General features: G+C 52.0%; 12 protein-coding genes, 4 long non-coding RNA genes and 1 pseudogene across 28 annotated transcripts; 7 read left to right on the top strand and 10 right to left on the bottom strand.

Moving 5' to 3' along the window:
- The window catches only part of LOC138756885 (plexin-A1-like), an 11,890-nt pseudogene extending 7,728 nt beyond the window's left edge, over window positions 1–4,162 (bottom strand).
- An 11,507-nt stretch (window positions 4,163–15,669) lies between these two features.
- On the bottom strand, window positions 15,670–45,720 carry fam50a (family with sequence similarity 50 member A). Of its 2 annotated transcripts, XM_069923010.1 has the most exons (13): window positions 45,470–45,716; window positions 42,551–42,635; window positions 41,816–41,915; window positions 29,333–29,487; window positions 29,060–29,136; window positions 28,102–28,168; window positions 23,217–23,278; window positions 22,313–22,389; window positions 20,005–20,059; window positions 17,775–17,823; window positions 17,416–17,490; window positions 17,003–17,112; window positions 15,670–16,391 (listed from the first exon to the last, which is right to left on the bottom strand). In XM_069923010.1, the coding sequence occupies exons 1-13, from the start codon at window positions 45,578–45,580 to the stop codon at window positions 16,383–16,385; spliced, it is 1,032 nt and encodes a 343-aa protein (XP_069779111.1). In that variant the 5' UTR covers window positions 45,581–45,716; the 3' UTR covers window positions 15,670–16,382. The 2 variants fall into 2 exon arrangements, with proteins under 2 accessions (XP_069779111.1, XP_069779109.1); XM_069923008.1 differs by lacking the exons at window positions 15,670–16,391; window positions 17,003–17,112 and having other exon boundaries at window positions 17,225–17,490; window positions 45,470–45,720.
- A 5,391-nt stretch (window positions 45,721–51,111) lies between these two features.
- Window positions 51,112–108,409, bottom strand: LOC138759204 (rab GDP dissociation inhibitor alpha-like). The gene is made up of 12 exons (XM_069929267.1): window positions 108,234–108,409; window positions 107,384–107,591; window positions 102,976–103,083; window positions 85,391–85,487; window positions 84,449–84,583; window positions 81,079–81,277; window positions 62,158–62,289; window positions 60,858–60,957; window positions 59,058–59,229; window positions 56,295–56,439; window positions 55,844–55,898; window positions 51,112–51,550 (listed from the first exon to the last, which is right to left on the bottom strand). Exons 2-12 carry the CDS (start codon window positions 107,426–107,428, stop codon window positions 51,377–51,379), a joined length of 1,362 nt encoding a protein of 453 aa, XP_069785368.1. The 5' UTR covers window positions 107,429–107,591; window positions 108,234–108,409; the 3' UTR covers window positions 51,112–51,376.
- Window positions 108,410–113,876: 5,467 nt separating this feature from the next.
- LOC138759205 (mitochondrial carnitine/acylcarnitine carrier protein-like) lies at window positions 113,877–128,307 on the top strand. Of its 2 annotated transcripts, XM_069929269.1 has the most exons (9): window positions 113,877–114,062; window positions 118,251–118,343; window positions 118,885–119,012; window positions 119,422–119,512; window positions 120,186–120,300; window positions 120,914–120,986; window positions 122,700–122,809; window positions 123,333–123,457; window positions 127,771–128,307. In XM_069929269.1, the coding sequence occupies exons 1-9, from the start codon at window positions 113,961–113,963 to the stop codon at window positions 127,831–127,833; spliced, it is 900 nt and encodes a 299-aa protein (XP_069785370.1). In that variant the 5' UTR covers window positions 113,877–113,960; the 3' UTR covers window positions 127,834–128,307. The 2 variants fall into 2 exon arrangements, with proteins under 2 accessions (XP_069785370.1, XP_069785371.1); XM_069929270.1 differs by lacking the exon at window positions 118,251–118,343.
- Window positions 128,308–130,195: 1,888 nt separating this feature from the next.
- LOC138759206 (ER membrane protein complex subunit 3-like) lies at window positions 130,196–136,310 on the bottom strand. Its single transcript, XM_069929271.1, has 8 exons — window positions 136,063–136,310; window positions 135,457–135,514; window positions 132,514–132,607; window positions 132,113–132,217; window positions 131,635–131,716; window positions 131,154–131,233; window positions 130,831–130,913; window positions 130,196–130,408 (listed from the first exon to the last, which is right to left on the bottom strand). Exons 1-8 carry the CDS (start codon window positions 136,215–136,217, stop codon window positions 130,280–130,282), a joined length of 786 nt encoding a protein of 261 aa, XP_069785372.1. The 5' UTR covers window positions 136,218–136,310; the 3' UTR covers window positions 130,196–130,279.
- A 24,228-nt stretch (window positions 136,311–160,538) lies between these two features.
- LOC138759207 (uncharacterized) lies at window positions 160,539–173,351 on the bottom strand. 2 transcript variants are annotated; one of them, XR_011354658.1, is made up of 3 exons: window positions 173,097–173,351; window positions 170,096–170,192; window positions 160,539–161,348 (listed from the first exon to the last, which is right to left on the bottom strand). It is a non-coding gene; the product is annotated as an uncharacterized lncRNA (long non-coding RNA). The 2 variants fall into 2 exon arrangements; XR_011354657.1 differs by having other exon boundaries at window positions 160,539–161,319.
- On the top strand, window positions 172,695–260,525 carry mecp2 (methyl CpG binding protein 2). 3 transcript variants are annotated; one of them, XM_069929264.1, is made up of 4 exons: window positions 172,695–172,946; window positions 200,613–200,732; window positions 255,820–256,158; window positions 259,324–260,525. In XM_069929264.1, the coding sequence occupies exons 1-4, from the start codon at window positions 172,915–172,917 to the stop codon at window positions 260,378–260,380; spliced, it is 1,548 nt and encodes a 515-aa protein (XP_069785365.1). In that variant the 5' UTR covers window positions 172,695–172,914; the 3' UTR covers window positions 260,381–260,525. The 3 variants fall into 3 exon arrangements, with proteins under 3 accessions (XP_069785365.1, XP_069785367.1, XP_069785366.1); XM_069929266.1 differs by lacking the exon at window positions 200,613–200,732 and having other exon boundaries at window positions 172,696–172,946; XM_069929265.1 differs by lacking the exons at window positions 172,695–172,946; window positions 200,613–200,732 and adding an exon at window positions 200,758–200,851.
- LOC138756576 (uncharacterized) lies at window positions 175,480–177,755 on the bottom strand. Its single transcript, XR_011353166.1, has 3 exons — window positions 177,670–177,755; window positions 176,802–176,918; window positions 175,480–175,825 (listed from the first exon to the last, which is right to left on the bottom strand). It is a non-coding gene; the product is annotated as an uncharacterized lncRNA (long non-coding RNA).
- On the bottom strand, window positions 218,349–228,047 carry LOC138756575 (uncharacterized). Its single transcript, XR_011353165.1, has 3 exons — window positions 227,763–228,047; window positions 222,737–222,921; window positions 218,349–219,137 (listed from the first exon to the last, which is right to left on the bottom strand). It is a non-coding gene; the product is annotated as an uncharacterized lncRNA (long non-coding RNA).
- A 22,180-nt stretch (window positions 260,526–282,705) lies between the features above and the next one.
- On the top strand, window positions 282,706–330,238 carry irak1 (interleukin-1 receptor-associated kinase 1). The gene is made up of 14 exons (XM_069929263.1): window positions 282,706–283,003; window positions 300,044–300,217; window positions 303,698–303,871; window positions 307,747–307,811; window positions 309,838–310,026; window positions 312,003–312,067; window positions 312,162–312,276; window positions 316,769–316,884; window positions 317,472–317,676; window positions 318,998–319,066; window positions 322,982–323,203; window positions 324,480–324,942; window positions 326,484–326,609; window positions 327,634–330,238. Exons 1-14 carry the CDS (start codon window positions 282,892–282,894, stop codon window positions 327,687–327,689), a joined length of 2,151 nt encoding a protein of 716 aa, XP_069785364.1. The 5' UTR covers window positions 282,706–282,891; the 3' UTR covers window positions 327,690–330,238.
- A 13,793-nt stretch (window positions 330,239–344,031) lies between these two features.
- Window positions 344,032–897,509, top strand: LOC138759197 (host cell factor 1-like). 2 transcript variants are annotated; one of them, XM_069929256.1, is made up of 26 exons: window positions 344,032–345,515; window positions 851,307–851,455; window positions 854,015–854,175; window positions 855,366–855,574; window positions 862,610–862,694; window positions 863,756–863,862; window positions 865,462–865,641; window positions 868,708–869,019; window positions 876,431–876,603; window positions 877,383–877,571; window positions 878,043–878,261; window positions 879,603–879,707; window positions 879,970–880,198; window positions 880,777–880,916; window positions 883,298–883,436; window positions 884,191–884,381; window positions 885,712–885,865; window positions 888,262–888,422; window positions 889,142–889,499; window positions 890,943–891,218; window positions 891,699–891,814; window positions 892,016–892,156; window positions 892,986–893,171; window positions 894,226–894,523; window positions 895,551–895,614; window positions 896,357–897,509. In XM_069929256.1, exons 1-26 carry the CDS (start codon window positions 345,356–345,358, stop codon window positions 896,400–896,402), a joined length of 4,548 nt encoding a protein of 1,515 aa, XP_069785357.1. In that variant the 5' UTR covers window positions 344,032–345,355; the 3' UTR covers window positions 896,403–897,509. The 2 variants fall into 2 exon arrangements, with proteins under 2 accessions (XP_069785357.1, XP_069785356.1); XM_069929255.1 differs by having other exon boundaries at window positions 344,033–345,515; window positions 885,601–885,865.
- Window positions 897,510–901,995: 4,486 nt separating this feature from the next.
- Window positions 901,996–932,525, bottom strand: LOC138759199 (ras-related protein rab7-like). 3 transcript variants are annotated; one of them, XM_069929261.1, is made up of 7 exons: window positions 932,510–932,525; window positions 911,741–911,842; window positions 910,341–910,425; window positions 909,174–909,300; window positions 906,822–907,040; window positions 905,118–905,243; window positions 901,996–903,092 (listed from the first exon to the last, which is right to left on the bottom strand). In XM_069929261.1, the coding sequence occupies exons 3-7, from the start codon at window positions 910,391–910,393 to the stop codon at window positions 903,003–903,005; spliced, it is 615 nt and encodes a 204-aa protein (XP_069785362.1). In that variant the 5' UTR covers window positions 910,394–910,425; window positions 911,741–911,842; window positions 932,510–932,525; the 3' UTR covers window positions 901,996–903,002. The 3 variants fall into 3 exon arrangements, with proteins under 3 accessions (XP_069785362.1, XP_069785363.1, XP_069785361.1); XM_069929262.1 differs by lacking the exon at window positions 932,510–932,525 and adding an exon at window positions 932,045–932,109 and having other exon boundaries at window positions 911,676–911,842; XM_069929260.1 differs by lacking the exon at window positions 932,510–932,525 and adding an exon at window positions 932,045–932,108.
- Window positions 932,185–950,656, top strand: cdk20 (cyclin dependent kinase 20). 3 transcript variants are annotated; one of them, XM_069929257.1, is made up of 8 exons: window positions 932,186–932,319; window positions 932,746–932,859; window positions 935,449–935,637; window positions 937,438–937,559; window positions 937,731–937,793; window positions 938,512–938,635; window positions 939,919–940,074; window positions 950,187–950,656. In XM_069929257.1, the coding sequence occupies exons 1-8, from the start codon at window positions 932,245–932,247 to the stop codon at window positions 950,370–950,372; spliced, it is 1,029 nt and encodes a 342-aa protein (XP_069785358.1). In that variant the 5' UTR covers window positions 932,186–932,244; the 3' UTR covers window positions 950,373–950,656. The 3 variants fall into 3 exon arrangements, with proteins under 3 accessions (XP_069785359.1, XP_069785358.1, XP_069785360.1); XM_069929258.1 differs by lacking the exon at window positions 939,919–940,074 and having other exon boundaries at window positions 932,185–932,319; XM_069929259.1 differs by lacking the exon at window positions 935,449–935,637.
- A 14,775-nt stretch (window positions 950,657–965,431) lies between these two features.
- On the bottom strand, window positions 965,432–970,159 carry LOC138759200 (uncharacterized). Its single transcript, XR_011354656.1, has 2 exons — window positions 969,981–970,159; window positions 965,432–969,138 (listed from the first exon to the last, which is right to left on the bottom strand). It is a non-coding gene; the product is annotated as an uncharacterized lncRNA (long non-coding RNA).
- Window positions 970,160–973,507: 3,348 nt separating this feature from the next.
- On the top strand, window positions 973,508–1,002,059 carry LOC138759196 (GATA-binding factor 2-like). Of its 3 annotated transcripts, none has more exons than XM_069929254.1 (6): window positions 973,508–973,735; window positions 992,228–992,476; window positions 995,134–995,598; window positions 996,200–996,345; window positions 999,660–999,785; window positions 1,000,121–1,002,059. In XM_069929254.1, exons 2-6 carry the CDS (start codon window positions 992,260–992,262, stop codon window positions 1,000,388–1,000,390), a joined length of 1,224 nt encoding a protein of 407 aa, XP_069785355.1. In that variant the 5' UTR covers window positions 973,508–973,735; window positions 992,228–992,259; the 3' UTR covers window positions 1,000,391–1,002,059. The 3 variants fall into 3 exon arrangements, with proteins under 3 accessions (XP_069785355.1, XP_069785354.1, XP_069785353.1); XM_069929253.1 differs by lacking the exon at window positions 973,508–973,735 and adding an exon at window positions 980,542–980,711; XM_069929252.1 differs by lacking the exon at window positions 973,508–973,735 and adding an exon at window positions 980,979–981,177.
- Window positions 1,002,060–1,009,531: 7,472 nt separating this feature from the next.
- hsd17b10 (hydroxysteroid (17-beta) dehydrogenase 10) lies at window positions 1,009,532–1,018,613 on the top strand. Its single transcript, XM_069929250.1, is given in 8 exon segments — window positions 1,009,532–1,009,750; window positions 1,015,106–1,015,270; window positions 1,016,161–1,016,325; window positions 1,016,777–1,016,905; window positions 1,017,665–1,017,697; window positions 1,017,699–1,017,774; window positions 1,018,248–1,018,315; window positions 1,018,317–1,018,613. Coding segments are annotated over 8 exon segments (951 nt in total). The 5' UTR covers window positions 1,009,532–1,009,558; the 3' UTR covers window positions 1,018,440–1,018,613.
- Window positions 1,018,614–1,020,283: 1,670 nt separating this feature from the next.
- Window positions 1,020,284–1,023,286, bottom strand: LOC138759194 (RIB43A-like with coiled-coils protein 2). The gene is made up of 3 exons (XM_069929251.1): window positions 1,023,137–1,023,286; window positions 1,022,453–1,022,620; window positions 1,020,284–1,020,459 (listed from the first exon to the last, which is right to left on the bottom strand). Exons 1-3 carry the CDS (start codon window positions 1,023,266–1,023,268, stop codon window positions 1,020,442–1,020,444), a joined length of 318 nt encoding a protein of 105 aa, XP_069785352.1. The 5' UTR covers window positions 1,023,269–1,023,286; the 3' UTR covers window positions 1,020,284–1,020,441.
- Between the last annotated feature and the right edge of the window lie 6 nt (window positions 1,023,287–1,023,292).

Genomic DNA, 1,023,292 nt, shown 5'->3' with positions numbered 1-1,023,292 from the left:
TGCTCTGCCTGATTTGACCTAACCGTGCCTTAAAATTTCCAAAAATTTACTCATCTCACAGTTAAAGAACACAAGGAATCCCATTTACCCTTCACCTGACCCTGGGAGTGTGTGATGGAACGGTGCAGAGGAAGCTTCACTCTGTGTCTGGCCCAGAAGTCTGCGATGAGACGGTGTGGAAGGAGTTTCACTCTGTATCTGACCCGGGAGTGTGTGATGAGACAGTGTGGAGGGAGCTTCACTCTGTGTCTGTCCATGGGAGTGTGTGAATGGACTGGGCGGAGGGAGTTTCACTCTGGGTCTGACCCGGGAGTGTGTGAATGGACAGTGTGGAGGGAGCTTCACTCTGTGTCTGACCATGGGAGTGTGTGAATGGACTGTGTGTGTGTGTTTAGTTTTGAGTCTGAGTTTTATGAACGATGTTGCTGAATTGGGATGTGCTTTCCATCTCTCAAGTCTCGGAGGAGCACTTAAGACAATCAACTACGCAGACTCTCAGGTTCGAAACATCCATCACTCATCCTAAACAGTCCCAGGAGAGTGAGGCTTGAGAGCTGGAGGCAGCTGCCTCTGCACGAGTGGCTGTAGATTCATCCCTGATCTCTCCTAAGCCCCAACTCGGTCCCCAGATATCCCCCCTAACCCGTTGCCGGATTCCACTTGTCTCAGTCCCCGGATCTCCTCACTCCTGTCCCCGGTTTCCGCCCACCCACCCGTCCCCTTCTCATTCCCCCCAACTATTTTCACTCTCAGTCCCAGGATCTGCCCTCCCCGATACCAGATTTGCATGGGGATGGGTGAGGGTACCAGAGGGAGTCATAGGAATAGGGAGTTGCTCAGGGAGATGGGAGGGAGAGTTACAGGAATGGGAGAGAGGGGGGTTCGCGGGGAGAGGGGGGTTCGCGGGGAGAGGGGGGTTCGCGGGAGAGGGGGTTCGCGGGGAGAGGGGGGTTCGCGGGGAGAGGGGGGTTCGCGGGAGAGGGGGGTTCGCGGGGAGAGGGGGTTCGCGGGGAGAGGGGGGTTCGCGGGGAGAGGGGGGTTCGCGGGGAGAGGGGGGTTCGCGGGGAGAGGGGGGTTCGCGGGGAGAGGGGGGTTCGCGGGGAGAGGGGGGTTCGCGGGGAGAGGGGGGTTCGCGGGGAGAGGGGGGTTCGCGGGGAGAGGGGGGTTCGCGGGGAGAGGGGGGTTCGCGGGGAGAGGGGGGTTCGCGGGGAGAGGGGGGTTCGCGGGGAGAGGGGGTTCGCGGGAGAGGGGGTTCGCGGGAGAGGGTCGCGGGGAGGGGGTTCGCGGGAGAGGGGGGTTCGCGGGAGAGGGGGTTCGCGGGGAGAGGGGGGTTCGCGGGGAGAGGGGGGTTCGCGGGGAGAGGGGGGTTCGCGGGGAGAGGGGGTTCGCGGAGAGGGGGTTCGCGGGGAGAGGGGGGTTCGCGGGGAGAGGGGGTTCGCGGGGAGAGGGGGGTTCGCGGGGAGAGGGGGGTTCGCGGGGAGAGGGGGTTCGCGGGGAGAGGGGGGTTCGCGGGGAGAGGGGGTTCGCGGGGAGAGGGGGGTTCGCGGGGAGAGGGGGGTTCGCGGGAGAGGGGGGTTCGCGGGGAGAGGGGGGTTCGCGGGAGAGGGGGGTTCGCGGGGAGAGGGGGGTTCGCGGGGAGAGGGGGGTTCGCGGGGAGAGGGGGGTTCGCGGGGAGAGGGGGGTTCGCGGGAGAGGGGGTTCGCGGGCACGGGGAGAGGGGGGTTCGCGGGCACGGGGAGAGGGGGGTTCGCGGGCACGGGGAGAGGGGGGTTCGCGGGCACGGGAGAGGGGGGTTCGCGGGCACGGGGAGAGGGGGGTTCGCGGGCACGGGGAGAGGGGGGGTTCGCGGGCACGGGGAGAGGGGGGTTCGCGGGCACGGGGAGAGGGGGTTCGCGGGCACGGGGAGAGGGGGGTTCGCGGGCACGGGGAGAGGGGGGTTCGCGGGCACGGGGAGAGGGGGTTCGCGGGCACGGGGAGAGGGGGTTCGCGGGCACGGGGAGAGGGGGGTTCGCGGGCACGGGAGAGGGGGTTCGCGGGCACGGGAGAGGGGGTTCGCGGCACGGGGAGAGGGGGGTTCGCGGGCACGGGGAGAGGGGGTTCGCGGGCACGGGGAGAGGGGGGTTCGCGGGCACGGGGAGAGGGGGTTCGCGGGCACGGGGAGAGGGGGGTTCGCGGGCACGGGGAGAGGGGGGTTCGCGGGCACGGGGAGAGGGGGGTTCGCGGGCACGGGGAGAGGGGGGTTCGCGGGCACGGGGAGAGGGGGGTTCGCGGGCACGGGGAGAGGGGGTTCGCGGGCACGGGGAGAGGGGGGTTCGCGGGCACGGGGAGAGGGGGGTTCGCGGGCACGGGGAGAGGGGGGTTCGCGGGCACGGGGAGAGGGGGTTCGCGGGCACGGGAGAGGGGGGTTCGCGGGCACGGGGAGAGGGGGGTTCGCGGGCACGGGGAGAGGGGGTTCGCGGGCACGGGGAGAGGGGGTTCGCGGGCACGGGGAGAGGGGGGTTCGCGGGCACGGGGAGAGGGGGGTTCGCGGGAACGGGGAGAGGGGGGTTCGCGGGCACGGGGAGAGGGGGGTTCGCGGGCACGGGGAGAGGGGGGTTCGCGGGGCACGGGGAGAGGGGGTTCGCGGGCACGGGGAGGGGGGGTTCGCGGGCACGGGGAGAGGGGGGTTCGCGGGCACGGGAGAGGGGGGTTCGCGGGCACGGGAGATCGCGGGGACGGGGAGAGGGGGGGTTCGCGGGGACAGGTAGAGGGGGTGTTCGCTGGGGACGGGGAGAGTTCGTGGGGACGGGGAGGGGGGGTTCGCGGGGACGGGGAGAGGGGGGATCGCAGGGACGGGGAGATGGGGGTCGCGTGGACGGGGAGAGCGAGGGTCATAGGGAAAGGGAGAGAGGGGGAACACTGGGACGAGTGGCGAACAGGGGTCAAGGTGGACTCGCCGTCCTGCAGAAACCTCACAGCTCCTGGTGGACTCCCACCCCCATCCCCACCCCACCCAACTCAACTCACCGAGTTGATGCACAACAGGTCCTTGTTGAGCAGCCAGGGCAGCGAGAGATGCCCCTCACCCCGGTAACACGAGCGAATCCTCTCCCTCATGCGCCGGCTCACCGAGGCCAAGGTGAAGAGCAGAGTAGCGAGGTCGGCGGCCGGCTCGGCCCGTCGCTTCTGGCCCCGGCTGATGCAGCCACCAGCAACGGTTCGCCGGCCGCCAGTCCCAGGGAGCGGGCCAGCCGGGGGCCGCGCTGGCCAAGCCGGCCGCCTGCACCAGCCGGTATTCGACGCCTGCCCGGCTGCAGCCGATGGGGAACTCCAGGTAGGAATAGAAGCGGGGGTCAGCGGCGCACAGGCGCACCAGCTTGGACGTGTAGAAGGCGCCGGCGGTGCCGGGAGCGGAGAGCTCGGTGTCGAGCTGCAGGGGTGACGAAGAAGACGAAGGGCGAGCTGGAGAAGGCGTGGACGTAGTAGATGTCGAAGGAGGGAAATCTGGCCAGCGTGTCGGACGGACGCGCAGCTGGGACGACACAAACTCGTCCTGGTACACCAGAGACAGCATGCGGGCATCCTCGGCCAGCCGGGGGAGCCGGCGGCTGGCCAGCGTGGGGAAATACTCGGAGCGGCCGGCGATAGGGGCGCCGGCGAACAGCAAGCTGGCCCCCGGCTCGGCGGGATCGGGCACCAAGACCCCCGCGGCGTCGCCGGCCTGCCTCACGCTGGACACGTAGTGCTCCTTGCGGTGGTGCGGCTCGGCCAGCTTGAAGAGGTCGCGGAGCCGCAGGAGCTGGCAGACGCCCTGCCAGGCGGTTGCCGCACGCCAGGAGGCGGCCGGCGCGGGCGTCGAGCAGCAGCAGCTTGTTGAGGTTGGCCAGTGGCGCCAGACCCTGCGAGCAGGCCCGCACCGTGGGCGGCGGGTAGCAGCCGGGTTGTCGTCCACCGGGCCGGTCAGGTGGCGCCGCAGCTCGCTCAGGTTAGCCGCCAGCTTGAAGACGTGGTTGGCGGCGCCCACGTACAGGTTGCCGGTGGCGGGGTCGGACGCCAGGTGGGAGAGGCCGGTGCCGGCCGGCGGCGTGAAGGTGCGGCGGGCGAGGTGGCCGCTGCCCAGAGCACGAAGCCCAGGACGCTGGTCTCCATCGGGACCCGGCGGAGTGGGGAGTGGGGGGTGGGCAGGGACCGCCTCTCCGCGGGGGGGGGATGGGCAGGGACCGCCTCTCCGCGGGGGGGAGGGGTGGGCAGGGACCGCCTCTCCGCGGGGGGAGGGGTGGGCAGGGACCGCCTCTCCGCGGGGGGGAGGGGTGGGCAGGGACCGCCTCTCCGCGGTGGGGGGGGGGTGGGCAGAGACCGCCTCTCCGCGGTGGGGGGGGTGGGCAGAGACCGCCTCTCCGCGGTGGGGTGGGTGGGCAGGGACCGCCTCTCCGCGGTGGGGGGGGTGGGCAGGGACCGCCTCTCCGCGGTGGGGGGGGGGTGGGCAGGGACCGCCTCTCCGCGGTGGGGGGAGGGGTGGGCAGGGACCGCCTCTCCGCGGGGGGGAGGGGGTGGGGGGGGTGGGCAGAGACCGCCTCTCCGCGGTGGGGGGGGGGGTGGGCAGGGACCGCCTCTCCGCGGTGGGGGGGGGTGGGCAGGGACCGCCTCTCCGCGGTGGGGGGGGGGTGGGCAGGGACCGCCTCTCCGCGGGGGGGACCGCCTCCGCGGGGGGGGCGGGGCAGGAACAGGAACCGCCTCTCCTGGGTGCGGGCGGGGCAAGACAGGGATCACCTTTGCTGCGAGTCCTGTCTCTAATGGGGCCAGGATCACCGTGCTGGCAGTCCGCCACTCATTCCTGGCAAGAGAGGATCAGAGTTAGAATCAGGATTTATTGTCACGAACAAGTCATGAAATTGTCTTTTTGCGGCAGCGTCACAGGGAAAATATTCACATTATAACCATCTTACAACATAACTGTAAAAATAACAATGCTCCAAAAGTGAGGCCGTGTCTGTGGTTCATTGATCATTCAGGAATCTGACTGCGGAGGGGAAGAAGCTGTTCTTGTGCCGCTGAGCGCACGTCTTCAGGCTCCTGGACCTTTTCCCCCGATGGTAACAGAGTGAAGAGGGCATGGCCTGGGGCGGGCGGGGGTCCTTGAGGATAAAGGCTGCTCTTTTAAGACACCACATCATGTCCTCGATGGAGTGTAGTCTAGTGTCTGTGATATTGCAGGCCCAGTTAACAACCCTCTTGAGTTAATGTTTGTCTTGAGAGTTGGTGCCTCTGTACCAGACAGTGATGCAACCAGCCAGAATGCTCTCCAAGGTACATCCGTAGAAGTTTACAAGAGTCTTAGGTGACATACCGAATCTCCTCAAACTCCTCACAAAGTATAGCCACTGTCCAGCCTTCTTTGTGATTGCATCAATGTGGGGGGGGGGGGGCTCCAGGACAGATCCTCGGAGATGTTGACCCTAGGAATTTGTTCTTGACCTCCTCCACTACTACTCCCCTCTGCCCCTCCTGCTCCCTCTCTCCATCCTCCTCTCACACCCTCCCTTCTCCATAAGGACCACCTGATGAAACCCGCTCTCTGGTCCTCAGTGCAAAACACACAAGCATAGCACATATAATACATATCCTCTTGACCTCCCCACATCTATCACTCCTCCCCCTCACTCTCACTTCCCTCTCACTTTCCCCTTGCTCTCCTCACTCTCACCTCCCTCATCTTGCCCCTCCTCTATCTATCTCTGACCCCCCCACCATCTCTCGACCTCCCTCTCTCTCCATCTCTCACCCTCCCCCCCTCATCTCTCACCCCCTCCGTCTCTCGCCCCCTCTCCTCTCCATCTCTCGACCCTGTCTCTCACTCCATCTCTTGCCCTTCTCTCTCTCTCATCCTCCGTCTCTCACGCCTCTCTGTCTCTCGCCCTGCCCTCCCCGTCTCTCACCTCTCCTCTGTCTCGCCCCCTCTCTGCCTCTCACCCTCCTCCATCTCTTACCCCCTCTCCTCTCTTCATCTCTCACCCACTCTTTCCATCTCTCATCTTCTATTCCTCATCCTCAGTCCCCTTCATCCCCACCCTCTCTCTGTTGGAGTCTCTATCTGATTCATGTTCCCTGTGTCTGAACCTGACCCCCTCCCTCTCTGACTGTCAATCTCCCACCCCTCTCTGTCAATTTCCCCACCCCTCTCCCTCTCTCTGACTGTCGATCTCCTCACCCTCTCTTGGACTGTTGATCTCCCCACCCGTTCTTCTCCCTTGCCTCCCCTTTGTCTTGGAGTCTTCCACACCCTGCCATGAGCCTGTGCTCTCCTCCCACACATTCAGTCAGAGACATCAGGCTGACTTCAGGTCCCTGCAGACGAGATGGTTCAATAAGTAAATAACTCGCTCAATCTTTCAGCGGTAGTAGCCCCCTGGGACTCCTGGAAGCCTGACTCTCTCCACAAGCACTCTGCTGGGATTAAAGCATATTCCCACCCTTGTCTCAGCCCATTGCCAAGGACCCAGGTGCCCACACTCAGACATGCAGGGAGAGGCACGGAGCATGTGGGGGGGGGGGGGGGGTGGGTGGAAACCACAGTAAAGGAAGGGCTGAGAGAGAAGGGAGGTTTCCCAGTCCCTGACCCTCCACTGCTCACACACATATGCAGGTGGGGTCAACAGGGACATCAGTCAGGAACCTCCCCAGTGGTCTGGTCTTGTGTGTGTGCACACTGTAGGGCTGAGTGTGATCTGGTGAGAGTGTGAGCAAGATCTGGGCATGTTTGTGTGTCTGTGTCTATATATGTGTCTGTGTGCTAGTCTGTGACTGTGAGTCTGTGCGTGTGCATGTGTTATGTGTGTTTGTGTGCATGTCTGTACATCTGTGTGTGTGTGTGCCTGCTTGTGCACAAGCCTGTTTATGTGCATATGTGTGCCAGTGCTCGGGGGCATGTGTGTTGTCAGCGTTCTGCATGTGGATGCATGTTTTTTATCTGCGTTTGGCATGTGTGTACATACATTCATTGTGTGTGGGGTGTGTGTTTCTGCACTTGGCCAGTGTGTGTGTCTGTGTTCAGCATGCACATGCAAGTCTGCGCCTTTCTGCATATATGCCTGTGTGTGTATACGCACACTCTGAGCCTGAGTGTTGGATGCCCTTACACACATTCCAACCAGAGTACAGAGTAAAGGTCGAGAGTGTTGGTTCCAAAACAGTTCCCCTTTCCCCACAGGCCCTGATCCACCTGCTCTCCACCATCTTCCTCCTCCCTCCCCCATCTAACACACACATCCTGCCCTCTCATCTCATCTCTTTCCCCTCCCTCAATCACCCTTTCTCAAATCCACTCTTTTCCCCCTCTCTCCTTTCCCCTCTCCTGCCCATGTCATAGTCCAGGTCCCTCCCTCAGCTCTCATCCTTTTCTCTGCCCCTCTCTCCCCAACCCTCTGGCCAATCCCTTCTCCTGATCTTTCTGGACGAAAGGAGAAGGTGGGAGGGCCTCACCTTTCTGTGGGGTGACCCTGGCATTGGGAGCAGGGGAGAGAAAAGGATGGGAAGGGACCCTGGCATTGGGAGCAGGGAGAGAAAGTGGTGGGGGTGGGGGTGGGGGTGGGTCACCTCTCGATGGGAAGGGTCCCTAGCATCAGGAGAGAAGGTGAGGAGGGTGGGAAGTGTCCCTGCATCAGGAGAGAAGAGGTGGAAGTGACCCTGGCATTTGTAGAAGGGGAAGGGTGGGAAGGGTCCCTGGCGGCGGAGCAGGGAAGAAAGAGGGGGGAGGGACCCTGGCATCGGGTACGAGCCTCCAGACCTGCTCTCTGCCCTTTGACGACCTCCCAACCCCCTACCCTACCTCTCTCCTTGACCCATCAGCAAGCCTATTGTCCCCCGGGGGATGGGTGGAGATTAGCAGGGCAAATGAAGGGGGTCAAGAGGGGAGGGGAGAGGCAAAGAGTCCCTGGGAGAGCGGGGTGGCCACCCAACGCCCGGGATCGCTCAAAGGAGCGAGGGAGAGGGTTTGATGCAGACGAAATGAGTATAACAAAGCGGAATACGGTGGAGAATGGCCATTAAACTGCAGAGGGAAAACCCCGTCTGAGAAACGAAGCGCCGGTACAAATCTGCAAACGAGCCGACAGATGTGCAATAGTTTTTTCGGAGAGGAACATCAGCAGAGACAGATATGTTGGTGAGGAAGGTTTGGGGAGCTTGAGGGCGGGGGTTGAAAAGAGAGCAGCTCCCCTCTCTCCCTTCGGCTGGCACGGATCCCGGGGGCCACGTACCTGTTGTGTTGCTCGTCTTCCTTCCCAGCTCCGGGGAAAGGGAGGGGGGGTGGTGGTGCCCCTTTAAGGAAGGGCTAATCCATCGTCGAGGCCGGGGGTGCTCTGCCCTCGCCCACCTCCTATTTCCAACCCTCCCCCTTCCTGGTCCAGCTCTTAGGCCCTCCCCGCTCTACTTCCCTCCATTCCCTTTTCCCCTACCCTATAAGATAGGGGGACGGTTTCAGCTTTAACTGGGCGGGGGAATGGGGTGTGAGCTCCCTGTCCCCCTGCCCCCATCTTAGAATGGTCCGGCCCGGCGTTTAATGAAAGGGCGGCCGCCGGGACTGGCGCTCCTCTTAAAGCGGGGCGCCCCGAGCCGCAATAACAGGTGTGCAACCTTAATTTGGCAGGGGATGGGGTGCTGGAGCCTTCACCCCTGAGGAAGGGGCCCCTCAGGCTAAGGGGTCCCGCGAGTCGAGGGGAGGGTGCTTGGAGGCAGTGGCCGGTCTGGGACCTAACTCCGCACCCAGGGGAGACTCGGTCCAGGCTGGTTGGGGACGGAGGTATCCCCACCTCACTCCCGAGGGCTGGCCCTCCTTCCCAACCCCCGTGTTGGGGTTCCCTCGCCCGGGGTGCGCCCTCACTCAGGGGCTTACTTACCCCGGGATCACTCAACCGGGGAGGCTCCCTTCCCTAGGGGATACCCTCACCCAGGGCTCCCTCAATCAGAGTGGCTCCCTCTACCCAGGGCCCCTCAGTCGGGGGTCTCCCTCATCCACGGGGCTTCCTCAGCCTGGTCTTCCTCAGTCGGGGGGCTCCCTCAACTGGGAGGTTCTCCCTAATTGAGGATCCCTCACCTAGGGGGCTTCCTCAGTCAGGTAGGCTCCCTCACCAAGGAGGGTCTTCCTGATCGAGAGGGGTCTCCCCAAACGAGGGGGTGCCACCAACCGAGAGGGGAGTTCCTAACCAAGGCTGGGGGGGCGGGTGTTTCCTGATCAAGGAGGGGTCCCTGTCCAAGGGGGAGTCTCCCAAACCAAGGAGGGGTCCCCGACCAAGGAGGGTCTCTCCACATCAGCTGGTTAGAAGACTCCAGTGCACCAAGAGGCAGAGAGGATGGCAAACCAAGCCCATCAAGGACTCTGACCTGGGACCACTGAAATGTGATGGGCTCCAACTTTATCCATCTGCCATTTTCAATCCTTCACCACTATTTCAGTTTTGGCACATTCATACACACTTTTTTCCCCACCTCATGATCAGCAGTCACCGTGTTTTCCAACTTTAACCCCCCCGCCTCGTATTTCTCAGATCTAACCAATAGTCCGTTCAAAGGTCCTGTTGTCCCTGCCTCCACCACAGTGGCTAGCAGCACATTGCAGGAACCCACTGCTCTCTGTGTGAAGAACCCATGTCTCACATCCATCCCAGCACCTTGAAACAATGCCCCATCGCGTTTCTATTTCAGCCCTGTCCATCCATACAATCAATGCCTCACCACCCACTGAGGTAATTTGCAGAGGATTTTCAAACCTTTTCTTTCCATTCACGTACCACCTTAAGTAATCCCTATGCCATAGGTGCTCTGTGATTAGTAAGGGAATGTGACCCAGTCCTCATCTGGGGAGGGTCAAGAACTTAAAATTCCTAGGGGTCAACATCTCCAAGGATCTGTCCACGTTGATGTCATCATGAAGAAGGCTTGCCAGCGGCTACACTTTGTGAGGTGTCTGAGGAGATCTGGTACATCACTGAAGACTCTCATAAACTTCTACAGGTGTACTGTGGAGAGCTTTCTGGCAGTTTGCATCACTGCCTTGTATGGAGGCACCAACTCTCAGGATAAGAATAAACCCAAGAGTGTTGTTAACCTAGTCTGCAACATCACAGGCACCAGATTTCACTCCATTGAGGACATTGACATGGACGTCTTAAAAAAGTAGAGCCTTTATCCTCAAAGGACCCCCCCCCCCCCACCCCATCACTCTGCTACAATTGGGGAAAAGGTTCAGGAGCCTGAAGACGAGCACAAGGACAGCTTTTTCACTGCTGCCATCAGATTCCTGAATGAGCAATGAACCAGAGACCGCCTCACTTTTCGTTCACTATAATTTTAAATTTTTATAGTAATGTTGAAAGATGGTTAGAAAATGAATGTTTGCACAAAACACCCAATTTCATGACTTGTTCATGACCATAAATCCTGATTCTGATTACTTAAGGTGGTTTGTGAGTGGAAAGAAAATGATTGAAAATGTCTGATTCACTTATACTCCTGTGTCAGAATTTAGGTGTGTCTGCATTGGACTTGCATAGGTGACAAGGAAGTCCTATCTCATCCTGCTCAATGCTGTGTGTGTGTGTGTGTGTGTGTGTGTGTGTGTGTGTGTGTGTGTGTGTGTGTGTGTGTGTGTGTGTGTGTGTGTGTGTGTGTGTGTGTGTGTTTGTATAAAATCCTGCCTCACAAACTTGATTGAGTGGTTTGGCCGAAAGGTTTGATGAGGACAGGGTGTCTTCAAGGACTTTGGCAAGTTCCAGCATGGGAAACTCCCGGAGTTAATGTCTGAAGATGCTGGGGTTCAGTGCAACACTCAAACGTGCCAGGGAATCTTAGCAGGGCCATACAACTGCAAGGCAGAAGTGAGACCACGTTTGGAATATCGGGCACAGTGGTGAGTGGAGGTCAGGGACTAGTGGAGTGGTTCTGGGACCCCTGCTTTTTGCAAATTTTATAAATGACCTGGACGAAGAGGTGGAAGGACAGGTCAGTAAGTTTGCGGATGACACGAAGGTTGAAGCAGTTGCGGATGGAGCTGAAGGTTGTTGTAGGTTACAACAGGATATATACAGGATGCAGAGTTGGGCAGAGAAGTGGAAGATGGGGTTCAATCTGGATCAGTGTGAGGTGATGCATTTTGGAAGGACTAACCAGAAGGCTAAGTTAATGGTTGGTTACTTAACCATGTGGATGAACAGAAGGACCTTGGGGTCCAAATCCACACATCCTTCAAGGTTGCCGCGCAGACTGAGAAATAGTTAAGAAAGCCTATGGGCCACTGGACTTCATTAGTCAGAAGATTGAGTTCAGGAGTTGAAAGGTCTTGTTGCAACTCGACAAATCTCTGGTGAGACCCCACTTGGAGGATTGTGTTCAGTTCTGGTCACCTCATGATGGGAATGTGAATACTGGAAAGGGAGCAGAGGAGATTCACCAGGATGTTGCCTTGATTGGGAAACAAGTCTCATGAGGCAAGGTTAGCATAGCTGGGACTTTTCTCTGGAGCAAAGAAGGATGAGAGGAGACGATAGAGGTCGACAAGATTCTGAGAGGCATAGAGAGGGTGGACAGTTAGCACCTATTTCCCAGGGCAGGCATGGGGACAGTGAATGGGAAAGGTGCCGAGGGACCTACAGTGAACACAAGCCACAGGATCAGTTTGGGATGGCTAGGCTGAAAGGTCTTCTCCTTACTCCACCCTGTGACACTGGAGACCTGAACCCGCAGACCCTGCCTCATGTGAGGAATGCACAGGAATCAGGTGGCAGAGATGCAGGTGGAACCTCAGTAGGAGGGTTGCCTCTGCGGCTGATGAGGCAGGAGGACACACAGGCACTGGGAAGATGTCCCCGCCCAACCTGGAGGGAGGTAGAGAGGATCTCACCTTTACACCCCTGAATGACCCAGAACCAGACCCTCATTCCCTGACCCTGAACCTGACCCTCCCTCCTTACAGGAAATGGGAGGGGTGCAAGGGGGGGGGGGGTTACAGAGACAGGGAGGGGTGTAGGGGACCAGAGGGTGTTACAGAGACAGGAAAGGTGTCGGGGACAGGAGGGGGTTGCAGAGACAGGGAGGAGTGTAGGGACAGGAGGGGGTTGCAGAGACAGGAGGGGTATAAGGGTGATGAGAGGGTTACAGAGACAGGTAGGGATGTAAGGGATTGGAGGGGTTTACAGAGACAGGGAGAGATGTTGAGCACTGGAGGTGGTTACAGAAACAAAAGGGTGTAGGGGATGTGAGTGGGTTACAGAGATGGGGAGGGGTGTAGGGGACAGGGGGCATAACAGAGTAATGGAGGGTTGTAGGGGATGGGGGCTATAGAGTCAGGGAGGGATGTAGGGGACTGAAGGGACAGGGAGGGGGATGGGGATCAGGGTACATTGTGAGGGAGAATGACATCTGGTGAATGGGTGAACACCATCAGATTGTCTCTAACTGTAACCTGTCAATGAGCTTGGGAGTGTTCCTGGAGCTGGTATATATCATTTCCTTGTCAGTGGGGACTGGTGTCTTCTAATTGACATATCCAGGCGCAGACGAGCCAGGCAGAATTATCGATGCCTTGGAACAGAGAGAGAATTTTCATAAACAAGCATGCATTTCTGATTTATGTCCCATTTAAGAGCCTCGGGCCAGAAAATCTCTCCTCATCTTGGAACAGCTCACGGCTGGACAGACATCACTTCTTCACCTCCCCCTCTCCCTCCCTCACACAGAGGGCGGTTTTCCCTTACCCCCCTGATAAAGGGGTCACTGACCTCAGGGGTCCTGTTCCAACCTGCACAGATGGGCTGGGGTCAGGTCCACTGGGTCGGGAGTCTGCACCGGGGCCATCTGTTACAGAGGAGTGGTTTGTGGACCAGTCTCACTGTCCTTTCCCTCACATGATCCCCTCCCGCCCCACTCCCTGTCCCCCATAACCCATCCCTGTCACCCACACCCTTCCCTGTCCCCCAGACCCCCTCCCTATCCATCACACCCTCCTCTCCATTCCCCATACCCTCCTTCATGCTCCCCCAGACCCCTCTCTGTCTCCCCATCTCTCACACCACCTCCTGACTCCGTCCCCAGACCCCTCTCCTGATCCTCTAGACCTCCCTCCCTTTCAAACCCCTCTCCATCCTCCAGATCACTCTCCCTGTGCCTCACATCACCCTCCCCATCCCAGAGCCTTTCCTGTCCCTCAGACCCCTCTCCCCATCCTCCAGACCCCTCCCCATCCTTCACACATCCACGTCTCCTTGATCCTAGATTCACCTCCACACCCCCTCCCTGTCCCCTAGATTCCCCTCCCTGTCCTGCAGACCCCTTTCCCCATCCCCCAGAAAGAAAAAAAGTTTGAAAACCACTGTTTTAATCGTCCCTCATTGACTCATTATGTACACATTTTCAGATCTCCCAAGAAAATGGGCCAATGGCAATTTTTCTCAAAAATATCTCAGTAACAATTTGGTCGAGAGCAGGGATTCTCAACCTTCCCTTCCAACTCATATCCCACCTTAAGCAACCCATCACTGATTACATGGCCCTGATGGTATAGGGATTACGTGAGGTGGGATGTGAGTGGACAGAATAAGGTTGAGAACCACTCCCATAATCCTCTGTGTTTGTCCATATTCTGTTCCCCCTGAAATGGACAGCAGTGTCTGCCTTCTTCACCACAACCATCCTCTACTTTTCTGGTCACGGACTGACACGGACACATGCAATGCCCCAATCATCTCCAGCCAACCCCAATGCCCCTCAAAGGAGTCCTTTAATTGCCACAGAAAATGTACAGAACACAATTCACTTTTCACCATGGGCACTGCCTGGCTCCCTTCGTGGGAGAAACTGGGAGAGTCCCTTCAGAGATACCAAGTGCGTGTGGATTCACCTGCAGCACTCCTGCCGCTACACAGACTCCTGCTCAATCCGTTGGCCACCCCGAGCTCCAGATCTGAAGCTCCAACATGGTCAAGGAGCCCTCAGTGCCCTCGAAACTTGGTTGCATTACCGGGTCCCCGTGAGCTGCCTGCAAGTCCACCAGCCATTGAAACCCTCGCTCAACCCTCATTGCAGTCCTCTTCCCTGCAGAATTGCCTTCCATGCTTCTCCTTCTCAACGGGGTGGGGGGGGGGGCTGTTCTCCCCATTTCTGGAGCCCTGCACTCTTTGGCCCGCTGCTCCTCTGGACTCCATTACCCTTGTGATCTGTGGCCCAATACAACCGTAAATCCCCTTTGCGGAGGGAGCCATTCTCTCACCTGGCGTTCCTTGGGCCCTACAACCATCTCCCCAATACACTGACATTCCACTGTGGTCCCCCATAACCTGTGGTGACAGGGAATCCCAAAGACTCACCTCAGAGTGAGGAGCTGATTTAGATTAAAATCCCCAGTTTCCTCAGTGGGGAGGGGGAGAGGCTGCCAAGTGAACCATTGCACATTTCCGTGTATCTTCAAAAGGTCTCCCTCCATCCTTCTCCACTCCAGAAAAACAAGATCAATTCAATGTCTTCCTGACCCCGGAGTGTGTGATGGGTCGGTGCAGAGGGAGATCCTCTGTGTCTGACCCCGGGAGTGTGTGTTAGGACAGTGCGGAGGAAGTTTCACTCTGGGTCAGACCCTGGAAGTGTGTGTTAGGACGGTGCAGAGGGAGTTTCACTCTGGGTTTGACTCTGGGAGTGTGTGTTAGGACGGTGCGGAGGTAGTTTCACTCTGGGTCAGACCCTGGGAGTGTGTGATAGGATGGTGCAGAGGGAGCTTTGGTCTGAAATGTAATTACAGGAAACGTTCCACATTCCAAAAATTAACACCTTAACATATTAAAAACACCCTTGGGGCTACAAATTGATTTTCACTCCAGGAAGTACGTAGGAATCAACCTCAGAGGAACAGGGAAAAGCTTGGACAGATCTGTGTTGTCACTACTTCATTTAAGGCCCAGGCTTCATCTGTGCCGGGACCTGTCTCTCAAAGTGGGCATCTGTTCACTTTTATGTCCCTGTTCATGGAAGGTGTTTACATGCACTGAGAGCATGTCTGTCTAAATGTGCAATTCTGTGTGAAAAAATGTCCCTGGCTGTAAGTGGTGTGTGTGTGTGTGAGAGAGAGAGTGTGGAGATGTGTATGTGAGAAAGATTGATGTGTGTGTGAGAAAGATGAATTCTTGTATGTGAAAGAGATGGATGGATGTGTGTGAGAAAGATGAATATGTGTGCGTGAGAGTACATGGATGTGAGTGTGAGAGAAAGATGGACGTTCGTGTGAATGAGAAAGATGGATACAAGAAAGATGGATGAGTGTATGTGAGAAAGATGTATGTGTGTGAAAAAGTTGGATGTGTGTAAAAGATTGCATGTGAGAGATTGCGTATAAGAAAGGACGCGCGTGTGAGAAAGGATGCGCGTGATAAAGAGGGATGACCGTGAGATGTTTGTGGGAGATGAATGTGTGAGAAAGATGGATTCATGTGTGTGGGAGAGATGGATGTGTGAGAGATGTGTACGTCTGTGTTAGAAAGATGGATGTGTTTATGTGATAGAAGGATTTGTGGACTTTGTTGCGATGGGATGGGGTGAAGTGGGATGGATGGGATTGGTAGGTGGGTTGGGTAGGGTGGTGTTGGATTAGATAGGATGGGGTGGGAAGGGTTGATGGGTAGGGTGGGGTCTCAGACCCACACACAGTCGACACAGTTGAACAAGAAAATCTGTTTATTTTTCTCCCAGATGCAGTGGACATATCAAGGTGGTCCCCATCTCAACGTTCGCGCAGCACACCAGCCCGAGGTCCCACCACACCAATGTCCCACCAGTTCAAGGTCTCACCAGCCCAAAGCCCCACCTGCCCAACATCCCACCAGCACAAGGGTCCCACCACCCGAGGTCCCATCAGCATGAGGGTCCCGCCAGCTCAACGTCTCACCACCCCAAGGTCCCACCAGCCTGAGGTCTCACCCACCGTCCCCGAGGTCCCATCGTCCTCGAAATTCCACCGTCCTTGAATTTTCTCCCATTCCCCAGAGGATCCCCCATCCCAGCAAGGACACCCCAAGGCTCTGACAGCCGGGGAAGTGGTCTCCACGGTGTGGAGTTCCCTCACCACCCCTCCCATGCCGCAGAGCTCCCTCACCGCTCCTCCCATGCCGCAGAGCTCCTTCACCACCCCTCCTACGGCGCAGAGTTCCTCTCACCACCTCTCCCACGATGCGGAGCTCCTTCCTCACTGCCCCTCCCACAATATAATGTTTCTCTGAAAGCGTGGCACTCCCCCTAAAGTGTTTGGGAATGAAAGAGAGATGGTGGTGGGTTCAGGAGAGAGAATGGGTGGGGGATGGGTCGGTGTAGAGGGAAGAGAGGAGTTGGGGAAGGGCTGAGGTTGGGGAGGGTTCTCCGGGTCGACTGATCCTCTACCGAATCTGAAAGGGGAGAGGGAGAAAGTCAGGACATTAGCCCCTCCCACACACCTCCCTCTCCTCCTGAGGACCTCCCTCACCCCCTTCCTGTCTCCCTGAGGGGCTCCCTCATCTCCTCTCCCCTCTCTCCAGAGGAGCTCCCTCACCCTCCTCTCCACCAGAGGAGCTCCTTGAACCTCCTTCCTCTCCCCCAGAGGAGCTCCTTCAGTCCTCTCCCCTCTCAGCCAGAGTAGTTCCCTTAACCTACTCCCTCTCCCCCAGAGGAGCTCCCTTGATATCCTCCCTCTCCCCCAGAGGAGCTCCCTCACCCCCCTCAGAGGAGCTTCTTCACCCCCTTCCCCAAAATCCCTCTGCCTCCCTCACCCCTCCTTCTCCTCTCCAGGAGTTCCCTCAGAACCCCCTCCCCAAGTGAACATCCCTCACCCCTCCCTTTCCCCTAGAAAAGCTCCCTCACCGCCAATTCACTCCCAGAGAAACTTCCTCACTGCCCCCTCACCCACCCTTCACCAGAGGAGCTCCCTCACTGCCCCTCCCCTCTTCCTCCCCCTCCCCTCTTCCTCCCTCCCCTTCCCCTTCCTCCTCCTGCACCACACCCTCTCCCGTCCTCCACTCACCGTGTACTTGTCCCACTTTTTCTCTGGGTCATAGGGCTCCCAGCGACTGGCAGGGAAGATGTGTTTGTTCTTCTCATACCAGCTCCGCAGGACGACCTTGCCAGCGTGGACTAGAGCGGGTCGAAGGGGGCGACAGTCAGTTCTTCGACACTCCCCCTCCCCTTCCCCCCCAAACCCAGTCCATGGGAGATGGCTGAGGCCCAGGGCGTGGACGGGAACGCCTTGGAGAGCCCTGATCTATCCCCACTCTCTCCTTCTCAAGAGGGGTGGGGGGCTGGAGCAGGGAGACTGATGGGCGGTATTTGGGTGGAGTTTGGGTTGAGAGGGCGGAAAAGAGGGAGATGGGGAGGGGGAGGGGGAGACAGGATGAGGGAGACGGATCATGGTGAGGACGGGGTGGAGCAGAAGGGGACCCACCTCGTCCTTCTCCACCGTGGCGTCACTCAGCAGCCGCACGTCCTCATGGACGTCAAAACTGAACAGCGGACCTGGGGAGGAGGGAGAGGGGGGGTTAACTCAGGGGTGTTGTTTCACCCCCACCCATTCTCCACCCCGAAGGGCTCCCCCTCATTCATCCCCTGCACTGACAGGCTCCCTCCCTCACAATCCCCATAATGATATGGGCTCCCACAACCACCGAACCCAGACATACATCCCCTCCCCCATCACGGATAACCCGGTGGGGGGGCGGTAGCTTCAACAGTCCCCCATAACACTGCCCCCCACCTCCCACACACAGATGCCTTTTCCTGGGGAGAGGGGCTTCACTCACCACTCTTGCCTCTTGCCTTCGTCACAATGAAGTCATAGAACGTGTGGTGCTAAAGGGGAGAGGAGGAAGGGTCAGTAAGGTGGGGGGGACCCAGGCAGAGAGACCACCTACTCCCTCGGCCCTTCACGGAGGGGAGGAGTCTTCCCTACTCCCCTCAACACACCGCTCACAGAAGGTGATGGGTCCCTCCAACACTGCGCGGGTCACAGTGGGGACACAGGCGAGAGGGGCTGCCACACCACACCAACCCAACACAGCACAATGGGGAGAGGTCCCTCCATTCCTGCATCACCGCAGTGAGACCCTCTGTCCCTCAGTGTGGCAGGAGGTGGCTCCACTTTGCCTTCTCACACCCTGTCACCAGCAGCAGATGCAGAAGAGATAACACTGAATTTTAAAACCTTGACCCTTGTTTAAACATAGATTCTGCTGGAGCAGACCGCCCCACTCCCCTCACGTCGGAGTGATGGGAGGTCGCAGCTTGGCCCATGGAGAGCTGTCTGTAATTTAAGACAGAAGCAAGCAGGGCTGGTGATGGCTGCTGATGGAGCATCAGTTGGGTGATCCCTTCCCCATCAACAGGGCTAGAATATGAGAGAGATAGAGACCCTATCGCAGCCCTTCGCTGCACACGTGGAAGCTGTAAGGCAGGGGAGGGGAGAGAGAGAGCATGAGGGAGCTGGGGGGGGGGGAGGAGGGAGACAGGTGGAGTGGGACAGCGAATGCAGAGGGAATTGGTGTAGGAGGAGAAGGGGAGGAGGAAAGGGAGAGAGAGGAGGGGGAGAGAGAGGAGGGGGGAGAGAGAGGAGGGGGGAGAGAGAGGAGGGGGGAGAGAGAGGAGGGGGGAGAGAGAGGAGGGGGGAGAGAGAGGAGGGGGGAGAGAGAGGAGGGGGGAGAGAGAGGAGGGGGGAGAGAGAGGAGGGGGAGAGAGAGGAGGGGGAGAGAGAGGAGGGGGGAGAGAGAGGAGGGGGAGAGAGAGGAGGGGGGAGCGAGAGGAGGGGGGAGCGAGAGGAGGGGGAGCGAGAGGAGGGGGAGCGAGAGGAGGGGGAGCGAGAGGAGGGGGAGCGAGAGGAGGGGGAGCGAGAGGAGGGGGAGCGAGAGGAGGGGGAGCGAGAGGAGGGGGAGCGAGAGGAGGGGGAGCGAGAGGAGGGGGAGCGAGAGGAGGGGGAGCGAGAGGAGGGGGAGCGAGAGGAGGGGGAGCGAGAGGAGGGGGAGCGAGAGGAGGGGGAGCGAGAGGAGGGGGAGCGAGAGGAGGGGGAGCGAGAGGAGGGGGAGCGAGAGGAGGGGGAGCGAGAGGAGGGGGAGCGAGAGGAGGGGGAGCGAGAGGAGGGGGAGCGAGAGGAGGGGGAGCGAGAGGAGGGGGAGCGAGAGGAGGGGGAGCGAGAGGAGGGGGAGCGAGAGGAGGGGGAGCGAGAGGAGGGGGAGCGAGAGGAGGGGGAGCGAGAGGAGGGGGAGCGAGAGGAGGGGGAGCGAGAGGAGGGGGAGCGAGAGGAGGGGGAGCGAGAGGAGGGGGAGCGAGAGGAGGGGGAGCGAGAGGAGGGGGAGCGAGAGGAGGGGGAGCGAGAGGAGGGGGAGCGAGAGGAGGGGGAGCGAGAGGAGGGGGAGCGAGAGGAGGGGGAGCGAGAGGAGGGGGAGCGAGAGGAGGGGGAGCGAGAGGAGGGGGAGCGAGAGGAGGGGGAGCGAGAGGAGGGGGAGCGAGAGGAGGGGGAGCGAGAGGAGGGGGAGCGAGAGGAGGGGGAGCGAGAGGAGGGGGAGCGAGAGGAGGGGGAGCGAGAGGAGGGGGAGCGAGAGGAGGGGGAGCGAGAGGAGGGGGAGCGAGAGGAGGGGGAGCGAGAGGAGGGGGAGCGAGAGGAGGGGGAGCGAGAGGAGGGGGAGCGAGAGGAGGGGGAGCGAGAGGAGGGGGAGCGAGAGGAGGGGGAGCGAGAGGAGGGGGAGCGAGAGGAGGGGGAGCGAGAGGAGGGGGAGCGAGAGGAGGGGGAGCGAGAGGAGGGGGAGCGAGAGGAGGGGGAGAGAGAGGAGGGGGAGAGAGAGGAGGGGGAGAGAGAGGATGGGGAGAGAGAGGAGGGGGAGAGAGAGGAGGGGGAGAGAGAGGAGGGGGAGAGAGAGGAGAGGGATGGGAGGTGGAGTTGGGTCTGAGGAACAGAGGAGGGGATTGGGGCGTGGGGAGGATGAGTTTGCGGTTTGGACTGTGGACCCACCGTGACGATGCCGAGGATCCTGGGATACTCACGTGTGGAATAATCAGGTCTTCCTTGATGTACATCAGCTGTTCGACACCAGCCGAACTGCAGAAAGAGAGGTTTTGTCCTTTCATTCCCACGGTCAATGCTGAGAGGCTCCCATCACTCCCATTTCTCCTCCTTCCCCACCCCACACTCTGTGCCTGGGTCCCTGCCACACACCAGCCTCTTCCACTCCCTACAGGTCCCAAACCCTGGCCTGGAGGCTCACAGGGAGCTTGGAGTACTGTTCCCCAACTCATTCCCCCCCCTCCCCCACAACTCCATGTGGTGGTCTGATGAGGCCTGGAGGGTGATGAGGGTATTCGACCACTCTGCCTAGGATTGGGTCCTCTTGATGCAGCTGAACGTGGTGAGACCACATGGGAGTGTCTGGATGCACTGGGAAGGTGAGAAATGGAGCGGGGAACAGAGTCTGACAAGTGTGAGGTGTTCAAACCAGGGTGGGACTTATACGGTGAATGGTGAGGCCCTGGAGAGAGCTTGGGGTGCAGGTACATCGTGCCTGCATTGGAAAATAAGTCTTCTGATGAAAGGTTTGCAGAGCTGGGGCTTTTCTCTTTGGAGGGTAGAAGGATGAGAGGAGACAATCTACAAGATTCTGAAAGGCATAGCTCGGGTGGACAGCCAGTGCCTGTTTCCCAGGGCGAGATCAGCATACACCAGAGGATGTCTGTACAAAGTGAAGGGAGAGAAGTTTACAGGCAAGTTTTTTTTTTAAACACAGAGTTGTGGGGGCCTGGAATGCCTCGCCAAGGGTGGTGGAGGCTGGAACATTGGGGGCATTTAAGAGACACTTAAACACATGGATGGAAGAAAAATAGAGGGTTACGGGTAGTGAGAGTTTACGAATATATAGGTCAGCACAACATTGGGGGCCGAAGAGCCTGTACTGTGCTGTCATGTTCTAAGTGTGAGGTTTCCAAACTAAGATGGGACTTGCTCAGTGATTGGTGGGGTCCTGGGGAGTTTGGTATGACTTGCCCAGTGAATAGTGGGGCCCTGGGGAGTGTGGTGGAACAGAGATTGTGTGGGGAAAGGTGCAGAGTTCCCTGGAAGTGGTCTCTCAGGTGGACCAGGGATGTGGAGGGAAGAAGGTGCTTAATACACTAGCCTTCACCTGCTGGGTCTGGAGTATGAACGGTGACACAGCGGACCATGGCATTGGTGAGTCCACATGGGGAGACGGTGCACTGTTCCGATCGCCCAGCCAGAGATAGGACGTCACATGCATGAGGTGTGCAGATTCCCCGGGATGTTGCGGGACGGAGGATTGAACCTTTGGGAGAGGTTGGATGGGTGTTCTCTGGAGTGAGGGTGGCCAAGGGGTTGGGGGGGGGGAAGGATGTCAGAGAGGTTTGTAAAATCACGAGGGACTTGGGTATAGTAAAATCTCAGATTATTTCGGAGCAGAGGAAGAGGGGGAGAGGGGAAGTGGGGGGAAAAGTGGGGGAGTGGGGAAGAGAAGTGAGGAAATGGGGATGACAAGTGGTGAAGAGTGGAATTGGGGGAGAAGGGGAATGGGGAAAGGGAGGAGTGGGAAGAGCATGAGTGAAGAGAGAGGGAGTGGGGCGAGAGGAGGAGCAGAGCATGTGAAGTGGGGGAAGGGGGAAGCGGGGGAGAGTGAGGCAAAAGGGGGAGTGGGGTGAGGGGCAAGGTGAGATGTGTGGTCTGACCTCAGGATACAGAGACAGTGGTCCCAGTGTGGTCCAACCCTGGGGCGCAGAGATGGTGAATGTTGACTAAATTATTTAATATTTTTTTCCCCATACATTGGTGGTGTGGTCCCAATCCATGGCAAATAATTGAATGGAATTGTTATAGATCTCCTCTTCTTCTTTCTCTTTTTTTCTGGGGTAGTTTCAAGGGGAGTTGGGTGGATAGGGGTAGGGGGAGAATAGGGTTCGGGGGTGTTTTATGTATGAATACTTGATGAATATTATGTATTCGATTGTATGATTTATTATTGTTTATAAATAAAATTTTCAAAAAAGATAGTGGACCCAGTGTGATCCGACCCTGGGACACAGAGACAATGGACCCAGAGTGATCCGACCCTGGGACACAGAGTCAGTGGTCCCAGTGTGATCCGACCCTGGGACACAGAGACAATGGACCCAGAGTGATCCGACCCTGGGACACAGAGTCAGTGGTCCCAGTGTGATCCGACCCTGGGACACAGAGTCAGTGGTCCCAGTGTGATCCGACCCTGGGACACGGAGACAGTGGTCCCAGTGTGGACCAACCCCGGTGAAAATGTGTGGTGAGCTGGGGAACGAATTCTGACACTGATCATACCGCAGTTCGCTGAAATCTTTCCGCAGTATCTCCAGCCCCTTCTGAAGGAATTGTTGGATTGTGTTGCCTTTCTTCATCTGTGGGCAGAGGGGAACAGATCACCACCTGACTGGGAAGTCATGCAAGGGGCTGAACCGTCTTGCATCCCAGCTTCTCCCAGTGATCCACGTCAGGACTGCGCTGCCCCCCACCCCCCCCAAACTGCCTGGGTGAGTCAGGACACCTGGAATCTCCAGGAGAAATTGGCTGCTCAAATGGTCCCCAATCCATATAACCCCTCCGTCTGAACACCCCACCCCCGAACATCCCCGTCTCCCTCTGAAACCTTCCCCCTCCTCAAAACCACCCTCCCTTCCCCAACACACTCCCTGCCACCCTCCAAACACCTCACTCAAACCACCTCCCTCAACCCCAATACTCCCTGCCACCCTCCAAACACCCCTCATCCAAACACCCCTCACCCAAAACCCCTACCTCAACCCAAACACTCCCTGCCACCCTCCAAACATCCCTCACCCAAACCCCCTTTCCTCCCCTCCAAACACCCCAACTCCTTCTGAAAATCCCTCCCTCTGAACATCCCACCCAAGGTCCTCCTTCTACCCGAACACCCTTTGCACCCTCCGAACGCCACTCACTCCCTCTGAACACCCCTCTCTTTCCGAACACCCACTCCCTGTCTGACCAAGCCCTCATTTGACCCTCTGAACAAATGCTTCCTCTCTCAACGGTGCACAGAGAGGGATGGATGGTGAAGATCGAGGAGAGGATACAGGGAGAGAAGATCCAGAGAGAGGCTGATAGAGAGAGGTGAGGGGAGCGTTTCTAGGGAGTCGGGTGAGGCTCGGATAAGTGAATAGGGAGGGTGGATGAAACAGGGCAGCAGCAAGTGGTCATATCTCACCTTCACTGTGCGCCGATGTCCTGAGCCATCCCAGTAGCTGAAGGTTATTTCAATCTCTTCACCTGAAATAAAACTGTGAATTACTTCGTTCAATCAGCAAATATATAAATACAGACTCACCGTCCTTCCTTCACTGCCCCTGCCTGGGAGTATGCAATGGGACAGTGCAGAGGGAGCTTCACTCTACGTCTGACCCCAGGAGTGTGTGATGGGACGGTGTAGAGGGAGATTCACCCTGCGTCTGACCCTGGAAGTGTGTGACGGGACGGTGCGGAGGTAGCTTCACTCCGTGTCTGATCCAAGGAGTGCGTGACGGGATGGTGCGAGGGGACCTTCACTCTGTATCTGGCCCTGGGGAGTGTGTGATAGGATGCTGCAGAGGGAACTTCACTCTACGTCTGATCCCGGAGTGTGTGACAGGACATTGGGAGAATTTCACTCAGTGTCTGACCCTGTAATATGGGAATGTGCAATGGGATAAGAATGCACGATGAAAGAGAGCTTCACCCGGTGTTACTCTTGCCTTGGGAGAGTTTGACCGGATAGAAGATTGGCAGTGCCGAGGTGTTGAGTACTTGCATTAAGAACCCAAAATAGAAGTTTCCTGTTGCTCTCCTTTATCTGACTGAAGGAAATGCTCCTTCAAAATGAAGGCAGCACCACATCAAAGAAGTGGCGGTGAGTGGAACAAAGCAGAATGCCAGGGCCATTAGCTGTCTGAGATTAATATTGCAGACGTGAGTGGTCTTTGAAGTGCAAAAGCTGAGGGACCGGAGGCTGACACAGCACAGTGCGGACATTCTGCTCTCAGACAGACCTAGCCCACCTTCCCACAGGCTCCACCCTGTGGGATCTCCGGCCCCTTCCCAAAGCCAATACCAGTCTGGTCTCCTTCCTCAGAGGCCATTGAATCCCACAGAATGCCTGCAGCCTACTGAATGTCAGAATGCTCTGGAGGTCAGACACGGAGAGAAGGCCCCTCCTCACCGTCCCATCATACCCTCCCAGGGTCAGACACGGAGTGAAGCTCCCTCCGCAACGTCCCATCACACCTTCCTGGGGTCAGACACGGAGTGAAGCTCCCTCCATGGTCGCATCACACCCTCCCAGTGTCAGACACAGAGTGAAACTCCCTCCACACCGTCCCCTCACACGCTCCCAGGGTCAGACACAGAGTGAAGCTCCCTCCGCACTGTCCCACCACATTCTTGGGGGTCAGAATGCCTACAGCCGTATGTGGTGGTGTCAGGATGTTTATACTGTGGGAATAAATGAACTCCAGGAGGACATGCCCTCAGATTTTGAGGGGGGGGGAGGGTGGTGCTGTGCTTAAAGGAAGTTTTTTTCACACAGGGAGTTGTGGGTTGTGGGAATGGGCTGGCAGGTTAAGTGGTGGGAGTAGACATGATGGATGTATGGGAGAGGCTGCTGAACAGGCACATGGAAGTGTAAGAAGAACACTGCGCTGGCCATTTGACCCACAATGTTGTTCTGACCCATATCAACCTACTCCACAACAATCTCATCCTTCCCTACCTCACACCTGTAACCCTCTACTTTTCTAACATCCATATGCCTGTCTCAGTCTTTTAAATGGCCCTAATGTACCAGCCCCCACCACCCCGGCAATATATTCCAAGCACCCACCACTCCCTTTGTAAAGTAATCTCACCCCAAAACTTTCTCCCTCACCTTGAACAGATGTTTGCTGTTGTTGCCCCAGAGAAAGGTGCTACCTGTCCACCCTTTCTAAGCTCTTCATAATTTTGTATGCCTCCTCTCATCCTTCTACACTCTAAAGTGTAAAGTCCCAGCTCTGCTTATGAGACTTATTCTCCAATCCAGGCAGCATCCTAGTCAATCTCCTCTGCACCCTCTCCACAGCTTCCACATTCTTCCTGTAATGAGGTGACCAGAACTGACTACATTACTCTTAATTATGGTCTAACCGGTTGCATCATGGTCTGGTATGGGGACACCAATACCCCTGAGTGGAAAGCATTGCAAAAGGTAGTGGATGCAACTGAGGGCATCACAGGCAAAACCCTCCCCAAAATCAGGAAAATTTACAGGCAACACTGCTGTCAGGGAGCAGCAGCGATCATCAAGGATCCACACTGCCCAGCACGCTCTGTTCTCACTGCTGCCATAAAGGAAAGAGGTCTAGGGGCCACAAGACACACACACCAGGTTCAGGAACAGCTGCTACCCCTTCACCATCAGACTCCTCAATGACAAACTCAATTAGAGGTTCATTTAAAGTGCACCCTTGTGCACTTTATTGATTTTCTTTTTGCACTCTTTGAATTGGAGTCAGTTTGTTTACGTGTAATCTGTTCACATTTCTTTGTTTACATGTTTATGCTGTGTACAATTTATTTTTGCACTCCTAATTAGTGGCAATTCTGCCATGCCCGCAGGTAAAAGGAATCTCAAGGTTGTATGTGATGTCATGTACATACTCGGACAATAAATCTGATAAAACATAATCAGTTTTAATCGGGGAGAAAATTACCCCACAATTCTTGAACTCAATCCTTCATAACTATCCTAGCAACCTGCGTAGCGACCTTGAGGGATGTATGGATTTGGACCCCAAGGTCCCTCTGTTCCTGCTTCACCTCACACTAATCCAGACTGAACTCCACTTGCCACTTCCCTGCCCAACTCTGCTTCCTACAACAACCTTCTACAAAATAGGACACACCACACAGCCTCATGGGCCAGAACAGCCTGTTACTGTGATGGATGTCTAAATTTAAATTTATTCACGACACCTCTGTGTCCATCTTGAAACCTACTGACCCATCCTCAAACCAATTCATCCACGTTATTTCTAAAATAAAGGTCACGGTTCCAGTAATAAGTCACATAATACAGGTGCCTAACCTTTTATCCAGGATTCTGAACTCCAGCAACTTCCAAAATCCAGCACTTTTATCGGTAATGAAAATGCCCGACTGCCTTGCTCCTGGCCTCCTGCCATCCATCAACCCTCCCAACCTTCCCCCATCCAACTCCCAAAATGGCAGCAGGGGTGCAGTGCTGCCAAGCCCGGAGTTCACTCGCAGCAACGGCTGGTGATGGCTCAACGCGGGAGCAATGGCCACCTTCCTTACCCACAATCCCCCCTGCAGCTGGAACTGCTCTGGTGAAGATGGCCACTGCTCTGGCATTGAGCCGGCTACTGCCTGCATCTCCCCCACCAGGTGTTGGGGTCTGAGAGTCACCTTTCCTCCAAAGGTAAGAAAAGGAGCCCACGGGGACAGGGATTTGAGCCAGTTTTATTTTAAAATAAAAAAAATGCTGGTGATATTAAGGATGTTATTTCTCTAAATTTATTTAACACCCCGCACCTGCTGTTTTGTGCTATTTTGAAACATCATATTTGCTTAAAGTGACTGCCATTTTAAAATGATTCCGAAATCCAGAAGACCCCGAACAACAGAAGGTGTTCGGTCCCAACGATCCCGGATAAAAGGTTAGGCACCTGCACTACACTGAGAATGTCACGTACATGAAATTCGTTCACTTTCATCTACAGTAACAGACCATTCCGGCCCATGAGGCCGTGCGCCCTATTTTGTAGAAGTTGTCGCAGGACGCAAAATCAGGTGGAGAAGTGGCAGATGGAGTTCAGTCTAGAGAGAGGTGATACATTTTGGAAGGACTAACCAGAAGGCTGAATACAAGGTTAATGGTCAGATACTTAACCGTGTGTATGAACAGAGGGACCTTGGGATCCAACTCTGTACACCCCTCAAGGTTGCCACAGGCTGATAGGATAATTACGAAGACCTCTGGGATGCTGGGATTGAGTTCAAGAGTTGTGAGGTAATGTTGGCCTCCCCCCCCACCCCCGATAAAACTGATTGTTTTGTTTATCAGATTTATTGTCAGGAGTACGTACATGTTACATACAACCCTGAGATTCTTTTTCCTGCAGGTGCATCAAAATTACCACTAATTGGTAAAGCCGACAGAGAGTCGCTGTTTTGACCACCCCTCACAGAAACCTAAAGCACCCAGTGTTCCTAGGCAGTCTCCCCTCCAAGTACTGAACAGGCATGAGCCTGCTGAGCTTCAGTGATCAGACAATTTCAGGTGTATTCAGGCTATTTTGTCAGAGTGGGGTCCAAGAACAGATCCCAGCAGAACGCTACCAGTCACTGACCTCCAGGCGGAACATGTTCCGTCTGCAACTACCCTCTGCTTTCTGCGGGCAAATTCCAAATCCAGACAGCCTTGGATCCAACGCATCATGGCTTTCTGAGTGAGCCTACAACTGGGGACCATGTTAAATGCCTTGATCAAATCCTTGCAGAGATATATTTTAATCAATTTCCATTCTCTTTTGTACAATAGGATCTCACAGCCAAGCATATAAATAAATAAATAGAGGTTTACGGGTGTGAGGTGGGGAAGGGTGAGATTGTTGTGGAGTAGGTTCAGAAGGGCAAGCACAACATTGTGGGCTGAAGGGCCTGTGCTTTCCTGGAATGTTCTTGATTCTATCCTGGAGTATCTCCTCTGCACCCCTTGAAATGTGCTGTTCTTCCTTTGGCTGGGTGCCCAGAACTGGCCATAGAACTGACAAATATGAAATGGGATGAGGGGGGCTGTGCAAGTGATGTGAGACAGAGACAAAACTGGGGTGTTGTGACCCAGCTGACCTCCCGTTTCTTCCCCCCCCCCTCACCCCAGCTATGCAGAGCTCTTCCAGCCTCTATGTAGTGACCGCAGGCTGCCGGGAGCCCTAGGCAACAGGAAGTGGTGTCAGTGCTCTACTGGATGGTGTGGAATCCTGGCGAGGGCGGGTTCTCTCGTGCCGGGCGCGCCGGTGCTCGCTCCCCTCACAGCAGTGCCTATCCCCCCACAGCATCACCTTTGATCTTCTCCTGTTTGTTGGCCCACTCCTGCCGCAGCTCTTCCCGCAGCCGGTTCTCCTCCTCCTGCATAGGCAACACAGGGCCGAGGTTACTGACAGCGGTAGGCACAACGCCTTCTCAGCGCCAGTGACCGGGACCGGACTTCAAATCTTGAGCTGTCTGTAAGGAGTTTGTATGTTCTCCCCATGTCTGCATGGGCTTTCCCCGGGGACTCTGGTTTCCTCCCACCATTCAAAATGTTCTGGGGGGTGCAGGTTAATGGGGTGTAAATTGGGCAGCACAGATTCGTGGGCCAAAATGGTCTGTAACCATGCTGCACATCTAAATTTTAAAATGTAAAATCTGAATTGATAAATTTAGATGTCTCACCACTCTTCCCCGTCATTGGGGAGAACTCACCCCAAAGCCCATGGAACTGCCCCTCATGAAAAGGGGATGCTTCACCACCCAACCCATGGACTGACACCCCCTCGTGGAGCTCCATCACTCTCCCCCACTGCCCCCTACCTCATCACCGCCCTATCACCAGGGGAGAACCCCTAACTTCATGGTATTCTCTGCTCGGAGAGGGACTCCCCCAATGCTCCACCCACAGAGGAGGGATTGCTCACGACAGAGAGAGCTCCCTCTGAGGGAGGGGATGGAGGGAGGGAATGGAGGAGAGAGCATCTCCTGGGGGAAGGGATGGAGGAGGGATCTCCTCCTGAGGGTGGGGTTGGAGGACAGAGCTCCAACACAGGCAGGGAATGGAGGAGGGAGCATCTCCTGGAGTACGGGGACAGACAAGGGAGCTCCGCCTGAGGGTGAGGAGAGAACTCCCATGAGGACAGAGGAGGGAGGTGGGGGGAGCCAATGCTAAGGGAGTGGCGGCACTGGGAGAAGGGGAAAGGAAGCAGGGGAGAGGAGATGAGGGGCAGGGAAAAACGACGGGGATTCTGGAGTGGACTGCGTCACCTCACGATCCCGGTCTGGCAGGAAGCTAGTATCCACATCCGGGTTTTTCCCGAGTTTCCTCTTCTTCGCCGGAACCTCTGGAAGTGAAGGACAAGGTCACAGAGAGGCTGAAGGATGTGTCCCGCCCTGTCCCCTCACCTCCCTGTCCATTCCCGTTTCATTCCAGAGGAGTTCCCTCACTGGTCTTCCCACAGGGCAGAGATCCCTCACTGCCCATCACATGGAGAAGAGCTCCCTCACCACCCCCTCTCAATATAGTACCTGTTTACTCACCAATGATCAGGTCCTCATCCTCACTTTTGATCTCCTCTCCCAGCTCCTCACCCTCGTCCTCCTCTGCCTCCTCCTCTTCTAGGGTGAAGGACAAACTGGCAATCTTCCTCTTCTCCTCCTTCTTCCGTTCCCTTTCCTTCTGCTTCTCCAGCTTCCTGTTGGTGGAGACAGGGTGAACATTCATAGTGGGAACATGACTGCTTCAACCCCCCCAGAGAGCACGGCCAGAACCTGACACACAGTGGGGTGATCGCATGGAGGTGGAGCAAAGGTGGCAGGGGCAGCGAGGGAGCTTCGTCCCAATGGAGGGGCAGTGAGGAGGGAGCTCCGTGCTGTGGGAGGGGCAGTGAGGAGGGAGCTCTGCGACACAGAAGGGGCGGTGAGAGGGCTCCAACCTACGGGAGGAGTGGTGAGGGGCCTCCGACCTGTGGGATGGGGCTGTGCGGAGGGAGTTCGGTGAAGAGTTAGCTCTGTGCCAGGGAGGGTTCAATCAATCTGAGATCCTGAACTGCCCACTGGCAATATAAAAGGGGGTGATGGTCATGGAGAAACATCCTCGCTGCCATCCGCAGGACAGTCTCTCCCCCATCTGATCACTGATATGAGGCCTGTCCTCAGTTCCCACTCTGTACACTCCCTATTGGGAGATCCCCATGGGTTGATTGCACTCTGCCAGTGCTGAGGTGGCTCGGGAGCGTAGAGACAAGCATCACTCCTTCCAGACGGCCAGCTCTTCCACAAGCAAGTTTCCATTGTCAACAGTCTCCAACACAGCTGCCCACCCATCACCGGCACTGCGCCCAGGGACTGTATGAGGATTCTCCTCACTGCAACCTTGGGGAAGGGAGTACAGAAGTCTGACACCAGCACCTCAGGGTTCAAGAACAAGACCACACTAAGAATATTGTGTTCAGTTCTGGCCACCTCATTACAGGAAGGATGTGGAAGCTATGGAGAGGGGGCAAAGGAGATTAACCAGGATGTTACCTGGAATGGAAACTAAGTCTTATCAGGAAAGATTAGCAGAGCTGGGACTTTTCTTTCTGGTACGTAGAAGGATGAGAGGTGACTTATGCAAGGGTGGACAGCCAGCATCTTTTTCACCAAGATGCAACAGTAGAAAGTACCTGAGGACACACAGATGGAATTTAACGCAGACGTGTTACATTTTGGAAGGTCAAACCAAGAAAGGACGTACACTGTAAATGGTTGGGTACTGAGGAGTGTGGAAGAACAGAGGGATCTGGGAATACAGAGACATAATTCCCTGAAAGTGGCATCACAGGTGGAAAAGGTTGAAAAGAGCTTTTGACATATTGGCCTTCATAAATCAAAGTATTGAGTACAGAGTTGGGATGTTATGGTAAAGTTGTGCAAGATTCATAAATCAAAGTATTGAGTACAGAGTTGAGATGTTATGGTAAAGTTGTACAAGACGCTGGTGAGGCTGAATTTGGTCACCAAACTACAAGAAAGATATCAGTAAGCTGAAAGAGTGCAGAGAAGGTTTACTTGAACTTCTGGAACTGAGTTACAGGGAAAGGTGAAACAGGTAAGGAGCATAGAAGAATGAGAGGAGATTTGAGAGGGGTATTTAAAATTATGAGGGTTTTGTTGCTATTAGTCGCCCTTCAGTTCGAAGAAGACACGCTGTTGTGCAATTCATCTGTGGACACCAAGGTGACTTTGCAGTCGCAGTCTGGAGGCACAGTCTAGCACAATGAAGTCCGTTGTAATAACTGTGGCTGCTGCTTTGTGACGCCGTTCATGGTTCTCCACCAGTGTTTGGCAGCGCCTGTCTTAGAAACTGGAGCAGGCTTCATACCACAGGACATGTCAGGACCCACAGCTTCTAGTTCTCTTGGCTGGAGGCCACAGTAGTGTAGGGTTTCTTGGTCAGTGTCTTTCTAGCGCTTGCATGGACGACCTTGAGGTCTCCTTCCGGTCAGTCTTCAGTTCACCATAGAACAGCTGACGAAGCCTTCGATGGTCGTCTATTCCGATGACGTGTCCCACCCACCACAGCTGGGCTCTGATGATCAGGGACTAGTGCTGGTGGACCTCCAGATTGGAGACACAGTCTTGCCAAGGATGGAATGGAGTGTGTGCATGTGGAATTTCTCCAGTTGTTTGATGTGACATCAGTACAGAGTCCAGGTCTCACATCCATATTAGACGTCCAGCTTTGTGGAGATGCAGACTTTGTGTTGATTGGGCACTCTGGTGTGCAGCCTTGCTGATCCTGGAGCCAATTTCTTTGTCCTAAGACCCATCACTCAAGATGATGCTCCCCAAGTATTTGAAGCTGTTGTGGAACCGGCCCCGTTTGTTCCACCACGCTGGGGGGGGGGGGGGGCATCTGCAGAAGATGGCGCCGTCAGGGCTTGCTCACTGCCTCATGGCTTAGGCCACTGCTCACGCCCCAGGCCACATGATGACGTCACCGCTGTGCGGGGTGGAACTCACATTGGCCTTAAAGAGCCGCGCGTAAAGTTCAAATAAACAGTTCTACTGGAAACACCACCAAGTCTAGTGGTGTTTTCTGTGCGTAGCAGCCGTTACATTGGTGATCCCGACGAGCCCAGACCATATCTGGTCTCCAAACATGGACTCATCAGCAATCAGCACCATCTCAGTGAAGCTCCCTCCCTTCTGGACCCACCAGCCCTGCATATGGTTCGGGCAGGCGGAGGCTCAATTTCGACTCCGGCAGATCACCTCAGACTCCACCATGTTCTACCATGCGGTGAGTGTCCTCAATGAAGAAATGACAGCCAGAGTGGATAATCTGATCCACGATCCTCCCAAGGAGGGCAAGTACATCACCCTCAAAACCCTCCTCAGCACATTCGGGCACTCCTGTTGGCAGCACGCAACCAGGCTGATGCACCTCAATGGCCTGGGGGACAGAGCCCCGTCTGCTCGCACCGGCAGAAGATCACAAACCCTGCCTGATGTTTGAGCAAGCTTTTCTTGAACAAATGCCGGAGGACATACAGCTTCTACTAGCGGACAAGGACTTTTCAGACCCCAGGAAGGTTGTAGCCCGCACCAACGTGCTGTGGCGGACGAAGAGAGATCGAGGCCACTATGAACCAGGTCGCCCACCCTGTACCCAGCCGACCACAGCATGCCCCCAGACAAAAAACCGTAGAGCACCAGTCAACCTGGTGCTTCTATCACCAATGCTGGGGAGCACAAGCTCCCAAATCCCGCCATCCCTGCTTGTACTAGAGAAACGATCGGGCCAGCTGCCACTGATGGCTGCGATGCCTGGCCATACGAACAGACTCCTACACGTGGTGGACAAGACCAACGGTCGGTGTTTCCTGGTAGACACCGGAACAGAGTTGAGCATGCTGCCCCCGACTGCCCTTGAGACCCACACGAGAGCATGAGGGCCGACCCTGCAGGCAGCGAACGGCACTAATATTAAGACCTTCAGATACACCTCGGGCAGGAGAAATACCGTTGGAAGTTCCTACCTGCCAACGTGAGAACTGCTTTGTTAGGAGCCAACTTCCTTCGGGTGCACATCCTGCTGGTTGACTTGAAGGGCAAGAAGCTCGTGCATACCCGTACCTTCCAGACCCTACGTCTCGAGCCGTCCACGCGCACAGGCCAGGGATAGCAACCGTCTGCACACCCAAAGACAAGTACTCCCGTATTCTCAACAGGTTCCCTACCATCTCACAGCCAGAGTTCACCACCTCCATGCCAAAGCATGGTGACCGCCACCACATTGCTCCACACCAAGGCCAGATGACTGCTGCCAGAGAAGCTGCAGATGACGAAAGAGGAGTTCTCCTGCCTCCAGGAGCTTGGCATTGTCCGCAGGTCAGACAGCCCCTGGGCATCTCCCTGCACATGGTCCCCAAGTCCTCTGGGGGTTGGCGCCCGTGTGGGGACTACCGCCGGCTCAACGACGTGACTACACCTGATCACTACCCCATCCGCCACATCCAGGACTTCATGGCCAACTTGCACGGCGGCAAGATGTTCTCCAAAGTCGACTTAGTCAGGGGCTACTACCAGATCCTCATACACCCTGATGACATTGGCAAGACCACCATCATCACCCCGTTCGGCCTGTTTGAATTCCTTCAGATGCCTTTTGGCCTGAAGAACGAGGCCAAAACCTTCCAGCAGTTCATGGACGCAGTGGGCAGAGACTTGGACTTCGTGTTCATCTATCTTGACGACATCCTCATTGCCAGTTGAGATCACAACGACCACAAGACCCACCTCCGCACACTGTTCAGCCTGGCTGAATTTGGCCTGACTGTCAACATGGCCAAATGTCAATTTGGGAAAGAGTCGCTACAGTTTTTTGGCCATACCATCACCACAGATGGGGCAGCACCGTCGCAGGACAAAATCAGGGACATAAAACAGTTCCCCAGGCCGGACACTCTCAAGGACCTGCAGGAGTTCACTGGGATGGTCAACTTCTACCACCGCTTCATCCTGGGGGCCGCACGTATAATGCGCCCACTGTTCGCCATGATCGCCTCTAAACAAAAGACACTCGAGTGGTTGAAAGAGGCCGAGTCAGTCTTTACCCACACCAAGGTCACCCTCGTGAGCACTACGCTACTGGCCCACCCCTGACCTGACCCCCACTCAGCATTCTCTGTGGACGCGTCCACCACGGCCATCGGGGGAATCCTAGAGCAAGAGGTCAACGGGTAGTGGCACCCCTGGCATTCTTCAGCTGCCACCTCCGACCATCTGAGTTGAAGTACAGGCCTTGTACCTCGCGATCAGGCACTTTTGCTACTTCCTGGAGGGCAGACCGTTCAGTGCTTTCACGGACCACAAACCCCTGCTCAGCACGCCAGCAACGACACCTTTCCTATATCTTGGAGTTCACTACCGACATCCGACACCGGGCTGGTAAGGACAATGTCGTTGCCGATGCGCTTTCCAGACCGACCATCCACAACTTATCCCCTGGCCTGAACTATGCCCAATTAGCTCAGGCCCAGAGGGAGGACAAAGATCAAAGGCCTTCCGAACTGCTATCATTGGCCTGCACTTCCAGGACCTGAAGCTGCCGGTCAGCCACGACACGGTCCTGAGCGATATCTTGACAGGCTTTCCACAACTGATAGTGCCCCCACAGTGGAGGCAGGAGGCATTCCAGGCAATCCACAACCTGGCCCATCCCTTGGTCAAGATGACAGTGCACATGGTAGCGGAAAGCTTCATCTGGCACAGGTCAAAGAAACAAGTGGGCCCAGATGCATTGCCAAGCAAATTCAGTGCCATGTCAGAGCTCCGATACAGCACTTCGACCCGCCAGCCAGGAAGTTTGATCATATCCATGTCAACATAGTGGCCCCCCCTACCGGCGTCCAGGGATGCCCGCTACCTCCTGACCGTGATCGACAAGACGATGAGGTGGCCGGAAGCCATCCCCCTCAAGGACATTTCAGCTGAGTCCTGCGCCAGAGCCCTGCTTACGAACTGGGTTGCATGTTTCAGCATCCTAGCCCACATTACCAGAAACAGGGGCACTCGGTTCACCTCCGTCCTTTGGGCGTATCTGGCGAACTGCTTGGAGATCCAGGTCCACCACACAATGGCCTATCATCCCCATGCGAAAGGACTTGTAGAACTTTTACACTGACACCTCAAGGCGGCTTTCATGGTGTGGTTGAGAGGACCCAACTGGGCAGACAAACTGCCGTGGGTCCTGCTTGGCATTCAAACAGCTCTGAAAGAAGACCTCCCAAGTCTCATCTGCAGAGCTCGTCTACAGTGCACCACTGTCGCTGCCAGGGGAGTTTCTCGGAGCAGACGCCGAGCTGGGAGGTGAAACCTTGACACTACTCGCGGACCTCTGCAGCAAGCTCACCTCGTTAACACCCCCACCACCAACCCACCACAGCAAGGACTCGGCGAATGTCCCTAAACAGCTGGACTCAACGGAGTTCGTGTTCATCCGGCGAGGCCTGTACCCAGCCCCCCCCTGCAGCGCCCATACAAAGTCCTCCACCGATCGGGAAAAGCCTTTACTCTGGACATTGGGGGCAGGGAGGAACTTTTCACTGTCGACCGGCTAAAGTCAGCACACATGGACTTGAGCCAGCCCGTCCAAACGGCACAACCCAAACGGAGGGTCCGACCGCCCAAGCGGTGGGACGTGTAAGCCGGTTCTGGGGGGAGGGTGTTGTGTGGCAGTCTACATCTCTGTGAGCGAACCGGCCCTCTTTGTACCGGTGCGCTGGCAGGGCAGCTGCAGAAGATGGCGCAGTCAGGACTTGCTCACTGCCTCGTGGCTTAGGCCACTGCTCGCGCCCCAGGCCACGTGATGATGTCACTGCTGCGCGGGGCGGAACTAACGTTGGCTTTAAAAGGGCGGGCACAAAATTCAAATAAACAGTTCTACTGGAAACCCTACCAAGTCTAGTGGTGTTTTTTGTGTGCAGCAGCTGCTACACAGTTTACATTTGTCAGCTGGGTGCCGTCAACAGTGATTTTTGGTTCTATGGTGTTGGTGTTTGGCACAGACCGATGGAGTACTTCAGTCTTGTTCAGGAAGATGGTCAGGCCAAAAAGCTTAGCAGCATCTGAAAAATTGTTCAGCAAATTTGTATGCCAAGAGCGCAGTCAGCAAAAGACGTTTCTTGAATGACTGTGTGGAGGCACTTAATCCGTGTGTTCAAGAGGAGACAGTCTAAGAGAGAGCTGTCCAGTTGATACCTGATGTACAATCCCTCCTCCAGACCTTGGACAGCACATGGCAACATGCAAGTGAAGAACAAATTGATCAAGACTGGGACTAGTATACAGCCTGATTTATCCCATTAGAAATGGCAAATACAGCTGGTGTATCACTGGGGGATTGACATTATAAATGTAGGTCGGCTTTAACCACTGAGGGTCGGTGAGATACGAACTAGAGGATGTGGGTTGAGATTGAAAGGGGAAAGTTTAGGTGGAACATTATGGGAGAACATCTTCATAAAGAGAGTGGTGGGAGTGCGGAATGAGCTGATGTGGTGAATGCGCACTCGATTTTAACATTTGGACATGTACACGGATGAGAGAGGTCTGGAAAGCAATGGACTGGATGCAAATTAGTGGGACAAGGCAAAAAAAATGGTTCGGGCACAGACTTGAGGGGCTGAAGGAACCTGCTTCTGTTCTTTGGTTCTCTGTGTACAAGGTGAGGGGATAGAAGTTTAGGGGAGACATCAGAGGTACAGAGGGAGTAGTGGGTGTCTGGAATGCAATGCTGGGAGTGGTAGAGGAGGCTGGTACAATGGGGATATTCAAAGGACTCCTGGAACAGGTGGGCAGATGTTGGAAAGATTGAAGGGTTAGAGCAGTGGTTTTTAACCTTTTTCTTTCCACTCTAATCCCACTTGAAGTAATCCCTTTACTGTAGGTGCTCTGTGATCAGTAAGGGATTAGTTCAGGTGGGATGTGAATGGGAAGGGAAGGTTGAAACCACTGGGTGAGACTGCGGAGTAAGTTTATATTGGTTGGCACAACATCTTGGGTCGTGGGCCTGTATCGTGATGGAGTGTTCTATGTAAAACTATTTCCCAAGACGATTGGGCTCCTCGACCTTCCCTCACTGCCCTGATCAGACGTTCCTCTCACACCAGAAAAGGGCCTGCCTGCACTGTTAAGGTGCCACATTTGGTTCTCGTGCTGACGGTAACTGTGAATACTGAGGATCTCTCTCTCCGAACTGGACGTTTGGAGTTGTCTCCTTTCACCAAGCACCTGTTCAGCTGCAGCAAGCAGGGCTTTTGGGCCAGATGGACCTCATACAATGTAAATGCCCACATGGTGCAAAATGTAAATGACAAGAAACCTCATGACAACTTTGGGAGGGGAACCTGGCAAAGTTTCAGTGGGAGGGATCCAGAACCCCCACCGTGTCCGAGAACGGTCCTTCAGCCCACCTCGGCTGTGCCTGCCCACACCTTTCCTCCACGGACCTGTCCAAACATCCTTCTGACAGCACAGTACACTGGAAGCCTGACAGGGGTCCTTCTACTACACAATGGACGAAGGATATCAGTTTATTTATTGAATAGGAGAAAAATCAAACACACTTTAAGAGGGTCTACTGGAAAACTTTTCTGCAAATGGCAACCCTTGTTGTGTTTTTATCTCAGAATTACAAGCGCTTAGCCGGCGTTGGTGCTGCGCAATTGCTCAGTAAAAGGAGGTGTAAAGGGTTCCTTCCGTCCAATAACCTACAGGTTACCCTAGGGCAAGGTGCACTACCTGTTTAGCCTCCCCATCAGGATCACATGAAGCTGTGAATTGCAGACGATGGAGGGTTCTTTTTTTACAAGCAGATTCTACAAAATGGAATTGATGGTTGGAAAATGAAAAATGCTGAGCAGGTGAATCTGCAGATTAATGGCCAGGGTTACCCTTCCAGCGTGGACATTGCAACTGAAGAAGGCAATGGAGAACCCCTTAAGTATTTTTTCTCCTGTGAAATCATGAACTCAACGTCAACTAGAGTCTCAGCTCAAAGATGGAGCCTTCACCGTAGGAGAACAGGGAACAACTACAATTCAGAGGGTCTCGATCATGACGACAGGAGAGACATGATCACCCACAACAGCAAGGCAACTGAATAAACAATAACATGCTAAACACTCCACTGTGTCATTGGATCCTGGATTTCCTCAACTCTAAACCACAATCCGTGAGGATCAATAAGAACATCTCCTCCACAATCTCCATCAGCACTGGAGAACCACAGGGCTGAGGTCTTATCCCCCTGCTCTACTCCACAATCTCCATCAGTACCTGTGAACCACAGGGCTGGGGTCTTATCCCCCTGCTCTACTCCACAATCTCCATCAGTACCGGAGAACCACAGGGCTGAGTTCTTATCCCCCTGCTCTACTCGCTGTACACCTACGACTGTGTGGCCAAGTACAACAGCAATACCACCATCAAACTCGCTGAGGATATCATGGTAGTGGGTTGTATAAAGAAAGGTGATGAATCAGCAGACAGGAAAGAGATTGAATGGTGCACCAACAACAACCATGCCCTCAATGTTACCAACACCAAGGAGCTGGCTGTTGACTTCCAGAAGGGAAAACCAGAGGACTACAATCCAATGATCATTGGGGGATCAGAGGTGGAGAGGGTGAGCAAATTTAAGTTCTTGGGAGTCACTAGCCCCTTTTCCATTGGCACCCTGTCTCAGGAATTAATGGGGAATTTACTGGGACAAGGTCAAGTGGAAAAGGAATGCTGTCCAAACACCGGCATCAAATGACGTCATTTCACGCTAAGGATTAACTGCCTTGACCCCTACTCATATCCCTGGTGTTTGCTGATAAAGCTAGTGGAAAAGGGATGGCAGAAAGTCACCCATTTCCTGTTGAAGGTAGAACACTCCGATTCCCGGGGCATGAGTTGTGTTCAGTGGAAAAGCAACTAGTGTCTCGGTTAAGGGTGGCCCAGTGGAAACGGCACAAAGGGCTGTCTATCCTGGGGCACTGCCTGGCCAATTAACTGGGATGCCAGTGGAAAAGGAGGATCCTTCCTGGACCCAACACACCAAAGGCACATCAGCACTTCTATTTCCTCAGGAGTTTGCAGAGGTTTGGTGTGACATTGGGAATCCTGGCAAATTTCTACAGAGGTGTGGTGGAAAGTGCTGATTGGCTTCATCATGGTCTGGTATGTGGACACCAATGCCCCCGAGCATAAAGCCCTGCAAAAGGTGCACGACCTGCTGAGTTTCTCTGGCACGTTTGTGTCTTTCGCCTTGCCTGCTTGTTCTCCTGTCCCCTGCTACCCCCTACTGCTGATCAACACAACTACAGGGATGCTGCAGTCATGGAGGTTCCTTCCCTCCCCCCACCCCAAGTTTTCCTTCATCACATGAAATTTCCTTTCATCTATCATAAGGCAGAAAAGATTTGCTATCAGCAGAAATTGCCCGGCACCCCTTACAGCCAGAGAAAGAGAAGCAAAAGAGAGACATCCCCAGGGTCAGAGTGTCCATGGATTCACCTCGAGGACTCCCGCAGGTTCCAGACACACAGAGTGCAGTCCAAACCATCAGCTACCTGAGCTCCAGATGTACATCTCTGACCCGATCAGGAAGCCCCCCGCATCTCAGTTCCAGTACGTGGCACCCCCTCCCCCCAACCAACCTCCGTCAAGTCTACAGACTGGTACGAGTCCCTTGACCACAGTGGCCCACAGCCCATGTGGGTACCTTGCCTCAAATCACCAATGGCCCACTGCCTGTGTGTTCTTCAGCTGCAGAACTCCACGCTGGTCCGCCGCCGTGATCACTATCCCATAGGTTGTCTCCTCTGCTTCTCCTTCTCAGACAGGGTGGGGGGGAATGGTCTCCCCATTTGCTGGTCCTCTGCTTCCCCAGAATCTGCAACCCCTCGAGGCCGCTGCCGGGCAGCATCCTTGAAAATCTCCTCTGCACCCTCTCATCAGAAACAGGAGCAGGCCATCTGGCCCATCGATCCTGCTCTGCCATTCAATAAGATCATAGCTGATCTAATGATCATCTCCATTGACCTGCTTTTTCCCCATATCCCTTAATTCCCTAACGATGTAAAAATCTATCCAACCTTGTCTTAAATATATTTACTGAGGTCGCCTTCACTGCTTCAATGGGCAGTGAATTCCAGATTCCCCACCCTCTGGGAAAAGCAGATCCTCCTCATCCCCATCCTAAACCTACTCCCTGGATCTTGAGGCAATGTCCCCTACTTCAGGTTTCCCCCACCAATGGGAACAACTTACCCACCTCTATCTGATACATGCCTTTCATAATTGTATATGTTTCTATTAGATCCCCTCTCATTCATCTAAATTCCAGCGAGTCCAGTCCCAGACGCCTGTGTGCCGCCTCCAAAGCCAGAAGATCCTTCCTCAAGTCAGGAGACCAGAACTGTACACAGTTCTCCAGATGTAGCCTCACCAAGACCTTGTAGTTACAGCAGAACCTCCCTGCTCCTAAACTCAATTCCTAAAGCAATGAAGGCCAACGTTCCATTGGCCTTCTCGACAGCCTGCTGCAAACCAACCTTTTGTGATTCATGCACCAGCATTTCCAAGTCCTTCTTCACGGCAGCATGCTGCAATAGCTTGCTGTTTAAATCTTCCATTCTTCCTTCTAAAGTGGATAACCTCACGTTTACCAACATTGTAATCCATCTGCCAGACCCCTGCCCACTCACTGAACCTATCTATCTCTCTGAGGACACTCCGTATCCTCTGCACCATTTGCTTTTGCACTCAAATGTAGATACACACTGCACTCTGTCCCCTCTTCCAAATCATTAATGTATACAACATGAACAGTTGGGGGTCCAACACCGACTCCTGCAGCACCCCACTCACCACTGACTGTCAACCAGAAAAAAATCCTTGTACCCCAACGCTCCACAGCATCCACATCTTTCCTGAGGTGAGGTGACCAGATACCCTTTGACATCTGGTATGCTGCAAGTGTCTTCCACACCGAAGAATAATACAAAATATTAATTTAGTTCCTCTATCATTTCCTCATGCAGGACGGCCTGAAGGTAAACTTGCAGGTGGAGTCAGTGGTAAAGAAGGCAAACGCAATGCTGGCGTTCATTTCAAGAGGAATAGAATATAAGAGCAGGGATGTGCTGTTGAGGCTTGGTGTGCATTGTGAGCAGTTTTGGGCTCTTCATTTAAGAAAGGATGTGCTGACGTTGGAGAGGGTTCAGAGGAGATTCACAAGGATAATTTTGGGAATAAAAGGGTTATCATAAGAGAAGCGTTTGACGGCTCTTGGCCTGGACTCGTGGGAATTGACAGAAAATGAGGTGGATTCTCATTGAAACATGTTGAAAGGGGTGTATTCCCAGGGTAAGGGGAAGCACCCAACTTTGCATTGTTGTTGTAATAAATGTTCTTTGTTCTCAAAAAAAAAAAAAAAAAAAACATGTTGAAAGGCGTGGAAAGAGTAGATGTAGAAAGGTTGTTTCCCCATGGTGGGAAAGTCTTGGACAAGAGGGCACAATTTCAGGATTGAAGAGTGCCCCACTTAGAACAGAGATGCAGACGAACTTCTTCAGCCAGAAGGCAGTGAATCTGTGGAATTTATTGCCACAGGCGGTTGTGAAGGATGGATCATTGGGTGTATTTAAGGTAGAGGTTATGGATTAGCCAGGGCATCAAAGGTTACGGAGAGAAGGCTGAGCAGTGGGACTGAGTGGAAAAATGGATCAGCTCATGATTGAATGGTGGGTCAGATTCGATGGGCTGAATAGCCTACTTCTGCTCCTATGTCTTGTGGTCTATCTGAAAACAATATTCCCAGTGAGTCGAAGGGACAAAACCATAGGGAAGATGATGAGTGTGGGCTGAAAGACCTGTTACCCTGCTGTGTGTGATGAGGACTGAGCTCGCCACCCACCTTTCCTGCCAGAAATCAGTGCCACCTCATCCAGCCACAGAGACCATCACTCCACATCCAACACTCACAGCAGCAACTCCTTCGATTGTTCCTTTTTCGCCAGCTGCTTCTCCCGCTCCTTCACAAGAGCCTCTTGCTTTGCCTTCATGTCATTCAGGGTCACCAACCCTGTCAACAAAATCAAGCGAAAACATCACTATTCTGCAAAGCAAGCTCTGTTGGGAGGCTCTGACAAGCACCATAGTTCAGGGAGCAAAGCCCTGATCTGTCCCTCACCCATCCCCGGGACTGTATGATGGGATGGTGTGGAAGGAGCTTTACTCCATGTCTGACCCCAGGAGTCTGTGATGGAAGGGTGCAAAGGAAGCTTCGTTCTGGATCTGACCGCGGGAGTGTGTGTTGGGACGGTGCAGAGGGAGCTTCACTCTGTGTCTGACCCCATGAGTGTTTGATGGGACAGTGTGGAGGGAACTTCATTCTGTCTGACCCCAGGAGTATGTAATGGGACAGTGTGAAGGGAGCTTCTCTGTGTCTGACCCTGGGAATGTGTGATGGGACGGTGGGGAGAGAGCTTCATTCTATGTCTGGATGGTGCGGAGGGAGCTCACTCTGTCTGACCCCGGGAATGTGTGATGAGATCATTGTAGAGGGAGTTTCTGTCTGTGTTCCCCTAGGGAGTGTGTGATGAGACAGGTGAGAGTGGGTTTCATTTTGCATTTGACCCCAGGGGTGTGAGACAGGATGGTCCCGTGATAACAATTCTGACACTGGAAGCCCTCCCTCCCTCATTCCCCAAGCCTCACCCACTGTGCTGGATTTGAGTTCTGCCTCCACTGCATCATAGTGAGTCGAGAACTTCTTGTCAATGTTGGATTTCACCAGGTTCTCCTAAAACACCCGACAAAAGCACCATTAGTCAATGAATTTACCTTGGTTGACCGATCCCCTCCCAACTCAACCTGCAACTTTACCTTCAAGCCGTCCTGCACAAGGACTCCCTGGTCCCTTTACATTTGGGGATTTTCAATTTTCTCCCCATTTAGAAAACAGTCCACCCATTTATTTTATCTACCAAAATGCACAACCGTCCACTTTCCAACATTGTATTTCATTTGCCACTTCTCTGCCCGTTGTCCTGATCGGTCCTTCTATAGCCTCCGTGTTTCCTCAACACAACCTGCCCCTTCACCTACCTTCGTATTGTCTGCAGACTTGGCCACGAAGCCGTTCCTTCCATAATCTAAATCATTAATAAATCACATAAAAAGAAGGGCCACAACACCAACCCCTGTGGAACATCACTAGCGACCACCAGACAATTCGAATATGATTCTTGTATTCCGACTCTCTGCTTCCTGCCAATCAGCCAATACTCTCCCCTTGCTAATATGTTTCCTGTTACACCATGCGCTCCTATCTTGTTCAGTAGCCTCATGTACGGCCCCTTGTCAAAGGCCTTCTGAAAACCCAAACACACAACATCCACAGCATCTTCCATATCCAGCTGGCTTGTCACTTCCTCAAAGTGTTCCAACAGGTTTATGAAGCCAGTCTTTCCCTGAAGGAAACTGTGCTGACTTTGGCCGTCCTGTCATGAGTCTCCAAGTACTCTGTAACCTCACCCTCGACCATCGACTCCAACACCTTCCCAACCACTGATATCAGGCTAACTGGTCTAGAATTTCCTTCCTGCTGCCTTCCTCCCTTCTGCCTTCCTCCCTTCTTGAACAATGGGGTGACATTTACAACTTTCTGGTCCTCTGGGACCAGGCCAAAATCCATCAATTCCTGGAGGATCATTACCAACAGCTCCACAATCTCCACCGCTGCCTCTTTCAGGACCCGAGGGTGCATCCATCTGGTCTGGGAGACCATTCTCCTTCTCCCTCGAAGTAGTAACTGCACTCACTTCCCTTCCCTGATACCCTTTGACATCCGTCACACTGTTGGTGTCTTCCACTGTGAACACTGATGTAAAATACTCATTTAGTACCTCTGCCATCTCCTTGTCTCCCGTTATTATTTCTCCACATTTTTTTTCCTCTATCTAATCTTGCCTCTCTGACTCTTCATACCGTTGAAGCTTTTTGTATTCTCTGATTTGATTTTCTAGCCTACTTTACACTTCATCTTCTCCTTCCTTACTTTTTTACCTTCTGCAAATTTTAAAAGACTTCCTGATCCTCCATCTTCCCAGTAGTTTTTGCTTCCTTCTTTTGCCTACACATTGGCTTTGACTAACCCTGTCAGCTACAGTTGTGAGTTTCCCATTTTAATAACATCCTCTATTTTTGATCTGTAATGATCCTGCACCTTTCCCATTTCTAGGAGAAACTCCATCCACTGCTACTCTGCCCGTCCTCCCCTACCTCACTGCATTTCCTCTTCCCTCACTGCCCATTCCTTCCCTCCCCACTTATTGCCCATTGTACTCCTCAACCTAATTTCCTTCCATGCCCCCACCACCTCTTTGTCCCACTGCCACTCACAGCAATAGGAAAGCTGAGTATTATTTAAATGGAGACAAGCTAGGGAGTGGGGAGGAGCAAATAGATCTGGGAGTACTTGTTCACCAGTCACTGAAGACTAGCATGCAGGTTCAGAAAGCTGTGAAGAAGGCAAATGGCATGTGGCTTTCATAAAGAGGGGATTGGAGTATAGGAACAGAGACACCCTTCTGCAGTTGTACAGGGCCCTGGTGAGACCCCAACTGGAGTATTGCGTCCAGTTCTGGTCTCCAATTTTGAGGAAGGACATACTAGCTATAGAGGGTGTGCAGCGCAGATTTACAAGGTTAGTTCCAGGGATGACGGGGTTGACATATGCTGAAAGGCTAGAAAAACTGGACTTGTATCCGATGGAGTTTAGAAGGATGAGGGGGGACATGATTGAGGTATACAAAATTATCAGGGGGATAGACAGGGTGAAGTCGGATTACTTGTTCCCAATGATGGGGGAGACGAGGACTAGAGGGCATAGTTTAAGAATACAGGGTAGGCCCTTTAGGACGGAGATGAGAAAACATTTTTTTACCCAGAGAAGGGCGAATCTGTGGAATGCTCTGCCACAGAGGGTGGTAGAGGCAGATTCACTGATTATGTTCAAAAGAGAGTTAGATAAGACTCTAGTGGGCAAAGGAGTTATGGGGATAAGGCTGGAAAGGGGTACTGATGGTAGTGATCAGCCATGATCTGTAAAATGGCGGTACTGGCTCGATAGGCTGAAGGGCCTACTCCAGCTCCTATTGTCTATTGTCTATCCCTACACTCATGCCCCCTGCACTAACACTCCCTTATCCCACTTCCATTGATCCCCCTTTCCTCACCTCCCCATTTCCCATTACCTGACCACTTGCTCCACCTGCTCCTGTACCCTTTCCCCTTCCTATCTCCCTCCCTCTCCTCTCCTGCAGTGATCCACTCTGCTCGTGTCCCCATCTCGTGTTCACTGACCCCCTCTTCCTGTTCTCTTTCCTATACTGCAACACTCCCCCTCCCAATTTGCTCCTACTCCTCTATCCAAAACTTCCCCCTCTCCCCCACCCCTTCCATCCACCCCTCTCCCTTCTCCTTCCAATCCCCTATTCCTCCACCCCTTCATTCTCCCACCCCATCTCCCCTTCCAACCCCTCCACCCCTCTCTCTGCTCCACCACCTCCCTATCCCCACTCTCACTCCCCCTCAAGGTGGGGACGCGGCCCCTTTAAGAGCCGCCATCTTGACCTCAGCAATCTTCTGCTTGAGTTGTTGCAACTGTTCGCGTTGCTTCTCCCGCTTCTTCATCAGCTGCATGGCTCGTCCGGCCTCGCTGGCCGCCCCCTTATACTGCGCCATGCCGCTCGCCCTGGGCGGCGCTGCCGCCGCCGCCGCCGAAACCCTCGCTCGCTCCGCTGACGGAAAACACCCGCCACAGCCCTCGGCGCAAGCGCGCTGAATGCCGGTGCCGGCAACCAAAACAGCGCGCAGGACCCTCAGGGCCGGCGGCTATAAAAGGGCGGGGTTGGTACCGCGTCCCCCAGTCGTCACGGCGCAGGCGCACTGATTCACCGGGACGGATGCCGGCGCGGCTCGGCGGACGGCAACCGCCTTCGCGCACGAGCATTTCAAACGCCGTCCCGCGTCGTGTCCGCGAGGCGAGCCACGCAAAGACTGCTGGGTGTGAGGCGCTCCCTCAGCAGCCCACCCATGATGGGAAGATCACTCCACCACCCCTCCCACAGTGTGAAGCTCCCTCACCACCCTTTCCACAGCACGGAGCTCCCTCTCTGCCCTTCCCACAGTGTGGAGCTCCCTCACCACCCTTCCCACAGCACGGAACTTCCTCACCGCCCTTCCCACAGTGTGGAGCTCCCTCACCGCCCTTCCCACAGTGTGGAGCTCCCTCACCACCCTTCCCACAGCACGGAGCTCCCTCACCGCCATTCCCACAGTGTGGCATTCCCTCACCACCCTTCCCACAGCACGGAGCTCCCTCAACACCCTTCCCATAGCACGGAACTCCCTCACCGCCCTTCCCACAGTGTGGAGCTCCCTCACCGCCCTTCCCACAGCACGGAACTCCCTCACCGCCCTTCCCACAGTGTGGAGCTCCCTCACCACCCTTCCCACAGCACGGAGCTCCCTCACCGCACTTCCCACAGTGTGGAGCTCCCTCACCACCCTTCCCACAGTGGAGCTCCCTCACCACCCTTCCCACAGCACGGAGCTCCCTCACCGCCTTTCCCACAGTGTGGCACTCCCTCACCACCCTTCCCACAGCACGGAGCTCCCTCACCGCCTTTCCCACAGTGTGGAGCTCCCTCAGCACACTTCCCACAGTGTGGAGCTCCCTTACCTCCCTTCCCTCAGCCGGTCTCGCAGCGTCCATAGGAGGTAAAGATATATCACTGACATTTCGGGGCTGAACTTCTCTTCAAGGTAAAAGCAAAAAGTAGGCAGGTGTCTGAATAAAGAGTGGGGAGAGAAAGACAGAGGAATGGGAAAGGAGAGGAGTCCAGACCAACAGACAAAAGGTGTTCACTGGATAAGAGGAAAGGTGAAAATTGATTTTGGCTCTGAAAGAGAGAGAGTGTGCAAGTGAACTAGAGAAAGGTGTAAGATCACAATACTGGAGAAACTCAGCAGGTCAAACTGTGTCCTTTATAAAGCAAAGATAAAGATGTTTCAGCTTGAGCCCTTCATCATGAGGAAAATATCAGCCGGTATCCAAACAAAATGGTGGGGGAAGGGAAGCACAAGCAAGAGGGGACAGGTGGAGAAAGGGAGGGCACAGCAGCAAGCTGGGGAGGGAGGACGGGGTGGAGAGCTGGAGGAAAGGAGACAGAGGGACGGGGAAGGGAGAGAGAATGGGGAGGGCTGGCAGAAATTGGAGAAGTCTATGTTGATGTCATCCGGTTGGAGACGAAATATTAGGTGTTGCCCCACCAATTCATGGGTGGTCTTGGTTTGGCCGTGCTGAAGGCTGTGAAGAGTGGGGCGTGGAATTGAAATGGTTGGCCGCTGATGCGGACAGAGCACAAAATCGATAGCAAGAGGCTGTCAGACTTGGGATAGGGGAAGGTCACCGAAGATGTTTAGGGACTCATGGATTTAGAAGCAGGAGGGCTTCCCGTTTTATTCAGGCGCCTGCCTTGGCGAAGGGCTTGAGCCTGAAACGTTGGCAATCTTTGTTAGCGTAGAGGTCAGGGCAGCGCTATTACAGCGCTAGCGATCGGGACCGGGGTCCTGACCCCCAGGGGTCCCACCATTCAAAATGTGTGGGGGTTGCAGATTAATTGGGAGTAATTGGATGGTATGGACTCATGGGCTAGAAGAGCCTGTTACCATTCTGACCAGCTGAGTTTCTTCAGCGTTGTGTTTTTACTTCAAACATGGTGTCTCCAGACTTTCGTGTTTTACTCAAGTAATTCAGCCTCCATGTTTCCTCCACACTAAATTGGCTGCAAGATCACCACCTCTCCTTCAACATTAATGATGGAGATGATCGTTGACTTAAGGAGAAGGGTCAACACTTACGTCCACATCAATGGCCATAAGGACAAGTTGTTTGTAATAAATATTTCCAATCTGACCTAGGATGAGCATGGTTCAGAAAGTTCTGATGCCTCAGCTTACTTTGAAGACTGAGGACGTTCAGGATGTGCCCCCCTCCCACCCAAAACTTCCGTCACCTCAGCAATCCACGTTCCCCGTGGAGAGCAAGGCCTACTGATGCATCATAGCGTGGGACTGGAACTGCTCTGCTTGAAGTTGGAGGCTGCAGGTGGCAAATGCAGCTCAGAACATCCTGCGAACCACATTCCACCCCCCCCCCCTTCTTCCTACCCCCATCATGGGCTCTACGGCCATCTCCCACTGCCTGGGAAAAGGCAGGCAACACCCACCTCCCGGACAATGGGATTCAAGAGGATGCTGAGAGAGAGAAGACACCCCCCCCAGGGGCCTCGGGAGCTGAAGGCTTCTTCATTGGGTCAGAGGTTCAGATCTGGAGCTCAGGATTGATCAAACAGGAGTTTGGGTGGTTGCGGGTGCACTGGATGCGAATCCACAGGCACTTGGTGTCTCTGAAGGGACTCTCTTCTGCTTCTCTTTATTGCAATGAGCACCGGGCAACATTAATGGCAACTTTGTCTGCATTACGGCAGGCAGAAGGCAATTTTATCTAAATCTTACATGTTCCATGACAATAATCTTGACATACTTACTTCTCCCATTGGGAGAATCGGATTAAGACAGTTGCTTTCACACAGCTGTCAGGCTCCTGAATGGACCCCCTGACAGTACTCCCACATTGCCCTCACTGATCTTCTTATTATAATTCTGCAGTCTGTACCTTGTAGCACACACACGGGTGTATAGAATAATGGTTAGTGCCACGTCTTTACAGCTCCAGCAATCAGGACCGAGGTTCGAATCCCGCGTTGTCTTTTATTTTGAATATTTTATTTAAGATCAACATAGATAACAAATTAAAACTGTATCACATTATTACAAAGTTATTGATTAAATACATATTAATTGATTTATATAAAGAAAACACCTACAAACCCTAACTAAGCCCTCCCTCCCAACCTCTTCTACCCATCCACTAAAAATAGTAACTTTAAAAACATCTAAATTACTAAAATACATATATTGAATTGGATTGCTCTAGGAAATGCTCAGAAACACTTTGCAAGAAAGCATTATATATTTTTAAGGGAGGACTTCTCTGGTCTGGAGGATTCAAAGGAATTATTTATAATTCCTTGCCTCCTTTATTTGGAAATATTAACCCGTCACAGGAAGACATTGAGTTAAACAAGATTGGAAAAGAATACCTGAGGAATTTTATTTCTAAATGGGACGCTCCATTATTGAAACATTATTGATTAATGTTTGGAACAAGGTTAAGTTAGAAAATGATGGAAGTCTTTTGTTATTAATTAATCCTCATATTTTTTCAAAATATAACTTTAAAAAAAAAATCTGGTATACCAAAGGAATTTCTAAAATAGGGTATTGTTATGAGAGTGGTAGATTGATGTCACTTCATCAGTTAAAAAGTAAGTAGGATATCCCACATAATACTCTTTTCTTGTTATTTTCAATTGAGAGCTTATTTAAGAGAGAAATTATGACCAGATATGGCATTAAAAGACCCTATAGATTGAGAACAGTTGATTGTTGATGGAATGATCAAAAAGTTTATTTCAATAGCATATATGAAATTACAAGAAAAAGCACCTAAATTGTCGAGAGAAAGATGGGAACAAAATTTAAATATATTGATAGATCAACAAATTTGGCAACATTTACGTAAAGAGGTTATGCCTAATACAATTAACGCAAGATATAGATTATTTCAGTTTAATTTTTTTACATCAGTTATATATTACGCCTCAGAAATTCAATAGATTGCAATCGAACATATCAGATCAATGTTTTAGATGTGGTGAAGATATCGGAACTTCTATTCAGTCTACATGGTCTTGTTCAAAAGTTAAATTTTTCTGGATTTCTGTTAGCAAGTTTTGGCAACAGGTTTCAGGTGTTGTTTTTCCGTTGATTCCTGAATTATTTTTGATGGGGAATTTTGAAAACATAACTTCTAAACTACGTTTATCAGATTTTCAGTTGAAATTTGTTAAATTAGCTCTGGTGATAGATAGTAAGGAAATGTATCAGTGTCACTTGGAAATCAGACATTTCATTAACATTGGGAAGATGGCAAACAGATTCAAAAATATAATCCTGCGCTATCTGTAAGGAGTTTGTACGTTCTCCCCATCTCTGCGTGGGTTTTCCCCGGGGACTCCAGTTCCCTCCCACCATTCAAAACGTACCAGAGATGTAGGTTAATGGGGTATAAATTGGGCAGTACAGACTCGTGGGTTGAAGTGGGCTGTTACTGTGTATGTCTAAATTTTTTTAAAAAATTAGAATACAGGGAGGGGGTGAGGGACGGAAGGGGGCACAGAGGAGGGGGGGGGAAAGACTCCTTGGAGAGAGTTCACTGGGACGATTCCAGGAATGGAAGGGTTATCATATGAGGAGCATTTGACGTCTCTTGGCCTGTACTCGTTGGAATTTGGAGGAATTGGGGGGGGGGTCTCTGAAACATTTCAAACATTGAAAGGCGTGGACAGAGTAGATGTAGAAAAGTTGTTTCCCTATGGTGGGAAAGTTGAGGACAAGGGCACAACTTCAGGATTGAACAGAGATGTGAAAGCATTTCTTCAACCAGAGGGCGGTGAATCTGTGGAATTTGTTACTATAGGCAGGTGTAGAGGCCGGGTCATTGGGTGGATTTAAGGCAGAGATTGGAAGACAGGTTCTTGATTAGCCAAGGCACATTAGCCAGGGCATCAAAGGTTATGGGGAGAAGGCCGGACAGTGGCTGAATGGTCTAGTTCTGCTCCTATGTCTTCTGGACAAGGGGGATTGGGAGTGTCTCAGGGTGGTGTGGAACCCAGGCAGAGGGGTGTGGGTGAGGGGGGGAAGGGATGGGATTCAGGCAAGAGGGGAACTTGGGTGGGGGGGGGGGGGTGGGTGTGGGACAGAAGGGAGGAGAGAGGGGATAGGGGGAGGATGTGGGTCTCAGGGAGGGGAGAGGGATGGGACTGAGGAGGGGGGAGAAGGGTCTTAGTGGGGGGTGGGGAAAAGAGGGGTGAGACACAAGGGAAGGGTGTTGGCCCTGGTATTTCCCTGGGCCTGCTGCCTGCACCAGGGCAAGTGGCAGAGGCAGGGAGGTCAGGGTCAGGGGCCGAGACTGCTGCTTTCAGCTGGATCTCTGTGGAAGCAATGCCTCTGTACTCCCCCAATTGAGCAGATTCCCAACCCTCCACCCCACCCCCCCAACACACAAACCAGGCGAGACATGTGGGTGTGGAAGATGGGCATTGCTTCTTTATTGAAGTATTGGGTGTCCCTCAGATGTGTGAGGGGGAGCAAGGAGTGGGGGGAGCTTGCAGCTGAACCTGCTGAATTACACAAGGGAGGGGGTGCCAGGGATTGGGGGGTGGTTGGGGCTGGCGCTTCAAGCCACGAGCTCCATCAAGGGGATGGAGGGGCCTCGCACTCTCTCTCCCCACCCCCCTCCCCCACCCCGGTTACCCAGAGACGGGGGAGAGTGTGGGACTGGGGCCTTGCTCAGGTACAGGTCTGTTGCTGCTGCAGCTCGTCCTCTCCAAAGACGTCGTTCTGCTTGCGCTTCATGATCTCACCGTCGAGGTCGGTGCCCGTCATGCGCCTGTAGATGTCCTTGATGTCATTGCAGGTTGTTTCGAAGTGAGTGGTGGCGTCGTATGACTGCGAGATGAAGATCTGCCAGAAAATGGAGAGGTGATATAGAATCCGTCCAGCAGCCAAAAGAGGACCCATGAGTGAGGAGAATCCCAAGGCATTTAAAACTGAGGAGAGAAAGGAGGGAAAGAGGGACTGGAGGCAGAGGAAGTGCACTAAAACACACACAGTAAACACTGGAGGAACTCGGCCGATCTTGCAGTGTACACAGGAGGTAAAGATAGATCACCGACATTTCGGGACTGAGCCCTTCCTCAGGTGTGAGTAAAGAACAGGAAGGCGTCAGTATAGAGACTGAAGAATGGCAGGGGGTGGGGTCCAGACCATCAAAAGGTGTTCATTGGATTTGTAGTGTACATCGACATCGAGTAAGAAAGGTGTGGAGGGCCATGAGAGGCAGCACAATGTGGAGAATCCTCATGTGCAGGGTGGGGTGAGGGGGCATTTTGATGAGGAAGGGGAGGTGCTGGGTTTCAAGAGGAAGGTTGAAGGCGATAAGGGTGGACCGATGGAACAGGTCGCAGGATACTGAAAGAGGCGAGTGAAGAGACTGCTGGGGCCTTGGCAAAGATCCTTGGACCCCCTTGAGCAGCAGTTGAGGTCCCAGAAGGACAGGAGAGTGGGCAATGTGGCACTTTAGTGCAAGAAGGGAAATGGGGGGGATAATGCAGGAAATTATCAGACCAGTGAACCTCACATCAGTGGGAGGGGAACTTGGGAACAACACATATGTTCAGGCATTATGCACATTTGGAAAAGCCAATGTTCTTTACTTGGATCCATGTCATTGAGACCTGGCTATTGCCAGACCACAGAAAATGCCGAAAACTGAAATTGAACCCTAAGGGAATCCTCAATGTAAACATATGAAAGGTAGAATGTAGCTTAAAACAGGAAATAATCTGCAGTCGCAGTGATCAGGACCAGGGTTAAAGTCCCACGCTGTCTGTAAGGGGTTTGTACTAACAGCGGCAGATTCAACCTGAATAGCGCCAGTGATCGGGACTGGGGTTCAAGTCTCACGCTGTCTGTAAGGGGTTTGTTCTAACAGTGGCAGATTCAACCTTTACAGCACCAGTGATTGGGACTGGGGTTCAAGCCCTGTGCTGTCTGTAAGGAGTTGGTACTAACGGCGGCAGATTCAACCTGAACAGCGCCAGCAATTGGGGCCAGGGTTCAAGTCCTACTTTGCAAGGGGTTTGTTCTAACAGTGGCAGATTCAACCTTTACAGCACCAGTAATTGGGACTGGGGTTCAAGCCCTGTGCTGTCTGTAAGGAATTGGTACTAATGGCGGCAGATTCAACCTGAACAGCACCAGCGATCGGAACTGGGGTTCGATCCCCACGCTGTCTATAAGGCATTTGTACTAACGGTGACAGATTCAACCTGAACAGCACCAGTGATCGGGTCTGGGGTTCAAGCCCTGCACTGTCTGTAAGGAAATGAAACTAATGGTGGCAGATTCAAAACGTGCCAGACCACGGGAGTTTCCGGATAATAGACGTTCAATCTGTATCACATAAAAGACATAACAAGATAGAGTTGGGGTGATGTATTAGCATGGTTAGAGGATTGGTGAATCAACAGAAAGCAGAGAGTTGGGGTACAGGAATATTTTCCTGGTTGGTTGTCAGTGATGAGCAGGGTGCCGCAGGGGTCAGTGCTGGGCCTACAACTGTTCACACGGGGCACGTTTGAGAGTTGATTGAAGTTGAACAGGAAAATCCTGCTGGAGTTATGGTGCGATACACAAAAGTGCTGGAGAAGCTCAACAGGTCAAATAGGAATTAAAGGGGAAACCAACGTTTCAGGCCTGACCCCTTCGTCAAGGTACAAGCAAAAGCAGACAGGTGCCAGAATAAAAAGGTGAGGGGGCGGAGAGGATGGAGGAAAGGATGGGGGAGGAGCTCACAGGTCAGTGACGAATGGAGTGCCGCAGGGATCTGTTCTGGGACCCCTGCTCTTTGCGATTTTTGTAAATGAACTGGATGAAGGAGGAGAGGAATGGGTCAGTAAGTTTATGGATGACACAAAGTTTGGAGGAGTTGTGGATGGAGCTGAAGGTTGTCGTAGGTTACAACAGGATATGGATAGGATGCAGAGTTGGGCGGAGAAATGGCAGATGGAGTTCAGTCCAGATCAGAGTGAGGTGATGCATTTTGGAAGTACAAACCAGAAAGCCGAGTACAAGGTTAATGGTCGGTTACTTAACAGGGTGGAGGAACAGAGGGACCTTGGGGTCCAAATCTATACATTCCTCAAGGTTGCTGCGCAGGTTGATACGATAGTGTAATGGAAGATTTAAACTGAGTTTTTTACTTTTGCAGCCTTTGCTTCTGCAAGGCTGAGAACCTGCTTGTTTTTTAGAATCAGCAGACAGAAGCTTAATTCCACCGAGGGGCCAGAGAATCAGTTATCTGACGAAAGGACATCTATGTACCAAGAACATTTAATCTTCCAGCTTGTTTTGGTCACAGACTGTCAGAGGCCTAGCCTTGATGCAAAATACACCATTGTATTCAAAGTGATAAGCTGAAAATTACGTTATTTGATAGAAGCCTAGCATGCTAGCTTGCTCGCTTATCTTTCTTGCTGTGCTGGGAATAGGTGCTTGGGTAAGCAGTTTTTGGGTAATATAAGCCATGGTCCCACTGCTGAAGTTTGAGACTCTCCAAGAGGTGTCAACATCTCTCAGCAAGAAGAACTTCTAGAGTTCAGCTAACGTCCCGGTCGAGGGAGGTGGAGAAGCTGCTACCAGCGCCCCGACAAGTGTGCAGTCATTGCCTCGCTTCGGCAGTTGGGACCAGTCCAGGTGTTGATAAGTATAATTGGGAAGAGCTAGGATATTGTACTTTGAAATCAACTTTTGAATTTGTAATAAACATTCGTATACACTGAACTGCTCTTGGTGTGGGTGTCTATTTTCTTTCGGTAGCTCGAACACTGTGACCAATCTAAAACGAACAAAGTGAGAGGTACAAGTTTACGCAGGACAGATAGTTAAGAAGGCCTATGGGACGCTGGGCTTCTTCATTAGTCGGGGGGTATTGAGTTCAGGAGTCATGAAGTAATGACGTGTGACTCATGGGTGAATACAGTGGAAGGGTAGAAGAGTAAATGCTCAGGTGATGTGGCAAAAATGTAGCTCTATGAATGAAAGGAACGGGCGGGAGACAGAGAGATTCGGTGGGGGGTTTAACGAAATCGATCAAAATTTCTGTTAATGCCGTTGGATTGGAGAGTGCCCAGACTGAATAGAAGGCATTGTTCCTCCAATTTGCAGGTGGCCTTAATTTGGCAATGCAGGAGGCTACAGATGTGTTGGTGTGTGTGGACACTGAGACATCCTTGCTGATTTGATTGAGAGATGTAAAGATCTGGACGTTGTCAGTAAGGTGTTTTGACAAGGTCCCTCATGGATGGAGCAGAAGGTCCAGATGCATGGGATCCCAGGGGAGTTGATCATCTGGTATATAAAAGGTTATGGTGGGAGAGTGTTCTGAGAGCTGCAGGCCTGTGACTAGCCATGCTCCACATGGATTGGTGTTGTTTGTGATATGTATAAATGACTTGGATGACTTGGGAGGGGGAAAAAAAGTAGTTAGTGGGTTAGCAAGTTTGCAGTGGAGTTGTGAACAGTAGTGAGGGCTATCGAAGGGTACAAGATAGTTACAGATATGGGCAGAGAAATGACAGCTGGTGTTTAATCTGAACACAAGTGATGTGTTGCATGTGGGAGGTCAAATTTCCAGGGAACTTGCCAGGTGTTAATGGCCTGGCTCTTTGATGCGCAGTGGAATCTGGCTGTCCAGGACCATCTCTCCTTGGAAGTGGCCGCACAAGTAACTGGGGGAGGGGGGGGGGGGGGGGGTAAAGAAGGTGTTTGGTGTGCTTGCCTGCAAGGGTGGGGCATTGAGTTGAAGAATGTGGAGGTTATGCTGCAATGATTTAAAACTTTGGAGAGACTAAACTTGGAATCCTCTGTGCAATTCTGGTTGCCCCATGATAGGAAGGACGTAGAGGTTTTGGACAGGGGACAGAAGAGGTTGACCGGGACATTGCCTGCATTAGAGGGAACCAGCTCTGGCAAAAAGTTGGACAAACCTGGGTTGAGTTCACTAGAGCATTTCATAACTTGGAGAGATTTATAAAATGATCAAAGACAGACGGAATCTTTACCCCAGAGTCAAACCGTGATACAATCAAGGACATGGGTTACAGTTAGAAGGTGAGACGGGGGGGCGGGGTGCGGAGGGCGAGAAGGATGCAGACTAGAGATAGACCACCCCTACCTCCAGGCATGGGGTCTCACCTGACTCTCGGATCCATCATCCAGGGGTTCATACAGGTCACTGATGATGACAAACCTGGGCAGGGGGTGGGGAAAGTGAAAAGTCAGAAGTCAGCCAGAGGTGGTGGGCAGAAGGGCCTATTCCTGGGCAGTATCATTCTATGTCGATGGGCCGCCACGTTGTTCAAGGCCTGACCAGCCTGTGTCTGCAGTGCCCCAGATCTGAGAAACCCCTTCTCCCATTTCACAGAGGGTAGTGCCCCCACCTCCCTGCTCCAGGATTCGACCCCAGCCTCCAAGACCTCCTGGGTCCCTCTGCCCCACCTGCAGGTGAGTCTGGTTACTTCCCACGCCCCTGAGCAAGGAGCCTTGATCCTCAGCAGTGGGCAAGGACATTCTGCTCTACCCCATGCTTCCCCCCACCCCCCCCCCCCCCCAACCACTGCTCCCCTCTCCCATCCCTAGACCTCACTTCTGGTCGATGGGTGTGAGGAGCTCAAGGGCAGGTTCAATCTCCTGCTCAGGTTGAGCTGTTTCCACTGTGGTGCTGACAATGGCGATGTACTTCCCTTGGGCTGCGACGTTGTGTGCGCAGGACATCAAGCAGACATAAATATCTGGAGGGAGGGAGAGAGAGAGAGAGAGAGAGAGAGCTGAACCTTCCACACCCTCCACACTGAGGATTTAACCTCAAACTCCATGGAACGCTAAAGCACAGAAACAGGCCCATTTAGTCATGCCAAACAATTCTTCATTCTAGTCCCAATGATCTGCTCCCAGACCATACCCCTCTCACTCATGTACCTGTCCAAATTTCTCTTGAATGTCGGAATTGAGCTAGATTCACCTTCTGCTGGCTGATCATTCCAAACCATCTCCACACTCCATGTGAAGAAGTTTCCCCTAAACATCTCACCTTTCACCCATGCCCTCTCGTTCTTGTCTCACCCATCCTCAGTGGGAAAAGCCTGCTTGCATTTACACCATACATAACCATCAATAATTGTCTGTTCTTCTATCAAACCCCCCCTCATTCTCCAATTAGTAATGGAACCTTTAACTTTATTTGTAAATCTCTGCACTCACTCTTACAAATACCTGTCCTGTAGTACAGTGACCAAAACTGCACACAATGCTCCAAATTTGGCCTCACCAACGTCTTATACAACTTTACCATAACATCCCAGCTCCTGTACTCAATACTTTGATTTATGAAGTAAAAACACGATGCTGGAGAAACCAGCAGGTCAGCGTACTTTATGTAGCAAAGATAAAGATACAGAACCAACGTTTCAGGCCTAGTACCTTTGCTATACAGATACTTGCCGACATATGTCCCAGTTCCATTGTGACTGACCAGTCGAATCTCGAAATGGACACAAGTCAGGAATTCACTGTATCCATTTCATCGTTCGTTCATTGGGATTGGGGAGGTGGGATCGGTGTGGGAACCGATGGCTGGCTGCCTGGAGAATCTTCTGACAGTCCCCACACTGATCCCACCATCCCACTATGCCCCCCCGACGGCCCACCCCACACTAATCCCACCACCCCATTACCCCCACTGACAGCCCGTCACCAGCCCCCACACTGATCCCACCGCCCTGCTCCCTCCCACCCCATCAGGTTCACTCACCCGCCTACCCTACCCCACCCCCAGCACTTTAAGCCGCTTCAGCATGTCGCGATAGGGTACAATGCTGGATGAATGGCCGACTTTGTTTCCCATAGTCCCTCACGCGGCTGGAACTACTCTGCGAAATCCAGCTGTGTGAGGGATTATGGTTAACAAGGATGACCATTCATCCCACATTGTGCTGCCGTCAAGACAGGCCAAAGCAGCCGCTGTTTCAGGAGGTAGATATCTTTTCACTTTTTAATCACCTACATGATACAGTACACAAATACTGACATCACGAGGTTTCCTCTGCTTGACCTTTTGGGAGAGTGTGATCAAGGAACATTTCCTATGAGGTAGGGCTGTAGACCTGTTTAAAATTCCTGGGCCGACTTCTTCACACCGCAGGTTCACAGAGGGTTCCCATGACTTGGGGTGTTGGGGGAGTGGGCAGGGAGATTCTCTTTTGCTTGGCTTTCTCTGGTTGTAAGGGGCACTGCGTAATTTCTGCTGATGGCGAATCTGTCTGCCTTTTGGGACACTAAAGGAAATTCCATGTAATATCAGTTTTATGACATGACCATAAAAATAGTTGTGAATCTTGTATATTCCCAGATCCCTCTGTTCTACCACACTCCTCAGTGCTCTACCCTAACACATGCATGTCCCATCTTGGACAAACCGAGTCTTGGGACCAGGTCCTCACAGTCGTTCTCCCTCTCTGCATTCACCAGAGGGTACCCCTTCGCTCCCTGGACACCAACATGAGAGGAAACATCCCCTCACCCCCAAGACCCTCGATCCTGCGTCTTCTGAACTCCACCCCACATCAACCCACCCCTCAATCATCACGGGAATCCCCTCATCCCAGAACCCATCCGCCGCCTGCTCCCAACTCGTCCCCCCTCTCCTCCTCCTTCCCCTTCTCCTCCTCCCACCCCCCTCCGGTTCCAACCCTTCCGCCCCCCCTTTGCCCCCCCCCCCCCGTTTCCAGCCCTTCTGCTCCACCAGTTTCCATCCCTTTCGCTCCCGCCCCTCCACATCCAGCCCCTCCGTTTCCAGCCCTTCTGCACCCAGCCCTCTGCTCCGTTTCCAGCATCTCCACTCCCACCCCTCCATATCCAGCCCCTCCGCTCCTGCCCCTCCTTTTCCAGCCCTTCTGCACCCGCCACTCTGCTCCCTGTTTCCAGCCTCTCCACTCCCACCCCTCCATATCCAGCCCCTCCGCTCACGCTCCCGTCCCTCTGCTCCCATCTTCTCCATTTCCAGTCCCTCCACTCCCGCCCCTCCATTTCCAGTCCCACCGTTTCCAGCTCCTCTGCTCCCGCCCCTCCGTTTCCAGTCCCTCCTCTTCCCCCCCCACCTCCGTTTAAACATCTCTGGCTGGGGTGTCACCCAATGCCATGGACAATCCCAGCAAGGACCCAACCCTCACTCTCCCAGCAAGGACCCAACCCTCACTCTCCCAGCAAGGACCCAACCCTCACTCTCCCAGCAAGGACCCAACCCTCACTCTCCCAGCAAGGACCCAACCCTCACTCTCCACCCTCCCCCACCAGCCCCCACCTCCAGCATGGAAGGAAGGGGTCCTGGGAGTCGCACCCAGTCACAGCCTACCGGATTTCCTGTTGACCTGGTTCTGCGGAATGATGATCTGGCAGGAATTGGCATTGTTGGTGTTGGGAATGGGGTGACTGAGGATGCAGATGAGCCGGATGACCTGCCCTACCTTCTTCACGAGGTTGGGCACATAGCTGGGGTCACAGATCAGCTGCTTGCAGTTGGCGACCTGTGGGACAGGGAGGGTGAAGTGAGGCACCAGACCTTCATGGGGACCCATTGAAGGGGTACAGGCCCATCCGCCTATCTTATCCATGTCAGCCCAACTAGTTCCATTTCCCTGAGCATAGCCCATTTCCACGAAGTAGCACAACAGGGAAGCAGGCCATTCGGTCCATCTTATCCAGTCAGCCCAGCCAGTTCCATTTCCCTGCTTTTAGCATTCTTTCATAGAATACTGCAGCAGGGAACCAGTCCCTTCGGCCCATCTATTTGATCTCTCAAGCCCTTTCCAATCATATCTCAGTTTAAATGTCGCCCAAGGTTACCACTTCCATCTGGCCAGTGGAACCCACAACCCCAGCACTGTCTGTGTGACAAAGGTGCCCCTCGGGGGTCCTCTTTCAGTAAACCCCTTGCACCCACCTATCCCGCTCCCCCTACCACCCACCTGCCCCGGGTTAAGTGGTGGTGCTGTAGGTAGTTTGGAGGGTTGGCAGAGGTTACAGAGGGACACTGATAGAATGCAGAAGTGGGCTGAGAAGTGGCAGATGGAGTTTAACCCAGAAACGTGTGAAGTAGTTGATTTTGGTCAGTCAACTTTGTAGACAGAATCCAGTGTTTATGGGAGGGCCCTGAGCATCATTGATGAACTGAGAGATGTTGGGGTCCATGTCCACAAGCCACGCAAAGCTGCTGCACAGGTTGATAGCGTTGTTCAGAAGGCGTATGGTGTGTTGGTCTTCATTAACCATGGGATTGAGTTCAAGAGCTGTGAGATAACATTGCAGCTGGACAAGACCATAGTCAGACCCCCAATTGGAACATTGTGTTCAGATCTGGCCACCTTGTTACGGGAAGGATGTGGGTGCTATAGTGTAGGCGGAGAAGAGATTTGCAAGGATCAAAGAGAATGCCTGACAAGGATAGGATGAGTGAACTTGGTCTTTTCTCCTTGAAGCGATGGAGGTTGGGGGGGGGGGTGACCTGATAGAGGTGGAGAAGATGATGAGAGACATTGATCGTGTGAACGGCCAGAGGCCTTCTCCCCAAGGCTGAAATGTCTAACACAAGGGGGCATAGGTGTTTGGAAGTACGTACGGGGGGATGTGGAAGGAAAATTCTTCACTCAGAGAGATGTGGGTGTATGGAATGCACTGCCGGCAGGGACAATAGAGTCTGAAGAGACCATTAAATAGAGACATGCAGCAGAAGGGAAATTCTAAGCAGTTGTCAGAGGAGGTTATTGGGTCAGCACAACACTGTGGGCCGAAGGCTGTAGGTTTCTATGTTCTGTTTCGGCTCAAGATCCCACAAGACCCTGGCTGGCACCAAGACACAGTCAGGCTGGGTCAGGGGACAGGAGTCAGGTTGGATCAAAGGGCAGGCCACAATAATCATCCCACCCTGTGTCGGGGGAGGTCTGCAGGGAGTTTGGGGGGGGGATGGGGGCAGCGCGTTTGAACCTGAACGTGACCCTCCCGTCCATCACTTCCTGCCATGCAGGTTTCAGAAGCCCGCTGGCCTCCCCAGCAGCCCAGGGAGACCTCAGGCATGGACCTCTTGGGGAACCCTCCCCCTCCAGATCAGCCCCACACCGCGTTGTGGTTCGGGACTGTCCGTAAGAGGAGCCGTTACCTCACCCTCCGACCGGATGCCCACCACCTGGTTGTTCTTCATCAACAGCTCGTCCACTGGCCTGTTCAACATGTAGATTCCTCCGTAAATCGCACTCAGCCTGGGATGGGGGTGGGGAGGTGTGAGCAGAGGGAGGGTAGGGGAGGAACAGAGAGAGAATGGGGAGGTCAGGGAGTAGTGGGGTAGGAGGGGAGGGACAACAGGAAGGGGTGTAGAGTGGGGGGTTAGGAGGAGAATTGGAGGGAGAACAGGGAGGGAGGGGTGGAGTGGGGGTCAGAGCAGAGGGAGAATGGGGAGGAGGAAGGAGCAGAGAGAGGGGAGGAATGGAGAAAGGGGTGAGGAGAGAGGGAGAGAGAAAGATAGGGGGAAGAAGGATGGGAGAATCAAATCCCAATCATTTCTTATATTGCCATGTTACATCCTCGACAACCAACCTTCAGGACAATTCACCTCAGCACCCCCCTAGCATATCTCTCCCCGATGCCTGCTCCCTTCTGAACATCCCTGTTCTATTCCAGCCAATGTCCAGATCACAGTCAAACATGTCCTGCGTCCCCCCCTTCCCATTGTCGAGTTCCCAATCCATGTGTCGTGACTCACTGCTCCTCCCACTGCTGTTGTACTCAGTCCATGTTCCTCTCCCTTGTTCCCGCAACCCCAGTGATGGTGTGAAGAGTCTCTATTATATAAAGGTATAAAATTATGAAAGTTGTTTCCAGTGGTGGGGGGAGACCAAAACTAGGGGACAGAGCCTCAAGATCCAAGGTAATGGATTTAGGACAGAGATGAGGAGGAACTGCTTTTCCCAGGGGGTGGGAAATCTGTGGAATTCACTGCCCATTGAAGCAGTGGAGGCGACCTTAGTAACTATATTTAAGACAAGGCTTAATAGATTTTTACATCGTAAGGGGAATTAAGGGATGTGGGGAAAAGGCAGGTCGGTGAAGATGATCATCAGATCAGCCACAACCACATTGAACAGCAGAGCAGGCTTGATGGGCTGGATGGCCGACTCCTGCTCCTATTTCTTATGTTTCAGTGTCCTCTATACCTGCCCTGACGCCCAGCGCAGCTCCCTTCCCTACCAGCTCTCCGTCCAGACAGTCACAGAATATTTTGCCACAATCAGAGGCTGGCATCAGCAGACCATGCAGCCCCAAGCCATCTGCTCTGTATGGGAGACTAGGGACTGTTTTGAGCTAGTTGGCAAAGACCCTCAACCAGTATTCTGCAGTGCCTCTTGTGAAGCTCACCCCATGCAGGAGATAGAGGAGGTTCTCAGCCTCCACCACACCCTTACCTGCAGAATCCTTGTGGGAGCTCCCCCAAGCCATAGAGAGGGTACAAGTAGGGGCTATTGCCATATCGGGCCAGGGACTCACTGTACAACTTGATGCGGTTGATGGTTTCCATGCAAGGTAGGTCCAGATAACTGCAGAGACACAGGGACAGTCCTGTCAGCTGATAGATCTTCTTCCAATGCACCAGTTCCTGTCAGGGCTCCCTCCCATAGGCAAGTAAGGTTTTTCCACAGAGTTGAGGTGAGATAGAAACTAGTGGTCGGGGTTAAGGGTGAAAGAGGAGCTTGGAATGAGCCAACAGCTGAAATGGTGAATGCAGGCTCAATGTGGACAGGTACAGGTGCTCCTCAACTTATAATAAGGTTGGAAGGGAGTCACATGATGGAGTAGTGGTTGGTCGGGTGGAAACAGCCCTCTCCAGAGAAAAGAAAAAAGAGTGTGAAAAAACAGAGTTCAATAAACATAAAATACAGGAAGAGAAAGATAAAGTTACAGAGAAGAGACAGAAGATGGCACCCAAAAGGGAAAAAAAAACAAAGAAAAGGGAAGAAGGAAAATCACTGGAGAAGAAAGAAGAAGGCCTTACCTGCACATCGGAGTAGAGAGCCACCGTGGAGAGGTGCGGCCGATCTCCGGTGTTGGTTAGTCCCCAGAGGAGTGGTGTCCTCCCTACCGGCAGACTTCAAAAATGGCTCTCAGAGCCAAGAAGAGGTGCGTAACTCCACATGCGCGAAGAGTTGTGCATGCGCAGTGTGCAAGTAAAAGAAAAGGTCATCGCCAACGAGAGGGGGACTCAGCTGAGGAGTGGCCAGCTGAGAGACGCACAGTATTGGGGCTTTCGGCTGGGGGAAGTAAAGAAGAAAAGAATGGTGAGAAAGAGAACGAAGGGCAAGAAGAGGATGAGCGCCAACGGGGCGACTGCTAGGGGGACGACGCAGCAGGAGACCCAGCAGCGGGTCGGCCTGCAGCAGGAAGCCCAACAACGGGAGACACACCAGCTGGAGGCCCAGCAAGGATATAAAAGCAGCTCACCAGAGAAGGATGAAGATACATAGATACAGAGAAGAGAAGAAGACGACACAAACATAGATGAAAACCACCAAGAATTTCAAAGGAAAGTAGAAGGCAAAATAGAAGAACAAAATTTAGATAAAGCCTTTTTCGAAGAACAAATGAGTCATTAAAAGAATGGCTATCAGGAGTCACGTGATGGAGTAGTGGCCGGTCAGGGAATTCCAGCCCTCTCCCGAAAAGTTAAAAAAACACACAAAGCACAAAGGTACAAGATTAAAATTTATAATAAAGTAAAAATAAAGGTGAGAAGAAAATGGCAGCGAAGAGAGAAAAGTCGAAAACAACGGGAAGAAAAGAGGAAAAAAGAATGTCGGAAGAAGAAGGTGAAGGCCTTACCCGTCCGAAGAGGCCCGCCGCGGAGAGAGAAGCCCGCTCCCTCAGGTCAGTGGAAGTCCCGAGCTCGGGACTACAAAAATGGCTCGCAGAGCCGAGTAAAAGTGCGCAACCGCGCATGCGCGATGCGCATGAAAAAAAACACACTTACGGGAGGGGGGAACAGCTGCGGAGTCGATCTCCACAGCTGAGAGAGACACCTGCAGCACAGCAGCAGGTGCAGAACACAGACAATAACGACAACAAGAAAGAAAATGGTAAAAAGAAAACAAGGAAACAACAGATGGTCAATCCAGAGGAAGAAGAAGAAGAAGAACAGAAAGAAGTGGAAGAAGAAGAGAAAGGCAAGACAATGGATGTATCTTTTTTTAAAGAATATATGGAATCAGTGAAAGAATGGCAATTACAAGAATTTGATGAGATAAAAAGAAGAATTAAGAATGCAGAAGAAAGAATGAATAAAATGGAAATGGCCATGTCAGAGATAGGAAAAAGAGTGGAAAATATGGAAGAACGAGAAACAATTGTAGAAATGGAAGTAGAAGACTTAAAAGAGAAATTAGAAGAATCTAATAAAAAGTTAAAGAGACACAGGAGCTGTTAGCTGAGAAGATAGATAGAATGGAAAATTATAATAGAAGAAATAATATAAAGATAGTGGGCCTTAAGGAAGATGAAGAAGGCAAGAATATGAGAGAATTTATAAAAGATTAGATCCCCACGGTCCGAGGAAGACCAGAATTACAGGAAGAAATGGAAATAGAAAGGGCACATAGAACATTAGCCCCTAAACCACAGCCACAACAAAAACCAAGATCCATTTTAGTAAAATTCCTAAGATATACAACAAGAGAAAATATATTGGAGAAAGCAATGAAGAAAATAAGAGAAGACAAAAAGCCACTGGAATACAAAGGTCAAAAAATTTTTTTCTATCCAGACATAAGTTTTGAACTCCTGAAGAAGAGGAAGGAGTTCAATACAGCAAAAACGATCTTATGGAAAAAAGGATATAAATTTATGTTAAAGTACCCAGCGGTACTTAAAATAGTTATTCCAGGGAAACAAAACAGACTATTCTCGGATCCAGACGAAGCAAGGAAATTTGCAGAACAACTACAAAACAAGCAGAGATGAAGACATGTAATGAGAGTAAAAATGACCACAATCTATATGTATGTGTGTATAGGGGTATATGTGTGTATATATATATATATAGTGTGCATACATGAATATATCCGTATTTAGAGGAAAATATATAGAGTATAGACAAGAATTAATAAGGGAGGGAAAGGGAATAGAGGGAATAAGGAGGGAATTGAAAGAGTGACCTTTGTTACATATGAAAATTGAAATCTTTTCTGGGGGGGGCTGGGTTGGGAGGAGTTACGGTCACTACAAAATCAGTTGACGTTTGCGAGTGAATTCGCAAATCCAAATGGAGAGGGGAGATGTGGTTGTCCGACAAGGGAAAAAGGGCAACTCAGGAGGGGGAGGGGAGAATGGGGTTAGAGAAGTTTTAAATAGGAGAATAAGGAAAATGTTTGATGTTTTAGAAATGTTGTCTTATAAAGTGTTCAAAACAAGAAAGCAGAAATGGATAAGAAGGAAAGCTGATGATGGAGAAACAAAGTATGAAATGGCTACGCTGAACTATATGACTTTAAATATTAACGGAATACATAACCAAATTAAAAGGAAGAAACTGCTAAATTTACTGAAAAAAGAAAAAATTGATATAGCATTTGTGCAAGAAACACATTTAACTGAATCGGACCACAAGAAATTAAAGAGAGATTGGGTAGGACACGTAACAGCAGCGTCGTATAATTCAAAAGCAAGAGGAGTAGCTATATTAATTAGTAAAAATGTGCCAAGTAAAATAGAAGAGGAAATAATAGATCCAGCAGGGAGATATGTAATGATAAAATTTCAGATATATTCGGAGTTTTGGAATCTACTCAATGTATATTCACATAACGAAGAAGATCAAAAGTTTATGCAAGATATTTTTTTGAAGATAGCAGATACGCAAGGGAACATATTAACAGGAGGGGATTTCAACCTGAATTTGGATTCAAATATGGACAAAACTGGGAAAAAAATTAACAGAAAGAATAAAGTAACCAAATTTATAATTAAATCGATGGAAGAATGCAACTTTTGGATATATGGAGGAAACAACACCCAAATGAAAAGGAATATTCATATTACTCGGGTAGCCATAAAACATACTCAAGAATAGACCTATTTTTGTTATCAGCTCGTATGCAAGATAGAGTAAAAAAAACAGAATATAAAGCTAGAATACTATCGGACCATTCACCCTTAATATTGACAGTAAAGCTAGAGGTCATCCCTCCAAGAATGTATAGATGGAGATTAAACCCCATGCTACTTAAAAGACAGGATTTTAGAGAATTTATTGAAAAACAATTAAAAATGTATTTTGAAGTAAATACAGAATCAGTGGAAGATAAGTTTATACTATGGGATGCAATGAAAGCATTCATTAGAGGGCAAATAATAAGTTATGTAACCAAATTGAAGAAGGACTATAATCAGGAAACAGAGCAGTTGGAAAGGGAAATAGTAAATATAGAAAAAAAATTAGCAATGAAGGAAGATACAACTAAAAGAAGAGAATTGGCGGATAAAAAAATAAAATATGAAACACTACAAACATATAAGGTGGAGAAAAATATAATGAAGACAAAACAGAAATATTATGAACTAGGTGAAAAAACACACAAAATCCTAGCATGGCAGCTTAAGACAGAACAAGCTAAGAAAATGGTATTGGCATCAAGGAAAAAAGACAAACAAATTACATATAATCCAAAAGAAATTAAGGAAAACTTTAGAGAATTCTATGAACAATTATACCGAACTGAAAACGAAGGGAAAGAAGGGAAAATAGATGAATTTTTGACTAAAATTGAACTACCAAAACTACAAATAGAGGAACAAAATAAATTAACAGAGCCATTTGGAATAGTAGAAATACAAGAGATAATAAAAAAATTACCAAATAATAAGACACCAGGAGAGGATGGATTCCCAATAGAATTTTATAAAACATTTAAAGACTTATTAATTTCGCCCCTCCTGGAAGTAATCAACCAGATTGATGAAACACAAAGCTTACCAGATTCATGTAAAACAGCAATAATTACAGAAATACTAAAGGAAGGGAAAGATCCACTCACACCAGCGTCATATAGACCAATATCTTTACTTAACACAGATTATAAGATAATAGCTAAATTATTAGCAAACAGATTAGCAGAGTATGTACCGAAAATGGTAAATCTAGACCAAACTGGATTTATCAAAAAAAGACGCACAACAGACAATATTTGTAAATTTATTAACTTAATTCATGCAGTAGAAGGGAATAAAGCGCCAACAGTAGCAGTTGCTTTAGACGCAGAGAAGGCCTTTGACAGAGTAGAATGGAATTATTTGTTCAAAGTATTGCAAAAATTCAGTTTACCGGAGAAGTATATTAATTGGATTAAAGCATTATATAAGGGACCATTAGCGAAAGTGACAGTAAATGGACATGTATCAAAGCAATTTAACTTAAGCAGGTCAACACGGCAGGGATGCCCACTATCACCTTTATTGTTTGCGCTAGCTATAGAACCACTAGCAGAATTGATAAGAATAGATAATAATATAAAAGGAATAAAAATAAAAGACAGGGAATATAAAATCAGTCTATTTGCGGATGATGTTATAGTGTACTTAACAGAACCAGAACTATCAATAAAAGAATTATATGAGAAATTGAAGGAATATGGAGAAGTGTCGGGTTACAAGATAAACGTAAATAAAAGTGAAGCAATGCCTATGAATAATGCGGATTTCTCAAAATTTAAGAAGGAATCACCATTTAAATGGCAAATGCAAGCAATAAGATACCTAGGTCTACAAATAAACAAAAATCTCGGCCAACTATATAAACTCAATTATTATCCACTAATGAAAAAATTACAGGACGATTTAGAGCATTGGAAAGATTTACCACTAACACTAATAGGAAGGATAAACTGTATTAAAATGAACATTTTTCCAAGGATATTATACTTATTTCAGGCATTGCCAATACAACTGACAGAAAACTTCTTCAAGGAGTTGAAGAAAATAATAAGGAAATTTTTATGGAGAGGGGGGAAACCGAGGATAGCACTAGATAAATTAACAGAATGGTATAAACAAGGAGGCTTACAACTGCCAAACTTTAAAAATTATTATAGAGCCGCACAATTAAGATACCTATCAGATTTTTATCAAACAAGGGAAAAGCCAGATTGGACTAGATTAGAATTAGATAAAATAGGGGAAAAGATACCTGAACACATATTATATAAATGGGATGAAAAAGATTTGTTAAGATAGCTCTAGCTGTAGCAAAAAAATGTATTATGTCAACCTGGAAATTGGAAGATAATTTGAAAATACAACAATGGTATATAGAAATGAATAAATGTATTCCATTAGAAAAAATAACATATAGTTTAAGAAATAATATTGAAATATTTGAACAAATATGGGAGCCTTACATTAAATACAATAGCGAAAACCTACCGGGGACAATCATTACCAAAGTTAACGGAAGGAAAAGGAAATGAAAAGAATGGACTCAGTAGAATTTCTGGTGTATTTTTATTGAATGACAACATTGTCTGACTGGTTAAATGTATCCTAGATTGTATACCTTAAATGGACGGGAGGGGGGAGGTAGGGAGGGTGGGATGGGAGGAGGGAGGGGGGAGGGAGAAAATGGCACTGTATATGTGTGAAAAGGAAAAAGTGTGTACCATGGTTAATGTGATTTATGGTGTGAAAAATAAAAAATTAAAAAAAAAGAATAGACCTATTTTTGTTATCAGCTCGTATGCAAGATAGAATAAGAAAAACAGAATATAAAGGTAGAATATTATCAGACCATTCACCCTTAATATTGACAATAAAGTTAGAGGACATCCCTCCAAGAATGTATAGATGGAGATTAAACTCCATGCTACTCAAAAGGCAGGATTTTAGAGAATTCATTTAAAGACAAATTAAAATGTATTTTGAAATAAATACGGAATCAGTGAAAGATAAGTTTATACTATGGGATGCAATGAAAGCATTAATTAGAGGGCAAATAATAAGTTATGTCACCAAGATCAAGAAGGACAATAATCAGGAAACAGAGCAGTTGGAAAGGGAAATAGTAAATATAGAAAAAGAATTAGCAATGAAAGAAGATACAACTAAAAGAAGAGAATTGGCAGATAAAAAAATAAAATATGAAATACTACAAACATAAAAGGTGGAGAAGAACATAATGAAGACAAAACAGAAATATTTTGAACTAGGGGAAAAAACACACAAAATTCTAGCATGGCAGCTTAAGACAGAACAAGCTAAGAAAATGGTATTGGCATCAAGGAAAAAAGACAAACAAATCACATATAATCCAAAGGAGATCAAGGAAAACTTTAGAGAATTCTATGAACAATTTTTCCAAACTGAAAACGAAGGGAAAGAAAGGAAAATAGATGAGTATTTAACTAAAATTGAACTACCAAAATTACAAATAGAGGAACAAAATAAATTAACAGAACCATTTGAAATAGTAGAAATACAAGAGATAATTAAAAAATTACCAAATAATAAAACACCAGGAGAGGATGGATTCCCAATAGAATTCTATAAAACATTTAAAGATTTATTAATTCCTCCCCTCCTGGAAGTAATAAACCAGATTGATGAAACACAAAGCTTACCAGATTCATGTAAAACAGCAATAATTACAGTAATACTCCTTCTTTGGCTTGGCTTCATGGACAAAGATTTATTGAGGGGGTAAATGTCCACATCAGCTGCAGGCTCGTTTGTGGCTGACAAGTCCGATGCGGGACAGACAGACACGGTTGCAGCGGAAAATTGGTTGGTTGGGATTGGGTGTTGGGTTTTTAATCCTTTGCCTTTTGTCAGTGAGGTGGGCTCTGCTGTCTTCTTCAAAGGAGGTTGCTGCCCGCCAAACTGTGAGGCGCCAAGATGCACGGTTTGAGGCGATATCAGCCCACTGGCGGTGGTCAATGTGGCAGGCACCAAGAGATTTCTTTAGGCAGTCCTTGTACCTTTTCTTTGGTGCACCTCTGTCACAGTGGCCAGTGGAGAGCTCGCCATATAACACGATCTTGGGAAGGTGATGGTCCTCCATTCTGGAGACGTGACCCACCCAGCGCAGCTGGATCTTCAGCAGCGTGGACTCGATGCTGTCGACCTCTGCCATCTCGAGTACACTCGACGTTAGGGATGAAAGCGCTCCAATGAATGTTGAGGATGGAGTGGAGGCAACGCTGGTGGAAGCGTTCTAGGAGCCGTAGGTGATGCCGGTAGAGGACCCATGATTCGGAGCCGAACAGGAGTGTAGGTATGACAACAGCTCCGTAAACGCTTATCTTTGTGAGGTTTTTCAGTTGGTTGTTTTTCCAGACTCTTTTGTGTAGTCTTCCAAAGGCGCTATTTGCCTTGGCGAGTCTGTTGTCTATCTCGTTGTCGATCCTTGCATCTGATGAAATGGTGCAGCCGAGATAGGTAAACTGGTTGACCGTTTTGAATTTTGTGTGCCCGATGGAGATGTGCGGGGGCTGGTAGTCATGGTGGGGAGCTGGCTGATGGAGGTCCTCCATCAGACAGTAATACTAAAGCAAGGGAAAGATCCACTTGCACCAGTGTCATATAGACCAATATCTTTACTTAACACAGATTAAAATAATAGCTAAACTATTAGCAAACAGATTAGCAGAGTATGTACTGAAAATGGTAAATCTAGACCAAACTGGATTTATTAAAAAAAGACGCATAACAGACAATATTTGTAAATTTATTAACTTAATTCATGCGGTAGAAGGGAGTAAAGCGCCAACAGTAGCAGTTGCTTTAGATGCAGAGAAGGCCTTTGACAGAGTTGAATGGAATTATTTATTCAAAGTATTGCAAAAATTCAGTTTACCAGAGAAGTATATTAATTGGATTAAAGCATTATATAAGGGACCATTGGCGAAAGTGACAGTAAATGGATATATATCGAAGCAATTTAACTTAAGCAGGTCAACACGGCAGGGATGCCCACTATCACCCTTATTGTTCGCGTTAGCTATAGAACCACTAGCAGAATTGATAAGAACAGAAAATAATATAAAAGGGATAAAAATAAAAGACAAGGAATATAAAATCAGTTTATTTGCGGATGATGTTATAGTATACTTAACAGAACCAGAACTATCAATAAAAGAATTATAAAAGAAATTGAAGGAATATGGACAAGTGTCGGGTTACAAGATTAACGTAAATAAAAGTGAAGCAATGCCAATGAATAATGCGGATTTCTCAAAATTTAAGAAGGAATCACCATTCAGATGGCAAATGCAAGCAATAAGATACCTTGGTATACAAATAAATAAAAATCTCGGCCATCTATATAAACTCAATTATTATCCACTAATGAAAAAATTACAGGACGATTTAGAGCATTGGAAAGATTTACCGTTAACACTAATAGGAAGGATAAACTGTATTAAAATGAACATTTTCCCAAGGATATTATACCTATTTCAGGCATTGCCAATACACTTGACAGAGAAATTCTTCAAGGAGTTAAAGAAAATAATAAGGAAATTTTTATGGAAAGGGGGGAAACCAAGGATAGCACTAGAGAAATTAACAGAATGGTATAAACAAGGAAGCTTACAACTGCCAAACTTTAAAAATTATTATAGAGCCGCACAATTAAGATACCTATCAGATTTTTATCAAACAAGGGAAAAGCCAGATTGGACTAGATTAGAATTAGATAAAATAGGGGAAAAGATACCTGAACACATATTATATAAATGGGATGAAAAATTGGTACAACATAGAAGTTCTCCAGTATTACATCATCTACTCAATATTTGGAAAAAGATTCATGTAGAAAGGAATAAAACAAATGATCAATTACCAAAACTAATATTGACGCAAAATAAGTTACTCCCTTTTACAATAGATAACCTTTCCTTTAGAGAATGGGAGAAAAAAGGGATAAAAAGGAAATAGATTATTATCCTTTGAACAAATGAAAGATAAATACAATATAACTCAAGATACAGTGCTGGCATATTACCAATTGAGATCCTACTTGAAGGACAAATTAGGAAGCAGTCTGAGTTTACCAGAGGGAAGTAACTTTGAATATGTGATTACAGATACAATGATTATCAAAAGATTTATAACAAATATGTATATTAAACTGCAAGAAAAGGAGAATGAGGAAACAAATGGTAAAACTAAACAAAAATGGGAACAAGATTTAAATATAAAGATAAAAAAGGAAACATGGGAGAAGTTATGTTCTGGAACGATGAGAAATACAATAAATACGAGGTTACGTATGATATAATATAACTGGATACACAGGCTATACATTACACCTCAAAAGTTAAATAAATGGGACCCAACAGTATCTGACAGATGTTTTCGATGTTAAAAAGAAATGGGAACAACAATTCATGCAATCTGGACATGTGAGAAAGTAGAAAAATTTTGGGAAAATCTAAACCAAATATTAAATAAAATTACAGAAAACAATATACCAAAAAATCCAGAGATCTTCCTCCTAAGTAACATAAAAAACAAAGAATTTGGAATTGATTTGGATGGTGCACAAAAAAGATTTGTTACGATAGCTCTAGCTGTAGCAAAAAAATGTATTATGTCAACCTGGAAATTGGAAGATAATTTGAAAATACAACAATGGTATATAGAAATGAATAAATGTATTCCATTAGAAAAAATAACATATAGTTTAAGAAATAATATAGAAATATTTGAACAAATATGGGAGCCTTACATGAAACACAATAGAGAAAACCTACCGGGGACATTCACTACCTAAATTAACGAAAGGAGAAGGAAATGAAAAGAATTGACTCAGTGGAATTTCTTGTTTATTTTTATTGAATGACAACATTGTTTGACTGGTTTAATGTATCTTAGATTCTGTACTTTAAATGGACGGGGGGGGTGGTAGGGAGGGTGGGATGGGAGGGGGGGGGAGAATATGGCACTGTATATATTTGAAAAGGAAAAAGTATGTATCATGGTCAATGTGGTTTATGGTGTGAAAAATAAAAAATAAAAAAATTTTAAAAAAAAGAATGGCGATCATTAGAATTTAGTTCAATCAATAGAAAAATGAAAAGAGCTGAAGACAGAATGCAAAGCTTAGAGTTGGTCATGACTGAAATAGGGAAAGAGTAGAAATGGAGGTAAATGAGGGAAGAGGGAAGTTGGAAGAGAGCGAAAAAAAAATTAGGGTCAGAAGATTTATTGTCACAAAAAACTGACGTATTGGAAAACTACAGTAGGCGAAACAACATAAAAATAGTGGGGCTGAAAGAAGGCAAAAGGTCAGATATGAAGGAATTTATAAAAGGATGGATCCCAAAGGTGCTGGGAATAACAGACTCACATGAAGAAATAGAAATCGAAAGGGCGCATAGAGCGCTAGTACCAAAACTGCCACCACATTAAAAACCGAGATCCATATTGGTAAAATTTCTAAGACATACAACAAGAGAAAACATACTGGAGTAGGCAAGAAAGAAGGTTAGAGAAGACAATAAGGCATTGGAATAGAGGAGACAAAAAATATTTTTTTTTTAGCCGGACATAAGCTTCGAACTTTTAAAGAAGAGGAAGAATTTAACATGGCGAAAACAATCTTATGGAAGAAAGGGTATAACTTTATATTAAGACATCCAGCGGTACTAAAAATATTCATTCCTGGGGAACGAAATAGACTGTACTCGGACCCAAAGAAAGCCCAAGAATTTGCTGAACATTTGCAGGACAGAAGAGAGGAGGAGGAGTGACAAGAAGGATGAACAGCAAGAAAATATACAAAAATATTTAATAAATATAAAGTAAAGATAATGTATATATAAAGATGGATAAGGGGAAAAAGGAAAAAGAGCTTTATTATAAGTATAGGAAAATAGTGTTCTCTGGGGGGGTCTGTGGGGGGGGGTGAATAGGGTCACTGCAAAATCGGTTGACACTTGCGAGTAAGTTTGCAAACCGAATGGAAAGGGGAGTTTGGTTGCTGTCAAGGGACAGGAGGCAACCCAAGGAGGAGAGGTTCATTTTGGGTTAAAGGGTTATTGCTTGTGGGGATTGTTGGGGTATTTCATGTCTTAAGTGCATTGTCATATATTGAGATTAAAAAGGAAAACTTAAAAAACAGTAATGGAAAAAAGGGATGGAGGTGGTGAAGAGACAGAAAAGAAGTGAAAATAAAGATATAAGATGGCCACGTTGGACTAAATAACAATAAACATTAATGGAACATATAACCAAGTTTAAATGTATCCCATTGGGAGAAAAAAAAAATCACATAATTTAAAAGACAAAGTTATAATGATTGGGGAAACCTAGGAACCATATATGGAACATAACAGAAAGAGCAGGCCTTGGACCACCACCACCTAAAATGATAAGAAGATGAACACGATCAGATTTAATGTGAATAAGTAGATGATACGTCTTTTTTGTTTGTATTCCTTTTGTATAAAGATATTGTTTTATTGTATTTTATATGTTCAATATTTACTGTTTTTGGAGGGGGTGGGAAGGGGGAAGGGAGAGATGGGGAAAAAAGAGAAAATGTCACTGAATATTTAAAGTGCAATAAAAAAAATTACCAAAAAAAACAATGAGGTTACATTCTGACAAACCCATTGTAAGTCGAAAAAGAAAACCGCACCTACCATTTGTTATAATTAACTTTTGAATACCTTTATTCCACACTTAAAAAACCTTTAATGTACACTGGACATGAAGAGTGTTTGAAGGTCGGTGAGATACAAACCAGAAGTCCCAGCATCGCGAGAGAGTAGAACACCGCATATCGCAAGTGTGGGAACAGATCGGAATTCGAAATTGAAAGTGGATTCGGACCATCATAACTTAGAAAAATCATAACTAGGAGAGCACCTGCACATGGATGGGGGTGGGGTGGGTATGCAGGGTGCAGTCAGTAGGATAAGCCAGAACAACAGTTCAGCTCAGATTGGAAGGGCCGAAGGGCTGTAATGTTCTATGGTCTGCCAGGGCCAGATGGACCTTCAAACCAGTTCTGCCTTTCAATCCCATCACACCCCTGGTTCTTTCCTGGGACAGAGCCTCGACCTCCTGTCTACCTCCAGTCTCAATCTCAAAGAACATCAAACATCACAGCACAGTACAGGCCATGAGCCTACAAGTCACACCCGTTACTCACATGCCTGTCTAAGAGTCTTTTAAATGTCCCTATTGTACCAGGTTCCACTACCACCCCTGGCAATGCATTCCTGGCACCACCACCACCTCGGTGTAAGAGGATATTGGGTCCACTGGATTTCAATGTCTCCCCTAAGCATTCCTCCCCTCACCTTACACAGTTGCCAGCTGTCCACCCTATCTAAGCCTCTCGTAATCTCGTAGACCCTTTGATGCTTTGTCAGTCCAAAGAGAAAAGCCCTCACTGTCAAAATTGCTCCATATGACGCGTTCTCCAATCCAGGCAACATCCTTGTCCAGTACAATGCTGGAAGGAAGAAGACAGAGAGTAGTGGTGGAAGGGAGGTACTCAGCGTGGAGTGCAGTGACTAGTGGAGTGCCACAGGGATCAGTTCCCGTGATTTTTATAAATGATCTGGATGATGATACAGAAGGTTGGGTGAGTAAGTTTGCGGATGACACAAAGATTGGAGGAACTGTAGATGGAGTTGACGGTTGTCAGAGTTTGCAAGAGTATGTAGAGAGGACGCAGTGATGGGCAGCAAAATGGCAGATGGAGTTCAATCTGGACAAATGTGAGATGATGCATTTTGGCCAGAAAAATTGTAAAGCTGAGTACAGGGTTAACAGTTGGTTAATTAAGAGCATGGATGAACAGAGGGATCTTGGGGTTTGTGTCCGTACATCCCTCAAGGATGATAGATAATTTGGGATTCTGGGCTTCATTGTTAGGGGGGATTGTATATAAGAGTAGAGAAGTCATGTTGCAGCTTTATGCATCTCTGGAGAGACCACATTTGGAGTATTGTGTCCAGTTCTGGTCACCTCATTATAGGAAGGATGTGGAAGCTATGGAGAGGGTACAGAGGAAATTGACCAGGATGTGGCCTGGATCGGAGGGCATGTCTTATGAGGCAAGGTTTGCAAAGTTGGGCCTTTTCTCTTTGGAGCATAGGATGAGAGGGGACTAGATCAAGGTCTACAAGATTCTGAGAGGTATAGATAGGGTGGATGACTAGTGCCCATTTCCCAGGGTGGGACTAACAACCACGAGAGGACATAATATAAAATTAAGGGAGGGAGGTATAGAGGAGACATCAGGGGTAATTGTTTTTTTATACACAGAGTTGTTGAGGCCTGGAATGCCTTACCAGAAGTGGTGGTAGAGGCTGAAACATTAAGGGTCTTTAAAACCTTGAGGGCCAGAGGGCCTGTACAGTGCTTTAATGTTTAAAAAACTCAGCAGCGTTCTTAATATAGCAAAGGTAAAAATACATAACCGAACATTTCAGGCTTGAGTCCTTCACGGAAACATGTTGGCAGGTATTCGAATAAAAAAAGTTGGGGGTAGGGGTGATCGCAGAGGCAGGAGGAGGGAGGGAAGGGACAGCATCGATCAAGGAGGGATGGCTGGTGAAATAGACGGGGAAAGGGAGGGAGGAGAACTGGAAAGGGGAAATCAGATTAGCAGAAACTGGACAGGTTGATGTTAATGCCATTCGGCTGGAGTGTGCCCAGACAGAAAATCAAATGTTCCTCCAATTTGTGGGAGATCTTGGTGGGACAGTACATCAGGCCATGGACAGACATGTGAGTGTGGGAGTGGGAAACAGAATTGAAATGGTTGGCCTCTGTCACTAATGCAGAAGGAGCAAAAGTGCTCAGCAAAGCGATATCCCAATCTGCGCCCAGTCTCTCCGATGGAGAGAAGGCCATATCCTGGTCAATCTCCTCAGCACGAACTGAATGCAATGTTCCATGGGGTCCAACGAGTTTTATACAGCTGCAACGTTATCTCACAACTCTTGAACTCAGTCCCCTGGTGTATTGGGTAGGGCTGTGGCCATCATGTGACAGCACTGCCCGCTACCTAGTCAGAGGACACACCAGCTGCCAATCAAGGTTTGGTTCTGCCCCACCCATTAGTGCATACCTTGCTGTTGGCCACATGTAAATTACCTGGACTCCACTCTCCAGCCTGCTTGTACTTGGCCTTGGGCCATTGGCTGTTGGAATTAGATTAACCCTCCTGCCACTGAGTTATTGGCCCCCAGTAAATGATGTGGGCTTGTCCCTCCAACACTATAAAGATGCTATGTGCTCTTTGTTCTCACTCTTTGCCAGCTTGGGACCATCTTGCTTCACTGTAATGATAAAATGTCAGATATATTCGGAGTTTTGGAATCTACTCAATTCACCTAACGAAGAAGATCAAAAGTTTATGCAAGATATTTTTTTGAAGATAGCAGATACGCAAGGGAACATATTAACAGGAGGGGATTTCAACCTGAATTTGGATTCAAATATGGACAAAACTGGGAAAAAAATTAACAGAAAGAATAAAGTAACCAAATTTATAATTAAATCGATGGAAGAATGCAACTTTTGGATATATGGAGGAAACAACACCCAAATGAAAAGGAATATTCATATTACTCGGCTAGACATAAAACATACTCAAGAATAGACCTATTTTTGTTATCAGCTCGTATGCAAGATAGAGTAAGAAAAACAGAATATAAAGCTAGAATATTATCAGACCATTCACCCTTGATATTGACAATAGAGTTAGAGGACATCCCTCCAAGAATGTATAGATGGAGATTAAATTCCATGCTACTTAAAAGGCAGGATTTTAGAGAATTCATTTAAAGACAAATTAAAATGTATTTTGAAATAAATATAGAATCAGTGAAAGATAAGTTTACACTATGGGACGCAATGAAAGCGTTCATCAGAGGGCAAATAATAAGTTATGTAACCAAGATGAAGAAGGACTACAATCAGGAAACAGAGCAGTTGGAAAGGGAAATAGTAAATATAGAAAAAGAATTAGCAATGAAGGAAGATACAACTAAAAGAAGAGAATTGGCAGATAAAAAAATAAAATATGAAACACTACAAACATATAAGGTGGAGAAGAACATAATGAAGACAAAACAGAAATATTATGAACTAGGGGAAAAAACAAACAAAATTCTAGCATGGCAGCTTAAGACAAAACAAGCTAAGAAAATGGTATTGGCATCAAGGAAAAAAGACAAACAAATTACATATAATCCAGAAGAAATTAAGGAAAACTTTAGAGAATTCTATGAACAATTATACCGAACTGAAAATGAAGGGAAAGAAGGGAAAATAGATGAATTTCTGACTAAAATTGAACTACCAAAACTACAAATAGAGGAACACAATAAATTAACAGAACCATTTGGAATAGTAGAAATACAAGAGATAATAAAAAAATTACCAAATAATAAGACACCAGGAGAGGATGGATTCCCAATAGAATTCTACAAAACATTTAAAGACTTATTAATTCCGCCCCTCCTAGATGTAATCAACCAGATTGATGAAACACAAAGCTTACCAGATTCATGTAAAAGCAAGGGAAAGATCCACTTTCACCAGTGTCATATAGACCAATATCTTTACTTAACACAGATTATAAGATAATAGCTAAATTATTAGCAAACAGATTAGCAGAGTATGTACCGAAAATGGTAAATCTAGACCAAACTGGATTTATCAAAAAAAGACGCACAACAGACAATATTTGTAAATTTATTAACTTAATTCATGCAGTAGAAGGGAATAAAGCGCCAACAGTAGCAGTTGCTTTAGACGCAGAGAAGGCCTTTGACAGAGTAGAATGGAATTATTTGTTCAAAGTATTGCAAAAATTCAGTTTACCGGAGAAGTATATTAATTGGATTAAAGCATTATATAAGGGACCATTAGCGAAAGTGACAGTAAATGGACATGTATCAAAGCAATTTAACTTAAGCAGGTCAACACGGCAGGGATGCCCACTATCACCTTTATTGTTTGCGCTAGCTATAGAACCACTAGCAGAATTGATAAGAATAGATAATAATATAAAAGGAATAAAAATAAAAGACAGGGAATATAAAATCAGTCTATTTGCGGATGATGTTATAGTGTACTTAACAGAACCAGAACTATCAATAAAAGAATTATATAAGAAATTGAAGGAATATGGAGAAGTGTCGGGTTACAAGATAAACGTAAATAAAAGTGAAGCAATGCCTATGAATAATGCGGATTTCTCAAAATTTAAGAAGGAATCACCATTTAAATGGCAAATGCAAGCAATAAGATACCTAGGTGTACAAATAAACAAAAATCTCAGCCAACTATATAAACTCAATTATTATCCACTAATGAAAAAATTACAGGACGATTTAGAGCATTGGAAAGATTTACCACTAACACTAATAGGAAGGATAAACTGTATTAAAATGAACATTTTTCCAAGGATATTATACTTATTTCAGGCATTGCCAATACAACTGACAGAAAAATTCTTCAAGGAGTTAAAGAAAATAATAAGGAAATTTTTATGGAGAGGGGGGAAACCGAGGATAGCACTAGATAAATTAACAGAATGATATAAACAAGGAGGCTTACAACTGCCAAACTTTAAAAATTATTATAGAGCAGCACAATTAAGATACCTATCAGATTTTTATCAAACAAGGGAAAAACTAGACTGGACGAGATTGGGATTAGATAAAATAGGGGAAAAGATACCTGAACACATATTATATAAATGGGATGAAAAATTGGTACAACATAGAAGTTCTCCAGTATTACATCATCTCCTCAATATTTGGAAGAAGATTCATGTAGAAAGAAATAAAACAAATTATCAATTACCAAAACTAATATTGACGCAAAACAAGTTACTCCCTTTTACAATAGATAACCTTTCCTTTAGAGAATGGGAAAAAAAAGGGATTAAAAGAATAGAAAATTGTTTTTCAGGAAATAGATTATTATCCTTTGAACAAATGAAAGATAAGTACAATATAACTGGAGATACAGCGCTGGCATATTACCAATTGAGATCCTACTTGAAGGATAAATTAGGAAGCAGTTTGAGTTTGCCAGAGGCAAGTAACCTTGAATATGTGATTACAGATACAATGATAATCAAAAGATTTAGAACAAATATGTATATTAAACTGCAAGAAAAGGAGAATGAGGAAACAAATGGTAAAACTAAACAAAAATGGGAACAAGATTTAAATATAAAGATAAAAAAGGAAACATGGGAGAAATTATGTTCTGGAACGATGAGAAATACAATAAATACGAGGCTACGTATGATACAATATAACTGGATACACATACTATACATTACACCTCAAAAGTTAAATAAATGGGACCCACAGTATCTGATAGATGTTTTCGATGTAAAAAAGAAATGGGAACAACAATTCATGCAATCTGGACATGTGAGAAAGTAGAAAAATTTTGGGAAGATCTCAATCAGATATTAAATAAAATAACAGAAAACAATATACCAAAGAATCCAGAGATCTTTCTCCTAAGTAACATAAAAAACAAAGAATTTGGAATTGATTTGGAGGATGCACAAAAAAGATTTGTTAAGATAGCTCTAGCCGTCGCAAAAAAATGTATTATGTCAACCTGGAAATTGGAAGATAATTTGAAAATACAACAATGGTATATAGAAATGAATAAATGTATTCCATTAGAAAAAATAACATATAGTTTAAGAAATAATATTGAAATATTCGAACAAATATGGGAGCCTTACATTAAATACAATAGCGAAAACCTACCGGGGACAATCATTACCTAAGTTGATGGAAGGAGAAGGAAAGAAAAGAATGGACTCAGTAGAATTTCTGGTGTATTTTTGTTGAGTGACAACATTGTCTGACTGGTTTAATGTATCCTAGATTGAATACCTTAAATGGATGGGAGGGGGGGGGGGTGGGGAGGGTGGGTTGGGAGGAGGGAGGTAGGGGGGAGAAAATGTCTCTGTATATGTGTGAAAAGGAAAAAAGTGTGTATCATGGCTAATGTGATTTATGGTGTGAAAAATAAAAAATTTAAAAAAAAACAGAAGGGACACCTCCTCCCAAGACTGGGGCAGCACAGTGCCACGGACAACAGGTGTAGGGAGTGGAAGGGGTAACAGAGACAGGTAGGAGTGTAGGGGACAGGAGGGGGGTTACAGAGACAGAGAGGGGTGTAGGGGACCAAAGGAGGTTACAGAAACAGGGAAAGGTGTAGGGGACTGAAGAGGATTACAGAGACAGGGAGTGTTGTGGGGGACCAGAGTGGGTTACAGAGACAGGGAGGGGTATCAGGGACCGGAGGGGGTTACCATTTCTGGGGGTTACAAGGCCACCTACTCATCTGTTCTGTGGAGTGCCAAAGCATGTCCTGTGAAGTCGATGACATCCTGACCCAGGTCGAACTTCTTGTACACTTCCCGCATGGTTGTGCTGACAGGATGTATGCCCTCGTGGGTCTTTGGGTTATCTTCCTCGTAGGAGGCAATGAACATCAGGAACTTGCAGAAACGCCGCTTTTCAAACATGCCCATGAGTTCTGGGGGATGGAGATGTAACATGAGAGGCAAGGTCATAGATATGCAAGGCCACTCAGCCCATCTCTCTCTGGACAAGACCCCTCTTCCTGCTGACTGGATCCTCCACAAACTGGCTCCATCCACTCCACTACCAGTGAATGCTCATCCATTCCCAAGGTCTGGCTCCACTGCCCCCCCCCCCCACTGCTGGCCTGCTCCCCCCACTTCTGATGACCGACTTCCCCCCACAGCCACCGACTGTCCCCTTCCTGATTATCATCCCATCTCCCGCTGACCAGCTCCTCCCCTCCCATTGACCAGCTCCCAATCTCCCGCTGACTGGCTCTCCTTGGGGGTTTATACAGTGGGAGAGATGAATCACTAGGGGTTTATGGAGGGGGGGAGGGGACTGATCTCTGGGGGTTTATACAGTGGGAGGGGATGGCTTACTGGGGGTTTATACAGTGGGAGGGGATGAATCATGGGGTTTATAGAGGGGGAGGGGACTGATCACTAGGGGTTTATAGAGGGGACAATCACTGGGAGTTTATACAGTGGTGAGCAGATGGATCACTGGGGGTTTATACAGTGGTGAGGGGACAAATCACTCAGGGTTTATGGAGGAGGAGGGGACAGATCACTGGGGGTTTATAGAGAGGTGAGAGGACTGATCACTGAGTGTTTATTGGTGAGGGGGATGGATTACTGGGGGTTTATAGAGTGGGAGGGGACGGATCACTGGGGATTGAAAGATGGGGAGCGGATGGATCACGGGGCTTATAGAGAGGTGAGAGGACTGATCACTGGGGGCTTATGGAGCAGTGAGAGAACTGATCACTGAGGGTTTATTGAGTGGGAGGGGATGGATTACTGGGGGCTTATAGAGAGGTGAGAGGACTGATCACTGGGGGCTTATAGAGTGGTGAGGGGGAAGGATTACTGGGGGTATATAGAGTGGTGAGGGGGATGGATTACTGGGGATTTATAGAGTGGTGAGGATCATTTTTTTAGGGGGATGATGAATCACCGAGTGTGTTTGGAAGCTGGGGAAGGGATCTTGGGGGGTTTATAGATGGGTGACAGAGGGGTTGAAAGTGGTGAGGATCTGGAACCATTGGGAATGTGGGTCTGTTTAGCTCCTGTGCTCCTCTGTGCAAACCCAAAGACTGGGGGAGGGTTGGACAAGGAAGGTCTGCATCCCCCACTGCAGGGTCTGTGTACAGGACCAGGAGCTCAAGGAAAGGGGTGTCCCCTTCTCAAGGAGATGGGTTGGTGCAGGTTCTTGGGAACATAGACAGAACTTTGCTTTCTCATCTGTCACATGGGGTCTAGGGGAGGATGGGAGTCCAAACCCAATTCCTCTTTCCAGTCATAAACTATCGAAGCACCCAGAACTTCCCCTATCCTCAATTCCCCCTTTGACCCCAAACAATCTTGAATTGTCTGTCTGGAAGAACGGTGGGGGGGGGGGGGGAAGAGAGAGAGAGAGAGAGAGAGAGAGAGAGAGAGAGAGAGAGAGAGAGAGAGGGGGGGGAGAAGGGAGCAGGGGGGGGAGGGGGAGGAGAGCGGGGGGAGGGGGAGGAGAGCGGGGGGAGGGGGAGGAGAGCGGGGGGAGGGGGAGGAGAGCGGGGGGAGGGGGAGGAGAGCGGGGGGAGGGGGAGGAGAGCGGGGGGAGGGGGAGGAGAGCGGGGGGAGGGGGAGGAGAGCGGGGGGAGGGGGAGGAGAGCGGGGGGAGGGGGAGGAGAGCGGGGGGAGGGGGAGGAGAGCGGGGGGAGGGGGAGGAGAGCGGGGGGAGGGGGAGGAGAGCGGGGGGAGGGGGAGGAGAGCGGGGGGAGGGGGAGGAGAGCGGGGGGAGGGGAGGAGAGCGGGGGAGGGGAGGAGAGCGGGGGAGGGGAGGAGAGCGGGGGAGGGGAGGAGAGCGGGGGGAGGGGGAGGAGAGCGGGGGTAGGGGGAGGAGAGCGGGGGGAGGGGGAGGAGAGCGGGGGGGAGGGGGAGGAGAGCGGGGGGGAGGGGGAGTAGAGCGGGGGGGAGGGGGAGGAGAGCGGGGGGGGAGGGGGAGGAGAGCGGGGGGGGAGGGGAGGAGAGCGGGGGGAGGGGAGGAGAGCGGGGGAGGGGAGGAGAGCGGGGGGAGGGGAGGAGAGCGGGGGGAGGGGAGGAGAGCGGGGGGAGGGGAGGAGAGCGGGGGGAGGGGAGGAGAGCGGGGGGAGGGGAGGAGAGCGGGGGGAGGGGAGGAGAGCGGGGGGAGGGGAGGAGAGCGGGGGGAGGGGAGGAGAGCGGGGGGAGGGGAGGAGAGCGGGGGGAGGGGAGGAGTGCGGGGGAGGGAGGAGTGCGGGGGAGGGAGGAGTGCGGGGGAGGGAGGAGTGCGGGGGAGGGAGGAGTGCGGGGGAGGGAGGAGTGCGGGGGAGGGAGGAGTGCGGGGGAGGGAGGAGTGCGGGGGAGGGAGGAGTGCGGGGAGGGAGGAGTGCGGGGAGGGAGGAGTGCGGGGGAGGGAGGAGTGCGGGGGAGGGAGGAGTGCGGGGGAGGGAGGAGTGCGGGGGAGGGAGGAGTGCGGGGGAGGGAGGAGTGCGGGGGAGGGAGGAGTGCGGGGGAGGGAGGAGTGCGGGGGAGGGAGGAGTGCGGGGGAGGGAGGAGTGCGGGGGAGGGAGGAGTGCGGGGGAGGGAGGAGTGCGGGGGAGGGAGGAGTGCGGGGGAGGGAGGAGTGCGGGGGAGGGAGGAGTGCGGGGGAGGGAGGAGTGCGGGGGAGGGAGGAGTGCGGGGGAGGGAGGAGTGCGGGGGAGGGAGGAGTGCGGGGGAGGGAGGAGTGCGGGGGAGGGAGGAGTGCGGGGGAGGGAGGAGTGCGGGGGAGGGAGGAGTGCGGGGGAGGGAGGAGTGCGGGGGAGGGAGGAGTGCGGGGGAGGGAGGAGTGCGGGGGAGGGAGGAGTGCGGGGGAGGGAGGAGTGCGGGGGAGGGAGGAGTGCGGGGGAGGGAGGAGTGCGGGGGAGGGAGGAGTGCGGGGGAGGGAGGAGTGCGGGGGAGGGAGGAGTGCGGGGGAGGGAGGAGTGCGGGGGAGGGAGGAGTGCGGGGGAGGGAGGAGTGCGGGGGAGGGAGGAGAGCGGGGGAGGGAGGAGAGCAGAGAGGGTTTACACCAATTCCAAACTTCCCAGCTCGGCCACACGCCTGGAAATTAGAGAGGAATGGAGGGAGGAACTCACTGCTCCCTAGGGCTTCTGATTCCGTGGAGGGCACCTTGTAGATCATGCCACCCTTGTAGACGAAGCTTCCTTCCACTACCTTGAAATCTAGGTAGCGGGTCACCTCCGTGTAGATCAACATCTTCACCAGCTGGCCTGCGGGTACAGGGGGGGGAGGGGGGGGGGTGGGAATAGAGGGGAGCAAAGACTGTGAATATCTTTCAACAGCACATCTGTCCTTCACCAACATGACTCCTCAACCGTGAGACCCTCCACCAGCAAACCTCCCTAACCCTGCCCCTCCCTCAAAGCAGCTGTCCTGCACGTACATGCGGCCCCTCCTCCAACGCAGCCCTCCTGCACATATATGCAGCCCCTCCTACACAGCCTTTCTGCACGTACACGTAGCCCCTCCAACACAGTCCTTCTGCATGTACACCCTTCAACAAAGCCCTTCTGCACGTACATGTAGCCCCTTCAACACAGCCCTTCTGCACGTACACGTAGCCCCTTCAACACTGCCCTTCTGCACATACATGTAGCCCCTTCAACACAGCCCTTCTGCAGATACACGTAGCCCCTTCAACACAGCCCTTCTGCACGTACACCTAGCCCCTTCAACACAGCCCTCCCCCAATGCAGACCTCCCGCATGTACACACGTACTCTTCAAAGCAACACCCCCCCAACGTGGACCTCCTGCACATACACATGGCCCATCCCCAATATGGCCCTCCCACACACACACACACACACACACACACACACACACATGTGGCTCCTCCTCTTAACGTGGCCCTCCTGCATGTACATTGAGCCCCTCCAACGCAGCCCTCACTCACATACACGTGGCCCCTCCCACAACATGGACCTCCCACACATACACACACCCTCTCTCTCATGTACACCCGGCCCCACCACTCATGGGTCCTAGCCCATGACCCCTTCCCGAAATTCCCCTCACCGTTTGCCATCAGGAATTTGGGGATCAAGTCCACGTTCCAGTCCTTGCCTCGTCCCATGGATTTATTAGCATGCTCAAGGCCAAACCTCTTGTAGAGCTGCAGAGGAGAGGAAGATTCACACTAGCAACATGGGACAGACCTCTCTACCCACCACCACCACCAACCCAGCCCCATGCAAGCACAATTCCACACCTGACGTCCTCAAGTCATTCCCCACCTCATCATCCCAAGCTGTTCCAGTGACTCCCCCCTCTCCCAGAGCTGTTCCAGTCACTCCCCACCCCATCCCACTCCTGCCAGAGCCCATGGTTCTCAGCCACCACCCCATCTCTTGTAGAATGTCCAGAACTGGCTCTGGCCCAAACAATCTTTCCCGACAGTATGAGGATGTGCACCTGACCCGGCGAGGTCACCCTGCGCTCAGCTCCCCTCTTTCCCAGACCATTTCCCTACCACCTAAAAATCTGTTTGTGTCTCAGATCACAAGATGGAGGCAGAAGATGGTCCATCGAGAATCCCCCACCATTCTAATCATGAGCTGATTCTTCATCCCACTCAGCCCCACTCCCCAGCTTTCTCCCCGTAAAACTCAATGCCCTGACTGATCAAATACCTCTGCCTTAAATCCACCCAACAACCTCACTTGCACCGCCGCCCGTGGCAATAAGTTCCACAGACTCACCGCCCTCTGGCTGAAGAAATGTTTCCACATCTCTGTTTTAAATTGACACCCTTTCACTCTGAAGTTGTGGCCTCTTGTCCCAGACACCCCTACCATGGAAAACATCCTTACCACATCTACTCTGTCGAGGCCTTTCAACATTCAAAATGCCTCGATGAGGCCCCTCCCCCATCCTTCTGTTCTCCAACATGTACAGTCCAAGAGCCAACAAATTTTCCTCATTTGCTAATCCTTTCATTCCTTCTATCATTCTCGTAAATCTTTGCTGAACCCTCTCCAATGCCAGCACATCTTTTCTCAAATATGGTGCCCTGAACTGTACCCAGTTCTCCAAGTGAAGTCTCACCAGTGCTTTATAAAGTCTCAACATCACATCCTTCTCTTATCTGCTACTATGTTTCAATGACTACTGCTCAGTAGCACTAACCTTCTGTGGTGAAATGCTCCTAGAGGCTGTTCATGGCTAGAATTAACACGTACCTAAGTAAAGGCCTAGACCCACTGCAATCACCCCACAGCAGATGCAATATCACTGGCTCTCCACTCAGCTCTTGATCACCTCAAAAACAGCAACTCATACATATGGCTGCTCTTCATCAACTACAGCTCGGCCTTCAATACCATTACTGCCTCAGTGCTGGTAAGGAAGCTACAAACTCTATGCCTCTGTAACCCCCTCTGTAACTGGATCCTTGACTTTCTCATTAGAAGATCACTGCCACTACAAATTGGAAACAACGTCTTCTCACAGATTATCATCACAGGCGCACCGCAAGGATGTGTGCTTACCCCACTGCTCTACTTGCTCTCTTCACTCTGCTACCATCGGTGTGGGGGGGAGCGGGGGGGGGGGAAGGAACAGGAGCCTGAAGATGAGCCCTCAGGAGCACAAGGATAGGTTGTTCCCCTCCGCCATCAGATTCCTGAATGATCAATGAACCAGACACGGCCTCAAGCTTTGTGCACCTGTTACTGTTATTTTTATAGTGATGTCATAAGATGGTTAGATGTATGTTTGCACTTTGATGCTGCCACAAAATACTGAATTTCTTGACTTATTCATAACCATAAATCCTGATTCTGATTCTATTCCTTTCTATGCCAACAATGCATTTGCTCTCTTCACCACCTGGACATTCACCTTTTGGGTATCATGCACAAGGACTCCCAAGTCCCTCATCACCTGGGAATTTTGAATTTTCTTCCCCATCTAAATAATAATCAGCCCATCTATTTCTTCCACCCAAGTTCATGACCATACACTTCCCAACATTGTATTGCATCTGCCACCTCTTTGCCCGATCTCCCGATCGATCAAAGTCTTTCAGTATCCTTTGTACCGCCTGCCCTACTACCTGTTTTGATGTCATCTGCAAATTTAGCCACAGAGCCATCTATTCCATAATCCAAATCCAAAATAGAGGAGATACATTGAACGAGGCAGCCTCTTATGCTTGGGAGAAAGTTAAGAGTATTCAGAAGGCGTTCAGTGTGCTGACTTTCATTAGTCAGGGAGGTTCACAGGGAATTAGAGGAGCATTTGACAGTTCTTGGACTGTACTTGTTGGAATTTAGAGGAATGGGGGGGTCTCATTGAAACATTTTTGAAAGGCATGGACAGATTAGGTGTGGGAAGGTTGTTTCCCCACGGTGGGAGAGTCAAGGACAAGAGATCAGGATTGAAGGGCGTCCGCTTAGAACAGCAGAGGAATTTCTTCAGCCAGAGGGTGGTGAATATGTGGATTTTTTTGCCACAGGCAGTTGTGGAGGCTGGGTCATTGGGTGTACTTAAGGCAGAGATTTAGGTTCTTGACTAGCCAGGTCATGGGGAAAAGGCCAGCCAGTGGGGCTGAGAGGGGAAATAGATCAGCTCATGATTAAATGGTACAACAGACTTAATGGGCTGAATGGCCTATTTCTGCTCCTATGTCTTATGACTGAGTTCATGAGTTGCAAAGTAACGTTGCAGCTCTATAAAACTCTGGTGAGGCCACATTTGGAGAATTGTATTCAGTTCTAGTCACCTCAAGGCAGCTGTGCAGGTTGATTCCCTGGTCAAGAAGGCCTTCATTAATCATGGAATTGAACTTGGGTGCCTAGAGGTAATGTTGCAGCTATATAAGTCACTAGACAGAGCCCACTTAGAGTACTGTACTCAGTTCTGGTCACCTCACTACTGGAAGGAGGTGGAAGCCATGGAAAGGGTATTGCTTAGATTAGGGAACATGCCTTATGAAAACAGGTGGAGTGAATGCGGCCTTTTCTTCTTGGAGCAACAGAGGATGAGAGGTGACCTGATAGAGGTGTTTAAGATGCTGAGAGGCATTGGTCATGTACATAATCAGAGGCTTTTTCCCAGGGCTGAAAGGGTGGCCACGAGAGGACACGGGTTTAAGGTGCTGGGGAGTAGGGACAGAGGAGATGTCACTGGTACGTTTTTTTTTAAAACAGAGTGGTGCGTGCATGGAATGAGCTGCTGGCAACGGTGGTAGGGGTGGATACGATAGGGTCCTTTAAGAGACTTTTGGATAGGTACATGGAGCTTAGAAAATATGGAAAAATCGATTAATTTCTTAGGTAGGGACATGTTCGGTACAACTTTGAGCCGAAGGGCCTGTATTGCATTGTAAGTTTTCTATGTTTCTATGAAAGAATTAGATGCTTCAGGGAGTATTTTCAGTAGAGGATGTTTCCTGGACCAGAGAACATAACATTCAAAGCAAGGTTGATAGTGCTGGGGGCTTTTCTCTTTGGACCAAAAAAGAATGAGAGATGACCATGGAAGAAAATAAAATTACAAGGGTTTTAGATAGTATGGATAACCAGAACTTTCTTACTGGGCAACAATGGATCATTGGACCCATTTCTGGGGTAGGAGTGTCCTGTATTAGTGGGATGGGTTGCACCTGAACTGCAGGGGAACCAACATCCTGGCAGGAAGGTTTGCAAATGGTGTCGGGGAGGGATTTAAATTAGACTTGCAGGGTGGTGGGAGCCAGAGTGAAGAGGTGGTTGGCGCAAAAATAGGAACAGTGGGAAAGGAAGCTTGGAAGGACAGGCAGATCGGGCAAAATTGCAGCCATAGAGATGAGTTTCAATGGAACAGGGACACTGAGTCCAAACAAATACAGGACTAAATGCTTTGTATGTAAAGGCATGCCGCAGGGAATACCGTGGATGACCTTGTTGTACAGCTACAGTCTGGCAGGTGCAATGTGGTAGCCATCACGGAGTCGCAGCCAAAGGATGGATGTCATTGGGAGCTGAATGTCCAAGAATACACAGGGTATTGAAAGGATAAGCAGGTCAGTAGAGGAAGAAGGAAGGAAAAACTATTGGGAAGATGGAGGATCGGGACTTATTTTTAAACTTGCAGAAGGAAACAAAATAACAAGGAATAAGATGAAATGTGAAATAGGCTAGAAAATCAAATCAGAGAATACAAAAAGCTTCTTCAACAATATGAAGAGTCAATAGGAGAGAAAAGGGATCAAAAGAATATAAAATTGTTTTTTGGGAAATAATTTGTGGGATTGATTTTGTGTTGTTGTGTATTTAGGATAAGGTGGAGGCTGGGTAAGGTTGCCTCTGTGATTCCTGATTGTATCCTAGCATAGGGGGTCTGTCCTGATCATGCCTGGCAAAGTTAGCTGAATAGACTGAAGGCCCTTGTAGGATCAATTTTTGGTTATTTGGGTGGGTGGGTCACATCTCCAGAATGGAAGACCATCGCCTTCCCAAGATCGTGTTATATGGCGAGCTCTCCACTGGCCACCGTGACAGAGGTGCACCAAAGAAGAGGTACAAGGACTGCCTAAAGAAATCTCTTGGTTCCTGCCACATTGACCACCGCCAGTGGGCTGCTATCGCCTCAAACCGTGCATCTTGGCACCTCACAGTTCGGCGGGCAGCAACCTCCTTTGAAGAAGACTGCAGAGCCCACCTCATTGACAAAAGGCAAAGGAGGAAAAACCCAACACCCAACCCCAACCAACCAATTTTCCCTTGCAACCGCTGCAACCGTGTCTGCCTGTCCCGCATCGGACTTGTCAGCCACAAACGAGCCTGCAGCTAATGTGGACATTTTAGCCCCTCCATAAATCTTCGTCCGCGAAGCCAAGCCAAAGAAAAGAAGAAATCTAGGTAAGATTATCCCTGTGATCTATGATTGTGTCCGAGACTGGAGAGTCTGGATCTTTTGAACAAATTAAGTACAAATATGGATTAACTCACGGTACAATGTTTGCATACCACCAACTGAAAACCTACTTGAAGGACAAATTGGGAAGCAGGCTGAGGTTACCAGAAGGAAGCAGCTTTGAATATGTCATTACAGACACAATGATAATTAAAAGATTTATAACAAACATGTACATCAAACTGCAAGAGAAAAAGAACGATGAAATAAGCTATAAACCCAAACAAAAGTGGGAACAAGATCTAAACAAAGATAAAAAATGAAAAATGGGAAAAGCTATGCTCCGGAACTATGAGAAATACAATAAACACGAGGTTATGCATGATACAATATAACTGGTTACACAGGCTATACACCACGCCCCAAAAGTTAAATAAATGGGACCCAACAGTATCAGACAGATGTTTTCGCTGTAAGAAGGAAACGGGAACAACAGTACATGCAATTTGGGCATGTGAGAAAGTGAAAAAGTTTTGGCAGATCTAAATCAGGTACTAAATAAAATCACAAAAAGCAACATACCAAAAAATCCAGAGATCTTTCTTCCAAGTAATATAAGAAGTAAAGAACTAGGCCTCAAATTGGATGAAGCACAAAAAAGATTTATTATGATAACCTTAGTGATAGCAAAAAAATGTATAATGTCAACTTGGAAATCAGAAGAGAGCCTGAGAGTACAGCAATGGTACATAGAAATGAATAAATGTATTCCACTGGAAAAAATAACATATAATTTAAAAAATAAAGTCACAGTATTCGAACAAATTTGGGAACCGTACATGAAACACAACGGAGAGGTCCTACCGTGGACCTCCACCCCTTAAATGACAGAATGAGAAGACGACGGAATGAACTGACCCAGTGTGTAAAAGTAGATAACACAATTTTCTTGTTTATTTTTATTGGGTGATGACATTGTTTAATGGATTTATTGTATTGTATATGTTGATTGTTTAGTGGGTAGGGAGGGGCGTGGGAAGGAGGGAGGGAAAGGAGAGGGGAAAAGGGGGAGAAAATGACACTGTGTATATTCAAGAGGGAAATGTTTGTGTGTATTTTGGTTAATATGGTTCATAGTGTGAAAATTTTTTTTTTTAAAATATGAAGAGTCAAAGGCAAGACTAGATATAGGCAAAAAATGTCATGGAGAAAAAATAATAATGGGAGGGGGGTGTCACGTGATGGAGTGGTGGCCGGACGGTGAACTCCAGCCCTCTCCAGAAAAGTCGGAAAAAACAAAGCAAAACACAAAGGCACAAAATAAAAATCAAAGTAAAGTGAATATAAAGGTGGAAAGAAGATGGCGACGAAAAAAGAAAAGTCGAAACCAACGGTAAGAAGAGAGGAAGAGAAGACAACGGAAGATGAAGGAAAAGGCCTTACCTGTTCGAAGAGGCCCGCGGTGGAGAGAGAAACCCGCTCCCTCAGGTCGGTAGAAAGTGGACTACAAAAATGGCTCGCTGAGTCGAGTAAAAGTGCGCAACCGCGCATGAAAAAAAACACACCGACGGGAGGGGTGACCAGCTGGGGAGTCGATCTCCACAGCCGGCAATGACAGCTGCAGAACACCTGCAGCAAGAGGAGAACATAGAAGACAACGAAAACAAGAAAGAAGAGAAGAAAAGGGCAACAAAGAAACAACAGATGGCCAACCCAGAGGAAGAAGAGGAAGAGTACAGTGAAATAGAAGAAGAAGGGAAAGGCAAGATAAAGGATATACTTTCTCTTATTAAAGAATACATGGAGTCATTTAAAGAATGGCAAGCGCAAGAATTTAATGATTTAAGAAGAAGAATAAACAATACAGAAGAGAAAATGAACAAAATAGATAAGACCTTATCAGAAATGGGAAAAAGAATGGACAAGGTGCAAGAACGAGAAGCAGCAGTAGAAATGGAGGTAGAGGACTTAAAAAAGAAATTAGAGGAATCTAATAAAAAAGTTAAAGAGACAAAAGAACTGTTAGCTCAGAAAATAGATATAATGGAAAATTATAACAGAAGAAATAACATAAAGATAGTGGGCCTTAAGGAAGATGAAGAAGGCAAGAATATGAGAGAGTTTATAAAAGATTGGATCCCTAGGATCCTAGGATGTCCAGAACTACAGCAAGAAATGGAAATAGAAAGGGCACATAGAGCATTGGCCTTTAAACCACAATCACAACAAAAGCCAAGATCTGTTTTAGTAAAATTCCTAAGATATACTACAAGAGAAAAGGTACTGGAGAAGACAATGGAAAAAGTAAGAGAGGGCAACAAGCCACTGGAGTACAAAGGGCAAAAAATCTTCATTTATCCAGATATAAGTTTTGAACTCCTGAAGAAGAGAAAGGAGTTCAATACAGCAAAGGCGATTTTATGGAAGAAAGGGTATAAATTTATACTAAAGCATCCAGCGGTATTGAAAATATTTATTCCAGGACAACAAAACAGACTGTTCTCGGATCCAGAGGAAGCACGAAAATTTGCAGAACAATTACAAAATTGACTGAGAGATGAAGACGTGTAACGAGAGTACAAAAGACTGCGAACTAAAAAGACATAAGTTTTGAACTCCTGTAGAAGAGGAAGGAGTTCAAAACATCGAAAACGATCTTATGGTAAAAAACTATTCTCGGATCCAGAGGAAGCAAGGAAATTTGCAGAACAACTACAAAACAAACAGAGAGATGAAGACATGTAATAAGAGTAAAAATTACCACGATTTATATGTATGTGGGTAAAGAGGTATATGTGTGTATATGTATAATGTGCATACATGAATATATCCGTATTTAGAGGAAAATATCGATAGTATAGACAAGAATTAATAAGGGAAGGAAAAGGAATAGAGGGAATAAGGAGGGAATTAAAAGAGTGACCTTTGTCACATATGAAAAGTGAAATCTTTTCTGGGGGGGCTGGGTAGGGGGGTGTTACGGTCACTGCAAAATCAGCTGACGCTTGCGAGTGAATTCGCAAATCCAAATGGAGAGGGGAGATGTGGTTGTCCGACAAGGGATAAAGGACAACTCAGGAAGGGAAGGGGGGATTGGGGCTAAAGGAGTTTTAAATAGGAGAATAAGGAAAATGTTTGATGTTTTAGGAATGTTGTCTTATAAAGGATTCAAAACAAGAAAACAGAAATGGATAAGAAGGAAAAGTAATGATGGAGAAACGGAAATGGAAGATAAACAAAGTATAAAATGGCTACGTTGAACTATATGACTTTAAATATTAATGGAATACATAACCAAATTAAAAGGAAGAAACTGCTAAATTTACTGAAAAAAGAAAAAATTGATATAGCATTTGTGCAAGAAACACATTTAACTGAATTGGAGCATAAGAAATTAAAGAGAGATTGGGTAGGACACGTAACAGCAGCATCGTATAATTCAAAAGCAAGAGGAGTAGCTATATTAATTAGTAAAAATGTGCCATTTAAAATAGAAGAGGAAATAATAGATCCAGCAGGGAGATATGTAATGATAAAATGTCAGATATATTCGGAGTTTTGGAATCTACTCAATGTATATTCACCTAACGAAGAAGATCAAAAGTTTATGCAAGATATCTTTTTGAAGGTAGCAAATACGCAAGGGAACATATTAATAGGAGGAGATTTCAACCTGAATTTGGATTCAAATATGGATAAAACTGGGAAAAAAATTAACAGAAAGAACAAAGTAACCAAATTTATAATTAAATCAATGGAAGAAATGCAACTTTTGGATATATGGAGGAAACAACACCCAAAAGAAAAGGAATATTCATATTACTCGGCTAGACATAAAACATACTCAAGAATAGACCTATTTTTTTTATCAGCTAGTATGCAAGATAGAGTAAGAAAAACAGAATATAAAGCGAGAATGCTATCGGACCTTTCACCCTTAATATTGACAGTAAAACTAGAGGACATCCCTCCAAGAATGTATAGATGGAGATTAAACCCATGTTACTTAAAAGGCAGGATTTTAGAGAATTTATTGAAAAACAAATAAAAATGTATTTTGAAATAAATACGGAATCAGTGGAAGATAAGTTTATACTATGGGATGCAATGAAAGCATTCATTAGAGGGCAAATAATAAGTTATGTAACCAAGATGAAGAAGGACTATAATCAGGAAACAGAGCAGTTGGAAAGGGAAATAGTAAATATAGAAAAAAAATTAGCAATGAAGGAAGATACAACTAAAAGAAGAGAATTAGCGAAAGTGACAGTAAATGGACATGTATCAAAGCAATTTAACTTAAGCAGGTCAACACGACAGGGATGCCCACTATCACCTTTATTGTTTGCGTTAGCTATAGAACCACTAGCAGAATTGATAAGAACAGAAAATAATATAAAAGGGATAAAAATAAAAGACAAGGAATATAAAATCAATTTATTTGTGGATGATGTTATAGTATACTTAACAGAACCAGAACTATCAATAAAAGAATTATATAAGAAATTGAAGGAATATGGAGAAGTGTCGGGTTACAAGATCAACGTAAATAAAAGTGAAGCAATGCCTATGAATGATGCGGATTTCTCAAAATTTGAGAAAGAATCACCATTTAGATGGCAAATGCAAGCAATAAGATACCTAGGTGTACAAATAAACAAAAATCTCGGCCAACTATATAAACTCAATTATTATCCACTAATGAAAAAATTACAGGATGATTTAGAGCATTGGAAAGATTTACCATTAACACTAATAGGAAGGATAAACTGTATTAAAATTAACATTTTCCCAAGGATATTATACTTATTTCAGGCATTGCCAATACAACTGACAGAGAAATTCTTCAAGGAGTTAAAGAAAATAATAAGGAAATTTTTATGGAAAGGGGGGAAACCGAGGATAGCACTAGATAAATTAACAGAATGGTATAAACAAGGAGGCTTACAACTGCCAAACTTTAAAAATTATTATAGAGCCGCACAATTAAGATACCTATCAGATTTTTATCAAACAAGGGAAAAGCCAGATTGGACTAGATTAGAATTAGATAAAATAGGGGAAAAGACTCCTGAACACATATTATATAAATGGGATGAAAAATTGGTACAACATAGAAGTTCTCCAGTATTACATCATCTTCTCAATATTTGGAAGAAGATTCATGTAGAAAGAAATAAAACAAATTATCAATTACCAAAACTAATATTGACGCAAAACAAGTTACTCCCTTTTACAATAGATAACCTTTCCTTTAGAGAATGGGAGAAAAAAGGGATTAAAAGAATAGAAAATTGTTTTTCAGGAAATAGATTATTATCCTTTGAACAAATGAAAGATAAATACAATATAACTCAAGATACAGCACTGGCATATTACCAATTGAGATCCTACTTGAAGGATAAATTAGGAAGCAGTTTGAGTTTGCCAGAGGCAAGTAACCTTGAATATGTGATTACAGATACAATGATAATCAAAAGATTTATAACAAATATGTATATTAAACTGCAAGAAAAGGAGAATGAGGAAACAAATGGTAAAACTAAACAAAAATGGGAACAGGATTTAAATATAAAGATAAAAAAGGAAACATGGGAGAAGTTATGCTCTGGAACGATGAGAAATACAATAAATACGAGGTTACATATGATACAATATAACTGGATACACAGGCTATACATTACACCTCAAAAGTTAAATAAATGGGACCCAACAGTATCTGATAGATGTTTTCGATGTAAAAAAGAAATGGGAACAATTCATGCAATCTGGACATGTGAAAAAGTAGAAAAATTTTGGGAAGATCTCAATCAGATATTAAATAAAATAACAGAAAACAATATACCAAAGAATCCAGAGATCTTTCTCCTAAGTAGCATAAAAAACAAAGAATTTGGAATTGATTTGGAGGATGCACAAAAAAGATTTGTTAAGATAGCTCTAGCCGTAGCAAAAAAATGTATTATGTCAACCTGGAAATTGGAAGATAATTTGAAAATACAACAATGGTATATAGAAATGAATAAATGTATTCCATTAGAAAAAATAACATATAGTTTAAGAAATAATATTGAAATATTCGAACAAATATGGGAGCCTTATATTAAACACAATAGCGAAAACCTACCGGGGACAATCACTACCTAAGTTAACGGAAGGAAAAGGAAATGAAAAGAATGGACTCAGTGGAATTTCTGGTGTATTTTTATTGAATGACAACATTGTCTGACTGGTTTAATGTATCCTAGATTTTATACCTTAAATGGACGGGAGGGGGGAGGTGGGGAGGGTGAGAGGGGAGGAGGGAGGCGGGGGGGGGGGAGAAAATTACATTGTATATGTGTGAAAAGGAAAAAATGTGTATCATGGTTAATGTGATTTATGGTGTGAAAAATAAAAAATTATTAAAAAAAAGAGAAATAATAATGGGAGACAAGGAGATGGCAGAGGTACTAAATGAGTATTTTGCAACAGTCTTCACTATGGAAGACACCAGCAGTGTGGTGGATGTTGAAGGGTATCAGGGAAGGGAAGTGAGTGCAGTTACTACTTCAAGGGAGAAGGTGAATGGTCTCCCAGACCAGATGGATGCACTCTTGGGTCCTGAAAGAGATAGCGATGGAGACTGTGGACTAATGTTCCTCCAGGAATCGATGGATTCTGGCCTGGTCCCAGAGGACTGGAAAATCGTAAATGTCACCCCACTGTTCAAGAAGGGAGGGAGTAGCTGGAAGGAAATTCTAGACCAGTTTGCCTGTTGTCAGCGGTTGGGAAGGTGTTGGAGTCGATGGTGGAGGGTGAGGTTACAAATTACTTGGAGACACATGACATGACAGGCCAAAGGCAGCACGTTTTCCTTCAGGGAAAGATTGGCTTCACAAACCTGAAGAAGTGACCATCCAGCTGGATATGGAGATGACAGTGGATGTTGTGTGTTTGGGTTTTGAGAAGGCCTTTGTCAAGGGGTCGCACATGAGGCTATTGAACAAGATAAAAGCGCATGGTGTAACAGGAAACATACTAGCGAGAGGAGAGCATTGGCTGATTGGCAGGAAGCAGAGTCAGAATACAGGAATCCTGTATACAGGGTTTCAAAGCTTGGCTAGCGGTCGCTAGTGATGTTCCTCAGGGGTTGGTTTTTGCCCTTCTTTTTATGTTGTATATTAATGATTTAGATTATGGAATGAACAGCTTTTCTTTTTATGTTGTATATTAATGATTTAAATTATGGAATGAACAGCTTCGTGGCCAAGTCTGCAGACAAATCGAAGGGGCAGGTTGTGTCGAGAAAACACAGAGGCTGCAGAAGGACTTCGATCAGGAGAACGGGCAGAGAAGTGCCAAATGAAATACAATGTCAGAAAGTGGACAGTCGTCCCCTTTGGTCAAAAAAACAGGCAGACAGTTTTCTAAATGGGGAGAAAATTGAAAATCCCCAGATACATAGGGACCTGGGAGTCCTCGTGCAGAACAGCCTGAAGGTAAAGTTGCAGGTGGAGTTGGGGGTGAAGAAGGCAAACACGATGCTGCCGTTCATTTCAAGAGGAATCGAATACAAGAGCAGGGATGTGATGTTGAGGCTTTATAAGGCCCTGGTGAGACCTCACATGGAATATTGTGAGCAGGCTTGGGATCCCCATTGAAGAAAGGATGTGCTGACATTGGAGAGGGTTCAGAGGAGGTTCACAAAGATGATTTCGGGAATGAAAGGGTTATCATACGAGGAGCGTTTGATGGCTCTTGGCCTGGACTCATTGGAATTTAGGAGAATGAGGGGAGAATCTCATTGAAATATTTTAAATGTTGAAAGGCGTGGACAGAGTAGATGTAGAAAGGTTGTTCCCCATGGTGGGAGAGTCCAGGACAAGAGGGCACAACTTCAGGATTGAAGGGCGTCCACTTAGAACAGAGACATGGAAGAATTTCTTCAGCCAGCAAGTGGTGAATATGGAATTTGTTACCACAGGCAGTTGTGGAAGCTGGGTCATTGGGTGTATTTAAGGCAGAGAATAATCAGTTCTTGATTAGCCAGGGCATCAACTGTTATGGGGAGAAGGCTGGGCAGTGGGAGAATGGATCAGCTCATGATTAAATGGCAGGGCAGACTCGATGTGATTCATAGCCTATTTCTGCTCCTATGTCTTTTGGAGGCCATCTGTTTGAGAAGAGGGGAAATAATTTTAGGGGAGATGTACAGGGTTGATTTTTTTTTTTTTTTTAAAAACGCCAAGAGTTGTGGGTGCCTGGAATACATTGCCAGGGATGGTGGTGGAGGATGGAACATTTGAGGCATTTAAAAAGCTCTGAGGTACATGGATGTCAGAAAAAATAGAGGGCTATAGGTGTGAGGTAGGGAAGTTTAGATGGTGTGGAGAAGAGTTAAATGGGTTGACACAAACTCGTGGGCCGAAGTTTGGCAAAAGATACGTCAGGACCCAGGGTTGAGATTTTTGACTGGAGAAAAGCTAATTTTGAGATGAGTGGATTTGGAAGGTGTGGACTGGGATAAATTGTTTTATGGAAAGGATGTCGAAAGAAAATGGAGGACATTCAAAGGTGAAATTTTAAGGGGATAGAAAGGCTTCGTGTCAAGATGAAAGGAAAGGTTAAAATTTTAGGGACCCTTGGTTATTAGAAATATGGTTCAGAAAGAGAGAAGTGTACAAAAAGTATAGACAGCATGAAGTAAATGAGGTGTTCGAGGAATAGAAAGAATATAAAAAGAATCTTAAGGAAATGAGAAAGACCAAGAGGAGATACGAGGTTGTGTTGCCAAGTAAGGAGAAAATAAATCAAAAGGTTTCTACAGATATATGAGGACCAAAAGGATAGTGAGGGATAAAATGGATTTCCTAGAAGATGAGAGTGGACGGCTATGCATGGAGCCAAAGGAGATGGGAGAGATTTTGAACAGGTTTTTTTCTTCAGTATTTACTAATGAGAAGAATACTGATCTGTGTAAATAAGAGAAATAAGTAGGGAAGATATGGAAACAACGATGATTAAAGAAGAGGAAGTTCTGGCACTTTTAAGGAAAATAAAGGTGAATAAATCTCCTGGCCCTGACAAGATATTCCCTAGGACCTAGCAGGAGGTTAGTATAGAAATAGTACGGGCTTTGATGGAGATATTTAAAACATCATTAGTAATGGGAATAGTGCCAGAAGATTGGAGGGTAGCTCATGTAGTTCCATTGTTTAAAAAAGGTGCAAAGAGTAAATCTAGTAATTATAGGCCTGTAAGTTTGACATCAGTGGTGGGTAAGTTCATGGAAAGTATTCTTAGAGATGGTATATTTAAATATTTGGAACAATCAACATGAATTTGTGAGGGGAAGATCATGTTTGACAAACCTTATAGAATTATTTTTTTTGAGGAGGTTACTAGGAAAGTTGATAAGGGTAAGGCAGTGGATGTTGTACATATGGACGTTAGTAAGGACTTTAATAAGGTTCCTCAGGGAAGGTTCAATCATTAGGTATTAGCATTGAAGTAGTAAAACGGATTGAACAACTGAAAAGTGGCAAAGCAGCAGGTATGGATGGAATCCCCCCCCCCAGAGGTCTGGAAGGCTGGCGGCAAAACTCTGCATGCCAAACTCCATGAGTTTTTCAAGCTCTGCTGGGACCAAGGAAAGCTGCCTCAGGACCTTCGTGATGCCATCATCATCACCCTGTACAGAAACAAAGGCGAGAAATCAGACTGCTCAAACTACAGGGGAATCACGCTGCTCTCCATTGCAGGCAAAATCTTCACTAGGATTCTCCTAAATAGAATAATACCTAGTGTCGCCGAGAATGTTCTCCCAGAATCACAGTGCGGCTTTCGCCGCACTGTCTTTGCCCTCGGACAGCTCCAAGAAAAGTGCAGAGAACAAAACAAAGAACTCTACATCACCTTTGTTGACCTCACCAAAGCCTTCGACATCGTGAGCAGGAAAGGGCTTTGGCAAATACTAGAGCGCCTCGGATGCCCCCCAGAGTTCCTCAACATGGTTATCCAACTGCACGAAAACCAACAAGGTTGGGTCAGATACAGCAATGAGCTCTCTGAACCCTTCTCCGTTAACAATGGCGTGAAGCAAGGCTGCGTTCTCGCACCAACCCTCTTTTCAATCTTCTTCAGCATGATGCTGAACCAAGCCATGAATGACCTCAACAATGAAGACGCTGTTTACATCCGGTACCGCATGGATGGCAGTCTCTTCAATCTGAGGCGCCTGCAAGCTCACTCCAAGACACAAGAGCAACTTGTCCGTGAACTACTCTTTGCAGACGATGCTGCTTTAGTTGCCCATTTAGAGCCAGCTCTTCAGCGCTTGTCGTCCTGTTTTGCGGAAACTGCCAAAATGTTTGGCCTGGAAGTCAGCCTGAAGAAAACTGAGGTCCTCCATCAGCCAGCTCCCCACCATGACTACCAGCCCCCCCACATCTCCATCGGGCACACAAAACTCAAAACAGTCAACCAGTTTACCTATCTCGGCTGCACCATTTCATCGGATGCAAGGATCGACAACGAGATAGACAACAGACTCGCCAAGGCAAATAGCGCCTTTGGAAGATTACACAAAAGAATCTGGAAAAACAACCAACTGAAAAACCTCACAAAGATTAGCGTATACAGAGCCGTTGTCATACCCACACTCCTGTTCGGCTCCGAATCATGGGTCCTCTACCGGCATCACCTTCGGCTCCTAGAACGCTTTCACCAGCGTGGTCTCCGCTCCATCCTCAACATTCATTGGAGCGACTTCATCCCTAACATCGAAGTACTCGAGATGGCAGAGGCCGACAGCATCGAATCCACACTGCTGAAGATCCAACTGCGCTGGGTAGGTCACGTCTCCAGAATGGAGGACCATCGCCTTCCCAAGATCGTGTTATATGGCGAGCTCTCCACTGGCCACCGTGACAGAGGTGCACCAAAGAAGAGGTACAAGGACTGCCTAAAGAAATCTCTTAGTGCCTGCCACATTGACCACTGCCAGTGGGCTGATATCGCCTCAAACTGTGCATCTTGGCGCCTCACAGTTCGGCAGGCAGCAACCTCCTTTGAAGAAGACCGCAGAGCCCACCTCACTGACAAAAGGCAAAGGATGAAAAACCCAACACCCAACCCCAACCAACCAATTTTCCCTTGCAACTGCTGCAACCGTGTCTGCCTGTCCCGCATCGGACTTGTCAGCCACAAACGTGGACATTTACCCCTCCATAAATCTTCGTCCGCGAAGCCAACCCAAAGAGAAAGAGAGAAGAGTAAAATGGATTCAACGATGGTCAAATGAGAGATGGCAGAGATAACTGTCAGATTGGAAGCCAGTGATGAGTAGTGTGCCTCAGGGTTCAGTATTGGGTCGATTACTGTTTGTGAAATAGATTAATGATTTGGATGATGGACTGGGAAATTGGATTAGTAAGTATGCGGACGATACTTAAATAGGCAGAGCTGTAGATAGTGAAGAAGGGTTTCAAAGCTTGCAGAGGGATTTAGGGCAGTTAGAAGAGTGGGCTGGAAGATGACAGGTAGAGTTTAATGCAGATAAGTGTGAGGTGTTACATTTTGATAGGATTAATCAAAATAGGACATACATGATAAATGGTCAGGCAGTGAAGAGTGCAGTAGAACAGAGCGATCCAGAAATAATGGTACATAGTTCCCTGAAGCTGAAGTCACGTGGATAGGGTGGGGAGGAAGCTTATGTTACTTTGGCCTTTATAAATCAGAACATTGAGTGTAGGAGCTGGGATGTTGTGTTAAAATTGTACAAGACTTTGATGAGGCCAAACGGAGCATTGTGTACAGCTTTGGTCACCAAAGTATAGGAAAGATATCAACAATTTAGAGAGAGTGCAGAGAAGATTTAGTAGAATGTGGCCAGGGTTACAGGGTTTAAGTTATAGGGAAAGGTTAAAAAAGTTACGTCTTTATTCTTTGGAGCGTCGAAGGTTGAGAAGGGATTAAAATTATTAGGGGTATCGTTAGAGTTGACGTGGAAAGGCTTTTTCCTTTAAGGGGGAGATATGAATGAGAGGACGTGAGCTGAGAGTTAGGGGGCAAAAGCTTTGAGGTAACTTCTTTACTCAGAGAAGGGGGGGGGGGTTTATGAAACGAGCTTCCAGACGAAGTGGGGGAGGCAGGCACAATAGTAGCATTGAAGGAGAAGTTGGATATGTATATGGATGGGAAAAGCTGGAGGGTCATGGGTTGAGAGTAGATTGGTGAGGTGAGGTGGGAGAAAGTGTTCGGCATGGACGGGAAGGGCCAAGTTGGCCTGTTTCTGTGCTGTAATTGTTATATGGTTACATTGAAGGGCCTATCCTGTGCCACAAGCAGTTCCTCATCTACTTTTCGATAAATTGTAGGTCAGCTTTTCCCACTGAGGGTCGATGAGATACAAACCAGAGGACATGGGTTAAAGGAGAAAGTGGAGAAGTTTAAGGGGAACATCAAGTCAGTTGGGGGTTGGGTGGAATGAACTGAAGTAGTGAATGCGGGCTGAATTTTAACATTTAAGAAGAATTTGGACAGGTACATGGATCGGGTATTGCAGGGCTATGGATTAGGTGCAGGTCAGTGGGACGAGGCTGAATAATGGTGCAGCACAGACTAGAAGGGCCAAAGGGACTGTTTTCTGTGCTGCAATGTTCTCTGGTTCTGCTCCCTGAATCTTGAGGCTGTAGAGACAACATTCCTGCCTCTGTCTCCCCCATTCTTTCACCATGGTTTGTTTCCACAATATCCACCCCCATCAGAACCCCCCTTACCTCCTCCAGCGGGGTGAGCGAAGCGCTCTCGCCACCGTAGTAGGAGTTCCGGTCCAAGTGAAGCACCTTCTTCCCGTTGACGGACATGATTCCGGACAGGATGCATTCCTGGGAGGGTCAGAGGAAAGGTGGTCATCAGGAGGTGGAGGTGAGGCCCGAGGTCCTGCCATAGGGAGGATCACTGAACGTTCAAGCGCTGCACACTCCACACCTTCCGCAGCACTCCAGTGTTCTGATCATTCCCGGTTCCGAGGATCCGGCAGTTAGGGCCCAGACAAAGTCCATCACCCATCGCCTTCTGAACCCTGAGGAGGTGGGGCAGGGAGGCCGAGGAGGTAGGGAGGGAGTGGGGCTAAGAGTGGGAGTAAAGGAGGGAGTGGAGGGCAAGGAGAGGGTAGGAGATGAGGAGGGAGGGCGAGGAGGGGATAGAGGGTGTCAACCCTCTGGTCTGGACCACGCTCTCCTCAGGCATAGGTGGGTGGGGTCACCAGGACTCGAGGAGGGAGCAGTCCCGTTCTCCGTCCCTGCCGGGTTCTCGACCCCCCCCCCCCACCCCACCCCCCCAGCTTGCACTACCCTCCCTCACAACCATTTCCATTGGCAAGGGGACTACCAGGGCTCTGGGTGACCAGGGTTGCTGTGAGTTCTGCCAGACCACACCTCTTCTGCACAAGAACACACCCTTGTGTAACAGGTCATGCCACACGAACACACGCCCACCCCCAACCTTTGAACGTACACCAGAGGGAGGAGGCCCCTCTGCCTGCTTCCCATTCAATGGCATCCAGGTTGCCCCCCTCTCTGACCTGCACCAAACCCCATGCCCTACATGCTGAATTCCCAAGTTGGCTCCTGTAGTGGTTAGCACAACTCTGTAACAGTACCCTCAACCAGGAGTTCAAATCCCGCGCTGTTTGTAAGAAGTTTGTACATTCTCCCCATGTCTGAGTGGTATCCTCTGGGATCTCCAGTTTCCTCCCACCGTCAAAACGTAGTCAACTAGGTGTAATTAGCAGCATGGGCTTGTGGGCTGTAAGGGCCTGGTACTGAGCTCTGTCCAAATTTAATTTAAGACTCGTGCCTTGCTGTGCTCTCTCTCCTGAGTGGAACTGATCCCTGACTATGCAGACCATGTAGGGAGGCTCCAGTGATGCAGGCACTGTTTGCCATTCCTGCCCTGGGAAACAAGTGCTGGCCATCCACCTATTTATGCCTCTCAGAATCTTGAAACCTCTATCAAGTCTCCTCTCCTATGCTCCAAAGAGAAAGGTCCCAGCTCTGCTAACCTTTTCTCAAAAGACATTTCCCAATCCAGGCAACATCCTGGTCAATCTCTGCTGCCCCCTCTCCATCACTTCCACATCCTTCCTACAATGAGGTGACTAGAACTGAACACAAATACTCCGAGTCTCCTGAGAGATTGCTGCATCCCACTGATCCACAGACCCCCAGGTGACTAAGGCTGCGCTCACCTGGTCCTCAGACATGCCAAGATTCCCGATGCTAATCTAGGAGATTCCACCAAAAGGAATATTCTGCCCAAACAAAAACCTGTGGATCATTGTCCCCAAGGGTTTAGTAATACCCTAACATAGGACACAGTGGTGGAATGAACCTCAATCAATCCTAGGGAGTTCCAGGGGATGGGGCCCATCAAACTTTGCCATCTTTCATTCCAAATCGGGACACAGACTAGTGCATAACCCACCCCCAACCACAGGTTCACAGCCCATCACAGACTAGGAACATCAGACACAAGAGCAGAAACAGATCATTCAGCCCATCGAGTCTACCTCACCATTCAACCATGAGCTGATCCATTCTCCCACTCAGCCCCACTGCCCAGCCTTCTCTCCAGAACCTTTGATGCCCTGGCTAATCAAAATCCTCTACCCAAAATACACCTAATGATCTGGCCTTCACAACCACCCATGACAACAAATTCCACAGATTCACCACCCTCTGCCTGAAGAAATTCTCCCTGTATCTCTGTTCTAAGTGGACGCCCTTCAATCCTGAACTCATGCCCTCTTGTCCTTGATTCTCCCATTGTGGGGAAACAACCTTTCCACATCGACTCTGACCACACCTTTCAATGTTCGAAATGAGATGTCCCCCTCATTCTCATCAATTGAGTAAAGGGCAAGAGCTGTCAAACACTTCTCAATTCATAACCCTTTCATCCCCGGAATCATCCTTGTGAGCCTCCTCTGAACCTTCTCCAACATCAGCACATCCTTTCTTAATTGAGGAACCCATAACTGCTCACATTACTCCATGCGAGGTCTCACCAGGGCCTTATAAAGCCTCAGGGCAACAGTATGTGGGCAAGATGGTTCCAGAGCCAGCCCGGTTCCAGGAACGAAGCACAGTCATCATCAGGTCCGGCAGAATGCAACAGGGCCTTTGGCCCAGCCATTTGGCATTTTGTGTTCCATGTCCATCTCCTTCCAAACCCTCTTCCTGACCAAATACCTTGGAACATTCCAGCACAGAACAGACCCTTTGGCCCATGATCACAGCTACTTAACTCCCCTAACAATCTGAACGTCAAGATCCTACCCACTCTGACAGACCACAACCACCCTTGGACTCCCAAAGCTGCCCTTCAATACTCCTTTGACTCAACCCATGCCCTCCAGATCTGGTATCATTTCTCCAGGAAATGGACTGTGGGTAATAATTTTGTCAACGCATCTCCGTGATTATGCAATCCATCAGGAAAGAGGGTCTAGGTGCCACAAGACTCACACCACCATGTTCAGGGACAGCTGCTACCCCCCTCCAACATCAGACTCCTCAATGACACACTCAATCAGGGACTGTGACTCGTGCATTTTATTGATTTTTTTTTCTCTCTGCATTGCAGTTTGTTTACATTTCTTTACCTATTTACACGTGTACGTTGTGTACAATTCTTTTTTTGCAATGCCAGTAAGTAGTAATTCTGCCTGGCCCACAGGAAAAAGAAATCTCGGGGTTGTATGTAAAGTTCCCATTATTTTCACGAAATACTACATTGAGAATGTAACATGCAGCAAATGCTTCAACTTTTGTCCACTGTAAGGTGGGTAGAGAGCCTCCACTTTGTCCAGGGCCCCTCACAGAAACCTAGAGCACTTCTCCAAGTCGTGACCAGGCCTGAGCCTGCTTAGCTTCCAAGATCAGACATATTCAGGCTATTAGGTGTTGTGTGTGATGCCATGTATGTACTCTGACAATAAATCTGAAATCTAAATCTATCAGGTCACCCCCTCATCCTCCATCGCTCCAAGGAGAAAAGACCCAAGTTGTTCAACAATCCTCACAAGATGTGCTCTCTAATCCAGGCAGATTCCTTGTAATCCTCCTCTGTACCCTCTCCACAGCATCCACATCTTTCCTGTGGTGAGGTGTCCAGAGCCGAACACACCACCCCAAGTGGGGTACAACTCAGGGGCTTGTCTTGCTGCACCTTCACCCCATGTCCAGGGATGATACAAGCTTCCATCAGGTCACCCCCTCAGCTCCAGGGAATACGGACATGGGCTTCCCAGCGTCATGCCTGGAGAACCCCAGCCATGAGGCAGGGGTAGTAGGGTTGCAGCTGGGATTTAGACCCCACGCGACTGGGCACTGACTGAGATAGCTTCGTTGAGCACCTCAGCTCTGCCTGTGTGGATCTCCCAGTGGCTACTCATTTCAATTCCCCATCCCATCGCTTACATGTCTGTCCATGGTCTCATGCACTGCCAGACTGCGACCACCCGCAAATTGGAGGAGCATGACCTCCAACCGGATGGCATCGACTTCTCCTGTTGCCATTAAACCCACCACCCCCACCCTTCCACCTCTGTCTCTTTTTCTCCAGCACACTCTCTCTCCTTTCACGAAGCCAAATTCAATTTTCTCCTCTCTTATCAAAACCACTGAACACCTTTTGTTGGTCTAGTCTGCCCCAGTCAGTCTCCAGCCTTTATTCAGACACCTGCCTGCTTTTTCCTGTACCATGAGGAAGGGCTCAGGCCCAAAACATTGGTGATGTATCTTCCCCCTCGAGACTGGCTGAGTTCCTCCAGCGTTTCCTGAGTGTTTTTACCACCACCACAGTATCTGCAGACGTTCGTGTTTCACTTTTGACCTGCATCTCCAAGCTGGGGCTGGTGTGTGCTTTCAGGGGCCTCATACTGCTGGAGCTCACCACCGCTCCAGGCGCCTCTTTGTCACTGTTTTTGGTGAGCTCCAGCACCTAAAAAAAATTAGTACTGCACCCCTGTGCACCTTGCCCCACAGAAACCACCCCCCTTCCCCCCAAGGAAGAGGGACATATGCGTGGGACACAGTCAGCTATCCTCAGGGCCAGGTCATCCCCCCCTCCCCTCCACGGCGGCCCCGCTCACTTGGGAAAGCATCTTGGGGTGACACTCACCGTGAGCCCAGTTCCCAGAACGATCACATCATACGTCTCGTCCATTTTCCCCACTGCCAACGATGACTGAAAATGGGGGGCCGAGAGTTTCTCAGCTGCAGCGCTGTGATCTCAGGGTGGAGGTGCTAGAGTTTCTCAGCTGCAGCGCTGTGGTGGAGGTTGAAGGGGGGGGGGGGGGTGAGAGTTTCTCTGCTGTAACGCTGTGATCCTAGGGTGGAGAGAGAGAGAGAGGGTTACTCAGTTGCAACACTGATTCTGGAGAGACAGAGACGGCGTGGGAAAAGGTTATTGTGATCTTGGGGAGACGAGGGGGGAGGGGAAAGAGGGTAACTGTGATCCAAGGGAGACACAGAGAGAGGGTCACTGTGATCCCGGACAGACAGTGGAGGGGTAGAAAAAGGTTACTGTGTCCCCAGGGAGAGAGAGGGAGAGGGGGTGAGAGGGTTACCATGATCCCGGGGAGACAGGGTGGTGGGGGGGGGGGGGGGGGTGTGGAGACAGAGACAGATGGGGAGGGAAGGATTACTGTGATCCTGGAGAGACAGACAAGGGGGGGGGAAAGAGGGTTACTGTGATCCCTGCGAGACAGAGACAGACGGGGGAGAGGGTGGGGAGAGTCACTGTTGTGACCCCAGGTTGCAGTGCAGCCAGCCAAGGACGGGGGCAGGAGAGGCGAGCAAAGCCAGTCAAGAGTCCGGAGCAGGTGAAGCGCTGCAGGATACGGGGCGGCGGCAGCGACATGGCCACCGTAACCGTGCAGGAACCTCCCCTCGGATCGGCCCTTCCCTCCTCGCCAGCCTGCGATGACAAAGCCGGGCTCCAGGGCCGGAGGATAGAGAGGCAGCCGTACCCCGCCAGCGAGCCGGCTGATATTCCCCTCCCTTCCAGCAGCACGTTGGTGGGATCCGCTCGTCTTGCTGCACCAGTTCCGCGGGACGTGGCTCCGAAGGGCGTCGCTTCAGAGCAGGGCGCTGTCCTCTCCCTGCCCCCTCCCGGCCGGCTTGCGTTGCACGCAATCGGGTGCAGCTCGCAGGGACGCATTGTGTAACGCCGGGGCCGTTCCCTGGCGGAATGGGCGGGGAGATGTTCTGCTCTGCTCACGAAATTGCACTCCCCTCCCGATCAGGGCAAGAAGGTGAAGAGCCGAGCGTGTGAGCTGCAAAGTTTAACTTCTCTTCTGTCAGTTTGTTGGACGTGTCCAGGCCCTTCGGCCCACGATACTGTGCCGGCTAAATACCCCCCCCCCCCCTAATCCAAACCCTCCCTACCCCTTAATCTTTCTCCCACCCATATGTCTTTCTAAAAATCTCTTCATGCCCCTAATGTTCCAGCCTCCACCACCACCCCTGGCGAGGCATTCCAGGGCCCCACTACTCTCTGAGTAAAAAAAACACCCCTAAACTTCCCTCCCTTCACTTTGTACAGACGTCCTCCAGCTGATCCTGCTCTGGGAAACAGGCCTGGCCGTCCAGCCTATGTATGCCTCTCAGAATCTTGGAGGCCTTCATTGTCTCCTCTCATCCTTCTCAGCTCCAAAGAGGAAAGTCCCAGCTCTGCAAACCTTGCATCATGAGACTTGATTCCCAGGCAACATCCTGATCAATCTCCTCTGCCCCCCCTCTTCCACATCTTTCCTGTAATGAGGTGACCAGAACTGAACACAATCCTCCAGAGATTTGTAGAGCTGCAACATGGCCTCTTGACTCCTGAACGCAATCCCCCGACTAATGAAGTAAAAACACGATGCTGGAGAAACTCAGCAGGTACTTTATATTAGCAAAGATAAAGATACATAACCAATGTTTTGGGCTTGAGCCCTTCATCAAGGTACCCCTGACAAATGAAGCCCAGCATCCCATTGGCCTTCTTAACTATTCTGTCAACCTGCGCAGCGACTGAGGGATGTATGGATTTGATCCCCACTTTCTGAACGTTGCCTTACTAAAATTCATATACATAATACCTGCCACACTACCTTCATCAATTTTTTTTGTGACCTCCTCAAAAATCCCATTAGGCTCGTGGGGCATGACCTTCCCTTCACAAAGCCACACTGACTATCCTTAACTAGACTGCTCCAAATGCTCATAGATCCTGTCCTTAAGAATCCTCTCCAACAGTTGCATACCACTGATTTAAGCTATCCTCTCATTTCCCACAGCAACCTAGGGTATAATGCATCCGGACCCAGAGACTTATCAATCCTGATAAAAATCCAGCACTTCTTTATTAATCTTCACATCGTCCACCACACAAGCCTCACCCTGACCAAGATCCTTTTCTCTGGTGTAGACTAAAGCAAAGAATTCATTTAGGACCTTCCCCAACCTCCCTCGCCTCCAGTCCCAAGTTGCTTCCTTTAGTGGCCCCACCTCATTCCCATTATCTGTTTTTCACATATGCATAGAACACCTTGGGCTTCTCCTTAATCCTACTTGCCACAGCCTTCTTATGCCCCTCTTCGAGCTTCTCCCGGACTACCACATACTTCTTCTCATCAGTGGCGTCACTAGTGTTAGTGTCACCCACCCCCTCCCTCCCCCCACCCCCACAACTCCCTAGGACCAAGTGTAGAAGAAATAGGTGTGTGTTTCTTGTATGTCCATGAGCAGGGGGAGGGGTGGTGGCAGGTGTGGTGGTAGTGGTGGGGAGGGAGGCTCTGACCAGAGCGCATTAGAAGGTTCAAAAAGTGGAGGTGGTCACGTGATGGAGTATGGTTTCCACAGAGAGAGTTGCAAAAAAGGCAGAAAAACAAAGCTGAGAAGTAAAACATAGAAAAACTTGCAAGATAAACACAATAAGAAGAACCTGAAGATGGTTCCAAAGAAAGAAAAGACAACAATGACAAGTAAAGAAGAAGTGAAGAAATCACCTGAAAAAAGAGTCCACAACAGAAGCTCTTCCGAAGAGGATGGCCTGAGCTGCGAAGCTGGTGTGACAGAGTAGATAGAGGCGATTGGGAGATAAATTGGGAAAGTTTGTTAGAGCAGGTCACACACAAACACTTTATAACACAATTATTGCAGGGGCTTTTGCAAGTGCTCAGACTCATGATGGACTGTCATTTACAAAGGGCAACAAATATAACAACAGGCAGTAGCAGTTTGGTCTGGAAAACAGAACTTACTGTCTGGAGGGTCATGTGATCTTTGTAAGCAGAGAGCAGAAAAAGAGGCTTTGTTCTTAGAGTTGGAGGGAGTGAAAGAGGAGAGAGACACAGACATCGGTACCAGAGGAACAAGCTGGCAAGCTTTGGAAGACGGCCTGGTCAAAGGAGAGGACTGGCTGTCCGGTGTTTCCCTTGGAATAGGAGGAACAGAAAGGAGCTCTGTGGTTGTGATGATACGCTGTGATACATCACTCGGCCAACAGGTGGACTAGAGACACGGCACCCGGCCTAATGATATCTGCCCAAAGGACCCATGGTATAAACCTGAGGTCCCGACCATGTGCTCTCTCTCTCTCTCTCCCTCTCGGGATCACACTGTAAGCACATCTAGCAGCCAACTAGATAATTATGTGAGTGGAATAAAGCTGTGTTTCCCCAAACAGTATTGTGCCTGTGTTTTCTTTGCTGCAGCCTGCCACAGTGGTGACCGGAAAGAAAAAAAACTCTCTCTGAAAACCAACAAGAACCCTTCTGAGTGGTAACCATTTACCTGTTAAGTACCAAAGCCTGGTGAACTTTATTAATTTTAACTCCTGTACACAGCATAAGCATTGCCTGCAACCAATGAGATTGGACTGTGAACCAAACAACTTTGGTGAACTTACATTCGCATTACACACAAATGCGCTTAGAATTACAAGGGGGTTAAGTAAGTCAATAGAGATAAGTTTAAGTTTGATTCTATTTTCATGTTCAAAGATAATTAAAAGCAACTTTTGTTTAAGTAACCCTTTGTCGTGTTGCATAAGTTTTGGAGTCCTCTGGACTCATAACATTGGTAAGCAGGCAGCTCGGGGGTGATGTCCCACAGGGTGGACTGGAACGCTGGCTTGCGGAGCAAGAAAAAGAAATGCTAGTGCACGTGCATGGTACGCATACTAAAGAAGACACCGAAGGGAACAGACACCAACAGCAAGACACTATAATGGGAGAAGTCGCGGAGAAGACAACAATAGAACCAAGATCAACACAGCCAAAAAATGGAGCAAGAGAATGAAGATCAAGGACAAGATTAAGACAGACAAGAAAAAGTACAAGGTAAAAAACAAACACAGATGGTTGATAAGGAATATTTTGATAGTCAAATAAAGATTTTAATAAAGAAGCATTGGGAGTTTAACAAAAACAACTCTGGAAAAAAGGCTACAACTTTGTGTTACGGCATCCAGCAGTGTTGAACTGAGTTAGAACATCACAAACTGAAGAGAGACTGGGTAGGTCATGTAGTGGCATCATCGTACAATTCAAAAGCCAGGGGAGTAGGTATATTAGTTAATGAGAATTTTCCAGTTAATATAAAGAAAGTAATAACAGACCCAGCAGGTAGATACGTAATGATGATGCGCCAGATTTATTCAGAATCTTGGAACCTGTTGAACATTTATGCACCTAATGAAGATAACCAGGAATTTATGGGGGACATTTTTTTTTAAAGATAGCAGACACACAGGGACACATTTTACTAGGGGGAGACTTTAATTTTAACCTTGACCCATCAATAGATAAATCTGGGAAGACTACTACAAAAAATAAAGCAGCTTATTTTACTTTAAATTCAATGCATGACATGAAGATAATTGATTTATGGAGAAAACAACATCCAAAAGAAAGAGATTGTTCATATTAAGTAAATAGACATAAAACCTATTCTAGGATTGACATATTCTTGCTGTCGGCTCAGATTCAAGGGAGGGTTTGAAAGACCGAATATAAGGCAAGACTTTTATCAGACCACTCACCCTTGTTATTGACAATTGCTTTAGAGGATATTCTGAAGAAAACATATAGATGGAGGCTAAACCCATCTATTAAAAGGTTAAAAAGGCAAGATTTTCAAGAATACATTGAACAACAAATTAAAATATATCTCAAGACAAATGCAAATTCTGTAACAGACAAATTTATATTATGGGACGCAATGAAGGCCTTTATTCGAGGACAAATAATTAGTTACACGACTAAGATTTAAAAAGAATATGATCGGGAAATAGAACAGTTGGAAAAAAGAGATAGTAACTATAGAAAAAGATTTAATGAGAAGGGAAGATTTAGAGAAAAAGAGAATTGACAGAGGAAAAAAAATTAAAATATACATTGCAAACATACGAAATGGAGAAAAATATGAAAACAAAGCAAAAATATTAAGAATTAGGAGAGAAAACCTATAAAATATTGGCTTGGCAGCTAAAGACAGAATAAGCAACAAGAACTATCACAGCAACAAGGATAAACAGATCTCATATAAACCCATTCGAGATTAATGGAAATTTTAAAAATTTTCCGCAGCGTTCACCCTGACCAGTAATGTTACTGACCAGTCGCTGACCAGTAATGCTACTCCCAACACCCCCCCCAACTCTTCTACCTCCCATCCTATTCCAGACATCTCTCAAGGTCGCCGCGCAGGTTGATAGGATAGTTAAGAAGTTCCTACGGGACGCTGGGCTTCATTAAACGTAGGATTAAGTTCACCAGTCATGATGACATGTTACAGCTCTAAAAATCTCTGGTCAATTCAAGTCAGGTCGTTCATACTCAGTTCGCACAGTAAAGACAAGATCAAGTTTCTCCAGGACCATGGAGCTGATTTACAGAGATTATAGGTTAGAAGTTAAAATACGAAGACATAGACAGTCAGGAGGGAGTAGGTCTGGGACAGGAGGAGGTGGGACTGGGATGGGTAGGGGTGGGTCTGGGACAGGAGAGGGCAGTTCTGGGATGGGTGAGTGTGAGTGTGGGGCTGGAGGGGGTGGATCTGGGGCTGGAGGGAGTGGGTTTGTGGCAGGAGGGAGGGGTGGGCTTAGAAGTGAATGGAGTGGGTTTGGGGCTGGAGGGTAAGTGCCTGGGGCTGGAGGGAGCGGGTTTGTGTCAGGAGGGAGGGGGTGGGCTTAGGAGTGAATGGAGTGGGTTTGGGGCTGGAGGGTAAGTGTCTGGGGCTGGAGGGAGGGAGCTGGTCTGGGACTGGAGGGAGGGGCGGGTCTTGGGAAGGGGGCGGGTCTTGGGAAGGGGGCGGGTCTTGGGAAGGGGGCGGGTCTTGGGAAGGGGGCGGGTCTTGGGAAGGGGGCGGGTCTTGGGAAGGGGGCGGGTCTTGGGAAGGGGGCGGGTCTTGGGAAGGGGGCGGGTCTTGGGAAGGGGGCGGGTCTTGGGAAGGGGGCGGGTCTTGGGAAGGGGGCGGGTCTTGGGAAGGGGGCGGGTCTTGGGAAGGGGGCGGGTCTTGGGAAGGGGGCGGGTCTTGGGAAGGGGGCGGGTCTTGGGAAGGGGGCGGGTCTTGGGAAGGGGGCGGGTCTTGGGAAGGGGGCGGGTCTTGGGAAGGGGGCGGGTCTTGGGAAGGGGGCGGGAAGGGGTGGATTTGCCCATGCCTCTGTGGTGAAGCCTCGCTCCCTTCCTCCACGGTGCCCTGACGGAGAGATGAGTGAGGCAGAACACGTGAGTCCCTTCAGAAACTTCGTGGCTGGAGGGTTTGGCGGAGTGTGTCTCACCCTGGCCGGGCACCCGCTGGATACGGTCAAAGTAAGAAACTTCTGCGGCTTCACCTTTTTATCAGCCAGAAAGTCGGGAGGAGGCTTGGTCGCAACTGGAGTGGAGTGGAGTGGAGTGGAGTGGGGTGGGGTGGGGAAGGGTGTGGGACCAGAGCAGTCTGCTTGTCGCTGATGGTGAGACACTTTGCTGCGGGTCATTATCCCATTGTAAAAACCCTTTGACATTGTTAATTTGCTTCCAAAGTCGAATCCCCACCACATTATTACTCAATCCAGGTTGTTTGTTAGTCATACGTTATCCCTGCAGCCGGTTCCGTTCCCCCAACGATAAACTCCCCTTCTCCTCTCCCCTCCTTCCCCCTTCCCCATTCTCCTCTCCCCTCCCCCCTTCTCCTCTCCCCTCCTTCCCCTTCTCCTCTCCTTCCCCTTCTCCTCTCCCCTCCTTCCCCCTTCTCCTCTCCTTCCCCTTCTCCTCTCCCCTCCTTCCCCCTTCTCCTCTCCCTTCTCTCCCCTCCTTCCCCTTCTCCTCTCCTTCCCCTTCTCCTCTCCTTCCCCTTCTCCTCTCCTTCCCCTTCTCCTCTCCTTCCCCTTCTCCTCTCCTTCCCCTTCTCCTCTCCTTCCCCTTCTCCTCTCCTTCCCCCTTCTCCTCTCCCCTCCTTCCCCCTTCTCCTCTCCCTTCTCTCCCCTCCTTCCCCCTTCTCCTCTCCCCTCCTTCCCCCTTCTCCTCTCCCCTCCTTCCCCCTTCTCCTCTCCCCTCCTTCCCCCTTCTCCTCTCCCCTCCTTCCCCCTTCTCCTCTCCCCTCCTTCCCCCTTCTCCTCTCCCCTCCTTCCCCCTTCTCCTCTCCCCTCCTTCCCCCTTCTCCTCTCCCCTCCTTCCCCCTTCTCCTCTCCCCTCCTTCCCCCTTCTCCTCTCCCCTCCTTCCCCCTTCTCCTCTCCCCTCCTTCCCCCTTCTCCTCTCCCCTCCTTCCCCCTTCTCCTCTCCCCTCCTTCCCCCTTCTCCTCTCCCCTCCTTCCCCCTTCTCCTCTCCCCTCCTTCCCCCTTCTCCTCTCCCCTCCTTCCCCCTTCTCCTCTCCCCTCCTTCCCCCTTCTCCTCTTCCCTCCTTCCCCCTTCTCCTCTCCCCTCCTTCCCCCTTCTCCTCTCCCCTCCTTCCCCCTTCTCCTCTCCCCTCCTTCCCCCTTCTCCTCTCCCCTCCTTCCCCCTTCTCCTCTCCCCTCCTTCCCCCTTCTCCTCTCCCCTCCTTCCCCCTTCTCCTCTCCCCTCCTTCCCCCTTCTCCTCTCCCCTCCTTCCCCCTTCTCCTCTCCCCTCCTTCCCCCTTCTCCTCTCCCCTCCTTCCCCCTTCTCCTCTCCCCTCCTTCCCCCTTCTCCTCTCCCCTCCCCCCCACCCTTTGTTTGCGAACACAAGTTTGTCATTCAGATTGGGTTTAAAATCCAGGTCAGCTCTCGGGTGGTTGGTTGTGGGCCAACGTTGGTGAGCCGGCCAGACCCAGAGCTGAGATGGGTTTGACTACCCTTTCCCAGTCTCCTAGCGACAGCTCCTCTCTCAGCCGACGTGACCAAACTTCAAACACCATTTCCGGGGGACGGGGACACCGTTCCGTGCTGAGTGCGTGGGGAAGGTTCCATGATCCCCACGGCCTGCTCCATTTCCGTGGGAATCTCACCGCGGTTCCACCCCTCGATCCTGGTCTCGGATCACTCCGAATCACAATTTATTTTCACGAACAAGTCACAAAATTTGTTGTCTTGTGGCAGCGTCACAGGATCAAACATTTCTAAAAACCACATTTCAAAAATAATTAGACAATGCAAGAAAATAGGAGAAATTAAGGGCAGTGTCTGTGATTCATTGATCGTTCAGGAATCTGGTGGTGATGGACAGAGAGTCAACGTGGATAGGCTTTTTAAATTAAGAGTGGGGGATATTCAAACCAGAGGCCATGGTTTGAGATTGCAGGGGGAAAATTTCTTCACGCAAAGGGTGGTTGGGATGTGGAATAAACTTCCAGCAGAGGTGGTTGAAGCAAGGACTTTATTTACATTTAAGGAAAGACTGGATAATTACATGGAGGGGAGAGGATTGGAGGGGTATGGACCAGGTGCTGGTCAGTGGGACTAGGAGGGTGAGGATTTGTTCCGACATGGACTAGTAGGGCCAAACTGGCCTGTTCTGTGCTGTATATGGTGATAAGCCGTCCTTGTGCTGCTGAGTGCTGGTCTTCAGCCTCCTGTGCCTTTCCCTGATGGTAGCAGAATGAAGAGGGCATGGCCTGGGTGGTGGTGGGGGTCTTTGAGGATAGAGGCTGCTTTTCTAAGATGCCGCCTCACGTCGATGTCCTCGATGGAGTGAAGTCTGGTGCCCGAGTTCACAAGCCTCTGGGGTTTATTCTTGTCCTGTGAGTTGGTGCCTCCATATCAGGCAGTGATGCAACCGGCCAGAATGCTCTCCACTGTACACCTGCAGAAGTTTATAAGAATCTTCAGCAGCAGTGTACCGAATCTCCTCCATCTCCTCACAATGTCTAGCCACTGTCAAACCTTCTTTGTCATTGGATCAATGTGGAGACTCCAGGACAGACCCTCGGAGATGTTGACACCCAGGAATTTGAAATTCTTGACCCTCTCCTCTACTGAGGCCTCGATGAGGACTGGGTCGTTTTCCCCTGACTTCAGGCCTGAGGTCCATAATCATCTCCTTGGTTTTGCAAACATTGAGTGCAAGGTTGTTGTCGTTACACCGCTCAACGAGCTGATCTGTCTCCCTCCTGTATGTTTCTTCATTGCCATTTGTGATTCTGCCGATGACTGTGGTGTCATCGAAAAACTAGAGGCCACACAGTCGTGGATCTATAACGAGTAGAGTAGTGGGCTAAGCATGCATCCTTGGAGTGTGCGTGTTGATGATCAGTGAGGAGAAAACGTTGTTTCCAATTTACAATGACTGTGGTCTCCAATGAGAAAGTCAAGGATCCAGTTGCAGACAGGGGAAGGGGGTGCAGAGGCCCAGGAGCTTGTGGACCATTGCTGAGGAAATAATGATATAAAAGACTGAGCTGTAATCGAAGAAGAGTAGCCGTACATATGAATTACCGTGGTCTGGGTGATCCAGAGCTGAGTGGAGGCCAGTGAGATAGCATCTGCCATGGAGCACTAGGGTGAAGAATGTCCGGCCCCCTGTCCAGAGACGTCTCCCCGGATTTTGGACAGGTGGATGTTGTGGTGGGCCGTGGGAAATATTCATCTACCCTCTATGACTGGACAAAGCAGTGTTTCTCCACACTACGGTGTGCACACTTACATCAAATATTTCTCATAATTCAACACTTCCCTCACATTCGTACATTATAATACTAGATAATTATGTCCAGATCCAGTCACACGCCACATAATGTTCATTTGGGCAATGTCTGACCACAAATAGGTCCAAGGTTATATCAAGTACAGAAATCTCGATGGGAGAATGGGACATGGCAGATGCAAAGCTTCCTGCATGCAATACGTGGATCTCATCACTGGTGTCGGACCGCACCAGGTGACATCATCAGAGGGGGGTGACTCGAAATTACTGTCTATAAAATTTTGGATCAACAGAAATTTATTTTTTTATAAAAAATATCCCTGCAGTTCATTATAACAACAAAAACATTTTTCATAACCCCAGCTTACATGTAGCAATATACTGTACCAATGAGGCTCTGGTCCCCTACAGTCCCCACCTTCACTCCTTCTGACCTCTGCACTCCTCCCTCTCTCCCATCCCCTCTGATTCCCTAAAGCCCCCTCTCTCCCATTCCCCTGATTCCCTCCCTTTCTCACCCCTCTTTCCCACTCCCCTGGTCCCCTCCCTCTCTTGACCCATTCTCCCACACCCCTGGTCCCCTCCTCACCCATACCCCTGGTCTCCTCCCTCTCTCCCACCCCCTCTCATCGCCTATGTCCAACCCTCTCTCCTACCCCCTGGTCCCCTACACCTATCCTTTCTCCCACTCCCTCTCATCCCCTATGCCCACCTCACTCATCCCTCATAGCCCCCTCACTTACCCTGCTCTTGCATCCCCTCTAGTGCCCAACACCACCCCCCTATCACCATTCCCTCTGACCCCTCCCCATATCTACGCCCCTCCAGCCCCAACACCCTGTAGCAGTGGGAACTGTCAGTGGGTTTCAGTTCAGGGATAGGTGCCTGTGATCCTGTCCCCTCCTTCTCTCTCTCCGTAGGTGTGCCTGCAGACACAGCCCCGACCTCCCCAGGGCCACAGTCCCCTCTACAATGGAGCCATCGACTGTTTTAGAAAAACTGTGGCCAAAGAGGTAAGGGTCCATATCCCTCCCCCATCCCCACTCACTCCAACCTTCCCTGTGTAAAACCATGGCTAGAGGGGTCAGGGTCCAGATCCTCCACTCACTCATTCCAACCTTCCCTGGGTAAAACCATGGCCAGAGGGGTAAAAGTCCATATGCCCTCCACCCCCACTCACTCCAACCTTCCCCAGGTAAAACCGTGGCTAGAGGGGTCAGGGTCCAGACACCCCACTCACTCCTTCCAACTTTCCCCAGGTAATCCCCCTACCTGTCCAGCCCCTTGTCTACCCCTCCACTCTCAAGGAGGGGGCCTATGGAAGAGGACAATCCCCAACCAGATTGTGGGGGTGAGGATCTGTACCCCACCCTCATCACCAGCATACCTCATCTTAATTCTGAAGGGCTGAATGGCCTCCTGTCTCCATCTGGAAGGTTCGTATGTTGCTGCTTTCATCATCTTCCCCCTCTCCCCCACCATCTCTCACCCTCTCTGCCTCCCCTCCCCATTCCTCCCCCTTCCCTGTACTCACCTCCCCTCCTCCTGCCTCAGGGCGTGCAGGGACTGTACAAGGGAATGGCTGCCCCCATCCTGGCCATCACCCCCATCACAGCTATTGTCTTCTTCGGATTCGGCCTGGGGAAGAAGCTACAGCAGAAATACCCCGACCAGCCACTGACGTGAGATTAAGGGCTGGGCTGGAGGGGGTGATGGGGTGTCCAGGGAGGGCTGATGGGGGCGGGGTAATGGGGGAGAGGGGGTGAGGATAATGGGGGAGGGTATGATGGGGAAGAGGTATCAGGGAAGGGCATGACAGGGAGGGCATGATAGGGGCAGAGGGTGCGATGGGCAGAGGGTGCGATGGGCAGAGGGTGCGATGGGGAGAGGGTGTGACAGAGGGGATGACGGCAAGGGGGTGTTGAGGGAGAGGGGGAGACAAGGAAGAGGAGTGACAGGAAGGGGGGTGACAGGGGAGGGGGTGTTGAGGGAGAGACTGTGACAGGGAGAGGGTGTGACAGGGAGGGGGTGATGGGAAGGGGGTAATGGGGAGGGGTGGGGTACACCATTCACTCCCAGTCTGTGCCATAGGCGAGGACAGGTGTTCTGTGCCGGAATGCTTGCCGGTGTCTTCGGCTCCGCCGTCCTCACACCCGTGGAGAGGATCAAGTGCCTGCTCCAGGTGGGGATGTCTCCACTGGGTCTCCACCGTCCCCACCAGAGGTTTGGGGGCAGGGGGTGTGCAGGGGCAGGTGAGGGGGGATGATTGGGGGGGTGGGTGGGGGTTGATTGGGGGGCGGATGGGGGTTGATTGGGGGAGGCGGATGGGGGTTGATTGGGTGGCGGGTGGGGGTTGGGCAGATGGTGGGGACAGGAAAGGGGGTGGGGAGAGAGGGGTGAGCAGGGGGGAGGTTGAAGTGGACAGACTTTGGTGAACTCTAGGAAAGAAATATGATAGAAAGAGTGCAGAGAAGATTTACTAGGATGATGCCCAAACTTCAGGAACTTAGTTACAGGGAAAGGTTAAACAGGTTCGAACTTTATTCCCTGGAGCGTAGAAGAACGAGGGGAGATTTGATTGTGGCATTTAAAATTATGAGGGGAACAGATAGAGTAAACGTAGGTCAGCTTTTTCCACTGAGGGTTGGTGAAGACAAGGGTTAAGGGTGAAAAGGGGAAAGTTTGTCAGAAAGCGTGGGAGTGTGGAACGAGCTGAGGTGGTGAATGCAGGCTCCGCTGATGTGATGGAACCTGGTGGACACATCATCAGGACCCCCGGGGCGGCTCGGCCCGCCGTCTCCCCGGACTCCCTCTGCGCCAGTGCTCAGTGACGGGAAACCCTGCTCTGATTTCAGGTCCAGACAGGCTCACGGCAGAACTACATGGGCCCCTGGGACTGCGTCAGGAAGCTATACCATGAGGCCGGAGTTCCAGGCATCTACAAGGGGACCTTCCTCACCCTGTTGAGGGGTGAGTAAGAGGGGCAGGTCCGATCCCACATTGTCCCCGAGAGGGCCCACAGTAACAGCAATGAGATGAACCACAGCCTGAGGATGTTCAGCCCATTGTGGCATGTTGTCCCTCGACAGGAACAACTCTCCTGCCTGCACCCCTCCCTCCATGTTCTTGTTGCTCCTCACTCATGTTTGCTCCCTCTCCTCTGCAGGAGGGGTTGGTCTCTGCCCCCACCCTTCTCTCTATGCCAAGCCTTGCCCCTGATCTGTGGACCGCAAACCCCCTCTGTCTCCTCCACCTCAACTGGTCCCAGAGCCCCCCTCTGTCTCTGAGCCTCCCTCCATCCCCAATTGACCCTCTTTCCATCCTGGACACTCCTCCTGTCCCCAGTCCCCTCCATTCTTGATGTCTCCAAACTCCCATCTCTGTGCCCCTCTGGTTCTAGAACCCCCACTTCACCTCCCCTTCTTCCCCGATATTCCCTGGGGCGGGTGAGGGAGCACCAGGGCGGGTGAGTGCCACGGCAGGTGGGGGAGCTCCATGCTGGGGGAGGTTGAGAAGCCCTAGGAGATGGAGGGAGGGGAGGGGAGTGTTTACCTGCCTCACGTACTGCTATTTCCCTCCCCAGATGTCCCAGCGACCGGCGTCTACTTCCTGACTTATGAGTGGCTGAAGGACGTGCTGACTCTTCAGGGTCAAAGGTCAGTGACACTATTACCCCCCCCACCCCCACCCCAAGAGTCCTGAGCACAGGAGTGGGCATTGGGCAGAGGTTTTGGCAGCTCAGAGCAGATCGTCCAGGGAAAGGCATCACCTACCATGGGATTTGAGTCCCACGGGGAGAGGCAAAGAGGGGAGCAGGTGAAGGCTAGGTTGAATCCAGGCACCGGATATTACAAGGGTCAGGAAGCAGGCTCTTCAGCCCATCTCGTCCATGATAGCCGCACTGGCAGTCAAGGCTGGTTCCATTTCCCTGGCTCTGGTTTCCCTCCCTTCCCATCGTCGTGTCTCCACACTGCGATTTGATCTGTAACTACAGTGTCTCTGGCAGCTCGTTCCACTGTGGACCACCCTGGTCCCTCCCCCATCTGTCCCATAACATAGGATCATCCAGCCCATTGAGTCTGCCCTATCATTCAATTATGAACTGATCCATTTCCCCATTCAGCCCCACTGACCAACCCTCTCCCCATATCCTTTGATGCCCTGGCTAATCAAGAACCTATCAATCTCTGCCTTAAATATACCCAATGACCTGGACTCTACACCCACCTGTGGCAACAAATTCCACAGATTCCCTAGCCTCTAGTTGAAGAAATTCTTCCGTTTCTCTGTTCTAAGTGGACACCTTTCAATCCTGAAGTTGTGCCCTCTTGTCCTCCACTCTCCCACTGTGGGGAACAACCTTTCAACACCTCCTCTCTCCAAACCTTTCAATGTTCAAAATGGTTCAATGAGATTCTCCCCTCATTCTCCAAAGTCCTCTGTCCCCTGTGAATTAGACCATGAGCATTCACTCTATCCATGACCCTCATGTTATAAATCTCCAAGGTTCCCCCTCAGCCTCTCCCCCTCAGAGAACAGCCATCCAACCTCTCCTGATGGTTCAACCCTCCCGTCCTGGCAACATTCCAGCGAATCTCCTCTGCACCCCTCCTGCATGTGATGTCCTATCTCTGGCTGGGTGACCGGAATGGTGCACCATCTCCACATGTGGATTCACCAGTGCCGTGGTCCGCTGTGTCATTGTTTGTAATCAAGACCCAGCCGGTGAAGGCCAGCATGTTAAACACCTTCTTAAACACTCCCCGTACATCTGAGGGACCACTTCCAGGGAACACTGTATCTCTCCCCATGCAGTATCTCTGCTCCACCACACTCCCCAGGGCCCCACCATTCATTGGGCAAGTCGCATCCTGGTTTGGAAACATCACACTTGTGCAGTTCCATTCACCGCTCCTTGGCCCATCTTCCCAATTTGTCCTTCCTCTCTGTCCTCGTCAACGGCAGTGAGAGGTTTGGACACAGTAGCTGGGTGGTGGGACAGGGAGACTGGTTCCATGGGTGGCAAGGGCAGGGAATCTGCAAGAGAAATAAGGAGAATGTTTTGTCAGGATCCAACACTTCCTCCAGAGGGGAATTTGGAAGAGCGAGAAGGGTGAAAGGAGGGAACGGAGAGACACAAGAGGGAGGATTGGGATGGGGGGGAATGGAGGGGGGAAAGGAGAGATGGGTAGAGGCAGGAAGGGAGGGGGAAGAGGCAGGGAGGGAGATGGGGAAAGAGGAGGGAGGGGGAGAGCCAGAAGGGAGAGGAAGTAGGGGAGAGAATAGAGGGCCCGAGAGGACGGAGGAACTGAAGATGATTCACTGGGCAGCAAATAGTAGGCAGGCGACTGTTTGACATGTGCCCGCAGGCAGCAGGACCTCAGCACGCCCAGGATCCTATTCGCTGGGGGAATGGCTGGCATTTTCAACTGGATAGTGGCCATTCCTGCAGATGTACTGAAATCTCGCTTCCAGACAGGTCAGTGTGTGGTGGGAGGCAATGGGAAGGGGCTGCTTGCTGTCTCTGTAACCTCCTCCTTTCCCCTACACCCCTCCCTGTTTCTGTAACCCCCTCCGGTCCCTACACCCCTCCCTGTCTCTGTGACCCCTCAGGTCCCCTACACCCCTCCCTGTCTCTGTGTCTCCCTCGGGTCCCCTTACACCCCTCCCTGTCTCTGTGTCTCCCTCGGGTCCCCTTACACCCCTCCCTGTCTCTGTATCCCCCTTGGGTCCCCTACACCCCTCCCTGTCTCTGTAACTCCCTCTGGTCCTCTACACCCCTCCCTGTTTCTGTAACTCCCTCTGGTCCCTAAAACCATCCCTATCTCAGTTTGGGTGTCTGGGTGGGTGTGTGTGGGATCTGTCCCCCAGTGAGGGTCAGTGTGTGTGGGACCCCTTCCCTGGTGTAGGTCAGTGTGGGACCCATCCTCCAGTGACGATTCACCTGTGTTCCCAGTCCTGTGCACGTCCTGTTGTTGACATATCTGATCCCTTCACCGCAGCTCCTGACAAGAAGTATCCACAAGGATTTCGGGATGTTCTGCGTGACCTGGTCCGAGAGGAGGGAGTCACCTCCCTGTACAAGGGATTCAGTGCTGTCATGTTACGGGCATTTCCAGCCAACGCAGTGAGTTTCCAACACCGCCTGCAGTCCCACTCCTTTGAACAGAATTCAGTTGTTTCTTGTCGGAGATGTGTGCTATCCAGGCAGGTCAGCCCATCCAGCAGATCGTGCAGTCATCTATGAGGAAAGGTGTCAGGTGCCTTTTTCACCACCAACCCAACCTGGAGATTAACCTTTCGGGTCTCCTGCATGAGGGCTCCCAAGTCCCCCTGCACCTCCGAATTTTTCCCATCCAGAGAATCGTCTGCCCTTTTCCTTCAGCATTGGGAAAAGAAATGGCAAGTGAAAGATATTCTACTGGTCTATCCAAGCCCCTTTCAGTTTCCTCCTTGCTTCCTACCTCAGCGTCCTCTGCAAACTTAACTACAAAACCAGTTATTCCGCCATCCAAATTGCCAAAAGAAGTGGCCCCCACCCTGACCCGAGCAGAACACCACTGGTCATTGGTAGCCGAACAGAAAAGGATCCCGTTAACCCACTCTCTGCTTCCAGCTGATCAGACAATGCTGTACCCAAGCGAGGATCCTTCTTGTGTCTCCGCGGGTCTCAGCTGGTGAAGAGCTTCATGTGCGGCACCTTGTTGAAGGCCTTTTGAAAGTCCAGATGCATCTCCTTTGTCCAGCCTGCTGTGGCTTCCTCAAAAAATGTACCGTGGGTTTGTCAGGCTGGATTTTCTCCTTGAGGAAACCACACTGACTGTCCTGTCATGCATCTCCAGGTACTCCTTGACAATAGATTCCATCAACTTCCCAACCACCAATGTCAGGCCCACAGGTTCTACCACTTCCTTTCTGCTGCCTCCCTCTTTTTAAATAACGGAGTGACCTTTGCAAGTTTCCTGTCCTCTGGAATCAGGATCTACTGATTCTAGGAAGATCATTACTAAAGCCTCTACAACCTTGAAAGCAATTTCTTTCAGAACCTGAGGGGGCATTCCATCTGACCCAGGAAACTTATCTACCCTGAGACCATTCACTTTCCTTCTCTCTGGTGATGGTGACTGCATTCCCCTCTCTTCCCCGACACCCATGAAAGTCGTATCCACCCATGTCTGATGCAAAATACTCATTCTCTCTACCATCTCAGTCTTCAGTGTCATTTTCTATCAGTCCAACTTTTTTTAAAAATAGCTTTTTGATATTATTTGCCAGCTTCTGTTCAAAGTTAATCTTTTCCTTCTTTGTTACCTTCTGCAAGTTTTAGAAAGCTTCCCAGTGCTCTACCTTCCACTAATTTTTGCTTGTCTTGCCCTCTCTTTTGCTTTGACTTCCCACCAGCCACAGTTCATGTCATTTTTCCATTTGAATATTCCTTTGGAATACACTCGTCCTGCACCCTCCTTACTTCTCGCAGATGCTCCAGTTGGTGTGCCTTTCCCATCGCCTTTGGGCAGTTCCTCTCGTCTCTTTTACTCCACTGGTACACTGACATGTGTGATTTTAGTTTCTCCCCCTTGAATTCTTGACGGTCACTGCTTCTGAAGGGTTCCCTTACCCTCAGCTCCCTTATCAACTGGTTCATTTACACAGTGCCCAATCCAGAATGGCCATCTGATAAATTCCTTCTCGTAGGATCCAGCACCAACCTGGTTTTTCCCACTCAATTTCATGATGAAATCCCCCATGATGACGTACCATTGGCCTTTTTGCATGCCCTCTGAAGTTTGCCGCCACATCCTAGCTACTCTTTGGAGGCCAGTTGACGATTCCCATCACAGTCTTTTTACTCTGTTACTTAATATACAGGGATTCTTTATCTTCTGATCCAATGACTCCTAACCGCAAAGATTTAATTCCACTTTTAACCAGCAGAACCACTCGCGCCCCTCTGCCTCCCTTCCTGTCCTTCTGATACACTGTGTATCCACGGATATTTAGTTCCTGGCAGTGATCTTCTTTCAGCCAAGAGTTTGCATTTTCTCCCCCTGTCTGTGTGGGTTTTCCCCTGGTGCTCCAGTTTCCACCCACCCTTTGAAACCTACTGGGGGTTAATTGGGTGTAATTTGGTGGCACGGACTCTTGGGTCGAAAGGGCCCATTATTGTGCTGTGTGTCTATATTTAAACATTTATACTGTAGGCATTTAAATACAAGACCCTCAGTTTCAATGTACTTTCCAAATATCCCCAACTTAACTCCTTCATCTTACACTTCCAATTTTCGACTGCCGATCCTTCCTCATAATCTCGCGACACTCTGTATCCTCTGCCCTCTCGTTCTGTGTACACCCCTTGCCAAACTAGTGTAAACCCTCCCCAACAGCTCGAGCAAACTCGCTCACCAGAAATGTTAGTCCCCTTCCCGTTCAGGTGCAGGTACAGGTCAGACCTTCCCCAGAAGAGGTCTCAATGCTCCACGAATCTGAACCCCTGCCCCATGCCACCAACTCTTCAGCCACACATTCATCTGCCACCACTTCCTGTTCCTACCCTCACTGGCGTATGGCACAGGCAGCAATCCCAAGATCACCACCCTTGAAATAAAACACGACCGTGGTGTGGGGGGGGTTTGAATGACAAACGGCACGGCACCAGAGAAACTCAGCAGGTAAAACCCCACACTTCATGCAGCAAAGGTAAAGATGCAGAACCAACGTTTCAAGCTTGAGCCCAAGGGACGAGGCGCCCAAACAGAATGGTGGGAGGGGGAGGGGCAGGGGGAAGGAGTGTGGTCCCAAAGGCACGAGGTAATAGGTGGACAAGGGAGAGCAAACCAGCAAACGGGGGAGAACGATGGCTCTATGGAGAGGGAATGGGGTGGAGAGCTGGAGGAAAGGAGTTGGAAGGACAGGGGAGGGAGGGTGGGAGTGGGCTGGCAGGAATCGGAGAAGTCGATGTTGATGCCGTCCGGTGAGAGAGGGCCCAGACGGGAGGTCAGGTATTGCTCCTCCAGTTTACAGGTGGTCTTGGTGGGACAGTGCACGAGGCTGTTGACAGATATTCCCGCTTCAGGATCTCATCCCATTTCCAATCCATATCATTGGTACCAACTTTGACCATGACAAGTGGATGCTCACCCTCCCAATCCAAGACATCCCTGACTCTGGCACCCGGGGGTCTCTCTCAATCACAGAAACTCCTGCTTGTTCCCCTTTCAAATCTCCAATCATTTTTGATCACTTCCCCGCCCTTCCTTCTGAGGCAAAGGGCCAGACTCTGTGCCAGATTTGACCACGATGCTTATCCCTGGTAGAATATCCCACCAACAGTACACATTGTTAAGGGGAACAGCCACAGGGGTGCACTGCGCTGACTGCCTATTCCCCTTCCCTCTCCTAACAGTCACCAAGATACCTGCCTCTTAGGTGTGACTGTCTCCTTACAGCTTCTGTCCATCACCTCCCAAATGATGCGGACTTCAGATGGCTCCAGCTCCAAGACTCTGGAAGGAGCTGTAGCTGGATGCACCTCCTGCAGGTGTAGTCGTCAGGGACAATTGTGCTGTCCCAGATTTCCCACATCCTGCAGTCGGAGCACATCACTGCCCTGGCTGCCGTCTCCACCATCAACTGGGATACGATAAAAAGATACGACCTAACCTGTTTCACCTTTTCCGCCTCTGCTTGCCGAAGCCTCTCAAGACAAAACTGGACTCCTGCACTGCTCACAAGCATAGCCAGTCTGACAGCAGCCGCCCGCTACACTTGTGCCTCTTCCATTGACGTCGGCTCCCTGCAGCCAGAGTCTGAATGAACCGTGCACCAGCTCTCCGTGGTCTCAGACCCTGCCAGACTGAGATCGCCCACAAATTGGAGCAGCAACACTTCATCTTCTGTCTGACCCCTTCCACCAGACGGCATTGACAGTGACTTCTCCAGTTTCCATTAAACTGCCCAACCCCAACCATCTTCATCCCCCAGCTCTGTCTCTCTCTCCCACATTCTTCTTTCACAGAGCCAAAATCAATTCTCTCTCCCTTACATCCAGTGAACACCTTTTGTTTGTCTGGACCCCTCCCCCTCCCATTCTCCTCCTTTTCTTTCCCCAGTCTTTAATTCAGATGCCTGGCTGCTATTTTGTGTACCGTGAGGAATGGCTCAGGTTCAAAACGTCAGTGATGTATCTTTACCCCCTGTGGAAGCTGCAAGACCGGCTGAGTTCCTCCAGCGTTTTCCTTGGGTTTTTAACCACAATTTCAGCATATGCAGACTTTCCTGTTTCACTGTTTAACACTGGACAGCGAAATGTTTGTGAAGGACTTCCAGGTGGTTCAGCACCTGGTGTCAGGGGAGATGGGTGGGTGGGTGACTGGTCTGTGGGTAGTGGAAAGTGTGAGACCCTCGGGATATGGTATTTGACCTCCACCCCTCCATCCACAGGCCTGTTTCCTGGGTTATGAGGTGACCATGCGGTTGTTGGACTGGTGGTGTCCCAGAGGCTAAGCAGAGAGACACCGGGCTAGTTCCCAGCCGGCGGCACAGGAAGGGAACCTGGGACCACCTCACCTCGCAGATTGGGCCAAGCTCAGAGACAACATGGAAAAGTTCTCTCCCTCCCCACCCCACAATGCGGAGCTCCCTCCTCACCGCCCCTCCCACAGCACGGAGCTCCCTCCTCACCGCCCCTCCCACAGCACGGAGCTCCCTCCTCACCGCCCCTCCCACAGCACGGAGCTCCCTCCTCACCGCCCCCCACAGCACGGAGCTTCCTCCTCACCACCCCTCCCACAGGGAGCTCCCTCCCCACTGCCCCTCCCTCAGCATGGAGCTCCCTCCTCACCACCCCACACCCCTTACTAGCTGGGGCCGGCGTGCAAGACATTGTGCCAAGGAGGTGGGAAGGCAGGAGACGAGGATTTATCACACGCTGGTGTGGACACTGAGTCACTGGACCTGCCAATAAACCTGTTACCCGCATGCCTTCGACTCATTGAATTCCACTGAACACCAGCAACACCTCTCATCCCAACACGGTGCCATCACGGGTGTGGGAGGCACTCCTCCCATTAGTCGGAGCTGTCTCTCCAAACATCTGACATTTCAATGGGATTGGCTCGAGGGCTAGTCATCTCCTGAATCCTTGAGCAGAATAACAGATCCCCGGCTGCAGGTGACAGAATTCAGGGGGAATACACAGGAACACCACTGGATCCGGAGGAAGGCATTGAGACTCCACATGGAAGGGTTCAGGTCCAAGTAGACTTCTGGCTTCTCCTCCATCTAACATTATCACTCAGTACACCCCTCCCTGTCTCTGTAAACCCTCTGGTCCCCTACACTCCTCCCTGTCTCTGTAAGCCCCTCCAGTTCCCTACACCCCTCCTTGTCTCTGTAACCCCCTCCGTTCCCTACACCATTCCGTCTCTGTAACCACCTCTGGTACTCTACACCCCTCGTTCTCTGTAACCTCCTTCTGGTCCCCAACATCCTCCCTGGCTCTATCAACCCCTCTGGTCCCCTACACTCCTCCCTATCTCTGTAAGCCCCTCCAGTTCCCTACACTCCTTCTTGTCTCTGTAACCCTCTCCGTTCCCTATACCATTCCATCTCTGTATCCCTCTCTGGTCCCCTATACCCCTTCCTGTTACTGTAACCCTTCTGATCCCCTACATCCTCCCTATCTCTGTCAACCCCTCTGGTCCCCTACACTCTTCTTGTCTCTGTCACCCACTCTGGTCCCTACAGCCCTCCCTGTTTCTTTAACCCCCTTTGGACCCCTTCACCCCTCTGTCTCTGTAACCCCCTTTGGTCCACTATAACCCTCCCTGTCTCTTTAACCCCCTCTGTTTACACCCTTCCCTGTAACTCCCTTTGTCCCCGACACCATCTCCTACACCGCCCCCCCCCCGTCTCTGTAACCCCCTCTGCCAGTAAATGAGAGGTGGTTTGGGAGGGGTATGTTTCTCACTCCCCACCCCACCCCCCACCCCCACCCTCACCCAGGTACAGGGACAGCAGTTATTGTGGATAAACTGGTCAGATTTCCTCAGTTCAGTTCGTTTCGAGACTGTGAGAGGGAGTCAGTACCACCCGCGCCTTGAGTGAACCAGGAATATTGGCATCTGGAGATCTCCATGCATGTCCCACACTCAATACCCAGGAATAGCCAGCAGAGAACTCTTCTCTCACACATCCAGGCTTCCTGCCACCCACCACTCCGTGACTGAAGCTCCTGCAGTCCATGTAGGGAGGACATGAGGAGTCAGGGTTCACGGACCTGCTATCCAACATCGAACATCTCGTCACCGTCATTGGCTGTTGGGATTCAGCGCTGCGGATCCAATACAGCATTGTGAGGCTAAGCTCTGGGCTCAGAGGAACATCACTGCTCCTTCATTCACACCAGGTCTGAAACCCAGAACTCCTACTGTACCAGTACTTGATCCACCGTTCATAACTCTGTGATTAACCCTGGGAGTGAATGATTGGACAGTGCGGAGGGAACTTCATTCTGTGTCTGACCCCTGGAGTATGTGATGGGACAGTGTGGAGGGATTTTCATTCTGTGTCTGACCTTGGGAGTGTGTGGAGGGAGCTTCATTCTGTGTCTGACCTTGGGAGTGTGTGGAGGGAGCTTCATTCTGTGTCTGACCTTGGGAGTGTGTGATGGGATAGTGTTGATGGAGCTTCACCCTGTGTCTGACCCCAGGAGTGTGTGATGGGACGATGCGGAGGGAGCTTCACTCTTTGCATGAGCTGGTGTTGAGACGGAGGGGAAGCCCAGATGCGGAGTGTTGAAGGTCTGAGGATGCTGTGCTTGACACTGAATGTGGTTGAGTGGACAGATTTGTCCTGAACTGTTGGGTGCGACAAATTGCACTTTATTTCAGGAGTTTCCCTGCAACCAGAGAGATGGAGGGAAGAGGTCCTCAGCAGCTTCCCTCACCGGTCAGATTACACACTGCGTCTGTCCCTCGCTGTCATACGCCTCCAGTTTCAGATCCTCGGCCATCAGCTCCTCCTCCACGCACTCCAGGGCCCAATGGTGATCGACAACCTCCAGTGCCTCCCACTCCACCTGAACTCGGGACAGACCAACGTGTCGGTGGGTCCCTCCACAAGGCACTGCACTCATCAAGGGGCAGGGAGAACAGGGCCATGGGGCGTGGAGGCACAGTCCACCAACTGGGGCCAAGAGGGTAACAGAGAGGTTTGTGCACATGCTGGGCTGTGTTCACGGGTACGGACCAGCCAGGCTGGAGGACCAACCGGCTGGGCTGGGGGACGGGTCTCAGGGTCAGACTGGCCAGGCCGGGGGGATGCAGCAAGGAGCATGGAGCATAAAGGACAGGACGAGGTTGGATTGATGTCTCACAGTGGCCTGTGCATGGTCTCCCGCAGCCCCCTCCCCAGCTCCGTCCCTCCCCTTCCCCACCCCTCCCTGCCACGTCCCTCCCATTCTCTTACCCGCCCTGTGCCTCCCCTCCCCATCTCTCTCACCTTGAAGGCCTTGTTGGTGTCTGGGGGCAGTGACATGGCTGCTCCAGTCATCTGATCATGGAGGAGCCGTGTCTGGTCTGCGGCTGCAGATAGAGGAGAGGAGGGGGAGTTACAGAGGGACGAAGAAGTGTTGAACAGCAGAGGGAGGGGAGTTATAGAGGGATGAAGTTGAACAGTAGGGGGAGGGGAGTTACAGAGGGACGAAGGAGTGCCTCACTCTGTATGGGAGGACAGCACTTGGGGAGGGCGGAATGGGAGCAAAGGGTGGACATTGGTGTGAGGTGAACGAAGGTGAGGGGGAGCACTGTGGAAACCCCACTCACCATGGTCCCGGCCCAGGATGAGGGAGTACATGCTCCGCAGCCCGAACACATTGAGGAAATACCAGGAGGCAGAGCTCACCCTGAGGGAGGAGGAGCAGAGACACCTGGTTACGTGGAGGAGGGATTGTGGAACCTCCACTCCCTCCCTCTTCCACATCACTAGCCCCTTCCCTCCCTCTTCCTTTCCTCCTTCCATCCTCATCACTCCCTCCCTCCTTCCTCCACTCATCACTCCTTCCTTTTCACTCTTCCTCCTTCCCTCCCTCTCGCTTTCTCCCTAGCACACCACACCCTGTTCACAGCCCCTTATTCCAGACCAGTCACCCACCCACCTGTCTCCCCTGACACCAGGTGCTGAACCTGGTGTCATCAACACCTCCCACAGTGGCTTCTCCTGCCATGATCACAGGGTGCTGTCAATGAAGGCGCCGATGGGTGGGACAGGGAGAACACGGGGATGGGGGTACAGGACGTTACTTACCAGGACGGGTCGAGGGATACCAATTCGATACCACGTTGTAACATGGGCTTGAAGCGCAGGGTCAGGGGGAATGGCACCTTGGCTGTGGAGACAGGAACACAGAGGGCAACTCAGCTCTGGGGCAGGCTGTGGGGGTGAGGAGGGGGATTGGGGTGAAAGGACAGTGAGGCAGGGGGCTAAGGTAAAGGGGGTAATGGAGCAAAGGGGGCAGTGGGACGAGGGGGAAAATGGGGTGAGGGCAGAGGTATCAGCCAGTGGGGCAAGGGGTTGGGGCAAGGGGCAAGGGGTAGGGGACTATGTGGCTGAAGTAAGGAGGCAGTGGGCAGGGGGCAAGGAATTGAGGTGAAAGGGCAATGGGGCGAGGAAGTAGTGCAGCTGAGGTAAAGAGGCAGTGGGCAAGGAGGAAGTGGGGTGAGGAGGTGGCTCTGTGTTGAGGGGAGATGGGCACCAGCTCGCCCACTTTGGCCCCAGGACTCACTGGTGACAAAGCCGGAGAACACCCAGTTGATCCAACCTCCGATCAGGATGGTAGGAATCACGTTGGTCAGGTTCCCCTTCATCATCTCCATCAGCATGCTGGGGTCTGAGGGGAAGTCAGAGAGGTGGGGGTGTGAGACCGTGAAAGACCCGTCCCCACCAGTATTGTACCCGAGTGTTACACAGCGACAGAACCGTCCCCACTAGTACTGTACCCTGGTGCTACACAGCAAGAGACCCATCCCCACCAGTATTGCACCCCAGTGTTACAGTGACAGACCCATCCCCACCAGTACTGTGTCCCATTATTAGTGACACACCTAACCCCACCAGTACTGTACCCGTGTTACACAGTAACAGACCCATCCCCACCCGAACTACAGCCCTCACTGGGACCCATACCTGTCATGGGGTTCTTGGGAACCACCTTCCTTTTTGTCTTCTTGAAGAATCCAGACTCAGCGTCATTAAAGAAGTGCTTCCTCATCATGAATGACTGTAGGAAGGTGGATGGCGGACAGGTTAGTGGGCAGCAGCATCCTCTTCTCGATCAGCATCTACATCGTTTGAGGGGGGTTCGCTGAGGGAGGGGTGGGTGTCGCTGATGGATGGGGTAGGGTCGCCGAGCCCTACAGTTGGTTCTAGGGAGACAGTGTTGAAAGAAATTGTCAGGGGGAGAGGTTCAGTGCTGATGAAGGGATGGTTCAGAACAGAATCTGACATTTTGGCGCCCGCAGTTTTGCGACGGATATTTTGGCAGAAAAGGCTTGTTGCCCTTCGTACATTTTGGTGCCCAGTTTGGTTTTGGTCCTGCAACCCCTGGCGTTACACCCTGGCATTTCAGAAACTCCCTCCCCACATGATACCTCTCCCCCTGGTATCAACGGCAGCAGCAGATCTAATGGTAGTTGTCATTCATTGTATACCGAGGGATATTAATTCTGTGTAGGTGTATGCGTTTCCTGTTTATAATGCCCATCACTCATACCGAGGGTTGTGACTGTAAACGGCTCCATTTGGTGAAGGGTGGGTTTTACTTTTGATCGGTCATCGCAATGTCTGGGCAAAAGCTGCATGAACAACACTGCAGAGAGACAGCGACAGTGGTTCTAGTCCCAGTGAGTCATGCCAGGTGTAAGGAACAAAGGAAATATTTTACAACTGGATTGTATTTAACAGTTCTTAAAACGTTTAAATAATTCTAAATTCAACTAATTATCTATTCCATTATATGTAATTCTTCTTCTTTGGCTTGGCTTCGCGGACGAAGATTTATGGAGGGGGTAAAAAGTCCACGTCAGCTGCAGGCTCGTTTGTGGCTGACAAGTCCGATGCGGGACAGGCAGACACGATTGCAGCGGTTAAACTTACAGTAAATATATCGTTGTAATTTACCCAAAGCCCTTGTTTCTGATCGATCCCCAACTCTTTTTAATAATGTAAACATATCGCTGTCAGCTACGAAAAGCCTTTATTTGCTGGGGGAGCAGTTTTCTGGGGGAAGGGAATTTCCGCAATACCAGTGAGTTTGTGCCATGCTGCAATACCACAGTTCCAGGCAATGCAGTGGGACAGAGTTGGTGGGACGGATGGGCCAAAATGTCCAGCGCCAAAATGCAAGGGCCAATATGTCCTAGACCCGGTTCAGAAGGCCTGTCATCTGCAGATTGAATTCCAAATCCGTGAGGTGATGTTGATGGTTAGATTGCATTTGCGTTCAGTTCTGGCCACCTCATTACAGGAAGGGTGTGGAAGCTATGGAGAGGGTGCAGAGGAGATTCACCAGGATGTAGCCTGGATTGGAGAATGACTTGTGAAGCAAGTTTGACAGAGCCAGGTGCTTTGGTCCTGGGAGCGATGAAGAATGAGGTGACTTTTAGAGGGATGGATGATGACAGAGGGCTTAGATGGGGTGGACAGCCAGCATGTTTTTCAGAATCAGGTTTATTGTCATGAACGTGTCATTAAATTTGTGTTTTGTTGCAGCAGTATTGTTCTTTACAGGGGCAAAAGTTCCATCAATGCAATACTTAAAAATAAATATTCAGCGCACCAAAGTCAAAGTAAGGAAGTGTTTGTGGTTCGTTAATCCTTCAGGAATCTGATGGCGGAAGGGAAGAAGCTGTCCCTGTGCCACTGAGTGCTTGTCTTTGGGCTCCTGGACCTTTTCCCCAAAGGTAGCTGAGTGAAGAGGAGCTGGCCTGGTTGGTGGGGGGGGGGGGGAAGAGGGTCTTTGAATATAGAGGCTGTCTTCTTAAGACACTGTCTCATGTAGATTTCAGATTTATTATAAGAGTACATACAGTACATCACATATAACCTTGAGATTCCTTTCCCTGCGGATGAGGCAGAATTACCACTTATTGACAGTGCAAAAAAAATCTGTACACAGTGTAAACATGTAAACAAAGAACAGTGAACAGATAATGATTGTAAACAAACTGACTGTGCAATATACAGAGAGTAAAAAGAAAATCAATAAAGTGCCCAACAAGAGTCCTTAAATGAGTCTCTCTGGTTGAGTTTGTTGTTGAGGAGTCTGATGGTGGAGGGGGAGCAGCTGTTCCTGAACCTGGCGGGTGCAAGTCTTCTAGCACCTAGACCTCTTTCTGGATGGCAGCAGCAAGAACAGAGTGTGTGCTGGGCGATGTGGATCCTTGATGATTGCTGCTGCACTCCAATTGCACCATTCCCCTGGACGTTTTTGATAGTGGGGGAGGGTGTTGCCTGTGATGCCCTGGGCTGTATCTACTACCTTTTGCATGGCTTTACACTTGGGTGTCCCCGAACCAAACTGTGATGCAGCCAGACACCACACATGTGGGTTTCTGGTGTCATACTAAAACTCTGCAAACTCCTGAGATGTCCTTAATGGAGTGAAGTCTGGTGCCTGTGATGTCGCAGGCCATGTTAACAACCCTCTGGAATTTTTTCCTGTCCTGTGCATTGGCACCTCTGTACCAGTGATGCAACTGGTCAGAACACTCTCAAATAATAGCAAATACCAAAGGACATTTCCTTGAGGTTTGTGGAGGAATGTTTTGGGAAGACATTAGTTTTGGAGAGACATCACTGGTAGGTGCCTTGAATGTGATGCCAGAGGTGATGGTGGAGCTGGTACAATAGGACATGCCACAAGACTTTGAGAGGTGGATGGAGGGTTGTGGGTGTGAGGTCGGAAAAGGTTAGATTGTTGAGTAGGTTTATGCGGGCCCTTCAACCCAACAATCCAACCCTTACTGACCTCACACCCAGATCCCTCAATGACGTTTGACGACTTGAAGGTATTCACAAGCTTCCTTTGGAACGTGAACATCCCCATCCCTTCTCTGCCCTCATCCTCACCTTCCGTGGGATGTACTTCCCATGTTCTCGGAGAATCCGGCTTCGCACAATCACCTGGCTGAGGGTCAAGAGGAAAGGTTAATGAGATGAGCAAAAACCTTCCCCTTTCGGGGCCACCATTCTCCTGCTGCTGGGCATCTGACCCCATCATTCCCCATGAGATCGGTGCTCTGGAGTTATCTGCCACATCCCCCACCCACTTGGTTACGTGTTGCCCTCCATCACAGCACCCTTTGGCCCATTATCTCCTCCTCATGTTTGTTATCGCCTGTCTCCTCCCTACCCTGTCCAATCTCCCCATCCCCATCCATTTACCTCATCCCCTGTCCCTTCAACCTTAGCCCACCCCTACATCACCTTCCCACCCCTCTTCCCCATCCACTCACCTCCTCTCACCCATCCAACCCCACCACCCATCTCTCTATCCCCACTCATCTCCATTCTCCCTACTCCCATGTATCTATCTCACCCCCACCCCATCCATTCCCACCCCATCCATTCCCACCCCATCCATTCCCACCTCATCCATTCCCACCCCATCCATTCCCACCCTATCCATTCCCACCCCATCCATTCCCACCCCCCAATCCTCTACTCCTCCCCCACCTGTCCCCCAGCGCCGCTAGCTCGGGCCTGGATCCGCTCTGCAGCAACAGGCCGACGTAGTGGCGGCTCAGGCCGACCAGGAAGGTGATGAGGACGATGGGCAGCACCACCCACAGCCGGATGCCGGCGTCCAGAAGCAGCTCAGGCCCCGTCATGCCCGCCCGCTGACCAGGCCGCGCAGCCTCGGCCTCGCCTTGGCGCCAGAATCCGTCAGGGGTCGACCCCGACGCTTGGGTCGCTCACAGCCAATTGAGCGCTGTTGCCATGTCAGCATCAACCAATCAACACACTCATTTCATTTCTCTCCCACCCGGTGTACTCGTTTGTCCAATTGGCTCCGACCTTACTTTGGATAGCCCACCTCCACCTGGAGCTCTCAATCACTGAGTACAAGATGTTGCGGACACATGCAAACCCCGGTTGGTTGGACCAGACCAAAACCCGCTGCTCACTCCGCAGTGATGCCTAATCACAGCTGAGAATGGTTCCCCAGCCCCCAGTCACGCTGAGAACGATTCCCCAGCGTCCAATCACTGCTGATAACGGTTCCCCAGACCCCAGCCACTGCTGAGAAGGTTCCCCAGACCCAAATCACTGCTGATTCAGAATCAGAATCTATTGTCACGAACAAGTCCTGAAATTTGGTGTTTTGTGGCAGCATCATAGGGCAAACATTCATACTATAACTATCTTCTAGCATTACTATAAAAAAAATTAAAATAATAGTGCACGAAATGTAAGGCGCTGGTTCATTGATCATTCGGGAAACTGATGGCGGAGGGGAACAAGCTTTCTTGAGATACTGCCGCATATTAATGTCCTCGATGGAGTGAAGTCTGGTGCCTGTGATGTCTCAGGCTAAGTTAACAACCCTCTGGAGTTTATTTTTGTCCTGAGAGTTGGCGCCTCCATACCAGGCAGTGATGCTCTCCACGGTATACCTGTAAATGTTTACAAGAGTCTTCGGAGACCTACTGAATCTCTTCAGACACCTCACAAAGTATAGCCGCTGGCAAACTTTCTTTGTGATTGTATCAACGTGGAGACCCCAGGTCAGATCCTCGGAGATGTTGACCCCCTGGAATTTAAAGTTCTTGACCCTCTCCTCCACTGAGTCCTTGATGAGGACTGGGTCATGTTCCCCTCACTTCCTCCTGAAGTCCACAATCATCTCCTTGATTTTGCAAATGTTGAGCGCAAGGTTGTTGTTGTGACACCACTCAAAGAGGTGATCTATCTCCCTCTTTGCCATTTATGATTCTGCCGACAACTGTGGTGTCATCAGCAAACGTAGATGGCATTGGAATTGTGCCTGGCCACACAGTCGTGGGTGTATAATGAGTAAAGCAGTGGGTTAAGCACACATCCTTGGGGTGCACTTGTGTTGATGATCAATGAGAAGATGTTGTTTCCAATTCGTAATGACAGTGGTCTCCAATGAGAAAGTGAAGGATCCAGTTGTAGACGGGGGTTACAGAGGCCTAGAATCTGTAGCTTCTTGACCAACACTGAGCAAATAATGGTATTGAAGGCCGAACTGTAGTCGATTAAGTTGTACAAGTTGGTGACCCAGAGCTGAGTGGAGAGCCAAAGATATTGCATCTGCTGTGGAACAATTATGATGATAGGTGAATTGCAGTGGGTCCAAACCTTTACTTAGGTACGTATTAATTTGGTCATGACCAACCTCTCGAAGCATTTCATCACAGAAGAAGTTAGTGCTTCTGGGCAGTTGTCGTTAAGGCAGCTCACGCTACTTTTCTTTTGAAGCAGCTGGGAACCTCTGACTGCTCCAAGGAGAGGTTGAAAATGTCCTGCTGAGAACATTTGCAAATAGCCAATCAATGCTGAGAACAGTTCCCAATGCCCAGGCACAACTGAGAACACTTTCACAGTGTCCAATCACAGCTGAGAAGAGTTCCCCAGCTCCCAATCACTGCTGAGAACACTTGCCCAATGGCCAATCACTGCTGAGAATGGTTCACCAGAGCCCAATTACTGCTGAGAATGGTTCCCCAGACTCCAATCACTGCTGCGAATGATTCCCCAGTGCCCAATCACTGCTGAGAACCCTTACCCAGCACCCAATCATTGCTGAGAACACTTACCCAGCACTCAATCATTGATGAGAACACTTACTCAGCACCCAATCATTGCTGAGAACACTTACCCAGCATTCAATCATTGATGAGAACACTTCCCAAACACCCAATCATTGATGAGAACACTTACTCAGCACCCAATCATTGCTGAGAACACTTACCCAGCATTCAATCATTGATGAGAACACTTCCCAAACACCCAATCATTGATGAGAACATTTACTCAGCACCCAATCATTGCTGAGAATAGTTCCAGAATAGTTCCCCGGTGCCCAGGAGGACGACATGTCACTCCACCCAATCATAGCTGACCGACCCTACTCGGTCACGCCAGTCAGCTTTAAGATGGGTGCAGGTCAGTAGGATGGGGCAGAATGATGGTCCAGTGTAGACTAGAAATGTCAAAGGGCCTGTGTGTCATAGTGTTCTGTGGTGTCTACGTTAGTCACTGACAGGATGTGATGGGTGAGTGGTTCTCAGTGCCCGCTAGCGGAGCTCTGCTCCAGTGAATCTCTGAGACGAATCACATTTTCAGCAGCAGATGGCAGCAGAGCTGGCCTTTTAATCACAAAACATTTACTTCAACTTACAACATGACCAAACACAAACGACACGCATAACTACATCTAATAAACCACTGTAAATATTCCTGTAAAAGCCAATACCATGTAAAACTCAACCATTGTATTTTTGGACCTGCCCACACATCAGAACTCCCGACGCCCCAACCACGGACTCTCACACTGACCACCCACCCATCTGGACTCCTGATGCCCCGACCGTGGACTCTAAACCTTATCGCCCATCCATCTGGACTCCTGACTGCTGACTCTCACCCCGACCGCCCACCCATCAGAACTCCCAATGTCCCGACCGCTCACCCATCCGAACTCCCAACATCCTGACCGCAGATTCTCGCCCCAACTGCCCATCCATCTGGACTCTTGACATCCCGACCACAAACTCTTGCCCCAACTGCCCATCCACCTGGACTCACAATTTCCCGACCGCGAACTCTTATCCTGACTGCCCACCCATCTGAACTCTCAACACCCCAACCACAGGCTCTCAGCTCGACCATCCACTCATCTGGACTCCCAACGCCATGACCGCAGACCCTCACCCCAACTACCCATCCATTTGAACTCCCAATGTCCCAACCACCCACTCATCTGGACTCCAGACACTACGACTGCAGACTCTCACTCCGATTGCCCACCCACCTGGACTCCTGATGCCTCAACCACAGACTCTGACCCTGACCGCCCACCCATCTGAACTCCCGATGTCCTGGCCACCACCCAACTGAACTCCCGACACTCCAATCGTGGACTCTCACCCTGATTGCCCACCCACCTAAACACCTGGACCCGACCACAGACTCTCACCTTGGCCCTGGCCACCCTCCCATTCATTCTCCCGATGCCCCGATCACTAATTACCGCCCAGTGCCGACCGCACTCCCATCTGAGCTCCCAACACCCATCTGAGCTACCAACGCCTCGACCGCAGACTTTCACCTTGGCCCTGATTGCCCACCCATCTGGACTCCCGACTTCCCATCTGTAGACTCTCACCTCGACTTCAGCTGCCCACCCATCTGAGCTCCCAACACCTCGAATATGGACTTACAACCCATTGCCAGCTGCTACCCATCAGAGCTCCCAACGGCCTGGCTACCCTCCCATCCAATCTCCCAATGCCCCAAATGCAGACATACCTCACAGTTTCAACCATCTGCTCACACATCTGAGCTCCCGATGCCCCAACCACCTGCCCATCCAAACTCCTGATGCCCTGACCACCCACCCATCCGAGCTCCCAACACCCCCATCCAAGCACCTGATGCCCCCATTCTAGCTCCCAACGCCCTCCCATCTGAGCTCCTGACGACCCAACAGTGGATTCTGGCCGTAGCCACCCAGTCATCTGACCTCCAGAGGCCCCGATCGCAGACTCTCGCCTAGGCCCCTGCTGCCTGGCCATCTGAGCTCCCAACACTTCAATCACGGACTCTCTCCCAGGTACCGCTGTCTGTTCATCTGAGCTCCCAATAAAAATCTCATATTTTACAGATATATACAGTACTTTCATGAACAGAGAAAAAAATATGAGAGGTGATAAATCAATACCGTCCCTCTGATACACTCATTTTACATTTCAAATTAAAATCCCATGAATCTGTTTACAATGCACTCAATCCCCTGGGGGCCCACCATTCCTGGAACTCACCCCTCAGATACTCCATTCTTCCACTCTAATAACAAGGCACAATTGATGTAGCGGTTAGTGCAACGCTGTTCACAGTGCCAGGGATTGGGATGGGTTCGAATCCTGCATTGTCTATAAGGAGTTTGTACGTTCTCCCTGGGTCTGTGTGGGTTTTCCCTGGGGGGCTTTTCCAACATTCAAACTGTAGAAGGGTGTAGGTTAATAGGTGTAATTGGGGACACGGACTCGTGGCCCGAAAGGGCCTGTCAGCGTGTTGTTTGTCTAAATTTAAATTATTACGTCTGTGCCTGTGTATTTAAATTTAAACACATGGGATTGGACGTAATCCCAAACGACGGGCAGGCAGTCAGCTTGCCTTGCACCCTCGACTGCCCGCCACTTCAACCCATGAATAGCCAGTTTCGCCAGGCCCACAAGGAGATCCTCTGAGACCCTGCACTAGGCAGCCATAGATGAGGGGCATGGTCTGGTGCAACTAGAACTTGAGGAGCAGCCTCTGCAGGTGGGTGAAGAGGGGCTGAAACCTCTCACACTCCAATGCACACATGGTACACTGTCTCCTCCCACAAAGCTGGCCTTTCTTCACTGTATACAGTTTCACAAAGCACCACTGTATTGAGGAAACATCGTCAAGGTTCAAAAGAACTGCAAATCTGGACAAGATTGAATGGGCACAGGGCATTTGGGCTTCATTCTACTTTTGACTACATCTTTTATATGGTCAGACAAAGAATCCACTTAATGAGTGACCTATCCTGGACATACAACATCTCCTCACATGTCAGGAAGACTGCATCTTCTGAGAAGACTGAAGCAGGCAAGGCTTCACATCAAACCTTCTACAGAAGCTCTATTGAGAGTGTTCTGATGAGCTGCATCACAGTGCAATACGGTTGCTGCAGAGAAATGGATTGGAGATCAATCCACAGGACTATAAGAGCAGCAGAGAGGATCACTGGAGTCTCCCCCCCCTCCCCCCCACCCCCCCCCCCCCCCCATCGACATGATCTACGGTGATCCTTGTTTAAAGATGCATAAAATCATCTGGGACCCCTTCTACCCCACACACAGCATCATTCAGCATGGGGAAAGAGATACAGTACAAGATCACAAGATATAGGAGCAGAATTTGGCCCATCAAGTCTGCCCCACCACTCTAATCATCAGCTGATCCATCCTCCCACTCAGCCTCCACTCCCCGGACTTCTCCCCATTGATGCCCTGACTGATCAAATACCTCTGCCTTAAATACACCCAACCACCTCACTTCCACAGCCACTCATGGCAACAAGATCCACAGACTCACTGTCCTCTGGGAAATTTTTCCGCATCTCTGTTTTAAATTGATGCCTTTTACCCTGAAGTTGTGGCCTCTTGTCCTAGACCCCCCCCCCCACCCACTGTGGGAAACATCCTCGCCACATCTACTTTGTCCAGGCCTTTCACCATTCAAAATGCTTCTATGAGGTTCCCTTCACCCTTTTGTCCTCCAATGAGTACAGTCCAAGAGCTGACAATCGTTCCTAATTTGCTAACCCTTTCATTCTTGGTATCATTCCGGTAAATCTCTGAACTCTCTCCAACGCCAGCATAACTTTTCTCAAATACAGCGCCCAGTACTGTACACAGTACTCCACGTGAGATTTTACCAGCACCTTATAGAGCCTCAACATCATGTCCCTGCCCTTGTACGCTGTCCCTCTAAAAATGAAAGACAACATTTCATTCTCCTTCTTCACCACTGACTCAACCTGGAGGCTATTGTTTCATCTTGTATTCGTATGTGTGAGTTCTTAGACAACACATGGATGAAGGAAAAGGTTCTTTACTTTAAAGTTGTTGTAAGCAGCAACCATGAGGCATGCCGACCTCCATTACAGATCTCTCATACAGCAGTAACTCCTTCTGGCAGCCAAGTCTAATCAAACAGGAACTATGATCCTTAAGGCATTGCTAGTAGCAATGCAAACATGATCACTATCATTATATCTCCCTTTCTTAAACCAAAGTTGGTTACTTTTAACTAACATGTTTGCTTTGTATAACTCTGCAGCTTTTAACTTTAACAGCAGTATCTTTCATTTTCATTATTATCAATGGTTAATATTTTTAAAACTTATTTTGTGTGTTCACATTTACATACACTAAAACTTGAAGAGCAAATAAGATAGCACTACTTCATTCTATAACAGGAGTCTTTAAATTTGCTCTATGAGTCTCTTAGGAGGATTCACGTGTCTTGATGATCTCCTGATTGATTGTGCTTGAATCTGAGTTGTTGCCTCAGACGATGTCTTCTCAGCCGTGCATTCAGGTTGTTCAGCAGTATCCATCTTTCCATCTATTGTGGCTGGTCCCATTTGAAGGTCTCAGTGATTTCTTCACAGAACAGCACCTTCATCTGTCCGAATGGTGTATGATCTTGGTTGTACTTCACTAAGGACAGTTCCCTTCTGAATCCATAAGTTTATTTGGTCTTTTAGTCTTACTAGGTCACCAGTGTAGAGTTCCAGTATGTTTTTTGTTCTTCTGTCAAAGTAATACTTTTGCTTTTCTTTGAATTTTCTCACTTTCTCCCCCTCTTTTGTTTTTAGGAAGTTCTCCTGAATGGGTAGATTTGATCTTAGCCTACATCTCATAAGGAGTTCTGCTGGTGACATACACACTTGAGTGGCATTGTGTGGTATACAAGCATGCTCTGGTAGAAGTCCGTTCTACTTTCTTTTGCCTTGTCCATCAGTCTTTTCACTGTCTATACCAATTTTTCCACTAGACCATTGGACTGTGGAAATTGAGGACTTGACGTGGTGTGTACAAAGTCCCACTCTTTGGCAAAATGTTGGAACTTTGAAATGCAAAACTGGGGTCCATTGTCTGTGAAGACCTCGCTTGCCACGACATGTCTAGAGAATATGGCTTTCATACCTGTTATTACAGCATGTGCAGTGGTGGTGTTCAGTCTACACACCTCTGGATACAGGGAGTAATAGTCTGTGACTACAGGACTACAAGATAGTCCTTCCCTTGACATTCAAATAGGTCAGCACCTACCTTCTGGTAAATTTGTGAGGTGCTGGGTGTGGCTTTAATGGTTCTGCAGGATTGCTTGCTTTATATTTCCGGCATATTGTACAGCTTGACACTTCATTTGTTATATCATTGTTTTTCTTCATCATTTTTTATTTAATGCTTCACCATGAACTATGTCAATAACAATATATACAAATATTCATCATTAAAATATACAGAGTGACATTTTCATTTTTCCACCCTTCCTCCCACCCCCTTTAACTTAAGGCAAGAAATAAAAGGAAGTCACGTGATGGAGTAATGGCTGGTCAGGGAAAACCAGCCCTCCTCAGAGAAAGTTGAAAAAATAGGTGGAAAAAAACAAAGCAGAAAAGAAAAATACTAAAAAAATCACAAGATAAAAAGTACAAGAAGAACTTGAAGATGGCTCCAAAAAAGAAAAAGTCAACACTATCAAGTAAAGAAGAGTTAAAGAAATGGCCAGGAAAAAAAAGAAGTAGGGGGCTCTCTCTAAGAGAATGGCCCGATCAGTGAAGTCAGTAGGCGGGCAGCTGGGTGGTGACGTCTCCCAGGGCAGTCTTGATTGGTGACTGGCAGAGCCTGAAAAAGAAATACCAGCACACATGCACAACTCCTCGCGCATGCGTAGTACACATAATACTGGGGAAGCCAGTGGAGACAGACGCTGACAGTGGGATGCTGGATCGGCAGTTGGAAAGGTTGTGGAGGAGATGTCTTCATTCATGTGTGGTACGCATAATACTGGGGAAGCTGGTGGAGATGGGCACCAACAGCGGGAAGCTAGATCGGCAGTTGGAGAGATGGTGGATGAAACGTCGGTAGAGGAGGGAGCTACATGGAGCCAATAAATAGAGCTGGAGAAAAAAGATCAAGATGAAGATAAAGGCTTACAGGAAGAACAAGGTAAAAAAAACCAGATAAGTGACAATGAATATTTTGATAATAATCAAATAAAGATGCTAAAGGACACAATAATGGCTGAGTTCAGAACCATTAAAAAAACTATACAAGAGACAGATTTAAAAATACAAAGAATGGAGAAAGCTATGGCAGATATGAGAAAATGAACTGATGAAGTAGAAGACAGAGTGATAGACCATGAATGGAAGTAAATGAACTAAGAGAAAAGCTGGAAGATAGAAATAAGGAGGTTAAGAAGACACACGATTTATTAGCCCAAGAAACTGACATAATAGAGAACTTCAGCAGACATAATAATATAAAAATAGTGGGTGTGAAAGAAGGTGAAGAAAGAGAAGATATAAAAGGATTTATAAAAAAATAGATCCCACAGATCTTGAGAGTAGAAGAACTCCAAGAAGAAATAGAAATTGAAAGAGCCCAGAGAGTATTGGCACCAAAGGCGCAGCCAAATCAGAAATAGCGCTCCCTACTAATAAAACTATTACGATATATAACGACGGAGAAAATATTGGAACTGGCAATGAAAAGAATGAAAGAAAATAAGGAACCACTGGAGTATAATGGGAAAAAAATTATTTTATCCAGTCATTAATTTTGGACTTTTAAAGAAATTAAAGGACTTTAATTTAGCAAAAAATGTACTAAAGAAAAAAGGTTATAACTTTGTATTGCGGCATCCAGCGGTGTTGAAGGTATTTATTCCTGGTTGACAAAATACTGTTTTCAGACCCAGAAGAAGTTCATCACTTTGCAAACCGATTCCAAATAAGCAACAAGAAGAGGAGTAAAAGAAATATTAAAAAGACTGTTAAGATAATGTATATAAATAAATTGGAATGTTTGAGTACAGATATTTAAGGTTTAAAAAAAAGGGCTTTGTTATATTTTTAAGAATAATATATAATGTTTTCTCTGGGGGAGGGCTGGAAAAGGGGGAGGATCTGGCCACTGCGAAATCTGTTGACATTTGCGGTTAATAGGTAGAAAAAGGAGTGTGGTTGTCTTGCGAGGCGGCAAGGGCAACTCATTAAGTGGTGAATTAATGTTTTTTTAATAGTATTGTTTGGTTTATTTATGTTTTTTTGTTATTTTCTTATTAGTGTGTCATCACATATAGTAAAGAATATGAACAATTTAAAGACTAATTTTGGAAGAAGGGAAATGGAGGGGTTGAAGAGGTGGGAGAGAGCTGAGAACAGATGAGTAAGATGAGTATGCTGAACTATATGACTAATAACATTAATGGAATCCACAATCAAATTAAGAGAAAAAAGTTACTGACACTACTTTTTAAATTTTTTTTTCATTTTTCACACTATAAACCATATTGATCAAGATACATACATTTTCCTTTTCAAATATATAGTGTCGTTTTCTCTCCCCCTTCCCTCCTCCCCTCCCTCCCTCCCTCACCTCCCCTCCCACTTATTTAAAGTTCAGAATCTAAGATACATTAAACCCGTTAAACAATGTTGTCACTCAATAAAAATAAACAAGAAATTTCACTGAGTCAGTCCTTTTCATTATCTTCTCCTGTCATTTTAGGTGGTAGATGTCCACAGTAGGTTTTCTCTATTGTGTTTCATGTATGGCTCCCATATTTGTTCAAATATTATAATGTTATTTCTTAAATTGTATGTTATTTTTTCTAATGGAATACATTTATTCATTTCTATATACCATTGTTGTATTCTCAAATTATCTTCTAATTTCCAGGTTGACATAATACATTTTTTTGCTACAGCTAGGGCTATCCTAACAAATCTTTTTTGAGCTCCATCCAAATCAAGTCCAAATTCTTTGTTTTATATATTACTTAAGAGGAATATCTCTGGGTTTTTTTGGTATATTGATTTTGTGATTTTATTCAGTATTTGGTTTAGATCTTCCCAAAATTTTTTCACTTTCTCACATGTCCAGATTGCATGAACTGTTGTTCCCGTTTCCTTTTTACAGCAAAAACATCTGTCTGATACTGTTGGGTCCCATTTATTTAACTTTTGAGATGTAATGTATAACCTGCGTATCCAGTTATATTGTATCATACGTAACCTTGTGTTTATTGTATTTCTAATGGTTCTGGAACATAGTTTCTCCCATGTTTCATTCTTTATCTTTATGCTTAGACCTTGTTCCCACTTTTGTTTGGTTTTATCATTTGTTTCATCATTCTCCTTTTCTTGTAGTTTAATATACATGTTTGTTATAAATTTTTTGATTATCATTGTATCTGTGATCACATATTCAAAATTACTTCCTTCTGGTAACCTCAGACTGTTTCCCAATTTGTCCTTCAAGTAGGATTTCAGTTGGTAGTATGCCAACCTTGTATCGTCAGTTATATTATATTTATCCTTCAATTGTTCAAAGGATAGTAATTTATTACCTGAAAAACAATTTTCTATTCTTTTGATCCCTTTTTTCTCCCATTCTCTAAAGGAAAGGTTATCTATTGTAAAAGGGATTAGCTGATTTTGCGTCAGTATTAGTTTTGGTAGTTGGTAATTTGTTTTATGCCTTTCTACATGAATCTTCTTCGAAATGTTGAGCAGATGATTCAATACCGGAAAATTTCTACGTAATACCAATTTTTCATCCCATTTATATAATATATGTTCAGGTATCTTCTCCCCTATTTTATCTAGTTCCAATCAAGTCCAATCTGGCTTTTCCCTTGTTTGATAAAAATCTGATAGGTATCTTAATTGTGCAGCTCTATAATAATTTTTAAAGTTTGGTAGTTGTAAGCCTCCTTGTTTATACCATTCTGTTAATTTATATAGTGCTATCCTCGGTTTACCCCCTTACCATAAAAATTTCCTTATTATTTTCTTTAACTCCTTGAAGAATTTCTCTGTCAAGTTTATTGGCAATGCTTGAAATATGTATTGTATCCTTGGGAAAATGTTCATTTTAATACAGTTTATCCTTCCTATTAGTGTTAGTGGTAAATCTTTCCAATGCTCTAAATCGTCCTGTAATTTTTTTCATTAGTGGATAATAATTGAGTTTATATAGATGGCCGAGGTTTTTATTTATTTGTATACCTAGGTATCTTATTGCTTGCATTTGCCATCTGAATGGTGATTCTTTCTCAAATTTTGAGAAATCCGCATTATTCATTGGCATTGCTTTGCTTTTATTTGCATTAATCTTGTAACCCAACACTTCTCCATATTCCTTCAATTTCTTATGTAATTCTTTTATTGATATTTCTGGTTCTACTAAGTATATTATAACGTCATCTGCAAATAGACTGATTTTATATTCCTTGTCTTTTATTTTTATCCCTTTTATTTTATTTTCTCTTTTTATCAGTTCTGCCAGTGGTTCAATGGCTAATGCGAACAATAAAGGAGATAGTGGGCATCCCTGCCTTGTTGATCTGCTTAAGTTAAATTGTTTTGATAAATATCCGTTTACTGTCACTTTCGCCAATGGCCCTTTATATAATGCTTTAATCCAATTAATATATTTCTCTGGTTAGCTGAATTTTTGTAGTACTTTGAATAAATAATTCCATTCTACTCTGTCAAAGGCCTTCTCTGCATCTAAAGCAACCGCTACTGTTGGAGTTTTATTTCCTTCTACTGTTTGAATTAAGTTAATAAATTTACAGATATTGTCTGTGGTTCGTCTTTTTTTAATAAATCCAGTTTGGTCTAGAATTACTATTTTTGGTACATAGTCGGCTAATCTGTTTGCTAATAGTTTAGCTATTATCTTGTAATCTGTGTTAAGTAAAGATATTGGTCTATATGACATTGGTATAAGTGGATCTTTCCCTGTCTTTGGTATTACTGTAATTATTGCTGTTTTACATGACTCTGGTAAGCTTTGTGTTTTATCAATCTGGTTGATTACTTCCAGAAGAGGAGGAATTAATAAATCTTTAAATGTTTTATAGAATTCTATTGGGAATCCATCCTCTCCGGGTGTTTTATTGTTTGGTAGTTTTTTTATTATCTCCTGTATTTCTACTATTTCAAATGGTTCTGTTAATTTATTTTGTTCCTCTATTTGTCATTTTGGTAGTTCAATTTTAGTTAAATATTCATCTATTTTATCTTCTTTCCCTTCATTTTCAGTTTGATATAGTTGTTCGTAGAATTCTCTAAACTTTTCATTAATCCCCATTGGATTATATGAGATTTGCTTGTCTTTTTTCCTTTTTTTAAAAATTTTTTTATTTTTCACTCCATAAACCACATTGACCAAGATACATACATTTTCCTTTTCAAATATATACAGTGTCATTTTCTCCCCCCCCCTCCCATCCCACCCTCCCTATCCCCCCCTTTCATTTAAAGTACAGAATCTAAGATACATTAAACCAGTCAAACGAGGGAGGAGTCACGTGATGGAGTAGTGGCCGGACAGTGAACTCCAGCCCTCTCCAGAAAAGTCGGGAAAAACAAAGGAAAACACAAAGGCACAGAAATAAAAGTTACAGAAAAGTGAGTATAAAGGTGGAAAGAAGATGGCGACAAAAAAAGAAAAATCAAAATCAACGGTAAGAAGAGAGGAAGAGAAGACAACGGAGGAAAAAGGTGAAGGCCTTACCTGTCCGAAGAGGCCCGCTGCGGAGAGAGAAACCCGCTCCCTCAGGTCGGTAAATAATGGACTACAAAAATGGCTCGCTGAGCCGAGTAAAAGTGCGCAACTGCGCATGAAAAAAAACACACCGACGGGAGGGGGGACCAGCTGGGGAGTCGATCTCCACAGCCGGCAACGACAGCTGCAGAACACCTGCAGCAAGAAGAGACCACAGAAGACAATAGAAACAAGAAAGAAGAGAAGGAAAGGGCAACAAAGAAACAACAGATGGCCAACCCAGAGGAAGAAGAAGAGGAAGAGGAAGAGTACAGTGAAATAGAAGAAGAAAAGAAAGGCAAGATAAAGGAGGTACTTTCTCTTATTAAGGGATACATGGAGTCATTTAAAGAATGGCAAACACAGGAATTTAATGATTTAAGAAAAAGAATAAACAACACAGAAGAGAAAATGAATAAAATAGATATGACCTTAACAGAAATGGGAAAGAAAATGGACAAGATGGAAGAGCGGGCAGTAGTAGCAGAAATGGAGGTAGAAGACTTAAAAAAGAAATTGGAGGAATCTAATAAAAAAACTAAAGAGACACAAGAACTACTAGCTCAAAAAATAGATATAATGGAAAATTATAACAGAAGAAATAACATAAAGATAGTGGGCCTTAAGGAAGATGAAGAAGGCAAGAATATGAGGGAGTTTATAAAAGAGTGGATCCCTAAGACCCTAGGATGTCCAGAACTACAGCAAGAAATGGAAATAGAAAGGGCGCATAGAGTATTGGCCTCTAAACCACAACCACAACAAAAACCAAGATCTATTGTAGTAAAATTCCTAAGATATACTACAAGAGAAAAGGTACTGGAGAAGACAATGGAAAAAGTAAGAGAGGGCAACAAACCACTGGAGTATAAAGGGCAAAAAATCTTCATTTATCCAGATATAAGTTTTGAACTCCTAAAGAAGAGAAAAGAGTTCAATATAGCAAAGGCGATTTTATGGAAGAAAGGGTATAAATTTATACTAAAGCATCCAGCGGTATTGAAAATATTTATTCCAGGACAACAAAACAGACTATTCTCAATCCAGAAGAAGCATGAAAATTTGCAGAACAATTACAAAAATAGACTGAGGGATGAAGACGGGTAATGAGAGTAAAAATGATCACGATTGATATGTATGTGGGTAAAGACAAAAATAGACTGAGGGATGAAGACGGGTAATGAGAGTAAAAATTATCACGATTGATATGTATGCGGGTAAAGAGGTATAAGAGTGAATAGAGACAATGGGCATACGTGAATGTATCTGTACTTAGAGGAAAATATAGATAGTATAGACAAGAATTAATAAGGGAAGGTAATGGAATAGAGACAATAAGGAGGGAATTAAAAGAGTGACCTTTGTGACATGAAAAGTGAAATCTTTTCTGGGGGGGGGCTGGGTGGGGGGAAATAGCGGTCACTGCAAAATCAGTTGACGCTTGCGAGTGGATTCGCAAATCCAAATGGAGAGGGGAGATGTGGTTGTCCGACAAGGGATAAAGGACAACTCAGGAGGGGAAGGGGAGATTGGGGATAAAGAAGATAGAAATAGGAGAATAAGGAAAATGTTGGATGTTGTAGGAATGTTGTCTTATAAAGAGTTGAAAATAAGAAAACAGAAATGGAAAAGGAGGAAAGGTAATGATGGAAAAACGGAAAGAGAAGATAAACAAAATATAAAAGGGCTACGCTGAACTATATGACTTTAAATATTAATGGAATACATAACCAAATTAAAAGGAAGAAACTACTAAATTTAAATGAATAAAGGTATTCCATTAGAAAAAATAACATATAGGTTAAGAAATAATATTGAAATATTCGAACAAGTATGGGAGCCTTACATTAAATACAATAGCGAAAACCTACCGGGGACAAACATTATCTAAGTTGATGGAAGGAGAAGGAAAGAAAAGAATGGACTCAGTAGAATTTCTGGTGTATTTTTGTTGAATGACAACATTGTCTGACTGGCTTAATGCAACCTAGATTGTATACCTAAAATGGATGAGGGGGGGGGGTGGGGGGGTGGCTTGGGAGGAGGGAGGGGGGGAGAAAAAGTCACTGTATATGTGTGAAAAAGAAATAGTGTATATCATGGCTAATGTGATTTATGGTGTGAAAAATAAAAAATTAAAAAAAAAAACAAAAAAAAACCAGTCAAACAATGTTGTCATTCAATAAAAATAAACAAGAAATTCCACTGAGTCAATTCTTTTCATTTCCTTCTCCTTTCGTTATTTTAAGTGGTAGATGTCCCCGGTAGGTTTTCTCTATTGTGTTTCATGTATAGCTCCCATATTTGTTCAAATATTTCAATATTATTTCTTAAATTATATGTTATTTTTTCTAATGGAATACATTTATTCATTTCTATATACCATTGTTGTATTCTCAAGTTATCTTCTAATTTCCAAGTTGACATAATACATTTTTTTGCTATGGCTAGAGCTATCATAACAAATCTTTTTTGTGCACCATCCAAATCAAGTCCAAATTCTTTGCTTTTTATGTTACTTAGGAGGAAGATCTCTGGGTTTTTTGGTAAATTGCTTTTTGTAATTTTATTTAATATCTGGTTCAGATCTTCCCAAAACTTTTCCACTTTCTCACATGTCCAGATTGCATGAATTGTTGTTCCCACTTTTTTTTACAAAGAAAACATCTGTCAGATACTGTTGAGTCCCATTTATTTAACTTTTGAGGTGTAATGTATAGCCTGTGTATCCAGTTATATTGTATCATACGTAACCTCATGTTTATTGTATTTCTCATAGTTCCAAAGCATAACTTCTCCCATGTTTCCTTCTTTATCTTTATGTTTAAATTTTGTTCCCATTTTTGTTTAGTATTACCATTTGTTTCCTCATGCTCCTTTTCTTGTAGTTTAATATAATTGTGTCTGATTACAGACACAATGATAATTAAAAAATTTATAACAAACATGTTTATCAAATTACAAGAAAAGGAGAATGAGGAAATAAATGATAAAACTAAACAAAAGTGGGAACAAGATCTAAACATAAAGATAAAAAAGGAAACATGGGAGAGGTTTTGTTTAGGAACTATGAGAAATACAATAAATACGAGATTACATATCACACAATATAATTGGATACATAGGTTATATATCACTCCTCAAAAGTTAAATAAATGGGATCCAACAGTATCTGACAGATGTTTTCGTTGTAAAAAAGAAATAGGAACAACAATTCATGCAATCTGGACTTGTGAAAAGGTGAAAAAATTTTGGGAAGATCTAAACCATATATTAAATAAAATTACAGAAAGTAATATACCAAAAAATCCAGAGATCTTCCTCCTAAGTAACATAAAAAATAAAGAATTTGGACTTGATTTGGAGGGTGTACAAAAAAGATTTGTTAAGATAGCCCTAGCCGTAGCAAAAAAATGTATTATGTCAAACTGGAAATTAGAAGATAATTTGAAAATACAGCAATGGTATATAGAAATGAATAAATGTATTCCATTAGAAAAAATAACATATAGTTTAAGAAATAATAAAACATTATTTGAACAAATATGGGAGCCGTACATGGAATATAATAGAGAAAACCTACCGGGACATCTACCTAAAATGACAAAAGTAAAAGAGAATGGAAAGAATTGACTCAGTGGAAGTTATTGTTCGTTATTGTTGAGTGACAACATTGTTTGATGGGTTTGATGTATCTTGGACTAAGAGTTTTGAATGGATGGAGGGGGAGGTGGAGAGGGGAGGGGTGGAGGGAGGGGGGGAGAAAACGATACTGTATATATTTGAAAGGAGAAATGTGTATATCTTGAATAATGTGATCCATAGTTTGAAAAATAAAAAAATTTAAAAAAACAAAAAAAAAACATCTGTCAGATACTGTTGGGTCCCATTTATTTAACTTTTTAAAAATTTTTTTATTTTTCACACCATAAATCACGTTAGCCATGATATACACTTTTTCTTTTTCACACATATACAGTGACTTTTTCTCCCCCCCCACTCCCTCCTCCCAAGCCACCCCCCACCCCCCCCTCTCATCCATTTTAGGTATACAATCTAGGTTGCATTAAGCCAGTCAGACAATGTTGTCATTCAACAAAAATACACCAGAAATTCTACTGAGTCCATTCTTTTCTTCTCTTCTCCTTCCATCAACTTAGGTAATGTTTGTTCCCGGTAGGTTTTCGCTATTGTATTTAATGTAAGGCTCCCATACTTGTTCGAATATTTCAATATTATTTCTTAAACTATACGTTATTTTTTCTAATGGAATACATTTATTCATTTCTATATACCATTGTTGTATTTTCAAATTATCTTCCAATTTCCAGGTTGACATAATACATTTTTTTGCTACGGCTAGGGCTATCTTAACAAATCTTTTTTGTGCATCTTCTAAGTCAATTCCAAATTCTTTATTTTTTATGTTACTTAGGAGAAAGATCTCTGGATTCTTTGGTATATTGTTTTCTGTTATTTTATTTAATATCTGATTGAGATCATCCCAAAATTTTTCTACTCTCTCACATGTCCAGATTGCATGAATTGTTGTTCCCCTTTCTTTTTTACATTGAAAACATCTATCAGATACTGTTGGGTCCCATTTATTTAACTTTTGCGGTGTAATGTATAGTCTGTGTAACCAATTATATTGTATCATACGCAGCCTCGTATTTATTGTATTTCTCATCGTTCCAGAACATAATTTCTCCCATGTTTCCTTTTTTATCTTTATATTTAAATCTTGTTCCCATTTTTGTTTAGTTTTACCATTTGTTTCCTCATTCTCCTTTTCTTGCAGTTTAATATACATATTTGTTATAAATCTTTTGATTAACATTGTATCTGTAATCACATATTCAAGGTTACTTCCCTCTGGTAAACTCAAATTGCTTCCTAATTTATCTTTCAAGTAGGATCTCAGTTGGTAATATGCCAGCGCTGTATCTCCAGTTATGTTGTATTTATCTCTCATTTGTTCAAAGGATAAGAATCTACTTCCTGAAAAACAATTTTCTATTCTTTTAATCCCTTTTTTTTCCCATTTTCTAAAGGAAAGGTTGTCTATTGTAAAAGGGAGTAGCTTATTTTGCGTCAATATTAGTTTTGGTAATTGATAATTTGTTTTATTTCTTTCTACATGAATCTTCTTCCATATATTGAGGAGATGGTGTAATACTGGAGAAGTTCTATGTTGTACCAATTTTTCGTCCCATTTATATAATATGTGTTCAGGTATCTTTTCCCCTATTTTATCTAATTCTAATCTCGTCCAGTCTGGTTTTTCCCTTGTTTGATAAAAATCTGATAGGTACCTTAATTGTGCGGCTCTATAATAATTTTTGAAGTTTGGCAATTGTAAGCCTCCTTGTTTATACCATTCTGTTAATTTATCTAGTGCTATCCTCGGTTTCCCCCCTCTCCATAAAAATTTCCTTATTATTTTCTTTAACTCTTTGAAGAATTTTTCTGTCAGTTGTATTGGCAATGCCTGAAATAAGTATAGTATCCTTGGAAAAATGTTCATTTTAATACAGTTTATCCTTCCTATCAGTGTTAGTGGTAGCTCTTTCCAATGCTCTAAATCGTCCTGTAATTTTTTCATTAGTGGATTGTAATTGAGTTTATATAATTGGCCTAGATTTTTGTTTATTTGTACACCTAGGTATCTTATTGCCTGCATTTGCCATCTGAATGGGGATTCCTTCTTAAATTTTGAGAAATCCGCGTTATTCATAGGCATTGCTTCACTTTTATTTACGTTTATCTTGTATCCCGACACTTCTCCATATTCCTTCAATTTCTTATATAGTTCTTTTATTGATAGTTCTGGTTCTGTTAAGTACACTATCACATCATCCGCAAATAGACTGATTTTATATTCCCTGTCTTTTATTTTTATTCCTTTTATATTATTATCTATTCTTATCAATTCTGCTAGTGGTTCTATAGCTAGCGCAAACAATAATGGTGATAGTGGGCATCCCTGCCGCGTTGAACTGCTTAAGTTAAATTGCTTTGATACATGTCCATTTACTGTCACTTTCGCTAACGGTCCCTTATATAATGCTTTAATCCAATTAATATACTTCTCCGGTAAACTGAATTTTTGCAATACTTTGAACAAATAATTCCATTCTACTCTGTCGAAGGCCTTCTCTGCATCTAAAGCAACTGCTACTGCAGGTACTTTATTTCCTTGTACTGCATGAATTAAGTTAATAAATTTACAAATATTGTCTGTTGTGCGTCTTTTTTTGATAAATCCAGTTTGGTCTAAATTTACCATTTTCGGTACCTGTTCTGCTAATCTGTTTGCTAATAGTTTAGCTATTATCTTATAATCTGTGTTTATCAAAGATATTGGTCTATATGACGCTGGTGAGAGTGGATCTTTCCCTTGTTTTAGTATCACTGTAATTATTGCTGTTTTACATGAATCTGGTAAATTTTGTGTCTCATCAATCTGGTTGATTACATCCAGGAGGGGCGGTATTAATAGGTCTTTAAATGTTTTGTAGAATTCTATTGGGAGTCCATCCTCTCCTGGTATCTTATTATTTGGTAATTTTTTTATTATCTCTTGTATTTCTACTGTTCCAAATGGTTCTGTTAATTTATTTTGTTCCTCTATTTGTAGTTTTGGTAGTTCAATTTTAGTCAAAAATTCATCTATTTTCCCTTCTTTCCCTTCGTTTTCAGTTCGGTATACTTGTTCATAGAATTCTCTGAAGTTTTCCTTAATTTCTTTTGGATTATATGTAATTTGTTTGTCTTTTTTCCTTGTTGCCAATACCATTTTCTTAGTTTGCTCTGTCTTAAGCTGCCATGCTAAGATTTTGTGTGTTTTTTCACCTAGTTCATAATATTTCTGTTTTGTCTTCATTATATTCTTCTCCACCTTATATGTTTGTAATGTTTCATATTTTATTGTTTTATCCGCCAATTCTCTTCTTTTGGTTGTATCTTCCTTTATTGCTAATTTTTTTTCTATGTTTACTATTTCCCTTTCCAACTGCTCTGTTTCCTGATTATAGTCCTTCTTCATCTTGGTTACATAACTTATTATTTGCCCTCTAATGAATGCTTTCATTGCATCCCATAGTATAAACTTATCTTCCACTGATTCCGTATTTACTTCAAAATACATTTTTAATTGTTTTTCAATAAATTCTCTAAAATCCTGTCTTTTAAGTAGCATGGGGTTTAATCTCCATCAACACATTCTTGGAGGGATGTCCTCTAGCTTTACTGTCAGTATTAAGGGTGAATGGTCCGATAGCATTCTCGCTTTATATTCTGTTTTTCTTACTCTATCCTGCATACTAGCTGATAACAAAAATAGGTCTATTCTTGAGTATGTTTTATGTCTAGTCGAGTAGTATGAGTATTCCTTTTCTTTTGGGTTTTGTTTCCTCCATATGTCCACAAGTTTCATTTCTTGCATTGATTTAATTATAAATTTGGTTACTTTGTTCTTTCTGTTAATTCTTTTCCCCGTTTTATCCATATTTGGATCCAAATTCAGATTGAAATCCCCTCCTATTAGTATGTTCCCTTGCGTATTAGCTACCTTCAAAAAGATATCTTGCATAAACTTTTGATCTTCTTCGTTAGGTGAATATATATTAAGTAGATTCCAAAGCTCCGAATATATCTGACATTTTATCATAACATATCTCCCTGCTGGATCTATTATTTCCTCTTCTATTTTGAATGGCACATTTTTGCTAATTAATATAGCCACTCCTCTTGCTTTTGAATTATACGATGCTGCTGTTACATGTCCTACCCCAATCTCTCTTTAATTTCTTGTGCTCCAATTCAGTTAAGTGTGTTTCTTGGACAAATGCTATATCTATTTTTTCCTTTTTCAGTAAATTTAGTAGTTTCTTCCTTTTAATTTGGTTATGTATTCCATTAATATTTAAAGTCATATAGTTCAGCGTAGCCATTTTATATTTTGTTTATCTTCTCTTTCCGTTTTTCCATCATTACCTTTCCTCATTTTCCATTTCTGTTTTCTTATTTTCAACTCTTTACCAGACAACATTTCTAAAACATCAAACATTTTCCGTATTCTCCTATTTAAAACTTCTTTAACCCCATTCTCCCCTCCCCCTCCTGAGTTGCCCTTTATCCCTTGTCGGGCAACCACATCTCCCCTCTCCATTTGGATTTGCGAATTCACTCGCAAACGTCAACTGATTTTGTAGTGACCGTAACTCCTCCCCACCCAGCCCCCCCAGAAAAGATTTCAATTTTCATATGTAACAAAGGTCACTCTTTTAATTCCCTCCTTATTCCCTCTATTCCCTTTCCCTCCCTTATTAATTCTTGTCTATACTCTATATATTTTCCTCTAAATACGGATACATTCATGTGTACACACTATATATATATATATATACACATATACCCCTTTACACACATACATATAGTTCGTGGTCATTTTTACTCTCATTACATGTCTTCATCTCTCTGCTTGTTTTGTAGTTGTTCTGCAAATTTCCTTGCTTCCTCTGGATCCGAGAATAGTCTGTTTTGTTGCCCTGGAATAATTATTTTAAGTACCGCTGGGTACTTTAACATAAATTTATATCCTTTTTTCCATAAGATCGTATTTGCTGTATTAAACTCCTTCCTCTTCTTCAGGAGTTCAAAACTTATGTCTGGAGATAAAAAAAAATTTTGACCTTTATATTCCAGTGGCTTTTTGTCTACTCTTACTTTTTCATTGCTTTCTCCAATATATTTTCTTTTGTTGTATATCTTAAGAATTTTACTAAAATGGATCTTGGTTTTTGCTGCGGTTGTGGTTTCGGGGCTAAAGTTCTATGTGCCCTCTCTATTTCCATTTCTTCCTGTAATTCTGGTCTTCTTCGGACCCTGGGGATCCAATCTTTTATACATTCTCTCATATTCTTGCCTTCTTCATCTTCCTTAAGGCCCACTATCTTTATATTATTTCTTCTATTATAGTTTTCTATTATATCTATCTTCTGAGCTAACAGCTCATGTGCCTCTTTAACTTTTTTATTAGATTCTTCTAATTTCTCTTTTAATTCCTCGACTTCCATTTCTACAATTGTTTCTCGTTCTTCCATATTTTCCACTCTTTTTCCTATCTCTGACATGGCCATTTCTATTTTATTCATTTTCTCTTCTGCATTCTTAATTCTTCTTTTTATCTCATTAAATTCTTGTAATTCCAATTCTTTCACTGATTCCATATATTCTTTAAAAAAAGATACATCCATTGTCTTGCCTTTCTCTTCTTCCATTTCTTTCTGTTCTTCTTCTTCTTCTTCCTCTGGGTTGACCATCTGTTGTTTCCTTGTTTTCTTTTTACCCTCTTCTTTCTTGTTGTCGTTATTGTCTGTGTTCTGCACCTGCTGCTGTGCTGCAGGTGTCTCTTTCAGCTGTGGAGATCGACTCCGCAGCTGTTCTCCCCTCCCGTCAGTGTGTTTTTTTTCATGTGCATCGCACATGCGTGAGGAGTCGCGCATGCGCGGTTGCGCACTTTTACTCGGCTCTGCGAGCCATTTTTGTAGTCCCGAGCCCGGGACTTCCACTGACCTGCGGGAGTGGGCTTCTCTCTCCGCAGCGGGCCTCTTTGGACAGGTAAGGCCTTCACCTTCTTCTTCCGACATTCTTTCTTCCTCTTTTCTTCCCGTTGTTTTCGACTTTTCCCTCTTCGCTGCCATTTTCTTCTCACCTTTATTTTACTTTATTTATAAATTTTAATCTTGTACCTTTGTGCTTTCTGTGTTTTTTTTAAACTTTTCGGGAGAGGGCTGGAATTCCCTGACCGGCCACTACTCCATCACGTGACTCCTCCCCCTGTTATTGTATACTTAACAGAACCAGAACTATCAAGAATTATATAAGAAATTGAAGGAATATGGAGAAGTGTCACGTTACAAGATTAACGTAAATAAAAGTGAAGCAACGCCAATGAATAATGCAGATTTCGAAAAATTTAAGAAAGAATCACCATTTAGATGGCTAATGCAAGCATCTAGGTATACCTAGGTATAGAAATAAATAAAAACCTCGGCCATCTATATAAACTCAATTATTATCCACTAATGAAAAAATTACAGGACGACTTAGAGCATTGGAAAGACTTATCACTAACACTAATAGGAAGGATAAACTGTATTAAAATGAACATTTTCCCAATGATACTATACCTATTTCAGGCATTGCCAATACACTTGACAGAGAAATTCTTCAAGGAGTTAAAGAAAATAATAAGGAAATTTTTATGGAAAGGGGGGAAACCGAGGATAGCACTAGATAAATTAACAGAATGGTATAAACATGGAGGCTTACAATTGCCAAACTTTAAAAATTATTCTAGAGCCGCACAATTAAGGTACCTATCAGATTTTTATCAAACAAGGGAAAAGCCAGATTGGACTTGATTAGAACTAGATAAAATAGGGGAAAAGATACCTGAACACATATTATATAAATGGGATAAAAAATTGGTACAACGTAGGAGTTCTCCAGTATTACATCATCTGCTCAATATTTGGAAGAAGATTCATGTAGAAAGGAATAAAACAAATTACCAATTACCAAAACTAATAATGACGCAAAATCAGTTACTCCCTTTTACAATAGATAACCTTTCCTTTAGAGAATGGGAGAAAAAAGGGATCAAAAGAATAGAAAATTTTTTTCAGGAAATAGATTATTATCCTTTGAACAAATGAAGGATAAATATAATATAACTCAAGATACAGTGTTGGCATATTACCAATTGAGATCCTACTTGATGGACAAATTAGGAAGTAGTCTGAGGTTACCAGAGGGAAGTAACTTTGAATATGTGATTACAGATACAATGATAATCAAAAGATTTATAACAAATATGTATATTAAACTGCAAGAAAAGGAGAATGAGGAAACAAATGGTAAAACTAAATAAAAATGGGAACAAGATTTAAATATAAAGATAAAGAAGGAAACATGGGAGAATTTATGCTCTGGAACGATGAGAAATACAATAAATACGAGGTTACGTATGATACAATATAACTGAATACACAGGCTATATATTACACCTCAAAAGTTAAATAAATGGGACCAACAGTATCTGACAGATGTTTTCGTTGTAAAAAGGAAATGGGAACAACAATTCATGCAATCTGGACATGTGAGAAAGTAGAAACATTTTGGGAAGATCTAAACCAAATATTAAATAAAATTACAGAAAACAATATACCAAAAAACCCAGAGATCTTCCTCCTAAGTAACATAAAAAATAAAGAATTTGGACTTGATTTGGATGGTGCACAAAAAAGATTTGTTAAGATAGCTCTAGCCGTAGCAAAAAAATGTACTATGTCAACCTGGAAATTGGAAGATAATTTGAGAGTACAACAATGGTATGTAGAAATGAATAAATGTATTCCATTAGAAAAAATAACATATAATTTAAGAAATAATATTGAAATATTTGAACAAATCTGGGAGCCATACATGAAACACAATAGAGAAAACCACCATCTACCACCTAAATTAACGAAAGGGGAAGGAAATGAAAAGAATTGACTCAGTGGAATTTCTTGTTTATTTTTATTGAATGACAACATTGTTTGACTGGTTTAATGTGTCTTAGATTTTGTACTTTAAATGAATGGGGGGGAGGTAGGGAGGGTGGTATGGGAGGAGGGAGGGGGGGAAAATGACACTGTATATATTTGAAAAGGAAAATGTATGTATCTTGGTCAGTGTGGTTTATGGTGTGAAAAATAAAAAATTAAAAAAAAAACAAAGCAGGGTTGGGTTGCCCAGTTGTGGCGCCACCCATTGTGTGTCCAGGTTAGTAATGGCCGTACTGTATGCCTGAATATCGGGGTCTATGACCTGTACAATTGGTCTGGTCAGCATATCTGCGATGAGATTGTCTTTTCCTGAAACATGGCGTACATCTGCTGTGAATTCTGAAATGTATGATAAATGACACTGCTGTGGATCCGCTATTTTGCTGAAGGCAACAATGAGTGGCTTGTGATTTGTAAACACAGTGAAATGCCGATCATTCCAAAATATATCGAAAGTGCCGTATGGCTAGATACAACGCCAACAGCTCCCAATCAAACGTACTATATTTCACTTCTCCTGGCGTTAAATGTCAGCGAAAGCGAGGGGTTGGTAATGGCCATTGACGTACTGGTCAAGAACTGCACCCACAGCTGTACTCGAGGCATCAGTGCTAATCCCCAAGGTATCCTCAGGGCTTGGATGGGCAAACATTGCTGCTTTGGTCAAAGCTTCTTTGGCAGTCGTAAATGCAACCTCTGCCTCTGATGTCCAGGTAACGTGTCTTGGGGGAGAGGATCTGAAACAGTGGTTGAAGAATGTCACCAGCTGCGGGAATAAACCGGTGATAAAAGTTTATCAGCCCAAAATTTTCTGCAATCCTTTAACCGTGGTAGGTTTGGAAAAAGCACAGACTGCGTCAACCTTGCTGGATAAGGGAAATATACCGTTGGCCGATGTCATGTGTCCTAGGAAGTCGACGGTGGATCTGCCAAATTGACATTTGCCAGAGTTTTTTTAAATAATTTTTTATTTTTCACACTGTGAACCATATCAACCAAAATACATACAAACATTTGCCTCTTAAATATACACAGTGGCATTTTCTTCCATTTTTTTCACCCCTACCTTCTCTCCCCCCTTCCCATCCCCCTCCAAAACCAATAAACATTCAACATATACAATACAATAAAACCATTAAACAATGTCATCACACAATGAAAAATAAACAAGAAAAATATATCATCTACTTTTACACACTGGATCAAATAATTTTGTCTTATCATTTTAGGGGGTGGAGGTCCGAGGCAAGCCCTCTCTGTTATGTTCCATGTACGGTTCCCAAATTTGTTCAAATAATGTGACTTTATTTTTTAAATTGGGTCGTAGGTTTTATATCGGAGTGTCCTTCTCCTATGCAGGTTGCTTAACCGGGCTGAAGAGGTCTGCCTCCCCTTTTAGGTTGAACCATATCTGGAGATCTACGACCGCTGTCCACAGATATGGAGTGGTGCGCCCTGGAATCGGCCTGCGTGCGTTTACTCCTGCCGCGGCCGAGTGCTGGCGGTGCAGGCGAGGTTTCTTCTGCCCCTCCTGCTGGGCCCTGGAGCCCCCGGACAGGCGGCTTGATTACTTCCATGCCTGGCTGTACCACGCAGGGTCGAGTGGGCAGGAACACACAGGACCACAACCTTTCCCACGCCTTGCAAAACACCCCGGAGGTTCCCCAGGCAAGGCCGCTCTGGTGAGGCACAGACTTGGGGCTCACCCCTGGCCCAGCCTGTCCGTGTATGGTGGGGGCCCGCTGACCAGTTGGGGCTCCGGGTGCAGGGTGCAAGAGCCGCAGGCCAGCCCGCGGATTCTGAACCGCCCCCACGAGTTCCTGGTTGATTGGCCTGGCCCTTACCTGAGAGCCGGAGGTTGCCGTTTCTGCTTGGCAGCTGTCACTCGCGTGCCGGCTGCGCTACGTTGCAAAAGGATTCACTGTGCAGGCCTCAGCCGGCTCTCAGGTCTCTCTTCCTGGCGTCCCAGCAGCCTGAAATTGGCTGTGTTCTATGGACAAGAGCTATACATATATAACCTCGATATCGGGCAGGTCCGCGCTCAACATTCGGGACATGGTCGTCCCGGGAGGTTTTGTCCCCGAGCGGAAACTTCGGAAGGAAAACTTTCTTTCTCCCATGAGGTTTGGCAGCAAAGCGGGGCCAGGTGGTGCCGCTATAAAGGACTCTAGGCCATTAACCCCCCCCCCCCCCCCACCCAAGTTCCTCAACATGGTTATCCAACTGCACGAAAACCAACAAGGTCGGGTCAGATACAGCAATGAGCTCTTCGAACCCTTCTCCATTGACAACAGCGTGAAGCAAGGCTGCGTCCTCGCACCAACCCTCTTTACTATCTTCTTCAGCATGATGCTGAAACAAGCCATGAAAGACCTCAACAATGAAGACGCTGTTTACATCCGGTACCGCACAGATGGCAGTCTCTTCAATCTGAGGTGCCTGAAAGCTCACACCAAGACACAAGAGTAACTTGTCCGTGAACTACTCTTTGCAGACAATGCCGCTTTAGTTGCCCATTCAGAGCCAGCTCTCCAGCGCATGACGTCCTGTTTTGCGGAAACTGCCAAAATGTTTGGCCTGGAAGTCAGCCTGAAGAAAACTGAGGTCCTCCATCAGCCAGCTCCCCACCATGACTACCAGCCCACCCCCCACATCTCCATCGGGCACACAGAACTCAAAATGGTCAACCAGTTTACCTACCTCGGCTGCACCATTTCATCTGATGCAAGGATCGACAACGAGATAGATAACACTCACCAAGGCAAATAGCACCTTTGGAAGACTACACAAGAGTCTGGAAAAACAACCACCTGAAGAAACACACAAAGATCAGCGTGTACAGAGCCATTGTCATACCCACGCTCCTGTTTGGCTTCGAATCATGGGTCCTCTACCGGCATCACCTACGGCTCCTAGAATGCTTCCATCAGCGCTGTCTCCGCTCCATCCTCAACATTCATTGGAGTGACTTCATCACCAACATCGAAGTACTCGAGCTGGCAGAGAACGCAAGCATTGAATCCATGCTGCTGAAGACCCAACTGCGCTGGGTGGGTCACGTCTCCAGAATGGAGGACCATCGCCTTCCCAAGATCGTGTTATATGGCGAGCCCTCCACTGGCCACCGAGACAGAGGTGCACCAAAGAAGAGGTACAAGGACTGCTTAAAGAAATCTCTTGGTGCCTGCCACATTGACCACTGCCAGTTGGCTGATATCGCCTCCAACTGTGCATCTTGGCGCCTCACAGTTCGGCGGGCAGCAACCTCCTTTGAAGAAGACCGCAGAGCCCACCTCACTGACAAAAGATAAATGAGGAAAAACCCAACACCCAACCCCAACCAACCAATTTTCCCTTGCAACCGCTGCAACCGTGACTGCCTGTCCCGCATCGGACTTGTCAGTCACCAACGAGCCTGCAGCAGACGTGGATATACCCCTCCATAAATCTTCGTCCGCGAAGCCAAGCCAAAGAAGAAGAAAAGAAAGACGAATTTTAAAATTATAAGTTATTTTTTCCAATGGAATACATTTATTCATTTCCATGTACCATTGCTGTATTCTCAGGCTCTCTTCTGATTTCCAAGTTGACATTATACATATTTTGCTATCGCTAAGGCTATCATAATTAAAATGTTTTGCGCTTCATACTGTTTGAGGCCTAATTCTTTACTTCTTATATTACTTAGAAGAAAGATCTCTGGATTTTTTGGTATGTTGTTTTTTGTGATTTTAATTAATATCTGATTTAGATCTTCCCAAATCTTTTTCACTTTCTCACATGCCCAAATTGTATGTACTGTTGTTCCCATTTCCTTCTTACAGCGAAAACATCTATCTGATAATGTTGGATCCCATTTATTTAACTTTTGAGGAGTGATATATAACCTGTGTAACCAATTATACTGTATCATGCGTAACCTTATGTTTATTATATTCTTCATAGTTCCAGAACGTAACTTTTCCCATGTTTCATTTTTTATCTTTATGTTTAATTCCTTTTCCCACTTTTGTTTGGGTTTATAGCTATTTCATCATTTTCCTTATCTTGCAGCTTGATGTACATGTTTGTTATAAATCTTTTAATTATCATTGTGTCTATAATCACAAATTCAAAGCTGCTTCCTTCTGGTAACCTCAGTCTGTTTCCCAATTTATCCTTTAAATAGGCTTTCAGTTGATGGTATGCAAACAATGTACCATGACTTATTCCATATTTGTACATCAATTGTTCCCAAAAAACAATTTTCTATTCTTTTAATTCCTTTTCTCTCCCATTCTCTGAAGGAAAGGTTATCTATTGTAAAAGGGATTAGCTGATTTTGCATCAATAATAATTTTGGTATTTGGTAATTTGTTTTTTTTCTTTTCTAAATGAGTCTTCTTCCATATATTGAGTAAATGATACAATACTGGTGAGCTTTTATATTGTACCAGCTTTTCATCCCACTTATAAAGTATATGTTCCAGTACCTTCTCCCCTATTTTATCTAGCTCTATCTTAGTCCAATCTGGTTTTTCCCTTCTGATAAAAATCTAATAAATACCTCAATTGTGCTGCTCTATAATAATTTTTAAAGTTTGGTAACTGCAAACCACCTTGGTTGTACTTCTCTGTTAATTTATCTAACACTATCTTTGGTTTTCCCACACCTTTCCATAAAAATTCCCTTATTATTCTCTTTAGTTCATTAAAGAATTTCTCTGTTAAGGGAATTGGTAACGATTGAAGTGTATTGTATCCTTGGGAAGACATTCATTTTAATGCAATTTACCCTCCCTATCAACGTTAGCGATAATTCTTTCCAATGTTCGAAGTCTTCCTGCAATTTCTTTATTAGTGGCTGACAATTTAATTTGTACAAGTGGCTTAAATTATTATCTAACCTAATACCTAGGTATCAGATTGCTTGTGTTTGCCATTTAAATGGTGATTCTTTTTTAAATTCTGTATAATCCGCATTACTCATTTGCATCACTTCTTTTATTTGTGTTGATCTTGTACCCTGATATTTCTCCACACTCCTTCAATTTCTTATGTAGTTCTTTTATTGATATTTCTGGTTCTGTTGAGGACATTTGCCAGAGTTGATGGTAAGACCGAATTCCACTAGCTCAGGGGTTCCCAACCTTTTTGTTCCTCTGTATCCCTTGGACATTTTTATAGGTTCCCATGTACCCCTAAAAATCAAGAATAAAAAAACCACATTGTGCAATCTGACTGCAGATTACAACACCATGTATTGTACAGTAGTGGTTATTCTCTCAGACCCAATGTACCCCCTGAACAATGCAAATGTACAACTGGAGGTACATGTACCCCAGGATGGGAACCCCTGCTCTAGCTGTTGGAAAAGGAGGTGCAAATGCAAGTGGTGATCCTTCTCAGTTTGACTGGCTATGAGGATGTCATCCAAGTAAATGTATCCAAACTCCAAATCCCTGCCTAAAGCATCCATAAGTCACTAGAAGGTTTGAGCAGCGTTTTTCAATCTGTGGTGATACACCACTAGCCTACTGCAGGGGGTGATCTTTGTACCTGCAGGAAGATCACTGGAGGACAGACCACACCTGACTGGCTGTCAATCAAGCCGACATGAATAGACCTAACTCCACCAGGTCGGTTGTCAATCAACTGCCCTGGATATAATCCTGAGCTGGCCCCTTCCGAGCCAGTAACTCAGAAGTCACCAGTACAGCTACCACTGTAGCAGAGACTTTTAACTGAATAAAGCCTGTTGTACAGTCTTTCTCGAGTTTTGTGTCTGCTTACTGCCACAGCAGTGCATCACAATTTATTCAGTTAAAATTTAGACCTGCTATGGAAAAGTTCCTAACCATTGGGAGCCTAGAGATTGACCCTCGCCACCTGGAAGCCCAAGCATGCTTCGAAATCTGGAGGCACACGGTCGAGGCAGTCATCCAGGCACACTCCGATATGGTGAACACAGATCAGAAGAAACTCATGGTGCTCCACACAAAGTTGGGTTACCGTGCCTTCCAGGCCCTCAAAGACTGTACAGAGTACCTGGAAGCGATGGCTACCCTGGAGGCCATGTACAAGCCTCCAACGAACATGGTCTATGTCAGATACCTCCTGAGATTTCAGGTCCAGCAGCCAAGTGAGACAGCTGAAGCCTACATGGGAGCCCTGCGTGAGCTAGCTCATCTGTGTCCGGCAGAGCCCAGGGTGAATGAAAAGGAAGTCGAGAGATTGTGTTCGAGGTCTGCACTCGAGCCACCCGCCAGAAGTTACCAGAAGACAATATCTACTCCCTGGCCCAAACTATAGAGGTAATCTGCTCCTGAGAGGTGTAGCCCTCCATGCTGAAGGCTTCAACTCCTGACTTTCCCAAGCCTCTGCGTGGACAGCCCAGAGAGCAGCCGTGACTCAGGGACCACTGGTCAACAAATGCTTCGTTGCCGCAGGTGCTCCGCACCCCTGTAAGTACTTTGGATCCCGGTGTGGGTCAGATTGACGATTACGCCAAAACTGCCAGGCAAGAAACCAGTTCTGTTTGCGATGTGGCAAGAAAGGCCACTACGCAAAAATATGCTTTTCAAAGCCCGCCAGCAGCTCAGTGGCCCTCTACGATCACCTCGCTACCCCCTCGGACGCTACCACGTGCGGTGGTCGGGCGCCGCCATTACTTGCCCATCAACTTCCATCCTCCTCATCAGCCCCACTTCCAGCCCCGATGGGTACTACCACCATCTGCTCGCCACGAGCATCACCCTACCCAAAGCCTTGCCAGCCAAGGGCAGCGAAGATGTCACTTCTGCCACCACAGATGATGTCACTTCCTTGGACGCAGAGTGCGATGATGTCACCCCCTTGAGCAGGCAGCATGACTGACGTGCCAACATCTTGCGTTGGCCGAGCACCACTGCCATCTTGAGCCTATTGGGCGAATCTAGCACACAACCTTACCTCCCACCCAGAACAGGGCAATGACAACGACGACGACGTGGTCAAATGGGCATCGTCCAGACCGCCCTCCCGACGCACCCCAAGCCTGCGGATGCCACTGACCACCACTCACCTCCATTGATGCACCCCACGCTTTGGAAAGGACGCCACTGGCTGCCACTCAACCATCAGAGAGCAGTGACTCGAACCTTGAGATGGTCCTAGCGGCCACTACACTAAAGAGAGACATCCCACATGGCCTAGGGCGTTCCATGATAGACATCGCTATTAATGGTCAGGTAACAATATGCCTATTCGACAGTGGCAGCACCAAGAGCTTCATACACCTGAATGTGGCCTGAACTTTGAGACTTAAAATCTACCCTAAGAGCTTTGCTATCGCTTTCGCCGCCCAGGACTGCTCCATAAAAACCCCCGGGCACTGCTCCATTGATCTGTCTGTGTGGGAGGGGGGGGTGGGGGGGAGAGACATACAATGGGTTCAGGCTCCAGGTCGTGCCCAAACTCTGTGCCCCGGTCCTCCTTGGCTTAGATTTCCAGTGCCACCTACAGAGCATCACCCTCACTTTTAGTGGGCCCATACATACTCCACAGTGCGCTGTCTGACCACCCCCAGCCCACCTATGGCCTCTCCACACTGCGCATCACCCCTCCCGCCCTCTTCTACCACACGCCTGACTGCAATCTGATAGTGGCCAGAAGAAGGCGCTATTGCGCAGCTGATAGAAAATTCATTAAAGTGGAGTGCATCATAGAACCCAGCACCAGCCCATGGAGACCCCAAGTCCTGGTGGTCAAAGGGGACCTCCATTACAGATCTCTCATACAGCAGTCTCTCTGTCTGTGTAAGCACCCTGCTGGCAGCCAAGTATAATCAAACACAAATTATGATCCTTAAGACATTGCTAGTATCAACGCAAACATGGCCACTATCATTACAGTTATCGTTTAGGGTATGCTGCAGAGTATCAGAGCCAGTACCACCAGGCTGGGGAACAGCTTCTTCCCACAGGCAGTGACACTAATGAACTGCTTGTTCAATCTCTCTGAGAATCTACTATTTATTTATTAATTAATATTTACTTATTTTTATACATGTACTGCATATCTTTGGCTTGGCTTCGCGGACGAAAATTTATGGAGGGGTATGTCCATGTCTGCTGCAGGCTCGTTGGTGACTGAAAAGTCCGATGCGGGACAGGCAGGCACGGTTGCAGCGGTTGCAAGGGAAAATTGGTTGGTTGAGGTTGGGTTCTTCCTCCTTTGTCTTTTGTCAGTGAGGTGGGCATATAAATCTCTTGTAAATAGGTGTCCTGAGTGTGTGTATATTTATGTGTGTTTTTACATGGAGGGCCAAAGAAACGCTGGTTCTGTCCAGATATACTTTACAATTGAATGATAAACTTGAACTTGAATTAAAAGTCATGGTGCTGAAATCAGGAGCAAAAAACGAGTTGATGAAGAGTCTCACCCGGAACTCTTTCCCTGCACAGATGCTGCCTGCCCCACTGAGTCCTTCCGACTTTTTATTTGGCTTGCAAACAGGCCATGTGGCTCAAATGACCTGATTTTGAAGCCTTTCTGCGCACAACATTTTTTTAAAAAATGAAAAGGTACAGAATGGTAATAGGCCCTTCAGGCCCATGAGCACTCACTGCTAAAATACACCGATGTGACTAATCCTGTATGTCTTTGGAATGTGGGAGGAAACCAGAGCACCCGGTGGAAACCCATGTGGACGCTGGGAGAAACTCCTTAGACACGAGTACAAACTCCTAATAGACTGAGCCGGATTTGAACCCAGGGCACAGGAAGCCATAACAAAGGGGGGGCTGAAGGGCCACAGCACATTTGAGGGGGACCATGGATTGTTTGCATGTTGTCAGTAGGAGAGCCGTACGGAAGAAATCACTAAACTTGACTGCTTCACAGGGAAGAGGCACTTTGGAGCAGAGACCTTAACAGAATCTGAATTTTGTCATGAATATGTCACAAAATTTATTGTTTTAAGGCAGTATTACATTGCAAACATTTAGATAAACCATCTTACAAAATAGTGTGGTCACCTCAGCATTAAAAAGGTTGAGATGGCTGCCCTGATGATGATGTTTTTCACAACGCACACACTGACAGTCATCATGTTAAAATGCCACACTGGCAGCACTCTCATTCCCTTAAAACCAGAGGGATGATTTGTTGTGCTGTTCAAATATTGCTGTTAATTGACAAAGCTGACACTCTTTTCACGGTGTGTGTGCACGCTTGTCTATATGCGTATATCTGCCCATGTGTTTGCGTATATATGCATGTGTGTATAGTTTGCCCATCTTCCCTGTGACTGTGTGGGTTTCCCCTAGAGGCTCTGGTTTTCCCTCAAGTACTGATGATTTAATTCAGAGATACTGCACTGTAAAAGGCCCACTCTGCCCATAACCAACTAACCCACCAACACCGTATGTCTCTGGAACATGGGAGGAGAGCAGAGCTCATGGAGGAAACCCATGCAGATATAGGGAGAACTTACAAACTCCTTACAAATAACGCTGGATTTGAACCCAGTGATATGTTAAACACAATGCTTACCGTGTCGCAGAGTTGGTGGCGAAATAGGTTGGTGTGATATGTCTCGAGAGTGTGTTGGGAAGAGTATAATGTTCGGTAGGTTCACAGAGAGATGAGTCTGGAAACAAGTGTCACAGTCACACGCAACTTTTATAAACGGGGAGAACATGGTACACAATTACTAATTCACGCAACAATATAGATATTCACCTCGGACATCAGTTGGACTCCAATAATGGTAAACCTATATTCGACCCCGTTGACACACAATAAACAGGGATTCACACACACTCCCGGTTTCCTGATCAACAGGGGTGCAGCTCTACTGCAAGTATTGATCTATTGTAATACTACTGCTCAGCTTCAGAGTAGTGCATACCTTTCCTGCAACCCTCCCAGTGACGTCCACAGTAGTGACCTGGCATGGAGCAACATCCAGGGTTTGGACCATGAGGCAGAGAGAAAGAATGTGCTGCGTGTTGGTGCTATATAAAGTGCTAATCTGCACTGCCATGCAATGATGACCCTAGGTGATTTAAATTAGCCAACGGCAAGGAGTGCTGGAGTTCAACTTTCACTGACAGGTGATGCGACCGCCGACGTTTTAGATGGGGAGGACATGTGAGCATCCACAATACACATATTCCCAACAGGCAGGGAGACGTGCAGCTACAGTGTACAGGTTGTGTAATTAGTGTGTAAATATTGCAATAATCACAGATATTAGTTAACGTGAAATTTGTCAAGGGACTCCAAGTTCCTGGGTGTCAACATCTCCCGAATATCTGTCCTGGGGACTCCACATTGATGCAATCATGAAAAAGCATTGCCAATGGCTGTGCTTTGCGAGAAGTTTGAGGAGATTCAGTACGTCACCAAAGACTCTTGCAAATTTCTACAGGTGTACTGTGGAGCACTTTCTGGTTGGTTGCATCACTGGAGTATGGTGTTGTGAACTTGGCCAGCACCATCATGGGCACCAGTCTTAAATCAGATGGCATCATTCCCAGTAGATGTTCCTAATGTGATGTCAGCTGTGTCCACTACCTTTTGCAGTGCTTTATGCTCAGGGGTATTGGTATCCCCATACCAGACCGTGATGCAGCTGGTGAACACACCTTCCACCATAACCTCTGTAGAAATTTGTCAAGGTTTCCAATGTCACATCAAATCTCCGCAAACTCCTGGGGAAGTAGAAGCGCTGATGAGCTTTCTTCACAATGCCACTGATGTGTTGGGTCTAGGAAGGATCATCTGATATAACGATGGAGATTTGAGATTTCTGTTCTATTTTTAGATAGATGAAAAACGACATCACATACAAACTTGAAATTCATTTTCCTGTGGGCCAGGCAGAATTACCACTTATTGGCAGTGCAAAAAAAATGCACTCAACTTGTACATGTAAACAAAGAAATGTAAAAAACCAAATGTGCAATACAGAGAGAAAAAAAATCAATAAAGTTCAAAAGTAAGAATCCTTAAATGAGTCCCTGATTGAGTTTGTTGTTGAGGAGTCTGATGGTGAAGGGATAGCAGCTATTCCTGAACCTGGTGGTGTGAACCTTGTGGCAGCTATGCCTCTTTCCTGATGGCAGCAGCAAAAATAAGAGCATAGGCTGGGCGGTGTGGATCCTTGATGATTGCTGCTGCTCTCCGACTGCAGCATTCCCTATAGATGTGGTCAATATTGGGGAAGGTTTTGCTTGGGCTGGGTATAGTACCTTTTGGAGGACTTTACGTTCAGGGGTATTGGTGTCCCCATACTAGACCATGATTCACATTGATGCAATCACAAAGAAGGCTCGTCGGCATCTATACTTTGTGAGGTGTCTGAGGAGATTCAGTACATCACCAAAGACTCAAATAAACTTCTACAGTGGTACCATGATGAGCATTTCTGGACAATTGCATCACTGCCTGGAACAGAGACGCCAACTCTCAGGACAAGAATAAACTCCAATGGTTAACTCAGCCTGCGACATCAAGGGCTCCAGACTTCACATAGAAGACATCAACTTGACGCAGAGTCTTAAAAAAGCGGCCTCTATCCTCAAGGACCACCCCCCACCACCTCTCAGTCCATGCCCTCTTCACTCTGCTACCATTGGAGGAAAAGGTCCAGGAGCCTGAAGATAAGCACTCAGCAGCTCAAGAACAGCTTCTTCCCCTCCACCATCAGATTCCTGAATGACACTGCTTCACTTTTCGTGCACTATTATGTTGGAGGATGGTTATAATATGAACGTTTGCACTGTGATGCTGCCGCAAATCACTGAATTTCATGACTTGCTTGTGACGATGAATTCAGAAGTGCATCTGTAAAAATTTACTGGAGTTTCTGGTGTCGTACCAAACCTCCACTAACTCCCGAGGAAGTAGAGGGGCTGATGTGCTCTCTTCTTGACGCCATTGGTGTGTTGGGTCCAGGAAAGCTCCTCCGAGAACCTTGATATGCTCACCCTCTCCAGCTCTGATCCCCCATGGACAACTGAAGTAGATCTTGCTGCCCACCACCAACCCTGGGTTGTGGTGACACTGGGTACCATGACCTACATACAGGACTACAAAGGGGGTAAGTCTCGCGATACCTCCGGGCGTGAGGGCGGGAAAGCGTAGACCCCAGTTGTCGCGAGACTTCGAGCAGGCGGGTAGAAGCGCAAGTCCACTGCCCGCCGGCGCGGCGGGGAGAAGACGCTGTCCCCGCGCATGCGCACCCCTCCTCCTCTTCGCGCGTAGAGAAAACACCCCCCTCCGCACCCCCCGCCTTTCCTACACCGCTAAACCTCGCGAGAGTTCGGCGCTTCTTGCCGGTGTGACGCGCTGGAAATAATTTGAAAATGGCCGCCGCGCCGAGCGGAGGAGAGAGGCTGTGAGTGGCCGGGGCTCGGGCCCGAGGGGGCGGGTGGGGGGCACGGCGTCTGGAGGGAGGGCGGAATTATTGTCGGAGGGTAACAAATGGGGGCGGGTGGCGGCGGGGGGAGACGGGGCGAGGGGAGGGAAACGGAGCGTGCGCACTCACCGGCCGCCGGCGGTTGGAGTGAGCGCGAGCGGGCGGGGTGCACCTGACGGTCGCCCGGCGCCCTGGCAACGGGGCCCCGGCCAATCAGGGAGCGTCAATCTCTTCCCCCCCCCCCCACTCGATCTTGCACTGCCGGCCCCGAGCGCGGGGAGCCTTGGCAACGGGGACCGAGCGCGGGACGCCCTGGCAACGGGGCCCCGGCCAATCAGGGCGCTTCCTCCCTCAGCCTGCGCGGGACGCCCTGGCAACGGGTTCCTGTCCATCAGGGAGCTTCACCCCCCCCCCCACCAATCAACTGGCCCTTGGCCAATCAGGAGGTTTAACCCCCTCTATCTCCTAGCCAATCAGGACGCTTCCCCCCCATAACAAGCCAGCCAATCAGGAGGCTTCCCCCTCTCACAACCAGCCAATCGGGAGACTTCCCCTTCTCTCGGACAGCTAGCCAATCAGAAAGCTTCCCCCTCTCTACTGGCCATCCAGTCAGGACGTGTTTCCCCATACCAATTGGCCAATCAGGAGGCTTCCTGCCTCTCAACTAGCCAGCCAATCAGAAGCCTTTCCCCTTCTGTACCAGCCAACCAATCAGGAGGTTTTCCCCTTTCTCTGCCAGCCTGCCAATTAGGTGACTTCCCTCTCTCTTCAAGCTAGCCAATCAGGAAGCTTCCCCCCGTCCATCTACCAGCCATCCAATCAGGACGTGTGTCCCCATATCTGTTGGCCAATAAGGAGGCTTCTTTCCCCCACCTCCAACCCCAGCTAATTGTGAGGTTCTCCTTTTCTCGCAGCCCTTTCTCTACCAGCCGGCCAGTCAGAATGATTGCCCCGGACCCCCTCTGGCCCCTGCCAATCAGGACATTCCACTCCCTCCCTCCCATCCTGCTAATCCGGACGATTCCCCCCCCCCCACCCCCACCCCCACCCCCACTCTGTACCACTTGGCCCCTGCCTGCCAATTAGGGTGTTGTGCCCAGCCAAAGGGGCAACTTTTTCCACAGAGGATGTGGGTATATATTGCATGAGATGCCAGATGAGGCAGTGGAGGCATGTAAAATGATAATGCTTAAAAGCCATTTGATCAGGTGCACAGATTGGGAAGGTTCAGAGGGATTTGGGCTGATCTTTTGCCGTGGACGTTTGGCTGAAGGAACTGTCTCCACACTGTCAGACATGATGATAATACCCAGGCACATTATGATTTTACACATGTGCCATTGTCAATAGAATGGCTCTCTATTTTGCGTGCTTTTCAATATTGTGGTGAAACTGTTTTTACTTGACATGTTTCTGAAAAATTTCTCATGACTGTTGATGATGCAGACTTAATGTAAATTGGAAAGGGAAATGGGGTGGTGGGTGTAATGAAATTTTTACTGCAGCAAGTTGTGATTTAGACCACAAAGTTTTTTAATTAATGACTTTCAGAGGAATTGGATAAATACTTCACAGGGCAGGAATAGCAAACACTTGAGGATAAATGTACAAAGTGAAGAGAGAAAAGCTTAGGGGTAAGTTTTTTTTACACAGTGGGGGCCTGGAATGCCTTGCCAGGGGAGGCTGGAACATTAGGGGCACTTATGAGACATGGATGGAAGAAAAATAGAGAGTTACGGGATAGGGTGGGTTTGGTATTTTTTGGTTGAGATATTGAGGACCGAAGGGCCTGTACTGTGCTATTGTGTTCTAAGTTCTATGAAAAGTGCAAGGAGCCTTCTGGAAAGCACTTAGTCATATCTGTGACTCTTTGATGAAGGAAGGCTCAGGTTTTGTATTTTTATCTTTGCTATATAAAGGATACTGTTTGTCCTGCTGAGTTTCTCTGGCATTGTATTTTTACTCTTTGATGTCTTCCTGTCTGTACAATTTTGTGACAATATCTCGGGTCGGGCTGTGACAAATCTATTTTTGAAAATGCGGTGATATCTTTATTTGCATTGAGTTAATCTATCGACTTGCTGCTGCTTTTTAACATTTCTGCCACGGAAGTTTGATTATTGTTTGCTTGCATTGCGCTGAAAGCTGCAATTTTTCAAATTTCCCACCAGTCCTCCCACACGCCTTCTTTGTACTGGATTTATAAGTATATTTTATATAATAAAAAAATCTGAGTACAGTACAAGCCCCAGTATCTGGCACCTCTGGGGATTGGTCAATGCTGGATAAATGTATTGTCCGGTTGCTTGAGACTGACAATACCTAATGAATACACCTGCATTAAGAATAAACAGTTCACCCTGAACAAACTTCACTTGCATGAATATATAAGCCTTAAAGCATTTAACTTTATTTTTTGTCACAGTCTTTGAAAACATTTAACCATCGCTGCATCTGCAGGTTCCTCCCCTTCCACGGAGCCACCCGAAAGATGAACAATACCCCCCCCCTCCCCAAGTTTAAAGATAAAGCCTCTGACGATCGTGACTCTTACTAAGCAGGGATAAGCAAACATTTTCAGAGTCAACCAAACGGTGACTCTTCATCCTGGGCGACGCCATTGCTGTTTCACATGTTATTCAAACACCTGCTACGAGCAACGCCCGACCAAGGCACTCGCTGGCTGAATATTTGCTCCCATCTTCGCCAAAGGTTACTTAAGAAGACATTTACTCCTACAATTTTAAATTTCTGTATTTTTTACTGATTATTTTATTCTGATTTTAATTTTCCTCGTTTTTTTTGCTGGCTGCTTGAATTCCAGGGATTTTACAGTAGTGCTCTACACAGAGCTCTGTCTGAAACAAAAATGGAAAATGCAGGACACAGTCACAAGTTGCCCAGCCGTTCTGCAAAGAGAAATAAAGTTTCAGGTCAAAGACTCTGTTAGAATTCTCTGTGGCTGGCCCGATTGTTAATAAAAATCAAAGTTGTAATGTGAAATTTCTGGACATGGGAACCTTTGCCACATGGAATAGCTTCATTGGCGCAAATACCATTTGTTGGTTGTATCTGACATTGTGTAAGCAAAACCCGCTTACTTGCAAATTCTCTCAATCCTGTAAATGAGGTGAAACACGGAAGTCTGTAAATGTGGTGATTGTAGTAAAAACTGCACAGAAATGCTGGAGGAACTCAGCCGGTCCATAGGAGGTAATGATATACGGATAAATTCCGCTTTACGAAAATTCACTTATACAAAGAAACCCATGTTTGCTTTTATGAAGAAATTGTAATGGGTCTATAATGGTTTTTTTGCTTTTGTGAAAATTGCCTCCAATGAGTCTTCACTTTAGGAATTTTCAGTTTATGAACGGTTTCTCAGGAATGCTCTACTATCATAAAGCGGTGTATACCTGTATTACTGACGTTCCAAGCCTGAGCAAAAAATAGGCAGGTGTCAGAATAAAGACCAGGGAGAGAAAGGATGAAGAATGTTGGGGGAGAGGAGTCCAGACCAACAAATGAAAGGTGTTAATTGGATGTGATAAGAGGATAGGTGAGAATTGATTTTGAGGGAAAAGGAAAGAGAGAGAGAGAGAACTAGAGGAAAATAAATGGGGGAGGAGAGGAGGAAAGGGTTTAACGGAAACCGGAGAAGTTGACGTTAATGCCGTCCAGTTGGAGGGTGCCCAGACGGAAGATGAGGTGTTGCTCCAATTTGTGGGTGGTCTTAATCTGGAACCACATTTCTTCCCTGTCTCCTTTCTCCCAGCTCTGACATTCCCTCCTTTCCCTCTGTCTCCTTTCACAGAACCAAAATTCAATTCTCACCTTTCATCTTATCATATCCACTTAACACCTTTTGGTTTGGATTTCTCCCCTTCCCATTCTTCCCCCACTCTCTCTCCAGTCTTTATTCAAAATCCTTCCTGTTTTTTTCACTCCATCCTGGAAATGACAGGGATATAAAATTTTATTGAGAGGATGTGAAGCTGATATTTATTGTCCCCCAAGAGGCTCCATCATGATTTGCTGAATCCTTGTGATGAACGTACCCCCACGGTGCTTTTGGGTGGTCAATTCCAGGACTCAGACCCGGTATTGACGACTGCGTTACCAAAAGTGGGCTGATGTGTGATTCACAAGGCGAAAGGGGAGGTGGTGGTGTTTCGCTGCGCTGGTTCCCTGCCCTTCCCTTCATGTTTTGGAGCCAACATCGGCAACATTGGTGTATCCTATGGGTAGCACCGGGACAGGAAAAAACTCCAGAGGGTTGTTAACTTGCCCTGTAACATCACAGCCATCAGTCTTCACTCCATCAAGGACACCTATAAGAGGCGGTGTCTTTAAAAAGCAGCCTCTATCCTCAAAGACCCCCATCACCCAGACCATGCCCTCTTTCACTCTGCTACCATTGTGGGGAAAAGGTGCAGGAGCCTGAAGACGAGCACTCAGCGGCACATGGACAGCTTCTTCCCCTCTGCCATCAGATTCCTGAAGGATCAGTGAACCACAGACACTGCCTTACTTTGACCTATTCTCTTATTTGGTTATGTGAGTTATATAAATGTTTGCACCGTGATTTGCCACAAAACAACAAATTTCATGACTTCTTTATGACCATAGATTCTGATTCCTCAGCTCCAGAGTGCTGTGTGACGGGAAGAAGCGAATATCAGAGTCAGAATTTATCTTGTACCTTTTCCCAGATGATAGCAGAGTGAAGAGGGCATGGCCTAGGAAGTTAGAGGCTGCTTTTTTTAAGACCCACCACCTTATGTAGATGTTCTTGATGGAGTGAGGTCTGCTGCCTGTGATGTCACAGGCCAAGTCAACAATCCAATGGAGTTTTTTTTCCTGTCCTGAGCATTGGCCCCTCCGTACCAGGCAGCACTGATGCAACCAGCCAGAATGCTCTCCATTGTACACCTGTAGACATTTCCAAAACTCTTCGGTGACCTACTGAATCTCCTCAAACTTCTGACAGTCTCACTGTTGGCTAGCCTTCTTTGTGATTGAATCAACATACTCAGTGGAAAGAAAAAAAATGCTCGTATTCCTTCATGCCCTAAAACTTTTCACAGAGACAAAATCAATTCTCACCTCTCTTCTTATCAATTAATTAATACTTTTTGTTGCTGGTCTGGACTACTCCCTGCTAGTCTCTATCTAGTCTCTTTAGTCTTATACCTTCCTGTTCTTTTCTCATGAGTTGAGGAAGGACTCAGGCCTGAAACATCGGTAATATATCTTTACTTCCTATGGACGCTACGAGACTGGCTGCGTTCTTTTTGTGTATTTACGAAAATGCCAGCGTCTGCGCACTTCTGTGTTTCATTGCTATATGGTAATAAGTTGTTGTGGTAATTTAAAAAAAAATGTCGACACACAGCATGGTAACAGGACCTTTCAGCCCACAAGTCTGTGCTGCCCAATTTATACCCAATTAACTGACACCCCTGGTATGTTTTGAAGGGTGGGAGGAAACCGGAGACCCCAGGGAAAACCCAGGCAGACACGGGGGAACATACAAACTCCTGACAGGCAGCGTGGGATTCGAACCCAAGTCCTGATTGCTGATGCCGTAAAGGCGCTGCGGTAACCACTACGTCAACCATGCTGCCCTAATATTATTAGTAATAACCCAATTAACCTACACCTACAGTGCATTTTGAACAGGTGGGATGAAACCAGAGCCACCGTGGAAAACCCATGCAGACATGGGGAGAGCATACAAACTCCTTACAGACCAGTTGCAGACAGACTTGGACAGCGTAGGAGCTTGGGGAAAGAAATGGCAGATGAGATACAATGTGGAGAAATGTACAGTTGATATCTTGGAAGAGGAAATAAACAGGCAGATTATTTGGATAGGGAGAAAATTCAAAATTTGAAAGGGACTTGGGTGAAGGGAGGTCCTCATGCAGGATAACCTAAAAGTTAAGCATCAGCTTGGATAAGCAGTAAAGAAAGCAAATGTTATGTTGGCATTTATTTCAAAGAGAATAGTGTATAAAGAGTAAAGCGATGTTGATGAGGGTCTGTGGGGCACTGGTGAGACCTCATTTGGAGTAACTCTGCAGTTTTGGGCCCCCTATCTTAGAAAGGATGTAAAGGATGTAGAGACTACAGAGAAGATTTACCAGGATGATTCCTGGAATGCAATATGAAGAACGTTTGTCAGCTCTTGAACTGTATTCATTGGAGTATAGAGGAATGAGAAGGGATCTCATAGAAACATTTTGAATGCTGAAAGGATTGGACAGAGTAGATGTGAATTAGATGTTTCCCTTGGTGGATGAATCCAGGACAAGAGGGCACAGTCTTAGAATTATAGTGTACCCATTTAAAGCAGAGAGGAGGAGAAATTTCTTTTGCTAGAGGGTTGTGGATTTGTGAATTCATTGCTATGACAGCTGTTAGGCCCGATCATTGGGGGAGTTTAAGGAGGAGATTGATAGATATCTAATGAATCAGGGTATCAAGGGATATGAGGAAAAGGCCGGAAATTGGAAGTAGATGTGAGAACGATTTAGCTCAGCGTGGAGTTGCAGAGCAGACTTGATGGGCTGAATGGCCTACTTCTGTTCCTTGATCTTGTGACAGTGTGGGATTCGAACCCCGGTCCCGATCGCTGGTGCTGTAAAGGCATTGCGCTAACTGCTACACCAACCATGTAGTCTGAATTTTGTAGACCCGGGCTTGGCTCTCTTATTTCATCTTGTCATGAACCAGTTAATGTCTGCAATTGACGTGAATATGTTTTACCTGAGGATAGAATTGAGACCACCCTGTCCCCCTTGATAGTCATTTGGGTGATCGGTACTGAGACAGATTATGTTGTATTTTATATTATATATAGTATGTTTAGGGAGATAAATTGTCGCAGGTTTTTAGTGTAGGTCACATACAAACACTTCAAAACAGATTTCATTTAAAATACTGGAGCTTGACTCAAGCCAGACAGGCCCGGCTTCGAGTGCCTTTGCAAAAACTTTGAAGAGTGCCCAAGGGACTTCACTAATGGATTGTTGTTTTGAAAAGCATCAGATAAAAGAACACGGAGGATTAGGTTCGGAGCCATAGGCTATCTGAGTGCAGTTTGCGAATAAAACAGGCTTTTCTCTGAGAGAGGGAGAATTCAGTTCAGCAGCAGCAGCTGGGACTGGAACAGGACAAGCTGGCAAGCTTGTGGAAAAACCCCATTTTGAAGACGGTTTGTGAGTGCTTAGTTCAGCCTGGTCAAAGCTCTTGTGGTCCATACAAGAGGAGAGGACTGGCTGCCTAATGTTTCAATTGAAATAAGAGAAACAAAAAGGAACTCTGGTGACCTGAAAGAAAGAGGTTATCATCTGAAAAACCCTGATGGGGCAAGTTTATTCAGCAAGACACTGATGTGGCTGATTAGACGGAATTAGTTTGTATCCAGCGAACAACAAATCTCTCTCTGAAAATCGACAAGATCCTTTCTGAGTGGTAACCATTTTCCTTTCAAGCACCAAAGCCTGATGAAATTCATAAATGTTAAATTCTGTGCACAGTATAAGAATTCCCTGCAACCAGTGAACTTGGAGGAATGAGAAGTGAGATTGGACTGTGAATTAAAGAACTTTTCTAAACTTACACACACCTTACATACACGTGCGCTTAGAATTAGAAGGGGGTTAAGTAAGTTCATAGTAATAAGTTAGAGTTTGATACTATTTTCATGTTTAAAAATAATTAAAAGCAATTTTTGTTTAAGTAACCATTTGTCTTGGTGAATATCTATTGCTGCTGGGTTTAGGGGTCCTTTGGGCTCATAACACTACACAGATCTGATTGCACAAATACAACCTGATGAAACAGTGTTCTTTGGTCCTCGGTGCAAAACACGCAGACACACACCCAGACATAACACACGTACAAACAATATATATTCAGGACATTATTCATGCACACAAATAAATAAATAAATGTTGTTTCGGCAATTTTAAAGTCTCGGAGGGTCAGTGTGAGCAGTTCCTTTGGTCGTTCAGTGTTCTTACTGACCGTGGGAAGAAGCTGTTCCTCAGCCAAATGGAGCTGGCTCTGATACTCCTGTATCTTTTCCCCAACAGGAGCAGCTGAAAGATGCTATGTGCAGGGTGGAAGGGGTGGGTCCTCCATGCTTCTGAGCATCCTCTTCAGACAATGATCTCAGTGGATCATGTTGATGTGGGGGGGTGGGAGGGAGACTCCATTAATCCTCTCTTAATCCTGTGGCTTGACCTCCAATCCATCTCTCTACAGCACACATGTCAAACTCAGGCCCGCGGGCCAAATTTGGCCTGTGATATAATTATATTTGGCCCGCAAGATCATACCAAATATGTATTAGAGCTGGCCCGCTGGCCGCCGCGCCAGTATAGCACAAGCACAGCTAATACTACAAATCCCAGAATGCTTTGCAAATGCGTTGGCGTCAGCCCGCTAATCGCCCCCACCTCCTCTCTTTACTTTCATTGGCATCTGCGACCTGTCGCCCAACTCACATGTAATAAACCCCTTACGAAAAATGGCCAAACGAAAGACAGAAAACAGGACCTTTCAAGACAGGTGGGAGGCAGACTATATGTTCATCATTTTAAAAGACAAACCTGTTTGTCATTGAAGCAAGGTGTTTTTTTTTGACTTATTGGCTTGTGAAAAAAAATACATTTAAAAGGAGCTTAAAGGCTAAATAGTGCCTTTGGAAGACTACACAAAACAGTCTGGAAAAACAACCAACTGAAAAACCTCACAAAGATTAGCGTATACAGAGCCGTTGTCATACCCACACTCCTGTTCGGCTCTGAATCATGGGTCCTCTACCAGCATCACCTACGGCTCCTAGAACGCTTCCACCAGCGTTGTCTTCGCTCCATCCTCAACATTCATTGGAGCGACTTCATCCCTAACATTGAAGTACTCGAGATGGCAGAGGCCGACAGCATCGAATCCACACTGCTGAAGATCCAACTGCGCTGGGTAGGTTCGTCTCCAGAATGGAGGACCATCGCCTTCCCAAGATCGTGTTATATGGCGAGCTCTCCACTGGCCACCGTGACAGAGGTGCACTAAATAAGAGGTACAAGGACTGCCTAAAGAAATCTCTTGATGCCTGCCACATTGACCACCGCCAGTGGGCTGATATCGCCTCAAACCATGCATCTTGGTGCCTCACAGTTCGGCGGGCAGCAACCTCTTTTGAAGAAGACCGCAGAGCCCACCTCACTGACAAAAGGCAAAGGAGGAAAAACCCAACACCCAACCTCAACCAACCAATTTTCCCTTGCAGCCGTGTCTGCCTGTCCCGCATCGGACTTGTCAGCCACAAACGAGCCTGCAGCTGACGTGCACATTACCCCTCCATAAATCTTCGTCCGCGAAGCCAAGCCAAAGAAAGAAAGGCTATAGAGAAATATTATTTATTGAATATTTTATTTCTCATTTGTTAATGCTTCTTCTGGAAAGAGTTTAACCAAAACTATTATTAAAGACATATTTTAATAAGAAAAAGTTTAACATTACATATGTTGAAAGAAGAGAAAACATGCAGATGTTGTTGAAAATTTTCAATAAATATTTAGTTTGGCCCACGACTTTGTTCAAGTTTTTAATTTTGGCCCTCTGTGAATTTGAGTTTGACACCCCTGCTCTACAGCAACCATACTGCACTGTGATGCAGCTGGCCAGGACACTCTTGATAGAGCTCTTGCAGAAGGTTGATATGATGGTGGCCAGCAGCCTTGCCCACTTCAGTCTTCTCAGGAAGCACAGTTGCTGTTCCGCCTTCCTGACAAGTGAGGAGATGTGTGTCCAGATGTTGAGATTTTGGCTGCATTTCTGTTTGGGGTGAGGTAGGGGTGTCTTTTGGGGTTTACTGCCTTGAGAGGTTGGAAGCAATGTTTTGAGAGTAATGGGTGACATTTGAGTGGTAAATTTGGAATTATTTTTCCACAGGATGATAATTTTGAAATAAGTTTACTTTGGGCATGCTGAACCACTTGAAAGAGTGATTAAAATTCTTAAATAACATAAGCATTGGTTTTAATTAGTGAACCTAACTTAACTTCAGCTTGCTAAAGCTTGTCATAAACTTTGTCTATTTTAAAAAAAATGGTAAATATGGTAAATACTTTATTTGATTATAACTCTACTCAGTAGTTCTGGAGGAACATGGCGGAGCTGCCACTGGTAGAGACCCGCGGAGAGCAGGAGGTGGAGACACAGCGCTGCCGCTGCCAGCTCCAACCGCCTGGTCTGACTGCCGTCAGCTCCGTGCAGACTTTAAACGGCCTGAAAATGGAGCCGATTGTGGTTATATTTAAGAATCCTGCGACCATGGGGTCTGGCCCAAGATGGCAGCGTCCATATTTGGAAGTAGCACGAGGGATTGCAGACTCCAGGGAAGCAGAAAATGGGGAGACCACCCTCCTTCTTCAGAAGAACAAGCAGAGGAAATGACCCAGGGATGGTGACCATGGCGACGGACCAGTGAGGGGCTCTGAGGCTGAAGAACACACAGGAGGCAAGGGCTGTTGGTGACTCAAGGTGAGGAAACCAATAAGATGAGGGTGACTGTGGTCAAGGGAGTCACACTGGGCAGCAAACTGCCGGAGACTGCTTGAGACTGGTCTGAAGGAGTACCAGGTATTAGTAGCAGGATGTGAGAGGGTGTCAGAGGTGTATACCTGGAGCTTGGGATGCTGATGGCTTGGCTGTGTGGCAGGAGGCTGCGGGAGCGCTGAAGGTGAATCCACGGACACTCAGTGACTCTGAGGGAACTCTCTTTTACTTCTCTTTCTCTGGCTGTAAAAGGCTTTGGATAATTTCTGCCAATGGCAAATCTTTGTCTGCCTTACGATAGACTGAAGGAAATTCCATGTAATATCACATTTTTTGTTCTATCACATGACAGTAAAATAATCTTGATTACTCTATGTGGTTTAACCAGAGTTTCTTTGAGCTGTGACATGATCTCACCCCTCTTGAACTCAATTCTGTGACTAATGAAGGCCAACACACGTGACCAACTGGTGCAGCAACCTTGAGGGGTCCATGGACTGAGCCCTGAGGTCCCGCCGTTCCTCCACAGAATTTGGTCATGAAGTGCCCCTTCCTGCAGAGTTTAGGAGTTGCACAGCTAGTGTTGGTGTCGAGGGCTGAGTGACGGGCTTGCTGGTGGTTTGGACTGGACTCTGTGAAGCTGTGGGAGTGCTGGAGGCTAATCCATGGACACTCGGTGACTTGGGGTGGAGGGGGGTGGACACTTCTCTTTCTCTAACTGTTAGGGGCGTTTCAAGTAGTTTCTGCCAATGGTAAATCTGTCTGCCTTACGACAGACAGATTCCGTGTAATGCATTGTCTTTATTACATGACAATAAAGGACCTTGAACCTACTTTTCACTGACCCAAGCCACCTTATGATTGTTCTGGAGCACCTCGATAAATTAGATAGGCTACACGATTGTTCTGAATCACATTTGTGGCCATTGACTTTCTTGGTCCTTATTATTTCTCTCTTCTTTGGCTTGGCTTCGCGGACGAAGATTTATGGAGGGGGTAAAAGTCCACGTCAGCTGCAGGCTCGTTTGTGGCTGACAAGTCTGATGCGGGACAGGCAGGCACGGTTGCAGCGGCTGCAGGGGAAAATTGGTTGGTTGGGGTTGGGTGTTGGGTTTTTCCTCCTTTGCCTTTTGTCAGTGAGATGGGCTCTGCGGTCTTCTTCAAAGGAGGTTGCTGCCCGCCAAACTGTGAGGCGCCAAGATGCACGGTTTGAGGCGATATCAGCCCACTGGCGGTGGTCAATGTGGCAGGCACCAAGAGATTTCTTTAGGCAGTCCTTGTACCTTTTCTTTGGTGCACCTCTGTCACGGTGGCCAGTGGAGAGCTCGCCATATAACACGATCTTGGGAAGGCGATGGTCCTCCATTCTGGAGACGTGACCCATCCAGCGCAGCTGGATCTTCAGCAGCATGGACTCGATGCTGTCGACCTCTGCCATCTCGAGTACTTCAACGTTAGGGATGAAAGCGCTCCAATGGATGTTGAGGATGGAGCGGAGACAACGCTGGTGGAAGCGTTCTAGGAGCCGTAGGTGATGCCGGTAGAGGACCCATGATTCGGAGCCGAACAGGAGTGTGGGTATGACAACGGCTCTGTATGCGCTTATCTTTGTGAGGTTTTTCAGTTGGTTGTTTTTCCAGACTCTTTTGTGTAGTCTTCCAAAGGCACTATTTGCCTTGGCGAGTCTGTTGTCTATCTCATTGTCGATCCTTGCATCTGATGAAATGGTGCAGCCGAGATAGGTAAACTGGTTGACCGTTTTGAGTTTTGTGTGCCCGATTAAACTCAAAACGGTCAACCACACAAAACTCATTATTTCTCTCTAACCCTGTCCTGAAGGCGCACTGGTTAGTGGCTATATTTTGAGGTTTGATCTTTCACATGAAGGAGAGCAACTGTTGGATAGGCAGGTCACTCCTGGGAAGCATTTCTAATCTGGACTCCCTCCTGCTACAGGTTCTTGTAAGAGTCATTGATTGAGGCAGTCCCAGATACTTTGCCTTGTTTTCAACACCCACTTCAACAAAATGGGCGGCTTGGTTGGCGTAGTAGTTAGCGCAACGCTGTTACAGTGCCAGTAACCTGGGTTTGAATCCTGCGCTGTCTGTCAGAAGTTTATACATTCTCCCCGAGTCTGCGTGTTTCCTCCAGGTGCTCCAGTTTCCCTTCCACCTTTCAAAAATGTACCGGGGGGAGGGTTGTAGGTTAATTATGTCTAAATTTTTTAAAAAAAGGACACGAAAGCCAATGTTCATCGAATTTTATTTGCCTGTGATCATCAACACCACAGATTAGAAGCCTCAAAGTATATCTTTCCTGTTCTTTGATTGTCTGTTGACAAGATCAACAGGTTATGCATGAAGCCCCCAAACACTTTAAAAGCTGTTGTGGAATGCTGGCTGAACCGAGCTGGGCATCCCAGTTCCTGGGAAACCGATAGCAGCTGTGGCATCTTCCTCTATCAATGGATTAGATGTTGGAAATCATCCACCAAGTGGAATTACAGATGAGGCCCTGTAATTGAGTGTGGTGACCTTGTACCAGTGAGGGTCGAAAGATCATTCTGGATTGCCTGCTTCTGGATGTTGGATGAGGTCCAGAGTGTGTCTGAATTTGGATTCCCTCTAATCTGCCTGCAGTTAGCTTTCACGCCTGGCATATTTTTGGGTGAGACCCTCAAAGTTGTCTGTGATTGGAGGAATGTGGCCCCAACATGACTCAGGGTTGGAGATGGAGACAGGAAGGATTTGTTATGCACAATTGGGCGGCACATTTGGCGTAACACTGCTACAGCCCCAGCGACCGGGACTGGGGTTCAAATCCCCACACTGTCTCTAAGGAGTTTGTACGCTCTCCCGGTGTCTGGGGGCTCCAGTTTCCTCCTACTGATCAAAACACACTGGGGGTTTAGATTAATTGGGTGTAATTGGGCGGCATGGGGTCATGGGCCGGAAGAGCCTGTTATCATGCTGTATGTCTAAATTTAAAATTTTTAAATTTAATTTAATGATTGAGAGTCAAGGGCTTATCAGGTACAGAATTCTGCATTTTGAGGCACTGGATAGATCTATTACTTTTTGGTTTGAACAGGGTGGTTTTTTCCAAATTAAGCCTGAATGTGCTATTGTGTGTGTATGATTTACTCTGGATCAGAGTTCTGAAACACCTATTACAGTCAGGCAGAGTTGGTTCATGGGCTTGATGTTGCTGAGTTCCTTCATAAATAATTTTTCTTTCCCCCTGACCCATTTTCAAAACCGATTGTGGAAGCCCCATTGATTATTGCTTTTAAAATGTGGTTTTCCTGTTCATTGGGACCTATTTTCTCTTTATTATTCTGTTGGCCAGGATCGCTCAAATTGTATTTTGTTTCCAAAAAACCTGGGTGCCCCAGAGTTGTGTCTCCCCAAGGTGACAGGATTGAGATTAAAGCATGGCGCACAGGAGATTGGAGATGTGCATTTGAATCCTGATGTGGCTCAGAAGCCTCTGGCATGCAGTGGCATTGCAATGTATCTTATCTGTTTGTTATTTACAGCTCCCGGTGCATTGTGTTTTTTTTAAAACTTGAAGTCATCCCTGGCATCTTTGGGTTTGGATTGTTGAATGCTGTGCATTTAAAAAGGAGAGTTTATTGTTGATTGATGTTTATTGGTATGTGAGGGTAGTTAAGGGAGTCTCTGAAAATCTGGTTGCTTGATTTAGATCGAGAGAATCTTCTTCAATATGTGAAAAGTTGTTTATTGTCATCTGGTTGTACAATCCAACCTGATAAGACTGTGTTCTCCGGTCCTAGGTGCAAAACATGCAGACACACAGCCAGATGTAACATAAATACAGACACACAATACATATGCAGGACAAGTATTCATATGAATAAATATTTTGTGAATATGAGAGTCTTAGATAGTTAGTACAAGCAGTTCCTTTGTTCGTTCAGCGTTCTCACTGCCCGTGGGAAGAAGCTGTTCCTCAGCCTGGTGGTGCTGGGTCTGATACCCCTGTATTTCTTCCCTGACAGAAGCAGCTGGAAGATGCTGTGTGCTGGGTGGAAGAGGTCCTCAATGATTTTGTGCTTCCTCTTCAGACAACGATTCTGGTCGATCATGTCAATGGGGGTGGTGGGGGGTGGTGGGAAGGAGACCCCAGTGATCCTCTGCTGTTCTTATAGTCCTGTGGATTCACCCATATCCATTTCTCTTCAACAACTGTACCACTCTGTGATGTAGCCAGCCAGGATGCTCTCTACAGAAGTAGGGGTTGGTTGAAACTCTAACTGATGGTTGTTTTCTGCCTTCCTCTTGTATGCAGACTTGCATTTTCTACTGTCGTAGGTCTCTTCGATTTTCATCCTGCTGTTCCTTGCTCAGTAACTCAAAACAGTCAACCAGTTTACCTACCTCGGCTGCACCATTTCATCTGATGCAAGAATCGACAAAGAGATAGACAACAGACTTGCCAAGGCAAATAGCGCCTTTGGAAGACTACACAAAAGAGTCTGGAAAAACAACCACCTGAAGAAACACACAAAAATCAGCGTGTACAGAGCCGTTGTCATACCCATGCTCCTGTTCGGCTCCGAATCATGGGTCATCTACCGGCATCACCTACGGCTCCTAGAACGCTTCCATCAGCGCTGTCTCCGCTCCATCCTCAACATTCATTGGAATGACTTCATCACCAACATCGAAGTACTCGAGCTGGCAGAGTCCGCAAGCATTGAATCCACGCTGCTGAAGATCCAACTGCGCTGGGTGGGTCACATCTCCAGAATGGAGGACCATCGCCTTCCCAAGATTGTGTTCTATGGCGAGCTCTCCACTGGCCACCGAGACAGAGGTGCACCAAAGAAGAGGTACAAGGACTGCTTAAAGAAATCTCTTGGTGCCTGCTACATTGACCAGCGCCAGTGGGCTGATATCGCCTCCAACCGTACATCTTGGCGCCTCACAGTTCGGTGGGCAGCAACCTCCTTTGAAGAAAACCGCAGAGCCCACCTCACTGACAAAAGACAAAGGAGGAAAAACCCAACACCCAACCCCAACCAATTTTCCCTTGCAACCGCTGCAACCGTGGCTGCCTGTCCCGCATTGGACTTGTCACTCACCAACGAGCTTGCAGCAGACGTGGACATACCCCTCCATAAACCTTCGTCCGCGAAGCCAAGCCAAAGAAACATCAGATTAACTTTACCATTGCACTTTTAAGTTTTGAAAGAGAAGCCACTGGATGTGGATCGGGCTAATAATTCTCACCCTAAGAGGGGAGCAATAGAATAATACAGCTGTCCAGACTGACTCAGAAGATGCTTGAGAATCAACTCCATTGGGATGGTGTAAAACACAATGCTGAGGAATCTCAGCTGATCAAACAGTGTAGTTTATGAAGATACATTATCAACATTTCAGGCTTGAGATACTGAGAAGAAGGGCTCAAGCCTGAAACGTTGGTTATGCATCTTTATCTTTGCTGTATAAAGGACCCTGTTTGACCTGCTGAGTTTCTCCAGCATTGTGCTTTCAGTTCAACCCTGATGTTTGCAAACTTTCATGTTTTACTTCCATTGGAATGGACCTGGGTCAGTCTGGGTGTGTTTCACAGCTTTTGGAGTTTAATAAATAAGTTTGGTTTTCCAAAATTCCAACTCTTTCATGCTTGACTGATTCCAATTTCTTTTTCAAATGTGGCATATTAAAGCAAACTCAATTTTTGAATTGTAATTTGAGCTGGGATTTGCTGAATTAGTAGCTAGGGCTATCACATTACTATTTTAGGCACACACATAAACATTACTATAAACATAATTTTGTTCTGTTGCATATCCTTCATATCTGATTGGTTTAATCTCCCAACAGATGGTGCCTTTTGACTGAGAGTGGTGGATTACATTTCTGCTATCTTAACCAAATTTCCCTTTCCCATTCTTTCCTCTCCTGAGGGGAAATTCGCCACAGGAACCCTCTAGGTCAGTGGTTCTCAACCTTGTTTTCTTCCACTCACATACCACCTTGTATATCTGGCTATCCATCCCAGTTTGTGGGGTTTGATATGAGGATACCCCACTCCACAGAAAGGAACAGCATGTGCGTGAATGGATTTAGGTGAGTAGGGGGTTGCACAGGCCCAGACCCACCCCCTCGACATCCCCTCCAGGATCCAGCGACATGGTGGGAAGTTATGGTGCAGTGAATGGCCAGATCAAGCTTTGATGCAAGGGATGCTCTTTCCACACTTCACGGCACGTGTTTGCTAGATGGCCATTGACCCTAGGAGAGGGTTCGCCCGCCCTTTGACGGGTCTAGCCACCCTCCACACTAGGCAAGTTTGATGAGAGAGCTGGTTTAGTCGCCGACCATGCGACAGGTAGTACTGGGTTACAATGGTACCAGTAGCACTCCGGCGAGGGGCCTGACAGACACCACAGAGCAACTATGGCATAGTGTACCTCTGTGGTTGGTAAGGGGTTACTTATGTGAGTGGGTGGGGGGGGTGGGAAATGTCAAGAACTATTGCACTAGGTCATTGTTCGTGGATGGAGTTTAATACTGCCTTCACCTAATGTTCGTTTTTGGACATTTCCACACGTATTTGAGCTGGGTTTTTTCTCTCTAACCCTTTCTGAGGTGAATTGTTGGATCCACCACCACTGAGATGAACTAAATTGATGCCACATGGGTGGATCTAGTGGCATAGCAAACACGATATTAATAAACTAGTAATCTACCTGGCTTATTGCCTAGTACCAATGGGAAGAACACAGGATATCTCCAAATCCCCGTGCCTGCCAGTTTGTGGCAGGGGTACTTGCAAACTAAAGTATCTTCAACGTTTCTCTGTCTAAAAGCTGTGAGAATTAATACTGGGACATTCCCCCCCCCCCGCCCCCCGAAATGTCTGGGCGTTGACTTTATAGCTGCAAACAAAATCATGAGGGAACCAGATAAAGTTCTATTCCCAAGTAGGAGAGCCTAAGGTTGCTGCAGAGAAATGGATCGGAGGTCAATTCACAGGACCATATGAGTGGCAGAGAGGATCACTGGAGTCTCCCTCCTCACCCCCCCCCACCCCCCATTGTCGTGATCTGGCAGGCAAAATCATTGAGGACCCCTTCCACCCCTGTGCACACAGCATCTTTCAGGTGCTCCAGTCAGGGAAGAGATCCAGGAGTATCAGAGCCAGCACCACCAGGCTGGGGAACAGCTTCTTCCCACAGGCAGTGAGAATGAATGAACGGCCAAAGGAACTGTTCACACTGACCCTCCGAGACTTAAGTATTCACAAAACAATATTTATTTATTTGAAATACTTGTCCTGTGTATGTATTGCTTGTCTGTGTGTTTTGCACCGAGGACTGAGAACGCTGTTTTACTGGGTTGTATTTATGCAGATGACAATAAACCTGACTTGACTAAGGACATTGGTTTAAGGTGAAGGGAAAAAGATTTGAAAGGGACCTGAGGGGCAAACTTTTTTATATTCAGAGGCAAATGAATCACCCCAAAATATTTGTACAGTAAAACCCCTGGTATCTGGCACCTGTTGAGATTGGTCGATGGCAGATAAATTGCTTGAGATTGAGTGTTGGATGGATTGATGAAATAACGGTGAGGCAAGCCAATTTTAAACCTGTATCTTTTACCTATTTATTTTCCATATTTTTTTTTGCCGGTTGATTGAGGCTGCCTGTTGCTTGAATTCTGGACAACAGGGTTTTACGGCCTATTGAATGTGCTGCCAGAGGAAGAGGTAGAAACCCCATTAACCTATACCCTGGTATTTTTTTTCAAGGGTGGGAGGAATCCAGAGCCCCTGGGGAAAACCCACACAGACATAAGGAGAACATACAAACTCTTTATGGACAACATGGGATTTGAACCCCAGTCCTGATCACTGATGCTGGAACAGCGTGGCGCCAACTGCTATGCTAACCATGCTGCCCTGTTATGGAGATATTTGGACAGCAATGTGGAGAGGATAGGGACTGAGAAATGAGTCATGCACAGGTAACTGGGACCAGCTCGAGATGGGCAGAAGGGCATTTTTTTGGGCTGCATAGCCGACCCTTTAGTCATTGGGATGGATGTCAGCTTATCTGATGTGTTCGGGGTCACTGAGGTGAGAGATTCGTTGATAACACAGAAACAAGACGGTTTTTGACGTTGAAGTCGGTGTTCAGGGTAATGATCTGTGACCGAATACTGAGAAACTGTACATTTTGTTACTCCCAGCGAATCAGCGATGACACCTCTCCCAATGTACCAAGGTTTCATAGTCCGCTGCTAAGTCTTGTGTGGAGGACGGTTCTCGGAACAGTTTCCTCCCTTTTGTAGAGCTGGTGATATCAGTCAGAGCAGTAAGGAAGCTGCAGTCAGCTTTGACTTTATAAGGCAAGGTTGAGGACAATTTATTTTCCTCTTCACGGCGTAGTGACCTTTGAGCAAAGGTATGAGTTCAGAGACATGATTGTGGTTGGCGTAGCCTCTTTTAGAGTTTGTGATGAATGTCAAGTACGATCTTTGTTGCATGACGCCTGCTTGAGAGGACCTGTCCTCTTTTGCTCCTTATTTCCATGCTGTTGAGAAGTTTCTTTCTCCCCACCCCCCTGTGATGACAGAGGAACAAAGGTAAATCTGTCAGATTGGGATTCTTCTCGGTATTCCAGGCAGGATTAGAAATGCATAGATGTGAAAAACTTGGTGACATCGGAGGAGTCTAATTCGCTCATTGCATCTGTGCAAGCTGAAAGATGTATCAATTGTTAGGGGATTGGGGTTATCGTTCTTCAAACGGATGTTTAGATAAAGTAAAACCTGGCAACTGTAAAGTCAAGCAAATGGCAAAAAAAAATGAAGAAAATAAATTTTAAAATGAAAATAAGTAAGAATACAATATTAGGTAAAAATATGTTTAAAATTGTAAAAGTTAATGTTTTCTGAAGTAACGGAAACCTTTGGTGAAGATGGGAGCTAATATCCAGCCTTTGGAGAGCCTTGGTTGGGCTTTGGCCCTAGCAGATTTTTGATAATGTTGTGTGAAACAACAATGGCATAGGCATCATCTGTAAACTTTGGTGGGGGGTTAATTATCTATAATGTTGTTCTTTGTCTTTCGGGCGGCTCTGTGGAAGGGAAGGAACCTGCAGATGCAACAACAGTTAATTGTTTTCAAAGAATGTGACAAAAATAAAGTAAAGTGCTTTAAAGTTATATATTGATGCAAGTGAAGTTTGTTCAGTGTAAGGACAGTAGAGTATTTTTGTCTTTTAAACTGTTTATTCTTAATTCAGGTGTATTAGTTAGGCCTTGTAAGAGTAAGTTTCAAGCAACCAGAAAGGCATATAACCAATCCCAGGAGGTGCCAGATACCATTCTTCAAACATGATGAACTTCCTGCTTTCTCAACCTTCCCAAGTGTGTGTTCTATATCCCCATAAGGAAGAAAAACAGGAGGTGTCATTTGTCTTCTGCCATCCAGGGGTGGCACAATTGGCTTAGCAGTTAGCGCAATGTTGTTACAGCGCCAGCGACTGGACCAGGGTTCCAATCCAACACTGTCTCTAAGGAGTTTGTACGTTCTCCCCGTGTCCATGTGGGTTTCCTCCTGTGGCTCCAGTTTCTATCTACTGTTCAAAACGTATGGGGGTTGGAGGTTAATTGGGTGTAATTGGGCGGTACGGACTCGTGTGCCAGAAGGGCCTGTACCGTGCTGAACATCTAAATTTTAAATTTTAAATTTGTTTTGAATATATTCAGTGAGAAAGCCTCCACTGTTTCTTTGGGCAGTTATATTCAACAATTATCCAGTCTTCTGAGGTACAGTATTTCAACGGTTTGCGAGTCATTTTCATGTCAAAGAAGTACCTCCTTGTCACAGCCTTTTGTCGAGTCCTTATCCTCAGGCACAGCCTTCAGGTTGTTTCAGCTGGAGGAAGCTCTCAATTTTCCCACGAAAGCTGCGAAAACTAAGAGTGTGCAGAGATGAATTTAATGGTTGAACTCCGGTGTTAATCAGGGGAGGGAGGGTGAGTCAGCGTGCTATTAGACTACAGGCACTGTCAGTAGTGTTGTTAGATCGTCTCCTCACCAATTCACACCAACAGCAGCGGATGCTCGTCAGACACCAGCCCTCAGAACCATGGCTTCCCCCTCCCCCCCAACTGCCTCCCTGACCCCAAAAGGATGTGAGGCATACTGCGTTGCTCTGAGACCAGATATTTGAATGCAGGTTGGTCTTTGAATGAGGAATTTCCTACTCTTGTGTGATGAGCGTGCTGTGCTTTCATAGGAGCCCCAAGCAAATTATTTCTCGTGAAAATATTTCAGCTTTTCACTGACTAAATCTGTAGCTGCCTTGTTTACTATCTCTCTTTGTTGTTATGGAAATTTGCCGAAGGTGTTCCTCTCCAGAGGTATCTGCCTCAGAGATGTAATTGAAGATTTAAAGAAATGCAGTCCAAAAACTATTTCCAGAATGTTACTAGGAACTGTGAATTACGGTGGGAGGCAGAGGAAAGGCAAAGCTTTCTACAGGCCCCATGCTGCCAATTTCTCCCCATTTTTTTAGACTGCAATGTCAGGAAAATTGTGGGGGGAAATTAACATAATTACTGCCTTTGTGGTCTTTCACACTGGACTCCTTTTTAGACTGCAAGTCCTTGACTGCGACAGTCCCAGTGGTTGGACGTGCAGTAGAGTGGATGACCGTCAACGAATTTTTCTCGGTACGACACTGTAGGCTTCCTCCAAAATGTTGGAGGGGTCCTACAGGATAAATTGCGGTGCAGGAATTGACTCATAATTCCTGCATGTCCCTTTTTAGACTACCCGTGCAGCAGCAAATTCTTTGATTGTGCTGTTACGTGCCTGCAGTCTAAAAACAATAGTTGTCTGCTTCTTTCAAGAGGCATCTGAGGTTTTTCCTCATTTTCTGCTGATTAGATGTGTAGCACCATAAAGTGTGTATCTGCAATGCAATGATGAAGAAGGCTTGCCAGCAGCTCTACTTCATGAGGAGTTTCAGACTCTCAAACCTCCACAGGTGTATCGCGGAGAGCATTCTGATCGGTCGCATTACTGGCTGGTTTGGAGGTGCACAGGATCAGGAAAAGGCTCCAGAGAGTTGTTAACTTGATCTGCAATATCACAGATACAACTCTGTCAAGGACATCGATAAGTATTAATAAAGCAGCCTCTGTCCTCAAAGACACCCCACCCACCCAGGCCATGCCCTCTTTACTCTGCTACCATCGGGGAAAAGGTACAGGAGCCTGAAGATGAGCACAGAGTCAGAATTTATTGTTATGAAATTCAGGGTTTTGTGGCAGTATCACAGTGCAAACATTCATGTTATAACCATCTCATAACGGTACTATAAAAAATAAAATAATAATAAAAATAATGGTGTACAAAAAGTGAGGTGATGTCTGTGGATCATTAGTTATTCAGGAATCTAATGTCAGAGGGGAAGAAGCTGTTCTTGTGTCGCTGAGTGCTCGTCTTTGGGCTCCTGGATCTTTTCCCTGATGGTAGCAGAGTAAAGAGGGCCTCGATGAAGTGATCTGGTGCCTGTGATGTTGCAGGCCAAGTTAACAACCCTTTGGAGATTATTCTTGTCCTAAGAGTTGGCACCTCCATACCAGGCAGTGATGCAACCAGCCAGAATGCTCTCCACAGTACACCTGTAGAAGTTTACGAGAGTCTTTGGTGATATACCGAATCTCCTCAAACAAAGTATAGCTGCTGGCTAGCCTTCTTGGTGATTGCATCAATGTGGAGACTCCAGGACAGACCCTCGGAGATGTTGACACCCAGGAATTTGAGGTTCTTGATCCTCTCCACTACTGAACCCTAGATGAGGACTGGGTCGTGCTCCCCTGACTACTTCCTGAAGTCCACAATCATCTCCTTGGTTTTGCTGACATTGAATGCAAGGTTGTTGTCGTTACATCATTCAACGAGCTGATCTATCTCCTCCCTGTACGTTTCCTCATTACCGTTTGTGATTCTGCCGACAGCTTTGGTGTCAACGACAAACTTGTAGATGACATTGGAATTGTGCTCGGCCACACAGTCATGAGCATATAACGAGTAGAACTAAGCACACATCCTTGGGGTGCACCTGTGTTGAGGGTTAATGAGGAGGAAGCACAGGGACAGCTTCTTCCCCTCTTCCCCTGAATGGACAATGAACCCCAGACACTGCCTCATTTTATCCTGTTTTCTTGCACACTTTATTTTTGAAATGTGATTTTTTTTTGCAATATTTACACTATAATGCTGCCACAAAAGAACAAATTTTGTGACATGTCCATGACAATAAATTCTGATTCTGAGATTCTCACCTGTGTGTGCCTGTGCAGGTGGGGAAAGTCGCCTCTCTCTGCGCATTTGAAAAAGAGATTCATTCCTGCAATTTGGCCATGATACTGGTCTACTGTCATAAAAACTTGTGTTCACTTACTTACTAACTGCGGTAAATAGACTCACCAATGTGCTGTGTACTTTGCAGATAGACATAATGCAGCCACAGAGCTGTGATTGAGGAGTGGATAGGGTGCCAAGCAAACAGGCTGCTTCAACCTGGGTGTTGAGTCCCTTGAATGTTGTGTGGGCTGCACTCTCTCATCAGGTCTGACTAGAAGGGCCAAAAGGTCTGTTTCTGTGCTATATTGTTCTATGGAAAGTAATATGGCTTGCATGTGGCACAAAGCCATGGGAGTTTTTAAGTTTATACGCTGCTATTTATGCACCCAGTCCCCTTCTATCACCACCGGCAATTTTGCACAGTTCTATCTTGAAAGCATTAAACGGTGGATGCTGAGTTCGGTTCCACCCGTTTCCTCCAGTAAAATACCTTTCGATGAAACTAATAGTTTAGAAGAATGAGAGGTGATAGCTTTGAAATACAGCTTCTTTTGAAAGATTGGCAGGGTGAATGTCAGGAATCTGTTTACCTCTGACTGCATAACCAAGAGCTGGGGTCTCTGGTTCAGAATTGGATTATCCAGTTAAAACTGTGATGGGAGGTTTTGTCACACGATATCAAGAGTCTTTGGAATTGTCTCTCCCCAGTGGACTTTGGGTTTTGGATTGTTGAGTATATTTAAAGCTGATAGTGATAGAACATAAGAAATAGGAGCAGGAGTCGGCCATTCAGCCCGTCAAGTCTGCTGTGCCATTCAATGTGATTATGGCTGATCTGATGATAGGCTCATCTCCACCAATCTCTCTTTTCCCCATATCTGTTAGATCCAACCTTGTCTTTAATATATTTACTGAGGTGGCCTCCACTGCTTCAATGGACAGTGAATTTTCCCTCTGGGAAAAGCAGTTCCTCTTCATCTCTGTCCTAAATCAACAACCCTGGATCTTGAAGCTGTGTCCCCTAGTTTTGGTCTCCCCACCAATGGAAGCAACTTACCTACCTCTATCTGATCCATGCCTTTCATAATTTTGTATGTTTCTATAAGATCCCCTCTCATTCTTCTAAATGTTTAAGTGCTTGGGTCGAGTTGGGGAGCATTGCGATCTGGGTTCTAATTTAGGAGTTTGTGTGTTCTTGCTGTGTCTGCATGGGACTCCTCCGGATGCTCCAGCTTCATTACACATGGGTGTATTGGGGCAGCACAGGCTCGAGGACCAGAAGGGCTTGTTGCTGTGCTGTATCACTAAATTGTTTTTAAGCTTTAGTCAACAATGGCCTTCTTTCTCAATGTTTCTGCACACATTGACCGCTCCCCCTGCCCCCAGGGCTGAGCCAAGAGTCTGGATTGTTCTGGAAGTTTTATTTCGAGCTTGTGGAAATCAGAGCTACTTGTTAAATTTCAGCAGAAAGGAAAGCTACAACAAGTCCAACAGCATGAGGTACTGTGGCCAACTGAGAGGCCAGATGCTGTTGCCTTGAAGGTGAGAGCTTGTACTGGCCACCAGCCCCTATCTTAATTGACTGGCAGATGATGACTCAATTTCAACGGAAAATTAACACGATCCCTCTCTCTCATCTTAAAAATGCGCCGCTTTCAGTAAGAATTAGTTGCAGTTTTTTAACAATAATAAAAGAGACCATTGCGTTGTTCCATTTTGTCACATGCAAAGCATTTCAGTTTACCTTTTTGAATTCTGATGTGCAATAGAAGCACGCTAGATTTGCCTAATGTATGTAAATAAGATCGTCAGAGCTCCAAATTAAAAAAACCCCATCCTGCTCATCCGAAGCTGTGCATGTTTAGTGGCTCTGTCAATCACAGGGAGACTGTGACTGGTTTTGTGTGGAATAGAAATTAGGGGAAATTGGAAAACAAAATGGAGAGGGGTGGCAAATCACAGCAGATAGACATCTGAAAATGGAAGATAGTTGACTGTGCTCCCAAACTGTTTCTGCTGAATTCCAAGTCAAAAGCTTTTTCCTTCTTTAAACTGCTGATTGAAGTGGAATACTGGTCATGAGGCATTGAAGTCCTTTTTAAAAAAAATTTGGACATCTTTAGCGAGGAGTGCTCAGATCAACTCCCATCTTCAGAATCAGAATTTATTGTCCTGAACACGTCACAAAATTTGTTGTTTTGCGGCATTTTTGCAGTGCAAACATTCACATAAACCACCTTTCAAAATAAGTAAAAATTGTCAACGAGAAGTCTAAGGTAGTGTCTGTGCTTCATTGATCATTCAGGAATCTGATCGGCGGAGGGAATGAAGCTGTCCTTGTGCCGCTAAGTGCACGTCTTCAGGCTCCTGTAACTTTTTCCCAATGGGAGTGAAGAGAGCATGGCCTGGATAGTGGAGGACTTCATAGAGGCTGCTTTTTTAAGACGCCGCCTCATGTCGACGTCCTCGATGGAGTGAAGACTGGTGCCTGTGATGTCGCAGGCCGAGTTACCTTCTGGAGTTTATTCTCGTCCTGAATGATGGTGCCTCCATACCAGACAGTGATGCAGCCAGCCAGTATGCTCTCCACCTGTAGAAGTTTTCAAGAGTCTTCGGAGACGTACTGAATCTCCTCAACTCTTCACAAAGAATCTTGCATTTCTAGGTCATAAGAAGATACGTGCTGGAGCAAGATGTGCTCAACAAAGTGTATCTCGGCATCACTACACTTTAGAATATATTGCAGCTTGATTAGGGCAGCACAGTTAGCGTAGAGGTTAGTTCCACACTGTTTCAGTGCCAATGACCAGGGTTTGAATCTCGCGCTGTCTGTAAGGAGTACGTATCTGCGTGGGCTTCCTCCATCTGTTCAAAATGTGAGGGTTGTAGGTATTTGGGAGTCACAACCGGAAGGGCCTGTAAGTCTAAATTTTTTTTAAAATTGCAGGTAATTTGGGATTGAGTTTTATTAACTGTAGACTTATGTTCATGCTCTTATTGACCCGAAAACATTTTCCATTTATATATATAACTGCCTGGTCAAGTATGCACATTCATTGAGTTATTTTGAATTGGATATCCCAAAACTGTGTTCAGCCAGAGTTGATCTTTAGAGGTCTAGTTGCTCTTTAATGTTGAAAATGTTTTGGCATATTTGAGCACACAGCCTTAATAGGGGCATCACAATGTGGTGAACCTGCTGTCTTAGGTTACAATGGGATTGCAATCTAAGATTACAATGATCAACTGAGTTGGCAAGCCAAGGAATGGATGCTGAAGTGTAATTTTAATAAGTGCAAGGTGTTGAAACTTGTTCAGTCAACCCAGGGCAAAATGTGCACAGAAAATGGCCGGGCCCTGCAGAGTGTTGTTGAACTGCGAATATCGAGGGGTTAAAGTACATAATTTGCTGAAGTGGTGACACAGATAGGCAGGATGATGAAGAAGATATTTGGCGCATTTGATTTCAGTCAGGGTATTAGTGTATAGGAGTTGTGATGACATTTTACAGCTGTATTTGGAGCACAGTGCCGGTTGCCTTGCTTCTCAAAAGATGTCACTGAACTGGAAAGGGTGCAGATATATTCACGGCCTTGTATGGGGCACACCAATAACCCCTGAGCGTAAAGCCCTGCAAAAGGTAGTGGATGCAGTCCGTGTTATCACAGGCAAAACCCTGCCTATCATCTGCCGGCAATGCTGCTGTCGGAGAGCGAACATCAAGGACCCACTCCACCCAGCACACGCTCTGCTCTTGCTGCTGCCATCAGGAAAGAGGTGTTGGTGCCACAAGACTTGCACCCCCAGGTCCAGGAACAGCTGCTTCCCCTCCACCATCAGACTCCTCAATGATAAGCTCCATCAGGATTCATTTAAAGACTCTTTGCACATTATTTATTACTGAATATTTATTTTCTGTATTGAACAGTTTGATTCCACCTCCTCCTTGTTAACATTTCTCTCTTTTGCATCCATATTTTCTTGGAGAGCGGATTTGTTTTTTTTACACTACCAATAAGTAGAACTTCTGCCTGGCCCGCAGGAAAAAGAATCTCAGGGTTGTATGTGATGTCGTGTGTACTCTGACAATACATCTGAACTTTTGACTATATTTATAAGGGTGTTAAAGGTGGTAAAGATGAAAGTATTCAGATGCTGGCATTTAGTGCAGTACACAAAAGTGCTGGAGAAACTCAGAAGGTCACACAACATCCAGAGAGAGTAAAAGAGTGTCACTGTTTTGGGTCCGAGCCCTTCTTCAAGAGTCGGAAAATCAGGCAGGTGCCTGAATGAAAATGTAGAGGGTGGGAGGAGAAGGAGGAGGACACAGGTTAACAGGTAAGAGGTAATAGATGAATACAGATGGGAGAGTGCAAGAAAAGGAAGGTGAGAAGTGATGGGGAGAGAGCAGAGAGCTAAGAAAGATGGTTTTGATAGGAAAGGGGGTAGGGGGTGAGGAGGAGGAAGAATAGAGACAGAGATGAGAGAGGGGCCGGGGGTTGGACTGAAATTATTGCTGCCTGATTGTAGACTGCTAAGACTGAACACAAGGCATTGTTCCTCCAATTTGGTAGGACATGAGGCCATGGGCAGACACGTCAGAGCGGCCGTGGGGTGGGGAGTTCAGGTGGTTGGCTACTGGGAGGTTCTTGCTGTTGCAGCAGACAAGAGTGAAGGTGCTCAACGAAGTGACCTCCCAATTTGTGTCCAGTCTCCCCGCTACAGAGAAGGACATGTCGGAGGCACCGAATGCAGTCAACGACCCCGACAGATCCACAGGCGAGGTGTTGCTTCACTTGGCCCCGAATAGTGGAGAGGGAAAAAGATGCAAGTGAGACACTTCTTGCGGCATGGGGGCGATCGGTGAGATGGAATGGGGATTCGTGGAGGGAGTGATCCCTACGGAATGCAGAGAGGAAAGAGAAGATGTGTCTTGTGCCAGAATCCATTGTAAGGGCAAGAATTACGGAGAATGATGCTTTTGCCCTCCCAGTTTCTTTACGTCTCTCCAATCCACTCTGCATTCCTCAGTTTCAGCTGTCTCTCTGTGCCATGCTTTCTTTCTTCTTGATCAAAGCAGTAAGGTCTTAATCTTGCCACCTTCACCTTTCACCTTTACCAAAACCCTTATTAATGTTTGAAGTTATCATGAAGGAGGAAATACCGAGACATCTGAATAGAAATTGTTCTGTCAGGGAGATGCAGGAAGGGGAGGTCATGTTCAACTGCCCTGCATGCCGACGTGTAAGATGATGCTTTAGATGTTTAAAATTTAAATTTAGACATACAGCATGGTAACAGGCCATTTCAAGCCTTGAGTCCTTGCTGTCCAATTTACACCCAATTATCCTACACCTCCAGCACATTAATGAACGGTGGGAGGAAACTAAATCCCCCGGGAAAACCCACGCAGACTTGGGGAGAACTCCTTAAAGACAGTGCGGGAGTCAAACCATGGTCCCGATCCCTGACGCTGTAAAGGTGTTGCGCTGACCACTACATCAACTGTGCCACATATATAAGATGACCCCAGAATTTCCACCTACAATATAGGTTTTGAGCGAGACTCGCTGTATAAGACTCCCTCAAGTCTGGCACTTACTGCTGCCTAGTGGAATGTCCATTTAATATACTAATTTACAATATTTTAAAACCAAATTACCCAGTTTACATTTTATTAGCACATTTTAAAATAAGCCACCGTCAGCTTCTTTAACAGGCTGTTTAAAGCCTGTTCGGAGCCGACAGCAGTTGGACTAGGCAAATGGACCCCGCAGTGAAGCACTGAGACTTCACTGTCAATGTTCAGATTTTAAACTTGGCACTGGGGCAAGTGCTGAGACTTCGCTGTTAAGGTTCGCATTGTATACCTGCCATAAAAGACGACCCCTGGTTTTGGGGTGACGTTTTGTGTTCTTTGAGAGTCTAATGAGTGCAGTGTGAGTAGTGGAATAGATGGATTTGACTACTTCCACTTCCAAAAGGTGTTTGATAAGGTGCCGCACAAAATATTCCAACTTGGCATAGTTGGCGTAGCGGTTAGTGCAACACCTTTACAGCGCCAGTGATCGGGACCGCGGTTCAAATCCGTCTGTAAGGAGTTTATACGTTCTCCCCATGTCTGTGTGGGTTTTCCCCAAGGGCTCCAGTTTCTTTCCACCATTTGAAACGTACCAGGGATTGTAGGTCATTTGGGTGTAATTGGGTGGCACGAACTCCTGGGCCGAAATGGCCTGTTACTGTGCATTATGTCTACATTTAAAATAAATGAGGATTAGCATGGAAATAGGATTGATAATCCTACAGAAGGCAAAGTGTTGGGATAAATGAATGTTTCCCTAGTTGGCAATCTCTGGTTAATGATGTGCAGCAGAGATCAGTGGTGGGCGCCAACTGCATGCATTGTGCGTACTTTATATGGAGAAGAGCACAAGTGCGGCATGTCTAAATTTGCTGCTGACACGAAATGGTGCAGAAAAGTAAATCACACTGTTGTTAAATGGTGAAAAATTGATGCATGCTTTCCAGATCAGATACTATTTGCTGTCAGGTTATAAAATATTACACAGAATTGCCTTCAGTCTGCCATCAGGCAGACAAAGATTCACCATTAACATTGCCCAGTACCCCTTACAGTCGAGCAAGAGAAGCAAAAGAGAATTCCCCCCAGAGTTACTGAGTGTCTGTAGATTCACCTCCAGTGCTCCCACAGCCTCCGCAGTCACACAGAGTCCCGTCTGAACTATCGTCAACCTGAGCTCCAGATGCACACCTCTTGAAACGATCAGGAAGCCTTCATGCCCAGAGCCCTTCAGAAGCCTTCCTTGCCCTTGGCATCCTCTTGAATCCTGTTTCCGATATCTGGTTCTTGTGAGCCAGCCTCCAGCAACCCACAGCCTGGTGTGAGTCCTTTGACCTCAAGTGGCCCGCAGCCTCTGTGTGTGTGTGTGTCCGTGTCCTTCAGCCGCAGAGCCCCTTGCTGGACGCCACCGTGGTCACTGTCCTTGCGTTGATCCTCTGCTTCTCCTCAACAAAGGGGGTGGTCTCCCCATTATTGCTGCCGTGCGCCAGCCTGCTGCTCCGTCACAGGAGCCTGCAAACCCTCGAGGCCGGTGCCAAACACAGATGCCGCCATCTTGGGCCCAGACCCCGTGATCGCAGGATTTTAAATAAAGCACCGTCGGCTCTTTTAACGGGCCATTTAAAGCCTGCAGGAGTCGGACAGGGCAGTTGGACCCCACGGAGGAGTGCTGTGTCTTTGCTCCCCGTTCTTCCCCGGGTCTCCAATGTTACAGCAGCTCCAGTGTTGTTGTTTATTTTGGGTTTTTTTTTTGCAAAGACCTGTGAGTGCTTGTGCTTGAATCGCAGCGTTAGTTGCTAGTGCAGGAGGTAATCACAAAGGCAAATAGGCCATCATTGGAGGGATTGATTTTAAGCATATGCTGGTTGTTTTGCAACTGTATAATGTGCTGTGTACAATTCTGGTCTCCTTACTTCAAAATGTATGTACTGGCATTGGAATCTATGTAAAGAGGAGGTTCATCTGGTTGATCCCGGTAATGAACGGGTTAGCTTCTGAGGAGATTGATTCACCTGGGGCTAGACATTGGAGTTTCGAAGGTCAAGGGGGGGATCTTATTGAAACTGGCAGGTGAGACTAAATTCAGGGGACATACCCTCAAGATGCAGGGGAGTAGATTCAAGGGAGAGATGAGGAGGATCTGCTTCTACCAGAGGGTAATGAGTCAGTGGAGGCTGCTTCATTAAATGTATTTAAGAGACAGATTTTTGAATAATAAGGGAATTAAAGGATTGGAGACAAGTGGCAGAGCGGAGTATGTGGCCTGAGCAGCCGTGAGCTGAGTGCCGAGCAGAGCTAATGGCCCAGATACCCTATTCCTCCTAATTATGACTCTTACAAACTGCAATGTGATGAAGGCACGATCATCTGTCCCGACTGTTGCTGAGCAATGAATATTGGCCAGGATACAAGGGACAACTCCCTGTGTTTTATTGAAATGCAGCCACGCATCGACTTGCGTCTGGGTTCTGTTCTGGAAGTGGGGACGCAAATCGATCATTGTAGATGCCATGTATTGTACAACATAAGATACTATGACACACATACATATTTACCTAAACCTCTGTATTGTACGTCTAAATACCATTGTTAGATGAAAATCTGATAGAGTACAGTGTGCTTTTTTGTCGTAAATTGAGAGAGTACGCATTGTCATAGTAACACAATATATGATAGATTTCAATTACATGCATGTCTGTACTATACATTAGGTGTATACTATGTGCCATTATGCAGCTGGCAGTGTAAACTCTTTGTTTGAACTTCTGAGCCCGTGTGTCGAATGTGTGCTTTAACGCCCGTCGACGTCCTCCTGCCGTCAATTTAAATTGTTTTATTAAGCCTTTATGGTGACCTCAGACGTATCTCGAATCAGACGTTCCTCGATTGGACGTAAGTCATGATATGGCTGAAATGGCATGAAGGTTTCATCATTTCCAATGGCAGCATGCCTGACAGTGTGGCCTTCCCTTAGTATCGATTCTGTGGCACTGTAGTTCTCATTCTTCATTGAATTTATTCCGTACCTTGCTAAAGTGTCAATCTAAACTTTGCTATTAACTTGAAGAGGGTCTTGAACCCACAAATATCTCATCTAGGAGAAACCTGGCTACATTTGACTGGCCTGAAGAATTCCTGAACACAAAAAGCAGCACAGGAACTGAAAATACATCCTTTTGTCTCCTCTTCACTGACAATTGACATAGGCCCACCTCAAGGATGTGTGCTTAGCCCACAGCTCTACCTGCTCGAAACCTATGACTATATGTGGTTAGGCACTATACAAATGCTATCTGTAAATTTGCCGGTGTCACTACAGTTGTCGACAGAATCACAGACGGCAACGAGGAAGCGTACATAAGTGAGATCGATCAGCTAGCTGAGTGGTGTCATGTCAATAACTTGACAAAACCAAGGAGCTGATTGTGGACTGCAGGAAGGGGAAACCAAGAGACCAACAGCCCTTAATAAGAGGTCAGCGGTGGAAAGGGACAAGAACTTCAAATTCCTGGGGGGTGTCAGCATCTCTGAAGCTTCCATGTTGATGCAATCACGAAGAAGGCCCACCAGCTGCTGTACTTCTTGAGGAGTTTGAGGAGATTTGGTAGGTTACCAAAGACTTGCAAATTTCTACAGGTGTACCATGGGGCATATTCTGACTGTTGCATCACTGTCTGGTTCGGAGATGCCAATGCACAGGATGGGGAAAAAAACTACAAAGTTATTAACTCGGCCTGCACTATCATGGGCATCAGTCTCCACTCCATTGAGGACATCTACAAGAGGCGGTGTCTCAAGAGTGCAGACTCCATCATCAGGGACCCCCACCACCCAGTCCATGCCCTCTTCACTCTGCTATTATTGGGGAAAAGGAACAGGAGTCTGAAGACGAGCACTCAGCGGCACAAGGACAATTTCTTCCCCTCTGCTGTCAGACTCCTAAATGGACACTGAACCACAGGAACCTCACTTTTTCTTTTTTTGCAATTTCTTCATTTAAAAAAATTATAGCAATTTTTTGCATCTGAAATGCTGCCTGCAAAACAATAAATTTTGTGACTCATGTTCATGACAATAAATTCTGATTCCCTGGGTTAGTGTGTTCCCGATGTAAAGCCTGAGTCCATAGTGCAGCACGGTTGGCATAGCGGTTAGCACAACACCTTTACGACGCCAGTGATCGGGACTTGGGTTTGAATCCCACACTGTCTGTAAGGAGCTTGTACTATCTCCCCGTGTCTGCAAGGGTTACCCCAGGGGCTCTGGTTTCCTCCCATCGTTTGAAATGTACTGGGGATGGTCGGTCAATTGGGTAAAATTGGGCGGCACAGACTCGTGCTGTGTGTCTGAAATGTAAAGGCTTCTAATTTAGCCCATCCTACCAAGTTGCAAATACTGATTCTTACTGCAGCTCAGCCCAGTGGAACTGATGCAAGCAAAGTTCATGTTGGCATTTGTTCAAATTGCACTTGTCTGGGCTTCCTCGCAGAGGCTGCTGTCGACCCTTGGAATCCCCTGACAATTACTGTCCACGCATCAAGGCTGCATTTCATTTCCCCTTGGGTTGGTGGTCAGTCACTCCAGTCAATCTTCTTGGATTAATTAGGAGAAATAACTCTCCTGTCTTCAATTGGATGAGTTACAGAATCAGAATTTATTATTATGAACATGTCACTAAATTAATTGTTTTGTGGCAGCATCAAATGTTGCTATAAATTTACATTTGAAAATAAACACAGTATTCCCCCCCCCTCCCCCGCAGGTATCTGGCACCTATAGGGATTAGTTGATGCTGGATGAGTATATTTTCCGATTGGTGAACTACGGGAGAGGTGCACCAATTTTAAATTAGCTTTTTTTTTAACCTATTTTCCTTTTTTTTGGACGGTTGCTTGAATCCTGGAAAACAGAGATTTTGTTGTAAATTAGTGCAAAAATAAGAGAAAGTTAGATCGTGTCTGTGGTTCATTGTCTAGTTCATAAATCTGATGGCTGAAGGGAAAAAGCTGCTTCTATACCTTTGGGTGCTGTGTCTTCAGGCTCCTGTTTCTCCTTCCTGATGGCAGCAGAGTGAAGAGGGCTTGGTCTGGGTGGTGGGGGTCTTTGAAGGTGGAGGCTGGGTTTATTTTTAAGATATTATCTCACATCGCTGTCCTCGATGGAGTAAAGACTGGTATCCGTGATGTTGCAGGCTGAGTTAACAACCCTTTGAAGTTTATTCTTCTCCTGAGAGTTGGCGCCTCCACACCAGCCAGAATGCTCTCCTCAGTACACCTGTAGAAATTTGCAAGTCTTTGGGTAACAACTACCCATGTTCATTCAGCTTCTCATCTATTCATTTCTGAGGATTATCACCACTTAGACTTATTCATACAGCACTGCAACAAACCCTTCTGGCCATGAGCTCATGCCGCCCAATTACATCTAATTAACCTACAACCCCCTCCTCCCCCACAGTATGTTTTGAAGGGTTAGAGTAAACCGGAGGAAACCCACACAGACATGGGGAGAACGAACAAACTCCTTCCAGGCCTGGTCGAAGCCTGATCGTCGGAATGTAACAGCGTTACACTAACTGCCACACCAACTGTGCCGCCCCATTTATCATGTAACTTTCTGGTTGAGTTATTTTGAATTGCAGCATTCAATCTGTAAAATAGGAGATCCCAAAACTGTGTTCAGCCAGAGTAGATCTTTTGAGGTCTAGTTGCTCTTTAATATTGGAAATATTTTGGCAAATTTGTGCACACAGCCTTAACACGGGTAGCACAGTGGGGCCATGAGTGAACCTGCTGTCTTAGGTTACAGCAGGATTATAAATCTAAGATTACAATGGGATCATGATCAAGTGAGTTGGAAAGCCAAGGAATGGTAGATGAAGTTTAATTTTAATGAGTGGAAGGTGTTGAAACAGTGTGTTAACCGCTACGTTAACCGTGCCACCTGCAACAGAACAGGAAGGTTAGATTTCACCAAATAGTCCATAAAAGTTGGTCGAGAAGTCGTTGAAATAAAATATGAGTTAAATGTGTATTGTGTCTTTTCAAAGAGAGAGATAACAAAATACTGTATTCCAAATCACTGTCACATTGCATAGTTACACTAGTGGTACATACCAACAAGTAGATTTGATTTTGGTTGCTTTGTTGGTTGGGATTGTTACCAAGACTGAAGTTGCCACTGCATTAATTACAGTAACATTAGAAATGATGTTTATTAATTCAGGAGAACCCTGCATTTGTGCTATTTTCAGCTGTCTGTGTGCTTAACTTAACACCTGCACAGTTTTCTCAACATTTCTGGCACCTTGCCTTAATAGAGTCAATGCTGAAATGTTTCAAACCAAATCCAGAGAAACAATTCTTTGGAACGAGTGGTGTTAGGCAAGATTTCCTGGCTGCCAATGGCTTGAATTTAGAAACCTTTTCGAACAGTGGCGAATTCGAAGGAGGGCTTAGTCCCCGTCACCAACAAATAAGTCATTTTCAAACTTAGAAACACTGCTGAGCGATTCAGGACTAACTCAAGTCTCATATTTCAAGTTTATTGTCAGAGTACAGCTGGTCCTCAACTTACGACCTACAAAAGTACATACAACCAAAATTTTAATGCTCAGATTCTTCATTGAAGGTTCATTTCTTGAAATTTCTTTTGAAAAATTGCTTCAGTGCCTCATTAAGACATGCGACTCCAACTTACAATCAATCTTTCGGTCCCAATTAGGGTTGTAAGTTGAGGACTACCTGTACATACTGAACATCACATACCACCCTGAGATTCTTTTTCCTGCAGTCCAGGTGGAATTATCTCTAATTGGCAGCACCAAAAAAAAACTGTACATAACGTACACATATAAACAGATAAAGAAATGTGAACAAACTGCAATAAAGAGAGGGTAAAAATCAATAAGTGCACGAGCCCTTAAAGAGTCCAATTGAGTTTGTTGTTGAGGAGTCTGATGGTAGAGGGGTAACAGCTGTTCCTGGTGGTACGAATTTTTGTGGCCCCCAGAACTCTTTCCTGTTGGCAGCAGTGAGATCAGAGCATGTGCTGGGGGTTGTGGATCCTTCATGATTGCTGCTGCTCTCCGAAAGCAGGGTTCTCTGTCAATGTTCTCTATGGTAGGGGAGGGTTTTCCCTGTGACCAGTGTTCCCACTAATTTTTATTTGTCAGTGTGCGCAAAAATCTTATCCTGTGCAAATTTGTTTTCTGTGACAAAAGTATGTGTGCACTAAATGCTTGTGCAATTCAATGAGTATAATGATTAATGACTACATTATTTTAGGTAACTAACCTTTTATGCTCACAGTAATTTCCTTTGTGTCCTGGTTACAAAATGTGTGTGTGTACAGTTTGGAGGGAACAGCGCCTGTAATGTCCTGGGATCTGTCCACTACCTTTTGCAGGGTTTTACGCTCAGGGATAATGGTGTCCCCGTACCAGACTGTGATGCAGCTGGTCATCACACTTTGCATTGCACCTCTATAAAAATTTGCCAGGATTTTCAATGTCGTTCCAAACCTCTGCAAACTCCTGAGGAAGTAGAGGCGCTGATTTGCCAAGTGGAAGTGTCCTGTTCTGCACCTCTCAAGTAAATAAAGATTACGGAGGCCGTCCGTTTGTTACAGCGTGCAAAGCCACACTCATAGAGAAAGCCGATGTTTTAAGGAAATTTGTGTCAGAGATTCCATGTTGATGTTGAGTGGAGACCCTGAGTTGTATTTGGTATTGTTGGGAGTTGAAGGAATTAAGTGAAATTGCAGAGCTTGCTGTTTGCATCAGCCAGGCCCCAGAGGAAATGGGCCAACCTGTGTGTACTGCATTCATTATGCAGTTGCAAATTAATCTGAAAGGAGGAGATGTTTCTGTTCAAGTGGTAAGGTCTGATCTCGTCAGGGGAGGACGAGAGACGAGCAGGAGTTAACCGAGCCTGACAATGTGAACGAGTTCAATTAATGCTATGCAGCTGAGCTGAAGGATTCCCTTTTCCCCGCGGGTTAACGACTGCTCCTGGTGCTGCTGCCTTCTTCTCGTGCCATTGGACTCCTCTGACTCGCCTCGGCCATTTTCCTTTGTTAATGCTTTGCCTCTTGCTGTTCAGCTGAATATTGACTGGCAGCGGAGAGGGATGAGAAAATGTGAAAGCTAATGTTCCTATTTTATAAGATGCATAAAGGGGAGCATGTTCAGTTGACATGTAAAGTGACATGGTTATTTAATTGTCCTCTTGAGGCTTCACCCATGCATTGACATACATCCATGATGTAATCTGACATCAGGCTCAATTTTTATGGTTTAGAAAATCCAAATGCTAGCTTTTCTGAGAAACCTCTGCGTTTCTGCACAAATACACTTCCCTGGATTTGCTGGCATCTTTCTATCAGATTTAACAAGATGACTTTATATGTACATAGAAAACAACAGTACAGTACAGGTCCTTCGGCCCTCAATATTGTGTTGACCCATGTATTACTTTAAAAAGTACTAACCCTCCCTACCCCGTAACCCTCTATTTTCCTTCCATCCACGTGTCTTTCTAAGAGTCTCTTAAATGCCCCTAATGTTCCAGCCTTCACCACCACCACTGGCAAGGCTTTCCAGGCCCCCACAACTCTGTGTTTAAAAAAAACCTACCCCTGATGTCTCCCCTAAACTTCCCTCCCTTCACAGACTTCCTCTGGTGTTTGCTGATCCTGCCCTGGGAAACAGGCGCTGGCTGTCCACCCTATGCCTCTCATAATTTTGTAGACCTCTATTAAGTCTCCTATCATCCTTCTACACTCCAAAGAGAAAAGTCCCAGCTCTGCTTACCTTGCCTTGTAAGACTTGTTTCCCAATCCAGGCAACATCTTGGTATATTTCCTCTGTCCCCTCTCCGTAGCTTCCTCATCCTTCCTGTAATGAGGTGACCAGAACTGAACACGATGCTCCAAGTGGGGTCTCACAAGATATTTTTAGAGTTGCAACATGACCTCTTGGCTCCTGAATTCAGTCCCTCTATTAATGAAGCCCAATGTCCCAGAGGCCTTCTTAACTATGCTATCAACCTGGTTGGCGACCTTGAGGGATGTATGGATTTGGACCCCAAGGTCCCTCTGTATATCCACACGGTTAAGTAATCAACCATTAACCCTGTACTCAGCCTTCTGGTTAGTTCTTCCAAAATGCATCACCTCACACTGATCTGGATTGATAGGCCAATAGTTTCTCGGTGGGATCAGGAGGAATAGAAAATGTTTTTTTAATTAAATTTTATACCAAAGACTGCAGATGTTGGATACTGTGTATGTTATATAGGACAACCCCGGAATTTCAACCTAAAATATTGGTTTTAAGCGATACCCTTTGTATAAAATGGCCCACCCCCAAATCTGGCACTTACCGCTGACCAGTGGATACTGTTAAAAGCAAATCACAATATTTTAACAACAAATGATCATGAAAAGATTTCGATTTTATTTGGATATTTTGGAAAAAAAACACTGTCGGCTCCTGTAACAGGCCATTTAAAGGCTGTACAGAGCTGACAGCAGTTGGACCGGGCGGATGGAACCCGCGGAGGAGTGCTGAGACTTAGCAAATAACTGAAGTTATTTGCATGCGAGACGGCAGTGGGTGTTGAGACGTCGCCAGCAAGGTGTGGATTTTAGACCTGGCATATAGGATGACCCGGTTTTAAGGTGAAACTTTTCATTTTCGAAGATCGTCCTATGTGACGGCACATTTGGTTCGCAAATTGAAAACAAAAGTTTGGAAGTGTTCAGCGGGGCAAGTAATATCTGCAGGCAAAGAACCAGTCAATGTTTTTGGATCAAGGAATCCTCGTCAAAACTGCAAAGTTTTTGCAGGACCCTCTGTTCACCCCACAAGAGTGAACCTGATCTTCCAGATGACTTACTTTAATTCTCGGTCCCAATCCTGCGATGACACCTCTGACTTTTGCCTTCGACGTTGCACTGTGGAACATCAGACATTTGAGGAAGAGTGTTTCTCACCTGTCTGGCAAAATTGTAGCCTTTAACATTGAATTTAACAATTTCAGGTAACCACTGTTTATCTCTCCAGAACTTTAGCTTTTTTTAAATCTTTGTCTCGCGTTTTTAAGTAATTGCTGTCTCGATAACATTGGTCTGCAACCTCTCAGAGGCATTTCCTCCACAGTCTCCACCCTCTTTCCCATCCCCCTACATTATAAAATAAGTGTCGTCTTGCTTGTGACCGAAATCTGATGATTTCTCTCCCATGGGTGTTATATGACCTGATGATTTTTATTTCTCTTGATTGTTTTTTATTCTTGGTTATTGGTTGAATTAAATTTAAATTTAGACATTCTGGCCCATAATATTTTGCTCCCCAAATACACCCAATTGACCTACAACACTCACTCTACTCCCCCCCCCACCTCCCAGAACACTTTGAAGGGTGGGAGGAAACTGGAGCACCCGAAGTCCATGCAGAAACGGGGAGAACGTACAAATCTTGTGCTTCGAATTATGTAGAGCTCAGCGCCTCTACTTACTCAGGAGTTTGCGGCGGCTTGGTATGACATTGGAAACCGTGGTAAATTTCTACAGATGTGTGGTGAAAAGTGTGCTGACCGGCTGCATCGTTGTCTGCTATGCGGACACCAATACTCCTGAGTGTAAAGCCCTGCAAAATGTAATGGACATCGCAGGCAAAACCCTCCCCACCATCGAGAATGTCCAGGGGAACGCTGCCATTGGAGAGCAGCAGCAATCATCAAGGATCCATATCGCCCAGCACATAGTCTGTTCTTGCTGCTGCCGTTAGGAAAGTGGTCCAGGTGCCACAGGTTCAGGAACAGCTGCTCCCCCTCCACCATCAGTCTCCTCAACATCAAACTCAATTAGGGACCCATTTAAGGACTCTTGAGCATTTTATTGATTTTTCTCTCTCTGTTTTGCTCAGTCAGTTTGTTCACATTTCTTTATTTGTTTACAAGTGTACACTACGTACAATACATTTTTTTTGCATAATAATATTTCTGCCACGTCTTCAGGAAAAAGAATCTCAGGGTTGTATATGACATCATGTAAGTATTCTGACAATAAATCTGAAATCAAAAATCTGTTAACTTTTCCTTTCGGCCTCATAGAGATGCAGTTGCTCTCTCTCACCCTTCCCCTTGATGTGGGCTTGTGTTGGTGTCTGTAAAGCATGGATGTTAACTCAGCGTCTTGTTCAAGATGTGGGATGGGAGAGTAGGTGAGGGCTGAGCCACTGGTGGTTGTGTTCCCACTTCGTGCTGGCACTTGCCCATTTTGAGTCTCGTATTTAGCGGCCAGGGTGGTGGCGAGGGTTGCAGTTGTTAATGCAGTTTGAATTACTTCCTGGATGTTAAACAGCTCTGTTAAATTTTTATTTCTTTAATTATTTGCATATTGGTTTATTGGCATTTTTTTTTATCCCTTCAGTTTGTTAGATGGTAAAACCCCTGGGGATTGTTAGATGCTGGATAAGAGTACTTTCTGGTTGCTTGAGACTTATAATACCTAACTAATACACCTGTATCAAGAATAAACACTGTAAAATACAAAAATACTGTACTGTCCTTACACTGAACAAACTTCACTTGTATCAATATATAAACCTTAAAGCATTTTACTTTATTTTTAGTCACATTCTATGAAAACATTTAACTGTCACTGCATTTGCAGGTTCCTCCCCCTCCATGGAGCCTCCTGAAAGACAAACAGTAACATTATGGATAATTAACCCCCCTCTCCTCCCCCCCCCCCCCAAGTTTACAGATAAACTTGACCGGGAGAAGGAGACATTTTAAGAGAGTCATCCCAATGGCGAGTGGCATCAACCTGCTCTTCATCCAGGGCAACATCTTTACTGTTTCACACAATGTTATCAAATAGCTGCTATGAGCAATTTTAAACATGTGTATTTTTTAACCTAATATTTTATTCTGATTTGTTTTAAATTTATTTTTTTTTTTTTTTTGCCGGTTGCTTGAGGCTGCTGGTTGCTTGAATTCCAGATGCCATGGATTTTACTGTACTAGTATAAACTTCTTCTGATTTTAAAACTAAGATTTCGCTGCATCTGATCCTTGAGCTCCTGTTTGCTCAGCCTTGCTCTTTAAATTTATACATACATACAGCACGGTAACAAGCTTTTTCAGCCCACGTGTCTGCCGCCCAATTTACACCCAATTAACCTACAACCCTGATACAGTTTGAACGATGGGAGGAAATTGGAGTTCCTGGGGAAATCCCACACAGACATGGGGAGAACGTACAAACTCCTTACAGACCGCACAGGATTTGAACTCTGGTCCCGATCGCTGGTGCTGTAAAGGCGTTCCAACCATGCCACCTCTTGGCATCTCATTGAAGTAGAGCTGGCTTTTGGATTGAGGTTAATCCTGCAGAGCAAATTATTAGCATTTGTAGAGTCCACATGTGTTCCCACCAGCTTCAAAAGGGCATCTATCATCCCGGTACCCAAGAAGAGTAGCGTGGGCTGCCTCAACGACTACTGCCCAGTAGCACTAACTTCTACTGCGATGAAATGTTTCGAGAGGCTGGCCACGTACCTAAGTAAAGATCTGACCCCCTGCAATTCACCCATCAGCACAATTGCTCCACAGTAGAGGAGAGGGTCAAGAACTTCAAATTCCTGGGGGTCAACATCTCCAAGGATCTGTCCTGGAGCCTCCACGTTGATGCAATCACAAAGAAGGCTCGCCAGCGGCTAGACTTTGTGAGGTATCCGAGGAGATTCGGTATGTCACTGAAGATTCATAAACTTCTACAGGTGTACTGTTAAGAGCATTCTGGCTGGTTGCAACACTGCCTGGTACAGAGGTGCCAACCCTCAGGACAAGAATAAACTCCAGAGGGTTGTTAACTCAGCCTGCAACATCACAGGCACCAGACTTCACTCCATCGAGGACAGCGACATGAGGCGGCGTCTTAAAAAAGCTGCCTCTATCCTCAAAGACCATCCCCACCCAGGCCATGCCCTCTTTATTCTGCTACTAGCAGAGAAAAGATTCAGGAGCCTGAAGACGAACACTCAGCAGCACAAGGACAGCTTCTTCCCTTCCTCCCTCAGATTCCTGAATAATTAACCGCCTCACTTTTCATGCACTACTTTTTTTATAGTCATGTTGTAAGATTGTTCATAATGTGAATGTTTCCACTTATATGAAGCTGCAACACTGAATCTCTGATTTGTTCATGACAATAAATCCTGCTCCTGATTCTGAGGTTCTCCCACACTACACTGGTTCACGAGTAGAGTCCAAGCAGTAAGCCTGTCACCGGTGATGGAATTCTTTTCTTTGTTACACGGAGTTGTTTTGTCACAGTTGGTCACGAACAGGAAATCTTTGCTGCTTGCTTCTGGTGATTTTGGGTGAAAGTTCAATGAGGATTTATTTTGAATTAGTGGAATGGAGAGACTGGTTTTACAGATTCTGTCAGGTGCCTAAATTCTTTAGATTTAGACGTGATAGTATGATCTGAATTGCACAAAGTTGGTTTGCAGCTGCAGCAGTTTGTCGAGAAGGCGTATGGAATGTTGGCCTTCATTAATGGAAGGATTGAATTTAGCAGCAGGGATGATATGTTGCTACTGTACAAGGTACTGATGAGGCCGCATCTGGAGTACTGTGTGCAGTTCTGGTCACCTGGACTGGCTTTGGAGGTGGTGCAGAGGAGGTTCACCAGGTTGATTCCAGAGATGAGGGGGTTGGCCTACAAGGTGAGATTGAGGCGACTCGCTGGAATTTAGAAGAATGAGAGAGGATCTTATAGAAGCATATAAAATTATGAAAGGCATAGATAAAATAGAGGTAGGTAAGTTGTTTCCATTGGTGGGGGAGACTAGAACTAGGGGATAGAGCCTCCAGATTCATTGTAGTATATTAGGATGCACATGAATCTGTGGAATTTGCTGCCCATTGAAGCAGTGGAGGCGACCTCAGTAAATATATTTAAGACAAGGTTGGATAGATATTTACATCATCAGGGAATTAAGGGATTTGGGGAAAAGGCAGGTCAGTGGAGATGAGCCTTTCATCATATCAGCCACGATCACATTGAATGGGGGATACAGGCTCGACGGGCTGAATGGCCGACTCCTGCTCTTCTTTCTGATGTTATTCTCACTGTATCAGCAGGAGCTTTTTATATAAGGATTTCCAGTCAGTGGATGTGATGAACCGAGGTCACAACAACCATTTTCTTCCATCAAATTACTTTCTGTGGAGAAATCTAACCATTCCGTGCACGCTAGAATGCACAAACATGCTGGAGAAACTCAGCAAGTCACACAGCATCCAAAGGAAGTAAAGGGCAACCAGCGTTTGGGCCTGGGCCCTTCGTAAGGTATCTTAGAGACAATTGACGAAAGGTTGTAAAGTTGCCCTTTACTTCCTGTAGATGGTGTGTGACCTGCTGAGTTTCTCCAGCACGTTTATGTATTGCACCAGCGACCCCAGCGCCTGCAGACGGTCCCATTTAACTTCATTCAACACCCTCTGTGCACCACATCACATGACCCCCCCCTCTGGTGCAGAAACAGTTGGTTCTATTGTCACTTTACCATTGAATAAATATTATAAATCAGGGCATCCTTGGCACTGTGTACTCCATCACTATATTAGGTACTCCTGGCTAGGGTTCATTGAACTAAAATTGAGGCTGACAATTGCTTCGCAGTGCCTGCGGCACACTGGGAGATATCATCTTTCAGGTAAGTCACTAAATCAAGGCCTGCATTCTCGGCTGGATGTTCAATCCCATGGAAATAGCTAAAAGAATGCAAGAGTTTTCCTGGGTGTCCTGGCCAGTACATATTGCCGAACTAATATTACAGAAGCAGTTCACAGTGGGACTTCCTGCAGCAGTTCTTGAATTGCAGCCCAAACGATCTTGTCTGTAAGGCACTGTGTTTTCATGGAACGGAAATACAGATTGTTGAGAAATTATTCATCGTTATGGCTAGACAAGGGTTTGGCGCTGACCGTAAATATGCTTGTAATAGTCAATACCCAGTAAAAGATGACCCCTCCCCCCCATTTTTGGCCTGGCCACCTGCCCAATGGAGCTCCTAAAACCCCCAACTGCTATCTCTTGCCCAGGCCTTGACCGCCTGCCCATATGAGTTCCTGATGCCCCGACTGCAGACTCTCATCCCCACTCATCCGAGCTCTGATGCCCTGACCATGGAACCTCATCTCGGCCGCCCACCCGTCTCTCCCGATGGCTCGACTGCGGATCCTTGCCCTGGCCGCCCACTCGTCTGACCTCCCAATGGCCCAAATGCAGACCCTCGCCCCGGCTGCCCACATGTCCGACGGCCCGACCGCGGGCTCTTGCCTCAGCCAGCCTCTCATTCGAGCTCCTGATGTCTGACCGCGGACTGACCACCCCGGTCCCAGCCGCCTGCATGCCCATCTGAACTCCCGACTCCTCGAATGATGAAGGTACTTACTGCAATCAAAAGTAGTGTGCGTGTAACAGTCGGCCCCCTAAATTTTACTTGAAAAATTGGTCCACAAAATTTGACTATTACACGCATATATATGTGACTGATTAGCTTTTAGTTCCTTGTCTGTTGAAGGATCACTGGAATGTATGTAAGGTTCATACCTTTTGGGGTTAGTAACTGTTGGTCTTTACATTTCTTCATGTAGTATTGTTTGTTCCACGTGGACAATGTGAAAGGAGGCAGCTACTAGGTGTTTATTTTGGAGGTCAGCAGCTGGGCACTTCTTGGAACAGTACGATGTGCACTTGATCTTGCACCGAATTTTGTACTGAGCATTCACAGGTAATGGCAGAAAGATGTGTTGTCTTTCACTGCCTATTTGCATCGTCTGGTTTGGTGGGGGACGGTTGGGCGTTCACAAAGATGATTCTGCATAGATTATGCATGATCTATCCTTTCATAAGAATCGAGCCCCAAAGAGGTGAGGCTGTGTGTTTATCTGTTCCAAAGTTCTATCAGTATCATGCTTGATCAGGCCTCATCCGCTCAGGCTCAACAGTTGGAAATAAATAGCAGCAGACCATGTGATAAACTGAACTATTCATTCTTGAAGATGTCTTGGGGGTGGAGGGAAAATAGAGCTTCCTTTTCTATGTCCTCAAACACTTTTCTGAAATGTCTATCACTGTGGCAATTAGGGAGCCGATGATTCAGTTGAAGCCAGGTCAAAGTTGCGCAGGATCAGTCAACTGAAATTGTCCTTGCAGAGAAAAGCATTTGGTTCTTTTGTTGCTGTCTTCCTCATGTAGCCAGACTAGAGCTGGAAATCACAGGACCATTGTGTCCAGCTCTGTGACACACTGCCACAGTTTGCAGATTTCCCGATATTTCCACTTTTTCCTGTTGATTGCAGTGCAGAAGGGTTTTTATTTTTAGGAATGCCAATGGAAAATGACTGAGCTGGCCCCCAAGCGACACTAAGATGGTAATCAGTAGGAAAAAGCAAATCTACGAGGCTGCTTTCTGTTCAACGTGGGATCTAGACGCACACTGCCTTAGGGCAAATCTTTCAGCTTTGTGTTGAGAAAATCTTCAGGCACAGAGCACAATTTCAGATAGATGGCAAATTGTGAAGTCTTGAGATTTTTTTCGCCCCCCAAAGAGGACAAACTATTTTGGGATGGGCGATACTACCTCTCTTCATGGGAAGAAGGCAGTGGGGAAGGCTAGCAGACTGCTTGTCCCTTTTAATGAGTTCCCATTGGTGTCTTGCACTTGATGCTGGGGGTTACCTGCATCTGGCTTGGAATGACAGGCATATTTCTATCCTCAAGATTCAATTTCATGTCAAAGACCTTAGTGCATCTCATGTTAAATCAAGTTTATTATCCAATTGCACAAGAACAATGCGATGAAAAAGTGTTCTCCAGTCCTTGGTACAAAACAGGCAGACACACACCCAGACATAACACACATACAAGACACACAATACGTATGCAGTACAAGTATTTATACATACAAATAAATAAATAATTTTTGCTTTGTGAATATGTGAGTCTCGGAGGGTCAGTGCTAGCAGTTCCTTTAGTCGTTCAGCATTCTCACTGCCCGTGGGATGAAGCTGTTTCTCAGCCTGGTGGTGCTGGCTCTGATCCTCCTATATCTCTTCCCCAATGGGGTGGAAGGGATCCTCAATTATTTTGCGTGCCCTCTTCAGACTATGATCCCAGTAGATCACATCAATGTGGAGAGCAGGAGGGGAGACTCCAGTGACGCTCTCTACTGCTCTTATGGTCCTGTGGATCGATCTCCAATCTATTTCTCTGCAGCAACCATACCGCACTGTGATGCAGGCGGCCAGAACACTCTCAATAGTCCTCCTGTAGAAGGTTGACGTGATGATGACCGCTAACCTTGCCCACTTCAGTCTTCTCAGGAAGTGTAGTCGCTGTTGCACCTTCCTGGCCAGTGAGGAGATGTTGAGTGTCCATAATAGGTCACTCTTTAAGTGCACTCCAAAGACTTGGTGCTCTCCACTCTCTCCACTACAAAGTTGTTGATGTATAGTGGAGGGTGATCGTTCCTAGTCCTCCTGATGTCCATAATTATCTCCTTCGTCTTTTCCACTTTGTTACTGTCACACCATATCACGAGATTTTCCACCTCTTCTCTTTTTGTTTGTCCTGCAAAACAAACCAAGAACTGACAAGTAATGCATTGCCATTATTAAAACAAAAAAATACAAGAGAGAGACCCTTCAGTGATATCAGGTGTCCTCGTTTCAAGGTCATGCTTTTTACACCCCTGATTCTGGATCTCTGAGCTGTTGGCAAGCCCCATGGGAAGCCGGCTCACCACTGCACCTGTATAAGTCTTGACCATGACTCCTGGTTACCAGAAGCCAGCTGCCGTTCATCTGGCGAGAGGCCTTTGGCTGGAGCATGTCGCAGCTGCCACATTGAGCTGCTTGTTATCCATACAACCATCTGCTGGGACTGACAGAAGCTTCTCCCACTGGAGCATTCCTTCCCAGCTTGGCCCTCATTTACCTGGCCCGGTGGAGAAGTGTTGCAGTCTTTACCCACGTTCACCAAATCCAAAGTTCTGATCTGGGCACAACTATGATTTTAAGTGTCTTTTCTTGTGTCTGTAGCCCAACGGAACTTTCTGAAATGTGTCTTTGGACACATGGACAACTCCATCTCATTTCTCAAAGAATGTAAAAATACACAGAACTGCTGGAGGAACTCAGCCAGTCTCACAGTGTCCATGAGCAGTAAAGATACATCACCGATGTTTCAGGCCTGAGCCCTTCAAGGTATAAGCAAAAATCAGACAGGCCATTCAATAGACAGAGAGAGAAGTCGGGGGGTGGGGGGAGACTGGGAGGGGGAGGAGTCGAGACCACCAGACAAAGGTGTTAATTGGATATGATAAGAGGAGAGGTGAGAATTGATTTTTGCCTCTGTGAAAGGACACAGGGAAAAGGGCAGAGAAAGAACTAGAGGAAAGGAGACAGGGGGACGAAGGGGGGAGCGGTTTAACAGAAACCAGAGAAGTTGATATGAATGCCATCCAGTTGGAAGGTGCCCAAACGAAAGATGAGATGTTGTTCCTCCAATTTGCAGGTGTTCTCAGTCTGGTAGTGCATGAGAACATGGACAGCCGTCAGCAAGGGGATGGGATGGGGAATTGAAATGGGTGGACACTGAGAGATTCCCGCTATTGAAGTGGACAGAACTGGAGTGCTCAATGAAGCCAAGGCTGACTGCTTTTTGCTTGTACTTGAAGGAAGGGCTCAGGCCTGAAACGTCAGTACCTCCCATGGACGAAGCGGGACCAGCTGAGTTCCTCCAGCATTTCTATGTGTTTTTCTTACAATCACAGCGGCTGCAGGTCCATTTTTCACTTTCTTAAAGTGGTACATATTTAAAGGGTTTCTTTGATGTACCATGATTTTTCAAGAGGGTTCCTGTGATCTTTCCATGAGTGGCACATTCTAAATGTCCTCAAGATGGCCTGTGCCAATTTGATTTGTCCATGATTATTACTAACAGCTAGTAACCTTCTTAAGAGTTCCTGTTACTTAATGATCTGTGGGCTATAATAAACCTAAATGTCTTCTGTGATGTGACCACTTTTGTGCCTTTAACACAGGAACCTCATGGTCATCAGCTTGACCTCTTCCAAGGCTGATTTGCAGCTGAGCCAAATTTCAGGAACTTTTAGATTGGAGGTCCTTGCAACTTTAAAGGAATCCAGTAAAACCCCTGGGATCCAGCACCTATGGGGATTACTAGTTGCCGGATTAGTGAATTTCCCGGTTGCTTGAGACTGTGTATCGCAATAATGGAGAACTAACAACGAGGAGCACCAATTTCAAACCTCCCTATTTTATACCCATTTATTTCCACAATTATTTTTTGATGGTTGCTTGAGGCTGCCGGTTGCTTGAATTCCGGATAACAGGGGTTTTACTGTATTCATGTCCTAACACGAGTCTACAGGAATCTTCAGTTTCTAATACACCCTTTTAATAACATGAAAAAATCAGAATCAAGTTTATTGTCACACAAACATGTGTCAAGAAATTAGTTATTTAACGGCAGCATGTTTGTGAATCACAAGGGCAAACGTGGCCATAAATTACATTTCCATAAATACACTATTTAAAGTTGAATAAATTAGTTCAAAAGAAGAGAGAGAAAAATGTGAAGTAGTGTCTGTGGTTCATTGTCCGATCAGAAATCTGATGGCGGAGGGGAAGAAGCTGTTTTTGAAACTTTTGTTGCTCCTGTCCCTCCTTCCTGATGGTAGCAGTGTAAAGAGGGCATGGCCTGGGTGGTGGGGGTCTTTGTCGAAAGGCTTTCTTGAAACACTGTCCTTCATGGAGTGAAGACCAGTGTCTGTGATGGTGCTGGCCAAGTTTACAACTCTCTGTAGCCTTTTCCTGTCCTGTGCATTGCCACCTCTGTACCAGACATTGATGTAACTGGTCAAAATGCTCTCCACGGTACACCTGTAGAAGCTTGGAACAGTCTTTGGTGACCTACCAAATCTCCTCCCAATGAAATATAGCCACTGGGTGAGCCATCTTCATTATTGCAGAGATGTTGTCACCTAAGAATTTGAAGTTCCTTACTCTCTCCACTGCTGATCCTTCAATGTGTTCTCCTGGTTTTCCCCTTCCTGAAGTCCACAATCCTTGGTTTTGCTAACGTTGAGCACAAGGTTGTTGTCTTTGCACCACTTAACAAGCTGATCTATCTCCCTCCTGTATGCTTCCCTATTGCCGCCCGTGATTCTGCCGACAATTGTGGTGTCATCGGCAAACTTGTCGATGGCATTTGTATTGTGCCTGGCCACACACTCATGGGCATTGAGAGATCTTTTACTAAATGTTCTTAAAAATTTGTTCTCCAAAGTGTGTAAATAATGGTTTGCCAGCATCAAGCCAACTTTCATTAATAACAATGGACTTGAAGGCAAGAATATGTTAAGTACATGTTGATTTCCACTTTTCACGCTCTGCTTATGCGAGTAAATTCCTTGGGAATTTTTGAAGTAACTTTCTCAGGAAGAGTTGTACAAGTTGTTCTACCTCTTTAATGCTTTCAATGAATCCAGGTTATCGCTGCTAAAACTTTGCCTCAAGCTTTCTTGCTAATTATCCAGGTTGTTCCTGTCAATTTCAAGGTAATTATTAATGACTTTGAGATCTCTTGAGTCAGTTCTTTTGAACATGGGGATTAATTTGCATCCTAACCTCAAACAAACATGGATTAAAACAGCTTTTATATTCGTATATTGCTTGAAATATTTTTTTTTTAAATGACAAAGACTGCCTGTCTCCTTGAGTCAGGTTCCTTTTCTCTGCTTGACTTTTCATATCATTACGTTTCAAACATAACAGCTGGTCTTGAAATAGTTGACAGGAGGACAAGAACGTACATGGTAAATGGCAGGGCACTGAGGAGTGTGTAGAACAGAGGGATCTGGGAATACAGAAACAAGTAGACCTTGACTTACGATAGGGTTCGGTTCCGGGACTAGCATCGTAAGTTGAAATGATCGTAAGTCGGGGTCTACCTTTAAGCAGTGGAAATAGCAAAAGCTATATAAATCGACCCAATCTTGATTCAAGTGTAGAAACAATTATTAAATTAATGGAACAGGCTCAACAGGCCAGATGGCCTGCTCCTACTTCTATTTCTTATGTTGCTATTTCTTCTGTGGCGAGCAAGATGACCCTGCACTCGGCACCCCCCTCTCCCTTACTCACCATCTTCTCCTCACAGCGCTGGGTAACTATGGGCAGTGGCGTCACCTCGCAACCAACGGCAATCTGTGCTTGCTCTCACTCTCCCTCCCCAGCGACGGCAATTTGCGCAAGCGTTCCAAATCACCTTTTTTTAAAAAAAAACGGTGTTGTGCAATCGTCCCTCAATGCACGTTTCCTTGTTGTCACTACAAGAGAAGGAAAAACAACCATGTTGATACAGGTAAACCCCCAACTTATATAAAACAAATTCTGATTATCGAAACGTTGAAATATCATAAGTCATAACATTGTAAGTCAGGGTCTATTTATACGTAATTCCCTGAAAGTGGTGTCACAGGTGGACAGGGTTGTAAAGAGAGCTTTTGGCACATTGGCCTTCATAAATCAAGGTCTTGAGTACAGGAGTTAGGATGTTATGGTAAAGTTGTGTAAGACGTTGGTGAAGCCAAATTTGGAGTATTGTGTGCTGGTTGGTCACCAAACTATAGGAAAGTAAACCTGGTAATTATAAGCTTGTAACTCTGACGTTGGTGGAGAGTAAATGAATGTAAAGTGTTCTTGGTGATGGAAAATACAATTATTTGGAAAGACAGGGACTGATCAGGAGTAGTCAACATAGTTTTGTACATGGTAGATCATGTTTAACAATCTTATAGAGTTTTTTGAGGAAGTTACTAAGAAGGTTGATGAGGCGAAGGCTGTGGGTGTTGTCTTTAATAAGGCCTTTGACAAGGTTCTGCGTAGAGGTTAGTTAGGAAGGTTCTATCATTAGATATTAATGTTGAAGTAGTGAAATGGATTTAACACTGGCTGGATGGGAGATGCCGGAGAGTAGTGGTGGAAAATAGTTTGTCAAAATGGAGGCTGGTGACTAGTGGAGTGTCTCAGGGATCGGTTCGGGGTCCATTGTTGTTTGTTATAATGATCTGGATGATAGGGTGGTAAATTAGATTAGTAAGTATGCAGATGATACTAGGATTGGTGGTGTTGTGGACAGTGAGGAAGGTTTTCAAGGCTTGCAGTGGGATATAGGCCGGTTAGAAGAGAGGCAGAAAGATGGCAGCTGGAACTTAATATTGATAAATGTTTGGTGCTACATTTTGGAAGGAATACTCAGCAAAGGTCAAACACGTTAAATGGTGGACAACTGAGGAGTGCAGTAGAACAAAGGGATTTAGGAATTCTGGTATATAACTCCCTGAAGGTGGAGTCACGTGTAGATAGGGTGGGTGGTGAAGAAAGCTTTTGGTATGTTGGCCTTCATCAATCAGAGTGTTGGGATGTCATGTTGAAGTTGTATAGGGCATTGGTGAGGCCAAATTTGAAATATTGTGTGCAGTTTTGGTTGCCGAATTATAGGAAGGATATAAACAGAATAGAGAGAGAGAGAGAATGCAGAGGAGATTTACAAGAATGTAGCCTGGGTTTCAGGGTTTGAGTTTCAGGGAAAGGTTGAGCAGGCTGGGACTTTATTTCCTGGAGTGTAGAAGATTGAAGGGTGATTTGATATTAAAAATTATGAGGGTGACAGATAGAGTAAATGTGGACAGGCTTTTTCCATTGGGAGCGAGGGAGAGTCAAACAAGAGGACATGAATTGAGATTGAAGGGGGGGAAAATATAGGGGAAACATGAGGGGGAATTTCTTCACTCAGAGGGTGATGGGAGTATGGATTGAGCTTCTGGTCAAAGTGGTAGAAACAGGCTTGATTTTAATATTTAAGGAAAAGTTGGATAGTATATGGACAAGAGAGCTGTGGAAGGTTATGGGCTGGGTGGGACAAAGTGGAGAAAGTGTTTGACATGGGCTGGAAGGGCTGACCTGGCCTGTTTCTGTGCTATAATTGTTATATGGTTATATGGAAAAAGTGCGGAAAAGATTTGTGAGGACGTTGCCCAGACGTCAGGAACTGTTACTGGGAAAGGTTAAACAAGTTAGGACTTTATTCTCTGGAGCGTAGTAGAATGAGGATATTTAATAGAGGGATTTAAAATTATGAGGGAGAGAGACAGAGTAAATGTAAGTAGGCTTTTTCCACTGAAGGGAGGTGAGATACAAACCTGAGAATCTGGGTTAAGGGTGAAAGGGGAAATGTTTATGGGAACTTAAAGGGTAACTTCTTCACACAGAGTGGTGGGAGTGTGGAACGAGCTGCAAGCTGTAATGGTGAACACGAGCTCAATTTTAATATGAGGAATTTGGACAGGTCCATGGATGGGAGGGTTTTGGATGGCTATGGACTGGGTGCAGATTAGTGGGACTAGGCAGAATAGTAGTTTGGCATAGACTAGAAGGGCCGAAGAGCCTGTTTCTGTGCTGTATTGTTCTGTGACTGACTGTCCAAAATACCTGATGGACAAAATAGTGGCTCCAGACTATGGTGATCCTGATCCAAGTGAGGCTGGTCAGCATCTCGGCATAGCTAAATCCACCAGGCTTAAACAAATGCTTTTGGTTGTCTCCAAATGGAAGATTTAAAATATGCCCTGAAAAGTCAGTACAGTCTGTGACCACGGTTAAATCTTTGTTATATAGGATGTGTCCCAGTATCACCCTATCTACTTCAGTAAAACCCCTGGTATCTGAAATTCAAGCAACCGCAGCCTTAAGCAACCAGCAAAAAAATCAAAGAAATAAAATTTTAAAACCTAAAATAAATAAGAATAAAATAATGGGTAAAAAAATACTAAGTTTAAAATTGTAAATGTAAACGTCCTTTGAAGTAACAGATCAACCTTTGGTGAAGATGGGAGCTAATATCCAACCAGCGGAGAGCCTTGGTCGTAACAGCTGTTTGATAACATTCTGTGAAATAGCAATGGCGTTGCCCAGAATGAGGAACGAGTTGATGCCACTCACCGTTGGGGTGACGGTGACACTTTTAAAGTGACTCCTCCCTGCTTAGTAAGAGTTGCCATGGTCAGAGGCTTTATCTGTAAACTTAGGAGGGGGGGTATTAATTATCTATAATATTATTGTTCATTTTTTTGGGCGGCTCCATGGAGGGTGAGGAACCTGCAGATGCAGCGGCAGTTAATGTTTTTCAAAGAATGGGACTGAAAATAAAGTACAGTGCTTTAAGGTTTTTATATTCATGCAAGTGAAGTTTGTTCAGCGTAAGGACAGAAGAGTATTTTTGTCTTTTAAACTGTTTATTCTTTGTGCAGATGTCTTAGTTAAGCCTTGTAAGAGTAAGTCTCAAGCAACCAGAAAATACACATCCGGCATCTACCAATCCCCAGAGATGCCTGATACCGGGGCTTTACTGCATCTGTCTCAGGAGTGGTTCTCTGGAGATGTGGATAAGGTGGACTGTTTTTAAAGCTTTATATTTGCATGTACTTAAATACTCATCTTTGATGCTTTCGAGTTGATTTCGGAACAAGAAAGATTTCCATTTGTAGCAGATTTAATTGCTTGTGAGTTAAAAGGTCAGCCTAACTGTGCAGTGTAAATTGTATGCTGCCAGTTACCTTGTTACTTTGAGTACAGTTGAATCACCTCTACCTTAATGATTGTTGTCACTGATGTTAATTCATATCCATTTTCGGCAGATGTGGCAGCTCCTCTTTGCTAATACATCAGCTTTATTTAATTTGCGTTGTGCCGTACATGCCTTGTGCTGTACAGCTTTCCAAAATGGGGAAAGAAGCTCGACCCTGGGGGCTGTCTTTCCTTCTGTGTACATTGTGTCTGGGATTCCTCACTTGCCTTCCTTTTCACCTGAGTGGACCTTCCAGGGTGGCAGTGAGAGGAGGCCTGCCAGTCAGATCCTTCCCATACAACCGGAGCATCATCCATTACGCACGTTGTCCTTGAGACAACCACGGTGGAGTGGAGACAATTTCCCACTGCTTTGCTGAATGCAAATTCGCAGAGTGTGTCATGAAGGATGCAAGGGTCCTTGACTTGGTTCATCCCTGGCGACAGTGTGTCAGCGTTTACACACACACACACAGTCAGACATCCAGATCTGCTGGAGGACCATCAACTTACTGAAAGACTTGAGTTTGCCCAAAACCTGTTGGACTTTCAGCACATGTTGGTAAGGGAATGCTGCCGTCTGGCACATTCCAGGCTGCAGGAGTACATGCTAAGGGACGCACAGGCTTGACACAGCCAATGCGAGGCACTATGGGGAAGGACCATAGCCCAGATTCTTCCCTTTCCTTACATAAATAAGGAATTAAAGGATATGGGGAAAAGGCATGTCGGTGGAGTTGAGTCAGATCAACCATGATCACATTGAATGGCGGAGCAGGCTTGATGGGCTGGGTGGCTGACCCCTGCTCCTGTTTCTGATGTTATGTATTGAGGGGCTGAGACTGAGGGGAAACCCCTCAAACAGCAGAGAAGAGTCAAGATGCCACAGGGGTGTATTTAGAGAATGCATGTAACAATGTACATTGATGGGAATGTATAGATATATTGACACTGTGGGTGCGAAAAGACTTTGAATGGTTTTCTTTTTTGTAATTAATTTTTTGTGAATGAAGTATTTTTTGGAGGGGGAAAAAGCCACTCCCCTGAAAATGTTTCAGCACAGCAAGTTAAGAACATCCATACTGAACCTGCCCTTTGATCTTGCATTGACTGTTCAATCCTATTTCCAGTGTAATGAGATAAATTTAAATATAGACATATACCACAGTAACAGGCCCTTTTGGCCCATGAGCCTGTGCCGCCCAAATACACCTAATTAACCTTCAGCCCTAGTACGTTTTGAACAGGAGCCCCTGCGGAAAACCCACACAGACATGGGGAGAACATGCAAACTCCTTACAGACAGCGCGGGATTTGAACCCCAGTTGCTGGTGCTATTAATGTGTTGCACTAACCGTGTCAGCTTAATGTGGACTATCTTGCCTGACAGGAAATAAAGAATGAAATTGACAAAACTGAAGAAAGGTTTGACTTTTACCTTGTGCACAGCCCCGTCTTTATCATCTGGTTGAGGGAATGAAAGTGAGGCCTCCCTCCCCCAACTCTCCCCCCCCCCCCCCCCCTCCCCATTGTCGTGACCTACCAGGATCGTTGCCTAAAGAGGGCGTGCAAAATCGTCAAGGGCCACTTCACCACCCTGCATGCAACATCTTTCAGCTGCTCCCATTAGGGAAGAGATCCAGGAGGATCAGAGCCAGCGCCACCAGGCTGAGGAACAGCTTCTTCCCACAAGCAGTGAGAACACTGAACGACCAAAGGAACTGCTCACACTAACCATCCGAGACTCTTCATATTCACAAAACAATATTGTATAAAAAAAATATTTGTCCTGCATATATATTGTGTGTCTGTATGTGTGTTACATCTGGGTGTGTGTCTGTGTGTTTTGACTGAGGACCGGAAACGCTATTTCATTGGGTTGTACTTGTGCAATCAGATGACAGTAAACTTGACTCGTATCATAGGCTTGGCTTACGAGGAGTTTAGTTCCCAGCCCCTCTCTGCCACACAAGCTTTGGTCCCTGTTCTGCCTTCTCCCTTCACTGGGAAACTGCTCAAGCTAGCAATTGGCAGCTCTGAAGCAGAATCCTGGCATTTGGGACTTTACAGGGACTCCATGTGTGGTTACACTGTTCTTTGTGGTTCCAAGACATCCACAACAGGCAAAAGGTGAATTGAAAATCCCGGGCATCTGAAATTAACTCCGGGGATGATGGTTGAAGGTTTGCATCCAGTTGGAAACTCTGAGGTTGTTGGATAAGAAAAATTTGGGACCTTGTCCAATTGCCATCCATCTCTTTCCCTTGCCATTCATACCACGTTTTAAAATCATGTCCTTGTTTGCCACATGCACTGATACAGAATGGCTCTGTGTGTGAGTGGAAGGAGGCAGAACGATACTTCTTTTTTTGGTGGCTGTGGGTGTAGAAAGGGATGGGGCAGTGAAGAGTGTTAGGGATTTCAGCATTTCTGAGGCAGTAAGCATTTTGGTTGATTTCACCATATGCCCCTGAATTGAATCACTGTCTCTGATTTACGGAACCATACCATGTTAATGCACCAAATTCTAACAATTAATTATTTTCCTTATCATCTGGATCTTTCTCATCAAGGGCTTACTAAAGTTGTAAATAAACTTTTAATGATCCTGCAGTGTACACAAATCTTTCCAATCTGTACCCAGTCTCGTTTAAAGTTCTGCCATCTCTGTGCAATCTTGCACCAAGCTCCTTTCACTTCTGTGCCTCCTGTCCCACACAGATTACCAGTTTAGTTTTTAAAATGTCCTGCTTTACTTCTCCATCTGGTCTGAGCCTTCCCCGTCCCTATAACTTCCAGCCCTGCACACTTTCTGTCTGCACATTTGCCAATGGCACCATGGTCGTCAGCAGAATTACAGACGGCAATGAGGATACGAACAGGAAGGAGATGGATTTTTAAATTTAGTCATACAGCATGGCAACAGGCCAATTTGGCCCTATGAGTTCATGCGGCCTAATTTACACCCCATTAACCTACACCCTGGTACTTTATTTGAAGGGTGAGAGGAAACCGGAGCTCCCGGAGAAAACCCATGCAGACACGGGGAGAATGTACAAACTCCTTACAGACCGCATGGGATTCGAAACCAAGTCTGGTCCCGATCACTGCACTGTAAAGGCATTGCGCTAACTGCTACGCCAACCATGCCGCCTTATCAGCTGGTTGGGTGGTATCACACCAATGCTATCAAAACCAAGGGCTGATTGTGAACTTCAGGAGGAAATTAGGAGAAAAGGAATCAGTCTTCATCATGGGCTTAGTAGTGGATGTCAACATCTCTGAGGATCTGTCCTAGAGCCTCCATGTTGATGTAATCACAAAGAAGGCCCGCCAGTGGCTGTACTATGTGAGGTGTCTAAGGAGATTAGGTATGAAACTGAAGACTCTCGAAAACTTCTGCATGTATTGTTCATCACAGAGGTGCCAATACTCAGGTCAGGAAAATCCTCCTGAGGGTTGTTAACTCAGCCTGCAACATCACAGGCACCAGACCACTCCGTCAAGGACATCGACATGAGGTGGTGTCTTAAAAAGCAGCCTCTCTCCTCCCCATCTGCTTCCATTGGGGATAAGGTACAGGAGCCTGAAGACGAGCACTCAGTGGCACAAGGACAGCTTCTTCCCCTCTGTCATCAGATTCCTGAATAATCAATGAACCATGGACACTGCCTTACTTTTATTTTTTCTGTTTCTTGCACTATTTTTAGTTATTTTAAAATGTGGTTTATTGAAATATGATGCTGCCACAAAACAACAAATTTTGTGATATGTTCATGACAGTAAGTTCTGATTCGATTTCCCACGGGTCTGTGTGGGTTTTCCCCGGGTGCTTCAGTTTCCTCTCACCCTTCAAAACGTACCTGGGTCATAGGTTAATCGGGTGTAATTAGGCGACACAGATTTGTGGGCCAGAAGGACCTGTTACAGTGCCCTATGTCGAAATTTATATTAAAAAAAATACTTCTGCCTCATTCAGTCAAACCATCTTCTCCTGACCTGAGATTAACTAACGAGATTTGGTGTCAAATTTCGCCCAAATGGGTTGACCGGCAAATGATTCTGTAATCGTATCCAGCAAAGTCCCTTAGAAAAGTGGTTTTGCTTCCTTAAAGGCTCATTGTTGTTTGACACTCATGATATCTGGGTGAGATATTAACATATAATTCAGCGCATCTTTTCCATCTCATACCCCCGCTATTCTACTCAGAAACCATCTGAGACCTTCAATTAGGTTGCTGCCACGGGAATGCATTGAGGTGTCCACAGTGTTTAAATTGCTGCCTTGTTATGGTTTGAGCTGTCTGCAACTCCCCGCTGAATAACACCATCGTCGATGTATCTGTAGAGCACTGCAGCAATGTGTGTGTGGCGTTTGACAAAAACATTGGATCGGGATTCACTATTTTTCTGACCTCCGCACTATATATAGCTCCCGATGCCGGCTGTCATCTCTTTGATTTGTTTTGTATTCTACTGGTGGTACTCCAGGCAGGAGCGTATGATCGATCTAGTGTTGGTTTTCCTTCGAGTCAAGGAGCGGTGCTTGAAATGAAACGTCTCGAGCAAGTACCAGATCATTTAAAGGGGGAAAAGAAAGGCTGACGGAGAATGTGAGCACTTGCTCCCAAGGGAAGTGGATTTTTTTCCCCCCTTTGTTAATTGAGGCCTCCTGCAAAACTTGCCATTGTTTAAAGGCATGGGTGGAAAACTGGGTCTTGGTAAGGTAAATAGAAGGATTTTAATTCCAATTTGCAAACGTTTCAAAAATGGGTGACTGGTTCAAAATGATGGGCAACGTGATGTAAAAAATAATCTTTAAGACAGGTAGTGATGGTTTTCATCTCCTTTCCTGGGCTTTAAAACTCAATTTGATTGACATTAACAAAATAATTTGTGGGGCTCTGGGGCAAAAGATTGATAGGTCTGCAGAGAGCTGGCATGGTGCAGTGAACCAAATGATTCAAGGTTCTTTTATTGCCATTTAAAAAAACAGATGTAATATCACACAAAATTGACTTTTGGTCTCCTGTAAGTGCGTTCCTTACAGTCAGAGAAAGAGAAGCAGAAGAGACGGTTAACCCCCACCCCAGTCACTGACTGTTCGTGGATTCGCCTCCAGTGCTCCTGCAGCCTCTCTGCAGCTGCAGAGACTTCAGCCGAAACCATCAGCAACCCGAGCTCCAGATCCAAACCTCCGACATGATCAGGAAGCTTTTAGTGCCCGAGCCCCGTCGGGAGCTCTTCCTAGCCCCAGCATCCTCTGGCTTCTCGGTTCCAGTACCTGGTACCTCTCAAGCCTGTCTCCAGCAGTCTACAGCTTGGCATGAGTCCTTTGACCATAGTCCCCTGAAGCTTGTGTGGGTTCCTCACCTTGAGTCACCAACAGCCTGTTGCCTGTGTGTTCTTCAGCCACAGAGCTCTGCGCTGGTCTGCTGTCCTGGTCACCATCCCCTGGGTCTTCTCCTCTGCTTCTCCTTTTCGAACAAAGTTGGGGGTGGTGGTTTCCTTGATTTCTGGTGCCCTGAACCAGTCTTCTGCTTCCCCAGAGTCTGCAACTCCTCATGGCTGCTGCTGAACACAGGCATAGCCATCTTGGGCCCAGACCCCACAGTCACAGGATTTAAAAATAAACCAACGTTGGGAACTTTAACAGGCCGTTTGAAGCCTGTATGGAGACATTGGTAGTTGGTCTTGAAGGAACACTGTGTCTCACTTCCCACTCTGCCCAGGTCCCCACCAGTGGCAGTGCTACCATTGCAGACACTCCATCAGTGCCACCATTTCCCTCCCCTCCCCCCCCAGCCATTGTTACCATAAATTGTGACCACCATTCACTCCTGTGGGTCCCACCAGTGAGAAAACGACATTTGCAACATTGGTAAACAAGCACAAAGCATCATTCTTGAGAGGATGAATGATTCTGAGGGTATAAGGAAGGTGCAACAGCGACTGCACTTGCTGAGAAGACTGAAGCGGACAAGGCTACCGGCCACCATCATGTCTACAGGAAGTCTATCGAGAGCGTCCTGGCCAGCTGCATAACAATGCGGTACAGTTGCTGCAGAGAAACGGGTCAGAAGTCAATCCACAGGACCATAAGTGCGGCAGAGAGGATCACTGGAGTCTCCCTCCCCCTCCCATTGATGTGGTCTACCAGGATCGTGGTCTGAAGAGGGTGTGCAAAATCGTTGAGAACCCCTTCCACCCCCGCACACAGCATCTTTCAGCTGCCCCCATTGGGGAAGAGAGACAGGAGGATCAGAGGCAGGCTGAGGAACTTCTTCCCATGGGCAGTGAGAATGCTGAACGACCAAAGGAACTGCTCGCACCAACCCTCCGAGGCTCTCATATTCACAAAACAATATTTATTTGTATCGATAAATACTTGTCCTGCATATGTATTGTTTGTCTGTGTGTAGTTACGTCTGGGTGTGTGTCAGCGTGTTTTGCACCGAGGACTGGAGAACGCAGTTTTTTCAGGTTGAACTTGTACAATTGGGTGATCATAAACTTAATTTGACTCAGTGGGCGGGAGGGAAGAAATTATAAGCCAGCTGACATAACTCTTAAAGTTTGAGGAGCAAAGAAAGCATGCAAGGCTTGGTCATTTACCAGGCCTCCTCTTGCTTCTTTTAATTTCAAATCAATGAGTGAATATTGAGGCATCATCTTTTCAAGGACTCTTTCTATCACAGGCGTTGAACCATCTCATGGGCTTGTGGTCTGATGGGAAATGCTATGTCCATTTAAGAAAGCATTGAAACACCGAGTACCCTAACTCCATGTTGCTGCATCAGGCAGCCTGTATGGTCAGGTTGATGCCCCTTTACTTCAGCTAATGTTTGATTTACCATCTATGACAGCGTATAAGACAGCCCTTGAATGTTAAAAATGTCACCCCAAAACCACGAGTCGTCTTGTATGCCAAATGTGGCACAGTTAGCGTTGTGGTTAGCGCAATGCAGTTTCAGCGTCAGCGATCGGGACAGGGGTTCGAATCCTGCACTTTCTGTAAGGAATTTGTATGTTCTCCCCTTGTCTGGGTGGGTTTTCCTCCCAGGGCTCTGATTTCCTCCCACCCTTCAAAATATACCAGGGATGAAGGTTAATTGGGTGTAATTGGGTGGCACGGACTTGTGGGCTGAAATGGCGTGTATGGTTCTATATGTCTAGATTTAAATTAGAAAAAATAAGAATAAAGTCCAAACCCTAACAGCAAAGTCTCAGCACTCTCCCCGTAACAAGTTTCAAATCCGAACTTTAACAGCAATGTCTCAGCAATTCCCTGCGGGGTCCATCCACCCAGTCCAGTTGCCATCGGCTCTGTATGGGCTTTAAAAAGCCTGTTAAAGGCCATATTTTAAAAATATGCAAATAAAATTTAAATCTTTACTGGGTAATTTGCTTTTAATATATTGTGAATTAGTATATTAAATGTGCCCAGCAGCATCACTCCACTGGTCAGTGATAAGTGCCGGGCCTGGGGGAGTCTTGTAAAGCTAGCTCCAAGCCCAGGTGGAAATTTCTAGGATCGTCTTGTACATGAGTTGATTCTATATCTGCATTTATGCTATTTGAGAACATTGCATTCTTGGCTTTTGGAATCACTGGGGCGTGGGGTGGGAATTTTCAAGGAAAATATTGGTACAAAATGTGCAAGCACCACATTTTGTCAGTGCTGTTGCAGGGTTGAAAATCCAGCGGCCCATTTGCACATAGCTGATCTGTTTTCAGAAATGTTGGGGCCGAAGTCTTGACCTTCAGCCGGGATGCTGGAGAGAGAGAAAGCCCCTCGACTTTCTGAAACAGCACCACAGCAATTTTTTAACAGGCACATCAGCAGATAGGAACTCAGGATCACACTGCAGACATGATAAACGTGTCGCGGTCTCGGTGTGATTGGTGTCCTCATAATACCTCCCCCATCCCGACCCATCACGAGAATTTTGAAATTTCAGTGCTCCACTCTGGGGTGTGTGTCGCGTCTAAACTGTGAGGCCAGTCTTCCTGCTCTTGTGTAAATAAAGGGGGAAACGGTCAAGTAGTTTCTCAAAAAGCCCTTTCTCAGAATGTTAATGCACTGGCTGTTATCAGGTATCGCCCTTGCATGAGCAGTCGGTGTTTGTAACTTGCTGCATAATGTTTCCCTTGAAGGGAAGTGAAAGAGTTTTTGTTTGAGTTTCAGGATCATACTCTAGTTTCATGTACAGAGTGTGGTAGTAAAAAAAAAGCAAGAATTAAAAAAAAAATTCCTCATCCAAACACCACCAAAATGCAGGTGGGCTGTCCTTCTCTACCAGAGACAAACATTCTTTGTTTTAACGGCAGTTTAGCAGCTTCCAGTGTCATTTAACTCATCAATTTTGTTCTGGTACAAAGCAGTGTTGGCCGCACTCCTGTACAAGTGTGTTTGTACCTTTCTTCCCCCTTGTGTACAAAGGGAAAGCAGTCTATTTCAGATAAAAGGGCTAGGTGTTAGCCAGGCGAAGTGGCATGAATTTGGCCGAGCCGTGTTATGCTTGCGATAATTCTCTTGCTGTAAAACTAACCTTTCTGCACATTGTCAATCAGCATTTTTAATGCAGGGTAAAATTGTAAGGCAACTATGTATTTTTTTACCCATTCTTATCAAGCGATTAAAAAGCAGTAAAATAGAGAGTAAGAATCTCAGTCTCGGTTCAGGCAAATAACAAATCCTCGGTGCAGCAGTCTTTGTTTTCGAGGAAGCTACTTACATGAGCTGTTTTTCCTGATGGCTTTGTCAGTCTGCATAATGCTACCCCAAAACCAATTGCTCTTATCTCTTTCCCCAACAGTGACTTTTGCCCAGTTCATCCCCTGCTTAAAGGTTCCTGGCAAGGGCCTTGGAGGTTGTTATCATACCTTTCTGCTGGAGAAAAATATATTTTGCTCCAACCACCCCCCCCCTCCCCCCCCCCCACAACTCATATGAAAATCTAATCATTTCAAGCACCGTTAGTATCTTGATCTCTGAGGTCAGGTGCAGAAGCCGTTCTGGTTATTAGGAGTATTGTTTTCCGTTGCCTTTGATGCTTTCAGCCTGGTCCAGAATTAGGGTCATTATTGCAATATGTGTATTTATAATTGCTGCATTAATGGGAACTTTAAGGACAAGGGTTGCGTCAATCCAGTCTGGATTTCTGAGTGGATGTGGCAAGGTTGCTCCCCATAGTGGGGGAGTCTCGGACAAGAGGGCAAAATTTCAGGGTAAAAGGGCGTCGATTTAAAACAGAGATCTGTTTGGAATTGTGCCTGGTCACACAGCCATGGATGCAGAGTGAGTAGAGCAGTAGGGTAAGCACGCATCCTTGAGGTGCACCTGATGGTCAGTGAGGAGACGTTGTTTCCAATTCGTACTGACTGTGGTCTTCCGATGAGGAAGTCACAGATCGAGTTGCAGATGAGGGAGGGGGGTGCAGAGGCCCAGAGTTTGGAGCTCGTTGACTAGCACTGAAGGAATAATGGTGTTGAAGGCTGAGCTTTGGGTGATGAAGAGCAGTGAGTCTGTGGAACTTGTTGCCATGTGCGGTGGTGGAAGAGAGGTCGTTGGGCGGATTTAAGGCAGGGCATTGGGGGTTACGAGAAGAAAGCCGGGGAGTGGAGACTGAGTGGAAGGATGGATCAGCTCATAGTTAGAATGGACTCGATGAGCCGATTTCTGCTCCTATATCTTGTAAAAGAACAGTGTGGTGACAAGTCTACTGTTGCTCCCTGCTAGGGATGTTTTTTAATATTGTACTTGAAAACAACAAGGTGTCTGATCATGTTTCTCAAATTCCTGAAAGTATGTCATGGAAAATTATTCAGTTTGACAAAGCAGACGGTTTGTAAACTTGATGTCATATTCCCACTCCCCCATGAACTTTGGACCACGTACATTGTTCATCAACCCACTCTGCCCCTGACTCATTGATGTGAGTCATCGTTCACTCCAAGTGCTTGCTGACCTCTGCTAGCTCCTAGTTCACAACACACCTCCATTTCACAATCTCATCCCTCTTCCATCCCCCCCAGCCCACTGAGCTATGTCCACCTTTTTGACTCTGGCCTTGTGTCACTCCAGTTCTGTCGGCGGTTATTTCAGCTGCATCAGCCCTTTCTTCAGAAACTCCTCTCCAAACCTTTCTGTTTCTTTTAAATCCTCCCCACTCTTCACCCAAATGCAAATGAGATGTTTCTTTACTGAAAATAAACATTTTAAAAATTTCAACAGCACTTCTAATAGCTTCTGATATCATTTCACTGTTAAATTTTGTGCAATGTGAACGTGGAAATCCCAGTGCTCTACTCTGGAGTTTGTGTCAAATGTAAACTGCAAGCCCAGTATTCCTGCCTCTTAAAATTGAAACAATGCGCTAAATTGGCAAGGTTTTGGAAGCTATGGACCTTGTGTGTGGAAATGAAATTAGTACTCTGGTCACAGTCCTCCAGTCTGAAAAACTGCCATCTATAATCACTCTCCCATACAATCACTCTAGTAGGATCACCTCGAAAGCAGCAACTCATACATATGGCTGCTCTTCATCAACCAAAGCTCAGCCTTCAACACCATTATTCCTTCAGTGCTAGTCAACGAGCTCCAAACTCTGGGCCTCTGCACCCCCCTCCCTCATCTGCAACTCGATCTGTGACTTCCTCATCGGAAGACCACAGTCAGTACGAATTGGAAACAACGTCTCCTCACTGACCATCAGGTGCACCTCAAGGATGCGTGCTTACCCTACTGCTCTACTCACTCTGCATCCATGGCTGTGTGACCAGGCACAATTCCAATGCTGTCAACAAATGTGCCAATGACACCACAGTTGTTGGCAGAATCACAGATGGCAGTGAGATAGATTAGGTGGTATCACAACAACAACCTTGTGCTCAACGTTAGCAAAACCAAGGAGATGTTCGTGGACTTCAGGAGGAAGTCAGGGGACATGACCCAGTCCTCCCTGAAAGTCAGCAATCAAAAAGGTCAAGAACCAAATTCCTGGGTATCAACATCTCCGAGGTTCTGTCCTGGGGCCTCCATGTCAAAGGATCATGGAGAAGGCTCAATAGTGAATATAGTTTGTCAGGAGTTTGATCACTAAAGATTCTGGAAAACTTCTACTGCCTGGTGTGGAGGCGCCAACTCTCAGGATTAAAAAAACTCCAGAGGGTTGTTAACTCAACCTGCAACATCACAGGCACCAGACTTCACCGAGGCGGTGTCTTAAAAAAATCAGCCTTTATCCTCAAAGAACCCCCCCCCCCCCCAACCCAGGTCATGGCCTCTTCACTCTGCTACCATCGGGGAAAAGGTCTAGGAGCCTGAAGATGAGCACTCAGTGGTGCAAGGACAGCTTCTTCCCCTCTGCCATCAGATTCCTGAATAATCAATAAACCACAGACACTGCCTCACTTTGACTTTTTCTTGCACTACTTTATTTATTTTTCAAAGGTGGTTCACATAAATGTTTGCACTGTGATGCTGCCACGAAACAACAAATTTTGTGACGTGTTCATGACAATAAGTTCTGACTCCTATCCCTAAGCCAGTTTTTTTTATCCAGTTGGCCTCCTATCCTAACTTTTTGTACCAACCTACCATGTGGACCTTATCAAACCTTGCTAAAATCCATATAAATAACCTGTCCTCGTCTACTCTCTTTGTCACCTCTTCAAATAATTCTATCCAGTTCACGAGACACGATTTCCCACACAAAAATACATGCTGGCTATCTTTAATTTTCCCCGGCTGTCCGAATGTTGATGGATTCGGCATTCGGAATCCTGTCCAGCAGTTTTCTGACCCCTGACGTCAGGCCTACAGTTCTACAGTTACTCGACATAGATACAAAATCACGAAGGGAGCTAAGGCTAGCAAAACCGTTTCCATCGGCAGGGGATTTGAGCTAGGAGACACGGAGTGATTGTGATTGATGGGAGAAGGAAAAATGACCCAGTGATTGGTAGGAACCAGGAGTGTTTTGTCAGGAGCAGAATGCAGTGGATGCTAACTCAATACAGGAAAACACCGGTATCCGTAATTCAAGCAATCAGCAAAAATATGAGGAAAATACATTTTTAAAAAATTAAATAAATAAGAATAAAATAATAGGTTAAAATACACAAGTTTGAAATTGGAAAAGCAAACGTTCTCTGAAGTAACATATAAACCTTTAGTAAAGATGGGAGCAAATATTCAGCCAGCAGAGCGCCGTGGTCGGGCTTTGCTTGTTGCAGCTGTTTGAATAACATGTGTGAAACAGCAATGGCATCGCCCAGGATGAAGAACTAGTTGATGCTGTTCGCTGTTGGGATGACTATCTTAAAGTGTCTCCTTCTCCCTGCTTAGTAAGAGTCACCCCCGGTCATGTTTATCTGTAAACTTGGTAGGGGTGGGAGTTAATTATCTATAATGTTGTTGTTCATCTTTCAGGCAGCTCTGTGGAGGGGGAGGAACCTGCGGATGCAGCGACAGTGAATGTTTTCAAAGAATATGACTGAAAATAAAGTAAAATGCTTCAAGGTTTATATATTGATGCGTGAAGTTTGTTCAGTGTAAGGACAGTAGAGTAGTTTTGTCTTTTAAACTGTTTATTCTTAATGCAGGTGTGTTAATTAGGCCTTGTAAGTCTCAAGCAACCGGACAATGCACTTATCTGGCACCTAGCAATCCCCAGAGGTGGTGGATATCAGGGGTTTTACTATAATAGTATTCAAAATGGAGCTCAGTAATTACGGGAAAGGGGGAATTGTCAGGCCTGTGAGAAGAGGCACGGTGCAGTGGGACTGTTGATACTGCTCTGGCATCAAGCCAGGCTGAATGGCCTCCTTCAATCTATAACTATTGGCTGAATAATTGTTGCCTTCAACTTCAGAATCCTTTCAGTAAGAAACAGGGTGGGGGAATTGACCAAGTTCCTTGATTATCATCCTGTTAGACAGAACGTGAGTGAGGGCTTTCCAAACTGCCTCAGGTCGCCCCTTCAAGTCCCTGAAACATGGACAACAGAGGCTGCTTCTCATGGGTGAGAGGGAGAAAACCGGAGGAGCGAGAAGTTTGTTTTTGAAAATCCGAACCAGCCAGTGACAGTGACGTGAAACTATTTGCAGATGTCTGTAGTATTTGCAGTAGTGAATCGAGCCGATCTGTGTTCTCATACTTCCATCAGTAACCTGCAGTTTTCACTGGCTCTGCCACTCCTGAGCGTCATAAAAAAAAAAGCAGAGTTGTATCATCTATGTGCATATTTTTTGTTGGGGGGGTGGTGTGTAGAGAAAGAACTTGCAAGTTCTTATGTGGCAGAGCCCCTTTCGACAGCATACTAAAAGAATCAGACTCTGAGACCACCAGTGCTTGCAGATTATCTTTGCTGTAATGTTAGTTTCCTGGGTTATGATTTGTTGATTATTTCCACTGCCTCAGTTTTATCGTTGAGGCACCTCGCTGGGAGCCAGTTTTTGCTGAAGGGAGCCAATTAGCCTCCAGCCCAGCCTGGAGCAGTTCCACCACGAGCCTAATCTTCAGCAGCTTAAATAAAATCACGTTGGAGGTTCAGATCTGGAGCTCGGGTTGTCGATGGTTTGGATTGAAATCTGTGCAGCTACGGGAGCACTGAAGGCAAATCCACGGACACGCAGTGACTCTGAAGGGTCTTCCTTTTTTTTTCCTGGCATCGCAGGTAGATTGGGATGTAAAGAGGGCTTTTGACACATCGGCCTTCGGTATTGAGTATGGATCAGAATTTAGATTTACTGTCAGAGTACGTACATGACATCTCACATACAACCCTGAGATTCCTTTCTCTTGTAGTGCAAAAAATAAACTGTACACAGCATAAACAAAGAACTGTGAACTGGTCATGAATGTAAACAACTGACTGTGCAATACAGGAGAGAGCAAAAAGAAAATCAAGTGCACAAGTACGAGTCCTTAAATGAGTCCCTGATTGAGTTTATCGTTGAGGAGTCTGAGGGAGGGGTAGTAGCTGTTCTTGAACCTGGTAGTTTGAGCCTTGTGGCCCCTAGACCTCTTTCCCAATGGCAGTAGCGAGAACAAAACATGTGCTGGGTGTAGAGTATAGTCTGAATCTGAACCAGGGTGGTAGCTCAGCAAGCAGACCTCCAGCGACCTATAGCGTTCAGTTACGTCCAGTGCTCACTGTGTGGAGTTTGTGTGCTCTGTTGGTTTCATCTAGGTGGTCTGGTTTCCTCCCACACCTCAAAGGCCCTGTAACTTGCTCCTTTAGGGTCTAGATAAACGATGGGACCTGCTAGAATTGATGGATTCCTTTCTAGATTCAACATTATTTTGTTGTCTTGTAAAAGAACAAATATGTGATATTACACGTAATTCTTCCATAAGGCAAAGGTTCGCCATCAGCAGAAATTGCCCACTGCCCTACAGTCAGAGAAAGAGAAGCAAAGGAGAGTTCCCCCAGAGACACTGAGTGTCCGTGGATTTGCCTCCAGCGCTCCCGCAGCCACACAGCCTTCAGTCCAAACCATCGGCAATTCGAGCTCCACGTGCACACCTCTGACCCAATCAGGTAGCCTCCACTGCACCCTTTCACATCTTGATACTGATACTTTATTCCTCCTTCAGCCAGTCTCAAGCCAGTCTCCAGCAGCCCACTACCTGGTGCGAGTCTCTTGACTGCAGTCACTTGCAGCCTGCGTGGGTTCCTCGCCTCGAGTCACCAACAGCTCCGCTGCCTGTGTGTTCTTCAGCCTCAGAACCCCTCGCTGGTCTGCTGCCGTGGTCACCGACCTGTGGGTCATTTTCTCTGCTTCTCTTTTGCAAACGGTCTCCCTGTTTTCTGGTGCTCTGCATCCACTGCCAAATACAGCTGCCGCCAACTTGAGCCCAGACCCTGCTGTCACAGGATTTTTAAAAAATACAGTCTGGTCCTTCAACAGGCCTGTACAGAGCCAACGGCAGGCAGATTGGGTGGTTGGACACCGCAGGTGAGAGCCATGTCTCCATTCCCCATGTCATTGAAGCAGCTCCGACAGCACCACTTTTCTATTTTGCCTTGTGGAGTTTGCACGTACTGCTTGGGCTCTCCCCAGTCCCGCAGCCCAGGTTCTCCACTTTCTATGCTGCTCTCTCTCCCGTGCAGGTGAGGGGTAGAGTCCGAGTGGAGGTTGATGAGAGTGTGGGGAGAGTAAAACAATTCCAGTTGGATTAATGTAAGTGTTCCCGGTGGTCAGTGGGCTGAGTGGCCCCGATCTGTATCGCACATCTCTGTGATTTCTACTCCCCTGTGGCTCTGACCTCTGCTTAATGAACAAGGCCGGCACAGTTAGCACAATGCTGTTATAGCGCCAGCAACCGGGGTTTGAATCCAGCCCTGTTTGTGAGGAGTCTCCATTCTCCCCATGTATGCGTGGGTTTTCTCCAAGGGCTCCGGTTTCCTCTCGCCCTTCAGAAATGAATCAGGGGTTGTCGGTCAATTGAGTGTAATTGGGTGACGGGCTCGTGGGCTAGAAGGTTCTGTTACCGTGCTGCATGTCTAAAAATGTTTTAATTAAAAATGTTAAAAAAAAATTAAAAAGATCTGTATATAAAAGAGAGAAGTGCAAACAGGCACATGGATGTAAGAAAAATAGAGGGCTAAAGGTAGGGAGGGTTTTTTTTGGTAGGCACAACATCAAGGGCCAAAGGGCCTGCACTGTGCTGTGGAGTTCTGTGTTCAAACAAGAAGACAGTGCAAACAAACTGCAAAACAAAATATAAATATTCACTAATAAATAACATGCAAGTTGTTAAATGAGTCTCTCGTTGAATTTGTTTGGAGGGGTAGCAGCTGTTCCTGAACCTGGTGGTACAGGACTTGTGGCACCTGTACCCCTTTCCTGCTGGCAGTAGTGAGAACAGACATTTCTCCCTCAGTAGTTTTATATATGGTTTTTACATAGCCACTGCCTGACGGGAAATTTTCGCAAAATCCCCGCAATGCAAAACTCTGGTTGGAAGTTCACTCCTGCTCCAAAGTTTTTCCTGTGGCAGCGGGCAGTCTGCAACAATAGACTAATGGAAACAACGCACATGATGACGCGTTCAGCTGGTGACATTGCAATGCGGGAGATTTAAATGTGAAGCAAGGAGAGATTCACTTACCAGCAGCAGTTAGCCACTATGTCGAATCTTTGGAGTGATGCTGGCAGTAACAGGTTCTTTGGATCTTGGGCCATTTTGCTCTTCTGTCTGGGGGCTATTTGGGAAGCAGATGAATGATGTCACCCGTGACATCGATGCAGTGACAAAAGTGGGTCACTTGATGTCACGGGTGACAATGACCCGCGTCCAGCCTATGTGAGTACCGCATCTATGGCACTTTGTCTGAACATGCGGTATATCTGTACACAGGTCGTTCTGTGTGAACGGTCACTCCAGAAGGTAAGTATGAATATTGACTATGCAAAAATTACATTCTTTATGTGTAAAAACCATAATTGAATTGTATTTTTGGATCTGGAGACCTTTTATAGTGAAAATTAGCGATTTGTTAGGACAGGTTTCCTCTGCCTTTAAGACACTCTACTTATCTACATAAAAGGTCCAAAGATGGATTGGTGGGTCCAACACGATCCAGGTTCCCTCTGCCAAGTGGGGTAGTGTCAGAGGTGGAGTGAAGTCGCTCCACTTCCTATGTAAAAGGACTGCCACTGAAAGTGGCTCAAAACAGGAAGGTAAGATGATTGACGTTGCGCTGATTGCCCCACTGCGCTGTCACAGAGCGGTCAGGCTGCACTCACTCACACCATCCTGCTCCCTCACTCCACCTGCTCTACTCCTCTCCACTCCCTCACTCCTCTCCGCTCCCTACTCCTCTCCGCTCCCTCAAATTCTATCCGCTCCCTCACTCTGCCTGCTCCCTCACTCTGCCCGCTCCCTCACTCTGCCCGCTCCCTCACTCTGCCCGCTCCCTCACTGCCCACTCCCTCACTCTGCCCGCTCCCTCACTCCATACCGCTCCCCCACCTCGCACCACTTTCTCACTCCACTCCGCTTCTTCACGTCACCCACTCCCTCACGTCGCCCCACTCCCTCATGTCGCCCAGTCCTGATGGGGCTGTCAGGCAGCAGAGCGACGGGGCTATCAGTCAGCAGGACAATGGGATCGGTGTGGGGCTGATGGGGGGGAGATGGGTGGAGAGGAAGGGAAAATGGAAAAGAGAGTGCGGGAAATGGAGGAAGAATGGAGTGCGATTGGGGTAGCCGTCAGGCAGTGAAGCAGGGGCACTATCAGGCAGCGGGGTGGGGGGCATCAGGCAGCGGGGCAGGGGGACCATCAGGCAGCAGGGCGGCAGAGCTGTTGCAGGGCAGCCACTGCTGTACTACACGTCCCGCCCCTTTTTGCCCTGGGAAGCTTGCGCACTGTTCTGGGCTAGGTAAAAGGACTGCACCATCTGCCCTTTCTATCCTCTGCATAAAGGTAAGTCTTCCCTTTTTTTGGTAACGTGAGCAGGCGATAACACGGCTTTTGTGCATAAAAACCCCTTGGGTGTTTTTGCTCAGACCAGCAGTTATTATATACGCCTAATTTCCCTTTTAATTGGCTGGCTCAGTCATTTCACAGTGCAGCCAAGTGTCAGCTCATCACCCTCAGGCCAGTCCTGGGAGGAACAGAAGTTTTCACACCAGACCAGTCTTTAGCAGTCTAGCAGTTTTGTGGTCACAGTCAAATTCTTTCAGATTTAGCAAGTTAGGGAGGCGCAGTGGTGTGGCTAATAGACGTGCTGCCTCGTTGCTCCACAGACCCAGGTTCAGACCACCTGTGCTGTATGTGGAGTTTGCATGTACTGCTTAGGTTCTCCCCAGCCTTGCACCCCAGGTGCTCCACTTTCCATGCTGCTCTCTCTCCTATGCAGGTGAGGGGTAGAGTCCAAGGGGAGGTTGATGAGAATGTGGGGAGACCAGGTTCTGGTTGGATTAACATTTTTTTTTAAATTTCTGGTGGTCAGCATGGACTTGGGCTGAATGGCCCATATCTGTACCGCATGTCTCTGTGATTCTGACTCCCCTGTGGCTCTGACCTCTGCTTAATGAATAAGGCTGGCACGGTTAGCGCAACACTGTTACAGCACCAATAACTTGGGTTCGAATCCGGAGTTTGTATGTTCTCCCCGTATCTGCATGGGTTTCCCCAGGGAGGACTCCGATTTCCTCCCACCATTCAAAAACATACGGGGGATGGGGGGTGTTGGAAGTTAATTGGATGTATTTAGGCGGCAAGCTCATGGGCTGGAAGGACCTGTTACTGTGCTGTGTGTCTAAAATTATATACATTTAAAGTTAGTAATCCTGGCCTCCTCCTGCTCGTTTCATGCTGCTGACATGGAATGTTTCCTTTGTCAGGACAGAGGGGTGCACCTTGGTTAATCCCTGGAAAGCTGTGTGTTTTGACTGGATAGACTTTACAGGGCGTAACCACAGATGACAATTCATGTTGTTGAAAACTGCATTTCTGATGTAAAATTTAAATTAATTTCTAAATTTAAATGCAGGGGCAGTGGCCTAGATTGTTACAGCAGCTGCTCGATACTGACATTGTTCAGCCATTTCATTCAGGCACTGCTTTATTATTTCCTGGTAGTATTTGTCTGCTGGTGAGTTTTTAAAAACATCAATTAGATTGTTTTTCTGTGACTTTTTTTTAAACAGACCAGAACAAAAGCTAGCTTTCAGGATAAAGAAAACGCTAAGAAATCACAAAACAATTTTCAGAGACTGAATTTCTTCCAGTATAATTGAGATTGAAACTAACAGTGCGTTCGTTCATGGCCGATCTCACTTCGTCAGCAAGCCGAAAGCCAGCCTTCAAGCTGTTAAGGACCCTGGGATTTCTCTCAGACCTTGCTTAGCCACGCTATTTATATCTCTACTTGATTTTCTTGCTCAACAGGGTTTCAGAGGTCATCCTGCCAGATCGGCCCCTGTGACCTTGAACAGCGATCCCATTGGGTGCCGAAACTTGGGACTATTAAAAGTTTTGCTTTACAATTCAGCTGGAAAGGGTGAATGAAAGATTTCCAAGGATTTTACTGGGGCTGAGGTGCTTGAGTTAGGAGAAGTAACTGCATTTACTTGCGTAGAAGTCAACCCCTGATATCTTGCCAAAATATCTGGTATTTTCCGTATATTGCATGTAAAGTTAAACCCCCCTCCTCCCCCAATTTTGGTCCCAGCCCATCGGATCTCCCAACACCCAGATCATAGACTCACCTGAGCCCCAGCTGCCTATTCATCCGAGCGCCCAACACCCAGACCATGGACTCTCACATCACCCCCGGCCACCCCCCGAGCTCTCATCCGAGCTCCTGACACCAAGACCACAGACTCTCGCCTCGGCCCCAGCGGCCCACCCAGCTCCCAACGCCTCAACCGCCAGTTTACACCCAGTCCCAGCTGCCAGCCCGCCCACCAGTGCTCCCGACACCCCAACTGCTTGTTCACTGGAGTTCCTACCATCCCAACAGCAGACTCTCGGCTTGGCCCCGGCCGCCTGCCCAAATGAGCTCCTGATGCCCCAACCGCAGACTCTCACCTTGGTCCCGGTCACTGCCCATTGGAGCTCCAGACTCCTCGAACGCATGCTTTCTACCTGGTCGCAGCCACCCACCAACTGTTGGAACTCCTGATGCCCCGTCTTACACAGGTACCTACCAAAAGTACTATCCATGTAATAGTTGACCCCATCAATTTAACGATTAAAAATTATCTTAAAATTTCAACTTTTACACAAGCATATGGGGTTTTTTCTTCTGACCTCCAGGAGGCTGTCCTTGTCGAGGTTTATATGATTACAATGGCATGGATAAGATCAATCCCAGGGTCATGTACTTGAAAACTAGAGGAAAGAGGGGAATGCTACAAGGATGATGTGAGGTGAAACTTTTTCACAATGAGGGAGGTGGGACCAAATGGTAGGAGCCTGTAGAATTATTGAAAGACATTTAGGCAGGTTCATGAATAGGAAAAATAGAAGAGGCGTCACAGGTGGACAGGATTGTAAAGAGAGTTTTGGAACATTAGCGTTCATAAATCAAAATATTGAGTACAGGAGTTGGGATGTTATGGTAAAGTTGTAGAAGACATTGGTGAGGCCAAATTTGGATAGAAAAGATATCAATAAGATAGAAAGAGTGCAGAGAAGACTTATTAGGATATTGCCTGGACTTCAGGAACTGAGTTACAGAGAAAGGTTGAACAGATTAGGACTTTTTATTCTCTGGAGCGTCGAAGAATGAGGGGAGATTTGGTTGAGGTGTTTAAAATTATGAGGGGAATAGACAGAGTAAATGTAGGTCAGATTTTTCCATTGAGGGTTGGTGAGATCCAAACCAGAGGACGGGTTAAGGGTGAAAGGGGAAAGGTTCAGAAGGAACATGAGGGGGAACTTCATGCAGAGTGGTGGGAGCGTAGAATGACCTGAAGTGGTGAATGCAGACTCAAGTTTAACATTTAAGAAGAATTTCGACAGGTACGTGGATGGGATGGTTATGGAAGGATATGGACTAGGTGCAGATCAGTGGGACTAGGCAGAATAGAAGGCACAGACTAGAAGGGCCAAGGGCCTTTTTTCTGTGCTATCGTGTTCTATGGCTCCATCTATGATTCTACAGAGAGAATGGCAGAGCTGTTGTAATGGCAGTGGTGCTGCTGGTGTGGACCCAGGAGAGTGGAGACACAGCAGTGCTCTGAAGGGTTTAACCTGCGACTCCGTACTACCGTTAAACAACCTGTTCAAAGAGCCCATGGTGTTTTTAAACTAAAATCCTGCAACCAAGGGTCTGGGACCAAGCTGGCGACCCCTGTGCTCGGCAGTGCTCTCAAGGGGGTGCAGACTTTTGGGGAACAGTTGACCAGTGCAGGGCACCAGAAATGGGGAGAACACCCCTTGTAAACAAATTTGTATCTTGTGTGATCCCTTGAAGAGGATTTCTCTGGTTGGCTTGTCTCTGTGTTCTGCACACAGTCTGGCATATCAGTTGTTTTTACAACTTTTCAGAACGTTCTTTTGGGCTTTCTGCCATATTCTGGCTGGTAGCTCTCTATCTTATCTCTCCAAGGTTACAGGTGTCTGCAGTTAGACAGACATGCTCTAACTGAGGCTCCTGGAATATTCTCACAGAAAATTAGACTTCTTTAAAGCTTAAAGACTCTTAACAAATTGAGTTCTTTCAGATAAATTTTACAAGCCTTTCTTCCATAACCGGGGGAAGTCACGTGATGGAGTAGTGGCCGGACGGTGAACTCCAGCCCTCTCTAGAAAAGTTGAAAAAAATAAAGGAAAGCACAAAGGCACAAAAATAAAAATTAAAGTAAAGTGAATATAAAGGTGGAAAGAAGATGGCCACGAAAAAAGAAAAGTCGAAACCAACGGTAAGAAGAGGAAGAGAAGACAATGGAAGAAGAAGGAGAAGGCCTTACCTGTTCGAAGAGGCCCGCGGTGGAGAGAGAAGCCCGCTCCCTCAGGTCGGTAGAAAGTGGACTACAAAAATGTCTCGCTGGGCCGAGTAAAAGTGCACAACCGCGCATGCAAAAAAACACACCAATAGGAGGGGCGACCAGCTGGGGAGTTGATCTCCATAGCCGGCAATGACAGCTACAGAACAGCAGCAGCAAGAGGAGAACATAGAAGACAACGAAAACAAGAAAGAAGAGAAGAAAAAGAAAACAAAGAAACAACAGATGGCCAACCCAGAGGAAGAAGAAGAGGAAGATTAGTGAAATGGAAGAAGAAGGGAAAGGCAAGACAATGGATATACTTTCTCTTATTAAAGAATACATGGATTCATTTAAAGAATGGCAAGCACAAGAATTTAGTGATTTAAGAAGAAGAATAAACAGTACAGAAGAGAAAGTGAATAAAATAGATATGACCATATCAGAAATAGGAAAAAGAATGGACAAGGTGGAAGAACGAGAAGCAGCAGTAGAAATGGAGGTAGAGGACTTAAAAAAGAAATTAGAAGAATCTAATAAAAAAGTTAAAGAGACACAAGAGCTGTTAGATCAGAAAATAGATATAATGGAAAATTATAACAGATGAAATAATATAAAGATAGTGGGCCTTAAGGAAGATGAAGAAGGCAAGAATATGAGAGAGTTTATAAAAGATTGGATCCCCAGGATCTTAGGATGTCCAGAACTACTGCAAGAAATGGAAATAGAAAGGGCACATAGAGCATTAGCCTTTAAACCACAACCACAACAAAAGCCAAGATCCATTTTAGTAAAATTCCTAAGATATACTACAAGAGAAAAGGTACTGGAGAAAACAATGGAGAAAGTAAGAGAGAACAACAAGCCACTGGGGTACAAAGGGCAAAAAATTTTTATTTATCCAGATATAAGTTTTGAACTCCTGAAGAAGAGAAAGGAGTTCAATACAGCAAAGGCGATTTTATGGAAGAAAGGGTATAAATTTATACTAAAGCATCCAGCGGTATTGAAAATATTTATTCCAGGACAGCAAAACAGACTATTCTCGGATCCAGAGGAAGCACGAAAATTTGCAGAACAATTACAAAATAGACTGAGAGATGAAGACGTGTAACGAGAGTACAAAAGACTGTGAACTAAAAAGACATGTGTATAGGACTATATACATATATAATACATATATTACATAAGTGTATGTGCATTTAAAAGAAAATATATAGTGTATAGAGAAGAATTAATGAGGGAAAAAAAGGGGAAGAGAGGAGTAAAGAGGGAATTTAGAGAGTGACCTTTGTTGTATATAAAAATTGAAATCTTTTCTGGGGGGGCTGGGTAGGGAGAAGTAACGGTCACTGCAAAATCAGTTGACGCTTGCGAGTGAATTCGCAAATCCAAATGGAGAGGGGAGAAGTGGTTGCCCGACAAGGGATAATGGGCAACTCAGGAAGGGGAGGGGACAATGGGGCTAAAGAAATATTAGGTAGGAGAATAAGGGGAATGTTTGATGTGTTAAAAATGTTGTCTTATAAACTGTTCAAAGAAAGAAAGCAGAAAAGGATGAGAAGGAAAGGTGATGATGAGAAAACAGAAGGGAAAGATAAACAAAGTATAAAATGGCTACATTAAACTATATGACTTTAAATATTAATGGAATACATAACCAAATCAAAAGGAAGAAACTGCTAAATTTACTGAAAAAAGAAAAAATTGATATTGCATTTGTGCAAGAAACACACTTAACTGAAGTGGAGCACAAGAAATTAAAGAGAGATTGGATAGGACATGTAACGGCAGCGTCATATAACTCAAAAGCTAGAGGAGTGGCGATATTAATCAGTAAAAATGTACCAATTAAAATAGAAGAGGAAATAATAGATCCAGCAGGAAGATATGTAATGATAAAATGTCAGATATATTCGGAGTTTTGGAATTTACTTAATATATATTCGCCTAATGAAGAAGATCAAAAATTTATGCAGGATATTTTTCTGAAGATAGCAGATACGCAAGGGAATATATTAATAGGAGGGGATTTCAATCTCAATTTGGATTCAAACATAGATAAAACCGGGAAAAAAATTAACAGAAAGAATAAAGTAACCAAATTTATAATTAAATCGATGCAAGAAATGCAACTTTTGGATATATGGAGGAAACAACACCCAAAGGAAAAGGAATATTCATATTATTCGGATAGACATAAAACATATTCAAGAATAGATTTATTCCTGTTATCAGCTTGTATACAAAATAGAGTTAGGAAAACAGAATATAAAGCTAGAATATTATCGGACCATTCACCCTTGATATTGACAAGAGAGTTAGGGGATATCCCTCCAAAAATGTATAGATGGAGATTAAACCCCATGCTACTTAAAAGACAGGATTTTAGAGAATTCATAGAAAGACAAATTAAAATGTATTTTGAAATAAATACGGAATCAGTGAAGGATAAGTTTATATTATGGGACGCAATGAAAGCATTCATCAGAGGGCAAATAATAAATTACGTAACTAAGATGAAGAAGGATTACAATCAGGAAGTAGAACAGTTGGAAAAGGAAATAGCAGATATAGAGAAAGAATTAGCAAGGAAGGAAGACACTACTAAAAGAAGGGAATTGGTAGATAAAAAAATAAAATATGAAACCTTTCAAACATATAAGGTGGAGAAAAATATAATGAAGACAAAGCAGAAATATTACGAACTAGGAGAAAAAACGCACAAACTTCTAGCGTGGCAGCTTAGAACAAACTAAAAGAATGGTATTGGCATCAAGGAAAAAAGACAAACAGATCACATATAATCCAATGGAAATTAATGAAAATTTCAGAGAATTCTACGAACAATTATACCAAACTGAAAACGAAGGGAAAGAAGGCAAAATAGATGAATTCTTAACTAAAATTGAACTACCGAAATTACAAAGAGAGGAACAAAATAAATTAATAGAACCATTTGAAATAGTAGAAATACAAGAGACAATAAAAAATCTGCCGAATAATAAAACACCAGGAGAGGATGGTCTCCCAATAGAATTCTATAAAACATTTAAAGATTTATTAATTCCTCCCCTCCTGGAAGTAATCAACCAGATTGATAAAACACAAAGCTTACCAGATTCGTGCAAAACAGCAATAATTACAGTAATACCAAAGGCAGGGAAAGATCCACTTGCACCAGCATCATATCGACCAATATCTCTACTTAACACAGATTACAAGATAATAGCTAAATTATTAGCAAACAGATTAGCTGATTATGTACCAAAAATAGTAAGTCTAGACCAACCTGGATTCATAAAAAAAAGACGAACAGATAATATTTGTAAGTTTATTAACTTAATTCATGCAGTAGAAGGAAATAAAACTCTAACAGTAGCGGTTGCTTTAGACGTAGAGAAGGCCTTCGACAGAGTAGAATGGAATTATTTATTCAAGGTACTACAAAAATTTAGTTTACCAGAGAAATATATTAATTGGATTAAAGCATTATATAAGGGGCCATTGGCAAGAGTGACAGTAAATGGATATGTATCAAAACATTTTAACTTAAGCAGATCAACAAGACAGGGATGCCCACTATCGCCCTTATTGTTCGCGTTAGCTAAAGAACCACTTGCAGAACTGATAAGAACAGAAAATAAAATAAAAGGGATAAAAATAAAAGGCAAGGAATACAAAATCAGTTTATTCGCAGATGATGTTATAGTATACCTAACGGAACCAGAAACATCAATAAAAGAATTACATAATAAATTGAAGGAGTATGGAGAAGTGTCGGGATACAAGATTAATGCAAATAAAAGTGAAGCAATGCCAATGAATAATGCGGATTTCTCAAAATTCAAGAAAGAATCACCGTTTAGATGGCAAATGCAAACAATACGATACCTAGGTATACAAATAAATAAAAACCTCAGCCATCTATATAAACTTAATTATTATCCACTAATGAAAAAAATACAGGAAGATTTAGAGCATTGGAAAGACTTACCATTAACACTAATAGGAAGGATAAACTGTATTAAAATGAACATTTTTCCAAGGATACAATACCACTTCAGGCACTGCCAATACACTTGACAGAAAAATTCTTTAAGGAGTTAAAGAAAATAATAAGGAAATTTTTATGGAAAGGGGGGAAACCGAGGATAGCACTAGATAAATTAACAGAATGGTATAGACAAGGAGGCTTACAACTGCCAAATTTTAAAAATTATTATAGAGCCGCACAATTAAGATATCTATCAGATTTTTACCAAACAAAAGAAAAGCCAGATTGGACTAGATTAGAGCTAGACAAAATAGGGGAGAAGATACCTGAACATATATTATATAAATGGGATGAAAAATTGGTAAAACATAGGAATTCTCCAGTATTGCACCATTTGCTTAATACTTGGAAGAAGATTCATGTAGAAAGAAATAAAACAAACTAACAATGATCAAAACTAATACTGACGCAAAATCAGCTAATCCCTTTTACGGTAGATAACCTGTCTTTTAGAGAATGGGAGAAAAAAGGGATTAAAAGAATAGAAAATTGTTTTTCGGGGAATAAATTATTATCCTTTGAACAAATGAAGGATAAATATAATATAACTCACGATACAGTGCTGGCATATTACCAATTGAAATCCTATTTAAAGGATAAATTGGGAAGTAGTCTGAAGTTACCAGAAGGAAGCAATTTTGAATATCTGATTACAGACACAATGATAATTAAAAAATTTATAACAAACATGTTTATCAAATTACAAGAAAAGGAGAATGAGGAAATAAATGATAAAACTAAACAAAAGTGGGAACAAGATCTAAACATAAAGATAAAAAAGGAAACATGGGAGAGGTTATGTTTAGGAACTATGAGAAATACATAAATACGAGATTACGTATGACACAATATAATTGGATACATAGGTTATATATCACTCCTCAAAAGTTAAATAAATGGGATCCAACATTATCTGACAGATGTTTTCATTGTAAAAAAGAAATAGGAACAACAATTCATGCAATCTGGACTTGTGAAAAGGTGAAAAAATTTTGGGAAAATCTAAACCAGATATTAAATAAAATTACAGAAAGCAATATACCAAAAAACCCAGAGATCTTCCTCCTAAGTAACATAAAAAATAAAGAATTTGGACTTGATTTGGAGGGTGTACAAAAAAGATTTGTTAAGATAGCCCTAGCTGTAGCAAAAAAATGTATTATGTCAAACTGGAAATTAGAAGATAATTTGAAAATACAGCAATGGTATATAGAAATGAATAAATGTATTCCATTAGAAAAAATAACATATAGTTTAAGAAATAATATAACATTATTTGAACAAATATGGGAGCCGTACATGGAATATAATAGAGAAAACCTACCGGGACATCTATCACCTAAAATGACAAAAGGAAAAGAGAATGGAAAGAATTGACTCAGTGGAAGTTTTTGTTTGTTAATGTTGAGTGACAACATTGTTTGATGGGTTTGATGTATCTTAGACTCAGAGTTTTGAATGGATGGAGGGGTGGTGGGGGGGGAGGGGAGGAGGGAGGGGGGAGAAAACGACACTGTATATATTTGAAAGGAGAAATGTGTATATCTTGAATAATGTGATATATAGTGTGAAAAATAAAAAATTAAATAAAAATAAAAGAAAGTTCACAACCATACTTTTATTTGAATAAAAATATAGATGACACCTTATAAGTTCAAATATTTCCCAATTTCAAAGCGTGTCATCTTCTCGGAAACATGAGGGCGATATTCTGAATTACTCTTAATAATCCAATAAATCAAACTTCATTGTAGTAGCTTTAATTCATTGATACAACTAATAAACATTTTGCATAACTGCATTGAAATTTTCATCATGATGAGTAAACAAAGCTTATACTGTATAATGATATTCAACTTTAAAGAGATATAAAAGAAATAAACAAAATTAGATGAATTCAGAGAAAAGTATCTCGAGCTTGCGTCTCCTTTATAATTCTTCGAAAAATGAAATGCAAACTCTCCGTACGCCCAGATATTACAACATATGATGTCATAGTAACTATGTAAACACTACAAACTATAGTGACTGCTGTGCCAGCCCTACCAAATAAAGAGACGCCACACAGCATGAGGGTGAACCAAAGAATGACTTTATTGATTTGAATTCACCGCTCTGGCCTGCCCACTTCCAGTGACGTACCCACTGGCTTCCAGAAGTGACGTCATCACGTCGCAGTATCATTCTCCAGCCGGTGGGCCACTAAGCGGAAATGGAGGGCTCCTTAGCCTGCACGTGGCACTAGGCGCAGGCTCCTTCTCAGCAGTGAAGGGGAGGCCGCGCCATCCTGGACTGGCCACATGTTATGGCAATTTAGCCCATTTACTCCCGCTACAAAATGATAATTTTTCTTAAAGGGATAGTCACAAAATTTAAAAAGAATCAAAAACACAAGGTTTTAACCTTTACACCCCTGATCCCCCATTGAGAAGGAGAGCAGAGGAGACGTCCCTTCGGGACGGTGACCACGCCAACAGACCAGTAAGGGGTTGAGGGACCCACACAGGCTGCTGGAGACTGGCTCATGGAAACCAGGTATCGGAGCTGGCATTCAAGAAGGGCTCTTAAAGGGGACGAGTGCTGAAGGCTTCCTGATCATGTCGGAGGTTCAGATCTGGAGCTCAGGGTTGCTGCTGGTTCAAACAGGAGTCTGTGCAGCTGTGGGAACACTGGAGGAGAATCCAAAGACACTCAGTGTCTCTGAAGGGACTCTCCTGCTTCTCTTTCTCTTATACTGTAAGGGGTAATGGGCAACACTAATGGTGACTCTTTGTCTGCCTTGCGGCAAGCTGAAGGCAATTTTGTTTAATTTTACATGTTCCGTACTATTACTTGACAATAAAGGAATCTTGAATATGGGCCAAACGTGGACAGATGGAACTGGCTCAGGTCAGCATTGGATGAGTCCGTCTGAAGAGCCTGTTAACATGCTGTTTAATATTGAACATAACAGCACATAGAACACTACAGCACAGTACAGGCCCTTTAGCTCTGAACGTTGTGTCCACCTATATATTCTTACCAAACCCTCTCTACCCCATAACTTTCTATTTTTATTCTATCCGTGGGCCTGTCTGTGTCTCGTAAATGTTCCAGCCTCCACCGCCACCCCCCGGCAATGCATTCCAGGCCCCCACAACTCTGTAAAAAAAAACCTAAATTTCCCTCCCTTCACTTTGTACAGATGTCCTCTGATGCTTGTTGATCCCGCCCTGGGAAACGGGCATTGTCCACTCAGAATCTTATGGACCTCTATTAAGTCTCCTCTCATCCTTCTTCCCACCAAGGAGAAAAATCCAGTTCTGCTAACCTTGATAAGACTTATTTTCAATCCAGGCAACATCCTGGTAAATCTCCCTCTTCATTAACTTCCACACTCAGTAAAAAAAAACTTTCTCCTGATGTTCAACTCCATAACTCTTAATTTTCCCTGTTTATAATGACTAGATGTTTGAAAGGTCCTTTAAAATGGATGTCGCTGAATGTGGCTAAATTTTCTTGTTTTTGGATGGGGGTGGCAGTTGTGAGACTTGGCAGATTGCTAACTTGGAAACAGTTTTGTCAATAACTGCATTTATTAATGTGACACTGCCAGTGAAATGCCCCACTCCTTTACATCCTCCAATAATACCCTTCAGAATGCAGCTCATCGGCAACGCGTCCTGATGCTGCTTTGGCTGCGTGTCAGTTTAGAACTGGTTGCATTCCTGTGAAGTGCCCTGGGACTTCTTCCCGCATTAGAGATGCTTTATAAATACCAGTTTAGAACTGCAGAGTTGCTGCCTTGCATTTCCAACGTTCTCTACATGCGCTTCCAGCTCAGAAAGAATTGCTCCCATTTTGTGGCATGGTTTGACAGCCGAGGTCATAACCAAGTTTGGGTGAGGGGGCAGAAAATGGGGAAGAGGAGGCCACTGTGGGACATGGGAAGTAGGTGAGGGGCCCAGCATTGTGGCAGAGGTTTGCTGTGAGAAATTCTGCGTCGGATTTCATGAAAACCTCAGGCCTCTTCCTGACCTACTGGGGATCAGTTTTGCAAGTCAGAAGTTAAAACGACGGTGTGTATGTGTTTTGCTGTTTTTTTTCCAGTGAAGAGAAATCTGAAGATCACGAGCAGGCTGGGCAAAGGGAGAAGCTGGTGAAAGTGAAGAAACACAAGAAGAAAGATGAGCGGGAAGAGGAGAGGCATAGAGAGGTTCCATCCACAGAGGCCCCGGTACCCGAGCCCGCTGACGGGACCAAGGCCGAGACAGCAGAGCAAGAAGGAGCCGTTGCAGCCACCCCTTCCACGCCGAAGCCCCGGCGCTCCCTGATCCGGGACCGAGGCCCCTTGTACGACGACCCCACGCTTCCTGAGGGCTGGACACGAAAGTTGAAGCAGAGGAAGTCGGGGCGGTCAGCGGGGAAGTACGATGTCTACATTATCAAGTGAGTCGAACTTCGGAAACTGGGCTGGGAGAAGCCTGAGGGGTCGACCAGTGTCCGGGGAAAGAGGAGGCCAGTCAAAGTTTTGGGTTGGGGCCCTCGGTCTTGGAAAATCGTGCCTGACTGAACGTTGACCGCTTCCCTCCCTGCATGCTGCCCGGCCCACTGAGGCCCTCTAGTTTTTGGTCGTTCACTCCAAACCCAGTGTCCCCTCCTGGGGACAGTGAAGGCCGTTTGTATGCGGCAAGCTCTCGCAAACGGGTCTCTGGGGCGAACACCTCATCGATCAGGGCAGCCCGGTTAGTGTAATACTATTGCCGCGCCAGCAGCCCAGCCACCCCGTGACCTGTATGGGTTTTCCCCGGGTGCTCCGGTTTCCTCCCACTCTTTAAAAATGGTGGAACTGAGGGGCACTGGTTTCAGTGGCCGGAATTGCTGTGCTGTAAATAAAACTTAAAGTAAAAATGTAATATTAATTAGTTTATTATCATCTGCTCATGTACAATCAGACAAAATATCGTTTCTCCAAACCATGGTATGTACACAATACATAGCGCACAATAATCACAGAGTTAGGAATGATTTACTCGGTTGCAGGACACTGTTCATCAGTCACACAGCCTGTGGGAAGAAGCTATTTCCCAGCCTGGCCGTCCTGATTTTGATGCTCCCGTACCCCTTTCCTGATGGGAGTGGGTCAAAGATGCTATGTGCCAGATGGAAAGGATCCTTGGTGATTCTTTGAGCCCTTTTGAAGGATGAAAACTGTCAGTAGGGGAAAGGGAGATGCCAGTGATATTGGGTGTTCTGTGCTGTGATGATTTGCACCAACCGTCTCACTGTCACCCTGATGAGCTCAGAAACCTTTGGACACTGGATGTTCTTGGAAAGGTTTTCTTCCTACTGTTGCTTCCCTACCTCATGATACAGTTCTCCTGCTGCCTGTACCCTCACTGAGTCGCAAGGGTTTTACAGCATGAAAACAGGCCCTCTGGCCCAACTCATCCATGGCAATAAATATGTACCTTAGCTCGTCCCATTTACCTGAATTCAGATCACTTCGTTGAGCACCTCGACTCTGTCCGCCGCAATATTGTGTATCTCCCAGTGGCTTCCCATTTCATTTCCCCGTCCTGTTCCCTCACCAACATGTCTATCTGAGGACTTGTGCATTGTTCGGCTGAGATCACACGTAAATTGGAGGAACAGCATCTCATCTTCCGTCTGGGCACCCTCCAACCGGATGGCATTAACATCAACTTCTCTGGTTTCTGTTAACCCACCTCCCCTCCTATCTTTGTCCCTCTATCTCCTTTCCTCAAGTTCTCTCTCTCTCTCTCTCTCTCTCTCTCTCCCCCTCCCCCCTTTTCCCTTCGTTTCCTCTAACAGAGCCAAAAAGATCTCATCTTTTCTTTTGTCACATCCAATTAACACCTTTTGTCCCATTATCTGGTCTCTTCTCCTTTTCGCTCCCCATCTTCATTCGGATGGCTGCCTGCCTATTGCTTTTACCTCAAGGAAGGGCTCAGGCCTGAAACGTTGGTGATATATCTTTACCTCCTGTGGATGCTAAGAGACCGACTGAGTTCCTCCAGCATTTACTGTGTGTTTTTACCATAATTACAGTGCCTGCAGACATCCGTGTTTCACTACATCCACGTACCTGTCTAAATCTCCTTCAGAGATTATAATTGTTCCAGGCCCCACCACTTCTTCTAGCAGCTCATCTCAGACCTTCCACCCTCTGTGTGGGAGAAGTTGACCCCGAGGTCCTCTTTAAACCTTTCCCCCTCTCCAGTTTTCGACTCCCTTGTCCTGATTTTTATAAAATTCTCAACCTTTTTTATTACACTCACATATCACCTGAAGTAATCCCTCAACTAACCACAGAGCACCTCAGGTATAGAATGCCATCAGTGCTCTGTGGTTAGTAAGGAATTACTTCAGGTGGTATGTGAATTTTTATTCATTTCAATCTCGTTATTTATTTATTTCCTCGGTAGCCTTTTTTTTTGCCATTTGCTTGAATTCCGGATAATGAGAACTTTACTGCACTTATTTAATTTTCCCCCTGAACTTTGAATTCTGTTTAGTGAATGAGGTTCTTCCTTGTCACTCTGTCTAAATCCCTCGTGATGTTCTGCATCTCAGTGAGTTTGTATGGTGGCTGTGCCATCAGATGTCTGACTCCTTGGTTTCAGAATTCCCCCACCAGTCCCAATAAGTTCCCCTGCCCCTTTTCTCACCGCATCATTCATTTTGCAAACTTTGTTCCCGAAATTAAACCAACAGGTGTGCCAGGGAGCAGGGAAGGGAGCAGTGTGAGAGACAAGGAAGTCCATGGATGCTGGGGTCGAGTGCAGTGCAGAAAGATGGTGGAGAAACAGCAGGTCACGCACCATTCAGAGGAGTGAAGGGATTACTGTGATGTGAGGAACAAGTTCAGTGGGTCTTAGAATCAACTAGTCTGAACACAAGTTGATTGCAGCAAAGATCCTTATTTGCCCATGGAGGAGAAAGTAGCTGTTGGGATCGCACACGCAAACACATAGTCATACAGACAAACACTGACACACACAGACACACTGACACAAACACAGTGACACACCCACACACACCCTTCCAAAGGGTGCAGGGTCGGTACCCGCCACCCCTTGATCCAATCCAGGTACAGTACCCACTCCCCCTCAATCCAATCCAGGTACAGTATCCACCCCCCACAATCGGTCTAGGTACAGTACCCTGGTTAGTTGAGAAATGTTACAACGATTGATTTGTATGTGTGCACCACAATAACCCCCCCCACCAACACCTCGGAATGGACTCTCCTTCCTCCTCCACAGCTCCTGACATGGAGTGGAGCTTTTGGGTTTGATTTCGGGGGGAAAGGAGACCCCTTGCTCATGTGGTGGGCTTTATACCCCCCGACCGGCTAATGGGGGCCAGCTCTGGTATGACCAAACTAGGGCAAGAGATTATGGGAGCCAATGGCGAGGTGTGATATAGTGGACTCCCTAAAGGTTGGAGCACAATGCCTGACTAGTACACATGGATGTACAGTGCCCTTCCTGTCGATGCGTTGTGAGCTGCTCGGTTTCTCCTGCAGGGCCCACGTATTTTAGAAAGGACGCTGCCTCCGTTTTTGATTTGCCTCCCTTTGCTTTCCAGCCCGCAAGGGAAGGCGTTCCGTTCCAAAGTGGAGCTCCTGGCGCACTTCGAGAAGGTCGGAGACACCACGTTGGATCCCAGTGACTTTGATTTCACGGTCACAGGCCGAGGGAGCCCGTCGAGGAGAGAGAAGAAGCCACCCAAAAAGCCCAAGACCCCCAAGTCGCCGGGTAGCGGCCGCGGGCGGGGCAGACCCAAAGGGAGCGGCAAGGATAAGATGGTGCGGAAAGGCGGGCCGCCGAAGCGCTTGTCGGACAAGAGCGCGGCCAAGCTCCTGGTCAAACTGCCCTTCTCCGCTCCCCTGCTGCAGAAGGCCGAAGGGGCCACGTCTTCCACGGGGCCGCTTCCCAAAGTGCGTAAGGGGGTGCCCGGCCGGAAGCGCAAGGCGGATGGCGACCCCCAGGCTGTGCCCAAGAAGCGGGGTCGAAAACCGGGCGCGGGGGCCGGAGGGGCCGCCGGTAACGCAGCGGCGGGGTCGGGGGCCGGGGCCAAGAAGAAAGTGGCCAAGGAATCGTGCGTCAAGCCCGAGGAGGTAACCGTGCTGCCCATCAAAAAGCGCAACCTCGGCGAGGAGAGCTCGCCCCTGAAGAAGCGGAAAAGCACGCGGATCTTCGAGGAGGAGCCCAGCGCGCCGGCCGTGGGCAGCTCGGCGCTGAAGGAGAGCGGCGAGGTGGACGCCGGCAGAGGACAGAAAAGCCTCAAGAGCGCCCTGCCCAAGGCGCGGGAGGCCAGCCCCAAAGGCAGGGGCCTCAAGAAGGAGGCGCCGCACCCCGCTGAGGCCAAAGAGTCCGGGCCGGAGGCGGCCATCCAGGAGGCGGAGAGCTCCAAGGACGGGAGCAGCCCCTCCGAACCCAAAGACTTGAGCGCCCGAGCGTGCGGCGAGGAGAAGCCCCTACGAAGCCGCGCTGAAGTCGGCCTGCCTCCGCGGGAGCCCTCCAAGACTGAGCTCGCAGAGAAGGGCAAAGTGAGGGGCGAGGGCGTCATCTCAACCGTGCCCAGGCCCGTCAGAGAGGAGTCAGCAGATACCAGGGCGACTGTTTCCGAGAGAGTTAGCTGACTTTGGCAGGAAGCAGGGCAAACCAATATGAACGAGGCAGCTGTTGTGTCTTTTTCTCGTTGTGAGTAGGGCTCTAAACGAAGGCTTTCCAGACCTGTGATGTTGAACCTCGCAGCTTATATGGGGCAAGATTTCATTTCTAATTTCCTCCTTGAAGTGTTTGCATCTGTTAGGTGGTCAAGTGTTCAGTCTGTCTTTGTGTTTCGTTCGGCCCTTGAGAAAGATAGCAAGCGAGAGGTTAACCTACCCCACTTCCCCTTCCTCCCTCGCTCCCCCTTCCCCTTCCTCCTCCCGTTCAAAGGGGAGGGGGGTGGGGAAGGGATATGACAGGTAAAGGCAAAAGCGTACGGTGCCTTCTGTATCGTGTCTGTAGGGCCCTCCTCCTCGGGGGGGGGGGGGGGAGTCTCAAGGCTTGGCCCTGTATCCGTATGTGCTGGGGGGGGGGGGGGAGGATTGAAATGATGATATGTCTCCCAGAGGCGATTCAGAGTGGAGGCAGGAGACCAGCGACGCCCCAGCTTGAATTTTGTATTCGCGTCTCACTGGCGAGAAGAGCCTTTGACCCGCGCTGCCTTGTCAACTGCGGGCGAGGGAGGGAAATCGGCGAATTTTCGACGCTTTGTCCCACCTGCGCCGGGTCGTTTTCGGGGTCCGAGTTCCGTCCTCTCAGGACCCAGTTCGGAGGCTGCGGGTGCACGGTGAGGGAGACGCAGGGAGGGTCCGGTCTTCCAAAAGGAAATTTATTTCTCTCTTGGGTGTGGCAGACAACGGGTGTAGCAAACTTTCAAAAGCGATGGAAGCCCTCCCCCTTCCGAATCGCTTCCTACTGCCGAGTCCCTGACCTGCTGCAAGTTTTGCAGCTCCCCGCGAGTTTTGTTTTGTGCGTACTTTTCAAATAAAGCAAACTTGTCCGCACTAGCGAAAGCGTGTGGATAGGAAACACTCCCCCCCCCCCCCCCCCCCCCCCCACAAATCGGAACCAGCAGTTAAACCAGTCCTCGACCAAACTCCCTTTCAGTCCACATATGCGAGTATTCTGCGAGCAAACGCCCAACTCGGCTGCCAGACCTTTATTCACCACCTCCCCTTCGTGGCTTGAGAGTTTGAACCTTGCTGCCCCTTTGTCAGATCAAGAGCTCTCTTGTTTTGCTTTGGGTGCTGTGAGACGGGGAAGGAAGTGAAACGAGGGAGGGCGTTCTTTTTTTTTGTTAAGAAAGAAAAAGCTGACCAACTTTATCTTAGATAGGAGTCATCGTTCAGTGGAGTCCTAGATGTGTTGGTATTGTGTGTCTGAGAGAGAATAGAACACGTCCTCCTGCTGCATTATGTTAAGGGCTGCAAACACTTTAACATAGTCGCTCTCTCCCGGTGACAGTCCAGTCATTTTAGTTTCCATGTCCCATCCCTCTGCTTAGTCACCTTGTCTGTTCGCCTTGGAATCTTATTCTTCCTGCTTGCACTGTTGACTAGAGGTTTTTACAGTACTGTAGGATGTTCTTTATATTGTGATATTATTTATATTTTGAGTGTTTTGATTGGATTTTTTTCCTTTAAGCACCAATCAAGCTACCTAAAATGTCCTGACAGCCCCCGCGTTTAGTGGGCGCCTTCGATTGGAGCTCGTGGCGGCCACTCGAGTGCACACCACCTGCTCTTGCTGATTCGGAATGCAGATCAAGCTCCGGTCCGCGTTCCGCTCGGAAAGAAGGGTCCCGGACCTCATCTCCTGTCGCTCTCCCCTCCCCGGTAGTCGAAGCGAACCCAGCCTCTGACTGGTGGGTCGAGTATGATTGCAAACCCCGTGCCAAAACCCCGTGCACTGGGCCGGCAAGGTGAAACCAAGGGTAGGATGAAGAGGAAACCTGGCGTTTTGAAAGTGCAGGACACTTGTGGATAACAGCAAGCTCTCACTAATGTGTTTTCACCAACACTCTCCTTGATTGGGTGGAGCAATTGTGGTCAGAAATCCAGCACCGTGTTTCAGAGTAAACACGAGCCAAGCTGTTGATGTGCTGGGGTATAAAGGCCATTGGAACAGTCGCATGTTATTACAAGTACTCTTCCCTTTACCCCGACTTGGCCCTTGCCGCAGTGCATTACAGTGGAATTGTTGAACGTGCAATCCCCCGGTGTGAAGTCTGTAGGTAATGCAAGACCCCTGAGTGAGTTCCTTCTATTACTTGGAGTAAGCAATACCAAACACGGCTTGGTTTAGATGAACCTGGCCGGCATCAGGCTATGGGTTCTCCTCCCGCCCCCCCAACTCCCGCGTACACTAGATCCCTGAGGGCCCTGAGCGCGCGGACGTCCTTCTCCTGGGGGAATCTCGGCAGGTTGTGTGTTGATGTTTCGGCTGGAAGCCCGGGTGGCTGACCGGAGGCGTCCCGCCTGATACTGCCGACCCTACTGAGTTCCTCCAGCAGATTTTTTTTTGTTAAAATGAAGGTTCCAGCAATTGCAGTCTCTTGTGTCCTTTGCACCAAGGATGTGGGAGTGTTCCTGGAACCTGTTTTAAGACCGACACGTCAAGTTGCATCAGGACTGGGGTGGTTGGCTTGTAAACTTCCCATCAGCAAGGCAAGCCAATATCCCAAAATTAAGGGGATACACAGGTACTAACGCTGGTGGATAGCAGCTTGCAGACGCCTACAGCGGGCCTGGGAGTTCTACCTACTCTCCCTCCCATGGTGAGCAATTCGGGCAGGGAGCCAGATTTCGCTTAGGCACACACTGATGCCTTTCTGGGGTTGCCGTGTTCCACACTCTGAGTCACCACCAGAAGCTGAGGTGCCCGAAGTTGACCCCAGGACCCTTGGGCAATCCCCCACTCATCCTGGTCTAACCTAGAGCCTGAACACACCCACCTCCAGGTACAATTATTAATTTTAAGTGCACTAAATGCCGCCCTTTTATATTCACTAGACATGCAAAGATGCTTTTCGCTCATATTTATTCAGCCTCCCCACTCTCAAACCTCTCCATGCACAAAATGGCCAGTTCATTGGTTAGGGCCACAGTGCTGATGTCTGTCTCATCACCTGCTGCTTGTAAACATCTCTTTCAAAAGGGAAAGCCAGCCCTGCAAAGCGTTTCCCGTACAGGCACACACACCCACACGGGCGCAGACACTTTCACTTTCTCTGCTTGCACTTAAGTAACAATACATCCTGGCCCTCGAGACTTGGGATGCTCTATTTTCCCCTTCTCCAATGCCTGTTCTGTGTAGACCCGTGAGAATGGGTTACTTTGGCTCATCACTTACCATCCCTGAAGAATCTAGGCAGCGTCTTCTTTCATCTTCCACCCCATTCACTGCAGTACCCAATTTGATGTGTATGAAGGGGTGGGAAATGTTCTGCCAGCTGGAAGCGGATTGTGGGGGGGGGGGGGGGGGCGGGGTGTTGTGAGAAGTTTGCTGAAGGCTGGCATTTGTTTCAAACGACTTTCTGAAATTTGGATGTCACAGGCTGACTTAATTTGAAGGAGCATCTCCAACTTCAATAGCCTGGTGGCTTGATGGGAGTGAACTTGGGTAACACTTTTTTGTGACAGTTGTGGTATTGAATGTTTCTGCCTGTAGTGTTCATTCAATATTTTAACCATTTCCTGCAGAGTATGCACAGTGATGGTACAGGTGCTCCTCAACTTACGATGTGGTTGCGTTCAGACAAATCCATCGTCGGTCGAAAAATAATACAGCTGCACCTTGTATAACACTGACAGTACTGTATCAATACCCTCACCGATCCCACTGCCCCACTCTCTCCCCACAGCCCTGTGTCGGTCCCCACACTGATCCCACAGCCCCGTGTCGGTCCCCACACTGATCCCATTGCCCCGCGCTCTCTCCGCAGCCCCGTGTCAGTCCATTCAAGCTTTTCGACTGAACTAAAAGGAGCGATTGATTAAAAAGGCTACGAAGAATTCACCTTAGAGGAATTATTAACGTTTATTGGATAAATCAACAATGCTTGCGATGACTTCACTTTCAGTATCACGTAAATGACGACAGACATGCTCGTGTACCATCGTATCTTTTTTTTAATTGTAAAGTCTGGCCATCGTAAGTAGGGGATCTATATCATGTCCCTCATCTCTTTGGCTTCCACGCTTGGACCTCTATTTTAGACGAACGAATCCTTCCAAATAGATAAAGAATTGGTAGCAGACGAATGTTCTTTGATGTCAGGAGCGTGGGGAAGGGATGATGCGTGATTGCCAAAAAAAAAACCCTGCATCTGCAGCCGCGCTCCCCGAGCACCCTTCCACCTCGCAACCAGGGGTTTCTGGCTGTGTCGATGTCGCAGGCTTTAGTGGTCGTCTTCTCCTGCTGGCCTGGCCTTGGGCTGAGGTTGCGTTAAGTTGGCGCGCCTCTGACTTTGATGCCATGCCAAGGTCCCGGTGGGGGGCGCCGGGTCACAGAACAGTAAGAAAGGGGGACGGAGCTGTCTTGGATGTGTTTTGTTAAAATCTTGTCCCAGATTCCGGTTAAAACCAATTATTTTAAAAAGCTGCCCTGTTTTTATAAATATGAGGAGAAGCTTTGACCAACAGTGGTCTGGCATCAGCCTCAGCCCCGCTGTGAAATTGATTGAGGGGTTGAGTTGATATGGGAAGAGAGCTTGAATGCCTCAATCAAATAGGTCCTGTCTCGTTGGTGAGGAAATGTCGCCGGAATTGGGCTCGTAAGCAGGGACGGTGCTGCAGGCTTTTACTCTTAAGTTGAAAGGACAGTCCAAGGAAATGCACAGCTGCGATATGGTTACCTTGCCGCAAAAGGTGGTTCGAGCAGTCTCTGATATGCTGTGGGCCAGGGGCGAGGAGGCTCAGAGCCACCTTGCCTTATATGCCTGCTCTGCTTTCTGCCTGAGACCCCATGTGACACGACTCTCAGTTGCCCTGTGCTCGTGGGTGCTGCAGTTTGCCTTGTACTGGCGCTCTGATCTTCCCCACCGTAGCAGAGCTGAGGTTTCCAGTTAACCCGCTGAATGCCACAGACCGGTGGAGACTGAAGCCCATTTTAGGTTTTTTTTTGTGGTGGGGGAGGGGAGGGGGAAAGAACTTCCAGACAAGAATACTGAGACATTTAAAATTTCAATTGCAATAAACTTCTAACGGGAGCGGGAGGGGAGAATCTTTGAGGTGGGTGTACCTGTCGCTCACTGACCCTGGCACCTGATGTACATTCCTGGACCCATTGCACAAAAGAGGTGTTGATTAACTTGCTCACGGCAGTGCCGAAATTTGGGGTTTTCACGGTGTTCCAGCATCGATGAGTGTGTATTAACTGGTATTTATCCAGACGGATGAGTCTTCAGAAACTGGCCTACATCATGTGGCCCCAGGGCATTTTACCCCTCATCCCACCACTCCCGTGGTGTGTCTGGATTCAGAATCTCTAGACCCCGGACACATTTCTCTCTCTCTCCCACCCCGTTAATGTGTCCGGAGCTGTTGACCTGAGAGGAAGATGCATGGGGTTGCTTTTCGACACAGGGAATGGATGTTGGGGCTGGGTCTGTTGGTTGGGTGGCGAGCTTTTCGATTATTCAGAGCCCTGACCCGAAGTTTTCGGTGCTGTATGCGGCAGCTTGGGCTTGGATCCACGAAACGTTTTGGGGCGAGAAAGGAAAGATGGTGCGGGGTGGTTTGTCCGTGGCAATACTCCAGGTGGGGTGGGGGGGGGGGGAGGGAGGTTGTACCCCTCCCCCTCCCCCTCTCTGCTCTGCGTCGCACCATCCCAAGTGGGATTAACGCTGTTTGCCTCCGAGTTCCCCAACCACCAAGGGACCTTCTTTCCCTCCACGCTCCCGAGGGAGGTCCCGCATCGCCGGGGGCGTCGGGCGGGGAACCACGAGAGACACCACCCCACCTCGAATAAATGTGTACACGTTGTGTGTTGTCAGTGACCAGAACCTCCCCTCGTAAACCCGATACCACCAAGGTTTCACCCGGGACTCTTTCATTCTTTAGGATAACGCTTTTTTTGTTTTTTTGCACGCAAATAGAGAAACAAGTTTATTTTTTTGTAAAAAAAAGAAAAATTCATAATTGTAAAACTGTTCTGCTTGTGAATTCACTAAAACCTGTTTCGGTGAAAAATAATATATACATACACACACATATATATATAGAAGTATATATATCTATAAACAAAATCGTAGCTTTTACAGTGTTCACATTTACCATCACGTAGGTAACTTGGTTGGTGTGCTCACGCTTCTCATTTTGTTTTTAGCGACTCCAGAGTTTCAAAAAGAAATGAATTAAATAGGGTCCCGCTGCTTCTAGACGCGCGCGAGGTCCAGCTTCCTCTGCTCTCGCCCACAGACCGTTTTTTTGTAATTCAGAGGAAAAAAAATCGTGTCTTTTTAAAAAGAAATAAAGGAAACGCAAAAGTATGACCTTCCCAGGGTAGGGTAGGGTAGGGGGGGGGGGGGGGGGAAGAGAGCAAGAGCGGGTGGATAGGAGGGAACGTCTTGTACGCCGGCCGGCCGCCCCCTCCCTCAACCCGCCTACGGGTTGCGAGCGAGAGGTTCCCGGGCCAGATCTCTTCCGTCTTTCAACAACCGCGGCCGGTCTCCAGCCGCCCAGGTGTGAGCGAGGGTTTTTTTTAAAACACATGATGTCAATTTGTCCGGTAAAGGTAGACCGGATGGGGGACCACTTGGTTCATATTTTTTACATTTTAGTAATATATAGAGCTTCCTATAGAATATAAACATATAGTTTCCTATAGAATATATATGTATAGTTACATAATAGATTATAGTTCAGTGCTTCCTTCTTTTCTGTACATTGTAATGACTGTGACTATAAATCCCGGCCTGCGGTCTTGTGCCTGGTTGGAGCAGCCCTGAAGTTGTTTGAACTGCAGAGCCGGAATATTTGTTGTTAAACTGGTGGGAAATGGAGGGAGAGGGGGCGGGCGGGGGGGGGACGGACGACTGCCGGGCTGTCCAACAGGCTGGAGGACTGCTCGGAGTAATGATGGAGTTTCCTTGTGTGTCGGGTGAGGCTGACCCCCTCTTTGTTACCGCGTTGAATTCTTCCTCCAAAGGAAGTAATGAGAATTGCACTCGTGTAATTTCTGTTCACTGCGGGGAAAGATGAGGGGGGGGGGGGGGGGGTGGGTTGTGAAGCGACTTCCCGGGTGTCATGGTGTGGACCTCGTTTATTCAGCAGGACGCGAGGGTTGCTCGCTGCAACGGTGTTTCTTCAGTGAGGTGAGGATTCCTCACCGTCTAATAGTAATGGAGCTCTGATTCGGGGGGGGGGGGGTGCTGGTCACTGTGTAATCGTGTGGGGTTCGGTTCATCGACCCAAGGGATGAGACGACTGGCCTGATTGGTGTCTGATTTAACCTTCCAAGTGACTTAAATGTGGCTTCCATAACTCATAGTACGTATGATGAACTAATGTGGTCTCCCATCACTGTCGAAACGCAAATAAAAACTTCCAAGTCCTTAATTTTAATAATTTGTAAGAGTTTTACTTGGCTGCAGCACCATCTTTTTACATCTTAATGGCCAGTGGATTCTTCCTGCCCAGCATCCAGCCCGTAAGGTCAGGAGCCTCCTCTTGGTCACCCTCCATCTGGGCTGTGCAACTGGTTGGTGAAGGTTGGGGTAGGGGTGGAGGAAACCAGGAATCCATTGCCAGCTGGGGGTAACTGGTGGGTGAGGATCCGCCAGAGCACCTAGTGGGGTGGGGGTATGAGATGGGGTGGAGGTTGGTGAACTTGGAACAAAGGGGCAGCCAGAAGAATGTCTCATTCGTGAAGGGCACTGACTGACACTTATAACATGGAACACTATAGCACAGTACAGGCCCTTTGGCCCTCGATGTTGTGCTGACCCATATATTCCTACCAAAAATATACTAACCCCTCTCTACCCTGTAACCCTCTATTTCATCCATGTGTCTGTCTCAGAGTCTCTTAAATACGCTTCATGTTCCAGCCTCCACCACCACTCTAGACAAGGCATTCCAGGCCCCCACAACTCTGTAAAAAAAAAAAAAAAAAAAAATTACCCCCAAACTTTCCTCCTTTCACTTTGAACAGATGTCCTCTGGTGTTTGCTGATCCCTCTCTGGGTTGTCCACCCTATCTATACCTCTTATAGAGTTTTGTCGACCTCTATCAAGTCTCCTCTCATCCTTCTATGCTCCAAAGAGAAAAGTCCCAGCTCTGCTAACCTTGCCTCATAAGATTTATTTTCCAATCCAGGCAACATCCTGGTAAATCATCTCTGCACCCTCTCCGGAGCATCCACATCCTTCCTGTAATTAGGTGACCAGAATTGAACATAATACTCCAAGTGGGGTCTCAGCTGAGATTTGCAACATGACATCTCGACTCGTGAACTCAATCCCCCCCCCCCGACTAATGAACCCCAGCGTCCCATAGTCCTTTTTAACTATCCCATCAACCAGTGTTGTGACTTTGAGGAATGTATGGATTTGGACCCCAAGGTCCCTCTGTTCATCCACAAGGTTAGGCATCCAACCATTCTGCAGCAGCCTGGTTCCCCAGTTGTCAGGTGTGCAGGACACATCCAAATCACTGATGATTGGGAACGCTCAGCATTGTGCTTTTGCAGTCAGATTTATGGATCTCTATTTATAGATTTGAAGCAGTAGTGCCATGTACAGTTTGGTGGAGAGGGTGGGGTGAATTTAATGTTCCTTGTGCGTCAGGTGAAAGGAATCCATCCACAAATCCTGTGGCTATTTTAAATGAGAGAAAAACTTGATCTATTGACCATCGTCGCGCTCTACTCCCTGCTTGTCTGTATCATGCACCTTCCCCTGTTTACATTATTGCTCAGCATATTGAGGCAGCCACTCTCTGGGTGAGGTGAGAACACAGTGGATGGAGAGGTCTTTGCCCCTCTTGCCTGTGGGTCCCTGAAGTAGAACCTGGCTCGACTTGACCAACTCCTTGGTCACTGGGCTGGGAACCGGGCAGAGAGATGGCTTTTGCTCCCTCGGACTCCCCCCCCTCCCCACCCCCCCCCCCCCCCCGAGGCAGTGGGTTCACTGAGCTGCAGCTTTGGGGGCCGTCCAGAGGTTGGGGGGGAGTGGTAAAGGTGGCGGGGGGGGGGGAGAGGCTTGTGTTTGTAGAAGCCTCTCCCTCCCCCCCCCCCCACATATGAAGCCAGCAAGTTTCCTCAGCACATCTACACTCTTGCTGCTTGTTCCTGAAGCTTTGCAGTGAGGCAGCCCAGATTTTGAGCAGTGCTGGCGGCATCTCCGTGAGGAAGGTGCCAGTCGAGTGGGTGCAGCGCTCTGTCACCAAGTGATGCCGCTAATATCCTCGGAGCTCCAGCCGAAAAAGTCTTTGTGCTCCTCTCCGGGGCTGTGAATCCCTGTCCACATTTTGGGGTGGGGGGTTGGACAGAAGAGATGGGGCCAGGAACTTGCAGTCGACCCAGCGCTGCAGAGGCGAGAACGCACATGCCCCACAGGGGGTTCGAGTGCTCGATGGGACCCTGCAGATGAGGCTCATTGGGAAGCTGTCATGAGAGTTCACAGTCTCAGCACAGGATGTGCTGCCATCCCATTTCAATTCCTTGGCCCACTCCCACGCTGACATATCCATCTATGGGCACATCCAACTGTCCCACCAAGACCACCGTAAGCTGGAGGAGCAACAACTAACCTTCCGTCTGGGTCCTCTCCAACCGGACGGCATTAACGCCAACTTCTGCCAGACCGCTCCCTGTTCTCCTTCTCCCTTCTCCGTCCCCCTGTCTCCTTTCCTCCAGCTCTCCACCCCACTTCCCTCTCCATTCACAGAGCCCTCCCTGCCTTATACACCCTCTACCTCATGCCTATGGAACCATGCTCCTTCCCCTGCCCCTCTCCCCCACCAGTTTGTTCCCCACCTGCCTATTGTTTGTCCAAACCTAGATGAAGGTTATGTATCTTTATCTTGGCTCGATAAAGTCCAGCATGGTGCACTTGCTCTCCCTCCTGTTTGGGTTGGCTAGTCCCCATCTGCGCCAGCACTGAGGTTCAGATTCCTCCTTGCTGTGATACGGGCCTGGAGCCGTGAACCTCCCATCCCTTGGGTGGGGGTCACTGGAGAACCAAAGCCAAGCCTTGTTTGTCTCTGACCCACTTTGATTCCCTCCCGGGATCTCAGAAGAAACCCGTTAGCCCCAAGATCAGTCTCTCACTCACCGTTTCGCAGTTTGGTGACAAGAAACAGGAGCAGGAGTTAGCCATCCAGCCTGTCAAGCCTGCTTCGCTATTCAAGGCTGATCTGATGATAGGCTCATCTCCACCAACCTGTCTTTTCTGCATATCCCTTAATTCCCCAACTATGTAAAAATCCACCCAACCTCGCCTCCACTGCTTCAATGGGCAGTGAATTCCACAGATTCAACACCCTCTGGGAAAAGCAGTTCATCCTCATCTCCATCCTAACTCTACTCCCCTAGATCTTGAGACGATGTCCCATAGATCTGGTCTCCCCCACCAATGGAAACAACTTACCCACCTCTAATCTATGCCTTTCATTATTTTAGATGTTTCTGTAAGATCCCCTCTCATTTGTCTAAATTCCAGTGAGTTCAGTCCCAGAAGAGACAATCTCTCATAGGCTAATCCCTTCATCTCTGGAATCAACTTGGTGAACCTCCAAAGCCAGTACGTCCTTCCTCAAGTCAGGAGACCAGAACTGCACCCAGTTCTCCAGATGTGACCTCACCAGGTCATTGTACAGTTACAGCAGAACCTCCCAGCTCCTAAATTCAATCCTTCCAGCAATGAAGGACAATGTTCCATTTGCCTTCTTGACAACTGCAAACCAACCCTTTTGTGATTCATGCACAAGCACTCCCAAGTCCTTCTGCATGGCACCATACTGCAATCGCTTGCTGTTTAAATGATTGAGCTTCCATTTTTCCTTCCAAAGTGGATAACCTCACATTTACCAACATTGTACTCCATCTGCCAGACTCTTGCCCACTCACCTAACCTGTCTGCATCCCTCTGTATCCTCTGTACTGTTTACTTTTCCACTCAATTTAGTGTTGTCAGCAAACTTAGATACACTGCATTCTGTCCCCTCTTCCAGATCATCATGTATATCATGAACAATTGCAGGCCCGGCACTGACTCTTGAAGAGGCACACTGCACGCCATTGATCAGCAACCCCTGTAACCTAATTCTATAAGCTATTGGTTATCTAACCCTCAATCCATGCCAAGACATCATCCCCAACTCTAGGCATCCTGTACAAGTCTTTTCTGTGGCACTTTATTGAACACCTGGAAATCCAAGTAAATAGCCTTCACCTGCTCCCCTCTATCTACCGCATTTGTTATATCCAGTAAGTTTGTATCCTGGGAGTTTGTTCGGTCGAGCCATTGCCAACTGAAGTAGCCACGTTTTGCTTCAGGATGATGGAGCCTGCCCTTGCCTTGGGGGAGGGGAGATGCGGGACAATGGAGCCTCCACCGAGTTCGATCCGGACCTCCAGAGCTGCCGAAGCGGTGTTTACCTGCTCTCCATGACGTAGAACTGATCAGTCGTCTTTTCCCCATCAGTGGGATCAAGAAGGGGGGGGGGCATGGGAATACATTGGCTGTGGTGTGAATGGATGCTTGGCCAAGATGGTGGGGAAAAGTGGACCTGTGATTCCTTGCTAGACAAACACAAAAATGGCTGCCATCGGGGTTTTTAATCACTTTGCAATGTGTGAGAACTCAGTTAGAGCAGGAAGCAGCAAATCTCACCCCAAGAGTCTGCCTCATGACTCAGACTAATTTCTAGTTTCCCAGACCATTCAAGCAGACTATTCCACATGTTTCTCAAGATGTTTCTTGGAATTCGTTATACCAGGTCCCGTCTCTTGCCACATGGTTATAGTCTTTTACTGTCTTCCCCAAATATGGTGTTGTTTCTGGTTTTCACAACCAACTTTAACCTTGCCAAATTAGCATTTTTGGGTGGGCTGAAGGGTTGGTCACCTCTGGAAGAATGTGGCTCCAGCCATCACAGTTGGCCCCAGAGCAAGGGAAGCTGCTTCCTTGTTCTTCAGTCTCTGGGTGTTGGAGGGAGCCATGTTCGCATCCTGTACCCTGGGGAACAGGTTCCCCTTGTCTCTGAGTTCTGCCCTGAAGGTGCCTGCAGACCCCAGGAGGTGGATGTGAAACACTAGAGTCTGCGGACACGTGACTGGGGTATTACCTCTCACTCCACCAGCCTTTAACTCTTCGATTACTTCCCTGAACTTACATTTAAATGTAGGCCTACACCACGCTAACAGGCCTTTTTGGCCCACAAGCCCATGCCACCCAATTAACCTACACCCCCCAGCCCCCATAAGTTTAGAAGGGTGGAAAGAAACTGGAGCCCCCAGGGAAAACCTACACAGACATGGGATATCATACAAACTCCTTACGGAAGTGTGGGATTTGAACCCCGGTTCCAATCGCTGGTGCTGTAACAGCATTGCACTATCCACTACGCCAACCATGCCGGACTGTCTTGACTTCCAATCCCTTTCCACCTCCATCCCCCATATAGGTTTCAGAGCTTTTCCTTGACAAGACTCTTCCTCCTCCACCACCCTGCTCCTCCTGGCAGAACTTGTTCTCATTTTTGACTCACCCCACTTTCTTCAAATCAAAGGGATAGCCATGGGTACCCACATGGGCCCCAGCTATGCCTGCCTGCTTGCGAGCTTTGTGAAGCAATCCATGCCAGCCTACACAGGCAGAGCCCCTTGACTCTTCCTCTGATACATTGATGACTACATCAGGCCTGCCTCATGCAGCTCGTCATCTTCCTCCACTTTGCGGCCAACTTCCACCCTGATCTCAAACTCACCTGGTCCATCTCAGGCATCTCCTTCCTGGAGATGAGCTGGCCACCGACATATGCTAATTCCCACAACTACCTCACACCCAGTCAGTCCCCTGCAAGGATTCCATGCCATTCTTGCAATTTCTCCGTCACTGCCGCCTCTGTTCCCAAGGTGAGGTTTTCCAGACCAGGTCTTCAAACAAGTCTGCCTTCTACAAATGTGGCTTCACCTCCCCCACCACCAACTCAGCCCTCACCACCTCCATTTCCTACTCATCTGCCCTGGTTCCCTCTGCCCCCAGACTCAACCAACATAGAAAACCCTCTGTCCTCACCTGCCACCCCACCAGCCCTCTGCATCCAATACATCATCCTCCACAATTTCCGCCTCCTACAACGGGATCCCACACTAGACACATCATCCCCTCTCTGCCTTCCATAGAGACCGCTCTCTCCGTGACACAGGCTCTCATCCCTCCCCACCCATTGCCCTCCCAACACCTTCCCCTGTGGCAGCAGGAGGTGCCACACTTGTGCCCACACCTCCTCCATCGCCACGGTCTGGGACCCTCTTTCAAGTGAGGCAACATTTCACGTGTATCTGTGGGAGTGATCTATTGTAACTGGCGCTCCCGTTGTGGCCTCCTCTACATCAGAGAGACTGGATGCAGACCAGGAGATAGCCTTGCTGAGCACCTTCGTTCTGTCCGTGTCTATGACAGGGATCTCCCAGTGGCCGACCACTTCAATTCCGCGCCCCACTCCCCCACTGAAATGACTGTCCATGCCTCGTGTACTGTCCCACCAAGACCACCCATAAATTGAAGGAACAACACTTAATTTTCCGTCTGGGCCCTCTCCAACCAGGTGGCATTAATGTCGACCTCTCCCAGTTTCTGCCAGACTGCTCCCCGTTCTCCCTCCCTTCCCTGTCCCTCTGTCTCCTTCCCTCCCTTCCCTCTTCATTTACGGAGCCATCCCCCCTTCCCATTTGCTGCTGTGCCCTTCCTCTCTCCTAATTATCTCCTCCTGCCTGTTGGACTGGGCTTTTCCTCCAGCCCCTCTTTCCCCACCCCATTTTGTTCAGTTGCATGCCTACATTTTGCTTATAAGAGTTGGTTTTGTGTCTTTATCTTGCCACTGCCTCAGGGGTGGGGGTGAAGTATGCTGTTTGACCTGTATTCCTCCAGCGTTGTGTTTTTACCAGGAGGCGGCAGCTGAGCGGTGACATGAAGCAATGGACCCAGGCTCGGGCCACTTTCCCATTGACCAAACCCCCACAGCTTGACACAACGATTGTCCCTTCTTGTTGGCCATTTTCAGGTGACCACGATTAGGACACACCAAGTTTTGAGATGGTCTTGGCCAGGACAATCTGGTTGCATGGAAGGGAAAGGTCCCAGCAAATCAGGGAGGAGGATTAGTATGGTGGCCGATCTGGGAATTGCTGGTGCTCCCGTGCCTTTGTGCTTAGATTCCATTTCTCTCACGCAATCTGCACCTGGATGATAATGTGCTAAATTGGATCAGCAAGTTTGGAGATGGCACTAAGATTGGAGATGTTGTGGACAGCGAGGAAGGTTCTCAAAGCTTGCACTGGGATCTGGACCAGCTGGAAAAATGGCAGGTGGAACTTAGTGAGACAAGTTTGAGGTGTTGCATCTTGGAAGGACAAACCAAGAATGGACTTACACGGTAAATGGACAGGGACTGAGGAGTGTAGTAGAAAGAGGGATCTGGGAATACAGATATATAATTTTCTGAAGGTGGCATCACAGGTGGACAGGGTTGTCAAGAGAGCTTTAGGCACATTGAGCTTCATAAATCAAAGTATTGAGTCCAGGAGTTGGGATGTTATGGTAAAGTTGTACAAGACATTGGTGAGGCCAAATTTGGAGAATTGTGCAGTTTTGGTCACTGAACTACAGGAAAGATATCAGTAAGATAGAAAGAATGCAGAGATTGACTAGGATGTTCCCCTGACTTCAGGAACTGAGTTACAAGGAAAGGTTGAACAGGTTCAGACTTTATTCCCTAGAGCATAGACAAATGAGGGGAGGTTTGATAGAGGTATTTAAAATTATGAAGAGGATAGACAGAGTAAATGTAGGTTGGCTTTTTCCACTGAGGGTCAGTGAGATACAACCAGAGGACATGGGTTAAGAGCGAAAGGGGAAAAGTTTAGGGGGAACATTTTCACAAAGAGAGTGGTGGGGGTGTGGAACGAGCTGAGGTGTTGAATGTGGGCTCAATTTTAACATTTAAGAAGAATTTGGACAGCTCCATGGATGGGAAGGGTTTGGAGGGCGATGGACTGGGTGCAGGTCAGTGGGACTAGCCAGAAAAATGGTTTGGCACAGACCAGAAAGGATGAAAGGCCTGTTTTCTGTGCTGTAATGTTCTATGGTTCTTTTGGCAAATTGGATGAGATTAGCAGTCTGGAAATTGCTGGTTCTCCCCAGTATTCCCCCTCTTCTACCTCTGACTCAACTCCGTTCATTTGCCTTGCAGTTCCACCCCCCACCCCCGCCATACCTCAGCCTGCCTCCATTTTCCCTCGTCGTCCATGTTCTGTGCTCCCCTTCCCTGCTGAAGCTTAAGGTGCTCTGAACCTCTTGGCCCTTCTCTTCTCTACCCCCGAGCTGCAACCCACAGCCACCTGAGATTGGGAGTGCCAGCATCCTTGGTGCCAGAGTGAGGAGGTGGAGGGCAACTAAGAGACCAAAATATCCTTCCAGTCCTGCCTGGATTTGAAAACAAGACATACAAGGCAAGGTGAGCAGAACTGGGGCTTTTCTCTTTGAAGCGAAGAAGGATGAGAGGAGACTTGATAGATGTTGACAAGATTCTGAGCGGTGGATGGCCCAGAGAGGGATCAGCAAACACCAGAGGACATCTGTACAAAGTGAAGGGAGGGAAGTTTAGGGGTGTTTTTTTTTACACAAGTGATTTTCATGATCAGCAGCCCAAAATTTATAAAATACACCCAAAAGTATCCAGGAAGCAAAATCTTGCCATCTTTATTTTTAAATAGAGAGTTGTGGGTGCCTTTCCAGGGGTGCTGGTGGAAGTTGGAACATTAGGGTCATTTAAGAGTCTCGGGTGACAGAAGAAGGTTCTGAGGTAGGAAGAGTTTAATATTTTTTCAGTAGGAATATATAGGTCGACACAACATCAAAAGCTGAAGGGCCTGTACTGTACTATTCTGTGATGTTCTGTGTTCCTTGACTGTGTACCTACTTGCAGCTTGCCTGCCCGTCCTTGTGTGGCACTGTCCTTTGCCTTGATCCTTGCTGTGAGGTGTATGTGTCAGATGTCTGTGGCTTGCAGTGCACGTTGGCGTTTCAATTTCCCTTTCTCTCCTCATATACTTGGACCCACAGCCGACGGCACCAATCCAATTGAATCCTGCATCCTTTCGTGCCTCCCAGGTGCGCTGGTATGTCGACCGTGTGTTCACTTCCCAGGTGCACCATGCCGAAAGGAAAGGCTCACCGGCCCTGCTCCAAGAAGCGTTACTGGTGCATTCCCCCCCTGCCCTGCTCCACAAACTCAAGTACCAAGGATGGAGTAAAACCGGATCAATTTCTTCGACTGCTTCCAACAGCTTGCTTTTGGGAAGATTGAGCAAAATCTGAAACAAAATCTTCGCAAGCTCCTGACCAAATACACAAGGACTGTTATTCAAAATGTACGCCGTGCTTGTCAGTGTTCAAGACACATATAGTTCTCTCTCTCCATCCCCTTCTCCCTCCCTCTCTCTCTGCCTTCTCTCTTTCTGTCTCCCCTCTCTCTGCCTCGCTCCCTCTCTTCCTCTCTGCCTTTCTCTCTGTCTCTCTTTCTCTGCTCTCCTACCCCACACCCCCATACGATCAATATTAAACATACAAAGTTCCTTCCTGAGGTGTCTTCCCAACCCTTTTTACAATTGTTCATCCCTTTTCCCCCTGCTTTTCCTTGTGTGAGAATTTTGTTTCCAGAAGGATTAATGTATCCTCTTCAACTTCATTTGTAACCCAATTGATTTCTTCAGTCATCTTTTGTTTTGGTTTGGTTGTCAGAAGGGGTTACAATGCGGGAGAGACTTTCAGTTATTTAACATGAGATCAACAACTTAATGGGTTAACATGAGATCAACAAAGGTTCTATTTTCTAATTGAAAAGTATTGGGTTCTTTGTGTTAACTGAAGAACAGTGTTAGGTAGTGAACTCTCAGAAAACTGGATGATATGTTTAAGGAAGAGAGGAAATTTGTATCATTTCAGTTACTGACTTGTCTGAATGTGTATCCGTATAAGTGACATGGATTCCCAATAACATATTTATTAAAAAAAATCCAAACACAAGGAGAAGAAACATTAGCTTCCTTGTTGCTTGTGAGGTGCCTTTGTGTCTGTGTCCTCTGTCGTCCTTCTCTGGGAGTCCAGCCTCTGCCACAACAGGCCGCAGGAGCGCAGCGGGGCAGGGTCAATATTGTAAGGGGCTTGGACCCACCCCAGCAAGGCACGGTTGTCAGATCTGGTGAGCAAGCAGTGACCATGACAAAACCCGCCCTGCGGGGAAGGAGACCTCATTCGAGTTTATCGCCACGTACACCAGGCTGTGGTGGCAGAGGTGGTTCTGCAAGTGCCTTGTCGGTTGTACGACCGTTAGGATGTGGTGCAAAAGTGCAGAGTTAAAACACATAGTAAACGCTGGAGGAGCTCAGCCAGTCCACGTGAAGTAAATACATATTACCGACGCTTTGGGCCTGAGCCCTTCCTCGAGGGATAAGCAAAACAAAGGCTGCCTTCTGAATAACGAGTGGGGGGAGAGGAATGTGGGGGTGGTAGGGGGGACACCAGACCAACGAAAGGTGTTAATTGGATATGATGAGAAAAGGCAAGAGAAAGAGACAGAACTAGAGCAAACATTTTTTTTGGGAGGGGGGAGGTTTAACAGAAGCCGGAGAAGTCGACGTTAATTCCGTTCGGTTGGAGGGTGCCGAGTCGAAAGTGTTGTTAATTTGATTTGCAGGTGGTCTCAGTCTGGCAGTGCATGAGACCATGGACAAACACATTGGCAAAGAAGCGAGACCGGAATTGAAATGGCCAGCCACTGGGAGATCCACACTATCTCTTCAGAGAGCCGAGATGCCAGCAAAGCAATCTTCCAGTCTGAGACCACCCACAAACTGAAGGAATGACACCTCAGCTAACATCTGGGCACCCTCCAACTGGATGGCATTCACGTTGACTTCTCTGGTTTCCGTTTAAAAACCCCACCATATCACTCCCATTTCCTTTCTCCCAGCTCCAGACGTGTGCCTGCTTTTTGCTTGTACCTTGAAGAAGGCCTCAAGCCCAAAACATCAATGACACATCTTCACCCCTTATGAGACCAACTGTTTTCCTCCAGCATTTACTGTTTTTTTTTGCTTTTAACTCTCCAAAGTACAGTGCTCTGAGTCCACTGCCATGGCTGACACCTGCAAAGGAGGGGAAATCCCACCTAATGTCTCCTCCCTCATATGTGAAGGTTGGGGAGCCGGGAGGGGGTGGGGGGGGTGGGTGAGGGGAGGGTTGTGTCACTCCAGACCAGGGGAAACTTGGCCCTTGTTCATCCTGGGAGCTGGGGGAGGGGGGATGTCCTCCAGTATCGCATTGCGTCAACTCAAGTTTATTGTCATCTGATTGTACGTCCAACCCGATGAAACAGCGTTCTCTGGTCCTCGGTGCAAAACACGCAGACACACACACCCAGACATGATACAGTTACAGACAAATAATACATACACAGAACAAGTATTCATCAATACAAATAAATATTGTTTCATGAATATGAGAGTCTTGGAGGGTCAGTGTCAACAGTTCCTTTGGTCATTCAGCCCCTGGGAAAAAGCTATTCCTCAGCCTGGTGGTGCTGGCTCTGATCCTCCTGTAGCTCTTCCCCAATGGGAGCAGCTGAAAGACACTACGTGCGGGGTGGAATGGGAACTCAATGATTTTGCGCGCCCTCTTCAGACATCAATCCCAGTAGATCATGTTGATGGACAGGAGGGAGACTCCCGTGATTCTCTCTGCTGCTCTTATGGTCCTGTGTATTGTTCTCCGATCCATTTCTCTGTAGCTCCTGCAGAAGGTTGACATGATGGCGGCCAGTAGCCTTGGCTGCTTCAGTCTTCTCAGGAAGTGCAGTCACTATTGCGCCTTCTTGACAAGTGATAGTTCCCACTGAATACACACACTGCTGCTCCAGGAAACTGAATGTGCTGCTGAGGGCGACAGTGAGACATCTGCACCTCCCATCGCCCTATGGCCAAATTTCCATAGCTGGGTAAATTCGCTGCCTAGCAGTGCCCCAGAGCTGGGGGCTCAATCCCAACTTGGGTCCCGACAACACGCGGGGTCAGCGGGTAAATCAACTACTGTAAACTACAGAGAAATAGGTGGGAGGTTGTCTTGAGAAGAAGGAAGTTCCCCAGCTCCCAGGCTGAATAAGGGCCAGGTTTGATCTGGTCTGGAGTGACACAAGCCTTCCCCCACCTCCTCCCTGCTTCCCAACCTTCACACATGAGTGAAGGAGAGAAAGACCAGGCAGGATTTCCCCTACTTTACAAGTGCCAGTTGTGGTTCTGGGTGGTATTATCAACTCTAGCTCGAACACTGTCCTCCAGGGGATTCAAGGCAAAAGAACAACGTGGCAGATGGTGAAATCCCACAGTGAAATGGAAGAACGCAGCCAGTCATCCACATCTGTGGCAAGAGAAAGCAGTCAGAGGTCCTTCCAAGTCCAAACTCAACACTGGAGAAACTCAGGAAGTCAAACAGTGTACCTTAGACAGCAAAGATAAAGATACAGAACCAATGTTTCGGGCTTGAGCCCTTCGTTAAGGGACGAGCAAAATGTCGGCAGGCACCCGAACAGAATAGTGGGGGGGGGAGATAGGTGGATGAGGGAGGGCACAGCAGCAAACGGGCGGGGGGACGGCTCTGAGAATGGAGAGGGAAGGAGGTGGAGAGCTGGAGGAAAGGAGACAATGATGAGGAAGGGAGGGAGAATGGGGAGTGGGCTAGCAGAAACCGAAGAAGTTGATGTCATCTGGTTGGAGAGGGCCCAGATGGAAAATCAAGCTTTGCTCCTCCAATTTACGGGTGGTCTTGGTGGGACAGTACACACAAGGCCGTGGACAGACATGACAGCATGGGAGTGAGGCATGGAATTGAAGTAGTCGGCCACTAGGACATCCCTGTCTCTGATGCGGACAGAGCAAGGTGCTCAGCAAAGTGATCTCCCATCGGGATCACCGGATACAGTAGATTACTCCCACGGATACACATGGAGAGTTGCTTCACGTGCAAGGACTCAAATTGTGGTGAGGGCACAAGTGGAGCACCTGCAGTTGAAGGGGAAGGTGACAAGGGGGTGATTGGTAAAGGGGGAAGGAACTGAGGGAGTCACAGACACAGCGATCTTTATGGAAGTAACTTCTCATCTCTGTTCTAAAGGGACGTCCTTTTATTCTGAGGTGCCCCTTGGCCCCAGACTCTCAAACAGCACTAGGTACAGGACTCTGTGGTTTGGCCAACTTCTTGTATGGTGGTAACATGGCCCTTCCTGCGGTCATCCTGACCTATGTGCTGAATGCTTTCCTGTCTTCCTAAGATGCAACTTTCAGGGACATGTACAATTCAATAATGGCCTCAATCCCCTTTAAAGCTAGACGGCTCTCAAACCTGGCACACAACACTTGGCCACATTTTTAATTCCCACTCTCATGTTCTCATCAAATTCTCATGGGATTCAACAAGGTCCGTTCAGAAAGTCATGAAGTACAAGATTCACAGAACCTTGGCCATGTGGATTCAGAATTGGCTTGCCTGCAGAAAGTAGAGAGTAGTAGTAGATGGGAAGTATTCTGCCTGGAGATCAGTGACTAGTAGGAGTTCCACAGGGATCTGTTCTGGGACACCCCCGCCCCCCAACCCCCACCCTGCTCTTTGTGATTTTTCTAAATGACCTGGATGAAAAGGTAGAAGGATGGGTCATTTTGTTTGCAAATGACTCGAGGGTTGGAGAAGTTGTGGATGGAGCTGAAGGTTGTCGAAGGTTACATGAGGATATAAACAGGATGCAGAGTTGGGCGGAGAAATGGCAGATAGAGTTCAATGTGGATCAGTGTGAGGTGATGCATTTTGGAAGGACAAACCAGAAGGCTGAGAACAGGGTTAATGGTCAGTTACTTAACAGTGTGGATGAACAGAGGGACCTTGGGGTCCAAATCAATACATCCCTCAAAGTCACCGCGCAGGTCGATGGGATCGTTAAGAAGGTCTATGGGATGCTGGGCTTCATTAGTCGGGGGGGGGGAGTGGATTGAGTTCAGGAGTCAAGAGGTCATGTTGCAGCTCTACAAATCTCTGGTGAGACCCCACTTGGAAGATTGTGTTCAGTTCTGGTCACCTCGTTACAGGAAGGATGTGGAAGCTATGGAGAGGAGGCTGAAGAGATTGACCAGGATTGGAGAACAAGGTTAGCAGAGCTGGGACTTTGGAGTGTAGAAGGATGAGAGGAGACTTGCAAGAGGTGGACAAGATTCTGAGAGGTAATCAATAGGTGGACGGCCAACACCTGTTTTCCAGGGCACCAAAAGACGACTGTACAAAGTGATGGGAGAGACGTTTAGGGGAAACATCAGAGAAGTTGTAGGGGCCTGAAATGCCTCGCCAGAGTTGGTGGTGGCGGCTGGAACATTAGGAGCAATTAAGAGATTCTCAGACACATGGATGGGAGGAAAAATCGAGGTTTATGGTTTTTTTTTATAAGGGTCAGCATAACACTGAGGGCCGAAGGGCTTGCACTGTGCTGTAGTGTTCTGTTAACCTGAAATCTGGACTCTCTCTTTCTCTCCTTGAAGATACTAGTTATAACATTTGGGGCTTTTGGAGAGAAATACCCTGCGAGTGAAATGTGCTCTGATGATTTTGGGCACTTTCATTTTGCCCAAAGAGGAACAGAAGCTCTGAAATTCAGCTCCACCGAATCTGGTGTTAGCTATGGGATTGACATGCTGTCTGACCTATCAGCACGCCGATCCTAAGCACCGACCAATCAAGGCAGGCGAAGAGGTGCACTGAGACCAGGAGCGGGGCCGATGGAGTCTCGCCACCACGCGGTCTTAATTGACTGGTCGTGCGGCCCAATGGGAGAACGCCGTTGGCCAAGAGTCTGACCAATTGGGTTGAGAGGACAGAGGTGTCGGTGCGTGTGCGCGCCGACGGCCAATAATAAACGCGAGCGAGGAAAGTGACGTACGCACCCGCCGCTAGCTAATAGCGCCGTGGTTCCATGTGATTGGCAGCTCGGCAGGCCAATCAATACAGCACTGAAGATCCGCACGATGATGGGTGGCCAGACTATCCAATCAGAAATGAAGCCTGGTGAGTTGGCGGGTCATCGAGAGAGAGGGTGCTGAAGGAGCCCACCAATCAGGAGGGAGGTGGCGGAGGGGTGCTAGTGGACCACCAATCGGCAGTGTGGGAGTCGGGGAGTTGGCTGGGCAGACTGCGAGCAGCCGGGAGGCGCGCGGAGTCGGGTTACCATAGGAACGGGGCGGCGGCTCCTACCGTCGCACCGGGAGACGTTTCGTCGGATCCGGGAAGGCCTACGTTCCGTCGGGACCGGGAAGGCCTTCCGTCGGGACTCCCGCAAGATGAGCGGGCGGGACCCGGGCCTGGAGTTCATCCACCGGCTGCCCGCCTACATCATGCACGACTTCTACCTGGTGATGGACTCGCTGGACAGCACCGACTGGGGTCGTTTCGGTGAGGGAGGGGAGACAAGGGAGCGCCTCTCGGGGGAGGGAGGTGACGAGGCAGCGCCTGATGTGGAGGGAGGTGACGAGGGAGCTCAGTGGGGAAGTGACGAGGGAGCGCCTCTCGGGGAGGGAGGTGACGAGGGAGCACCGCGGGGGATGGGAGGTGATGAGCTCGTGGCGGGGGTTGAGGAGGGGAGCTCCTCAGGGAGGGAAAGTGATGAAGAAGGACCCTGCTGGAAGGTGGTGAGGGAACGCCCTGCAAGGGGGAGGTGACAAGGGAGCGCCTCGCTGCGGCGAGTCGAGGAGGGAGCTCCTCGCTGCGGCGAGTCGAGGAGGGAGCTCCGTACGGCTGGTGGCTTTCATCGCCCCATGGTGGGCCACCTCACGTGGAGTATTGTGAGCACTTTTGGGCTCTTCATTGAAGAAACGATGGGCTGACATTGGAAAGGAGGCTCACTCTGGGAACGAAAAGGTTATCATGTGAAGAGTGTTTGATGGCTCTTGGCCTGTACGTTGGAATTTAGGGGAATTGGGGGGGGGGGGGGGTTCTCATTGAAACATTTTGAATTTTGAAAGGTATTGTCAGAGTGACTAGATGTTGAAAGGTTGTATCCCCATGGTGGGAGAGTCCAGGACAAGAGGGCACAACTTCAGGATTGAAGGGCGTCCACTTAGAACAGAGATGTGGAGGAATTTCGTCAGCCAGAGGGAGGTGAATCCATGGAATTTTTTGGCAGAGGCGATTGTGGAGGCTGTATCATTGGGTGTATTTAAGGCAGAGATTGATGGATCCTGATTAGCTAGGGCATCTGGGGAGAAGGCTGGGCTGTGGAGCTGGGTGGGAGAATGGATTTAGCTTGTGATTGAATGGTGGGCAGACTCGATGGGCTGAATGGTCTATTTCTTGAGAGTAAATCGAGGATGTTCTCCTGCACACAAAACTGAGTTTTTCACAAGAAACACAAAATCTGAAATCAAGAATCCTCTTGAAGGATTCTGACCCAGCAGATTGTTTTTTTAAACTTTTCTTTATCTCTGGTAACAATAAACAACTTGAAGAAGGGCTCAGGCCCGAAATGTCAATAATCTAACTTTACCTCCCGTGGACGCTGCTCAACCTACTGTTTTTACAATAAACAACTCAGTTCACATGGCTGATAATCAAAATTTAGTTCACTGTTCCAGAATCCTTCGAACTGTCCTTAACAGTTGCATACAACTCCTTCAATGTATTTGGTCTGAATTTTTCTGTGGTGGGGTGTTGCACAGGTTCACCACGCTTTGTGTACGGACATTTCAGATCAGCTCATTCCCAAATGGCTAGCTGTGACAATCACAAGGCTCACCTTGTTAGGAGTTTTGAGGAGATTCGCTATGTCACCAAAGACTTGCCAAAACTTTTACAGGTGTATGTTGGAGAGCGTTCTGTCAGGTTGCACCACTGGCTGGTTATGGAGATGCCAATGCTCAGGTCAAGAAGAAAGACCTGAGTGTTGTTTACTCGGCCTGCCTCGCCATTGGCACCAGACTTCACTCCATCAAGGACATCAACAAGAGGTGGTGTCTTAAGAAAGCAACCTATATCTTTGGGGATCCTCACCACCCAGGCCATGATCTCTTTCTGCACATTAGGGTTAGGTTAGGGGAAAAGGTACAGGAGCCTGAAGATGAGTGCTCAGTGGCACAAGGACAGCTTCCCTTCTGCTGTCAGATTCCTGAATGATCAATGAACCACAGACACTGCCTTAACTTTGACTTTATCCTGCACTATTTTTATTTTGAAAGGTGGATTACATAAATGTTTGCACTGTGATGCCACAATCTATTGTCTGTTCAATCCAGGAGATCTGCCACCTCCCAGTCCACATGATCCAGATTCCTCAGGTGGTGAGGTGTGCACATTCTCACACCGGTCATGAGCATTTCCACCCACATTCCAAACTGTCTGCTGTACATTCCGTGAGCTGATCAATGGCAACGGGGTGGGGGGGTCTTTGAGGACAGAAGCTGCTTTTTTAAGACACCGCCTCATGTCAATGTCCTTGCTGGAGTGAAGTCTGGTGCTCGTGATGTCGCAGGCTGAGTTTTTTCTTCTGTACCAGGCAGTGATGCAACTAGCCTAATTTCTCTCCACTGTACTCCTGTAAATGTTTGCAAGAGTCTTTGGTGTCATAATGCCTTCTCCATCAGAGAGATCCACTTCCCCTCCTTCATCACAGAACATCACAGCACGGTACAGGCCTTTCAGCCCATGATGTTGTGTTGACCCATATATTCCTACTCAAAAAATACTAAACCCACCCTATCCCTTAACGCTCTATTTTCCTTCTATCTGTGTGCTTAAGAGTCTTTTAAATGTCCCTAATGTTCCAGCCTCCATCACCACCCCTGGCAAAGCATTCCAGGCCTCCACAACTCTGTAGGAAAAAAAAAGCCTTACCCCTGATGTCTCCCTTCACTTTATACAGACATCCTCTGGTGTTTGCTATTCCAGGCAAACAGGCGCTGGCCATCCACCCTGTCTACGCCTCTCAGAATCTTATACCATAGAGCATTACAGCACAGAGAACATGCCTTCTGATCTGTGCTGAACTATTTTTCTGCCTAGTCCCACTGACCTGTACCCAATCCCTATTTCTCCATACCCCTCCCATCCATGTACCTGTCCAAATTCTTCTTGAATGATAAAATGGAGCCCGCATTCACCACCTCAGCTGGCAGCTCATTGTCTATTACATCACCTCTCATCCACCTTTCCATCAAAGATGGGTGGACAGCCGGGATGAGAAATTGGGGTATTGAGAGCTCGGACAGTCAGGGGCGATGGTTAGGGGCATCAGGAGGTCAGATGGACAGGCAGCCAAGGGGTTGGTTGGGGGTCATTAGGAGCTCGGACAGGTGGGAGGGGCAATGGTTTGGGGCATCTGAAGCTTCGATGGGCGGCTGGGACAATGGTTGGGGTCATTGGGAGCTCTTTCGGGCAGGCAGCTGGGGCAATGGTTAGGGGAATCGGGCAGGCAGCCAGGGTGATGGTTGGGGGCATCAAGAGCTTGGACGGGCAGGCAGCCAGGGTGATGGGGGCATCAGGAGCTCAGATGGGTGGGTGGGGAACTGGTTGGGAACATCAGGAGTTTGGATGGGTGGCCAGGGTGCTGGTTGGGGGGAATCAGGAGCTTGGACGGATGGGCGGTCGAGGCGATGGTTGGGGGCATCAGGAGCTTGGATGGGCAGGCGGCCGGGGTGATGGTTGGGGGCATCAGGAACTCAGGCGGGTGGACGGGACCAACAAAGTGGGGATCGACTTTTACATGGGATGAACTGTTACACAAGCATTTATGATAGATGACAGGAGAAGTCAGTGGGGAGAGAGGGGAAAGCACCATTGGATGATGGCATGAATGGATGTGCCAATTGGCCTCCTTCTATGAGATGATGTTCACTAACAAATGGGCTTGCATGGTTAGGTTGATGGGCTGAATATGCCTCCAGAATATTTTTGCTTTGAAGTTGGTGTCACCTCATCAAGAGGTTGCAATAGATAATTTAAGATTGTGCAGTTAACTGAGACCTGAGGGAAGGGTGGAGGGGAAGTCGATGACTCTTCCTTCCTGTCTCTCCCTTGTTACCTGGGTGTCCCTATCCTCTCCCTCCCTTGCTGGAGGGAAGTGACCACTTGCTCTTCTTGGAGGTGAAGGAGAGAGAGTGTGGACACTGTCCTGCTCTCCCCTTGGCCACAAGTAGAGGCACTTCCCTTGGCTGTGAAGGAAGAGGAGAAGTTGTCATTGATTTAACTGCATGATTACAGGCCTTTTGGCCCATCTCATCCTTGCTGACCAGGATGTGATCTAAGATGCTGTATATACCTGTGTAATCGTTGATACCATGTACAAGTTGACTCTCTCTCGACGTCCCGACCGTGGAATCCGGCCTCGGCCCCAGCTGCCCTCTCATCCAAGTTCCTGATGCCACGAAATCCTTACCGCCCACACATCCGGGCTCCCAATACCTCAGCTGCCCATCCAAGCTCCCAACACCCTGAGCTCCTTACCGTCCACACCTCCAGGCTCCCGATATCCTGAGTTCCCAACGCCTGCCCATCAAGCACCTGACCGCCCGCCAATCCAAGCTCCAGATACCCTGATCTCCTGCCTATCCAAGCTCACGGAGTCCTGACCTCCCTCCCATCCAAGCTCGACACCATGAATGATGCAAATACTTACTGCAGTCAAAAAAATGTGTGTTATAGTCGAACCACTAAATTGTACCCTTGTATCAGACGAGTTGAGTTCAGTGAGCAAAAACTGATTTATTGCAGCTGCCTGACTGGTCTTATATTCCCAGCCCAGACTTGGCTGAGAACTGCACTGGGGGGCCCCGATGTCACCAGGGCGTCACGTGGGTCCCTAAGCGTGGGCTTCTGAGCCTGGTGCAGAGGTTGGGAGGAAACCCCTGACGGCACCATTTTGGCCAGCTGCCCTGCCACATTTTGGCCAGCTGCCCTGCATGACAAGCAGGGCCGGTTCGCCTTCCTAATGGCATACCGCCACACAGGCCCCCCAGAACCAGTGCCAATGTCTTTTTTTGCCGGGCAGCCTCGCTTCTTGGGTTAGGCCACAACTACTGGTTCGGTGGGGTCGAGGTGGGCTGGCTTTAACCTGTCCACTGTAAACAGTTCCCTGATACCACCGATGTCCAGTGTGAAAGTGTATCCTGAACGCTGGACGACTTTGTACGTCCTTTCGTGTGGTCTTTGTAGAGGTGCTGTGGACGCACCCTGCCTGATAAAAACGTACTCTGCGGAGTACAGCTCGCTGGGGATGTAAGAGACCCGTGTTCCGTGACTGGGCAGCGGTGTAGGTGTGAAGGAGTCCAACTGGGCCCAGAGGCAGGGAAGTAGACCGTGCGGAGACTGCTGGGGTTGTGAGGTGCATTGACGAACTCACCATGCAGAGCACCATAGACCAGCTTGGCTGATGACGCCTGTAGGTCTTTCTTTTGGGTGTCGGTTGTCCGGGTGTGGGAACTCCCTAATTGCAGTCCCCTTTGTAGCGGCAGGTGTGGCTCCTTCGGCTGTGATGGTATGACTTAGGAACTGCATGGACTCTTTCCCGAACTGGCGCTTGAGCGGATGCCCAGGAGCCCCTAAGGCAGTTCGTCTACCCAGTGCCAACTTAAGGTGCAATCGGTCGACTAGCCCATTGACCTGTGGGTGATAGGCCGTGGTGTGATGTAGCTCAATCCCCAGCCTGTTGACAAGCTGTGCCCAGAGCGCAGAGGTGAACTGTGCGCCCCAATCACTGGTGAGGTGGTTCAGGATGCCAAATCAGGCAACCCAACCGTTCAAAAACGTTCGGGAGCAGGAGTCCGTGGAGGCATCGGGATCACCTCGGGCCAACAAGTGGTGTGGTCTACCATTGTGAAAAGGTAATGGTTACCTCAGGAAACTGGTAAGGGTCTGACAATGTCCACATGTATGTGGCTGAACTGTTCCCAGACATGTTTGAAATCTTGTACGGGTGTTCTGGTGTGCCTGTGTACCTTGGAAAGCTGGCAATGGGTGCAGGTTCTGGCTCAGTCCGCAATCTACTTCTGAAGCACGTGCCAGACGAAACTTTCTGCCACCAATCGGACCATGGACCTGATGGAAGGGTGGGAGAGGTAATGGATATGGTGGAAGACTTGCCTGCGCCACTGCTGGGAACCACTTGTTGCGGGGTTCCCATGGAGACATCGCACAGGACCGTGCCCTCACCGTGAGGAGTCAGGAGGTCCTGGAACCGCAGGCTCATGATGGCAGTCCTGAAGGCCCGCATCACCTCGTCGGATTTCTGGTCCCAGACGAGCTGGTCGAAATCGAGGCCAGGTGTCAGCGCGCAAATGGCCGGTAATGAGAGTGCATCGCCTTGTGCTGAATGTCACTGGTGAACTCCGTCATGAGGGAGAGGTGACACTGTTAGTGGGCCGACCAGGGATCTCTTGCCATAGCGAGCGCCTGAGTGAGGGGTTTGTGGTCGGTAAAAATGGTGAAAGGACTCCCCTCCAAGAAATAGTGGAAATGACCCACCGCCAGGTACATGCCCAGCAACTCACAATCGAAAGCGCTATACTTGCACTCTGGTGGGCAAAGAAGTAGGCTAAAGAATGCCAGTGGATTCCACTGTCCTTTCACCTGCTGCTCCAGGATGGTGCTGACGGCTGTGGCAGAGGCATCAACAGAGAGCACCATATGCAGGTCGGTGCGTGGGTGGACAAGTGGGGTAACCTTCGCGAGGGCATCTTTCGTGGCTTCGAATGCCCTGCTGGCCTCTGGAGTCCAGGCAAATGTCTTGTCTTTGGCCACGATGAGGGCGAAGAGCAGCTGCATGATGCGCCCAGCGCCTAGAATGAAACGATTATAGAAATCGACCATACCCGCGAACTCCTGTGAGGTTGTCCGGGTGTGGGAACTCCCTAATTGCAGTCCCCTTTGTAGTGGCAGGTGTGGCTCCTTCGGCTGTGATGGTATGACTTAGGAACTGCATGGATTCTTTCCCGAACTGCCGCTTGTCCGGATTGATCGTTAGGCCGAAGTCGGCCAGTCGGGAGAAGAGGGTGTGCAGATGAGACTTGTGTTGTTCCTGGTCTCAAAGGTGTCATCCAGGTAAATGAATACGAAATTCAAATCCCTGCCTACTGTGTCCATAAGGCACTGGAAAGTCTGGGTGTTGTTCTTGAGCCCAATCGGCATGCGTAGGAACTCGAACAAGCCAAAGGGGGTGATGATGGCCGTTTTGGGTATGTCCTCGGTGTGCACTGCGATTTGGTAATACCCGCGCACCAGGTTGACCTTGGAGAATACCCTCGCGCCGTGCAGGTTGGCCGTAAAGTCCTGAATGTGAGGGATCGGGTAATGGTCAGTGACTGTCGCGTCGTTAAGCTGTTGATAATCTCTGCAGGGGTGTCAGCCACCGGAGGCTTTCGGGACCAGATGGAGTGGTGAGGCCTAAGGGCTGTCGGAGTGTCGAATGATCCCCAGCTCCTGCAGATGAGAGAACTCTTCCTTTGCTATCTGGAGCTTATCCGGCGTGGGCCTTGGGTGGGGATGTAATGAAACACCCTGTGGTGTGATGAGGTGGCGGAGAACTGCGGCTTGAGGAGGGAAGAGAACTCGTCCAGGATATGCTGAAACATTCTTGGGTGTGCTGACCCCATGGCTATCTGGAGCTGCTCTGTGCGGGAGGCATTGAGGTGAACGGATTGGAAGGTACGGGCATCTACCAGTCGCCTACCTTGAATGTCGACCAGAAGTCCATGGGCAAGGAGGAAGTCAACACCCAGGATGGCAGATGGAAGGGATGAAATGGTGAACCTCCACGAGAACTTCCGCTGGTCACTCTGGAAGTGGAAGGTCTTGTCTCCATACGTTCGGATCTCTGTCGAATTGGCTGCATGGAAGGGAGGTCCTCAAGGCCGGTTCCAGGACTCGATGGCTATGGCCAGGATGATGCTGATCTGGGCCCCGGTGTTGACAAGGAAGCGTCGGCTGCTGACTGAATCCCGCAGGTATAGAAGGCTGTGTTCTTGGACAGCCACCGCCGCCATTAACAGCGGCCGGCCTGCCCGTTTCCCTGGAACGAGCAGGACTGACGACACTTCCGAGCCTTGGCTCCCCAACGCTGGTGGAAGAAGCAGAGGCCTGAAATGGATGACTTGCTTCTGGCTATGCTCTTTGAGGCCCCTGCAGGGGCTAGAGGAAGGCTTGGCATGGTCATGCCCATGACTAATAACCTGCTGGACTGCTGAGCCCTCCGGGAATCATTCAAGCCATTGCTCCTGACCCTTTTGAGCGACTTTCCTAGGGTCAGTGTAACTCTCCTGGGATAGTAACGGCCGGATGTCTTAAGGCAGATGGTTGAGGAAGATGCACTCGAAGAGTGGGCAGTTGGTGTGATCGCCCATGAGCCCGAGCATCTCATCCATCAACTCGATTGGAGTTCTGTCCCCCAAAGCTTCGAGGCACAACATCAGAGCGGCACGCTGGCGCCTGGAGAGGCCGAGGGAGCCGGTGAGCACCCGCTTGATGGTCCTGTACTTATTTTCCGCGGGTGGGTGCTGAACGAGGTGGACCACTTGGTCCAGGCCAGCGACCACATAGCAAAACTTGGTCGAATCCGATAAAATCTGGCGGAGGTGAAACTGAGCATCTTGAGTGGCTGAACCAGGTCTCCAGCTCCTGAACCCAGAAGTCAGGAAGCTTTATGGTTTTTGCGTTGATCGAAGGGTCGTTCATGTTGGGTTCAAAGACGTTTGAACCTGTTGGGGTCACCAATTGTAGCGGCAGCTGCACTGCTAACTGAAGGATCACACAACCAGATGGGTTGAGTTCACTGACCAAAACTGATTTTTTGCAGGCTGCCTGGCTGGTCTTATACTTCCAGCCCGGATCTGGCTGAGCACCGCGCTGGGGGGCCCCGATGTCACGGGCGTCATGTGGGTCCCCAAGCGCGGGCTTCTGAGCTTGGTGCCGAGGTCGGGAGGAAACCCCCGACGGCACCATTTTGGGCGGCTCCCCCGCTGTGTGCGTGATGAGCGGAGCCAGTTCGCCTGCCTAATGGACACTAAAGATTGGTCCACAAAACTCGACTGTTACAGGCATATATGGTTGTCCCAATTCCCTTTTTTGTTTTTTTTTTGAAAATTTTATTTGAGAATTTTGCAAAATATGATAAAAAAGAAAATACAAGATACAAATGGAGATAAATAAAAATAATAATGGTAATGATGGTAAATAATCATCTTAACTTCCTCCCTCACTCCTTGGTGCCTTAAAAAAAATTGTACCTTTAAAATTAATTAATTAATCAACTTGCCAACTCTTTACATAACTTTTACTTAAGATCAATAGCCATACAATCCAAATATTTTTAAACAAAAAAATTATCATTTTGCAAATTGTAAGTTATTTTTTCCAAAAATAAAAACACGATTGCAGTTCATTATGCCATCTTTGTATATTCAATTCCACATCATTTTTCCAAGTTATCGCTATGCATTTTCTTGCAACCGCTAACCCTAACCGCAAAAATGGCAATTTTGGCTTATCAACCAATCCCAAAGTAACTGCACTCATGTAACCCAATAAACACATAATTGGATCTATTTGCAAATCAATTGTAAATAAATCTCTCAAAAATTTAATAATTTTTTCCCCAAAAAATTTAATTCTTACATATCATACACAATGCATAAAGGTACCTCTCTTTTCTCCACATTTCTTTTTAAAAAATTTTTTATTTTTCACACTATGAACCATACTGACCAAAATACACACAGGCATTTCCCTCTTGAATATACACAGTGTCATTTTCTCCCCTTTTTCTCCCTCACTTCCCTCCCTCCTTCACCCCCCCCCCCACTCACTCAACGTTCAACCTATATGATACATTAAACCCATTAAACAATGTCGTCACACTATGAAAATAAACAAGAAATTAGTGTCCTCTACTTTTACACACTGGGTCAGTTCATGTCATCTTCTCCTTCTGTCATTTTAGGTGGTGGAGGTTCTCAGTAGGACTTCTCTATTGTGTTCCATGTACAGTTCCCAAATTTGTTCGAATACTGTAATGTTATTTCTTAAATTATATGTTATTTTTTCCAATGGAATACATTTATTCATTTCTATGAACCATTGCTGTATTCTCAGGCTATCTTCTAATTTCCAGGTTGACATAATGCATTTTTTTGCTATAGCTAAGGCTATCATAATAAATCTTTTCTGTGCTCCATCCAAATCGAGTCCAAGTTCTACTTCTTATATTACTTAGAAGAAAAATCTCTGGATTTTTTGGTATGTTGCTTTTTGTGATTTTATTTAATACCTGGTTTAGATCTTCCCAAAACTTTTCCACTTTCTCACATGCCCAAATTGCATGTACTGTTCCCGTTTCCTTCTTACAGCGAAAACATCTGTCTGATACTGTTGGGTCCCATTTATTTAACTTTTGGGGTGTGGTGTATAGCCTGTGTAACCAATTATATTGTATCATGTGTAACCTTGTGTTTATTGTATTTCTCATAGTTCCGGAGCATAGCTTTTCCCATGTTTCATTCTTTATCTTTATGTTTAGATCTTGTTCCCATTTTTGTTTGAATTTACAGCTTGTTTCCTCGTTCTCTTTCTCTTGCAGTTTGATGTACATGTTTGTTATAAATCTTTTAATTATCATTGTGTCTGTAATCGCATATTCAAAATTGCTTCCTTCTGGTAACCTCAGCCTGCTTCCCAATTTGTCCTTCAAGTAGGTTTTCAGTTGGTGATATGCAAACATTGTAGCGTGAGTTATACCATATTTGTCCTTCATTTGTTCAAAAGATAATAATTTATTTCCCGAAAAACAATTTTCTATTCTTTTGATCCCTTAGTTGATTAGTTGATTTTGCGTCATTATTAATTTTGGTAGTTGATAATTTGTTTTATTCCTTTCTACGTGAATCTTCTTCCAAATGTTGAGCAGATGATGCAATACCGGTGAATTCCTACGTTGTACCAATTTTTCATCCCACTTATATAGTATATGTTCAGGTACCTTCTCCCCTATTTTATCTAGCTCTAATCTGGTCCAATCTGGTTTTTCCCTTGTTTGATAAAAATCTGATAGGTATCTTAATTGTGCTGTTCTATAATAATTCTTAAAGTTTGGTAGCTGTAAGCCCCTTTGTTTATACCATTCTGTTAATTTATCTAGCGCTATCCTCGGTTTCCCCCCTTTCCATAAGAATTTCCTTATTATTAATTGGTAATGATTGAAATAGGTATTGTATCCTTGGGAAGATATTCATTTTAATACAATTTACCCTTCCTATCAGTGTTAGTGGTAAGTCTTTCCAATGCTCCAAGTCGTCTTGTAATTTCTTCATTAATGGGTGATTATTTAGTTTGTATAGATGGCCTAGATTATTATCTAGTTGTGTACCTAGGTATCGAATTGCTTGTGTTTGCCATCTAAATGGTGATTCTTTCTTAAACTTTGTGAAATCCGCATTATTCATTGGCATTGCTTCACTTTTATTTGCGTTGATCTTGTACCCCAATACTTCTCCGTATTCTTTCAATTTCTTATGTAATTCTTTTATTGATAATTCTGGTTCTGTTAAGTATACTATGACGTCATCTGCAAATAGACTGATTTTATATTCCTTCTCTTTTATTTTTATCCCCCTTATTTTATTTTCTGTTCTTATCAGTTACGTGAACAGTGAGGGAGATAGTGGACATCCCTGCCAAGTTGATCTACTTAATTTCAATTGGTTTGATATATATCCATGTACCGTCACCTTCGCCAATGATCCCTTATATAGTGCTTTAATCCAATTAATATATTTCTCTGGTAGGTTGAACCTCTGTAGTACTTTGAATAAATAATTCCATTTTACTCTGTCAAAGGCTTTCTCTGTGTCTAAAGCAACCGCCACTGTTGGCGTCTTGTTTCCTTGTACTGCATGGATTAAGTTAATGAATTTACACATATTGTCCGTTGTTCGTCTTTTCTTAATAAATCCAGTTTGATCTAGTTTTACTATTTTTGGTACACAGTCGGTCAATCTGTTTGCTAATAGTTTAGCTATTATCTTATAATCTGTGTTAAGTAGAGATATTGGTCTATATGATGCTGGTGTTAGTGGGTCTTTCCCGGTCTTTGGTATTACTGTAATTATTGCTGTTTTACATGAATCTGACATGTTTTGAGTTTCTTCAATCTGGTTCATTACTTCCAGGAGAGGAGGAACTAATAAGTCTTTAAATGTTTTATAGAATTCTATTGGGAGTCCATCCTCTCCCAGCGTTTTATTGTTCGGTAGTTTTTTTTAATACATCTTGTATTTCCTCTATTTCAAATGGTTTTATTAATTTATTTTGTTCCTCTTCTTGTAATTTCGGTAGTTCAATTTTAGCTAGAAATTCATCTATTTTGTCTTCTTTCTCTTCGTTCTCAGTTCAATATAATTGCTCATAGAATTCTCTGAAGTTTTCATTAATCTCCGTTGGATTATATGTAATTTGTTTGTCCTTTTTCCTTGATGCCAATACCGTTCTTTTAGTTTGTTCTGTCTTAAGCTGCCAAGCTAGTATTTTGTGCGTTTTTTCTCCTAGCTCATAATACTTCTGTTTTGTCTTCATTATGTTCTTCTCCACCTTATATGTTTGTAGTGTTTCATGTTTTATTTTTTTATCTGCCAATTCTCTTCTTTTTGTTGTATCTTCCTTTATTGCTAATTCTTTTTCTGTACTTGCTATTTCCCTTTCCAACTGTTCTATTTCCCGATTGTAGTCCTTCTTCATCTTAGTTACATAACTTATTATCTGCCCTCTGATGAATGCTTTCATTGCATTCCATAGTATAAACTTATCTTTCACTGATTCTGTATTTATTTCAAAGTACATTTTAATTTTTCGCTCAATGAATTCTCTAAAATCTTGTCTTTTAAGTAGCATGGAGTTTAATCTCCATCTATACGTTCTCGGTGGGATGTCCTCCAGCTCTATTGCCAATAACAGGGGTGAGTGATCCGATGACAATCTAGCTTTATATTCCGTTTTCCTAACTCTCCCTTGGATGTGGGCTGACAACAGGAACAGATCTATTCTTGAGTATGTTTTGTGTCTACCCGAATAATATGAGTATTCCTTCTCCTTTGGGTGTTGTTTCCTTCATATATCCAAAAGTTGCATTTCCTGCATCGATTTAACCATAAATTTGGTAACTTTATTCTTTCTGCTAGTCTTCTTTGCATTTTTATCCATCTTTGAGTCCAAATTAAGGTTAAAGTCCCCTCCTATCAGTATATTCCCCTGCGTATCTGCAATCTTCCAATAGATATCTTGCATACATTTTTGATCTTCTTCATTAGGTGCATATACATTGAGCAAATTCTGAATATATCTGACACTTTATCATTACATACCTCCCTGCTGGATGTATTATTTCCTCCTCTATTTTGATTGGTACATTTTTATTGATTAATATAGCTACTCCTCTGGCTTTTGAATTATATGATGCTGCCGTTACGTGCCCTACCCAGTCTCTCCTTAATTTCTTGTGTTCCACTTCAGTTAGATGTGTTTCTTGCACGAATGCTATATCAATTTTTTCTTTCTTCAGTAAATTTAACAGCCTCTTCCTTTTGATTTGGTTATGTATTCCGTTAATATTTAAAGTCATATAGTTCAACATGGCCATTTCATACTTTGTTTACCTTTCCTTTCCGCTTCCTCATCACCACCTTTCCTCCTTATCCATTTCTGCTTTCTTTTTTTGAACGCACTGCAAGACAACACTTCTAAAACATAAAATATTTCCACTATTCCCACATCTAAAATTTCCTTAACCCCGAATGTTCTCCCCTCTCTGAGTGTCCCCTTGTCGGGCAACCACATCTCCCCTCTCCATTTGGATTGCGAAACCGCTTGCAAGCGTCAACTGATTTCGCAGTGACTGTTATTCTCTCCCACCCAGCCCCCTCCAGAAAAGACTCTTCACATATCACAAAACTCATCCTCTTAATTCCCCCCTTCCTTCCCCTTCTTAGTTCTTACTTATACTTTATTCTTCTTCTTTATATGAAGTTTGTCGTCATTCTTGTTCTTGTTACATCTCTTCATCTCTCTGTCTGTTTTGCAAACGTTCTGCAAATTCTCATGCTTTCTCCGGATCCGAGAACAGTCTGCTTTGCTGCCCTGGAATAACTATTTTAAGCACCACTGGATATCTTAACATAAATTTATACCCTTTCTTCCATAGGATCGATTTTGCTGCATTAAACTCCTTCCTCTTCTTCAGGAGCTTAAAACTTATGTCTGGGTAGAAAAAAAAATTTGACCTCTGTATTCCAGTGGCTTTTTGTCTTCTCTTTTTTTTAATTGCCTTCTCCAATATATTTTCTCTTGTCGTATATCTCGGGAAGTTTACTAGAATGGATCTTGGTTTTTGTTGTGGCTGTGGTTTAGGGGCTAATGTTCTGTGTGCCCTTTCTATTTCCATTCCTTCCTGTAATTCTGACACTCCTAGGACCTTGGGGATCCATTCTTTTATAAATTCTTTCATATCTTTGCCTTCTTCATCTTCCTTAATGCCCACTATCTTTATATTGTTTCTCCTATTATAGTTTTCCATTATATCCATCTTCAGAGCTAACAACTCCTGTGTTTCTTTAACTTTTTAATCAGATTCTTCAAATGCCCTTTTTAAATCGTCCACTTCCATTTCTATGGCTGTTTCTCGTTCTTCCACCTTGTCTACTCTTTTCCCTATTTCTGTCATTACCATCTCTAATCTCACTTTTTCTTCTATACCTTTTATTCTTCTTTTTATTTTATTAAATTCTCGTGTCTGCCATTCTTTTACTGCTTCCATATATTCTTCAAAAAATTTCCTATCTATGTACAGTCCATTCCCTTTATCTTCTATTTCTCTGTGCAGAGCTTGATGTTCTCCTCCTCTTCCCCTGTGTCCACTCCAGGACCTGTGTCCTCTACCTCTCTTCCTTGTATCTGTGTCTCTTCTGACTTTCTTGTTGGGCTGTTTGTCTCAGTTTGCTGGGTATTTTTTTTATTAATGGTGTCTTGATGTTGGTCCTCTTCCTCTGGGGTGGTCATCTGTTGAGTCTCCGATTTCCTTTTTTCATTCTCCTCCCTCTCGTTCCCATTATTTTCTGTATCTTCCCGCTGGGAGCCCTGCTGTCGGGTCTTACTCAGCTGTTCAAGCTGTGGAGTTCCTCTCCCGTCGGTGTTGTGTTTGTCATGCGCGGTTGCGCACCTCTATTTGGCTCCGTGAACCATCCTTATAGTCCTGCGCTCGGTGGGTCGCGACCCTTCGGGGTTTCCACTGACCTCAGGGAGTGGACTCCTCTCGCCACGGTGGGTCCCTGCTTCTTCGTACAGGTAAGGCCTTCACCTTTCTCATCCGACATCTTTCCTTCTTCTTTTCTTCCCGTTGTTTTTGGCTTTTCTTTCTTTGGTGCCATTTTCCCCACACCTTTATTTTTATTTGTTGTGGTTTGTGTGTCTGTGCTTTGCTTTTTCTTTACTTTTTTCCTTCTTTTCTGGAGAGGGCTGGTATTCTCCTACCAGCCACTACTCCATCACGTGACTCCTCCCTTTTCTCCACATTTAAAACACAAATCTGTTAGACTAAATCCAAATTTTTTCATCTTCGCAGGAGTCAGATAAAATTGATGAATAAAATTATAATTAACCATACTATATCTCACATTAATTAATTTTGTAACACTATCAGTAGACATATTTGACCATTCCTCCCAAGACTATTCAATATCTAAATCTTTCTCCCATTTCTCTTTTGTCCTATAGAGCCCAACTTTATCCATCTTTTCTTGCAACATCCTTTACATATCTGATATAAATCCTTTTGTTTCCTTGTCAACCATTAAAATCTGAAATTTAGATTGACTTGGTAAAATTAAATCCTGACCAAATTGTGTTCGCAAAAAATCTCGAACTTGATAATAAGCAAAAATAGAATTTGCAGAAATATCAAATTTCTCTTGTAATCTATTAAATGTAGAAAATTTACTCACCTCAAAACAAATTGCCTGTTTTTGACCCATATGTGAACCTTTTCTATCCTCTCAGAATGTCTTTTGAGTAATGTCATTGCACATATCTCCACCAGCTTTGGCTCCTGCAATTTTCACAGAACGTGAAGTTAACTGCATTAATGTTCATTGATTAACTGCGTATTTCCCACGGGGGGGTGGGGGTGGGGGGAGTCTCGGACAAGAGGGCACAACTTCAGGGTAAAAGGGTGTCAATTTAAAACAGATGCAGAAAAATGTCTTCAGCCAGAGAGCGGTGAGTCTGTGGAACTTGTTTCCCAGGCAGCTGTAGAAGTGAGGTTATTGGGTGGATTTAAGGCAGAGGTATTTGATTAGTCAGGGCATTGGGTTACGGGGAGAAAGCCGGAGAGTGGGGCTGGGTGGGAGGATGGATCAGCTCATGAATGGAATGGCGGGGCAAACTCGAAGGGCCAACTGATGCCCATGCAACCCTCTGGGCTATTATATTTATAGCTCAATATTAAAGATAAAATATTTCCATAATATTCAAAATGCATTTCCTATTGAAAAGGCTTTCACTGATTCTGCTCCCAGAACTGTGTGCTCCGTTTCAAGGGACCATTGGTGAGAGGGAGGGGAGGTGCTGCAGACCAGGGTTGTGGATGGGACAGATGTCTGCCGTGCACCCACATCCACAAGGGGCTTTAGCTCAAATCTAAAGTCTGCAGTCACCAGGGTTAAATTAAAAATGCAATACCAGAGAAAATCAGCAGGTCAAACATCGTACTTTATACAGCAAAGATAAAGAGCCCCTTTATCAAGGGATAAGCAAAATGTGGGCAAAGACCCGAACAAAATGGAGGGGCAGGGGAAGAACACGATCCCACAGACAGGAGGTAATAGGTGGATCAGAGCAGGAGAGCACACCAGCAAGTGGGGATGGGGGAACGGCTCTGTGAATGGAGAGGGAAGGGGATGGAGAGCTGGAGGAAAGGAAATGGGGAAGAGTGGGGAACGGGGAATTGACCAGCAGGAACTTGAGAATTCGACATTAATGCTATCCGGTTTGAGAGAGCCCAGACAGAAAAATTCAAGTGTTGTTCCTCCAATTTACCAGTGGTCTTGGTGAGATAGTACATGAAGCCGTGGACAGACATGTCAGCGCAGGAGTGCAGGGCAGAATTGAAGCGGTCGGCCACTGGGAGATCCCTGTCTCTGACAGGCGCTCAGTGGTCTCCCAGTCATTCCAGGTGAGCCTCCTTTGCACAGATTCCAACACCAGTACATCCATTTGGAGACCAGAATTGTACACAATAAGCCATACGACCTACCTGTGCTTAAATTCAATCTGTCCGAATATGGCGGTTTTCCCTCTTGATTACCTCCTGCACCATGTAATTCATGCACAAGTACTCATGGGTCTCTGGTTCTTCTGTAACGGCAGCTGAGTTTCTCCAGCATTGTTTTTTTTATCTCTGCTCGAATCTTTCAGCTTCCTCCATCGTCAGCGACATGACCGAGTTGCGGCTGTTGGAGAGACAGGGGGAGCCGGGTCGGACGCAGAGAGTCATGTGGTACTGGATTAACCGGAATGGGACTGTGAGCCAGCTACTGCATGTCCTGACCAGCCTGAACCTGTGGAGGGCCCGAGACATCATCCTGTCGTGTGAGTCATGTTCCCGTGCCCCCCCCCCCCGCCCGCTGAACTGCCCTGTGGCGTGCCGGTTTGATGCCTCCCAGGGCAAATGTTCTCCTTGCAGCCCTCTGCTCTGTCAGGGGACAGTGCTGCACTCCTACTTTGTGTTAGGGAGTGCTCAGCCGACAACCAGAGGGGGCACCCCAGTGCCCCAGCCTCGCTGCACCAGCTTCAAGTCTGACCTTAGCTGCTGGCAGCATGGAGTTTGCTGGTTCTCTTTGTGACTGCGCGGTTTATCCCCCACATATTGCAGGTTGGCTGTTTCATCAGCCTCTATAAGCCTGTTGGTCAGGGGTAGAATCTGATGAGAATGTGGGGAGAATTAAGTGTATTCTATAAATGTAAGGCTCCACACAAATGTGCCAGATAGAGTCAGCAGGTCACGCAGCATCAAGAGTAAAAACAATGCTGGATAAACTCAGCAGGTCAGACTGAGAAAAGATAAAGATACAGAACCGACATTTAGGGCTTGAGCCTTTCATCAAGATATCTAGGTAGACCCATTGTTTCTCCCTGCTCTTGCCCCGTCGAGCTATCATCTTACCTCGTTCCTGGTCCAATCCGTCCCCACCTATATCCACGATACCTCACATGCTCTTCATCTCTCCAGTGACTTCCAATTCCCTGAACCTGACCACCTCATTTTCACAATGGACATCCAATCCCTTTACACCTCCACCCCCTGCACAGAAGGTCTCAAACCCCTTTGCTTTTTTTCTGGACAAGAGACATGACCAGTCCCCTCCACCACCACCCTCCTCCGTCTGGCAGAACTTGCTCTCACTCTTAATAAATAACCTCTCCTTTGACTCATCCCTGGATGATGAGCTCAATCCCAAAACTTTGTTTCTATACATTGATCTTTGCTGTATAAAGGACACTGTTTGTCCTGCTGAGTGTTGTGCTTTTACTTCAGCTGCGGTGTCTGCATACTTTTGTATTTTACCAACATTTTGGGCCTGAGCTCTTCATCAAGGTGAGAGCAAAAAGCAGACAAGCAGGTGTCTGAATAAATTGTTAGGAGGAAGCGGCGGGGGAGAAGCTCAGCCAAACAGGTAGGATATACGGTATGTGGGAGGGTAGAAGATTCAGGATTCCTTTATTGTCATGCAATCATACAGAACATGTAATTACATGCTTTCTGCCCGCCATAAGCCAGAGGAAGAGTTGCCATTAGTATCGTCAAATGCCCCTTACAGAGCGAGAGAAAGAGAGAAGCAAAAATGAATCCCTTCAGAGACGGTGTCCGTGGATTGGCCTTCAGTGCTCCCGCAGACGCACAGACTTGCGTTCAATCCGTCGGCAACCCTGAGCTCCAGGCCCAAACCCCCGACACGATGTCCCAGAAGTCTGTGGGCACGTGTTGGTCAGAGTTCCTATTGCAGACATCAGTGGTTTACTCCGCCTCGCACGTCATCTCTGCCTTCTCTTACTGATTCGGAGAGTGAAGAACCAGTGCTGAATCATCTGCCTGACCTCCTTCCTCCCGCAGCCCCTCCCCCAGCCGTTTGGGGTTGCAGCTTCTGATGTGACGCAGGAACCCCCCCCCCACTGCACACTTGGATGATTTCAGAGAGAAAGCTGACGGAGTTTTATCATTGTTTTCAACATTCCTTCCACTTCTTTGTTAGGTTTGATTGATAAAGTTGTTATGGCCAGGTGCTTCAAAAACTTTCAAGGTTGTTGGGCCCTTTCGGCCCATGAGCCCGTGCTGCCCAATTAACCGACAACCTCTGGTACGTTTTGAACGGTGGGAGGAAACCAGAGCCCTGGGGAAAACCCACCCAGGCGCGGGGAGAACGTACCAACTCCTGACAGACAGCGTGGGATTTGAACCCTGGTCCTAGTTGCTAATCTCTATGGTGACTGTGCTGCCCAAGGGGAATTTACTTATGGGAACTCACAAAAGGGCACACACTCTCAGACTAAACCGGAATAATGCACAAGTAACTACACATCAGGTGCAAATAAATCACTGCTGAACATTCTCAGCTCCCCATTGGGAACACAAAGGTTAAACTCACAATACCCACCACCCTTCTCTAACTCTAGCAATCGCAACACACCAATAAACAGGAAATTAATTGCAACTAACAAGTACATCAAATAAACTTGGTCTCCAGCATTGCCCACGGCTCGGGATCTGGGATGGGCCCATTGCAGTCGGCCCTCCAGAGCTGCCCATGCCCGGCAGCCTGGAGTTCAGTGATTGTCTCCGTGCAGCAGTGTTAGGTCTGCTTTGTTCATGAATGAGTGAGACAAACACCAGGCTGAGTCGAAATCAGGGTTCTTTGTTCTTTATTACCGGATTGTAACACTTGCGACTAACAAAGTTAGTCGGAGAATGCATTCTGCCGTTATCAGCAAAATGGTGATTTTTTATACCCTTGGATACATGCTTAGAACATCATCATATCATTACTTGTCCAATGACTAAAACTGTTGCTATCCTTTCCCTGCTAGCTTCCTGCCTCTCAATCCATCAATGTCTCTCTTATCTTGTAAGTACAAGGATGCATTCTGTTACTCCTTAGTACTGGGTGACTCCTTCTCCGGTCCCATCTCATGATGTTTTACCTAACAGGAGTACAAGGACACCTCCCCTTCTTGTTACTGCCCTGTACAGGGTAACTCCCTACACATTCCCATCTCATGATGTTTTACCTTACAGCAGCAAGAACAGAGAGAAACTCCACATGCTCAGCTTTTTCAATGCAGGGCCCGTCCACATGACCAGCAAGGACCAATCGCGCATCAGCCTCACCTGTGGGCAGATCTAACTTTTGAATGGCATCTGGAGAACCAATCAGTTCTATCTGATGAATAGCAGGTGGGGTGACTTACCACTAGACTCCAGCCAGAGAGGCCAAGTTACCCTCCGCAATCCACATTCTCTCCAGGTTCAAGACAGAGGTGGCATGGGCTCGTGGGCCGACAGGGCTTGTTACCATGCTGTACATCTAAATTTAAATGACCCTCCACATTACACCAATCTTTCCCCAACAACCTTGAAAGTTTTTGAAGCATCTGGCCATAACAACTTTGTCAATCAAACCTAACAAAGAAGTGGAAGGAATGTTGAAAACAAAAATAAAACTCCAGCAGCTTTCTCTCTGAAATCATCTGAGTGTGTGGTGGGGTGGTCCTGCGTCGCATCGGAAGCTGCAACCCCAAACAGCTGGGGGAGGGGCTGCGGGAGGAAGGAAGTCAGGCGGATGATTCAGCACTGGTTCTCTACTCTCCGAATCAGTGAGAGAAGGCAGAGATGACGTGCGAGGCGGAGTAAACCACTGATGTCTGCAGTAGGAACTCTGACCAACATGTGCCCACAGACTTCTGGGACATCGTGTCGGGGGTTCGGGCCTGGTGCTCAGGGTTGCCGACGGATTGAACGCAAGTCTGTGCAGCTGCGGGAGCGCTACATTGACTGACCCACTCTCCATCTTCCAGGGCAACCACCAGTCCAGCTGCCACGGCCCGAAGCGGTACCTGCCGTGGTGACACCATACCGACCCGCTGTGGGGCCCCTGCCCTCGTCCACCTTGCTCTCCTCCATGCCTGACGCCAAGATGAGTCTCTCCGGCAAGCTCAGTGAGAGGGAAACAGTGGCCTTCAATTCACCTGGTGAGTGGAGCTGGGATAGATTGGAGGGGGGTGGGGGGGGGGGGTCCCGTCTGTCCCTGCTGTCTCTTGCAAATCCTCGCTGGTCAGGAGCACAGCAGGGTAGTGCCGGTGTCTCACAGTCCAGACACCCTGACTTCAATCCCAACCTTTTTACATGTCAGTCACTCTTTGGGGTGTCCTTCTGGCTTTCTCTCACACTCTGAAGAGCTGCAGGCACTGTGTGTAAATGGTTAGGACCTTAGAACATAGAACATTACAGGACAATACAAGCCCTTCGGCCCTCGATGTTGTGCAAAACCATATATTCCTTTAAAAATTTACTTAATCCATTCTACCCCACAACCCTCTATTCTTCTTTCATCCATGTGCCTGTCTAAGAGTCTCATAAATCCCCCTAATGTTCCAGCCTCCACCACCACTCCTGGCAAGGTATTCCAGACATCTCTGATGTCTCCCCTAAATTTCCCTCCCTTCACTTTGTACTGACATCCTCTGGTGTTTGCTGATTCTGCACTGGGAAACAAGTGCTGGCTATCCACCTTATCTCTGTCTCTCAGAATCTTGTCAACCTTTATCAAGTCTCCTCTCATCCTTCTACAGTCCAAAGAGAAAAGTCCCACCTCTGCTAATCTTGCCTCATAAAGACATGTTCCAATCCAGGCAGCATCCTCGTCGTTCTCCTCTGCCCCCTCTCCAGAGCTTCCACATCCTTCTTGTAATGAAGTGACCAGAATTGAACACAATCCACCAAGTGGGGTCTCACCAGAGATTTGTAGAGCTGCAACATGACCTCTCGACTCCTGAACTCAATACTCCCGACGAATGAAACCCAGCAACCATGTAGTGGTACACCATTGGCCTACTGCAGGGGGCAATCTCTGTACCTGCAGAAGAGCATGGGGACAAGACAACACCTGGCCAGCTGTTAATCAGCCGACCTGAATAGACCAAGCCCCATCCGGTCAGGTATCAATCACCCTCCGGGATATAAGCCAGAGCCGGCCCTTCAAAGACCCTCTCAGAGCTCACAGCAGCACAATCTCACAGCTGGCTCTGTGGAAGATTACGTTGAATAAAGCCTGTTGTTCAGTCTTTTGGATCCTATCAACAATCCTCTTTTGGTGGCATTAGGGGTGGGAATGTGGGGGGAAATAAAATGTGTCATGGTTGAGTGGAGGGACACTGGGATGCTGGTATACACAGCAAACACCTAACTGCTCGAGGAAGTCAGGTGGGACAGTATCCATGGAGGGAATGGGATTGAAACCTCCTCTGGGATGAAGTGGAACAGGAAACACTGCCGTGAGGTAATGTTGGAGCCATATAAGACCTAAATTAGAGTTGTTACTTAACCGACAGCAGGAATGGAAATTTTCCAAGGCAGTGTTAATATTTAAAATAATAGTTTTAATTATTAATTATCAATCACACAATATTATCGAAACTTATCTCCTTAACCTCTGACAACTATGCACAAATATACTTAAGTGTGTGGAATATCCCAAGCCGCTACAGCTCTGGCACAAATCTGGAAAGACAATTCAGTCTCAGAAAATCCAGGGCTGACAGGCAGACTTTAAATGGGTGCAAAGAAGTTCATGGAGTAGGTGGGAGAGACTGGGGTGACAGACTGTTATAAACTCACAAAATCCTTGTCGAAATGCTTCAGGACCAATGTCCTTTCAGGCAAGCGGCAGTCAAAACTTTCCTTCTCTGTGTGTAGGGGGACACGAAGCGAGTGATTCTCACAAAGCTTCCAGACCCCTTTGCGTTAATCAGCCAAAATACTGTATTTCTTCTTCTTCTAGAACCCTCTTGTGAGTCAGCCATTCCAAGTGACCTTCACAATGGTCACAGTCCAGCTGCAGAATTCCTCTGCTTCCGGAACCCGTTTATGGGTCAGCCATTCAAAATGGCCTTCCATATTCATTCCACTATAATGGAGAAATCATGTAAATTGTCTATTATCACACGAGGCCACTTCAGCACTGTATTAGTTAAAAGAGCTTTGCTCCAAAGTGCTGTCTCCTTAAAATGGTCCCTGAGCAAACAGTGTACTGTATCTTTAACATGTTGATTATATGGTCTCCACACCTGCCTCCTTGCACTTCCTCTCTCCTCAGAAGTATTGAATTTGGGTACACGCTGTCCTCAGCCTGTCTGTCAGCTCATAGTCAATCTCCAAAGCCTGCAGGGTTTTGTTAAATTTGTTCTCTTAAAGTGACAGTACCACACAAATGAAAATGAACTGAAAATGGGAGTACGTAATGAGTGAAAAACACAATGCTGGGGAATTGGATCAGCGCACTTGCTGATTACACAAAGATCAGAGGTGTTGTGGACAGTGAGGAAGATTTTCAAAGCTTGCAGAGGGATCGGGACCAGCTAGGAGAATGGGCCAAAAAATGGCAGATGGAGTTTAGTGTGAGGTGTTGCATTATGGAAGGGCAAACCAAGGAAGGGCACATAAGGTAAATGGTTGGGCACTAAGGAAGAGCAGAGATCTGGGAATACAGATACATTATTCTCTGAAGGTGGTGTCGCATGTGGACAGGGTTGTGAAGAAAACTTTTGGCATCTTAGCCTTTATAAATCAAATTATTGAGTATAGGAGTTGGGATGTTGTTTAAGACAAATTTTGGATATTGTGTGCAATTCTGGGGGCCTGACTACAGGAAGGATATTAATAAGATAGAAAGAGTGCAGAGAAGATTTACCTGGTTGTTGACCAGATGTTGCCTGGTCTTCAGGAGTTGAGTTACTGGGAAAGGTTGATTAGGTCTTTATTCTCTTGGAGCATAGAAGAATGAGGGGAGATTTGATAAAGGTTTACAAGATTATTAGAGGTATAGCCAGAGTGGATGCGAGAAAGCATTTCCCACTTAGATTGGGGGAGATCAATACGAGAGGTCATAGTTTTAAGATGAAAGGGGAACATTAGGAGGAAGTTCTTCACTCAGAGTAGTGGGAGTGAGGAACGAACCGCCACCTGATGTGGTGAGTGCAGTCTCAATCGTGTGTTTTAAGAATAAATTGGATAGATACATAAATGGGAAAGCCCTGGAGGGTTATGGAGTGGAAACTAGGGAGATGATGGTTGGCACAGACTAGAGGGGCTGAATGGCCTGTTTTCCGTGCTGTAGCGTTCTATGGTTCTGAACTCAGCAGGTCAAACAGTACACATTATGTAGCAAAGATTAAAAACATAACCAACGTTTCGGGCTTGAGCCTTTCATCAAGGTACTTATTCAAGCCTCAGAGCCTCTCGCTGATCCGCCACCGCAGTCACCATCCCATGGGTTGTCTCCTCTGCTTCTCCTTCTCAAACGGGGAGAGGTGGCGATCTCCCTGTTTTCTGGTGCCCTGCGCCAGTCCTTGGAGTCTGCAACCCCTCATGGCCGCTGCCGATCGGAGGCGCCACTGTCATGTGTCAGACCCCACAGTCATGGAATTTTAAATAAACCATGGTCAGCTCCTTTAACAAGCCGTTGAAACCTTGAACGGAGCAGTTGGCAATCGGACTGAGTGGCTGGTGCCTGCGGAGGAGTGCTGAGACTTCACTCTCCCCTAGTCTGCACTGTTTCACCAGCTCCGGCAGTGCTGCCACTTCAAAAATTCAGGTCAGTACAACACTGTGGGCCGAAGGGCCTGTACTATGTAAAATGAGTGCTTGTAACCATGCAGGTCAGAGGGTAATTGTCTGCTATCATTCACCTGCTGTGGGAGTTGATGGGAACGTGAGGAGAATAGAAACAGGCTAGGTGTGCTGAAAGGCCTTCTCTCCCTGCTATGGGCAGATGGCAGCGAGCTGCCCAGACATGGAAACAATGCACACTTCATCTTTTCATATTGTCTTTCATTTCCTTCCACTTCAGTGGTGAAGAGTGAGCTGCCGCATCCCCCCTCTCCGCCAGACAGCTTGTTTACATATCCAGGCAAGGTAATTACAAGTCCTAACCGAAGAAAATCAAATATCTACTGGAGGGACAATGCCTCCTTCAAAGGTTCATGGTAAAACAAGCTTGCCTTCTCCTCTCAGCTTCCTGCATTGAACAGAGAACACTACAGCACAATGCAGGTTCTTCGGTCCTCGATGTTGTACCGACCTATATAATCCTATCAAAAAAACTAAACCCTCCCTACCCCCTAACCCTCTATTTTTCTTCCATCTGTGGGTCTGTCTAGGAGTCTCTTAAATGCGCCTATTTTTCCAGCCTCCACCACCACCCCTGGCAAGGCATTTCAGGCCCCCCAACTTAACCATGGCTTCTCCCCTAAACTTCCCTCCTTTCACTTTGTACACATCCTCTGGTGTTTGCTGATCCTGCCCTGGGAAACAGGCGCTGAGTGTCCACCCTGTCTATGCCTGTCAATCCCCTTTTACACAGCTGTTTACAAGATTTCTGTTCCTTCAACAGAAATAGGCCATTTGGCCCATCGAGTCTGCTCCGCAAATCTACCCAGTGCTAAACTGTTCTCACATTTTGTTCCAAATTCTGGCCTTTTCCCCATATCCCTTGATACCCTGACTCATTAGATACCTAGCAATCTCCTTAAACTCCCCCAATGATCGCACCTCCACAGTTGTACATGGCAATGAATACCACAAATCCACAACCCTCTGGCTGAAGAAATTTCTCCTCATCTCTGCTTTGAATGGGTACCTTCTAATTCTGTGCCCTCTTGTTCTGGATTCATCCACCAAAGGAAACATCTTATTCACGTCGACTCTCCAATCCTTTCAGCATTCAAAATGTTTCTATGAGATCCCTCTTACTCTCCTATGCTCCAATTAATACAGTCCAAGTGTCGATAAACATTTCTCATATGTTCGCCCTTGTATTCTAAGAATCATTCTGGTAAATCTCTGTACTCTCTCCAATATCATTACATCCTTTCTAAGATAAAGGGCCCAAAACTAACTGCCTTTTAACCTCTTCACCTACCTGTGTAAACGCAATGAAGGTGGAAAGGGGGGTTCATTTTCATCCCGTGTCTGATACTACCAAGATAGGTAGTGTCAGAGTTGATGCGTTTCTCAACGGCTTTTGTCTGAAAGGGTTCATAAGGATAACACAGGACGCCAGCACTGTAATCCTTCATCAGTCAGGATGCCGGCGCCTTAATGTTACATCACACAGGACGCCAGAGCTGTAATGTTGCACCACACAGGACACCGGAACTGTAATGTTATGTCACACAATGCTAGTGCTGTAATACTGCAACACCCAGAACACTGGTGGTGTTATGTAACATCACACAGGATGCCGGTGCTGTTATGCTACATCACACAGGACACCAGCATTGTAATGTTACATCAAACAGGATGCCGGCACTGTAATGCTTTAGGTCCCGCCTCCTTTTGCTCCGGGATGACAGCTTGCTTATGTAAAAGGTCGCACTGACCTGGCATTTCTTGGTTCAGTGTGAATGACCTGTGCTGCCTTGAAAGACAGGTCATTCACACGCCAATTAAGTGGGTTATCTATGTAAAAAAGGCAATCAGAAACCTCTATCAAGTTTCCTCTCGTGCCTTATGCTCCACAGAGAGAAGTCCCAGCCCTTAACCTTGCCTTATGAGATATGTTTCCCAATCCAGGCAACATTCTGGTCAATCTCCTCTGCACGCTCTCCACATCCTTCCTGTCATGAGGTGACCAGAACTGAACACAATCCTCCAAGTGGGGTCTCACCAGGGATTTGTAGAGTTGCAATGCGACCTCTCGACTCTTGAACACAATCCCCTGACTAACAAAGCCCAGCGTTCCACGTCGTACTATTTTTTAGTAGGAATATATAGGTCGGCACAACATCGAGGACCAAAGGGGTTGTAATTTTCTATGTTCTAGAAGCAGTGACAACCCCTTCAGAGTTACTGAATGTCCATGGATTCACCTCCAGAGCTTCCGCAGCCTCTGCAATCTTTCCTGTTAGCTTTTCACTTTGTTTTCTTTCCACTGCCTCAGGACCCTGCAAACACCTGCCCACCCTCCCCACCATCCATGAGGAAGAATGTGTACTACTGGCCCCTATGCGAACTCAAAAGCGGCACGCACGACTTTGCAGAGAAGCAGAAGATCGGTGAGGGGGGCTTCGGCTGCGTTTACCGGGCTTTGATGCGCCACACCGAGTATGCAGTCAAGAGGCTGAAGGAGGTGAGCGGGGGCCTGGGGTTGGGGGGGTGATCCAAACAGGTGGATTTTGTCCCCGCTCAATGTGGGGAAAGTTTCCGAGGAGAAATGCAGAAGTGGCAGGCACTAAAGTGGATGCAGAAAAACCGGAGGGGCCCAGTATGTCGGGCAGCATCTGCGGAGAGATATGGTCAATTAAGCTTTCAGCTCAGGACCCCTTGCCCTTTGGTTGAAAGGGTTATATAAGGAACATTTGATGGCTCAGCCTGTATTTGGAATTTAGAAGAATGAGGGGGAAATCTCATTGAAACATTTTGAATGACATGGACTGAGTAGACTTTGAAAGGTGGTTTCCTCCACGGTGGGAGAGTCCAGGACAAGAGGGGACGTTCAGGATTGAAGGGCGTCCGTTCAGAACAGAGACGCGGAGGAACTCCTTCAGCCAGAGATGGTGAATCTGTGGAATTTGTTGTCACAGGCAGTTGTGGAGGCCAGCCCATTGGGTGACCTTCATTAGCCAGGGCATCAAAGGTTATGGGGAGAAGACCAGGCAGTGGGGCTGAGTGGGAAAATGGATCAGCTCATGATTGAATGATGGGGCAGGCTCAGTGGGCTGAATGGCCTATTTCTGCTCCTATGTCTTTCAGCAGTTCCTAATGAATTATTGGATGAAGGAGCTGGAATGTGTTTCGAATGTCCTGAAGCAGGAGGCTAGCAAACAGTACTTAATTAAAATTTAGGCATACAGCATGGTAACAGGCCCTTCCAGCCCTCAACCCCGTGCTGCCCAATTACACCCAATTGACCGACAACTCCTGGTATGTTTTTGAAAGGTGTGAGGAAACTGGAGCCCCCAGTTAAAACCCACACAGACGCAGAGAGAACGTATAAACTCGTTACAGATAGATTTGAACCCCAGTCACTGGCACTGTCATGGGATTGTGCTAACCACTGCACAGATTAAGTGAGCCGATTTCATGCCCTGGAAATACTGTTGCTGAGAACACATAAACGAACAGGAGTCGGCTTTTTCCCCATATCCCTTAATTCCCCTACAATGTAAAAATCGATCCAACCTTGACTTAAATATATTTACTGAGGTCACCTCCACTGCTTCAATGGGCAGTGAATTCCACAGATTCACCACAATCTGGGAAAAGCATCTCTGTCTTAAATCTACTACCCTGGATCTTGAGGCGATGTCCCCTCATTTTGGTCTTCCCTACTAATGGGAACAACTTACCTACCTCTATCTGATCCATGACTTTAATTTTATACATTTCTATCAGATCCTGTCTCATTTTTCTACATCCCAGCGAGTCCAGTCCCAGGCGCCTCAAATCTCTCCTCATAGGCCAATCTCCTCATAGGCCAATCTCCTCATAGGCCAACCCCCTCATCCCTGGAATCAACCTGGTGAACCTCCTCTGCACCACCTCCAAAGCCAGTACATCCTTCCTCAAGTCAGGAGACCAGAACTGCACGTGGTTCTCCAGATGTGGCCTCAACAGGACCTTGTATAGTTGCAGCTGAACCTCCCTGGTCCTAAATTCAATCCCTCCAGTAATGAAGGACAACATTCCATTTACCTTCTCAACAGCCTGCTGCACCTCAAACCAATTTTTTGTGTATCATGCACAAGCACTCCCAAGTCCTTCTGGACAGCAGCATGCTACAATCACACCGTTCTTCCTTCCAAGTGGATAACCTCACATTTACCAACATTGTACTCCATCTGCCAGACCCTTTCCCACTCACTGAACCTATCTATATCTCTCTGCAGTATCTCTGTATCATCTACACAATTTGTTTTTCCACTCAATTTAGTGTCGTCAGCAAACGTAGATACACAACATTCTGTCCCTTCTTCCAGATCATTCACGTACATCGTGAACAGTGCAGGCCCAGCACCAACCTCTCTGGCACTCCACACACCACCAAATGCTGACCAGAAAATCACCCCTGTAGTCCAAATCTCTGGTTTTCTCTTTTCACTGCAGGAGTCTGATTTGGACTGGAAGATAGTGAGAGAAAGTTTTTACACGGAACTGGAGAAGCTGTACCAGTGAGTAGAGTCTGCGTTGCGTAAGGTGGTCAGCTGTTGAGGTTTTTCCCCCGCGACGCTCACGACCCAGACCTTCTTGTTTCCCTCTGCCGAGGTATCGACACCCAAACATCATGGATCTGGCTGGATGCTGTGTGGAGGACGGGGTCTACTGCTTGGTCTCCACCTACATGCCGAACGGGTCCTTGCAGGATCGCCTGCAGTGTCAGGTGAGGTCAAGTCAAGTTTATTGTCATCTGATTGCACAGGTACAACCCGACAGAACAGCGTTCTCTGGTCCTCAGTGCGAAATATGCACACACACCCAGATGGAACACACATACAGACACACAATACAAATGCAGGACAAATATTTCATCTGTATAAATCAAGAAATAAATCTAGTTTCGTGAATATGAGAGTCTTGGAGGGTCAGTGTGAGCAGTTCCTTTGGTCGTTCAGCCTGTGGGAAGAAGCTGTTCCTCAGTCTGGTGGTCCTGGCTCTGATACTCCTGTATCCCTTCCCTGACGGGAACAGCTGATAGGCATGGGGTGGAAGGGGTGCTCAATGATTTTGCCCAGTATCTTCAGACAACGATCCCTGTTGATCGCATCGGTGGGGGGGAAGGGATCTTCTCTGCCGCTCTTATGTTTGCTGTGGATTGACCTCCGATCCATTTCTCTTCAGCGACTACACCACACTGTGATGCAGCTGGCCAGGACACTCTCCATGGAGCTCCTGTAGAAGGCAGGCAGATGGTAACCTTGCTTGCCTCAGTCTTCTCAGGAAGTGCAGTTGCTGTTGCGCCTTCGTGACAAGTGAGGAGATTTGAGTGTCCACAATAGGTCACTCGTGACTCCAAGGAACTTGGTGTTCTTCACTCTCTCTCCACTACAGATTTTCTGGTCTTCCTGAAGTCCACAGTTATCTCCTTCATCTTGTCCACGTTGACACCTCAGGTCCTCAGCTGTTTCCACGGCAGCTGGTGTTTTTGTTGGTTGGGGGTAGGGGGGGAAGAAGGCCAGGATTTTCCCACACCAAGGGGTATGCAGGCACTCAAAGGGGAAGCAGGCAAATCCCTGAATGGCAGGAGAGCTGGGGGCGAAGAAAAGGCCTGGGGCAGATCGGCCATCATCACGTGGAGGGCCTGTGGCAGGGAGGACTCGAGGGGCCGAATCGTCACTGGACGCTGGGAGCAACCTTCTAAGTGCTGGAGTCGTGGACCCCGCCCAACCTACCAAGTTCTTCCAGCATTATGTGTATTGGTGCAGTTGGCCAGCATCTGCTGTCCTCCCCCCCCCCCCCCCCCCACCCCACCCACTTCGGCAGCGTCTCGAGCCTAAACCAGACACCCCTTTGCCTCCATGAATGCTCCCTGACCTCCCAAGGTTCCCCCATAGTTGGCTTTATTGTCAGAGAACGTCCATGACATCACATACAGCCCTGGGATTCTTTTTCCTGCAGTCAAGGCAGCGTTACCACTTAGTGGCAGTGTAAACAAAACAGATTCAATATACACAAGTAAACAAATAAACATGAACAAACTGCAATACAGGGAGGGTAAAAATCAATAAAGTGCACAAGTAAGAGTCCTTAAATGAGCCCCTGATTGAGATTGTTGTTGAGGAGTCTAATGGTGGAGGGGTAGCCGCTGTTCCTGAATCTTGTGGCCCCTAGACCTCCTTCCTGATGGTAGCAGCAAGAATAGAGCTTGTGCTGGGTGGTGTGGATCCTTGATGATTGCTGCTGCTCTCCGAGAGCAGCATTCCCTGTAGATGTTCTTGACGGTGGGGGTAGATTTTGCCTGTGATGCCCTGGGCTGGGTCAACTACCTTTGCAGGGCTTTATGCTCGGGGGTATTGGTGTCCCCATCCCAGACCGTGATGCAGCTGGTTAGACCACACCTAAGAGTATTGTGTTCAGTTCTGGTCACCTCATTACAGGAAGGATGTGGAAGCTGTGGAGATGAGGCAGAGGAGATTTACCAGGATGTTGCCCAGACTGGGAAACAAGTCTTTATGAAGCAAGGTTAGCAGAGCTGGGACTTTTCTTTTTGGAGTGAAGAAGGATGAGAGGAGATTTGATAGAGGTCGACAAGATTCTGAGAGGCGTAAATGGGGTGGACGGCCAGCAACTGTTTCCCAAGGCAGGGTCAGCAAACACCAGAGGATGTTTGTACAAATTGAAGGGAGGGAAGTTAAGGGGTATGTTATTTTACACAGAGAGTTGTGGGGGCCTGGAATGCATTGCCAGGGATGGTAGTGGAAGCTGAAGCATTAGGGGCGTTTAAGAGACTCTTAGACACACGGATGGAAGAAAAATAGAGGGTTATGGGTGTAAGGAAGGGAAGGGAAGGGTTAGATGGTTGAGTAGGTTTATATAGGTCAACACAACATTGTGGGGCAAAGGGCCTGTACTATGCCATAATGTTTTATGAAACAGTGAGAAAGAGAGGCTCATCATGTGTCTGCACTTGTCACAGAGCTCACAGTCCCTTTGGCCCACCCAGTCCCTGCTGACTATCAAGCATCAAATTTTTCTCCCCATGTTCCTTTCTACTCCCACTCCTCCACCCCGTTCCTCACTCACAGCTGGGTCATTTCAACAACCCACCGACCCCCCCCCCCGCACTTCGTCGGGGTTTGGGAGGGAATGGAATCCTTGCTGGTTGCCGTGGAGCATACAAACTTCACAGCGGCTGATTGCACTGGAGACGGGGATTGAACTGTGGTTTCCGGAGCTGCGAGCTGGAATTTATGGTAAAATGGGCGGAGGTCATGGGGATTTGCTGAATAGTTCAGAAGTGGTGCACTAAAATACAGTGAAAAGCTCTGTTTTGCAGGCTATCCAAGCAAGTCAAACTATACATAATATAGCAGGCAGTGCAAAATGTAAAACTATAGTGTTAAGGAATGTGGAGTTAAAACAGAAACATCTGTGGACACTGTGATTGAGATAAAAACAATGCTGGAGAAACTCAGCAGTGATTCCAATGGAGAGGTGGGCTTCTCTATATCGGAGAGACTGGAGGCAGACTGAGAGATCACTTCGCTGAGCACCTTCGCTCTGTCCGCATCAGTGATAGGGCCGACCACTTCAATTCCGCGCCCTACTCCCACGCTGACATATTTGTCCACGGCCTCGTGCACTGTCCCACCAAGATCATCTGTGAACTTGAGGAGCAACACCTAACATTCCGTCTGGGCCCTCTCCAACCGGATGCATTAACATAGACTTCTCCGGTTTATGCCAGACCGCTCAACGTTCTCCCTCTCCATTCACACAGCCATCCTCCCTCCATCCCTTTGCTGCTGTGCCCTCCTTCCCTTATCCACTTATTACCTCCTGCCTGTGGGACTGTGCTCCTCACCCGCCCCTCCCCCCACCATTTTGTACAGGCTCCTGCCAACATTTTGCACACATAACTCAAGTTCGAAACGTTGGTTCTGTATCTTTATTTTTCCTGTATGAAGTTCACTGTCCAACCTGCTGAATTTCTCCAGTGTTTTTTTTACTTTGAATAAGGGCCAGGTTTTCCCTGGTCTGGAGTGACACAAGCCTTCCCCCACCCCCTCCCTGCTCCCCAACCTTCTCACACGAGGGGAGGAGAGAAAGACTAGGCAGGATTTCCCCTACTTTACAGGTGTCAGCCGTGATACTGGGTGGTATTATCGACTCTGGCTCGAACACTGTCCTCCAGGGGATTCAAGGCAAAAAAGAATAACGTGGCAGATGATGAAATCCAACAGCGAAACAGAAGAAAGCAGCCAGTCATCCATATCTGTGGCAAGGGAAAGCAGTCAGAGGTCTTTCCAAGTACAAACACAACACTGGAAAAACTCAACGGGTCAAACCATGTACTTTATACAGCAAAGATAAAGATACAGAACCAACATTTCGAGCTTGAGCCCTTCATCAAAGGACCAGCAAAATATCGGCAGGCTCCCGAATAAAATGGTCACACTGGCAGGAGGGGATAGGTGGATAAGGGAAGGAGGGAGGGCACAGCAACAAATGGAGAGGGAGATGCCTCTGAGAACGGAGAGGGAAGGGGATGGAGAGCTGAAGGGAAGGGAGGGAGAACAGTAGGCTAGCAGAATCCTGTCAATGCCATCCTGATGGAGAGGGCCTATACAGAATGTTAGGTGTTGCTCCTCCAATTTATGGGTGGTCTTGGCATGGCGGTGCTTGAGCCCATGGACAGACCTTGGCACGGGATTGGTGCGCAGAATTGAAATGTTTTTTGGTTGGGATTGTGCAGAGAGAGTGGAGGGCAGAGCATTCAGAGATTGGAATAAGAGAGGGGGGTGAAGTTGAGATAGTTGATGCTTCATTTTGCCATACCTTGATCAAGGGCTCAAGCCCAAAACATTGGTTTTGTATCTTTATCTTTGCCATAGAAAGTACCCGGTTTGACCTGCTGAGTTTCCCCAGCATCATGTTTTCAAATCGAGGTGGTTGTTTTTCATGAGGGATCATCCTGTGCGTTGGTGAGGGAGCTGGAGATGTTGTCAGGTGCTTTTAAACAGCAGAGCAGGCCCAGTGGCCTGTAGATGCCCTCGTTTAATGCGGCTGATTCAGCTGTGCAGGCTTCGCCGGCCTCCCCTCGCATTGGGGGATCCTCACGAGGAACCTCAGCTCTCTTCCAAGAGCGCTCATCTCTCTCTCTCTCTCTCTCTCTCTCTCTCTCACTCTCTCTCCCCTCCCCACTCCCTTTGCAGGATGGCACCCTTCCACTCTGCTGGATGAGGCGGTTGGATGTGATGCTGGGAGCTGCGCGGGCTATCCAGTTCCTGCACTGCAGTGAGCCCAGTGTGATACATGGAGACGTGAAGAGGTGATGGACAACAGACGCTGCTGGCTGATCCCCATTGAACCAAGCATGAACTGGGTGCTCTGTGGGAGAGGCGGGGCAGAAGGAGGGAGGGGAGGTGGTGACACCAACATGAAACTGCCTTGATGAGTACGGTATGGGATCTTGCTTTAACTCTTATAGTAAAACCCCAGTTATTCAAGCAACTGGCAAATGATTAGGAACAGGGTTCAAATCCCATGCTGTCTGTCAGGAGTTTGTACGTTCTCCCCATGACTGAGTGAGTTTTCCCAGATGCTCTGGTTTCCTCCCACTGTTCAAAACATACCAGGGAATTGGGTGTCACAGGCTTGTTGGCAGAAATAGCCTGTTACTGTGCTGTATGTCTAATTTTAAAATTCTAAATTTTCAAAAATTTATAATTGGCACTCCTCCTAGCGGTTAGTTCACCAATCACGCACCATCCAATCTCAAGCAACTGGCAAATTCACTTATCTGACATCTACCAATCCCCATAGGTCCCGAATTCAAGGGGTTTAACTGTACTTGAATCAGTGTCGCAATGCAGCACACATCTCATTGGATGATCTGACCCTCCCTTTCTGTTACAGCTCCAACATCCTCCTGGATGAGAACTTTGTTCCCAAGCTGGGTGACTTTGGCCTGGCTCGTTTTAGCCGTTACTCCAACAACTCTGGCAAGAGCTGCACGGTTGCCCGGACACAGACCCTGCGGGGGACATTGGCATACCTTCCCGACGAGTTCATCAAGAGCGGGCAGCTGGCTGTGGAGCTGGACACCTATAGTTTTGGTGTGGTGAGTGAGAGACCATCAACTGTACTGCAGCAGTGCAGAGGGAGCTTCACTCTGTCTGAACCTGGGGAATGTGTGATGGGATGGTGTGGAGGGAGCTTCACTCTGTGTCTGACGCCCGTGATTGTGTGATGGGAGAGTTCGGAGGAGCTTCACTCTTTGTCTGAATCAGGTGATTGTATGATGGGACAGTTAGGAGGAACTTCACTCTGTGTCTGACCCCAGGAATGCGTGCCCAGGGGGGCAATGATTCCTTCATGATATTAGCTGCCTTTCCTGGGGAGCAAGGAATATAAAGTAAACCCTTGAAAAAAAAATGTAAACATAAAATCTTTTCACGACAATAAAAAGAGCGCGTCATGGCTTGAAATTGTGTTTAAATTGAACATTGTAAAAGAAAAACACAGGATAGAAATGATTTTCTTTGTGGTAAGGGCTGCACGTTTGGTGTAGTGGTTCATGCAACACCTTTACGGCATCAGTGATTGGGACCAGGGTTCGAATCCTGCACTGTCTGGAAGGAATTTGTACGTTATCCCCCTGTCTATGTGAGCTTTCCCCGTTTAAAACGTACCGGGGTTTGAAGGTTAATTGGGGGTAAATTGGGCAGCATGGACTTGTGGGCGCTGCATGTATGTAAGATGACCTGTATTAAATATGGTCGCTTGTTGCCGCTGTGCATCTGACGCGACTACACGGGCACACACACAAAAGCCCGCTAAATTTAAATAGTTTGGGAGTCCGGATTCTCGCGTGGTCTGGAGTTTCAGAGTTCAGATTCACACGTGGTCTGGAGTTTCAGAGTCCGGATTCTCGGGTGGTCCGGAGTTTCGGAGCCGGATTCTCGGGTGGTCTGGAGTTTCGGAGTCCGGATTCTCGGGTGGTCTGGAGTTTCGGAGTCCAGATTCTTGGGTGGTCTGGAGTTTCGGAGTCCGGATTCTCGGGTGGTCTGGAGTTTCGGAGTCCGGATTTTCAGGTGGTCCGGAGTTTCGGAGTCCGGATTTTCAGGTGGTCCGGAGTTTTGGAGTCCAGATTTTTGGTGGTCTGGAAATTTGGAGTCCGGAATCTCAGGTGGTCCGTAGTTTTGGAGTCCTGAATCTCAGGTAGTCCGGATTCTTAGGTGGGTCTGGATTCTCAGGTGGTCTGAATTTTTGAGCTTTTACTGTATTTTATTGTCCAATTGTATATTCTGCACTCAGAGCCTTGGAGTCGTGTTCTGCTTGGGTCATGCAAGGAGGTTTGAGGGCCTGTAAGCTGCTGGGGACAATCCTATTCTTGAACCAAGAGGTGCCTGACTTCATCCTCCTGTACCTTCTGCTTCCAGGTTCTGTTGGAGATCCTGACAGGAAGGAAAGCTCTTGAAAACAAAGGGTCTGCAAAGTCCAAGTACCTGGTGAGACTCCTTTTCGCAGATTCATCGGGGGAGGGGAGGGTCAATCATCTGGCCTCATCATGGTGAACTGTGGCACAGGAACAGCCTTCCTGCCAACTACCCTCTCTTATCGCCCAGTTCTGCCTCATTTAGAAACTTTGGCTCTGTCTGACACAATGGTACGGATCTCCCAGCGGCTACCCATTTCAATTCCCCGTCCCATTCCTTTGCCAACATGTTTGTCCATGGTCTCATGCACTGGCAAACTGAGACCACCCGCAAATTGGAGGAACATCATCTCATCATCCGTCTGGGCACCCTCCAAACGATGGCATTAACATTGACATCCTGTTGCCATTAAACCTTTCCCCCCCAACTCTTTACCCCCCTGTATCCTTTCCCCCAGCTCTGTTCCCCCCCCCACCCTTGACTTCGCTGTCTCCTTTCACAGAGCAAAAATCAATTCTTACCTCTCCTCATTATATTCAATTATCACCTTTTGTCTGTTGGTTTGGACTCCTCACCCTCCCATTTCCCCCCTTTCTCTCCCCAGACTTTATTCAGATGCCTGTTGGTTTTCCCTTGTACCTTGAAGGGCTCAGACCTGAAACATCGGTGATATATCTTTCCCTCCTGCGGACGCTCCAAGACCGGCTGAGTTCCTCCAGTGTTTACTGTGTGTTTTTACTACAATCACAGTGTCTGCAGACTTTCGTGTTTCACTCTGTAGCTTTAGAATGTAGAACACAACAGTGCAGTACAGGCCCTTCAGCCCTCCATGATATACTGACCAATAATATACTCCTACCAAAAAAAATGAAACCCACCCTACCCTGTAACCATTCCATGTGTCTGAGTCTCTTAAATGTCCCTAATATTCCAGCCTCCTCTGCCACTCCTAGCAAGGCATTACAGGCCCCCACAACTTACCCCTGACATCCCCCCCCTAAAATTCCCTCCTTCCACTTTGTACAAATGTCCTCTGATCCCACTCTGGGAAACAGGCGCTGCCTCTCAAAATCTTGTAAACCTCCATTAAGTCTCTTCTCATCCTTCTACGCTCCAAAGAGAAAAGTCCCAGCTCTGCTAACCTTGCTCATAAGACTTATTTCCCAATCCAGGCAACATCCTGGTCAATTGCCTCTGCCCCCTCTCCACAGCTTCCACATCCTTCCTGTAATGAGGTGACCAGAACTGACCACAATACTTCAAATTTAAATTTAGACACAGCATGATAACAGGTACTTTCGGCCCACGAGTTCGTGCTGCCCAATTACACCCAATTAACCTCCATCTCCCAGTATGTTTTGAACGGTGGGAGGAAACCAGAGCAAACTCACACAGATACGGGAGAGAAGGTACAAACTCCTTACAGACAGTGCGGGATTCAAACCCCAGTCCCAATCGCTGGTGCTGTAACAGCGTTGGGCTAACCGCTACACTAACTGTCACTCAGTTTTTTGAGCTGTAACGTGACCTCACAACTCCTGAATTCAATCGCCCTACTAATGAAGTCCAACGTCCCATAGGCCTTCTTAACTATTCCATCCACCTATGCGGTAACCTTAAGGGATGCATAGATTTTGACCCTTGGTCTCTCTGTTCCTCCTCACTGTTAAATAACCGACCATTTTAACCCTATACTCAGCCTTCTGGTTTGTCCTTTCAAAATGCATCACTTACACTGATCCAGATTGAACCCCATCTGACATTTCTCTGCCCAACTCTTCCTCCTGTCAATATCCAGTTGTAACCTTCGACAACCTTCAGTTCCATCCACAACTCCTCCAATCTTCATATCATCTGCAAACTGACTGTCCAGGTCATTTGTAAAAATCACAAAGAGCAGGGGTCCCAGAACAGATCCTTGCTGCTCTCCCACTAGTCCCCGACCTCCAAGCAGAATACTTCCCTTCCACCACTACTCTCTGCTTTCTTCTAACAAGCCAATTTTTTATCCACACAGCCAAGATTCCACTGATCCTGTGCCTCATGACTTTCTGGATGAGTTTTTCATGGGGATACCTTGTCAAATGCCTTGCTAAAATCCATGTAGACCACATCTATCGCCCAACCCTCATCTATTTCTTTTGTTACCTTCTCAAAAAACTTAATTAAACTCATGAGGCATGACCTTCCCTTCACAAAGCCACGCTGACCATCATTGAGTAGACTGGACTTCTCCAAATGTTCATGGATCCTGTCCTTAAGAATCCTCTCCAACAGTTTGCACACCACAGACGTGAGACTCACCGGTCTGTAATTCCCAGGATTCTCCCTATTACCTTTTTTAAACAAGGGGACCACATTTGCTATTCTGCAATCCTCTGGCATGGAGAGACCCCTCAGCCCAACACCGACCATTGCCGACCTGTGCGAGTCCCGTTTGCCTGCGTTTGGACCCACGTTCCTCTGAACTTTCTCTGTCCAACTCACTAAAATGTTTTAAATTTAGTCGTACAGCACGGAATTCGCCCACAAGTCCATGCCGCCCAAGTGCACCAATTAACCTGCAGTTCTGGTACATTTTTGGAGAGTGGGAGGAGACTGGTGTAATCGGGGAAAACCTCTCGGACAGTGCGGGATTTGAACATGGGTTGTTAGTGCCATAACTGCATTGTACTAACCGTGCCACCCCATCGCTGTCCTAACCTTCTGTCCAACCAAGCAGCAGGAAGGAGTTTCGAGGGATTTATTCCCCATAGAGAGGGGTTTGAACCTGGAACACACTGCCCATTGACAGATGGGCAGCCATCTGCGGTCCAGCATGAGTGACATGGGCCGTAGGACCTCTGTCTTTGCTGCGTAGTTCTCCCAATGTGATGTGTGGGAAGGGAAAGGGTCAATGGGTTCAAAGAACGAGTCTGGACACAGGCAGAACATAGGAAAGATCTTTATTAAAATACTCATAAGGGGATCGCAACAGGGATAACACGCACTAGTTCTCACTCACACAACACAGTATAACCCAGTCACATTGGGCTTAACACGACCGTTAACAGTAACTGTTTACACTCTCACTCACAGTACAACCCAATCACATCGGGCTCAACACGACCGATATCGGTAACTGTTTACACTCTCACTCACAGTACAACCCAGTCACATTGGGCTCAACACTACCAATACCGGTAACTGTTTACACTCTCACTCACAGTACAACCCAGTCACATTGGGCTTAACACGACCGATACAAGTAACTGTTTACACACTCACTCACACACTACAACCCATTCACATCGAGCTTAACATGACTGATTCTAGCAACTGTGCACAGACTTAGAACAACCAAAGATTTCAGTGTGCTTCCCGCCATTCCTTTTCTACCCTGAACATGGCACCAGTGTTATCAAACAACCCCTGAGTAGTGGACACCTTACCAATGACTCCTCCAGTGTTGATCACAGCTCGCGACCTGGAGTGGAGCAGGGTTTGTCTCAGGGATGAACAGTAAAAAAAGAGTGAGCTACTGTACATGAGGGCTTTATAGTACAGTGAACTGGATGGTCCGGCCAAGGTAATCCCTCAGTGATTAAAGGGGTCAAGAGTCAGGTGGGCACAAATGGGTGGACAGAGTCCAACCTTGATTGGCAGGCAATGCAACTTCCAATGATTCCAGACGTAGAGATCACGTGACCCTCCATGATCCCCACTCCCACCAGGTTCCAGACAGAGAGGTCCATGTGACCCTCTAAATTCCACCCTCCCACCAGGTTCCAGGCAGAGATGTCCACGTGACCCTCCATGATCTACACTGCATGTGGTCTGGGCCTGGCCTTTCCAATGCTGAGGACTCCACAGGACCCCTGCCATCAGGAGGGAGGAGGGAAGATGCAACCAGGGGGCTGGGATCCCAATGGAGCTAGCGAAAATGAGATGGACAGAAGATTGAGACAGGACCTGTGGACCCTAACTCAGCCTCTCCTTTCCGAGCAGAAGGACATCATCGAAGAGGAAGAGGAGAACGAGGAGGAGGAGGAGAGAAGTGGGCAGACAGAGTCTGCCATGGCCAGGAGCCAGCGGGTGGCTGCCAGGGTTTGCCAGAAGCACATGGACCGGAGGGCAGGACCCTGCGCTGGGGACATCCCACTGCAGCTCTGCTTGCTGGCAACCGAGTGCCTCAACCACAGGCGGAAGAGGAGGCCCAAAATGATGAAGGTTACTCTTCCTGTCCATCTGGGGGTTGGGGGGGAGGGGGGGGTAAGTGTTCAAGGCTATCTCGCTCTCACAAATGCGCTGGTGAACGCAACATCTGTTAGACCTGAAGGGTAACAGCATTTCGGGCCTTGGAGCTTTGTCGGGATCGAATGGGAAGCAGGTAGGCTCCTGAATAAAATGGTGGGGAAAGGAATGAAGGGTGGGGTAAGAGGCCATTCAAGATTCAAAATTATCTTGTTGTCATGCAATAAAACAGAAAATGTGATATTACACAAAATTTAGTCCACTATAAGGCCCGAGGATGAAAGACAAATACAAGGTTACGGGGGAGGAAGGGGTGGGAATATATAGGTCAGCAGAACATCAAGGACCGAGGGGCCTGTATTGTGCTGCAGTGTTTTCAGGCAGATATAGATTCACTATCAGCAGGAATTTCCATCCAGAAAGAACAAAGCTAAAGAGTTTCCCACCCCGCAGGGTCACTGAATGTCAATGGATTCGCCTCCAGTGCTCCCGCGGCCCTCTGCCACACAGCCTTTGGTCCAAACCATCAGCAATCCCGAGCTCCAGATACACACCTCTGACACGATCAGGAAGTCCATTCACATACCCGTTCCGATACACTGGTACCCCTTCAGCCAGGTCACAGGTGGGAGGGTAGGACTGAGAGGTAGGGTCAGGGTAGCTCTCCGAACAGGGAGGCTGCAAGACTTGGGAGCAGAAATAGACCTTTCAGCCCATCAAGTCTGCCCTGCCAATCAATCATGAACTATTCTGTTTTCTGCTGTCTCCTCCTTGTTTGCCTGGAGGCCTGTGCACTGAGACGGGTATATCGCTGCTTTTCTGTTTCCTACTGCTTGGCTGGAAGCATCAACAGGGAGGCGAGACTGATATTCCTCTACTGCTGCGCGGTTTCTATTTTATCTAACTCTATGGGGTTGTGAAGAGCTTCTACCAATGTTGCTTTGATTTTTTTGGGCCCAGATTGAACCAGGTTTGGCCACTTGTTTTTATTCTGAATGTACATTGATGCACAGCCCTGTAACTAATTGAGGTGTCCCTGGTGTAAGTTCATATTTTTTGCCTGGGGTGTAAGTGTGTGTATATGCCTGTGTGTGGGTGCCTGCCTGTGCACATACGTATGTAATGTCATTGTTGGTTCCGTGCCACTTAACTATGAACTGCACCATGGACATTATGACAGGAGCCCATCCCTAGCCGAGAGCCATAACCTTTTCCTCCCCCACCCACCACCCCCCTCCCCCCCCCCCCACAGGTCTACGAGAGACTGGAGGAGCTGAGAGCCTCCATGTTGGACAGTCACAAGCCGCCATCCCTGCGCCAAGCTCCGGAGGAGAGGTCGGCTGCGGAGGTGGCAGATCGCTTGCAGCGCAGTTCGCTGAGCCCCACCGAGAACACATACCGCTTTGGTGGTGCCGAAACTGCCGGACCGCGGCCCATCTTGGACTCCTGCCCTCTCCTCCGCTCGCAGCGGCATTCCCAGAGGCCAGAACAGGCTCCTGGCAGTGCCGGGGGCCACAGCTTCTCCTTCAGTAGCCTGTGCCGGCCAGTGAAGAGCGGGGAGAGCTCTACTGACCACGGCGGCGGCTCCTCGCTGCCGGGCCTCAGGAACACCCGTCGCCCACTGCCTGCAGATTTGCCATACTGGTCGTCGAGTGGTCCGCTGCAACCCCCAGAGCCTGGAGTTCCAACACCATCCCTCTCAGCAGATTCCCCAGGTAAGAAGAACCTCCCCTCAGGCAGAGGGATTGCTCAGCTCCCCTCTGGTCACGTTGTTGGGGGTGGCGTGACTCCCTACTCCCCCCTTCCCCCCCCCCCCCCCCACATAGACACTGCGTCCTTCTCACCCACAGTAGCACCCCTCCAGGAACACCTACCTGGTGGGGAACCTCTGAGTGGCAGCTTCTCACACAAACATCTGGCTCACCAGCAGCAAAATTGGCTGGCTGCCGGGGAGGAAAGGGAGCTGCTTCAGCTGAGCTAGCACAGAAGCGATGGGCCAAATGGCTATACACTGCTTGTTGTTGCATCGCCTGACCCCCAGTGGCGGCACCCTGACACTGCAGGCCAGGAAGCAGGCACCATCCATCACCCCTGAACATAGACATGACATCATAGTACAGGCGCTTCGGCTCCCAGTTTTGTGTCAACCCACTTATTCCAACCAAAAGAAATGAAACCTTCCCTATCCCATAAACCCTCTATTTTTCTCCCATCCATGGTCCTGAGTCTCTTAAATGACCCTAATGCTCCAGCCTCCACCACCACCCCTAGCGAGGCATTTCAGGCCCCCACAATTCTGCGTAAAAAAATTTTTAAAACACCCCTAAACTTCCCTCCCTTCACTTTGTACGGTTGTTTTCTGGTGTTTGCTGATCCTGCCCTGTCTACCCTATCGATGACTCTCAGAATCTTGTAGAGGTCTATCAAGTCTTCTTTCATCCTTCTTCACTCCAAAGAGAAAGGTCCCAGCTCTGCTAACCTTGCCCCATAAGACTTGTTTCTGAATCCAGGCAACATCCTGGTGAATCTCCTCTGCCCCCTCTCCAGAGCTTACACATCCTTCCTGTAATGAGGTGACCAGAACTGAACACAATCCTCTAAGTGGGGTCTTACCAGAGATTTGTAGAGTTGCAACATGACCTCTCAACACCTGAACTCAATCCTCGACTAATGAAGCCTAATGTCCCATAGACCTTCTTAACTATCCAAGCAACTTGCGTTGCGACTTTGAGGGATGCTTGGATTTGGACCCAAGGTCTCTCTGTTAAGTAACCGACAACCTTGTACTCAAACTTCTGGTTTGAATTGCTCCCCCTCTCACTGCCCCTCATCACAGAGGAGCTAGACGATCCTGTGGGGAGAGAGGCAGGAGTGCTGGGCGCTCCCTGTCAACCGCCAGGTGCTGACAACACCTGGCTTTCCCCAGCTGAGTTGGATCATTCATTGCCAAGCGCCTAGAGATGCAGGGGACCAAGCACAGCCATTCTTTGTATCCACCACAAAAAGTTGGCCACAGCAAGAGAAGATTCGTGGAGCCCAGGGTGGAACTGGAGTTCTGAGCCAGCGCCCGTCACATCTGTGGACGTGTGATGGGAGGATTAACTAGTCCTCGCCTGGGACGCTCTCATCCTCTCTCCCCAATGGCCATGTTTGTCAGTCACTCTCCCACCCCATCTTGTCTCTACACTCTCCCCAGACCTTTCCCCCATCCCAGACATAGAGTAACTGCTGATTTCACCCCTTGCCCTCGCTCCAGGTTCGTCCTTGCCTTCCCGCCAGATTGTTGTCAACCCGGCCAAGCAGAGGATACTGCAGCAGTTTGCACTTTACAACGCGGGGCAGATTGATAGCAGCGAATTGCTCTCCTCCGCTCCGGGACGAGGTAGACAACAGGATGGGTGGGGGAGGCAATGGGGGCTGAGGGAGGGAGGGGACAAGATGTGGTGTTCCTCCATGAGTCACAGAAGGGACAGATACCCTAGTGTGGAGAAGGGGTGCATCATGGAGGGAGGGGCCGATGTGAGCAGAGGTGGGTGCGCATCATGGAGGGAGGGGGTGCGGCGTGGAGGGTTAGGATTTGACCCCATGGTTCATTTTGGTCGGCAGAATACACTGGCTGAATATTCACTCCCATCTACACCAAGCAGTTGTGTGTTGCTTCAGAAAACATTTACAATTTTAAACTTTTAGTTAAAATTTATTGATTGTTTTACATATATTTAAAATTGTATTTATTTGCTTGATATTTTTGGGAGGATTCTGGTTGAGTTAGGGGATTTCCCTGTAGTTGTTAGAGTGGGTAACTGGGTTGGCACAATAAGATGGGCTGAAGGGCCTATAGCCCTTCTCACTGTAATGTAACAAATAAACTTGATCTAAAACGGGCAGGGGCTGTAAATGTGGATGAGCTCTCAATGCTCCCAAGGATGGCTATCAAAGGGGGTGTTTCTAGTGAGCCAAGAAAAGCGCGGTGATGCGAGGTGAAGCACGGTGACACCTCAAATTTGGCCGCACTGGAAACACATCCGGTTGTGGCTGATGTGCGGTGATTCGAGGTGCTCCGGCGTCCTACTTTTGAGGTGGTCGATGCAGGGTGACGCAAGGGACGACCTCGCAGTGGAAACACCGCGGGTGACTCACCGGAAGTCGCGATTTTTCACCCGCGGTTTTCAATTGCTCATCGGACTTCCTGGTCACCTCGCATCGCCCTGCATCACCTCACATTCCTCGCATCGCCCCGCATCACCGCGTATTCATCGCTCGGTAGAAACAGTTCAGGTAGTCCAAAAATGCGCGGTGATGCGAGCGACAAAAAATCGTGGTGATTCGAGGTGATACAGTGTGATGCGAGGTGTCCTTAGTATAAACACAGCTTTAAAGCCCACTGTTTCCGTTTCTTCCAACAGAGAGTTGGTCCGGGGTTATTCACCGAGCTCCGGAGGAGAGTGACGAGTTCGACTGAGGGAACGCAATCCGGTTCTCGGTGCTGCCTGCCCTGGAACCACCCTCCACCCCCTTCTGCTCCCTGCTTCATGGCCACCGGCTGACAGGAGGCTGACTGCGACTGCCCCTCTCCCGATCTCTTGCCACCCTGCCTCTGACAGAGCAGGGGGTTCGCGATGGATGGGTAACATGAGGGGGGGACAGCCACACAGGCAGGGGTCAAGAGTGAGGGGCATCCTGGAGCCTCTTCCAACTCCTTCCTGCTTCCATCTCTCCCGTGGTGAGCAGCTCCAGATTCTGGATGTAGGATCCAAGGAGACGAATGCTAGGGCAGGCCACGGGTCCAATCCAGAACCCAGCCACTTCATTGTCGAATTGTACCAGGAGGACGCTCGTTGCTGACAGGAGCTCTGCCGTGAAGTTATTTTGCACCGCCACTCCCCTCATCCCTCACGGCCGGATCTCTGGCACAGGGTCCCCAGAGACTGAGAGATCCAGGAGTGCCAGTGAATTAGTAAAGGTTGGGCCAAGCTGTGGTGAGGCCGCATGGTATAGCGTGCACCCTTGCCAGGACTGGGGTGGGAGGGGGGGCGGGAACTTGGGTTACAGTGTGAGGTCAGATCATCCTGGTCTTCACTCCCTGGAGCAGCAGAGGCTGAGGGCTGACCTGATGGAGATTGGGAAAATCACAGGGGAGTGGAAAAAATGAACACTCACTGTCTATTTCCCCAGGATGGGGGAGTGTGTGTTTGTCGTCGTGCAGGGAAAATGTGTGTCTGTATGTGGCACAGAGTGTGTATGTGTGTGTGGGGGGGGGGTTGTGCACAGAGAGTATGTGTGGGGGAAGTGTGTGTGTCAGGTCATACGCGGAGAGTGTGTGGAGTCGAGTGCAGAGTGTGTGTAGGGGTTAGTGCGGGGAGGATGTGTGTGGACGTGCGCGGAGGGTGTGTGGGGGAGACTGTGTGATGTGCAGGGAGTGTGCGTGTGGAGGGTCGTGCGCAGAGTGTCCATGTGTGGAATCATGCTAAGGGAGAGTGCATGGTGGGTAGACCGTGTGTCCACAAGCTAACCACCCCTGCCATGACTCCAGTACATCAACTCAGTTTTGGTCAGGGAGTGGGTGAGATTCTGGCCTCTGGGAACCCGGACCCTCGTCCGTGAGCCAGAGGCAGGGGCTGGAATCCCAGCCTGGCAGCTGGGGAGGGTCAACAGTGTTCATGAGGCAGTTGCTGGAATGGTAACCCACTGTGGGAATTGTCCCGCTAGCACAACCATCCCTCACACTTGGCACAGCTCCATCTCCCTCACAGTGGAGTCTACCCAATGGATGGCCCCTCCCTCTCTTCCACCCACACAGAGGCAGCTCGTCCCCACGCCTTGAGGGGCAGCGTGCAAAGAACAGTCATTGCTGACTGTCCCAAGGAGCAGATTAATAAGGATGTTATTTACATCGTGATCATTTTCTGAATGGCGTGGGTACGAGGTGTTCGGAGCTGTTTCAGCATTGGGAAGGAGGGGAGCTTTAACCACTTAGTCTGTTTGTAAATCATAATATGCATTTAGATTTAGATTGTACAACGGACAGCTTCGTGGCCAGTCTGCAGACGATACGAAGGTAGGTGAAGGGGCAGGTAGTGTTGAGGAAACTGGGAGACTGCAGAAGGACTTTGATCAGGAGAACAGGTAGAGAAGTGGCAAATTAAATTTAATGTCAGAAAGTGTATGGTCATGCACTTTGGTAGATAAAATAAACGGGCAAACTATTTTATAAATGGTGAGAAAATTGAAAATCCCCAGATGCAAAGGGACCTGGGAGTCCTCGTGCAGGACGGCCTGAAGGTAAAGTTACAGGTGGAGTTGGGGGTGAAGAAGGCAAACGCAATGTTGGTGTTCATTTCAAGAGAAATAAAATACTAGAGCAGTGATGTGATGTTGAGGCTTTATAAGGCCCTGGTGAGATCTCACATGGAATATTGTGAGCAGGTTTGGGCTCCTTGTTAAAGAAAGGATGTGCCGATGTTTGGAGAGGGTTCAGAGGAGATGCACTCCAGTAATGAAAGGGTTATCATATGTGGAATGTTTTACGGCTCTTGGCCTGTACTCATTGGAATTTAGGAGAATGGGGCAAGGGGGTCTCATTGAAACATTTTGAATATTGAAAGGCATGGACAGAGTAGATGTAGAAAGGTTGTTTCCCGTGGTGGGAGAGTCTAGGAAAAGAGGGCACGACTTCAGGATTGATGGGGGTCCACTTAGAACAGAGATGCAGAGGAATTTTTTTCAGCCAGAGGGTGGTGAAACTGTGGAATTTGTTACCACAGGTGGGTGTGAGGCCAGGTCATTGGATGTATTTAAGGAAGAGATTAATAGGATCTTGTTTATCCAGCACATCGTTGGTTATGGGGATAAGGCCAGGTAGTGGGGAAATTAATCAACTCATGATTAAATGGTGGGGTAGACTTGATAGGCTGAATGGCCTATTTCTGCTCCTGGACAGTCAACACTGACCTTGCCAGTGATTCCAAAATCCCAAGGAACAATTCAATAAAGATGTTATTTACATTGTGATCACTTACTGTGTGGTGTGGGCTGTTCAGGGCTGTTTCCCCATTGGGAGGGAGGGGAGCTCAAAGTGTTTTAAATCATGAAATGTGTTTATGTTGCTCACAGCCAACCTCTGTGATTTTTTTTTTACCATGACTTACTGGCCGCCCAGCCACAGAACTGACGCACAGGGCAAGTGGAACAATTTGCGAGGATACTGCCAACTGGCCTGGAGGTCAGTGACTAGTGGAATTCTGCAGGGATCTGTTCTGGGACCCCTGCTCTTTGTGATCTTTATAAATGACCTGAATGAAGAGGTGGAAGGATGGGTCAGTCAGTTTGCGGATGACACGAAGGTTGGAGGAGTTGTGGATGGAGCTGAAAGTTGTTGAAAGTTACAAGAGGATATAGATAGGATGCAAAGATAGGCAGAAAAGTGTCAGATTGAGTTCATTCCAGATCAGTCTGAGGTGAAGCATTATGGAAAGCTGAGTACAGGGTTAATGGTTAACAGTGTGGAGGAGCAGAGGGACCTTGGGGTCCAAATCCACACATCCCTCAAGGTCGCCGTGCAGGGTGATAGGATCATTAAGGAGGCCTATGGGACGCTGGGTTTCATTAGTTGGGGGACTGAGTTCAGGAGTCAAGAGGTCGTGTTGCAACTCTACAAATATCTGGTGAGTCCCCATTTGGAGGATTGTGTTCTGTTCTGGTCACATCATTACAGGAAGGATGTGGAAGCTACGGAGAGCGGGCAGAGGAGATTGACCAGGAAGTCACCTGGATTAGAAAATGTCTCATGAGGCAAGATTAGCAGAGCTGGGACTTTTCTCCCTGGAGTGAAGAAGGAGACTTAATAAAGGTCGACAAGTCTCCGAGGCATAGATAGGATAGATGGCCATCGCCTGTTTCCCAGGGCAGGATCATCAAACGGGGTTACGGGGTAGGAAGGAGTTAGTTTTTTTTGGTAGGAATATATGGGTCAGAACAACATTGAGGGCCAAAAGTCCTGTACTGTACCGCAGTGTTCCATGTTATTGTTGGGAGAGGCTCCTGGAGTGTAGGAAGGGCGTAGATAATGTTTCAGTCGCGGGCTCCCATACAGAATGTTGAACAAGGAAGTCTGCAGACACTATTTTGGTGCTCTTGCTCCCAGAGAAAATGGTTTTCATTGTGGGGAAGGATGTGAGCAGAGGCCAGCGTTGTTGGACATCACCCGAGCTAAGCCATTGGCAGTTGGGGGCAAAACCTGCGTCGCTGGAGCAACTAAGCCTCCGCAGAGGGGGAGCGGGACAGACCAAGGCAGGAGGCAGCAGGTTCCCGGCGAAGTTTGTGGAGGCGGGTGGTTGATGGGTAGGGGGAGCTACAAAGACCGGGAGGTGAGTATCCAGGTGGGCGAGGATCAGATTGGAGAGTGGCAGAGCTAATCACCCCCTGCATCTCCCGATCATGCCAAAGACAGACTGGAAATCTACTGACAAGTAGGTGTTTTATTTATCACTGGCACAATGAGCGAGTGGAGCCCACGGGGTTAAAATTCCTTGCTGGCAGCTGTCTTATCCATGGCAGACGAGGCTTCGATGGGGTTTAATCCCCCTGACCTGGAGAATGAGGGGAGGGGGAAATAGGATGAACTCAATCAGATGGTAGCAAAGATCGGATAGCCGCGGGGCTGGAGCTCTGACCAGCTCGCTGATCTGTCCCCTGTGGTTCTGCTGCTGAAGACCCTGACTTCCCACCAGCATAGAGTCCGACGGACAGGGGATCCTCCAGCGTTTTGAAGATTAGGGATCAAAGTGGTCCAGCTTTGGGGCAATGGGGGGCGGGGAGGAGCTGTTTCTCTACTGTGAAACCCCACGTTCCAGGCCAGATGCTGGAAAGCTGGAGGAGGTTCACTATCTGCTGTTTCCCATAATACTGCCCCACCTGCTGAGTTCCTTTGGTGACCTCTGACGTCCTGTAAGGTCACCTTTCCACAGAACACAACTGCACAGAAAACAGGTCTCTGACCTGAACTATTCTCCCTAGTTCCACTGACCTGCACCCAGTCCATACATTTCCCATCCATTTACCTGTCTAGATTCTTAAAGTTAAAATTGAGCCTGCATTCACCACCTGAATTTGTTCTACACTCCCACTGCTCTCTGTATGAAAATGCCCCCTGAACCCATGTCCTCTGGTTTGTATCTCACGACCCTCTGTGGAAAAAGCCGACCTACATTTATTCTGTCTCCCCTCATAATTTTAAACACCTCGATCAAATCTCCCCTCATTCTTCTATGGTTCAGGGAATAAAGTCCTCACCTGTTCAACCTTTCCCTATAACTCAGTTCCTGAAGTCTGGGCAACCCAGTAAATTTTCTCTGCCCTCCTTCAATCTTATTGATATCTTTCCTGTAGTTCAGTGACCAAAACTGTGCACAATTCTCCAAATTTGGCCTCACCAATGTCTTGTTCAAACTTACCATCACATCCCAATTTCTGTACTCAATACTTTGATTTATGAAGGCCAATATGCCAAAAACTCTCTTTATAACCCTGTCCACCTGAGATGCCACTTTTGGAATTATGTCTCTGAATTCCCAGATCCCTGTTCTCCTGCACTCCTCTGTGCCTGAACGTCCTTAGTTTGTCCTTCCAAAATGCAACACCTCATATTGGTCTGCATTAAATTCCACCTGCCATTTTTTCAAGTTGGTCCAGATCCCTCTCCAAGCTTTGAAAACCTTCCTCACTGTCCACTACAACCTGCGCACTGATTCTTTCACTCTGAACTGGGTGTGGAACAGAGAACAAAACAGCACAGGATGCTCCCCTTTTCCCCAGGAGACATCCCAACGAACCTCCACACACCCTCCTGCAGAATAGGGAGTGGGATTCTCGGTTCCGTCTCGTTTGCACCTCTGCAGCGTGGCTTGGGAGCTCCGGATTATCGGCCCTCCCAATCTGCCAACCTTGCTCCGAACTCTGTGTGGTAACCCATCCCAAACGATGGGCCGTGACCATTGAGAATGCTATTGATCTACCCCAGAGACGGGGGGGGGGGGGAAAGAAGAAGAGAGACTCACCGTCCAATCCCAGGAGGTCTTCAAACAACCACAGCAGCTGCTCTCCGTTCTGCTGTGGGTCCGGCTCTTCAACGAGGACCTTGGGAGTTACGTCCACCTGAAATTAACCCCATGGTCAGCAAGGGAGTGAAAGGTGCTCTCCGCCCCCTGTACTCCACAGACCTGCCCTGTGCATGGACTTCCCGTCGTTCAGGGACTCCCCGGTTGCCCAACTGGAACTGGAAGGTTTGTCACACACACAGCAGGGAGCTGTGTTACAGTGAATTATAGAGCGCGGGATGCGGTGCTACAATCACAGATCGTGGGGCGCGGTGATGCGGGGCACATAGCTTCCAGTCACAGAGCGTCTGATCCGGGGGGGGGGGGGCGCGGTGATGCGGGTGCGGTGCTACAGTCACAGAACGCGGGGCGGGGTGGTTACAGTCACAGAGCGTGGGGGCGTGGTGCTACAGTCACAAAGCGAGGGGTACAGTGCTACAATCACAGAACGCGGGGCGGGGGTGGGGTACAGTCACAAGGCGCGATGCTATAGTCACAGTGCAGGGTGCGGTGATGCGGGGCACAGTGCTACAGTCACACAGCGCGGGTCGGGGGGGGGGGTTACAGTCACAAGGATCAGCATTCGGGGACTTAGTGTGGTATTGGTTTTAGGCGAAGTCGTTCGGGGAGGTGTTCAGAGTTTGGGGGATCAGACTCAGTTCAGAGGAACTCACCTGGGCTAATATAGCGTGACGATGTCCCACCTCCACCTGAGGCACCGCATGGTCCTCGATATCCCGTTTTGTGCCCTGCATCTGGCAAATGGAGACAAGACCGTCAGTGGCATCAAATCTGCCTGCACCGCGTCCAGGTGTGAGCCACAATGAACCCCCTCGTCGCTTGGAAGCCTCAGGCAGCTGAGGCGTCGAATCAGTTCCCGCCCGTCCCAAAGGATTCTGACATGCTGGGTCTGTGACACTGGGTTGGCCCACGGTTGGAGAGCCCTCCGAGATTCATCTGGTTAGATCAGGTGCCGAGAGGTTGGTGCCAAGCATGAACCAGGGTGTAAATCTCAGCATGTCCATCCATGGAGGGCAATGGAGAGCAATGGAGAGTAGATGATTCAAGATTTCATATGGGACACTAGGCTTCATTAGTCGGGGGATTGAGCTGAGAGATCATGTTGTAGCTCTACAAATATCTGGTGAGACCACATTGAGAGGATTGTGTTCAGTTCTGGTCACCTTATTATATGAAGGATATGGAAGCTAAGGAGAGGGGGCAGAGGAGATTTACCAGGATGTTGCCTCGATTGGGAAATAAGTCTCGTGAGGCAAGGTTAGCAGAGCTGGGACTTTTTGGATGGAGAGGTCTACAAGATTCTGAGAGGTGTAGATAGAGTGGATGGCCAACAGTTACTTCCCAGAGGTGGAACAGCAAACACCAGAGGACATCTGTACAAAGTGAAAGGAGGGAAGTTTAGGGGTAAGTTTTTTTACACAGAGTTGTTGGGGGCCTGGAATGCCTCACCAGGGGTGGTGATGGAGGATGGAACATTAGGGGTGTTTAAGAAACTCTTAGACATGTGGGTGGAAGAAAATTAGAAGGTTATGATGTGGAAAGTATATTTTTTGGTTTGAATATATAGGTCAGCACAACATGGAGGGCTGAAAGGTCTGTACTGGCTGTAATGCCCGTTCTGCCCACGAGCCTGTGTCCCCCAATATCCTAAATGACCTATGACCCCTAGTACATTTTGAACGGTGGGAGGAAGCCAGAGCCCCCAGAGGAAACCCATGCATACACAAAATCCTCACAGACAATGCCTGATTTGGCACTAACCTTGCCAGGTTCGGGACTGAAAGACCAGAGGGGGGAGATTGTGTCACAAGGGGTGTAGCAGGAGCTGGTGAATGGCTGGTGAATCCATTCAAAGGAAAGTCAATGGGTTGATGGGGGTGGAGATTGGGAGTGGTCAGCAAGAGACCAGGGGAGGTGTCCAAGGATTGCAGGTTATAGAATCTGATCTGGAAGATTGGTGGGCAGTGTAAAAATCTAACCAAGCTTGTCTTAAATATATTTACTGAGGTCACTCCACTACTTCAAGCGCAGTGAAATTCCACAGATTCCCCACCCTCTGGGAAAAGCATCTCTGTCCTAAAACTACTCCCCTGGATCTTGAGGCAATGTCCCCTTGTTCTGGTCACCCCCACCAATGAGAACAACTTACCCACCTCTATCTGATCCACACCTTTCATCATTATATATGTTTCTATAAGATCCCTCTCATTCTCATAAATTCCAGTGAGTCCAGTCCCAGATGCCTCAATCTCTCCTCATAGACCAAACCTCTCATCCCTAGAATCAACCTCATGAACTTCCTCTGCAACACTTCCAAAGCCAGAACATCCTTCCTCAAGTCAGGACACCAGGACTGCACATGGTTCTCTAGATGCGGGCTCACCAGGACCTTGTACAGTTGGAGCTGAACCTCCCTGCTCCTAAATTCAATGTCTCCAGTAATGAAGGCCAACATTCCATTTGTCACTGCAAATCAACCTTTTGCAGTTCATGCAACAGCTCTCCCAAGTCCTTCTGCCTGGCAAAACACTTCACATTTACCAACAATAAAGATATTGTTTCGGGTTTGAACCCTTCATCCAGTTCATCAAATGTTGACGAAGAGCTCAATCCCAAAATGTTGGTTATATACCTTTATCTTTGCTCTATAAAGGAAGAATTTCTTCAGCATCGTGTTTGTACATCAACCAGCGTGACTGCAGATATTGTGTTTTACTCCTTAACACGCTCCATCTGTCGTATCTTCACAAGACAGGTTTCAGTGGGGGGGGGGGGGGATGTGGGTGATGGAGAAGGGGGGGGGGAAATCTGTGTAGCAGGGTTCCTGGGGGAGAGTGTTGGAGAGGAGGCATGAGAGAGGAAGTTGGGATCATGAGGGAGTGATTGAAACCCCATTCCCCTACCCCTGGAGGCCTCCAGCACTTCTCTCTTACCCTGCTGCCAACAGTCTGCTCCTTGGTCTTGTTCCTGGGCCGGGGGTGGAAACTGGCTCCAGCTTCGCCCTCCAGGGCCATTGAGGCGAGGAGCAGAGCAGATAACAGAGTCACAAGTAGGTGATTCCTCTCCATTCTGTGTTTTGGGATGGAGCTGTCATAAGACATGCTGCATTGATGTGGCTTACTGACCCATCCTGCAGAGCTGAGCTTCCACCCCACCACAGCATGGAGCTCCCTCCTCACCATCTGTCCCACAGGGTAGAGCTTGCTCACTGCCCCTCCCAAAGATTGGAGCTCCCTTCTCACCGCTCCTCCCATGGTGCGGAACTCTCTCACCTCACTGGCAATCCCACAATGGGGTGATCCTTTCCTCACTAGCTCTCCATGATTTTCCCTCCCACTCCATTTGTTCACCCAACCACTGATGCCCTGGATCAGACCCCAGCAAGTAACCCACTCCTGGGGACCCGTTATACTGTATACAACACCCGACCCCCTGGATCACATCCTGACCAGTAACCCACTCCTGGGGATTGGATATACCCCCCCCCCTGATCAGACCCCAGATGGTAACCCACTCCTGGGGACCTGTTATACTGTACACAACTGCCGACCCCGGATCTGACAGCCTGTAACTCACTCCCGGGGATTGGATATAAACCCCCTGATCAGACCCCGGCTGGTAACCCACTCCTGGGGATTGGATATAAACCCTCTGATCAGACCCCAGCCTATAACCTAGTTACCTGCCGCCTCCTGACCAGTTCCTTTGGCAGATCTCGGGCTGTGTGCTGCGTTGTATCCATGGGGGGTATTTGTACTGGGTGGGCAGTCCCCATGGTTCCTCTGATCTGTCGACTGTCCAGGGGAAGGAGGAATTCTCCGCTCGATCTGTTCCCAATGTTTGGCATTGTAATGGCGCCCAGCAACCAGGCTGGGATGGCCAGTGCAGGATGTTTACAGATTCCTGGCCAAGCGGATGATCACCCTGGGGGTCCCTGGATGGAGGAGAATGCAGAGGGAGGAGGTGGTGGGAATGGGGCATGGATCACCTGCCTTTGGGTGAACTGGCATTCCTTCCCATCGTCCCTCAACCGTAGTCAGATGCACACACTCACACGCATACTGTCCTGCCCACAATCATCCGCACCCACTGATGTGCACATGCTGACACACGCACACACACATACTGACATGCATGCTGACACACACAGACTCACTAACATGCACACACTTACCCACACACACTCACTGACACACACAAGGTGAACTGACACACACATGCTGCCACACGCACACACTGACTTGCACACTGTCCCGCCCACAATCATCCGCACCCTCTGATGCGCACATGCTGACACACGCATACACACATACTGACATGCATGCTGACACACACAGACTCACTAACACGCACACACTTACCCACACACACTCACTGACACACACAAGGTGAACTGACACGCACACACTGCCACACGCACATACTGACGTGCACACTGAAACGCACATACTTACTGGCACACATACGCTGACACACACACTGACATGAAAACATTTGACATGCACACACTGACATGCACAGTCACATACAGACACACAGTCATGCACACACACTAACACATACACACACAGACACACAGTGGCATACACAGTCACAACCACACACTGACATGCATATGCTGATGTATATACACTGATATGTGCACACAGACACGCGCACAGTCACTCACACGCAGGCAACACATGCACACATACACCTGCACAGACATGCACTCACAGATACACATAGTTACACACACACACACACACACACACACACACACACACACATTCTGCAATAAACTCTTTTGTCATGTGGAGGAGAATGAGAAGGGAAGAATGTGAGAAGAATGTGAGGTGTGGGTAGAAGGAGGAAGAGGATGAGAGATGGAGGTGGAGAGAATGGGTTTAGTTTGAGAAGGAGAGAGAGGGAAGCAAAGGTGATGGTGAATGAGTTGGAGTGGAGAGGAGATTGAGGAGAGGTGCTGTATGAGGGTAAGTGGATTAATGAAGAGTGCACCCTTCAAACCCCAGATCCCCTTCAGATCTGCCCTGTCAGGCAATGGCTATCTCCAGCTCTCTTGATTTTACATCCACATCATGTTGGCCCCTTCAACTCTGGGAAAACAGTCCCCATCCACCCAGTCTCTCCCCAGAACTAAAACTTGCCAGTTCTGGTAACATCCTTGTGAACATCACAGTATACATCAACTATCTGGATATGTATCCTAGATTTTGTACTTTAAATGGACAGGAGGGGGGAGGTAGGGAGGGTGGGATGGGAGGGGGGGGGAGAAAATGGCACTGTATATATTTGAAAAGGAAAAAGTAAGTATCATGGTTAATGTGGTTTATGGTGTGAAAAATAAAAAATTAAAAAAAACAAAAAACTATCTGGATGAAGGGTTGTGTACCTACATTTGCTGGTGACACCAAATTTAAGTGGAAAATCAAATTAGTCAGAGGATATGGAGAGTCTGCAGAGATAGGTTCAGTGAGTGGGCAAGGGTCTGGCAGATGGAGTACAAAGTTTGTAAATGTAAAATGGAAGATCAGAATATTTAAATGGAAAGCAATTGCAGCATGTAGGACTTGGGAGTACTTGTACATGAATCACAAAAGGTTGGTTTGCAGGTGCAGCAGGCTGTTGAGAAGGCAAATGGATTGAGGACTTCAGGAGAAAGTCAGGGGAACATGACTCAATCCTCATTGAGAGCTCAGTAGTGGAGAAGGTCAAGAACAAATTCCTGGGGGTCAACATCTCCAGGCATCTGTTCTGGAGCCTCCACGTTGATGCAATCACAAAGAAGGCTCGCCAGCGGCTGTACTTCGTGAGGTGTCTGAGTAGATTCGGTAGGAGACTCTTGTAAACTTCTACAGGTGTACCATGGAGAGCATCCTGGCCGGTTGCATCAATGTTCTGGTTCAGAGGTGCCAAATCTTAGGTCAGGAAAAGGCTCCAGAGGGTTGTTAATTCAACCTGCAAAATCACAGGCATCAGACGTCATTCCATTGAGGACATGGACATGAGGCGGTGTCTTAAAAAAGCAGCCTCAGTCGTCAAGGACCCCTCCCAACCAGGACGTGCCCTCTCCACTTCGCTCTCTCTGCAACCCACCCCTCCTACCTTTGCATCCTCTCCCCACCCCTCCCACCTCTGTATCCCCTCCCCTCCTACCTTTCCATTCCCCCTTACCTCTGCATCCCCTTCCCTCCCCTCCTACCTCTGCAGCCCCTCCAACTACATTTCCTTTCTCTCTCCTCTTTTTTTTTTTAATTTTTTTATTTTTCACACCATAAATCACAATAGCCATGATATACACTTTTTCTTTTTCACACATTTACAGTGACTTTTTCTCCCCCCCCCCCTCCCTCCTCCCAAGCCACCCCCCCCACCCCCCCCTCTCATCCATTTTAGGTATACAATCTAGGTTGCATTAATTCAGTCAGACAATGTTGTCATTCAACAAAAATACATCAGAAATTCTACAGAGTCCATTCTTTTCTTTCCTTCTCCTTCCATCAACTTTGTCCCCGGTAGGTTTTCGCTATTGTATTTAATGTAAGGCTCCCATACTTGTTCGAATATTTCAATATTATTTCTTAAACTATATGTTATTTTTTCTAATGGAATACATTTATTCATTTCTATATACCATTGCTGTATTTTCAAATTATCTTCCAATTTCCAGGTTGACATAATACATTTTTTTGCTACGGCTAGGGCTATCTTAACAAATCTTTTTTGTGCATCTTCCAAGTCAATTCCAAATTCTTTATTTTTCATGTTACTTAGGAGAAAGATCTCTGGATTCTTTGGTATATTGTTTTCTGTTATTTTATTTAATATCTGATTGAGATCATCCCAAAATTTTTCTACTCTCTCACATGTCCAGATTGCATGAATTGTTGTTCCCCTTTCTTTTTTACATCGAAAACATCTATCAGATACTGTTGGGTCCCATTTATTTAACTTTTGCGGTGTAATGTATAGTCTGTGTAACCAATTATATTGTATCATACGCAGCCTCGTATTTATTATATTTCTCATCGTTCCAGAACATAATTTCTCCCATGTTTCCTTTTTTATCTTTATATTTAAATCTTGTTCCCATTTTTGTTTAGTTTTACCATTTGTTTCCTCATACTCCTTTTCTTGCAGTTTAATATACATATTTGTTATAAATCTTTTGATTAACATTGTATCTGTAATCACATATTCAAGGTTACTTCCCTCTGGTAAACTCAAATTGCTTCCTAATTTATCTTTCAAGTAGGATCTCAGTTGGTAATATGCCAGCGCTGTATCTCCAGTTATATTGTACTTATCTCTCATTTGTTCAAAGGATAAGAATCTACTTCCTGAAAAACAATTTTCTATTCTTTTAATCCCTTTTTTTCCCCATTTTCTAAAGGAAAGGTTGTCTATTGTAAAAGGGAGTAGCTTATTTTGCGTCAATATTAGTTTTGGTATTTGATAATTTGTTTTATTTCTTTCTACATGAATCTTCTTCCATATATTGAGGAGATGGTGTAATACTGGAGAAGTTCTGTGTTGTACCAATTTTTCGTCCCATTTATATAATATGTGTTCAGGTATCTTTTCCCCTATTTTATCTAATTCTAGTCTCGTCCAGTCTGGTTTTTCCCTTGTTTGATAAAAATCTGATAGGTAACTTAATTGTGCAGCTCTATAATAATTTTTGAAGTTTGGCAATCATAAGCCTCCTTGTTTATACAATTCTGTTAATTTATCTAGTGCTATCCTCAGTTTCCCCCCTCTCCATAAAAATTTCCTTATTATTTTCTTTAACTCTTTGAAGAATTTTTCTGTCAGTTGTATTGGCAATGCCTGAAATAAGTATAGTATCCTTGGAAAAATGTTCATTTTAATACAGTTTATCCTTCCTATCAGTGTTAGTGGTAGCTCTTTCCAATGCTCTAAATCGTCCTGTAATTTTTTCATTAGTGGATTGTAATTGAGTTTATATAATTGGCCTAGATTTTTGTTTATTTGTACACCTAGGTATCTTATTGCCTGCATTTGCCATCTGAATGGGGATACCTCCTTAAATTTTGAGAAATCCGCGTTATTCATAGGCATTGCTTCACTTTTATTTACGTTTATCTTGTATCCCGACACTTCTCCATATTCCTTCAATTTCTTATATAGTTCTTTTATTGATAGTTCTGGTTCTGTTAAGTACACTATCACATCATCCGCAAATAGACTGATTTTATATTCCCTGTCTTTTATTTTTATTCCTTTTATATTATTATCTATTCTTATCGATTCTGCTAGTGGTTCTATAGCTAGCGCAAACAATAATGGTGATAGTGGGCATCCCTGCCGCGTTGACCTGCTTAAGTTAAATTGCTTTGATACATGTCCATTTACTGTCACTTTCGCTAACGGTCCCTTATATAATGCTTTAATCCAATTAATATACTTCTCCGGTAAACTGAATTTTTGCAATACTTTGAACAAGTAATTCCATTCTACTCTGTCGAAGGCCTTCTCTGCGTCTAAAGCAACTGCTACTGCAGGTGCTTTATTTCCTTCTACTGCATGAATTAAGTTAATAAATTTACAAATATTGTCTGTTGTGCGTCTTTTTTTGATAAATCCAGTTTGGTCTAAATTTACCATTTTTGGTACCTGTTCTGCTAATCTGTTTGCTAATAGTTTAGCTATTATCTTATAATCTGTGTTTAGCAGAGATATTGGTCTATATGATGCTGGTGAGAGTGGATCTTTCCCTTGTTTTAGTATCACTGTAATTATTGCTGTTTTACATGAATCTGGTAAGTTTTGTGTCTCATCAATCTGGTTGATTACATCCAGGAGGGGCGGTATTATTAGATCTTTAAATGTTTTGTAGAATTCTATTGGGAGTCCATCCTCTCCTGGTGTCTTATTATTTGGTAATTTTTTTTATTATCTCTTGTATTTCTACTGTTCCAAATGGTTCTGTTAATTTATTTTGTTCCTCTATTTGTAGTTTTGGTAGTTCAATTTTAGTCAAAAATTCATCTATTTTCCCTTCTTTCCCTTCGTTTTCAGTTCGGTATAATTGTTCATAGAATTCTCTGAAGTTTTCCTTAATTTCTTTTGGATTATATGTAATTTGTTTGTCTTTTTTCCTTGTTGCCAATACCATTTTCTTAGCTTGTTCTGTCTTAAGCTGCCATGCTAAGATTTTGTGTGTTTTTTCGCCTAGTTCATAATATTTCTGTTTTGTCTTCATTATATTCTTCTCCACCTTATATGCTTGTAATGTTTCATATTTTATTTTTTTATCCGCCAATTCTCTTCTTTTAGTAATATCTTCCTTCATTACTAATTCTTTTTCTATATTTACTATTTCCATTTCCAACTGCTCTGTTTCCTGATTATAGTCCTTCTTCATCTTGGTTACATAACTTATTATTTGCCCTCTAATGAATGCTTTCATTGCATCTCATAGTATAAACTTATCTTCCACTGATTCCATATTTATTTCAAAATACATTTTAATTTGTTTTTCAATAAATTCTCTAAAATCCTGCCTTTTAAGTAACATGGGGTTTAATCTGCATCTATAGCCCCCCAACATCTCCATCGGGCACACAAAACTCAAAACGGTCAACCAGTTTACCTATCTCGGCTGCACCATTTCATCAGATGCAAGGATCGACAATGAGATAGACAACAGACTCGCCAAGGCAAATAGCGCCTTTGGAAGACTACACAAAAGAGTCTGGAAAAACAACCAACTGAAAAACCTCACAAAGATAAGCGTATACAGAGCCGTTGTCATACCCACACTCCTGTTCGGCTCCGAATCATGGGTCCTCTACCGGCACCACCTACGGCTCCTAGAACGCTTCCACCAGCGTTGTCTCCGCTCCATCCTCAACATCCATTGGAGCGCTTACATCCCTAACGTCGAAGTACTCGAGATGGCAGAGGTCGACAGCATCGAGTCCACGCTGCTGAAGATCCAGCTGCGCTGGATGGGTCACGTCTCCAGAATGGAGGACCATCGCCTTCCCAAGATCGTATTATATGGCGAGCTCTCCACTGGCCACCGAGACAGAGGTGCACCAAAGAAAAGGTACAAGGACTGCCTAAAGAAATCTCTTGGTGCCTGCCACATTGACCACCGCCAGTGGGCTGATAACGCCTCAAACCGTGCATCTTGGCGCCTCACAGTTTGGCGGGCCGCAGCCTCCTTTGAAGAAGACCGCAGAGCCCACCTCACTGACAAAAGGCAAAGGAGGAAAAACCCAACACCCAACCCCAACCAACCAATTTTCCCTTGCAACCGCTGCAATCGTGTCTGCCTGTCCCGCATCGGACTGGTCAGCCACAAACGAGCCTGCAGCTGACGTGGACTTTTTACCCCCTCCATAAATCTTCGTCCGCGAAGCCAAGCCAAAGAAGATACATTCTTGGAGGGATGACCTCTAGCTTTACTGTCAGTATTAAGGGTGAATGGTCCGATAGCATTCTCGCTTGATATTCTGTTTTTCTTACTCTATCCTCCTTTCTCTCTCTCCTCCACTGTCCTTATACTCGTCCTCCCATCCCTTCCCGTATTCATCTTCCCGTCTTCATCCTCCCCTCCCCCTCCGCGGTCCAGCTGTGTGAGACCGGAAGTGCTGGTGTGAAAGCCGATTGGCTGCCGGCTGCAGCTGCCTGCGGCCGCCATGGCGGCAGCCGTTGCTGAGGAGATGGGCTGGAGGGGCGGGCCAAGGGCCTGGTAATGGGGTTATCCGACTCTACGTTATGAAGTTAAATCATTTTCGCTTCATTGATGATGGGCATCAAGAGCCGGACATTTACTCTGGGCTGCGGGACTTTGCCTCATAATGGCCACTTTGTCGTCAAGGAAGTCCCCATTGGCAGGACGTAGCATTGATTTAAAACCTGATAGCCAATCAGTGTCAAACATGAGCGGAACACGAATTGACGGACATTCCTATCCCCAATAAGTGTCGTACGTGGTGGAGTCAGACATCCAATCCATGTCCTACATGGGCGGATACACAATTGACGGGCAAGCGGAACTAATAACTGACGGACAGTACAACTAATCCTTGTCCATCTCCCAATAAGTGTCATTTGGAGGCGGAACCTCGCATTTGACGGACACTTCGCCAGCCAATCAAACCGGCAACCGAATGGCTCCTGCTTCTAATCCTGACGTCGCGTCTGTCCATATTCGCCTATCAATATGATTTCCATCTCCTGCTAAAGTGCTTACGGGGAATTTAGTTTTGCAACGGCACATTTCAACCGGTTCATCTTCCCCCAAGTCTACGGTCGGGTTGCCATGGTTGCAGACCCTCACGGATCCATGGGGCGTGGTTAGCGAGAGGGGCAGGGCAAAGTGATGACTGACAAGGAAAGTGACCGGGATGTCACGTGAGTGTGAGAGGCGTGGTAACAGAATGACGGACGTGGACTGTTGACCCGCAGGAAAAGAGGACGTCATCGAGGGTGAAAGGGGCGTGGCGGCACGATGATTGACGTCTGAAAGGGGAATGCTTCTCGATGCATGAGGGTGTTGCTATGCCACGGGTGACTTTAAAAGGGGCGTGGCGACGCAATGACTGACGTGTTAAAAACGAGGGCATGGCTCCACCGATAAATGAATGAAAGGAGAAGGGCGTGGCTAAATCGTGACTGACATGGTAAACGAGTAGGCGCGGCGACATGGGAGAGCCGGGCTTCAGGCATGATGAGTGAAAGACGAGGGCAGGACGTCTAAAAGGGGACGGCGTCGGCGTGGCTGCAGCATGACTGACGTGCGAGAGGGGAGGGCGTGGTTACACTGTTACTGACATGTGTAAGGAAAGGGCGTGACATGCGAAGGGGAGGGCGTAAACACATCATGACTGACATGTTAAGGGAGGAGGCGTGGCGACCGATGCCTGACGTGCGGCAGGGCAGGAGGGGGCGCGACGACGTGACGACGTGACCAAGCTTGCACCGCGCGCTCCCCGCCCTCCCTCCCTCCCGCCGCTCGCCGCGCGCGCCGGGGGGCAAGATGGCGGCTCCCATGCTGAAGTGGAAGCGAGTCTCGGGCTCGAGCGGCCCGGTGCCGCGGCCCCGCCACGGACACCGGGCCGTGGCCATTAAGGAACTGATGGTGGTGTTCGGTGGCGGCAACGAGGGCATCGTCGACGAGCTGCACGTCTACAACACAGGTAGAGAGATAATCACGCCGCGGGCAACAAACCCCCACCCACTCACCTCACAGCACCAGCTGCTGTGAGGAAGAGAGCCCCGAATCATCGCCGCCTCCCCTTCCCCATGCAATTTGAACCCGAGCTCCGGTTTGTTTGGGGGGAGGAGGCCGTGGCAGATGGGCGGTGACGTCATGGCAGACAAGATGGCGGCCGCCATAGCGGCGGCTCTGGCGCCAAATGCCCGGGGTATTTGTAACCCCTGGAGCTCCCTGGGGCCCCTCCCCGACAACCCTTCCCCGACAACCCCTCCCCGACAACCCCTCCCCGACATTCCTCCTCCACACGCCATCTCAGGGCACCCTCACCGGTGCGCTCCCCCACACTCCTCCTAGGGTCGCTTATCTCACTTCACCTCCATTCCTCCCCTCTCCTCCCGTCCCCTCTCCCCACCCCTCTTCCCTCCCTCTCCCCACCCCTCTTCCCTCCCTCTCCCCACCCCTCTTCCCTCCCTCTCCCCACCCCTCTTCCCTCCCTCTCCCCACCCCTCTTCCCTCCCTCTCCCCACCCCTCCCCTCCCTCTCCCCACCCCTCTTCCCTCCCTCTCCCCACCCCTCTTCCCTCCCTCTCCCCACCCCTCTTCCCTCCCTCTCCCCACCCTTTCCTCCGTCCCTCTCCCCACCCCCTCCTCCCTCACCCCACCCCCTCCTCCCTCACCCCACCCCCTCCTCCCTCACCCCACCCCCTCCTCCCTCACCCCACCCCCTCCTCCCTCACCCCACCCCCTCCTCCCTCACCCCACCCCCTCCTCCCTCACCCCACCCCCTCCTCCCTCACCCCACCCCCTCCTCCCTCTCCCCACCCCCTCCTCCCTCTCCCCACCCCCTCCTCCCTCTCCCCACCCCCTCCTCCCTCTCCCCACCCCCTCCTCCCTCTCCCCACCCCCTCCTCCCTCTCCCCACCCCCTCCTCCCTCCCTCTCCCCACCCCCTCCTCCCTCCCTCTCCCCACCCCCTCCTCCCTCCCTCTCCCCACCCCCTCCTCCCTCCCTCTCCCCACCCCCTCCTCCCTCCCTCTCCCCACCCCCTCCTCCCTCCCTCTCCCCACCCCCTCCTCCCTCCCTCTCCCCACCCCCTCCTCCCTCCCTCTCCCCACCCCCTCCTCCTCCCTCTCCCCACCCCCTCCTCCCTCCCTCTCCCCACCCCCTCCTCCCTCCCTCTCCCCACCCCCTCCTCCCTCCCTCTCCCCACCCCCTCCTCCCTCCCTCTCCCCACCCCCTCCTCCCTCCCTCTCCCCACCCCCTCCTCCCTCCCTCTCCCCACCCCCTCCTCCCTCCCTCTCCCCACCCCCTCCTCCCTCCCTCTCCCCACCCCCTCCTCCCTCCCTCTCCCCACCCCCTCCTCCCTCCCTCTCCCCACCCCCTCCTCCCTCCCTCTCCCCACCCCCTCCTCCCTCCCTCTCCCCACCCCCTCCTCCCTCCCTCTCCCCACCCCCTCCTCCCTCCCTCTCCCCACCCCCTCCTCCCTCCCTCTCCCCACCCCCTCCTCCCTCCCTCTCCCCACCCCCTCCTCCCTCCCTCTCCCCACCCCCTCCTCCCTCCCTCTCCCCACCCCCTCCTCCCTCCCTCTCCCCACCCCCTCCCCCCTCCCTCTCCCCACCCCCTCCCCCCTCCCTCTCCCCACCCCCTCCCCCCTCCCTCTCCCCACCCCCCCCCCCCTCCCTCTCCCCACCCCCTCCCCCCTCCCTCTCCCCACCCCCTCCCCCCTCCCTCTCCCCACCCCCTCCCCCCTCCCTCTCCCCACCCCCTCCCCCCTCCCTCTCCCCACCCCCTCCCCCCTCCCTCTCCCCACCCCCTCCCCCCTCCCACCCCCTCCCCCCTCCCTCACCGTTCCCCCTCCCTCACCGTTCCCCCTCCCTCACCGTTCCCCCTCCCTCACCGTTCCCCCTCCCTCACCGTTCCCCCTCCCTCACCGTTCCCCCTCCCTCACCGTTCCCCCTCCCTCACCGTTCCCCCTCCCTCACCGTTCCCCCTCCCTCACCGTTCCCCCTCCCTCACCGTTCCCCCTCCCTCACCGTTCCCCCTCCCTCACCGTTCCCCCTCCCTCACCGTTCCCCCTCCCTCACCGTTCCCCCTCCCTCACCGTTCCCCCTCCCTCACCGTTCCCCCTCCCTCACCGTTCCCCCTCCCTCACCGTTCCCCCTCCCTCACCGTTCCCCCTCCCTCACCGTTCCCCCTCCCTCACCGTTCCCCCTCCCTCACCGTTCCCCCTCCCTCACCGTTCCCCCTCCCTCACCGTTCCCCCTCCCTCACCGTTCCCCCTCCCTCACCGTTCCCCCTCCCTCACCGTTCCCCCTCCCTCACCGTTCCCCCTCCCTCACCGTTCCCCCTCCCTCACCGTTCCCCTCCCTCACCGTTCCCCCTCCCTCACCGTTCCCCCTCCCTCACCGTTCCCCCTCCCTCACCGTTCCCCCTCCCTCACCGTTCCCCCTCCCTCACCGTTCCCCCTCCCTCACCGTTCCCCCTCCCTCACCGTTCCCCCTCCCTCACCGTTCCCCCTCCCTCACCGTTCCCCCTCCCTCACCGTTCCCCCTCCCTCACCGTTCCCCCTCCCTCACCGTTCCCCCTCCCTCACCGTTCCCCCTCCCTCACCGTTCCCCCTCCCTCACCGTTCCCCCTCCCTCACCGTTCCCCCTCCCTCACCGTTCCCCCTCCCTCACCGTTCCCCCTCCCTCACCGTTCCCCCTCCCTCACCGTTCCCCCTCCCTCACCGTTCCCCCTCCCTCACCGTTCCCCCTCCCTCACCGTTCCCCCTCCCTCACCGTTCCCCCTCCCTCACCGTTCCCCCTCCCTCACCGTTCCCCCTCCCTCACCGTTCCCCCTCCCTCACCGTTCCCCCTCCCTCACCGTTCCCCCTCTGTTGGTGGAGGGGAAGAAGCTGTCCTTGTGCCGCTGAGTGCTCATCTTCAGGCTCCTGCTTCTCCTTCCTGATGGTAGGATAGTGAAGAGGGCATGGCCTGGCTGGTGGGGATCCTTGAAGATAGAGGGTTCTTTCATTAGACACTGCCTCATGTAGATGTCCTTAATGGATTGAAGACTGGTGGTACAGGCTGAGTTAGAGCATGAGCAGGAGTTGGCTATCCGGCCCATCGAGCCTGCTCTGCCGTTCAATGAGATCATGGCTGATCTGATGATCATCTCCACTGACATGCCTTTTCCCCATATCCCTTAATTTCCCTACAATGTAAAAATTGATCCAACCTTGTTTTAAATATATTTACTGAGGTCGCCTCTACTGCTTCAATGGGCAGCGAATTCCAGAAATTCCCTACCCTCTGGGAAAAGCATCTCTATTGTAAATCTCCTACCCTGGATCTTGAGGCCCTGCCCCCTAGTTGCGGTCTGCTCCCACCAATGGGAACAACTTGTCGATCTCTATCTGATCCACTCCATTCAATTTTATATGTTTCCTAAGATCCCCTCTCATTCTTCAGCAAATACAGTCCCAGATGACTTGATTGCTCCTCAAACTGAGCAAAGATTGAGTTGTCTGAGTTAAGAATGCTGGAGTTTTTTTCCTGACCAGAACATTGGTACCTCCGCACCAGGCAGGAATGTCACCGGCCAGAATACTCTCCGTGGAACAACTGTCGGTTTTTGAAAGTCTTTGGTGACCTACTGAACCTCCTCAAACTCCTGTTAAAAATTTTTTCTTTTTGCAAAGAAATCCACCTGATTGCACATGTCATTTTTCACGAGCATTTTCCTTTCGAATTACCCTGAGTTTGAAATGAGCCCAAATAACAATTCAATTGTATGTAAATATAATTTAAGCCCCAATGTGTTAGTTTGAATGTACACACAAAGTATTCTTTTATTGCAAATATAAAACTGCAACTGGGACACTTGCAGTTCACCACCTCCAACAAATTTTAAATATTGTTTAACTCTTCAATTTGCATTTAAGATGTACATGCTCCTTTTTTTAACTATAGGAGCTGTCATTGTATCTATTTGAATGGAATTGCACTTGAATTTATATTTTCTGCGGAGAAGGATCTTCAAAATTTTACTTTGAATAATTTGATTTTTGTAAAGGTACTTGCGTTTAAATTTCCTCAATGGCAAACCTGTGATTTCAAATTTTTAATTGCAAATTTTGTTGAACTAATAGCATTCGTAAATGCACTTGAAAGACTTTGTTAAAATTAATGCATTTTTAGTTTGTAGTTTCTCAATCTGGATTTAATGAGAGATGATTCGTGGTTGCTATGGTTTTGTATCTTTTTGTTTTACGGTGCAGAATGGGCACCATTTGAGTTATTGTGCCTCTCAATGGATTAATTCTCTTCCCTCGCCCTTTTCAAATTCAGTTCAGCTTATCTACACAGGAACCATCCCTTTCTCACAGACCTTTATTTACTGAGGCAGTGGATGTTGAGGTTTTCAAAGGGCCATTAACGATTCTGTCCACTGTTTACCATAAATTGTAGAAATCCCACTCCCCTCTCTCCACTCCCTCAATAGTCCCCCTTATCCATGGGGGATATGCTCCAAGACCACCCCCCCCCCAAGCGTAAACTGCAGATAGTACTGAATCCTAAATATGTACTATGTCGATCTTATAACCGTGATGGCTACTCAGTGAATAACGGGTGGGTAACGTATACAGCATGGATAGGCTGGACAAATTGATGATTCATGTCCTGGGTGGGACAACGCAAGATTTCATCATGCTCCTCAGAATGGCATGCAATTTAAAACTTATGAATTGTTTATTTCTGGAATTTTCCGTGGTCCAAAAATATTAAATGACTCCAGGTAACTGAAACCGTGGATAAGTGGGGAGGGGGGGGGGGGGCGGAGGAGAGAACCACTGTACTCTGAAAGCCTGTAAAGATATTGTTAGTGATGTCTTTGTCACTCCTGAGCCATAATGTTGACAACTTAAGACAAAAAGGCAAGACCGTAATAGCAGTATACTGTGGAGGGAGCGGAGCGGCGTGCTGTTAGGAGTAGCAGGAATAGTGGAGGGACTGGCGGCTTTAGAGCTAAGGAGTTGGGCACTGTTATGCTTCACAAAGTATAGCTGCTGGCGAGCCTTCTTCATGATTGCATCAACATGAAGGCCCAAGGACAGATCCTCAGAGATGTTGGCACCCAGGAATTTGAAGTTCTTGTCCCTCTCCACTGTTGAGTGCTCGATGAAGACTGGGTTGTATTCCCCTGACTCCCTCCTTGCTTTTGCTGACGTTGAGCACAAAGTTGTTGTTGTGACACCACTCAACGAGCTGATCCATCTCCTTCCTGTATGCTTCCTTGCTGCCGTTTGTGGTTCTGGTGACAACCATGGTGTCATCGGCAAATTTACAGATAGCATTTGAATTGAGTCTGGCCATGCAGTCACAGGTGTAGAGTGAGTCAAGCAGTGGGCTAAGCACGCATCCTTGAGTTTTTGTTACATGACCATAAAGATGGCAGAGATTTATAGTCTTCATCAGGTGCACAGACCATAAATTTTGCGGTACCAAGATTGACCTGTGCATCATCTGGGTCAATTTTGGTTCGTGCAGGAAATTTGGTGAAGTTCAGAATTTATCCTCAAAGACCCCCACCCACCCAGGCCATGCCCTCTTCACTCTACTGCCATTGAGGAAAAAGTACTCTGAGCACTCAGTGGCACAAGGACTGCTTCTTCCCTGCTACCATCAGATTCCTGAATAATCAATGAACCACAGGCACAACCTCATTTTCTTTTATTTGGGATATTTTTTCTTTTCTTTTCTGCGTGGTGGAGGTCTTTGAGGATAGAGGCTGTTTTATTAAGACACTGCCTCATGTTGATGTCCTCGATGGTTTGGTGTCTGATGTTTCAGGACAAGTTAGAGCATAAGCAGGAGTCGGTCATCCGGCCTATTGAGCCCTCCCCGCCATTCAATGTGATCGTGGCTGATCTGATGATGGGCCCATCTCTACCGACTTGCCTTTTCCTCATGTGCCTTAATTCCCCTACGATGTAAAAACCTATTCAACCTTGTCTTAAATATATTTACTGAGGTCGCCTCCACTGCTTCAATGGGCAGCAAATTCCACAGATTCCCCACCCTCTGGTAAAATCAGTTCCTCCTCATCTCAGTCCTACATCTACTACCCTGAATCTTGAGGCTATGTCTCCTAGTTCTGGTCTCCCCAAAAAATGGAAACAACTTACCTACCTCTATCTGATCCATACCTTTCATCATTTTATATGTTTCTATGTTCCCCTCTCATTGTTCAAAATTCCAACGAGTAAAGTCCCAGACAACTCAAATCTCACCTCAGAGGATGCTTACTTGAGACACTATCTCTTATAGATGTCCTCGAAGGAGTGGAGACTGATGCTCATGTTGGTGCTGGCCAAATTCACAACACTCTGAAGACTTTTTCTGTCCTGTGCATTGGCACCTCCAATCAGAATGCTCTCCATGGTTCACCTGTAGTGTCTTTGGTGACATACCAAATCTCCACAAATTGACAAGATCAAGGAACAGAAGTAGGCCATTTGGCCCATTGAGTCTGATCTGCAACTCCACCCTGAGCTAAACCATTCTCAGATCTAGTTCCAATTTGTGGCCTTTTCCCCATATCCTCTGATACCCTGACTAATGAGATAACTATCAATCTCCTCCTTAAACTTCCCCAATTATCAAATTATGTCCACTGGCGAGCGAGCCTTCTTCGTATTGGCTTCAACATACCCGGCCCAGGATAGTTGATGACAGCGGTGCAGAGAATATGGCAAAAAAACACTATGCTGGAGAAACTCAGCAAGTCATACAGCACACTTTGTATAGCAAAGGTAAAAAATATAAAACCAATGTTTCAGGCGTGAGCCCTTCATCGAGGGATGAGCAAGATGTAGGTAGGGGGAACAAAATGATGGGGGGAGGGGCAAAATGTAGGCAGGCGTATGACAAAAATGTTGGGGGAGGGTGGTGCATACTGGAGGCAATAACCCGAACAAAGAATTTGGCTAATTGTGTTATTGCAAGTCTTGGGAGTGTGTGACGGGACAGTGCAGAGGGAGCTTCACTGTGTGTTTGACCCTGGGAGTGTGTGACGGGACAGTGCGGAGGCACCTGCATTCTGTGTCTGACCCTGGGAATGTGTGACGGGACGGTGCAGAGGGACGTGCTTTCTGTGCCTGACCCTGGGAGTGTGTGACGGGATGGTGCAGAGGGACCCTTACTGTGTGTCTAACCCTGGGAGTGTGTGAGGGGACAGTACAGAGGGACCTGCATTCTGTGTCTGACCCTGGGAGTGTGTGACAGGACGGTGCAGAGGGTCCTGCATTATGTGTCGGACCCTGGGAGTGTGTGATGGGACGGTGCAGAGGAACCTGCATTCTGTGTCTGACCCTGGGAGTGTGTGAAGGGACAGTGAAGAGGGACCTGCATTCTGTGTCTGACCCAGGGAGTGTGTGACGGAACAGTGCAGAGGGACGTGCATTCTGTGTCTGACCCTGGGAGTGGGTGACGGGACGATGCAGAGGGAGCCTTACTGTGTGTCTAACCCTGGGAGTGTGTGACGGGACAGTACAGAGGGACCTACATTCTGTGTCTGACCCTGGGAGTGTGTGATGGGACGGTGCAAATGGACCTGCATTCTGTGTTGGACCCCGGGAGTGTGTGACGGGACGATGCAGAGGGACCTGCATTCTGTGTCATACCCTGGGAGTGTGTGACGGGATGCTGCAGAGGGACCTGCATTCTGTGTCATACCCTGGGAGTGTGTGTCGGGACGGTGCAGAGGGACTTGCATTCTTTGTCAGACCCTGGGAGTGTGTGACGCGACGATGCAGAGGGACCTGCATTCTGTGTCATACCCTGGGAGTGTGTGTCGGGACGGTGCAGAGGGACTTGCATTCTGTGTCTGACCCAGGGAGTGTGTGACGGGATGTTGCAGAGGCATCTGCATTCTGTGTCTGACCCTGGGAGTGTGTGACGGGATGGTGCAGAAGGACCTGCATTCTGTGTCTGACCCTGGGAGTGTGTGACGGGACGGTGCAGAGGGAGCCTTACTGTGTGTCTAACCCTGGGAGTGTGTGACGGGATGGTGCAGAGGGACCCTTACTGTGTGTCTAACCCTGGGAGTGTGTGAGGGGACAGTACAGAGGGACCTGCATTCCGTGTCTGACCCTGGGAGTGTGTGACGGGACGGTGCAGAGGGAGCCTTACTGTGTGTCTAACCCTGGGAGTGTGTGACGGGACGGTGCAGAGGGACCTGCATTATGTGTCTGACCCTGGGAGTGTGTGAGGGGACGGTGCAGATGGACCTGCATTCTGTGTCATACCCTGGGAGTGTGTGACGGGACGGTGCGGACAGACCTGCATTCCATGCCTGACCCTGGGAGTGTGTGACGGAACGGTGCAGAGGGACGTGCATTCTGTGTCTGACCCTGGGAGTGTATGACGGGACAGTGCAGAGGCACCTGCATTTTGTGTCTGACCCTGTAAGTGTGTGACGGGACGGTGCAGAGGGACCTGCATTCTGTGTCTGACACTGGGAGTGTGTGATGGGACGGTGCAGAGGGACCTGGATTCTGTGTCTGACCCTGGGAGTGTGTGACGGGAAGTGCAGAGGAACCTGCATTCTGTATCTAACCCTGGGAGTGTGTGACGGGACACTACAGAGGGACCTGCATTCTGTGTCTGACCCTGGGAGTGTGTGACGGGACGGTGGAGATGGACCTGCATTCTGTGTCTGACGCTGGGAGTGTGTGACGGGACGGTGCAGAGGGACTTGCATTCTGTGTTTGACCCTGGGAGTGTGTGACGGGACAGTGCAGAGGGACCTGCATTCCGTGTCTGACCCTGGGAGTGTGTGACGGGATGCTGCAGAGGGACCTGCATTCTGTGTCATACCCTGGGAGTGTGTGTCGGGACGGTGCAGAGGGACTTGCATTCTTTGTCAGACCCTGGGAGTGTGTGACGCGACGATGCAGAGGGACCTGCATTCTGTGTCATACCCTGGGAGTGTGTGTCGGGACGGTGCAGAGGGACTTGCATTCTGTGTCTGACCCAGGGAGTGTGTGACGGGATGTTGCAGAGGCATCTGCATTCTGTGTCTGACCCTGGGAGTGTGTGACGGGATGGTGCAGAAGGACCTGCATTCTGTGTCTGACCCTGGGAGTGTGTGACGGGACGGGACGGTGCAGTGGGACCTGCGTTCCCTGTCTGACCCTGGGAATGTGTTAAGGGACAGTGCAGAGGGACCTGCATTCTGTGTCTGACGCTGGGAGTGTGTGACGTGACGGTGCAGATGGACCTGCATTCTGTGTCTGACCCTGGGAGTCTGTGACGGGACGATGCAGAGGGATCTGCATTCTGTGTCTGACGCTGGGAGTGTGTGACGGGACAGTGCAGAGGTTCCTGAATTCTGTGTCTGACCCTGGGATTGTGTGACGGAACAGAGCAGTGGGACCTGCATTCTGTGTCTGACCCTGGGAGTGTGTGAAGTGACAGTGCAGAGGGACCTGCATTTTGTGTCTGACCCAGGGAGTGTGTGATGGGATGGTGCAGAGGCACCTGCATTCTGTGTCTGGCCCTGGGAGTGTGTGACTGGATTCTGCAGAGGGACCTGCATTCTGTGTCATACCCTGGGAGTGTGTGACGGGACGGTGCAGAGGCACCTGCATTCTGTGTCTGGCCATGGGTGTGTGTGACTGGATTCTGCAGAGGGACCTGCATTCTGTGTCATACCCTGGGAGTTTGTGTCGGGACGGTGCAGAGGGACTTGCATTCTGTGTCTGACCCAGGGAGTGTGTGACGGGATGTTGCAGATGCATCTGCATTCTGTGTCTGACCCTGGGAGTGTGTGACGGGACAGTGCAGAGGGACCTGCATTTTGTGTCTTACCCTGGGAGTGTGTGACGGGATGGTACAGAGGGATCTGCATACTGCGTCTGACCCTGGGAATGTGAGAAGGGACAGTGCACTGGGACCTACATTCTTTGTCTAACCCTGGGAGTGTGTGACGGGATGGTGCAGAGGGACCTGCATTCTGTGTCTGACCCTGGGAGTGTGTGACGAGACGGTGCAGAGGGACCTGCATTCTGTGTCTGACCCTGGGAGCTTGTGACGGGACGGTGCAGAGGGGCCTGCATTCTGTGTCTGGCCCTGGGAGTGTGTGACGGAACGGAGCAGTGGGACGTGCATTCTGTGTGTGACCCTGGGTGTGTGTGACGGGACGGTGCAGAGGGACCTGCATTCTTTGTCTAACCCTGGGAGTTTGAGACGCGACCGTGCAGAGGGACCTGCATTCTGTGTCTGACCCTGGTAGTGTGTGATGCGACATTGCAGAGGGACCTGCGTTCCGTGTCTGACCATGGGAGTGTGTGACGGGACCGAGCAGAGGGTCCTGCATTCTGTGTCTGACCATGGTTTGTGTGACTGGACAGTGCAGAGGGACCTGAATTCTGTGTCTGACCCTGGGAGTGTGTGATGGAACGGTGTTGAGGGACCTGCATTCTGTGTCTGACCCTGGGAGTGTGTGAAGTGACAGTGCAGAGGGACCTGCATTTTGTGTCTGACCCAGGGAGTGTGTGATGGGATGGTGTAGTGGCACCTGCATTCTGTGTTTGGCCCTGGGAGTGTGTGACTGGATTCTGCAGAGGGACCTGCATTCTGTGTCATACCCTGGGAGTGTGTGTCGGGACGGTGCAGAGGGACTTGCATTCTGTGTCAGACCCTGGGAGTGTGTGACGGGACGATGCAGAGGGACCTGCATTCTCTGTCATACCCTGGGAGTGTGTGTCGGGTCGGTGCAGAGGGACTTGCATTCAGTGTCTGACCCTGGGAGTGTGTGACGGTACAGTGCAGAGGGACCTGCATTCTGTGCCTTACCCTGGGAGTGTGTGACGGGACGGTGCAGAGGGACCTGCATTCTGTGTCATACCCTGGGAGTGTGTGTCGGGACGGTGCAGAGGGACTTGCATTCTGTGTCAGACCCTGGGCGTGTGTGACGGGACGATGCAGAGGGACCTGCATTCTGTGTCATACCCTGGGAGTGTGTGTCGGGACTGTGCAGAGGGACTTGCTTTCTGTGTCTGACCCTGGGAATGTGTTAAGGGATGGTGCAGAAGGACCTGCATTCTGTGTCTGACCCTGGGACTGTGGGACGGGACGGTGCAGTGGGACCTGCATTCTGTGTCTGACCCTGGGAGTGTGTGACGGGACGATGCTGAGGGACCTGCATTCTGTGTCTTACACTGGGAGTGTGTGACGGGACAGTGCAGAGGGTCCTGAATTCTGTGTCTGACCCTGGGATTGTGTGACGGAACAGAGCAGTGGGACCTGCATTCTGTGTCTGACCCTGGGTGTGTGTGACGGGACGGTGCAGAGGGACCTGCATTCTTTGTCTAGCCCTGGGAGTTTGAGATGCGACTGTGCAGAGGGACCTGAATTCTGTGTCTGACCCTGGGAGTGTGTGACGAAATGGTGCAGTGGGACCTGCATTCTGTATCTGACCCTGGGAGTGTGTAACGCGACTTTGCAGAGGGACCTGCATTCTGTGTCTGTCCCTGGGAGTGTGTGACGGGACTGTGCAGAGTGACCAGCATTCCGTGTCTACCCTGGGAGTGTGTTAAGGGACAGTGCAGAGGGACCTGCATTCTGTTTCTGACGTTGGGAGTGTGTGACGTGACGGTGCAGAGGGACCTGCATTCTGTGTCTGACCCTGGGAGTGTGTGAAAGGACGATGCAGAGGGACCTGCATTCTGTGTCTGACGCTGTGAGTGTGTGACGGGAAGGTGGAGAGGGACCTGTATTCTGTGTCTGACCCTGGGAGTGTGTGACGGGACGGTGCAGTGTGACCTGCATTCTGTGTCTGACCCTGGGAGTGTGTGATGGAACAGTGCAGAGGGACCTGCATTCTGTGTCTGACCCTGGGAGCTTGTGACGGGACGGTGCAGCGGGGCCTGCATTCTGTGTCTGGCCCTGGGAGTGTGTGACGGAACGGTGCAGTGGGACCTGCATTCTTTGTCTAACCCTGGGAGTGTATGACGCGACTTTGTAGAGGGACCTGCATTCTGTGTCTGTCCCTGGGAGTGTGTGACGGGATGGTGCAGAGGGACCAGCATTCCGTGTCTGACCCTGGGAGTGTGTTAAGGGACAGTGCAGAGGGACCTGAATTCTGTGTCTGACTCTGGGAGTGTGTGACGAAACGATGCAGAGGGACCTGCATTCTGTGTCATACCCTGGGAGTGTGTGACGGGATGTTGCAGAGGCATCTGCATTCTGTGTCTGACCCTGGGAGTGTGTGATGGGACAGTGCAGAGGGACCTGCATTCTGTGTCTTTTCCTGGGAGTGTATGACGGGACGGTGCAGACGGACCTGCATTCTTTGTCTGATTCTGGGAGTGTGTGACGGGATGGTGCAGAGGGACCTGCATTCTGTGTCTGACCCTGGGAGTGTGTGACGAGACGGTGCAGTGGGACCTGCATTCTGTGTCTGACCCTGGGAGTTTGTGACGGTGCAGTGCAGAGGGTCCTGCATTCTCTGTCTGACCCTGGGAGTGTGTGACGGGATGGTGCTGAGGGACCTGCATTCTGTGTCTGACCCTGGGAGTGTGTGACGGGACGGTGAAGAGGGACCTGCATTCCGTGTCTGACCCTGGGAGTGTGTCACGCGACTTTGCAGTGAGACCTGCATTCTGTATCTGTCCATGGGAGTGTGTGACGGGACGGTGCAGATGGACCAGCATTCCGTGTCTGACCCTGGGAGTGTGTTAAGGGACAGTGCAGAGGGACCTGCATTCTGTGTGTGACCCTGGGAGTGTGTGACGTGACGGTGCAGACGGACCTGCATTCTTTGCCTGACCCTGGGAGTGTGTCACGCGACTTTGCAGTGAGACCTGCATTCTGTATCTGTCGATGGGAGTGTGTGACAGGACGGTGCAGATGGACCAGCATTCCGTGTCTGACCCTGGGAGTTTGTGATGGGACAGTGCAGAGGGACCTTGATTCTGTCCCTGACCCTGGGAGTGTGTGACGGGACGTTGCAGAGGGACCTGCATTCTGTGTCTGACCCTGGGAGTGTGTGACGGGATGGTACAGAGGGACCTGCATTCTGTGTCTGACCCTGGGAGTGTGTGACGGGACGGTGCAGAGTGACCTCCATTCTGTGTCTGACCCATGGAGTGTGTAACGGGATGTTGCAGAGGCACCTGCATTCTGTGTCTGACCCTGGGAGTGTGTGACGGGATGGTACAGAGGGACCTGCATTCTGTGTCTGACCCTGGGAATATGTGAAGGGACAGTGCACAGGGACCTACATTCTTTGTCTAACCCTGGGAGTGTATGACGGGGCGCTCCAGAGGGACCTGCATTCTGTGTCTGACCCTGGGAGTGTGTGACGGGACGGTGCAGAGGGACCTGCATTCTGTGTCTAACCCTGAGATGTGTGTGACGGGACGGTGCAGAGTTAGCTTAACTCTGTGTCTGACCCTGGGAGTGTATGACGGGACGGGTCAGAGGGTGCTCCACCGTGTGTCTCACCCTGGGAATGTGGGACGGGACGGTGCTGAGGGACCTGCATTTTGTGTCTGACCCTGGAAGTGTGTGATGGGAAGGTGCAGAAGGACCTGCATTCTGTGTCTGACCCTGGGAGTCAGTGACGGGACAGTGCAGAGGGACCTGCATTCTGTGTCTGACGCTGGGAGTGTGTGACGTGACGGTGCAGAGGGACCTGCATTCTGTGTCTGACCCTTGGAGTGTGTGACGGGACGATGCATAGGGACCTGCATTCTGTGTCTGACCCTAGGAGTGTGTGACGGGACGATGCAGAGGGACCTGCATTCTGTGTCTGACGCTGGGAGTTTGTGACGGGACGGTGCAGAGGGACCTGCGTTCTGTGTCTGACCCTGGGTGTGTGTGACGGGACGGTGCAGTGGGACCTGCATTCTGTGTCTAACCCTGGGAGTGTGTGACGGAACAGAGCAGTGGGACCTGCATTCTGTGTCTAATCCTGAGAGTGTGTGACTGGATTCTGCAGAGGCACCTGCATTCTGTGTCATACCCTGGGAGTGTGTGACGCGACGATGCTGAGGCACCTGGATTCTGTGTCATACCCTGGGAGTTTGTGACGGGACGGTACAGAGGGGGCTTTACCGTGTCTGACCCTGTGAGTGAGTAACGGGACAGTGCAGTGGGACTTGCATTCTGTGTCTGACCCTGGGAGTGTGCGACGGGACAGTGCAGAGGGTCCTGCATTCTGTGTCTAACCCTGAGAGTTTGTGACGGAACGATTCAGAGGGAGCTTCACTGTGTCTCTGACCCTGGGAGTGTGTGACGGGACAGTACAGATGGGACTTCAGTGTGTCTGACCCTGGGAGTGAGTGACTGGACAGTGCAGTGGGACCTGCATTCTGTGCCTTACCCTGGGAGTGTGTGACGGGATGGTACAGAGGGATCTCCATACTGCGTCTGACCCTGTGAATGTGTGAAGGGACAGTGCACAGGGACCTACATTCTTTGTCTAACCCTGGGAGTGTGTGACGGGACGGTGCAGAGGGACCTGCATTCTGTGTCTGACCCTGGAAGTGTGTGACGGGACGGTGCAGAGGGACCTGCATTCTGTGTCTGACCCTAGGATTGTGTGACAGGACGGTGCAGAGGGACTTGCATTCTTTGTCTAACGCTGGGAGTTTGAGACGCGACGGTGCAGAGGGACCTGCATTCTGTGTCTGACCCTGGGAGTGTGTGACGGGACGATGCAGAGGGACCTGCATTCTGTGTCATACCCTGGGAGTGTGTGTCGGGACGGTGCAGAGGGACTTGCATTCTGTGTCTGACCCAGGGAGTGTGTGACGGGATGTTGCAGAGGCATCTGCATTCTGTGTCTGACCATGGGAGTGTGTGACGGGATGGTGCAGAAGGACCTGCATTCTGTGTCTGACCCTGGGAGTGTGTGACGGGACGGGATGGTGCAGTGGGACCTGCGTTCCCTGTCTGACCCTGGGAATGTGTTAAGGGACAGTGCAGAGGGACCTGCATTCTGTGTCTGACGCTGGGAGTGTGTGACGTGACGGTGCAGATGGACATGCATTCTGTGTCTGACCCTGGGAGTCTGTGACGGGACGATGCAGAGGGATCTGCATTCTGTGTCTGACGCTGGGAGTGTGTGACGGGACAGTGCAGAGGTTCCTGAATTCTGTGTCTGACCCTGGGATTGTGTGACGGAACAGAGCAGTGGGACCTGCATTCTGTGTCTGACCCTGGGTGTGTGTGACGGGACGGTGCAGAGGGACCTGCATTCTGTGTCTGACCCTGGGAGTGTGTGAAGTGACAGTGCAGAGGGACCTGCATTTTGTGTCTGACCCAGGGAGTGTGTGATGGGATGGTGCAGAGGCACCTGCATTCTGTGTCTGGCCCTGGGAGTGTGTGACTGGATTCTGCAGAGGGACCTGCATTCTGTGTCATACCCTGGGAGTGTGTGACGGGACGGTGCAGAGGCACCTGCATTCTGTGTCTGGCCATGGGTGTGTGTGACTGGATTCTGCAGAGGGACCTGCATTCTGTGTCATACCCTGGGAGTTTGTGTCGGGACGGTGCAGAGGGACTTGCATTCTGTGTCTGACCCAGGGAGTGTGTGACGGGATGTTGCAGACGCATCTGCATTCTGTGTCTGACCCTGGGAGTGTGTGACGGGACAGTGCAGAGGGACCTGCATTTTGTGTCTTACCCTGGGAGTGTGTGACGGGATGGTACAGAGGGATCTGCATACTGCGTCTGACTCTGAGAGTGTGTGACTGGATGGTGCAGAGGGACCTGCATTCTGTGTCTGACCCTGGGAATGTGAGAAGGGACAGTGCACTGGGACCTACATTCTTTGTCTAACCCTGGGAGTGTGTGACGGGATGGTGCAGAGGGACCTGCATTCTGTGTCTGACCCTGGGAGTGTGTGACGAGACGGTGCAGAGGGACCTGCATTCTGTGTCTGACCCTGGGAGCTTGTGACGGGACGGTGCAGAGGGGCCTGCATTCTGTGTCTGGCCCTGGGAGTGTGTGACGGAACGGAGCAGTGGGACGTGCATTCTGTGTGTCACCCTGGGTGTGTGTGACGGGACGGTGCAGAGGGACCTGCATTCTTTGTCTAACCCTGGGAGTTTGAGACGCGACCGTGCAGATGGACCTGCATTCTGTGTCTGACCCTGGTAGTGTGTGATGCGACATTGCAGACGGACCTGCGTTCCGTGTCTGACCATGGGAGTGTGTGACGGGACCGAGCAGAGGGTCCTGCATTCTGTGTCTGACCATGGTTTGTGTGACTGGACAGTGCAGAGGGACCTGAATTCTGTGTCTGACCCTGGGAGTGTGTGATGGAACGGTGTTGAGGGACCTGCATTCTGTGTCTGACCCTGGGAGTGTGTGAAGTGACAGTGCAGAGGGACCTGCATTTTGTGTCTGACCCAGGGAGTGTGTGATGGGATGGTGTAGTGGCACCTGCATTCTGTGTTTGGCCCTGGGAGTGTGTGACTGGATTCTGCAGAGGGACCTGCATTCTGTGTCATACCCTGGGAGTGTGTGTCGGGACGGTGCAGAGGGACTTGCATTCTGTGTCAGACCCTGGGAGTGTGTGACGGGACGATGCAGAGGGACCTGCATTCTCTGTCATACCCTGGGAGTGTGTGTCGGGACGGTGTAGAGGGACTTGCATTCAGTGTCTGACCCTGGGAGTGTGTGACGGTACAGTGCAGAGGGACCTGCATTCTGTGCCTTACCCTGGGAGTGTGTGACGGGACGGTGCAGAGGGACCTGCATTCTGTGTCATACCCTGGGAGTGTGTGTCGGGACGGTGCAGAGGGACTTGCATTCTGTGTCAGACCCTGGGCGTGTGTGACGGGACGATGCAGAGGGACCTGCATTCTGTGTCATACCCTGGGAGTGTGTGACGGGACCGAGCAGAGGGTCCTGCATTTTGTGTCTGACCATGGTTTGTGTGACTGGACAGTGCAGAGGGACCTGAATTCTGTGTCTGACCCTGGGAGTGTGTGATGGAACGGTGCAGAGGGACCTGCATTCTGTGTCTGACCCTGGGAGTGTGTGAAGTGACAGTGCAAAGGGACCTGCATTTTGTGTCTGACCCAGGGAGTGTGTGATGGGATGGTGCAGAGGCACCTGCATTCTCTGTCATACCCTGGGAGTGTGAGTCGGGACGGTGCAGAGGGATTTGCATTCTGTGTCTGACCCTGGGAGTGTGTGACGGGACGGTGCAGAGGGACCTGCATTCTGTGTCTGACCCTGGGAGAGTGTGACGGGACGGTGCGGAGGGACCTGCATTCTGTGTCTGACGCTGGGAGTGCGTGACGTTACGGTGCAGGGGGACCTGCATTCTGTTTTTGACCCTGGGAGTGTGTGACGGGACAATGCAGAGGCACCTGCATTCTGTGTCTGACGCTGGGAGTGTGTGATGGGACGGTGCAGAGGGACCTGCATTCTGTGTCTGACTCTGCGAGTGTGTGACGGGACGGTGCAGAGGGACCTGCATTCTGTATCTAATCCTGAGAATGTGTGACGGGATTGTGCAGAGGAACCGGCTTTCTGTGTCTGACCCTGGGAGTGTGTGACGGGACGGTACAGAGGGGGCTTCACCGTGTCTGACTCTGTGAGTGAGTAACGCGACAGTGCAGTGGGACTTGCATTCTGTGTCTGACCCTGGGAGTGTGTGACGGGACAGTGCAGAGGGTCCTGCATTCTGTGTCTAACCCTGAGAGTTTGTGACGGAACGGTTCAGAGGGAGCTTCACTGTGTGTCTGACCCTGGGAGTGTGTGACGGGACAGTACAGAGGGGACTTCAGCGTGTCTGACCCTGTGAGTGAGTGACGGGACAGTGCAGTGGGACTTGTATTCTGTGTCTGACCCTGGAAGTATGTGACGGGACGGTGCAGAGGGACCTGCATTCTATGTCTGACCCTGGGAGTGTGTGACGGGACGATGCAGAGGAACCTGCATTCTGTGTCATACCCTGGGAGTGTGTGTCGGGAAGGTGCAGAGGGACTTGCATTCTGTGTCTGACCCTGGGAGTGTGTGACGAAATGGTGCAGTGGGACCTGCATTCTGTATCTGACCCTGGGAGTGTGTAACGCGACTTTGCAGAGGGACCTGCATTCTGTGTCTGTCCCTGGGAGTGTGTGACGGGACTGTGCAGAGTGACCAGCATTCCGTGTCTGACCCTGGGAGTGTGTTAAGGGACAGTGCAGAGGGACCTGCATTCTGTTTCTGACGTTGGGAGTGTGTGACGTGACGGTGCAGAGGGACCTGCATTCTGTGTCTGACCCTGGGAGTGTGTGAAAGGACGATGCAGAGGGACCTGCATTCTGTGTCTGACGCTGTGAGTGTGTGACGGGAAGGTGGAGAGGGACCTGTATTCTGTGTCTGACCCTGGGAGTGTGTGACGGGACGGTGCAGTGTGACCTGCATTCTGTGTCTGACCCTGGGAGTGTGTGATGGAACAGTGCAGAGGGACCTGCATTCTGTGTCTGACCCTGGGAGCTTGTGACGGGACGGTGCAGCGGGGCCTGCATTCTGTGTCTGGCCCTGGGAGTGTGTGACGGAACGGTGCAGTGGGACCTGCATTCTTTGTCTAACCCTGGGAGTGTATGACGCGACTTTGTAGAGGGACCTGCATTCTGTGTCTGTCCCTGGGAGTGTGTGACGGGATGGTGCAGAGGGACCAGCATTCCGTGTCTGACCCTGGGAGTGTGTTAAGGGACAGTGCAGAGGGACCTGAATTCTGTGTCTGACTCTGGGAGTGTGTGACGAAACGATGCAGAGGGACCTGCATTCTGTGTCATACCCTGGGAGTGTGTGACGGGATGTTGCAGAGGCATCTGCATTCTGTGTCTGACCCTGGGAGTGTATGACGGGACAGTGCAGAGGGACCTGCATTCTGTGTCTTTTCCTGGGAGTGTATGACGGGACGGTGCAGATGGACCTGCATTCTGTGTCTGACCCTGGGAGTGTGTGACGAGACGGTGCAGTGGGACCTGCATTCTGTGTCTGACCCTGGGAGTTTGTGACGGTACAGTGCAGAGGGTCCTGCATTCTCTGTCTGACCCTGGGAGTGTGTGACGGGACGGTGCTGAGGGACCTGCATTCTGTGTCTGACCCTGGGAGTGTGTGACGGTACAGTGCAGAGGGTCCTGCATTCTCTGTCTGACCCTGGGAGTGTGTGACGGGATGGTGCAGTGAGACCTGCATTCTGTATCTGTCCATGGGAGTGTGTGACGGGACGGTGCAGATGGACCAGCATTCCGTGTCTGACCCTGGGAGTGTGTTAAGGGACAGTGCAGAGGGACCTGCATTCTGTGTGTGACCCTGGGAGTGTGTGACGTGACGGTGCAGACGGACCTGCATTCTTTGCCTGACCCTGGGAGTGTGTGACGGGACGGTGAAGAGGGACCTGCATTCCGTGTCTGACCCTGGGAGTGTGTCACGCGACTTTGCAGTGAGACCTGCATTCTGTATCTGTCGATGGGAGTGTGTGACAGGACGGTGCAGATGGACCAGCATTCCGTGTCTGACCCTGGGAGTTTGTGATGGGACAGTGCAGAGGGACCTTGATTCTGTCCCTGACCCTGGGAGTGTGTGACGGGACGTTGCAGAGGGACCTGCATTCTGTGTCTGACCCTGGGAGTGTGTGACGGGATGGTACAGAGGGACCTGCATTCTGTGTCTGACCCTGGGAGTGTGTGACGGGACGGTGCAGAGTGACCTCCATTCTGTGTCTGACCCATGGAGTGTGTAACGGGATGTTGCAGAGGCACCTGCATTCTGTGTCTGACCCTGGGAGTGTGTGACGGGATGGTACAGAGGGACCTGCATTCTGTGTCTGACCCTGGGAATATGTGAAGGGACAGTGCACAGTGACCTACATTCTTTGTCTAACCCTGGGAGTGTATGACGGGGCGCTCCAGAGGGACCTGCATTCTGTGTCTGACCCTGGGAGTGTGTGACGGGACGGTGCAGAGGGACCTGCATTCTGTGTCTAACCCTGAGATGTGTGTGACGGGACGGTGCAGAGTTAGCTTAACTCTGTGTCTGACCCTGGGAGTGTATGACGGGACGGGTCAGAGGGTGCTTCACCGTGTGTCTCACCCTGGGAATGTGGGACGGGACGGTGCTGAGGGACCTGCATTTTGTGTCTGACCCTGGAAGTGTGTGATGGGAAGGTGCAGAAGGACCTGCATTCTGTGTCTGACCCTGGGAGTCAGTGACGGGACAGTGCAGAGGGACCTGCATTCTGTGTCTGACGCTGGGAGTGTGTGACGTGACGGTGCAGAGGGACCTGCATTCTGTGTCTGACCCTTGGAGTGTGTGACGGGACGATGCATAGGGACCTGCATTCTGTGTCTGACCCTAGGAGTGTGTGACGGGACGATGCAGAGGGACCTGCATTCTGTGTCTGACGCTGGGAGTTTGTGACGGGACGGTGCAGAGGGACCTGCGTTCTGTGTCTGACCCTGGGTGTGTGTGACGGAACAGTGCAGAGGGACCTGCATTCTGTGTCTAATCCTGAGAGTGTGTGACTGGATTCTGCAGAGGCACCTGCATTCTGTGTCATTCCCTGGGAGTGTGTGACGCGACGATGCAGAGGCACCTGGATTCTGTGTCATACCCTGGGAGTTTGTGACGGGACGGTACAGAGGGGGCTTCACCGTGTCTGACCCTGTGAGTGAGTAACGGGACAGTGCAGTGGGACTTGCATTCTGTGTCTGACCCTGGGAGTGTGCGACGGGACAGTGCAGAGGGTCCTGCATTCTGTGTCTAACCCTGAGAGTTTGTGACGGAACGATTCAGAGGGAGCTTCACTGTGTCTCTGACCCTGGGAGTGTGTGACGGGACAGTACAGATGGGACTTCAGTGTGTCTGACCCTGTGAGTGAGTGACTGGACAGTGCAGTGGGACCTGCATTCTGTGCCTTACCCTGGGAGTGTGTGACGGGATGGTACAGAGGGATCTGCATACTGCGTCTGACCCTGGGAATGTGTGAAGGGACAGTGCACAGGGACCTACATTCTTTGTCTAACCCTGGGAGTGTGTGACGGGACGGTGCAGAGGGACCTGCGTTCCGTGTCTGACCATGGGAGTGTGTGACGGGACCGAGCAGAGGGTCCTGCATTTTGTGTCTGACCATGGTTTGTGTGACTGGACAGTGCAGAGGGACCTGAATTCTGTGTCTGACCCTGGGAGTGTGTGATGGAACGGTGCAGAGGGACCTGCATTCTGTGTCTGACCCTGGGAGTGTGTGAAGTGACAGTGCAAAGGGACCTGCATTTTGTGTCTGACCCAGGGAGTGTGTGATGGGATGGTGCAGAGGCACCTGCATTCTCTGTCATACCCTGGGAGTGTGAGTCGGGACGGTGCAGAGGGACTTGCATTCTGTGTCTGACCCTAGAAGTGTGTGACGGGACGGTGCAGAGGGAACTGCATTCTGTGTCTGACCCTGGGAGAGTGTGACGGGACGGTGCAGAGGGACCTGCATTCCGTGTCTGACCCTGGGAATGTGTTAAGGGACAGTGCGGAGGGACCTGCATTCTGTGTCTGACGCTGGGAGTGCGTGACGTGACGGTGCAGGGGGACCTGCATTCTGTTTCTGACCCTGGGAGTGTGTGACGGGACAATGCAGAGGCACCTGCATTCTGTGTCTGACGCTGGGAGTGTGTGATGGGACGGTGCAGAGGGACCTGCATTCTGTGTCTGACCCTGGGAGTGTGTGACGGGACGATGCAGAGGAACCTGCATTCTGTGTCATACCCTGGGAGTGTGTGTCGGGACGGTGCTGTGGGACCTGCATTCTGTATCTGAGCCTGGGAGTGTGTAACGCGACTTTGCAGAGGGACCTGCATTCTGTGTCTGTCCCTGGGAGTGTGTGACGGGACTGTGCAGAGAGACCAGCATTCCGTGTCTGACCCTGGGAGTGTGTTAAGGGACAGTGCAGAGGGACCTGCATTCTGTTTCTGACGTTGGGAGTGTGTGACGTGACGGTGCAGAGGGACCTGCATTCTGTGTCTGACCCTGGGAGTGTGTGAAAGGACGATGCAGAGGGACCTGCATTCTGTGTCTGACGCTGTGAGTGTGTGACGGGAAGGTGGAGAGGGACCTGTATTCTGTGTCTGACCCTGGGAGTGTGTGACGGGACGGTGCAGTGTGACCTGCATTCTGTGTCTGACCCTGGGAGTGTGTGATGGAACAGTGCAGAGGGACCTGCATTCTGTGTCTGACCCTGGGAGCTTGTGACGGGACGGTACAGCGGGGCCTGCATTCTGTGTCTGGCCCTGGGAGTGTGTGACGGAACGGTGCAGTGGGACCTGCATTCTTTGTCTAACCCTGGGAGTTTGAGACGCGACCGTGCAGAGGGACCTGCATTCTGTGTCTGACCCTGGGAGTGTATGACGCGACTTTGTAGAGGGACCTGCATTCTGTGTCTGTCCGTGGGAGTGTGTGACGGGATGGTGCAGTGGGACCAGCATTCCGTGTCTGACCCTGGGAGTGTGTTAAGGGACAGTGCAGAGGGACCTGAATTCTGTGTCTGACTCTGGGAGTGTGTGACGAAACGATGCAGAGGGACCTGCATTCTGTGTCATACCCTGGGAGTGTGTGACGGGATGTTGCAGAGGCATCTGCATTCTGTGTCTGACCCTGGGAGTGTGTGACGGGACAGTGCAGAGGGACCTGCATTCTGTGTCTTTTCCTGGGAGTGTATGACGAGACGGTGCAGACGGACCTGCATTCTTTGTCTGATTCTGGGAGTGTGTGACGGGATGGTGCAGAGGGACCTGCATTCTGTGTCTGACCCTGGGAGTGTGTGACGAGACGGTGCAGTGGGACCTGCATTCTGTGTCTGACCCTGGGAGTTTGTGACGGTACAGTGCAGAGTTTCCTGCATTCTCTGTCTGACCCTGGGAGTGTGTGACGGGACGGTACTGAGGGACTTGCATTCTGTGTCTGACCCTGGGAGTGTGTGACGGGACGGTGAAGAGGGACCTGCATTCCGTGTCTGACCCTGGGAGTGTGTCACGCGACTTTGCAGTGAGACCTGCATTCTGTATCTGTCCATGGGAGTGTGTGACGGGACGGTGCAGATGGACCAGCATTCCGTGTCTGACCCTGGGAGTGTGTTAATGGACAGTGCAGAGGGACCTGCATTCTGTGTGTGACCCTGGGAGTGTGTGACGTGACGGTGCAGACGGATCTGCATTCTTTGCCTGACCCTGGGAGTGTGTGACGGGACGGTGAAGAGGGACCTGCATTCCGTGTCTGACCCTGGGAGTGTGTCACGCGACTTTGCAGTGAGACCTGCATTCTGTATCTGTCGATGGGAGTGTGTGACAGGACGGTGCAGATGGACCAGCATTCCGTGTCTGACCCTGGGAGTTTGTGATGGGACAGTGCAGAGGGACCTTGATTCTGTCTCTGACCCTGAGAGTGTGTGACGGGTCGTTGCAGAGGGACCTGCATTCTGTGTCTGACCCTGGGAGTGTGTGACGGGATGGTACAGAGGGACCTGCATTCTGTGTCTGACCCTGGGAGTGTGTGACGGGACGGTGCAGAGTGACCTCCATTCTGTGTCTGACCCATGGAGTGTGTAACGGGATGTTGCAGAGGCACCTGCATTCTGTGTCTGACCCTGGGAGTGTGTGACGGGATGGTACAGAGGGACCTGCATTCTGTGTCTGACCCTGGGAATATGTGAAGGGACAGTGCACAGGGACCTACATTCTTTGTCTATCCCTGGGAGTGTATCACGGGGCGCTCCAGAGGGACCTGCATTCTGTGTCTGACCCTGGGAGTGTGTGACAGGACGGTGCAGAGGGACCTGCATTCTGTGTGTAACCCTGAGAGTGTGTGACGGGACGGTGCAGAGTTAGCTTAACTCTGTGTCTGACCCTGGGAGTGTATGACGGGACGGGTCAGAGGGTGCTTCACCGTGTGTCTCACCCTGGGAATGTGGGACGGGACGGTGCTGAGGGACCTGCATTTTGTGTCTGACCCTGGAAGAGTGTGATGGGAAGGTGCAGAAGGACCTGCATTCTGTGTCTGACCCTGGGAGTCAGTGACGGGACAGTGCAGAGGGACCTGCATTCTGTGTCTGACGCTGGGAGTGTGTGACGTGACGGTGCAGAGGGACCTGCATTCTGTGTCTGACGCTTGGAGTGTGTGACGGGACGATGCATAGGGACCTGCATTCTGTGTCTGACCCTAGGAGTGTGTGACGGGACGATGCAGAGGGACCTGCATTCTGTGTCTGACGCTGGGAGTTTGTGACGGGACGGTGCAGAGGGACCTGCGTTCTGTGTCTGACCCTGGGTGTGTGTGACGGGACGGTGCAGTGGGACCTGCATTCTGTGTCTGACCCTGGGAGTGTGTGACGGAACAGTGCAGAGGGACCTGCATTCTGTGTCTAATCCTGAGAGTGTGTGACTGGATTCTGCAGAGGCACCTGCATTCTGTGTTATACCCTGGGAGTGTGTGACGCGACGATGCAGAGGCACCTGGATTCTGTGTCATACCCTGGGAGTTTGTGACGGGACGGTACAGAGGGGGCTTCACCGTGTCTGACCCTGTGAGTGAGTAACGGGACAGTGCAGTGGGACTTGCATTCTGTGTCTGACCCTGGGAGTGTGCGACGGGACAGTGCAGAGGGTCCTGCATTCTGTGTCTAACCCTGAGAGTTTGTGACGGAACGGTTCAGAGGGAGCTTCACTGTGTCTCTGACCCTGGGAGTGTGTGACGGGACAGGACAGATGGGACTTCAGTGTGTCTGACCCTGTGAGTGAGTGACTGGACAGTGCAGTGGGACCTGCATTCTGTGCCTTACCCTGGGAGTGTGTTAAGGGACAGTGCAGAGGGACCTGCATTCTGTGTGTGACCCTGGGAGTGTGTGACGTGACGGTGCAGACGGACCTGCATTCTTTGCCTGACCCTGGGAGTGTGTCACGCGACTTTGCAGTGAGACCTGCATTCTGTATCTGTCGATGGGAGTGTGTGACAGGACGGTGCAGATGGACCAGCATTCCGTGTCTGACCCTGGGAGTTTGTGATGGGACAGTGCAGAGGGACCTTGATTCTGTCCCTGACCCTGGGAGTGTGTGACGGGACGTTGCAGAGGGACCTGCATTCTGTGTCTGACCCTGGGAGTGTGTGACGGGATGGTACAGAGGGACCTGCATTCTGTGTCTGACCCTGGGAGTGTGTGACGGGACGGTGCAGAGTGACCTCCATTCTGTGTCTGACCCATGGAGTGTGTAACGGGATGTTGCAGAGGCACCTGCATTCTGTGTCTGACCCTGGGAGTGTGTGACGGGATGGTACAGAGGGACCTGCATTCTGTGTCTGACCCTGGGAATATGTGAAGGGACAGTGCACAGTGACCTACATTCTTTGTCTAACCCTGGGAGTGTATGACGGGGCGCTCCAGAGGGACCTGCATTCTGTGTCTGACCCTGGGAGTGTGTGACGGGACGGTGCAGAGGGACCTGCATTCTGTGTCTAACCCTGAGATGTGTGTGACGGGACGGTGCAGAGTTAGCTTAACTCTGTGTCTGACCCTGGGAGTGTATGACGGGACGGGTCAGAGGGTGCTTCACCGTGTGTCTCACCCTGGGAATGTGGGACGGGACGGTGCTGAGGGACCTGCATTTTGTGTCTGACCCTGGAAGTGTGTGATGGGAAGGTGCAGAAGGACCTGCATTCTGTGTCTGACCCTGGGAGTCAGTGACGGGACAGTGCAGAGGGACCTGCATTCTGTGTCTGACGCTGGGAGTGTGTGACGTGACGGTGCAGAGGGACCTGCATTCTGTGTCTGACCCTTGGAGTGTGTGACGGGACGATGCATAGGGACCTGCATTCTGTGTCTGACCCTAGGAGTGTGTGACGGGACGATGCAGAGGGACCTGCATTCTGTGTCTGACGCTGGGAGTTTGTGACGGGACGGTGCAGAGGGACCTGCGTTCTGTGTCTGACCCTGGGTGTGTGTGACGGAACAGTGCAGAGGGACCTGCATTCTGTGTCTAATCCTGAGAGTGTGTGACTAGATTCTGCAGAGGCACCTGCATTCTGTGTCATTCCCTGGGAGTGTGTGACGCGACGATGCAGAGGCACCTGGATTCTGTGTCATACCCTGGGAGTTTGTGACGGGACGGTACAGAGGGGGCTTCACCGTGTCTGACCCTGTGAGTGAGTAACGGGACAGTGCAGTGGGACTTGCATTCTGTGTCTGACCCTGGGAGTGTGCGACGGGACAGTGCAGAGGGTCCTGCATTCTGTGTCTAACCCTGAGAGTTTGTGACGGAACGATTCAGAGGGAGCTTCACTGTGTCTCTGACCCTGGGAGTGTGTGACGGGACAGTACAGATGGGACTTCAGTGTGTCTGACCCTGTGAGTGAGTGACTGGACAGTGCAGTGGGACCTGCATTCTGTGCCTTACCCTGGGAGTGTGTGACGGGATGGTACAGAGGGATCTGCATACTGCGTCTGACCCTGGGAATGTGTGAAGGGACAGTGCACAGGGACCTACATTCTTTGTCTAACCCTGGGAGTGTGTGACGGGACGGTGCAGAGGGACCTGCGTTCCGTGTCTGACCATGGGAGTGTGTGACGGGACCGAGCAGAGGGTCCTGCATTTTGTGTCTGACCATGGTTTGTGTGACTGGACAGTGCAGAGGGACCTGAATTCTGTGTCTGACCCTGGGAGTGTGTGATGGAACGGTGCAGAGGGACCTGCATTCTGTGTCTGACCCTGGGAGTGTGTGAAGTGACAGTGCAAAGGGACCTGCATTTTGTGTCTGACCCAGGGAGTGTGTGATGGGATGGTGCAGAGGCACCTGCATTCTCTGTCATACCCTGGGAGTGTGAGTCGGGACGGTGCAGAGGGACTTGCATTCTGTGTCTGACCCTAGAAGTGTGTGACGGGACGGTGCAGAGGGAACTGCATTCTGTGTCTGACCCTGGGAGTGTGTGACGGGACGGGACGGTGCAGTGGGACCTGCGTTCCCTGTCTGACCCTGGGAATGTGTTAAGGGACAGTGCAGAGGGACCTGCATTCTGTGTCTGACGCTGGGAGTGTGTGACGTGACGGTGCAGATGGACCTGCATTCTGTGTCTGACCCTGGGAGTCTGTGACGGGACGATGCAGAGGGATCTGCATTCTGTGTCTGACGCTGGGAGTGTGTGACGGGACAGTGCAGAGGTTCCTGAATTCTGTGTCTGACCCTGGGATTGTGTGACGGAACAGAGCAGTGGGACCTGCATTCTGTGTCTGACCCTGGGAGTGTGTGAAGTGACAGTGCAGAGGGACCTGCATTTTGTGTCTGACCCAGGGAGTGTGTGACGGGACGGGACGGTGCAGTGGGACCTGCGTTCCCTGTCTGACCCTGGGAATGTGTTAAGGGACAGTGCAGAGGGACCTGCATTCTGTGTCTGACGCTGGGAGTGTGTGACGTGACGGTGCAGATGGACCTGCATTCTGTGTCTGACCCTGGGAGTCTGTGACGGGACGATGCAGAGGGATCTGCATTCTGTGTCTGACGCTGGGAGTGTGTGACGGGACGGTGCAGAGGGAACTGCATTCTGTGTCTGACCCTGGGAGTGTGTGACGGGACGGGACGGTGCAGTGGGACCTGCGTTCCCTGTCTGACCCTGGGAATGTGTTAAGGGACAGTGCAGAGGGACCTGCATTCTGTGTCTGACGCTGGGAGTGTGTGACGTGACGGTGCAGATGGACCTGCATTCTGTGTCTGACCCTGGGAGTCTGTGACGGGACGATGCAGAGGGATCTGCATTCTGTGTCTGACGCTGGGAGTGTGTGACGGGACAGTGCAGAGGTTCCTGAATTCTGTGTCTGACCCTGGGATTGTGTGACGGAACAGAGCAGTGGGACCTGCATTCTGTGTCTGACCCTGGGAGTGTGTGAAGTGACAGTGCAGAGGGACCTGCATTTTGTGTCTGACCCAGGGAGTGTGTGATGGGATGGTGCAGAGGCACCTGCATTCTGTGTCTGGCCCTGGGAGTGTGTGACTGGATTCTGCAGAGGGACCTGCATTCTGTGTCATACCCTGGGAGTGTGTGACGGGACGGTGCAGAGGCACCTGCATTCTGTGTCTGGCCATGGGTGTGTGTGACTGGATTCTGCAGAGGGACCTGCATTCTGTGTCATACCCTGGGAGTTTGTGTCGGGACGGTGCAGAGGGACTTGCATTCTGTGTCTGACCCAGGGAGTGTGTGACGGGATGTTGCAGATGCATCTGCATTCTGTGTCTGACCCTGGGAGTGTGTGACGGGACAGTGCAGAGGGACCTGCATTTTGTGTCTTACCCTGGGAGTGTGTGACGGGATGGTACAGAGGGATCTGCATACTGCGTCTGACCCTGGGAATGTGAGAAGGGACAGTGCACTGGGACCTACATTCTTTGTCTAACCCTGGGAGTGTGTGACGGGATGGTGCAGAGGGACCTGCATTCTGTGTCTGACCCTGGGAGTGTGTGACGAGACGGTGCAGAGGGACCTGCATTCTGTGTCTGACCCCGGGAGCTTGTGACGGGACGGTGCAGAGGGGCCTGCATTCTGTGTCTGGCCCTGGGAGTGTGTGACGGAACGGAGCAGTGGGACGTGCATTCTGTGTGTGACCCTGGGTGTGTGTGACGGGACGGTGCAGAGGGACCTGCATTCTTTGTCTAACCCTGGGAGTTTGAGACGCGACCGTGCAGAGGGACCTGCATTCTGTGTCTGACCCTGGTAGTGTGTGATGCGACATTGCAGAGGGACCTGCGTTCCGTGTCTGACCATGGGAGTGTGTGACGGGACCGAGCAGAGGGTCCTGCATTCTGTGTCTGACCATGGTTTGTGTGACTGGACAGTGCAGAGGGACCTGAATTCTGTGTCTGACCCTGGGAGTGTGTGATGGAACGGTGTTGAGGGACCTGCATTCTGTGTCTGACCCTGGGAGTGTGTGAAGTGACAGTGCAGAGGGACCTGCATTTTGTGTCTGACCCAGGGAGTGTGTGATGGGATGGTGTAGTGGCACCTGCATTCTGTGTTTGGCCCTGGGAGTGTGTGACTGGATTCTGCAGAGGGACCTGCATTCTGTGTCATACCCTGGGAGTGTGTGTCGGGACGGTGCAGAGGGACTTGCATTCTGTGTCAGACCCTGGGAGTGTGTGACGGGACGATGCAGAGGGACCTGCATTCTCTGTCATACCCTGGGAGTGTGTGTCGGGTCGGTGCAGAGGGACTTGCATTCAGTGTCTGACCCTGGGAGTGTGTGACGGTACAGTGCAGAGGGACCTGCATTCTGTGCCTTACCCTGGGAGTGTGTGACGGGACGGTGCAGAGGGACCTGCATTCTGTGTCATACCCTGGGAGTGTGTGTCGGGACGGTGCAGAGGGACTTGCATTCTGTGTCAGACCCTGGGCGTGTGTGACGGGACGATGCAGAGGGACCTGCATTCTGTGTCATACCCTGGGAGTGTGTGTCGGGACTGTGCAGAGGGACTTGCTTTCTGTGTCTGACCCTGGGAATGTGTTAAGGGATGGTGCAGAAGGACCTGCATTCTGTGTCTGACCCTGGGAGTCAGTGACGGGACAGTGCAGAGGGACCTGCATTCTGTGTCTGACGCTGGGAGTGTGTGACGTGACGGTGCAGAGGGACCTGCATTCTGTGTCTGACCCTTGGAGTGTGTGACGGGACGATGCATAGGGACCTGCATTCTGTGTCTGACCCTAGGAGTGTGTGACGGGACGATGCAGAGGGACCTGCATTCTGTGTCTGACGCTGGGAGTTTGTGACGGGACGGTGCAGAGGGACCTGCGTTCTGTGTCTGACCCTGGGTGTGTGTGACGGGACGGTGCAGTGGGACCTGCATTCTGTGTCTGACCCTGGGAGTGTGTGACGGAACAGTGCAGAGGGACCTGCATTCTGTGTCTAATCCTGAGAGTGTGTGACTGGATTCTGCAGAGGCACCTGCATTCTGTGTCATACCCTGGGAGTGTGTGACGCGACGATGCAGAGGCACCTGGATTCTGTGTCATACCCTGGGAGTTTGTGACGGGACGGTACAGAGGGGGCTTCACCGTGTCTGACCCTGTGAGTGAGTAACGGGACAGTGCAGTGGGACTTGCATTCTGTGTCTGACCCTGGGAGTGTGCGACGGGACAGTGCAGAGGGTCCTGCATTCTGTGTCTAACCCTGAGAGTTTGTGACGGAACGGTTCAGAGGGAGCTTCACTGTGTCTCTGACCCTGGGAGTGTGTGACGGGACAGGACAGATGGGACTTCAGTGTGTCTGACCCTGTGAGTGAGTGACTGGACAGTGCAGTGGGACCTGCATTCTGTGCCTTACCCTGGGAGTGTGTGACGGGATGGTACAGAGGGATCTGCATACTGCGTCTGACCCTGGGAATGTGTGAAGGGACAGTGCACAGGGACCTACATTCTTTGTCTAACCCTGGGAGTGTGTGACGGGACGGTGCAGAGGGACCTGCATTCTGTGTCTGACCCTGGAAGTGTGTGACGGGACGGTGCAGAGGGACCTGCATTCTGTGTCTGAACCTAGGATTGTGTGACAGGACGGTGCAGAGGGACCTGCATTCTTTGTCTAACGCTGGGAGTTTGAGACGCGACGGTGCAGAGGGACCTGCATTCTGTGTCTGACCCTGGGAGTGTGTGACGCGACTTTGCATAGGGACCTGCATTCTGTGTCTGTCCCTGGGAGTGTGTGACGGGACGGTGCAGAGGGACCAGCACTCCGTGTCTGACCCTGGGAGTGTGTTTAGGGACAGTGCAGAGGGACCAGCATTTTGTGTCTGACGCTGGGAGTGTGTGACTGTACGGTGCAGAGTGACCTGCATTCTGTGTCTGTCCCTGGGAGTGTGTGATGGGACTGTGCAGACGGACCTGCATTCTTTGTCTGACCCTGGGAGTGTGTGACGGGATGTTGCAGATGGACCTGCATTCTGTGTCTGACCCTGGGAGTGTGTGACGGGACGGTGCAGAGGGACCTGCATTCTGTGTCTGACCCTGGGAATGTGTGTCGGGACGGTGCAGAGGGACTTGCATTCAGTATCTGACCCTGGGAATGTGTTAAGGGACAGTGCGGAGGGACTTGCATTCTGTGTCTGACGCTGGGAGTGCGTGACGTGACGGTGCAGGGGGACCTGCATTCTGTTTCTGACCCTGGGAGTGTGTGACGGGACAATGCAGAGGCACCTGCATTCTGTGTCTGACGCTGGGAGTGTGTGATGGGACGGTGCAGAGGGACCTGCATTCTGTGTCTGACCCTGGGATTGTGTGACGGGACGATGCAGAGGAACCTGCATTCTGTGTCATACCCTGGTAGTGTGTGTCGGGACGGTGCAGAGGGACTTGCATTCTGTGTCTGACCCTGGGAGTGTGTGACGAAATGGTGCAGTGGGACCTGCATTCTGTATCTGAGCCTGGGAGTGTGTAACGCGACTTTGCAGAGGGACCTGCATTCTGTGTCTGTCCCTGGGAGTGTGTGACGGGACTGTGCAGAGTGACCAGCATTCCGTGTCTGAACCTGGGAGTGTGTTAAGGGACAGTGCAGAGGGACCTGCATTCTGTTTCTGACGTTGGGAGTGTGTGACGTGACGGTGCAGAGGGACCTGCATTCTGTGTCTGACCCTGGGAGTGTGTGAAAGGACGATGCAGAGGGACCTGCATTCTGTGTCTGACGCTGTGAGTGTGTGACGGGAAGGTGGAGAGGGACCTGTATTCTGTGTCTGACCGTGGGAGTGTGTGACGGGACGGTGCAGTGTGACCTGCATTCTGTGTCTGACCCTGGGAGTGTGTGACGGAACGGTGCAGTGGGACCTGCATTCTTTGTCTAACCCTGGGAGTTTGAGACGCGACCGTGCAGAGGGACCTGCATTCTGTGTCTGACCCTGGGAGTGTATGACGCGACTTTGTAGAGGGACCTGCATTCTGTGTCTGTCCGTGGGAGTGTGTGACGGGATGTTGCAGAGGCATCTGCATTCTGTGTCTGACCCTGGGAGTGTGTGACGGGACAGTGCAGAGGGACCTGCATTCTGTGTCTTTTCCTGGGAGTGTATGACGGGACGGTGCAGACGGACCTGCATTCTTTGTCTGATTCTGGGAGTGTGTGACGGGATGGTGCAGAGGGACCTGCATTCTGTGTCTGACCCTGGGAGTGTGTGACGAGACGGTGCAGTGGGACCTGCATTCTGTGTCTGACCCTGGGAGTTTGTGACGGTACAGTGCAGAGGGTCCTGCATTCTCTGTCTGACCCTGGGAGTGTGTGACGGGACGGTGCTGAGGGACCTGCATTCTGTGTCTGACCCTGGGAGTGTGTGACGGGACGGTGAAGAGGGACCTGCATTCCGTGTCTGACCCTGGGAGTGTGTCACGCGACTTTGCAGTGAGACCTGCATTCTGTATCTGTCCATGGGAGTGTGTGACGGGACGGTGCAGATGGACCAGCATTCCGTGTCTGACCCTGGGAGTGTGTTAAGGGACAGTGCAGAGGGACCTGCATTCTGTGTGTGACCCTGGGAGTGTGTGACGTGACGGTGCAGACGGACCTGCATTCTTTGCCTGACCCTGGGAGTGTGTGACGGGACGGTGAAGAGGGACCTGCATTCCGTGTCTGACCCTGGGAGTGTGTCACGCGACTTTGCAGTGAGACCTGCATTCTGTATCTGTCGAAGGGAGTGTGTGACAGGACGGTGCAGATGGACCAGCATTCCGTGTCTGACCCTGGGAGTTTGTGATGGGACAGTGCAGAGGGACCTTGATTCTGTCCCTGACCCTGGGAGTGTGTGACGGGACGTTGCAGAGGGACCTGCATTCTGTGTCTGACCCTGGGAGTGTGTGACGGGATGGTACAGAGGGACCTGCATTCTGTGTCTGACCCTGGGAGTGTGTGACGGGACGGTGCAGAGTGACCTCCATTCTGTGTCTGACCCATGGAGTGTGTAACGGGATGTTGCAGAGGCACCTGCATTCTGTGTTTGACCCTGGGAGTGTGTGACGGGATGGTACAGAGGGACCTGCATTCTGTGTCTGACCCTGGGAATATGTGAAGGGACAGTGCACAGGGACCTACATTCTTTGTCTAACCCTGGGAGTGTATCACGGGGCGCTCCAGAGGGACCTGCATTCTGTGTCTGACCCTGGGAGTGTGTGACAGGACGGTGCAGAGGGACCTGCATTCTGTGTCTAACCCTGAGAGTGTGTGACGGGACGGTGCAGAGTTAGCTTAACTCTGTGTCTGACCCTGGGAGTGTATGACGGGACGGGTCAGAGGGTGCTTCACCGTGTGTCTCACCCTGGGAATGTGGGACGGGACGGTGCTGAGGGACCTGCATTTTGTGTCTGACCCTGGAAGAGTGTGATGGGAAGGTGCAGAAGGACCTGCATTCTGTGTCTGACCCTGGGAGTCAGTGACGGGACAGTGCAGAGGGACCTGCATTCTGTGTCTGACGCTGGGAGTGTGTGACGTGACGGTGCAGAGGGACCTGTATTCTGTGTCTGACCCTTGGAGTGTGTGACGGGACGATGCATAGGGACCTGCATTCTGTGTCTGACCCTAGGAGTGTGTGACGGGACGATGCAGAGGGACCTGCATTCTGTGTCTGACGCTGGGAGTTTGTGACGGGATGGTGCAGAGGGACCTGCGTTCTGTGTCTGACCCTGGGTGTGTGTGACGGGACGGTGCAGTGGGACCTGCATTCTGTGTCTGACCCTGGGAGTGTGTGACGGAACAGTGCAGAGGGACCTGCATTCTGTGTCTAATCCTGAGAGTGTGTGACTGGATTCTGCAGAGGCACCTGCATTCTGTGTCATACCCTGGGAGTGTGTGACGCGACGATGCAGAGGCACCTGGATTCTGTTTCATACCCTGGGAGTTTGTGACGGGACGGTACAGAGGGGGCTTCACCGTGTCTGACCCTGTGAGTGAGTAACGGGACAGTGCAGTGGGACTTGCATTCTGTGTCAGACCCTGGGAGTGTGCGACGGGACAGTGCAGAGGGTCCTGCATTCTGTGTCTAACCCTGAGAGTTTGTGACGGAACGGTTCAGAGGGAGCTTCACTGTGTCTCTGACCCTGGGAGTGTGTGACGGGACAGTACAGATGGGACTTCAGTGTGTCTGACCCTGTGAGTGAGTGACTGGACAGTGCAGTGGGACCTGCATTCTGTGCCTTACCCTGGGAGTGTGTGACGGGATGGTACAGAGGGATCTGCATACTGCGTCTGACCCTGGGAATGTGTGAAGGGACAGTGCACAGGGACCTACATTCTTTGTCTAACCCTGGGAGTGTGTGACGGGACGGTGCAGAGGGACCTGCATTCTGTGTCTGACCCTGGAAGTGTGTGACGGGACGGTGCAGAGGGACCTGCATTCTGTGTCTGACCCTAGGATTGTGTGACAGGACGGTGTAGAGGGACCTGCATTCTTTGTCTAACGCTGGGAGTTTGAGACGCGACGGTGCAGAGGGACCTGCATTCTGTGTCTGACCCTGGGAGTGTGTGACGCGACTTTGCATAGGGACCTGCATTCTGTGTCTGTCCCTGGGAGTGTGTGACGGGACGGTGCAGAGGGACCAGCACTCCGTGTCTGACCCTGGGAGTGTGTTAAGGGACAGTGCAGAGGGACCAGCATTTTGTGTCTGACGCTGGGAGTGTGTGACTGGACGGTGCAGAGTGACCTGCATTCTGTGTCTGTCCCTGGGAGTGTGTGATGGGACTATGCAGACGGACCTGCATTCTTTGTCTGACCCTGGGAGTGTGTGACGGGATGTTGCAGATGGACCTGCATTCTGTGTCTGACCCTGGGAGTGTGTGACGGGACGGTGCAGAGGGACCTGCATTCTGTGTCTGACCCTGGGAATGCGTGTCGGGACGGTGCAGAGGGACTTGCATTCAGTATCTGACCCTGGGAGTGTGTGACGGTACAGTGCAGAGGGACCTGCATTCTGTGCCTTACCCTGGGAGTGTGTGACGGGACGGTGCAGAGGGACCTGCATTCTGTGTCATACCCTGGGAGTGTGTGTCGGGACGGTGCAGAGGAACTTGCATTCTGTGTTTGACCCTGGGCGTGTGTGACGGGACGATGCAGAGGGACCTGCATTCTGTGTCATACCCTGGGAGTGTGTGTCGGGACTGTGCAGAGGGACTTGCTTTCTGTGTCTGACCCTGGGAGTGTGTGACGGGATGGTGCAGAAGGACCTGCATTCTGTGTCTGACTCTGGGACTGTGTGACGGGACGGGACGGTGCAGTGGGACCTGCGTTCCCTTTCTGACCCTGGGAATGTGTTAAGGGACAGTGCAGAGGGAACTGCATTCTGTGTCTGACGCTGGGAGTGTGTGACGTGACGGAGCAGAGGGACCTGCATTCTGTGTCTGACCCTGGGAGTGTGTGACGGGACGATGCTGAGGGACCTGCATTCTGTGTCTTACACTGGGAGTGTGTGATGGGACAGTGCAGAGGGTCCTGAATTCTGTGTCTGACCCTGGGATTGTGTGACGGAACAGAGCAGTGGGACCTGCATTCTGTGTCTGACCCTGGGTGTGTGTGACGGGACGGTGCAGAGGGACCTGCATTCTTTGTCTAGCCCTGGGAGTTTGAGATGCGACCGTGCAGAGGGACCTGAATTCTGTGTCTGACCCTGGTAGTGTGTGATGCGACATTGCAGAGGGACCTGCGTTCCGTGTCTGACCATGGGAGTGTGTGACGGGATGATGCAGAGGCACCTGCATTCTGTGTCTGACCCTGGGAGTGTGTGACGGGACGTTGCAGAGGGTCCTGCATTTTGTGTCTGACCATGGTTTGTGTGACTGGACAGTGCAGAGGGACCTGAATTCTGTGTCTGACCCTGGGAGTGTGTGATGGAACGGTGCAGAGGGACCTGCATTCTGTGTCTGACCCTGGGAGTGTGTGAAGTGACAGTTCAAAGGGACCTGCATTTTGTGTCTGACCCAGGGAGTGTGTGATGGGATGATGCAGAGGCACCTGCATTCTCTGTCATACCCTGGGAGTGTGAGTCGGGACGGTGCAGAGGGACTTGCATTCTGTGTCTGACCCTGGGAGTGTGTGACGGGACGGTGCAGAGGGACCTGCATTCTGTGTCTGACCCTGGGAGAGTGTGACGGGACGGTGCAGAGGGACCTGCATTCCGTGTCTGACCCTGGGAATGTGTTAAGGGACAGTGCGGAGGGACCTGCATTCTGTGTCTGACGCTGGGAGTGCGTGAAGTGACGGTGCAGGGGGACCTGCATTCTGTTTCTGACCCTGGGAGTGTGTGACGGGACAATGCAGAGGCACCTGCATTCTGTGTCTGACGCTGGGAGTGTGTGATGGGACGGTGCAGAGGGACCTGCATTCTGTGTCTGACCCTGGGAGTGTGTGACGGGACGGTGCAGAGGGACCTGCATTCTGTATCTAATCCTGAGAATGTGCGACGGGATTGTGCAGAGGCACCGGCTTTCTGTGTCTGACCCTGGGAGTGTGTGACGGGACGGTACAGAGGGGGCTTCACCGTGTCTGACCCTGTGAGTGTGTAACGCGATAGTGCAGTGGGACTTGCATTCTGTGTCTGACCCTGGAAGTGTGTGACGGGACGGTGCAGCGGGACCTGCATTCTGTGTCTGACCCTGGGAATGTGTGATGGGACGGTGCAGAGGGACCTGCATTCTGTGTCTGACCCATGGATTGTGTGACGAGATGTTGCAGAGGCATCTGCATTCTGTGTCTGACCCTGGGAGTGTGTGACGGGACAGTACAGAGGGGACTTCAGCGTGTCTGACCCTGTGAGTGAGTGACGGGACAGTGCAGTGGGACTTGTATTCTGTGTCTGACCCTGGAAGTGTGTGACGGGACGGTGCAGAGGGACCTGCATTCTATGTCTGACCCTGGGAGTGTGTGACTGGATTCTGCAGAGGGAACTGCATTCTGTGTCATACCCTGGGAGTGTGTGTCGGGACGGTGCAGAGGGACCTGAATTCTGTGTCTTACCCTGGGAGTGTGTGGCAGGACGGTGCAGTGGTACCTGCATTCTGTGTCTGACCCTGGGAGTGTGTGACGGAACAGTGCAGATGGACCTGCATTCTGTGTCTAACCCTGAGAGTGTGTGACGGGATTGTGCAGAGGCATCAGCTTTCTGTGTCTGACCCTGGGAGTGTGTGACGGGACTCTACATACGGGGCTTCACCTTGTCTGACCCTGTGAGTGAGTAACGGGACAGTGCAGTGGGACTTGGATTCTTTGTCTGACCCTGGGAGTGTGTGACGGGACAGTGCAGAGGGACCTGCATTCTGTGTATGACCCTGGGAGTGTGTTACGGGACAGTGTAGAGGGACCTGCATTCTGTGTCTAACCTTGAGAGTGTGTGACTGGACAGTGAAAAGGGACCTGGATTCTGTGTCTGACCCTGGGAGTGTGTGACGGGACGGTACAGAGGAAGCTTCGCTGTGTGTCTGACCCTGGGTGTGTGTGACGGGATAGTACAGAGGGAGCTTCACTGTGTTTCTGACCCTGGGAGTGTGTGAATTGACTGTACAGAGGGAGATTCACTGTGCGTTTGACCCTGGGAGTGTGTGACGGGACAGTGCAGAGGGACCTGAATTCTGTGTCTGACCCTGGGATTGTGTGACGGGATGGTGCAGTGGTACCTGCATTCTGTGTCTGACCACGGGAGTGTATGACGGGACGGTGTAGAGTGACCTCCATTCGGTTTCTGACTCATCGAGTGTGTGACGGGATGTTGCAGAGGCACCTGCATTCTGTGTCTGACCCTGGGAGTGTGTGACGGGACGATGCAGAGGAACCTGCATTCTGTGTCAAACCCTGGGAGTGTGTGTCGGGACGGTGCAGAGGGACTTGCATTCTGTGTCTGACCCTGGGAGTGTGTGACGAAATGGTGCAGTGGGACCTGCATTCTGTATCTGACCCTGGGAGTGTGTAACGCGACTTTGCAGAGGGACCTGCATTCTGTGTCTGTCCCTAGGAGTGTGTGACGGGACTGTGCAGAGGGACCAGCATTCCGTGTCTGACCCTGGGAGTGTGTTAAGGGACAGTGCAGAGGGACCTGCATTCTGTTTCTGACGTTGGGAGTGTGTGACGTGACGGTGCAGAGGGACCTGCATTCTGTGTCTGACCCTGGGAGTGTGTGAAAGGACGATGCAGAGGGACCTGCATTCTGTGTCTAACGCTGTGAGTGTGTGACGGGAAGGTGGAGAGGGACCTGTATTCTGTGTCTGACCCTGGGAGCTTGTGACGGGACGGTGCAGCGGGGCCTGCATTCTGTGTCTGGCCCTGGGAGTGTGTGACGGAACGGTGCAGCGGGACCTGCATTCTTTGTCTAACCCTGGGAGTTTGAGACGCGACCGTGCAGAGGGACCTGCATTCTGTGTCTGTCCCTGGGAGTGTGTGACGGGATGGTGCAGAGGGACCAGCATTCCGTGTCTGACCCTGGGAGTGTGTTAAGGGACAGTGCAGAGGGACCTGAATTCTGTGTCTGACTCTGGGAGTGTGTGACGAAACGATGCAGAGGGACCTGCATTCTGTGTCATACCCTGGGAGTGTGCGACGGGATGTTGCAGAGGCATCTGCATTCTGTGTCTGACCCTGGGAGTGTGTGATGGGACAGTGCAGAGGGACCTGCATTCTGTGTCTTTTCCTGGGAGTGTATGACGGGACGGTGCAGACGGACCTGCATTCTTTGTCTGATTCTGGGAGTGTGTGACGGGATGGTGCAGATGGACCTGCATTCTGTGTCTGACCCTGGGAGTGTGTGACGAGACGGTGCAGTGGGACCTGCATTCTTTGTCTAGCCCTGGGAGTTTGAGCTGCGACCGTGCAGAGGGACCTGAATTCTGTGACTGACCATGGTAGTGTGTGATGCGACATTGCAGAGGGACCTGCGTTCCGTGTCTGACCATGGGAGTGTGTGACGGGACCGAGCAGAGGGTCCTGCATTTTGTGTCTGACCATGGTTTGTGTGACTGGACAGTGCAGAGGGACCTGCATTCTGTGTCTGACCCTGGGAGTGTGTGACGTGACGGTGCAGACGGACCTGCATTCTTTGCCTGACCCTGGGAGTGTGTGACGGGACGGTGAAGAGGGACCTGCATTCCGTGTCTGACCCTGGGAGTGTGTCACGCGACTTTGCAGTGAGACCTGCATTCTGTATCTGTCGATGGGAGTGTGTGACGGGACGGTGCAGATGGACCAGCATTCCGTGTCTGACCCTGGGAGTTTGTGATGGGACAGTGCAGAGGGACCTTGATTCTGTCCCTGACCCTGGGTGTGTGACGGGACGTTGCAGAGGGACCTGCATTCTGTGTCTGACCCTGGGAGTGTGTGACGGGATGGTACAGAGGGACCTGCATTCTGTGTCTGACCCTGGGAGTGTGTGACGGGACGGTGCAGAGTGACCTCCATTCTGTGTCTGACCCATGGAGTGTGTAACGGGATGTTGCAGAGGCACCTGCATTCTGTGTCTGACCCTGGGAGTGTGTGACGGGATGGTACAGAGGGACCTGCATTCAGTGTCTGACCCTGGGAATATGTGAAGGGACAGTGCACAGGGACCTACATTCTTTGTCTAACCCTGGGAGTGTATGACGGGGCGCTCCAGAGGACCTGCATTCTGTGTCTGACCCTGGGAGTGTGTGACGGGACGGTGCAGAGGGACCTGCATTCTGTGTCTAACCCTGAGAGTGTGTGACGGGACGGTGCAGAGTTAGCTTAACTCTGTGTCTGACCCTGGGAGTGTGTGACGGGACGGGTCAGAGGGTGCTTCACCGTGTGTCTCACCCTGGGAATGTGGGACGGGACGGTGCTGAGGGACCTGCATTTTGTGTCTGACCCTGGAAGTGTGTGATGGGAAGGTGCAGAAGGACCTGCATTCTGTGTCTGACCCTGGGAGTCAGTGACGGCACAGTGCAGAGGGACCTGCATTCTGTGTCTGACGCTGGGAGTGTGTGACGTGACGGTGCAGAGGGACCTGCATTCTGTATCTGACCCTTGGAGTGTGTGACGGGACGATGCATAGGGACCTGTATTGTGTGTCTGACCCTAGGAGTGTGTGACGGGACGATGCAGAGGGACCTGCATTCTGTGTCTGACGCTGGGAGTTTGTGACGGGATGGTGCAGAGGGACCTGCGTTATGTGTCTGACCCTGGGAGTGTGTGACGGAACAGTGCAGAGGGACCTGCATTCTGTGTCATACCCTGGGAGTGTGTGACACGACGATGCAGAGGCACCTGGATTCTGTGTCATACCCTGGGAGTTTGTGACGGGACGGTACAGAGGGGGCTTCACCGTGTCTGACCCTGTGAGTGAGTAACGGGACAGTGCAGTGGGACTTGCATTCTGTGTCTGACCCTGGGAGTGTGCGACGTGACAGTGCAGAGGGTCCTGTATTCTGTGTCTAACCCTGAGAGTTTGTGACGGAACGGTTCAGAGGGAGCTTCACTGTGTCTCTGACCCTGGGAGTGTGTGACGGGACAGTACAGATGGGACTTCAGTGTGTCTGACCCTGTGAGTGAGTGACTGGACAGTGCAGTGGGACCTGCATTCTGTGCCTTACCCTGGGAGTGTGTGACAGGATGGTACAGAGGGATCTGCATACTGCGTCTGACCCTGGGAATGTGTGAAGCGACAGTGCACAGGGACCTACATTCTTTGTCTAACCCTGGGAGTGTGTGACGGGACGGTGCAGAGGGACCTGCATTCTGTGTCTGACCCTGGAAGTGTGTGACGGGACGGTGCAGAGGGACCTGCATTCTGTGTCTGACCCTAGGATTGTGTGACAGGACGGTGCAGAGGGACCTGCATTCTTTGTCTCACGCTGGGAGTTTGAGACGCGACGGTGCAGAGGGACCTGCATTCTGTGTCTGACCCTGGGAGTGTGTGACGCGACTTTGTATAGGGACCTGCATTCTGTGTCTGTCCCTGGGAGCGTGTGACGGGACGGTGCAGAGGGACCAGCACTCCGTGTCTGACCCTGGGAGTGTGTTAAGGGACAGTGCAGAGGGACCAGCATTTTGTGTCTGACGCTGGGAGTGTGTGACTGGACGGTGCAGAGTGACCTGCATTCTGTGTCTCTCCCTGGGAGTGTGTGATGGGACTGTGCAGACGGACCTGCATTCTTTGTCTGACCCTGGGAGTGTGTGACGGGATGTTGCAGATGGACCTGCATTCTGTGTCTGACCCTGGGAGTGTGTGACGGGACCGTCCAGAGGGACCTGCATTCTGTGTCTGACCCTGGGAATGTGTGACCGGACGGTGCAGAGGGACCTTCATTTTGTGTCTGACCCTGGGAGTATGTGACGGGACGTTGCAGAGTGACCTGCATTCTGTGTCTGACCCTGGGAGTGTGTTACGGGACAGTGCAGAGGGATCTGCATTCTGTGTCTCACCCTGAGAGTGTGTGACGGGACGGTGCAGAGGGACCTGCATTCTGTGTCTGACCCTGGGAGTGTGTGACGGGACGGTACAGAGGAAGCTTCGCTGTGTGTCTGACCCTGGGAGTGTGTGACGGGATAGTACTGAGGGAGCTTCACTGTGTGTCTGACCCTGGGAGTGTGTGACTTGACTGTACAGAGGGAGCTTCACTGTGCGTTTGACCCTGGTAGTGTGTGACGGGACAGTATAGAGGGAGCTTCACTGTGTGTCTGACCCTGGGAGTTTGTGACGGGACAGTGCAGAGGGACCTGCATTCTGTGTCTAACCCTGAGAGTGTTTGACGGAATGGTTCAGAGGGACCTGCATTCTGTGTCTGACCCTGGGAGTGTGTGACGGGACAGTGCAGAGGGACCTGCATTCTGTGTCTGACCCTTGGAGTGTGTTAAGGGACAGTGCAGAGGGACCTGCATTCTGTTTCTGACGTTGGGAGTGTGTGACGTGACTGTGCAGAGGGACCTGCATTCTGTGTCTGACCCTGGGAGCTTGTGACGGGACGGTGCAGCGGGGCCTGCATTCTGTGTCTGGCCCTGGGAGTGTGTGACGGAACGGTGCAGTGGGACCTGCATTCTTTGTCTAACCCTGGGAGTTTGAGACGCGACCGTGCAGAGGGACCTGCATTCTGTGTCTGACCCTGGGAGTGTATGACGCGACTTTGTAGAGGGACCTGCATTCTGTGTCTGTCCCTGGGAGTGTGTGACGGGATGGTGCAGAGGGACCAGCATTCCGTGTCTGACCCTGGGCGTGTGTGACGGGACAGTGCAGAGGGACGTGCATTCTGTGTCTTTTCCTGGGAGTGTATGACGGGACGGTGCAGACGGACCTGCATTCTTTGTCTGATTCTGGGAGTGTGTGACGGGATGGTGCAGAGGGACCTGCATTCTGTGTCTGACCCTGGGAGTGTGTGACGAGACGGTGCAGTGGGACCTGCATTCTGTGTCTGACCCTGGGAGTTTGTGACGGTACAGTGCAGAGGGTCCTGCATTCTCTGTCTGACCCTGGGAGTGTGTGACGGGACGGTGCTGAGGGACCTGCATTCTGTGTCTGACCCTGGGAGTGTGTGACGGGACGGTGAAGAGTGACCTGCATTCCGTGTCTGACCCTGGGAGTGTGTCACGCGACTTTGCAGTGAGACCTGCATTCTGTATCTGTCCATGGGAGTGTGTGACGGGACGGTGCAGATGGACCAGCATTCCGTGTCTGACCCTGGGAGTGTGTTAAGGGACAGTGCAGAGGGACCTGCATTCTGTGTCTGACCCTGGGAGTGTGTGACGTGACGGTGCAGACGGACCTGCATTCTTTGCCTGACCCTGGGAGTGTATGACGGGACGGTGAAGAGGGACCTGCATTCCGTGTCTGACCCTGGGAGTGTGTCACGCGACTTTGCAGTGAGACCTGCATTCTGTATCTGTCGATCGGAGTGTGTGATGGGACGGTGCAGATGGACCAGCATTCCGTGTCTGACCCTGGGAGTTTGTGATGGGACAGTGCAGAGGGACTTTGATTCTGTCCCTGACCCTGGGAGTGTGTGACGGGACGTTGCAGAGGGACCTGCATTCTGTGTCTGACCGTGGGAGTGTGTGACGGGATGGTACAGAGGGACCTGCATTCTGTGTCTGACCCTGGGAGTGTGTGACGGGACGGTGCAGAGTGACCTCCATTCTGTGTCTGACCCATGGAGTGTGTAACGGGATGTTGCAGAGGCACCTGCATTCTGTGTCTGACCCTGGGAGTGTGTGACGGGATGGTACAGAGGGACCTGCATTCTGTGTCTGACCCTGGGAATATGTGAAGGGACAGTGCACAGGGACCTACATTCTTTGTCTAACCCTGGGAGTGTATCACGGGGCGCTCCAGAGGGACCTGCATTCTGTGTCTGACCCTGGGAGTGTGTGACAGGACGGTGCAGAGGGACCTGCATTCTGTGTCTAACCCTGAGAGTGTGTGACGGGACGGTGCAGAGTTAGCTTAACTCTGTGTCTGACCCTGGGAGTGTATGACGGGACGGGTCAGAGGGTGCTTCACCGTGTGTCTCACCCTGGGAATGTGGGACGGGACGGTGCTGAGGGACCTGCATTTTGTGTCTGACCCTGGAAGAGTGTGATGGGAAGGTGCAGAAGGACCTGCATTCTGTGTCTGACCCTGGGAGTCAGTGACGGGACAGTGCAGAGGGACCTGCATTCTGTGTCTGACGCTGGGAGTGTGTGACGTGACGGTGCAGAGGGACCTGCATTCTGTGTCTGACCCTTGGAGTGTGTGACGGGACGATGCATAGGGACCTGCATTCTGTGTCTGACCCTAGGAGTGTGTGACGGGACGATGCAGAGGGACCTGCATTCTGTGTCTGACGCTGGGAGTTTGTGACGGGATGGTGCAGAGGGACCTGCGTTCTGTGTCTGACCCTGGGTGTGTGTGACGGGACGGTGCAGTGGGACCTGCATTCTGTGTCTGACCCTGGGAGTGTGTGACGGAACAGTGCAGAGGGACCTGCATTCTGTGTCTAATCCTGAGAGTGTGTGACTGGATTCTGCAGAGGCACCTGCATTCTGTGTCATACCCTGGGAGTGTGTGACGCGACGATGCAGAGGCACCTGGATTCTGTTTCATACCCTGGGAGTTTGTGACGGGACGGTACAGAGGGGGCTTCACCGTGTCTGACCCTGTGAGTGAGTAACGGGACAGTGCAGTGGGACTTGCATTCTGTGTCAGACCCTGGGAGTGTGCGACGGGACAGTGCAGAGGGTCCTGCATTCTGTGTCTAACCCTGAGAGTTTGTGACGGAACGGTTCAGAGGGAGCTTCACTGTGTCTCTGACCCTGGGAGTGTGTGACGGGACAGTACAGATGGGACTTCAGTGTGTCTGACCCTGTGAGTGAGTGACTGGACAGTGCAGTGGGACCTGCATTCTGTGCCTTACCCTGGGAGTGTGTGACGGGATGGTACAGAGGGATCTGCATACTGCGTCTGACCCTGGGAATGTGTGAAGGGACAGTGCACAGGGACCTACATTCTTTGTCTAACCCTGGGAGTGTGTGACGGGACGGTGCAGAGGGACCTGCATTCTGTGTCTGACCCTGGAAGTGTGTGACGGGACGGTGCAGAGGGACCTGCATTCTGTGTCTGACCCTAGGATTGTGTGACAGGACGGTGTAGAGGGACCTGCATTCTTTGTCTAACGCTGGGAGTTTGAGACGCGACGGTGCAGAGGGACCTGCATTCTGTGTCTGACCCTGGGAGTGTGTGACGCGACTTTGCATAGGGACCTGCATTCTGTGTCTGTCCCTGGGAGTGTGTGACGGGACGGTGCAGAGGGACCAGCACTCCGTGTCTGACCCTGGGAGTGTGTTAAGGGACAGTGCAGAGGGACCAGCATTTTGTGTCTGACGCTGGGAGTGTGTGACTGGACGGTGCAGAGTGACCTGCATTCTGTGTCTGTCCCTGGGAGTGTGTGATGGGACTATGCAGACGGACCTGCATTCTTTGTCTGACCCTGGGAGTGTGTGACGGGATGTTGCAGATGGACCTGCATTCTGTGTCTGACCCTGGGAGTGTGTGACGGGACGGTGCAGAGGGACCTGCATTCTGTGTCTGACCCTGGGAATGCGTGTCGGGACGGTGCAGAGGGACTTGCATTCAGTATCTGACCCTGGGAGTGTGTGACGGTACAGTGCAGAGGGACCTGCATTCTGTGCCTTACCCTGGGAGTGTGTGACGGGACGGTGCAGAGGGACCTGCATTCTGTGTCATACCCTGGGAGTGTGTGTCGGGACGGTGCAGAGGAACTTGCATTCTGTGTTTGACCCTGGGCGTGTGTGACGGGACGATGCAGAGGGACCTGCATTCTGTGTCATACCCTGGGAGTGTGTGTCGGGACTGTGCAGAGGGACTTGCTTTCTGTGTCTGACCCTGGGAGTGTGTGACGGGATGGTGCAGAAGGACCTGCATTCTGTGTCTGACCCTGGGACTGTGTGACGGGACGGGACGGTGCAGTGGGACCTGCGTTCCCTTTCTGACCCTGGGAATGTGTTAAGGGACAGTGCAGAGGGAACTGCATTCTGTGTCTGACGCTGGGAGTGTGTGACGTGACGGAGCAGAGGGACCTGCATTCTGTGTCTGACCCTGGGAGTGTGTGACGGGACGATGCTGAGGGACCTGCATTCTGTGTCTTACACTGGGAGTGTGTGATGGGACAGTGCAGAGGGTCCTGAATTCTGTGTCTGACCCTGGGATTGTGTGACGGAACAGAGCAGTGGGACCTGCATTCTGTGTCTGACCCTGGGTGTGTGTGACGGGACGGTGCAGAGGGACCTGCATTCTTTGTCTAGCCCTGGGAGTTTGAGATGCGACCGTGCAGAGGGACCTGAATTCTGTGTCTGACCCTGGTAGTGTGTGATGCGACATTGCAGAGGGACCTGCGTTCCGTGTCTGACCATGGGAGTGTGTGACGGGATGATGCAGAGGCACCTGCATTCTGTGTCTGACCCTGGGAGTGTGTGACGGGACGTTGCAGAGGGTCCTGCATTTTGTGTCTGACCATGGTTTGTGTGACTGGACAGTGCAGAGGGACCTGAATTCTGTGTCTGACCCTGGGAGTGTGTGATGGAACGGTGCAGAGGGACCTGCATTCTGTGTCTGACCCTGGGAGTGTGTGAAGTGACAGTTCAAAGGGACCTGCATTTTGTGTCTGACCCAGGGAGTGTGTGATGGGATGATGCAGAGGCACCTGCATTCTCTGTCATACCCTGGGAGTGTGAGTCGGGACGGTGCAGAGGGACTTGCATTCTGTGTCTGACCCTGGGAGTGTGTGACGGGACGGTGCAGAGGGACCTGCATTCTGTGTCTGACCCTGGGAGAGTGTGACGGGACGGTGCAGAGGGACCTGCATTCCGTGTCTGACCCTGGGAATGTGTTAAGGGACAGTGCGGAGGGACCTGCATTCTGTGTCTGACGCTGGGAGTGCGTGAAGTGACGGTGCAGGGGGACCTGCATTCTGTTTCTGACCCTGGGAGTGTGTGACGGGACAATGCAGAGGCACCTGCATTCTGTGTCTGACGCTGGGAGTGTGTGATGGGACGGTGCAGAGGGACCTGCATTCTGTGTCTGACCCTGGGAGTGTGTGACGGGACGGTGCAGAGGGACCTGCATTCTGTATCTAATCCTGAGAATGTGCGACGGGATTGTGCAGAGGCACCGGCTTTCTGTGTCTGACCCTGGGAGTGTGTGACGGGACGGTACAGAGGGGGCTTCACCGTGTCTGACCCTGTGAGTGTGTAACGCGATAGTGCAGTGGGACTTGCATTCTGTGTCTGACCCTGGAAGTGTGTGACGGGACGGTGCAGCGGGACCTGCATTCTGTGTCTGACCCTGGGAATGTGTGATGGGACGGTGCAGAGGGACCTGCATTCTGTGTCTGACCCATGGATTGTGTGACGAGATGTTGCAGAGGCATCTGCATTCTGTGTCTGACCCTGGGAGTGTGTGACGGGACAGTACAGAGGGGACTTCAGCGTGTCTGACCCTGTGAGTGAGTGACGGGACAGTGCAGTGGGACTTGTATTCTGTGTCTGACCCTGGAAGTGTGTGACGGGACGGTGCAGAGGGACCTGCATTCTATGTCTGACCCTGGGAGTGTGTGACTGGATTCTGCAGAGGGAACTGCATTCTGTGTCATACCCTGGGAGTGTGTGTCGGGACGGTGCAGAGGGACCTGAATTCTGTGTCTTACCCTGGGAGTGTGTGGCAGGACGGTGCAGTGGTACCTGCATTCTGTGTCTGACCCTGGGAGTGTGTGACGGAACAGTGCAGATGGACCTGCATTCTGTGTCTAACCCTGAGAGTGTGTGACGGGATTGTGCAGAGGCATCAGCTTTCTGTGTCTGACCCTGGGAGTGTGTGACGGGACTCTACATACGGGGCTTCACCTTGTCTGACCCTGTGAGTGAGTAACGGGACAGTGCAGTGGGACTTGGATTCTTTGTCTGACCCTGGGAGTGTGTGACGGGACAGTGCAGAGGGACCTGCATTCTGTGTATGACCCTGGGAGTGTGTTACGGGACAGTGTAGAGGGACCTGCATTCTGTGTCTAACCTTGAGAGTGTGTGACTGGACAGTGAAAAGGGACCTGGATTCTGTGTCTGACCCTGGGAGTGTGTGACGGGACGGTACAGAGGAAGCTTCGCTGTGTGTCTGACCCTGGGTGTGTGTGACGGGATAGTACAGAGGGAGCTTCACTGTGTTTCTGACCCTGGGAGTGTGTGAATTGACTGTACAGAGGGAGATTCACTGTGCGTTTGACCCTGGGAGTGTGTGACGGGACAGTGCAGAGGGACCTGAATTCTGTGTCTGACCCTGGGATTGTGTGACGGGATGGTGCAGTGGTACCTGCATTCTGTGTCTGACCACGGCAGTGTATGACGGGACGGTGTAGAGTGACCTCCATTCGGTTTCTGACTCATCGAGTGTGTGACGGGATGTTGCAGAGGCACCTGCATTCTGTGTCTGACCCTGGGAGTGTGTGACGGGACGATGCAGAGGAACCTGCATTCTGTGTCAAACCCTGGGAGTGTGTGTCGGGACGGTGCAGAGGGACTTGCATTCTGTGTCTGACCCTGGGAGTGTGTGACGAAATGGTGCAGTGGGACCTGCATTCTGTATCTGACCCTGGGAGTGTGTAACGCGACTTTGCAGAGGGACCTGCATTCTGTGTCTGTCCCTAGGAGTGTGTGACGGGACTGTGCAGAGGGACCAGCATTCCGTGTCTGACCCTGGGAGTGTGTTAAGGGACAGTGCAGAGGGACCTGCATTCTGTTTCTGACGTTGGGAGTGTGTGACGTGACGGTGCAGAGGGACCTGCATTCTGTGTCTGACCCTGGGAGTGTGTGAAAGGACGATGCAGAGGGACCTGCATTCTGTGTCTAACGCTGTGAGTGTGTGACGGGAAGGTGGAGAGGGACCTGTATTCTGTGTCTGACCCTGGGAGCTTGTGACGGGACGGTGCAGCGGGGCCTGCATTCTGTGTCTGGCCCTGGGAGTGTGTGACGGAACGGTGCAGCGGGACCTGCATTCTTTGTCTAACCCTGGGAGTTTGAGACGCGACCGTGCAGAGGGACCTGCATTCTGTGTCTGTCCCTGGGAGTGTGTGACGGGATGGTGCAGAGGGACCAGCATTCCGTGTCTGACCCTGGGAGTGTGTTAAGGGACAGTGCAGAGGGACCTGAATTCTGTGTCTGACTCTGGGAGTGTGTGACGAAACGATGCAGAGGGACCTGCATTCTGTGTCATACCCTGGGAGTGTGCGACGGGATGTTGCAGAGGCATCTGCATTCTGTGTCTGACCCTGGGAGTGTGTGATGGGACAGTGCAGAGGGACCTGCATTCTGTGTCTTTTCCTGGGAGTGTATGACGGGACGGTGCAGACGGACCTGCATTCTTTGTCTGATTCTGGGAGTGTGTGACGGGATGGTGCAGATGGACCTGCATTCTGTGTCTGACCCTGGGAGTGTGTGACGAGACGGTGCAGTGGGACCTGCATTCTTTGTCTAGCCCTGGGAGTTTGAGCTGCGACCGTGCAGAGGGACCTGAATTCTGTGACTGACCATGGTAGTGTGTGATGCGACATTGCAGAGGGACCTGCGTTCCGTGTCTGACCATGGGAGTGTGTGACGGGACCGAGCAGAGGGTCCTGCATTTTGTGTCTGACCATGGTTTGTGTGACTGGACAGTGCAGAGGGACCTGCATTCTGTGTCTGACCCTGGGAGTGTGTGACGTGACGGTGCAGACGGACCTGCATTCTTTGCCTGACCCTGGGAGTGTGTGACGGGACGGTGAAGAGGGACCTGCATTCCGTGTCTGACCCTGGGAGTGTGTCACGCGACTTTGCAGTGAGACCTGCATTCTGTATCTGTCGATGGGAGTGTGTGACGGGACGGTGCAGATGGACCAGCATTCCGTGTCTGACCCTGGGAGTTTGTGATGGGACAGTGCAGAGGGACCTTGATTCTGTCCCTGACCCTGGGTGTGTGACGGGACGTTGCAGAGGGACCTGCATTCTGTGTCTGACCCTGGGAGTGTGTGACGGGATGGTACAGAGGGACCTGCATTCTGTGTCTGACCCTGGGAGTGTGTGACGGGACGGTGCAGAGTGACCTCCATTCTGTGTCTGACCCATGGAGTGTGTAACGGGATGTTGCAGAGGCACCTGCATTCTGTGTCTGACCCTGGGAGTGTGTGACGGGATGGTACAGAGGGACCTGCATTCAGTGTCTGACCCTGGGAATATGTGAAGGGACAGTGCACAGGGACCTACATTCTTTGTCTAACCCTGGGAGTGTATGACGGGGCGCTCCAGAGGACCTGCATTCTGTGTCTGACCCTGGGAGTGTGTGACGGGACGGTGCAGAGGGACCTGCATTCTGTGTCTAACCCTGAGAGTGTGTGACGGGACGGTGCAGAGTTAGCTTAACTCTGTGTCTGACCCTGGGAGTGTGTGACGGGACGGGTCAGAGGGTGCTTCACCGTGTGTCTCACCCTGGGAATGTGGGACGGGACGGTGCTGAGGGACCTGCATTTTGTGTCTGACCCTGGAAGTGTGTGATGGGAAGGTGCAGAAGGACCTGCATTCTGTGTCTGACCCTGGGAGTCAGTGACGGCACAGTGCAGAGGGACCTGCATTCTGTGTCTGACGCTGGGAGTGTGTGACGTGACGGTGCAGAGGGACCTGCATTCTGTATCTGACCCTTGGAGTGTGTGACGGGACGATGCATAGGGACCTGTATTGTGTGTCTGACCCTAGGAGTGTGTGACGGGACGATGCAGAGGGACCTGCATTCTGTGTCTGACGCTGGGAGTTTGTGACGGGATGGTGCAGAGGGACCTGCGTTATGTGTCTGACCCTGGGAGTGTGTGACGGAACAGTGCAGAGGGACCTGCATTCTGTGTCATACCCTGGGAGTGTGTGACACGACGATGCAGAGGCACCTGGATTCTGTGTCATACCCTGGGAGATTGTGACGGAACGGTACAGAGGGGGCTTCACCGTGTCTGACCCTGTGAGTGAGTAACGGGACAGTGCAGTGGGACTTGCATTCTGTGTCTGACCCTGGGAGTGTGCGACGTGACAGTGCAGAGGGTCCTGTATTCTGTGTCTAACCCTGAGAGTTTGTGACGGAACGGTTCAGAGGGAGCTTCACTGTGTCTCTGACCCTGGGAGTGTGTGACGGGACAGTACAGATGGGACTTCAGTGTGTCTGACCCTGTGAGTGAGTGACTGGACAGTGCAGTGGGACCTGCATTCTGTGCCTTACCCTGGGAGTGTGTGACAGGATGGTACAGAGGGATCTGCATACTGCGTCTGACCCTGGGAATGTGTGAAGCGACAGTGCACAGGGACCTACATTCTTTGTCTAACCCTGGGAGTGTGTGACGGGACGGTGCAGAGGGACCTGCATTCTGTGTCTGACCCTGGAAGTGTGTGACGGGACGGTGCAGAGGGACCTGCATTCTGTGTCTGACCCTAGGATTGTGTGACAGGACGGTGCAGAGGGACCTGCATTCTTTGTCTCACGCTGGGAGTTTGAGACGCGACGGTGCAGAGGGACCTGCATTCTGTGTCTGACCCTGGGAGTGTGTGACGCGACTTTGTATAGGGACCTGCATTCTGTGTCTGTCCCTGGGAGTGTGTGACGGGACGGTGCAGAGGGACCAGCACTCCGTGTCTGACCCTGGGAGTGTGTTAAGGGACAGTGCAGAGGGACCAGCATTTTGTGTCTGACGCTGGGAGTGTGTGACTGGACGGTGCAGAGTGACCTGCATTCTGTGTCTCTCCCTGGGAGTGTGTGATGGGACTGTGCAGACGGACCTGCATTCTTTGTCTGACCCTGGGAGTGTGTGACGGGATGTTGCAGATGGACCTGCATTCTGTGTCTGACCCTGGGAGTGTGTGACGGGACCGTCCAGAGGGACCTGCATTCTGTGTCTGACCCTGGGAATGTGTGACCGGACGGTGCAGAGGGACCTTCATTTTGTGTCTGACCCTGGGAGTATGTGACGGGACGTTGCAGAGTGACCTGCATTCTGTGTCTGACCCTGGGAGTGTGTTACGGGACAGTGCAGAGGGATCTGCATTCTGTGTCTCACCCTGAGAGTGTGTGACGGGACGGTGCAGAGGGACCTGCATTCTGTGTCTGACCCTGGGAGTGTGTGACGGGACGGTACAGAGGAAGCTTCGCTGTGTGTCTGACCCTGGGAGTGTGTGACGGGATAGTACTGAGGGAGCTTCACTGTGTGTCTGACCCTGGGAGTGTGTGACTTGACTGTACAGAGGGAGCTTCACTGTGCGTTTGACCCTGGTAGTGTGTGACGGGACAGTATAGAGGGAGCTTCACTGTGTGTCTGACCCTGGGAGTTTGTGACGGGACAGTGCAGAGGGACCTGCATTCTGTGTCTAACCCTGAGAGTGTTTGACGGAATGGTTCAGAGGGACCTGCATTCTGTGTCTGACCCTGGGAGTGTGTGACGGGACAGTGCAGAGGGACCTGCATTCTGTGTCTGACCCTTGGAGTGTGTTAAGGGACAGTGCAGAGGGACCTGCATTCTGTTTCTGACGTTGGGAGTGTGTGACGTGACTGTGCAGAGGGACCTGCATTCTGTGTCTGACCCTGGGAGCTTGTGACGGGACGGTGCAGCGGGGCCTGCATTCTGTGTCTGGCCCTGGGAGTGTGTGACGGAACGGTGCAGTGGGACCTGCATTCTTTGTCTAACCCTGGGAGTTTGAGACGCGACCGTGCAGAGGGACCTGCATTCTGTGTCTGACCCTGGGAGTGTATGACGCGACTTTGTAGAGGGACCTGCATTCTGTGTCTGTCCCTGGGAGTGTGTGACGGGATGGTGCAGAGGGACCAGCATTCCGTGTCTGACCCTGGGCGTGTGTGACGGGACAGTGCAGAGGGACCTGCATTCTGTGTCTTTTCCTGGGAGTGTATGACGGGACGGTGCAGACGGACCTGCATTCTTTGTCTGATTCTGGGAGTGTGTGACGGGATGGTGCAGAGGGACCTGCATTCTGTGTCTGACCCTGGGAGTGTGTGACGAGACGGTGCAGTGGGACCTGCATTCTGTGTCTGACCCTGGGAGTTTGTGACGGTACAGTGCAGAGGGTCCTGCATTCTCTGTCTGACCCTGGGAGTGTGTGACGGGACGGTGCTGAGGGACCTGCATTCTGTGTCTGACCCTGGGAGTGTGTGACGGGACGGTGAAGAGTGACCTGCATTCCGTGTCTGACCCTGGGAGTGTGTCACGCGACTTTGCAGTGAGACCTGCATTCTGTATCTGTCGATCGGAGTGTGTGATGGGACGGTGCAGATGGACCAGCATTCCGTGTCTGACCCTGGGAGTTTGTGATGGGACAGTGCAGAGGGACTTTGATTCTGTCCCTGACCCTGGGAGTGTGTGACGGGACGTTGCAGAGGGACCTGCATTCTGTGTCTGACCGTGGGAGTGTGTGACGGGATGGTACAGAGGGACCTGCATTCTGTGTCTGACCCTGGGAGTGTGTGACGGGACGGTGCAGAGTGACCTCCATTCTGTGTCTGACCCATGGAGTGTGTAACGGGATGTTGCAGAGGCACCTGCATTCTGTGTCTGACCCTGGGAGTGTGTGACGGGATGGTACAGAGGGACCTGCATTCTGTGTCTGACCCTGGGAATATGTGAAGGGACCGTGCACAGGGACCTACATTCTTTATCTAACCCTGGGACTGTATGACGGGGCGCTCCAGAGGGACCTGCATTCTGTGTCTGACCCTGGGAGTGTGTGACGGGACGGGGCAGAGGGACCTGCATTCTGTGTCTAACCCTGAGAGTGTGTGACGGGACGGTGCAGAGTTAGCTTAACTCTGTGTCTGACCCTGGGAGTGTGTGACGGGACGGGTCAGAGGGTGCTTCACCGTGTGTCTCACCCTGGGAATGTGGGACGGGACGGTGCTGAGGGACCTGCATTTTGTGTCTGACCCTGGAAGTGTGTGATGGGAAGGTGCAGAAGGACCTGCATTCTGTGTCTGACCCTGGGAGTCAGTGACGGGACAGTGCAGAGGGACCTGCATTCTGTGTCTGACGCTGGGAGTGTGTGACGTGACGGTGCAGAGGGACCTGCATTCTGTGTCTGACCCTTGTAGTGTGTGACGGGACGATGCATAGGGACCTGCATTCTGTGTCTGACCCGAGGATTGTGTGACGGGACGATGCAGAGGGACCTGCATTCTGTGTCTGACGCTGGGAGTTTGTGACGGGACGGTGCAGAGGGACCTGCGTTCTGTGTCTGACCCTGGGTGTGTGTGACGGGACGGTGCATAGGGACCTGCATTCTGTGTCTGACCCTGGGAGTGTGTGACGGAACAGTGCAGAGGGACCTGCATTCTGTGTCTAATCCTGAGAGTGTGTGACTGGATTCTGCAGAGGCACCTGCATTCTGTGTCATACCCTGGGAGTGTGTGACGCGACGATGCAGAGGCACCTGGATTCTGTGTCATACCCTGGGAGTTTGTGACGGGACGGTACAGAGGGGGCTTCACCGTGTCTGACCCTGTGAGTGAGTAACGGGACAGTGCAGTGGGACTTGCATTCTGTGTCTGACCCTGGGAGTGTGCGACGGGACAGTGCAGAGGGTCCTGCATTCTGTGTCTAACCCTGAGAGTTTGTGACGGAACGGTTCAGAGGGAGCTTCACTGTGTCTCTGACCCTGGGAATGTGTGACGGGACAGTACAGATGGGACTTCAGTGTGTCTGACCCTGTGAATGAGTGACTGGACAGTGCAGTGGGACCTGCATTCTGTGCCTTACCCTGGGAGTGTGTGACGGGATGGTACAGAGGGATCTGCATACTGCGTCTGACCCTGGGAATGTGTGAAGGGACAGTGCACAGGGACCTACATTCTTTGTCTAACCCTGGGAGTGTGTGACGGGAAGGTGCAGAGGGACCTGCATTCTGTGTCTGACCCTGGAAGTGTGTGACGGGACGGTGCAGAGGGACCTGCATTCTGTGTCTGACCCTAGGATTGTGTGACAGGACGGTGCAGAGGGACCTGCATTCTTTGTCTAACGCTGGGAGTTTGAGACGCGACGGTGCAGAGGGACCTGCATTTTGTGTCTGACCCTGGGAGTGTTTGACGCGACTTTGTATAGGGACCTGCATTCTGTGTCTGTCCCTGGGAGTGTGTGACGGGACGGTGCAGAGGGACCAGCACTCCGTGTCTGACCCTGGGAGTGTGTTAAGGGACAGTGCAGAGGGACCAGCATTTTGTGTCTGACGCTGGGAGTGTGTGACTGGACGGTGCAGAGTGACCTGCATTCTGTGTCTGTCCCTGGGAGTGTGTGATGGGACTGTGCAGACGGACCTGCATTCTTTGTCTGACCCTGGGAGTGTGTGACGGGATGTTGCAGATGGACCTGCATTCTGTGTCTGACCCTGGGAGTGTGTGACGGGACCGTGCAGAGGGACCTGCATTCTGTGTCTGACCCTGGGAATGTGTGACCGGACGGTGCAGAGGGACCTTCATTTTGTGTCTGACCCTGGGAGTATGTGACGGGACGTTGCAGAGTGACCTGCATTCTGTGTCTGACCCTGGGAGTGTGTTACGGGACAGTGCAGAGGGATCTGCATTCTGTGTCTAACCCTGAGAGTGTGTGACGGGACGGTGCAGAGGGACCTGCATTCTGTGTCTGACCCTGGGAGTGTGTGACGGGACGGTACAGAGGAAGCTTCGCTGTGTGTCTGACCCTGGGAGTGTGTGACGGGATAGTACTGAGGGAGCTTCACTGTGTGTCTGACCCTGGGAGTGTGTGACTTGACTGTACAGAGGGAGCTTCTCTGTGCGTTTGACCCTGGTAGTGTGTGACGGGACAGTATGGAGGGAGCTTCACTGTGTGTCTGACCCTGGGAGTTTGTGACGGGACAGTGCAGAGGGACCTGCATTCTGTGTCTAACCCTGAGAGTGTTTGACGGAATGGTTCAGAGGGAGCTTCACTGTATGTCTGACCTTGCAAGTGTGTGACGGTATGGTACAGAGGGGGCTTCACCATGTGTCTGACCCTGGGAGTGTGTTACGTGACAGTGCAGAGGGACCTGCATTCTGTGTCTAACCCTGAGAGTGTGTGACGGGACGGTGCAGAGGGACCTGCATTCTGTGTCTGACCGTGGGAGTGTGTGAGGGACGGTACAGAGGGAGCTTCGCTTTGTGTCTGTGCCTGGGAGTGTGTGACAGGACGGTGCAGAGGGACCTGCATTCTGTGTCTGACCCTGGGAGTGTGTTAAGGCACAGTGCAGAGGGACCTTCATTCTGTGTCTGACGCTGGGAGTGTGTGACCGGACGGTGCAGAGCGACGTGCATTCTGTGTCGGACGCTAGGAGTGCGTGACGGGACCGTGCAAATGGACCTGCATTGTTTGTCTGACCTTGGGAGATTGTGACGGGACAGTGCAGAGGGAGCTTCATTCTGTGTCTGACCCTGGGAGTTGTGACGGGACGGTGCAGAGGGACCTGCATTCTGTGTCTGACCATGGGAGTGTGGGACGGGACAGTGCAGAGGGACCTGAATTCTGTGTCTGACCCTTGGATTGTGTGACGGGATGGTGCAGTGGGACCTGCATTCTGTGTTTGACCCTGGGAGTGTGTGACGGGATGTTGCAGAGGGACCTGCATTCTGTGTCTGACCCTGTGAGTTGTTACGGGACAGTGCAGAGGGACCTGAATTCTGTGTCTGACCCTGAATTTGTGTGACGGGATGGTGCAGTGGGACCTGCATTCTGTGTTTGACCCTGGGAGTGTGTGACGGGACGGTGCAGAGTGACCTCCATTCGGTGTCTGACACATCGAGTGTGTGAAGGGGTGTTGCAGAGGGACCTGCATTCTGTGTCTGACCCTGGGAGTGTGTGACGGTACAGTGCAGAGGGACCTGCATTCTGTGCCTTACCCTGGGAGTGTGTGACGTGATGGTACAGAGGGATCTGCATACTACGTCGACCCTGGGAATGTGTGAACGGACAGTGCACAGGGACCTACATTCTTTGTCTAACCCTGGGAGTGTGTGACGGGACGGTGCAGAGGGACCTGCATTCTGTGTCTGACCCTGGGAGTGTGTGACGAGACGGTGCAGAGGGACCTGCATTCTGTATCTGACCCTTGGAGCTTGTGACGGGACGGTGCAGAGGGGCCTGCATTCTGTGTCTGGCCCTGGGAGTGTGTGACGGAACGGAGCAGTGGGACCTGCATTCTTTGTCTGACCCTGGGAGTGTGTGACGGGATGTTGCAGATGGACCTGCATTCTGTGTCTGGCCCTGGGAGTGTGTGACGGGACCGTGCAGAGGGACCTGCATTCTGTGTCTGACCCTGGCAATGTGTGACCGGACGGTGCAGAGGGACCTTCATTTTGTGTCTGACCCTGGGAGTATGTGACGGGACGTTGCAGAGTGACCTGCATTCTGTGTCTGACCCTGGGAGTGTGTTACGGGACAGTGCAGAGGGATCTGCATTCTGTGTCGAACCCTGAGAGTGTGTGACGGGACGGTGCAGAGGGACCTGCATTCTGTGTCTGACCCTGGGAGTGTGTGACGGGACGGTACAGAGGAAGCTTCGCTGTGTGTCTGACCCTGGGAGTGTGTGACGGGATAGTACTGAGGGAGCTTCACTGTGTGTCTGACCCTGGGAGTGTGTGACTTGACTGTACAGAGGGAGCTTCACTGTGCGTTTGACCCTGGTAGTGTGTGACGGGACAGTATAGAGGGAGCTTCACTGTGTGTCTGACCCTGGGAGTTTGTGACGGGACAGTGCAGAGGGACCTGCATTCTGTGTCTAACCCTGAGAGTGTTTGACGGAATGGTTCAGAGGGACCTGCATTCTGTGTCTGACCCTGGGAGTGTGTGACGGGACAGTGCAGAGGGACCTGCATTCTGTGTCTGACCCTTGGAGTGTGTTAAGGGACAGTGCAGAGGGACCTGCATTCTGTTTCTGACGTTGGGAGTGTGTGACGTGACGGTGCAGAGGGACCTGCATTCTGTGTCTGACCCTGGGAGTGTGTGAAAGGACGATGCAGAGGGACCTGCATTCTGTGTCTGACGTTGTGAGTGTGTGACGGGAAGGTGGAGAGGGACCTGTATTCTGTGTCTGACCCTGGGAGTGTGTGACGGGACGGTGCAGTGTGACCTGCATTCTGTGTCTGACCCTGGGAGCTTGTGACGGGACGGTGCAGCGGGGCCTGCATTCTGTGTCTGGCCCTGGGAGTGTGTGACGGAACGGTGCAGTGGGACCTGCATTCTTTTCTAACCCTGGGAGTTTGAGACGCGACCGTGCAGAGGGACCTGCATTCTGTGTCTGACCCTGGGAGTGTATGTCGCGACTTTGTAGAGGGACCTGCATTCTGTGTCTGTCCCTGGGAGTGTGTGACGGGATGGTGCAGAGGGACCAGCATTCCGTGTCTGACCCTGGGAGTGTGTTAAGGGACAGTGCAGAGGGACCTGAATTCTGTGTCTGACTCTGGGAGTGTGTGACGAAACGATGCATAGGGACCTGCATTCTGTGTCATACCCTGGGAGTGTGTGACGGGATGTTGCAGAGGCATCTGCATTCTGTGTCTGACCCTGGGCGTGTGTGACGGGACAGTGCAGAGGGACCTGCATTCTGTGTCTTTTCCTGGGAGTGTATGACGGGACGGTGCAGACGGACCTGCATTCTTTGTCTGATTCTGGGAGTGTGTGACGGGATGGTGCAGAGGGACCTGCATTCTGTGTCTGACCCTGGGAGTGTGTAACGGGATGTTGCAGAGGCACCTGCATTCTGTGTCTGACCCTGGGAGTTTGTGACGGTACAGTGCAGAGGGTCCTGCATTCTCTGTCTGACCCTGGGAGTGTGTGACGGGACGGTGCTGAGGGACCTGCATTCTGTGTCTGACCCTGGGAGTGTGTGACGGGACGGTGAAGAGGGACCTGCATTCCGTGTCTGACCCTGGGAGTGTGTCACGCGACTTTGCAGTGAGACCTGCATTCTGTATCTGTCCATGGGAGTGTGTGACGGGACGGTGCAGATGGACCAGCATTCCGTGTCTGACCCTGGGAGTGTGTTAAGGGACAGTGTAGAGGGACCTGCATTCTGTGTCTGACCCTGGGAGTGTGTGACGTGACGGTGCAGACGGACCTGCATTCTTTGCCTGACCCTGGGAGTGTGTGACGGGACGGTGAAGAGGGACCTGCATTCCGTGTCTGACCCTGGGAGTGTGTCACGCGACTTTGCAGTGAGACCTGCATTCTGTATCTGTCGATGGGAGTGTGTGACGGGACGGTGCAGATGGACCAGCATTCCGTGTCTGACCCTGGGAGTTTGTGATGGGACAGTGCAGAGGGACCTTGATTCTGTCCCTGACCCTGGGAGTGTGTGACGGGACGTTGCAGAGGGACCTGCATTCTGTGTCTGACCGTGGGAGTGTGTGACGGGATGGTACAGAGGGACCTGCATTCTGTGTCTGACCCTGGGAGTGTGTGACGGGACGGTGCAGAGTGACCTCCATTCTGTGTCTGACCCATGGAGTGTGTAACGGGATGTTGCAGAGGCACCTGCATTCTGTGTCTGACCCTGGGAGTGTGTGACGGGATGGTACAGAGGGACCTGCTTTCTGTGTCTGACCCTGGGAATATGTGAAGGGACAGTGCACAGGGACCTACATTCTTTGTCTAACCCTGGGACTGTATGACGGGGCGCTCCAGAGGGACCTGCATTCTGTGTCTGACCCTGGGAGTGTGTGACGGGACGGGGCAGAGGGACCTGCATTCTGTGTCTAACCCTGAGAGTGTGTGACGGGACGGTGCAGAGTTAGCTTAACTCTGTGTCTGACCCTGGGAGTGTGTGACGGGACGGGTTAGAGGGTGCTTCACCGTGTGTCTCACCCTGGGAATGTGGGACGGGACGGTGCTGAGGGACCTGCATTTTGTGTCTGACCCTGGAAGTGTGTGATGGGAAGGTGCAGAAGGACCTGCATTCTGTGTCTGACCCTGGGAGTCAGTGACGGGACAGTGCAGAGGGACCTGCATTCTGTGTCTGACGCTGGGAGTGTGTGACGTGACGGTGCAGAGGGACCTGCATTCTGTGTCTGACCCTTGGAGTGTGTGACGGGACGATGCATAGGGACCTGCATTCTGTGTCTGACCCGAGGATTGTGTGACGGGACGATGCAGAGGGACCTGCATTCTGTGTCTGACGCTGGGAGTTTGTGACGGGACGGTGCAGAGGGACCTGCGTTCTGTGTCTGACCCTGGGTGTGTGTGACGGGACGATGCATAGGGACCTGCATTCTGTGTCTAATCCTGAGAGTGTGTGACTGGATTCTGCAGAGGCACCTGCATTCTGTGTCATACCCTGGGAGTGTGTGACGCGACGATGCAGAGGCACCTGGATTCTGTGTCATACCCTGGTAGTTTTTTTTTTTTTTTTTTTTAATTTTTTATTTTTCACACCATAAATCACAATAGCCATGATATACACTTTTTCTTTTCCACACATTTACAGTGACTTTTTCTCCCTCCCCCCTCCCTCCTCCCAAGCCACCCCCCCATCCCTCCCCCCTCTCATCCATTTTAGTTATACAATCTAGGTTGCATTAATTCAGTTAGACAATGTTGTCATTCAACAAAAATACACCAGAAATTCTACTGAGTCCATTTTTTTCTTCTCTTCTCCTTCCATCAACTTAGGTCATGTTTGTTCCCGGTAGGTTTTCGCTATTGTATTTAATGTAAGGCTCCCATACTTGTTCGAATATTTCAATATTATTTCTTAAACTATATGTTATTTTTTCTAATGGAATACATTTATTCATTTCTATATACCATTGTTGTATTTTCAAATTATCTTCCAATTTCCAGGTTGACATAATACATTTTTTTGCTACGGCTAGGGCTATCTTAACAAATCTTTTTTGTGCATCTTCCAAGTCAATTCCAAATTCTTTATTTTTCATGTTACTTAGGAGAAAGATCTCTGGATTCTTTGGTATATTGTTTTCTGTTATTTTATTTAATATCTGATTGAGATCATCCCAAAATTTTTCTACTCTCTCACATGTCCAGATTGCATGAATTGTTGTTCCCCTTTCTTTTTTACATCGAAAACATCTATCAGATACTGTTGGGTCCCATTTATTTAACTTTTGCGGTGTAATGTATAGTCTGTGTAACCAATTATATTGTGTCATACGCAGCCTCGTATTTATTATATTTCTCATCGTTCCAGAGCATAACTTCTCCCATGTTTCCTTTTTTATCTTTATATTTAAATCTTGTTCCCATTTTTGTTTAGTTTTACCATTTGTTTCCTCATTTTCCTTTTCTTGCAGTTTAATATACATATTTTTTATAAATCTTTTGATTAACATTGTATCTGTAATCACATATTCAAGGTTACTTCCCTCTGGTAAACTCAAGTTGCTTCCTAATTTATCTTTCAAGTAGGATCTCAGTTGGTAATATGCCAGCGCTGTATCTCCCGTTATATTGTACTTATCTCTCATTTGTTCAAAGGATAAGAATCTACTTCCTGAAAAACAATTTTCTATTCTTTTAATCCCTTTTTTTTCCCATTTTCTAAAGGCAAGGTTGTCTATTGTAAAAGGGAGTAGCTTATTTTGCGTCAATATTAGTTTTGGTATTTGGTAATTTATTTTATTTCTTTCTACATGAATCTTCTTCCATATATTGAGGAGATGGTGTAATACTGGAGAAGTTCTATGTTGTACCAATTTTTCGTCCCATTTATATAATATGTGTTCAGGTATCTTTTCCCCTATTTTATCTAATTCTAGTCTCGTCCAGTCTGGTTTTTCCCTTGTTTGATAAAAATCTGATAGGTACCTTAATTGTGCGGCTCTATAATAATTTTTGAAGTTTGGCAATTGTAAGCCTCCTTGTTTATACCATTCTGTTAATTTGTCTAGTGCTATCCTCGGTTTCCCCCCTCTCCATAAAAATCTCCTTATTATTTTCTTTAACTCTTTGAAGAATTTTTCTGTCAGTTGTATTGGCAATGCCTGAAATAAGTATAGTATCCTTGGAAAAATGTTCATTTTAATACAGTTTATCCTTCCTATCAGTGTTAGTGGTAGCTCTTTCCAATGCTCTAAATCGTCCTGTAATTTTTTCATTAGTGGATTGTAATTGAGTTTATATAATTGGCCTAGATTTTTGTTTATTTGCACACCTAGGTATCTTATTGCCTGCGTTTGCCATCTGAATGGGGATTCCTCCTTAAATTTTGAGAAATCCGCGTTATTCATAGGCATTGCTTCACTTTTATTTACGTTTATCTTGTATCCCGACACTTCTCCATATTCCTTCAATTTCTTATATAGTTCTTTTATTGATAGTTCTGGTTCTATGGGATGCAATGAAAGCGTTAATTAGAGGGCAAATAATAAGTTATGTAACCAAGATCAAGAAGGACTATAATCAGGAAACAGAGCAGTTGGAAAGGGAAATAATAAACATAGAAAAAAAATTAGCAATAAAGGAAGATACAACCAAAAGAAGAGAATTGGCGGATAAAAAAATAAAATATGAAACACTACAAACATATAAGGTGGAGAAGAATATAATGAAGACAAAACAGAAATATTATGAACTAGGGGAAAAAACACACAAAATCCTAGCATGGCAGCTTAAGACAGAGCAAACTAAGAAAATGGTATTGGCAACAAGGAAAAAAGACAAACAAATTACATATAATCCAAAAGAAATTAAGGAAAACTTCAGAGAATTCTATGAACAATTATACCGAACCGAAAACGAAGGGAAAGAAGGGAAAATAGATGAATTTTTGACTAAAATTGAACTACCAAAACTACAAATAGAGGAACAAAATAAATTAACAGAACCATTTGGAACAGTAGAAATACAAGAGATAATAAAAAATTTACCAAATAATAAGACACCAGGAGAGGATGGACTCCCAATAGAATTCTACAAAACATTTAAAGACCTAATAATACCGCCCCTCCTGGATGTAATCAACCAGATTGATGACCCTGGGAGTGTGTTAAGGGACAGTGCAGAGGGACCTGCATTCTGTGTCTGACCCTGGGAGTGTGTGACGGGACGGTGCAGACGGACCTGCATTCTTTGTCTGACCCTGGGAGTTTGTGATGGGACAGTGCAGAGGGACCTGCATTCTGTGTCTGACCCTAGGAGTGTGTGACGGGACGGTGCAGAGGGACCTGCATTCCGTGTCTGACCATGGGAATGTGTGACGGGACGGTGCAGAGGTACCTGCATTCTGTGTCTGACCCTGGGAGTGTGTGACGGTACGGTTCAGAGTGACCTCCATTCTGTGTCTGACCCAGGGAGTGTGTGACGTGATGTTGCAGAGGCATCTGCATTCTGTGTCTGACCCTGGGAGTGTGTGACGGGACGGTGAAGAGGGACCTGCATTCTGTGTCTGTTCATGGGAGTGTGTGACGCGACTTTGCCGAGGGACTTGCATTCTGTGTCTGTCCCTGGGAGTGTGTGACGGTACTGTGCAGAGGGACCAGCATTCTTTGTCTGACCCTGGTAGTTTGTGATGGGACAGTGCAGAGGGAACTGCATTCTGTGTCTGACCCTAGGAGTGTGTGACGGGACGGTGCAGAGGGACCTGCATTCCGTGTCTGACCATGGGAGTGTGTGACGGGACGGTGCAGAGGTAGCTGCATTCTGTGTCTGAGCCTGGGAGTGTGTGACGGTAAGGTTCAGAGTGACCTCCATTCTGTGTCTGACCCAGGGAGTGTGTGACGGTATGTTGCAGAGGCATTTGCATTCTGTGTCTGACCCTGGGAGTGTGTGACGGGACGGTGAAGAGGGACATGCATTCCGTGTCTGACCCTGGGAGTGTGTGACGCGACGTTGCAGAGGGACCTGCATTCTGTGTCTGTCCCTGGGAGTGTGTGACGGGACGGTGCAGAGGGACCAGCATTCCGTGTCTGACCTTGGGAGTGTGTTAAGGGACAGTGCAGAAGGACCTGCATTCTGTGTCTGACCCTGGGAGTGTGTGACGGGACGGTGCAGACGGACCTGCATTCTTTGTCTGACCCTGGGAGTTTGTGATGGGACAGTGCAGAGGGACCGTGATTCTGTCCCTGACCCTGGAAGTATGTGACGGGTCGTTGCAGAGCGACCTACATTCTGTGTCTGACCCTGGGAGTGTGTGACGGGACGGTGCAGAGGGACCTGCATTCTGTGTCTGACCATGGGAATGTGTGACACGACGGTGCAGAGTGACTTGCATTCTGTGTCTGACCCTGGGAGTGTGTGACTGGACAGTGCAGAGGGACCTGCATTCCGTGTCTGACGCTGGAAGTGTGTGATGGGAAGTTGTAGAAGGACCTGCATTCTGTGTCTGAACCTGAGAGTCAGTGACGGGACAGTGCAGAGGGACCTGCATTCTGTATCTGACCCTGGGAGTGTGTGACGGGACGGTGCTGAGGGACCTGCATTCTGTGTCTGACCCTGGTAATGTGTGACGGGACGGTGGCGACGGACCTGCATTCTGTGTCTGACCCTGGGAGTGTGTGACGGTACGGTGCAGAGTGACCTCCATTCTGTGTCTGACCTAGGGAGTGTGTGACGGGATGTTGCAGAGGGACCTGCATTCTGTGTCTGACCCTAGGAGTGTGTGACGGGACGGTGCAGAGGGACCTGCATTACGTGTCTGACCATGGGAGTGTGTGACGGGACGGTGCAGAGGGACCTGCATTCTGTGTCTGACCATGGGAGTGTGTGATGAGACAGTGCAGAGGGACCTGAATTCTGTGTCTGACCATGGGAGTGTGTGACGGGACGGTGCACAGGGACCTGCATTCTGTGTCTGACCCTGGGAGTGTGTGACGGTACGGTTCAGAGTGACCTCCATTCTGTGTCTGACCCAGGGAGTGTGTGACGTGATGTTGCAGAGGCATCTGCATTCTGTGTCTGACCCTGGGAGTGTGTGACGGGACGTTGAAGAGGGACCTGCATTCCGTGTCTGACCCTGGGAGTGTGTGACGCGACTTTGCAGAGGGACCTGCATTCTTTGTCTGTCCCTGGGAGTGTGTGACGGGACGGTGCAGAGGGACCAGCATTCCGTGTCTTACCCTGGGAGTGTGTTAATGGACAGTGCAGAAGGACCTGCATTCTGTGTCTGACCCTGGGAGTGTGTGACGGGACTGTGCAGAGGGACCTGCATTCTTTGTCTGACCCTGGGAGTTTGTAATGGGACGGTGCAGAAGGACCGTGATTCTGTCCCTGACCCTGGGAGTATGTGACGGGACGTTCAAGAGGGACCTACATTCTGTGTCTGAACCTGGGAGTGTGTGACGGGACGGTGCAGAGGGACCTGCATTCTGTGTCTGACCATGTGAATGTGTGACAGGACGGTGCAGAGGGACTTGCATTCTGTGTCTGACCCTGGGAGTGTGTGACGGGACAGTGCAGAGGGACCTGCATTCTGTGTCTGACGCTGGAAGTGTGTGATGGGAAGTTCCAGAAGGACCTGCATTCTGTGTCTGACCCTGAGAGTCAGTGACGGGACAGTCCAGAGGGACCTGCATTCTGTATCTGACCCTGGGAGTGTGTGACGGGACGGTGCTGAGGGACCTGCATTCTTTGTCTGTCCCTGCGAGTGTGTGACGGGACGGTGCAGAGGGACCTGCATTCTGTGTCTGACCCTGGGAGTGTGTGACGGGACGGTGCAGAGGTACCTGCATTCTGTGTCTGACCCTGGGAGTGTGTGACGGTAAGGTTCAGAGTGACCTCCATTCTGTGTCTGACCCAGGGAGTGTGTGACGGGATGTTGCAGAGGCATTTGCATTCTGTGTCTGACCCTGGGAGTGTGTGACGGGACGGTGAAGAGGGACCTGCATTCCGTGTCTGACCCTGGGAGTGTGTGACGCGACGTTGCAGAGGGACCTGCATTCTGTGTCTGTCCCTGGGAGTGTGTGACGGGACGGTGCAGAGGGACCAGCATTCCGTGTCTGACCCTGGGAGTGTGTTAAGGGACAGTGCAGAAGGACCTGCATTCTGTGTCTGACCCTGGGAGTGTGTGACGGGACTGTGCAGACGGACCTCCATTCTTTGTCTGACCCTGGGAGTTTGTGATGGGACAGTGCAGAGGGACCGTGATTCTGTCCCTGACCCTGGGAGTATGTGACGGGACGTTGCAGAGCGACCTACATTCTGTGTCTGACCCTGGGAGTGTGTGACGGGACGGTGCAGAGGGACCTGCATTCTGTGTCTGACCATGGGAATGTGTGACAGGACGGTGCAGAGGGACTTGCATTCTGTGTCTGACCCTGGGAGTGTGTGACGGGACAGTGCAGAGGGACCTGCATTCTCTGTCTGACGCTGGAAGTGTGTGATGGGAAGTTGCAGAAGGACCTGCATTCTGTGTCTGACCCTGAGAGTCAGTGACGGGACAGTGCAGAGGGACCTGCATTCTGTATCTGAACCTGGGAGTGTGTGACTGGACGGTGCTGAGGGACCTGCATTCTGTGTCTGACCCTGGGAGTGTTTGACGGGACGGTGCAGACGGACCTGCATTCTGTGTCTGACCCTGGGAGTGTGTGACGGTACGGTGCAGAGTGACCTCCATTCTGTGTCTGACCCTGGGAGTGTGTGACGGGATGTTGCAGAGCGACCTGCATTCTGTGTCTGACCCTAGGAGTTTGTGACGGGACGGTGCAGAGGGACCTGCATTACGTGTCTGACCATGGGAGTGTGTGACGGGACGTTGCAGAGGGACCTGCATTCTGTGTCTGACCATGGGAGTGTGTGATGAGACAGTGCAGAGGGACCTGAATTCTGTGTCTGACCGTGGGAGTGTGTGACGGGACGGTGCAGAGGGACCTGCATTCTGTGTCTGACCCTGGGAGTGTGTGACGGTACGGTTCAGAGTGACCTCCATTCTGTGTCTGACCCAGGGAGTGTGTGACGGGATGTTGCAGAGGCATCTGCATTCTGTGTCTGACCCTGGGAGTGTGTGACGGGACGGTGAAGAGGGACATGCATTCCGTGTCTGACCCTGGGAGTGTGTGACGCGACGTTGCAGAGGGACCTGCATTCTGTGTCTGTCCCTGGGAGTGTGTGACGGGACGGTGCAGAGGGACCAGCATTCCGTGTCTGACCTTGGGAGTGTGTTAAGGGACAGTGCAGAAGGACCTGCATTCTGTGTCTGACCCTGGGAGTGTGTGACGGGACGGTGCAGACGGACCTGCATTCTTTGTCTGACCCTGGGAGTTTGTGATGGGACAGTGCAGAGGGACCGTTATTCTGTCCCTGACCCTGGGAGTATGTGACGGGACGTTGCAGAGCGACCTACATTCTGTGTCTGACCCTGGGAGTGTGTGACGGGACGGTGCAGAGGGACCTGCATTCTGTGTCTGACCATGGGAATGTGTGACACGACGGTGCAGAGGGACCTGCATTCTGTATCTGACCCTGGGAGTGTGTGACGGGACGGTGCTGAGGGACCTGCATTCTGTCTCTTACCCTGGGAGTGTGTGACGGGACGGTGCAGACGGACCTGCATTCTTTGTCTGACCTTGGGAGTTTGTGACGGGACAGTGCAGAGGGAGCTTCATTCTGTACCGGACCCTGGGATTGTGTGAAAGGACGTTGCAGAGGTACCTGCATTCTGTGTCTGACCCTGGGAGTGTGTGACGGGACGGTGCAGACGGACCTGCATTCTGTGTCTGACCCTGGGAGTGTGTGCCGGTACGGTGCAGAGTGACCTCCATTCTGTGTCTGACCCAGGGAGTGTGTGACGGGATGTTGCAGAGGGACCTGCATTCTGTGTCTGACCCTAGGAGTGTGTGACCGGACGGTGCAGAGGGACCTGCATTACGTGTCTGACCATGGGAGTGTGTGACGGGACGGTGCAGAGGGACCTGCATTCTGTGTCTGACCATGGGAGTGTGTGATGAGACAGTGCAGAGGGACCTGAATTCTGTGTCTGACCCTGGGAGTGTGTGACGGGACGGTGCAGAGGGACCTGCATTCTGTGTCTGACCCTGGGAGTGTGTGAAGGTACGGTTCAGAGTGACCTCCATTCTGTGTCTGACCCAGGGAGTGTGTGACGGGATGTTGCAGAGGCATCTGCATTCTGTGTCTGACCCTGGGAGTGTGTGTCGGGACGGTGAAGAGGGACCTGCATTCCGTGTCTGACCCTGGGAGTGTGTGACGCGACTTTGCAGAGGGACCTGCATTCTGTGTCTGTCCCTGGGAGTGTGTGACAGGACTTTGCAGAGGGACCTGCATTCTGTGTCTGTCCCTGGGAGTGTGTGACGGGACGGTGCAGAGGGACCAGCATTCCGTGTCTGACCCTGGGAGTGTGTTAAGGGACAGTGCAGAAGGACATGCATTCTGTGTCTGTCCCTGGGAGTGTGTGACGCGACGGTGCAGAGGGACCAGCATTCCGTGTCTGACCCTGGGAGTGTGTTAAGGGACAGTGCAGAAGGACCTGCATTCTGTGTCTGACCCTGGGAGTGTGTGACGGGACGGTGCAGACGGACCTGCATTCTTTGTCTGACCCTGGGAGTTTGTGATGGGACAGTGCAGAGGGACCGTGATTCTGTCCCTGACCCTGGGAGTATGTGACGGGATGTTGCAGAGGGACCTACATTCTGTGTCTGACCCTGGGAGTGTGTGACAGGACGGTGCAGAGGGACCTGCATACTGTGTCTAACTCTGAGAGTGTGTGACTGGATGGTGCAGAGGGACCTGCATTCTGTGTCTGACCTTGGGAATATGTGAAGGGACAGTGCACAGGGACCTACATTCTTTGTCTAACCCTGGGAGTGTATGACGGGACGGTCCAGAAGGACCTGCATTCTGTGTCTGACCCTGGGTGTGTGTGATGGGACGTTGCAGAGGGACCTGCATTCTGTGTCTGACCCTGGGAGTGTGTGACGGGACGGTGCAGAGGGACCTGCATTCTGTGTCTGACCCTGGGAGTGTGTGACGGGACGGTGCAGAGTGACCTGCATTCTGTGTCTGACCCTGGGAGTGTGTGACGGAACGGTGCTGAGGGACCTGCATTCTGTGTCTGACCCTGGGAGTGTGTGACGGGACTGTGCAGACGGACCTGCATTCTGTGTCTGACCCTGGGAGTGTGTGACGGTACGGTGCAGAGTGACCTCCATTCTGTGTCTGACCCAGGGAGTGTGTGACGGGATGTTGCAGAGGGACCTGCATTCTGTGTCTGACCCTAGGAGTGTGTGACGGGACGGTGCAGAGGGACCTGCATTCTGTGTCTGACCATGGGAGTGTGTGATTTGACAGTGCAGAGGGACCTGCATTCTGTGTCTGTCCCTGGGAGTGTGTGACGGGACGGTGCAGAGGGACCAGCATTCCGTGTCTGACCCTGGGAGTGTGTTAAGGGACAGTGCAGAAGGACCTGCATTCTGTGTCTGACCCTGGGAGTGTGTGACGGGACGGTGCAGACGGACCTGCATTCTTTGTCTGACCCTGGGAGTTTGTGATGGGACAGTGCAGAGGGACCGTGATTCTGTCCCTGACCCTGGGAGTATGTGACGGGACGTTGCAGAGCGACCTACATTCTGTGTCTGACCCTGGGAGTGGGTGACGGGACGGTGCAGAGGGACCTGCATTCTGTGTCTGACCATGGGAATGTGTGACAGGACGGTGCAGAGGGACTTGCATTCTGTGTCTGACCCTGGGAGTGTGTGACGGTACAGTGCAGAGGGACCTGCATTCTGTGTCTGACGCTGGAAGTGTGTGATGGGAAGTTGCAGAAGGACCTGCATTCTGTGTCTGACCCTGAGAGTCAGTGACGGGACAGTGTAGAGGGACCTGCATTCTGTATCTGACCCTGGGAGTGTGTGACTGGACGGTGCTGAGGGACCTGCATTCTGTGTCTGACCCTGGGAGTGTGTGACGGGACGGTGCAGACGGACCTGCATTCTGTGTCTGACCCTGGGAGTGTGTGACGGACAGTTCAGAGTTAGCTTAACTCTGTGTCTGACCCTGGGAGTGTGTGACGGGATGTTGCAGAGGCACCTGCATTCTCTGTCTGACCCTGGGAGTGTGTGACGGGACAGTGCAAAGGGACCTGCATTCTGTGCCTTACCCTGGGAGTGTGTGACGGGATGGTACAGAGGGACCTGCATACTGTGTCTGACTCTGAGAGTGTGTGACTGGATGTTGCAGAGGGACCTGCATTCTGTGTCTGACCCTGGGAATATGTGAATGGACAGTGCACAGGGACCTACATTCTTTGTCTAACCCTGGGAGTGTATGACGGGACGTTGCAGAGGGACCTGCATACTGTGTGTGACCCTGGCAGTGTGTGACGGGATGGTGCAGAGGGACCTGCATTCTTTGTTTGACCCTGGGAGTGTGTGACGGGACAGTGCAGAGGGACCTGCATTCTGTGTCTGACCCTGGGAGTGTGTCACGGGACGGTGCAGAGGGGCCTGCATTCTGTGTCTGACCCTGGGAGTGTGTGACGGGACGGTGAAGAGGGACCTGCATTCTGTGTCTAACCATGGGAGTGTGTGACGGGACAGTGCAGGGTGACCTGAATTCTGTGTCTGACGCTGGGAGTGTGTGACGGGACGGTGCAGAGGGACCTGCATTCTGTGTAACCGTGGGAGTGTGTGACGGGACGGTGCAGAGGGACCTGCATTCTGTGTGTGACCCTGGGAGTGTGTGACGGGACAGTGCAGAGTTAGCTTAACTCTGTCACTGACCCTGGGAGTGTGTGACGGGACGGTACAGAGGGGGCTTCACCGTGTGTCTGACCCTTGTAGTGTGTGATGGGACGTTGCAGAGGGACCTGCATTCTGTGTCTCACCCTGGGAGTGTGTGACGGGACAGTGCAGAGGGACCAGCATTCTGTGTCTGACCCTGGGAGTGTGTGACGGGACGGTGCAGAGTGACCTGCATTCTGTGTCTGACCCTGGGAGTGTGTGACGGGACAGTGAAGAGGGACCTGCATTCTGTGTCTCTTCATGGGAGTGTGTCACGCGACTTTGCCGAGGGACCTGCATTCTGTGTCTGTCCCTGGGAGTGTGTGACGGGACTGTGCAGAGGGACCAGCATTCCGTGTCTGACCCTGGGAGTGTGTTAAGGGACAGTGCAGAGGGACCTGCATTCTGTGTCTGACCCTGGGAGTGTGTGACGGGACGGTGCAGACGGACCTGCATTCTTTGTCTGACCCTGGGAGTTTGTGATGGGACAGTGCAGAGGGACCTGCATTCTGTGTCTGACCCTAGGAGTGTGTGACGGGACGGTGCAGAGGGACCTGCATTCCGTGTCTGACCATGGGAGTGTGTGACGGGACGGTGCAGAGGTACCTGCATTCTGTGTCTGACCCTGGGAGTGTGTGACGGTACGGTTCAGAGTGACCTCCATTCTGTGTCTGACCCAGGGAGTGTGTGACGTGATGTTGCAGAGGCATCTGCATTCTGTGTCTGACCCTGGGAGTGTGTGACGGGACGGTGAAGAGGGACCTGCATTCTGTGTCTGTTCATGGGAGTGTGTGACGCGACTTTGCCGAGGGACTTGCATTCTGTGTCTGTCCCTGGGAGTGTGTGAAGGTACTGTGCAGAGGGACCAGCATTCTTTGTCTGACCCTAGGAGTGTGTGTCGGGACGGTGCAGAGGGACCTGCATTCCGTGTCTGACCATGGGAGTGTGTGACGGGACGGTGCAGAAGGACCTGCATTCTGTGTCTGACCCTGGGAGTGTGTGACGGGACGGTGCAGACGGACCTGCATTCTTTGTCTGACCCTGGGAGTTTGTGATGGGACAGTGCAGAGGGACCGTGATTCTGTCCCTGACCCTGGGAGTATGTGACGGGACGTTGCAGAGCGACCTACATTCTGTGTCTGACCCTGGGAGTGTGTGACGGGACGGTGCAGAGGGACCTGCATTCTGTGTCTGACCATGGGAATGTGTGACACGACGGTGCAGAGGGACCTGCATTCTGTATCTGACCCTGGGAGTGTGTGACGGGACGGTGCTGAGGGACCTGCATTCTGTCTCTGACCCTGGGAGTGTGTGACGGGACGGTGCAGACGGACCTGCATTCTTTGTCTGACCTTGGGAGTTTGTGACGGGACAGTGCAGAGGGAGCTTCATTCTGTACCGGACCCTGGGATTGTGTGAAAGGACGTTGCAGAGGTACCTGCATTCTGTGTCTGACCCTGGGAGTGTGTGACGGGACGGTGCAGACGGACCTGCATTCTGTGTCTGACCCTGGGAGTGTGTGCCGGTACGGTGCAGAGTGACCTCCATTCTGTGTCTGACCCAGGGAGTGTGTGACGGGATGTTGCAGAGGGACCTGCATTCTGTGTCTGACCCTAGGAGTGTGTGACCGGACGGTGCAGAGGGACCTGCATTACGTGTCTGACCATGGGAGTGTGTGACGGGACGGTGCAGAGGGACCTGCATTCTGTGTCTGACCATGGGAGTGTGTGATGAGACAGTGCAGAGGGACCTGAATTCTGTGTCTGACCCTGGGAGTGTGTGACGGGACGGTGCAGAGGGACCTGCATTCTGTGTCTGACCCTGGGAGTGTGTGAAGGTACGGTTCAGAGTGACCTCCATTCTGTGTCTGACCCAGGGAGTGTGTGACGGGATGTTGCAGAGGCATCTGCATTCTGTGTCTGACCCTGGGAGTGTGTGTCGGGACGGTGAAGAGGGACCTGCATTCCGTGTCTGACCCTGGGAGTGTGTGACGCGACTTTGCAGAGGGACCTGCATTCTGTGTCTGTCCCTGGGAGTGTGTGACGGGTCTTTGCAGAGGGACCTGCATTCTGTGTCTGTCCCTGGGAGTGTGTGACGGGACGGTGCAGAGGGACCAGCATTCCGTGTCTGACCCTGGGAGTGTGTTAAGGGACAGTGCAGAAGGACCTGCATTCTGTGTCTGTCCCTGGGAGTGTGTGACGGGACGGTGCAGAGGGACCAGCATTCCGTGTCTGACCCTGGGAGTGTGTTAAGGGACAGTGCAGAAGGACCTGCATTCTGTGTCTGACCCTGGGAGTGTGTGACGGGACGGTGCAGACGGACCTGCATTCTTTGTCTGACCCTGGGAGTTTGTGATGGGACAGTGCAGAGGGACCGTGATTCTGTCCCTGACCCTGGGAGTATGTGACGGGATGTTGCAGAGGGACCTACATTCTGTGTCTGACCCTGGGAGTGTGTGACAGGACGGTGCAGAGGGACCTGCATACTGTGTCTAACTCTGAGAGTGTGTGACTGGATGGTGCAGAGGGACCTGCATTCTGTGTCTGACCTTGGGAATATGTGAAGGGACAGTGCACAGGGACCTACATTCTTTGTCTAACCCTGGGAGTGTATGACGGGACGGTCCAGAAGGACCTGCATTCTGTGTCTGACCCTGGGTGTGTCTGATGGGACGTTGCAGAGGGACCTGCATTCTGTGTCTGACCCTGGGAGTGTGTGACGGGACGGTGCAGAGGGACCTGCATTCTGTGTCTGACCCTGGGAGTGTGTGACGGGACGGTGCAGAGTGACCTGCATTCTGTGTCTGACCCTGGGAGTGTGTGACGGGACGGTGCTGAGGGACCTGCATTCTGTGTCTGACCCTGGGAGTGTGTGACGGGACGGTGCAGACGGACCTGCATTCTGTGTCTGACCCTGGGAGTGTGTGACGGTACGGTGCAGAGTGACCTCCATTCTGTGTCTGACCCAGGGAGTGTGTGACGGGATGTTGCAGAGGGACCTGCATTCTGTGTCTGACCCTAGGAGTGTGTGACGGGACGGTGCAGAGGGACCTGCATTCTGTGTCTGACCATGGGAGTGTGTGATTTGACAGTGCAGAGGGACCTGCATTCTGTGTCTGTCCCTGGGAGTGTGTGACGGGACGGTGCAGAGGGACCAGCATTCCGTGTCTGACCCTGGGAGTGTGTTAAGGGACGGTGCAGACGGACCTGCATTCTTTGTCTGACCCTGGGAGTTTGTGATGGGACAGTGCAGAGGGACCGTGATTCTGTCCCTGACCCTGGGAGTATGTGACGGGACGTTGCAGAGCGACCTACATTCTGTGTCTGACCCTGGGAGTGGGTGACGGGACGGTGCAGAGGGACCTGCATTCTGTGTCTGACCATGGGAATGTGTGACAGGACGGTGCAGAGGGACTTGCATTCTGTGTCTGACCCTGGGAGTGTGTGACGGTACAGTGCAGAGGGACCTGCATTCTGTGTCTGACGCTGGAAGTGTGTGATGGGAAGTTGCAGAAGGACCTGCATTCTGTGTCTGACCCTGAGAGTCAGTGACGGGACAGTGTAGAGGGACCTGCATTCTGTATCTGACCCTGGGAGTGTGTGACTGGACGGTGCTGAGGGACCTGCATTCTGTGTCTGACCCTGGGAGTGTGTGACGGGACGGTGCAGACGGACCTGCATTCTGTGTCTGACCCTGGGAGTGTGTGACGGACAGTTCAGAGTTAGCTTAACTCTGTGTCTGACCCTGGGAGTGTGTGACGGGATGTTGCAGAGGCACCTGCATTCTCTGTCTGACCCTGGGAGTGTGTGACGGGACAGTGCAAAGGGACCTGCATTCTGTTCCTTACCCTGGGAGTGTGTGACGGGATGGTACAGAGGGACCTGCATACTGTGTCTGACTCTGAGAGTGTGTGACTGGATGTTGCAGAGGGACCTGCATTCTGTGTCTGACCCTGGGAATATGTGAATGGACAGTGCACAGGTACCTACATTCTTTGTCTAACCCTGGGAGTGTATGACGGGACGTTGCAGAGGGACCTGCATACTGTGTGTGACCCTGGCAGTGTGTGACGGGATGGTGCAGAGGGACCTGCATTCTTTGTTTGACCCTGGGAGTGTGTGACGGGACAGTGCAGAGGGACCTGCATTCTGTGTCTGACCCTGGGAGTGTGTCACGGGACGGTGCAGAGGGGCCTGCATTCTGTGTCTGACCCTGGGAGTGTGTGACGGGACGGTGAAGAGGGACCTGCATTCTGTGTCTGACCCTGGGAGTGTGTCACGGGACGGTGCAGAGGGGCCTGCATTCTGTGTCTGACCCTGGGAGTGTGTGACGGGACGGTGAAGAGGCACCTGCATTTCGTGTCTGTCCCTGGGAGTGTGTGACGGGACGGTGCAGAGGGACCAGCATTCCGTGTCTTACCCTGGGAGTGTGTTAAGGGACAGTGCAGAGGGACCTGCATTCTGTGTCTGACCCTGGGAGTGTGTGACGGGACGTTGCAGACGGACCTGCATTCTTTTTCTGACCCTGGGAGTTTGTGATGGGACAGTGCAGAGGGACCTTGATTCTGTCCCTGACCCTGGGAGTGTGTGACGGGACGTTGCAGAGGGACCTGCATACTGTGTGTGACCCTGGCAGTGTGTGACGGGATGGTGCAGAGGGACCTGCATTCTGTGTCTGACGCTGGGAGTGTGTGACCGGACGGTGCAGAGCGACCTGCATTCTCTGCCTTACGCTTGGAGTGTGTGACGGGATGGTTCAGAGGGACCTGCATACTGTGTCTGACCCTGGGAGTGTGTGACGGGACGCTGCAGAGGGACCTGCATTGTGTGTCTGACCCTGGGAGTGTGTGACGGGACGGTGCAGACGGACCTGCATTCTTTGTCTGACCCTGGGAGTTTGTGACGGGACAGTGCAGAGGGAGCTTCATTCTGTACCGGACCCTCGGAGTGTGTGACGGAACGTTGCAGAGGGACCTGCATTCTGTGACTGACCCTGGGAGTGTGTGATGGGACGGTGCAGAGGGACCTGCATTCCGTGTCTGACCCTGGGAGTGTGTTACAGGACGGTGCAGAGGGACCTGCATTCTGTGTCTGACCATGGGAGTGTGTGATGAGACAGTGCAGAGGGACCTGAATTCTGTGTCTGACCCTGGGAGTGTGTGACGGGACGGTGCAGAGTGATCTGCATTCTGTGTCTGACCCTGGGAGTGTGTGACGGTACGGTGCAGAGTGACCTCCATTCTGTGTCTGACCCATGGATTGTGTGACGAGATGTTGCAGAGGCATCTGCATTCTGTGTCTGACCCTGGGAGTGTGTGACGAGGCGGTGCAGAGGGACCTGCGTTCTGTGTCTGACCCTGGCAGTTTGTGACGGGAAGGTGCAGAGTGACCAGCATTCTGTGTCTGACGCTGTGAGTGTGTGACAGGAGGGTGCAGAGGACCTGCATTCCGTGTCTGACCATGGGAGTGTGTACGGGACGGTGCAGAGGGACCTGCATTCTGTGTCTAACCATGGGAGTGTGTGACGGGACAGTGCAGGGTGACCTGAATTCTGTGTCTGACGCTGGGAGTGTGTGACGGGACGGTGCAGAGGGACCTGCATTCTGTGTAACCGTGGGAGTGTGTGACGGGACGGTGCAGAGGGACCTGCATTCTGTGTGTGACCCTGGGAGTGTGTGACGGGACAGTGCAGAGTTAGCTTAACTCTGTCACTGACCCTGGGAGTGTGTGACGGGACGGTACAGAGGGGGCTTCACCGTGTGTCTGACCCTTGTAGTGTGTGATGGGACGTTGCAGAGGGACCTGCATTCTGTGTCTGACCCTGGGAGTGTGTGACGGGACAGTGCAGAGGGACCCGCATTCTGTGTCTGACCCTGGGAGTGTGTGACGGGACGGTGCAGCGGGACCTGCATTCTGTGTCTGACCCTGGGAATGTGTGATGGGACGGTGCAGAGGGACCTGCATTCTGTGTCTGACCCTGGGAGTGTGTGACGGGACGGTGCAGAGTGACCTCCATTCTGTGTCTGACCCAGGGAGTGTGTGACGGGATGTTGCTGAGGCATGTGCATTCTGTGTCTGACCCTGGGAATGTGTGACAGGACGGTGCAGAGGGACTTGCATTCTGTGTCTGACCCTGGGAGTGTGTGACGGGATGGTACAGAAGGACCTGCATTCTGTGTCTGACGCTGGGAGTGTGTGACGGGACGTTGCAGAGGCACCTGCATTCTGTGTCTGACCCTGGGAGTGTGTGACGGGACAGTTTGAGGGTCCTGCATTCTGTGCCTTACCCTGGGAGTGTGTGACGGGATGGTACAGAGGGACCTGCATACTGTGTCTAACTCTGAGAGTGTGTGACTGGATGGTGCAGAGGGACCTGCATTCTGTGTCTGACCTTGGGAATATGTGAAGGGACAGTGCACAGGGACCTACATTCTTTGTCTAACCCTGGGAGTGTATGACGGGACGGTCCAGAAGGACCTGCATTCTGTGTCTGACCCTGGGTGTGTGTGATGGGACGTTGCAGAGGGACCTGCATTCTGTGTCTGACCCTGGGAGTGTGTGACGGGACAATGCAGAGGGACCTGCATTCTGTGTCTGACCCTGGGAGTGTGTGACGGGACGGTGCAGAGGGACCTGCATTCTGTGTCTGACCCTAGGAGTGTGTGACGGGACGGTGCTGAGGGACCTGCATTCTGTGTCTGACCCTGGGAGTGTGTGACGGGACGGTGCAGACGGACCTGCATTCTGTGTCTGACCCTGGGAGTGTGTGACGGTACGGTGCAGAGTGACCTCCATTCTGTGTCTGACCCAGGGAGTGTGTGACGGGATGTTGCAGAGGGACCTGCATTCTGTGTCTGACCCTAGGAGTGTGTGACGGGACGGTGCAGAGGGACCTGCATTCTGTGTCTGACCATGGGAGTGTGTGATTTGACAGTGCAGAGGGACCTGCATTCTGTGTCTGTCCCTGGGAGTGTGTGACGGGACGGTGCAGAGGGACCAGCATTCCGTGTCTGACACTGGGAGTGTGTTAAGGGACAGTGCAGAAGGACCTGCATTCTGTGTCTGACCCTGGGAGTGTGTGACGGGACGGTGCAGACGGACCTGCATTCTTTGTCTGACCCTGGGAGTTTGTGATGGGACAGTGCAGAGGGACCGTGATTCTGTCCCTGACCCTGGGAGTATGTGACGGGACGTTGCAGAGCGACCTACATTCTGTGTCTGACCCTGGGAGTGGGTGACGGGACGGTGCAGAGGGACCTGCATTCTGTGTCTGACCATGGGAATGTGTGACAGGACGGTGCAGAGGGACTTGCATTCTGTGTCTGACCCTGGGAGTGTGTGACGGTACAGTGCAGAGGGACCTGCATTCTGTGTCTGACGCTGGAAGTGTGTGATGGGAAGTTGCAGAAGGACCTGGATTCTGTGTCTGACCCTGAGAGTCAGTGACGGGGCAGTGTAGAGGGACCTGCATTCTGTATCTGACCCTGGGAGTGTGTGACTGGACGGTGCTGAGGGACCTGCATTCTGTGTCTGACCCTGGGAGTGTGTGACGGGACGGTGCAGACGGACCTGCATTCTGTGTCTGACCCTGGGAGTGTGTGACGGACAGTTCAGAGTTAGCTTAACTCTGTGTCTGACCCTGGGAGTGTGTGACGGGACGGTACAGAGGGGGCTTCACCGTGTGTCTGACCCTTGTAGTGTGTGATGGGACGTTGCAGAGGGACCTGCATTCTGTGTTTGACCCTGGGAGTGTGTGACGGGACAGTGCAGAGGGACCTGCATTCTGTGTCTGACCCTGGGAGTGTGTCACGGGACGGTGCAGAGGGGCCTGCATTCTGTGTCTGACCCTGGGAGTGTGTGACGGGACGGTGAAGAGGCACCTGCATTTCGTGTCTGTCCCTGGGAGTGTGTGACGGGACGGTGCAGAGGGACCAGCATTCCGTGTCTTACCCTGGGAGTGTGTTAAGGGACAGTGCAGAGGGACCTGCATTCTGTGTCTGACCCTGGGAGTGTGTGACGGGACGTTGCAGACGGACCTGCATTCTTTTTCTGACCCTGGGAGTTTGTGATGGGACAGTGCAGAGGGACCTTGATTCTGTCCCTGACCCTGGGAGTGTGTGACGGGACGTTGCAGAGGGACCTGCATACTGTGTGTGACCCTGGCAGTGTGTGACGGGATGGTGCAGAGGGACCTGCATTCTGTGTCTGACGCTGGGAGTGTGTGACCGGACGGTGCAGAGCGACCTGCATTCTCTGCCTTACGCTTGGAGTGTGTGACGGGATGGTTCAGAGGGACCTGCATACTGTGTCTGACCCTGGGAATATGTGAAGGGACAATGCACAGGGACCAACATTCTTTGTATAACCCTGGGAGTGTGTGACGGGACGCTGCAGAGGGACCTGCATTGTGTGTCTGACCCTGGGAGTGTGTGACGGGACGGTGCACAGGGACCAGCATTCCGTGTCTTACCCTGGGATTGTGTTAAGGGACAGTGCAGAGGGACCTGCATTCTGTGTCTGACGCTGGGAGTGTGTGACGGGACGGTGCAGACGGACCTGCATTCTTTGTCTGACCCTGGGAGTTTGTGACGGGACAGTGCAGAGGGAGCTTCATTCTGTACCGGACCCTCGGAGTGTGTGACGGAACGTTGCAGAGGGACCTGCATTCTGTGACTGACCCTGGGAGTGTGTGATGGGACGGTGCAGAGGGACCTGCATTCCGTGTCTGACCCTGGGAGTGTGTTACGGGACGGTGCAGAGGGACCTGCATTCTGTGTCTGACCATGGGAGTGTGTGATGAGACAGTGCAGAGGGACCTGAATTCTGTGTCTGACCCTGGGAGTGTGTGACGGGACGGTGCAGAGGGATCTGCATTCTGTGTCTGACCCTGGGAGTGTGTGACGGTACGGTGCAGAGTGACCTCCATTCTGTGTCTGACCCATGGATTGTGTGACGAGATGTTGCAGAGGCATCTGAATTCTGTGTCTGACCCTGGGAGTGTGTGACGAGGCGGTGCAGAGGGACCTGCGTTCTGTGTCTGACCCTGGCAGTTTGTGACGGGAAGGTGCAGAGTGACCAGCATTCTGTGTCTGACGCTGGGAGTGTGTGACAGGAGGGTGCAGAGGACCTGCATTCCGTGTCTGACCATGGGAGTGTGTACGGGACGGTGCAGAGGGACCTGCATTCTGTGTCTAACCATGGGAGTGTGTGACGGGACAGTGCAGGGTGACCTGAATTCTGTGTCTGACGCTGGGAGTGTGTGACGGGACGGTGCAGAGGGACCTGCATTCTGTGTAACCGTGGGAGTGTGTGACGGGACGGTGCAGAGGGACCTGCATTCTGTGTGTGACCCTGGGAGTGTGTGACGGGACAGTGCAGAGTTAGCTTAACTCTGTCACTGACCCTGGGAGTGTGTGACGGGACGGTACAGAGGGGGCTTCACCGTGTGTCTGACCCTTGTAGTGTGTGATGGGACGTTGCAGAGGGACCTGCATTCTGTGTCTGACCCTGGGAGTGTGTGACGGGACAGTGCAGAGGGACCCGCATTCTGTGTCTGACCCTGGGAGTGTGTGACGGGACGGTGCAGAGTGACCTGCATTCTGTGTCTGACCGTGGGAGTGTGTGACGGGACAGTGAAGAGGGACCTGCATTCTGTGTCTCTTCATGGGAGTGTGTGACGCGACTTTGCCGAGGGACCTGCATTCTGTGTCTGTCCCTGGGAGTGTGTGACGGGACTGTGCAGAGGGACCAGCATTCCGTGTCTGACCCTGGGAGTGTGTTAAGGGACAGTGCAGAGGGACCTGCATTCTGTGTCTGACCCTGGGAGTGTGTGACGGGACGGTGCAGACGGACCTGCATTCTTTGTCTGACCCTGGGAGTTTGTGATGGGACAGTGCAGAGGGACCTGCATTCTGTGTCTGACCCTAGGAGTCTGTGACGGGACGGTGCAGAGGGACCTGCATTCCGTGTCTGACCCTGGGAGTGTGTGACGGGACGGTGCAGAGGTACCTGCATTCTGTGTCTGACCCTGGGAGTGTGTGACGGTACGGTTCAGAGTGACCTCCATTCTGTGTCTGACCCAGGGAGTGTGTGACGTGATGTTGCAGAGGCATCTGCATTCTTTGTCTGACCCTGGGAGTGTGTGACGGGACGGTGAAGAGGGACCTGCATTCTGTGTCTGTTCATGGGAGTGTGTGACGCGACTTTGCCGAGGGACTTGCATTCTGTGTCTCTCCCTGGGAGTGTGTGACGGTACTGTGCAGAGGGACCAGCATTCTTTGTCTGACCCGAGGAGTGTGTGTCGGGACGGTGCAGAGGGACCTGCATTCTGTGTCTGTCCCTGGGAGTGTGTGACGGTACTGTGCAGAGGGACCAGCATTCTTTGTCTGACCCTGGTAGTTTGTGATGGGACAGTGCAGAGGGAACTGCATTCTGTGTCTGACCCTAGGAGTGTGTGACGGGACGGTGCAGAGGGACCTGCATTCCGTGTCTGACCATGGGAGTGTGTGACGGGACGGTGCAGAGGTAGCTGCATTCTGTGTCTGAGCCTGGGAGTGTGTGACGGTAAGGTTCAGAGTGACCTCCATTCTGTGTCTGACCCAGGGAGTGTGTGACGGTATGTTGCAGAGGCATTTGCATTCTGTGTCTGACCCTGGGAGTGTGTGACGGGACGGTGAAGGGGGACATGCATTCCGTGTCTGACCCTGGGAGTGTGTGACGCGACGTTGCAGAGGGACCTGCATTCTGTGTCTGTCCCTGGGAGTGTGTGACGGGACGGTGCAGAGGGACCAGCATTCCGTGTCTGACCTTGGGAGTGTGTTAAGGGACAGTGCAGAAGGACCTGCATTCTGTGTCTGACCCTGGGAGTGTGTGACGGGACGGTGCAGACGGACCTGCATTCTTTGTCTGACCCTGGGAGTTTGTGATGGGACAGTGCAGAGGGACCGTGATTCTGTCCCTGACCCTGGAAGTATGTGACGGGACGTTGCAGAGCGACCTACATTCTGTGTCTGACCCTGGGAGTGTGTGACGGGACGGTGCAGAGGGACCTGCATTCTGTGTCTGACCATGGGAATGTGTGACACGACGGTGCAGAGTGACTTGCATTCTGTGTCTGACCCTGGGAGTGTGTGACTGGACAGTGCAGAGGGACCTGCATTCCGTGTCTGACGCTGGAAGTGTGTGATGGGAAGTTGTAGAAGGACCTGCATTCTGTGTCTGAACCTGAGAGTCAGTGACGGGACAGTGCAGAGGGACCTGCATTCTGTATCTGACCCTGGGAGTGTGTGACGGGACGGTGCTGAGGGACCTGCATTCTGTGTCTGACCCTGGTAATGTGTGACGGGACGGTGGCGACGGACCTGCATTCTGTGTCTGACCCTGGGAGTGTGTGACGGTACGGTGCAGAGTGACCTCCATTCTGTGTCTGACCTAGGGAGTGTGTGACGGGATGTTGCAGAGGGACCTGCATTCTGTGTCTGACCCTAGGAGTGTGTGACGGGACGGTGCAGAGGGACCTGCATTACGTGTCTGACCATGGGAGTGTGTGACGGGACGGTGCAGAGGGACCTGCATTCTGTGTCTGACCATGGGAGTGTGTGATGAGACAGTGCAGAGGGACCTGAATTCTGTGTCTGACCATGGGAGTGTGTGACGGGACGGTGCACAGGGACCTGCATTCTGTGTCTGACCCTGGGAGTGTGTGACGGTACGGTTCAGAGTGACCTCCATTCTGTGTCTGACCCAGGGAGTGTGTGACGTGATGTTGCAGAGGCATCTGCATTCTGTGTCTGACCCTGGGAGTGTGTGACGGGACGTTGAAGAGGGACCTGCATTCCGTGTCTGACCTTGGGAGTGTGTGACGCGACTTTGCAGAGGGACCTGCATTCTTTGTCTGTCCCTGGGAGTGTGTGACGGGACGGTGCAGAGGGACCAGCATTCCGTGTCTTACCCTGGGAATGTGTTAATGGACAGTGCAGAAGGACCTGCATTCTGTGTCTGACCCTGGGAGTGTGTGACGGGACTGTGCAGAGGGACCTGCATTCTTTGTCTGACCCTGGGAGTTTGTAATGGGACGGTGCAGAAGGACCGTGATTCTGTCCCTGACCCTGGGAGTATGTGACGGGACGTTGAAGAGGGACCTACATTCTGTGTCTGAACCTGGGAGTGTGTGACGGGACGGTGCAGAGGGACCTGCATTCTGTGTCTGACCATGTGAATGTGTGACAGGACGGTGCAGAGGGACTTGCATTCTGTGTCTGACCCTGGGAGTGTGTGACGGGACAGTGCAGAGGGACCTGCATTCTGTGTCTGACGCTGGAAGTGTGTGATGGGAAGTTCCAGAAGGACCTGCATTCTGTGTCTGACCCTGAGAGTCAGTGACGGGACAGTCCAGAGGGACCTGCATTCTGTATCTGACCCTGGGAGTGTGTGACGGGACGGTGCTGAGGGACCTGCATTCTTTGTCTGTCCCTGCGAGTGTGTGACGGGACGGTGCAGAGGGACCTGCATTCTGTGTCTGACCCTGGGAGTGTGTGACGGGACGGTGCAGAGGTACCTGCATTCTGTGTCTGACCCTGGGAGTGTGTGACGGTAAGGTTCAGAGTGACCTCCATTCTGTGTCTGACCCAGGGAGTGTGTGACGGGATGTTGCAGAGGCATTTGCATTCTGTGTCTGACCCTGGGAGTGTGTGACGGGACGGTGAAGAGGGACCTGCATTCCGTGTCTGACCCTGGGAGTGTGTGACGCGACGTTGCAGAGGGACCTGCATTCTGTGTCTGTCCCTGGGAGTGTGTGACGGGACGGTGCAGAGGGACCAGCATTCCGTGTCTGACCCTGGGAGTGTGTTAAGGGACAGTGCAGAAGGACCTGCATTCTGTGTCTGACCCTGGGAGTGTGTGACGGGACTGTGCAGACGGACCTCCATTCTTTGTCTGACCCTGGGAGTTTGTGATGGGACAGTGCAGAGGGACCGTGATTCTGTCCCTGACCCTGGGAGTATGTGACGGGACGTTGCAGAGCGACCTACATTCTGTGTCTGACCCTGGGAGTGTGTGACGGGACGGTGCAGAGGGACCTGCATTCTGTGTCTGACCATGGGAATGTGTGACAGGACGGTGCAGAGGGACTTGCATTCTGTGTCTGACCCTGGGAGTGTGTGACGGGACAGTGCAGAGGGACCTGCATTCTCTGTCTGACGCTGGAAGTGTGTGATGGGAAGTTGCAGAAGGACCTGCATTCTGTGTCTGACCCTGAGAGTCAGTGACGGGACAGTGCAGAGGGACCTGCATTCTGTATCTGAACCTGGGAGTGTGTGACTGGACGGTGCTGAGGGACCTGCATTCTGTGTCTGACCCTGGGAGTGTTTGACGGGACGGTGCAGACGGACCTGCATTCTGTGTCTGACCCTGGGAGTGTGTGACGGTACGGTGCAGAGTGACCTCCATTCTGTGTCTGACCCTGGGAGTGTGTGACGGGATGTTGCAGAGCGACCTGCATTCTGTGTCTGACCCTAGGAGTTTGTGACGGGACGGTGCAGAGGGACCTGCATTACGTGTCTGACCATGGGAGTGTGTGACGGGACGTTGCAGAGGGACCTGCATTCTGTGTCTGACCATGGGAGTGTGTGATGAGACAGTGCAGAGGGACCTGAATTCTGTGTCTGACCGTGGGAGTGTGTGACGGGACGGTGCAGAGGGACCTGCATTCTGTGTCTGACCCTGGGAGTGTGTGACGGTACGGTTCAGAGTGACCTCCATTCTGTGTCTGACCCAGGGAGTGTGTGACCGGATGTTGCAGAGGCATCTGCATTCTGTGTCTGACCCTGGGAGTGTGTGACGGGACGGTGAAGAGGGACATGCATTCCGTGTCTGACCCTGGGAGTGTGTGACGCGACGTTGCAGAGGGACCTGCATTCTGTGTCTGTCCCTGGGAGTGTGTGACGGGACGGTGCAGAGGGACCAGCATTCCGTGTCTGACCTTGGGAGTGTGTTAAGGGACAGTGCAGAAGGACCTGCATTCTGTGTCTGACCCTGGGAGTGTGTGACGGGACGGTGCAGACGGACCTGCATTCTTTGTCTGACCCTGGGAGTTTGTGATGGGACAGTGCAGAGGGACCGTGATTCTGTCCCTGACCCTGGGAGTATGTGACGGGACGTTGCAGAGCGACCTACATTCTGTGTCTGACCCTGGGAGTGTGTGACGGGACGGTGCAGAGGGACCTGCATTCTGTGTCTGACCATGGGAATGTGTGACACGACGGTGCAGAGGGACCTGCATTCTGTATCTGACCCTGGGAGTGTGTGACGGGACGGTGCTGAGGGACCTGCATTCTGTCTCTGACCCTGGGAGTGTGTGACGGGACGGTGCAGAGGGACCTGCATTCTGTGTCTGACCATGGGAATGTGTGACACGACGGTGCAGAGTGACTTGCATTCTGTGTCTGACCCTGGGAGTGTGTGACTGGACAGTGCAGAGGGACCTGCATTCCGTGTCTGACGCTGGAAGTGTGTGATGGGAAGTTGTAGAAGGACCTGCATTCTGTGTCTGAACCTGAGAGTCAGTGACGGGACAGTGCAGAGGGACCTGCATTCTGTATCTGACCCTGGGAGTGTGTGACGGGACGGTGCTGAGGGACCTGCATTCTGTGTCTGACCCTGGTAATGTGTGACGGGACGGTGGCGACGGACCTGCATTCTGTGTCTGACCCTGGGAGTGTGTGACGGTACGGTGCAGAGTGACCTCCATTCTGTGTCTGACCTAGGGAGTGTGTGACGGGATGTTGCAGAGGGACCTGCATTCTGTGTCTGACCCTAGGAGTGTGTGACGGGACGGTGCAGAGGGACCTGCATTACGTGTCTGACCATGGGAGTGTGTGACGGGACGGTGCAGAGGGACCTGCATTCTGTGTCTGACCATGGGAGTGTGTGATGAGACAGTGCAGAGGGACCTGAATTCTGTGTCTGACCATGGGAGTGTGTGACGGGACGGTGCACAGGGACCTGCATTCTGTGTCTGACCCTGGGAGTGTGTGACGGTACGGTTCAGAGTGACCTCCATTCTGTGTCTGACCCAGGGAGTGTGTGACGTGATGTTGCAGAGGCATCTGCATTCTGTGTCTGACCCTGGGAGTGTGTGACGGGACGTTGAAGAGGGACCTGCATTCCGTGTCTGACCCTGGGAGTGTGTGACGCGACTTTGCAGAGGGACCTGCATTCTTTGTCTGTCCCTGGGAGTGTGTGACGGGACGGTGCAGAGGGACCAGCATTCCGTGTCTTACCCTGGGAATGTGTTAATGGACAGTGCAGAAGGACCTGCATTCTGTGTCTGACCCTGGGAGTGTGTGACGGGACTGTGCAGAGGGACCTGCATTCTTTGTCTGACCCTGAGAGTTTGTAATGGGACGGTGCAGAAGGACCGTGATTCTGTCCCTGACCCTGGGAGTATGTGACGGGACGTTGAAGAGGGACCTACATTCTGTGTCTGAACCTGGGAGTGTGTGACGGGACGGTGCAGAGGGACCTGCATTCTGTGTCTGACCATGTGAATGTGTGACAGGACGGTGCAGAGGGACTTGCATTCTGTGTCTGACCCTGGGAGTGTGTGACGGGACAGTGCAGAGGGACCTGCATTCTGTGTCTGACGCTGGAAGTGTGTGATGGGAAGTTCCAGAAGGACCTGCATTCTGTGTCTGACCCTGAGAGTCAGTGACGGGACAGTCCAGAGGGACCTGCATTCTGTATCTGACCCTGGGAGTGTGTGACGGGACGGTGCTGAGGGACCTGCATTCTTTGTCTGTCCCTGCGAGTGTGTGACGGGACGGTGCAGAGGGACCTGCATTCTGTGTCTGACCCTGGGAGTGTGTGACGGGACGGTGCAGAGGTACCTGCATTCTGTGTCTGACCCTGGGAGTGTGTGACGGTAAGGTTCAGAGTGACCTCCATTCTGTGTCTGACCCAGGGAGTGTGTGACGGGATGTTGCAGAGGCATTTGCATTCTGTGTCTGACCCTGGGAGTGTGTGACGGGACGGTGAAGAGGGACCTGCATTCCGTGTCTGACCCTGGGTGTGTGTGACGCGACGTTGCAGAGGGACCTGCATTCTGTGTCTGTCCCTGGGAGTGTGTGACGGGACGGTGCAGAGGGACCAGCATTCCGTGTCTGACCCTGGGAGTGTGTTAAGGGACAGTGCAGAAGGACCTGCATTCTGTGTCTGACCCTGGGAGTGTGTGACGGGACTGTGCAGACGGACCTCCATTCTTTGTCTGACCCTGGGAGTTTGTGATGGGACAGTGCAGAGGGACCGTGATTCTGTCCCTGACCCTGGGAGTATGTGACGGGACGTTGCAGAGCGACCTACATTCTGTGTCTGACCCTGGGAGTGTGTGACGGGACGGTGCAGAGGGACCTGCATTCTGTGTCTGACCATGGGAATGTGTGACAGGACGGTGCAGAGGGACTTGCATTCTGTGTCTGACCCTGGGAGTGTGTGACGGGACAGTGCAGAGGGACCTGCATTCTCTGTCTGACGCTGGAAGTGTGTGATGGGAAGTTGCAGAAGGACCTGCATTCTGTGTCTGACCCTGAGAGTCAGTGACGGTACAGTGCAGAGGGACCTGCATTCTGTATCTGAACCTGGGAGTGTGTGACTGGACGGTGCTGAGGGACCTGCATTCTGTGTCTGACCCTGGGAGTGTTTGACGGGACGGTGCAGACGGACCTGCATTCTGTGTCTGACCCTGGGAGTGTGTGACGGTACGGTGCAGAGTGACCTCCATTCTGTGTCTGACCCTGGGAGTGTGTGACGGGATGTTGCAGAGCGACCTGCATTCTGTGTCTGACCCTAGGAGTTTGTGACGGGACGGTGCAGAGGGACCTGCATTACGTGTCTGACCATGGGAGTGTGTGACGGGACGTTGCAGAGGGACCTGCATTCTGTGTCTGACCATGGGAGTGTGTGATGAGACAGTGCAGAGGGACCTGAATTCTGTGTCTGACCGTGGGAGTGTGTGACGGGACGGTGCAGAGGGACCTGCATTCTGTGTCTGACCCTGGGAGTGTGTGACGGTACGGTTCAGAGTGACCTCCATTCTGTGTCTGACCCAGGGAGTGTGTGACCGGATGTTGCAGAGGCATCTGCATTCTGTGTCTGACCCTGGGAGTGTGTGACGGGACGGTGAAGAGGGACATGCATTCCGTGTCTGACCCTGGGAGTGTGTGACGCGACGTTGCAGAGGGACCTGCATTCTGTGTCTGTCCCTGGGAGTGTGTGACGGGACGGTGCAGAGGGACCAGCATTCCGTGTCTGACCTTGGGAGTGTGTTAAGGGACAGTGCAGAAGGACCTGCATTCTGTGTCTGACCCTGGGAGTGTGTGACGGGACGGTGCAGACGGACCTGCATTCTTTGTCTGACCCTGGGAGTTTGTGATGGGACAGTGCAGAGGGACCGTGATTCTGTCCCTGACCCTGGGAGTATGTGACGGGACGTTGCAGAGCGACCTACATTCTGTGTCTGACCCTGGGAGTGTGTGACGGGACGGTGCAGAGGGACCTGCATTCTGTGTCTGACCATGGGAATGTGTGACACGACGGTGCAGAGGGACCTGCATTCTGTATCTGACCCTGGGAGTGTGTGACGGGACGGTGCTGAGGGACCTGCATTCTGTCTCTGACCCTGGGAGTGTGTGACGGGACGGTGCAGACGGACCTGCATTCTTTGTCTGACCTTGGGAGTTTGTGACGGGACAGTGCAGAGGGAGCTTCATTCTGTACCGGACCCTGGGATTGTGTGAAAGGACGTTGCAGAGGTACCTGCATTCTGTGTCTGACCCTGGGAGTGTGTGACGGGACGGTGCAGACGGACCTGCATTCTGTGTCTGACCCTGGGAGTGTGTGCCGGTACGGTGCAGAGTGACCTCCATTCTGTGTCTGACCCAGGGAGTGTGTGACGGGATGTTGCAGAGGGACCTGCATTCTGTGTCTGACCCTAGGAGTGTGTGACCGGACGGTGCAGAGGGACCTGCATTACGTGTCTGACCATGGGAGTGTGTGACGGGTCGGTGCAGAGGGACCTGCATTCTGTGTCTGACCATGGGAGTGTGTGATGAGACAGTGCAGAGGGACCTGAATTCTGTGTCTGACCCTGGGAGTGTGTGACGGGACGGTGCAGAGGGACCTGCATTCTGTGTCTGACCCTGGGAGTGTGTGAAGGTACGGTTCAGAGTGACCTCCATTCTGTGTCTGACCCAGGGAGTGTGTGACGGGATGTTGCAGAGGCATCTGCATTCTGTGTCTGACCCTGGGAGTGTGTGTCGGGACGGTGAAGAGGGACCTGCATTCCGTGTCTGACCCTGGGAGTGTGTGACGCGACTTTGCAGAGGGACCTGCATTCTGTGTCTGTCCCTGGGAGTGTGTGACGGGACTTTGCAGAGGGACCTGCATTCTGTGTCTGTCCCTGGGAGTGTGTGACGGGACGGTGCAGAGGGACCAGCATTCCGTGTCTGACCCTGGGAGTGTGTTAAGGGACAGTGCAGAAGGACCTGCATTCTGTGTCTGTCCCTGGGAGTGTGTGACGCGACGGTGCAGAGGGACCAGCATTCCGTGTCTGACCCTGGGAGTGTGTTAAGGGACAGTGCAGAAGGACCTGCATTCTGTGTCTGACCCTGGGAGTGTGTGACGGGACGGTGCAGACGGACCTGCATTCTTTGTCTGACCCTGGGAGTTTGTGATGGGACAGTGCAGAGGGACCGTGATTCTGTCCCTGACCCTGGGAGTATGTGACGGGATGTTGCAGAGGGACCTACATTCTGTGTCTGACCCTGGGAGTGTGTGACAGGACGGTGCAGAGGGACCTGCATACTGTGTCTAACTCTGAGAGTGTGTGACTGGATGGTGCAGAGGGACCTGCATTCTGTGTCTGACCTTGGGAATATGTGAAGGGACAGTGCACAGGGACCTACATTCTTTGTCTAACCCTGGGAGTGTATGACGGGACGGTCCAGAAGGACCTGCATTCTGTGTCTGACCCTGGGTGTGTGTGATGGGACGTTGCAGAGGGACCTGCATTCTGTGTCTGACCCTGGGAGTGTGTGACGGGACGGTGCAGAGGGACCTGCATTCTGTGTCTGACCCTGGGAGTGTGTGACGGGACGGTGCAGAGTGACCTGCATTCTGTGTCTGACCCTGGGAGTGTGTGACGGAACGGTGCTGAGGGACCTGCATTCTGTGTCTGACCCTGGGAGTGTGTGACGGGACTGTGCAGACGGACCTGCATTCTGTGTCTGACCCTGGGAGTGTGTGACGGTACGGTGCAGAGTGACCTCCATTCTGTGTCTGACCCAGGGAGTGTGTGACGGGATGTTGCAGAGGGACCTGCATTCTGTGTCTGACCCTAGGAGTGTGTGACGGGACGGTGCAGAGGGACCTGCATTCTGTGTCTGACCATGGGAGTGTGTGATTTGACAGTGCAGAGGGACCTGCATTCTGTGTCTGTCCCTGGGAGTGTGTGACGGGACGGTGCAGAGGGACCAGCATTCCGTGTCTGACCCTGGGAGTGTGTTAAGGGACAGTGCAGAAGGACCTGCATTCTGTGTCTGACCCTGGGAGTGTGTGACGGGACGGTGCAGACGGACCTGCATTCTTTGTCTGACCCTGGGAGTTTGTGATGGGACAGTGCAGAGGGACCGTGATTCTGTCCCTGACCCTGGGAGTATGTGACGGGACGTTGCAGAGCGACCTACATTCTGTGTCTGACCCTGGGAGTGGGTGACGGGACGGTGCAGAGGGACCTGCATTCTGTGTCTGACCATGGGAATGTGTGACAGGACGGTGCAGAGGGACTTGCATTCTGTGTCTGACCCTGGGAGTGTGTGACGGTACAGTGCAGAGGGACCTGCATTCTGTGTCTGACGCTGGAAGTGTGTGATGGGAAGTTGCAGAAGGACCTGCATTCTGTGTCTGACCCTGAGAGTCAGTGACGGGACAGTGTAGAGGGACCTGCATTCTGTATCTGACCCTGGGAGTGTGTGACTGGACGGTGCTGAGGGACCTGCATTCTGTGTCTGACCCTGGGAGTGTGTGACGGGACGGTGCAGACGGACCTGCATTCTGTGTCTGACCCTGGGAGTGTGTGACGGACAGTTCAGAGTTAGCTTAACTCTGTGTCTGACCCTGGGAGTGTGTGACGGGATGTTGCAGAGGCACCTGCATTCTCTGTCTGACCCTGGGAGTGTGTGACGGGACAGTGCAAAGGGACCTGCATTCTGTGCCTTACCCTGGGAGTGTGTGACGGGATGGTACAGAGGGACCTGCATACTGTGTCTGACTCTGAGAGTGTGTGACTGGATGTTGCAGAGGGACCTGCATTCTGTGTCTGACCCTGGGAATATGTGAATGGACAGTGCACAGGGACCTACATTCTTTGTCTAACCCTGGGAGTGTATGACGGGACGTTGCAGAGGGACCTGCATACTGTGTGTGACCCTGGCAGTGTGTGACGGGATGGTGCAGAGGGACCTGCATTCTTTGTTTGACCCTGGGAGTGTGTGACGGGACAGTGCAGAGGGACCTGCATTCTGTGTCTGACCCTGGGAGTGTGTCACGGGACGGTGCAGAGGGGCCTGCATTCTGTGTCTGACCCTGGGAGTGTGTGACGGGACGGTGAAGAGGGACCTGCATTCTGTGTCTAACCATGGGAGTGTGTGACGGGACAGTGCAGGGTGACCTGAATTCTGTGTCTGACGCTGGGAGTGTGTGACGGGACGGTGCAGAGGGACCTGCATTCTGTGTAACCGTGGGAGTGTGTGACGGGACGGTGCAGAGGGACCTGCATTCTGTGTGTGACCCTGGGAGTGTGTGACGGGACAGTGCAGAGTTAGCTTAACTCTGTCACTGACCCTGGGAGTGTGTGACGGGACGGTACAGAGGGGGCTTCACCGTGTGTCTGACCCTTGTAGTGTGTGATGGGACGTTGCAGAGGGACCTGCATTCTGTGTCTGACCCTGGGAGTGTGTGACGGGACAGTGCAGAGGGACCAGCATTCTGTGTCTGACCCTGGGAGTGTGTGACGGGACGGTGCAGAGTGACCTGCATTCTGTGTCTGACCCTGGGAGTGTGTGACGGGACAGTGAAGAGGGACCTGCATTCTGTGTCTCTTCATGGGAGTGTGTGACGCGACTTTGCCGAGGGACCTGCATTCTGTGTCTGTCCCTGGGAGTGTGTGACGGGACTGTGCAGAGGGACCAGCATTCCGTGTCTGACCCTGGGAGTGTGTTAAGGGACAGTGCAGAGGGACCTGCATTCTGTGTCTGACCCTGGGAGTGTGTGACGGGACGGTGCAGACGGACCTGCATTCTTTGTCTGACCCTGGGAGTTTGTGATGGGACAGTGCAGAGGGACCTGCATTCTGTGTCTGACCCTAGGAGTGTGTGACGGGACGGTGCAGAGGGACCTGCATTCCGTGTCTGACCATGGGAGTGTGTGACGGGACGGTGCAGAGGTACCTGCATTCTGTGTCTGACCCTGGGAGTGTGTGACGGTACGGTTCAGAGTGACCTCCATTCTGTGTCTGACCCAGGGAGTGTGTGACGTGATGTTGCAGAGGCATCTGCATTCTGTGTCTGACCCTGGGAGTGTGTGACGGGACGGTGAAGAGGGACCTGCATTCTGTGTCTGTTCATGGGAGTGTGTGACGCGACTTTGCCGAGGGACTTGCATTCTGTGTCTGTCCCTGGGAGTGTGTGAAGGTACTGTGCAGAGGGACCAGCATTCTTTGTCTGACCCTAGGAGTGTGTGTCGGGACGGTGCAGAGGGACCTGCATTCCGTGTCTGACCATGGGAGTGTGTGACGGGACGGTGCAGAGGTAGCTGCATTCTGTGTCTGAGCCTGGGAGTGTGTGACGGTAAGGTTCAGAGTGACCTCCATTCTGTGTCTGACCCAGGGAGTGTGTGACGGTATGTTGCAGAGGCATTTGCATTCTGTGTCTGACCCTGGGAGTGTGTGACGGGACGGTGAAGAGGTACATGCATTCCGTGTCTGACCCTGGGAGTGTGTGACGCGACGTTGCAGAGGGACCTGCATTCTGTGTCTGTCCCTGGGAGTGTGTGACGGGACGGTGCAGAGGGACCAGCATTCCGTGTCTGACCTTGGGAGTGTGTTAAGGGACAGTGCAGAAGGACCTGCATTCTGTGTCTGACCCTGGGAGTGTGTGACGGGACGGTGCAGACGGACCTGCATTCTTTGTCTGACCCTGGGAGTTTGTGATGGGACAGTGCAGAGGGACCGTGATTCTGTCCCTGACCCTGGGAGTATGTGACGGGACGTTGCAGAGCGACCTACATTCTGTGTCTTACCCTGGGAGTGTGTGACGGGACGGTGCAGAGGGACCTGCATTCTGTGTCTGACCATGGGAATGTGTGACACGACGGTGCAGAGGGACCTGCATTCTGTATCTGACCCTGGGAGTGTGTGACGGGACGGTGCTGAGGGACCTGCATTCTGTCTCTGACCCTGGGAGTGTGTGACGGGACGGTGCAGACGGACCTGCATTCTTTGTCTGACCTTGGGAGTTTGTGACGGGACAGTGCAGAGGGAGCTTCATTCTGTACCGGACCCTGGGATTGTGTGAAAGGACGTTGCAGAGGTACCTGCATTCTGTGTCTGACCCTGGGAGTGTGTGACGGGACGGTGCAGACAGACCTGCATTCTGTGTCTGACCCTGGGAGTGTGTGCCGGTACGGTGCAGAGTGACCTCCATTCTGTGTCTGACCCAGGGAGTGTGTGACGGGATGTTGCAGAGGGACATGCATTCTGTGTCTGACCCTAGGAGTGTGTGACCGGACGGTGCAGAGGGACCTGCATTACGTGTCTGACCATGGGAGTGTGTGACGGGACGGTGCAGAGGGACCTGCATTCTGTGTCTGACCATGGGAGTGTGTGATGAGACAGTGCAGAGGGACCTGAATTCTGTGTCTGACCCTGGGAGTGTGTGACGGGACGGTGCAGAGGGACCTGCATTCTGTGTCTGACCCTGGGAGTGTGTGAAGGTACGGTTCAGAGTGACCTCCATTCTGTGTCTGACCCAGGGAGTGTGTGACGGGATGTTGCAGAGGCATCTGCATTCTGTGTCTGACCCTGGGAGTGTGTGTCGGGACGGTGAAGAGGGACCTGCATTCCGTGTCTGACCCTGGGAGTGTGTGACGCGACTTTGCAGAGGGACCTGCATTCTGTGTCTGTCCCTGGGAGTGTGTGACGGGACTTTGCAGAGGGACCTGCATTCTGTGTCTGTCCCTGGGAGTGTGTGACGGGACGGTGCAGAGGGACCAGCATTCCGTGTCTGACCCTGGGAGTGTGTTAAGGGACAGTGCAGAAGGACCTGCATTCTGTGTCTGTCCCTGGGAGTGTGTGACGGGACGGTGCAGAGGGACCAGCATTCCGTGTCTGACCCTGGGAGTGTGTTAAGGGACAGTGCAGAAGGACCTGCATTCTGTGTCTGACCCTGGGAGTGTGTGACGGGACGGTGCAGACGGACCTGCATTCTTTGTCTGACCCTGGGAGTTTGTGATGGGACAGTGCAGAGGGACCGTGATTCTGTCCCTGACCCTGGGAGTATGTGACGTGATGTTGCAGAGGGACCTACATTCTGTGTCTGACCCTGGGAGTGTGTGACAGGACGGTGCAGAGGGACCTGCATACTGTGTCTAACTCTGAGAGTGTGTGACTGGATGGTGCAGAGGGACCTGCATTCTGTGTCTGACCTTGGGAATATGTGAAGGGACAGTGCACAGGGACCTACATTCTTTGTCTAACCCTGGGAGTGTATGACGGGACGGTCCAGAAGGACCTGCATTCTGTGTCTGACCCTGGGTGTGTCTGATGGGACGTTGCAGAGGGACCTGCATTCTGTGTCTGACCCTGGGAGTGTGTGACGGGACGGTGCAGAGGGACCTGCATTCTGTGTCTGACCCTGGGAGTGTGTGACGGGACGGTGCAGAGTGACCTGCATTCTGTGTCTGACCCTGGGAGTGTGTGACGGGACGGTGCTGAGGGACCTGCATTCTGTGTCTGACCCTGGGAGTGTGTGACGGGACGGTGCAGACGGACCTGCATTCTGTGTCTGACCCTGGGAGTGTGTGACGGTACGGTGCAGAGTGACCTCCATTCTGTGTCTGACCCAGGGAGTGTGTGACGGGATGTTGCAGAGGGACCTGCATTCTGTGTCTGACCCTAGGAGTGTGTGACGGGACGGTGCAGAGGGACCTGCATTCTGTGTCTGACCATGGGAGTGTGTGATTTGACAGTGCAGAGGGACCTGCATTCTGTGTCTGTCCCTGGGAGTGTGTGACGGGACGGTGCAGAGGGACCAGCATTCCGTGTCTGACCCTGGGAGTGTGTTAAGGGACAGTGCAGAAGGACCTGCATTCTGTGTCTGACCCTGGGAGTGTGTGACGGGACGGTGCAGACGGACCTGCATTCTTTGTCTGACCCTGGGAGTTTGTGATGGGACAGTGCAGAGGGACCGTGATTCTGTCCCTGACCCTGGGAGTATGTGACGGGACGTTGCAGAGCGACCTACATTCTGTGTCTGACCCTGGGAGTGGGTGACGGGACGGTGCAGAGGGACCTGCATTCTGTGTCTGACCATGGGAATGTGTGACAGGACGGTGCAGAGGGACTTGCATTCTGTGTCTGACCCTGGGAGTGTGTGACGGTACAGTGCAGAGGGACCTGCATTCTGTGTCTGACGCTGGAAGTGTGTGATGGGAAGTTGCAGAAGGACCTGCATTCTGTGTCTGACCCTGAGAGTCAGTGACGGGACAGTGTAGAGGGACCTGCATTCTGTATCTGACCCTGGGAGTGTGTGACTGGACGGTGCTGAGGGACCTGCATTCTGTGTCTGACCCTGGGAGTGTGTGACGGGACGGTGCAGACGGACCTGCATTCTGTGTCTGACCCTGGGAGTGTGTGACGGACAGTTCAGAGTTAGCTTAACTCTGTGTCTGACCCTGGGAGTGTGTGACGGGATGTTGCAGAGGCACCTGCATTCTCTGTCTGACCCTGGGAGTGTGTGACGGGACAGTGCAAAGGGACCTGCATTCTGTTCCTTACCCTGGGAGTGTGTGACTGGATGGTACAGAGGGACCTGCATACTGTGTCTGACTCTGAGAGTGTGTGACTGGATGTTGCAGAGGGACCTGCATTCTGTGTCTGACCCTGGGAATATGTGAATGGACAGTGCACAGGTACCTACATTCTTTGTCTAACCCTGGGAGTGTATGACGGGACGTTGCAGAGGGACCTGCATACTGTGTGTGACCCTGGCAGTGTGTGACGGGATGGTGCAGAGGGACCTGCATTCTTTGTTTGACCCTGGGAGTGTGTGACGGGACAGTGCAGAGGGACCTGCATTCTGTGTCTGACCCTGGGAGTGTGTCACGGGACGGTGCAGAGGGGCCTGCATTCTGTGTCTGACCCTGGGAGTGTGTGACGGGACGGTGAAGAGGGACCTGCATTCTGTGTCTGACCCTGGGAGTGTGTCACGGGACGGTGCAGAGGGGCCTGCATTCTGTGTCTGACCCTGGGAGTGTGTGACGGGACGGTGAAGAGGCACCTGCATTTCGTGTCTGTCCCTGGGAGTGTGTGACGGGACGGTGCAGAGGGACCAGCATTCCGTGTCTTACCCTGGGAGTGTGTTAAGGGACAGTGCAGAGGGACCTGCATTCTGTGTCTGACCCTGGGAGTGTGTGACGGGACGTTGCAGACGGACCTGCATTCTTTTTCTGACCCTGGGAGTTTGTGATGGGACAGTGCAGAGGGACCTTGATTCTGTCCCTGACCCTGGGAGTGTGTGACGGGACGTTGCAGAGGGACCTGCATACTGTGTGTGACCCTGGCAGTGTGTGACGGGATGGTGCAGAGGGACCTGCATTCTGTGTCTGACGCTGGGAGTGTGTGACCGGACGGTGCAGAGCGACCTGCATTCTCTGCCTTACGCTTGGAGTGTGTGACGGGATGGTTCAGAGGGACCTGCATACTGTGTCTGACCCTGGGAGTGTGTGACGGGACGCTGCAGAGGGACCTGCATTGTGTGTCTGACCCTGGGAGTGTGTGACGGGACGGTGCAGACGGACCTGCATTCTTTGTCTGACCCTGGGAGTTTGTGACGGGACAGTGCAGAGGGAGCTTCATTCTGTACCGGACCCTCGGAGTGTGTGACGGAACGTTGCAGAGGGACCTGCATTCTGTGACTGACCCTGGGAGTGTGTGATGGGACGGTGCAGAGGGACCTGCATTCCGTGTCTGACCCTGGGAGTGTGTTACAGGACGGTGCAGAGGGACCTGCATTCTGTGTCTGACCATGGGAGTGTGTGATGAGACAGTGCAGAGGGACCTGAATTCTGTGTCTGACCCTGGGAGTGTGTGACGGGACGGTGCAGAGGGATCTGCATTCTGTGTCTGACCCTGGGAGTGTGTGACGGTACGGTGCAGAGTGACCTCCATTCTGTGTCTGACCCATGGATTGTGTGACGAGATGTTGCAGAGGCATCTGCATTCTGTGTCTGACCCTGGGAGTGTGTGACGAGGCGGTGCAGAGGGACCTGCGTTCTGTGTCTGACCCTGGCAGTTTGTGACGGGAAGGTGCAGAGTGACCAGCATTCTGTGTCTGACGCTGGGAGTGTGTGACAGGAGGGTGCAGAGGACCTGCATTCCGTGTCTGACCATGGGAGTGTGTACGGGACGGTGCAGAGGGACCTGCATTCTGTGTCTAACCATGGGAGTGTGTGACGGGACAGTGCAGGGTGACCTGAATTCTGTGTCTGACGCTGGGAGTGTGTGACGGGACGGTGCAGAGGGACCTGCATTCTGTGTAACCGTGGGAGTGTGTGACGGGACGGTGCAGAGGGACCTGCATTCTGTGTGTGACCCTGGGAGTGTGTGACGGGACAGTGCAGAGTTAGCTTAACTCTGTCACTGACCCTGGGAGTGTGTGACGGGACGGTACAGAGGGGGCTTCACCGTGTGTCTGACCCTTGTAGTGTGTGATGGGACGTTGCAGAGGGACCTGCATTCTGTGTCTGACCCTGGGAGTGTGTGACGGGACAGTGCAGAGGGACCCGCATTCTGTGTCTGACCCTGGGAGTGTGTGACGGGACGGTGCAGCGGGACCTGCATTCTGTGTCTGACCCTGGGAATGTGTGATGGGACGGTGCAGAGGGACCTGCATTCTGTGTCTGACCCTGGGAGTGTGTGACGGGACGGTGCAGAGTGACCTCCATTCTGTGTCTGACCCAGGGAGTGTGTGACGGGATGTTGCTGAGGCATGTGCATTCTGTGTCTGACCCTGGGAATGTGTGACAGGACGGTGCAGAGGGACTTGCATTCTGTGTCTGACCCTGGGAGTGTGTGACGGGATGGTACAGAAGGACCTGCATTCTGTGTCTGACGCTGGGAGTGTGTGACGGGACGTTGCAGAGGCACCTGCATTCTGTGTCTGACCCTGGGAGTGTGTGACGGGACAGTTTGAGGGTCCTGCATTCTGTGCCTTACCCTGGGAGTGTGTGACGGGATGGTACAGAGGGACCTGCATACTGTGTCTAACTCTGAGAGTGTGTGACTGGATGGTGCAGAGGGACCTGCATTCTGTGTCTGACCTTGGGAATATGTGAAGGGACAGTGCACAGGGACCTACATTCTTTGTCTAACCCTGGGAGTGTATGACGGGACGGTCCAGAAGGACCTGCATTCTGTGTCTGACCCTGGGTGTGTGTGATGGGACGTTGCAGAGGGACCTGCATTCTGTGTCTGACCCTGGGAGTGTGTGACGGGACAATGCAGAGGGACCTGCATTCTGTGTCTGACCCTGGGAGTGTGTGACGGGACGGTGCAGAGGGACCTGCATTCTGTGTCTGACCCTAGGAGTGTGTGACGGGACGGTGCTGAGGGACCTGCATTCTGTGTCTGACCCTGGGAGTGTGTGACGGGACGGTGCAGACGGACCTGCATTCTGTGTCTGACCCTGGGAGTTTGTGATGGGACAGTGCAGAGGGACCGTGATTCTGTCCCTGACCCTGGGAGTATGTGACGGGACGTTGCAGAGCGACCTACATTCTGTGTCTGACCCTGGGAGTGGGTGACGGGACGGTGCAGAGGGACCTGCATTCTGTGTCTGACCATGGGAATGTGTGACAGGACGGTGCAGAGGGACTTGCATTCTGTGTCTGACCCTGGGAGTGTGTGACGGTACAGTGCAGAGGGACCTGCATTCTGTGTCTGACGCTGGAAGTGTGTGATGGGAAGTTGCAGAAGGACCTGGATTCTGTGTCTGACCCTGAGAGTCAGTGACGGGGCAGTGTAGAGGGACCTGCATTCTGTATCTGACCCTGGGAGTGTGTGACTGGACGGTGCTGAGGGACCTGCATTCTGTGTCTGACCCTGGGAGTGTGTGACGGGACGGTGCAGACGGACCTGCATTCTGTGTCTGACCCTGGGAGTGTGTGACGGACAGTTCAGAGTTAGCTTAACTCTGTGTCTGACCCTGGGAGTGTGTGACGGGACGGTACAGAGGGGGCTTCACCGTGTGTCTGACCCTTGTAGTGTGTGATGGGACGTTGCAGAGGGACCTGCATTCTGTGTTTGACCCTGGGAGTGTGTGACGGGACAGTGCAGAGGGACCTGCATTCTGTGTCTGACCCTGGGAGTGTGTCACGGGACGGTGCAGAGGGGCCTGCATTCTGTGTCTGACCCTGGGAGTGTGTGACGGGACGGTGAAGAGGCACCTGCATTTCGTGTCTGTCCCTGGGAGTGTGTGACGGGACGGTGCAGAGGGACCAGCATTCCGTGTCTTACCCTGGGAGTGTGTTAAGGGACAGTGCAGAGGGACCTGCATTCTGTGTCTGACCCTGGGAGTGTGTGACGGGACGTTGCAGACGGACCTGCATTCTTTTTCTGACCCTGGGAGTTTGTGATGGGACAGTGCAGAGGGACCTTGATTCTGTCCCTGACCCTGGGAGTGTGTGACGGGACGTTGCAGAGGGACCTGCATACTGTGTGTGACCCTGGCAGTGTGTGACGGGATGGTGCAGAGGGACCTGCATTCTGTGTCTGACGCTGGGAGTGTGTGACCGGACGGTGCAGAGCGACCTGCATTCTCTGCCTTACGCTTGGAGTGTGTGACGGGATGGTTCAGAGGGACCTGCATACTGTGTCTGACCCTGGGAATATGTGAAGGGACAATGCACAGGGACCAACATTCTTTGTATAACCCTGGGAGTGTGTGACGGGACGCTGCAGAGGGACCTGCATTGTGTGTCTGACCCTGGGAGTGTGTGACGGGACGGTGCAGACGGACCTGCATTCTTTGTCTGACCCTGGGAGTTTGTGACGGGACAGTGCAGAGGGAGCTTCATTCTGTACCGGACCCTCGGAGTGTGTGACGGAACGTTGCAGAGGGACCTGCATTCTGTGACTGACCCTGGGAGTGTGTGATGGGACGGTGCAGAGGGACCTGCATTCCGTGTCTGACCCTGGGAGTGTGTTACGGGACGGTGCAGAGGGACCTGCATTCTGTGTCTGACCATGGGAGTGTGTGATGAGATGTTGCAGAGGCATCTGCATTCTGTGTCTGACCCTGGGAGTGTGTGACGAGGCGGTGCAGAGGGACCTGCGTTCTGTGTCTGACCCTGGCAGTTTGTGACGGGAAGGTGCAGAGTGACCAGCATTCTGTGTCTGACGCTGGGAGTGTGTGACAGGAGGGTGCAGAGGACCTGCATTCCGTGTCTGACCATGGGAGTGTGTACGGGACGGTGCAGAGGGACCTGCATTCTGTGTCTAACCATGGGAGTGTGTGACGGGACAGTGCAGGGTGACCTGAATTCTGTGTCTGACGCTGGGAGTGTGTGACGGGACGGTGCAGAGGGACCTGCATTCTGTGTAACCGTGGGAGTGTGTGACGGGACGGTGCAGAGGGACCTGCATTCTGTGTGTGACCCTGGGAGTGTGTGACTGGACAGTGCAGAGTTAGCTTAACTCTGTCACTGACCCTGGGAGTGTGTGACGGGACGGTACAGAGGGGGCTTCACCGTGTGTCTGACCCTTGTAGTGTGTGATGGGACGTTGCAGAGGGACCTGCATTCTGTGTCTGACCCTGGGAGTGTGTGACGGGACAGTGCAGAGGGACCCGCATTCTGTGTCTGACCCTGGGAGTGTGTGACGGGACGGTGCAGAGTGACCTGCATTCTGTGTCTGACCCTGGGAGTGTGTGACGGGACAGTGAAGAGGGACCTGCATTCTGTGTCTCTTCATGGGAGTGTGTGACGCGACTTTGCCGAGGGACCTGCATTCTGTGTCTGTCCCTGGGAGTGTGTGACGGGACTGTGCAGAGGGACCAGCATTCCGTGTCTGACCCTGGGAGTGTGTTAAGGGACAGTGCAGAGGGACCTGCATTCTGTGTCTGACCCTGGGAGTGTGTGACGGGACGGTGCAGACGGACCTGCATTCTTTGTCTGACCCTGGGAGTTTGTGATGGGACAGTGCAGAGGGACCTGCATTCTGTGTCTGACCCTAGGAGTCTGTGACGGGACGGTGCAGAGGGACCTGCATTCCGTGTCTGACCCTGGGAGTGTGTGACGGGACGGTGCAGAGGTACCTGCATTCTGTGTCTGACCCTGGGAGTGTGTGACGGTACGGTTCAGAGTGACCTCCATTCTGTGTCTGACCCAGGGAGTGTGTGACGTGATGTTGCAGAGGCATCTGCATTCTTTGTCTGACCCTGGGAGTGTGTGACGGGACGGTGAAGAGGGACCTGCATTCTGTGTCTGTTCATGGGAGTGTGTGACGCGACTTTGCCGAGGGACTTGCATTCTGTGTCTCTCCCTGGGAGTGTGTGACGGTACTGTGCAGAGGGACCAGCATTCTTTGTCTGACCCTAGGAGTGTGTGTCGGGACGGTGCAGAGGGACCTGCATTCCGTGTCTGACCATGGGAGTGTGTGACGGGACGGTGCAGAGGTAGCTGCATTCTGTGTCTGAGCCTGGGAGTGTGTGACGGTAAGGTTCAGAGTGACCTCCATTCTGTGTCTGACCCAGGGAGTGTGTGACGGTATGTTGCAGAGGCATTTGCATTCTGTGTCTGACCCTGGGAGTGTGTGACGGGACGGTGAAGAGGGACATGCATTCCGTGTCTGACCCTGGGAGTGTGTGACGCGACGTTGCAGAGGGACCTGCATTCTGTGTCTGTCCCTGGGAGTGTGTGACGGGACGGTGCAGAGGGACCAGCATTCCGTGTCTGACCTTGGGAGTGTGTTAAGGGACAGTGCAGAAGGACCTGCATTCTGTGTCTGACCCTGGGAGTGTGTGACGGGACGGTGCAGACGGACCTGCATTCTTTGTCTGACCCTGGGAGTTTGTGATGGGACAGTGCAGAGGGACCGTGATTCTGTCCCTGACCCTGGGAGTATGTGACGGGACGTTGCAGAGCGACCTACATTCTGTGTCTGACCCTGGGAGTGTGTGACGGGACGGTGCAGAGGGACCTGCATTCTGTGTCTGACCATGGGAATGTGTGACACGACGGTGCAGAGTGACTTGCATTCTGTGTCTGACCCTGGGAGTGTGTGACTGGACAGTGCAGAGGGACCTGCATTCTGTGTCTGACGCTGGAAGTGTGTGATGGGAAGTTGTAGAAGGACCTGCATTCTGTGTCTGAACCTGAGAGTCAGTGACGGGACAGTGCAGAGGGACCTGCATTCTGTATCTGACCCTGGGAGTGTGTGACGGGAAGGTGCAGCGGGACCTGCATTCTGTGTCTGACCCAGGGAGTGTGTGACGGGACGGTGCAGAGGGACCTGCATTCCTTGTCTGACCCTGGGAATTTGTGACGGGACAGTGCAGAGGGACCTGCATTCTTTGTCTGACCCTGGAAGTGTGTGACGGGAAGTTGCAGAGGGACCTGCATTCCGTGTCTGACCATGGGAGTGTGTGACGGGCAGTGCAGAGTTAGCTTAACTCTGTCACTGACCCTGGGAGTGTGTGACGGGACGGTACAGAGGGGCCTTCACTGTGTGTCTGTCCCTTGTAGTGTGTGATGGGACGTTGCAGAGGATCCTGCATTCTGTGTCTGACCCTGGGAGTGTGTGACGGGACAGTGCAGAGGGACCTGCATTCTGTCTGAGCCTGGGAGTGTTTGACGGGACGGTGCAGAGGGACCTGCATTCTGTGTCTGAGCCTGGGAGTGTGTGACGGGACTGTGAAGAGGGACCTGCATTCTGTGTCTGTCCCTGGGAGTGTGTGACGCGAATTTGCAGAGGGACCTGCATTCTGCGTCTGTCCCTGGGAGTGTGTGACGGGACGGTGCAGAGGGACCAGCATTCCGTGTCTGACCCTGGTAGTGTGTTAAGGGACAGTGCAGAGGGACCTGCATTCTGTGTCTGACCCTGGGAGTGTGTCACGAGACGGTGCAGACGGACCTGCATTCTGTGTCTGTCCCTGGCAGTGTGTGACGGGACGGTGCAGAGGGACCAGCATTCCGTGTGTGACCCTGGGAGTGTGTTAAGGGACAGTGCAGAAGGACCTGCATTCTGTGTCTGACCCTGGGAGTGTGTGACGGGACGGTGCAGACGGACCTGCATTCTTTGTCTAACCGTTGGAGTTTGTGATGGGACAGTGCAGAGGGACCGTCATTCTGTCCCTGACCCTGGGAGTATGTGACGAGACGTTGCAGAGCGACCTACATTCTGTGTCTGACCCTGGGAGTGTGTGACGGGACGGTGCAGAGGGACCTGCATTCTGTGTCTGACAATGGGAATGTGTGACAGGACGGTGCAGAGCGACTTGCATTCTGTGTCTGACCCTGGGAGTGTGTGACGGTACAGTGCAGAGGGACCTGCATTCTGTGTCTGACGCTGGAAGTGTGTGATGGGAAGTTGCAGAAGGACCTGCATTCTGTGTCTGACCCTGAGAGTCAGTGACGGGACAGTGTAGAGGGACCTGCATTCTGTATCTGACCCTGGGAGTGTGTGACTGGACGGTGCTGAGGGACCTGCATTCTGTGTCTGACCCTGGGAGTGTGTGACGGGACGGTGCAGACGGACCTGCATTCTGTGTCTGACCCTGGGAGTGTGTGACGGACAGTTCAGAGTTAGCTTAACTCTGTGTCTGACCCTGGGAGTGTGTGACGGGATGTTGCAGAGGCACCTGCATTCTCTGTCTGACCCTGGGAGTGTGTGACGGGACAGTGCAAAGGGACCTGCATTCTGTTCCTTACCCTGGGAGTGTGTGACGGGATGGTACAGAGGGACCTGCATACTGTGTCTGACTCTGAGAGTGTGTGACTGGATGTTGCAGAGGGACCTGCATTCTGTGTCTGACCCTGGGAATATGTGAATGGACAGTGCACAGGGACCTACATTCTTTGTCTAACCCTGGGAGTGTATGACGGGACGTTGCAGAGGGACCTGCATACTGTGTGTGACCCTGGCAGTGTGTGACGGGATGGTGCAGAGGGACCTGCATTCTTTGTTTGACCCTGGGAGTGTGTGACGGGACAGTGCAGAGGGACCTGCATTCTGTGTCTGACCCTGGGAGTGTGTCACGGGACGGTGCAGAGGGGCCTGCATTCTGTGTCTGACCCTGGGAGTGTGTGACGGGACGGTGAAGAGGGACCTGCATTCTGTGTCTGACCCTGGGAGTGTGTCACGGGACGGTGCAGAGGGGCCTGCATTCTGTGTCTGACCCTGGGAGTGTGTGACGGGACGGTGAAGAGGCACCTGCATTTCGTGTCTGTCCCTGGGAGTGTGTGACGGGATTGTGCAGAGGGACCAGCATTCCGTGTCTTACCCTGGGAGTGTGTTAAGGGACAGTGCAGAGGGACCTGCATTCTGTGTCTGACCCTGGGAGTGTGTGACGGGACGTTGCAGACGGACCTGCATTCTTTTTCTGACCCTGGGAGTTTGTGATGGGACAGTGCAGAGGGACCTTGATTCTGTCCCTGACCCTGGGAGTGTGTGACGGGACGTTGCAGAGGGACCTGCATACTGTGTGTGACCCTGGCAGTGTGTGACGGGATGGTGCAGAGGGACCTGCATTCTGTGTCTGACGCTGGGAGTGTGTGACCGGACGGTGCAGAGCGACCTGCATTCTCTGCCTTACGCTTGGAGTGTGTGACGGGATGGTTCAGAGGGACCTGCATACTGTGTCTGACCCTGGGTGTGTGTGACGGGACGCTGCAGAGGGACCTGCATTGTGTGTCTGACCCTGGGAGTGTGTGACGGGACGGTGCAGACGGACCTGCATTCTTTGTCTGACCCTGGGAGTTTGTGACGGGACAGTGCAGAGGGAGCTTCATTCTGTACCGGACCCTCGGAGTGTGTGACGGAACGTTGCAGAGGGACCTGCATTCTGTGACTGACCCTGGGAGTGTGTGATGGGACGGTGCAGAGGGACCTGCATTCCGTGTCTGACCCTGGGAGTGTGTTACAGGACGGTGCAGAGGGACCTGCATTCTGTGTCTGACCATGGGAGTGTGTGATGAGACAGTGCAGAGGGACCTGAATTCTGTGTCTGACCCTGGGAGTGTGTGACGGGACGGTGCAGAGGGATCTGCATTCTGTGTCTGACCCTGGGAGTGTGTGACGGTACGGTGCAGAGTGACCTCCATTCTGTGTCTGACCCATGGATTGTGTGACGAGATGTTGCAGAGGCATCTGCATTCTGTGTCTGACCCTGGGAGTGTGAGACGAGGCGGTGCAGAGGGACCTGCGTTCTGTGTCTGACCCTGGCAGTTTGTGACGGGAAGGTGCAGAGTGACCAGCATTCTGTGTCTGACGCTGGGAGTGTGTGACAGGAGGGTGCAGAGGACCTGCATTCCGTGTCTGACCATGGGAGTGTGTACGGGACGGTGCAGAGGGACCTGCATTCTGTGTCTAACCATGGGAGTGTGTGACGGGACAGTGCAGGGTGACCTGAATTCTGTGTCTGACGCTGGGAGTGTGTGACGGGACGGTGCAGAGGGACCTGCATTCTGTGTAACCGTGGGAGTGTGTGACGGGACGGTGCAGAGGGACCTGCATTCTGTGTGTGACCCTGGGAGTGTGTGACGGGACAGTGCAGAGTTAGCTTAACTCTGTCACTGACCCTGGGAGTGTGTGACGGGACGGTACAGAGGGGGCTTCACCGTGTGTCTGACCCTTGTAGTGTGTGATGGGACGTTGCAGAGGGACCTGCATTCTGTGTCTGACCCTGGGAGTGTGTGACGGGACAGTGCAGAGGGACCCGCATTCTGTGTCTGACCCTGGGAGTGTGTGACGGGACGGTGCAGCGGGACCTGCATTCTGTGTCTGACCCTGGGAATGTGTGATGGGACGGTGCAGAGGGACCTGCATTCTGTGTCTGACCCTGGGAGTGTGTGACGGGACGGTGCAGAGTGACCTCCATTCTGTGTCTGACCCAGGGAGTGTGTGACGGGATGTTGCTGAGGCATGTGCATTCTGTGTCTGACCCTGGGAATGTGTGACAGGACGGTGCAGAGGGACTTGCATTCTGTGTCTGACCCTGGGAGTGTGTGACGGGATGGTACAGAAGGACCTGCATTCTGTGTCTGACGCTGGGAGTGTGTGACGGGACGTTGCAGAGGCACCTGCATTCTGTGTCTGACCCTGGGAGTGTGTGACGGGACAGTTTGAGGGTCCTGCATTCTGTGCCTTACCCTGGGAGTGTGTGACGGGATGGTACAGAGGGACCTGCATACTGTGTCTAACTCTGAGAGTGTGTGACTGGATGGTGCAGAGGGACCTGCATTCTGTGTCTGACCTTGGGAATATGTGAAGGGACAGTGCACAGGGACCTACATTCTTTGTCTAACCCTGGGAGTGTATGACGGGACGGTCCAGAAGGACCTGCATTCTGTGTCTGACCCTGGGTGTGTGTGATGGGACGTTGCAGAGGGACCTGCATTCTGTGTCTGACCCTGGGAGTGTGTGACGGGACAATGCAGAGGGACCTGCATTCTGTGTCTGACCCTGGGAGTGTGTGACGGGACGGTGCAGAGGGACCTGCATTCTGTGTCTGACCCTAGGAGTGTGTGACGGGACGGTGCTGAGGGACCTGCATTCTGTGTCTGACCCTGGGAGTGTGTGACGGGACGGTGCAGACGGACCTGCATTCTGTGTCTGACCCTGGGAGTGTGTGACGGTACGGTGCAGAGTGACCTCCATTCTGTGTCTGACCCAGGGAGTGTGTGACGGGATGTTGCAGAGGGACCTGCATTCTGTGTCTGACCCTAGGAGTGTGTGACGGGACGGTGCAGAGGGACCTGCATTCTGTGTCTGACCATGGGAGTGTGTGATTTGACAGTGCAGAGGGACCTGCATTCTGTGTCTGTCCCTGGGAGTGTGTGACGGGACGGTGCAGAGGGACCAGCATTCCGTGTCTGACCCTGGGAGTGTGTTAAGGGACAGTGCAGAAGGACCTGCATTCTGTGTCTGACCCTGGGAGTGTGTGACGGGACGGTGCAGACGGACCTGCATTCTTTGTCTGACCCTGGGAGTTTGTGATGGGACAGTGCAGAGGGACCGTGATTCTGTCCCTGACCCTGGGAGTATGTGACGGGACGTTGCAGAGCGACCTACATTCTGTGTCTGACCCTGGGAGTGGGTGACGGGACGGTGCAGAGGGACCTGCATTCTGTGTCTGACCATGGGAATGTGTGACAGGACGGTGCAGAGGGACTTGCATTCTGTGTCTGACCCTGGGAGTGTGTGACGGTACAGTGCAGAGGGACCTGCATTCTGTGTCTGACGCTGGAAGTGTGTGATGGGAAGTTGCAGAAGGACCTGGATTCTGTGTCTGACCCTGAGAGTCAGTGACGGGGCAGTGTAGAGGGACCTGCATTCTGTATCTGACCCTGGGAGTGTGTGACTGGACGGTGCTGAGGGACCTGCATTCTGTGTCTGACCCTGGGAGTGTGTGACGGGACGGTGCAGACGGACCTGCATTCTGTGTCTGACCCTGGGAGTGTGTGACGGACAGTTCAGAGTTAGCTTAACTCTGTGTCTGACCCTGGGAGTGTGTGACGGGACGGTACAGAGGGGGCTTCACCGTGTGTCTGACCCTTGTAGTGTGTGATGGGACGTTGCAGAGGGACCTGCATTCTGTGTTTGACCCTGGGAGTGTGTGACGGGACAGTGCAGAGGGACCTGCATTCTGTGTCTGACCCTGGGAGTGTGTCACGGGACGGTGCAGAGGGGCCTGCATTCTGTGTCTGACCCTGGGAGTGTGTGACGGGACGGTGAAGAGGCACCTGCATTTCGTGTCTGTCCCTGGGAGTGTGTGACGGGACGGTGCAGAGGGACCAGCATTCCGTGTCTTACCCTGGGAGTGTGTTAAGGGACAGTGCAGAGGGACCTGCATTCTGTGTCTGACCCTGGGAGTGTGTGACGGGACGTTGCAGACGGACCTGCATTCTTTTTCTGACCCTGGGAGTTTGTGATGGGACAGTGCAGAGGGACCTTGATTCTGTCCCTGACCCTGGGAGTGTGTGACGGGACGTTGCAGAGGGACCTGCATACTGTGTGTGACCCTGGCAGTGTGTGACGGGATGGTGCAGAGGGACCTGCATTCTGTGTCTGACGCTGGGAATATGTGAAGGGACAATGCACAGGGACCAACATTCTTTGTATAACCCTGGGAGTGTGTGACGGGACGCTGCAGAGGGACCTGCATTGTGTGTCTGACCCTGGGAGTGTGTGACGGGACGGTGCACAGGGACCAGCATTCCGTGTCTTACCCTGGGATTGTGTTAAGGGACAGTGCAGAGGGACCTGCATTCTGTGTCTGACGCTGGGAGTGTGTGACGGGTCGGTGCAGACGGACCTGCATTCTTTGTCTGACCCTGGGAGTTTGTGACGGGACAGTGCAGAGGGAGCTTCATTCTGTACCGGACCCTCGGAGTGTGTGACGGAACGTTGCAGAGGGACCTGCATTCTGTGACTGACCCTGGGAGTGTGTGATGGGACGGTGCAGAGGGACCTGCATTCCGTGTCTGACCCTGGGAGTGTGTTACGGGACGGTGCAGAGGGACCTGCATTCTGTGTCTGACCATGGGAGTGTGTGATGAGACAGTGCAGAGGGACCTGAATTCTGTGTCTGACCCTGGGAGTGTGTGACGGGACGGTGCAGAGGGATCTGCATTCTGTGTCTGACCCTGGGAGTGTGTGACGGTACGGTGCAGAGTGACCTCCATTCTGTGTCTGACCCATGGATTGTGTGACGAGATGTTGCAGAGGCATCTGCATTCTGTGTCTGACCTTGGGAGTGTGTGACGAGGCGGTGCTGAGGGACCTGCATTCTGTGTCTGACCCTGGGAGTGTGTGACGGGACGGTGCAGACGGACCTGCATTCTGTGTCTGACCCTGGGAGTGTGTGACGGACAGTTCAGAGTTAGCTTAACTCTGTGTCTGACCCTGGGAGTGTGTGACGGGATGTTGCAGAGGCACCTGCATTCTCTGTCTGACCCTGGGAGTGTGTGACGGGACAGTGCAAAGGGACCTGCATTCTGTTCCTTACCCTGGGAGTGTGTGACGGGATGGTACAGAGGGACCTGCATACTGTGTCTGACTCTGAGAGTGTGTGACTGGATGTTGCAGAGGGACCTGCATTCTGTGTCTGACCCTGGGAATATGTGAATGGACAGTGCACAGGGACCTACATTCTTTGTCTAACCCTGGGAGTGTATGACGGGACGTTGCAGAGGGACCTGCATACTGTGTGTGACCCTGGCAGTGTGTGACGGGATGGTGCAGAGGGACCTGCATTCTTTGTTTGACCCTGGGAGTGTGTGACGGGACAGTGCAGAGGGACCTGCATTCTGTGTCTGACCCTGGGAGTGTGTCACGGGACGGTGCAGAGGGGCCTGCATTCTGTGTCTGACCCTGGGAGTGTGTGACGGGACGGTGAAGAGGGACCTGCATTCTGTGTCTGACCCTGGGAGTGTGTCACGGGACGGTGCAGAGGGGCCTGCATTCTGTGTCTGACCCTGGGAGTGTGTGACGGGACGGTGAAGAGGCACCTGCATTTCGTGTCTGTCCCTGGGAGTGTGTGACGGGACGGTGCAGAGGGACCAGCATTCCGTGTCTTACCCTGGGAGTGTGTTAAGGGACAGTGCAGAGGGACCTGCATTCTGTGTCTGACCCTGGGAGTGTGTGACGGGACGTTGCAGACGGACCTGCATTCTTTTTCTGACCCTGGGAGTTTGTGATGGGACAGTGCAGAGGGACCTTGATTCTGTCCCTGACCCTGGGAGTGTGTGACGGGACGTTGCAGATGGACCTGCATACTGTGTGTGACCCTGGCAGTGTGTGACGGGATGGTGCAGAGGGACCTGCATTCTGTGTCTGACGCTGGGAGTGTGTGACCGGACGGTGCAGAGCGACCTGCATTCTCTGCCTTACGCTTGGAGTGTGTGACGGGATGGTTCAGAGGGACCTGCATACTGTGTCTGACCCTGGGAGTGTGTGACGGGACGCTGCAGAGGGACCTGCATTGTGTGTCTGACCCTGGGAGTGTGTGACGGGACGGTGCAGACGGACCTGCATTCTTTGTCTGACCCTGGGAGTTTGTGACGGGACAGTGCAGAGGGAGCTTCATTCTGTACCGGACCCTCGGAGTGTGTGACGGAACGTTGCAGAGGGACCTGCATTCTGTGACTGACCCTGGGAGTGTGTGATGGGACGGTGCAGAGGGACCTGCATTCCGTGTCTGACCCTGGGAGTGTGTTACAGGACGGTGCAGAGGGACCTGCATTCTGTGTCTGACCATGGGAGTGTGTGATGAGACAGTGCAGAGGGACCTGAATTCTGTGTCTGACCCTGGGAGTGTGTGACGGGACGGTGCAGAGGGATCTGCATTCTGTGTCTGACCCTGGGAGTGTGTGACGGGACGGTGCAGAGTGACCTCCATTCTGTGTCTGACCCATGGATTGTGTGACGAGATGTTGCAGGGGCATCTGCATTCTGTGTCTGACCCTGGGAGTGTGTGACGAGGCGGTGCAGAGGGACCTGCGTTCTGTGTCTGACCCTGGCAGTTTGTGACGGGAAGGTGCAGAGTGACCAGCATTCTGTGTCTGACGCTGGGAGTGTGTGACAGGAGGGTGCAGAGGACCTGCATTCCGTGTCTGACCATGGGAGTGTGTACGGGACGGTGCAGAGGGACCTGCATTCTGTGTCTAACCATGGGAGTGTGTGACGGGACAGTGCAGGGTGACCTGAATTCTGTGTCTGACGCTGGGAGTGTGTGACGGGACGGTGCAGAGGGACCTGCATTCTGTGTAACCGTGGGAGTGTGTGACGGGACGGTGCAGAGGGACCTGCATTCTGTGTGTGACCCTGGGAGTGTGTGACGGGACAGTGCAGAGTTAGCTTAACTCTGTCACTGACCCTGGGAGTGTGTGACGGGACGGTACAGAGGGGGCTTCACCGTGTGTCTGACCCTTGTAGTGTGTGATGGGACGTTGCAGAGGGACCTGCATTCTGTGTCTGACCCTGGGAGTGTGTGACGGGACAGTGCAGAGGGACCCGCATTCTGTGTCTGACCCTGGGAGTGTGTGACGGGACGGTGCAGCGGGACCTGCATTCTGTGTCTGACCCTGGGAATGTGTGATGGGACGGTGCAGAGGGACCTGCATTCTGTGTCTGACCCTGGGAGTGTGTGACGGGACGGTGCAGAGTGACCTCCATTCTGTGTCTGACCCAGGGAGTGTGTGACGGGATGTTGCTGAGGCATGTGCATTCTGTGTCTGACCCTGGGAATGTGTGACAGGACGGTGCAGAGGGACTTGCATTCTGTGTCTGACCCTGGGAGTGTGTGACGGGATGGTACAGAAGGACCTGCATTCTGTGTCTGACGCTGGGAGTGTGTGACGGGACGTTGCAGAGGCACCTGCATTCTGTGTCTGACCCTGGGAGTGTGTGACGGGACAGTTTGAGGGTCCTGCATTCTGTGCCTTACCCTGGGAGTGTGTGACGGGATGGTACAGAGGGACCTGCATACTGTGTCTAACTCTGAGAGTGTGTGACTGGATGGTGCAGAGGGACCTGCATTCTGTGTCTGACCTTGGGAATATGTGAAGGGACAGTGCACAGGGACCTACATTCTTTGTCTAACCCTGGGAGTGTATGACGGGACGGTCCAGAAGGACCTGCATTCTGTGTCTGACCCTGGGTGTGTGTGATGGGACGTTGCAGAGGGACCTGCATTCTGTGTCTGACCCTGGGAGTGTGTGACGGGACAATGCAGAGGGACCTGCATTCTGTGTCTGACCCTGGGAGTGTGTGACGGGACGGTGCAGAGGGACCTGCATTCTGTGTCTGACCCTAGGAGTGTGTGACGGGACGGTGCTGAGGGACCTGCATTCTGTGTCTGACCCTGGGAGTGTGTGACGGGACGGTGCAGACGGACCTGCATTCTGTGTCTGACCCTGGGAGTGTGTGACGGTACGGTGCAGAGTGACCTCCATTCTGTGTCTGACCCAGGGAGTGTGTGACGGGATGTTGCAGAGGGACCTGCATTCTGTGTCTGACCCTAGGAGTGTGTGACGGGACGGTGCAGAGGGACCTGCATTCTGTGTCTGACCATGGGAGTGTGTGATTTGACAGTGCAGAGGGACCTGCATTCTGTGTCTGTCCCTGGGAGTGTGTGACGGGACGGTGCAGAGGGACCAGCATTCCGTGTCTGACCCTGGGAGTGTGTTAAGGGACAGTGCAGAAGGACCTGCATTCTGTGTCTGACCCTGGGAGTGTGTGACGGGACGGTGCAGACGGACCTGCATTCTTTGTCTGACCCTGGGAGTTTGTGATGGGACAGTGCAGAGGGACCGTGATTCTGTCCCTGACCCTGGGAGTATGTGACGGGACGTTGCAGAGCGACCTACATTCTGTGTCTGACCCTGGGAGTGGGTGACGGGACGGTGCAGAGGGACCTGCATTCTGTGTCTGACCATGGGAATGTGTGACAGGACGGTGCAGAGGGACTTGCATTCTGTGTCTGACCCTGGGAGTGTGTGACGGTACAGTGCAGAGGGACCTGCATTCTGTGTCTGACGCTGGAAGTGTGTGATGGGAAGTTGCAGAAGGACCTGGATTCTGTGTCTGACCCTGAGAGTCAGTGACGGGGCAGTGTAGAGGGACCTGCATTCTGTATCTGACCCTGGGAGTGTGTGACTGGACGGTGCTGAGGGACCTGCATTCTGTGTCTGACCCTGGGAGTGTGTGACGGGACGGTGCAGACGGACCTGCATTCTGTGTCTGACCCTGGGAGTGTGTGACGGACAGTTCAGAGTTAGCTTAACTCTGTGTCTGACCCTGGGAGTGTGTGACGGGACGGTACAGAGGGGGCTTCACCGTGTGTCTGACCCTTGTAGTGTGTGATGGGACGTTGCAGAGGGACCTGCATTCTGTGTTTGACCCTGGGAGTGTGTGACGGGACAGTGCAGAGGGACCTGCATTCTGTGTCTGACCCTGGGAGTGTGTCACGGGACGGTGCAGAGGGGCCTGCATTCTGTGTCTGACCCTGGGAGTGTGTGACGGGACGGTGAAGAGGCACCTGCATTTCGTGTCTGTCCCTGGGAGTGTGTGACGGGACGGTGCAGAGGGACCAGCATTCCGTGTCTTACCCTGGGAGTGTGTTAAGGGACAGTGCAGAGGGACCTGCATTCTGTGTCTGACCCTGGGAGTGTGTGACGGGACGTTGCAGACGGACCTGCATTCTTTTTCTGACCCTGGGAGTTTGTGATGGGACAGTGCAGAGGGACCTTGATTCTGTCCCTGACCCTGGGAGTGTGTGACGGGACGTTGCAGAGGGACCTGCATACTGTGTGTGACCCTGGCAGTGTGTGACGGGATGGTGCAGAGGGACCTGCATTCTGTGTCTGACGCTGGGAGTGTGTGACCGGACGGTGCAGAGCGACCTGCATTCTCTGCCTTACGCTTGGAGTGTGTGACGGGATGGTTCAGAGGGACCTGCATACTGTGTCTGACCCTGGGAATATGTGAAGGGACAATGCACAGGGACCAACATTCTTTGTATAACCCTGGGAGTGTGTGACGGGACGCTGCAGAGGGACCTGCATTGTGTGTCTGACCCTGGGAGTGTGTGACGGGACGGTGCACAGGGACCAGCATTCCGTGTCTTACCCTGGGATTGTGTTAAGGGACAGTGCAGAGGGACCTGCATTCTGTGTCTGACGCTGGGAGTGTGTGACGGGACGGTGCAGACGGACCTGCATTCTTTGTCTGACCCTGGGAGTTTGTGACGGGACAGTGCAGAGGGAGCTTCATTCTGTACCGGACCCTCGGAGTGTGTGACGGAACGTTGCAGAGGGACCTGCATTCTGTGACTGACCCTGGGAGTGTGTGATGGGACGGTGCAGAGGGACCTGCATTCCGTGTCTGACCCTGGGAGTGTGTTACGGGACGGTGCAGAGGGACCTGCATTCTGTGTCTGACCATGGGAGTGTGTGATGAGACAGTGCAGAGGGACCTGAATTCTGTGTCTGACCCTGGGAGTGTGTGACGGGACGGTGCAGAGGGATCTGCATTCTGTGTCTGACCCTGGGAGTGTGTGACGGTACGGTGCAGAGTGACCTCCATTCTGTGTCTGACCCATGGATTGTGTGACGAGATGTTGCAGAGGCATCTGCATTCTGTGTCTGACCCTGGGAGTGTGTGACGAGGCGGTGCAGAGGGACCTGCGTTCTGTGTCTGACCCTGGCAGTTTGTGACGGGAAGGTGCAGAGTGACCAGCATTCTGTGTCTGACGCTGGGAGTGTGTGACAGGAGGGTGCAGAGGACCTGCATTCCGTGTCTGACCATGGGAGTGTGTACGGGACGGTGCAGAGGGACCTGCATTCTGTGTCTAACCATGGGAGTGTGTGACGGGACAGTGCAGGGTGACCTGAATTCTGTGTCTGACGCTGGGAGTGTGTGACGGGACGGTGCAGAGGGACCTGCATTCTGTGTAACCGTGGGAGTGTGTGACGGGACGGTGCAGAGGGACCTGCATTCTGTGTGTGACCCTGGGAGTGTGTGACGGGACAGTGCAGAGTTAGCTTAACTCTGTCACTGACCCTGGGAGTGTGTGACGGGACGGTACAGAGGGGGCTTCACCGTGTGTCTGACCCTTGTAGTGTGTGATGGGACGTTGCAGAGGGACCTGCATTCTGTGTCTGACCCTGGGAGTGTGTGACGGGACAGTGCAGAGGGACCCGCATTCTGTGTCTGACCCTGGGAGTGTGTGACGGGACGGTGCAGAGTGACCTGCATTCTGTGTCTGACCCTGGGAGTGTGTGACGGGACAGTGAAGAGGGACCTGCATTCTGTGTCTCTTCATGGGAGTGTGTGACGCGACTTTGCCGAGGGACCTGCATTCTGTGTCTGTCCCTGGGAGTGTGTGACGGGACTGTGCAGAGGGACCAGCATTCCGTGTCTGACCCTGGGAGTGTGTTAAGGGACAGTGCAGAGGGACCTGCATTCTGTGTCTGACCCTGGGAGTGTGTGACGGGACGGTGCAGACGGACCTGCATTCTTTGTCTGACCCTGGGAGTTTGTGATGGGACAGTGCAGAGGGACCTGCATTCTGTGTCTGACCCTAGGAGTGTGTGACGGGACGGTGCAGAGGGGCCTGCATTCCGTGTCTGACCCTGGGAGTGTGTGACGGGACGGTGCAGAGGTACCTGCATTCTGTGTCTGACCCTGGGAGTGTGTGACGGTACGGTTCAGAGTGACCTCCATTCTGTGTCTGACCCAGGGAGTGTGTGACGTGATGTTGCAGAGGCATCTGCATTCTTTGTCTGACCCTGGGAGTGTGTGACGGGACGGTGAAGAGGGACCTGCATTCTGTGTCTGTTCATGGGAGTGTGTGACGCGACTTTGCCGAGGGACTTGCATTCTGTGTCTCTCCCTGGGAGTGTGTGACGGTACTGTGCAGAGGGACCAGCATTCTTTGTCTGACCCTAGGAGTGTGTGTCGGGACGGTGCAGAGGGACCTGCATTCCGTGTCTGACCATGGGAGTGTGTGACGGGACGGTGCAGAGGTAGCTGCATTCTGTGTCTGAGCCTGGGAGTGTGTGACGGTAAGGTTCAGAGTGACCTCCATTCTGTGTCTGACCCAGGGAGTGTGTGACGGTATGTTGCAGAGGCATTTGCATTCTGTGTCTGACCCTGGGAGTGTGTGACGGGACGGTGAAGAGGGACATGCATTCCGTGTCTGACCCTGGGAGTGTGTGACGCGACGTTGCAGAGGGACCTGCATTCTGTGTCTGTCCCTGGGAGTGTGTGACGGGACGGTGCAGAGGGACCAGCATTCCGTGTCTGACCTTGGGAGTGTGTTAAGGGACAGTGCAGAAGGACCTGCATTCTGTGTCTGACCCTGGGAGTGTGTGACGGGACGGTGCAGACGGACCTGCATTCTTTGTCTGACCCTGGGAGTTTGTGATGGGACAGTGCAGAGGGACCGTGATTCTGTCCCTGACCCTGGGAGTATGTGACGGGACGTTGCAGAGCGACCTACATTCTGTGTCTGACCCTGGGAGTGTGTGACGGGACGGTGCAGAGGGACCTGCATTCTGTGTCTGACCATGGGAATGTGTGACACGACGGTGCAGAGTGACTTGCATTCTGTGTCTGACCCTGGGAGTGTGTGACTGGACAGTGCAGAGGGACCTGCATTCTGTGTCTGACGCTGGAAGTGTGTGATGGGAAGTTGTAGAAGGACCTGCATTCTGTGTCTGAACCTGAGAGTCAGTGACGGGACAGTGCAGAGGGACCTGCATTCTGTATCTGACCCTGGGAGTGTGTGACGGGAAGGTGCAGCGGGACCTGCATTCTGTGTCTGACCCAGGGAGTGTGTGACGGGACGGTGCAGAGGGACCTGCATTCCTTGTCTGACCCTGGGAATTTGTGACGGGACAGTGCAGAGGGACCTGCATTCTTTGTCTGACCCTGGAAGTGTGTGACGGGAAGTTGCAGAGGGACCTGCATTCCGTGTCTGACCATGGGAGTGTGTGACGGGCAGTGCAGAGTTAGCTTAACTCTGTCACTGACCCTGGGAGTGTGTGACGGGACGGTACAGAGGGGCCTTCACTGTGTGTCTGTCCCTTGTAGTGTGTGATGGGACGTTGCAGAGGATCCTGCATTCTGTGTCTGACCCTGGGAGTGTGTGACGGGACAGTGCAGAGGGACCTGCATTCTGTCTGAGCCTGGGAGTGTTTGACGGGACGGTGCAGAGGGACCTGCATTCTGTGTCTGAGCCTGGGAGTGTGTGACGGGACTGTGAAGAGGGACCTGCATTCTGTGTCTGTCCCTGGGAGTGTGTGACGCGAATTTGCAGAGGGACCTGCATTCTGCGTCTGTCCCTGGGAGTGTGTGACGGGACGGTGCAGAGGGACCAGCATTCCGTGTCTGACCCTGGTAGTGTGTTAAGGGACAGTGCAGAGGGACCTGCATTCTGTGTCTGACCCTGGGAGTGTGTCACGAGACGGTGCAGACGGACCTGCATTCTGTGTCTGTCCCTGGCAGTGTGTGACGGGACGGTGCAGAGGGACCAGCATTCCGTGTGTGACCCTGGGAGTGTGTTAAGGGACAGTGCAGAAGGACCTGCATTCTGTGTCTGACCCTGGGAGTGTGTGACGGGACGGTGCAGACGGACCTGCATTCTTTGTCTAACCGTTGGAGTTTGTGATGGGACAGTGCAGAGGGACCGTCATTCTGTCCCTGACCCTGGGAGTATGTGACGAGACGTTGCAGAGCGACCTACATTCTGTGTCTGACCCTGGGAGTGTGTGACGGGACGGTGCAGAGGGACCTGCATTCTGTGTCTGACAATGGGAATGTGTGACAGGACGGTGCAGAGCGACTTGCATTCTGTGTCTGACCCTGGGAGTGTGTGACGGGACAGTGCAGAGGGACCTGCATTCTGTGTCTGACGCTGGAAGTGTGTGATGGGAAGTTGCAGAAGGTCCTGCATTCTGTGTCTGACCCTGAGAGTCAGTGACGTGACAGTGCAGAGGGACCTGCATTCTGTATCTGACCCTGGGAGTGTGTGACGGGACGGTGCTGAGGGACCTGCATTCTGTCTCTGACCCTGGGAGTGTGTGACGGGACGGTGCAGACGGACCTGCATTCTTTGTCTGACCTTGGGAGTTTGTGACGGGACAGTGCAGAGGGAGCTTCATTCTGTACCGGACCCTGGGATTGTGTGAAAGGACGTTGCAGAGGTACCTGCATACTGTGTCTGACCCTGGGAGTGTGTGACGGGACGGTGCAGACGGACCTGCATTCTGTGTCTGACCCTGGGAGTGTGTGCCGGTACGGTGCAGAGTGACCTCCATTCTGTGTCTGACCCAGGGAGTGTGTGACGGGATGTTGCAGAGGGACCTGCATTCTGTGTCTGACCCTAGGAGTGTGTGACCGGACGGTGCAGAGGGACCTGCATTACGTGTCTGACCATGGGATGTGTGACGGGACGGTGCAGAGGGACCTGCATTCTGTGTCTGACCATGGGAGTGTGTGATGAGACAGTGCAGAGGGACCTGAATTCTGTGTCTGACCCTGGGAGTGTGTGACGGGACGGTGCAGAGGGACCTGCATTCTGTGTCTGACCCTGGGAGTGTGTGAAGGTACGGTTCAGAGTGACCTCCATTCTCTGTCTGACCCAGGGAGTGTGTGACGGGATGTTGCAGAGGCATCTGCATTCTGTGTCTGACCCTGGGAGTGTGTTTCGGGACGGTGAAGAGGGACCTGCATTCCGTGTCTGACCCTGGGAGTGTGTGACGCGACTTTGCAGAGGGACCTGCATTCTGTGTCTGTCCCTGGGAGTGTGTGACGGGACTTTGCAGAGGGACCTGCATTCTGTGTCTGTCCCTGGGAGTGTGTGACGGGACGGTGCAGAGGGACCAGCATTCCGTGTCTGACCCTGGGAGTGTGTTAAGGGACAGTGCAGAAGGACCTGCATTCTGTGTCTGTCCCTGGGAGTGTGTGACGGGACGGTGCAGAGGGACCAGCATTCCGTGTCTGACCCTGGGAGTGTGTTAAGGGACAGTGCAGAAGGACCTGCATTCTGTGTCTGACCCTGGGAATGTGTGACGGGACGGTGCAGACGGACCTGCATTCTTTGTCTGACCCTGGGAGTTTGTGATGGGACAGTGCAGAGGGACCGTGATTCTGTCCCTGACCCTGGGAGTATGTGACGGGACGTTGCAGAGGGACCTACATTCTGTGTCTGACCCTGGGAGTGTGTGGCGGGACAGTGCAGAGGGACCTGCATTCTGTATCTGACCCTGGGAGTGTGTGACTGGACGGTGCTGAGGGACCTGCATTCTGTGTCTGACCCTGGGAGTGTGTGACGGGACGGTGCAGACGGACCTGCATTCTGTGTCTGACCCTGGGAGTGTGTGACGGACAGTTCAGAGTTAGCTTAACTCTGTGTCTGACCCTGGGAGTGTGTGACGGGACGGTACAGAGGGGGCTTCACCGTGTGTCTGACCCTTGTAGTGTGTGATGGGACGTTGCAGAGGGACCTGCATTCTGTGTTTGACCCTGGGAGTGTGTGACGGGACAGTGCAGAGGGACCTGCATTCTGTGTCTGACCCTGGGAGTGTGTCACGGGACGGTGCAGAGGGGCCTGCATTCTGTGTCTGACCCTGGGAGTGTGTGACGGGACGGTGAAGAGGCACCTGCATTTCGTGTCTGTCCCTGGGAGTGTGTGACAGGACGGTGCAGAGGGACCAGCATTCCGTGTCTTACCCTGGGAGTGTGTTAAGGGACAGTGCAGAGGGACCTGCATTCTGTGTCTGACCCTGGGAGTGTGTGACGGGACGTTGCAGACGGACCTGCATTCTTTTTCTGACCCTGGGAGTTTGTGATGGGACAGTGCAGAGGGACCTTGATTCTGTCCCTGACCCTGGGAGTGTGTGACGGGACGTTGCAGAGGGACCTGCATACTGTGTGTGACCCTGGCAGTGTGTGACGGGATGGTGCAGAGGGACCTGCATTCTGTGTCTGACGCTGGGAGTGTGTGACCGGACGGTGCAGAGCGACCTGCATTCTCTGCCTTACGCTTGGAGTGTGTGACGGGATGGTTCAGAGGGACCTGCATACTGTGTCTGACCCTGGGAATATGTGAAGGGACAATGCACAGGGACCAACATTCTTTGTATAACCCTGGGAGTGTGTGACGGGACGCTGCAGAGGGACCTGCATTGTGTGTCTGACCCTGGGAGTGTGTGACGGGACGGTGCACAGGGACCAGCATTCCGTGTCTTACCCTGGGATTGTGTTAAGGGACAGTGCAGAGGGACCTGCATTCTGTGTCTGACGCTGGGAGTGTGTGACGGGACGGTGCAGACGGACCTGCATTCTTTGTCAGACCCTGGGAGTTTGTGACGGGACAGTGCAGAGGGAGCTTCATTCTGTACCGGACCCTCGGAGTGTGTGACGGAACGTTGCAGAGGGACCTGCATTCTGTGACTGACCCTGGGAGTGTGTGATGGGACGGTGCAGAGGGACCTGCATTCCGTGTCTGACCCTGGGAGTGTGTTACGGGACGGTGCAGAGGGACCTGCATTCTGTGTCTGACCATGGGAGTGTGTGATGAGACAGTGCAGAGGGACCTGAATTCTGTGTCTGACCCTGGGAGTGTGTGACGGGACGGTGCAGAGGGATCTGCATTCTGTGTCTGACCCTGGGAGTGTGTGACGGTACGGTGCAGAGTGACCTCCATTCTGTGTCTGACCCATGGATTGTGTGACGAGATGTTGCAGAGGCATCTGCATTCTGTGTCTGACCCTGGGAGTGTGTGACGAGGCGGTGCAGAGGGACCTGCGTTCTGTGTCTGACCCTGGCAGTTTGTGACGGGAAGGTGCAGAGTGACCAGCATTCTGTGTCTGACGCTGGGAGTGTGTGACAGGAGGGTGCAGAGGACCTGCATTCCGTGTCTGACCATGGGATTGTGTACGGGACGGTGCAGAGGGACCTGCATTCTGTGTCTAACCATGGGAGTGTGTGACGGGACAGTGCAGGGTGACCTGAATTCTGTGTCTGACGCTGGGAGTGTGTGACGGGACGGTGCAGAGGGACCTGCATTCTGTGTAACCGTGGGAGTGTGTGACGGGACGGTGCAGAGGGACCTGCATTCTGTGTGTGACCCTGGGAGTGTGTGACGGGACAGTGCAGAGTTAGCTTAACTCTGTCACTGACCCTGGGAGTGTGTGACGGGACGGTACAGAGGGGGCTTCACCGTGTGTCTGACCCTTGTAGTGTGTGATGGGACGTTGCAGAGGGACCTGCATTCTGTGTCTGACCCTGGGAGTGTGTGACGGGACAGTGCAGAGGGACCCGCATTCTGTGTCTGACCCTGGGAGTGTGTGACGGGACGGTGCAGAGTGACCTGCATTCTGTGTCTGACCCTGGGAGTGTGTGACGGGACAGTGAAGAGGGACCTGCATTCTGTGTCTCTTCATGGCAGTGTGTGACGCGACTTTGCCGAGGGACCTGCATTCTGTGTCTGTCCCTGGGAGTGTGTGACGGGACTGTGCAGAGGGACCAGCATTCCGTGTCTGACCCTGGGAGTGTGTTAAGGGACAGTGCAGAGGGACCTGCATTCTGTGTCTGACCCTGGGAGTGTGTGACGGGACGGTGCAGACGGACCTGCATTCTTTGTCTGACCCTGGGAGTTTGTGATGGGACAGTGCAGAGGGATCTGCATTCTGTGTCTGACCCTAGGAGTCTGTGACGGGACGGTGCAGAGGGACCTGCATTCCGTGTCTGACCATGGGAGTGTGTGACGGGACGGTGCAGAGGTACCTGCATTCTGTGTCTGACCCTGGGAGTGTGTGACGGTACGGTTCAGAGTGACCTCCATTCTGTGTCTGACCCAGGGAGTGTGTGACGTGATGTTGCAGAGGCATCTGCATTCTTTGTCTGACCCTGGGAGTGTGTGACGGGACGGTGAAGAGGGACCTGCATTCTGTGTCTGTTCATGGGAGTGTGTGACGCGACTTTGCCGAGGGACTTGCATTCTGTGTGTCTCCCTGGGAGTGTGTGACGGTACTGTGCAGAGGGACCAGCATTCTTTGTCTGACCCTAGGAGTGTGTGTCGGGACGGTGCAGAGGGACCTGCATTCCGTGTCTGACCATGGGAGTGTGTGACGGGACGGTGCAGAGGTAGCTGCATTCTGTGTCTGAGCCTGGGAGTGTATGACGGTAAGGTTCAGAGTGACCTCCATTCTGTGTCTGACCCAGGGAGTGTGTGACGGTATGTTGCAGAGGCATTTGCATTCTGTGTCTGACCCTGGGAGTGTGTGACGGGACGGTGAAGAGGGACATGCATTCCGTGTCTGACCCTGGGAGTGTGTGACGCGACGTTGCAGAGGGACCTGCATTCTGTGTCTGTCCCTGGGAGTGTGTGACGGGACGGTGCAGAGGGACCAGCATTCCGTGTCTGACCTTGGGAGTGTGTTAAGGGAAATTGCAGAAGGACCTGCATTCTGTGTCTGACCCTGGGAGTGTGTGACGGGACGGTGCAGACGGACCTGCATTCTTTGTCTGACCCTGGGAGTTTGTGATGGGACAGTGCAGAGGGACCGTGATTCTGTCCCTGACCCTGGGAGTATGTGACGGGACGTTGCAGAGCGACCTACATTCTGTGTCTGACCCTGGGAGTGTGTGACGGGACGGTGCAGAGGGACCTGCATTCTGTGTCTGACCATGGGAATGTGTGACACGACGGTGCAGAGTGACTTGCATTCTGTGTCTGACCCTGGGAGTGTGTGACTGGACAGTGCAGAGGGACCTGCATTCTGTGTCTGACGCTGGAAGTGTGTGATGGGAAGTTGTAGAAGGACCTGCATTCTGTGTCTGAACCTGAGAGTCAGTGACGGGACAGTGCAGAGGGACCTGCATTCTGTATCTGACCCTGGGAGTGTGTGACGGGAAGGTGCAGCGGGACCTGCATTCTGTGTCTGACCCAGGGAGTGTGTGACGGGACGGTGCAGAGGGACCTGCATTCCTTGTCTGACCCTGGGAATTTGTGACGGGACAGTGCAGAGGGACCTGCATTCTTTGTCTGACCCTGGAAGTGTGTGACGGGAAGTTGCAGAGGGACCTGCATTCCGTGTCTGACCATGGGAGTGTGTGACGGGCAGTGCAGAGTTAGCTTAACTCTGTCACTGACCCTGGGAGTGTGTGACGGGACGGTACAGAGGGGCCTTCACTGTGTGTCTGTCCCTTGTAGTGTGTGATGGGACGTTGCAGAGGATCCTGCATTCTGTGTCTGACCCTGGGAGTGTGTGATGAGACAGTGCAGAGGGACCTGAATTCTGTGTCTGACCCTGGGAGTGTGTGACGGGACGGTGCAGAGGGACCTGCATTCTGTGTCTGACCCTGGGATTGTGTGAAGGTACGGTTCAGAGTGACCTCCATTCTGTGTCTGACCCAGGGAGTGTGTGACGGGATGTTGCAGAGGCATCTGCATTCTGTGTCTGACCCTGGGAGTGTGTTTCGGGACGGTGAAGAGGGACCTGCATTCCGTGTCTGACCCTGGGAGTGTGTGACGCGACTTTGCAGAGGGACCTGCATTCTGTGTCTGTCCCTGGGAGTGTGTGACGGGACTTTGCAGAGGGACCTGCATTCTGTGTCTGTCCCTGGGAGTGTGTGACGGGACGGTGCAGAGGGACCAGCATTCCGTGTCTGACCCTGGGAGTGTGTTAAGGGACAGTGCAGAAGGACCTGCATTCTGTGTCTGTCCCTGGGAGTGTGTGACGGGACGGTGCAGAGGGACCAGCATTCCGTGTCTGACCCTGGGAGTGTGTTAAGGGACAGTGCAGAAGGACCTGCATTCTGTGTCTGACCCTGGGAATGTGTGACGGGACGGTGCAGACGGACCTGCATTCTTTGTCTGACCCTGGGAGTTTGTGATGGGACAGTGCAGAGGGACCGTGATTCTGTCCCTGACCCTGGGAGTATGTGACGGGACGTTGCAGAGGGACCTACATTCTGTGTCTGACCCTGGGAGTGTGTGGCGGGACAGTGCAGAGGGACCTGCATTCTGTGTCTGACCCTGGGAGTGTGTGACGGGACGGTTCAGACGGACCTGCATTGTTTGTCTGACCCTGGGAGTTTGTGATGGGACAGTGCAGAGCGACCTTAATTCTGTCCCTGACCCTGGTAGTGTGTGACGGGACGGTGCAGCGGGACCTGCATTCTGTGTCTGACCCTGGGAATGTGTGATGGGACGGTGCAGAGGGACCTGCATTCTGTGTCTGACCCTGGGAGTGTGTGACGGGACGGTGCAGAGTGACCTCCATTCTGTGTCTGACCCAGGGAGTGTGTGACGGGATGTTGCTGAGGCATGTGCATTCTGTGTCTGACCCTGGGAATGTGTGACAGGACGGTGCAGAGGGACTTGCATTCTGTGTCTGACCCTGGGAGTGTGTGACGGGATGGTACAGAGGGACCTGCATTCTGTGTCTGACGCTGGGAGTGTGTGACGGGACGGTGCAGAGGCACCTGCATTCTGTGTCTGACCCTGGGAGTGTGTGACGGGACAGTTTGAGGGTCCTGCATTCTGTGCCTTACCCTGGGAGTGTGTGACGGGATGGTACAGAGGGACCTGCATACTGTGTCTAACTCTGAGAGTGTGTGACTGGATGGTGCAGAGGGACCTGCATTCTGTGTCTGACCCTGGGAATATGTGAAGGGACAGTGCACAGGGACCTACATTCTTTGTCTAACCCTGGGAGTTATGACGGGACGGTCCAGAGGGACCTGCATTCTGTGTCTGACCCTGGGTGTGTGTGATGGGCCGTTGCAGAGGGACCTGCATTCTGTGTCTCACCCTGGGAGTGTGTGACGGGACAATGCAGAGGGACCTGCAATCTGTGTCTGACCCTGGGAGTGTGTGACGGGACGGTGCAGAGGGACCTGCATTCTGTGTCTGACCCTAGGAGTGTGTGACGGGACGGTGCAGAGGGACCTGCATTCTGTGTCTGACCCTGGGAGTGTGTGAAGGGACGGTGCTGAGGGACCTGCATTCTGTGTCTGACCCTAGGAGTGTGTGACGGGATGGTGCAGAGGGACCTGCATTCTGTGTCTGACCGTGGGAGTGTGTCACGGGACGGTGCTGAGGGACCTGCATTCTGTGTCTGACCCTGGGAGTGTGTGACGGGACGGTTCAGACGGACCTGCATTGTTTGTCTGACCCTGGGAGTTTGTGATGGGACAGTGCAGAGCGACCTTGATTCTGTCCCTGACCCTGGTAGTGTGTGACGGGACGGTGCAGCGGGACCTGCATTCTGTGTCTGACCCTGGGAATGTGTGATGGGACGGTGCAGAGGGACCTGCATTCTGTGTCTGACCCTGGGAGTGTGTGACGGGACGGTGCAGAGTGACCTCCATTCTGTGTCTGACCCAGGGAGTGTGTGACGGGATGTTGCTGAGGCATGTGCATTCTGTGTCTGACCCTGGGAATGTGTGACAGGACGGTGCAGAGGGACTTGCATTCTGTGTCTGACCCTGGGAGTGTGTGACGGGATGGTACAGAAGGACCTGCATTCTGTGTCTGACGCTGGGAGTGTGTGACGGGACGTTGCAGAGGCACCTGCATTCTGTGTCTGACCCTGGGAGTGTGTGACGGGACAGTTTGAGGGTCCTGCATTCTGTGCCTTACCCTGGGAGTGTGTGACGGGATGGTACAGAGGGACCTGCATACTGTGTCTAACTCTGAGAGTGTGTGACTGGATGGTGCAGAGGGACCTGCATTCTGTGTCTGACCTTGGGAATATGTGAAGGGACAGTGCACAGGGACCTACATTCTTTGTCTAACCCTGGGAGTGTATGACGGGACGGCCCAGAAGGACCTGCATTCTGTGTCTGACCCTGGGTGTGTGTGATGGGACGTTGCAGAGGGACCTGCATTCTGTGTCTGACCCTGGGAGTGTGTGACGGGACAATGCAGAGAGACCTGCATTCTGTGTCTGACCCTGGGAGTGTGTGACGGGACGGTGCAGAGGGACCTGCATTCTGTGTCTGACCCTAGGAGTGTGTGACGGGACGGTGCAGAGTGACCTGCATTCTGTGTCTGACCCTGGGAGTGTGTGACGGGACGGTGCTGAGGGACCTGCATTCTGTGTCTGACCCTGGGAGTGTGTGACGGGACGGTGCAGACGGACCTGCATTCTGTGTCTGACCCTGGGAGTGTGTGACGGTACGGTGCAGAGTGACCTCCATTCTGTGTCTGACCCAGGGAGTGTGTGACGGGATGTTGCAGAGGGACCTGCATTCTGTGTCTGACCCTAGGAGTGTGTGACGGAACGGTGCAGAGGGACCTGCATTACGTGTCTGACCATGGGAGTGTGTGACGGGACGGTGCAGAGGGACCTGCATTCTGTGTCTGACCATGGGAGTGTGTGATTTGACAGTGCAGAGGGACCTGCATTCTGTGTCTGTCCCTGGGAGTGTGTGACGGGACGGTGCAGAGGGACCAGCATTCCGTGTCTGACCCTGGGAGTGTGTTAAGGGACAGTGCAGAAGGACCTGCATTCTGTGTCTGACCCTGGGAGTGTGTGACGGGACGGTGCAGACGGACCTGCATTCTTTGTCTGACCCTGGGAGTTTGTGATGGGACAGTGCAGAGGGACCGTGATTCTGTCCCTGACCCTGGGAGTATGTGACGGGACGTTGCAGAGCGACCTACATTCTGTGTCTGACCCTGGGAGTGGGTGACGGGACGGTGCAGAGGGACCTGCATTCTGTGTCTGACCATGGGAATGTGTGACAGGACGGTGCAGAGGGACTTGCATTCTGTGTCTGACCCTGGGAGTGTGTAACGGTACAGTGCAGAGGGACCTGCATTCTGTGTCTGACGCTGGAAGTGTGTGATGGGAAGTTGCAGAAGGACCTGCATTCTGTGTCTGACCCTGAGAGTCAGTGACGGGACAGTGTAGAGGGACCTGCATTCTGTATCTGACCCTGGGAGTGTGTGACAGGACGGTGCTGAGGGACCTGCATTCTGTGTCTGACCCTGGGAGTGTGTGACGGGACGGTGCAGACGGACCTGCATTCTGTGTCTGACCCTGGGAGTGTGTGACGGTACGGTGCAGAGTGACCTCCATTCTGTGTCTGACCCAGGGAGTGTGTGACGGGATGTTGCAGAGCGACCTGCATTCTGTGTCTGACCCTAGGAGTGTGTGACGGGACGGTGCAGAGGGACCTGCATTACGTGTCTGACCATGGGAGTGTGTGACGGGACGGTGCAGAGGGACCTGCATTCTGTGTCTGACCATGGGAGTGTGTGATGAGACAGTGCAAAGGGTCCTGAATTCTGTGTCTGACCGTGGGAGTGTGTGACGGGACGGTGCAGAGGGACCTGCATTCTGTGTCTGACCCTGGGAGTGTGTGACGGTACGGTTCAGAGTGACCTCCATTCTGTGTCTGACCCAGGGAGTGTGTGACGGGATGTTGCAGAGGCATGTGCATTCTGTGTCTGACCCTGGGAATGTGTGACGGGACGTTGCAGAGGGACCTGCATTCTGTGTCTGACCCTGGGTGTGTGTGATGCGACGGTGCAGAGGGACCTGCATTCTGTGTCTGACCATGGGAATGTGTGACAGGACGGTGCAGAGGGACTTGCATTCTGTGTCTGACCCTGGGAGTGTGTGACGGGATGGTACAGAGGGACCTGCATTCTGTGTCTGACGCTGGGAGTGTGTGACGGGACGGTGCAGACGCACCTGCATTCTGTGTCTGACCCTGGGAGTGTGTGACGGGACAGTTTGAGGGTCCTGCATTCTGTTCCTTACTTTGGGAGTGTGTGACGGGATGGTACAGATGGACCTGCGTACTGTGTCTGACTCTGAGAGTGTGTGACTGGATGGTGCAGAGGGACCTGCATTCTGTGTCTGACCCTGGGAATATGTGAAGGGACAGTGCACAGGGACCTACATTCTTTGTCTAACCCTGGGAGTGTATGACGGGACGGTCCACAGGGACCTGCATTCTGTGTCTGACCCTGGGTGTGTGTGATGGGACGTTGCAGAGCGACCTGCATTCTGTGTCTGACCCTGGGAGTGTGTGACGTGACAATGCAGAGGGACCTGCATTCTGTGTCTGACCCTGGGAGCGTGTGACGGGACGGTGCAGAGGGAACTGCATTCTGTGTCTGACCCAGGGAGTGTGTGACGGGACGGTGAAGAGGGACCTGCATTCTGTGTCTGTCCATGGGAGTGTGTGACGCGACTTTGCCGAGGGACCTGCATTCTGTGTCTCTCCCTGGGAGTGTGTGATGGGACGGTTCAGAGAGACCAGCAGTCCGTGTCTGACCCTGGGAGTGTGTTAAGGGACAGTGCTGAGGGACCTGCATTCTGTGTCTGACCCTGGGAGTGTGTGACTGAACGTTGCAGACGGACCTGCATTCTTTGTCTGACCCTGGGAGTGTGTGATGAGACAGTGCAGAGGGACCTGAATTCTGTGTCTGACCGTGGGAGTGTGTGACGGAAGGTGCAGAGGGACCTGCATTCTGTGTCTGACCCTGGGAGTGTGTGATGGTACGGTTCAGAGTGACCTCCATTCTGTGTCTGACCCAGGGAGTGTGTGACGGGATGTTGCAGAGGCATCTGCATTCTGTGTCTGACCCTGGGAGTGTGTGACGGGACGGTGAAGAGGTTCCTGCATTCCGTGTCTGACCCTGGGAGTGTGTGACGCGACTTTGCAGAGGGACCTGCGTTCTGTTTCTGTCCCTGGGAGTGTGTGACGGGACGGTGCAGAGGGACCAGCATTCCGTGTCTGACCCTGGGAGTGTGTGACGGGACGGTGCAGACGGACCTGCATTCTTTGTCTGACCCTGGGAGTTTGTGATGGGACAGTGCAGAGGGACCGTGATTCTGTCCCTGACCCTGGGAGTATGTGACTGGACGTTGCAGAGGGGACTTGCATTCTGTGTCTGACCCTGGGAGTGTGTGACGGGACGGTGCAGAGGGACCTGCATTCTGTGTCTGACCATGGGAATGTGTGACAGGACGGTGCAGAGGGACTTGCATTCTGTGTCTGACCCTGGGAGTGTGTGACGGGACAGTGCAGAGGGACCTGCATTCTGTGTCTGACGCTGGAAGTGTGTGATGGGAAGTTGCAGAAGGAGCTGCATTCTGTGTCTGACCCTGAGAGTCAGTGACGGGACAGTCCAGAGGGACCTGCATTCTGTATCTGACCCTGGGAGTGTGTGACGGGACGGTGAAGAGGGACATGCATTCCGTGTCTGACCCTGGGAGTGTGTGACGCGACGTTGCAGAGGGACCTGCATTCTGTGTCTGTCCCTGGGAGTGTGTGACGGGACGGTGCAGAGGGACCAGCATTCCGTGTCTGACCTTGGGAGTGTGTTAAGGGAAATTGCAGAAGGACCTGCATTCTGTGTCTGACCCTGGGAGTGTGTGACGGGACGGTGCAGACGGACCTGCATTCTTTGTCTGACCCTGGGAGTTTGTGATGGGACAGTGCAGAGGGACCGTGATTCTGTCCCTGACCCTGGGAGTATGTGACGGGACGTTGCAGAGCGACCTACATTCTGTGTCTGACCCTGGGAGTGTGTGACGGGACGGTGCAGAGGGACCTGCATTCTGTGTCTGACCATGGGAATGTGTGACACGACGGTGCAGAGTGACTTGCATTCTGTGTCTGACCCTGGGAGTGTGTGACTGGACAGTGCAGAGGGACCTGCATTCTGTGTCTGACGCTGGAAGTGTGTGATGGGAAGTTGTAGAAGGACCTGCATTCTGTGTCTGAACCTGAGAGTCAGTGACGGGACAGTGCAGAGGGACCTGCATTCTGTATCTGACCCTGGGAGTGTGTGACGGGAAGGTGCAGCGGGACCTGCATTCTGTGTCTGACCCAGGGAGTGTGTGACGGGACGGTGCAGAGGGACCTGCATTCCTTGTCTGACCCTGGGAATTTGTGACGGGACAGTGCAGAGGGACCTGCATTCTTTGTCTGACCCTGGAAGTGTGTGACGGGAAGTTGCAGAGGGACCTGCATTCCGTGTCTGACCATGGGAGTGTGTGACGGGCAGTGCAGAGTTAGCTTAACTCTGTCACTGACCCTGGGAGTGTGTGACGGGACGGTACAGAGGGGCCTTCACTGTGTGTCTGTCCCTTGTAGTGTGTGATGGGACGTTGCAGAGGATCCTGCATTCTGTGTCTGACCCTGGGAGTGTGTGACGGGACAGTGCAGAGGGACCTGCATTCTGTCTGAGCCTGGGAGTGTTTGACGGGACGGTGCAGAGGGACCTGCATTCTGTGTCTGAGCCTGGGAGTGTGTGACGGGACTGTGAAGAGGGACCTGCGTTCTGTGTCTGTCCCTGGGAGTGTGTGACGCGAATTTGCATAGGGACCTGCATTCTGCGTCTGTCCCTGGGAGTGTGTGACGGGACGGTGCAGAGGGACCAGCATTCCGTGTCTGACCCTGGTAGTGTGTTAAGGGACAGTGCAGAGGGACCTGCATTCTGTGTCTGACCCTGGGAGTGTGTCACGAGACGGTGCAGACGGACCTGCATTCTGTGTCTGTCCCTGGCAGTGTGTGACGGGACGGTGCAGAGGGACCAGCATTCCGTGTGTGACCCTGGGAGTGTGTTAAGGGACAGTGCAGAAGGACCTGCATTCTGTGTCTGACCCTGGGAGTGTGTGACGGGACGGTGCAGACGGACCTGCATTCTTTGTCTAACCGTTGGAGTTTGTGATGGGACAGTGCAGAGGGACCGTCATTCTGTCCCTGACCCTGGGAGTATGTGACGAGACGTTGCAGAGCGACCTACATTCTGTGTCTGACCCTGGGAGTGTGTGACGGGACGGTGCAGAGGGACCTGCATTCTGTGTCTGACAATGGGAATGTGTGACAGGACGGTGCAGAGCGACTTGCATTCTGTGTCTGACCCTGGGAGTGTGTGACGGGACAGTGCAGAGGGACCTGCATTCTGTGTCTGACGCTGTAAGTGTGTGATGGGAAGTTGCAGAAGGTCCTGCATTCTGTGTCTGACCCTGAGAGTCAGTGACGTGACAGTGCAGAGGGACCTGCATTCTGTATCTGACCCTGGGAGTGTGTGACGGGACGGTGCTGAGGGACCTGCATTCTGTCTCTGACCCTGGGAGTGTGTGACGGGACGGTGCAGACGGACCTGCATTCTTTGTCTGACCTTGGGAGTTTGTGACGGGTCAGTGCAGAGGGAGCTTCATTCTGTACCGGACCCTGGGATTGTGTGAAAGGACGTTGCAGAGGTACCTGCATACTGTGTCTGACCCTGGGAGTGTGTGACGGGACGGTGCAGACGGACCTGCATTCTGTGTCTGACCCTGGGAGTGTGTGCCGGTACGGTGCAGAGTGACCTCCATTCTGTGTCTGACCCAGGGAGTGTGTGACGGGATGTTGCAGAGGGACCTGCATTCTGTGTCTGACCCTAGGAGTGTGTGACCGGACGGTGCAGAGGGACCTGCATTACGTGTCTGACCATGGGATGTGTGACGGGACGGTGCAGAGGGACCTGCATTCTGTGTCTGACCATGGGAGTGTGTGATGAGACAGTGCAGAGGGACCTGAATTCTGTGTCTGACCCTGGGAGTGTGTGACGGGACGGTGCAGAGGGACCTGCATTCTGTGTCTGACCCTGGGATTGTGTGAAGGTACGGTTCAGAGTGACCTCCATTCTGTGTCTGACCCAGGGAGTGTGTGACGGGATGTTGCAGAGGCATCTGCATTCTGTGTCTGACCCTGGGAGTGTGTTTCGGGACGGTGAAGAGGGACCTGCATTCCGTGTCTGACCCTGGGAGTGTGTGACGCGACTTTGCAGAGGGACCTGCATTCTGTGTCTGTCCCTGGGAGTGTGTGACGGGACTTTGCAGAGGGACCTGCATTCTGTGTCTGTCCCTGGGAGTGTGTGACGGGACGGTGCAGAGGGACCAGCATTCCGTGTCTGACCCTGGGAGTGTGTTAAGGGACAGTGCAGAAGGACCTGCATTCTGTGTCTGTCCCTGGGAGTGTGTGACGGGACGGTGCAGAGGGACCAGCATTCCGTGTCTGACCCTGGGAGTGTGTTAAGGGACAGTGCAGAAGGACCTGCATTCTGTGTCTGACCCTGGGAATGTGTGACGGGACGGTGCAGACGGACCTGCATTCTTTGTCTGACCCTGGGAGTTTGTGATGGGACAGTGCAGAGGGACCGTGATTCTGTCCCTGACCCTGGGAGTATGTGACGGGACGTTGCAGAGGGACCTACATTCTGTGTCTGACCCTGGGAGTGTGTGGCGGGACAGTGCAGAGGGACCTGCATTCTGTGTCTGACCCTGGGAGTGTGTGACGGGACGGTTCAGACGGACCTGCATTGTTTGTCTGACCCTGGGAGTTTGTGATGGGACAGTGCAGAGCGACCTTAATTCTGTCCCTGACCCTGGTAGTGTGTGACGGGACGGTGCAGCGGGACCTGCATTCTGTGTCTGACCCTGGGAATGTGTGATGGGACGGTGCAGAGGGACCTGCATTCTGTGTCTGACCCTGGGAGTGTGTGACGGGACGGTGCAGAGTGACCTCCATTCTGTGTCTGACCCAGGGAGTGTGTGACGGGATGTTGCTGAGGCATGTGCATTCTGTGTCTGACCCTGGGAATGTGTGACAGGACGGTGCAGAGGGACTTGCATTCTGTGTCTGACCCTGGGAGTGTGTGACGGGATGGTACAGAGGGACCTGCATTCTGTGTCTGACGCTGGGAGTGTGTGACGGGACGGTGCAGAGGCACCTGCATTCTGTGTCTGACCCTGGGAGTGTGTGACGGGACAGTTTGAGGGTCCTGCATTCTGTGCCTTACCCTGGGAGTGTGTGACGGGATGGTACAGAGGGACCTGCATACTGTGTCTAACTCTGAGAGTGTGTGACTGGATGGTGCAGAGGGACCTGCATTCTGTGTCTGACCCTGGGAATATGTGAAGGGACAGTGCACAGGGACCTACATTCTTTGTCTAACCCTGGGAGTTATGACGGGACGGACCAGAGGGACCTGCATTCTGTGTCTGACCCTGGGTGTGTGTGATGGGCCGTTGCAGAGGGACCTGCATTCTGTGTCTCACCCTGGGAGTGTGTGACGGGACAATGCAGAGGGACCTGCAATCTGTGTCTGACCCTGGGAGTGTGTGACGGGACGGTGCAGAGGGACCTGCATTCTGTGTCTGACCCTAGGAGTGTGTGACGGGACGGTGCAGAGGGACCTGCATTCTGTGTCTGACCCTGGGAGTGTGTGAAGGGACGGTGCTGAGGGACCTGCATTCTGTGTCTGACCCTAGGAGTGTGTGACGGGATGGTGCAGAGGGACCTGCATTCTGTGTCTGACCGTGGGAGTGTGTCACGGGACGGTGCTGAGGGACCTGCATTCTGTGTCTGACCCTGGGAGTGTGTGACGGGACGGTTCAGACGGACCTGCATTGTTTGTCTGACCCTGGGAGTTTGTGATGGGACAGTGCAGAGCGACCTTGATTCTGTCCCTGACCCTGGTAGTGTGTGACGGGACGGTGCAGCGGGACCTGCATTCTGTGTCTGACCCTGGGAATGTGTGATGGGACGGTGCAGAGGGACCTGCATTCTGTGTCTGACCCTGGGAGTGTGTGACGGGACGGTGCAGAGTGACCTCCATTCTGTGTCTGACCCAGGGAGTGTGTGACGGGATGTTGCTGAGGCATGTGCATTCTGTGTCTGACCCTGGGAATGTGTGACAGGACGGTGCAGAGGGACTTGCATTCTGTGTCTGACCCTGGGAGTGTGTGACGGGATGGTACAGAAGGACCTGCATTCTGTGTCTGACGCTGGGAGTGTGTGACGGGACGTTGCAGAGGCACCTGCATTCTGTGTCTGACCCTGGGAGTGTGTGACGGGACAGTTTGAGGGTCCTGCATTCTGTGCCTTACCCTGGGAGTGTGTGACGGGATGGTACAGAGGGACCTGCATACTGTGTCTAACTCTGAGAGTGTGTGACTGGATGGTGCAGAGGGACCTGCATTCTGTGTCTGACCTTGGGAATATGTGAAGGGACAGTGCACAGGGACCTACATTCTTTGTCTAACCCTGGGAGTGTATGACGGGACGGCCCAGAAGGACCTGCATTCTGTGTCTGACCCTGGGTGTGTGTGATGGGACGTTGCAGAGGGACCTGCATTCTGTGTCTGACCCTGGGAGTGTGTGACGGGACAATGCAGAGAGACCTGCATTCTGTGTCTGACCCTGGGAGTGTGTGACGGGACGGTGCAGAGGGACCTGCATTCTGTGTCTGACCCTAGGAGTGTGTGACGGGACGGTGCAGAGTGACCTGCATTCTGTGTCTGACCCTGGGAGTGTGTGACGGGACGGTGCTGAGGGACCTGCATTCTGTGTCTGACCCTGGGAGTGTGTGACGGGACGGTGCAGACGGACCTGCATTCTGTGTCTGACCCTGGGAGTGTGTGACGGTACGGTGCAGAGTGACCTCCATTCTGTGTCTGACCCAGGGAGTGTGTGACGGGATGTTGCAGAGGGACCTGCATTCTGTGTCTGACCCTAGGAGTGTGTGACGGAACGGTGCAGAGGGACCTGCATTACGTGTCTGACCATGGGAGTGTGTGACGGGACGGTGCAGAGGGACCTGCATTCTGTGTCTGACCATGGGAGTGTGTGATTTGACAGTGCAGAGGGACCTGCATTCTGTGTCTGTCCCTGGGAGTGTGTGACGGGACGGTGCAGAGGGACCAGCATTCCGTGTCTGACCCTGGGAGTGTGTTAAGGGACAGTGCAGAAGGACCTGCATTCTGTGTCTGACCCTGGGAGTGTGTGACGGGACGGTGCAGACGGACCTGCATTCTTTGTCTGACCCTGGGAGTTTGTGATGGGACAGTGCAGAGGGACCGTGATTCTGTCCCTGACCCTGGGAGTATGTGACGGGACGTTGCAGAGCGACCTACATTCTGTGTCTGACCCTGGGAGTGGGTGACGGGACGGTGCAGAGGGACCTGCATTCTGTGTCTGACCATGGGAATGTGTGACAGGACGGTGCAGAGGGACTTGCATTCTGTGTCTGACCCTGGGAGTGTGTGACGGTACAGTGCAGAGGGACCTGCATTCTGTGTCTGACGCTGGAAGTGTGTGATGGGAAGTTGCAGAAGGACCTGCATTCTGTGTCTGACCCTGAGAGTCAGTGACGGGACAGTGTAGAGGGACCTGCATTCTGTATCTGACCCTGGGAGTGTGTGACAGGACGGTGCTGAGGGACCTGCATTCTGTGTCTGACCCTGGGAGTGTGTGACGGGACGGTGCAGACGGACCTGCATTCTGTGTCTGTCCCTGGGAGTGTGTGACGGGACGGTGCAGAGGGACCAGCATTCCGTGTCTGACCCTGGGAGTGTGTTAAGGGACAGTGCAGAAGGACCTGCATTCTGTGTCTGACCCTGGAATGTGTGACGGGACGGTGCAGACGGACCTGCATTCTTTGTCTGACCCTGGGAGTTTGTGATGGGACAGTGCAGAGGGACCGTGATTCTGTCCCTGACCCTGGGAGTATGTGACGGGACGTTGCAGAGGGACCTACATTCTGTGTCTGACCCTGGGAGTGTGTGGCGGGACAGTGCAGAGGGACCTGCATTCTGTGTCTGACCCTGGGAGTGTGTGACGGGAACGGTTCAGACGGACCTGCATTGTTTGTCTGACCCTGGGAGTTTGTGATGGGACAGTGCAGAGCGACCTTAATTCTGTCCCTGACCCTGGTAGTGTGTGACGGGACGGTGCAGCGGGACCTGCATTCTGTGTCTGACCCTGGGAATGTGTGATGGGACGGTGCAGAGGGACCTGCATTCTGTGTCTGACCCTGGGAGTGTGTGACGGGACGGTGCAGAGTGACCTCCATTCTGTGTCTGACCCAGGGAGTGTGTGACGGGATGTTGCTGAGGCATGTGCATTCTGTGTCTGACCCTGGGAATGTGTGACAGGACGGTGCAGAGGGACTTGCATTCTGTGTCTGACCCTGGGAGTGTGTGACGGGATGGTACAGAGGGACCTGCATTCTGTGTCTGACGCTGGGAGTGTGTGACGGGACGGTGCAGAGGCACCTGCATTCTGTGTCTGACCCTGGGAGTGTGTGACGGGACAGTTTGAGGGTCTGCATTCTGTGCCTTACCCTGGGAGTGTGTGACGGGATGGTACAGAGGGACCTGCATACTGTGTCTAACTCTGAGAGTGTGTGACTGGATGGTGCAGAGGGACCTGCATTCTGTGTCTGACCCTGGGAATATGTGAAGGGACAGTGCACAGGGACCTACATTCTTTGTCTAACCCTGGGAGTTATGACGGGACGGACCAGAGGGACCTGCATTCTGTGTCTGACCCTGGGTGTGTGTGATGGGCCGTTGCAGAGGGACCTGCATTCTGTGTCTCACCCTGGGAGTGTGTGACGGGACAATGCAGAGGGACCTGCAATCTGTGTCTGACCCTGGGAGTGTGTGACGGGACGGTGCAGAGGGACCTGCATTCTGTGTCTGACCCTAGGAGTGTGTGACGGGACGGTGCAGAGGGACCTGCATTCTGTGTCTGACCCTGGGAGTGTGTGAAGGGACGGTGCTGAGGGACCTGCATTCTGTGTCTGACCTAGGAGTGTGTGACGGATGGTGCAGAGGGACCTGCATTCTGTGTCTGACCGTGGGAGTGTGTCACGGGACGGTGCTGAGGGACCTGCATTCTGTGTCTGACCCTGGGAGTGTGTGACGGGACGGTTCAGACGGACCTGCATTGTTTGTCTGACCCTGGGAGTTTGTGATGGGACAGTGCAGAGCGACCTTGATTCTGTCCCTGACCCTGGTAGTGTGTGACGGGACGGTGCAGCGGGACCTGCATTCTGTGTCTGACCCTGGGAATGTGTGATGGGACGGTGCAGAGGGACCTGCATTCTGTGTCTGACCCTGGGAGTGTGTGACGGGACGGTGCAGAGTGACCTCCATTCTGTGTCTGACCAGGGAGTGTGTGACGGGATGTTGCTGAGGCATGTGCATTCTGTGTCTGACCCTGGGAATGTGTGACAGGAACGGTGCAGAGGGACTTGCATTCTGTGTCTGACCCTGGGAGTGTGTGACGGGATGGTACAGAAGGACCTGCATTCTGTGTCTGACGCTGGAGTGTGTGACGGGACGTTGCAGAGGCACCTGCATTCTGTGTCTGACCCTGGGAGTGTGTGACGGGACAGTTTGAGGGTCCTGCATTCTGTGCCTTACCCTGGGAGTGTGTGACGGGATGGTACAGAGGGACCTGCATACTGTGTCTAACTCTGAGAGTGTGTGACTGGATGGTGCAGAGGGACCTGCATTCTGTGTCTGACCTTGGGAATATGTGAAGGGACAGTGCACAGGGACCTACATTCTTTGTCTAACCCTGGGAGTGTATGACGGGACGGCCCAGAAGGACCTGCATTCTGTGTCTGACCCTGGGTGTGTGTGATGGGACGTTGCAGAGGGACCTGCATTCTGTGTCTGACCCTGGGAGTGTGTGACGGGACAATGCAGAGAGACCTGCATTCTGTGTCTGACCCTGGGAGTGTGTGACGGGACGGTGCAGAGGGACCTGCATTCTGTGTCTGACCCTAGGAGTGTGTGACGGGACGGTGCAGAGTGACCTGCATTCTGTGTCTGACCCTGGAGTGTGTGACGGGACGGTGCTGAGGGACCTGCATTCTGTGTCTGACCCTGGGAGTGTGTGACGGGACGGTGCAGACGGACCTGCATTCTGTGTCTGACCCTGGGAGTGTGTGACGGTACGGTGCAGAGTGACCTCCATTCTGTGTCTGACCCAGGGAGTGTGTGACGGGATGTTGCAGAGGGACCTGCATTCTGTGTCTGACCCTAGGAGTGTGTGACGGAACGGTGCAGAGGGACCTGCATTACGTGTCTGACCATGGGAGTGTGACGGGACGGTGCAGAGGGACCTGCATTCTGTGTCTGACCATGGGAGTGTGTGATTTGACAGTGCAGAGGGACCTGCATTCTGTGTCTGTCCCTGGGAGTGTGTGACGGGACGGTGCAGAGGGACCAGCATTCCGTGTCTGACCCTGGGAGTGTGTTAAGGGACAGTGCAGAAGGACCTGCATTCTGTGTCTGACCCTGGGTGTGTGACGGGACGGTGCAGACGGACCTGCATTCTTTGTCTGACCCTGGGAGTTTGTGATGGGACAGTGCAGAGGGGACCGTGATTCTGTCCCTGACCCTGGGAGTATGTGACGGGACGTTGCAGAGCGACCTACATTCTGTGTCTGACCCTGGGAGTGGGTGACGGGACGGTGCAGAGGGACCTGCATTCTGTGTCTGACCATGGGAATGTGTGACAGGACGGTGCAGAGGGACTTGCATTCTGTGTCTGACCCTGGGAGTGTGTGACGGTACAGTGCAGAGGGACCTGCATTCTGTGTCTGACGCTGGAAGTGTGTGATGGGAAGTTGCAGAAGGACCTGCATTCTGTGTCTGACCCTGAGAGTCAGTGACGGGACAGTGTAGAGGGACCTGCATTCTGTATCTGACCCTGGGAGTGTGTGACAGGACGGTGCTGAGGGACCTGCATTCTGTGTCTGACCCTGGGAGTGTGTGACGGGACGGTGCAGACGGACCTGCATTCTGTGTCTGACCCTGGGAGTGTGTGACGGTACGGTGCAGAGTGACCTCCATTCTGTGTCTGACCCAGGGAGTGTGTGACGGGATGTTGCAGAGCGACCTGCATTCTGTGTCTGACCCTAGGAGTGTGTGACGGGACGGTGCAGAGGGACCTGCATTACGTGTCTGACCATGGGAGTGTGTGACGGGACGGTGCAGAGGGACCTGCATTCTGTGTCTGACCATGGGAGTGTGTGATGAGACAGTGCAAAGGGTCCTGAATTCTGTGTCTGACCGTGGGAGTGTGTGACGGGACGGTGCAGAGGGACCTGCATTCTGTGTCTGACCCTGGGAGTGTGTGACGGTACGGTTCAGAGTGACCTCCATTCTGTGTCTGACCCAGGGAGTGTGTGACGGGATGTTGCAGAGGCATGTGCATTCTGTGTCTGACCCTGGGAATGTGTGACGGGACGTTGCAGAGGGACCTGCATTCTGTGTCTGACCCTGGGTGTGTGTGATGCGACGGTGCAGAGGGACCTGCATTCTGTGTCTGACCATGGGAATGTGTGACAGGACGGTGCAGAGGGACTTGCATTCTGTGTCTGACCCTGGGAGTGTGTGACGGGATGGTACAGAGGGACCTGCATTCTGTGTCTGACGCTGGGAGTGTGTGACGGGACGGTGCAGACGCACCTGCATTCTGTGTCTGACCCTGGGAGTGTGTGACGGGACAGTTTGAGGGTCCTGCATTCTGTTCCTTACTTTGGGAGTGTGTGACGGGATGGTACAGATGGACCTGCGTACTGTGTCTGACTCTGAGAGTGTGTGACTGGATGGTGCAGAGGGACCTGCATTCTGTGTCTGACCCTGGGAATATGTGAAGGGACAGTGCACAGGGACCTACATTCTTTGTCTAACCCTGGGAGCGTGTGACGGGACGGTGCAGAGGGAACTGCATTCTGTGTCTGACCCAGGGAGTGTGTGACGGGACGGTGAAGAGGGACCTGCATTCTGTGTCTGTCCATGGGAGTGTGTGACGCGACTTTGCCGAGGGACCTGCATTCTGCGTCTCTCCCTGGGAGTGTGTGATGGGACGGTTCAGAGAGACCAGCAGTCCGTGTCTGACCCTGGGAGTGTGTTAAGGGACAGTGCTGAGGGACCTGCATTCTGTGTCTGACCCTGGGAGTGTGTGACTGAACGTTGCAGACGGACCTGCATTCTTTGTCTGACCCTGGGAGTGTGTGATGAGACAGTGCAGAGGGACCTGAATTCTGTGTCTGACCGTGGGAGTGTGTGACGGAAGGTGCAGAGGGACCTGCATTCTGTGTCTGACCCTGGGAGTGTGTGATGGTACGGTTCAGAGTGACCTCCATTCTGTGTCTGACCCAGGGAGTGTGTGACGGGATGTTGCAGAGGCATCTGCATTCTGTGTCTGACCCTGGGAGTGTGTGACGGGACGGTGAAGAGGTTCCTGCATTCCGTGTCTGACCCTGGGAGTGTGTGACGCGACTTTGCAGAGGGACCTGCGTTCTGTTTCTGTCCCTGGGAGTGTGTGACGGGACGGTGCAGAGGGACCAGCATTCCGTGTCTGACCCTGGGAGTGTGTGACGGGACGGTGCAGACGGACCTGCATTCTTTGTCTGACCCTGGGAGTTTGTGATGGGACAGTGCAGAGGGACCGTGATTCTGTCCCTGACCCTGGGAGTATGTGACTGGACGTTGCAGAGGGGACTTGCATTCTGTGTCTGACCCTGGGAGTGTGTGACGGGACGGTGCAGAGGGACCTGCATTCTGTGTCTGACCATGGGAATGTGTGACAGGACGGTGCAGAGGGACTTGCATTCTGTGTCTGACCCTGTGAGTGTGTGACGGGACAGTGCAGAGGGACCTGCATTCTGTGTCTGACGCTGGAAGTGTGTGATGGGAAGTTGCAGAAGGAGCTGCATTCTGTGTCTGACCCTGAGAGTCAGTGACGGGACAGTCCAGAGGGACCTGCATTCTGTATCTGACCCTGGGAGTGTGTGACGGGACGGTGCTGAGGGACCTGCATTCTTTGTCTGTCCCTGCGAGTGTGTGACGGGTCGGTGCAGATAGACCAGCATTCCGTGTCTGACCCTGGGAGTGTGTTAAGGGACAGTGCAGAGGGACCTGCATTCTGTGTCTGACCCTGGGAGTGTGTGACGGGACGGTGCAGACGGACCTGCATTGTTTGTCTGACCCTGGGAGTTTGTGATGGGACAGTGCAGAGGGACCTTGATTCTGTCCCTGACCCTGGTAGTATGTGACGGGACGGTGCAGCGGGACCTGCATTCTGTGTCTGACCCTGGGAATGTGTGATGGGACGGTGCAGAGGGACCTGCATTCTGTGTCTGACCCTGGGAGTGTGTGACGGGACGGTGCAGAGTGACCTCCATTCTGTGTCGGAACCCAGGGAGTGTGTGACGGGATGTTGCAGAGGCATCTGCATTCTGTGTCTGACCTTGGGAGTGTGTGACAGGACAGTGCAGAGGGACCTTGATTCTGTCCCTGACCCTGGGAGTGTGTGACGGGACGTTGCAGAGGGACCTGCATTCTGTGTCTGACCATGGGTGTGTGTGACGGGACGTTGCAGAGGGACCTGCATTCCGTGTCTAACCATGGGAATGTGTGACAGGACGGTGCAGAGGGGACTTGCATTCTGTGTCTGACCCTGGGAGTGTGTGACGGGATGGTACAGAGGGACCTGCATTCTGTGCCTGACCCTGGGAGTGTGTGACTGGACGGTGCAGAGGCACCTGCATTCTGTGTCTGACCCTGGGAGTGTGTGACGGGACAGTTTGAGGGACCTGCATTCTGTGCCTTACCCTGGGAGTGTGTGACGGGATGGTACAGTGGGACCTGCATACTGTGTCTGACTCTGAGAGTGTGTGACTGGATGGTGCAGAGGGACCTGCATTCTGTGTCTGACCCTGGGAATATGTGAAGGGACAGTGCACAGGGACCTACATTCTTTGTCTAACCCTGGGAGTGTATGACGGGACGGTCCAGAGGGACCTGCATTCTGTGTCTTACCCTGGGTGTGTGTGATGGGACGGTGCAGAGGGACCTGCATTCTGTGTCTAACCCTGGGAGTGTGTGACGGGACGTTGCAGAGGGACCTGCATTTTGTGTCTAACCCTGGGATTGTGAGACGGGACAGTGCTGAGTTTGCTTAACTCTGTGTCTGACCCTGGGATTGTGTGACGGGACGGGTCAGAGGGGGCTACACCGTGTGTCTGACCCTCGGAGTGTGTGACGGGACGGTGCAGAGGGACCTGCATTACGTGTCTGACCATGGGAGTGTGTGACGGGACGGTGCAGAGGGACCTGCATTCTGTGTCTGACCATGGGAGTGTGTGATGAGACAGTGCAAAGGGTCCTGAATTCTGTGTCTGACCGTGGGAGTGTGTGACGGGACGGTGCAGAGGGACCTGCATTCTGTGTCTGACCCTGGGAGTGTGTGACGGTACGGTTCAGAGTGACCTCCATTCTGTGTCTGACCCAGGGAGTGTGTGACGGGATGTTGCAGAGGCATTTGCATTCTGTGTCTGACCCTGGGAGTGGGTGACGGGACGTTGCAGAGGGACCTGCATTCTGTGTCTGACCCTGGGTGTGTGTGATGGGACGGTGCAGAGGGACCTGCATTCTGTGTCTGACCATGGGAATGTGTGACAGGACGGTGCAGAGGGACTTGCATTCTGTGTCTGACCCTGGGAGTGTGTGACGGGATGGTACAGAGGGACCTGCATTCTGTGTCTGACGCTGGGAGTGTGTGACGTGTGATATAGAGAATTTAGGTTAAAAAGACTTAAGTTAAAATGTGATGATTAATCAGAAACAGGGAAGCCAGAACGGACAGAGAGTTTACTAGCAGTCAAGGACAGAAGGAGCTGCTGAATATGTTTTTTTAAACCTATCTTTTCATGGTCATAGTGAGAGACATGCAGGAGACAAAGGATTGATAAGAAGTGTGAGATACAGAATTCAGTGAATGTAGAGTTCACAGCGTACGTAACGAACGTGATAATTAATAATGCAGTTATACTTAGAATGTTTTTGTAATACTAACCAATTAAAACAGTATTAATAAGAAGGGGAAGGGCAAATAATAAAGGTATAAAAATCAATGCACTGTATGTATCGGGGCTTAACTGGTGAGAAACCAGTTGAGTCCAACTCTGCAGACTTGTAAATAAAGCTTGTCGTGTCATCAGTTTTAAAGAGACTCATGTGTGAGAAGTTTTATTTCTGACAAATGGGGGCTCGTCCGGGATCCACACTCCGGCCGTGAGGGGAGGCGAGAAGAGGGACATCGGAGGCGGTGCACCCCGCTGAGTTCAGCGGCTCCTAGTCCCTTGCTCGTCGCTTCGGGCGGCTTGAGCGAGTGGTATCCGGACAGGGTGACACGACAAGACGGAGAGGAGAAGGGTGACGGTTCAATCCCCGGGAAGACACCGGTAAGTGACGACTTACGATTGTGGTGTGGGGATTGGGTAACAGGTGTAACGGGATACACCTGTTTGGATAAAAACCTAACGGAATAGATTAAGTATAGATCTTTTGTCGTTGTGTGAGAACCCTGTCGCGGGACTCTAGGATAGACCCCAGGGAAACCTCGGCGGTAACCGAAGGAGGGACAGCACCTCCGACGAAGTGCCGAGAAGAGAGGGGTCAACCCCAGGAAAACCTCAGCGGTAACCGAAGGAGGGACAGCACCTCCGACGAGGCGTCTGAGAGGAAGGGAGTAGGGTCCAGAGCGAGAGGGTCCTCAGCAACGATAAACAGATCTAGGTGGGAAAATGGGAGGATCAAAATCTAAGGGCTCGTCTGAAAATTCAGGACAATTCCTGGGAGTACCCCTTGACAGCCCTTTGGGGAGAATGTTTGAAAATTGGGATAGTAAAAGATATCGAGACAAAAACAAGAAAAAGATGGTTCAATATTGTCTCCTTTGGTCGAAACAACCTATTAAAGGTTCCTCGGTCTGGTGGCCGAAATTTGGATCTGATGAGGATTGGGTTAGACAAGCATTAAACATATATGTAAATTCGAGACCAAAGGTGAATCAAGAAGAGTCAGCATATGCATTTTGTTGGGTTCCCTGGCCAGGATCCTTAACAAAATGTTTTAAATTGAGGGTAGCGGGAGAAAAGAAGTGGGAACCTCTGGACAACCTTCCCCCTCCTTATATTCCCCCGGTGCCTACTGCGCCCGAGGAAAGCTCATTACCGGAGGGGAAAGGTGATGAATCTGATTGCCCCGAAAGGGGCCGGGAAAAAAAAGAATGAATTAAGGGAGTCGGACCCTAAACTTCCACCGGTAAACCGACCCTGGACAAGATCCCAGACTGGTCCAGGACCATCAAAGTTTTCAATAAGCCTAAATCCCCTGAGGGAAGTTCCTATGGGAGGACCGGGAGGGGGAACGGGATATGTGAATGTTCCCCTAACTAGTACAGAGGTGCGGGGATTTAAGAAAGAAATGAAAAAGTTATTGGAAGATCCTATAGGACTGGCCGAACAGCTCGACCAATTCCTGGGACCAAACACATATACGTGGGAAGAGATGCAGGCAATAATGGGAACATTATTCTCACCCCAGGAGAGGCAGATGATTTGACGGGCTGCCCTCCTCATGTGGGAATATGAACAACCTGGGGACCCCAGACCCCATGAACAAAAATATCCCTTAAATGAACCCAGGTGGGACAAACGAACACCCGAGGGATTGACAAGTATGAGACAATATAGAGAGTGGACAATTAAAGGGATACGGGAGGCTGTGCCAAAGGGTCACAATTTCACTAAGGCACTTGGGAACCACCAGGGGAAAGACGAGTCCCCTACTGATTTTTTGGAGAGGGTGAGAAAGAATGTCCAACAGTATGCGGGCGTGGACCCTAGTACACCAATGGGTGAACAGCTTATTCGAATTGAATTTGTTTCCAAATCATGGCAAGACATTAGAAAGAAACTAGAAAAGGAGGAGGACTGGAGTGAAAAACCCCTAAGTGAACTGTTAAAAAAGGCACAAAAAGTATATGTGCAGAGAGAAGAAGAAGATCAAAAGAAGGCGACAAAGGTTATGGTACAGACTATCCGACAGATGAATGCTGAATCCAGAGGGGAAAGAAAACAAAACCTTCCTCTAAACAATCCAAAATATCCAAGAGAGGGAAGACCCCGGAGATTTGTTAAATGCTATTACTGCAATGAGGAAGGACACTTTAAGAGGGAATGCCCCCGATACAAGAGGGAATTGCGTGCCCTCGAACTTATGGAAGAAGATTAGGAGTGTCAGGGGTTCCAAATGTTAGGGACCAAATATAAGAGGGAACCCCTGGTAAAACTAAAAATTGGTCCCAAGGGAGAAGAGGTGGTGTTTATGGTGGACACAGGAGCGGAACGAAGTAGTGTAATAACTGTGCCAATCGGAACTGAGCCTATAAAAAGTAATTTGACAATTTCTGGGATAGAAGGAGCTCCCAGAATGGTATCAATAATTCCCCAAGTAACAGTGAAACTGGAAGAAAGAGAAGGGGTACAAGACCTCTTGTTATTACCTTCGGCTGAATTTAACCTCCTAGGAAGGGACTTACAGGCTCTCCTAGGTTTGGGTGCTCTCCCTGTGGACGGAGAAGTGCGAGTCCACCTCTGCGCTTTAAAGGAAGAGGATGAACGGCAGATTGACGAGAGAGTCTGGTATAAGGAGGGAAATCGAGGAGGTCTGGACATCCCACCTTTACATGTCACATTAATACCAGGTCATCAGCCGGTAATTGAGACTTTAATACGAGACGGACTATTAGAAGAATGCATGTCACCTTATAACACCCCTATACTCCCAGTAAAAAAGTCAGATGGATCCTATCGCCTAGTTCAGGATCTAAGAAGTTTGAATGCTATTGTTCAGACCCGCCACCCAGTGGTGCCTAATCCCTATACTATTATGAGTCGGATTCCCCCAGACCATGAGTGGTTTAGTGTTATCGACTTGAAGGATGCCTTCTGGACTTGTCCGTTAGAAGAGGAAAGTAGAGATATGTTTGCGTTTGAATGGGAAAATCCATGGACAGGTAAACGGAGACAGTTTCGGTAGACTGTATTGCCCCAAGGGTTCACTGAATCTCCAAACCTGTTTGGACAAATGCTAGAACAAATCCTGATGGACTATCCACAATCTGATGATTCCCAACTAATGCAGTATGTGGATGATTTACTATTATCAGGACCCAAGGAACAAGAAATGAGGAGAGAGACCATTAGACTCTTGAATTATCTGGGGAAAAAGGGTCTACGAATGTCCAGAAACAAGTTACAGTTTGTTGAGAAAACTGTGATATATCTGGGACACCAGATAAGTAAAGGACAGAAACGGATTACCCCTGAACGAATTGCGGGAATCACTAGAATGCCTTTACCCCGTAATAAGAAGGAAATAAGACAATTCCTGGGACTCTTAGGATACTGTAGGTTATGGATAGAGGACTACTCAGCTTTGGTGAAGTTTATGTATGATAAACTGACAAATGAAAATGACTATCCATTGAAATGGACCCAGGAGGAGGAGGGATGGTTCGAGGACTTGAAACATCGCCTAACACGAGCCCCAGTGCTCACTCTGCCCTCTTTAAAACAGCCCTTCCAGCTATTTGTCACTCATAACCAAGGAACAGCTGTGGGAGTTTTAACACAGGAAAAAGGCGGTCAGCGACACCCAGTGGCTTTCCTTTCCAAAATGATGGACCCAGTGTCTCGCGGATGGCCGACGTGTATCCAGGGAGTAACGGCTGCTGCTCTGTTGGTAGAAGAAACACGTAAACTTACTTTTGGAGGAAAGATGACTGTGTACACCTCCCATTCTGTGAGTGTTTTATTAACACAAACTGCCCATCGATGGCTGACTGATTCTCGTATATTAAAGTATGAAACCATTTTAATGGTTGGAGAAGATTTACAGTTTGCAAAAGTTAATAGCTGCAACCCAGCTCAGTTTTTATACGGCAGTGAAACAGAGAAAGAGGAGGAGCATGACTGTGTTGAGTTGACAGATCTTCAGACCAAGACCCGAGAAGACCTTTGCAATACTCCGCTGGGAGAAGGATATGAATTCTACATTGACGGCTCCGCCAGATGTGTTGACGGAATGAGAAGAAATGGGTATGCTATAATAGAAGGAAATACTTGGAAAGTAGTAGAATCCTTGTGTAGAATACTGGCAAAGAAAATTGGAACGATTTACACAGATTCCAAATACGCATACGGGGTAGTGCATACCTTTGGTAAGATCTGGAAGGAGCGTGGTCTAATTACATCAAGAGGAAAGGAATTGGCACACGAACAGATGATTACTCTGACTTTAGAAGCCTTAACATTACCCCAAGAAATAGCAGTGGTCTACATACCAAGCCATCAAAGGGGAGATAACCCGACAGCAATTGGAAACAGACTGGCTGATGAAGAAGCCAAAAGAGCAGCCATGCAACAAGAAGTCCGTTTGCTGACTTTAATCCCAATAAGGCAAGGCATAAAGACAGCTCCCATTTTCACTGCTAAGGAAGAAAAGAACATGGATCAGCTGGGCGCAAGCCAATTACCTGATGGAACATGGAAAACACCAGATGGAAGAACTGTTCTAAATAAAGAAATAACTCGCAACATTTTAAAACACCTGCATCAACAGAGCCACTGGGGCACTCAAGCCTTATGTGACACAGTGCTTCGAGAATATGTGTGTAAGGGAATCTACACCTTGGCCCAACAAGAGGTGCAAAATTGTTACCTATGCACAAAAATTAATAAGAAGATAATGAGGACAGGGACCATGGGAGGTCAACCATTAGCCATACGCCCTTTTCAACGTATCCAGATCGACTTCACAGAGTTACCTCAAGTTCAAAGATGGAAATATCTGTTGGTGATAATAGATCACTTTACCCGATGGGTAGAAGCCTTCCCAACAATAAATACTACAGCCTCTACAGTAGCTCGCCTCCTCCTAGAGCAGATAATCCCCAGATATGGTATAATGGATTCTATAGACTCAGACAGGGGTCCACATTTTTCTTCAAAAATCCAGCAATTGATTTGTGATGCATTACAGGTCTCTTGGAAATTACATACCCCTTGGCATCCACAAAGCTCAGGGAAGATCGAGCGTATGAATGGAACACTAAAAATCCAATTGACAAAGTTAATGGTGGAAATTAAAATGCCTTGGATAAAGTGTCTGCCCCTAGCCTTATTGAGAATTCGTACTGCCCCACGAAAAGATGTAGGGCTGTCCCCTTATGAAATGATGTTTGGGCTTCCCTTCTGGAGTACAGTTGAGGGGTGTCCCACCTTGGGGGAAGGGGATATATTTGTTAGGAACTATTTACAGGCACTGTCACGCTCTCTTACAGATTTACGAAAGAGAGGACTATTGGCACAAACACCGCCTCTAGACTTTTCTTTACACAAAGTGGAACCAGGAGACTGGATTCTTATCAAGACCTGGAAGACTGAAAAACTCCAGCCCCAGTGGGAAGGTCCATACCAAGTTCTCTTAACTACAGAAGCTGCAGCACGAACAAGAGAGAAGGGGTGGACACACGCATCCAGATTTAAGGGACCTGTAGAGGCGCCACAGGACCCTGATACGAACTCAGATTGGACTTGTATTCCTGGAGAAAAACCTCTTACCTTACGATTTCGCAAAAAGACTTAATTCACAATGTTATTGTTATGTTCTTTGATTTTTCTTAGTTTGCCTATGTCTTTATCAGGTGTGAAATGTAAGAAATGCAGAGATACAGTGGTCCTGTTTCAGGACCACATTTGGGGAAGAAAGGAAGGTAATTTCAGACTTGGTTCTTATCCACTGTTTTTAAAACTAATTGCCTACCCCTGTCTAATAGCAGTATTCAGTTTTGGAATTGTACCATGGGAGCTCGTCCGGGATTTGAACCCGGGACCTCTCGCACCCGAAGCGAGAATCATACCCCTAGACACCTGCATTCTGTGTCTGACCCTGGGAGTGTGTGACGGGACAGTTTGAGGGTCCTGCATTCTGTTCCTTACCTTGGGAGTGTGTGACGGGATGGTACAGATGGACCTGCGTACTGTGTCTGACTCTGAGAGTGTGTGACTGGATGGTGCAGAGGGAACTGCATTCTGTGTCTGACCCTGGGAGTGTGTGACGGGACGGTGAAGAGGGACCTGCATTCTGTGTCTGTCCATGGGAGTGTGTGACGCGACTTTGCCGAGGGACCTGCATTCTGTGTCTCTCCCTGGGAGTGTGTGATGGGACGGTTCAGAGAGACCAGCAGTCCGTGTCTGACCCTGGGAGTGTGTTAAGGGACAGTGCTGAGGGACCTGCATTCTGTGTCTGACCCTGGGAGTGTGTGACTGAACGTTGCAGACGGACCTGCATTCTTTGTCTGACCCTGGGAGTTTGTGATGGGACAGTGCAGAGGGACCTGCATCCTGTGTCTGACCCTAGGAGTGTGTGACGGGACGGTGCAGAGGGACCTGCATTCTGTGTCTGACCCTGGGAGTGTGTGAGGGGACGGTGCAGAGGGACCTGCATTCTGTGTCTGACCCTGGGAGTGTGTGACGGGATGGTGCAGACGGACCTGCATTCTGTGTCTGACCCTGGGAGTGTGTGACGGTACGGTGCAGAGTGACCTCCATTCTGTGTCTGACCCAGGGAGTGTGTGACGGGATGTTGCAGAGGGACCTGCATTCTGTGTCTGACCCGAGGAGTGTGTGACGGGACGGTGTAGAGGGACCTGCATTACGTGTCTGACCATGGGAGTGTGTGACGGGACGGTGCAGAGGGACCTGCATTCTGTGTCTGACCATGGGAGTGTGTGATGAGACAGTGCAGAGGGACCTGAATTCTGTGTCTGACCGTGGGAGTGTGTGACGGAAGGTGCAGAGGGACCTGCATTCTGTGTCTGACCCTGGGAGTGTGTGATGGTACGGTTCAGAGTGACCTCCATTCTGTGTCTGACCCAGGGAGTGTGTGACGGGATGTTGCAGAGGCATCTGCATTCTGTGTCTGACCCTGGGAATGTGTGACGGGACGGTGAAGAGGGACCTGCATTCCGTGTCTGACCCTGGGAGTGTGTGACGTGACTTTGCAGAGGGACCTGCGTTCTGTTTCTGTCCCTGGGAGTGTGTGACGGGACGGTGCAGAGGGACCAGCATTCCGTGTCTGACCCTGGGAGTGTGTGACGGGATGGTGCAGACGGACCTGCATTCTTTGTCTGACCCTGGGAGTTTGTGATGGGACAGTGCAGAGGGACCGTTATTCTGTCCCTGACCCTGGGAGTATGTGACGGGACGTTGCAGAGGGACCTACATTCTGTGTCTGTCCCTGCGAGTGTGTGACGGGATGGTGAGGAGGGACCAGCATTCCGTGCCTGACCCTGGGAGTGTGTTAAGGGACAGTGCAGAGGGACCTGCATTCTGTGTCTGACCCTGGGAGTGTGTGACGGGACGTTTCAGACGGACCGGCATTGTTTGTCTGACCCTGGGAGTTTGTGATGGGACAGTGCAGAGGGACCTTGATTCTGTCCCTGACCCTGGTAGTGTGTGACGGGACGGTGCAGCGGGACCTGCATTCTGTGTCTGACCCTGGGAATGTGTGATGGGACGGTGCAGAGGGACCTGCATTCTGTGTCTGACCCTGGGAGTGTGTGACGGGACGGTGCAGAGTGACCTCCATTCTGTGTCTGACCCAGGGAGTGTGTGACGGGATGTTGCAGACGCATCTGCATTCTGTGTCTGACCCTGGGAGTGTGTGACAGGACAGTGCAGAGGGACATTGATTCTGTCCCTGACCCTGGGAGTGTGTGACGGGACGTTGCAGAGGGACCTGCATTCTGTGTCTGACCCTGGGTGTGTGTGACGGGACGGTGCAGAAGGACCTGCATTCCGTGTCTGACCATGGGAATGTGTGACAGGACGGTGCAGAGGGACTTGCATTCTGTATCTGACCCTGGGAGTGTGTGACGGGATGGTACAGAGGGACCTGCATTCTGTGTCTGACGCTGGGAGTGTGTGACGGGACGGTGCAGAGGCACCTGCATTCTGTGTCTGACCCTGGGAGTGTGTGAAGGGACAGTTTGAGGGTCCTGCATTCTGTGCCTTAACCTAGGAGTGTGTGACGGGATGGGACAGAGGGACCTGCATACTGTGTCTGACTCTGAGAGTGTGTGACTGGATGGTGCAGAGGGACCTGCATTCTGTGTCTGACCCTTGGAATAGGTGAAGGGACAGTGCACAGGGACCTACATTCTTTGTCTAACCCTGGGAGTGTATGACGGGACGGTTCAGAGGGACCTGCATTCTGTGTCTGACCCTGGGCGTGTGTGACGGGACAGTGCAGAGTTAGCTTAACTCTGTGTCTGACCCTGTGATTGTGTGACGGGACGGGTCAGAGGGGGCTACACCGTGTGTCTGATCCTTGGAGTGTGTGATGGGACGGTGAAGAGGGACCTGCATTCTGTGTCTGTCCATGGGAGTGTGTGACGCGACTTTGCCGAGGGACCTGCATTCTGTGTCTCTCCCTGGGAGTGTGTGATGGGACGGTTCAGAGAGACCAGCAGTCCGTGTCTGACCCTGGGAGTGTGTTAAGGGACAGTGCTGAGGGACCTGCATTCTGTGTCTGACCCTGGGAGTGTGTGACTGAACGTTGCAGACGGACCTGCATTCTTTGTCTGACCCTGGGAGTTTGTGATGGGACAGTGCAGAGGGACCTGCATCCTGTGTCTGACCCTAGGAGTGTGTGACGGGACGGTGCAGAGGGACCTGCATTCTGTGTCTGACCCTGGGAGTGTGTGAGGGGACGGTGCAGAGGGACCTGCATTCTGTGTCTGACCCTGGGAGTGTGTGACGGGATGGTGCAGACGGACCTGCATTCTGTGTCTGACCCTGGGAGTGTGTGACGGTACGGTGCAGAGTGACCTCCATTCTGTGTCTGACCCAGGGAGTGTGTGACGGGATGTTGCAGAGGGACCTGCATTCTGTGTCTGACCCTAGGAGTGTGTGACGGGACGGTGTAGAGGGACCTGCATTACGTGTCTGACCATGGGAGTGTGTGACGGGACGGTGCAGAGGGACCTGCATTCTGTGTCTGACCATGGGAGTGTGTGATGAGACAGTGCAGAGGGACCTGAATTCTGTGTCTGACCGTGGGAGTGTGTGACGGAAGGTGCAGAGGGACCTGCATTCTGTGTCTGACCCTGGGAGTGTGTGATGGTACGGTTCAGAGTGACCTCCATTCTGTGTCTGACCCAGGGAGTGTGTGACGGGATGTTGCAGAGGCATCTGCATTCTGTGTCTGACCCTGGGAATGTGTGACGGGACGGTGAAGAGGGACCTGCATTCCGTGTCTGACCCTGGGAGTGTGTGACGTGACTTTGCAGAGGGACCTGCGTTCTGTTTCTGTCCCTGGGAGTGTGTGACGGGACGGTGCAGAGGGACCAGCATTCCGTGTCTGACCCTGGGAGTGTGTGACGGGATGGTGCAGACGGACCTGCATTCTTTGTCTGACCCTGGGAGTTTGTGATGGGACAGTGCAGAGGGACCGTTATTCTGTCCCTGACCCTGGGAGTATGTGACGGGACGTTGCAGAGGGACCTACATTCTGTGTCTGTCCCTGCGAGTGTGTGACGGGATGGTGAGGAGGGACCAGCATTCCGTGCCTGACCCTGGGAGTGTGTTAAGGGACAGTGCAGAGGGACCTGCATTCTGTGTCTGACCCTGGGAGTGTGTGACGGGACGTTTCAGACGGACCGGCATTGTTTGTCTGACCCTGGGAGTTTGTGATGGGACAGTGCAGAGGGACCTTGATTCTGTCCCTGACCCTGGTAGTGTGTGACGGGACGGTGCAGCGGGACCTGCATTCTGTGTCTGACCCTGGGAATGTGTGATGGGACGGTGCAGAGGGACCTGCATTCTGTGTCTGACCCTGGGAGTGTGTGACGGGACGGTGCAGAGTGACCTCCATTCTGTGTCTGACCCAGGGAGTGTGTGACGGGATGTTGCAGACGCATCTGCATTCTGTGTCTGACCCTGGGAGTGTGTGACAGGACAGTGCAGAGGGACATTGATTCTGTCCCTGACCCTGGGAGTGTGTGACGGGACGTTGCAGAGGGACCTGCATTCTGTGTCTGACCCTGGGTGTGTGTGACGGGACGGTGCAGAAGGACCTGCATTCCGTGTCTGACCATGGGAATGTGTGACAGGACGGTGCAGAGGGACTTGCATTCTGTATCTGACCCTGGGAGTGTGTGACGGGATGGTACAGAGGGACCTGCATTCTGTGTCTGACGCTGGGAGTGTGTGACGGGACGGTGCAGAGGCACCTGCATTCTGTGTCTGACCCTGGGAGTGTGTGAAGGGACAGTTTGAGGGTCCTGCATTCTGTGCCTTAACCTAGGAGTGTGTGACGGGATGGGACAGAGGGACCTGCATACTGTGTCTGACTCTGAGAGTGTGTGACTGGATGGTGCAGAGGGACCTGCATTCTGTGTCTGACCCTTGGAATAGGTGAAGGGACAGTGCACAGGGACCTACATTCTTTGTCTAACCCTGGGAGTGTATGACGGGACGGTTCAGAGGGACCTGCATTCTGTGTCTGACCCTGGGCGTGTGTGACGGGACAGTGCAGAGTTAGCTTAACTCTGTGTCTGACCCTGTGATTGTGTGACGGGACGGGTCAGAGGGGGCTACACCGTGTGTCTGACCCTTGGAGTGTGTGATGGGACGTTGCAGAGGGACTTGCATTCTGTGTCTGACCCTGGTAGTGTGTGACGGGACAGTGCAGATGGACCTGCATTCTGTGTCTGACCCTGGGAATGTGTGACGGGACATTGCAGGGTGACCTGAATTCTGTGTCTGACGCTGGGAGTGTGTGACGGGACGGTGCAGAGGGACCTGCATTCTGTGTCTAACCCTGGGAGTGTGTGACGGGACGGTGCAGAGGGACCTGCATTCTGTGTCTAACCCTGGGAGTGTGTGACGGACAGTGCAGAGTTAGATTAACTCTGTGTCTGACCCTGGGAGTGTGTGACGGGACGGTACAGAGGGGGCTTCACCGTGTCTCTGACCCTTGTAGTGTGTGATGGGACGTTGCAGAGGGACCTGCATTCTGTGTTTGACCCTGGGAGTGTGTGACGGGACAGTGCAGAGGGACCTGCATTCTGTGTCTGACCCTGGGAGTGTGTAACAGGACGGTGCAGAGGGGCCTGCATTCTGTGTCTGACCCTGGGAGTGTCTGACGGGACGGTGAAGAGGGACCTGCATTCCGTGTCTGACCCTGGGAGTGTGTGACGCGAATTTGCAGAGGGACCTGCATTCTCTGTCTGTCCCTGTAAGTGTGTGACGGGACGGTGCAGAGGGACCAGCATTCCGTGTCTGACCCTGGGAGTGTGTTAAGGGACAGTGCAGAAGGACCTGCATTCTGTGTCTGACCCTGGGAGTGTGTGACGGGACGGTGCAGACGGACTTGCATTCTTTGTCTGACCCTGGGAGTTTGTGATGGGACATTGCAGATGGACCGTGATTCTGTCCCTGACCCTGGGAGTATGTGACGGGACGTTGCAGAAGGACCTACATTCTGTGTCTGACCCTGGGAGTGTGTGACGGGACGGTGCAGAGGGACCTGCATTCTGTGTCTGACCATGGGAATGTGTGACAGGACGGTGCAGAGGGACTTGCATTCTGTGTCTGACCCTGGGAGTGTGTGACGGGACAGTGCAGAGGGACCTGCATTCTGTGTCTGACGCTGGAAGTGTGTGATGGGACGGTGCAGAGGGACCTGCATTCTTTGTCTGTCCCTGCGAGTGTGTGACGGGACGGTGCAGAGGGACCAGCATTCCGTGTCTGACCCTGGGAGTGTGTTAAGGGACAGTGCAGAGGGACCTGCATTCTGTGTCTGACCCTGGGAGTGTGTGACGGGACGGTGCAGACGGACCTGCATTGTTTGTCTAACCCTGGGAGTTTGTGATGGGACAGTGCAGAGGGACCTTGATTCTGTCCCTGACCCTGGTAGTGTGTGACGGGATGGTGCAGCGGGACCTGCATTCTGTGTCTGACCCTGGAAATGTGTGATGGGACGGTGCAGAGGGACCTGCATTCTGTGTCTGACCCTGGGAGTGTGTGACGGGACGGTGCAGAGTGACCTCCATTCTGTGTCGGAACCCAGGGAGTGTGTGACGGGATGTTGCAGAGGCATCTGCATTCTGTGTCTGACCCTGGGAGTGTGTGACAGGACAGTGCAGAGGGACCTTGATTCTGTCCCTGACCCTGGGAGTGTGTGACGGGACGTTGCAGAGGGACCTGCATTCTGTGTCTGACTCTGGGTGTGTGTGACGGGACGGTGCAGAGGGACCTGCATTCCGTGTCTAACCATGGGAATGTGTGACAGGACGGTGCAGAGGGGACTTGAATTCTGTGTCTGACCCTGGGAGTGTGTGACGGGATGGTACAGAGGGACCTGCATTCTGTGCCTGACCCTGGGAGTGTGTGACTGGACGGTGCAGAGGCACCTGCATTCTGTGTCTGACCCTGGGAGTGTGTGACGGGACAGTTTGAGGGACCTGCATTCTGTGCCTTACCCTGGGAGTGTGTGACGGGATGGTACAGAGGGACCTGCATACTGTGTCTGACTCTGAGAGTGTGTGACTGGATGGTGCAGAGGGACCTGCATTCTGTGTCTGACCCTGGGAATATGTGAAGGGACAGTGCACAGGGACCTACATTCTTTGTCTAACCCTGGGAGTGTATGACGGGACGGTCCAGAGGGACCTGCATTCTGTGTCTTACCCTGGGTGTGTGTGATGGGACGGTGCAGAGGGACCTGCATTCTGTGTCTAACCCTGGGAGTGTGTGACGGGACGTTGCAGAGGGACCTGCATTTTGTGTCTAACCCTGGGAGTGTGTGACGGGACAGTGCTGAGTTTGCTTAACTCTGTGTCTGACCCTGGGATTGTGTGACGGGACGGGTCAGAGGGGGCTACACCGTGTGTCTGACCCTTGGAGTGTGTGATGGGACGTTGCAGATGGACCTGCATTCTGTGTCTGACCCTGGGAATTTGTGACGGGACGGTCCAGAGGGACCTGCATTCTGTGTCTGACCCTGGGAGTGTGTGACGGGACAGTGCAGAGTTAGCTTAACTCTGTGTCTGACCTTGTGATTGTGTGACGGGACGGGTCAGAGGGGGCTACACCGTGTGTCTGACCCTTGGAGTGTGTGATGGGACGTTGCAGAGGGACCTGCATTCTGTGTCTGACCCTGGTAGTGTGTGACGGGACAGTGCAGATGGACCTGCATTCTGTGTCTGACCCTGGGAGTGTGTCACGGGACGGTGCAGAGGGGCCTGCATTCTGTGTCTGACCCTGGGAGTGTGTGACGGGACGGTGAAGAGGGACCTGCATTCCGTGTCTGACCCTGGGAGCGTGTGACGCGAATTTGCAGAGGGACCTGCATTCTGTGTCTGTCCCTGTAAGTGTGTGACGGGACGGTGCAGAGGGACCAGCATTCCGTGTCTGACCCTGGGAGTGTGTTAAGGGACAGTGCAGAAGGACCTGCATTCTGTGTCTGACCCTGGGAGTGTGTGACGGGACGGTGCAGACGGACCTGCATTCTTTGTCTGACCCTGGGAGTTTGTGATGGGACAGTGCAGAGGGACCGTGATTCTGTCCCTGACCCTGGGAGTATGTGACGGGACGTTGCAGAGGGACCTACATTCTGTGTCTGACCCTGGGAGTGTGTGACGGGACGGTGCAGAGGGACCTGCATTCTGTGTCTGACCATGGGAATGTGTGACAGGACGGTGCAGAGGGACTTGCATTCTGTGTCTGACCCTGGGAGTGTGTGACGGGACAGTGCAGAAGGACCTGCATTCTGTGTCTGACGCTGGAAGTGTGTGATGGGAAGTTGCAGAAGGAGCTGCATTCTGTGTCTGACCCTGAGAGTCAGTGACGGGACAGTCCAGAGGGACCTGCATTCTGTATCTGACCCTGGGAGTGTGTGACGGGACGGTGCTGAGGGACCTGCATTCTTTGTCTGTCCCTGCGAGTGTGTGACGGGACGGTGCAGAGGGACCAGCATTCCGTGTCTGACCCTGGGAGTGTGTTAAGGGACAGTGCAGAGGGACCTGCATTCTGTGTCTGACCCTGGGAGTGTGTGACGGGACGGTGCAGACGGACCTGCATTGTTTGTCTGACCCTGGGAGTTTGTGATGGGACAGTGCAGAGGGACCTTGATTCTGTCCCTGACCCTGGTAGTGTGTGACGGGACGGTGCAGCGGGACCTGCATTCTGTGTCTGACCCTGGGAATGTGTGATGGGACGGTGCAGAGGGACCTGCATTCTGTGTCTGACCCTGGGAGTGTGTGACGGGACGGTGCAGAGTGACCTCCATTCTGTGTCGGAACCCAGGGAGTGTGTGACGGGATGTTGCAGAGGCATCTGCATTCTGTGTCTGACCCTGGGAGTGTGTGACAGGACAGTGCAGAGGGACCTTGATTCTGTCCCTGACCCTGGGAGTGTGTGACGGGACGTTGCAGAGGGACCTGCATTCTGTGTCTGACCCTGGGTGTGTGTGACGGGACGGTGCAGAGGGACCTGCATTCCGTGTCTAACCATGTGAATGTGTGACAGGACGGTGCAGAGGGGACTTGCATTCTGTGTCTGACCCTGGGAGTGTGTAACGGGATTGTACAGAGGGACCTGCATTCTGTGCCTGACCCTGGGAGTGTGTGACTGGACGGTGCAGAGGCACCTGCATTCTGTGTCTGACCCTGGGAGTGTGTGACGGGTCAGTTTGAGGGACCTGCATTCTGTGCCTTACCCTGGGAGTGTGTGACGGGATGGTACAGAGGGACCTGCATACTGTGTCTGACTCTGAGAGTGTGTGACTGGATGGTGCAGAGGGACCTGCATTCTGTGTCTGACCCTGGGAATATGTGAAGGGACAGTGCACAGGGACCTACATTCTTTGTCTAACCCTGGGAGTGTATGACGGGACGGTCCAGAGGGACCTGCATTCTGTGTCTGACCCTGGGTGTGTGTGATGGGACGTTGCAGAGGGACCTGCATTCTGTGTCTAACCCTGGGAGTGTGTGACGGGACGTTGCAGAGGGACCTGCATTTTGTGTCTAACCCTGGGAGTGTGTGACGGGACAGTGCTGAGTTTGCTTAACTCTGTGTCTGACCCTGGGATTGTGTGACGGGACGGGTCAGAGGGGGCTACACCGTGTGTCTGACCCTTGGAGTGTGTGATGGGACGTTGCAGATGGACCTGCATTCTGTGTCTGACCCTGGGAATTTGTGACGGGACGGTGCAGAGGGACCTGCATTTTGTGTCTGACTCTGGGAGTGTGTGACGAGACGGTGCAGAGGGACCTGCATTCTGTGTCTGACCCTGGGAGTTTGTGACTGGAAGGTGCAGCGGGACCTGCATTCTGTGTCTGACCCAGGGAGTGTGTGATGGGACGGTGCAGAGGGACCTGCATTCTTTTTCTGACCCTGGGAATTTGTGACGGGACAGTGCAGAGGGACCTGCATTCTTTGTCTGACCCTGGAAGTGTTTGACGGGACGTTGCAGAGGGACCTGCATTCTGTGTCTGTCCCTTGGAGTGTGTGACAGGACGGTGCAGACGACCTGCATTCCGTGTCTCACCATGGGAGTGTGTACGGGACGGTGTAGAGGGACCTGCATTCTGTGTCTGACCCTGGGAGTGTGTGACGGAACGGTGCAGACGGACCTGCATTCTTTGTCTGAACCTGGGAGTTTGTGACGGGACGGTGCAGAGGGACCTGCATTCTGTGTCTGACCATGGGAATGTGTGACTGGACGGTGCAGAGGGACTTGCATTCTGTGTCTGACCCTGGGAGTGTGTGACGGGACAGTGCAGAGGGACCTGCATTCTGTGTCTGACTCTGGAAGTGTGTGATGGGAAGTTGCAGAAGGACCTGCATTCTGTGTCTGACCCTGAGAGTCAGTGACGGGACAGTCCAGAGGGACCTGCATTCTGTATCTGACCCTGGGAGTGTGTGACGGGACGGTGCTGAGGGACCTGCATTCTTTGTCTGTCCCTGGGAGTTTGTGATGGGACCGTGCAGAGGGACCTTTATTCTGTCCCTGACCCTGGTAGTGTGTGACGGGACGGTGCAGCGGAACCTGCATTCTGTGTCTGACCCTGGGAATGTGTGATGGGACGGTGCAGAGTGAGCTGCATTGTGTGTCTGACCCTGGGAGTGTGTGACGGGACGGTGCAGAGTGACCTCCATTCTGTGTCTGACCCAGGGAGTGTGTGACAGGATGTTGCAGAGGCATCTGCATTCTGTGTCTGACCCTGGGAGTGTGTGACGGGACGGTGAAGAGGGACCTGCATTCCGTGTCTGACCCTGGGAGTGTGTGACGGGACGGTGCAGAGGGACCAGCATTCCGTGTCTGACCCTGGGAGTGTGTGACGGGACGGTGCAGACGGACCTGCATTCTTTGTCTGACCCTGGGAGTTTGTGATGGGACAGTGCAGAGGGACCGTGATTCTGTCCCTGACCCTGGGAGTATGTGACGGGACGTTGCAGAGGGACCTACATTCTGTGTCTGTCCCTGCGAGTGTGTGACGGGACGGTGAGGAGGGACCAGCATTCCGTGCCTGACCCTGGGAGTGTGTTAAGGGACAGTGCAGAGGGACCTGCATTCTGTGTCTGACCCTGGGAGTGTGTGACGGGACGTTTCAGACGGACCTGCATTGTTTGTCTGACCCTGGGAGTTTGTGATGGGACAGTGCAGAGGGACCTTGATTCTGTCCCTGACCCTGGTAGTGTGTGACGGGACGGTGCAGCGGGACCTGCATTCTGTGTCTGACCCTGGGAATGTGTGATGGGACGGTGCAGAGGGGCCTGCATTCTGTGTCTGACCCTGGGAGTGTGTGACGGGACGGTGCAGAGTGACCTCCATTCTGTGTCTGACCCAGTGAGTGTGTGACGGGATGTTGCAGAGGCATCTGCATTCTGTGTCTGACCCTGGGAGTGTGTGACAGGACAGTGCAGAGGGACATTGATTATGTCCCTGACCATGGGAGTGTGTGACGGGACGTTGCAGAGGGACCTGCATTCTGTGTCTGACCCTGGGTGTGTGTGTCGGGACGGTGCAGAAGGACCTGCATTCCGTGTCTGACGATGGGAATGTGTGACAGGACGGTGCAGAGGGACTTGCATTCTGTATCTGACCCTGGGAGTGTGTGACGGGATGGTACAGAGGGACCTGCATTCTGTGTCTGACGCTGGGAGTGTGTGACGGGACGGTGCAGAGGCACCTGCATTCTGTGTCTGACCCTGGGAGTGTGTGAAGGGACAGTTTGAGGGTCCTGCATTCTGTACCTTAACCTAGGAGTGTGTGATGGGATGGTACAGAGGGACCTGCATACTGTGTCTGACTCTGAGAGTGTGTGACTGGATGGTGCAGAGGGACCTGCATTCTGTGTCTGACCCTTGGAATAGGTGAAGGGACAGTGCACAGGGACCTACATTCTTTGTCTAACCCTGGGAGTGTATGACGGGACGGTCCAGAGGGACCTGCATTCTGTGTCTGACCCTGGGAGTGTGTGACGGGACAGTGCAGAGTTAGCTTAACTCTGTGTCTGACCCTGTGATTGTGTGACGGGACGGGTCAGAGGGGGCTACACCGTGTGTCTGACCCTTGGAGTGTGTGATGGGACGTTACAGAGGGACCTGCATTCTGTGTCTGACCCTGGTAGTGTGTGACGGGACAGTGCAGATGGACCTGCATTCTGTGTCTGTCCCTTGGAGTGTGTGACAGGACGGTGTAGACGACCTGCATTCCGTGTCTCACCATGGGAGTGTGTACGGGACGGTGTAGAGGGACCTGCATTCTGTGTCTGACCCTGGGAGTGTGTGACGGAACGGTGCAGACGGACCTGCATTCTTTGTCTGAACCTGGGAGTTTGTGACGGGACGGTGCAGAGGGACCTGCATTCTGTGTCTGACCATGGGAATGTGTGACTGGACGGTGCAGAGGGACTTGCATTCTGTGTCTGACCCTGGGAGTGTGTGACGGGACAGTGCAGAGGGACCTGCATTCTGTGTCTGACTCTGGAAGTGTGTGATGGGAAGTTGCAGAAGGACCTGCATTCTGTGTCTGACCCTGAGAGTCAGTGACGGGACAGTCCAGAGGGACCTGCATTCTGTATCTGACCCTGGGAGTGTGTGACGGGACGGTGCTGAGGGACCTGCATTCTTTGTCTGTCCCTGCGAGTGTGTGACGGGACGGTGCAGAGGGACCAACATTCCGTGTGTTAAGAGACAGTGCAGAGGGACCTGCATTCTGTGTCTGACACTGGGAGTGTGTGACGGGACGGTGCAGACGGACCTGCATTGTTTGTCTGACCCTGGGAGTTTGTGATGGGACCGTGCAGAGGGACCTTTATTCTGTCCCTGACCCTGGTAGTGTGTGACGGGACGGTGCAGCGGGACCTGCATTCTGTGTCTGACCCTGGGAATGTGTGATGGGACGGTGCAGAGTGAGCTGCATTGTGTGTCTGACCCTGGGAGTGTGTGACGGGACGGTGCAGAGTGACCTCCATTCTGTGTCTGACCCAGGGAGTGTGTGACGGGATGTTGCAGAGGCATCTGCATTCTGTGTCTGACCCTGGGAGTGTGTGACAGGACAGTGCAGAGGGACCTTGATTCTGTCCCTGACCCTGGGAGTGTGTGACGGGACGTTGCAGAGGGACCTGCATTCTGTGTCTGACCCTGGGTGTGTGTGACGGGACGGTGCAGAGGGACCTGCATTCCGTGTCTAACCATGGGAATGTGTGACAGGACGGTGCAGAGGGGACTTGAATTCTGTGTCTGACCCTGGGAGTGTGTGACGGGATGGTACAGAGGGACCTGCATTCTGTGCCTGACCCTGGGAGTGTGTGACTGGACGGTGCAGAGGCACCTGCATTCTGTGTCTGACCCTGGGAGTGTGTGACGGGACAGTTTGAGGGACCTGCATTCTGTGCCTTACCCTGGGAGTGTGTGACGGGATGGTACAGAGGGACCTGCATACTGTGTCTGACTCTGAGAGTGTGTGACTGGATGGTGCAGAGGGACCTGCATTCTGTGTCTGACCCTGGGAATATGTGAAGGGACAGTGCACAGGGACCTACATTCTTTGTCTAACCCTGGGAGTGTATGACGGGACGGTCCAGAGGGACCTGCATTCTGTGTCTTACCCTGGGTGTGTGTGATGGGACGGTGCAGAGGGACCTGCATTCTGTGTCTAACCCTGGGAGTGTGTGACGGGACGTTGCAGAGGGACCTGCATTTTGTGTCTAACCCTGGGAGTGTGTGACGGGACAGTGCTGAGTTTGCTTAACTCTGTGTCTGACCCTGGGATTGTGTGACGGGACGGGTCAGAGGGGGCTACACCGTGTGTCTGACCCTTGGAGTGTGTGATGGGACGTTGCAGATGGACCTGCATTCTGTGTCTGACCCTGGGAATTTGTGACGGGACGGTGCAGAGGGACCTGCATTTTGTGTCTGACCCTGGGAGTGTGTGACGAGACGGTGCAGAGGGACCTGCATTCTGTGTCTGACCCTGGGAGTTTGTGACTGGAAGGTGCAGCGGGACCTGCATTCTGTGTCTGACCCAGGGAGTGTGTGATGGGACGGTGCAGAGGGACCTGCATTCTTTTTCTGACCCTGGGAATTTGTGACGGGACAGTGCAGAGGGACCTGCATTCTTTGTCTGACCCTGGGAGTGTGTGATGGTACGGTTCAGAGTGACCTCCATTCTGTGTCTGACCCAGGGAGTGTGTGACGGGATGTTGCAGAGGCATCTGCATTCTGTGTCTGACCCTGGGAGTGTGTGACGGGAAGGTGAAGAGGGACCTGCATTCCGTGTCTGACCTTGGGAGTGTGTGACGCGACTTTGCAGAGGGACCTGCGTTCTGTTTCTGTCCCTGGGAGTGTGTGACGGGACGGTGCAGAGGGACCAGCATTCCGTGTCTGACCCTGGGAGTGTGTGACGGGACGGTGCAGACGGACCTGCATTCTTTGTCTGACCCTGGGAGTTTGTGATGGGACAGTGCAGAGGGACCGTGATTCTGTACCTGACCCTGGGAGTATGTGACGGGACGTTGCAGAGGGACCTACATTCTGTGTCTGTCCCTGCGAGTGTGTGACGGGACGGTGAGGAGGGACCAGCATTCCGTGCCTGACCCTGGGAGTGTGTTAAGGGACAGTGCAGAGGGACCTGCATTCTGTGTCTGACCCTTGGAGTGTGTGACGGGACGTTTCAGATGGACCTGCATTGTTTGTCTGACCCTGGGAGTTTGTGATGGGACAGTGCAGAGGGACCTTGATTCTGTCCCTGACCCTGGTAGTGTGTGACGGGACGGTGCAGCGGGACCTGCATTCTGTGTCTGACCCTGGGAATGTGTGATGGAACGGTGCAGAGGAACCTGCATTCTGTGTCTGACCCTGGGAGTGTGTGACGGGACGGTGCAGAGTGACCTCCATTCTGTGTCTGACCCAGTGAGTGTGTGACGGGATGTTGCAGAGGCATCTGCATTCTGTGTCTGACCCTGGGAGTGTGTGACAGGACAGTGCAGAGGGACATTGATTATGTCCCTGACCCTGGGAGTGTGTGACGGGACGTTGCAGAGGGACCTGCATTCTGTGTCTGACCCTGGGTGTGTGTGACGGGATGGTACAGAGGGACCTGCATTCTGTGTCTGACGCTGGGAGTGTGTGACGGGACGGTGCAGAGGCACCTGCATTCTGTGTCTGACCCTGGGAGTGTGTGAAGGGACAGTTTGAGGGTCCTGCATTCTGTGCCTTAACCTAGGAGTGTGTGACGGGATGGTACAGATGGACCTGCATACTGTGTCTGACTCTGAGAGTGTGTGACTGGATGGTGCAGAGGGACCTGCATTCTGTGTCTGACCCTTGGAATAGGTGAAGGGACAGTGCACAGGGACCTACATTCTTTGTCTAACCCTGGGAGTGTATGACGGGACGGTCCAGAGGGACCTGCATTCTGTGTCTGACCCTGGGAGTGTGTGATGGGACAGTGCAGAGTTAGCTTAACTCTGTGTCTGACCCTGTGATTGTGTGACGGGACGGGTCAGAGGGGGCTACACCGTGTGTCTGACCCTTGGAGTGTGTGATGGGACGTTGCAGAGGGACCTGCATTCTGTGTCTGACCCTGGTAGTGTGTGACGGGACTGTGCAGATGGACCTGCATTCTGTGTCTGACCCTGGGAATGTGTGACGGGACGGTGCAGATGATCCTGCATTTTGTATCTGACACTGGGAGTGTGTGACGACACGGTGCAGCGGGACCTGCATTCTGTGTCTGACCCAGGGAGTGTGTGACGGGACGGTGCAGAGGGACCTGCATTCTTTGTCTGACCATGGGAATTTGTGACGGGACAGTGCAGAGGGACCTGCATTCTTTGTCTGACCCTGGAAGTGTTTGACGGGACGTTGCAGAAGGACCTGCATTCTGTGACTGTCCCTGGGAGTGTGTGACAGGACGGTGTGGAGGACCTGCATTCCGTGTCTGACCATGGGAGTGTGTACGGGACGGTGTAGAGGCACCTGCATTCTGTGTCTAACCCTGGGAGTGTGTGACGGACAGTGCAGAGTTAGATTAACTCTGTGTCTGACCCTGGGAGTGTGTGACGGGACGGTACAGAGGGGGCTTCACCGTGTCTCTGACCCTTGTAGTGTGTGATGGGACGTTGCAGAGGGACCTGCATTCTGTGTTTGACCCTGGGAGTGTGTGACGGGACAGTGCAGAGGGACCTGCATTCTGTGTCTGACCCTGGGAGTGTGTAACGGGACGGTGCAGAGGGGCTGCATTCTGTGTCTGACCCTGGGAGTGTGTGACGGGACGGTGAAGAGTGACCTGCATTCCGTGTCTGACCCTGGGAGTGTGTGACGCGAATTTGCAGAGGGACCTGCATTCTGTGTCTGTCCCTGTAAGTGTGTGACGGGACGGTGCAGAGGGACCAGCATTCCGTGTCTGACCCTGGGAGTGTGTTAAGGGACAGTGCAGAGGACCTGCATTCTGTGTCTGACCCTGGGAGTGTGTGACGGGACGGTGCAGACAGACCTGCATTCTTTGTCTGACCCTGGGAGTTTGTGATGGGACAGTGCAGAGGGACCGTGATTCTGTCCCTGACCCTGGGAGTATGTGACGGGACGTTGCAGAGGGACCTACATTCTGTGTCTGACCCTGGGAGTGTGTGACGGGACGGTGCAGAGGGACCTGCATTCTGTGTCTGACCATGGGAATGTGTGACAGGACGGTGCAGAGGGACTTGCATTCTGTGTCTGACCCTGGGAGTGTGTGACGGGATAGTGCAGAGGGACCTGCATTCTGTGTCTGACGCTGGAAGTGTGTGATGGGAAGTTGCAGAAGGAGCTGCATTCTGTGTCTGACCCTGAGAGTCAGTGACGGGACAGTCCAGAGGGACCTGCATTCTGTATCTGACCCTGGGAGTGTGTGACGGGACGGTGCTGAGGGACCTGCATTCTTTGTCTGTCCCTGCGAGTGTGTGACGGGACGGTGCAGAGGGACCAGCATTCCGTGTCTGACCCTGGGAGTGTGTTAAGGGACAGTGCAGAGGGACCTGCATTCTGTGTCTGACCCTGGGAGTGTGTGACGGGACGGTGCAGACGGACCTGCATTGTTTGTCTGACCCTGGGAGTTTGTGATGGGACAGTGCAGAGGGACCTTGATTCTGTCCCTGACCTTGGTAGTGTGTAACGGGACGGTGCAGCGGGACCTGCATTCTGTGTCTGACCCTGGGAATGTGTGATGGGACGGTGAAGAGGGACCTGCATTCTGTGTCTGACCCTGGGAGTGTGTGACGGGACGGTGCAGAGTGACCTCCATTCTGTGTCGGAACCCAGGGAGTGTGTGACGGGATGTTGCAGAGGCATCTGCATTCTGTGTCTGACCCTGGGAGTGTGTGACAGGACAGTGCAGAGGGACCTTGATTCTGTCCCTGACCCTGGGAGTGTGTGACGGGACGTTGCAGAGGGACCTGCATTCTGTGTCTGACCCTGGGTGTGTGTGACGGGACGGTGCAGAGGGACCTGCATTCCGTGTCTAACCATTGGAATGTGTGACAGGACGGTGTAGAGGGGACTTGCATTCTGTGTCTGACCCTGGGAGTGTGTGACGGGATGGTACAGAGGGACCTGCATTCTGTGCCTGACCCTGGGAGTGTGTGACTGGACGGTGCAGAGGCACCTGCATTCTGTGTCTGACCCTGGGAGTGTGTGACGGGACAGTTTGAGGGACCTGCATTCTGTGCCTTACCCTGGGAGTGTGTGACGAAATGGTACAGAGGGACCTGCATACTGTGTCTGACTCTGAGAGTGTGTGACTGGATGGTGCAGAGGGACCTGCATTCTGTGTCTGACCCTGGGAATATGTGAAGGGACAGTGCACAGGGACCTACATTCTTTGTCTAACCCTGGGAGTGTATGACGGGACGGTCCAGAGGGACCTGCATTCTGTGTCTTACCCTGGGTGTGTGTGATGGGACGGTGCAGAGGGACCTGCATTCTGTGTCTAACCCTGGGAGTGTGTGACGGGACGTTGCAGAGGGACCTGCATTTTGTGTCTAACCCTGGGAGTGTGTGACGGGACAGTGCTGAGTTTGCTTAACTCTGTGTCTGACCCTGGGATTGTGTGACGGGACGGGTCAGTGGGGGCTACACCGTGTGTCTGACCCTTGGAGTGTGTGATGGGACGTTGCAGATGGACCTGCATTCTGTGTCTGACCCTGGGAATTTGTGACGGGACGGTGCAGAGGGACCTGCATTTTGTGTCTGACCCTGGGAGTGTGTGACGAGACGGTTCAGAGGGACCTGCATTCTGTGTCTCACCCTGGGAGTTTGTGACTGGAAGGTGCAGTGGGACCTGCATTCTGTGTCTGACCCAGGGAGTGTGTGATGGGACGTTGCAGAGGGACCTGCATTCTGTGTCTGACCCTGGTAGTGTGTGACGGGACAGTGCAGATGGACCTGCATTCTGTGTCTGACCCTGGGAATGTGTAACGGGACGGTGCAGATGATCCTGCATTTTGTATCTGACACTGGGAGTGTGTGACGACACGGTGCAGCGGGACCTGCATTCTGTGTCTGACCCAGGGAGTGTGTGACGGGACGGTGCAGAGGGACCTGCATTCTTTGTCTGACCATGGGAATTTGTGACGGGAAGTGCAGAGGGACCTGCATTCTTTGTCTGACCCTGGAAGTGTTTGACGGGACGTTGCAGAGGGACCTGCATTCTGTGTCTGTCCCTTGGAGTGTGTGACAGGACGGTGCAGACGACCTGCATTCCGTGTCTCACCATGGGAGTGTGTACGGGACGGTGTAGAGGGACCTGCATTCTGTGTCTGACCCTGGGAGTGTGTGACGGAACGGTGCAGACGGACCTGCATTCTTTGTCGGAACCTGGGAGTTTGTGACGGGACGGTGCAGAGGGACCTGCATTCTGTGTCTGACCCTGGGAGTGTGTGACGGGACAGTGCAGAGGGACCTGCATTCTGTGTCTGACTCTGGAAGTGTGTGATGGGAAGTTGCAGAAGGACCTGCATTCTGTGTCTGACCCTGAGAGTCAGTGACGGGACAGTCCAGAGGGACCTGCATTCTGTATCTGACCCTGGGAGTGTGTGACGGGACGGTGCTGAGGGACCTGCATTCTTTGTCTGTCCCTGCGAGTGTGTGACGGAACGGTGCAGAGGGACCAGCATTCTGTGTCTGACCCTGGGAGTGTGTGAAGGGATAGTTTGAGGGTCCTGCATTCTGTGCCTTAACCTGGGAGTGTGTGACGGGATGGTACAGAGGGATCTGCATACTGTGTCTGACTCTGAGAGTGTGTGACTGGATGTTGCAGAGGGACCTGCATTCTGTGTCTGACCCTTGGAATAGGTGAAGGGACAGTGCACAGGGACCTATATTCTTTGTCTAACCCTGGGAGTGTATGACGGGACGGTCCAGAGGGACCTGCATTCTGTGTCTGACCCTGGGAGTGTGTGACGGGACAGTGCAGAGTTAGCTTAACTCTGTGTCTGACCCTGTGATTGTGTGACGGGACGGGTCAGAGGGGGCAACACCGTGTGTCTGACCCTTGGAGTGTGTGATGGGACGTTGCAGAGGGACCTGCATTCTGTGTCTGACCCTGGTAGTGTGTGACGGGACAGTGCAGATGGACCTGCATTCTGTGTCTGACCCTGGGAATGTGTGACGGGACGGTGCAGATGATCCTGCATTTTGTATCTGACACTGGGAGTGTGTGACGACACGGTGCAGCGGGACCTGCATTCTGTGTCTGACCCAGGGAGTGTGTGACGGGACGGTGCAGAGGGATCTGCATTCCGTGTCTGACCATGGGAGTGTGTGACGGGACGGTGCAGAGGGTCCTGCATTCTGTGTCTAACCCTGGGAGTGTGTGACGGGACGGTGCAGAGGGACCTGCATTCTGTGTCTAACCTTGGGAGTGTGTGACGGACAGTGCAGAGTTAGATTAACTCTGTGTCTGACCCTGGGAGTGTGTGATGGGACGGTACAGAGGGGGCTTCACCGTGTGTCTGACCCTTGTAGTGTGTGATGGGACGTTGCAGAGGGACCTGCATTCTGTGTTTCACCCTGGGAGTGTGTGACGGGACAGTGCAGAGGGACCTGCATTCTTTGTCTGACCCTGGGAGTGTGTCACGGGACGGTGCAGAGGGGCCTGCATTCTGTGTCTGACCCTGGGAGTGTGTGACGGGACGGTGAAGAGGGACCTGCATTCCGTGTCTGACCCTGGGAGTGTGTGACGCGAATTTGCAGAGGGACCTGCATTCTGTGTCTGTCACTGTAAGTGTGTGACGTGACGGTGCAGAGGGACCAGCATTCCGTGTCTGACCCTGGGAGTGTGTTAAGGGACAGTGCAGAAGGACCTGCATTCTGTGTCTGACCCTGGGAGTGTGTGACGGGACGGTGCAGACGGACCTGCATTCTTTGTCTGACCCTGGGAGTTTGTGATGGGACAGTGCAGAGGGACCGTGATTCTGTCCCTGACCCTGGGAGTATGTGACGGGACGTTGCAGAGGGACCTACATTCTGTGTCTGACCCTGGGAGTGTGTGACGGGACGGTGCAGAGGGACCTGCATTCTGTGTCTGACCATGGGAATGTGTGACAGGACGGTGCAGAGGGACTTGCATTCTGTGTCTGACCCTGGGAGTGTGTGACGGGACAGTGCAGAAGGACCTGCATTCTGTGTCTGACGCTTCAAGTGTGTGATGGGAAGTTGCAGAAGGAGCTGCATTCTGTGTCTGACCCTGAGAGTCAGTGACGGGACAGTCCAGAGGGACCTGCATTCTGTATCTGACCCTGGGAGTGTGTGACGGGACGGTGCTGAGGGACCTGCATTCTTTGTCTGTCCCTGCGAGTGTGTGACGGGACGGTGCAGAGGGACCAGCATTCCGTGTCTGACCCTGGGAGTGTGTTAAGGGACAGTGCAGAGGGACCTGCATTCTGTGTCTGACCCTGGGAGTGTGTGACGGGACGGTGCAGACGGACCTGCATTGTTTGTCTGACCCTGGGAGTTTGTGATGGGACAGTGCAGAGGGACCTTGATTCTGTCCCTGACCCTGGTAGTGTGTGACGGGACGGTGCAGCGGGACCTGCATTCTGTGTCTGACCCTGGGAATGTGTGATGGGACGGTGCAGAGCGACCTGCATTCTGTGTCTGACCCTGGGAGTGTGTGACGGGACGGTGCAGAGTGACCTCCATTCTGTGTCGGAACCCAGGGAGTGTGTGACGGGATGTTGCAGAGGCATCTGCATTCTGTGTCTGACCCTGGGAGTGTGTGACAGGACAGTGCAGAGGGACCTTGATTCTGTCCCTGACCCTGGGAGTGTGTGACGGGACGTTGCAGAGGGACCTGCATTCTGTGTCTGACCCTGGGTGTGTGTGACGGGACGGTGCAGAGGGACCTGCATTCCGTGTCTAACCATGGGAATGTGTGACAGGACGGTGCAGAGGGAACTTGCATTCTGTGTCTGACCCTGGGAGTGTGTGACGGGATGGTACAGAGGGACCTGCATTCTGTGCCTGACCCTGGGAGTGTGTGACTGGACGGTGCAGAGGCACCTGCATTCTGTGTCTGACCCTGGGAGTGTGTGACGGGACAGTTTGAGGGACCTGCATTCTGTGCCTTACCCTGGGAGTGTGTGACGGGATGGTACAGAGGGACCTGCATACTGTGTCTGACTCTGAGAGTGTGTGACTGGATGGTGCAGAGGGACCTGCATTCTGTGTCTGACCCTGGGAATATGTGAAGGGACAGTGCACATGGACCTACATTCTTTGTCTAACCCTGGGAGTGTATGACGGGACGGTCCAGAGGGACCTGCATTCTGTGTCTAACCCTGGGAGTGTGTGACGGGACGTTGCAGAGGGACCTGCATTTTGTGTCTAACCCTGGGAGTGTGTGACGGGACAGTACTGAGTTTGCTTAACTCTGTGTCTGACCCTGGGATTGTGTGACGGGACGGGTCAGAGGGGGCTACACCGTGTGTCTGACCCTTGGAGTGTGTGATGGGACGTTGCAGATGGACCTGCATTCTGTGTCTGACCCTGGGAATTTGTGACGGGACGGTGCAGAGGGACCTGCATTTTGTGTCTGACCCTGGGAGTGTGTGACGAGACGGTGCAGAGGGACCTGCATTCTGTGTCTGACCCTGGGAGTTTGTGACTGGAAGGTGCAGCGGGACCTGCATTCTGTGTCTGACCCAGGGAGTGTGTGATGGGACGGTGCAGAGGGACCAGCATTCCGTGTCTGACCCTGGGAGTGTGTGACGGGACGGTGCAGACGGACCTGCATTCTTTGTCTGACCCTGGGAGTTTGTGATGGGACAGTGCAGAGGGACCGTGATTCTGTACCTGACCCTGGGAGTATGTGACGGGACGTTGCAGAGGGACCTACATTCTGTGTCTGTCCCTGCGAGTGTGTGACGGGACGGTGAGGAGGGACCAGCATTCCGTGCCTGACCCTGGGAGTGTGTTAAGGGACAGTGCAGAGGGACCTGCATTCTGTGTCTGACCCTTGGAGTGTGTGACGGGACGTTTCAGATGGACCTGCATTGTTTGTCTGACCCTGGGAGTTTGTGATGGGACAGTGCAGAGGGACCTTGATTCTGTCCCTGACCCTGGTAGTGTGTGACGGGACGGTGCAGCGGGACCTGCATTCTGTGTCTGACCCTGGGAATGTGTGATGGAACGGTGCAGAGGAACCTGCATTCTGTGTCTGACCCTGGGAGTGTGTGACGGGACGGTGCAGAGTGACCTCCATTCTGTGTCTGACCCAGTGAGTGTGTGACGGGATGTTGCAGAGGCATCTGCATTCTGTGTCTGACCCTGGGAGTGTGCGACAGGACAGTGCAGAGGGACATTGATTATGTCCCTGACCCTGGGAGTGTGTGACGGGACGTTGCAGAGGGACCTGCATTCTGTGTCTGACCCTGGGAGTGTGTGAAGGGACAGTTTGAGGGTCCTGCATTCTGTGCCTTAACCTAGGAGTGTGTGACGGGATGGTACAGATGGACCTGCATACTGTGTCTGACTCTGAGAGTGTGTGACTGGATGGTGCAGAGGGACCTGCATTCTGTGTCTGACCCTTGGAATAGGTGAAGGGACAGTGCACAGGGACCTACATTCTTTGTCTAACCCTGGGAGTGTATGACGGGACGGTCCAGAGGGACCTGCATTCTGTGTCTGACCCTGGGAGTGTGTGATGGGACAGTGCAGAGTTAGCTTAACTCTGTGTCTGACCCTGTGATTGTGTGACGGGACGTGTCAGAGGGGGCTACACCGTGTGTCTGACCCTTGGAGTGTGTGATGGGACGTTGCAGAGGGACCTGCATTCTGTGTCTGACCCTGGTAGTGTGTGACGGGACTGTGCAGATGGACCTGCATTCTGTGTCTGACCCTGGGAATGTGTGACGGGACGGTGCAGATGATCCTGCATTTTGTATCTGACACTGGGAGTGTGTGACGACACGGTGCAGCGGGACCTGCATTCTGTGTCTGACCCAGGGAGTGTGTGACGGGACGGTGCAGAGGGACCTGCATTCTTTGTCTGACCATGGGAATTTGTGACGGGACAGTGCAGAGGGACCTGCATTCTTTGTCTGACCCTGGAAGTGTTTGACGGGACGTTGCAGAAGGACCTGCATTCTGTGACTGTCCCTGGGAGTGTGTGACAGGACGGTGTAGAGGACCTGCATTCCGTGTCTGACCATGGGAGTGTGTACGGGACGGTGTAGAGGCACCTGCATTCTGTGTCTAACCCTGGGAGTGTGTGACGGACAGTGCAGAGTTAGATTAACTCTGTGTCTGACCCTGGGAGTGTGTGACGGGACGGTACAGAGGGGGCTTCACCGTGTCTCTGACCCTTGTAGTGTGTGATGGGACGTTGCAGAGGGACCTGCATTCTGTGTTTGACCCTGGGAGTGTGTGACGGGACAGTGCAGAGGGACCTGCATTCTGTGTCTGACCCTGGGAGTGTGTAACGGGACGGTGCAGAGGGGCTGCATTCTGTGTCTGACCCTGGGAGTGTGTGACGGGACGGTGAAGAGTGACCTGCATTCCGTGTCTGACCCTGGGAGTGTGTGACGCGAATTTGCAGAGTGACCTGCATTCTGTGTCTGTCCCTGTAAGTGTGTGACGGGACGGTGCAGAGGGACCAGCATTCCGTGTCTGACCCTGGGAGTGTGTTAAGGGACAGTGCAGAGGACCTGCATTCTGTGTCTGACCCTGGGAGTGTGTGACGGGACGGTGCAGACAGACCTGCATTCTTTGTCTGACCCTGGGAGTTTGTGATGGGACAGTGCAGAGGGACCGTGATTCTGTCCCTGACCCTGGGAGTATGTGACGGGACGTTGCAGAGGGACCTACATTCTGTGTCTGACCCTGGGAGTGTGTGACGGGACGGTGCAGAGGGACCTGCATTCTGTGTCTGACCATGGGAATGTGTGACAGGACGGTGCAGAGGGACTTGCATTCTGTGTCTGACCCTGGGAGTGTGTGACGGGATAGTGCAGAGGGACCTGCATTCTGTGTCTGACGCTGGAAGTGTGTGATGGGAAGTTGCAGAAGGAGCTGCATTCTGTGTCTGACCCTGGGAGTGTGTGACGGGACGGTGCAGAGTGACCTCCATTCTGTGTCTGACCCAGTGAGTGTGTGACGGGATGTTGCAGAGGCATCTGCATTCTGTGTCTGACCCTGGGAGTGTGCGACAGGACAGTGCAGAGGGACATTGATTATGTCCCTGACCCTGGGAGTGTGTGACGGGACGTTGCAGAGGGACCTGCATTCTGTGTCTGACCCTGGGAGTGTGTGAAGGGACAGTTTGAGGGTCCTGCATTCTGTGCCTTAACCTAGGAGTGTGTGACGGGATGGTACAGATGGACCTGCATACTGTGTCTGACTCTGAGAGTGTGTGACTGGATGGTGCAGAGGGACCTGCATTCTGTGTCTGACCCTTGGAATAGGTGAAGGGACAGTGCACAGGGACCTACATTCTTTGTCTAACCCTGGGAGTGTATGACGGGACGGTCCAGAGGGACCTGCATTCTGTGTCTGACCCTGGGAGTGTGTGATGGGACAGTGCAGAGTTAGCTTAACTCTGTGTCTGACCCTGTGATTGTGTGACGGGACGGGTCAGAGGGGGCTACACCGTGTGTCTGACCCTTGGAGTGTGTGATGGGACGTTGCAGAGGGACCTGCATTCTGTGTCTGACCCTGGTAGTGTGTGACGGGACTGTGCAGATGGACCTGCATTCTGTGTCTGACCCTGGGAATGTGTGACGGGACGGTGCAGATGATCCTGCATTTTGTATCTGACACTGGGAGTGTGTGACGACACGGTGCAGCGGGACCTGCATTCTGTGTCTGACCCAGGGAGTGTGTGACGGGACGGTGCAGAGGGACCTGCATTCTTTGTCTGACCATGGGAATTTGTGACGGGACAGTGCAGAGGGACCTGCATTCTTTGTCTGACCCTGGAAGTGTTTGACGGGACGTTGCAGAAGGACCTGCATTCTGTGACTGTCCCTGGGAGTGTGTGACAGGACGGTGTAGAGGACCTGCATTCCGTGTCTGACCATGGGAGTGTGTACGGGACGGTGTAGAGGCACCTGCATTCTGTGTCTAACCCTGGGAGTGTGTGACGGACAGTGCAGAGTTAGATTAACTCTGTGTCTGACCCTGGGAGTGTGTGACGGGACGGTACAGAGGGGGCTTCACCGTGTCTCTGACCCTTGTAGTGTGTGATGGGACGTTGCAGAGGGACCTGCATTCTGTGTTTGACCCTGGGAGTGTGTGACGGGACAGTGCAGAGGGACCTGCATTCTGTGTCTGACCCTGGGAGTGTGTAACGGGACGGTGCAGAGGGGCTGCATTCTGTGTCTGACCCTGGGAGTGTGTGACGGGACGGTGAAGAGTGACCTGCATTCCGTGTCTGACCCTGGGAGTGTGTGACGCGAATTTGCAGAGTGACCTGCATTCTGTGTCTGTCCCTGTAAGTGTGTGACGGGACGGTGCAGAGGGACCAGCATTCCGTGTCTGACCCTGGGAGTGTGTTAAGGGACAGTGCAGAGGACCTGCATTCTGTGTCTGACCCTGGGAGTGTGTGACGGGACGGTGCAGACAGACCTGCATTCTTTGTCTGACCCTGGGAGTTTGTGATGGGACAGTGCAGAGGGACCGTGATTCTGTCCCTGACCCTGGGAGTATGTGACGGGACGTTGCAGAGGGACCTACATTCTGTGTCTGACCCTGGGAGTGTGTGACGGGACGGTGCAGAGGGACCTGCATTCTGTGTCTGACCATGGGAATGTGTGACAGGACGGTGCAGAGGGACTTGCATTCTGTGTCTGACCCTGGGAGTGTGTGACGGGATAGTGCAGAGGGACCTGCATTCTGTGTCTGACGCTGGAAGTGTGTGATGGGAAGTTGCAGAAGGAGCTGCATTCTGTGTCTGACCCTGAGAGTCAGTGACGGGACAGTCCAGAGGGACCTGCATTCTGTATCTGACCCTGGGAATGTGTGACGGGACGGTGCTGAGGGACCTGCATTCTTTGTCTGTCCCTGCGAGTGTGTGACGGGACGGTGCAGAGGGACCAGCATTCCGTGTCTGACCCTGGGAGTGTGTTAAGGGACAGTGCAGAGGACCTGCATTCTGTGTCTGACCCTGGGAGTGTGTGACGGGACGGTGCAGACAGACCTGCATTCTTTGTCTGACCCTGGGAGTTTGTGATGGGACAGTGCAGAGGGACCGTGATTCTGTCCCTGACCCTGGGAGTATGTGACGGGACGTTGCAGAGGGACCTACATTCTGTGTCTGACCCTGGGAGTGTGTGACGGGACGGTGCAGAGGGACCTGCATTCTGTGTCTGACCATGGGAATGTGTGACAGGACGGTGCAGAGGGACTTGCATTCTGTGTCTGACCCTGGGAGTGTGTGACGGGATAGTGCAGAGGGACCTGCATTCTGTGTCTGACGCTGGAAGTGTGTGATGGGAAGTTGCAGAAGGAGCTGCATTCTGTGTCTGACCCTGAGAGTCAGTGACGGGACAGTCCAGAGGGACCTGCATTCTGTATCTGACCCTGGGAGTGTGTGACGGGACGGTGCTGAGGGACCTGCATTCTTTGTCTGTCCCTGCGAGTGTGTGACGGGACGGTGCAGAGGGACCAGCATTCCGTGTCTGACCCTGGGAGTGTGTTAAGGGACAGTGCAGAGGGACCTGCATTCTGTGTCTGACCCTGGGAGTGTGTGACGGGACGGTGCAGACGGACCTGCATTGTTTGTCTGACCCTGGGAGTTTGTGATGGGACAGTGCAGAGGGACCTTGATTCTGTCCCTGACCCTGGTAGTGTGTAACGGGACGGTGCAGCGGGACCTGCATTCTGTGTCTGACCCTGGGAGTGTGTGACGGGACGGTGCAGAGTGACCTCCATTCTGTGTCGGAACCCAGGGAGTGTGTGACGGGATGTTGCAGAGGCATCTGCATTCTGTGTCTGACCCTGGGAGTGTGTGACAGGACAGTGCAGAGGGACCTTGATTCTGTCCCTGACCCTGGGAGTGTGTGACGGGACGTTGCAGAGGGACCTGCATTCTGTGTCTGACCCTGGGTGTGTGTGACGGGACGGTGCAGAGGGACCTGCATACTGTGTCTGACTCTGAGAGTGTGTGACTGGACGGTGCAGAGGCACCTGCATTCTGTGTCTGACCCTGGGAGTGTGTGACGGGACAGTTTGAGGGACCTGCATTCTGTGCCTTACCCTGGGAGTGTGTGACGGGATGGTACAGAGGGACCTGCATACTGTGTCTGACTCTGAGAGTGTGTGACTGGATGGTGCAGAGGGACCTGCATTCTGTGTCTGACCCTGGGAATATGTGAAGGGACAGTGCACAGGGACCTACATTCTTTGTCTAACCCTGGGAGTGTATGACGGGACGGTCCAGAGGGACCTGCATTCTGTGTCTTACCCTGGGTGTGTGTGATGGGACGGTGCAGAGGGACCTGCATTCTGTGTCTAACCCTGGGAGTGTGTGACGGGACGTTGCAGAGGGACCTGCATTTTGTGTCTAACCCTGGGAGTGTGTGACGGGACAGTGCTGAGTTTGCTTAACTCTGTGTCTGACCCTGGGATTGTGTGACGGGACGGGTCAGTGGGGGCTACACCGTGTGTCTGACCCTTGGAGTGTGTGATGGGACGTTGCAGATGGACCTGCATTCTGTGTCTGACCCTGGGAATTTGTGACGGGACGGTGCAGAGGGACCTGCATTTTGTGTCTGACCCTGGGAGTGTGTGACGAGACGGTTCAGAGGGACCTGCATTCTGTGTCTCACCCTGGGAGTTTGTGACTGGAAGGTGCAGCGGGACCTGCATTCTGTGTCTGGCCCAGGGAGTGTGTGATGGGACGTTGCAGAGGGACCTGCATTCTGTGTCTGACCCTGGTAGTGTGTGACGGGACAGTGCAGATGGACCTGCATTCTGTGTCTGACCCTGGGAATGTGTAACGGGACGGTGCAGATGATCCTGCATTTTGTATCTGACACTGGGAGTGTGTGACGACATGGTGCAGCGGGACCTGCATTCTGTGTCTGACCCAGGGAGTGTGTGACGGGACGGTGCAGAGGGACCTGCATTCTTTGTCTGACCATGGGAATTTGTGACGGGAAGTGCAGAGGGACCTGCATTCTTTGTCTGACCCTGGAAGTGTTTGACGGGATGTTGCAGAGGGACCTGCATTCTGTGTCTGTCCCTTGGAGTGTGTGACAGGACGGTGCAGACGACCTGCATTCCGTGTCTCACCATGGGAGTGTGTACGGGACGGTGTAGAGGGACCTGCATTCTGTGTCTGACCCTGGGAGTGTGTGACGGAACGGTGCAGACGGACCTGCATTCTTTGTCTGAACCTGGGAGTTTGTGACGGGACGGTGCAGAGGGACCTGCATTCTGTGTCTGACCCTGGGAGTGTGTGACGGGACAGTGCAGAGGGACCTGCATTCTGTGTCTGACTCTGGAAGTGTGTGATGGGAAGTTGCAGAAGGACCTGCATTCTGTGTCTGACCCTGAGAGTCAGTGACGGGACAGTCCAGAGGGACCTGCATTCTGTATCTGACCCTGGGAGTGTGTGACGGGACGGTGCTGAGGGACCTGCATTCTTTGTCTGTCCCTGCGAGTGTGTGACGGGACGGTGCAGAGGGACCAGCATTCTGTGTCTGACCCTGGGAGTGTGTGAAGGGATAGTTTGAGGGTCCTGCATTCTGTGCCTTAACCTGGGAGTGTGTGACGGGATGGTACAGAGGGATCTGCATACTGTGTCTGACTCTGAGAGTGTGTGACTGGATGTTGCAGAGGGACCTGCATTCTGTGTCTGACCCTTGGAATAGGTGAAGGGACAGTGCACAGGGACCTATATTCTTTGTCTAACCCTGGGAGTGTATGACGGGACGGTCCAGAGGGACCTGCATTCTGTGTCTGACCCTGGGAGTGTGTGACGGGACAGTGCAGAGTTAGCTTAACTCTGTGTCTGACCCTGTGATTGTGTGACGGGACGGGTCAGAGGGGGCAACACCGTGTGTCTGACCCTTGGAGTGTGTGATGGGACGTTGCAGAGGGACCTGCATTCTGTGTCTGACCCTGGTAGTGTGTGACGGGACAGTGCAGATGGACCTGCATTCTGTGTCTGACCCTGGGAATGTGTGACGGGACGGTGCAGATGATCCTGCATTTTGTATCTGACACTGGGAGTGTTTGACGACACGGTGCAGCGGGACCTGCATTCTGTGTCTGACCCAGGGAGTGTGTGACGGGACGGTGCAGAGGGACCTGCATTCTTTGTCTGACCATGGGAATTTGTGACGGGACAGTGCAGAGGGACCTGCATTCTTTGTCTGACCCTGGAAGTGTTTGACGGGACGTTGCAGAAGGACCTGCATTCTGTGTCTGTCCCTGGGAGTGTGTGACAGGACGGTGTAGAGGACCTGCATTCCGTGTCTGACCATGGGAGTGTGTACGGAACGGTGTAGAGGCACCTGCATTCTGTGTCTAACCATGGGAGTGTGTGACGGGACATTGCAGGGTGACCTGAATTCTGTGTCTGACGCTGGGAGTGTGTGACGGGACGGTGCAGAGGGTCCTGCATTCTGTGTCTAACCCTGGGAGTGTGTGACGGGACGGTGCAGAGGGACCTGCATTCTGTGTCTAACCTTGGGAGTGTGTGACGGACAGTGCAGAGTTAGATTAACTCTGTGTCTGACCCTGGGAGTGTGTGACGGGACGGTACAGAGGGGGCTTCACCGTGTGTCTGACCCTTGTAGTGTGTGATGGGACGTTGCAGAGGGACCTGCATTCTGTGTTTCACCCTGGGAGTGTGTGACGGGACAGTGCAGAGGGACCTGCATTCTTTGTCTGACCCTGGGAGTGTGTCACGGGACGGTGCAGAGGGGCCTGCATTCTGTGTCAGACCCTGGGAGTGTGTGACGGGACGGTGAAGAGGGACCTGCATTCCGTGTCTGACCCTGGGAGTGTGTGACGCGAATTTGCAGAGGGACCTGCATTCTGTGTCTGTCCCTGTAAGTGTGTGACGGGACGGTGCAGAGGGACCAGCATTCCGTGTCTGACCCTGGGAGTGTGTTAAGGGACAGTGCAGAAGGACCTGCATTCTGTGTCTGACCCTGGGAGTGTGTGACGGGACGGTGCAGACGGACCTGCATTCTTTGTCTGACCCTGGGAGTTTGTGATGGGACAGTGCAGAGGGACCGTGATTCTGTCCCTGACCCTGGGAGTATGTGACGGGACGTTGCAGAGGGACCTACATTCTGTGTCTGACCCTGGGAGTGTGTGACGGGACGGTGCAGAGGGACCTGCATTCTGTGTCTGACCATGGGAATGTGTGACAGGACGGTGCAGAGGGACTTGCATTCTGTGTCTGACCCTGGGAGTGTGCGACGGGACAGTGCAGAAGGACCTGCATTCTGTGTCTGACGCTGGAAGTGTGTGATGGGAAGTTGCAGAAGGAGCTGCATTCTGTGTCTGACCCTGAGAGTCAGTGACGGGACAGTCCAGAGGGACCTGCATTCTGTATCTGACCCTGGGAGTGTGTGACGGGACGGTGCTGAGGGACCTGCATTCTTTGTCTGTCCCTGCGAGTGTGTGACGGGACGGTGCAGAGGGACCAGCATTCCGTGTCTGACCCTGGGAGTGTGTTAAGGGACAGTGCAGAGGGACCTGCCATCTGTGTCTGACCCTGGGAGTGTGTGACGGGACGGTGCAGACGGACCTGCATTGTTTGTCTGACCCTGGGAGTTTGTGATGGGACAGTGCAGAGGGACCTTGATTCTGTCCCTGACCCTGGTAGTGTGTGACGGGACGGTGCAGCGGGACCTGCATTCTGTGTCTGACCCTGGGAATGTGTGATGGGACGGTGCAGAGCGACCTGCATTCTGTGTCTGACCCTGGGAGTGTGTGACGGGACGGTGCAGAGTGACCTCCATTCTGTGTCGGAACCCAGGGAGTGTGTGACGGGATGTTGCAGAGGCATCTGCATTCTGTGTCTGACCCTGGGAGTGTGTGACAGGACAGTGCAGAGGGACCTTGATTCTGTCCCTGACCCTGGGAGTGTGTGACGGGACGTTGCAGAGGGACCTGCATTCTGTGTCTGACCCTGGGTGTGTGTGACGGGACGGTGCAGAGGGACCTGCATTCCGTGTCTAACCATGGGAATGTGTGACAGGACGGTGCAGAGGGAACTTGCATTCTGTGTCTGACCCTGGGAGTGTGTGACGGGATGGTACAGAGGGACCTGCATTCTGTGCCTGACCCTGGGAGTGTGTGACTGGACGGTGCAGAGGCACCTGCATTCTGTGTCTGACCCTGGGAGTGTGTGACGGGACAGTTTGAGGGACCTGCATTCTGTGCCTTACCCTGGGAGTGTGTGACGGGATGGTACAGAGGGACCTGCATACTGTGTCTGACTCTGAGAGTGTGTGACTGGATGGTGCAGAGGGACCTGCATTCTGTGTCTGACCCTGGGAATATGTGAAGGGACAGTGCACATGGACCTACATTCTTTGTCTAACCCTGGGAGTGTATGACGGGACGGTCCAGAGGGACCTGCATTCTGTGTCTGACCCTGGTTGTGTGTGATGGGACGGTGCAGAGTGACCTGCATTCTGTGTCTAACCCTGGGAGTGTGTGACGGGACGTTGCAGAGGGACCTGCATTTTGTGTCTAACCCTGGGAGTGTGTGACGGGACAGTGCTGAGTTTGCTTAACTCTGTGTCTGACCCTGGGATTGTGTGACGGGACGGGTCAGAGGGGGCTACACCGTGTGTCTGACCCTTGGAGTGTGTGATGGGACGTTGCAGATGGACCTGCATTCTGTGTCTGACCCTGGGAATTTGTGACGGGACGGTGCAGAGGGACCTGCATTTTGTGTCTGACCCTGGGAGTGTGTGACGAGACGGTGCAGAGGGACCTGCATTCTGTGTCTGACCCTGGGAGTTTGTGACTGGAAGGTGCAGCGGGACCTGCATTCTGTGTCTGACCCAGGGAGTGTGTGATGGGACGGTGCAGAGGGACCTGCATTCTTTTTCTGACCCTGGGAATTTGTGACGGGACAGTGCAGAGGGACCTGCATTCTTTGTCTGACCCTGGAAGTGTTTGACGGGACGTTGCAGAGGGACCTGCATTCTGTGTCTGTCCCTTGGAGTGTGTGACAGGACGGTGCAGACGACCTGCATTCCGTGTCTCACCATGGGAGTGTGTACGGGACGGTGTAGAGGGACCTGCATTCTGTGTCTGACCCTGGGAGTGTGTGACGGAACGGTGCAGACGGACCTGCATTCTTTGTCTGAACCTGGGAGTTTGTGACGGGACGGTGCAGAGGGACCTGCATTCTGTGTCTGACCATGGGAATGTGTGACTGGACGGTGCAGAGGGACTTGCATTCTGTGTCTGACCCTGGGAGTGTGTGACGGGACAGTGCAGAGGGACCTGCATTCTGTGTCTGACTCTGGAAGTGTGTGATGGGAAGTTGCAGAAGGACCTGCATTCTGTGTCTGACCCTGAGAGTCAGTGACGGGACAGTCCAGAGGGACCTGCATTCTGTATCTGACCCTGGGAGTGTGTGACGGGACGGTGCTGAGGGACCTGCATTCTTTGTCTGTCCCTGCGAGTGTGTGACGGGACGGTGCAGAGGGACCAACATTCCGTGTGTTAAGAGACAGTGCAGAGGGACCTGCATTCTGTGTCTGACACTGGGAGTGTGTGACGGGACGGTGCAGACGGACCTGCATTGTTTGTCTGACCCTGGGAGTTTGTGATGGGACCGTGCAGAGGGACCTTTATTCTGTCCCTGACCCTGGTAGTGTGTGACGGGACGGTGCAGCGGGACCTGCATTCTGTGTCTGACCCTGGGAATGTGTGATGGGACGGTGCAGAGTGAGCTGCATTGTGTGTCTGACCCTGGGAGTGTGTCACGGGACGGTGCAGAGTGACCTCCATTCTGTGTCTGACCCAGGGAGTGTGTGACGGGATGTTGCAGAGGCATCTGCATTCTGTGTCTGACCCTGTTAGTGTGTGACAGACAGTGCAGAGGGACCTTGATTCTGTTCCTGACCCTGGGAGTGTGTGACGGGACGTTGTAGAGGGACCTGCATTCTGTGTCTGACCCTGGGTGTGTGTGACGGGACGGTGCAGAGGGACCTGCATTCCGTGTCTAACCATGGGAATGTGTGACAGGACGGTGCAGAGGGACTTGCATTCTGGGTCTGACCCTGGGAGTGTGTGACGGGATGGTACAGAGGAACCTGCATTCTGTGTCTGACCCTGGGAGTGTGTGACGGGACGGTGCAGAGGCACCTGCATTCTGTGTCTGACCCTGGGAGTGTGTGACGGGACAGTTTGAGGGACCTGCATTCTGTGCCTTACCCTGGGAGTGTATGACGGGATGGTACAGAGGGACCAGCATACTGTGTATGACTCTGAGAGTGTGTGACTGGATGGTGTAGATGGACCTGCATTCTGTGTCTGACCCTGGGAATATGTGAAGGGACAGTGCACAGGGACCTACATTCTTTGTCTAACCCTGGGAGTGTATGACGGAACGGTCCAGAGGGACGTGCATTCTGTGTCTGACCCTGGGTGTGTGTGATGGGACGGTGCAGAGGGACCTGCATTCTGTGTCTAACCCTAGGAGTGTGTGACGGGACGGTGCAGAGGGACCTGCATTCTGTGTCTGACCCTGGGAGTGTGTGACGGGACAGTGCAGTGTTAGCTTAATGCTGTGTCTGACCCTGGTATTGTGTGACGGGACGGGTCAGAGGGGGCTACACCGTGTGTCTGACCCTTGGAGTGTGTGATGGGACGTTGCAGATGGACCTGCATTCTGTGTCTGACCCTGGGAATGTGTGACGGGACGGTGTAGAGGGACCTGCATTTTGTGTCTGACCCTGGGAATGTGTGACGAGACGGTGCAGAGGGACCTGCATTCTGTGTCTGACCCTGGGAGTGTGTTAAGGGACAGTGCAGAAGGACCTGCTTTCTGTGTCTAACCCTGGGAGTGTGTGACGGGACGGTGCAGACGGACCTGCATTCTTTGTCTGACCCTGGGAGTGTGTGACGGGGTGTGCAGAGGGATCTGCATTCTGTGTCTGACCCTGGTAGTGTGTGACGGGACAGTGCAGAGGGACCTGCATTCTGTGTCTGACCCTGGGAATGTGTGACGGGACGGTGCAGAGGGACCTGCATTTTGTGTCTGACCCTGGGAGTTTGTGACGGGACAGTGCAGAGGGACCTGCATTCTGTGTCTGACCCTGGGAATGTGTGACGGGACGGTGCAGAGGGACCTGCATTTTGTGTCTGACCCTGGGAGTTTGTGACGGGAAGGTGCAGAGGGACCTGCATTCTGTGTCTAACCCTGGGAGTGTGTGACGGACAGTGCAGAGTTAGATTAACTCTGTGTCTGACCCTGGGAGTGTGTGACGGGACGGTACAGAGGGGGCTTCACCGTGTGTCTGACCCTTGTAGTGTGTGATGGGACGTTGCAGAGGGACCTGCATTCTGTGTTTGACCCTGGGAGTGTGTGACGGGACAGTTCAGAGGGACCTGCATTCTGTGTCTGACCCTGGGAGTGTGTCACGGGACGGTGTAGAGGGGCCTGCATTCTGTGTCTGACCCTGGGAGTGTGTGACGGGACGGTGAAGAGGGACCTGCATTCCGTGTCTGACCCTGGGAGTGTCTGACGCGAATTTGCAGAGGGACCTGCATTCTGTGTCTGTCCCTGTAAGTGTGTGACGGGACGGTGCAGAGTGACCAGCATTCCGTGTCTGACCCTGGGAGTGTGTTAAGGGACAGTGCAGAAGGACCTGCATTCTGTGTCTGACCCTGGGAGTGTGTGACGGGATGGTGCAGACGGACCTGCATTCTTTGTCTGACCCTGGGAGTTTGTGATGGGACAGTGCAGAGGGACCGTGATTCTGTCCCTGACCCTGGGAGTATGTGACGGGACGTTGCAGAGGGACCTACATTCTGTGTCTGACCCTGGGAGTGTGTGACGGGACGGTGCAGAGGGACCTGCATTCTGTGTCTGACCATGGGAATGTGTGACAGGACGGTGCAGAGGGACTTGCATTCTGTGTCTGACCCTGGGAGTGTGTGACGGGACAGTGCAGAAGGACCTGCATTCTGTGTCTGATGCTTCAAGTGTGTGATGGGAAGTTGCAGAAGGAGCTGCATTCTGTGTCTGACCCTGAGAGTCAGTGACGGGACAGTCCAGAGGGACCTGCATTCTGTATCTGACCCTGGGAGTGTGTGACGGGACGGTGCTGAGGGACCTGCATTCTTTGTCTGTCCCTGCGAGTGTGTGACGGGACGGTGCAGAGGGACCAGCATTCCGTGTCTGACCCTGGGAATGTGTTAAGGGACAGTGCAGAGGGACCTGCATTCTGTGTCTGACCCTGGGAGTGTGTGACGGGACGGTGCAGACGGACCTGCATTGTTTGTCTGACCCTGGGAGTTTGTGATGGGACAGTGCAGAGGGACCTTGATTCTGTCCCTGACCCTGGTAGTGTGTGACGGGACGGTGCAGCGGGACCTGCATTCTGTGTCTGACCCTGGGAATGTGTGATGGGACGGTGCAGAGGGACCTGCATTCTGTGTCTGACCCTGGGAGTGTGTGACGGGACGGTGCAGAGTGACCTCCATTCTGTGTCGGAACCCAGGGAGTGTGTGACGGGATGTTGCAGAGGCATCTGCATTCTGTGTCTGACCCTGGGAGTGTGTGAGAGGACAGTGCAGAGGGACCTTGATTCTGTCCCTGACCCTGGGAGTGTGTGACGGGACGTTGCAGAGGGACCTGCATTCTGTGTCTGACCCTGGGTGTGTGTGACGGGACGGTGCAGAGGGACCTGCATTCCGTGTCTAACCATGGGAATGTGTGACAGGACGGTGCAGAGGGGACTTGCATTCTGTGTCTGACCCTGGGAGTGTGTGACGGGATGGTACAGAGGGACCTGCATTCTGTGCCTGACCCTGGGAGTGTGTGACTGGACGGTGCAGAGGCACCTGCATTCTGTGTCTGACCCTGGGAGTGTGTGACGGGACAGTTTGAGGGACCTGCATTCTGTGCCTTACCCTGGGAGTGTATGACGGGACGGTCCAGAGGGACCTGCATTCTGTGTCTGACCCTGGGTGTGTGTGATGGGACGGTGCAGAGGGACCAGCATTCTGTGTCTGTCCCTGGGAGTGTGTGACGGTACGGTGCAAAGGGACCAGCATTCCGTGTCTGACCCTGGGAGTGTGTTAAGGGACAGTGCAGAAGGACCTGCATTCTGTGTCTGACCCTGGGAGTGTGTGACGGGACGGTGCAGACGGACCTGCATTCTGTGTCTGACCATGGGAATGTGTGACAGGACGGTGCAGAGGGACTTGCATTCTGTGTCTGACCCTGGGAGTGTGTGACGGGACAGTGCAGAGGGACCTGCATTCTGTGTCTGACGCTGGAAGTGTGTGACGGGATGTTGCAGAGGCATCTGTATTCTGTGTCTGACCCTGGGAGTGTGTGACAGGACAGTGGAGAGGGACCTTGATTCTGTCCCTGACCCTGGGAGTGTGTGACGGGACGTTGCAGAGGGACCTGCATTCTGTGTCTGACCCTGGGTGTGTGTGACGGGACGGTGCAGAGGGACCTGCATTCCGTGCCTGACCATGGGAATGTGTGACAGGACAGTGCAGAGGGACTTGCATTCTGTGTCTGACCCTGGGAGTGTGTGACGGGACAGTTTGAGGGACCTGCATTCTGTGCCTTACCCTGGGAGTGTATGACGGGATGGTACAGAGGGACCTGCATACTGTGTATGACTCTGAGAGTGTGTGACTGGATGGTGTAGATGGACCTGCATTCTGTGTCTGACCCTGGGAATATGTGAAGGGACAGTGCACAGGGACCTACATTCTTTGTCTAACCCTGGGAGTGTATGACGGGACGGTCCAGAGGGACCTGCATTCTGTGTCTGACCCTGGGTGTGTGTGATGGGACGGTGCAGAGGGACCTGCATTCTGCGTCTAACCCTAGGAGTGTGTGACGGGACGGTGCAGAGGGACCTGCATTCTGTGTCTGACCCTGGGAATGTGTGACGGGACAGTGCAGTGTTAGCTTAACGCTGTGTCTGACCCTGGTATTGTGTGACGGGACGGGTCAGAGGGGGCTACACCGTGTGTCTGACCCTTGGAGTGTGTGATGGGACGTTGCAGATGGACCTGCATTCTGTGTCTGACCCTGGGAATGTGTGACGGGACGGTGCAGAGGGACCTGCATTTTGTGTCTGACCCTGGGAGTGTGTGACGAGACGGTGCAGAGGGACCTGCATTCTGTGTCTGACCCTGGAAGTGTGTTAAGGGACAGTGCAGAAGGACCTGCTTTCTGTGTCTAACCCTGGGAGTGTGTGACGGGACGGTGCAGACGGACCTGCATTCTTTGTCTGACCCTGGGAGTGTGTGACGGGGTGTGCAGAGGGATTGCATTCTGTGTCTGACCCTGGTAGTGTGTGACGGGACAGTGCAGAGGGACCTGCATTCTGTGTCTGACCCTGGGAATGTGTGACGGGACGGTGCAGAGGGACCTGCATTTTGTGTCTGACCCTGGGAGTTTGTGACGGGACAGTGCAGAGGGACCTGCATTCTGTGTCTGACCCTGGGAATGTGTGACGGGACGGTGCAGAGGGACCTGCATTTTGTGTCTGACCCTGGGAGTTTGTGACGGGAAGGTGCAGAGGGACCTGCATTCTGTGTCTAACCCTGGGAGTGTGTGACGGACAGTGCAGAGTTAGATTAACTCTGTGTCTGACCCTGGGAGTGTGTGACGGGACGGTACAGAGGGGGCTTCACCGTGTGTCTGACCCTTGTAGTGTGTGATGGGACGTTGCAGAGGGACCTGCATTCTGTGTTTGACCCTGGGAGTGTGTGACGGGACAGTGCAGAGGGACCTGCATTCCGTGTCTGACCCTGGGAGTGTCTGACGCGAATTTGCAGAGGGACCTGCATTCTGTGTCTGTCCCTGTAAGTGTGTGACGGGACGGTGCAGAGGGACCAGCATTCCGTGTCTGACCCTGGGAGTGTGTTAAGGGACAGTGCAGAAGGACCTGCATTCTGTGTCTGACCCTGGGAGTGTGTGACGGGACGGTGCAGACGGACCTGCATTCTTTGTCTGACCCTGGGAGTTTGTGATGGGACAGTGCAGAGGGACCGTGATTCTGTCCCTGACCCTGGGAGTATGTGACGGGACGTTGCAGAGGGACCTACATTCTGTGTCTGACCCTGGGAGTGTGTGACGGGACGGTGCAGAGGGACCTGCATTCTGTGTCTGACCATGGGAATGTGTGACAGGACGGTGCAGAGGGACTTGCATTCTGTGTCTGACCCTGGGAGTGTGTGACGGGACAGTGCAGAAGGAACTGCATTCTGTGTCTGACGCTTCAAGTGTGTGATGGGAAGTTGCAGAAGGAGCTGCATTCTGTGTCTGACCCTGAGAGTCAGTGACGGGACAGTCCAGAGGGACCTGCATTCTGTATCTGACCCTGGGAGTGTGTGACGGGACGGTGCTGAGGGACCTGCATTCTTTGTCTGTCCCTGCGAGTGTGTGACGGGACGGTGCAGACGGACCTGCATTGTTTGTCTGACCCTGGGAGTTTGTGATGGGACAGTGCAGAGGGACCTTGATTCTGTCCCTGACCCTGGTAGTGTGTGACGGGACGGTGCAGCGGGACCTGCATTCTGTGTCTGACCCTGGGAATGTGTGATGGGACGGTGCAGAGGGACCTGCATTCTGTGTCTGACCCTGGGAGTGTGTGACGGGACGGTGCAGAGTGACCTCCATTCTGTGTCGGAACCCAGGGAGTGTGTGACGGGATGTTGCAGAGGCATCTGCATTCTGTGTCTGACCCTGAGAGTGTGTGACAGGACAGTGCAGAGGGACCTTGATTCTGTCCCTGACCCTGGGAGTGTGTGACGGGACGTTGCAGAGGGACCTGCATTCTGTGTCTGACCCTGGGTGTGTGTGACGGGACGGTGCAGAGGGACCTGCATTCCGTGTCTAACCATGGGAATGTGTGACAGGACGGTGCAGAGGGGACTTGCATTCTGTGTCTGACCCTGGGAGTGTGTGACGGGATGGTACAGAGGGACCTGCATTCTGTGCCTGACCCTGGGAGTGTGTGACTGGACGGTGCAGAGGCACCTGCATTCTGTGTCTGACCCTGGGAGTGTGTGACGGGACAGTTTGAGGGACCTGCATTCTGTGCCTTACCCTGGGAGTGTGTGACGGGATGGTACAGAGGGACCTGCATACTGTGTCTGACTCTGAGAGTGTGTGACTGGATGGTGCAGAGGGACCTGCATTCTGTGTCTGACCCTGGGAATATGTGAAGGGACAGTGCACAGGGACCTACATTCTTTGTCTAACCCTGGGAGTGTATGACGGGACGGTCCAGAGGGACCTGCATTCTGTGTCTGACCCTGGGTGTGTGTGATGGGACGGTGCAGAGGGACCAGCATTCTGTGTCTGTCCCTGGGAGTGTGTGACGGTACGGTGCAGAGGGACCAGCATTCCGTGTCTGACCCTGGGAGTGTGTTAAGGGACAGTGCAGAAGGACCTGCATTCTGTGTCTGACCCTGGGAGTGTGTGACGGGACGGTGCAGACGGACCTGCATTCTGTGTCTGACCATGGGAATGTGTGACAGGACGGTGCAGAGGGACTTGCATTCTGTGTCTGACCCTGGGAGTGTGTGACGGGACAGTGCAGAGGGACCTGCATTCTGTGTCTGACGCTGGAAGTGTGTGACGGGATGTTGCAGAGGCATCTGTATTCTGTGTCTGACCCTGGGAGTGTGTGACAGGACAGTGGAGAGGGACCTTGATTCTGTCCCTGACCCTGGGAGTGTGTGACGGGACGTTGCAGAGGGACCTGCATTCTGTGTCTGACCCTGGGTGTGTGTGACGGGACGGTGCAGAGGGACCTGCATTCCGTGCCTGACCATGGGAATGTGTGACAGGACAGTGCAGAGGGACTTGCATTCTGTGTCTGACCCTGGGAGTGTGTGACGGGATGGTACAGAGGGACCTGCATTCTGTGTCTGGCCCTAGGAGTGTGTGACGGGACGGTGAAGAGGCACCTGCATTCTGTGTCTGTCCCTGGGAGTGTGTGACGGGACAGTTTGAAGGACCTGCATTCTGTGCCTTACCCTGGGAGTGTGTGACGGGATGGTACAGAGGGACCTGCATACTGTGTCTGACTCTGAGAGTGTGTGACTGGATGGTGCAGATGGACCTGCATTCTGTGTCTGACCCTGGGAATATGTGAAGGGACAGTGCACAGGGACCTACATTCTTTGTCTCACCCTGGGAGTGTATGACGGGACGGTCCAGAGGGACCTGCATTCTGTGTCTGCCCCTGGGTGTGTGTGATGGGACGATGCAGAGGGACCTGCATTCTTTGTCTGACCCTGGTAATTTGTGACGGGACAGTACAGAGGGACCGGCATTCTTTGTCTGACCCTGGAAGTGTTTGACGGGACGTTGCAGAGGAATCAGCATTCTGTGTCTGTCCCTGGGAGTGTGTGACAGGACGGTGCAGAGGACCTGCATTCCGTGTCTGACCATGGGACTGTGTACGGGACGGTGAAGAGGGACCTGCATTCTGTGTCTAAACATGGGAGTGTGTGACGGGACAGTGCAGGGTGACCTGCATTCTGTGTCTGACCCTGGGAGTGTGTGACGGACATTTCAGAGTTAGCTTAACTCTGTGTCTGACCCTGGGAGTGTGTGACGGGACGGTGCAGAAGGACCTGCATTCTTTTTCTGACCCTGAGAGTTTGTGATGGGACTGTGCAGAGGGACCTTGATTCTGTCCCTGACCCTGGGAGTGTGTGACGGGACGTTGCAGAGGGACCTGCATTCTGTGTCTGACCCTAGCAGTGTGTGACGGGACGGTGCAGAGGGACCTGCATTCTGTGTCTGACGCTGGGATTGTGTGACCGGACGGTGCAGAGCGACCTGCATTCTTTTCCTTACGCTGGGAGTGTGTGACGGGATGGTACAGAGGGACCTACATTATTTGTACAACCCTGGGAGTGTATGACGGGACGGTCCAGAGGGACCTGCATTCTGTGTCTGACCCTGGGAGTGTGTGACGGGACGCTGCAGAGGGACCTGCATTCTGTGTCTGACCCTGGGAGTGTGTGACGGAACGGTGCAGTGGGAGCTGCATTCTGTGTCTGACCCTGGGAGTGTGTGATGGGACGGTGCAGAGGGACCTGCATTCTTTGTCTAACCCTGGGAGTTTGAGACGATACCCTGCAGAGGGTACCTGCATTCTGTGTCTGACCCTGGGAGTGTGTGACGCGACTTTGCAGAGGGACCTGCATTCTGTGTCTGTCCCTGGGAGTGTGTGACGGGACGGTGCACAGGGACCAGCATTCCGTGTCTGACCCTGGGAGTGTGTTAAGCGACAGTGCAGAGGGACCTGCATTCTGTGTCTGACGCTGGGAGAGTGTGACGGGACGGTGCAGACGGACCTGCATTCTTTGTCTGACCCTGGGAGTTTGTGACGGGACAGTGCAGAGGGAGCTTCATTCTGTACCGGACCCTCGGAGTGTGTGACGGGACGTTGCAGAGGGACCTGCATTCTGTGTCTTACCCTGGGAACCTGTGAAGGGACGTTGCAGAGGGACCTGCATTCCGTGTCTGACCATGGGAGTGTGTGACGGGACGGTGCAGAGGGACCTGCCTTCTGTATCTGACCCTGGGAGTGTGTGACGGGACGGTGCTGAGGGACCTGCATTCTGTGTCTGACCCTGGGAGTGTGTGATGGGACGGTGCAGACGGACCTGCATTCTGTGTGTGACCCTGGGAGTGTGTGACGGTACGGTGCAGAGTGACCTCCATTCTGTGTCTGACCCAGGGAGTGTGTGAGGGGATGTTGCAGAGGGACCTGCATTCTGTGTCTGACCCTAGGAGTGTGTGACGGGACGGTGCAGAGGGACCTGCATTACGTGTCTGACCATAGGAGTGTGTGACGGGACGGTGCAGAGGGACCTGCATTCTGTGTCTGACCATGGGAGTGTGTGATGAGACAGTGCAGAGGGACCTGAATTCTGTGTCTGACCGTGGGAGTGTGTGACGGGACGGTGCAGAGGGATCTGCATTCTGTGTCTGACCCTGGGAGTGTGTGACGGTATGGTTCAGAGTGACCTCCATTCTGTGTCTGACCCAGGGAGTGTGTGACAGGATGTTGCAGAGGCATCTGCATTCTGTGGCTGACCCTAGGAGTGTGTGACGGGACGGTGAAGAGGGACCTGCATTCCGTGTCTGACCCTGGGAGTGTGTGACGCGACTTTGCAGAGGGACCTGCATTCTGTGTCTGTCCCTGGGAGTGTGTGACGGTACGGTGCAGAGGGACCAGCATTCCGTGTCTGACCCTGGGAGTGTGTTAAGGGACAGTGCAGAAGGACCTGCATTCTGTGTCTGACCCTGGGAGTGTGTGACGGGACGGTGCAGACGGACCTGCATTCTGTGTCTGACCATGGGAATGTGTGACAGGACGGTGCAGAGGGACTTGCATTCTGTGTCTGACCCTGGGAGTGTGTGACGGGACAGTGCAGAGGGACCTGCATTCTGTGTCGAACGCTGGAAGTGTGTGACGGGATGTTGCAGAGGCATCTGTATTCTGTGTCTGACCCTGGGAGTGTGTGACAGGACAGTGGAGAGGGACCTTGATTCTGTCCCTGACCCTGGGAGTGTGTGACGGGACGTTGCAGAGGGACCTGCATTCTGTGTCTGACCCTGGGTGTGTGTGACGGGACGGTGCAGAGGGACCTGCATTCCGTGCCTTACCATGGGAATGTGTGACAGGTCAGTGCAGAGGGACTTGCATTCTGTGTCTGACCCTGGGAGTGTGTGACGGGATGGTACAGAGGGACCTGCATTCTGTGTCTGGCCCTGGGAGTGTGTGACGGGACGGTGCAGAGGCACGTGCATTCTGTGTCTGACCCTGGGAGTGTGTGACGAGACGGTGCAGAGGGACCTGCATTCTGTGTCTGACCCTGGGAGTTTGTGACTGGAAGGTGCAGCGGGACTTGCATTCTGTGTCTGACCCAGGGAGTGTGTGATGGGACGGTGCAGAGGGACCTGCATTCTTTTTCTGACCCTGGGAATTTGTGACGGGACAGTGCAGAGGGACCTGCATTCTTTGTCTGACCCTGGAAGTGTTTGACGGGACGTTGCAGAGGGACCTGCATTCTGTGTCTGTCCCTTGGAGTGTGTGACAGGACGGTGCAGACGACCTGCATTCCGTGTCTCACCATGGGAGTGTGTACGGGACGGTGTAGAGGGACCTGCATTCTGTGTCTGACCCTGGGAGTGTGTGACGGAACGGTGCAGACGGACCTGCATTCTTTGTCTGAACCTGGGAGTTTGTGACGGGACGGTGCAGAGGGACCTGCATTCTGTGTCTGACCATGGGAATGTGTGACTGGACGGTGCAGAGGGACTTGCATTCTGTGTCTGACCCTGGGAGTGTGTGACGGGACAGTGCAGAGGGACCTGCATTCTGTGTCTGACTCTGGAAGTGTGTGATGGGAAGTTGCAGAAGGACCTGCATTCTGTGTCTGACCCTGGGAGTGTGTGACAGGACGGTGCTGAGGGACCTGCATTCTTTGTCTGTCCCTGCGAGTGTGTGACGGGACGGTGCAGAGGGACCAACATTCCGTGTGTTAAGAGACAGTGCAGAGGGACCTGCATTCTGTGTCTGACACTGGGAGTGTGTGACGGGACGGTGCAGACGGACCTGCATTGTTTGTCTGACCCTGGGAGTTTGTGATGGGACCGTGCAGAGGGACCTTTATTCTGTCACTGACCCTGGTAGTGTGTGACGGGACGGTGCAGCGGGACCTGCATTCTGTGTCTGACCCTGGGAATGTGTGATGGGACGGTGCAGAGTGAGCTGCATTGTGTGTCTGACCCTGGGAGTGTGTGACGGGACGGTGCAGAGTGACCTCCATTCTGTGTCTGACCCAGGGAGTGTGTGACGGGATGTTGCAGAGGCATCTGCATTCTGTGTCTGACCCTGGTAGTGTGTGACAGACAGTGCAGAGGGACCTTGATTCTGTTCCTGACCCTGGGAGTGTGTGACGGGACGTTGTAGAGGGACCTGCATTCTGTGTCTGACCCTGGGTGTGTGTGACGGGACGGTGCAGAGGGACCTGCATTCCGTGTCTAACCATGGGAATGTGTGACAGGACGGTGCAGAGGGACTTGCATTCTGTGTCTGACCCTGGGAGTGTGTGACGGGATGGTACAGAGGAACCTGCATTCTGTGTCTGACCCTGGGAGTGTGTGACGGGACGGTGCAGAGGCACCTGCATTCTGTGTCTGACCCTGGGAGTGTGTGACGGGACAGTTTGAGGGACTTGCATTCTGTGCCTTACCCTGGGAGTGTATGACGGGATGGTACAGAGGGACCTGCATACTGTGTATGACTCTGAGAGTGTGTGACTGGATGGTGTAGATGGACCTGCATTCTGTGTCTGACCCTGGGAATATGTGAAGGGACAGTGCACAGGGACCAACATTCTTTGTCTAACCCTGGGAGTGTATGACGGGACGGTCCAGAGGGACCTGCATTCTGTGTCTGACCCTGGGTGTGTGTGATGGGACGGTGCAGAGGGACCTGCATTCTGTGTCTAACCCTAGGAGTGTGTGACGGGACGGTGCAGAGGGACCTGCATTCTGTGTCTGACCCTGGGAGTGTGTGACGGGACAGTGCAGTGTTAGCTTAACGCTGTGTCTGACCCTGGTATTGTGTGACGGGACGGGTCAGAGGGGGCTACACCGTGTGTCTGACCCTTGGAGTGTGTGATGGGACGTTGCAGATGGACCTGCATTCTGTGTCTGACCCTGGGAATGTGTGACGGGACGGTGCAGAGGGACCTGCATTTTGTGTCTGACCCTGGGAGTGTGTGACGAGACGGTGCAGAGGGACCTGCATTCTGTGTCTGACCCTGGGAGTGTGTTAAGGGACAGTGCAGAAGGACCTGCTTTCTGTGTCTAACCCTGGGAGTGTGTGACGGGACGGTGCAGACGGACCTGCATTCTTTGTCTGACCCTGGGAGTGTGTGACGGGGTGTGCAGAGGGATCTGCATTCTGTGTCTGACCCTGGTAGTGTGTGACGGGACAGTGCAGAGGGACCTGCATTCTGTGTCTGACCCTGGGAATGTGTGACGGGACGGTGCAGAGGGACCTGCATTTTGTGTCTGACCCTGGGAGTTTGTGACGGGACAGTGCAGAGGGACCTGCATTCTGTGTCTGACCCTGGGAATGTGTGACGGGACGGTGCAGAGGGACCTGCATTTTGTGTCTGACCCTGGGAGTTTGTGACGGGAAGGTGCAGAGGGACCTGCATTCTGTGTCTAACCCTGGGAGTGTGTGACGGACAGTGCAGAGTTAGATTAACTCTGTGTCTGACCCTGGGAGTGTGTGACGGGACGGTACAGAGGGGGCTTCACCGTGTGTCTGACCCTTGTAGTGTGTGATGGGACGTTGCAGAGGGACCTGCATTCTGTGTTTGACCCTGGGAGTGTGTGACGGGACAGTGCAGAGGGACCTGCATTCTGTGTCTGACCCTGGGAGTGTGTCACGGGACGGTGCAGAGGGGCTTGCATTCTGTGTCTGACCCTGGGAGTGTGTGACGGGACGTTGAAGAGGGATCTGCATTCCGTGTCTGACCCTGGGAGTGTGTGACGCGAATTTGCAGAGGGACCTGCATTCTGTGTCTGTCCCTGTAAGTGTGTGACGGGACGGTGCAGAGGGACCAGCATTCCGTGTCTGACCCTGGGAGTGTGTTAAGGGACAGTGCAGAAGGACCTGCATTCTGTGTCTGACCCTGGGAGTGTGTGACGGGACGGTGCAGACGGACCTGCATTCTTTGTCTGACCCTGGGAGTTTGTGATGGGACAGTGCAGAGGGACCGTGATTCTTTCCCTGACCCTGGGAGTATGTGACGGGACGTTGCAGAGGGACCTACATTCTGTGTCTGACCCTGGGAGTGTGTGACGGGACGGTGCAGAGGGACCTGCATTCTGTGCCTGACCATGGGAATGTGTGACAGGACGGTGCAGAGGGACTTGCATTCTGTGTCTGACCCTGGGAGTGTGTGACGGGACAGTGCAGAAGGACCTGCATTCTGTGTCTGACGCTTCAAGTGTGTGATGGGAAGTTGCAGAAGGAGCTGCATTCTGTGTCTGACCCTGAGAGTCAGTGACGGGACAGTCCAGAGGGACCTGCATTCTGTATCTGACCCTGGGAGTGTGTGACGGGACGGTGCTGAGGGACCTGCATTCTTTGTCTGTCCCTGCGAGTGTGTGACGGGACGGTGCAGAGGGACCAGCATTCCGTGTCTGACCCTGGGAGTGTGTTAAGGGACAGTGCAGAGGGACCTGCATTCTGTGTCTGACCCTGGGAGTGTGTGACGGGACGGTGCAGACGGACCTGCATTGTTTGTCTGACCCTGGGAGTTTGTGATGGGACAGTGCAGAGGGACCTTGATTCTGTCCCTGACCCTGGTAGTGTGTGACGGGACGGTGCAGCGGGACCTGCATTCTGTGTCTGACCCTGGGAATGTGTGATGGGACGGTGCAGAGGGACCTGCATTCTGTGTCTGACCCTGGGAGTGTGTGACGGGACGGTGCAGAGTGACCTCCATTCTGTGTCGGAACCCAGGGAGTGTGTGACGGGATGTTGCAGAGGCATCTGCATTCTGTGTCTGACCCTGGGAGTGTGTGACAGGACAGTGCAGAGGGACCTTGATTCTGTCCCTGACCCTGGGAGTGTGTGACGGGACGTTGCAGAGGGACCTGCATTCTGTGTCTGACCCTGGGTGTGTGTGACGGGACGGTGCAGAGGGACCTGCATTCCGTGTCTAACCATGGGAATGTGTGACAGGACGGTGCAGAGGGGACTTGCATTCTGTGTCTGACCCTGGGCGTGTGTGACGGGATGGTACAGAGGGACCTGCATTCTGTGCCTGACCCTGGGAGTGTGTGACTGGACGGTGCAGAGGCACCTGCATTCTGTGTCTGACCCTGGGAGTGTGTGACGGGACAGTTTGAGGGACCTGCATTCTGTGCCTTACCCTGGGAGTGTGTGACGGGATGGTACAGAGGGACCTGCATACTGTGTCTGACTCTGAGAGTGTGTGACTGGATGGTGCAGAGGGACCTGCATTCTGTGTCTGACCCTGGGAATATGTGAAGGGACAGTGCACAGGGACCTACATTCTTTGTCTAACCCTGGGAGTGTATGACGGGACGGTCCAGAGGGACCTGCATTCTGTGTCTGACCCTGGGTGTGTGTGATGGGACGGTGCAGAGGGACCAGCATTCTGTGTCTGTCCCTGGGAGTGTGTGACGGTACGGTGCAGAGGGACCAGCATTCCGTGTCTGACCCTGGGAGTGTGTTAAGGGACAGTGCAGAAGGACCTGCATTCTGTGTCTGACCCTGGGAGTGTCTGACGGGACGGTGCAGACGCACCTGCATTCTGTGTCTGACCATGGGAATGTGTGACAGGACGGTGCAGAGGTACTTGCATTCTGTGTCTGACCCTGGGAGTGTGTGACGGGACAGTGCAGAGGGACCTGCATTCTGTGTCTGACGCTGGAAGTGTGTGACGGGATGTTGCAGAGGCATCTGTTTTCTGTGTCTGACCCTGGGAGTGTGTGACAGGACAGTGGAGAGGGACCTTGATTCTGTCCCTGACCCTGGGAGTGTGTGACGGGACGTTGCAGAGGGACCTGCATTCTGTGTCTGACCCTGGGTGTGTGTGACGGGACGGTGCAGAGGGACCTGCATTCCGTGCCTGACCATGGGAATGTGTGACAGGACAGTGCAGAGGGACTTGCATTCTGTGTCTGACCCTGGGAGTGTGTGACGGGATGGTACAGAGGGACCTGCATTCTGTGTCTGGCCCTGGGAGTGTGTGACGGGACGGTGCAGAGGCACCTGCATTCTGTGTCTGTCCCTGGGAGTGTGTGACGGGACAGTTTGAGGGACCTGCATTCTGTGCCTTACCCTGGGAGTGTGTGACGGGATGGTACAGAGGGACCTGCATACTGTGTCTGACTCTGAGAGTGTGTGACTGGATGGTGCAGATGGACTTGCATTCTGTGTCTGACCCTGGGAATATGTGAAGGGACAGTGCACAGGGACCTACGTTCTTTATCTAACCCTGGGAGTGTATGACGGGACGGTCCAGAGGGACCTGCATTCTGTGTCTGACCCTGGGTGTGTGTGATGGGACGGTGCAGAGGGACCTGCATTCTTTGTCTGACCCTGGGAATTTGTGACGGGACAGTACAGAGGGACCTGCATTCTTTGTCTGACCCTGGAAGTGTTTGACGTAACGTTGCAGAGGATTCAGCATTCTGTGTCTGTCCCTGGGAGTGTGTGACAGGACGGTGCAGAGGACCTGCATTCCGTGTCTGACCATGGGACTGTGTACGGGACGGTGAAGAGGGACCTGCATTCTGTGTCTAAACATGGGAGTGTGTGACGGGACAGTGCAGGGTGACCTGAATTCTGTGTCTGACGCTGGGAGTGTGTGACGGGACGGTGCAGAGGGACCTGCATTCTGTGTCTAACCCTGGAGTGTGTGACGGGACGGTGCAGAGGGACCTGCATTCTGTGTCTGACCCTGGGAGTGTGTGACGGACATTTCAGAGTGAGCTTAACTCTGTGTCTGACCCTGGGAGTGTGTGACGGGACGGTGCAGAAGGACCTGCATTCTTTTTCTGACCCTGAGAGTTTGTGATGGGACTGTGCAGAGGGACCTTGATTCTGTCCCTGACCCTGGGAGTGTGTGACGGGACGTTGCAGAGGGACCTGCATTCTGTGTCTGACCCTGGCAGTGTGTGACGGGACGGTGCAGAGGGACCTGCATTCTGTGTCTGACGCTGGGATTGTGTGACCGGACGGTGCAGAGCGACCTGCATTCTTTTCCTTACGCTGGGAGTGTGTGACGGGATGGTACAGAGGGACCTACATTATTGGTACAACCCTGGGAGTGTATGACGGGACGGTCCAGAGGGACCTGCATTCTGTGTCTGACCCTGGGAGTGTGTGACGGGACGCTGCAGAGGGACCTGCATTCTGTGTCTGACCCTGGGAGTGTGTGACGGAACGGTGCAGTGGGAGCTGCATTCTGTGTCTGACCCTGGGAGTGTGTGATGGGACGGTGCAGAGGGACCTGCATTCTTTGTCTAACCCTGGGAGTTTGAGACGATACCCTGCAGAGGGTACCTGCATTCTGTGTCTGACCCTGGGAGTGTGTGACGCGACTTTGCAGAGGGACCTGCATTCTGTGTCTGTCCCTGGGAGTGTGTGACGGGACGGTGCAGACGGACCTGCATTCTTTGTCTGACCCTGGGAGTTTGTGACGGGACAGTGCAGAGGGAGCTTCATTCTGTACCGGACCCTCGGAGTGTGTGACGGGACGTTGCAGAGGGACCTGCATTCTGTGTCTGACCCTGGGAGTGTGTGACGGGACGGTGCAGAGGGACCTGCATTCTGTGCCTGACCATGGGAATGTGTGACAGGACGGTGCAGAGGGACTTGCATTCTGTGTCTGACCCTGGGAGTGTGTGACGGGACAGTGCAGAAGGACCTGCATTCTGTGTCTGACGCTTCAAGTGTGTGATGGGAAGTTGCAGAAGGAGCTGCATTCTGTGTCTGACCCTGAGAGTCAGTGACGGGACAGTCCAGAGGGACCTGCATTCTGTATCTGACCCTGGGAGTGTGTGACGGGACGGTGCTGAGGGACCTGCATTCTTTGTCTGTCCCTGCGAGTGTGTGACGGGACGGTGCAGAGGGACCAGCATTCCGTGTCTGACCCTGGGAGTGTGTTAAGGGACAGTGCAGAGGGACCTGCATTCTGTGTCTGACCCTGGGAGTGTGTGACGGGACGGTGCAGACGGACCTGCATTGTTTGTCTGACCCTGGGAGTTTGTGATGGGACAGTGCAGAGGGACCTTGATTCTGTCCCTGACCCTGGTAGTGTGTGACGGGACGGTGCAGCGGGACCTGCATTCTGTGTCTGACCCTGGGAATGTGTGATGGGACGGTGCAGAGGGACCTGCATTCTGTGTCTGACCCTGGGAGTGTGTGACGGGACGTTGCAGAGTGACCTCCATTCTGTGTCGGAACCCAGGGAGTGTGTGACGGGATGTTGCAGAGGCATCTGCATTCTGTGTCTGACCCTGGGAGTGTGTGACAGGACAGTGCAGAGGGACCTTGATTCTGTCCCTGACCCTGGGAGGGTGTGACGGGACGTTGCAGAGGGACCTGCATTCTGTGTCTGACCCTGGGTGTGTGTGACGGGACGGTGCAGAGGGACCTGCATTCCGTGTCTAACCATGGGAATGTGTGACAGGACGGTGCAGAGGGGACTTGCATTCTGTGTCTGACCCTGGGAGTGTGTGACGGGATGGTACAGAGGGACCTGCATTCTGTGCCTGACCCTGGGAGTGTGTGACTGGACGGTGCAGAGGCACCTGCATTCTGTGTCTGACCCTGGGAGTGTGTGACGGGACAGTTTGAGGGACCTGCATTCTGTGCCTTACCCTGGGAGTGTGTGACGGGATGGTACAGAGGGACCTGCATACTGTGTCTGACTCTGAGAGTGTGTGACTGGATGGTGCAGAGGGACCTGCATTCTGTGTCTGACCCTGGGAATATGTGAAGGGACAGTGCACAGGGACCTACATTCTTTGTCTAACCCTGGGAGTGTATGACGGGACGGTCCAGAGGGACCTGCATTCTGTGTCTGACCCTGGGTGTGTGTGATGGGACGGTGCAGAGGGACCAGCATTCTGTGTCTGTCCCTGGGAGTGTGTGACGGTACGGTGCAGAGGGACCAGCATTCCGTGTCTGACCCTGGGAGTGTGTTAAGGGACAGTGCAGAAGGACCTGCATTCTGTGTCTGACCCTGGGAGTGTGTGACGGGACGGTGCAGACGGACCTGCATTCTGTGTCTGACCATGGGAATGTGTGACAGGACGGTGCAGAGGGACTTGCATTCTGTGTCTGACCCTGGGAGTGTGTGACGGGACAGTGCAGAGGGACCTGCATTCTGTGTCTGACGCTGGAAGTGTGTGACGGGATGTTGCAGAGGCATCTGTATTCTGTGTCTGACCCTGGGAGTGTGTGACAGGACAGTGGAGAGGGACCTTGATTCTGTCCCTGACCCTGGGAGTGTGTGACGGGACGTTGCAGAGGGACCTGCATTCTGTGTCTGACCCTGGGTGTGTGTGACGGGACGGTGCAGAGGGACCTGCATTCCGTGCCTGACCATGGGAATGTGTGACAGGACAGTGCAGAGGGACTTGCATTCTGTGTCTGACCCTGGGAGTGTGTGACGGGATGGTACAGAGGGACCTGCATTCTGTGTCTGGCCCTGGGAGTGTGTGACGGGACGGTGCAGAGGCACCTGCATTCTGTGTCTGTCCCTGGGAGTGTGTTAAGGGACAGTGCAGAGGGACCTGCATTCTGTGTCTGACCCTGGGAATGTGTGATGGGACGGTGCAGAGGGACCTGCATTCTGTGTCTGACCCTGGGAGTGTGTGACGGGACGGTACAGAGGGGGCTTCACCGTGTGTCTGACCCTTGTAGTGTGTGATGGGACGTTGCAGAGGGACCTGCATTCTGTGTTTGACCCTGGGAGTGTGTGACGGGACAGTGCAGAGGGACCTGCATTCTGTGTCTGACCCTGGGAGTGTGTCACGGGACGGTGCAGAGGGGCCTGCATTCTGTGTCTGACCCTGGGAGTGTGTGACGGGACGGTGAAGAGGGACCTGCATTCCGTGTCTGACCCTGGGAGTGTGTGACGCGAATTTGCAGAGGGACCTGCATTCTGTGTCTGTCCCTGTAAGTGTGTGACGGGACGGTGCAGAGGGACCAGCATTCCGTGTCTGACCCTGGGAGTGTGTTAAGGGACAGTGCAGAGGGACCTGCATTCTGTGTCTGACCCTGGGAGTGTGTGACGGGATGGTACAGAGGGACCTGCATTCTGTGCCTGACCCTGGGAGTGTGTGACTGGACGGTGCAGAGGCACCTGCATTCTGTGTCTGACCCTGGGAGTGTGTGACGGGACAGTTTGAGGGACCTGCATTCTGTGCCTTACCCTGGGAGTGTGTGACGGGATGGTACAGAGGGACCTGCATACTGTGTCTGACTCTGAGAGTGTGTGACTGGATGGTGCAGAGGGACCTGCATTCTGTGTCTGACCCTGGGAATATGTGAAGGGACAGTGCACAGGGACCTACATTCTTTGTCTAACCCTGGGAGTGTATGACGGGACGGTCCAGAGGGACCTGCATTCTGTGTCTGACCCTGGGTGTGTGTGATGGGACGGTGCAGAGGGACCAGCATTCTGTGTCTGTCCCTGGGAGTGTGTGACGGTACGGTGCAGAGGGACCAGCATTCCGTGTCTGACCCTGGGAGTGTGTTAAGGGACAGTGCAGAAGGACCTGCATTCTGTGTCTGACCCTGGGAGTGTGTGACGGGACGGTGCAGACGGACCTGCATTCTGTGTCTGACCATGGGAATGTGTGACAGGACGGTGCAGAGGGACCTGCATTCTGTGTCTGACGCTGGAAGTGTGTGACGGGATGTTGCAGAGGCATCTGTATTCTGTGTCTGACCCTGGGAGTGTGTGACAGGACAGTGGAGAGGGACCTTGATTCTGTCCCTGACCCTGGGAGTGTGTGACGGGACGTTGCAGAGGGACCTGCATTCTGTGTCAGACCCTGGGTGTGTGTGACGGGACGGTGCAGAGGGACCTGCATTCCGTGCCTGACCATGGGAATGTGTGACAGGACAGTGCAGAGGGACTTGCATTCTGTGTCTGACCCTGGGAGTGTGTGACGGGATGGTACAGAGGGACCTGCATTCTGTGTCTGGCCCTGGGAGTGTGTGACGGGACGGTGCAGAGGGACCTGCATTCTGTGTCTGACCCTGGGAATGTGTGATGGGACGGTGCAGAGGGACCTGCATTCTGTGTCTGACCCTGGGAGTGTGTGACGGGACGGTACAGAGGGGGCTTCACCGTGTGTCTGACCCTTGTAGTGTGTGATGGGACGTTGCAGAGGGACCTGCATTCTGTGTTTGACCCTTGGAGTGTGTGACGGGACAGTGCAGAGGGACCTGCATTCTGTGTCTGACCCTGGGAGTGTGTCACGGGACGGTGCAGAGGGGCCTGCATTCTGTGTCTGACCCTGGGAGTGTGTGACGGGACGGTGAAGAGGGACCTGCATTCCGTGTCTGACCCTGGGAGTGTGTGACGCGAATTTGCAGAGGGACCTGCATTCTGTGTCTGTCCCTGTAAGTGTGTGACGGGACGGTGCAGAGGGACCAGCATTCCGTGTCTGACCCTGGGAGTGTGTTAAGGGACAGTGCAGAAGGACCTGCATTCTGTGTCTGACCCTGGGAGTGTGTGACGGGACGGTGCAGACGGACCTGCATTCTTTGTCTGACCCTGGGAGTTTGTGATGGGACAGTGCAGAGGGACCGTGATTCTGTCCCTGACCCTGGGAGTATGTGACGGGACGTTGCAGAGGGACCTACATTCTGTGTCTGACCCTGGGAGTGTGTGACGGGACGGTGCAGAGGGACCTGCATTCTGTGTCTGACCATGGGAATGTGTGACAGGACGGTGCAGAGGGACTTGCATTCTGTGTCTGACCCTGGGAGTGTGTGACGGGACAGTGCAGAAGGACCTGCATTCTGTGTCTGACGCTTCAAGTGTGTGATGGGAAGTTGCAGAAGGAGCTGCATTCTGTGTCTGACCCTGAGAGTCAGTGACGGGACAGTCCAGAGGGACCTGCATTCTGTATCTGACCCTGGGAGTGTGTGACGGGACGGTGCTGAGGGACCTGCATTCTTTGTCTGTCCCTGCGAGTGTGTGACGGGACGGTGCAGAGGGACCAGCATTCCGTGTCTGACCCTGGGAGTGTGTTAAGGGACAGTGCAGAGGGACCTGCATTCTGTGTCTGACCCTGGGAGTGTGTGACGGGACGGTGCAGACGGACCTGCATTGTTTGTCTGACCCTGGGAGTTTGTGATGGGACAGTGCAGAGGGACCTTGATTCTGTCCCTGACCCTGGTAGTGTGTGACGGGACGGTGCAGCGGGACCTGCATTCTGTGTCTGACCCTGGGAATGTGTGATGGGACGGTGCAGAGGGACCTGCATTCTGTGTCTGACCCTGGGAGTGTGTGACGGGACGGTGCAGAGTGACCTCCATTCTGTGTCGGAACCCAGGGAGTGTGTGACGGGATGTTGCAGAGGCATCTGCATTCTGTGTCTGACCCTGGGAGTGTGTGACAGGACAGTGCAGAGGGACCTTGATTCTGTCCCTGACCCTGGGAGTGTGTGACGGGAGGTTGCAGAGGGACCTGCATTCTGTGTCTGACCCTGGGTGTGTGTGACGGGACGGTGCAGAGGGACCTGCATTCCGTGTCTAACCATGGGAATGTGTGACAGGACGGTGCAGAGGGGACTTGCATTCTGTGTCTGACCCTGGGAGTGTGTGACGGGATGGTACAGAGGGACCTGCATTCTGTGCCTGACCCTGGGAGTGTGTGACTGGACGGTGCAGAGGCACCTGCATTCTGTGTCTGACCCTGGGAGTGTGTGACGGGACAGTTTGAGGGACCTGCATTCTGTGCCTTACCCTGGGAGTGTGTGACGGGATGGTACAGAGGGACCTGCATACTGTGTCTGACTCTGAGAGTGTGTGACTGGATGGTGCAGAGGGACCTGCATTCTGTGTCTGACCCTGGGAATATGTGAAGGGACAGTGCACAGGGACCTACATTCTTTGTCTAACCCTGGGAGTGTATGACGGGACGGTCCAGAGGGACCTGCATTCTGTGTCTGACCCTGGGTGTGTGTGATGGGACGGTGCAGAGGGACCAGCATTCTGTGTCTGTCCCTGGGAGTGTGTGACGGTACGGTGCAGAGGGACCAGCATTCCGTGTCTGACCCTGGGAGTGTGTTAAGGGACAGTGCAGAAGGACCTGCATTCTGTGTCTGACCCTGGGAGTGTCTGACGGGACGGTGCAGACGGACCTGCATTCTGTGTCTGACCATGGGAATGTGTGACAGGACGGTGCAGAGGTACTTGCATTCTGTGTCTGACCCTGGGAGTGTGTGACGGGACAGTGCAGAGGGACCTGCATTCTGTGTCTGACGCTGGAAGTGTGTGACGGGATGTTGCAGAGGCATCTGTTTTCTGTGTCTGACCCTGGGAGTGTGTGACAGGACAGTGGAGAGGGACCTTGATTCTGTCCCTGACCCTGGGAGTGTGTGACGGGACGTTGCAGAGGGACCTGCATTCTGTGTCTGACCCTGGGTGTGTGTGACGGGACGGTGCAGAGGGACCTGCATTCCGTGCCTGACCATGGGAATGTGTGACAGGACAGTGCAGAGGGACTTGCATTCTGTGTCTGACCCTGGGAGTGTGTGACGGGATGGTACAGAGGGACCTGCATTCTGTGTCTGGCCCTGGGAGTGTGTGACGGGACGGTGCAGAGGCACCTGCATTCTGTGTCTGTCCCTGGGAGTGTGTGACGGGACAGTTTGAGGGACCTGCATTCTGTGCCTTACCCTGGGAGTGTTAGACGGGATGGTACAGAGGGACCTGCATACTGTGTCTGACTCTGAGAGTGTGTGACTGGATGGTGCAGATGGACCTGCATTCTGTGTCTGACCCTGGGAATATGTGAAGGGACAGTGCACAGGGACCTACGTTCTTTGTCTAACCCTGGGAGTGTATGACGGGACGGTCCAGAGGGACCTGCATTCTGTGTCTGACCCTGGGTGTGTGTGATGGGACGGTGCAGAGGGACCTGCATTCTTTGTCTGACCCTGGGAATTTGTGACGGGACAGTACAGAGGGACCTGCATTCTTTGTCTGACCCTGGAAGTGTTTGACGGGACGTTGCAGAGGATTCAGCATTCTGTGTCTGTCCCTGGGAGTGTGTGACAGGACGGTGCAGAGGACCTGCATTCCGTGTCTGACCATGGGACTGTGTACGGGACGGTGAAGAGGGACCTGCATTCTGTGTCTAAACATGGGAGTGTGTGACGGGACAGTGCAGGGTGACCTGAATTCTGTGTCTGACGCTGGGAGTGTGTGACGGGACGGTGCAGAGGGACCTGCATTCTGTGTCTAACCCTGGAGTGTGTGACGGGACGGTGCAGAGGGACCTGCATTCTGTGTCTGACCCTGGGAGTGTGTGACGGACATTTCAGAGTGAGCTTAACTCTGTGTCTGACCCTGGGAGTGTGTGACGGGACGGTGCAGAAGGACCTGCATTCTTTTTCTGACCCTGAGAGTTTGTGATGGGACTGTGCAGAGGGACCTTGATTCTGTCCCTGACCCTGGGAGTGTGTGACGGGACGTTGCAGAGGGACCTGCATTCTGTGTCTGACCCTGGCAGTGTGTGACGGGACGGTGCAGAGGGACCTGCATTCTGTGTCTGACGCTGGGATTGTGTGACCGGACTGTGCAGAGCGACCTGCATTCTTTTCCTTACGCTGGGAGTGTGTGACGGGATGGTACAGAGGGACCTACATTATTGGTACAACCCTGGGAGTGTATGACGGGACGGTCCAGAGGGACCTGCATTCTGTGTCTGACCCTGGGAGTGTGTGACGGGACGCTGCAGAGGGACCTGCATTCTGTGTCTGACCCTGGGAGTGTGTGACGGAACGGTGCAGTGGGAGCTGCATTCTGTGTCTGACCCTGGGAGTGTGTGATGGGACGGTGCAGAGGGACCTGCATTCTTTGTCTAACCCTGGGAGTTTGAGACGATACCCTGCAGAGGGTAGCTGCATTCTGTGTCTGACCCTGGGAGTGTGTGACGCGACTTTGCAGAGGGACCTGCATTCTGTGTCTGTCCCTGGGAGTGTGTGACGGGACGGTGCAGACGGACCTGCATTCTTTGTCTGACCCTGGGAGTTTGTGACGGGACAGTGCAGAGGGAGCTTCATTCTGTACCGGACCCTCGGAGTGTGTGACGGGACGTTGCAGAGGGACCTGCATTCTGTGTCTGACCCTGGGAGTGTGTGACGGGACGGTGCAGAGGGACCTGCATTCTGTGCCTGACCATGGGAATGTGTGACAGGACGGTGCAGAGGGACTTGCATTCTGTGTCTGACCCTGGGAGTGTGTGACGGGACAGTGCAGAAGGACCTGCATTCTGTGTCTGACGCTTCAAGTGTGTGATGGGAAGTTGCAGAAGGAGCTGCATTCTGTGTCTGACCCTGAGAGTCAGTGACGGGACAGTCCAGAGGGACCTGCATTCTGTATCTGACCCTGGGAGTGTGTGACGGGACGGTGCTGAGGGACCTGCATTCTTTGTCTGTCCCTGCGAGTGTGTGACGGGACGGTGCAGAGGGACCAGCATTCCGTGTCTGACCCTGGGAGTGTGTTAAGGGACAGTGCAGAGGGACCTGCATTCTGTGTCTGACCCTGGGAGTGTGTGACGGGACGGTGCAGACGGACCTGCATTGTTTGTCTGACCCTGGGAGTTTGTGATGGGACAGTGCAGAGGGACCTTGATTCTGTCCCTGACCCTGGTAGTGTGTGACGGGACGGTGCAGCGGGACCTGCATTCTGTGTCTGACCCTGGGAATGTGTGATGGGACGGTGCAGAGGGACCTGCATTCTGTGTCTGACCCTGGGAGTGTGTGACGGGACGTTGCAGAGTGACCTCCATTCTGTGTCGGAACCCAGGGAGTGTGTGACGGGATGTTGCAGAGGCATCTGCATTCTGTGTCTGACCCTGGGAGTGTGTGACAGGACAGTGCAGAGGGACCTTGATTCTGTCCCTGACCCTGGGAGGGTGTGACGGGACGTTGCAGAGGGACCTGCATTCTGTGTCTGACCCTGGGTGTGTGTGACGGGACGGTGCAGAGGGACCTGCATTCCGTGTCTAACCATGGGAATGTGTGACAGGACGGTGCAGAGGGGACTTGCATTCTGTGTCTGACCCTGGGAGTGTGTGACGGGATGGTACAGAGGGACCTGCATTCTGTGCCTGACCCTGGGAGTGTGTGACTGGACGGTGCAGAGGCACCTGCATTCTGTGTCTGACCCTGGGAGTGTGTGACGGGACAGTTTGAGGGACCTGCATTCTGTGCCTTACCCTGGGAGTGTGTGACGGGATGGTACAGAGGGACCTGCATACTGTGTCTGACTCTGAGAGTGTGTGACTGGATGGTGCAGAGGGACCTGCATTCTGTGTCTGACCCTGGGAATATGTGAAGGGACAGTGCACAGGGACCTACATTCTTTGTCTAACCCTGGGAGTGTATGACGGGACGGTCCAGAGGGACCTGCATTCTGTGTCTGACCCTGGGTGTGTGTGATGGGACGGTGCAGAGGGACCAGCATTCTGTGTCTGTCCCTGGGAGTGTGTGACGGTACGGTGCAGAGGGACCAGCATTCCGTGTCTGACCCTGGGAGTGTGTTAAGGGACAGTGCAGAAGGACCTGCATTCTGTGTCTGACCCTGGGAGTGTGTGACGGGACGGTGCAGACGGACCTGCATTCTGTGTCTGACCATGGGAATGTGTGACAGGACGGTGCAGAGGGACTTGCATTCTGTGTCTGACCCTGGGAGTGTGTGACGGGACAGTGCAGAGGGACCTGCATTCTGTGTCTGACGCTGGAAGTGTGTGACGGGATGTTGCAGAGGCATCTGTATTCTGTGTCTGACCCTGGGAGTGTGTGACAGGACAGTGGAGAGGGACCTTGATTCTGTCCCTGACCCTGGGAGTGTGTGACGGGACGTTGCAGAGGGACCTGCATTCTGTGTCTGACCCTGGGTGTGTGTGACGGGACGGTGAAGAGGGACCTGCATTCCGTGCCTGACCATGGGAATGTGTGACAGGACAGTGCAGAGGGACTTGCATTCTGTGTCTGACCCTGGGAGTGTGTGACGGGATGGTACAGAGGGACCTGCATTCTGTGTCTGGCCCTGGGAGTGTGTGACGGGACGGTGCAGAGGCACCTGCATTCTGTGTCTGTCCCTGGGAGTGTGTTAAGGGACAGTGCAGAGGGACCTGCATTCTGTGTCTGACCCTGGGAATGTGTGATGGGACGGTGCAGAGGGACCTGCATTCTGTGTCTGACCCTGGGAGTGTGTGACGGGACGGTACAGAGGGGGCTTCACCGTGTGTCTGACCCTTGTAGTGTGTGATGGGACGTTGCAGAGGGACCTGCATTCTGTGTTTGACCCTGGGAGTGTGTGACGGGACAGTGCAGAGGGACCTGCATTCTGTGTCTGACCCTGGGAGTGTGTCACGGGACGGTGCAGAGGGGCCTGCATTTTGTGTCTGACCCTGGGAGTGTGTGACGGGACGGTGAAGAGGGACCTGCATTCCGTGTCTGACCCTGGGAGTGTGTGACGCGAATTTGCAGAGGGACCTGCATTCTGTGTCTGTCCCTGTAAGTGTGTGACGGGACGGTGCAGAGGGACCAGCATTCCGTGTCTGACCCTGGGAGTGTGTTAAGGGACAGTGCAGAAGGACCTGCATTCTGTGTCTGACCCTGGGAGTGTGTGACGGGACGGTGCAGACGGACCTGCATTCTTTGTCTGACCCTGGGAGTTTGTGATGGGACAGTGCAGAGGGACCGTGATTCTGTCCCTGACCCTGGGAGTATGTGACGGGACGTTGCAGAGGGACCTACATTCTGTGTCTGACCCTGGGAGTGTGTGACGGGACGGTGCAGAGGGACCTGCATTCTGTGTCTGACCATGGGAATGTGTGACAGGACGGTGCAGAGGGACTTGCATTCTGTGTCTGACCCTGGGAGTGTGTGACGGGACAGTGCAGAAGGACCTGCATTCTGTGTCTGACGCTTCAAGTGTGTGATGGGAATTTGCAGAAGGAGCTGCATTCTGTGTCTGACCCTGAGAGTCAGTGACGGGACAGTCCAGAGGGACCTGCATTCTGTATCTGACCCTGGGAGTGTGTGACGGGACGGTGCTGAGGGACCTGCATTCTTTGTCTGTCCCTGCGAGTGTGTGACGGGACGGTGCAGAGGGACCAGCATTCCGTGTCTGACCCTGGGAGTGTGTTAAGGGACAGTGCAGAGGGACCTGCATTCTGTGTCTGACCCTGGGAGTGTGTGACGGGACGGTGCAGACGGACCTGCATTGTTTGTCTGACCCTGGGAGTTTGTGATGGGACAGTGCAGAGGGACCTTGATTCTGTCCCTGACCCTGGTAGTGTGTGACGGGACGGTGCAGCGGGACCTGCATTCTGTGTCTGATCCTGGGAATGTGTGATGGGACGGTGCAGAGGGACCTGCATTCTGTGTCTGACCCTGGGAGTGTGTGACGGGACGGTGCAGAGTGACCTCCATTCTGTGTCGGAACCCAGGGAGTGTGTGACGGGATGTTGCAGAGGCATCTGCATTCTGTGTCTGACCCTGGGAGTGTGTGACAGGACAGTGGAGAGGGACCTTGATTCTGTCCCTGACCCTGGGAGTGTGTGACGGGACGTTGCAGAGGGACCTGCATTCTGTGTCTGACCCTGGGTGTGTGTGACGGGACGGTGCAGAGGGACCTGCATTCCGTGCCTGACCATGGGAATGTGTGACAGGACAGTGCAGAGGGACTTGCATTCTGTGTCTGACCCTGGGAGTGTGTGACGGGATGGTACAGAGGGACCTGCATTCTGTGTCTGGCCCTGGGAGTGTGTGACGGGACGGTGCAGAGGCACCTGCATTCTGTGTCTGTCCCTGGGAGTGTGTTAAGGGACAGTGCAGAGGGACCTGCATTCTGTGTCTGACCCTGGGAATGTGTGATGGGACGGTGCAGAGGGACCTGCATTCTGTGTCTGACCCTGGGAGTGTGTGACGGGACGGTACAGAGGGGGCTTCACCGTGTGTCTGACCCTTGTAGTGTGTGATGGGACGTTGCAGAGGGACCTGCATTCTGTGTTTGACCCTGGGAGTGTGTGACGGGACAGTGCAGAGGGACCTGCATTCTGTGTCTGACCCTGGGAGTGTGTCACGGGACGGTGCAGAGGGGCCTGCATTCTGTGTCTGACCCTGGGAGTGTGTGACGGGACGGTGAAGAGGGACCTGCATTCCGTGTCTGACCCTGGGAGTGTGTGACGCGAATTTGCAGAGGGACCTGCATTCTGTGTCTGTCCCTGTAAGTGTGTGACGGGACGGTGCAGAGGGACCAGCATTCCGTGTCTGACCCTGGGAGTGTGTTAAGGGACAGTGCAGAAGGACCTGCATTCTGTGTCTGACCCTGGGAGTGTGTGACGGGACGGTGCAGACGGACCTGCATTCTTTGTCTGACCCTGGGAGTTTGTGATGGGACAGTGCAGAGGGACCGTGATTCTGTCCCTGACCCTGGGAGTATGTGACGGGACGTTGCAGAGGGACCTACATTCTGTGTCTGACCCTGGGAGTGTGTGACGGGACGGTGCAGAGGGACCTGCATTCTGTGTCTGACCATGGGAATGTGTGACAGGACGGTGCAGAGGGACTTGCATTCTGTGTCTGACCCTGGGAGTGTGTGACGGGACAGTGCAGAAGGACCTGCATTCTGTGTCTGACGCTTCAAGTGTGTGATGGGAATTTGCAGAAGGAGCTGCATTCTGTGTCTGACCCTGAGAGTCAGTGACGGGACAGTCCAGAGGGACCTGCATTCTGTATCTGACCCTGGGAGTGTGTGACGGGACGGTGCTGAGGGACCTGCATTCTTTGTCTGTCCCTGCGAGTGTGTGACGGGACGGTGCAGAGGGACCAGCATTCCGTGTCTGACCCTGGGAGTGTGTTAAGGGACAGTGCAGAGGGACCTGCATTCTGTGTCTGACCCTGGGAGTGTGTGACGGGACGGTGCAGACGGACCTGCATTGTTTGTCTGACCCTGGGAGTTTGTGATGGGACAGTGCAGAGGGACCTTGATTCTGTCCCTGACCCTGGTAGTGTGTGACGGGACGGTGCAGCGGGACCTGCATTCTGTGTCTGATCCTGGGAATGTGTGATGGGACGGTGCAGAGGGACCTGCATTCTGTGTCTGACCCTGGGAGTGTGTGACGGGACGGTGCAGAGTGACCTCCATTCTGTGTCGGAACCCAGGGAGTGTGTGACGGGATGTTGCAGAGGCATCTGCATTCTGTGTCTGACCCTGGGAGTGTGTGACAGGACAGTGCAGAGGGACCTTGATTCTGTCCCTGACCCTGGGAGTGTGTGACGGGACGTTGCAGAGGGACCTGCATTCTGTGTCTGACCCTGGGAGTGTGTGACGGGATGGTACAGAGGGACCTGCATTCTGTGCCTGACCCTGGGAGTGTGTGACTGGACGGTGCAGAGGCACCTGCATTCTGTGTCTGACCCTGGGAGTGTGTGACGGGACAGTTTGAGGGACCTGCATTCTGTGCCTTACCCTGGGAGTGTGTGACGGGATGGTACAGAGGGACCTGCATACTGTGTCTGACTCTGAGAGTGTGTGACTGGATGGTGCAGAGGGACCTGCATTCTGTGTCTGACCCTGGGAATATGTGAAGGGACAGTGCACAGGGACCTACATTCTTTGTCTAACCCTGGGAGTGTATGACGGGACGGTCCAGAGGGACCTGCATTCTGTGTCTGACCCTGGGTGTGTGTGATGGGACGGTGCAGAGGGACCAGCATTCTGTGTCTGTCCCTGGGAGTGTGTGACGGTACGGTGCAGAGGGACCAGCATTCCGTGTCTGACCCTGGGAGTGTGTTAAGGGACAGTGCAGAAGGACCTGCATTCTGTGTCTGACCCTGGGAGTGTCTGACGGGACGGTGCAGACGGACCTGCATTCTGTGTCTGACCATGGGAATGTGTGACAGGACGGTGCAGAGGTACTTGCATTCTGTGTCTGACCCTGGGAGTGTGTGACGGGACAGTGCAGAGGGACCTGCATTCTGTGTCTGACGCTGGAAGTGTGTGACGGGATGTTGCAGAGGCATCTGTTTTCTGTGTCTGACCCTGGGAGTGTGTGACAGGACAGTGGAGAGGGACCTTGATTCTGTCCCTGACCCTGGGAGTGTGTGACGGGACGTTGCAGAGGGACCTGCATTCTGTGTCTGACCCTGGGTGTGTGTGACGGGACGGTGCAGAGGGACCTGCATTCCGTGCCTGACCATGGGAATGTGTGACAGGACAGTGCAGAGGGACTTGCATTCTGTGTCTGACCCTGGGAGTGTGTGACGGGATGGTACAGAGGGACCTGCATTCTGTGTCTGGCCCTGGGAGTGTGTGACGGGACGGTGCAGAGGCACCTGCATTCTGTGTCTGTCCCTGGGAGTGTGTGACGGGACAGTTTGAGGGACCTGCATTCTGTGCCTTACCCTGGGAGTGTTAGACGGGATGGTACAGAGGGACCTGCATACTGTGTCTGACTCTGAGAGTGTGTGACTGGATGGTGCAGATGGACCTGCATTCTGTGTCTGACCCTGGGAATATGTGAAGGGACAGTGCACAGGGACCTACGTTCTTTGTCTAACCCTGGGAGTGTATGACGGGACGGTCCAGAGGGACCTGCATTCTGTGTCTGACCCTGGGTGTGTGTGATGGGACGGTGCAGAGGGACCTGCATTCTTTGTCTGACCCTGGGAATTTGTGACGGGACAGTACAGAGGGACCTGCATTCTTTGTCTGACCCTGGAAGTGTTTGACGGGACGTTGCAGAGGATTCAGCATTCTGTGTCTGTCCCTGGGAGTGTGTGACAGGACGGTGCAGAGGACCTGCATTCCGTGTCTGACCATGGGACTGTGTACGGGACGGTGAAGAGGGACCTGCATTCTGTGTCTAAACATGGGAGTGTGTGACGGGACAGTGCAGGGTGACCTGAATTCTGTGTCTGACGCTGGGAGTGTGTGACGGGACGGTGCAGAGGGACCTGCATTCTGTGTCTAACCCTGGAGTGTGTGACGGGACGGTGCAGAGGGACCTGCATTCTGTGTCTGACCCTGGGAGTGTGTGACGGACATTTCAGAGTGAGCTTAACTCTGTGTCTGACCCTGGGAGTGTGTGACGGGACGGTGCAGAAGGACCTGCATTCTTTTTCTGACCCTGAGAGTTTGTGATGGGACTGTGCAGAGGGACCTTGATTCTGTCCCTGACCCTGGGAGTGTGTGACGGGACGTTGCAGAGGGACCTGCATTCTGTGTCTGACCCTGGCAGTGTGTGACGGGACGGTGCAGAGGGACCTGCATTCTGTGTCTGACGCTGGGATTGTGTGACCGGACTGTGCAGAGCGACCTGCATTCTTTTCCTTACGCTGGGAGTGTGTGACGGGATGGTACAGAGGGACCTACATTATTGGTACAACCCTGGGAGTGTATGACGGGACGGTCCAGAGGGACCTGCATTCTGTGTCTGACCCTGGGAGTGTGTGACGGGACGCTGCAGAGGGACCTGCATTCTGTGTCTGACCCTGGGAGTGTGTGACGGAACGGTGCAGTGGGAGCTGCATTCTGTGTCTGACCCTGGGAGTGTGTGATGGGACGGTGCAGAGGGACCTGCATTCTTTGTCTAACCCTGGGAGTTTGAGACGATACCCTGCAGAGGGTACCTGCATTCTGTGTCTGACCCTGGGAGTGTGTGACGCGACTTTGCAGAGGGACCTGCATTCTGTGTCTGTCCCTGGGAGTGTGTGACGGGACGGTGCAGACGGACCTGCATTCTTTGTCTGACCCTGGGAGTTTGTGACGGGACAGTGCAGAGGGAGCTTCATTCTGTACCGGACCCTCGGAGTGTGTGACGGGACGTTGCAGAGGGACCTGCATTCTGTGTCTGACCCTGGGAGTGTGTGACGGGACGGTGCAGAGGGACCTGCATTCTGTGCCTGACCATGGGAATGTGTGACAGGACGGTGCAGAGGGACTTGCATTCTGTGTCTGACCCTGGGAGTGTGTGACGGGACAGTGCAGAAGGACCTGCATTCTGTGTCTGACGCTTCAAGTGTGTGATGGGAAGTTGCAGAAGGAGCTGCATTCTGTGTCTGACCCTGAGAGTCAGTGACGGGACAGTCCAGAGGGACCTGCATTCTGTATCTGACCCTGGGAGTGTGTGACGGGACGGTGCTGAGGGACCTGCATTCTTTGTCTGTCCCTGCGAGTGTGTGACGGGACGGTGCAGAGGGACCAGCATTCCGTGTCTGACCCTGGGAGTGTGTTAAGGGACAGTGCAGAGGGACCTGCATTCTGTGTCTGACCCTGGGAGTGTGTGACGGGACGGTGCAGACGGACCTGCATTGTTTGTCTGACCCTGGGAGTTTGTGATGGGACAGTGCAGAGGGACCTTGATTCTGTCCCTGACCCTGGTAGTGTGTGACGGGACGGTGCAGCGGGACCTGCATTCTGTGTCTGACCCTGGGAATGTGTGATGGGACGGTGCAGAGGGACCTGCATTCTGTGTCTGACCCTGGGAGTGTGTGACGGGACGTTGCAGAGTGACCTCCATTCTGTGTCGGAACCCAGGGAGTGTGTGACGGGATGTTGCAGAGGCATCTGCATTCTGTGTCTGACCCTGGGAGTGTGTGACAGGACAGTGCAGAGGGACCTTGATTCTGTCCCTGACCCTGGGAGGGTGTGACGGGACGTTGCAGAGGGACCTGCATTCTGTGTCTGACCCTGGGTGTGTGTGACGGGACGGTGCAGAGGGACCTGCATTCCGTGTCTAACCATGGGAATGTGTGACAGGACGGTGCAGAGGGGACTTGCATTCTGTGTCTGACCCTGGGAGTGTGTGACGGGATGGTACAGAGGGACCTGCATTCTGTGCCTGACCCTGGGAGTGTGTGACTGGACGGTGCAGAGGCACCTGCATTCTGTGTCTGACCCTGGGAGTGTGTGACGGGACAGTTTGAGGGACCTGCATTCTGTGCCTTACCCTGGGAGTGTGTGACGGGATGGTACAGAGGGACCTGCATACTGTGTCTGACTCTGAGAGTGTGTGACTGGATGGTGCAGAGGGACCTGCATTCTGTGTCTGACTCTGAGAGTGTGTGACTGGATGGTGCAGAGGGACCTGCATTCTGTGTCTGACCCTGGGAATATGTGAAGGGACAGTGCACAGGGACCTACATTCTTTGTCTAACCCTGGGAGTGTATGACGCGACTTTGCAGAGGGACCTGCATTCTGTGTCTGTCCCTGGGAGTGTGTGACGGTACGGTGCAGAGGGACCAGCATTCCGTGTCTGACCCTGGGAGTGTGTTAAGGGACAGTGCAGAAGGACCTGCATTCTGTGTCTGACCCTGGGAGTGTGTGACGGGACGGTGCAGACCGACCTGCATTCTGTGTCTGACCATGGGAATGTGTGACAGGACGGTGCAGAGGGACTTGCATTCTGTGTCTGACCCTGGGAGTGTGTGACGGGACAGTGCAGAGGGACCTGCATTCTGTGTCTGACGCTGGAAGTGTGTGACGGGATGTTGCAGAGGCATCTGTATTCTGTGTCTGACCCTGGGAGTGTGTGACAGGACAGTGGAGAGGGACCTTGATTCTGTCCCTGACCCTGGGAGTGTGTGACGGGACGTTGCAGAGGGACCTGCATTCTGTGTCTGACCCTGGGTGTGTGTGACGGGACGGTGCAGAGGGACCTGCATTCCGTGCCTGACCATGGGAATGTGTGACAGGACAGTGCAGAGGGACTTGCATTCTGTGTCTGACCCTGGGAGTGTGTGACGGGATGGTACAGAGGGACCTGCATTCTGTGTCTGGCCCTGGGAGTGTGTGACGGGACGGTGCAGAGGCACCTGCATTCTGTGTCTGACCCTGGGAGTGTGTGACGGGACAGTTTGAGGGACCTGCATTCTGTGCCTTACCCTGGGAGGGTGTGACGGGATGGTACAGAGGGACCTGCATACTGTGTCTGACTCTGAGAGTGTGTGACTGGATGGTGCAGATGGACCTGCATTCTGTGTCTGACCCTGGGAATATGTGAAGGGACAGTGCACAGGGACCTACATTCTTTGTCTAACCCTGGGAGTGTATGACGGGACGGTCCAGAGGGACCTGCATTCTTTGTCTGACCCTGGAAGTGTTTGACGGGACGTTGCAGAGGAATCAGCATTCTGTGTCTGTCCCTGGGAGTGTGTGACAGGACGGTGCAGAGGACCTGCATTCCGTGTCTGACCATGGGACTGTGTACGGGACGGTGTAGAGGGACCTGCATTCTGTGTCTAAACATGGGAGTGTGTGACGGGACAGTGCAGGGTGACCTGAATTCTGTGTCTGACGCTGGGAGTGTGTGACGGGACGGTGCAGAGGGACCTGCATTCTGTGTCTAACCCTGGAGTGTGTGATGGGACGGTGCAGAGGGACCTGCATTCTGTGTCTGACCCTGGGAGTGTGTGACGGACATTTCAGAGTTAGCTAAACTCTGTGTCTGAGCCTGGGAGTGTGTGACGGGACGGTGCAGAAGGACCTGCATTCTTTTTCTGACCCTGAGAGTTTGTGATGGGACTGTGCAGAGGGACCTTGATTCTGTCCCTGACCCTGGGAGTGTGTGACGGGACGTTGCAGAGGGACCTGCATTCTGTGTCTGATCCTGGCAGTGTGTGACGGGACGGTGCAGAGGGACCTGCATTCTGTGTCTGACGCTGGGATTGTGTGACCGGACGGTGCAGAGCGACCTGCATTCTTTTCCTTACGCTGGGAGTGTGTGACGGAACGGTGCAGTGGGAGCTGCATTCTGTGTCTGACCCTGGGAGTGTGTGATGGGACGGTGCAGAGGGACCTGCATTCTTTGTCTAACCCTGGGAGTTTGAGACGTTACCCTGCAGAGGGTACCTGCATTCTGTGTCTGACCCTGGGAGTGTGTGACGCGACTTTGCAGAGGGACCTGCATTCTGTGTCTGTCCCTGGGAGTGTGTGACGGGACGGTGCACAGGGACCAGCATTCCGTGTCTGACCCTGGGAGTGTGTTAAGCGACAGTGCAGAGGGACCTGCATTCTGTGTCTGACGCTGGGAGTGTGTGACGGGACGGTGCAGACGGACCTGCATTCTTTGTCTGACCCTGGGAGTTTGTGACGGGACAGTGCAGAGGGAGCTTCATTCTGTACCGGACCCTCGGAGTGTGTGACGGGACGTTGCAGAGGGACCTGCATTCTGTGTCTGACCCTGGGAACGTGTGAAGGGACGTTGCAGAGGGACCTGCATTCCGTGTCTGACCATGCGAGTGTGTGACGGGACGGTGCAGAGGGACCTGCATTCTGTGTCTGACCATGGGAATGTGTGATGAGACAGTGCAGAGGGAGCTGAATTCTTTGTCTGACGCTGGGAGTGTGTGACGGGAAGGTGCAGAGGGACCTGCATTCTGTGTCTGACGCTGGGATTGTGTGACCGGACGGTGCAGAGCGACCTGCATTCTTTTCCTTACGCTGGGAGTGTGTGACGGGATGGTACAGAGGGACCTACATTATTTGTATAACCCTGGGAGTGTATGACGGGACGGTGAAGAGGGACCTGCATTCCGTGTCTGACCCTGGGAGTGTGTGACGCGACTTTGCAGAGGGACCTGCATTCTGTGTCTGACCCTGGGAGTGTGTGACAGGACGGGTCAGAGGGAGCTACACCGTGTGTCTGACCCTTGGAGTGTGTGATGGGACGTTGCAGAGGGATCTGCATTCTGTGTCTGACCCTGGGAGTGTGTGACGTAACAGTGCAGAGGGACCTGCATTCTGCGTCTGACCCTGGGAGTGTGTGACGCGACCTTGCAGACGGAACTGCATTCTTTGTCTGACCCTGGGAGTTTGTGATGGGACAGTGCAAAGGGACTGTGATTCTGTCCCTGACCCTGGGAGTATGTGACGGGACGTTGCAGAGCGACCTACATTCTGTGTCTGACCCTGGGAGTGTGTGACGGGACGGTGCAGAGGCACCTGCATTCTGTGTCTGACCATAGGAATGTGTGACAGGACGGTGAAGAGGGACTTGCATTCTGTGTCTGACCCTGGGAGTGTGTGACGGGACAGTGCAGAGGGACCTGCATTCTGTGTCTGACGCTGGAAGTGTGTGATGGGAAGTTGCAGAAGGACCTGCATTCTGTGTCTGACCCTGAGAGTCAGTGACGGGACAGTGCAAAGGGACCTGCATTCTGTATCTGACCCTGGGAGTGTGTGACGGGACGGTGCTGAGGGACCTGCATTCTGTGTCTGACCCTGGGAGTGTGTGACGGGACGGTGCAGACGGACCTGCATTCTTTTTCTGACCCTGTGAGTTTGTGATGGGACAGTGCAGAGGGACCTTGATTCTGTCCCTGACCCAGGGAGTGTGTGACGGGACGTTGCAGAGGGACCTGCATTCTGTGTCTGACCCTGGCAGTGTGTGACGGGACGGTGCAGAGGGACCTGCATTCTGTGTCTGACGCTGGGAGTGTGTGACCGGACGGTGCAGAGCGACCTGCATTCTGTGCCTTACGCTGGGAGTGTGTGACGGGATGGTACAGAGGGACCTGCATACTATGTCTGACCCTGGGAATATGTGAAGGGACAGTGCACAGGGACCTACATTATTTGTATAACCCTGGGAGTGTATGACGGGACGGTCCAGAGGGACCTGCATTCTGTGTCTGACCCTGGGAGTGTGTGACGGGACGCTGCAGAGGGACCTGCATTCTGTGTCTGACCCTGGGAGTGTGTGACGGAACGGTGCTGTGGGAGCTGCATTCTGTGTCTGACCCTGGGAGTGTGTAATGGGACGGTGCAGAGGGACCTGCATTCTTTGTCTAACCCTGGGAGTTTGAGACGCTACCCTGCAGAGGGTACCTGCATTCTGTGTCTGACCGTGGGAGTGTGTGACGCGACTTTGCAGAGGGACCTGCATTCTGTGTCTGTCCCTGGGAGTGTGTGACGGGACGGTGCACAGGGACCAGCATTCCGTGTCTGACCCTGGGAGTGTGTTAAGGGACAGTGCAGAGGGACCTGCATTCTGTGTCTTACGCTTGGAGTGTGTGATGGGACGGTGCAGACGGACCTGCATTCTTTGTCTGACCCTGGGAGTTTGTGACGGGACAATGCAGAGGGAGCTTCATTCTGTACCGGACCCTCAAAGTCTGTGACGGGACATTGCAGAGGGACCTGCATTCTGTGTCTGACCCTGGGAATGTGTGACGGGACGGTGCAGAGGGACCTGCATTCCGTGTCTGACCATGGGAGTGTGTGACGGGACGGTGCAGAGGGACCTGCATTCTGTGTCTGACCATGGGAATGTGTGATGAGACAGTGCAGAGGGACCTGAATTCTTTGTCTGACCCTGGGAGTGTGTGACGGGACGGTGCAGACGGATCTGCATTCTGTGTCTGACCCTGGGAATGTGTGACGGTACGGTGCAGAGTGACCTCCATTCTGTGTCTGACCCAGGGAATGTGTGACGGGATGTTGCAGAGTCATCTGCATTCTGTGTCTGACCCTGGGAGTGTGTGACAGGACGGTGAAGAGGGAGCTGCATTCCGTGTCTGACCCTGGGTGTGTGTGACGCGACTTTGCAGAGGGACCTGCATTCTGTGTCTGTCCCTGAGAGTGTGTGACGGGACGGTGCAGAGGGACCAGCATTCTGTGTCTGACCGTAGGAGTGTGTTAAGGGACAGTGCAGAGGGACCTGCATTCTGTGTCTGACCCTGGGAGTGTGTGACGGGACGGTGCAGACGGACCTGCATTCTTTGTCTGACCCTTGGAGTTTGTGATGGGACAGTGTAGAGGAACCTTGTTTCTGTCCCTGAACCTGGGAGTGTGTGACGGGACGTTGCAGAGGAACCTGCATTCTGTGTCTGAACCTGGGAGTGTGTGACGAGACGGTGCAGAGCGACCTGCATTCCGTGTCTGACCCTGGGAGTGTGTGAGGGGACGATGCAGAGGGACCTCCATTCTGTGTCTGACCCTGGGAGTGTGTGACGGGACAGTGCAGAGTTAGCTTAACTCTGTGTCTGACCCTGGGAGTGTGTGACGGGACGGGTCAGAGGGGGCTACACCGTGTGTCTGACCCTTGGAGTGTGTGATGGGACGTTGCAGAGGGACCTGCATTCTGTGTCTGACCCTGGTAGTGTGTGACGGGACGGTGAAGGGGGACCTGCATTCCGTGTCTGACCCTGGGATTGTGTGACGCGACTTTGCAGAGGGACCTGCATTCTGTGTCTGTCCCTGGGAGTGTGTGACGGGACGGTGCAGAGGGACCAGCATTCCGTGTCTGACCCTGAGAGTGTGTTAAGGGACAGTGCAGAAGGACCTGCATTCTGTGTCTGACCCTGGGAGTGTGTGACGGGACGGTGCAGACGGACCTGCATTCTTTGTCTGACCCTGGGAGTTTGTGATGGGACAGTGCAGAGTGACCGTGATTCTGTCCCTGACCCTGGGAGTGTGTGACGGGACGGTGCAGAGGGACCTGCATTCTGTATCTGACCCTGGGAGTGTGTGACGGGACGGTGCTGAGGGACCTGCATTCTGTGTCTGACCCTGGGAGTGTGTGATGGGACGGTGCATACGGACCTGCATTCTGTGTGTGACCCTGGGAGTGTGTGACGGGACGGTGCAGACGGACCTGCATTCTTTGTCTGACCCTGGGAGTTTGTGATGGGACAGTGCAGAGTGACCGTGATTCTGTCCCTGACCCTGGGAGTGTGTGACGGGACGGTGCAGAGGGACCTGCATTCTGTATCTGACCCTGGGAGTGTGTGACGGGACGGTGCTGAGGGACCTGCATTCTGTGTCTGACCCTGGGAGTGTGTGATGGGACGGTGCATACGGACCTGCATTCTGTGTGTGACCCTGGGAGTGTGTGACGGTACGGTGCAGAGTGACCTCCATTCTGTGTCTGACCCAGGGAGTGTGTGAGGGGATGTTGCAGAGGGACCTGCATTCTGTGTCTGACCCTAGGAGTGTGTGACGGGACGGTGCAGAGGGACCTGCATTACGTGTCTGACCATGGGAGTGTGTGACGGGACGGTGCAGAGGGACCTGCATTCTGTGTCTGACCATGGGAGTGTGTGATGAGACAGTGCAGAGGGACCTGAATTCTGTGTCTGACCGTGGGAGTGTGTGACGGGACGGTGCAGAGGGATCTGCATTCTGTGTCTGACCCTGGGAGTGTGTGACGGTACGGTTCAGAGTGACCTCCATTCTGTGTCTGACCCAGGGAGTGTGTGACGGGATGTTGCAGAGGCATCTGCATTCTGTGGCTGACCCTGGGAGTGTGTGACGGGACGGTGAAGAGGGACCTTCATTCCGTGTCTGACCCTGGGAGTGTGTGACGCGACTTTGCAGAGGGACCTGCATTCTGTGTCTGTCCCTGGGAGTGTGTGACGGTACGGTGCAGAGGGACCAGCATTCCGTGTCTGACCCTGGGAGTGTGTTAAGGGACACTGCAGAAGGACCTGCATTCTGTGTCTGACCCTGGGAGTGTGTGACGGGACGGTGCAGACGGACCTGCATTCTGTGTCTGACCATGGGAATGTGTGACAGGACGGTGCAGAGGGACTTGCATTCTGTGTCTGACCCTGGGAGTGTGTGACGGGACAGTGCAGAGGGACCTGCATTCTGTTTCTGACGCTGGAAGTGTGTGACGGGATGTTGCAGAGGCATCTGTATTCTGTGTCTGACCCTGGGAGTGTGTGACAGGACAGTGGAGAGGGACCTTGATTCTGTCCCTGACCCTGGGAGTGTGTGACGGGACGTTGCAGAGGGACCTGCATTCTGTGTCTGACCCTGTGTGTGTGTGACGGGACGGTGCAGAGGGACCTGCATTCCGTGCCTGACCATGGGAATGTGTGACAGGACAGTGCAGAGGGACTTGCATTCTGTGTCTGACCCTGGGAGTGTGTGACGGGACGGTGCAGACGGACCTGCATTCTTTGTCTGACCCTGGGAGTTTGTGATGGGACAGTGCAGAGTGACCGTGATTCTGTCCCTGACCCTGGGAGTGTGTGACGGGACGGTGCAGAGGGACCTGCATTCTGTATCTGACCCTGGGAGTGTGTGACGGGACGGTGCTGAGGGACCTGCATTCTGTGTCTGACCCTGGGAGTGTGTGATGGGACGGTGCATACGGACCTGCATTCTGTGTGTGACCCTGGGAGTGTGTGACGGGACGGTGCAGACGGACCTGCATTCTTTGTCTGACCCTGGGAGTTTGTGATGGGACAGTTTGAGGGACCTGCATTCTGTGCCTTACCCTGGGAGTGTGTGACGGGATGGTACAGAGGGACCTGCATACTGTGTCTGACTCTGAGAGTGTGTGACTGGATGGTGCAGATGGACCTGCATTCTGTGTCTGACCCTGGGAGTGTGTGATGGGACGGTGCAGAGGGACCTGCATTCTTTGTCTAACCCTGGGAGTGTGTGACGGGATGCTGCAGAGGGTACCTGCATTCTGTGTCTGACCCTGGGAGTGTGTGACGCGACTTTGCAGAGGGACCTGCATTCTGTGTCTGTCCCTGGGAGTGTGTGACGGGACGGTGCACAGGGACCAGCATTCCGTGTCTGACCCTGGGAGTGTGTTAAGCGACAGTGCAGACGGACCTGCATTCTGTGTCTGACGCTGGGAGTGTGTGACGGGACGGTGCAGACGGACCTGCATTCTTTGTCTGACCCTGGGAGTTTGTGACGGGACAGTGCAGAGGGAGCTTCATTCTGTACCGGACCCTCGGAGTGTGTGACGGGACGTTGCAGAGGGACCTGCATTCTGTGTCTGACCCTGGGAACGTGTGAAGGGACGTTGCAGAGGGACCTGCATTCCGTGTCTGACCATGGGAGTGTGTGACGGGACGGTGCAGAGGGACCTGCATTCTGTGTCTGACCATGGGAATGTGTGATGAGACAGTGCAGAGGGACCTGAATTCTTTGTCTGACCCTGGGAGTGTGTGACGGGACGGTGCAGAGGGACCTGCATTCTGTGTCTGACCCTGGGAGTGTGTGACGGTACGGTGCAGAGTGACCTCCATTCTGTGTCTGACCCAGGGAATGTGTGACGGGATGTTGCAGAGGCATCTGCATTCTGTGTCTGACCCTGGGAGTGTGTGACAGGACGGTGAAGAGGGACCTGCATTCCGTGTCTGACCCTGGGAGTGTGTGACGCGACTTTGCAGACGGACCTGCATTCTGTGTCTGTCCCTGGGAGTGTGTGACGTGACGGTGCAGAGGGACCAGCATTCTGTGTCTGACCGTGGGAGTGTGTTATGGGACAGTGCAGAGGGACCTGCATTCTGTGTCTGACCCTGGGAGTGTGTGACGGGACGGTGCAGACGGACCTGCATTCTTTGTCTGACCCTGGGAGTTTGTGATGGGACAGTGCAGAGGAACCTTGTTTCTGTCCCTGACCCTGGGAGTGTGTGACGGGACGGTGCAGAGCGACCTGCATTCCGTGTCTGACCCTGGGAGTGTGTGAGGGGACGGTGCAGAGGGACCTCCATTCTGTGTCTGACCCTGGGAGTGTGGGACGGGACAGTGCAGAGTTAGCTTAACTCTGTGTCTGACCCTGGGAGTGTGTGACGGGACGGGTCAGAGGGGGCTACACCGTGTGTCTGACCCTTGGAGTGTGTGATGGGACGTTGCAGAGGGACCTGCATTCTGTGTCTGACCCTGGTAGTGTGTGACGGGACGGTGAAGGGGGACCTGCATTCTGTGTCTGACCCTGGGAGTGTGTGACGGGACGGTGCAGAGGGACCTGCATTCTGTGTAACCCTGGGAGTGTGTGACGAGACGGTGCAGAGGGACCTGCATTCTGTGTCTGACCCTGGGAGTGTTTGACGGGACAGTGCAGAGTTAGCTTAACTCTGTCACTGACCCTGGAAGTGTGTGACGGGACGGTACAGAGGGGGCTTCACCGTGTGTCTGACCCTTGTAGTGTGTGATGGGACGTTGCAGAGGGATCTGCATTCTGTGTCTGACCCTGGGAGTGTGTGACGGGACAGTGCAGAGGGACCTGCATTCTGTGTCTGACCCTGGGAGTGTGTGACGGGACGGTGCAGAGGGTCCTGCATTCTGCGTCTGACCCTGGGAGTGTGTGACGCCACCTTGCAGACGGAACTGCATTCTTTGTCTGACCCTGGGAGTTTGTGATGGGACAGTGCAAAGGGACCGTGATTCTGTCCCTGACCCTGGGAGTATGTGACGGGACGTTGCAGAGCAACCTACATTCTGTGTCTGACCCTGGGAGTGTGTGACGGGACGGTGCAGAGGCACCTGCATTCTGTGTCTGACCATAGGAATGTGTGACAGGACGGTGCAGAGGGACTTGCATTCTGTGTCTGACCCTGGGAGTGTGTGACGTGACAGTGCAGAGGGACCTGCATTCTGTGTCTGACGCTGGAAGTGTGTGATGGGAAGTTGCAGAAGGACCTGCATTCTGTGTCTGACCCTGAGAGTCAGTGACGGGACAGTGCAGAGGGACCTGCATTCCGTGTCTGACCCTGGGAGTGTGTGACGGGACGGTGCTGAGGGACCTGCAATCTGTGTCTGACCCTGGGAGTGTGTGACGGGACGGTGCAGACGGACCTGCATTCTTTTTCTGACCCTGTGAGTTTGTGATGGGACAGTGCAGAGGGACCTTGATTCTGTCCCTGACCCTGGGAGTGTGTGACGGGACGTTGCAGAGGGACCTGCATTCTGTGTCTGACCCTGGCAGTGCGTGACGGGACGGTGCAGAGGGACCTGCATTCTGTGTCTGACGCTGGGAGTGTGTGACCGGACGGTGCAGAGCGACCTGCATTCTGTGCCTTACACTGGGAGTGTGTGACGGGATGGTACAGAGGGACCTGCATACTATGTCTGACCCTGGGAATATGTGAAGGGACAGTGCACAGGGACCTACATTATTTGTATAACCCTGGGAGTGTATGACGGGACGGTCCAGAGGGACCTGCGTTCTGTGTCTGACCCTGGGAGTGTGTGACGGGACGCTGCAGAGGGACCTGCATTCTGTGTCTGACCCTGGGAGTGTGTGACGGAACGGTGCAGTGGGAGCTGCATTCTGTGTCTGACCCTGGGAGTGTGTAATGGGACGGTGCAGAGGGACCTGCATTCTTTGTCTAACCCTGGGAGTTTGAGACGCAACCCTGCAGAGGGTACCTGCATTCTGTGTCTGACCGTGGGAGTGTGTGACGCGACTTTGCAGAGGGACCTGCATTCTGTGTCTGTCCCTGGGAGTGTGTGACGGGACGGTGCACAGGGACCAGCATTCCGTGTCTGACCCTGGGAGTGTGTTGAGGGACAGTGCAGAGGGACCTGCATTCTGTGTCTGACGCTGGGAGTGTTATACGGGACGGTGCAGACGGACCTGCATTCTTTGTCTGACCCTAGGAGTTTGTGACGGGACAATGCAGAGGGAGCTTCATTCTGTACCGGACCCTCGAAGTGTGTGACGGGACGTTGCAGAGGGACCTGCATTCTGTGTCTGACCCTGGGAATGTGTGACGGGACGGTGCAGAGGGACCTGCATTCCGTGTCTGACCATGGGAGTGTGTGACGGGACGGTGCAGAGGGACCTGCATTCTGTGTCTGACCATGGGAATGTGTGATGAGACAGTGCAGAGGGACCTGAATTCTTTGTCTGACCCTGGGAGTGTGTGACGGGACGGTGCATACGGATCTGCATTCTGTGTCTGACCCTGGGAGTGTGTGACGGTACGGTGCAGAGTGACCTCCATTCTGTGTCTGACCCAGGGAATGTGTGACGGGATGTTGCAGAGGCATCTGCATTCTGTGTCTGACCCTGGGAGTGTGTGACAGGACGGTGAAGAGGGACCTGCATTCCGTGTCTGACCCTGGGAGTGTGTGACGCGACTTTGCAGAGGAACCTGCATTCTGTGTCTGTCCCTGGGAGTGTGTGACGGGACGGTGCAGAGGGACCAGCATTCTGTGTCTGACCGTAGGAGTGTGTTAAGGGACAGTGCAGAGGGACCTGCATTCTGTGTCTGACCCTGGGAGTGTGTGACGGGACGGTGCAGACGGACCTGCATTCTTTGTCTGACCCTGGGAGTTTGTGATGGGACAGTGCAGAGGAACCTTGTTTCTGTCCCTGAACCTGGGAGTGTGTGACGGGACGTTGCAGAGGAACCTGCATTCTGTGTCTGAACCTGGGAGTGTGTGAGGAGACGGTGCAGAGCGACCTGCATTCCGTGTCTGACCCTGGGAGTGTGTGAGGGGACGGTGCAGAGGGACCTCCATTCTGTGTCTGACCCTGGGAGTGTGTGACGGGACAGTGCAGAGTTATCTTAACTCTGTGTCTGACCCTGGGAGTCTGTGACGGGACGGGTCAGAGGGGGCTACACCGTGTGTCTGACCCTTGTAGTGTGTGATGGGACGTTGCAGAGGGACCTGCATTCTGTGTCTGACCCTGGTAGTGTGTGACGGGACGGTGAAGGGGGACCTGCATTCCGTGTCTGACCCTGGGATTGTTTGACGCGACTTTGCAGAGGGACCTGCATTCTGTGTCTGTCCCTGGGAGTGTGTGACGGGAAGGTGCAGAGGGACCAGCATTCCGTGTCTGACCCTGAGAGTGTGTTAAGGGACAGTGCAGAAGGACCTGCATTCTGTGTCTGACCCTGGGAGTGTGTGACGGGACGGTGCAGACGGACCTGCATTCTTTGTCTGACCCTGGGAGTTTGTGATGGGACAGTGCAGAGTGACCGTGATTCTGTCCCTGACCCTGGGAGTATGTGACGGGACGTTGCAGAGGGACCCACATTCTGTGTCTGACCCTGGGAGTGTGTGACGGGACGTTGCAGAGTGACCTCCATTCTGTGTCTGACCCAGGGAGTGTGTGACGGGACGTTGCAGAGGGACCTGCATTCTGTGTCTGACCCTGGGAGTGTGTGACAGGAGGGTGCAGAGGGACCTGCATTCTGTGTCTGACCCTGGCAGTGTGTGACGGGACGGTGCAGAGGGACCTGCATTCTGTGTCTGACCATAGGAATGTGTGACAGGACGGTGCAGAGGGACTTGCATTCTGTGTCTGACCCTGGGAGTGTGTGACGTGACAGTGCAGAGGGACCTGCATTCTGTGTCTGACGCTGGAAGTGTGTGATGGGAAGTTGCAGAAGGACCTGCATTCTGTGTCTGACCCTGAGAGTCAGTGACGGGACAGTGCAGAGGGACCTGCATTCCGTGTCTGACCCTGGGAGTGTGTGACGGGACGGTGCTGAGGGACCTGCAATCTGTGTCTGACCCTGGGAGTGTGTGACGGGACGGTGCAGACGGACCTGCATTCTTTTTCTGACCCTGTGAGTTTGTGATGGGACAGTGCAGAGGGACCTTGATTCTGTCCCTGACCCTGGGAGTGTGTTACGGGACGTTGCAGAGGGACCTGCATTCTGTGTCTGACCCTGGCAGTGTGTGACGGGACGGTGCAGAGGGACCTGCATTCTGTGTCTGACCCTGGCAGTGTGTGACGGGACGGTGCAGAGGGACCTGCATTCTGTGTCTGACGCTGGGAGTGTGTGACCGGACGGTGCAGAGCGACCTGCATTCTGTGCCTTACACTGGGAGTGTGTGACGGGATGGTACAGAGGGACCTGCATACTATGTCTGACCCTGGGAATATGTGAAGGGACAGTGCACAGGGACCTACATTATTTGTATAACCCTGGGAGTGTATGACGGGACGGTCCAGAGGGACCTGCGTTCTGTATCTGACCCTGGGAGTGTGTGACGGGACGCTGCAGAGGGACCTGCATTCTGTGTCTGACCCTGGGAGTGTGTGACGGAACGGTGCAGTGGGAGCTGCATTCTGTGTCTGACCCTGGGAGTGTGTAATGGGACGGTGCAGAGGGACCTGCATTCTTTGTCTAACCCTGGGAGTTTGAGACGCTACCCTGCAGAGGGTACCTGCATTCTGTGTCTGACCGTGGGAGTGTGTGACGCGACTTTGCAGAGGGACCTGCATTCTGTGTCTGTCCCTGGGAGTGTGTGACGGGACGGTGCACAGGGACCAGCATTCCGTGTCTGACCCTGGGAGTGTGTTAAGGGACAGTGCAGAGGGACCTGCATTCTGTGTCTGACGCTGGGAGTGTGTGACGGGACGGTGCAGACGGACCTGCATTCTTTGTCTGACCCTGGGAGTTTGTGACGGGACAATGCAGAGGGAGCTTCATTCTGTACCGGACCCTCGAAGTGTGTGACGGGACGTTGCAGAGGGACCTGCATTCTGTGTCTGACCCTGGGAATGTGTGACGGGACGGTGCAGAGGGACCTGCATTCCGTGTCTGACCATGGGAGTGTGTGACGGGACGGTGCAGAGGGACCTGCATTCTGTGTCTGACCATGGGAATGTTTGATGAGACAGTGCAGAGGGACCTGAATTCTTTGTCTGACCCTGGGAGTGTGTGACGGGACGGTGCAGACGGATCTGCATTCTGTGTCTGACCCTGGGAGTGTGTGACGGTACGGTGCAGAGTGACCTCCATTCTGTGTCTGACCCAGGGAATGTGTGACGGGATGTTGCAGAGGCATCTGCATTCTGTGTCTGACCCTGGGAGTGTGTGACAGGACGGTGAAGAGGGACCTGCATTCCGTGTCTGACCCTGGGAGTGTGTGACGCGACTTTGCAGAGGGACCTGCATTCTGTGTCTGTCCCTGGGAGTGTGTGACGGGACGGTGCAGAGGGACCAGCATTCTGTGTCTGACCGTAGGAGTGTGTTAAGGGACAGTGCAGAGGGACCTGCATTCTGTGTCTGACCCTGGGAGTGTGTGACGGGACGGTGCAGACGGACCTGCATTCTTTGTCTGACCCTGGGAGTTTGTGATGGGACAGTGCAGAGGAACCTTGTTTCTGTCCCTGAACCTGGGAGTGTGTGACGGGACGTTGCAGAGGAACCTGCATTCTGTGTCTGAACCTGGGAGTGTGTGAGGAGACGGTGCAGAGCGACCTGCATTCCGTGTCTGACCCTGGGAGTGTGTGAGGGGACGGTGCAGAGGGACCTCCATTCTGTGTCTGACCCTGGGAGTGTGTGACGGGACAGTGCAGAGTTATCTTAACTCTGTGTCTGACCCTGGGAGTCTGTGACGGGACGGGTCAGAGGGGGCTACACCGTGTGTCTGACCCTTGTAGTGTGTGATGGGACGTTGCAGAGGGACCTGCATTCTGTGTCTGACCCTGGTAGTGTGTGACGGGACGGTGAAGGGGGACCTGCATTCCGTGTCTGACCCTGGGAGTGTGTGACGCGACTTTGCAGAGGGACCTGCATTCTGTGTCTGTCCCTGGGAGTGTGTGACGGGACGGTGCACAGGGACCAGCATTCCGTGTCTGACCCTGGGAGTGTGTTAAGCGACAGTGCAGAGGGACCTGCATTCTGTGTCTGACGCTGGGAGTGTGTGACGGGACGGTGCAGACGGACCTGCATTCTTTGTCTGACCCTGGGAGTTTGTGACGGGACAGTGCAGAGGGAGCTTCATTCTGTACCGGACCCTCGGAGTGTGTGACGGGACGTTGCAGAGGGACCTGCATTCTGTGTCTGACCCTGGGAACGTGTGAAGGGACGTTGCAGAGGGACCTGCATTCCGTGTCTGACCATGCGAGTGTGTGACGGGACGGTGCAGAGGGACCTGCATTCTGTGTCTGACCATGGGAATGTGTGATGAGACAGTGCAGAGGGAGCTGAATTCTTTGTCTGACGCTGGGAGTGTGTGACGGGAAGGTGCAGAGGGACCTGCATTCTGTGTCTGACGCTGGGATTGTGTGACCGGACGGTGCAGAGCGACCTGCATTCTTTTCCTTACGCTGGGAGTGTGTGACGGGATGGTACAGAGGGACCTACATTATTTGTATAACCCTGGGAGTGTATGACGGGACGGTGAAGAGGGACCTGCATTCCGTGTCTGACCCTGGGAGTGTGTGACGCGACTTTGCAGAGGGACCTGCATTCTGTGTCTGACCCTGGGAGTGTGTGACAGGACGGGTCAGAGGGAGCTACACCGTGTGTCTGACCCTTGGAGTGTGTGATGGGACGTTGCAGAGGGATCTGCATTCTGTGTCTGACCCTGGGAGTGTGTGACGTAACAGTGCAGAGGGACCTGCATTCTGTGTCTGACCCTGGGAGTGTGTGACGGGACGGTGCAGAGGGTCCTGCATTCTGCGTCTGACCCTGGGAGTGTGTGACGCGACCTTGCAGACGGAACTGCATTCTTTGTCTGACCCTGGGAGTTTGTGATGGGACAGTGCAAAGGGACTGTGATTCTGTCCCTGACCCTGGGAGTATGTGACGGGACGTTGCAGAGCGACCTACATTCTGTGTCTGACCCTGGGAGTGTGTGACGGGACGGTGCAGAGGCACCTGCATTCTGTGTCTGACCATAGGAATGTGTGACAGGACGGTGAAGAGGGACTTGCATTCTGTGTCTGACCCTGGGAGTGTGTGACGGGACAGTGCAGAGGGACCTGCATTCTGTGTCTGACGCTGGAAGTGTGTGATGGGAAGTTGCAGAAGGACCTGCATTCTGTGTCTGACCCTGGGAATATGTGAAGGGACAGTGCACAGGGACCTACATTCTTTGTCTAACCCTGGGAGTGTATGACGGGACGGTCCAGAGGGACCTGCATTCTTTGTCTGACCCTGGAAGTGTTTGACGGGACGTTGCAGAGGAATCAGCATTCTGTGTCTGTCCCTGGGAGTGTGTGACAGGACGGTGCAGAGGACCTGCATTCCGTGTCTGACCATGGGACTGTGTACGGGACGGTGTAGAGGGACCTGCATTCTGTGTCTAAACATGGGAGTGTGTGACGGGACAGTGCAGGGTGACCTGAATTCTGTGTCTGACGCTGGGAGTGTGTGACGGGACGGTGCAGAGGGACCTGCATTCTGTGTCTAACCCTGGAGTGTGTGATGGGACGGTGCAGAGGGACCTGCATTCTGTGTCTGACCCTGGGAGTGTGTGACGGACATTTCAGAGTTAGCTAAACTCTGTGTCTGAGCCTGGGAGTGTGTGACGGGACGGTGCAGAAGGACCTGCATTCTTTTTCTGACCCTGAGAGTTTGTGATGGGACTGTGCAGAGGGACCTTGATTCTGTCCCTGACCCTGGGAGTGTGTGACGGGACGTTGCAGAGGGACCTGCATTCTGTGTCTGATCCTGGCAGTGTGTGACGGGACGGTGCAGAGGGACCTTCATTCTGTGTCTGACGCTGGGATTGTGTGACCGGACGGTGCAGAGCGACCTGCATTCTTTTCCTTACGCTGGGAGTGTGTGACGGAACGGTGCAGTGGGAGCTGCATTCTGTGTCTGACCCTGGGAGTGTGTGACGGGACGGTGCAGACGGACCTGCATTCTTTGTCTGACCCTGGGAGTTTGTGATGGGACAGTGCAGAGTGACCGTGATTCTGTCCCTGACCCTGGGAGTGTGTGACGGGACGGTGCAGAGGGACCTGCATTCTGTATCTGACCCTGGGAGTGTGTGACGGGACGGTGCTGAGGGACCTGCATTCTGTGTCTGACCCTGGGAGTGTGTGATGGGACGGTGCATACGGACCTGCATTCTGTGTGTGACCCTGGGAGTGTGTGACGGGACGGTGCAGACGGACCTGCATTCTTTGTCTGACCCTGGGAGTTTGTGATGGGACAGTGCAGAGTGACCGTGATTCTGTCCCTGACCCTGGGAGTGTGTGACGGGACGGTGCAGAGGGACCTGCATTCTGTATCTGACCCTGGGAGTGTGTGACGGGACGGTGCTGAGGGACCTGCATTCTGTGTCTGACCCTGGGAGTGTGTGATGGGACGGTGCATACGGACCTGCATTCTGTGTGTGACCCTGGGAGTGTGTGACGGTACGGTGCAGAGTGACCTCCATTCTGTGTCTGACCCAGGGAGTGTGTGAGGGGATGTTGCAGAGGGACCTGCATTCTGTGTCTGACCCTAGGAGTGTGTGACGGGACGGTGCAGAGGGACCTGCATTACGTGTCTGACCATGGGAGTGTGTGACGGGACGGTGCAGAGGGACCTGCATTCTGTGTCTGACCATGGGAGTGTGTGATGAGACAGTGCAGAGGGACCTGAATTCTGTGTCTGACCGTGGGAGTGTGTGACGGGACGGTGCAGAGGGATCTGCATTCTGTGTCTGACCCTGGGAGTGTGTGACGGTACGGTTCAGAGTGACCTCCATTCTGTGTCTGACCCAGGGAGTGTGTGACGGGATGTTGCAGAGGCATCTGCATTCTGTGGCTGACCCTGGGAGTGTGTGACGGGACGGTGAAGAGGGACCTGCATTCCGTGTCTGACCCTGGGAGTGTGTGACGCGACTTTGCAGAGGGACCTGCATTCTGTGTCTGTCCCTGGGAGTGTGTGACGGTACGGTGCAGAGGGACCAGCATTCCGTGTCTGACCCTGGGAGTGTGTTAAGGGACACTGCAGAAGGACCTGCATTCTGTGTCTGACCCTGGGAGTGTGTGACGGGACGGTGCAGACGGACCTGCATTCTGTGTCTGACCATGGGAATGTGTGACAGGACGGTGCAGAGGGACTTGCATTCTGTGTCTGACCCTGGGAGTGTGTGACGGGACAGTGCAGAGGGACCTGCATTCTGTTTCTGACGCTGGAAGTGTGTGACGGGATGTTGCAGAGGCATCTGTATTCTGTGTCTGACCCTGGGAGTGTGTGACAGGACAGTGGAGAGGGACCTTGATTCTGTCCCTGACCCTGGGAGTGTGTGACGGGACGTTGCAGAGGGACCTGCATTCTGTGTCTGACCCTGTGTGTGTGTGACGGGACGGTGCAGAGGGACCTGCATTCCGTGCCTGACCATGGGAATGTGTGACAGGACAGTGCAGAGGGACTTGCATTCTGTGTCTGACCCTGGGAGTGTGTGACAGGATGGTACAGAGGGACCTGCATTCTGTGTCTGGCCCTGGGAGTGTGTGACGGGACGGTGCAGAGGCACCTGCATTCTGTGTCTGACCCTGGGAGTGTGTGACGGGACAGTTTGAGGGACCTGCATTCTGTGCCTTACCCTGGGAGTGTGTGACGGGATGGTACAGAGGGACCTGCATACTGTGTCTGACTCTGAGAGTGTGTGACTGGATGGTGCAGATGGACCTGCATTCTGTGTCTGACCCTGGGAGTGTGTGATGGGACGGTGCAGAGGGACCTGCATTCTTTGTCTAACCCTGGGAGTGTGTGACGGGATGCTGCAGAGGGTACCTGCATTCTGTGTCTGACCCTGGGAGTGTGTGACGCGACTTTGCAGAGGGACCTGCATTCTGTGTCTGTCCCTGGGAGTGTGTGACGGGACGGTGCACAGGGACCAGCATTCCGTGTCTGACCCTGGGAGTGTGTTAAGCGACAGTGCAGACGGACCTGCATTCTGTGTCTGACGCTGGGAGTGTGTGACGGGACGGTGCAGACGGACCTGCATTCTTTGTCTGACCCTGGGAGTTTGTGACGGGACAGTGCAGAGGGAGCTTCATTCTGTACCGGACCCTCGGAGTGTGTGACGGGACGTTGCAGAGGGACCTGCATTCTGTGTCTGACCCTGGGAACGTGTGAAGGGACGTTGCAGAGGGACCTGCATTCCGTGTCTGACCATGGGAGTGTGTGACGGGACGGTGCAGAGGGACCTGCATTCTGTGTCTGACCATGGGAATGTGTGATGAGACAGTGCAGAGGGACCTGAATTCTTTGTCTGACCCTGGGAGTGTGTGACGGGACGGTGCAGAGGGACCTGCATTCTGTGTCTGACCCTGGGAGTGTGTGACGGTACGGTGCAGAGTGACCTCCATTCTGTGTCTGACCCAGGGAATGTGTGACGGGATGTTGCAGAGGCATCTGCATTCTGTGTCTGACCCTGGGAGTGTGTGACAGGACGGTGAAGAGGGACCTGCATTCCGTGTCTGACCCTGGGAGTGTGTGACGCGACTTTGCAGACGGACCTGCATTCTGTGTCTGTCCCTGGGAGTGTGTGACGTGACGGTGCAGAGGGACCAGCATTCTGTGTCTGACCGTGGGAGTGTGTTATGGGACAGTGCAGAGGGACCTGCATTCTGTGTCTGACCCTGGGAGTGTGTGACGGGACGGTGCAGACGGACCTGCATTCTTTGTCTGACCCTGGGAGTTTGTGATGGGACAGTGCAGAGGAACCTTGTTTCTGTCCCTGACCCTGGGAGTGTGTGACGGGACGGTGCAGAGCGACCTGCATTCCGTGTCTGACCCTGGGAGTGTGTGAGGGGACGGTGCAGAGGGACCTCCATTCTGTGTCTGACCCTGGGAGTGTGGGACGGGACAGTGCAGAGTTAGCTTAACTCTGTGTCTGACCCTGGGAGTGTGTGACGGGACGGGTCAGAGGGGGCTACACCGTGTGTCTGACCCTTGGAGTGTGTGATGGGACGTTGCAGAGGGACCTGCATTCTGTGTCTGACCCTGGTAGTGTGTGACGGGACGGTGAAGGGGGACCTGCATTCTGTGTCTGACCCTGGGAGTGTGTGACGGGACGGTGCAGAGGGACCTGCATTCTGTGTAACCCTGGGAGTGTGTGACGAGACGGTGCAGAGGGACCTGCATTCTGTGTCTGACCCTGGGAGTGTTTGACGGGACAGTGCAGAGTTAGCTTAACTCTGTCACTGACCCTGGAAGTGTGTGACGGGACGGTACAGAGGGGGCTTCACCGTGTGTCTGACCCTTGTAGTGTGTGATGGGACGTTGCAGAGGGATCTGCATTCTGTGTCTGACCCTGGGAGTGTGTGACGGGACAGTGCAGAGGGACCTGCATTCTGTGTCTGACCCTGGGAGTGTGTGACGGGACGGTGCAGAGGGTCCTGCATTCTGCGTCTGACCCTGGGAGTGTGTGACGCCACCTTGCAGACGGAACTGCATTCTTTGTCTGACCCTGGGAGTTTGTGATGGGACAGTGCAAAGGGACCGTGATTCTGTCCCTGACCCTGGGAGTATGTGACGGGACGTTGCAGAGCAACCTACATTCTGTGTCTGACCCTGGGAGTGTGTGACGGGACGGTGCAGAGGCACCTGCATTCTGTGTCTGACCATAGGAATGTGTGACAGGACGGTGCAGAGGGACTTGCATTCTGTGTCTGACCCTGGGAGTGTGTGACGTGACAGTGCAGAGGGACCTGCATTCTGTGTCTGACGCTGGAAGTGTGTGATGGGAAGTTGCAGAAGGACCTGCATTCTGTGTCTGACCCTGAGAGTCAGTGACGGGACAGTGCAGAGGGACCTGCATTCCGTGTCTGACCCTGGGAGTGTGTGACGGGACGGTGCTGAGGGACCTGCAATCTGTGTCTGACCCTGGGAGTGTGTGACGGGACGGTGCAGACGGACCTGCATTCTTTTTCTGACCCTGTGAGTTTGTGATGGGACAGTGCAGAGGGACCTTGATTCTGTCCCTGACCCTGGGAGTGTGTGACGGGACGTTGCAGAGGGACCTGCATTCTGTGTCTGACCCTGGCAGTGCGTGACGGGACGGTGCAGAGGGACCTGCATTCTGTGTCTGACGCTGGGAGTGTGTGACCGGACGGTGCAGAGCGACCTGCATTCTGTGCCTTACACTGGGAGTGTGTGACGGGATGGTACAGAGGGACCTGCATACTATGTCTGACCCTGGGAATATGTGAAGGGACAGTGCACAGGGACCTACATTATTTGTATAACCCTGGGAGTGTATGACGGGACGGTCCAGAGGGACCTGCGTTCTGTGTCTGACCCTGGGAGTGTGTGACGGGACGCTGCAGAGGGACCTGCATTCTGTGTCTGACCCTGGGAGTGTGTGACGGAACGGTGCAGTGGGAGCTGCATTCTGTGTCTGACCCTGGGAGTGTGTAATGGGACGGTGCAGAGGGACCTGCATTCTTTGTCTAACCCTGGGAGTTTGAGACGCTACCCTGCAGAGGGTACCTGCATTCTGTGTCTGACCGTTGGAGTGTGTGACGCGACTTTGCAGAGGGACCTGCATTCTGTGTCTGTCCCTGGGAGTGTGTGACGGGACGGTGCACAGGGACCAGCATTCCGTGTCTGACCCTGGGAGTGTGTTGAGGGACAGTGCAGAGGGACCTGCATTCTGTGTCTGACGCTGGGAGTGTTATACGGGACGGTGCAGACGGACCTGCATTCTTTGTCTGACCCTAGGAGTTTGTGACGGGACAATGCAGAGGGAGCTTCATTCTGTACCGGACCCTCGAAGTGTGTGACGGGACGTTGCAGAGGGACCTGCATTCTGTGTCTGACCCTGGGAATGTGTGACGGGACGGTGCAGAGGGACCTGCATTCCGTGTCTGACCATGGGAGTGTGTGACGGGACGGTGCAGAGGGACCTGCATTCTGTGTCTGACCATGGGAATGTGTGATGAGACAGTGCAGAGGGACCTGAATTCTTTGTCTGACCCTGGGAGTGTGTGACGGGACGGTGCATACGGATCTGCATTCTGTGTCTGACCCTGGGAGTGTGTGACGGTACGGTGCAGAGTGACCTCCATTCTGTGTCTGACCCAGGGAATGTGTGACGGGATGTTGCAGAGGCATCTGCATTCTGTGTCTGACCCTGGGAGTGTGTGACAGGACGGTGAAGAGGGACCTGCATTCCGTGTCTGACCCTGGGAGTGTGTGACGCGACTTTGCAGAGGAACCTGCATTCTGTGTCTGTCCCTGGGAGTGTGTGACGGGACGGTGCAGAGGGACCAGCATTCTGTGTCTGACCGTAGGAGTGTGTTAAGGGACAGTGCAGAGGGACCTGCATTCTGTGTCTGACCCTGGGAGTGTGTGACGGGACGGTGCAGACGGACCTGCATTCTTTGTCTGACCCTGGGAGTTTGTGATGGGACAGTGCAGAGGAACCTTGTTTCTGTCCCTGAACCTGGGAGTGTGTGACGGGACGTTGCAGAGGAACCTGCATTCTGTGTCTGAACCTGGGAGTGTGTGAGGAGACGGTGCAGAGCGACCTGCATTCCGTGTCTGACCCTGGGAGTGTGTGAGGGGACGGTGCAGAGGGACCTCCATTCTGTGTCTGACCCTGGGAGTGTGTGACGGGACAGTGCAGAGTTATCTTAACTCTGTGTCTGACCCTGGGAGTCTGTGACGGGACGGGTCAGAGGGGGCTACACCGTGTGTCTGACCCTTGTAGTGTGTGATGGGACGTTGCAGAGGGACCTGCATTCTGTGTCTGACCCTGGTAGTGTGTGACGGGACGGTGAAGGGGGACCTGCATTCCGTGTCTGACCCTGGGATTGTTTGACGCGACTTTGCAGAGGGACCTGCATTCTGTGTCTGTCCCTGGGAGTGTGTGACGGGAAGGTGCAGAGGGACCAGCATTCCGTGTCTGACCCTGAGAGTGTGTTAAGGGACAGTGCAGAAGGACCTGCATTCTGTGTCTGACCCTGGGAGTGTGTGACGGGACGGTGCAGACGGACCTGCATTCTTTGTCTGACCCTGGGAGTTTGTGATGGGACAGTGCAGAGTGACCGTGATTCTGTCCCTGACCCTGGGAGTATGTGACGAGACGTTGCAGAGGGACCCACATTCTGTGTCTGACCCTGGGAGTGTGTGACGGGACGGTGCAGAGTGACCTGCATTCTGTGTCTGACCCTGGTTGTGTGTGACGGGACAGTGCAGAGCGACCTGCATTCTGTGTCTGACCCTGGGAATGTGTGACGGGACGGTGCAGAGGGACCTGCACTTTGTGTCTGACCCTGGGAGTTTGTGACGGGAAGGTGCAGAGGGACCTGCATTCTGTGTCTGACCCAGGGAGTGTGTGACGGGACGTTGCAGAGGGACCTGCATTCTGTGTCTGACCCTGGGAGTGTGTGACAGGAGGGTGCAGAGGGACCTGCATTCTGTGTCTGACCCTGGCAGTGTGTGACGGGACGGTGCAGAGGGACCTGCATTCTGTGTCTGACCATAGGAATGTGTGACAGGACGGTGCAGAGGGACTTGCATTCTGTGTCTGACCCTGGGAGTGTGTGACGTGACAGTGCAGAGGGACCTGCATTCTGTGTCTGACGCTGGAAGTGTGTGATGGGAAGTTGCAGAAGGACCTGCATTCTGTGTCTGACCCTGAGAGTCAGTGACGGGACAGTGCAGAGGGACCTGCATTCCGTGTCTGACCCTGGGAGTGTGTGACGGGACGGTGCTGAGGGACCTGCAATCTGTGTCTGACCCTGGGAGTGTGTGACGGGACGGTGCAGACGGACCTGCATTCTTTTTCTGACCCTGTGAGTTTGTGATGGGACAGTGCAGAGGGACCTTGATTCTGTCCCTGACCCTGGGAGTGTGTGACGGGACGTTGCAGAGGGACCTGCATTCTGTGTCTGACCCTGGCAGTGTGTGACGGGACGGTGCAGAGGGACCTGCATTCTGTGTCTGACCCTGGCAGTGTGTGACGGGACGGTGCAGAGGGACCTGCATTCTGTGTCTGACGCTGGGAGTGTGTGACCGGACGGTGCAGAGCGACCTGCATTCTGTGCCTTACACTGGGAGTGTGTGACGGGATGGTACAGAGGGACCTGCATACTATGTCTGACCCTGGGAATATGTGAAGGGACAGTGCACAGGGACCTACATTATTTGTATAACCCTGGGAGTGTATGACGGGACGGTCCAGAGGGACCTGCGTTCTGTATCTGACCCTGGGAGTGTGTGACGGGACGCTGCAGAGGGACCTGCATTCTGTGTCTGACCCTGGGAGTGTGTGACGGAACGGTGCAGTGGGAGCTGCATTCTGTGTCTGACCCTGGGAGTGTGTAATGGGACGGTGCAGAGGGACCTGCATTCTTTGTCTAACCCTGGGAGTTTGAGACGCTACCCTGCAGAGGGTACCTGCATTCTGTGTCTGACCGTGGGAGTGTGTGACGCGACTTTGCAGAGGGACCTGCATTCTGTGTCTGTCCCTGGGAGTGTGTGACGGGACGGTGCACAGGGACCAGCATTCCGTGTCTGACCCTGGGAGTGTGTTAAGGGACAGTGCAGAGGGACCTGCATTCTGTGTCTGACGCTGGGAGTGTGTGACGGGACGGTGCAGACGGACCTGCATTCTTTGTCTGACCCTGGGAGTTTGTGACGGGACAATGCAGAGGGAGCTTCATTCTGTACCGGACCCTCGAAGTGTGTGACGGGACGTTGCAGAGGGACCTGCATTCTGTGTCTGACCCTGGGAATGTGTGACGGGACGGTGCAGAGGGACCTGCATTCCGTGTCTGACCATGGGAGTGTGTGACGGGACGGTGCAGAGGGACCTGCATTCTGTGTCTGACCATGGGAATGTTTGATGAGACAGTGCAGAGGGACCTGAATTCTTTGTCTGACCCTGGGAGTGTGTGACGGGACGGTGCAGACGGATCTGCATTCTGTGTCTGACCCTGGGAGTGTGTGACGGTACGGTGCAGAGTGACCTCCATTCTGTGTCTGACCCAGGGAATGTGTGACGGGATGTTGCAGAGGCATCTGCATTCTGTGTCTGACCCTGGGAGTGTGTGACAGGACGGTGAAGAGGGACCTGCATTCCGTGTCTGACCCTGGGAGTGTGTGACGCGACTTTGCAGAGGGACCTGCATTCTGTGTCTGTCCCTGGGAGTGTGTGACGGGACGGTGCAGAGGGACCAGCATTCTGTGTCTGACCGTAGGAGTGTGTTAAGGGACAGTGCAGAGGGACCTGCATTCTGTGTCTGACCCTGGGAGTGTGTGACGGGACGGTGCAGACGGACCTGCATTCTTTGTCTGACCCTGGGAGTTTGTGATGGGACAGTGCAGAGGAACCTTGTTTCTGTCCCTGAACCTGGGAGTGTGTGACGGGACGTTGCAGAGGAACCTGCATTCTGTGTCTGAACCTGGGAGTGTGTGAGGAGACGGTGCAGAGCGACCTGCATTCCGTGTCTGACCCTGGGAGTGTGTGAGGGGACGGTGCAGAGGGACCTCCATTCTGTGTCTGACCCTGGGAGTGTGTGACGGGACAGTGCAGAGTTATCTTAACTCTGTGTCTGACCCTGGGAGTCTGTGACGGGACGGGTCAGAGGGGGCTACACCGTGTGTCTGACCCTTGTAGTGTGTGATGGGACGTTGCAGAGGGACCTGCATTCTGTGTCTGACCCTGGTAGTGTGTGACGGGACGGTGAAGGGGGACCTGCATTCCGTGTCTGACCCTGGGAGTGTGTGACGCGACTTTGCAGAGGGACCTGCATTCTGTGTCTGTCCCTGGGAGTGTGTGACGGGACGGTGCACAGGGACCAGCATTCCGTGTCTGACCCTGGGAGTGTGTTAAGCGACAGTGCAGAGGGACCTGCATTCTGTGTCTGACGCTGGGAGTGTGTGACGGGACGGTGCAGACGGACCTGCATTCTTTGTCTGACCCTGGGAGTTTGTGACGGGACAGTGCAGAGGGAGCTTCATTCTGTACCGGACCCTCGGAGTGTGTGACGGGACGTTGCAGAGGGACCTGCATTCTGTGTCTGACCCTGGGAACGTGTGAAGGGACGTTGCAGAGGGACCTGCATTCCGTGTCTGACCATGCGAGTGTGTGACGGGACGGTGCAGAGGGACCTGCATTCTGTGTCTGACCATGGGAATGTGTGATGAGACAGTGCAGAGGGAGCTGAATTCTTTGTCTGACGCTGGGAGTGTGTGACGGGAAGGTGCAGAGGGACCTGCATTCTGTGTCTGACGCTGGGATTGTGTGACCGGACGGTGCAGAGCGACCTGCATTCTTTTCCTTACGCTGGGAGAGTGTGACGGGATGGTACAGAGGGACCTACATTATTTGTATAACCCTGGGAGTGTATGACGGGACGGTGAAGAGGGACCTGCATTCCGTGTCTGACCCTGGGAGTGTGTGACGCGACTTTGCAGAGGGACCTGCATTCTGTGTCTGACCCTGGGAGTGTGTGACAGGACGGGTCAGAGGGAGCTACACCGTGTGTCTGACCCTTGGAGTGTGTGATGGGACGTTGCAGAGGGATCTGCATTCTGTGTCTGACCCTGGGAGTGTGTGACGTAACAGTGCAGAGGGACCTGCATTCTGTGTCTGACCCTGGGAGTGTGTGACGGGACGGTGCAGAGGGTCCTGCATTCTGCGTCTGACCCTGGGAGTGTGTGACGCGACCTTGCAGACGGAACTGCATTCTTTGTCTGACCCTGGGAGTTTGTGATGGGACAGTGCAAAGGGACTGTGATTCTGTCCCTGACCCTGGGAGTATGTGACGGGACGTTGCAGAGCGACCTACATTCTGTGTCTGACCCTGGGAGTGTGTGACGGGACGGTGCAGAGGCACCTGCATTCTGTGTCTGACCATAGGAATGTGTGACAGGACGGTGAAGAGGGACTTGCATTCTGTGTCTGACCCTGGGAGTGTGTGACGGGACGTTGCAGAGCGACCTACATTCTGTGTCTGACCCTGGGAGTGTGTGATGGGAAGTTGCAGAAGGACCTGCATTCTGTGTCTGACCCTGGGAATATGTGAAGGGACAGTGCACAGGGACCTACATTCTTTGTCTAACCCTGGGAGTGTATGACGGGACGGTCCAGAGGGACCTGCATTCTTTGTCTGACCCTGGAAGTGTTTGACGGGACGTTGCAGAGGAATCAGCATTCTGTGTCTGTCCCTGGGAGTGTGTGACAGGACGGTGCAGAGGACCTGCATTCCGTGTCTGACCATGGGACTGTGTACGGGACGGTGTAGAGGGACCTGCATTCTGTGTCTAAACATGGGAGTGTGTGACGGGACAGTGCAGGGTGACCTGAATTCTGTGTCTGACGCTGGGAGTGTGTGACGGGACGGTGCAGAGGGACCTGCATTCTGTGTCTAACCCTGGAGTGTGTGATGGGACGGTGCAGAGGGACCTGCATTCTGTGTCTGACCCTGGGAGTGTGTGACGGACATTTCAGAGTTAGCTAAACTCTGTGTCTGAGCCTGGGAGTGTGTGACGGGACGGTGCAGAAGGACCTGCATTCTTTTTCTGACCCTGAGAGTTTGTGATGGGACTGTGCAGAGGGACCTTGATTCTGTCCCTGACCCTGGGAGTGTGTGACGGGACGTTGCAGAGGGACCTGCATTCTGTGTCTGATCCTGGCAGTGTGTGACGGGACGGTGCAGAGGGACCTGCATTCTGTGTCTGACGCTGGGATTGTGTGACCGGACGGTGCAGAGCGACCTGCATTCTTTTCCTTACGCTGGGAGTGTGTGACGGAACGGTGCAGTGGGAGCTGCATTCTGTGTCTGACCCTGGGAGTGTGTGATGGGACGGTGCAGTGGGACCTGCATTCTTTGTCTAACCCTGTGAGTTTGAGACGTTACCCTGCAGAGGGTACCTGCATTCTGTGTCTGACCCTGGGAGTGTGTGACGCGACTTTGCAGAGGGACCTGCATTCTGTGTCTGTCCCTGGGAGTGTGTGACGGGACGGTGCACAGGGACCAGCATTCCGTGTCTGACCCTGGGAGTGTGTTAAGCGACAGTGCAGAGGGACCTGCATTCTGTGTCTGACGCTGGGAGTGTGTGACGGGACGGTGCAGACGGACCTGCATTCTTTGTCTGACCCTGGGAGTTTGTGACGGGACAGTGCAGAGGGAGCTTCATTCTGTACCGGACCCTCGGAGTGTGTGACGGGACGTTGCAGAGGGACCTGCATTCTGTGTCTGACCCTGGGAACGTGTGAAGGGACGTTGCAGAGGGACCTGCATTCCGTGTCTGACCATGCGAGTGTGTGACGGGACGGTGCAGAGGGACCTGCATTCTGTGTCTGACCATGGGAATGTGTGATGAGACAGTGCAGAGGGAGCTGAATTCTTTGTCTGACGCTGGGAGTGTGTGACGGGAAGGTGCAGAGGGACCTGCATTCTGTGTCTGACGCTGGGATTGTGTGACCGGACGGTGCAGAGCGACCTGCATTCTTTTCCTTACGCTGGGAGTGTGTGACGGGATGGTACAGAGGGACCTACATTATTTGTATAACCCTGGGAGTGTATGACGGGACGGTGAAGAGGGACCTGCATTCCGTGTCTGACCCTGGGAGTGTGTGACGCGACTTTGCAGAGGGACCTGCATTCTGTGTCTGACCCTGGGAGTGTGTGACAGGACGGGTCAGAGGGAGCTACACCGTGTGTCTGACCCTTGGAGTGTGTGATGGGACGTTGCAGAGGGATCTGCATTCTGTGTCTGACCCTGGGAGTGTGTGACGTAACAGTGCAGAGGGACCTGCATTCTGCGTCTGACCCTGGGAGTGTGTGACGCGACCTTGCAGACGGAACTGCATTCTTTGTCTGACCCTGGGAGTTTGTGATGGGACAGTGCAAAGGGACTGTGATTCTGTCCCTGACCCTGGGAGTATGTGACGGGACGTTGCAGAGCGACCTACATTCTGTGTCTGACCCTGGGAGTGTGTGACGGGACGGTGCAGAGGCACCTGCATTCTGTGTCTGACCATAGGAATGTGTGACAGGACGGTGAAGAGGGACTTGCATTCTGTGTCTGACCCTGGGAGTGTGTGACGGGACAGTGCAGAGGGACCTGCATTCTGTGTCTGACGCTGGAAGTGTGTGATGGGAAGTTGCAGAAGGACCTGCATTCTGTGTCTGACCCTGAGAGTCAGTGACGGGACAGTGCAAAGGGACCTGCATTCTGTATCTGACCCTGGGAGTGTGTGACGGGACGGTGCAGACGGACCTGCATTCTTTGTCTGACCCTGGGAGTTTGTGATGGGACAGTGCAGAGTGACCGTGATTCTGTCCCTGACCCTGGGAGTATGTGACGGGACGTTGCAGAGGGACCCACATTCTGTGTCTGACCCTGGGAGTGTGTGACGGGACGGTGCAGAGTGACCTGCATTCTGTGTCTGACCCTTGTTGTGTGTGACGGGACAGTGCAGAGCGACCTGCATTCTGTGTCTGACCCTGGGAATGTGTGACGGGACGGTGCAGAGGGACCTGCATTTTGTGTCTGACCCTGGGAGTTTGTGACGGGAAGGTGCAGAGGGACCTGCATTCTGTGTCTGACCCAGGGAGTGTGTGACGGGACGTTGCAGAGGGACCTGCATTCTGTGTCTGACCCTGGGAGTGTGTGACAGGAGGGTGCAGAGGGACCTGCATTCTGTGTCTGACCCTGGCAGTGTGTGACGGGACGGTGCAGAGGGACCTGCATTCTGTGTCTGACCATAGGAATGTGTGACAGGACGGTGCAGAGGGACTTGCATTCTGTGTCTGACCCTGGGAGTGTGTGACGTGACAGTGCAGAGGGACCTGCATTCTGTGTCTGACGCTGGAAGTGTGTGATGGGAAGTTGCAGAAGGACCTGCATTCTGTGTCTGACCCTGAGAGTCAGTGACGGGACAGTGCAGAGGGACCTGCATTCCGTGTCTGACCCTGGGAGTGTGTGACGGGACGGTGCTGAGGGACCTGCAATCTGTGTCTGACCCTGGGAGTGTGTGACGGGACGGTGCAGACGGACCTGCATTCTTTTTCTGACCCTGTGAGTTTGTGATGGGACAGTGCAGAGGGACCTTGATTCTGTCCCTGACCCTGGGAGTGTGTGACGGGACGTTGCAGAGGGACCTGCATTCTGTGTCTGACCCTGGCAGTGTGTGACGGGACGGTGCAGAGGGACCTGCATTCTGTGTCTGACCCTGGCAGTGTGTGACGGGACGGTGCAGAGGGACCTGCATTCTGTGTCTGACGCTGGGAGTGTGTGACCGGACGGTGCAGAGCGACCTGCATTCTGTGCCTTACACTGGGAGTGTGTGACGGGATGGTACAGAGGGACCTGCATACTATGTCTGACCCTGGGAATATGTGAAGGGACAGTGCACAGGGACCTACATTATTTGTATAACCCTGGGAGTGTATGACGGGACGGTCCAGAGGGACCTGCGTTCTGTATCTGACCCTGGGAGTGTGTGACGGGACGCTGCAGAGGGACCTGCATTCTGTGTCTGACCCTGGGAGTGTGTGACGGAACGGTGCAGTGGGAGCTGCATTCTGTGTCTGACCCTGGGAGTGTGTAATGGGACGGTGCAGAGGGACCTGCATTTTTTGTCTAACCCTGTGAGTTTGTGATGGGACAGTGCAGAGGGACCTTGATTCTGTCCCTGACCCTGGGAGTGTGTGACGGGACGTTGCAGAGGGACCTGCATTCTGTGTCTGACCCTGGCAGTGCGTGACGGGACGGTGCAGAGGGACCTGCATTCTGTGTCTGACGCTGGGAGTGTGTGACCGGACGGTGCAGAGCGACCTGCATTCTGTGCCTTACACTGGGAGTGTGTGACGGGATGGTACAGAGGGACCTGCATACTATGTCTGACCCTGGGAATATGTGAAGGGACAGTGCACAGGGACCTACATTATTTGTATAACCCTGGGAGTGTATGACGGGACGGTCCAGAGGGACCTGCGTTCTGTGTCTGACCCTGGGAGTGTGTGACGGGACGCTGCAGAGGGACCTGCATTCTGTGTCTGACCCTGGGAGTGTGTGACGGAACGGTGCAGTGGGAGCTGCATTCTGTGTCTGACCCTGGGAGTGTGTAATGGGACGGTGCAGAGGGACCTGCATTCTTTGTCTAACCCTGGGAGTTTGAGACGCTACCCTGCAGAGGGTACCTGCATTCTGTGTCTGACCGTGGGAGTGTGTGACGCGACTTTGCAGAGGGACCTGCATTCTGTGTCTGTCCCTGGGAGTGTGTGACGGGACGGTGCACAGGGACCAGCATTCCGTGTCTGACCCTGGGAGTGTGTTGAGGGACAGTGCAGAGGGACCTGCATTCTGTGTCTGACGCTGGGAGTGTTATACGGGACGGTGCAGACGGACCTGCATTCTTTGTCTGACCCTAGGAGTTTGTGACGGGACAATGCAGAGGGAGCTTCATTCTGTACCGGACCCTCGAAGTGTGTGACGGGACGTTGCAGAGGGACCTGCGTTCTGTGTCTGACCCTGGGAATGTGTGACGGGACGGTGCAGAGGGACCTGCATTCCGTGTCTGACCATGGGAGTGTGTGACGGGACGGTGCAGAGGGACCTGCATTCTGTGTCTGACCATGGGAATGTGTGATGAGACAGTGCAGAGGGACCTGAATTCTTTGTCTGACCCTGGGAGTGTGTGACGGGACGGTGCATACGGATCTGCATTCTGTGTCTGACCCTGGGAGTGTGTGACGGTACGGTGCAGAGTGACCTCCATTCTGTGTCTGACCCAGGGAATGTGTGACGGGATGTTGCAGAGGCATCTGCATTCTGTGTCTGACCCTGGGAGTGTGTGACAGGACGGTGAAGAGGGACCTGCATTCCGTGTCTGACCCTGGGAGTGTGTGACGCGACTTTGCAGAGGAACCTGCATTCTGTGTCTGTCCCTGGGAGTGTGTGACGGGACGGTGCAGAGGGACCAGCATTCTGTGTCTGACCGTAGGAGTGTGTTAAGGGACAGTGCAGAGGGACCTGCATTCTGTGTCTGACCCTGGGAGTGTGTGACGGGACGGTGCAGACGGACCTGCATTCTTTGTCTGACCCTGGGAGTTTGTGATGGGACAGTGCAGAGGAACCTTGTTTCTGTCCCTGAACCTGGGAGTGTGTGACGGGACGTTGCAGAGGAACCTGCATTCTGTGTCTGAACCTGGGAGTGTGTGAGGAGACGGTGCAGAGCGACCTGCATTCCGTGTCTGACCCTGGGAGTGTGTGAGGGGACGGTGCAGAGGGACCTCCATTCTGTGTCTGACCCTGGGAGTGTGTGACGGGACAGTGCAGAGTTATCTTAACTCTGTGTCTGACCCTGGGAGTCTGTGACGGGACGGGTCAGAGGGGGCTACACCGTGTGTCTGACCCTTGTAGTGTGTGATGGGACGTTGCAGAGGGACCTGCATTCTGTGTCTGACCCTGGTAGTGTGTGACGGGACGGTGAAGGGGGACCTGCATTCCGTGTCTGACCCTGGGATTGTTTGACGCGACTTTGCAGAGGGACCTGCATTCTGTGTCTGTCCCTGGGAGTGTGTGACGGGAAGGTGCAGAGGGACCAGCATTCCGTGTCTGACCCTGAGAGTGTGTTAAGGGACAGTGCAGAAGGACCTGCATTCTGTGTCTGACCCTGGGAGTGTGTGACGGGACGGTGCAGACGGACCTGCATTCTTTGTCTGACCCTGGGAGTTTGTGATGGGACAGTGCAGAGTGACCGTGATTCTGTCCCTGACCCTGGGAGTATGTGACGGGACGTTGCAGAGGGACCCACATTCTGTGTCTGACCCTGGGAGTGTGTGACGGGACGGTGCAGAGTGACCTGCATTCTGTGTCTGACCCTGGTTGTGTGTGACGGGACAGTGCAGAGCGACCTGCATTCTGTGTCTGACCCTGGGAATGTGTGACGGGACGGTGCAGAGGGACCTGCATTTTGTGTCTGACCCTGGGAGTTTGTGACGGGAAGGTGCAGAGGGACCTGCATTCTGTGTCTGACCCAGGGAGTGTGTGACGGGACGTTGCAGAGGGACCTGCATTCTGTGTCTGACCCTGGGAGTGTGTGACAGGAGGGTGCAGAGGGACCTGCATTCTGTGTCTGACCCTGGCAGTGTGTGACGGGACGGTGCAGAGGGACCTGCATTCTGTGTCTGACCATAGGAATGTGTGACAGGACGGTGCAGAGGGACTTGCATTCTGTGTCTGACCCTGGGAGTGTGTGACGTGACAGTGCAGAGGGACCTGCATTCTGTGTCTGACGCTGGAAGTGTGTGATGGGAAGTTGCAGAAGGACCTGCATTCTGTGTCTGACCCTGAGAGTCAGTGACGGGACAGTGCAGAGGGACCTGCATTCCGTGTCTGACCCTGGGAGTGTGTGACGGGACGGTGCTGAGGGACCTGCAATCTGTGTCTGACCCTGGGAGTGTGTGACGGGACGGTGCAGACGGACCTGCATTCTTTTTCTGACCCTGTGAGTTTGTGATGGGACAGTGCAGAGGGACCTTGATTCTGTCCCTGACCCTGGGAGTGTGTGATGGGACGTTGCAGAGGGACCTGCATTCTGTGTCTGACCCTGGCAGTGTGTGACGGGACGGTGCAGAGGGACCTGCATTCTGTGTCTGACCCTGGCAGTGTGTGACGGGACGGTGCAGAGGGACCTGCATTCTGTGTCTGACGCTGGGAGTGTGTGACCGGACGGTGCAGAGCGACCTGCATTCTGTGCCTTACACTGGGAGTGTGTGACGGGATGGTACAGAGGGACCTGCATACTATGTCTGACCCTGGGAATATGTGAAGGGACAGTGCACAGGGACCTACATTATTTGTATAACCCTGGGAGTGTATGACGGGACGGTCCAGAGGGACCTGCGTTCTGTATCTGACCCTGGGAGTGTGTGACGGGACGCTGCAGAGGGACCTGCATTCTGTGTCTGACCCTGGGAGTGTGTGACGGAACGGTGCAGTGGGAGCTGCATTCTGTGTCTGACCCTGGGAGTGTGTAATGGGACGGTGCAGAGGGACCTGCATTTTTGTCTAACCCTGGGAGTTTGAGACGCTACCCTGCAGAGGGTACCTGCATTCTGTGTCTGACCGTGGGAGTGTGTGACGCGACTTTGCAGAGGGACCTGCATTCTGTGTCTGTCCCTGGGAGTGTGTGACGGGACGGTGCACAGGGACCAGCATTCCGTGTCTGACCCTGGGAGTGTGTTAAGGGACAGTGCAGAGGGACCTGCATTCTGTGTCTGACGCTGGGAGTGTGTGACGGGACAGTGCAGACGGACCTGCATTCTTTGTCTGACCCTGGGAGTTTGTGACGGGACAATGCAGAGGGAGCTTCATTCTGTACCGGACCCTCGAAGTGTGTGACGGGACGTTGCAGAGGGACCTGCATTCTGTGTCTGACCCTGGGAATGTGTGACGGGACGGTGCAGAGGGACCTGCATTCCGTGTCTGACCATGGGAGTGTGTGACGGGACGGTGCAGAGGGACCTGCATTCTGTGTCTGACCATGGGAATGTTTGATGAGACAGTGCAGAGGGACCTGAATTCTTTGTCTGACCCTGGGAGTGTGTGACGGGACGGTGCAGACGGATCTGCATTCTGTGTCTGACCCTGGGAGTGTGTGACGGTACGGTGCAGAGTGACCTCCATTCTGTGTCTGACCCAGGGAATGTGTGACGGGATGTTGCAGAGGCATCTGCATTCTGTGTCTGACCCTGGGAGTGTGTGACAGGACGGTGAAGAGGGACCTGCATTCCGTGTCTGACCCTGGGAGTGTGTGACGCGACTTTGCAGAGGGACCTGCATTCTGTGTCTGTCCCTGGGAGTGTGTGACGGGACGGTGCAGAGGGACCAGCATTCTGTGTCTGACCGTAGGAGTGTGTTAAGGGACAGTGCAGAGGGACCTGCATTCTGTGTCTGACCCTGGGAGTGTGTGACGGGACGGTGCAGACGGACCTGCATTCTTTGTCTGACCCTGGGAGTTTGTGATGGGACAGTGCAGAGGAACCTTGTTTCTGTCCCTGAACCTGGGAGTGTGTGACGGGACGTTGCAGAGGAACCTGCATTCTGTGTCTGAACCTGGGAGTGTGTGAGGAGACGGTGCAGAGCGACCTGCATTCCGTGTCTGACCCTGGGAGTGTGTGAGGGGACGGTGCAGAGGGACCTCCATTCTGTGTCTGACCCTGGGAGTGTGTGACGGGACAGTGCAGAGTTATCTTAACTCTGTGTCTGACCCTGGGAGTCTGTGACGGGACGGGTCAGAGGGGGCTACACCGTGTGTCTGACCCTTGTAGTGTGTGATGGGACGTTGCAGAGGGACCTGCATTCTGTGTCTGACCCTGGTAGTGTGTGACGGGACGGTGAAGGGGGACCTGCATTCCGTGTCTGACCCTGGGAGTGTGTGACGCGACTTTGCAGAGGGACCTGCATTCTGTGTCTGTCCCTGGGAGTGTGTGACGGGACGGTGCACAGGGACCAGCATTCCGTGTCTGACCCTGGGAGTGTGTTAAGCGACAGTGCAGAGGGACCTGCATTCTGTGTCTGACGCTGGGAGTGTGTGACGGGACGGTGCAGACGGACCTGCATTCTTTGTCTGACCCTGGGAGTTTGTGACGGGACAGTGCAGAGGGAGCTTCATTCTGTACCGGACCCTCGGAGTGTGTGACGGGACGTTGCAGAGGGACCTGCATTCTGTGTCTGACCCTGGGAACGTGTGAAGGGACGTTGCAGAGGGACCTGCATTCCGTGTCTGACCATGCGAGTGTGTGACGGGACGGTGCAGAGGGACCTGCATTCTGTGTCTGACCATGGGAATGTGTGATGAGACAGTGCAGAGGGAGCTGAATTCTTTGTCTGACGCTGGGAGTGTGTGACGGGAAGGTGCAGAGGGACCTGCATTCTGTGTCTGACGCTGGGATTGTGTGACCGGACGGTGCAGAGCGACCTGCATTCTTTTCCTTACGCTGGGAGTGTGTGACGGGATGGTACAGAGGGACCTACATTATTTGTATAACCCTGGGAGTGTATGACGGGACGGTGAAGAGGGACCTGCATTCCGTGTCTGACCCTGGGAGTGTGTGACGCGACTTTGCAGAGGGACCTGCATTCTGTGTCTGACCCTGGGAGTGTGTGACAGGACGGGTCAGAGGGAGCTACACCGTGTGTCTGACCCTTGGAGTGTGTGATGGGACGTTGCAGAGGGATCTGCATTCTGTGTCTGACCCTGGGAGTGTGTGACGTAACAGTGCAGAGGGACCTGCATTCTGTGTCTGACCCTGGGAGTGTGTGACGGGACGGTGCAGAGGGTCCTGCATTCTGCGTCTGACCCTGGGAGTGTGTGACGCGACCTTGCAGACGGAACTGCATTCTTTGTCTGACCCTGGGAGTTTGTGATGGGACAGTGCAAAGGGACTGTGATTCTGTCCCTGACCCTGGGAGTATGTGACGGGACGTTGCAGAGCGACCTACATTCTGTGTCTGACCCTGGGAGTGTGTGACGGGACGGTGCAGAGGCACCTGCATTCTGTGTCTGACCATAGGAATGTGTGACAGGACGGTGAAGAGGGACTTGCATTCTGTGTCTGACCCTGGGAGTGTGTGACGGGACAGTGCAGAGGGACCTGCATTCTGTGTCTGACGCTGGAAGTGTGTGATGGGAAGTTGCAGAAGGACCTGCATTCTGTGTCTGACCCTGGGAATATGTGAAGGGACAGTGCACAGGGACCTACATTCTTTGTCTAACCCTGGGAGTGTATGACGGGACGGTCCAGAGGGACCTGCATTCTTTGTCTGACCCTGGAAGTGTTTGACGGGACGTTGCAGAGGAATCAGCATTCTGTGTCTGTCCCTGGGAGTGTGTGACAGGACGGTGCAGAGGACCTGCATTCCGTGTCTGACCATGGGACTGTGTACGGGACGGTGTAGAGGGACCTGCATTCTGTGTCTAAACATGGGAGTGTGTGACGGGACAGTGCAGGGTGACCTGAATTCTGTGTCTGACGCTGGGAGTGTGTGACGGGACGGTGCAGAGGGACCTGCATTCTGTGTCTAACCCTGGAGTGTGTGATGGGACGGTGCAGAGGGACCTGCATTCTGTGTCTGACCCTGGGAGTGTGTGACGGACATTTCAGAGTTAGCTAAACTCTGTGTCTGAGCCTGGGAGTGTGTGACGGGACGGTGCAGAAGGACCTGCATTCTTTTTCTGACCCTGAGAGTTTGTGATGGGACTGTGCAGAGGGACCTTGATTCTGTCCCTGACCCTGGGAGTGTGTGACGGGACGTTGCAGAGGGACCTGCATTCTGTGTCTGATCCTGGCAGTGTGTGACGGGACGGTGCAGAGGGACCTGCATTCTGTGTCTGACGCTGGGATTGTGTGACCGGACGGTGCAGAGCGACCTGCATTCTTTTCCTTACGCTGGGAGTGTGTGACGGAACGGTGCAGTGGGAGCTGCATTCTGTGTCTGACCCTGGGAGTGTGTGACGGGACGGTGCAGACGGACCTGCATTCTTTGTCTGACCCTGGGAGTTTGTGATGGGACAGTGCAGAGTGACCGTGATTCTGTCCCTGACCCTGGGAGTGTGTGACGGGACGGTGCAGAGGGACCTGCATTCTGTATCTGACCCTGGGAGTGTGTGACGGGACGGTGCTGAGGGACCTGCATTCTGTGTCTGACCCTGGGAGTGTGTGATGGGACGGTGCATACGGACCTGCATTCTGTGTGTGACCCTGGGAGTGTGTGACGGGACGGTGCAGACGGACCTGCATTCTTTGTCTGACCCTGGGAGTTTGTGATGGGACAGTGCAGAGTGACCGTGATTCTGTCCCTGACCCTGGGAGTGTGTGACGGGACGGTGCTGAGGGACCTGCATTCTGTGTCTGACCCTGGGAGTGTGTGATGGGACGGTGCATACGGACCTGCATTCTGTGTGTGACCCTGGGAGTGTGTGACGGTACGGTGCAGAGTGACCTCCATTCTGTGTCTGACCCAGGGAGTGTGTGAGGGGATGTTGCAGAGGGACCTGCATTCTGTGTCTGACCCTAGGAGTGTGTGACGGGACGGTGCAGAGGGACCTGCATTACGTGTCTGACCATGGGAGTGTGTGACGGGACGGTGCAGAGGGACCTGCATTCTGTGTCTGACCATGGGAGTGTGTGATGAGACAGTGCAGAGGGACCTGAATTCTGTGTCTGACCGTGGGAGTGTGTGACGGGACGGTGCAGAGGGATCTGCATTCTGTGTCTGACCCTGGGAGTGTGTGACGGTACGGTTCAGAGTGACCTCCATTCTGCGTCTGACCCAGGGAGTGTGTGACGGGATGTTGCAGAGGCATCTGCATTCTGTGGCTGACCCTGGGAGTGTGTGACGGGACGGTGAAGAGGGACCTGCATTCCGTGTCTGACCCTGGGAGTGTGTGACGCGACTTTGCAGAGGGACCTGCATTCTGTGTCTGTCCCTGGGAGTGTGTGACGGTACGGTGCAGAGGGACCAGCATTCCGTGTCTGACCCTGGGAGTGTGTTAAGGGACACTGCAGAAGGACCTGCATTCTGTGTCTGACCCTGGGAGTGTGTGACGGGACGGTGCAGACGGACCTGCATTCTGTGTCTGACCATGGGAATGTGTGACAGGACGGTGCAGAGGGACTTGCATTCTGTGTCTGACCCTGGGAGTGTGTGACGGGACAGTGCAGAGGGACCTGCATTCTGTTTCTGACGCTGGAAGTGTGTGACGGGATGTTGCAGAGGCATCTGTATTCTGTGTCTGACCCTGGGAGTGTGTGACAGGACAGTGGAGAGGGACCTTGATTCTGTCCCTGACCCTGGGAGTGTGTGACGGGACGTTGCAGAGGGACCTGCATTCTGTGTCTGACCCTGTGTGTGTGTGACGGGACGGTGCAGAGGGACCTGCATTCCGTGCCTGACCATGGGAATGTGTGACAGGACAGTGCAGAGGGACTTGCATTCTGTGTCTGACCCTGGGAGTGTGTGACAGGATGGTACAGAGGGACCTGCATTCTGTGTCTGGCCCTGGGAGTGTGTGACGGGACGGTGCAGAGGCACCTGCATTCTGTGTCTGACCCTGGGAGTGTGTGACGGGACAGTTTGAGGGACCTGCATTCTGTGCCTTACCCTGGGAGTGTGTGACGGGATGGTACAGAGGGACCTGCATACTGTGTCTGACTCTGAGAGTGTGTGACTGGATGGTGCAGATGGACCTGCATTCTGTGTCTGACCCTGGGAGTGTGTGATGGGACGGTGCAGAGGGACCTGCATTCTTTGTCTAACCCTGGGAGTGTGTGACGGGATGCTGCAGAGGGTACCTGCATTCTGTGTCTGACCCTGGGAGTGTGTGACGCGACTTTGCAGAGGGACCTGCATTCTGTGTCTGTCCCTGGGAGTGTGTGACGGGACGGTGCACAGGGACCAGCATTCCGTGTCTGACCCTGGGAGTGTGTTAAGCGACAGTGCAGACGGACCTGCATTCTGTGTCTGACGCTGGGAGTGTGTGACGGGACGGTGCAGACGGACCTGCATTCTTTGTCTGACCCTGGGAGTTTGTGACGGGACAGTGCAGAGGGAGCTTCATTCTGTACCGGACCCTCGGAGTGTGTGACGGGACGTTGCAGAGGGACCTGCATTCTGTGTCTGACCCTGGGAACGTGTGAAGGGACGTTGCAGAGGGACCTGCATTCCGTGTCTGACCATGGGAGTGTGTGACGGGACGGTGCAGAGGGACCTGCATTCTGTGTCTGACCATGGGAATGTGTGATGAGACAGTGCAGAGGGACCTGAATTCTTTGTCTGACCCTGGGAGTGTGTGACGGGACGGTGCAGAGGGACCTGCATTCTGTGTCTGACCCTGGGAGTGTGTGACGGTACGGTGCAGAGTGACCTCCATTCTGTGTCTGACCCAGGGAATGTGTGACGGGATGTTGCAGAGGCATCTGCATTCTGTGTCTGACCCTGGGAGTGTGTGACAGGACGGTGAAGAGGGACCTGCATTCCGTGTCTGACCCTGGGAGTGTGTGACGCGACTTTGCAGACGGACCTGCATTCTGTGTCTGTCCCTGGGAGTGTGTGACGTGACGGTGCAGAGGGACCAGCATTCTGTGTCTGACCGTGGGAGTGTGTTATGGGACAGTGCAGAGGGACCTGCATTCTGTGTCTGACCCTGGGAGTGTGTGACGGGACGGTGCAGACGGACCTGCATTCTTTGTCTGACCCTGGGAGTTTGTGATGGGACAGTGCAGAGGAACCTTGTTTCTGTCCCTGACCCTGGGAGTGTGTGACGGGACGGTGCAGAGCGACCTGCATTCCGTGTCTGACCCTGGGAGTGTGTGAGGGGACGGTGCAGAGGGACCTCCATTCTGTGTCTGACCCTGGGAGTGTGGGACGGGACAGTGCAGAGTTAGCTTAACTCTGTGTCTGACCCTGGGAGTGTGTGACGGGACGGGTCAGAGGGGGCTACACCGTGTGTCTGACCCTTGGAGTGTGTGATGGGACGTTGCAGAGGGACCTGCATTCTGTGTCTGACCCTGGTAGTGTGTGACGGGACGGTGAAGGGGGACCTGCATTCTGTGTCTGACCCTGGGAGTGTGTGACGGGACGGTGCAGAGGGACCTGCATTCTGTGTAACCCTGGGAGTGTGTGACGAGACGGTGCAGAGGGACCTGCATTCTGTGTCTGACCCTGGGAGTGTTTGACGGGACAGTGCAGAGTTAGCTTAACTCTGTCACTGACCCTGGAAGTGTGTGACGGGACGGTACAGAGGGGGCTTCACCGTGTGTCTGACCCTTGTAGTGTGTGATGGGACGTTGCAGAGGGATCTGCATTCTGTGTCTGACCCTGGGAGTGTGTGACGGGACAGTGCAGAGGGACCTGCATTCTGTGTCTGACCCTGGGAGTGTGTGACGGGACGGTGCAGAGGGTCCTGCATTCTGCGTCTGACCCTGGGAGTGTGTGACGCCACCTTGCAGACGGAACTGCATTCTTTGTCTGACCCTGGGAGTTTGTGATGGGACAGTGCAAAGGGACCGTGATTCTGTCCCTGACCCTGGGAGTATGTGACGGGACGTTGCAGAGCAACCTACATTCTGTGTCTGACCCTGGGAGTGTGTGACGGGACGGTGCAGAGGCACCTGCATTCTGTGTCTGACCATAGGAATGTGTGACAGGACGGTGCAGAGGGACTTGCATTCTGTGTCTGACCCTGGGAGTGTGTGACGTGACAGTGCAGAGGGACCTGCATTCTGTGTCTGACGCTGGAAGTGTGTGATGGGAAGTTGCAGAAGGACCTGCATTCTGTGTCTGACCCTGAGAGTCAGTGACGGGACAGTGCAGAGGGACCTGCATTCCGTGTCTGACCCTGGGAGTGTGTGACGGGACGGTGCTGAGGGACCTGCAATCTGTGTCTGACCCTGGGAGTGTGTGACGGGACGGTGCAGACGGACCTGCATTCTTTTTCTGACCCTGTGAGTTTGTGATGGGACAGTGCAGAGGGACCTTGATTCTGTCCCTGACCCTGGGAGTGTGTGACGGGACGTTGCAGAGGGACCTGCATTCTGTGTCTGACCCTGGCAGTGCGTGACGGGACGGTGCAGAGGGACCTGCATTCTGTGTCTGACGCTGGGAGTGTGTGACCGGACGGTGCAGAGCGACCTGCATTCTGTGCCTTACACTGGGAGTGTGTGACGGGATGGTACAGAGGGACCTGCATACTATGTCTGACCCTGGGAATATGTGAAGGGACAGTGCACAGGGACCTACATTATTTGTATAACCCTGGGAGTGTATGACGGGACGGTCCAGAGGGACCTGCGTTCTGTGTCTGACCCTGGGAGTGTGTGACGGGACGCTGCAGAGGGACCTGCATTCTGTGTCTGACCCTGGGAGTGTGTGACGGAACGGTGCAGTGGGAGCTGCATTCTGTGTCTGACCCTGGGAGTGTGTAATGGGACGGTGCAGAGGGACCTGCATTCTTTGTCTAACCCTGGGAGTTTGAGACGCTACCCTGCAGAGGGTACCTGCATTCTGTGTCTGACCGTTGGAGTGTGTGACGCGACTTTGCAGAGGGACCTGCATTCTGTGTCTGTCCCTGGGAGTGTGTGACGGGACGGTGCACAGGGACCAGCATTCCGTGTCTGACCCTGGGAGTGTGTTGAGGGACAGTGCAGAGGGACCTGCATTCTGTGTCTGACGCTGGGAGTGTTATACGGGACGGTGCAGACGGACCTGCATTCTTTGTCTGACCCTAGGAGTTTGTGACGGGACAATGCAGAGGGAGCTTCATTCTGTACCGGACCCTCGAAGTGTGTGACGGGACGTTGCAGAGGGACCTGCATTCTGTGTCTGACCCTGGGAATGTGTGACGGGACGGTGCAGAGGGACCTGCATTCCGTGTCTGACCATGGGAGTGTGTGACGGGACGGTGCAGAGGGACCTGCATTCTGTGTCTGACCATGGGAATGTGTGATGAGACAGTGCAGAGGGACCTGCATTCTGTGTCTGACCCTGGGAATGTGTGACGGGACGGTGCAGAGGGACCTGCATTCCGTGTCTGACCATGGGAGTGTGTGACGGGAAGGTGCAGAGGGACCAGCATTCCGTGTCTGACCCTGAGAGTGTGTTAAGGGACAGTGCAGAAGGACCTGCATTCTGTGTCTGACCCTGGGAGTGTGTGACGGGACGGTGCATACGGATCTGCATTCTGTGTCTGACCCTGGGAGTGTGTGACGGTACGGTGCAGAGTGACCTCCATTCTGTGTCTGACCCAGGGAATGTGTGACGGGATGTTGCAGAGGCATCTGCATTCTGTGTCTGACCCTGGGAGTGTGTGACAGGACGGTGAAGAGGGACCTGCATTCCGTGTCTGACCCTGGGAGTGTGTGACGCGACTTTGCAGAGGAACCTGCATTCTGTGTCTGTCCCTGGGAGTGTGTGACGGGACGGTGCAGAGGGACCAGCATTCTGTGTCTGACCGTAGGAGTGTGTTAAGGGACAGTGCAGAGGGACCTGCATTCTGTGTCTGACCCTGGGAGTGTGTGACGGGACGGTGCAGACGGACCTGCATTCTTTGTCTGACCCTGGGAGTTTGTGATGGGACAGTGCAGAGGAACCTTGTTTCTGTCCCTGAACCTGGGAGTGTGTGACGGGACGTTGCAGAGGAACCTGCATTCTGTGTCTGAACCTGGGAGTGTGTGAGGAGACGGTGCAGAGCGACCTGCATTCCGTGTCTGACCCTGGGAGTGTGTGAGGGGACGGTGCAGAGGGACCTCCATTCTGTGTCTGACCCTGGGAGTGTGTGACGGGACAGTGCAGAGTTATCTTAACTCTGTGTCTGACCCTGGGAGTCTGTGACGGGACGGGTCAGAGGGGGCTACACCGTGTGTCTGACCCTTGTAGTGTGTGATGGGACGTTGCAGAGGGACCTGCATTCTGTGTCTGACCCTGGTAGTGTGTGACGGGACGGTGAAGGGGGACCTGCATTCCGTGTCTGACCCTGGGATTGTTTGACGCGACTTTGCAGAGGGACCTGCATTCTGTGTCTGTCCCTGGGAGTGTGTGACGGGAAGGTGCAGAGGGACCAGCATTCCGTGTCTGACCCTGAGAGTGTGTTAAGGGACAGTGCAGAAGGACCTGCATTCTGTGTCTGACCCTGGGAGTGTGTGACGGGACGGTGCAGACGGACCTGCATTCTTTGTCTGACCCTGGGAGTTTGTGATGGGACAGTGCAGAGTGACCGTGATTCTGTCCCTGACCCTGGGAGTATGTGACGGGACGTTGCAGAGGGACCCACATTCTGTGTCTGACCCTGGGAGTGTGTGACGGGACGGTGCAGAGTGACCTGCATTCTGTGTCTGACCCTGGTTGTGTGTGACGGGACAGTGCAGAGCGACCTGCATTCTGTGTCTGACCCTGGGAATGTGTGACGGGACGGTGCAGAGGGACCTGCATTTTGTGTCTGACCCTGGGAGTTTGTGACGGGAAGGTGCAGAGGGACCTGCATTCTGTGTCTGACCCAGGGAGTGTGTGACGGGACGTTGCAGAGGGACCTGCATTCTGTGTCTGACCCTGGGAGTGTGTGACAGGAGGGTGCAGAGGGACCTGCATTCTGTGTCTGACCCTGGCAGTGTGTGACGGGACGGTGCAGAGGGACCTGCATTCTGTGTCTGACCATAGGAATGTGTGACAGGACGGTGCAGAGGGACTTGCATTCTGTGTCTGACCCTGGGAGTGTGTGACGTGACAGTGCAGAGGGACCTGCATTCTGTGTCTGACGCTGGAAGTGTGTGATGGGAAGTTGCAGAAGGACCTGCATTCTGTGTCTGACCCTGAGAGTCAGTGACGGGACAGTGCAGAGGGACCTGCATTCCGTGTCTGACCCTGGGAGTGTGTGACGGGACGGTGCTGAGGGACCTGCAATCTGTGTCTGACCCTGGGAGTGTGTGACGGGACGGTGCAGACGGACCTGCATTCTTTTTCTGACCCTGTGAGTTTGTGATGGGACAGTGCAGAGGGACCTTGATTCTGTCCCTGACCCTGGGAGTGTGTGACGGGACGTTGCAGAGGGACCTGCATTCTGTGTCTGACCCTGGCAGTGTGTGACGGGACGGTGCAGAGGGACCTGCATTCTGTGTCTGACCCTGGCAGTGTGTGACGGGACGGTGCAGAGGGACCTGCATTCTGTGTCTGACGCTGGGAGTGTGTGACCGGACGGTGCAGAGCGACCTGCATTCTGTGCCTTACACTGGGAGTGTGTGACGGGATGGTACAGAGGGACCTGCATACTATGTCTGACCCTGGGAATATGTGAAGGGACAGTGCACAGGGACCTACATTATTTGTATAACCCTGGGAGTGTATGACGGGACGGTCCAGAGGGACCTGCGTTCTGTATCTGACCCTGGGAGTGTGTGACGGGACGCTGCAGAGGGACCTGCATTCTGTGTCTGACCCTGGGAGTGTGTGACGGAACGGTGCAGTGGGAGCTGCATTCTGTGTCTGACCCTGGGAGTGTGTAATGGGACGGTGCAGAGGGACCTGCATTCTTTGTCTAACCCTGGGAGTTTGAGACGCTACCCTGCAGAGGGTACCTGCATTCTGTGTCTGACCGTGGGAGTGTGTGACGCGACTTTGCAGAGGGACCTGCATTCTGTGTCTGTCCCTGGGAGTGTGTGACGGGACGGTGCACAGGGACCAGCATTCCGTGTCTGACCCTGGGAGTGTGTTAAGGGACAGTGCAGAGGGACCTGCATTCTGTGTCTGACGCTGGGAGTGTGTGACGGGACGGTGCAGACGGACCTGCATTCTTTGTCTGACCCTGGGAGTTTGTGACGGGACAATGCAGAGGGAGCTTCATTCTGTACCGGACCCTCGAAGTGTGTGACGGGACGTTGCAGAGGGACCTGCATTCTGTGTCTGACCCTGGGAATGTGTGACGGGACGGTGCAGAGGGACCTGCATTCCGTGTCTGACCATGGGAGTGTGTGACGGGACGGTGCAGAGGGACCTGCATTCTGTGTCTGACCATGGGAATGTTTGATGAGACAGTGCAGAGGGACCTGAATTCTTTGTCTGACCCTGGGAGTGTGTGACGGGACGGTGCAGACGGATCTGCATTCTGTGTCTGACCCTGGGAGTGTGTGACGGTACGGTGCAGAGTGACCTCCATTCTGTGTCTGACCCAGGGAATGTGTGACGGGATGTTGCAGAGGCATCTGCATTCTGTGTCTGACCCTGGGAGTGTGTGACAGGACGGTGAAGAGGGACCTGCATTCCGTGTCTGACCCTGGGAGTGTGTGACGCGACTTTGCAGAGGGACCTGCATTCTGTGTCTGTCCCTGGGAGTGTGTGACGGGACGGTGCAGAGGGACCAGCATTCTGTGTCTGACCGTAGGAGTGTGTTAAGGGACAGTGCAGAGGGACCTGCATTCTGTGTCTGACCCTGGGAGTGTGTGACGGGACGGTGCAGACGGACCTGCATTCTTTGTCTGACCCTGGGAGTTTGTGATGGGACAGTGCAGAGGAACCTTGTTTCTGTCCCTGAACCTGGGAGTGTGTGACGGGACGTTGCAGAGGAACCTGCATTCTGTGTCTGAACCTGGGAGTGTGTGAGGAGACGGTGCAGAGCGACCTGCATTCCGTGTCTGACCCTGGGAGTGTGTGAGGGGACGGTGCAGAGGGACCTCCATTCTGTGTCTGACCCTGGGAGTGTGTGACGGGACAGTGCAGAGTTATCTTAACTCTGTGTCTGACCCTGGGAGTCTGTGACGGGACGGGTCAGAGGGGGCTACACCGTGTGTCTGACCCTTGTAGTGTGTGATGGGACGTTGCAGAGGGACCTGCATTCTGTGTCTGACCCTGGTAGTGTGTGACGGGACGGTGAAGGGGGACCTGCATTCCGTGTCTGACCCTGGGAGTGTGTGACGCGACTTTGCAGAGGGACCTGCATTCTGTGTCTGTCCCTGGGAGTGTGTGACGGGACGGTGCACAGGGACCAGCATTCCGTGTCTGACCCTGGGAGTGTGTTAAGCGACAGTGCAGAGGGACCTGCATTCTGTGTCTGACGCTGGGAGTGTGTGACGGGACGGTGCAGACGGACCTGCATTCTTTGTCTGACCCTGGGAGTTTGTGACGGGACAGTGCAGAGGGAGCTTCATTCTGTACCGGACCCTCGGAGTGTGTGACGGGACGTTGCAGAGGGACCTGCATTCTGTGTCTGACCCTGGGAACGTGTGAAGGGACGTTGCAGAGGGACCTGCATTCCGTGTCTGACCATGCGAGTGTGTGACGGGACGGTGCAGAGGGACCTGCATTCTGTGTCTGACCATGGGAATGTGTGATGAGACAGTGCAGAGGGAGCTGAATTCTTTGTCTGACGCTGGGAGTGTGTGACGGGAAGGTGCAGAGGGACCTGCATTCTGTGTCTGACGCTGGGATTGTGTGACCGGACGGTGCAGAGCGACCTGCATTCTTTTCCTTACGCTGGGAGTGTGTGACGGGATGGTACAGAGGGACCTACATTATTTGTATAACCCTGGGAGTGTATGACGGGACGGTGAAGAGGGACCTGCATTCCGTGTCTGACCCTGGGAGTGTGTGACGCGACTTTGCAGAGGGACCTGCATTCTGTGTCTGACCCTGGGAGTGTGTGACAGGACGGGTCAGAGGGAGCTACACCGTGTGTCTGACCCTTGGAGTGTGTGATGGGACGTTGCAGAGGGATCTGCATTCTGTGTCTGACCCTGGGAGTGTGTGACGTAACAGTGCAGAGGGACCTGCATTCTGTGTCTGACCCTGGGAGTGTGTGACGGGACGGTGCAGAGGGTCCTGCATTCTGCGTCTGACCCTGGGAGTGTGTGACGCGACCTTGCAGACGGAACTGCATTCTTTGTCTGACCCTGGGAGTTTGTGATGGGACAGTGCAAAGGGACTGTGATTCTGTCCCTGACCCTGGGAGTATGTGACGGGACGTTGCAGAGCGACCTACATTCTGTGTCTGACCCTGGGAGTGTGTGACGGGACGGTGCAGAGGCACCTGCATTCTGTGTCTGACCATAGGAATGTGTGACAGGACGGTGAAGAGGGACTTGCATTCTGTGTCTGACCCTGGGAGTGTGTGACGGGACGTTGCAGAGCGACCTACATTCTGTGTCTGACCCTGGGAGTGTGTGATGGGAAGTTGCAGAAGGACCTGCATTCTGTGTCTGACCCTGGGAATATGTGAAGGGACAGTGCACAGGGACCTACATTCTTTGTCTAACCCTGGGAGTGTATGACGGGACGGTCCAGAGGGACCTGCATTCTTTGTCTGACCCTGGAAGTGTTTGACGGGACGTTGCAGAGGAATCAGCATTCTGTGTCTGTCCCTGGGAGTGTGTGACAGGACGGTGCAGAGGACCTGCATTCCGTGTCTGACCATGGGACTGTGTACGGGACGGTGTAGAGGGACCTGCATTCTGTGTCTAAACATGGGAGTGTGTGACGGGACAGTGCAGGGTGACCTGAATTCTGTGTCTGACGCTGGGAGTGTGTGACGGGACGGTGCAGAGGGACCTGCATTCTGTGTCTAACCCTGGAGTGTGTGATGGGACGGTGCAGAGGGACCTGCATTCTGTGTCTGACCCTGGGAGTGTGTGACGGACATTTCAGAGTTAGCTAAACTCTGTGTCTGAGCCTGGGAGTGTGTGACGGGACGGTGCAGAAGGACCTGCATTCTTTTTCTGACCCTGAGAGTTTGTGATGGGACTGTGCAGAGGGACCTTGATTCTGTCCCTGACCCTGGGAGTGTGTGACGGGACGTTGCAGAGGGACCTGCATTCTGTGTCTGATCCTGGCAGTGTGTGACGGGACGGTGCAGAGGGACCTGCATTCTGTGTCTGACGCTGGGATTGTGTGAACGGACGGTGCAGAGCGACCTGCATTCTTTTCCTTACGCTGGGAGTGTGTGACGGAACGGTGCAGTGGGAGCTGCATTCTGTGTCTGACCCTGGGAGTGTGTGATGGGACGGTGCAGAGGGACCTGCATTCTTTGTCTAACCCTGTGAGTTTGAGACGTTACCCTGCAGAGGGTACCTGCATTCTGTGTCTGACCCTGGGAGTGTGTGACGCGACTTTGCAGAGGGACCTGCATTCTGTGTCTGTCCCTGGGAGTGTGTGACGGGACGGTGCACAGGGACCAGCATTCCGTGTCTGACCCTGGGAGTGTGTTAAGCGACAGTGCAGAGGGACCTGCATTCTGTGTCTGACGCTGGGAGTGTGTGACGGGACGGTGCAGACGGACCTGCATTCTTTGTCTGACCCTGGGAGTTTGTGACGGGACAGTGCAGAGGGAGCTTCATTCTGTACCGGACCCTCGGAGTGTGTGACGGGACGTTGCAGAGGGACCTGCATTCTGTGTCTGACCCTGGGAACGTGTGAAGGGACGTTGCAGAGGGACCTGCATTCCGTGTCTGACCATGCGAGTGTGTGACGGGACGGTGCAGAGGGACCTGCATTCTGTGTCTGACCATGGGAATGTGTGATGAGACAGTGCAGAGGGAGCTGAATTCTTTGTCTGACGCTGGGAGTGTGTGACGGGAAGGTGCAGAGGGACCTGCATTCTGTGTCTGACGCTGGGATTGTGTGACCGGACGGTGCAGAGCGACCTGCATTCTTTTCCTTACGCTGGGAGTGTGTGACGGGATGGTACAGAGGGACCTACATTATTTGTATAACCCTGGGAGTGTATGACGGGACGGTGAAGAGGGACCTGCATTCCGTGTCTGACCCTGGGAGTGTGTGACGCGACTTTGCAGAGGGACCTGCATTCTGTGTCTGACCCTGGGAGTGTGTGACAGGACGGGTCAGAGGGAGCTACACCGTGTGTCTGACCCTTGGAGTGTGTGATGGGACGTTGCAGAGGGATCTGCATTCTGTGTCTGACCCTGGGAGTGTGTGACGTAACAGTGCAGAGGGACCTGCATTCTGCGTCTGACCCTGGGAGTGTGTGACGCGACCTTGCAGACGGAACTGCATTCTTTGTCTGACCCTGGGAGTTTGTGATGGGACAGTGCAAAGGGACTGTGATTCTGTCCCTGACCCTGGGAGTATGTGACGGGACGTTGCAGAGCGACCTACATTCTGTGTCTGACCCTGGGAGTGTGTGACGGGACGGTGCAGAGGCACCTGCATTCTGTGTCTGACCATAGGAATGTGTGACAGGACGGTGAAGAGGGACTTGCATTCTGTGTCTGACCCTGGGAGTGTGTGACGGGACAGTGCAGAGGGACCTGCATTCTGTGTCTGACGCTGGAAGTGTGTGATGGGAAGTTGCAGAAGGACCTGCATTCTGTGTCTGACCCTGAGAGTCAGTGACGGGACAGTGCAAAGGGACCTGCATTCTGTATCTGACCCTGGGAGTGTGTGACGGGACGGTGCAGACGGACCTGCATTCTTTGTCTGACCCTGGGAGTTTGTGATGGGACAGTGCAGAGTGACCGTGATTCTGTCCCTGACCCTGGGAGTATGTGACGGGACGTTGCAGAGGGACCCACATTCTGTGTCTGACCCTGGGAGTGTGTGACGGGACGGTGCAGAGTGACCTGCATTCTGTGTCTGACCCTTGTTGTGTGTGACGGGACAGTGCAGAGCGACCTGCATTCTGTGTCTGACCCTGGGAATGTGTGACGGGACGGTGCAGAGGGACCTGCATTTTGTGTCTGACCCTGGGAGTTTGTGACGGGAAGGTGCAGAGGGACCTGCATTCTGTGTCTGACCCAGGGAGTGTGTGACGGGACGTTGCAGAGGGACCTGCATTCTGTGTCTGACCCTGGGAGTGTGTGACAGGAGGGTGCAGAGGGACCTGCATTCTGTGTCTGACCCTGGCAGTGTGTGACGGGACGGTGCAGAGGGACCTGCATTCTGTGTCTGACCATAGGAATGTGTGACAGGACGGTGCAGAGGGACTTGCATTCTGTGTCTGACCCTGGGAGTGTGTGACGTGACAGTGCAGAGGGACCTGCATTCTGTGTCTGACGCTGGAAGTGTGTGATGGGAAGTTGCAGAAGGACCTGCATTCTGTGTCTGACCCTGAGAGTCAGTGACGGGACAGTGCAGAGGGACCTGCATTCCGTGTCTGACCCTGGGAGTGTGTGACGGGACGGTGCTGAGGGACCTGCAATCTGTGTCTGACCCTGGGAGTGTGTGACGGGACGGTGCAGACGGACCTGCATTCTTTTTCTGACCCTGTGAGTTTGTGATGGGACAGTGCAGAGGGACCTTGATTCTGTCCCTGACCCTGGGAGTGTGTGACGGGACGTTGCAGAGGGACCTGCATTCTGTGTCTGACCCTGGCAGTGTGTGACGGGACGGTGCAGAGGGACCTGCATTCTGTGTCTGACCCTGGCAGTGTGTGACGGGACGGTGCAGAGGGACCTGCATTCTGTGTCTGACGCTGGGAGTGTGTGACCGGACGGTGCAGAGCGACCTGCATTCTGTGCCTTACACTGGGAGTGTGTGACGGGATGGTACAGAGGGACCTGCATACTATGTCTGACCCTGGGAATATGTGAAGGGACAGTGCACAGGGACCTACATTATTTGTATAACCCTGGGAGTGTATGACGGGACGGTCCAGAGGGACCTGCGTTCTGTATCTGACCCTGGGAGTGTGTGACGGGACGCTGCAGAGGGACCTGCATTCTGTGTCTGACCCTGGGAGTGTGTGACGGAACGGTGCAGTGGGAGCTGCATTCTGTGTCTGACCCTGGGAGTGTGTAATGGGACGGTGCAGAGGGACCTGCATTTTTTGTCTAACCCTGTGAGTTTGTGATGGGACAGTGCAGAGGGACCTTGATTCTGTCCCTGACCCTGGGAGTGTGTGACGGGACGTTGCAGAGGGACCTGCATTCTGTGTCTGACCCTGGCAGTGCGTGACGGGACGGTGCAGAGGGACCTGCATTCTGTGTCTGACGCTGGGAGTGTGTGACCGGACGGTGCAGAGCGACCTGCATTCTGTGCCTTACACTGGGAGTGTGTGACGGGATGGTACAGAGGGACCTGCATACTATGTCTGACCCTGGGAATATGTGAAGGGACAGTGCACAGGGACCTACATTATTTGTATAACCCTGGGAGTGTATGACGGGACGGTCCAGAGGGACCTGCGTTCTGTGTCTGACCCTGGGAGTGTGTGACGGGACGCTGCAGAGGGACCTGCATTCTGTGTCTGACCCTGGGAGTGTGTGACGGAACGGTGCAGTGGGAGCTGCATTCTGTGTCTGACCCTGGGAGTGTGTAATGGGACGGTGCAGAGGGACCTGCATTCTTTGTCTAACCCTGGGAGTTTGAGACGCTACCCTGCAGAGGGTACCTGCATTCTGTGTCTGACCGTGGGAGTGTGTGACGCGACTTTGCAGAGGGACCTGCATTCTGTGTCTGTCCCTGGGAGTGTGTGACGGGACGGTGCACAGGGACCAGCATTCCGTGTCTGACCCTGGGAGTGTGTTGAGGGACAGTGCAGAGGGACCTGCATTCTGTGTCTGACGCTGGGAGTGTTATACGGGACGGTGCAGACGGACCTGCATTCTTTGTCTGACCCTAGGAGTTTGTGACGGGACAATGCAGAGGGAGCTTCATTCTGTACCGGACCCTCGAAGTGTGTGACGGGACGTTGCAGAGGGACCTGCATTCTGTGTCTGACCCTGGGAATGTGTGACGGGACGGTGCAGAGGGACCTGCATTCCGTGTCTGACCATGGGAGTGTGTGACGGGACGGTGCAGAGGGACCTGCATTCTGTGTCTGACCATGGGAATGTGTGATGAGACAGTGCAGAGGGACCTGAATTCTTTGTCTGACCCTGGGAGTGTGTGACGGGACGGTGCATACGGATCTGCATTCTGTGTCTGACCCTGGGAGTGTGTGACGGTACGGTGCAGAGTGACCTCCATTCTGTGTCTGACCCAGGGAATGTGTGACGGGATGTTGCAGAGGCATCTGCATTCTGTGTCTGACCCTGGGAGTGTGTGACAGGACGGTGAAGAGGGACCTGCATTCCGTGTCTGACCCTGGGAGTGTGTGACGCGACTTTGCAGAGGAACCTGCATTCTGTGTCTGTCCCTGGGAGTGTGTGACGGGACGGTGCAGAGGGACCAGCATTCTGTGTCTGACCGTAGGAGTGTGTTAAGGGACAGTGCAGAGGGACCTGCATTCTGTGTCTGACCCTGGGAGTGTGTGACGGGACGGTGCAGACGGACCTGCATTCTTTGTCTGACCCTGGGAGTTTGTGATGGGACAGTGCAGAGGAACCTTGTTTCTGTCCCTGAACCTGGGAGTGTGTGACGGGACGTTGCAGAGGAACCTGCATTCTGTGTCTGAACCTGGGAGTGTGTGAGGAGACGGTGCAGAGCGACCTGCATTCCGTGTCTGACCCTGGGAGTGTGTGAGGGGACGGTGCAGAGGGACCTCCATTCTGTGTCTGACCCTGGGAGTGTGTGACGGGACAGTGCAGAGTTATCTTAACTCTGTGTCTGACCCTGGGAGTCTGTGACGGGACGGGTCAGAGGGGGCTACACCGTGTGTCTGACCCTTGTAGTGTGTGATGGGACGTTGCAGAGGGACCTGCATTCTGTGTCTGACCCTGGTAGTGTGTGACGGGACGGTGAAGGGGGACCTGCATTCCGTGTCTGACCCTGGGATTGTTTGACGCGACTTTGCAGAGGGACCTGCATTCTGTGTCTGTCCCTGGGAGTGTGTGACGGGAAGGTGCAGAGGGACCAGCATTCCGTGTCTGACCCTGAGAGTGTGTTAAGGGACAGTGCAGAAGGACCTGCATTCTGTGTCTGACCCTGGGAGTGTGTGACGGGACGGTGCAGACGGACCTGCATTCTTTGTCTGACCCTGGGAGTTTGTGATGGGACAGTGCAGAGTGACCGTGATTCTGTCCCTGACCCTGGGAGTATGTGACGGGACGTTGCAGAGGGACCCACATTCTGTGTCTGACCCTGGGAGTGTGTGACGGGACGGTGCAGAGTGACCTGCATTCTGTGTCTGACCCTGGTTGTGTGTGACGGGACAGTGCAGAGCGACCTGCATTCTGTGTCTGACCCTGGGAATGTGTGACGGGACGGTGCAGAGGGACCTGCATTTTGTGTCTGACCCTGGGAGTTTGTGACGGGAAGGTGCAGAGGGACCTGCATTCTGTGTCTGACCCAGGGAGTGTGTGACGGGACGTTGCAGAGGGACCTGCATTCTGTGTCTGACCCTGGGAGTGTGTGACAGGAGGGTGCAGAGGGACCTGCATTCTGTGTCTGACCCTGGCAGTGTGTGACGGGACGGTGCAGAGGGACCTGCATTCTGTGTCTGACCATAGGAATGTGTGACAGGACGGTGCAGAGGGACTTGCATTCTGTGTCTGACCCTGGGAGTGTGTGACGTGACAGTGCAGAGGGACCTGCATTCTGTGTCTGACGCTGGAAGTGTGTGATGGGAAGTTGCAGAAGGACCTGCATTCTGTGTCTGACCCTGAGAGTCAGTGACGGGACAGTGCAGAGGGACCTGCATTCCGTGTCTGACCCTGGGAGTGTGTGACGGGACGGTGCTGAGGGACCTGCAATCTGTGTCTGACCCTGGGAGTGTGTGACGGGACGGTGCAGACGGACCTGCATTCTTTTTCTGACCCTGTGAGTTTGTGATGGGACAGTGCAGAGGGACCTTGATTCTGTCCCTGACCCTGGGAGTGTGTGACGGGACGTTGCAGAGGGACCTGCATTCTGTGTCTGACCCTGGCAGTGTGTGACGGGACGGTGCAGAGGGACCTGCATTCTGTGTCTGACCCTGGCAGTGTGTGACGGGACGGTGCAGAGGGACCTGCATTCTGTGTCTGACGCTGGGAGTGTGTGACCGGACGGTGCAGAGCGACCTGCATTCTGTGCCTTACACTGGGAGTGTGTGACGGGATGGTACAGAGGGACCTGCATACTATGTCTGACCCTGGGAATATGTGAAGGGACAGTGCACAGGGACCTACATTATTTGTATAACCCTGGGAGTGTATGACGGGACGGTCCAGAGGGACCTGCGTTCTGTATCTGACCCTGGGAGTGTGTGACGGGACGCTGCAGAGGGACCTGCATTCTGTGTCTGACCCTGGGAGTGTGTGACGGAACGGTGCAGTGGGAGCTGCATTCTGTGTCTGACCCTGGGAGTGTGTAATGGGACGGTGCAGAGGGACCTGCATTCTTTGTCTAACCCTGGGAGTTTGAGACGCTACCCTGCAGAGGGTACCTGCATTCTGTGTCTGACCGTGGGAGTGTGTGACGCGACTTTGCAGAGGGACCTGCATTCTGTGTCTGTCCCTGGGAGTGTGTGACGGGACGGTGCACAGGGACCAGCATTCCGTGTCTGACCCTGGGAGTGTGTTAAGGGACAGTGCAGAGGGACCTGCATTCTGTGTCTGACGCTGGGAGTGTGTGACGGGACGGTGCAGACGGACCTGCATTCTTTGTCTGACCCTGGGAGTTTGTGACGGGACAATGCAGAGGGAGCTTCATTCTGTACCGGACCCTCGAAGTGTGTGACGGGACGTTGCAGAGGGACCTGCATTCTGTGTCTGACCCTGGGAATGTGTGACGGGACGGTGCAGAGGGACCTGCATTCCGTGTCTGACCATGGGAGTGTGTGACGGGACGGTGCAGAGGGACCTGCATTCTGTGTCTGACCATGGGAATGTTTGATGAGACAGTGCAGAGGGACCTGAATTCTTTGTCTGACCCTGGGAGTGTGTGACGGGACGGTGCAGACGGATCTGCATTCTGTGTCTGACCCTGGGAGTGTGTGACGGTACGGTGCAGAGTGACCTCCATTCTGTGTCTGACCCAGGGAATGTGTGACGGGATGTTGCAGAGGCATCTGCATTCTGTGTCTGACCCTGGGAGTGTGTGACAGGACGGTGAAGAGGGACCTGCATTCCGTGTCTGACCCTGGGAGTGTGTGACGCGACTTTGCAGAGGGACCTGCATTCTGTGTCTGTCCCTGGGAGTGTGTGACGGGACGGTGCAGAGGGACCAGCATTCTGTGTCTGACCGTAGGAGTGTGTTAAGGGACAGTGCAGAGGGACCTGCATTCTGTGTCTGACCCTGGGAGTGTGTGACGGGACGGTGCAGACGGACCTGCATTCTTTGTCTGACCCTGGGAGTTTGTGATGGGACAGTGCAGAGGAACCTTGTTTCTGTCCCTGAACCTGGGAGTGTGTGACGGGACGTTGCAGAGGAACCTGCATTCTGTGTCTGAACCTGGGAGTGTGTGAGGAGACGGTGCAGAGCGACCTGCATTCCGTGTCTGACCCTGGGAGTGTGTGAGGGGACGGTGCAGAGGGACCTCCATTCTGTGTCTGACCCTGGGAGTGTGTGACGGGACAGTGCAGAGTTATCTTAACTCTGTGTCTGACCCTGGGAGTCTGTGACGGGACGGGTCAGAGGGGGCTACACCGTGTGTCTGACCCTTGTAGTGTGTGATGGGACGTTGCAGAGGGACCTGCATTCTGTGTCTGACCCTGGTAGTGTGTGACGGGACGGTGAAGGGGGACCTGCATTCCGTGTCTGACCCTGGGAGTGTGTGACGCGACTTTGCAGAGGGACCTGCATTCTGTGTCTGTCCCTGGGAGTGTGTGACGGGACGGTGCACAGGGACCAGCATTCCGTGTCTGACCCTGGGAGTGTGTTAAGCGACAGTGCAGAGGGACCTGCATTCTGTGTCTGACGCTGGGAGTGTGTGACGGGACGGTGCAGACGGACCTGCATTCTTTGTCTGACCCTGGGAGTTTGTGACGGGACAGTGCAGAGGGAGCTTCATTCTGTACCGGACCCTCGGAGTGTGTGACGGGACGTTGCAGAGGGACCTGCATTCTGTGTCTGACCCTGGGAACGTGTGAAGGGACGTTGCAGAGGGACCTGCATTCCGTGTCTGACCATGCGAGTGTGTGACGGGACGGTGCAGAGGGACCTGCATTCTGTGTCTGACCATGGGAATGTGTGATGAGACAGTGCAGAGGGAGCTGAATTCTTTGTCTGACGCTGGGAGTGTGTGACGGGAAGGTGCAGAGGGACCTGCATTCTGTGTCTGACGCTGGGATTGTGTGACCGGACGGTGCAGAGCGACCTGCATTCTTTTCCTTACGCTGGGAGTGTGTGACGGGATGGTACAGAGGGACCTACATTATTTGTATAACCCTGGGAGTGTATGACGGGACGGTGAAGAGGGACCTGCATTCCGTGTCTGACCCTGGGAGTGTGTGACGCGACTTTGCAGAGGGACCTGCATTCTGTGTCTGACCCTGGGAGTGTGTGACAGGACGGGTCAGAGGGAGCTACACCGTGTGTCTGACCCTTGGAGTGTGTGATGGGACGTTGCAGAGGGATCTGCATTCTGTGTCTGACCCTGGGAGTGTGTGACGTAACAGTGCAGAGGGACCTGCATTCTGTGTCTGACCCTGGGAGTGTGTGACGGGACGGTGCAGAGGGTCCTGCATTCTGCGTCTGACCCTGGGAGTGTGTGACGCGACCTTGCAGACGGAACTGCATTCTTTGTCTGACCCTGGGAGTTTGTGATGGGACAGTGCAAAGGGACTGTGATTCTGTCCCTGACCCTGGGAGTATGTGACGGGACGTTGCAGAGCGACCTACATTCTGTGTCTGACCCTGGGAGTGTGTGACGGGACGGTGCAGAGGCACCTGCATTCTGTGTCTGACCATAGGAATGTGTGACAGGACGGTGAAGAGGGACTTGCATTCTGTGTCTGACCCTGGGAGTGTGTGACGGGACGTTGCAGAGCGACCTACATTCTGTGTCTGACCCTGGGAGTGTGTGATGGGAAGTTGCAGAAGGACCTGCATTCTGTGTCTGACCCTGGGAATATGTGAAGGGACAGTGCACAGGGACCTACATTCTTTGTCTAACCCTGGGAGTGTATGACGGGACGGTCCAGAGGGACCTGCATTCTTTGTCTGACCCTGGAAGTGTTTGACGGGACGTTGCAGAGGAATCAGCATTCTGTGTCTGTCCCTGGGAGTGTGTGACAGGACGGTGCAGAGGACCTGCATTCCGTGTCTGACCATGGGACTGTGTACGGGACGGTGTAGAGGGACCTGCATTCTGTGTCTAAACATGGGAGTGTGTGACGGGACAGTGCAGGGTGACCTGAATTCTGTGTCTGACGCTGGGAGTGTGTGACGGGACGGTGCAGAGGGACCTGCATTCTGTGTCTAACCCTGGAGTGTGTGATGGGACGGTGCAGAGGGACCTGCATTCTGTGTCTGACCCTGGGAGTGTGTGACGGACATTTCAGAGTTAGCTAAACTCTGTGTCTGAGCCTGGGAGTGTGTGACGGGACGGTGCAGAAGGACCTGCATTCTTTTTCTGACCCTGAGAGTTTGTGATGGGACTGTGCAGAGGGACCTTGATTCTGTCCCTGACCCTGGGAGTGTGTGACGGGACGTTGCAGAGGGACCTGCATTCTGTGTCTGATCCTGGCAGTGTGTGACGGGACGGTGCAGAGGGACCTGCATTCTGTGTCTGACGCTGGGATTGTGTGACCGGACGGTGCAGAGCGACCTGCATTCTTTTCCTTACGCTGGGAGTGTGTGACGGAACGGTGCAGTGGGAGCTGCATTCTGTGTCTGACCCTGGGAGTGTGTGATGGGACGGTGCAGAGGGACCTGCATTCTTTGTCTAACCCTGTGAGTTTGAGACGTTACCCTGCAGAGGGTACCTGCATTCTGTGTCTGACCCTGGGAGTGTGTGACGCGACTTTGCAGAGGGACCTGCATTCTGTGTCTGTCCCTGGGAGTGTGTGACGGGACGGTGCACAGGGACCAGCATTCCGTGTCTGACCCTGGGAGTGTGTTAAGCGACAGTGCAGAGGGACCTGCATTCTGTGTCTGACGCTGGGAGTGTGTGACGGGACGGTGCAGACGGACCTGCATTCTTTGTCTGACCCTGGGAGTTTGTGACGGGACAGTGCAGAGGGAGCTTCATTCTGTACCGGACCCTCGGAGTGTGTGACGGGACGTTGCAGAGGGACCTGCATTCTGTGTCTGACCCTGGGAACGTGTGAAGGGACGTTGCAGAGGGACCTGCATTCCGTGTCTGACCATGCGAGTGTGTGACGGGACGGTGCAGAGGGACCTGCATTCTGTGTCTGACCATGGGAATGTGTGATGAGACAGTGCAGAGGGAGCTGAATTCTTTGTCTGACGCTGGGAGTGTGTGACGGGAAGGTGCAGAGGGACCTGCATTCTGTGTCTGACGCTGGGATTGTGTGACCGGACGGTGCAGAGCGACCTGCATTCTTTTCCTTACGCTGGGAGTGTGTGACGGGATGGTACAGAGGGACCTACATTATTTGTATAACCCTGGGAGTGTATGACGGGACGGTGAAGAGGGACCTGCATTCCGTGTCTGACCCTGGGAGTGTGTGACGCGACTTTGCAGAGGGACCTGCATTCTGTGTCTGACCCTGGGAGTGTGTGACAGGACGGGTCAGAGGGAGCTACACCGTGTGTCTGACCCTTGGAGTGTGTGATGGGACGTTGCAGAGGGATCTGCATTCTGTGTCTGACCCTGGGAGTGTGTGACGTAACAGTGCAGAGGGACCTGCATTCTGCGTCTGACCCTGGGAGTGTGTGACGCGACCTTGCAGACGGAACTGCATTCTTTGTCTGACCCTGGGAGTTTGTGATGGGACAGTGCAAAGGGACTGTGATTCTGTCCCTGACCCTGGGAGTATGTGACGGGACGTTGCAGAGCGACCTACATTCTGTGTCTGACCCTGGGAGTGTGTGACGGGACGGTGCAGAGGCACCTGCATTCTGTGTCTGACCATAGGAATGTGTGACAGGACGGTGAAGAGGGACTTGCATTCTGTGTCTGACCCTGGGAGTGTGTGACGGGACAGTGCAGAGGGACCTGCATTCTGTGTCTGACGCTGGAAGTGTGTGATGGGAAGTTGCAGAAGGACCTGCATTCTGTGTCTGACCCTGAGAGTCAGTGACGGGACAGTGCAAAGGGACCTGCATTCTGTATCTGACCCTGGGAGTGTGTGACGGGACGGTGCAGACGGACCTGCATTCTTTGTCTGACCCTGGGAGTTTGTGATGGGACAGTGCAGAGTGACCGTGATTCTGTCCCTGACCCTGGGAGTATGTGACGGGACGTTGCAGAGGGACCCACATTCTGTGTCTGACCCTGGGAGTGTGTGACGGGACGGTGCAGAGTGACCTGCATTCTGTGTCTGACCCTTGTTGTGTGTGACGGGACAGTGCAGAGCGACCTGCATTCTGTGTCTGACCCTGGGAATGTGTGACGGGACGGTGCAGAGGGACCTGCATTTTGTGTCTGACCCTGGGAGTTTGTGACGGGAAGGTGCAGAGGGACCTGCATTCTGTGTCTGACCCAGGGAGTGTGTGACGGGACGTTGCAGAGGGACCTGCATTCTGTGTCTGACCCTGGGAGTGTGTGACAGGAGGGTGCAGAGGGACCTGCATTCTGTGTCTGACCCTGGCAGTGTGTGACGGGACGGTGCAGAGGGACCTGCATTCTGTGTCTGACCATAGGAATGTGTGACAGGACGGTGCAGAGGGACTTGCATTCTGTGTCTGACCCTGGGAGTGTGTGACGTGACAGTGCAGAGGGACCTGCATTCTGTGTCTGACGCTGGAAGTGTGTGATGGGAAGTTGCAGAAGGACCTGCATTCTGTGTCTGACCCTGAGAGTCAGTGACGGGACAGTGCAGAGGGACCTGCATTCCGTGTCTGACCCTGGGAGTGTGTGACGGGACGGTGCTGAGGGACCTGCAATCTGTGTCTGACCCTGGGAGTGTGTGACGGGACGGTGCAGACGGACCTGCATTCTTTTTCTGACCCTGTGAGTTTGTGATGGGACAGTGCAGAGGGACCTTGATTCTGTCCCTGACCCTGGGAGTGTGTGACGGGACGTTGCAGAGGGACCTGCATTCTGTGTCTGACCCTGGCAGTGTGTGACGGGACGGTGCAGAGGGACCTGCATTCTGTGTCTGACCCTGGCAGTGTGTGACGGGACGGTGCAGAGGGACCTGCATTCTGTGTCTGACGCTGGGAGTGTGTGACCGGACGGTGCAGAGCGACCTGCATTCTGTGCCTTACACTGGGAGTGTGTGACGGGATGGTACAGAGGGACCTGCATACTATGTCTGACCCTGGGAATATGTGAAGGGACAGTGCACAGGGACCTACATTATTTCTATAACCCTGGGAGTGTATGACGGGACGGTCCAGAGGGACCTGCGTTCTGTATCTGACCCTGGGAGTGTGTGACGGGACGCTGCAGAGGGACCTGCATTCTGTGTCTGACCCTGGGAGTGTGTGACGGAACGGTGCAGTGGGAGCTGCATTCTGTGTCTGACCCTGGGAGTGTGTAATGGGACGGTGCAGAGGGACCTGCATTTTTTGTCTAACCCTGGGAGTTTGAGACGCTACCCTGCAGAGGGTACCTGCATTCTGTGTCTGACCGTGGGAGTGTGTGACGCGACTTTGCAGAGGGACCTGCATTCTGTGTCTGTCCCTGGGAGTGTGTGACGGGACGGTGCACAGGGACCAGCATTCCGTGTCTGACCCTGGGAGTGTGTTAAGGGACAGTGCAGAGGGACCTGCATTCTGTGTCTGACGCTGGGAGTGTGTGACGGGACGGTGCAGACGGACCTGCATTCTTTGTCTGACCCTGGGAGTTTGTGACGGGACAATGCAGAGGGAGCTTCATTCTGTACCGGACCCTCGAAGTGTGTGACGGGACGTTGCAGAGGGACCTGCATTCTGTGTCTGACCCTGGGAATGTGTGACGGGACGGTGCAGAGGGACCTGCATTCCGTGTCTGACCCTGGGAGTGTGTGACGGAACGGTGCAGTGGGAGCTGCATTCTGTGTCTGACCCTGGGAGTGTGTAATGGGACGGTGCAGAGGGACCTGCATTCTTTGTCTAACCCTGGGAGTTTGAGACGCTACCCTGCAGAGGGTACCTGCATTCTGTGTCTGACCGTGGGAGTGTGTGACGCGACTTTGCAGAGGGACCTGCATTCTGTGTCTGTCCCTGGGAGTGTGTGACGGGACGGTGCACAGGGACCAGCATTCCGTGTCTGACCCTGGGAGTGTGTTGAGGGACAGTGCAGAGGGACCTGCATTCTGTGTCTGACGCTGGGAGTGTTATACGGGACGGTGCAGACGGACCTGCATTCTTTGTCTGACCCTAGGAGTTTGTGACGGGACAATGCAGAGGGAGCTTCATTCTGTACCGGACCCTCGAAGTGTGTGACGGGACGTTGCAGAGGGACCTGCATTCTGTGTCTGACCCTGGGAATGTGTGACGGGACGGTGCAGAGGGACCTGCATTCCGTGTCTGACCATGGGAGTGTGTGACGGGACGGTGCAGAGGGACCTGCATTCTGTGTCTGACCATGGGAATGTGTGATGAGACAGTGCAGAGGGACCTGAATTCTTTGTCTGACCCTGGGAGTGTGTGACGGGACGGTGCATACGGATCTGCATTCTGTGTCTGACCCTGGGAGTGTGTGACGGTACGGTGCAGAGTGACCTCCATTCTGTGTCTGACCCAGGGAATGTGTGACGGGATGTTGCAGAGGCATCTGCATTCTGTGTCTGACCCTGGGAGTGTGTGACAGGACGGTGAAGAGGGACCTGCATTCCGTGTCTGACCCTGGGAGTGTGTGACGCGACTTTGCAGAGGAACCTGCATTCTGTGTCTGTCCCTGGGAGTGTGTGACGGGACGGTGCAGAGGGACCAGCATTCTGTGTCTGACCGTAGGAGTGTGTTAAGGGACAGTGCAGAGGGACCTGCATTCTGTGTCTGACCCTGGGAGTGTGTGACGGGACGGTGCAGACGGACCTGCATTCTTTGTCTGACCCTGGGAGTTTGTGATGGGACAGTGCAGAGGAACCTTGTTTCTGTCCCTGAACCTGGGAGTGTGTGACGGGACGTTGCAGAGGAACCTGCATTCTGTGTCTGAACCTGGGAGTGTGTGAGGAGACGGTGCAGAGCGACCTGCATTCCGTGTCTGACCCTGGGAGTGTGTGAGGGGACGGTGCAGAGGGACCTCCATTCTGTGTCTGACCCTGGGAGTGTGTGACGGGACAGTGCAGAGTTATCTTAACTCTGTGTCTGACCCTGGGAGTCTGTGACGGGACGGGTCAGAGGGGGCTACACCGTGTGTCTGACCCTTGTAGTGTGTGATGGGACGTTGCAGAGGGACCTGCATTCTGTGTCTGACCCTGGTAGTGTGTGACGGGACGGTGAAGGGGGACCTGCATTCCGTGTCTGACCCTGGGATTGTTTGACGCGACTTTGCAGAGGGACCTGCATTCTGTGTCTGTCCCTGGGAGTGTGTGACGGGAAGGTGCAGAGGGACCAGCATTCCGTGTCTGACCCTGAGAGTGTGTTAAGGGACAGTGCAGAAGGACCTGCATTCTGTGTCTGACCCTGGGAGTGTGTGACGGGACGGTGCAGACGGACCTGCATTCTTTGTCTGACCCTGGGAGTTTGTGATGGGACAGTGCAGAGTGACCGTGATTCTGTCCCTGACCCTGGGAGTATGTGACGGGACGTTGCAGAGGGACCCACATTCTGTGTCTGACCCTGGGAGTGTGTGACGGGACGGTGCAGAGTGACCTGCATTCTGTGTCTGACCCTGGTTGTGTGTGACGGGACAGTGCAGAGCGACCTGCATTCTGTGTCTGACCCTGGGAATGTGTGACGGGACGGTGCAGAGGGACCTGCATTTTGTGTCTGACCCTGGGAGTTTGTGACGGGAAGGTGCAGAGGGACCTGCATTCTGTGTCTGACCCAGGGAGTGTGTGACGGGACGTTGCAGAGGGACCTGCATTCTGTGTCTGACCCTGGGAGTGTGTGACAGGAGGGTGCAGAGGGACCTGCATTCTGTGTCTGACCCTGGCAGTGTGTGACGGGACGGTGCAGAGGGACCTGCATTCTGTGTCTGACCATAGGAATGTGTGACAGGACGGTGCAGAGGGACTTGCATTCTGTGTCTGACCCTGGGAGTGTGTGACGTGACAGTGCAGAGGGACCTGCATTCTGTGTCTGACGCTGGAAGTGTGTGATGGGAAGTTGCAGAAGGACCTGCATTCTGTGTCTGACCCTGAGAGTCAGTGACGGGACAGTGCAGAGGGACCTGCATTCCGTGTCTGACCCTGGGAGTGTGTGACGGGACGGTGCTGAGGGACCTGCAATCTGTGTCTGACCCTGGGAGTGTGTGACGGGACGGTGCAGACGGACCTGCATTCTTTTTCTGACCCTGTGAGTTTGTGATGGGACAGTGCAGAGGGACCTTGATTCTGTCCCTGACCCTGGGAGTGTGTGACGGGACGTTGCAGAGGGACCTGCATTCTGTGTCTGACCCTGGCAGTGTGTGACGGGACGGTGCAGAGGGACCTGCATTCTGTGTCTGACCCTGGCAGTGTGTGACGGGACGGTGCAGAGGGACCTGCATTCTGTGTCTGACGCTGGGAGTGTGTGACCGGACGGTGCAGAGCGACCTGCATTCTGTGCCTTACACTGGGAGTGTGTGACGGGATGGTACAGAGGGACCTGCATACTATGTCTGACCCTGGGAATATGTGAAGGGACAGTGCACAGGGACCTACATTATTTGTATAACCCTGGGAGTGTATGACGGGACGGTCCAGAGGGACCTGCGTTCTGTATCTGACCCTGGGAGTGTGTGACGGGACGCTGCAGAGGGACCTGCATTCTGTGTCTGACCCTGGGAGTGTGTGACGGAACGGTGCAGTGGGAGCTGCATTCTGTGTTTGACCCTGGGAGTGTGTAATGGGACGGTGCAGAGGGACCTGCATTCTTTGTCTAACCCTGGGAGTTTGAGACGCTACCCTGCAGAGGGTACCTGCATTCTGTGTCTGACCGTGGGAGTGTGTGACGCGACTTTGCAGAGGGACCTGCATTCTGTGTCTGTCCCTGGGAGTGTGTGACGGGACGGTGCACAGGGACCAGCATTCCGTGTCTGACCCTGGGAGTGTGTTAAGGGACAGTGCAGAGGGACCTGCATTCTGTGTCTGACGCTGGGAGTGTGTGACGGGACGGTGCAGACGGACCTGCATTCTTTGTCTGACCCTGGGAGTTTGTGACGGGACAATGCAGAGGGAGCTTCATTCTGTACCGGACCCTCGAAGTGTGTGACGGGACGTTGCAGAGGGACCTGCATTCTGTGTCTGACCCTGGGAATGTGTGACGGGACGGTGCAGAGGGACCTGCATTCCGTGTCTGACCATGGGAGTGTGTGACGGGACGGTGCAGAGGGACCTGCATTCTGTGTCTGACCATGGGAATGTTTGATGAGACAGTGCAGAGGGACCTGAATTCTTTGTCTGACCCTGGGAGTGTGTGACGGGACGGTGCAGACGGATCTGCATTCTGTGTCTGACCCTGGGAGTGTGTGACGGTACGGTGCAGAGTGACCTCCATTCTGTGTCTGACCCAGGGAATGTGTGACGGGATGTTGCAGAGGCATCTGCATTCTGTGTCTGACCCTGGGAGTGTGTGACAGGACGGTGAAGAGGGACCTGCATTCCGTGTCTGACCCTGGGAGTGTGTGACGCGACTTTGCAGAGGGACCTGCATTCTGTGTCTGTCCCTGGGAGTGTGTGACGGGACGGTGCAGAGGGACCAGCATTCTGTGTCTGACCGTAGGAGTGTGTTAAGGGACAGTGCAGAGGGACCTGCATTCTGTGTCTGACCCTGGGAGTGTGTGACGGGACGGTGCAGACGGACCTGCATTCTTTGTCTGACCCTGGGAGTTTGTGATGGGACAGTGCAGAGGAACCTTGTTTCTGTCCCTGAACCTGGGAGTGTGTGACGGGACGTTGCAGAGGAACCTGCATTCTGTGTCTGAACCTGGGAGTGTGTGAGGAGACGGTGCAGAGCGACCTGCATTCCGTGTCTGACCCTGGGAGTGTGTGAGGGGACGGTGCAGAGGGACCTCCATTCTGTGTCTGACCCTGGGAGTGTGTGACGGGACAGTGCAGAGTTATCTTAACTCTGTGTCTGACCCTGGGAGTCTGTGACGGGACGGGTCAGAGGGGGCTACACCGTGTGTCTGACCCTTGTAGTGTGTGATGGGACGTTGCAGAGGGACCTGCATTCTGTGTCTGACCCTGGTAGTGTGTGACGGGACGGTGAAGGGGGACCTGCATTCCGTGTCTGACCCTGGGAGTGTGTGACGCGACTTTGCAGAGGGACCTGCATTCTGTGTCTGTCCCTGGGAGTGTGTGACGGGACGGTGCACAGGGACCAGCATTCCGTGTCTGACCCTGGGAGTGTGTTAAGCGACAGTGCAGAGGGACCTGCATTCTGTGTCTGACGCTGGGAGTGTGTGACGGGACGGTGCAGACGGACCTGCATTCTTTGTCTGACCCTGGGAGTTTGTGACGGGACAGTGCAGAGGGAGCTTCATTCTGTACCGGACCCTCGGAGTGTGTGACGGGACGTTGCAGAGGGACCTGCATTCTGTGTCTGACCCTGGGAACGTGTGAAGGGACGTTGCAGAGGGACCTGCATTCCGTGTCTGACCATGCGAGTGTGTGACGGGACGGTGCAGAGGGACCTGCATTCTGTGTCTGACCATGGGAATGTGTGATGAGACAGTGCAGAGGGAGCTGAATTCTTTGTCTGACGCTGGGAGTGTGTGACGGGAAGGTGCAGAGGGACCTGCATTCTGTGTCTGACGCTGGGATTGTGTGACCGGACGGTGCAGAGCGACCTGCATTCTTTTCCTTACGCTGGGAGTGTGTGACGGGATGGTACAGAGGGACCTACATTATTTGTATAACCCTGGGAGTGTATGACGGGACGGTGAAGAGGGACCTGCATTCCGTGTCTGACCCTGGGAGTGTGTGACGCGACTTTGCAGAGGGACCTGCATTCTGTGTCTGACCCTGGGAGTGTGTGACAGGACGGGTCAGAGGGAGCTACACCGTGTGTCTGACCCTTGGAGTGTGTGATGGGACGTTGCAGAGGGATCTGCATTCTGTGTCTGACCCTGGGAGTGTGTGACGTAACAGTGCAGAGGGACCTGCATTCTGTGTCTGACCCTGGGAGTGTGTGACGGGACGGTGCAGAGGGTCCTGCATTCTGCGTCTGACCCTGGGAGTGTGTGACGCGACCTTGCAGACGGAACTGCATTCTTTGTCTGACCCTGGGAGTTTGTGATGGGACAGTGCAAAGGGACTGTGATTCTGTCCCTGACCCTGGGAGTATGTGACGGGACGTTGCAGAGCGACCTACATTCTGTGTCTGACCCTGGGAGTGTGTGACGGGACGGTGCAGAGGCACCTGCATTCTGTGTCTGACCATAGGAATGTGTGACAGGACGGTGAAGAGGGACTTGCATTCTGTGTCTGACCCTGGGAGTGTGTGACGGGACGTTGCAGAGCGACCTACATTCTGTGTCTGACCCTGGGAGTGTGTGATGGGAAGTTGCAGAAGGACCTGCATTCTGTGTCTGACCCTGGGAATATGTGAAGGGACAGTGCACAGGGACCTACATTCTTTGTCTAACCCTGGGAGTGTATGACGGGACGGTCCAGAGGGACCTGCATTCTTTGTCTGACCCTGGAAGTGTTTGACGGGACGTTGCAGAGGAATCAGCATTCTGTGTCTGTCCCTGGGAGTGTGTGACAGGACGGTGCAGAGGACCTGCATTCCGTGTCTGACCATGGGACTGTGTACGGGACGGTGTAGAGGGACCTGCATTCTGTGTCTAAACATGGGAGTGTGTGACGGGACAGTGCAGGGTGACCTGAATTCTGTGTCTGACGCTGGGAGTGTGTGACGGGACGGTGCAGAGGGACCTGCATTCTGTGTCTAACCCTGGAGTGTGTGATGGGACGGTGCAGAGGGACCTGCATTCTGTGTCTGACCCTGGGAGTGTGTGACGGACATTTCAGAGTTAGCTAAACTCTGTGTCTGAGCCTGGGAGTGTGTGACGGGACGGTGCAGAAGGACCTGCATTCTTTTTCTGACCCTGAGAGTTTGTGATGGGACTGTGCAGAGGGACCTTGATTCTGTCCCTGACCCTGGGAGTGTGTGACGGGACGTTGCAGAGGGACCTGCATTCTGTGTCTGATCCTGGCAGTGTGTGACGGGACGGTGCAGAGGGACCTGCATTCTGTGTCTGACGCTGGGATTGTGTGACCGGACGGTGCAGAGCGACCTGCATTCTTTTCCTTACGCTGGGAGTGTGTGACGGAACGGTGCAGTGGGAGCTGCATTCTGTGTCTGACCCTGGGAGTGTGTGATGGGACGGTGCAGAGGGACCTGCATTCTTTGTCTAACCCTGTGAGTTTGAGACGTTACCCTGCAGAGGGTACCTGCATTCTGTGTCTGACCCTGGGAGTGTGTGACGCGACTTTGCAGAGGGACCTGCATTCTGTGTCTGTCCCTGGGAGTGTGTGACGGGACGGTGCACAGGGACCAGCATTCCGTGTCTGACCCTGGGAGTGTGTTAAGCGACAGTGCAGAGGGACCTGCATTCTGTGTCTGACGCTGGGAGTGTGTGACGGGACGGTGCAGACGGACCTGCATTCTTTGTCTGACCCTGGGAGTTTGTGACGGGACAGTGCAGAGGGAGCTTCATTCTGTACCGGACCCTCGGAGTGTGTGACGGGACGTTGCAGAGGGACCTGCATTCTGTGTCTGACCCTGGGAACGTGTGAAGGGACGTTGCAGAGGGACCTGCATTCCGTGTCTGACCATGCGAGTGTGTGACGGGACGGTGCAGAGGGACCTGCATTCTGTGTCTGACCATGGGAATGTGTGATGAGACAGTGCAGAGGGAGCTGAATTCTTTGTCTGACGCTGGGAGTGTGTGACGGGAAGGTGCAGAGGGACCTGCATTCTGTGTCTGACGCTGGGATTGTGTGACCGGACGGTGCAGAGCGACCTGCATTCTTTTCCTTACGCTGGGAGTGTGTGACGGGATGGTACAGAGGGACCTACATTATTTGTATAACCCTGGGAGTGTATGACGGGACGGTGAAGAGGGACCTGCATTCCGTGTCTGACCCTGGGAGTGTGTGACGCGACTTTGCAGAGGGACCTGCATTCTGTGTCTGACCCTGGGAGTGTGTGACAGGACGGGTCAGAGGGAGCTACACCGTGTGTCTGACCCTTGGAGTGTGTGATGGGACGTTGCAGAGGGATCTGCATTCTGTGTCTGACCCTGGGAGTGTGTGACGTAACAGTGCAGAGGGACCTGCATTCTGCGTCTGACCCTGGGAGTGTGTGACGCGACCTTGCAGACGGAACTGCATTCTTTGTCTGACCCTGGGAGTTTGTGATGGGACAGTGCAAAGGGACTGTGATTCTGTCCCTGACCCTGGGAGTATGTGACGGGACGTTGCAGAGCGACCTACATTCTGTGTCTGACCGTGGGAGTGTGTGACGGGACGGTGCAGAGGCACCTGCATTCTGTGTCTGACCATAGGAATGTGTGACAGGACGGTGAAGAGGGACTTGCATTCTGTGTCTGACCCTGGGAGTGTGTGACGGGACAGTGCAGAGGGACCTGCATTCTGTGTCTGACGCTGGAAGTGTGTGATGGGAAGTTGCAGAAGGACCTGCATTCTGTGTCTGACCCTGAGAGTCAGTGACGGGACAGTGCAAAGGGACCTGCATTCTGTATCTGACCCTGGGAGTGTGTGACGGGACGGTGCAGACGGACCTGCATTCTTTGTCTGACCCTGGGAGTTTGTGATGGGACAGTGCAGAGTGACCGTGATTCTGTCCCTGACCCTGGGAGTATGTGACGGGACGTTGCAGAGGGACCCACATTCTGTGTCTGACCCTGGGAGTGTGTGACGGGACGGTGCAGAGTGACCTGCATTCTGTGTCTGACCCTTGTTGTGTGTGACGGGACAGTGCAGAGCGACCTGCATTCTGTGTCTGACCCTGGGAATGTGTGACGGGACGGTGCAGAGGGACCTGCATTTTGTGTCTGACCCTGGGAGTTTGTGACGGGAAGGTGCAGAGGGACCTGCATTCTGTGTCTGACCCAGGGAGTGTGTGACGGGACGTTGCAGAGGGACCTGCATTCTGTGTCTGACCCTGGGAGTGTGTGACAGGAGGGTGCAGAGGGACCTGCATTCTGTGTCTGACCCTGGCAGTGTGTGACGGGACGGTGCAGAGGGACCTGCATTCTGTGTCTGACCATAGGAATGTGTGACAGGACGGTGCAGAGGGACTTGCATTCTGTGTCTGACCCTGGGAGTGTGTGACGTGACAGTGCAGAGGGACCTGCATTCTGTGTCTGACGCTGGAAGTGTGTGATGGGAAGTTGCAGAAGGACCTGCATTCTGTGTCTGACCCTGAGAGTCAGTGACGGGACAGTGCAGAGGGACCTGCATTCCGTGTCTGACCCTGGGAGTGTGTGACGGGACGGTGCTGAGGGACCTGCAATCTGTGTCTGACCCTGGGAGTGTGTGACGGGACGGTGCAGACGGACCTGCATTCTTTTTCTGACCCTGTGAGTTTGTGATGGGACAGTGCAGAGGGACCTTGATTCTGTCCCTGACCATGGGAGTGTGTGACGGGACGTTGCAGAGGGACCTGCATTCTGTGTCTGACCCTGGCAGTGTGTGACGGGACGGTGCAGAGGGACCTGCATTCTGTGTCTGACCCTGGCAGTGTGTGACGGGACGGTGCAGAGGGACCTGCATTCTGTGTCTGACGCTGGGAGTGTGTGACCGGACGGTGCAGAGCGACCTGCATTCTGTGCCTTACACTGGGAGTGTGTGACGGGATGGTACAGAGGGACCTGCATACTATGTCTGACCCTGGGAATATGTGAAGGGACAGTGCACAGGGACCTACATTATTTGTATAACCCTGGGAGTGTATGACGGGACGGTCCAGAGGGACCTGCGTTCTGTATCTGACCCTGGGAGTGTGTGACGGGACGCTGCAGAGGGACCTGCATTCTGTGTCTGACCCTGGGAGTGTGTGACGGAACGGTGCAGTGGGAGCTGCATTCTGTGTCTGACCCTGGGAGTGTGTAATGGGACGGTGCAGAGGGACCTGCATTTTTTGTCTAACCCTGGGAGTTTGAGACGCTACCCTGCAGAGGGTACCTGCATTCTGTGTCTGACCGTGGGAGTGTGTGACGCGACTTTGCAGAGGGACCTGCATTCTGTGTCTGTCCCTGGGAGTGTGTGACGGGACGGTGCACAGGGACCAGCATTCCGTGTCTGACCCTGGGAGTGTGTTAAGGGACAGTGCAGAGGGACCTGCATTCTGTGTCTGACGCTGGGAGTGTGTGACGGGACGGTGCAGACGGACCTGCATTCTTTGTCTGACCCTGGGAGTTTGTGACGGGACAATGCAGAGGGAGCTTCATTCTGTACCGGACCCTCGAAGTGTGTGACGGGACGTTGCAGAGGGACCTGCATTCTGTGTCTGACCCTGGGAATGTGTGACGGGACGGTGCAGAGGGACCTGCATTCCGTGTCTGACCATGGGAGTGTGTGACGGGACGGTGCAGAGGGACCTGCATTCTGTGTCTGACCATGGGAATGTTTGATGAGACAGTGCAGAGGGACCTGAATTCTTTGTCTGACCCTGGGAGTGTGTGACGGGACGGTGCAGACGGATCTGCATTCTGTGTCTGACCCTGGGAGTGTGTGACGGTACGGTGCAGAGTGACCTCCATTCTGTGTCTGACCCAGGGAATGTGTGACGGGATGTTGCAGAGGCATCTGCATTCTGTGTCTGACCCTGGGAGTGTGTGACAGGACGGTGAAGAGGGACCTGCATTCCGTGTCTGACCCTGGGAGTGTGTGACGCGACTTTGCAGAGGGACCTGCATTCTGTGTCTGTCCCTGGGAGTGTGTGACGGGACGGTGCAGAGGGACCAGCATTCTGTGTCTGACCGTAGGAGTGTGTTAAGGGACAGTGCAGAGGGACCTGCATTCTGTGTCTGACCCTGGGAGTGTGTGACGGGACGGTGCAGACGGACCTGCATTCTTTGTCTGACCCTGGGAGTTTGTGATGGGACAGTGCAGAGGAACCTTGTTTCTGTCCCTGAACCTGGGAGTGTGTGACGGGACGTTGCAGAGGAACCTGCATTCTGTGTCTGAACCTGGGAGTGTGTGAGGAGACGGTGCAGAGCGACCTGCATTCCGTGTCTGACCCTGGGAGTGTGTGAGGGGACGGTGCAGAGGGACCTCCATTCTGTGTCTGACCCTGGGAGTGTGTGACGGGACAGTGCAGAGTTATCTTAACTCTGTGTCTGACCCTGGGAGTCTGTGACGGGACGGGTCAGAGGGGGCTACACCGTGTGTCTGACCCTTGTAGTGTGTGATGGGACGTTGCAGAGGGACCTGCATTCCGTGTCTGACCCTGGGAGTGTGTGAGGGGACGGTGCAGAGGGACCTCCATTCTGTGTCTGACCCTGGGAGTGTGTGACGGGACAGTGCAGAGTTATCTTAACTCTGTGTCTGACCCTGGGAGTCTGTGACGGGACGGGTCAGAGGGGGCTACACCGTGTGTCTGACCCTTGTAGTGTGTGATGGGACGTTGCAGAGGGACCTGCATTCTGTGTCTGACCCTGGTAGTGTGTGACGGGACGGTGAAGGGGGACCTGCATTCCGTGTCTGACCCTGGGAGTGTGTTAAGCGACAGTGCAGAGGGACCTGCATTCTGTGTCTGACGCTGGGAGTGTGTGACGGGACGGTGCAGACGGACCTGCATTCTTTGTCTGACCCTGGGAGTTTGTGACGGGACAGTGCAGAGGGAGCTTCATTCTGTACCGGACCCTCGGAGTGTGTGACGGGACGTTGCAGAGGGACCTGCATTCTGTGTCTGACCCTGGGAACGTGTGAAGGGACGTTGCAGAGGGACCTGCATTCCGTGTCTGACCATGCGAGTGTGTGACGGGACGGTGCAGAGGGACCTGCATTCTGTGTCTGACCATGGGAATGTGTGATGAGACAGTGCAGAGGGAGCTGAATTCTTTGTCTGACGCTGGGAGTGTGTGACGGGAAGGTGCAGAGGGACCTGCATTCTGTGTCTGACGCTGGGATTGTGTGACCGGACGGTGCAGAGCGACCTGCATTCTTTTCCTTACGCTGGGAGTGTGTGACGGGATGGTACAGAGGGACCTACATTATTTGTATAACCCTGGGAGTGTATGACGGGACGGTGAAGAGGGACCTGCATTCCGTGTCTGACCCTGGGAGTGTGTGACGCGACTTTGCAGAGGGACCTGCATTCTGTGTCTGACCCTGGGAGTGTGTGACAGGACGGGTCAGAGGGAGCTACACCGTGTGTCTGACCCTTGGAGTGTGTGATGGGACGTTGCAGAGGGATCTGCATTCTGTGTCTGACCCTGGGAGTGTGTGACGTAACAGTGCAGAGGGACCTGCATTCTGTGTCTGACCCTGGGAGTGTGTGACGGGACGGTGCAGAGGGTCCTGCATTCTGCGTCTGACCCTGGGAGTGTGTGACGCGACCTTGCAGACGGAACTGCATTCTTTGTCTGACCCTGGGAGTTTGTGATGGGACAGTGCAAAGTGACTGTGATTCTGTCCCTGACCCTGGGAGTATGTGACGGGACGTTGCAGAGCGACCTACATTCTGTGTCTGACCCTGGGAGTGTGTGACGGGACGGTGCAGAGGCACCTGCATTCTGTGTCTGACCATAGGAATGTGTGACAGGACGGTGAAGAGGGACTTGCATTCTGTGTCTGACCCTGGGAGTGTGTGACGGGACAGTGCAGAGGGACCTGCATTCTGTGTCTGACGCTGGAAGTGTGTGATGGGAAGTTGCAGAAGGACCTGCATTCTGTGTCTGACCCTGGGAATATGTGAAGGGACAGTGCACAGGGACCTACATTCTTTGTCTAACCCTGGGAGTGTATGACGGGACGGTCCAGAGGGACCTGCATTCTTTGTCTGACCCTGGAAGTGTTTGACGGGACGTTGCAGAGGAATCAGCATTCTGTGTCTGTCCCTGGGAGTGTGTGACAGGACGGTGCAGAGGACCTGCATTCCGTGTCTGACCATGGGACTGTGTACGGGACGGTGTAGAGGGACCTGCATTCTGTGTCTAAACATGGGAGTGTGTGACGGGACAGTGCAGGGTGACCTGAATTCTGTGTCTGACGCTGGGAGTGTGTGACGGGACGGTGCAGAGGGACCTGCATTCTGTGTCTAACCCTGGAGTGTGTGATGGGACGGTGCAGAGGGACCTGCATTCTGTGTCTGACCCTGGGAGTGTGTGACGGACATTTCAGAGTTAGCTAAACTCTGTGTCTGAGCCTGGGAGTGTGTGACGGGACGGTGCAGAAGGACCTGCATTCTTTTTCTGACCCTGAGAGTTTGTGATGGGACTGTGCAGAGGGACCTTGATTCTGTCCCTGACCCTGGGAGTGTGTGACGGGACGTTGCAGAGGGACCTGCATTCTGTGTCTGATCCTGGCAGTGTGTGACGGGACGGTGCAGAGGGACCTGCATTCTGTGTCTGACGCTGGGATTGTGTGACCGGACGGTGCAGAGCGACCTGCATTCTTTTCCTTACGCTGGGAGTGTGTGACGGAACGGTGCAGTGGGAGCTGCATTCTGTGTCTGACCCTGGGAGTGTGTGATGGGACGGTGCAGAGGGACCTGCATTCTTTGTCTAACCCTGGGAGTTTGAGACGTTACCCTGCAGAGGGTACCTGCATTCTGTGTCTGACCCTGGGAGTGTGTGACGCGACTTTGCAGAGGGACCTGCATTCTGTGTCTGTCCCTGGGAGTGTGTGACGGGACGGTGCACAGGGACCAGCATTCCGTGTCTGACCCTGGGAGTGTGTTAAGCGACAGTGCAGAGGGACCTGCATTCTGTGTCTGACGCTGGGAGTGTGTGACGGGACGGTGCAGACGGACCTGCATTCTTTGTCTGACCCTGGGAGTTTGTGACGGGACAGTGCAGAGGGAGCTTCATTCTGTACCGGACCCTCGGAGTGTGTGACGGGACGTTGCAGAGGGACCTGCATTCTGTGTCTGACCCTGGGAACGTGTGAAGGGACGTTGCAGAGGGACCTGCATTCCGTGTCTGACCATGCGAGTGTGTGACGGGACGGTGCAGAGGGACCTGCATTCTGTGTCTGACCATGGGAATGTGTGATGAGACAGTGCAGAGGGAGCTGAATTCTTTGTCTGACGCTGGGAGTGTGTGACGGGAAGGTGCAGAGGGACCTGCATTCTGTGTCTGACGCTGGGATTGTGTGACCGGACGGTGCAGAGCGACCTGCATTCTTTTCCTTACGCTGGGAGTGTGTGACGGGATGGTATAGAGGGACCTACATTATTTGTATAACCCTGGGAGTGTATGACGGGACGGTGAAGAGGGACCTGCATTCCGTGTCTGACCCTGGGAGTGTGTGACGCGACTTTGCAGAGGGACCTGCATTCTGTGTCTGACCCTGGGAGTGTGTGACAGGACGGGTCAGAGGGAGCTACACCGTGTGTCTGACCCTTGGAGTGTGTGATGGGACGTTGCAGAGGGATCTGCATTCTGTGTCTGACCCTGGGAGTGTGTGACGTAACAGTGCTGAGGGACCTGCAATCTGTGTCTGACCCTGGGAGTGTGTGACGGGACGGTGCAGACGGACCTGCATTCTTTTTCTGACCCTGTGAGTTTGTGATGGGACAGTGCAGAGGGACCTTGATTCTGTCCCTGACCCTGGGAGTGTATGACGGGACGGTGAAGAGGGACCTGCATTCCGTGTCTGACCCTGGGAGTGTGTGACGCGACTTTGCAGAGGGACCTGCATTCTGTGTCTGACCCTGGGAGTGTGTGACAGGACGGGTCAGAGGGAGCTACACCGTGTGTCTGACCCTTGGAGTGTGTGATGGGACGTTGCAGAGGGATCTGCATTCTGTGTCTGACCCTGGGAGTGTGTGACGTAACAGTGCTGAGGGACCTGCAATCTGTGTCTGTCCCTGGGAATGTGTGACGGGACGGTGCAGAGGGACCTGCATTTTGTGTCTGACCCTGGGAGTTTGTGACGGGAAGGTGCAGAGGGACCTGCATTCTGTGTCTGACCCAGGGAGTGTGTGACGGGACGTTGCAGAGGGACCTGCATTCTGTGTCTGACCCTGGGAGTGTGTGACAGGAGGGTGCAGAGGGACCTGCATTCTGTGTCTGACCCTGGCAGTGTGTGACGGGACGGTGCAGAGGGACCTGCATTCTGTGTCTGACCATAGGAATGTGTGACAGGACGGTGCAGAGGGACTTGCATTCTGTGTCTGACCCTGGGAGTGTGTGACGTGACAGTGCAGAGGGACCTGCATTCTGTGTCTGACGCTGGAAGTGTGTGATGGGAAGTTGCAGAAGGACCTGCATTCTGTGTCTGACCCTGAGAGTCAGTGACGGGACAGTGCAGAGGGACCTGCATTCCGTGTCTGACCCTGGGAGTGTGTGACGGGACGGTGCTGAGGGACCTGCAATCTGTGTCTGACCCTGGGAGTGTGTGACGGGACGGTGCAGACGGACCTGCATTCTTTTTCTGACCCTGTGAGTTTGTGATGGGACAGTGCAGAGGGACCTTGATTCTGTCCCTGACCCTGGGAGTGTGTGACGGGACGTTGCAGAGGGACCTGCATTCTGTGTCTGACCCTGGCAGTGTGTGACGGGACGGTGCAGAGGGACCTGCATTCTGTGTCTTACCCTGGCAGTGTGTGACGGGACGGTGCAGAGGGACCTGCATTCTGTGTCTGACGCTGGGAGTGTGTGACCGGACGGTGCAGAGCGACCTGCATTCTGTGCCTTACACTGGGAGTGTGTGACGGGATGGTACAGAGGGACCTGCATACTATGTCTGACCCTGGGAATATGTGAAGGGACAGTGCACAGGGACCTACATTATTTGTATAACCCTGGGAGTGTATGACGGGACGGTCCGGAGGGACCTGCGTTCTGTATCTGACCCTGGGAGTGTGTGACGGGACGCTGCAGAGGGACCTGCATTCTGTGTCTGACCCTGGGAGTGTGTGACGGAACGGTGCAGTGGGAGCTGCATTCTGTGTCTGACCCTGGGAGTGTGTAATGGGACGGTGCAGAGGGACCTGCATTCTTTGTCTAACCCTGGGAGTTTGAGACGCTACCCTGCAGAGGGTACCTGCATTCTGTGTCTGACCGTGGGAGTGTGTGACGCGACTTTGCAGAGGGACCTGCATTCTGTGTCTGTCCCTGGGAGTGTGTGACGGGACGGTGCACAGGGACCAGCATTCCGTGTCTGACCCTGGGAGTGTGTTAAGGGACAGTGCAGAGGGACCTGCATTCTGTGTCTGACGCTGGGAGTGTGTGACGGGACGGTGCAGACGGACCTGCATTCTTTGTCTGACCCTGGGAGTTTGTGACGGGACAATGCAGAGGGAGCTTCATTCTGTACCGGACCCTCGAAGTGTGTGACGGGACGTTGCAGAGGGACCTGCATTCTGTGTCTGACCCTGGGAATGTGTGACGGGACGGTGCAGAGGGACCTGCATTCCGTGTCTGACCATGGGAGTGTGTGACGGGACGGTGCAGAGGGACCTGCATTCTGTGTCTGACCATGGGAATGTTTGATGAGACAGTGCAGAGGGACCTGAATTCTTTGTCTGACCCTGGGAGTGTGTGACGGGACGGTGCAGACGGATCTGCATTCTGTGTCTGACCCTGGGAGTGTGTGACGGTACGGTGCAGAGTGACCTCCATTCTGTGTCTGACCCAGGGAATGTGTGACGGGATGTTGCAGAGGCATCTGCATTCTGTGTCTGACCCTGGGAGTGTGTGACAGGACGGTGAAGAGGGACCTGCATTCCGTGTCTGACCCTGGGAGTGTGTGACGCGACTTTGCAGAGGGACCTGCATTCTGTGTCTGTCCCTGGGAGTGTGTGACGGGACGGTGCAGAGGGACCAGCATTCTGTGTCTGACCGTAGGAGTGTGTTAAGGGACAGTGCAGAGGGACCTGCATTCTGTGTCTGACCCTGGGAGTGTGTGACGGGACGGTGCAGACGGACCTGCATTCTTTGTCTGACCCTGGGAGTTTGTGATGGGACAGTGCAGAGGAACCTTGTTTCTGTCCCTGAACCTGGGAGTGTGTGACGGGACGTTGCAGAGGAACCTGCATTCTGTGTCTGAACCTGGGAGTGTGTGAGGAGACGGTGCAGAGCGACCTGCATTCCGTGTCTGACCCTGGGAGTGTGTGAGGGGACGGTGCAGAGGGACCTCCATTCTGTGTCTGACCCTGGGAGTGTGTGACGGGACAGTGCAGAGTTATCTTAACTCTGTGTCTGACCCTGGGAGTCTGTGACGGGACGGGTCAGAGGGGGCTACACCGTGTGTCTGACCCTTGTAGTGTGTGATGGGACGTTGCAGAGGGACCTGCATTCTGTGTCTGACCCTGGTAGTGTGTGACGGGACGGTGAAGGGGGACCTGCATTCCGTGTCTGACCCTGGGAGTGTGTGACGCGACTTTGCAGAGGGACCTGCATTCTGTGTCTGTCCCTGGGAGTGTGTGACGGGACGGTGCACAGGGACCAGCATTCCGTGTCTGACCCTGGGAGTGTGTTAAGCGACAGTGCAGAGGGACCTGCATTCTGTGTCTGACGCTGGGAGTGTGTGACGGGACGGTGCAGACGGACCTGCATTCTTTGTCTGACCCTGGGAGTTTGTGACGGGACAGTGCAGAGGGAGCTTCATTCTGTACCGGACCCTCGGAGTGTGTGACGGGACGTTGCAGAGGGACCTGCATTCTGTGTCTGACCCTGGGAACGTGTGAAGGGACGTTGCAGAGGGACCTGCATTCCGTGTCTGACCATGCGAGTGTGTGACGGGACGGTGCAGAGGGACCTGCATTCTGTGTCTGACCATGGGAATGTGTGATGAGACAGTGCAGAGGGAGCTGAATTCTTTGTCTGACGCTGGGAGTGTGTGACGGGAAGGTGCAGAGGGACCTGCATTCTGTGTCTGACGCTGGGATTGTGTGACCGGACGGTGCAGAGCGACCTACATTCTTTTCCTTACGCTGGGAGTGTGTGACGGGATGGTACAGAGGGACCTACATTATTTGTATAACCCTGGGAGTGTATGACGGGACGGTGAAGAGGGACCTGCATTCCGTGTCTGACCCTGGGAGTGTGTGACGCGACTTTGCAGAGGGACCTGCATTCTGTGTCTGACCCTGGGAGTGTGTGACAGGACGGGTCAGAGGGAGCTACACCGTGTGTCTGACCCTTGGAGTGTGTGATGGGACGTTGCAGAGGGATCTGCATTCTGTGTCTGACCCTGGGAGTGTGTGACGTAACAGTGCAGAGGGACCTGCATTCTGTGTCTGACCCTGGGAGTGTGTGACGGGACGGTGCAGAGGGTCCTGCATTCTGCGTCTGACCCTGGGAGTGTGTGACGCGACCTTGCAGACGGAACTGCATTCTTTGTCTGACCCTGGGAGTTTGTGATGGGACAGTGCAAAGGGACTGTGATTCTGTCCCTGACCCTGGGAGTATGTGACGGGACGTTGCAGAGCGACCTACATTATGTGTCTGACCCTGGGAGTGTGTGACGGGACGGTGCAGAGGCACCTGCATTCTGTGTCTGACCATAGGAATGTGTGACAGGACGGTGAAGAGGGACTTGCATTCTGTGTCTGACCCTGGGAGTGTGTGACGGGACAGTGCAGAGGGACCTGCATTCTGTGTCTGACGCTGGAAGTGTGTGATGGGAAGTTGCAGAAGGACCTGCATTCTGTGTCTGACCCTGAGAGTCAGTGACGGGACAGTGCAAAGGGACCTGCATTCTGTATCTGACCCTGGGAGTGTGTGACGGGACGGTGCTGAGGGACCTGCATTCTGTGTCTGACCCTGGGAGTGTGTGACGGGACGGTGCAGACGGACCTGCAATCTTTTTCTGACCCTGTGAGTTTGTGATGGGACAGTGCAGAGGGACCTGCATTCTGTGTCTGACCCTGGTAGTGTGTGACGGGGCGGTGAAGGGGAACCTGCATTCCGTGTCTGACCCTGGGATTGTGTGACGCGACTTTGCAGAGGGACCTGCATTCTGTGTCTGTCCCTGGGAGTGTGTGACCGGACGGTGCAGAGCGACCTGCATTCTGTGCCTTACGCTGGGAGTGTGTGACGGGATGGTACAGAGGGACCTGCATACTATGTCTGACCCTGGGAATATGTGAAGGGACAGTGCACAGGGACCTACATTATTTGTATAACCCTGGGAGTGTATGACGGGACGGTCCAGAGGGACCTGCATTCTGTGTCTGACCCTGGGAGTGTGTGACGGGACGCTGCAGAGGGACCTGCATTCTGTGTCTGACCCTGGGAGTGTGTGACGGAACGGTGCAGTGGGAGCTGCATTCTGTGTCTGACCCTGGGAGTGTGTAATGGGACGGTGCAGAGGGACCTGCATTCTTTGTCTAACCCTGGGAGTTTGAGACGCTACCCTGCAGAGGGTACCTGCATTCTGTGTCTGACCGTGGGAGTGTGTGACGCGACTTTGCAGAGGGACCTGCATTCTGTGTCTGTCCCTGGGAGTGTGTGACGGGACGGTGCACAGGGACCAGCATTCCGTGTCTGACCCTGGGAGTGTGTTAAGGGACAGTGCAGAGGGACCTGCATTCTGTGTCTTACGCTTGGAGTGTGTGATGGGACGGTGCAGACGGACCTGCATTCTTTGTCTGACCCTGGGAGTTTGTGACGGGACAATGCAGAGGGAGCTTCATTCTGTACCGGACCCTCGAAGTCTGTGACGGGACATTGCAGAGGGACCTGCATTCTGTGTCTGACCCTGGGAATGTGTGACGGGACGGTGCAGAGGGACCTGCATTCCGTGTCTGACCATGGGAGTGTGTGACGGGACGGTGCAGAGGGACCTGCATTCTGTGTCTGACCCTGGGAGTGTGTGACGGGACGGTGCAGAGGGTCCTGCATTCTGCGTCTGACCCTGGGAGTGTGTGACGCGACCTTGCAGACGGAACTGCATTCTTTGTCTGACCCTGGGAGTTTGTGATGGGACAGTGCAAAGGGACTGTGATTCTGTCCCTGACCCTGGGAGTATGTGACGGGACGTTGCAGAGCGACCTACATTCTGTGTCTGACCCTGGGAGTGTGTGACGGGACGGTGCAGAGGCACCTGCATTCTGTGTCTGACCATAGGAATGTGTGACAGGACGGTGAAGAGGGACTTGCATTCTGTGTCTGACCCTGGGAGTGTGTGACGGGACAGTGCAGAGGGACCTGCATTCTGTGTCTGACGCTGGAAGTGTGTGATGGGAAGTTGCAGAAGGACCTGCATTCTGTGTCTGACCCTGAGAGTCAGTGACGGGACAGTGCAAAGGGACCTGCATTCTGTATCTGACCCTGGGAGTGTGTGACGGGACGGTGCTGAGGGACCTGCATTCTGTGTCTGACCCTGGGAGTGTGTGACGGGACGGTGCAGACGGACCTGCAATCTTTTTCTGACCCTGTGAGTTTGTGATGGGACAGTGCAGAGGGACCTGCATTCTGTGTCTGACCCTGGTAGTGTGTGACGGGGCGGTGAAGGGGGACCTGCATTCCGTGTCTGACCCTGGGATTGTGTGACGCGACTTTGCAGAGGGACCTGCATTCTGTGTCTGTCCCTGGGAGTGTGTGACCGGACGGTGCAGAGCGACCTGCATTCTGTGCCTTACGCTGGGAGTGTGTGACGGGATGGTACAGAGGGACCTGCATACTATGTCTGACCCTGGGAATATGTGAAGGGACAGTGCACAGGGACCTACATTATTTGTATAACCCTGGGAGTGTATGACGGGACGGTGCACAGGGACCAGCATTCCGTGTCTGACCCTGGGAGTGTGTTAAGGGACAGTGCAGAGGGACCTGCATTCTGTGTCTTACGCTTGGAGTGTGTGATGGGACGGTGCAGACGGACCTGCATTCTTTGTCTGACCCTGGGAGTTTGTGACGGGACAATGCAGAGGGAGCTTCATTCTGTACCGGACCCTCGAAGTCTGTGACGGGACATTGCAGAGGGACCTGCATTCTGTGTCTGACCCTGGGAATGTGTGACGGGACGGTGCAGAGGGACCTGCATTCCGTGTCTGACCATGGGAGTGTGTGACGGGACGGTGCAGAGGGACCTGCATTCTGTGTCTGACCATGGGAATGTGTGATGAGACAGTGCAGAGGGACCTGAATTCTTTGTCTGACCCTGGGAGTGTGTGACGGGACGGTGCAGACGGATCTGCATTCTGTGTCTGACCCTGGGAATGTGTGACGGTACGGTGCAGAGTGACCTCCATTCTGTGTCTGACCCAGGGAATGTGTGACGGGATGTTGCAGAGTCATCTGCATTCTGTGTCTGACCCTGGGAGTGTGTGACAGGACGGTGAAGAGGGACCTGCATTCCGTGTCTGACCCTGGGTGTGTGTGACGCGACTTTGCAGAGGGACCTGCATTCTGTGTCTGTCCCTGAGAGTGTGTGACGGGACGGTGCAGAGGGACCAGCATTCTGTGTCTGACCGTAGGAGTGTGTTAAGGGACAGTGCAGAGGGACATGCATTCTGTGTCTGACCCTGGGAGTGTGTGACGGGACGGTGCAGACGGACCTGCATTCTTTGTCTGACCCTTGGAGTTTGTGATGGGACAGTGTAGAGGAACCTTGTTTCTGTCCCTGAACCTGGGAGTGTGTGACGGGACGTTGCAGAGGAACCTGCATTCTGTGTCTGAACCTGGGAGTGTGTGACGAGACGGTGCAGAGCGACCTGCATTCCGTGTCTGACCCTGGGAGTGTGTGAGGGGACGGTGCAGAGGGACCTGAATTCTTTGTCTGACCCTGGGAGTGTGTGACGGGACGGTGCAGAGGGACCTGCATTCTGTGTCTGACCCTGGGAGTGTGTGACGGTACGGTGCAGAGTGACCTCCATTCTGTGTCTGACCCAGGGAATGTGTGACGGGATGTTGCAGAGGCATCTGCATTCTGTGTCTGACCCTGGGAGTGTGTGACAGGACGGTGAAGAGGGACCTGCATTCCGTGTCTGACCCTGGGAGTGTGTGACGCGACTTTGCAGACGGACCTGCATTCTGTGTCTGTCCCTGGGAGTGTGTGACGTGACGGTGCAGAGGGACCAGCATTCTGTGTCTGACCGTGGGAGTGTGTTATGGGACAGTGCAGAGGGACCTGCATTCTGTGTCTGACCCTGGGAGTGTGTGACGGGACGGTGCAGACGGACCTGCATTCTTTGTCTGACCCTGGGAGTTTGTGATGGGACAGTGCAGAGGAACCTTGTTTCTGTCCCTGACCCTGGGAGTGTGTGACGGGACGGTGCAGAGCGACCTGCATTCCGTGTCTGACCCTGGGAGTGTGTGAGGGGACGGTGCAGAGGGACCTCCATTCTGTGTCTGACCCTGGGAGTGTGGGACGGGACAGTGCAGAGTTAGCTTAACTCTGTGTCTGACCCTGGGAGTGTGTGACGGGACGGGTCAGAGGGGGCTACACCGTGTGTCTGACCCTTGGAGTGTGTTATGGGACGTTGCAGAGGGACCTGCATTCTGTGTCTGACCCTGGTAGTGTGTGACGGGACGGTGAAGGGGGACCTGCATTCTGTGTCTGACCCTGGGAGTGTGTGACGGGACGGTGCAGAGGGACCTGCATTCTGTGTAACCCTGGGAGTGTGTGACGAGACGGTGCAGAGGGACCTGCATTCTGTGTCTGACCCTGGGAGTGTTTGACGGGACAGTGCAGAGTTAGCTTAACTCTGTCACTGACCCTGGAAGTGTGTGACGGGACGGTACAGAGGGGGCTTCACCGTGTGTCTGACCCTTGTAGTGTGTGATGGGACGTTGCAGAGGGATCTGCATTCTGTGTCTGACCCTGGGAGTGTGTGACGGGACAGTGCAGAGGGACCTGCATTCTGTGTCTGACCCTGGGAGTGTGTGACGGGACGGTGCAGAGGGTCCTGCATTCTGCGTCTGACCCTGGGAGTGTGTGACGCCACCTTGCAGACGGAACTGCATTCTTTGTCTGACCCTGGGAGTTTGTGATGGGACAGTGCAAAGGGACCGTGATTCTGTCCCTGACCCTGGGAGTATGTGACGGGACGTTGCAGAGCAACCTACATTCTGTGTCTGACCCTGGGAGTGTGTGACGGGACGGTGCAGAGGCACCTGCATTCTGTGTCTGACCATAGGAATGTGTGACAGGACGGTGCAGAGGGACTTGCATTCTGTGTCTGACCCTGGGAGTGTGTGACGTGACAGTGCAGAGGGACCTGCATTCTGTGTCTGACGCTGGAAGTGTGTGATGGGAAGTTGCAGAAGGACCTGCATTCTGTGTCTGACCCTGAGAGTCAGTGACGGGACAGTGCAGAGGGACCTGCATTCCGTGTCTGACCCTGGGAGTGTGTGACGGGACGGTGCTGAGGGACCTGCAATCTGTGTCTGACCCTGGGAGTGTGTGACGGGACGGTGCAGACGGACCTGCATTCTTTTTCTGACCCTGTGAGTTTGTGATGGGACAGTGCAGAGGGACCTTGATTCTGTCCCTGACCCTGGGAGTGTGTGACGGGACGTTGCAGAGGGACCTGCATTCTGTGTCTGACCCTGGCAGTGTGTGACGGGACGGTGCAGAGGGACCTGCATTCTGTGTCTGACGCTGGGAGTGTGTGACCGGACGGTGCAGAGCGACCTGCATTCTGTGCCTTACACTGGGAGTGTGTGACGGGATGGTACAGAGGGACCTGCATACTATGTCTGACCCTGGGAATATGTGAAGGGACAGTGCACAGGGACCTACATTATTTGTATAACCCTGGGAGTGTATGACGGGACGGTCCAGAGGGACCTGCGTTCTGTGTCTGACCCTGGGAGTGTGTGACGGGACGCTGCAGAGGGACCTGCATTCTGTGTCTGACCCTGGGAGTGTGTGACGGAACGGTGCAGTGGGAGCTGCATTCTGTGTCTGACCCTGGGAGTGTGTAATGGGACGGTGCAGAGGGACCTGCATTCTTTGTCTAACCCTGGGAGTTTGAGACGCTACCCTGCAGAGGGTACCTGCATTCTGTGTCTGACCGTGGGAGTGTGTGACGCGACTTTGCAGAGGGACCTGCATTCTGTGTCTGTCCCTGGGAGTGTGTGACGGGACGGTGCACAGGGACCAGCATTCCGTGTCTGACCCTGGGAGTGTGTTGAGGGACAGTGCAGAGGGACCTGCATTCTGTGTCTGACGCTGGGAGTGTTATACGGGACGGTGCAGACGGACCTGCATTCTTTGTCTGACCCTAGGAGTTTGTGACGGGACAATGCAGAGGGAGCTTCATTCTGTACCGGACCCTCGAAGTGTGTGACGGGACGTTGCAGAGGGACCTGCATTCTGTGTCTGACCCTGGGTATGTGTGACGGGACGGTGCAGAGGGACCTGCATTCCGTGTCTGACCATGGGAGTGTGTGACGGGACGGTGCAGAGGGACCTGCATTCTGTGTCTGACCATGGGAATGTGTGATGAGACAGTGCAGAGGGACCTGAATTCTTTGTCTGACCCTGGGAGTGTGTGACGGGACGGTGCATACGGATCTGCATTCTGTGTCTGACCCTGGGAGTGTGTGACGGTACGGTGCAGAGTGACCTCCATTCTGTGTCTGACCCAGGGAATGTGTGACGGGATGTTGCAGAGGCATCTGCATTCTGTGTCTGACCCTGGGAGTGTGTGACAGGACGGTGAAGAGGGACCTGCATTCCGTGTCTGACCCTGGGAGTGTGTGACGCGACTTTGCAGAGGAACCTGCATTCTGTGTCTGTCCCTGGGAGTGTGTGACGGGACGGTGCAGAGGGACCAGCATTCTGTGTCTGACCGTAGGAGTGTGTTAAGGGACAGTGCAGAGGGACCTGCATTCTGTGTCTGACCCTGGGAGTGTGTGACGGGACGGTGCAGACGGACCTGCATTCTTTGTCTGACCCTGGGAGTTTGTGATGGGACAGTGCAGAGGAACCTTGTTTCTGTCCCTGAACCTGGGAGTGTGTGACGGGACGTTGCAGAGGAACCTGCATTCTGTGTCTGAACCTGGGAGTGTGTGAGGAGACGGTGCAGAGCGACCTGCATTCCGTGTCTGACCCTGGGAGTGTGTGAGGGGACGGTGCAGAGGGACCTCCATTCTGTGTCTGACCCTGGGAGTGTGTGACGGGACAGTGCAGAGTTATCTTAACTCTGTGTCTGACCCTGGGAGTCTGTGACGGGACGGGTCAGAGGGGGCTACACCGAGTGTCTGACCCTTGTAGTGTGTGATGGGACGTTGCAGAGGGACCTGCATTCTGTGTCTGACCCTGGTAGTGTGTGACGGGACGGTGAAGGGGGACCTGCATTCCGTGTCTGACCCTGGGATTGTTTGACGCGACTTTGCAGAGGGACCTGCATTCCGTGTCTGACCCTGGGAGTGTGTGACGGGACGGTGCAGACGGACCTGCATTCTTTGTCTGACCCTGGGAGTTTGTGATGGGACAGTGCAGAGTGACCGTGATTCTGTCCCTGACCCTGGGAGTATGTGACGGGACGTTGCAGAGGGACCCACATTCTGTGTCTGACCCTGGGAGTGTGTGACGGGACGGTGCAGAGTGACCTGCATTCTGTGTCTGACCCTGGTTGTGTGTGACGGGACAGTGCAGAGCGACCTGCATTCTGTGTCTGACCCTGGGAATGTGTGACGGGACGGTGCAGAGGGACCTGCATTTTGTGTCTGACCCTGGGAGTTTGTGACGGGAAGGTGCAGAGGGACCTGCATTCTGTGTCTGACCCAGGGAGTGTGTGACGGGACGTTGCAGAGGGACCTGCATTCTGTGTCTGACCCTGGGAGTGTGTGACAGGAGGGTGCAGAGGGACCTGCATTCTGTGTCTGACCCTGGCAGTGTGTGACGGGACGGTGCAGAGGGACCTGCATTCTGTGTCTGACCATAGGAATGTGTGACAGGACGGTGCAGAGGGACTTGCATTCTGTGTCTGACCCTGGGAGTGTGTGACGTGACAGTGCAGAGGGACCTGCATTCTGTGTCTGACGCTGGAAGTGTGTGATGGGAAGTTGCAGAAGGACCTGCATTCTGTGTCTGACCCTGAGAGTCAGTGACGGGACAGTGCAGAGGGACCTGCATTCCGTGTCTGACCCTGGGAGTGTGTGACGGGACGGTGCTGAGGGACCTGCAATCTGTGTCTGACCCTGGGAGTGTGTGACGGGACGGTGCAGACGGACCTGCATTCTTTTTCTGACCCTGTGAGTTTGTGATGGGACAGTGCAGAGGGACCTTGATTCTGTCCCTGACCCTGGGAGTGTGTGACGGGACGTTGCAGAGGGACCTGCATTCTGTGTCTGACCCTGGCAGTGTGTGACGGGACGGTGCAGAGGGACCTGCATTCTGTGTCTGACCCTGGCAGTGTGTGACGGGACGGTGCAGAGTGACCTGCATTCTGTGTCTGACGCTGGGAGTGTGTGACCGGACGGTGCAGAGCGACCTGCATTCTGTGCCTTACACTGGGAGTGTGTGACGGGATGGTACAGAGGGACCTGCATACTATGTCTGACCCTGGGAATATGTGAAGGGACAGTGCACAGGGACCTACATTATTTGTATAACCCTGGGAGTGTATGACGGGACGGTCCAGAGGGACCTGCGTTCTGTATCTGACCCTGGGAGTGTGTGACGGGACGCTGCAGAGGGACCTGCATTCTGTGTCTGACCCTGGGAGTGTGTGACGGAACGGTGCAGTGGGAGCTGCATTCTGTGTCTGACCCTGGGAGTGTGTAATGGGACGGTGCAGAGGGACCTGCATTCTTTGTCTAACCCTGGGAGTTTGAGACGCTACCCTGCAGAGGGTACCTGCATTCTGTGTCTGACCGTGGGAGTGTGTGACGCGACTTTGCAGAGGGACCTGCATTCTGTGTCTGTCCCTGGGAGTGTGTGACGGGACGGTGCACAGGGACCAGCATTCCGTGTCTGACCCTGGGAGTGTGTTAAGGGACAGTGCAGAGGGACCTGCATTCTGTGTCTGACGCTGGGAGTGTGTGACGGGACGGTGCAGACGGACCTGCATTCTTTGTCTGACCCTGGGAGTTTGTGACGGGACAATGCAGAGGGAGCTTCATTCTGTACCGGACCCTCGAAGTGTGTGACGGGACGTTGCAGAGGGACCTGCATTCTGTGTCTGACCCTGGGAATGTGTGACGGGACGGTGCAGAGGGACCTGCATTCCGTGTCTGACCACGGGAGTGTGTGACGGGACGGTGCAGAGGGACCTGCATTCTGTGTCTGACCATGGGAATGTTTGATGAGACAGTGCAGAGGGACCTGAATTCTTTGTCTGACCCTGGGAGTGTGTGACGGGACGGTGCAGACGGATCTGCATTCTGTGTCTGACCCTGGGAGTGTGTGACGGTACGGTGCAGAGTGACCTCCATTCTGTGTCTGACCCAGGGAATGTGTGACGGGATGTTGCAGAGGCATCTGCATTCTGTGTCTGACCCTGGGAGTGTGTGACAGGACGGTGAAGAGGGACCTGCATTCCGTGTCTGACCCTGGGAGTGTGTGACGCGACTTTGCAGAGGGACCTGCATTCTGTGTCTGTCCCTGGGAGTGTGTGACGGGACGGTGCAGAGGGACCAGCATTCTGTGTCTGACCGTAGGAGTGTGTTAAGGGACAGTGCAGAGGGACCTGCATTCTGTGTCTGACCCTGGGAGTGTGTGACGGGACGGTGCAGACGGACCTGCATTCTTTGTCTGACCCTGGGAGTTTGTGATGGGACAGTGCAGAGGAACCTTGTTTCTGTCCCTGAACCTGGGAGTGTGTGACGGGACGTTGCAGAGGAACCTGCATTCTGTGTCTGAACCTGGGAGTGTGTGAGGAGACGGTGCAGAGCGACCTGCATTCCGTGTCTGACCCTGGGAGTGTGTGAGGGGACGGTGCAGAGGGACCTCCATTCTGTGTCTGACCCTGGGAGTGTGTGACGGGACAGTGCAGAGTTATCTTAACTCTGTGTCTGACCCTGGGAGTCTGTGACGGGACGGGTCAGAGGGGGCTACACCGTGTGTCTGACCCTTGTAGTGTGTGATGGGACGTTGCAGAGGGACCTGCATTCTGTGTCTGACCCTGGTAGTGTGTGACGGGACGGTGAAGGGGGACCTGCATTCCGTGTCTGACCCTGGGAGTGTGTGACGCGACTTTGCAGAGGGACCTGCATTCTGTGTCTGTCCCTGGGAGTGTGTGACGGGACGGTGCACAGGGACCAGCATTCCGTGTCTGACCCTGGGAGTGTGTTAAGCGACAGTGCAGAGGGACCTGCATTCTGTGTCTGACGCTGGGAGTGTGTGACGGGACGGTGCAGACGGACCTGCATTCTTTGTCTGACCCTGGGAGTTTGTGACGGGACAGTGCAGAGGGAGCTTCATTCTGTACCGGACCCTCGGAGTGTGTGACGGGACGTTGCAGAGGGACCTGCATTCTGTGTCTGACCCTGGGAACGTGTGAAGGGACGTTGCAGAGGGACCTGCATTCCGTGTCTGACCATGCGAGTGTGTGACGGGACGGTGCAGAGGGACCTGCATTCTGTGTCTGACCATGGGAATGTGTGATGAGACAGTGCAGAGGGAGCTGAATTCTTTGTCTGACGCTGGGAGTGTGTGACGGGAAGGTGCAGAGGGACCTGCATTCTGTGTCTGACGCTGGGATTGTGTGACCGGACGGTGCAGAGCGACCTGCATTCTTTTCCTTACGCTGGGAGTGTGTGACGGGATGGTACAGAGGGACCTACATTATTTGTATAACCCTGGGAGTGTATGACGGGACGGTGAAGAGGGACCTGCATTCCGTGTCTGACCCTGGGAGTGTGTGACGCGACTTTGCAGAGGGACCTGCATTCTGTGTCTGACCCTGGGAGTGTGTGACAGGACGGGTCAGAGGGAGCTACACCGTGTGTCTGACCCTTGGAGTGTGTGATGGGACGTTGCAGAGGGATCTGCATTCTGTGTCTGACCCTGGGAGTGTGTGACGTAACAGTGCAGAGGGACCTGCATTCTGTGTCTGACCCTGGGAGTGTGTGACGGGACGGTGCAGAGGGTCCTGCATTCTGCGTCTGACCCTGGGAGTGTGTGACGCGACCTTGCAGACGGAACTGCATTCTTTGTCTGACCCTGGGAGTTTGTGATGGGACAGTGCAAAGGGACTGTGATTCTGTCCCTGACCCTGGGAGTATGTGACGGGACGTTGCAGAGCGACCTACATTCTGTGTCTGACCCTGGGAGTGTGTGACGGGACGGTGCAGAGGCACCTGCATTCTGTGTCTGACCATAGGAATGTGTGACAGGACGGTGAAGAGGGACTTGCATTCTGTGTCTGACCCTGGGAGTGTGTGACGGGACAGTGCAGAGGGACCTGCATTCTGTGTCTGACCATGGGAATGTGTGATGAGACAGTGCAGAGGGACCTGAATTCTTTGTCTGACCCTGGGAGTGTGTGACGGGACGGTGCATACGGATCTGCATTCTGTGTCTGACCCTGGGAGTGTGTGACGGTACGGTGCAGAGTGACCTCCATTCTGTGTCTGACCCAGGGAATGTGTGACGGGATGTTGCAGAGGCATCTGCATTCTGTGTCTGACCCTGGGAGTGTGTGACAGGACGGTGAAGAGGGACCTGCATTCCGTGTCTGACCCTGGGAGTGTGTGACGCGACTTTGCAGAGGAACCTGCATTCTGTGTCTGTCCCTGGGAGTGTGTGACGGGACGGTGCAGAGGGACCAGCATTCTGTGTCTGACCGTAGGAGTGTGTTAAGGGACAGTGCAGAGGGACCTGCATTCTGTGTCTGACCCTGGGAGTGTGTGACGGGACGGTGCAGACGGACCTGCATTCTTTGTCTGACCCTGGGAGTTTGTGATGGGACAGTGCAGAGGAACCTTGTTTCTGTCCCTGAACCTGGGAGTGTGTGACGGGACGTTGCAGAGGAACCTGCATTCTGTGTCTGAACCTGGGAGTGTGTGAGGAGACGGTGCAGAGCGACCTGCATTCCGTGTCTGACCCTGGGAGTGTGTGAGGGGACGGTGCAGAGGGACCTCCATTCTGTGTCTGACCCTGGGAGTGTGTGACGGGACAGTGCAGAGTTATCTTAACTCTGTGTCTGACCCTGGGAGTCTGTGACGGGACGGGTCAGAGGGGGCTACACCGTGTGTCTGACCCTTGTAGTGTGTGATGGGACGTTGCAGAGGGACCTGCATTCTGTGTCTGACCCTGGTAGTGTGTGACGGGACGGTGAAGGGGGACCTGCATTCCGTGTCTGACCCTGGGATTGTTTGACGCGACTTTGCAGAGGGACCTGCATTCTGTGTCTGTCCCTGGGAGTGTGTGACGGGAAGGTGCAGAGGGACCAGCATTCCGTGTCTGACCCTGAGAGTGTGTTAAGGGACAGTGCAGAAGGACCTGCATTCTGTGTCTGACCCTGGGAGTGTGTGACGGGACGGTGCAGACGGACCTGCATTCTTTGTCTGACCCTGGGAGTTTGTGATGGGACAGTGCAGAGTGACCGTGATTCTGTCCCTGACCCTGGGAGTATGTGACGGGACGTTGCAGAGGGACCCACATTCTGTGTCTGACCCTGGGAGTGTGTGACGGGACGGTGCAGAGTGACCTGCATTCTGTGTCTGACCCTGGTTGTGTGTGACGGGACAGTGCAGAGCGACCTGCATTCTGTGTCTGACCCTGGGAATGTGTGACGGGACGGTGCAGAGGGACCTGCATTTTGTGTCTGACCCTGGGAGTTTGTGACGGGAAGGTGCAGAGGGACCTGCATTCTGTGTCTGACCCAGGGAGTGTGTGACGGGACGTTGCAGAGGGACCTGCATTCTGTGTCTGACCCTGGGAGTGTGTGACAGGAGGGTGCAGAGGGACCTGCATTCTGTGTCTGACCCTGGCAGTGTGTGACGGGACGGTGCAGAGGGACCTGCATTCTGTGTCTGACCATAGGAATGTGTGACAGGACGGTGCAGAGGGACTTGCATTCTGTGTCTGACCCTGGGAGTGTGTGACGTGACAGTGCAGAGGGACCTGCATTCTGTGTCTGACGCTGGAAGTGTGTGATGGGAAGTTGCAGAAGGACCTGCATTCTGTGTCTGACCCTGAGAGTCAGTGACGGGACAGTGCAGAGGGACCTGCATTCCGTGTCTGACCCTGGGAGTGTGTGACGGGACGGTGCTGAGGGACCTGCAATCTGTGTCTGACCCTGGGAGTGTGTGACGGGACGGTGCAGACGGACCTGCATTCTTTTTCTGACCCTGTGAGTTTGTGATGGGACAGTGCAGAGGGACCTTGATTCTGTCCCTGACCCTGGGAGTGTGTGACGGGACGTTGCAGAGGGACCTGCATTCTGTGTCTGACCCTGGCAGTGTGTGACGGGACGGTGCAGAGGGACCTGCATTCTGTGTCTGACCCTGGCAGTGTGTGACGGGACGGTGCAGAGTGACCTGCATTCTGTGTCTGACGCTGGGAGTGTGTGACCGGACGGTGCAGAGCGACCTGCATTCTGTGCCTTACACTGGGAGTGTGTGACGGGATGGTACAGAGGGACCTGCATACTATGTCTGACCCTGGGAATATGTGAAGGGACAGTGCACAGGGACCTACATTATTTGTATAACCCTGGGAGTGTATGACGGGACGGTCCAGAGGGACCTGCGTTCTGTATCTGACCCTGGGAGTGTGTGACGGGACGCTGCAGAGGGACCTGCATTCTGTGTCTGACCCTGGGAGTGTGTGACGGAACGGTGCAGTGGGAGCTGCATTCTGTGTCTGACCCTGGGAGTGTGTAATGGGACGGTGCAGAGGGACCTGCATTCTTTGTCTAACCCTGGGAGTTTGAGACGCTACCCTGCAGAGGGTACCTGCATTCTGTGTCTGACCGTGGGAGTGTGTGACGCGACTTTGCAGAGGGACCTGCATTCTGTGTCTGTCCCTGGGAGTGTGTGACGGGACGGTGCACAGGGACCAGCATTCCGTGTCTGACCCTGGGAGTGTGTTAAGGGACAGTGCAGAGGGACCTGCATTCTGTGTCTGACGCTGGGAGTGTGTGACGGGACGGTGCAGACGGACCTGCATTCTTTGTCTGACCCTGGGAGTTTGTGACGGGACAATGCAGAGGGAGCTTCATTCTGTACCGGACCCTCGAAGTGTGTGACGGGACGTTGCAGAGGGACCTGCATTCTGTGTCTGACCCTGGGAATGTGTGACGGGACGGTGCAGAGGGACCTGCATTCCGTGTCTGACCACGGGAGTGTGTGACGGGACGGTGCAGAGGGACCTGCATTCTGTGTCTGACCATGGGAATGTTTGATGAGACAGTGCAGAGGGACCTGAATTCTTTGTCTGACCCTGGGAGTGTGTGACGGGACGGTGCAGACGGATCTGCATTCTGTGTCTGACCCTGGGAGTGTGTGACGGTACGGTGCAGAGTGACCTCCATTCTGTGTCTGACCCAGGGAATGTGTGACGGGATGTTGCAGAGGCATCTGCATTCTGTGTCTGACCCTGGGAGTGTGTGACAGGACGGTGAAGAGGGACCTGCATTCCGTGTCTGACCCTGGGAGTGTGTGACGCGACTTTGCAGAGGGACCTGCATTCTGTGTCTGTCCCTGGGAGTGTGTGACGGGACGGTGCAGAGGGACCAGCATTCTGTGTCTGACCGTAGGAGTGTGTTAAGGGACAGTGCAGAGGGACCTGCATTCTGTGTCTGACCCTGGGAGTGTGTGACGGGACGGTGCAGACGGACCTGCATTCTTTGTCTGACCCTGGGAGTTTGTGATGGGACAGTGCAGAGGAACCTTGTTTCTGTCCCTGAACCTGGGAGTGTGTGACGGGACGTTGCAGAGGAACCTGCATTCTGTGTCTGAACCTGGGAGTGTGTGAGGAGACGGTGCAGAGCGACCTGCATTCCGTGTCTGACCCTGGGAGTGTGTGAGGGGACGGTGCAGAGGGACCTCCATTCTGTGTCTGACCCTGGGAGTGTGTGACGGGACAGTGCAGAGTTATCTTAACTCTGTGTCTGACCCTGGGAGTCTGTGACGGGACGGGTCAGAGGGGGCTACACCGTGTGTCTGACCCTTGTAGTGTGTGATGGGACGTTGCAGAGGGACCTGCATTCTGTGTCTGACCCTGGTAGTGTGTGACGGGACGGTGAAGGGGGACCTGCATTCCGTGTCTGACCCTGGGAGTGTGTGACGCGACTTTGCAGAGGGACCTGCATTCTGTGTCTGTCCCTGGGAGTGTGTGACGGGACGGTGCACAGGGACCAGCATTCCGTGTCTGACCCTGGGAGTGTGTTAAGCGACAGTGCAGAGGGACCTGCATTCTGTGTCTGACGCTGGGAGTGTGTGACGGGACGGTGCAGACGGACCTGCATTCTTTGTCTGACCCTGGGAGTTTGTGACGGGACAGTGCAGAGGGAGCTTCATTCTGTACCGGACCCTCGGAGTGTGTGACGGGACGTTGCAGAGGGACCTGCATTCTGTGTCTGACCCTGGGAACGTGTGAAGGGACGTTGCAGAGGGACCTGCATTCCGTGTCTGACCATGCGAGTGTGTGACGGGACGGTGCAGAGGGACCTGCATTCTGTGTCTGACCATGGGAATGTGTGATGAGACAGTGCAGAGGGAGCTGAATTCTTTGTCTGACGCTGGGAGTGTGTGACGGGAAGGTGCAGAGGGACCTGCATTCTGTGTCTGACGCTGGGATTGTGTGACCGGACGGTGCAGAGCGACCTGCATTCTTTTCCTTACGCTGGGAGTGTGTGACGGGATGGTACAGAGGGACCTACATTATTTGTATAACCCTGGGAGTGTATGACGGGACGGTGAAGAGGGACCTGCATTCCGTGTCTGACCCTGGGAGTGTGTGACGCGACTTTGCAGAGGGACCTGCATTCTGTGTCTGACCCTGGGAGTGTGTGACAGGACGGGTCAGAGGGAGCTACACCGTGTGTCTGACCCTTGGAGTGTGTGATGGGACGTTGCAGAGGGATCTGCATTCTGTGTCTGACCCTGGGAGTGTGTGACGTAACAGTGCAGAGGGACCTGCATTCTGTGTCTGACCCTGGGAGTGTGTGACGGGACGGTGCAGAGGGTCCTGCATTCTGCGTCTGACCCTGGGAGTGTGTGACGCGACCTTGCAGACGGAACTGCATTCTTTGTCTGACCCTGGGAGTTTGTGATGGGACAGTGCAAAGGGACTGTGATTCTGTCCCTGACCCTGGGAGTATGTGACGGGACGTTGCAGAGCGACCTACATTCTGTGTCTGACCCTGGGAGTGTGTGACGGGACGGTGCAGAGGCACCTGCATTCTGTGTCTGACCATAGGAATGTGTGACAGGACGGTGAAGAGGGACTTGCATTCTGTGTCTGACCCTGGGAGTGTGTGACGGGACAGTGCAGAGGGACCTGCATTCTGTGTCTGACGCTGGAAGTGTGTGATGGGAAGTTGCAGAAGGACCTGCATTCTGTGTCTGACCCTGAGAGTCAGTGACGGGACAGTGCAAAGGGACCTGCATTCTGTATCTGACCCTGGGAGTGTGTGACGGGACGGTGCTGAGGGACCTGCATTCTGTGTCTGACCCTGGGAGTGTGTGACGGGACGGTGCAGACGGACCTGCAATCTTTTTCTGACCCTGTGAGTTTGTGATGGGACAGTGCAGAGGGACCTGCATTCTGTGTCTGACCCTGGTAGTGTGTGACGGGGCGGTGAAGGGGGACCTGCATTCCGTGTCTGACCCTGGGATTGTGTGACGCGACTTTGCAGAGGGACCTGCATTCTGTGTCTGTCCCTGGGAGTGTGTGACCGGACGGTGCAGAGCGACCTGCATTCTGTGCCTTACGCTGGGAGTGTGTGACGGGATGGTACAGAGGGACCTGCATACTATGTCTGACCCTGGGAATATGTGAAGGGACAGTGCACAGGGACCTACATTATTTGTATAACCCTGGGAGTGTATGACGGGACGGTCCAGAGGGACCTGCATTCTGTGTCTGACCCTGGGAGTGTGTGACGGGACGCTGCAGAGGGACCTGCATTCTGTGTCTGACCCTGGGAGTGTGTGACGGAACGGTGCAGTGGGAGCTGCATTCTGTGTCTGACCCTGGGAGTGTGTAATGGGACGGTGCAGAGGGACCTGCATTCTTTGTCTAACCCTGGGAGTTTGAGACGCTACCCTGCAGAGGGTACCTGCATTCTGTGTCTGACCGTGGGAGTGTGTGACGCGACTTTGCAGAGGGACCTGCATTCTGTGTCTGTCCCTGGGAGTGTGTGACGGGACGGTGCACAGGGACCAGCATTCCGTGTCTGACCCTGGGAGTGTGTTAAGGGACAGTGCAGAGGGACCTGCATTCTGTGTCTTACGCTTGGAGTGTGTGATGGGACGGTGCAGACGGACCTGCATTCTTTGTCTGACCCTGGGAGTTTGTGACGGGACAATGCAGAGGGAGCTTCATTCTGTACCGGACCCTCGAAGTCTGTGACGGGACATTGCAGAGGGACCTGCATTCTGTGTCTGACCCTGGGAATGTGTGACGGGACGGTGCAGAGGGACCTGCATTCCGTGTCTGACCATGGGAGTGTGTGACGGGACGGTGCAGAGGGACCTGCATTCTGTGTCTGACCCTGGGAGTGTGTGACGGGACGGTGCAGAGGGTCCTGCATTCTGCGTCTGACCCTGGGAGTGTGTGACGCGACCTTGCAGACGGAACTGCATTCTTTGTCTGACCCTGGGAGTTTGTGATGGGACAGTGCAAAGGGACTGTGATTCTGTCCCTGACCCTGGGAGTATGTGACGGGACGTTGCAGAGCGACCTACATTCTGTGTCTGACCCTGGGAGTGTGTGACGGGACGGTGCAGAGGCACCTGCATTCTGTGTCTGACCATAGGAATGTGTGACAGGACGGTGAAGAGGGACTTGCATTCTGTGTCTGACCCTGGGAGTGTGTGACGGGACAGTGCAGAGGGACCTGCATTCTGTGTCTGACGCTGGAAGTGTGTGATGGGAAGTTGCAGAAGGACCTGCATTCTGTGTCTGACCCTGAGAGTCAGTGACGGGACAGTGCAAAGGGACCTGCATTCTGTATCTGACCCTGGGAGTGTGTGACGGGACGGTGCTGAGGGACCTGCATTCTGTGTCTGACCCTGGGAGTGTGTGACGGGACGGTGCAGACGGACCTGCAATCTTTTTCTGACCCTGTGAGTTTGTGATGGGACAGTGCAGAGGGACCTGCATTCTGTGTCTGACCCTGGTAGTGTGTGACGGGGCGGTGAAGGGGGACCTGCATTCCGTGTCTGACCCTGGGATTGTGTGACGCGACTTTGCAGAGGGACCTGCATTCTGTGTCTGTCCCTGGGAGTGTGTGACCGGACGGTGCAGAGCGACCTGCATTCTGTGCCTTACGCTGGGAGTGTGTGACGGGATGGTACAGAGGGACCTGCATACTATGTCTGACCCTGGGAATATGTGAAGGGACAGTGCACAGGGACCTACATTATTTGTATAACCCTGGGAGTGTATGACGGGACGGTCCAGAGGGACCTGCATTCTGTGTCTGACCCTGGGAGTGTGTGACGGGACGCTGCAGAGGGACCTGCATTCTGTGTCTGACCCTGGGAGTGTGTGACGGAACGGTGCAGTGGGAGCTGCATTCTGTGTCTGACCCTGGGAGTGTGTAATGGGACGGTGCAGAGGGACCTGCATTCTTTGTCTAACCCTGGGAGTTTGAGACGCTACCCTGCAGAGGGTACCTGCATTCTGTGTCTGACCGTGGGAGTGTGTGACGCGACTTTGCAGAGGGACCTGCATTCTGTGTCTGTCCCTGGGAGTGTGTGACGGGACGGTGCACAGGGACCAGCATTCCGTGTCTGACCCTGGGAGTGTGTTAAGGGACAGTGCAGAGGGACCTGCATTCTGTGTCTTACGCTCGGAGTGTGTGATGGGACGGTGCAGACGGACCTGCATTCTTTGTCTGACCCTGGGAGTTTGTGACGGGACAATGCAGAGGGAGCTTCATTCTGTACCGGACCCTCGAAGTCTGTGACGGGACATTGCAGAGGGACCTGCATTCTGTGTCTGACCCTGGGAATGTGTGACGGGACGGTGCAGAGGGACCTGCATTCCGTGTCTGACCATGGGAGTGTGTGACGGGACGGTGCAGAGGGACCTGCATTCTGTGTCTGACCATGGGAATGTGTGATGAGACAGTGCAGAGGGACCTGAATTCTTTGTCTGACCCTGGGAGTGTGTGACGGGACGGTGCAGACGGATCTGCATTCTGTGTCTGACCCTGGGAATGTGTGACGGTACGGTGCAGAGTGACCTCCATTCTGTGTCTGACCCAGGGAATGTGTGACGGGATGTTGCAGAGTCATCTGCATTCTGTGTCTGACCCTGGGAGTGTGTGACAGGACGGTGAAGAGGGACCTGCATTCCGTGTCTGACCCTGGGTGTGTGTGACGCGACTTTGCAGAGGGACCTGCATTCTGTGTCTGTCCCTGAGAGTGTGTGACGGGACGGTGCAGAGGGACCAGCATTCTGTGTCTGACCGTAGGAGTGTGTTAAGGGACAGTGCAGAGGGACATGCATTCTGTGTCTGACCCTGGGAGTGTGTGACGGGACGGTGCAGACGGACCTGCATTCTTTGTCTGACCCTTGGAGTTTGTGATGGGACAGTGTAGAGGAACCTTGTTTCTGTCCCTGAACCTGGGAGTGTGTGACGGGACGTTGCAGAGGAACCTGCATTCTGTGTCTGAACCTGGGAGTGTGTGACGAGACGGTGCAGAGCGACCTGCATTCCGTGTCTGACCCTGGGAGTGTGTGAGGGGACGGTGCAGAGGGACCTCCATTCTGTGTCTGACCCTGGGAGTGTGTGACGGGACAGTGCAGAGTTAGCTTAACTCTGTGTCTGACCCTGGGAGTGTGTGACGGGACGGGTCAGAGGGGGCTACACCGTGTGTCTGACCCTTGGAGTGTGTGATGGGACGTTGCAGAGGGACCTGCATTCTGTGTCTGACCCTGGTAGTGTGTGACGGGACGGTGAAGGGGGACCTGCATTCCGTGTCTGACCCTGGGATTGTGTGACGCGACTTTGCAGAGGGACCTGCATTCTGTGTCTGTCCCTGGGAGTGTGTGACGGGACGGTGCAGAGGGACCAGCATTCCGTGTCTGACCCTGAGAGTGTGTTAAGGGACAGTGCAGAAGGACCTGCATTCTGTGTCTGACCCTGGGAGTGTGTGACGGGACGGTGCAGACGGACCTGCATTCTTTGTCTGACCCTGGGAGTTTGTGATGGGACAGTGCAGAGTGACCGTGATTCTGTCCCTGACCCTGGGAGTGTGTGACGGGACGGTGCAGAGGGACCTGCATTCTGTATCTGACCCTGGGAGTGTGTGACGGGACGGTGCTGAGGGACCTGCATTCTGTGTCTGACCCTGGGAGTGTGTGATGGGACTGTGCATACGGACCTGCATTCTGTGTGTGACCCTGGGAGTGTGTGACGGGACGGTGCAGACGGACCTGCATTCTTTGTCTGACCCTGGGAGTTTGTGATGGGACAGTGCAGAGTGACCGTGATTCTGTCCCTGACCCTGGGAGTGTGTGACGGGTCGGTGCAGAGGGACCTGCATTCTGTATCTGACCCTGGGAGTGTGTGACGGGACGGTGCTGAGGGACCTGCATTCTGTGTCTGACCCTGGGAGTGTGTGATGGGACGGTGCATACGGACCTGCATTCTGTGTGTGACCCTGGGAGTGTGTGACGGTACGGTGCAGAGTGACCTCCATTCTGTGTCTGACCCAGGGAGTGTGTGAGGGGATGTTGCAGAGGGACCTGCATTCTGTGTCTGACCCTAGGAGTGTGTGACGGGACGGTGCAGAGGGACCTGCATTACGTGTCTGACCATGGGAGTGTGTGACGGGACGGTGCAGAGGGACCTGCATTCTGTGTCTGACCATGGGAGTGTGTGATGAGACAGTGCAGAGGGACCTGAATTCTGTGTCTGACCGTGGGAGTGTGTGACGGGACGGTGCAGAGGGATCTGCATTCTGTGTCTGACCCTGGGAGTGTGTGACGGTACGGTTCAGAGTGACCTCCATTCTGTGTCTGACCCAGGGAGTGTGTGACGGGATGTTGCAGAGGCATCTGCATTCTGTGGCTGACCCTGGGAGTGTGTGACGGGACGGTGAAGAGGGACCTGCATTCCGTGTATGACCCTGGGAGTGTGTGACGCGACTTTGCAGAGGGACCTGCATTCTGTGTCTGTCCCTGGGAGTGTGTGACGGTACGGTGCAGAGGGACCAGCATTCCGTGTCTGACCCTGGGAGTGTGTTAAGGGACACTGCAGAAGGACCTGCATTCTGTGTCTGACCCTGGGAGTGTGTGACGGGACGGTGCAGACGGACCTGCATTCTGTGTCTGACCATGGGAATGTGTGACAGGACGGTGCAGAGGGACTTGCATTCTGTGTCTGACCCTGGGAGTGTGTGACGGGACAGTGCAGAGGGACCTGCATTCTGTTTCTGACGCTGGAAGTGTGTGACGGGATGTTGCAGAGGCATCTGTATTCTGTGTCTGACCCTGGGAGTGTGTGACAGGACAGTGGAGAGGGACCTTGATTCTGTCCCTGACCCTGGGAGTGTGTGACGGGACGTTGCAGAGGGACCTGCATTCTGTGTCTGACCCTGTGTGTGTGTGACGGGACGGTGCAGAGGGACCTGCATTCCGTGCCTGACCATGGGAATGTGTGACAGGACAGTGCAGAGGGACTTGCATTCTGTGTCTGACCCTGGGAGTGTGTGACAGGATGGTACAGAGGGACCTGCATTCTGTGTCTGGCCCTGGGAGTGTGTGACGGGACGGTGCAGAGGCACCTGCATTCTGTGTCTGACCCTGGGAGTGTGTGACGGGACAGTTTGAGGGACCTGCATTCTGTGCCTTACCCTGGGAGTGTGTGACGGGATGGTACAGAGGGACCTGCATACTGTGTCTGACTCTGAGAGTGTGTGACTGGATGGTGCAGATGGACCTGCATTCTGTGTCTGACCCTGGGAGTGTGTGATGGGACGGTGCAGAGGGACCTGCATTCTTTGTCTAACCCTGGGAGTGTGTGACGGGATGCTGCAGAGGGTACCTGCATTCTGTGTCTGACCCTGGGAGTGTGTGACGCGACTTTGCAGAGGGACCTGCATTCTGTGTCTGTACCTGGGAGTGTGTGACGGGACGGTGCACAGGGACCAGCATTCCGTGTCTGACCCTGGGAGTGTGTTAAGCGACAGTGCAGACGGACCTGCATTCTGTGTCTGACGCTGGGAGTGTGTGACGGGACGGTGCAGACGGACCTGCATTCTTTGTCTGACCCTGGGAGTTTGTGACGGGACAGTGCAGAGGGAGCTTCATTCTGTACCGGACCCTCGGAGTGTGTGACGGGACGTTGCAGAGGGACCTGCATTCTGTGTCTGACCCTGGGAACGTGTGAAGGGACGTTGCAGAGGGACCTGCATTCCGTGTCTGACCATGGGAGTGTGTGACGGGACGGTGCAGAGGGACCTGCATTCTGTGTCTGACCATGGGAATGTGTGATGAGACAGTGCAGAGGGACCTGAATTCTTTGTCTGACCCTGGGAGTGTGTGACGGGACGGTGCAGAGGGACCTGCATTCTGTGTCTGACCCTGGGAGTGTGTGACGGTACGGTGCAGAGTGACCTCCATTCTGTGTCTGACCCAGGGAATGTGTGACGGGATGTTGCAGAGGCATCTGCATTCTGTGTCTGACCCTGGGAGTGTGTGACAGGACGGTGAAGAGGGACCTGCATTCCGTGTCTGACCCTGGGAGTGTGTGACGCGACTTTGCAGACGGACCTGCATTCTGTGTCTGTCCCTGGGAGTGTGTGACGTGACGGTGCAGAGGGACCAGCATTCTGTGTCTGACCGTGGGAGTGTGTTATGGGACAGTGCAGAGGGACCTGCATTCTGTGTCTGACCCTGGGAGTGTGTGACGGGACGGTGCAGACGGACCTGCATTCTTTGTCTGACCCTGTGAGTTTGTGATGGGACAGTGCAGAGGAACCTTGTTTCTGTCCCTGACCCTGGGAGTGTGTGACGGGACGGTGCAGAGCGACCTGCATTCCGTGTCTGACCCTGGGAGTGTGTGAGGGGACGGTGCAGAGGGACCTCCATTCTGTGTCTGACCCTGGGAGTGTGGGACGGGACAGTGCAGAGTTAGCTTAACTCTGTGTCTGACCCTGGGAGTGTGTGACGGGACGGGTCAGAGGGGGCTACACCGTGTGTCTGACCCTTGGAGTGTGTGATGGGACGTTGCAGAGGGACCTGCATTCTGTGTCTGACCCTGGTAGTGTGTGACGGGACGGTGAAGGGGGACCTGCATTCTGTGTCTGACCCTGGGAGTGTGTGACGGGACGGTGCAGAGGGACCTGCATTCTGTGTAACCCTGGGAGTGTGTGACGAGACGGTGCAGAGGGACCTGCATTCTGTGTCTGACCCTGGGAGTGTGTGACGGGACAGTGCAGAGTTAGCTTAACTCTGTCACTGACCCTGGAAGTGTGTGACGGGACGGTACAGAGGGGGCTTCACCGTGTGTCTGACCCTTGTAGTGTGTGATGGGACGTTGCAGAGGGATCTGCATTCTGTGTCTGACCCTGGGAGTGTGTGACGGGACAGTGCAGAGGGACCTGCATTCTGTGTCTGACCCTGGGAGTGTGTGACGGGACGGTGCAGAGGGTCCTGCATTCTGCGTCTGACCCTGGGAGTGTGTGACGCCACCTTACAGACGGAACTGCATTCTTTGTCTGACCCTGGGAGTTTGTGATGGGACAGTGCAAAGGGACCGTGATTCTGTCGCTGACCCTGGGAGTATGTGACGGGACGTTGCAGAGCAACCTACATTCTGTGTCTGACCCTGGGAGTGTGTCACGGGACGGTGCAGAGGCACCTGCATTCTGTGTCTGACCATAGGAATGTGTGACAGGACGGTGCAGAGGGACTTGCATTCTGTGTCTGACCCTGGGAGTGTGTGACGTGACAGTGCAGAGGGACCTGCATTCTGTGTCTGACGCTGGAAGTGTGTGATGGGAAGTTGCAGAAGGACCTGCATTCTGTGTCTGACCCTGAGAGTCAGTGACGGGACAGTGCAGAGGGACCTGCATTCCGTGTCTGACCCTGGGAGTGTGTGACGGGACGGTGCTGAGGGACCTGCAATCTGTGTCTGACCCTGGGAGTGTGTGACGGGACGGTGCAGACGGACCTGCATTCTTTTTCTGACCCTGTGAGTTTGTGATGGGACAGTGCAGAGGGACCTTGATTCTGTCCCTGACCCTGGGAGTGTGTGACGGAACGTTGCAGAGGGACCTGCATTCTGTGTCTGACCCTGGCAGGGTGTGACGGGACGGTGCAGAGGGACCTGCATTCTGTGTCTGACGCTGGGAGTGTGTGACCGGACGGTGCAGAGCGACCTGCATTCTGTGCCTTACACTGGGAGTGTGTGACGGGATGGTACAGAGGGACCTGCATACTATGTCTGACCCTGGGAATATGTGAAGGGACAGTGCACAGGGACCTACATTATTTGTATAACCCTGGGATTGTATGACGGGACGGTCCAGAGGGACCTGCGTTCTGTGTCTGACCCTGGGAGTGTGTGACGGGACGCTGCAGAGGGACCTGCATTCTGTGTCTGACCCTGGGAGTGTGTGACGGAACGGTGCAGCTGGAGCTGCATTCTGTGTCTGACCCTGGGAGTGTGTAATGGGACGGTGCAGAGGGACCTGCATTCTTTGTCTAACCCTGGGAGTTTGAGACGCTACCCTGCAGAGGGTACCTGCATTCTGTGTCTGACCGTGGGAGTGTGTGACGCAACTTTGCAGAGGGACCTGCATTCTGTGTCTGTCCCTGGGAGTGTGTGACGGGACGGTGCACAGGGACCAGCATTCCGTGTCTGACCCTGGGAGTGTGTTAAGGGACAGTGCAGAGGGACCTGCATTCTGTGTCTGACGCTGGGAGTGTTATACGGGACGGTGCAGACGGACCTGCATTCTTTGTCTGACCCTAGGAGTTTGTGACGGGACAATGCAGAGGGAGCTTCATTCTGTACCGGACCCTCGAAGTGTGTGACGGGACGTTGCAGAGGGACCTGCATTCTGTGTCTGACCCTGGGAATGTGTGACGGGACGGTGCAGAGGGACCTGCATTCCGTGTCTGACCATGGGAGTGTGTGACGGGACGGTGCAGAGGGACCTGCATTCTGTGTCTGACCATGGGAATGTGTGATGAGACAGTGCAGAGGGACCTGAATTCTTTGTCTGACCCTGGGAGTGTGTGACGGGACGGTGCATACGGATCTGCATTCTGTGTCTGACCCTGGGAGTGTGTGACGGTACGGTGCAGAGTGACCTCCATTCTGTGTCTGACCCAGGGAATGTGTGACGGGATGTTGCAGAGGCATCTGCATTCTGTGTCTGACCCTGGGAGTGTGTGACAGGACGGTGAAGAGGGACCTGCATTCCGTGTCTGACCCTGGGAGTGTGTGACGCGACTTTGCAGAGGGACCTGCATTCTGTGTCTGTCCCTGGGAGTGTGTGACGGGACGGTGCAGAGGGACCAGCATTCTGTGTCTGACCGTAGGAGTGTGTTAAGGGACAGTGCAGAGGGACCTGCATTCTGTGTCTGACCCTGGGAGTGTGTGACGGGACTGTGCAGACGGACCTGCATTCTTTGTCTGACCCTGGGAGTTTGTGATGGGACAGTGCAGAGGAACCTTGTTTCTGTCCCTGAACCTGGGAGTGTGTGACGGGACGTTGCAGAGGAACCTGCATTCTGTGTCTGAACCTGGGAGTGTGTGAGGAGACGGTGCAGAGCGACCTGCATTCCGTGTCTGACCCTGGGAGTGTGTGAGGGGACGGTGCAGAGGGACCTCCATTCTGTGTCTGACCCTGGGAGTGTGTGACGGGACAGTGCAGAGTTATCTTAACTCTGTGTCTGACCCTGGGAGTCTGTGACGGGACGGGTCAGAGGGGGCTACACCGTGTGTCTGACCCTTGTAGTGTGTGATGGGACGTTGCAGAGGGACCTGCATTCTGAATCTGACCCTGGTAGTGTGTGACGGGACGGTGAAGGGGGACCTGCATTCCGTGTCTGACCCTGGGATTGTTTGACGCGACTTTGCAGAGGGACCTGCATTCTGTGTCTGTCCCTGGGAGTGTGTGACGGGAAGGTGCAGAGGGACCAGCATTCCGTGTCTGACCCTGAGAGTGTGTTAAGGGACATTGCAGAAGGACCTGCATTCTGTGTCTGACCCTGGGAGTGTGTGACGGGACGGTGCAGACGGACCTGCATTCTTTGTCTGACCCTGGGAGTTTGTGATGGGACAGTGCAGAGTGACCGTTATTCTGTCCCTGACCCTGGGAGTATGTGACGGGACGTTGCAGAGGGACCTACATTCTGTGTCTGACCCTGGGAGTGTGTGACGGGACGGTGCAGAGTGACCTGCATTCTGTGTCTGACCCTGGTTGTGTGTGACGGGACAGTGCAGAGCGACCTGCATTCTGTGTCTGACCCTGGGAATGTGTGACGGGACGGTGCAGAGGGACCTGCATTTTGTGTCTGACCCTGGGAGTTTGTGACGGGAAGGTGCAGATGGACCTGCATTCTGTGTCTGACCCAGGGAGTGTGTGACGGGACGTTGCAGAGGGACCTGCATTCTGTGTCTGACCCTGGGAGTGTGTGACAGGAGGGTGCAGAGGGACCTGCATTCTGTGTCTGACCCTGGCAGTGTGTGACGGGACGGTGCAGAGGGACCTGCATTCTGTGTCTGACCATAGGAATGTGTGACAGTACGGTGCAGAGGGACTTGCATTCTGTGTCTGACCCTGGGAGTGTGTGACGTGACAGTGCAGAGGGACCTGCATTCTGTGTCTGACGCTGGAAGTGTGTGATGGGAAGTTGCAGAAGGACCTGCATTCTGTGTCTGACCCTGAGAGTCAGTGACTGGACAGTGCAGAGGGACCTGCATTCCGTGTCTGACCCTGGGAGTGTGTGACGGGACGGTGCTGAGGGACCTGCAATCTGTGTCTGACCCTGGGAGTGTGTGACGGGGCGGTGCAGACGGAACTGCATTCTTTTTCTGACCCTGTGAGTTTGTGATGGGACAGTGCAGAGGGACCTTGATTCTGTCCCTGACCCTGGGAGTGTGTGACGGGACGTTGCAGAGGGACCTGCATTCTGTGTCTGACCCTGGCAGTGTGTGATGGGACGGTGCAGAGGGACCTGCATTCTGTGTCTGACCCTGGCAGTGTGTGACGGGACGGTGCAGAGGGACCTGCATTCTGTGTCTGACGCTGGGAGTGTGTGACCGGACGGTGCAGAGCGACCTGCATTCTGTGCCTTACACTGGGAGTGTGTGACGGGATGGTACAGAGGGACCTGCATACTATGTCTGACCCTGGGAATATGTGAAGGGACAGTGCACAGGGACCTACATTATTTGTATAACCCTGGGAGTGTATGACGGGACGGTACAGAGGGACCTGCGTTCTGTATCTGACCCTGGGAGTGTGTGACGGGACGCTGCAGAGGGACCTGCATTCTGTGTCTGACCCTGGGAGTGTGTGACGGAACGGTGCAGTGGGGGCTGCATTCTGTGTCTGACCCTGGGGGTGTGTAATGGGACGGTGCAGAGGGACCTGCATTCTTTGTCTAACCCTGGGAGTTTGAGACGCTACCCTGCAGAGGGTACCTGCATTCTGTGTCTGACCGTGGGAGTGTGTGACGCGACTTTGCAGAGGGACCTGCATTCTGTGTCTGTCCCTGGGAGTGTGTGACGGGACGGTGCACAGGGACCAGCATTCCGTGTCTGACCCTGGGAGTGTGTTAAGGGACAGTGCAGAGGGACCTGCATTCTGTGTCTGACGCTGGGAGTGTGTGACGGGACGGTGCAGACGGACCTGCATTCTTTGTCTGACCCTGGGAGTTTGTGACGGGACAATGCAGAGGGAGCTTCATTCTGTACCGGACCCTCGAAGTGTGTGACGGGACGTTGCAGAGGGACCTGCATTCTGTGTCTTACCCTGGGAATGTGTGACGGGACGGTGCAGAGGGACCTGCATTCCGTGTCTGACCATGGGAGTGTGTGACGGGACGGTGCAGAGGGACCTGCATTCTGTGTCTGACCATGGGAATGTTTGATGAGACAGTGCAGAGGGACCTGAATTCTTTGTCTGACCCTGGGAGTGTGTGACGGGACGGTGCAGACGGATCTGCATTCTGTGTCTGACCCTGGGAGTGTGTGACGGTACGGTGCAGAGTGACCTCCATTCTGTGTCTGACCCAGGGAATGTGTGACGGGATGTTGCAGAGGCATCTGCATTCTGTGTCTGACCCTGGGAGTGTGTGACAGGACGGTGAAGAGGGACCTGCATTCCGTGTCTGACCCTGGGAGTGTGTGACGCGACTTTGCAGAGGGACCTGCATTCTGTGTCTGTCCCTGGGAGTGTGTGACGGGACGGTGCAGAGGGACCAGCATTCTGTGTCTGACCGTAGGAGTGTGTTAAGGGACAGTGCAGAGGGACCTGCATTCTGTGTCTGACCCTGGGAGTGTGTGACGGGACGGTGCAGACGGACCTGCATTCTTTGTCTGACCCTGGGAGTTTGTGATGGGACAGTGCAGAGGAACCTTGTTTCTGTCCCTGAACCTGGGAGTGTGTGACGGGACGTTGCAGAGGAACCTGCATTCTGTGTCTGAACCTGGGAGTGTGTGAGGAGACGGTGCAGAGCGACCTGCATTCCGTGTCTGACCCTGGGAGTGTGTGAGGGGACGGTGCAGAGGGACCTCCATTCTGTGTCTGACCCTGGGAGTATGTGACGGGACAGTGCAGAGTTATCTTAACTCTGTGTCTGACCCTGGGAGTCTGTGACGGGACGGGTCAGAGGGGGCTACACCGTGTGTCTGACCCTTGTAGTGTGTGATGGGACGTTGCAGAGGGACCTGCATTCTGTGTCTGACCCTGGTAGTGTGTGACGGGACGGTGAAGGGGGACCTGCATTCCGTGTCTGACCCTGGGATTGTTTGACGCGACTTTGCAGAGGGACCTGCATTCTGTGTCTGTCCCTGGGAGTGTGTGACGGGAAGGTGCAGAGGGACCAGCATTCCGTGTCTGACCCTGAGAGTGTGTTAAGGGACAGTGCAGAAGGACCTGCATTCTGTGTCTGACCCTGGGAGTGTGTGACGGGACGGTGCAGACGGACCTGCATTCTTTGTCTGACCCTGGGAGTTTGTGATGGGACAGTGCAGAGTGACCGTGATTCTGTCCCTGACCCTGGGAGTATGTGACGGGACGTTGCAGAGGGACCTACATTCTGTGTCTGACCCTGGGAGTGTGTGACGGGACGGTGCAGAGTGACCTGCATTCTGTGTCTGACCCTGGTTGTGTGTGACGGGACAGTGCAGAGCGACCTGCATTCTGTGTCTGACCCTGGGAATGTGTGACGGGACGGTGCAGAGGGACCTGCATTTTGTGTCTGACCCTGGGAGTTTGTGACGGGAAGGTGCAGAGGGACCTGCATTCTGTGTCTGACCCAGGGAGTGTGTGACGGGACGTTGCAGAGGGACCTGCATTCTGTGTCTGACCCTGGGAGTGTGTGACAGGAGGGTGCAGAGGACCTGCATTCCGTGTCTGACTATGGGAGTGTGTACGGGACGGTGCAGAGGGACCTGCATTCTGTGTCTAACCATGGGAGTGTGTGACGGGACAGTGCAGGGTGACCTGAATTCTGTGTCTGACGCTGGGAGTGTGTGACGGGACGGTGCAGAGGGACCTGCATTCTGTGTAACCCTGGGAGTGTGTGACGAGACGGTGCAGAGGGACCTGCATTCTGTGTCTGACCCTGGGAGTGTGTGACGGGACAGTGCAGAGTTAGCTTAACTCTGTCACTGACCCTGGAATTGGGTGACGGGACGGTACAGAGGGGGCTTCACCGTGTGTCTGACCCTTGTAGTGTGTGATGGGACGTTGCAGAGGGATCTGCATTCTGTGTCTGACCCTGGGAGTGTGTGATGGGACAGTGCAGAGGGACCTGCATTCTGTGTCTGACCCTGGGAGTGTGTGACGGGATGGTGCAGACGGAACTGCATTCTTTGTCTGACCCTGGGAGTTTGTGATGGGACAGTGCAAAGGGACCGTGATTCTGTCCCTGACCCTGGGAGTATGTGACGGGACGTTGCAGAGCGACCTACATTCTGTGTCCGACCCTGGGAGTGTGTGACGGGACGGTGCAGAGACACCTGCATTCTGTGTCTGACCATAGGAATGTGTGACAGGACGGTGCAGAGGGACTTGCATTCTGTGTCTGACCCTGCGAGTGTGTGACGGGACAGTGCAGAGGGACCTGCATTCTGTGTCTGACGCTGGAAGTGTGTGATGGGAAGTTGCAGAAGGACCTGCATTCTGTGTCTGACCCTGAGAGTCAGTGACGGGACAGTGCAGAGGGACCTGCATTCTGTATCTGACCCTGGGAGTGTTTGACGGGACGGTGCTGAGGGACCTGCATTCTGTGTCTGACCCTGGGAGTGTGTGACGGGACGGTGCAGACGGACCTGCATTCTGTGTCTGACCCTGGGAGTGTGTGACGGTACGGTGCAGAGTGACCTCCATTCTGTGTCTGACCCAGGGAGTGTGTGAGGGGATGTTGCAGAGGGAACTGCATTCTGTGTCTGACCATAGGAGTGTGTGACGGGACGGTGCAGAGGGACCTGCATTACGTGTCTGACCATGGGAGTGTGTGACGGGACGGTGCAGAGGGACCTGCATTCTGTGTCTGACCATGGGAGTGTGTGATGAGACAGTGCAGAGGGACCTGAATTCTGTGTCTGACCGTGGGAGTGTGTGACGGGACGGTGCAGAGGGACCTGCATTCTGTGTCTGACCCTGGGAGTGTGTGACGGTACGGTTCAGAGTGACATCCATACTGTGTCTGACCCAGGGAGTGTGTGACGGGATGTTGCAGAGGCATCTGCATTCTGTGGCTGACCCTGGGAGTGTGTGACGGGACGGTGAAGAGTGACCTGCATTCCGTGTCTGACCCTGGGAGTGTGTGACGCGACTTTGCAGAGGGACCTGCATTCTGTGTCTGTCCCTGGGAGTGTGTGACGGTACGGTGCAGAGGGACCAGCATTCCGTGTCTGACCCTGGGAGTGTGTTTAGGGACAGTGCAGAAGGACCTGCATTCTGTGTCTGAGCCTGGGAGTGTGTGACGGGACGGTGCAGACGGACCTGCATTCTTTATCTGACCCTGGGAGTTTGTGATGGGACAGTGCAGAGGGACCGTGATTCTGTCCCTGACTCTGGGAGTATGTGACGGGACGTTGCAGAGGGACCTACATTCTGTGTCTGACCCTGGGAGTGTGTGACGGGACGGTGCCGAGGGACCTGCATTCTGTGTCTGACCATTGGAATGTGTGACAGGACGGTGGAGAGCGATTTGCATTCTGTGTCTGACCCTGGGAGTGTGTGACGGGACAGTGCAGAGGGACCTGCATTCTGTGTGTGATGCTGGAAGTGTGTGACGGGATGTTGCAGAGGCATCTGCATTCTGTGTCTGACCCTGGGAATGTGTGACAGGACAGTGGAGAGGGACCTTGATCCTGTCCCTGACCCTGGGAGTGTGTGACGGGGCGTTGCAGAGGGACCTGCATTCTGTGTCTGACCTTGGGTGTGTGTGACGGGACGGTGCAGAGGGACCTGCATTCCGTGCCTGACCATGGGAATGTGTGACAGGACAGTGCAGAGGGACTTGCATTCTGTGTCTGACCCTGGGAGTGTGTGACGGGATGGTAAAGAGGGACCTGAATTCTGTGTCTGACCCTGGGAGTGTGTGACGGGACGGTGCAGAGGCACCTGCATTCTGTGTCTGACCCTGGGAGTGTGTGACGGGACAGTTTGAGGGACATGCATTCTGTGCCTTACCCTGGGAGTGTGTGACGGGATGGAACAGAGGGACCTGCATTCTGTGTCTGACCCTGGTAGTGTGTGACGGGACAGTGCAGAAGGTCCTGCATTCTGTGTCTGACCCTGGGAATATGTGAAGGGACAGTGCACAGGGACCTACATTCTTTGTCTAACCCTGGGAGTGTATGACGGGACGGTCCAGAGGGACCTGCATTCTGTGTCTGACCCTGGGTGTGTGTGATGGGACGGTGCAGAGGGACCTGCATTCTTTGTCTGACCCTGGGAATTTGTGACGGGACAGTACAGAGGGACCTGCATTCTTTGTCTGACCCTGGAAGTGTTTGACGGGACGTTGCAGAGGAATCTGCATTCTGTGTCTGTCCCTGGGAGTGTGTGACAGGATGGTGCAGAGGACCTGCATTCCGTGTCTGACCATGGGACTGTGTACGGGACGGTGTAGAGGGACCTGCATTCTGTGTCTAAACATGGGAGTGTGTGACGGGACAGTGCAGGGTGACCTGAATTCTGTGTCTGACGCTGGGAGTTTGTGACGGGACGGTGCAGAGGGACCTGCATTCTGTGTCTAACCCTGGGAGTGTGTGACGGGACGGTGCAGAGGGACCTGCATTCTGTGTCTGACCCTGGGAGTGTGTGACGGACATTTAAGAGTTAGCTTAACTCTGTGTCTGACCCTGGGAGTGTGTGTCGGGACGAGTCAGAGGGGGCTACACCGTGTGTCTGACCCTTGGAGTGTGTGATGGGACGTTGCAGAGGGACCTGCATTCTGTGTCTGACCCTGGTAGTGTGTGACGGGACGGTGAAGAGGGACCTGCATTCCGTGTCTGACCCTGGGAGTGTGTGACGCGACTTTGCAGAGGGACCTGCATTCTGTGTCTGTCCCTGGGAGTGTGTGACGGGACGGTGCAGAGGGACCAGCATTCCGTGTCTGACCCTGGGAGTGTGTTAAGGGACAGTGCAGAAGGACCTGCATTCTGTGTCTGACCCTGGGAGTGTGTGACGGGACGTTGCAGACGGACCTGCATTCTTTGTCTGACCCTGGGAGTTTGTGATGGGACAGTGCAGAGGGACCGTGATTCTGTCCCTGACCCTGGGAGTAAGTGACGGGACGTTGCAGAGGGACCTACATTCTGTGTCTGACCCTGGGAATGTGTGACGGGACGGTGCAGAGGGACCTGCATTCTGTGTCTGACCCTGGTAGTGTGTGACGGGACAGTGCAGAAGGTCCTGCATTCTGTGTCTGACACTGGGAATGTGTGACGGGACGGTGCAGAGGGACCTGCATTTTGTGTATTACCCTGGGAGTTTGTGACGGGAAGGTGCAGAGGGACCTGCATTCTGTGTCTGACCCAGGGAGTGTGTGACGGGACGGTGCAGAGGGACCTGCATTCTGTGTCTGACCCTGAGAGTCAGTGACGGGACAGTGCAGAGGGACCTGCATTCTGTATCTAACCTGGGAGTGTGTGACGGGACGGTGCTGAGGGACCTGCATTCTGTGTCTGACCCTGGGAGTGTGTGACGGGACGGTGGAGAGCGATTTGCATTCTGTGTCTGACCCTGGGAGTGTGTGACGGGACAGTGCAGAGGGACCTGCATTCTGTGTCTGACGCTGGAAGTGTGTGATGGGATGTTGCAGAGGCGTCTGCATTCTGTGTCTGACCCTGGGAGTGTGTGACAGGACAGTGGAGAGGGACCTTGATTCTGTCCCTGACCCTGGGAGTGTGTGACGGGACGTTGCAGAGGGACCTGCATTCTGTGTCTGACCTTGGGTGTGTGTGACGGGACGGTGCAGAGGGACCTGCATTCCGTGCCTGACCATGGGAATGTGTGACAGGACAGTGCAGAGGGACTTGCATTCTGTGTCTGACCCTGGGAGTGTGTGACGGGATGGTACAGAGGGACCTGAATTCTGTGTCTGACCCTGGGAGTGTGTGACGGGACGGTGCAGAGGCACCTGCATTCTGTGTCTGACCCTGGGAGTGTGTGATGGGACGGTGCAGAGGGACCTACATTCTTTGTCTAACCCTGGGAGTGTATGACGGGACGGTCCAGAGGGACCTGCATTCTGTGTCTGTCCCTGGGTGTGTGTGATGGGACGGTGCAGAGGGACCTGCATTCTTTGTCTGACCCGGGGAATTTGTGACGGGACAGTACAGAGGGACCTGCATTCTTTGTCTGACCCTGGAAGTGTTTGACGGGACGTTGCAGAGGAATCTGCATTCTGTGTCTGTCCCTGGGAGTGTGTGACAGGACGGTGCAGAGGACCTGCATTCCGTGTCTGACCATGGGACTGTGTACGGGACGGTGTAGAGGGACATGCATTCTGTGTCTAAACATGGGAGTGTGTGACGGGACAGTGCAGGGTGACCTGAATTCTGTGTCTGACGCTGGGAGTTTCTGACAGGACGGTGCAGAGGGACCTGCATTCTGTGTCTAACCCTGGGAGTGTGTGACGGGACGGTGCAGAGGGACCTGCATTCTGTGTCTGACCCTGGGAGTGTGTGACGGACATTTCAGAGTTAGCTTAACTCTGTGTCTGACCCTGGGAGTGTGTGACGGGACGTTGCAGAGGGACCTGCATTCTGTGTCTGAACCTGGGGGTGTGTGACGAGACGGTGCAGAGCGACCTGCATTCCGTGTCTGACCCTGGGAGTGTGTGAGGGGACGGTGCAGAGGGACCTGCATTCTGTGTCTGACCCTGGGAGTGTGTGACGGGACAGTGCAGAGTTAGCTTAACTCTGTGTCTGACCCTGGGAGTGTGTGTCGGGACGGGTCAGAGGGGGCTACACCGTGTGTCTGACCCTTGGAGTGTGTGATGGGACGTTGCAGAGGGACCTGCATTCTGTGTCTGACCCTGGTAGTGTGTGACGGGACGGTGAAGAGGGACCTGCATTCCGTGTCTGACCCTGGGAGTGTGTGACGCGACTTTGCAGAGGGACCTGCATTCTGTGTCTGTCGCTGGGAGTGTGTGACGGGACGGTGCAGAGGGACCATCATTCCGTGTCTGACCCTGGGAGTGTGTTAAGGGACAGTGCAGAAGGACCTGCATTCTGTGTCTGACCATAGGAGTGTGTGACGGGACGGTGCAGAGGGACCTGCATTACGTGTCTGACCATGGGAGTGTGTGACGGGACGGTGCAGAGGGACCTGCATTCTGTGTCTGACCATGGGAGTGTGTGATGAGACAGTGCAGAGGGACCTGAATTCTGTGTCTGACCGTGGGAGTGTGTGACGGGACGGTGCAGAGGGACCTGCATTCTGTGTCTGACCCTGGGAGTGTGTGACTGTACGGTTCAGAGTGACATCCATACTGTGTCTGACCCAGTGAGTGTGTGACGGGATGTTGCAGAGGCATCTGCATTCTGTGGCTGACCCTGGGAGTGTGTGACGGGACGGTGAAGAGTGACCTGCATTCCGTGTCTGACCCTGGGAGTGTGTGACGCGACTTTGCAGAGGGACCTGCATTCTGTGTCTGTCCCTGGGAGTGTGTGACGGTACGGTGCAGAGGGACCAGCATTCCGTGTCTGACCCTGGGAGTGTGTTAAGGGACAGTGCAGAAGGACCTGCATTCTGTGTCTGAGCCTGGGAGTGTGTGACGGGACGGTGCAGACGGACCTGCATTCTTTATCTGACCCTGGGAGTTAGTGATGGGACAGTGCAGAGGGACCGTGATTCTGTCCCTGACTCTGGGAGTATGTGACGGGACGTTGCAGAGGGACCTACATTCTGTGTCTGACCCTGGGAGTGTGTGACGGGACGGTGCAGAGGGACCTGCATTCCGTGCCTGACCATGGGAATGTGTGACAGGACAGTGCAGAGGGACTTGCATTCTGTGTCTGACCCTGGGAGTGTGTGACGGGATGGTACAGAGGGACCTGAATTCTGTGTCTGACCCTGGGAGTGTGTGACGGGACGGTGCAGAGGCACCTGCATTCTGTGTCTGACCCTGGGAGTGTGTGATGGGACGGTGCAGAGGGACCTACATTCTTTGTCTAACCCTGGGAGTGTATGACGGGACGGTCCAGAGGGACCTGCATTCTGTGTCTGACCCTGGGTGTGTGTGATGGGACGGTGCAGAGGGACCTGCATTCTTTGTCTGACCCGGGGAATTTGTGACGGGACAGTACAGAGGGACCTGCATTCTTTGTCTGACCCTGGAAGTGTTTGTCGGGACGTTGCAGAGGAATCTGCATTCTGTGTCTGTCCCTGGGAGTGTGTGACAGGACGGTGCAGAGGACCTGCATTCCGTGTCTGACCATGGGACTGTGTACGGGACGGTGTAGAGGGACATGCATTCTGTGTCTAAACATGGGAGTGTGTGACGGGACAGTGCAGGGTGACCTGAATTCTGTGTCTGACGCTGGGAGTTTCTGACAGGACGGTGCAGAGGGACCTGCATTCTGTGTCTAACCCTGGGAGTGTGTGACGGGACGGTGCAGAGGGACCTGCATTCTGTGTCTGACCCTGGGAGTGTGTGACGGACATTTCAGAGTTAGCTTAACTCTGTGTCTGACCCTGGGAGTGTGTGACGGGACGTTGCAGAGGGACCTGCATTCTGTGTCTGAACCTGGGGGTGTGTGACGAGACGGTGCAGAGCGACCTGCATTCCGTGTCTGACCCTGGGAGTGTGTGAGGGGACGGTGCAGAGGGACCTGCATTCTGTGTCTGACCCTGGGAGTGTGTGACGGGACAGTGCAGAGTTAGCTTAACTCTGTGTCTGACCCTGGGAGTGTGTGTCGGGACGGGTCAGAGGGGGCTACACCGTGTGTCTGACCCTTGGAGTGTGTGATGGGACGTTGCAGAGGGACCTGCATTCTGTGTCTGACCCTGGTAGTGTGTGACGGGACGGTGAAGAGGGACCTGCATTCCGTGTCTGACCCTGGGAGTGTGTGACGCGACTTTGCAGAGGGACCTGCATTCTGTGTCTGTCGCTGGGAGTGTGTGACGGGACGGTGCAGAGGGACCATCATTCCGTGTCTGACCCTGGGAGTGTGTTAAGGGACAGTGCAGAAGGACCTGCATTCTGTGTCTGACCATAGGAGTGTGTGACGGGACGGTGCAGAGGGACCTGCATTACGTGTCTGACCATGGGAGTGTGTGACGGGACGGTGCAGAGGGACCTGCATTCTGTGTCTGACCATGGGAGTGTGTGATGAGACAGTGCAGAGGGACCTGAATTCTGTGTCTGACCGTGGGAGTGTGTGACGGGACGGTGCAGAGGGACCTGCATTCTGTGTCTGACCCTGGGAGTGTGTGACTGTACGGTTCAGAGTGACATCCATACTGTGTCTGACCCAGTGAGTGTGTGACGGGATGTTGCAGAGGCATCTGCATTCTGTGGCTGACCCTGGGAGTGTGTGACGGGACGGTGAAGAGTGACCTGCATTCCGTGTCTGACCCTGGGAGTGTGTGACGCGACTTTGCAGAGGGACCTGCATTCTGTGTCTGTCCCTGGGAGTGTGTGACGGTACGGTGCAGAGGGACCAGCATTCCGTGTCTGACCCTGGGAGTGTGTTAAGGGACAGTGCAGAAGGACCTGCATTCTGTGTCTGAGCCTGGGAGTGTGTGACGGGACGGTGCAGACGGACCTGCATTCTTTATCTGACCCTGGGAGTTAGTGATGGGACAGTGCAGAGGGACCGTGATTCTGTCCCTGACTCTGGGAGTATGTGACGGGACGTTGCAGAGGGACCTACATTCTGTGTCTGACCCTGGGAGTGTGTGACGGGACGGTGCCGAGGGACCTGCATTCTGTGTCTGACCATTGGAATGTGTGACAGGACGGTGGAGAGCGATTTGCATTCTGTGTCTGACCCTGGGAGTGTGTGACGGGACAGTGCAGAGGGACCTGCATTCTGTGTGTGACGCTGGAAGTGTGTGACGGGATGTTGCAGAGGGATCTGCATTCTGTGTCTGACCCTGGGAGTGTGTGACAGGACAGTGGAGAGGGACCTTGATTCTGTCCCTGACCCTGGGAGTGTGTGACGGGGCGTTGCAGAGGGACCTGCATTCTGTGTCTGACCTTGGGTGTGTGTGACGGGACGGTGCAGAGGGACCTGCATTCCGTGCCTGACCATGGGAATGTGTGACAGGACGGTGCAGAGGGACTTGCATTCTGTGTCTTACCCTGGGAGTGTGTGACGGGATGGTACAGAGGGACCTGAATTCTGTGTCTGACCCTGGGAGTGTGTGACGGGACGGTGCAGAGGCACCTGCATTCTGTGTCTGACCCTGGGAGTGTGTGACGGGACAGTTTGAGGGACCTGCATTCTGTGCCTTACCCTGGGAGTGTGTGACGGGATGGAACAGAGGGACCTGCATACTGTGTCTGACTCTGAGAGTGTGTGACTGGATGGTGCAGATGGACATGCATTCTGTGTCTGACCATGGGAGTGTGTGATGAGACAGTGCAGAGGGACCTGCATTACGTGTCTGACCATGGGAGTGTGTGACGGGACGGTGCAGAGGGACCTGCATTCTGTGTATGACCATGGGAGTGTGTGATGAGACAGTGCAGAGGGACCTGAATTCTGTGTCTGACTTTGTGAGTGTGTGACGGGACGGTGCAGAGGGACCTGCATTCTGTGTCTGACCCTGGGAGTGTGTGACGGTACGGTTCAGAGTGACATCCATACTGTGTCTGAGCCAGGGAGGGTGTGACGGGATGTTGCAGGCATCTGCATTCTGTGGCTGACCCTGGGAGTGTGTGACGGGACGGTGAAGAGTGACCTGCATTCCGTGTCTGACCCTGGGAGTGTGTGACGCGACTTTGCAGAGGGAGCTGCATTCTGTGTCTGTCCCTGGGAGTGTGTGACGGTACGGTGCAGAGGGACCAGCATTCCGTGTCTGACCCTGGGAGTGTGTTAAGGGACAGTGCAGAAGGACCTGCATTCCGTGTCTGACCCTGGGAGTGTGTTAAGGGACAGTGCAGAAGGACCTGCATTCTGTGTCTGACCCTGGGAGTGTGTGACGGGACGGTGCAGACGGACCTGCATTCTTTATCTGACCCTGGGAGTTTGTGATGGGACAGTGCAGAGGGACCATGATTCTGTCCCTGACTCTGGGAGTATGTGACGGGACGTTGCAGAGGGACCTACATTCTGTGTCTGACCCTGGGAGTGTGTGACGGGACGGTGGAGAGCGATTTGCATTCTGTGTCTGACCCTGGGAGTGTGTGACGGGACAGTGCAGGGCGACCTGCATTCTGTGTCTGACGCTGGAAGTGTGTGATTGGATGTTGCAGAGGCGTCTGCATTCTGTGTCTGACCCTGGGAGTGTGTGACAGGACAGTGGAGAGGGACCTTGATTCTGTCCCTGACCCTGGGAGTGTGTGACGGGACGTTGCAGAGGGACCTGCATTCTGTGTCTGACCTTGGGTGTGTGTGACGGGACGGTGCAGAGGGACCTGCATTCCGTGCCTGACCATGGGAATGTGTGACAGGACAGTGCAGAGGGACTTGCATTCTGTGTCTGACCCTGGGAGTGTGTGACGGGACGGTGCAGAGGCACCTGCATTCTGTGTCTGACCCTGGGAGTGTGTGATGGGACGGTGCAGAGGGACCTACATTCTTTGTCTAACCCTGGGAGTGTATGACGGGACGGTCCAGAGGGACCTGCATTCTGTGTCTGACCCTGGGTGTGTGTGATGGGACGGTGCAGAGGGACCTGCATTCTTTGTCTGACCCTGGGAATTTGTGACGGGACAGTACAGAGGGACCTGCATTCTTTGTCTGACCCTGGAAGTGTTTGACGGGACGTTGCAGAGGAATCTGCATTCTGTGTCTGTCCCTGGGAGTTTGTGACGGGACGGTGCACAGGGACCAGCATTCCGTGTCTGACCCTGGGAGTGTGTTAAGTGACAGTGCAGAGGGACCTGCATTCTGTGTCTGACGCTGGGAGTGTGTGACGGGACGGTGCAGACGGACCTGCATTCTTTGGCTGACCCAGGGAGTTTGTGACGGGACAGTGCAGAGGGAGCTTCATTCTGTACCGGACCCTCGGAGTGTGTGACGGTACGTTGCAGAGGGACCTGCATTCTGTGTCTGACCCTGGGATTGTGTGACGGGACGGTGCAGAGGGACCTGCATTCCGTGTCTGACCATGGGAGTGTGTGACGGGACGGGGCAGAGGGACCTGCATTCTGTGTCTGACCATCGGAGTGTGTGATGAGACAGTGCAGAGGGACCTGAATTCTTTGTCTGACCCTGGGAGTGTGTGACGGGACGGTGCAGAGGGATCTGCATTCTGCGTCTGACCCTGGGAGCGTGTGACGGGACGGTGCAGATGGACCTGCATTCTTTGTCTGACCCTGGGAGTTTGTGATGGGACAGTGCAGAGGGACCGTGATTCTGTCCCTGACCCTGGGAGTATGTGACGGGACGTTGCAGAGGGACCTACATTCTGTGTCTGACCCTGGAAGTGTGTGACGGGACGGTGCAGAGGGACCTGCATTCTGTGTCTGACCATGGGAATGTGTGGCAGGACGGTGCAGAGGGATTTGCATTCTGTGTCTGACCCTGGGAGTGTGTGACGGGACAGTGCAAAGGGACCTGCATTCTGTGTCTGACGCTGGAAGTGTGTGATGGGAAGTTGCAGAAGGACCTGCATTCTGTGTCTGACCCTGAGAGTCAGTGACGGGACATTCCAGAGGGACCTGCATTCTGTATCTGACCCTGGGAGTGTGTGACGGGACGGTGCAGAGGGACCTTTATTCTGTGTCTAACCCTGGGAGTGTGTGACGGGACAGTGCAGGGGGACCAGCATTCCGTGTCTGAACCTGGGAGTGTGTGACGGACAGTGCAGAGTTAGCTTAACTCTGTGTCTGACCCTGGGAGTGTGTGACGGGACGGTACAGAGGGGGCTTCACCGTGTGTCTGACCCTTGTAGTGTGTGATGGGACGTTGCAGAGGGACCTGCATTCTGTGTTTGATCCTGGGAGTGTGTGACGGGACGGTGCATCGGGACCTGCATTCTGTGTCTGACCCTGGGAATGTGTGATGGGACGGTGCAGAGGGACCTGCATTCTGTGTCTGACCCTGGAAGTGTGTGACGGGACGGTGCAGAGTGACCTCCATTCTGTGTCTGACCCAGGGAGTGTGTGACGGGATGTTGCAGAGGCATCTGCATTCTGTGTCTGACCCTGGGAATTTGTGACGGGACAGTGCAGAGGGACCTGCATTCTTTGTCTGACCCTGGAAGTCTTTGACGGGACGTTGCAGAGGGACCTGCATTCTATGTCTGTCCCTGGGAGTGTGTGACAGGACGGTGCAGAGGACCTGCATTCCGTGTCTCTCCATGGGAGTGTGTACGGGACGGTGTAGAGGGACCTGCATTCTGTGTCTAAACATGGGAGTGTGTGACGGGACAGTGCAGGGTGATCTGAATTCTGTGTCTGACGCTGGGAGTGTGTGACGGGACGGTGCAGAGGGACCTGCATTCTGTGTCTAACCCTGGGAGTTTGTGACGGGACGGTGCAGAGGGACCTGCATTCTGTGTCTGACCCTGGGAGTGTGTGACGGGCAGTGCAGAGTTAGCTTAACTCTGTGTCTGACCCTGGGAGTGTGTGACGGGACGGTGCAGAGGGACCTGCATTCTGTGTCTAACCCTGGGAGTTTGTGACGGGACGGTGCAGAGGGACCTGCATTCTGTGTCTGACCCTGGGAGTGTGTGACGGGCAGTGCAGAGGTAGCTTAACTCTGTGTCTGACCCTGGGAGTGTGTGACGGGACGGTACAGAGGGGGCTTCACCGTGTGTCTGACCCTTGTAGTGTGTGATGGGACGTTGCAGAGGGACCTGCATTCTGTGTTTGACCCTGGGAGTGTGTGACGGGACAGAGCAGAGGGACCTGCATTCTGTGTCTGACGCTGAGAGTCAGTGACGGGACAGTCCAGAGGGACCTGCATTCTGTATCTGACCCTGGGAGTGTGTGACGGGACGGTGCAGAGGGACCAGCATTCCGTGTCTGACCCTGGGAGTGTGTTAAGGGACAGTGCAGAGGGACCTGCATTCTGTGTCTGACCCTGGGAGTGTGTGACGGGACGGTGCAGACGGACCTGCATTCTTTTTCTGACCCTGGGAGTTTGTGATGGGACAGTGCAGAGGGACCTTGATTCTGTCCCTGACCCTGGGAGTCTGTGACGGGACGTTGGAGAGGGACCTGCATTCTGTGTCTGACCCTGGTAGTGTGTGACGGGACGGTGCAGAGGGACCTGCATTCTGTGTCTGACGCTGGGAGTGTGTGACCGGACGGTGCAGAGCGACCTGCATTCTGTGCCTTACGCTGGGAGTGTGTGACGGGATGGTACTGAGGGACCTGCATACTATGTCTGACCCTGGGAATATGTGAAGGGACAGTGCACAGGGACCTACATTCTTTGTATAACCCTGGGAGTGTATGACGGGACGGTCCAGAGTGACCTGCATTCTGTGTCTGACCCTGGGTGTGTGTGATGGGACGGTGCAGAGGGACCTGCATTCTTTGTCTGACCCTGGGAATTTATGACGGGACAGTACAGAGGGACCTGCATTCTTTGTCTGACCCTGGAAGTGTTTGACGGCACGTTGCAGAGGAATCAGCATTCTGTGTCTGTCCCTGGGAGTGTGTGACAGGACGGTGCAGAGGACCTGCATTCCGTGTCTGACCATGGGACTGTGTACGGGACGGTGTAGAGGGACCTGCATTCTGTGTCTAAACATGGGAGTGTGTGACGGGACAGTGCAGGGTGACCTGAATTCTGTGTCTGACGCTGGGAGTATGTGACGGGACGGTGCAGAGGGACCTGCATTCTGTGTCTAACCCTGGAGTGTGTGACGGGACGGTGCAGAGGGACCTGCATTCTGTGTCTGACCCTGGGAGTCTGTGACGGACATTTCAGAGTTAGCTTAACTCTGTGTCTGACCCTGGGAGTGTGTGACGGGACGGTGCAGACGGACCTGCATTCTTTTTCTGACCCTGAGAGTTTGTGATGGGACTGTGCAGAGGGACCTTGATTCTGTCCCTGACCCTGGGAGTGTGTGACGGGACGTTGCAGAGGGACCTGCATTCTGTGTCTGACCCTGGCAGTGTGTGACGGGACGGTGCAGAGGGACCTGCATTCTGTGTCTGACGCTGGGATTGTGTGACCGGACGGTGCAGAGCGACCTGCATTCTTTTCCTTACGCTGGGAGTGTGTGACGGGATGGTACAGAGGGACCTACATTATTTGTATAACCCTGGGAGTGTATGACGGGACGGTCCAGAGGGACCTGCATTCTGTGTCTGACCCTGGGAGTGTGTGACGGGACGCTGCAGAGGGACCTGCATTCTGTGTCTGACCCTGGGAGTGTGTAATGGAACGGTGCAGTGGGAGCTTCATTCTGTGTCTGACCCTGGGAGTGTGTGATGGGACGGTGCAGAGGGACCTGCATTCTTTGTCTCACCCTGGGAGTTTGAGACGATACCCTGCAGAGGGTACCTGCATTCTGTGTCTGACCCTGGGAGTGTGTGACGCGACTTTGCAGAGGGACCTGCATTCTGTGTCTGACGCTGGGAGTGTGTGACGGGACGGTGCAGACGGACCTGCATTCTTTGTCTGACCCTGGGAGTTTGTGACGGGACAGTGCAGAGGGAGCTTCATTCTGTACCGGACCCTCGGAGTGTGTGACGGGACGTTGCAGAGGGACCTGCATTCTGTGTCTGACCCTGGGAACGTGTGAAGGGACGTTGCAGAGGGACCTGCATTCCGTGTCTGACCATGGGAGTGTGTGACGGGACGGTGCAGAGGGACCTGCATTCTGTGTCTGACCATGGGAATGTGTGATGAGACAGTGCAGAGGGACCTGAATTCTTTGTCTGACGCTGGGAGTGTGTGACGGGACGGTGCAGAGGGACCTGCATTCTGTGTCTAACCCTGGAGTGTGTGACGGGACGGTGCAGAGGGACCTGCATTCTGTGTCTGACCCTGGGAGTGTGTGACGGACATTTCAGAGTTAGCTTAACTCTGTGTCTGACCCTGTAAGTGTGTGACGGGACGGTGCAGACGGACCTGCATTCTTTTTCTGACCCTGATTGTTTGTGATGGGACTGTGCAGAGGGACCGTGATTCTGTCCCTGACCCTGGGAGTGTGTGACGGGACGTTGCAGAGGGGGCTTCACCGTGTGTCTGACCCTTGTGGTGTGTGATGGGACGTTGCAGAGGGACCTGCATTCTGTGTTTGACCCTGGGAGTGTGTGACGGGACGGTGCATCGGGACCTGCATTCTGTGTCTGACCCTGGGAATGTGTGAATGGACGGTGCAGAGGGACCTGCATTCTGTGTCTGACCCTGGGAGTGTGTGACGGGACGGTACAGAGGGGGCTTCACCGTGTGTCTGACCCTTGTAGTGTGTGATGGGACGTTGCAGAGGGACCTGCATTCTGTGTTTGACCCTGGGAGTGTGTGACGGGACGGTGCATCGGGACCTGCATTCTGTGTCTGACCCTGGGAATGTGTGAATGGACGGTGCAGAGGGACCTGCATTCTGTGTCTGACCCTGGGAGTGTGTGACGGGACGGTGCAGAGTGACCTCCATTCTGTGTCTGACCCAAGGAGTGTGTGACGGGATGTTGCAGAGGCATCTGCATTCTGTGTCTGACCCTGGGAGTGTGTGACAGGACAGTGCAGAGGGACCTTGATTCTGTCCCTGACCCTGGGAGTGTGTGACGGGACGTTGCAGAGGGACCTGCATTCTGTGTCTGACCCTGGGAATATGTGAAGGGACAGTGCACAGGGATCTACATTCTTTATCTAACCCTGGGAGTGTATGACGGGACCGTCCAGAGGGACCTGCGTTCTGTGTCTGACCCTGGGTGTGTGTGATGGGACGGTGCAGAGGGACCTTCATTCTGTCCCTGACCCTGGGAGTGTGTGACGGGACGTTTCAGAGGGACCTGCATTCTGTGTCTGACCCTGGGAATATGTGAAGGGACAGTGCACAGGGATCTACATTCTTTATCTAACCCTGGGAGTGTATGACGGGACGGTCCAGAGGGACCTGCATTCTGTGTCTGACCCTGGGAGTTTGTGACGGGCAGGTGCAGGGTGACCTGAATTCTGTGTCTGACGCTGGGAGTGTGTGACGGGACGGTGCAGAGGGACCTGCATTCTGTGTCTAACCCTGGGAGTGTGTGACGGGACGGTGCAGAGGGACCTGCATTCGGTGTCTGACCCTGGGAGTGTGTGACGGACAGTGCAAAGTTAGCTTAACTCTGTGTCTGACCCTGGGAGTGTGTGACGGGACGGTACAGAGGGGGCTTCACCGTGTGTCTGACCCTTGTAATGTTGGATGGGACGTTGCAGAGGGACCTGCATTCTGTGTCTGACCCTGGGAGTGTATCACGGGACGGTGCAGAGGGGCCTGCATTCTGTGTCTGACCCTGGGAGTGTGTGACGGGACGGTGAAGAGGGACCTGCATTCCGTGTCTGTCCCTGGGAGTGTGTGACGCGACTTTGCAGAGGGACCTGCATTCTGTATCTGTCCCTGGGAGTGTGTGACGGGACGGTGCAGAGGGATCAGCATTCCGTGTCTGACCCTGGGAGTATGTTAAGGGACAGTGCAGAGGGACCTGCATTCTGTGTCTGACCCTGGGCGTGTGTGACGGAAGGTGCAGACGGACCTGCATTCTTTTTCTGACCCTGGGAGTTTGTGATGGGACAGTGCAGAGGGACCTTGATTCTGTCCCTGACCCTGGGAGTGTGTGACGGGACGGTGCAGACGGACCTGCATTCTTTTTCTGACCCTGAGAGTTTGTGATGGGACAGTGCAGAGGGACCTTGATTCTGTCCCTGACCCTGGGAGTGTGTGACGGGACGTTGCAGAGTGACCTGCATTCTGTGTCTGACCCTGGCAGTGTGTGACGGGACGGTGCAGAGGGACCTGCATACTGTGTCTGACGCTGGGAGTGTGTGACCGGACGGTGCAGAGCGACCTGCATTCTGTGTAACCCTGGGAGTGTGTGACGAGACGGTGCAGAGGGACCTGCATTCTGTGTCTGACCCTGGGAGTGTGTGACGGGACAGTGCAGAGTTAGCTTAACTCTGTCACTGACCCTGGAAGTGTGTGACGGGACGGTACAGAGGGGGCTTCACCGTGTGTCTGACCCTTGTAGTGTGTGATGGGACGTTGCAGAGGGATCTGCATTCTGTGTCTGACCTTGGGAGTGTGTGACGGGACAGTGCAGAGGGACCTGCATTCTGTGTCTGACCCTGGGAGTGTGTGACGGGACGGTGCAGAGGGTCCTGCATTCTGCGTCTGACCCTGGGAGTGTGTGACGCGACCTTGCAGACGGAACTGCATTCTTTGTCTGACCTTGGGAGTTTGTGATGGGACAGTCCAGAGGGACCTGCATTCTGTATCTGACCCTGGGAGTGTGTGACGGGACGGTGCTGATGGACCTGAATTCTGTGTCTAACCCTGGGAGTGTGTGACGGGACAGTGCAGAGGGTCCAGCATTCCGTGTCTGACCCTGGGAGTGTGTGACGGACAGTGCAGAGTTAGCTTAACTCTGTGTCTGACCCTGGGAGTGTGTGACGGGACGGTACAGAGGGGGCTTCACCGTGTGTCTGACCCTTGTAGTGTGTGATGGGACGTTGCAGAGGGACCTGCATTCTGTGTTTGACCCTGGGAGTGTGTGACGGGACGGTGCATTGGGACCTGCATTCTGTGTCTGACCCTGGGAATGTGTGAATGGACGGTGCAGAGGGACCTGCATTCTGTGTCTGACCCTGGGAGTGTGTGACGGGACGGTGCAGAGTGACCTCCATTCTGTGTCTGACCCAAGGAGTGTGTGACGGGATGTTGCAGAGGCATCTGCATTCTGTGTCTGACCCTGGCAGTGTGTGACAGGACAGTGCAGAGGGACCTTGATTCTGTCCCTGACCCTGGGAGTGTGTGACGGGACGTTGCAGAGGGACCTGCATTCTGTGTCTGACCCTGGGAATATGTGAAGGGACAGTGCACAGGGATCTACATTCTTTATCTAACCCTGGGAGTGTATGACGGGACGGTCCAGAGGGACCTGCATTCTGTGTCTGACCCTGGGTGTGTGTGATGGGACGGTGCAGAGGGACCTTCATTCTGTCCCTGACCCTGGGAGTGTGTGACGGGACGTTGCAGAGGGACCTGCATTCTGTGTCTGACCCTGGGAATATGTGAAGGGACAGTGCACAGGAATCAACATTCTTTATCTAACCCTGGGAGTGTATGACGGGACGGTCCAGAGGGACCTGCATTCTGTGTCTGACCCTGGGAGTTTGTGACGGGAAGGTGCAGGGTGACCTGAATTCTGTGTCTGACGCTGGGAGTGTGTGACGGGACGGTGCAGAGGGACCTGCATTCTGTGTCTAACCCTGGGAGTGTGTGACGGGACGGTGCAGAGGGACCTGCATTCGGTGTCTGACCCTGGGAGTGTGTGACGGACAGTGCAGAGTTAGCTTAACTCTGTGTCTGACCCTGGGAGTGTGTGACGGGACGGTACAGAGGGGGCTTCACCGTGTGTCTGACCCTTGTAGTGTTGGATGGGACGTTGCAGAGGGACCTGCATTCTGTCCCTGACCCTGGGAGTGTGTGACGGGACGTTGCAAAGGGACCTGCATTCTGTGTCTGACCCTGGCAGTGCGTGACGGGACGGTGCAGAGGGACCTGCATACTGTGTCTGACGCTGGGAGTGTGTGACCGGACGGTGCAGAGCGACCTGCATTCTGTGCCTTACGCTGGGAGTGTGTGACGGGATGGTACAGAGGGACCTGCATACTGTGTCTGACCCTGGGAATATGTGAAGGGACAGTGCACAGGGACCTACATTCTTTGTATAACCCTGGGAGTGTGTGACGGGACGGTGAAGAGGGACCTGCATTCCGTGTCTGTCCCTGGGAGTGTGTGACGCGACTTTGCAGAGGGACCTGCATTCTGTATCTGTCCCTGGGAGTGTGTGACGGGACGGTGCAGAGGGACCAGCATTCCGTTTCTGACCCTGGGAGTGTGTTAAGGGACAGTGCAGAGGGACCTGCATTCTGTGTCTGACCTTGGGAGTGTGTGACGGGACGGTGCAGACGGACCTGCATTCTTTTTCTGACCCTGGGAGTTTGTGATGGGACAGTGCAGAGGGACCTTGATTCTGTCCCTGACCCTGGGAGTCTGTGACGGGACGTTGGAGAGGGACCTGCATTCTGTGTCTGACCCTGGTAGTGTGTGACGGGACGGTGCAGAGGGACCTGCATTCTGTGTCTGACGCTGGGAGTGTGTGACGGGACAGTGCAGAGGGACCTGCATTCTGTGTCTGACCCTGGGAGTGTGTGACGGGACAGTGCAGAGTTAGCTTAACTCTGTCACTGACCCTGGAAGTGTGTGACGGGACGGTACAGAGGGGGCTTCACCGTGTGTCTGACCCTTGTAGTGTGTGATGGGACGTTGCAGAGGGATCTGCATTCTGTGTCTGACCCTGGGAGTGTGTGACGGGACAGTGCAGAGGGACCTGCATTCTGTGTCTGACCCTGGGAGTGTGTGACGGGACGGTGCAGAGGGTCCTGCATTCTGCGTCTGACACTGGGAGTGTGTGACGCGACCTTGCAGACGGAACTGCATTCTTTGTCTGACCTTGGGAGTTTGTGATGGGACAGTCCAGAGGGACCTGCATTCTGTATCTGACCCTGGGAGTGTGTGACGGGACGGTGCTGATGGACCTGAATTCTGTGTCTAAGCCTGGGAGTGTGTGACGGGACAGTGCAGAGGGTCCAGCATTCCGTGTCTGACCCTGGGAGTGTGTGACGGACAGTGCAGAGTTAGCTTAACTCTGTGTCTGACCCTGGGAGTGTGTGACGGGACGGTACAGAGGGGGCTTCACCGTGTGTCTGACCCTTGTAGTGTGTGATGGGACGTTGCAGAGGGACCTGCATTCTGTGTTTGACCCTGGGAGTGTGTGACGGGACGGTGCATCGGGACCTGCATTCTGTGTCTGACCCTGGGAATGTGTGAATGGACGGTGCAGAGGGACCTGCATTCTGTGTCTGACCCTGGGAGTGTGTGACGGGACGGTGCAGAGTGACCTCCATTCTGTGTCTGACCCAAGGAGTGTGTGACGGGATGTTGCAGAGGCATCTGCATTCTGTGTCTGACCCTGGCAGTGTGTGACAGGACAGTGTAGAGGGACCTTGATTCTGTCCCTGACCCTGGGAGTGTGTGACGGGACGTTGCAGAGGGACCTGCATTCTGTGTCTGACCCTGGGAATATGTGAAGGGACAGTGCACAGGGATCTACATTCTTTATCTAACCCTGGGAGTGTATGACGGGACGGTCCAGAGGGACCTGCATTCTGTGTCTGACCCTGGGTGTGTGTGATGGGACGGTGCAGAGGGACCTTCATTCTGTCCCTGACCCTGGGAGTGTGTGACGGGACGTTGCAGAGGGTCCTGCATTCTGTGTCTGACCCTGGGAATATGTGAAGGGACAGTGCACAGGGATCAACATTCTTTATCTAACCCTGGAAGTGTATGACGGGACGGTCCAGAGGGACCTGCATTCTGTGTCTGACCCTGGGAGTTTGTGACGGGAAGGTGCAGGGTGACCTGAATTCTGTGTCTGACGCTGGGAGTGTGTGACGGGACGGTGCAGAGGGACCTGCATTCTGTGTCTAACCCTGGGAGTGTGTGACGGGACGGTGCAGAGGGACCTGCATTCTGTGTCTAACCCTGGGAGTGTGTGACGGGACAGTGCAGGGGGACCAGCATTCCGTGTCTGAACCTGGGAGTGTGTGACGGACAGTGCAGAGTTAGCTTAACTCTGTGTCTGACCCTGGGAGTGTGTGACGGGACGGTCCATCGGGACCTGCATTCTGTGTCTGACCCTGGGAATGTGTGATGGGACGGTGCAGAGGGACCTGCATTCTGTGTCTGACCCTGGGAGTGTGTGACGGGACGGTGCAGAGTGACCTCCATTCTGTGTCTGACCCAGGGAGTGTGTGACGGGATGTTGCAGAGGCATCTGCATTCTGTGTCTGACCCTGGGAGTGTGTGACAGGACAGTGCAGAGGGACCTTGATTCTGTCCCTGACCCTGGGAGTGTGTGACGGGACGTTGCAGAGGGACCTGCATTCTGTGTCTGACCCTGGGAATATGTGAAGGGACAGTGCACAGGGATCTACATTCTTTGTCTAACCCTGGGAGTGTATGACGGGACGGTCCAGAGGGACCTGCATTCTGTGTCTGACCCTGGGTGTGTGTGATGGGACGGTGCAGAGGGACCTTCATTCTGTGTCTAACCCTGGGAGTGTGTGACGGGACGGTGCAGAGGGACCTGCATTCTGTGTCCGACCCTGTGAGTGTGTGACGGGACAGTGCAGAGTTAGCTTAACTCTGTGTCTGACCCTGGGATTGTGTGACGGGACGGGTCAGAGGTGGCTACACCGTGTGTCTGACCCTTGGAGTGTGTGATGGGACGTTGCAGAGGGACCTGCATTCTGTGTCTGACCATGGTAGTGTGTGACGGGACAGTGCAGATGGACCTGCATTCTGTGTCTGACCCTGGGTGTGTGTGATGGGACGGTGCAGAGGGACCTTCATTCTGTGTCTAACCCTGGGAGTGTGTGACGGGACGGTGCAGAGGGACCAGCATTCTGTGTCTGACCCTGGGAGTGTGTGACGGGACAGTGCAGAGTTAGCTTAACTCTGTGTCTGACCCTGGGATTGTGTGACGGGACGGGTCAGAGGGGGCTACACCGTGTGTCTGACCCTTGGAGTGTGTGATGGGACGTTGCAGAGGGACCTGCATTCTGTGTCTGACCATGGTAGTGTGTGACGGGACAGTGCAGATGGACCTGCATTCTGTGTCTGACCCTGGGAATGTGTGACGGGACGGTGCAGAGGGACCTGCATTTTGTGTCTGACCCTGGGAGTGTGTGACGAGACGGTGCAGAGGGACCTGCATTCTGTGTCTGACCCTGGGAGTTTGTGACGGGAAGGTGCAGGGTGACCTGAATTCTGTGTCTGACGCTGGGAGTGTGTGACGGGACGGTGCAGAGGGACCTGCATTCTGTGTCTAACCCTGGGAGTGTGTGACGGGACGGTGCAGAGGGACCTGCATGCGGTGTCTGACCCTGGGAGTGTGTGACGGACAGTGCAGAGTTAGCTTAACTCTGTGTCTGACCCTGGGAGTGTGTGACGGGACGGTACAGAGGGGGCTTCACCGTGTGTCTGACCCTTGTAGTGTTGGATGGGACGTTGCAGAGGGACCTACATTCTGTGTCTGACCCTGGGAGTGTATCACGGGACGGTGCAGAGGGGCCTGCATTCTGTGTCTGACCCAGGGAGTGTGTGACGGGACGGTGCAGAGGGACCTGCATTCTTTGTCTGACCCTGGGAATTTGTGACGGGACAGTGCAGAAGGACCTGCATTCTTTGTCTGACCCTGGAAGTCTTTGACGGGACGTTGCAGAGGGACCTGCATTCTGTGTCTGTCCCTGGGAGTGTGTGACAGGACGGTGCAGAGGACCTGCATTCCGTGTCTGACCATGGGAGTGTGTACGGGACGGTGTAGAGGGACCTGCATTCTGTGTCTAAACATGGGAGTGTGTGACGGGACAGTGCAGGGTGACCTGAATTCTGTGTCTGATGATGGGAGTGTGTGACGGGACGGTGCAGAGGGACCTGCATTCTGTGTCTAACCCTGTGAGTGTGTGACGGGACGGTGCAGAGGGACCTGCATTCTGTGTCTGACCCTTGGAGTGTGTGACGGGCAGTTCAGAGTTAGCTTACCTCTGTGTCTGACCCTGGGAGTGTGTGACGGGACGGTACAGAGGGTGCTTCACCGTGTGTCTGACCCTTGTAGTGTGTGATGGGACGTTGCAGAGGGACCTGCATTCTGTGTTTGACCCTGGGAGTGTGTGACGGGACAGAGCAGAGGGACCTGCATTCTGTGTTTGACCCTGGGAGTGTATCACGGGACGGTGCAGAGGGGCCTGCATGCTGTGTCTGACCCTGGGAGTGTGTGACGGGACGGTGAAGAGGGACCTGCATTCCGTGTCTGTCCCTGGGAGTGTGTGACGCGACTTTGCAGAGGGACCTGCATTCTGTATCTGTCCCTGGGAGTGTGTGACGGGACGGTGCAGAGGGATCAGCATTCCGTGTCTGACCCTGGGAGTGTGTTAAGGGACAGTGCAGAGGGACCTGCATTCTGTGTCTGACCCTGGGAGTGTGTGACGGAAGGTGCAGACGGACCTGCATTCTTTTTCTGACCCTGGGAGTTTGTGATGGGACAGTGCAGAGGGACCTGCATTCTGTGTCTGACCCTGGGAGTTTGTGACGGGAAGGTGCAGGGTGACCTGAATTCTGTGTCTGACGCTGGGAGTGTGTGACGGGACTGTGCAGAGGGACCTGCATTCTGTGTCTAACCCTGGGAGTGTGTGACGGGACGGTGCAGAGGGATCAGCATTCCGTGTCTGACCCTGGGAGTGTGTGACGGGACGGTGCAGAGTGACCTCCATTCTGTGTCTGACCCAGGGAGTGTGTGACGGGATGTTGCAGAGGCATCTGCATTCTGTGTCTGACCCTGGGAATTTGTGACGGGACAGTGCAGAGGGACCTGCATTCTTTGTCTGACCCTGGAAGTCTTTGACGGGACGTTGCAGAGGGACCTGCATTCTATGTCTGTCCCTGGGAGTGTGTGACAGGACGGTGCAGAGGACCTGCATTCCGTGTCTCTCCATGGGAGTGTGTACGGGACGGTGTAGAGGGACCTGCATTCTGTGTCTAAACATGGGAGTGTGTGACGGGACAATGCAGGGTGACCTGAATTCTGTGTCTGACGCTGGGAGTGTGTGACGGGACGGTGCAGAGGGACCTGCATTCTGTGTCTAACCCTGGGAGTGTGTGACGGGATGGTGCAGAGGGACCTGCATTCTGTGTCTGACCCTGGGAGTGTGTGACAGGCAGTGCAGAGTTAGCTTAACTCTGTGTCTGACGCTGGGAGTGTGTGATGGGACGGTACAGAGGGGGCTTCACCGTGTGTCTGACCCTTGTAGTGTGTGATGGGACGTTGCAGAGGGACCTGCATTCTGTGTTTGACCCTGGGAGTGTGTGATGGGACAGAGCAGAGGGACCTGCATTCTGTGTCTGACCCTGGGAGTGTGTCACGGGACGGTGAAGAGGGACCTGCATTCCGTGTCTGTCCCTGGGAGTGTGTGACGCGACTTTGCAGAGGGACCTGCATTCTGTATCTGTCCCTGGGAGTGTGTGACGGGACGGTGCAGAGGGACCAGCATTCCGTTTCTGACCCTGGGAGTGTGTTAAGGGACAGTGCAGAGGGACCTGCATTCTGTGTCTGACCCTGGGAGTGTGTGACGGGACGGTGCAGACGGACCTGCATTCTTTTTGTGACCCTGGGAGTTTGTGATGGGACAGTGCAGAGGGACCTTGATTCTGTCCCTGACCCTGGGAGTCTGTGACGGGACGTTGGAGAGGGACCTGCATTCTGTGTCTGACCCTGGTAGTGTGTGACGGGACGGTGCAGAGGGACCTGCATTCTGTGTCTGACGCTGGGAGTGTGTGACCGGACGGTGCAGAGCGACCTGCATTCTGTGCCTTACGCTGGGAGTGTGTGACGGGATGGTACTGAGGGACCTGCATACTATGTCTGACCCTGGGAATATGTGAAGGGACAGTGCACAGGGACCTACATTCTTTGTATAACCCTGGGAGTGTATGACGGGACGGTCCAGAGTGACCTGCATTCTGTGTCTGACCCTGGGAGTGTGTGACGGGACGCTGCAGAGGGTCCTGCCTTCTTTGTCTGACCCTGGGAGTGTGTAACGGAACGTTGCAGTGGGAGCTGCATTCTGTGTCTGACCCTGGGAGTGTGTGATGGGACGTTGCAGAGGGACCTGCATTCTTTGTCTAACCCTGGGAGTTTGAGACGCTACCCTGCAGAGGGTACCTGCATTCTGTGTCTGACCCTGGGAGTGTGTGACGCGACTTTGCAGAGGGGCCTGCATTCTGTGTCTGTCCCTGGGAGTTTGTGAAGGGACGGTGCACAGGGACCAGCATTGCGTGTCTGACCCTGGGAGTGTGTTAAGTGACAGTGCAGAGGGACCTGCATTCTGTGTCTAACCATGGGAGTGTGTGACGGGACGGTGCAGAGGGACCTGCATTCTTTGTCTGACCCTGGGAGTTTGTGACGGGACAGTGCAGAGGGAGCTTCATTCTGTACAGGACCCTCGGAGTGTGTGACGGTACGTTGCAGAGGGACCTGCATTCTGTGTCTGACCCTGGGATTGTGTGACGGGACGGTGCAGAGGGACCTGCATTCCGTGTCTGACCATGGGAGTGTGTGACGGGACGGGGCAGAGGGACCTGCATTCTTTGTCTGACCCTGGGAATTTGTGACGGGACAGTGCAGAAGGACCTGCATTCTTTGTCTGACCCTGGAAGTCTTTGACGGGACGTTGCAGAGGGACCTGCATTCTGTGTCTGTCCCTGGGAGTGTGTGACAGGACGGTGCAGAGGACCTGCATTCCGTGTCTGACCATGGGAGTGTGTACGGGACGGTGTAGAGGGACCTGCATTCTGTGTCTAAACATGGGAGTGTGTGACGGGACAGTGCAGGGTGACCTGAATTCTGTGTCTGATGATGGGAGTGTGTGACGGGACGGTGCAGAGGGACCTGCATTCTGTGTCTAACCCTGTGAGTGTGTGACGGGACGGTGCAGAGGGACCTGCATTCTGTGTCTGACCCTTGGAGTGTGTGACGGGCAGTTCAGAGTTAGCTTACCTCTGTGTCTGACCCTGGGAGTGTGTGACGGGACGGTACAGAGGGTGCTTCACCGTGTGTCTGACCCTTGTAGTGTGTGATGGGACGTTGCAGAGGGACCTGCATTCTGTGTTTGACCCTGGGAGTGTGTGACGGGACAGAGCAGAGGGACCTGCATTCTGTGTTTGACCCTGGGAGTGTATCACGGGACGGTGCAGAGGGGCCTGCATGCTGTGTCTGACCCTGGGAGTGTGTGACGGGACGGTGAAGAGGGACCTGCATTCCGTGTCTGTCCCTGGGAGTGTGTAACGCGACTTTGCAGCGGGACCTGCATTCTGTATCTGTCCCTGGGAGTGTGTGACGGGACGGTGCAGAGGGATCAGCATTCCGTGTCTGACCCTGGGAGTGTGTTAAGGGACAGTGCAGAGGGACCTGCATTCTGTGTCTGACCCTGGGAGTGTGTGACGGAAGGTGCAGACGGACCTGCATTCTTTTTCTGACCCTGGGAGTTTGTGATGGGACAGTGCAGAGGGACCTGCATTCTGTGTCTGACCCTGGGAGTTTGTGACGGGAAGGTGCAGGGTGACCTGAATTCTGTGTCTGACGCTGGGAGTGTGTGACGGGACGGTGCAGAGGGACCTGCATTCTGTGTCTAACCCTGGGAGTGTGTGACGGGACGGTGCAGAGGGATCAGCATTCCGTGTCTGACCCTGGGAGTGTGTGACGGGACGGTGCAGAGTGACCTCCATTCTGTGTCTGACCCAGGGAGTGTGTGACGGGATGTTGCAGAGGCATCTGCATTCTGTGTCTGACCCTGGGAATTTGTGACGGGACAGTGCAGAGGGACCTGCATTCTTTGTCTGACCCTGGAAGTCTTTGACGGGACGTTGCAGAGGGACCTGCATTCTATGTCTGTCCCTGGGAGTGTGTGACAGGACGGTGCAGAGGACCTGCATTCCGTGTCTCTCCATGGGAGTGTGTACGGGACGGTGTAGAGGGACCTGCATTCTGTGTCTAAACATGGGAGTGTGTGACGGGACAATGCAGGGTGACCTGAATTCTGTGTCTGACGCTGGGAGTGTGTGACGGGACGGTGCAGAGGGACCTGCATTCTGTGTCTAACCCTGGGAGTGTGTGACGGGATGGTGCAGAGGGACCTGCATTCTGTGTCTGACCCTGGGAGTGTGTGACAGGCAGTGCAGAGTTAGCTTAACTCTGTGTCTGACGCTGGGAGTGTGTGATGGGACGGTACAGAGGGGGCTTCACCGTGTGTCTGACCCTTGTAGTGTGTGATGGGACGTTGCAGAGGGACCTGCATTCTGTGTTTGACCCTGGGAGTGTGTGATGGGACAGAGCAGAGGGACCTGCATTCTGTGTCTGACCCTGGGAGTGTGTCACGGGACGGTGAAGAGGGACCTGCATTCCGTGTCTGTCCCTGGGAGTGTGTGACGCGACTTTGCAGAGGGACCTGCATTCTGTATCTGTCCCTGGGAGTGTGTGACGGGACGGTGCAGAGGGACCAGCATTCCGTTTCTGACCCTGGGAGTGTGTTAAGGGACAGTGCAGAGGGACCTGCATTCTGTGTCTGACCCTGGGAGTGTGTGACGGGACGGTGCAGACGGACCTGCATTCTTTTTGTGACCCTGGGAGTTTGTGATGGGACAGTGCAGAGGGACCTTGATTCTGTCCCTGACCCTGGGAGTCTGTGACGGGACGTTGGAGAGGGACCTGCATTCTGTGTCTGACCCTGGTAGTGTGTGACGGGACGGTGCAGAGGGACCTGCATTCTGTGTCTGACGCTGGGAGTGTGTGACCGGACGGTGCAGAGCGACCTGCATTCTGTGCCTTACGCTGGGAGTGTGTGACGGGATGGTACTGAGGGACCTGCATACTATGTCTGACCCTGGGAATATGTGAAGGGACAGTGCACAGGGACCTACATTCTTTGTATAACCCTGGGAGTGTATGACGGGACGGTCCAGAGTGACCTGCATTCTGTGTCTGACCCTGGGAGTGTGTGACGGGACGCTGCAGAGGGTCCTGCCTTCTTTGTCTGACCCTGGGAGTGTGTAACGGAACGTTGCAGTGGGAGCTGCATTCTGTGTCTGACCCTGGGAGTGTGTGATGGGACGTTGCAGAGGGACCTGCATTCTTTGTCTAACCCTGGGAGTTTGAGACGCTACCCTGCAGAGGGTACCTGCATTCTGTGTCTGACCCTGGGAGTGTGTGACGCGACTTTGCAGAGGGGCCTGCATTCTGTGTCTGTCCCTGGGAGTTTGTGAAGGGACGGTGCACAGGGACCAGCATTGCGTGTCTGACCCTGGGAGTGTGTTAAGTGACAGTGCAGAGGGACCTGCATTCTGTGTCTAACCATGGGAGTGTGTGACGGGACGGTGCAGAGGGACCTGCATTCTTTGTCTGACCCTGGGAGTTTGTGACGGGACAGTGCAGAGGGAGCTTCATTCTGTACAGGACCCTCGGAGTGTGTGACGGTACGTTGCAGAGGGACCTGCATTCTGTGTCTGACCCTGGGATTGTGTGACGGGACGGTGCAGAGGGACCTGCATTCCGTGTCTGACCATGGGAGTGTGTGACGGGACGGGGCAGAGGGACCTGCATTCTGTGTCTGACCATCGGAGTGTGTGATGAGACAGTGCAGAGGGTCCTGAATTCTTTGTCTGACCCTGGGAGTGTGTGACGGGACGGTGCAGAGGGATCTGCATTCTGCGTCTGACCCTGGGAGTGTGTGACGGGACGGTGCAGACGGACCTGCATTCTTTGTCTGACCCTGGGAGTCTGTGATGGGACAGTGCAGAGGGACCGTGATTCTGTCCCTGACCCTGGGAGTATGTGACGGGACGTTGCAGAGGGACCTACATTCTGTGTCTGACCCTGGAAGTGTGTGACGGGACGGTGCAGAGGGACCTGCATTCTGTGTCTGACCATGGGAATGTGTGGCAGACGGTGCAGAGGGACTTGCATTCTGTGTCTGACCCTGGGAGTGTGTGACGGGACAGTGCAAAGGGACCTGCATTCTGTGTCTGACGCTGGAAGTGTGTGATGGGAAGTTGCAGAAGGACCTGCATTCTGTGTCTGACCCTGAGAGTCAGTGACGGGACAGTGCAGAGGGACCAGCATTCTGTATCTGACCCTGGGAGTGTGTGACGGGACGGTGCAGAGGGACCTGCATTCTGTGTCTTACCCTGGGAGTGTGTGACAGGACAGTGCAGGGGGACCAGCATTCCGTGTCTGAACCTGGGAGTGTGTGACGGACAGTGCAGAGTTAGCTTAACTCTGTGTCTGACCCTGGGAGTGTGTGACGGGACGGTACAGAGGGGGCTTCACCGTGTGTCTGACCCTTGTAGTGTGTGATGGGACGTTGCAGAGGGACCTGCATTCTGTGTTTGACCCTGGGAGTGTGTGACGGGACGGTCCATCGGGACCTGCATTCTGTGTCTGACCCTGGGAATGTGTGATGGGACGGTGCAGAGGGACCTGCATTCTGTGTCTGACCCTGGGAGTGTGTGACGGGACGGTGCAGAGTGACCTCCATTCTGTGTCTGACCCAGGGAGTGTGTGACGGGATGTTGCAGAGGCATCTGCATTCTGTGTCTGACCCTGGGAGTGTGTGACAGGACAGTGCAGAGGGACCTTGATTCTGTCCCTGACCCTGGGAGTGTGTGACGGGACGTTGCAGAGGGACCTGCATTCTGTGTCTGACCCTGGGAATATGTGAAGGGACAGTGCACAGGGATCTACATTCTTTGTCTAACCCTGGGAGTGTATGACGGGACGGTCCAGAGGGACCTGCATTCTGTGTCTGACCCTGGGTGTGTGTGATGGGACGGTGCAGAGGGACCTTCATTCTGTGTCTAACCCTGGGAGTGTGTGACGGGACGGTGCAGAGGGACCTGCATTCTGTGTCTGACCCTGGGAGTGTGTGACGGGACAGTGCAGAGTTAGCTTAACTCTGTGTCTGACCCTGGGATTGTGTGACGGGACGGGTCAGAGGTGGCTACACCGTGTGTCTGACCCTTGGAGTGTGTGATGGGACGTTGCAGAGGGACCTGCATTCTGTGTCTGACCATGGTAGTGTGTGACGGGACAGTGCAGATGGACCTGCATTCTGTGTCTGACCCTGGCTGTGTGTGATGGGACGGTGCAGAGGGACCTTCATTCTGTGTCTAACCCTGGGAGTGTGTGACGGGACGGTGCAGAGGGACCAGCATTCTGTGTCTGACCCTGGGAGTGTGTGACGGGACAGTGCAGAGTTAGCTTAACTCTGTGTCTGACCCTGGGATTGTGTGACGGGACGGGTCAGAGGGGGCTACACCGTGTGTCTGACCCTTGGAGTGTGTGATGGGACGTTGCAGAGGGACCTGCATTCTGTGTCTGACCATGGTAGTGTGTGACGGGACAGTGCAGATGGACCTGCATTCTGTGTCTGACCCTGGGAATGTGTGACGGGACGGTGCAGAGGGACCTGCATTTTGTGTCTGACCCTGGGAGTGTGTGACGAGACGGTGCAGAGGGACCTGCATTCTGTGTCTGACCCTGGGAGTTTGTGACGGGAAGGTGCAGGGTGACCTGAATTCTGTGTCTGACGCTGGGAGTGTATGACGGGACGGTGCAGAGGGACCTGCATTCTGTGTCTAACCCTGGGAGTGTGTGACGGGACGGTGCAGAGGGACCTGCATGCGGTGTCTGACCCTGGGAGTGTGTGACGGACAGTGCAGAGTTAGCTTAACTCTGTGTCTGACCCTGGGAGTGTGTGACGGGACGGTACAGAGGGGGCTTCACCGTGTGTCTGACCCTTGTAGTGTTGGATGGGACGTTGCAGAGGGACCTACATTCTGTGTCTGACCCTGGGAGTGTATCACGGGACGGTGCAGAGGGGCCTGCATTCTGTGTCTGACCCAGGGAGTGTGTGACGGGACGGTGCAGAGGGACCTGCATTCTTTGTCTGACCCTGGGAATTTGTGACGGGACAGTGCAGAAGGACCTGCATTCTTTGTCTGACCCTGGAAGTCTTTGACGGGACGTTGCAGAGGGACCTGCATTCTGTGTCTGTCCCTGGGAGTGTGTGACAGGACGGTGCAGAGGACCTGCATTCCGTGTCTGACCATGGGAGTGTGTACGGGACGGTGTAGAGGGACCTGCATTCTGTGTCTAAACATGGGAGTGTGTGACGGGACAGTGCAGGGTGACCTGAATTCTGTGTCTGACGCTGGGAGTGTGTGACGGGACGGTGCAGAGGGACCTGCATTCTGTGTCTAACCCTGGGAGTGTGTGACGGGACGGTGCAGAGGGACCTGCATTCTGTGTCTGACCCTTGGAGTGTGTGACGGGCAGTTCAGAGTTAGCTTACCTCTGTGTCTGACCCTGGGAGTGTGTGACGGGATGGTACAGAGGGTGCTTCACCGTGTGTCTGACCCTTGTAGTGTGTGATGGGACGTTGCAGAGGGACCTGCATTCTGTGTTTGACCCTGGGAGTGTGTGACGGGACAGAGCAGAGGGACCTGCATTCTGTGTCTGACCCTGGGAGTGTATCACGGGACGGTGCAGAGGGGCCTGCATGCTGTGTCTGACCCTGGGAGTGTGTGACGGGACGGTGAAGAGGGACCTGCATTCCGTGTCTGTCCCTGGGAGTGTGTGACGCGACTTTGCAGAGGGACCTGCATTCTGTATCTGTCCCTGGGAGTGTGTGACGGGACGGTGCAGAGGGATCAGCATTCCGTGTCTGACCCTGGGAGTGTGTTAAGGGACAGTGCAGAGGGACCTGCATTCTGTGTCTGACCCTGGGAGTGTGTGACGGAAGGTGCAGACGGACCTGCATTCTTTTTCTGACCCTGGGAGTTTGTGATGGGACAGTGCAGAGGGACCTTGATTCTGTCCCTGACCCTGGGAGTGTGTGACGGGACGTTGCAGAGGGACCTGCATTCTGTGTCTGACCCTGGCAGTGTGTGACGGAACGTTGCAGAGGGACCTGCATTCTGTGTCTTACGCTGGGAGTGTGTGACCGGACGGTGCAGAGCAACCTGCATTCTGTGCCTTACGCTGGGAGTGTGTGACGGGATGGTGCAGAGGGACCTGCATACTGTGTCTGACCCTGGGAATATGTGAAGGGACAGTGCACAGGGACCTACATTCTTTGTATAACCCTGGGAGTGTATGACGGGACGGTCCAGAGGGACCTGCATTCTGTGTCTGACCCTGGGAGTGTGTGACGGGACGCTCCATAGGGACCTGCATTCTTTGTCTGACCCTGGGAGTGTGTGACGGAACGGTGCAGTGGGACCTGCATTCTGTGTCTGACCCTGGGAGTGTGTGATGGGACGGTGCAGAGGGACCTGCATTCTTTGTTTAACCCTGGGAGTTTGAGACACTACCCTGCTGAGGGTACCTGCATTCTGTGTCTGACCCTGGGAGTGTGTGACGCGACTTTTCAGAGAGACCTGCATTCTGTGTCTGTCCCTGGGAGTGTGTGACGGGACGGTGCACAGGGACCAGCATTCCGTGTCTGACCCTGGGAGTGTGTTAAGGGACAGTGCAGAGGGACCTGCATTCTGTGTCTGACGCTGGGAGTGTGTGACGGGGCGGTGCAGACGGACCTGCATTCTTTGTCTGACCCTGGGAGTTTGTGACGGGACAGTGCAGAGGGAGCTTCATTCTGTACCGGACCCTCCGAGTGTGTGACGGGACATTGCAGAGGGACCTGCATTCTGTGTCTGACCCTGGGAGTGTGTGACGGGACGGTGCAGAAGGACCTGCATTCTGTGTCTGACCCTGGGAATATGTGAAGGGACAGTGCACAGGGATCTACATTCTTTGTCTAACCCTGGGAGTGTATGACGGGACGGTCCAGAGGGACCTGCATTCTGTGTCTGACCCTGGGTGTGTGTGATGGGACGGTGCAGAGGGACCTTCATTCTGTGTCTAACCCTGGGAGTGTGTGACGGGACGGTGCAGAGGTACCTGAATTCTGTGTCTGACCCTGGGAGTGTGTGACGGGACAGTGCAGAGTTAGCTTAACTCTGTGTCTGACCCTGGGATTGTGTGACGGGACGGGTCAGAGGGGGCGACACCGTGTGTCTGACCCTTGGAGTGTGTGATGGGACGTTGCAGAGGGACCTGCATTCTGTGTCTGACCATGGTAGTGTGTGACGGGACAGTGCAGATGGACCTGCATTCTGTGTCTGACCCTGGGAATGTGTGACGGGACGGTGCAGAGGGACCTGCATTTTGTGTCTGACCCTGGGAGTGTGTGACGAGACGGTGCAGAGGGACCTGCATTCTGTGTCTGACCCTGGGAGTTTGTGACGGGAAGGTGCAGGGTGACCTGAATTCTGTGTCTGACGCTGGGAGTGTGACGGGACGGTGCAGAGGGACCTGCATTCTGTGTCTAACCCTGGGAGTGTGTGACGGGACGGTGCAGAGGGACCTGCATTCGGTGTCTGACCCTGGGAGTGTGTGACGCGACTTTGCAGAGGGACCTGCATTCTGTATCTGTCCCTGGGAGTGTGTGACGGGACGGTGCAGAGGGATCAGCATTCCGTGTCTGACCCTGGGAGTGTGTGACAGGAGGGTGCAGAGGACCTGCATTCCGTGTCTGACCATGGGAGTGTGTGACGGGACAGTGCAGGGTGTCCTGAATTCTGTGTCTGACGCTGGGAGTGTGTGACGGGACGGTGCAGAGGGACCTGCATTCTGTGTAACCCTGGGAGTGTGTGACGAGACGGTGCAGAGGGACCTGCATTCTGTGTCTGACCCTGGGAGTGTGTGACGGGACAGTGCAGAGTTAGCTTAACTCTGTGTCTGACCCTGGGAGTGTGTGACGGGACGGTACAGAGGGGGCTTCACCGTGTGTCTGACCCTTGTAGTGTTGGATGGGACGTTGCAGAGAGACCTACATTCTGTGTCTGACCCTGGGAGTGTATCACGGGACGGTGCAGAGGGGCCTGCATTCTGTGTCTGACCCTGGGAGTGTGTGACGGGACGGTGAAGAGGGACCTGCATTCCGTGTCTGTCCCTGGGAGTGTGTGACGCGACTTTGCAGAGGGACCTGCATTCTGTATCTGTCCCTGGGGGTGTGTGACGGGACGGTGCAGAGGGATCAGCATTCCGTGTCTGACCCTGGGAGTGTGTTAAGGGACAGTGCAGAGGGACCTGCATTCTGTGTCTGACCCTCGGAGTGTGTAACGGAAGGTGCAGACGGACCTGCATTTTTTTTCTGACCCTGGGAGTTTGTGATGGGACAGTGCAGAGGGACCTTGATTCTGTCCCTGACCCTGGGAGTGTGTGACGGGACGTTGCAGAGGGACCTGCATTCTGTGTCTGACCCTGGGAGTGTGTGACGGGACAGTGCAGACGGACCTTCATTCTGTGTCTGACCCTGGGAGTGTGTCACGGGACGGTGCAGAGGGGCCTGCATTCTGTGTCGGACCATGGGAGTGTGTGACGGGACGGTGAAGAGGGACCTGCATTCCGTGTCTGTCCCTGGGAGTGTGTGACGCGACTTTGCAGAGGGATCTGCATTCTGTATCTGTCCCTGGGAGTGTGTGACGGGACGGTGCAGAGGGTCCAGCATTCCGTGTCTGACCCTGGGAGTGTGTTAAGGGACAGTGCAGAGGGACCTGCATTCTGTGTCTGACCCTGGGAGTGTGTGACGGGACGGTGCAGACGGACCTGCATTCTTTTTCTGACCCTGAGAGTTAATGATGGGACAGTGCAGAGGGACCTTGATTCTGTCCCTGACCCTGGTAGTGTGTGACGGGACGTAGCAGAGGGACCTGCATTCTGTGTCTGACCCTGGCAGTGTGTGACGGGACGGTGCAGAGGGACCTGCATACTGTGTCTGACGCTGGGAGTGTGTGACCGGACGGTGCAGAGCGACCTGCATTCTGTGCCTTACGCTGGGAGTGTGTGACGTGATGGTACAGAGGGACCTGCATACTGTGTCTGACCCTGGGAATATGTGAAGGGACAGTGCACAGGGACCTACATTCTTTGTATAACCCTGGGAGTGTATGACGGGACGGTCCAGAGGGACCTGCATTCTGTGTCTGACCCTGGGAGTGTGTGACGGGACGCTGCAGAGGGACCTGCATTCTGTGTCTGACCCTGTGAGTGTGTGACGGAACGGTGCAGTGGGACCTGCATTCTGTGTCTCACCCTGGGAGTGTGTGATGGGACGGTGCAGAGGGACCTGCATTATTTGTCTAACCCTGGGAGTTTGAGGCGCTACCCTGCAGAGGGTACCTGCATTCTGTGTCTGACCCTGGGAATGTGTGAGGGGACGGTGCAGAGGGACCTGCATTTTGTGTCTGACCCTAGGAGTGTGTGACGAGACGGTGCAGAGGGACCTGCATTCTGTGTCTGACCCTGGGAGGTTGTGACGGGAAGGTGCATCGGGACCTGCATTCTGTGTCTGACCCAGGGAGTGTGTGACGGGACGGTGCAGAGGGACCTGCATTCTTTGTCTGACCCTGGGAATTTGTGACGGGACAGTGCAGAGGGACCTGCATTCTTTGTCTGACCCTGGAAGTCTTTGACGGGACGTTGCAGAGGGACCTGCATTCTGTGTCTGACCATGGGAGTGTGTACGGGACGGTGTAGAGGGACCTGCATTCTGTGTCTAAACATGGGAGTGTGTGACGGGACAGTGCAGGGTGACCTGAATTCTGTGTCTGACGCTGGGTGTGTGTGACGGGACGGTGCAGAGGGACCTGCATTCTGTGTCTAACCCTGGGAGTGTGTGAGGGGACGGTGCAGAGGGACCTGCATTCTGTGTCTGACCCTGGTAGTGTGTGACGGGCAGTGCAGAGTTAGCTTAACTCTGTGTCTGACCCTGGGAGTGTGTGACGGGACGGTACAGAGGGGGCTTCACCGTGTGTCTGACCCTTGTAGTGTGTGATGGGACGTTGCAGAGGGACCTGCATTCTGTGTTTGACCCTGGGAGTGTGTGACGGGACAGAGCAGAGGGACCTGCATTCTGTGTCTGACCCTGGGAGTGTGTCACTGGACGGTGCAGAGGGGCCTGCATGCTGTGTCTGACCCTGGGAGTGTGTGACGGGACGGTGAAGAGGGACCTGCATTCCGTGTCTGTCCCTGGGAGTGTGTGACGCGACTTTGCAGAGGGACCTGCATTCTGTATCTGTCCCTGGGAGTGTGTGACGGGACGGTGCAGAGGGACCAGCATTCCGTTTCTGACCCTGGGAGTGTGTTAAGGGACAGTGCAGAGGGACCTGCATTCTGTGTCTGACCCTGGGAGTGTGTGACGGGACGGTGCAGACGGACCTGCATTCTTTTTCTGACCCTGGGAGTTTGTGATGGGACAGTGCAGAGGGACCTTGATTCTGTCCCTGACCCTGGGAGACTGTGACGGGACGTTGGAGAGGGACCTGCATTCTGTGTCTGACCCTGGTAGTGTGTGACGGGACGGTGCAGAGGGACCTGCATTCTGTGTCTGACGCTGTGAGTGTGTGACTGGACGGTGCAGAGCGACCTGCATTCTGTGCCTTACGCTGGGAGTGTGTGACGGGATGGTACTGAGGGACCTGCATACTATGTCTGACCCTGGGAATATGTGAAGGGACAGTGCACAGGGACCTACATTCTTTGTATAACCCTGGGAGTGTATGACGGGACAGTCCAGAGTGACCTGCATTCTGTGTGTGACCCTGGGAGTGTGTGACGGGACGCTGCAGAGGGTCCTGCATTCTTTGTCTGACCCTGGGAGTGTGTAACGGAACGGTGCAGTGGGAGCTGCATTCTGTGTCTGACCCTGGGAGTGTGTGACGGGACGCTGCAGATGGTCCTGCATTCTTTGTCTGACCCTGGGAGTGTGTAACGGAACAGTGCAGTGGGAGCTGCATTCTGTGTCTGACCCTGGGAGTGTGTGACGCGACTTTGCAGAGGGGCCTGCATTCTGTGTCTGTCCCTGGGAGTGTGTGACGGGACGGTGCACAGGGACCAGCATTCCGTGTCTGACCCTGGGAGTGTGTTAAGTGACAGTGTAGAGGGACCTGCATTCTGTGTCTGACCCTGGGAGTGTGTGACGGGACGGTGCAGAGGGACCTGCATTCTGTGTCTGACCCAGGGAGTGTGTGTCGGGATGTTGCAGAGGCATCTGCATTCTGTGTCTGACCCTGGGAGTGTGTGACAGGACAGTGCAGAGGGACCTTGATTCTGTCCCTGACCCTGGGAGTGTGTGACGGGACGTTGCAGAGGGACCTGCATTCTGTGTCTGACCCTGGGAATATGTGAAGGGACAGTGCACAGGGATCTACATTCTTTGTCTAACCCTGGGAGTGTATGACGGGACGGTCCAGAGGGACCTGCATTCTGTGTCTGACCCTGGGTGTGTTTGATGGGACGGTGCAGAGGGACCTTCATTCTGTGTCTAACCCTGGGAGTGTGTGACGGGACGGTGCAGAGGGAACTGCATTCTGTGTCTGACCCTGGGAGTGTGTGACGGGACAGTGCAGTGTTAGCTGAACTCTGTGTCTGACCCTGGGATTGTGTGACGGGACGGGTCAGAGGGGGCTACACCGTGTGTCTGACCCTTGGAGTGTGTGATGGGACGTTGCAGAGGGACCTGCATTCTGTGTCTGACCATGGTAGTGTGTGACGGGACAGTGCAGATGGACCTGCATTCTGTGTCTGACCCTGGGTGTGTGTGATGGGACGGTGCAGACGGACCTTCCTTCTGTGTCTAACCCTGGGAGTGTGTGACGGGACGGTGCAGAGGGACCTGCATTCTGTGTCTGACCCTGGGAGTGTGTGACGGGACAGTGCAGAGTTAGCTTAACTCTGTGTCTGACCCTGGGATTATGTGACGGGACGGGTCAGAGGGGGCTACACCGTGTATCTGACCCTGGGAATGTGTGACGGGACGGTGCAGAGGGACCTGCATTTTGTGTCTGACCCTGGGAGTGTGTGACGGGACAGTGCAGATGGACCTGCATTCTGTGTCTGACCCTGGGAATGTGTGACGGGACGGTGCAGAGGGACCTGCATTTTGTGTCTGACCCTGGGAGTGTGTGACGAGACGGTGCAGAGGGACCTGCATTCTGTGTCTGACCCTGGGAGTTTGTGACGGGAAGGTGCAGAGGGGCCTGCATTCTGTGTCTGACCCTGGGAATGTGTGACGGGACGGTGAAGAGGGACCTGCATTCCGTGTCTGTCCCTGGGAGTGTGTGACGCGACTTTGCAGAGGGACCTGCATTCTGTATCTGTCCCTGGGAGTGTGTGACGGGACGGTGCACAGGGATCTGCATTCCGTGTCTGACCCTGGGAGTGTGTTAAGGGACAGTGCAGAGGGACCTGCATTCTGTGTCTGACCCTGGGAGTGTGTGACGGAAGGTGCAGACGGACCTGCATTCTTTTTCTGACCCTGGGAGTTTGTGATGGGACAGTGCAGAGGGACCTTGATTCTGTCCCTGACCCTGGGAGTGTGTGACGGGACGTTGCAGAGGGACCTGCATTCTGTGTCTGACCCTGGCAGTGTGTGACGGAACGTTGCAGAGGGACCTGCATTCTGTGTCTGACGCTGGGAGTGTGTGACCGGACGGTGCAGAGCAACCTGCATTCTGTGCCTTATGCTGGGAGTGTGTGACGGGATGGTGCAGAGGGACCTGCATACTGTGTCTGACCCTGGGAGTGTGTTACGGAACGGTGCAGTGGGACCTGCATTCTGTGTCTGACCCTGGGAGTGTGTGATGGGACGGTGCAGAGGGACCTGCATTCTTTGTCTAACCCTGGGAGTTTGAGACACTACCCTGCAGAGGGTACCTGCATTCTGTGTCTGACCCTGGGAGTGTGTGACGCGACTTTGCAGAGGGACCTGCATTCTGTGTCTGTCCCTGGGAGTGTGTGACGGGACGGTGCACAGGGACCAGCATTCCGTGTCTGACCCTGAGAGTGTGTTAAGGGACAGTGCAGAGGGACCTGCATTCTGTGTCTGACGCTGGGAGTGTGTGACGGGACGGTGCAGACGGACCTGCATTCTTTGTCTGACCCTGGGAGTTTGTGACGGGACAGTGCAGAGGGAGCTTCATTCTGTACCGGACCCTCCGAGTGTGTGACGGGACGTTGCAGAGGGACCTGCATTCTGTGTCTGACCCTGGGAGTGTGTGACGGGACGGTGCAGAGGGACCTGCATTCCGTGTCTGACCATGGGAGTGTGTGACGGGACGGTGCAGAGGGACCTGCATTCTGTGTCTGACCATGGGAGTGTGTGATGAGACAGTGCAGAGGGACCTGAATTCTGTGTCTGACACTGGGAGTGTGTTAAGTGACAGTGCAGAGGGACCTGCATTCTGTGTCTGACCCTGGGAGTGTGTGACGGTACGGTGCAGAGTGACCTGCATTCTGTGTCTGACCCAGGGAGTGTGTGACGGGATGTTGCAGAGGCATCTGCATTCTGTGTCTGACCCTGGGAGTGTGTGACAGGACAGTGCAGAGGGACCTTGATTCTGTCCCTGACCCTGGGAGTGTGTGACGGGACGTTGCAGAGGGACCAACATTCTGTGTCTGACCCTGGGAATATGTGAAGGGACAGTGCACAGGGATCTACATTCTTTGTCTAACCCTGGGAGTGTATGACGGGACGGTCCAGAGGGACCTGCATTCTGTGTCTGACCCTGGGTGTGTGTGATGGGACGGTGCAGAGGGACCTGCATTCTGTGTCTAACCCTGGGAGTGTGTGACGGGACGGTGCAGAGGGACCTGCATTCTGTGTCTGACCCTGGGAGTGTGTGACGGGACAGTGCAGAGTTAGCTTAACTCTGTGTCTGAACCTGGGATTCTGTGACGGGACGGGTCAGAGGGGGCTACACCGCGTGTCTGACCCTTGGAGTGTGTGACGGGACGGTGCAGAGGGATCTGCATTCTGCGTCTGACCCTGGGAATGTGTGACGGGACGGTGCACACGGACCTGCATTCTTTGTCTGACCCTGGGAGTTTGTGATGGGACAGTGCAGAGGGACCGTGATTCTGTCCCTGACCCTGGGAGTATGTCACGTGACGTTGCAGAGGGACCTACATTCTGTGTCTGACCCTGGAAGTGTGTGACGGTACGGTGCAGAGGGACCTGCATTCTGTGTCTGACCATGGGAATGTGTGACAGGACGGTGCAGAGGGACTTGCATTCTGTGTCTGACCCTGGGAGTGTGTGACGGGACAGTACAAAGGGACCTGCATTCTGTGTCTGACCCTGAGAGTCAGTGACGGGACAGTCCAGAGGGACCTGCATTCTGTATCTGACCCTGGGAGTGTGTGACGGGACGGTGCAGAGGGACCTGCATTCTGTGTCTAACCCTGGGAGTGTGTGACGGGACAGTGCAGGGGGACCAGCATTCCGTGTCTGACCCTGGGAGTGTGTGACGGACAGTGCAGAGTTAGCTTAACTCTGTGTCTGACCCTGGGAGTGTGTGACGGGACGGTACAGAGGGGGCTTCACCGTGTGTCTGACCCTTGTAGTGTGTGATGGGACGTTGCAGAGGGACCTGCATTCTGTGTTTGACCCTGGGAGTGTGTGACGGGACGGTGCATCGGGACCTGCATTCTGTGTCTGACCCTGGGAATGTGTGATGGGACGGTGCAGAGGGACCTGCATTCTGTGTCTGACCCTGGGAGTGTGTGACGGGATGGTGCAGAGTGACCTTCATTCTGTGTCTGACCCAGGGAGTGTGTGACGGGATGTTGCAGAGGCATCTGCATTCTCTGTCTGACCCTGGGAGTGTGTGACAGGACAGTGGAGAGGGACCTTGATTCTGTCCCTGACCCTGGGAGTGTGCGACGGGACGTTGCAGATGGACCTGCATTCTGTGTCTGACCCTGGGTGTGTGTGATGGGACGGTGCAGAGGGACCTTCATTCTGTGTCTAACCCTGGGAGTGTGTGACGGGACGGTGCAGAGGGACCTGCATTCTGTGTCTGACCCTGGGAGTGTGTGACGGGACAGTGCAGAGTTAGCTTAACTCTGTGCCTGACCCTGGGATTGTGTGACGGGACGGGTCAGAGGGGGCTACACCGTGTATCTGACCCTTGGAGTGTGTGATGGGACGTTGCAGAGGGACCTGCATTCTGTGTCTGACCATGGTAGTGTGTGACGTGACAGTGCAGATGGACCTGCATTCTGTGTCTGACCCTGGGAATGTGTGACGGGACGGTGCAGAGGGACCTGCATTTTGTGTCTGACCCTGGGAGTGTGTGACGAGACGGTGCAGAGGGACCTGCATTCTGTGTCTGACCCTGGGAGTTTGTGACGGGAAGGTGCAGGGTGACCTGAATTCTGTGTCTGACGCTGGGAGTGTGTGACGGGACGGTGCAGAGGGACCTGCATTCTGTGTCTAACCCTGGGAGTGTGTGACGGGACGGTGCAGAGGGACCTGCATTCGGTGTCTGACCCTGGGAGTGTGTGACGGACAGTGCAGAGTTAGCTTAACTCTGTGTCTGACCCTGGGAGTGTGTGACGGGACGGTACAGAGGGGGCTTCACCGTGTGTCTGACCCTTGTAGTGTTGGATGGGACGTTGCAGAGGGACCTACATTCTGTGTCTGACCCTGGGAGTGTATCACGGGACGGTGCAGAGGGGCCTGCATTCTGTGTCTGACCCTGGGAGTGCGTGACGGGACGGTGAAGAGGGACCTGCATTCTGTGTCTCACCCTGGGTGTGTGTGATGGGACGGTGCAGAGGGACCTTCATTCTGTGTCTAACCCTGGGAGTGTGTGACGGGACGGTGCAGAGGGACCTGCATTCTGTGTCTGACCCTGGGAGTGTGTGACGGGACAGTGCAGAGTTAGCTTAACTCTGTGTCTGACCCTGGGATTGTGTGACGGGACGGGTCAGAGGGGGCTATACCGTGTATCTGACCCTTGGAGTGTGTGATTGGACGTTGCAGAGGGACCTGCATTCTGTGTCTGACCATGGTAGTGTGTGACGGGACAGTGCAGATGGACCTGCATTCTGTGTCTGACCCTGGGAATGTGTGACGGGACGGTGCAGAGGGACCTGCATTTTGTGTCTGACCCTGGGAGTGTGTGACGAGACGGTGCAGAGGGACCTGCATTCTGTGTCTGACCCTGGGAGTTTGTGACGGGAAGGTGCAGGGTGACCTGAATTCTGTGTCTGACGCTGGGAGTGTGTGACGGGACGGTGCAGAGGGACCTGCATTCTGTGTCTGACCCTGGGAGTGTGTGACGGACAGTGCAGAGTTAGCTTAACTCTGTGTCTGACCCTGGGAGTGTGTGACGGGACGGTACAGAGGGGGCTTCACCGTGTGTCTGACCCTTGTAGTGTTGGATGGGACGTTGCAGAGGGACCTACATTCTGTGTCTGACCCTGGGAGTGTATCACGGGACGGTGCAGAGGGGCCTGCATTCTGTGTCTGACCCTGGGAGTGTGTGACGGGACGGTGAAGAGGGACCTGCATTCCGTGTCTGTCCTTGGGAGTGTGTGACGCGACTTTGCAGAGGGACCTGCATTCTGTATCTGTCCCTGGGAGTGTGTGACGGGACGGTGCAGAGGGATCTGCATTCCGTATCTGACCCTGGGAGTGTGTTAAGGGACAGTGCAGAGGGACCTGCATTCTGTGTCTGACCCTGGGAGTGTGTGACGGAAGGTGCAGACGGACCTGCATTCTTTTTCTGACCCTGGGAGTTTGTGATGGGACAGTGCAGAGGGACCTTGATTCTGTCCCTGACCCTGGGAGTGTGTGACGGGACGTTGCAGAGGGACCTGCATTCTGTGTCTGACCCTGGCAGTGTGTGACGGAACGTTGCAGAGGGACCTGCATTCTGTGTCTGACGCTGGGAGTGTGTGACCGGACGGTGCAGAGCAACCTGCATTCTGTGCCTTACGCTGGGAGTGTGTGACGGGATGGTGCAGAGGGACCTGCATACTGTGTCTGACCCTGGGAGTGTGTGATGGGACGGTGCAGAGGGGCCTGCATTCTTTGTCTAACCCTGGGAGTGTGTGACGGAACGGTGCAGACGGACCTGCATTCTTTGTCTGACCCTGGGAGTTTGTGACGGACAGTGCAGAGGGAGCTTCATTCTGTACCGGACCCTCCGAGTGTGTGACGGGACGTTGCAGAGGGACCTGCATTCTGTGTCTGACCCTGGGAGTGTATGACGGGACGGTGCAGAGGGACCTGCATTCCGTGTCTGACCATGGGAGTGTGTGACGGGACGGTGCAGAGGGACCTGCATTCTGTGTCTGACCATGGGAGTGTGTGATGAGACAGTGCAGAGGGACCTGAATTCTGTGTCTGACCCTGGGAGTGTGTGACGGGACGGTGCACAGGGACCAGCATTCTGTGTCTGACCCTGGGAGTGTGTTAAGGGACAGTGCAGAGGGACCTGCATTCTGTGTCTGTCCCTGGGAGTGTGTGACGGGACGGTGCACAGGGACCAGCATTCCGTGTCTGACCCTGGGAGTGTGTTAAGGGACAGTGCAGAGGGACCTGCATTCTGTGTCTGACGCTGGGAGTGTGTGACGGGACTGTGCAGACGGACCTGCATTCTTTGTCTGACCCTGGGAGTTTGTGACGGGACAGTGCAGAGGGAGCTTCATTCTGTACCGGACCCTCCGAGTGTGTGACGGGACGTTGCAGAGGGACCTGCATTCTGTGTCTGACCCTGGGAGTGTGTGACGGGACGGTGCAGAGGGACCTGCATTCCGTGTCTGACCATGGGAGTGTGTGACGGGACGGTGCAGAGGGACCTGCATTCTGGGTCTGACCATGGGAGTGTGTGATGAGACAGTGCAGAGGGACCTGAATTCTGTGTCTGACCCTGGGAGTGTGTGACGGGACGGTGTAGAGGGACCTGCATTCTGTGTCTGACCCTGGGAGTGTGTGACGGTACGGTGCAGAGTGACCAGCATTCTGTGTCTGACCCAGGGAGCGTGTGACGGGATGTTGCAGAGGCATCTGCATTCTGTGTCTGACCCTGGGAGTGTGTGACAGGACAGTGCAGAGGGACCTTGATTCTGTCCCTGACCCTGGGAGTGTGTGACGGGACGTTGCAGAGGGACCAGCATTCTGTGTCTGACCCTGGGAATATGTGAAGGGACAGTGCACAGGGATCTACATTCTTTGTCTAACCCTGGGAGTGTATGACGGGACGGTCCAGAGGGACCTGCATTCTGTGTCTGACCCTGGGTGTGTGTGATGGGACGTTGCAGAGGGACCTGCATTCTGTGTCTAACCCTCGGAGTGTGTGACGGGACGGTGCAGAGGGACCTGCATTCTGTGTCTGACCCTGGGAGTGTGTGACGGGACAGTGCAGAGTTAGCGTAACTCTGTGTCTGAACCTGGGATTCTGTGACGGGACGGGTCAGAGGGGGCTACACCGCGTGTCTGACCCTTGGAGTGTGTGACGGGACGGTGCAGAGGGATCTGCATTCTGCGTCTGACCCTGGGAGTGTGTGACGGGACGGTGCAGACGGACCTGCATTCTTTGTCTGACCCTGGAAGTTTGTGATGGGACAGTGCAGAGGGACCGTGATTCTGTCCCTGACCCTGGGAGAATGTGACGGGACGTTGCAGAGGGACCTACATTCTGTGTCTGACCCTGGGAGTTTGTAACGGGAAGGTGCAGCGGGACCTGAATTCTGTGTCTGACCCAGGGAGTGTGTGACGGGACGGTGCAGAGGGACCTGCATTCTTGGTCTGACCCTGGGAATTTGTGACGGGACAGTGCAGAGTGACCTGCATTCTTTGTCTGACCCTGGGAATTTGTGACGGGACAGTGCAGAGGGACCTGCATTCTGTGTCTGACCCTGGGAGTGTGTGACGCACTGTGCAGAGTTAGCTTAACTCTGTATCTGACCCTGGGAGTGTGTGACGGGACAGTGCAGAGTTAGCTTAACTCTGTGTCTGACCCTGGGATTGTGTGACGGGACGGGTCAGAGGGGGCTACACCGCGTGTCTGACCCTTGGAGTGTGTGATGGGACGTTGCAGAGGGACCTGCATTCTGTGTCTGACCATGGTAGTTTGTGACGGGACAGTGCAGATGGACCTGCTTTCTGTGTCTGACCCTGGGAATGTGTGACGGTACGGTGCAGAGGGACCTGCATTTTGTGTCTGACCCTGGGAGTGTGTGACGAGTCGGTGCAGAGGGACCTGCATTCTGTGTCTGACCCTGGGAGTTTGTGACGGGAAGGTGCAACGGGACCTGAATTCTGTGTCTGACCCAGGGAGTGTGTGACGGGACGGTGCAGAGGGACCTGCATTCTTTGTCTGACCCTGGGAATTTGTGACGGGACAGTGCAGAGGGACCTGCATTCTTTGTCTGACCCTGGAAGTGTTTGACGGGACGTTGCAGAGGGACCTGCATTCTGTGTCTGTCCCTGCGAGTGTGTGACAGGACGGTGCAGAGGACCTGCATTCCGTGTCTGACCATGGGATTGTGTACGGGACGGTGTAGAGGGACCTGCATTCTGTGTCTGACCCTGGGAATATGTGAAGGGACAGTGCACAGGGACCTACATTCTTTGTATAACCCTGGGAGTGTATGACGGGACGGTGCAGTGGGACCTGCATTCTGTGTCTAACCCTGGGAGTGTGTGACGGGACGGTGCAGAGGGACCTGCATTCTGTGTCTGACCCTGGGAGTGTGTGACGGTACGGTGCAGAGGGACCTGCATTCTGTGTCTAACCCTGGGAGTGTGTGACGGGACGGTGCAGAGGGACCTGCATTCTGTGTCTGACCCTGGGAGTGTGTGACGGACTGTGCAGAGTTAGCTTAACTCTGTATCTGACCCTGGGAGTGTGTGACGGGACGGTACAGAGGGGGCTTCACCGTGTGTCTGACCCTTGTAGTGTGTGATGGGACGTTGCAGAGGGACCTGCATTCTGCTTTTGACCCTGGGAGTGTGTGACGGGACAGTGCAGAGGGATCTGCATTCTGTGTCTGACCCTGGGAGTGTATCACGGGACGGTGCTGAGGGGCCTGCATTCTGTGTCTGACCCTGGGAGTGTGTGACGGGACGGTGAAGAGGGACCTGCATTCCGTGTCTGTCCCTGGGAGTGTGTGACGCGACTTTGCAGAGGGACCTGTATTCTGTATCTGTCCCTGGGAGTGTGTGACTGGACGGTGCAGAGGGACCAGCATTCCGTGTCTGACCCTGGGAGTGTGTTAAGGGACAGTGCAGAGGGACCTGCATTCTGTGTCTGACCCTGGGAGTGTGTGACGGGACGGTGCAGACGGACCTGCATTCTTTTTCTGACCCTGGGAGTTTGTAATGGGACAGTGCAGAGAGACCTTGATTCTGTCCCTGACCCTGGGAGTGTGTGACGGGACGTTGCAGAGGGACCTGCATTCTGTGTCTGACCCTGGCAGTGTGTGACGGGACGGTGCAGAGGGACCTGCATTCTGTGTCTGACGCTGGGAGTGTGTGACCGGACGGTGCAGAGCGACCTGCATTCTGTGCCTTACGCTGGGAGTGTGTGACTGGATGGTGCAGAGGGACCTGCATACTGTGTCTGACCCTGGGAATATGTGAAGGGACAGTGCACAGGGACCTACATTCTTTGTATAACCCTGGGAGTGTATGACGGGACGGTGCAGTGGGACCTGCATTCTGTGTCTGACCCTGGGAGTGTGTGATGGGACGGTGCAGAGGGACCTGCATTCTTTGTCTAACCCTGGGAGTTTGAGACGCTACCCTGCAGAGGGTACCTGCATTCTGTGTCTGACCCTGGGAGTCTTTGACGCGACTTGGCAGAGGGACCTGCATTCTGTGTCTGTCCCTGGGAGTGTGTGACGGGACGGTGCACAGGGACCAGCATTCCGTGTCTGACGCTGGGAGTGTGTGAAGGGACGGTGCAGACGGACCTGCATTCTTTGTCTGACCCTGGGAGTTTGTGACGGTACAGTGCAGAGGGAGCTTCATCCTGTACTGGACCCTCGGTGTGTGTGACGGGACGTTGCAGAGGGACCTGCATTCTGTGTCTGACCCTGGGAGTGTGTGACGGGACAGTGCAGAGTTAGCTTAACTCTGTGTCTGACCCTGGGATTGTGTGACGGGACAGGTCAGAGGGGGCTACACCGCGTGTCTGACCCTTGGAGTGTGTGATGGGACGTTGCAGAGGGACCTGCATTCTGTGTCTGACCATGGTAGTGTGTGACGGGACAGTGCAGATGGACCTGCATTCTGTGTCTGACCCTGGGAATGTGTGACGGGACGGTGCAGAGGGACCTGCATTTTGTGTCTGACCCTGGGAGTGTGTGACGAGACGGAGCAGAGGGACCTGCATTCTGTGTCTGACCCTGGGAGTTTGTGACGGGAAGGTGCAGCGGGACCTGAATTCTGTGTCTGACCCAGGGAGTGTGTGACGGGACGGTGCAGAGGGACCTGTATTCTTTGTCTGACCCTGGGAATTTGTGACGGGACAGTGCAGAGGACCTGCATTCTTTGTCTGACCCTGGAAGTGTTTGACGGAACGTTGCAGAGGTACCTGCATTCTGTGTCTGTCCCTGCGAGTGTATGACAGGACGGTGCAGAGGACCTGCATTCCGTGTCTGACCATGGGAGTGTGTACGGGACGGTGTAGAGGGACCTGCATTCTGTGTCTAACCATGGGATTGTATGACGGGACAGTGCAGGGTGACCTGAATTCTGTGTCTGACGCTGGGAGTGTGTGACGGGACGGTGCAGAGGGACCTGCATTCTGTGTCTAACCCTGGGAGTGTGTGACGGGACGGTGCAGAGGGACCTGCATTCTGTGTCTGACCCTGGGAGTGTGTGACAGACTGTGCAGAGTTAGCTTAACTCTGTATCTGACCCTGGGAGTGTGTGACGGGACGGTACAGAGGGGGCTTCACCGTGTGTCTGACCCTTGTAGTGTGTGATGGGACGTTGCAGAGCGACCTGCATTCTGTGTCTAACCATGGGATTGTATGACGGGACAGTGCAGGGTGACCTGAATTCTGTGTCTGACGCTGGGAGTGTGTGACGGGACGGTGCAGAGGGACCTGCATTCTGTGTCTGACCCTGGGAGTGTGTGACGGGACGGTGCAGAGGGACCTGCATACTGTGTCTGACGCTGGGAGTGTGTGACCGGACGGTGCAGAGCGACCTGCATTCTGTGCCTTACGCTGGGAGTGTGTGACGGGATGGTACAGAGGGACCTTCTTACTGTGTCTGACCCTGGGAATATGTGAAGGGACAGTGCACAGGGACCTACATTCTTTGTCGAACCCTGGGAGTGTATGACGGGACGGTCCAGAGGGATCTGCATTCTGTGTCTGACCCTGGGAGTGTGTGACGGGACGCTGCAGAGGGGCCTGCATTCTGTGTCTGACCCAGTGAGTGTGTGACGGAACGGTGCAGTGGGACCTGCATTCTGTGTCTCACCCTGGGAGTGTGTGATGGGACGGTGCAGAGGGACCTGCATTATTTGTCTAACCCTGGGAGTTAGAGGCGCTACCCTGCAGAGGGTACCTGCATTCTGTGTCTGACCCTGGGAATGTGTGAGGGGACGGTGCAGAGGGACCTGCATTTTGTGTCTGACCCTGGGAGTGTGTGACGAGACGGTGCAGAGGGACCTGCATTCTGTGTCTGACCCTGGGAGGTTGTGACGGGAAGGTGCATCGGGACCTGCATTCTGTGTCTGACCCAGGGAGTGTGTGACGGGACGGTGCAGAGGGACCTGCATTCTTTGTCTGACCCTGGGAATTTGTGACGGGACAGTGCAGAGGGACCTGCATTCTTTGTCTGACCCTGGAAGTCTTTGACGGGACGTTGCAGAGGGACCTGCATTCTGTGTCTGTCCCTGGGAGTGTGTGACAGGACGGTGCAGAGGACCTGCATTCCGTGTCTGACCATGGGAGTGTGTACGGGACGGTGTAGAGGGACCTGCATTCTGTGTCTAAACATGGGAGTGTGTGACGGGACAGTGCAGGGTGACCTGAATTCTGTGTCTGACGCTGGGAGTGTGTGACGGGACGGTGCAGAGGGACCTGCATTCTGTGTCTAACCCTGGGAGTGTGTGACGGGACGGTGCAGAGGGACCTGCATTCTGTGTCTGACCCTGGGAGTGTGTGACGGGCAGTGCAGAGTTAGCTTAACTCTGTGTCTGACCCTGGGAGTGTGTGACGGGACGGTACAGAGGGGGCTTCACCGTGTGTCTGACCCTTGTAGTGTGTGATGGGACGTTGCAGAGGGACCTGCATTCTGTGTTTGACCCTGGCAGTGTGTGACGGGACAGAGCAGAGGGACCTGCATTCTGTGTCTGACCCTGGGAGTGTGTCACGGGACGGTGCAGAGGGGCCTGCATGCTGTGTCTGACCCTGGGAGTGTGTGACGGGACCGTGAAGAGGGACCTGCATTCCGTGTCTGTCCCTGGGAGTGTGTGACGCGACTTTGCAGAGGGACCTGCATTCTGTATCTGTCCCTGGGAGTGTGTGACGGGACGGTGCAGAGGGACCAGCATTCCGTTTCTGACCCTGGGAGTGTGTTAAGGGACAGTGCAGAGGGACCTGCATTCTGTGTCTGACCCTGGGAGTGTGTGACGGGACGGTGCAGACGGACCTGCATTCTTTTTCTGACCCTGGGAGTTTGTGATGGGACAGTGCAGAGGGACCTTGATTCTGTCCCTGACCCTGGGAGTCTGTGACGGGACGTTGGAGAGGGACCTGCATTCTGTGTCTGACCCTGGTAGTGTGTGACGGGACGGTGCAGAGGGACCTGCATTCTGTGTCTGACGCTGGGAGTGTGTGACCGGACGGTGCAGAGCGACCTGCATTCTGTGCCTTACGCTGGGAGTGTGTGACGGGATGGTACTGAGGGACCTGCATACTATGTCTGACCCTGGGAATATGTGAAGGGACAGTGCACAGGGACCTACATTCTTTGTATAACCCTGGGAGTGTATGACGGGACAGTCCAGAGTGACCTGCATTCTGTGTGTGACCCTGGGAGTGTGTGACGGGACGCTGCAGAGGGTCCTGCATTCTTTGTCTGACCCTGGGAGTGTGTAACGGAACGGTGCAGTGGGAGCTGCATTCTGTGTCTGACCCTGGGAGTGTGTGACGGGACGCTGCAGATGGTCCTGCATTCTTTGTCTGACCCTGGGAGTGTGTAACGGAACGGTGCAGTGGGAGCTGCATTCTGTGTCTGACCCTGGGAGTGTGTGACGCGACTTTGCAGAGGGGCCTGCATTCTGTGTCTGTCCCTGGGAGTGTGTGACGGGACGGTGCACAGGGACCAGCATTCCGTGTCTGACCCTGGGAGTGTGTTAAGTGACAGTGCAGAGGGACCTGCATTCTGTGTCTGACGCTGGGAGTGTGTGACGGGACGTTGCAGAGGGACCTGCATTCTGTGTCTGACCCAGGGAGTGTGTGTCGGGATGTTGCAGAGGCATCTGCATTCTGTGTCTGACCCTGGGAGTGTGTGACAGGACAGTGCAGAGGGACCTTGATTCTGTCCCTGACCCTGGGAGTGTGTGACGGGACGTTGCAGAGGGACCTGCATTCTGTGTCTGACCCTGGGAATATGTGAAGGGACAGTGCACAGGGATCTACATTCTTTGTCTAACCCTGGGAGTGTATGACGGGACGGTCCAGAGGGACCTGCATTCTGTGTCTGACCCTGGGTGTGTTTGATGGGACGGTGCAGAGGGACCTTCATTCTGTGTCTAACCCTGGGAGTGTGTGACGGGACGGTGCAGAGGGAACTGCATTCTGTGTCTGACCCTGGGAGTGTGTGACGGGACAGTGCAGAGTTAGCTTAACTCTCTGTCTGACCCTGGGATTGTGTGACGGGACGGGTCAGAGGGGGCTACACCGTGTGTCTGACCCTTGGAGTGTGTGATGGAACGTTGCAGAGGGACCTGCATTCTGTGTCTGACCATGGTAGTGTGTGACGGGACAGTGCAGATGGACCTGCATTCTGTGTCTGACCCTGGGTGTGTGTGATGGGACGGTGCAGACGGACCTTCATTCTGTGTCTAACCCTGGGAGTGTGTGACGGGACGGTGCAGATGGACCTGCATTCTGTGTCTGACCCTGGGAGTGTGTGACGGGACAGTGCAGAGTTAGCTCAACTCTGTGTCTGACCCTGGGATTATGTGACGGGACGGGTCAGAGGGGGCTACACCGTGTATCTGACCCTTGGAGTGTGTGATGGGACGTTGCAGAGGGACCTGCATTCTGTGTCTGATCATGGTAGTGTGTGACGGGACAGTGCAGATGGACCTGCATTCTGTGTCTGACCCTGGGAATGTGTGACGGGACGGTGCAGAGGGACCTGCATTTTGTGTCTGACCCTGGGAGTGTGTGACGAGACGGTGCAGAGGGACCTGCATTCTGTGTCTGACCCTGGGAGTTTGTGACGGGAAGGTGCAGAGGGGCCTGCATTCTGTGTCTGACCCTGGGAATGTGTGACGGGACGGTGAAGAGGGACCTGCATTCCGTGTCTGTCCCTGGGAGTGTGTGACGCGACTTTGCAGAGGGACCTGCATTCTGTATCTGTCCCTGGGAGTGTGTGACGGGACGGTGCAGAGGGATCTGCATTCCGTGTCTGACCCTGGCAGTGTGTGACGGAACGTTGCAGAGGGACCTGCATTCTGTGTCTGACGCTGGGAGTGTGTGACCGGACGGTGCAGAGCAACCTGCATTCTGTGCCTTATGCTGGGAGTGTGTGACGGGATGGTGCAGAGGGACCTGCATACTGTGTCTGACCCTGGGAGTGTGTGACGGAACGGTGCAGTGGGACCTGCATTCTGTGTCTGACCCTGGGAGTGTGTGATGGGACGGTGCAGAGGGACCTGCATTCTTTGTCTAACCCTGGGAGTTTGAGACACTACCCTGCAGAGGGTACCTGCATTCTGTGTCTGACCCTGGGAGTGTGTGACGCGACTTTGCAGAGGGACCTGCATTCTGTGTCTGTCCCTGGGAGTGTGTGACGGGACGGTGCACAGGGACCAGCATTCCGTGTCTGACCCTGGGAGTGTGTTAAGGGACAGTGCAGAGGGACCTGCATTCTGTGTCTGACGCTGGGAGTGTGTGACGGGACGGTGCTGACGGACCTGCATTCTTTGTCTGACCCTGGGAGTTTGTGACGGGACAGTGCAGAGGGAGCTTCATTCTGTACCGGACCCTCCGAGTGTGTGACGGGACGTTGCAGAGGGACCTGCATTCTGTGTCTGACCCTGGGAGTGTGTGATGGGACGGTGCAGAGGGACCTGCATTCCGTGTCTGACCATGGGAGTGTGTGACGGGACGGTGCAGAGGGACCTGCATTCTGTGTCTGACCATGGGAGTGTGTGATGAGACAGTGCAGAGGGACCTGAATTCTGTGTCTTACCCTGGGAGTGTGTGACGGGACGGTGTAGAGGGACCTGCATTCTGTGTCTGACCCTGGGAGTGTGTGACGGTACGGTGCAGAGTGACCTGCATTCTGTGTCTGACCCAGGGAGTGTGTGACGGGATGTTGCAGAGGCATCTGCATTCTGTGTCTGACCCTGGGAGTGTGTGACAGGACAGTGCAGAGGGACCTTGATTCTGTCCCTGACCCTGGGAGTGTGTGACGGGACGTTGCAGAGGGACCAGCATTCTGTGTCTGACCCTGGGAATATGTGAAGGGACAGTGCACAGGGATCTACATTCTTTGTCTAACCCTGGGAGTGTATGACGGGACGGTCCAGAGGGACCTGCATTCTGTGTCTGACCCTGGGAGTGTGTGACGGGACAGTGCAGAGTTAGCTTAACTCTGTGTCTGAACCTGGGATTCTGTGACGGGACGGGTCAGAGGGGGCTACACCGCGTGTCTGACCCTTGGAGTGTGTGACGGGACGGTGCAGAGGGATCTGCATTCTGCGTCTGACCCTGGGAATGTGTGACGGGACGGTGCACACGGACCTGCATTCTTTGTCTGACCCTGGGAGTTTGTGATGGGACAGTGCAGAGGGACCGTGATTCTGTCCCTGACCTTGGGAGTATGTGACGTGACGTTGCAGAGGGACCTACATTCTGTGTCTGACCCTGGGAGTGTGTGACAGGACAGTGCAGAGGGACCTTGATTCTGTCCCTGACCCTGGGAGTGTGTGACGGGACGTTGCAGAGGGACCAGCATTCTGTGTCTGACCCTGGGAATATGTGAAGGGACAGTGCACAGGGATCTACATTCTTTGTCTAACCCTGGGAGTGTATGACGGGACGGTCCAGAGGGACCTGCATTCTGTGTCTGACCCTGGGAGTGTGTGACGGGACAGTGCAGAGTTAGCTTAACTCTGTGTCTGAACCTGGGATTCTGTGACGGGACGGGTCAGAGGGGGCTACACCGCGTGTCTGACCCTTGGAGTGTGTGACGGGACGGTGCAGAGGGATCTGCATTCTGCGTCTGACCCTGGGAATGTGTGACGGGACGGTGCACACGGACCTGCATTCTTTGTCTGACCCTGGGAGTTTGTGATGGGACAGTGCAGAGGGACCGTGATTCTGTCCCTGACCCTGGGAGTATGTGACGTGACGTTGCAGAGGGACCTACATTCTGTGTCTGACCCTGGAAGTGTGTGACGGTACAGTGCAGAGGGACCTGCATTCTGTGTCTGACCATGGGAATGTGTGACAGGACGGTGCAGAGGGACTTGCATTCTGTGTCTGACCCTGGGAGTGTGTGACGGGACAGTACAAAGGGACCTGCATTCTGTGTCTGACGCTGGAAGTGTGTGATGGGAAGTTGCAGAAGGACCTGCATTCTGTGTCTGACCCTGAGAGTCAGTGACGGGACAGTCCAGAGGGACCTGCATTCTGTATCTGACCCTGGGAGTGTGTGACGGGACGGTGCAGAGGGACCTGCATTCTGTGTCTAACCCTGGGAGTGTGTGACGGGACAGTGCAGGGGGACCAGCATTCCGTGTCTGACCCTGGGAGTGTGTGACGGACAGTGCAGAGTTAGCTTAACTCTGTGTCTGACCCTGGGAGTGTGTGACGGGACGGTACAGAGGGGGCTTCACCGTGTGTCTGACCCTTGTAGTGTGTGATGGGACGTTGCAGAGGGACCTGCATTCTGTGTTTGACCCTGGGAGTGTGTGACGGGACGGTGCATCGGGATCTGCATTCTGTGTCTGACCCTGGGAATGTGTGATGGGACGGTGCAGAGGGACCTGCATTCTGTGTCTGACCCTGGGAGTGTGTGACGGGACGGTGCAGAGTGACCTCCATTCTGTGTCTGACCCAGGGAGTGTGTGACGGGATGTTGCAGAGGCATCTGCATTCTCTGTCTGACCCTGGGAGTGTGTGACAGGACAGTGCAGAGGGACCTTGATTCTGTCCCTGACCCTGGGAGTGTGTGACGGGACGTTGCAGATGGACCTGCATTCTGTGTCTGACCCTGGGTGTGTGTGATGGGACGGTGCAGAGGGACCTTCATTCTGTGTCTAACCCTGGGAGTGTGTGACGGGACGGTGCAGAGGGACCTGCATTCTGTGTCTGACCCTGGGAGTGTGTGACGGGACAGTGCAGAGTTAGCTTAACTCTGTGTCTGACCCTGGGATTGTGTGGCGGGACGGGTCAGAGGGGGCTACACCGTGTATCTGACCCTTGGAGTGTGTGATGGGACGTTGCAGAGGGACCTGCATTCTGTGTCTGACCATGGTAGTGTGTGACGTGACAGTGCAGATGGACCTGCATTCTGTGTCTGACCCTGGGAATGTGTGACGGGACGGTGCAGAGGGACCTGCATTTTGTGTCTGACCCTGGGAGTGTGTGACGAGACGGTGCAGAGGGACCTGCATTCTGTGTCTGACCCTGGGAGTTTGTGACGGGAAGGTGCAGGGTGACCTGAATTCTGTGTCTGACGCTGGGAGTGTGTGACGGGACGGTGCAGAGGGACCTGCATTCTGTGTCTAACCCTGGGAGTGTGTGACGGGACGGTGCAGAGGGACCTGCATTCGGTGTCTGACCCTGGGAGTGTGTGACGGACAGTGCAGAGTTAGCTTAACTCTGTGTCTGACCCTGGGAGTGTGTGACGGGACGGTACAGAGGGGGCTTCACCGTGTGTCTGACCCTTGTAGTGTGGGATGGGACTTTGCAGAGGGACCTACATTCTGTGTCTGACCCTGGGAGTGTATCACGGGACGGTGCAGAGGGGCCTGCATTCTGTGTCTGACCCTGGGAGTGTGTGACGGGACGGTGCAGAGGGACCTGCATTCTGTGTCTGACCCTGGGTGTGTGTGATGGGACGGTGCAGAGGGACCTTCATTCTGTGTCTAACCCTGGGAGTGTGTGACGGGACGGTGCAGAGGGACCTGCATTCTGTGTCTGACCCTGGGAGTGTGTGACGGGACAGTGCAGAGTTAGCTTAACTCTGTGTCTGACCCTGGGATTGTGTGACGGGACGGGTCAGAGGGGGCTACACCGTGTATCTGACCCTTGGAGTGTGTGATGGGACGTTGCAGAGGGACCTGCATTCTGTGTCTGACCATGGTAGTGTGTGACGGGACAGTGCAGATGGACCTGCATTCTGTGTCTGACCCTGGGAATGTGTGACGGGACGGTGCAGAGGGACCTGCATTTTGTGTCTGACCCTGGGATTGTGTGACGAGACGGTGCAGAGGGACCTGCATTCTGTGTCTGACCCTGGGAGTTTGTGACGGGAAGGTGCAGGGTGACCTGAATTCTGTGTCTGACGCTGGGAGTGTGTGACGGGACGGTGCAGAGGGACCTGCATTCTGTGTCTGACCCTGGGAGTGTGTGACGGACAGTGCAGAGTTAGCTTAACTCTGTGTCTGACCCTGGGAGTGTGTGACGGGACGGTACAGAGGGGGCTTCACCGTGTGTCTGACCCTTGTAGTGTTGGATGGGACGTTGCAGAGGGACCTACATTCTGTGTCTGACCCTGGGAGTGTATCACGGGACGGTGCAGAGGGGCCTGCATTCTGTGTCTGACCCTGGGAGTGTGTGACGGGACGGTGAAGAGGGACCTGCATTCCGTGTCTGTCCTTGGGAGTGTGTGACGCGACTTTGCAGAGGGACCTGCATTCTGTATCTGTCCCTGGGAGTGTGTGACGGGACGGTGCAGAGGGATCTGCATTCCGTATCTGACCCTGGGAGTGTGTTAAGGGACAGTGCAGAGGGACCTGCATTCTGTGTCTGACCCTGGGAGTGTGTGACGGAAGGTGCAGACGGACCTGCATTCTTTTTCTGACCCTGGGAGTTTGTGATGGGACAGTGCAGAGGGACCTTGATTCTGTCCCTGACCCTGGGAGTGTGTGACGGGACGTTGCAGAGGGACCTGCATTCTGTGTCTGACCCTGGCAGTGTGTGACGGAACGTTGCAGAGGGACCTGCATTCTGTGCCTTACGCTGGGAGTGTGTGACGGGATGGTGCAGAGGGACCTGCATACTGTGTCTGACCCTGGGAATATGTGAAGGGACAGTGCACAGGGACCTACATTCTTTGTATAACCCTGGGAGTGTATGACGGGACGGTCCAGAGGGACCTGCATTCTGTGTCTGACCCTGGGAGTGTGTGACGGGACGCTGCATAGGGACCTGCATTCTGTGTCTGACCCTGGGAGTGTGTGACGGAACGGTGCAGTGGGACCTGCATTCTGTGTCTGACCCTGGGAGTGTGTGATGGGACGGTGCAGAGGGACCTGCATTCTTTGTCTAACCCTGGGAGTGTGTGACGGAACGGTGCAGACGGACCTGCATTCTTTGTCTGACCCTTGGAGTTTGTGACGGGACAGTGCAGAGGGAGCTTCATTCTGTACCGGACCCTCCGAGTGTGTGACGGGACGTTGCAGAGGGACCTGCATTCTGTGTCTGACCCTGGGAGTGTATGACGGGACGGTGCAGAGGGACCTGCATTCCGTGTCTGACCATGGGAGTGTGTGACGGGACGGTGCAGAGGGACCTGCATTCTGTGTCTGACCATGGGAGTGTGTGATGAGACAGTGCAGAGGGACCTGAATTCTGTGTCTGACCCTATGAGTGTGTGACGGGACGGTGCACAGGGACCAGCATTCTGTGTCTGACCCTGGGAGTGTGTTAAGGGACAGTGCAGAGGGACCTGCATTCTGTGTCTGACGCCCGGAGTGTGTGACGGGACGGTGCAGAGGGACCTGCATTCTGTGTCTGTCCCTGGGAGTGTGTGACGGGACGGTGCACAGGGACCAGCATTCCGTGTCTGACCCTGGGAGTGTGTTAAGGGACAGTGCAGAGGGACCTGCATTCTGTGTCTTACGCTGGGAGTGTGTGACGGGACTGTGCAGACGGACCTGCATTCTTTGTCTGACCCTGGGAGTTTGTGACGGGACAGTGCAGAGGGAGCTTCATTCTGTACCGGACCCTCCGAGTGTGTGACGGGACGTTGCAGAGGGACCTGCATTCTGTGTCTGACCCTGGGAGTGTGTGACGGGACGGTGCAGAGGGACCTGCATTCCGTGTCTGACCATGGGAGTGTGTGACGGGACGGTGCAGAGGGACCTGCATTCTGGGTCTGACCATGGGAGTGTGTGATGAGACAGTGCAGAGGGACCTGAATTCTGTGTCTGACCCTGGGAGTGTGTGACGGGACGGTGTAGAGGGACCTGCATTCTGTGTCTGACCCTGGGAGTGTGTGACGGTACGGTGCAGAGTGACCAGCATTCTGTGTCTGACCCAGGGAGTGTGTGACGGGATGTTGCAGAGGCATCTGCATTCTGTGTCTGACCCTGGGAGTGTGTGACAGGACAGTGCAGAGGGACCTTGATTCTGTCCCTGACCCTGGGAGTGTGTGACGGGACGTTGCAGAGGGACCAGCATTCTGTGTCTGACCCTGGGAATATGTGAAGGGACAGTGCACAGGGATCTACATTCTTTGTCTAACCCTGGGAGTGTATGACGGGACGGTCCAGAGGGACCTGCATTCTGTGTCTGACCCTGGGTGTGTGTGATGGGACGTTGCAGAGGGACCTGCATTCTGTGTCTAACCCTGGGAGTGTGTGACGGGACGGTGCAGAGGGACCTGCATTCTGTGTCTGACCCTGGGAGTGTGTGACGGGACAGTGCAGAGTTAGCTTAACTCTGTGTCTGAACCTGGGATTCTGTGACGGGACGGGTCAGAGGGGGCTACACCGCGTGTCTGACCCTTGGAGTGTGTGACGGGACGGTGCAGAGGGATCTGCATTCTGCGTCTGACCCTGGGAGTGTGTGACGGGACGGTGCAGACGGACCTGCAATCTTTGTCTGACCCTGGAAGTTTGTGATGGGACAGTGCAGAGGGACCGTGATTCTGTCCCTGACCTTGGGAGTATGTTACGGGACGTTGCAGAGGGACATACATTCTGTGTCTGACCCTGGGAGTTTGTAACGGGAAGGTGCAGCGGGACCTGAATTCTGTGTCTGACCCAGGGAGTGTGTGACGGGACGGTGCAGAGGGACCTGCATTCTTTGTCTGACCCTGGGAATTTGTGACGGGACAGTGCAGAGGACCTGCATTCTTTGTCTGACCCTGGGAATTTGTGACGGGACAGTGCAGAGGGACCTGCATTCTGTGTCTGACCCTGGGAGTGTGTGACGCACTGTGCAGAGTTAGCTTAACTCTGTATCTGACCCTGGGAGTGTGTGACGGGACAGTGCAGAGTTAGCTTAACTCTGTGTCTGACCCTGGGATTGTGTGACGGGACGGGTCAGAGGGGGCTACACCGCGTGTCTGACCCTTGGAGTGTGTGATGGGACGTTGCAGAGGGACCTGCATTCTGTGTCTGACCATGGTAGTTTGTGACGGGACAGTGCAGATGGACCTGCTTTCTGTGTCTGACCCTGGGAATGTGTGACGGTACGGTGCAGAGGGACCTGCATTTTGTGTCTGACCCTGGGAGTGTGTGACGAGTCGGTGCAGAGGGACCTGCATTCTGTGTCTGACCCTGGGAGTTTGTGACGGGAAGGTGCAACGGGACCTGAATTCTGTGTCTGACCCAGGGAGTGTGTGACGGGACAGTGCAGAGGGACCTGCATTCTTTGTCTGACCCTGGAAGTGTTTGACGGGACGTTGCAGAGGGACCTGCATTCTGTGTCTGTCCCTGCGAGTGTGTGACAGGACGGTGCAGAGGACCTGCATTCCATGTCTGACCATGGGATTGTGTACGGGACGGTGTAGAGGGACCTGCATTCTGTGTCTGACCCTGGGAATATGTGAAGGGACAGTGCACAGGGACCTACATTCTTTGTATAACCCTGGGAGTGTATGACGGGACGGTGCAGTGGGACCTGCATTCTGTGTCTAACCCTGGGAGTGTGTGACGGGACGGTGCAGAGGGACCTGCATTCTGTGTCTGACCCTGGGAGTGTGTGACGGGACGGTGCAGAGGGACCTGCATTCTGTGTCTAACCCTGGGAGTGTGTGACGGGACGGTGCAGAGGGACCTGCATTCTGTGTCTGACCCTGGGAGTGTGTGACGGACTGTGCAGAGTTAGCTTAACTCTGTATCTGACCCTGGGAGTGTGTGACGGGACGGTACAGAGGGGGCTTCACCGTGTGTCTGACCCTTGTAGTGTGTGATGGGACGTTGCAGAGGGACCTGCATTCTGCTTTTGACCCTGGGAGTGTGTGACGGGACAGTGCAGAGGGATCTGCATTCTGTGTCTGACCCTGGGAGTGTATCACGGGACGGTGCTGAGGGGCCTGCATTCTGTGTCTGACGCTGGGAGTGTGTGACGGGACGGTGAAGAGGGACCTGCATTCCGTGTCTGTCCCTGGGAGTGTGTGACGCGACTTTGCAGAGGGACCTGTATTCTGTATCTGTCCCTGGGAGTGTGTGACTGGACGGTGCAGAGGGACCAGCATTCCGTGTCTGACCCTGGGAGTGTGTTAAGGGACAGTGCAGAGGGACCTGCATTCTGTGTCTGACCCTGGGAGTGTGTGACGGGACGGTGCAGACGGACCTGCATTCTTTTTCTGACCCTGGGAGTTTGTAATGGGACAGTGCAGAGAGACCTTGATTCTGTCCCTGACCCTGGGAGTGTGTGACGGGACGTTGCAGAGGGACCTGCATTCTGTGTCTGACCCTGGCAGTGTGTGACGGGACGGTGCAGAGGGACCTGCATTCTGTGTCTGACGCTGGGAGTGTGTGACCGGACGGTGCAGAGCGACCTGCATTCTGTGCCTTACGCTGGGAGTGTGTGACGGGATGGTGCAGAGGGACCTGCATACTGTGTCTGACCCTGTGAATATGTGAAGGGACAGTGTACAGGGACCTACATTCTTTGTATAACCCTGGGAGTGTATGACGGGACGGTGCAGTGGGACCTGCATTCTGTGTCTGACCCTGGGAGTGTGTGATGGGACGGTGCAGAGGGACCTGCATTCTTTGTCTAACCCTGGGAGTTTGAGACGCTACCCTGCAGAGGGTACCTGCATTCTGTGTCTGACCCTGGGAGTCTTTGACGCGACTTTGCAGAGGGACCTGTATTCTGTGTCTGTCCCTGGGAGTGTGTGACGGGACGGTGAACAGGGACCAGCATTCCGTGTCTGACGCTGGGAGTGTGTGACGGGACGGTGCAGACGGACCTGCATTCTTTGTCTGACCCTGGGAGTTTGTGACGGTACAGTGCAGAGGTAGCTTCATCCTGTACTGGACCCTCGGAGTGTGTGACGGGACGTTGCAGAGGGACCTGCATTCTGTGTCTGACCCTGGGAGTGTGTGACGGGACAGTGCAGAGTTAGCTTAACTCTGTGTCTGACCCTGGGATTGTGTGACGGGACAGGTCAGAGGGGGCTACACCGCGTGTCTGACCCTTGGAGTGTGTGATGGGACGTTGCAGAGGGACCTGCATTCTGTGTCTGACCATGGTAGTGTGTGACGGGACAGTGCAGATGGACCTGCATTCTGTGTCTGACCCTGGGAATGTGTGACGGGACGGTGCAGAGGGACCTGCATTTTGTGTCTGACCCTGGGAGTGTGTGACGAGACGGAGCAGAGGGACCTGCATTCTGTGTCTGACCCTGGGAGTTTGTGACGGGAAGGTGCAGCGGGACCTGAATTCTGTGTCTGACCCAGGGAGTGTGTGACGGGACGGTGCAGAGGGACCTGTATTCTTTGTCTGACCCTGGGAATTTGTGACGGGACAGTGCAGAGGGACCTGAATTCTTTGTCTGACCCTGGAAGTGTTTGACGGGACGTTGCAGAGGTACCTGCATTCTGTGTCTGTCCCTGCGAGTGTGTGACAGGACGGTGCAGAGGACCTGCATTCCGTGTCTGACCATGGGAGTGTGTACGGGACGGTGTAGAGGGACCTGCATTCTGTGTCTAACCATGGGATTGTATGACGGGACAGTGCAGGGTGACCTGAATTCTGTGTCTGACGCTGGGAGTGTGTGACGGGACGGTGCAGAGGGACCTGCATTCTGTGTCTAACCCTGGGAGTGTGTGACGGGACGGTGCAGAGGGACCTGCATTCTGTGTCTGACCCTGGGAGTGTGTGACAGACTGTGCAGAGTTAGCTTAACTCTGTATCTGACCCTGGGAGTGTGTGACGGGACGGTACAGAGGGGGCTTCACCGTGTGTCTGACCCTTGTAGTGTGTGATGGGACGTTGCAGAGCGACCTGCATTCTGTGTCTAACCATGGGATTGTATGACGGGACAGTGCAGAGAGACCTTGATTCTGTCCCTGACCCTGGGAGTGTGTGACGGGACGTTGCAGAGGGACCTGCATTCTGTGTCTGACCCTGGCAGTGTGTGACGGGACGGTGCAGAGGGACCTGCATTCTGTGTCTGACGCTGGGAGTGTGTGACCGGACGGTGCAGAGCGACCTGCATTCTGTGCCTTACGCTGGGAGTGTGTGACGGGATGGTGCAGAGGGACCTGCATACTGTGTCTGACCCTGTGAATATGTGAAGGGACAGTGTACAGGGACCTACATTCTTTGTATAACCCTGGGAGTGTATGACGGGACGGTGCAGTGGGACCTGCATTCTGTGTCTGACCCTGGGAGTGTGTGATGGGACGGTGCAGAGGGACCTGCATTCTTTGTCTAACCCTGGGAGTTTGAGACACTACCCTGCAGAGGGTACCTGCATTCTGTGTCTGACCCTGGGAGTGTGTGACGCGACTTTGCAGAGGGACCTGCATTCTGTGTCTGTCCCTGGGAGTGTGTGACGGGACGGTGAACAGGGACCTGCATTCTGTGTCTAACCCTGGGAGTGTGTGACGGGACGGTGCAGAGGGACCTGCATTCTGTGTCTGACCCTGGGAGTGTGTGACGGACTGTGCAGAGTTAGCTTAACTCTGTATCTGACCCTGGGAGTGTGTGACGGGACGGTACAGAGGGGGCTTCACCGTGTGTCTGACCCTTGTAGTGTGTGATGGGACGTTGCAGAGGGACCTGCATTCTGCTTTTGACCCTGGGAGTGTGTGACGGGACAGTGCAGAGGGATCTGCATTCTGTGTCTGACCCTGGGAGTGTATCACGGGACGGTGCTGAGGGGCCTGCATTCTGTGTCTGACCCTGGGAGTGTGTGACGGGACGGTGAAGAGGGACCTGCATTCCGTGTCTGTCCCTGGGAGTGTGTGACGCGACTTTGCAGAGGGACCTGTATTCTGTATCTGTCCCTGGGAGTGTGTGACTGGACGGTGCAGAGGGACCAGCATTCCGTGTCTGACCCTGGGAGTGTGTTAAGGGACAGTGCAGAGGGACCTGCATTCTGTGTCTGACCCTGGGAGTGTGTGACGGGACGGTGCAGACGGACCTGCATTCTTTTTCTGACCTTGGGAGTTTGTAATGGGACAGTGCAGAGAGACCTTGATTCTGTCCCTGACCCTGGGAGTGTGTGACGGGACGTTGCAGAGGGACCTGCATTCTGTGTCTGACCCTGGCAGTGTGTGACGGGACGGTGCAGAGGGACCTGCATTCTGTGTCTGACGCTGGGAGTGTGTGACCGGACGGTGCAGAGCGACCTGCATTCTGTGCCTTACGCTGGGAGTGTGTGACGGGATGGTGCAGAGGGACCTGCATACTGTGTCTGACCCTGTGAATATGTGAAGGGACAGTGTACAGGGACCTACATTCTTTGTATAACCCTGGGAGTGTATGACGGGACGGTGCAGTGGGACCTGCATTCTGTGTCTGACCCTGGGAGTGTGTGATGGGACGGTGCAGAGGGACCTGCATTCTTTGTCTAACCCTGGGAGTTTGAGACGCTACCCTGCAGAGGGTACCTGCATTCTGTGTCTGACCCTGGGAGTCTTTGACGCGACTTTGCAGAGGGACCTGCATTCTGTGTCTGTCCCTGGGAGTGTGTGACGGGACGGTGAACAGGGACCAGCATTCCGTGTCTGACGCTGGGAGTGTGTGACGGGACGGTGCAGACGGACCTGCATTCTTTGTCTGACCCTGGGAGTTTGTGACGGTACAGTGCAGAGGTAGCTTCATCCTGTACTGGACCCTCGGAGTGTGTGACGGGACGTTGCAGAGGGACCTGCATTCTGTGTCTGACCCTGGGAGTGTGTGACGGGACAGTGCAGAGTTAGCTTAACTCTGTGTCTGACCCTGGGATTGTGTGACGGGACAGGTCAGAGGGGGCTACACCGCGTGTCTGACCCTTGGAGTGTGTGATGGGACGTTGCAGAGGGACCTGCATTCTGTGTCTGACCATGGTAGTGTGTGACGGGACAGTGCAGATGGACCTGCATTCTGTGTCTGACCCTGGGAATGTGTGACGGGACGGTGCAGAGGGACCTGCATTTTGTGTCTGACCCTGGGAGTGTGTGACGAGACGGAGCAGAGGGACCTGCATTCTGTGTCTGACCCTGGGAGTTTGTGACGGGAAGGTGCAGCGGGACCTGAATTCTGTGTCTGACCCAGGGAGTGTGTGACGGGACGGTGCAGAGGGACCTGTATTCTTTGTCTGACCCTGGGAATTTGTGACGGGACAGTGCAGAGGGACCTGAATTCTTTGTCTGACCCTGGAAGTGTTTGACGGGACGTTGCAGAGGTACCTGCATTCTGTGTCTGTCCCTGCGAGTGTGTGACAGGACGGTGCAGAGGACCTGCATTCCGTGTCTGACCATGGGAGTGTGTACGGGACGGTGTAGAGGGACCTGCATTCTGTGTCTAACCATGGGATTGTATGACGGGACAGTGCAGGGTGACCTGAATTCTGTGTCTGACGCTGGGAGTGTGTGACGGGACGGTGCAGAGGGACCTGCATTCTGTGTCTAACCCTGGGAGTGTGTGACGGGACGGTGCAGAGGGACCTGCATTCTGTGTCTGACCCTGGGAGTGTGTGACAGACTGTGCAGAGTTAGCTTAACTCTGTATCTGACCCTGGGAGTGTGTGACGGGACGGTACAGAGGGGGCTTCACCGTGTGTCTGACCCTTGTAGTGTGTGATGGGACGTTGCAGAGCGACCTGCATTCTGTGTCTAACCATGGGATTGTATGACGGGACAGTGCAGGGTGACCTGAATTCTGTGTCTGACGCTGGGAGTGTGTGACGGGACGGTGCAGAGGGACCTGCATTCTGTGTCTGACCCTGGGAGTGTGTGACGGGACGGTGCAGAGGGACCTGCATACTGTGTCTGACGCTGGGAGTGTGTGACCGGACGGTGCAGAGCGACCTGCATTCTGTGCCTTACGCTGGGAGTGTGTGACGGGATGGTACAGAGGGACCTGCTTACTGTGTCTGACCCTGGGAATATGTGAAGGGACAGTGCACAGGGACCTACATTCTTTGTCGAACCCTGGGAGTGTAGGACGGGACGGTCCAGAGGGACCTGCATTCTGTGTCTGACCCTGGGAGTGTGTGACGGGACGCTGCAGAGGGACCTGCATTCTGTGTCTGACCCTGTGAGTGTGTGACGGAACGGTGCAGTGGGACCTGCATTCTGTGTCTCACCCTGGGAGTGTGTGATGGGACGGTGCAGAGGGACCTGCATTATTTGTCTAACCCTGGGAGTTAGAGGCGCTACCCTGCAGAGGGTACCTGCATTCTGTGTCAGACCCTGGGAATGTGTGAGGGGACGGTGCAGAGGGACCTGCATTTTGTGTCTGACCCTGGGAGTGTGTGACGAGACGGTGCAGAGGGACCTGCATTCTGTGTCTGACCCTGGGAGGTTGTGACGGGAAGGTGCATCGGGACCTGCATTCTGTGTCTGACCCAGGGAGTGTGTGACGGGACGGTGCAGAGGGACCTGCATTCTTTGTCTGACCCTGGGAATTTGTGACGGGACAGTGCAGAGGGACCTGCATTCTTTGTCTGACCCTGGAAGTCTTTGACTGGACGTTGCAGAGGGACCTGCATTCTGTGTTTGACCCTGGGAGTGTGTGACGGGACGGTGCATCGGGACCTGCATTCTGTGTCTGACCCTGGGAATGTGTGATGGGACGGTGCAGAGGGACCTGCATTCTGTGTCTGACCCTGGGAGTGTGTGACGGGACGGTGCAGAGTGACCTCCATTCTGTGTCTGACCCAGGGAGTGTGTGACGGGATGTTGCAGAGGCATCTGCATTCTGTGTCTGACCCTGGGAGTGTGTGACAGGACAGTGCAGAGGGACCTTGATTCTGTGTCTGACGCTGGGAGTGTGTGACGGGACAGTGCAGACGGACGTGCATTCTTTGTCTGACCCTGGGAGTGTGTGACGAGACGGTGCAGAGCGACCTGCATTCCGTGTCTGACCCTGGGAGTGTGTGAGGACATGGTGCAGAGGGACCTGCATTCTGTGTCTGACCCTGGGAGTGTGTGACGGGACGGGTCAGAGGGGGCTACACCGTGTTTCTGACCCTTGGAGTGTGTGATGGGACGTTGGAGAGGGACCTGCATTCTGTGTCTGACACTGGTAGTGTGTGACGGGACAGTGCAGAGGGACCTGCATTCTGTATCTGTCCCTGGGAGTGTGTGACGGGACGGTGCAGAGGGACCTCCATTCTTTGTATAACCCTGGGAGTGTCTGACGGGACGGTGCAGTGGGACCTGCATTCTGTGTCTGACCCTGGGAGTGTGTGATGGGACGGTGCAGAGGGACCTGCATTCTTTGTCTGACCCTGGGAGTTTGTGATGGGACAGTGCAGAGGGACCTTGTTTCTGTTCCTGACCCTGGGAGTGTGTGACGGGACGTTGCAGAGGGACCTGCATTCTGTGTCTGCACCTGGGAGTGTGTGACGAGACGGTGCAGAGCGACCTGCATTCCGTGTCTGACCCTGGGAGTGTGTGAGGACACGGTGCAGAGGGACCTGCATTCTGTGTCTGACCCTGGGAGTGTGTGACGGGACGGGTCAGAGGGGGCTACACCGTGTTTCTGACCCTTGGAGTGTGTGATGGGACGTTGGAGAGGGACCTGCATTCTGTGTCTGACCCTGGTAGTGTGTGACGGGACAGTGCAGAAGGACCTGCATTTTGTGTCTGACCCTGGGAGTGTGTGACGAGACGGTGCAGAGGGACCTGCGTTCTGTGTCTGACCCTGGGAGTTTGTGACGGGAAGGTGCTAAGGGACCTGCATTCTGTGTCTGACCCAGGGAGTGTGTGACGGGACGGTGCAGAGGGACCTGCATTCTTTGTCTGACCCTGGGAATTTGTGACGGGACAGTGCAGAGGGACCTGCATTCTTTGTCTAACCCTGGAAGTGTGTGACGGGACGTTGCAGAGGGACCTGCATTCTGTGTCTGACCCTGGGAGTGTGTGACAGGAGGGTGCAGAGGACCTGCATTCCGTGTCTGACCATGGGAGTGTGTACAGGACGGTGCAGAGGGACCTGCATTCTGTGTCTAACCATGGGAGTGTGTGACGGGGCAGTGCAGGGTGACCTGAATTCTGTGTCTGACGCTGGGAGTGTGTTACGGGACGGTGCAGAGGGACCTGCATTCTGTGTAACCCTGGGAGTGTGTGACGGGACGGTGCCGAGGGACCTGCATTCTGTGTCTGACCCTGGGAGTGTGTGACGGGACAGTGCAGAGTTAGCTTAACTCTGTCACTGACCCTGGAAGTGTGTGACGGGACAGTACAGAGGGGGCTTCACCGTGTGTCTGACCCTTGTAGTGTGTCATGGGACGTTGCAGAGCGACCTGCATTCCGTGTCTGACCCTGGGAGTGTGTGAGGACACGGTGCAGAGGGACCTGCATTCTGTGTCTGACCCTGGGTGTGTGTGACGGGACGGGTCAGAGGGGGCTACACCGTGTTTCTGACCCTTGGAGTGTGTGATGGGACGTTGGAGAGGGACCTGCATTCTGTGTCTGACCCTGGTAGTGTGTGACGCAACTTTGCAGAGGGACCTGCATTCTGTATCTGTTCCTGGGAGTGTGTGACGGGACGGTGCAGAGGGACCAGCATTCCGTGTCTGACCCTGGGAGAGTCTTAAGGGACAGTGCAGAGGGACCTGCATTCTGTGTCTGACCCTGGGAGTGTGTGACGGGATGGTGCAGACGGACCTGCATTCTTTTTCTGACCCTGGGAGTTTGTAATGGGACAGTGCAGATAGACCTTGATTCTGTCCCTGACCCTGGGAGTGTGTGACGGGACATTGCAGAGGGACCTGCATTCTGTGTCTGACCCTGGCAGTGTGTGACGGGACGGTGCAGAGGGACCTGCATTCTGTGTCTGACGCTGGGAGTGTGTGACCGGACGGTGCAGAGCGACCTGCATTCTGTGCCTTACGCTGGGAGTGTGTGACGGGATGGTGCAGAGGGACCTGCATACTGTGTCTGACCCTGGGAATATGTGAAGGGACAGTGCACAGGGACCTACATTCTTTGTATAACCCTGGGAGTGTATGACGGGACGGTGCAGTGGGACCTGCATTCTGTGTCTGACCCTGGGAGTGTGTGATGGGACGGTGCAGAGGGACCTGCATTCTTTGTCTAACCCTGGGAGTTTGAGACGCTACCCTTCAGAGGGTACCTGCATTCTGTGTCTGACCCTGGGAGTGTGTGACGCGACTTTGCAGAGGGACCTGCATTCTGTGTCTGTCCCTGGGTGTGTGTGACGGGACGGTGCACAGGGACCAGCATTCTGTGTCTGACCCTGCGAGTGTGTTAAGGGACAGTGCAGAGGGACCTGCATTCTGTGTCTGACGCTGGGAGTGTGTGACGGGACGGTGCAGACGGACCTGCATTCTTTGTCTGACCCTGGGAGTTTGTGACGGGACAGTGCAGAGGGAGCTTCATTCTGTACTGGACCCTCGGAGTGTGTGACGGGACGTTGCAGAGGGACCTGCATTCTGTGTCTGACCCTGGGAGTGTGTGACGGGACGGTGCAGAGGGACCTGCATTCCGTGTCTGACCATGGGAGTGTGTGACGGGACGGTGCAGAGGGACCTGCATTCTGTGGGTGACCATGGGAGTGTGTGATGAGACAGTGCAGAGGGACCTGAATTCTGTGTCTGACCCTGGGAGTGTGTGACGGGACGGTGCAGAGGGATCTGCATTCTGTGTCTGACCCTGGGAGTGTGTGACGGTACGGTGCAGAGTGACCTCCATTCTGTGTCTGACCCAGGGAATGTGTGACGGGATGTTGCAGAGGCATCTGCATTCTGTGTCTGACCCTGGGAGTGTGTGACTGGACGGTGAAGAGGGACCTGCATTCTGTGTCTGACCATGGGAGTGTGTACGGGACGGTGCAGAGGGACCTGCATTCTGTGTCTAACCATGGGAGTGTGTGACGGGACAGTGCAGGGTGACCTGAATTCTTTGTCTGACCCTGGGAGTGTGTGACGGGATGGTGCAGAGGGACCTGCATTCTGTGTAACCCTGGGAGTGTGTGACGCGACTTTGCAGAGAAACCTGCATTCTGTCTCTGTCCCTGGGAGTGTGTGACGGGACGGTGCAGAGGGACCAGCATTCCGTGTCTGACCCTGGGAGTGTGTTAAGGGACAGTGCAGAGGGACCTGCATTCTGTCTCTGACCCTGGGAGTGTGTGACGGGACGGTGCAGACGGACCTGCATTCTTTGTCTGACCCTGGGAGTTTGTGATGGGACAGTGCAGAGGGACCTGCATTCTGTGTCTGAACCTAGGAGTGTGTGACGGGACGGTGCAGAGGGACGTGCATTACGTGTCTGACCATGGGAGTGTGTGACGGGACGGTGCAGAGGGACCTACATTCTGTGTCTGTCCCTAGGAGTGTGTGACGCGACTTTGCAGAGGGACCTGCATTCTGTGTCTGTCCCTGGCAGAGTGTGACGGGACGGTGCAGAGGGACCAGCATTCCGTATCTGACCCTGGGAGTGTGTTAAGGGACAGTGCAGAGGGACCTGCATTCTGTGTGTGACCCTGGGAGAGTGTGACGCGACGGTGCAGACGGACCTGCATTCTTTGTCTGACCCTGGGAGTTTGTGATGGGACAGTGCAGAGGGACCTGCATTCTGTGTCTGACCCTAGGAGTGTGTGACGGGACGGTGCAGAGGGACCTGCATTTTGTGTCTGACCATGGGAGTGTGTGACGGGACGGTGCAGAGGTACCTGCATTCTGTGTCTGACCATGGGAGTGTGTGATGAGACAGTGCAGAGGGACCTGAATTCTGTGTCTGACCCTGGGAGTGTGTGACGGGACGGTGCAGAGGGACCTGCATTCTGTGTCTGACCCTGGGAGTGTGTGACGGTACGGTTCAGAGTGACCTCCATTCTGTGTCTGACCCAGGGAGTGTGTGACGGGATGTTGCAGAGGCATTTGCATTCTGTGGCTGACCCTGGGAGTGTGTGACGGGACTGTGCAGACGGACCTGCATTCTTTGTCTGACTCTGGGAGTGTGTGACGGGACGGTGCAGAGGGACCTGCATTCTGTGTCTGACCATGGGAATGTGTGACAGGACGGTGCAGAGAGACTTGCATTCTGTGTCTGACCCTGGGAGTGTGTGACGGGACAGTGCAGAGGGACCTGCATTCTGTGTCTGACGCTGGAAGTGTGTGATGGAAAGTTGCAGAAGGACCTGCATTCTGTGTCTGACCCTGAGAGTCAGTGACGGGACAGTGCAGAGGGACCTGCATTCTTTATCTGACCCTGGGAGTGTGTGACGGGACGGTGCTGAGGGACCTGCATTCTTTGTCTGACTCTGGGAGTGTGTGACGGGACGTTGCAGAGGGACCTGCATTCTGTGTCTGACCATGGGAATGTGTGACAGGACGGTGCAGAGAGACTTGCATTCTGTGTCTGACCCTGGGAGTGTGTGACGGGACAGTGCAGAGGGACCTGCATTCTGTGTCTGACGCTGGAAGTGTGTGATGGAAAGTTGCAGAAGGACCTGCATTCTGTGTCTGACCCTGAGAGTCAGTGACGGGACAGTGCAGAGGGACCTGCATTCTGTATCTGACCCTGGGAGTGTGTGACGGGACGGTGCTGAGGGACCTGCATTCTGTGTCTGTCCCTTGGAGTGTGTGACGGGACGGTGCAGACGGACCTGCATTCTTTGTCTGACCCTGGGAGGTTGTGACGGGACAGTGCAGAGCGAGCTTCATTCTGTTACGGACCCTGGGAGTGTGTGACAGGACATTGCAGAGGGACCTACATTCTGTGTCTGACCCTGGAGTGTGTGATGGGACGGTCAGACGGACCTGCATTCTGTGTCTGACCCTGGGAGTGTGTTAAGGGACAGTGCAGAGGGACCTCCATTCTGTGTCTGACCCTGGGAGTGTGTGACGGGACGGTGCAGAGGGACCAGCATTCCGTGTCTGACCCTGGGAATGTGTAAAGCGACAGTGCAGAGGGACCTGCATTCTGTGTCTGACCCTGGGAGTGTGTGACGGGACGGTGCAGACGGACCTGCATTCTTTTTCTGATCTTGGGAGTTTGTGATGGGACAGTGCAGAGGGACCTTGATTCTGTCCCTGACCCTGGGAGTGTGTGACGGGACGTTGCAGAGGGACCTGCATTCTGTGTCTGACCCTGGCAGTGTGTGACGAGACGGTGCAGAGGGACCTGCCTTCTGTGTCTGACGCTGGGAGTGTGTGACCGGACGGTGCAGAGCAACCTGCATTCTGTGCCTTACGCTGGGAGTGTGTGACGGGATGGTGCAGAGCGACCTGCATACTGTGTCTGACCCTGGGAATATGTGAAGGGACAGTGCACAGGGACCTACATTCTTTGTATAACCCTGGGAGTGTATGACGGGACGGTCCAGGGGGACCTGCATTCTGTGTCTGACCCTGGGAGTGTGTGACGGGACGCTGCATAGGGACCTGCATTCTGTGTCTGACCCTGGGAGTGTGTGACGGAACGGTGCAGAAGGACCTGCATTCTGTGTCTGACCCTGGGAGTGTGTGACGGGACGGTGCAGAGGGACCTGCATTCTTTGTCTAACCCTGGGAGTTTGTGATGGTACAGTGCAGAGGGACCTGCATTCTGTGTCTGACGCTGGAAGTGTGTGATGGGAAGTTGCAGAAGGACCTGCATTCTGTGTCTGACCTTGAGAGTCAGTGACGGGACAGTGCAGAGGGACCTGCATTCTGTATCTGACCCTGGGAGTGTGTGACGGGACGGTGCTGAGCGACCTGCATTCTGTGTCTGACCCTGGGAGTGTGTGACGGGACGGTGCAGACGGACCTGCATTCTGTGTCTGACCCTGGGAGTGTGTGAGAGTACGGTGCAGAGTGACCTCCATTCTGTGTCTGACACAGGGAGTGTGTGACGGGATGTTGCAGAGGGACCTGCATTCTGTGTCTGACCCTAGGAGTGTGTGACGGGACGGTGCAGAGGGACCTGCATTACGTGTCTGACCATGGGAGTGTGTGTCGGAACGGTGCAGAGGGACCTGCATTCTGTGTCTGACCATGGGAGTGTGTGATGAGACAGTGCAGAGGGACCTGAATTCTGTGTCTTACCGTGGGATTGTGTGACAGGACGGTGCAGAGGGACTTGCATTCTGTGTCTGACCCTGGGAGTGTGTGACGGGACAGTGCAGAGGGACCTGCATTCTGTGTCTGACGCTGGCAGTGTGTGATGGGAAGTTGCAGGAGGACCTGCATTCTGTGTCTGACCCTGAGAGTCAATGACGGGACAGTGCAGAGGGACCTGCATTCTGTATCTGACCCTGGGAGTGTGTGATGGGACGGTGCTGAGGGACCTGCATTCTGTGTCTGACCCTTGGAGTGTGTGACGGGACGATGCAGACGGACCTGCATTCTTTGTCTGACCCTGGGAGTTTGTGACGGGACAGTGCAGAGGGAGCTTCATTCTATACCGGACCCTGGGAGTGTGTGAAAGGACTTTGCAGAGGGACCTGCATTCTGTGTCTGACCCTGGTAGTGTGTGACGGGACAGTGCAGAGGGACCTGCATTCTGTGTCTGACCCTGGGAATGTGTGACGGGACGGTGCAGAGGGACCTGCATTTTGTGTCTGACCCTGGGAGTGTGTGACGAGACGGTGCAGAGGGACCTGCGTTCTGTGTCTGACCCTGGGAGTTTGTGACGGCAAGGTGCAGAGGGACCTGCATTCTGTGTCTGACCCTGGGAGTGTGTGACGGGACGGTTCAGAGGGACCTGCATTGTTTGTCTGACCCTGGGAATTTGTGATGGGACAGTGCAGAGGGACCTGCATTCTTTGTCTGACCCTGGAAGTGTGTGACGGGACGTTGCAGAGGGACCTGCATTCTGTGTCTGACCCTGGTAGTGTGTGACAGGAGGGTGCAGAGGACCTGCATTCTGTGTCTGACCATGGGAGTGTGTACGGGACGGTGCAGAGCGACCTGCATTCTGTGTCTGACCCTGGGAGTGTGTGACGGTACGGTTCAGAGTGACCTCCATTCTGTGTCTGACCCAGGGAGTGTGTGACGGGATGTTGCAGAGGCATTTGCATTCTGTGTTCTACCCTGGGAGTGTGTGACGGGACGGTGAAGAGGGAGCTGCATTCCGTGTCTGACCCTGGTAGTGTGTGACGCGACTTTGTAGAGGGACCTGCATTCTGTCTCTGTCCCTGGGAGTGTGACGGGACGGTGCAGAGGGACCAGCATTCCGTGTCTGACCCTGGGATTGTGTTAAGGGACAGTGCAGAGGGACCTGCATTCTGTGTCTGACCCTGGGAGTGTGTGACGGGACAGTGCAGAGTTAGCTTAACTCTGTCACTGACCCTGGAAGTGTGTGACGGGACAGTACAGAGGGGGCTTCACCGTGTGTCTGACCCTTGTAGTGTGTCATGGGAATTTGCAGAGGGACCTGCATTCTGTGTCTGACCCAGGGAGTGTGTGACGGGATGTTGCAGAGGCATTTGCATTCTGTGTCTGACCCTGGGAGTGTGTGACGGGACGGTGAAGAGGGACCTGCATTCCGCGTCTGACCCTGGGAGTGTGTGACGCGACTTTGCAGAGGGACCTGCATTCTGTGTCTGTCCCTGGGAGTGTGTGACGGGACGGTGCAGAGGGACCTGCATTCTTTGTCTGACCCTGGGAGTTTGTGATGGGACAGTCCAGAGGGACCTGCATTCTGTATCTGACCCTGGGAGTGTGTGACGGGACGGTGCAGATGGACCTGAATTCTGTGTCTAACCCTGGGAGTGTGTGACGGGACAGTGCAGAGGGACCAGCATTCCGTGTCTGACCCTGGGAGTGTGTGACGGACAGTGCAGAGTTAGCTTAACTCTGTGTCTGACCCTGGGAGTGTGTGACGGGACGGTGCAGAGCGACCTGCATTCTGTGTCTGACCCTGGGAGTGTTTGACGGACATTTCAGAGTTAGCTTAACTCTGTGTCTGACCCTGGAAGTGTGTGACGGGACGGTGCAGAGGGGCCTGCATGCTGTGTCTGACCCTGGGAGTGTGTGACGGGACGGTGAAGAGGGAGCTTCATTCTGTACCGGACCCTCGGAGTGTGTGACGGGACGGTGCAGAGGGACCTGCATTCTGTGTCTGACCATGGGAATGTGTGATGAGACAGTGCAGAGGGACCTGAATTCTTTGTCTGACGCTGGGAGTGTGTGACGGGACGGTGCAGAGGGACCTGCATTCTGTGTCTAACCCTGGAGTGTGTGACGGGACGGTGCAGAGGGACCTGCATTCTGTGTCTGACCCTGGGAGTGTTTGACGGACATTTCAGAGTTAGCTTAACTCTGTGTCTGACCCTGGAAGTGTGTGACGGGACGGTGCAGACGGACCTGCATTCTTTTTCTGACCCTGATTGTTTGTGATGGGACTGTGCAGAGGGACCTTGATTCTGTCCCTGACCCTGGGAGTGTGTGACGGGACGTTGCAGAGGGACCTGCATTCTGTGTCTGACCCTGGCAGTGTGTTGCGGGACGGTGCAGAGGGACCTGCATTCTGTGTCTGACGCTGGGATTGTGTGACCGGACGGTGCAGAGCGACCTGCATTCTTTTCCTTACGCTGGGAGTGTGTGACGGGATGGTACAGAAGGACCTACATTATTTGTATAACCTTGGGAGTGTATGACGGGACGGTCCAGAGGGACCTGCATTCTGTGTCTGACCCTGGGAGTGTGTGACGGGACGCTGCAGAGGGACCTGCATTCTGTGTCTGACCCTGGGAGTGTGTGACGGAACGGTGCAGTGGGAGCTGCATTCTGTGTCTGACCCTGGGAGTGTGTGATGGGACGGTGCAGAGGGATCTGCATTCTTTGTCTAACCCTGGGAGTGTGTGACGGGACGCTGCAGAGGGTACCTGCATTCTGTGTCTGACCCTGGGAGTGTGTGACGCGACTTTGCAGAGGGACCTGCATTCTGTGTCTGTCCCTGGGAGTGTGTGACGGGACGGTGCACAGGGACCAGCATTCCGTGTCTGACCCTGGGAGTGTGTTAAGCGACAGTGCAGAGGGACCTGCATTCTGTGTCTGACGCTGGGAGTGTGTGACGGGACGGTGCAGACGGACCTGCATTCTTTGTCTGACCCTGGGAGTTTGTGACGGGACAGTGCAGAGGGAGCTTCATTCTGTACCGGACCCTCGGAGTGTGTGAAGGGACGTTGCAGAGGCCCCTGCATTCCGTGTCTGACCATGGGAGTGTGTGACGGGACGGTGCAGAGGGACCTGCATTCTGTGTCTGACCATGGGAATGTGTGATGAGACAGTGCAGAGGGACCTGAATTCTTTGTCTGACCCTGGGAGTGTGTGACGGGACGGTGCAGAGGGATCTGCATTCTGTGTCTGACCCTGGGAGTGTGTGACGGTACGATGCAGAGTGACCTCCATTCTGTGTCTGACCCAGGGAATGTGTGACGGGATGTTGCAGAGGCATCTGCATTCTGTGTCTGACCCTGGGAGTGTGTGACAGGACGGTGAAGAGGGACCTGCATTCCGTGTCTGACCCTGGGAGTGTGTGACGCGACTTTGCAGAGGGACCTGCATTCTGTGTCTGTCCCTGGGAGTGTGTGACGTGACGGTGCAGAGGGACCAGCATTCTGTGTCTGACCGTGGGAGTGTGTTAAGGGACAGTGCAGAGGGAACTGCATTCTGTGTCTGACCCTGGGAGTGTGTGACGGGACGGTGCAGACGGACCTGCATTCTTTGTCTGACCCTGGGAGTTTGTGATGGGACAGTGCAGAGGAACCTTGTTTCTGTCCCTGACCCTGGAAGTGTGTGACGGGACGGTGCAGAGCGACCTGCATTCCGTGTCTGACCCTGGGAGTGTGTGAGGGGACGGTGCAGAGGGACCTCCATTCTGTGTCTCACCCTGGGAGTGTGGGACGGGACAGTGCAGAGTTAGCTTAACTCTGTGTCTGACCCTGGGAGTGTGTGACGGGACGGGTCAGAGGGGGCTACACCGTGTGTCTGACCCTTGGAGTGTGTGATGGGACGTTGCAGAGGGACCTGCATCCTTTGTCTGACCCTGGTAGTGTGTGACGGGACGGTGAAGGGGGACCTGCATTCCGTGTCTGACCCTGGGATTGTGTGACGCGACTTTGCAGAGGGACCTGCATTCTGTGTCTGTCCCTGGGAGTGTGTGACGGGACGGTGCAGAGGGACCAGCATTCCGTGTCTGACCCTGAGAGTGTGTTAAGGGACAGTGCAGAAGGACCTGCATTCTGTGTCTGACCCTGGGAGTGTGTGACGGGACGGTGCAGACGGACCTGCATTCTTTGTCTGACCCTGGGAGTTTGTGATGGGACAGTGCAGAGTGACCGTGATTCTGTCCCTGACCCTGGGAGTATGTGACGGGACGTTGCAGAGGGACCTACATTCTGTGTCTGACCCTGGGAGTGTGTGACGGGACGGTGCAGAGGGACCTGCATTCTGTGTAACCCTGGGAGTGTGTGACGAGACGGTGCAGAGGGACCTGCATTCTGTGTCTGACCCTGGGAGTGTGTGACGGGACAGTGCAGAGTTAGCTTAACTCTGTCACTGACCCTGGAAGTGTGTGACGGGACGGTACAGAGGGGGCTTCACCGTGTGTCTGACCCTTGTAGTGTGTGATGGGACGTTGCAGAGGGATCTGCATTCTGTGTCTGACCCTGGGAGTGTGTGACGGGATAGTGCAGAGGGACCTGCATTCTGTGTCTGACCCTGGGAGTGTGTGACGGGACCGTGCAGAGGGTCCTGCATTCTGCGTCTGACCCTGGGAGTGTGTGACGCGACCTTGCAGACGGAACTGCATTCTTTGTCTGACCCTGGGAGTTTGTGATGGGACAGTCCAGAGGGACCTGCATTCTGTATCTGACCCTGGGAGTGTGTGACGGGACGGTGCAGATGGACCTGAATTCTGTGTCTAACCCTGGGAGTGTGTGACGGGACAGTGCAGAGGGACCAGCATTCCGTGTCTGACCCTGGGAGTGTGTGACGGACAGTGCAGAGTTAGCTTAACTCTGTGTCTGACCCTGGGAGTGTGTGACGGGACGGTACAGAGGGGGCTTCACCGTGTGTCTGACCCTTGTAGTGTGTGATGGGACGTTGCAGAGGGACCTGCATTCTGTGTTTGACCCTGGGAGTGTGTGACGGGACGGTGCATCGGGACCTGCATTCTGTGTCTGACCCTGGGAATGTGTGAATGGACGGTGCAGAGGGACCTGCATTCTGTGTCTGACCCTGGGAGTGTGTGACGGGACGGTGCAGAGTGACCTCCATTCTGTGTCTGACCCAAGGAGTGTGTGACGGGATGTTGCAGAGGCATCTGCATTCTGTGTCTGACCCTGGGAGTGTGTGACAGGACAGTGCAGAGGGACCTTGATTCTGTCCCTGACCCTGGGAGTGTGTGACGGGACGTTGCAGAGGGACCTGCATTCTGTGTCTGACCCTGGGAATATGTGAAGGGACAGTGCACAGGGATCTACATTCTTTATCTAACCCTGGGAGTGTATGACGGGATGGTCCAGAGGGACCTGCATTCTGTGTCTGACCCTGGGTGTGTGTGATGGGACGGTGCAGAGGGACCTTCATTCTGTCCCTGACCCTGGGAGTGTGTGACGGGACGTTGCAGAGGGACCTGCATTCTGTGTCTGACCCTGGGAATATGTGAAGGGACAGTGCACAGGGATCTACATTCTTTATCTAACCCTGGGAGTGTATGACGGGACGGTCCAGAGGGACCTGCATTCTGTGTCTGACCCTGGGAGTGTGTGACGGGACGGTGCAGAGTGACCTCCATTCTGTGTCTGACCCAAGGAGTGTGTGACGGGATGTTGCAGAGGCATCTGCATTCTGTGTCTGACCCTGGGAGTGTGTGACAGGACAGTGCAGAGGGACCTTGATTCTGTCCCTGACCCTGGGAGTGTGTGACGGGACGTTGCAAAGGGACCTGCATTCTGTGTCTGACCCTGGGAATATGTGAAGGGACAGTGCACAGGGATCTACATTCTTTATCTAACCCTGGGAGTGTATGACGGGACGGTCCAGAGGGACCTGCATTCTGTGTCTGACCCTGGGTGTGTGTGATGGGACGGTGCAGAGGGACCTTCATTCTGTCCCTGACCCTGGGAGTGTGTGACGGGACGTTGCAGAGGGACCTGCATTCTGTGTCTGACCCTGGGAATATGTGAAGGGACAGTGCACAGGGATCTACATTCTTTATCTAACCCTGGGAGTGTATGACGGGACGGTCCAGAGGGACCTGCATTCTGTGTCTGACCCTGGGAGTTTGTGACGGGAAGGTGCAGGGTGACCTGAATTCTGTGTCTGACGCTGGGAGTGTGTGACGGGACGGTGCAGAGGGACCTGCATTCTGTGTCTAACCCTGGGAGTGTGTGACGGGACGGTGCAGAGGGACCTGCATTCGGTGTCTGACCCTGGGAGTGTGTGACGGACAGTGCAGAGTTAGCTTAACTCTGTGTCTGACCCTGGGAGTGTGTGACGGGACGGTACAGAGGGGGCTTCACCGTGTGTCTGACCCTTGTAGTGTTGATTGGGACGTTGCAGAGGGACCTGCATTCTGTGTCTGACCCTGGGAGTGTATCACGGGACGGTGCAGAGGGGCCTGCATTCTGTGTCTGACCCTGGGAGTGTGTGACGGGACGGTGAAGAGGGACCTGCATTCCGTGTCTATCCCTGGGAGTGTGTGACGCGACTTTGCAGAGGGACCTGCATTCTGTATCTGTCCCTGGGAGTGTGTGACGGGACGGTGCAGAGGGATCAGCATTCCGTGTCTGACCCTGGGAGTGTGTTAAGGGACAGTGCAGAGGGACCTGCATTCTGTTTCTGACCCTGGGAGTGTGTGACGGAAGGTGCAGACGGACCTGCATTCTTTTTCTGACCCTAGGAGTTTGTGATGGGACAGTGCAGAGGGACCGTGATTCTGTGTCTGACCCTGGGAGTATGTGACGGGACGTTGCAGAGGGACCTCCATTCTGTGTCTGACCCTGGAAGTGTGTGACGGGACGGTGCAGAGGGACCTGCATTCTGTGTCTGACCATGGGAATGTGTGGCAGCACGGTGCAGAGGGATTTGCATTCTGTGTCTGACCCTGGGAGTGTGTGACGGGACAGTGCAAAGGGACCTGCATTCTGTGTCTGACGCTGGAAGTGTGTGATGGGAAGTTGCAGAAGGACCTGCATTCTGTGTCTGACCCTGAGAGTCAGTGACGGGACAGTCCAGAGGGACCTGCATTCTGTATCTGACCCTGGGAGTGTGTGACGGGACGGTGCAGAGGGACCTGCATTCTGTGTCTAACCCTGGGAGTGTGTGACGGGACAGTGCAGGGGGACCACCATTCCGTGTCTGAACCTGGGAGTGTGTGACGGACAGTGCAGAGTTAGCTTAACTCTGTGTCTGACCCTGGGAGTGTGTGACGGGACGGTACAGAGGGGGCTTCACCGTGTGTCTGACCCTTATAGTGTGTGATGGGACGTTGCAGAGGGACCTGCATTCTGTGTTTGACCCTGGGAGTGTGTGACGGGACGGTGCATCGGGACCTGCATTCTGTGTCTTACCCTGGGAGTGTGTGACGGGACGGGTCAGAGGGGGCTACACCGTGTGTCTGACCCTTGGAGTGTGTGATGGGACGTTGCAGAGGGACCTGCATCCTTTGTCTGACCCTGGTAGTGTGTGACGGGACGGTGAAGGGGGACCTGCATTCCGTGTCTGACCCTGGGATTGTGTGACGCGACTTTGCAGAGGGACCTGCATTCTGTGTCTGTCCCTGGGAGTGTGTGACGGGACGGTGCAGAGGGACCAGCATTCCGTGTCTGACCCTGAGAGTGTGTTAAGGGACAGTGCAGAAGGACCTGCATTCTGTGTCTGACCCTGGGAGTGTGTGACGGGACGGTGCAGACGGACCTGCATTCTTTGTCTGACCCTGGGAGTTTGTGATGGGACAGTGCAGAGTGACCGTGATTCTGTCCCTGACCCTGGGAGTATGTGACGGGACGTTGCAGAGGGACCTACATTCTGTGTCTGACCCTGGGAGTGTGTGACGGGACGGTGCAGAGGGACCTGCATTCTGTGTAACCCTGGGAGTGTGTGACGAGACGGTGCAGAGGGACCTGCATTCTGTGTCTGACCCTGGGAGTGTGTGACGGGACAGTGCAGAGTTAGCTTAACTCTGTCACTGACCCTGGAAGTGTGTGACGGGACGGTACAGAGGGGGCTTCACCGTGTGTCTGACCCTTGTAGTGTGTGATGGGACGTTGCAGAGGGATCTGCATTCTGTGTCTGACCCTGGGAGTGTGTGACGGGATAGTGCAGAGGGACCTGCATTCTGTGTCTGACCCTGGGAGTGTGTGACGGGACCGTGCAGAGGGTCCTGCATTCTGCGTCTGACCCTGGGAGTGTGTGACGCGACCTTGCAGACGGAACTGCATTCTTTGTCTGACCCTGGGAGTTTGTGATGGGACAGTCCAGAGGGACCTGCATTCTGTATCTGACCCTGGGAGTGTGTGACGGGACGGTGCAGATGGACCTGAATTCTGTGTCTAATCCTGGGAGTGTGTGACGGGACAGTGCAGAGGGACCAGCATTCCGTGTCTGACCCTGGGAGTGTGTGACGGACAGTGCAGAGTTAGCTTAACTCTGTGTCTGACCCTGGGAGTGTGTGACGGGACGGTACAGAGGGGGCTTCACCGTGTGTCTGACCCTTGTAGTGTGTGATGGGACGTTGCAGAGGGACCTGCATTCTGTGTTTGACCCTGGGAGTGTGTGACGGGACGGTGCATCGGGACCTGCATTCTGTGTCTGACCCTGGGAATGTGTGAATGGACGGTGCAGAGGGACCTGCATTCTGTGTCTGACCCTGGGAGTGTGTGACGGGACGGTGCAGAGTGACCTCCATTCTGTGTCTGACCCAAGGAGTGTGTGACGGGATGTTGCAGAGGCATCTGCATTCTGTGTCTGACCCTGGGAGTGTGTGACAGGACAGTGCAGAGGGACCTTGATTCTGTCCCTGACCCTGGGAGTGTGTGACGGGACGTTGCAGAGGGACCTGCATTCTGTGTCTGACCCTGGGAATATGTGAAGGGACAGTGCACAGGGATCTACATTCTTTATCTAACCCTGGGAGTGTATGACGGGATGGTCCAGAGGGACCTGCATTCTGTGTCTGACCCTGGGTGTGTGTGATGGGACGGTGCAGAGGGACCTTCATTCTGTCCCTGACCCTGGGAGTGTGTGACGGGACGTTGCAGAGGGACCTGCATTCTGTGTCTGACCCTGGGAATATGTGAAGGGACAGTGCACAGGGATCTACATTCTTTATCTAACCCTGGGAGTGTATGACGGGACGGTCCAGAGGGACCTGCATTCTGTGTCTGACCCTGGGAGTGTGTGACGGGACGGTGCAGAGTGACCTCCATTCTGTGTCTGACCCAAGGAGTGTGTGACGGGATGTTGCAGAGGCATCTGCATTCTGTGTCTGACCCTGGGAGTGTGTGACAGGACAGTGCAGAGGGACCTTGATTCTGTCCCTGACCCTGGGAGTGTGTGACGGGACGTTGCAAAGGGACCTGCATTCTGTGTCTGACCCTGGGAATATGTGAAGGGACAGTGCACAGGGATCTACATTCTTTATCTAACCCTGGGAGTGTATGACGGGACGGTCCAGAGGGACCTGCATTCTGTGTCTGACCCTGGGTGTGTGTGATGGGACGGTGCAGAGGGACCTTCATTCTGTCCCTGACCCTGGGAGTGTGTGACGGGACGTTGCAGAGGGACCTGCATTCTGTGTCTGACCCTGGGAATATGTGAAGGGACAGTGCACAGGGATCTACATTCTTTATCTAACCCTGGGAGTGTATGACGGGACGGTCCAGAGGGACCTGCATTCTGTGTCTGACCCTGGGAGTTTGTGACGGGAAGGTGCAGGGTGACCTGAATTCTGTGTCTGACGCTGGGAGTGTGTGACGGGACGGTGCAGAGGGACCTGCATTCTGTGTCTAACCCTGGGAGTGTGTGACGGGACGGTGCAGAGGGACCTGCATTCGGTGTCTGACCCTGGGAGTGTGTGACGGACAGTGCAGAGTTAGCTTAACTCTGTGTCTGACCCTGGGAGTGTGTGACGGGACGGTACAGAGGGGGCTTCACCGTGTGTCTGACCCTTGTAGTGTTGATTGGGACGTTGCAGAGGGACCTGCATTCTGTGTCTGACCCTGGGAGTGTATCACGGGACGGTGCAGAGGGGCCTGCATTCTGTGTCTGACCCTGGGAGTGTGTGACGGGACGGTGAAGAGGGACCTGCATTCCGTGTCTATCCCTGGGAGTGTGTGACGCGACTTTGCAGAGGGACCTGCATTCTGTATCTGTCCCTGGGAGTGTGTGACGGGACGGTGCAGAGGGATCAGCATTCCGTGTCTGACCCTGGGAGTGTGTTAAGGGACAGTGCAGAGGGACCTGCATTCTGTGTCTGACCCTGGGAGTGTGTGACGGAAGGTGCAGACGGACCTGCATTCTTTTTCTGACCCTAGGAGTTTGTGATGGGACAGTGCAGAGGGACCGTGATTCTGTGTCTGACCCTGGGAGTATGTGACGGGACGTTGCAGAGGGACCTCCATTCTGTGTCTGACCCTGGAAGTGTGTGACGGGACGGTGCAGAGGGACCTGCATTCTGTGTCTGACCATGGGAATGTGTGGCAGCACGGTGCAGAGGGATTTGCATTCTTTGTCTGACCCTGGGAGTGTGTGACGGGACAGTGCAAAGGGACCTGCATTCTGTGTCTGACGCTGGAAGTGTGTGATGGGAAGTTGCAGAAGGACCTGCATTCTGTGTCTGACCCTGAGAGTCAGTGACGGGACAGTCCAGAGGGACCTGCATTCTGTGTTTGACCCTGGGAGTGTGTGACGGGACGGTGCATCGGGACCTGCATTCTGTGTCTGACCCTGGGAATGTGTGATGGGACGGTGCAGAGGGACCTGCATTCTGTGTCTGACCCTGGGAGTGTGTGACGGGACGGTGCAGAGTGACCTCCATTCTGTGTCTGACCCAGGGAGTGTGTGACGGGATGTTGCAGAGGCATCTGCATTCTGTGTCTGACCCTGGGAATTTGTGACGGGACAGTGCAGAGGGACCTGCATTCTTTGTCTGACCCTGGAAGTCTTTGACGGGACGTTGCAGAGGGACCTGCATTCTATGTCTGTCCCTGGGAGTGTGTGACAGGACGGTGCAGAGGACCTGCATTCCGTGTCTCTCCATGGGAGTGTGTACGGGACGGTGTAGAGGGACCTGCATTCTGTGTCTAAACATGGGAGTGTGTGACGGGACAATGCAGGGTGACCTGAATTCTGTGTCTGACGCTGGGAGTGTGTGACGGGACGGTTCAGAGGGACCTGCATTCTGTGTCTAACCCTGGGAGTGTGTGACGGGACGGTGCAGAGGGACCTGCATTCTGTGTCTGACCCTGGGAGTGTGTGACGGGCAGTGCAGAGTTAGCTTAACTCTGTGTCTGACCCTGGGAGTGTGTGATGGGACGGTACAGAGGGGGCTTCACCGTGTGTCTGACCCTTGTAGTGTGTGATGGGACGTTGCAGAGGGACCTGCATTCTGTGTTTGACCCTGGGAGTGTGTGATGGGTCAGAGCAGAGGGACCTGCATTCTGTGTCTGACCCTGGGAGTGTGTCACGGGACGGTGAAGAGGGACCTGCATTCCGTGTCTGTCCCTGGGAGTGTGTGACGCGACTTTGCAGAGGGACCTGCATTCTGTATCTGTCCCTGGGAGTGTGTGACGGAACGGTGCAGAGGGACCAGCATTCCGTTTCTGACCCTGGGAGTGTGTTAAGGGACAGTGCAGAGGGACCTGCATTCTGTGTCTGACCCTGGGAGTGTGTGACGGGACGGTGCAGACGGACCTGCATTCTTTTTGTGACCCTGGGAGTTTGTGATGGGACAGTGCAGAGGGACCTTGATTCTGTCCCTGACCCTGGGAGTCTGTGACGGGACGTTGGAGAGGGACCTGCATTCTGTGTCTGACCCTGGTAGTGTGTGACGGGACGGTGCAGAGGGACCTGCATTCTGTGTCTGACGCTGGGAGTGTGTGACCGGACGGTGCAGAGCGACCTGCGTTCTGTGCTTTACGCTGGGAATGTGTGACGGGATGGTACTGAGGGACCTGCATACTATGTCTGACCCTGGGAATATGTGAAGGGACAGTGCACAGGGACCTACATTCTTTGTATAACCCTGGGAGTGTATGACGGGACGGTCCAGAGTGACCTGCATTCTGTGTCTGACCCTGGGAGTGTGTGACGGGACGCTGCAGAGGGTCCTGCCTTCTTTGTCTGACCCTGGGAGTGTGTAACGGAACGTTGCAGTGGGAGCTGCATTCTGTGTCTGACCCTGGGAGTGTGTGATGGGACGTTGCAGAGGGACCTGCATTCTTTGTCTAACCCTGGGAGTTTGAGACGCTACCCTGCAGAGGGTACCTGCATTCTGTGTCTGACCCTGGGAGTGTGTGACGCGACTTTGCAGAGGGGCCTGCATTCTGTGTCTGTCCCTGGGAGTTTGTGACGGGACGGTGCACAGGGACCAGCATTCCGTGTCTGACCCTGGGAGTGTGTTAAGTGACAGTGCAGAGGGACCTGCATTCTGTGTCTAACCATGGGAGTGTGTGACGGGACGGTGCAGACGGACCTGCATTCTTTGTCTGACCCTGGGAGTTTGTGACGGGACAGTGCAGAGGGAGCTTCATTCTGTACCGGACCCTCGGAGTGTGTGACGGTACGTTGCAGAGGGACCTGCATTCTGTGTCTGACCCTGGGATTGTGTGACGGGACGGTGCAGAGGGACCTGCATTCCGTGTCTGACCATGGGAGTGTGTGACGGGACGGGGCAGAGGGACCTGCATTCTGTGTCTGACCATCGGAGTGTGTGATGAGACAGTGCAGAGGGACCTGAATTCTTTGTCTGACCCTGGGAGTGTGTGACGGGACGGTGCAGAGGGATCTGCATTCTGCGTCTGACCCTGGGAGTGTGTGACGGGACGGTGTAGACGGACCTGCATTCTTTGTCTGACCCTGGGAGTTTGTGATGGGACAGTGCAGAGGGACCGTGATTCTGTCCCTGACCCTGGGAGTATGTGACGGGACGTTGCAGAGGGACCTACATTCTGTGTCTGACCCTGGAAGTGTGTGACGGGACGGTGCAGAGGGACCTGCATTCTGTGTCTGACCATGGGAATGTGTGGCAGACGGTGCAGAGGGACTTGCATTCTGTGGCTGACCCTGGGAGTGTGTGACGGGACAGTGCAAAGGGACCTGCATTCTGTGTCTGACGCTGGAAGTGTGTGATGGGAAGTTGCAGAAGGACCTGCATTCTGTGTCTGACCCTGAGAGTCAGTGACGGGACAGTCCAGAGGGACCTGCATTCTGTATCTGACCCTGGGAGTGTGTGACGGGACGGTGCAGAGGGACCTGCATTCTGTGTCTTACCCTGGGAGTGTGTGACGGGACAGTGCAGGGGGACCAGCATTCCGTGTCTGAACCTGGGAGTGTGTGACGGACAGTGCAGAGTTAGCTTAACTCTGTGTCTGACCCTGGGAGTGTGTGACGGGACGGTCCATCGGGACCTGCATTCTGTGTCTGACCCTGGGAATGTGTGATGGGACGGTGCAGAGGGACCTGCATTCTGTGTCTGACCCTGGGAGTGTGTGACGGGACGGTGCAGAGTGACCTCCATTCTGTGTCTGACCCAGGGAGTGTGTGACGGGATGTTGCAGAGGCATCTGCATTCTGTGTCTGACCCTGGGAGTGTGTGACAGGACAGTGCAGAGGGACCTTGATTCTGTCCCTGACCCTGGGAGTGTGTGACGGGACAGTGCAGAGTTAGCTTAACTCTGTGTCTGAACCTGGGATTCTGTGACGGGACGGGTCAGAGGGGGCTACACCGCGTGTCTGACCCTTGGAGTGTGTGACGGGACGGTGCAGAGGGATCTGCATTCTGCGTCTGACCCTGGGAATGTGTGACGGGACGGTGCACACGGACCTGCATTCTTTGTCTGACCCTGGGAGTTTGTGATGGGACAGTGCAGAGGGACCGTGATTCTGTCCCTGACCCTGGGAGTATGTCACGTGACGTTGCAGAGGGACCTACATTCTGTGTCTGACCCTGGAAGTGTGTGACGGTACGGTGCAGAGGGACCTGCATTCTGTGTCTGACCATGGGAATGTGTGACAGGACGGTGCAGAGGGACTTGCATTCTGTGTCTGACCCTGGGAGTGTGTGACGGGACAGTACAAAGGGACCTGCATTCTGTGTCTGACCCTGAGAGTCAGTGACGGGACAGTCCAGAGGGACCTGCATTCTGTATCTGACCCTGGGAGTGTGTGACGGGACGGTGCAGAGGGACCTGCATTCTGTGTCTAACCCTGGGAGTGTGTGACGGGACAGTGCAGGGGGACCAGCATTCCGTGTCTGACCCTGGGAGTGTGTGACGGACAGTGCAGAGTTAGCTTAACTCTGTGTCTGACCCTTGGAGTGTGTGACGAGACGGTGCAGAGGGACCTGCATTCTGTGTCTGACCCTGGGAATATGTGAAGGGACAGTGCACAGGGACCTACATTCTTTGTATAACCCTGGGAGTGTATGACGGGACAGTCCAGAGTGACCTGCATTCTGTGTGTGACCCTGGGAGTGTGTGACGGGACGCTGCAGAGGGTCCTGCATTCTTTGTCTGACCCTGGGAGTGTGTAACGGAACGGTGCAGTGGGAGCTGCATTCTGTGTCTGACCCTGGGAGTGTGTGACGGGACGCTGCAGATGGTCCTGCATTCTTTGTCTGACCCTGGGAGTGTGTAACGGAACGGTGCAGTGGGAGCTGCATTCTGTGTCTGACCCTGGGAGTGTGTGACGCGACTTTGCAGAGGGGCCTGCATTCTGTGTCTGTCCCTGGGAGTGTGTGACGGGACGGTGCACAGGGACCAGCATTCCGTGTCTGACCCTGGGAGTGTGTTAAGTGACAGTGTAGAGGGACCTGCATTCTGTGTCTGACCCTGGGAGTGTGTGACGGGACGGTGCAGAGGGACCTGCATTCTGTGTCTGACCCAGGGAGTGTGTGTCGGGATGTTGCAGAGGCATCTGCATTCTGTGTCTGACCCTGGGAGTGTGTGACAGGACAGTGCAGAGGGACCTTGATTCTGTCCCTGACCCTGGGAGTGTGTGACGGGACGTTGCAGAGGGACCTGCATTCTGTGTCTGACCCTGGGAATATGTGAAGGGACAGTGCACAGGGATCTACATTCTTTGTCTAACCCTGGGAGTGTATGACGGGACGGTCCAGAGGGACCTGCATTCTGTGTCTGACCCTGGGTGTGTTTGATGGGACGGTGCAGAGGGACCTTCATTCTGTGTCTAACCCTGGGAGTGTGTGACGGGACGGTGCAGAGGGAACTGCATTCTGTGTCTGACCCTGGGAGTGTGTGACGGGACAGTGCAGAGTTAGCTTAACTCTGTGTCTGACCCTGGGATTGTGTGACGGGACGGGTCAGAGGGGGCTACACCGTGTGTCTGACCCTTGGAGTGTGTGATGGGACGTTGCAGAGGGACCTGCATTCTGTGTCTGACCATGGTAGTGTGTGACGGGACAGTGCAGATGGACCTGCATTCTGTGTCTGACCCTGGGTGTGTGTGATGGGACGGTGCAGACGGACCTTCCTTCTGTGTCTAACCCTGGGAGTGTGTGACGGGACGGTGCAGAGGGACCTGCATTCTGTGTCTGACCCTGGGAGTGTGTGACGGGACAGTGCAGAGTTAGCTTAACTCTGTGTCTGACCCTGGGATTATGTGACGGGACGGGTCAGAGGGGGCTACACCGTGTATCTGACCCTTGGAGTGTGTGATGGGACGTTGCAGAGGGACCTGCATTCTGTGTCTGATCATGGTAGTGTGTGACGGGACAGTGCAGATGGACCTGCATTCTGTGTCTGACCCTGGGAATGTGTGACGGGACGGTGCAGAGGGACCTGCATTTTGTGTCTGACCCTGGGAGTGTGTGACGAGACGGTGCAGAGGGACCTGCATTCTGTGTCTGACCCTGGGAGTTTGTGACGGGAAGGTGCAGAGGGGCCTGCATTCTGTGTCTGACCCTGGGAATGTGTGACGGGACGGTGAAGAGGGACCTGCATTCCGTGTCTGTCCCTGGGAGTGTGTGACGCGACTTTGCAGAGGGACCTGCATTCTGTATCTGTCCCTGGGAGTGTGTGACGGGACGGTGCACAGGGATCTGCATTCCGTGTCTGACCCTGGGAGTGTGTTAAGGGACAGTGCAGAGGGACCTGCATTCTGTGTCTGACCCTGGGAGTGTGTGACGGAAGGTGCAGACGGACCTGCATTCTTTTTCTGACCCTGGGAGTTTGTGATGGGACAGTGCAGAGGGACCTTGATTCTGTCCCTGACCCTGGGAGTGTGTGACGGGACGTTGCAGAGGGACCTGCATTCTGTGTCTGACCCTGGCAGTGTGTGACGGAACGTTGCAGAGGGACCTGCATTCTGTGTCTGACGCTGGGAGTGTGTGACCGGACGGTGCAGAGCAACCTGCATTCTGTGCCTTATGCTGGGAGTGTGTGACGGGATGGTGCAGAGGGACCTGCATACTGTGTCTGACCCTGGGAGTGTGTTACGGAACGGTGCAGTGGGACCTGCATTCTGTGTCTGACCCTGGGAGTGTGTGATGGGACGGTGCAGAGGGACCTGCATTCTTTGTCTAACCCTGGGAGTTTGAGACACTACCCTGCAGAGGGTACCTGCATTCTGTGTCTGACCCTGGGAGTGTGTGACGCGACTTTGCAGAGGGACCTGCATTCTGTGTCTGTCCCTGGGAGTGTGTGACGGGACGGTGCACAGGGACCAGCATTCCGTGTCTGACCCTGAGAGTGTGTTAAGGGACAGTGCAGAGGGACCTGCATTCTGTGTCTGACGCTGGGAGTGTGTGACGGGACGGTGCAGACGGACCTGCATTCTTTGTCTGACCCTGGGAGTTTGTGACGGGACAGTGCAGAGGGAGCTTCATTCTGTACCGGACCCTCCGAGTGTGTGACGGGACGTTGCAGAGGGACCTGCATTCTGTGTCTGACCCTGGGAGTGTGTGACGGGACGGTGCAGAGGGACCTGCATTCCGTGTCTGACCATGGGAGTGTGTGACGGGACGGTGCAGAGGGACCTGCATTCTGTGTCTGACCATGGGAGTGTGTGATGAGACAGTGCAGAGGGACCTGAATTCTGTGTCTGACACTGGGAGTGTGTTAAGTGACAGTGCAGAGGGACCTGCATTCCGTGTCTGACCCTGGGAGTGTGTGACGGTACGGTGCAGAGTGACCTGCATTCTGTGTCTGACCCAGGGAGTGTGTGACGGGATGTTGCAGAGGCATCTGCATTCTGTGTCTGACCCTGGGAGTGTGTGACAGGACAGTGCAGAGGGACCTTGATTCTGTCCCTGACCCTGGGAGTGTGTGACGGGACGTTGCAGAGGGACCAGCATTCTGTGTCTGACCCTGGGAATATGTGAAGGGACAGTGCACAGGGATCTACATTCTTTGTCTAACCCTGGGAGTGTATGACGGGACGGTCCAGAGGGACCTGCATTCTGTGTCTGACCCTGGGTGTGTGTGATGGGACGGTGCAGAGGGACCTGCATTCTGTGTCTAACCCTGGGAGTGTGTGACGGGACGGTGCAGAGGGACCTGCATTCTGTGTCTGACCCTGGGAGTGTGTGACGGGACAGTGCAGAGTTAGCTTAACTCTGTGTCTGAACCTGGGATTCTGTGACGGGACGGGTCAGAGGGGGCTACACCGCGTGTCTGACCCTTGGAGTGTGTGACGGGACGGTGCAGAGGGATCTGCATTCTGCGTCTGACCCTGGGAATGTGTGACGGGACGGTGCACACGGACCTGCATTCTTTGTCTGACCCTGGGAGTTTGTGATGGGACAGTGCAGAGGGACCGTGATTCTGTCCCTGACCCTGGGAGTATGTCACGTGACGTTGCAGAGGGACCTACATTCTGTGTCTGACCCTGGAAGTGTGTGACGGTACGGTGCAGAGGGACCTGCATTCTGTGTCTGACCATGGGAATGTGTGACAGGACGGTGCAGAGGGACTTGCATTCTGTGTCTGACCCTGGGAGTGTGTGACGCGACAGTACAAAGGGACCTGCATTCTGTGTCTGACCCTGAGAGTCAGTGACGGGACAGTCCAGAGGGACCTGCATTCTGTATCTGACCCTGGGAGTGTGTGACGGGACGGTGCAGAGGGACCTGCATTCTGTGTCTAACCCTGGGAGTGTGTGACGGGACAGTGCAGGGGGACCAGCATTCCGTGTCTGACCCTGGGAGTGTGTGACGGACAGTGCAGAGTTAGCTTAACTCTGTGTCTGACCCTTGGAGTGTGTGACGAGACGGTGCAGAGGGACCTGCATTCTGTGTCTGACCCTGGGAGTGTGTGATGGGACGTTGCAGAGGGACCTGCATTCTGTGTTTGACCCTGGGAGTGTGTGACGGGACGGTGCATCGGGACCTGCATTCTGTGTCTGACCCTGGGAATGTGTGATGGGACGGTGCAGAGGGACCTGCATTCTGTGTCTGACCCTGGGAGTGTGTGACGGGATGGTGCAGAGTGACCTTCATTCTGTGTCTGACCCAGGGAGTGTGTGACGGGATGTTGCAGAGGCATCTGCATTCTCTGTCTGACCCTGGGAGTGTGTGACAGGACAGTGGAGAGGGACCTTGATTCTGTCCCTGACCCTGGGAGTGTGCGACGGGACGTTGCAGATGGACCTGCATTCTGTGTCTGACCCTGGGTGTGTGTGATGGGACGGTGCAGAGGGACCTTCATTCTGTGTCTAACCCTGGGAGTGTGTGACGGGACGGTGCAGAGGGACCTGCATTCTGTGTCTGACCCTGGGAGTGTGTGACGGGACAGTGCAGAGTTAGCTTAACTCTGTGCCTGACCCTGGGATTGTGTGACGGGACGGGTCAGAGGGGGCTACACCGTGTATCTGACCCTTGGAGTGTGTGATGGGACGTTGCAGAGGGACCTGCATTCTGTGTCTGACCATGGTAGTGTGTGACGGGATGTTGCAGAGGCATCTGCATTCTCTGTCTGACCCTGGGAGTGTGTGACAGGACAGTGGAGAGGGACCTTGATTCTGTCCCTGACCCTGGGAGTGTGTGACGAGACGGTGCAGAGGGACCTGCATTCTGTGTCTGACCCTGGGAGTTTGTGACGGGAAGGTGCAGGGTGACCTGAATTCTGTGTCTGACGCTGGGAGTGTGTGACGGGACGGTGCAGAGGGACCTGCATTCTGTGTCTAACCCTGGGAGTGTGTGACGGGACGGTGCAGAGGGACCTGCATTCGGTCTCTGACCCTGGGAGTGTGTGACGGACAGTGCAGAGTTAGCTTAACTCTGTGTCTGACCCTGGGAGTGTGTGACGGGACGGTACAGAGGGGGCTTCACCGTGTGTCTGACCCTTGTAGTGTTGGATGGGACGTTGCAGAGGGACCTACATTCTGTGTCTGACCCTGGGAGTGTATCACGGGACGGTGCAGAGGGGCCTGCATTCTGTGTCTGACCCTGGGAGTGCGTGACGGGACGGTGCAGAGGGACCTGCATTCTGTGTCTGACCCTGGGTGTGTGTGATGGGACGGTGCAGAGGGACCTTCATTCTGTGTCTAACCCTGGGAGTGTGTGACGGGACGGTGCAGAGGGACCTGCATTCTGTGTCTGACCCTGGGAGTGTGTGACGGGACAGTGCAGAGTTAGCTTAACTCTGTGTCTGACCCTGGGATTGTGTGACGGGACGGGTCAGAGGGGGCTATACCGTGTATCTGACCCTTGGAGTGTGTGATGGGACGTTGCAGAGGGACCTGCATTCTGTGTCTGACCATGGTAGTGTGTGACGGGACAGTGCAGATGGACCTGCATTCTGTGTCTGACCCTGGGAATGTGTGACGGGACGGTGCAGAGGGACCTGCATTTTGTGTCTGACCCTGGGAGTGTGTGACGAGACGGTGCAGAGGGACCTGCATTGTGTGTCTGACCCTGGGAGTTTGTGACGGGAAGGTGCAGGGTGACCTGAATTCTGTGTCTGACGCTGGGAGTGTGTGACGGGACGGTGCAGAGGGACCTGCATTCTGTGTCTGACCCTGGGAGTGTGTGACGGACAGTGCAGAGTTAGCTTAACTCTGTGTCTGACCCTGGGAGTGTGTGACGGGACGGTACAGAGGGGGCTTCACCGTGTGTCTGACCCTTGTAGTGTTGGATGGGACGTTGCAGAGGGACCTACATTCTGTGTCTGACCCTGGGAGTGTATCACGGGACGGTGCAGAGGGGCCTGCATTCTGTGTCTGACCCTGGGAGTGTGTGACGGGACGGTGAAGAGGGACCTGCATTCCGTGTCTGTCCTTGGGAGTGTGTGACGCGACTTTGCAGAGGGACCTGCATTCTGTATCTGTCCCTGGGAGTGTGTGACGGGACGGTGCAGAGGGATCTGCATTCCGTATCTGACCCTGGGAGTGTGTTAAGGGACAGTGCAGAGGGACCTGCATTCTGTGTCTGACCCTGGGAGTGTGTGACGGAAGGTGCAGACGGACCTGCATTCTTTTTCTGACCCTGGGAGTTTGTGATGGGACAGTGCAGAGGGACCTTGATTCTGTCCCTGACCCTGGGAGTGTGTGACGGGACGTTGCAGAGGGACCTGCATTCTGTGTCTGACCCTGGCAGTGTGTGACGGAACGTTGCAGAGGGACCTGCATTCTGTGTCTGACGCTGGGAGTGTGTGACCGGACGGTGCAGACGGACCTGCATTCTTTGTCTGACCCTGGGAGTTTGTGACGGGACAGTGCAGAGGGAGCTTCATTCTGTACCGGACCCTCCGAGTGTGTGACGGGACGTTGCAGAGGGACCTGCATTCTGTGTCTGACCCTGGGAGTGTGTGACGGGACGGTGCAGAGGGACCTGCATTCCGTGTCTGACCATGGGAGTGTGTGACGGGACGGTGCAGAGGGACCTGCATTCTGTGTCTGACCATGGGAGTGTGTGATGAGACAGTGCAGAGGGACCTGAATTCTGTGTCTGACACTGGGAGTGTGTTAAGTGACAGTGCAGAGGGACCTGCATTCTGTGTCTGACCCTGGGAGTGTGTGACGGTACGGTGCAGAGTGACCTGCATTCTGTGTCTGACCCAGGGAGTGTGTGACGGGATGTTGCAGAGGCATCTGCATTCTGTGTCTGACCCTGGGAGTGTGTGACAGGACAGTGCAGAGGGACCTTGATTCTGTCCCTGACCCTGGGAGTGTGTGACGGGACGTTGCAGAGGGACCAGCATTCTGTGTCTGACCCTGGGAATATGTGAAGGGACAGTGCACAGGGATCTACATTCTTTGTCTAACCCTGGGAGTGTATGACGGGACGGTCCAGAGGGACCTGCATTCTGTGTCTGACCCTGGGTGTGTGTGATGGGACGGTGCAGAGGGACCTGCATTCTGTGTCTAACCCTGGGAGTGTGTGACGGGACGGTGCAGAGGGACCTGCATTCTGTGTCTGACCCTGGGAGTGTGTGACGGGACAGTGCAGAGTTAGCTTAACTCTGTGTCTGAACCTGGGATTCTGTGACGGGACGGGTCAGAGGGGGCTACACCGCGTGTCTGACCCTTGGAGTGTGTGACGGGACGGTGCAGAGGGATCTGCATTCTGCGTCTGACCCTGGGAATGTGTGACGGGACGGTGCACACGGACCTGCATTCTTTGTCTGACCCTGGGAGTTTGTGATGGGACAGTGCAGAGGGACCGTGATTCTGTCCCTGACCCTGGGAGTATGTCACGTGACGTTGCAGAGGGACCTACATTCTGTGTCTGACCCTGGAAGTGTGTGACGGTACGGTGCAGAGGGACCTGCATTCTGTGTCTGACCATGGGAATGTGTGACAGGACGGTGCAGAGGGACTTGCATTCTGTGTCTGACCCTGGGAGTGTGTGACGGGACAGTACAAAGGGACCTGCATTCTGTGTCTGACCCTGAGAGTCAGTGACGGGACAGTCCAGAGGGACCTGCATTCTGTATCTGACCCTGGGAGTGTGTGACGGGACGGTGCAGAGGGACCTGCATTCTGTGTCTAACCCTGGGAGTGTGTGACGGGACAGTGCAGGGGGACCAGCATTCCGTGTCTGACCCTGGGAGTGTGTGACGGACAGTGCAGAGTTAGCTTAACTCTGTGTCTGACCCTGGGAGTGTGTGACGGGACGGTACAGAGGGGGCTTCACCGTGTGTCTGACCCTTGTAGTGTGTGATGGGACGTTGCAGAGGGACCTGCATTCTGTGTTTGACCCTGGGAGTGTGTGACGGGACGGTGCATCGGGACCTGCATTCTGTGTCTGACCCTGGGAATGTGTGATGGGACGGTGCAGAGGGACCTGCATTCTGTGTCTGACCCTGGGAGTGTGTGACGGGATGGTGCAGAGTGACCTTCATTCTGTGTCTGACCCAGGGAGTGTGTGACGGGATGTTGCAGAGGCATCTGCATTCTCTGTCTGACCCTGGGAGTGTGTGACAGGACAGTGGAGAGGGACCTTGATTCTGTCCCTGACCCTGGGAGTGTGCGACGGGACGTTGCAGATGGACCTGCATTCTGTGTCTGACCCTGGGTGTGTGTGATGGGACGGTGCAGAGGGACCTTCATTCTGTGTCTAACCCTGGGAGTGTGTGACGGGACGGTGCAGAGGGACCTGCATTCTGTGTCTGACCCTGGGAGTGTGTGACGGGACAGTGCAGAGTTAGCTTAACTCTGTGCCTGACCCTGGGATTGTGTGACGGGACGGGTCAGAGGGGGCTACACCGTGTATCTGACCCTTGGAGTGTGTGATGGGACGTTGCAGAGGGACCTGCATTCTGTGACTGACCATGGTAGTGTGTGACGGGATGTTGCAGAGGCATCTGCATTCTCTGTCTGACCCTGGGAGTGTGTGACAGGACAGTGGAGAGGGACCTTGATTCTGTCCCTGACCCTGGGAGTGTGTGACGAGACGGTGCAGAGGGACCTGCATTCTGTGTCTGACCCTGGGAGTTTGTGACGGGAAGGTGCAGGGTGACCTGAATTCTGTGTCTGACGCTGGGAGTGTGTGACGGGACGGTGCAGAGGGACCTGCATTCTGTGTCTAACCCTGGGAGTGTGTGACGGGACGGTGCAGAGGGACCTGCATTCGGTGTCTGACCCTGGGAGTGTGTGACGGACAGTGCAGAGTTAGCTTAACTCTGTGTCTGACCCTGGGAGTGTGTGACGGGACGGTACAGAGGGGGCTTCACCGTGTGTCTGACCCTTGTAGTGTTGGATGGGACGTTGCAGAGGGACCTACATTCTGTGTCTGACCCTGGGAGTGTATCACGGGACGGTGCAGAGGGGCCTGCATTCTGTGTCTGACCCTGGGAGTGCGTGACGGGACGGTGCAGAGGGACCTGCATTCTGTGTCTGACCCTGGGTGTGTGTGATGGGACGGTGCAGAGGGACCTTCATTCTGTGTCTAACCCTGGGAGTGTGTGACGGGACGGTGCAGAGGGACCTGCATTCTGTGTCTGACCCTGGGAGTGTGTGACGGGACAGTGCAGAGTTAGCTTAACTCTGTGTCTGACCCTGGGATTGTGTGACGGGACGGGTCAGAGGGGGCTATACCGTGTATCTGACCCTTGGAGTGTGTGATGGGACGTTGCAGAGGGACCTGCATTCTGTGTCTGACCATGGTAGTGTGTGACGGGACAGTGCAGATGGACCTGCATTCTGTGTCTGACCCTGGGAATGTGTGACGGGACGGTGCAGAGGGACCTGCATTTTGTGTCTGACCCTGGGAGTGTGTGACGAGACGGTGCAGAGGGACCTGCATTCTGTGTCTGACCCTGGGAGTTTGTGACGGGAAGGTGCAGGGTGACCTGAATTCTGTGTCTGACGCTGGGAGTGTGTGACGGGACGGTGCAGAGGGACCTGCATTCTGTGTCTGACCCTGGGAGTGTGTGACGGACAGTGCAGAGTTAGCTTAACTCTGTGTCTGACCCTGGGAGTGTGTGACGGGACGGTACAGAGGGGGCTTCACCGTGTGTCTGACCCTTGTAGTGTTGGATGGGACGTTGCAGAGGGACCTACATTCTGTGTCTGACCCTGGGAGTGTATCACGGGACGGTGCAGAGGGGCCTGCATTCTGTGTCTGACCCTGGGAGTGTGTGACGGCACGGTGAAGAGGGACCTGCATTCCGTGTCTGTCCTTGGGAGTGTGTGACGCGACTTTGCAGAGGGACCTGCATTCTGTATCTGTCCCTGGGAGTGTGTGACGGGACGGTGCAGAGGGATCTGCATTCCGTATCTGACCCTGGGAGTGTGTTAAGGGACAGTGCAGAGGGACCTGCATTCTGTGTCTGACCCTGGGAGTGTGTGACGGAAGGTGCAGACGGACCTGCATTCTTTTTCTGACCCTGGGAGTTTGTGATGGGACAGTGCAGAGGGACCTTGATTCTGTCCCTGACCCTGGGAGTGTGTGACGGGACGTTGCAGAGGGACCTGCATTCTGTGTCTGACCCTGGCAGTGTGTGACGGAACGTTGCAGAGGGACCTGCATTCTGTGTCTGACGCTGGGAGTGTGTGACCGGACGGTGCAGAGCAACCTGCATTCTGTGCCTTACGCTGGGAGTGTGTGACGGGATGGTGCAGAGGGACCTGCATACTGTGTCTGACCCTGGGAGTGTGTGATGGGACGGTGCAGAGGGGCCTGCATTCTTTGTCTAACCCTGGGAGTGTGTGACGGAACGGTGCAGACGGACCTGCATTCTTTGTCTGACCCTGGGAGTTTGTGACGGACAGTGCAGAGGGAGCTTCATTCTGTACCGGACCCTCCGAGTGTGTGACGGGACGTTGCAGAGGGACCTGCATTCTGTGTCTGACCCTGGGAGTGTATGACGGGACGGTGCAGAGGGACCTGCATTCCGTGTCTGACCATGGGAGTGTGTGACGGGACGGTGCAGAGGGACCTGCATTCTGTGTCTGACCATGGGAGTGTGTGATGAGACAGTGCAGAGGGACCTGAATTCTGTGTCTGACCCTGGGAGTGTGTGACGGGACGGTGCACAGGGACCAGCATTCTGTGTCTGACCCTGGGAGTGTGTTAAGGGACAGTGCAGAGGGACCTGCATTCTGTGTCTGTCCCTGGGAGTGTGTGACGGGACGGTGCACAGGGACCAGCATTCCGTGTCTGACCCTGGGAGTGTGTTAAGGGACAGTGCGGAGGGACCTGCATTCTGTGTCTGACGCTGGGAGTGTGTGACGGGACTGTGCAGACGGACCTGCATTCTTTGTCTGACCCTGGGAGTTTGTGACGGGACAGTGCAGAGGGAGCTTCATTCTGTACCGGACCCTCCGAGTGTGTGACGGGACGTTGCAGAGGGACCTGCATTCTGTGTCTGACCCTGGGAGTGTGTGACGGGACGGTGCAGAGGGACCTGCATTCCGTGTCTGACCATGGGAGTGTGTGACGGGACGGTGCAGAGGGACCTGCATTCTGGGTCTGACCATGGGAGTGTGTGATGAGACAGTGCAGAGGGACCTGAATTCTGTGTCTGACCCTGGGAGTGTGTGACGGGACGGTGTAGAGGGACCTGCATTCTGTGTCTGACCCTGGGAGTGTGTGACGGTACGGTGCAGAGTGACCAGCATTCTGTGTCTGACCCAGGGAGCGTGTGACGGGATGTTGCAGAGGCATCTGCATTCTGTGTCTGACCCTGGGAGTGTGTGACAGGACAGTGCAGAGGGACCTTGATTCTGTCCCTGACCCTGGGAGTGTGTGACGGGACGTTGCAGAGGGACCAGCATTCTGTGTCTGACCCTGGGAATATGTGAAGGGACAGTGCACAGGGATCTACATTCTTTGTCTAACCCTGGGAGTGTATGACGGGACGGTCCAGAGGGACCTGCATTCTGTGTCTGACCCTGGGTGTGTGTGATGGGACGTTGCAGAGGGACCTGCATTCTGTGTCTAACCCTGGGAGTGTGTGACGGGACGGTGCAGAGGGACCTGCATTCTGTGTCTGACCCTGGGAGTGTGTGACGGGACAGTGCAGAGTTAGCGTAACTCTGTGTCTGAACCTGGGATTCTGTGACGGGACGGGTCAGAGGGGGCTACACCGCGTGTCTGACCCTTGGAGTGTGTGACGGGACGGTGCAGAGGGATCTGCATTCTGCGTCTGACCCTGGGAGTGTGTGACGGGACGGTGCAGACGGACCTGCATTCTTTGTCTGACCCTGGAAGTTTGTGATGGGACAGTGCAGAGGGACCGTGATTCTGTCCCTGACCCTGGGAGAATGTGACGGGACGTTGCAGAGGGACCTACATTCTGTGTCTGACCCTGGGAGTTTGTAACGGGAAGGTGCAGCGGGACCTGAATTCTGTGCCTGACCCAGGGAGTGTGTGACGGGACGGTGCAGAGGGACCTGCATTCTTGGTCTGACCCTGGGAATTTGTGACGGGACAGTGCAGAGTGACCTGCATTCTTTGTCTGACCCTGGGAATTTGTGACGGGACAGTGCAGAGGGACCTGCATTCTGTGTCTGACCCTGGGAGTGTGTGACGCACTGTGCAGAGTTAGCTTAACTCTGTATCTGACCCTGGGAGTGTGTGACGGGACAGTGCAGAGTTAGCTTAACTCTGTGTCTGACCCTGGGATTGTGTGACGGGACGGGTCAGAGGGGGCTACACCGCGTGTCTGACCCTTGGAGTGTGTGATGGGACGTTGCAGAGGGACCTGCATTCTGTGTCTGACCATGGTAGTTTGTGACGGGACAGTGCAGATGGACCTGCTTTCTGTGTCTGACCCTGGGAATGTGTGACGGTACGGTGCAGAGGGACCTGCATTTTGTGTCTGACCCTGGGAGTGTGTGACGAGTCGGTGCAGAGGGACCTGCATTCTGTGTCTGACCCTGGGAGTTTGTGACGGGAAGGTGCAACGGGACCTGAATTCTGTGTCTGACCCAGGGAGTGTGTGACGGGACGGTGCAGAGGGACCTGCATTCTTTGTCTGACCCTGGGAATTTGTGACGGGACAGTGCAGAGGGACCTGCATTCTTTGTCTGACCCTGGAAGTGTTTGACGGGACGTTGCAGAGGGACCTGCATTCTGTGTCTGTCCCTGCGAGTGTGTGACAGGACGGTGCAGAGGACCTGCATTCCGTGTCTGACCATGGGATTGTGTACGGGACGGTGTAGAGGGACCTGCATTCTGTGTCTGACCCTGGGAATATGTGAAGGGACAGTGCACAGGGACCTACATTCTTTGTATAACCCTGGGAGTGTATGACGGGACGGTGCAGTGGGACCTGCATTCTGTGTCTAACCCTGGGAGTGTGTGACGGGACGGTGCAGAGGGACCTGCATTCTGTGTCTGACCCTGGGAGTGTGTGACGGTACGGTGCAGAGGGACCTGCATTCTGTGTCTAACCCTGGGAGTGTGTGACGGGACGGTGCAGAGGGACCTGCATTCTGTGTCTGACCCTGGGAGTGTGTGACGGACTGTGCAGAGTTAGCTTAACTCTGTATCTGACCCTGGGAGTGTGTGACGGGACGGTACAGAGGGGGCTTCACCGTGTGTCTGACCCTTGTAGTGTGTGATGGGACGTTGCAGAGGGACCTGCATTCTGCTTTTGACCCTGGGAGTGTGTGACGGGACAGTGCAGAGGGATCTGCATTCTGTGTCTGACCCTGGGAGTGTATCACGGGACGGTGCTGAGGGGCCTGCATTCTGTGTCTGACCCTGGGAGTGTGTGACGGGACGGTGAAGAGGGACCTGCATTCCGTGTCTGTCCCTGGGAGTGTGTGACGCGACTTTGCAGAGGGACCTGTATTCTGTATCTGTCCCTGGGAGTGTGTGACTGGACGGTGCAGAGGGACCAGCATTCCGTGTCTGACCCTGGGAGTGTGTTAAGGGACAGTGCAGAGGGACCTGCATTCTGTGTCTGACCCTGGGAGTGTGTGACGGGACGGTGCAGACGGACCTGCATTCTTTTTCTGACCCTGGGAGTTTGTAATGGGACAGTGCAGAGAGACCTTGATTCTGTCCCTGACCCTGGGAGTGTGTGACGGGACGTTGCAGAGGGACCTGCATTCTGTGTCTGACCCTGGCAGTGTGTGACGGGACGGTGCAGAGGGACCTGCATTCTGTGTCTGACGCTGGGAGTGTGTGACCGGACGGTGCAGAGCGACCTGCATTCTGTGCCTTACGCTGGGAGTGTGTGACTGGATGGTGCAGAGGGACCTGCATACTGTGTCTGACCCTGGGAATATGTGAAGGGACAGTGCACAGGGACCTACATTCTTTGTATAACCCTGGGAGTGTATGACGGGACGGTGCAGTGGGACCTGCATTCTGTGTCTGACCCTGGGAGTGTGTGATGGGACGGTGCAGAGGGACCTGCATTCTTTGTCTAACCCTGGGAGTTTGAGACGCTACCCTGCAGAGGGTACCTGCATTCTGTGTCTGACCCTGGGAGTCTTTGACGCGACTTGGCAGAGGGACCTGCATTCTGTGTCTGTCCCTGGGAGTGTGTGACGGGACGGTGCACAGGGACCAGCATTCCGTGTCTGACGCTGGGAGTGTGTGACGGGACGGTGCAGACGGACCTGCATTCTTTGTCTGACCCTGGGAGTTTGTGACGGTACAGTGCAGAGGGAGCTTCATCCTGTACTGGACCCTCGGAGTGTGTGACGGGACGTTGCAGAGGGACCTGCATTCTGTGTCTGACCCTGGGAGTGTGTGACGGGACAGTGCAGAGTTAGCTTAACTCTGTGTCTGACCCTGGGATTGTGTGACGGGACAGGTCAGAGGGGGCTACACCGCGTGTCTGACCCTTGGAGTGTGTGATGGGACGTTGCAGAGGGACCTGCATTCTGTGTCTGACCATGGTAGTGTGTGACGGGACAGTGCAGATGGACCTGCATTCTGTGTCTGACCCTGGGAATGTGTGACGGGACGGTGCAGAGGGACCTGCATTTTGTGTCTGACCCTGGGAGTGTGTGACGAGACGGAGCAGAGGGACCTGCATTCTGTGTCTGACCCTGGGAGTTTGTGACGGGAAGGTGCAGCGGGACCTGAATTCTGTGTCTGACCCAGGGAGTGTGTGACGGGACGGTGCAGAGGGACCTGTATTCTTTGTCTGACCCTGGGAATTTGTGACGGGACAGTGCAGAGGACCTGCATTCTTTGTCTGACCCTGGAAGTGTTTGACGGAACGTTGCAGAGGTACCTGCATTCTGTGTCTGTCCCTGCGAGTGTGTGACAGGACGGTGCAGAGGACCTGCATTCCGTGTCTGACCATGGGAGTGTGTACGGGACGGTGTAGAGGGACCTGCATTCTGTGTCTAACCATGGGATTGTATGACGGGACAGTGCAGGGTGACCTGAATTCTGTGTCTGACGCTGGGAGTGTGTGACGGGACGGTGCAGAGGGACCTGCATTCTGTGTCTAACCCTGGGAGTGTGTGACGGGACGGTGCAGAGGGACCTGCATTCTGTGTCTGACCCTGGGAGTGTGTGACAGACTGTGCAGAGTTAGCTTAACTCTGTATCTGACCCTGGGAGTGTGTGACGGGACGGTACAGAGGGGGCTTCACCGTGTGTCTGACCCTTGTAGTGTGTGATGGGACGTTGCAGAGCGACCTGCATTCTGTGTCTAACCATGGGATTGTATGACGGGACAGTGCAGGGTGACCTGAATTCTGTGTCTGACGCTGGGAGTGTGTGACGGGACGGTGCAGAGGGACCTGCATTCTGTGTCTGACCCTGGGAGTGTGTGACGGGACGGTGCAGAGGGACCTGCATACTGTGTCTGACGCTGGGAGTGTGTGACCGGACAGTGCAGATCGACCTGCATTCTGTGCCTTACGCTGGGAGTGTGTGACGGGATGGTACAGAGGGACCTTCTTACTGTGTCTGACCCTGGGAATATGTGAAGGGACAGTGCACAGGGACCTACATTCTTTGTCGAACCCTGGGAGTGTATGACGGGACGGTCCAGAGGGACCTGCATTCTGTGTCTGACCCTGGGAGTGTGTGACGGGACGCTGCAGAGGGACCTGCATTCTGTGTCTGACCCTGTGAGTGTGTGACGGAACGGTGCAGTGGGACCTGCATTCTGTGTCTCACCCTGGGAGTGTGTGATGGGACGGTGCAGAGGGACCTGCATTATTTGTCTAACCCTGGGAGTTAGAGGCGCTACCCTGCAGAGGGTACCTGCATTCTGTGTCTGACCCTGGGAATGTGTGAGGGGACGGTGCAGAGGGACCTGCATTTTGTGTCTGACCCTGGGAGTGTGTGACGAGACGGTGCAGAGGGACCTGCATTCTGTGTCTGACCCTGGGAGGTTGTGACGGGAAGGTGCATCGGGACCTGCATTCTGTGTCTGACCCAGGGAGTGTGTGACGGGACGGTGCAGAGGGACCTGCATTCTTTGTCTGACCCTGGGAATTTGTGACGGGACAGTGCAGAGGGACCTGCATTCTTTGTCTGACCCTGGAAGTCTTTGACGGGACGTTGCAGAGGGACCTGCATTCTGTGTCTGTCCCTGGGAGTGTGTGACAGGACGGTGCAGAGGACCTGCATTCCGTGTCTGACCATGGGAGTGTGTACGGGACGGTGTAGAGGGACCTGCATTCTGTGTCTAAACATGGGAGTGTGTGACGGGACAGTGCAGGGTGACCTGAATTCTGTGTCTGACGCTGGGAGTGTGTGACGGGACGGTGCAGAGGGACCTGCATTCTGTGTCTAACCCTGGGAGTGTGTGACGGGACGGTGCAGAGGGACCTGCATTCTGTGTCTGACCCTGGGAGTGTGTGACGGGCAGTGCAGAGTTAGCTTAACTCTGTGTCTGACCCTGGGAGTGTGTGACGGGACGGTACAGAGGGGGCTTCACCGTGTGTCTGACCCTTGTAGTGTGTGATGGGACGTTGCAGAGGGACCTGCATTCTGTGTTTGACCCTGGCAGTGTGTGACGGGACAGAGCAGAGGGACCTGCATTCTGTGTCTGACCCTGGGAGTGTGTCACGGGACGGTGCAGAGGGGCCTGCATGCTGTGTCTGACCCTGGGAGTGTGTGACGGGACCGTGAAGAGGGACCTGCATTCCGTGTCTGTCCCTGGGAGTGTGTGACGCGACTTTGCAGAGGGACCTGCATTCTGTATCTGTCCCTGGGAGTGTGTGACGGGACGGTGCAGAGGGACCAGCATTCCGTTTCTGACCCTGGGAGTGTGTTAAGGGACAGTGCAGAGGGACCTGCATTCTGTGTCTGACCCTGGGAGTGTGTGACGGGACGGTGCAGACGGACCTGCATTCTTTTTCTGACCCTGGGAGTTTGTGATGGGACAGTGCAGAGGGACCTTGATTCTGTCCCTGACCCTGGGAGTCTGTGACGGGACGTTGGAGAGGGACCTGCATTCTGTGTCTGACCCTGGTAGTGTGTGACGGGACGGTGCAGAGGGACCTGCATTCTGTGTCTGACGCTGGGAGTGTGTGACCGGACGGTGCAGAGCGACCTGCATTCTGTGCCTTACGCTGGGAGTGTGTGACGGGATGGTACTGAGGGACCTGCATACTATGTCTGACCCTGGGAATATGTGAAGGGACAGTGCACAGGGACCTACATTCTTTGTATAACCCTGGGAGTGTATGACGGGACAGTCCAGAGTGACCTGCATTCTGTGTGTGACCCTGGGAGTGTGTGACGGGACGCTGCAGAGGGTCCTGCATTCTTTGTCTGACCCTGGGAGTGTGTAACGGAACGGTGCAGTGGGAGCTGCATTCTGTGTCTGACCCTGGGAGTGTGTGACGGGACGCTGCAGATGGTCCTGCATTCTTTGTCTGACCCTGGGAGTGTGTAACGGAACGGTGCAGTGGGAGCTGCATTCTGTGTCTGACCCTGGGAGTGTGTGACGCGACTTTGCAGAGGGGCCTGCATTCTGTGTCTGTCCCTGGGAGTGTGTGACGGGACGGTGCACAGGGACCAGCATTCCGTGTCTGACCCTGGGAGTGTGTTAAGTGACAGTGCAGAGGGACCTGCATTCTGTGTCTGACGCTGGGAGTGTGTGACGGGACGTTGCAGAGGGACCTGCATTCTGTGTCTGACCCAGGGAGTGTGTGTCGGGATGTTGCAGAGGCATCTGCATTCTGTCCCTGACCCTGGGAGTCTGTGACGGGACGTTGGAGAGGGACCTGCATTCTGTGTCTGACCCTGGTAGTGTGTGACGGGACGGTGCAGAGGGACCTGCATTCTGTGTCTGACGCTGGGAGTGTGTGACCGGACGGTGCAGAGCGACCTGCATTCTGTGCCTTACGCTGGGAGTGTGTGACGGGATGGTACTGAGGGACCTGCATACTATGTCTGACCCTGGGAATATGTGAAGGGACAGTGCACAGGGACCTACATTCTTTGTATAACCCTGGGAGTGTATGACGGGACAGTCCAGAGTGACCTGCATTCTGTGTGTGACCCTGGGAGTGTGTGACGGGACGCTGCAGAGGGTCCTGCATTCTTTGTCTGACCCTGGGAGTGTGTAACGGAACGGTGCAGTGGGAGCTGCATTCTGTGTCTGACCCTGGGAGTGTGTGACGGGACGCTGCAGATGGTCCTGCATTCTTTGTCTGACCCTGGGAGTGTGTAACGGAACGGTGCAGTGGGAGCTGCATTCTGTGTCTGACCCTGGGAGTGTGTGACGCGACTTTGCAGAGGGGCCTGCATTCTGTGTCTGTCCCTGGGAGTGTGTGACGGGACGGTGCACAGGGACCAGCATTCCGTGTCTGACCCTGGGAGTGTGTTAAGTGACAGTGCAGAGGGACCTGCATTCTGTGTCTGACGCTGGGAGTGTGTGACGGGACGTTGCAGAGGGACCTGCATTCTGTGTCTGACCCAGGGAGTGTGTGTCGGGATGTTGCAGAGGCATCTGCATTCTGTGTCTGACCCTGGGAGTGTGTGACAGGACAGTGCAGAGGGACCTTGATTCTGTCCCTGACCCTGGGAGTGTGTGACGGGACGTTGCAGAGGGACCTGCATTCTGTGTCTGACCCTGGGAATATGTGAAGGGACAGTGCACAGGGATCTACATTCTTTGTCTAACCCTGGGAGTGTATGACGGGACGGTCCAGAGGGACCTGCATTCTGTGTCTGACCCTGGGTGTGTTTGATGGGACGGTGCAGAGGGACCTTCATTCTGTGTCTAACCCTGGGAGTGTGTGACGGGACGGTGCAGAGGGAACTGCATTCTGTGTCTGACCCTGGGAGTGTGTGACGGGACAGTGCAGAGTTAGCTTAACTCTCTGTCTGACCCTGGGATTGTGTGACGGGACGGGTCAGAGGGGGCTACACCGTGTGTCTGACCCTTGGAGTGTGTGATGGGACGTTGCAGAGGGACCTGCATTCTGTGTCTGACCATGGTAGTGTGTGACGGGACAGTGCAGATGGACCTGCATTCTGTGTCTGACCCTGGGTGTGTGTGATGGGACGGTGCAGAGGGACCTTCATTCTGTGTCTAACCCTGGGAGTGTGTGACGGGACGGTGCAGATGGACCTGCATTCTGTGTCTGACCCTGGGAGTGTGTGACGGGACAGTGCAGAGTTAGCTCAACTCTGTGTCTGACCCTGGGATTATGTGACGGGACGGGTCAGAGGGGGCTACACCGTGTATCTGACCCTTGGAGTGTGTGATGGGACGTTGCAGAGGGACCTGCATTCTGTGTCTGATCATGGTAGTGTGTGACGGGACAGTGCAGATGGACCTGCATTCTGTGTCTGACCCTGGGAATGTGTGACGGGACGGTGCAGAGGGACCTGCATTTTGTGTCTGACCCTGGGAGTGTGTGACGAGACGGTGCAGAGGGACCTGCATTCTGTGTCTGACCCTGGGAGTTTGTGACGGGAAGGTGCAGAGGGGCCTGCATTCTGTGTCTGACCCTGGGAATGTGTGACGGGACGGTGAAGAGGGACCTGCATTCCGTGTCTGTCCCTGGGAGTGTGTGACGCGACTTTGCAGAGGGACCTGCATTCTGTATCTGTCCCTGGGAGTGTGTGACGGGACGGTGCAGAGGGATCTGCATTCCGTGTCTGACCCTGGGAGTGTGTTAAGGGACAGTGCAGAGGGACCTGCATTCTGTGTCTGACCCTGGGAGTGTGTGACGGAAGGTGCAGACGGACCTGCATTCTTTTTCTGACCCTGGGAGTTTGTGATGGGACAGTGCAGAGGGACCTTGATTCTGTCCCTGACCCTGGGAGTGTGTGACGGGACGTTGCAGAGGGACCTGCATTCTGTGTCTGACCCTGGCAGTGTGTGACGGAACGTTGCAGAGGGACCTGCATTCTGTGTCTGACGCTGGGAGTGTGTGACCGGACGGTGCAGAGCAACCTGCATTCTGTGCCTTATGCTGGGAGTGTGTGACGGGATGGTGCAGAGGGACCTGCATACTGTGTCTGACCCTGGGAGTGTGTGACGGAACGGTGCAGTGGGACCTGCATTCTGTGTCTGACCCTGGGAGTGTGTGATGGGACGGTGCAGAGGGACCTGCATTCTTTGTCTAACCCTGGGAGTTTGAGACACTACCCTGCAGAGGGTACCTGCATTCTGTGTCTGACCCTGGGAGTGTGTGACGCGACTTTGCAGAGGGACCTGCATTCTGTGTCTGTCCCTGGGAGTGTGTGACGGGACGGTGCACAGGGACCAGCATTCCGTGTCTGACCCTGGGAGTGTGTTAAGGGACAGTGCAGAGGGACCTGCATTCTGTGTCTGACGCTGGGAGTGTGTGACGGGACGGTGCTGACGGACCTGCATTCTTTGTCTGACCCTGGGAGTTTGTGACTGGACAGTGCAGAGGGAGCTTCATTCTGTACCGGACCCTCCGAGTGTGTGACGGGACGTTGCAGAGGGACCTGCATTCTGTGTCTGACCCTGGGAGTGTGTGATGGGACGGTGCAGAGGGACCTGCATTCCGTGTCTGACCATGGGAGTGTGTGACGGGACGGTGCAGAGGGACCTGCATTCTGTGTCTGACCATGGGAGTGTGTGATGAGACAGTGCAGAGGGACCTGAATTCTGTGTCTTACCCTGGGAGTGTGTGACGGGACGGTGTAGAGGGACCTGCATTCTGTGTCTGACCCTGGGAGTGTGTGACGGTACGGTGCAGAGTGACCTGCATTCTGTGTCTGACCCAGGGAGTGTGTGACGGGATGTTGCAGAGGCATCTGCATTCTGTGTCTGACCCTGGGAGTGTGTGACAGGACAGTGCAGAGGGACCTTGATTCTGTCCCTGACCCTGGGAGTGTGTGACGGGACGTTGCAGAGGGACCAGCATTCTGTGTCTGACCCTGGGAATATGTGAAGGGACAGTGCACAGGGATCTACATTCTTTGTCTAACCCTGGGAGTGTATGACGGGACGGTCCAGAGGGACCTGCATTCTGTGTCTGACCCTGGGAGTGTGTGACGGGACAGTGCAGAGTTAGCTTAACTCTGTGTCTGAACCTGGGATTCTGTGACGGGACGGGTCAGAGGGGGCTACACCGCGTGTCTGACCCTTGGAGTGTGTGACGGGACGGTGCAGAGGGATCTGCATTCTGCGTCTGACCCTGGGAATGTGTGACGGGACGGTGCACACGGACCTGCATTCTTTGTCTGACCCTGGGAGTGTGTGACGAGTCGGTGCAGAGGGACCTGCATTCTGTGTCTGACCCTGGGAGTTTGTGACGGGAAGGTGCAACGGGACCTGAATTCTGTGTCTGACCCAGGGAGTGTGTGACGGGACGGTGCAGAGGGACCTGCATTCTTTGTCTGACCCTGGGAATTTGTGACGGGACAGTGCAGAGGGACCTGCATTCTTTGTCTGACCCTGGAAGTGTTTGACGGGACGTTGCAGAGGGACCTGCATTCTGTGTCTGTCCCTGCGAGTGTGTGACAGGACGGTGCAGAGGACCTGCATTCCGTGTCTGACCATGGGATTGTGTACGGGACGGTGTAGAGGGACCTGCATTCTGTGTCTGACCCTGGGAATATGTGAAGGGACAGTGCACAGGGACCTACATTCTTTGTATAACCCTGGGAGTGTATGACGGGACGGTGCAGTGGGACCTGCATTCTGTGTCTAACCCTGGGAGTGTGTGACGGGACGGTGCAGAGGGACCTGCATTCTGTGTCTGACCCTGGGAGTGTGTGACGGTACGGTGCAGAGGGACCTGCATTCTGTGTCTAACCCTGGGAGTGTGTGACGGGACGGTGCAGAGGGACCTGCATTCTGTGTCTGACCCTGGGAGTGTGTGACGGACTGTGCAGAGTTAGCTTAACTCTGTATCTGACCCTGGGAGTGTGTGACGGGACGGTACAGAGGGGGCTTCACCGTGTGTCTGACCCTTGTAGTGTGTGATGGGACGTTGCAGAGGGACCTGCATTCTGCTTTTGACCCTGGGAGTGTGTGACGGGACAGTGCAGAGGGATCTGCATTCTGTGTCTGACCCTGGGAGTGTATCACGGGACGGTGCTGAGGGGCCTGCATTCTGTGTCTGACCCTGGGAGTGTGTGACGGGACGGTGAAGAGGGACCTGCATTCCGTGTCTGTCCCTGGGAGTGTGTGACGCGACTTTGCAGAGGGACCTGTATTCTGTATCTGTCCCTGGGAGTGTGTGACTGGACGGTGCAGAGGGACCAGCATTCCGTGTCTGACCCTGGGAGTGTGTTAAGGGACAGTGCAGAGGGACCTGCATTCTGTGTCTGACCCTGGGAGTGTGTGACGGGACGGTGCAGACGGACCTGCATTCTTTTTCTGACCCTGGGAGTTTGTAATGGGACAGTGCAGAGAGACCTTGATTCTGTCCCTGACCCTGGGAGTGTGTGACGGGACGTTGCAGAGGGACCTGCATTCTGTGTCTGACCCTGGCAGTGTGTGACGGGACGGTGCAGAGGGACCTGCATTCTGTGTCTGACGCTGGGAGTGTGTGACCGGACGGTGCAGAGCGACCTGCATTCTGTGCCTTACGCTGGGAGTGTGTGACTGGATGGTGCAGAGGGACCTGCATACTGTGTCTGACCCTGGGAATATGTGAAGGGACAGTGCACAGGGACCTACATTCTTTGTATAACCCTGGGAGTGTATGACGGGACGGTGCAGTGGGACCTGCATTCTGTGTCTGACCCTGGGAGTGTGTGATGGGACGGTGCAGAGGGACCTGCATTCTTTGTCTAACCCTGGGAGTTTGAGACGCTACCCTGCAGAGGGTACCTGCATTCTGTGTCTGACCCTGGGAGTCTTTGACGCGACTTGGCAGAGGGACCTGCATTCTGTGTCTGTCCCTGGGAGTGTGTGACGGGACGGTGCACAGGGACCAGCATTCCGTGTCTGACGCTGGGAGTGTGTGACGGGACGGTGCAGACGGACCTGCATTCTTTGTCTGACCCTGGGAGTTTGTGACGGTACAGTGCAGAGGGAGCTTCATCCTGTACTGGACCCTCGGAGTGTGTGACGGGACGTTGCAGAGGGACCTGCATTCTGTGTCTGACCCTGGGAGTGTGTGACGGGACAGTGCAGAGTTAGCTTAACTCTGTGTCTGACCCTGGGATTGTGTGACGGGACAGGTCAGAGGGGGCTACACCGCGTGTCTGACCCTTGGAGTGTGTGATGGGACGTTGCAGAGGGACCTGCATTCTGTGTCTGACCATGGTAGTGTGTGACGGGACAGTGCAGATGGACCTGCATTCTGTGTCTGACCCTGGGAATGTGTGACGGGACGGTGCAGAGGGACCTGCATTTTGTGTCTGACCCTGGGAGTGTGTGACGAGACGGAGCAGAGGGACCTGCATTCTGTGTCTGACCCTGGGAGTTTGTGACGGGAAGGTGCAGCGGGACCTGAATTCTGTGTCTGACCCAGGGAGTGTGTGACGGGACGGTGCAGAGGGACCTGTATTCTTTGTCTGACCCTGGGAATTTGTGACGGGACAGTGCAGAGGACCTGCATTCTTTGTCTGACCCTGGAAGTGTTTGACGGAACGTTGCAGAGGTACCTGCATTCTGTGTCTGTCCCTGCGAGTGTGTGACAGGACGGTGCAGAGGACCTGCATTCCGTGTCTGACCATGGGAGTGTGTACGGGACGGTGTAGAGGGACCTGCATTCTGTGTCTAACCATGGGATTGTATGACGGGACAGTGCAGGGTGACCTGAATTCTGTGTCTGACGCTGGGAGTGTGTGACGGGACGGTGCAGAGGGACCTGCATTCTGTGTCTAACCCTGGGAGTGTGTGACGGGACGGTGCAGAGGGACCTGCATTCTGTGTCTGACCCTGGGAGTGTGTGACAGACTGTGCAGAGTTAGCTTAACTCTGTATCTGACCCTGGGAGTGTGTGACGGGACGGTACAGAGGGGGCTTCACCGTGTGTCTGACCCTTGTAGTGTGTGATGGGACGTTGCAGAGCGACCTGCATTCTGTGTCTAACCATGGGATTGTATGACGGGACAGTGCAGGGTGACCTGAATTCTGTGTCTGACGCTGGGAGTGTGTGACGGGACGGTGCAGAGGGACCTGCATTCTGTGTCTGACCCTGGGAGTGTGTGACGGGACGGTGCAGAGGGACCTGCATACTGTGTCTGACGCTGGGAGTGTGTGACCGGACGGTGCAGAGCGACCTGCATTCTGTGCCTTACGCTGGGAGTGTGTGACGGGATGGTACAGAGGGACCTTCTTACTGTGTCTGACCCTGGGAATATGTGAAGGGACAGTGCACAGGGACCTACATTCTTTGTCGAACCCTGGGAGTGTATGACGGGACGGTCCAGAGGGACCTGCATTCTGTGTCTGACCCTGGGAGTGTGTGACGGGACGCTGCAGAGGGACCTGCATTCTGTGTCTGACCCTGTGAGTGTGTGACGGAACGGTGCAGTGGGACCTGCATTCTGTGTCTCACCCTGGGAGTGTGTGATGGGACGGTGCAGAGGGACCTGCATTATTTGTCTAACCCTGGGAGTTAGAGGCGCTACCCTGCAGAGGGTACCTGCATTCTGTGTCTGACCCTGGGAATGTGTGAGGGGACGGTGCAGAGGGACCTGCATTTTGTGTCTGACCCTGGGAGTGTGTGACGAGACGGTGCAGAGGGACCTGCATTCTGTGTCTGACCCTGGGAGGTTGTGACGGGAAGGTGCATCGGGACCTGCATTCTGTGTCTGACCCAGGGAGTGTGTGACGGGACGGTGCAGAGGGACCTGCATTCTTTGTCTGACCCTGGGAATTTGTGACGGGACAGTGCAGAGGGACCTGCATTCTTTGTCTGACCCTGGAAGTCTTTGACGGGACGTTGCAGAGGGACCTGCATTCTGTGTCTGTCCCTGGGAGTGTGTGACAGGACGGTGCAGAGGACCTGCATTCCGTGTCTGACCATGGGAGTGTGTACGGGACGGTGTAGAGGGACCTGCATTCTGTGTCTAAACATGGGAGTGTGTGACGGGACAGTGCAGGGTGACCTGAATTCTGTGTCTGACGCTGGGAGTGTGTGACGGGATGGTGCAGAGGGACCTGCATTCTGTGTCTAACCCTGGGAGTGTGTGACGGGACGGTGCAGAGGGACCTGCATTCTGTGTCTGACCCTGGGAGTGTGTGACGGGCAGTGCAGAGTTAGCTTAACTCTGTGTCTGACCCTGGGAGTGTGTGACGGGACGGTACAGAGGGGGCTTCACCGTGTGTCTGACCCTTGTAGTGTGTGATGGGACGTTGCAGAGGGACCTGCATTCTGTGTTTGACCCTGGCAGTGTGTGACGGGACAGAGCAGAGGGACCTGCATTCTGTGTCTGACCCTGGGAGTGTGTCACGGGACGGTGCAGAGGGGCCTGCATGCTGTGTCTGACCCTGGGAGTGTGTGACGGGACCGTGAAGAGGGACCTGCATTCCGTGTCTGTCCCTGGGAGTGTGTGACGCGACTTTGCAGAGGGACCTGCATTCTGTATCTGTCCCTGGGAGTGTGTGACGGGACGGTGCAGAGGGACCAGCATTCCGTTTCTGACCCTGGGAGTGTGTTAAGGGACAGTGCAGAGGGACCTGCATTCTGTGTCTGACCCTGGGAGTGTGTGACGGGACGGTGCAGACGGACCTGCATTCTTTTTCTGACCCTGGGAGTTTGTGATGGGACAGTGCAGAGGGACCTTGATTCTGTCCCTGACCCTGGGAGTCTGTGACGGGACGTTGGAGAGGGACCTGCATTCTGTGTCTGACCCTGGTAGTGTGTGACGGGACGGTGCAGAGGGACCTGCATTCTGTGTCTGACGCTGGGAGTGTGTGACCGGACGGTGCAGAGCGACCTGCATTCTGTGCCTTACGCTGGGAGTGTGTGACGGGATGGTACTGAGGGACCTGCATACTATGTCTGACCCTGGGAATATGTGAAGGGACAGTGCACAGGGACCTACATTCTTTGTATAACCCTGGGAGTGTATGACGGGACAGTCCAGAGTGACCTGCATTCTGTGTGTGACCCTGGGAGTGTGTGACGGGACGCTGCAGAGGGTCCTGCATTCTTTGTCTGACCCTGGGAGTGTGTAACGGAACGGTGCAGTGGGAGCTGCATTCTGTGTCTGACCCTGGGAGTGTGTGACGGGACGCTGCAGATGGTCCTGCATTCTTTGTCTGACCCTGGGAGTGTGTAACGGAACGGTGCAGTGGGAGCTGCATTCTGTGTCTGACCCTGGGAGTGTGTGACGCGACTTTGCAGAGGGGCCTGCATTCTGTGTCTGTCCCTGGGAGTGTGTGACGGGACGGTGCACAGGGACCAGCATTCCGTGTCTGACCCTGGGAGTGTGTTAAGTGACAGTGCAGAGGGACCTGCATTCTGTGTCTGACGCTGGGAGTGTGTGACGGGACGTTGCAGAGGGACCTGCATTCTGTGTCTGACCCAGGGAGTGTGTGTCGGGATGTTGCAGAGGCATCTGCATTCTGTGTCTGACCCTGGGAGTGTGTGACAGGACAGTGCAGAGGGACCTTGATTCTGTCCCTGACCCTGGGAGTGTGTGACGGGACGTTGCAGAGGGACCTGCATTCTGTGTCTGACCCTGGGAATATGTGAAGGGACAGTGCACAGGGATCTACATTCTTTGTCTAACCCTGGGAGTGTATGACGGGACGGTCCAGAGGGACCTGCATTCTGTGTCTGACCCTGGGTGTGTTTGATGGGACGGTGCAGAGGGACCTTCATTCTGTGTCTAACCCTGGGAGTGTGTGACGGGACGGTGCAGAGGGAACTGCATTCTGTGTCTGACCCTGGGAGTGTGTGACGGGACAGTGCAGAGTTAGCTTAACTCTCTGTCTGACCCTGGGATTGTGTGACGGGACGGGTCAGAGGGGGCTACACCGTGTGTCTGACCCTTGGAGTGTGTGATGGGACGTTGCAGAGGGACCTGCATTCTGTGTCTGACCATGGTAGTGTGTGACGGGACAGTGCAGATGGACCTGCATTCTGTGTCTGACCCTGGGTGTGTGTGATGGGACGGTGCAGAGGGACCTTCATTCTGTGTCTAACCCTGGGAGTGTGTGACGGGACGGTGCAGATGGACCTGCATTCTGTGTCTGACCCTGGGAGTGTGTGACGGGACAGTGCAGAGTTAGCTCAACTCTGTGTCTGACCCTGGGATTATGTGACGGGACGGGTCAGAGGGGGCTACACCGTGTATCTGACCCTTGGAGTGTGTGATGGGACGTTGCAGAGGGACCTGCATTCTGTGTCTGATCATGGTAGTGTGTGACGGGACAGTGCAGATGGACCTGCATTCTGTGTCTGACCCTGGGAATGTGTGACGGGACGGTGCAGAGGGACCTGCATTTTGTGTCTGACCCTGGGAGTGTGTGACGAGACGGTGCAGAGGGACCTGCATTCTGTGTCTGACCCTGGGAGTTTGTGACGGGAAGGTGCAGAGGGGCCTGCATTCTGTGTCTGACCCTGGGAATGTGTGACGGGACGGTGAAGAGGGACCTGCATTCCGTGTCTGTCCCTGGGAGTGTGTGACGCGACTTTGCAGAGGGACCTGCATTCTGTATCTGTCCCTGGGAGTGTGTGACGGGACGGTGCAGAGGGATCTGCATTCCGTGTCTGACCCTGGGAGTGTGTTAAGGGACAGTGCAGAGGGACCTGCATTCTGTGTCTGACCCTGGGAGTGTGTGACGGAAGGTGCAGACGGACCTGCATTCTTTTTCTGACCCTGGGAGTTTGTGATGGGACAGTGCAGAGGGACCTTGATTCTGTCCCTGACCCTGGGAGTGTGTGACGGGACGTTGCAGAGGGACCTGCATTCTGTGTCTGACCCTGGCAGTGTGTGACGGAACGTTGCAGAGGGACCTGCATTCTGTGTCTGACGCTGGGAGTGTGTGACCGGACGGTGCAGAGCAACCTGCATTCTGTGCCTTATGCTGGGAGTGTGTGACGGGATGGTGCAGAGGGACCTGCATACTGTGTCTGACCCTGGGAGTGTGTGACGGAACGGTGCAGTGGGACCTGCATTCTGTGTCTGACCCTGGGAGTGTGTGATGGGACGGTGCAGAGGGACCTGCATTCTTTGTCTAACCCTGGGAGTTTGAGACACTACCCTGCAGAGGGTACCTGCATTCTGTGTCTGACCCTGGGAGTGTGTGACGCGACTTTGCAGAGGGACCTGCATTCTGTGTCTGTCCCTGGGAGTGTGTGACGGGACGGTGCACAGGGACCAGCATTCCGTGTCTGACCCTGGGAGTGTGTTAAGGGACAGTGCAGAGGGACCTGCATTCTGTGTCTGACGCTGGGAGTGTGTGACGGGACGGTGCTGACGGACCTGCATTCTTTGTCTGACCCTGGGAGTTTGTGACTGGACAGTGCAGAGGGAGCTTCATTCTGTACCGGACCCTCCGAGTGTGTGACGGGACGTTGCAGAGGGACCTGCATTCTGTGTCTGACCCTGGGAGTGTGTGATGGGACGGTGCAGAGGGACTTGCATTCCGTGTCTGACCATGGGAGTGTGTGACGGGACGGTGCAGAGGGACCTGCATTCTGTGTCTGACCATGGGAGTGTGTGATGAGACAGTGCAGAGGGACCTGAATTCTGTGTCTTACCCTGGGAGTGTGTGACGGGACGGTGTAGAGGGACCTGCATTCTGTGTCTGACCCTGGGAGTGTGTGACGGTACGGTGCAGAGTGACCTGCATTCTGTGTCTGACCCAGGGAGTGTGTGACGGGATGTTGCAGAGGCATCTGCATTCTGTGTCTGACCCTGGGAGTGTGTGACAGGACAGTGCAGAGGGACCTTGATTCTGTCCCTGACCCTGGGAGTGTGTGACGGGACGTTGCAGAGGGACCAGCATTCTGTGTCTGACCCTGGGAATATGTGAAGGGACAGTGCACAGGGATCTACATTCTTTGTCTAACCCTGGGAGTGTATGACGGGACGGTCCAGAGGGACCTGCATTCTGTGTCTGACCCTGGGAGTGTGTGACGGGACAGTGCAGAGTTAGCTTAACTCTGTGTCTGAACCTGGGATTCTGTGACGGGACGGGTCAGAGGGGGCTACACCGCGTGTCTGACCCTTGGAGTGTGTGACGGGACGGTGCAGAGGGATCTGCATTCTGCGTCTGACCCTGGGAATGTGTGACGGGACGGTGCACACGGACCTGCATTCTTTGTCTGACCCTGGGAGTGTGTGACGAGTCGGTGCAGAGGGACCTGCATTCTGTGTCTGACCCTGGGAGTTTGTGACGGGAAGGTGCAACGGGACCTGAATTCTGTGTCTGACCCAGGGAGTGTGTGACGGGACGGTGCAGAGGGACCTGCATTCTTTGTCTGACCCTGGGAATTTGTGACGGGACAGTGCAGAGGGACCTGCATTCTTTGTCTGACCCTGGAAGTGTTTGACGGGACGTTGCAGAGGGACCTGCATTCTGTGTCTGTCCCTGCGAGTGTGTGACAGGACGGTGCAGAGGACCTGCATTCCGTGTCTGACCATGGGATTGTGTACGGGACGGTGTAGAGGGACCTGCATTCTGTGTCTGACCCTGGGAATATGTGAAGGGACAGTGCACAGGGACCTACATTCTTTGTATAACCCTGGGAGTGTATGACGGGACGGTGCAGTGGGACCTGCATTCTGTGTCTAACCCTGGGAGTGTGTGACGGGACGGTGCAGAGGGACCTGCATTCTGTGTCTGACCCTGGGAGTGTGTGACGGTACGGTGCAGAGGGACCTGCATTCTGTGTCTAACCCTGGGAGTGTGTGACGGGACGGTGCAGAGGGACCTGCATTCTGTGTCTGACCCTGGGAGTGTGTGACGGACTGTGCAGAGTTAGCTTAACTCTGTATCTGACCCTGGGAGTGTGTGACGGGACGGTACAGAGGGGGCTTCACCGTGTGTCTGACCCTTGTAGTGTGTGATGGGACGTTGCAGAGGGACCTGCATTCTGCTTTTGACCCTGGGAGTGTTTGACGGGACAGTGCAGAGGGATCTGCATTCTGTGTCTGACCCTGGGAGTGTATCACGGGACGGTGCTGAGGGGCCTGCATTCTGTGTCTGACCCTGGGAGTGTGTGACGGGACGGTGAAGAGGGACCTGCATTCCGTGTCTGTCCCTGGGAGTGTGTGACGCGACTTTGCAGAGGGACCTGTATTCTGTATCTGTCCCTGGGAGTGTGTGACTGGACGGTGCAGAGGGACCAGCATTCCGTGTCTGACCCTGGGAGTGTGTTAAGGGACAGTGCAGAGGGACCTGCATTCTGTGTCTGACCCTGGGAGTGTGTGACGGGACGGTGCAGACGGACCTGCATTCTTTTTCTGACCCTGGGAGTTTGTAATGGGACAGTGCAGAGAGACCTTGATTCTGTCCCTGACCCTGGGAGTGTGTGACGGGACGTTGCAGAGGGACCTGCATTCTGTGTCTGACCCTGGCAGTGTGTGACGGGACGGTGCAGAGGGACCTGCATTCTGTGTCTGACGCTGGGAGTGTGTGACCGGACGGTGCAGAGCGACCTGCATTCTGTGCCTTACGCTGGGAGTGTGTGACTGGATGGTGCAGAGGGACCTGCATACTGTGTCTGACCCTGGGAATATGTGAAGGGACAGTGCACAGGGACCTACATTCTTTGTATAACCCTGGGAGTGTATGACGGGACGGTGCAGTGGGACCTGCATTCTGTGTCTGACCCTGGGAGTGTGTGATGGGACGGTGCAGAGGGACTTGCATTCTTTGTCTAACCCTGGGAGTTTGAGACGCTACCCTGCAGAGGGTACCTGCATTCTGTGTCTGACCCTGGGAGTCTTTGACGCGACTTGGCAGAGGGACCTGCATTCTGTGTCTGTCCCTGGGAGTGTGTGACGGGACGGTGCACAGGGACCAGCATTCCGTGTCTGACGCTGGGAGTGTGTGACGGGACGGTGCAGACGGACCTGCATTCTTTGTCTGACCCTGGGAGTTTGTGACGGTACAGTGCAGAGGGAGCTTCATCCTGTACTGGACCCTCGGAGTGTGTGACGGGACGTTGCAGAGGGACCTGCATTCTGTGTCTGACCCTGGGAGTGTGTGACGGGACAGTGCAGAGTTAGCTTAACTCTGTGTCTGACCCTGGGATTGTGTGACGGGACAGGTCAGAGGGGGCTACACCGCGTGTCTGACCCTTGGAGTGTGTGATGGGACGTTGCAGAGGGACCTGCATTCTGTGTCTGACCATGGTAGTGTGTGACGGGACAGTGCAGATGGACCTGCATTCTGTGTCTGACCCTGGGAATGTGTGACGGGACGGTGCAGAGGGACCTGCATTTTGTGTCTGACCCTGGGAGTGTGTGACGAGACGGAGCAGAGGGACCTGCATTCTGTGTCTGACCCTGGGAGTTTGTGACGGGAAGGTGCAGCGGGACCTGAATTCTGTGTCTGACCCAGGGAGTGTGTGACGGGACGGTGCAGAGGGACCTGTATTCTTTGTCTGACCCTGGGAATTTGTGACGGGACAGTGCAGAGGACCTGCATTCTTTGTCTGACCCTGGAAGTGTTTGACGGAACGTTGCAGAGGTACCTGCATTCTGTGTCTGTCCCTGCGAGTGTGTGACAGGACGGTGCAGAGGACCTGCATTCCGTGTCTGACCATGGGAGTGTGTACGGGACGGTGTAGAGGGACCTGCATTCTGTGTCTAACCATGGGATTGTATGACGGGACAGTGCAGGGTGACCTGAATTCTGTGTCTGACGCTGGGAGTGTGTGACGGGACGGTGCAGAGGGACCTGCATTCTGTGTCTAACCCTGGGAGTGTGTGACGGGACGGTGCAGAGGGACCTGCATTCTGTGTCTGACCCTGGGAGTGTGTGACAGACTGTGCAGAGTTAGCTTAACTCTGTATCTGACCCTGGGAGTGTGTGACGGGACGGTACAGAGGGGGCTTCACCGTGTGTCTGACCCTTGTAGTGTGTGATGGGACGTTGCAGAGCGACCTGCATTCTGTGTCTAACCATGGGATTGTATGACGGGACAGTGCAGGGTGACCTGAATTCTGTGTCTGACGCTGGGAGTGTGTGACGGGACGGTGCAGAGGGACCTGCATTCTGTGTCTGACCCTGGGAGTGTGTGACGGGACGGTGCAGAGGGACCTGCATACTGTGTCTGACGCTGGGAGTGTGTGACCGGACGGTGCAGAGCGACCTGCATTCTGTGCCTTACGCTGGGAGTGTGTGACGGGATGGTACAGAGGGACCTTCTTACTGTGTCTGACCCTGGGAATATGTGAAGGGACAGTGCACAGGGACCTACATTCTTTGTCGAACCCTGGGAGTGTATGACGGGACGGTCCAGAGGGACCTGCATTCTGTGTCTGACCCTGGGAGTGTGTGACGGGACGCTGCAGAGGGACCTGCATTCTGTGTCTGACCCTGTGAGTGTGTGACGGAACGGTGCAGTGGGACCTGCATTCTGTGTCTCACCCTGGGAGTGTGTGATGGGACGGTGCAGAGGGACCTGCATTATTTGTCTAACCCTGGGAGTTAGAGGCGCTACCCTGCAGAGGGTACCTGCATTCTGTGTCTGACCCTGGGAATGTGTGAGGGGACGGTGCAGAGGGACCTGCATTTTGTGTCTGACCCTGGGAGTGTGTGACGAGACGGTGCAGAGGGACCTGCATTCTGTGTCTGACCCTGGGAGGTTGTGACGGGAAGGTGCATCGGGACCTGCATTCTGTGTCTGACCCAGGGAGTGTGTGACGGGACGGTGCAGAGGGACCTGCATTCTTTGTCTGACCCTGGGAATTTGTGACGGGACAGTGCAGAGGGACCTGCATTCTTTGTCTGACCCTGGAAGTCTTTGACGGGACGTTGCAGAGGGACCTGCATTCTGTGTCTGTCCCTGGGAGTGTGTGACAGGACGGTGCAGAGGACCTGCATTCCGTGTCTGACCATGGGAGTGTGTACGGGACGGTGTAGAGGGACCTGCATTCTGTGTCTAAACATGGGAGTGTGTGACGGGACAGTGCAGGGTGACCTGAATTCTGTGTCTGACGCTGGGAGTGTGTGACGGGACGGTGCAGAGGGACCTGCATTCTGTGTCTAACCCTGGGAGTGTGTGACGGGACGGTGCAGAGGGACCTGCATTCTGTGTCTGACCCTGGGAGTGTGTGACGGGCAGTGCAGAGTTAGCTTAACTCTGTGTCTGACCCTGGGAGTGTGTGACGGGACGGTACAGAGGGGGCTTCACCGTGTGTCTGACCCTTGTAGTGTGTGATGGGACGTTGCAGAGGGACCTGCATTCTGTGTTTGACCCTGGCAGTGTGTGACGGGACAGAGCAGAGGGACCTGCATTCTGTGTCTGACCCTGGGAGTGTGTCACGGGACGGTGCAGAGGGGCCTGCATGCTGTGTCTGACCCTGGGAGTGTGTGACGGGACCGTGAAGAGGGACCTGCATTCCGTGTCTGTCCCTGGGAGTGTGTGACGCGACTTTGCAGAGGGACCTGCATTCTGTATCTGTCCCTGGGAGTGTGTGACGGGACGGTGCAGAGGGACCAGCATTCCGTTTCTGACCCTGGGAGTGTGTTAAGGGACAGTGCAGAGGGACCTGCATTCTGTGTCTGACCCTGGGAGTGTGTGACGGGACGGTGCAGACGGACCTGCATTCTTTTTCTGACCCTGGGAGTTTGTGATGGGACAGTGCAGAGGGACCTTGATTCTGTCCCTGACCCTGGGAGTCTGTGACGGGACGTTGGAGAGGGACCTGCATTCTGTGTCTGACCCTGGTAGTGTGTGACGGGACGGTGCAGAGGGACCTGCATTCTGTGTCTGACGCTGGGAGTGTGTGACCGGACGGTGCAGAGCGACCTGCATTCTGTGCCTTACGCTGGGAGTGTGTGACGGGATGGTACTGAGGGACCTGCATACTATGTCTGACCCTGGGAATATGTTAAGGGACAGTGCACAGGGACCTACATTCTTTGTATAACCCTGGGAGTGTATGACGGGACAGTCCAGAGTGACCTGCATTCTGTGTGTGACCCTGGGAGTGTGTGACGGGACGCTGCAGAGGGTCCTGCATTCTTTGTCTGACCCTGGGAGTGTGTAACGGAACGGTGCAGTGGGAGCTGCATTCTGTGTCTGACCCTGGGAGTGTGTGACGGGACGCTGCAGATGGTCCTGCATTCTTTGTCTGACCCTGGGAGTGTGTAACGGAACGGTGCAGTGGGAGCTGCATTCTGTGTCTGACCCTGGGAGTGTGTGACGCGACTTTGCAGAGGGGCCTGCATTCTGTGTCTGTCCCTGGGAGTGTGTGACGGGACGGTGCACAGGGACCAGCATTCCGTGTCTGACCCTGGGAGTGTGTTAAGTGACAGTGCAGAGGGACCTGCATTCTGTGTCTGACGCTGGGAGTGTGTGACGGGACGTTGCAGAGGGACCTGCATTCTGTGTCTGACCCAGGGAGTGTGTGTCGGGATGTTGCAGAGGCATCTGCATTCTGTGTCTGACCCTGGGAGTGTGTGACAGGACAGTGCAGAGGGACCTTGATTCTGTCCCTGACCCTGGGAGTGTGTGACGGGACGTTGCAGAGGGACCTGCATTCTGTGTCTGACCCTGGGAATATGTGAAGGGACAGTGCACAGGGATCTACATTCTTTGTCTAACCCTGGGAGTGTATGACGGGACGGTCCAGAGGGACCTGCATTCTGTGTCTGACCCTGGGTGTGTTTGATGGGACGGTGCAGAGGGACCTTCATTCTGTGTCTAACCCTGGGAGTGTGTGACGGGACGGTGCAGAGGGAACTGCATTCTGTGTCTGACCCTGGGAGTGTGTGACGGGACAGTGCAGAGTTAGCTTAACTCTCTGTCTGACCCTGGGATTGTGTGACGGGACGGGTCAGAGGGGGCTACACCGTGTGTCTGACCCTTGGAGTGTGTGATGGGACGTTGCAGAGGGACCTGCATTCTGTGTCTGACCATGGTAGTGTGTGACGGGACAGTGCAGATGGACCTGCATTCTGTGTCTGACCCTGGGTGTGTGTGATGGGACGGTGCAGAGGGACCTTCATTCTGTGTCTAACCCTGGGAGTGTGTGACGGGACGGTGCAGATGGACCTGCATTCTGTGTCTGACCCTGGGAGTGTGTGACGGGACAGTGCAGAGTTAGCTCAACTCTGTGTCTGACCCTGGGATTATGTGACGGGACGGGTCAGAGGGGGCTACACCGTGTATCTGACCCTTGGAGTGTGTGATGGGACGTTGCAGAGGGACCTGCATTCTGTGTCTGATCATGGTAGTGTGTGACGGGACAGTGCAGATGGACCTGCATTCTGTGTCTGACCCTGGGAATGTGTGACGGGACGGTGCAGAGGGACCTGCATTTTGTGTCTGACCCTGGGAGTGTGTGACGAGACGGTGCAGAGGGACCTGCATTCTGTGTCTGACCCTGGGAGTTTGTGACGGGAAGGTGCAGAGGGGCCTGCATTCTGTGTCTGACCCTGGGAATGTGTGACGGGACGGTGAAGAGGGACCTGCATTCCGTGTCTGTCCCTGGGAGTGTGTGACGCGACTTTGCAGAGGGACCTGCATTCTGTATCTGTCCCTGGGAGTGTGTGACGGGACGGTGCAGAGGGATCTGCATTCCGTGTCTGACCCTGGGAGTGTGTTAAGGGACAGTGCAGAGGGACCTGCATTCTGTGTCTGACCCTGGGAGTGTGTGACGGAAGGTGCAGACGGACCTGCATTCTTTTTCTGACCCTGGGAGTTTGTGATGGGACAGTGCAGAGGGACCTTGATTCTGTCCCTGACCCTGGGAGTGTGTGACGGGACGTTGCAGAGGGACCTGCATTCTGTGTCTGACCCTGGCAGTGTGTGACGGAACGTTGCAGAGGGACCTGCATTCTGTGTCTGACGCTGGGAGTGTGTGACCGGACGGTGCAGAGCAACCTGCATTCTGTGCCTTATGCTGGGAGTGTGTGACGGGATGGTGCAGAGGGACCTGCATACTGTGTCTGACCCTGGGAGTGTGTGACGGAACGGTGCAGTGGGACCTGCATTCTGTGTCTGACCCTGGGAGTGTGTGATGGGACGGTGCAGAGGGACCTGCATTCTTTGTCTAACCCTGGGAGTTTGAGACACTACCCTGCAGAGGGTACCTGCATTCTGTGTCTGACCCTGGGAGTGTGTGACGCGACTTTGCAGAGGGACCTGCATTCTGTGTCTGTCCCTGGGAGTGTGTGACGGGACGGTGCACAGGGACCAGCATTCCGTGTCTGACCCTGGGAGTGTGTTAAGGGACAGTGCAGAGGGACCTGCATTCTGTGTCTGACGCTGGGAGTGTGTGACGGGACGGTGCTGACGGACCTGCATTCTTTGTCTGACCCTGGGAGTTTGTGACTGGACAGTGCAGAGGGAGCTTCATTCTGTACCGGACCCTCCGAGTGTGTGACGGGACGTTGCAGAGGGACCTGCATTCTGTGTCTGACCCTGGGAGTGTGTGATGGGACGGTGCAGAGGGACCTGCATTCCGTGTCTGACCATGGGAGTGTGTGACGGGACGGTGCAGAGGGACCTGCATTCTGTGTCTGACCATGGGAGTGTGTGATGAGACAGTGCAGAGGGACCTGAATTCTGTGTCTTACCCTGGGAGTGTGTGACGGGACGGTGTAGAGGGACCTGCATTCTGTGTCTGACCCTGGGAGTGTGTGACGGTACGGTGCAGAGTGACCTGCATTCTGTGTCTGACCCAGGGAGTGTGTGACGGGATGTTGCAGAGGCATCTGCATTCTGTGTCTGACCCTGGGAGTGTGTGACAGGACAGTGCAGAGGGACCTTGATTCTGTCCCTGACCCTGGGAGTGTGTGACGGGACGTTGCAGAGGGACCAGCATTCTGTGTCTGACCCTGGGAATATGTGAAGGGACAGTGCACAGGGATCTACATTCTTTGTCTAACCCTGGGAGTGTATGACGGGACGGTCCAGAGTGACCTGCATTCTGTGTCTGACCCTGGGAGTGTGTGACGGGACAGTGCAGAGTTAGCTTAACTCTGTGTCTGAACCTGGGATTCTGTGACGGGACGGGTCAGAGGGGGCTACACCGCGTGTCTGACCCTTGGAGTGTGTGACGGGACGGTGCAGAGGGATCTGCATTCTGCGTCTGACCCTGGGAATGTGTGACGGGACGGTGCACACGGACCTGCATTCTTTGTCTGACCCTGGGAGTTTGTGATGGGACAGTGCAGAGGGACCGTGATTCTGTCCCTGACCCTGGGAGTATGTGACGTGACGTTGCAGAGGGACCTACATTCTGTGTCTGACCCTGGGAGTGTGTGACAGGACAGTGCAGAGGGACCTTGATTCTGTCCCTGACCCTGGGAGTGTGTGACGGGACGTTGCAGAGGGACCAGCATTCTGTGTCTGACCCTGGGAATATGTGAAGGGACAGTGCACAGGGATCTACATTCTTTGTCTAACCCTGGGAGTGTATGACGGGACGGTCCAGAGGGACCTGCATTCTGTGTCTGACCCTGGGAGTGTGTGACGGGACAGTGCAGAGTTAGCTTAACTCTGTGTCTGAACCTGGGATTCTGTGACGGGACGGGTCAGAGGGGGCTACACCGCGTGTCTGACCCTTGGAGTGTGTGACGGGACGGTGCAGAGGGATCTGCATTCTGCGTCTGACCCTGGGAATGTGTGACGGGACGGTGCACACGGACCTGCATTCTTTGTCTGACCCTGGGAGTTTGTGATGGGACAGTGCAGAGGGACCGTGATTCTGTCCCTGACCCTGGGAGTATGTGACGTGACGTTGCAGAGGGACCTACATTCTGTGTCTGACCCTGGAAGTGTGTGACGGTACAGTGCAGAGGGACCTGCATTCTGTGTCTGACCATGGGAATGTGTGACAGGACGGTGCAGAGGGACTTGCATTCTGTGTCTGACCCTGGGAGTGTGTGACGGGACAGTACAAAGGGACCTGCATTCTGTGTCTGACGCTGGAAGTGTGTGATGGGAAGTTGCAGAAGGACCTGCATTCTGTGTCTGACCCTGAGAGTCAGTGACGGGACAGTCCAGAGGGACCTGCATTCTGTATCTGACCCTGGGAGTGTGTGACGGGACGGTGCAGAGGGACCTGCATTCTGTGTCTAACCCTGGGAGTGTGTGACGGGACAGTGCAGGGGGACCAGCATTCCGTGTCTGACCCTGGGAGTGTGTGACGGACAGTGCAGAGTTAGCTTAACTCTGTGTCTGAACCTGGGATTCTGTGACGGGACGGGTCAGAGGGGGCTACACCGCGTGTCTGACCCTTGGAGTGTGTGACGGGACGGTGCAGAGGGATCTGCATTCTGCGTCTGACCCTGGGAATGTGTGACGGGACGGTGCACACGGACCTGCATTCTTTGTCTGACCCTGGGAGTTTGTGATGGGACAGTGCAGAGGGACCGTGATTCTGTCCCTGACCCTGGGAGTATGTGACGTGACGTTGCAGAGGGACCTACATTCTGTGTCTGACCCTGGGAGTGTGTGACAGGACAGTGCAGAGGGACCTTGATTCTGTCCCTGACCCTGGGAGTGTGTGACAGGACGTTGCAGAGGGACCAGCATTCTGTGTCTGACCCTGGGAATATGTGAAGGGACAGTGCACAGGGATCTACATTCTTTGTCTAACCCTGGGAGTGTATGACGGGACGGTCCAGAGGGACCTGCATTCTGTGTCTGACCCTGGGAGTGTGTGACGGGACAGTGCAGAGTTAGCTTAACTCTGTGTCTGAACCTGGGATTCTGTGACGGGACGGGTCAGAGGGGGCTACACCGCGTGTCTGACCCTTGGAGTGTGTGACGGGACGGTGCAGAGGGATCTGCATTCTGCGTCTGACCCTGGGAATGTGTGACGGGACGGTGCACACGGACCTGCATTCTTTGTCTGACCCTGGGAGTTTGTGATGGGACAGTGCAGAGGGACCGTGATTCTGTCCCTGACCCTGGGAGTATGTGACGTGACGTTGCAGAGGGACCTACATTCTGTGTCTGACCCTGGAAGTGTGTGACGGTACAGTGCAGAGGGACCTGCATTCTGTGTCTGACCATGGGAATGTGTGACAGGACGGTGCAGAGGGACTTGCATTCTGTGTCTGACCCTGGGAGTGTGTGACGGGACAGTACAAAGGGACCTGCATTCTGTGTCTGACGCTGGAAGTGTGTGATGGGAAGTTGCAGAAGGACCTGCATTCTGTGTCTGACCCTGAGAGTCAGTGACGGGACAGTCCAGAGGGACCTGCATTCTGTATCTGACCCTGGGAGTGTGTGACGGGACGGTGCAGAGGGACCTGCATTCTGTGTCTAACCCTGGGAGTGTGTGACGGGACAGTGCAGGGGGACCAGCATTCCGTGTCTGACCCTGGGAGTGTGTGACGGACAGTGCAGAGTTAGCTTAACTCTGTGTCTGACCCTGGGAGTGTGTGACGGGACGGTACAGAGGGGGCTTCACCGTGTGTCTGACCCTTGTAGTGTGTGATGGGACGTTGCAGAGGGACCTGCATTCTGTGTTTGACCCTGGGAGTGTGTGACGGGACTGTGCATCGGGATCTGCATTCTGTGTCTGACCCTGGGAATGTGTGATGGGACGGTGCAGAGGGACCTGCATTCTGTGTCTGACCCTGGGAGTGTGTGACGGGACGGTGCAGAGTGACCTCCATTCTGTGTCTGACCCAGGGAGTGTGTGACGGGATGTTGCAGAGGCATCTGCATTCTCTGTCTGACCCTGGGAGTGTGTGACAGGACAGTGCAGAGGGACCTTGATTCTGTCCCTGACCCTGGGAGTGTGTGACGGGACGTTGCAGATGGACCTGCATTCTGTGTCTGACCCTGGGTGTGTGTGATGGGACGGTGCAGAGGGACCTTCATTCTGTGTCTAACCCTGGGAGTGTGTGACGGGACGGTGCAGAGGGACCTGCATTCTGTGTCTGACCCTGGGAGTGTGTGACGGGACAGTGCAGAGTTAGCTTAACTCTGTGTCTGACCCTGGGATTGTGTGGCGGGACGGGTCAGAGGGGGCTACACCGTGTATCTGACCCTTGGAGTGTGTGATGGGACGTTGCAGAGGGACCTGCATTCTGTGTCTGACCATGGTAGTGTGTGACGTGACAGTGCAGATGGACCTGCATTCTGTGTCTGACCCTGGGAATGTGTGACGGGACGGTGCAGAGGGACCTGCATTTTGTGTCTGACCCTGGGAGTGTGTGACGAGACGGTGCAGAGGGACCTGCATTCTGTGTCTGACCCTGGGAGTTTGTGACGGGAAGGTGCAGGGTGACCTGAATTCTGTGTCTGACGCTGGGAGTGTGTGACGGGACGGTGCAGAGGGACCTGCATTCTGTGTCTAACCCTGGGAGTGTGTGACGGGACGGTGCAGAGGGACCTGCATTCGGTGTCTGACCCTGGGAGTGTGTGACGGACAGTGCAGAGTTAGCTTAACTCTGTGTCTGACCCTGGGAGTGTGTGACGGGACGGTACAGAGGGGGCTTCACCGTGTGTCTGACCCTTGTAGTGTTGGATGGGACTTTGCAGAGGGACCTACATTCTGTGTCTGACCCTGGGAGTGTATCACGGGACGGTGCAGAGGGGCCTGCATTCTGTGTCTGACCCTGGGAGTGTGTGACGGGACGGTGCAGAGGGACCTGCATTCTGTGTCTGACCCTGGGTGTGTGTGATGGGACGGTGCAGAGGGACCTTCATTCTGTGTCTAACCCTGGGAGTGTGTGACGGGACGGTGCAGAGGGACCTGCATTCTGTGTCTGACCCTGGGAGTGTGTGACGGGACAGTGCAGAGTTAGCTTAACTCTGTGTCTGACCCTGGGATTGTGTGACGGGACGGGTCAGAGGGGGCTACACCGTGTATCTGACCCTTGGAGTGTGTGATGGGACGTTGCAGAGGGACCTGCATTCTGTGTCTGACCATGGTAGTGTGTGACGGGACAGTGCAGATGGACCTGCATTCTGTGTCTGACCCTGGGAATGTGTGACGGGACGGTGCAGAGGGACCTGCATTTTGTGTCTGACCCTGGGATTGTGTGACGAGACGGTGCAGAGGGACCTGCATTCTGTGTCTGACCCTGGGAGTTTGTGACGGGAAGGTGCAGGGTGACCTGAATTCTGTGTCTGACGCTGGGAGTGTGTGACGGGACGGTGCAGAGGGACCTGCATTCTGTGTCTGACCCTGGGAGTGTGTGACGGACAGTGCAGAGTTAGCTTAACTCTGTGTCTGACCCTGGGAGTGTGTGACGGGACGGTACAGAGGGGGCTTCACCGTGTGTCTGACCCTTGTAGTGTTGGATGGGACGTTGCAGAGGGACCTACATTCTGTGTCTGACCCTGGGAGTGTATCACGGGACGGTGCAGAGGGGCCTGCATTCTGTGTCTGACCCTGGGAGTGTGTGACGGGACGGTGAAGAGGGACCTGCATTCCGTGTCTGTCCTTGGGAGTGTGTGACGCGACTTTGCAGAGGGACCTGCATTCTGTATCTGTCCCTGGGAGTGTGTGACGGGACGGTGCAGAGGGATCTGCATTCCGTATCTGACCCTGGGAGTGTGTTAAGGGACAGTGCAGAGGGACCTGCATTCTGTGTCTGACCCTGGGAGTGTGTGACGGAAGGTGCAGACGGACCTGCATTCTTTTTCTGACCCTGGGAGTTTGTGATGGGACAGTGCAGAGGGACCTTGATTCTGTCCCTGACCCTGGGAGTGTGTGACGGGACGTTGCAGAGGGACCTGCATTCTGTGTCTGACCCTGGCAGTGTGTGACGGAACGTTGCAGAGGGACCTGCATTCTGTGTCTGACGCTGGGAGTGTGTGACGGGACGTTGCAGAGGGACCTGCATTCTGTGTCTGACCCAGGGAGTGTGTGTCGGGATGTTGCAGAGGCATCTGCATTCTGTGTCTGACCCTGGGAGTGTGTGACAGGACAGTGCAGAGGGACCTTGATTCTGTCCCTGACCCTGGGAGTGTGTGACGGGACGTTGCAGAGGGACCTGCATTCTGTGTCTGACCCTGGGAATATGTGAAGGGACAGTGCACAGGGATCTACATTCTTTGTCTAACCCTGGGAGTGTATGACGGGACGGTCCAGAGGGACCTGCATTCTGTGTCTGACCCTGGGTGTGTTTGATGGGACGGTGCAGAGGGACCTTCATTCTGTGTCTAACCCTGGGAGTGTGTGACGGGACGGTGCAGAGGGAACTGCATTCTGTGTCTGACCCTGGGAGTGTGTGACGGGACAGTGCAGAGTTAGCTTAACTCTCTGTCTGACCCTGGGATTGTGTGACGGGACGGGTCAGAGGGGGCTACACCGTGTGTCTGACCCTTGGAGTGTGTGATGGGACGTTGCAGAGGGACCTGCATTCTGTGTCTGACCATGGTAGTGTGTGACGGGACAGTGCAGATGGACCTGCATTCTGTGTCTGACCCTGGGTGTGTGTGATGGGACGGTGCAGACGGACCTTCATTCTGTGTCTAACCCTGGGAGTGTGTGACGGGACGGTGCAGATGGACCTGCATTCTGTGTCTGACCCTGGGGGTGTGTGACGGGACAGTGCAGAGTTAGCTCAACTCTGTGTCTGACCCTGGGATTATGTGACGGGACGGGTCAGAGGGGGCTACACCGTGTATCTGACCCTTGGAGTGTGTGATGGGACGTTGCAGAGGGACCTGCATTCTGTGTCTGATCATGGTAGTGTGTGACGGGACAGTGCAGATGGACCTGCATTCTGTGTCTGACCCTGGGAATGTGTGACGGGACGGTGCAGAGGGACCTGCATTTTGTGTCTGACCCTGGGAGTGTGTGACGAGACGGTGCAGAGGGACCTGCATTCTGTGTCTGACCCTGGGAGTTTGTGACGGGAAGGTGCAGAGGGGCCTGCATTCTGTGTCTGACCCTGGGAATGTGTGACGGGACGGTGAAGAGGGACCTGCATTCCGTGTCTGTCCCTGGGAGTGTGTGACGCGACTTTGCAGAGGGACCTGCATTCTGTATCTGTCCCTGGGAGTGTGTGACGGGACGGTGCAGAGGGATCTGCATTCCGTGTCTGACCCTGGGAGTGTGTTAAGGGACAGTGCAGAGGGACCTGCATTCTGTGTCTGACCCTGGGAGTGTGTGACGGAAGGTGCAGACGGACCTGCATTCTTTTTCTGACCCTGGGAGTTTGTGATGGGACAGTGCAGAGGGACCTTGATTCTGTCCCTGACCCTGGGAGTGTGTGACGGGACGTTGCAGAGGGACCTGCATTCTGTGTCTGACCCTGGCAGTGTGTGACGGAACGTTGCAGAGGGACCTGCATTCTGTGTCTGACGCTGGGAGTGTGTGACCGGACGGTGCAGAGCAACCTGCATTCTGTGCCTTATGCTGGGAGTGTGTGACGGGATGGTGCAGAGGGACCTGCATACTGTGTCTGACCCTGGGAGTGTGTGACGGAACGGTGCAGTGGGACCTGCATTCTGTGTCTGACCCTGGGAGTGTGTGATGGGACGGTGCAGAGGGACCTGCATTCTTTGTCTAACCCTGGGAGTTTGAGACACTACCCTGCAGAGGGTACCTGCATTCTGTGTCTGACCCTGGGAGTGTGTGACGCGACTTTGCAGAGGGACCTGCATTCTGTGTCTGTCCCTGGGAGTGTGTGACGGGACGGTGCACAGGGACCAGCATTCCGTGTCTGACCCTGGGAGTGTGTTAAGGGACAGTGCAGAGGGACCTGCATTCTGTGTCTGACGCTGGGAGTGTGTGACGGGACGGTGCTGACGGACCTGCATTCTTTGTCTGACCCTGGGAGTTTGTGACTGGACAGTGCAGAGGGAGCTTCATTCTGTACCGGACCCTCCGAGTGTGTGACGGGACGTTGCAGAGGGACCTGCATTCTGTGTCTGACCCTGGGAGTGTGTGATGGGACGGTGCAGAGGGACCTGCATTCCGTGTCTGACCATGGGAGTGTGTGACGGGACGGTGCAGAGGGACCTGCATTCTGTGTCTGACCATGGGAGTGTGTGATGAGACAGTGCAGAGGGACCTGAATTCTGTGTCTTACCCTGGGAGTGTGTGACGGGACGGTGTAGAGGGACCTGCATTCTGTGTCTGACCCTGGGAGTGTGTGACGGTACGGTGCAGAGTGACCTGCATTCTGTGTCTGACCCAGGGAGTGTGTGACGGGATGTTGCAGAGGCATCTGCATTCTGTGTCTGACCCTGGGAGTGTGTGACAGGACAGTGCAGAGGGACCTTGATTCTGTCCCTGACCCTGGGAGTGTGTGACGGGACGTTGCAGAGGGACCAGCATTCTGTGTCTGACCCTGGGAATATGTGAAGGGACAGTGCACAGGGATCTACATTCTTTGTCTAACCCTGGGAGTGTATGACGGGACGGTCCAGAGGGACCTGCATTCTGTGTCTGACCCTGGGAGTGTGTGACGGGACAGTGCAGAGTTAGCTTAACTCTGTGTCTGAACCTGGGATTCTGTGACGGGACGGGTCAGAGGGGGCTACACCGCGTGTCTGACCCTTGGAGTGTGTGACGGGACGGTGCAGAGGGATCTGCATTCTGCGTCTGACCCTGGGAATGTGTGACGGGACGGTGCACACGGACCTGCATTCTTTGTCTGACCCTGGGAGTTTGTGATGGGACAGTGCAGAGGGACCGTGATTCTGTCCCTGACCCTGGGAGTATGTGACGTGACGTTGCAGAGGGACCTACATTCTGTGTCTGACCCTGGGAGTGTGTGACAGGACAGTGCAGAGGGACCTTGATTCTGTCCCTGACCCTGGGAGTGTGTGACGGGACGTTGCAGAGGGACCAGCATTCTGTGTCTGACCCTGGGAATATGTGAAGGGACAGTGCACAGGGATCTACATTCTTTGTCTAACCCTGGGAGTGTATGACGGGACGGTCCAGAGGGACCTGCATTCTGTGTCTGACCCTGGGAGTGTGTGACGGGACAGTGCAGAGTTAGCTTAACTCTGTGTCTGAACCTGGGATTCTGTGACGGGACGGGTCAGAGGGGGCTACACCGCGTGTCTGACCCTTGGAGTGTGTGACGGGACGGTGCAGAGGGATCTGCATTCTGCGTCTGACCCTGGGAATGTGTGACGGGACGGTGCACACGGACCTGCATTCTTTGTCTGACCCTGGGAGTTTGTGATGGGACAGTGCAGAGGGACCGTGATTCTGTCCCTGACCCTGGGAGTATGTGACGTGACGTTGCAGAGGGACCTACATTCTGTGTCTGACCCTGGAAGTGTGTGACGGTACAGTGCAGAGGGACCTGCATTCTGTGTCTGACCATGGGAATGTGTGACAGGACGGTGCAGAGGGACTTGCATTCTGTGTCTGACCCTGGGAGTGTGTGACGGGACAGTACAAAGGGACCTGCATTCTGTGTCTGACGCTGGAAGTGTGTGATGGGAAGTTGCAGAAGGACCTGCATTCTGTGTCTGACCCTGAGAGTCAGTGACGGGACAGTCCAGAGGGACCTGCATTCTGTATCTGACCCTGGGAGTGTGTGACGGGACGGTGCAGAGGGACCTGCATTCTGTGTCTAACCCTGGGAGTGTGTGACGGGACAGTGCAGGGGGACCAGCATTCCGTGTCTGACCCTGGGAGTGTGTGACGGACAGTGCAGAGTTAGCTTAACTCTGTGTCTGACCCTGGGAGTGTGTGACGGGACGGTACAGAGGGGGCTTCACCGTGTGTCTGACCCTTGTAGTGTGTGATGGGACGTTGCAGAGGGACCTGCATTCTGTGTTTGACCCTGGGAGTGTGTGACGGGACGGTGCATCGGGATCTGCATTCTGTGTCTGACCCTGGGAATGTGTGATGGGACGGTGCAGAGGGACCTGCATTCTGTGTCTGACCCTGGGAGTGTGTGACGGGACGGTGCAGAGTGACCTCCATTCTGTGTCTGACCCAGGGAGTGTGTGACGGGATGTTGCAGAGGCATCTGCATTCTCTGTCTGACCCTGGGAGTGTGTGACAGGACAGTGCAGAGGGACCTTGATTCTGTCCCTGACCCTGGGAGTGTGTGACGGGACGTTGCAGATGGACCTGCATTCTGTGTCTGACCCTGGGTGTGTGTGATGGGACGGTGCAGAGGGACCTTCATTCTGTGTCTAACCCTGGGAGTGTGTGACGGGACGGTGCAGAGGGACCTGCATTCTGTGTCTGACCCTGGGAGTGTGTGACGGGACAGTGCAGAGTTAGCTTAACTCTGTGTCTGACCCTGGGATTGTGTGGCGGGACGGGTCAGAGGGGGCTACACCGTGTATCTGACCCTTGGAGTGTGTGATGGGACGTTGCAGAGGGACCTGCATTCTGTGTCTGACCATGGTAGTGTGTGACGTGACAGTGCAGATGGACCTGCATTCTGTGTCTGACCCTGGGAATGTGTGACGGGACGGTGCAGAGGGACCTGCATTTTGTGTCTGACCCTGGGAGTGTGTGACGAGACGGTGCAGAGGGACCTGCATTCTGTGTCTGACCCTGGGAGTTTGTGACGGGAAGGTGCAGGGTGACCTGAATTCTGTGTCTGACGCTGGGAGTGTGTGACGGGACGGTGCAGAGGGACCTGCATTCTGTGTCTAACCCTGGGAGTGTGTGACGGGACGGTGCAGAGGGACCTGCATTCGGTGTCTGACCCTGGGAGTGTGTGACGGACAGTGCAGAGTTAGCTTAACTCTGTGTCTGACCCTGGGAGTGTGTGACGGGACGGTACAGAGGGGGCTTCACCGTGTGTCTGACCCTTGTAGTGTTGGATGGGACTTTGCAGAGGGACCTACATTCTGTGTCTGACCCTGGGAGTGTATCACGGGACGGTGCAGAGGGGCCTGCATTCTGTGTCTGACCCTGGGAGTGTGTGACGGGACGGTGCAGAGGGACCTGCATTCTGTGTCTGACCCTGGGTGTGTGTGATGGGACGGTGCAGAGGGACCTTCATTCTGTGTCTAACCCTGGGAGTGTGTGACGGGACGGTGCAGAGGGACCTGCATTCTGTGTCTGACCCTGGGAGTGTGTGACGGGACAGTGCAGAGTTAGCTTAACTCTGTGTCTGACCCTGGGATTGTGTGACGGGACGGGTCAGAGGGGGCTACACCGTGTATCTGACCCTTGGAGTGTGTGATGGGACGTTGCAGAGGGACCTGCATTCTGTGTCTGACCATGGTAGTGTGTGACGGGACAGTGCAGATGGACCTGCATTCTGTGTCTGACCCTGGGAATGTGTGACGGGACGGTGCAGAGGGACCTGCATTTTGTGTCTGACCCTGGGATTGTGTGACGAGACGGTGCAGAGGGACCTGCATTCTGTGTCTGACCCTGGGAGTTTGTGACGGGAAGGTGCAGGGTGACCTGAATTCTGTGTCTGACGCTGGGAGTGTGTGACGGGACGGTGCAGAGGGACCTGCATTCTGTGTCTGACCCTGGGAGTGTGTGACGGACAGTGCAGAGTTAGCTTAACTCTGTGTCTGACCCTGGGAGTGTGTGACGGGACGGTACAGAGGGGGCTTCACCGTGTGTCTGACCCTTGTAGTGTTGGAATGGACGTTGCAGAGGGACCTACATTCTGTGTCTGACCCTGGGAGTGTATCACGGGACGGTGCAGAGGGGCCTGCATTCTGTGTCTGACCCTGGGAGTGTGTGACGGGACGGTGAAGAGGGACCTGCATTCCGTGTCTGTCCTTGGGAGTGTGTGACGCGACTTTGCAGAGGGACCTGCATTCTGTATCTGTCCCTGGGAGTGTGTGACGGGACGGTGCAGAGGGATCTGCATTCCGTATCTGACCCTGGGAGTGTGTTAAGGGACAGTGCAGAGGGACCTGCATTCTGTGTCTGACCCTGGGAGTGTGTGACGGAAGGTGCAGACGGACCTGCATTCTTTTTCTGACCCTGGGAGTTTGTGATGGGACAGTGCAGAGGGACCTTGATTCTGTCCCTGACCCTGGGAGTGTGTGACGGGACGTTGCAGAGGGACCTGCATTCTGTGTCTGACCCTGGCAGTGTGTGACGGAACGTTGCAGAGGGACCTGCATTCTGTGCCTTACGCTGGGAGTGTGTGACGGGATGGTGCAGAGGGACCTGCATACTGTGTCTGACCCTGGGAATATGTGAAGGGACAGTGCACAGGGACCTACATTCTTTGTATAACCCTGGGAGTGTATGACGGGACGGTCCAGAGGGACCTGCATTCTGTGTCTGACCCTGGGAGTGTGTGACGGGACGCTGCATAGGGACCTGCATTCTGTGTCTGACCCTGGGAGTGTGTGACGGAACGGTGCAGTGGGACCTGCATTCTGTGTCTGACCCTGGGAGTGTGTGATGGGACGGTGCAGAGGGACCTGCATTCTTTGTCTAACCCTGGGAGTGTGTGACGGAACGGTGCAGACGGACCTGCATTCTTTGTCTGACCCTTGGAGTTTGTGACGGGACAGTGCAGAGGGAGCTTCATTCTGTACCGGACCCTCCGAGTGTGTGACGGGACGTTGCAGAGGGACCTGCATTCTGTGTCTGACCCTGGGAGTGTATGACGGGACGGTGCAGAGGGACCTGCATTCCGTGTCTGACCATGGGAGTGTGTGACGGGACGGTGCAGAGGGACCTGCATTCTGTGTCTGACCATGGGAGTGTGTGATGAGACAGTGCAGAGGGACCTGAATTCTGTGTCTGACCCTATGAGTGTGTGACGGGACGGTGCACAGGGACCAGCATTCTGTGTCTGACCCTGGGAGTGTGTTAAGGGACAGTGCAGAGGGACCTGCATTCTGTGTCTGACGCTGGGAGTGTGTGACGGGACGGTGCAGAGGGACCTGCATTCTGTGTCTGTCCCTGGGAGTGTGTGACGGGACGGTGCACAGGGACCAGCATTCCGTGTCTGACCCTGGGAGTGTGTTAAGGGACAGTGCAGAGGGACCTGCATTCTGTGTCTTACGCTGGGAGTGTGTGACGGGACTGTGCAGACGGACCTGCATTCTTTGTCTGACCCTGGGAGTTTGTGACGGGACAGTGCAGAGGGAGCTTCATTCTGTACCGGACCCTCCGAGTGTGTGACGGGACGTTGCAGAGGGACCTGCATTCTGTGTCTGACCCTGGGAGTGTGTGACGGGACGGTGCAGAGGGACCTGCATTCCGTGTCTGACCATGGGAGTGTGTGACGGGACGGTGCAGAGGGACCTGCATTCTGGGTCTGACCATGGGAGTGTGTGATGAGACAGTGCAGAGGGACCTGAATTCTGTGTCTGACCCTGGGAGTGTGTGACGGGACGGTGTAGAGGGACCTGCATTCTGTGTCTGACCCTGGGAGTGTGTGACGGTACGGTGCAGAGTGACCAGCATTCTGTGTCTGACCCAGGGAGTGTGTGACGGGATGTTGCAGAGGCATCTGCATTCTGTGTCTGACCCTGGGAGTGTGTGACAGGACAGTGCAGAGGGACCTTGATTCTGTCCCTGACCCTGGGAGTGTGTGACGGGACGTTGCAGAGGGACCAGCATTCTGTGTCTGACCCTGGGAATATGTGAAGGGACAGTGCACAGGGATCTACATTCTTTGTCTAACCCTGGGAGTGTATGACGGGACGGTCCAGAGGGACCTGCATTCTGTGTCTGACCCTGGGTGTGTGTGATGGGACGTTGCAGAGGGACCTGCATTCTGTGTCTAACCCTGGGAGTGTGTGACGGGACGGTGCAGAGGGACCTGCATTCTGTGTCTGACCCTGGGAGTGTGTGACGGGACAGTGCAGAGTTAGCTTAACTCTGTGTCTGAACCTGGGATTCTGTGACGGGACGGGTCAGAGGGGGCTACACCGCGTGTCTGACCCTTGGAGTGTGTGACGGGACGGTGCAGAGGGATCTGCATTCTGCGTCTGACCCTGGGAGTGTGTGACGGGACGGTGCAGACGGACCTGCAATCTTTGTCTGACCCTGGAAGTTTGTGATGGGACAGTGCAGAGGGACCGTGATTCTGTCCCTGACCTTGGGAGTATGTTACGGGACGTTGCAGAGGGACATACATTCTGTGTCTGACCCTGGGAGTTTGTAACGGGAAGGTGCAGCGGGACCTGAATTCTGTGTCTGACCCAGGGAGTGTGTGACGGGACGGTGCAGAGGGACCTGCATTCTTTGTCTAACCCTGGGAATTTGTGACGGGACAGTGCAGAGGACCTGCATTCTTTGTCTGACCCTGGGAATTTGTGACGGGACAGTGCAGAGGGACCTGCATTCTGTGTCTGACCCTGGGAGTGTGTGACGCACTGTGCAGAGTTAGCTTAACTCTGTATCTGACCCTGGGAGTGTGTGACGGGACAGTGCAGAGTTAGCTTAACTCTGTGTCTGACCCTGGGATTGTGTGACGGGACGGGTCAGAGGGGGCTACACCGCGTGTCTGACCCTTGGAGTGTGTGATGGGACGTTGCAGAGGGACCTGCATTCTGTGTCTGACCATGGTAGTTTGTGACGGGACAGTGCAGATGGACCTGCTTTCTGTGTCTGACCCTGGGAATGTGTGACGGTACGGTGCAGAGGGACCTGCATTTTGTGTCTGACCCTGGGAGTGTGTGACGAGTCGGTGCAGAGGGACCTGCATTCTGTGTCTGACCCTGGGAGTTTGTGACGGGAAGGTGCAACGGGACCTGAATTCTGTGTCTGACCCAGGGAGTGTGTGACGGGACAGTGCAGAGGGACCTGCATTCTTTGTCTGACCCTGGAAGTGTTTGACGGGACGTTGCAGAGGGACGTGCATTCTGTGTCTGTCCCTGCGAGTGTGTGACAGGACGGTGCAGAGGACCTGCATTCCATGTCTGACCATGGGATTGTGTACGGGACGGTGTAGAGGGACCTGCATTCTGTGTCTGACCCTGGGAATATGTGAAGGGACAGTGCACAGGGACCTACATTCTTTGTATAACCCTGGGAGTGTATGACGGGACGGTGCAGTGGGACCTGCATTCTGTGTCTAACCCTGGGAGTGTGTGACGGGACGGTGCAGAGGGACCTGCATTCTGTGTCTGACCCTGGGAGTGTGTGACGGGACGGTGCAGAGGGACCTGCATTCTGTGTCTAACCCTGGGAGTGTGTGACGGGACGGTGCAGAGGGACCTGCATTCTGTGTCTGACCCTGGGAGTGTGTGACGGACTGTGCAGAGTTAGCTTAACTCTGTATCTGACCCTGGGAGTGTGTGACGGGACGGTACAGAGGGGGCTTCACCGTGTGTCTGACCCTTGTAGTGTGTGATGGGACGTTGCAGAGGGACCTGCATTCTGCTTTTGACCCTGGGAGTGTGTGACGGGACAGTGCAGAGGGATCTGCATTCTGTGTCTGACCCTGGGAGTGTATCACGGGACGGTGCTGAGGGGCCTGCATTCTGTGTCTGACCCTGGGAGTGTGTGACGGGACGGTTAAGAGGGACCTGCATTCCGTGTCTGTCCCTGGGAGTGTGTGACGCGACTTTGCAGAGGGACCTGTATTCTGTATCTGTCCCTGGGAGTGTGTGACTGGACGGTGCAGAGGGACCAGCATTCCGTGTCTGACCCTGGGAGTGTGTTAAGGGACAGTGCAGAGGGACCTGCATTCTGTGTCTGACCCTGGGAGTGTGTGACGGGACGGTGCAGACGGACCTGCATTCTTTTTCTGACCCTGGGAGTTTGTAATGGGACAGTGCAGAGAGACCTTGATTCTGTCCCTGACCCTGGGAGTGTGTGACGGGACGTTGCAGAGGGACCTGCATTCTGTGTCTGACCCTGGCAGTGTGTGACGGGACGGTGCAGAGGGACCTGCATTCTGTGTCTGACGCTGGGAGTGTGTGACCGGACGGTGCAGAGCGACCTGCATTCTGTGCCTTACGCTGGGAGTGTGTGACGGGATGGTGCAGAGGGACCTGCATACTGTGTCTGACCCTGTGAATATGTGAAGGGACAGTGTACAGGGACCTACATTCTTTGTATAACCCTGGGAGTGTATGACGGGACGGTGCAGTGGGACCTGCATTCTGTGTCTGACCCTGGGAGTGTGTGATGGGACGGTGCAGAGGGACCTGCATTCTTTGTCTAACCCTGGGAGTTTGAGACGCTACCCTGCAGAGGGTACCTGCATTCTGTGTCTGACCCTGGGAGTCTTTGACGCGACTTTGCAGAGGGACCTGCATTCTGTGTCTGTCCCTGGGAGTGTGTGACGGGACGGTGCACAGGGACCAGCATTCCGTGTCTGACGCTGGGAGTGTGTGACGGGACGGTGCAGACGGACCTGCATTCTTTGTCTGACCCTGGGAGTTTGTGACGGTACAGTGCAGAGGTAGCTTCATCCTGTACTGGACCCTCGGAGTGTGTGACGGGACGTTGCAGAGGGACCAGCATTCTGTGTCTGACCCTGGGAGTGTGTGACGGGACAGTGCAGAGTTAGCTTAACTCTGTGTCTGACCCTGGGATTGTGTGACGGGACAGGTCAGAGGGGGCTACACCGCGTGTCTGACCCTTGGAGTGTGTGATGGGACGTTGCAGAGGGACCTGCATTCTGTGTCTGACCATGGTAGTGTGTGACGGGACAGTGCAGATGGACCTGCATTCTGTGTCTGACCCTGGGAATGTGTGACGGGACGGTGCAGAGGGACCTGCATTTTGTGTCTGACCCTGGGAGTGTGTGACGAGACGGAGCAGAGGGACCTGCATTCTGTGTCTGACCCTGGGAGTTTGTGACGGGAAGGTGCAGCGGGACCTGAATTCTGTGTCTGACCCAGGGAGTGTGTGACGGGACGGTGCAGAGGGACCTGTATTCTTTGTCTGACCCTGGGAATTTGTGACGGGACAGTGCAGAGGGACCTGAATTCTTTGTCTGACCCTGGAAGTGTTTGACGGGACGTTGCAGAGGTACCTGCATTCTGTGTCTGTCCCTGCGAGTGTGTGACAGGACGGTGCAGAGGACCTGCATTCCGTGTCTGACCATGGGAGTGTGTACGGGACGGTGTAGAGGGACCTGCATTCTGTGTCTAACCATGGGATTGTATGACGGGACAGTGCAGGGTGACCTGAATTCTGTGTCTGACGCTGGGAGTGTGTGACGGGACGGTGCAGAGGGACCTGCATTCTGTGTCTAACCCTGGGAGTGTGTGACGGGACGGTGCAGAGGGACCTGCATTCTGTGTCTGACCCTGGGAGTGTGTGACAGACTGTGCAGAGTTAGCTTAACTCTGTATCTGACCCTGGGAGTGTGTGACGGGACGGTACAGAGGGGGCTTCACCGTGTGTCTGACCCTTGTAGTGTGTGATGGGACGTTGCAGAGCGACCTGCATTCTGTGTCTAACCATGGGATTGTATGACGGGACAGTGCAGGGTGACCTGAATTCTGTGTCTGACGCTGGGAGTGTGTGACGGGACGGTGCAGAGGGACCTGCATTCTGTGTCTGACCCTGGGAGTGTGTGACGGGACGGTGCAGAGGGACCTGCATACTGTGTCTGACGCTGGGAGTGTGTGACCGGACGGTGCAGAGCGACCTGCATTCTGTGCCTTACGCTGGGAGTGTGTGACGGGATGGTACAGAGGGACCTGCTTACTGTGTCTGACCCTGGGAATATGTGAAGGGACAGTGCACAGGGACCTACATTCTTTGTCGAACCCTGGGAGTGTAGGACGGGACGGTCCAGAGGGACCTGCATTCTGTGTCTGACCCTGGGAGTGTGTGACGGGACGCTGCAGAGGGACCTGCATTCTGTGTCTGACCCTGTGAGTGTGTGACGGAACGGTGCAGTGGGACCTGCATTCTGTGTCTCACCCTGGGAGTGTGTGATGGGACGGTGCAGAGGGACCTGCATTATTTGTCTAACCCTGGGAGTTAGAGGCGCTACCCTGCAGAGGGTACCTGCATTCTGTGTCAGACCCTGGGAATGTGTGAGGGGACGGTGCAGAGGGACCTGCATTTTGTGTCTGACCCTGGGAGTGTGTGACGAGACGGTGCAGAGGGACCTGCATTCTGTGTCTGACCCTGGTAGGTTGTGACGGGAAGGTGCATCGGGACCTGCATTCTGTGTCTGACCCAGGGAGTGTGTGACGGGACGGTGCAGAGGGACCTGCATTCTTTGTCTGACCCTGGGAATTTGTGACGGGACAGTGCAGAGGGACCTGCATTCTTTGTCTGACCCTGGAAGTCTTTGACTGGACGTTGCAGAGGGACCTGCATTCTGTGTTTGACCCTGGGAGTGTGTGACGGGACGGTGCATCGGGACCTGCATTCTGTGTCTGACCCTGGGAATGTGTGATGGGACGGTGCAGAGGGACCTGCATTCTGTGTCTGACCCTGGGAGTGTGTGACGGGACGGTGCAGAGTGACCTCCATTCTGTGTCTGACCCAGGGAGTGTGTGACGGGATGTTGCAGAGGCATCTGCATTCTGTGTCTGACCCTGGGAGTGTGTGACAGGACAGTGCAGAGGGACCTTGATTCTGTGTCTGACGCTGGGAGTGTGTGACGGGACGGTGCAGACGGACGTGCATTCTTTGTCTGACCCTGGGAGTGTGTGACGAGACGGTGCAGAGCGACCTGCATTCCGTGTCTGACCCTGGGAGTGTGTGAGGACATGGTGCAGAGGGACCTGCATTCTGTGTCTGACCCTGGGAGTGTGTGACGGGACGGGTCAGAGGGGGCTACACCGTGTTTCTGACCCTTGGAGTGTGTGATGGGACGTTGGAGAGGGACCTGCATTCTGTGTCTGACACTGGTAGTGTGTGACGGGACAGTGCAGAGGGACCTGCATTCTGTATCTGTCCCTGGGAGTGTGTGACGGGACGGTGCAGAGGGACCTCCATTCTTTGTATAACCCTGGGAGTGTCTGACGGGACGGTGCAGTGGGACCTGCATTCTGTGTCTGACCCTGGGAGTGTGTGATGGGACGGTGCAGAGGGACCTGCATTCTTTGTCTGACCCTGGGAGTTTGTGATGGGACAGTGCAGAGGGACCTTGTTTCTGTCCCTGTCCCTGGGAGTGTGTGACGGGACGTTGCAGAGGGACCTGCATTCTGTGTCTGCACCTGGGAGTGTGTGACGAGACGGTGCAGAGCGACCTGCATTCCGTGTCTGACCCTGGGAGTGTGTGAGGACACGGTGCAGAGGGACCTGCATTCTGTGTCTGACCCTGGGAGTGTGTGACGGGACGGGTCAGAGGGGGCTACACCGTGTTTCTGACCCTTGGAGTGTGTGATGGGACGTTGGAGAGGGACCTGCATTCTGTGTCTGACCCTGGTAGTGTGTGACGGGACAGTGCAGAAGGACCTGCATTTTGTGTCTGACCCTGGGAGTGTGTGACGAGACGGTGCAGAGGGACCTGCGTTCTGTGTCTGACCCTGGGAGTTTGTGACGGGAAGGTGCTGAGGGACCTGCATTCTGTGTCTGACCCAGGGAGTGTGTGACGGGACGGTGCAGAGGGACCTGCATTCTTTGTCTGACCCTGGGAATTTGTGACGGGACAGTGCAGAGGGACCTGCATTCTTTGTCTAACCCTGGAAGTGTGTGACGGGACGTTGCAGAGGGACCTGCATTCTGTGTCTGACCCTGGGAGTGTGTGACAGGATTGTGCAGAGGACCTGCATTCCGTGTCTGACCATGGGAGTGTGTACAGGACGGTGCAGAGGGACCTGCATTCTGTGTCTAACCATGGGAGTGTGTGACGGGGCAGTGCAGGGTGACCTGAATTCTGTGTCTGACGCTGGGAGTGTGTTACGGGACGGTGCAGAGGGACCTGCATTCTGTGTAACCCTGGGAGTGTGTGACGGGACGGTGCCGAGGGACCTGCATTCTGTGTCTGACCCTGGGAGTGTGTGACGGGACAGTGCAGAGTTAGCTTAACTCTGTCACTGACCCTGGAAGTGTGTGACGGGACAGTACAGAGGGGGCTTCACCGTGTGTCTGACCCTTGTAGTGTGTCATGGGACGTTGCAGAGCGACCTGCATTCCGTGTCTGACCCTGGGAGTGTGTGAGGACACGGTGCAGAGGGACCTGCATTCTGTGTCTGACCCTGGGAGTGTGTGACGGGACGGGTCAGAGGGGGCTACACCGTGTTTCTGACCCTTGGAGTGTGTGATGGGACGTTGGAGAGGGACCTGCATTCTGTGTCTGACCCTGGTAGTGTGTGACGCGACTTTGCAGAGGGACCTGCATTCTGTATCTGTTCCTGGGAGTGTGTGACGGGACGGTGCAGAGGGACCAGCATTCCGTGTCTGACCCTGGGAGAGTCTTAAGGGACAGTGCAGAGGGACCTGCATTCTGTGTCTGACCCTGGGAGTGTGTGACGGGATGGTGCAGACGGACCTGCATTCTTTTTCTGACCCTGGGAGTTTGTAATGGGACAGTGCAGATAGACCTTGATTCTGTCCCTGACCCTGGGAGTGTGTGACGGGACATTGCAGAGGGACCTGCATTCTGTGTCTGACCCTGGCAGTGTGTGACGGGACGGTGCAGAGGGACCTGCATTCTGTGTCTGACGCTGGGAGTGTGTGACCGGACGGTGCAGAGCGACCTGCATTCTGTGCCTTACGCTGGGAGTGTGTGACGGGATGGTGCAGAGGGACCTGCATACTGTGTCTGACCATGGGAATATGTGAAGGGACAGTGCACAGGGACCTACATTCTTTGTATAACCCTGGGAGTGTATGACGGGACGGTGCAGTGGGACCTGCATTCTGTGTCTGACCCTGGGAGTGTGTGATGGGACGGTGCAGAGGGACCTGCATTCTTTGTCTAACCCTGGGAGTTTGAGACGCTACCCTTCAGAGGGTACCTGCATTCTGTGTCTGACCCTGGTAGTGTGTGACGCGACTTTGCAGAGGGACCTGCATTCTGTGTCTGTCCCTGGGTGTGTGTGACGGGACGGTGCACAGGGACCAGCATTCTGTGTCTGACCCTGGGAGTGTGTTAAGGGACAGTGCAGAGGGACCTGCATTCTGTGTCTGACGCTGGGAGTGTGTGACGGGACGGTGCAGACGGACCTGCATTCTTTGTCTGACCCTGGGAGTTTGTGACGGGACAGTGCAGAGGGAGCTTCATTCTGTACTGGACCCTCGGAGTGTGTGACGGGACGTTGCAGAGGGACCTGCATTCTGTGTCTGACCCTGGGAGTGTGTGACGGGACGGTGCAGAGGGACCTGCATTCCGTGTCTGACCATGGGAGTGTGTGACGGGACGGTGCAGAGGGACCTGCATTCTGTGGGTGACCATGGGAGTGTGTGATGAGACAGTGCAGAGGGACCTGAATTCTGTGTCTGACCCTGGGAGTGTGTGACGGGACGGTGCAGAGGGATCTGCATTCTGTGTCTGACCCTGGGAGTGTGTGACGGTACGGTGCAGAGTGACCTCCATTCTGTGTCTGACCCAGGGAATGTGTGACGGGATGTTGCAGAGGCATCTGCATTCTGTGTCTGACCCTGGGAGTGTGTGACTGGACGGTGAAGAGGGACCTGCATTCTATGTCTGACCATGGGAGTGTGTACGGGACGGTGCAGAGGGACCTGCATTCTGTGTCTAACCATGGGAATATGTGAAGGGACAGTGCACAGGGATCTACATTCTTTGTCTAACCCTGGGAGTGTATGACGGGACGGTCCAGAGGGACCTGCATTCTGTGTCTGACCCTGGGAGTGTGTGACGGGACAGTGCAGAGTTAGCTTAACTCTGTGTCTGAACCTGGGATTCTGTGACGGGACGGGTCAGAGGGGGCTACACCGCGTGTCTGACCCTTGGAGTGTGTGACGGGACGGTGCAGAGGGATCTGCATTCTGCGTCTGACCCTGGGAATGTGTGACGGGACGGTGCACACGGACCTGCATTCTTTGTCTGACCCTGGGAGTTTGTGATGGGACAGTGCAGAGGGACCGTGATTCTGTCCCTGACCCTGGGAGTATGTGACGTGACGTTGCAGAGGGACCTACATTCTGTGTCTGACCCTGGGAGTGTGTGACAGGACAGTGCAGAGGGACCTTGATTCTGTCCCTGACCCTGGGAGTGTGTGACGGGACGTTGCAGAGGGACCAGCATTCTGTGTCTGACCCTGGGAATATGTGAAGGGACAGTGCACAGGGATCTACATTCTTTGTCTAACCCTGGGAGTGTATGACGGGACGGTCCAGAGGGACCTGCATTCTGTGTCTGACCCTGGGAGTGTGTGACGGGACAGTGCAGAGTTAGCTTAACTCTGTGTCTGAACCTGGGATTCTGTGACGGGACGGGTCAGAGGGGGCTACACCGCGTGTCTGACCCTTGGAGTGTGTGACGGGACGGTGCAGAGGGATCTGCATTCTGCGTCTGACCCTGGGAATGTGTGACGGGACGGTGCACACGGACCTGCATTCTTTGTCTGACCCTGGGAGTTTGTGATGGGACAGTGCAGAGGGACCGTGATTCTGTCCCTGACCCTGGGAGTATGTGACGTGACGTTGCAGAGGGACCTACATTCTGTGTCTGACCCTGGAAGTGTGTGACGGTACAGTGCAGAGGGACCTGCATTCTGTGTCTGACCATGGGAATGTGTGACAGGACGGTGCAGAGGGACTTGCATTCTGTGTCTGACCCTGGGAGTGTGTGACGGGACAGTACAAAGGGACCTGCATTCTGTGTCTGACGCTGGAAGTGTGTGATGGGAAGTTGCAGAAGGACCTGCATTCTGTGTCTGACCCTGAGAGTCAGTGACGGGACAGTCCAGAGGGACCTGCATTCTGTATCTGACCCTGGGAGTGTGTGACGGGACGGTGCAGAGGGACCTGCATTCTGTGTCTAACCCTGGGAGTGTGTGACGGGACAGTGCAGGGGGACCAGCATTCCGTGTCTGACCCTGGGAGTGTGTGACGGACAGTGCAGAGTTAGCTTAACTCTGTGTCTGACCCTGGGAGTGTGTGACGGGACGGTACAGAGGGGGCTTCACCGTGTGTCTGACCCTTGTAGTGTGTGATGGGACGTTGCAGAGGGACCTGCATTCTGTGTTTGACCCTGGGAGTGTGTGACGGGACGGTGCATCGGGATCTGCATTCTGTGTCTGACCCTGGGAATGTGTGATGGGACGGTGCAGAGGGACCTGCATTCTGTGTCTGACCCTGGGAGTGTGTGACGGGACGGTGCAGAGTGACCTCCATTCTGTGTCTGACCCAGGGAGTGTGTGACGGGATGTTGCAGAGGCATCTGCATTCTCTGTCTGACCCTGGGAGTGTGTGACAGGACAGTGCAGAGGGACCTTGATTCTGTCCCTGACCCTGGGAGTGTGTGACGGGACGTTGCAGATGGACCTGCATTCTGTGTCTGACCCTGGGTGTGTGTGATGGGACGGTGCAGAGGGACCTTCATTCTGTGTCTAACCCTGGGAGTGTGTGACGGGACGGTGCAGAGGGACCTGCATTCTGTGTCTGACCCTGGGAGTGTGTGACGGGACAGTGCAGAGTTAGCTTAACTCTGTGTCTGACCCTGGGATTGTGTGGCGGGACGGGTCAGAGGGGGCTACACCGTGTATCTGACCCTTGGAGTGTGTGATGGGACGTTGCAGAGGGACCTGCATTCTGTGTCTGACCATGGTAGTGTGTGACGTGACAGTGCAGATGGACCTGCATTCTGTGTCTGACCCTGGGAATGTGTGACGGGACGGTGCAGAGGGACCTGCATTTTGTGTCTGACCCTGGGAGTGTGTGACGAGACGGTGCAGAGGGACCTGCATTCTGTGTCTGACCCTGGGAGTTTGTGACGGGAAGGTGCAGGGTGACCTGAATTCTGTGTCTGACGCTGGGAGTGTGTGACGGGACGGTGCAGAGGGACCTGCATTCTGTGTCTAACCCTGGGAGTGTGTGACGGGACGGTGCAGAGGGACCTGCATTCGGTGTCTGACCCTGGGAGTGTGTGACGGACAGTGCAGAGTTAGCTTAACTCTGTGTCTGACCCTGGGAGTGTGTGACGGGACGGTACAGAGGGGGCTTCACCGTGTGTCTGACCCTTGTAGTGTTGGATGGGACTTTGCAGAGGGACCTACATTCTGTGTCTGACCCTGGGAGTGTATCACGGGACGGTGCAGAGGGGCCTGCATTCTGTGTCTGACCCTGGGAGTGTGTGACGGGACGGTGCAGAGGGACCTGCATTCTGTGTCTGACCCTGGGTGTGTGTGATGGGACGGTGCAGAGGGACCTTCATTCTGTGTCTAACCCTGGGAGTGTGTGACGGGACGGTGCAGAGGGACCTGCATTCTGTGTCTGACCCTGGGAGTGTGTGACGGGACAGTGCAGAATTAGCTTAACTCTGTGTCTGACCCTGGGATTGTGTGACGGGACGGGTCAGAGGGGGCTACACCGTGTATCTGACCCTTGGAGTGTGTGATGGGACGTTGCAGAGGGACCTGCATTCTGTGTCTGACCATGGTAGTGTGTGACGGGACAGTGCAGATGGACCTGCATTCTGTGTCTGACCCTGGGAATGTGTGACGGGACGGTGCAGAGGGACCTGCATTTTGTGTCTGACCCTGGGATTGTGTGACGAGACGGTGCAGAGGGACCTGCATTCTGTGTCTGACCCTGGGAGTTTGTGACGGGAAGGTGCAGGGTGACCTGAATTCTGTGTCTGACGCTGGGAGTGTGTGACGGGACGGTGCAGAGGGACCTGCATTCTGTGTCTGACCCTGGGAGTGTGTGACGGACAGTGCAGAGTTAGCTTAACTCTGTGTCTGACCCTGGGAGTGTGTGACGGGACGGTACAGAGGGGGCTTCACCGTGTGTCTGACCCTTGTAGTGTTGGATGGGACGTTGCAGAGGGACCTACATTCTGTCTGACCCTGGGAGTGTATCACGGGACGGTGCAGAGGGGCCTGCATTCTGTGTCTGACCCTGGGAGTGTGTGACGGGACGGTGAAGAGGGACCTGCATTCCGTGTCTGTCCTTGGGAGTGTGTGACGCGACTTTGCAGAGGGACCTGCATTCTGTATCTGTCCCTGGGAGTGTGTGACGGGACGGTGCAGAGGGATCTGCATTCCGTATCTGACCCTGGGAGTGTGTTAAGGGACAGTGCAGAGGGACCTGCATTCTGTGTCTGACCCTGGGAGTGTGTGACGGAAGGTGCAGACGGACCTGCATTCTTTTTCTGACCCTGGGAGTTTGTGATGGGACAGTGCAGAGGGACCTTGATTCTGTCCCTGACCCTGGGAGTGTGTGACGGGACGTTGCAGAGGGACCTGCATTCTGTGTCTGACCCTGGCAGTGTGTGACGGGACGGTGCAGAGGGACCTGCATTCTGTGTCTGACGCTGGGAGTGTGTGACCGGACGGTGCAGAGCGACCTGCATTCTGTGCCTTACGCTGGGAGTGTGTGACGGGATGGTGCAGAGGGACCTGCATACTGTGTCTGACCCTGTGAATATGTGAAGGGACAGTGTACAGGGACCTACATTCTTTGTATAACCCTGGGAGTGTATGACGGGACGGTGCAGTGGGACCTGCATTCTGTGTCTGACCCTGGGAGTGTGTGATGGGACGGTGCAGAGGGACCTGCATTCTTTGTCTAACCCTGGGAGTTTGAGACGCTACCCTGCAGAGGGTACCTGCATTCTGTGTCTGACCCTGGGAGTCTTTGACGCGACTTTGCAGAGGGACCTGCATTCTGTGTCTGTCCCTGGGAGTGTGTGACGGGACGGTGCACAGGGACCAGCATTCCGTGTCTGACGCTGGGAGTGTGTGACGGGACGGTGCAGACGGACCTGCATTCTTTGTCTGACCCTGGGAGTTTGTGACGGTACAGTGCAGAGGTAGCTTCATCCTGTACTGGACCCTCGGAGTGTGTGACGGGACGTTGCAGAGGGACCTGCATTCTGTGTCTGACCCTGGGAGTGTGTGACGGGACAGTGCAGAGTTAGCTTAACTCTGTGTCTGACCCTGGGATTGTGTGACGGGACAGGTCAGAGGGGGCTACACCGCGTGTCTGACCCTTGGAGTGTGTGATGGGACGTTGCAGAGGGACCTGCATTCTGTGTCTGACCATGGTAGTGTGTGACGGGACAGTGCAGATGGACCTGCATTCTGTGTCTGACCCTGGGAATGTGTGACGGGACGGTGCAGAGGGACCTGCATTTTGTGTCTGAACCTGGGAGTGTGTGACGAGACGGAGCAGAGGGACCTGCATTCTGTGTCTGACCCTGGGAGTTTGTGACGGGAAGGTGCAGCGGGACCTGAATTCTGTGTCTGACCCAGGGAGTGTGTGACGGGACGGTGCAGAGGGACCTGTATTCTTTGTCTGACCCTGGGAATTTGTGACGGGACAGTGCAGAGGGACCTGAATTCTTTGTCTGACCCTGGAAGTGTTTGACGGGACGTTGCAGAGGTACCTGCATTCTGTGTCTGTCCCTGCGAGTGTGTGACAGGACGGTGCAGAGGACCTGCATTCCGTGTCTGACCATGGGAGTGTGTACGGGACGGTGTAGAGGGACCTGCATTCTGTGTCTAACCATGGGATTGTATGACGGGACAGTGCAGGGTGACCTGAATTCTGTGTCTGACGCTGGGAGTGTGTGACGGGACGGTGCAGAGGGACCTGCATTCTGTGTCTAACCCTGGGAGTGTGTGACGGGACGTGCAGAGGGACCTGCATTCTGTGTCTGACCCTGGGAGTGTGTGACAGACTGTGCAGAGTTAGCTTAACTCTGTATCTGACCCTGGGAGTGTGTGACGGGACGGTACAGAGGGGGCTTCACCGTGTGTCTGACCCTTGTAGTGTGTGATGGGACGTTGCAGAGCGACCTGCATTCTGTGTCTAACCATGGGATTGTATGACGGGACAGTGCAGGGTGACCTGAATTCTGTGTCTGACGCTGGGAGTGTGTGACGGGACGGTGCAGAGGGACCTGCATTCTGTGTCTGACCCTGGGAGTGTGTGACGGGACGGTGCAGAGGGACCTGCATACTGTGTCTGACGCTGGGAGTGTGTGACCGGACGGTGCAGAGCGACCTGCATTCTGTGCCTTACGCTGGGAGTGTGTGACGGGATGGTACAGAGGGACCTGCTTACTGTGTCTGACCCTGGGAATATGTGAAGGGACAGTGCACAGGGACCTACATTCTTTGTCGAACCCTGGGAGTGTAGGACGGGACGGTCCAGAGGGACCTGCATTCTGTGTCTGACCCTGGGAGTGTGTGACGGGACGCTGCAGAGGGACCTGCATTCTGTGTCTGACCCTGTGAGTGTGTGACGGAACGGTGCAGTGGGACCTGCATTCTGTGTCTCACCCTGGGAGTGTGTGATGGGACGGTGCAGAGGGACCTGCATTATTTGTCTAACCCTGGGAGTTAGAGGCGCTACCCTGCAGAGGGTACCTGCATTCTGTGTCAGACCCTGGGAATGTGTGAGGGGACGGTGCAGAGGGACCTGCATTTTGTGTCTGACCCTGGGAGTGTGTGACGAGACGGTGCAGAGGGACCTGCATTCTGTGTCTGACCCTGGTAGGTTGTGACGGGAAGGTGCATCGGGACCTGCATTCTGTGTCTGACCCAGGGAGTGTGTGACGGGACGGTGCAGAGGGACCTGCATTCTTTGTCTGACCCTGGGAATTTGTGACGGGACAGTGCAGAGGGACCTGCATTCTTTGTCTGACCCTGGAAGTCTTTGACTGGACGTTGCAGAGGGACCTGCATTCTGTGTTTGACCCTGGGAGTGTGTGACGGGACGGTGCATCGGGACCTGCATTCTGTGTCTGACCCTGGGAATGTGTGATGGGACGGTGCAGAGGGACCTGCATTCTGTGTCTGACCCTGTGAGTGTGTGACGGAACGGTGCAGTGGGACCTGCATTCTGTGTCTCACCCTGGGAGTGTGTGATGGGACGGTGCAGAGGGACCTGCATTATTTGTCTAACCCTGGGAGTTAGAGGCGCTACCCTGCAGAGGGTACCTGCATTCTGTGTCAGACCCTGGGAATGTGTGAGGGGACGGTGCAGAGGGACCTGCATTTTGTGTCTGACCCTGGGAGTGTGTGACGAGACGGTGCAGAGGGACCTGCATTCTGTGTCTGACCCTGGGAGGTTGTGACGGGAAGGTGCATCGGGACCTGCATTCTGTGTCTGACCCAGGGAGTGTGTGACGGGACGGTGCAGAGGGACCTGCATTCTTTGTCTGACCCTGGGAATTTGTGACGGGACAGTGCAGAGGGACCTGCATTCTTTGTCTGACCCTGGAAGTCTTTGACTGGACGTTGCAGAGGGACCTGCATTCTGTGTTTGACCCTGGGAGTGTGTGACGGGACGGTGCATCGGGACCTGCATTCTGTGTCTGACCCTGGGAATGTGTGATGGGACGGTGCAGAGGGACCTGCATTCTGTGTCTGACCCTGGGAGTGTGTGACGGGACGGTGCAGAGTGACCTCCATTCTGTGTCTGACCCAGGGAGTGTGTGACGGGATGTTGCAGAGGCATCTGCATTCTGTGTCTGACCCTGGGAGTGTGTGACAGGACAGTGCAGAGGGACCTTGATTCTGTGTCTGACGCTGGGAGTGTGTGACGGGACGGTGCAGACGGACGTGCATTCTTTGTCTGACCCTGGGAGTGTGTGACGAGACGGTGCAGAGCGACCTGCATTCCGTGTCTGACCCTGGGAGTGTGTGAGGACATGGTGCAGAGGGACCTGCATTCTGTGTCTGACCCTGGGAGTGTGTGACGGGACGGGTCAGAGGGGGCTACACCGTGTTTCTGACCCTTGGAGTGTGTGATGGGACGTTGGAGAGGGACCTGCATTCTGTGTCTGACACTGGTAGTGTGTGACGGGACAGTGCAGAGGGACCTGCATTCTGTATCTGTCCCTGGGAGTGTGTGACGGGACGGTGCAGAGGGACCTCCATTCTTTGTATAACCCTGGGAGTGTCTGACGGGACGGTGCAGTGGGACCTGCATTCTGTGTCTGACCCTGGGAGTGTGTGATGGGACGGTGCAGAGGGACCTGCATTCTTTGTCTGACCCTGGGAGTTTGTGATGGGACAGTGCAGAGGGACCTTGTTTCTGTCCCTGACCCTGGGAGTGTGTGACGGGACGTTGCAGAGGCACCTGCATTCTGTGTCTGCACCTGGGAGTGTGTGACGAGACGGTGCAGAGCGACCTGCATTCCGTGTCTGACCCTGGGAGTGTGTGAGGACACGGTGCAGAGGGACCTGCATTCTGTGTCTGACCCTGGGAGTGTGTGACGGGACGGGTCAGAGGGGGCTACACCGTGTTTCTGACCCTTGGAGTGTGTGATGGGACGTTGGAGAGGGACCTGCATTCTGTGTCTGACCCTGGTAGTGTGTGACGGGACAGTGCAGAAGGACCTGCATTTTGTGTCTGACCCTGGGAGTGTGTTACGAGACGGTGCAGAGGGACCTGCGTTCTGTGTCTGACCCTGGGAGTTTGTGACGGGAAGGTGCTGAGGGACCTGCATTCTGTGTCTGACCCAGGGAGTGTGTGACGGGACGGTGCAGAGGGACCTGCATTCTTTGTCTGACCCTGGGAATTTGTGACGGGACAGTGCAGAGGGACCTGCATTCTTTGTCTAACCCTGGAAGTGTGTGACGGGACGTTGCAGAGGGACCTGCATTCTGTGTCTGACCCTGGGAGTGTGTGACAGGAGGGTGCAGAGGACCTGCATTCCGTGTCTGACCATGGGAGTGTGTACAGGACGGTGCAGAGGGACCTGCATTCTGTGTCTAACCATGGGAGTGTGTGACGGGGCAGTGCAGGGTGACCTGAATTCTGTGTCTGACGCTGGGAGTGTGTTACGGGACGGTGCAGAGGGACCTGCATTCTGTGTAACCCTGGGAGTGTGTGACGGGACGGTGCCGAGGGACCTGCATTCTGTGTCTGACCCTGGGAGTGTGTGACGGGACAGTGCAGAGTTAGCTTAACTCTGTCACTGACCCTGGAAGTGTGTGACGGGACAGTACAGAGGGGGCTTCACCGTGTGTCTGACCCTTGTAGTGTGTCATGGGACGTTGCAGAGCGACCTGCATTCCGTGTCTGACCCTGGGAGTGTGTGAGGACACGGTGCAGAGGGACCTGCATTCTGTGTCTGACCCTGGGAGTGTGTGACGGGACGGGTCAGAGGGGGCTACACCGTGTTTCTGACCCTTGGAGTGTGTGATGGGACGTTGGAGAGGGACCTGCATTCTGTGTCTGACCCTGGTAGTGTGTGACGCGACTTTGCAGAGGGACCTGCATTCTGTATCTGTTCCTGGGAGTGTGTGACGGGACGGTGCAGAGGGACCAGCATTCCGTGTCTGACCCTGGGAGAGTCTTAAGGGACAGTGCAGAGGGACCTGCATTCTGTGTCTGACCCTGGGAGTGTGTGAGGGGATGGTGCAGACGGACCTGCATTCTTTTTCTGACCCTGGGAGTTTGTAATGGGACAGTGCAGATAGACCTTGATTCTGTCCCTGACCCTGGGAGTGTGTGACGGGACATTGCAGAGGGACCTGCATTCTGTGTCTGACCCTGGCAGTGTGTGACGGGACGGTGCAGAGGGACCTGCATTCTGTGTCTGACGCTGGGAGTGTGTGACCGGACGGTGCAGAGCGACCTGCATTCTGTGCCTTACGCTGGGAGTGTGTGACGGGATGGTGCAGAGGGACCTGCATACTGTGTCTGACCCTGGGAATATGTGAAGGGACAGTGCACAGGGACCTACATTCTTTGTATAACCCTGGGAGTGTATGACGGGACGGTGCAGTGGGACCTGCATTCTGTGTCTGACCCTGGGAGTGTGTGATGGGACGGTGCAGAGGGACCTGCATTCTTTGTCTAACCCTGGGAGTTTGAGACGCTACCCTTCAGAGGGTACCTGCATTCTGTGTCTGACCCTGGGAGTGTGTGACGCGACTTTGCAGAGGGACCTGCATTCTGTGTCTGTCCCTGGGTGTGTGTGACGGGACGGTGCACAGGGACCAGCATTCTGTGTCTGACCCTGGGAGTGTGTTAAGGGACAGTGCAGAGGGACCTGCATTCTGTGTCTGACGCTGGGAGTGTGTGACGGGACGGTGCAGACGGACCTGCATTCTTTGTCTGACCCTGGGAGTTTGTGACGGGACAGTGCAGAGGGAGCTTCATTCTGTACTGGACCCTCGGAGTGTGTGACGGGACGTTGCAGAGGGACCTGCATTCTGTGTCTGACCCTGGGAGTGTGTGACGGGACGGTGCAGAGGGACCTGCATTCCGTGTCTGACCATGGGAGTGTGTGACGGGACGGTGCAGAGGGACCTGCATTCTGTGGGTGACCATGGGAGTGTGTGATGAGACAGTGCAGAGGGACCTGAATTCTGTGTCTGACCCTGGGAGTGTGTGACGGGACGGTGCAGAGGGATCTGCATTCTGTGTCTGACCCTGGGAGTGTGTGACGGTACGGTGCAGAGTGACCTCCATTCTGTGTCTGACCCAGGGAATGTGTGACGGGATGTTGCAGAGGCATCTGCATTCTGTGTCTGACCCTGGGAGTGTGTGACTGGACGGTGAAGAGGGACCTGCATTCTGTGTCTGACCATGGGAGTGTGTGACGGGACAGTGCAGGGTGACCTGAATTCTTTGTCTGACCCTGGGAGTGTGTGACGGGATGGTGCAGAGGGACCTGCATTCTGTGTAACCCTGGGAGTGTGTGACGCGACTTTGCAGAGAAACCTGCATTCTGTCTCTGTCCCTGGGAGTGTGTGACGGGACGGTGCAGAGGGACCAGCATTCCGTGTCTGACCCTGGGAGTGTGTTAAGGGACAGTGCAGAGGGACCTGCATTCTGTCTCTGACCCTGGGAGTGTGTGACGGGACGGTGCAGACGGACCTGCATTCTTTGTCTGACCCTGGGAGTTTGTGATGGGACAGTGCAGAGGGACCTGCATTCTGTGTCTGAACCTAGGAGTGTGTGACGGGACGGTGCAGAGGGACGTGCATTACGTGTCTGACCATGGGAGTGTGTGACGGGACGGTGCAGAGGGACCTACATTCTGTGTCTGTCCCTAGGAGTGTGTGACGCGACTTTGCAGAGGGACCTGCATTCTGTGTCTGTCCCTGGCAGAGTGTGACGGGACGGTGCAGAGGGACCAGCATTCCGTATCTGACCCTGGGAGTGTGTTAAGGGACAGTGCAGAGGGACCTGCATTCTGTGTGTGACCCTGGGAGAGTGTGACGCGACGGTGCAGACGGACCTGCATTCTTTGTCTGACCCTGGGAGTTTGTGATGGGACAGTGCAGAGGGACCTGCATTCTGTGTCTGACCCTAGGAGTGTGTGACGGGACGGTGCAGAGGGACCTGCATTTTGTGTCTGACCATGGGAGTGTGTGACGGGACGGTGCAGAGGTACCTGCATTCTGTGTCTGACCATGGGAGTGTGTGATGAGACAGTGCAGAGGGACCTGAATTCTGTGTCTGACCCTGGGAGTGTGTGACGGGACGGTGCAGAGGGACCTGCATTCTGTGTCTGACCCTGGGAGTGTGTGACGGTACGGTTCAGAGTGACCTCCATTCTGTGTCTGACCCAGGGAGTGTGTGACGGGATGTTGCAGAGGCATTTGCATTCTGTGGCTGACCCTGGGAGTGTGTGACGGGACTGTGCAGACGGACCTGCATTCTTTGTCTGACTCTGGGAGTGTGTGACGGGACGGTGCAGAGGGACCTGCATTCTGTGTCTGACCATGGGAATGTGTGACAGGACGGTGCAGAGAGACTTGCATTCTGTGTCTGACCCTGGGAGTGTGTGACGGGACAGTGCAGAGGGACCTGCATTCTGTGTCTGACGCTGGAAGTGTGTGATGGAAAGTTGCAGAAGGACCTGCATTCTGTGTCTGACCCTGAGAGTCAGTGACGGGACAGTGCAGAGGGACCTGCATTCTGTATCTGACCCTGGGAGTGTGTGACGGGACGGTGCTGAGGGACCTGCATTCTTTGTCTGACTCTGGGAGTGTGTGACGGGACGTTGCAGAGGGACCTGCATTCTGTGTCTGACCATGGGAATGTGTGACAGGACGGTGCAGAGAGACTTGCATTCTGTGTCTGACCCTGGGAGTGTGTGACGGGACAGTGCAGAGGGACCTGCATTCTGTGTCTGACGCTGGAAGTGTGTGATGGAAAGTTGCAGAAGGACCTGCATTCTGTGTCTGACCCTGAGAGTCAGTGACGGGACAGTGCAGAGGGACCTGCATTCTGTATCTGACCCTGGGAGTGTGTGACGGGACGGTGCTGAGGGACCTGCATTCTGTGTCTGTCCCTTGGAGTGTGTGACGGGACGGTGCAGACGGACCTGCATTCTTTGTCTGACCCTGGGAGGTTGTGACGGGACAGTGCAGAGGGAGCTTCATTCTGTTACGGACCCTGGGAGTGTGTGACAGGACATTGCAGAGGGACCTGCATTCTGTGTCTGACCCTGGAGTGTGTGATGGGACGGTGCAGACGGACCTGCATTCTGTGTCTGACCCTGGGAGTGTGTTAAGGGACAGTGCAGAGGGACCTCCATTCTGTGTCTGACCCTGGGAGTGTGTGACGGGACGGTGCAGAGGGACCAGCATTCCGTGTCTGACCCTGGGAATGTGTAAAGCGACAGTGCAGAGGGACCTGCATTCTGTGTCTGACCCTGGGAGTGTGTGACGGGACGGTGCAGACGGACCTGCATTCTTTTTCTGATCTTGGGAGTTTGTGATGGGACAGTGCAGAGGGACCTTGATTCTGTCCCTGACCCTGGGAGTGTGTGACGGGACGTTGCAGAGGGACCTGCATTCTGTGTCTGACCCTGGCAGTGTGTGACGAGACGGTGCAGAGGGACCTGCCTTCTGTGTCTGACGCTGGGAGTGTGTGACCGGACGGTGCAGAGCAACCTGCATTCTGTGCCTTACGCTGGGAGTGTGTGACGGGATGGTGCAGAGCGACCTGCATACTGTGTCTGACCCTGGGAATATGTGAAGGGACAGTGCACAGGGACCTACATTCTTTGTATAACCCTGGGAGTGTATGACGGGACGGTCCAGGGGGACCTGCATTCTGTGTCTGACCCTGGGAGTGTGTGACGGGACGCTGCATAGGGACCTGCATTCTGTGTCTGACCCTGGGAGTGTGTGACGGAACGGTGCAGAAGGACCTGCATTCTGTGTCTGACCCTGGGAGTGTGTGACGGGACGGTGCAGAGGGACCTGCATTCTTTGTCTAACCCTGGGAGTTTGTGATGGTACAGTGCAGAGGGACCTGCATTCTGTGTCTGACGCTGGAAGTGTGTGATGGGAAGTTGCAGAAGGACCTGCATTCTGTGTCTGACCTTGAGAGTCAGTGACGGGACAGTGCAGAGGGACCTGCATTCTGTATCTGACCCTGGGAGTGTGTGACGGGACGGTGCTGAGCGACCTGCATTCTGTGTCTGACCCTGGGAGTGTGTGACGGGACGGTGCAGACGGACCTGCATTCTGTGTCTGACCCTGGGAGTGTGTGAGAGTACGGTGCAGAGTGACCTCCATTTTGTGTCTGACACAGGGAGTGTGTGACGGGATGTTGCAGAGGGACCTGCATTCTGTGTCTGACCCTAGGAGTGTGTGACGGGACGGTGCAGAGGGACCTGCATTACGTGTCTGACCATGGGAGTGTGTGTCGGAACGGTGCAGAGGGACCTGCATTCTGTGTCTGACCATGGGAGTGTGTGATGAGACAGTGCAGAGGGACCTGAATTCTGTGTCTTACCGTGGGATTGTGTGACAGGACGGTGCAGAGGGACTTGCATTCTGTGTCTGACCCTGGGAGTGTGTGACGGGACAGTGCAGAGGGACCTGCATTCTGTGTCTGACGCTGGAAGTGTGTGATGGGAAGTTGCAGGAGGACCTGCATTCTGTGTCTGACCCTGAGAGTCAATGACTGGACAGTGCAGAGGGACCTGCATTCTGTATCTGACCCTGGGAGTGTGTGATGGGACGGTGCTGAGGGACCTGCATTCTGTGTCTGACCCTTGGAGTGTGTGACGGGACGATGCAGACGGACCTGCATTCTTTGTCTGACCCTGGGAGTTTGTGACGGGACAGTGCAGAGGGAGCTTCATTCTATACCGGACCCTGGGAGTGTGTGAAAGGACTTTGCAGAGGGACCTGCATTCTGTGTCTGACCCTGGTAGTGTGTGACGGGACAGTGCAGAGGGACCTGCATTCTGTGTCTGACCCTGGGAATGTGTGACGGGACGGTGCAGAGGGACCTGCATTTTGTGTCTGACCCTGGGAGTGTGTGACGAGACGGTGCAGAGGGACCTGCGTTCTGTGTCTGACCCTGGGAGTTTGTGACGGCAAGGTGCAGAGGGACCTGCATTCTGTGTCTGACCCTGGGAGTGTGTGACGGGACGGTTCAGAGGGACCTGCATTGTTTGTCTGACCCTGGGAATTTGTGATGGGACAGTGCAGAGGGACCTGCATTCTTTGTCTGACCCTGGAAGTGTGTGACGGGACGTTGCAGAGGGACCTGCATTCTGTGTCTGACCCTGGTAGTGTGTGACAGGAGGGTGCAGAGGACCTGCATTCTGTGTCTGACCATGGGAGTGTGTACGGGACGGTGCAGAGCGACCTGCATTCTGTGTCTGACCCTGGGAGTGTGTGACGGTACGGTTCAGAGTGACCTCCATTCTGTGTCTGACCCAGGGAGTGTGTGACGGGATGTTGCAGAGGCATTTGCATTCTGTGTTCTACCCTGGGAGTGTGTGACGGGACGGTGAAGAGGGAGCTGCATTCCGTGTCTGACCCTGGTAGTGTGTGACGCGACTTTGTAGAGGGACCTGCATTCTGTCTCTGTCCCTGGGAGTGTGACGGGACGGTGCAGAGGGACCAGCATTCCGTGTCTGACCCTGGGATTGTGTTAAGGGACAGTGCAGAGGGACCTGCATTCTGTGTCTGACCCTGGGAGTGTGTGACGGGACAGTGCAGAGTTAGCTTAACTCTGTCACTGACCCTGGAAGTGTGTGACGGGACAGTACAGAGGGGGCTTCACCGTGTGTCTGACCCTTGTAGTGTGTCATGGGAATTTGCAGAGGGACCTGCATTCTGTGTCTGACCCAGGGAGTGTGTGACGGGATGTTGCAGAGGCATTTGCATTCTGTGTCTGACCCTGAAAGTGTGTGACGGGACGGTGAAGAGGGACCTGCATTCCGCGTCTGACCCTGGGAGTGTGTGACGCGACTTTGCAGAGGGACCTGCATTCTGTGTCTGTCCCTGGGAGTGTGTGACGGGACGGTGCAGAGGGACCAGCATTCCGTGTCTGACCCTGGGAGTGTGTTATGGTACAGTGCAGAAGGACCTGCATTCTGTGTATGACCCTGGGAGTGTGTGACGGTACGGTGCAGACGGACCTGCATTCTTTGTCTGACCCTGGGAGTTTGTGATGGGACAGTTCAGAGGGACCGTGATTCTGTCCCAGACCCTGGGAGTATGTGACGGGACGTTGCAGAGCGACCTACATTCTTTGTCTGACTCTGGGAGTGTGTGACGGGATGGTGCAGAGGGACCTGCATTCTGTGTCTGACCATGGGAATGTGTGACAGGACGGTGCAGAGGGACTTGCATTCTGTGTCTGACGCTGGAAGTGTGTGACGGGACAGTGCAGAGGGACCTGCATTCTGTGTCTGACTCTGGAAGTGTGTGATGGGAAGTTGCAGAAGGACCTGCATTCTGTGTCTGACCCTGAGAGTCAGTGACGGGACAGTGCAGAGGGATCTGCATTCTGTATCTGACCCTGGGAGTGTGTGCCGGGACGGTGCTGAGGGACCTGAATTTTGTGTTTGACCCAGGGAGTGTGTGACGGGACGGTGCAGAGGGACCTGAATTCTTTGTCTGACCTTGGGAATTTGTGATGGGACAGTGCAGAGGGACCTGCATTCTTTGTCTGACCCTTGAAGTGTGTGACGGGACGTTGCAGAGGGACCTGCATTCTGTGTCTGACCCTGGTAGTGTGTGACAGGAGGGTGCAGAGGACCTGCATTCCGTGTCTTACCATGGGAGTGTGTACGGGACGGTGCAGAGCGACCTGCATTCTGTGTCTGACCCTGGGAGTGTGTGACGGTATGGTTCAGAGTGACCTCCATTCTGTGTCTGACCCAGGGAGTGTGTGACGGGATGTTGCAGAGGCATTTGCATTCTGTGTCTGACCCTGGGAGTGTGTGACGGGACGGTGAAGAGGGACCTGCATTCCGTGTCTGACCCTGGGAGTGTGTGACGCGACTTTGCAGAGGGACCTGCATTCTGTCTCTGTCCCTGGGAGTGTGACGGGACGGTGCAGAGGGACCAGCATTCCGTGTCTGACCCTGGGAGTGTGTTAAGGGACAGTGCAGAGGGACCTGCATTCTGTCTCTGACCCTGGGAGTGTGTGACGGGACGGTGCAGATGGACCTGCATTCTTTGTCTGACCCTGGGAGTTTGTGATGGGACAGTGCAGAGGGACCTGCATTCTGTGTCTCACCCTAGGAGTGTGTGACGGGACGGTGCAGAGGGACCTGCATTACGTGTCTGACCATGGGAGTGTGTGACGGGACGGTGCAGAGGGACCTGCATTCTGTGTCTGACCATGGGAGTGTGTGATGAGACAGTGCAGAGGGACCTGAATTCTGTGTCTGACCCTGGGTGTGTGTGACGGGACGGTGCAGAGGGACCTGCATTCTGTGTCTGACCATGGGAGTGTGTGATGAGACATTGCAGAGGGACCTGAATTCTGTGTCTGACCCTGGGAGTGTGTGACTGGACGGTGCAGAGGGACCTGCATTCTGTGTCTGACCCTGGGAGTGTGTGACGGTACGGTTCAGAGTGAGCTCCATTCTGTGTCTGTCCCAGGGAGTGTGTGACGGGATGTTGCAGAGGCATCTGCATTCTGTGTCTGACCCTGGGAATGTGTGACGGGACGGTGAAGAGGGACCTGCATTCCGTGTCTGACCCTGGGAGTGTGTGAAGCGACTTTGCAGAGGGACCTGCATTCTGTGTCTGTCCCTGGGAGTGTGTGACTGGACGATGCAGAGGGACCTGCATTCTGTGTCTGACCCTGTGAGTGTGTGACGGGACGGTGCAGAGTGACCTCCATTCTGTGTCTGACCCATGGAGTGTGTGACGGGATGTTGCAGAGGCACCTGCATTCTGTGCCTTACCCTTGGAGTGTGTATTGGGACAGTACTGAGGGACCTGCATTCTGTGTCTGTCCCTGGGAGTGTGTGACGGGACGGTGAGAGGGACGTACATTCTCTGTGTGACCCTGGTAGTGTTTGACAGGACAGTGCAGAGGGACCTGCATTCTGTGTCTGAAGCTGCGAGTGTGTGACGGGATAGTGGAGACGGACGTGCATTCTGTGTCTGACCCTGGGAGTGTGTGACGGGACGTTGCAGAGGGACCAGCATTCCGTGTCTGACCCTGGGAGTGTGTTAAGGGACAGTGCAGAAGGACCTGCATTCTGTGTCTGACCCTGGGAGTGTGTGACGGGACAGTGCAGAGGGACCTGCATTCTGTGTCTGACCCTGGGAGTGTGTGACGGGACGGTGCAGAGGGACCTGCATTCTGTGTCTGACCCTGGGAGTGTGTGACGGGATGGTGAAGAGGGACCTGCATTCTGTGTCTGTCCCTGGGAGTGTGTGACGCGACTTTGCAGAGGGACCTGCATTCTGTCTCTGTCCCTGGGAGTGTGTGACGGGACGGTGCAGAGGGACCAGCATTCCGTGTCTGACCCTGGGAGTGTGTTAAGGGACAGTGCAGAGGGACCTGCATTCTGTCTCTGACTCTGGGAGTGTGTGACGGGACGGTGCAGACGGACCTGCATTCTTTGTCTGACCCTGGGAGTTTGTGATGGGACAGTGCAGAGGGACCTGCATTCTGTGTCTGAACCTAGGAGTGTGTGACGGGACGGTGCAGAGGGACCTGCATTACGTGTCTGACCATGGGAGTGTGTGACGGGACGGTGCAGACGGACCTACATTCTGTGTCTGTCCCTGGGAGTGTGTGACGCGACTTTGCAGAGGGACCTGCATTCTGTGTCTGTCCCTGGGAGAGTGTGACGGGACGGTGCAGCGGGACCAGCATTCCGTGTCTGACCCTGGGAGTGTGTTAAGGGTCAGTGCAGAGGGACCTGCATCCTGTGTGTGACCCTGGGAGTGTGTGACGGGACGGTGCAGACGGACCTGCATTCTTTGTCTGACCCTGGGAGTTTGTGATGGGACAGTGCAGAGGGACCTGCATTCTGTGTCTGAACCTAGGAGTGTGTGACGGGACGGTGCAGAGGGACCTGCATTACGTGTCTGACCATGGGAGTGTGTGACGGGACGGTGCAGACGGACCTACATTCTGTGTCTGTCCCTGGGAGTGTGTGACGCGACTTTGCAGAGGGACCTGCATTCTGTTTCTGTCCCTGGGAGAGTGTGACGGGACGGTGCAGCAACACTAGCATTCCGTGTCTGACCCTGGGAGTGTGTTAAGGGTCAGTGCAGAGGGACCTGCATTCTGTGTGTGACCCTGGGAGTGTGTGACGGGACGGTGCAGACGGACCTGCTTTCTTTGTCTGACCCTGGGAGTTTGTGATGGGACAGTGCAGTGGGACCTGCATTCTGTGTCTGACCCTAGGAGTGTGTGACGGGACGGTGCAGAGGGACCTGAATTCTGTGTCTGACCCTGGGAGTGTGTGACGGGACGGTGCAGAGGGACCTGCATTCTGTGTCTGACCCTGGGAGTGTGTGACGGGATGTTGCAGAGGCATTTGCATTCTGTGTCTGACCCTGGGAGTGTGTGACGGGACGGTGAAGAGGGACCTGCATTCCGTGTCTGACCCTGGGAGTGTGTGACGCGACTTTGCAGAGGGACCTGCATTCTGTGTCTGTCCCTGGGAGTGTGTGACGGGACGTTGCAGAGGGACCAGCATTCCGTGTCTGACCCTGGGAGTGTGTTAAGGGACAGTGCAGAAGGACCTGCATTCTGTGTCTGACCCTGGGAGTGTGTGACGGGACGGTGCAGACGGACCTGCATTCTTTGTCTGACCCTGGGAGTTTGTGATGGGACAGTGCAGAGGGACCGTGATTCTGTCCCAGACCCTGGGAGTATGTGACGGGACGTTGCAGAGCGACCTACATTCTGTGTCTGACTCTGGGAGTGTGTGACGGGATGGTGCAGAGGGACCTGCATTCTGTGTCTGACCATGGGAATGTGTGACAGGACGGTGCAGAGGGACTTGCATTCTGTGTCTGACCCTGGGAGTGTGTGACGGGACAGTGCAGAGGGACCTGCATTCTGTGTCTGACGCTGGAAGTGTGTGATGGGAAGTTGCAGAAGGACCTGCATTCTGTGTCTTACCCTGAGAGTCAGTGACGGGACAGTGCAGAGGGACCTGCATTCTGTATCTGACCCTGGGAGTGTGTGACGGGACGGTGCTGAGGGACCTGCATTCTGTGTCTGACCCTTCGAGTGTGTGACGGGACGGTGGAGACGGACCTGCATTCTTTGTCTGACCCTGGGAGTTTGTGACGGGACAGTGCAGAGGGAGCTTCATTCTGTACCGGACCCTGGGAGTGTGTGACAGGACGTTGCAGAGGGACCTGCATTCTGTGTCTGACCCTGGGAGTGTGTGACGGGACGGTGCAGACGGACCTGCATTCTGTGTCTGACCCTGGCAGTGTGTGACGGTACGGTGCAGAGTGACCTCCATTCTGTGTCTGACCCAGGGAGTGTGTGACGGGATGTTGCAGAGGCATCTGCATTCTGTGTCTGACCCTGGGAGTGTGTGACGGGACGGTGAAGAGGGACCTGCATTCCGTGTCTGACCCTGGGAGTGTGTGAAGCGACTTTGCAGAGGGACCTGCATTCTGTGTCTGTCCCTGGGAGTGTGTGACGGGACGGTGCAGAGGGACCAGCATTCCGTGTCTGACCCTGGGAGTGTGTTAAGGGACAGTGCAGAGGGACCTGCATTCTGTGTCTGACCCTGGGAGTGTGTGACGGGACGGTGCAGACGGACCTGCATTCTTTGTCTGACCCTCGGAGTTTGTGATGGGACAGTGCAGAGGGACCTTCATTCTGTCCCTGACCCTGGGAGTGTGTGACGGGACGTTGCAGAGGGACCTGCATTCTGTGTCTGACCTTGGGAGTTTGTGACGGGACGGGGCAGAGGGATCTGCATTCCGTGTCTGACCATGGGAATGTGTGACAGTACGGTGCAGAGGGACTAGCATTCTGTGTCTGACCCTGGGAGTGTGTGACGGCATGGTACAGAGGGACCTGCGTTCTGTGTCTGACCCATGGAGTGTGTGACGGGATGTTGCAGAGGCACCTGCATTCTGTGCCTTACCCTGGGAGTGTGTATTGGGACAGTACTGAGGGACCTGCATTCTGTGTCTGTCCCTGGGAGTGTGTGACGGGACGGTGCAGAGGGACGTACATTCTCTGTGTGACCCTGTTAGTGTGTGACAGGACGGTGCAGAGGGACCTGCATTCTGTGTCTGAAGCTGGGAGTGTGTGACGGGATAGTGGAGACGGACGTGCATTCTGTGTCTGACCCAGAGAGTGTGTGACGGGACGTTGCAGAGGGACCTGCATTCTGTGTCTGACCCTGGGAGTATGTGACGGGACAGTGCAGAGGACCTGCATTCTGTGTCTGACCCTGGGAGTGTGTGACGGGACGGTGCAGAGGGACCTGCATTCTGTGTCTGACCCTGGGAGTGTGTGACGGAATGGTGAAGATGGACCTGCATTCTGTGTCTGTTCCTGGGAGTGTGTGACGCGACTTTGCAGAGGGACCTGCATTCTGTCTCTGTCCCTGGGAGTGTGTGACGGGACGGTGCAGAGGGACCAGCAATCCGTGTCTGACCCTGGGAGTGTGTTAAGGGACAGTGCAGAGGGACCTGCATTCTTTCTCTGACCCTGGGAGTGTGTGACGGGACGGTGCAGACGGACCTTGATTCTGTCCCTGACCCTGTGAGTTTGTGATGGGACAGTGCAGAGGGACCTGCATTCTATGTCTGATTCTGGGAGTGTGTGGCGGGATGGTGCAGAGGGTCCTGCATTCTGTGTCTGACCCTGGGATTGTGTGACGAGACGGGGCTGAGGGACCTGCATTCTGTGTCTGACCCTGGGAGTTTGTGACGGGACGGTGCAGAGGGACCTGCATTCTGTGTCTGACCCAGGGAGTGTATGACGGGAAGGTGCCGAGGGACCTGCATTCTGTGTCTAACCATGGGAATGTGTGAAGGGACAGTGCAGGGTGACCTGAATTCTGTGTCTGACGCTGGGAGTGTGTGATGGGACGGTACAGAGGTGGCTTTACCGTGTGTCTGACCCTTGGAGTGTGTGATGGGACGTCGCAGAGGGACCTGCATTCTGTGTCTGACCCTGGGAGTGTGTGACGGGACATTGCAGAGGGACCTGCATTCTGTGTCTGACGCTGGAAGTGTGTGATGGGAAGTTGCAGAGGGACCTGCATTCTGTGTCTGACCCTGGGAGTGTGTGACGGGACATTGCAGAGGGACCTCCATTCTGTGTCTGACGCTGGAAGTGTGTGATGGGAAGTTGCAGAAGGACCTGCATTCTGTGTCTGACCTTGGGAGTGTGTGACGGGATGGTGCTGAGGGACCTTTATTCTTTGTCTGTCCCTGGGAGTGTGTGACGGGACGGTGCAGAGGGACCAGCATTCCGTGTCTGACCCTGGGAGTGTGTTGAGGGACAGTGCAGAGGGACCTGCATTCTGTGTCTGACCCTGGGAGTATGTGACGGGACGGTGCAGACGGACCTGCATTGTTTGTCTGACCCTGGGAGTTTGTGATGGGACAATCCAGAGGGACCTTGATTCTGTCCCTGACCCTGGTAGTGTGTGACGGTACGGTGCAGCGGGACCTGCATTCTGTGTCTGACCCTGGGAATGTGTGACGGGACGGTGCAGAGGGACCTGCATTCTGTGTCTGACCCTGGGAGTGTGTGACGGGACGGTGCAGACTGACCTCCATTCTGTGTCTGACCCAGGGAGTGTGTGACGGGATGTTGCAGAGGCATCTGCATTCTGTGTCTGGCCCTGGGAGTGTGTGACAGGACAGTGCGAGGGACCTTGATTCTGTACCTGACCCTGGGAGTGTGTGACGGGACGTTGCAGAGGGACCTGCATTCCGTGTCTGATCATGGGAATGTGTGACAGGACGGTGCAGAGGGACTTGCATTCTGTGTCTGACCCTGGGAGTGTGTGACGGGACGGTGCAGAGTGACCTCCATTCTGTGTCTGACCCATGGAGTGTTTGATGGGATGTTGCAGAGGCACCTGCATTCTGTGTCTGACCCTGGGAGTGTGTGACGGGATGGTACAGAGGGACCTGCATACTGTGTCTGACTCTGAGAGTGTGTGACTGGATGGTGCAGTGGGACCTGCATTCTGTGTCTGAACCTGGGAATATGTGAAGGGACAGTGCAGACGGACCTACATTCTTTGTCTAACCCTGGGAGTGTATGACGGGACGGTCCAGATGGATCTGCATTCTGTGCCTTACCCTGGGTGTGTGTGACGGGACGGTGCAGAGGGACCTGCATTCTGTGTCTAACCCTGGGAGTGTGTGACGGGACGGTGCAGAGGGACCTGCATTCTGTGTCTGACCCTGGCAGTGTGTGACGGGACAGTGCAGAGTTAGCTTAACTCTGTGTCTGACCCTGGGAGTGTGTGACGGGACGGGTCAGAGGGGGCTACACCGTGTGTCTGACCCTTGGAGTGTGTGATGGGACGTTGCAGAGGGACCTGCATTCTGTGTCTGACCTTGGGAGTTTGTGACGGGACGGGGCAGAGGGATCTGCATTCCCTGTCTGACCATGGGAATGTGTGACAGTACTGTGCAGAGGGACTTGCATTCTGTGTCTGACCCTGGGAGTGTGTGACGGCATGGTACAGAGGGACCTGCGTTCTGTGTCTGACCCATGGAGTGTGTGACGGGATGTTGCAGAGGCACCTGCATTCTGTGCCTTACCCTGGGAGTGTGTATTGGGAGAGTACTGAGGGACCTGCATTCTGTGTCTGTCCCTGGGAGTGTGTGACGGGACGGTGCAGAGGGACGTACATTCTCTGTGTGACCCTGTTAGTGTGTGACAGGACGGTGCAGAGGGACCTGCATTCTGTGTCTGAAGCTGGGAGTGTGTGACGGGATAGTGGAGACGGACGTGCATTCTGTGTCTGACCCAGAGAGTGTGTGACGGGACGTTGCAGAGGGACCTGCATTCTGTGTCTGACCCTGGGAGTATGTGACGGGACAGTGCAGAGGACCTGCATTCTGTGTCTGACCCTGGGAGTGTGTGACGGGACGGTGCAGAGGGACCTGCATTCTGTGTCTGACCCTGGGAGTGTGTGACGGAATGGTGAAGATGGACCTGCATTCTGTGTCTGTTCCTGGGAGTGTGTGACGCGACTTTGCAGAGGGACCTGCATTCTGTCTCTGTCCCTGGGAGTGTGTGACGGGACGGTGCAGAGGGACCAGCAATCCGTGTCTGACCCTGGGAGTGTGTTAAGGGACAGTGCAGAGGGACCTGCATTCTTTCTCTGACCCTGGGAGTGTGTGACGGGACGGTGCAGACGGACCTTGATTCTGTCCCTGACCCTGGGAGTTTGTGATGGGACAGTGCAGAGGGACCTGCATTCTATGTCTGATTCTGGGAGTGTGTGGCGGGATGGTGCAGAGGGTCCTGCATTCTGTGTCTGACCCTGGGATTGTGTGACGAGACGGGGCTGAGGGACCTGCATTCTGTGTCTGACCCTGGGAGTTTGTGACGGGACGGTGCAGAGGGACCTGCATTCTGTGTCTGACCCAGGGAGTGTATGACGGGAAGGTGCCGAGGGACCTGCATTCTGTGTCTAACCATGGGAATGTGTGAAGGGACAGTGCAGGGTGACCTGAATTCTGTGTCTGACGCTGGGAGTGTGTGATGGGACGGTACAGAGGTGGCTTTACCGTGTGTCTGACCCTTGGAGTGTGTGATGGGACGTCGCAGAGGGACCTGCATTCTGTGTATGACCCTGGGAGTGTGTGACGGGACATTGCAGAGGGACCTGCATTCTGTGTCTGACGCTGGAAGTGTGTGATGGGAAGTTGCAGAGGGACCTGCATTCTGTGTCTGACCCTGGGAGTGTGTGACGGGACATTGCAGAGGGACCTCCATTCTGTGTCTGACGCTGGAAGTGTGTGATGGGAAGTTGCAGAAGGACCTGCATTCTGTGTTTGACCTTGGGAGTGTGTGACGGGATGGTGCTGAGGGACCTTCATTCTTTGTCTGTCCCTGGGAGTGTGTGACGGGACGGTGCAGAGGGACCAGCATTCCGTGTCTGACCCTGGGAGTGTGTTGAGGGACAGTGCAGAGGGACCTGCATTCTGTGTCTGTCCCTGGGAGTGTGTGACGGGACGGTGAGAGGGACGTACATTCTCTGTGTGACCCTGGTAGTGTTTGACAGGACAGTGCAGAGGGACCTGCATTCTGTGTCTGAAGCTGCGAGTGTGTGACGCGACTTTGCAGAGGGACCTGCATTCTGTGTCTGTCCCTGGGAGAGTGTGACGGGACGGTGCAGCGGGACCAGCATTCCGTGTCTGACCCTGGGAGTGTGTTAAGGGTCAGTGCAGAGGGACCTGCATCCTGTGTGTGACCCTGGGAGTGTGTGACGGGACGGTGCAGACGGACCTGCATTCTTTGTCTGACCCTGGGAGTTTGTGATGGGACAGTGCAGAGGGACCGTGATTCTGTCCCAGACCCTGGGAGTATGTGACGGGACGTTGCAGAGCGACCTACATTCTGTGTCTGACTCTGGGAGTGTGTGACGGGATGGTGCAGAGGGACCTGCATTCTGTGTCTGACCATGGGAATGTGTGACAGGACGGTGCAGAGGGACTTGCATTCTGTGTCTGACCCTGGGATTGTGTGACGGGACAGTGCAGAGGGACCTGCATTCTGTGTCTGACGCTGGAAGTGTGTGATGGGAAGTTGCAGAAGGACCTGCATTCTGTGTCTGACCCTGAGAGTCAGTGACGGGACAGTGCAGAGGGACCTGCATTCTGTATCTGACCCTGGGAGTGTGTGACGGGACGGTGCTGAGGGACCTGCATTCTGTGTCTGACCCTTCGAGTGTGTGACGGGACGGTGGAGACGGACCTGCATTCTTTGTCTGACCCTGGGAGTTTGTGACGGGACAGTGCAGAGGGAGCTTCATTCTGTACCGGACCCTGGGAGTGTGTGACAGGACGTTGCAGAGGGACCTGCATTCTGTGTCTGACCCTGGGAGTGTGTGACGGGACGGTGCAGACGGACCTGCATTCTGTGTCTGACCCTGGGAGTGTGTGACGGTACGGTGCAGAGTGACCTCCATTCTGTGTCTGACCCAGGGAGTGTGTGACGGGATGTTGCAGAGGCATCTGCATTCTGTGTCTGACCCTGGGAGTGTGTGACGGGACGGTGAAGAGGGACCTGCATTCCGTGTCTGACCCTGGGAGTGTGTGAAGCGACTTTGCAGAGGGACCTGCATTCTGTGTCTGTCCCTGGGAGTGTGTGACGGGACGGTGCAGAGGGACCAGCATTCCGTGTCTGACCCTGGGAGTGTGTTAAGGGACAGTGCAGAGGGACCTGCATTCTGTGTCTGACCCTGGGAGTGTGTGACGGGACGGTGCAGATGGACCTGCATTCTTTGTCTGACCCTCGGAGTTTGTGATGGGACAGTGCAGAGGGACCTTCATTCTGTCCCTGACCCTGGGAGTGTGTGAAGGGACGTTGCAGAGGGACCTGCATTCTGTGTCTGACCTTGGGAGTTTGTGACGGGACGGGGCAGAGGGATCTGCATTCCGTGTCTGACCATGGGAATGTGTGACAGTACGGTGCAGAGGGACTTGCATTCTGTGTCTGACCCTGGGAGTGTGTGACGGCATGGTACAGAGGGACCTGCGTTCTGTGTCTGACCCATGGAGTGTGTGACGGGATGTTGCAGAGGCACCTGCATTCTGTGCCTTACCCTGGGAGTGTGTATTGGGAGAGTACTGAGGGACCTGCATTCTGTGTCTGTCCCTGGGAGTGTGTGACGGGACGGTGCAGAGGGACGTACATTCTCTGTGTGACCCTGTTAGTGTGTGACAGGACGGTGCAGAGGGACCTGCATTCTGTGTCTGAAGCTGGGAGTGTGTGACGGGATAGTGGAGACGGACGTGCATTCTGTGTCTGACCCAGAGAGTGTGTGACGGGACGTTGCAGAGGGACCTGCATTCTGTGTCTGACCCTGGGAGTATGTGACGGGACAGTGCAGAGGACCTGCATTCTGTGTCTGACCCTGGGAGTGTGTGACGGGACGGTGCAGAGGGACCTGCATTCTGTGTCTGACCCTGGGAGTGTGTGACGGAATGGTGAAGATGGACCTGCATTCTGTGTCTGTTCCTGGGAGTGTGTGACGCGACTTTGCAGAGGGACCTGCATTCTGTCTCTGTCCCTGGGAGTGTGTGACGGGACGGTGCAGAGGGACCAGCAATCCGTGTCTGACCCTGGGAGTGTGTTAAGGGACAGTGCAGAGGGACCTGCATTCTTTCTCTGACCCTGGGAGTGTGTGACGGGACGGTGCAGACGGACCTTGATTCTGTCCCTGACCCTGGGAGTTTGTGATGGGACAGTGCAGAGGGACCTGCATTCTATGTCTGATTCTGGGAGTGTGTGGCGGGATGGTGCAGAGGGTCCTGCATTCTGTGTCTGACCCTGGGATTGTGTGACGAGACGGGGCTGAGGGACCTGCATTCTGTGTCTGACCCTGGGAGTTTGTGACGGGACGGTGCAGAGGGACCTGCATTCTGTGTCTGACCCAGGGAGTGTATGACGGAAAGGTGCCGAGGGACCTGCATTCTGTGTCTAACCATGGGAATGTGTGAAGGGACAGTGCAGGGTGACCTGAATTCTGTGTCTGACGCTGGGAGTGTGTGATGGGACGGTACAGAGGTGGCTTTACCGTGTGTCTGACCCTTGGAGTGTGTGATGGGACGTCGCAGAGGGACCTGCATTCTGTGTCTGACCCTGGGAGTGTGTGACGGGACATTGCAGAGGGACCTGCATTCTGTGTCTGACGCTGGAAGTGTGTGATGGGAAGTTGCAGAGGGACCTGCATTCTGTGTCTGACCCTGGGAGTGTGTGACGGGACATTGCAGAGGGACCTCCATTCTGTGTCTGACGCTGGAAGTGTGTGATGGGAAGTTGCAGAAGGACCTGCATTCTGTGTCTGACCTTGGGAGTGTGTGACGGGATGGTGCTGAGGGACCTTCATTCTTTGTCTGTCCTTGGGAGTGTGTGACGGGACGGTGCAGAGGGACCAGCATTCCGTGTCTGACCCTGGGAGTGTGTTGAGGGACAGTGCAGAGGGACCTGCATTCTGTGTCTGACCCTGGGAGTATGTGACGGGACGGTGCAGACGGACCTGCATTGTTTGTCTGACCCTGGGAGTTTGTGATGGGACAGTCCAGAGGGACCTTGATTCTGTCCCTGACCCTGGTAGTGTGTGACGGTACGGTGCAGCGGGACCTGCATTCTGTGTCTGACCCTGGGAATGTGTGACGGGACGGTGCAGAGGGACCTGCATTCTGTGTCTGACCCTGGGAGTGTGTGACGGGACGGTGCAGAGTGACCTCCATTCTGTGTCTGACCCAGGGAGTGTGTGACGGGATGTTGCAGAGGCATCTGCATTCTGTGTCTGGCCCTGGGAGTGTGTGACAGGACAGTGCGAGGGACCTTGATTCTGTACCTGACCCTGGGAGTGTGTGACGGGACGTTGCAGAGGGACCTGCATTCTGTGTCTGACCCTGGGAGTGTGTGACGGGATGGTGCAGAGGGACCTGCATTCCGTGTCTGATCATGGGAATGTGTGACAGGACGGTGCAGAGGGACTTGCATTCTGTGTCTGACCCTGGGAGTGTGTGACGGGACGGTGCAGAGTGACCTCCATTCTGTGTCTGACCCATGGAGTGTTTGATGGGATGTTGCAGAGGCACCTGCATTCTGTGTCTGACCCTGGGAGTGTGTGACGGGATGGTACAGAGGGACCTGCATACTGTGTCTGACTCTGAGAGTGTGTGACTGGATGGTGCAGTGGGACCTGCATTCTGTGTCTGAACCTGGGAATATGTGAAGGGACAGTGCAGACGGACCTACATTCTTTGTCTAACCCTGGGAGTGTATGACGGGACGGTCCAGATGGATCTGCATTCTGTGCCTTACCCTGGGTGTGTGTGACGGGACGGTGCAGAGGGACCTGCATTCTGTGTCTAACCCTGGGAGTGTGTGACGGGACGGTGCAGAGGGACCTGCATTCTGTGTCTGACCCTGGCAGTGTGTGACGGTACAGTGCAGAGTTAGCTTAACTCTGTGTCTGACCCTGGGAGTGTGTGACGGGACGGGTCAGAGGGGGCTACACCGTGTGTCTGACCCTTGGAGTGTGTGATGGGACGTTGCAGAGGGACCTGCATTCTGTGTCTGACCTTGGGAGTTTGTGACGGGACGGGGCAGAGGGATCTGCATTCCGTGTCTGACCATGGGAATGTGTGACAGTACTGTGCAGAGGGACTTGCATTCTGTGTCTGACCCTGGGAGTGTGTGACGGCATGGTACAGAGGGACCTGCGTTCTGTGTCTGACCCATGGAGTGTGTGACGGGATGTTGCAGAGGCACCTGCATTCTGTGCCTTACCCTGGGAGTGTGTATTGGGAGAGTACTGAGGGACCTGCATTCTGTGTCTGTCCCTGGGAGTGTGTGACGGGACGGTGCAGAGGGACGTACATTCTCTGTGTGACCCTGTTAGTGTGTGACAGGACGGTGCAGAGGGACCTGCATTCTGTGTCTGAAGCTGGGAGTGTGTGACTGGATAGTGGAGACGGACGTGCATTCTGTGTCTGACCCAGAGAGTGTGTGACGGGACGTTGCAGAGGGACCTGCATTCTGTGTCTGACCCTGGGAGTATGTGACGGGACAGTGCAGAGGACCTGCATTCTGTGTCTGACCCTGGGAGTGTGTGACGGGACGGTGCAGAGGGACCTGCATTCTGTGTCTGACCCTGGGAGTGTGTGACGGAATGGTGAAGATGGACCTGCATTCTGTGTCTGTTCCTGGGAGTGTGTGACGCGACTTTGCAGAGGGACCTGCATTCTGTCTCTGTCCCTGGGAGTGTGTGACGGGACGGTGCAGAGGGACCAGCAATCCGTGTCTGACCCTGGGAGTGTGTTAAGGGACAGTGCAGAGGGACCTGCATTCTTTCTCTGACCCTGGGAGTGTGTGACGGGACGGTGCAGACGGACCTTGATTCTGTCCCTGACCCTGGGAGTTTGTGATGGGACAGTGCAGAGGGACCTGCATTCTATGTCTGATTCTGGGAGTGTGTGGCGGGATGGTGCAGAGGGTCCTGCATTCTGTGTCTGACCCTGGGATTGTGTGACGAGACGGGGCTGAGGGACCTGCATTCTGTGTCTGACCCTGGGAGTTTGTGACGGGACGGTGCAGAGGGACCTGCATTCTGTGTCTGACCCAGGGAGTGTATGACGGGAAGGTGCCGAGGGACCTGCATTCTGTGTCTAACCATGGGAATGTGTGAAGGGACAGTGCAGGGTGACCTGAATTCTGTGTCTGACGCTGGGAGTGTGTGATGGGACGGTACAGAGGTGGCTTTACCGTGTGTCTGACCCTTGGAGTGTGTGATGGGACGTCGCAGAGGGACCTGCATTCTGTGTCTGACCCTGGGAGTGTGTGACGGGACATTGCAGAGGGACCTGCATTCTGTGTCTGACGCTGGAAGTGTGTGATGGGAAGTTGCAGAGGGACCTGCATTCTGTGTCTGACCCTGGGTGTGTGTGACGGGACATTGCAGAGGGACCTCCATTCTGTGTCTGACGCTGGAAGTGTGTGATGGGAAGTTGCAGAAGGACCTGCATTCTGTGTCTGACCTTGGGAGTGTGTGACGGGATGGTGCTGAGGGACCTTCATTCTTTGTCTGTCCCTGGGAGTGTGTGACGGGACGGTGCAGAGGGACCAGCATTCCGTGTCTGACCCTGGGAGTGTGTTGAGGGACAGTGCAGAGGGACCTGCATTCTGTGTCTGACCCTGGGAGTATGTGACGGGACGGTGCAGACGGACCTGCATTGTTTGTCTGACCCTGGGAGTTTGTGATGGGACAGTCCAGAGGGACCTTGATTCTGTCCCAGACCCTGGTAGTGTGTGATGGTACGGTGCAGCGGGACCTGCATTCTGTGTCTGACCCTGGGAATGTGTGACGGGACGGTGCAGAGGGACCTGCATTCTGTGTCTGACCCTGGGAGTGTGTGACGGGACGGTGCAGAGTGACCTCCATTCTGTGTCTGACCCAGGGAGTGTGTGACGGGATGTTGCAGAGGCATCTGCATTCTGTGTCTGGCCCTGGGAGTGTGTGACAGGACAGTGCGAGGGACCTTGATTCTGTACCTGACCCTGGGAGTGTGTGACGGGACGTTGCAGAGGGACCTGCATTCTGTGTCTGACCCTGGGAGTGTGTGACGGGATGGTGCAGAGGGACCTGCATTCCGTGTCTGATCATGGGAATGTGTGACAGGACGGTGCAGAGGGACTTGCATTCTGTGTCTGACCCTGGGAGTGTGTGACGGGACGGTACAGAGTGACCTCCATTCTGTGTCTGACCCATTGAGTGTTTGATGGGATGTTGCAGAGGCACCTGCATTCTGTGTCTGACCCTGGGAGTGTGTGACGGGATGGTACAGAGGGACCTGCATACTGTGTCTGACTCTGAGAGTGTGTGACTGGATGGTGCAGTGGGACCTGCATTCTGTGTCTGAACCTGGGAATATGTGAAGGGACAGTGCAGACGGACCTACATTCTTTGTCTAACCCTGGGAGTGTATGACGGGACGGTCCAGATGGATCTGCATTCTGTGCCTGACCCTGGGTGTGTGTGACGGGACGGTGCAGAGGGACCTGCATTCTGTGTCTAACCCTGGGAGTGTGTGACGGGACGGTGCAGAGGGACCTGCATTCTGTGTCTGACCCTGGCAGTGTGTGACGGGACAGTGCAGAGTTAGCTTAACTCTGTGTCTGACCCTGGGAGTGTGTGACGGGACGGGTCAGAGGGGGCTACACCGTGTGTCTGACCCTTGGAGTGTGTGATGGGACGTTGCAGAGGGACCTGCATTCTGTGTCTGACCCTGGTAGTGTGTGACGGGATAGTGCAGAGGGACCTGCATTCTGTGTCTGACCCTGGGAATGTGTGACGGGACGGTGCAGAGGGACCTGCATTTTGTGTCTGACCCTGGGAGTGTGTGACGAGACGGGAAGAGGGACCTGCATTCTGTGTCTGACCCTGGGAGTTTGTGACGGGAAGGTGCAGAGGGACCTGCATTCTGTGTCTGACCCAGGGAGTGTGTGACAGGACGGTGCAGAGGGACCTGCATTCTTTGTCTGACCCTGGGAATTTGTGACGGGACAGTGCAGAGGGACCTGCATTCTTTGTCTGGCCCTGGAAGTGTGTGACGGGACGTTGCAGATGGACCTGCATTCTGTGTCTGACACTGGGAGTGTGTGACAGGAGGGTGCAGAGGACCTGCATTCTGTGTCTGACCATGGGAGTGTGTACGGGACGGTGCAGAGGGACCTACATTCTGTGTCTAACCATGGGAGTGTGTGACGGGACAGTGCAGGGTGACCTGAATTCTGTGTCTGACGCTGGGAGTGTGTGACGGGACGGTGCAGAGGGACCTGCATTCTGTGTAACCCTCGGAGTGTGTGACGGGGCGGTGCTGAGGGACCTGCATTCTGTGTCTGACCCTGGGAGTGTGTGAATGGACGGTATAGAGGGAGCTTCTCTGTGTGTGTTACCCTGGGAGTGTGTGTTCGAATTGTGTGGTGGGTGCTTCTTTCTGTGTCTGACCATGGGTTAGTATGTCATGGGACGGTGCGAAGGGAGGTTAACTCTGTGTCTGACCCGTGGATTGTGTCTTGGGACAATAAGGTGGGAATTTCACTCTGTGTCTGACCCTGGGAGTGTGTCTTGGGATGGTGAGGTGGGGAGAGTGTCTTGGGATGGTGAAGTGGGAACTTCACTCTGTGTTAAAGCCTGGGAGTGTGATATGGAGTGGTGTGGAGGGTGCCATATTCTTTTTGACTTGTGCTTTTTGTTTTTGCCTGGCGTTAGTTCAATGACACAGAATAAAGGTAAGAGGAACCTTCTGTCTGTCTGGGTTATTGGGCAAGGCTTGCCCTGTGTGTGATCATTCTATCCAGTCATTTGTTGATCCTCAGCTTCATTACTTTGCAAAAGAAGTTTCAGGAAAAAAGTACAGAAGCTTGATGACTTGCACCTCTTGTTTCCTAAACAGTTTCTTACCCAGAGCTCTGTTGGCATCAGTGATAGGGATGTCCCAGTGGACAACCACTTCAATTCTGTGACTCACTCCTGGGCTGATATGTCTGTCCATGGCCATATGCACTGTCCCATCAAGACCACCTGTAAACTGGAAGAGCAAAACCTAATATTCCATCTGTGTCCTCTCCAACCGGATGGCGTTTACATCATCTTCAGGTTTCTGCTAGCCAACTCTACATTCTTCTGTCACCTTTCCTCTAGCTCTCCACTCCCTTCCCTCACTATTCACAGAGACGTCCCCCCTCCCCCTGCTTCTGGTGTTCCTCCCTTATTCACCTCTGCCTGTGGGACCACACTCCTCTCCCTGTCGTTCCCCCCCCCCCCATTTTGTTTGTGTACCTGTCGACTTTTTCCTCATACCTTGACGAAGGGCTGAAGCCCGAAACTTTGATGCTGTATCTGTCGTTGCTCCATGAAGTACACTGTTTAACCTGCTGAGTTTCTCCAGCATTGTGTGTTTTTACACTTTCTAACAGCTATCAGGCTCTTAAATTATCCCTTACTCCATCACAAAAAGACCTGTCTACACCCTTGTAACATCATTCTTCCTGTAGCTTTGAATGTTATTTTCTATCTAAAGTTTGATTTTTATTATTGTTTTCATCTGAATGAATGCTGTTGTCAGGCTGCAGCATAAGAATTTCAGGGTGTAATTGCATTATGACAATACGCTCATGGGAGTGAATATGCAGGGAACATTAAAATGGCCATTATAAAGTAATTTGCAAAGTCAACCATCAGGGCAGTTCATTAAAAATGTTCCTTCTGCCTTCACGATTAAAGCTACAAATTACATTCCAGGAATGTCAGGAGGCCAAAAGGAGATTGTTGTTCAAGTTGGACAAATTAATGGCATTGAAAGCTGGTAAATTCCCAGGGGCTGATGGTTTGTATCCCAGACTTTGAAAGGAGGGACCTATGGAAATATTAGATCCATTAGTTAGGATTTTCCATCGGCAGTGGGGTGCCACAATTAGTGGAGGAGGTGGCACAGTTGGTGTAGCAGTAGCGCAACTCTGTCACGGGACCGGTGATCCGGGTTCGAATCCAGCGCTGTCTGTAAGGAGTTTGTATGTTGTCTCTGTGGGTTTTCTCCATGGCTTCTGGTTTCCCCTCACCCTTCAAAATGTATCAGGGGTTGGAGGTCAACAGAGTGTAATTGGACGACACAGGCTCGTGTGCCAAAATAGGCTGTTACCACGCTGTATGTGGTCTTTGTCGGTTGTGTTTGACACCTCTGGTAGTCACAACTGCTGCTTCCTGTGTCCAATGCTATTAAGGGAAGTTAGAGTGGCCTCTCCAGGGCTCAAGTCAGGGCAGTGTTGATATGGAGATCCGTCTTTTGCCCATGCAGTGGGACCCCTCCCTCCATGCTAATCACAGGTCCAAAGGAACAATGAAAGTCGATACAGTTTGGATCACAGGAGTTGCTGAGCTGGCAGTCAGCCGCCATCACGCAATTTTTCCTTGAGATTTACTCCCTAAGCCTTTCCCCATTAGCAAGTATAACCACAAAGTAGCAGAGGTTTGAAATCGGAGTTTTCCCTCTCCTAGATGGGTCAACCTCTGTGATTCACGAGCCCTATCTTCCCTGAGCAACTGGCTTCAAGGCGTAAGTAGCCTGCCTTTGCCCCTTCTCCTGTCAGCAAGAATAGCTCTGCCACACGTGAAGACCAGGAGTTGGACTTGGCTCTGTTAACCATTAGAATTGTGCTATATGTGTGCATTAAAAAAATTAAATGTAAAAATTCTGCAGATCAGATTGTGGCAAATGTCTCCCAGAACTGAAAATGGGCAAGAGGGAGCTGCCAATCAGTTAGTTATGTGTTCACTATGGGGGAAGTGCTGGAGTGGAATAAAGGATGGAGATAACAGGACACTTGGAAAATTGCATGGGTTTCTGGAAAGGATGTAGCCTTCCACAAACTTCCTGAGCATTTTTGACGATGTAACCATTAGAGCAGATAAGGGAACGCCTGTGGATAAGGAGGACTACAATTTGAGGGGGCATTTGATAAAGTCTTCTGGGAAAGGCCGAGGACCAGGACCCAGGCAGAAGGGGGTGGAAACGGAGGGGGGTGGGTTGGAAACAGAGGGGGGTGGGTTGGAAACGGGAGGGGGGTGGGTTGGAAACGGGAGGGGGGTGGGTTGGAAATGGGAGGGAGTGGAAAGAGGAGGGGTTTGGAAACGGGGGGGGCGTTAGAAACAGGGGCAGAGGAGGAAAGAGAATGGAGGTGGAAACAGGGGTTGTTCCCAGGGTGGGCGATTGATATCTTTTTCTCAGCGATAATATGGAAGGTTTAAGGTGGTTTTAAGGAGATGTGCAGCAAGTTTTTAGCTCAGAGCAGCAGGTGCCTGGAACAGGAGTGAGTGCTGCAAGTAGATGCAATTGAGTGGTTTAAAACCGACATTTTCAATCTTTTTACAGCTACAGCCTCCCCCCACCCCAAGCACTCTGCTCAAAGTCTATGGACCTCCTTTCCCTTTTAAGCAGTCAAGTTTTTGGTTTCTTCCATACTTTTAAATTTATTAAATTTAGATCTACATGCAGCATGGTAACAGGCCCTTTCGAGCCCATGCTGCCCAATTGATGTACAACCTGGGTGTGTTTTGAACAGTGGGAGGAAACCCATGCAGACACAGGGAGAATGTACAGATGGCGCTGGATTCGAACCCAGGTCACTGGCCCTGTAGCAGCTGTGCTCTTAACCGTGAAAACATGACATATTCGTGTTACTGGAGGTGAAACTGAAACTAGATTCTTATTTAAATGTGTCGTGGCCCACGGTGGGGGTGGGGGCTAGTAGGGTCGCTGTTGAGAATGACCGGTGTGAGATGCCGTTAGACGTGAATATACAGGTTCACATAAGGTTTGATTTGGACATCCTATTCATGGTGGGCCGAAGGGTCTGTTCCTGTGTTACACTGCTCCATTTTTCTTGATCAAGGTTTGTGTTTAAAATTGAAGAAACAAACAAAGAATTGGCAGAGGAACTCAGCAGGTCAAACAGCATCAACGCATGGCTCCTGTCTAACCCGCTGAGTTCCTCCAGCAATTCTTTGTCTGCTCAAGAATCCAGCATCTGCAGCCTTTGTGTGTCTGTAAAACTGAAGTGCTCAGTGTCGGGGGAATACACTGGCAGAGGCTAAGGATTGGTTGACAGGCAGGAAATGGGAATAAAGGAGTCTGTCTTTGGGATGGCGGACTGCAACCGGCTGAGGCACTGCAGGGTTCAGTGTGTCAGTGATTTGAATGAGGAGAGTGAAAAGTGAGTGGTGGCACAAAACTGAATGGGATTTTTGAGGAGGGCTCAATGAGGCTTCAAGCCTTCGAATATTGCGTTCAGTTCTGGTTGCCTCATTCCAGGAAGGAGTGGGGGGAATAAAACTTGGAGGCCTACGACATTTTTCCATACCTTGATGAAGGGCTCAAACTGAAACGTTGGTTATGTATCTATCTTTGCTGTATAAAGGTCTTTCTCCAACATTGTGCTTTTACTTCAATTACGGTGTCTGCGGACATTTGTGCTTTACTTTTCATGTCAGGAAGGATGTGGAAGCTCTGGAGAGGGAACAGAGGAGACTGACCAGGATGTTGCCCGGATTTGGAAAATCAGTCTGATGAGGCAAGATTAGCAGAGCTGGGTCTTTTATCTTTGGAGCGAAGAAGGATGAGAGGTGGCTTAAGAGGTCTACAAGATTCTGAGAGGCATAGATAAGGTGAACAGACGGCATATTTTCACAGGGCGGGAATAACAAACACCAGAGGACATGTACAAAGTGAAGGGAGGAATGTTTAGGGGAGATGTCAGGGATAAGTTTTTTTTTTAGACAGAGAGTTGTGGGAGCCTGGAAAAATAGAGGGTTATGAGGGAGAGAAGGTTTAGGTTTTTTTGGGTAGGTTGACAGAACATTGTGGGCCAAAGGGCCTGTACTGTGCTGTAGTGTTCTGTGTTAAGTGAGTTGGCCAGAACATGGCTGGTGTTGCTGCTTCACTTCAGATAGATTAAAGACGGCCTGTGGTTGAATCGGTGTTGGATTGGGAAGTGTATAGAGACTCTGGAAGCTGGATACAGCAAGCAGTTTAGAAGGCACATAAGATATTGACCTTCGCTGTGAGAGGGTGTGAGTGTCTCTGCACTGGCACTTGGCATTCCCCAGAGCAAGAGTGCAATTTGAATCTATGTTGGAAAGGACATTAAGGGATTGCAGTGAGATGCTCAGTGGGCCAAGCAGCAACCATGGAGAGAAACGGTCCGTCAACATTTTGGACTGGGCCGGCTGTGTCTGAAGTTTTTGTGTTTCTCTGCATCCAGACCAACATGTTATCAACAGTTCTGCCTTGGTGGGAGACCCGTGTCGATTCAGCAACCATTTGCTATGGCAAGTGGGGGAAGCTGGTCCAGCTGGGGAGAGTGGTATGATCTCTCGGAGCAGAGGCAGGACTCAGCTCTGCGTCTGGGTGGGCATTTTGGTGGCTGCCACCATGCATTGATAGCTCCCTGCTATCTCCCACTATCTCCATCAGAGCTGATGGAAGCTGTTGACTCGGGGTTGCCTGCCTGCAGTGATCTCTCCAGGCCGGGGAGAGCAGTCTGGACTGATTGGCCTTCATCAGTTCCTGCAGCCTGCATGTTTTGCACCAAGGACCGGAGAGTGCTGTTTTCATCAGGTGGTGCTTGTGCAATCAGACGGCAATAAACTTGACTTGCAGACTGAGCCCCGGGCCGTACTTCCCAATGTCACATGGTCCAAAGGCAAGGCTGCATGCAGAGACCTGAAGAAATTGAACCCTTATCGCTATGCATGTGATGTACAAGGTGAGGGGAGGAAAGTTTAGGGGAGACAATATGCCTGTATAAGAGTTTCTTAGAGCACTCCAGGCACCTACAGCTCTCTGTTTAAAAAAAAAACTTAACCCTGAGGTCTCCCCTAAACTTCCTTCCCTTCACTTTGTGCAGATGTCCTTTCGTGTTTGCTACTCCCTGGGAGAAGGGCACTGGCAGTCCACCTTAATAGGGGTCTGTTCGTTTTTATTCAGGCTGGTGGGTGTCTGGAATGCATTGCCAAGGTGGTGGTGGAGGTTGGTGCACTAGGGACGCTTCAAGGATGGAAGAAAATATAGAGGGTTGTGGGTGTGAGGTATGGAAGGTTTAAATTGTTTTTTTTTAAATTTTTTTATTTTTCACACTATGAACCATATTAACAAAATACACACAAACATTTCCCTCTTGAATATACACAGTGTCATTTTCTCCCCTTTTCCCCCTTCCCTTCCCACCCCCCTCCAAACCCATTAAACATTAAACATATACAATACAGTAAACCCATTAAACAATTTCATCACACAATGAAAATAAACAAGAAAATTGTGTCAACTACTTTTACACACTGGGTCAGTTCATTTCGTCTTCTTCTCATTCTATCACAGTAGGCCCTCTCTGTTGTGTTCCATGTATGATTCCCAAATTTGTTCAAATAATGTGACTTTATTTTTTAAATTATATGTTATTTTTTTCCAATGGAATACATTTATTCATTTCCATATACCATTGCTGTACTCTCTGGCTCTCTTCCATTTTCCAAGTTGACATTATGCATTTTTTTGCTACTGCTAAGGCTATCATTAATAAATCTTTTTTGTGCTTCATCCAGTTTGAGGCCTAGTTCTTTACTTCTTATATTACTTAGAAGAAAGATCTCTGGATTTTTTGGTATGTTGCTTTTTGTGATTTTATTTAGTACCTGATTTAGATCTTTCCAAAACTTTTCCACTTTTTCACATGCCCAAATTGGATGTACTGTTGTTCCCGTTTCCTTCTTAGAGCGAAAGGGAAGGTTTAAATTGTTGAGTGTTTATGTCAAATGGCCTATACTGTGCTGAAATATTTCATGTTCATGTGGGCTGAATGGCCTGTTCTGTACTGTAATGTTCTAGCTGAGGCTTTGGCGTTTCTGCAGAGGGCCAATGATGTTAAGAGAGGGCATTGGATAAATGAGTGAAGGATGATGGGATGGGGGTGTTGAGGGCTGTGAGGGACTGAGAGGAGGAGGCAAGGCATGGGGCTAGTCAATCTCCACCCCTCCTGTATGCTCAAGAGTTGGCAGTGCGCCTGCTGCACAGATTCTGTGGGCAGGAGGCTCACGCTTTCTCTCGGCTGAGGTGTTCATGCCTCATAGTAGTGCGGAGGAACTTGTGAGGCGCTCCTTCCCTCCTGGCCTGTTCCAGGGCAGCAGCTAGAAATGGAAAGTGCGGCAGGTGGTACATGGTTCCTGATGACAAACCAGGAGGATGTGTCTGCCCATCAGTGCCGGCTCCCTCGGTGATGCCATTGTCACTGTTCCCTCCTCTTTTCCACATCCCACCACCCTCTGCACGAAGAAAATTCCCCTTTAGATTATTCCTCTCTTGTTTTACACTCCTGGGGTGAAGATTGTCACCACTTCACCTCATCAATGCCCCTCAAGATTTGAGAGCCTCTTGGCCTCATAAGCAAGAGGAATGGGAGTAGAGGGTCTGAGCTGTTGAGCCTGCTCCTTCCTTGTCCTCCTGTGCCTCCAGCAGCTTGTTCCACACCCACACACCACCCCCTGTGTGTGGAACATACCCCCGGCTCCCCTTTGAACTCTTTCCCCTCTCACCTTGGGTTCACTAGGATGATTCTGGGAATGAAAGTCAAGTTTTTTAGTTTATTGTCATCTGATTGTACAGGTACAACCTGGAGAAACAGCGTTCTCCAGTCCTCGGTGCAAAGCACGCAGACACACATCCAGTGATACCACACCTACAGACAAACAATAAAGATACAGGACAAGTATTTCATCTGTACAAATAAATAAATGTTTTGTGAATATGAGAGTCTTGGAGGATCAGTGTGAACAGTTCCTTTACTCACTGCCCATCAGAAGAAGCTGTTCCTCAACCTGGTGGTGCTGGCTCTGATCCTCCTGGATCTCTTCTCCAACAGGAACAGCTGAAAGATGCTGTGAGTGGGGAGGGACAGGTCCTCAATGATTTTGCACACAGTTTTCAGATGTAATTGGGGTGGGAGGGAGATTCCAGTGATATGAGAAGTGTTTGATAGTTCTTGGCCTGTAGTCACTGGAATTTAGGGGAATGAAGTTGGGGGGTGGGGGGGGTGGATCGAATCAAAATGGTGTGAATGTTGAAAGGTGCGGACAGATTAGGTGTGTAAAGGTTGTTTCCTCATGGTGGGAGAGTCTAGAACAAGAGCGTACAACTTCAGGATTGAAGGGGGTCAAATGAGAACAATGTTGTGAAGGAATTTCTTTAGCCAGAGGGGGGTAAATCTGTGGAATTTGTTGCCACAGGCAGCTGTGGAGGCCGTGTCATAGGGTGTATTTAAGGCAGAGATTGATCGGTTATTTGATCACCCAAGGCATTAAGATTTATCGGAAGAACGTTGGGCAGTGGGGCTGAGTGGGAGAAAGGATCAACATGATTGAATTGCGGATGGACTCAATGGGCTGAATTGCCTATTTCTGATCTTCTGGGCGTCCTCTATCTTTAAACTCCCCCCACCCTTTGGGACGCGGAAGGAAACTGGAGCCCATGGAGGTGTGGATAATCCCATGCAGTGACAAAGAGAACATTTGAACTCCACACACTGGCAGACTGCGATCCAATCCGGGATTTTGAGGGAGGCAGGGGTCCCGTTGGGTGCAACAGGAGGCAGTTGAATATCCACACTGGGTGGGGGATGGGAGGGAGGTTGGAACCTAGACTGAGCTGGGGGCGGTGGGGGGGGTGGTGGGGAGCCAGCCAGAGGGTTTTGGAGCTTGGGTGGAGTGAGGCTGCGTCTGTCTCTGCACCTGCCATCTGCGTGGCTGGCAGCTGTCCAAAGGAAGAGGCACTTACCAAAAATATACACAGCTCGAATGGCTCAGCTGTTGCTATTGGGGTGGGATGGTGTGGAGGAAACTTTTCTCTGGCTCCAGTCTTTTTTAAACTCCTTGCAGCGTTAAAGTGGAAGGTTGACCTCTGAGACCTGTTTGCGCTCCTCACTGCCAGCGAGCAGCAAGTGCTCCTGTTACAGGGACATGGGAGTATGCCCAGATCCCTGGGTTGAGAGAGGGGAGATCCTCTCTATGGGGAAATTGGAGCACCCAGGGGAATGGGGAGAAGGTACAAGGTCCATTCACACACACACTGCCGCATGTTGGGAATGAACTCCAGATCTCAACTGCGCTTTCATTCCCTTCTCTCTTTATTGTCCATCCCTGCTCCCTTTTGTGCATGCTTAATCCCCAATGTTGGCCGGTGATGTGTTCTGGAAGAGTCGACGCATGGTGGGCAGACTTCCACCAAGGGCCTAGTAGAGGTGCCAAATCATCTGACTTTGGATGGAGTGGTCAATATGATCTACAGGGCACTGGGTACTCTCTCTCTTGCTACTCTCTTTCCAGTCATCTCTTCACAGAAGAGAGTGGAAGGGTAGGGAGAGCCTTGGTTCAGTGTCTTGTCTGAAAGTAGAACCATTAACATTTGCGGCAGTGTGGCACTCCCTCAGTGTGGAGCTCCCTCAGCATCGCCCCTCCAACAGCACTGAGCTCCCTCAGTACTGCCCCTCCCCCCTTCTGACAGGGTGACCCTCCCTCAGAGCTGCCTCTCCCATGTGGTGGGATCCACCCATGGTTCTTGATCAGGTTCTTGGCCAGGTTGTGGAGCACCTTTCCCTGAACGAACTGCCAATGTGTTATCGTACCTCTGAAGAAGAGCCTGAAACGTTGACTGGCAATCTCTCTCCGTGGGTGCTGCCTGTCCTGCTGAGATAGCAACATACTACTGTGCAGAAGGACTTGGGAACACTTGTGCTTGAATTGTAAAAGGTTGGTTTGCAGGTGCAGCAGGCTGTTGAGAAGGCAAATGAAACGTTGGCCTTCATTGCTGGAGGGATTGAATTTAGGAGCAGGGAGGTTCTGCTGTAACTGTACAAGGTCCTGGTGAGGCTGCATCTGGAGTAATGTGGGCAGTTCTGGCCTTCTGACTTGAGGAAGGATGTACTGGCTTTGGAGGAGGTACAGAGGAAGTTCACCAGGTTGAAGATGAGTGGATAACCTATGAGGATAGATTGAGTCGCCTGGGACTGTACTCACTGGAATTTAGAAGAATGAGAGGGGTCTTATAGAAATGTATAAAATGATGAAAGGCATAGATCAGATAGAGTTAGGTAAGTTGTTCCCATTGGTGGGGGAGACCAGATCGAGGGGACATTGCCTCAAGATCCAGGGTAGTAGATTTAGGACGGAGATGAGGAGGATCTGCTTTTCCCAGAGGGTGGGGAATCTGTGGAATTCGTTGCCCATTGAAGCAGTGGAGGTGACCTCAGTAAATATATTTAAGTCAAGGTTGGATCGATTTTTACATTGTAGGGGAATTAAGGGATATGGGGAAAAGGCAGGTAGGTGGAGATGATCCTGTCATCAGATCAGCCATGATTACATTGAATGGTGGGGTCTGTGCCCTGCGCCAAACACCTGCGTCTGCAGGCTTCATGTGTGCCTCATTAACTTCTTCCTCTCTTTGCTTGGTATGCAGCCACAAACCAGTGGTTCATCCCTGCAGTGCGAGGAGACATCCCACCCGGCTGTGCAGCCTACGGTTTTGTGTGTGACGGGACTCGCCTGCTGGTGTTCGGGGGAATGGTGGAGTACGGCAAATACAGCAACGACCTGTACGAATTGCAGGTACCGTCTGTCCAGGGGAACCCATGGGGATTGCAGTTCGTAGCACCAACTACCTCTCCACCACCTGTATATTCTCCTTCCAGCTCTCTGTCTCTCCCCCCCTACTCTGTTCCATTCCCACACCCTCACCCGTGCTTTGTTTTGTGGGCCCTGAGTTTCTGAGAAAGGTGGGGACTCAGTGAATCTTGACCAACTGGTTCTGTTGCAGGGTCAACAAATGAGTCTATTCACCCAGCCAGTCTTTTCCTGAGGTGCAATTTAGGTCGGGAGGTATAGAACGATTAGCATTGGGGGCTAGAACCCTTCCTTGTGTTCCACCTTGAAGCAGGGTTCCAGGGCAAAACAGCGACCACTCCTTTCCTCCTACTGATGCTGCTCAACCCGCTGAGTTCCTCTGGCAATGTATGTTTGGCTTCTGTAGCCTCCGATCAATCCCCTTCCTTCCCTCCTGAACTCCGCAGCTGGACGCATGACTGGGCGATGGGTGTGCAGGGACTGAGAGAGCTGTCCTCTTCTGCAATCACTTTCAGCTGAGTAAATAGAACAAAGTGGGATGTAGATAAGGCTTTCAACTAAGTTCAGTAAAACCCCTGGTGTCAAGCACCTATGGAGTTAGGTTGATGCCGGTTAAGTGTATTTTCCAGTTGCTTGAGATTTATTCTTACAATGCTGAACTAATACAACTACATTAAGAATAAACAATTTAAAAGACAAAAATACTCTACTGTATTTATTCTGAACAAACTTCACTTGCATGAATATATAAACCTTAAAGCATTTTACTTTATTTTCAGTTACATTCTTTGAAAACATTTAACTGTTGCTGCTTCTGCAGGTTCCTCCCCCTTCCATGTAGCCACCCAAAAGACGAACAATAACATTATAGATAAATAAATGCCCCCAAGTTTACAGATAAAGCCTCTGACCGGGGGCTGTTTTACACAGCTTTATTCAAACAAGCTGCTGTGGACAAAGCACGACGAAGGATCTCCGCTGGCTGAATATTTGCCCCCATCTTCACCAAAGGTTTAATGTTACTTCAGGGAACATTTACAATTTTAAACTTACATTTTTTTAACCAATTATTCTGGTTTATTTTCCACTTTTTTTGTGAGTGTGGTGGCCTGAGGCTGCTGGTTGCTTGAGTTCCAGATACCAGGGGTTTTACTGTAGCTGGTCGGGGGACAGTTCTTTGAGGGGAGCTGTGCGGTGCTGTGAAGGCAGCGGAGCTGCAGACCCACAGAGTTGAAGGGCATGGAAACAGTCCCCCCCAACTCCTCCACGCCAATCTGATGACCTCTGCAGAGCTGCGATTGCGAAGTTGGGAAGCCAGTCCTCTGAGATATTGAACTTTTTGCAGAAATGAGGAAACTCAAAAAGGATTCAAGGCGGCCTTCTCATGAAGGAATGAGTGGATGAGTCCAGTTGAACATTCCAGCACAGGACAGGGCCTTCAGCCCACAATGTTGAGCCAACCCATGAAAACCCTTCCCTCTTTCACACCTATAACCCTCTATTTTTCTTGTATCCATGTGCCTGTCTTAAGAGTCTCTGAAATGTTCCAACCTCCAGCATCACCCCTGGCAAGATTCCAGGCATCCAAGACTGTGTATTTAAAAAAAAACCTACCCCTGACATCCCCCCCTAAACTTCTTTCCCTTCACTTTGTACACATGTCATCTGGTGTTTGCTGATCCTGCCCTGGGAAATGGGTGCTGGCTGTCCACCCAGAATCTCCAACAAGTATCCTCTTATCCTTCTACACTCCAAAGAGAAAAGTCCCATCTCTGCTAACCTTGCCTCACGAGATTTATTTCAATCCAGGCAACATACTGGTCAATCTCCTCTGCACTCTCTCCATAGCTTCCACATCCTTGTAATGAGGTGATCAGAACTGAACACAATACTCCAAGTTGGGTCTAACCAGAGATTTGTAGAGTTGCAACATGACCTCTCGACTCCTGAAGTCAATCCACGACTAATGAAGCCCAGCATCGCATAGACCTTCTTAACTATCCTATCAACCTGTGCAGCAATCTTGAGGGATGAATGGGTTTGAACCCCAAGGTCCCTCTGTTGATCCACATGGTTAAGCAACCAACTTTTAACCCTGTACTCAGCTTTCTGGTTAGTCCTTCCAAAATGTATCACCTCACACTATTTCGAATGAACTTCATCTCCTAACTCTATGTCCTGGCTTTATCCTGTTTTAACCTTTGACAACCTTCAGCTCCATCTACAACTTCTCCAAACTTTGTATCATCTGCAGACTTGCTGATCCATCCTTCCGCCTCTTCTTCCAGGTCACAGGAGCCTCACAGGAGGGTTGCAGAGGGAATCCTTGGGGCAAGTGCTGATCAGAGGTCGCTGGGACATGGGAGGGAACTGGAATACTTGGGTGCCAGAGGGAGATGCACCTTCAAAGGGGGAAGGTGCAAACACCACACCACCAGACTTTGTGGTCCATCCTGGGCCCATTCTGCCCGGGGCTAGGCCGGGTGTTCACGGGGAGGGGGGGCCTGCTCTCGTTGCTGGCAAACCGCTGTCCTTGGTTTGCAGGCTAGCCGATGGGAGTGGAAGAAACTCAAGCCCAAGCCACCCAAGAATGGGTCACTGCCGTGCCCACGGCTGGGCCACAGCTTTTCCCTGGTTGGGAACAAATGCTACCTGTTTGGGGGCCTGGCGAACGACAGCGAGGACCCCAAGAACAACATTCCACGGTAAGACCGCTGCTTATCCGAGTGCCAGGCCTGCCTCACTGACACATGCATTGCAGGAGTCTCACAGGAGGGTTGCAGAGGGAATCCTTGGGGCAAGGGCTGATCAGAGGTCAAGGAGCCTTTAGTGAAGAGAGAGGAGCTGAGAGGTTGAGCAATAAAATTTCAGCCCAACGGGACCGAGATGAGCCAGGGAATGAATGTCAGGTTTGAATTGGAGGGTTACAGAGACAGGGAGGGGTCTAGGGGATCAGAGAGGGTTACAGGGTTGTAGGGCACTGGAGGGGGTTACAGAAATGGAGGGGTGTAAAGGACGGAGGGGGGGTGGTTACAGAGACAGAGGGGTTTAGGGAACGGGAGGGAGGTGACAAAGACGGAGGATGTGTAGGGGACTGGAGGGGGTTTCAGAGACAGAGGAGTGTAGGGGATCAGAGAGGGTTACAGGGGTGTAGGGGACCAGAGGGGGTTACAGAGACAGAGAGGGTTGTTGGGGACGGGAGAAGGTTACAGAGATGGAGGGGTGTAGGGGACTGGAGTGGGTAACAGAGACAGAGATGGATATAGGGGAGTGGAGGGGGTTACAGAGACAAGGAGGGGTGTAGGAGATGGGAGGGGGGTTACGGAGTCAGGGAGGGTTGTAGGGGACAGGAAGGGGTTATGGAGTCAGGAAGGGTTGTAGGGGATGGGAGGGGGTTACAGAGTCAGGGAGGGGTGTTGGGGACAGGAGGGGGATAAAGAGAGGGAGGGGTGTAGGGAATCGGAGGGGGTTACAGAGACAGAGGGGTGTAGGGGACCAGTGGGGTTTCAGAGACAGGGAAGGGAGTAAGGGACCAGATGGGGTTACAGATACAGGAGTGTAGGGGACTTGAGGGGGGTTACAAAGACAGGGGTGTAGGGGATGGGAGGGGGTTACAGAGACGGGGAGGGGTGTGGGTGATGAGTCAGGGTTACAGACAGGGAGAGGTGTAGAGGATCAGAGGGAGTTACAGGGACAGGGAGGGGTGTGGGGGACTGGAGGTGGTTGCAGACACACGGAGGAGTGTAGGGGGCCAGAGTAGGTTACAAAGATGGGGACTAATTCCATGCCATGGTTTTCCGGATTTGCCCTGCCTTCAGTCTTGTTCTGGCTGTGAACAGTGGGTTACTCTCCTTGGCATCTTCATCCTCTCCCCAACCCCTCCTCTCATCCCCAGGTATTTGAATGACATCTACATCTTGGAGCTGAGGCCAGGCTCGGGTGCAGTGAGCTGGGACAACCCTATCACCTATGGGGTGCTACCCCCTCCGCGGGAGTCCCACACAGCCGTCATCTACACTGACAAGGAGCTGAAGACCTCCAAGCTGGTCATCTATGGAGGCATGAGTGGCTGCAGGCTGGGCGACCTCTGGACTCTGGATATTGGTGAGGACCAGAGGGGTTTAATTCAGTGCTTGGGTTCTGGAGAGGTGAGGGTGAGCCCATGAAGAGAGGTTGAGTCACCTGGGACTATGCTCGCTGAAGTTCAGGAGAATGGGAGGGATCTTACAGAATTGGGAAGATAGAGTCCAGAAAGTTGCTTCCACTGGGAGGTGAGACCAGAACTTGAGAGTGAATTCAGGGAATTCTCTGCCTAGGAATGCAGAATCACAAGATATCGAAGTGGAAGTCGGCCCATCGTCTGCCCTGCCATTCTCATCATGAGCTGATCCATCTACCCACTTAGCCTCACTCCCTGGCTTTCTCCCCATAACTTGTTGATTCCCTGACTTAAATCCACCCAACCACCTCACTTCCACAGCCGCCCACGGCAACAAGTTCCAAAGACTCACCGCTCTCTGACTAAAGAAATCTTTCATGCTTTAAACTGATGCCCTTTTAGGGGAAGTCACGTGATGGAGTAGTGGCCGGACGGTGAACTCCAGCCCTCTCCAGAAAAGTTGAAAAAAATAAAGGAAAGCACAAAGGCACAAAAATAAAAATTAAAGTAAAGTGAATATAAAGGTGGAAAGAAGATGGCGACGAAAAAATAAAAATCGAAACCAACGGTAAGAAGAGAGGAAGAGAAGACAACGGAAGAAGAAGGAGAAGGCCTTACCTGTTCGAAGAGGCCCGCGGTGGAGAGAGAAACCCACTCCCTCAGGTCGGTAGAAAGTGGACTACAAAAATGGCTCACTGAGCCGAGTAAAAGTGCGCAACCGCGCATGCAAAAAAACACACCGACGGGAGGGGCAACCAGCTGGGGAGTCGATCTCCACAGCCGGCAATGACAGCTACAGAACAGCAGCAGCAAGAGGAGAACATAGAAGACAACGAAAACAAGACAGAAGAGAAGAAAAAGAAAACAGAGAAACAACAGATGGCCAACCCAGAGGAAGAGGAAGAGTACAATGAAATGGAAGAAGAAGGGAAAGGCAAGACAATGGATATACTTTCTCTTATTAAAGAATACATGGATTCATTTAAAGAATGGCAAGCACAAGAATTTAGTGATTTAAGAAGAAGAATAAACAGTACAGAAGAGAAAGTGAATAAAATAGATATGACCATATCAGAAATAGGAAAAAGAATGGACAAGGTGGAAGAACGAGAAGCAGCAGTAGAAATGGAGGTAGAGGACTTAAAAAAGAAATTAGAGGAATCTAATAAAAAAGTTAAAGAGACACAAGAGCTGTTAGCTCAGAAAATAGATATAATGGAAAATTATAACAGAAGAAATAATATAAAGATAGTGGGCCTTAAGGAAGATGAAGAAGGCAAGAATATGAGAGAGTTTATAAAAGATTGGATCCCCAGGATCTTAGGATGTCCAGAACAACAGCAAGAAATGGAAATAGAAAGGGCACATAGAGCATTAGCCTTTAAACCACAACCACAACAAAAGCCAAGATCCATTTTAGTAAAATTCCTAAGATATACTACAAGAGAAAAGGTACTGGAGAAAACAATGGAAAAAGTGAGAGGGCAACAAGCCACTGGAGTACAAAGGGCAAAAAAAATTTATTTATCCAGATATAAGTTTTGAACTCCTGAAGAAGAGGAAGGAGTTCAATACAGCGAAAACGATCTTATGGAAAAAAGGATAAAAATTTATGTTAAGGTACCCAGCGGTACTTAAAATAATTATTCCAGGGTAACAAAACAGACTATTCTCGGATCCAGAGGAAGCAAGGAAATTTGCAGAACTACAAAACAAGCAGAGAGATGAAGACATGTAATAAGAGTAAAAATGACCACGATCTATATGTATGTGTGTAAAGGGGTATATGTGTATATGTATATATATATGGTGTGCATACATGAATGTATCCGTATTTAGAGGAAAATATATAGAGTATAGACAAGAATTAATAAGGGAGGGAAATGGAATAGAGGGAATAAGGAGGGAATTAAAAGAGTGACCTTTGTTACATATGAAAATTGAAATCTTTTCTGGGGGGGCTGGGTGGGGAGGAGTTACGGTCACTGCAAAATCAGCTGACGTTTGCGAGTGAATTCGCAAATCCAAATGGAGAGGGGAGATGTGGTTGTCTGACAAGGGATAAAGGACAACTCAGGAGGGGGAGGGGAGATTGGGGTTAAAGAAGTTTTAAATAGGAGAATATGGAAAATGTTTGATGTTTTAGAAATGTTGTCTTATAAAGTGTTCAAAACAAGAAAGCGAAATGGATAAGAAGGAAAGGGAATGATGGAGAAACGGAAAGGGAAGATAAACAAAGTATAAAATGGCTACGCTGAACTATATGACTTTAAATATTAATGGAATACATAACCAAATTAAAATGAAGAAACTGTTAAATTTAATGAAAAAAGAAAAAATTGATATAGCATTTGTGCAAGAAACACATTTAACTGAATTGGAGCACAAGAAATTAAAGAGAGATTGGGTAGGACACGTAACAGCCGCAGCGTATAATTCAAAAGCAAGAGGAGTAGCTATATTAATTAGTAAAAATGTGCCAAGTAAAATAGAAGAGGAAATAATAGATCCAGCAGGGAGATATGTAATGATAAAATGTCAGATATATTCGGAGTTTTGGAATCTACTCAATGTATATTCACCTAACGAAGAAGATCAAAAGTTTATGCAAGATATTTTTTTAAAGATAGCAGATACGCAAGGGAACATATTAATAGGAGGGGATTTCAACCTGAATTTGGATTCAAATATGGACAAAACTGGGGAAAAAATTAACAGAAAGAACAAAGTAACCAAATTTATAATTAAATCAATGGAAGAAATGCAACTTTTGGATATATGGAGGAAACAACACCCAAAGGAAAAGGAATATTCATATTACTCGGCCAGACATAAAACATACTCAAGAATAGACCTATTTTTGTTATCAGCTCATATGCAAGATAGAGTAATAAAAACAGAATATAAAGCTAGAATATTATCGGACCATTCACCCTTAATATTGACAGTAAAGCTAGAGGACATCCCTCCAAGAATGTATAGATGGAGATTAAACTCCATGTTACTCAAAAGGCAGGATTTTAGAGAATTTATTGAAAGACAAATTAAAATGTACTTTGAAATAAATACAGAATCAGTGAAAGATAAGTTTATACAAAGGATGCAATGAAAGCGTTCATCAGAGGGCAAATAATAAGTTATGTAACCAAGATGAAGAAGGACTATAATCAGGAAACAGAGCAGTTGGAAAGGGAAATAGTAAATGTAGAAAAAGAATTAACAATGAAGGAAGATACAACTAAAAGAAGAGAATTGGCAGATAAAAAAATAAAATATGAAACACTACAAACATATAAGGTGGAGATAATGAAGACAAAACAGAAATATTATGAACTAGGAGAAAAAACGCACAAAATTCTAGCATGGCAGCTTAAGACAGAACAAGGTAAGAAAATGGTATTGGCATCAAGGAAAAAAGACAAACAAATCACATATAATCCAAAGGAGATCAAGGAAAACTTTAGAGAATTCTATGAACAATTATACCAAACTGAGAACGAAGGGAAAGAAGGGAAAATAGATGAATTTCTAACTAAAATTGAACTACCAAAACTACAAATAGAGGAACAAAATAAATTAACAGAACCATTTGGAATAGTAGAAATACAAGAGATAATAAAAAAAATTACCAAATAATAAGACACCAGGAGAGGATGGATTCCCAATAGAATTCTATAAAACATTTAAAGATTTATTAATTCCTCCCCTCCTGGAAGTAATCAACCAGATTGATAAAACACAAAGCTTACCAGATTCATGTAAAACAGCAATAATTACAGTAATACTAAAGCAAGGGAAAGATCCACTCGCACCAGCGTCATATAGACCAATATCTTTACTTAACACAGATTATATGATAATAGCTAAACTATTAGCAAATAGATTAGCAGAGTATGTACCGAAAATGGTAAATCTAGACCAAACTGGATTTATTAAAAAAAGATGCACAACAGACAATATTTGTAAATTTATTAACTTAATTCATACAGTAGAAGGGCCAACAGTAGCAGTTGCTTTAGACGCAGAGAAGGTCTTTGACAGAGTAGAATGGAATTATTTATTCAAAGTATTGCAAAAATTCAGTTTACCAGAGAAGTATATTAATTGGATTAAAGCATTATATAAGGGACCATTGGCGAAAGTGACAGTAAATGGATATGTATCAAAGCAATTTAACTTAAGCAGGTCAACACGGCAGGAATCCCACTATCACCTCTATTGTTCGCGTTAGCTATAGAACCACTAGCAGAATTGATAAGAACAGAAAATAATATAAAAGGGATAAAAATAAAAGACAAGGAATATAAAATCAGTTTATTTGCGGATGATGTTATAGTATACTTAACAGAACCAGAACTATCAATAAAAGAATTATATAAGAAATTGAAGGAATATGGAGAAGTGTCGGGTTACAAGATCAACGTAAATAAAAGTGAAGCAATGCCTATGAATAATGCGGATTTATCAAAATTTAAGAAGGAATCACCATTTAGATGGCAAATGCAAGCAATAAGATACCTAGGTATACAAATAAATAAAAATCTCGGCCAACTATATAAACTCAATTATTATCCACTAATGAAAAAATTACAGGACGATTTAGAGCATTGGAAAGATTTACCACTAACACTAATAGGAAGGATAAACTGTATTAAAATGAACATTTTTCCAAGGATATTATACCTATTTCAGGCATTGCCAATACACCTGACAGAGATATTCTTCAAGGAGTTAAAGAAAATAATAAGGAAATTTTTATGGAAAGGGGGGGAAACCGAGGATAGCACTAGATAAATTAACAGAATGGTATAAACAAGGAGGCTTACAACTGCCAAACTTTAAAAAATTATTATAAAGCCGCACAATTAAGATACCTATCAGATTTTTATCAAACAAGGGAAAAGCCAGATTGGACCAGATTAGAATTAGATAAAATAGGGGAAAAGATACCTGAACACATATTATATAAATGGGATGAAAAATTGGTACAACATAGAAGTTCTCCAGTATTACATCATCTACTTAATATTTGGAAGAAGATTCATGTAGAAAGAAATAAAACAAATTATCAATTACCAAAACTAATATTGACGCAAAACAAGTTACTCCCTTTTACAATAGATAACCTTTCCTTTAGAGAATGGGAGAAAAAAGGGATCAAAAGAATAGAAAATTGTTTTTCAGGAAATAGATTATTATCCTTTGAACAAATGAAAGATAAATACAATATAACTCAAGATACAGTGCTGGCATATTACCAATTGAGATCCTATTTGAAGGACAAAGTAGGAAGCAGTCTGAGTTTACCAGAGGGAAGTAACTTTGAATATGTGATTACAGATACAATGATAATCAAAAGATTTATAACAAATATGTATATTAAACTGCAAGAAAAGGAGAAAGAGGAAACAAATGGTAAAACTAAACAAAAATGGGAACAAGATTTAAATATAAAGATAAAAAAGGAAACATGGGAGAAGTTATGTTCTGGAACGATGAGAAATACAATGAATACGAGGTTACGTATGATACAATATAACTGGATACACAGGCTATACATTACACCTTAAAAATTAAATAAATGGGACCCAACAGTATCTGATAGATGTTATCGATGTAAAAAAGAAATGGGAACAACAATTCATGCAATCTGGACATGTGAGAAAGTAGAAAAATTTTGGGAAGATCTAAACCAAATATAAAATAAAATTACAGAAAATAATATACCAAAGAATCCAGAGATCTTCCTCCTAAGTAACATAAAAAACAAAGAATTTGGAGGATGCACAAAAAAGATTTGTTAAGATAGCTCTAGCCGTAGCAAAAAAAATGTATTATGTCAACCTGGAAATCGGAAGATAATTTGAAAATACAACAATGGTATATAGAAATGAATAAATGTATTCCATTAGAAAAAATAACATATAGTTTAAGAAATAATATTGAAATATTTGAACAAATATGGGAGCCTTACATGAAACACAATAGCGAAAACCTACCGGGGACATTCACTACCTAAATTAACGAAAGGAGAAGGAAATGAAAAGAATTGACTCAGTGGAATTTTTTGTTTATTTTTATTGAATGACAACATTGTTTGACTGGTTTAATGTATCCTAGATTTTGTACTTTAAATGGATGGGAGGGGGGAGGTAGGGAGGGTGGGATGGGAGGAGGGGTGGTGGGATGGGAGAAGGGGGGGTGGGATGGGAGGGGGGGGGGGAGAAAATGGCACTGTATATATTTGAAAAGGAAAAAGTATGTATCATGGTTAATGTGGTTTATGGTGTGAAAAATTAAAAATTAAAAAAAAACAAAAAAAAACTGATGCCCTTTTACCCTTAAATTGTAGCCTCTTGTCCTAGATTCCCCCACCACGGAAAAAATCCCTTCCACATCTACTCTGTCCAGGCCTTTTAACATTCGAAATGTCTCTTTAAGGTCCTCCCCATCCTTGGAGACAGGAGGGGGATAAAGAGAGGGAGGAGTGTAGGGAATCAGAGGGGGTTACAGAGGGGGTTACCGAGGGGGTTACAGAAGGGGTTACCGAGGGGGTTACAGAAGGGGTTACAGAGACAGAGACTTGTACTCCAATGATTTCAATCCAAGAGCTGAGAAACGCCCCTTTCATTCCTGATAATCATTCTGGTAAATCTTCTCCGAACCCTCTCCAACGCCAGCTTGTCATTTTTCAAGCCTCATTCAATGTGTTTAATAAACAGTTAAGATTTTCACTAGTCAAGGAATGAAAGGTTGCGGGGAATGTGCGAGTCCATGGCCAGATCACCCACAATCTCACGGAACGGGGGAGCAGGCTCGACGGGCCAGATGGCTGACTCCCGGTTCTCGTGTCCGTGCGAGAGAGCCAGTCGAGGGCATGGCAATGTGTCGCAGAGGGAGAGGGCAGGGTGGGGTGCTGAGGTGGGGGAAGGCTGGGGCCTTGGCGGCCTGCACGCAACCACTCTCCCTCCACCTTGCAGACTCCCTGACGTGGAACAAGCCCAACGTGAATGGCGTCTCTCCGCTCCCCCGCAGCCTTCACTCGGCCACCACCATTGGCAACAAGTAAGTTCCCTTGGTCTTCCTCCTCTCGCGGGCTGCATTTTTCATCTTCAGACTCCCTTGGCAGAGGTGCCCTTGAATTCTAGAGACCCATGGAAGACAAGGTCACCATGGAAGAAATCAACGGGTTGAGCAGCATCCACGGGAGAAAAATAAGACATAGAAATATCAGCACAGTTCAGGCCCTTAGACCCACAATGTTGTGCTGACCTAATAAGCTACACTTTCACTGCCGAGAATTCCCCTGCTCCATTTTCCTTACCTCCAATCATCTCTTAAGACCCTATTGTACCTGCCTTCACCACTGTCACCGGCAGTGCATTCCATGCACCCAACATTCTCTGAGTGGAATTACCTCTGTGCTTACACCCAAACACCTTAGATCCCATGTAAAGGCCAACCGCCCTATTTTTGGCCCTGACCTTCAACTCGGCTGCCCGCCCATCTGAGCTTCTGACACCCTGACCACATACCTCGTCTCGGCCACTGTCCCTTCCCCAGGCCTTGAACGCCCAACCGTCTGAGCTCCTGAGGCCTCTAATGCGGTCTTACCACCTGGTCCCAATCCCACATGCTCTTGATGGCCCGACTTCCCGGCCATCAGAGCTCCCGACGCTTGAACGACTCAGGCACTTAATGTGATCAAAAGTAGTATCCATGTAAAGATGAACGCCCCCCCCCCCCCCCCCCCCCCCCCCACCACCACCAAATTTTATCTGAAAAATTGCTCCCCAATTACTATTACACGAGTATATCTAGTTTGGCCCTTGTGTTTGGCATTTCAGCCCTTGGGATACAGCCTCTGGCCATCCACACATCATCTCCACCTCTATCAGGTCACTCCTCATCCTCTGTTCACTCCAAGGAGAAAAGACCAAGTTCTCTCATCCAAAGAGTGATGGCCGTTTTGGGACGAGACCGCATCTTTGTCCTCCTCTCCTCCACCCCCGTCTCCTCATTTGTGGCATCTCGGTTACACTGGTATCTTGTGTACCTGGGAGGCTTCTGAATGGCGTGTCCACGGATGTGATAGTTAACTCATGGCGCTGCCTCCTTTCCCCCAGGATGTACGTTTTCGGCGGCTGGGTCCCTTTGGTCATGGATGACGTGAAAGTGGCCATGCACGAAAAGGAGTGGAAGTGCACCAACACACTGGCCAGTCTCCATCTAGGTGGGTACAGCCACCCCTCCCCTTCCCCCTCCCCTGCCCCCTCCCCTTCCCCCTCCCCTGCCCCCTCCCCTGCCCCCTCCACCTCTCCCTCCCCTTCCCCCTCCCCTTCCCCCTGGTGACCTGTCAGCGGGAGCCCCTCTGAGACCCAACACTGCTGCCCTCTCGTACAGGCTCACCGATCGATCTTCGCAGACACTGGCTGACTCACCGAGGGTCCTGGCTTTATCGCGGGTCGCCGGCTCTGCCGACTTCGCTGCAGCAGAATCCCAATTTATCATCATGAACATGTCATGGAATTTGTTTTGTGGCAGCTTCTCAGTAGGCAAGAAAATGGGGACTGATCCGGGGTTTGAATCCCGCGCTGTCTTTAAGGAGTTTGTATGTTCTCCCCATGTCTGCATGGGTTTTCTCCAAGGACTCCAGTTTCCTCCCACTGTTTGAAATTTACTGGGGGTTTCGGTTAATGGAGAGTAAATTGGGCCGAAATGGCCTGTTACAGTGCTGTATGTCTAAATTTTAAAAAATTGTCCATTCAGGAATGTGAGGGAGGAGGGGATGAAGCCGTCCTTGTGCCGCTGACTACTCATCCACAGGCTCCTGTACCTTTCCCCAATGGTAGCAGAGTGAAGAGGGGGTGGCTTTGACTCCTTAAGATACGCCTCTTGTCCATGTCCTCAATGGAATGAAGACTCTTGCCCGTGATGTTGCAGGCCGAGATTATCAACCCTCTGGAGTTTTTTCCTGTCCTGTGCATTGGCTCCTTCCTACCAGACAGTGATGCAACCGGTCAGAACACCCTCCACAGTACACCTGTAGAATGGGTAGGAATCAGGAGAGCATACTGGAGGGAGAGGAGTCCCAGTCCAGAGGCTAGTTGTGGAGTTTAACAAGCCCTTTGTCCATCTTGTTCATGCTGACTGAGTTATTTTGAATTCAAAGATGCACCGCAGTGCAAAGTGGACCCCACTGCCCAGGAGCTGCGTCTCCCACTGCACATTGCCCTGACCACTGTCCCTCCACCGTTGTTGGGTCAGAGTGACAAACCCTTTTCCCTGCCGCATTGCGGGTGCATCTACACCTCGAGGGCCATTGAATGCAGACTCGGCCCTCAAATTAATTTTTTTTAACCGATTTTTGGTAATCCACCTGCCCAAAACCCCTCCCCTCGGTGACGCAGAAATACAGCAGATATTCCAGCCCATGATGTGCCGACCTGTGTAAATCTACTCAGCAATTTAACCCTTCTCTCCCTCACACCAACAACCCTCTATTTCTCTTCTGTCTGGATGCCTGAGACTTTTAAATGCCCCAACTGTACCAGCCTCCACCACCATCCCTGGCAATGCATTCCACGTACCCTCCACTCTCTGTGGGGAAAAAACAACAACTCATCCCTGATGCCTCCCCGAAACTTTCCTCCCCCTGCTTTCTGCCACCATCGGACGTCACCTTGTTGTGGGATCTTGCCATGCTCAAATTGGTGGAAGTGTGAGGTTATTCCACGTCTGGGCAATGCGGTGGGGGGCTGGGGAGGTGTCTTGAGCCTCCTCTGTCTGGGAGACTGTGTGACAGTGCTTCCCTGTTCCTTTTCCCGTGCAGACACGATGACCTGGGAACCGGTGGTGATGGAGACCCAGGAAGACAACTTACCCCGGGCTCGAGCGGGACACTGTTCTGTGGCTGTGAACTCCAGGCTGTACATCTGGAGTGGCCGGGACGGATACCGGAAGGCCTGGAATAATCAGGTGTGCTGTAAGGATCTTTGGTTCCTGGAGACAGGTAGGCTGGAGTTGGCGTCTGCTCTATTTTGCTCTTCTTTCCCACCTCCCACCACCAAATATTTCAGGGGACAGCATGGGTGGGTGAAGTGTGCCCCAGGTTTGGTTCTGATCTCCATTACTCTCCTTCCCTCAGAAAGGATAGGATGGTCTCGGGGCCACTCTCCCCACGAGGGTGCTTGGTTCCCTTCTCCTCAATATGGGAGTCCCTGGATCCCCTTCACATGGGTCCTAGGGGTCCACACTCTTTCTCCCCCACACGGGGAGGGTCCCCACTCTCTTCCCCACACATGGGTGTCCATACATTCCCCCCCAAAACACAGGGGTCCAAACTCTCCCCCTCTTCGACTCAGAAGGGTCCCTGCTTTCCCCCACACACGGGAGAGTCCCCACCCTCTTCTCCCACCCCCCCCCAACATAGGGACCCCACTCTCACCCCACTCACCCCTACATACAGGAGTCCCCAATTTCTCCCCCATACGGGGAGGGTCTCCACTCTCTTCCCTACACACGGGGGTCCCCACTCCTCCCCCCCCCACATGAGGGAAGGATGGGAGGCGGGTCCCCTGCACTCTCCTTCTCAAGGTCCCTGTGTTCCCATGAAACTCCCCAGGATCCTGTTTCCACTGCCTGTTTGCACTCAATGTTTGCTGCGCCCCCTGCAACCTTGTGACGTGTGAAAACGGTGAACTAAAAGCCTGTTGGAGCATCAGTTGGCTAAGATGCATCTGTGTGTAAAATCCTGAGCCTCACTGATATTGTGGGTTTTGCTGTGATTTGGCCGGGTGACTATGGACTCAATGAGCTGCAAGGCCTCATCCTCTGCTTTTTCACACTCTGGTTCACCAGATGTCCGTGGGTTTGCTGTAAGTGGTCCATGACCATGACTATTCCCAATGGATTCAATGTCACGTGTAAAACAAGGTGGAAATTCGACAGAAACAAATTTTCCCACCTGCAGGTGGGAAGGGGGCTTTATCCCACTGTTCAATTTACATTTAACGGTATCAGGCCATTTCGGCCCATGAGTCTATGCTGCCCAATCACACCCAATTAACCTATACCCCCAGTGTGTTTTGAAGGGTGGGAGGAAACCCATGGAAACATGGGGAGAACAAACTCCTTACAGACAGAGCGGGATTCGGGACCCGGTCACTGGCGCCGGAAAGGCATTGCTCTTACCATTTGCCGTTGGAGTCTCTGTGAGAATCACTGTTGCAGTGTTGAGAGGAGCAAGAGGAGATCTCACCGAAGGTTGTAAATGTTGGGAAGGGTGGAGAGGGTGTTCCCCTTCTCACCCCCCCCCCCCCACCACACCAACTGGATGTGCCGGGGAGGTCTCAAAATAAAAGGAGGGCAGTGAGTGTTTGGAATTCTCTCCCTGTGGAGGATGGGTCCCTTGAGTTCACTCCGAATAGAGGCAGAAGGGCTCCTGGAGATCGGGGGGGGGGGGTGGGGGGGGGGGGGCAGGAGAGTGGAGTTTGTTGTCCATACAGGGCAGCACGATTAGTGCAACATTGTTACAGTGCCTGCAACCCAGGTTCGAATCAGAAAAGGAATTTGTACGCTCTCCCTGTGTCTCCATGGGTTTGCTCCGGGTGCTTCGGTTTCCTCCCACCGTCCAAAACGTACGGGGGTTGTTGGTTAATTGGGTGAAATTAGGCAGCACAGACTTGTGGGCTGGAAGGGCCTGTTACTGTGCGGTACATCTGAATGCAGATGCAAGACAATTCTTCGTTATATAGTAGCAATTACCTCAAAGTGCCAACACAGAAAAAGGAGATAAATACAAAAAGGCAGATTAATATTCACAGTCACAAACCGAAAGTGATGTTTCTGAGCAGACAGATCTTTTGGAGGTCCCAGAGCGGTTCAGGGTTGGGGTGGCACGGGGAGGATCAAGAGCCTGATTCTGTGGAGGAACTGCTTTGGAACCTGAGGTGGCGGACTTCTGTAGCTTCTGTCCAAAGGGAGCAGCGTGGAGAAGGTGCAGTTGGAGGGGGATGGGGGTCCTTCCAGAAGATATTGGCCCTCCTGAGGCAGCACTTGCCTTGGTCGGGAGGTCTGAGCCCGCTTTAAAGCGTGGTGAACTGGTGCCAAGGTGATTCAGATTTATTGTCAGAGTACATTCAGGACATCACATGACCCTGAATTTCCACTTACTGGCAGTTCAATAAAAACTACTCAACGTAAACATGTAAACAAATGTTAACCAACTGTGCTTGACAGAGAGAAAAAAAATCAATAAAGTGCACAGGAAGAGTCCTTAAATGAGTCCCTAATAGAGTTTGTTGTGGAGGAGTCTGATGGTAGAAGGGTAGCAGCTGTTCCTGAACCTGGTGGTGCGAGTCCTGTGGCACCGACTCCTCTTACCTGACGATAGAAGCGAGAATAGAGCGTGTGCTGGGTAGTGTGGATCCCTGATGATTGCTGCTACTCTCCGATGGCAGCGTTCCCCATAGATGTTCTTGATGATGGGGGTTGGGTTGGTGATGTCCTATGTGTTGGCTACCTTTTGGAGGGCTTTACACTTGGGGGTATTTGTCTCCATACGAAACCGTGATGCCACCACTCAGCACACTTTCCACCACACCTCTAGAAATTTCCCATGGTTTCCGATGTTGCACCAAACCTCCGCAAACTCTTGAGGAAGTAGAGGCGCTGACATGCTTTCTTCACGAGATCATTAGTGTGTTTGCTTCAGGAGAGATCCTCAAACTTAAATTTGCTCACCGTCTCCTTGGTTTCTCCTCCTGTCAGGATCAGCCCCGTTGATTCCTCCTTGTGGTGGAGTGAGGGGATGGTAACATGGCGACAAGGACTCTGACCGGCCACCCTCTCTGAGCCCATTGTACTGGGTAGAGGGGGTGGGTTGGTGGTGGAGGAGGGGTGGGTGGGGTGTTGGGAAAGGGGTCTACAGGAGGCACGTGTTGGAATCCAATGGAGGGTTGCAGGGATGAGATGGACCAAAGGGCCATCATTTCATTAATCAATCTCTCTTTCCCCCCCCCCCCCGCCTCTTTCCCCTCTCCCTCCCCCCCCCTCCCTCCCCCTCCACCATCTGCAGAGCGGCCCCCAGCCCCTTCACGGGTACAACTGGTGAGGGCGAACACCAGCTCTCTGGAGGTCAGCTGGGGCTCGGTGCCTACTGCTGAATCCTACCTTTTGCAGCTTCAGAAGTATGACGTGCCTGCTGCTGCCTCACCTGTGGCTCACCCCCTGCCCTCTGTGCCTGCTGGACAGCCCAAGAGTCCAGCCCCTGCTTCTGCCGCCCCAACCCCTCAGCTGGGGGCTCCTGTCCCCAGCTCCTCGCCAGCCTCTGCGACAATGGTTCCTCCTCAGAATCTGCTGGGCAGTGCCACTGGCATCCGGGGCCTTGGTGAGTGACTGACCTGTGGGCACTCGTCGTGGTGGGTCTGTCATCCGGGGCACAGACTGGTGAAGTAGGGTGGAATGAACCAGGAATCTGCTCGGGGTTGCAATAAACCAGCAGATGGGAGGGGCATGTTGTAACCTCCTGTAATCCAGGAGTGTGGGTTGTAACAGGCCAGGAACTTGGGAGAAGTGGGGTGGTGTGGAACAAGATCAGGGTTGGAATAGATCAGTGGTCTGTGCTGTTTCCCTATAATCTGTACAACACTTAGAGTGGTGCTCACAGTTCTGGGCACTCCAGAGGCAGGAAGGGTGTGATCAAGATGCAAAGGGGAGAGAAAAGATTCATAAAGATGTGAAGAGGAGAAACTGGACATAGTGCATTACAGCACAGAAACGCACCCTTCTATTCTGTACCGAACTATTCAACCTTGTCCCACTGACCTGAGCCCTGACCATAGCCCTCCATACTCCTGGAATACCCAGTTGAGCTAAAACAATTTGGAACTGGAGAGATATGTGCCAGGTGATCAGCTGAAACCTCAATGTTGGATGTATTTTAGGCAGAGATTGACAGGTATCAGGGTTATGGAGAGAAAGCCGGGGAATGGAGCTGGGTGGTCGGATGGATCAGCTCAGACTGGCGGAGCAGACTTGATGGGCCTACTTCTGCTCCAATATCTTGTGATTCTGTTATGGCTGCAAGCCCAGTGAGATCAGCAACGGTGGAGACTCCAACCGATCTCCACCTCAAAAATTCAGGAGGGGGTGGAAGTCACCGCTGACCAGGTCCAACAGAACCTGGAGATTGCGGCATGCCCAGCAAACAAGCTTCCCAGAGTGCAGCAAAATGCATTCCACAATGATCGGGGATAACGATCCATTTGTCTCCCACTGGAATGAAGAGCAAGGGTCCAAGAATTCAAACAAAATTGCCAGGAGCTCAAGGAGGTCAGTACTGGAGAGGCATTATTCTGGGTGATCAGCCACAATGCCGACCAGGAACATAAAAATTCCCTCTGGTCTCGGAGACAATCTACAACCCCCTTCCCTGAGAAGAATCCAATTCGTGGAGCCAGAGAAGACGCTGTTAATGCGTCCCAATGGAGGGTGCCCAGACAGAAGATGGGGTGTTCCTCCAATTTGCAGGTGCTCTCAGTCTGGATAGACATTGTTGACAAGAGAATGGGGTGAGAATTGAATGGGGTGGTATTGATTGAGGGGCCATGGTCCTGATAATCTGCAATACTGCATTGGCTTGACCAGTGAACCAAGGGACACTCATCCTAGGTACGAAGGTTAAAAGGAGAGGTGTGTTTTTTTTTAAATTTTTTATTTTTCACACCATAAACCACATTGACCAAAATACATACATTTTCCTTTTCAAATATATACAGTGTCGTTTTCTCCCCCCCCCCCTCTTCCCATCCCACCCTCCCTACCTCCCCTCCCATTCATTTAAAGTACAGAATCTAAGATACATTAAACCAGTCAAACAACGTTGTCACTCAATAAAAATAAACAAGAAATTCCACTGAGTCAATTCTTTTCATTTCCTTCTCCTTCCGTTATTTTAGGTGGTAAATGTCCCCGGTAGGTTCTCTCTATTGTTTTTCATGTATGGCTCCCATATTTGTTCAAATATTTCAATATTATTTCTTAAATTATATGTTATTTTTTCTAATGGAATACATTTATTCATTTCTATATACCATTTTTGTATTCTCAAGTTATCTTCTAATTTCCAGGCTGACATAATACATTTTTTTGCTACGGCTAGAGCTATCGTAACAAATCTTTTTTGTGCACCATCCAAATCAAGTCCAAATTCTTTGTTTTTTATGTTACTTAGGAGGAAGATCTCTGGGTTTTTTGGTATATTGCTTTCTGTAATTTTATTTAATATCTGGTTTAGATCTTCCCAAAATTTTTTCACTTTCTCACATGTTCAGATTGCATGAATTGTTGTTCCCATTTCTTTTTTACAACGAAAACATCTGTCAGAGACTGTTGGGTCCCATTTATTTAACTTTTGAGGTGTAATGTATAGCCTGTGTATCCAGTTATATTGTATCATACGTAACCTCGTGTTTATTGTATTTCTCATAGTTCCAGAGCATAACTTCTCCCATGTTTCCTTCTTTATCTTTATGTTTAAATCTTGTTCCCATTTTTGTTTAGTTTTACCATTTGTTTCCTAATTCTCCTTTTCTTGCAGTTTAATATACATATTTGTTATAAATTTTTTGATTATCATTGTATCTGTAATCACATATTCAAAGTTACTTCCCTCTGGTAACCTCAGACTGCTTCCCAATTTGTCCATCAAGTAGGATCTCAGTTGGTAGTATGCCAACACTGTATCTTGAGTTATATTATATTTATCCTTCATTTGTTCAAAGGATAATAATTTATTTCCTGAAAAATAATATTCTATTCTTTTGATCCCTTTTTTCTCCCATTCTCTAAAGGAAAGGTCATCTACTGTAAAAGGGATTAACTGATTTTGCGTCAGTATTAGTTTTGGTAATTGGTAATTTGTTTTATTCCTTTCTACATGAATCTTCTTCCAAATATTGAGCAGATGATGTAATACTGGAGAATTCTTACGTTGTACCAATTTTTCATCCCATTTATATAATATATGTTCAGGTATCTTCTCCCCTATTTTATCTAGTTCTAATCTGGTCCAATCTGGTTTTTCCCTTGTTTGATAAAAATCTGATAAGTATCTTAATTGTGCGGCTCTATAATAATTTTTAAAGTTTGGCAGTTGTAAGCCTCCTTGTTTATACCATTCTGTTAATTTATCTAGTGCTATCCTCGGTTTCCCCCCTTTCCATAAAAATTTCCTTATTATTTTCTTTCACTCCTTGAAGAATTTCTCTGTCAAGGGTATTGGCAAGGCCTGAAATAGGTATTGTATCCTTGGGAAAATGTTCATTTTAATACAGTTTATCCTTCCTATTAGTGTTAGTGGTAAGTCTTTCCAATGCTCTAAGTCATCCTGTAATTTTTTCATTAGTGGATAATAATTGAGTTTATATAGATGGCCGGGGTTTTTATTTATTTGTATACCTAGGTATCTTATTGCTTGTATTTGCCATCTGAATGGTGATTCTTTCTTAAATTTTGAGAAATCCGCATTATTCATTGGCATTGCTTCACTTTTATTTGCGTTAATCTTGTAACCCGACACTTCTCCATATTCCTTCAATTTCTTATGTAATTCTTTTATTGATAATTCTGGTTGTTAAGTATACTATAACGTCATCTGCAAATAAACTGATTTTATATTCCTTGTCTTTTATTTTTATCCCTTTTATTTTATTTTATGTTCTTCTCAATTCTGCTAGTGGTTCTTTAGCTAAAGCAAACAATAAGGGTGATAGTGGGCATCCCTGCCTTGTTGATCTGCTTAAGTTAAATTGCTTTGATATATATCCATTTACTGTCACTTTCGCCAATGGCCCGTTATATAATGCTTTAATCCAATTAATATACTTCTCTGGTAAACTAAATTTTTGTAATACTTTGAATAAATAATTCCATTCTACTCTGTCAAAGGCCTTTTCTGCGTCTAAAGCAACTGCTACTGTTGGCGCTTTACTCCCTTCTACTGTATGAATTAAGTTAATAAATTTACAAATATTGTCTGTTGTTCTTATTTTTTTAATAAATCCAGTTTGGTCCAGATTTACTATTTTAGGTACATAGTCGGCCAATCTGTTTGCCAGTAGTTTAGCTATTATCTTATAATCTGTGTTAAGTAAAGATATTGGTCTATATGACGCTGGTGCGAGTGGATCTTTCCCTGTCTTTGGTATTACTGTAATTATTGCTGTTTTGCATGAATCTGGTAAGCTTTGTGTTTTGTCAATCTGGTTGATTACTTCCAGGAGGGGAGGAATTAATAAATCTTTAAATGTTTTATAGAATTCTATTGGGAATCCATCCTCACCTGGTGTTTTATTATTTGGTAGTTTTTTTATTATCTCTTGTATTTCTACTATTTCAAATGGTTCTGTTAATTTATTTTGTTCCTCTATTTGTCATTTTGGTAGTTCAATTTTAGTTAAAAATTCATCTATTTTCCCTGCTTTCCCTTCGTTTTCAGTTTGGTATAATTGTTCATAGAATTCTCTGAAGTTTTCATTCATCTCCGTTGGATTACATGTGATTTGTTTGTCTTTTTTCCTTGATGCCAATACCATTCTCTTAGTTTGTTCTGTCTTAAGCTGCCATGCTAGAATTTTGTGCATTTTTTCTCCTAGTTCATAATATTTATGTTTTGTCTTCATTATGTTCTTCTCCACCTTATATATTTGTAGTGTTTCATATTTTATTTTTTTATCTGCCAATTCTCTTCTTTTAGTTGTGTCTTCCTTCATTGCTAATTCTTTTTCTATATTTACTATTTCCCTTTCCAACTGCTCTGTTTCCTGATTGTAGTCCTTCTTCATCTTGGTTACATAACTTATTATTTGCCCTCTGATGAACGCTTTCATTGCGTCCCATAGTATAAACTTATCTTTCACTGATTCCGTATTTATTTCAAAGTACATTTTAATTTGTCGCTCAATGAATTCTCTAAAATGCTCCCTTTTAAGTAGCATGGAGTTTAATCTCCATCTATACATTCTTGGAGGGATGTCCTCTAACTCTATTGTCAATATCAAGGGTGAATGGTCCGATAATATTCTAGCTTTATATTCTGTTTTTCTTACTCTGTCTTGCATACGAGCTGATAACTGGAATAGGTCTATTCTTGAGTATGTTTTACGTCTACCCGAATAATATGAATATTCCTTTTCCTTTATGTGTTGTTTCCTCCATATATCCAAAAGTTGCATTTCTTGCATCAATTTAATTATAAATTTGGTTACTTTGTTCTTTCTGTTAATTTTTTTCCCAGTTTTATCCATGTTTGAATCCAAATTAAGGTTGAAATCCCCTCCTATTAGTATGTTCCCTTGCGTGTCTGCTATCTTCAAAAAAATATCTTGCATAAATTTTTGATTTTCTTCATTAGGTGAATATATATTAAGTAAATTCCAAAACTCCAAATATATCTGACATTTTATCATTACATATCTCCCTGCTCGATCTATTATTTCCTCTTCTATTTTAATTGGTACATTTTTACTGATTAATATAGCTACTCCTCTAGCTTTTGAATTATATGACGCTGCTGTTACATGTCCTACCCAATCTCTCTTTAATTTCTTATACTCCATTTCAGTTAAATATGTTTCTTGCACGAATGCTATATCAATTTTTTCTTTTTTCAGTAAATTTAGCAGTTTCTTCTTGATCTGGTTATGTATTCCATTAATATTTAAAGTCATATAGTTCAACTTAGCCATTTCATACTTTGTTTATCTTCCCTTTCCATTTCCTCATCATCACCTTTCCTTCTTATCCATTTCTGCTTTCTTGTTTTGAACACTTTATAAGACAACATTTCTAAAACATCAAACATTTCCCTTATTCTCCTATCTAAAATTTCTTTAACCCCATTCTCCCCTCCCCCTCCTGAGTTGCCCTTTATCCCTTGTTGGGCAACCACATCTCCCCTCTCCATTTGGATTTGCGAATTCACTCGCAAGCGTCAACTGATTTCGCAGTGACCGTAACTGCTCCCCACCCAGCTCCCCCCCCCACCCCCCGGAAAAGATTTCAATTTTCATATATAACAAAGGTCACTCTTTTAATTCCCTCCTTACTTCCTCTGTTCCCTTTCATTCCCTTATTAATTCTTATCTATACTCTATATATTTTCCTCTAAATACGGATACACTCATGTACACACATATATACATACACATCTATACATATATATATATATATATATATATATATACCCATATACACACATACATATAGTTCGTGGTCATTTTTACTCTCATTACCCGTCTTCATCTCTCAGTCTATTTTTGTAATTGTTCTGCAAATTTTCGTGCTTTCTCCGGATCCGAGAATAATCTGTTTTGCTGCCCTGGAATAACTATTTTAAGTACCGCTGGGTACTTTAGCATAAATTTTTATCCTTTTTTCCATAAGATCACTCTTGCTGTATTAAACTCCTTTCTCTTCTTCAGGAGTTCAAAACTTATGTCTGGATAGAAAAAAAATTTTTGACCTTTGTATTCCAGTGGTTTTTTGTCTTCTCTTATTTTATTCATTGCTTTCTCCAATATATTTTCTCTTGTTGTATCTCTTAAGAATTTTACTAAAATGGATCTTGGTTTTTGCTGCAGCTGTGGTTTAGGGGCTAATGTTCTATGTGCCCTTTCTATTTCCATTTCTTCCTGTAATTATGGTCTTCCTAGGACCCTGGGGATCCAATCTTTTATAAATTCTCTCATATTCTTACCTTCTTCATCCTTCTTAAGGGCCACCATCTTTATATTATTTCTTCTATTATAATTTTCCATTATATCTATCTTCTGAGCTAACAGCTCTTGTGCCTCTTTAACTTTTTTATTAGATTCTTCTAATTTCTCTTTTCAGTCCTCTACTTCCATTTCTACGATTGTTTCTCGTTCTTCCACATTGTCCACTCTTTTTCCTATATCTGACAAGACCATCTCTATTCTATTGATTTTTTCTTCTGCACTTTTAATTCTTTTTATTTCACTTAATTCTTGTAATTGCCATTCTTTTACTGATTCCATATATTCTTTAAAAAAAAAAATATCCATTGTCTTGCCTTTCCCTTCTTCTTCCATTTCTCTATGTTCTTCTTCTTCTTCTTCCTCTGGGTTGGTCATCTGTTGTTTCCTTGTTTTCTTTTTACCCTCTTCTTTCTTGTTCTCGTTGTTTTCTGTGTTCTCTTCCTGTTGCTGTGTTGCAGCTGTCATCCTCAGCTGTGGAGATCGACTTCTCAGCTGTTCCCCCCTCCCGTCAGTGTGTTTTTTTGCATGCGCGGTTGTGCACTTTTACTCGGCTCCGCGAACCATTTTTGTAGTCCCGAGCTCGGGACTTCCACCGACCTTAGGGACGGGCTTCTCTCTCCGCAGCGGGCCTCCTCAAACAGGTAAGGCCTTCACCTTCTTCTTCCGACATTCTTTCTTCTTCTCTTCTTCCTGTTGCTTTCGACTTTTCTTTCTTCGCTGCCATTTTCTTCCCACCTTTACTTTCACTTTGTTTTAATTTTTATTCTTGTGCCTTTGTGTTTAGTGTATTTTTTTAAAACTTTTCCAGAGAGGGCTGGAGTTCCTTGACCGGCCACTGCTCCATCACGTGACTCCTCCAAGGCTGAGGTGTGTAATGGGAATCCAGGGTCAGGTGCACCAGACGGGTTACAATGGGCGGCAAGTGGTGAAATTTATTCTTCCTCTATTGTTAACCTCTCCCCTCTGTTACTCTCCCCTCCCTCCCTCTCCTCACCCCCCACCAAACCTCCCCTCCCACAGGAACGACGGCTGTGCTGCGTGTGGCTTCCCCTCAGGCTCCGGGGGCACTTCCGAGTGGGACATCACTCATCACCGTGCGCCAGGCTGGTCAGCAGGCGAAGGTACCAGCCACTGCTGCTGCGTTGCCCACTGGGGTTCGGATGGTAGTGCCTGGGCAGGCTACCCAGTGCGTGGTGAGTCTCCACTATCCATCCCCTCATGCCCGGTCTGAGGATCTCGCTTCCTTGGCTGACCTGCCCTCTATGGTGGGGTCCCAGGGAGATCAGGCTACCCGTTCAGCCCAACCATCCCCACAGTGTCCCTTTCCCCTCCTGAACCTGCCCCTCTCCCCCGATGTATTTGGTTAGATAATGATGCCCGCCTGAGTTTGCTTCCCCCCCCCCCACTTTCCCTACCCCACCCCCCCCACCCCCAAAACCTACTCCCCACCAAACAATGTGGCTGCCTTTTCCATCACCTCCACACAACCTGGGTCTGTGTCATTGCCATTGACCTGTATCTTTTGCATGTGTCTGTGTGCATGCATCTGTCTGCTTGAGATTGTGTGTGTGTCTATATGAGTGTATCTGAGTATGTTTGTGGAGGGGGGATGTGTGTGTGAGCCTGTCTGTGTGAGTGTATGTGTGCATGCGTACCTGTCTCTCAGGGGGTATGTGTGTGCGCCTGTCTGGGGGCTGTATGTCTGCCTGTCTCTGAGGGTGTGTGTGTGCGCATGCATGTCTGATGGGGTGGAGGGGATGTGTGGCTGTCTGTTTGTCTATATGTGTGTTTATGTGTGTCTGTGTGTGCATGTCCACGCACTCATCTGTGTGTGCGTGTGTGTCTGGATGTTTACGTGCCTGTATAAGAAGTCACCTGAATGGACCCCTCCCCATCACCCACCCCGTAGTGAAGCTCCTCCTGCCCCACCCTGCTGAAATGGTTTGTGTGTCCCCCTGCTCCCACTGCGCAGACGATCGGCAGCAACACGCAGATGAGTGGGATGGCCGCTCTTGCCGCCGCCGCCGCGGCCACGCAGAAAATCCCGCCGACTGCCATCTCCACCGTGCTCGGTGCTGCTGGCTCCACCATCAAGACCGTGGCTGTGGCCCCCGGCTCCACGCTGCCCGCCACCGTCAAGATGTCTTCCTCCCCTATCATGGTAGGTGGGCCTGCGGGGACGTGTGCGCACGCTTGGAGCGCGAGTCTGTGTTTCTCCCAGCGCAGGCTGCATTGTTGTCTGTTTCCGTCAGGTACTGCGTGTTGCGCTCCAGTGTTTCTGTATGTTTGTCTTGTGTTACCTGCTCCCGTGTTTGTGCTTTGACCGCTCCCTGTGGGCCTGCACATGCATCTTAAGAGTGTTTTAGCTCACCTTGCATCTGTGCGACTGACCACATGCATGTCCATCCACGTCTGTTCTTGTGTTGAAGCAAAAGTCTGTTGTCTCCTCGCACCCTCGCGTGGCTATCTGTACACATGGTCTGTCTTTGTGTGGGAGTGTCAGTGTGAAACTCTCTGCCTGTATGTCCCTCTGCTCACGGATATCTCGGTCTGTGTATCGGTCTGTGTATGTTCACGAGTGAACGTGTCCGGCCGTCTTCACCCACCTCCTCCTCCGCCTTCTTCCTTACAGGTCAGCAACCCCGCCACCCGCATGCTGAAGTCGGCCGTGGCCCAAGTGGGCGCCTCGGGCACAGCGGCCTCACCTATGCGGCCCATCATCACCGTTCACAAGTCTGGCACGGTGACTGTGGCACAGCAGGCTCAGGTAGTCACCACTGTGGTGGCCGGAGTCACCAAAACCATCACGCTGGTGAAGAGCCCCATCTCCATGGCTGGAAGCAGTGCCCTGGTAATCCATCCCTCCATTCTCCACACCCACTTTCAATACAGTGCTCTCAGTTTAACCAGGGTGCTCTGGTAATCCACTCCTCTCTCCCCACCCCCCTCCATCGTGGTGGTCTCGGTTTAACCAGGGTCTGTCACGTGATGACATTTTTCACCATGGGTCGGTTTCCAGGGGCTTGTCAAGTCCTGCATCTTCTCTCCTTCCCTTGGTGTCCAGTTCAATTCCTCGTTCAAGGCTCCTTTTATCATCACATACAAAAATCTAATGTACCTGATATTCTTCAACTTTTCCCTGCTGTAAAGACCAAGAGTCGCCACGAGCATTGCCCGGTACCCCTTACCACAAATTCAGAAACAGGAGCAGGAGTCTACCATTTGGCCCATCGAGCTCTGCTGCAATGAGGTCACGGCTGATCTGATGACAGGCTCATCTCCACTGACCTGCCTTTTCCCCCATATCCCTTAATTCCCCTGCGTTGTAAAAAATCTATCCAACCTTGTCTTAAATATATTTACTGAGGTCGCCTCCACTGCTTCAATGGGCAGCGAATTCCACAGATTCCCCACCCTCTGGGAAAAGCCGTTCCTCCTCATCTCCATCACAAGCCCACATTCACCACGAGCCGGTCTCCAGCAGCCTGTACAAGTCCCTTGACTGCACGTCTCTGAGCCCCTTGCTGTGGTCACTGTCCTGTAGGGTCATCTCCTCTGCAGCAATTCCTCAATGGGGTAGGGGGGAGGATGTTTTCCCCATTTCTGGTTCCCTGCAGGTCCACTGCTCCCTTAGAGTTTACACCCCATCATGGTCCACTGCCCAGCACAGGCGCCGCTGTCTTGGGGACAGACCTCCATGGTTGCAGGATTTACCGAAGTCTCCCTTCTGACAATACCCTGGTCTGCCTGGATCGTCAGCAAAGGAAGAGGAGGGACATTTAAACTCTGCAGTGCAATCTGGAGGGAGTAAATGAAAGTGGGAGAAATGGATGTCTTAAAAGACCAGAGACAGGCCTTTCAGCTCAAATAATCCATGCTGGCTCAATAGAGTTCCATTTGCCTCTATTCAGTCCACATCTACACCTTCCCTAACCTGTCTGAATGACTCCCAGCTGTTCTACCTACCTCCCATTCCTCTGGCAGCTCTCTCTGGCCTCCCAAAAATGTCTCTCCTCTTAGCTGAACCCTGGGCCTCTTCATATGGGCTCCCCTCCCCCTGGAGAAAGGACGGTTTCCACTCACCTTATCTGTGCCCCTCTGTGAGATGTGGAGATGTTGTTTCTTCCCCAATGTCACTTTCCCTAATGTGTGATCCGTCTTTCCCTCCACCATCCCCACCCCATCCCTCCAGATCTCCAGTCTGGGCAAGATGGTGTCCCTAGTTCAGACAAAACCAGTTCAGTCGGGAGTGGTCACTGGTCAAGCCTCATCAAATGCTGTCACACAGTACATACAGGTGAGTGAGGAAATACTGTCAAGTGGTGCATTTAGTGGACGTGAGTGGTCACTGGGGAATGCAGACACTGTGGCAAAATAGTTACAGCTGCATGCTTTACAATGTGACACCACTCTTCCCTCAGTCCCCCACCGCCCCTCCCGTGGCACAGAGCCCCCTCAACACCCTCTCATCCTGGCCATCCCTCTCCATCATGCCACTGGATAGGGGGCCGTGATCTGCCACGGCAGGTACATGTTCACCTTGCTCTTGACTCCTGCAGACCAAGGGACCCCTGCCCCCAGGAGCTACCATCCTGAAACTGGTGACGTCCGCTGACGGGAAGCCCACCACCATCATCACCACCACGCAGGCCGCTGGTGGTCTGGTGACCAAGCCCACCATCCTGGGCATCAGCAGCGTGTCTCCCAGCAGCGGCACTAAAGCTGGCACCACCACCATCATCAAGACCATCCCCGTGTCCGCCCTTATGGCGCAGCAGGGCTCTGCAGGTAATGGGGTGGAGGGGTCTTCCATCCCCCCCACCCACCCAAGGGTGCTGTGGAAACAACCCAAACCAGCAGGGTTGGGGGGGGGGGGAAGAGAGTCAGAGAGCTCCTGGGCAGAGGGGGGCTCTGCAGCAGAGCAAGGGGGAGGTCTGTGGCAGTGAGGGAGTGTCCACAACACTGAGAGAGGGTCCCCAACACAGAGAGGGTCCAATGTCCGTGGCAGTGACAGAGGGTCCCCTTCACTGAGAGAGGGTCTGGGGAAGTGAGTGAGGATCCCCAACACTGAGAGAGTGTCTGGGGGTCTGGGGCAGTGTGAGTGAGGGTTCCCAGCACTGAGAGAGGGTCCAATGTCCAGGGCAGTGACAGAGGGTCCCCAACACAGAGAGAAGATCCAATGTACGTAGCCATGAGGGAGCATCTGGTGTGGGGATGAGCCGCAGGGCTTGGCATCAGTTCTCCTTGGGCCGATGGGGGGTTGAGGGAGTGGGGAGGGAGGGCTGATGTAAACATTGTCCGGGAGCCGGTCAACACTCTGTGATTTGTCTCTTCACCATCCCACCCCACACGTTCCTGTCCCCCAGTCACGAGCAACACTGGAATGAAGTCGCCGATCACCATCTTCACTACCAAGGTGGTAACACCAGGGACAGGAACCCCAGCCAAAATCATCACGGGTATGCCCAAGATCAGTGGAGGAGTGAGCCAGCAGGGGCTGACCCAGGTTGGTGAGCGTGGGGTGTGGGAGAGGGCGCCCAGGGTGGCATTGGGCTCGGCTCCTTTATCTGAATGCCCACAGCATTTCAGTTGTCTCCTCCGCCATCCCTTCCTCGCAAGGGCAGCGGAGCTGTCAGAGATTGGGAACAGCCCCAACGCATCCATGCTGTCCCCACCTGTGTTCAACCAAAATTCCTGTGCTGAGCCCATCTCTCTCTAACTCTTTCCCGTCCACATCCAAGCATTTCAAAGCATACATCTTTGCTCATCCCATTCCACCTTCCATCAGCTCCTCCTGGATTTTGCTGCTTAACTTTAGGGTCCAAATGCCGCCCGCCTCTTCTGGTCGCTGACAATCCTGCTCCAAAAACACAAAGATCATCCCCACCTCTCCCATTCCATTCATTCCACACACATACTCCGCATGTGGAGAAAGGTGCCCAAAAGACATCAGTGAAGAAATAAAGTGTTCAGCCCATTGAGTACCCTACCATTTCATCATGAGCTGATCCACTCTGCCACACTGCCCAACCTTCTCCCTATAATCTTTGATGACCTGGTTAATGAAGAATCTATCAATCTCTGCATTAAACACACCCAATGATCCAGCCTCCACAACAAATTCCACAGATTCACTGCCCTCAAGCTGAAGAAATTCCTCCACATTTCTGTTCCAAGCCTGAAGTGCCCTCTTGTTCAAGAATCTCCCTCCATGAGGGGAACAACCTTTCTACATCTCTGTCCATGCCTTTCAACGTTCAAAATGGTTCAATGAGATTCTCCCCTCATTTTCCTAAATTCCAACGAGTACAGGCCAAGAGACATCGAACACATATCATTCCGAGAGTGAACCTCCTCTGAATCCTCTCCAACATAAGCACATCCTTTATTAAGTGAGAAGCCCAATACATTTGGCCCCCTTGCTCACGACTGTTCCGGCCTGACGTACACAATCACAATTTATCATTATGAACATGTCACAATATTTGTTATTTTGCGGCAGCTTCACAATGCAAACATTTATGTATATCCCTCTGGAGGTGCCAATGTCCAGGGAAAGAATAAACTCCAGAGGGTTGATAACTCAGCCTGCAACATCACAGGCACCAGATCTACTCCATCGAGGACATCGACATGTGGCGGTGTCTTAAAAAAGCAACTTCTATCATCAAAGACCCCACCCAGGCCAGGCCCTCTTCACTCTGCTCCCTTCGGGGAAAAGGTCCAGGAGCCTGAAGATGAACACTCAGTGGCACAAGGACAGCTTCTTCCCCTCCGCTGATTCCTAGATGGACAATGAACCATAGACATTGCCTCACTTAGTCTTTTCATGCACTGTTTCTATTTAATTTTATAAGGTGGTTTATATAAATGTTTGCACTGTGATGCTGCCGTAAAACAACGAATTTCGTAACACGTTCTTGACGGTGTATTCTGATTCTGGTACAGGTGGGAGAGAATCAGATACAGGGCGGGAAAATTTGAGTACAGGCCGGGGAGATTCGGGTGTTGGCTGTGGAGATTCTTACACAGGCCAGGGAGATTCAGAAACTCTCAGGACATCATTCCATTGGGCACAACTGTGTGGACCATCGTCGTGTTTGGGATGAGAAGGGGTACAAGAATCAGGATAACTGAGAGCCTCTGGAACCTAAGCAGATGTGGTCTCACTCTGGACCTAGTGAGGAGTGGTGAGCACCCTGGCCATTCCACTTCGTGCTGCAACACGGGGCCCCTTGTCCCGTCTCAGATTTATTGTCAATACAAATATAACATCACATACGACCCTGAGATTCTTTTTCCTGTGGGCCAGGCAGAATTACCACTTACTGGCAGTTCAAAAAAATCTACACAATGTAAACAGATAAAGAAATGTGAACAAAGTGTAATGCGAAGAGAAAAAGAATCAATAAAGTGCACAAGTAAGAGTCCTTAAATGAGCCCCTGATTGAGTTTGTCATTGGGGAGCCTGATGGTGGAGGGGTAACAACTGTTCCTGAACCTTGTTGTGTGAGTCTTGTGGCCCCGAGTCCTCTTTCCTAATGGCAGCAGCAAGAACATCGCTGATGGATGGCAGTGTTCCCTAAAGATGTCTCAATGGTGGGTGAGGGTTTGACCGTGATATCCTGGGCTGTGTCCACCACATTTTACAGGGTTTTGCACTTAGGGGTATTGGTGTCCACGTACAAGACCATGATGCAGCCAGTCAGCACTTTCCTCTACACCTATGTAGAAATTTGTCAGAATTTCTGCCGTCATATCAAACTTCCACAAACTCCTGAGGAAGTAGTCTAGGGAAGATCCTCCGTGATAGTGACTCACAAGTTCAATGTGCTCACCTTGTCTCCCCAAATATCACTGGAGTGTAACCCTCTGCTCTTTCGGCAGGTGCTACTGAAGGGAGCTCCAGGCCAGCCTGGCACCATTCTGCGGACTGTACCAATGAGCGGGATGAGGCTGGTCACACCAGTGACAGTGTCTGCAGTGAAGCCGGCCGTCACCACACTGGTAGTGAAGGGGACAACGGGTAGGTGAAGCCGAAGTGTGTTGGCACCGACAAGAAGGTGGGGGTACTCCCACGCCCCAAGTGGGAGGCAGTGAGTCCTGGACCCTCTCCAGGGGGCAAGGGACAGTTTTCTGCAGTGCCTTCAGGCCCTGAGATGATTCATGGGAGGTTGAGTATGTAGCAGTGGGAAGAGCAGTAGCCTCTGTCCCCTTAATGGCTGTTCGAGAGGGTGGGTGGCCTTTTGTCCATTCAATCCCTGCTGGCTCTTGGCCATGCATTGCGCTTCATCCCATTCATTACACTCCAAACTGTTCACTCCGTCTCTCTCTCTCTCTCTCCCCCTTCTCTCTCTCCCCCTTCTCTCTCTCCCCCTTCTCTCTCTCCCCCTTCTCTCTCTCCCCCTTCTCTCTCTCCCCCTTCTCTCTCTCCCCTTCTCTCGCTCCCCTTCTCTCGCTCCCCTTCTCTCGCTCCCCCTTCTCTCGCTCCCCCCTCTCTCGCTCCCCCCTCTCTCGCTCCCCCTTCTCTCGCTCCCCCTTCTCTCGCTCCCCCTTCTCTCGCTCCCCTCGCTCCTCGCTCCGTCCCCTCCTCGCCTCACCCCCCTCCCCACTTTTTGCTCTCTCCCCTCCTCCCTCCCCTTCTCTCCCCTCCCCTTCTCCCTCTCCCCCCTTACTTCCTCTCCAAATGCTCCCCCTTCTCCACTCCCATCTTTCTCTCCATCTATGGGTAGTTTCCCCCACCACAGTTGGCCCTGATCCTCATACCCTTTCTCCATCAGGTGTTACCACGCTGGGGACTGTGACGGCCTCAGTGGGAGTGAGTCCAGCAGCGGGCACCACCAGCCTCACTGGGACGGTTGGCTGCTTCTCCAGCCAGCTAATCAACCCAGCTGTCATCACAGTGTCCACGCCACAGGCAGGCCTGGCTGCGGCCAGCAGCCTCTCCAACCCGCCCAGCATCTCCATGCAGGTGAGGTGCCTCGTTCCGCTCCGTCCCCTTCCCACTGTGGTCCTACCCCTTCCACTTTTCCTAATCCTGTCCATAAGTATGTTCCCCTCACCCTCTTCCCCCTCACCCTCTTCCCCCCCTCGCCCTCTTCCCCCCTCGCCCTCTTCCCCCCTCGCCCTCTTCCCCCTCGCCCTCTTCCCCCTCGCCCTCTTCCCCCCGCCCTCTTCCCCTCGCCCTCTTCCCCCTCGCCCTCTTCCCCCTCGCCCTCTTCCCCCTCGCCTTCCCCCCTCGCCCTCTTCCCCCCTCGCCCTCTTCCCCCCTCGCCCTCTTCCCCCCTCGCCCTCTTCCCCCTCGCCCTCTTCCCCCCTCGCCCTCTTCCCCCCTCGCCCTCTTCCCCCCTCGCCCTCTTCCCCCCTCGCCCTCTTCCCCCCTCGCCCTCTTCCCCCCTCGCCCTCTTCCCCCCCTCGCCCTCTTCCCCCTCGCCCTCTTCCCCCTCGCCCTCTTCCCCCTCGCCCTCTTCCCCCTCGCCCTCTTCCCCCTCGCCCTCTTCCCCCTCGCCCTCTTCCCCCTCGCCCTCTTCCCCCTCGCCCTCTTCCCCCTCGCCCTCTTCCCCCTCGCCCTCTTCCCCCTCGCCCTCTTCCCCCTCGCCCTCTTCCCCCTCGCCCTCTTCCCCCTCGCCCTCTTCCCCCTCGCCCTCTTCCCCCTCGCCCTCTTCCCCCCTGCCCTCTTCCCCCCGCCCTCTTCTCCCCGCCCTCTTCCCCCTCGCCCTCTTCCCCCTCGCCCTCTTCACCCTCGCCCTCTTCCCCCTCGCCCTCTTCCCCCTCGCCCTCTTTCCCCTCGCCCTCTTCCCCCCGCCCTCTTCCCCCTCGCCCTCTTCCCCCTCGCCCTCTTCCCCCTCGCCCTCTTCCCCCTCGCCCTCTTCCCCCTTGCCCTCTTCCCCCCCCTCGCAGTCTTCTCCACCCGCCCCCCACACCGCTGCCATCCCCTCTCACCATCCCTGTGCTCTCCCCCCACAGAGGGATGGAAACTGTGTGCATTCCCCGTGCCCCTCCCACCATCCCCGGGGCCCCCCACCATCCCTGTGGCGTCTCCCCCCACCGTCCCCGTGTTGCCCCCCCCCACCGTTCCCATGGCACCGCCCCCACCGTCCCCTTGGCACCCCCCCCCTCACCGTCCCCTTGGCGCCCCCCCCCACCATCCCCGTGCCCCCCCCTCACCTTCCCCATGCTCCCCCCCACAGCCTCCTGCTGAGCCAGCCCGTGTCACACTAATCGCTACACCGGGTGGGGTTGAGGCGTCGTCGATCCAGGACCTGCCGGTCACCATCTTGGCTTCTCCCACGGCGGAGCAGCCGGGCCTTGTGTCAGCGCCGGAATCCGCTCCCGGTGAAGGGCAGGCAGCCTCTGGAGCCCCCCTCGTTTGCTCCAACCCACCCCACGAGACGTCGGACACCAACACCACCAACACTGCTACCACCGTCACCGCCAACATGGGCGCCAACCAAGGTAAGGAACCAAGCCAAACGGTGGGTACATTCGGCTCCTCTCCTCCCTTCTGGCCCTGCCACGGTCCACTTTGCCAACTGTTTTCCTTATCCCTCTCTACGGACCTGGCCACACTCCCCCAGATGCCTCACTTGCTCCCAACACTCGGTTATCATCCCCACCCCATCTCTGTGCGGAGCAAGAACCCCTCTGTCCCCTTCAAACCTTGCCCCTCTCACCTCAGCACAGAACACGACAGAAAAAGGCCCTTCAGCCCTTCTAGTCTGTTGCGATCTATCACTCTGACCTGCAACTGGACCAGACCCCTCTTGTCCACGTACATGTCCAAAACAAGGGTATGTGCTGTTAATTGTCCACAATAGATTCTGTGACATTGGGCGTTAAGCGATGTGAACATTGTGCAAACACCAGCTCATTTACCTGTAAACTTTTTATTTGTACCTAAGGATTAGTTTAAGGACCAACACAGGGCTGTGGGGAGAGAGCGGGGCAGTGGGATTAGTGTGGGGAGAGAGCGGGGCAGTGGGATTAGTGTGGGGAGAGAGCGGGGCAGTGGGATCAGTGTTGAGAGAGAGAGGGGCAGTGGGATCAGAGTTGAGAGGGAGTGGGGCAGTGGGATCAGTGTGGGGAATGAGCGGAGCAGTGGGATCAGTGTGGGGAGAGAGGGGGATCGGTGTAGGGATCGATACGGGGCTGTGGAGAGAGTGGGGCAGTGGGATCAGTGTGAGGACCGATATGGGGCTGTGGAGAGAGAGTGGGACAATGGGATCAGTGTGAGGACCAATCCAGGTCTGTGGGGAGAGAGCGGGGAAGTGGGATCAGTGTGAGGACCGACCCGGGGATGTGGGGAGAGAGCGGGGAAGTGGGATCAGTGTGAGGACCAATCCAGGTCTGTGGGGAGAGAGCGGGTCAGTAGGATCAGTGTGAGGACTGACATGGGGCTGTGGGGAAAGAGCGGGTCACTTAGATCAGTGTGGGGACGTACATGAGGCTGTGGGGAGAGTGGAACGAAGCTTCCTCCTCTCTGCTCCTCTTGCAGCGCTGAGCTCCCTCCTCTCTGCTCCTCTCACGGCGCTGCTCCCTCCTCACCTCTCGTGGTGCTGAGCTCCCTCCTCTCATGGCGCTGAGCTCCCTCCTCTCGTGGCGCTGAGCTCCCTCCTCATGGTGCTGAGCTCCCTCCTCGTGGCGCTGAGCTCCCTGCTTGTGGTGCTGAGCTCCCTGCTTGTGGCGCTGAGCTCCCTCCTCTCCTCTCGTGGCGCTGAGCTCCCTCCACTCGTGGCACTGAGCTCCTCTCATGGCGCTGAGCTCCTCTCGTGGCGTTGAGCTCCTCTCGTGGCGCTGAGCTCCTCTCATGGCGCTGAGCTCCTCTCGTGGCGCTGAGCTCCTCTCGTGGCGCTGAGCTCCTCTCGTGGCACTGAGCTCCTCTCGTGGCGCTGAGCTCCTCTCGTGGCGCTGAGCTCCTCTCGTGGCGCTGAGCTCCTCTCGTGGCGCTGAGCTCCTCTCGTGGCGCTGAGCTCCTCTCGTGGCGCTGAGCTCCCTCCTCTCCTCTCGTGGCACTGAGCCTCCTCCTCTCGTGGCGCTGATCTCCCTCCTCTCGTGGCACTGAGCTCCCTCCTCGCCTCCTCTCGTGGCGCTGAGCTCCCTCCTCGCCTCCTCTCGTGGCGCTGAGCTCCCTCCTCGCCTCCTCTGTCGTGGCGCTGAGCTCCCTCCTTGTCTCCTCTCTCGTGGCGCTGAGCTCCCTCACCTCCTCTCTCGTGGCGCTGAGCTCCTCTCGTGGCGCTCAGCTCCCTCCTCTCCTCTCGTGGCACTGAGCCTCCTCTCCTCTCGTGGTGCTGATCTCCCTCCTCTCGTGGCACTGAGCTCCCTCCTCGCCTCCTCTCGTGGCGCTGAGCTCCCTCCTCACCTCCTCTCATGGCGCTGAGCTCCCTCCTCGCCTCCTCAGTCGTGGCGCTGAGCTCCCTCCTCGTCTCCTCTCTCGTGGTGCTGAGCTCCCTCGCCTCCTCTCTCATGGCGCTGAGCTCCCTCGCCTCCTCTCTCATGGCGCTGAGCTCCCTCCTCACCTCCTCTCTCGTGGCGCTGAGCTCCCTCCTCGCCTCTCTCGCGTTGCTGAGCTCCCTCCTCGCCTCTCTCGCTGCGTTGAGCTCCCTCCTCGCCTCTCTCGCAGTGCTGAGCTCCCTCCTCGCCTCTCTCGTGGCGCTGAGCTCCCTCCTCACCTCCTCTCCCACAGCGCTGAGCTATCTCCTCGCCGCCCCTCCCACAGTACAGAGCTCCTTCCTCACTGCCCCCACTGCAGCGTGGAACTTCTTCCTCGCCCTCCCAAACACACTCCTTCTCCTCCTCCTCTCCTCTCACTTGGTTTCACACCTCGAGCCGCCTGCCTCCTCTTTTCTCCGCAGTCCAGCCGCCACCCACTAACACCCAGGGCCTCCCGGAGACGGTTCACGGCGAGACAGCAACGGCAGGCACCACCAACACCGCCACTACCGTGTCCGCAGCACAGAGCGGAGCCAACACCACCGTCACCCAGTCCACGCCCACCCCTGGCCCTTCCATCCCGGTAAGTGGGGAGGGGAGACCTCCGCTCCAGTCCACCACCTTCGCTCGCGATGAGAGCAGGGTCCCATCCGTCCCTGGCCCTTCCATCCTGGTAAGTGGGGAGGAGCGACCTCCGCTCCAGTCTACCACCTTCCCTCGCAATGAGAGCAGGGTCCCATCCTTTTCTGAGGCCAACCAGGGCATCCCAGACAAGGGGTTGTTGTTTAGGACCAAAGGGCATCACAAGAATTTCACTATGTCCTGGTTAGCAAGCGTCCCCAGATATCTCCAAAAACAGTTAATCTTGGCTGGGAGGAATAAAAATTCTTGTCTTATAGAAAGGGATGAGCACAAATTGAAGCTCATTCATTCATCGCAGATGTTTTGTGTCAGACACAGAGTGAAGCTCCCTCTGCACCGGCCCATCACACACTCCAGGGGTCAGACACAAAGTGAAGCTCCCTCCGCACCGTCCCATTACACACTCTCGGGGTTAGACACAAAGTGAAGTTCCCTTTACACTGACCCATCACACACTCACAGAATCAGACACAGTGAAGCACCCTCTGCACCGTCCCATCACACACTTCCAGGGTCAGACACAGAGTGAAGCTCCCTCCACGTCGTCTCGTCATTCACTCCTAGGATACGGGTTGGGCAGGTGAGTAGTTTTGGTTGTGTTTGTAACAAAATAATTTATTTTCCCTCCCCCTTGCGCCTTCCCCTCAATTCTCCTTTCAGAACGTCCCCACGATATCAGAAGGAACCAATGTCACCATGGCGACCCAGCAGCCTGCGACTTCGGCGTCAGAGCAGGAGCCGGTGGCTGACCCCTTGCCAGCGGCAAGTGAGGACTCTCCTCCTGCTGAGTCCTTGCCACTATCTGGCGTGTCCGAGCAGGCGTCCCCTGAGCGGCTCACCCCGCCGCAGGAGCTGATGGCAGACCCCCCACCGGGCCCAGGAGAGCTGACTGGCCTGACGCCCGAGGAACTGGCGGTGACAGCAGCAGCAGAGGCAGCGGAGCAGGCCGCCGTGTCGGATGAGGTGCAGGCCCTGGCACTGCAGGCCGTGCTACAGGCTGCCCAGCAAGCCGCAATGGGTAGGTACGGCAGAACCAGCAGCAAAGCAGGTCTCTCCGCAGGCTCACCATGGCACAGAGCCCGGGTCGATCAGGCTTACTGCGTCCCAGAGCCTAGTTCAATTACTCATCATGGCACAGAGCTTGGTGCGTCCATGCTCGCGGCGGAACAGAGCCCGGAGCGAATGTACTCACTATGGCAAAGAGCCTGGCTTCTCTGTTCTGTGGCACAGAGCCTGGTTCAACCGTACTCACCGCGGCTCAGAGTACATGAATCCATGCTCACAGCGCCACAGATCCTGTTGTGAATGTACTCACTGTGGCATGGAGCCTGGTGTGAATGTACTCACTGTGGCACGGAGCCTGGTGTGAATGTACTCACTGCAGCACGGAGCCTGGTTGCACCGTACCGCGGCCCGAATCCCAGTTCAACCATACTCACCACGGCCCAGGGCCCAGTTCAACCGTACTCACCGCGGCCCAGAGCCCAGTTCAACCGTACTCACTGCGGCCCAGAGCCCAGTTCAACCGTACTCACCGCGGCCCAGAGCCCAGTTCAACCGTACTCACCGCGGCCCAGAACCCGGTGTGTCCATGCTCACGCAGCACAGAGCCCGGTGCGACTACTCACTGCAGCCCAGAGCCTGGTTGCACCGTGCCACAGGTCAGAGCCTGGTTCAACCGTACTCCTCATGGCACAGACCCTGGTTTGACCAGTTCAACCAGGCTCACCATGGCGCAAAGCCCAGTTTGAGTTCTGTGTGTGTGCCTGCCTGTCCACGTGTGTGCCTCAGTGACTGTGTGGGAGCACGTATCTCGGTTTGCGTGTTTGGAGTGGACACTTTCTCCCACATCTCAGAGACGTGCATGTCGTCACATTAAACGGCTACCATGAATTGCGTGTGAAGGAGTGGGGGTGGTTCGGGGGAAAATCGGTCAGCGTGAATATGGGGAGAATAAACATTGGGATTTGTGTGGGCTGAGCATGAATGGGTGGTTGGAGGGTCAGCATAGTCCCAACGGGCCAAATGGCACGTTTCCCTGCGGTTCCCGTCATCGACAGGACGATGTGTCCTGTTTGTGGTGGACCCTCTTGTCCTCCACATGTGCACAATGTCAAGGACAATAAACTGGTAGACTGAAGGCAGGATTGAGGAGGGATTGCTTCTCCTGGAGAGGGGCAGTCCAGGGAATTCCCTCTCCCAGTTAAATGGATTTGGAACGTTGAATCATGGGGGATTGAAGTGGGGATCAGACGGGGATGTGGAGCTGAATCCACGGCCAGATTGCCCCTGATCTTGCTGAACGGGCAAGTAGACTCAACGTGAGAGGGAATAATTTTGGGATTGGTGGGCTGGCAGAGACTTGATGGGCTGGCGGGTCTGATGGGGGGGGGGGGGGGCGGGGGATTGACAGGAGGAGGTAATTTGCTGACATGTGTCTGTGTGTTCTCCCCCCACCCAGGGAGCAGTGAGCCGATGGAGACGGGGCAGCCACTCCACGAGGCGGACCTGAGCCAGCTGGGAGTGGAGGGGCAGCCAGCGGCCCTTCCCCTGGCAGTGCTAGCCCACCAGGACCTGGCTGTGCTGGTGCAGCAGCAGGCGGAGGAGGAGGGGGGCCGAGGTCAATCACAGCTCCCCACCGAGGCCCTGGCTCCAGCAGACAGCCTCAACGACCCATCGGCCGAGAGCAATGGGCTGGGGGCTGCCCCAGGTCTCCTGTCGGCTAGGACCTCTGAGAGTACGTGTTCCCCTTCGCCCCTGGATCCCGCAGAGTATATATCCCTGCCTCCCCCTCTCCCCACTTCATTGCCGTCCCTCCCAATCACACACTCCCCCGCATCCCCCTCCCTTCCTTCTACCCTCCACCCCGTCCCCTTCCTCTCCCTTTGTCTCCCTCCTTCCCTCCCTCCCCATTGCCATCCTCCAGACCCCCTCCCATCTTGCCAGCCCCCTCTTTCCATCCCCCCTCCCTCCTTCCCCCCTCCCTCTTTCCCTCCCTCCCCACTGCCATCCCTCCAGATCACAAACACAGACCCCCCTCCCATCCTGCTCTCCCACCTCTCTCCTTGCCCCCTCCTTCCCTCCCCACTATCATCCCTCCAGATCACTATCACAGACTCCCCTCGCTGGCCCCCTCTCCCCTCTGCCATTGTCCAGACCACAGTTGCAGGACCCCTCCACCTACCACAGCCTCTCACCTGCTCCTCTTGCCCTCCAGGTTTGGCTCCGTCCAGCTCCCTGGCTTCTCCGCAGCCCGTGGTCACTGGCTCGGCAAAGCTGGAGGCTGCAGCTACCCTGGCCGAGGTAGCAAATGGCATCGAGGCCGCCGGCTCGGTAAGCTGTGAGAGTGGGGAGAGGGAGAGGGTGGGGGAAGAGGCATAGGATGGGGGGCGTGGGAGGAGTTGGGAGGGAGGGGAAGGGATGGGAGAGAGGAGGCTGGGGAGAAGTTTGACTGGTGAGGGGAGGGAGGAGAGACGGGGAGAATGGTTACCCACCCCCCGGGCTGGCCCCCATTTAACACCCCCCCCTTCACAGAAAGCTGAGCCTCCCAGTGTGACCCCGAAGCCCCCTGTGAAGAAGGAACAGAACCAATGGATGGACGTGGGAGTGATCAAGGGGACGAGTTCAGTGGTGACGCACTATCACCTCCCGGCTGACGGCTCGACGCCCAGAGAGGTGAGGACCCCTGAGGTGGGAACAGTATGGATGGCTGGCGGGGGGGGGGAGAGTGTGGTGGAGAGGAGCATGGGGAACGTGGAGAGTTGAGCGGGAGATGGCGTGGAGTATGTGGAGGGGTTCATGGGGAAAGGGCCGGGCAGGATGGGAGAGAGTTACATGGAATCTGGGAGGTGAGCGGGGAAGTGGGACACGGTTGCTGCGGTAACATGGCTCTTTATAAAGGCCATAACATCTGGGGCTGCTGCACTCTTCTCTCCCTCCCCACATCTCTCATTTTCCCCCCACTCGTTCCCTCTCTCCTCCTCTTCCTCCCCTCCCTCTCCTCCTCCCCTCCCCCTCCTCCCCCTCCCCCTCCTCCCCCTCTTCCTCCTCCCCCTCTTCCTCCTCCCCCTCTTCTCCCCCTCTTCCTCCTCCCCCCTCTTCCTCCTCCCCCTCTTCCTCCTCCCCCTCTTCCTCCTCCCCCTCTTCCTCCTCCCCCTCTTCCTCCTCCCCCTCTTCCTCCTCCCCCTCTTCCTCCTCCCCCTCTTCCTCCTCCCCCTCTTCCTCCTCCCCCTCTTCCTCCTCCCCCTCTCCTCTCCCCCTCTCCTCTCCCCCTCCCCCTCCTCCCCTCTCTCCCTCCACTCCTACCCTCCACTGCCCCGCTCCTCCTCCCATTCCTCTCCTCCTCCCTGTTCTCCCTCTCCATTTCCCACTCTCCTTCCCCTCCTATTTCTCCCTCTCCTCCTCCCCACTCTCCCCATTCCTCATTTTCCCCCTCCCATTAATCTCTCCCCTTACTCCCTCCTGTTACCTCCATTCTTCCCTCCTGTACATGCTCACCTTGCAGGACGACTCAGTTCCTCTTCCGGACTACAGCCAACTGAAACGCCAGGAGCTGCAGCCAGGCACCGCCTACAAGTTCCGGGTTGCCGGCATCAACGCTTGCGGCCGGGGACCCTTCAGCGATATCTCGGCCTTCAAGACCTGCCTGCCAGGATTCCCTGGGGCTCCCTGCGCCATCAAGATTAGCAAGGTGAGTGATGGGGTGGGAACTACCCAACCTCGTGTGCGATTGCCACCCACAATGGTCACTGCTGTCTCCCACATCCCAAAGACTCTGGAATCAATCTCGCTGAGGAGAATGGAGATGGCACAAGATATTGGAGCAGAAGTAAGCCTATCAAGTCTAGCCCGTCATTCTAACCATGAGTTGATCCATCCTCCCACTCAGCCCCCACTCCTGGCCTTTTCCCCATAACACTCGATGCCCAGCAACCTCACTTCCATTGCCACCCGTGGCAACAAGTTTCACAGACTCACCGCCCTCTGGCTGAAGAAATTCTTCCGCATCTCTGATTAAATTGATGACCTTTTACCCTGAAGTTGTGCCTTCTTGGCTTAGATTCCCCAACCATGGGATACATTCTTGTCCAGGCCTTTCACCATTTGAAATGCCTCTATGAGCTCCCCACCCCCCCCCCCCCCACTCCACCCATCCTTCTGTCCTCCAAACGAGTACAGTCCAGGAGGCAACAATTGTGCCTCATATGCTAACCTTTTCATTACTGGTATCATTCTAGTAAATTTCTGAACCGTCTCCAACGCCACCACGTCTCTTCTCAAATACGTCACACAGTTCTCCACGTGAGGACTCACCAGTGCCTTATAGAGTCTCAACGTCATGTCCCTCTCTTGTATACTTATCCCTCTAGAAATGAACGTTCAAAGTTGAGGGAGGGAAGTGAGGGCCAGGGTGAGGGAGGGGACTGGTGCGGGAGGGAGGGAGATGGCAGGGAGAGGGATGGGGGGTGGCAGGGAAGGGTGAGAGGGAATGGAGAGGTGCACATGTCGGGGATGAGTAAATTTGGGCTGTGGGATGGGACTCTGGTCTGTGTGGGGAGTGTGTGAGGGAGGGGATGAGTGTGGGAGAGAGGAATGAGACTGATGGGGGTGTGTGTGTGTGTGTGTGTGTGGGGATGAATGTGAGGGAGAGGGGTGGGAGGGAACAGATACGGACATGTGAGTGAGGGATGGGTACATTCGGCCCCTGGAGCAGACTCGGAACTGACCTATTACTTGCCCTGCAGAGCCCGGACGGTGCCCACCTGACATGGGAGCCTCCCTCCATGACATCAGGCAAGATCATCGAGTATTCGGTCTATCTGGCCATACAGAGCAGCCAAACCCTGGAGCTGAAGGCCAATACCCCTGCCCAGCTGGCCTTCATGCGGGTGTACTGCGGACCCAAGCCCTCGTGCCTGGTGCAGACAACCAACCTGTCAAATGCCCACATTGACTTCACCACCAAACCTGCCATCATCTTCAGGATAGCAGCGAAGAATGAGAAAGGCTACGGACCAGCCACTCAAGTCAGGTGGCTGCAAGGTGCGATGACAGTTCAGACCCCTCCCTCCTTCCGCCTGCTTCCCTCCTTCCGCCTGCCTCCCCCCCTTCTGCCTGCCTCCCCCCTTCCGCCTGCCTCCCCCCTTCCGCCTGCCTCCCCCCTTCCGCCTGCCTCCCCCCTTCCGCCTGCCTCCCCCCTTCCGCCTGCCTCCCCCCTTCCGCCTGCCTCCCCCTTCCGCCTGCCTCCCCCCTTCCGCCTGCCTCCCCCCTTCCGCCTGCCTCCCCCCTTCCGCCTGCCTCCCCCCTTCCGCCTGCCTCCCCCCTTCCGCCTGCCTCCCCCCTTCCGCCTGCCTCCCCCTTCCGCCTGCCTCCCCCCTTCCGCCTGCCTCCCCCCTTCCGCCTGCCTTCCCCCTTCCGCCTGCCTCCCCCCTCCGCCTGCCTCCCCCCTTCCGCCTGCCTCCCCCCTTCCGCCTGCCTCCCCCCTTCCGCCTGCCTCCCCCCTTCCGCCTGCCTCCCCCCTTCCGCCTGCCTCCCCCCTTCCGCCTGCCTCCCCCCTTCCGCCTGCCTCCCCCCTTCCGCCTGCCTCCCCCCTTCCGCCTGCCTCCCCCCTTCCGCCTGCCTCCCCCCTTCCGCCTGCCTCCCCCTTCCGCCTGCCTCCCCCCCTTCCGCCTGCCTCCCCCCCTTCCGCCTGCCTCCCCCCTTCCGCCTGCCTCCCCCCTTCCGCCTGCCTCCCCCCTTCCGCCTGCCTCCCCCCTTCCGCCTGCCTCCCCCCTTCCGCCTGCCTCCCCCCTTCCGCCTGCCTCCCCCTCTCCTATTCCCTCTCCTCCTCTCCCCATTCCCTCTCTTTCTCCCTCCCTCTCTCCCCACCTACCCCCCCACCCTCTCTCCTCACCTACTCTTCTCCCTCTCACCCTTCCCCTTTCCCCCTCATCAATCTGCATCATTTCTCTTGCCCATCTCTCATTCTTTCATCCCCTGCTGGTACCCCTCCTCCCCTCTGCAGTTCCCCCCTCTCTCCGCCTGGGAAAGCTAATGTCCCACTGACTCCTACTCCTTGTGACTCTTTCAGAGACCAACAAAGATGGCTCAGCACTGAAGCCTGCAGTGAAGCGGCCTGTCACATCGCCCGATATGTAAGCACCCCTTCTCCATCCCTTGGGCAGATTCCCACCCTTGGGGAGGGAAGTGGTCGAGTGGTCCTGAACTGTCACTGCCAAAACTGGAGTCTTTCCTCTGAGATGGGGTGGGTCCACAAAATCACAACATTGGAGCAGAAGTAGGTCCATCGAGTCAGCCCCACCATTCTAATCCTTAGCTGATTCAGCCTCACTCCCAGCTTTCTCCCTGTCACCCCCGATGACCTGACTGATCAAATACCTGTGCCTTAAATCCACCCTCGGTGGGAGTCCAGGTCAAGAGGGCACAACTTCAGGATTGAATGGTGTTCGTTTAGAATAGAAATGTGGAGGGATTTCTTCAACCGGGGGTGGGGGGGGGGGGGGGGGGCAGCTAAAATTTGTTACCACAGGCAGTTGTGGGGGAAGAGATTGATCGGTTCTTGATTAGCCAGGGCATCAGAGATTGTGGGGATAAGGCCAGGCAGTGGGGGTGAGTGGGAGAATGATTGAGACATACTCAATGGACTGAATGGCTTTCTTCTGCTCCCATAATCTTAAAGATAATCTCGATGTTGAACAGCAAAAATAAAAGCCTGGTGTTACAATAAAAGTGCAAGGTACTCTTCTGGTAAGAAGTGCGAGGTACTTGTACTAAAGAGAGAAGTGCAGTGAGGAGCTGTCCTGCCAGCCCAGTTCACTCTGGGTTTCAGCCTTGCTTTCATCCCCATGCAAACCATCCATTCTCTTCTATTTCCAGGAAATCGACAAATGTTCCAAAGAAGACAAAAGCGGATGGACAGTGATTTTTGTAACCTTTCTGACATTGACCTCCTCCCCACCCCTCCCTCCCTCCCTCCTGCTCCCCTCTCCCTTACACACAAGCCGTGGGTGCAGTGATGGAGGGAATGTTTTGCCCTCTGCTGATGCCCTGAGGCCGATCCGTGGCCCCAGCCTGCACTGAACTGTGGCTCCTTGTTGAACGCAGAATGTGACTGCATTGGGATTGTGGGAGAGGGCAGATGTGACCCGGCCGACGTCACGGGGCTTCTGTTTCCATCGCCCGTGGCCTCCCCATGACACATGCCGGGAGGAAGACCAGGGCCAGAAGATGAACGCCTGTGCCACAGGGAGTCATCAGCTCATGGAGGTTTTGTTTCCCGTGCGTTCTTTTACCAGAGGAAGCAGCAGCACCGGGGATGCAACGTGAGGAAATCACCCGTGGGCAAGTGGGACTCACTCCTCGTGCCCCTCCCGCCCTCCTGCTCTCGGGTTGCTGATTGGACAGAGGAGGGACTGGGACGTGGGATCAAGGTCATCTCCCTCCTCTCAATACTGGATGGCCTGGTGAAGGAGCAGGGGCCTCAGACTGTATATAGAGCACTTCACTGTCTGCTCTCTCTTCTGCATTGTGGTCTCTGCACACCCCTCCCCCTACCCCATGTGTGTGTCTCATTCTCTCGCTCCAGGGCATACACCCTGTGGCAGCCCTCCTCTACCTCTTGCCCTCTGTGCCTCACTCTCACACAACCAAAGTTTGTCCATCCATTCAAAGCCCCAGCTCTCTCCCCTGCGCATCACCTGACCTGCTGCTTTTCCCCTTGATGTTGAGGCTACCTGCTCCCTCACACCGGATCACTCCAAGCAAGATGGAGGTGAAGAAGACTTGATTGGGTGGGGGGAGTTTTGAGGACAGTTCTGTAACAATTTGATAAATGTTTTATTTCTTCCCCCACAAGTCGATCGATATTCCCTGGGTCTCTCCCCTTTCTCTCCAGCCCCGATGATGTTTTAAGAATCCGTTGCTGCTCCCAGGAGAGTTATTGTAGCGCCCCAAATGATGTTCGTATCCTGTAGTTATGTGTCGACATTTATTTTCTTTTTAAATATCGAAAACAATATTTGAAATAGAATCCAGTGATCACGGGTGGTTCTTGAGAGAGGCTCTTGTCCCTGCCGCCCAGAGAATTCTCTCCCATGAGGCAAGGGTGGAGGACTTGCCAAGGTCGCAGCCAAGCTCCCCGGGAAGTCTGCGGCCGAGAGCCAAGGTCTGCCTGTTGAGCCCAGGTTTTCCTCCTTGGCCTATTGACCACTGGTCCAGGGCTCCTCATTGGGTGCAAATACAGCCACCTGGAGAGTAGTAGATAATTGTTTGTAAGGATGGAGGCCGGTGACAAGCGGTGTATCTCGGGGTTTGGTATTGGGACTGTTGCTGTTTGTCATATATATTAATGATCTGGAGGATGGGACGGTAAATTAGATTAGTAAATATGCAGATGATACTAAAATAGGGAGAACTGTGGATGATGAAGAGGGTTTTCAAAGATTGCAGAGGGATTTAAACTGCTTAGGGGAGAGGACAGAAAGATGACAGATGGAGTTTAATGCTGATAAGTGTGAGGTGCTTTATTTTGGAAAGAATAATCCAAGCAAGACCTATGTGGTAAGTGGGAGGGCGTTGAAGAATGCAGTGGAGCAGAAAGATCTAGGAATAACGGTGCATTGTTCCCTGAAGGTAGGACCGCGTGTGGATAGGGTGGTGAAGAAGGCCTTTAGTATGCTTGCCTATATAAATCAGTGCATAGAATATAGGAGTTGGGAAGTAATGATGAAACTGTACAAGGCATTGGTGAGGCCAAATTTAGAGTACTGTGTGCAGTTCTGGTCACCGGTTTACAGGAAGGATATTAACAAGATAGAGAGAGTGCAGAGAAAATTTACAAAAATGTTCCCTGGGTTTCAGCATCTGGAATACAAGGACAGATTGAGTAAATTAGGTCTTTATTCCTTGGAACATAGAAGGCTGAGAGGGGATTTGATAGAGGTGTTTAAAATAATGAGAGGGATAGTTGATGTGGAAAGGCTTTTCCTATTGACAATAGTAGAGATGGATACAAGAGGTCATGGGTTGAGAGTTGACGGGTAAAGGTTTAGGAGTAACATGAGGGGGAACTTCTTTACTCAGAGAGCGGTTACTGTGTGGAATGGGCTTCCGGGAAAGGTGGTGGAGGCAGGGTTAATTTTGTCATTTAAGAAAGAGTTATATGTATATGGATGGAAGGGGGATGGAGGGATATGGGCAAAGTGCAGGTAAGTGGGATTAGAGGAGGGTACTTGGATCAGTGCAGACTAGAAGGGCCAAATTGGCTTGTTTCCGTGCTGTAATTGTTATATGGTTAAACTCATCCCAAAAGCAGAAACTAGGACCGAATCTCGTGCACCCTCTAGAATCCTCATCTCAAGTCTCCGGAGTCAACTCCGCTGCAAAGCCTGGGCAAGAGGGGTGTTCGTGGCGCTGTGGATGATGGGGTCTGAGGAAAAGAGGCCTTGTGCAGGTTCAAAGACTCTTGAAGGCGGATAATATGATTCTGAAGGGATGTAGGGCACTGGCTGTCATTGGTTGGAGCGTTGAAAATGAGCAAAAGGTAATGCTCCAATTTTGAAATCTTGGTCACAATCTGTGTAATTCTGGTCACAGCTCAAGAGGACAGGAGTGACAGCACTGGGAAGGGTGCAAAGGAGATTCATCTGGATGTTGACTGTGATTGAGCACCTGGATTTGTTCTCCCTGCTGTGGAGGAGGTTAAGAGGTACATAGGGTTTGGATAGAGTGGATTGCAGGAAATGTTCCCTCGGCACAGATTTAGAGGGAACCCAAGGGGTGGGCCACCTTCAGCAATAGAGTGGTAGAAATAGAAGTCTCTGAGCCATGAAGTGTCTCAACAAGCCCTTGAATCACCAAGTATAGAAGGCTAAGGCCCAGGATGAGAGCAGTAAATATTGGGCAAAATGGCCTGTTCTGTGCAGTGTGACAATGGGCCAAATGGCCTGTTCTGTGCTGTGACTTTGTGAAAGATGTTTTGTGCTCAGTCACAAGGTGCTTTCTGGATATAGGCAATACTTCAGGTGAGGGAATAAGTTCCCAAACTACCCGCCTGCCCCACTAGTCCCCTCTCAGTGCCCAGGGACCCCCACCTTGGCCTCACTGTAATTAAAATGTGCCATTGAGCACTTGGCTTGATATGGCAGGGAGCGCCACTCACCATCCTGAAGGAGCTGCCTGTTATCATGAGGGAGGATCGCCTTGGTCTTTGAGGGCTGAAGATGGCAGGATGACCCCCCCGCCCCCCCCAACCAAAGCTCATTTTACCATCTTTCCAGTGCCCAAGCTCTCCAAATTCTTCAATTTCTAATTAAGGCTAGAGCCAGGATTCACATCTTTGATCTGTTTCTCAAATGGATGAATAGAAACACAGACCTGGTTGTACATGGGGCAACAACTGGCACAGCAGGTAGAGCCACTGCCTCAGAGATCTAAATGTATGGGGGGAGTTGTTTTCTAGAACATTACAGCACTTCAACCCTCCATGTTGTGCCGACCTATATATATTCCTACCAAAAAAAAGATACTTAACACTTCCTAGCTTGTGACCCTCTTCTTCCATCAGTCTTAAATGTCCCCAATGTTCCAGCCTCCACTACCAACCTTGGCAAGGCATTCCTGGCCCTCACAACTCTCTGTAAGGAACTTTACTCCTGACGTCTCCCCTAAACTTCCCTCCCGTCACTTTGAACAGACATCCTCTGGTGTTTGCTACTCCCGCACTTGGGAACGTGTGCTGGCCGTCCACCCTATCTATGCCATGTAAACAGTGAGAAGGATGGTGCAGTAGGTAAAGCTACTGGGTTTTTTGGAGAGATAAATTGTCCCCAATGTCGGGGAGGATTACACTGGAAAGAATCTATGGGAGAGGAGTTTGGATATGATCAGTGCGCATGTCAGCGTGGATTTGATGGGTTGAAGGATCAGTTTCCATACTGACACAAAATGGTTAGCAAAGCAAGTGGGATTTGAGGATACACAAAGGTTAAATCTGTATTTCCATACCTGGTTAGGCCAATGCTGGGGTTTTAGGTCCACTTCCAATTGAGGAAGGCGTTCCAGATCCCAGAGAAGATGCAGGAGGAAGATACCAAGACAGTGAGGGAGAAGGGCTTGTATCTGGAGATACCAGTGCATTGGGGATGGTTGATACAGAATGAACGTTGCCATTAGCAGGCTGACCGAGGTCTGGACAGGCGAGCCATCATGGTGCTAATGGAGCAGTATCTAACATAGGAATTTGATCAATGTCAGGCTGTTGTGATGCACCATGTTTTCAACTGTAAAGATGGCCACAGTTAAAATCTGTTCATTCCCAGGATACTTGGTGGTTAGGCACTGGGGATGCAGCCTGTTGCAGACTTTATTCCTCTTTCTTATCCTCTTCTCCAATTCCAAACTCACGATCCAATCCACATTTCTCCCTCTTAAACTTTTGAGCTGGGGAAGGAAGGTGCCTTATTCAACCTCCTGCATCCCAGCCACGGCAGAATAAATGTCCGAAGCTGAAATGATCTGTCACAGAATGGTACAGCACATGATTCTCTTTGCACTAATCCCATTGTTCCCCAGATACCCCTTCACCTGGAGCAAGGAGGTCTCCCCTCAACAAGACTGGGTCCCAGCACCATCGTGGTAGAATCAGCCCTTTGACCCACTGTAATACATCAGTGTGCTGGAGAAACTGTCCTTGGTCAAGGATAATAGTCCTTATTTTGCCCCAGAGGCTCAATGACTACCAAGCACTCTGTTTTACATCAATACTGCATTTCTATCAACACCTCTCCATTATATTCTATCCTTTGCCTGCACATTTCTAATGTGGCGATTCACCCTCCCGTGCACCTGTAAACTCTGACCTTGGTAATTGGTTTCAGCTGGTGGTGTGTGGTGGAGCAATGAGGTGGATTACTGCTCGACGCGTGTTTCAGGTCACATTCCTGTGTCCCGACAATTCCACCACAACTTGCAAGCTCATTCAGATTCAAGACTCTTGTAATTTTAACATACTGTGAACTTCAGCAAGGTCAGGTCCATCCAGGAAATAAACCCAGAGTGCAGTCTCCCATCGACTGAAAGCCCTAGGGACACCCACTCAATGCAGACATGCTAGACTGGCAGCAGGGTCCTTGAACCTCTGCCTGACCCATTTCCCCCTACTGACTCACTCCATACCAGCCCTGTTGCTGAACCCTAAATGTAGGTTCAAGTGCTGAGCTGAGGGTGAGGGCGCAGCGATGGGACAAAACAGCCAGACCTTCAGCAGATGCCGTGCAGAATGTCCAGTGCTCGTTCCAACTCTCAGCCTTGTGGTTACTCCATCTGGGTGAGGCATTGCCCATCCTCCCTTCCAAACCCAGAGGCCTTGGAGAGCATTTTGCCAAGACACCACCTCCCTTTTATTTCAAAGGATGGGGTTGCAGTGGAGAGGGAATCTTTCAGCCTGGATTGGAGCAGAGATGGAATAGACTGGGCTTGTTTTCTGAGGACTGACCTGATAGAGGAGGGTGAGTGAATGAAGGAGGCAAAAATATTTTAATAAAAATGCACAGAAACGTGGGAGGATCTCAGCAGGTCGCGCAGCAGTAGGAGGTGAAGCTATATCACCGACGTTTTAGGCCTGAGCCCTTGCAGGCATGCGTCTGAATAAAGATTGTGGAGAGTAACGGGGAGGGAGGGAGGATTCCAGACCAATGGGACAAAAGGTGTTCATTGGATATGAAAAGAGGAAAGGTAAGAATTAATTTTGGCTCTGTGAAAGGAGACAGTGAAAAGGGGAGAGCAAGAGGAAAGAAGACTGGGGGAGGGGGGCTTCTAATGGAAACAGAAATTGATGTTAATCAATCCATCTGGTTGGAGGGTGTCCAGACAGAAGATGGTTAGTCTGGACTCCTCTCTCCTGTTCTTCCATCTCAGTCTTAATTTGAGATTTGTTTATACCCTTGAAGAAGGGCTCAGGCCTGAAACAGCAGTAATTTAGCTCTACCTCCTGCGGACACTGCGAGACTGGCTGAGTTCCTCCAGCATTTACTGTTGTGTTTTTACTGCAGTCACAGTGTCTGCAGATATTCGTATTTCACTACAAGAAGAATATTTTCCCCGTGTCCAAGGGAGTACACGATCCGGTGGGTTTTGAGGGGATCAGACGGATTATTCCCCCCAAAGGGGCTGGAATGTCAGTCTGAGCAGAGACTCACACAATCTGGACAAGGACTTCAATCACCGATGTGGAGAAGATAACAGTCCAAATTAAGGTAAGTATAGGCTGAAGGGCCAGGTTCTCTGCTGTACTCAGAAGAGACCCAATGTGACAGAGGGCTGGGAGGAAACCCAACTATTTCACCCCTCATGCCAAAATCAACCCCTCAAACGTTTCACACATCAGGGTTCCAGAGCTGGACTTGGTACGAGGTAAATGTCCTGGTACATGGGGCGCGATTCTAGGTGGATGATGACAGACTGGACACGTTGCAGTGACTGACATGGGGGAGGGGTGGAGATGGATGGCATCTGGTGGGAAGGATCAGCAGGTGCATTGCTCCTGGGGGCTGGGCTCTCCTGGGTGGAGCTCAACCTGGTTCGAGTGCTCCACGTGCAGGTCCTCCATCTTCAACTGGAAAAGGAACAACATGCAATAAGACAAGGCAGAGGTTCATCTGTGATCCCTGGCTTAAAATGTTCCCTGATCTCCCTCTGCTGCACAATGAGTGTCAATTGATTAAAGCAGTTATTCATTGATCTCACCACTGGACTGGGAAGGTGGGTAGCCTGAGGACAGACTGCACTGTCTCAGAGCAAGGGGGAGGGGGGGGTGGTATGCTCAAGATGGAGACAGAGAAATAACAAGAAATAGGTGCCCTGCAGTTCAAATCCATATATTGCTGAGCAGGTTGATAGGATAGTTAAGAAGGCCTATGGGACACTGGGCTTCATTAGTCAGGGGATTGAGTTCAGTAATCAAGAGGTCATGTTGCAACTGTACAAATCTCGGCTGAGACCCCACTTGGAGTACTGTGTTCAGTTCTGGTCACCTCACTACAGGAAAGGAGCAGAGGAGTTGCCTGGATTGGAAAATGTCTCATGAGGCGAGGTTAGCAGAGCTGGGACTTTTCTCTCTGGAGCATAGAAGGATGAGAGGAGACTTGCTAATGGTTGACAAGATTCTGAGAGGCAGAGATAAGGTGGGCAGACAGCACCTTTTTCCCAGGGCAGGATCAGCAAACACAAGAGGAAGTCTGTACAAAGTGAAGGGGGATAAGTTTTTTTTTACTCAAGAGTTGTGGGGGTCTAGAATGTCTTGCCAGGGGTGGTGATGGAGGCTGGAACATTAGGGGTGTTTAAGAGAGTCTTAGGCACAAGGATGAAAGAAAAATAGAGGGTGTGGAAATGGAACTGATAAACCCCTCCTGTACACTGTATTCTGGGTCCAAAATCACCAGGACACTACATCATCTGTTTCAGGCTTGAGCTCTTCATCAAGGGATGAGCTAAATGAAACAGGCAAAATATCTTTGGTTATGGATCTTTATCTTTGCTGTGTAAAGGACACTGACCTGCTGAGTTTCTCCAGCGTTGTTTTTATTTCAATCACTGCATCAGCAGACTTCTATGTTTTACTCCTCCCTATATGATTAGATCAAGTTGTCTCTGGTTCTCAAGATCTCTTGCTATGTCAGCCAAGATGCCATTTGCCTTCCTAATTGCTGACCTTGACCTGTGCTACACTTCTAATGAGTGACTGATCTGCCCCCACCCCCCATTCCACTCTGTCCCACCAGCAGTGCACTGAAATGCTTCAGATTGCTCACCAGCTGTGATCATCCCAGAGTCTCCACTCTTTCCCAGATGTTGTACGTATAGTCGTACAGCATGGAAACAGACCCTTCAGTCCCATGCCGATCAGTTTATCCCATTTCATGCACCCAACAACTCTCCCTGGATTCAAGCCCTCTATCACACACAGTGGCAGATCAACCCCAGGATGTAGGAGGAAACAGGAGCACTTGGTGGAGGGAGGGAGTAGCACTCGGAGTGTCAGGGAGAACGTGGAAACTCCACGATGCGATGCCAGAGGTTGGTATCGAACCCAGGACCCTGGAGGGGTGAAGAAGTGACACCTTGAATCAGTCTTCAAGTTCTCTGTGGAATCATCCAAACCTCCCCTGTGACTTGTATTTCTATTCCTGGACAATTAGCCTCCAAAAGATTCCAGTTGAGTGAAAACATGGAACACTATAGCCCTTCAACCCTCAATGATGTGCTGACCCATATATTCCTACCAAAAAAACTGAACCCTCCCAACCCCGTAACCCACTATTTTTCTTCATCCATATGCCTGTTTGAGACTCTTAAATCTCCCTAATGTTCAAGCCTACACCACCATCCCTGGTGGTTTTTGGCATTCCAAAAACTGTTTTAAAAAAAAACTTATCCCTTGCATCTCCCCTAAATTTTCCTCCCTTCACTCTGTAGGTGTCCCAAAGTGTTTGCTACTCTTGCCTTGGGAAACAGATGCTGGCTGTCTACCTTATCTATGCCTCTCAGAATCTTGTCGACTGCTATTAAGTCTATGCCTGAGGCAAAGAACACATCCTATTCCCAGATGATACTTGACAAAAAAATCTCGGCCAGCGCCCACCTGATTCAGTGTGACGTGTACACAGGTTCGAAAAGTCTCCTCCACGTTGAGGGCATTTTTGGCACTGGTTTCAAAATATGTCAGCTTGTGAGCTTGGCACCAATCTTCCGCTTGCTTTGCACTGACCTGCATTGGGAGGGGAAGCATTAATATAGGAGAGGTTACAGAGATGGAGAGATGTAGGGACCCAGAGGGAGTACAGAGATTGGGAAGGGTATAGGGGAACCAGAGGGGGTTACAGAGACAGGGAGGGGATTAGAGAGATAGGGAGGGATGTATGGGAATGGAGGGGGTTATGGAGACAGAGGGATGTAGGAGACCGGAGGGAGTGACAGAGACAGGGAGGGGGTGTAGGGGACCGGATGGGGTTACAGAGACAGAGAGGAGTGTAGGGTACCAGAGGGGGTTACGGACATGCGGAGGGGACTGGAGGGGGTTACAGAGACGAGGGGTGTAGAGGACAGACGCAGAGTTTGAGAGGGGTGCTGGGAAACCAGAGGGGATTACAGAGATAGGGGATTACAGAGATTCCTTACAGACAGGTAGGGGTGTAGAGGACCGAAGGAGGTTTCAGAGATAGGATTGGTGTAGGGGACCAGAGAGGGTTACAGAGACAGGGAGGGGTGTAGGGACCGGAGGAGGTTACAGAGATAGGGAGGGGTGTGTGGATGACTGGAGGGGATTAGAGAGATAGGGAGGGATGTATGGGAATGGAGGGGGTTACGGAGACAGGAAGGGGTGTTGGAAACCGGAGGGGCATTACATCGACGGGGAGGGGCCGGAAGGATGTAGGTGATAGAGTTGCAGAGTTAGAGAGGGGGTGCAGGGGGACCGGAAGCTGTTAGAGAGTCGAGGGTTGTTGATGATTGAGGTGGTTTCAGAGAAACTGTCAGGTATTGAAGTCAGAAGGGGTTGCAGAGATTGAGAGGGGCTCCTCCCCAAAAGGGTTTTTGGTTCTTTCTCTTGCCCTAGTCTCCCTTATGTTTTCCATCTCCAGGCCCTTGTGTTTGAAAGGGTCATTTAGGTTAATTGTGTGGTAGCACAGACTTTGGTGCAGACTCAGCCTCTCCCTGAGCCCTTTCAATCTCCCTCCATTTGACCCATGTTCCCCTCTAATGCTGCTGTCCACATCCCTTCCTGAATGTCTTCTGTGTGTGATTGTCCCCGCTCTGCAGCTTGTTCCAAACACCTGGCACACTCTGCATGAAGAGGTTTCACCTCTGGTCCCCCTTTGTCTTTTCCCACCACTGCCTCTATCACTCCCCTACCCTGGGGATAAGACCGTGACTACCCCCCCCCCCCCATCTCTGCCCCTAAATCATTTGTCCAGAGGCCACATTACTGCGATCCATAGGTAACCGCTCGTTTGTTTGTTCCCCTGCATTTGGCCTGGTCGCCCACATCCATTTGGGTCTTGTGCTGGAAAATTATTGCAGAAACTGAGTGAGTCCATTCTGCTCATCAGGTCTGTGCTGGCTCTTGGAGCAATCTGTTTACTTCCGTTAGGATAGACTGTGGAGACATGTCCAGTAAATGGTTTTCCTTCAATACTCATCTAATTCCCTCTCCCTTACATTTCCAGAATTTGTGGTAACTTTGGGAGTGAGGAATTATTTGATCCAAGTGACCTGCAGAGGAGAGGGATATGGAGGCCCCTGGGTGATGAAGGTGGAGTGACCGTGACGTGAGGAAGTTTCTCCACACCTCTCGCTCTGCCAGGTCGGCCTTGTTCCCCAGCACCACAAAGGGGAAAGTGTCGGGGTCCTGGGGAGAGCCCTGCCGCAGAAACTCCTGCCTCCACCCCTCCAGTGCCTTGAAGGATTTGGCTGAGGTCACGTCGAACACCAGCAAGCAGCAGTCCGTGCTCCTGTAGAGGAGGGAGCCCAGTGACTGAAACCTCTCAGTTCCCGCCGTGTCCCACACCTGCAGGGCAGAACAGACTGCATGTCAGGGACCCGTGCTGGACCTGGCTCGCCACACCACCACTCCCAAGAACATAGCACAGGTCCTTCAACCTTCACTGTCATGCTGACCTAGGGAAAGAGGCCCTTTGGCCTACACTGACCAAAATGTCTGCCTGCCTGCATTTGACCCCTTTAAACCCATGTATCTGCCCAATATGTTTTTTAAACACTGCAAATGGTACTTTCCTCAACTACCTCTTTCACACCGAACCAGGCACAAAAATCTGGCAGTGTGGTTAACGCAACACCATTACAGCATCAACAATAAGGGTTCTAGTCCCGCGCTGTCTATAAGGAGTCTGTAAATTCTCCCCATATCTGCATGGGTTTTCCCCGGGGGCTCTGGTTTCCTCCCACCATTCGAAACATACTGGGGGTTGTGGGCCAGAAGGCCCTGTTACTGTGCTGTATGTGTCTAAATTGTCCAAATCAGCTGATGCCCATGATTGAAGTAAAAACACAATGCTGGAGAAACTCAGTGGGTCACACAGTGCATGTAGATAAAGATACATAACTAACATTTTGAACTTGAGCCCTTCATCAAGGGATGAGCAAAATGTCAGCAGGTGCCCGAACAAAGAGCTCAAGCCCAAAACTGGTGATGCATCTTTATCTTTGCTGCATAAAGAAACTGTGTAACCTGTTGAGTTTCTCCATCATCATGTTTGTACATCTACACTAATCTCACTTTCCCACTCTCGGCCTGTCTAAATGCCTCTTAAGCCCCGTGATTTTATCTGAGCCCATCACTGCCGCTGGCAGTGTGTTCCAGATAGTAACCGCACCCCCCCCCCCCCTCAGATCCCCTTTGAATCTCCTTCCTCTCGTCTTCAGCCTGTGGCCTGGACCTTGGGGAAAAAGATTCTAACTATCTACCTCGTCTCTGCCTGTTGTCATCCTGTGATACTACACTTACATTTAGGCATTAGTACAACACCTTTATGGTGCCAGCAATTGGAATCCCACGCTCTCTGTAAGAAGTTTACATTCTCCTCATGTCTGCATGGGTTTTCCCCCCAAGAGCTCCAGTTTCCTTCCACTATTCAAAATGTACTGGGGGGTTGTAGGTCAATTGGGTGTAATAGGGCACCACAGGCCTGTGGGGCGGAAGGGCCCCTACATATACTGTGCTATATGTATATCTAAATTTAAATAAAGCACAGTAATGAGCCCTTCCGGCACATGAGCCCAATTGACCTACAATGCCCATATGTTATGAACGGTGGGAGGAAACCAGAGTCCCTGGCGGAAAACCCACACAGACTGGGGAGAACGTACAAACTCCTTAAAGACAGTGCGGGATATAAACCCCCGTTGCTAACGCTATAACAGCGTGGCACTAAATGTGCCGCCCATACTTCTACTGCTTCACCCCCTCAGCCTCCTGCTTCTCCTCTCCGGCTCCAGAGGAAAGAGTGTCAATGTTGAAGGAAAGATTGCTTAAGTTTCTACAATGTTCCTAGTGATTCCAGACTGAAGGAATTTGCCTTCCACATGGACCCTTCCAGCGGGTCCGCAGCCCTCATTTCAACCAATAAAATGTTTGGAAACCCTGTGTTCTCCCAGACTTCTCAGCTCCTCGATTCCTGTCAGCTGCCCTGGCCCTGAGCCCGGTCACTGTTCCTAACAACCCTCCTACCAAAAAAAACCAGAAATCTGGGAACCAACTGTCCCAATCCCTATGTGAAAACCAGTGGTTCTCTTCCTTCATCTTACAACGAGGACTTCTGGAGGTGAGGCCGCTACTGTACAGTGGAACGGCCCCCAGTTGAGCAGAAAATAAATCCCAGGAGCCAGGTCCCTTGTTCCATCAGCGTGATGAATTGCTCTTTGCATGGCCTGGCCCTCCCTCACGGCTGGACACTCACCAACTGCCTGCCCATGGACTACACAGAACCCATGGCCTGTTGCTCTCGCGCTGGTTTGGGTGTGCCAGGCACCACCCCCCCCCCCCCCCCCACTTAATGCACTGCCCCATGTGCATCAGGACACCCAGACCCTGAGAGAAGATGTGACAGTGGGGCTTCTTGGTCTGGACTTATCCGCATGATATTTCCCTTCACTTGAGGGGACTGAGTGTTCCGGAGCCTACCTGCAAGGTGACAGGTTTATCATCGACCACGATGTTACGGGTGAGAAAATCTACTCCAACTGTGGCTCTGTGCAGCTTGGTGTAATGCTTGTTGATGAACTGGTTCATCAAGGAGGATTTACCCACTCTGCAATATAAGTGACAAAACAGTGTGTTACCCCTTAACCTGAGCTCAATCGAAGTCCAAACAACAGAGCTCCCAGCAATCTGCATACACTATGCTAACGCAGTGCGATGTGTGTTAGGGCACCACCATGCACTGATGCACCAGAGGCAAAGCTCTGTAAACATCATCCAATGTGTAGAACTCCTCAGCATAACCATGCAGTCAGTAATGCACAGGACGCAATGCTCCAAGTACCTCACACACCAGACGCGCCGCACACGTGGTATGGAGGCAGCTCAAGGAAGCGTGTCATGGGCACAGCTCTGGATTGGCCCTGGTGCTCCTGCCTCCTGCTGTCCATCTGGGTGGGGTGGGAGGGGAGGAAACAGCAAGTAGTAGTCAGGAGTCGACAACAGCAGAAACCGAGACAGCCATTGTTAATAGAATGAGGAGCTGTGACGGCAGAGGCCAGGACAACAGGGAGGCGGGACAGTTATGGCACTGCTTTGGTTGGCTTCTGTGTTTGAACATTATCATGACCAATCGTGCTTCTGGCTACTTGCTTACCATGAGGTTTTCCATGAATTTTTAATTTATAATGGCTTCTGAGAGCGGTATTGTTTTTGCAGGGTGAAATCTGAGCTTTTGACTGTACGTGGGCTTGTGACAAGAAACTAAATTGTAGTTTCTTGTCACGTACTTTGAATGTATGTGGCACGATTAGTGTAACGTTGTTACAGCGCCAACGACCGGGGTTCAAATCCTCCACTGTCTGTAAGGAGTTTGTTCGTTCTCCCCGTGTCTGCATGGGTTTTCCCCGGGGGCTCCCACCTTTCGAAACGAACTGGGGGTTGTAGGTTAATTGGGTGTAAATTTAAAGTACACACAACCCAGATGCAGCGGTCTGTTTGAATCATGCAATTTCACACGGTGGGTTTTGGCTCTCTGGAATTGTACAAGTGTGAGATAACAAGGCCTCCCATAAGCAGGTGGTGGTGCATAAAGCCAGAAGGATACAAGCCAATGGAGAGACATGGAGGTGGAGAGGGGGAAGCTCCTACCCAGAGTTCCCCAGAAGGATCATCTTCAGGTGGTTCTTTTTCTTTGCTGGCATCCCAGGGACGGATGGCGAGACCACCCCAGCCTCTGTAAAGGGGGGAGGGGTGGGGAGAGGGAGAGAAACAGACCATACATTAACATCCACAGCAAATCAACAATCTCCCTCCCTTCAGCCAGACAGTGGGATCTTGCTGTGCATTTGGCAAGCTCGCCTGGGGGGTGGGGTGGCAGGAATAACTGGTCAGTTTGCCCACCAGGCACATGGTGGGGAGGCAAGATTCAGTAGACGTGTGGCCGGAGATATCTGTGCACAAGTTAGCAGGGCCGAGACCATGGGTTGGGGTGAGGTGTCAGAGGTGAGACTTAGGGCAGAGGGGAAAGATGTGGACAATGAGGCCAGAGATGTGGGAACTGATGGGAAGGGTGGCAGGAAGCCCACAAGCAGGATAAAGCCAGAGTTTGGAGGCAGGAGCAGGGCCCAGGGATGGGAGTGCCGTGTTCAGTTCCGGTCGCCGCATTACAGGAAGGATGTGGAAGCTTTAGAGAGGGTGCAGAGATTGACCAGGATGTTTCCTGGATTGAAGTACGTGACCTATGAGGCAAGGTTAGCAAAGCTGGAGCTTTCCATTTTGGAACGAAGGAGGATGAAAGGTGACTTAATAGATGGGTTGGGTGCCAGAGCGGGTTACTGATGAGGGGGATGGAGTGGGTGACAGCAGTGAATTTTAGCCTTGTAATCATGTCCTGTTAACCACTGCATGGATTCTCACCTGCCACCCTCCCACAGGTTCACCACAACACTTCATGATCGTCCGCAGGGTGGACTCGCCTCCTCTCATCAGTGGGCATGGCCAGCACAAGGACGCCAAACAAACTCTCTGTCAGTAGCTCTCAATCTTTTTCTTTCCCCTCACGTACCACTTTAAGTAATCCCTGTGCCCTCGGCGCTCTGTGATTAGTAAGGGATTGCTTAAGGTGGGATGTGAGTGGGAAAGGAAGGTTGAGAATCCTGCTCTAGACCCAATTGTTACTGAAATATTTTGCTTGAGAAAAATTGTCATTGGTCCATTTCCTTTGGAGTTATGAAACCGTGTACATCATGAGTCAATTAGGGACAATTAAAACAGTGGTTTTCAAACTTTTTCTTACCACCCATATCCCACCTTAAGTAGAGTTTACATATTTTGCCGCAGCCTCCAGATACAAAACTCCCAACCGAGGTTCTGTGAATGTTTGCCATTAAAAGTGAAAATAAAAAAGCACAGTAGAAAGTTGAATCAAAATCCCTGAGGGAAGAAATGTGGATTTGCCTGCTCTTAAACATCCTTTCCACTTACTTTCTGCTCAGAGTGGGAATTATTTACGTTCAGCAAATGTTTTCAAGCATACAGCTGTTTCTCACCAGTCAGTTCTATGTTGTTTCATCTCCTCTGGTTCCAGTCTTTCACTTTCAGTTCTTTGAGTTTCTGCTTCCTGGTCGCTGACCTGTATCAGGAGGCTGGGGCTGGAACGAATTAAACAGACACTTGATCAGTACTGATAGGCTTCGGGGTTGAACTCAAGTGCAAGGGCTGATACAGTGCCTAAGGAGTGCTGTGTCAAGAGGAGGGGGCAACACGCAGCAGGAGGGGACTGTGAGGAGGGAGCACCCCTCACCACGGGAGAGGCAATGAGGAAGGAATACCACACCGTGGGATGGGAGTTGAGGAGAGAGCAGCACTGTACAATCCCATTGTCTGCAGCCTCTCCCGTTCAAAATGAAATGCAGTGTTGGAAAGTGGAGGGTCATGCACTTTGGTTGAAGGAGTAAAAGGACAGACTATTATTTGGATGGGGAAAAAATTCAAAATTTGGTGGCACAAAGGGGCTTGGGTGACCTTGTACAGGACACCCTAAAGCAGTGGTTTCTTTCCACCTTAAGTAATCCCTGTGCCATCGGTGCTCTGTGATCATTAAGGTATTACTTAAGGTGGGATGTGAGTGGGAAGATTGAGAACCACTGTTACTGAAATATTTTGCATGAGAAAAATTGTCATTGGCTCATTTCCTATGGAGTTATGAAATCATGCACATCACGAGTCAATGAGGTACTATTGAAACAGTGGTTTTAAGACCTTTTCATCCCACTCACATCCTACCTTAAGCAATCCCTTACTAATCTGGCACAGGGATTACATGAGTAGAAAGAAAACGTTTGAAAACCACTGCCCTAAAGGTTGGCCTCCAGGTTTTATCGGAGGTTGAAGAAGGTGAATGCAGTGTGTACATTTCCAGGACTTTCAAAAACGTACCAGGATCTTCGGTTAACTGGGGTACTTGAGTGGCACGGGCTTGTGGGCTGAAAGGGCCGGTTATCATGCTGATTATCTAAATTAATTATTTTAAATAAATAAAAAGAATGTTAAAAATTAGAATGCTAATGTGGTGTTATACCACTAGCCGACTGCAGGGGGCAACCTGTGTACCTGCAGGAAGAGCACTGGAGGACAAGGCAACACCTGGATGGCTGGCAATCAGCCGACATGAATGGACCAAGTCCCACCCGGTCAGCTGCCAATCACCCTCCAGGATATAAGCCACATCGGCTCCTCGAGGTCGGTCTCAGAGCCAGCACAGCTACTCTCACAGCCAGCTCTGTGGAAGTTTGTGTGGAATAAAGCCTGTTGAGCAGACTATGTTTTGTCTGCTTTTCTGCTTGATAGCACATCACAGCTAACATGGTCAGTATGGATGAGATGGGCCAAATGACCTGTTCCCTGCTCTCTGGCTTTATGATGATTGGTCAGAATTGAGATACAGAGGGTCCAAGAGACTGGAATGGTAGAGAGGGAAAGGGTGAGAAGGGCAAGGCTACTAGCCCCCATCTTGACAACATTGTTCAGGAGCACAACTGAGAGTCCTGTCTGGCTGCATCATTGTGAAGGGACAGTAGCTGCAAAGCATCAGACCGGACATCAATACATAAGATCGTCAAAATGGCCGAGAAGATCACTGGCCTCTCGCTTTCATCTGTTAACAACATTCAATTTGGAGTGTTGCTTCAGTAGGGTTCAGAGGATGATCAAGGATCTTTTCCATCCAGCACACAGGATCATTGTGTGTGTTTATACTAAGGACACCTCGCATCACCGCGATTTTTTTGTCCCTCATATCACCGCGCATTTTAGGACTACCTGAACTGTTTCTACCGAGCGATGAATACGTGGTGATGCGGGGCGATGCGAGGTGACCAGGAAGTCCGATGAGCAATTGAAAACCGCGGGTGAAAAATCGCGACTTCCGGTGAGTCACCCGCGGTGTTTCCACTGTGAGGTCGTCCCTCGCATCATCCCGCATCGACCACCTGAAAAGTAGGACGCCGGAGCACCTCGAATCACCGCACATCGGCCACAACCAGATGTGTTTACAGTGCGGCCAGATTCGAGATGTCACCACGCATCACCGCACTTCACCTCGCATCACCGCGCTTTTCCCGGCTCAGTAGAAACACCCCCTTTGACCCACTACCATCAGGATGGAGCTACAGAAGCATCAAAATCAGGACTGCCAGCCTGGGAAGTAGCTTCTTGATTTCTCGGCCTTCATTCCTAGAGGGATTTTTGGAGCCGGGCGGTTCAGCTGCAATTGTACGAGGTTCAGGTGAGGCCGCATTTGGAGAACCACATGCAGTCCTCGTCTCCTGACTTGAAGGACGTACTGGCTTTGAAGGTGGTACAGAGGAGGTTCACCAGGTTGATTCCAGGGATGAGGGGGTTGGCCTATGAGGAGAGATTGAGACGTCTGGGACTGGACTTGCTGGAATTTTCGAGAATGAGCGGGATCTTACAGAAACATATAAAATGATGAAAGGTGTGGATCAGATAGAAGTGGGTAAGTTGTTCCCATTGGTGGGGGAGACCAGGTCGAGGGGACATCACCTCAAGATCAAGGGAGTAGATTTAGGATAGATATGCCTTTCCCAGAGGATGGGGAATTGTGAAATTCACTGCCCATTGAAGCAGTGGAGGCGACCTCAGTAAATATATTTAAGATGAGGTTGGGTAGATTTTTACATCATAGGGGAATTAAGGGATTCGGGGAAAAGGCAGGTTAGCGGAGATGAGCCTGTCATCAGATCAGCTGTGGTCAGATTGAATGACGGAACAGGCTTAATGGGCCAGATAGCCGACTCCTGTTGATGTTTTTTTTTAAATTTTTAAAAATTTTTCACACTATAAACCACATTGATCAAGATACATACATTTTCCTTTTCAAATATATAGTGTCGTTTTCTCCCCCGCCTTCCCCTCCCACCCTCCCTACCTCCCCTCCCATTCATTTAAAGTTCAGAATCTAAGATACATTAAACCCGTCAAACAATGTTGTCATGCAATAAAAATAAACAAGAAATTCCACTGAGTTAGTTCTTTTCATTCTCTTCTCCTTCTGTCATTTTAGGTGATAGATGTCCCCAGTAGGTTTTCTCTATTGTGTTTCATGTATGGTCCCATATTTGTTCAAATATTGTAATATTATTTCTTAAATTACATGTTATTTTTTCTAATGGAATACATTTATTCATTTCTATATACCATTGTTGTATTCTCAAGTTATCTTCTAATTTCCAGGCTGACATAATACATTTTTTTGCTACAGCTAGGGCCATCTTAACAAATCTTTTTTGTGCACCATCCAAATCAAGTCCAAATTCTTTTTTTTTAATGTTACTTAGGAGGAAGATCTCTGGGTTTTTTGGTATATTGCTTTTTGTGATTTTATTTAATATCTGGTTTAGATCTTCCCAAAATTTTTTCACTTTCTCACATGTTCAGAGTGCATGAATTGTTGTTCCCATTTCCTTTTTACAGCGAAAACATCTGTCAGATACTGTTGGGTCCCATTTATTTAACTTTTGAGGTGTAATATATAGCCTGTGTATCCAGTTATATTGTATCATATGTAACCTCGTATTTATTGTATTTCTCATAGTTTCTGAGCATAACTTCTCCCATGTTTCCTTCTTTATCTTTATGTTTAGATCTTGTTCCCATTTTTGTTTAGTTTTACCATTTGTTTCCTCATTCTCCTTTTCTTGTAGTTTAATATACATGTTTGTGATAAATTTTTTGATTATCATTGTGTCTATAATCACATATTCAAAATTGCTTCCCTCTGGTAACCTCAAACTGCTTCCCAATTTGTCCTTCAAGTAGGATTTCAGTTGGAGGAGTCACGTGATGGAGTAGTGGCCGGACGGTGAACTCCAGCCCTCTCCAGAAAAGTCGGAAAAAACAAAGGAAAACACAAAGGCACAAAAATAAAAATTAAAGTAAAGTGAGTATAAAGGTGGAAAGAAGATAGCGACGATAAAAGAAAAATCAAAACCAACGGTAAGAAGAGAGGAAGAGAAGACAACGGAAGAAGAAGGAGAAGGCCTTACCTGTTCGAAGAGGCCCGCGGTGGAGAGAGGGCCTCAGGTTTCTACCTCAGGTCGGTAGAAAGTGGACTACAAAAATGGCTCGCTGAGCCGAGTAAAAGTGCGCAACCGCGCATGCGCGACTCCTCGCGCATGCGCGGATGCACATGCAAAAAGGCACACCGACGGGAGGGGCGACCAGCTGGGGAGTCGATCTCCACAGCCGGCAATGACAGCTGCAGAACACCTGCAGCAAGAGGAGAACATAGAAGACAACGAAAACAAGAAAGAAGAGAAGAAAAGGGCAACAAAGAAACAACAGATGGCCAACCCAGAGGAAGAAGAAGAGGATGAGTACAGTGAAATAGAAGAAGAAGGGAAAGGCAAGACAAAGGATATACTTTCTCTTATTAAAGAATACATGGAGTCATTTAAAGAATGGCAAGCGCAAGAATTTAGTGATTTAAGAAGAAGAATAAACAATACAGAAGAGAAAATGAATAAAATAGATATGACCTTATCAGAAATGGGAAAAAGAATGGACAAGGTGGAAGAACGAGAAGCAGCAGTAGAAATGGAGGTAGAGGACTTAAAAAAGAAATTAGAGGAATCTAATAAAAAAGTTAAGGAGACACAAGAACTGTTAGCTCAGAAAATAGATATAATGGAAAATTATAACAGAAGAAATAACATAAAGATAGTGGGCCTTAAGGAAGATGAAGAAGGCAAGAATATGAGAGAGTTTATAAAAGATTGGATCCCTAGGATCCTAGGATGTCCAGAACTACAGCAAGAAATGGAAATAGAAAGGGCACATAGAGCATTGGCCTTTAAACCACAAACACAACAAAAGCCAAGATCTATTTTAGTAAAATTCCTAAGATATACTACAAGAGAAAAGGTACTGGAGAAAACAATGGAAAAAGTAAGAGAGGGCAATAAGCCACTGGAGTACAAAGGGCAAAAAATCTTCATTTATCCAGATATAAGTTTTGAACTCCTGAAGAAGAGAAAGGAGTTCAATACAGCAAAGGCGATTTTATGGAAGAAAGGGTATAAATTTATACTAAAGCATCCAGCGGTATTGAAAATATTTATTCCAGGACAGCAAAACAGACTATTCTCGGATCCAGAGGAAGCACGAAAATTTGCAGAACAATTACAAAATAGACTGAGAGATGAAGACGTGTAACGAGAGTACAAAAGACTGCGAACTAAAAAGACACATAAGTTTTGAACTCCTGAAGAAGAGGAAGGAGTTCAATACATCGAAAACGATCTGATGGAAAAGACTATTCTTGGATCCAGAGGAAGCAAGGAAATTTGCAGAACAACTACAAAACAAACAGAGAGATGAAGACGTAATAAGAGTAAAAATGACCACGATTTATTTGTATGTGGGTAAAGAGGTATATGTGTGTATATGTACAATGTGCATACATGAATGTATCTGTATTTAGAGGAAAATATAGATAGTATAGACAAGAATTAAAAAGGGAAGGAAATGGAATAGAGGGAATAAGGAGGGAATTAAAAGAGTGACCTTTGTTACATATGAAAAGTGAAATCTTTTCGGGGGGGGGCTGGGGGGGGGAGGAGTTGCGGTCACTGCAAAATCAGCTGATGCTTGCGAGTGAATTCGCAAATCCAAATGGAGAGGGGAGATGTGGTTGTCCAACAAGGGATAAAGGACAACTCAGGAGGGGAAGGGGGGATTGGGGCTAAAGAAGTTTTAAATAGGAGAATAAGGAAAATGTTTGATGTTTTAGGAATGTTGTCTTATAAAGGGTTAAAAACAAGAAAACAGAAACGGATAAGAAGGAAAGGTAATGTTGGAGAAACGGAAAGGGAATATAAACAAAGTATAAAATGGCTACGTTGAACTATATGACTTTAAATATTAATGAAATACATAACCAAATTAAAAGGAAGAAACTGCTAAATTTACTGAAAAAAGAAAAAATTGATATAGCATTTGTGCAAGAAACACATTTAACTGAATTGGAGCTCAAGAAATTAAAGAGAGATTGGGTAGGACACGTAACAGCAGCATCGTATAATTCAAAAGCTAGAGGAGTAGCTATATTAATCAGTAAAAATGTACCAATTAAAATAGAAGAGGAAATAATAGATCCAGCAGGGAGATATGTAATGATAAAATGTCAGATATATTCGGAGTTTTGGAATCTACTCATTGTATATTTACCTAACGAAGAAGATCAAAAGTTTATGCAAGATATCTTTTTGAAGATACCAGATACGCAGGGGAACATATTAATAGGAGGAGATTTCAACCTGAATTTGGATTCAAATATGGACAAAACTGGGAAAAAAAATTAACAGAAAGAACAAAGTAACCAAATTTATAATTAAATTGATGGAAGAAATGCAACTTTTGGATATATGGAGGAAACAACACCCAAAGGAAAAGGAATATTCATATTACTCGGCTAGACATAAAACATACTCAAGAATAGACCTATTTTTGTTATCAGCTCGTATGCAAGATAGAGTAAAAAAAACAGAATAGAAAGCTAGAATACTATCGGACCATTCACCCTTAATATTGACAGTAAAGTTAGAGGACATCCCTCCAAGAATGTATAGATGGAGATTAAACCCCATGTTACTTAAAAGGCAGGATTTTAGAGAATTTATTGAAAAACAAATTAAAATGTATTTTGAAATAAATACGAAATCAGTGAAAGATAAGTTTATACTATGGGATGCAATGAAAGCGTTAATTAGAGGGCAAATAATAAGTTATGTAACCAAGATCAAGAAGGACTATAATCAGGAAACAGAGCAGTTGGAAAGGGAAATAGTAAATATAGAAAAAGAATTAGCAATGAAGGAAGATACAACTAAAAGAAGAGAATTGGCGGATAAAAAAATAAAATATGAAACACTACAAACATATAAGGTGGAGAAGAACATAATGAAGACAAAACAGAAATATTATGAACTAGGTGAAAAAACGCACAAAATCCTAGCATGGCAGCTTAAGACAGAACAAGCTAAGAAAATGGTATTGGCATCAAGGAAAAAAGACAAACAAATTACGTATAATCCAAAAGAAATTAAGGAAAACTTCAGAGAATTCTATGAACAATTATACCGAACTGAAAACGAAGGGAAAGAAGGGAAAATAGATTAATTTCTAACTAAAATTGAACTACCAAAACTACAAATAGAGGAACAAAATAAATTAACAGAACCATTTGGAATAGTAGAAATACAAGAGATAATAAAAAAATTACCAAATAATAAGACACCAGGAGAGCATGGATTCCCAATAGAATTCTATAAAACATTTAAAGACTTATTAATTCCGCCCCTCCTGGAAATAATCAACCAGATTGATAAAACACAAAGCTTACCAGATTCATGTGCTCTTCTTTGGCTTGGCTTCGCGGACGAAGATTTATGGAGGGGGTAAAAAAGTCCACGTCAGCTGCAGGCTCGTTTGTGGCTGACCAGTCCGATGCGGGACAGGCAGACACGATTGCAGCGGTTGCAAGGGAAAATTGGTTGGTTGGGGTTGGGTGTTGGGTTTTTCCTCCTTTGCCTTTTGTCAGTGAGGTGGGCTCTGCGGTCTTCTTCAAAGGAGGCTGCTGCCCGCCAAACTGTGAGGCGCCAAGATGCACGGTTTGAGGCGTTATCAGCCCACTGGCGGTGGTCAATGTGGCAGGCACCAAGAGATTTCTTTAGGCAGTCCTTGTACCTTTTCTTTGGTGCACCTCTGTCACGGTGGCCAGTGGAGAGCTCGCCATATAATACGATCTTGGGAAGGCGATGGTCCTCCATTCTGGAGACGTGACCCATCCAGCGCAGCTGGATCTTCAGCAGCGTGGACTCGATGCTGTCGACCTCTGCCATCTCGAGTACCTCGACGTTAGGGGTGTGAGCGCTCCAATGGATGTTGAGGATGGAGCGGAGACAACGCTGGTGGAAGCGTTCTAGGAGCCGTAGGTGGTGCCGGTAGAGGACCCATGATTCGGAGCCGAACAGGAGTGTGGGTATGACAACGGCTCTGTATACGCTTATCTTTGTGAGGTTTTTCAGTTGGTTGTTTTTCCAGACTCTTTTGTGTAGTCTTCCAAAGGCGCTATTTGCCTTGGCGAGTCTGTTGTCTATCTCATTGTCGATCCTTGCATCTGATGAAATGGTGCAGCCGAGATAGGTAAACTGGTTGACCGTTTTGAGTTTTGTGTGCCCGATGGAGATGTGGGGGGGCTGGTAGTCATGGTGGGGAGCTGGCTGATGGAGGACCTCAGTTTTCTTCAGGCTGACTTCCAGGCCAAACATTTTGGCAGTTTCCGCAAAGCAGGACGTCAAGCGCTGAAGAGCTGGCTCTGAATGGGCAACTAAAGCGGCATCATCTGCAAAGAGTAGTTCACGGACAAGTTTCTCTTGTGTCTTGGTGTGAGCTTGCAGGCGCCTCAGATTGAAGAGACTGCCATCCGTGCGGTACCGGATGTAAACAGCGTCTTCATTGTTGGGGTCTTTCATGGCTTGGTTCAGCATCATGCTGAAGAAGATTGAAAAGAGGGTTGGTGCGAGAACACAGCCTTGCTTCACGCCATTGTTAATGGAGAAGGGTTCAGAGAGCTCATTGCTGTATCTGACCCGACCTTGTTGGTTTTCATGCAGTTGGATAATCATGTTGAGGAACTCAAGCTAGCATGCTGGAACATCAGAACCATGCTAGACAAGACTGACAGCCACCGACCTGAACGTCGGTCTGCCCTCATTGCACATGAACTCCTCAGACTTGACATCGACATAGCCGCTCTCAGTGAAGTCCGCCTGGCAGATGTAGGCAGCCTCCAAGAACGCGGCGCGGGCTACACACTCTACTGGTCTGGCAAGCCTTCGGATGAACGACGCCTATCTGGTGTAGGCTTCATGGTCAAGAGCTTCATTGCCTCCAAACTCGAAAACCTTCCGACAGGCCTCTCGGACCGAATCATGTCCATGCGACTCCCACTTCAAAACAAGCGTCACATCACCCTCATCAGTGTCTATGCTCCAACCCTCCAGGCGGAACCAGCAGAAAAGAACAAGTTCTACACCGACCTGCGCAACCTCATCCAACGTACCCCTACAGCCGACAAGGTTGTCATCCTGGGCGACTTCAACGCTCGTGTCGGCAAAGACTCAGAAACCTGGCCAGGAATCCTGGGCAAGCATGGCGTCGGCAAGTGCAACGACAATGGGCGCCTCCTGTTGGAGCTCTGCGCAGAACAGCGGCTTGTCATTACAAACACCCTTTTTCAGCAGAGGGACAGCCTTAAGACCACCTGGATGCATCCCCGATCCAAACACTGGCACCTCCTGGACTACACCAGATTCATGTAAAACAGCAATAATTACAGTAATACTAAAGCAAGGGAAAGATCCACTCACACCAGCATCATATAGACCAATATCTTTACTTAACACAGATTATAAGATAATGGCTAAACTATTAGCAAACAGATTAGCAGAGTATGTACCAAAAATGGTAAATCTAGACCAAACTGGATTTATCAAAAAAAGACGCACAACAGACAATATTTGTAAATTTATTAACTTAATTCATGCAGTAGAAGGGAATAAAGCACCAACAGTAGCAGTTGCTTTAGACGCAGAGAAGGCCTTTGACAGAGTAGAATGGAATTATTTGTTCAAAGTATTGCAAAAATTCAGTTTACCGGAGAAGTGTATTAATTGGATTAAAGCATTATATATGGGACCATTAGCGAAAGTGACAGTAAATGGACATGTATCAAAGCAATTTAACTTAAGCAGGTCAACACGGCAGGGATGCCCACTATCACCTTTATTGTTTGCGTTAGCTATAGAACCACTAGCAGAATTGATAAGAACAGAAAATAATATAAAAGGGATAAAAATAAAAGACAAGGAATATAAAATCAGTTTATTTGCGGATGATGTTATAGTATACTTAACAGAACCAAAACTATCAATAAAAGAATTATACAAGAAATTGAAGGAATATGGAGAAGTGTCGGGTTACAAGATCAATGTAAATAAAAGTGAAGCAATGCCTATGAATAATGCGGATTTCTCAAAATTTAAGAAGGAATCACCATTTAGATGGCAAATGCAAGTAATAGATACCTAGGTGTACAAATAAACAAAAATCTCGGCCAACTATATAAACTCAATTATTATCCACTAATGAAAAAATTACAGGACGATTTAGAGCATTGGAAAGATTTACCACTAACACTAATAGGAAGGATAAACTGTATTAAAATGAACATTTTTCCAAGGATATTATACCGATTACAGGCATTGCCAATACAACTGACAGAGAAATTCTTCAAGGAGTTAAAGAAAATAATAAGGAAATTTTTATGGAAAGGGGGGAAACCAAGGATAGCACTAGATAAATTAACAGAATGGTATAAACAAGGAGGCTTACAACTGCCAAACTTTAAAAATTATTATAGAGCCGCACAATTAAGATACCTATCAGATTTTTATCAAACAAGGGAAAATCCAGATTGGACTAGATTAGAATTAGATAAATAGGGGAAAAGATACCTGAACACATATATAAATGGGATGAAAAATTGGTACAACATAGAAGTTCTCCAGTATTACATCATCTACTCAATATTTGGAAGAAGATTCATGTAGAAAGAAATAAAACAAATTATCAATTACCAAAACTAATATTGACGCAAAACAAGTTACTCCCTTTTACAATAGATAACCTTTCCTTTAGAGAATGGGAGAAAAAAGGGATTAAAAGAATAGAAAATTGTTTTTCAGGAAATAGATTCTTATCCTTTGAACAAATGAAAGATAAATACAATATAACTCAAGATACAGCGCTGGCATATTACCAATTGAGATCCTACTTGAAGGATAAATTAGGAAGCAGTTTGAGTTTGCCAGAGGGAAGTAACTTTGTATATGTGATTACAATGATAATCAAAAGATTTATAACAAATATGTATATTAAACTGCAAGAAAAGGAGAATGAGGAAACAAATGGTAAAACTAAACAAAAATGGGAACAAGATTTAAATATAAAGATAAAAAAGGAAACATGGGAGAAGTTATGCTCTGGAACGATGAAAATACAATAAATATGAGGTTACGTATGATACAATATAACTGGATACACAGGCTATACATTACACCTCAAAAGTTAAATAAATGGGACCCAACACTATCTGATAGATGTTTTTGATGTAAAAAAAAAAGAAATGGGAACAACAATTCATGCAATCTGGACATGTGAGAAAGTAGAAAAATTTTGGGAAGATCTAAATCAGATATTAAATAAAATAACAGAAAACAATATACCAAAGAATCCAGAGATCTTCCTCCTAAGTAACATAAAAAACAAAGAATTTGGAATTGATTTAGAGGATGCACAAAAAAGACTTGTTAAGATAGCCCTAGCCGTAGCAAAAAAATGTATTATGTCAACCTGGAAATTGGAAGATAATTTGAAAATACAACAATGGTATATAGAAATGAATAAATGTATTCCATTAGAAAAAATAACATATAATTTAAGAAATAATATTGAAATATTCGAACAAATATGGGAGCCTTACATTAAACATAATAGCAAAAACCTACCGGGGACAATTACTACCTAAGTTAACGGAAGGAAAAGGAAATGAAAAGAATGGACTCAGTGGAATTTCTGGTGTATTTTTATTGAATTACAACATTGTCTGACTGGTTTAATGTATCCTAGATTTTATACCTTAAATGGACAGGAGTGGGGAGGTAGGGAGGGTGGGATGGGAGGAGGGAGGGGGGGGGAGAAAATGGCACTGTATATGTGTGAAAAAGAAAAAGTGTGTATCATGGTTAATGTGATTTATGGTGTGAAAAATAAAAAAATTTTAAGAAAAAAAGTAGGATTTCAGTTGGTAGTATGCCAACACTGTATCGTGAGTTATATTATATTTATCCTTCATTTGTTCAAAGGATAATAATTTATTTCCCAAAAAGCAATTTTCTATTCTTTTGATCCCTTTTTTCTCCCAGTCTCTAAAGGAAAGGTTTTCTCTTCTTCTTTGGCTTGGCTTCGCGGACGAAGATTTATGGAGGGGGTAAAAAGTCCACGTCAGCTGCAGGCTCGTTTGTGGCTGACCAGTCCGATGCGGGACAGGCAGACACGATTGCAGCGGTTGCAAGGGAAAATTGGTTGGTTGGGGTTGGGTGTTGGGTTTTTCCTCCTTTGCCTTTTGTCAGTGAGGTGGGCTCTGCGGTCTTCTTCAAAGGAGGCTGCTGCCCGCCAAACTGTGAGGCGCCAAGATGCACGGTTTGAGGCGTTATCAGCCCACTGGCGGTGGTCAATGTGGCAGGCACCAAGAGATTTCTTTAGGCAGTCCTTGTACCTTTTCTTTGGTGCACCTCTGTCACGGTGGCCAGTGGAGAGCTCGCCATATAATACGATCTTGGGAAGGCGATGGTCCTCCATTCTGGAGACGTGACCCATCCAGCGCAGCTGGATCTTCAGCAGCGTGGACTCGATGCTGTCGACCTCTGCCATCTCGAGTACCTCGACGTTAGGGGTGTGAGCGCTCCAATGGATGTTGAGGATGGAGCGGAGACAACGCTGGTGGAAGCGTTCTAGGAGCCGTAGGTGGTGCCGGTAGAGGACCCATGATTCGGAGCCGAACAGGAGTGTGGGTATGACAACGGCTCTGTATACGCTTATCTTTGTGAGGTTTTTCAGTTGGTTGTTTTTCCAGACTCTTTTGTGTAGTCTTCCAAAGGCGCTATTTGCCTTGGCGAGTCTGTTGTCTATCTCATTGTCGATCCTTGCATCTGATGAAATGGTGCAGCCGAGATAGGTAAACTGGTTGTCCGTTTTGAGTTTTGTGTGCCCGATGGAGATGTGGGGGGGCTGGTAGTCATGGTGGGGAGCTGGCTGATGGAGGACCTCAGTTTTCTTCAGGCTGACTTCCAGGCCAAACATTTTGGCAGTTTCCGCAAAGCAGGACGTCAAGCGCTGAAGAGCTGGCTCTGAATGGGCAACTAAAGCGGCATCATCTGCAAAGAGTAGTTCACGGACAAGTTTCTCTTGTGTCTTGGTGTGAGCTTGCAGGCGCCTCAGATTGAAGAGACTGCCATCCGTGCGGTACCGGATGTAATAAAGGGATTAGCTGATTTTGTGTCAGTATTAGTTTTGGTAATTGGTAATTTGTTTTATTCCTTTCTACATGAATCTTCTTCCAAATATTGAGCAGATGATGTAATACTGGAGAATTCCTGCGTTGCACCAATTTTTCGTCCCAGTTATATAATATATGTTTGGGTATCTTCTCCCCTATTTTATCTAGTTCTAATCTAGTCCAATTGTCTTTTCTCTTGTTTGATAAAAATCTGATCGGTATCTTAATTGTGCGGCTCTATAATAATTTTTAAAGTTTGGATGTTGTAAGCCTCCTTGTTTATACCATTCTGTTAATTTATCTAGTGCTATCCTCGGTTTCCCCCCTTTCCATAAAAATTTCCTTATTATTTTCTTTAACTCCTTGAAGAATTTCTCTGTCAAGTGTATTGGCAAAGCCTGAAATAGGTAATGTGTCCTTGGGAAAATGTTCATTTTAATACAGTTTATCCTTCCTATTAGTGTTAGTGGTAAGTCTTTCCAATGCTCTAAGTCAGGGGTGTCAAACTCAAATTCACGGAGGGCCAAAATTAAAAAACTTGGACTAAGTCGAGGGCCAAACTAAATATTTATTGAAAATTTTCAACAACATCTGCATGTTTTCTCTTCTTTCAACATATGTAATGTTAAACTTTTTCTTATTAAAATAAAGGTTTAATAATAGTTTTGGATAAACTCTTTCCAGAAGCATTAACAAATGAGAAATATTCAATAAATAATATTTCTCTATAGAGGATTTGTCAAATGTTGCTAGTGTGCTGTCGAATAGTAAAATCTGAGGGCTATTGAGAATGTGGGAGAATAACACGATTCCTGAAACAATCAAATGGGTGACTGATTGTGGGCATAAACTCTAGCAGGGTTATTTGCCATGCCCTTTTTCCATTGGTACAGATATCCTTTGATTTACACACTTTTCAAGTTTTATGCCTAATGAGCTTGTATCCAGGTGCAGGACCATTTTTAACCAGGAATATATTTATCACTGTGACATGAAGCTATTGGAAGATCGTTTTATCCTGAGATTAAAGTTCATAATCCTTACTCAGGCCTGTGTGCGGGAGGGCGGGGGTTTGCGGGCGATCGGGTTGGACAACGACAGTGTGGGGGCATCGGCTCTCGCTGCAGGGTGGCATCTCGGCGGATCAGCGGCCCCGTCACCGTGAGTCGCGGGTCGGCCTGCAGCAGGGAGGGGGAGTGGGCAACGGTCCTGGCAAGGTCAGGCCCGAGGCCTCCGGTTCCGGACGCTGGGAAGCGGCCTTGGCTTCCTTGACACCGGCCAGGCCGCACTGCGGTGGGGGACGGGTGGGGGGGACACGACAGTGCGGGGGCATCGGCTCTCGCTGCAGGGCGGCATCTCGGCGGATCAGCGGCCCCGTCACTGTGAGTTGCGGGTCGGCCTGCGACAAAGAGGGGGAGTGGGTAACGGACCTGGCGAGGTCAGGCCCGAGGCCTCCGGTTCCGGGCACTGGGAAGCGGCCTTGGCTTCCCCTGACACCAGCCAGGCCCCAAAACCAGAGTCCACGGTGAGACCCTGCAACGTAAACAGAGGAGGTGGGGGCGATTAGCGGGCTGACGCCAATGCATTCTGGGATTTGTTGTATTACTGTGCATGCGCTATACTGGCGCGGCAGCCAGCGGGCCACCTCTAATACATTTTTGAAATGATCTTGCGGGCCAAATTTGGCCCACGGGCCAGAGTTTGACATGTGTGCTCTAAGTCGTCCTGTAATTTTTTCATTAGTGGATAATAATTGAATTTATATGGATGGCCAAGGTTTTTATTTATTTGTATACCTAGGTATCACATTGCTTGCATTTGCCATCTGAATGGTGATTCTTTCTTAAATTTTGAGAAATCCGCATTATTCATTGGCATTGCTTCACTTTTATTTGCGTTAATCTTGTATCCCGACACTTCTCCATATTCCTTCAATTTCTTATGTAATTCTTTTATTGATATTTCTGGTTCTGTTAAGTATATTATAACGTCATCTGCAAATAAACTGATTTTATATTCCTTGTCTTTTATTTTTATCCCTTTTATTTTATTTTCTGTTCTTATCAGTTCTGCTAGTGGTTCTATGGCTAAAGCGAACAATAAGGGCGATAGTGGGCATCCCTGCCTTGTTGATCTGCTTAAGTTAAATTGTTTTGATATATATCCATTTACTGTCACTTTCGGGCCCCTTATACAATGTTTTAATCCAATTAATATATTTCTCTGATAAGCTGAATTTTTGTAGCACTTTGAATAAATAATTCCATTCTACTCTGTCAAAGGCCTTCTCTGCGTCTAAAGCAACTGCTACTGTTGGAGAATTCTCTGAAGTTTTCATTAATCGCCATTGGATTATATGTGATTTGTTTGTCTTTTTTCCTTGATGCCAATACCATTCTCTTAGTTTGTTCTGTCTTAAGCTGCCATGCTAGAATTTTGTGCGTTTTTTCTCCTCGTTCATAATATTTCTGTTTTGTCTTCATTATGTTCTTCTCCACCTTGTAGTGTTTCATATTTTATTTTTTTTATCTGCCAATTCTCTTCTTTTAGTTGTGTCTTCCTTCATTGCTAATTCTTTTTCAATTTTTACTATTTCCCTTTCCAACTGCTCTGTTTCCTGATTGTAGTCCTTCTTCATCTTGGTTACATAGCTTATTATTTGCCCTCTGATGAACGCTTTCATTGCGTCCCATAGTATAAACTTATCTTTCACTGATTCCGTATTTATTTCAAAGTACATTTTAATTTGTCTTTCAATTAATTTTCTAAAATCCTGCCTTTTAAGTAGCATGGAGTTTAATCTCCATCTATACATTCTTGGAGGGATGTCCTCTAACTCTATTGTCAATATCAGGGGTGAGTGGTCCGATAATATTCTAGCTTTATATTCTGTTTTTCTTACTCTGTCTTGCATACGAGCTGATAACAGGAATAGGTCTATTCTTGAGTATGTTTTATGTCTACCCGAATAATATGAATATTCCTTTTCCTTTGGATGTTGTTTCCTCCATATATCCCAAAGTTGCATTTCTTGCATCAGTTTAATTATAAATTTGGTTACTTTGTTCTTTCTGTTAATTATTTTCCCAGTTTTATCCATGTTTGAATCCAAATTAAGGTTGAAATCCCCTCCTATTAGTATGTTCCCTTGCGTGTCTGCTAACTTCAAAAAAATATCTTGCATAAATTTTTGATCTTCTTCGTTAGGTGAATATATATTGAGTAAATTCCAAAACTCCGAATATATCTGACATTTTATCATTACATATCTCCCTGCTGGATCTATTATTTCCTCTTCTATTTTAATTGGTACATTTTTACTGACTAATATAGCTACTCCTCTAGCTTTTGAATTATATGACGCTGCTGTTTCATGTCCTTCCCAATCTCTCTTTAATTTCTTGTGCTCCATTTCAGTTACCTTCTTCTTCCGATGTCTTTTCTTCTTCTCTTTTTCCCGTTGCTTTCGACTTTTCTTTCTTCGTTGCCATTTTCTTCCCACCTTTATTTTCACTTTATTTTAATTTTCGTGTTTGTGCCTTTTCTGTTTTTTTTTTAAACTTTTCCGGAGAGGGCTGGAGTTCCCCGACCGGCCACTACTCCATCACATGACTCCTCCCCGCTCCTGTTTCTGATGTTCTTGTGTGGGCTATCAGATTGGTCAATAGTAAGTCACCCCACAATATTTATACATATTCATTTTAAATTATTTCTGTATTTCTGTGATTATTATGTGCTGTGAGGGCAAGAGGGTCCTGAGGAGCCTTGGGTGCTGAAGGCTTCCTCATTGTGTCGGACGTTTGGATCTGGAGCTCAGGGTTGCCGATGAATCGAACAGGAATCTGTGCGGCTGCAGGAACGCTGGAGGTGAATCCATGAACACACAGTGTCTCTGAAGGGACTCTCTTTTACTTCTCCTTCTTTCTATTTGTTAGGGGCGGTGAATCTTTGCCTTACAGCAGACAAAAATTACATTCTTAATGTGTTATTATGTGACAATAAAAGGAACCTTGTGTATTGTGTTTTTGTGTTTGCACCGTGGCCCAGAGAAATGTTGTTTCACCTGGTTGTATGGGTACAGTCATGGTGGGGAGCTGGCTGATGGAGGACCTCAGTTTTCTTCAGGCTGACTTCCAGGCCAAACATTTTGGCAGTTTCCGCAAAACAGGACGTGAAGCGCTGAAGACCTGGCTCTGAATGGGCAACTAAAGCGGCATCGTCTGCAAAGAGTAGTTCACGGACAAGTTACTCTTGTGTCTTGGTGTGAGCTTGCAGGTGCCTCAGATTGAAGAGACTCCATCCATGTGGTACCGGATGTAAACAGCGACTTCATTGTTGAGGTCTTTCATGGCTTGTTTCAGCATCATGCTGAAGAAGATTGAAAAGAGGGTTGGTGCGAGAACGCAGCCTTGCTAACCCTAACCCTAGCCCACCATGACTACCAGCTCCCCCACATCTCCATCGGCACACAAAACTTAAAACGGTCAATCAGTTTACCTATCTCAGCTGCACCATTTAATTGAATGCAAGGATCGACAACGAGATAGACAACAGACTCGCCAAGGCAAATAGCGCCTTTGGAAGACTACACAAAAGAGTCTGGAAAAACAACCAACTGAAAAACCTCACAAAGATTAGCGTATACAGAGCCGTTGTCATACTCACACTCCTGTTCAGCTCCAAATCATGGGTCCTCTACCGGCATCACCTACGGCTCCTAGAACGCTTCCACCAGCGTTGTCTCTGCTCCAACCTCAACATTCATTGGAGCGACTTCATCCCTAACATCGAAGTACTCGAGATGGCAGAGGCCGACAGCATCAAATCCACGCTGCTGAAGATCCAACTGCGCTGGGTAGGTCACGTCTCCAAAATGGAGAACCATCACCTTCCCAAGATCGTGTTATATGGCGAGCTCTCCATTGGCCACCGTGACAGAGGTGCACCAAAGAAGAGGAACAAGGACTGTCTAAAGAAATCTCTTGGTGCCTGCCACATTGACCACCGCCAGTGGGCTGATATCGCCTCAAACCGTGCATCTTGGCGCCTCACAGTTCGGCGGGCAGCAACCTCCTTTGAAGAAGACCGCAGAGCCCACCTCACTGACAAAAGACAAAGGAGGAAAAACCCAACACCCAACCCCAACCAACCAATTTTCCCTTGCAACCGCTGCAACCGTGTCTGCCTGTCCCGCATCGGACTTGTCAGCCACAAACGAACCTGCAGGTGATGTGGACATTGCCCCTCCATAAATCTTCGTCCGCGAAGCCAAGCCAAAGAGAAGATGGGTACAGTCAGATGATAATAAACCTGAAATACTGAAATTGCATCCGTTGGGAACCAGAGAACACTACAGCACAGAAACAGGTCCTTTGGACCTCCTACTCTGTGCCAAACCATTTTATTTTACCTAGTCCACTGACCTACACCCAGTCCATAGCCCTCCATACCTCTCCCATCCATGTACCCCATCCAAATTCTTAAGAAACCTACATTCACCACTTCGGCTCATTCCACACTCCCACTGCTCTCTGTGTGAAGAAGTTCTCCGTAAAAATTTTCCCCTTTCAATTTTAACCCATGTCCTCTGGTTTGCATCTCACCAACCCTCAGTGGAAAAAAAAGCCAACCCACATTTATTCTGTACCCGTAATACTCCACAGTGGAGCTACTCTTCTGTAGCTTTCCAACCTCAAAGGGTAAAGCTACTCTCTTTAAAAAAAATCAACCAAGTTGAGCGTCTGAAACACCCGAAGGCTGTGCTCTCATTTGGAGAAGCACGTCATTTCAGGACTCACCAGTCTCAGGGAAAGGGCTACTGATCATCTCAGTGGAAAAATGTATCGTGCGCACATATGCAGCAGGAACATGTGTTTAGGAACATGTGTGCGGGAACACATGCAGCATGAACACGTGCGGAACACATGCGGGAACATGTGCAGCGGGCACATGTCGGGGTAGATGTGAAGGGAAATTTATACGGGAACATGTGTAGGGAAACATGCAGTGGCAACACATGCAGGGAAATACGTGCAGTGGAAACATGTGACATGGGAAGACGTGCAGTGGGAATACTTGTAGGGGTAGATGTGTAGGGAAATTTATACGGGAACATGTGTAGGGAAACGTGCAGTGGCAACACATGCAGGGAAATACGTGCAGTGGAAACATGTAGGGGAACATGTAGAGCAGGAACATGTAGTGAACACATGCAGTGGGAACATGTGTAGTAGGCTCAGGTGCAGTGGAAACACGTGACATGGAACATGTGTAGGAGAAGGTTCAGCGGGAAGAGTAGGGAAACACATGCAGGGGAAAATGCGTGGTGGTAACGTATAGAGAAACGTGCAGAGGAATGTGTAGGGGAACTTGAGATGTAGGAATACGTGTAGGGGAATATGTGCTGTGAGAACACTATGTGGGAACACATGTAGGGGAACACGTGACATGGGAACATGTGAGGAACATATGGGGAAAAATGTAAGTGTACACGAGCAGTGGGAAAACGTGTAGAGGAACACTTGACATGGGAACATGTGCAGGGTAACACGTGTAGAACAAATAGAACATGATGTGAGAACATGTTGATGAACATGTGCTGGGTAACACATGACATGGGAACATGTGATGCAGGAACACATGTTAGGGAAAAATGTGCAGGCGCAGAGGCGGTTCATGGCAGGTATAGCACCCACTCCACCACCCCAACCCTAGTGAGTTCTCGAACATCATTTTGTGCCACCCACCCCCCCACCATGGTTATCCTAATGCGCCTTGATTAGACTTGTTCTGATACCAACTCTGGTAGGGGAACTGTATCAGAGAACACGTGTAGGAGAACATGTGTAGGTGAACACATGTAGGGAACGCATGAAGAACACATGTGGTGCCCGTCAGAGAATGTGCTGGGGAACACATGAAGGGGAACATGTATTGGGAAACACATGTTGGGGAACATGTAGAGGAACACACATCAGAGAATGTGTTGGGGAACATACGTCAGGGAACATGTGCTAGGGAACATGTGTTGGGGAATACATGTTGGGCACGCGTCAGAGAACAAGTTGCGGATCACAAGTCGGGGAAGACGCCCGCTCTGCCCACAACTTTTCCACATCGGGCCACCAGACGCCATTTGCCCTTCATTCCCTACCCCGCTCCCGCCATGGCCGAGCCCATCCATCCATCCCGCTCCCGCCATGGCCGAGCCCATCCATCCATCCCGCTCCCCGCCACCGCCTCTCTGCCGATGACGTCAGGGCGGGAGCCCCGCGCCGCCGCCGTCACGACCGGCCGCCGTTGCCATGACTCCGCGCGGCCTGGCGCCTCGGCCTCGGGCTGGTTGGAGGGAGGATGGAGCGCTACAGCGTCCTGGGCCGGGTTGGGGAGGGAGCGCATGGCATCGTATTCAAGGGCAGGCACGTCGAGGTGAGGGGCGGCTGCGCTTCTTCTCCTCTCCCTCACAGCGAGACGCTCCCTCACCCTCACAGTGAGATGGTCCCTCACCCTTCTCCCTCACAGTGAGACGCTCCTTACCTCCCTCATTGAGATGCTCCCTCACCCCTCTCCCTCATAATGCTCCCTCACCCCTCTCCTTCAAAGTGAGATGCACCCTCACCCCTCTCCCTCACAGTGAGATGCTCCCTCACAATGAGATGCTCCCTCACGTTGAAATGCTCTCTCGCTGCTCCTTCTTCCACTGTGCCGCTTCCTTGCTGCTGAGGTGTCAGCCTTGACCTAGGTCTCTACATCCTGCTTTCTTGGAGACGAGAGTGACCACATTGGCTAAGCTGGGTGCAGAGGTTCCCCTCTGACCTCCAGGACTGAGTCCATTTTTTTTCTTTTGCCCTCTAGACAGGAGAGACTGTGGCCCTGAAGAAAGTGGCCCTGCGTAAGTTGGAGGATGGCATTCCTAACCAGGCACTGAGGGAGATCAAGGCAGTGCAGGAGATTGAAGACAATCAGTATGTGAGTGAATTTCTCAAAGCCACCCTCTTTGCTGACAGAACAGTCAACAGCTTGATTTAAATTTGACATACAGCATGGTTTCAAGCCATTTTAGTCCACAAGCTCATGCCACCCAATTACATTCAATTAACCTACAACCCCCCAGTATGTTTAGAACAGTTAGAGGAACCAGAGCCCCTGGGGAAAAGGTACAAACTCCTTACAGACAGTGATGAATTCGAACCCTGGTCCGATCGCTGGCACCGTGAAGGTGTTGCATTAACTGCTACCCCAACCCAATAATACTTCTTGTTACCCACTATTTACAGGTTCAAATTATCACTGTCTAGTACACACTCAAGCCCCAGTGACACCCATTGGTCCCAGAAATCATCGATTGTACACATGGATACCATGTGCTCCTTCCGGAGGTGTACCATCCACATGAGGAGAACTTACAAACTCCTTCTTAGACAGTGGCGGATTCGAACCCAGGTTGCTAGTGCTACCATTGCATTGAGCTAACCGCTTCACAAATTATGGATACTTTTTATCAATAAATTTAATGAGAATTAATTTTTTTTTTGAATCTCAAATTTCGTGAATTCTCGAAGAATGGGTTTCCATAACTTGATTCTAAAAATAATGAATGTTGCCAAATTATGAGAGGGAACAAAAGGATGGATGGTCAGAATGGTTTAAAAAAAATCACGTGCATTTAAAGTGGTAAGTTTAAAGGAGATGTGCGGCATTGATACGTTTACAGAGATTGGTGGGTCCCTGGAATAGGCTGCCTGGAATTATGATGGAAGCAGACACATTAGTCGTATTTAATATGCTCCTGGCCAGCTGCACCACAATGTGGAATGGCTGCTGTAGAGCAGGGGTGTCAAACTCAAATTCACAGAGGGCCAAAATTAAAAACTTGGATTAAGTCGAGGGCCGAACTAAATATTTATTGAAAATTTTCAACATCTGCATGTTTTCTCTTCTTTCAACATATGTAATGTTAAACTTTAGGATATAACTTTAGGAGGATAATGTTACAGGTCAGGAGTAGGTAGCTCAAGTTCACCCTTTGCTTGACCTGAGGGAAACATATTTGGTCCCTGTGGAAATGTAGTCAGCATTCACAGGCTGTGTCCATTTTGGCCTGCATCAGGACTCAGCATTTCCTGCTCACTCCTCAGGCTCTAGGCCTCTATTCACCCTCGATCCACCATCCCTCTACCTGACCAGTCCTTTACCCAACCTCTACTCACCCCTCACACCACTCGCTCTGCCTCTACCCACCCCATCCTATACATGCCCCTCTACTGCCTCTCCCCTCAACCTGTTCCTCCCTCCACCCGTCTCTCACCCTCTAATCACCCCTCCCCTACTCATCCTGCCCCTCCCCTTTTACCTCTTCCCTATCCACCCCTCCTTCTACTCATCCCTCCCTCTAACTGCCCCTCGCACCACCATAGCTTCCCCTGCCCATTACTCCTCACCTACACCCTCTGCCCACCCCTGCTTGCCCACCCCTGCTTACCCACTCACTCAGGCCCAGCGCGCTGCCGATCAGCCTTTGCGGACAGCCACCATCTCTCTCTTCACGTGCAGGGCTGAACCAGCCGTCCTTGGGGTCTGCGCGGGTGCAAGCGCTGAAGGCCGTGGTGACCGGGAGAAGTGCGCTTGCGCTGTGGAAGGGCCGTCCGGTGCCAGTCGCGCGGGGTTCGCGCTGCCCGGGGGCCATGCGCAGCCTGCCATGCCCGTCGCGCCGACAGGAAATCACAGGCGCTCGCCCATCCGCCGCACCGCTCGACAGGTGGGAGAAGTGACTGGTTGTGCGGGGAGCCTTCCAACTGGCTTGCCGGCTGATGACCTCGACAGCCTTCTCGTGTTACAATTTCTCGTGTTACAATGGGGAAGGATGTGCAATGAAGGGGGAGGATGGTGGGGGTGACATGACCAAAAAACAGCATCGGCTCTCGCTGCAGGGCGGGCCACCTCTAATACATTTTTGAAATGATCTTGCGGGCCAAATATAATTATATCGCGGGCCAGAGTTTGACATGTGTGCTGTAGAGCATTGGATTGGAGATAAATCTACAGGACCAAAAGAGTGGCAGAGAGGATCTCTGGGGTTTCCCTCCCCCTCCAACAGGATCATTGTCTGAAGAGGGCATGCAAAATCCTACCACCCCACACAGCATCTTCCAGCTGCTCCCGTCGAGGAAGAGATCCAGGAGGATCAGAGCCAGCACCACTAGGCTGAGGAACAGCTTCTTCTCACAGGCAGTGAGAACGCTGAATGACTGATGAAACCCTCTGAGAATCTACATTTTTTTTCTATATGTGCTCACATGTTTTACACGGAGGACTGAAGGAATGCTGTTCCATCCAATTGTGTTTATACAATTGAATGACAATAATAAATTTTAACCTGGTAGACGTTAAACTGCAGAGAATTGAATGGAGGCATGTGGAAGCAGAAGAGATTGAGTTGAATTTGGCATCCTGTTCAGTGTAGACCTGGTGGGCTGTTCACGTGTTGTGTTGCTTAATGTTCAATGAATGGAGTGTGCGAGCGTCTCTCACCACCTTTGGGCTTCTGTTCCCCTCCAGGTGGTGAAGCTGAAGGACGTCTTCCCCCATGGCACAGGATTTGTGTTGGTCTTTGAGTACATGTTCTCTGACCTCTCCGAGGTGATCCGTCACTCCGATCGGCCCCTGACCGAGTCGCAGGTCAAGGGTTACATGATGATGCTGCTGAAAGGCGTGGCCTTCTGTCACGAGAATTCCATCATGCACCGGGTGAGAGACTCTCCAGCTATTCAGCAGAGTGGTGGCATGTGCTTCTTCCCATCAGTGGTGGGGTGGGACTGCTGGCCATCGCTGGGGTTAACATTCCCTCATCCCTCCCAGAACCATAGAACACTACAGCACAGAAAACAGGCCCTTCTAGTCTGTGCCAAATGATTATTCTGCCTAGTTCCACTGACCTGCACTCAGTCCATAGCCCTCCATACCCCTTCCATCCATGTACCTGTCCAAATTTTTCTTCAATGTTAAAATTCACCACTTCAGCTGGCAGCTCGTTCCACACTCCCACCACTTTCTGTGTGAAGACATTCCCCATAATGTTCCCCTTAAACATTTCCCCTTTCACTCTTAACTCATGTCCTCTGGTTAGTGACTCACCTTCCCTCAGTTGGAAAAGCCTACTTGAATTTACTTTATCTATACTCCTCGTAATTTTCCACATTTAACTCCAGGGAATAAAATACTAACCTGCTTAATCTTTCCCCGTAATCTGCTCCTGAAGCCCCAGCAACACCCGCACTCTTTCAATCTTATTAATATCTTTCCCATTTAAAATAAAAAAAACAAGGAGGTCCGAACACTCCAGCCCACTCTGGGGGTCCCCTTGATGCTGCCCCGGAGTTAGGTCCCCTGACAGTGTGCGACAAGTTATTGCTGGGTCTTGGCAGAGTGGGCTATTGTTGGCCACAACATCCTCCAAGCTGTTGGCAAATGAAAACATGGCACAATGATGCACATAGCAGTGCTGGGGGAGGGCCAAGAGAGTGCAGGAGACAGTACCAGAAGAGTGCATTCCACAGGAGGATCAGCACCAGGGATCACCATAACACTGGAGGGGCAGCACCTGCGGAACACCATACCAGGGCAGCACCAGTGCCAGGGGTTACTAGACTTTGTGGGGGGCAGTGGCAAGGAAGTGGCATACTGTGGGAGAGGCAATGCCAGAGGAGTGCACTACCACAAGAGGGTCTGCACCAGAGACCACCATAACACGGGAGGGGCAGTGCCAGGGAATGTAATTACCACAGGAAGGGTAGTGCAAGGGAATGTCATACCACAGGAGAGGGTAGTGCAAGGAAATGTTATACGATGGGAATGACAGTGCCAGGGAGTGACATACCGTGGGAGAGGCAGTGCCAGGAAATGTCATACCATCAGAGGGGCAGTGCCAGGGGAGTGTGCTGTATCATGTGAGAGGCAGTGCCAGGGAATGTCATTCCTTGGGGATAGCAGGGTCAGAGTGCCGTAACTTGGGAGGGGTAGTGCCAGGGAATGCCATACCACAGGATATCAGTGCCAGGGAGTGTAATACCATGGGAGGGGCAGTTCCAGAGTGTCATACCATAGGAGGGGCAGTGCCAGGCAAAAGTAGTGGGAGAGGATTGTACTCGAGAAGTGCATCGTTGACTATGTAAAGGGTGATGTACAAAAGATGGCACGCGGTTAGTGCAACGTCTTTACGGCACTAGTAATTGGGACCGGGTTTGAATCCCGCACTGTCTCTAAGGAGTTCATATGTTCTCCCCATGTCTGCGTGGGTTTTCTCCAGGGGCTCTGGTTTCCTCCCACCACTCGAAACATACTGGGGGTTGTAGGTTAATTGGATGTAAATTGGGCGGCACAGACTCATGGGACAAAATGACCTGTTACTGTGTTGTATGTCTAAATTTAACTTGCTTGTTGCTTCTAGAAGCAAAATGTTTTGAGGTTTGCAAGTATCCAGCACACATCATGCGTGATCTGCCTGCCGTTAGCATTGATTCACACAAATTTAAATCTGTTCCCTGGCAGGACCTGAAGCCCGCCAACTTGCTTATCAGCTCGACAGGACACCTGAAAATCGCTGATTTTGGCTTGGCCCGGGTGTTCTCCAATGAGGGTGGGAGGCTATACAGCCACCAAGTGGCCACCCGGTGAGTTTAACTAGCTTCTTGCCACTGAACTGCAGAAAGCACGGGAGATCTAGAAGGCCACCTCGACTGCCCCTTCTGTAGCCCCATCCCCTCACCTCTGCCACCACACCTCACTTTTCCTAAACCTTCATCCTTCTGCCCCATCATTGCATCAGTTTCTCTGCATTACAGGTGGTACAGAGCCCCAGAACTGTTGTATGGAGCTCGCAAATACGATGAAGGCGTGGACATTTGGTGAGTTACATATAGTTTATAATCGTTAAAACATTCCAAGGGTCAGACACACAGTGAAGCTCCCTCCACACCGTCCCATCACACAGTCCCAGGGGTCAGACACAGAGTGAAGTACCGTCCCATCATACATACCCGAGGTCAGACACAGAGTGAAGCTCCCTCCACACTGCCCCATCACATACTCCCAGGGTCAGATACAAAATGAAGCTTCCCCCGCACTGTTCATTCTTTTTCACCCATTGTCACCGCTCAGCTTGCCGAGTTCCTCCAGCAGATTGTGTTGTAATAGGCAGCTGGATTCCAGCCCCACTACCTCGGGATCGGTCTGTCTTGAGCTTTATCAGCATGAAGTACGTGAGATACAAACCAGATGACATGGGTTACAGGTGAAAGGGGAAAATTATAGGGGTAACTTCTTTACACAGAGATTGGTGGGAGTGTGGATCAAGCTGACAGCTGAAATGGTGAATGCAGGTTCAATTTTAACATTTAAGAAGAATTTGGACAGGTACATGGATGAAAGAGATATGGAGGGCTGTGGACTGGGTGCAGGACAGTGGGACTGGGCAGAAAGATGGTTCAGCACAGACTAGAATGTCCGAAGGGAACTGTTTATGTGATGTAATGTTCTATTGGGGGAGGTGGGCTTCATAGCTATCCTGATAACATGGGGATATTGAGCTGCTGGGTTAACCTTGACCTTTTGTGGTTCCTGCAGGGCTGTGGGCTGCATCTTCGGCGAGCTGCTGAACAATTCTCCGCTGTTCCCTGGGGAAAACGACATCGAGCAGCTGTGTTGTGTCCTGCGGGTGCTGGGAACTCCCAACGAGGAGATCTGGCCAGTAAGCCACCCACCATCACCTTTGGCCTGGTTCCCTCACTAGGAGGGAGGAGGCCATCCTGCTCCTTCGTGAACCTGTTAGCGAGAGACAGAAGTCGGCTGTTCAACCTCTCTTGAATTACACAAACAGCAAGAGGCCATTCAGCCCTTCTGGAGTCTGTTTCATGTGGATAGGAGAGGGCAATTCACCCCCTTTTAAGCCTCACACAGGGACAAGAGGAGGCCATTTAGCCCCTCTCCAGTCACAGGGGAAGAGAGTCCATAGAGTCTCTCTCTCTCGCCTCACACAGGGACTGGAGGCCATTCAGCCCCCAAGAGCTGGATAGGAGAGGCCATTCAGCTCCTTTCATTCCTGCCACACAGTGACAGGAAGAAGCCACTGCAGCCCCTCTTGAGCCTGTCCACACAGGAGTCCCTTCAGCCCTCCTTGAGTCTGTTTCACAGAGTGAGAGAGAGAAAACAGACAAATGGCTATTGATGACAACAGTTTGTGCGGAGCTCCCTTGATACCTTCTCTTGTACAGCCTCACCTGCGGCATGCACTCCCTAGACAGAGATGGGATGGTGCCCTGGCTTGTGGGATACCAGTCTCCAGGACTGATCTCCAGACAGTGCCCAACACCCCAGCCCCAGGTGGCACTCTATTGGGTTTCATGACTCCTCCCCTTCCCTCCCCAATATTCCTTTAATCTATCCAACCTTGTCTTAAATATATTTACTGAGGTCACCTTCAATGGGCAGCGAATTCCACAGATTCACCTTCTGTGAAAAGCAGTTCCTCCTCATCTCTGTCCTAAATATACTACCCTGAATCTTGAGGCGATGTCCTCTAGTTCTAGTCTCCCTAAATAATGGAAACAACTTACCTATCTCTATCTTATTTATAGGAATTAAGACACGAAAGTCCGCAGACAACATGGTTAAAGTGGAAAAAGAATGCTGGAGAAACTCAGCAGTTCAAACAGTGTAATTTATATGGCAAAGATAAAGTCACATAACCAACATTTTGGGTTTGAGCCCTTCATCAAGGTGTTTTCTATCTGATCTATGCCTTTCATAATTTTATACAATTCCATAAGATCCATTTTATTCTTCTAAATTCCAGTGAGTACAGACCCAGATGACTCAAACTCTCCTCATACGCTAACCCTATCATCTCTAGAATCAACCTGGTACATCTTTCCTTAAAAGACCAGAACTGCATGCCATACTGTGGATGACATCCCCTTGATGTCATGTCCATTCCTTTCCCTCATGGTGGCTTTTCCCCCTCTATCCCGGCAGGAAATCACGGAGCTCCCGGACTACAACAAGATCACCTTCAAGGAGAACCCGCCCATCCCTCTGGAACAGATTGTCCCTGACGCATCACCAGAGGCCGTGGACCTCCTCAAGCATTTCCTGGTTTACCCGTCCAAACAGCGTATCAGTGCTGCTGAGGTGAGTGAGGGCATTGGGGGCTTCTCCCACCGCCACATCAGAGCAGGAACAGGCTCATAGGCACTGAAACAGGCCTATCCCATCTACACCAGTCTTCTTTGTCCATTCATGTTGACCCCAGTTTCCTACATGTGGGATTCATTCTTCCATGCCTTTGCCAATTTTATTCTCCATCTATACTTCCCCTGAACTCCATAACTGTTGGTTCAGTCCATGCAAGAGTGGAAGAACAGAGATATACATGAATGATTTGGAAGAGGGGAGAGAGTGCAGTGTATCCAAGTTTGCTGATGACACTAACTTGATAGGAAAATCAAATTGTGCAGAGGATATGGACAGTTCCGCAGAGAGATATAGATAGGTTAAGTGAATGGGCAAGGGTCTGCAGATGTAGTACAATGTTGGTAAATGTGAGGTTATCCACTTTGGAAGGAAAAATGGAAAATCAGATTATTATTTAAAGGGCAAGTAATTGCAGCATCCTGTCGGGAAGAAGGACTTGGGAGTGCTTGTGCATGAATCGCAAAATATTGGTTTGTGGGTACAGCAGACTATCAAGAAGCCAAATGGAACGTTGGCCTTCATTGCTGGAGGGATTGAAGTTAGGAGCAGGGGCCGCATCCACAGTATGGCATGCAGTTCTGGTCTCTTAAGGAAGGAAGTACCAGGTTGATTCTAGAGATGATAGGGTTAGCCTATGAGGAGAGTTTGAGTCATCTGGGACTGTACTCACTGGAATTTAGAAGAATAAAAGGGATCTTATGGAATTGTATAAAATTATGAAAGGCATAGATCAGATAGAAAACACCTTGATGAAGGGCTCAAAGCCAAAACGCCTGCAAAGTGTTTCACAATGAGTGCAACCGAGTCAAAGAGGGCGCATAAAATCAGGGAACCGGTGCGGACTCGAAAGGCCAACATGGCCTGTTTCCGCTCCGTAAATGGTTATATGGTTGTCGGTGAACTACTCTTTGCAGACGATGCCGCTTTAGTTGCCCATTCAGAGCCAGCTCTTCAGCGCTTCACGTCCTGTTTTGCGGAAACTGCCAAAATGTTTGGCCTGGAAGTCAGCCTGAAGAAAACTGAGGTCCTCCATCAGCCAGCTCCCCACCATGACTACCAGCCTCCCCCCCCACATCTCCATCGGGCACACAGAACACAAAACGATCAACCAGTTTACCTATCTCGGCTGTACCATTTCATCAGATGCAAGGATCGACAACGAGATAGACAACAGACTCGCCAAGGCAAATAGCGCCTTTGGAAGACTACACAAAAGAGTCTGGAAAAACAACCAACTGAAAAACCTCACAAAGATAAGCGAATAGAGAGCCGTTGTCATACCCACACTCCTGTTCGGCTCCAAATCATGGGTCCTCTACCGGCATCACCTACGGCTCCTAGAACGCTTCCACCAGCGTTTTCTCCGCTCCATCCTCAACATTCATTGGAGCGACTTCATCCCTAGCATTGAAGTACTCGAGATGGCAGAGGCCGACAGCATCGAATCCACGCTGTTGAAGATCCAACTGCGCTGGGTGGGTCACGTCTCCAGAATGGAGGATCATCGCCTTTCCAATATCGTGTTCTATGGCGAGCTCTCCACTGGCCATCGTGTCAGAGGTGCACCAAAGAAGAGGAACAAGGACTGTCTAAAGAAATCTCTTGGTGCCTGCCACATTGACCACCGCCAGTGGGCTGATATCGCCTCAAACCGTGCATCTTGGCGCCTCACAGTTCGGCGGGCAGCAACCTCCTTTGAAGAAGACCGCAGAGCCCACCTCACTGACAAAAGACAAAGGAGGAAAAACCCACCACCCAACCCCAACCAACCAATTTTCCCTTGCAACCACTGCAACCTTGCCTGCCTGTCCCGCATCAGACTTGTCAGTCACCAACGAGCCTGCAGCAGACGTGGACATACCCCTCCATAAATCTTCATCCGTGAAGCCAAGCCAAAGAAGAAAAGAAGATATATGGTTGGTTATGTGACTTTATCTTTGCCATATAAAGTACACTGTTTGAACTGCTGAGTTTCTCCAGCATTCTTTTTCCACTTTAACCAGGTTGTCTGCGAACTTTTGTGTTTTAATTCCTATAAATAAGATAGAGATAGGTAAGTTGTTTCCATTATTTAGGGAGTCTAGAACTAGAGGACATAGCCTCAAGATTCAGGGTAGTATATTTAGGACAGAGATGAGGATGAACTGCTTTTCCCAAATGGTGGTGAATCTGTGGAATTCACTGCTCATTGAAGCAGTGGAGGTGGGAGGAGTCACGTGATGGAGTAGTGGCCAGTCGGGGAACTCCAGCCCTCTCCGGAAAAGTTTTAAAAAAACACAGAAAACACAAAGGCACAAACACAAAAATTAAAATAAAGTGAAAGTAAAGATGGGAAGAAAATGGCAGCGAAGAAAGAAAAGTCGAAAGCAACGGGAAGAAGAGAAGAAGAAAAGACATCGGAAAAAGAAGGTGAAGGCCTTACCTGTCCGAGGAGACCCGCTGTGGAGAGAGAAGCCCACTCCCTCAGGTCAGTCGAAGTCCCGAGCTCGGGACTACAAAAATGGCTCGCGGAGCCAAGCAAAAGTGCGCAACCGCGCATGCGCGACTCCTCGCAAGACAAAAAAAACACTGACGGGAGGGGGGACTAGCAGAGGAGTCGATCTCCACAGCTGAGAATGACAGCCACAGCACAGCAGCAAGAAGAGAACATAGAAAACAACGAGAACAAGAAAGAAGAGAGTAAAAAGAAATCAAGGAAACAACAGATGACCAACCCAGAGGAAGAAGAAGAAGAAGAACACAGAGAAATGGAAGAAGAAGGGAAAGGCAAGACAATGGATATATATTTTTTTAAAGAATATATGGAATCAGTAAAAGAATGGCAATCACAAGAATTTAGTGAAATAAAAAGAAGAATTAAAAGTACAGAAGAAAAAATGAATAGATTAGAGATGGTCATGTCAGATATAGGAAAAAGAATGGACAAGGTGGAAGAACGAGAAACAGCTGTAGAATTGGAAGTAGAGGACTTAAAAGAGAAATTAGAAGAAGCTAATAAAAAAGTTAAAGAGACACAAGAGCTGTTAGCTCAGAAGATAGATATAATGGAAAATTATAATAGAAGAAATAATATAAAGATAGTGGGCCTTAAGGAAGATGAAGAAGGCAAGAATATGAGAGAATTTATAAAAGATTGGATCCCCAGGGTCCTAGGAAGACCAGAATTACAGGAAGAAATGGAAATAGAAAGGGCACATAGAACATTAGCCCCTAAACCACAGCCACAACAAAAACCAAGATCCATTTTAGTAAAATTCCTAAGATATACAACGAGAGAAAATATATTGGAGAAAGCAATGAAGAAAATAAGAGAAGACAAAAAACCACTGGAATACAAAGGTCAAAAAAAATTTTTCTATCCAGACATAAGTTTTGAACTCCTGAAGAAGAGGAAGGAGTTTAATACAGCAAAAACGATCTTATGGAAAAAAGGATATAAATTTATGTTAAAGTACCCAGCGGTACTTAAAATAGTTATTCCAGGGCAGCAAAACAGACTATTCTCGGATCCAGAGGAAGCAAGGAAATTTGCAGAACAACTAAAAGACAGACAGAGAGATGAAGACATGTAACGAGAGCAAAAATGACCACGAACTATATGTATGTGTGTAGATGGGTATATGTGTGTATATGTATATATGTGTGTACATGAGTGTATGCGTATTTAAAGGAAAATATATAGAGTATAGATAAGAATGAATAAGGGAAAGAAAGAGAAGAGAGGAAGTAAGGAGGGAATTAAGAGAGTGACCTTTGTTGTATATGAAAATTGGAATCTTTTCTGGGGGGGCTGGGTGGGGAGGAGTTACGGTCACTGCAAAATCAGATGACGCTTGCGAGTGAATTCGCAAGTCCAAATGGAGAGGGGAGATGTGGTTGCCCGACAAGGGATAAAGGGCAGCTCAGGAAGGGGAGGGGAGAATGGGGTTAAAGAAATTTTAGATAGGAGAATAAGGGAAATGTTTGATGTTTTAGAAATGTAGTCTTATAAAGTGTTCAAAACAAGAAAGCAGAAATGGATAAGAAGGAAAGGTGATGATGAGGAAACGGAAAGGAAAGATAAACAAAGTATGAAATGGTGAAATGTCAGATATATTCAGAGTTTTGAAATTTACTCAATGTATATTCACCTAACGAAGAAGATCAAAAATTTATGCAAGATATTTTTTTGAAGATAGCAGACATGCAAGGGAACATACTAATAGGAGGGGATTTCAACCTTAATTTGGATTCAAACATGGATAAAACTGGGAAAAAAATTAACAGAAAGAACAAAGTAACCAAATTTATAATAAAATCAATGCAAGAAATGCAACTTTTGGATATATGGAGGAAACAACACCCAAAGGAAAAGGAATATTCATATTATTCTGGTAGACATAAAACATACTCAAGAATAGACCTATTTCTGTTATCAGCTCGCATGCAAGACAGAGTTAGAAAAACAGAATATAAAGCTAGACTATTATCGGACCACTCACCCCTGTTACTGACAATAGAGTTAGAGGACGTCCCACCAAGAATGTATAGATGGAGATTAAACTCCATGCTACTTAAAAGGCAGGATTTTAGAGAATTCATTGAGCGACAAATTAAAATGTGCTTTGAAATAAATACGGAATCAGTGAAAGATAAGTTTATACTATGGGACGCAATGAAAGCGTTCATCAGATGGCAAATAATAAGCTATGTAACCAAGATGAAGAAGGACTACAATCAGGAAACAGAGCAGTTGGAAAGGGAATTAGCAAATATAGAAAAAGAATTAGCAATGAAGGAAGACACAACTAAAAGAAGAGAATTGGCAGATAAAAAAATAAAATATGAAACACTACAAACATATAAGGTGGAGAAGAACATAATGAAGACAAAACAGAAATATTATGAACTAGGAGAAAAAACGCATAAAATTCTAGCATGGCAGCTTAAGACAGAACAAACTAAGAGAATGGTATTGGCATCAAGGAAAAAAGACAAACAAATCACATATAATCCAACGGAGATTAATGAAAACTTCAGAGAATTCTACGAACAATTATACCAAACTGAAAACGAAGGGAAAGAAGACAAAATAGATGAATTTTTAACTAAAATTGAACTACCGAAATTACAAATAGAGGAACAAAATAAATTAACAGAACCATTTGAAATAGTAGAAATACAAGAGATAATAAAAAAACTACCGAATAATAAAACACCAGGAGAGGATGGATTCCCAATAGAATTCTATAAAACATTTAAAGATTTATTAATTCCTCCCCTCCTGGAAGTAATCAACCAGATTGATAAAACATAAAGCTTACCAGATTCATGCAAAACAGCAATAATTACAGTAATACCAAAGACAGGGTAAGATCCACTCGCACCAGCGTCATATAGACCAATATCTTTACTTAACACAGATTATAAGATAATACCTAAACTATTGGCAAACAGATTAGCTGACTATGTACCAAAAATAGTAAATCTAGACCAAACTGGATTTATTAAAAAAAGACGAACAACAGACAATATTTGTAAATTTATTAACTTAATTCATGCAGTAGAAGGAAATAAAGCTCCAACAGTAGCGGTGGCTTTAGACGCAGAGAAGGCCTTTGACAGAGTAGAATGGAATTATTTATTCAAAGTACTACAAAAATTCAGTTTACCAGAGAAATATATTAATTGGATTAAAGCATTATATAAGGGGCCATTGGCGAAAGTGACAGTAAATGGATATATATCAAAACAATTTAAATTAAGCAGATCAACAAGGCAGGGATGCCCACTATCGCCCTTATTGTTCGCGTTAGCCATAGAACCACTAGCAGAACTGATAAGAACAGTAAATAATATAAAAGGGATAAAAATAAAAGACAAGGACTATAAAATCAGTTTATTTGCAGATGACGTTATAGTATACTTAACAGAACCAGAAATATCAATAAAAGAATTACATAAGAAATTGAAGGAATATGGAGAAGTGTCGGGATACAAGATTAACGCAAATAAAAGTGAAGCAATGCCAATGAATAATGCGGATTTCTCAAAATTTAAGAAAGAATCATCATTCAGATGGCAAATGCAAGCAATACGATACCTAGGTATACAAATAAATAAAAACCTCGGCCATCTATATAAACTCAGTTATTATCCACTAATGAAAAAATTACAGGACGACTTAGAGCATTGGAACGATTTACCACTAACACTAATAGGAAGGATAAGCTGTATTAAAATGAACATTTTCCCAAGGATACAATACCTATTTCAGGCATTGCCAATACCCTTGACGGAGAAATTCTTCAAGGAGTTAAAGAAAATAATAAGGAAATTTTTATGGAAAGGGGGGAAACCGAGGATAGCACTAGATAAATTAACAGAATGGTATAAACAAGGAGGCTTACAACTGCCAAACTTTAAAAATTATTATAGAGCCGCAAAATTAAGATACCTATCAGATTTTTATCAAACAAGGGAAAAGCCAGATTGGACTAGATTAGAACTAGATAAAATAGGGGAGAAGATACCCAAAAAATATTATATAAATGGGATGAAAAATTGGTACAACGTAGGAATTCTCCAGTATTACATCATCTGCTCAATATTTGGAAGAAGATTCATGTAGAAAGGAATAAAACAAACTACCAACTACCAAAACTAATACTGACGCAAAATCAGCTAATCCCTTTTACAATAGATAGCCTTTCCTTTAGAGAATGGGAGAAAAAAGGGATCAAAAGAATAGAAAATTGCTTTTCGGGAAATATATTATTATCCTTTGAACAAATAAAGGATAAATATAATATAACTCATGATACAGTGTTGGCATACTACCAACTGAAATCATACTTGAAGGACAAATTGGGAAGCAGTCTAAGGTTACCAGAGGGAAGTAATTTTCAATATGTGATTACAGACACAATGATAATCAAAAATTTATAACAAACATGTATATTAAACTACAAGAGAAGGAGAACGAGGAAACAAATAGTAAAACTAAACAAAAATGGGAACAAGATCTAAACATAAAGATAAAGAATGAAACATGGGAGAAGCTATGCTCAGGAACTATGAGAAATACAATAAATACGAGGTTACGTATGATACAATATAACTGGATACACAGGCTATATATTACACCTCAAAAGTTAAATAAATGGGAACCAACAGTATCTGACAGATGTTTTCGCTGTAAAAAGGAAATGGGAACAATAATTCATGCAATCTGGACATGTGAGAAAGTGAAAAAATTTTGGGAAGATCTAAAGCAGATATTAAATAAAATTACAAAAAGGAATATACCAAAAAACCCAGAGATCTTCCTTCTAAGTAACATAAAAAACAAAGAATTTGGACTTGATTTGGATGGTGCACAAAAAAAATTTGTTAGGATAGCCCTAGCTGTAGCAAAAAAATGTATTATGTCAGCCTGGAAATTAGAAGATAACTTGAGAATACAACAATGGTATATAGAAATGAATAAATGTATTCCATTAGAAAAAATAACGTATAATTTAAGAAATAATATTACAATATTTGAACAAATATGGGAGCCATACATGAAACACAATAGAGAAAACCTACCGGGGACATCTACCACCTAAAATGACAGAAGGAGAAGGGAATGAAAAGAATTGACTCAGTGGAAATTCTTGTTTGTTTTTATTGAGTGACAACATTGTTTGCCGGGTTTAATGTATCTTAGATTCTGAACTTTAAATGAATGGGAGGGGAGGTAGGGAGGGTGGGATGGAAAGAGGGAGGAGGGGGGGGAGAAAACGACACTATATATTTGAAAAGGAAAATGTATTTATCTTGATCAATGTGGTTTATAGTGTGAAAAAAAAAGAAGCAGTGGAGGTGACCTCAGTAAATATATTTAAGACACGGTTGGATAGATTAAGGGAATTAAGGGCTATGGGGAAAAGGCAGGTAGATGGAGATGAGCCAATCATCAGATCAGCCATGATCTTATTGAATGGTGGCGCAGGCTCGATGGGCCGATAGGCCTACTTCTGCTCCTGTTTCTTATGTTTTTATTACCTTGAGATTCAAATCCATAGATTTCTCAAGGTTTCTGTGCAAGTTGATAGGGTAGTTTAGAAGGGTTATGGTATGCTGGTCTTTATTGGAAGGGGATTGAGTTCAGAGTTCAAATTTATTGTCAGAGTACATACACGCCATCACATGCAACCCTGAGATTCTTTTTCCTGTGGGCCAGACAGAATTTTTACTTATCAGTAACTGTAATCTGTATTCAAGGAAAGTATAGGTATACAGTTCAAGAGTTGAGGTAATGTCTCAACTTTATAAAAATCTGGTGAGAACACACTTGTGTTCAGTTCTGGTCACCTCATTGCAAGAAGGATGTGGAAGCTGTGAAGAGGGTGCAGAGGAGATTTATCAGATGTTGCCAGAATTGGAAAATAAGACTTTTGAGGTAAGGTTAACAGAGCTGGGGCTTTTTGCTTTGGAGCGATGAAGGATGAGAGATGACTTAGAGGTCTACAAGATTATGAGAGGCATAAATAAGGAAGACAGCCAGCACCTTTTCCTGGGGTGAGAGTTGCAAACACCAGAGGGCATCTGTACAAAGTGAATGGAGGAAAGTTTATGAAAGACATCAGGGATACATATTTTAAACACAGTAGTGGGTGCCTGGAATTCATTGTCATTGGTGGAGGCTGGTACAATAGGGACATTTAAGAAACTCTAAGACAGACACATGGATGCAAGAAAAAGGGTTGTGGGTGTGAGGGAGGGTAGGGTTAAATTGTTGAGTAGGTTTATGTAAGTCAGGACAACATCATGGGCGATGGCCCTGCACTGTGCTGGAATGTTCTATGTAAGAGTGAGTTATTGCACTTTAAGAGACCAGTTGCAAGGGGAAAGTAGACAGTAAATGGCAGGGCCTGTAACAGCATCAACGTACAGAGGGATCTGGGGAACCTAAATTCCCCGCTTCCAGAAGGGAGCCACGCAAGTAGATGGGTGGTAAAGAAAGAACGGCATGCTTGCTTTCATTTGGCTCCATGACTGACAGAGAAAGGAGGTCTGGTTGCAGTTGGATAAGACTTTGGTTAGGCTGCCAAAAGACATAGAAGCAGAAATAGGCCATTCAGCCCATCGAGTCTGTCCCACCATTCAATCATGAGCTGATCCATTCTCCCACGCAGCTCCACTGCCTGACCTTCCCCCATAACCTTTGATGCCCTGGCTAATCAAAAACCTATCAATCTCTGCCTTAAATACACCCATGACCCGACCTCTACAATCACCTGTGGCAACAAATTTCACTGATTCTCCACCCTCTGACTGAAGGAATTCTTCTGCATCTCTGTTCTAACTGGTGTCCTTCAATCCTGAAATTGTGCCACCTTGTCTTAGACTTTCCCACTGTGGGAAACATCTACTTTGTCCTTGCCTTTAACGTTCAAAATGTTTCAATTAAATCCCTCATTCTCCTAAATTCAATCAAGGGCAAAAGCTGTCAAACTCCTCGTGTGGTAACTCCTTCATTCCCAGGTGAACCTACTCTGAACCCTCTCCAAAGACAGCACATCCTTTCTTAAATGAGGAGACCAAAACCCACATATACTCCCAAGTGAGGTGTCACCAGTGCCTTATAAAACCTCAACATCACACCCTTGATCTTATATTCTATTCCTCTTGAAATGAATGCCTGCATTGCATTTTCCTTCTTCACTACCAACACAACATGCAAGTTTACCTTCAGCCCATCCTGCATGAGGGCTCCAGGTCCTTTTGCATCTGGGTATTTTCAATTTTTTACTCATTAAGAAAATAGCCTGCCCATTTATTCTATCAAAGTGCATGTCTGTACACTTTCCAACATTGTATTTCATTTGCCACTCCTCTGCCCATTCTCCTAATCTGTCAAAGTCTAGCAGCCTCCATGTTTCCTCGACGTACCTTCGTATCATCTACCCCATCTCACAGACTCAGCAATTGCCCTCCACTCAGTTCATGGCTGCTTCCCCCCTTCCCCCCTGCCCGAAGTGGGATGACCAGTATTCACTGGTGTGCTCTCCCCCCTCCCACAGGCCCTCCTTCACCCGTACTTCTTCAAGGAGCCGCTGCCCGCCCACCACTCCGAACTGCCGATGCCCCAGCGGGGAGCAAGCAAGACCCAACGGCCACAGCACCAGCACGAGTTCCGCATCGACCGGCCCATCAAGGAGTCAGTCATCGACCCAGAGCTCGTCGCCCCACATGCCAGGGTGTGGTGAGGGGAAAGGAGGGATCTGGGAATGAGGAATCAGGCCTGCACCCCTGTCCTCAGCTCCCAGGAGCATGCAGGAGGGCTCTCTGCGACACTAGGAGGCTTTGCACCAGAGAGACTGTACACACCAGTTGTATAATTCAGTAATCCCCCCCGCCACCCCTTTATCTTGCACCTATGGGGATTGGTAGATGCTGGATAAGTAAATTTGCCAGTTGCTTGAGATTGCGTGTGGTGTGGATTGGCGAACTGACTGCTAGGGGCACCAATATTAAACTTTGGTATTTTCTACCTGTTTACGCAATTTTTTTTTGCCAGTGGCTTGAGGCTGTTGATTGCTTAACTTTTGTAAAACAGGGATTTTACTGTACAAACAAGGGTTGCTACTTCCCTTCATCTGAGGTACTCCCTTTGGATTGAGAAAGACAAATCATTTGGAGCAAGAGGAGGCCACCTGGCCCCTCCAAACATCCCCTGCCATTCAGTGAAATCATGGCTGGTGTGCTGTTCTCCTCTGCCAGATCCCCTCAGCCCTCATTTCCCCAGTCTTTCGATCAAAAACAAATCTGTCCAAATCACCCCCCCTGGTGACCCAGCCTTCACAACCCTCAGATGCAGGGAATTCCAGAGATCCATCACCCTCTGTGAAAAGAATATGCACAGGTTTAAGCCAGTGGCTCCTACCTTGTAACCATGTCCTCTCCAGACTTCCCCTCTTGTGGAAATGTCCTAACATCTAATTCTTCCAATTTTTGGTAATGCCCTCCTCTGCCTGGCTCCAAATTTTCCATCTCGTCTTTACCTACTCCCATTCTTGTCTCTCTAACTCTTTCCACCCCACATCCCCCATGCTCCCTCCCTCTTCTGGTCTTTCCACATTTCCCACCTTACATACACACCAATACCCTAGTTTTTATGACCTAGTTTACAACCCCCCCACTTTTGTGCTGCCTGGATATCATCCTTTCATATTTTAGTCTGGATAAAATGCCTTGATCTGAAAGGTTGATTCATGGATTCCTACCCCCACCCCCCTGCGAGACCCTCCAGCAACTCGTTGTTCTGCTCAGGGATTCAGCATCTGTAAGTTCAATGTCTACCATAGAACCACAGAACATGGCAGCATAGAAAATAGGTCCTTTGGCCCTTTTAGTCTATGCCAAGCTATTATTTTGCCTCATCCCACTGACACTCACCTAGACCATATCCCTCCCAAACATATACTTGTCCAAATTTTCCTTAAATGTTAAAATTGAGCTCACATTCACCACTTCAGCTAGCAACTCGTTCACCACTCTCTGTGTGAAGAAATTCCTCCCTTTCACCCTTAACCCATGTACTCTGATATCTCACTGACCATCAGTGGAAAAAGCCAGCCTACATTTACTCTGTCTGTCCCCTTCATAATTTTAAATACCTTGATCAAATCTCCTCTCATTCTTCTACTTACTAGGGAATAAAGTCCTAACCTGTTTAACCTTTCCCTGTAACTCAGTCCCTGAAGTCCGGGCAACATCCTAGTAAATTTTCTCTGCACTCTTTCAATCTTATTGATATCCTCCCTGTCGTTCGGTCTCCAAAACTGCACACAATATACCAAATTTGGCCTCACCAATCTCTTATACTACTTTACCATGCCCAATTTCTGTACTCAATACTTTGATTTATGAAGGCCAATGTATCAAAAGCTCTGTTTACAACCCTGTCCACCTGTGATGCCACTTTTAGGGAATTATGTATCAGAATTCCCAATCCCTCTGTTATACCATATTCCTCAGTGCCCAACTGTTTACAATGAATGTACTACCTTGATTTGTCTTTCCAAAGTGCAACACCTCACCCTGTCATCCTTCCTCAGAAACTTCGTATGTTTCAGTAAGATCACCCCATCATTCTTCTGAACTCCATAAACCTCCTGTTTATCACAAGGACAACTCTTTCATCATAGAAGTTAGCTTGTACACTTCTCTTGGACTGCCTCCTCTATGAACAATATCCTTTCTTAAATAAAGAGACTGGAACTATGTGCAGTTCTCCAGCAGTGGCCTCGCTAACATCATGTACAATTGTAACAATGCTTGCCAATTTTTAAAGTCCAAACCTAGGCCAACATTTATCCTAATTATTTGGTGCACCTTCCTGCTATTAACTTGTGTACTGGGTACTGTAAACAAAAAGGTCTGCATATGCTGGGGTCGAGTGCAATCCACAAATGTGCTGGAGAAACTCAGCAGCTCATGCCGCATCCACAGTAAGTAAAGGGGAACCAATGTTTCTGGCCTGGGCCCTTTGTCAGGTCTACGGAGACCCAAAGCATTTCCTGTGGATGCTGCATGACCTGCTGAGTTTCTCCAGATCTTTTATGTATTGCAGAACCTGGATCCCTCTGCATTCCACACTTTTGGAATGCTTCTTGTCTGGTTTCTGCAAGTTTCAAGGCTAATGGGGGCCCATTAGATCTGCCGATGGATGAGGATGTGGCTGGTTGGGAGAGAAGTGAGGTGCCTCTGAGGGCTCCTGATTTGTAGAATCGTAATGTTGATTGTCATCTAATTGCACAAGTGCAACCCAATGAAACAGCGTTTAGCGGACCTCAGTCCAAAGCCCCAGACACATCACCAGACATAACATACATACACACAGACAATACATATACTGGACTTGTATTCATGTATTCAAATAAATATTTATTGATTCATAAATATCAGGGTCTCTGATGGTTGGTGTGAGCAGTTCCTTTGGTTATTCAGCCATTCTCACTGCCCGTGGGAAGAAGCTGTTTCTCAGCCTGGTGGTGCTGGCTCTGATATTCCTGTATCTCTTCCCCAACGCGAGCAGCTGGAAGATGCTGTGTGTAGGGTGGAAGGGGTCCTCATTGATTTTACTTGCCTCTTCAGACAACGATCCCAGTAGATCATGTCGATGGGTGGGGGTGGGGGGGGAGGGAGACTCCAGTGATCCTTTCTGCCGTACTTATGGTCCTGTGGATTGACCTCCAATCCATTTCTCTGCAGCCACCATACTGCACTGTGATGCGGCCGGGCAGGATGCTCTCGATAGAGCTTCTGTTGACATGACGGTGCCCGCTTCAGACTTCTCAGGAAGTGCAGTCACTGTTGTGCCTTCCTGAACAGTGAGGAGACATTGTGTCCACAATAGGTTACTGATTAAATGAACTCCAAGGAACTTGGTGTTCTCCACTCTCTCCACTGCAGGGTGTTAATGTAGTGGAGGGTGGTCGATCCTGGTCCTCTGAAGTTCATTATCATCTCCTTCGTCTTGTCCACATTGAAACTCAGTTTGTTACTCTCGCACCATATCATGAGATTTTCCACCTCTTCTTTGTAATGCAACTCATCGTTGTTGCTGATGAGACCAACGACTGTTGTGTCTTCTGCAAACTTGATGTCTCTTTTGGTGCTGAATCTAGTGATGCAGTTGTGGGACAGAAGATACCATCCTGAATGAATCTCCACTTAGAGTGGTGTTAGGCCAGAGATCTACAGGAATCAGCAGAGAATTTGAATTTCCTCGGGGATGATTTGAGCACAGCCTTAAATCTTTTTCTGCATCCACCTGGTAACCTTCACCTGTGAAAGAGCTCTGGATACTGTGTCTCTTCTCTCTGCTCTTTTATTATGAATGTGTGAGTTTATTGTTATATACAGTAAAAACTCCTGGTATCCGGCACCTATGGGGTTTGGTAGATGCCAGATAAGTGTATTTTCCGGTTGCTTGAGACTAACTCTTACAATGCCTAACTTATACATCTGCATTAAGAATAAAGAGTTTAAAAGACAAAAAATACTATACCTTCCTTACACTGAGCAAACTTCACTTTATATAAACCTTAAAGTATTTTACTTTATTTAACCATCGCTGCAACTGCAGGTTCCTCCCCCTCCACAGAGCCGCCCGAAAGATGAACAACAACAACATTATAGATAATTAACCCCCCCCCCCCACAAAGTTTACAGATAAAGCCTCTGAATGGGGAAACCCTTACTAAGCAGGGAGAAGGAAACACTTTAAGAGAGTCACCCCAACAGCAAGGGCATCAACCAGCTCTTCATCCTGGATAATGCCATTGCTGTTTCACACAGTGTTATTGCTATGAGCAAAGTCCAACCAAGGCTGCCAGAGAACATTTATTTTTACAACTTTAAATTTACATATTTTTAACCTAGTATTTTATTATTTATTTTTTAAGATGTATTTTCTTCAATTTTTGTGCCGGTTGTTTGAATTCCAGAACCCAGAGGTTTTACTGTACATAAGTACATGGAATTATGAGGGGATAGATCTGGTTCTTGGGTTGAGATTCCAAATTGTTAAAAGGCCAACTTTCAAGAAATGAAAAAGGATCTAGAAAATGTGGATTGGGACAGGTTGTTTTCTGGAAACGATGTGCTTGATAAGTGGGGGTCCTTGAAAGCTGAAATTTTGAGAGTACAGAGTTTGTATGTCCCTGTCAGGATTAAAGGCAAAGTTAATAGGCATAGGGACCCTTGTTTGTTTTGAGGGATATCGGGGATCTGGTTAAGATCCATAGCAGAGATAGGCAACAAGGATTAAATAAAGTTCTTGAGTATATAAAAAAAAGACAAGAAAAATTTTAAGGAAGAAATCAGGAAGGCTATAAGAAGGCATGAGGTTGCTTTGCAGACAAGGTGAGGGAAAATTCTAAGGGATTCTACAGGTATATTAAGAGCAAAAGTATCATAAAGGACAACAATGGCCCTTTTGAAGATCAGAGTAGTCAACTATGTATGGAGCCAAAAGAGATGGGTGGGATTCATAATTGAGTTTTTTGTATTTACTCAGGAAATGGCACAGAGTCTATGGAAGTGAGGCAAACCAGCAGTGAGGTCACAGAATCTATACAGATTAAAGTGGAGGAAGCGTTTGCTGTCTTAAATCAAATTAGGATGGATAAATCCACAAGACTTGACAAGGTATTCCCTTGGTCCTTGAGGGAGTTTAGTGTAGAAATTGCAGAGGCCCTGGTAGATATATTAAACACGTCCTGTGTCACAGGTGAGATGTCTGAGAATTTGAGAGTAGCTCGTGTTGTCCCATTGTTTAAAAAAGGCTCTAAAAATAATCTGGGAAATTATAGGCCAGTCAGCCTGACGTCAGTAGTGGGTATGTTATTGGAATGGTTCTAAGAGATAGGATAAGATGTATTTGGATAGACTGGTACTGATCCCACATTGAGGGATAGTCAACGTGGCTTTGTGCATGATAGGTTGTGTTTAACAATCTCATGGAGTTTTTCAAGGAGGTTACCAGGAAAGGATGAAGGAAACACCTTTCAGTCACTCAGTGTTCATGGTGAGGTAGTAAATTGGATGAGACATTGGTTTTATGGTGGTGGATAGTTGATCTCTGACTGGAGGCCTGTGACTAGTGGTGTGCCTCAAGTATCAGTGCTGGGTCCATTGTTGTTTGTCATCATTACCAATAATCTGGATGATAATAATGTGATAATGTCGTGGATAGCAAGGTAGGCTTGCAGAGGGATCTAGCCAGCTGTAAAAAATGGGCTGCAAAATGGCAGATAGAATTTAAAGCAGTCAAAAGTGAGGTGTTGCACTTTGAAAGGACAAACCAAGGTAGGACATACACTGTAAATGGTCAGGCATGAGGAATATGGCAGAACAGAGGGATCTTCAGAGGGATTAATTCCCTGAAAGGGATGTCACAAGTGGATAGGGTTGTAAAGAGAGCTTTTGGCACATTGGTCTTTATAAATAAATAGATAGAGTTTTGAGTATAAGAGTCAGAATGTTCTGGTGAAATTGTGTAAGACATTGGTAAAGCCAAATTTGGAGTATTGTATGCAGCTTTGGTCACCTGACTACAAGATAGAGTGTTGAGAAGATTTACTAGGATGATGCCCGGACTTCAGGAACTGAGTTACAGGGAAAGTTTAAATAGGTTATGGACTGGGTGCAGGAGTGGGACTAGGCAGAAAAATGGTTCAGCACAGGCTAGAAGGGCCTGTGCTGTAATGTTCTGTGTTTCTAGGTTAAGACTTTATTCCCAAGAGTGTTGAAGAATGAGGGGAGATTTGATAGTTATGTACAAAATGTTGAAGGATGTAGGTAGAGTAAATGCAAGCAGACTTTCTCTGCTGAGGGTGGATGAGACAAGAATGAGAGGACATGGGTTAAGGGTGAAAGGGGAAAGGTTTAAAGGGAACTTCTTCACGCAGAGTGATGGAAGTGTGAAACAAGTTGCCAGGCTTCATTTTGATATTTGAGAAACATTTTGGACAGATACGTGGATGGGAGATGTATGGAGGGATATGGGCTAGGTGCAAGTCAGTGGGACTAGGCAGAATAATAATTTGGCACAGGCTAGAAAGGCCTGCTTCTGTTCTGTAGTGTTTTATGGTTTTGCAATGTACAGATGCACTAAAATTCTTGCTTGGTACAGACAACTAACACTCATTGACTGTAGTTCCCCATCATGTATACAGGGGTTGCTATTACCCTGAACATGCATGGGGCTGCCGGTGATTACAACCCACCATATGTTTACTATTCCCTCTGTATGCACACAGAGTTCCTGTTCATGGTGGTTACTATGTCCTTATAATATACAAGTGGCTGTTATTACAGAACACCATTTGTTTACTATTTAAATTTTTTTATTTAAGCAAGTAGAAGCTGATTCCGGCCATTTAAACTCATGCTGTCCAATTTCACCCAATTAATCTACAATCCCATACATTTTGGAGTTCCTGTGGAAAACCCACACAGACACGGGGAGAATGTAAAAAACTCATTACAGACAGTGCTAGATTCAAACCGGCGTTGTTGGTGCTGTAACAGCGTCACGATATCCGCTACACTAACTGTGGCAGTTAATGGGTTCATTGTAATGTACATTGTACATGTGCTCCAAAATTCTTACTTTGTGCACCCAAACAGACACTTGCTTACTAAAACTACAGTAGTATACATTAAATTATAAAGATATATTTTTTAAACTTTTTATTGGCTTTTAAGAGAAAAACATAATATCAGATACAAATGATATCAAGTTCAAATAGAAATAAATTAAAATTACAGATAGTAAACAATGATAAACAAGATCCATATGATCCATGTTATTGATTAAAAAAAGGAAAAGGAAAAAAATCTATAACTAATCTTATTTCTAACCCCAAACTACTATCTGAGAGATTACTATCAAAGACAGGCGTCAACTGCTAATTTCACTACTAATTGTTCAAGAAATAGAAAAAAAATTATAAAAAGCAAAAATAATTTATCTATACATTTGGAAAATAATTGAAAAAGGAACCCCAGAGATTAAAAAAAAATAATACTCGTTTTAGTAGTTGAGCACCTAATTTTCTCCAGAGAGAGGGAGGTCATCAAATCCAATAACCATCATGTCTGTGTGGGATGGACAACATCTTTCCACCACAATAGAATGAGTCAGGGATGCAAAAGCAACAACATTGGGATTGAGATGGAGTCAAAATTCAGTCCGTTGGTCTCCTTGTTTCAAAAATAGCAATAAAATCTTGGAGAGAGATTTATAATTAAAGATAGTGTAGTAACTACCTCTTTCCAGTGGTTACAAAAGGAAGGACATCCCCAGAACATATGATATAAAGGACCTTCCTGAGTTGAATCACATTTAGAGGATATATTCGTATAAAATTTAGCGAATTGAATTTTGGAATAGTGGGCCCTATGGACTACTTTAAATTGTAGTAAGGAATGCCCAGCAGAGAAAGGATGAATATATATTTTTTTCAAAATAAACTCCCATGTGTCTTCAGCAAACAGTTGTTGAAAGTCATATTCCAATTTATCTATATCTTTCATATAGTCCTTTTTAATTTTTGAAGTATAACATGATTTGTCCTTGTAAATAAGCTTTTAACGCATCCCAAATAATAAACATCTTCTATTGAATGTAAATTTATATCACAAAACAATTCTATGTGTTGTCTTACAAAGGCACAAAAATCTTCCCTTTTCAATAATAGAGTTTAATCTCCACCTATATACTGACTGTTGCTTTTCAGTAAATTCCAATTCAATTAATCATGGAGAATGATCAGATATTATTCTTGCTTTATACTCAATGTTCAAAACTCTTGATTGGTTTTGAGATGAAAGCAACAAAAAAAAATCAATTTTAGAATATGTATTAAATCTCTCTAGGATGTATTCTTCTCCATATATAAATTAAATTTAAATCCATTAAATATAACAAAATTTTAGCTGCCTTAGATTTAGCCATTGTTCTTGATGATCTCGCTAATAGAGGATCCAAACAAAAATTGAAACCACCTCCTATTAAAATATTTTCATGAATGTCTGCCAAATTCAAAAAAAGTATCTTGTATAAAATTTTCATCATCTGTATTTAGTAAAGTCCATTCCACTGAAAATATTTGACAATTTACCATTATATATCTACCTGCTGGTCCATAATCACATTTTGAACCTTAACTGGCAGATTTTCTTAAATAAAAATGCCACTCTAGCCTTAGAATTAAATTAAGGAAAAAAACTACTAATCTACCCAATCTCTTTTTAATTTTGTGTTCTTTTTAGTTAAATGAGTCTCTTGTAAAAAAATCAATTTCAATTCCCAATTTCTTAATCTACGACAGAATTTTCTTTCTTTTAATTTTCCGTCAATCCCATTACCATAATTTCTTTATTAATTTTCCTTCTTTATAAAATTTATAGTATTCATTTTCATCACTCCTATCCAGGAAGAATTCCCACAAAATAATTTGGTCCTGAAAGTCATCATCTGCAATCCAAAACATTAAGATTGTTCAAACTAAATACAAAATACTTAATTACTAAAAAAAGGAAGAAAAAAAAAATCTTCCTCAAGTGCTGGAAGAGCCAGTACAATCTCCCTCCATTTTACAGGTCATGGTCAAGCCATGATTACATGCGACCGCCAGAAATCAACCTAACGCATCCCCCAACCCCCGTGGGGGGAATTAAAAAAAAATCTAAACAACAATTACATCCAATATAAAAATTCTTCATCCATCAAAGAAAGAGAAAAAAAAGGTGGGTAATATCCCCTCTCCTTATACATTAAATTCATTGCAACAGATCAGTACTTTCTATTACTTGAATTTTAGACAAAATCTGAGCATACTCTTCAGCTTGCACATAATTTATGAAAAACATATTTTGTTGACCTGGCACAAATATTTTCAAAGTAGCTGGGCAATGTAAGACAAATCTATAACCTTTATCATATAAGACTTTCATAACTGGATTAAATTCTCTCCTTTAATAGAACTTGACTCAAGCGTGAATAAAAGAAATCTTATCTCCTTCATAGTTCAAAGGTCCATATTCTCTTGCTCTTCTCATTGCCAAACCTTGAAGCCTCTCTCTATTCTGGTAGTAGGGTGTGTGGTGGAGAATGAAGTGATTGGACCTGACCCTGAGTGTATCCGACCCCTGCTGGAGCTCCCACTCCCCCATAACCTCAAGACTCTGAAAAGGTTATTTTCATACTATGCACATTGGGTCCCAAATTATGCAGTCAAAGCCCCCCCCCTCGGTAAAAACCACTACTTTCCCCCGTCGGCAGAAGCCCAAGCTGCCTTCACTTGCATCAAAGGTGACATTGCTAAGGTGGCAATGCACGTCGTGGACGAATCCGTCCCATTCCACGTGGAGAGTGATGCGTCCAACTTCACCCTGGCTGCCACGCTGAACCAGGTGGGCAGGCCAGTGGCATTTTTCTCCCGTATCCTTTAGGGCCCCGAACTCCAGCACTCAGTCATTGAGAAAGAGGCCCAGGAAGTTGTGCACCACTGGAGACATTACCTTGCCGGCAAACCATTCACCCTGCTGACTGACCAATGTCCAGTCGCATTTATGTTTAACAACAAACAGCAGAGGAAAATTAAAAATGGCAAGATCCTGAGAAGGAGAATTGAACTGTCCACCTACAACTACAAGATCATGTACCGGCCCGGGAAGCTCAACGACCCTCTCGATACCCTGTCCCGGGGTACCTGCGTCAATGCGCAAGCAGATTGTTTCCAAGCCCTATACAATAACCTTTCCCACCTCAGGGTCAACCGGTTCTATCATCTTGTGAGAGCCTGCAAGCTCCCGTACTTGGTTGAGGACATCAGGGAGCTGACCCAGCTGCCCGGTGTGCGCGGAGAGCAAGCTGCACTTCTACTGGCCGTAGAAAGCTCACCTGATCAAGGCCATCCGCCCCTTCAAATATCTAAGTATGGACTTCAAGTGTCCCCTCCCACTACGAACTGGAATGTGTATTTCCTCAACATTGTTGATGAATACTCACAATTCCTGTTCGCCATCTCCTGTCCAGATATGATTATGGCCACTGTCATTGTCCCTGCGTAACCTCTTCACTCTCTTCAGATACCCGAGTTACATTCACAGTGACCAGGGGTTCTCATTTATGAGCAAGGAGTTGTGCCAATATCTGCTGGCCAAAGGCATAGCCACAAATAAGACCACCAGCTATAACCCCTGAGAAAATGGCTAGAAAGGGTGAACGGGAAATGTGGAAAGGGAGAATGACACCATTTGGAGGGCAGTCCTCCTGGACCTCAAGACAAAAGGGCTGCCTGTTTCCCAGTGGCAAAAGGTCCTACCAGAGTTGTTCCATGCCACTAGGTCGCTCCTCTACAGCAACAAATGCTACTCTGCATGAAAAATTATTCTCCTTCCCCAGGAGGTCAGCGTCAGGACAACACTACTGGTCTGGCTGACGATCTCAGGACCTGAGCTACTCTGGAGGCACACCAGAACTCACAAAGCAGATCCCCTGGTTGAGCAGGTCCAGCTCCTCCATGCAAATGTAGAGTACTAGGATGGGCTGAGAGACATTATCTCTGACTGGGACCTAGATTATGCAGGAAAAAGCCACCCTCTGGACCTTTTAAAATGTCTCCCTTTCATCTCAAACCTATGCCCTCTAGTTTTAGACACCCCTACCCTGGAGAAAGGATTGTGACCATTTGGCCTTCATTTATATACCTACAAGGTTACTCCTCAGTCTGCTCTGCTCCTGGGAATAATAGTACAACCTTTGCAGTCCCTCCTTATAAATAAAAGCTTCCAGCTCTGTAAATGTCCTCAAGAATCTTTTCTACACCCTTTCCAGCTTAATGACATTCTTCCTATAGCTGGTCAAAATGCCAATGCAGTTTACACAGACTGCAAGATATCAGAGCAAAAATAAACTATCAGGCCCATCGAGTCCTCACCGCCATTCCATTCTCCCACTCAGCCCCATTCCCCTGGCAATTGTCCGTAGCAGCAGACAAGTGGAGAGGTTCACCACTCTCTGGCTAAAGAAACTCTTCCACAACTGAGGGGCTCACTGAATCAATCACGGGCGATCGACCAGCACCCCTCCCCTTCCCCTTGACTAGCAGAGACACAGCCGAGGATCCGACCTCACTATCGGCACCAGCTGCACCACCCCAACCTCAATCCACACACCCTCCCCGAACCAATCCCAACTAATTCTGTTCAGCCATCTGAATCGCAGCCCGTCACAGGAGCCCAGGAGCCTACAGCAACACCACAGCTGGCACTGTGATGGTCAGTTCAATAGATGAAACCATCGGACAGGCTGAACCTGTAAATAGACTCTGAATGGATTCTTGACACTTCACCCCGCCTGACTTTGTTTCAAAAGAAGAACTGAATGTGGTGGAACGCTGTATTGCAGTCATTGTACTGGTTGACCCGCCCCGATACCGTAATTCCTCTCCCTCCAGGATTTCTAATAAAGGCAGTATCGCCCAATCCCCTCCCTCAGTACTGCCTTGGAATCGGCCAACAGCACGTAAGATATGACTATTTATAGTGATTAAAGCCTATTAATCTTGACTTCTGTCGGGTCTAACTGATCATGCTACAAATAGATAGCGCCTTTGGTCAAGGTATTGAGTACAGGTGTCATGTGGCAGATCTGAGAGGCCGTGGCTCTACCCACTCTGCCACCTTACATCCACAGCAGTCAAGCTTTGAACTCGTCTCTGGAGTAGGAATGAAACCCACTGCCTCCTGAATGCCCAAGTCTGGGTCTAATACAGAAATCTCTAAACTTCACACAACTTTCTTGCTGTTTGTGAATAATTCTAGTGGAGGGGCAGGCAGTAAGGAGGAAACAGAGAAACTTAGATTAGGAGAATGGGCAATAAAATGACAAACAAAATACACTGTAGGAAAGTGCAGAGTCAATGCACTTTGGTGGAAGGAACAAAAGTGCAAAATTCAGAGGTGCAAAGGAACTTGGAGTCCTTGTGTAGGATATGCTAAAGGTTAACCTCCAGGTTGAGTCGGTGGTGAAGAAGGCGAAAGCATTGTTGGCATTCATATCTGGATGAATAGGATATAAGAGCAGGGTCATAATGTTGAAGATTATAGGGTACTGGCAAGGCCTTACTTGGAGCACGGGGTAGTTTTTAAGAATTAATGAGCTGGCATTGGAGAGGGTTCAGAGAAGATTTACAAGAATTAATCATGGAATGAAGGAATTAGCATATGAGGAACATGTGACAGCTCTTGGACTGGACTCCTTGGAGTTCAGAAGAATGAGGGAGGGACCTCATAGAAGCATTTTGAATGTTGAAAGGCCTGGATAGAGTAGATGTGGCAAAGTTGTTTCTCATGATAGAGGAGTCTTGGAGAAGAGGGCACAGCTTCAGGATTGAAGGTTATCCATTTAAAACAGAGATGTGGAGGAGTTTCTTTAGCCAGAGAGTGGTGAACCTCTCCACTTGTCTGCTGCTACAGACAATTGTGGAGACCAGGGGAGTGGGGCTGAGTGGGAGAATGGAATGATGGTGAAGACTCGATGGGCCTGATGGTTTATTTTTGCTCTGATATCTTGCAGTCTGTGTAAACTGCATTGGCATTTTGACCAGCTATAGGAAGAATGTTATTAAGCTGGAAAGGGTATAGAAAAGATTCTTGAGGACATTTACAGAGCTGGAAGCTTTTACTTATAAGGAGGGACTGCAAAGGTTGTACTATTATTCCCAGGAGCAGAGCAGACTGAGGAGTAACCTTGTAGGTATATAAATGAAGGCCAAATGGTCACAATCCTTTTTCCAGGGTAGGGGTGTCTAAAACTAGAGGGCATAGGTTTGAAATGAAAGGGAGACATTTTAAAAGGTCCTGAGGGTGGCTTTTTTCCCCACACAGAGGGTGGTGGGTGTGTGAAACAAGCTCCCAGAGGGTAGAGTTGCGTACAGTTTCAAAGTCCGTGGGCAGGTACGTGAATAGGAAAGGTTCAGAAGGATTTGAGCCAAACTCAGTGTGGGACGAGTTGAATCTAGGACAGTGATTCTCAACCTTTTGCTTTCCACTCATATACCACCTAAGTAATCCCTTCCTAGCCACAGAGCATGTTTGGAATCCAATGCCATAGGTGCTCTGTGGTTAGGAAGGGATTACTTAAAGTGGTTTGTGAATGGACAAAAAAAGGTTGAGAACCACTGGTCTCGGAGCCTATTCTTGCACTGTATATCTGTACCCCAGCTCTTTTTCCAACTCAAGACATTTTGTAGCACAGAGTAGACTGCAAGCAGCATGGGATCTTATTTTGAGAGATAAAACTATTTTGAGTAATTTTTCTGAGAAAAATAATTGCCATTTTTCTATATTCTTAATTCTCAATAGAGTTAATTTTAAAAATGACACTAATTGTATTCCTCTAATCATTTAGCATGTTTTCAGAAGTCTTTTTAAGTTAACTTCCTGCCATCATGTCAAAGAGTTGTACAGCATGAAGGAAGGTCCTTTAGCTCACCTGATCTGTGCCAGCCATCAGGTACTGATCATTCCAGCTCTGAGGCCTCATTGCCCAAGGGTTCAGCAGGCCAGGAGTTGGACTAGAGTTGTGAGTCTAGGGCAGTGGGACCCTCAGTGACCTGTTCATAGAGGCAGAGGCTCTAATGTTTCAGGAGCTCCTGAGCAGGCAGGCATCTCCAAGGGGTTATTACCCCATGAGATTTAAGTGAAGGTGGATGGTCAAATGGATGCGAGAAGGTAATCTGAGGACCCACATCTCCATTCTCAATGGAGGACATATGCTCCCTGTGGGGGCCACAGACTGAAATCATAAAATATATCTTGATTTTTATGTAGTTGGTAGAAGAGAAATAGGGAAGAAACCAATTAAACGACTGATTCACAGGGGAGGAGGAACATTTTCTTTGAACAGAGAGAATGGCTGACTGAGAGAACACTGCTAGTGGGATGGTTTTGTCATGCTGTTGCAACACCAGTGATCAGGACTGGGTTTGAATCCCGTACTCTCTGTAAGAAGTTTGTATATTCTCCCTGTGTCTATATAGGTTTCATCCAAGGGCTCTGGTTTCCTCCCATAGTTCAAAACATACCAGGTCTTGTAGGTCAATTGGATATAATTGGGCAGCATGGGCTTGTGGGCCAGAAGAGCCTGTTACTGAATTGTATGTATGCATGACTGAGCTTAAGAGAGGCTCCGTTGAACCTGTGCAATATTAAGAGTGCATCTACCACTTGAATTGCAAAGGTGTGGAGGCCTGAGACAAATGCAGCAGGTAGCACACATGTGGTGGACCGAAGGGCCTGTCTCTGCACTGAACTGAGTCCCAAGTGCCTGTTCACAGAGCTTGTGCATTTGGGCTTGTCTTTTGCTCTCTGGGTGTGAATCAGCTGCCTGGGGCATTTCAACAGAAGAGTAATTCCTGTGAAACACTCTTATCTCTTGAGGCCAGGTCCCAGTTCTGGAGGTCATCAATGCAAAGGCAGGCAGCTGCTCACGATGGATGGAGCACAACACAGAACAGTACATTCCCTTTGGCCTTCAATCTTGTGCCAACCTACATAAACCTACTCAACAATCTGACTCTTCCCCACCTTGCACCCATAACCCTCTATTTTTCTTGCATCCATGAGCCTGTTTAAGAGTCTTTGAAATACCTGTGATTGTACCAGCCTCCATTGCCACCCCTTGTTAAAGCAGACCTGTGAATACTTGAAGTGGAGCGGGTCAAGAACTTTAAATTCCTGGGTGTCAACAGCTGTCATGTTCTTTATTGTTGCTTTGCAAAGTGTGAGAACTCCGTGATAGCAAGAGGCACCATTCTCTGCAGCTAATCTCACCACAAGGGATTCTGCCAAGTGGTTTACAAGTTGAATTTTATACAGACAAATTTCTAGTATTTCAGATCATTCGAACAGACTTTTCCCCTATACATACATGTTTCTAAAGATATTTCTTAGGATTCATTATATCAGGCCGTGTCCCTCACTCAATGGTTAAAAGTCTTTTGGAAGTAAATTAAGAAAGTCTGCAGCAACCATAGATGAAGTAAAAACACAATGCTGGAAAAATTCAGCAGGTCAAACTGTGTCCTTTATACAGCAAAGATAAAGATACGTAATCAATATTTTGGGCTTTAGCCCTTCATCAAGGGATGAATAAATGTGAACAGGCATCTGAGCAAAATGGTGGGAGGTAGGGAGGAACACGATCACATAGGCAGGAGGTAATAGATGGATAAGGGAAGGAGGTCACACTAGCAAAGGGGTGGAGGGAGGATGGCCCTGTGAATGAGGAGGGAAGGGATAGAGAGCTGGAGGAAAGAAGACAGAGGGAAAGGGAAGGAAGGGAGAATGGAAAGTAGACTAGCAGGAACTGGAGAAGATGATGTTAATGCCATCCGGTTGGAAAGTGCCCAGAAGGAAAATCTGTTGTTCTCCAATGTACGGGAGGTCATGGTGTGACAGTATATGAGGAAGTGGACAGACATGTCTGTGCAGGAGTGGGGCCCAGAATTAAAGTGGTCGGCCACTGGGAGATTCCTGTCACTGATGCAGACAGTGAAGGTGCTCAGCGAAGCGATCTCCCTGTTTGTGCCCAGTCTCTCCGATGTAGAGAAGGTCACAAAGGGAGCAGTGGACGCAGAAGGTAACTCCTGCGGAGACTCAAGTAAAATGTTGCTCGCTTGAAAAGACTGATTTGGGACCCGAAAGATGGTGAGGAAGGAGGTGTGGGCATGTGTGGCACCTCCTGCAGCCACAGGTGAAGGTGCCACGGGGGGGGGGGGAGGGTGTGATTGGTGGGGAGGGATGAGTGCACGAGGGAGTCACTGAGGGAGCAGTCCTTACAGAAGATCTTTTACTGATTTTGCCAAATATGGAGTTGTTCTTCACAATCAGCTTTAACTTTACTGAACCATTAACATATGGAATGGAATGTTTGTTGCTTTTTAATTTTTTTCACATTCTCACCTGCCAATACATTCCAGGCACCCCCTACTCACTATGTAAAAAAGCGTACCCCTGACATCTTCCCTGAATTTTCCTGCACTCCACCTTATGCAGTTGTCCTCTGTCATGGAAGGTTTAAAAATAAATTGATCGGAGGAGGGAGTGAGCGGAGGGGGGGATGTGTCAAAGATTGGGAAGGAGAGGAGGCAAGTTTGTCTAGGCAGGGCAAGGGAGTTTCATGTGGGCAGCCCACACTTTCGCCAGAAGGTCATGGGGTGAGGTCCTGTTCTGAACATAACAAATAGGAGCAGGAGTTGGCCATCCAGCCTGAGCTTGCTCTGTCATTCAATGTGATCATGGCTGATCTGATGATAGTCTCATTTCTACCGACCTCCCTTTTCCCCATGTCCCTTAATTCCCCGACGTAAATATCGAACCAACTTTGTCTTAAATATATTTACTAAGGTTGCCTCCACTGCTTCAATGAGCAGTGAATTCCACAGATAACCCACCTTCTGAGAAAAGCATCTCTGTCCGAAATCTACTACCCTAGATCTTGAGGCTATGTCCCCTAGTTCTGGTCTCCCCCATGAATGGAAACAATGTTTCTACCTCCATCTTATCTATGCCTTTTATAATTTTATACTTTTCTATGAGATTAGAACCATAGAACAAAACAGCACAGAAACAGGCCCTTTGGCCCTTCTAGTCTCTGCCAATCCATTTTTCTGCCTAGTCCCACTGACCTGCACCCAGTCAATAGCCCTACATACCTCTCCCATCCATGTACCTATCCAAATTCTTCTTAAATGTTAAAATTGAGTCCACATTCTTCACTTCAGCTGGCAGCTCGTTCCACACTTCCATCACTCTGTGTGAAGTTCCTCCTTTCATTCCCCCTAAACTTTTCCCATTTCACCCTTATCCCATGTCCTCTGGTTTGTATCTCACCTACCCTCAGTGGAAAAAGCCGAACTACATTTACTCTGTCTATCCCTCTCATAATTTTAAATACCTCGATCAATAATGTCAACCTGTTTAACCTTTCCCTATAACTCAGTTCCTGAAGTCCTGGCAACATCTGAGTAAATCTTCTCTCCACTTTTTCAATCTTATTGATATCTTTCCTGTAGTTTGGTGACCAAAACTGCACACAATATACCAAATTTGGCCTCAACTATGTCTTATACAACTTTACAATGACATCCCAACTCCTGAACTCAATACTTTGATTTCTGAAGGCCAATGTGCCAAAAGCTCTGTTTACAACCCTATCCACCTGTGACACCACTTTCAGGTAATTATGTCTCTGTACTCCCAGATCCTTCAGTTCTCCTGCACTTCTCAGTCCCCGACCATTTACTGTGTACGTCCTTTCTTGGTTTGTCCTTCCAAAATGCAACACTTCACCCTTGTCTGCATTAAATTCCATGGCCATTTTTTCAGCCCATTTTTCCAGCTGGTCCAGATCCCTCTGCAAGCTTTGAAAACCTTCCTTGCTGTCCTCAACACCTCCAATCTTAGTGACATCTGCAAACCTTTCCCTCTCATTCTTCTAAATTCCAGAGAGTACAATCCCAGATGACTTAATCTCTCCTCATAGGCTAACTGTCTCATTTCTTGAATCAACTTAATGAACCTCCTCTGCTCTGCCTCCAAAGCCAGTGCATCCTCCCTCAATTCAGGAGAACAGGACTGCACCCAGTTCTCCAGATGCGGCCTCACCAGGACCTTGTACAGTTGCAGCTGAACCTCCCTGCTCCTAAATTCAATCCTTCCAGCAATGAAGGCCAACGTCCCATTGGCCTTCTCGACAGCCTGCTGCAAACCAACCTTTTGTGATTCATGCGCAAGCCCTTTCAAGTCCTTCTCCATGGCAGCCTGCTGCAATCACTTGCTGTTTAAATAATATTCTGATCTTCCATTTTTCTTTCCAAAGTGGATAATCTCATATTTACCAATGATGTACTCCATTTGCCAGACCCTTGCCCACTCACTGAACCTATTTATATCTCTCTGCAAACTCTCTGTAACTTCTGCACAATTTGCTTTTCCACTCAATTTAGTGTCATCGGCAAACTTAGATACAATGCACTCTGTCCCCTCTTCCAGATTGTTCATTGTGAACAGTTGCAGTCCCAGCACCCCTGCGGTACCCAGCTCACCAATGGCAAGTGAGAAAGGGCAGTGCAGAGCACCTTATTGGAAGGGCAAGTCTGGGGGAGTGTTGCCTTATGGGAAGGACAGAGGTGGGGAAATGCTACTGCGATGGAGGGGCAAGGTTAAGGGAGCGCCACACTATTTTGAATCTAGGGAAAAAAACCTCACAGTTCCACAGTCAAATTCTTGCTAGAGTTGATTTTAAACTTTATCCTGGCTGCATTCTTCTTATCAAGTAAATTTCAGTGCTGGAGGGCAGTGCTGATGAAGATCACATTCTTGTCAAGACCTGTTTACCACGTCCACGTTCTGTATTCTCAAGAACTGAGTCGTCTGGGACTGTACTCGCTGGAATTTAGAAGAATGAGAGGGGATTTGATGGAAACGCATGCAATTATGAAAGGCAAGGATAAGATAGAGGTAGGTAAGTGGTTTCTCCATTGATGAGGGAGACTTTAACGAGAGGACAGCCTCAGGATAGTAGATTCAGGGTACTAAATTTAGGACGGAGATGAGGAAGAACTGCTTTTCCCAGAGGGTGGGGAATCTGTGGAATTCTCTGCCCATTGGAGTAGAGGAGGTGACCTCAGTAAATATATTTAAGACAAGGCTGGATGGATTTTTACATCGTACGGGGAATTAAGGGATATGGGGAAAAGACAGGTAGATGGAGATGAGCCCATCATCAGATCTGTCATGATGTCATTGAATGGCAGGGCAAGCTCGACAGGCTGGATGGCCTATTTATGTTCTTAATCCCAGGACCTGATCTTGGAAGAGGTCCTCTCGGAATGATGCTGAATCTTTCCACTTCCTCAACACAGAGGGCAGAGGAGGGAATATCATTAATGTCGTTGATAAATGTTTAGGGCAATTTGTAAACCAAGCATTCTGGGGAATAGGGCTGGCATAGCAGGCCTGGAGAGGCTGAATGCCAGCCTCCTGTTCCTCTCCTTCAGGAAGGAACATCTCCATTTCCCAAGCTAAGATCGATGAGGGATGTTTCCAAAAGAAAGTGCTGCCCCTCGAGTGACGTACTTGCACCTCTGAGCTTCTCACAGATGGTGAAGGGAACTTGTGGTTGGCATACAGGGAACTCCAAAGCCAACAAAAGCACAAATTCCCAGATGCAAAGAGGTGGCAGTGACCGAGAATCCCATTGTTACGATGCTAGCTGAGGGATCATTTACCTGGGAGGCCTTTGGCAGTGTTGAGGGGTCTCCACCTCCCACAGTGCGGAGCTCCCATGGTACCATCCTTTCCACAGTGCGGAGCTCCCTCAGTACTGCCCCTCCTACAGCACTGAGTTCCCATGGTACTGTCCTTCTCACAGTGTGGAGCTCCTTCAGTACTGCCCCTCCTGCAGCACAGAGCTCCCTCAGAATGGTCCCTCCCACAGTGTGTAGCCCCCTCAGTACTGCCCCACCCACAGTGCGGAGCTCCCTCAGTATTGCCCCTCCCACAGCGCGGTCCTCCCTCAATACTGCCCCTCTTGCAGCATGGAGCTCTCTCCTCAACGCCCCTCCCACCATATGAAACTCCTTCACTACCAGCCCTCCCACAGCACAGAGCTCCCTCAGTAGTGCCCTGCAGGATCACCTTGGCCCTTGTGCCCATCTTCCAGCCGAGATCCTGGAAGCTGGTGTCTTACAGCTGATGCCTCAGAGTCCAGATCAGAATGGCAACCAGTCAGAGGGGTTAATTTTCCTCAACTTCTCCCCTGACAGGGGAAAATGACTGTTCAGATTTCTGAGTGCTTATGACCCAATGACTGCCTTCCATCAGATAAAACTCTTATCAGTGAGAAACAGGGAGTGGAGATGGGTGGCTTTATCACTGGACAAGGCAGCCACTCTTTAGTAGAAGCTGCTATGTAGATTATGAAGTGTGTTTGGTGGGGCACTTGAGGAGGTGGGGATGGGCCACCCAGCAGTTGACTAATATTCCTCCTGGTTAGAAGGGAAGCAGAGATACAACATTTATACATTTTATAAATGATGCTATCGCCTTCCGAGTTCCTTCACCACACAGTCTCATTTAACCGTCACACCATCCTCCCTGTGGTCAGGTCTTGGCTCGTTCTGTAGTTGCTGTAATGCCCTTCTTCTCTCTCCGGCTCTGTGCTGTTTCCCCCCCACCCCCTCCCGCCTCTGGGGAGCAACACATTCACGCTTCCAGAGGTCTCAGGTGGGGGGGGGGGTAAGGTTGGAGGGCTCCCACAATGGGGAACTCCCCCACTACCCTCCCTCAGTTAGGAACTCCCTCACTACTCTCCCCCATTGTGCAGATCTCCTTCACTACCCTCCCCCACCATGCAGAGTTTCCTCAGCACGGAGCTCCCTCACTACCCTCTCTCTCACAGTATGAAGCTCCCTCACTAACCCCCTCCCTCAGCAACACCCTTTCATTAGCACAGTGTTTTCTCATTTCCCTACCCTCACACCCCCCCCCCCCACACAGTGCAGTGCTCCCTCATTAACCACTTCTCAGTGCAGAGCTTCCTCGTTGCCCCCTTTCCCACAGTGTGGAGTGCCCTCAGCACTGCAGTGAATTGTAGCAGCTAATTTGTGCCTGAGGAGGTGTTATAAACACCAGTGTACTGGGCAGAATATTGGCAAACATGCAGGTGTAAACAGATCCACTCTCAGGCCAGGGAGTGCTGCATTGCGGGAGGGGTGGTGAGGAGGGAGCTCTGCACTGCAGGAGGGGCAGTGAGGAGGGAGCTCCATGCTGCAGGAGGGGCTGTGAGGAGGGAGCTCTGCACTGCAGGAGGGGATGTGAGGAGGGAGCTCCATGCTGCAGGAGGGGTAGTGAGGAGGGAGCTCTGCACTGCAGGAGGGGCTGTGAGGAGGGAGCTTCATGCTGCAGGAGGGCCTGTGAGGAGGGAGCTGCACTGCAGAAGGGGCTGTGAGGAGGGAGCTCTGCACTGTGGGAGGGTCAGTGAGAGTGGCAGTGGGAGAGATCCCTGCTGTTAGAGGAACGGTGTGGGAGCTCTGCACTGTGGCAAGGGTGGTGAGGGAGCTCCATGGTGGGAGTGGTGCGGTGAGGGAGCACCACGGTGGGAGGTGTGATGAGGGAGCTCTGCACTATAGGAGGGGCAGTGAGGAGGGGGCTCCATACTGTGAGAGGGGCAATAAGGGCGTCCTGCACATTAGGAGGGGCAGTGAGAGAGCTCTGCACTACGGGAAGGAGAGTGATGAGGGAGTGTTGTATTGTTGCTGGTGGTGGTAATGCATTAGGATTCCCTCCCCACCTGCTAACAGCCCCAAGCTTTTTACTCCACTTCAGGGGAGCTAGGAATGGACATTGAATCCCACCATCGTCCATAACCACTGCACCTTTACATTCACCTTGCAGTGAATGTAAGGTCTGGTCTCAGTGAGCGATCATTCTCAGCCCTTTTTCCCTAGCCTGTCTGGTCCTTCCACACTGCTTGAAGACTTGGCTTGCGTGGATGCAGGTACCTGGAGCAGCCACGATGGCAAACTGCATTGCGCGTCTCCCGGTATGCCTGGGCAGTATGGCACCAAATGTTGTTATGAAGATGTTAAGTTCACTTGGATTTTGGACGGAAGGAAGAGAAAGGATGGAGGATATTCGCAATGGGGCGGGTGTTTCTCCACAGTGAGATGTCAGAGAGAAGCAGATTTGGTCCAGTTAATCCATGATAACCTGCTTTGCACTAATCCCACAGGCCACCAAGTGCCTTCTGACCTCTGATCTTACTTTATTCTCCCCCACCCCCCAAGATTCCACCCCTGCTTGGCCACATTCCTGGGCCAGTGCATCAACCCCCAAAGCGCACACTTAGTCTATGTAGAAAGCAGAGAGTAGTGGATGGAAAGTATTCTACCTGGAGGTCAATGACTAGTAGAGTTCTGCAGGGATCTGTTCTTGATCCCCTGCTCTTGGTGATTTTTATAAATGACCTAGATGAAGAGGCAAATGGATAGGTCAGTAAGTTTAAGGATGATATGGAGAGTTGTGGATAGTGTTGAAGGTTGTTATTGGTAATTACAGGATATAGACAGAGTGTAGAGTTGGGCAGAGAAGTGGCAGATGGAGTTCAATCTGGATAAGTGTGAGGTGATGCATTTTGAAGGTCAAACCTGAAGGCTGACTACAGCATTAGTGGTTGGTTACTTAACCATGTGGATGAACAGAGGGACTTTGGGGTCCAAATCCATGCATCTCTCAACGGTGCCATGCTGGTTGATAGGATAGTTAAGAAGGCCTATTTGATGCTGAGCTTCATTAGTTGGGGGATTGAATTCAGGAGTCGAGAGGTCATGTTGCAACTCTACAAATCTCTGGTGAGACCATACTTGGAGGATTGTGTTCATTTCTGGTCACCTCATTACAGGAAGGATGTGGAAGGTCTAGAGAGGGTGCAGAAGAGATTTACCAGGATGTTGCCTGGATTGGAAAATAAGTTTTAGGAAGCAAGGTTAGCAAAGCTTTGGAGAGAAGAAGGATGAGAGGAGACTTCATAGAAGTCTACAAGATTCTGAGAGGCGTAAATAGGGTGAACAATTAGCACCTGTTTCCCAGGAATAGCAAACTACAGATGTCAGTACAAAGTGAAGGGAGGGAAGTTTAGGGGTAAGTTTTGTACCCAGAGAGTTGGGGCCTGGAATGCTTTGCCAGGGGAGGCTGGAAAATTAGGGGCATTTGAGGGACTCTTAGACAGGTCCACAAATGGAAGGAGTGGGTTCAGTACTCTTTTTGGGTTATAAATATATGAGTTGGCACAACATCGAGGGCCGAAGGGCCTGTACTGTGCTGCACAATGTTCTATGTGGGAGGTAAAGGGGGGGTGGATGGAAGGGAGAGCATGCAAACTCCACACAGACTGACTCTACCAGAGGTCAAGATGTGCCAGCACCTTCGCCCTGCTGCGTCAATAGAAAGAAAGGGAGAGGTTCACCTAATTTTGTCGATCAAGGTGAGTCCTACCTATTTCAATGTGAATTTAAATAATATTAACAGGAGGCTAATACTGATTGGATGCTCAGAAAATGCAACCAGTAAAGCGTAACATTAAATAAAATATATTTGCAGGAATAGTGTTGAGGCTTTAGAGAGGGTGCTAAAGAGATTTAATTTTTAGAATTTAGACATAAAGCACGGAAAACAGGCTATTTCGGCCCACGACCCTGTGCCTCCCAATTAACCTTCAACCCCCAGTACGTTTTGAAGGGTGGGAGGAAACTGGAGCATCTGGACGAAACCCAAGCAGAGTGAAACACGATAGGCTGCAAATGCCGCGATTGTAGTTAAAAACACCGAAATGCTGGAGGAACTCAGCTGATCATTTCAGCATCTAGAGGAGACAAAGATATATCGCCGACATTTCGGACCTGAGCCCGTCTTCAAAGAAAATTCAGAAAAGGCAGAAGCAGGATATATCCAAAAGTCTCAGAGTTCAAACAACTGGGGGAGGAATCCAGACCAACAAAAAGGTGTTAATTGGATAAGGGACTAGGTAGAATTTATCATGTCTGTGCGAAAGGAGACAGGGAATGGAGAGACGAAGGGGGAAGCAGGGGATTGGTGGGGGGGGTGGTTTAACGAAAGCCAGATAAGTTAATATTAATGCCATCCAGTTGGAGGGTGCCCAGTCGGAAGATGAGGTGTTGTTCCTCCAATTTATAGGTGGTCTCAGTCTGGCAGTGCATGAGACCATCGACAGACATGTCGGCAAGCGAATGGGGTGGGGAATTGAAATGGGTGGCCATTGGGAGATCCACACTGTTGCAGCAGATAGAGTTGAGGTACTCAACAAAGCAATCTCCCAGTCTGCCTCCAGTCTCTCCGATGTAGAGGAGACCACAGTCGGAGAACCGGATGCAGTAGATGATCCCTGCAGATACACAAGTGAAATATTGCTAAGACTGTTTGGGGCCCCAAATGGTATTGAGGGAGGGGGGAGTGGACAAGGGAGTCAAGAAGGGAGCGGTCCCTGTGGAAGGCAGAGAGGAGAGGGGACTATGTGTCCAGTGGTGGGATGATGTAGGTGGCGGAAGTGGTGGAGGAGAATGTGTTGGATGCGAAAGCTGGTGGGGTGGTAGGTGAGGACAAGAGGAATCCTGTCCTTGTTGCGTGTGGGGGCGGAGGGGGCCAGGGCAGATGTGCGGGTAATGCAGGATATGCAGGTGAGTGCTGAATTGAGGGTGGTAGAAGGAAAGCCACATTGTTTGAATAAACCCACACAGACACTGGGAGAACATACTTACAGCTAGGATGTTGCCTGGTTTGGAGAACATCTTGTGAGTACAGAGTTTGTATGTTCCTGTCAGGATTTAATTCAAGGTTAGCAGGCAGAGGTTTTTGAAGTATATTGTGGATCTGGTTCGGAAGAAGAAATAGGTGTATAGCACATGGAGCAAACGAGATACTTGAGGAGTATAAAAAATGCAAGAAAAACCTGAAGAAAGAAATCAGGAAGGTTAAAAGACACAAGGTTGCTTTGGCAGAGAATGTGAAGGAAAATCCTAAGGGTTTCTACAGGTACATTAAGTGCAAAAGGATAGTAAGAGACAAAATGGGTCCCCTTGAAGATAAAAGTAGTGGGCTTTGTATGGAGCCAAAAGAGATGGGGGAGATCTTAAATATTTTTATTTCATCAGTATTCACTCAGGAAATGGGCACAGAGCCATGGGAAGTCAGGAAAACAAGAAGTGAGGTCATGGATCCTATGCAGATTAAAGAGAATGAAGTGCTTGCTGTCTTAAAGCAAATAAGGGTGGATAAATCCACAGGGTCTGACAAGATATTCTCTTGGACCTTGAGGGAGGCTCATGTAGAAATTGCAGGGGCTCTGGCAGAAATATTTAAAATGTCCTTAGCCACAGGTGTAGTGCCAAAGGATAGGAGGGTATCTCACATTGTTCCGTTGTTTAAAAGAGGCTCCTGGAAATTACAGGCCGGTGAGCCTGACGTCAGTAGTAGGAAAATTATTGGAAGGTGTTCTAAGAGATCAGATATAGAAATATTTGGATAGGCATGGACTGATTAGAGATAGTTAACATGGCTTGGTGCATGGTAGGTCATGTTTAACCAATCTTACCAAGTTTTTCAAAGAGGTTACCAGGAAAGTTGATGAAGGAAAGGCTGTGGATGTTGTTTATATGGGCTTTAGTAAGGCCTTTGACAAGGTCCCGCATGGGAGGTTCATCAGAAAGGTTCAGACTCTCGGTGAAGTAGTGAACTGGATTTTACAATGGCAGAACAGAAGAAGCCAGAGAGTAGTGGTGGATGATCGCTTCTCAGACTGGAGCCCTGTGACTAGTGGTGTTCCTCAGGGATCGGTGCTGGGACCATTGTTGTTTGTCATCTGGATGATCATGTGGTAAATTGAATCAGCAAGTTAGCAGATGACAACTGATTGGAGGTGTTGTCATCTGGGAATGTACTCGCTGGAATTTAGAAGAATGAGAGGGAATCTTTCAAGTTTGCACATGTCACTAAGATTGGAGGCTTTGTGGACAGAGGAAAGGTTTCAAAGCTTGCAGAGGGATCTGGACCAGCTGGAAAAATGGGCTGAAAAATGGCCGATGGAATTTAATGCAGACAAGTGTGAGGAGTTGCATTTTGGAAGGACAAACCAAGAAAGGACATACACAGTAAATGGTCAGGCACTGAGGAGTGCGGTAGAACTGAGGGATCTGGGAATACAGATACATAATTCACTGAAAGTGGCATTACAGGTTGGAGAGGGTTGTAAAGCGAGCTTTTGGCACATTGGCCTTCATAAATCAAAGTATTGAGTTCAGGAGTTGGGATGTCATTGTAAAGTTGTATAAGATATTGGTGAGGCCAAATTTGGAGAATTTTGTGCAGTTTTGGTCACCGAAATTCAGGAAAGATATCAATAAGAAAGAAAGAGTGCAGAGATGATTTACTAGGATGTTGCCTGGCTCCATGAACTGAGTTACAGGGAAAGGTTAAACAGGTTAGGACTTTATTCCCTGCAGAGTAGAAGAATGAGGGGAGATTTGATCGGGATTTAAAATTATGAGGGGGATCGACAGAGTAAATGTAGACTGGCTTTTTCCATTGAGGATAGGTGAGATACAAACCAGAGGACATGGGTTACAGATGAAAAGGGAAACTGAAGGTAAACTGAAGGTTAAGTTGGTAATGAAGAAGGCAAATGCAATACTGGCATTATTTTGAGAGGAATAGAATATAAGAGGAGGAATGTGATGTTGAGGCTTTATAAGGCACTGGTAAAGATGTTACAAGTATTGTGAACAGTTTTGGGCTCCTCATTTAAGAAAAGATGTGCTGACATTGGAGAGGATTCCTTCCAAATGGAAAGTCTTCCGTTCACAGGGATGATTCTGGGAATGAAAGGGTTATCATATGAAGAGCATTTGACAACTCTTAGGCTGTACTTGTTGGAATTTAGGAGAATGAGGGGTCTTATTGAAACATTTTGAATGTTGAAAGGCATGGACAGAGTAGATGTAGAAAGGTTATTTCCCACGTTGCTCTGTGGTTAGAAAGGGATTTCTTCAGGTGGTATGTGAGTGGAAAAGAAAGGTTGAGAACCACTGGTTTAGAATAAGAGGGCACAATTTCAGAAGTGAAGGGCAACCATGTGTACGGATTTCTTCAGCCAGAGGGTGGTGAATCTGTGGAATTCGTGGCCACAGGCGGTTGTGGAGGCTGGGTCATTGGGTGAATTTAAGACAGAGATTGACAGGTTCTTGATTAGCTGGGGCATCAAAGGTTATGGGGAGAAGGCCAGACGGTGGGGCTGAGTGGGAGAGTGGATCAGCTTAGGATTAAATGGCAGGGCAGACTTGAGGGTAGAATAGCCTCTTTCAACTCCGATGTCTTACGGTCTTATTTGTGGTGGAAAGCTGAATTACTTCCTTCCACAGCTTTTCCCACGTCCCTAAAATAGTTTATCTGGCCTTCATTTATTGTCCCTAAAATGGGAGAAACAAAAATGGAGTAGTCCTGGCTATAAGAACTGGTTGAACCTCCAAACTCCCCATCTCCAGGGCATGTACAGAGTGTTGTGGAACTGTGCTGGGAGCATCTTGGTGTTGGTGAGACTGCACTTGGAGATTTGAGTGCACTCCTGGACTTGGTGGGTCAGTCGTTTATTACCATCTGATTGCACAAATACAACCCGATGAAACAGCGTTTTATTGACTCACGACTGGATCTGGCGATGCAGTCATAGGTCAGTAGTGTGAACAGGAGCAGGCTGAGCACACAGGCCTGAGGTGCGCTGACGCACAGCCTGATGGTGCTCAATGTTCTGCCACTGTCCCAGGCAGATTACAGACTTGCCATTTGGAAGGAGGTGATCAAACTGGAGGGGTTGCAGAAAGGATTCACAAGAATGAAGCAGGCACCAGAGGCCATGGGCTGAAAGGAGAGACTGGAACAGGCTAGGACTGTTTTCCCTGGAGTGCAGGGGTGAATGCCAAGGGGTTTACACCATCAAAAGGGGCAGAGAGAAGATGGACTGTTGGTGCTTCTCCCTAGGGTAGGGGAATCTAAAACGACTGGACATCATTTTAAGATGAGAGGAGGAAGATGGAAAGGGGGTCTGAGAGATGGTGGACTGCCAGAGGAAGTGGAGGAGGAGGTGGGAACAAGTACAGGTCCAAGGACAGGGAAGGTTGAGAGGGATATAGGCCAAAGGTAGGCAAATGGAACTGACTGAGAATGGTGAATGACTACTCAAAAAAGCTCAACAGCATTGTCCACTGGAGGGATACCCAGCCACACTTGTTCACCCCCTCCACCACCCAGGCACAGCAGCTGGAATCTGTACCCTCTCCAGGGTGCCCTGCAGCAACTTGCTCAGAATCCCTCATACAGCACCTTCCAGACCTACTGCCTTGACCGGCAAGGGGAACACACCACTTCCTCCTATAAGGGGGGCCCCTTCACCTAGACCATCGAACAGGACTAGGACAGCTGACCCCACTGCCTCGACCAGCAAAGGGGACCCAACAGCCTCCTCTGGCAAGAGGGACTAGGCCAGCAAACCCTATTGCTAGGGTCGCTCCCCACGCAACACCCTGACTGCCATGGCTGGAACTCCCTCCCTGGCCACATTGCGGGTTACCCACACACACACATTGAGTGGCTGTGGAAGCTAGCTCCCCTCTTCTTGAGGGCCATTGAATGCTAGCAAAGCCCACGCCCCCTTCGAATAAAGGCAAACGTGAACTTGCTGAGTCCAAATAAGCAGTTCCATTTTTCCAATGAAAACACAAGTGATTGCCGGTCGCTGGAATAGTTCTCTACCAGGAACAGGTCACTGTCCAGTTCTACTGGCAGGGCCTAGAACATCGCCTCCTCACTGATTATCAACACAGGCTCAACCTCAAGGATGCGTGCTTAGTCCACTGCTTTACTCATTATACACAGTCAACTGTGTGGCCAGGCACAATTCCAATGCTACCTACAAGTTTTCCGATGACACCACAGTTGTCGGCAGAATCACAAATGGCAATGAGGAAGCATTCAGATCAGCTCATTGAGTGGTGTAATGACAAAAACCTTGTGCTCAGCTTTTGCAAAATCAAGATGATTGTGGAATTCAGGAGGAAGTTAGGGAAACGCGACCAAGTCCTCATTGAGGATTCAGTAGTGGAGAGGGTCAAGGACTTCAAATTCCAGGGAGAATATCTCTGAGGATCTGCCCTGGAGCCTCCATGTCGATGCAATCATGAAGAAGGCTCACCTGTGGCTGTACTTTGTAAGGAGTTTGAGGAGATTCAATACATCACCAAAGACTCTTGTAAACTTCTACAGGGGTACCGTGGAGAGCATTCTGGCTGGTTGCATCACTGCCTGGAATGGAGGCACTAACTCTCAGGACAAGAATAAATTCCAGAGGGTTGTAAACTCGGCCTGCAACATCGCAGGCACCAGACTTCACTCCATCGAGACATCGACATGAGGCGGAGTCTTAAAAAAGCAGTCTCTACTCTCAAACACCCCCAACAACCAGGCCATGCCCTCTTCACTCTGTGACCATCGGGAAGGAGGTACAGGAGCCTAAAGATGAGCACTCAGCCTCACAAGGACAACTTTTTCCCCTCCGCCATTAGATTCCTGAACGATCAATGAACCAAAGACACGGCGTTACTTTTCAGGGACTATTTTGTTTTTTTTCTTGTTGTAAAAGTGGTTTATATGAACGCTTCCACTATGACGCTACCGTAAAACACTGAATTTCGTGACTTGTTCATGATAATAAATTCTGATTCTGAACCATGGGCCACTGGTTTAAAAGTAAGGTCCCGCAGATGAGGCAAAATGGTGTTGCTCGGAGGGCTGCGAGACTCTGGTCATGACTCTTCTTTCGAAGGGCATTGGGAGCAGAGTCTTTGAATGTCTTTAAGGCAGCAGGAGATAGGATCTTGACAAGTGAGGGGAGAGGTTGTCAGCAAGAATAGAGTTGAGGTTACATTCAGATCAGATCTGCAGGGCCTGTGTTTGTCCAGGAGTAGACTAACACCCGAGAGGCGAGCCATTATCCACGACTTCCCCGTGCCAGCGGGTTGACTGCAGCAGAGGGAAGACCCTTGGTGCTGCAGGAAAATCGACAGCAAGGTCCGGAGGCCCTGACACAGCCTGCAGGCTATTCTGGGAGTGGTGAGGCTTCCGATCGGCGACTGCCCATGGGTGGGGTGGGGCGGACGAGGACTGATAGAAGCTCCCTCCCACCGGTTTCCACCCCTCTCCCCTCCCCTCCCCTTTCTGACTGCCACCCAGTCAACATAAATCTATCGCTCCCGTATCAGTAGGTTTAATCACCCGCTCCCTCCCGCCCGATAATGTGCTCGAGGTGACCAGATCGAAGATAGCCAGGGAACTATCACTGACTCTGTGTGCTGCGCAAGGCTCCCTGCCTTGCTCGTGACTTTTTTTTTGCCTGAAAGGTTGGTGGCTTTTGAAAGATGATTATCTCCTCAGTTTCTGATCTTGATGTCTTTCCCTATCTCTGGGCTGCGCTTATGATGGAGCATATCTGCCTGAAATGTCGATCCTTTCTCGATAGCAGCTGGAGAAGTGTCTCTTGTCGGTCTCCCATTCTCCTTTCCCTGTAACCTGTTGTCTTTCAGCTAGCTGCCTCTGTGTGTGTGAGGTGGAGGGGGTGAAACAGATCCATTGGGCGGGTGAGTCATCATTTTCCCCACTCCCCTTCTACCCATTTCATGGACATGACCCCCACTTCCCCACCTCCAACACTTACCCTGATTCATTCCTTCCTTGGCGCCAGGTGCCATGGGAGGGAGAGGATGGGCTGTGAATGCAGCCAAACTCCCACGGAGGGAAAAAAGCTATTGGAACCGGATCTGCCTGTAACTCTCCAACCAAGGGTGTTCTTCTGGCCTTCCCCTGCAGGTGAGCCTGGGTGATGACCCCCATCCAGATGTGTCTGGTGGGTGCCAGAGGACTGGAGTGGAGGGAGCAGTGATCTGAGGCGAGGGTTGCAGGCTCTCTTGAAGTAGCCTCTAGCCTGCAGTACTCTGGCAAGTCTCCCCCTTATATCTCTGAATCCCTCAGGCGGACTCTCAGCAGAAAGACGACCAGGATTTTTAATGCCTCTGAATTCTCGACAGCAACTGCTTCCTAGGCTATCATCTATGCTCAAATTCCTCCTAGATGCTCCTATCTTGGGTCATAGGATTCTTCAGCCTCTCCATTCTAGGGCTTGCCATTTTGCTTCAGTTCCTGGTCAAACAACACCAGCTGCTCCAAATCCTTATCCACCCATCCCTATAACCACATCCTTCCCTTCATCCCTGTATCTCTGTAACCTGCTCTGTCCACTACCTCTCAATTGCTTCAGCCCCTCTTACCAGCCCCTGAATCACCCCCTGATTCTGTAACTCCTTCTTGCTTCAATAACCCTCCCTGTATCTTCAACACTTACCAGTCCCAACAAACTTCCGCATCTCTGTAACCCTCTCCTGCCCCAACATACCTCCCTGTCTCTGTAAGCCCCTCCAGTTCCCACACCCCTCCCTGTTTCTGAAACCCCCTCCAGTTCCCTGCACTCTCCCTGACTCTGTAACCCCTTCTGGTCCCCTATACCCCTCCCTGTCTCTGTAAACCCCTCTGGTCCCCTGCACCCTCCCTGTCACTGTAATCCCCTCCGGTCGCCCTACTACCCTCCCCATCTCTGTTATACCCTTCAACTGCTACACCCCTGAGATATCTCTTTCTGAGACAGAGCAGCAGAGCATGGGTGAAAAATAAAACTAAAACTGGAGAGCGATGTGTTTAGCCCGGTCTGGCTGGAGATAGCCCTCAAGGATGACTGACAGCGGTTATCTGGCAGTGCAGGCGGGGATAAGATAACGTTTACAGACAGTCCCTCAGCCTTGCAAACTACTCAATGTGTCAAACATTATCAGGGAGGAGAGTGAATGCCTTGTCTCGATCCAGTCCAGGAAACGTTATGTTAACATCCATGGGGCCACAGCTGGAAATGAACAGTGGGCCACACAAAAAGAGGGGAAAGAGAGGAAGGGAGAGTGTGATTGGGAGAGGGAGAATGTGATGGAGAGAGGGAGAGTGTAATGGGGAGAGGGAGGGAGAGTGTGATAGAGAGAGAGGGAGTGATGGGGAGAGGGAGGGAGAGTGTGATGGGGAGAGGGAGGGAGAATGTGATGGGGAGAGGGAGGGAGAGTGTGATAGGGAGAGTGTGATGAGGAGAGGGAAAGTGATGGGGAGAGGGAGAATGTGATGGGGAGAATGTGATGGAGAGAGGGAGAGTGTAATGGGGAGAGGGAGGGAGAGTGTGATGGAGAGAGAGGGAGTGATGGCAAGAGGGAGGGAGAGTGTGATGGGGAGAGGGAGGGAGAGTGTGATGGGGAGAGGGAGGGAGAGTGTGATAGGGAGAGTGTGATGAGGAGAGGGAGAGTGTGATGGGGAGAGGGAGGGAGAGTGTGATGGGGAGAGGGAGGGAGAGTGTGATGGGGAGAGGGATGGAGAGAGTGATGGGGAGAGGGAGGGAGAGTGTGATGGGGAGAGAGAGAGAGTGATGGGGAGAGGGAGGGAGAGTGTGATGGGGAGAGGGAGGGAGAGTGTGATGGGGAGAGGGAGGGAGGATGTGATGGGGAGAGAGAGAGAGTGTGATGGGGAGAGGGAGGGAGAGTGTGATGGGGAGAGGGAGGGAGAGTGTGATGGGGAGAGGGAGAGTGTGATGGAGAGAGGGAGAGAGAATGTGATGGGGAGAGGGAGGGAGAGTGTGATGGGGAGAGGGAGGGAGAGTGTGATGGGGAGAGGGAGGGAGAGTGTGATGGAGAGAGGGAGGGAGAGTGTGATGGGGAGAGGGAGGGAGAGTGTGATGGGGAAAGGGAGGGAGAGTGTGATGGGGAGAGAGAGGGAGAGTGTGATGGAGAGAGAGGGAGAGTGTGATGGGGAGAGAGAGAGTGTGATGGCGAGAGAGGGAGGGAGAGTGTGATGGGGAGAGGGAGGGAGAATGTGATGGGGAGAGGGAGGGAGAGTGTGATGGGGAGAGGGAGGGAGAGTGTGATGGGGAGAGGGAGGGAGAATGTGATGGGGAGAGGGAGGGAGAGTGTGATGGGGAGAGGGAGGGAGAGTGTGATGGGGAGAGGGTGGGAGAGTATGATGGGGAGAGGGAGGGAGAGTGTGATGGGGAGAGGGAGGGAGAGTGTGATGGGGAGAGGGAGGGAGAGTGTGATGGGGAGAGGGAGGGAGAATGTGATGGGGAGAGGGAGGGAGAGTGTGATAGGGAGAGTGTGATGAGGAGAGGGAAATTGATGGGGAGAGGGAGAATGTGATGGGGAGAATGTGATGGAGAGAGGGAGAGTGTAATGGGGAGAGGGAGGGAGAGTGTGATGGGGAGAGGGAGGGAGAGTGTGATGGGGAGAGGGAGGGAGAGTGTGATGGGGAGAGGGAGGGAGAGTGTGATAGGGAGAGTGTGATGAGGAGAGGGAGAGTGTGATGGGGAGAGGGAGGGAGAGTGTGATGGGGAGAGGGAGGGAGAGTGTGATGGGGAGAGGGAGGGAGAGTGTGATAGGGAGAGTGTGATGAGGAGAGGGAAAGTGTGATGGGGAGAGGGAGAATGTGATGGGGAGAATGTGATGGAGAGAGGGAGAGTGTAATGGGGAGAGAGAGGGAGAGTGTGATGGAGAGAGAGGGAGTGATGGCAAGAGGGAGGGAGAGTGTGATGGGGAGAGGGAGGGAGAGTGTGATGGGGAGAGGGAGGGAGAGTGTGATAGGGAGAGTGTGATGAGGAGAGGGAGAGTGTGATGGGGAGAGGGAGGGAGAGTGTGATGGGGAGAGGGAGGGAGAGTGTGATGAGGAGAGGGAGGGAGAGTGTGATGGGGAGAGGGAGGGAGAGTGTGATGGGGAGAGAGAGAGAGTGATGGGGAGAGGGAGGGAGAGTGTGATGGGGAGAGGGAGGGAGAGTGTGATGGGGAGAGGGAGGGAGGATGTGATGGGGAGAGAGAGAGAGAGTGTGATGGGGAGAGGGAGGGAGAGTGTGATGGGGAGAGGGAGGGAGAGTGTGATGGGGAGAGGGAGGGAGAGTGTGATGGGGAGAGGGAGAGAGAATGTGATGGGGAGAGGGAGGGAGAGTGTGATGGGGAGAGGGAGGGAGAGTGTGATGGGGAGAGGGAGGGAGAGTGTGATGGAGAGAGGGAGGGAGAGTGTGATGGGGAGAGGGAGGGAGAGTGTGATGGGGAGAGGGAGGGAGAGTGTGATGGGGAGAGAGAGGGAGAGTGTGATGGAGAGAGAGGGAGAGTGTGATGGGGAGAGAGAGAGTGTGATGGCGAGAGAGGGAGGGAGAGTGTGATGGGGAGAGGGAGGGAGAATGTGATGGGGAGAGGGAGGGAGAGTGTGATGGGGAGAGTGAGGGAGAGTGTGATGGGGAGAGGGAGCGAGAGTGTGATGGGGAGAGGGAGGGAGAGTGTGATGGGGAGAGGGAGGGAGAGTGTGATGGGGAGAGGGAGGGAGAGTGTGATGGGAGAGAGAGGGAGAGTGTGATGGAGAAAGAGGGAGAGGGTGATGGGGAGAGAGAGAGAGTGTGTGATGGGGAGAGGGAGAGTGTGATGGTGAGAGAGGGAGGGAGAGTGTGATGGGGAGAGGGAGAGTGTGATGGGGAGAGGGAGGGAGAGTGTGATGGGGAGAGGGAGGGAGAGTGTGATGGGGAGAGGGAGGGAGTGTTGAGAGAGAGAGGGAGAATGTGATGGGGAGAGGGAGGGAGAGTGTGATGGGGAGAGGGAGGGAGTGATGAGAGAGAGAGGGAGAATGTGATGGGGAGAGGAAGAGTGATGGGGAGAGAGGGAGAGTGATGCGGAGAGAGGGAGAGTGTGATAGGGTGTGATAGGGAGGAAAATGTAGGGGAGATGGAATAATGGGAGAGAGTGGGGAAGGTAAAGAATAACTAGTGGAGGAAAGTGAGATAGTGATTGGTGAGGGTGAGGGAGAGTGAGAGATGATAGGACACGAACTGGAGTGTGAGTGGTAGGGAATTGCATTGGAAATATATCCTTATTCCGTATGGACCTGCTGAGTTCCTCCAGCGTTTATTGTGTTTTCACTCTTCACCTTATCTACCTGTGCTGCCATCTTCTGGAATCCTTGAAGGGTGAAAAGGGTGAATTATTTGCAGTTCAGTGTACATTTCTGCTCGTCAGAGACATGCTCCAGCCCAGGAGGTTTTTTACTTCTGTAAATGAAGGTGATTTTTAAATTAAAAAAAAATAGATATAGCACAGTGACAGGCCCTTCCAGCCCACGAGCTCACGCTGCCCAGTGAGCAGTGATTTAGACATATTTAGACATACATACATCACAGTAACAGGCCCTTTTGGCCCACAAGTCTGTGCCACTCAATTTACACCAAATTAACCTGCACCCCTCGTACGTTTTGAATGGTGGGAAGAAACCGGAGTCTCCAAGGAAAAACCACATAGACACGGGGAAGACGTACAAAATCCTTGCAGACAGCGTGGGAGTCAAACCCTGGTCCCGATCGCTGGCGCTGTAAAAGGTGTTGTTCTAACTGCTACACCAACTGTGCGGACCTGATATTGTCATGCACAGAAATATAATGATCAAATGCACCAAAATTCTTTCTTACTGCAGACACATATGTTATGCCAGTTACAATGGTATGAATTAAATTACTTCAGTGGGCCAAGAAAGGAAAAAGAGTTAATAAATTACATTAACAATCTAAGAGGGGACAGAATGTAGTGCATCTAAGTTTGCTAAATTGAGTGGAAAATCAAAATGTGCAGAGGATACGGAGAGTCTTCAGAGAGATATAGACAGGTTATGTGGGTGGGCAAAGGTATGAGTACAATGTTATAAATGTAAGTTTAAAATGTAAGGAATCTTAGGAAGGAAAATTTGAAGATCAGATTACAATGGCAAACGATTGCAGCATGCTACCATACAGAAGGACTTGGGAGTGCTTGTGCATGAATCACAAAAGGTTGGTTTGCAGGTGCAGCAGACTGTCGAGAAGGCCAATGGAACGTTGTCCTTCATGGCTGGAGGGATTGAATTTAGGTGCAGGGAGGTTCTGCTGCAACTGTACAAGGTCCTGGTGAGGCCACACCTGGAGTAACACATGCAGTTCTGGTCTCCTGACTTGAAGAAGGATGTACTGGCTTTGGAGGCAGTGTGGAGGTTCATTCAGGTTCATTCCAGAGATATGGGGAGATTGAATCTTCTGGGACTGTACTCACTGGAATTTAGAAGAATAAGAGGGGATCTTATAGAAACATACAATTATGAAAGGCATGGATAAGATAGAGGTAGGTAAGTTATTCCCATTGGTGGGGGAGTCCAGAACTAGGGGATATCACCTCAAGGTTCAGGGTAGTAGATTTAGGATGGAGATGAGGAGGAACTGCTTTTCCCAGAGGGTGGGGATTCTGCGGAATTCACCGCCCATTGAAGCAGTGGAGGCGACCTCAGTAAATATATTTAGAACAAGGTTGGATCAATTTTTACATTGTAGGGGAATTAAGGGATATGGGGAAAAGGCAGGTAGGTGTAGATGAGCACATCATCAGATCAGCCATGATCTCATTGAATGGCGGAGCAGGCTTGATGGGCTGGATAGCCAACTCCTGCTCCTGTTTCTGATGTTCTTAAACATAAAAAGATAGATAAATATTCAAACTTGTAATTAGCACAGTAGTGCAAACAGACCTTTTGGTGGTTGTGGAGTAATTTATGTTTAGGGGAGTACAGGGAAGTTCAAGAACTTGTAAATGTTGGAAAAAAAAGCTGTTCTTGCACCTGGAGATGCCAGACTTCAGACTTCTGTATCTTCTACGTCATAGGTGGACAGGGTCGTAAAGAGAGCTTTTGGAACATTGGCCTTCATAGATCAAAGTATTGAGTTGGGATGTTTTAGTAAAGTTGTATAAGACATTGGAGCAGCCAAATATTGTGTGCAGTTTTGGTCACCGAACTACAGGAAGGATATTAATAAGATGGAGAGAGGGCAGAGAAGATTTACTGGGATATTGCCTGGACTTCAGGAACTGAGTTACAGGGAAAGGTTAAACAGGTTCAAACTTTATTCCCTGGAGTGTAGAAGAATGAGGGGAGATTTGATAGAGCTGTTTAAAATTATGAGGGGGGACAGACAGAGTAAACGTAGGTCGGCTTTTGGTGAGATACAAACCAGAGGACATGGGATAAGGGTGAAAAGGGAAAACATTTTGGGGGAACATTAGGGGTAACTTCTTCACACAGAGATTGGTGAGTGTGTGGAACATGCTGTCACCTGAAGTGGTGAATGCCAGCTCAATTTTGACATTTAAGAATAATTTGGAAAAGGGAGGGTTATGGTTTAGTTGCAGGTCAGTGGAACTAAGCAGAATAGTAGTTTGACAGACTAGAATGGTCTGTTTTCGGTCATGTAATGGTTTTGCCTGATTATGTGGTTGGTTGCCTTCTGGAAGCAGTGCTTCACACAGGAGCCAATAGCAGTAAGATCTAGGATGGGATCTCACCAGTGGAGCTGACCCCAAGGCAATGCCAGTGCAAGCCTGCACCCCATCATTCCGGCAGCCGAACCGTCACGCCTAGCCCAAGAAGCCGCTTGAGCCCAAAATTTCAAGCCCTTAGCTCAAACAGGAAGTGATTCAGGAAAGCTCAAGGACCTGGGGTGAGATTTCGTTCAGGGTTCTCCAATGAAATCACCATGAGTCACTCTTATGTAAGCAAAAAGATGACTCGAAACAAACAGAATGTTCACACAATGTAGACTCTGATCACCCTTACTTTGTTCAATCACATCCCTCCCTAAAATTCCTACCAGACTCTCACGAGGCGTCCCACACATTCCTTTAGCTTTCCAAAGTGCAGTTGGAGATGGGCAATGAAGGAGGAGCCTGGGAAGGATTTGGAGATCATCTTGACAGAAGACCATAAGATGTAGGAGTAGAAAATAGGCCATTCAGCCCAATGAGTCTGGCCTGCCATTCAATCATGAACTGATCCATTTTCCCATTCAGCCCTACTACCCAGCCTTCTCCCTGTAACCTTTGATGCCCAGGCTAATCAAGAACCTATCAGTCTCTCCTTTAAATACACCCAATGACCTGAACTCCACAATCACCTATGGCAACAAATGCCACAGATTTACCACCCTTTGGCTGAAGAAATTCTCCCACATCTCTGTTCTTAGTGGTCACCCTTCAATCAAGTTATGCTCTCTTGTCCTAGACTCTCCCATCATGGGGAAACAACCTTTCTATGCCCACTCTGACCACGCCTTTCAACATTCAAGATGTTTTAATGAGATCCCCCCCTCATTCTCCAAATTCCAAAGAGTACAGGCCAGGAGCCATCAAATGCTCCTCATTCCTTGAATCATCCTTGTGAGCCTCCTCTGAACCCTCTCCAACATCAGTACATCCTTTCTTAAATGAGGAGCCCAAAACTGCCCACAATACTCCAAGTATCTCAAGAGAGAAGGGTGCCAGAAAACCCATTGGCTCCCAGGCCATTGACTCACCAGCCCCAAACCACTTCTGCTTGATTCCCATACCACTCTCTCACCAAGGAGTCACAGAGCAGCCCATCAACACGTACGACTTGGGGACGTACGACTTGAAGAAACCGGAGCACCCCAGCAGATGTGGGGTACTGACCCACGAGGCCACAGGGAGAATGTGCAGGAAGGAGGGTGGAGAGAGGCTTTGCAAGGATAGGAACAGGCTAAGCATGTGTAGACGAGGCAGACGGGTTCTCGCAGGGAACAACAAGAGCTCATCACCCTGGGGCACGCTAGAGAGCGAGGAGATTGTTTGGATGAAGTGAGGTCGGATGGGGTTGATATTCACCAGGACCCAGGTGCACTCGTGCACAAGTCACTGAAGGCCAGCAAGGGGCAGCAAATGTTAGTAGATGAGACTACAGCCAGAATACTGTTGAGAGGTCTGGTCTCCTTACCCCAAGTGGGACGACCCAGCCACTGCACTCCATGTAGCTTTGTCAGACTGATTCCTCTGTAGGAGAGAGCGAGAGAACTGGGCCTATATCTCTTAGCCAGTGGTCTTTGGAGGACAAGTGACCCGTGGGTTTGTTATGAGTGATCTGCAACAACATTAGTGGCAGAGCTTGGTGCTAAAGTTGGGGGACAGGGAGCGATGCTAAAGGCTGTTAGAAGGGTGTGTAATTATTTAGACATTTTAGCCCACGTGTCCATGCCACCTAATTATGGTACATTTTGAATGGTGGGAGGAAACCAGAGGTCCGGGAAAAACCCACGTCGACACAGGATGAAAGTACAAAATGCTTATAGGCAGTGCAGGATTCGAACCCCCGGTCACTGGCACTTTTACAGCATTGGAGCTAACTGTGTCTTGTAATGTGGGTGTATAAAACAAAATTCGGGATTGAAGGGCACCCATTCAAAACAGATGGTGAAGCTCTGGAATTTGCAATGTGGCCAGGTCGTTAGATGTATTTAAGGCAGAGATTGATAGTTAGTTCGGCAAAGACTAGAAGGGCTGAATGGGCCTGTTTCTGTGCTCTAGTGGTCTATGGTTCTATTCAGGGTATCAATGGTTCTGGAGAGGAGGCCAGGGAGTGGGGCTGAGAGGGAGAATGGATCAGCTCATGATGGAATGGTGGGGCAGACTTGACAGATTGGATACTTCTGCTCCTTTTCCTTATGGTCTTTGGAATCTAAGTACATCAGGACAAGAATGCAACATAACAGGGAATATGTAAGTCCTGAAAGCTTTCCCACCAAAACCTGAGAAAATTCCCATCGATGATGTGGGAAGGGGCTCCAGCACTCCTCATCCCCTCACTGGTGCTCCCTGGCTTTGTTACAGGTGGTCCATGTTCAGTCAGTGAATGGATGAGAGCAAGTTTCATGGAGCTTGGGCTCTTGACCTGTACTCGATGGAACTGAGAATGATGGGGCAATCTCAATGAAACATTTTGAACGTTGAAAGACATGGACAGAGTCAATGTAAAAAGGTTGTCTCCCCACGGTGAGAGAGTCCAGAATTGAAGGGTGTTCGCTTTGAACAGAGATGTGGAGGAACTCCTTCAGCCAAAGGGTGGTGAATCCGTGGAAATTGTTACCACAGGTGGGTGTAGAAGCCGGGTCATTGGGTGTATTTAAGGCAGGGATTGAAAGGTTCTTGATCAGCCAGGCTATTATAGGTTGTGGGGAGAAGGCCGGATAGTGGGGAAATGGATCAACTCATGATTAAATGGTGGGGCAGACTCAATGGGCTGAATCGCCTGCTTCTACTCCTATGTCTCATGGTCTTCTCTTTGGAGCGGCAAGGGATGAAGGTGACTTTATCGAAATCTACAATATTACATAGAAAGGGCAGATATCCAGCACCTTTTTCCCCAGGGCAACTATCTGTACAAGGTGAGGGGAGGAAAGTTTTGGGGAGACATCAGAGATGCACATAGAAATTGAGAGTGCCTGGAATGCATTGCTGGGGATGGTGGTGGAGGCTGGTACAGTTGGGACATTCAAAAGCTTCTTAGCTGACATGGATGTCAGAAAAATAGAAAGTTATGGATGCAAGGTAGAACCATAGTACACCACAGCACAGAAAACAAGCCATTCAGCCCTTCTAGTCTGTGCCAAAATATTCTGTTAGTCCCATTGACCTGCCTCCAGTCCATAACCCTCCAGACCTCTCTCATTCATGTATCTATCCAATTTATTCATAAAACTTAAGAGTGAGCCCACATTTAATATGTCATATGGCAGTTTGTTCCACACTCCCACCACTCTCTGAGTGAAGAGGTTCCCCCTAAACCTTGCACCTTTCACCCTGAAGCCATGTCATCTTTCCTAATCTAAATGGAAAGAGCCAACTCACATTTACTCTGTCTTTACCCCTCATCATTTTGTAAACCTCTATCAAATCTCCCCTCATTCTTGTACGCTCCAAGGAATAAAGTCCTATTCTGTTTAATCTTTCCCTGTAATTAACTCCTGAAGACCCGGCAACATCCAAGTAAATCTTTTCTGAGCTCTTTCAATCTTACTGATATCTTTCCTGTAGTTCGGCAACCAGAACTGCACACAATTCTCCAAATTTGGCCTCACCAATGTCTTATGCAATTTTACAATCACATCCCGACTCCTGTACTCAATACTTTGATTTATGAAGGCCAATGTACCAAAAGCTCTCTTCACAACCCTGTGACACCACTTTCAGGGAATTATGTCTCTTCATTCCCAGATCTCTTTGTTCCTCCGGACTCCTCAGTGCCCGACTGTTCACCGAGCACATCTGTTCTTGTTCAAAATGCAACATCTCACACTTGTCTGCATTGAATTCCATCTGCCATGTTCTGGCCATTTTTCTAGCTGGTCCAGATCCCTTTGCAAGCTTTGAAAGCCTTCTTCGCTGTCCACAACACCTCCGATCTTAGGTAGGGAAGGGTTAGATTGTTGAAGGTTAGGCATTCATAGTGGGCCGAAGGGCTTGTACTGTGTTGGAATGTTCGTTGTCATAGACAGGAACACTATGAACAGTTATAAAGAAAGTCTTGCTGCAGCTTCCCAGATGCATAAAACACATCAACAACAATTTAAAGTATTAAAACACAGAAATGTCAGAAGAACTCAGCAGGTCTCGCAGCATCCATAGGAGGTAAAGCTATCACCGACCTTTCGGGCCTGAGCCTTTCTTCAAGGTGTGCCCCAAAGAGGAAAAAGTTGATATTAAAAGGAGGGGGGGGGAATAAATAGTATTCACAGTAACTTCTTGGGGTGCCCTGTGGGAAGTGCACTGACTGGTTGTATCATGGCCTCGTTGGAAACGTGTGGATTCCTTCTGATGTTCGACGTCGATTGATGTGTGGGACAACACAGGGAGAAGCGAACAGGGGCCTCACCTCGTGTCAGTGTCTGCCACCTCCGTTTGACCAAAGCCCACCTTCCACCCCCCCTTCCTCTCCGCAGGACCAGCGGGCAGCGAACCAGGTGCCGGGCAAATGGAGGAGTCATTGGAGCAGCCCCGCTGGCTGCCAGCTGTGCCGCTGCTGAGCAACGGTCAGGAGCCCCTGCTCCAGTATGTGGATGACATGGCCGGTCCGGCCGCCTCCAGCGACACCGACACCTTCTTCAGCCATGCTGAGGGGGAGTGCAGCAGCATGGCCCCCTACTACACCAGCCCAGTGCACGGCAGGCCGGTGGGGGGCTATCGGCATGGTGAGTACCCATCCCTGCTTCCCCATGGTGAAAGGATCAACCCTTGGCAGTGAAGTGTGAGGGTTGACGGTGTCCACAGTGGGGGGGTGGGGGGGAACAGTCAGGCCTGAAGTGGGGAGGGAGAGACACCAGGTAAAGAAATGAGGGCCAGGCGGGATACAGGACAATGGGTGAGGTAGAGAGGAGTGTAAGAGAGAGAAGGGAGAACAGGAGCAGGAAAGTGGAACCAGACCAGGGGAATGTAAAACCAGAAAAAGTAGTCTTCAGGTGGAGGCCACATTGCTGGCAGGGTTTGACACTTCTCCCTGCAATACATCCCAGTCAGCTCTTTCTCTCAAGGTTGCCGCGCAGGTTGATAGGAGAGTTAACAAGGCCTAAGGGATGCTGAGTTTCATTAGTCAGGGGATTGAGTTCAGGAGCCTAGAGATCATGTTGCAGCTCTACAAATCTCTGGTAAGACCCCACTTGGAGGATTGTGTTCAGTTCTGGTCAACTGATTACAAGAAGGATGTGGAAGCTCTGGAGAGGTGGCAGAGGAGATTGACCAGGATTGGGGAAACAAGTCTAATGAGGCAGAGCTGGGACTTTTCTCTCTGAAGAGGAGACTTCATTAAGGTCTACAAGAGGACAGCACAGATAGCGTAGCAGTTAGTGAAACGCTGTTACACTACCAGCGATTGGGGTTCGAATCTGGTCCTGTCAGTTAGGAGTGTGTACATTCTCCCTGTGTCTGCGTGGGTTTCCTCTGGGTGCTCCAGTTTCTGCCCACCATACGAGGCTTGTAGGTCAATTGGGTGCATGGGCTCATGGGCTGTAAGTGCTCGTTACCGTGCTGTAAGTCTAAATTTAAAATTTAAATTTAAAAAAATTGAGATGTTGAGAGGCATAGATAGGGCAGCCAGCCAGTGCCTTTTTCCCAGGGCAAGAATACCAAACACCAGAGGACATCTGTACAAAGTGAAGGGATGAAAGTTTAGGGGAGACATCAGGGCTAAGTTTTTACACAGAGTTGTGGGGGCCTTGCCAGGGGATGGTAGTGGAGGCTGGAACATTAGGGGCATTTAAGAGACTCTTAGACAGGCCCATGGATGGAACAAAAATAGAGGGAGGGTCAAGTGTTGTTTCTCCAATTGATGGGTGGCCTTTGTTAGACAGTACACGAGGCCACGGACAGACATGTTGGTATGGGTGTGGAGTGCAGAATTGGAATGATTGACCACTGGGTAATGCGTACAGAGTGAAGGTGCTCAGATCCACCGGGTTCTTATTGAATGGTGGAGCAGGTTCAATATTCCAGATGGCCAACTCCAGCTCATGGCCTATCCAATCTATCCTGCATCCCAGGAAACATTCAAATGAGTCTCTTCTGCACTCTTTCCAACACTACCACATCCTTTCCATAGTGCCACAACCTGGAGAGGTATGGAAAGAGTTCCAAGATCCAGACCAAACCGAGATTTCCCCCTCCGGAAGAACAGTCAGGAAGCAGATGTGCACCCCAAGAGGAGGCCACTCGACCTGTCCCCTGCCTGCCAGCCCTCCACCAATAGCAACTCGTGACTTCCCTAAATTGGGGACTCTGTGCTCGCAGAGAAAGGGAGATAATTTTCCCTTGGGCATTCGGTCATCCCATTGCCCAAGAGTCGTTCCTCCCCCCTTTCTCCGGGATCAGCCTAGCTCCCACACTGGGGTGAGGTTGTGTCACTGTCAACTTGGGCAGTGTCACAGTTTCCTGACTGTTGCCCATTATCTAGCCGCGAGTGCTGATAAAGCGCTTTCCTTCCGATAGCTCTACTGACAGCACAGTCGGGGGGGGGGTGGGGGGGTGGTGGGATGCCATGCAAAGGGCACAGTGTTTCACTCAGGACCCGTTGCAATCCCCCTTCCCCCCTGTCCCACAGGATAAACTCCAGGTCGTTGAAAGGGAGCTGGTGGTCACACCGACTCTGAGGGTTGGGAAGTTGCTATCAGCCAAGGATGCCTTCTCCGCTGCCGGCACTCCCCGAAGTCTGGAGTCAGATCGCACGGAACAGGCGCCTTAGCCACTTTGTACCTGCTGGCCAATCTGGGCCTGTCCCATATGGACATTCCTGTCTACACAGCTGTGAAATGTCTTTTGGTTGTTATAATTCTCCACCTTTCAGCCTGAGAGGAGGGGGTCTCACATTTCAGCAACTCAGTGGGTGGTACCTGAGAGGCGCAGAGTTCCCTCCTCACTGCCCCTCCCACAGCGCAGAGCTCCCTCCTCACAGCCCCTCCAACAGCGCGGAGCTCCCTCCTCACTGCCCCCTCCCACAGCATGGAGCTCCCTCCTCACTGCCCATCTCACAGTGTGGAGCTCCCTCCTCACCACACCCTCCCACAGTGCAGAGCTCTCTCCTCACTGCCCCTCCCATGGTGCAGAGCTTCCTCATCACTGCCTTCTAACACCACCCATCCCGTTCATGAGCCATTACTGAAGGACTTCTGCAGTGTCTGGGTGGCAGTGACTGAATGATGTCAGGAGAGTGGGGGACTCTTCACAGAATCCTGGGAAGCGTCGACCATTCACTCCACCCAATGATGTGGATAGCACACTGCAATTCTTGAAGCTCAATATTTCAAACTCTCTTCTACTTCCCCTTCCTCGTTCTCTCCCTCCTACCTCTCTCCCACAGGTCGCCAGGTTTATTCACCACACGTGCTCAGCAGCATGGCCTGGATGGAGAGTGGGCAAGCAATCGGTCATCTGTACCCCGGGGCCTGGCCAGCCATGGGGTCCTTCAGCAAGGGGTCCCTCCCACTATACCAGAGCCCCTCGGGTTTGGCTGCCTCTCACCAAAGCCAGCACCTCTATGGTTTCCCAGTGGCCCAGCTGAAGGAGGTGGCCACCACCGAGCTCACACCAGCCCTGGCAGAGCAGGACGAGAAGGAGAGCCCCAAGCAGCAGGAAGGCCTGAAGGTGGAGAGGTGCAGCCATCTTGGCTCTGGCCTGATGCCCCTGGGAGAGTTGGGATTGCCCAACCCTCCGTATAACTCCACCCCACAGCTCTACAACGGTACCTTGTACCACTCACCTGGAGGTTACCTCGATGAAGACTACCTGTCCCAGCAGAAGCACAGGATGCCTCTCTCTCTGACTGGTGAGTGAAGAACTGGCATCACAGAGAGCCAAGGCATCTCTCGTTGGGTAGACCAGAGAATTAAATATGCAGTGGGGAACCAGCCAGGGATCCCAAGCCGAGGCACAGCAAAGACTGGGGGGAAGTGGTGAGACAGGAAGGGGTGTTACACAGAAAGAATAGGGGTTAGGGTTGTGGCTCAGGGAAGGGTGTTGTGGGAGAGGGAGGGATGTTATATTGAGGGTGTAGGGGTTAGAGTGGTGTTGTGGGTCAGGGAGGGATATTACACAGAAGATGTAGGGATTAGAGAGGTGTGGGACAGGGAGGGATGTTACATTGAAGTTTTAGGGGTTAGAGGGGTGTTGTGGGACAGGGAGGGATGTTCTTTTGAGGGTATAGGAGTTGGGGGGGGTGTTTTCCAGATGGTCTCAGTTAGAAGGATGTTATATGGAGGGTATGAAAGTGTGAGGGTCACAGGGACTGGGCTCACTCAGCAAGTGAGGATCAGGGTATGTGAAGAGGTTACAAGAGAACGATCTGGCGACCTGTGCCCTGTGCCCTGAGCCTGGGGGTCCGGGACGCCACTCTGGAGGACATGCTGACCCATAGTGCTCCGTTCCAGAGGCCCGTGAATGTGTGAACTGTGGAGCGACCACCACACCTCTCTGGCGGCGAGATGGGACCGGCCACTACCTGTGCAATGCCTGTGGCCTCTACCACAAGATGAACGGCCAGAACCGTCCCCTCATCAGGCCCAAGAAACGACTGGTGAGTTGGCACCGACCTAGAATCAGCTCTCCCTACCATTCAACCCATTCTTCCCCTGTCAGCCCTTCCTCTCTGCTCATCCTCACTGTTAATCTGAGGAAACAAAAGGTGGAGACCTACATTGCCAGAGAAATTGAATTTAGGAGCATGGAGGTTCTGCTGCAACTGTACAAGGTCCTGGTGAGGCCACATCTGGAGAACCACATGCAGTCTTGGTCTCCTGACTTGAGGAAGGATGTTCTGGCGATGGAGGTGGTGCAGAGGAGGTTCCAGGGATGAGGGGAGTTAGCCGTTGAGGAGAGATTGAGTCATCTTGGACTGGACTCACTGGAATTCAAAAGAATGAGAAAATATTTTATAGAAATGTATAACATAATGAAAGATGTGGATCAGATATAGGTAGGTAAGTTGCCCCCATTGGTGGGGGAGTCCAGAGCCTCAAGATCCAGGGTAGTAGATTTAGGACGGAGATGAGGAGGAACTGCTTTTCGCAGAGGGTGGGGAATCTGCGGAATTCGCTGCCCATTGAAGCAGTGGAGGTGACCTCAGTAAATATACTTAAGACAAGGTTGGATCGATTTTTACATTGTAGGGGAATTAAGGGATATGGGGAAAAGGCAGGTAGGTGGAGATGAGCCTGTCATCAGATCAGCCATGATCTCATTGAATGGTGGAGCAGAGCTTGACGAGCTGGATGGCCAACTCCTGCTCCTGTTTCTGATGTTCTTAAAAACATTCATCTGGAGCAGCGGTGCAGAGGAATTTAGAATCCATTGAACTTGTTGCCATAGGCGGTTGTGGAGGCTAGATGATTGGGTGTATTTAAGGCAGATTGACAGGATTAGACAGAGCATCAAAGGTTATGGGGAGAAGGTCGGGCAGTGGGGCTGAGTGGGACAACGGATCAGCTCATGATTGAATGGTGGGGCAGACTCGATGGGCTGAATGGCTTACTTCTGTTCCTGTGTCTTATAGTTTTATCGTCATTGTTCCGAGGACACTTAACTACTGGAAGAATAGCAATAAAACTGAAAGAGTGCAGAGGAGAGTTACAAGGATATTGCCAGGACTTGAAGTGAGTTACAGGGAAAGGTTAAACAGGATTGTACTTTATTTCCTAATCGTAGACGAATGAGGAAGATTTGATGGAGGTGCATGAAATTATGAGGGGTACAGACAGAGTAGACGCAAGTAGGCTTTTTTGCACGGAGGGTCGGTGAGATCCAAACCAGAGGTTAAGGGTGAAAAGGGAAAAGTTTAGGGGGAACTTCTTCACACAGAGATCAGTGGGGGTGTAGAACGAGCTGCCAGGTGAATGAGGGCTCAGTTTTGAAGAAAGAATTTGGACAAGTACATGGGTGTGGTCCAGGTACAGGTCAATGGAATCAAGCAGAATAATAGTTGGGCACTGACTGGATGGTCCAAAGGGTCTGTTTCTGTGCTGTGAAATTCCATGCTTCTGACCGTGTACCACAGACACGGCCCTCCATTCCCAGCCCAATGTGGCTCCCTCCACCTGCCCTGACAGCCCGTTTCACATCATCTCTAAAAGGCTGCAGAGAATTGAGTGACAGACACAGTACAGGCCCTGAGGCCCACAATGTTGTTATGACCTATATAGACCTACTCAACAATCCAACTCTTCCATCCCTCACACCCATAACCCTCTCTTTTTTCTTCCTCTCACTAAAATCCCTCCACACATTGCTGATTTCTCAACAGCTTCATGCACTTTTCGCAGTTTATGGTTTTATGACCACTGCTGGTAAATTCGGCCCGTAACCGATGCACTCGTCCATAGGTTCCGACCCCTTTTCCTTGGACCACTGGGTGGGTTCGGGCCGGCTTGATATCTCATCTGCCAACCTGTCTCTCACAACTAAATGGTCAGTTGGACTCGACCACAGTAATACCAATACCTTCACTGTTGGAGTTGATTTATGCAGTGGGGACTCCAACAGCGAGAGTTTTCAAGACCTTGATCTCCAACCTGGTTGTGGCTCTTCGTCGTTCTGAAATGGTAATAATTTGTCCCAGTTGCTTCGAGATATCAATTTAACCACCCTCTGTCATTTCCAGCGGAACCTCACGGAGGTGCAAAATCCCTAAGACTACCATTGGTTTTGTGGCGGTGTGGTGCCGCAGTAACCTCCCTCCTCCTGAGGGACAACTAGGGCTGATCTCCTGAAACATCCGTCTGGACCGTCACCCATCTGAGTCACAGTTACTCCCGCCTTTCACTTCCTAAAACACTAAACCCTCCCTACCCCTATTTTTATTTCATCCACGTGCCTTAAATATCCCTAATGTTCCAGCCTGGTGAGGCATTCCAGGCCCCCACAACTCTCTGTGTAAAAAAACCTACCCCTCATGTCTGTACTGTTAGGTCTGCTTTGTTCATGAATGAGTGAGACAAACACCAGGCTGAGTCGAAATCAGGGTTCTTTGTTCTTTATTACCGGATTGTAACACTTGCGACTAACCATGTTAGTCGGAGAATGCATTCTGCCGTTATCAGCAAAATGGTGATTTTTTATACCCTTGGATATGTGCTTAGAACATCATCATATCATTACTTGTCCAATGACTAAAACTGTTGCTATCCTTTCCCTGCTAGCTTCCTGCCTCTCAATCCATCAATGTCTCTCTTATCTTGTAAGTACAAGGATGCATTCACATCTTGTTACAGCCCTGCACATTCCCATCTCATGATGTTTTACCTAACAGGAGTACAAGGACACCTCCCCTTCTTGTTACAGCCCTGTACAGGGTAACTCCTTACACATTCCCATCTCATGATGTTTTACCTTACAGTACTCACCTCATATAGATGTCGTCAGGTGTTTGCTACTGTCACCCTGGGAAAAAGGCACTGGCTGTCCACCTTATCAATGCCTCTCATAATTTTGTAGCCCTCAATTAAGTGTCCCCTCATCCAAAGTGAAAAGTCCCAGCTCTGCTAACCTTGCCTTGTAAGTCTTATTTTCCAATCCAACCAACATCCTCGTCCATCTCCTCTGCCCCCTCTCCACGGCTTCCACATCCTTCCTGAAATGAGGTGACCAAAACTGAACACAATCATCCAAGTGGGGTCTCACCAGAGATTTGTAGAGTTGCAGCACGACCTCTCGACTCCTGAACTCAATCCTCCAACTAATGAAGCCCAGGATCCCATTGGCCTTCTTAACTATTGCAACAACCTGCATGGCAACCTTGGGAGTTCTGTGCTCGATGCTCCATCACTGGTACTAGGGTGGGGGGTGTGGGATGTCTCCGTCCGGTCTTATTCTGTTGCATGCATTCTCCTGTTGCAGATTGTGAGCAAGCGAGCGGGAACACAGTGTGCCAACTGCCACACCACCACCACCACGCTGTGGAGACGTAACATCAGCGGTGACCCTGTCTGCAATGCCTGCGGCCTGTACTACAAATTGCACAACGTGAGCACCCCCGTGTTCGATCCCGGCCTCCATTGCAGTCTCCGTGTTCTCACCTCACACTGAGGGGTATTGACTGTGGTCAGTTAACTCTCCGATCTCTGGGCCATGTGAGGAAACCAGAGCAGCAATGGGAAACCTTCCCACCGACCCTTCAAACACACCTAGGGTCAGACACAGAGTGAAGCTCCCTCCCCACTGTCCCATCACACACTCTCGGGGTGAGACACAGAGTGAAGCTGCCTCCGCACTGTCCCATCACACACTCCCGGTGTCAGGCATAGAGTGAAGCTCCCCACTTCAAACTACCCTAGCCAACCCCTGTGCCTTGCTTGCAGGTCAACAGACCCCTGGCCATGAAGAAAGACGGGATCCAGACACGCAACCGGAAAGTCTCCAGCAAGTCAAAGAAGAGTAGGAAGGGGCCAGAGGTGTTCAGCGAGCTGCCCAAGGACTTCTGTGAGGACCTACGCCACTTCTCTTTCCAGAGTCATGTGACCTCTGTTGGCCACATGATGTCCTACGGCCACTCGGCCCACATTGCCAACCCCTCCGGCCTCGCCTACAGTAGCCACCTACCAACGAGTGTGGTGCCTGCACAGAGCTAAGGCCAGGTCATCGTGTGTGTGTGTGTGTGTGTGTGTGTGTGTGTGTGTGTGTGTGTGTGTGTGTGTGTGTGTGTGTGTGTGTGTGTGTGTGTGTGTGTGTGGCACATGCCAGGAACACATTGAATTTTTCCCATTATTCCCAGTCAGAATCCTTGCTTCTTTCAGCCCGTGTATGTATAGACCCCATCTCATCCCTTCTGCCAATCCTCCATCAGGATCATTCCTTCCCCAATGCTGTTCGTTCTGTTTTGCATCCAGGTTGGGGCTCTGGACGAGGAGGGTAATGGAAGTTGGTCCATTGGGTCTGCGCTGAGGGCCCACCGGACACAACCATTCTTGATCCACCCTGGGCCTCGTTTTTAACAGCTGGCATGAGACTCCAGGCGTTCTGGTGGTGTTGCATAGACGCTGGGTTCAATCCCCATCTGCCCAGAGTTAGGTATGGGCAGCTACCCCCATTGCATATGGCTGAGAGAAGGGGGGGGGTGAACAAAGGGTTTGTTTCCATGCTGCAAACATTCTGTTCTCCACATCTTCTGGACATTCTCTTTCTCCGACAGTGCAATTCACACGGTCACCCCTTCGCCGTTACCCCAGAATATTTAGAACCTGTGCTTGCAGTGTTTTTAACCAGCTCACTGAGTTTAATTCCACCCTCTGTAACACCAGTCCCTTCTTCTTGTGCAGTGATTAATCTTTTCCAATCTCCTTGATCCTCCTTTCTCCCACCCCGACAGTGGATCAAATCCTGCTACCCGTCCCATTGTCGAATCTTCCCACCATCCCATCAGAGGTTTGGATCTGAGTGAGGTGCTGTTCTTCCCCAACCACGGGATACCTTCGAGCTCTGGCTCCCTGGGCCTTTCCCCTCCCTCGCGGCATGGTGCTCCTGGTTGTTGCTGTACTCCCCAGAGGAAATATCTACACCAGCACAACTCCCCAATCCCCTGCTCCCTCTCCCCAACATCCCTCTTGCCCCGACCATCCCTCTGAACCCTTCTCCACATACTCTGACTTTCCTCCCTACTCTGACCCCACCCCTCCCCATTCCAAATACCTTCCCCTACCCTTCTCTGTTCCCCTTTCCTCCAAATCCCCATTTCCTCCAAATCCCCGTTTCCTCCAAACCTCCCTCACCTAGCATGAAATCCCTCCCCAAGCCACCCTTTCCCACCCCCACCCTTCGTTGTCCACCCTCCCTTACCCTTCTTCGAACCTCTCTCCCAATCCCCTTCTTCTCTCGTCCCCTACCACAAAGCCCCCTCTCCTCCCCATCCTCCAAAACCGCACTCTGATTCCCCCTCCTTCTTCATCCCTCCTCACCCTTCTCCGAGCCCCCTCTCCAATCCCCATCTCCTCCAAACCACCCTCCCCTACCTCAAAACCCTCTCCTTCCCATCCAGCAAACTTACTCTCCTAACCTTTTCCGAACCACCCTCCCCAATCCCCTTTTCCCCTATACCATTCTCCAACCCCCTCCTCTGACCCCCCTCTCCTTCCCATCCTCCAACCCTCCCCTCCTACCCTCTCCCTTCAGCCCTTCTGCTCCACCCTGGTCCCCAGACTGAGCTGCTTATCCACCGTTTGTTCCAGATCCTTGTTCTGCTTGGGAGTCAGGGGCCACTCCATTTATTTATGTATTCCGGTGCGGAATAAAGCCCTACCTCAAGCAGTGCCTTGCTTCTGTCATTGGGTTCTCGCGTTAAGAAACATTCAGATTTTGTTTTTGGCGCTGCATCCCACACCTCCAGTGCCAGAGCTGGTCCAATCCCCACTCCAGAACGCAGGGATCCAGTGGAGGGCTGAGTGAGTGTTGCTGTGTGGGGAGCAGTGAGGAAGGAGCTCTGCACTAAGGGAGGCGGTGGTGAGGAGGGAGCTCCACGCTGTGGGAGGGGTGGTGAGGAGGGAGCTCTGCACTGTGGGAGGGGTGGTGAGGAGGGAGCTCCATATTGTGGGAGGGGTGGTGAGGATGGAGCTCCATTCTGTGGGAGGGGTGGTGAGGATGGAGCTCCATTCTTTGGGAGGGGTGGTGAGGAGGGAGCTCCATGCTGTGGGAGAGGCAGTGAGGTAGGAGTTCCACGCTGTGGGAGGGGCAGTGAGGTGGAAATTCTGCGCTGTGGGAGGGGCGGTGAGAAGGGAGCTCCATGCTGTGGGAGGGGTGGAGGGAGCTCTGTGCTGCAGGAAAGGTGGTGAGGAGGGAGTTCTGTGCTGTGGGAGGGGTGGTGAGAAGGAGCTCCGTGCTATGGGAGTGGCAGTGAGGTGGGAGTTCTGCGCTGTGGGAGAGGCGGTGAGAAGGGAGCTCCATGCTGTGGGAGGGGTGGAGGGAGCTCTGTGCTGCAGGAAAGGTGGTGAGGAGGGAGCTCTATGCTGTGGGAGGGGTGGTGAGAAGGAGCTCTGTGCTATGGGAGTGGCAGTAAGGTGGGATCTCTGCGCTGTGGGGGGGCAGAGAGGAGGGACCTCCATGCTGTGTGAGAGGGGCAGTGAGGAGGGAGCTCCGTGGTGTGGGGGTGGTGAGGAGGGAGCTCCATGCTGTTGGAGGGGTGGAGGGAGCTCCACACTGCGGGAGGGGCAGCAGGAGCTCTATGCTGTAGGAGTGGCAGTGAGGAGGGAGCTCCATGGTATGGGAGGGGTGGTGAGGAGGGAGCTCCATGCTGTGGGAGGGCAGTGAGGTATCTGGCCCTGAAATGTGTGATGGGACAGTGCAGAGGGATCGTCACTCTGTCCCTCCCAGAAGTGAGGGGAGAATGGAGAAGGAAGTCTCCACTGTTTCTCAGCAGTGCTGCACCACTTGGTAAAGCACGGGCCATCTTTTCTGCAGCTAAACTAAGTAACAGTCCAGCCAACCCCTGCCGTTAAACATGTGTTCACCTTGTTACATGCCCAGAGGACTCCAAAAACCAACAGCAATTCACCGACAATCGTTACTTAAACAAAAGTTGCTTTTAATTTTCTTCAAACATAATAATAAGATCAATCTTTAACATCTTACTATTAACCCCCTTCTATTAACTTCACCCCCTTCTATTAACTTCACCCCCTTCTAATTCTGAGTGTATGTGTACGTAAGGTCTTTGTTTCACAGTCCCATCATTCACTTTTCATTTCTCCAAGTTCACTGGTATCAGGCATTTCTCATACTGTGCATAGAATTCAATATTTATAATTTCCATGCTGTGGGAGGGCAGTGAATGGTTAAATGGTTACCGCTCAGGAAGGTTCTCGTTGGTTTCAGTGAGAGAGAGATTTGTTGTTCATTGGAAACACACAAACTGATCTCCTTCAATCAGCCACTTCAGTGTCTTGCCAAAGAAACTTGCCCCCTCATGGGTCTTTTTCAGAAAATAACCTTTTTGTCCCCTATTCCAGAAGAAACACATTAACCAGACACTTCTACAAGGGTTTAGAATCAGCTGAACTTCAAATGGGGTCTTTCTTATAGTAGCAGTCCAAAGCATGCAGCCTCCAGCACCAAATTTCTCCCTCTTTCTTTCTCCAAAGAGAAATCACCTCTGTTTGCAAAAACCACATGACCCCTCTTGGAACAGCAACCTTCAACCAGACTTGGATCGCTGGCACTATAATCAGTTTCTGACCCTGGACATCTATCCTTAAAAGACCATAATCCATTTTACTCCATAACATCAGTCTAATTATCACCTACTTGTGAAGTCTCCATAGGCAAAGTCACTTGGACGTGAAGTCTCTGCTTATGCCTAGCTCTTGCCTTTCAAATGAGGTGCCTTTTGTGAAATGTTAATGTGTTTGTGGTGTACCTGAATGACACCCCCATAATCTATACCTTTTAAAGACATAATTTAATCATAATTTTATTAACCCAACTCATTCTGCTGCAAAGAATCCCCTCTCCTTCTCCGTCTCTGTCTCACCTACAACTGGGGACAGCAGCTTGTATTGTGGCTTCCTCATTCTGCCTGGTTACATGCTGCCCTTGATCTTCATCGGGGCACTGAAATCTCGGGTGCTGGCACTGAGGGCACAGCCACACCGATTCTGTCAAGTTTATTGCCACGGGCTGTACAGAAAAAATACAACTTCCAGATCTGTTGGAAATCTTCAGCAATGTACAAATGGCAGGAGAGACTCGGTGTCCGTGGGAGAAGGAGAATGGTTTTGATGCGAGATGTTGACCATTGTTTTTCCCTGCAATGTGAAAAATATAATAAATATTCACTGTAGTGCAAAGCAATAATGATCTGAGTTAGCAGGTACAACTCTTGGGTGAGGGGAGTGCAGGGAGGTTCAAGGGCAGTTGGATAACAACCTTATTGAATCTGGAGGTACAACAATTTCTGTACCTCACCACAGAACATTACAGCACAGAAACAAGCCCTTCAGCCCTTCTACTCTGTGCCAAACTATTATACTGCCTAGTCCCTCTGACTTGCACCTAGCCAATAGCCCTCCGTACCCACCCCCATCCAGATTTTTCTTGAATGTTAAAATTTAACCCATATTCACCACTCTATATGAAGAAATTCCCCTAATGACCCACAGGAAAAAGAATCTGAGGGTTGTATGTGCTGTCACATATGAACTCTGAAAATAAATCTGAACTATGTACATTTTAATGTTCCCCCTAAACTTTTCCCCTTTCACTCTGAACCTATGTTCTCTGGTTTGTATCTCACTGACCCTCAGTGGGAAAAGCTGACCGATATTTACTCTGTTCTCCTCATAATTTTAAATACCTCCATCAAATCTCCCCTCATTCTCCTACACTCCAGGGAATAAAGTCCGAACCTGCTTAACCTTTCCCTGTGACTCAGTTCCTGAAGTCCGGACAACATCCGGGTAAATCTTCTCTGCCCTCTTTTTATCTTATTGATATCTTTCCTGTAGTTCGGTGACCAAAACTGCACACAATTCTCCAAATTTGGCCTCACCAATGTCTTATGCAATTTTACAATCACATCCCCGACTCCTGTACTCAATACTTTGATTTATGAAGGCCAATGTACCAAAAGCTCTCCTTACAATCCAGTCCATCCATGACACCACCTTCAAGGAATTATGCATGTGTTCCCAGATCCCTCTGTTCTACCGCAATTCTCAGGGCCCAACCATTTACCGTGACTTGTCCTTCAAAAATGAAACACCTCACTTGTCTGCATTAAATTCCATCTGACATTTGCAGCCCATTTTTCCAGCTGGTCGAGATCTCTGCAAACTTTGACAAATTTCCTCAACACTTCCAATCTTAGTGTCATCTGCCAATCTTCTGCCTGAAGGAATCATTGAGAATAAAATACTATTTATTGTCATGAAGATTTGCCATGAGCATTGCCCGATGCCCCTTACAATGAGAGAAAGAGAGGCAAAAGAGTCCCTTCAGAGACACTGAGTGCCTGTGGATTCGTCTCCAGCATTCCCGCAGCCTCTGCAGCCGCACAAGACTCCAGTTAAAACCCTCAGCAACCCGAGCTCAGATCCAAACCTCCAACAGGAGAAAACCTTCAGAAGCCCTTCTTGCCTTTAGCACCCTCTTGAATCCCAGTCCTGAGATTGGCCTCTCATGAGCCGGTCTCCAGCAGGACACAGACTGATGTGAGTCTTTCGTCCTTAAGTCATCACCAGCCTGCAAAGCCCCTTGCTGGTCCGCCGCTGTGCTCATGTTTCCTTGGGTCGTTTCCTCTGCTTCTCCTTCCCTGTTTTCTGGTGCCCCGCACTAGCATGCGCTCCCCACCACCCCACCCCCCACAGATATTGCAACCCCTCAAGGCCGCTGCTGAACACAAGCACCACCATCTTGGACTCAGACCCCACGATCACTGGATTTTAAATAAACCACCATTGGTGCCTTTACCAGGCCAATTAAAGCCTGTATGTAGCTGTTGGCAGTCAGACTGGGTGGCAGGACCCTGCGGTGGAGCACTGAGACTTTGTTCTCTGCTTTCTCCTCTCCCTGGGTCCACCCCAGCGGCAGTGCTGCCATGAAAGCAGCTCCAGCAGCACCGTCATTTGCGGTGCAGTCAGGAAACAGAGCATCTGGGGGAAAACCTACTGTGAGAATATGCAAACTCCCCATGGAAAGCTCCAGAGGCTGCTTTCGAAACTGGTCTCCTGGAGCCACTCTAATCCCTGCCCTCCCCCCACCCCTCCATCCATTCCCCTCCAATTTTTGTTCCAATCTAACTCTGACCACCCTCCACTACTCATCAACAATTCTGTAGTGGAGAGAGTGCAGAGCACCAAGTTCCTTGGAGTTCACTTAAACCAGTGACCTTTCATGGACACTCAACAACTCCTCACTTGTCAGGAAGGCGCAACCGCGACTGCACTTCCTGAGAAGACTGAAGCGGGAAGGCTACCAGCCACCATCATGTCAACCTTCTACAGGAGCTCTACCGAGAGCATCCTAACTGGCTGCATCACAGTGCAGAGAAATGATCAGAGGCCAATCCACAGGACCATAAGAGAGGCAGAGAGGATCACTGGAGTCTCCCTCCTGCCCATCGATGTGATCTACCGGGATCATTGTCCGAAGAGGGCAAGCAAGATCATTGAGAACCCCTTCCACGCCACACACAGCGTCATTCAGTTGCTCCCGTTAGGGAAGAGATCCAGGAGTATCCCAGCCTGCTGAGGAACAGTTTCTTCCTGCAGGCTGGACAACCGAAGGAACTGCTGACACTGACCCTCCAAGACTCTTATATTCATGAAACAATATTGATTTGTATAGATTAAATACTTGTCCTGAAAGTGTATTGTTTGTATGTGTGTTATGTCTGGGTGTGTGTATTTTGAACCGAGGACCGGAGAATGCTGTTTTGTTGGGTTGTACTTGTACAAACAAATGTCAATAAATTTGACAAAAAGGTATTTGGTGCATAGAACACAGCGACTACAATTTGGGAGCCAACGTACTTGATATGGCCCCCCACTGGCCCCAGTAAAAGTCGTGCTGCACTCCAAACACCTTCCTCCTTTGGAGAGCAAGCAGTCCTGCAAAACAGGCATTCTTCATACTCCCGTGCCTTTCCCAGATCTGTACTCCACCTCCTGGCCACACAGTGGGCACACTTCTGCCCTCTGCTCGCTGGCGATTACGGAAGCTCTCAAGAAGAGGAACCTTTGTGGAGCAAAGATAAACAGAACTGGATGTTCGTATGTGGGTGCTCTTCAATGCTCAGTAAGGCTTCACTGTGAGATGAGAGCAGTTCCAAAATTATCCCCAATATTCACCATGTTGAAGTGAAATCCATCCTCCTTACCCTCCCTATCCATCATACTCAGAGGCAGATCCCTTACAATCTCCCATCTAATTCCCATTCACTCCCACTGTCCACAATCCTCAAGGACCTAATCCTGGTGAAGTTCCCTCCACACCATCCCATTGCACACTTCCAGGGTCAGACACAGAGTGAAGCTCCCTCCGCACCATCCCATCACACACTCCCGAGGGTCAGACACAGAGTGAAGCTCTCTCTGCACACTCCTGAGTTCAGACACAGATTGAAGCTCCCTCCACACTGTCCCATCACACACTCCCAGGGTCAGAAACAGAGTGAAGTTCCCTCCATACCATCCCATCATACACTCCCAGGGTCAGATACAGAGTGAAGCTCCCTCTGCACACTCCTGGGGTCAGACACAGAGTGAAACTCCCTCCACACCATCCCATCACACACTCCTAGAGTCAGACACAGAGTGAAACTCCCTCTACACCATCTCATCACACACTCCTGGGGTCAGACACAGAGTGAAATTCCCTCCACACCATCCCATCACACACTCCTGGGGTCAGACACAGAGTGAAACTCCCTCTACACCATCCCATCACACACTCCTGGGGTCAGACACAGAGTGAAACTCCCTCCACACCATCCCATCACACACTGCTAGGGTCAGACATGGAGTGAACTGTATGATCGTGACTACTCAAAACACAGCACAGTCAGCAAATGTCTTCCCACTGGGTGATAGATCTGCTGCTGAAGTCACCCAGTTCCCACCCACCTCCAACTTCCACTACCTGATAAAAATATTTTGGCCTTATCTTGACACACTGATTTCCTCTGGTCTCTGTGAGTAACCCATAATTTAAATATTTCAGGCATACACAGTCATTGCCAAAGGCAGCCTCCCAACCCCTTCCCAGTCACAGTCTATCAGCCTCTGTTGAGGCAAGGAAAACCACCCCTCCGGTCTTCTACACTCCTCGCTGTCCCTGTAACCTCCTCTGGTCCCCCACACCCCTCCCTGTTCACCACCCCCCTCTTCACTGCCGTCCCTCCTCACTGCCCCTCCCTCCCTCCTCGCCTCCCTTCCCTTCCCACTACCCTCTTCCTTACTGCCCCTCCTTGCTCACCTCCCCACCGCCCCCCTCCCCACTGGCCCTCCCACCTTACTGCCCCTCCTTCCTCACAGCTCCCTCCTCCCAACCACCTGCCTCCTCACCGCCCCTCCCTCCCCTCCCTCCCCACCACCTTCCTTCTTCACCGCCCCTCTCTCCCCACCGCCATCTCCTCGCTGCTCCCCTATTGCCTCCCTCCTCACTGCCCCTCTCTCCCACTGCCTACTCCTCAATGCCCCCCTCCTCACCGTCTCCCAATTGCCTCCCTCACCGCCCCTCACTCCCCACCGCACACTCCTCACCACCCTCCTTCCCTACCGCCCTACTCCCCAGCACCTTCCTTCCTCACACTCTCTCTCCCCACTGCCATCCCTTCCTATTGCCTCCTTCCTCACCGCCTCTCCTCCTCTAGCGTCGTTAGTCCATGACCTCCCCATCCACCGCAGGCTAGATTGAGCTGCCTTGCCCCTGGGACATGTCCCTCGCTCCCATTGGCTCAAATTGAGATGCTCTACTCACCATCGTCGAATGGCCGGATACGGGATCTCGGGTGATGTGATTGGTAGCGTTGTTGCCTCGCAAACCATTGACTGCCCTCGGAAAGCTGCGTGAAAAATTATTGGTTGCAGCAGAAGGTCGCAGACGACGATTCGCTAGAATGTGTAGTTTAGGCGGGTTTGATTGGTTCAGACTCAGGTACAGACGGGACTGGATTGGCGCCTTGGGAGGAGGGGGGTCAGGGAGGCGGGGAAAGATTACCGTTGATCCTTCGATTGGCTACCATAATTGACGGACAGTTCATTGGCAGGCACTGATTGGCTGGATGTCCAAGTTGCTTTTACTCTCCGACCCACATGATCAACCGATTGTCTGGGGATTGGCCGGTGCCCCCCCCCCCTTCACCCCCGGGATCTGCAGAGCAGCTTGGCTGCTATTGGCCGATTGATGGGGTGGGCGGGTTAATGGTGTTGATCCGATTGGTGGAGTGGACTGTCGACGTGACGGGTCGACGCCGGGGCAAGATGGCAGCGGTGCGGTCGGTGAAGGTGAAGGGAGCGGGATGTGCGTCCGTGGTGGAGGGGAGGGGACCTGACGGGGGGAGCGACCTCCGTGCCGAAGGAAGGCTGGAGAGAGCGGCTGAAGGGGCACCGTGTGGAGGGTTAAAGGTCATAGCTGAGGGTCACTGGTGCCAACCTATTTCCTTGGGCGGGGGGTACGGGCATGAGGCGAAGGCGGGGGGGGGGGGTGGGTGCTGGGCCAGACAATGGGCTGAATGGCCTGCAGCTCATGTCTCACGGCATTATGTCGTTGGGAGTCAAACACTTTGTGAGCTGGAGTCGTCTCTGCTTCTTTATGAATGCACCTCAGGGTCCAGCTCATTTACTGGCCTATTGGCCGGATACAGGGTACCCAGGTGATGTGATTGGTGTCTTTGTCAGCCTTTTACTGGAAGCCGATCAAGAGCGTTGTGGCCAGTGCATCACAGTGCAGTACGGTTACTGCAGAGAAATGGATTGGAGGTCAATCCACAGGATATTAAGGGCGGCAGAGAGGATATGATCTACTGGGATCATTGTCTGAAGAGGGTGTGCAAAATTGTTGAGGAGTCCTTCCACTCCGCCCAGAACATCTTTCAGCTGCTCCTGTTGGGTAAGAGATACAGGGGTATCAGTCAGACCGCCAGGCTGAGAAACAGCTTCTTCCCATGGGGCAGTGAGAATGTGGAACAACCAAAGGAACTGCTCATACTAACCCTCCTAGACTCTTACATTCATGAAACAATATTGATTTGTATTAATAAAATATTTGTCCTGCATATGTATTGTTTGTCTGAATGTGTGTCATGTCTGGTTGTGTTTTGCACTGAGGACTGGAGAATACTGTTTCGTCGGGTTGTACTTGTGCAATCAGATGACAATAAAATTGACTTGATTTATCATCGGATTGCACAAGTATAACCCGACAAAGCAGCATTCTCCAGTCCTTGGTGGAAAGCATGCAGACACACACCTAAATATGACACACACAATCAATACATTCAAGATTTCTTTATCATCTTGTAATTAAAAACAGTGCAATGTTGCATGGAATTTGCTTTAGCCTACTGTGAGGCATACAGATTAGCATTAACAGATTTTGCACCTCTTGCAGTCAGACAAAGAGAAGCATGTGCTGAAAAGAGTGAAACATGAAAGTCTGCAGATGTCGAGATTGTAGTAAAAATACAGTAAATGCTGGAGAAACTTGGCCAATCTTATAGAAGGTAAAGATAGAACATTGACATTTCAGACCTGAGCCTTGGATGTATGTATGTAAAACATAAGCAGAAATATGCAGAAATAAATATTGTTTAACCCTTTTGTACTCTGATAATTTTTAACCTTTTATATTATATTCTCTGGATTGGGTCCATGGGTAAACAACAGTACAAACACTAGTACGAACCAGCTGGTGGTTGGGTATAAAACCAGTCATGGAAAATGGGGGCATGGAGTCTAAAGGGTTAATAAATAGTAGTGTCTTAGAGGGCTAGTGCAAGCAGTTCCTTTGGTCGTTCAGTGTTCTCACTGCCTGTGGGAAGAAGCTGTTCCTCAGCCTGGTGGTGCTGGCTCTGATCCTCCTGTAATTCTTCCCTGATGGGAGCAGCTGAAAGATGCTGTGTGCAGGATGGAAGGGGTCTTCGATGATTTTGCATGCCTTCTTCAGACAATGATCCCAGTAGATCACGTCGATAGGGAGGGAGACTGACCCTCTCTACTGCTCTTATGGCCCTGTGGATTGACCTCCAATCCATTTCTCTGCAGCAACCGTACCACTCTGTGATGCAGCTAGCCAGGACGCTCTTGAGAGATGGTGACTGGGAGCCTTGGCAGCTTTAGTCTTCTCAGGAAGGTGTTCTCTATTCTTTTCAGGAATCTATTGTGTTTCAGATTCCTTTTGTTGTCACTGTCACATATTAAAACATTAAAAATGTAACATACACAATATACTTAACTTCTGCCTGCTGTAAGGCAAAGAGTCGTCATGAGCATTGCCCAGCACCCCTAACAATAGGAGAAAGAGAAACAAAAGAGAGTCCCTTCCCACAGGACCCAGAGTTGTTCCTGTTGGGAAACATATCGAACATAAAGCTTACAATGAAGCTGTCCAGATTTCAAATCCAATTTGTCACAGTCGTATTGGTGGTGACCAGGAGGTGGCTAACACTTGCCTGGAAGTCCAACTCCTACCTGAGGATTGAGTGCTGGAACACAGAAATGCAGAGTTGTGTTCCCTGAGAAAATTACCTACAACCTAAGGAAACAGTACAGTGCTTTTTTTAAGGTCTGGCAGCTCTAATTAAATTACATAGGGGCACAATTGTGGTGTTGACTGCTGTGCCCTACCATCGTAATCCACCCCTCAATTGGCGGGGGAGTGGAAGGGGTCCCATTCTAACCAGGAAAAGCCACGGAAAAAAGAAGACCGCTGATGCGCTGAATGCCGCGACATGACAAATTCATAACCCCCTCCCCCCCCCCCCCCCCATGTAAGTTTCATACCTTTCTTGTGAGTGTTTTGGTTATTGTGTATAAATCTAATTAGTCTGGTGTTAAGTGTTCAATGTTGATGGGGTGGAGGGAAGGGGATAAAAAGAACTTAACCTCTGAAAAGATTGTATGGAATTAACAAGTATGAAATGTAAATAATGTTGATATAGTTGATAACATTAATGATATTGACAGTTGGCATTTGAGTGGAAAAGCTATAAATAAAATATTCAAAAAAGAGTCCCTTCAGAGACATAAAGTGTCCGTGGATTCGCCACTAGCGCCCCCACAGCTGCGCAGACTTCTGTTCAATCCATCAGCAACCCGAACCTCCGAGATGATCAGGAAGTCTTCAGCACCTGAGGCCCCTTTGTGAGCCCTTCTTGCCCTCAGCACCCTCTTGAATCCCGGCTCCCAACACCTGCCCTCATCTTGATGCATGCATCTCAAAAGTCCCACTGGAACATGATTTGCAGGGGTGGAAGGTTGCAGGGTGGAGTGCAGAGGGAGCCAGGGAGTGTGTGTGCATGAAAAGACATGAGATTGGTTTGCAGGCCAGTGGGACGTTGGCCTTTATTGCTTGAGGGGTTATGAGTAAGGAGGTTCTGCTGCACCTGTGCAGGGTGCTGGGTTCAGTCCCAGTCTCCTCTCTTCAAGTTCAATCTGACATTGAACACACACAACCAGACAAAACAGCATTTCTCTGGACCATGGTGCACACATGTACACGAACATATACTTGTGCTTGTATGTCAGTTTGTCAGTTCTCCATGCAAACCAATATGGAGCTCTATAGAAATGTCCAAGGAGGTTCAGAGAGGTAACATTTAATGCTGAATGTCATGACCACATTGAACTTAACCTTTAAGGTCTTATGAAGTTCAAAAGTTTAAAAATTTGAACTTGCACTAGGGACACCTCAATTAGTTACAGGGCTATGCATCAATGTTAATTCTGAATAAAAACAAGTGGCCAAACCTGGTTCAATCTGGGCCTAAAAAAGCAAAGCAACATTGGAAGAAGCTCTTCACAAGCCTATTGAGTTAGACAAAAGAGGAAGTGAGCAGCAGTAGAGGAACATCAGTTTCACCTCACTGTTGATGCTTCCAGCAAGGCAAGGAGCAGGCAGCAGGAAACAGAACAGCAGCGACAAGCCCATCTCAGTGCTCAGGCCTCCAGGCAAACAAGGAGCAGGCAGCAGGAAACAGAACAGCGGTGACATGCCCATCTCAGTGCTCAGGCCTCCAGGCAAACAAGGAGCAGGCAGAGGGAAACAGAACAGCAACATGCCCCATGTTATTGAGGCGGCAATTCCTTTTGGATGTGGCAAAAGGGAGATGTACTCATTCCGAGAATTCCCATCATTCTCACTGATATGCCGTTTGAGTTCAAGAGACTTCAGTTTCCCGTACGCCTGAGCTTCACTGTGTCCAGCCCAAGGTCAGGCGTTGAAGGTAGCTGGACTGCAATTGGAGGAGGTGTTGCTTTTCCCATGGGCAGATCTGTGTTGGATGTTCACGTGTTGGAAGGTCGAACAGTCTTTATGTAAATATTGCAGGTGAGAAAACTAAGAACGTTGTTTATCATGAAGCCCTTAGCTGAGAATTGTTTGTCTGTGTTTTACCAGGTCAACTTTGTGTATCTGTTAGAAAGAATATAAATGTTATGCTTGAAAAAATATACTTAAGCAGAATGACCATGAAGTTTTTGAGGTATTTTGTTTCAACCATGCAGTCAACAACTGAGTGTTTTATTTCCCAGGCAAAGCTAGGTATCCTGCTAGTTTAAAATAAGTATATATTAATACAGAAAAGGCTCTGGTATCCAGTCCCTATGGGGATTGGTAGATGCTGGATATGTGTATTTTTCTGGTTGCTTGAGACTTACTCTTACAATGCATTTCCAAAACTTCACTGTTGCCTCATGATCCACTGATTTCTGCTCAACAGACAAGTCTTTTCTTTACTGCTTGCTTGAATTCCAGATACCAGGGGTTTTACTGTATTTTGGGATGATTTACTTGGTGACAGAAATCCCCAGAGTCCATCAATCTCACAGCCTGCAGGAAGAAGCTTTACCCCAGTCGGGCTGTCCTGATTTTGATGCTCCTGTACCTCCTTCCTGATGGTAGTGGGTCAAAGGTCTTGTGTGTTGGTTGGGCAGAGTCCCCTACAATTCTCTGACCAACGCTCAGAAAGGCCACTTTGATGATCCTTTGTATTGACATGATCCAACAAGACAGTGACTCCCAAGAATTTAAATTTGCTCACCTACTCCATCTCATCTCTGGTTTTCCCTTCCTGAAATCAACAATCAGCTCTTTGATTTTGGTGCACCATTCAGCCAGGATTTATTTCTGAGTCTGATTGGAACAGGCCGGGGGGGGGGGGGGGGTGGTTGGTAGGGTAGAACTTTGAGATGGGGGGGGGGGGGGGGAGTAGATTTAGGATGGAGATGAGGAGGAAACACTCTTCCCAGAGAGGTGTGAAGCTGGGGCATTCTCTGCCTGAGGAAGGAGGGGAAGCAGCTGAGGGAGTGCTGCACATGTTGTTGAGGGAGCTCCACTCTGCCAGCTAGGCCACACGGCGAGGTGGTATAGAATCGGCAGTCTCAGTCCTGGCTTGCCTATGGCTACATTCGCCCAGTGCCTGTTCAGGCACGGTAGCTCGCTGTGGTGTTGGTCAGCTGCTGGAGTCGGAGGAGAGGGGTCCAGCACACTCAGCCCACTCACGGCATGAGCCCAAGGCAGATGTGACACTGAAGATTAATGTTAATGCTTGTTGCAGCTGGCTGTTTGCTCACTCCTTTCTTGCCCTCCCTTCTACTCCTGTTCCCTGTCCTCCTACCTCCCCCTCTTCTGTCCAACCTTAGGGGCTGGTGGCCCTGGTGACGGGAGGAGCCTCTGGCCTTGGGAGAGCCACCGTGGAACGTTTGGTGGGGCAGGGAGCGAGCGCGGTGATTGTCGACCTGCCCACCTCCAGTGGAGCAAAGGTGGCAGAGTCCATGGGCGAGAGGTGTGCGTTTGCACCAGCTGATGTAAGTACAGGGTGGGGTGAGGGGAGGCTTGTCCTGTAATGTGGCCCCTCCTTCAGAATGTAGCCCCTTGTTTTTTTTATATATAAAATCATTTATTACACCACAAAAAACATCAGTTACAAAAACTGCTGTCTACAAATTATTAAGATTCAAGATTCCTTTATTGTTCCATAATAAAGAGTGCAGTATTATACAGAATCTGCTATAAGGTGGACAGATTCGCTATTGGCAGAAATTGTCTGAAGAACTTCTTACAGTCAGAGAGAGAAGCAAAAGTCATTCCCCCACCACCCCAGAGTAACCGAGTGTCCGTAGATTCACCTTCAGTGATCCTGCAGCCACAGAGAGTCTGTTCCAAACCATCGGCAGCCCGAGCTTCAGATCCAAACCTCAGACACAATCAGCGCCCTTGGCATACTCTTGCGTCCTGGTTCCCTCTTCAGTCAAATTCCTGCACCCCGGTGTGAGTTCCTTGATCACAGTCTCCAGCGTGCATGGGTTCCTCGCCTCAAGTCATCAACTGCCTGCCTGCCTGTGTGTTCTTCAGCCTCAGAGCCCCTCGCTCTCCACCACCCTGGTCACTTTCCCCAATTTCTGGTGTCCTCCACTTCCCCAGAGTCTGCAACCCCTCGTGGGTGCTTGTGTCTCCGCTCCCCGTGGGTCCTGCTGTTACACGTTCCAGCAGTGCCACCATTTCATCATCAGGTTCAGATTAAAATTGTTGTCACCTACCCCTGCTGAATCCCTGTTTTGAATCCTGCTCTTCAGAAGCATTGTGGACTGTCAGCACCAGTGACATGCTCCAGGATCCTAACAAGGAGAGTGAACGGGTTGGTGACAAGCTCCTTGGCCTCTCTCTCCCCTCCCTCCCCCACCCCGCCTCTCTCAAGGTCACCTCCGAGTCGGACATTAAGAGCGCTGTGGCCCTGGCGAGGGAGAAGTTTGGGCGGCTGGATATCAACGTAAACTGTGCGGGGATCGCAGTGGCCTTCAAGACCTACAACTTCAAGAAGGAGGTGGCCCACAGTCTCGAGGACTTCCACAGGGTGATCAGCGTAAGTATTGGCTTGCTGGGAGCAGAATGATGTGGGGGGGGTTGTGCAACTGGCAAGGATGTAAGGAGGCACCATGGTGGGGAGGGGGGATGAGATGGGTGGACAGTTGGAGGGAAGGGAGAGCAACAGTGGGTACTGGATGAGGAGAAATTAGATGGGTGGGGGGGTTAGAGGGGGAGCGAGGTGAATTTGAATGGGTGGTATATTCGGGGTGGGGGTGTTAGGGAGGAAGTGAGTGGGGTGTTGGTCCTTTATTCCTGGAAAGGAATCGAGTTGAAGAGCAGAAGGAGGTGCTGCTGCACGTGTCCATGGGACTGATGAGGCAGGAGCGCTGGGGACACATACAGTCTCCTTGCTGGGGGAAGGAAAAACTGGGTGAGTTTGGCGTTCCAGTCATCACAGGCTGTTCAGCTCCACCATTTTTCCTGCTGCCTGCCCCCCCCCCCCTCAGGTGAACGTCGCGGGAACCTTCAACGTGCTGCGCTTGGCCGCTGGCGAGATGGGGAGGAACGATCCTGATGAAGACGGCCACAGAGGGGTGATCGTCAACACCGCTAGTGTGGCTGCCTACGATGGGCAGGTCATTACCCTGGCAGCCCTGACCCACCTCCTTCCTTCCCCCCCTCCTTCCTTCCCCCTCATTTCTGATCCTTCCCCCCTCATTTCTGATCCTTCCCCCATCCCCCTTGCTCTCCTGTCCCTTCCCCCGAACTCCTCCTCCCTTACAGCCCCTCCTGTGGGTTTGCAATCTCCAATCCCCAAAAAGGAGTCCCACCCCAACTCCTGTTTCACTCCAGTTTCAGACGATGAGTTTTGATCACCCACCCCAGATGTTCACCCCTTCCTCCTCTTTCACCCCCCACCACACCTTTCTGCAGACTGGTGGTTGGTGACCATCTCTGCAGGGAGACAGACCCCTGGTTCCTCTCTTGAGGTCCAGAGAAGCAGCCTTGGTAACATCTCCTTGCTGCCGAGAGCCTCAGGATGGGATGGGGAGTGGTGGTTTTGTGAGGAGTGCCCCTGCCTCACCCTCCAGCGATGCCAGGTTCAATTCTGGCCTCTGGCACTGGGTGTGTGAGGGGGGAGTATATGGGTGTGTGTCTGTGAAGGTGTGACAGGGTGAGGTGCGTGTGTGCGAAGGCATGAGTGTGCGAGGGCAAGAAGTGAGGGTAAGGCCATGAGTGTGTGTGAGTTTGAGGGTGAGTGAAAGAGACAGGGGTGGGGGCCTAGTTTCCGTGTTCCCGGGATGTGATGCCAGCCAGGAGGTTTTCTGCCCCACGCACTCTGACCAGCGCTATTTGTTTTCCTCTCCCCTGCCCCACCCACCTGGTGGCATTAGGTTGGGCAGGCTGCATACGCTGCCTCGAAGGGTGGGCATCGTGGCGATGACCCTGCCCATTGCCCGGGACCTGGCACCTCAAGGAATTCGTGTGGTCACTATCGCGCCAGGTATGGACCACTGGGCCAGGGTGGGAGGACGGTGAGAGGGAGGGGGATGGAGAAGGGTGGAGGGAGGATGATGACGGGTGATAGAGAGGTGAAGGGGGGGAATGGAGTAGGACATGGAGGAAGAGGAGATGGATTGAGGAGTGGGACCTGAACAAGGGAGCATTATAGAAAGGATTGGAGGGGGAACATGGGTAGAGGGGGAAGGAGGAGAGAGAGAAAAGGGGGTGGGAGAATGGAAGGGGAGAGAGAAGACACTGAGAGGTGCTTGGGATCAGACTGGTGGGATGCTAAAGGGAACTTCCTCTGACCCCTTGTGCTCTGCTTTTTCCTCTGCCTGGACCTCTTTTCCCTCCCTACATCCAATCTTTCCTGCTGTATCTCTAACCCTCCATCCCTCTCTTCCCTCCCCCTCTATCTTCCTTCCTCCCCTCCATGTCTATCTCACCCATCCCTTCCCCCACCTTCCCAATCAGGACTGTTCTCCACCCCACTACTGGGGACCCTGCCAGAGAAAGTGCGTGCCTTCCTGAGCCGCCAGGTGCCCATTCCCCAGCCGGCTGGGACATCCTGAGGAGTATGCCCACCTCGTACAGGCCATTGTGGAGAACCCCATGCTGAATGGTGAGGTGATCCGGCTAGACGGGGCCATCCGCATGCAGCCGTAGGGAGGGAAGCAATGGTTCATTCGGCTGGGTGGCCCATGGAACGTCAGCCAGGCCGGGCTGCCTCTCCTGAACTGGTGCCTGAATCACCTGAGACCTGGACTTTGCCTGGCCTGCCCACCTAAAGGCCTTCATGAGCTGGTCATCAACAACAACAAGTAAAGAGATGAAACAACACAGCTGCAATCTGTTCTTTGCCAAACTCATTACAGAATGTGGGAGCTATGGAGAGGGGGCAGAGGAGATTGACTAGGATGATGCGTGGATCAGAGAAGGTGGCTCATAATGCAAGGTTAGTAGAGCTGGGACTTTTCTCTTTGGATCGAAGAAGCATGAGAGGAGACTGAATAGCGGTCTACAAGATTCTAAGAGGCATAGATAGGGTGGACAGCCAGCGTCTGTTTCCCAGCAGGATCAGCAAACACCAGAGGACATTAAATTTAAATTTAAACATACAGCATGGAAATAGGCCATTTTGCCCCACGAGTCAGTGTCACCCAATTAACCTACAACCCCCAGTATGTTTTAAATGGTGGGAAGAAAACCCACACAGACACGGGAATAATGTACAAACTCTTTACAGACAGCGCGGGATTTGGATCCAGGCTCAATCACTGGTGCTGTAAAGGTGTTGCACTAACTGTTTCGTCAACTGTGCCACCCAAAGTGTACAAAGGAAGGAAGTTTAGGGGAGACCTCAGGGGCAAGTATTTTACACAGAGTTGTTGGTTGGAGGCTGAAATATTGGAGCATTTACGAGATCTTTAGACAGGCATATGGATATAAGGGGATTCTGGGTAGGGAGGATTGTGGATGTGAGGGAGTGGAGAGTAAGATTGTTGAGTAGGTTTATATGAGTGTGGGTGGAAAGCCTGTTCTGTGCCGGAATGTCCTCTGTCAGTGTGTTAAGCACAGGCCATTTTGTCCACTCCCCGCAGCCTGCTCTCAGGACCCCCCAAGTGATTAACGCTGAGTTGTACAGCGCTGGAACAGACACTGAGAAAGCAGGCAGGTGCCTCGATTAAAAATTGGGGGAGAGGAAGAGGGAAGAATGGTAGGGGGGAGGAGTCCATGCACTGGGAGACTGAGACCACCCGCAAATTGGAGGAACAACACCTCATCTTCAGTCTGGGCACGCTCCAACCAGATGGCATTAACATCGACTTCTCCGTTTCCGATAAAAACCCCTCCCTCTACGCCCCCACCCCCGTCGCCTTTTCCCCCAGCCTCTTCAGAGAGCCAAAAATCAATTCTCACCTCTTATCACATCCAGTTAACACCCTACACCGTGAAGAAGGATTCAGGCCTGAAAAGTTGGTGATATATCTCTACCTCCTGTAGATGCTGCGAGACCGGCTGAGTTCCTCCAGCGTTTACTTTTTTTTTTTTTTTTTTTTTTTTTTTTTTTACGCCAGTCACAGCATCTGCAGACTGTGTTTCACATCTTTTGTCCGAGGGTCTGGGACTCCTCCCCTCCTTCCCCTTTTCTCTCCCCAGTCTTTATTCAGACGCCCACCTGCTTTTTGCTTGTACCTTGAAGAAGGGCTCAGGCCCGAAACATCGGTAATATATCTTTACCTCCTACGGACACTGGCAAGCCCGGCTGAGTTCTTCCAGAGTTTACTGTGTGTTGACTACCATCGCAGCACAAGACTTCCGTCTTTTACAATGTTCCCGTGGAGCTGGCCATCAGTACAGTTCCGAGAGTGAGAGCTGGGGGAAGGGTCCAAGCCTGAAACTCTGGTCACCCTTCACTCCCTACGAACACTGCGTGACCCGCCAAGTTCGTGAACTATGCCAGAGGTGCGCAGAGTGGTGCGATGCAGACAGCACACTTGACACTGACGTGTGCAATCAACTCTTTATTTCAAAATGAACCCGACGCTGGTGGGTGCCATGAGAATGTAGTATCACGGCCTGGGGACATCAAGGAGGAGAGGCACTAGCGGCTGTGGTGTTGAACTGCAGGAAATACTCGGCACTGGGCTGGTTGGAGTAGACCTCGTTATCCAGGTACTTTTGGCTGCAGTGGAGAAAGGTGCTGGGGAGTTAGCCTGCTGGCCCCACACTAAATCTTTCCAACCCTCCGCGGGGGGGGGGGGTCAGGCAAGAGTTCAACACAACAACAGTTTGCGGGGTCTGAGGGGTAGGAGACTCTCCCCCTTCCCTGAGGGAGCCTCTTGTAAAAGCATTGGAGCAGAAAAAGGCCATTCAGTCCATTGAGTCTGCCTCAACATTCAATGAGCTGATCCATTCTCCCACTTAGCCCCACTGCCTGGCCTTCTCCCCATAATTTTTTTTTTAAAATTTTTTATTTTTCACACCATAAATCACATTAACCATGATACACACTTTTTCCTTTTCACACCCCCCCCTCCCATCCCACCCTCCCTACCTCCCCCCTCTCGTCCATTTAAGGTACAAAATCTAGGATAGACCAGTCAATGTTGTCATTCAATAAAAATACACCAGAAATTCCACTGAGTCCATTATTTTCATTTCCTTTTCCTTCCATTAACTTAGGTAGTGATTGTCCCCGGTACGTTTTCGCTATTGTGCTTCATGTAAGGCTCCCATATTTGTTCGAATATTTCAATATTATTTCTTAAACTATATGTTATTTTTTCTAATGGAATACATTTATTCATTTCTATATACCATTGTTGTATTTTCAAATTATCTTCCAATTTCCAGGTTGACATAATACATTTTTTTGCTATGGCTAGAGCTATCTTAACAAATCTTTTTTGTGCATCCTCCAAATCAATTCCAAATTCTTTGTTTTTTATGTTACTTAGGAGGAAGATCTCTGGATTCTTTGGTATATTGTTTTCTGTTATTTCATTTAATATCTGATTGAGATCTTCCCAAAATTTTTCTACTTTCTCACATGTCCAGATTGCATGAATTGTTGTTCCCATTTCTTTTTTAACATCGAAAACATCTATCAGATACTGTTGGGTCCCATTTATTAACTTTTGAGTGTAATGTATAGCCTGTGTGTCCAGTTATATTGTATCATACGTAACCTCATATTTATTGTATTTCTTATCGTTCCAGAGCATAACTTCTCCCATGTTTCCTTTTTTATCTTTATATTTAAATCTTGTTCCCATTCTCCCCATAACTTTTTGATGCCCTGCTAATCAAGAACTGATCAATCTCTGCCTTAAATGCACCCAAAGACCCAGCCTCCGCAACCGCCTGTGGGTGAAGAAATTCACCGTATCTCAGTACTAGGAGACTAGCCCTTCAATTCTGAAGTTGTGCCCTCTTAGAACATGGAGCAGCACTACAGACCTTCGGCCCTAGATGTTGTGCATATAATCCTACCAAAAAAACCCTACCTTGTAATCCTCTATTTTCGTCCCATCCAAGGGCTGTCTGAGAATTTCTTAAATGCCCCTAATGTTCCAGGCCCCCACAACTCTCTGGTTAAAAAAAAACTTCCCTCCCTTCACTTTGTACACATGTCCTCTGGTGTTTGCTGTTTCCGCCCTGGGAAACAGGTGCTGGCTGTCCACCTTATCCATGCCCCTCAGAATCTTGTCCAAGACTCTCCCATCGTGGGGAGGCAACGTTTCTACATCAACTCTGTCCACACCTTTCAACATTCAAAATGTTTGACTGAGGAACCCACCCCCACCCCATTCTCCTAAATTCCCACAAGTATAGGCCAACCAGCTGTGAAACGCTCCTCGCCAGAATCATCCTTGTGAACCTCCACTGAACCCCCTCCAATGTCAGCACTTCCCTTCTTCAATGAGGAGCCCAAAACTGCTCACAGTGCTCCAAGTGAGGGTTCACCAATGCCTTATAAAGCCTTAACATCACATCCCTGCTCTTATATCCTATCCCTCTTGAAATGAACGCCAGCATTCTCCACCACAGAAACTCCCGTCCCAAAGGGATACTCTGCTGAGGGGATTCTCATCCATGAAGGAGCCTCTCCCACTGACCAGCATCTCGCCCCCTCCTCCCCTCGCCGTGACACCTCACTGTGGCTGGGTACTCACTGTGCCTGCTGCTCCCTGGCACAGCCACTGGTTGTAGAGATCCAGCTGCTGCCGCCGGTTCCTGGCCTCCCCCTCCTCCAGCCGCTGCATTGCCAAGGCGGCCAATCCGTCTGCCAGCTGCTGTTGGTCCCACTCCGCCTCGAGCTGCGCCTCCTGCTGCTTCTGCCTCTGCCGAGGACAGGAGAATGGGAATGGGAGAGGCAGGAGGAAAGGAGGGAGGGGACGGCGGGAGGGGGAGAGGGGGGGGAGGGGGAGGGAGAGGGGGGGAGGGGGAGGGGGGAGGGGGGGAGGGGGAGGGGGAGGAGAGGGGGAGGGAGAGGGGGGGGGGGAGGGGGAGGGAGGGGGGGAGGGAGGGGAGGGAGAGGGGGGGAGGGAGAGGGGAGAGGGGAATGGGGAAGGACTGTTTAAGTGTGTTAGATCAAGGCAGGGGGGTGGGGAGATCCCTTATTAGCCATGTCCCTGGGACCAAGCCTCCTCTTCCTAATCCCGCCAAGGTCTCCGACACCCTTGTCGGGCCGAACTTCTCCTCACATTCCGTGCCCTGGGCCAGAAAGGCCGAGCATTCTCCCATTCCCTCCCCTGGGCTAGAAGAGCCAAGTAGCCTGTTCTTTCCCCATGCTAGAAGGGCCAAGCAGCCTCCTGATTCCCTGTCCCAGGCTAAAAGGGCTGAGCAGCCTCCCCTACCTTGCGCTCCTCTGCCTGGAGCCTCTGCTGCTGTCGGATCTCCTCCACCTGCTGCCGGCTCATCCCCTTCCAGCGGTCAGTGAGCACCCGGTGTAACCCGCAGGCGGTTGCTGCCATCCCGGGGTTCTCCATCAGGATGTCTCCGTGGACATGGGA

This window comes from Narcine bancroftii, chromosome 3, assembly GCF_036971445.1.
Source record: "Narcine bancroftii isolate sNarBan1 chromosome 3, sNarBan1.hap1, whole genome shotgun sequence".
In the NCBI taxonomy this organism is placed as follows: Eukaryota; Metazoa; Chordata; class Chondrichthyes; order Torpediniformes; family Narcinidae; genus Narcine; species Narcine bancroftii.
The sequence above is the reverse complement of the archived record's forward strand: the minus strand, read 5'-3'. Positions and strand labels throughout refer to the sequence as shown.

What these genes read in the sequence shown, in the direction of transcription:
- fam50a (XM_069923008.1), bottom strand. Translation starts at nt 45,580, where the DNA reads ATGGCGCAGTATAAGGGGGCGGCCAGCGAGGCCGGACGAGCCATGCAG. An exon ending in GGATGAGGACCTGATCATTG is followed by an intron (nt 29,137 to 29,332) that starts GTGAGTAAACAG and finishes CTTCACTTCCAG; the next exon opens with AGGTTCCGGCGAAGAAGAGG. An exon ending in GACATCGGCGCACAGTGAAG is followed by an intron (nt 22,390 to 23,216) that starts GTGAGATATGAC and finishes CTCTGCCCACAG; the next exon opens with ATGAAGAAAGGCAACACAAT.
- LOC138759204 (XM_069929267.1), bottom strand. Translation starts at nt 107,428, where the DNA reads ATGGACGAGACGTATGATGTGATCGTTCTGGGAACTGGGCTCACG. An exon ending in GCACTCCACAGAACAGATGA is followed by an intron (nt 62,290 to 81,078) that starts GTAGGTGGCCTT and finishes GTGTCTCTGCAG; the next exon opens with TTATCTGGACCTACCTTGCA. An exon ending in GCATCCGGTCGGAGGGTGAG is followed by an intron (nt 59,230 to 60,857) that starts GTAACGGCTCCT and finishes CCTGTCCCACAG; the next exon opens with GTCGCCAACTGCAAGCAGCT.
- LOC138759205 (XM_069929269.1), top strand. Translation starts at nt 113,961, where the DNA reads ATGAGTGAGGCAGAACACGTGAGTCCCTTCAGAAACTTCGTGGCTGGA. An exon ending in ACCCGCTGGATACGGTCAAA is followed by an intron (nt 114,063 to 118,250) that starts GTAAGAAACTTC and finishes CTCTCTCCGTAG; the next exon opens with GTGTGCCTGCAGACACAGCC. An exon ending in GAAAAACTGTGGCCAAAGAG is followed by an intron (nt 118,344 to 118,884) that starts GTAAGGGTCCAT and finishes CTCCTGCCTCAG; the next exon opens with GGCGTGCAGGGACTGTACAA.
- LOC138759206 (XM_069929271.1), bottom strand. Translation starts at nt 136,217, where the DNA reads ATGACGGGGCCTGAGCTGCTTCTGGACGCCGGCATCCGGCTGTGGGTG. An exon ending in GGAAGTACATCCCACGGAAG is followed by an intron (nt 132,608 to 135,456) that starts GTGAGGATGAGG and finishes ACCTTCCTACAG; the next exon opens with TCATTCATGATGAGGAAGCA. An exon ending in GTTCTCCGGCTTTGTCACCA is followed by an intron (nt 131,717 to 132,112) that starts GTGAGTCCTGGG and finishes CTGTCTCCACAG; the next exon opens with CCAAGGTGCCATTCCCCCTG.
- mecp2 (XM_069929264.1), top strand. Translation starts at nt 172,915, where the DNA reads ATGGCCGCCGCGCCGAGCGGAGGAGAGAGGCT. An exon ending in CCGAGCGGAGGAGAGAGGCT is followed by an intron (nt 172,947 to 200,612) that starts GTGAGTGGCCGG and finishes ATTTGTGTCCAG; the next exon opens with TCTCCCCGCTACAGAGAAGG. An exon ending in TACGATGTCTACATTATCAA is followed by an intron (nt 256,159 to 259,323) that starts GTGAGTCGAACT and finishes TTTGCTTTCCAG; the next exon opens with CCCGCAAGGGAAGGCGTTCC.
- irak1 (XM_069929263.1), top strand. Translation starts at nt 282,892, where the DNA reads ATGAGCGGGCGGGACCCGGGCCTGGAGTTCATCCACCGGCTGCCCGCC. An exon ending in CAGTCAAGAGGCTGAAGGAG is followed by an intron (nt 310,027 to 312,002) that starts GTGAGCGGGGGC and finishes TTTTCACTGCAG; the next exon opens with GAGTCTGATTTGGACTGGAA. An exon ending in CCTCTCAGCAGATTCCCCAG is followed by an intron (nt 324,943 to 326,483) that starts GTAAGAAGAACC and finishes CCCTCGCTCCAG; the next exon opens with GTTCGTCCTTGCCTTCCCGC.
- LOC138759197 (XM_069929255.1), top strand. Translation starts at nt 345,356, where the DNA reads ATGGCGGCTCCCATGCTGAAGTGGAAGCGAGTCTCGGGCTCGAGCGGC. An exon ending in GCTGCACGTCTACAACACAG is followed by an intron (nt 345,516 to 851,306) that starts GTAGAGAGATAA and finishes CTTGGTATGCAG; the next exon opens with CCACAAACCAGTGGTTCATC. An exon ending in ACGACCTGTACGAATTGCAG is followed by an intron (nt 851,456 to 854,014) that starts GTACCGTCTGTC and finishes CTTGGTTTGCAG; the next exon opens with GCTAGCCGATGGGAGTGGAA.
- LOC138759199 (XM_069929261.1), bottom strand. Translation starts at nt 910,393, where the DNA reads ATGCCAGCAAAGAAAAAGAACCACCTGAAGATGATCCTTCTGGGGAAC. An exon ending in CCGACCTGGCAGAGCGAGAG is followed by an intron (nt 905,244 to 906,821) that starts GTGTGGAGAAAC and finishes CTCCCAATGCAG; the next exon opens with GTCAGTGCAAAGCAAGCGGA. An exon ending in TACACGTCACACTGAATCAG is followed by an intron (nt 903,093 to 905,117) that starts GTGGGCGCTGGC and finishes TTCCTTTTCCAG; the next exon opens with TTGAAGATGGAGGACCTGCA.
- cdk20 (XM_069929257.1), top strand. Translation starts at nt 932,245, where the DNA reads ATGGAGCGCTACAGCGTCCTGGGCCGGGTTGGGGAGGGAGCGCATGGC. An exon ending in AGATTGAAGACAATCAGTAT is followed by an intron (nt 932,860 to 935,448) that starts GTGAGTGAATTT and finishes GTTCCCCTCCAG; the next exon opens with GTGGTGAAGCTGAAGGACGT. An exon ending in AGCGTATCAGTGCTGCTGAG is followed by an intron (nt 940,075 to 950,186) that starts GTGAGTGAGGGC and finishes CCCCTCCCACAG; the next exon opens with GCCCTCCTTCACCCGTACTT.
- LOC138759196 (XM_069929252.1), top strand. Translation starts at nt 980,988, where the DNA reads ATGGACATGACCCCCACTTCCCCACCTCCAACACTTACCCTGATTCAT. An exon ending in CTTCTGGCCTTCCCCTGCAG is followed by an intron (nt 981,178 to 992,227) that starts GTGAGCCTGGGT and finishes TCCTCTCCGCAG; the next exon opens with GACCAGCGGGCAGCGAACCA. An exon ending in GGTGGGGGGCTATCGGCATG is followed by an intron (nt 992,477 to 995,133) that starts GTGAGTACCCAT and finishes TCTCTCCCACAG; the next exon opens with GTCGCCAGGTTTATTCACCA.
- LOC138759194 (XM_069929251.1), bottom strand. Translation starts at nt 1,023,268, where the DNA reads ATGGAGAACCCCGGGATGGCAGCAACCGCCTGCGGGTTACACCGGGTG. An exon ending in TCCAGGCAGAGGAGCGCAAG is followed by an intron (nt 1,022,621 to 1,023,136) that starts GTAGGGGAGGCT and finishes TGTCCTCGGCAG; the next exon opens with AGGCAGAAGCAGCAGGAGGC.